Source organism: Cervus elaphus, chromosome 7 (assembly GCF_910594005.1).
Source record: "Cervus elaphus chromosome 7, mCerEla1.1, whole genome shotgun sequence".
Classification (NCBI taxonomy): domain Eukaryota; kingdom Metazoa; phylum Chordata; class Mammalia; order Artiodactyla; family Cervidae; genus Cervus; species Cervus elaphus.
In genome coordinates this window covers 18,816,701-19,970,133 of record NC_057821.1, presented here as the reverse complement: position 1 = coordinate 19,970,133, position 1,153,433 = coordinate 18,816,701, and the positions used below count along the sequence as shown (strand labels likewise).

At 41.9% G+C, this 1,153,433-nt stretch overlaps 6 protein-coding genes, 3 long non-coding RNA genes, 2 other non-coding genes and 2 pseudogenes across 26 annotated transcripts; 5 read left to right on the top strand and 8 right to left on the bottom strand.

Annotated features, from left to right (window-relative positions):
• Positions 1-60,859: 60,859 nt before the first annotated feature.
• On the bottom strand, positions 60,860-105,835 carry LOC122697145 (vegetative cell wall protein gp1-like). Of its 5 annotated transcripts, XM_043907636.1 has the most exons (3): positions 90,462-90,789; positions 85,808-85,907; positions 60,860-62,112 (listed from the first exon to the last, which is right to left on the bottom strand). In XM_043907636.1, exons 1-3 carry the CDS (start codon positions 90,639-90,641, stop codon positions 61,535-61,537), a joined length of 858 nt encoding a protein of 285 aa, XP_043763571.1. In that variant the 5' UTR covers positions 90,642-90,789; the 3' UTR covers positions 60,860-61,534. The 5 variants fall into 5 exon arrangements, 4 of the variants coding, with proteins under 4 accessions (XP_043763571.1, XP_043763574.1, XP_043763572.1 ...); XM_043907639.1 differs by lacking the exons at positions 85,808-85,907; positions 90,462-90,789 and adding an exon at positions 105,802-105,835; XM_043907637.1 differs by lacking the exon at positions 85,808-85,907.
• Positions 105,836-170,214: 64,379 nt separating this feature from the next.
• TRNAG-UCC lies at positions 170,215-170,287 on the top strand. The gene has a single exon. It is a non-coding gene; the product is annotated as a tRNA-Gly (tRNA).
• Positions 170,288-181,790: 11,503 nt separating this feature from the next.
• RUNX2 (RUNX family transcription factor 2) lies at positions 181,791-414,792 on the bottom strand. Of its 2 annotated transcripts, XM_043907627.1 has the most exons (8): positions 414,509-414,581; positions 317,209-317,552; positions 308,379-308,535; positions 302,416-302,520; positions 240,539-240,712; positions 221,215-221,376; positions 187,867-187,932; positions 181,791-186,105 (listed from the first exon to the last, which is right to left on the bottom strand). In XM_043907627.1, exons 1-8 carry the CDS (start codon positions 414,564-414,566, stop codon positions 185,627-185,629), a joined length of 1,545 nt encoding a protein of 514 aa, XP_043763562.1. In that variant the 5' UTR covers positions 414,567-414,581; the 3' UTR covers positions 181,791-185,626. The 2 variants fall into 2 exon arrangements, with proteins under 2 accessions (XP_043763562.1, XP_043763563.1); XM_043907628.1 differs by lacking the exon at positions 187,867-187,932 and having other exon boundaries at positions 414,509-414,792.
• Positions 273,596-274,365, bottom strand: LOC122697146 (60S ribosomal protein L10). The gene has a single exon (XM_043907640.1). It carries the CDS (start codon positions 274,307-274,309, stop codon positions 273,665-273,667), a length of 645 nt encoding a protein of 214 aa, XP_043763575.1. The 5' UTR covers positions 274,310-274,365; the 3' UTR covers positions 273,596-273,664.
• Positions 369,760-751,697, top strand: SUPT3H (SPT3 homolog, SAGA and STAGA complex component). Of its 6 annotated transcripts, XM_043907629.1 has the most exons (12): positions 369,760-369,975; positions 380,129-380,229; positions 560,761-560,845; positions 614,921-615,007; positions 618,961-619,051; positions 623,529-623,668; positions 652,577-652,652; positions 659,452-659,564; positions 660,346-660,453; positions 664,019-664,186; positions 674,069-674,179; positions 750,593-751,697. In XM_043907629.1, the coding sequence occupies exons 2-12, from the start codon at positions 380,129-380,131 to the stop codon at positions 750,632-750,634; spliced, it is 1,122 nt and encodes a 373-aa protein (XP_043763564.1). In that variant the 5' UTR covers positions 369,760-369,975; the 3' UTR covers positions 750,635-751,697. The 6 variants fall into 6 exon arrangements, with proteins under 6 accessions (XP_043763564.1, XP_043763565.1, XP_043763567.1 ...); XM_043907630.1 differs by lacking the exon at positions 369,760-369,975 and having other exon boundaries at positions 380,112-380,229; XM_043907632.1 differs by lacking the exons at positions 369,760-369,975; positions 380,129-380,229 and adding an exon at positions 413,179-413,440.
• LOC122697929 lies at positions 479,281-479,461 on the bottom strand (annotated as a pseudogene).
• LOC122697147 lies at positions 530,624-557,343 on the top strand. The gene is made up of 4 exons (XR_006342000.1): positions 530,624-531,238; positions 546,033-546,047; positions 552,521-552,522; positions 557,332-557,343. It is a non-coding gene; the product is annotated as an uncharacterized LOC122697147 (long non-coding RNA).
• A 106,077-nt stretch (positions 751,698-857,774) lies between the features above and the next one.
• Positions 857,775-861,517, top strand: LOC122697747. The gene is made up of 3 exons (XR_006342166.1): positions 857,775-858,022; positions 859,916-860,139; positions 860,781-861,517. It is a non-coding gene; the product is annotated as an uncharacterized LOC122697747 (long non-coding RNA).
• Positions 861,518-953,839: 92,322 nt separating this feature from the next.
• Positions 953,840-953,912, bottom strand: TRNAW-CCA. The gene has a single exon. It is a non-coding gene; the product is annotated as a tRNA-Trp (tRNA).
• A 35,974-nt stretch (positions 953,913-989,886) lies between these two features.
• LOC122696786 lies at positions 989,887-990,851 on the bottom strand (annotated as a pseudogene).
• A 50,332-nt stretch (positions 990,852-1,041,183) lies between these two features.
• Positions 1,041,184-1,042,262, top strand: LOC122696782. The gene is made up of 2 exons (XR_006341861.1): positions 1,041,184-1,041,371; positions 1,041,843-1,042,262. It is a non-coding gene; the product is annotated as an uncharacterized LOC122696782 (long non-coding RNA).
• Positions 1,042,263-1,068,953: 26,691 nt separating this feature from the next.
• On the bottom strand, positions 1,068,954-1,114,032 carry CDC5L (cell division cycle 5 like). The gene is made up of 16 exons (XM_043907626.1): positions 1,113,777-1,114,032; positions 1,111,371-1,111,474; positions 1,109,838-1,109,999; positions 1,109,142-1,109,269; positions 1,107,655-1,107,754; positions 1,101,841-1,102,059; positions 1,100,315-1,100,459; positions 1,099,045-1,099,233; positions 1,095,720-1,095,868; positions 1,093,697-1,093,859; positions 1,091,865-1,092,029; positions 1,090,420-1,090,500; positions 1,089,370-1,089,612; positions 1,086,573-1,086,770; positions 1,073,777-1,073,989; positions 1,068,954-1,073,021 (listed from the first exon to the last, which is right to left on the bottom strand). Exons 1-16 carry the CDS (start codon positions 1,113,819-1,113,821, stop codon positions 1,072,917-1,072,919), a joined length of 2,409 nt encoding a protein of 802 aa, XP_043763561.1. The 5' UTR covers positions 1,113,822-1,114,032; the 3' UTR covers positions 1,068,954-1,072,916.
• Positions 1,114,033-1,119,306: 5,274 nt separating this feature from the next.
• On the bottom strand, positions 1,119,307-1,142,494 carry SPATS1 (spermatogenesis associated serine rich 1). 6 transcript variants are annotated; one of them, XM_043907622.1, is made up of 8 exons: positions 1,142,409-1,142,494; positions 1,141,885-1,142,061; positions 1,132,601-1,132,745; positions 1,129,655-1,129,779; positions 1,128,187-1,128,348; positions 1,124,081-1,124,201; positions 1,122,804-1,122,866; positions 1,119,307-1,119,739 (listed from the first exon to the last, which is right to left on the bottom strand). In XM_043907622.1, exons 2-8 carry the CDS (start codon positions 1,141,997-1,141,999, stop codon positions 1,119,592-1,119,594), a joined length of 879 nt encoding a protein of 292 aa, XP_043763557.1. In that variant the 5' UTR covers positions 1,142,000-1,142,061; positions 1,142,409-1,142,494; the 3' UTR covers positions 1,119,307-1,119,591. The 6 variants fall into 6 exon arrangements, with proteins under 6 accessions (XP_043763557.1, XP_043763556.1, XP_043763558.1 ...); XM_043907621.1 differs by having other exon boundaries at positions 1,142,329-1,142,421; XM_043907623.1 differs by lacking the exon at positions 1,142,409-1,142,494 and having other exon boundaries at positions 1,119,307-1,119,451; positions 1,119,624-1,119,739; positions 1,141,885-1,142,162.
• Between the last annotated feature and the right edge of the window lie 10,939 nt (positions 1,142,495-1,153,433).

The window sequence follows — 1,153,433 nt, the reverse complement described above, 5'->3', positions numbered from 1 at the left end:
TCATGTATGGGTATGAGAGTTGGACTATGAAGAAAACTGAGTGCCGAAGAATTGATGCTTTTGAACTGTGGTGTTGGAGAAGACTCTTGAGCGTCCTTTGGACTGCAAGGAGGTCCAACCAGTCCATCCTCAAGGAGATCAGTCCTCAGTGTTCATTAGAAGGACTGATGTTGAAGCTGAAACTCCAATACTTTGGCCACCTGATGCAAAGAACTGACTCATCTGAAAAGACCCTGATGCTGGGAAAGATTGCAGGCGGGAGGAGAAGGGGACGACAGAGGATGAGATGACTGGATGGCATCACCAACTCAATGGACATGAGTTGGGTAAGCTCTGGCAGTTGGTGATGGACAGGGAAGCCTGGCGTGCTGCAGTCCATGGGGTTGCAAATAGTCAGACACGACTGAGCTACTGAACTGAACTCTTTCCTCCACTGTGTCCACCAGTCCATTCTCTGGATCTGAATCTCTTTTTCTTCTAATGTTCTGTGAAACAGAACAGTCTTTCCTGAGCCCCAGACTATTACAGTGTTCTTTTGGAAACCCTGGGTTAAGCAGACTATGTATTGATTGGAGACCACAAGTTGCCTGGCTTATTTCTGTGACCTGCAGGGACTGAGCACCTGACCTGTGCCAAAAAACCCATCCTGCATGTAGGAACGAAGCCCCCACCCCCACAGACCTGCATTCTTGAAGATGATACACACAGCCCCCAGACCCAAAAAAGAAATCATTGTATCTTCTGTGTTAAACCAAAGTTGCATTCTTCACAGGAAAAGCCACGCATTTCAAAGCATGCATGCTTTCAGCCCAGTCTGGAGTCAAGAATTTCAGAATCCAAGTCCAGTTTGGAGACAAGGTGTTAGGGCCACTCAGATTCAAGTCTTGGTGCTATTTTCTTCATCTGTGACCTCAAGCAAGCATGAGGCCCTCTGATCTTCAGGTTAGTCCTTTGTAACAAAGATGACACCCAACTCCTCCATAAGCATGCCTTACTTTCGCCCAATAAATTTAACCATCACATCAGCATTTCCTTTCATTGTGCCAAGCCCAGCCCTTCAGGCCACTGGAAGCATCAGCTTCCTGGATCTCTCTGGAGCACAGTGAACTGGTAGCCACCACTGCATACTGACCAGTCAGTGGTTCCAGCTTCTTGTACTGATCAGGACCGAGAATTCCAAGAGAGGAACACGGCCAGCAGCAGACAGGCTGGCTGAGCTGGGATGAGGCATAGCCGAGGGCATGAGAGGAAACTGGTCCATCCCAGACAAGATGGCAAGTGCCTCCAGGCCCTCTCGGCTACCCACAGTTGCCCTCTAGTTTGTTGATGGAAATAAATAAGTGAAAGCCTTTTCAAGTGCAGTGGAGTTTATATGAGGTTTCTCTCGGTAAATATCCTGAACCTAGGTCCTAGTTTTGACCTTTTGGTATAGTTTCTCCGAATAAAACCTTGGCCCTCTAATATCATTGAAGGGACTGTGTATGGTTGGGCTGTTTCCTCACTCAGCCCTGCTCCCAGATGGAGCATGTTAACCTAGCCTTTGAGTGCACACACACCGAATTCAAGTCCCACTTTTTCATTCACGCATGTGCGACTTTGGGAAAGTTACTTGATTTAACAGATAGACGAACAACCATGGTCCAGACGCATGAACATGCTAATGTCACACAAGTAGCTGGTGAGTGTCTTGAGAAAGGAGATCACTGGGTCTTGTTCACCACCATGTCCCCTGCCCCATCACCTGGCACGTTGTAACTCTGCCTGTCTCACCTGGAAGAGACGGCCTGCTGAGAAAATCTGAACCCACTGGTACATCTGGAAAGGGACTAAGGAGCATTGTGCCAACCTTGTTGTGGTGAGACAGACCCCAAGGTTCCACTGGGGTGTGACAGCTCCCCAGGCCACCTGGAATCCTGGGAAACACATGGGTTTTGTAGTCAAAGAGTCATGAGTTCTGATCCTGCGTCTGCCCTTCTGATTATGGCACCTGGAGAAAGCCTCTCAACTTCCCAAGCCTCAGTTTGCTAACCTGAAAAATGGGACTGTGGGTATCCATCTCAACTGGGTTGATGAGAGGACTAGTGTCAAGATGTTTGTGACTCACTGAGACCTGAGCCTGGCTATGTTCTGAGTTGCATTCTCCACCAACCTCAGGATCAACCCCTCACTCCATGCCTATGAACCTTCATACAACTTACGCATTGCTGTAATTTAATTTTATATTCAGAAATTGATTTTTTTTTAATTTGTCATACCACACACCACAAGAAGCAAAGTTCAATAAAACCTTAGCCATTAAGGATGCAAATTGAAAAAAGACCCAGACCTGTCCATAGCAGAGATCAGGGTTTGGTCGGCATAAAATTGTCATGCTCTCATTAGGGGGCAAGGGTCTTTAAGGTTGAAAATCTTGGACTCAGGGGTCTCCTCAGGGTCCCTCTGGCTACAGGTTTCTAAGTCTGACTTGGGGAAGGCTGGGAGGAGCAGAAGAGAGAATCTTATCCTCCAAGCCTGATAAGACCAGGGAGTGCGGAGTGACTGGCGCAGGACTTGTCTTTCTCGTCCTCTTTGGAATGGGGTATAGGACTGGGGGAGCTCTAGCACGTTTAGAAGCGGAACGCTTTCTGTGAGCCCTTTTATAGCAAAGGACAAATACCAGAGTCCAAATAACTCTGTATTCCAGCACTCTCCAGAATCTTCCTGGAAGTTCTCAAGTTATTAGCCAAGTAGTCTCTCAACACTTAGAAGAAGGAAAAAAAAAAAAAAAGACATCTTTTGCTTCCAGGGTGCATGCTGCCAGTCACCTCACTCATCTTCCAGATCTACTTTCCATCTCCCCTGCCACTTGGGCCAAGCACACAGAGGATTTGGGTAACTTCTGTATCCTTCACATCAAGTTTTAGCTTTCTGGAGAGCCAGAGGCTGCTCATCACCACATGCACTGGCTGGACTGCACAGGGGCATCCTAGTCTCTGTTAGGGGAGAAGGCAATGGCACCCCACTCCAGTACTCTTGCCTGGAAAATCCCATGGACGGAGGATCCTGGTGGGCTGCAGTCCATGGGGTCGCTAAGAGTCGGACACAACTAAGTGACTTCATTTTCACTTTTCACTTTCATGCGTTGAAGAAGGAACTGGCAACCCACTCCAGTATTCTTGCCTGGAGAATCCCAGGGATGGAGGAGCCTGTTGGGCTGCCATCTATGGGGTCTCTAAGAGTCGGACACAACTCAAGCGACTTAGCAGCAGCAGCAGTCTCTGTTAGGATACGGAAATTGGAGAGATTGGAAAGTAGTTGGACCCCAGCCCTCCCTTTCCCTGCCTAGAGTATCCATCTTCTGTCACACCTGCTTAACCTGATGGACTGCAGACCCATTTTTGCAAAGGTAGGTTAAGGCCAGAGTCAAGAAAGCTTCAGAAAGAAGCAAATTGCTTGCGGATCTCCAACTGGGCTACCAGTTCACTCTGGTCCTAGAAATGACTAGACCCTGATTGGGCATCCATGGTGATCAGCTGGTCTCTGATGAAAATAGGGCCCAGGGAAATCTGAACATCCACACTTTTGGAGCTGTGTTGATACTGGGTACACCTGTCTTATTTCACATAGGTGCCTTGAGAGAATGCATGAGGGAATGGAGAGGAGGTGCCCCAGGCTAGTCTGGGGAGGAGCCAGGAAAATCTGTAAATGTATACAAGATGCCATGTTTACAAGGTTGAGTGTGGATAGCCAGGTAGGTCATGCCCTTGAGCCATGGATGCATCCTCCCCTTACCTGCAACCCGAGCCAGCTGTCTTCATGATACCTGTGTGTAGACAACAAAAAAGCCAGATGAGAGTGTGGATGGCTCTTGGAAAGCCGTCCCCACAGCCACAGAAGGACCCAACCAGCACTGGGGGCAGAGATAGGCTAGCATCATCTTTAAATGTAGATAGGACCACTCTTCTCAGCATCTCCGTCACCATGGGTACCGAACACCTTCTTCACTCACTCAAGTGGTAGCAGGGATGGTTCATGATTGTCCAGGGCTGGAGAAACCGTTAGTAGGAGTCCTGATCCCAGACCTGAAAGCAACCTAAGGATTTCCATGATCACAAGGTCCTCCTCCCCAAAGCCTCTTCCTGCTCTGGTCCTGTGCTCCAGACATGGCAGCCCTACAGCAGTTTCTGTGACAGGACTGATTTGGCAGAAGAGCCTCCTGCCTCCGGTCTAGGCAGAACCCAAGTTTCCACTCCACATGTCATTGCACTGACCACCTGGAGGAAGTGGATGCTCTCAGAATCAGTTGGCTAAGGTTGGATGATGTAGGCGGAGAAAGAGATTTCCGTTTCAAATCCGGTTGAATTATGTTTCCATACCATTTCTGCAACAACTATTTTTACACTTACAATGCAACATGGACAAAGATTCGTGTTGACGAATCGTGTTGACAAATAAGAATCTCATAGAAGACAATACAGTGACCCCTCCCCTACATAGTATCTACTGAAAGGACCCCCTGAGACCCCTCATCCCCAAAACCTCTCTCGAACTGGCTTGTCACCATCCAAGGAATTGCCATCTTTATGGTTTCATACCTTTGGGTTAAGATAGTGTCCCCTGTGAAAGTATAAAATTCCTGGGAGGATAACACATTGAGTATTGGTCTCCAGCATCTTAGAATCAATTCATCATGCTTTCATCACCCTCACCCCAACCTTCACAGAGGCCCCCTTTACTGGCTGCCCTGCTCTGTTCTCTCTTCCATCCCACTCATCTTCTCCTCTTCTGCCAGTGATTACTTTAAAAAAAAAAATCAGTCTTGTCACTTTACTGCCTTAAAAAACCTCTGTGAACTCCCCTTCTCCTACAGAATCTAATTGAAACTTCTTAGAGTTCAGTCTCTCAGGTTTTAGACCCTGTATGGAGATGGAGGGTCTCTATCACCCACACCCTGAGCATTTGTTTACCAAAGGAATCAGGCCCTTTTGAATCTCTTTCCTCTGTGGTGTTCCACTGGTCTTTTCTCCTCCCTTCCTCCTGAATTGAGATGCTCCTGAAATTGTATCCTGGTTGGACTGAGTTTCCCATGATTATGTATGAATCTATTGAATATAATGTAGAAAATAGGTTATAGTCTTTTGTGTATATGTATATATATATATATTTATATATGAATACAATAGATATAATAACATTTCTTTGACTGTGAACTCTTTGTGGATCAGAACTTTGTTTTATTCATCTATGTGCCCCAAATCCCAGCCCCAATAGACAGCCAGCCATCAACCAATATGTGTTCTCTTCCACTGCTGACAGTCAGCTAGGAGATTTTGACATGGGGAAAGAAGTCATGGGACAGAGGCAGGTAAAAGCAGTACATACTTTGGGCTTCCCAAGTGGTGCTAGTGTTAACAACCCACATACGCAAGAGACAGGGGAGACGCAGATTCAATCCCTGGGAAGATCTCCTGAAGGAAGGCATGGCAACCCACTCCAGTATTCTTGCCTGGAGAATCCCATGGACCGAGCAGCCTGGTGGGCTAGAGCCCATAGGGTCTCAGAGAGTTGGACACGACTGAAGTGGCTTAGAATGCACACGTGCATTTTGGTCTGAAGACACGAAGCTGTCACATGAAGACCGGATGAAGGAAAAGAACCATGAAAGGTAAGAACCCAGGACATTCATCACAACAGCAACAACAAAATAAGTCTTTCCAAAATGAAGACCTGGTCACCAGGTCAGCCCAAGCTTAGCAAAGAGTGCAAGCGACTTAACCGTGTCTAGAACCTCTCTGCCAGCGTTGATGTCATTTCATCTGGATTCCCATGTTTACATTTCCAAATATGTGTGGGTTATTTTTCTGTCCTTGGTTTCTAATTTAACAGCACTGTAGTCAGAAAACATGTCCTGTGTGTTCCTGAGCTTTTGAAACATAGTAACCTTTATTGCCTGATACATGGCCAATTGCTATAAACATTTAAACAGGAAAGACTGCGTAAGCCCCAACCGTGGGGTGCAGGGCTCCTTGGATGTCCAACGAGTCAAGCTTGTCCAGTGAGCTGTCCAAACCCTCCACAGCTGTGCTAACTCACGGTCACCTTGGTCCTGAGGCCATTGTGTGCGACATCTGTCGCTGCGATGGTGAGGGTCACAGCCTCTGCTCCTCCTCTCTCTATGTAATGTGTCCGCTGTCACTTGCTTCACAGCTGTCAGATCCAGGGAAGAAAGGGTTTGCAAACTACAAAGCTTCCCATGCAGGTTAACGATTCCTGTCAAGCATTTTCCGATAGCTCTCATCATCTTGAGAAGACTAAAAGTCTTTTTAAAATTTTTAAATTTTATTTATGTATATTTTGGTTGTGCTGAGTCTTCGTGGCTGCACTCAGGCTTTCTCGAGTTGTGGCGAGCGGGGACTACTCCCTAGTTTTGGTGCTGGGCTGTGCTTAGTCGCTCAGTCGTGTCCAAGTTTCTTCTACCCCGTGGACTGTGGCCCACCAGGCTTCTCTGTCCATGGGGATTTTCCCAGACAAGAATACTGGAGTGGGTTGCCATGCCCTCCTCCAGGGGATCTTCCCAAGCCAAGGATCGAACCCAGGTCTCCCAAGTTGCAGGCAGGTTCTTCACCATCTGAGCTTCAGTGCTAGGGCTTCTCATTTCAGTGGCTTCTCAACTGGTTGTGGAGCACAGGCTTCAGAGCATGCGAGCTTCAGTTGTGGTGCAGGGGCTCAGTTATTCCACAGCATGTGGAATCTTCCTAAACCAGAGATTGAATTCATGTACCCTGCATTGGCAGGCAGATTCTTAACCACTGGACCACCAGGGAAGTCCAAATAAAAGCCCTTTAGTTTTATAGGGCTTCGTCCCACCTTTCTCAGCATCCCTTCCATGGCTGAACACCAACTGTATGTGGGCTCTGTTCATTTCATCCCCGGTTCTCCCCTCCGATGCCTGTGAGGATGTGTCATTAGTCGCAGAGGGAAGAGCCATGCTCAGATCCCAAGTTAATAAAGCAGCGGAGCCTGGAGCAGAGCCCAGGTTGGCCTACCTCCAAAACCTAGGCTTTTATTATGTTTTGTTTCATTGCTTAAATTGTTTTTCTAATGATGAAATACTTCATATGTATATATAATCAAATACATAGCACTACATAGAAAATATGGAGAATAATCCCCACCACACAGCCATAAACACAGTGCGTTCTGGGTGCTTTCAAATTCACCTGTGAGTCCACTCCTTTCTCACCCCTCCACCCTTTCCTCTGGGGTACCTACTCTCCTCTCTTTTCTTCACCTTGCTTTTTCCTTGATAGTTTTACTATGTATATGTATAAATATACATATATATGTATATCTATATAGATAGACTAGATATTGATACGTGTAATAACATTTTATTGAGTTGTACATAATTCTGAACTTAATTTAAATGGGTTCATACTACACATATTCTTCTACAACTTAAGAGATCCATCTTTATTAATATGACTAAAGGGATATATTCATTTTCCCTGCTGTATCATATTCCATTGTATGAAAAGGAAGTCACTCAGTCGTGTTTGACTCTTTATGGACCCCATGGTCTATACGGTTCATGGAATTCTCCAGGTCAGAATACTGGAGTGGGTGGCCATTCCCCTTCTCCAAGGGATCATCCCAACCCAGGTATGGAACCCAGGTTTCCTGTATTGCAGGTGGATTCTTTACCAGCTGAGTCACCAAGGAAACCCTTCCATTTTATGAATATATATATTTATTTATTTATTTATTTATTCTATTGCTGATGGATGTATGAGTGAGTGAGTGAGTGAGTGAAGTCGCTCAGTCGTGTCCAACTCTTTGCAACCCTGTGGACTGTAGCCCACTAGGCTCCTCTGTCCATGGGATTCTCCAGGCAAGAATACTGGCGTGAGTTGCCATTTTCTTCTCCAATGGATGGATGTATAGTTTCTTCTAACTTCTTGCTAAACAATGGTGCTGTGAATATAACTGTTTCTTGATGTACATGTGCAAAAGTTTCTCTAGAGTATATATATTAGGCCTAAGCCTTAGCTTGGGCTGCCATAAAAAAAAAAAAAAAATTACCATAGACTGGATGGCTTAAACAGAAAAAAATTATTTCTCAAAGTTCTGGATGCTAAAAGTCTAACATGAGGTGCCAGCGTGGTCATTATCTGGTAAGAACTCTCTTCCTGACTTGCAGACAGCCACTTGCGTCTTTACATGGCAGAGAGAGACATCAAGTGCTCTCATGAGGGCACTAACCCCATTATGAAGACCCCACCATCATGGTCTCATCTAGCTCTCACTATGTCTCAAAGCTCCATCTTCAAATACCTCCCACTGAGGATTATGGATTCAATATGTGAATTGGGGAGAGGAGCACAACTCAGTTCAGAGCAGAGTGAAATTGCTGGGTCATAGATTACACCTATCTTCAGCCTTACTAGATATTACCAAATCATTTTCTGAAGAAGTCAGTTCAACCTCCATGCTCCTGGCCGGATTCCTAACTCGACCACCGGCCTCCTTCAATATGCCTCTCATGGCACGTGTGCTAAGTCTCTTTCAGTCGTGTCCGACTCCTGGCGACCCTGTGGACCATAGTCCACCAGGTTCCTCTGACCATGAGATTCTCCAGCCAAGAATGCTGAAGTGGGTTGCCATGCCCTCCTCATGCCTCCTTAATATTCTTCAACCAAATCTAAAGTGTTCTCTCTCCAAGAGTGTAAGAGTCTTTTGTGGCATGACCTGTTTCTCTTCCTTGCTGCCTTGTTTGGCTACCCTGCCTTGTTCATCTCCTCCCTACCATCCCTTCTCCCCACCTTCCCTCTGATGACACAGTCTGGCTGGCTGACAGACACCCACACCCTACCTGCGTTCCAGGAGTCTGTTGTGCTTCCAGGGGCAGAGCACAAAAGAGTATTTGTCTCTCAAAGGCACACAGAGAGATGATGCCTCAACCTCCCTGCTGTTAACCACCGTGAGGGATCCAAGCAGTGATAGAATCACTGGGCACTGAAAATCTTCAAGGCAGAAGGAGTGCGAGCAATTGTCATCTCCTTCCCCTTTAACACAGGAGGAAATGAAGAACGTGCTTTGCTCAAGTCCCCCAAGTCAGTGAGGGGCCTCTGGGCTGGAACCCTAAGACCTGAAGTTGCCATCCTGGCAGTTTGTAGGGACAAGGGTGACATTACTCTACCTCTGAGCCTTAGATACAAACAGTGAATCTCATTAAAGAAAAAAATTAAGTTGTCCGAAATAAGCCACCTATTTGGAGAAGGTATTGTCAAGGGCTAATTTTATGTCCAACCAAAGATGACAATTATCAGTACATCATAGCAAAAGTTTTTTTTAAATAGTGTAGAACAGTAAATACCTTGTTCATACTTTCATTCATTCAAAAAGTATTTATTGAACAGCTATTATGTGCCATAGTCTAGGCACTATATCAGAGGGGGGGAAAACACAGGTGAAAATCCCTGCCTTCTTTGAGCTTTCTAGAGGATGGTAACAGGCAATAACAAATCAAACAACACAAAAAAACCAACAAACACATAGAAATAACAGCTTGTGACCACTATGAAGAACAAAGCCAGATGAGAGAGACAGAAAATAACTAGCCAGAAGGGAAGCTCTGTTTGTAATGAGGCCTATGGAGGGTCAGTTCAGTTCAGAAGGAAATGAAGCCAGAAAGATGGCAGGAGCAGATCCCTTCCGTTTAAGTCTATTCAGTTTCCCATTGCTGCTATAACAACACAAACTTCGTGGCTTCAACCATTTCAAACGCTTCATCTTGCAGTCCTGGAGGATAACAGCCAGACATGGGTCTCACTGGGCAGAAATCAAAGTGTCAGCGAGGCTGGGCTCCTTCCTGGGGGCTGCAGGGGAGAAGCCCTTGCCTCCCCCTTTTCTAGCTTCCAGAGGTTGCGTCATTCCCTGGCTCATGAACCCTTCTTCACCTTCAAAGCCAGCTGCCGGGGTTCAGGTCCTCCTCACCTGAAATTCCTCTGAGCAACCTTCCAGGCCCACACCGCCACCTCTCTGACCTCAGCCCAGCAGGGGGACTCGTGGGATTAGAGTTGAACCCACTGGGGTTGCTGGGGTGACTTCCCTGTGAAGATCCATCCTTTTGATCACATCTGCAAGGTCCTTTTCACCGAGTGAGGTCGCACACATAAGGCCATGGATGTTTGGGGGTCATCAGTCTGCCAACCACCAAAATCACTGGAGGATTCTGGTAGAAGAGTGGCCTGATTTCTGAGTGGCTGCTTGGCCATGAACAGACCACAGAAGGCGGAGGCAAGGGAGGGGGACTAGTGAGGCAGCTGGCGCCAAGTACCCAAGAAGGGGGACAGGAAGGGAGACATGGATCAGAGCCATGGAGGTGGCCTTTTTTTCCTGAGTATATTTTAAATTTAGAGCCAATAGGATTGTCTGACTGACTGGATGTGGAGGCAAGCAAGTAGAGAAGTGGTATGATTCCAAGGATTTTGGAGAAATCCATTCTCTTCCAAGAATGGACTTGCTCGTTGGAGGAGAAGATGTGGCGAGAAACAAGAGGTGGGGAGGGATGAGACTGGGTAACACTTCCACCCACGGAACTTAAGCTAATGCATCGACTCTGGCCCGCAGCTTTCAGGATCTTATATTTCAATGGGAAAATCAAGACACACAAGATATCACAACTGATTACTTCTGATATATCAGAACTTACTCCAACAAGTGAACACTAACCCCAAAGCTGTCATCTTGGGAAGCCATGCACATTTATTCCAAGGCTGCTGCCAAAACGTCCTTGGAATTCCTGTCTAGGAGCTGGATTGACTTCTGAGCTGTACAGAGAACTTCAGCCTCGCTTTTCTCCCTCAGAAGTTCAGTTTGAATGTGTACTTTATTCACCGGACCTGACTCGACCTCCAAAGAATTACAATCATTTTCCTAAGATGACAACTGGCCTCCAGGGAGGACAGACACCTCTCCAGTTGTGACTGTGTCACTGGAAAAGTCAGCCACCATCTCCAGGAAGGAAGAATTTCCTTCTGCACACAAATATCCCTTCCAGTGGAGGTGAGCGTCACCTCCCTTTAGGAGCTCCAGTTATGATACCATTAACATAGAGCAGAGGTCTTATAGCCCAGTCTTCATCTGGATGTATAGATTTGGGTGTAATATGGTCTAATACTGTGCTGTTTGTTGATAGTGGGTCATCCATGTATTTCACAAGAGGCGTTTTTCTCTGGTTTCAATACCAGGCATATTCATGTCTCTCTACTAGACTGTTCAGATTGTATGGTCCTAGTAAAGACGTTACTGGTCATATTTCTTCCTTCATTCCACAGACTAGAAAATCTGCCTATGTTCTCTTCATTTCATATGTGTCAGAAGTAATCAGTTGTGATATCTTGTGTGTCTTGATTTTCCCATTGAAATATAAGATCCTGAAAGCTGCGGGCCAGAGCCGATGCATTAGCTTAAGTTCCGTGGGTGGAAGTATTACCCAGTCTCATCCCTCCCCACCCCTTGTTTCTCTCCACATCTTCTCCTCCAACGAGCAACTCCATTCTCGGAGTTGTGGGTTTTGATCTTGCTCCTTTGTCTGCAACATAAAGCAGAAACTAACATAACACTGTAAACTGTACGCCAATAAAAATGTTTTCAAAATCTTCCTAGAAAAGAAAGTATGAAAGAAGAAATTGAAAACAGAAGAAATGAATGCATAAAGTAACAATAAACAAAAAGTTGATAATATGTTATTAAATCTAAATAAGAATAAACTTTAAAAAAAAAGAAAGAGAATCTTCTGGATCAGGTTTGCTCAGTTGTAAAATACTGGTGCTCATTGTATCTTCTAAGGCTCGTTTTGAGGAGGAAATCAGACATTTCATATAAAGCACCTCACACGATGCCTAAGAAACTCTTGAGAAAGTGTGTTAACCTCGATCCATGTGCAGGATCATGTTTACCAGACCACTGCTCACCTTATTTTTTTTCCTCTGAAAGAACTTACTCCTTTTAGGCTCCAAGAGATTGTGTTGCTTGGTTTTGATTCTTGTCTGGTTTTCCTGCAATTCCCCTTGAGTCACTGGCTGTCCAATAGGTTGTGGGGATCAGGTGGGTGAGCCATGGTCTTCTCCTACATCCCCCACCCCTTCCCCTCTCCTCTGACTGCTAGGCCATCCCAGAGACAGGCAACAGTCCTGCCACGCCAACATCCTATAAGTGATCAGTCTAGCCTGCTGCCTTCATGAGTGACATAATACAGGGGTAAACCAGACCTCTGCCACACTTGCAGAGAAGAATGAAGAGTTTCCAGGCTCCAGGAGAGAAACTTGGTCTTTGCTGATCCCTGGATGCCCAGGGAGAGAGCTGAGAGCTCAGTAAAACTTTGGGTCCCCATCCCTTTCATTTAAATCAACCCCCAAGTTTTCCATGAACCGGAGGAATAATTACATGCCAATGCCAGGCAGACATTTCTTCTCTCAAAGGGAATTTTAGGGGCATTTTAACAGGGGCTTCAGGAGTTCATGTGTGGCTCCTGCTTCAGATCTGATACCCAAGTGACCTAGCTGTTTGGAATCTTAGCCCAATGGAGGAGACAGTTTTGACCAGAATATCTTTCATGAGCACCCCAAAAAGACAGTGAATGATGGCCCATTTTCTCTGTTTGTCCATGAGATAGAGTGCCCCTAAGAGCAAAATGGGGCTTCCCAGGTAGCTCAGTGGTAAAGGGTCTGCCTGCCAATGCAGGAGGCATGGGTGCAATCCGTGGGTCGGGAAGATCCCCGGAGAAGGAAATGGCAACCCACTCCAGTATTCTTGCCTGGGAAATCGCACGGACAGAGGAACCTGGTGGGCTACAGTCCATGGGGCTGCAAAAGAGTCAGATAAGACTTAGTGAGTAAACAACAACAAGGGCGCATAAGGCCCCCTCTGCCCTCCTGCCCTCTTTCTCCTCCTTCCAGATGCCACCACACCCTTGCAGAGGAGTCATCACCCATGGCCAACTGAACACCATCTCCTGGGAAATAAAATCTGAAAAGTTAAGAAGGGAAAAATAGAGGGATATGATTATTTTAATCCTATTCCAGATACTCAAGTACCCTCCTCAAACAAAACCCAAATTAAATGAGACCGATGAGACCACTATCCTGATTAGATGAGAAAGTGGATTTTAAAACCCCCTGCTCTGTTCCTGGCACCTAATGCACCCTATATCACTGTCAGGTTAACTATTTTTACCCCACCGTTCGTGTTTGCCCACCAACCCCACGAAGTCCAGACCCCAAAAGGCCATGTGCTGAGGCTTTGAACTGGCTGCAAAGCCCCCCTCCTCCAGGACCTTCTCCGGCCCAATTATAACGTCCCAGTCTCACTACAGCTGCTCATGGACCAGCCATGTCCATCTTTCTTTCTGAGGCTCTGGGCCATTGTAGAAACTTCCAACTGCTTGATTTGACAAATGACTTTCTGAGTGGAAAGGGGTTTTACATTTAATACATATCATAAGAGACATCAGAGCTATGCTCAGGAGATCAAATAGTTTCTTCAGCTAAGAATGTAAGAATGATTCCCATTAATATCTTTCCAACAAAAGCCCTGAGCTCCCCACCCCCGCTCCTCTATGATCTCAGTTTATTAATGTGGCCGCCCCCTCCCCCGGTTAAGCTGCCCGCACCGCAGACTCTCATTCCAGTCTGATGTACACCCTCCATAGAATACACCTCTTTGGCAAGCATTTAATGTTTAAAAAAAGAAGAAAAGAGTCCTTCATCATCTTCAATCGTAAAATCAAACGACTGAACACCATCTCCTGGGAAATAAAATCTGAAAAGTTAAGAAGGGGGAAAAGAGAGGGCTATGATTATTTTAATCCTTTTCCAGATGCTCAAGTAGGATCCCCAAACAAAACCCAAATTAAACGTGAGCCTTATTCAAAGGGATGATAAGCATGCAAGTGTCTAAGACAAGGTTTGGCAAATAGTAGGTGCTTGGTTAATGTTTATCTAAAAATAAACAGGAACGTCCATGCACACAGCCCCGTGGACTGCACTCTGTCACGCCCAGCCTGAGCAGACGAGATGGGTGACCATTACTACAGTCCCCACCCAGACCAGGGTGCCATGATTTTTCAAAGCACCTTCATGCTTCATAGCTGCTTTGATTAATGCACCATTTCAAAGCTTTCACCTGGTCTCCAGAGAAGAGGGGCCTCTTCCAGGTCCCTGAAAGACAGGATTAATGCAGACGCCGCACACTGACACATACCAACACTGGGAAAATCTGGTCCTCCCAAGAATTTGGAAGCATCTCAAGATTTGGGGATCTCTGTCAGCAACACAGAAATTGCTGAGATCAGAGCACTGATTCCTTATCAAAACTAGGCTGGATAAAAACCTCTTTAGCTCCAACAACAAAATGGGCCAGAAGGATACTGACACTGTAGGATGGACATCTTGGCCCCTTTGGTCAAAAGGGCCAGTACACCAGTCAGAAAAGTTCTCTTTTCACTTAACCACTGAAATCAATGCCCAGATCCTGTCATTCCCTGGGCCTCAGTTTATTACATTTATAAAATGGGAACAAAGAGATTGGCTCCATCTCCTGGCTGGCATTCTTGGGAGAATAAAATGACACAGGGTAAGGAAAGAATTTTCAAGAATGGAAACTTCTATGTACAAATCGGCAGCCACCAGTGAAAGGCTGATGATATGGGTACCAAAGAGAGCTGAAGAGGGAGCTCCTTGCCAACATGGCATCAGGTGACAGGAGCGAGGATGCTTAGATCATCACAGGTTGTGTTCTTTGTTAGAGGGCTCTGTTGTATCATCCAGGTTCAGGTCTTTGGCTGTCCTGGGTGTGAATCCCAGAGCTGCCATCTACTAGCTAAATAACCTCATAATCTCAGCTGGTCCCTTTCGCCTCCTTCCATACAGAGCAGACTAATGTCTTTTCCTTCGTAGAAAACAGCTAGGATGTTCTGTAAGGATGCAGAGGGAACATGGAGGAGCAGAGACCAGCATGCAGAAATGTTGCCCAGATGTGAGCCCAACCTGCAAGCTTGTCCTTCAAAGAAACCATTTGACTCTAAGAGACCCTCAGATGGGAGGAGGAGCTTCCTTAGAATTGCTTGTGTAAATTTGTCTCAAGTTCTGCCTCATTGCTCTGGGTTTCCTCCCACCAGCCTCTCTGTGGCACTTCCACGAGCCTTGGAGGGTCGCATGCTGAGAAGCAAATGGCCCTTCACCTTACACTCTGTCTCCTGCTGGTGGAGGCGGTGCCCAGAGGGGAGGGAGGCAGCCTGATGGGGTCGCTGGGGGCAGCTCTAAACCAATGACTTCAGCATCTCCCAGAAGCCCCCAAGCAGTGCCCTAAGCAGAAGGGAGCTTCCCAGGTGGCGCAGTGGTAAAGAATCCACCTGCCAATGCAGGAGATGCACCAGACTTAGGTTCTATCCCTGCGTCAAGAGGATCCCCTGGAGTAGGAAATGGCAACCCACTCCAGTATTCTTACCTGGAAAGTCCTAGGGACAGAAGAGCCTGGCGGGCTACAATCCATGGGGTCGCAGAGTCAGATATGACTGAGCGACTGAGCACACAGCAGAAGGCGGAAGCAGGTGGAATCCTCTCGCCTGGCTTTCCCATATGCGTTTCACCACCCTCCCCCAGCAAGGCCAGGTCTGCACAAACGGTGCTGCCCCAGCTCACCCTGGGCCCAGGTCCTCGTGTCCAAGCCTCCTTAGCCTCAGAACTCTGGGACCCAGTGGGATGCAGAGAGCATCCCTTCGAGGTTCTGATCTGGGTCCCTGAGCCCCCTAAATGTGCTGACAGGCAATAATGGGGATGCTAGAGATTTCGTAACTATTTTTCAAAGCTGTTCATAACACATAACAAGGGCCCCATGTGAGACTAGACAGGTTAATTATGCCTCTGTCTCTTTTGGATGGAATTGTATCCATTCAATGTGATCACTCTGGTTAGCTCATGCTGATAAAAGTTTTAATCAACAGTATATAATTTTTAAATCTAACAATGACTACTTAATGAATGCTGTTTGTAGCATTGTCTCTTATTTTTTCTAAACAGGAAATCCATGGGGGGTAAAAAATAATGAAAAGCCTCCTTAGTGGCAAAGGGACAAAAACCACCAACCTGCCCCATTTCACAGATGAGGATATAAAAACACGGGAGTCAGATCTCTCCCAAACCTGAGCAGCTTCTCTGGGGTAGAAGCAAGATTACAAATTACAACCCCAGGAGGTTTGCTTCCAGTGCTGTTTATACAATCTGCTCTGCCCCCTGGGTCCCATGCCTTTTAGACAGCCTTGATAATTACCAGTTGACGCCAAACAAGGAAAGTGTATCTTGTTGGCCAAGTGATGGACACATGTCAACAGACCCTTCTAAAACTGTATTGACCATTAGGTAAGATACATGTGGATATTTAATTTCTAATTAAAATTGCAATTAAACTTCAGTTTTTTCATTCATATTCATCACATGTCAATTGATAAGTAGTCACGTGTGGCCACTGGCTACCATATTGGACCATGTGGATATAAACCATTTATTGAGTTGGCCAAAAAGTTCTTATGGGTTTTCCATAAGATCTTATGGGGAAATTCAAACGAAATTTTTGGCCAACCCAGTGTATCATTATAGGAAGTTTTACTGGGCAGCACTGGTCTAGGAGTGAATCTGACAGAGAAGAGTCCAGAAACCTGTGGCTGGGCAGGGCTTCGAGCTGCTTCGCACATCAGGTCTGCGGGTCATCAAGGACCTGGACACTTGGCGAGAGAAACAGCATAAGGGACCACCTCCCTCCTAGACTGGTCCTGGGTTTCTACGCCCAGAACCGCTCTCGAGATGCAACCACCCTGAATATTTACAGGCTACTTTGCCACAGGCGAGGGAGCACTGAAGTGGGTGTCCAACAGGGGGTTTCAACCCCAGGGCTGCCTTTTGCCAGCTGTGTGTCTTCAGCAAATTAACTCCTCTTCTCTAGTCCTCAGCCCCCGACCAGGGAAAGGACTCTGTCTTCTGAAGTCTGAAAATTTCATGCTGCCCCATCCTCCATTTGTTCATCAATCTTGGGACTGTGTCTCATCTTTCTTTGGTGTGTGTCCTGGCAAACATCAGGATAGATATTAACATAGAGAAAAACGTCTGTGAAGATGCTAGGAGATTAGAGGGACTTCAGGCTACTGTTTTCCAGGCAAGAATCCAGTAGAGGGCGCTGTTGCCTAGAGGCGATTTTCTGACAGGTTTTTGCCTTAAGAGTGTCATAGCGGGTGCCCAAGCTCGCTAGGCAGGAAATGGGTCTTTTTCGTCCTTGCGGGACCCCAAATGTCTCCAGAAACCCTGACTCAATGAGTCACCTACAGAGGACCCAGGAAAGCCCCTCGGGCCCTTTCTGTGCCTTTAGCCCTGATGAATTTTTCCTTTTCCAAATTATAAAATCGAAGCTATTTTCTCAGGTGCCTTTTTCTTAGCTGCTGTCAAAAGTTGGAACCTGGCAAGATCAACGACTTCTTGCCAGCTCAGAATTCACCCCTGTTCCAGGTGGGTTTTCCCCCAGCTCTGCCCTCCTGCTCTTTTCTCGGAGCAAACTTGCAAAGTCCACCACGGTTGTATGAGACCCTGGCTGTATGCCTCTTTCCATATAGAGCACTTTTAAGAAAATAAAAGTGCATCCCTCTCCCCCCATTCACTTTTTCCTAATTGCCTCATTTTCCTTCCCACGTTGACCATGGGACTCACTCCCTCTCCCTAGATGAACGTTGATTGGCAGCCTTGATCCACAATCTCTCACCATCTTCTGAGAATAAGACTCATGCAGCCTCAGCACCACAACTAAGAGACAAAAGGTTCATCGGAATTTCCAGCTCCTCAGATTTCTCCCTTCAGTTCTTCAGAGGTAAAGATGAGCGCAAAAGTTGTCGAGAAGGCTGTGCATGCCTACAGCGAGGGTTTTGGGAGACAGAAGGGCACACAGCCTTTGCAACTTCACCATGAGACTTCTACAGAAGGGCTGTTTTCCTGTAAATAGCCCATTTAAGGCTTAAGGTTCAAGAGGGTCCCTGGATCTAGTCTCACTAGCATCACTGGGCCCCAGACTTTCCAGGGATGGGAGGAAAGGGGGGGGGGATGCAGAGGATGGTGACAGTCTGGCCCTTCTGTTGAAAGCAGAGGCACCTGTCCTGGTGAGTTGAAGCTGGGTATGCAGCCCGGTTGGTCTCTTAAAGCGACGGATGAGAACATGTGCTGTAGGTGTAGGGAGATTTCATTCCTTGAGACTGGTTTCCAAGCTGAATAGACAAAGGAGCAAGAAATGGGGGAAATTCTCAAGCAGAATAATTCTCATCCGTATTTGATGATCTATCTGAGTGAGAACTCTCCAAATATTTCCTAAAGCTCTGATCTGTCTGGAGAAGGCAGTCATAGTATAGACAGGTAAATGCCCTGTGTTCATTAGGAGAGCCTGTGTGTCTAAAAGGAAGAAAGAGTCAGGCTTTGGGGCTGGATGTTGGTTCAAATTCCAGCCTCATGAGCTTCTGCTTGGATAACTGTTCAAATTTTTTTATTTTTTTGTTTTATTTTGGACCATGCTGGGTCTTTGTTGCTGTATTCGGGCTTTCTCTAGCTGCGGCAAGTGGGCTCCTCGTTGAGGTGGCTTCTCTGGCTGTGGAGCACGGACGGGCTCTAGAGGGTGCGGACTTCAGTAGTTGTGGCATGTGGGATCTTCCTTGACCAGGGATCTCATACTGGACCACCAGAGAAGCTCCTTGGATAACTTCAGACAAGCCATTTAGACCCTGTGAGTCTTCATTTTCTCAATTTTTATAGATTATTGCCAGTAATCAATGAAATAGTCTGTGTGAAGGCACTCACCTGTGGGCCTGGCATGTAGTGAGCACTCACATGTTAGCTATGGTCTTATTTGGCAAATAAAATAACGCCACAATGCCCTTCTAAGTTAAGCAGAGACGAATGAGAAAATTATCTCTTCCTGAAAGCTACACGAATGTCTTCAGGGTTAACAATCATGTGATTTAAGACTGACCCCCAGAGAAAGTCACAGAGGCATTTGATACCAGCTCCCTAAAATGTGCTGCTTTCCCTGGTGGCTCAGATAGTAAAGCATCTGCCTACAATGCGGGAGACCCCGGGTTCAATCCCTGGGTCGGGAAGATCTCCTGGAGAAGGAAATGGCAAACCCACTCTAGTATTCTTGCCTGGAAGATCCCATGGACAGAGGAGCCTGGTAGGCTACAGTCCATGCGGTCACGAAGAGTCGGACACGTCTGAGTGACTTCTCTTTCACTTTCACTTTCTCTAAAATTTGCTTTCCGTTCTCTCCGATAGCACTTGTGAGTCTGGAGTTCTGTCACTGAAGTCACGTGGTCATTATAAATGGTAGAGAAGTCACCAAAAAACCATATATTTCTCAGATCCAGTGAAACCCTGTGAAAAGACCATGCCCTGACCCCTAAATTAAAATCAGAAACAGAGAGATTGAGCCCATCATCATTCCAGCCCTGACTATAATAAAATTACCCTGTGGACTATTTTGGGCTTCCCCGGTGGCTCAGCAGTAAAGAATCTGCTTGCAATGCAGGAGCCGTGGGAGATGTGGGTTTGATCCCTGGGTTGGGAGGATCCCCTGGAGGAGGCCGTGGCAACCCACTCCAGTATCCTTGCCTAGAGAATCCCAGAACAGAGGAGCCTGCTGTGCAGAATCTGACATGCCTGAAGTGACTAAGCATGCATGCATGGAATATTTTGTACCCCACTTAAAGCATCATAGTAGAGTGTGTGGGGTGTGTGGGGGGTATGTGTGGGGCATGTGCCAACAGCCCCCAGGGTGGGAAAGCCCTGCCTCGATTGTGTTAAACAGCATGGGTGTGGTTCTCATTCTTGTTCCTCAGTCAAGGTCGAGTCGATGTTCCTGAAGCAATTCAGTGGAAGTGCAATTCCTGAGGTCCTAACCCCAACCCGAGTCTAAATCCTGCATGTGAGAGTTACATCATCGTGGGATAAAAACCTTGAGCTTACACAAATAGTTAAAAGGGAAGGAAGAAAGAGCATGGTTTCCAAGTTTGAAGACCTCAAGATTTTCTAAAAAGAAATTAGCTATGACACATGTGCCCAGTGATCAATAACATGTTGTCACCCACAACTGAAAAGTGGGCTGGTTTATTCATTCATCTCACAAACTTTTATTGAGCACAATGGCATGCCCTGTGCCAGACCCTGGAGAGTCAAGAGTGAACTGGGCACAAACTCAGTCTTCAAAGATCTCACAAGGGTGCATGAGAAACTGACCATGGCTGGTGGCAAGTGCCGGGTAGGGTAAACACAAGGCACTGTGGAGCCCACAAGAGGGGGAGACTGTTAGTTGTATGTAACTCTGCCTCGAGCCAGGAGATCAAGGTCCTGAGATGGGAGAGCCGGCATGCACACAAGTCCTCCTGGGGGTGTGGAGGAGGAGACTCTGAGGCCAAAAACTCCACAGGGATGAGATGCTAAAGCTCTGAGGTAGGAGCCTATGATGGTCATGGCAACCTGTATGAGGGTACATGTCCATTTGCTCAGTCACTTCACTCGTATCTGTCTCTTTGCAACCTCATGAACTATAGCCCACCAGGTTCCTCTGTCCATGGGATTTCCCAGGTAAGAATACTGAAGAGGGTTGCCATGCCCTCCCTCCAGGGAATCTTCCCCACCAGTGACTGAACCAAGTCTCCTGCATCTCCTGCATTGCAGATGGATCCTTTGCCACTGAACCACTGCGGAAGCCCAGATGGGGGTGGAGGAGCCTAATTCTCTAGCCCACATTCCTCCCACGGTTTCTCTGAATGATAGTTGCACTCAGATTGGAAATACACAGAGTCGTGGCACAATTACTGAACTTAAAAGAACACAACATATGTGCTTATTCGGGAAGCAGGAGAGATTTGCAGGTACCCTTGAAAATTGACTACCCTAACCCTCAAACACTGAGTGACTGCCACGTGTGAGGTTTCAAAGCTCTCTAATGAAGCATGCGTGTCTCAGAGATCTTTGATAATAGTATCTGACCTCCCTCCCCGAAGATCAGGAAACATTTTTTCACTTGGCCCCTTGTCACATTGTAAGTCAATTGACTATTACTCAGCTTGCATTGTGAGGCAAACGTGTAAACCGCTACACTACAGAAACAGCTTCAGCATGCATCATGAATAAAGCTTAATATTATTCATTTAATATAACTTAAAAAAAGAACCTCATAGAGTGTTAGAATGAATGAAACGCCCCAGACCCTACACTTAAGCCCTCTCTCTAAGTCAGCAGCTCCGAGTGTGAACGCTGAGTGTGAGCTGGTTGATCCAGTTTATGTACAGACCCAAAGTCAGCTCGGCCCCACACTTAGGTAGGATTTCAGAGGCGCCAAGAAACCTACTCTTGGTGGCAGAATTCCAATAAGTTATTCATATTTTGAGTGAAGGTAGTGAGAGTTTGGGGCTTTGTTTGTTTGTTTTTCCTTTTTTTTTTTTTTTAAGCAATGGAAACCTTCCTCCACATGAAATCCTGCAGAGTGCCCCGTGTAAAATCATAATAGCAGATTCTTCAATAGTATTTATTATGTGCCAGATTTTTAACTCGTTTAGTCCAACGGCAACTCCATAAGACAGATACAGTGTACTGATACTGTTCAGTTTTCCCCAAATGACAAAACTGAGGTTAAATGACCTGCCGGACATTACGCAGCTGGTCGGTAGTAGAGCTGGGGTTCAAATCTGGGTGGTCTGACTCCAGAGCCCACCCATTACAGACCCCCACTGGGTGGCCCCAAAGTAGAAGGCAAATACTATCAGAGCCCACGTGGTGGATTTCCAGGGTTTCCAGGCTCCATGGGGTGATCCTCGGGTACATTCATGGAAGGATTCCATGAAACACAACTCTTAAAATCATTGGATTGAGGTGTTATCTACCAAGGGTCACTGTAAGATCACACCTCCTTGGAAGAAGTGAGGTATTAGTGCATTATAATGAATCGGTTTTTAAAACCTGGTTCTAAGTCCAGGGAGATCCCAGCCTCAGGACAGGCATCTGGTGAGGACAGAGCTGGGTTGAGGGGGGCGGACTCCAGAGTCTGAGTAGTAGTAGGGGCTCCTGCTGGAGAAATCAAGTCTCCAAGACCACACGCTCCCTGCCTGGCAGGCGAGCCGGAGATCAGGCCAAGAGCAAGGTGCCTGTGAGGGCCTTTGGAAAGGGCCTTAGGGGGGGCAGTCTTCTGGTTGCTGAGTACAAAATAGGGGGTACCTCCTGGCCGAAGCATGGCGTGACTAGAGTTGTGGGGAGTGGGTGAGAAGAACTGTCTGACGTGAGTGTCAGGACTCCCCGTAAGGTGACACTCAAGAGTTTTCAGTTTCTATCTTGATAAAGAATTTTGCGATTTTCAAAATTGCAGAACAAATAGCAGCGTGACTCATACTTCACAATTTGCTTGGCAAATTTACTGTACTATCACAATTCTGACCATCACGTGTTCTTCAGTGGGGGTGGGATGTCAAAACAGAGTATTTGGCAGAAGAGGTATGCGATCATGGAGGGACACCCATAAACTCCCCTCACGTCTCATGTTCAAGATCAGAGCCAGAGATTTATGTGGGTTATGGGACTCAGTGGACCTAGGGATATAAGTCTCGACATAGCTACCGTGTGTGTGTTTGGTCTGCTTTTTAATCAGCTGTGAGCCACATTTCATCCTCTGTAACTTCACCAGAGGAATTACTTGGGACTCATCATTAAAAGGATTAAAAATTGGAATGGAATTGAAATTTGAATGTTTAAATGATAAGAGCTTGAGTAGAAATTTTCAAGATAATCTAATTTAAGAGGTGATGATATGCACAATTAAATCTTGACACTTTAGAGGCACAATTAAAATACCAAGTGAAACTGAAAAACCGGAGTTCTGCCCTTTGGTTTTTAACTGAGGAATCAAGTCAGAAAGTCTATGGTCTCTTGTGGAAAAAATAGACATGGGAGACCACGGGAAGAAGTAGACAAGTTTTGTCACCATTAGATGACACCTGGCATCTTGTCAGCAATAGAAGAGATACTCGCTTATTTGTTGAATGAATGAATGATAAATACATACATGCAAACACCCATATATGCAGTCTGTACAAGTTGAAGCTCCAGTACTTTGGCCACCTGATGAGAACAGCTGACTCATTGGAAAAGACACTGATGCTGGGAAAGAATGAAGGCAGAAGGAAAAGAGGGTGAGAGAGGATGAGATGATTGGATGGCATCACTGATTCAATGGACATGACCTTGGGCAAACTCTGGGAGATGGTGAGGGACAGGGAAGCCTGGTGTGCTGCCTTTCATGGGGACTCATGCAAAGAGTCAGACATGACTTAGCGACTAAAAAGACAGCAGCACAAGTTGAAATACAATCTCACCGTACTTTGGGACCATTTTCCTCTAAGACTGTGCTGGTATTTGTTCCTTTTAAAATGAGTTATTCATCTCAGAAACAAGTTTATACAGAAAGAGAAACTATTCCTATGTGTTTGCTCACCGCCTTTCACTCAGATCTCATTGACATTGTCCATATTTTCAATTCTCAGAGCACCAGTGAGCTGTTCAGGCCCAAGGTAAAGGTCATGGTCTCCAATATCTCACACCATCACGTTTTTTCACTCTCTCTCTCGGGGGCCTTTGTGGAATAGAAACTACTCTATTAACTAAGAGACTAGTTCTCATTAGATGATTCATTCAAATAGTCTGAAACTAGTATTTGGTGAATTGCCCGCCTCTACAGTCACTGGGACAGACCCTTAAGCGTGATTTCATTTAATCCTCGCAAGTGTAGTTTTGCCCATTTTAGGAGGTGAGGAATTGTGGGCGGAGAGATTAATCCCAGCCACCAAGATAGGAAGAGGCAGAATTAGGATTCTAAGTCAGGCTGAGTCCAGCGCCCCTGATAGTTACATCAAGGGCTAACAGCATTAGCTCCAGTGGAGGAGGGTGGGAACAAACACCCTAACACGGGCTAGAGCCAAATGAGAGAGCCTTTAGGCCAGCGGGTGGAGCTGATATTTGGGGAGACCTTCCTGTTGCACCTCAGTTCTCACTGTGTAGCAAGTTGACCAGTCGGATGCTACAGGGGCCTCCCCACCAGCCAGGGGCCCAGTCTGGTCCCCAATCTGGGCCTCCCTCGGCGCTCAGCCAGAGTGATTAAATGGCAATCCAATGGGGTCACTGTCTCATACAAGGCCCTTTAGCACCACCTGTTGCACTCAGAATAAAGATCCCAACCCTCACCTGCCAGAAGGTCCCCCCGACCGGCCCCACCTACCTCTTCCAGTTCATCCCCTCCTACTGGCCAAACTCTCTGCTCTCCAGGCCCCAGGCATTCACTTCTTCCTTCCTGCCACAGGGCCTTTGCAAGGGCATCCCCCTCCTTCACGGCTCCATCCCACCTTGCTTTCTACCAGGCCACCTTCTTACCACTTTTCCTGTCTCAGTGTAAATGTCCCTTGCTCAGAGAAGTCACTCTTTTTTATTTTTTAAACAAATACTCATCCCTTTATTGGCTTGGTTTTTTTTTTTTTTAAGTTTTCCTTATAAGTTTTTTTTGCCATTTTATTTTTTTAATTGAAGGATATTTGCTTCACAGAATTTTGCGGTTTTCTGTCAAACATCAACAAGAATTAGCCATAGGTGCACCCATGTCCCCTCCATCTTGAACCTCCCTTTCATCTCCCTCCCCATCCCACCCCTCTGGATTGTCACAGAATCCCTGTTTGAGTTCCCTATGTCGTATAGCAAATTCCCATTGGCTATCTATTTTACATATGGTATTGTAAATTTCCACCTTGCTCTGTCCATACATCTCAGCCTCTCCCTTCCCACCTCCCACTGTGTCCTTAGGTCTGTTTTATATGTCTGTTTCTCCACTGCTGCCCTGAAAATAAATTCATCAGTACCATCTTTCACATATGTGTGTCAGTATATGATATTTATATTTCTCTTTCTGACTTCCTGATGAACAGGTTAGGCCCCCTGCAATGCATCCCAGGGTACGGGGCCCTGATCTTTTATTTAACTTATCACCAAAAGACTGCCACGATTATGTGCATGACTGTGTGTTGAATGTCATCCTATATCCCTCCCGGAGGGAAATCTGACTTCAAAGACACTCATGAGTCAGGGACCCATCCGTCTTGTTCATTACTGTATCCCCAGAGTCTGCTTCAGCACTTGACATATAGGAGATGCTCAAAACATGCCTTTCCCCCCTAGGAGGCAGATCATCACAAAACTAGATACTTGCTCATCTAGTTTCATGCCCAGGGCCCAGGAATCCCGTCACACTTACAATCTGATTTCCTTGAGTTGAGGAGCCAGAGGAGCCAGCATGTAGCACCCGTGTCATAGGAGACCGTTCACCACCTGGTGATCCTCTCTCCCCATCGCGTTTTAATAAGCCTAACAGCAACAGCAGCGAACATTTATTAAGTGCTATGTTCTCACCAGTGTGTTAAGAGATTTTCATTCAACCTAAGTCCACACAGCATGATCCCATTTCACTTACGTTGGATCCTGCCCCGGCTATGTTCGCCTCCCAAGGCTCCATCTCACTTACAGTAAAAGCCCCCATCGGAGGCCTGGCCCGCGAGGCCCAGAGGCTTGGCTTCTCTCTGACCCCATCCCTGGGACTCTCTGCCCCTCTCACTCCACTCCATCCACACTGATCTCCTTACAGCTCCTAGAACACTTCCGGCAGGGAAGCCCCCAGGGCCAGTGCACCTGCTCTTCCCTCTGCAGGGACCCCACTTCCCCTCAGAGAGCCACGGCTCTAGCATCTGCTTTAAACGTCGCCTGCTCTCTGAGCCTCCCCTGACTCCCATCCTGTATTTCCTCCAGCCTTTGCTGCTACATTTTCCTCCAGCAGGTACCACCATCTAGCATCCTATAATGTTAGATGTTCTGTCGTTATTATTTAGTCACTGTGTCTGACTCTTGCCATGCCATGGACTGCAGCCCACCAGGCTCCTCTGTCCATGGGATTTCCCAGGCAAGAGTACTGGAGTGGGCTGGCACTTCCTCCTCCAGGGGATCTTCCTGATCCAGGGATCGAACCCGAGTTTCCTGCATTGGGAGGCGGATTCTCTACCACTGAGCCACTTGGTAAGTCCCAGATGTTCTGTTAGCGGCCATGGATCTGTTTTTTATTGCCTCTCTCACCCCCTTGGAATGGAAGCACCATAGGGTGAGGGTGATTTGCCTGTTTGGTTCCTGGCTGTGCCCTGCTGCCTGGCACAGACCAGGAGCTCAGCACACAGCAACTCCACCGATGAAGCCTCTCCTTCCTCCTGATGCTCATCCCGAGACTCAACAGGAGGAAAGGAGGGTCTTTATTCTGAGTGCAACAGGTGGTGCTAAAGGGCTTTCCTGGAGACAGTGACCTCCTCAGACTGCCATTTAATCACTCTGGCTGAGCGTGGAGAGGGGCCTGGATTGGGGACCAGACTGCTACACAGTGAGAATTGAGATGCAACAGGAGGGTCTCCCCAAATATCAGCTCCACCCAAAACACCTGTCATCCCAACACTTTCCTCGCCACTTGGGCCTGATGAGGCTACCCCTGCCACTGCACCCTCTGGGGGAAGAGAAGAGACCAGAAAACCCAGCCTCCAGACATTCGGGTGCACCACAGCCCCCAAAGCGTGATCTGAGACAAGCGCCCTGTTTCAACTTCCCATTTCTTCAGTGGAGCCAGAAGAAGCGTTTCCTTCCCCATCAGTTCGCGCGTTTGTTGGTTGTTTCAGCCGAAACCCATCACTTGCTCTGATGGTGGAGGCCGCACCCTTGGTGAGGGGAAACCCAGGGTTAAGAAGCTGGGAGGCATCCCAGCGGCCTTGTGAGCTTCTTTCTGTTGCACTGCTTTCCTGCTCATTTATTTTTCTAATCTCAAATATAGATTTGTGTTAGCTCTCAAAATATGGAGCCTTTAAGAAAAGCAGCCTTTTCAAAAAGTGCTTGGGGCTAGAACTGAGAGCACTTCTTTCATACCTCGCGGGCCCAACCTCCAAGGGTGAAAGGGCTGCAGCTTGGTCCCAAATAGGAAAACACAACATTTTTTTTAACCAGACAAGCACTGTGTTTCCACACATAGGACAGGTTTTGAGTCCTGGGGTAGCAGTGAACTTGACCATTTTTCATCTGGGATGCCACAACTCTGATTTCTTTCCCCAGCCCAGGATGGTTCAGCATTGCTATTACTTGCTCCAAATGTTTTGTTCATGTTTGAGGCCACGGAGTTATTGCACAATAAATACCCCAAACCTGCTTGTGCCCTGTTTCCTACCCCCATTCCTGCCACTAGCTTCACAGCTCTGTCGTTTTCAAAGTTGTCCCCTGTACTTAGGACAACCTGTTTCTCCTGCTCCATCAAACCTCCCTGTTTCAGATCCCTCCCTCTTGAGTGAAACCTTCTACGTGGTCTCACAACGAAGGTCCCTCCCTCTCGCCACCCCACCCTGAGAATCTGGAGAGGAAGGAGTAATAGCAGAACTGAAATAAAATGTCAGTTTCAGTTAACCTGAGCCAGGCACACTTTCACCAGATGTTTCAGATCTTGCCTCCTGGGGCAGATGAGGATCAATAAAAAAAAATAAAAACTTGTAAAAAAAGAAAAAGAAGCAAAGGCTGAGGACCTTTTGTCCCCAAGACTACAGCCTAGACCGTCAGAGTCAGCACCTGCTTTGCAACGGACCGGGTATGGACTTGTCTACATGTTTCGATTACAGGAATGATCAGGGCATCATGCGCCCATTAATTCTTCAACGTCATCCTTCAGTTACGTAGCAAATAATGATGGGGAGGTTTAGTTGTTTGATTGCTGAAGGTTTTACAATCTAACTTTAAGCATGTCCTAAACTGCAGATCTTTTCACAACATATTATATCTGACAGAACGTACTTGAATTTAATAAACTTTATCTCCTTCGTTTGACCCTCCATGGTATTTTGCAGTGCAGTTAAGGAGCACTGGACTAGGGCTAAGGAGAACTGGAGAAGAATCCTGTCTCTCCTGCTTAACAGTGGGAAAGTCACATGACCTCTCCCAGCCTCAGTCTCACATATCTGTAAAATGGGTGCGATACCAACACTCCTGCCAACACCAAAGGAGTTGCTGTATCTTATTAATCTCAATGTCCTTGGCCCTCAATACAATGCCTGATGTATAACAACCTTTCCAAAAACACACATGACACCAAAAAGATTGTAGTTATTAATACACTGAGAAAGTAATAACAGAAGACTTTTTGGTTGAATCAAGCATGACAGACACAAAAGCTTCATCTCTACTTAACAAAATTCTGTGCACCCTTTACGACCTAATTCAAATGCAGTTTTACCCACGCCTCAACCTTAAGATAGAAAAGAGTCAAGGAGGTCAGGTAGCATCAGGGCACCTGGCCATACATAAGAGGTACTGCTCCCTGGACGGAGTCCTGGAGAGCTGCCATGGGGAGGGAGCCAGTGCAGGTTATAGAGTCTGAACACCCCAGTACTGCCTGGGAGGAGGGGCAGGCCAAGGTCCCAGAGCTAAGCAGGACTCTGAGCTACGAGGGCAGAGATGGAGCAGATGGGACATCTGAGAACAAAGTGTATGTGGGCGGGGGGAGGTTTGTGGAGCCAGTAGAGACGGTGGCATGTTCTCTGAATCAGGCTGCGTGGAGACCATCCCGCCCTTTCTCAAGGGGCACTTTGCACTTCCTGGGGCGCTGCCCACACCGCCTGTCTTTGTGTTTCTCCAAATGTGCACATCCCTCATCCCTCCCCTAAAATCAACTCTTTGAAGGCAAGTCCAGACCTTACTCATCTTTGTACCCCTTTCCCAGCCTACACCCAAAGCCTAGCCCAATGTCTTGCCTCGAGCCACTCTAATAAACATTTGTTTGATGGATTATGAAAACATGACACTCCTTGGTTTCCAATAGGATCAAATAAAACATGGTCCGAGATACTATTGAACTGTATAAACTAGTTCACTCATCTAGTTTTATCATCTGAGTTTTGCACTTTCTTCCTTATCCTTTAGTGTTTTCCAGCACACACTGTACTTAACCAAGATCACTCACTGCTTACCAAGCTCTATGTGTCATACCAAAGTAATGTAAGCACAGCTACAATTTGTCAAGCCTTGTGGCAAAACTGATGGGCGTCGGCCAGAAACATTGGGCACCCCTTGCAGAGTGCAACAGGCTCAGAGAGCCTGCTAAGCTGGGACTGTATTTCTCAGCTCTCCCTACACCCAACTGAGGTTGCAGTTCTCATCAATGTCATGTGATCAAAGTGGGTGCCTCTCACCTCTAAGGGTATTGAAAAACAAATAGGGTTTTTCCACTCTCTTCTTCACCAAGCAGAGGACTCGAAGGTTCCAGAAGATGGGGGAGTTACAGGATGGAAGCCTGGATCCCCGAGTCACCACGTGGAGGAACACCTCCTGCTTTCCCTGTTGAGTCTATTACCAGAAATAAACTTTAATTATATGAAACCACTGGAATTTGGCGCTGAACTGTTCCAACAGCTAGGGTTACCGTAATTTTTTCGCTAAATGTTTGTAATAGCCTTGCATGGTAGGTACACTCACCGACTCTTTTTGTATTTTCCAACTGAGTACACTAAGACATAGTGGAGTTGCGTTACTTAGATACGGTGTCCAAGCTAATAAGTGCTAGAGCTGGAATTTAACTTAGATTTGCCTGTTTCCAAATGCCGTGTTTTCCCTCTCTGCCTTGTCCTGTCTCCCATCCATCAATGAGCTTGGACTCTGACATCATTTTGAAATTAAGGGTTTCTGACCTACTCTCTTAAAAAGCAGTTTAGATGCATGCCTCCCCTTTCCTTCACAGAACTATCACCTGGAAGAGTTATGGATGCCAAACCCTGGAGTGTTCTACAAAGAACTTAATTTCTTTCTCACCTGCCTTGACACTTTTTTTTTTAACCACCAGAATTAAATTATTTCTCTAAGGAAATATTTAAACTTAATACTGCTTGGCTTCTGTGTTTTCTACCAGTTGGGAAGGGTGAGAAGAGAATTCATTTGGGGTTTTGAGTGGGGAAAGAAAATGGGGGAAAAAAAGAGAAACTGTATGGATTCGTCAAGTTCAGCCTGGCCTTTGCTGCCTTCAGTAAGCTCTCAAAAGCTTTGTACTGGTTCTCAAGCACTTTGTTGGTAAAATGTTTGCCACCCACGATTTTGCCTGTGTTAGTTCTGTTTCTTTTTCACCTTCTGATTGAGGCATAATAAAGTTCAAATGACTTATCCAGCATCACATGTAGCAAGTGACAGAACTGAAAAGCAAACTATATCAGCCTGAAAATGAATAAGAAAAGAAAGATTAGTGCAAATTCATCTCCAAGAAGGAGCTTTTAAAATGACAGGGGTTTCTTTCTTTCTTTCTCACCCTTTACATATAAAAGGACAGTAACCCAATTTCAGTCAGTTCAGTTCACCTCAATCACTCAGTCGTGTCCGACTCTGCGACCCCATGAATCGCAGCATGCCAGGCCTTCCTGTCCATCACCAACTCCCAGAGTTTACTCAAACTCATGCCCATCGAGTCGGTGATGCCATCCAGCCATCTCATCCTCTGTCGTCCCCTTCTCCTTCTGCCCCCAATCCCTCCCAGCATCAGGGTCTTTTCCAATGAGTCAGCTCTTCACATGAGGTGACCAAAGTATTGGAGTTTCGGCTTCAGCATCTGTCCTTCCAATGAACACCCAGGACTGATCTCCTTTAGGATGGACTGGTTGGATCTCCTTGCAGTGCAAGGGACTCTCAAGAGTCTTCTCCAACACCACAGTTCAAAAGCATCAATTTTTCGGCAACCAGCTTTCTTCACAGTCCAACTCTCATATCCATACATGACCACTGGAAAAACCATAGCCTTGACCAGACGGACCTTTGTTGGCAAAGTAATGTCTCTGCTTTTTAATATGCTGTCTAGGTTGGTCATAACTTTCCTTCCAAGGAGTAAGCGTCTTTTAATTTCATGGCTGCAGTCACCATCCGCAGTGATTTTGGAACCCCCAAAATAAAGTCTGACACTGTTTCCACTGTCTCCCCATCTATTTCCCATGAGGTGATGGGACCAGATGCCATGATCTTAGTTTTCTGAATGTTAAGCTTTAAACCAACTTTTTCACTCTCCTCTTTCACTTTCATCAAGAGGCTTTTTAGTTCCTCTTCACTCTCTGCCATAAGGGTGGTGTCATCTGCATATCTGAGGTTATTGATATTTCTTCCGGCAATCTTGATTCCAGCTTGTGCTTCTTCCAGCCCAGCATTTCTCATGATGTACTCTGCATATCAGTTAAATAAGCAGGGTGACAATATACAGCCTTGATGTACTCCTTTTCCTATTTGGAACCAGTCTGTTGTTCCATGTCCAGTTCTAACTGTTGCTTCCTGACCTGCATACAGGTTTCTCAAGAGACAGGTCAGGTGGTCTGGTATTCCCATCTCTTTCAGAATTTTCCACAGTTTATTGTGATCCACACAGTCGAAGGCTTTGGCGTAGTCAATAAAGCAGAAATAGATGTTTTTTTAGAACTCTTTTGCTTTTTCAATGATCCAGCGGATATTGGCAATTTGGTCTCTGGTTCCTCTGCCTTTTCTAAAACCAGCTTGAACATCTGAAAGTTCTCGGTTCACATAGTGCTGAAGCCTGGCTTGGAGAATTTTGAGCACTACTTTACTACCCTAACCCTAACCCAACTTAGAAAGTGGGGGGGAAAGCGTAGGCAATTCAGGTTCAAATAACTGAAACTAGCTCTTTTAGCTACTTTCTGACAATCACCTTTCTAAAATGTACATACTGGTCATCCTCTTAAAGTATATTAACTATTCCTTGTGACTCCAGATAAACATCAGTTTTTAAACTGGATTGTGAACAGAGGGTGCCTTCAGAGAATGCTGAAGAAAGCAAGGCTTTTGGTCTCTACACTCAATGTCCTCAAAGTGGTGTGTGTCACAGGTTCCATACAGCCCTTGAGGACAGGGATGTTAGTCCTTTTTGTTCAATCAGGTTGTTCAAGGACCTAGACTAGTCCTGACACATAGTAGTTGCTCAATGGACATGTGTTTAATGATTGAGTAAACGGATGAGTGTTTTACTTTCTAGTGATTTCATCTCCTCCTTCCATATCAGGTCATGTGTTGACATCATTCCCTTGGCCCTTAATTTGCTATTCCTAATCTACTGTGAGTTGGGAAACTAAAATAGATAGATAGAAGACATCGAGATAGAACTTTTAGAACTTTGTGCAATGATTGAAATTCCTCTGTGTGCTATCAGCTTACCACTACTGAGTCACTGAAATATGGCTAGTTCAGCTAAGGAAATGAATTTTACTCATTTTATTTAATTCTAACTGGTTTCCATTAAATTTAAATAACCATGTGTGGCTAGTGGCTACTGGCCTGGACAACACAGGTCTTGAACAAGATGCTAAATAAGAGTCAATAAGGACTTGTCTGAAAGTCAGGGTATGAATATTTTGAAAATTCAGCAGTTTGTTTTTTTTTTAATTTACTTCTGCCCTGATATGAGTGAATAATGAAGCCGATTGAAAGGCCCTCCAGAAAACCCAGGTGCTGAAGGGGAGCCGGACAATGATTTGACTCAAGGAAGAGAGTTCAATTTTCATAATAACCAATGGAGGGCAAAGGTGGCTGAAGGTGAGAAGCAGGGAAGCTTGGTCAGGAGTGTGTCCAAGTCCAGAAGAGTCTGAAGAGAAGAGATGCTTTTTTCAGGGATTCCCTCCATCCTGGTCACTCAGGGCGGAGAGCAGGGCAGGCAGAATCACTCGAGACACCCAGGACCAGCTCAGAGTCTCCTTGGGCACAACGCACACACGTGGCACAGCCTGGCTGATGATAGCATGCTGATGAGGGTCCTAGGGCTTTTTTTAATCCCCACTGCTGCTGCTGCTGCTGCTAAGTCGCTTCAGTCGTGTCCAACTCTGTGCGACCCCATAGATGGCAGCCCACCAGGTTCCACCATCCCTGGGATTCTCCAGGCAAGAACACTGGAGTGAGTTGCCATTTCCTTCTCCATTTTAATCCCCACACTTGCTCACAATTTTTTCCAACGCAAGGCTTCAAAAAACCAGAATAGGCACAATGCTCTTCTCTATTCGTATCCTAAGAGGTGAGGATCGTTCTAATGTCACGGGAAGCTTCAGGATCTATTATCTGAGTAGATACTGGGTCTTCCAGGGTGTCTGTGTCTTGCGGGGGGACTTGCTGGCTGTCTGAGTAGGATAGGGGTGGCTCAGCTGGCTGGAGGGAGTCCATCCATCCTTTGCATCTTTGTCCAAGGTATTCCCTGAAGCTCCAAACCTCAAGAAAGTTAGACCTCAAGAATCCTACACCAAATTCAAGGTCTCTTGTGTACAGAAAAGGCATCTGTCCATCGCTTTGCAGGGAGAGAGAGCCACGGTTCTGGATGCTGACACACACATACCTCTTTCCCGGCCAAGGATAATGTTGCTCATCTGCGATCTGCGGGTGCTTGCCACCGGCTAGCACAGCTATGAGCTCCTGGTGAAAGCGACGGCTCTGATCTCAACCACCCACACTGAGGCACCAGGTCCTATTTTAGCACAAAATCTATGCAATTCTTTAGTTTTTGAAATAAAGACATGCATAGATAAATATTCATGTGTCTATTTAACAGAATATAAAAGCAATAACTGGGACTTCCCCGGTGGTCAAGAATCCACCTGCCAATACAGGGGACATGGGTTTGATCCCTGATTGTAGAAGATCCCACATGCCGTGGGGCAACTAGATCTGTATACCACAACCACAAAAGTGCACGCGCCTAGAGCCCATGCTCCGCAAAGAGAGAAATCACCACAGTGAGGAGCCTGGGCATTGCAAGGAAGACCCAGTGCAGCCATAAATAAATATTTTAAATAAATACATAAAATTCAGTAACTGATCATTAAAGAAAATGTTAAAAAAAATGCGTAAGCAAAAACATCCTAAGAGTCTCACCCAAAGGCAACCTCAGGTACCATTTGGTTGTTTCTTGCCTGTCATTTCTCTTTGCTTTAAGAATTTCCCCACGACCTAGTTATAAAAATGTTATAATCAGAGTCTTGGCTTCTTGCTCCATCGCAAGCTTTTCCCTTGTAATCATACAGATTTAGCAAACATCATTTGTAATGTCCACAGAGTGTTGCGTTAAAGGAACTATCAAGCTATCATACCTGCTTACTCATTCCCCTCTTGAAATACAATTTTTCCCAGTACTGCCCATTTCTAAATTATGATAGGAAATGGCTCTGTGTGCAAAGGCTTGCCCCTGACACATGCCACTTTTGGGGAAACTCTCCTCAGGATGGACTCATAGAAGAGGAATTTCTGAGGCTAGGGTCAGGAACAGGGAACCAAGGTCCAGAGTGGGCCAGAGCCAAGCTTATGAACCAATAATCTTGACCTTCTTGGTGTTCCAGCTCCCAAACATAAGACCTACTGCTACAGGATTACCTGGGCTTTGCCAGGGCATTATCAGCAACCTGGGATTAACAAATCGCTAGGTGATTTCTTGCTAATCACTGCTTGTGATCAATAGGAGCTCCACACCGGGAACACATTTTGCAGAATGTCTTCCTGAGTTTTCTGTTTACCTGTTACTACTAAAACATGCGGCTCAGTGGTAAAGAATCTGTCTGCCAATGCAGGAGAGGAGGGCTTGATCCAGGGGTCTGGAAGATCCCCTGGAAAAGAAATGGCAACCCACTCCAGTATTCTTTCCTGGGAAATCCCATGAAAGGAGTCTGGCAGTCTGCAGTCTACAGGGTTGCAATAGTTGGACACGACTTAGCAACTACACAGCAACAGATTAAAGCTACAGACAACAGGGACATCCCTGGAAGTCCAGTAGTTAAGACTCCACAACTCCACTGTGGTGAGGAGAGGAGGAGTGTTCCACCCCTAGTTAGGAAACTCAGAGCCCACATGCTTCATGGCATGGCAAAAAAAATACAAAAAAATTGCAGACAACAGACCTATTCTTAACCCTGGCCTCTTGCTAGGAGGGAAAAAAAAACCTCATGATAGCAATCAGTTCATTTTCTAGCTCCTTTTCTGAAATATTCACTTAAAATTTTTTAATCATCCCACATAAAGATATGGAAACTGAAGTTCCACTGATTAAAAGCCATGCCTTTACCTTTCAAGATCTTTGAAACTTAGCCCTTTCTCAGGCAGACTTTTTTTTTAATAGGAGTATAGTTGCTTTACAATGTTGTGTTAGTGTCTGCTGTCTAGCAAAGTGGATCAGCTATGTGTATACATATATCCCTCTTTTTTGGATTTCCTTCCCAATTAGGTCACCACAGAATATGGAGGTCCCCGTGCTACACAGTGGGTCCTCATTAGATAACTCATTCAGACTTTTATCCCTCTATTCAGTATTTCCCTTGCTGAGTCTATCTCTAATTTCCACTGCCAGGATTCTGGAGTCTTTGTACTGGAAGACAAAGACAGGGTCTCATCCGTTTTCATCATGACCCTAGAAGAGGTAGCTATAATTTTCCTCATAGAACATTCTATGTCCACCAAAGGAAAAGTAATTGGGAGTCACTGATGGGATCACCCAAGAGGTGCACAGAACACTCAAAACTCTCCCGCTTCCCTGAACCCAGGCCTGCTCTCTTGGTGTTCTTTGATTAGGAACAATGACTTCACACAGATCAAAGCTGAGAAGTAAAGACAGAGTCAGAAGCTGAGTCAAAAAGCAGAGGCCATATTTGTTTTTCTCTTTCTGACTTTTCACTCTGTATAACAGGCTCTAGGCTCAACCACCTCACTAGAACTGACTCAAATATAGTTTATTAATGCATATATATGGAATCTAGAAAAATGACATTGATGAACCTATTTTCAGGGAAGGAATGGAGCTGCAGATATAGAGAATGGACTTGTGGACGCAGTGGGGGAGGGAGAGTGAATGAATGGAGAAAGCAGCATCAACGCGGATACACTATTGCAGGAATAAGATGGAAAGCTGGTGACTAGTTCCTGCGTAGCACAGGGAGCCCAGTCTGGAGCTCTGCAATGACCTGGAGGGGGTGGGATGAAGGGAGAGGAGAGAAATTCCAAGGGGAGGGGAGGGAGACGCTGGAGGAAGGAGATGTATGTGTAATTATGGCCTATTTGCAGAAGCCAACACAAGATTGTAAAACTTTAAAAAATAAAGTTAAAATATATATATATATATATATATTTAGCAGAGGCCAATTTTGGAGTGTGCAGAACTTCAGGCCAAGGTGGGTGTGATCCCAGGGGCTGCCACCCAATGGGGTTGGAGAGAAGCGTCCTGCCTCCTGCGTCCTGGCCCCGTGTTAAAACCACTCTCTCAGAGGAAGCTGGAAAGGTGTCTGGGTATTAATTTGTCTGTTGTGAGAGGTTTTAGTGCTGCTATAAATCACTCCAGATCACAAACAGAGGTATCCCTGAGCTGCCTGAACTTGGTGAGACCTAAAAAGAAGATACTTCTACCCACGTTGGGAAGGGGTGGAGGGAGCCAGACTGCAGGCCAGTGTTAATCAGCTGATGTGGTTAAGAGACAGTGGTTCTGGTCCCACAGAATCTCCCCACAAAAGTGAACCTGGCGGGTGTCATGTTCTGGTAGTCAAGAGATTTTTAAGGAAGATTTCTCGAAAATAAGATGTGCTGAGATTCAGAAGCTGTGACTCAAGGTTAAAGGGACGGGGTCAGGGAAGGGCCATATGCAGTTGTCTGGGAGAGGCTTCCTTTTAATATTAGACAAGCAGTCAGCCGGATTCAGATAGAGAAGTTGAGAGGCTGGCCCATGAGGTGGGGACCTGGCTGGGTCATGATGTCATTTTAAAAGAAAGTTCGCTAGAGTTTGAAGTCACCTCACCAAGTCTCCAGTGATTCTCAAGCCGATGCATGGCCTGGTACAAAGAACCTACCCCAAGGTCCAATCTCTAGCATTCATAGACGAAGAAGACAGAGGCCACGGCAGAACAGTGGAAGCAAGGACTTGTGAAAAAGCTTATTTTTTAACTTTTTTCATTAAGATACCCTTCCTTTTTAGAGTGGGTAAGAAAGGCTGGAAATCCCAGACCCATTCGCCAAAGGTCTTTGGGTAGATGTAGGAGTCTGTGATGTTAAGAGGCCCCCCCCCCGTCCCATCATGCGATTCCAGTATTGGTGGGTAAAGGACCTGTTATAACCAAGATGCCCCCAGAGCCCCAAGCATGGCTCCATTCAGGGGCCCCAAACGTAACACTTGCAGTGTTGAGTAACTCTCAGATAAGCTCTGTGCTCCTGGGGTGAAAAGGCCATGAATTCTTGGCCCTTCTTTTGGAATGAATCACAGAAGGAAGACTCCGCACTTATTCTCTGGGTGTACAAGCCAGTGACTCAATTCTGGCAGCAGCATTCTTGTAAGATGGTCTTTGGGGGCCCCATAAGCCAAAGAGATAGTCAAATACACTGACTCAGCTAGCCGACTGGGGCCACACCACCCCCTCAGAGTGACCTGTATTGATCACGTGATCATCCCCCAAATGTTTATTCTCCCTTTCTCATTCCACCAGAACTGCAACCAAGCAATAGAGCATAAGCAAGAAAGAAACGTTTGCTGTTTTAAACCATTGAGCTGTTGGGGCTGCTTCTTACTGTGGCAAAAAGCTGCTTGACAGACATAGCTCTGCACCTTGATAGACACAGGAATGTGGGATATTCTTTCACCCAACATACTTCTTTAAATGCCTACTCTGTGCAAGGTAGTGTTCAAGGATAAATGTACAAATTTTACAAATATAGCATCTGGCCATCTGTTACCATTCGGCATTATCCCCTTCTGCTACAGAAACAAATCATGTCACTCTTCCACTCAGAGCCCTTCACTGGTTCTCCAGCCTATTTATTTATCTATTTTTATTTTATTTTTTTGACTGAGTGGCATGCAGGATCTTGGTTCCATGACCAGGGATTGAACCTGTGCCCCCTGCAGTAGAAGCATGGCATCCTAATCACTGGACCGCCAGAGAAGAACCCTCCAGCCAATTTAAAATTAAAGCCCAAGTCCTTTATGATGGCCTGGAGGGTCCCCCAGGGTCTGGCTCTTGTCTCCTCTGTGACCTCATTTGCTACCACTGATATCACCTGTTCCTGCTGCCACCCTGGTTTTCTTGCTATTCCCAAAATATGCCAAATGTGCTCCTGCCTCAGGGCCTTTGCACTTGCTGTTCTTTCTTCCTTGACCTAAAGCTCATTCCCTCCCCTCCTTTCAGTTTTTGCTCAAATGTCACCTCCTCCTAGAAGCCTGCCTTGACCACTAGTTTGAATTGAACCTTCTTCCTTTGCTCTCTCATCCCCCTTCCCTGCTACAACGCTCTCCATTGCATATACCACCATCTAAGTAGTTCTCAAAGTGTGGCGCACCAACCCTGAAGCTCTCCAAGACTCATTCAAACTATTTTCATAACACAAAAATGCTATTTGCCCTTTTGCGTGTGCTGACATTTGCACCAATGGTACAGAGGCAGTGTTAAGTAAAACTGCCGGCACCTTGGCATGAATCAGATCAGGCACATCAAACTACTGCTGGTTACTGTGTCTCTTGCTGCCGCACTCACAATAGAGAAGGTGCTAGTTTCACATAAGAATGTCCCTGAGAAATGAGTGTAGACTATTCATTTTATTCAATCTTGACCCTTGAGCACATGTCTTCCTAATATTCTTTTTTAAAAATATTTATTTGGCTGTGCCAGGTTTTGGTTTGGACACATGGGATCTTTAGTTGCGGGGTGCAAACTCTTAGTTACAGCATGTAGGATCTAGTTCCCTGAGAGAGGGAACCCAGGTCCCCTGAATTGTGAGTGCAGAGTCTTACTCACTGGCTCACCAGGGAAGTCCGTCTAATATTCTGAGGAATATGCACCAAGCTCTTCTATCACCTACCGAGAAGGTGTGATTTTTGTACTTGTGTGATAGTTTTGAGTTGTAGGCTGAATTGACTGCTTCCTTCATGGACTATGTTTTACTTAAAAGAATGACTGGCAAATTATGATCATTCCAACTTGGGTATTTGGCAGATATTTTCTTTTCTTTTTTTTTTTTTGGCAGATATTTTCTAGAAAATAACTGACGGTATTTCCTGCCAAAGATAAAATACTGGCTTTCAAGCAAAAATTTATATTTTTGGAAGACTTGGATCTGTTATTTTCCTAAACTTTAAGATTTTTCTGATGAGATTGGAGATGACATGAATAAATGTGATTTTGGTATTGGTTCATGAAAAGCATGAACTTTTGAAACAATCTGCATAACATGGCAAATCAGTTCTTTTCAAATGACCAATTCATAAGGCATGGGTAAAAGACCCATTGAAAGTGCAAGGTAGACCAATGGATTTTAAGGAAATAGAATGTTGACATGGTTTCAGATTCGACATTGCAACCAACCTTTAAGAAAAGACTCCTTGTTGAGTTCTGATGTAGTATAAGAGAAGAATATACACAATTAAAAGGCTATTCAAAAAAAAAAACAAAACAAACAAAAAAAAAAGGCTATTCAAATATTCCTATAGGAATTTCTAACTACTGACCGTGTGAGGTCAGATTTTCTCCATCCACTTCAGCCAAAACAATATATTGGCACAGGCTGAGTGTGGAAACAAATGAGAATTCAGCTGTCTCCCACTTCAGTCAGAAAAATAAAGAGTTCTGCCAAAATATCAAACATGCCACTCTTTCTTTAAATTTTCATTTTGGAAAAAATAGCAATTTTTCACTGGATATACGTTATTTATACTACAATGTCATGAGCATATTGTTGCTTTTAAATGTTCATATATGAATATTTTTAATTCCTCAGTTTTGATTTCTAGGGTTGTAAACTTCAGTAGTGATGACCTATATAGAAAAAAAGCTCTGAGTTCCTCAGTCATTTTTAAGAATAGAGCGAGTTTCTGAGACCAAAGTTTGAGAACAGCTACTATATATAACATGGGTTATTTTTTGTCTTCCTCTTTTAGAATGCAAACTACATGAAGGCAGGGGCTGTTTTCTGTCGTGTTCACTGTCCCAGAGGTTAGAAAAGTGCCCAGTGTTAACAGGCACTCAGTAAAGATCTGTTAAACGAACAAACAACATCCAACCATACCCTCGCTTCTCTGAAGATCTCTGCGGCACAATCCACAAGGCCGAGCTAAGGCCTGATACCCTTGCATCTGCTGTAAAATATTTTCCAACTTCCCGCCATCTTCTACCCAAACCACCCTTGCCCCACTATACCATTCTGAACTCCTACTCCACTGACCCATCTCACTCATCGTGACCCCAAGGCCACCCCTCGCCTGGTCTGCATGTTCCTACTTGTCTTTCCACCAGCCTGCAAGACCCCAGTCTCATGTCATGATCCCCTATCTCTTCCACAGCTTGAAGCCCAGAGCCTAGCACTGAAGAAACACCTTTGAAGTGAATAAATGCCTTTTTAAGTGAACAAGTGATATGCAGGATGAACATCCTTTCACACCAATAAGCTTATGCATATAAATACGCAGAAGAGTGTTTCTAGCATCCAATCAAAACCTTTCTCCAGTACAGCCTGGATCCCACACATTTAGCTCTACCCTTACCGAAGGTTTGCTGGCTGACCCTCACTGGCACTTGCATCAGAGCTAGTCTCCCAGCCTCTGCCTTGTGGCCACAGGTCCAGGCATTGATCCCTTGCAGGAGTCCTTGCCTTAGTGGTAACAGTAGCATTTCTTGAGCATCTACTATGTATCAGTCATAGATATATTTAATCTCTCCAGACCTTCCCACAACCTAATAAAGAAGAACCCAAAGAAGCCAAGTGCTATGTCTAATGAATTTGTTGTGTCTCCATCCCCTAGCACAGTGCCTAAATGTGCTCAACCAGTATTTAGAGAATATGTGGATTAATGATTGAGTCTCATCCCATTTTACAATGAGCAAACTGAGCCTCCTCAAGGCAGCCAGTCCATCATGTGATTATCCCTCCACATATTCAGGGCGCCAGTGGTATACACCTTCGTTTGGCCCCCAAACCTCTCTCCCCACTAGACACTCAGTTTTCAACCACAGACCCTCCCAGCCTTGGCTCGTCCCACTGTTCATTCAGGAACAAATCTCTGGGTGGCAGTCACCTGAGACAAGGCACCTTGGGCTTCCCAACCCTGCCATCCTTGGCACAACAAGCAGGCGTGCTTTCAAAGTGTGCTAAACCGCTTGCATGAAGCTTGTTGATCTCAGCTGGTGGGTCCAGAGCAGCGACTCAGAGCGCAAGTTCCAGCTCCCAATGCAGACAGCAGCAAGCAGGAAGCTGTCCCACTTGCAACGAGCACGAAGTGAAGAGCCCTTCTTTCAGTCCTCCTCAGCTTCCGCTGCGGGGGGAGGAAAAGTGAAGCAGGCGGTCGGGGAAAGGCAGACTGACCTGTACACTCAGAATGCGCCCAGTCTCCCCACCTGCGGCTACTGTTTTTGCTGGAAGGCCAGAGACACGTGACCTGGCCAAGCCTAGGTTGGCTCATGCTTTTCTTTCTGAGGGCTTCTAAGAGCTGCACTTAACCAGAGGAAATAGAGCCAGGAAGGCCAAGGTCGGCCTCCCTCCCCAGCGCCCAGACCCCTCCAGGGGCTGGCCATAAGCATCCTTTGCTCGGTTATTGCCACCAGCAGTACTGGGAGCAAGTGGGCCCTTGTGTATATGAGCTGACTGTGCATCAAAGAAGAAGGACCGGGGACCCAGATGGGATTGGAAGGCCTGGGCCTGGGTGTCCCCAAGGCCTCTGGTGCTCATTGTGGTCAAGGAACAGTACCAACTTAGCAATCGATTGGAGAAGAGACACAAGAGGGCCAGGCTGTTCTCCTGCAACCGCCTCAGAGAACGAAGTGGCTGGGGTGCGGTCGTCCCTCCCCCAATTTTTTTTCTTGCTTTGCAACTTTAAAAGTGATACATTTTAAAAGGAGAAAATTTGACTTATACATAAAAGCCCTAAGATGAAAACTGAAATCTCCTGTAAACCCACTCACAAACCCTTCCTGGGGTATGTTCCTTTCTGGACACATATCAATTTTTGTAACATTGCGATCCCATAATGGGCTTCCCTGACAGCTCAGCTGGTAAAGAATCTGCCTGCAATGCAGGAGACCCCGGTTGGATTCCTGGGTCTCATTCATTTGATCTCATAACGCTCACACTGTTCTGTAAACAGTTTTCCACCAGGCCCTGCAGGGTGAATGCTTTCTTTATCACCGTCAATAAGAAGGTGCTATTTTAAAAGCATACAGAGTAGCATGCTACCATATACTATTATACAGTATACTATATGGCTACATAGTATACTGTATACTATTTATCATCATCTGGAATTTATTGAGGCATTCATTGTTTTTTTACCTCTGCCCTTTTATTATTGAACTTTATCACTTTTCTAAACAATGTGCTGAAGATCTTAAATTGGGCGTTTCAATGATTGCCTTAGGACTTTGACTAGAAATGGAATTATTGGGTCAAAAGGTACACACACCTTTACGTTTTTTTAACAGATGCATTAAACTCTAAGGCTTCCCTGGTGGCTCAGAAAATAAAGCATCTGCCTACAATTTGGGAGACCTGGGTTCAATCCCTGAGTTGAGAAGATCCCTTGGAGAGGGAAATGGCAACCCACTCCAGTACTCTCACCTGGAAAATCCCATGGATGGAGGAGCCTGGTAGGCTACAGTCCGTGGGGTCGCAAAGAGTCGGACAGAACTGAGCGCCTTCACTTTCACTTTTAAGGTGTAACTAACATACGATAAGTTACATGTATCTAAAGTGCACAGTTTTGTGATTTTTGACATGGCTTCACACCCATGAAACCACTGCCATAATCAAGGTAATGAATGTGTCCATCATCCCCGGGAGTCTCTCTGAGTCCCTTTATCATCTCTTCCCTCTCCACTCGCCCGCTCCCTGGCACCACTGTCCTGCTTTCTGTCACTGCAGACTGGTTAGCATTAACTAGCATTTTATGTCCATGGATCAGACAGTATGGACTCTTTTCCCTATGGCTTTTTAAATTAGCATAATTACTTTGCAATTCATTCACATTATTGCACATATCAATAGCTCCTTCCTTTTTATTGCTAAGTAGTATTCCACACATATTTTTAACATTCTTGATACATACTACCAAAGGTTTGTGGGGGAGGGTTTCTCAACTCCCTCCATCATAACAGCAAAGTGATTCAGAGCAGTAGTCATGTATGGATGAGACGTGGTCTACAAAGAAGGCTGAGTGCCAAAGAATTGATGCTTTCGAACTGTGGTGTTGGAGAAGACTCTCAAGAGTCCCTTGGACAGCAAGGGGATCAAATCAGTCAATCCTAAAGGAAATACAACTCTGAATATTCATTGGAAGAACTGATGCTGAAGCTGGAGTTCCAACACTTTGGCCACCTGATGCGAAGAGCTGACTCATTGGAAAAGACCCTGATGCTGGGAAAGATTGAAGGCGGGAGGAGAAGGGGATGACAGAGGACAAGACAGTTGGATGGCATCACCGACTCAATGGACATGAGTTTGAGTAAACTCTGGAAGACAGTCAAGGATAGGGAAGCCTGGTGTGCTGAAGTCGATGGGTTCGCAAAGAGTTGGACATGACTGAGCAGCTGAATAACAACCACTGAAAAGCTAGGATTGAAATGCTGCTTGTCCCAAGAACACCATTCTGTCTCCTGAATTGCTTGGCCTCTAACACAAATTACCAGGAACAAACAAAAATGACCAAGAATAACTGCAAGAGAAGAAGGGCGGGGGTGGGCAGCAGAGAGTCCTTGGGGTCCTGAAGGTTAGTTCACACTTCAGCCCTCCAAGCCCAGAAGGGACCCACTTCCTGGATGCTGTATTGCTGGCAGGAACCTGTAGTAACTCAGCTTCTGATCGCTAGCAGTCATGAGCAATCCCTGAGCAGGGTGTGGGGACCATACGGCCCATGCTAACAAGTGTGTGCGGGGTACCTCTGCTCTTCTCATAACCACGTACTAACAGTGTATTGATACAGACAAATGTAACTATAAAACAGCAAAAAAAAAAGCCAGAAAACAAACAAACAAACCGTATTTGCTTTGCTACTAGACTGTAAAACCACTGTGGGGTAGAATTTGTGGCTGACTCATCTTTCTCCACAGCCTCTCACTCTGGTAAATTCTCAGTATACTTTCTCAAATGCTGTTGACGATGTGCTCTTTGAAATAGCTCAGTCCCTGCCCAGCACCATGAGAGAGAAATCAGGTGACCGCAGGGCAGACCATTTAGGGGCTAGGGGCTGGGGGCTGTGGGTTGCTACGATCAGGAAGGCTATGTCCTTCAGAGAACAACAAATGTATGAGTAGCAGTGGTATAGTTCATTTCACGGATCACACACTAATGTGCTCATAACAAAATCAGGAGGAACACTCATGACAATTGCAGTTTTCATTTCTATAACTGATCCCATGGTGGTAGCTGGTATTTATAATTCCCTTCTCCCACTACCTACTCTGTATTCTTTTTGCCATCAGCAAGAACCTCTTCTGGTTGTGGTTCTTTACCTGGTGGGACAACCCAAACCTTCTTTCCCGAAAGGTCTGAGTCATTAGTAGTCCTGCCTGGGTTGGGGTGTTGTAGTTTTCCACTAACCTTAACCACAGGGCATGGAGATATTAAGATATGCCCTAAGGAGCTCCTGTATTTCAGACGCACTCTTTCTTACCTCTGCTATGGAGGAGCAGTGCTGTTTCCCCTTGGGAGTCAGGTTCAGTCACCCCAGTTAATGCTGTAACTCCCTTCTGTACCTGTTGATTCAGAGGAAAGAGGAGGCCAGAGTGGCTGGTGGCCACCTTAACTTCCGGCTTAATAGAATCATTACTGCATTTGCCAGTGGAAGCCTTCCTCCCTCTGGAGCTAAGACCTCCAAGCCAGCAGAATACAAAGTCACAGGAACAGGAAGAAAAATCTACAATGGATGCTGATGCTGGGAAAGATTGAGGGCAAAAGGAGAAGGGGATGGCAGAGGATGAGATGGTTAGATAACATCACTGACTCAATGGACATGAGTTTAAGCAAACTCTGGGAGATAGTGAAGGACAGGGAAGCCTGGTGTGCTGCAGTCCATGGGGTCCCAAAGATCCGGACATGATTGAGCAACTGAACAACACCAGGATTGCAGCCTTCTTGCTATTCCCCTCCTACCAGCTCCTCTGCTTCCTTCAACACAGAGCCACGTGTCTTCTCTTTGAACCCACTCCCGAGTTCCCCAGGTGGAGTCAGCCACTCCTTCTGTCCCCCTTGTTTTCTGTTTTATTCAAATGACTTGTCTATTCATTCAGTGAGTTTATTGGGAGCCTCCTGTGTGCCTAGCACCCTGACCCTTCGCCATATGGAATCCAGAGTCTAGCGAAGCCAGAAGACACTGGAAGCAACTTACCCATCCATATGTCAAGAGCAATGATGGAGATGTACAAAGGGTACCGCAGGCCGCTGAGGGAGAGCACCTGTCAGGAGGTGGATGGGGAAGTAACAACAGCTTTCTGGAGGAGCTGGGCCCTAAAATAAGCCTTGAAGAATGAATATAGGAGTCATCCTCTTCATCAACTCATAACAGCAACTATCCAGGGTGACAAATGAAGCAGGGGGCAAGGAGCAAAGGCAGAGAGGTGGTGGGATGGGAGGTGGGTGCAGAAGGACGGGTCAAAACCCCCACCCAGCAGGAGGGCCAGAGGCCAGTGCAAAGGGCTGAACACTCAGTCTGGAGGTCAGGAGCATCTCAGTTCAGTTCATTTCAGTTCAGTCACTCAGTTGTGTCTGACTGCTTGCGACCCCGTGGACTGCAACACGCCACGCCATCCTGTCGATCACCAACTCCCAGAGTTTACTCAAACTCATGTCCATTGAGTCGGCGATGCCATCCAACCATCTCATCCTCTGTCGTCGCCTTCTCCTCTCTCCTTCAATCTTTCCCAGCATCAGTGTCTTTTCAAATGAGACAGCTCTTCACTGGAGCATCTACTAAGAGACAAAGCTGGAGAGACGGGTACCAGTCAGGGCACCAAGGACTTTGTACTCCATGGAAAGTGGGTCAAAGGGAGCCACTTGAAAGTTTGTCTAAGTGACTTAGTAAGACGTATATTTTAGGTAAATCACTCAAGAAACAGTGTGGGAGAGTGCTGAGGAAGGATGAGACCAGACCAAACAGACTGACTCAGAGGAAATTCCAACAATCAACAAGAAAGGTATGAAGAACCTAAACTAGGAGACTCTTGGCTGGGATGCAGAAGTAGAGATGAGCATGACAAATGTTTTAAGGTCAAATTCATGAGACTCAGGGATGGATTGTAGCGTGGGGGCAAAGAGGAGGGAGAGTTGACAGTGACTATCAGGTTCCCAAAGTAGCTCGAGTGTGTATGGTCTGTCACCATCAACCAGGACAAACTTGTCTTACTCACCTTTCCATCCTCAGAGGCCAGTAGAAGGTCTGAGATATAGCCAGTGCATACAAGTATTTCTGAATGAATGCATCGGTCAAGAGTAGGGCCAGAGTCTTACCTCCATGTCCAACTCCAAGGGGACATCTACACAGAGTGCAAAGTGATCAGTGCCCTGGCATTGGGCAGCTGGAGACCCTTGGCTTGGGGATGGTCCCCTGTCACAATAGCCTGAGTGTCACAGGGGAGAGCGCTAAATAAGGACTTGACTACAGCAAAGAATGGAAGAAGCCAAATAGCCATAAATGGAGGTAACTTAGATCCTTGTCACTTTCAAGCTACCGACAGTTTATCAGGTCAATGGCAAAAGAATTTCAGGAGCTAGAGACAGAAGTTTCTGGAGACTTTAGTCAGCAAAAGGAACTGAATATGAATAAGATCCATGTTTACAAAGTCATGCAGAGGATACCTAAGCAAGGTGGTTCTAGCCTCTTCTCAGTATAAAGACGTTATTGAAAGTGAAAGATGCTCAGTCATGTCTGACTCTTCGAAACCCCATGGACTGTAGCCTGCTAGGCTCCTCTGTCCATGGAATTCTGCAGGCAAGAATACTGGAGTGGGTTGCCATTCCCTTTTCCAGGGGATCTTCCCAACTCAGGGATCAAATCCAGGTCTCTTGTATTGCAGGCAGATTCTTTACTGTCTGAACCACCAGGGTTATTAGAGGTCAACTAAATGGAAACTCTAGTCCCTATAAAGGAAGCACATAGAATTGTTGAGTGGAGGAAAGATCAAAGACCACAATAGATTATTAAAAGTGTGCAATTCATGATGGCTGATAGACTTACCAGAAATTATTGGGTTTTGTGGCACATCCCTTGTACAGGATGGGAAGATGAGTGCTTTTATCCTCCATCTCCTTCCTTTTGGTCTTGGTTGAGGACTGCTGTATGGGCTTTATGGATCCCCACTGGGAACCTTCCTAGCTGAGTGTCCTTGAACAAGCTTTCCATCTCTCATTCTTCAGATTCCTTCCAGTAGAACAGTCACTGTAATATCAACCTTGGAAGACTTAGGGTCAAATAAGATCCTGCACAGAGTATGTGCTCAATAAATGTTAAGAGTTTATCCTTAGAGACAGAACCCCATCTTTAACTCAGAACAGATCAACCTTTCTGAATTTCCCACCAAAAAGGCATGACCAGGTTTTGAGAGAATTCAATGAGATAATGGAGTATTTTGTACCCTGGGAAGAATTTTCTAAAGAAAAAAATGATTGTTGTGTAGGGAGGAGGAAGGAAAATCAGGCCCTCGATCCACCTGCAGATAGTGAGAATTTTCATCCAGAGCGAGCAACGTTATGTCTTTCATTCAAGACCTGTGATTCAGATCAGGGACCTGCATAGCAGACTGCTCGAGGGCTGGGCTCAGAACCCCCACTCCAGGACCACCCAGAAGTCCGAGAAGCCACAGGGTGCCTGCAGCTTGTTGACTTAAGAATATGAGCCGTTGGAATGTACTACACCTGTCCGAACCGGCTACCTAGGCTTTTAGTCCTTCAAGGTGTTTAATTTAATCTGCAGAACTCCATAGAGTGAGACCATCATTCCCTCTGAGGTTACTGCTTGCTTTTATAACATCAGACTTGGAAGTTATAAAATTTTCAGAATGTGGAGAAAATACCAAGGGCCTAACCTTGGTTTGACCACCTACCAACTCTGTGGTCCTGAGCTAATCATTTCACTTCTCTAAGCCTCAGTTTCCTAGTCTATAAAACGAGGCTTCTAATCCCTACTTATCTCAAAAGGTTAGAAGGATCAAGAAAATACTTTGTGCAGTATAAGCAATTATATAAAATAAATATATGAAATGTTTCTGGTCATTTCTGCTATATTAGTTAAGTCATGCTCCAAGAATACACCATGCTCCAAAAATACAACTAAGAGTCATTTCTTATTTAGAGGTAAATGTGAATTGGGTGGCTCTTGAGGGTAATGCTCCTCCATGCAGTGATTCAGGGATCCAGACTGCCTGCATCTGGAGATGCCAACACTTCAACATCTGGCTTCCTGGATTACGGAAGAGGAAGAGACGGATGGTGACTTAGTCAGGATGTTGTTGCAGGCCATGCTTGGGGTGGTTGTACATCACTTCTGCCCACATCCTATTGTCAGAAACCAATCACATGGCCCCAACCTAACTGGACACAAGAGTCAGAAATCTAGGGGAATCCATGAACCAATGGGCAAATACCACTATCTCGGCTACATCTGCACTAAAGACATGTTTAGGAAATTTCACATGTTTAGGAAAACGCAGGACAAAGTACAAAACCCTTAGAATCAGGCCAGCTGGATCCAAATCCAGGCTTTGTTGCTCACTAGCTGTATGAACTAGTTTGCTTAACTTTTCAGAACCTCAGTTTCTTCATCAGCAAAATGATTTAGCCATATGTGTGTGTGTGTGTGTGTATGTGTGTGTGTGTGTGTGTCTTATATGTAGTATATATTATTATATTATATATATTCTTTTTCAGATTCTTTTCCACTATAGATTATTAAGACATCAAATATAGTTCCCTGTGCTATAGAGTAGGTCCAGATTGTAATATACTTTTAGAATGTATCTTTACTCATTTTTTCCTAAGCATTCTTCAAACAAAGACAAAGTGAGTGCTACTGAGAATTACAAATTCAACACTTTGCAGTAACACCTAATGGAAAATAAGCTGATATATATGTAGGTGTATGTGTATGTATATGTAGGTGTATGTGTATATACATGTAGGTGTATGTGTATATATATGTAGGTGTATGTGTATGTACATGTAGGTGTATGTGTATGTACGTGTAGATGTATGTGTATGTACACGTATGTGTATGTGTATGTATATGTAGGTGTGTATATATACATGTAGGTGTATGTGTATATACACGTGGGTGTATGTGTATATACATGTATAACTGAACCATTTCGCTGTATACCTGAATCTAATACAATGTTGTAAATCAACTATGTTTCAGTTTTGTTAATAAAAAGAATTGCCATAAGCTACAAGTTGAAGAGAAGCCTGAGAAACAGGAGCATAAAATAACTTAGAAGTCTTATTTTTCCTCACGTAATTAGAAATCCACAACGAGGGCTTTCTCAGCACAGATCCTCTGGCCACACTCTCAGAGTCCCAGGCCCTTGCTATCTTCCCCCTCAGCCACCCGTAGCTTGTGCTGTCTGTTCAGCATCACGTCCTCACTCCAGGCTGGAAGAATGAGTAGGCCAAAGGGTGTCCCCACCCTCACCCCCCTTCAAGGAGCACCACTCACTTGCTTCTCATTGGCCAAAGCAGTGTCACATGACAACTCCTATCTGCAGGGGAAGCTGGTAAATGTAGGTTTTTAGCCCATGGTTCTGACAGTAAGGAAGAAGGGAGGAAGGGATACTGGGTGGACACCTAGCAGTGTAGACCAGATGATATATGTACCAGCTGATTCACAAAAGGGTTAAAGGAGGAATAAAAAGTGTTAGGAGGTAACTCCCCACATCAATCATCTACATCCACAGTAATTCAGCTGTTACTGACCAGGGTCCTTGGACTCCTTAATCAATAGAAATGATAAGAGGACAGATGAGAAATTCACACATGGCTTTATTGGGGCTTGTGGTTTGTGCTACAGCATGAAAGGGAAAACAAGTAGCAAGTGCTCTTGCTTGCTCCGCGAGGTCAGGGGAGATGATCTCTCACTCCCCTTGATCGGCGGGTTGGGCCTGAGAGGTGGCTTAGGTGGTCTGCCCACCCCCTTGGTGGTGCTGGGTTTAGGGATCACACACAGTACCCTGCTTTTGTTTCTAGCACCTCAGAAGTGGCAGCTGCATTTGGGCCTTTTTGTATCTTACTGTTCATAATTTGCCTCAACTGTGCATGCATGCATTTATTTTTGGTCCTTTATTTGTATTCTGTTGCTTGAGGAGATGTTTATCTAAGTTCAAGTACTGCAGTAAAGAGTCCCAGGACCCAGTCTTTGTCATCACTAAGCCTCAGCGACACAGAAGAGTCAATATCTAGGGTCAGCCAGAGGTCAGCTATGAGGCTCTGCTAATCTAGGCTGGGCTAACGTGTCTGGGAGCTGACTGGCCCTCAGCTAATCTAGACTGGCCTCATCTGGAACAACTGGAATGACCTAGCTCTGTTCCCTGATGTCTCTTCCTTCAACAGGCTAGCTTGAGTATGTTGCCATGGCAATGAGAGGCACAAGAGAACAAGAGAAAACATACTCATGACTTCTTGGGATCTAGATTCAGAATCAATGCACGTCATTTCCACTTGATCTTATTGGCCAAAACAGGCTCCTGGCTGAGCCCAGATGCAGCCTTGGAGGTCAAGGCAAAGTTATGTGGCAAAGGCATGGTTACAGGAGGGATGAAGAATTAGGACCATTTTTACAGTCCTTCCCATCTGCCTCCATGGACATGGGCCCTCAGACCTAGGGGCTAAAAGCAGAACTAAATGGCTAAAAATTGTTCTCTAGTCAATAGGATCCGTCACATTCACACTCACTCTTAGGTCTGCTGATAGAGGAATACATCCGAGCAGCACAATCATGTTATTCCTTACAGTCTGTTTGAGGAGTTAAATGTCTTTCCCAAAAGCAGAGAGAGAATGTCAGAACTTGCAAAAGGTGGAAGAGCCAGGCATCACGGGCATCAGGGTGAGGAGGGGGGATACAAATGCTCTAGCGGCAGAAATATCCCTTCACCTGAACTTGACTCTTTGCCTAAACTTGGAACTGGTGGAAAACTAAGCCTGTTTCAAAGCTGCCTTTCTGCACAGAGCTGCTATTGTGCAGTGGGTGGTACAGACTCAGCTAACCCTACAAAATCCATTTCCCTAGACACATCCTGCAAGGTTTCTGCGGCCACCGGTGCTAAAACACCAACATGGAGCTCATTCGTCAAAGAGCGCTGTCATTCGGCCCCTTTCCTCCTAGGGGCACATGCTGGAGGAGAGAATTTCTCTTCTGGGGCCTTGGGCTTGTCAGCTCATGGCCTTGTAAGGAGAGAGGAAAACATGGGGGAAATGAAACTGTCTGAAGGAAACAGTCAACTTGTATAGAAAGGTTGCTTTCAGACCGTGGAGAACGTGACAAGGACTGTCTTTCCCCTCAGGGAGAAAGACGAGAATGTAGTCCGCATAAGGCTTGCACTAGGATGAAGTGAACTGGGTTGCAGAAGGACTGATTTCCACTTGAGATGAGTGAGTACTCCTCTCAGGGTCTCAGTTTCCCCAAACAAGCAGATGAAAACAGGGTGGGACGGAAGTCCCTTTCAGCCCTTATAGTCTGTGTTTGGGGGGAACCTGGAGGCCATCACTCAAGGGATGTGTATGGTCCCATGAGCATGTCATCCCCAGCGGGGAGAGGACGGCAGGCTCATTGGACATTGGCAGGACTGGAGCAGAGTAGGTGACCTCAGCACAGGAGAGTAGACCAGTAACAATAAGACCTTAGGAGGGCAGAAGGATGTGCATGGTGTGTCCCCCAACTGGGGCCATCAAACTAGGGGGCAGGAAGGTACCATGAGAGTGTGTTTTGCTGAAGGGAGTTTTGGAAAACAAACCTTGCTTTAGAACTCAGAGGAACTGTGATGGGATTCTCTCTGCATGTGTGTGGGCAGCCTTCATAGCAGACAGCTTTCACTCCTAGATCCAAAAGGGTGACCACATCCCACAGGGAGAGTCAGATGGCATTTCTGAACCTGACGTGCAGTTCTAAGAAGAGAATGGATTATTACATCTAGTAATGCAATGTAGGGGCTTGGAGCCCTTGAACGAATTAGATCTAAACACCCAGTCACTAACCAAACATGACCTGATCACCCACTGTGTGCCAGTGACTTGGAGGGCGTCTTGCTCCCTTTCTGCCTTCAGGCCATGGGTGACAAACGCCATCACCTCTCAGCCACGGGTGGAGACCCCGGCCGGGGAGACACCACGGAAATGCAGATCAGTCTTGACCGGAAACACAACAGGACGGCCTCTGTTCCCCCAGCTGCCCTTCTAGACTGAATTTCCTGCTCTGAAATGCTGTCCGCAGGCAGCCCAAGAAGCCAAAAAAAAAAAAAAGAGAGACCTTTTAAAATTAAGGTTCTAAGATACGGAGCTGGTGGGAGGAGGGGATGAAAAGAAGGGTCTTGGAAGGACTCCAGCTATTTTATTCCAACTTTTTCATTCCAGTTTGGAGATCTGGGACACATTGATTCACAACTTTATAGTTCTTATTCAGCCTTGATTTATGGGTTGACCAATCTGGGCCTAATCAGTTGGAGAAGGATTGGTTTTTTTTGGTCCAATAATGTTATATTTATGAGCCCATGAATTGCGCTGGGGCTGCAGCCCTGCCTGGAGTCAATAGAACAGAACTTCTAAGATCTCAGAGAGGGGAGTTCACAGACCATTTTCTGCTCCCAGATCAAGCTTAAAGCTCCCCTGTACATTAAAGGCTTCTGGTGTCATCTTATATTTAAACTCCAAACTGCCTGCCTGTAAATCTTTAACGACTGTGAGCGGCTCCGACAGTTGGGAACGTTCCTGGTTCTGACTGCCTGTCACTTTCCCCCTCCCACCCTCTTTCTTTCTCTGACTGTGGAAGTTACTAGCCCGAGGCTGGAGCTGCAGACACGGCTGGTTGCTGGCTGGAGATCTCACAGCTGCAGAGAGAGGCCAGGGCAGGATTTGAATGTGCGCACAGAGACGCCCGGCCAAGGCCACGAAAAGTTCATCGGGTTATCGTGGGCTTCCGGTTCGACTTGTGGTTATTCTGGTTCAGTGACTATAAAGAAATGAGCAACCTGGAGAGACAGGAACTCGTGGAGTAGTCTGCCTGCCGTGGTGAAGAGGAAATAGACTCACAGAGCATGCATCTCTGCTTCCCTTTGATGGGAAAGAAATTTTCCTTGCCACTCTCTGGGCAGTTTTCTGTTCCCGGCCCCCAGCTCCGGGTCATTCCCAGCCTGGTCATTCTCAACGTGTCTCCAGGCAGCAGCCCCATGGTGGGTACCAACAATCAATGTCTTGCCAGCCTTGACCCCCTATTTCCCTGTGGGAAGTCTTCCAGACAAGGGGGTCACCCCGTGGTTTACCCTCAGAAGAGAAAATCTAGCAACAGCAAGACACCACTCAGCAAAGACACAAACCTCTGGGGGTGAAGGGAGAAGCTGCAAATTCTAAATTTCAGAGTCCAAGCCCTGTAAAGATGACCAGATCGATCTATAAAGAGAATTTTTAACATCCTGGGAAGATCGTTTACCATCCCTGGATGAACAGTCAAATGGATTGTCCAGACCAGCAATCAGCAGACTTTTTTTTATTTTTCTGCAGTCAGAGAGTAAATATTCTTGGCTTTGCAGGCCACATGCAGTCTCTGTCATCTATTCTTCTTTTGTCAGGATTTGAATGTAAATGTAAAATATAAAAATCACTCTCAGTTCGCAAGCTAAACAAGAACAAAGTTACAAGCCAGGATAGCCTAATCCCTGGTTTAAAAAACTGAAAAACATCCTTTTCACCTTAAGATTTTGATGCCTCTTCTGTATGTATACATGTGTGTGCTGAGCGTACCCCCTCTGTGCTGGAGGAGGCGGACCAGCAGCTCATATAGCAATGGAAAGATTCACTCTGGGGAGCCAGGAAGAGTGCCAGCTGGGAGAACATAGGGCGTGGGGGACGTCTGCCTGGCACCCCCGAGCAAGCCACTCCACATTTCCGATCCTTCCTACACCATCTGCAAAGCGACAGGGGTCACGTCGGATGTCATCCCATCTCCTTCCTGGATGCGCTATTCCATTTGGCCATCTCAAACATTTTTAGAAACCAAGTGGGAGGCAAGAGAAAGGACTGGATAAAATTTTGCCGGATCTGTTCACGCCAGCATAAAGCACAACAAAGTCTGAAGTGACTTGGGGTGATCACCCGCCCCGCCCAAGTCAGAACATCCCACTTTGGGAGCGGAACCGCCCAGCCCCCCGCAGTAGCCCTGCTCGGGGAGACCCTGAAGGAATGCTGAGCCCTGAGCGCCAGCCTTCCCTGCCATGCTCACCACGGAAACAAGCCATGCGGCCCGCACACCGCGCCAAGAATCCGGGCAGCTGAAGGAGCCATGCCATTGTGGGCAGACACCGAGGCTCCCAGAAAACAAGCAAAGGCGAGGCCTGGAAGCTGCAGCGGAGGCAGGTCGTCATGACCTTCCCTCCCGGGCCAGCACCAGACTGGCCAGCCGACAGGTCTTCATCTCCATCCAGGCGGCCCCGGGCAACCCTCAGGTGGCAGGAGGTGGTGCCCACTGCTGCCAAGCTGGACGCCTGGGGACTGCTCCCTCCATCAACATTTCTGAGCATCAACTCCTTGCCTGAATGCTGCCAGGCACCGAGGGGACCAGGAAGAGATGGCCAGGCTGGAGAGTCAGTGCCCTCCGGAGAGCGTGTGGGCAAGAGACATAGCCCTTGGTTCACTTTGGAGGAAGGTGCTGAGCTGGGAGCCTTGGGTGATGCCCTGGTGGCCCCTCATCAGAGGCTTTGCATGTTCGTTTTATGGAAATGGTTTGAGCTGCCAGGTACTTGGCCAGCCTCATGCTTCATGAAAGCTAAGGTTACAGTCAGTCTGCTTGTCATTTGCGGCGGTCCTTAGGCGGATTCCTTACCAACTGAGCTACCAGGGAAGCCCTGCCTTGCAGGAGGCTTAGCAAATGCCCCTGGAACACGGGATTCTAGTGCAGGTGCCATGAGACCTGCAGAAATCCTCCCGTTTTCTGGTTCTCCAAGCAGAGTTGGTTGTTGGAAGCCAGGTAGCCCAAGGGGGTAAGGTGTGAGGAAAACAGAATACAATTATGGCTGAGTCTCCCTGTACATGTGATGTGGCTAATGACACTGACCTTAAAGGACCCGAAGGTTACTAGTATTTCAGAACCACGGAGGGGGCACATCCCTCCCGGACTCACCTCCTCGGCTCCTTCCTGGACCTTGTCTCATCCTCCAGTCTCTCCTCTGCCTCGCCGTGGCCCGTGCACACAACATCATCGGTGCTATAACTGGGCGGGGGGGGTGGGTGGTAGTGGTGGGGAGTCCCCCTTTTTTTCTGGTTTATTATTCCAGTTTTCCAGCATTTTGTGATATTTTTCAAGGACCTGTTACTTCCAGAGAGCAATACTGTTGCCATCCTGGGGAAGAATCATCAGCCAAAGGCTATTCATTGGTCCTGGATCTTTGGCCTACTTCTGAAAAGGGGCAGTCTAGTATAAGAAGCAGCAGTGTGGGGGCACGGCCAGGGCCTTGGAGACAGACAGATCCAGGCCCTGTCTGTTACCAGCTGTGAGACCATGAGCAAGTCACATAACCTCCTTGTGCCTCAATTTCCTCATCAATGAAATGGACATGATAGACCCTAGCTCCCAACTTGCTTACAAATGCTGTGACACATAAATGCAGTCCTGCCATAGCAGGACCAGACACCTGCTAGGAGGCCAATTGATGATCGTGTGGACGTCATGTAGATAAAGGAAGATGGCCCAGGGCTGACTTCCTGCTCTAGAATGGCAATGAACACTGGCTAACCTGTGACTATCCAGAGCCTAACAGCCCACCAGGGCTTCCCCGGTGGCTCAGCGGAAAAGAGTCTGCCTGCAAAGCGGAAGACTCAGGTTCTGTCCCCGGGTTGGGAAGATCCCCTGGAGGAGGGCGTGGAAACCCACTCCAGTATTTTTGCCTGGGAAATCCCATGGACAGAGGAGCCTGAAGGGCTACAGTACAAGGGGTCGCAGAGAGTCAGACACGACTGAGCGAATAAGCACTCGAGTCCCTGCTGAGACTGTCACCTGCTTGTTTGTTGTCAGCCACGTTCCTGCTCTTCTTTGCTCTGTCCTGGGTCCTAAGGGCTGAGGCCCCACAAACTGCAGCTCCCCGACTTCCTCCAAAGGGCTTCCCTCTAGGTTCCCAGAAGAGGAGGCGCTGGCAGGGAAGGTGGGAGGCAGGGAGAAGCAACTCTCTCCCTTCCTCCCTGTGGTTCTTGTTCGGAGGGGAGGAGGGTGACAGCCGAGGCTGACCATGGCAGGGGCCGCAGCCTGGCAGGGTGGCTCCTGGGTTCCTGCTGAAGCAGCTCAGCTCTGCAGCCAGATCCATGGCATCACACTGGTTCAGGATCCTGGGTCCCCTTGGCATCTCCTGCCCAATCACTTGCCTGCAATCACTGGTCTTTGGGGGCCTACCTTCCCCTCCACCCTCCTCCAGCCTTCCAACACCTTTGCTCCTGGTTCCTGAATAAGTCCCCTTTGCGTGCAGAACCCAGACAGTTTCCATCTCCTGATCACACCCAGACTCATGCACCATTTGAGTAACCATTCAAGATTCACACCTTCAGGGTGGTGACACACCTCTGTCTGCTCCCCAGTCTGCTGACTTTAAAGTTCAACCTTCAGAAGGCGGACTTGTTTCTGTTCCCCCCTTTTTTCAGGATCCTGGATGGAACCACCCCATTGCCCTGTGTTCCACCCACCATCCACTCACTTCCCCTTTTGGAATCTTGGTGAAGCTGCTTGTTTAGTTGCTAAGTTGTGTTCAACTCTTTCAACCCCACAGACTGTAGACCACCAGGCTTCTCTGTACACAGGATTTGTTCAGGCAAGAATACTGGAGAGAGTTGCCACTTCCTTCTCCAGGGGATCTTCCCGACCCAGGGATCAAACCTGCATCTCCTGCATTGGCAGCAACAACCTAAAACAAGAAGTAGGAGACCTTGACCCCATAATCACACCTCTAGGAATTGACATGAACAACACAGTCACAGAAGAGCCAACACGTGTATCCCAGACACGGTCACTATAGGACTGCTTATGGCCGTGAGAATCTCGAAGCTCAAATAGAAGATGGACTAAGTAAATCTTGCTTCATATATAATGTCTATTTTTTTAAATAGAGAGATTTTCACCATCTATTATCAAGTTAACAAACAAAACAGCAGACTATAGAGCAGCAGACATACTATGATCTGCAGAATTGGACACACATGGACGTGTTTCTATTGAAACACAGATGTTTCATATGGTAGTTGCCAGAAGACTGACAACAGTTGTCTCTTGGGGGTGGAATTTGGGGTGAGTTTTATATTCTTCTTTGTTCTCCTCTGTGTTGTCTGAATTATTACAATTGATGGGTCCCTTTTACAACACGCCTTTTTTGTTGTTTAAAAGCCAGCATTCTGGGAAGACAGCAGTGAACAAAACAGACAACAAATTTCTTCTCTGCTGACATTCTAAGGACAATAAATAAAGGGAGACCTAGAGTGGGTGGGGTAGAAATTGGTGTGAAGCGAGAAAGGAGGGAAAGAAATGCATCTGCAGATCGGAGGCTTAGGGTTAGGAGGAGATTACAATTTTTAAAAGGATAATGATGTTTGAGCAAAAACCTGATAGAGGTGATGGAGCAAGCCACGTGATATATCTGGTCCAGGCTGAAGAAATAGGCAGTGCAAAGGCCCTGAGGTAGGGATGTGCCCAGTGCATGGGAGAAGCAGCAAGGAGGCCTGGGTGACCTCAGTGGAGGAGCATCATAAGAGATGAGATCAGGCAGGTAACAGGAGATCAGATTACGTAAAACTTTGACTCTTCCTCTGAGATGAAAGCCACTGAGAGTCTTGTGCAGAGGAATAACCTGGTCAGAAATATTTTTAAAAGACCATTCTGGCTGCTCTGTAAGAATAGGGAGGGAGAAGGGAACCTATTTAGGAGGCAATTGCAGTAACTCAGGTGAGAAAGGACAGTGTGGTTTGTACTGGGTAGTAGCAGTAGAGGTGGTAAGAAGTGGCTGGATAATGGAGCTCTCTAGAAGGTAGAACCAAGGTGATGAGGTCTTGGATTGGATGTAGGCATGAGAGATAGGGAAGAACCGAGGATTACTTCAAAGTTAAAGAGTCCTTAGACCCCTGCTCCACCCAGTGGAGAATCCCTTCTGCTGATGCATCACCAGTTCCCCATCTGGTCTCTGCTTGAATGCCTCCAGGAACAGGTCCCTCACTACCTCACATAGATGAGCCTGGTAACTGCTGGCAGATCCTTCCTCGGCTTAAACCTGCTATCCTCTGCCATAGGTTTTATGCTTGCCTTCAGCTTGCCACCTTGAACCATCATATGCTTGTCTCAGGCTGTCCCCACCTGAACAACACCCTACACCTGGGGAAAAGCAGGTATCAGGCCAAGTTTGTGCTCTCCAGAGGGGAAGTTCTGATCTAGAATCTACCAAACTAGATTTCCTCTTTTCTGCTCAGCTCCTTCAAACTGATATTTTGTTTGAACTCAGTTCCATTCCCCTCCCCTTGCCTCTGCCCCCAGAAACTATCAAATTTCCCTGGTTATATCTTATGCATTTCCCTGCTTATATCTTATGCAAGATAAAGGCCATCCTGCTCTTCTATCCCTCTTCAGCCCCATTTCCCAAAACCCTACAGCTCTTACTCTGGGGAACTCAGGGTTCTTAGGACTCTTTCAGTTTCTAAGGCCCCACACACCCAGGGTGGGAGCTCAGACTTCTCTAGTGTGCCCCGATGGAATCAGTTTTAAGTCAGCTCCTTCCTCTGATCACCTCAATCATATATGTGGGGATTCTGATCAAATGATTCAGTCATTATACCTAAATTTATCTAAATTTAAGATTTATGTGTCAGCTCCTCTTCATTTTGGAAAGACTCATTTTGTTGCTGTTTCTAATCTCATGCAAAAGAATTCAGTTAAAATGAAAAGCCTGTTCATATGAGTAAAGACCAGAAGGTGATGTTCCCAGGTGTGATGCTGGCATTCCAGTTGAGCTGTTTCTTCAGCTAAAGAGCAGAACAAAGACTGGTCCCTTTGAGTCAGGAATTCTCTTCCTGAAAAAATGAAGAAGGAGAGGGGGTCAGTCCCTGAGAGTCAGAGGGTAACTCAGACCTCAGTGTGTGAGTCTCACTCTACCTGCCTTCCTGACACAAGATCCAGGAGAGAGGAAGTAACGATGCCCACTGGCCAAAAAAAAGATATTTGGACAGCACTTTGAGGACTGCAAAGCCGCCATCACGTCTGTGTCTGATTCTAATTGGTAATGATGTCATCATCACCATTTGACACAGATCTGGAGACTGAGAGTTGGAAGGATTAAATAACTCTACCGACATCAAACCTCAAGAAGCCTGGCCTCCTCTGACCATCATGCTCACCCTCCCTGCTGATTCTATAGCCCCTGCAAGTTGTTTCCACACCGGAACTGATAATCCCTCTCTGTGCAGGATGGTGGACTGGGAGCCCCTGAAGGGCAGGGCCCTTATTCTATTCATCTTTGGGTGCCCCGGGGCACCAGCATTATAGACACCCAATAAATGCTTGTTGAATCGATTTAACCTCCACTGAAACTTTTTTAGAACTGGGTGGTTAGACCTAATACACGCTTGCTTTCAAATAGAGAAGTCCCCCAAAGAGCTGCTTTGAAAGTTTAGAGGAACCCAGGTCCCTGCGGGGACAAAGACAAACAGCAGTTTCTGGGGACCAGTGGTGATGGAACCAGCAGGATCCCCAGAGTAGACACCCCCCTACTCACAACTACTCAAAGTGTGACCTCTGGCATGTAGCATCAGCATTCCTGGGCGCTGATTAGAAATGCTGAGTCTCAGGCCCCACCTCGGAGCTACCAAAGCAGAACCTGCATTGTAAGCTCTCCACACACATGTCTGAGAGGCTCTGGGGGTGCCAGAAACGGCAGACACCAGGCAGCTTACCAGTTGTGAGCCCTACAAATGCTTGGGACGGAGTTTTGCTCTGTGCAGTGTGGTTTCCAATGCCTGGTTTGTTTCTGAGAAAAGAGCAGTCAATTTGCTTCTGGCAGATGAGCACACTTCATTAAAATTCTAATCCAAGCAGGAAGGCGAGAAGAGCCCTCCTACTTATGGGAAGTCAGATCTTGGAGGGCACAGGTTCCTCCAGACTGCTGACATTCCAGCCAGGTCTCCATCAGGGCACACTGGCAAAGTCCGGAGAGATGTTTGTTCGTCACAACTGGGGCAGGTGGTGTTATGGGCATCTAGAAGGAGAGGCCAAGGATGCTGGCTTCCTCCCTGATAGCCAGTTTCTGCTCCAATCACAAAGCAAAGGGGTGGATTCACCAAATGCAGGGAGGTCTGGGAGTTTTAGAAAAGAATCATGAGAACCTTTGAAAGCTTGTTCTTCACAAGTGCGAGAAAAGTTGAAATAAGCCCCAAGGAGTAAAGGAGCACTGGTACAGGTAACTGAGAACAGAAAGAGCAGGGAAAGGAAGAAATGTGGCGCAGAAAAGCCAACACCCAGAAAGTACATACAAAAATCTTGTTTATTACACAAAATACTTTCTTATTCATAAGAAAGACTTAAATACCCCCCTTCTCCAAATACATCAGATTTTTCTCACTTCTCTGTTTTCCAAACCTCTCAAAATGTGGTTATTATGAGAAAAAAGTAAACTTATTTTTCCGAAAATAATTTTTTCTTAAATGTGAAAAAATCACCAGAGATCAGATACAGCATCAGCAACTCAAGAGAAGAACATTGGATCTGCCCTTGAACTACTGCTTAGGTAATGTGCTATACACTTGCCTTTCTTCCACAATTCTCAGAAGTCACCAATGGGGGTGGGAAGGGATGGTTCTCTGAGCCTTTCCCAGGGTCCCACCACCGTCTTAGGGCACTTGTCCTGCCAGGAGCTCAAAGCCTTTACCAAACCAAGAGAAGGACATTTGAAGGGTCAGGAGAGCTCCGAGGAACCGGGTGGGCATGAGAGAGCTGAGAAAGCCTCTCAAGGCGGAGAGTGTGAGAAGCACCATCATTTTAGGTTGACATGTCAGGTGAGGTCCATGCCTTCCGGTAGGCAGGTTGAGCAGAGTAATCCTGTCCTCCGCTGGGTTTGCTGGGCCCAAAGGTGACTCAGGCAGCGATGCCTGGGGCATTCGGGATCCCCCTGCGCGCGGCTCGGATGCACAGCCGCGGGGCGGCCCCATCACTTGGCATCTGGGGCATCCGGCGGGGTCGGCGGCTGCGGCCCCAGGGACGAGGCCAGTTTGGTGAGGGCCCTCGCGATGACATCCAGGTGACCGTTCATTGTCCTCAGCTCAACCAGGATGTCCCCAACATTGGCTTCCAAACTGGCGGAGGCGGCAGGCCGGGCGCAGGGCTGAGGAGAGGCGCGCAGGTCCTCAGCGCCCTCCTCCCTGCCCGCTGCGCCAGGGCGCGGGGCGCGGGGCCCCGGCCGATCGCGCTCATCCCCGCGGGGGCCTGGAGGGGTGGCTGAGGGGCCGCTGGGCAGCCAGTCCAGGAGGCGCGAGACTGCCTCCGGGGACGAGGCAACCACCGAGTGGAGGCCGGCGCGCCTAGGGGCGCCGGATCCCGAGGCTGGGGGTGCGGGCGCAGCGGGCAGCGAAGGCAGCAGGTGAGGCAGCGCCGGGGGCCCCGGGGAGAACGCCGAGGGCTCGCAGGACGACGAGGGGGACGGCAGCGCGGCAGTGGAGGGGCCTGGCTCCTCGGAGGAGAGGAACAGGGTGGTCGAAGATTGGGAATCCAAGGTGCTGGGCTCTGAATCTGGCAAGGAAGAAACGAGAAAGGGTCACTGGGGCTTTTATTGACTGTCAGCTGTATGCCCAACTCCATGCTAGGGATAAAAGAGCTGAGTTAGAAGGTAGAAACGTATTTCCTAACCCCCAGACCTAGGATGGAGTAAGGAAGAGTGGGTTTCGGGAACACCAGAAGCTGGAAGCAGGGGAGACCATGGAGTCCAGCAAGCAAAGCATCTTGGTGAGTAAGGCTCCCCGCCCATCCCAGGTCTAGACCTTGCACTGCTGAGAAGTCAGGAGGGGGCTCCAGGCAGGGGTGGGAGGGAGCAGTCTTGCCAAAGATGATAGGTCAAGGCTGTAAAAGGAGGGCCCTCCTCCTCACTCTTCTCAGAGGATGTGTGGTAAGCAGAGGGCTTGGTCCAGGGTCCCAACACAGCCAAGCTCTCAAGTGGGGACTGAAGGAGTTTGGGGCCAGGAGCTATATCTTACTGCTGGTTCCCGCTCTGCCAGAAAATGCCCTGGAACCATGGGCCTGGCCCATTGCCCTGGAGAACTTGGTTTTATTTCCTCATTTATACAGGGAAGGTGGGCCCAGTGACTCCCTCCCACCCCCAGGTCCCTACCAGGACTGATCAACTTGCCTTCAAAAGTCTTCAGCTCGAAGCACAGGTCTCAGAGGGCTGCACGCAAAGATTCTACAAGTCTTTTATTGCTAGTTCTCCCCTAATCCCCTGAATTCCCAGGTAGAAAGTGGGTGGCAGCTCTTTGTGACTGGGTATGGTAACAAGGTTTACCAACCTCAGATCAAAGGACCCACCTCCATGCCAACAACCTTAACTCAGCTGTTTCGGCCACCCCTTTCCTGCCTTTGGGTAGATGGCTAGTGATCACCCTGGAAACAGTTCTGAGCTTTACTGGAGCCAAGTCTCTGAGGTCTTGCTCCCCAATTCCAACTGGAGTGTCTGCTCTTGGCTCTCCTCCTTAGCAGCTCTGGTACCCACCTTTCTGCCCTGCCCTTGAGGGGAACCCCTTGAGGGGGTTCCAAGGCTTTCCAAGACAGACCTCGCTTTGATTACCTCAGCCTGTTATCTTGGGGGGAGGGCGAGGAGTGATATGATGACAGAGCCAGTGAGTAAACACGTTCCCCATTGCCTGTGAACATGTGTGCTCTCGCCGCCCGTCATGGGTGAGCTGTTGCTTCATGTGGGATCTGGGTCTGGCAGAGACTCAGAGCAGCGCTAATCATCTGGTGAGAGCTTATTCCCTCATTCTGACATCAGCGCCCAACCACGTCCTTGCAGGACTCATAGACCCCAGATGGTCCGAGGTCCAGTCTGTGTGGTTGGGAATCTGGTCAGATGGGAGCAGAGAAGCAATGGCTCCTTGGGGACCACAGTTGAGGAGAGACACCCATGTGCCTGCAAATTCCTCTGCTGGAAGCTGCGTGGGTACTCTCTGCTCCTGGCCATCACAGAACTGCCTCTCGTCCTCTGAAACTTAATTTCCTCCAGTTTCTGTGATGATCTTCTTTTGTAAACCAAGAATCAAGACACTTCTGCACATGTTACCTCCTGCGAGTTGAAAATTATCAAAGCGAAACCCTACAAACTCTTGGCTCTACATTTACTTGCAAAAGATGTTAATAAGCTTCGTACATCCAACTCTTATAGCAGGCAGGAGGCCTTTATATTTAATCAAATAGAAGTCTCACATATAAAATGAGATAGAGGCAAGCACACTGAATGCTCTAGCACCGTGTTTCCTGAATTTTCATGTGCAGACCACTCTGCCGGGACATTGTTAAAGGGCAGTTTGTGATTTGGCAGGTCAGGTGTGGGACCTGAGACTCTGCATATCTAGCTAGCTCCCAGGAGACGTGGGTGCTGCTGGTCTGGGGACCCCACCTTGCACAGCAAAGGTGTAGACCAAATATACAAAGTTGGCAATAAAGCTTAGGGCTCACAATCATAGAAATTAGAGTCATCAGGGGTACAGGAGAAACCTAGAAGCCTTATATGATCATGAAGATAGTAATAATGCTGATGACCTGGCATTCAGGGGCTATCTGATAGCCAGATATCTGATCTGGCTATCAGGGGAATAAGAGAGGTGGCCCCTCCTGTTGTTCAGTTCAGTCGCTCAGTCATGTCTCACTCTTTGCAACCCCATGGACTGCAGCACGCCAGGGTTTCCTGTCCATTGCCAGCTCGTGGAGCTTGCTCAAACTCATGTCCGTTGAGTCAGTGATACCATCCAACCATCCCCTTCTCCTCCTTCCTTCAATCTTTCCCAGCATCAGGGTCTTTTCCAATGAGTCAGCCCTTCACATCAGGTGGCCAAAGTATTGGAGCTTCAGCTTTAGCATCAGTCCTTCCAATGAATTTTCAAGACTTATTTCCTTCAGGATTGACTGGTTTGATCTCCTTGCAGACTCTCAAGAGTCTTCAAAAGCATCAATTCTTCAGCACTCGGCTTTCTTTATAGTCCAACTCTCACATTTCATACATGACTACTGGAAAAACCATAACTTTGACTAGACGGACCTTTGTTGGCAAAGTAATGTCTCTGCTTTTTAATATGCTGTCTAGGTCAGTCATAGCTTTTCTTTTAAGGAGCAAGCATCTTTTAATCTCATGGCTGCAATCACCATCTGCAGTGATTTTGGTGCCAAAAAAATATAAAGTCTCTCACTGTCTCCATTGTTTCCCCATCTATTTGCCATGAAGTGATGGGACCAGATGCCATGATCTTTGTTTTTTGAATGTTGAGTTTTAAGCCAATTTTTTCACTCTCCTCTTTCACTTTCATCAAGAGGCTCTTTATTTCTTTGCTTTCTGCCATAAGGTTGATGTCATCTGCGTATCTGAGGTTACTGATTTTCTCCCAGCAATCTTGAATCTTGTGCTTCACCTAGCCCAGCATTTCGCATGATGTACTCTGCATATAAGTTAAATAAGCAGGGTGACAATATACAGCTTTGACATACTCCTTTCCCGACTTGGAATCAGTCTGTTGTTCCATGTCCAGTTCTAACTGTTGCTTCCTGACCTGCATACAGATTTCTCAGGAGGCAGGTCAGGTGGTCTGGTATTCCCATCTCTTTAAGAATTTTCCATAGTTTGTTGTGATCCACATAGTCAAAGGCTTTGGCGTAGTCAACAAAGCAGAAATATATGTTTTTCTGGAACTCTCTTGCTTTTCGATGATCCAGTGGATGTTGGCAATTTGATACCTGGTTCCTCTGCCTTTTCTAAATCCAGCTTGAACATCTGGAAGTTTATGGTTCAAGTACTGTTGAAGCCTCGCTTGGAGAATTTTGAGCATTATTTTGCTAGTGTGTGAGATGAGGGCAACTGTGTGGTAGTTTGAGCATTCTTTGGCATTGCCTTTCTTTGGGATTGGAATGAAAACTGATCTTTTCCAATCCTGTGGCCACTACTGAGTGTTCCAAGTATGCTGGCATATTGAGTGCAGCACTTTCACAGCATCATCTTTCAGGATTTGACATAGGTCAACTGGAATTCCATCACCTCCACTAGCTTTGTGCATAGTGATGCTTCCTAAGGCCCACTTGACTTCACATTCCAGGATGTCTGGCTCTAGGTGAGTGATCACACCATCGTGGTTGTCTGGGTCATGAAGATCTTTTTTGTATAGTTCTTCAGTGTATTCTTGCCACCTCTTCTTAATATCTTCTGCTTCTGTTAGGCCCATACCATTTCTGTCCTTTATTGTGTCCATCTTTGCATGAAATGTTCCTTTGGTATCTCTCATTTTCTTGACACGATCTCTTAAAGAGAGTCTTTCCCATTCTATTGTTTTCCTCTGTTTCTTTGCATTGATCACTGAGGAAGGAAGAGCAACTGTCTCCTGCTGTTAGTTTGATAGTTTTCTGGCAAAACTTTGAACCAGTGAGCACTGGCTTAGGGAGGGAACCATGAAGTTTGCTTAAGGAAGAAAGCCCCTCACCATTGTTTCAGCTAAAACTTCAAAGATTTCTGCAATGACCATGCATGGACATGCCTTCTCTCGTCACTGCCCTTTAGCAGAAAGGGACTGCTTCCTCCTAAGCCTGTAAGTCAAGGTCTTCTGAGTACTTTCTGTTCAATCTTATGCTGAGTCAGACTGAATCATTTCTTGGCTGGTAACTATGTACCTTGAAAGGGGACCTTTTCTATCTTTTTTACACCCACTTGGCATCCCCTGTCTCAACCACTTAGACCCACCAGCCTAGGGCATAGGCTTTCCCTGGGGGAAGCCTACAGATGAGGTAAACTGTTCAGCTGGCCACTGGAACCCATGATTCATTTGCAGATAAACCCTTCTGATCGTCCCCTACAGAACGTTTCTCTTGCTGCCTTCCCCTTCTCAGTAAGTGACCTTCCCTTAGTTTGGCCAAACACCCAGGACCATCCATCTCTTTCCCCGACTCCCCACACCCAATCTGCTGGTAGTGATTGTAGGCTCTGCCTTCAAACCATATTTAGCATCTGATCAATTCTCACTGGCCCCAGGCAGTGGCCCAGCCATTGGTGCCTGAGCTGAGACCAGAAACCAGGGCTCCTGAGTTCCAGGCCAGTGTTTCCTCCACCACACACTCCAAAGCTTGGAAAAGTAAAAGTCGCTCAGTCACATACTACCCTTTGCAACCCCATGGACCCGCCAGGCTTCTCTGTCCATGGAATTCTCCAGGCAAGAATACTGGGAATACTGGGAATGGCCTGGGTAGCCATTCCCTTCTCCAGGGGACCTTCCCAACCCAGGGATCAAACCCCAGTCTCCTGCATTGCAGGCAGATTCTTTACCATCTGAGCCACCAGGGAAGCCCCAACCCCAAATCTTACTCGATTCAAATGCATCATTTAGAATTCTCCCCTGGCTCTACTGTATCCCTGGCCCTTCTGGCCATTTTCCACCATTTTCCCAGGAAAATTTTTTGGTGCATGAGTCCTAGCCTCTTTTTTTTATGTAAGATAATAGCTATATTTATTCAATAAATATGCCATTCAACAGATATTTAGTAAGCACCTACAATATTCTGAGCAGAATGCTCCATGGTGTACAAAGCCAGATCTAAACCCTGACATCATTGTGAGGGCAGAAAATAATCGAATAATTGCATAAACAAACATATAATTGCAACTGTTATACAATCTATGTGCTATAAGCATCTGAAATAAGAGACAGAGTTTGACCCAATTGAGGAGGATTCCCTGAGGAAATGCTGTTGGAATGGGGTTCTGAAGGATGAGTAGTTAAGTAGGAAGAGGGGTAAATGTTGATGAATGATCAAGGGCCTGAGGCAGAAGGGAGTGTACGTGGGACTCCCAGGGAAAGCCAGTGTGCTGGGAGTGTTTAGAGCCAGGGGAAGGAAGTGTGAAGTGGGATAGATGAAGCTCAGAAGGACAGTAGGGGTCAGGAGACATAGTATATGATAAGCACTGCCAGTGTTGTTCAATATCCATTCTCTTCTTCCTTCTTTTCAGCTGGTCATGGCCATTTAGAATAAAAATTGTATTTTCTAGCCTCTCTTCCAACTAACTCTAGCCATGTCACTGGGCAGAAAAAAATGTCAGTAGAAGTGCTATGTACAATTCTTTGTTCCTGTGCCTAGGTTTTGGTTGCAATGGCTGGTGCTCAAGCAGCCCCTTGGACCATGAGGTAGGGAGCACATGCTAAGGATGAAAGAGCAGAAGACTGAATCCTAGATAATTTAGAGGAACTGCTATGTAAATCCAGGTTAGTTCAACTGTAGCTTTTTTTTATGAGAAAGTAAAATCTCATCTATTCAAATTCTGTTAAATTGGGTTTTCTGTCACTGACAGCCAGACCAAATCCTGATAAACATGGCCTTGTCGAACTTGTTGAGGGGTTTTGTCGTTATCTTATGAGGAATGGAAAACCTTGGGAAAGTGTTAAATGTGTATGTATGTGAGACAGAGAGAAAGAAAGAGAGATGATCAGTTTTGTATTTTGAAAAGTCCACCCGGCTATGTTGGGCAAGAAGTAGACAGAATAGAAGTTGGGGACACAAGTCAGGAGGTTGCAGTTGCAGGTGAGAAATTAGAAAATGACAGTGGTTTTTGCTAGATATGCAGAGAAGTAGACAGATTCAAGAGGCAGCTGAGACCCAGAAACCTTAGGATTTACTATCGCCAGGGATGCAGGAGGTGGTGAAAAGGGCATCAGGGAAATGGGTGCCCTCCTGGCTGGTGCCTCAGGGCTAGGTCCCCGAATTCTGACTCTTGAAGGCAACTTTCCCTTTCTTATCTGGGTGGCCCCTTCCCAATCCATACCCAGCCCTGCAGCATAGCTCAGCTCTGACACACCTCAGTAGAGGCAGCCCGTGGGAACATTTTCTCAGGAGCCTAGAGGGAGGAGAAACAGGGTAGCCTTGGGCGGGGAACCAGAGAAGCAGAAGTCTGTGGGAAGAGGATGAAACCTGTCTGGAGGAGAAGCAACATCTCTCAGCACTGCAGCCGGGCCCTGGCCTTTGATGGTTCAGACTTGGCTGGGCCGCCGCCTGCTGCTTTCAGAAACCCCAGCACACAAAAGGGAGGGTGAGTGTCTGATGAACTCAACCCAATAATATTCACTCCTTTTATTTTCCAGAAACGTCATGAGGCCCACAGGGCAATCTTCTGGTTTTAAGACCTGGTGAGTCACGCCTACAAATACCTCTGACTCAGTGTGATCTCAAGTTCTCACCAGGCATCTCCCAGGAACGTGGCTCAGCAGGAGAGCTGGAGCGGGGCAGCCGGGCAGGGGAGAGCAGGGTTGGTGTTTCTGGAGGGGGTGAGAAGACCGTGGGATTGCTGACTTGACACTGACCGAGCTCCCAGTGAGAGCTGGCATTGACAGAGTGCTCGCTCTCTTCAAGCCATGTGCTCAGTTCTCTCTTCTAGTCTCCGTGGAACATTATGAGTTGGATTCTGCTCTTTATCTCATTTTACTGTGGAGGAAACTGAGGCTCTACTACATTCAGTACCCTGCTCACGGTCATCATGTGTGGAGGAGGCCACGTGCTTTATGGGGTTTGCGAGGATGAGACGAGGGCCGAGGAGAGCCTCCATCTGTGCAAGGTTGGCCACCGTCTGGGCTGATGATTTGCCACCTTGACTGCTTATTAAAATCACTCGGGGAACTTCGTAAACACTATCGATGCCTCAGCCAATTCAGTCCTGATCTGTGGGGATGGTGCTCAGCCATCCTAGATTTTAAAAGTGTGTTAGTCACTGAGTTGTGTCCGACTCTTTGTGATCCCACTGACTTTAGGCCGCCAGGCTCCTCTGTCCATGGAATTCTCCAGGCCAGAATACTGGAGAGGTTTGCCATTCCCTTCTCCAGGGGATCTTCCCAACCCAGGGATCAAACCTAGGTCTCCTGCATTGCAGGCAGATTCTTTACCATCTGAGCCACCAGGGAAGACTTATTAACTTTTATTTATTATTTATTTTTATTTACTTTTAATTGGAAGGTAATTGCTTTACAATACCATGCTCATTTCTGCCATACGTCATCATGAATCAGCCATAGGTACACATGTGTCCCCTCCTCTTGACCCTCTCTCCCACCCCCACCCTATCCCACCCCTCTAGGTCGTCAGAGAACACAGGTTTGAGCTCCCTGCACCATACAGCAAATCCCACTGGCTATCTGTTTTGCATATGGTAATATGTATGTTTCAACGTTCCTGTTTCATTCATCCCTCCCTCTCCCCCTCACACTGTGTCCACAAGTCTGTTCTCTATGCCTGCTGACTCCGTTTTTATAGTCTTTATTCAATTTGTTACAATTTCGCTTCTGTTGGGATCTTAGCACCCCAACCAGGGATGGAACCAGCACCTCCTGCCTTGGAAGGCAAAGTCTTAACCACTGGACCACCAGAGAACCCCTCAAAAGGACCCCTTCTATAATATAACACTAATACACAACTAGGGTTAGTCAACAAAAGCAATTCTTACACAATTTCCTATTGAACCCTGACAGTGACCCTCTTGCCATTTGCAAACGGAGAAACTGACGTTCACAGAATTTGAGTAGTTTTACCAAGCCCACAGCTGCCAAGACTTGATCTGTATCTGTCTGACTCCCACACCATTCGTGTCGATTCCATTCTCACTCATATCAGGGCCTTCTCCACTTTGAAAGTATGTGAAATTTCTTTATGTAGATTTCTTTTTTTAATTTGCATATTTTGTGTTCATTTGGAAATACTGTTTAGGCCAGCTTTTGGAGCACAGCAGTATAGTCTAGAGCTGCTGAGCAGAACAGGCTGGCCTAGAGGCCTCTGAAGCCATGTCATAGCTTCATCCAATCTCTGCTACTGCCAGTGGGCCAGGACCTTTGAAGAGATGCCCAGTAGCCCTGACCAGGATGTACTCGCAAACTCTCCCAGGAGAACACTGCCTACCCACTGGGGTGCTGGGCCCCTGAGGGGCCACCTTCTGAGGATCAGGAGGCCCAGCCCAGGGGAGATCTGTGGTTTCTGTTTCCAGCAACACGAGTGACTTCCCAAGGGTGACACGGGAGAAGTCATCACCCTTTACTTCCGTGTGAATTATCCAGCCTCCAATTTCCTAATGGCAGAAGGCTAGGCTAATGAGAAGAGGTGTTCATCATCAGTCGACTTAGTAAAAAAGTAGTTGGGAAGGCAGAAGGGCAGACAGAGACTGATTCGACCAGCCAAAAGGTGCTCCTGGCCAAAGACTACCTTTAAAGAGAGGGAGAAAAGAAGCGACAGAGGTGTCTGTCTGCCCACGTTCACGACAGCATTATTCACAACGGCCAAAATGCAGAAGCACCCCGCGTGTCCATGGATGGATGGGTAAGCCAAACGTGATCTCTGCGTAATGGAGTGCTCATGCTCACTCTTAGTCACTAAGTCGTATCTGACTCTGCAACCCCATGGACTGTAGTCCGCCATCCATGGGATTCCCTAGGCAAGAATACTGAAGTGGGTTGCCGTTTCCTTCTCCAGGGGATCTGGCTGACCCAGGGATCAAACCCACATCTCCTGCATTGCAGGCAGATTCTTAACCAATAAGCCACCTAGGCAGCATAATGGACCATTTTACTCAATCTTAAAAAAGAAGGAAATTTTGATACACGCTCGTGGGTAAACCTTGAGACATTATGCTGAGTGAAATAAGCCATTAACAAAAGCTGATACAGAAAATATTAGATGATTTCTGTTGGCTGAGGTTCCTGGGATAGTCAAATTCATAGAGGCAGAGAGGAGGAGGGTGTTGTCCCAGGGTGAGAGGAGAGGGGAGTGGGCAGTTAGTATTTAATGGGTGCGAACTTTCAGCTTGGGAGGATGAGAATGTTCCAGAGATGCATAATGATGACGGTTATCTAACAGTGGGAAGGTACTTAATGCCATGGAACTGTGCACTTTAAAATGGGTACCATGGTAAATGTACTCTCTATATATTTTACAACTAATAAAAAAAAAGAAAAGCAGGGGATGACACCCTAATTCACAATTTTATCCACATGCTTGTTGGATGGATGACCTTTCTGGGACTGTTTTTAAAAGCGTAATGAGAAAGACTGATAAATTATTGTTGAGAACATTACAGATCAGATGTAGGTTCAATACCCCCAAAATCCCCTAAGGATGAAGACCCTTTCCACAGACCTGGACATAAACATTGGTGCATCACAGACCACTCCATTTTCAATCACCATGGTGAAAAGTTCTAAAACAGCTTTGCTGAGACCATTGACATAGGTTCTAGGAAAGTAAAGTCTGGAGTCTAGCACATTTAGATCCACTTTTAGACTCATTGTGCTTTTATAAACAAAGTTATATCAACCCCTCCAAGCACTTCACAGCCAAGCTGCTGGCTCCTCGGGGCCCCCATTTCTCACTAGTACCACTGGCCACCAAAAAAAGGTGAGAATTGTTTCAGTTCAAGAGCCTCAAGGTTCTCAGCCAGGCTACTAGCCACCCCACTCCTTCCTTGTTCACTCTGCTGCAACAATTCCTGGAAGGTCTCAGACACGTTCCAACCTCAGGGCCTTTGCACTTGCTGTCCTGCCTGGCACGCTCCCCCTTCAAACATCCACATGGCTCATTCCATTACCACCTCCAGTCTTCACTTAAAGTCACCTTCTCCAGAGATCTTCTCTGGACCCCCCAGTTGAAAGGACTATCCCCATCCCCCCACACTTGGAGGAGGGCATGACAACCCACTCCAGTATTCTTGCCAGTATTCAGCATTAAAAGAATCCCGTGGACAGAGGATCCTGGCGGGCTATGGTCCGTAGGGTCGCAAAGAGTTGGACACAACTAAAGTGAGTTAGCATGCACGCATGCATCTTCTGTCCACAAGATGCTCTCACTGTCCCACTCATAGCCGGGGAGTCATTCCACGTGGAGGGAGTCAAATTAAGACGAGGCTTGGGGATTGTGGCCTGAAAGACAATTTAAAGTAGCAGAAGCATAGGGTGCCCAGGGTTGGGAGATTTGCAGGAAATGACTTTACAAGGTAACAAGGAAGGAGGGGCTTGTCTGAGGGCTAAGGAATTTGAATTTGAGCAAAGGGAAGCCACTGAAGGATTTTAAGTAGGAGAGTGATTGATTTGATTTGCATTTTTAAAAGATTACTCTGGCAGCCAGCCTTGTGGAGGCTGAACAGAGGGGGTGAGGTGGGAGGTAGGAAGATCAAATGTAAAAGGAACCTCTAGGCCACTCAAGGAGCTAAAATGATATTAGAGAAGAAAGAGACACAAGCATGAAGCCCAGCCAACCAGTGTTTGAAGCAAAAAAAAAAAAAAAAAAATTTTTTTTTCTAGGAATGGATTAAATTTCCACAAAAAGAGACCTTCCTGCCACCCTTTATGGACAATACTATGAAAGCTGGCTCCTGTATGGTTCAAGCTGGCCACCCTGGATCTTTCATGCATCGCCATTCAATAAAAGCAGGCCTGGGTTTTATGGGATTGTTTGTTAAGCCTTGAGCCAGGCTTTTCTACTCACTCAGACAGGACTCCTCTGCCAACTTCTAAATTGGCTGTTCTTTACATATAGGGTGTGAGGGATATCTCTATGTGTCTTTACGAGCACACCCATTTGGAAGGAGACATGTGACTATATATAATGTCTTTATGTGATTTTGGGGAAGAGCTGTTTGTACAACCTGTATATTCCTTGGCATGCCCGTGTTTGTAGTATAGAGGAAGGGAGAGACAGAAGGCAAAAGCTATTCCCACACCATAACCAACTTTGGCTCCCAAAGAAAAATTCAAAATAGATTATGTTCCCTAGCAATGCCTCCAGGGTTGAACAATTTCCAAATCCACCCGCTTAATCCTTCCTCCTGGAAGGGCACTCACCTTTGAACTTTATTTTTCTGTAAACTATCATTTTAAAAAATAACAATAACACGGGCCCAGACCAGACCCTGCTGCAGCTCAGGCTCCCTGGCGGCTCCCCTTCTCTCCCCAGCAACAAGGGAGCTCACCAAAGGGGCCATCTCGCTTGTTAAAAAAGAAAAGAAAAAGCGGGCTGCTTGATGAATTTGATGGAAAGAGCCAGGCTGTAAAAGACGGCATTTTGGCTTTAACAAGGCCCGCAGCCCGGAGCACGGCCAGCTGGGTAGTCTGAACCAACCCAAGAATATTAGAACCCGGGGTCACCCGGAGCTGGGACGCCACCAGGAATGCAGGGAGGAGAGACGGTCTGGCGGGGGGGCTGGGGATCACTGGGGCCCTGTGCTGCCAGCTCCTTGATGAGAGTCAACAGGCGGAGGGACAGCTGGGCGGGTGCGGCGCTGTGCCCCTAGCAAGGGCCCTCTTCACATGGCCGGGCTCCGGGACCCCTTCACGTGGCTGGGCTCTGGGCCACGGGCTGGGCTCCGGGACCCCTGAGGTCGGGCAGGTGGCCACACGCGTCCACTCACCCGCTCAGCAGAGACAGCACTTCAGGGAGGAAACCTCCTTGCCTTGTTACGATGCCCCCTCGGCAAACTGTGGACCCACAGGGAGTGAGGAAGCGTGGAGCATCCCACCCACAGGGCGGGTGGGGGAGGGAGGGTCCCATTTCCCCAGGCCTGAAGCAGCAAGGTTCTGGACAGGGGTATCCCTGGGTCAGTAGCCGAGCAGAAGAAAAGGCTCAGCACCCTCCGGGACCTTCATTGTCCTCTGGACCAAAATGGCGGTGCCCAGCTCTGGACACGCTCGGTAAACATCTATTACACAAATTACCCCGTTTTGCTCAGGATTCCAAGCAGCCTTGGGAGCAGAGCCTCAGTCTTAACATCTGATGCCTCTGGTGTCTGTTGCCCACCCCTCGAACACAGACCCAAATAATGCCAAGAAACTGGCCATATGAGTTCCCGCAGCATGTTTAATACCTAGTCCTTGGAGAACTCCTCAGAGATTGGACCCCCCCCAAGCCATGCCGCTGTGTGTCTCCTTGGGAAAGCTTTTCTAATTTGGGTCTGAGTTTTCCCTTTTCTTCATCCCATGCCATCCCTCCTAATGATAACCCTTTGTGCCAGGTTCAATTACACACAAAGCTCAAATGAGCAGCCCCAACTCTAAACTTGGCCCTGTCCATTGGAGGGGGTTGGGGGGGAGGGTGGATCTTGGGCATCTTGCTCTGCCCAGAAAGAAAGATGCTGTTCCCGAAGGGGAAATAAAGCCAAGGATGGGCGGAGGGAGAGGAGAGCAGAGAAGGGAATCTTCTGCAAAAATAAAAGGTCGCGAATGAAGAAACAGACCAGCGCCGGCTGCCCCAGGGCACTGGGGCTGGAGGCTGATGCTCTGTCTTCAGCCAGGCCAGTTAGGACCCTGCCCTGCCCCTGGGCATGCAGAATCAACAGGAGTGCTTTGATTTTTTTCCCCTTTTTAAAAAAAACGCCCTCCAGCCTGACCCTACCTACGCTCACTGCAGGGTCAGCAGAGGGTGAGATGAGACCATTCGCTGGGAATTTCCTGACTTCTGTGAATTTTTTTCAAGATCTGGCCGTGAGTCAATGTGAAGCACTGTGACACATGGTGTGACTTGCAGGGGCCCCCTTCCCTTCTGGAGCACCCTGAAAAGCACCTCTTGGCTGAGTAACTGAGGACGACAGCCCGTAAGCCTCCCCTGGCCCGCCCCCCACTTTCCTTCCCCATTGTCGCCAAATTAGAGGAGATAAGAAACTCAGTTTCATCAGGATATCATATTCTCGAGATGGACAGAAAGATCAGTGTTGATGCGGTTGCCTTCCTTTGCAGAATTAAGCTCTCTTGTATGATGTCTGTTGGTCTTGATGTTTGAGGGTTTGGCGGGGGGAATGGCGGGAGGAGGGGTGGGGATGAGAAGAGGCGTGGAGGAGAGAGATTTCTTAGATTTACAATGTTCCTGACAAGATCCTAGAACAGCCCCTGCAAGGTCCAGGTGAGCCAGACTAGGTAGGCAGGTAGATTTATGGGTTCAATTTTACTGATGTTAACAAGCAATCTGAGATAGCCAAACAGAGCAGATTAATTACCATTTCGTGTGTGACTTATGACTGCCAGGACTAGAGATCGCTTGCCAGTGAAGACCAGCCACAACCAGTCTCTGCTAGTGATGGTTTATAATTCCCTCCAGAGTCTGGGGGTGGGGAGGGGGGAACTCTTGGATCAATGACATCTTTCACAAGATCCTGGAAATTAAAATGAAGGGAATACTGCTCAGCCACTAAAAAGAATGAAATTTTGCCATCTGCAGCCACATGGAGGGAGTTGGAGAGGATCAGCTGAATGAAATGAATCAGCCAGAGAAAGACAAATGCCCTGTGATAGCACTTATATGTGGGATCTAAGCTGTCATACAGATGAGTATATATGCAAAACAGACTCACAGATACAAAGAACAAATTAGTGCTTATCCAAAGGGAGAGAGAAGGGAAAGGGACAAAACAGGGGTTTGGGATCAAGAGATGCAAACTAATATGTACGAAAAAAATAAACAGTAAGCATATATTGTCTGTCACAAGGAATTGCAGCTATTATCTTATAACAAGTTTTAATGGAGTGTAATCTATAAAAATAGTGAGTGACTAGGACTTCCCTGGTGACCCAGCGGTAAAGAATCTGCCTGCCAATGCCGGGGACATAGGTTCAATCCCTTGTCCAGAAGATTTCACATGCCCCTGGGCAACGAAGCCCATGCACCACGACCACTGAGCCTGCCCTCCAAAGCCCTGTGTTCTTCAGCAAGAGAAGCTGCCTCAATGAGAGTCCTGCGCACCACAGCTAGGGAGTAGCTCAACAGCAGGGACTAGAGAAAGTCCATGCACAGCAACGAAGATGAATCGCAGTCAAAGATACATAAATAATAAATAAGTGAAGTTCTAAATAGACATTGAATGACTATGCTGTACACTTGAAACTCATGTAATAATGTAAATCAACTATGCTTTAAATAATCAATACACACGGAATGTTTAAACGTGACTGCTAAACTGTATGTGGAGCCTGGCCTCACTCGGGGTTCCTGGGAAGGGGTGTAGAAGCATTTTGCAAACTGTCATACATTATGCAAACAACAAGGAATCGGCGTCGTTATAGTGTGTTAACACCCTGCCATGGAGCCACAGAAGATGGAGCCTTTATAAATAGAGCAGAGAATTTCCAAACATCCTAGTGAGTTGAGAGTCCCTTGGACTGCAAGGAGATTGAACCAGTCCATCCTAAAGGAAATCAGTCCTGAGTATTCATTGGAAGGACTGATGCTGAAGCTGAAACTCCAATACTTTGGCCACCTGATGTGAAGAGCCGACTCATTGGAAAAGACACTGATGCTAGGAAAGACTGAGGGCAGGAGGAGAAGGGGATGACAGAGGATGAGATGGTTGGATGGCATCACCGACTTGATGGACATGAGTTTGAGCAAACTCTGGGAGTTAGCGATGGACAGGGAAGCCTGGCGTGCTGTAGTCCATGGGATTGCAGACACTCAGACACGACTGAGTGGCTGAACTGAGTGAGCTGCAAGGCCAATGTTTTTATGCTGCCCTTTCAAGTGCAGAAAACGAAGGGCAGACACTAAGGGAGTCACCTAGACACTGAGGAAAATTAAGCACCTCGTGCCCTGAAGTCACCTCCACCTCACCTATGTAGTCCCTTCCCCACCTTAGACCTCCCCCCAGCCGGGAGGACCAGAGCATTCTCAGTTGTAAAACGTCGAACTTGGGAAGGAAAATTCCAGTCTGAAGCAAAGTTCTCAGAGCTCCTACACCTTCTGCCATTCTGAGGCAAACATAAGATGAATATTTTCTGGGGCTCTTTCAACCAAGGTGAAGAAGGTAATTTTCCTCTTCCCCTCACCCCATCTCCCTTTCTTCTCCTTCCCCTAAATCCTTTCCCTTCTCTTCCCATCTTCTCACCACCATCCACAGAGACAACTCTTCAGTTTTCTTCTTATTCTGGGAAAAAACTGTTTTTCTGAATTGCTGCCCTTTCACTGACTTGTGAAGGCAAAACAAGAGAATTAAATGAGGCTGTTGGGTAAGAAGGAATTGAATCTTAGTGAACTATGATTTCTAAATTTTAAAAAATGTTATTATAGATTGTAGATTTTATTTTATAGATTTATTTTATATTCTTTTTTTTAATATTCTTTTCCATGATGGTTTATCACAGGATATTGAATATAGTTCCCTGTGCTATACAGTAGGACCTTGTTATTTATCCATTCTAAACGTAATATGTAGATTTATTTTAAATTATTTTTATTATAACTATATATATATATATATACACACACACACACACACACACACATATATTTTAAACTAATAGAAGCTTTCCTTTTCTTGGCCATCTACCATCTGTTTTGCAGTTTTCTTGCTGAGATGCAACCCTGGGGTGGGCACTGGCGGGAGTCAGGATTTCTCTGAGCCTGAGCTGGTCTCTCTTACTGGCAGGCCCTGGAAACATTTTCTTTCAAACTCATCCCCCGGCATCCTGGGCCACACTGTGGTTCCCCCATATACAAAATGAGCACCTCCCAAGGGCAGGCAATGAGGCTGAATTGTTGCAAATATGTCCAGTGTTTTAAGGTCCTGGGATTAAAGAATTTACAGGAGAGAAGAAAACACAGTTCCAGAGTGGGATCCTGCTCCTGGTCATGAGTTCTGTCCTGGTCTCCTCTTCCCCTTGCAGGTAAAGAGTCTGCCTGCAATGCAGGAGACCGGGGTTCAATCCCTGGGTCAGGCAGATCCCTTGGAGAAGGAAATGGCAACCCACTCCAGTATTCTTGCCTGGAAAACTCCATGGACAGTGGAGCCCAGTGGACTATAGTCATGGGGTCTCAAAGAGTCGGAGATGACTGAGCAACTAACACTTTCTCTTTCCTCTTCCCCACCCCCTCCATCCCTGTGTCTTACATGACTTAGAACAAGGGCTGTGAGCTAAGAGGGCTTCAGAAATCCTCTAAGTCATTTCTTGGCCCGCTCTTCTTTATCTTTTAATAAATTCTATTCATAATTCTACTCCTGCTTTTTTTTTCTTCTTCAAACAGCCAAAACCTTCTCCCTCCTCATGTGGATTATCAGATGAGGAGCCAGCTGGTTGGACCCAGGTCCCCTCTCAACTGGCTATTTCCTCTTCATCTCTGATCCCTGCCTCTCCTCAGCCTGTGCTCCCCACCGCACCCCTTGTTTTGAACATGTCATACGTTTTGATAACTTAAATCAAACTTGACTTTGAACCCAGGTTGGTAAATTTGCTTCTGCCTCCAGGACAGGCACTCTCTGATGTGAGCCTGGAGCCTCCTCCGGGCTCTGGGCCACTGGGCAGGGGCAGAGCAGGGCCCTGCTGTCCCCAAGGAGGCGCTTCCCCGCTCGGGGCTTTCTGACATCAGTGTCCCATGTGGAATGTGGGAAAACACCCAGGCAGCTGCTGGGGCAGCCGTGAGACAGCGGCCAAGAACGCCCCCGGCCCTGGCCTGGCCTCTGGGCATGCCCACATGTGTCACCTCCTCCTCTGGACACACACAAATGTCCCCGCTCGGGGCCACCGACATGACTTCTGTCCACACCCCCTGTCCGTCCTGAGGCCTCGGAGGCACAAGACAGTCCCAAAGTGACAGAAAGCAGCCAGAGTCACGTTTCCTCTGAACTCTGCCTTCAGCGTGAGGCTCACTGGACAAATGATGGCAGCTCACAGCCTCATGCCAGGGGAGGGGGCGTCTCCAGAGATGGCACGGCTGACCCTCCGTGGGCCCTCAGGACCCCAGACGGGCTGCCTCCCCACACTGCCTGAGCTTGGGGACAGGACACCTCAAGGCACTGTCCTCCTGCCCCTGGGCCCCCTCTGGCATCCCCTCCTGCCTTTCTCTCCCACACCTGCCTCAAATTCTCCCCTCCCAGAGTCCATACTCCTCTCCCGGAGAGTGAGTTACCCTAGGGTGTGTGTATGTGTGTGTGTGTGCGTGTGTGTGTGTGTATGTGTATGTGTGTGTGTGTATGTGTGTGTGTGCATATGTGTATGCGTGTGTGGGTGTGTACGTGTGTGTCTGTGTGTGTGTGTGTGTGTGTTGCCTCCTCAACAAGAGAAGAGTAGGTTGGGACTTCCCTGGTGGTCTGATGGTCAAGACTTCACTTTCCAACGCAGGAGGGGTGTGGGTTCAATCCCTGGTCGGGAAGCTAAGATCCCACATGCCTCATGGCCAAAAAACCAGAACATAGACAACAGAAGCAATATTGTAACAAATTCAATAAAGACTTTAAAAATGGTCCACATCAAAAAAAAACAAGACAAAACACTTAAGGACAAAAAAAGGACAAGAGTAGGGGCCATGTTGTCTACGGTCATAGAGCACCCCCACCCCTCACCCCCTGTCAACAGTGTTTCATTCATCCCTGAAGAAATAAAAACCAAATCAGAAAAACGTCATATGTGAAATCTCCTCTTCCAATCCCATATGCTTTGGGAAGAAACTTATTTACTTGTGTCTTCCTTATCTATATTTTACTCTCTTTCATTGTGTTTTACTTCGCATTTCCCAGAGGCTGTTAAATGAAGTACCATGAAACTTCAGTGGAGAAATACTAAAACATTCAGAGCTGAACAAAGTACAACAAGACTTCTTGGCACCTTCGTAATCACCATGAGAGGGATGCAGAATTTGCGGTCTTCCAAATTTGCTTAACCTTGAAACCCCCTGTTTGGAAGGCTATTTCAAGGAACTGACATCTCTTCAGTCAATGCTTCAGTAGACGTCAGCTCTTCTCATGAATGATGTACAGCACCCAGCAAGGATGGTGCCTAGGCCAACACTCATTAAAGACCAACACCTTTGCCTTCCTCAGGCCAGAAGACTAGAAATGCCTCATCTTCCAGAACTCTTAACTGTCTCAGGAGGAAGAAGCCCTTTGGCCAAGGAGGGATTCCCTTCTGGTCTTTGCCAGGGTGTGTTTCGCCCTGGGATAGTGAGGGGATACCGAAAGCTATTCTTTCCACCAGGGGCCCTTGTGAAAAGCCAGACCCCTCAGCTGCCTATCCCCAGCAGTACCAGCATCAGGGCAAGAAAAGCACTCCAAAGCCCAGAAAAGTTGAGACCCAGCACTGGGGCTGGGACGACTCTTTTAATTACAACTCTCACCCTCCCGCTGACTGCCTTCTTGGACCAAGTCTAACTTCTTTGGAGCCCCTCATGAATCAGCTCTCACCTCCTGGTGCCATGGGGGTCGGAGGTCACTGTAGTGTCGGTGTGACAGGCTCTGGGACCTGTGCCCTTGTCTTGGATGTCTGCCAACCACTCTATGACCTGGACATACATCCATAAGCCAGTGTTGCTTTCTTCAAGTCAGGGGGAAGAGAAGGGTGCTCTGCTAGCTTCCTGGGAATGCTGGTGATGTTGGAGTGGGTGGGGGTTGGAGGGCTGTCAGGGCCAAGCCAACAGACGGGGCCAGGGCATTTGGAGAAGCCAGGCCAGTTCCCACAGGTCACCGACATGGAAGCTTTACAAACAGAGCTCACTTGCAAAGGATCTGTGTGGCCACTGCCATCCGGGGCAGTATCACTGCTGACAGTGCTTCTGCACATCACTTCCTCCTCATTTTCCCCCATGCTGTCCCTATAAAGAAGGGTGGGAATCGGGTGGGAATCAGGCAGATGATATGCCCTGGGCAACGAACAGGGTTTCTAAGAACCACACCAAGCATCTGCCAACCAGCTCCTGTTTCTTCTTCTTCCTCTCCCTGGCCTGAGTACCTGCTGGGGCGGTGAAGAAGCACCATTCAGGGGACACCCACGCTCTGTGCTTTGGTGTGTTCGCTGTGAAGCTTGGAATCTCCATGTGTCCATCTGGGATATGAGCACAGTGGTTCCTTCCTGGCTTGTCTCATGGGGGCGGGGGGGTGGTGCTCTCAGATTCACAGCAGAGAGAGAACTAAAAACGAGTCTCCCTTCCATTTCCCCAAAGCTTTCCATTCCTGTTCTTCAGCCTCTCTCCCCCATGAAGATCAAATCCAGACTCCCTTTCTGCCAACACATGAGGCCACAGGAGACCAAAGGTCCCACCTCATTCAATTCCAATCACAGAATTACAGGGTGAGAGCCCCTGAGCTAGCCTTACCTGGTCTGCAAATTGTATCCCAGAAAAGACAGCCCCCACCCCCTTACCACTCATCTGCTCTAACTAGACCTGACAGTCCCTTCTCCTCTGCAAAGCCCTTTCCTGGGAAGAACTCAGAGACTGTGGCAGAGCAAGTATGACTTTAATCCTGACAAGAATGAATGCAAGTGACCCTACCTCCATCTTCCCAGCTGGTCTATTTGGGGCAAGAGGGTAGGACCACAGGCAGGAGGAGAGAGCAAAATGGGTTCACTTCTGCCCCCTCCCTACTTCCCCCAGCCAGGCGCCAGGTCAGTGCTTCCAGTTAGGGACGCTCTAAAACCGGTTCCCAGCAGAAGTCAACTGGAAGACGCCCAGGATGATGAGAAGGTGCCTTGGCCCAGACAGAAGAGCCCTCCTGGGCAGCCGCGAAGCGCTCAGGATAAGCCCTTTCCAGTTTCAGTGCTGCGGCTCCTTTATCCTCCTGATTGTAACTAACAAAGCCTCCATCATTTCTGTCTCAGACTGCGGGATCTGTAGATGGGAGTCCCAGCCCTTAACACACCCTCTCTGTCTGCAGGGGCCTGATGGAGGTCATTGTTCTCACTTCAGGTTTGCCTGAAGTCCCAGCAAAACCAGCAGAGCTCAGAGCTCAGGGGCAGGACAGGGAAGAGGCCAGAGGAACCCCAAGCTGTAATGTGGGAGGGTGAGGACCCACTAAACCAAGATGAGAGAGGAGGGGAGGCAGAGGAAAGGAAAAAGAAGGGAGGAACATTTCACCACAAACGCTTTCCCAACGGAGCGACGTGACTAGGGAGGAAGGCCGCAAAAGGGCACGCAAACGAGTAAATATAAATACGGTTATTTTCGGGCTGGGGGAGGGGAGGATGGATGCCGGTGGTCTCCCCGGCTTCTTCCTGGTGGGTCGGGCGCTCGTCCCAGGGAGGAGCCTGGGCGCTCTCAGCCCTGGCGCGGCGGCCCGACGGGGCGGCCAGCGCGGAACCGCAGGACCAGGGCGGCCCCGGGCGGAGGCTCGGCCGCACCTCGGGAGGGTCGGGCGGAGGTGTGAGCCGCACTTTGCCATGTGGCCGCGCCGAAGGGCGAGTTCTCAAAGCCCCCATTCATGGACCCGACGCGCAGGGGCGGCGAACAGGAAAAAAATTGTTTCCCCCCGTCGGCCTCGAAAGGTGGGTTCCTGTTTATTAATCGAGGACCACATCAAGAATGCTGGGTTACAAATGTTCCTTCTCAGGAGCGCAGTAGCTGGTGGCTGGAGGTAAAAAACTGAAAATTCCATCCGGTGGACAAAAAGCTGCCGCTGTGGGTGTGCACACCACACACACACACACACATGCGCACGCACACACACACCGTGGTTAGTTTCACAAGGAAAATTCTACAAAAGGAAAAGGATGGGGAGGCAGCGAGAGAGTATCTTGCTGAGGGTGAAATGCTTTCCCTAGAGCTGGAAACAGGCCTCCTGCTGGAAGCTCTCTGGTGGTGGGCTCAGCAGCAGCCCTTGCGCCCCCTTTCTTCCTGCTAGCCACCCCCCCCCCCCGCCCCCCACACACACACACTTCTTCCTTCTGAGCTGGTAGTAGTCAGAAACGCTCAAGGGGATTTTTTTTTTTTTCAAGATCATTAGCAATTAGTTTCCTGTAGAAATCGGGGAAAATCGAAAGGAGGCCCTTGGAAGAGGTTCAGAGAAATTCATTCGCCAGGCAAGGCTGGGCCAGACGAGGAGGGTCCCCCCCATGCCACCCCCACCATTCAGAGGCGGGGCGGCACTTCCCACCAACAGCAGGCACCGTGGAGAAGGAATTAAAGGAGCAAACTGCAGATAAGATGGAGACTCCGGTTCTCCTTTGAAGCTTAATTAAAGCAAAATGATCAGGCCTTACACTGGGCTGGCTGCAGACTTCCCAAATGGCAGCAATAATCGCTAACAGGGAGCCATGCTATTCCAGAGTCCAGGGATGAAGTGGAAGCTGATTCAGGCTTCCAGTGCGGTAGAGGAAAATCTGAACTGTGATAATTAAATACAAATCACGCCAGGGGCCATAAAAAAAAATCCTTGCCTTCTCCAGATAAGGGGGAAAGGGAGCAGCAGAAGAAATGGAGGAAATGGATTCAGGGCCATCTACATTTCATTTCTTTCTCTGGCAGATCCTAACGGATTTTTCTAGGTGAAGGGAATCAAAAAGGCCTGTCACCAAGTCACAAAGCCGTCGCAAACACATGCACCCCATCCAGCTCCCAGACCACCGGCACGCTTTATAATTTCTTGACACTACAAATACTTGGCAGTGCTTCTTGAGTGCCCCAATGAGATCAACCTGGGGCTTCATCTGCAGTTCTGAGGTGCTCTCCAAGAGTTTGTTAGAGCCCAGCCCCAAACAACCACCACTCATCTGATCCTAATATGGTAGGAAAATGCATCCTCCTTCCCATGCCTGCCCACCACCCTCTAAGTGAAGGGAACGTCTCAACTTGGTGTGCGTGGCTGTTGCTTTTGCTGTTGACTTGGCCTTTCTTGTTTTCCATTCACACGGCAGCCTGGTGGCCTGAGTCAGAAGACTGAGACTCAGACCTTCCCTTCCAGCCCTTTGGACGCAGGCCCTCCACCCTCCTGCCTGAAGAAGAAGGCCAAGGCCAAGTCCAGGTTGAGAAGCCATAGGGGAGAGCAGTCACAGGGGAGTCAAGGGTCAGAGGGGTCCACTGGAAGGGGACAAGGTAGGGTGAGCAGAGAAGGGAAGAGAAACAGGAAGCAGCTGCCTTGGCGATGCCTCCAGGAGCCCAGGGATGCCAGGCAGGTAGATGCCATCAGCCATGAGGCCGCTGTTTGCTTCTGCCCACAGAGTAAGATTTCACCCCATGTTAAGACGTTGACATGGGACTTCTCTGGCAGTCCAGTGGTTAAAGACTTCACCTTCCAATGAAGATTGGTCAGGGAGCTGGGCTCCAACATGACTGGAGGCCAAAAAACCAAAAGGTACAATGGAAGTAATATTATAACAAACTCAATAAAGACTTTAAAAATGGTCCACATCAAAAAAAAAAACCTTTACAAAAATAAAAGACATTGACATATGGACATCTTTCTCTTTGAAGTTAGAAGTTCTTAGAGCTTACAATGTGGGTTTCACTCAATGCCATTTTGGTCTTAATTAGAGCTGCTGCTGCTGCTAAGTCGCTTCAGTCGTGTCCGATTCTGTGCAACCCCATAGATGACAGCCCACCAGGCTCCTCTGTCCCTGGGATTCTCCAGGCAAGAATACTGGAGCGGGTTGCCATTTCCTTCTCCCTTAGTTAGAGAAAGTGGTATAATTTTCCCTCTTCACAGGTGAGAAGACAGAGGTACAGAGAGGTACAGGATCAGGAGAAATCCAGGCAGGATTCCTCAGGCTTATAAGGAAGGATCCTGAAGATCTTTCAGGAGGTTTGGAGGAATCTGTACTTGCTTGCTAAACACCTGTGTCCAAAAGATTCATTCCATCCTTAGCCCCCTCCCAGAGCCAGGCCTGTGGACAGAGTAGGCTCCATCAGACCCCAGCCTCCAACTGCCCCTCTCCAGGAAAGACAGCTGGACCCCCTGGATCCCCGAGAGTGGAAACATGAAAGTCTGCCTTGCCCCTCATCACATGGAGACCTCCCCAAAAGTCTCAGGCAAGCCCCATGGCAAGGGGGGTGTTGCCCCATGGCAACACAGAACGCAGTGTTTCTCCCCAGGCCATGCCATAAACAAAGTGACTGCCTTTTAGTGATTGTCTTGTAGATGACATCCTCAACCCTGCTTCTTTCCTCCTGCCTGGGAGATGGTTGAGATATAACTTACTAAACAGGCCCCACTTCGTGTTCACCTGCAATCCAGAATAGCCCTCTTTTTCCCTGGTTCCTCCCTGCCCATCATTCAGTCTGAGCCCAGATCTTATAATAAGCCTCTCCCCAGCCCTTCCTCCTGAGATGCCCATGGCTTTTCAGGGCCTGTTCCCCTCACTGCAGCAAGTTAGTGAACTTGGTTTTATGTGGTGACGTGCATTCTTGGTGGTTCTTAATCTGTTGAAAAGAGCAATGTGGGGGGAAGTAGCTGAGGCTAAGCCTTGTGTCTAACCACAGCCTCTGCAAACCCAGCTTCCTCAGGGATGATACTGATGCTGAGATATCTGCTTGTTATCAACACCTGGTTCTCCAGAGAGAAGAGGATACAGGCCCGAACTGTGGGGTAAAGGGCTCCATTTCTTCTTCTCTTCTCTCCTGGAGGCCACATCTCCAGTCTGCATCTAGGATTCCGAGAGGGGAAATGAGCAGAGGGACACCTTAAGATCTGAAATGTATGTGTTGATTTTGTCATTTTTTTCTGATTCAAAAAGAATAAACAGTTAAAAAAAACTCAAACTCTAGAAAAATATAAGAAACTAAAACTAACTTGAAATCCACTAGTCTGTTAATCACCACTAAGATTTGGGTAACCCAACTCTTTATATTTCTGTCTGTGAACATCCATATGCCTTCTGTATAACTGGAAGAGCATGCATACTGGTGTTCTTTTATAACGCACACCTTTTTCTCTTTCATGGTCTTTTTTCTTATCTCCAATATCTGCCTCTTCAACACTTCCCCTGCAGGGCACCAGTGCAGCCTAATATTCCCACCCTGATCTCCACTCACCTTTCACCACACAGCAGTGAAAGAGAAAGTCGTGTCCAACTCTTTGCGACCCCATGGACTATACAGTCCATGGAATTCTCCAGGTCAGGATACTGGAGTGGGTAGCTGTACCCTTCTCCAGGGGATCTTCCCAACCCAGGGATCAAACTCAGGTCTCCTGCCTTGCAGGCGGATTTTTTTACTAGCTGAGCCACAAGGGAAGCCCAAGAGTAAAGGGTAATAAAAGCCCTCACTCCTAATAAAAGTCTAGATTTTGACAATGGACATTGGACAAAGAGACAAAGACAGATACATGCATGCAATTAAGTAATCTCTGATTAGAAGTCAGAAGACGGGGACTTTCCTGTGGTCCAGCAGTTAAGACTCAGCACTTCCAGTGCAGAGGATGCTAGTTCAATGACTGGTCTGGGAACTAGGGTCCAGCATGCCATACCACACAGCCAAAACAAAATAAAATAAAAATAAGACAAAAGCTGCTATTGAAATGTTCCTATGAATAAACTTTAAACAAAATCCTTGAGTAAAAAAAATTATCTAAAAAATAAAAAGTCAGAAGACTTCTATCTTGTGGATGTGGTGCTATCTATAATTTTAAAGATTGTTGCTGGGCTATAACTGAGTTCTGCTCAAAATATACTGACTGGTAGGACAAACACAACAACCCAGACATCCTCCTCCTCTTCCTCCCAAAACGAAGTTGGATAGGGTGGGACGTGAGGGGGGGGGTAGTGTCCATGTGAATTTCATCACACCCCAAGGCCCCTTTAGATGGTACTCCCAGTCTGTTCTCTGTGTGTAGCAGTGTTCTGGCCCTGCTGGTACCCTACCAAACAGAATTCCCCTCTGCGCCTACAGAGCACCTTCTTGCTCTCTGTCACTTCTAATTATCTAAGATCATTCACCGTCTGGTATAACATTCTCAAGACACCAGCTATGATCAATGGCTGCTTCCTAATGCACTGCTTTCCACGGCACGTGATAAAGACAGATGTCATTTTACTCTACTTTTTGAAAATCCAAGTAAACACTAAGGGTGAACTTAATGGTAGTTATTTGTTGAAGAAGCAACATATTGCACAAGGAAGGGATATCCTAAGTGAGGCTACAAAAATGTGTGATTCACATCCAACATTTCAGGAGCATGTTTGTTGCCTTAAAGGAGGGTGCACTTCTGCGTGCCTGTCTGTAAGTGTGTGTGTCTGCATCCATAAGCCTGGACCTCTGGTCTCTGGCCTTTTAAATCAGGACCAGGTTGCCTGCCACATACTTCTCTTCTGCCTGTCACTCACCAGAAGCGGCCCCTTGCAGGCTGGAACTCTGCTGTGAAAACAGGTGCAGCTGACTTCATCCAAAAGATTAAAAAAAAAAAAAAGACTCCAAAACAAAAACTTTCCACTCAGAGCAGGCAAGCTTTGCTTTTTTTCAAATAAGTGTTACTTAACAGAAGGTCTTGTAGAGCTCGTAAAACCCTGGAACATCTGGTAAACAGTGTCAGTTTTACACGTCCTCCAACACAGGGTACATGACTCCTGTTTCCACTGGCGTAACTCAAGGACGGTGGTGCGTCTCCGGGCATCCTGCCCATCCTGATTTTCATGGGATGATTCCCAAGCCAGCAAATCTGTCTCTCCTTCCACCAGGCCAGCAACAGACAACAGAAAACCTCAGAACAACCCAGACCCAAGAGGCGAGAGAGATGGCGGGGAGAGTGGAAGCCGCCAAGGACATCATCCCTGCCGTGACAGGCACACGTGGCATGCTGGGAGATCGGGGAGGGGACACAGATCAGGATGCTGCAAGTGACGGGCACGATGACTGCCCTGGGTGCCTTTCAAACACCATGAGAATCTGTGTCTTTAACATTTAGTCATTTATCCCAGTTGTTAAACAGCCCACCTTTGGCCTGAGTTGGATGCCAGGGGTTGAGGGTTACTCAAAAACATTGAAAATCAATATTTCCAAAGTTGTCTGGAAATGAGGTCACAGCCCCATCAGCAGATGCTATTTGTTATACCTGTTTTTATATCCTGGCAAGAATGAACCCCAAAGGCTCCACCATGAGACTCTGACTTTGCTATCAGAAGACGGCTTCTTGCATCCCTGCTGGACTGTGTTCCCACCATGTGACTGTCCACCCTAGGGACATCTAAACTGTGAGTTCCCAAGCAAACATCTCAGAAAACACACTCTTGCTGTTCTGCAAACCCTCACACTCTTGCATCTCTCTTCAGAATATATCTAGGGCTCAGGATTGTCCTAAAACCTGGACACAGGGCAGTGCAAGCACCCAGGAATGAGCTGAGGCCCCCTGGCCATAGGAGGGCTAACTGTGTGTACTTGGGCAAGTGCCCCGGTTAAGCCTCAATATCTTCATCAGACAAATTGCTCTGTTCCTCACAGACTTGATGGCAGACTCACACAACTTAAGACACACGAATGTGGTCTGTAAGACATTCCACCAGTGTTACTTCCAGTTATACCTACGCAATTGCTGACCTCGTTGTCTTTTCTATAGTCTTCCCTAAAAAAAAACCCAGTTCTGGCTAATGAATTAACAGAAAGTCTGCTGAAAGATTTCTGGGAAAGAAATTTTGCTGCTGATGAAATACACTGATGTTAAACAAAAGAGCTCTCTGGTATACTCCCTTCCCTGTGCTTCCTGACTTTGAACGCAGAGCTGCAGCAGCCATCCTGTCATCATGAGACCATAAGCCCAAGAATCAAAACTCCATCATGCTGAAGATGGGAGAAGGCGTGAAAAGGACCTGCATCCTTAATGACATCACAGAACCAACACCAACAAATCCCTCTTTGGGACTTCTTGTTATGTGAATAACAAGAATAAGCCCTACTTATACAAGTCACTGTTGGGTTTCTGTTCCTTGCAGCTGAATGCCTTCTAACAGATCTAGTCCCTCTGTTAGCCGTTTTCATAGGACCTCATATTTTCCTCTGAAGAGCTTATCACAGTTATAATCACTTAATAAAGTATTTCTTAAGTTTAGAAGTTTAGTTACATTCATAACTTGAACTGAATTTATTTCTAAATACTTCGATATATCTAGTTAAATTACTGAAATCAATTATTTAATTCTTAGTATAATTATCTACATATATATTTTTTTTATAATCATCTATGGGGACTTCCCAGGTGGCTCAGTGGTAAAGAATCCGCCCACCCATGCAGGAGCCACAGGAGACGTGGGTTCAATCCCTGGGTTGGGAAGATCCCTTGGAGGAGGAAATGGCAACCCACTCCAATATTCTTGCCTGGAGAATACCCATGGACAGAAGACACTGGTGGGCTACAGTCCATGTGGTCGCAGAGTCGGCTTCGACTGAGCACATAATTGTCTGTCCAGTGTCTCAGTTCCCACCTAGACTTAAGTCCTGTGAAAGCAGGAACTACCTTTGCCTGTTCATTGCCAAATCCTCAGCTCCTGGTTCAGGGTCCAGCATATAGAAGTTGCTCAGTAAATATTGGTTGGTTAAGTAAATAGCTCTGGTTCTGAATGGACACTGGTCACTTCACTTCTTAATCCCAGTAGCACTAATGTGGCGTTTGCTCTAATTAGTGTTTAGGTTCTGGCAACATGAAGGGGCCTCTCCACCATTTTATTCCAACACTCACTAGAGTCAGATTTTTATGCCAGTTGAACCACGTCCCTTGTGGAGATAACACACAACACTGACCCCTTAGAGGACCCTCAATAAAGACTTGTTGAACAGAATTTGCAGCCTCCCAGAGTTGTTTTCAATAAGATAAATGCATTCTGCATTCCAAAGGCTGTTTGAATCCTTTCTTCAGAAGTCTGAGATTCACCCTTAGCTTTGAGAGCAGGAAAACACCTCAGTAACTAATACCCACCCATACACTTTCCTGATTTTGCTTCAAGAAGAAGGAAGAACATTTTTCTTAGTGAGAAATCTTCCCATTCTTGCTGCTCCCTGGGCTGTGTTATCACTTCTAGCCTCAGCTGGAACTAGCAACCCCAAAGCTGCCCCAGAAAAGAAGAAGGAAAAAGAATTAAATCACACCACCCACCAGGGATCGGGAGTTTACAAAATAGTTTCCCAGTGGTTGGCTGCGAACACAGTGTGGAGGGTGGTCTCTGCCTCCATTGCTGGTCCCCGCGTCCTCCCCATGCGCCAGGGGTGTATATTACCTTTCTCTCTGTTAAATGCCAACACACAAACTCCTGGAAAGGGTCCATCAGCAGTTCCAAGACAGGATCTCCCACATAAAGCAAGAGGATCCTGAGTTTCAGCTTCCTGTCTCGATTCACAATGTACCTTCCAAATGGAGAGAGAGAGAGAGCGCGCGAGACTGGTTCCCGCGGGGCCATAAAGCATCACATCAAGAACCAGGATTCCAGACCCGGGAACTCTGCCACTTCCTGGTTATATAATCCTGGCATCTTATCCAAATCTCCATAAAACTCACTCTCTGCCTTGCTCAAACTGGGAAGTAAACGAGACAACCCATGTGAAAGCGCAAGCTTGTCACAAAGTTAAGCCTCGAAAAGACTTCAGATATTTTTATCCAGGCTCAACCAGAGACACTATTACCAACTCAGCTTATGCATCAAGAGTTGTTAAATGGCCTTCGAGACCTTTCTTCCTGATTGGCCAGTTCCCCCAGCCCTCTCTGGTCCTGCCTGTGTTGTCTCTGAGTCCATCCGTCTCCTAGTCTCACTCTCTAAAGGGGCTCCTCCCGCCTGAAAGATGCCTCCTACAACTTTTGTGGAGCCCGGGACCTGACTCGGTGACTGCCTTAGTCACCCTGAAGTGACTCTGCCAGGCAAGTCATCTTCCCTCAGCTTGTTTGCATCCTCTGAACTTCAGGGAAAATAACTGCTCCTTTGCAGGACTGTTATAAGGTAGGAAAATTAAATAATATTTGTTAAGTGCCAGGCATGTATTGGGCACTTAAGTTTGTTTTGGTTAACTCAAGCACATGCTAGGTTGAATCTCAAATAATAAATATTAATGATATGCATAATAATAGTATTGAATGTATAATATTACTGAATATTATTTACTATTATTGAATAGTGATATTGTGAATAATATCAATATCATTATTGAATAATATCACTGAATTACTGGAGAAGGAAATGGCAAACCACTCCAGTATCCTTGCCTGGAAAATCCCATGGACAGAGGAGCCTGGTGGGCTGTAGTCCATGGGATCACAGAGAGTTGGGCATGACTGACCAATTAACACTAACACTAACATGAATTATTAGCTTTGAATAATAACAATGGTGATGTTATTTACTACAAATACTAGCAATATTAGGGCTTTTTATTGCTAGTGCTCATAATTTATTGCTAGTATTCATAATAAATAATATCATCATCATCATTATTATTATTCAAGCTAATAATTCAGTAATATCATTCAATAATAATATTGATATTATTCATAATAATATCAATATTCAATGATGGTAAATAATATTCAGTAATATGTCCAATGCTATTATTATTATGCATGACCTTAGTATTATTATTTGAGGTTCAACATGTCTAAGTTAACCAAAACAAACACACACACACACAAACAAACCAGAAGTAAGGGCAAAAAATGTTTTCTTTTCTTAAAGCCGAGATGCAACTTGGCAGTCAGCTGGGGTCTGGAAAGGGAGCCTGCCAGCCACCCAGCGCGCTGCCGCTTGCTTCCCGGGAACACAGAACATCCTGCTTTAAAGCCGAAGCCCCACTGGGCAGGGTCCAGAGACGCCTGGCACATAACTGGCACCACCACACAGACACAGAAGAATGTGTGGTTGCAGGCGTGTACAGATCTGGATGAAAAATCAAGTCCCCGACGGACCCCACCAAACATATATTTTAGATGGGTTTTCTTTCTCTCTCTGTCCCTCTGTGTGTGTGTCCCTCTCTCTGGCAATATTATGGACTCCTGAAAATAGAGGTTTATTATGGAAATGCTGACAGACCCTTAAATAGAGCACTGTATTTGCAACACTGTAATTATGCCTCCATTGAAACGCTCCAAAGAAAATATGATTTCCTTGTGCAAATAAATCATGCATGACTCTAAAGGCCCAGATTTAAATCACCTGAACCATAAAGAACCATCGTCTTCCATATATAAAGGGATTACAAATAATAAGGACTTTACAAAAAAAAAAAACTAGGCCTGTACCAGGGAAACTTAGACACACTTATACAATCTTCATAAAATTGGACCCACATCTGACTAGCACCCGACGGCATAAATAGGCACTAGATTAGCCTTACAACAGTGTTGATTTGATTGACCTAGAAATTGCCCCTGAATAAATAAAAGATCTGTATCTTCTCCCATCCACGCCCTACACAGGACTCTCATTTCTCTCTCTTTCTCCTCCCCTCCTCCTCCTCTTATTCTGACCACACCTTCAGACCTCCACCGCTACCCCAGCCCCACCACTAACATTTGCTCTGAGACATTCCTCGGCTCAGCAGATGATCTAGGGTCAGACCCTGCAGTTAACTGCCTCAAGGCGATGCAGTCACTCCGGTGTGGCTGGTGGCTGCAGACAGGCTCACTCCCCCTGGAAATGCATTTCTCCATACTCTTGACACACATCTCACTGAAGACAGGAGGCCCCCGATCCTTGAGAACAGCACCTTGACAAGCACCATGCGCCCGACATGCAACGTGGCTCTGCAGCCTGGGCAAAATTTGCTCCAGATTTCGCAGTCATCCCACCAAGCCCTGGAGAGGGGGCCCTTCTGTGCCTCTGCAGCAGCTCCCAGCGGTAATCAGAGAAGCCCAATACTATACTGTAGCATGGGCTTTTTTGTTCCAGCCAGATTGTGGTTTGCTTATTTTCAAACAGTTATTGATACTTCCAAATGGCAGTCACTAAATGACAGGTTTCATTTAGATGATTATCAAAAATGAAACTCACAGAATTTGAGGCCATCATTCGTTTTCTTAATAGCAAAAGAAAACCTGTGTTCTAATTCTACAGACCTCATGTGCTTATCCACACTTATTTATACCTATGAAAACCAAAACTGTTCTGTGGCATTAGTTTTTTCAACAGCATAACCATATCCAGATATTTTTCACAGATGTAATTTTCATAGTTGGGAGTGAGTTCACTCCTATGAGGCCTTTCATATTACAAATGATTCAATTAAGTTCCTTCTGATTTTCTTATCAAATTTATTTTATTACCTTCTAATTCTTTGCAATTGGGTAACAGAATATTGTTACCTAAAACTACACATAACCCAGGTTGACTCAATAGTAAAGAACTTGCCTGACAAGCAGGAGACGTGAGTTCGATATCTGGGTTGGGAAGATCCCCTGGAGAAGGAAATGGCAACCCACTACAGTATTCTTGCCTGGAGAATTCCACAGACAGAGGCAGTCTACATGGCAGGCTACAGTCCATGGGGTCACAAAAGAGTCAGACACGACTGAGCAACTAAACAACAACAAAACCCCCTACAAACTCACAGCCCCTGTGACCCAGGCCTGGTAAGGGCTATATTAAAAGCAAGTCAATAGAAAACAAATATACTTGAAAGCAGTTTTAAATGTCCTTTTGTTCTTTTTAGAAAACACCAAATTAGGGGTGGGGAAGAAACATGTTTAATATAATAAATCAACTTGAAGACCCTTGTATGGACTGAATTATGTTCCCCCTAAAAATCCTATGTTGAAGCCATAACCCCCAAAGTGACTGTATTTGGGGAATGGGGCCTTTAAAGAGGTAATTAAGGTTAAATGAGATCATGAGGGTGGGCCCTAATCCAACATGACTGGTGTCTTTAAAAGAAGAAGAAGAGAAACCAGGGGTGCGCAGACAGAGAAAAGGCCATGTGAGGACACTGCAAGGAGACGGCCATCTGCAAGCCAAGGAGAAAGACCTCAGGAGGAACCAGCCCTGCCAACACCTTGATCTTGGATGTCCAGCCCTCAGAACTGTGAGAAAATAAATTTTGGTCTTTCGAGCCTCCCAGTCTGTGGTGTTTTGTTATGGCAACCGTAGCAAACAAATATCAGCCTCTTCAGATGTCGTTCACACTTGTTCTCTCGCATCAGAGCTCCCTCCACAAAAAATCCACTTACTCCCTCTCTCTCTTACAGCCCCCAAGCTTCCCCGAATGCCCATTTCACACCTGCTTTCGTTTCTCTCTTCCTGCTACCCTCTGTGGTTCAGCTCTTTATTACATATATCAGATGGGCCACCCTGGCCATCTTAGCCTTTGCCCATCTTATCCTGTCCAGAATCAGAGACTCCAGCAAATTAAAAGCTTTTCTCAGAGAGAGGGAGAGAGGCTATGAGGATTATCACAACCTGCTGCCCTGGTTACAGACTTGAAGATGATAACATAGGAAAAAAAATTAAAAAGCTGATAACATAGAAGCAACTGGGATAAGAAAGAAAACAGTGAAAGTCAAAAAGACAGAAATGCAAATGCTGCAGTAGCATTGCCTACATGATGTTAAAAGTTTAGTAGAAAGGACCAATTATTTCTCATCATTAAAAACAAAACAAAACAAAAAAGAATCTGAGTGTTTGACTAATAGGTTTGCCATCCTGACAATCTTGACTAAAAACTTTAACATCCTAGCCACCTGGTGAGAAGGCAGACTGCTTGAAAGGGTATGTTCGAGTCTTGTAAGTCTTGCACCTGCACCTGGCTCTTCTCCAGGCGCAGGTGTAAGAAAAGCAAGCCTCGTCTGGCCATTCCAAACAGAAGAGAAATGAGGGTGAGAGAGGGGAACCAAAAGTGCTCAATGGATTAAGGACCATTTAAAAAATACCAACAGAAAGTCTGATTTTTTGTTTGTTTGTTTCAGAATGGGCTTGTTTACAACTGGCTACCAAAATTTAGAAATGTCATGGGAGAGAAAATGTCACCATCGACTCCAACAAATTCTACTGTTAGTCAGCAGAGCGACTGCAAATCTGGATTCAGGCATCTGGGTGCAATTATGACAGCATTTACAACACACCCTTCACCTTCAAAGCCCTTTCTCCAGCATTAACTTAGGAACCCTCCCAACACCCTGGGAGGGGAGGTGTGATTATATCTATCTTGGAGAGAGGGGATAAGGTAGTCTGGAGAAGGCTCCCCCGGGCCTGATGGAGAGGCATCCCGTACGTCCAGTTCCTTGGCAGACGCTGGTCCTCTAGGGCTCCCTGGTCTCCAAGGACTTTCCAGACTTCCTCTGGTGTAGGAGCCACCCAGAGAGGAGGCCACTGACTTACAGCTGCCGGTCCCCAAGAACAGACATAGTTCCTCTCCCTCAGGGTGAGGAAAGCTCATTTCTGCATCCAGAGAACTCAGCTCCAACCATTAGTTTTCAGTCTTCTTGCAACACATGCTGCCTTGGTCCACTGTCAACTCAGCTAAGCTATAACTGGGATTCCCAGAACTCTCTTTCCCACTATGGTTCCATATGAAGGTTGGCCACCAGAGAACTTAGGGTGGGATTGGAGGGCTGCAAGGGAAGCAGCTTCTATCACAATAGGAGGGCGGTGTCAAGCGCCAAGCGCTTCTGTGGCCCGCACCTGTTGCCGCTGGTACACTAGCCCTTCTGATTGGAGGAGAGCTTGCAGGATTGCCTCCTTCCGCTGCTGTGAGTCCCAGGCCGGGCATGTATATAATGTCATGGAGACAGACACCAGTTGGCTATAAGGCATCCATACGGTTAAGGTAAGGGGTGATGACTGATGCACTCAGGTTCGAGGAGGTTCTCCTCCATTTCACATCCAAGCTTTTCTTTCCAATTGCTGACATGGACCAGCAGTGATGTCAGGCCGCCATCAGACACAGAGGTAAGAGCCTTCCATCCATTTCTTCACCAGCTACAGATAGGTAAGTGATCAACTTTATAGAAAATCTCTTATTGACCATATCACCCATAGTGATTTCACTTCCTTGATCGAACCCTAACTGACACAGCGCATTTGACTACATATACAATCACAGAACCTCCAAACCAAGTGAGCCCCCACAGAATGCCTCCAAGGTATGTACAATGGTGTCCACCTTCAGGATGGAACTCCAGTTTCCCCCATTTCTCTCTCATAGGTCCGCTTGGCCTCCGTCCCTGTGAATGAGGACTCAGAAGACCTGTGAATAGGAATTCTAGCCCCAAGGTACATCCCCACTCCCCTCTTCTCCCAAGGACTCACTCCCATCCCACTGGTGTGGGCAACGTAGTGACCCCAGTTGTGCTCTTAGAAGGAGAGTGTTTATTTAATGAGGAGCTGCCTAAAAGGAGCTCCATCCATGCACATTTCAGCAAAAAGGGTGAGGCTAATTTGGGAGTGCAGTGGCTTCACTACACAGTCTACATATTTTCCAAAAAAGGCCAAATAGGGAAGAAAGAGAGAAAGGGTTCAGTACAGCCCTCCCAAGGGGCCACCATTTCTCTAAGATGAGTACAGCCATGCTCCCTCAAAGCCACACAACAAGGAGCATTGAGGGCATCTATGGATGAACGAGGGCTTCTTCAGTGGCTCAGGTGGTAAAGAACCCTCCTGCAATGCAGGAGACCCAGGTTCGATCCCTGGGTGGGGAAGATCCCCTGGAGAAGGAAATGTCTACCCATTCCAGTATTCTTGCCAGGAAACTCCCGTGGACAGAGGATCCTGGCTGGCCACAGACTATGGGGTCACAAAGAGTTGGACATGACTTAGCAACTAAACCACATGGATGAATGAATGTTTGTCATTTGTCTATTTATCCTCAAATCCAGTCCCTACCATTTCCCTGTTCTCTGTATTCAAAGAAGGTGACCCCAGGAAACTACCAAAGCTCCCTTGCCCACTGCTTGCTACCTTCTTGGTTTGGCCGAAGGGAAGCACAGGCAAGAAAGAGATTGGAGGGTGGACAGGTGGACAGTGAACATTCCCACTCCACCCCATACTTCTGGCTGAGTCTTCCCTATTTGGCATAACAGCTAAACTTCCCCTGAAACCAGATTCCAACAGGTAATCCAGGCTCTGGAGCTCAGGTAACACCTCCACACCCCCAGCCCTAGAAAGAAACAGTGAGCTGTAATTGCTGATCTTAGTGTTGTCTTGCCTTTCAGGGTTGCTCTTGCAATTCTGCTAAAAACTTTGTCACTAATTTCCCATATTAAATTTCTTCTATGAAACGCTCTGCATGAACTTGGTTTTTGCTCGAGAGACCCTGGCTGATACAGATGCTTTCAACCTGGGGATCAGAATTTGCCAAAAACTGACTGCCTTCCAAGATTTCTAAGTGCCCTGAACTAGTATTGGTTTTTAAAATTACTTATAGTCAACGACATGCCAAGTGTTGTAGAAGAGGAAAATTGACAGATAACTCTGCACCCAGCCTTTGTGGGTAGAGATGTATAGAATTGATTCAAGTCTTCTGAGAAACCCAACAAGAGACCTGTGCTAGAGGAATTTCTCAAGTGATAGCAGTGGGTTTCCACACTGTCTTACCCAAAGTATTCACAGCTTTCATATAATCACCAGCATATGATATGACCTGCCTAGGCTCCAGAGAGGTATAATGGGCAATAATGTTACTGACCTCAAGAAATTTCCAGTCTAGTAGCTGAATCTGATCATGTGCGTATTTATTCTAGCCACTAACATTAAAACTGCCCTTAACATTAAAACAAAGGGAATTCAACTGGCCCCACTGGACTGAGTCTATGGTTCTAGCTTAGAATGACCAGTTCTAATCACACCAGCCAGATAAATTCATCATAGACTTAAACCTTTGAAGTCAGTTGGGTAGAGGTGCTCATAAAGATAAGGCTGGGCTGTTCAAGTTCAACCTCATGGCAATGCCCATCAGTAAAGCCATTCCTACAGGAAAGGCACCAACATGCAGCCTCAGTAAGGAAACAATATGCTTCCTCTCAAAGTTCAGAGTCCAGTCTCTTCCAGGATTGGACATTCCAGCCTCTCCTTTCACTGTCCTGTGTGCTCTGACTACGTATCAGTCTTACTGACTAAACCTTCAAGGCTTGCCTTGTCTTACATGTTCAAAAGAGCTTATCTTCCCTCTTTCTCCTTCCCCAAGCCAGACACTCACCCTACCACTCTTCTAGTCCCTTCAGATCACGGCTCCACCTCTTCCTTCTTAATCAGCTGTGTGTCTTCAGCGTCTGGTAGTTTCTGACACATGGAAGTCCTTTCATGAGTCTCTGCTTGTTGAACAAATGACTGAATGGGTACATGGATGATTGGTTTGGAGTGGGAAGCCATCACAGATGGATTTCCCAGGAGTTGACTGCAAAACACTGGTCTAGAAAGTCTTCTTTAAATATCCACCCTTGATCATCATTAGAGTTGAACGCCAGAAATAAGACTTACAAGGAGCAATGCTAAAACCTCATCCCTGGGCATAGAGCAGGACCAGGGTGTACAGAAGTGACCAGACGTGCAAACCTGTGACCAGACTGCAAAACTAGTTTCATCCTGAGATTCAGCCAATTCTAAAAAAATCAAGATTTCTAAGGAAAAGTTTGAAGCGTTCATTTCCCAGAGTTCCCCCACAAAGCTGGCTCAGTGTGGATCCAATATTTTAACATCTTCTCCTGGCATTTTCAGTGATAGGAAATATGGATCACAACAGACTACAGGCAGATGGCTCCTTCGTTTTCCTTTGCCAAAATGACCTACAAACCCAACAACCCCAGACAAAGCCCCCTCTCTGCAGAGGATGAGTTAGAGACTATAGGGAGGTGTCTGTTAGTAGCTGCAAGACTCTCCCTTTCCCCAGACTTTGAACTTTGGTCTCTAGATTGTTAAAGATAGAAGGTAGACTCCCCAGGGGCCCAGACTTGTGCCCAGCCTACTAGAAATATTCAGGAAGCCAGAGATGACTCAGCACCTACTTCAGACTCAAGATGACTTTTCTACCAGCCACTGCTATTGTTTTGAGGTACCCAACCATCTGGGTTCCTGATCTTGCTTGCCTTGACCTCCAAGACTTGTTTGTCCTGTCCTGCCATGACAGATCCACTAGCTGGGCCTCAGGATTGACCTTGGAGGGCAGCAAGTTCACACTTTTTGGCCTGCAGATCCCTAGTCTTCTTGGGGGGTGGGGGGCAGGATAATTGCCTTATAGTGTTGTGGTGGTCTCTGCCATACATCAACATGAGTCACTCATAATTATATATCCCCTTCCTCTTGAGCCCCTGTCCTCCCGAGACCCCTGGTCTTGATTCCTGATCCATTTCTGCATGTCCAGTCCTGACAGAAGCCACCCACACCCCAAACTGCTAGTACCACTGCCTCAGGAGACAAACCAAATAAAATATAAATCAATAAAAGCCCTAGATGAAGATTAGATGGCAGACCTGCCGTGACCTGGATGCCATGCAGAATTAACACAGAATGGCTCGTGCCATAAGTTGAGATCAGAGCCCCCAAACTAGCCATCTCTAAACACTCCCCACTTGGCTGAGACAAGGTGGCAGAGGCCAGCCCCCTCTCTCCCTTCTAGGCAGGAAGTCTTACATGGCTCTTGCATTCCATCCCAAAGACAAAAGAGGGGGTGGATTTCTCTGAACCCTCGCCAGGTCGCATGGAGGTGGGTGTTGGGTCTTTTGAAACCGTCAGAATGAGTATGCTTCTGATTATGGGGTTCCCAAGACTCTGAGCCAGCTTTTTTTTTTTTTAAAGCACATACATTTTCCTTCTGGATCAGAGCCACGTTGCTTTGGCTATGTTAATCCCCCCAGTAGTCACAGGGCTTCCCAGGGCATCCAGGGAGTTGCTCATTTTAGGGAAATCTGTTAGATTGAACTCTGTTCAAGAATGTGCTCAGTATGCTTCAACCCAGAAGCAAAGTGAATTTTGCCTGGAGAGTTAAAAGCACTCGAGTTATCGGGGCCGGGAAGGGATGATAGTATGTGAACCTCGGGGGTCAGTTAGCTCAGTCCAGCAGCATTCTGACCCACGGTCTCAGAGATGAACTAGCAACTGGAAGGTTATCAGAACAACCCAGTGAATGATAGGGTGAGTTAGGACTGATGTGGGATGGGCAACTGTGAAGTGGGCCTTATTCTACCGTGTTCCAAGACCTTCCTTCCTCTCCCACTGGGTTCTCTGGGCCCACTCTGAGAAGCCCAGGAATTCTCAATGCAATGGCTTTGCTAATCGAGAAATATGTCTCCCTTTCCAAACTTTTACCTCTTATTTTCCCCGCTCATCAAAACTCACCTGTCCTGGGTCCCTACATTGATTATAGGGTGTGATCATTCATCTCTGTTAATGCATTTTCCAGGGTAACCCTTAAAAATAACTGAAGCAGGACACTTACTGTATGATGGGGATTTAAAAACACCAGTTGTTTGCTTCCTTCATCCCAAGAACTCTCCAGTTGATTCAAGACCATGTAGAGGTTCACCATGATGTTCAACTATGATGGTTATGAATAAGCAAATCAGAGAGTCCGTATGCTATATGGGGCCAACAACGCCACTAAGAATCGGGGACTTCTGTCTATCCTGCGGCTCTGCCACTAAAGAGTTATGAGATCCTAGGCACTCACTTCACTTCTCTCTTTATGTACAAGAACTCCAGGAAGGTTAAGAGAATAATGGCAATTTGGTGGTTCAATAAACTCAGGCAGCCCCGAGGACTGCCTGTAGGGGGCGCTCTCTAAATACTGGATGAACAAATGTGCTGGGCCACAGACTAGACATTTATGTATACTTGTATGCTCATGAGATTCTTTCCCAATATTGGGTTTTCTTTAGTGGAGGGAGGGAGAGGGAGAAAATAAGAAAAAGGAAGAGATACATGGGGAAAATGAGCCAAAACATAAAACAGGCCATCAGGAAGACAGAAAGAAAGCAGAAAGGGAGAGCAAAGGTTGCCACGCTGAGGAGGAAATGACCTTCCTTTACAACTTCACTCAACCCCGCTTCCCTTTCTGGTAACCAGTTCAGATGCACCACAGGGCATGCAGCCCAGGAGTTAAGCTGAGAGAATGTTCTGAATCTGAACGAGACTCTGTGTCTCGTTTTTAGAAAAGGTATGACCAAGTATTCCTTGATTACTTTCAAGGAAGAGATTCTGGGAATATTATGTTGCACTCTTTTAAAAAATCAGATTTTATAAAACGTGAACACTGGGAAATTTTAGACATTAACGGGTTTTACTTAATAAGTAATTGCTGAATATATAAAATTTAATAAACTTAATAAAAATATACTACTGATATACATAAGGCTCAAATTTGCCAGCAGCCTATTTTTGTTACTGAAAAATTTGTCCTGCTGGCTGAGGTTGGAGGAGACCACATAAAGCAGTTGGAAATTCAGCAAGGAAATGGGGAACTCAGTCTTATACCTGTAAGGAATTTGGTTCTGCCAACCCCCAAATGACCTTGGAAGTACATTCTTCCCCCAGAGCCTACAGAGTCCCCAGACTTCTGTAAGTTAACAAACCATGAATTAATAAATGGGTGTTGCTTTAAGGTCAACAAAAAAATCTATCCTCCATCTGTGACATGATGAGTGAAGTATATATGTAATATAACAAAAAAAAATGAATTGTATATATATGAAGTCCATAAGTTATCTCCACATGACACAGACAATATTAACTATTAAAATATTGGTTGTTGCTCTCAGTTACGTCCAACTCTTTGTGAATCCATGGACTGTAGCCCACCAGGCTCCTCTGTCAGTGGAATTTTCCAGGCAAGAATACTGGAGTGGTTTGCCATTTCCTCCTCCAGGGGATCCTCCCGACCCAGGGATCAAACCTGAGTCTCCTGCATCTCCTGCATTGGCAGGCAGATTCTTCACCACTTGCACCACCTGGGAAGCCCTATTAAAATATTGTGTGTGTGCTGAGTCCCTAAGTCATGACCAACCCTTTTGTGACCCCATGGACTATAGCCTGCCAGGCTCTGCTGTCTGTGTTGAAGCATATTAAAAGGAAAGAAAGAGATAAAGAGAGAGAGAGAGTATTTAGCCTTTCTATGCCTTCATCTTCTCCTCTACAAAAGGAGATCAACATTAGTAGCCACCTCCATGGGCTGTTTCGAGGACTGAGTAGTAATGCCCGTTAATCTCTGCCCTGTTAATGCATGTTTAGCCTTTCTCACTCAAGACTCACTATTTGTAGGTTCTGTTAGTATTTGGGAGGAATGTGATGTCCGCACTCCAGACAGGCATCTAGAGGACGAAGTATTTCTTAAATAGGTGGATAAAGGCAGTAAGATTTGCAAGGCCTCTTGAGTTGAAGCCTGTGAAATGGGAAAATGAGCTGTACAAGGTGAGCTCCTTTAAGGACATGCATGAGGCCGATTTATAAAGCCCAGGTAATCCACAGGTGCCACATTACCTGGTGCCCTGAGTGCATCCCAGGTTAAAGGTCAGGTCAGACTGCTCAGAGTGTGAGATACACCCCAGCATGGAGACATGATCCCCCAGCTGCATTCAGAAATGTGATAGATCTTGACCACTGAGTTATTTTTAGCTGAGAATGAACAGAGAGACTATAAAGCTCTTCACAAATTAAAAGGTTATCCAGAGATCAGGTTGGCTGGGGCCTGGGGGCACCACACTGTTAGGAGGAAGTGAAGATGGAATCCTGGGGGTGTCTTCTTCTCAAAGTACGACTTGGGATTTTTTCACTGAGGATAATGATGCGGATTCACAGTTAGGACAGCAGAGTGAGCTCCCAGGGTTTGAGTGTAGGACCCTCCCTGGTGGTACAGTGACTAAGACCCTGAGCTTCCAGTGCAAGGGTCACAGGTTTGATCCCTGGTCGGGGAACTAAGATCCTACATGCCATTCAGTAGGGCCAAAAAAATACCCCCCCAAAAAAAAATTGAATGTAAAAGAAAATGTATCTAACAGCATGGTTAAGACATATATAAGCCATAGAGTTCTTTTCTGAATAAGTAACTAAATAAAATCCAAAGTCCTCACAATGGCTTCTACATGGCCCACCCCTTTTCTGACTCGCTAGTGGTCATGAAATCAATGTAATAGACTGAGACAAAAATTTTTATGCAATTAGTGAGAAAAGAATGGAAAATACCAGAGTATTTCATGAAACACGTATTTCCATTTTGTGATGGTGTTTGTACTGTCATGAGATAAAAATAAAATTTTCACTCTGGGTCATGGTTAAAAGAGTTGGAAATTACTGATTTAAAGGAATCTATTATAGTCCTGACTTGGGATGATTGAGGCCTGAATTGAAGTAGAAGCTATAAGAGAAAGAATAACAAAACAACAATAACTATTACTATTATCTTACTCTCCCAATAACCCTGTGGGGTTGGATTTATTGTGTTATCCTGATTTTTCAGAGACTTGAATAGTAGATCTTAAGTCATACAGCAAATGAAGTGGAAGAGCCTGATTCTAACACAGTTTATGTTCCTGGTTTCTCTGTCTACTGCAGATCCTACAGTCCTATGATTAGGCTACCTGCCTCTTCAAGAAGGGGTCTGAGGGAGAAAGCTAAGGGAATGCAGCATCATTACTGAGTCCCAAGTGGCTGAGAGAATCCTTGTACAACTGTCCAGAATGGATACATCAGCAGAGAGGACTGGTTTGGGAGGAGGGTGGAAATGACCTGAATTTAATGTGCCTTGGATGGAGGGACATCCGAGTGCTTCATTTCCAAGTCAAAAGAGAACTTCAAGCTTTTGGTAAAGATCACTGGGATTTGGGTTTACTCATCTTCCAGTCAGAGCCAGCACCTGTCCCCTCCATGCAAGGGAGCACCTCCTATACCCTAGAAGAGCTGTCTGGCCCTTGTGAATTTTCCTCATGGCCTCATCATGGTGCCGGGATCCTATTGGCATCTTCAGATTCTGAGGAACCATCAGCCCTTCACTGTGTGCACACCTCCTCACCCCCTCCAAATCGTAGGCCTCCACTCAGAGGTCATAGAACACGCTCAAGTCACATCCTGTTCTGCAGCTTCAGTCTCTGAGGGCCTCTCAAAGCTCCTCTAACTCCACGCCCCCAACAGACTACGAAGCATTCATCAAACCTCTCCCGTGCCTCTGCGGTCAGCCCTTCTGCAGAGCTCGCCCTGTCTCTCTCGCGGCAATGTGAGCCTGTTGCTTTCAGAAGATGTGGGCACCAGACAGGTTGTAGCCTTCTGGAAAAAACCATGACCCAGGGCAACCATACATTCAGTATCTAAACTGAACATTACCCTCATGTAATGTTTTTGCTTTTTACCCAAAGCAAAAATTAAGCCTCTTATATCGAATGGGGATCGACCACATATAACACATTAAAAAAAATTTTTCACAAATATAGATGTGAGGCAAACTCAGGTGGTAAATGACTCTTCTCTTTCCTCAGTCCAGGTGGACCTCAAAGGTGAGGCACAGAATTAATGATCTCTAGTCAGAAAAATAAACAACAACAACAACAGCAAAATATACAAATGGCTAAGCTGTTCGCTTAGGGCAATCCTGAACATACATGATTAGGATGTCTGATCAGTTGAACAACGGTCCTCCTAGAGAAATCCACATTGCAGTTCCCAGGACCTGGGAATGTTACCTTATATGGCAAAAATGACTTCACAGATGTTAAAGATTCTTGAGATGAGGAGATTATCTTGAGTTATTCAAGTGGGTTTCAAACATAATCACAAGTGTCCTTATAAAGAGAGAAGCTGAGAGAGATTTACCACACAGAGAAGAGAAGGCAGTGTGACCACAGAGCAGGTTGGAGGGATGTGGTTAAAGCCAAGGAATGTTGGCAGTCACCAGCAGCTGAAGAGGCAAGAAGCAGGTTCTCCCCTCAAGCCTCCAGGGAGAGTATTGCCCTGATCACACCTTAATTTCAACACAGCAATATTTTCCCCCTTTTTGGCCATGCTGCATGGCATGTGGGATCTTAATTCCCCGACCAGGGTTTGAACCAGTGCCCCCAGCACTGTTAGCATGGGGTCTTAACCACTAGAACAGCAGGGAAGCCCCTAGTCCAGCAATACTGATCACATACTCCTGGCCTCCAGAGCTGTGACAGAATGCCCTTCTGTTGTTTAAGCCACTAAGTCTGTGATAATTCCTTACAGTAGCCAGAGGAAACTAACACAGCCTGGAACACGAGATACGCAAAATGCAGGAAGTGGCATGTAACAGACACTCCATAAATGTCTGTTTCTTATTTGCAAGTCTTCCTCCATCCTTCCTTCCTTCCTGTGCTTCCTATGTTCTTATCCTCCTTTCAAAAATATATATCCAGGGACTTCCATGGTGGTCCCATGGCTAATATTCCATGCTCCCAATGCAGGGGGCCCGGGTGTGATCCCTGGTCAGGGAACTAGATCCTATGTGCTGCAACTAAGAGTTCGCACAGCGTAACTAAGATCCTGAATGATGCAACAAAGATCAAAGGTCTTGCGTGCCGCAACTAAGACCCGACACAGCCAAACAAATGCTTTAAAAATAAATAAATAAATCATATATCCAGTCTGTCAGACATAGAAAAAGGAGCACAGGCTTTGGAAATGTAGCTCAAATTCCACCACTATTCATTACCTGAACTTTTGCTAGTCATGAACCTTCCTCAGTTTTCACATCTGCAAAATGGGGATAACACCACTTAGTATGTAGGATTCTTGTGAAAAACAAAGGCAATAATACATATTCATCTTTACACAGTTTGTTTGCATCATGTACCCATTTATCTTGCACTTTCAAATGTCCACATTTGAGGGGAAAAGAAAATGAGAGAAAGATAGATAGTAACAGCAGAAAATAACTATTTAAATCATAGTCATTAAGCCTGGTGTTTTTCTTCATAGTCATTTGTTGCAAAGAGCATATGAGATGAAGGATATGAATCTACTCTTCCTTCTATGGCATCCAGCCTCAGGTGCTTCTGTTGAGTGCAGGTTCTGAGTACAAACCCAACTTTTTAAAATTATTTGTTTGTTTATTTGGCTGTGCTGGGTATTCACTGTGGCATGCAGGACCTGACCATCTAGTTCCCTGACCAGGGATCCAGCCCGGGCCCCCTACATTAGGAGCGAGGAGTCTTAGTCACTAGACCACCAGGGAAATCCCACAAACCCAACATTTAAAGATACATTTTGTTAGAGAACATGGTCCCTAAACACAGGTGTACGTCTTCATCTGATGCCTAACCCCAAAACAGCAACATGATCCAACCAAGAGGGAAAATCACCGGGATGCCGGCCACTCTCCAAAGTGGTGCCTTTCTATGGGAATTTTTTTTTTCTATGGGATTTAAGACATTATTATTAAGCATGCACGGTGTATGCTTTATAGCTACATCAGAATGTGCACCCAGGAAAGAAATGCTTCCATTGTACTGACTACTCATTATCCTCCTACACAGGTATGCACTTGGCTGGCCAGTCCGCTCCTTCCATCCTCCCACGAAACCAAGCCTCACTGAACTCCCAGAGGCACCAAAGGCTACTGGCTTACTGGTCTCCTGGCCATATCGTAGTTCTGGAACAAATATCCTGCTTGTCTCTTATCTCCATGACATCATTTCAATGCAAAGCTGCAAAGAGGCATAAAGAGTCCCCAGAGTTGGGGAAATGTAGCAAGCGCCGAAAGTCATGAGACTATTCGAATACCAAGTTACTGCTCCTGGCCATAAGCAATTTCCTCAAAGAAGTCATACATATTTATAGCACACTTGTCTTCCTAGAGCAGCTCCCACTTCAAAAGTGATTGTCTTTTAATTACAGCAGAACTCATTGCTAAACAACCATGTCTGCATCCGAGACCTTCAGGGAGGTTATAAAACAGATAAGCAGCTCTATTGGAGTCATAACAGAGCAAAAACCTAGTCACACCACTGCAAACGAAAACCCAAAATTTACCCTACCAACCTTAAAATGGGAGTCTCTCAGGGGAAAAAAAAAAAAGTCTCTGGCTTCTTTAAATATCTCCCTGTATTTAATTTCACTGAAAACCACGCTTTTGGCCCCACGGTGCCAGCAACCTTCTCATTACCTCCAGCAATTTACATTGCATCTTTTTTGAACTCTGAATTCCCGGACAGAGTGTGGTGCAGCAAATTAGTGAATCATAAAAATTAGAGCTGGAAAAGGCCTCTGGGGTCATAGGGTTATCCTCTGCCAATTCTAGATGGTTCTCTGTGGTTTATTCCTGAGTGCTTTGTTCAAACTGGTTTGAAGTCAACAGTGCATCCCACAAGGAGCGGGGAAAAGAACAACATGTCTGCTGCCTCTCCGTTCCCCCAGCCAGCCCAACCCAGGAGAGGAAGACTAGGGCCTCCGGGAAAGGCGGGATGAATCATGGGATGTGATGGCTGGAAGCAACTTCAGAGGACATCGAGTCCAACATCTGATTTCACAAATAAGGAAGATGCGGTTCAGGGAGTTTAATGCACAAGCCATGAGGATCACATGAGATCCATGATGAGGACAGCCCTTCAGAGGTACTCGACAAATGTTGGTCCCATTGCCTTCATCAGCTCATCTTGTACCTTGTATTTGAGCTGTTGTAATGCCACCCCACTCCAGTACTCTTGCCTGGAGAATCCCATGGACGGAGGAGCCTGGTGGACAGCAGTCCATGGGGTCACTAGGAGTCGGACACGACTGATCGACTTCACTTTCACTTTCCACTTTCATGCATTGTAGAAGGAAATGGCAACCCACTCCAGTGTTCTTGCCTAGAGAATCCCAGGGACGGGGGAGCCTGGTGGGCTGCCATCTATGGGGTCGCACAGAGTCGGACACGACTGTAGTGACTTAGCAGCATGCATTAGGAAGCTTCACAGGTGGCGCTAGTAGATAAAGAATCCTCCTGCCAATGAAGAAGATGCAAGAGACACTGGTTCAATCTCTGGGTCAGGAAGATCCCCTGGAGTAGGGGACAGCAACCCACTCCAGTATTCTTGCCTGGGAAATTCCATGGACAAAGGAGCCTGGCACGCTACAGTCCATGGGGCTAGGAAGAGTCAGGCATGGCTGAACATGTGCACGTGTGCACACACATATAAACACACATGCTAGATGGTGGCTTGTGAACTTTATGTGGATGGAGCCTCTATTTTATTTATTTTTATATCACCCACAGTGCCTAAATCAGAGCCTTGCTCAGAAAGGATAGCTTAGTGAGTGCTGGTCATGTTACATTAAGTTACTAAGAAATGGTCTTTCTTTCTTATATCGATCTCAATATCTTGCATCCAAGTGTGTCCCTACCCCCATCTTCTAGACCTAGGAAAAATGGGTGTACATCACAGGATCAACGTGAGCCAAACTTTCTATAGACAATACTTTAAATGGACTGGGCTGTCATGGGAGGTGTGTCAGGCAAAGATCGAAACCAGGTAGAGCCTTAACAAGGGGACTCAGGCACCCAATTTAGGTTGACAGTATTGACCTCTGGGGTCCCATCCCACCTTCAAGCTTTTATGATATAAAAGAAGTTTATTTCCAAATGCACATAAGGTTTCAACCAGTTGAATCCCTTAAAAGTCAAAGCCCTCTCAAGACAGATCCCCCTAGCCTCTCCCTTTATAAATCAAAGACATCAAAATATGGCTCCAGCCGTGGGTGTATGGGGAAAGGGTTGTCCCCAAAGTTTTCCCCCAAATGCACCCCTTGATCTAGGTAAAAGACTTCAAAAGTGATCCTCTAATACACTTTTTAAAACCTCATTTAACATAGTCAAAAGTGGAATTAGTTCTGTGAGTTGGTTTGGCAGAAAGATGAAGTCACATCAAATCCATATTCATTAATCGACATCCCATATGTCATCTGTGAGGATGAATGGGGGCTTTCGTGTGGGAGGAAGGATACTTCAACGCAAACACTCTGGGACTCACAGAGACCTGTCTGCAGTCTTCCTGTTTCGCCTCCTTTTAATTGATTCATCTCAAACGCTGGGAATCCAGGGATTTGATTCATCTAGTCCAGCTGAAACCCTTTCATATTTAATATGCTTCTCCCCACTCATAGCACTCTTAGGCCGAAATAGGTCTTTGAAGACTCTGAAACATTCTTAAGTGTTGTTTTTAAAATTAACTTAGTTAAAACTTGGAATGTCATTGTAGAAAAGTTAGAAAATGTAGGTAAACAAAAGAAAACCTCTTGGAGAGAATGGCTATGAATTATCTAGTAGGTAGGCTGTCAAGCCTTCTTTCTCTGTCTCCATCCTTTAAAGCAGCAGTCCCCTACCTTTTTGATACCAGGAATGGTCCCATGGAAGACATTGTTTCCATGGACCAAGTTGGGGATGGTCTCAGGATGATTCAAGAGCATTATGTACTATTATTAGTACATCAGCTCTACCTCAGGTCATCAAGCATTAGACCCTCGAGGTTGGGGACCACTGCTCTGGAGCACTGGGAATGAGGCTAGTACTTAGAGAATAACTTTATTATCAAGGCTCCACTGAGCATAAACTGAAACTTCTAGGTCAACCTCATTCTTGGACACTTGGAAAAGCCAACATTAGGAGTATGTGGAAAAAAAAGTTACAGAAATGATACAGGCTGTTTCAAACCAAACATCCTCTCCCTCTTGGAAATCATTCAGATTTCCATTCATTATCAACAGAGCAACCTCACTTACTGAACATGTAAAATGTGCCCAGTACCCTTCATCTCATTGAACGGACATGTTCTAGAGCCTTCCCAGGGACATGATGGTAAAGTTTTAAAAACCAGCAAATCTTGGGGTAGAGCCCTGACTTGTAGAGTTGCCATTTTCTGTGGTGTAAATACTCCTATCAATTTCAAGTTATGACTCAGAGTTGGAAAGAGAAGCACAGCATCATGAAGTGGTTCTGCTACTGAGATGTCAGAGTCATAAGAGGTGATGGCAAAGTAGAGTCATGTAATTAGGAAGTGGTGAGTAGTGTGTATCGTATATTTATTACTTATGTTTTTAATATACTCTAGTCAATGGAAAGTTTATATATCTTAATTTTCATTAATGGCTGTGTTTTGCAAGCTGGCTTGCAAAATCCCTGAAAAGCAATAGCCTGGTTCTCGTGAGCCCACACACCACAAAGCCTTCCGCACCAACTCTTCCCCGCTTTACTTACACTGTAAGTAAAATGTGATCCATGAACTTTTGTTTGATACGGATTTAGGTTTTCTTTTTCTATTTTCCAACCTCAGGATATTCTAATCCTCCTTTGATTTTTGCCTTCCGGCAACAGGATAAGCAATGGAAGCTGGATTCTAGAGAGAAGAGCTTTTCTATGGAATAAAGATTTGAAGAAAGGGAGTGAAGGCAAGTTCAGAAGCCTTGCTGTCTAACACTGTAGCCATTGGCCATATGTGGCCACTGAGATTTGAAATGTGCTGCATAGTTGGAATTGAGAGGCTCTATAGTTATAAAATACACACCAGATTTGGAAGATTTAGTTCAAAAAAATATAAAATATCCCGTTGATGATTTCATATTTTGTATGTTTTCATGTTTTGTATCTGTCAAGTTAAATTATGTTAAAAAAAATTGATTTGCCTGTTTCTTTTCACTTTTTAAAAGACATCTACTAGAAAATGTCAAGTGATATCTACAACTTGTGTTATCTTTCTATTGGACATCACTGCTACAGGGAGTTACTGGGAATCAAAGATAACCTCTGTTGACAGTTATTTTGAGTTTTTTAGCCCTAAGTTTCACAAACTGGAAGCACGGTCTCTGAAACCTACTGGCTTGGTGAGAAAGCTGATTCCTAAAGCATCTTTCAGGAACTCAGATTGACCTGGACTTATTTAGTGCCAACCTTGAGTCAGTGTGAACAAGAGCCAGCAGTGTGAACAACGGCACCTTCACACCGTCTGACTTCCTTACTGCCCTACTGTCTCCAAGCCCAGCCACATTCAACTGGATCTAATGAGAAAACTCTGAATGCCTGCAGTCAAGTTATATCCCCAAGCAGTTATCACCGATCACGTGCTAGCCCTGAGCAGGGGCTTTAACAGAGTGGGGCTCAGGAATACAAAAGACGTAGCATGTGTGCATGTGTGGTCAGTCGCTTCAGTCATGTCCGACTCTGCGACCCTACGGACTGTAGCCTGCCAGGCTCCTCTGTCCGTGGGATTCTCCACGCAAGAATGCTGGAGGCAAGAATACTGTGCCATCCTCCAAGGGATATTCCCCACCCAGGGATCAAACCTGCATCCATGTCCTGCAACTTCTGCATTGCAGGCTGATTCTTTACCCTTGACTCACCCAGGAAGCCCCAAAAGATGTGGACCCACAGGTATATGGCCAATTGACTTCTGACATAGGTGCAAAGACATTTCAGGAGAGAAAGGAAATTATCTTCAATAAATGTTGCTGAAATACCTAGATATTCATATGTCAAAACAATGAAACTTGGGACTTCCCTGGTGGTCCACTGGTTAAAAAATCACCTTGCAATGCAGGGGACACAGGTTCCATCCCTGGTCAGGTAACTAAGATCCCCCATGCCATGGGGGCAATTAAGCCCGTGCGCCAAAACTAGAAAAAGCTCTTGTGCCACAATGAAAAATCCCGCATGATGCAACAAAGATGCCTCGTGCTGCAATTAAGACAGGATGCAGCCAAATATATAAATAAATGTTTTTTTAAAAAAAAATACAGTATTTTTTTTTAAAGAACCTTGATCCATATTTCACATTCCATAAAACAATTAACTCAAAATTGATCCTAGCCCTAAAACTTAAAGCTATAAAACTTTTGAAGTAAACATAGGGGAAAATATTTATAACCTTGAGTTAGGCAAGGTTAACCATCGCTGCTGTTAATTCTCTGTTAAGAATCCTAACAAGTAGACCAGACTGATTCCTTTTAGGATCTGTATCCATAGACTCCCAGCACAGGGCCAGCTCCCAGAAGCCTTCCCATCTGTTTCTAGCATCTTCTCCTAGCAGTCTCATCTGTATTTCCTCTTGCTACCTGGTCTGAGTGCCCTGTGGGGAGCTCTGTTCTCAGCTATTCCCACCCACCAAGGAATTAGTGCCAGAAACATGTTTGTGTTGTTTCTCTCAATGGGACCTGCATTTTTATAGATCAGTGGAGCAGAAAGGCTTCATTTCTATGAGGGGACATTTCAGACTCTCCTGAGACCTGAGGGATCTTTCCATCACCCGGGCAATCACCCTGAGTTCCTTCTCACCTTCTGCAATCACAAGTCAGGAGACCTTTACTCTCCAGTTTTGGGAGCTGCTGGTAGAAGGAAGCTGACCTAATCTCATTTCTTTTCAAATCGAACACCCAGCAAAGAGCAGGAGGCAGGAAAGTCCTGGAGCATTTGATGCCTGTTGGGAACCCAGCAAAGTTCTACCAGAGATGGCGAGTTGCAGGCAGAGAAATGGGGCACAAAACTAGCATCCTATTAAGACAGGCTGAGACCTGGGACCTGGACTCTTTGCGGCAGTGCCTGCAAAACAAAGAAATTCTAAGGGACCAAAAATAACTGAGCATGCGCAGTTGGGCAGATTCTGGACAACGAGATATCAAATAACAAAAAGAACTGCTACTTCTGAAGGGCCAGGAGTAGGGTGTTGGGAGCAAAAGCAGAGTGCCCCCTGCACACAACACCCCCCCAAGGTGTGGGCAAACTGCCTAAGTCACTCTTTCAGCCCAACGACCCTTGGATACCCTCACCCCATAGAAGGAACCAGCTCTTCCCCTCTCCCTGGGGAACAAGCAAGGAAACCTGTTACTTGTTTTTGCTCCCTCCTGCTGAGGCAGGAGCCCCAGTAAAGCCTTACCTGAATTTCTTGTCTGACCTCTAGTCCATTTGTACTGGTTGGGGAAGGCCAAGAACCCTGATCAGGGTCACCATGAAGGACACCTCCCGGTGAGACCGTGTCTACCAAAGAATGGCTTGGACTCTTCTGGAATGGAATCCTTCCCTCCAGGTAATCACGATGGACCAGGTTAGCTCCCAATGGGGCTAGAGGATGAGCCGGGACCTTGACTGGGAGCCCCTGGGTTTTGAGATGGCCCATTCAGCCCTCTGGAGTCTGACCCACCCCAGGGCCGGCTGACCCCCCAGGTCAGAACCCCGTCAGAGACACAGAACAACAATGTTGTTTCTGGAGTTTTTTTAACTGCTCTTTAATTCTGTGGACAACTTAACACACAGGATGAGGAAATCTCAGCTGGAAGAACAGTAGCCGTATTCTAGCCTGACTACCTCGCTGACACATAAATCTCAGCTCCATCATCCCTGTCTGCTCTTCGCCTGAATGCTCCCAGTGACAGAGTTCTATTTTAAAACAAGCCCTAATTGTTAGAAAGTTCTTCCTTATATGTGCAGCTGTGAAGAAGAATGAGGAAGTTCTCTTTGTACTGATGTGGAAAAATCTCCAAGATATACTATCAAGTGAAAGGAAAGAAAAAAACATAAAAAAACCTAGTGTTGAACAATGTGTACCATATACTAACTTTGGAATTTTTTTAATGAGATAAACAAAAATGATATTTATATATGCTTATATGTGCATCAAGAAACTCTGAAAGAATATATAAGAAACTTAAAAAATAAAGGCGACTTGGGACTTCCCTGGTGGTCCAGTGGCTGAGACTCCATGGTCCCAATGCAGGGAGCTCAGGTTCAATCCCTGGTCAGGGAACTAGATCCCACATGCTATAACGAGAGTTCGTTCACATGCCGAAACGAAAAGATCTCACATGCCACAACTAAGACCTGATAAAGCCAAATAAATAAATAAATTTTTTTTTAATGTTTAAGTTCCTTAAGGCGGAACAGGGGAAAATGAAGTCAAGGATAATGAAAGCTAACTCGTGTGTGCAATTTACTTACTGAAAGCCAAGAGCTACTCTTAAGTCCTTTACATGTACGAACCCCTTTAATCATCACTACAATCCTGCATCATTATTCCTGTTTTTCAGATGAGGATACCAAGGCTCAGAGACGTTAAGTAACTTCCCTAAGGCCACACAGCTAGTCAGCAGCAGGGATGGGATGCAAATCCAGGCAGCCTGGCTTCAGAGTCTCTGCTCTAAGGACCCTGCCAAACTGTCCCTTCCGGAGTATAAGGGTGACAAGGAGATTTTCCCTGTGCTTGTGTTTGTTTTTAGACTTTTTATTAACTTGGTTGGTCGGTTGATTGGTTAATGAGTTGGCTAGTTACTTTTTTAACCACATGAATATATTACATTGTGCTAAATAAAATTTTCTCTGGTTGCTGTGAAGGAGCAATATTACAAGTAGTGGGTGGGGGAAAGTTTGAAAAGAAAGGAAAAAAAAGAAAAATGAAACAAAAGTTCTCCCATAAGCTGAGAAAAAAAACAACAACAACTACTATCCTGAAGTTTTTTTTTGTCCTTGGTTGGTTCTCTGGGCAGCTACCAGGTCCTGCTGAAAATGAAAGTGTTGGCTGCTCAGTCAAGTCCAACTCTTTGCGACCCCATGGACTATAGACCACAAGGTTCTTCTGTCCCCAGGGATTCTCTAAGCAAGAATACTGGAGTGGATTGCCATTCCCTTCTCCAGGGGATCTTCCTGACCCAGAACGGATTGAACCCAGGTCTTCTGCATTGCAGGCAGATTCTTTACCGTTTGAGTCACTAGGTCCTGCTAAATGGATCCTTTTCCAGGGACGGAAAAGGACATTCTTGATTTTCTGCTGTTTCTTAAATGCCCCGGGCTTTCATATCCCCTCACCATGCAGGTTCATCTTCCTCCAAATACACTCCAGGATGTCACTGTCCTCTTAAGAATGAGGCCCCAAACAGCACCCAGGTCTCCAGCACTGGTCCGGCCAGCATGACTTTCAAGCTCTTGTTCTGAGAACTACATTTCTACTAAGGTGACCAGTGTTTACACTTGCTATTCAGGAATCCTCATCTCTCCCCTTGCTATTAACTAAGATGTCCAACATCCATTCCCACCTGCTTCTGCTTGTTCAGCTCTCCTCTCTTACTTCCTGGCATAGTAGTTTTGATCCTGTGTCCAGGATGTTAAATCTCTTCCCGTTAAATTTTCCCTTGTTAGTCTGTTTGACCCATTGGTCCAGCCTGCCTCAGTTGACTCCTGGCTCAGTTTCCCAAAACAGTCAAGATCCTTCCCAGTCAAGAGATTTCCATTTGGTAGATAAGGACATTGACACCCAGCGAGGAGACCTGCCAAAGAGCGCCAAAGTGATTCGTGCCGGTGGGGATGAATGAATCAAGGGCCTTGACCTCCAATCAGTGGCCTCTCCAGGAGGGTCGCAGCCGGGTGCCTGCTGAAGACTCCAACCGGCGGGCATAGTGACACCCTCTGCCTCCCCGGGTACAGCTCTAGCGCCTCCCACAGGCACCGGGAGAAAGTGCACCTAGGTACTCCCACGGCTGAGAGTTGCAGTTAGATGCGCAGGCAGGCATGTGCGTGGCACATGTTCAAAGTTGGCTGGTGATTATAGCGGCTTAAAACATCATGTTCTAGATTAGCTGCTTGGGGTTTTCTGAAGCTTGTGCCGAAATCAGAGATGCCGTGGGGATGACATCTTCCTTATCTGTGAAGTGATGTGATGCGGAGCTATTCAACAAGCAATCCCTAGAGACCACAGACCAAGGAACCGGTCCAGGAATTCCAGTCTCGCCTGCCCGCCCGTCCGCCGGCCAGATGTGCAGGTTGAAGTGTGTTTCAACGCTCCGGCTGCCTTCGCTCCAAGAGATGGGATCAGACAGCTATTCCGAGGATGAGTCCAGAGAAAAAGGAGGGAGTGCCTCCCTAATCCTTGTGCTGGTAGCATGTCCGACTTGGCAAAGTGGGTGGAAAAAGTAAACACAGGGAAATCCCCCAGGATAAATGAATCCGTGGTCATGAAGAACCCCAGAAAACTGGGTAGGGGAGACAGAGAAACCTCGATGGGACGGATCCAAGTGCTCCAGGATGATCGTCCATGGGAAAATTCAGGAAAGCACAGGTGGCAATGAGTGAAAATGCCTTGGAGATGAGGTGACCCCAGTCAGATTCAGACGCCAGCCCTCTGCAGAGGTCATTGTGGGTTTGTTTGGGGTCTGAGACACACCTCTGTGTCTAGAATCAGAAGCCTTCAGCAAGCCTTCAGTTTGCCTGGATCGGGTGGAACTTCCTAATGAAAGCTTACTAACTTAGACCCCAAGAATGTGGTCTCCCATTCTGATCCTGCCTTACGGGAGGGGCTTTTGAACATCATATAACAAATGATCGCCTCCCTTTCTCCCCTTCAGTGGTGACTCTTGGAAAGGTAAGAAGAAGAGAGATGATTAATAATCCCCACTCTGCCTGTCTAACTGATGTCTTTTAAATACAGAGACAATAGCATCAGGAAATTCTTCTGTATTACCTCAAGAATGACAGAGAATAAATACAAGACTTTGTTACTGCTATTATGCTGAAACTCATAAAACTGCCTATTGGGATATGTTTTCTGAAATCCCGAAACACAATTTTTTCTCAACTATGTAACCGTCTTCACCTTATCAAAACACTTAACAGAAAGTCCCCAGGACTCCATCATGGGAAATTAAATCTCTGGAAGAGTAGAAAGGCCTTGAAAATATGCCCTCCTGACCCCAAAGAAGGAGCAGGTTAGAGCGAGAAGCTATCTGAAGTATGTTCTGTTGTGAACTGGGTGCAGCTGGCATCTCTTAACGGATAAAACTGGTTCCAAGAATGAGTCATCCTGATTATACCCTTGGGACATCATTCATAAATATCATCTGTCCCCAAAGACTTCCAAAACACAGGAGTCATGGCAAAACACACACACATATATACATGTAAGCAAGGTTTCTAACAATCGGGTCATTGTTCAGTGCAGAGAAACCAGGCACACCCTTTATCTAAGATAAAAAGAAAATGCATAAGCAACCAAATGAAATCTATCTCGCCCAACCTGAAAAACGGCAGTTGGATTAGAACACTGTCTATGATCCATTTTTAGTGAGTCTCCTATCTGGGAACATTTCAGCTAGCAGAACACTTTTTCAAGCCAGCTACCCTCCAACCACCATCAAATGAAGAACCTGCCACCTGTACCCAGGTTCCCTTCCGTGACTATCCTTCCCAGATTGGTCCCATCCTTGCTTAAGGAGCCCAACATCTGATTAACTAAACTTTGTTCTTTCCTATAAAATATGTTCTAAAAAAATAGCTCTCTTTTTTTCATTGGGAGTAAAACTTCAGTAATGTTCATTTCAGGCTTTTGGGCATCTGAAGCTCCAAAACTGTGGCCACCTGATGTGAACAGCTGACTCCTTGGAAAGGACCCTGATGCTGGAAAAGATTGAAGGCAAAAGGAGAAGGGCCAGCAGAGGATGAGATGGTTAGATGGTATCATCAACTCAGTGGAGATGAATTTGAGCAAACTCCGGGAAATGGTGGAAGACAGAGGAGACTGGCATGCTGCAGTCCATGCAATTGCAGAGAGTCAGACATGACTTAGCAACTGAACAACAATAGCAACAAGCTCTTGGAACCAGGGTGAGGGGAGGTGAAGGGGATGTGTACACTGTCCTCTCCAGCTCCTCAAGGAAGAGCCTGTAGTTCATCATGGAGAGAGATACCTCCCACCACCCCTTTCCAGCCTGCACAGAACAGAAAGTCTGGAGAGGACTAGACATACACAATGGCCACTTGGCCCCACTGCAGCATCTTAACCCAGCACGAAGCTCCCCAAGGATGCTCTTCGACAGAAGGACTTAAGAAGAGTCAGCAGGCCACACTGCCTAAGGCAAGGCACAGAATGTATTCATCCTTGCTGAGCCTGCAGCCCTGGAATAGAGGTTGGGAGGTTTCAGACGGTCTCTACCCTCTTGGAGTCCTCGTAGCACCCAGGAGGCTTCTAGGTGCTCCCCTTGGAGAGACATACTTAGAACCTGGTCCTCACGGCCCCTTCCACTACTCCTCTCTCCACCGCATTTAGGAGTTAGGAACTAACTGGAGTCCAGCCCCTCAAGTGCAAACCCAAGTGTGGCCATGACTTCTATAATCACACCCTCCTAGAGCACCAATTTTAAAATAGAAATGAAGCCTCTCCCCATGCCTACCCTTTAGAGGGCATTAGACCACCAGCCTCCCACTGGACACATATCTTAGAATTCACCCACCCAGGAGTTGTCACCCAAGTGGAAAGAATTCTAGCATTGATTCTGCATGTTCAAAAACTCATGCAAAGAGAGAGACAGAGAGAAGGAGAGTCTCACAGGCCACTTGGGCTGAAAGACATCCCCTTAGAATAAGCCAGGTCAAACCACTAGCTTTTTATTTTTTTTTAAATTTCTTAAATGGTTAGATCTATTAATTTTTTATTTATTTGGAGTCAATTTTGGTAATTTATTTTACTAGGAAATTATCCATTTATATTTTCCCTGTAGAAACAGTTATGGAATAATGGAGTAAGAACTTCTGAAAGTCAACTCCTCCATTAAAGCAACAAGAACACTGTCAAAAATGTTAAAATCATTTTTTTTCATAATTTATAACAATCCAAGGAACATTATGACTTTTAAAATCAACTTTTCCATTTCTGCAAGAAAGGCAGTTGGAATTTTAAAAGAGACTGCATTGAATCTGCAGATCAATTTAGGAAATATTATAGACTTAACAATATTGAGTTTTCCAATCCACAAACACAGAATATCTTTCCATTTATTTGAATCTTCTTTAATTTCCTTCAATGCTGTTTTATAGTTTTCAGTAGATAAGTCTTACATTTCCGTGTTTAAATTTATTCTTAAGTACTTTCTTCTTTTTGATTCTATTGTAAATGGAAATATCTTCTTGGATTATTCATGGGTAGTGTTTTAGAAATATAATTAATTCTTCTATATTGATATTTTTCCTGCAACCATGTTAGACTAGTTTATTAGCTCTAAAAGATTTTCTGTGGATTCCTTAGAACTTTCTATATTTAAGAGCATGTCGGGAGCCAAGATGGTGGAGGAGTAGGACGGGGAGACCACTTTCTCTCCTACAAATTCATCAAAAGAATAACTGAATGCAGAGCAAACTTCACAAAACAACTTCTGATCGCTAGCTGAGGTCATCAGGCGCCCAGAAAAGCAGACCATTGTCTTCAAAAGGAGGTAGGACAAAATATAAAAGATAAAAAGTGAGACAAAAGAGCTAAGGATGGAGACCCGTCCCGGGAAGGGAGTCTTAGGCGGCCTTGCTTGGGCTAGGGTCCGGGCCTGAGTGCCCTGAGGACAATCGGAGGGAGCTTCTGTGAGGTGCCAACTTGAACTGTGGGAGACCAAGAGAGAGAGAGAAAATTAACTGGCCGGAACACACTGCCGGCCGTTCGCAGAACAAAGGGACGGGGAAAGTCCCGAGAAGAGCTCGCAGGCTGCGACCGGCCCAGCCCCGCCGGAGGCAGGAGGCAGGGGGGAGGGGAAGGTCGCGGCGAGACACAGGACGCAGGCACCCGACCGGCGCGGGCGGGGACTGGGGCTGGGGACGCGGAGGGCGGAAGGCGCGCGCACCCGACTGGCGCCAGCAGAAACTGAGACTGGGTCCGCGGAAGGGAGTGAGTGCGCCACACCTGGGGATAGTGCGCCCATCAAGCCCCTCGCTGCCTGGACCGCTCTGACGGGGAAGGCACAGAGAGCAGGCGCAGCTTTTCCTTCCGCGCTTTTGTGTAACACCCGAGGGCTGGAACCTAGCGCTGCGCGGGGCGCGCTCCATATAGAACAGCCGGGAGCCTGAGCAGCGCAGACGGAGAAAGCAGCGACAGCCCCTCCCGGCAGCGCCAGCCCGCCCCCGCAGGGCCAGCCCCTCCCCGCAGCGTCAGCCCCGCCCCGCAGCGTCAGCCCATCCCCGCAGCGCCAGCCCCTCCCCGCAGGGCCAGCCCCTCCCCGCAGTGTCAGCCCCGCCCCGCAGCGCCAGCCCATCCCCGCAGCGCCAGCCCATCCCCGCAGCGCCAGCCCATCCCCGCAGCGCAACGGAACTAGCTACCTGAATAAGAGTCCACCTCCGCCCGCCTGTGTCAGGGCGGAAATGAGGCTCTGAAGAGACCGGCAAACAGAAGCCAAATAAACAAAGGGAACCGCTTCAGAAGGGACTGGTGCAACAGATTAAAATCCCTGTAGAAAACACCGACTTCACCGGAAGGGCCCTGTAGATATCGAGAAGTGTAAGCTGGAACGAGGAGCTATCTGAAACTGAGCCGAACCCACACTGACCACAACAGCTCCAGAGAAACTCCTAGATATATTTTTAATTTTTTTTTTCTAAGTAAGGAAAAAAAAAAAATTTTTTTTTCTTTTTATATTTTTTCTCTTTTATTTTCCTTTAAAATTCCCTATTACTCCCCCATTACTCCTTAACTTTCATTTTCATAGATTTTTACGATTTTTTTAATTAGGGGAAAAAAAAATTTTTTTTTTCTTTCTTTCTTTTTTTTTTTTGTTTTTTTTTTTTTCTTTTTTTTCTTTTTCTTTTTTTTTCTTTTTTCTTCTTTTTTTTCCTTTCCGTTTTCTCTTTTATTTTCTATTTTTCTTTTTGTCTTATTTCTTTTAAAGTCCTCTAGTACTCCTCTACTACTCTTCATTTTCATTTTCACTACACTATAACCTTACAAAAAAAAAAAAGAGAAGCCCTATCTTTAAACCGAAGATTATTCTCTCCCAATCTTGACTCTCTGTTTTCTACCTCAGAACACCTCTATTTCCTCCTTTCCCCTTCTCTTCCCAATCCAATTCTGTGAATCCTTGTAGGTGTCTGAGATACGGAGAACACTCTGGGAACAGACAGCTGCGTAGATCTGTCTCTCTCCTCTTGAGTCCCCCTTTTTCTCCTCCTGCTCATCTCTATCTCCCTCCTCCCTTTTCTCCTGTTCATGTAACTCTGTGAACCTCTCTGGGTGTCCCTAACGGGGGAGAATCTTTTCGCCATTAACCTAGAAGTTTTATTATCAGTGCTGTATAGTTGGAGAAGTCCTGAGACTACAGGAAGAATAAAACTGAAATCCAGAGGCAGGAAACTTAAGCCCAAAACCTGAGAACACCAGAAAACTCCTGACTACATGGAACTTTAAGTAATACGTGACCGTCCAAAAGCCTCCATACCTACACTGAAACCAACCACCACCCAAGAGCCAATAAGTTTTAGAGCAAGACATACCACGCAAATTCTCCAGCAACACAGGAACATAGCCCCGAATGTCAACATACAGGCTGCCCAAGGTCACACCTAACACATAGACCCATCTCAAAACTCATTACTGGGCACTCCATTGCTCTCCAAAAAGAAGAAATCAAGTTCCACGCACCAGTACACTGACGCAAGCTTCCCTAACCGGGAAACCTTGACAAGCCAATCGTCTAACCCCACCCACTGGGTAAATCCTCCACAATAAAAAGGAACCACAGACCTCCAGAATACAGAAAGTCCACTCCAGACACAGCAATCTAAACAAGATGAAAAGGCAAAGAAATACCCAACAGGTAAAGGAACATGAAAAATGCCCACCAAGTCAAACAAAAGAGGAGGAGATAGGGAATCTACCTGAAAAAGAATTTAGAATAATGATAATAAAAATGATCCAAAATCTTGAAAACAAAATGGAGTTACAGATAAATAGCCTGGAGACAAAGATTGAAAAGATACAAGAATTGTTTAATAAAGACCTAGAAGAAATAAAAAAGAGTCAATTAAAAATGAACAATGCAATGAATGAGATCAAAAACACTTTGGAGGGAACCAAGAGTAGAATAACGGAGGCAGAAGATAGGATAAGTGAGGTAGAAGATAAAATGGTGGAAATAAATGAAGCAGAGAGGAAAAAAGAAAAAAGGATCAAAAGAAATGAGGACAACCTCAGGGACCTCTGGGACAATGTGAAACGCCCCAACATTCGAATCATAGGAGTTCCAGAAGAAGAAGACAAAAAGAAAGGCCATGAGAAAATACTCGAGGAGATAATAGCTGAAAACTTCCCTAAAATGGGGAAGGAAATAGCCACTCAAGTCCAAGAAGCCCAGAGAGTCCCAAACAGGATAAACCCAAGGCGAAACACCCCAAGACACATATTAATCAAACTAACAAAGATCAAACACAAAGAACAAATATTAAAAGCAGCAAGGGAAAAACAACAAATAACACACAAAGGGATTCCCATAAGGATAACAGCTGGCCTATCAATAGAAACCCTCCAGGCCAGAAGGGAATGGCAGGACGTCCTGAAAGTAATGAAAGAGAATAACCTACAACCTAGATTACTGTATCCAGCAAGGATCTCATTCAGATATGAAGGAGAACTCAAAAGCTTTACAGATAAGCAAAAGCTGAGAGAATTCAGCACCACCAACCCAGCTCTTCAACAAATGCTAAAGGATCTTCTCTAGACAGGAAATGCAGAAAGGTTGTATAAACGTGAACCCAAAACAACAAAGTAAATGGCAACGGGACCACACCTATCAATAATTACCTTAAATGTAAATGGGTTGAATGCCCCAACCAAAAGACAAAGACTGGCTGAATGGATACAAAAACAAGACCCCCATATATGCTGTCTACAAGAGACCCACCTCAAAACAAGAGACACATACAGACTAAAAGTGAAGGGCTGGAAAAAAATATTTCATGCAAATGGAGACCAAAAGAAAGCAGGAGTCGCAATACTCATATCAGATAAAATAGACTTTCAAATAAAAGCTGTGAAAAGAGACAAAGAAGGACACTACATAATGATCAAAGGATCAATCCAAGAAGAAGATATAACAATTATAAATATATATGCACCCAACATAGGAGCACCACAATATGTACGGCAAACACTAACGAGTATGAAAGAGGAAATTAATAGTAACACAATAATAGTGGGAGACTTTAATACCCCACTCACAACTATGGATAGATCAACTAAACAGAAAATTAACAAGGAAACACAAACCTTAAATGACACAATGGACCAGCTAGACCTAATTGATATCTATAGGACATTTCACCCCAAAACAATCAACTTCACCTTTTTCTCAAGTGCACACGGAACCTTCTCCAGAATAGATCACATCCTGGGCCATAAATCTAGTCTTGGAAAATTCAAAAAAATTGAAATTATTCCAGTCATCTTTTCTGACCACAGTGCAGTAAGATTAGATCTCAATTACAGGAAAAAAATTGTTAAAAATTAAAACACCTGGAGGCTAAATAACATGCTTCTGAATAACCAACAAATCATAGAAGAAATCAAAAAAGAAATCAAAATATGTATAGAAATGAATGAAAATGAAAACACAACAACCCAAAACCTATGGGACACTGTACAAGCAGTGCTAAGGGGAAGGTTCATAGCATTACAAGCTTACATCAAGAAACAAGAAAAAAGCCAAATAAATAACCTAACTCTACACCTAAAGCAATTAGAGAAGGAAGAAATGAAGAACCCCAGGGTTAGCAGAAGGAAAGAAATCTTAAAAATCAGGGCAGAAATAAATGCAATAGAAACTAAAGAGACCATAGCAAAAATCAACAAAGCTAAAAGCTGGTTTTTTGAAAAAATAAACAAAATTGACAAACCATTAGCAAGACTCATTAAGAAACAAAGAGAGAAGAACCAAATTAACAAAATTAGAAATGAAAATGGAGAGATCACAACAGACAACACTGAAATACAAAGGATCATAAGAGACTACTACCAGCAGCTCTATGCCAATAAAATGGACAACTTGGATGAAATGGACAAATTCTTAGAAAAGTATAACTTTCCAAAACTGAACCAGGAAGAAATAGAAGATCTTAACAGACCCATCACAGGCAAGGAAATCAAAACTGTAATCAAAAATCTTCCAGCAAACAAAAGCCCAGGACCAGATGGCTTCACAGCTGAATTCTACCAAAAATTTAGAGAGGAGCTAACACCTACCTTACTCAAACTCTTCCAGAAAATTGCAGATGAAGGTAAACTTCCAAACTCATTCTATGAGGCCACCATCACCCTAATTCCAAAACCTGACAAAGATGCCACAAAAAAAGAAAACTACAGGCCAATATCACTGATGAACATAGATGCAAAAATCCTTAACAAAATTCTAGCAAACAGAATCCAACAACATATTAAAAAAATCATACACCACGACCAAGTGGGCTTTATCCCAGGAATGCAAGGATTCTTCAATATCCGCAAATCAATCAATGTAATACACCACATTAACAAATTGAAAGATAAAAACCATATGATTATCTCAATAGATGCAGAGAAAGCCTTTGACAAAATTCAACACTCATTTATGATTAAAACTCTCCAGAAAGCAGGAATAGAAGGAACATACCTCAACATAATAAAAGCTATATATGACAAACCCACAGCAAGCATCACCCTCAATGGTGAAAAATTGAAAGCATTTCCCCTGAAATCAGGAACAAGACAAGGGTGCCCACTCTCACCACTACTATTCAACATAGTGTTGGAAGTTTTGGCCACAGCAATCAGAGCAGAAAAAGAAGTAAAAGGAATCCAGATAGGAAAAGAAGAAGTGAAACTCTCACTGTTTGCAGATGACATGATCCTCTACATAGAAAACCCTAAAGACTCTACCAGAAAATTACTAGAACTAATCAATGAATATAGTAAAGTTGCAGGATATAAAATTAACACACAGAAATCCCTTGCATTCCTATATACTAACAATGAAAAAACAGAAAGAGAAATTAAGGAAACAATACCATTCACCATTGGAACAAAAAGAATAAAATACTTAGGAGTATATCTACCTAAAGAAACAAAAGACCTATACATAGAAAACTATAAAACACTGATGAAAGAAATCAAAGAGGACACAAACAGATGGAGAAACATACCGTGTTCATGGATTGGAAGAATCAATATTGTCAAAATGGCTATTCTACCCAAAGCAATCTATAGATTCAATGCAATCCCTATCAAGCTACCAACGGTATTTTTCACAGAACTAGACCAAAGAATTTCACAATTTGTATGGAAATACAAAAAACCTCGAATAGCCAAAGTAATCTTGAAAAAGAAGAATGGAACTGGAGGAATCAACCTGCCTGACTTCAGACTCTACTACAAAGCCACAGTCATCAAGACAGTGTGGTACTGGCACAAAGACAGAAATATAGACCAATGGAACAGAATAGAAAGCCCAGAGATAAATCCACGAACCTATGGACACCTTATCTTTGACAAAGGAGGCAAGGATATACAATGGAAAAAAGACAACCTCTTTAACAAGTGGTGCTGGGAAAACTGGTCAACCACTTGCAAAAGAATGAAACTAGAACACTTTCTAACACCATACACAAAAATAAACTCAAAATGGATTAAAGATCTAAATGTAAGACCAGAAACTAAAACTCCTAGAGAAGAACATAGGCAAAACACTCTCCGACATAAATCACAGCAAGATCCTCTATGACCCACCTCCCAGAATATTGGAAATAAAAGCAAAACTAAACAAATGGGATCTAATGAAACTTAAAAGCTTTTGCACTACAAAGGAAACTATAAGTAAGGTGAAAAGACAGCCGTCAGATTGGGAGAAAATAATAGCAAATGAAGAAACAGACAAAGGATTAATCTCAAAAATATACAAGCAACTCCTGAAGCTCAATTCCAGAAAAATAAATGACCCAATCAAAAAATGGGCCAGAGAACTAAACAGACATTTCTCCAAAGAAGACATACAGATGGCTAACAAACACATGAAAAGGTGCTCAACATCACTCATTATTAGAGAAATGCAAATCAAAACCACAATGAGGTACCATTACACACCAGTCAGGATGGCTGCTATCCAAAAGTCTACAAGCAATAAATGCTGGAGAGGGTGTGGAGAAAAGGGAACCCTCTTACACTGTTGGTGGGAATGCAAACTAGTACAGCCACTATGGAAAACAGTGTGGAGATTCCTTTAAAAACTGGAAATAGAACTGCCATATGACCCAGCAATACCACTTCTGGGCATACACACTGAGGAAACCAGATCTGAAAGAGACACGTGCACCCCAATGTTCATCGCAGCACTGTTTATAATAGCCAGGACATGGAAGCAACCTAGATGCCCATCAGCAGATGAATGGATAAGGAAGCTGTGGTACATATACACCATGGAATATTACTCAGCCGTCAAAAAGAATTCATTTGAACCAGTCCTAATGAGATGGATGAAACTGGAGCCCCTTATACAGAGTGAAGTAAGCCAGAAAGATAAAGAACATTACAGCATACTAACACATATATATGGAATTTAGAAAGATGGTAACGATAACCCTATATGCAAAACAGAAAAAGAGACACAGAAATACAGAACAGACTTTTGAACTCTGTGGGAGAAGGTGAGGGTGGGATGTTTCAAAAGAACAGCATGTATACTATCTACGGTGAAACAGATCACCAGCCCAGGTGGAATGCATGAGACAAGTGCTCGGGCCTGGTACACTGGGAAGACCCAGAGGAATCGGGTGGAGAGGGAGGTGGGAGGGGGGATCGGGATGGGGAATAAGTGTAAATCTATGGCTGATTCATATCAATGTATGACAAAACCCACTGAAATGTTGTGAAGTAATTAGCCTCCAACTAATAAAAAAATTAAAAAAATAAAAAAAAATAAAACTACAATGAGAGCCAAAAAAAAAAAAAGAGCATGTCATCTGCAAATACAGTTACATTTCTTCCTTTCCAACTTGGTTGCCTTTTCTTTCTTTTTCTTGCCTAATTGTCCTGGCTAGAACTGCCAGTATAACACTGAACAGAAGTGATGAGAACAGACATCCTTGTCTTGTTCCTGACTTTAGGGGTAAAGTTTCCAGTCTTTCACCAATAAGATTTATTTCAGCTCTGGGTTTTCCATAGATCCTCTTTATCACTGGTGGGAAGGTAAAATGGTGAAGCTGCTTTGAAACACTCTGACAGTTCCTAAAAAATTTAAACACAGAATGACAATATAACCCAACAACTCTCCTCTGGTATACACCCCAAATAATGGAAAACTCATGTCTAGACAAAAACCTGTACGTGGATGTTCATAGAAGGGTTATTCATAACAGCCAAAAAGTGGAAATATCCCAATGTCCATTAAGTGATGATAGATAAAGAAAATGTGGTATATCCATACAGTGTATTATTCATTCATAAAAAGGAGTAAGATAAAGATACAAACTACAACATGGATGAATCTTTAAAATATGCAAAGTGAAAAAAGGCAAACACAAAAGATCACATAGCATATGATTCTATTTATATGAAACATCCAAAGTAGGCAGTCCATAGAGATAGAAATTACATTAGTGTTTGCATGGGAATGGGGGAAGGGAATAATACAGAGTGACTAGTAATGGATATGGAGTTTCTCTCTGAGTGATGAAATGTTCTGAAATTAGTGGTAAGAGTTGCAAAACTCTCACTGTTATACTAAAAACCACTGAACTGTATACCTTAAAAGGGCACATTTTATGGAATGTGACATGTATCTCAATAAAGCTGTTATTTAACCAAATTTTCTTCCTAAGCACATTAGCTGCATCATATAAATTTTGATGGTGTTTTTGTTTTCATTCAGTTAAAAATATTTTCTAATTTCCCTTGTGATTTCTCATTTGACCCATGGGTTATTGAGACATGTGTCATTTAATTTTCAAATATTTGGAGGTTATCCACATGTACTTCTGTTGCTAATTTCTAATGTAATTCCACTGTGTTCAGAAAAATACTTTGTATCATTTAAAGCTTTTAAATTTATTAACAGTTTGCTTTATGACCTGGCATAAAACCTGTCCTGGAGAATGTTCATGCATGCTTGAAAAGAATGTACTCTGCTGATGTTGGGTAGAATGTTCCATAGATCAAAACAAGTTGGTTGGTAGTGTTATTCAAGTCTTGTATCATTTCCAATTTTCTGTCTAGTTACCTATCAATTATTGACAGTGGGGCATTAAAGCTCCCAAATATTTTTGTTGAATTATCTATTTATCCCTTCAATTTCATCAGTTTTTACTTCATATATTTGGGACTCTGTTCTTAGGTGTGTGTAAGTTTATAACTTTTATATCTTCCTGGTAAATTGATCAGCTATCATTATAAGATACCCTCCATGTGCCTAACAACATTTTTTTGTCTTAGAATCTATTTAGTTTGACGGTGTAGCTCTCTTACATTTACTTTTTATATAGTGTATCTTTTCCATCCTTTTATTTTCAACCTATCTGTGTTTTTTAATCTAAAGTGCATCTCTTTGTAGATAGCACATATTTGGACTTTTTATTGAAAACTGCCTTTTGATTGGAGTGGTTTAATCCATTTACCTTTAACGCAGTTATTGAAATGCCTGGATTTGTGTCTGTCATGTTCTTGCTTTTGATATGTTTCGTGCTCTTTTTAATTTATCTCTTCCTCCTTTACTACCTTCTTTTGTGTCAAATAGATATTTTCTAGTATGCTATTTTAAGTCCTTTGCTGGATTTTTAAATTATTCTGTGGTTAGTCTAGAGATTATAGTTTATATCTTAATTTATCACAATCCACTTTGGATTAACACTAACTTAATTCCAGTACAATAATGAGTTTACTTCAATATAACTCTGTTACATACATGACCCTCCTTTTTGCTATTTTTGACATATATATTGTCTTTCTGTAAGCCCCAAAATATAGTTTTAGAAATTTTGTTTTATGTAATCATATTTTAAGTCTGATATGAGAAGAAAAGAGAAAAATATGTAATGTAGTCTTTTATATTTACCTATGTAATTACCTTTTCCAGTGGTCTTTATTTCTTCATGTGAATTCAAGTTACTCTTTGATGTCATTTCTTATAAGGTAGCTCTGCTAGCAATGAACATTTTCAGTTTGCCTGGAAAGATATTTCATCACTGTCACTTTTGAAGGACAGTTTTGTTGGATGATAATACTCTTGATTAATTTTTTCTTTCAGTTCTTTGACTAAGACATCCATTGCTTTCTTTCAATATTTCTAATGAAAAGTCAACTTTAATCATATTTTTTCCTCGGTATGTATTGCATTGTTTTCTGTTACTGCTTTTAAGTTTCTCTTTGACTCTGTCTTTCAATAGTTGTACTATGATCTATCTAGATGGTCATTGTGGTCTCAGTAGTTCAAGAAACTTCTTCTACTTTGACCATGCATGATGAAGATACAAATTGTTTTTATTATGTACAACCCATCATCCAAGTGCCAAGCAATGTCCTACTGTATTTCAAATTTAATCCTCATTGCAATGCTGAGAGAGGGGGAAGCCTAGTCATGCCCATGGTGCAGAGGTGGAATCTGAGGCTTAGAAACATCTCAGTCTTTAAGTGGTAGAGATGTGATTAAAGCACTGACTTTAGGCTCTATGCCTTAGTGTTGAACACAGTTCAGTGTTCTTCAACTGGGATGTCATCTGAACATCCTGGGGTGTCAGCTGAAATAAAGTGAGTGACATGAGAGGAAAATTGATAACAATAATGCAAGATTTAGGAGCAGAAAACTTAAATATTGGGGATTATTTGGTCTAGAAAGGAGCTGAAATAACAATATATAAAGTGATATCCATGTTTGCTGGTAAGTACTAGATTATTATTATCACTGAAGGGAAAAAAGCAAAACTGAACAATAGAAAATACATTTCTGTTTCATCAGGAAAATCTTGTTCCTTTCAAGGATTCATGAGATGTCAAAATGTGTTGCCCAAAAGGTTGTGTGATCTCATTCTGCAGTAAGTCATTGCTTTTCAAGTCTCCTCAGTATACAGCTTAGGTGAAGGCAAGGGTGACCTCCCAAGACTCTTTGAGCCCTGCCTACACTGCTCTAGTTAGAATGACAGGCTCCCCACCCACGCCCACCAGAGTCTGAGCTCCATATGCTGCTCACTTCTAGAGCCTCTACATCTCCCTCTGGTTCACATAACTAATTAAAGCAAGACTTTTGCATGAAACACCCCTCCAGGCAGGGCCAAACCTCTCTTGAAAAAAACAGGCCGCCCTATGAGTTCTAATGTAGAGACATATAAAAGCCCCACTTGTTCTAGCTAATCCCCCTGACCAACTGCCATGAAAATCCTCCCCATTTGACTCAACACTTTGAGGTAAGGACTATGCATCACCTTGGGCACATCTGTTTGAGTAGATGGGTACCTCTAACTGGTTAACCATCTCTTGGGAAGAACAATGATTCTGAGATAATAACAGCTTAGGTCAGGAGAAATTCAGTTTGTGGACAGGAAGGTAGATAGAGAGGTTGAGATTTTGCCTTGCTGGAGAAATGAGTCAAAGGGGGCTGAGAAAGGAAAAACCAATGAGAGATAAGAGCTAGCTGACATTCAGAAAACACCAGTGCAGACCTGAGACATACTTGTCCTTCACAATTGTCCTTCAGCCCAGCTTTGACTCAGATCATGCAACATCTATTCAAGGCCAAGAGTCTGAAGCAAAGACCCAAATGCTGGGCAACTTTGATTGTACCTCTCCCAGCCAGCTGGAATCATAAGCATATGTTTTTACATTCACTTTTCTATGAACTTCACTTTGCTAGAGATTTCATTAAAACCCACTTCCAGTGTTGATATGTGCAACATGAAATCCTCCAGATGAATTGGGTCTGTAGATGGTGACAACACTCTCGCCACACTCCATGGATCAAATTGCTCTGTATCCACTTGACTTGGCCGGAATGTAAAGGCAAATGCTGAGCAAATGCTATGAAATCAATAGCTACGGAGAGTGTTGGTTTCTTGTTTTTTTTTCCCCCTAGGCAGACCCCAAAGGAGACTGACACACAGATTAGACAAATCACTTTTCATAATCCTAAGGACTGCAGCATGACGTATCCAAAGTATTAATCAAAGACTGGGACCAAGTAAAATGTGAATTAAATTTCTTAATGGAGAGAGACATAAACTTTCTATCCTCAGATCTCTGGCTGTGGACATCTCTAAGGCAATGAAAAATTCAGCTACCCAGTTTATAATATTCTGAGAGATATATCACCAAAGTGACACAACTTATTGTGGTTACACTTTCTGTTTAGAGAACTTGCTTTCCGACATGGTTGAAAGGAGCTCGGGGGCTGCTGGCAGAGTTTGAGGGTAGGCCATGGAACCTAAGGTCTTATATATTTGGGGTCATTTAAAGATTTCTTTCCACCAGTGTCTGGGGGCCTGTCCTGGGGTCTCAAACAGACTCCAGGGCCTTAATAGTTTTTATTTAGTCCATGGAATTGCAAAGAGGTGAAATCTTTTGCTTTCTAAGCCAGCAAAGCCAAGATGAGCCTAAAAGAAATTAGACTGAAACCAAATGAGATGTAATACTAAAATTGAAAATAAACCTGCACTCTGGCCTTTTTCAAAGGTCAAACTCACACCATCTAAAGTCCCTGCTATGACTCTGATTAAATTAGGGATAAACAGCAAGGGGAAAAAAAAAGTCAGTCAGTGAGTTTGTGACTCAAATAAGTTTTTTCTCGCCCCTCACAGAGATCTATTTTGGGGCAGTGGGGAAGGTGGTCATGCAAAGTCTCTCCAGGACCTCTGTCTCAGAAGCAGTGGACATGGCCAGACGGGATTCCTTCTCATCTGGCACGCTCTGGCTCCTTGAGGATGGATGGGGCTACGAACACACATGGAATTTTTATTGGATGCAGTGTTTGTGCATAGACAAATTTTTCCTAAGGGCTTAAAAGCCTTTTATAGGCATTATCCGACTTATCCTCCCCAATCTCCTGGTAGATGGAGGGAAGGGAGAGGAAGCCAGAAGTACAGGGTGGCACACCAATCAGAAACCCACAAAGCCTGCTTTAAGAGGTATCAGTGAACTTCCCTGGTGGTCCAGTGGTTAAGAATCTGCCTGCCAACGAAGGGGACACGAGTTCGATCCCTGGTCCAACAAGATCCCACGTGCTGCCGGGCACCTAAGCCCATGCACTGCAACTACTGAAGCCCATGTGCCTAGACCCTGTGCTCCGCAACAAAAAACCACCACAGCCAGGGGCCCATGCACCACAACTAGAGAGTAGCCTCCACTTGCCGCAATTAGAGAAAGCCCACATGCAGCAACAAAGACCCAGCAGAGCCAAAAAGGAAAGAAAAATGCTCTAGCATTAAAAAGAAGAAGCATCAGTGACTTGCCCAAGAGAAAGCAAGCTGGTAGAAAAAGGAATCGGAGGCAGTCACTTTCCCAAGGAGACAGGGGTTGAAGGATTGCATCACACACACACACACACACACACACACACACACACACACACTCTGGGCCTCCCTGGAACTCAAGATTACAGTGTACACTTTGCAGGATTTTGATGAAGATTCAAGGAAATGACCAAAGCATTAAAAAAAAAAAAAAAATCCATAATAAAGGGCAATTCCCTCCTAAACCCTTCCCTCGCCCTTCTCACTGCCATATCCATCTAGAAATGGGCCTCAGAAGAGGGCAGAATGTACAAAGCAGTCAGATTGGCAGCAGGAGGAGTGAAGCTTCTAATAACCCCTCAAACAAACTGATTGTAGATCCTGTATATTCTGGGCTAACACACTGTCCAAGCAGCAGCCCCCAACCTTTTTGACACCAGGGACTGGTTTCGTGGAACACGGTTTTTCCACGGACAGGAGGGGGTGATGGTTTGGGGATGATTCAAGGGCATTACATTTATTGTGCCCTTTATTTTTAATCTTTGATGCTACCGCTGATCTGATAGGAGGTACCGGTCTATGGCCTGGAGGTTAGGGACCTCTGCTAAAGCACAACCTCAAATGGACTTTGTATTATGTCAGGCTAAGAGTGCACCGAGTCACTGGCTGAACCTTCGCCTTCTTCTACCGTGTCCGACTGCTCCGCTTTGCCCGTGATGGCCTGGATGCAGATTTCACCCCCTCCCTCCCTCTCCCCGACTTGGAGACCCAGGGATTTTATCAGCATGCGTGCAGTAAATCTTGAAGGTCTATCCCCACTTGAACGCAGCGTGCTATAGCACACCGGGTTACAAGATGCATAATTAGAACTCATTCGGCTGACAGATTGATGGGGGTGCAGTGGAGGCCAGATAGCAGTAAATTAAGCAGCAAAACACTGCAGACTCTGGAGCAACGTCAACACCAAATTGCATGACTTTTGTAAGGCCTCTTCAAAGTGTTTCTGTTTTAGGAGGGGTTTTCTTTTCAAGGTACCTCAGCATAAATACTTTTATGGGGAGTTTTTCCTCCTGGAATTCACCACTCCACTGACCCAACTACTTCAGAATCACCTCCTTAATACACACAGTATATCATTATGGCCTATTATGGGATGAACAGTCACATGTATAGGTGACAACATTGACTTCTTAGTAGGACTCAGAAATACTCTACCTGACGAGCTAAAAAAAAAAACATCCGAACAAATCATGATTTTTGTACATAAGTTCTGATTACCTGATTCTCTGAAAGTCAAATTGGCTAAGAAGAAAGTTAAATTTCAAAGTGTTCTGAGGGATGAAATAAACAAACCTGAGTGCTACAGGTGTCCTCATTCTATATAGGACAGCTCACCAAGATCTCAGATCAGACCAATTCATGTCTAAGTACACACAGCCGGATCTTCTCCCCCAGGCCTCCTAATCTTTTTCACTTGTTTCCGTCTCCGCTTAGATGTCTGCAGTGTTGAGAGCATTTTTCTGATCCCGGCTCCTTTCTGTCTATTAATAAGTTGTCCTCCTTGTCTGTGTTTCCAAGCTTTCTCTAAATCAGGGATCAGCAAATGATTTGTGTGTGCACCCACAAAAGAAATTTTTAAGACTCCTCTTTTCAGATGACATCTACATTTCATCGTCATACACATAGATAGTTATACAGGATATAGGCTTCCCAGGTGGCACAGAGGTAAGGAATCCGCCTGGCAGAGCAGGAAATGCAAGAGAAGAGGGTTTGATCCTTGGGGTTGGGAAGATCCCCTGGAGGAGGAACTGGGAACCCACTCCAGTATCCTTGCTTGGAAAATTCCATGGACTGAGGAGCCTGGTAGTCTGCAGTCCCTGGGGCTGCAAACAGTTGGACACACACACACACACACACACCATCGGGCAATGGGTGTTCTTTACTGGTACTTCAGCTCTGTTTCATAAAACCCTTACTGCAACAGGTTCAGGTGATCTCATTTATGGAAAAGGTTTGCTTTCAAAAATGCCTTCTCAAATTGTCCCTTTATATAGAGACCCAGAGGCTATTTAGACCCTTGGGTGATGCTCTGGAGTGAGACTGGGGTTAGTGAGAGAATGTTTTTTTCTTCAACACAGTCTTCTCTTTATTGATTCTTTGTTACTATTGATAACAATGTTCAAGGCTATTGAAACAGCAAAAATATGCATAATAAGGTATTTGACATTTTTAATACAGCCCTACCCAGAACCCAAAAAAATATGGACTGTCCCATACAAGAATTTTTTGTTGTAAAAGTATGAGAAGTGCAATCATAAAGGGATAATGTTCTCAGGCTGGTGAGTTTTAGAAAAGATGGAAGTGAAGAAACTCAAAACCCATGCCTTTAAAGCCATGTGCATTTGCATAGCCCCTGGAGAATCCAGGTACCTCCTGAAGGATGCATACTACAGAGTGAAGATGCTGTTCTTGAACAAGCCCACCAGACAGGGATCATTCTGAGACCAGCAGTGAGAAACACCTGATGTACCACCACCTGCCTCCGTTCCTCCAGTGGTCGTGAGCAAGACCAAGAGCAAGAGCAAGACTCTTCACTCACTTACCAGTTCATTCAGTAAACACCTTCTCTGTATGAGCCACAGTGCTCTGTAGGCACCTTTGGCATTGTATCTCAGGGATCCTCTTGAATGACCATTGTCAACCAAATCCGGAGACTCCCATCAACCCTCATTTGTGATAACTTCAGATTGTAATTAAACCAGGGTGAATGCTGAGAGCCACTGGTTACTTGGGAAGAAAAACCTGCCTTCGGTATTTCCAGACACTGGAGCCATCTAGAATTCCAGATCCCAAATAAAAATAAAATAAAAGGGGTGGGAGGGGTGCCTGAGGGAAGAAGTCATATCCTAAACTCATTGTTAAATTGCTGGGAAGTGTGAGTGATGAAAATGGCCAGAAAATACGATCCTTTGGTGGGTTGGGATCTCACTCATGTTTAATTGGGTCTCCTGTGAGACATTTAAATCTATGGGCAGCTATCAAGGGTGAGAAGTCTGCTCCAGTGGCCCCCAAATGATTTCACCTTCACTTTCATTTTAGTGGTGGAGGAAAGCCAGGACATTTGCTAAAATATTTGAACTGTGGGTGTGTGTTTTAAGGCCTGTCTGTGTGTGGCAGTCGCCACGGAGGAAATTCAGAGTTCCATGATTGCTTTCAGCATGTCGCTTACCAAAAACCAGGGCAGCCACCGTGGAGGTCCAGGCACCTTGTACATGCCCTGGATTTCTCAGTTTCCCAAAACAGGATTTTTTTTTTTTTTAAAGTATGGCTTAGTAATGACTATATTCCAAAATTTCAAGTATTTCCAAACGTCCTTCAGGCTGAAATCTAGGTGCTTCCAAATAAACAAAAATAGTTTACAAAGCACTCCTTAGGGACTTCCCTGGTGGTCCAGTGGTTAAGAATCTGCCTGTCAATGCAGAGGACACAGGTTTGATTGCTGTTCTGGGAAGATCCCACATGCCATGGGGCAACTACTGAAGCCAGCACTCCAGAGTCCTCGAGCCACAACAAGAGAAGCCCCCACGGCAAGAAGCCTGGGCACTGCAACGAAGAGTAGCCCCTGCTCACTTCAACTAGAGAAAGCCTGTGCGTAGCAATAAAGACCCAGTGCAGCCCAAAAGTACTTAGTTAATTTTTATAAAGCACTCCCTAGTCTCTTCACCCCAAACCCATTCAAAATAAACAGGTAAGTAAAATGTTGTTTTGTTTTGTTTTTCAGTTCCACCTCATCATTACCAATTTGGGCACTAGAGACAGGTAGGAAAAACAGTGGATCTGGAGGCAGGAGACCGAAGGGTTTAGTCTCAGATCTGTGGAGAGACCAAGGAGACTCTAGAAGGAGGTGGTGAATCTCCACGCCACACTCCCTTGCAAAGTGATCTTGGGTAAATTACTTAACTACCCTCTGCCTCAGTCTCCTTATCTGTAGAGTGAGGAGCCTCTGAGTGGGTTGGCAAGGATTCAAGGAGATAGGGTATGGGGACTGCTTAGCCTGGTGCAGGCATATACCGCGGGCTCGGTCCTGTCTGCTGCTACTGCCGGTGGCATTGGGCAAGTTGCTGAGTTTTCTTCTGCCAATGTGGGGAGGAAGAAAAGCACATTTTATGGCTTTACCACAATAAAGTTTTACTGCAAGGTAAATGGATCGAAAAGCAGTTTCTCCCTCCATTAAATTGCAAATGTCTTGAGGTCTAGGTCAGAATCTTGCTTTTGAATTCTACTCCAAGCTCCCCAGCACCCCTTCATTGCCCATCAGTACGTTATACAGGGTGGGCATCCATCTATACACCTTCACGGACTTGAAGTGCCTCCAAGTTTACCTTTGTGATAAGCAAAGGAGTGAGGCGGTTTTTGTGGGGGTGTTCAAGTGCGTCTGGGAGAGCCTTTGTGAGCGAGAGTAGGTGTGATTTATTAGTGATTTAGAGAGGAGGTGGGGGAGGGGCAGTTGCTCACTGGTATGAGCATTTCTGTAATTACTGAGCCTGTTTTCACTGACCTACTCACTAAATTCACAGCTGCATAAATCTCCGGGCCAGTAGATAGAGATGCTGTTATTAAAATTCTAAAATAATAATAATAATAAGAGGCACATTTTAGCTCTCAAATGAATCAGATTTTGACACTGATCTTCCAAAGATAAGTTCCTGTGGGGAGAAGAGATGAATTGCGCGTTTTCCATCTTTGCCCTTCCTTGCTTTGGTTTATCTAAAACTATCACCTAGAAGAGATAGCTTTTGCACTTCAAAACACAACAAAAATCAACCCCTGCTTCTCCACAGCACCCCCACACACCCACCTCCCTCTGAATAACACCAAGCGCAGATGAAGCCCTCTGCAACAAGCCTGGGTTTCTAAGACTTCACCTCAGAAACCCGAAGCTAAAAACACGTCTCCGCAGTGGCTGTCCATGTCTATTTCTTTTTATTTTGAAATAAAAGAAAGATAAAACAAAACCAAAACACCCCGTGTTTTACCTGGCATGCGTTTTGTGATGACTCACTTCAAGAACATTCAAGGGGGGAAAATAAACCCACTTCACTTTTACCTCTAAGAAATTCCCTTTTCATGGGAATGAAAATCCCGGCTCCCACGCGCTCAGATTCTGGGGACTTGGGGAGGTGGCTCCGTCTTCCTGCCCTGGAGCTCCGAGCCCTAGGGCAAGGCAGTGCTTTCTCCCTAACCAGATCATATTTTTCGATCTGAACGGTTTTACGATGGGGGCTTAAGCAACTTCCTACAGTCCCGTGGTTGCTCTTAATTTCTTCGACTTCGAGTGAAACCCCTCCGGGGAAGCCGTAAAGAAAATAAAAGAAAGAGAGGAGGAAGAAACTGTTTCTCTCCTCTTTCCTCCCTAAACCCTCCTCATAAACATCCTACCCCGTGTCGCAAAATGTATGGCGCGCGTTAAGCCTTGGCAGTATTTTGACACGATGCGTGGTCCCTCTCTCCCCCTCTATTCCTTTGAGGTTCATCTTGCAGCCCAGGGCTCTGTTCCTCTGCCAACTTGGTGGGAGTGTTTAGTGACTGGAAGGCTGTGGCCTGCTCTCCCCAGAACTTCACACTTCATTTTTCCATATCCCTGGGAGCAGCAGCAAATATTTCACCAGCCTGGTTTGCCGACTACCGCCATAAATCAGACTTAGGCCTCAAAAAAATATCCAGGCCTGTCAAGGCATTAAGCTTTTATTTTCTGACTCCATCCAGTGGTAAATGAGAGCCTGTATTTTCCTTTAAAACTGTAAAGGGATTTTTAAGGATTGTCGCTGGATGGTTACCAGCTCCGAAAGATACAATACGGAGTGTAACTGGTTAGGAGAGATTTGAAAAAGTCTTAAGTATGAAAAATGGCTTTTCTGAAAGGTTTTTCAATGAAATGAGAAACGGGGCTTAAATTTCATAAAGATTTTTTTTTCCTTTTTTTTTTTTTTTTCCAGAAAGACCTGAACTATTCATGAGAAAAGCATTAGGAAGAGTTGTGTTCTTGGAGAAATGTGAGTTATATTGGCGAGGAGTGCCTGTCTCCCTTGCCCCGTTCTCCCTCTCTTCCTCTGTGTACACAGATACTTGGGTTGCTTCATTAGGTCAGTTCCTGCCATAATGACAGATGATATGACAGCAAGAACAAACAGACTGGACAGTTTTATGTGCTGTGTATTAATTACTTCATCATTGAGGCTGGCAAACCAAGTCCTCTTGGAAAACCCCAGGCTTAAAATTTTAAACAAGTTTGCAAGGTGCAGCCCTTGCCTCTGAGGTCACTTCTTCGTATCTCCCCCCGTTGAGGAACCCAGTCTCACACTCCTGATGCCAAGAGCTTCCTTGCAGTAGGAAGAGTGATGGAATTAAATCTGCGGGTATTTGCACCAAAACACCACGTCCAGGCAATCTGGGGAAAGGTGCAAGGAACCAGGCTGAAATCAGATAGTTGGGGCGGAAAAACAACCCCATGTAGATTCTGTGATGGGTCACGTTTCGTGGAGGTACATGTCGAATGTCAGTGAAATAGGGTGAAATGAGAATAAAAGTAATATGTCCTCGGCTTCATCTAGGTCATTGCATAGACTTGCCATCAGGGCTGGCAAGGAGGTGTGAAAAGACAGAGGAGAAACTACTAAGGAAACAGGAAGTCTCTAGTTATGAAGATTTCAACACTGCATTGAAAACAGCATGAGACTGATCAGGAAGGTAACAGGCCATGTAGACCATGCGACCCGATTTTTTAATCAGGAACCTGGGCACGAGGTGGATGGGACTGATAAGAATGTCATGGATCCCAGAGGAGGAAATGACAGGTGTGTAGCAGAGTGTCACAGTGGGGAAGACATACCCTGGTCTGACTTTGCATGAACCCCACAGCCCATCCATCCTGCTTGTGCAGTGACTGATGGACACAGCTCCCATCCGACCCGAAGTCGTTAGTTGCATTACATTTTGGGTGTTGGACTTTTTTGGTAAAGAATCCACCTGCCAGTGCAGAAGACATGGGTTCGATCCCTGGGCCGGGAGGATCTCATGTGCCACAGAGCAGGTAAACCGGTGCACCACAACTACTGCGCCTGTGCTCCAGGGCTCCAGAGCCACAACTACTGAAGCCCGTATGTCCCAGAGCCCACGCTCCGCAACAAGAGAAGCCACCGCAATGAGAAGCCTGAGCACCGCAACTAGAGAGTTAGCCCCCCTGCTCGTCGCAACTAGAAGCAAAGCCTGTGCAGCAACGAGATCCCAGCACAGCCAGAAAAATAAATAACAAACCAATGCTGCTGCTGCTAAGAGGCTTCGTTGTCCGACTCTGTGCGACCCCAGAGACGGCCGCCCACCAGGCTCCCCCATCCCTGGGATTCTCCAGGCAAGAACACTGGAGTGGGTTGCCATTTCCTTCTCCAATGCATGAAAGTGAAAAGTGAAAGTTAAGTCGCTCAGTCGTGTCCGACTCTTAGCGACCCCTTGGACTGCAGCCTACCAGGCTCCTCCTGGGATTTTCCAGGCAAGAGTACTAGAGTAGGGTGCCATTGCCTTCTCCAAAATAAACCAACAAAAATTTTAAAAAATTATTGGGTGTTCCAAGGTGGGACATTATTTTCCTGGATGCTTTGTATACTTGAGAGAGTACAGAAGAATCTGAAAGCAGACTTTCTGGTCCAAAGCACTTTGAGCCATAGTTCAAAGCTCGGTGCCATCCCCACATGGACCCACTTCTAACATTCCTTCCAGCTGATCCGGCTCCATGTCTTCAAACCCTTTAGCAATACCTGGAGCCCAGCTTCCGGGGGCTGAAGCCTCTGCAGACACATCCCTCCCCTCCCGCTCCCACTCAGTGGTCTGTGACCACCTTCTGTTAGTTCTTTCCATTTGCTGGGCTCTCACTTGCCTCTGGTCCTTTGCCCTCTGAAAACTGCGGAAAGCATATGAAACTCGGACTTCCATGTCCGTAAATCAAGTTGTATGGGGACACAGCCGCGTTCATCTGCTCACAGACCGTCTATGGCGGCTTTCATGGTAGAACAGCACAGTTGGGTCGTTGTGACAGAGATCGTGTGACCTGCAAATATTTACATCTGGCTCTTTCCAGAACAAGCTCGCTGCCCTCTGCACCACTTCCCTTGTCAACCACGCACACCCACGCGGGGACTGGCCGGCCCCTTCCTCTTCCTCCAGAGCTGCCTGCAGACTAGCCCTCAGGCTGGTGCTTCCCTTCTCGAAAGAGCCTTGCAGAACGAATGTGTCACATGTTGAATTCATTTCTAAATGCTTTTTCACTCAAACTACAAAATGGCAAAACTACTACATGAAAAAATTTAAAAGTCATCCAGCGGTCATTAAAAAAAAAAAAACAAATAAAAAACCCCTACTAAACAACAAGGTCCTACTGTTTACCACAGAGAATTGAACTCAGTATCCTACGATAAACCATAATGGAAAAGAATATTTTTAAAATGTATGTATATATGTATAACTGAATCACTCTGCTATACAGCAGAAATTTACATGTTGTAAATCAACTATACTTCAATAATAAATAAATAAATAAAAGGGAAAGTTTTTAGTTAAAATTTAAAAATACCCTACTTGAAAACCGGAATCACATAACCAAAATGTCCATATTGGTTATCCACAAAGGGTGATATTTTGGATTAATTTAACACAGTTTGACTTATCTGCATTTTCTAAATTTTTATAGTATACATCTCCTAAATTTTCTCTATAATATACATGTTCTAAGTTTTCTAGAACATATACTCTATAATGCTTAAATGTTAATTCTAATTGGACTTTTATAAAAATATATATCGAGCATTTTTATATGCAAGGCACTTAATTAAGTGCCATGGCAATAATCCATGCCCTCAAGAAAATCTAAAACCTGGTAGTTTACAAAAAAGGACATGCATAATGATGGTGACAGTATGTCAGCTTTGCCTGCTTTGTTTGACTCTTCAAGAGAGCAACAATCATTTGCCCAGGAAACTGGTTTGTTATGAGATGACACATATGTGTCTATCACCCTCTATTTTATCCACCCCCACTGCCAGGGGCATCCACTTATTTACCAGAAGTCCTTGAGTATGTCTCTGTCCTCTTTAAAAATGGAATGTATATGTTTTCATTTGCATTAAAGATATTCTGGTATAATATCATTCTTTAACTTTTACTTTCTTTGAAAGAGTTATTAAAATTCCCCAAAAGGTTTTGGACAATCTTCTGTTGGCTTCATTCCTGAATTTATTGTGGGTTAGCTGGTCCCATGAATAGGGTCTCATTTCCCATATTCTTTTCTAGTTGGTTATTGCCAGTGGGTCATGAATCTTGAACTGGCCACCTTGCCGGAGAAGGGAAAAGTCAGTAAAATGTGAAAGAGCCTCTGACAGATCACTGGACCACAAACTATGGAGCTGAGTCTGCACCTGAGGTCTAAGAGCCTGGGGTGGGATGGGGTGGGGCAAGGGAGTCATCTGTATCTTTGTCACCCATCAGGGTGTCTCATGCTTTTCATAACTGAGACCCCTGGAGGCCTGCTACGTGCATCTGGTGTTTCCTGACACCACATCACCGCCACCCTGACTTTATCCAACCTCACCATCTATACACACCCACCGAACAACCCATCCCCTGCAGAGTTTTACCAAGGCTCTAAGCCCATCCTTTCTGCTATAAATCTGTGGGTAGGAGGAAGCAGCACTGGGACTTCCCTGGTGGTCCAGTGACCAAGACTCCACTTTGCAGTGCAGGGGACCTGGGCTCCATCCCTGGTTGGGGAACTAAGATCCCAGGTGCTACGGAGCACCTAAGCCAATGGGCCACAGCTGAAGACCCCATGCGCTGCAACCAAGACGGGTTGCAGCCTAAACAAATAAATAAAATAAATATTAAAAAAAGCAGCACTGACATCTTTCTCTTTACACCCTTCAGCTACCCTAGTAGGTCAAATGGCCTCCAGAATCCAGCACATCCTATTGGGTGGAGCTTATTATTCTAGGGAACTCCCACTGGTTCAATAACATCTGGAGGACTCTGGAATGATCTGAGTAACCCCTGAGATTTCAGGTCTTGGCTGGTCCCTCTTACCACCACCACCACCTGGGCTGAATCGTTTCATTGGTGTCATAACAACCTAGTTCGCCCAGGGCTTTGCTGAAAACAAGCGCCATTTTGGCAGAAGTCAAAAGAACCCAGCAAACAGATCCTCTTTGTCCACATTCATGAAATGTGGGGAAGAAGCTTTTGAAAAACTTGCCAAAGGGCTCTAGATAATCAAACCATCCTTAGCCAATGTTTATGCAGGAATAAGCTATGCTACTTCTCACTAGGGCCAGGCCCAACTTTCCCCAGTAATTTGCTCTAAGTAGTTAGTCATCCCAGTTCTTTCAGAAACTAGACGTGGCCCTCAATCACCTGGCTCTCAGCAAATACCAATACTGAGGCCCCACCCCAGAGAAACTACATCAGAATTTCCCCCTTTGCTGTGTCAACGGTATCATGCTGGGTCTCTGAGCCCAAGCAGGACCTGTCTGTCTGTCTGGAGAGGGGGAGGAGTGGGGTGGAGAGCCTGTCCTCTGACCCCACCTCTCTCTAACCACATCTAAGTTAAAAACCACAAAATCAAGTAAACAGGCAAATGAGGGCTGATGCCGTGATTGGAAGGAAGGGGGCGTGGTGGGGTGGGGAGGATGGATGAGGAAGGGAGGCCATGTTTGATTGACAGAGTTCTTCCTCAAGGTCAGAATGGACCTTCCATGGAGGAAATGATCTTGGAGGGTCAGGGGGAAGGACCGTGCCACCAGTGCCCAGGCTGAGGAGAGGACTGAACCTCAGCTGAGTCCAGGCCAGCCTAGGAGTTCCTGCCTGCCCTCCCCGCAGACCCAGGCTGCCCCCGGCTCCTCTGTGTGGCCCCTTATACACACACACGCGCACATATACACATTCACTTCACCACTGCCTGAGCTTCTCGGGTGTTCCATCTGCCTCTGGCTGCCATGTAAGGGAATTCATTTCCTAAAATGCCACAGCCTCGGCCGGCTGGCCTTTTAAGGAATAGCCAGGAGAGTTGGCCACCTGACTCAGGAGGCTGTGTCTCCACCAACCAGAGGTGCCAAAGACTCATTCTGGGGGCCCCTGGGGTGGGACGATTTGCTCACCAGAGGTGTTTCCAAGCAGAAATAGATCAGCTATCCCAGGCCTCCACGGACACTTTCACCAAAGTTACACCAACAGGAAGAACTCTGCTTCCACCTCCGTTTTCCTGCCCAACAGACCTCTCTTTCCCAGCCAAGGTAGTCTTTGCTTCATCTCCATAATAATAAATACTTTCAATCACAATGCTAGCTAGTACCCAGGGCAGCATGCTGAGTGCTATCTGGGTGCACTCTTCTGCAACATTCCCTGCCGAGATGAAGAAACGGGGGCCCAGGGAAATCAGGCAGCTTGCCTCACATCGCATGGCCAGTAACTGGCAGAGGACAATCAGAACTCAGGCCTGTCTGAAACCAAAGCCAGAGAAACCATCACATCACACTGAAAATTTTGTAGGCCAGGGAGCCAAGTCATCAGTAAAGTCAGAGCTGGTGCTCAAAGAGCCCAACCATCTTCCACCAAATTCACCAGAATTCAGAGCCACTTGGTGGCTCCAGAGAGAAACAGTATAAGCTAGAGTTGGAACCACCCACAGGCTTTGGAGTCAAACACTCACTTGACCATTCAAACCTCAACTTCCTCATCTGTAAACTAGGACAACAGTACCTACTTCATAGGGTTGTTGCAGAAATAAAATAATATAGCTCAGGGGAAATGTTTACTACAGGGTCAAGCGCAGAGTAAGAGCTCCATAATGTAGCCATTCTATTGTCAATGGTATTATTATTAGAAATACTATAAGCACAAAACATTTTCTCACTCATTCAGTGAATATTTATAGAGGGTCCTACATTAGTCACTGAGATATAGCATTAAAAAAAAAAAAAAAACACCTCATTCTCTCCCCAGTTGGAAAGTCCACTCTGCAAAGCAAGTCACCATGGGAAGGCTGCCTGCAAGTTGTGGATCATCAGAGAATGACGGCAGGTGTATTCAAGTTGTGACAGCTTGAAGTGGCCCCTTCCCTACAAGCATCTTTGAAGCCAGGGTTCAGGATTGCCTGTCACATGGGGAACTGGGGAGAGAAAGAATTAAGCTTTACAGAGCACTTCCTGGGTGTCAGGCACAAGGCTGTTTGCTTTCATGCAGGGCATTGTCTCCCTATAACTCAGGATGCAGGAAATGCTTGTAGGCAGGACCTGAAATGCTCTGGGTGTCATGAAGTCAGAGCATTAAATAACATTGACTCACCGTGCCAGAGAAGAAATAACACCCTGGTGACCAATCACTTTGATTCCCACTGTGTCTGCAGCCCTAACTAGCTGTGTGCTTTGAGCAAGTGATTTATTCTGTCTCAGCCTGAGTGCCTTTAGCTGGACAAGGGATGGAAATAATAGGACAAGCTGTCTCAGAGGATGGTGAAATACGTATAAAAAGAGGCTGAACAAAAACAAATATATATTAAAGCATAGATGTGGAATCTAAAAAATGGCACGGATGACCTGCAAAGCAGAAATAGAGACACAGATGTAGAGAACAAACGTGTGGATACCAAGTGGGGAAGGAGGGATGGGATGAACTGGGACTGGAATTGACATGTATACACTGCATGTGTGAATGCTAAATTGCTTCAGTCATGTCAGACTTTTTGCAACTCTGGACTGCAGCCCTCCCGGATCCTCTGTCCCTGGGATTCTCCAGGCAAGAACACTGGTGTGAGTTGCCAAGCCACCTACCAGGGGAGCTTTCTGACCCAGGGATAGAACGCACGTCTCTCCTGCATTGGCAGGCATGTTCTTCACCACTAGCCCCAGCCTGGGAAGCCCTATGTATACACTACTATGTATAAAATAGGTAACTAACAAGAACCTACTGTATAGCACGGGGAACTCTATCCAGCTCTCTGTGGGGACCTAAATGGGAAGGAAATCCAAAACAGAGGAGATAGAATATGTATATGTGTGGCTGATTCACTTTGCAGAAACTAATGCAGTAACGTGAAGCAACTATACCCCAATTATATTTTTTAAATCTACAAACAAAATAAAAGGGAGGAGAGGACCAAAAGGGAGGGGGAGGGCTCAACAGACTTGATCCATTTCTGTTGTCTTCTGTCAATCTTTTTTAATGGACCAAGTAGAGTGTCTCAGTTGGCTGTGCTGCTAAGTTAATCTAACCTCTAACAAAAAGAGGGCAAACCTCAGGTTCAGTGTTCCACAGACAATAGTACCTAGCAAGGACTTAACAACCTCACGTGTTTTTTTTTTTTTTCCATTGCAGTGTATGTTACATGAAAGAAAGATTAACTTCAATTCTATTGAGTGATACTGGTTTTTCATTTTTGCTAGTCACAGAAAGCTTCCTTTTAAAATAAACATCTTTTAATTAAAAAAGAAATCAACTTGAAATATTGTGAAGTAATTAGCCTCCAACTAATAAAAATAAAAAAAAAAAAAAGAAATCAACTTAAATGCAAATATTGAGGAAATAAAAGGACAGGTGTGTGCTAAGTCACTTAAGTCATGTCTGACTCTTTGTGATCCTATGGAACTGTAGTCTGCCAGGCTCCTCTGTCCATGAGATTCTCTAGGCAAGAACACTAGAGTGGGTTGCCAGGCCCTCCTCCAGGAGATCTTCCCAACCCAGGGATTGAACTCACGTCTCTTGAGTATCCTGCATTGGCAGGTGGGTTTTTGACCACTAGCTCGACCTGGGAAGCCCAAAAAGACAGATAGTAAGTAGATATGACCAACATCTTGACTGTGACATTTGAATGATGGAAGTTTGGGAAACAAGGATAGAGAAGCACCCATCTCACAACTTCCAATCCCCAGTTAGAGATGAGAGCCCAAAAGCTTAAGAGCCAGCGAGCCAAGCTGAAGCTTGAAGGGTGTTGGGGGGTGGGGGGCGCGGGGGGTGGTATTCTGCCTCCCTTTGGCACCTACATGTGCTCCCCAGTATGCGCTACCAACAGACATATGTCTTTGCTTTACAGATATCCATTTTCAGACCCCAGAGAGACCATTGCCTATCAGTCATCCCCTTCTTCTAAGAGGTCATGTACCATGGCTGTGGTTTCTTTCCCTGGAGTTGCCTCCTATGCTGAGGGATACAACCTTGTTCTCTTGGCAGGATCAAGCTGGTTTTCAGATCTTAGAAGCACAACTACAAGTCGACTCTAGGTGTGGCCTACTTCTGCACGTGGCTCACCCCACTCCCAGGCTACCGGGTTCAACTATTAATGCTTCCTTCCTTAGATGGCAATGGTGGCGGTGGCTAGAGCTGCTCCGATCCTACAGATGAGCATCTCATAAAACAGGAGCGACCAAAGCCACACGAAGGATTGGGTCTACTGTGGCTTTTATTTCTGTTTCTCACTTTAGAGAAAGGGGGCCACTGGGTAAACATCACCCGGTAAACAGTGTTCTTTGGCAAAGCTGTGATGGTGGGTCTTAGAAGCCAGTGAACTAGGGAGTCCAGGGGATATGGGTTGAAACAGATGAGAATCACAGTATTTGAGATGTCGGCGTTCCCCCAAACCACAGTTCCATGACTCTGCTTCACACACAAGGGGAGTGAGGCTGAGAGGTTACTGGACCTGCCCAAGGTCACATGCCTCCCAGTCAGAAAACTGCCATGTTTCCCTGTGGGCTTCTGAACCCAGTTTGACCCTGGGCCTCATTAAAAATTCTTGCCATGTCTTCTTTCTTCAATGGATAATTTAAAATAGAAATAATAATAAATATAACACCTCGTTGTATATGTGTAGCACCTTTCTTCCAATAAATGGTGTTCTTTCAGCTTGCCCACCCGTGCTGCAGGGAGCGGAAGTGCTTCCACTGTGGACTCTGACACTGGTTATTGACTGAACCTCGCCTCCAGCCCACACACACAAAGGTACAGCTCACAGGACAAGGCTCAAATCCTACAGGAAGATATGTGATTCACTACTTCAGGGTGGTGTTTAAAAAAAAGCGCTCACACATCATATACGTGAGAATTATATTTAGAAAGCTAATGTTGTAACAGCTTTTAAAATTACTCATTTTTCTTCTAATTCTTTGATTCTCCAAGGAATGACAGGCCCTTTCGTGTTTTTAGTAGTAGTTGTTGTTGTACTAGCAGTAAAATAGCAGTGACTACCATCATTTGTTAAATGTAATAAATATAAGAGTGATTATCATCATTTATTAAACTTCAACAGTGGAGGCATTTATATCCAGTATCTTATTTAATCCTCACAAAAATCTTAATGATATAGGTATTATGCCACTTTTTGAATGAAACAAACTAAAGCTCAGAGCAGTAATCTGCCCAACACAAAAAAGTAAATTCTTCTATTTTTTTTTTTTTAATTTGGCTGCACCAGATCTTAGTTTCAGCATGCATGCTCTTTTACTAGTAACCTACAGGATCTTTAGTGGTGGCATATGAACTCTTAGTTGGGGCATGAGGGATCTAGTTCCCCAACCAGGGATCGAACCCAGGCCACCAGCATTGGGAGTGTGGAGTTTTAGTCACTGGACCACCAGGGAAGTCCCAATTCTTCTATTTTGACAGTAAGGTCAACCAGATTTTTCAGAGAATTCCTAAGAGTACTAGGTAAAATATAAATTCTTTATTTTTAGTGCATGACAGATTTGGCTAGAAAGTGAAATAATTCTTTGTGTCCCAGAAATGACCAGAAAGCCAAAATCCAACAGCGTCAATGAGTGCTGGAGTCAGCATTTCCCACACTTCAGAAACAAATTCTGAAGCCCAGGCAGAGTGAAAGATCAGAACAGAGACCAAAAATATTGCAGGGAACGCTCTCAGTGAGTGAACCAGAGAAACCCAGATCCCACAGAACAGGAAGGTGGAGATCGTGACCTCTTGGCCTCGTCTCTGAGTGGAGCAGAAAAAGAAAAAGATCCCCCTTCCCTATTTCTAATCACAGGCTTGGACTTTCATGAATTTGGGGCCTGAATATACACAACCATTGTGGCTGGAAGAAAACTGTGAAATGTTAGTTTAAACTGGTTCTAACTTGGTGATATCCTCAGGCACCTGCCAGCAGCAAATTCCAGTTTTCACTGGAAGAAAAATGCTCTTAAATGGGGCCTCAGTGAATCCTTACACATCAAGTTACAAGGAGAAGGAACGTTTTCTCTTAAAAAGTCCCCAAACACACCAGGAAATAAGCTACACTAAGTGAGAGTCGGCTGGAGAAAGAAAATCTACAATCAGATCTTCAGAGACCACAGATACTGGGACTAATCAAACATAGACTATAAAATTAGTATGATGAACAGGTTCGGAAATACATAGAGACATTGACATAGCAAAGGAAAAAAGAGACTATCATAACTGGCCAGATTTGATAAAAGATCAGATAGAAATTCTAGAAATGAAAAGTGTGATCAATAAAATATGGGAAATATGAAAGTGTGAGAATACTCTATAGGAAACAATAAAGACAATGAAGAAAAGCAATATTGAAAGATATAATGCCTGAGAATGCTCCAGATCTAATGGAAAGGTGCCAGTGCATGGATTAAGAAAGCCCAGAGAATCCCGAGCAAGATAAATAAAAAGAAATCCATTCCTGGACATATCGCAGTGAACCTATGCAACAGTGAAAACAAACAGAAGATTTTAAAGCAATCAGAGAGAAAAAGCTGATAATCTGGGAAAGAATGACATGTTGACAGCTGAATTCTCAAGAACAGCAGGGAAAATTAGATGCAATAATATCAACCAACTAGTATCCAGTAATCACCAACTTAGAATTCTGAACAAGGAAAGCTATTTTCCCAAAGCCTGCAGGAGGGGCAAAATTTTTTCAAAGTATCACAAACTGAAAGAATTTACCAGAATACTCTCATTGTAGAAACTTCTAAAGGACATACATTTTGGAAAGAAGGAAAATGATCCTAGAATGCAGGTCTAAAATGCAAATAGTTTAGTGAGCAAAGAAAAGGGTTGAAATGTGGCCAAACCTAAATAAATATTGATGGTATAAAAGAGCAATAATGTATAATTTAAGGGTTTTTTTTTTTAAACTAAAAGAGAATTAAAATCCTGGACAACTGCATGTAACATTTGGAAGAGAGCAATTAGAATTCAAGAGTTCTTTGCTTATTTTATCTTTTGGAAAGAGCTTAAATATATTAATTTTCAACTTTATTATGTTAAATATACATATTGAAATGTCTAGGGTAACCTAGACATTCTTTAACCTAGCATAAAAGAACTGGAAATGATTCTGGGGGTGAATGAAACCAATCAATTCAAAACAAGGAAGCAAAGGAGGGAAAAGAAAAAGGAATACAGGAAAAGCAGGATAAATATTACCAGAAAGTGCAACATAAGATGGTAGAAATGAATACAAAGACTTCAGTTATTGCAAATGATTTAAATGGATTAGACTCTCTAGAGAAGTGAAGTCGCTCAGCCATGTCTGACTCTTTGTGACCCATGGACTGTAGCCTACCAGGATCCTCAGTCCATGGGATTTTCCAGGCAAGAATACTGGAGTGGGTTGCCATTAGACTCTCTAGTTGAAAGACAAAGACTGTTAGATTAGAGACTGACATGGAGGAAGAAGTTGGTCCAAGTTGAGGAAGGGTAGAAATAAGATTGAGAAGGTGATGCACACAGCACCATGTCATAGTCATGTAAAAGCTTAGCATGTGACCTTGATTCAACAGGGCTTGCTAGTGTGAAGCAAGGGGCAGGAGACTGCTGTTTTCATTATAAAATTTCTTCTATTATTATTTAAATAATTTTTGTTTTTATATGCATGAATTACATTGATAAATATTTTAAAGTTAAAAAAGACTAAAAGAAAGAATCTCAAAAGATCCACCCTTTGGTTTGATGATAGATGGAAAGATAGATGATAATAGATAGATGTGAGGTATTTTCCTTGATACACCTGAATATTATTTGAATTTGGGACAGTGTTATTTTTGTGATTTAAAAAAACTCAAAAATAGGCAATGGGATACTGTAGAATTTTGAGTCAGGGGCACTTGAGAATGAGATATTATTATTCAAGAAGCAGATTGCAAGATGGATTGAGAGGTCAGAAGACAAAACCTAGAATCAGAGAAACAAATGGCAACAACTAAAATGATTGTCTGGATCAGTGAGATAAATGTGGGCTGGAAGGGAAGGAAAAACCTGAAAGGAAAGAAATGATGGTATTCATTGACTCTTCTTGTTTCTGCAGGTCAGGGGTAGTCAGAGTAATTGAGTTCCTGAAGATTAAGGAAGAGGCAAAAATTAATCAATGATGATGGCAATGCTGGCTCTAGTCTGCCCTTGCAGCAGTCACTACTACCCTAGGCCAGCCCCAGAGACTCTCTATTTGGACATTCTGGAGTGTTCACAGCAATCCCCAGTTATATTGTAACCCCCTGCTTGGAATCTTTCCTGGAAATAATATGGCATAGCAGAGGACCAAACGCTACTGTAGCCTTCACCCCCTCCAAAATACTAGCCAATTTGATTATAATGGTGAAAAAAAATCCTCATTTGCTATTCTTCTAAAACCTCCCCTACTCCCAGTCCACAGCCCTGGAGGATCTGGAAGGATCTTGGAATTTCAGATAAATTATCAAAAAGGAGAGGGCAGTACCTCAACCATGCCATGGGTCCTGGCATAGGACGGACAGGTCCATGCTCTGTGCCCTAAGCCAAGTTCTTCCTGGAGCCACCTTATCCAGTGATTGGATAGGAGACTCTAAGTGCCCGAAGGCAGGGAGCCAATTACCCGAAAGCACCTTTATCGTGATTTTTGGTGCCTCCAGAACAGTATCCAAACTGGCCATTTCCCAGACCCTCTAAACTTCACTTGTGTGAGCTGAGCAAGCCACTGACCCCCTGTGAGCCCTGGTTTCCCCATCTGTAAATGGGCATGGCAGTAACAGATGTCTAAAGGTTTGTTATGAGGGTTAAATGGGTCAGTAACATAGAAATCATAGAAGGCTTGGCCAAAGTACTAACTTAATACTTATTTTTTTAATTGTGTTTTTAAAGAGTCCTATTACATTTTAAAATATATTTTTTAATTATTGTCAATTGAAAGATAATTGCTTTACAATGTGCTGTTGGTTTCTGCATGTATAACAATGTGAATCAGACAGAAATATACATATAGTCTTTCCCTTTTGAGCCTCCCTCCCACCCCCCATCCCATTCCCCTGGGTCATCACAGAGCTCCGGGCTGAGCTCCCTGGGCTATGCAGCTTCCCACTAGCTCTCTGTTTTACACATGGCTGTATATATATGTCAAAGCTACTCTCTCAATTTGTCCCACCCTCTCCTTCCCTCACTATGTTCACAAATCTGTTCTTTACATCTGTGTCTCTATTTCTGTCCTGCAAATAGGTTTATCTATACCATTTTTCTACATTCCATATATATGCATTAACATACAATATTTTTCTCTTTCAGACTTATTTCACTCTGTTTAACAGGGAGAGCCCTTCTATTTCTGAAGACGTGCCAGTAGAAATATAAAGGCAAGAAGAGACAGGAAAAATAGCGAAAGGATAAAATCAATAGAACTGAATAACAGAAATGCAACAGATGGAGTCTTCATGAATTCAGAAAACACATGCCTCGGTTATTATGGAGAGTGTGTTATCAGTGATCAAAATAAAGATGTCAGGAGGGGAAGTCTTGTCTCTGCAATGAGATCGTAGGATGTTTGAGACAGGAAACAATGCTTCTTCATCACGGTATTGAGCACAGTTTGAGGATTATTTTAGTTCTAAAAAACTCGAAGTATCTGTTGAGTAAATAAAGAATAAGGGAGTGAATGAATGAGAAGAAAAAGGTTGTAGAGGGAAGGAAAGAGAACAAACTGTAACCCACCAAGAGCCCACCCTAACCCTAACCCTAACACTCTCCTAAGGCTGAGATAGCAGCTGTCTCATGCCCAGGAGGGTGCTGCCATGTTATATTCCAAAACAAGATGGGATTTGGAAACTTGAGGTCATTTGGACCTGATTTTTTAATTAATTAATTAATTTGGCTGCACAAAGTCTTAGTTATCGCATACAGGATCTTCAGTTGCAGCATGGGGGATCTAGTTCCCTAACCAGAGATTAAACCCAGGCCCGCTGCATTGGGAGCATGGAGTCTTAGCCACTGGACCACCAGGGAAGTCCCCCATTTGGATATTATTATGCAGAATCTTTTCCAAGAAGCTGGCACTGGCCCTGAGCATCATTCCCTCCTCCCTCATGGCATCTCCAGAGGTCTGAGCCCTAAGAAATGACCCAAGGGTGCAGCCCAAGAAGCATGGTCATCATTGGCCTTGCTGGTCACAGGTATAGAGGCAGGGGCTAACCTGAAGCTTAGTGCTAACCCGCCATGCTGCTCCAGACCTGGCTCCCACCACAAAACCAGTCTCTCCCAGAGGTATCAGCCGCCGCCCATCCTGGCTCTCACCACTGGTAAGTAACGTGGTTTCAGACCACCTTGTGCATGGAGTCAGGACACGGAAGCAGATATTTCTTTTCCCTGCAGACGGCTTGTTCTTCTGATAAACTACAGTCTGATTTTATTAATACCAATGCTGGAGTGTGTTTTCTCATGATTAAGCATCTTTTCCTCCTGCCTCTTTAGACTTTTGCTATAAATAGGAGCTTCTTTGTTCTGTCTCCTCTGGGCAATAATTGGAAACATAAAGTTGGGGGGAGCGGAGACACCCTCGTGTCTTTCCGAATCTCTTGATTGTTTCTCCACAAGCAGGCAGTCGTGCAAACAAACGGGCTGCTTTGTTTGTGTTTTCTCCGAAGTCACAATTTCTTCCACTAAATGTTTACACATTCCAGCATCTTGAGGACTTGAGGACCAAGATTGATGGCATTTTAATATTTGTTTGAACATGTGCAGTTAATGTGTTTGGTTAATTAGGGTAATTAGTAGTCTTTTCATTCCAAGGCCGTTGTTGAAATTATATTGGGGCTGTTATTTCTTTTAATGAATTAACTGAAGAATTTTTATTTTGAAAATGAATCAGGACTGGCAGACATGAAGTTCAGCTCTGCAACAGAGGAGGAAGGGACAAGGATGCTGGGGGTCTGGGGGGTCTTTGGGGGAGAGTTCCCAGGCTCACTTAGGCCATCTAGGCTCCCATCTGTCTTGAATTACAATTCCCAGGGTGATATGACTTTGCATCCAAACCAGGACACTTTTGAGAATGAAATGGGGCCCCATTACAGATTTCAACAGGACCACAGCCCTAAACAGTCCCAGGGAAACCAGGACTATGGTCACCCTACCCCACATATGCATAGCTCTTTACACAGGACTTTCACTGTTTGATCTCATCTGCTCTCACTGGGAGGGAGGGATTGTTCCCATTTAACAGATGAAACAACTGAGGCTGCAAAGCTAAACCACTTGCCCCCAGCAGTGCAAGAAACCACACTCAACTGAGCTCTTCCTCAGAGCCGTATCCGTATCCTTTGTCCACCACTTTGACCCACATTCCTTTTGGTCAGTCAGGAATGGCCACCATGTGGGTGGGGTGAGTGGTAGCATGTGAACGTGTGTGGCAGAACTGGAAGATGGATGGGAAGGTGGTGGAAAGAAGAGGCGCATTAAGGAGCTGGCAGGAGGCTCCGGCCAGGAAGACTGGCGGACAGCAGGCTGGGTTTCTGAAAGAGGCTGACTTTCTCCAGGAGCCTCAGAGATGAGTGCTGTGGGGTTCCAGCCCCGCATCCCACCCCTCGGACATGGATGCGGCTCAGACGAACTCCAGGGTTCCTGTGTGGCCAAGGGAGCTCTAAAGCAATGGCTATTGTGTAAGAATTTTGCAGGAAATAATATTTGGCCAACTCCTGGCCAAGAAGGCTAGCCACATGCAGCTGTGGGCTGTCGCGGTGACTCTGAATGTCACCCTGCTCGGTGACTCATCAGACAGGCAGCGCTGCTCCTGTCGCGTCTACGTGTTTCTCTCCACCTCCCGTCTCTCCTGCTGCCCTCATCCTTCCCGCGTGGCAAAGGCAAACATCCTCTGCACAGCTTAACTAATTCCCTCTGATATCAGCATTTCTATCTTTACAATTTGGCGTCCCTGTGAAGTTTCCCTTTGTACATTTCCCCATTCCTGTATTCCCATCATTCAGGTATCATCACTCAATAACCATTCGACAGCAGTAATGCGTTTCATATGGAAAGAATTGTTTTTTTATTGATGGCAAATGTTGTGATGAACTTTCATGCCCACTTGGAGCCAGAGGAGCTTTTTATTGGGTGAACCGCACTAAGATGTGATTCCAAGAAATGTCTTTGGAGTGTGGACTGAGATGTACTTTTGGGAACGAGTCTTGTGGCCGGGATTGGGGGAGGGAGGGCAGCCTTCTCCTTTATTAAACTCTCATCAATCACATTGTATAATAACAACATTATTAATAACCCCATAGTTGCATTGCACTTGGTATTTTTTCAAGCACTTCCTTGGAATATTATTACTTCCATGTTACAAGTTAAGCAACATTGTAATAGGATTGACTGGCCTGGTGAGCAAGGAGTTAGCTGATAAGCAGGTCCCCATCCCATGAGAAAGATACTTTTTAGCAGGTGTGAAAATCCATCTTTGGGCACCTCTGAAGATCAGAAGTCCCTTCCAAGTTAAACTCTTCCCAAGATCCCCTTTGCCCGGACAAAATATAAGATGACGGCCATCACGCCGAGGCATAGTGCTCATCTCAAGGCTTCAAGCATCCTGACACCTAACCCAGATGCAGTAGGAAACCAAGGCTTATTTAGCAACATATGACAATGGCATGTGGTGTGGTCAATAGAATATGAATGTCATGTACTGTTCCCAAACCAGCACCATTCTTCATTGAGACTAACAAGAGAATTATAAGCACTAGATGATGGTGGTGGAGCTACTGGTGTATTCCATCCACACTAACCAGTTGTCCGATTTGAACGCCAACCCACCACTGCACTCTTCAAAAGCCATCCTTAGCACTGGCCTTGGTTAAATAAGGGAAGGAGGGGACTCTATAGGAACTTGGAAGCCATCTGGGGCTACCATTATCACCATTTTATTAATAAGGAAGCTACTGATAAAGCCTAAATATTGAGGAGGAACTTGCCATAGTTAGCAGGGCAAGCCAGGGCAGAGAGGTACCAAGGACCGTAGTGGAGAATGTGGCTCTTCACTCAGCCTCCCACATAGAACCAGAGACTCTCCTAGCTCAGCCTGCCTGACTTTTCTTCTCCTTTCTTAGCCCGTTGGTTCCCCATTATTACTGGTCTGCAGCTGGTACTCAGGGACTCACTAGTTTATCAGAGTTAAGAGGAGGGTATCCTTCTACACATCTGGTTTCCCCATGCCCCACCTCCCATCCTGCACCATGCCCACATCTTTCATCATAAGACAGCAAAACTCCCTGATCAGCAGATTGTACTGGAAGCACTTGGAGGTGGTGTGAAGCAGCAAGATGCTGTAACTCAATGGGGTTCGTGGTTAGCATCCAGCTGCCACGCCTGGAGGGGTGCCCTTGGAGATCTGTCCTAAGAGCCGGTCCCAGACAGGATAGATCACTCAGGAATGCTCTGAGAGGAAAGGTGCTTTTGTTTCTAGCACCTGCTTCCATTATTCATGGGCGTCCCTCAGCAGGTCCTCAGCCTCCTTGCTTATCTTACTGAATGGCTCATGATGGAACATCCGGATTCCATGGAGCTCAGATCTTGTGTCCTTTCAGACCTAGCCCTCCCTGGCTCTTGTTTCAAGGGATGTTTTCCTGACTACCCTCTTGGCTTTCCCTAGTTCTTCGTCTGCTCTTTCTGTTTTGCTTGGCTTATGAGACATCATTTTTCATTCTAAGCCAACAAGCTGCTCCTACAGCAAGTCTATTTCAGTCTCAGAGCATTGAGGAGGGGGCTCAAATCATGGTTAGCTTCTCTAGACTCTAAGGTTGCCGGAAATTCCATCCAGTGCATCCTAGCTGGTGCATCTAGTATCCTAGTGCATACCTGTGCCATATGTAGGGCTCTTCATTCACATTTTGCTTGGAAAACAAAGCGATTTATGGGGACTTTTCCTCCTCAATTTCCTCTCAGAAACTAACCATCTAATGCTGCTACTACCACCATCGAGTTAAGGGGGAAACCAAGGCCACCAGCCAGAGCACTGGTGACCAGTAAGGCCCTGACTTCACACCTGTTACGGTCTCTCTGCCCAGTTCCATCTCATCGTCGGTCCTCATAGCATCGGTCAGGCCTTCCTCAATCCTCCTTTTCCAGTCTTTTTCCTCTTGGGTTCCTGGTTGAGGATAACTTAGGGGCTGCTTCCTCAGATACCCATGGCTGTTGCTCTTTCCATCAAGGTTATCAAGAATGAAGCACCTCTTCTGGGTCAGACACTGGGCTAGACATGTTGTATACCTTGTATTCGTTATCTCATGAAATCTGTACCATGATCTTACACAGGACATGTGGGAACTGAACTCAAAGAGGGTAACCATTACCCAGAGTCCAGGCAAGATTTAAACCATAGCTTCCTGAGACCTCCCTGGTGGTCCAGTGATTAAGACTCTCCCTGCCAATGGTTTGATCCCTGGTCTGGGAACTAAGATCCCACTTGCCTCAGGACGAAAAAGTCCATGTGCCTCAACTACTGAGCCCATGCCTTGCTGCTGCTACTACTAAGTCACTTCAGTCGTGTCCGACTCTGTGCGACCCCATCCCTGGGATTCTCCAGGCAAGAACACTGGAGTGGGTTGCCATTTCCTTCTCCAAAGCATAAAAGTGAAAAGTGAAAGTGAAGTCGCTCAGTCATGTCCGACTCTTCGCGACCCCATGGACTGTAGCCTACCAGGCTCCTCCGTCCATGGGATTTTCCAGGCAAGAGTACTGAAGTGGGGTGCCACTGCTTTAGGCCCCAGTAAAGCAAATGCTCTGCAACAAAAGAAGCTATCACGAGGAGAAGCCCAGGGGCGACCACTCGAGAGTAGTCCCCGCTCGCCACAACTAGAGAAAGCCCGCGTGCAGCAATGAAGACTCAGATCAATTTGTGTAAGAGGCCCTTCACCAGGAAGGAGAACCTTGACCATCAGCCAGCTTTTCTCCTTAACCTCATATTTAGCTAATCCTCATCATATTGCTGAAGGTGACAACCAGGACTCTCCTTTCAGGAACACAGACCTCGCTGTATAATGGCGACCTGCACACACATTCCAGTGAGCAGATACCATGTGGGGTGGGGTCACCAAACCTGAAATAGTGAGCCCTCCAACTTTAGCAATGTAGCCCCAAGGCACAAGCCATTCCCAGGTGTGGCTTAGAAGCCGCATCTGTGTTTTCTATGTGTGCTCAAACATGATAAGTCCAGGACTTCCAGAGATCCCTAAAGAAGTTCCCCAGGTATTTTTGCAGAGACAGAAAGAAAAAGTGCCCTGAGCCAATTCTCACCAGCCCCTGAGAACCAGCTGTGCCCATCACTTCTCAGTTCTGGCTATAGAGATATCACACTGGTGTTTGAACTTGGCCAAAGAGAAAGTATTTACACCACAGAAATTGGCAAACTACACATGAGGGCTTTTGCTTTTGCTCTGGGCAAGAGAGTGATGAAACTTTTACCAACTTTTGGAAGGACAGGTAGAATAATGAGAAACAATGGAGTAGCCAGTTTACCCCTGGCAGGCTTTGAGGGGCTCCCACAAACCCCCACCTGCTCAAGACTCATTTGCCAGGTTGTCCCTCCACCAACAAGGGCTATACTTCCAGCCTGGGTCACTTCTCAGGACCAGACGACAGAGGCAAGGGCTCTCCTGGAAGTCCTGGTCACTGTGCCCACCTAGGATTCCACTTGTAGTCCAGGCTTTATCCCAGGCCCTCCCCTCAAATACAGCGGCCAGCACCCCTTTTACCCCAGGAGGAAACTGCCACTTGGAAGCAAAGGCATAGCTGGCAAGGACCCAAGAGGACCACAGGTCCATGCCAAGGAGGACAGAGACTAAATCTGAAGCTTTCTTACTCTCCAGATTCCTGGTTGTGGGAAGGAGCTACAGGAACACTTGGGAAAAGGAAGAAATGACTTTGCAGAGGCAGGAAGCCGGGTTAAAACTGCAGACTCTAAAGTTCCTGCATTTAGGCATTTCCCTTTTTACCCTCCAAGTTCTAGGAAAGAACTATCTTTTTTTTTTTTTTTTAATGACTGGGGTGATATTTATTTTTTAATTTAGTTTTTGGCCATACTGCATGGCATGCTGGATACTAGTTCCCAGACCAGGGATTAAACCTATGACCCCTGCAGTGGAATCGCTGAGCAACGGGCCACCAGAGAAGTCCTAAGAACTGCTCTAATTTGAGAACATCCAGGCAAGTGTGCCGTGGACCCTCCTCCTTCCTGAGAAGGACCCCAAGTGCCCCCGCACGTGGCTCCACCTTTTAGACAAAGCCGCTGAAGGAAAGGGCAGCAGAAGGGAGTCAGGAAGGAGGATGGGAGAGAAGAAACAGAGCATAGAAATAAAGCCAGAAGCAGAGGAGGAACGTCAGAGACAGCACTTTTGCCTTGGAAACCAGCACAAGGAAAGAAGAGAGGGTGGGGCCTGGAGAGGATGAGGATGCAGGCCAATGTCACCATCTTACTTGTTCCTTCCACAAGGACTTCCTCAGTACAAATCCATTCTGTAGCCAGCAGCTGCATGACCCATCCTACAATACTACTCTCAATAGGTCAAAATTTTCAATGACTTCTTGTTGCCCCAAATCACTAGCTTTGCACCTAAATTCTCCCTTATCTGGTCCCAATCTGCCTTCTCAAACCCATCTCCCACTGAGCTGTTTATAGAGGATTATTCTAAATTATAATCCTCCTTGCTTGCTCCTTGGAAGAAAAGCTATGACCAATCTAAACAGCATATTAAAAAGCAGAAACATTACTTTGCTGATAAATGTCCATCTGGTCAAAGTTATGGTTTTTCCAGTGGTCATGTATGAATGTGAGAGTTGGACTGTAAAGAATACTGAGCACTGAAGAATTGATGCTTTTGAACTGTAGTGTTGGAGAAGACTCTTGAGAGTCCCTTGGACTGCAAGGAGATCCAACCAGTCCATCCTGAAGGAGATCAGTCCTGGGTGTTCATTGGAAGGACTGATGCTGAAGCTGAAACTCCAATACTTTGGCCACCTGATGCAAAGAACTGACTCCTTAGAAAAGACCCTGATGCTGGGAAAGATTGAAGGCTGGAAGAGAAGGGAACGACAGATGAGATGGTTGGATGGCATCACTAACTCAATGGACATTTTGAGTTTGAGCAAACTCCAGGAATTGGTGATGGACAGGGAAGCCTGGCATACAGTCCATGGGGTCCCAAACAGTCAGACATGACTGAGTGACTGAACTGAACTGAGCTGAACTGATTCTAAATGAGAAGAGACAAGAGGCATGGACACTAATGCAAAATGTGATCCTTGATTGAATCCTAGAGTTTTTCTTAAGTAATTGTAAAGAATATCATTGAGACAATTTTAGAAATTTAATAGCTCACTATTTGTAATATAGTAATATACTTAAATAATATTTTTTAATATTTAAATAATCATATATCATATGATACAATAGGTCAAAGTCTCATGGGTATGATCATTGTATTTTGGAATACATGATGAAATGCTTAGGTGTGATGTGTCATGATATCTGCAACTTGACTTTAAAATGATTGAAAGAAAAACAGAGGGAGTAAATATGGTGAAATATGAGTTGATGAACAAACTAAGTGAGGAATATTTATTGTAAAGTTCTCTCAACGTTTCTAAAGATTGGAAAATGTTCAAAATTAAAAGTTGGTTTAAAAAGAAAATAACAAAGCCTAAAGTAGCTCGTGGCCTCTACCCACTATCACCACCAGCTTCTCCAGTCCAAAGTCCATCACAGCATACGACTGGTCCTGGCTCCATCTCTTCCATCTTGCAGCTGTCTCATTAGTCTCCAAGCTCAAAAGCCTTCTCACTGTTTCTAGAGCCAAGCGTGGGTATTATAACTAGAGAAACAGACAATATATGTATTATCTGATAAAGATCGACTTGTGTGAGTGCAAGAAGAAAAACAAAGCATATGCCTGCCTCAGGGCCTTTGCACTTACGGCTCCTGTTGCTTGAAACAGTTTCCCCTGGGGTTAGAGCTTAGTCACTCACTTTCTTTAGGATTCTATTCAAGAATGACTTCTTCAGAAAGATCATTCCTGGCAATCCTATGTGAAACAAAATCCTCACCTATGTCATTATTCTCTATCCCCTTTCTTTGTTTTTTGTTTATACAAAACACTTAGCACAACTTGACATTATGCTATTTATTATTCATTTACTGTTTATCTGCCTTTGTCATTATCTGCAGTGTCTAGAACAGCAGGTGACACATATTTTAAACTATATAGAGAAACAAGTGGATAACTGAATTGTTTATATATTAATTTGACACATAACTATGCCTGACTGGGCTTCCCAGGTGGCTCTCGTGGTAAGGTACTTGTCTGCCAATGCAGGAAATGTAAGAAATGGGGGTTAGATCCTTGGGTCAGGAAGATCCCCTCGAGGAGGGCAGAGCAAGCCACTCCAGTATTTCTGCCTGGAGAATCCCATGGACCAAGGAGCCTGGCGGGTTACAGTCCATAGCATCACAGAGAGTCAGAAATGACTGAAGCAACTTAGCACAAACACATCCTGACTGCCTATTGCTGTTTACTTTGTCCAAGTATCTTCTATCACACTTAGTTCTGGAAAGTTACCTTTTTGTTAATTGATTCTTTTTTTGTTTGTTTCCCATTTGTCTCAGTGATAGTCAGAGCTTCCCAGGTGACTCAGCGGTAAAGAATCTGCCTGCAATGCAGGAGACACAGATTTGATCCCTGGGTGTAGAAGATCTCCTGGAGAAGGAAATGGCAACCCATTCCAGTCTTCTTGCCTGGGAAATTCCATGGACAGGAGAGCCTGGTGGGCTACCATCCATAAGGTCACAAAAGAGTTGGACACAACTTCTCGATTACACAACAACAGTTTTTCATGAGCTTCAGTCTTTTAACTATAAAATAGAAACCATAAAGCCTACTTCATAGGCATAAATTGGATTCATAGAGTATATGAAACAGATGAATGATACACAGTGTCTAACATAGTGCCCTATAGAAAGCAGGCTGTGAGCTTTCCAATTGTCCCTTCACTCCAGGTACCGAAGAAGATGGGGGGCAGCATATCAGGTGTCTTGTCCTGGGCCACACGGCTACTGGGCTGCCTGGCCATGAGTGGGGTACCCCCCCAGCTGCATCCACCACAAGGTCACCCGGCTGGCACACACCCAGCCTCCCTCCCTCCCTCCATTCAGATCTCCTGAATGCCCTGACCTCACCCAGCACTTTGCTCTGAAGATCTCTGAGGGCTTCAAAGACTCCTCTTCAGATTCAATACAAAGGATGTTCCCTCTGGGTATGTACACAGGTGGGGGCAAGGCTAGAGGGTGGGGCCCAACCACCCCTCAAAGTGAAGCCACAACTCCCTCTGCTCTGCTTTTAAGGAGATTTTCCTGCACTGCTATTTCCTTTGGGGCTTCCCTGGTGGCTCAGAGGGTAAAGCATCTGCCTGCAATGTGGGAGACCCCGGTTCAATTCCTGGGTTGGGAAGATCCCCTGGAGAAGGAAATGGCAACCCACTCCAGTACCCTTGCCGGGAAAATCCCATGGACAGAGGAGCCTGTTAGGCTATAGTCCATGGGGTCACAAAGAGTTGGATATGACTGAGCGAATTCACTTTCACTTTCACTATTTCCTCTGCTGTCGGTGGAAAAAAATGCAAAGTCCAGTTCATCCCCACATAGGCTCTGGGGTGAGGGCTTGGGGGTCCACTGGAATGGTCTTACTCTCTAAAAAGCAAGAGGTAGTGGCCCTGCTTCTCATGGGTGGAGAATGAAAATGTCCAGTCAACCGCTTAAAAGCCATACTTTCCCCCAAGATTACCCAAGGAGGTCCCATTTTTAATTATTCTGTCTCTGTAATCTTTTAAAATGCCCCAGAGAGCAAGTGTCCAAGTTTCATCTCTTTAAGACTGCTTTTCTTCCCTGAAACAGCACCAAAATCCTTTGTTAGCTGGTGAGGTCTCATTATTCAGAAAGCAGGATCACCGTTTGTCCATGATGGTTTAAACACCCTGGGTACCAGGTCTCCGATGCACCTCCCTTGAGAGACAGGGTCCCCTCTCCTGGAATCTGGGTGGACTTGTGACTGCGTGGACCAATGGATACAGTGAAAGTGACACCATGTGATTCTGAGGCCCCAGCATTAAAGGCCATGCAGCTCCCCCACCCCAGGTTGACTGGACACTTGTTCTCAGGGCCCAACCAAGTACAAGAGAAGTCCAACGACCCTGAGGCCCCCACACCCGGAGGGGGTCCTGGCTCAGACAACCCTTCATCCAGCCCAATCTAGGCAGCCAACAAGTGAATGAAGACACCCCCAGTCTTTCACATCTTCCCAGCTGAGGCCACTTGTGTACCATGGAGACAAGCCTGTTCTAATTTCTGATCCATGGAATCTGTGAGCGAACGTAATTAAATATCAACCTCCTGCACCACCATATTTTGGGGTGATTTATTGTTCAGTAACAGATGATGAAGCCCAAGTACCATGTCTCATAAAACCCAGGAGTCTGGAAAACTGAATTATACAGACTGAATGCCCTAACTCTTAAGGACGGGGTGGGGAAGGGGGAGGTGGCTATGCAACAAGTCCACTAGGACTTGTTGATGGAAGAAGAGACAAAGTTGGACCCACATAAGAGCTGTCTGGAGTAGAATTAGTGGGAGAGGAGAGATAGACAAAAGGAGACATCTTCTTTTTTACTTTATTGTAATTCTGGACTGATCTTTCAAATAATTTTTTTTAATAAAAAGAAATTGATAGAGAAACAAAGACTAACTACTGTGATTTCAATGGATGGTTTATTCAAAGATTTTTGTGTTGCCTGGAAAGAAAGTGAAAGTGTAAGTCATTCAGTCGTGTCCTACTTTTTGCAACCCCATGGACTATACACAGTCCATGGAATTCTCCAGGCCAGAGTACTGGAATGGGTAGCCTATCCCTTCTCCAGAGGATCTGCCTGACCCAGGAATCAAACTGGGGTCTCCTGCATTGCAGGTGGATTTTTTACCAACTGAGCTATCAGAGAAGCCCTGTTGCATGGAACTCTGCTCAATGTTATGTGCCAGCCTGGATGGGAGGAGAGTTTGGGGGAGAATGGATACATGTGTATGTGGGGCTGAGTCCCTTCAGTGTTCACCTGAAACTATCACAACATTGTTAATCGACTAGACCCTAATCCAAAATGGTTTTAATATTTTAAAATTTTTTAATTAAAATAAAATTAAATTAAAAGATTTTCGTGTTGAAATTTGCCAGTGTTGGACATGTTAGTTTCAATGTTTCTCCAGCATTTTCTCTTCTGGTTACCCCAGTGTTCTTTGGGGTCCTATAGGGCAAGCTACCAAGAATAAAGGCCAAGGTGGCCACTTTCAGTTGCAGTGTGCTATTGCAACTCAAATACTGCATGTCTTTAGAAGGACTCAGGTGTCAAGGAAGAGCCTTGGGCTGAGAGAAAAGGTCCATCTAGTCAAGGCTATGGTTTTTCCAGTGGTCATGTATGGGTATGAGAGTTGGACTATAAAGAAAGCTGAATGCCAAAGAATAGATGCTTTTGAACTGCAGTTTTGAAGACTCTTGAGAGTCCCTTGGACTGCAAGGAGATCCGACCAGTCCATCCTAAAGGAGATCAGTCCTGGGTGTTCATTGGAAGGACTGATGTTGAAGCTGAAACTCCAATACTTTGGCTACTTGATGCAAAGTGCTGACTCATTTGAAAAGACCCTGATGCTGGGAAAGATTGAGGGCAGGAGGAGAAAGGGATGACAGAGGATGAGATGGCTGGGTGGCATTATAGACTCAATGGACATGAGTTTGAGTAAACTCTGGGAGTGGTGATGGACAGGGAGGCCTGGCATGCTGCAGTCCATGGGGTCACAGAGTCGGACACAACTGAGTGACTGAACTGAACTGAACGTGATGTGTGCATGTGTGCTGAGTCACTTCAGTCATATCCAACTCTTTGCGACCCCGTAGATCACAGCCCACCAGGCTCCTCTGTTCATGGGATTCTCCAGGCAAGAATACTGGACCAGGTTGCCATTTCTTCCTCCAGGGGATCTTCCCAACCTAGGGATCCAACCCACATCACCTGTGTCTTCTGCACTGCCTGTGGATTCTTTACCTCTGAGCCACTGGGTAAGCCCTAGTGTGATCGTTAAACTTGGGCGAGTCATGTTAACAAGTCCAGGCCTCAGTCTGGTCATTCACAAATTGGACTCAGTGATCCAAGTTCCCTTTTCTTACACTTTGGAGAGAAAGAAGTTAATATTTATTTTTTCTATGTTAATATTTAATACTTATGCTGGGCCCTCTATTTAGGTTATTTTATCTACTCTTCCAAAAAAAAGTTCCTAAGAACCAGTGTCCCCATTTTGCCTATCAGGAAACCAAGGCCCAGTGGGATGGTTTCAGTCACTGGGAGGTGGAGGGATGGAATCCTAGAATCAACAGGGCCACCCCCAGGGGACGCTCCCTCCCTTTCTGCCCCCACAGTGGTTCCCACACCTCGTGCCCAGAGGCTTCAAGAGTCTACTTCTTCAGTCGGTTCTAATCCTCCATAGTTAACAGGGAAGGTTCTAACTACATTCCTTTGCACTGTCATCAGCTACTTAAAGTGGCAAAAAACAATAGCCTCTTTCTCTGCTCTCCTGGAAGGGTGGCTCTTGGACCCTTGCTGAGTCTCTGAGTGACAACCAGGGCAGACTTTCCAGCCTAACTGCCCCCAGGTGCCCTGGGCAAGTCTAGAGGGATCCTGCTACCCAGCTCTTCCCCATAGAACTGTTAAGTGGTGTGAGCTTCTACTTTCCCTGTAAAGAGAGTCCCCCAACCCTAGTATATTTGGCATATATTTGATCCATTACAGGACTCAGAAAAGCATATCATGATCCTTTTGACAAAATATTAGGGACTCCTCTTTATAAACACACCCGTTCTCTATGGCCAGAATGCCCCTTATCCAGATGCCTCACACCTGAGATCTCTTCTCCCACACCTGTCACTGATGTCTGAATCCCGAAACAATCACCAAATGCTGACCAAGTCCCACTGCAGTGGACCTTAAGAGGGGTCATTGAGAACTGTGATATATAAGGATGTGGCTACAGAGGGGTTAAGCTCATAGGCTTTGCCTCTCTTCCCGTGAAGAGTTGTGGGGTCTACTTCCCCTCCGCTTGACCCAAGGCTGACCCCCCTGATTGCCTTTGACCAACAGAACACAGTGGGAGTGACCTTGCCCATCTCCTCTTCAAGATGGACCTTAGGAGAGATGCAGCTTCCACTTTTGTGCCTCTTAGAAGCCCTGACTGTGGAAGAATTCTGACTACCCTGGGATCACCATGCCATGAGGAAGCTCAAGCTAGCCCTGCAAAACTGCCGGGCTGAGCCCTGCCAGCATTCTTGACCCACGGAATCATGAGCAATACAATAGCTGTTATTCTAAACCACTAAATTGTGATGCTGTTGGTTAAGCAGAAACATAGATAACCAAAAGAATGTAAGAGGATTAGAGCACCGAACTCATGGGGTTCAGACGACATATGGTGTCACTGAGCAATTGAGTCAGAATGGCTAGGAAGTCTGCACAGAAGGAGACCTGAAGGTTTGTAAGAGGAGATGGAGTTGGATGCATGCAAGGACAGGGTGTCGGGGAGGAAATTCTATAAGATCCAGCTACTCCACAGGCCTCTGGGAAAATGCCCTGAACACCCACCAGACTCCTCTTTTATTTTCACTTCAGCCACCTGACTGCAGAGAGCAAACCGTTAACCCTGGGGCATCAACCTGAATTTGACCCAAAGTGCCCATTATAAGTAGAAGATTTCTCCAGAGTCCTGTTTTATCTCTCCAACTCCTATGAATTTCATATTGCATTCCATACTTTATTCATCTGTATCTTAACATAAAAAAATGTTTGAAATTTCTTAGCAGTTAAGTTACCTCAACCAGTTCAAGGAAAATAGATACTCCAGGAAAAGGGGTCACAATGAGACAGGAGACTGTGTAAACCCAAAACACACATACACCCCGAGGCGGGTGGGCATCAGGCTCACTCTCCCTCTGTGGCCAAAGACTTTGGGATTTTTCCTTTAAGATCTAGTCACACATTCTTAGCAGCCATATCTAGCCTCTGGCATCCCCCCATACTGTCTCATTCCCAGCTTGAAGCTCCCCCTAGGTTCACAAGGGGCCCAGCTCAGGAGAGAACCCACCGACCCCCTCCAGATGTGGATTAAAAATTAAAGTCACCTGACGCTTGAGTTCTTCTATCTCTGATCCAGGCTCCAGGTCAGCCACCAATAGAGTGTTTGGAAAGCAACCTGAGGTGATTCTCAGCCTTTCCAACACACTCAAATGCTCCCACAAACCTCTTTTTCTTAGAGAATTATACACACACACACACACACACACACACACACGTACGTCTACAACCTGTGTAGATACGTTGACACTTGGAAGCAATAGAGAGGAAAGCTTTTATTATTGTTTGCCATTTGAAAATGATTATCCAGCAGGATGATGTGTATTGAAGGAGACAAGCCGCAGTTAGCATCCTGGGGAGCACTCCCTCCCTAACCTGGGTGAGCCTGCTCCACCTCCCGGCTTCTCCACTGGGGACTGCCTGGTGCCAGACTTGGATGCCGACCAACACAAATTAAAGGAATAAACGGCCTCCTAGACGGGACGCGGGATGCGGGACAGTGAGAATGCTGAGAATTTTAAAGGGCTCATCACCTCAGTAGGAGACAAAAAATAAGCCTCAGAAGGAGAAGCTACCCCAGCAGATGGTCACCTTCTCCAGTTCAGAACGTCTCTGGTTGCAGGTTACCCAGTGATTACAGAGGCGATCTCTCCTGCACCCACACCCCTCCTCCCCGCCGTCCCCCTGCCCTGCGCCCAGGACCTCTAGTCCTCCCTACAGCAAATCCTCTCTCCTCTTGGGTCCTTTCTGGAAATACAGTTGAGCCGTGTTTAAAATCGGGAAGCCCTAAGACAGCGCTCTGTGCGAGAACACAGCTAACCAACTTGTATTCAAAACTGGATCCAGAGGTTGCCAGCCTTTAGTGGTATCTGTTTGGGGTGATGGGAATGCAGCGGTCATACAATGTGGAGCGTGGACTAAATGCCCCTGAATGGTTCACTTTAAAATGGTAAAAAAAAAAAAAAATGGTTCATTCGGGGCCTTCCCTGGTGGCCCAGTGGTTAAGAATCCATCTGCCAGTGCAGAAGACATGGGTTCGATCCCTGGTCCGGGAAGATCCCACATGCCAAAGGGCCACTAAGCCTCCACACCACAACTACTGAACTTCCCATGCCACAGCTAGAGAGTCGTGCACCACAGTGAAAGGTCCTGTATGACACATTTGCACACTGCAACTGAGACCCAAGACGGCCAGATAAATACATATTTGTTAGAGAAAGTTTCATTTTATGCCATGCGAATTTCACCCCAAGTTAAAAAAAAAAAAAGATCTCACAAGAAAAAGTAAATCCTTCTAGAATTCTATTAATCAACCCATATTCGACATTATACGATTGTTCCTAGTGCCTTGCAGGACAGGACTTCAGAGCTCCTAGGACAGAGAGAAAGCAAAATCAGTGAGCTGCCCAGTAGGCTAAAATTAACCGACCCTCCATGATCTGGATTTGGCAAGTGGCTAAACTTCTCTCCTGTTCCTCCTTTGTGAGCTCAAACATGTCTTATGAGCCTCTTGAGAGGAGCCCATAAAAGCAATGATAGACTCAGGCCAAATCTTGGGGGGCGGACTGTATGTTTGACCTCCTAACAACTTCATTTCTTTCTCAGCCCCCAGCCAGCCATCTCCAAGAAGCCCCCACATCAGGCAATGCAAAATTTTTCTTTATATATGATTTTAATCTTCAACAGTCCTGACTGGTTCAAAATAAAGAGAAGGGAAGATACTGGGAGTGTGTCCCCTACAAATTTTAAAAAGGAAAATGAAAGCAGTCTTGTATTCCAACAAGTCCTTGTGATACTCAGAAAAGAATCCTTTTGGTCAAAGAATATTTTTATTTCATGTGTCTATATAAATAGGCTTTTTTTTTTTTTTAATAGAAAGCACATCACTAGGGTCTAAAACAAACGTGGTTTTGATTGAACCAGACTTACATTTATATCTGAAGCTCGTTGGCTAACAATAGAACTGGTTTTCCCATTTGCCAACATCAATGTTGACCTGTTTTCACCTACATTTTATAGACGTCAGAAAGAGAAACTGTGCGCTAGTCAGGGGCGTATCCTGGCCTTTCTCAGCCACACTCACTTGCATTTTTTGCAGCTCCTTTAAATTCCCCTTGTCACAAAAACTAACAATAAGGTCAAGTATTTCAGAAAGAAATATTGAATTATTATCCAACTTTGTCAAACAGCCAAGAGCCTACGAAAGCTAACCACGAACTGCAGAAGGGCGGATTAACCTCAGGCCTCCCAGCCCTGCCTCCATTGCTCGGGGAAGGATTTTTGGCACCAGGGGGGCACCGGGAGGATTGGGGGGAATGGGAGCTGGACGGCTCACAATCACGTCCCAGCGTCCGTCCCTAGGGAGTGTCTTGTTGCTCTCGTTTGCTGCTGCAAAGAGCCAGCTTTGATTTTTCTTGGAGAAGGTTCCAGGCACCCTAACATCTCAGTCATGCCAACACCACGAGGCTGCCCAGCTCTCCTGATCCCCTGGCCGTATCCCTGTCCATCAAGGCTAATTTCTATGACAACATAAACTTCACTGTGTCGCCAATAAACTCAAACCCAATGGAACTTGATGCAGCCAGGACTGGAGAATGACAGACGGGCAAGATGTCAGGGCTGGAAATAGAACTCGTTCCGCCAGTCCGTGGTTTGGGAGGGGTACAGAAGGATTTATGTGTGTGTGCATGTGTTTTATTTGCTGTAATAAGTCTAATAAAGTTCCATTAATCAATAAACTGCCTCTTGCAGAGACAGGAATAAAGTGCAAGGCCCTCTGACGTGAGCTTCAGGTAGAACCAGGACTCTCTCCCTCATTTGCACTCCAGCCCACAGTGTCTAAGAACACGGGTCCCCTATCACCTCAAGGCATCTGGGCAGGGTTCTGGGGCAAGAGGGAGAAAGAAAGAAGAAGGAGGGTTGGCTTTCAACGGGGCAAGGCAGAGATTAGCCTGTAGGAAGGCAGCAGCTCTAGGAGGAGATGTCAAAAAACCATCCCAAGCAACTTTCCTGCCCTTTGAGCTAGGTATGTGACTTTGGAAGTGAGGTTTCAGTGGTTCCAAAAAAAACCTTTCTTGAAATGCAAATACAACTGACTCCTCAAAGGTGAGGGTCGGGACATCTTCATCTTATAAAAGAAAGGGAACACAGTGCAGGGGTAAATGGTGTGGGCTCACAGAGAGACTCAGGGCCCATGGGGGTCTTTCTGGGGCATGGCAGGCCTCCAAAGGAGGGGTCTGGAGGGGTGGGTAGAGAAGATCCCAAAGTCCTGCTTTAAAGTTTTACACAGGGTCAGTCATGAGCATAACTCGCGTGACATTCTTTGAACAGGTCTAACCAAGAGCATAAATGTGTCCCAACCACTTGTCAGACTCTGCTGAACGCTGAAGGGTCTCAGGTGTCAGATTATCCCTCACTTTCTCATCGAGACTCCCGTCCAGGACTTCCCTGGCAGTCTAGTGGTTAAGACGCTGCACTTCCAATGCAGGGGGCCCAGGTTCAATCACTGGTTGGGGAACTAAGATTCTGCATGCCCTGGCATGGCCCAAAAAGTAAAAGACTTCAATCCACTTGGTAGCAGTGGTTGAACAATCAATTTTATCTGAGCAATCAGGTAAAATATATCCATACTTTGTCCTAAAAATTTGATATTTTGTTCTGTCATCCCTCGACATTTCTTATAGTGGTGTTTCTTTTGTTAGACATTAAGATTGCACATTTTTATCTTCATGTTGTGTATTTTGATAACATGGGTCTTTAATTATTCTGATATTGAACATGGCTTCTGAAGTGAGACTCATACCACACAGAGATTTTGATACTGCTCACCCAACTCTCTCACCCTAAAGCCTCTGGGAAGTCCTCTTTCCTATCCTATTTATGGATATGTGATCTGGAACACTACAGAATGCCACAAGCCTGGGATGGCCGTATCACCCTCTTTTTCCTTCTTGAGAGCTGTATGCGGGGGCCTGCCTGCTCCCGGGTACCACACTGCAAGGTGGACAAGGTGGACGTGGGGCTGACACTCAAGCTCCGCGGCAGACCCAGAACAGCAAGGAATTAATTACTCATTCTTCCAGATCCAGCTCAAGTGTCATCTTCCTGAAGCTCCCAGGGACTGCTGCCCATATGGGTTCCTCTACCTTTGGTTCCCTACCATTGAGAAGAGGGTGACAGAGGAGGAGATGGCATCACTGACTCAATGGACATGAGTTTGAGCAAACTCTGGGAGACAGTGAAGCATAGGGAAGCTTAGTGAGTGACAGTCGCTCAGTCGTGTCCGACTCTTTGCAATTCTCCAGGCCAGAATACTGGAGTGGCGAGACTTTCCCTTCTCCAGGGGATCTTCCCAACCCAGGGATCAAACCCAGGTCTCCCACAGTGCAGGCAGATTCTTTACCAGCTGAGCCACAAGGGAAGTCCAAGAATACAGGAGTGGGTAGCCTACCCCTTCTCCAGCAGATCTTCCCGACCCAGAAATCAAACCAGGGTCTCCTGCATTGCAGGCAGCTTCTTTACCAACTGAGATATCAGGGAAGCCCAATAGGGCTTGGCGTGCTGCAATTCATGGGTTGCAAAGGTCTGGACACAACTTAGCAACCAAACAACAACCCTTGGTTCACATCTCTACTGTGGCTCTGCTGGGCCATATTGTCACTTACAGGTTTACTTTTCTGTCTCTCTGAGTAGATGGTGAGTCTTTTGAGGGCACAAAGTATGTCTCATTCACTGTCATTTCCATCATTTCTAGTGAGTGTTCAATGAGTGTTTATTGAATGAATGGCCCCTCCCTCCAGGCCAGATGAGAGTCGAGGGTTGTGAAGCAAAACAATGACAACTGTTCTCTTAAGCAAGGGATAGGCGAAGCTACAGATTTTTCTTCTTCTTAGCCCTCCACTTCCTTCTGCCCTGTAAATGGCTTTGCACTTGTGTCTCACAATCACGAGACATAATAAGGCAGTGTCTATCATTAAACAAGCATTAGATGATTAATCACATTCTAAGTTCTAAATCACATTCTAAATTAATTACATTCTAAATTAATCACATTCTAAATCACACTACACCTAGTACCTGTGTCTCCCATCCTTGCACCACTAACATGGTTTTCTCTTTACATCTTTAAAATTGAAGATATGTGTTGGTTGTAATGTAACTCAGATAGTAAGCAGATGAAAGGTAATGAGATGAAAAATCTGTCTTTTTTTCAAGATTAACTGTCATGTACCATTTCTTTAGATGGCTAGGATATCATGTGAATGAAATCCAGAGTGTGGCTTCATCTCTATAGTCAGAGAATGAAACAGCAAATAGAAAGACCTTGGATCACAACAAGGTCACGACATCTACCTCTAGTTCTGAGGAAAAGGGGACCTCTTGTCCACTAAGGGACAATCAGTTTGAAGGATGTTGCCAACAGACAGATCATATTTGTTCAGGAAAGAATGACATTTATTCTCTTACACCAAATTTCTCAGTAGGTCAGACCTGGTATCTTTACCTACGATTTTAATGAAATCATGTATAATGGGTCTTCTTCAATAAGGTTAGCTGGAAAAGATCCTGATGCTGGGAAAGATTGAAGGCAGAAGGAGAAGAGGGTGGCAGAGAATGAGATGGTCAGATAGGATCACGGACTCAATGGACATGAATCTGAGCAATGTCTAGGGGATAGTGAAGGACAGGGGAGAGTGGTGTGCTGCAGTCCATGGGGTCACAAAGAGTTGGACTACTTAGCAACTGACAACAGCTGGAATATGGTATGGAATTCGTATGTTGGAAATTAATTCATATGTGTATAAGAAATTCTTAACAGAATCAGTTTAAGTTAATAACAAATGGAAATAGGTTCATAAAAAGTAGAAAAGTAAACGAATGCTTAATGAAAGGATAACGCATAAGATGCTACTCTAATAAAGGAAGGAAATGCCCCTTCCAGGGAATGAGCTTTAGAATAGCTTGGAAATAGATTCCAACCCTTGACGTCCCCTCATCTGTCTACAGTGTGATCCTGCAAAAGTGATTTGACCTCTCTGTGATTTCATTTCCTAATCCTCTACAAAAGGGTCACTTTGGCCAATTCTGTGAGGAACAGTGGAACTCGTTATCTCTCTGAATGCTAGGCAGACTCTAGCCGCCTCTCAAAACTCCCCACAATTTTTCCATTCTAAAAGCCACTCCAAATCTATAGGTAAGAGTTGCTGCATGGAACCTTAGCAGACCATCTGGAAGGTAATATATCACTGCCTACACTTCAGGAGAAGGTCAAGAGAGGTTAAGTGGCTTGTTCAAGGTCACACATTTGGTTAGTAGGGATCTGGAACTCAGATCTTTTTTGCCACTTACTGCTTTCCCCTTTCTTTCGTTTTTATTATTATTATTTATTTATTTGGCTGTGCTGCAGGGCACATGGGATTTTAGTTCCCTGACCAGGGATTGAACCGGTGCCCCTTGCAGCGGAAGTGCAGAATCCAGACCACTGGACCACCAGGGAAGTCCCTCCACTTCCCCCTTTCAATACATCGCTCAGCCCCTTCATGCAGCTGCATGACTGTGACAATAGGAAAGAGAAAATGGAAGAGCAGATTTCCCCCTTTGATTATATGAAAATCATCCACTTTTTCAACACTAACCCTCCCACATATTATGGTAGAAATGAAAGGCTTGTGTGACTAAATATAGATGTCGAGTATCTTACAAATACTTCAGTATTTTAGGAAGTGGGAAATGAAATTGGCTGTAAGCAGAAATCAAAACTATCTAAATTCTCTCTAGAAACTAATCGTTAACTTTTTAATCTCTGTTTTCGGCAACCTGAAACATTCATGAATTTGCTTACATAGAGAATGGCATGACAAACATCTCTTATTGGGATGGATAAATTGAACAGAGATGCTTGCCAACATGCTTTTTAATGGTGATGAGGCTTCCACTATATAGCTCTGCTTATAGTAGGTGTTCAATAAATATTTCCAGAAAGAAAAAAGAAAATAAGGCAGAGAGAATGAGAGGGAAACAGGTCATTCTATTCTCTGGGATTTCGGGAAAATGGGATATTAATTCCGGATAAAATAGATGTAAGGAAATAGTCTGTAAAATGCTTTAAAACAGTTGGAGAGAAACCTACTTATTCAGTTAAAGAGATTTAGATGATTCAGGGCAGAAAACTGACATCCCATTCCCAGGCTCCCCCAGGCCCCTGTACAAGTACATAAAGCCATGTACATATCAGGTGTCCCAACTCAGACCTGGGTCCCCCAAGATCAGCTCTGCCTCTTAGTGATGCCAGTTCAGAAATGGGGGACCCGGGTGCCGCCCCTTCGTCAGGTGGTGAGAAGGACCCCAGAGCCACTCTTGGAAAGGTAAGAGTTGAAGTTGACAGGAATTTCTTGGTCTGGGCCTTTCTCTTGTTAAATGAGGGCAATGCTGCCAAATTAGGTTCATTAATACCTTTTTCAGCAGCAACATTAGCATGAAACTCAACACACCTAAATGGAAGACCTTGGAAGAGATTCCAGATTGAGGGTTGAGGTTGGTGCAGAGTCAACATTTCTGTTTTAAATGTGCCCGTGCATTTTAAATTTATCCTTTATGCTATGTGATGTCTCTGAGTTCCTTCAGGGAAGAGGCCGTGATAAGCCAATTGCCAAAGTTAGCCATGATGTTCATTAAAAAGTCGTCTATAAAATAAGTTTAAAAAGATTACTTTGAAAGAGAAATATTTTTTAAATGTTAAAAGAATATTTTTAAAAAAGCGTTCCACTTGGGGCTCCAGCTGTATTGGGAGTCAAACTATCTGGAATCTTTATAGACACATTTAAAGAGAATCAATTTAGTCATTAGGCGTAACAACAGTGCTTGTGCATGCTCAGTCGCTTCAGTCACGTCTGACTCTTTGCAACCTTGTGGGCTGTAGCCCACCAGGCTCCTCTGTCCGTGGGATTATCCAGGCAAAAATACTGGAGTGGATTGCCATGTCCTACTCCAGGGGATCTTCCCAACCCCCAGGGACCAAATCCTCATCTCTTGCACTGCAGGTAGATTCTTTACCCACTGAGCCATAAAGAATCTGCTTGCCAGTACAGGAGACATAAAAGATGTAGTTTCAATCCCTGGGTCAGGAAGATCCCCTGGAGTAGGAAAAGGCAACCCACTTCAGTATTCTTACATGTAAAATTCCATGGACAGAAGAGCCTGGCGGGCTACAGTCCATGGGGTCACAAAGAGTAACTATAACAGAACCCATCTATTTTATATTTATTATGTTACAGACACTTTGCTAGCCTTCCTCATATCTTAAGTCATTTACTTTCTCCACTGATGATAAAGGAGAGAGTGTCTAAAGTTTTAGCTTAGGGACATAGTCTTTAGAATCATACAGATCTAGGATTGAGTCTTAATGGCTGTGTAACTTTGGCAAGTCTAAACCTGTTTCCTCATCAGTAAATGGAGATAAAAACAGTACTACCTTCTTCCTAGGTTGCTGGGAAGATTGAGATAGTCTCATGAAACATTCAGCCAAGTGCCAAGGGCATAGTCAAGTGTGCGATGAAAATTAAATGTTGTAAGTATTCTTATTTGATCAGGTTATCCGTACCAAATATGACTTTTCCCCAAGAAGAAATTAAAACAATGGCCTTTAGGGCCATCCAAGCGGGGAAAGAGGTAAATTATCTTTTGTCATTGCTTTCTCCCTAGAATGGTCATACTAGTGAGGTCTGGGCCTAACAAACTTCAAAGACAACTATGGAGGAAGAAAACAGTGAGAAAATAGTAGCTAGGATGTCCTGTCCACATTGCAGGGGAGGGAGCAGCAATCAGGAAAAGGAAGTACCAGGGCTTAGGAGGATGATGGGGAGAAAGAAGAAAAGCCGTAAAGAGGACTTCGTTGGTGTTGTTTAGTGGCTCCGTCAAGTCTGACTCTTTGCCACTCCATGGACTGTAGTCTGCCAGGCTCCTCTGTCCACGGAATTCCCCAGGCAAGGATACTGGAGTGGGTAGCCATTCCCTTCTCCAGGGGATCTTCCCGACCCAGGGATCAAACCTGTATCTCCTGCATTGGCAGGCAGATTCTTTACCACTGGGCCACCAGGGAAGTCCCAGGAGGACTCTGGGGACCTGATCACCACCTGCTCCTAACACTCACTCCTTCTCTCACTCCTGCAGACTTAGGGCACAAAGCCCCAAGCAGAGGCGGTCAGGGAGCTCCGGGCACCCTTGTTCTCCGGGAAGAACTCCTGGGTGGCGTAAGCCGGCCTCGTGTGCAGCCAGGTCAGGGTCTGCTGCGGTCAGCCCAGCCCCGCAGAGCCCCACAGCGGCTCTGGCAGCTCCCTGGGAAAGAAGAAAGCAGCATCTTCCATGCATGGCAGACCCTAAAACAAAATAAGAACTGCAAGATTTGATGGACTCTGACAGGGGGAAGAAGAGAGCGAAAAAGATGGAACAAAGATGCCATTTTAAAATCACTGGCTCAGGTTCAGGATTTCACTATTTTCTATGGCAAGGAGCAAGTAAAAAAAAAATCCTGTTGAGGTTTTTTTTTTTTTTTTTTTTTTTTTACAGTCAGTGAAAGCTGGAGGGCATGGGGCTTCCGATTTTTCCCTCTTGGGGGACCTGGGAGCCGGTGCTCTGGAGAACTCAGGAAAGGGCAGGATGGCCAGAAGGCAGCAAGGCCCCCAGCAAGCAGCGGGAGTGGAGGAGGCACGGGGGCAGAAGGACACTCTGTGTTTTCAACTCAGATCCTGTGATCTTTCTGCCAAACGGGGGTTTACAAAGCGAAAACCTCCAGAGCATTCTCATACTTTCTGGCTTATTTGCCTGGTGTTCATCTTAACAGGAATCAGCTGCTTGCCTTCTCACTTCTCCAGCATGTTGCCGGGGAGAATTTAGCATCTGGTCTGGCTATTATTAAAAACAAGAACATCCTGCTCCCTTGGGAGAACAGCACCACTGGCAAGAAACGGACAGAGATATTTGCATTCAGAATTCCAGAGCTGGTTTCGGTTCAATATCTGCTCTCCCCCCTCCCCGCCCCCATCCCAGGCTTTCATTTTGAAATTTCCCCATGCATCTGTCATTCGCATCGTGGTCTCCTCTTGCTGAAACAGAAAGAGCGTAATTTTTCCTTTCACTGGGAGGCAAGAATTGCTGGAGTTGTTCAAATACTGCCCGGCTCCTTCAGTGTGATAAAGTTGAACTACCAGAGGAAAATTTTTTTTTTTTTTACAACTGCGGAAATGAAAAAGTAAACAAGACTGGGACTGCATGGGTATTCAGACTCCAGCTTTTTTGTTGTTGTTTTCATCTTTTGCTTTTTTTTTTTAAGCATTGGGCTAGAAGCCTGAAGGAACCATATAATATGAAAAACCCTGAGAGGTTTTATTAGCCAATAAAAAAAAAAAAACCAACTGAGTTCCTATTAACCACTTAACTCCTTGCTAAAGTTCCGCCTTGCATCCCTCCTGGATCCTTCCCTCCGTTGGATGCTCGAGAAGCGTGAAAGTCAGCCCAGAAGTCTCTCCTCCACAGTTTGAGTTCCCAGTGTGCCCCAGAAGTTGTGGTAGGGAATTACACTCAGTAATAATCTCTGCCTTTCTCATCTGTAAAACCACTAATAAGATCTTGATAAGGAGTTGGATTTTCTACACCCTCATAGTAGCCACACCCAGAAAGACTCTCTGGGCACACGGCTAAAAAGGAGAAAGGTCACTGTGATTTTCAAGATTTCAATATTAAATGACTGTGAGGGAAAAAGAGAATCGGGCTAAGACATTACTGGGGTCTGTCACAAGTCCCACAAAAGGTTCCTCTCATTTTAGGGCAGGAGAACAGAGAGAAACTCACAGAGAAACAGAAAGTGAAACTGGCCAGAGTTGCTGCGCTGTCAGAGATGGAAGCAGTTATTTAAAAAAAAAAAAAAAAATCAATAAATGACCTAATTTAAGAAGGAAAGGATGTCCAAGGAGATTTAAATCATAAAGCCATTGTATTAAGGCTCTCACGATTATACACATCACATGGTTTTGTGTGTTGGCCTTTTGCTATTTTTAAATTTGCACTTTTACACCAAAGCATCATCTGATTGTGTTTTGGGAATTCCTGGTACCCTCATCTCTCAAAACCCTGCTCCGGCTCTGCCACTATATGCTCTATCTCCTAAGTCCACGGATCCTACTCCATCTTCCTTCCATCCCTGCACTGGTTTACTTCTGGGACTTTGGGTTCTCAGAGAGAAATGCCGCAAGGCAGTAGGAGAACAGGGCCACACAAGACCTGGCTGCAATTCTGTGTTCTGATCTCTTCTGTGTGGTGAAGACAAAACTAGTTCTTGAGGGGCTTGTGTGGAAGTTCTTTAGCTTGTCCCTGGCCCACCCCGGCCCCCATTTTTTCCAGCATTTTGCTAGATGGTCTTGATTTCTCCATAAGGATGATATCTCTGTGGGGGTGTGGGCAGGGGTGGTATTCCTCCCTTCCTATTGGCTGTGGAGTGACACAGAACCAGGGAAAAAAGCATGTGAGCTACCTTTGTGATGCTAAGACATAAAGTAGGTTTTTCAGAAAACCCCACTGAGTGGTCAGACATCATCACAACAAGATCATAAAAAAACAAAATTAAAGTTAAGTTTTAGTAAACATTTAGTGGGTTTCTAGAAATTCGATCCTTCTGCTTTCCAACTGGTTAAGCTTGTCTGTCAGGACAGCAGGGCCGGTTGAATCACGGAACGCTTGTGAATAAAAATGCTTTACAAAAATGAATAATAGCCCTTCTTAGTCGTCCGCATCACTGTGCTCCTGACATCTCAGGGAGGCGGCCGGTGTCCCCAGTCCCTTCTAAATAACCTATTTGAGGAAGAATAATTGCTTGTGGGAGGAAGGTGTGCTTTTTTGCAGAATTTGCAGGAGTAAAAACATCTGAGGCAAATAAATGCTGTGTCAAGGGGCATCTGTGTGTGCCCGGAGCCTCATCTTTCCCTGAGAGGTTGCTCTGGCACCTCTTCCCATCCCTTTCCCCTTCTCCCTCCCTTCAGGCGTGCATGTACGCATCATACACACACCCAACACACACACACACACACACACCACTTAGTGTATTTACCCTTTACTCTGCAGTGGATCCTAGACTAAATTTTGATGAATTAGTTTTTTTTTAGTTTCATTTTCAAAGCCTCGAAATTGAATAGCTACTGCTATGAAGCCCTGGGGGAGCTACAAAAAAAGGCTGGTAAGGAGCAAGGAAATGCCCTTGCCTTTGCTCAGAGCTCATAATAAGGACCTATCCATGTATTGGTTACTACCTGGCCTTTCTTAAGCATCTTCTCCAGGCCCGAGGAGAGAGCCCAGGAAGGAAGAGCAGAGGTGGTGGAGAAGGGATGGAAGTGGCCAGGTAACCCAGGGCGAGGGAGAAGCCAGCTGCCTTGCCACCCCACATCCTCTGCACCAACACCCGGACAGCTCAGGTGGTGCAGACCCTCCCACGAAGGCAAACTTTCCAGGCCCTTTCAGCCAACTTGAGGAGCTAATGCAGGAGTCTACCTGGGGTCTCACAGGGAAGCTGGCCTGCGCTCACTGAGACAGAGGTGGTCAGTTGACTTCCCCCAGAAAAACTTAGAGACTACAAAATAGCAATCTTATCACAAACCACCCCACAACCAAAAAAAAAAACAAAACAAAACACCTTGTTTCCTAGAACAAGGCTCTAAACTAGCTTTAAATGATTGCGACGGACAATGAAACTGGATCACACCCCCGTTAACCTGATCAGGTAGGTAGGGGTGTTTGCTGACATCAGATCAGCCGGTACCTCCATTTCTACACAGGCTCTTGGCTGCGTCAGTGCAATTAACCACCCGCTTCCAGAGGGGTTGAAAAATCAGCTCGTGAAGATCTGCAGGCCCTGCCCTCCCAGTGAACGAGGAACGCTTCCTCTACCTCCTTCCTGGCCTTTCCAGACTGTTCTCAAATCCCATAAATATAAACATGTGGCTCTTCAACCGCATCTGCAGATAATAACTTCAGGGGGCTTCCTGTTTACATGGCAATACCCATTTCCCAGCCAAATAAACTCTGCAACAGAGAGCTGAGGTGTTTATGGGGCTGGTCTCGGCCGGGATTGAGTTAACAGGAAACACCCACTCTCCAAGAAATGTCTGATGATTCAATATTCGGGGGGCAGGGGGCACAAAGGGTCAAAAACGCTGGAGAAATTGCTTTCTTCTTCTGCCGGTCGTTTCCAGTGAGAAACAGAGAGCCCTGATGATCGCAGCCAAGCCGGCCAGTCCTAGCAAAGCCCCATAGCTGTGCTGATCGAGGGCTACATGGCCCATGAGGCGGGGAGGAGGGAGGCAGTGCAGAAGGGAGCACCAGAAGCCACCCTCCTGACACATGCAGACCTCAGAGTGCCATCAGGTGAGGCAGTGAGAGAGGGTGATGGGCATGCCTCCCTGGGAAGTCCCTAGGTATCCTGCCTGACTCTCCTGTTTGAATGAGCAATGTCTTCTCACACTGGTTCTGTACAGAATGCCTAAGTTGGAGCCTTTGGCCCAATGGTTCTCAATCGGGGCGATTTTGCACCCCTCTATCCCACCCCGCCCCACCCAGGGGACATCTGACAACGTCTGGAGACATTTTTCACCATCAGGACTGGGTAGCTACTCGTGGCATATGGCCAGTAGAAGCCAGGGATGCTGCTAAACATTCTTCATTGCACAGAACAGCTCCCCGCACACATGCCAAAGAATTATCCAGCCTGAAATGTCAATAGCACCAAAGTCTAGCCCAGCACCTTTCCATAAACCAAGAAGCTGAGACCCCCCAAGAAGGACAGTGTTGCACCCTAAACCCCGCTGCCACTGTTCAAGGCTGGAAAGTCCAAGAGAGCCACCGTGCCCACCTCCCGTGCAATGCCTTTTAAAGTCACACAGATGTTTAACTTACAAGGATAAATAAATATGCATCCTCAAAGAGTTGCAAACAAGTTCCCCGGCCTAAGTTCACCCCAAGTGCTTTTAGGATGTCTCCTAAGCTTAGGAATGAGTGGTTGCTAAGCTCTTTTAGAAAACAGAGCCAAAGAGGTAAGAATGAGCAGATCTGAAAGGCAGCCTCTAATTCATAGCGTGACGTGGGCCCCCAGCCAGTGGTCGTGCTTGTAGGTACCGAGGCTTCCCTGTCCCTCCCTAGAAGTGTGATAAGCCAAGACATACAGACAGCACAGGCCAGAAAGAAAGCAACCCCACTAACCCAGGCCCTCGACCTTCTTGCAGAGGAGGGACTTACCAAACATAAACAGTGGCCCAGAATAAAAGTCTCCAAACTAGTTAAGCTCACTACTAGCAGAATTTTTCTGAGGCTAAAGCTCCCCAGGCCAAGGTCCGTTTTTACTCATCCTCATCTTTGGTTGACTTTCTTTTTAGGAACCCCAGAGATGTGAGGAGGAATACAGATCGCCCCCTACGGCTGGGCAGCTCTTGTGATTAGTCAAGGGTTCACTGCTGGCTATATATATATGTTCACATATATATGTGCCTGGAGATGAGAAACATGGAACCATCGAGGCTGCTATCTTTCCACCCTGACTGGTCCCCCAGTTGGAATAAGGGACTTTACCCAAGAGTGGGGTGAGCACTCCTTCCTTCAGACAACAGGCTGATAAGGAAGTGAGCACACTCCTAGATTCTTCACCCACCCATCTCTGTGTCAATCGCTCAGTCGTGTCTGACTCTGTGACTTTATGGACTATAGCTTGCCAGGCTCCTCTATCCATGGGATTCTTCAGGCAAGAATACTGGAGTGGGTAGCCATTCCCTTCTCCAGGGTATCTTCCCGACCCAGGGGTCGAACCCAGGTCCAAAGCAGAATCCAGCGCTTACCAAGACGCTTTTCCTCTCACCAATAATATAGGATCTCTGCTCTCATCCAGCCCTGGCAAGTCCTATGACCAATAAGTGCCCAGGTGTAGACAGGAGCAGGCGTCAGACAAGAGAAGAAGCCGCGGATGAGAAAAAACCCAGTGTACACACATAACAAAACCAAAAAAGCCATTTTATTGAAAATTAAATTCAAACTTCAAATTAATATTACAATCATGAGAAAAATGCCAAATAATTCAATTTACAGTTGCAACATACAATACAAATAGTCCCTTTGAAGTTAAGAGTAAACTCATCCACAATCATGACCTGTGGCACAAAGCAGAATTTGTACAATATGTGCACGAAAGCAAGTCTTGGGCAACAGCGATTGGAAAAAAAAAAAAATTGAAAGCTTGTATTTACACAAAATGCTACAAATATTTTTGTTCCACAGAAATCTAAGAATGGTAAAGCATATCCAAAAAAAATGGAATTTTATTCAGAATACCTAAGAAATGACTGTAAGTTATGGTTTTGGCTGATAATATTTCAAAGTACTGCATGAAAAGGCAAACAGTTATTTGTAAACATGAAGTAAACAAACATCTAAAAACTTCTCACATAGAAAACACATTTCAAAGGCATTATCTTTTTTAAGAACAACAAATTCAAAGTTTCAAAATGTCATCTTTTATTTATTTATTATGGTTCTTTTGAATGTCATAGGTATAATTATTGTTTTTGCTAATGCTTTGTGTTTTCATGTATTCCCCTAGACTCTGAGTCAGTCGCTTTCCTGGGAATGGAGGGAACTCTTTCAGCCAGCACACCCATCTCCTCCCCTCTGAATCCACAATGAATGGGGCCTGATGATGTGCAGTTCTCTGCTCACATTTAAAAGGTCCTGGTGGGGGTGAGACGGCCTGAAGAGTGAACCAGAGCTGTTGAATCTTTTCGTTCTAAGCTGGATATCATTTCACAAAAAATCTAAAAATCTTTGGTATCTATTCTGGAACTCTGACACAAGTTAAAACAGGTTTTTTATGTTGTTTTGTTCTTTAAAAAAGTGGCCGTACTGGTGATGTTGTAAACCATGTCATTTTAACCTGAAGAAAGTACAGTGCTGGCTAGTTCATGGTTCCATAGTAGCAGAAAGGCTTTGTTTTAATCTTGAAATCACAAATCATGCACATGACTCAGTGCAAATTAAGGACTTGTTTTTTTTTAAAAAAAAAAAAAAGCAAAATTTAACCCCCAGGCTGAAAAAGGGCCAAATTTAATCTAAGAAATGTAAATTGCCCCACTGAAATGGTTAGAGTGAGGAGAGAAGGAAGAAGTGCTTGAATTTTTCCCAAGAAAAAAAACTTTTAAAGTGTTTCTGGGTTGCTGCCTGCAGCCACTATTACTAACATTTCAACACAAAAGCGTCCCTCAAGTCACTTAGTATGTGTACTGTAAACTTAAAAAAGCCCTTTTAACATTAAACAAGAATGTACAGATATAGTACCTTTTTTATTAAATAGGGTATAGCTGGCACTGGAGATAACATTTTTATGTCAATTAATTAAGATTGAAATGTGTAACCAGACACTGGCTTTTTTAAGTGCTGCTGAAACAAACACACATATTTTACACTTAAAAATAAATGGACGGTGGTGTGCTTCAAGCTACCACACACAAACAATAAATAGTATCCATTACTACTTCCATCTTTAGGAATAGAAAAGTGGCTTATTTATCTAGGCATACTTGGTATACAACCTTTAGAAGGCAAAGTGTCTTGGTTTGGTTTGGTTTGGTTTGGTGTTCCCCTCGATTTTTCTTAGGGGGAGTCAGGGTGAATTCCCAGGTGAGAAGCACAGGTCCAATGCCCCTTGAGCTATCCTGAGATGCTTGGTGGGTCTATGAAGTGGGCTGGAGGATGACCAGGAAGCAAGGGGCTTCTGGGGGCTGTAGGCAAATCTCTTATCAGGTTCTGCCTAGGGCGGGGACTGGGGGGGGGCGCACAGACTTTGAATGAAAGAGCCCTGACCTGTGGGGGAGGCGGGTGGGGATCTGCCTGGTGGTGTCATGACACGGTCCTGGCTTGGATTAAGGACCAGGAGAGCCCAGAGTGCATCCGACAGGAGGGCTTCAGCTCAGGTTCACACACAGTAGTAGACACCAGATTCCACCTAGCCTTGCCTTCCCGACACCCTCCACGGTGAGAAATACAACGAGTATCAGAGGCTGTGTGTTCTCAGATCAGCTGCCTGTTGGAACTTGCCTGCTCCTTCAGATGACCCTGCTCCCAGAAGACAATGACTTAATTCTGCTTCTTTAAATGCAAATTCTGTGGAGAGCTGCCAGTGGGGCCCAGGCTAAGGCAGATTTGGGTTCCCCTGACTTACTGTCTGGGTAAGGCGAGTTGGGTAAGGCTCCCTGGCACAGTTTTATTCTCCTGTACCTTGAGTATCGTGACTGATCCTTCAGCTACGTGTGTGGCTTTAAGCTGACTGCATCTTCAGCGTGAAGCCTGGCAATTTTGAGTTTTGCTTTAACTATGAAACCACAGAATGCCATTCTGTAGTTCAAGGATTCACTTGTGCTTGTCTTTTAACATGACGAGAGTCATCACTATTTCAAAGAAATTAGGAAACCACATCACTCCAGCATTTTATGCTGATAAAGGGCAACATAAGTGATAAAGGACTCAGGGTTGCTTTTTAAATCTCTAATTATTGCTATTTTTTTTAAAAGGCAAAGCTGTGTTAGAGGCAATCAAAGATCTGAAAAGAACGAAACATATCAATTCCTTCATACATCGCAAAAACAAGCTACATCTAAAATATTTGGAGATGGAAGTATTTTTAAAAAATCACATTGTGCCTGGATGAACTGAAATTGCTTAGCAATATTTCAGATATGGCTCTAGCCCACTGAAGAAATTTGTTATTTAATAAAGAGCACTTTTAGAGACCGAAGTCAACATATCAATACACTAAGAAATGTTTCAAGGGTCCAAATGTCATTAAATAATTATAAATATATCTTTAAAGTTATATGACCATTCACGTTAGCAAGTTACCTCAGATTTTACACATATTCATAATTTAAAAAAAAAAGAAGACAAATAACACACAGCCAAACGCAAACACTATCTCTACTGTTATGGCTATAATAAGGTATTGCCATTTTCAGTTTTGCATAAAAGGAGAAGGAGTGGGTTGGAGGGGGCAGGTGGTTCGGTATCGGATTTCCTTTTGGTTCAATGGGAAAAGGAAAAAAGAAGTATGAAAAAGTAAAATAAAATAATCTATCCTGATCAGTATTTTTTTTGAAGTCACTTTCTTAAAGTAGGAAAAAATAATAATAATAAAAACAACTGAACCAAACAGTTCAAATGAGTACTTGCAGAAAGTATGAAAGCAAAAGTTTGGAACAGTTGCTCTGAGTGGATGGCAAGGGAGTGGAAGCATTCCTTTCTGCCTCTCTTCCCTTCGCGGGCACCCGGACCGGCTTTGTAAGCGGGTCTGCCCAGGGCACAGGTCCACATGTTGAGACGCCGTGAACCGTGAGGACGTGTGGTTTCAAAACACAGGGAGGAAGCGGCTTTGCTCTTCCTCCCAGACTTGGAGTCCACCTCTCTGAACTGGCATCTGAACAGATGATTGAGGATAAGAGACCCAACAACAACAGCAAACAAAAAAATACCTTTTTTTTTTTTTTCCCTTTGTTTGTTTGCAAAGGTACATGTTTAAATAGAAAACGATCTGAAACCTGGTTAGGGCTGTCTCTCTCTTGGGCCTGTTGCTTTACAAGATTTACCCTCTTAGGGTTGCAAGATCGTGACAGAGTGACTGAATGCAAAAAAAACAAAAAGAAGAAAAGAAAGTTTTCTAAAAAAACAGGCACTTTGTAGATAGCGAGTTGATATACATATATATGCACTCTCTATATATGTATATGTCGATACACTGGGGATGTGGCTCCCCACCGAGACCGCTGGGGCCACTGCTGAGGAAGTTTCAATAGGGTCGCCAGACAGATTCATCCATTCTGCCACTAGAATTCAAAACGGTGGGGGAACTGCTGTGGCTTCCGTCGGCGTCAACGCCATCGTTCTGGGTGGGCAGGTTTGGGTTTAATAGCGTGCTGCCATTCGAGGTGGTGGTGCATGGCGGTAGCATTCTGGAAGGAGACCGATCTCCCCCGGGCACCATGGGGAACTGATAGGATCCTGACGAGGTGCCATAGTAGAGATATGGCGTGCTGCTGGTCTGGAAGGGTCCGCTCTGGCTTTGGGAGGAGCCGGGGTAGGGTGGTGGCAGGTAGGTGTGGTAGTGGGTGGTGGCGGACATACCGAGGGACATGCCTGAGGTGACTGGCGGGGTGTAAGTAAAGGTGGCTGGATAGTGCATTCGTGGGTTGGAGAAGCGGCTCTCAGTGAGGGATGAAATGCTTGGGAACTGCCTGGGGTCTGAAAAAGGGCCCAGTTCTGAAGCACCTAAAAATTACAACAGAAGATGGGGGGGAAACATCTGTAAATATCAGTTAAAATCATGAAAGAATTTTTTTCTTTTACAAGGAAAAAAAAAAAAAGAAAGAAAACTTTAGCTTTTCCCCAATGGAACAGCAAGCCACAAACAGACTTTCAAATGCACCAGTCACTACACAGTCTTTTGGGGTTTTTTTTTTTCTTTTTTCATTTTACAGTCTTTTAGCCTCAAGTTCTTCACACACACCCCACCCCCCACCGCCCCAGAGAATCCCAAAGGGCTTTAAAAAACCCAAATATGTGCTAGGTTGTGCATATAAACCCCATACTCCACGAGACAGATTTCACTCACCAGACTTTAAGACTGAATCCTCATTGATTTTTTTTTTCTCCTCCCTTTCTGTTTCTTGGGGCACCTCAGACATTTGGAAGTGACCTTCATACTAAGTCTGACACATTTCTTTTTCTCACCCAATATAAAGAAATTCCAAAATGACCTGTTTTGGTATTGATACTCTTGTAGGGCCCTTTCATCAATGAAGGAATATCAAAAAGATACCCTAACATGGGCCTATCACTTGAACTTGTAAAATAATGTAAAATCATTATCTTAGTAATCAATTTATGTATTTTTTTTCTCATCTTAGTAGCTGATTTCAAAAAGAAAATCAAACTAGAGTTCAGTGTTTTCTGGAACTAGCTTATGTATCTGGGGTCATATAGGGAGAGTCTGACCCTTAGAAATTCTGCTGAGGGTCATAAGCTAGTAGGATTCAAAGTGGGTGGTACTTAGTAATCACTGCACTTCAAGTCTTGATGGGAGAAGCAAGACCCGATTAAGGCCACGTGCCAACAGCAGCTTTGGGGAAAAGCTCCCTGGAAAAGGAGAAAGAACAGGAGGGCATCTCACCATCCACCTACCGGGCCCATATACCACATCCTACAGAATTAGCTGCAGGCCAGTTTGAACCGGGAGCCTGAAGCAAAGACAGTTTTCCCCTAAAACATGAGGTCCTTTAACTTCTAAAACTAACAGGATGCCTCTTTAATGGGTATTTCTGGCGCTCAACTTATGAAACCATAGTTAGAAACCACTTCATGTGGAAATTAGTTTTCGGAAATGCCAAAAACTTATAGCTGTGATCTTTAAAGACTGGGTTATGAATTTCTAACACTGACAGAATTGTGACAAGCCCTTCGATAATACCAGTGTTCTTAAAGATTTTGTTCACACCTGAACTCTTCCCGTCCTTTGGATCTCATATATTTGCTTTTCCTACCACTTTTATCTATAAGGGAAAACACTCAGTATTCTTTTTTTTTTTTTTTAATTTTTGGCCACACCATGAGCGGCATGTGGGATCTTAGTTCCCCCATCAGGGATCGAACCTGTGTCCCCTGCACTAGAAGGCAGAGTGGACCACCTTAACCCCTGGACCACTGGTGAAGTCTCACTCGGTAATTCTTGAAGGCCTTAGTGAGCAGGTACTTCTTCAGCTTCCTTTTTATTTAGACCTGTCCTCGGATCCTAAAGAACCATCCCAATCCTCTTCTTTCAAGGTGCTGATAGAGAGTTGTTCATTTCTGTTAAAATGCACACTGCCTTGTGTTCTTTGTAAAACGCTTGGGTTAAGCGCCTTGGTGGGCATCGATAGCTAGAAGTGACTGCTTCAAAGCAATATGTCGTTAACAAAAGTGTTTCTCACTCATCGGGCAGTCTCAGTCAGACAACCCCACCCAGCCCAACCCAGCAATTGTGAAAAGTCTCACCTGCCTGGCTCTTCTTACTGAGAGTGGAAGGCCAGAGGCAGAAGTCAGAGGTGGCAGTGTCATCATCTGTAAAATGAGGGGATGAGCTCTAAGTTCCCTTCTGGTTCTACCATTCTATTACCGTGAATCCCAAGACAGCAGGAGAAGCTACTGCCTTGGGGGAGGCGGGGGGAGGCTGGGAAGTTCCCACCCCTCACAGTAAACCTTCCCGGAATCCACAGGCCCCATAAGCAGAGGGGGAAAGCTGGTGAGCAGCTAGCTTCTAATACCGGAAGCAAACACTTTCAAGATTACAAACCAAAACTCGCACAGTCTGGGCAGTTGCTCTCTGCTTTTGATAAATTCTTCCATCCTCCACTGGCCTCTCCCTAACCCCTCCCAAGCACGAAATGCTGACAAGTTCAAGTGTGAAAAGGTGCAAGGAGGGACGCGGACAGAATTGCCCACGGGAGTGCAGATGTGATCTGCCACCTCCCTGCCCCGGGCTCCTGTAGTGCCTGACACGATACAGGCCCGGCATGGAGACCACAGATGTTCTCGGCCAGCCCCATTTTCATCGCAGGGCATCTAGGTGAACTTGAGTCGGCAGAGTTAATAGGTGTAGGCAGGCCACTTCTGTACGCATTAAGTTCAACACTCAGCTCGTGTGAGAGAAACCAGAATAACGTGAGCAATTTCAAAAGGAAAGAAGTCACACTTAAAATAGCAGCGTTTGCTCCACAGAAGCACAGAGCTCACACAGATAGGCTCATCAATGTAAAAAATGCTTCTCGTATTTATACTTAAAATATCCTGTCCTTATCATTAAAATTCCATGTGGTTTCCCTTATTTTAATGCAGAAGCCCTATTAAAACCCTTTATATGGGACCCTGCCAGTAAACTCCAATGTGGCTTTGAATTTACCTCTCCACCCCCTACCCCCAACTTCTTGATTTTACCTGATATATTTGGCTGATATTTTTATTATCCATCACATGCCGGGATCACTGTACCTTTTGGGTTTAGAGATGCCAGCTAATGCAAATTGACATTCATTTTTCAATTAATGAGCTCTGGTTGTGGTTTATAGAAAACAATGCAACAGATTTCCGCTAGGTTTATAGAATTTTCACCAATGGCTTCTAGTCACTTAAGACTGTCAGGTCTTGAGGATTTAACTCCTTCTGAGCTAAGAAAGCTGATGTGAACTTTAAAGGGATTATACAGCCATTTTTATAACTTACAAAAAAGATGATTCTCTAAAATTTGCTTAGTCGTTTTGTGTCACACTGCAATGTGTTCTGCTGGAAGAAATTTTAACGACTTGTTGCAGTTTCATGTGAGATCGCTTATATAATAATCAATCAGTGGTGGGGAGACTGAAAAAATCCTCAACTTAAAAAGAAAGAACTTAAACTCCTTCCTAACTTTCAATTATTTTTTGTAATAATTATTACAGAAGCAAACGATATAACTAAATTTTCTTTCTATACTTCTAATCTCTTTTCTGTACAAGAACTCAGTTTTTCTTTCAGACCATCTTCTCAGGTTGTTTTGATCTTTGTGTCCTAAACTATTCTTACCCACATCACCAACCACAATACATACAACTAGAAACCATCTACAGACCTAGATAGTATATCAACTAAAGAAAATGTAATATCTATTTATTAAAAGGATGAGGATGAACGCCTGGAGAGTTCTCTTACCCCAATCTAATTTTAGAAATGTAAAGCCAAAGCTCAGTAACTGGCCCGGTGATCTGCCTTGTAGCCTGAGAGCTCCCCAGAGCTGGTTTAAAACTCCAGATCACAACCTACAGATTAAATAAAGCCAGTACTGCCAGGAGTTACTTGAAGCCCAAGATAAACACGGTACATCTTCCCGATAGGCTGGTTTTACTCAGTCTGGAGACAAGCGGATGCTGTACAGTAAACACGAATACGATATGGACTAGCACGCAACACTTGGGTGAATTTTCAGGCAAACGAAAAAATGATTTCAACAAAATTTTCCATTTGTAAAGCTTCAGAACACTTAGATGAATTTTTAGACAAAACTGATTTCAACAAAATTTTGCACTTGGGAGGCTTTAGACTATGCCCCCAGGTTCTCTAAGGTACCCATTTATCCTCCTCTGCTGGTTTGGAGTATTCTGGTGACAAAAATCCAAACCCCTCTTTCACTGTCTAGATAATCCTAATCTAACCCACTGACAAATAGGGAAGTTAAACAGAAAAGGGGAACCATTAACTCTACAAAATCACCCAGCTCCAGAGAGGCTGAACCATGGTTAAAAAAGACCTCTCAGACTTCTAAACTCTCTTCAATCTTAGTCACCCTTAAGGAATTTGGTTGACACAATCGCAGAGATATATATATATATATATATCTATATATATATATCTGCTGCCTTAAAAGTTCTATATGCTGAAATAAATTTGCTTAAAAATATTTAAGCAGGTTCTTCTGGTGACCACGTGTTGCCCCCAAAGAGAGTTACTGTCCTTGGGAGACTATTTAAAAACTCTTTCAGCACTTACTGACTTAATTTACTAAACAGTGAGCAATTAATTCAGTTATTCATGGCGTAACCTGAGTGAGACCAAGGTCAAGGGCTTGATTCCCTTAGGACCTGCTGGTTCCCTACAGATGCATTTCATTCCAGAATGACCCTTTGCACCCACTGCCAAAGTCAGAGAGCTGCAGATTTCTGTCCTTATCAGAAAGAGAGCTGCAGGAAACTTGCTCATTGAAACAGCAGCAGCGGCAGCAGTTTTTCACAATCTAATATACCTGGAGAATAATATACTGATAAAATGCCCATGAAGCTCCAATAAAAATCAAAGTTAAAAGTAAAAATTTCTTGGGAATTCCCTGGTGGTGCAGTGGTTAAGAATCCATCGGTCGGGGAACTAAGATCCCTCATGCTCTGGAACAACTAAACCCTCATGCTAGACCAGAGAAAGCCCATGCACCCTAATGAAGCCAGTGCAGCCAAAAGGAAAGAAAAGGAAGCACTGATTATTCTTCAGTGAATGCAAAGTCTAATCATTGTGAAAACCATTTTTTAAAAAGTAAAAATTTCTTGCCCCTCCCCTCCAAAGTCTATGGGGAAAAAGGAAATAGCCTCCTTTTACCCAACCAGGTCTCTTGGGTCTTCTGAGCAAGTGGAAAGTGAGGTGGGGAAGGAGTGAAACCAAGATAAGGGAGAATAAAAGAGAAACTCTGATCTCTGGTTCCTGTGGCCTGCAAGCCTCCACTCAGCACCTTCCACATGCTGCTGTCTAATGCTAGTTATCTCTACTTGTGCTGGACTCCTAACTAGAGGGAGCTACAGCAGCAGTGATCTGTCTAATACTCACTCATCTTCCCCTTTTGGGTTTAATAACAACCATGCTTGATGTTTCTTGACCTTTCCCTAGTACTTTCACATGCATTTTCTCATTCAGTAGACACTCAAACCATTATGGCTTGGTTGGTTGAAGATGGGCCAAGACAGCACTAAAAAGAATGGAGATAAGAGCTTGAAAAGAATATTTGACTGGGGTACTTGCCATTCAGGGCTGCCAGCTAGGAAACATCACACCCAGGGACCATCTCTGCTCAGGAGTGGAATTTACACATCCCAACCATGGAGGGCAGGTCAGGACACAGGAAAGGACCAGGGACCTTGAGTCCAGGTGGAACACAGGTTGGCAAATGCAGACTTCTCTGTCCTTTTTTAATGCAAGGGCAAAAATATACAGTATGAAAAGCCATCAGACTTCTCGGCAATAAGGTATTAATTTCAAAGCTTCATGAAAGCTTTTTAAATGGTAGGAGTTATCACTTCACCAAATCTCGAATAACATCCAGGTACTTTTGATTAAGGGCTTCCCTGATGGCTTAGTGGTAAAGAATCCACCTGCCAATGAAGGAGACGTGAGGGTTTGATCCCTGGGTTGGGAAGATCCCCTGGAGAAGGAAATGGCAACCCACTTCAGTATTTTTTACTTGGGAAAACCCAGGGACAGAGGAGCCTGGTGGGCTACAGTTCATGGGGTCACAAAGAGTTGGACATGATTTAGCAACTAAACAATAACACTTTTCATTAACCCCCTTGCAGCATCCTCTCTATTGGAATAAGAAGCAGTGCCTCTCTCCTCTAAACATCTTCCCCTTCTACACTTTGGCTGCCGCCTTCCCAACTGCTCTATTATATAATTTCCTATTTCACTCGTGTTCTAATAGCATTTATTTTCCATATCACTCTTTTGGGCCCTCAGCCACTGCTTTACTGAATTATTAGCTGTTTCTTAGCCTGTGCTCTCCAACTACAAAGTAAACTTTGGATGGTAAGAATTATGATTTATTTTCCTCTCATATCCCTCAGAACAGTCTACAGGGTAAGAGCTTAAATTTTTTTAATGTAAGCATATGAATGGACGAATAAATCAACGAACAAGTCAAATGGGCTAGGGATTCAAGAACTCTGCACAATAGCTGGTATATTTTTGATGCATTAAGAAAATAGATATTATAATAAGCATTAAGCAATGGTGGCATCAGACCTAAATGTAACTCAAATACAGTTCCAAACTTATGAAATCTCATAAAACTCTCTTTAAAGGGTATTCAAAGCTCTCCCCAAACATCACTACATCACTTGACTTCACGTTTCAGACAGAGACCCATCAACGGTAGTTGCCACTAGTGAACAGATGCCACCGTGCTGTTTCCAGTATCCTGAGAGCCCGTATCTATGGTAAGTCTGCACTGGGGAGTCAGAGGGAGAAGAGAGAAAGGAGAAAGAGGGCCAGGCTACAAATGCACAGTGAATGAGCGCACTCCTGTCCCTGCGACCCCAGGGTAACTGCTGCCACTAAGGTTGTGTCATTTATTTGGAGTGAGTAGTAGTAAAGCTCAAATCCTGTTTGAATTTCTAGACAGTAGGTAGAGCCAGTGTGTCAGCGTCACCCAGAACTGAGGATGGCTTTTATAAGATGAAGAAGTAGCAGCTTGGAGACAGGTGGATCCTCATGACCCTGAGATGAAAAATGCAGTTCTCCTGTCCCAGGCCCGCATGAACATCTCCTCCCTGGCTGCCCTGACAGTACATGCCAGCAGGAAAACGCAGAGCGTTGGCCTTGAGTTTCCTTAGATCTGAGTTCTCTGAAAACACACACAGAATGGGAAAATCTTCCACCTTTTCAGGCCACGCAGATGCAAGGCCTTGAAAAACCAGAGGTTATCACCCTGACCCAGCACAGGTCACGGCTGCCCTTCACCAGGTGTGACCGGACAGCTCTGCAAAGTGGACATAGAAGGTAACGCGAAAACTACTGGCATCGTCAGGGTTTCCTGTTCTACCCTTCCAAGGTCACGTCTCACTGTTGCTCAGGATGAACCTTCCTGTTTGTGGTAGGACATTTACTCAGGACCCTCACTGCAGCTCTGTGCATGCTCAGACTTACAGCTACCTCCCTGCTGCCTGCCAGACCCTGGTACTGTAAGCAGGGCCTTCAAAGCTCACCACCACACAAGGACTTTCAGGTATACAAATCCTTATCATCTTTTCTTTACCCTATACATCCAGGACATTTACATATGTAAATTTTACCACTCTGTGGTAAAAGTATTGTCACTGGTTTTAGGGAAGTATTTTCATTTTCCAACTAAGATATTTTAAAGAAGTACTTAGAATATTTAGTGTTTAGAGTATTTAGAAGTATTTAGTATTTAGAGAGGTGTTTTCACTTTCCAACTAAAGGGAGAGCAAATGAAGAAGAACCATGTATCCTCCTTTGAGATCCTCCCTATTTCCACAGTATGGTGCTGAGAAAAGATGGGTACTTCCAAAAAATCTGCTAAATGAATGAACTACTAGCATAGTCCCAAGCAGATAACATGACAGAAGCAGAAATGCTGTATAAACTTATCTAAAAATCAACTTTCATCTCTACCCAGAAGATTATTTTGCATTTTCCACACTGAGACTTTAAGAGATTTTACATAGACTTTCTTACTTTCCCTGAATTTATTCCTTCACACTAAAATGATCAAGTATTGATCACTCAATTAATTTTACTTTTAATTTCACCAAATCAGTCAGAAAACTATACCCCACGTGGAAGAAATGTGATGGGTCAGGCTGATGGGAAAGAAAGCAGAAAAATGAGAATCTGAAATCGATTTTTTGAAGATAATAAAAGGTCAGACCAGCAAGCTCCATAGTTGTGCAAAAGAGAGGAAAAGTGCCTCGACTATCCAGTATAAATATTTATTTTCCGTGTTGTAATGAATTGTACTTTTCCACTGCACGCTCACAAATTCTGAGACCAGCTGATCCCAAGGCTAAGAAAGTATGCTACATTGAAGGAAAGAGAGAAGAGGGGGGAGAAAAAAAAAGTACAACCTGGCAATTTTCAGAAACTTCAACCATCCCTTTAACCCACCCAAATTTTGAGGATATTGTTGGAATAATACATTTCCTCTTGGTGAGGGGGCGGGGGGAGGCGGTTAGATGCGCGGTGTGTGTGTTCGTGCGTGCACAGGGAGGGAGGGTAAGAGGAGGAAGAAACCAAAGGATGGGGTGGTAGGGGGAGAGAAACGGAGTTTTAAAAAAAAACACGAGAGGGCTCTTCTCGTTAGGCCTTGATGAAGAACTTTTTAAAGGCTAGGAAGGGTGGATAGTCTTTGAAACCAGATCCGCGGCAGGAAGGAGGCCAGCACCCAGGACACCGTGTCTTTCAGAAGGGGCCACCCACGGTGCCGCGGCGGTCATATGATTGCTCTGTCACATCCTGAAGCCATTTCCAGCCCATGCACACGTCTGTGCTCCCATTTAGAGAGGATGGGATATATTGGGAACACACATATGGAAACACTTTCAGAGAATCAGTTTCCATGAAATTCATAATGAGCCAAGTGGCTTCAGATGTGGTTGCGTTCCTCCGATTAGCCAGAAAAAAAAAGAAGGGGAAAAAAGGAGGAAAAAAGGGACAAATCTACCCTTTCAGACCTTATTTCAGTTTCAGAGAAATTAAAAACCGCTAATGACTTATGGCTACCAAAACATAGAGCCACAATTAAGAGAGGAGGGACTAGGAAAAAGAGGGAAGGAGGTTGGAAAGCAATAGCCTTTCCCTCCTAAAAATAACAGCTTCGGTATCAGTAATCTTATCTTCGATCAGGGGGCGGCTTTCCTGTGACGGTATCTGCCTAGGCTGATATAATTAATTTTCTGACATCCTGGCAACGTGGAGTGCGCATGCGCACGTGTGGGGTGGGGCCATGTGGACAGGCAGAGGTTAGGAAGACCCGCTCTCATTTGATAACATATGTGGCCAATTAAGATTATTTTAAAAATTGCAACTAAATGATAAATTGTTCCTAAGTTAATCTTTCCAAAAAGCCTGAATTTAGAAGGGACAGGCTGGTATTTTCCTGTGGCCTGTGCTAATGTAACTCAGGACTATATTAAAAGCAGAAATTTATTAACTGGCTGAGATGTTATATATTAGACACCCAAGCCTAGCTGATAGGAGGGCATAAAATAAAGAAGGGAACACATGGAGGAGTTTTTTCTTTTTTTAGGACATATTACTGATATTAGTAAATTAAGACATTATTTTTATATTAAAACCAAAGTAGGCATATCATGGAGGAAGATTCACATGAGCCATGAAAATGCTCTCCAGACAGGAGCTGAGTGGTTTGGGGTTATGTCAGCAGATGGAGGAGCAGAGTGTGGGGGAGAAGCTCCAGAGTTCCCTCTGCCCTTTGAGGTGCTTCAATGGGAGAATCTTTCAAACATGGTATGTTGTTTAGGAATGCCGTGAGGATGGGCTGGGGACCAGCATGGACTGGTGCTTAACAGCCCAGTCTTTGCTCCAACCATAGGGATCCTCCAGGTGTTTCTGTAGTCCCAGCATCTCGTGGTGCCACAGATTTTACTAATGGGGAAGAGATTTGAGGATCCCAGCTGCAGAGCATCCATGAAAGACGTCTATTCACATTAGAGCATTAAATCCTCAACCCAGCCCTGGAAGGGAGACCGTGTCACTGACCCCACATTATGGATAACAGACTGAAGCTCAAAGATTTCCTCAAGGTTACAGACTAGTAAATGGAGGCCCAGAACCTGGCCCCAGACCTGGGGGGCTCCGCTGCCACAGTCCCTTCCACTGTTCAGAGATTCAGTGTCTTTTTTAAAAAACTTTTTATTTTGTGTTGGAGCAGAGCCAATTAACAATGCTGTGATAGTCTCAAGTGGACAGCAAAGGGACTCGGCCATACATATACATGTATCCATTCTCCCCCAAATTCCCCTCCCATCTAGGCTGACACAACGTTGAGCAGACTTCTCTGTGCTACACAGTAGGACCTTGTTGGTTATTCATTTTAAATACAGCAGTGTGCAGAGATTCAGTGTCATTTTTATAAGAGTTCTAAAACTGGCGGCCATGCCTACCTGTAGGGCAATGATGGAAAGGGTTCTGATCAACTACCAGTCCTGGGGGTGGAGGCAGAGATGGAATGTGGAACTGGGAGACTGGTTCCTCATCCCTATCTTAAGGACTCCACTCGGACTCTGAATTCCCACATGGTCTTTACCGCTGATGTTCTGAGTGGTCGTAAGCAGGTCACACTTTATATTCCTCAGGTTCTCTCCCTGGATAAGACTCTTGTAAATGAGAACTGGCAAAAGTACATAGCAAATGGTAAACATCTCCATCTCACGAGGGGATCCCTTCATACGGTATTATTTGAATTAGAAGAGCCAGAGAAGAAGGAAAATGTAAAAACTGGGGTCCAAGCTAGGAAAAACGTGAGCTGAGAATCAGAATCCTGGAAACTCCCGATTAAACTCCACACACCCAGCGCCAGACCCAACCAAACTCTTCTGTAAAAATAAACATGCCTCTTGCAGTGGGAAAAGGAGGCTAGGAGAGCAAATAATCACCATAGCGACCACATTCCACTATCCCCTAAAATGCACAGACTGTGTTTTCAGATCCGGGCTCGATTCTCCTCTTCTTAAAGTCAGAATAGATCTGCCCGTCTAAATCCGGCATCAGCGCAGCCTGACTCTCCCTGTGACTGACTCGAGCACTGACCCAGGAAGTCTCCAGGCAGCAGCCACCTCAGAGGGAGCATCCTTTAAAACATGACAAGCTCGGGGCACAGTTTTTCTTCAAATAGAATTCCCTTCAAAGGGCTTAGCGCCCTGGTGTGGTCCAACAGCCCCGCAGCCATCTTGAACCTTAACGTCTGTGACTCAAACCACCCGATGCCCCAGGACCTGGAACGCGAACCAGATGGCGAAAGTGTCCTGGTTCAGTCTCTCAGTCAGCTCCACCAGCTGTCCCAGGCCTCACACGACCCACGTGAATCTGGGATGAAAGCCACAGGCTTCGGCCTCAAGCTGTGTCCTGCCGGGACCCAGCCTTACCCGCGCCCCCGCTCCCTCTCCACTCAGATGCACCCGCGGGCCTGCCCCTTCGCCCAGGCCCTGGGAAGGGCTCCCGTCCACGGAAGACCCTGTAAGAGGCTTCCTGGCTGGGACCAGAAGGTCACCCGAGAATCAAGAGCCACTTCTGTGTATGTTGTATCTGCTGCCCAGATGGCTCATCTGGGTTCCTGAAGCCTTGTCTCCTCTGACTTTCCGGCTCCTCAGGCTTCCCTGGTTGGTGACTGCCTACGCGTTCTGTGCCTTCACGTCCCGCTCTTTCCTCAGGCTTGTGTACATGTCCACATCTCTCCATTAGGCACACAGCGAGCAGCTGCCGGAGTAACAGTCCTGTCCCAACCTACCTGTCCAGTCTCGTCTCTCTGTCCTTCTTCGGGAACCCTACACTCCAGTCAGACTGGACCCCTGTCCGTGTTCTGTCCTGTCCACCCTCTTCTATCTTCCCTCTATCAGGCGCTGGTTTTACATTCTTCTCTCAGCCCTCAGTGTCCCCACGCTCAGTCAGTCAGTTCAGTCGCTCAGTTGTCTCCGACTCTTGGCGACCCCATGAATCACAGCACGCCAGGCCTCCCTGTCCATCACCAACTCCCGGAGTTTACTCAAACTCATGTCCATCAAGTCAGTGATGCCGTCCAACCATCTCATCCTCTGTCATCCCCTTCTCCTCCTGCCCTCAATCTTTCCCAGCATCAGGGTCTTTTCAAATGAGTCAGCTCTTCGCATCAGGTGGCCAAAGTATTGGAGTTTCAGCTTCAACGTCAGTTCCATCTCAATTCCTCAAGATTCTAAGCAGCCTGCAAAATCTATCTCACAATCCCCCTCGGCGTCCAAGAGTCTTCTTCTCGTGTCCTTGCTTTAGCCCGGAGTGACCCCTCCCTCCTTGGCACCCGCCCCCCGCTCCGTTCTTCATCTGTCTGTCTCTTCCAGGCAGGCATGCATGTGCAGAGGACTTACAGTCACCTCACCACTCTACCAGCCTGTAAATTCCTTGAGAAGGACAACTCTGTCCTGCCTATCTGCAAGTATCTGCAAATGCACTGTAGCTCCTCTCAGAGTGACATTTGGAAAGTTTTTAAATGCGTTGTGTGTGAGGAAAAAGAGCTGGTGATGCCAGGTTCGTCCTAAGTCCTCGTCTCTAACTGTAGTTTGCCTGTGCCTTCTGATTTCTGCCAGTCCATCTTCAGCTACCTGCTTTTCCTGACCTACTACGCCTATAGTTTACCTGCACCTAAGGGGCTGAGGTCAGTTCTAGATTCACAACTCTGCTTTGCCCACCAGTTTTGGGTGCATATGTCATTCTAACCTGTCCCCTGGACTGGCTTCCTTATCCTAAGAGCTAGTCTGTCTTTTTCAGCCCCAAGGCAACTTTCCCGTCTCAAAAGTAATAACTGTATTTAAAAAGCAGGCCTCAAATGTATACACTGCTTTTCAGGTTGTCACTGTTTTTACATACATCTGCTTTAAGCCCAACTGATAAGGAAACTTAGCAAGCAAAAAAGGCAGTGACTCATGGATGCAGCCAGTTAGTGGCAGAGCTAGAGTGAAATTGTCAGGTTTCCTAGTTTGTGTCCCTTTTCCCCACTAGACTTGTCTCACTAGCATCTACTACTTTTTATCCTAAGAGAAGTCCTGACAGGCAGGAAGATGGTGTCTCTTTAACAACAGGGATCGTTTCGGTTGAAATTTTTTTAAAAAGTGATGACCGATATGCCTTCCCACATTGGAGGAACCAGGAGCCAAACTACTACCTTTTATTTAACTGAAAACCTGACTCACTTTGAAAAGAACTTCTTCTTTGTTGCTAGAATTTAGCCTAAAACCATGTACAAGAGTCTTCCTACTGTCTTGATACAATGCTCCTTATGTAACTTCCGAGTCCACACACAGTGTTGGAGTAACTCGTTCCCCCGACAGTCTGAGTTTTCCCACTCAAGCCCTGCACACGGAATTAACTCAAAACTTCTGCAAGAGAAATGTCCCTTTCAGAGTTTGATTTGGCATCCATTTCAAAGAACTGTTTGTATATTTTAGAATATGGAGAATTTTCCTTTGATTGAAACCTCTCTTTTCACAATAGACAAGAGATGATTTCTCTTCTGAGTGATTTAAACAAAAACAAACACATCTTAGTTACATAGAACCTTGTTCTCAAAGTGGGTTTTTTGACACAAATCAAAACTTACAGATTGTCAAGCATTTGGCAAACGCCTTCAAACAGCCAAAGCCAAATAGTGAAATTTTCCTTGTTGTAGGAGATAAACAAATACTAGAGCAAATTGAAAAAAAAGAAAAAAAAAAAGGACCTCCTTTCACTTTCTACTCTGCTCGATAACATCACCCTCTCAACACACACACACACCCCTGCAGAGGGGTTTCATCCTTAATGTTTACTCCTGGTGCTATAGTAATAAACTTGCCACAAATGGACAATTTCAACATCTGTTTGTGGCTGCTCCCAGACTCCTTGTATTTCTTTAGGACATGAAGCCCGCTGTCTCCCAAGTGTAAACAGACACACCTAATTATGTATTAAGGTGTCTGAGAGGAGCTACTTGTTTTGATGACCAAAAAAAAAGAGAGGGCCTGGTCAGCTCAGTATCCTTGAGAGAAACACACAAAAACACAACAAATAGTCCAACGGTAGCTCCTCCAACAGTGGAATTTCTCTGCCTGCCCAAAACCTGAGCCCTATTTTCCCCAGCCTGGGAATACTGTCTACCGAGTTCCCTCTAGATGTGGTCCAAAACAACTGATAACTGGTTGAGAGAGACGGTGCTGTCATAGATGTGGGGCTAAGTCTACTGCGTCTCTTCATAAGGATTTAATTTGAGGGTGAAAAGAGGAAAGGGGCAAAGGAGATACTTCATGGATATCTTTTTCAGATCAAAATGGCCAGGTACACCAATAACAACAACAGAAAAAAGGGCCAGTGGCCTATTAGAAATGTAGCAGGAGGGACTTCCCAGCTGGTCTTGTGGTTAAGAATCCATCTTCCAATGAAGGGGGTGCAGGTTTGATCCCTGCTTGGTGAATTAAGATCCCACATGCCAAGGGGTAAACTGAACTCCACAACTGGAGAGCCCACACACTGCAACAAAGACCCAGTACAGCCAAAAAAGAAAAACATCGAAGGAGAACAGGATTCTAGAACCTTGGACTAGCACTCGGGCTGAGGTTCTGGTGACATCACTGCCCCTAATGGGCAGGGTGATGGTGGTGGAGCCCCTTCTCCCCCCTGACCCCACACTTTCATCGTAAAATGACAGGACTTGATTCAACTGTCTCTGCTGTTTTCCAGCTCTAAAATTTTGATTCAGCTACACATTAAAAAACCTTGAGAATTCCAAAAGTACCTTAAAAAATTTTATTAGAAATACTGTTCTAAAGAAAGGTGAAAAAGAGTATTACTGTTTTTTTAATGAGGTATGTCTACTGTGTGAAAAATACCTGGATTCCCTCTAGATACAAAGTACTGATTAGAAAATGTAGTTAAAAAAAAAAAAAAGTATAATTGTTGACAATAGTTTGCAAGAAAGCCAAAAGAAAATGCGAACACTATTAGCTTTTTTTTTTTTCCCACTATTAGCTTTTTAAGAGTTTTTTGCCATTAAATTTAGCAGGAAAGGGGTTTAAAATTCGCTTTAGGCTCATACATTCAATGAGAGATATGATGTAAGCTATTTCTTTTTCTTCTTTGCTCTAGATGCTCAGAGAATTGTTTTGACCTGACCTATCTGAAATTAAAATAACAATATTTAAATCCACCTTTCCAGCTCTTACAGGGTAGGACATATTGTTATGCATAATTTAAGGAGCTTAAGTTTCTTTGCCCCACATATAAAAATATATACTTTCAAGTTTTAAAATTTCATTAATATATGCATTTTTAATCTCTAGAATAAAATGTAGATTTACAAAAGTCAGAAGGTAGATTATTGCCACTGTTGCTTCTGGTAGGAATCTGGTAAATTTTACCTTATTTTGGGTTATCTAATCTGTTTCAAGCATGGACATTGCCTACTTAGTAAGGAGGACTGGTGTTATGTTCCCTGAAAATATACTGGATATGATAAAAAATTAAAAAAAAAAAAAAACCTGAGGATGACACTCAACAGGCTTTTGCAGCAAAATCTGGCTTTGATATAGAGACTCCTATGACCATGCATGGTGGGGAAGGCACACTTGGAGCCCAAAGACTCGGGGTTGAGGCTTCATCTCCCCCTTTTCCCCCATGTGACCTAGAGATCAAGTATGTGAATGCCCCTGAACCCCCAGTTCCTGCAAAACAGGGACTACAATAACATCTGTACCCTGGTGAGCTGCTGTGAGGTTACATGAGGATGTCTGTGAAAGTCTTTTCTATAGATTTAAAACACGGTCTAAATATTATCATTATCAATACTGAGGTTTTTTGTATACCCTTATTTTTACTGTCACCTTTGGACATAGTTGCTACAACCCTTCCCATTTGCCTCTGCACCTAATTTGTTGTAACATGGTGTTCTTTAACTGTAGGCTTTATTTATTTATTTTAAACATTTATTTATGCGGCTGTGCCAGGCCTTAGTTGTGGCACGAGGGATCTCCGATCTTCCTTGCAGCATGCAGGACCTTATAGTTGCACCACGTGAACTCTTAGTTGTGGCGTGTGACAGGGACTGAACTCAGGCCCCCTGCATTGGGAGCGCAGAGTCTCAGCCACTGGACCACTAGGGAGGTTCTGATCCATAGGCTTTCATTTCTGCCATTGGAAAAGCCACTGTTATTGATGATGTGCACATCCTGGGTCTTCTCAGTTTCCTCTTGTTTCTCCAGTCGCTGAATGAGAGCTGCAGAAGATTTCGAGCTTCCCCATCACGAGGACGATTCCTTCTTCCTGGTGGTATCTTCAGTTTTTGTTCATACGTTCTGGGTGCCTGCGTTTCCTGGTCTCAGGGTCTCCGTGTCTCCTGGTCAATCCAGCCTGCAAGCCACCATCCCCTGAGCCAGACGAGCTGCTGGAGCCTCCTCATCCTCAGACTGCACTAGGCCACGGTACTCGTCATACCCAGAGCGACGCCACCGAAATCCACAGTCCCAACCCGCAGGCTGTATTTGTACAAATCTCTTTGTTCTTCCCGTTTCCCTCAGTGCTAACCTGCCTATTTGTTCTGTTTGTTAGAGCTTACTTGCCATATTTTTCAGTATCTGAGGTTTTACCTTCGTGTAAATGGCTGCAATTTGCCTTCTGCATAACCTTACTTGGTCCTTGCTTTTTCACTTTCACAAACTTTCAGACTTTTTTCCCAACTTCTAACTAGAAGTTCTGTTATTTGCAATTTGAAATGTTATGTCTATTAAAAAGAAGACCCTTGGATGGGGTCTGCTTTGGTAAAATTCTTTTTTTTCTTCTCTTTTAGACACTGGGGGACATGGCACACAGCAGGGCAATGCCAGGTGGCCACCTGCAGGGACCCAGGGCAGAAGCTGTGGCTTCAAGCTGACATTTTATATACCAGTTGAAAGGGTCTGAGTTGGGGCTGAAATATAACCACATCACCAAGTTTCTAGTGCCAATCAGTGTCCCTAAATAGAGGTCTAGTTATATATCTCCTTATCCACTTTTGTAGTGATTCTTTTAAATTAATTTATTGATTTATTTATTTTTGGCTGTGCTGGATCTTCACTGCTGCATGTAGGCTTTCTCCAGTTGCGGCACGTGGGGACTACTGTCGTGTTACAGAGCACAGACTCTAGGAGCATGGGTTTAACTGCCCTGGGGCATGTGGGACCTTTCCAGACCAGGGACTGAACCCATGTCCCCTGCATTGGCAGATGGAGTCTCCAACCATTGGACCACCAGGGAAGCCCCAGTGGTTTTCAACATAATACTGCAGAGTTGTAGCTAAAAAGAACAGGGCCAAAGCCTTGAAACTGGAAGGAACCATGAGTCTGGTCAAGACCACCCCTCATCTAATGAGGAAGTAACCCTCACCATCAGCATTCAGACCTCCTGGCTCCCAGGGCAAAAACAGCCCTCACTGTAAACCATATTGTCTCTAAGTTTTATTCTTTTTAAAAAGTGACTATTTTTTTTTCCCCAGTGGCCTGGTATTTGGTGTTTCTCCCTCTGGTTTTGGATCTTCCTTACACTGAGTCTTTTGGCTTTCATTCTCCCTGGGCCATGTCTAGACAAAGCCAGAGAGGAAGGTAAGAACTAGCTTCCAAAGTTAACAGAAGAGCCCACCTGTTATCCGGAATTCCAGTCCATCATGTTTTTAGAGCCCCTGGAATAATTCTAGGCATCCCATCCTATGCAATGCTGATGCCCTTTGAATTGTACTGTATTTTGAGTTCTTTAAGCTTCCAAAACTCCATATAAATCCATCAAAGAAATTTTAAGTAATTAGGTCACTGAGAAATATGCTCCCCAGACTCTGATTTTACTGCACTCCTTTCCTTTAAAACAAGCTGATAAGGGACTTCCCTGGAGGTCCCATGGTTTGGACTGTGTGCTTTTAATGCAGGGGGCGCAGGTTCAATCCCTGGTCAGGGAACTAACATTCCACATGTCTTGCAATGGCGTAGCCAAATAAATAAATAAATAAAATTAAAATAAGTTCTCTTAGAAAATAATTTTAAAAATAATAATAATAAAAAGCTAACAAATGGTGGTTATGGTTTCAGGATGCCTCCCTCTGTCCTTTGGCATGGCAGGAAGAAGAGGTCACTGGTATCCACAGAGAGCAGGATTTTTGTGACTTCAAACAGGAAATGTAAGAAGGGCTCTTATCTTTTAAGATCTGGAAGCTAATTTCTAGAACCACAAATGGAAGGTTTGGGGGCAGAGGAAGAGAAGACTCTCTCTTTAAGGTCCGGTTAGAGGGTATCTGAGAAGGGAGTGATCACTGACTACAATGGCAATACAAGTGTCTCAGCTATTTGAAGATTCCTCCTTTAATGTTAGTTTGTGCTTATGAGATTCTGCTTAGAACAAGTCCCTCACCTCTTATCAACTCAAGTTATTCCCAATTTAAGCCATGTCTTTATTTCTCAGTCCTCTGGGAAGCAGTTGTGTGGGGTTGTTGACGCCATTCCCAGGGAGGACAAATGCTGGTGTCTCACCCAGCTTTCCTTGTCTCAGATGCAGGAGCTGGGCTTGCAAGCCTGATGTAATGAGCCCCCAGCCCCTTGCTCAGGGGTCTCCTCCCTTCAGGGCTGTTGCCACACGCTTTCTGTGTGAGCATCTAATAGCCCCAGTATAGCATTTCATTCCATCTTTAAAAGCCGTATATAGCAGTGGATAGGGCTTCTCAGGTGGTACTAGTGGTAAAGAACCTGCCTGCCAATGCAGGAAGACTCAAAAGACTGGGTTTCAATCCCTGGGTCGAGAAGATCCCCTGGAGGAGGGCACGGTAACCCACTCTAGTATTCTTGCCTGGAGAATTCCATGGACACAACCTGGAGAATCCCATAGACAGAGGAGCCTGGCTGACTACATTCCATAGGGTCGCAAAGAGTCAGACAAGACTGAAGTGACTTAGCAGTAGATAAAGGCAATGAAAGATATAAAAACACACTACCTACATTTTAAGAGGACAAAATACAATGCTGGTCAGTCCCCCCAATTAATCTCATCATTGCACTTCATTGCACCGCAATCAGAGTTTGCACCGTGCCAAGGAAAGGGAGCTACTGGAAATAATCAGATTAATGTGTCAATGAAAACAACCAAACCAAACATTTCAGCTCTCAGAGTGGATTGCTGGCCTGAATTTTCCAGGTGGGTGGTTCTGTATTCACCTAATAAATCAAGCAATTCCTGAATGACCGATTCACTTCAGGGTATAGGAACAGTGTATAAACATTAAAGTTTTAGAGGATGCAATATTCTTCCTTTCAAAGTAAATGAATGGGGGCGGGTATGATTAAAACATTTTGATGATACAGGCAGATACCACACCCCAATCCACAGTCTCTCCATCCCCACCCTTTCAGGTTGAGCACAAGCCACCATCTTGTTGCCAGAGCAACTGCCCCAGCCTCCCGGCAACGCTCTTGCTCTGTCCCTCATCCTCCTACACAATTCTCCCCCAAAAGGCCAGCATGACCTTTGGAGGACAGAAACACATTTATATTCTGACCCTGCTTAAAATCTACTGGTGGCTCATCACTGCAGGTTCCTGCAAATCCAAAGTTCTAATCCTGACCAATGAGACCCCGCATGACCCGAAGCCCATCTCTCTGACGCATCTTATCTTCTACACCTGCAGCCACTGGGCTCTCTGCTCCCCAGTGAGGGCACCAGCGCTGGCCTTCCCCACTGCCTGGGGGGAATCACGCAGGGCTACGCCTCCCGGCTATTTGGGTCTCAGCTTAAATGTCTCTTTCTCATCAGGTCACCCTACTTTACTTTTCTCACAGCACATGTCCATAGATAATATTTTCTTATTTTCAACTGCCTACCCTTCCCTAGCAATAGCTAACATGTGTGCCAGGCATTATTCTAAGGGCTTTACATATATTAGCTACCTTTTAGTCCTCATAACAATCTTTTGAGGTTGGTGGTATTATTATTATTATTAGCTCATTTTACAGATGGGAAAAATTGTGGCACCGACAAGCTAAGTAATAACCCCAAGATCACACAGCTAGTGAGTGAAGAGGCCTGGCTCCAAAAACTGCATGTTTAATCACCACATCATATACCAGTAGAAAAAGCTTTCTGAGCTTTTCTCTTATTCATCACCATATTAGTAAAGTTTTTATCATGTGGACATAAAAAACTGTGATAGAAATATTTCACTAAACAGAATTTTATTATAATTCTAGTGATAAATATAAATATCTAAATAAATCATAAATATATAATCTCCAAATATATCTAATTTCCTCAATATAGAAAGAAGGTCTGGTCCTCTGATTCCATGTATTCTCTTATTAACAGAATTCACTTGCTTTTTTGTTTTAATAACCTTTAGCTTACAAGATTCTCATTTCTCCAATGAGATAAAGTGCACTTCATTATAACCATCCTCAAGCAAAGAGGTGTAGCACAGATACGCTGCATAAAGCCATGCAAGGATTTGTACAATGTCAATGAAATAAAAGTTCCTTAATTTTAAATGGAAGCTAGGGCTTCAAAATCTGTCTGCAGACCCTGACACACATGCACATATATGAGGCTTCACCACGTACAGAAGCTCAGCTGTGGGTAAGGTCTGAATGTACTGTGGCATTAGTTAACCTGATCTCGTGTTGCTTCTCATCAGAATCAACTGAAGTACAAGACAAAGCTTTCCTTGACATCTGCAGTAGTTATTTCTATAAATTTAGTTCATAAATCAAATATTATCCAAGCCTTTATTCTTATTATGGGTGGCAGTATCCAGTTTTCTGATGTGCTTTCAGGCCTTACTTTAGTATCACAGACATTCAAAGCTTTATGAATATCTAGCCCAACTAATTCACTTCACACCTGAGGAAACTAAGACCCATGGAAATTAAATGACTTGCTTAAGAACTCAGAGGTGCATCCAAGATTAAACACCAGGTTCCTCAATTCCCAGCCAAGCGCTGTTTCCAACACACTTCCAAAGATGCTCTGAGAAGTTAATCACTATGCCATATGTCTGGGCCTTTCCAGAAATGTTTTTCTGATAAGCCAAATCAATTCAACATAATTTTACTGAACAACTGCTACTTCTATCACTGTTGGGTTCTACCCTCTTTGGAGGTGCATGTCCCAAATTTAAATGTTTCAATCATTTGCTAGATTAAATAGGTTATTTGAGACTTTACTAACCCTTCAAAGAGAAACCAATCCAACTATATCAATAATCACAATAAATCAGTAGTTTAAAGGCATCAGTTAAGACAGAGATGGTTAGAGTGGATCAAAAAACAAGACCCAATTGGGCATTACCTACAAGAAACTCACTTTAAATATAAAGGCACGCAGAGATTATGTGAACAATGAGAAATCTCATTCGTTGCTGGTAGGAATGCAAAATGTACAGCCACTCTGGGAGACAATTTGGTGGTTTCTTTCAAAACTAAGCATACTTTTATTACGCCATCCAGTATTTGGACTCCTTGGCATTTACCCAAAGAAGTTGAAAACTTATGTTCACACAAAACCCACATGCAAATGTTTATAGATTGCAAGGTACTCACAATACCCATGAAGTGGTATAATGTTATTAAAAGTAGAGCTGGAGCAGTCACAAATGTATATTGCAAACTCTAGGGCAATGACCAAAAAAAAAAGGTTAAAAAAGAAGTAGAACTGATATGCTAAGAAAGGAGAGAAGAGGGAATCAAATAAAACACTCAAAACCACAAAAGGCGGAAAAAGAGTGGAAGGAAAAATCGAATAAAGAATGAGACTAATACAAAGAAAAGAGTAACAAATATGGTAGATGTTAATCCATCAGTTAATACATCAGTAGTCACTTTAAATGTCAACAGTCTAAATGCACCAATTAAAAGGGATTGTCAGAGTGGATCAAAAACCAAGACCTAGTTAATGCTTCAAAGGTAGGGTACCCTTGGCAACCTATTAACTTCTAAGGTTAGAAAAAAATGGAACTTGTTCTGTTAACCACCCAGGAGGTCAAACTCTCCTTTTCAGAATCTTTAAGGTCAATTCTCCAGCATACCTTTAGGTAATACTGAGAATCACTGTTTTCCCAAGGTGTAGTATGGGAGCTGACAAGTTTGTTATTTTTAATGATGAGTACTACAACAGTATTACCAGACTTTTTTGTTTTCTCCAAGCCTGGTTTTATTTCCTTTGTAGTTGTTATTTAGAAAGGGTTCTTTTTAATTACATGTGGATGTGACCACATCAGTGGGTTTATTATTGATTTATCATGAATCACTGCTCTCCTTGGCATAGGGTGGAGTGTTTATAACCATCCTCATATTTGTTATCATTATTCCATTAATGATAGCATTATTATTAATGACAACAGGGAGCTGGAATGGTGACCGTTTGCGTTGGAGAGAGCTGTAGCCAATGTTTGGATACAGAAACACTGGGCTTCTCCCAGGCCACCACGCTTGGCTGGTTCTAAGTTGATCGCTGAAGGTCAAAGTCTCTCTAGAAAAGATATGACACCTTCCTGCTGAAGAAATCCTTTGAGATATTCAGGGACAATGTCACTTGAGCAGACTTTTAATTTACATGATTTTCATAGACTAGACATTCCTGAATTTCTTGAGAGCCACATCAAAAAAAAAAAAAAAATTTAGACATTTTAGTCAAATGGGATCCTAGATTTGCTTCAGACCAACTCACTTATATTCTGACCTAGTTTAATAATATATGCCTTCCAGTTTGCTTTCTGAAAACGAACTGTTCAAAACAAAATACTACCCCAAAATGACTTTGAACAACTCAGACTAAAGTGCCATCATCTGCATTTTATCATATAAAATTTAAATGATAAAAAAGCTTTTTACCCGTTTAGTTACCTCTTTAAATATATCTAAGTTCCCCTTACAACTGTTTCTATGTATTAACAAATCTAAAAACTAACTTAATATTATCACACAATTTCTCTTTCCCTTTTTCTACAAACAGTGATCAATTAATATTTCCTGAAAAGTCAAAGGGCTTCCCTGCTAGCTCAGCTGATAAAGAATCCGCCTGCAATGCAGGAGACCCTGGTTCGATTTCAGGGTTGGGAAGATCCCCTGAAGAAGGGATAGGCTACCCACTCCAGTATTCATGGACTTCCCTGGTGGCTCAGATGGTGAGGAATTCACCCAAGATGTGGGAGACCTGGGTTCGATCCCTGGGTTGGGAAGATTCCCTGGAGGAGGGCATGACACCCACTCCAGTATTCTTGCCTGGAGAATCCTCACAGACAGAGGAGTCTGGCAGGCTACTGTCCATGGGGTCGCAAAGAATCAGACACAACTGCGTGAGTTAAGCACAGCACAGAGAAAGCAATGCTCAATAAAGTAACAAAATAATACGAAAACATGGGGGTTTCAATGGTCCTATTTTTCCTGAAAAAATTAAGTGGTGGCCTTGCTGATATGTATTAATATCCCAAATAATAGACCAGTCAAGGATATTTACATGTATATTCATTCTAAATGTAGGGAACAGATGACGAGATGCATATGTGCATATATATGTTACAGCACATAGCTAACTGTGCTCCTTCACTTTAAAAGAAGATAGTGGAAAATTCTATAATATAATCATGTGCGAGGACCATATCTGTGTATACGGAATATGAAATTAGGGTAAATGACAATTGTCCTTAGTCTCCTATATAAGCCCACTACTAGATCTATTAGCCAATTCCTAACTATGGGCTTCCCTGGTGGCCCAGTGGTAAAGACTCTGCCAGCCAATGCAGGAGACCTGGGTTTGGTCTCTGGGTCAGGAAGATCCCCCTGGAGAAGGAAATGGCAACCCACTCCAATGTTCTTGCCTGAGAAATCTCATGGATAGAGGAGCCTGGCCAGGTTACAGTCCATGGAGTCGCAAAGGACATGACTTAACAACTAAACAACAACTATGGTCAGCATAATCAACCCTGAGGCATGCAGCCTGGACTATTGGGTCAACCTCTGTTCTGCAGGCAAGAACTTCCCATGAGCACTTACATGCACAGCAGAGAGAGAGTAACAGAGACAGAAAAGGATAAGAAGGCCAGTTCCTTGGCCTGAGGGGAGCCTTCAATCTAGTTGAAGTCTTGGAGAGATGGCAAAGGATTAGGAGGCGAGGCCCTTGGCCTAGGGGAGCTTTCAATCTAGCTGGGAAAAGACAAGCTCTTGTATATTCTTGTCTTATCTTAAGAAACATTAAGAAACCACACATGTCAACAAGTGTAATCTTTTTTTCAGCTGAAAATGTAATTGTCAAAGCAATTCAGAATAAAAATATCATCTGAGCAGAATGGAACTGCTTTTTAATTTCCTCAAAGAGAAGACTTTAAGTTTATGCAGGGGTCAAAAGAGATCCCCATTCACTAAAATCCTGAGCATTTTTTGCATATTCTGGCATCCATGTGGGCTGGTATCATCATGTAACCATGTCATATTCCCATCCTGTCTTCTGAATGAGACTGAAGTCTTCCTGAAGCCACAGACAATGTCTTTTTATTCACTGCCTGCCTAAGCACATTTTAAGTCATATACCAAGTATTTGTTGAACTGACTTGAAATGGCTGAAATGAACTGAGGAAAGACACCTCAAGCAGGAAAGAAAGCAAGAGGCTACTACTAATTTACTGGATGAAATTAATAAAAATTCAAAGTTCCTGACAGGCAGAAACTATTACCTGAATTAAATAACATAAAACCTAACAGGAATAAGTGGCCTTCCCAGGTGGCTCAGACGGTAAAGAATCTGCCTGCAATGCAGGAGACCTGGGTTCAATCCCTGGGTCAGGAAGATCCCCTGGAGAAGGAAATGGCAACCAACTCCAGTATTCTTGCCTGGAAATGGACATGGGGAGACTGCTGAGCTACAGATCATGGGGTCGCAAAGAGTCAGAAGTGACTGGGCGATTAACACACACAACAGGAATAACCATAAATTTCCACACTTGGATCTAAAAAAAAAAAAAAACTTGCAAAAGTGAAAAATGAAAGAAATGCAGCTTGACAGAAAGTGGCACATGTAAGAAAACAGTGTAACATGGTCACCAAAGAACCAAGGCCACTTTAGCCGGCACCAACAGGGGCTGAGAATGAAAGTTTGGTTCTGGATGCCAGGCCTCAAGAGGGCCACCGAGAAAGTATGATTTGTCCAGAGACCACCGAGCAGGACAGTGAGGCCTTAAGTCACAAAATCTCATCATACAACAAGCATTTAAAAAGGGGAGAAGAAGAGGGGAGAACAGGAAAAATTCAGAAGATAAGACTTTATGAGAAATGATAGTTTGTCCAAACCAGATCTGTTGCTTTGTTTTTGAGGAAGACTTTTGCTTCAGTTTATGGCTTAGTTAATATAATTTCTATCGTTTTCTCAGAAAAGACTTTGACACTTTATTACATGACAGCTATAATTAATGTCAGACTCTAAATTAGAAATCAAAAACTCTATTTGATCATTTGGTTTCAAGCTGGACCTAAAGTATGTTTTGGCATGATTACTAACTGTTAGCAGCAAGTTCTGGAAACAGATGCAGTCTTGATATGTGTTCTAAATGTGAAACACATTGCAGAGAGACTTGGAGATAAAAATATACACTGCTCATGCACACTCTTACTGTGCTATTTCCTGTCCTTATCAGTCATAAAAGTCTCTCTTGTTTTGCCCTTTGTTGTCCCAGGTGAATAAAAACTTTTTTTCTTCTTTTTCCTTTTCCCCTTTCTTCTATTTTTCTCCCACATGCCCATCTTCCTTTTTTGTTTATTTGTTTGTTTGCTTTTTTCTTTTTAAATTTGACCAGGCCATGTGACATGTGCGATCTGAGATCTCTGACCAGGGATCAAATGCTCAGCCCCTGCATTGAAAGGTAAAGTCTTAACCACCGGACCGCCAGGGAAGTTCCCTATCTTCTTTTTTTTTTTCCTGTCATCTTTTCCACTAATGTTTGTTCCACTAAACATTTACTGAGCACCTACTATATGCCATAACTGTGCTAGGTTATAAGAATACTCAAGAACAGGTAAGGCACAGGCTTGTCCTTGAAGAAGCCTATCTCCTATGAAAGGCGGAAAGCATGTAATCTAATTATTATTAAAGGAAGATACATACACATCAGAGGTGTGTCCAGTACAAAGATGAGAAATGGATGGAAGAGTGATTCGCTTGGAGGAAAGTGGATGGTTGTAAAGAAGATGCCTAAGAAGGATCAGTCTGGCCCTGTCTGGCCAGTGCAGAAAAGTGGGCTGGCCTGAAACCGGAACAGCACAGCACTCTTGAAGAACACCAAGCATTCGTGTGACATAAACAGCATCCTTTACCTAGAAGAGTTGCGTATTTGGGGAGGCAGCTAAGTAGCCACATAAATGAATTGTTATTTTTAGCTGGGCCAGTTCAGTACCTGAGTCAACAGGAACAACCACCTAAATAGTAAACGTTCCTATGAGCAAAACCATTCCTATGAGAAGAAAGTTTTCATTCAAAAATGAGCCAAAGATAAGGAAAGCCATAATCTGGGCCATTTGGTGACAGTGGCTGAGACAGAGGAAGTGTTCCCCCAGGCAGGAATGCATGAAATGCTTTCTGAAAAGAAATATCACTAAGTCAGCTTCTTCAAGGACAAGCCTGTGTCTTACATGTTCTTGAGTATTCTTACAACCTAGCACAGTTATGGCAAGTAGTAGGTGCTCAGTAAGTGTTTAATGGAACAAATATTAGTGGAAAAGGAAATGGTGTGGTAGTATTCATAGGTGCAGGGAGAATGGCCTGGATGCCATCCTTACAATGGAATATCATTCGGTGGTAAAAAAAATATGAGCTATCTAGCTCATATAGAGGAATCTTAAATGCATAACCCTCAGTGAAATAATCCAGTCTGAAAAGGCTACATGCTGTAATGCCAATTATATGATATTCTGGAAAAGCAAAAATATACAGACATTGAGCTCCCCTGGTGGTTTAGTGGTTAAGAATCCACCTCGCAATGTAGGGGATGCTATTTGATCCCTGGTCCAGGAAGATTCCACATGCAGAGGGGCAACTAAGCCCATGAGCCACATCTACTAAGCCTGCATGCAGCAGCTACTGAAACCTGTGGGCCCTAGAGTTCACGCTTCACAACAAGAAACGCCACCGCAGTGAGAAGCCCGTGCACGGCAATTAGAGAGCAGCCCCCACTCTCCACAACCAGAGAAAGCCAGCAGGCAGCAAGAAAGACCCAGAGCAGACAAAAATAAAATAAATTTGAAAAATATATATTGACAGGAAAAAGATTAGTGGCTGCCAGGGGTTAAGAGGGCAGGTGGGGAGGGATAAGGAGATAGAACACAGGAGATTTTTTAGGGCAATGAAACTATTCTGTGTGACTCTGTAATGGTGGATACACGGCGCTAAGCATTTGGCAAAACCCACAGGCGGATACAACACGCAGAGTGAACCCTATTGTAAACTATGGACTTTAGTTAGTAATAATGTACAAATACTGGTTCATCAACTGTTAACAAATGTACCAAACAAAAGCAAAATGTTAACGACAAGAAAAAACGGCTGGTGCAGATGGTGTGGGGGAGGGATATAGTAACTCTGTACCTTATGGTCAACTTTTTGGAAATCTAAAACCCCACTCTAAAAAATAAGCATTAGTTTAAAAACAAATATATATGATAGTATGTTTCTACTCTTTTGAAGGGAATGACATAACTTAGTTCTTCCACTAGCACTTATCAGGTCAGACAAGCTTTCTTTACCAAAAAGTCTTAAGAACAACAAATCCCTGGACAGACATGATCCCTGAAGAATCTCTGAGACAAGCAGTTGGACAGTTTTGAGTAATTCACTTACACGAGACCATGGAGGTGTAATAAATTAACTGACATATCTGAGAAAGATGCAAAGACTCTTTAGTGACAACGAAACCAAAACTCAGGTTTCCTCAAGTTCAATTGCCTCCACCCTCACATGGATCCCGGTGAACCACAGAAGCCACGGCGTCATTCGAAAATTAACTTTAATACTTTTGCTGAAGTTAGGTTCAAGTACCCAAACTTCTATGAAAAGAAAGGGATTACAGCAAATCTTTCACTAAAATGTGTAACCACGTTTTTGCCATCCCTGCCGAAGCATGATCACTTTCATTACTGAGTCTTTTCTCCATGTGTGGGTGGCTATACGTGTTATCAAAAATAAATCCTCAACGAAAACAACTGACAAGAACCATGTATACGTTCACAGTTGAACCTTGTACCCAGGTTTCATCCTGTGCTTTGGTAGCTCAGTCTAGCTACAAATAACAGTAACTAGTCACACAACCAAGTTTTGTCAACTTTGTGAGCTGGGCTAACTATCCCTAATCGATCTCGTAGATGGAAATCATTGGAAATCAATGGAAATCATTCTTGTATCCTCAGCATCAGTAACTCAAAAATTATGCTCGGCTGAGATCCAGGGATGCCCTTGAAACTGGGCCTACAGCAATAAGATAAAAATATCCTCTGCTTGTGTCAGAAAATATCCTATTTCTAAAGAAAGCAAGATGAGTTTTAACTCACAGAAAGCAAAAATAACCCAACCAATCACAGTCAATATTATAGGGAAGAATATTGAATATTCACTTGGTAACACAGGGCTTGCCTTTGTTTAGGGTCCATTAAATTTAATAACTTCCCCCTCTGTGGCTTTAAACAGAGAACTTCTTCAAAATAAGAGTGGCTCCTATTAAACTTAATTACTTGCCCGTGGCTGAGATGGCAGAGGTGTGTCTACCAAACAGGTAGGTCTTAATAAAGGAATAGTTCTGTAGTAAAAAGTAGATGGTCTAGTGTTTTATTATAGTTGCTTTACCTTTCTGATTTAATTGCTGGAGTTTTCCTTTTAACCTCTCTGAAGGCGTCACTCCCTCCTGTGAGTTAAGAGTGGCCCTGCTAAAATTAATCTCCACATATACTTGGCACATTACTGAAGCTGCTGGTTTCAAACCCTCAAACCAGAGGAACTGACGGAAACTCAGCTATAGAAGGGATATTTAAAAATGAACTACATCAAACATTGCTGGCTTTGAAATGACATGAAACAATCCTGCCGATAGACCTTAAGTGATCAAATGGAGTTTTTCCTCTGCAATTTCTAGATTTTGTGGAAGTAATAAAATAATTTTTAGGAACTTTATTTATCAGACTAACCCCTATTCTGCTGACTTTTGGAAATATCACAGTTTAGCAACTAAGACTCATAAAAATGGAGACATCTTAGTGGTCCTGTACAGTTGATTAAGTGGCGTTTGTTGATATTTAAATATTTTGAAAGAATAAATTCAAGACTGCTTGCTTAAACAGAAAAAAAAATCTTCAAAAAGATTATAGTTCTTAATGCTGTCTTATGTAAAAATAACCCTACAATTGTAGAGAAAAAGCATCCGTATAACCTGTATTGGTCTCTCCCAGGGTACCCAAGGCAGACAACATATATGATCCTGTATGTCTAATTCATGTATCTTACATCTCTAAGAAACCTCCTAAAAGGATCACAGAGGTCCACAGGTACAATGACCAAGACCACAGAACAAAATGCCAAAGAGCAGCACAGACTTAGGTTAATCTACGATACTTCAGGGCTTCCCTGGTGGCTCAGCGGTGAAGAACCTGCCTGCAATGCAGGAGATGCACGTTCAGTCCCTGCACTGGGATGATCCCCCGGAGGAGGGCATGGCAACCCACTCCAGTATTCTTGACTAGAGAATCCCATGGACTGAGGAGCCTGGCCAGCTACATCCATAGGGTCACAAAGAGTTGTGACTTTCAAGATACGACTGAAGGGACTCAGCATGCATGCCCACAAGATACTTCTAGGGTCTATGTACCCTAGACTGGTTGGAACCAAGAAGTTGATGATACTGACTCCCCATTACCTCACCTCCAACCAATAAGAACATCCATGAGCTGATCATGCCCTGTTCCTTGCATATTATAAGATTCCTCACTACCCACCCCAGGGCAGGTCACACAGTCTAGAGGGCATTAGCCCACTGTGGCCCCCTTTGCCTGGCAAATAAAGGTATTCTTTTCTGTTTCACCCACCCACCCAAATAAGGTACTTAACTTATATGGGTGAGATGGGAGGAGTTATTTGCAGTGAATAAACCTATGTACAGTCTCTGTTAGAAGGCTAACAATAGCTCATACTCTGACTCATAAGTCAAAGAATAAGATTCAATAAATAGCTAGACATCTTTTTGTAAGAGTATAATTACATAAAATACATTCTGAAAGTCAGTAATTATTTGTCTACATACTATTTTTTAACAAGCTCCAGAAAAGTAATTATAATCTTTGTGTTAAGCCTCACAAGTGCTTTGAACATCAAAAATGCCATGAGTGATAACAATATTACGATGATGAAGCCATGTAATGGTCTGGTTTGTTGTCAAGTCTTCCTGCCTTCCCACACACCTTGCTCTTTAATAGAATCAGTGAGAAACAACTTTGGCTACCTCTGTAGGATGAATATTCTTTTACAATCATGTAAGATGAAATGAGATAATACATAAAATCACTGGGTGTTCAGGGGTGCTATTTAAATCCCAACTATTATGTGATAAAGCCATATTTATTATTGTAAGTATGGTGGGGAGAGGAACCAATCCCTCAAAGGCTTCCTCTGCACTAGATCCCTCTAGACTGGATTCTGTTTGATTTTTATAATTCAGCTGGATATGAACTAAACTCAGTACAATAAGGTTGACCCTATCAGTCAGTTATAGGGCTTCCCTGGTAGCTCAGCTGGTAAAGAACTTACCTGCAATGTGGGAGACCTGGGTTCAATCCCTAGGTTGGGAAGATCCCCTAGAGGAGGAAACGGCTACGCACTCTAGTATTCTGGCTTGGAGAATTCCATGGACTGTTACATGGGGTTGCTACTTAAATCCCAATTATTATGTGATAAGGCCATATTTATCATTGTAAGTATGGTGGGGAGAGGAACCAACCCTCAAGGGCTTTCTTGGCATTAGATCTCTCTAGACTGGTTTCTGCCTGATTTTAATAATTCAGCTGGATATAATCTAAACTCAATACAATAAGGTCGACCCTATTAGTCAGTTACATGACAACACTTTATTGTTCAGCCATAAACTTATAACTGCTGCTATTGTTCTTCTTAGAATACCGAAGGCTACTCAAGGTTAAAGAAATATTTCCTGAATCTTGGAACTGCCCCCTGTAAACTTTGAGATGTGTGGTTTTGTATCTTTCTTTGCAGTAAAGTAGGGATTGCAAGTAATATATCTTTATCATCTTATTTTATTTACTCCATGCTTCCACAAAGGATCTGGAGGAAACTACAGAATATATAATTTGAGCAAACTCTGGGAGATAGTGGAGGAGAGAGGAGCCTGGAGTGATGCAAGCCACGGAATCACAAAGAGTCGGACGTGACTTAGCGACCAAACACCACCACCACCACCACCAACAGGACATGTATTCAGGCTTCCCTTGTGGCTCAGTGGTAAAGAATACACCTGTCAATGCAGGAGAAGTGGGTTCAATCCCTGGGCTGGGAAGATACCCTGGAGAAGGAAATGGCAACCCACTCCAGTATTCTTGACTGGGAAACTCCATGGACAGAAGAGCCCGGCAGGCTACAGTCCTATGGGTCACAAAAGAGTTGGCTACAACTTAGTGACTAAACAACAACAGGGTATATATGGTAGAGTATCACTGTCATTATTTTAAGTCATTAAGTTTGAGCATTTGCAGACACACTTGATAAATGACTCAGAGGAAAGAACAACAAAAAAGGAAGTTGTAAAACTGTATTCTCTGAAGGTCTTTAAATAGATTAAATTGCGGTATTTCTTTGCAATGGTCTTCTCGGATAAAATGGAATTTCCTTAGGAATATTCCTTTCTGAAAGATATTTCTGGTGACTTTTACGCTTATGATCCCTTGGAAAAGAACATTAGCATGCCTAATTACATGTAAGTGTAATTTAACATTTTCTATCTTCTGACATCATAAGTGAATAGTTATTTTCTCTTAGTGCTTTACTGACCTTTTGTGAATGCCTCCCAATTTCTTCAAGCTCTATAAAAATTCATAGTTAGTCTATGGGATAATAATAGTAGTGACAAATATTTATTGAGTACTCTATGTATTAGGCACTGTGTTAAGTGATTTTTGAATGTCACATAGTATTAACTTGTTTAAATATTTCATGAATTTTTTTTTGTTTTACATATACTCTGTGACCATCCATTTCATAAAGCAACTAACTCCTTTAAAAGTTTAGATTTTTATCAACTGATTCACTTAAGCCAGGGCTTGCCTGCAAATTATATATAGACATACAATTTTTACAAAACACTTTTAGCTCCTTAATATCAGCTACAATCTGTGTGTGACACACATATGGTGCATCAGGCCTGCCCAAACACTTTACACCTGTGCACCTCATTTAATCTTCATAGTAACCCTAAGAGCTAAATATTATATCCCCGTTTTACAAATAATAAAAGTTTCCAAGAAGTGAGAAACTTGCCTGATAGGAGTTGGAATTCAAACCTGGGCCTGGACCTCCACCCTTACTGTGTAAGTGATGAATTGTATTCCTTCTCACCCAAGCTCATATGAGAATGTTTTGATTAGGGAGATGAGAACTGATTGCTCTATACTAAAAGAAAACAGAAACTATTCTGGAAAGCATCTCAAAAAGGGAACACAGAACTGCTTGGAGATGGTAACAGAGGTTAATACTTTAGCTGTCCGTGTTACAGAGACATAGCATCCTGGAACTTAGGGACACCTTTCGATATTGAGGGGGATAATAACAAGACAGAAAGTATGCAGTGTGGTACCTGAGAATCTATGAGACAGAGTCCTATCCAAGGAGTGTCCTAGGACCAGTCCCAAGGAAACTGGAGATGGGGCTCCCTCCTGAAGACGTGGTCCCGTAATCCACCAGGCAGTGCTCTGGGGCGGGGATGCAGCCCCACACCCAAGAGCAAGGTCAGAGGAAGCAGGGCTCCTCTGGCTCCCTGACAGTTGACATCTAGTTCTTTCTTCCTGATTCACTACATGCTGACAAGAGGGATTTTCTGTTCTCTTTGCTCTCCTGTTTACACAGAACCTCCCACCCTGGCACCATGTTACTTTGCCAGGAACAACTCATAGAGATGTTTGGGGTGGGAGGAAGAAACTGGACTAAACTCGGGTTTAAACCAGTTTCAAGCAGAAGCCCGTTCCTACCTTTGGCCTCAGATTAACACACAGCTGTTTAATAAACCAGTTTCTGCCTCCTCTGTGAAAATGAGAAAAGCTGTGTCATATTCGTTCATGGAAATGTTTTCAGTAGATATCATTAAACTGCCTCCAAATAACCTAGCTGCTCCATATTACACATGCTAAATGATAAAATGCCATTTAGGCAGCTTTTTTTTTTTCAGTGTTACTGTCAACGGTTTTCCCATTGAATTCATATACGGATATACCTCAGAAAGAAAATGCTAGAGATAAATGTCTCTAAAGCTGCCATCTCTCCCTGGGGTTTTTTTTTTTTTCCCTCCAGGTAAAGGCCAGAGGACAAACAGCTTCAGCCACAGAGGGTTGGACAGACAGAAGCCCCAGAGAACCCTGAACAGAGGCAAGTTTGCACAAATCTGTCCTGGCAAAGTGTCACTTGGCCCCATGGAAGACAAAAACAGACTCATTCTAAAATACATACGGGAGGACCAGAACTAACTCAACACCATCCAACACTGTCCCCGTGACCCTGCATCAGCCCTGGTTACCCCTCTGTGCTTCCCTCATCCTTTCCCCTGTCCTTACTTGACATTTGCCTAAAGGAGGGAGTTGTTCCAGTAAAGGGAAGTGATCACTACAATTCTATACTCTGCAGATTCCCCAATAAATACCATGTGATTCATGACAATAATAACAGCAGTCGGAATGAAAAGGGGTCACGTGGTTTTCCCAAGACTCTGGAGGTTCCCGTCCCCCCCACCCCTGCTTTCCCTACTCACCCCTACGGGAGTCCGTCTGTGGCAGAAAAGGTGAAGGCCTTAGGACCCGAGAGCCCCTTCCTGCCATTCGCTTGAGAAACAAAGCCTTCCCTCCTCCCAAGTTGAAAGAAATAAAGGAGTCTGAGCTAATCGCAACCTGCAAGCCTGCGGACGGCCCATCAGCTTGCCAGTGGTGCACCCCGGCGGAGCGAGTACCGGCTTCGAGCTTTGCAGAAGAGGAGAGAGGGAGAGAAAACAGAGACAGAAACACAAAGAGAAAGAAAGAAAGGCATTAACCTGGCCAGGAGTCACACAGGTGCACGGAGCCCGAACGAACGCTGAGAGCAGTGTCGGACACAGAGAGGGTCCGACCGCGTGTTCTTCTGGCGGAGGGGCTGGGGGGCGGGGCGGGCTGCTTCTGAACTGATGGGGGCAGGGCTGCGGTCCGGATGCAGGGGTATATACAGATTTTTTTTTTTTCTTATTCACAGGACTCGGGGTTGACCGAGAGCCTTTAACTTTCCTCCACTTGTCAATCTGACCTCTTCGTGGATGCTCTCTGGTTCCCGGGGACAAACGCTCCATGAGAGGGGGGAGGTGCGGCCAGGATGTTGATCACACACACCCCCATCATGAGTCACAGAATTTCGTGGTGCCTTGGGAAGAGAGGATGGTGAGCCTCGGGGGGGCTGCCACGTTGCGAGCAACAGCAGTGAGCTGTGTGATTCATGGTGCTGCCCGGGTCTTGAGTTGGCTGCTCAGAGGCCGCAACACGTGGCCTTTTAAGCCTCTTGCAGCCTCACTGTCCTTGGAGTGACTCGTGTCTGTCTGACGGGGATCTGAAGTGTGCAGCTTCTCTGTCTCTCTGAACTGGCTACCTGGAACTCCTGGGCGTTTAAGAGCCTCTAGAAACGGAGGGCTGTGCCTTCAGGCTGTAGTTTGGCTTTCAGGCAGATGTTAGGAACAGAAAGGAACGCAAGCAGAGGAAAGCTGGGCAGGCGGGCACAAGACCCTCAGGAGAAGGCCCCAGTTGGGAGACAATGCCAACCGAAGGGGATGCAATTCAGCAGGACTGAACCTTGGGGTCACTGAGTGTCATCTTAGCAAAGGATGCCATGTCTGGTGGAGATTCAGGCTCTTGACCTCAATTTAAGTTCAAGCCCTTGCTAGCCCCATAATTCAGAAGACCTGGTTTGCAGCTGTGGGACCCCTGTCCACAAGCCTCTGACGGAGAGTTTACTGTGAGCGTAGCTGAGACAGCTGGGCCCACCCTGCAGCCCTAGGCCCACCCCTGCACCAGACTGGGCTTTGAGATCAAGTGTGGTCTTTACCTGAAATGCGCCTGGGCACGTCGGTGATGGCGGGCAGCCCGGTGCCCCGCGTGGAGGACAGCGGGGTGGTGGAGTGGATGGACGGAGGAGTCATCTGGCTCAGGTACGAGGGGTAGGACTGGTCATAGGACCAGGGCGGGGAGGACTGCGCCTGCCTGGGGTCTGGGAAAAAGAAGAAAATCCTTAGCACACCAGCCACTCTGGCCTACACACACAACCCCAAACTTAGAAAGGATAAAGCAGTAAAAAAAAAAATCAGACTATACAAGGACGACGAATTTCCCACAACCCCACCCTTGCAGGCCCCGTAGAGCACACAGCTTTCTAGACTCCGAGTCTCTATGAAAGTAACAAAATGCATCATGAGTAAGGACTATTTGTCTCCCTCACACATAAATATTTCTATTTGGAAAGACTAACAGTCATTTAGAAAACAATCTGCTTTGGGTATCTTCACAAAGTTGAACTCTATTTTCTTTATTTTCTGTGTGTTTTTTTAAATTTATTACTCCAATGAACATGTATTACTTATTTCTTTTTTAAAAATAAATGTTTGGAACAATTTACTCGATTAAAGAGCAGGGAGATGGTGCCTTTTGCTGCTGCGCATCCAGTCAGTATTCTTCAGACATGCTTTCTGGTTCTAAAATGCATGATTATGTGATTTTAGCACAGTTTTACATCCCAGGCAGGTCAATGGGGATGAGGAGTTTGGGGCAGAGATGAGCACAGAGGGGACAGCATGTAAGTACAACAGGAAAGAAAGGAGCCAGTTATGTTGGGCTTCCCAGGTGGCTCAGTGGTCACAGGTTCGATCCCTGGGTCAGGAAGATCCCCTGAAATGGCAACCCACTCCAGTATTCTTGCCTGGAGAATCCCCATGGACGGAGGAGCCTGGAGGGCTGCAGTCCATAGCATCTCAAAGACTGAGCAAGTGAGCATGCACAGTTATGTTATTCTGATGCTAAAGCTATCCTGGAAAATAGCCTTTAAGAAAAAAACAAAACTTCAAAACCAACCAAGAACAGAAAAGCTTTATCACCATCTAGTTTCGATGTAAAGCACATGAGTTTCTGACAGGAAGAAAAAGACCCAAAACACAACAGGGAAATGTCTTTAATCCTATTGGAATCTGTTTAAACGATGTCACATGTTTGGAATGTGGCCTGGAGTTACCTACAGTCACTACAATAATAAAAATAATGGGCAACCAACTGGTTAGAGTGAACCGCTGAGAATTAGTAATCTCTTTCAATGTATCTCTAACAGAGTTTCTTGGAGATACACACAGAATCATAAGCTAATTTCTCTTAACTTTCTTTTTTTTTGGCGAAGTTCACTTTTTCCTTAAAAAATTCCAATACACCAGGCTGTTCTCAAAACAGCTTTGTTTATCAGAATAGACACGGATTTTGGAACATGTCAAATTAGGTTCAAGTTCTGAGACTTATATTTCTAAGCTGTGTGATCTTGGGTTAATCACTCAGTGACTCTGAACCTCAGTTTCCTCATCTGTATAAGGGGATGGGAAGTAATAATATCTGAATCACAGAGATGTGGGAACTGCATGAGAAAATTATGCAGAGAGGACTAGCGCAGGAGATTCTCAGCGATATTAATTCTGGCCTTTTAAAAAAACTTTTGGTGACACAGGAATTGTTTCATGATTAAAACACACCTGAATTAGAGCTAATCCATTTAGAATAGGTTTAATTTTTAAATTATTCCCATATCACCTATCAGCCTCTGAAAATGAAAAGCTCGATTTTTGAAAACGATAAATATATTTGAGTCAATTCAGGTTTATCTCTACAAAGAAAAAGTGGGTAACAAGATGTGGGTTTTTTTCCTAAGATCATTCTTTCTTTAAAGCCAGTTTTTCTGTACAAAGCCATTTAGTTTCAGCTATTTCTTGTTTATTTGTTCAATTCAGAAACAATTTATTTAAAGACTATCTAAATGGGACATACTTTTCTTGACTCAAAATAATTAAATACATCTGGATATTTATCGAATGTTTACTATATCAACAGATATATAGAAAAATTCATCCAATTCTGTTTTAAGGAACATTTACCTGAGTTTGCAATTTGAATAAAAGTATAGTATTGTAAATGGTTCACAGAGGCGTTTCCTTCAAAAATTGGATGGATATTTAATCATTCAAGTAATGAAATTTTGTGCTTTAAAATGTTCAAGGCTGAGACTAATAGATCGGCAACATTTCAAACCTGATCCTTGTTATGTATCTGATACAGATATACTTCCTTGCTTTAACCATTAATGTCATTCACTATTCAGATAAATGGTAAATGATCTTCAGATGGAAAAAGATACATTCCTTACAACATCAGAAAGCAATCTCATAAAGACAAGGCCTTCCCTCAAGCACCATTTTTAATAGATACAAAGGACAAGAACCACACAGCAAAATGAGCAGGGCACACGGGACTCAAATAATCTAACATCACCAGATGACTTTCTGAGCAAACAGTTTCATCTGTATCTCCACTCCCATACTTTAGCACGTTACCAGTAGCACAGGGCTCTCTGCCTAAAAGTGGGGGGAAATACAAAGAAATCTAAAGAATGACTAAAATCACTGATGTTTAGACATGTCACAAAGGAATCAGGGGACTTAGCTTGAATGGAAGATACAGCTTTGCATTTCTCCTTAAGCTGAGAGGCAGCTCAGTACAACAGGAAACAAGGGGCCTTTCTGATGAGAGGATCTGAGTTGGAGTCCCAGCTCTGCTATGTGTGAGCTGGATACCTTGGCTGTACTAGCAAACTCTCTGAACCTCAGTTTCCTCATCTAGAAAATGAGGCAGCACAGCATGGTGAAATGAACATAGCCAAGAGTTCACGTGTGCCAGCTAGACAGCCAATTTGGGCTTGAATCACAGCTCCCCACTTTGTTGAGCAAGTCATTTAGACTCTGAGGGCCTCAGTGGCTCGCCTGCAAAATGGGAACCAGGATGCTTATTAGGGCTCTGTAAACATTTACACGAACTAGGCCTTATCTAGTATGTTGTCTGCCACTCTTGGCACATACAAAGTATACAATAAATAGAAATGATCATTGCTGTCTGTAAAATGAGTATAATTATAACTACTATCATTTTTGTTTACAGAATTAAATGAAATAACACAAGAAAAGCCTTTTGATAACTCTAAAGTACTATATGAAAATGATCATTATTCTCTGTGGCAGTTCACTTCACATGGCCAAGGCCCTGCTGTGTGACATGGGGTGTGTTTCTTTTTTTTTCCTTGGGGGGGGGGTGTGTTTCTTAATGTGGCTGAGTTTTAATTTCCTCATCTGTAAAATGGGTATGATAATACAGTCTCAGAGAGCATCATAAGGATTAAATAACATAGAGCGAATGGCTAATCACTATTCAAAAAAATTAAAAATCTGACTCTAGAGGCCAAAAAAATCAAAACATAAAACAGAAGAAATACTGTAACAAATTCAATAAAGACTATAAAAACGGTCCACATCAAAAAATTTAAAAAAAAAAAAAAATCTGACTCTAAACTATCCATCGTGGCTGGATTGTCTACTGTTAGTCTTAAAAGATGTTCCAGATCAGACTCATCACAATTCAACATAATGCCTGACACATAGTAGGTGCTCAAGAAACAAACACTGCACAAACCTCCCGGGGTGGCTGGAGTGAATAATGGGATTTTATAAAGAAGTAGTAACTAGTCTTTCTCTAACTTCCCCTTAGGCTATAAAAGAACTTGTATCAAATGAGGTTGGAGCTTTGATATAAACTTCCTGACTGCTGGAATACACACTTGAACTATCAAAGGCTCACTATCCTTTGAGTAGAAGGCCTTTCTGAAGATTCCCAGGGTTAGCAAAAAGAACTTCTCACTATCCCTAAACAAGCAAGAAGATCGCTCTTTGCTTTCTGTCTCTCAAAGAACAGGCTACAGGCTGCAGGCTGACCAATCTCTCTTTCAAGGTCACCATCCTAAGATGGTGATAATGATTCTATGATAAAGACCTACTTAAGGAGAATAGGACATGGCTTGGCAACTGAACAACAACAAGGAGAGTTACTGAAGAAAAACAAAACCCAAGAACCGCCATATGGGGCTTACTAGATCTAGTCTAAGGAATTTTGAAAAGGAACTGCAATCTTAAAAAAGAAAAAAAAAAAAGGATTGGTCTCCAAATACCCATCTTTCTCTAATACCCTGTGAATGAGGCCTCATCAACCCCAGCTACCCCATTTCTGGCCTGTGGTATCTTGGACAAATTATATAACCTATCTGACTTCAAGATTTCTAATGTGTATAATGGGGATAAATAAGAAGACCTCCCTCCTAAAGTTGTTTTAAAGATTAAATGAGGTCATGTAGGAGAGAGCTTAGGACACGGAAAGAACCCAGTAAATGTTCACCACTATTAAAGCATCTCCTTTACTGAGCCTTCGTTCTGTATTTATGTTTCCAGCCCGTAACCTCTTATTCTAGCAAAAGGCCATTTTTAGAAAGCTTCCTGCAGTTCTGAAGTCTGCTGTTTGGAGACTATATCTGAGACTATATCTGGTCGCTTCGATAGCCTTTACAATCATTTAACCTGAGTCACGTTCCTTCTTCGTCCTAGCCTCTCCCAGACCAAGAAATCCTAATCTGTTTAGTGTCTTTTCTAATACTGTGTGTGTCAACTTTTTTCAAACTGTTAGTGGCGGGGGGGGGGGGTGGAATGGCTATAAAAGATCTTGACTTCCTAAATGCCCAACCACTAAGAAAATGTAATCTTATAAATATATGATCACAGCATATTTGCTTTGTTGTGGACAATTATTAAGGCTGACAATAGAGAAAAGTCACCCTAACCTGATCTCACCAATGATTTCTGAACTCAACTTCCTGAAGAAACCTGAGACTTCTGAGATTGACTCTGAACTTGGATGACTCAGAGCAGGTGACAGATGTTTTTAGGCATCAATCCTAAGGTTACTAATAGGGAAAAGTGAGTGTAGGACCTAGGTCTGAGACAAACCTACTAATTAACCATTAACGAACAAGAAATGATCTTCATCTACCTTGGGCCCCACAGGGATAGTATAACACATTCCTTCCCTCTGCTCCATCCAGAGTTACACTAAGTCTTGTCAAGTCTACAGGCACATGGAAGGAAGTACCTTGCCCTTCCAATCCAACACAAATAAGAATATCCTTGATGTGGGGGTCTCAGAGGCTCAAGGTACCAATCACTGTCTTGTTATCACATCCTGGGTGATCTGAAATTACCTATGAGCACCCATGAATTTTCAGAAAATAACTGAACTCTATTTCATAGACATTTTCAAAAGACATGAAAACTGCTGTTACACTTTAGTTTTAGGGTGCTTTAAGAACAGTAATTCAGTACTTTTCTATGACAATCTGCAGAAACAGCCTCAATATTATTTTATTACTCTATTCTGAACATTCAAAGCATTGACAGAAGTTTTTATATAGATATGATCACTGAAAAACAAGACCTTGGGTGATGGTTTTTTTTATGGGCACATACTCTTTCGTGCTTGAGAAACCTGAAATGTAAAATAACACATGAGCATTTTAATAGGATTCCACCCCTATTTTTTCCCAAGCTTCTCTCCTATCACCTAAAAGGTGTGTGTGGGTGGGGTGGGGGTTACTTAAAGAGAGATTATAATCAAGTTTGACCTGTAACATAAACTTTGAGAGAGAAAATCAGGTCTTCCTTATACAATGGGCAGCCATGCTCACAGCAGGATGTGACTAATCACAATGAGTAAATGGCAGAGAAGACCTAGAGCTGAGCTCCTGGAGGCGCTGGGGATGACCGAGGAGAAGAGAGCCCCCAGTCTAACGGGGACGCACACTCGCAACTACCACCTGGCTTCTGAGGTCAGGCTTATTGGACACCTCAGATCTACAGCTGCATACTTTCAGAAGAAATTGTGGTCTCCTCTGTGTCAGCAGACCAAGTCTAGCTACGAAGAGTGCCGGGTAAATAAAAAGGAGCCAGTCACGTCACTTAACAAAAGGAATCCCTTCAGCTTCTAGTTGAAGCAACGTCTGTTGGATGAACTTTTAAAAAGACAGCAGAAAGGCAGAAATTATTGGGTATAAGACAGGCTCAAGGATGTTTTGTACCACAGGGGGAATACAGCCAATATTCTGTCATAACTGTAAACAGAAAGTAACCTTTTAAAATTGTATAAAATTTTTTTTAAAAAAAGACGGGACTCCCCGAGTGGTCCAGTGGTTAAGACTCTGCTTCCATTTCATGGAGCACAGGTTCAATCCCTGGTTTGGGAACTAAGACCCCACATGCCTCGAAGCACAGCCAAAAGTAATTAAATAAAGAGTGAAGATATAAAAAATAAAACAAGTAAATAAATAAAAAGACACCAAAATCCAGGGACCTGCATACACTTTGCACTTTCTCTCCCAACACTTTGCACTTTCTCTCCCAACTCAGTAAGCTGAGCACAAGGTTCTTATTTAGCTCTCCCCTTCTCACCTCCAAGTAACAATGGTCATAACTGCCACCCTTAACAGGGCTTTCAGGATGGGGCGGGGAGAGAAGTTTTTACATGGTATTCTGGTGAGTCAGCAAACTATCCATTTTTCTTATCATGAACAGCTTCTGTCCACCTACACAGCAGTGAGATGGTCTAAGGAATAGATTAAAAAAAAAAAAAAAAAACCCAAAGACATTTCTTGCTATGCAAAAGCTTACACAAGCAGGTGGGGAGCGTAAGACTAACAGATATAAAACGACAAGTAATTCAAAAACTGTCAAAGCATGCACCTGTGTTTTTTAAAAAGCTCTAAAGATAGACATGAACCATGTTGCAGTGATATCAGTATGGATCTTATAAGATCTCCTTCTAGGGCGGTACTCCTTTGGCTTAGGCTACCTGGAGATTGGGCATATCTGCCTTACATCCTACAGACCTCAGAACATAAAAGTACTGAAGAAAACATCCCCAGGAGATGCTCAGAAATTGATGCTACCTGGGGGAGAAGTGGTTCATGCATCTCACGTGGTCTTTGTATCAGGCAGAAATGGAGACAGGCATTTATTTAAACCGTGGGTGTGAGAAAAGCAAGATCTCTCCTTTGAGTTAGACCATAGTTTCTGAAATTTAATAATGGGTGTGGGGAAAATGAAGCAGGGTCATGCATTTCCTGAAATGATTTGTAAAGAGTCATGGGATCTAAGAGTACCCAGACTTTTCAAATGACTGAGACACTACATTTCAGGTCTATACACTTGAACTCTGAACACTTAGGGTCATAATAAGAGAGGAAGGGGGAGGCAGATGGTTAGAAGAAAAAAAAAAGCACTGTAGGTCAATTAAAAAAGCACCAGAGGAAAAACAAGTAACTCTAGGAGAATAGGCAGAAGTCTTTTCTTAATGAATAAGATAAAGTGGGGTGAGGAGAGTGGGCAGAGAGCTTTAGAAAAGCCCAAGGAGGAAATTCCCTGGGGATCTAGTGATTGTGGCTCTGTGCTCCCACTGCAAGGGATGTGAATTCCATCTCTGGTTGAGGAACTAAGATCCTGCATGCTGCTGAGCCAAAAAATAAAACAAATTTAGAAAAAGAAAAAAAAAAAAAAGCCCAGGGAAAGGTACATATGGAAACTCAGGAGTTGCTGTTAACAGGTCCCCTTTGGTAAACACTCTGGTTAGATACCTACAGGTGTGAAAGGAGGACTGCTTCCTAAGAACTGCTCGCAACAGGGCACACCTTGGATGCGGTGTTCAGCTTCACGCGGAGACGGGAGGAAACTAGTCAATGGGGCCAAGCCCAAACCGGCACACAAGTGGCTCCTTCCTGTTTGTGCTGCCAGAGGGCTGCTGGGTAACGTGGCAGGACAGTGGCCAGCGGTTCCTGCCCAAGCCATGCGCCCCCAGGGAGCATCTGCTATACTCGGGGAACATCACATTTGAAGAGCATCATATTCCCACCCCTTCTCCTCTACCCACTTCCCCCTCAACAGCACTCAACTCAGGCTGGAAAGACCCCAATTATTTCTTCAGAAAACTGGGGTATTTAACATGAACTGCATAGACAGTTCTCCTGAAGATTTTCCCTCTCCGTTGCAACCAGGGTCAAAGTCAATAATCTCAACGGAGGGAGGCAGATTTACAATTTCCTATCCTAGACTATTTCTGTCATATTACTATCATTCATAATACAAATATACGCATTCATTCATATTCATTCATTCACACATCCATTCACTCCCATTTCCGAACATTTATACTAAATGCTAAGTTCTATGTCTTCTCTAATAACCCTGCTAATAACTAAGTGGACATTTAGAATGTGCTTTCCCACTCACTTCTGGTTCTCTTGACCAAGGAGAAACATGGTCCGAAAACAGGCTTCTTGGGATGCAAGAGGAAGCCTGGATGGGGGGACTCTGGCACTAACTGTGCAATCAAACACCAATGATTCACCTTCTCTGCGTGTCGCTGTTGTCAGGAGTAACATGAGAATGGATGGTCTCTAAGATGTTTTCCGAAGATAAAATGCTATGATTCTAACCACCTGAAAAATTGGGTACCCTACGACACTCAGTCCTTTCTGGAGATGGTAGCTGCACCAGAAATTACTGAAGCCCAGCTGAGCTGATCGGGGGTGGCTGTGAGAGGCAGGCTGACACTCAGGGTGCTTCTCATTGCACAGCTTGTGACCCATGTCAGCAAAGAAGACCCTAAAGGCAGGATTCTGACCTCCCTCCGTGTCCCCAGTCGGGGTTCTCTACAACTGACCAAGGTGGCCAGAATCACTTGGCAGAAGACCAACCCAACCGATTCACAGAGCTTAAGACTGAAATTTGAAACTCTACTCAATGCTCTGATGGTGACCTAAATGGGAAGGATATCCAAAAAAAGAGGAGATATATGTATAGCTGATTCACTTTGCTGTAAGATAGAAACTAACACAACATTGTAAAACCACTACAGACCAATTAAAAAAAAAGACTGAAATTTGACCAAAAAAGCAGCAATCTGTTTGGTAAAACCAGATACCACACAGGGTACGCCAGGCACAAGGAGTCAATGGGAGGAGAGGGACTCCGTGAATCTCCAGGAAGCTTAGGAGACAACAGTGGAAGAGAAAATGAGAAATGATTCAGTTTAAGACATCACAACCTCTAACAAAATATTAAAAGAAAAACCAGAAGGAAGCTAAGACAAGGTAAAAAGAAGTGTCTTTTCAGTGTCACCAATTTGGGGCTGGAAGGAGCTCATCACTGTCCTACAGAAAATGAGGGAATTTCCTTACTTAAAAGAAAAACCTAATAGAAGACACAAGAAGGTATACCATATGTCATAGCTAACCTGGTCTCAGCCACAGCATATCTAGGGCCTCAGTGTAAAGGCAATAGAGGAAAGGGAACTAGTCACAAATAGGTAGGACCAGAACCTGAGAAATAACAGGGATGTGGTGTTGGCCAGGGGAAGTGGCCTTAGTTCAAATCACAATATTGAAGTGAATGCAGTAAATTCAAGTTCAGTTCAGGCTATTAACATCCAGGGGGTGAGCTTATAGCAGTTGGGGTGTCACAGAAGGTCCCCAGGCATGGTGAGTCCTTTTGTCAGATAGATGATGCTATTATCTGTGATTCTAAGAACTATCTCCCATCACTCACTCATTCATTCATTCAGAAAATATTTATTGAGTACCTACTCTGGTACTCTGCTAGGTTCTAGAGACATGGTGAATAAAGAGTCTGCGTGCCCTCAACAGAGTTTACAATTTGGTGGGAGAGACTGACATTAATCAACTAATCATATAACTGTGATAAAGTGCTAAAAAGGAGATGTCCTTGGCATTGTAAGAATGCCAAGTTACATACATTGTAAGACTCCAGCCATGCCTAGGGCTAGGAAAGGCTTCTCTAATGATGCAATGATTAAGCCAAGAACTGAATGGCAAGCAGAAGTCCAGAGGATACTCAGGTGGGGTTAAAAGGGCTGCAGGCTAAGCAAACAGCATATACTGAGTTCCGGAGACAGAGGTAGTACAGTTTCTTTTTTGAAGAGGTGAGAAAGCCAATACAAAAGGTTCAAAACAGTGTGAGAAGAGGGTGGAAAACAGGCAGGAAGGACCCAGGCTATGTAGAACCTGTTGGACCACGCAAGAGGTGTTGGTTGGTCTTTATACTAAGAGCAGTGGAAGGTCACGGGGGTGTTTTTAAGTCCAGGGTGACATCATCAGATACGCATCTTTTTAAATCTCCCTCTAACAACATCACGATAGAAACAGGGCAGAAGTCCAGCGCAGGGCTGGACACACAGGGAAGGGCGTGTAGGGAAAACAGCAGCTGAAATGGGGGCCAGGGTGGAGTTCAGGAGCTGCACCCAGGGAACCAGGAAGCGGCCAGAGGCACACAGCTGCCTCTGCATGTGGCCCGACCAGGGGGATGAGCCCCTGAGGGGCCTGGGCTGGAGCAGATTGGCTCTGGGTGGGCGAGGTGAGCCCCAGGTCAAGGGCCTGGGGCCTGCAGCTGCGATCTGGGCAGGCTCCACCTCATACCTTCTGGTTCAGGGGTAAAGCCTCGGCCTCTGTACCTGTAACAAGTTCCCCAGGAGATGCTAACAGATGCCAGAGTTGGAGAACAATGGGCATGATTTTTACTGATGACAGTTAGAAAGGAAAATTACCCAACACTACTTGATTTAATCTTCCCTATCAAGAAGAACAATCTCCAAATAGAACGAGCAGAACAAACATGCTTAAGAGGAAATGAAGGCCCAAGACAGGTGAGGAGATAAGAGAGAGCAACCTACTACTTTAAATGAATTCAAGTGTCTGCTCCAGGATGAACTATGCCCCACAATATTGCAAAAATGTATGTAGACTGGCAGATAAAGGGCTTCTATGTGACAGAGCAGGGTCTGCAAAGTTCTTTATATTAAGAAAAACATGTCTTCCTGGAACTCTTTTCATTCCTAATCTTAGGTTCACTACCTGGGATTCCTTGTCCATATAAAATATTTGAAGATAATGCCTTTAAAGTTTACTACATAATCATACTTTTACATTATTTCACCCCATCTACCTTTTCTGGAAATGGCATTGCTATTGGTAAAATCTAAATCGCAACTAGCTTTTTGGGATCATTGCTTGCAGCCCACTAAAAACACTGGAGTCACTTTCAACAGCCTGTGTACAATCAACGCTTCACACTTGATCCCCAAAGTGAGTATCAGAAAGTGGGATGGGTTCACTAAAAGCTTGTTTCCCAGGATAACTTGAGCAATAGGTTAAGGGAAAAGTCCGCTGTTTGCTGTGCATCTTGACCTCAGCAAGGTACATACCTCACCTCTAATGGGATGTACAGGTACTTAAAAGGCCCACCAGAAAGTGATCATTGACATGGGTCATGGTCAGCTTTGAAAGAGAAACACCAGTGGTATATTTGAGGGCTTGACAATCCTAGTTACATTCAGCATTTTTAGCAAAGTCTTGAAGGATGAAAAGCAACTTTCCTAAACTTCAAGATGAGGTGAAATTGGGAGGAAGAGTCAACATAGTAGATGAAGAATCAGAGCTATAAATTAACTCTACGAGATGGAAAGAGGAGGTAAAAGTGACACAGTGAAATTGGCAAAGAACAAAAGTGCAGTGCTGCAGTTGGTCAACTCCCAGACAGGCCGGAGGAAGGCTGCCTTGAAAGCAGCAAGCCTTTTTCATGGCCTGCAACCCACAGTGTGATGGGGTGACAAAAAGCCAACACAGTCCTGGGATGTATTAACAGAGCACACGTGAACGCCTACCCCCAGATAAGACAGCGCTAGAGGGTTGTGTTTTCTCGAGGTGGGATCAGCCCGGAACCCTGGAGGAGACAGAGCAAGCCGTGGGACCTCCATCTGTCACAGGAGGAATGGTTAAGGGACAGCCAAGAGCTCCCACCTATTCTCAGCCTCTCCGTGGGACATCTACTTCCCACATGAACTGAAGCTTGGTTTTCTCCCCATCCTTCCTAACCTTCCCCTGGGCCGCTGCTCTTTCTCCAAGGCCACAAGATGAGCCAAATCCTCTTCAGAAATTCTTGTCTTTACCCTAACCCGCCAGCCTCCAGAACATTCCCAGACATTGGCAAGTGGCTTCACATCTTTCTTGTTTCCCTGACTTGCACCAAGTCCTACAGAGTTCCACGAGAAATTGCCATTCCCACCGACCATCCACCACAGCAAAGCCCACTTCTATTGACAAACTGCAGCCTCTGCAGGAGACAATCACATAATTTGCTGACTGGCTCTTCCTCGCATCTCTGTCTTTACTTGGGTTCTCAGCGATGCTCAAAGTCATTTTCCTTTCCCCACCCACTCACCTTGCTGACAGCCCCAAAGGTGTACGATTCTCCTAACCTTTTCCCTATATCCTCTCCACCTAAAACGCCCTTGTCAGACCTCACCTTCCCAGGACACTGACTTATAATTTCAGCCCTGAGAGTTCCAGAACCTCTTGATACTTCATTTTCTTTTATGTGTGAAAGAGGGTTCACAATACTGACTCTGCTGTGAAATCTGTCCTTTAAAGACTGTCACAGCCAACTGTTTTCAAACAGCTAAAAAAGCAAGTCCTTATCAAAATAAACAAAGCCCTGGAAAGAATCTGATGGTCTTTACTGGGAATGGTGCCATACGATTTTATTCCTGGACTACTTCTGCATATATTAAAATAAAAAAGAATGGAATGAAAATACTTTTCAAACTGATAACATCTGTTAATATGATGTTGTTGCTATTAATATTACATAGTACAATATACTCTGACTCTGTTTGAAGCCCTGGGTACCCATCCAAAATTCAACATCAAAATATACTGTCAGAGCACCCACTATATCCAACTGTATACCTTACTTGCCCCTCTCCTGGGTTAGTCCAGGAGGTTTAATATGGCATTATTAGGCTCCTGTTCTGATCATTCTGCTCAGAATCCATTGCAAAAAGGAAAAAGGGGAAAGAAGCGTCCCTCGGCAACGAGTAACAGGGGAAGACACAAATACATGTATATAGACATATATGTAAAGCTCAAGCTAAAAAGAGAAAGATGATGCTTTGGGAACAAAGGAGAAAAAGAAACCCAGACTTCCTCTGAGCACAGTCCTGAAATCAGGCTAGAGATGGAACAGTCTTAGGGAAGGAGAGAGTGAGGTGTTATCAAAGAGATGGATTCTCCTTATTGCAACCAGATATTAACTGAGCATTATGTATTCCAGTCAGGAGGAAATTACAATGACAAGATTCTGGAACTCAAAAACTTGATTTTTCTTGGAACATCACCCTTCTCATCTTTTTGTAAAAGCATAATAAAGTCAGAGCATCTTCATTTAAAAAGGGAATTTCAACCAACAGAAATCCAGAGACCTTTAAGCAGCTCATCTATGGATGATGTCAACAGCTGTGGGGACAACATGGCACATTGATGGCCAGCCCCTCACAGGATCATACTGAGCCTTATCCTTCAAAAGCCAGCACAAGCCAGACCTGAACTCCACTTTTCCTTATTAGGAAAAGAGATCTGATCTCGTGCTCACTCACAGGACTGATGCTTCTATATGACGATTGTAACGGGCGACCTCCTCTAAAGAGCTTTCCTGTTCACACATGTGCGTGGTCGCAGCAAGTTTTCCTGGCTATTCTGCCCACAAGATCTCAAGGGAAGGAGGCAGGACAAGACTCCGCAGTAACCTCAGAAATGAAAACTCAGCACCACCCAAGTGAAAGAACGGTACCTCCAACCACCTGTCTCGAGGGTGGTGATTTCAGTTCCTTAAGACAAGAGATGCCTCTAGGTGAGTAGGACCACAGCGGTCGAAAAGCAGGAGAGACCTCAGTGGACTCCCGCTCCCCACATCCTACAGTCCTTCTCACCCGCAGTCATGCTTCCTGCTCGGTCAGTCACTGTGCCCCTCGTGGGTTCATCCTCCTCACACCTAGAGCCACAGCCACTGCAGCCCCACCCACTCCACCTCCACCTCCCTTCACGCTAGAGACTCGCGGGGGCACCGGGCACTCGGAGAGGACGCTGTGCTCCCCTGTGTCTACGAGGCTTTGCTGATAAATGTTTCCGTGCCAGCCCAGCAGACTCAGGGCTGAGACAGCATCGGCGAAACCCAGATGGCGGGGATTCTCCTTCATCGTTTTATTAAAATGATTTATTTTACTTCAACTTTTACTGGAGTATAGTTGCCTTATAGCGTTGTGTCAGTTCCTGCTGTACAAAGTCAATCAGCGCTACATAGACACGTATCCCCTCTGTTTTTGGATTTCCTTCCCCCCCAGGTCACCACAGAGCAGGGAGGAGAACCCCCTTTGCCCCACAGTAGGTTCTCATGAGTCTTCTATTTTACATGTAGTACCGGTGGTGTATGCATGTTTAATCCCAATCTCCCAATCCATCCCACCCCCACCTTTCCGCCTTGGTATCCGTGCATTTGCTCCCTTCATCTGTGTCTCTATTTCTGGGATCCTCTTAATGCTTAAAGGAGCATGTTTGCCAAGGAGGGGAACACAGAATCAGACTGAAGTTGGACAGAAACGACTTCACTTCAGTCAAGGTAACCATCAATAAGACCACATCATTCTACATGATGCCTGCCACGTCGTTTTTTCCAAGATACCCCTAAAAGGTTACTTTGAGTATAGGTTCATATATAACTGTCCATTAATGATCAAAAACAATTATGCTGCCTTTTAAAGCATAATTCAGATACTCCTAATGCATCATTTTTATTAATGTTTTTGTCCCTGAGGGTCCTAAAAAATATCTGAGGGAGAAAGAAAAAGACATTGGTCCCTTAGGACATGTGTCAGACTGTCAGCAACCTGCCCAACTCAATGGCCATGAGGCTGGTTGCCCACTAAGAGTCTGGAACCCAAAGTCAACTAAACTAGCCCAGGAGCCTAGAGCAACACATTTCTTGAAGAGGCCTCTTCTTCTACCTGCAAAAAATCATGCTTTTCACAACTGCTTTACGGCTTCAGTAAGAACTTTGTGTAAAACTAGTCTGTAAATGGTAAAGAGCTGCACAAATGAAAGTCTGAAATGGGACAAACAGGGACAGGAGAGAAGTTCACTTCAGCCTCCCAGAGATGCTGGAGGTTGAGTGCATAGGACCCTCCAGCCATGTGGATCTTGCCCTAACTCCTGTATTAACGACTCACTAGAGTGTAGGTGGGACTGAGCAAGTTATTTAGCCTCTCAGACCCTCAGTTTTCACATCACCACCTATCTCATAGACCCGTTGTGAGAAATGCCTGCTACACCATATATAGTAGTCACAGCAGGACTGTCAGTATGCAGCAGCTAGTAGCAATCCACTCAAATAGGTACTAGAAAAAAGATTTGAGCCAGAATAGTAACAGGTCACCCTTCCTGAAGAAGAAGTCAAACACCTGCTCATTCATTCTTCACCAAACCTCAAGTCGCCAAGCAGCGGGCACCACCAAAGACAGCAGGGACACAGAGATCAGTAAAACATGGCCCTGGACTTGGAAAGTTCAGCCTGATGGAGGAGATGGACATGTACACAGAGAATTGTCACCATGTCCAGCAGTGGTGTGGAGCACTGGACTTGACTTGGGTAGGCTGGAAGAGGCCTGACAGAGGTGCCAGAATTTGATCTGAGTTCTGAAGAAAGAGGAGAAGTGCAACCAGTCTTAATTCCCTCCCAGGCTCCTGCTGCCATTTCCTGAATGATGACCCTGCTCCTGCCCCTGCACCCTCAGGACCCCTGCTTCACAGAGCAGCCAAAGTGAGTTCTTAAACGCATGTGAATAAAACAGATGACTAACGAGAGCCTACTGTAACACAGGGAACTCTGACCAGTGTGCTGTGGTGATCTCAATGGGAAGGGAATCCAAAAAAGAAGAGACACGTGTATACATATAGCTGATTCACTGTGCCGTACCGTAGAAACCAACACAACACTTTGTAAAGTAATCATACGCCAATAATTTTTTTTTAATGTGAATCAGATAATGTCATTTGCCTGCTTCACATCTTTCAATAATACCCTTCTGTGCTCAGAATAGAACCCACTTTCCTGAACAGGGCCTGGAAGACTCTCCGTTATCCAGCCACTGCCCACTCCCCTTATTCACTCCACTCCACCTGCCGGGACCTTCCTGTCCCCTGAACACACCACACTTGCAGCTCCCTGGGAGTTTTGGCCTGAGTTCCCCCTTGGCCAGAAACTCCGTCCTCAAAGCTCTCCAAAGAGTCCTTTCCCAACTTTCCAATCAAAATTAGCTTCTGCCCTGCTCTCTCTCTCTCATCCTCCTTTCATTTTCTCCTTTCATGTTACTATTATCTGAAATTATTTTGCATGAATGCTTGACCTAATTGCTGACTATATATCACCAAAACGCAAGCCCCTGGCAAAGAGACACTAGACTATCTTGTTCCCTTACATCCCTGCCTGGCAAACAGAAAGCACTCAATAACTACTTTTTGGAGGAATGAAGAACAGCGTGGCAGAATGCCCACCCCAAAGGTTAGACGGATTTCCCAGTCCACCAGGGGCTGAGTCGGCTTTTTATTCCCTCTAGATGCAGCTCACCCATCCAGAGAGTATTTTGGGTTTAAAAACAGTGCTTATGGGGACTTCCCTGGTGGTCCAGTGGTTAGGACTCGGCGCTTTCACTGCTGAGGGCCTGGGTTTGATCCCTGGACAGGGAACTAAGATCCCACAAGCTGCATGGCGTGGCAGAAATAAATAAATAAATAATAGTGCTTATCATGAGCAATATCTCCTGACATAGTTATCACCACTGTTATTACCACATTCTGAATCAAAAGTGGATATTTTTGACAGACTAGGTGTTTCCTAGCACCCAGAGACAGGCAACAGATGTCTGAAAAATTAAAAAAAAAAAAAAAAAGAGGTACAGAGGAAGCAACTTCCTCAGGAAACTATGGGGAGGCCCTGGGCCCTCAGGCAGAACGACAGCCATTTAAGACCTCGACAGTGACAGGTCAGACGAGCGCTGCAAAGAAGCCAGCCCACTGCGTGCCTAGGACCCTGAGCCCCAGGAACTGCAAGACACAGTAACATGAAACATGGAAGGCTTAGGGCTTCCTCAATTTATAATTCCTAACTTCATGTCGCTCTTCTGGGAGTTCAGCTTGCCTTTTATGCTCACAAGTGGGAGCTCATAGTGACTATACAACCATGATCACTATTAAGAAAATAGATTCTTCTTAAAGGAATCTAGCAACACACAAGCTCCGAAGACCATTTTAAAGGCATCAGTCATTAGCAAAATATAATTAGTAAACAGTTAAGGATCAAATTGGGCTTCCCTGATGGCTTATTGGTAAAAAGGCTACCTGCAATGCAAGAGACACAGGTTCGATCCCAGGGTTGGGAAAATCCCCTAGAGAAGGAAATGGAAACCCAATGCAGTATGCTTTTCTGGAAAGTCCCATGGACAAAAGAGCCTGGTGGGCTACAGTCAATGGGGTCACGAGAGTCAGACATGACTTAGCAACTAAACCACTACCAAGGATCAGAATACAAAAATCACACATTTAAAGAACCCAGGGATTGCCAAATCATAGAACATATATTTTTCTTATATATATCATATTAGCCATCATAGTCCTTCCAAATCACGTATAAACACATTTATATATGTGTACATATGGTTCTACACACATGGAATCTAAAGATTCCTATAAAGACAAAAGGACAGCTATTATGACCCTTAATCACTAATATAAAATCCACCACTTAAACAAACTACTGCATATAAAAAACAAGCTATGAGGCTATATTGTACAGCACAGTGCATACAGCCAATATTTTATAATAACTATAAACAGAGTATAATCTATAAAGTTTTTAAATCACCATGTTATACATCTGAAACTAATATAATACTGTAAATCAACTATACATCAATAAAAAATTAAAAAGTCCACTACTTTAAATGCATCAGTACCTAGAGTTACAAGCTTCAAATTCACAAGTTAGTGTGAATTTCACCCTGGCATTTTTATCAAGGACCCATGTCTAGTGAACACACTGACCTGACTCCTACATTTCAACATTTGGAGATTTATTTAAATCTAACACATGACTCTTCTTCACAGAGTTCTAAGGATCTTCCCTAACACAGGTATCTGTTTCTCTTCAGTGCTTATATATTTTATAGTTCTATATTATATTAAACATATATACTCAGGCATACCCAAATTTTCAGACTAATATAGACCCACAGAAACATACGTAAATATCCAAGAAGATATATATCTAATATGGGCAGGAGAGAAGGAGAGGCAGGTCATTTTGTTTATAAACAATTATGCTTATAAACCATTAAGGACACTCAAAACCTAACTGCTACAGACAAAAACTAACCCTTTGAAATGATCCAGGTTTATCATACATTGTATTTTGAATCGTTTTCCCTCCCATCTGGTCCCTCTGCCAACAATAGTAACTAGGTGATCTATGAGTTCCTTGCTGCTCTCAATACTGCGATGGCAAATTAAAGATGTACAATGATTAGCACACTTTATCATCACCAAGACATAAAAGCAATCAGACTAGTCCTACAGTAAGATCTGCCCAAGCCAGATAGGATGAAAAAAAAAAGAGTTGGGAGTCTTAATGCACCAAATGTGAATGATTAGTCTGTAATGCGATGCTGATGTTCATTTTTAAGAAGAAAAGTAAAGCAAGAAGCACACTGGAATGCATGAAGAGAAATGTCGCATGAAGAACGGGAGCTCAACAGGAATGGGCGGGGGTGGGGGTGGGATTCCGTCTGCCCAAGGAGCCGCTCCTTGGTCTTGCCTTGTAACCACCAATCAAGACTTCCTGTTAGCCCTGGGCAGTTTTCAAGCACACTTAATGAAATAGTTATACATGTAAGAAACTTAAGCCCAAATCTGAGCCAGTAACACTAATTTTCTAATAGTGAGGGTGTGATGTTATCCCCCACACCACCTGGACACAATATAGAGAAACTTACAACACACATTCTCCCAGAGAGCATGGTATAACCATCCCACCTCTGCTCAGACTGACATCACTACGGAGGACAGCATCCGTAGAGACTTCCCCCAAGCTTTATCCCCAAGTTAGTGAATATTGGTATTTGCTTTTTATTAAAAAGAAAAACAAAAACAAAAAAAAGAAGAAGGTCAGTATCTTCAAGTGTCGATCTCTTTCATCGTAAGCCATTTCCCAGCTCCATGAGTTGTGAAGTGAACGCGTCTCATCTGGAAGCCCCTCACCCCCAGCCTGCAGGAGTCTGCGCAAGTGAGACCTAGGAGTCTGTCTTACCTGTAATCTGACTCTGTCCTTGTGGATTAAAAGGACTTGGTGCAGAGTTCAGGGAGGGCCGTGGGTTCTGAGGCGGGACACCTACTCTCATACTGGGATGAGGAATGCGCCCTAAATCACTGAGGCGATCAGAGAACAAACTAGGTTTAGAGTCATCAAGCTTCTGTCTGTGCCCTGGAAATAGCAAATCATAAAATAAAAGCATATTAATTAGCTGAACAATTGACCATGCTAAATAGATACGTGAACATACATACTGGGGGGAGGGAGGGGTAAGCCAAGGAATTTGCAACACTGATCTTTATAATGAAGCATCTGTATAATGTCTTCCATTTCAAAGGGCTTTGTAAACATCATTCCGTGGTGAGTATCCCTGGCTTGGTTCTGAATGGAGAGCTGAGGGGTCCAGAGGGGTGACTCAGGGCCAAGAGTCAGTGGTGAGGTCTGGACACCAGAGCCCAAAAGGGACTCTCTGGGCGCCCCCTCTGGCCTCTTGGTGAGGCTGGGAAGGGTGACCATGTCCGGAACTGTGTTTGCTCATTTCAAGAAGGAGGAAACATCCCGTGAAAGTTGAGTCTATGCATGGAACACATACTGGGCCGTACTTGGGGCAGAGACAGAGACAAACACATTTGTCAAAGGGACATTTCCGTGATGACCATAAGTGACTTTTCCTCTTTTATGTTACAACTGTACCTTATGGCGACTCCTTTCTGAAAAATGAAAATTCAAACTGAGAACCCCTTTAAGAGGGAAACAGAAAAACAGGCAGGGAAACTCAAATTCTCAAGAGGAATGTGACTATTTTGTGATATGCCAAAGCCTGAAAGTGTATAATAAACTATGCTTAATCAGAGAGAATGCTTTTTTATTTTAAATCGAGTACTGTGGTTCTGTAAGAAAAACTGAAAAATACCCTTTGGGTTACCATGGGAATGTGAGAATCCATTATTTAAAAACAACAACAACAAAAAAAACCTCACTTTGTCTCTCTTCTAGTTTATTCGAGTGTAAAATCTAAGGAAATTCTAGATATTAAAGAACTATGCAAATTGAAACATAACCAAGATACTAAGACTTTTAAAAAATCATCCAATCATTCTTAGCAAAGAGTATAGTATTGCCTTGGTGCAGATATTAACAGAAAAACATCTGAATCTTGATGCAACATTAGTTTAGTGTAAATCCGTAGAGTGGGACTGTGGTGAACAAGTAACATTATGCCTACTGGCTAAACAGAAATACATTTCATATTCTGCACCAGTGAAGCCCTAGTATATTGCCCCAACAGTTTAGTAAAATGTTAAGTAACTGAAGCTAATTCAAAGAAGAGCCATTTAAGATGATGATTAGAATAAGAATTTTTGCAGGAAAAAATTAAGGGCATCAGGAGTACTATCCATAATAGAATAAACCTTGAAGGTGGATTATTAAGAGCCTTTGAGAATGGGAAGGTCAATTCTACAAGTAGCAAGAACACCTCCTCACCCACTTAGTACAGGACAAGAGAGATATATCAGGACAGGGTTAAGCCCAGCATTAGAATTTCCCAACTATAAGCTGTCCTCCTAAGACAAATTCCTTATTTTATTTGCCCCCAAATGTATTTTCCTGTCTCCTTTTTCATTGCCTACCCAGCCCAAAGAAAACAGACAGGAAGCCAAGGCTTGGTAATAGGAGTGTAGCTGCCTCCACAGCCAAACATGTTCCAACTAAGGCCCATTAACTGAAATGCACCCACCACCCTATTTCCTGCCAGTGTTAAGTCTGGGGCGTGCTACAACCGAGGGGCCAAGACTGGGAGAACAATGCTCAGGACAAACTAGGAAAGCTCACTGTTTACTGATGGCTGTTTTCCCCACCATTTATGATATTTTAATCCAGATTACAAATAGACTGTAGAAATCTAAAGGACCTTTGTCTGTGTTAGTCACTCAGTCACGTCCGAGTCTTTGTAACCCCACAGACGGTAGCCTGCCAGAAATCCTCTGTCCATGGGATTTCCCAGGCAAGAATACTGGAGTAGGTTGCCATTTCCTTCTCCAGGGAATCTTCCTGGCCCAGATAGCGAACCTGGGTCTCCTGCATTGCAGGCGGATTCATTACCAGGTGAGCCAAAGGACCTTCAGAGACTATCCCAAACAGCTCCCAGGCCCCAGAAAGTAAGGTGCTCACAGATGAAGTCACCGAGACCTACAGAGATAAAACAACTAGCCTGTGGATCTCAGCTATTGACCACCTCAGCATGGATCAGGATGCAGTTCAGGTCCTAGCAGACTAAGTTTTCTACACATTGCGTGGCAGCGTCCATGCTGGATCCTAGCATCTCCCTTCCTCTCTCAGCGGCTACAAAGGACTAAAAAAATTCAGATCGCCAGAATGAAGGACCCGAGGACTAAGCCCTGCAAGGCATCAGGCTGGTTTTCAAGACAAGCAGAAGCAGCAGCAAGGATTCAGTTACAAAGTTAATAGCTCATCCATTACCCTAAACAAACTTCCATCAATACACTTTGCTGTATCTTACAAGGTTCACGATTTGAGAATTACATAGTACTCATGACACTTAGATCCATGGATTCTGTTGTTCATACACATACCCAAAAAAAAGTATTGGTGTGGTGTTGACAAAGCTGTAAACATTAACAAGAAAGCTTATGGAATTGTCTCTGGAAGTTATTTTTTTAATAGGCCATATTTTGGGAATGGCAGATTCCCTGAGGGTTGAAGGGAGGGCTCCATGATCTCACATGGTTCCTCTATATAGTGGGGCTTTATGGGGGCCACAGTCACAAGAAAATTTAATGAGCTTTGCCTCTGCTTTCTACAGTCCTTTCATTAGGTTTTCATGGAGACCATATGCGGGGGCTTTCCCAGTAACTCAGATGGTAAATAACCTGCCTGCCAATGTAGAAGAGGCCAAAGACAAGGGTTTGATCCCTGGGTCAGGAAGATCCCCTGGAGAAGGAAATGGCAACTTGTTCCAGTATTCTTGCCTGGAGAATTCCATGGACAGAGGAGCCTGGAGGGTTACAGTCTACATGGTTGCAAAGAGTCAGACATAACTGAGTGTGCATGCCACACATGTAGACCGTATGAGATGTGAACTCAGTACACAGGTGTGTGAGGACACATTTATTTCCTTTGGTGCCTCAGGGCAGTGATAGGAGGTCATAATCAAGAATAAAGGACTCTGAGGAGCACAAGTGTGTGTGAGAAATTTAAGAGCAGGTGCAATCTGAAAAGCCTCAATGATCTTTTGGAAACAATCCTCAAAGATGAGCTACCAAGTATCTGCAGACACCCTATAGTAATTCAGGGAACGTCTATCTGCAGTTGCATCTGTACAGAAAACCCTGCATTTTTCCTTCTAGAATGTCTGCCCCCTCACAGCCACCACCGTGACCACAACAGAATCCTTGTAGGAGAATAAAGAGCATAAGCCAAACAGTTCTTCATCTTTCAACCATGACAAGTACCTGCTACCACTAAACCACATCAGGGTGACATTTGAATGAGAGGCTGAAAGAAGAGGTACTTAAATCCTCAGCACCCAAGATACCCCTTCAGAAATTGAGGACTCGGAGGACAAAGGGCACACTGACTTAAATCAAGGACAGACACTCTGCCATGGTACTGAGAGAACCAAATGTCATCTGAAGGGCCAAAGGAAGGCTTCCCTGGTGGTCCAGTGGTTAAGACTCTGCACTTACACTGCAGCGGGTGTAAGCTGGATTCCTGGTTGGAGAACAAAGATCCCACATGTCACGTGGCATGGCCAAAAAATAATAAAAATTATTTTAAAAATATAAAGGACCAAAGAATGGATCTTCCAAGCAGGAGGAAGCTATGAAGAATGGATAACTGCTATCTTGAATCTGTTGCTATTGCTGCTGCTGAAGAATCCACCCTCAATATAGGAGACTTGGGTCTGATCCCTGGGTCAGGAAGATCCCCTTGAGAAGGAAATGGCAATCCAGTCCAGTATTCTTGCCTGGAAAATTCAACAGACAGGGGAGCATGGCAGGCTATAGTCCATGGGGTCACAAAGAGTCACACACAGCTGAGTGACTGACAGCAATAACAGCAACAGCAAGCTTTGAAAAATATGGATGTCCATCAGCTCAATTACATCCAGGGCTCTGGAAAAGGGTCCTGGGAAAGTAATTCTTTAAAAGCTCACCACAAAGTCCATTGTGCAGCCGATGTAGAGAGCCACAACCCAGGATGATCCCACAGCCCCACAAGCTCAGGACCACCAACTCACGCCAATGCCTTCTCCCATTGCTGGGATGAACCTTGACCTCTACCCTGAGATCCAGGTTTGTGCATCACTCTGTCTACTTGACTCTCCCCTGAAGCATTTCAAAGGTATCTTAAATGCAGTGTATTTAAGACACAAATCTTGATTCTTTTCTCCAAGAAATCCTGTTCCTCCCCAAGAGCCCCCATCTCAGTAAATGGCACCAGCCACTCCGTCCCTTAAGCCAAAAACCTTGACACCTTCCTTGACTTCCCCTTCCCCTTCACTCCCCGCATTCAGTCCATTGTCGAGCCCTGCCATTCCCATCTTGAGAGTCTACTTTGGATCTATTCAGTTCTCTCATTTCCACCAGCACAGCCCTGGCTCAGGATTCCGTCAGGTCTCTCTGGGCATCTGCCATTGTCTCCCTCCAGTGTCCCATCCCAGGACCGCTCCATTTTCTGCTTAAAGAAATCACACATCTGAAATGCTCTCCCTTGATTCTCTACACAGCCCACTCTTTCTCATCTCTTAGACCTCCAGGTGAACACCACCTCCTAGGAGGAGTGCCTGCCTACCAGACCCAGAGTGGGCTTCCTCCCGCTTGAGGGCAATTCCCTTGATGGCTGTCATCACAATCTATAATCATCTCGAGCACTGATTCATCTCAAGACTGAGTCTCATGAAGTCAAGTGCTCTGGCTTGTTTACAACTATATTCTCACAACCCAGTTTAGTCCATCATATAGGAGGTGCTCAATAAATGTTTATACAGTGAATGAATGGTCTCCTTTTTTAGATAAATGTCTTGGTCTGGAGAACATTTTCTGGCTCAGGATATTATATTACAGCACTATCTTCCTCCCCACCCCCTCAAAAAAAAGCCTCCTTTTTTATTTGAAAATCTTGTGAATCCAGTGGGCTAGGTTCCTTTTTTTAGAGACCAACCTTTAATGGTGCTTCCTAAGAAATTTTCCTGAAGAACATTCATTTAAGTGGAAGCTTCCTTGCTTTCTGAAAATGTCCCATTTGCTCTCACTATAATTCTATTTCTTTTTATTGGTGTGTAATTGCTTTACAATGTTTTGTTAGTTCCTGCTGTACAATGAAGTCAATCAGCTGTGTGTGTGTGTGTGTGTGTGTGTGTATCACCCTCTTGGATCTCCATCCCATTCCCCACATCCCACCCCTCTAGGTCATCACAGAGCATCAAGCTGAACTCTGTGCTAAATAGCAGCATCCCAGTAGCTATCTATTTTACACATGATAGTATAGAAGTGTCAATGCTACTCTCTGTTTGTCTCACCCTCCTCTCCCCCACCCCACTCCCCATTATGTCCACACATCACTATAATTCTTAAGCACTGCTGCAAGTCATTTAGAATCACAGAGCTGAAAAAGGCAAGAGAAATATTTAGACTCAATTTTACAGCAATGTACTTCTTTAATGGATGAGGACTGAGTCCCTGAGAGGGGAGACGACCTACCCAAAGTCACATAGTTAGTGTCATGATGAGAACTCAGGTCTTCTGACCACTGGAGCAGGGCTCTTTTCCCTCTCATGGTTAACCAGCTTATTTTAGATTAAAATGGCACATCATCATTGACTCAAGGGAAATCAAGGTCAAAAGCGAATATCAAATGGGAAAAAAAGGAGTTTTCAGAACAAATTTCTTTCAAAAAGTTTAGTGTATTTGGCTGAATATGACTTTTGTTGCAACAAACGCAGGGGCACAAGAAGAAAGCGTGATGGAAAGGTCACGGCATTCACACATCTCTAGAGCAGAGATGCATGAAGAACGTTAAGTCATCAACCAATAGTCTAATGGTCCCATTCTTCCCCGCCTGGCTCTTTCAGTCCAAGGGCGGCTCACCCCCAGCAAAAGCTGGTAATGTTGCCATTAGAATTTCTGCTTTAAAAATCATGCATCTTAAACTGGTCCATGAAAACTCTGAAACTATGGAATGTGAACTCTGAGAGCAAACATGCCACTCTGATGTGACCCATTTTGCCCATTTTTATAAAAGTCAATTGAGCCCGGTCAGAACCTCACGCTCTCTGCGCTGTATCTACAGCATGATGCACTGCCTCGGCTACAGACTCTCTTGGAGGATGCCCAAGTACACTGACGAAAGATTACACCTTTCACAGGGGCGTGCCACGTCACAGCCCGTCCATCCTCACGTGGCCCTGCGGGCTTCATTTTGCTGGTCACTGGTGTGTGATGCCTGACAGCTCCTCTCTTTACAGAAGTATTTGAAGTCGGTTTTAAGTACTCCTTGCTTGGGACTTCCCTGGTGGCCCAGAGGCTGAGACTCTGTGCTCCCAATTCAGGGGGCCTGGGTTCAATCCCTGGTCAGGGAACTAGATCCCACATGCCACAGCTGAAGAACCAGCATGCTGCAATGAAAATGGAAATCACACGTGCCACAACTGAGATCTGGCACAGCCAAATAAATTCTCTTTTTAAATAAAAGCACTCACTTCTTTTATTAGCTATCTATCTACTTGCATCCTGGGTATCAGCAAGATACAATTTTTAAATAAATGTTAACAGGCAGATCTGCACTAGAGCATCAGTCAGGAACCAGTGCACGTCCATATCCAGGTCAGTTAGTCCAGCAGTGTGTCCTGATCGTCTACCATGCAAGTCTCACTGGGCATAGTAAGAGGAGGGGGGAGTAAATGTGTAAGACAATGTCCTTGCCCTCAAGCAGCACATGGTCTAGCAGGGAACAAAGAGGAACAATTACATATAACTGCAAAGGACTGTGAGGCAATCACTGAAACACTACAGTTTGGGGATCAATTGAAGACATGTAAGTATGGACCATTTCAAAATATTAAGGAAGAGGAGCTTTTGGTAATTAAGTAAGAATATGCCCTTGCCTTTTAGAACAAATAATTATAGGTTAAATGTCTTGATGTTTGGTGTTTCCTCTAAAATATTTAAGTAAAATAACAAATATGGCAAATATAACAAAAAATAGCAAATATGGCAAAATGCTATTCATTATAAAACAAGGTGACAGGTATCTGGGGTTTTATGAAATATAATTTCTTTTAATTGTATGTCTGAAATTTTTCATGATAAAAAGTAACAAAATGCCATTGGAAGAGCAGTGGAGCCACTGGTGTTAACTAAAAGGAAAGTGGAAACCCTCACCGATGAGATCATTATGTCCTCAAAGGTGAAGGAGGATTTCCATACGCAGAGAAAGGAGAAAAGCTAGCTAGAGGACAAATGATAAAAACTGTCTGAACAGTTACTATATATTATATATTACATATAATAAATGCTATATGTAATATATACATATAATATAAATATAATGTATATATAATAACTGAACCTGATAATAACTGTCCTGTGATAAAGATGGTGCTGAACATATATGTGACATTAACCTAAACAGAGGCAAACCACTTTCAAATCACTTGACATATCTCGGTTGACAGCTATACATCCTTTTCAACGATACAATATATATTTATATATGTTAATCTGTCCTTGTAAACAGGTTATTCTACCCACTGACCAATAAAGTGACACTTTAGAATCTGTGAGCCTCCCCAGCCGTGCATTAGGCTTCCCTGGAGGAGAGTGGGGTCTGCGCGAGATGTGAGCTAATTTTGCTGCCAACAAATAAGTGACAGGATGAGATCTGGTCCAATATCCCAGGGCTCAAGCCACAGGATAAAACCATCTAAGAATGTTGAGACAATGACTTAGAGAGTAAAAAGGAAGATGGGAGAGGACTTCCAGAGGGGAGAGAACTACCATTTTTCAGAGTTGATAGGTATATGCAGTAGGGATGCTATTCCACAGCAGTTCTGAGGAGGGGGGTACAAAAATGATGCCTTCAATCCTAATCTCTCTACCCTGAAAGTGATACATGATGGAGTGTTTGCAGACAGGGGTTAGGGGACAGGTTGACTAAATTTACTAATTTTTTTAACTTTTAACTTTTTATGTTGTATTGAGGTATAGCCAATTAACAATGTTGTGATAGTTTCAGGGGGACAGCAAAGCTACTCGGTCATACATATGCATGTATCCATTCTCTCTCAAACTCCCCTCCCATCCAGGCTGCCATATAACACTGAGCAGAGCTCCAGGGGCTATACAGTAGGTCCTTGTTGGTCATTCATTTTAAATACAGCAGTGTGTATATGACCATCCCAAACTCCTTAACAATCTACCTTCTGCAACCATAAGTTCCTTCTCCGAGTCTGTGAGTCTCTTTCTGTTTTGTAAATTCATTTGTATCATTTCGTTTTAGATTCCACATACAAGGAATGTCATATGGTATTTCTCCTGTGTCTGACTTACTTCACTCAGTATGACAATCTCTAGGTCCAGCCATGTTGCTGCAAGTCAGGTGAACTAATTCTAAAGTCACAATTCAATTCCAAATGAAATTACGTGGAATTTTACCTCAAAGGATAAGCCTTACTCTATCAGAGAGAGTTTGGTTTTGATGGTTTTCCACAAAAGCACCGTTCAGTTCTTAGGGAAGCCACGCCAAGTTTGGGTCCAAACACTTTACTGAGGCTCTAGATTAAAAACCTTGAATTTCTGCATTCCTACATACATGTGAAAATGAAAATACTATTGAGAAAAGTGAAACTCTTCTCTGTTTACATTCAGTTGACTACATTTCACTGGTGGTTTGTGAAAGTCTAAAAATCGAAGACCTGTAGCTGTGTCACGCTTGTAATGTTTAGATAAGCTCTTCGCCTCACCCTCACACACCTTCCCACCCCTCTGCCCACGCCACTGCAAACAGTCCCAACCAACTTCGGCTCAAATTTCCCTGTTTCCATGACTATCACCAGTCAAGCCCATGCCTATCGTATCTGCAGGTCAAGTCCATCTACAGGGACGTGCCCCTGGGTTTCGTTTCCACTAGGACCACGCCTAACCTCTCACTTGTGGCTAAGACACCAGGGCAGCAGGATAGCATATCTGCAAGAGCAATGACTGGTAGTTGCCATTCCCTTCTCCAGGGGATCTTCTCAACCTAGGGGTTGAACCTGGATCTCCTGCACTGGCAGGAGGATTCTCTACCATCTGAGCCACCAGGGAAGACCATGTATGACCACAGAAAGGGTTTAATGGAACTCTCTAAGCCGACTAAAAATGAAGAGATAGTTTTCATAACTCCTAAAGTCCTTTTAGCGCCTAAATCATAACAGTGACATTACCCACCTGCTCCAACCCTTTCCATTGTCTTTAAGTGTCTACTGAATCAAGCAGAGCCCCTGAGCCTAGCAAACAAGAACCTGGAGAAGATGGTCTCAAGGTACCTTATCAAGCTCTCTTCCAATGACTCCAACTGTACTGCTCCCAACCTAAGCTCTGTTCACCCTGGAGTCCCCACAGTTCTTCAAAGAGTCCCCGTGCCTTTGCCCAAGCTTCCTCCTCCACTCAGAATTGCCTCTCCTCAGCATCTACATTGGTCAAATCCCTTCCCAGCCTCAACCTGGTCATCACACTGTTCTAGTCTTTTCTGTCTCGAGGGCTTTGGTGAGTCTTCTGGTTTCTATCACAGCAAACTGAAATCAGCTACAACTGCTTTTTGTCCACTGCATGTGGTTATGCTTAAGTGTCATAGGCATTCAGTACGCATTAACTCCCTGGTGCCTCAGACGGTAAAGAATCTGCCTGCGGTGCAGGAGACCCAGGTTCGATCTCTGGGTTGGGAAGATCCCCTGGAGAAGGAAATAGCAACCCACTCTGGTATTCCTGCCTGGAGCATTCCATGGACAGAGGAGTCTGGTGGGCTACAGTCCATGGGGTTGCAAAAGAGTCAGACACAACTGAGTGACTAACACTTTCACTCTTCCATGAATTTATCTAAAATTTAAAACTCTAATATCTTAGGTTCTCCTGGACTTGACTATGAACCTGAAGATGAGTATCATGTCTTACATCTAGCACTCTAGCACAGAACTTAGAGTCTAGGTACGGAGAAGACACACAACAGATACTTGTTGAATTCACAAATGGGAACACTGATGTATTTAGAATTCTCTCTCCTTTTGTTCAGTAAAAGTCAGAGAGGAGAGGGGGGAAAAAAGGCTGGTTATTGGGAAACATTTCCCACAGTTAAATTGATGAGTCTCTAATCTTTGCTGGGAAAGGCTGCTGAGTCATCTTTTTTCCTAAGACTATGCTGTCTGGTTCAGGTCAAAAACTATTTTGGGACTAGAATAATGAAACAGACTAAGCAACTGTTCGTGTTTAAGGCCTGGAGCTCCTCTGAGTCGCTGGAAATGAGCAACTGTGCCATGTGATGGTGCACGGGGCCCCAGAGTGCACACAGGATGGCCCGTGAGACAAGACAGCCCTAGACTACTGTTAGTGTTTGGCTTCAGAGAGAGGACCACAGATCATAAACAAATCCCCTTCCAGGAGATTCTTCTCCGATGGCATTTCAAAAATGAACTAACAGAGCTTCCCTCTGAGGGCCCTTCTTAATCTATAAACCAATTTCTAAAGGGAAAAAAAAAATCATAATCACCACCACATAGCTTCAAGGGCCCGCTTTCAAGCTCTTGAACATAGTCAGGCATGTAGAATTCAGAGTTCATCAGGAAAGAAGAGAAGAAGAACAATTTCACCCAAGAGAGGTCTGAAGCCTTCCAAGTCTCTTGGGTAAAAACATAATTATGGGAAGAAAAACATAATCTACTCAAGAGACATAATTACATAGTTAAGCCATAGACTACATAGAAATATTCTAGGAACTCCAGTTCATAGAAAAAAATGTTAAAAGCTGAATTTGCTTTATTTTAATAATAAGAGGCGCCAGTTTAGATCAGTGAGTAAAAAGTTCACTCTCCCAAACTCGCATTGAGTCATTTTTTTAAAATATAATTAGATGCATGAGAGAGATCATTGAAGGACAGCCTCTTTCAAAATTGAAGGCTTCTAAAGGTATTCAAAATCTTTTGATAAACACATAAATGAAAGAATTGTGAGATATTAATTTGTGTGGATTTAAATGCAAGTTCCTTTACAACTTTTAGATTTGAGGCAAATTCCCATGATCAAAGAATAAAATATGTGGAAGAAAGGACAGTCACCCACCAGGGAATAACCTCTAAACAACATATGCTCAGCGTACAACCCTTTTTCTTGAAATAAAGGAGTCAAATAAGTTGAAATACCTAAAGAAAGAGAAATCTGTGGGAGGGAAGGAGAAAAAAGAACTTTAAAAATGTAAAGAAAGACCAGATGAAAGCAAAATGGAAATATACAAGAGGGGATGTAATATTTTTGCGGGCGGGGGAGACGGAACTCTACAGGGAGCCTGGCTGACTTCAGCACAGCCCTCTGCTCTGTCCTAAGATGTCTCTGGTCTACTCCACCTCTTCACTTGTCAGTTCTCTGGCACTTTCTTTCCACTTCCAGCCCTGCTATCCTTGACTTTGTCTGCCTGTTACTTCCAAGGAACGATCTCCATTTTTACTCCCATTCAAAGTCAGACGGTGTGAATTTGAATTTTTCAGAGCTGGCAGAGAATGTGGGTTTCACCAGATCACATTTTTATTTTAGAAAAGGAATTGAGGGACTTTCCTGGTGGTACAGGGGTGAGGACTTTAGGCTTCCACCACAGGGGGCACCAGTTCAATCCCTGGTCAGGGAACTAAGATCCCACAAGTCGAAAGGTACAGCTCGGGGTAGGGGGAAGAGAGAGACGAGAAAAGAGAAGGAACTGATGCCCAGAAAACCCCAGTGACTTGTCTGAAGTCATGGAAGCAGGTAGTGACCCTGACCTGCCTTGGTCCTCTTTTTGATACAACCAAGCTGCCACACAAGGGAAGAAGGAAAAAAAAAAAAAAAGAAAAGCCAAGGAAAAGAGACCTAGAGAGAACCAAAGAAGAAAAAGCAGTGAGAACCATAATTCAGATATTTTATTACATTATACCCTGTCTTACTGACTCAGTTTTATCACAACATATCTTGTTCTACTAATTACAACCCAATGTCCACAAACTGTCCTTGGGCCATCAGAATCTGCAACTCTCCCTTCAGTTTCTGGGAAATGAACAAAAGATCTCTTTCTCTATGTCTACACGTTACTCCCCAAACTGTAAAACTCGAGTGTGTTAGTTCTGAAAACATTTCCTTTGCCTTCTTTGACTATAATATATTCTCACACACCACAGTTTTGTGTTACTGGCCTTTATAGAGACCCCACTGAGAGATGTAAAGATTTTTTTTTTTTAACGGTAACGTTTCAGGCAATGGAAATGGCAGTTTCCATAGCTGAACAAAAAGCATCACTGTTTATTTGCCAATAATCCAGCTAAACATGGATGGCATTATTCTTCAAAGGGTCTAGTGACAACTAGCGTACAGACTGTCACGCAATTCCTGGATCCTGGCTGAGTTTCCTTTGCATGCAATCTTCCCTGTTTCTCTTTCATTATTACAATTTTGGGGCATGTGTTGTGTGACTGTGTATGTGTTTCGAGCAAAGAAAAAAAAAAAGCACTACATAGAAGCAATTAAAAAGTGCAAAGGGCTCCTCTCTTGACATATGCTGCTACAGCCGAGGAACATCATTTTCAATTTTCCCATTTCTATAACAGGAAGAAAATGTTAAAAAGTAATAACCCAAGGAAAAAGTCAGCCAGCTCCTGCAGCCTGGTCTTGCTGTGCTGAATGGCAGTGAAGATCATAGAAGAAGAAAAAAGAAAAAGACAAAGCATGAAAAAAAAAAAAAAGAGGGGAGGGGGGTAGAATTTCTTGCTTAAACTGGACTTAGTCCAGCTGGCAAGAAGAGGTGGTTTTCTTAATGCTTGCGAAACCTGATTAGTTTTTTAAAGGAATGAAGAAGAAGGAGATGTAAACACAGCCATTAAGACAGATTTAAGGTACTTAGTTTTAATCTGGTCTAAGGCTTCTCCAATTGTCTGCCGCTCTGCAATTCTCTGCTCCCTAGACAAGAATACAGGGTATGTCAGTGTTCAGAGCGGCCAATGCTGTCAGCTAAGCTCTGTGGTTACCCTCTCAGGTCAGGCGTGGAAGGAACAGCGGCTTAAGCAATAATGGATGGATGCCTGTTATGTGCTGTGTCTGTCAGAAGTCTGTTTTACTACATTAAAGGACTATTGTGTTTATATCTACACAACAGGTCTTAAACAGATTGTTTAAACATGATTAAACAGGAGATGTCTTTGAAATAACCCCCCTAATAAAAGTCAGATGGGTAAGGAACTAAAAAATGCCATCAACAACATTAAAAAATAACAACCTCATTTCTCTCTAAACTGCAAGGGTAACATGATATAAACTCCAAAATAAAACAGTTTACAAGTTAAACTCAGAAGAATTCCCTCGTGGATCAGCAGCCTTTTCCAATGGAATAGCGTTGATCCACCCATCCATCCACCCTTCCTAAATGCTGTTGCACAATGTACTACAGTCTTGATAGACAGATAATTGCTTTGTTCAGTCGTGTGTAATGAAGGGAGTCTATTGTGTTAATCTCGGTATTCTTATTTTCTGCAAACTTGGAATAAAGAGCTGAAAACTCTACCTCTTCATTCCAAAACAACCAGCGTTTACTTGCTTTCAGATCTGCTAAAGTGTTCTTACATTCCACTCTGTCACAAAAGGTGCCAAGTATTTTGAGTAGGATCAAGTTATTGTTATATAAAAAGGAATCTAAAGTAGTGTTAAATGGAGTTAGAAGATAGCAAGTTTTACCTTTTTTTTCAAGGCACAGCAGACTACAAAAGTGCATGCTTTTCAAATCCAAGAAAGTGGGTCGGTTTCCATTTTTCAGAATTCATCATCAGCACTCTCAGTGAAAGACTATGATGGAGGCACCAGTTCAATATATTTTTAAATATTTTAAAAAATACCTTCAGGTGATTAAAATCAAACATTTTTTCCCCCCAAAAGCAAATGTAAAGTTTTAAGGATTTTTGTTTGCTGGCTTCATGCTGAATTATCTAGTCAGTAAGGACATAGGAAGATTTTTCTTTGGTCTGCATAAAATGTATAAAGTATCGGCATGTCCATACACGCATGTATGTGGTTATAAACTGATATTATCTCTATTATATGCATACATATATGTGAACAGAGAGAGCGAGCCCAGGGAAGGGACAGAGTCACTACCAATGTCAGTTCCATGTCTCTTTCCAGAGAAGTAGGATGCTGTCCTCTTGAGGCTCAACCTGCTATATGCTCTGCTTATACTAGGATACCATGACTCTTCTGATTACTGAACACATCATCGGCCTAATTAGATGCCTTGGTTTTATTTCATTATGGCACATGCTCAAGAATTCCAGGCAGCTCACTGGAAAAGAAGGAATACAGTCTAGAAAGTAGAGTAAAACCAATGAAAGAACATCATCATTTGATTCTTTCTCTTCTGGGTCCTACTGCTTTCAGGGCCCTTCATGGACACAGAAATGATATCCTTTCTGTGCCCAGAGAAGGCTCTTCCTAAGAGTCCACTGGCCTAATGGCTAAACAAGTCCAAGAGATTCAGTAAAGCTCTGTCCAGTGTTACTGAGGATTGCCCAACGCGTATTAAGAAAGATAACTCGTGACTATTCGTCAGGAGATTTGGATTCTACGCTAAGAGTAACTTGTGAACTTCTCGGGTACAGAATTTTCTCATCTGTCAGATAACAGACAACCTAACTTCTAATTCTAAGAATCAGTGATGCAATGGATGCCTTACCTGTCACCATGGGTTACATACACACACAATCAGTGAATGTAATATAATGGAATGGTGAAAAGATCAAGCTGCTGTCTGACTAAAAAGCAGAATCCCGTATCTAAATCTGGGCCAGACTTGACAAGGAGCAGAACATGGGGAGTGTGTTCCTGGCTTTGCCACGAACTCGGTTGCGGAGCTATAGGCAAATAATTTATCATTTCTATGACTCAATTTCCTCCTATGACTCAACTTTCTCATCTATCAAATGAGGATCAAAGTATCTGCATCATAGGGATGTCATCAGGATGAAATGTAATAAAGCTGAAAATGTCCTACACAGGGAAACCACGGTGAAACCACGATGAAATACAGGTATTCATTCTTCAACTAAAATTCCTTAAGCACTTACTATGTACCATGAACTGTGCTAAGTCAGGGGCTCAGCGTACATTTGGGGAGGTGTCAGATAAACAAATAATGACAACAATCTGACAAATGGCATAACTGAGGTCTCAATCAGCAAGGGGGAGTTGAAAAATAATTGCTTAACTTTGCTGTATAGCCTGGTACTCTCATACAACCTAGAGGGGTGGGATAGGGTTGGCGAGAGGAAGGGATATAGGTATCCTTTCAAGAGGAAAGGGATATAGGTATACTTATAGCTGATGCATGTTGTTGCAGAGCAGAAACTAAGAGAACATTGTAAAGTAATTATACCCTAATTTTTAAGAAAGACAACAAATAAAAATAAATGCTTAACTTTCAAGAGCAGACAGGAAGGGCTTGCAGAGGAGACGGCACTTGAGTATAAACTTAAAGGATGAGTAGAATTCAGTCAAGCAATTGAAGATGAAAAAGACATTCCAAACAGAAGGAACAGCAGGTGCAAATACACAGAGGTTAAAAAAGTATAGAGTGAAGCAACTTGCCAGAGCTGGGGTTCAGCCACAAGGGTATGGGAGGGAGGCGGTGGGGGCAGGTCAGATGCTGAATAGCCTTGTCCACCATGTCACAACATCAGAACTTCATCTTGCAAATAACAGGGGACCACTGAGATATTTTAGGCAAGGGTGTGCCACGGGCTGATTTATAGTTGCAGAGGACCACTTTACTTACAGGGGAAAACAGAACTAAACAGCAGTGCAGTTTGAGGCATGAAACCAGTTAGGGAATTATTTTTATATTATAGACCAGAAGATAAACACGGATGAGTGTCAATTATAGCAGGAAAGCATTTCAGACACAGAACAGAGAAACAGACAACATAGCACAACAAGAAGATGTAAGAGGTGAGGCGGAGAGGCTCAGCCTCCGGCTTCTGGTTTGGTCAAACAGGTGAACTGTGGAGAACCTGAAACTGGAAAACCTGAGGGGATTCCTCTTTGGGTGGAGGAGTTTGGTTAAAGTGGAGGTGGGGGAATCCCAAATATTTTGGAAGACATCCCCTGAAGCACCCAGGGGACATACTCAGGTGGAGATGCCCAGGAAGCAAACTAGAAATATGAGTCTGAGATTTCAAAGAGGATGGAGATGCATTTTCAGGGGTCACAGGAACCTGAAGCCACCCGTGTAAGTGACAGGGTCACCCGGGGAATGGGTATAGAGAATGAGTAGTGTAGATTCCATCTAAAATGGAATCTAAGAAGTCCAAACATTTAAGGGGTCAGCACGCAAGAGGAGCAGGTAAAGAGGTGGAGTTAGAGGAGGAGGAGGAGGGGGTGAGTGGTACCATGGAAACCAAAGTGGAGACAGCCCTCCTCCTGGACAGACACAAGCCAGGAGCTGCCCCCTTGCAGCTACTTCAGGGGCCCAAGGAAGCCTGGCAGGAAAGCAACCTCTCCTCCTGCTCCAGGGCCAAAGGCACAAAGTTAATTCAGCCACTATGGTAAAAGAAAGAGAACTCTCTTCCATGTCCTCTATACGCACTCCCCAGGTGACGTCATCCACACCTACGGCTCCAAGTGCATCTCTAATCTCTCCTGAACCTGAGGTTCACACTTCCAGATGCCTACAGGGCATCTTTTCAATAAGAATACCTTCACCAGCAACTGTGAGTGTGCACAGCGTCTTCTGAGTGCAATCTTGGTCACGCTTCTCTAAAATGGAAAATTTTAATACTCCTTTTTTAAAAGGAATACTTTCAAACCTCCCCGCTGCACGGCAATCAGCCACCTCTGGGTCAAGTCACAAGCCAATCTGCGACTTTGTACCTGTCACGGGCACAGGTCAGAAAGTAACCAAAATGTGGTCCAGTCTAAATATCACACTGGGAACATCTACACCAGCATCCCAGAGGAGTGAGAACAAGACAAAACAGGAAGCAACAGCAAAAATCTCTAAAACTAACCATCTTTCCCAGCATGACTTTGGAGAAAAAGCCTTCCCAAACCCCATGGAGCAGTATATCTGACCACTTCTTAGCCTACCATTGGCACTCCAATAAGCTTAAGAGAAATACAGGAACAAAATCAAATAAACCCAGTCCTTCTTCTGCACCTTCCCCCTTTCTGCAGTCTCACTCCCAGTGTCAATCAGAATGTAACCAACCCTGAAGAATGTATATGGGGATGGAAGGAAAGAATCCATCTGTTATGGATGGAGACATGGCAGGGGTCCAGTACAAATAGTAGGAGTGATAGCATTTAGAGAACTGCAAACTTAACTAATAAACATATATCAAAGGACCTTGAAAAGAAAGTCTGAGCCACCAAGTTGGCCTGAAGATCTTAAGACCTTTTTCTTTTCCCTACATGGACACTGAACTCCAGAGGTTGCTAAATTCTAGAGCAGTTTATCATGTCCCTTGAGAAAACATGATGGTCACCTCTATGATTCCGCAATGGGCTTTTTTTCTGTTAATTTGAAAGGAGGCCTCAGACTGGTTGATAGTTTTAAGTACCAGTTCACAGCACAAATTTTCATTCCTTAATACTAATCTGAAAAAACAAACTTCACTGTGTATTTTGAAAGGTAATTCAATTACCTGATCTACTTTGTCCCATTGAATTACCTTCAACTGAGTATCTACAAGGGGCAAAGCGCTATTTGAACTTAGCCCTAGTGTCAAGGATTAATAAAGAGGAATGTAGAAGGGAATTAAAACTGAAAAATACCACCCCAGCCAAAGTACCAGGCCGTAACTTCCCTCAATAGGTCTGCAAAGAGTCAAGACAGAGAGATATCTGCTTTTGGATTGGGGGGTGGGGGTGGTTTAGCAGGGGGGGAGTTACTAATCAATTATAAAAATAGAAGAGATTTAGTGTTAAGTCTTCTGAAAGTCACTATCTATCTACCTAGAATTGAATATTCAAGAATTTCTGCCAGTAAGTTTAACTACTGATAGTCAAGATCCAGCTCTCAGGCTTCTCTGGTGATCCAATGATAGAGAGTCTGCCTGCCAATGCAGGGGACATGGGTTTGATCCCTGGTCTGGGACGATCCCACATGTCATGAGGCAGCTAAGCCCGTGTGCCAACCTACTGAAGCCCATGCACCTAATGCCCCAGTTCAGCAGCAAGAGAAGTCTCCACAATGAGAAGCCCACACACAGCAAAAGAGACCCAGCACAGCCACAGATAAATAAATTTATAATAGTTAAAAAAAAATCCAGCTCACAGGCCTTCACATGCATAAAACCTTCCCTCCACCCCCCAAGCTGAAGCTGTTCCTGAACTTCCCTTCACGTTAGCTGCCACCTTCTCATGCTTATCTTATGCCACTTTCTCATTTCCTACCATTTTCTATCACACAGGCACAGTCATTTAACACCCGTGCTTTTTCCCCTTATCAGATTGAGCTGCCTTCTGGGCAATCTATATGACTAAGTCATCTGTGCATTCCCACAGGCCTTTTTAAAATACATACAGGTGGCTAGGACTTCCAAAACCATGCTTGAATAATAGCCAGGACATGGAAGCAACCTAAATGTCCATCAGCGGAGGAATGGATAAAGAAGAGGTACATATATACAATGGAATGTAACTCAGCCATAAAAAGGAATGAAATAGTGTCATTTGCAGTGTGGATAGAACTAGAGACCATCAAAGAAAGTGAAGTAAGTCAGAAAGAGAAAAACCAATATCATATATCATTATATGTGGAATCTAGAAAAATAGTACAGGTGAACTTATCTGCAAATCAGAAATAGAGACACAGATGTAGCAAACAAACATATGGATATCAAGAGGGGAAGGATGGGATGAACTAGGAGATCAGGACCTACATACATACACTAACAATATCATATATAAAACAGACAACTAATGAGACCCCAGTGTATAGCCCAGGGAACTCCACTTGGTGCTCGAAGGTGACCTAAATGGAAAGAAATCTAAAAAAGAGGGGATACATGTACAACTGATTCCCTTTCCAGTATAGCAGACACTAACACAACATTACAAAGCAACTATACACCAATAAAAAGTACCCAATAAGTGTCTGTTGAATAAATAAATGGGCCAGCGCCTGAGAGAATCTATATGTGAACAACCATTCTCTCTAGTAAAAAACAGTCCTCATTACAAAAACACCCAAGGCAATAGGAAAGCCTTGTAAACTCACATATCTTCCCTTCTTTTTCTGGATAAGAAATGAAAATTTGGACTTAATCTCTATGAAGCGCTCTCTGGGAGTCTGACACTTAAGGAGACTTTCAAGCTTCTTAGTATTTCCAAGAGCCAGATAAAGCTCTACAGACTCTTATCCTATTTCATACTTACTAACAAAAACGAACAAATATCAACTTTTCTTCCTCTTACAGCAAACACTAGACAGGAAGCCTGCCCTCCTCAAAAAAGATAAAATGCACAATGATTCATCACAATGTACACATTGTATTGTGTCATTAAATACTGAAATATACATATATGGATAATATAAAAGTATTACGAGTATTATTTAATATATTTACCAACCTAGTTCTCCACCTAAATATTCCCTTAACCATTATGCAAACCATACTCTGATTCACTTTACCTTTCCTTCCAAGACAGTGATCTCCAGGGCACATCAGTAATGTGGCAAGTAGTTCAGAGGAAAATGTTACAGCCACTGATGCTAGACAAGGGGGAAAAAATAGCAAAGCAACTGAATCTGCATTAAAGGCTTGGGCAGACAGAATGAAATTATCCTGATCTTAAGAGGTGCTTTCAGGGGACTTCTCCAGCGATCCAGTGGTTAAGACTCTGCACTTCCACCAGGTTCCATCCCTGCTCAGGGAATTAAGATCCCACAGGCAGCAGCAAAGTCAAAGTGTTAGTCGCTCAGTCATGTCCGACTCTTTGCGACCCCATGGACTGTAGCCCATCAGCCTCCTCTGTCTACGGAATTCTCCAGGCAAGAATACTGGAGTGGTTCGCCATTCCCTTCTCCAGGGGATCTTCATAGTGCAGGCAAAAAAATAAAATCAACATTAAAAAAAAAAAAATAGATGCGCTTTTGGGGTTGACAAATCACACGTTTCACTAGATTAAGAGCGATTTTTCCTTCTTATAAGAACAAAATCCTTTGGCCCAGATAATAATTCAAAGAATCTATACCTGAGATGTCTGGACCCGCTGCAGCTCGGGGGGCCTCGTCCCAAGACCTTATACCTGCTGACCACGGTGGCATTTGTGAAAAAGGCAAGAGAACTTCTGACTTTTTCACAACTGAGCCGGAGGCGGAAAACTTGACATTGGTTCTCAGACATATGTGACTCCTTTCAAGAACTCCTGACTCAAAATTTCAGAGGGAAGTGGCCCTGTAATAACATCTCTTCTGAGAATAGTGCCATATGGTTTTAACAGAGGTTTATTTCCTGAACCCAAAGAGGGCTGCTGATTCTCAATCCAAGGAAAATAATTATGCAGACAATTTCACTCTATTACTCTCAGTGAAACCCATTCTGTGTGGTCCACACATGCCTGCTGACACCTTCAAAGAGACATTAAGCCATTTTTATGTACCGTACCCTTAATGGGTAGAATGCAAGGGAAATTTCCCTGAAGATTAGCACCTGTCGCCATGCATAAGGCTCCCCCACTTTGACTCTCATGTGTTAATACCCTGAGCAGGTCAGGAAAGAGGCAGGAGATGAACAGAGCTTGCAAGTAACAGCTAATTATCAGTCAGATAGGAGGGCAAATACAGACACACAGAGACACTGAGAACTTGAAATACTGCATCTCCCAAAGTCAACAGCAGTACTTCTGGGAAATTACTTCAGACACAACTGGCAGGTTGGGGGGGGGGGCGGCGGGCGGGTGCTGGCAGAGGGCTGGCAGAGGGCAGTTGTTGCGGGGAGGTGGGGAGGAAGGGGGAACCACTCTCTTAAGTAAATGTTCACAGCATTCAACTGCTAACCTTAAAAATAAAATCAAAATAACACAAAAATAAAATCCTTCCGGGGCCATAGACGAACAACACAAATGCTGTAAAAATAAAGATTTCAACCAAAGAACACAGCCATTAAAATATAGCGATCTCAAAGGAGACCACCCTTTAAGCCTAAGAATATTCCCCTAAGAACAGAATATGCCAGGTTGCCCCTGAATCTGAATTTTATTATAGTGGTTGGCTAGGAAATGAACTCATTTCTCCCTTTCAGGCAGTTAAAGATCACTGAGTTTGAACAGGAACCCAGGAAAACTACTTTTCATTTTGCCAGCATTCTTGGCACTTTGTAGAAAGAGCCTCTTTCCCCTATATTAGCGCTTTTTGCCTACCAATACCTACCACCTCTCTTTGAATCAGCTGAGAAACAACCAAAAAAAAAGAGTAAAATTTCTGAGATGTCCACAGGAATATTACAAAATTGAAGCAGAGAGAGACAGAGAGCCGTGTATGGCAAGCAGTGTCCAGACCCAGAGAGCAGGAACCAGATAGAAGCGGTACAGTACTCGGCACCAGGCAGGCCAGGACTGTTTTCTTTAGACAGCCTCTAAGTCGTGCCAAGAAACAGACGGATGCTGCTGAAAGAATATCTTCCACAGCTGGGCATCTGGGTTCTGTGACAGACAGCCCTGCTCCTGTGTGTGGTCTGTAGAATATATCGAAAGCTTGGGAGGGAGTTCTTGGCACAACAGGAGAAAAACCTAAGGCTGTTCTTTTTTTGCGGGGAGACGAAATGAAATTCCAACATCATACACACCGGAGTGAAACGCTGCCTCTCTTGCCTACACCCCAGACCTAGATTTTGTTTCTCATTTTTGACCCTGTGTCTGCTGTCTACTGATGGATTGGGCAGACAAATCTCTCCACTCACTTTCATTTCCAGAAAGACTTTTACATCTCTTTGCGCCAACCAACACTAAGGCATTTTTTGTTTCGAACAATCCAAGGGAATGTTAAACAAACTGGAAATCTTGAAATTCCTTAAAAACAGAAACAACAGGAAACAGCCTCACCATGCCTGAAAACTATGTTGCCAAACCGGTTTTGGTTGAGTCTTCTTAAATTAAAATATATATATATATATATATATATATATATATATATATATATATATATATATATCTTACTTTCCTTGATCAGATTTATTTCCTTAACTCTCTCTGCCTGTCTCTCTCTCTCTCTGAGTCGCTCAGTCATGTCTGACCCCATGGACTGGAGCCCACCAGGCTCCTTTGTCCATAGGATTTCCCAGGCAAGAATAGTGGAGTGGGTTTCCATTTCCCATTTCCTTCTACAGGGAATTTCCCGGACCAGGTGATCGAATCCGAGTCTCCTGGACTGCAGGCAGATTCTTTGCCCACTGAGCCATTCTTAAAACACTGGACTGCAAGGAGATCCAACCAGTCAATCCTAAAGGAAATCAGTCCTGAATATTCATTGGAAGGACTGATGCTGAAGCTGAAACTCCAATACTTTGGCTACCTGATGCGAAAAACAGACTCATTGGAAAAGACCCTGATGCTGGGAAAGATTGAAGGTGGGAGGAAAAGGGGACGACAGAGGATGAGATGGTTGGATGGCATCACCGACACGATGGACGTGAGTTTGAGTAGGCTCCGGGAGTTGGTGACAGACAGGGAAGCCTGGTGTGCTGCAGTCCATGGGATGGCAAAGAGTCGGACATGACTGAGTGACTGAACTGAGCTGACCCAAGTTTTACTTTGACAGTATACTGGCTGAAACAATAAAGCAAGAACAGAGCCTAATAAATAGAGCCAGCCTCTACTGTGTATCTTTCAGAGTAAAAGGCCAGAGCTCAATAGAGAAAAAGAAGGCAAGCCTGGAAAATTAACCATTGACAGAGAGTAGCAGCCAGCTTCCAATCTCAATGGAATACGACATAACCTTCTTGCCTACACTCAATTAGCTTTGAAGATGCCTCTGCCAGGTGTATAGGTATCGCTTGTGTTCCGGAGAGGGGGAAAAAAATGCACATTATACAAACCTTGCTTAATAGGAATCTTAAAATAGAATAATACTCTGATTTATATCCATAAACATCACCCAGACAGTAGCAATTTTGTACAAAAGCCACACATACTCTTTATAGTCAGGAATTCCTCTAGTCTGGATCTGCTTTTTGATGTAACAAATCTGGTGAAGCCAATGCCTAGGAATCACTCTATCCCAATTTAAAAACTGAGACACTTTTGCTAAAAAAGAATGGGAGGGTATGTGGATTTCCCTGGTGGTACAGCATTTAAGAATCCACCTTCCAATACAGGGCACACAGGTTCAATCCCTGGTCAGGGAACTAAGATCCCACATGCCATGGGTTTACACCACAACTAGAGAGACGCCCATGCACACAATGAAGACCCAGCACAATCAAAAAATGAAAAAAGAATGGGAAGGTACAGTATTCTCCCACCCCCACTCCCGACAGTCCAGTGTCCCCCTTTCCTAAGACAGCTCCTGGGTTGCTTTTCTATTTTCCTCAGGTTCTAACTGGCAGAACTGAAGAACTATACCATTTTAATTCCCACAATACCATTATTATGTAAGTTTTTGTTAGATCTCTATTTTGGGGACTTGAATCCACAAAACGTACAAAAATTTCCCTGGGTGGTAGAGGTAGAAAGTTAAAATAAATCCGTTTCATTTCTATGGAAACTTTTGCCCTCCCAAAAGCCATGGTACCTAAGAGTCCTGAGCTAACAAATGTAAAAACGACAGAGAGTTTGGGGCATGCTTTCAGAGAGGTGTGTTAGGAAAAGGAACAGGCCTGGAAGTGACACATTTTTAATGCCCTAACTCCATGTTACAGAAGACACAGTGTCTGAGCACCAATGGAAGCACCTAGTGACCAAGAGATGTATTCCAGGTACCAAAGAAAAACAATCTGATCAAAGGACCATCGTGGACTCAGAAAGAGATCACAATGCTTTTTCTGAGTATCAGTGTCCACAGCGATCTTGTCCCCCAAATCTGAAGAACTCTGATCAGTGTCACTCTTCTGACATGTATTATATACTTTTCTTTGTAATCTCCCCTGGCAAGTATTTCTCAACTTTCCAACTCTACATGAGGTCCCTGAAGACACAGCTCATCTTTATTCTCCATTTTATCTCCCAAACCAAGAAGAGGTGCTGTTTCATTGACTGGTTTGGACAAAGTCAAAGCTTTTGCTATCAAGATTTTTCTATCATATGTTCAAATGCATATGAGTCAAGAGATGGAAAGAAAAGAATGAAAATTGATCATGTCGTTTGGCCATATCACTTTCTTGGATCACTTTACATGGCCTTTACATTCAAAGACAAATACTTTCTACTTCAAAAAAATATGTAAACAAAGAGCTGTTCATTTTTTCACCATCCTCCACAGTAACAATGCCTTTGTGGATGAGCACCTATGGCTTGACTCATAATTTTACACATGAAAACACAGCCATCAAAACTACAATTTGCCAGAGTGCTGTAGTTGGATTGACAGAAAAAAGTAATATCTACTTTTCCAGTGGCAACGGTGGTGTGCAGTAGCTTAAATGTGTTTTTCATTGTCGAAGGGGTCTGATTTCTTTCATACGGATATTGTTAGGGGGCCAAGGATTGGTGATGGAGTTAAGATGACAGAAAATGCAGCCGTGGCAGGAGAGACTGCACAAATGCTTCATGCGCCTCTAGTTAGAGATGAAAGGTGGGTGGGGAGTGAGCCCTGGGCTTTCCAAGCTCATGTCCTTGGAGACAGATGCTCAAAAACGGAGTATGAAGAGAAAAAGCTGAAGGCATTCAGTTCTTGGAAATCTTGCTTACTCTTTAGAGCGTATGTGTTAGAAGTCGATCTTGAGGGAATTACCCATAGTGGTTTTGAGGTTTCTGAGTAAAGAGGGAAAACGAGGGAAATTGCACGGGCATCCTGATTGACTTCAAAAGTTGATTTTATCTGCGCATTTCAGAACTGAATGAAAAGGAGGCACTTTATCCACATTTTCTCTATAATGTTTGAACGCTGGTTTAATTCTGCTCCAAACTCTTGCTCTGGATAGAAAATGGTCTTATCTTTAACAATAATCCCAACAAACACACACCATAAATTATCACAAAAATTTATACAGATCAAACCTACAGACCCATAGACTTGTATGCTTTTCTGACATTAATTTGTACTGTGGGAAACTTATGGCCTAAAGGTAAAATGGAAAAATCACTTAAAAAGTAAGTTTTAAATACTAGAATCAGAACCAATCTCTCATTTTTTCTCTTACAAATATTCTTTACAAACTATCCATTCATTTACCCAATAAACATTAGTTGGGTATGTACTATGTAGAGGGCACTTTGCTACAAACACTGAAGAAAATAACCTCCCATAATATATGGTCTATATCTTCAAGGATCTTACAAGCTGGTAGGTGAGATAACACCTAGACATAAGTGTGTGCTTAGTCGCTCAGTCATCTCCAACTCTTTGCAACCCCATGGACTGTAGTCTGCCAGGCTCCTCTGTCCATGGGGATTCTCTAGGCAAGAATACTGGAATGGGTAGCCTATCCTCCTCCAGGGGATCTTCCCAACCCAGGAATCAAACTGGGCTCTCCTGCATTGCAGGCAGATTCTTTACCAACTGAGCAACCAGGGAAGCCCTAGACATAACCCAAGGCAATATATTTTAAAAACGGCAAAGTGTTGCAGTCAGAATATTACAAGATTTTAAATGCCAGACATTCCTCCTGAAGGAAAGCTTAATGGAGTAGGTTCCATTTGAGCTAGAAAAGTGGGTGAGGTTTCAAAAGATGGAAATGGAAGATGCATACTGAAAGCAAAAGGCACAGCATGAAAAGAAATGTGTAACTACCAAAGGACAAGGACCATTCAGGGAGCAGTAAGAACAGCTTGGCTATAGCGGAGCTTCTCAACACAAGGAGCGCCAGCCCCGGGGGGAGCTTGGTTTTGACTGTCACATCATGGAAGATGCACTACTGGACTTCAGATGTCAGTAGTCTTGCAATGCATGGAACAGCCCTACACAATGCAGTTTTCCCACATCCCTCAGGCCTTTTGGAAAATCCATTAGGCATTCAAGTAGGTGAAAAAATCTGGTTATAGTTACCTGACCCCACAACCTAACTCTACTTAAACATAAAGATTTTTTTTTCCTGAAGTTTTAACACACTGGATTTTCTAGGAATAAAACTACCCAGAAGTCAAGGGAAGAGAATATACTTTGGTTAGGAATTTTACCAAGAGCTGTACATTTTAGAAAATCTTTAACAGCAATGTCATTCTAGGTGTATGAGTCTCTTAACACACAATCTGGATCAATCTTAATTTGCAGCTGCCACACGTGAGATGATTCTATACAACATTCGAGCAGCTGGTTAGTTCATTAGTTTTCTAGCCTACTCTTTCCCAAGTATTTAGATACTAAAATATATAAATATAATTTTTTTTTAAATTAAGTTATTTGATTTTTCCCTTTCCTTTATACTTCAATCCTAACATTGCATTAATCTTTTGGAAATGACTATCTAGATAGATATAGAAAATTTATTATTTCTTTTCAGAATAGTAAAGGGAGACTATTAGAGTTTTGTTATTAAAAAAAAAGGATGCTGGCTCTAACACATCTGAGAACTACTGGACTAGAAAGTGTGTAAGAAAGTGAAGGGAGACGTAAAGATGAGACAGGGCCAAGATTAGACACATAAAGATAAGATGATCATGGTTTTGAGAAACCTGTAAGTGACAGGGTAACAACTAGAACCCCACAAGGGTGACACAGTGGAAAGCCATCGTGGTGAGATGATCAAAGTCTCTGGGTGAAGAGAACTTTAAGAGGAAAGAGACTGATGGGGACAAGAACAGTTAGTGACCCTGGCGTGTCACTCCCTTTCCTATGTCAACACAAGGAAGGGATGGTTTTTATAAAAGGATTTTGCGGCATTCGTTTCAGGGATAAAAAGATGGGGAAATTGAAGATGATTAGGAAGAAAGATCAGAGAAGGCAATGGCACCCCACTCCAGTACTCTTGCCTGGAAAATCCCATGGATGAAGGAGCCTGGTGGGCTGCAGTCCGTGGGGTCACTAAGAGTCGGACACAACTGAGCGACTTCACTTTCACTTTTCACTTTCACGCACTGGAGAAGGAAATGGCAACCCACTCCAGTGTTCTTGCCTGGGGAATCACAGGGACAGAGGAGCCTGTGGGCTGCCATCTATGGGGTCACACAGAGTCGGACACGACTGAAGCGACTTAGCAGCAGCAGCAGCAGTAAGAAAGATAAAGATTTGGAGAGGAGGACTTCCCTGATGATACAGAGGTTGAGACTCTGCCTTCCAATGCAGAGTACGTGGGTTCAATCCCTGGTCGGGAAGCTAGGATCCCACATGCCTCAAGGCCAACAAAAGCCTGGAACATAAACAACAGAAGCAATATTGTGGCAGGTTCAATAAAGACTTGAAAAACGAGAGAGATTTAGGGGCTGATCACAAAATCAACATGATTGCTTAGATGAGAGGGCAAGGAAACAGAGAGAGGAAAGCCAAGTTCAGGGCGCTGGGTGACGTCCACTTGTGGGAGGAGGTGGGAGTTTAAAAGATAAAGCGCCAGAGGAAGAGGAGCAGTCAGACAGGCGGGAGGAAGCCTGAGTAGGATCCAGCAGAAGCCAAGGACTGGGGCAAGAGGACGTAATCGAGAGGGTCAGTGCCTGGAGAAGTTGAGGCTGGAGATCAGGAGGAGGCTGCCAGAGGGAGGCTCGGGTCCTCCCAGCAGCTGAGCGGAGCGGCTGCAAGCGGCCAGGGGTGCGTGCGCGTGAGGAAGCGGAGGTTACAAGTCTAAGAGACTCTTTCAAGAAGTTGGGTGGCTAGAGAGAAGAGAAAGAACGTATTAGCTCAAAGAAGGAGGAAAAAAAAGGGATGTCTTAGGAAGGTAAATCTGACCTGATAAACAAAAAATATGGCAGGGACTGGTTTTCAGTTTCTTTATCTGTTAAATAAATGAAGTGAGCCCCAGGGGCCTTAGGTAAGACTTTAAGATTCTCTGATGAGCTGCTGGGACAAATCACACTGGGTAGGAAATGAAGCCTCGAAACAAAAGTCTTGCTTCGTGGAAACAGGATTTACCTCTCTCTGAAATTGAAAGACAGAAAAACAAATGTCCACTCGTAGGAGGCTCCTTCTACAGATGACAAAGCACTGTAATACTTGAAGGGCTCCCACACCCACCCGTGTCGTGTCCAACTTTTTGCGACCCCGTGGTCTGTAGCCCACCAGGCTCCTCTGTCCATGGGATCCTCCAGGCAAGAATACTGGAGTGGGTTGACATGTCCTTCTCCAGGGGCTCTTCCTGACCCAGGGATCAGACCCAGGTCTCCTGCATTGCAGGCAGATTCTTCACCATCTGAGTCACAAGGGAAGCCCATGAAGAGGTGCCCAAAGTCAGACTGGCCACCTTCTCAAGAGACCTGACAGCCCACTGCACAATGACATCCCAGCCGGGCAGGAGCTCAGGCCGGGACATCAGAGCTGGATTCCAGTCCTGGCTTTGCAACCCACTGGGTTTGAGGACTTGGTCCTGTTCCTTAGCTCTTCCAAGCCCTTTCCTCTTCTTTCACATTGACAAGTGTTAGTTATCTATGCAAATTTTTGGCCACACCCTGCAGCCTGTGGGATCTTAGTTCCCCTACCGGGGATCCAACCCATACCCCCTGCATTGGAAGTGCAGAGTCTTAACCACTGGACCACTAGGGAAGCCCCCCCACATTTAAATTGAGATCACACCAACATTCAGTCATAGAACTGTCACGTTATATAACATAAGGTATTATTGGCATTCTTAATATCTCAGGATTAGTGTTCCTGCTGTAGTTTAAGAGGTATGAAACGGAGGCATGGAAAGATGCAGTGGCTTTCCTAAGCTGCCGCAGATGCAGAATGGAGCACAAATTTCAAAGCTACCAACACAGTGACCACACCGGCAAGTTCAAGTTCCTTCTTAATTGACTGAACAGTCTGCACCAGCTCAGATCAACAAAGTATTGATAATGATCCACAAGGTAAGTGCGGTATCAAAGTTAGAGTCCTTGAAGAATAAGACTCTTGTGACCAGCGATATTTATTCTCTTGCTAAATGCATCGCATGAAACCCCTAAATGTGCTCAGTCACTTCAGTCTTGTCTGATTCCTTGCAACCCTATGGATTGTAGCCCACCAGGCTCCTCTGTTCATAGATTCTCCAGATAAGAATACTGGAGTATGTTGCCATGCTCTCCTCCAGGGGATCTTCCTGACCCAGGGATTGAACCTGGGTCTCCTGTGGCTTCTGCATTGGCAGGTGGATTCTTTACTAGTTGAGCCAGCTGGGAAGCCCCTTAAATCCCTAAAACACACGTAATTAACCATGAAGACAGGAATATTTCAAAAGAATGGATTAAGAAGATGTAGTGTTTTGGGGCTTTCAAGTTCCCAGTGCAGGGGGCCCAGGTTCGACCCCCTGTCAAGGAATCCCACATACTGCAACTAAGACCTGGCACAGCTAAATAAATTAATAATAATAATAATAAAAAGTAACATTTCCATTCCACCGCCTCTTCTGATCTCGGAAGCCTGACCCACCTTACCCACCAGGCCAGTACAGGGTTCAGGAAGAGAAGGACGTCCAGGATCTGGTGTCCAGAGGAGCCTAGCTGGCTGGGCACTGGGCCCATTTGAAAGTGTTCCGCATGACCAGGGGACACCTCCAGTGTCTCTGGGGACTCACTGTCCCCACTGTGCTTTTCTCAGGACTAAGACCCCGCCTAGAATCACTATAGAAACTTGGAGCTTTCAGAGTACCTGTGGAATGCCTACAAGGAGTGGCCTGGCCAAGGCTTATAAACATGTCACAACACAGGTGACCTTAGGTCAAAAACAGGCCCCAAAGACACTGGCTAAACTTGTCTTGGGTAAAGACAAAAGAAACAGTGTCACACATAAACTCTTTAGAGTTTATAAACCTCTTATATGTGCAAAAGGGAGCAGATCTTGCACACGAAGCATCAACGAAGCTCCCCTCAGACTCCCCTCGTGTCTGAAAGCGGTGGTGCAGCCACGTTACAGACAAACGTCCCAGACACATAAGAGGCTGATGGGGTCTCCGTGTGCAACGAGAGGCTGTGATTCACGTCCTGCAGAAGCCATGTCCAGACAAATTAAAAAACTGTACATCCGACTGAGACACAGTCGGCTGCCTCAAGTTATCAAAATGACAACGTCTGCTGTCACTAAGGATATGATCAAATTCATTCGGGTGAAATGAGCAAACTGAACCAAGAGGCTGTATCTATCTGTTCAACCCTCTACAGGTTCTGAGGGAGGAGATCCCTCTACTTTCGGTAAGAATAAGTGCTGGATAATGCGGTGACACTGGTCTCAGCTGGTTCTTCCAGCTCTGTAAAGAGCAAAGGAAAGGACACAAAGATCTGGTTTGAGGCAGCTCATGCCAACCAAGGGCCACTTGGAGACACAGCCTGGGGAGGCTGACACTGATCAAAATGAAACAAAAGATTTGCATTTCATTTCATATTATTCTCAGGTCATCATCCGAGTACACTAAAGGGAAAAAATAAATGCTTATATGTGGGGTGCTTTCTTGGGTTTAGCAATCACTTCACAGTTCATTTATTCCTTCTAAACATTAGAATTAACTACCACCTGCCAGGTACCTATACATTAGGATAAAAAGACCTAGTCCCTGATAAACAACCTATAGATGTTCATTTGGGAGCTCAACTATCTCTGTTGTTGAGAACATTTTTCTAATTTTTAACACAATTCACCATGAGTCCAATTCGTTGTCCAGTGAGTCTTATCCCATAAGTTAATAAAGATAAAAACATTCCTATTAATTAATTAATTTCCTGGATAAAATAAAGATTTGGATGCAAATATTTCACTGTATTCTTCTGGCTGAAGAAGAGTAACAAACTGAGCTACCTCTTCTTGCCAGGGAATAACTAAACTAAAAGAAAAAAAAGAACAAAAGTAAGAGGAGAAAAAAACTAGTGTTTTAAGAAAAGCACTGGGACTTCCCTGGAGATCCACTGGTTAGGATTATGCACTTCCACTACAAGGGGCACAGGTTCGATCCCTGGTTGGGGAACTACGATTCTGCATGACATAAGGTGCAGCAAAAAAGAAACAAAAGGTACTTAAATAAATGTGAGCATCACTGTAACAATCTCTTTGCTTTACTACTATGACACATGCCGAGGGACTCCACCAGTTTTAACTCTACTGGCAAGACAAAAGGAAAAAAAAAAAAATACCCAATATGCTAAATGAAAGAAAGACTAATGTGCGAAAGATTTTTTTTTCTCCCCAGCTAGAAAAGAAATATCTCCATCCTTTTGGAATAATATGGGAACGTAAAATGACTTCATGTCAGCCTGTTTAACACATAACCCACCTTATAGTGTTTTTCACTGACTTAGTCAATTCACTCAATCTTTAATATGCCTGAAGATGATACAAATGCTTCCTTGTACAGACTTTTCCTCTTGCTTCTGGGTCAGAAGATTTTACTTCTGTTGGAGAGCAAGGGCGTGTCTTCTCTTTCCAGTAGAAGGTATCACCCTGTATTCTGTTTCCTGTGCTCATAAAACCAGACAGGAAGACAGAGAAGTGACCCAGGAACTAAACCATTTGGTGAAGACCCCTCCCCTTTTATTTTTTTTTCCATTTATTTTTATTAGTTGGAGGCTAATTACTTTACAAGGCCCCTCCCCTTTTAAAAGCCACTGATCAATACTTGATAGAAAGAGAAACTGGCTGTGACACGCTCCTGTTTTGGCTCAGATCCACAGTGACCGCAGTTCTGAGAAGCTCGCTGTTTCAATGCATCCTTCACACAGTTCCAGATGGGGCTGACCTCAGCCTCGGGTTCTGGCCACTCAGTACAAGTCTGGGCTCAAGCAGGTAACTTGGTTCTTTCTGACATGAGCACAGAGAGACGATATTAGACTATGGCTCATAAAGTGGGCTCATGGGTGATGCCTTCTGGACATCAATGTCAAAATTAACCTGTAGCTGATGCCTGCTCACTTGCGTTCAAATTATTTTGCTCTGAAAGGGAAATGTTTACTCTTGTACACATTTGGTTTCAACCTCTGAAACCATTGCTTGATGTTAATCTGAACCACTGAACGTGTGCTTTAGAACACAAACCCAAGTCCCTCGTTTTAATGACATCAATTAGAAGGATACTGTCTATAAAATTCTACTGTGAATAGTTGCGTACTGTCACCAAACAAGCCATTAAAACCAGCGCCCTAGTCCTGATGAATTACTTAAAACTATAGCTCACAAATTAGAGAGTGTTCATTATCTCATGCTTAAAGTCAGTTTTTAGCCAATTCAAGAGTTCTCTCATTCTTGTGTCTGTCCATTCTCACCTAATTCTCCAGGAGCAGTTATGTGGTCTTCTACACCACTGTTACGTGGTCATCTGAGAGGCTCCCCGGTGCCAAGGAGGAGCAATGAGTGACAGCGACCAGGCCCCCTGCCTTCCTGTTCCCCTGGTAAGGATCAAACCAGCACTTCCCACAGATTAGAAATAGAAAACAGCTTACTTCACTGATATAAATAACTCTGCAGTGCCCTTCACTGAGTCCTAAAACCTTTCATGTACTAAAACCAATTTCCTTAAGACAGATTGTCAGGAATGGAACCCTTTTTCCCCTTTATTTTGAATCCGTGTGTCTCTATATGTTTTTTTTTTTTTTGACAGGAAATAGCATTTATTGGTGAGCGTGATTAAGGAGGGAACAGAGCTGATGCTCATGAGTGCAGGGCCCGCCATTTGTCCAGGGGACCACGATTAGGGATGTATTTGACCCCACAGCCGTCCGGGATGAGTCGCTTTTCTGCCACCATGTTCTCAAATTCATCCGCATTGAACTTGGTAAATCCCCACTTCTTGGAGATGTGGATCTTCTGACGGCCAGGGAACTTGAACTTGGCCCGGCGGAGGGCTTCAATCACATGCTCCTTGTTCTGCAGCTTGGTGCGGATGGACATTATGACCTGGCCAATGTGGACCCTGGCCACTGTGCCCTGGGGCTTTCCAAAGGCACCACGCATACCTGTCTGGAGTCTATCAGCTCCAGCGCAAGACAACATCTTGTTGATGCGGATGACATGGAAGGGGTGGAGCCGCACTCGGATGTGAAAACCATCTTTGCCACAGCTTTTCACCATGTACTTGTTGGCACAAATACGGGCAGCCTCCAGGGCTTCAGAGGAGAGCTGCTCATACTCATCTGACACCATGTGGCCACAGAGTGGGAACTCATCCACTTTGGCCTTCTTACGCCCCAAGTCGAAGATGCGGATCTTAGCATCAGGGACACCTCGGCAGAAGCGGGACTTTGGGTACGGCTTGTTCTTACAATACCGGTAACACCGGGCGGGGCGGCGGCCCATGGCGACACCAGGATCTTCAGTGGCGTGCCGAAGGGAAAGAGCTGTGTGTCTCTATATGTTTTATGCATCTTAATTAATATCTTCTATTTATGTTTACTTGCATGAATGTCACACGAATGGTGGAGTGGGGGTTCAATTTAATAGTATTCTAGTTTGACAAGCCAACTCAGATCATGCATTCTAACCACAGCTGCCATGGGAACATTTTTAAGACTCGTAATTAATGTCTACTGACAAATCAGGTTTAAAAAAAAAAAAAACTGCAGCAAGAGATTAATGTGGCTAATTCATTTAACAGATCTTACAGACTGATGGAGCAAACTATATGACAGGCACAGAAGAATACACAGGATCCTGGTAAGATATAATCCCTCACAAAACACAAAGATGAAAAGAAAAGGAAACTTCAGCCCAGTGCTCTCACAGTTTGGCTTCCTCCCACACACTTCCTGCCATCAAGGGTATGCAGTCCATGCTCAGAACGTCGCTTGGAAGAGGGCCCAGAGGAGGGCCGAGAACAACAACAGTACATAGTAGGTGCTCAGTAAATACCTGTCAACTGTATGGAGACACCTTCGTTCTGCACTGTCCTTCTCCACAGTGTTCACACTGACTTGAAAGGCACAGAAACTCCCAAACAAGAAGTTTCAATCAACCCTGACTCTCATCACACTTGGGTTGTGGAAGGACTTTCCCAGCTGGCCTCCTTGGCCCCCTATGTTCCTCACCTCCTGTTTCCTCCTTGCCTTTGCTTCCTCCTGCCTCTCCCACCAAACTAAAACATCCCCCTTGCTTCCCGATGTTGGAGCTCTTCCATAGACAGGCAAAACTTACTGCCATCCCTGCATGTAGAAATATCAAGCTTTCCCCTTCCAACTCTCCTGCTGGCAAACCCCCAGAGCCACCCTCCTGCTGCCCCTCCGGCTCAGACTCTTCTGGAGCCCGCCCAGCCCTGCATCCTTCACCCAAGTCTCCCCATCCGGCTGGGTGTTCCTCTCCTCTCCACTCATGCTCTGATCCACTCTGGCCCTTCTACTCGCTCCCCCTTCACACGGCACGGTCCCTCCTCCCCGGTGCCTTCGATGAAGGTCTTCAACTCACCCACTGTCTTCAGGACTCAGCTTCCTCCAAGTCATTTCAACTTTCTTTAGGATTTCTACCACACACTAAGGATGCTAAGACTCTCACATTTATGTGGCAGTTTACAGTAACAAACTTATTAGATATGATTCCCTATGATCACCATTAGAGGTGGGTTTCATCATCCCCATTTTTCCATTGATGATGCCAAGGCCCCAAGAGACCAAGTTTGTCAAGGACACATCCCCCTGAAAGAGGGGCCCTGGAGCTCCAGGCCTGTAACGAAGTCCTAAAGGTCCTGCCGTTGTGCCACCTCCCCCTCGGGGGAGGTCCTGCCGTTGTGCCACCTCCCCCTCCCCGCTTCCGTGATCCCCTTCCGGAGAACACTCTCAAAGGCTGTGAACCTTTTAGGATTTCCCTAGAGCTTCCGGGGTTAAGAATCCGCCTGCCAACGCAGGGGACCCGGGTTCAGTCCCCGGACAGGGAAGATTCCACATGCTGTGGGGCCGTTGAGCTCATGCACCACAACTACCGAACCCACGTGCTACAGCCCGTGCTCCGCAGCAGGAGAAGCCCCCACCAGCCGCAACTAGAGACAGCCTGCATTGCAGAAGCCAAGACCCAGCACAGCCAAAAAATAAACACATAAAGTCTTTTCAGAGAGGCTGTGAACTTTTAAAATTCCTTCTCCCTACCTCCTGTCCTCCGTTTCCTCTTAAACTTTATCAGACCATCTTGTGAACCTGTCCTTCCACAGACATTTCTTTTGCCAAGATCACCGATGGCTTCCGTATGGCCAAACCTAATCAACAGTATCCGACACGGTCAGTGACGTTATTATTCCGGAACTGAGTCCCCAGCTTCCTGGACACCACACTCCTCGGGGCTCCGCCTACTCGCTGACGGCACCCCCTCAGTTTCATTCATTGGTCCCTTCTCCCAGTTCCAATTTTCAACTGTTGGGAACCACCCAGGGCTATGTCCTTGGCCCTCTTCCCTTCTCTATCTAAAAATATTTATTTCAGTCTCACAGCTCCAAATAGCACTCCAGAGCCACTCTGTTGCCTGAACTCCAGATCCACAGTCTACACCCAGATGATCTGGGCCTTCCAGCACCAGCCTCTGCCCACAACTCCCTCTTTGGCCTCATGGCCTGACACTTCCCCCTTCTCTCTGCTACAGCCACACTGGCCGTCTTGCCCCTCCGTAAACATGCCAAGGAGGGGCTTCTCTGGTGGTCCAGTGGCTAAGACTTCACACTCCCAATGCAGGGGTCCCAGTTTGATCTCTGGTCAGGGAACCTGATCTCAGATGCTTCAACTGAGAGTTTGCATGCTGCAACTAAACCTAGCCCTAACTCAAATAAAGATCCCACATGCCACAACAAAGATTGAAGATCCCATGTGTTGCAACTAAGACCTGGTACAGCCAAATAAATAAATAAAATTATATTTTAAAAAAATGAAAAACCAACATGCCAATGAGCTTCTTGATGCTTTTGCTCTTCATATTCCACTGCCTGGATCCCTCCCCAAATGTATAACTTAATTCAGGTCTCTGTTCAAATGCTACCCATAAGCAAGACCCGTCTGACTTGCATAAAAGAGGACCCACCTCCCGTGGGTGATCTCTATCCCCTGACCCTGCCTCCTTTTCCTTTAAAGTGATTATCACCACCCTGCATATTTGCATACTATATATGTATATGTACATATGTACATGTTTGCTTACTATTGCCTTCCTCCAACAGGAAGCAAACTCCATGAGGGAAAGAAATTTGTCTCTTTTGTTAAAGGCTATCTCCCTAATCAGGCTTCCCAGGTGGCGCAGTGTAAAAAAATCTGCCTGCCAATGCAGGAGACGCAAGAGACATAGGTTTGACCCCTGGGTCGGGAAGATCCATCCCATGGAGTAGCAAATGGCAACCCACTCCAGTAATCTTGCCTGGAGAATTCCATGGAGAGAGGAGCCTGGAGGGCTACAGTCCATGGGGTTGCAAAGAGTTGGACATGACTGAGCACACACACACACATTCCCCCTAACATCTAGAAGAAATTTCTGGCATAAAGCAGGACTTAATAAATACTTGTTGAAGAAATGAACATACGATAACATCACATAAGTGAATAAGTATAGACCATCCAGTCATTTAGTAATTACAAATGTTATCATCTGAACCATATTTCAATTCCTTAAAGGCAGAACTTTCTACCTTACATTTCAATGTGTATGTCATTGGTATAGTTGTGGGCACACAGTAGGTGCTCAGTAAAGACTGTGGCTGTCTGACTGATTTGAGCAATGCAGAGAAAAGCAGGACCAGAATTTCAAGGATATTCAGCAAGTCATTCTTTTTAGGTAATTCTGTGTGTGCAGATTTTTATGAAGAAAATGAACTTGACAGACCCCTGCCCTGTGGGAATATAGTGCTATGATATTGAAAATGAAAAACCATAATGTATGTGGAATTTTAAAAAAAGAACGTAAATAACTATAAATAAGTCAGACCCTTATGGCAAGCACCCAAGCTGAAAGAAATTCAACTAAAAGATAGGAGAACAGCGGTTAAGGTTAAAGAGGAAATGTGGGATTTTAACTAAAGAAATCTAGAAAGAAATATGAACTGAAGGATGATCCATAGAAAAGAGGGAGGGGAATTAACCCAGAGCGAAGGAAGTAGGTAGCAGTTCAAAGCTACAGGTGCTGGCACTTCCCTGGTGCTCCACTGGCTAAGACTCCACACTTCCAGCACAATGAAGATGAAGGATCCTACATGCCGTAACTAAGACCCGGAGCCTCCAAATAAAACAACAAACATTAACTGGAAAAAAGCTACAGGTACCTGTCAGGGTTCAGAACCAAAGCACGCAGCCCCACATCCCTGTGGACAAGAGGAAGGAATACGAGGTTTTGCATCAGTGGCACCACCGACTTCAGACTCAGACTCACTCACAAGAGAGCAGCAGCTCTGGAATTTCAAGGCTTTTCGAGGTTAGGTCATGTTTCCAGATCTTTCCTCAAACTAGCCACGCTGTCCTGCCACAGATCACTACCCATCAGTTTTATCTACAAAAGGAATATGTGACACCTGGCAGGTTCATTAAGCTAACTACTAGAAGATTCTGCTAGCAGTCTGCTAGTCACATACTTTTAATGGAATTTTTTTATATCAGAGAGGAAAAATAATAAGAAATTATTTTTGTTGACTTAATTTACATGGCAAGAAGGACTGGAAACTGAAGAAGGGCGTACTGTATTTGCCATTGAACACATAGTTGGCACTGAACAAAGGTATAATTTGTGGAGGTTATCATAGCTGGTTCCTTAGTAACTCAGTATTTCTTTGTGGTTTTTCAACATTACAAAAGTGAGGTAAGAATTCTCTGTGTTATAGTTTCATCAAGAATTTAAGATACTTAACATCTTTAAGATACACTGCCTCTGAATTAGCACTAGATTGTTTTTACTGTTTGTTGTGGGGAGGGGGGTTGTTTTCTTGTTTCTTGTTTGTTTTTTGACTGTACTGCCCAGCATGTGGAATCTTACTTCCTTGACCAGGTCTAGAATCTGCAACTCATGCCTTGGAAGCACGGAAACTCAACTACTAGACCACCAGTGGGAAGTCTCTGGATTGTTTGTAATTTCCTATCCCAGAAGACATCATTGCCTCTGTCATTTGATCAGAGCATCTTTATTTGTCCTAGTCCAGGCCTATAAGCTTCCTTGTCTTATTAATAGGGGAGACACACTTTAGAATGACCTCTTCAAACTTTCCCAGAGCTCTGGACCACAAAGACTGACTGAGCCTATTATTTTTTTCCCTCCATCACAGGCCCTCCTCAGCCAAGGCATCATCACCCTGGCTTATTTCTTCTGCTTGGTTCTGTGGAACAGACTCCCAACTTACATAAGAAATCAGACACTAGACAGGCTGGTTTTCTTTTTGCAAGCTCTGAATAAAAAATAATAATAATTCAAATGACAATTCCAGGTAGATAAAGTAGCTTAACACAAAACCTCTTCGAAGGATGCTTCCTCCTTTCTCAGATATCCTTATGAACTGAGGATGTGTTAGATTTCAGAGATTACTAAGAAGTTTGAATCTACGTGGTATCATTTTCACACTTCTAGAACTTCAGAAATAGGAAAAGCCACTGCCTGATACCGGACCTTCCTTCCACTTGCCCTTCACCAGACACCGTCACTCCCAAGGAGATGGGCCAGGAGAGAACCAGTAACTATACTACCTGCTGTCTGAGCTCTCCCTGTAGGCTTTTTCTGATAATGTGTGAGCTGCTATGCTGACGAGATCGTCTCTTTCCCTACATTTGTTTCCCTCTATTAATTGGTTTAAATTGGCTTTTTTACTTGTATTTGATTCCTACTTACTTTGGGGGGAAAAGGCTCATAAAAAATAGCTAGTTTTTCCAGTTAGAGTAACCTAAAGTTAGTTTGATTGTGATAATGTTTTCTGCACTTTTCTTTCAATTCTCAGCAGGAAACTTTTCTTGAATTTGGTTTGAGTCAGACTAAGCTGTTTTTAAACATTAAATGTTCGACTGAGATGTGTGACCCTGGGCAAGTCCCTTAATGTCTCAAGGCTTCTTCCTCACCTGCAAAATGACATTTTCTCAGCCTACTTCACAGGGTTATTATGAAATCAGAAGTTAACGTGTGTGTATGTGTGCACTCAGTTGCTCAATCGTGTCTGACAATTTGTGACCCTATGGACGGACTGCAGCCCACCAGGTTCCTCTGCCCATGGGATTTTTCCAGCAAGAATACTGGAGTGGGCTGCCATTTCCTTTTCCAGGGAATCTCCCCGACTCAGGGATCGAACCAGCGTCCCCTGAGTCGGTCACCTGCATTGCAAGTGGATTCTTTACCACTGAGCCACCTGGGAAGCCCCTAAGTTAACATACACTTTGGAAACAACAGAAATATAGCAAATGAGATCCTAAGCCAAGGCACACAGAACCACTGAGAAGGAGGACATATGGAGATGGAGCCTCCAAGATGTTTGAAAAGAGACTCAAGAGACCCTCAAAGCATGATTATGGCACCCAGCATAGCACAGCCTTGGTCATGTAGCATACAGGGCATCACATGAGCACCTATTAAACAAAATAAAGATGAAAGGAAAAAGAGACAAGAAGAAAAGCAAGGAAGAGAAAGTACAATTAATGCAAGCTATGTTCTGAGACAGGCAACTATATTTGGAGATTAAATCATCCCATGAGCTATAAAATTTTTAAAGGAACCAGAAATTTTACGCTAGGAAATTTTACGCTAATTTTACAAGCTAATTTTCACAATGTTTATCTTTACTAAACAGAAGATTTACCATTCTGATATTAAAAATCCAAGTGCAGCCCAATTCCTTCTAATAAGTAAAAAAATAAAATCAGCTTAGAGGATATGAGCAAACTTTTATAAAATAAAACATGTGAACAACTATGCATATACAAAAACACGCACTTAGGAAAATATTAAATACATCACAATATAAACTGGAGTCATCTTTGGTATTGAATTTCAAGTGACTTTTACTTTCTTCTTTATACTGTTTGCGTTTTCTGAAACTTACAACAAATGTGCTTATATAGTAATTAAATTAAAACCAGTATTACTGTGAGTGGATAAATAAGCTGTGGTATGTCCAGACTGTGGTATTTGGTGTTGCAAGAAATGAGCTATCAAGCCGTGAAAAGACAGGGAGGAATCTTAAATGAATATTACCAAGAAAAAGAGGCCAATCTGAAAAGGCTACATACTGTATGGTTTCAACTATATGACATTATGAAAAAGATAAAGCTGTGGAGACAGTGAACAGATCAGAGATTCCAGGGATTGAGGTGAGGAGGGGAGGGATGCCCAGGCAGAGTGCAGATTTTTAGGGCAGTAAAACTACTCAGGATGAAATTATAATGGTAGACATATGTCATACATTTGCAAAAATCTACAGAATGTACAACACTGGGTGAACTCTAAAGTAAAGTAAGGACTTCGGGTGATAACAACATGTTAATCAACATAGGTTCATCACCTGTAACAAGTTCCACTCTGGTGGAGGGGTTGCAGTGCGTGTGTGGGAGCAGGGGGTATACAGGAAATCTCTGTACCTCCCTCTCAATTTTGCTCTGAACCTAAAACTGCTCTAAAAAATTAAATCTTAAAAATAAATGTTATTTCAGTTCAGGGTTTTTGAGTATAAGCTACTCATTCTCCTTCCTTGGCCCTGCAATAAACCTTCCTCTGCTCAAAAAAAAAAAAAAAAAAAACACAAAAAAAACAAAAAAATGTATTTAAAATTTAAAAATGGGACATCCCTGGTGGTCCGGAGGCTAAGACTCTGCTTCCAATGCAGGGAGCCCAGATTCGATCCCTGGTTGGGGAACTAGATTCCACATGCCGCAGCTAAGACCCAACACAGTCAAATAAATAAACATTTCCATAAAATGTAAGAAGAAACAGTGGGCCGCACTGAACATCATATTCCCACAACATTCCCATATGTTTTCATCAAATCAACATACTTTCCACAAAATCTAAACTACCAAAAAATAGAAGTATTAATACTACTCTACCATGGCAAAGCATTTATCCATGGTGCCATTCACAACTAATAGGAAAAGACAAGTCTGATATAGTACATGAGAATATTCATCTCCTGTGACTACTAATAATTCCAATTTCTCTAAGAAGAAAAGATGGTGACGCAAAGCTCCACAAGGCTCGGAGGAGTCCCAGGTTGTATGGCTGTTGGTCACAAGAGACTTGTCGCACCCTAGTCCTACATACTTCACCATGAACTAAGGACATCTCAAACAACTACAACAAATATGTGAGTCTAGTTTTGTCTTAACCTCTGATAGAAATTTCTATAAAGTTTCCCTTCCAAATTACTCACAGTTAGTCAAAGCCTTTATTATCAAGCAGCAGAAATGGGAACTTCCTTGGCAGCCCTGTGGTTAGGACTCTGTGTTTTCTCTGCTGGGGCCCAGGTTCAATCCCTCCCTGGGGAGCCAAGACTCCACAAGCCTCACCATGCAACCAAAAAAAAAAAAGCAGCAGAAAAAGTATGGACCTGACATCAGAAAGCAGAGTTGACTTTCTTAGCATGAAGGATGTGTGGGTCAGTTAATGCAACCCCCATGAGGCCTCAGTTTCCTCATTTGTAAAAGAGAAGTTAATAGACATAAGGCATCCAGCACAGAGGCTCATTAACTAATGAACACTAATTTTTGTCCTCCCCAGCCCTCCCCCAAGGACACGCACATAATTTAAATTAGATGAGTTTTATTACACTCCATTCAGCTTTTGTGGTTCAATGGGTAAACTATCTGCCTGCAATGCAGGAGACTTGGGTTCAATCCCTGGAGATCCCCTGGAGAAGAAAATGGCAACCCACTCAAGTATTCTTGCCTGAAGAATTCCATGAACGGAGAAGCCTGGAAGGCCCCATGTCTCACATGACTTAGTGACTGAACAACAAAAATCATTCAGCTTTGGAAACATTTCTTCAAATCAAATGTACTTGGAAAAAAAAAAAAAGAAAAAAAAAAAAAACAAATGTACTTGGAAGGCTATTGTGTAAGGCAGAGCCATGCTTCTCTGTTCCAATCAGATGAAGTGATGTAGAGCAAGGGAGCAGAAAGGTTTTGGGCAGGAAGCAGGTCTGGTGATGGACAAAGAAGGGAAGAGAAGGGAACAATGGGATAAACTGAGATAAAGTCAGCGATGGAGGGACTGAATTCTCAAGGAGGACCCTAAAAGCTGTAAGGAAATGCACACGTGGCCAGAGAGGGGACAGTTGACAACAAAATACAAGTAAAGCACAAACTTCTGTCACTAAAATAAAAGTTGGGACCCTACTCATCTTCCCTGCAAATAACAGCTTTACCTCCTGATGTGTTCAAAAAATTCTGTGACTACCCTTGGCTCGATTCCAGATCTTGCTGTGGCTCTTTCAACTTAGGTTCTCAGTTATTCCATCAGCACCCCAGCATTCAGAGGCTCTGACACAAAGCAGTCTGGCTATTAATATTGGCCCAATTAATGTAGAAATAAAGGATATATGTATGTATAAATATATGCTGACTTTTCTTCCTAAGGTTAACATTTAAACTACCAAAGTGATCGTCACCAAAAGGGTCTAAGTATCAATATTAGAATTTCATTGCATTGCTAGAGGTACCTCGTTAAGTGTGTAGAGGTCTTGGGACTTCAGATTCTACCGTACAAATAATAATATTTTTTTTTCCAGTGGGTTTTGTCATACATTGACATGAATCAGCAATAGATTTACACGTATTCCCCATCCCGATCCCCCCTCCCACCTCCCTCTCCACCCGATCCCTCTGGGTCTTCCCAGTGCACCAGGCCCGAGCACTTGTCTCATGCATCCCACCTGGGCTGGTGACCTGTTTCACCATAGATAATATACATGCTGTTCTTTCGCAACATCCCACCCTCACCTTCTCCCACAGAGTTCAAAAGTCTGTTCTGTACTTCTGTGTCTCTTTTTCTGTTTTGCATAAAGGGTTGTCGTTACCATCTTTCTAAATTCCATATATATGTGTTAGTATGCTGTAATGTTCTTTATCTTTCTGGCTTACTTCACTCTGTATAATGGGCTCCAGTTTCATCCATCTCATTAGAACTGGTTCAAATGAATTCTTTTTAACGGCTGAGTAATATTCCATGGTGTATATGTACCGTACAAATAATAATATTTTAAAAAGCAGTTCTTTTCTATAATCTACAAACCATGAGTCATCCAATAGTCTGACTCAATGTAGAGGAGACCAGTGTGACTACACAAGGTGAAAACTACCAAAATCTATTCCCAGAACTGGTCAGACAGTATCAGGGATAGAACTAGAAATAGTGCTTGCCTCTAGTTTGCCTTCAGAAACTCTTTGTAGTAGCAAACCAGTTGGCTTCCAATATATTTTGGTGCAATTTATTACCTTTTCAAAAAGAATGAAAGGAGATGTATATAAATGAGCCAGAAATGCCACCTATTCCTTCAAACTCCAGGCTCTCCCCCATCCCCCATAAAAGTTTTTATTTACCGATGTATTTGGCTCGTCCTGTTGAGTGCCTAGCCGAGAGGCACACAGCAAAAGTGGTAACAACCAGACGCATCTATCTAGATCATCAGATTTCCTTCCTCTGGTCAGTGTGTGCCACAAATCTCATGCTGCAAAAGCAACATCTCATCTTTCAGAGTCAGATTTCTTCCAATTCCGTTGCAAATTTCTATTCTATTTCAGTCCCCCCAACAAAAGAGAATGCAGAAGTGGTGAGTCCCCACCACATAAGAGCTTCTCCTGAGCTGTCGCTGATGGTAGAAGATGGACCCGCAGCAAAAAAAAACCAAAAAAACAAAAAACGGATGGCTGGTGCAGCTACATCGCGTCCTATTCTAGTACTAACTTCTGTTCGCACGCCAGCACTGGGCCAGTATGTGACAGACCCACTACAGTCAAACCGAATCCCCAGGAAATCTCCAAGACGGACTGGACGAGAGCAGAGAGGAGAGGCACATGTCCTATTTGGGTTTTTCCAGCTACTCGGCTCCACCCAGGAACTGTGGCCTCAGAGCTCACAGTACATAGAGTCAACACAGCATAGAGTAAAAGGCGGCCCCGGGACTTCCCTGGCAGTCCTTTGGTTAAGACTCTGTGCTTCCATTACAGGGGGCACAGGTTCAATCACGTCTGGGTACTAAGATCCCACATGCAGCAAGCAGGGCGGGGTGCCCAAAAGCATACTCTGTAAACCATAAAACCAGTATATATCCTGCATTTTGGTCCGTCTATGCTTTCCTAATTATAGAATCCTAAAACTCTTGTATCCTGGGTCCTAGCAAATTCCCTTGCTATGTCCGATCTGTGCCAGCAAAGTAGAGTTCTAAAAATACCCAAGGAGACACCCATGTGGGACCCCCACCCCCACCCCGAGAAGTGAGCAAAGCACCAGACCTTCCACAGACACTCTATCCAAATCATCCACTTCTGCCCCCTTACCATCTTAGGACTGTTACAGAAACCTTTGTCCTTCTTGGTTATGTTTTAGATGATCATGGCAGTGTGTCCCAACTTTCTACGAAGCGCTGACCACTGAAAGCTCTCACTCTTGTCTCTATCACAACTTTCCTAAAGGAAGGGGAGGCTGGTTCACAAGTGTTAGGTCAAGTCCTCAGGGAAGAAAGGAACTCACAAAAGGACAGATAACCATATAGCTTCTGTGGACACACCAATGGGTCTTCTGCTGCTTCAGCTAAACCAACACAATCAGTTTCACAGCTTCATCCCTGGGGAAATATAGTCAGCCCCAGTTCACAGTATTTCAAAAGTATCCCAGAAAATAAAGAACAAATGCCCTTCCACTGCCCACATATGTATAATGAAGAGACTTTTCCCCTAACAAAGAAGGATTCAGAAGAGCACTCTTTTTCACAATAGGAGTAAACCAAACCTCTTGTCACTTGCTTTTCCTTCCCACGATCCATCTCTTGGCTTTGAGAGCAGAAAAGAAGGGCCACTGACCCCCTTTAGGTCTCCTTTTCCTACGGAAAAGACAGCTGTAGGTTTTAAGAACCCTTAGAATAGGGTTTTGAAAATAAGTGATCAGGGCGTGAGGGACACCCAAATGTAGAAATCACAAAAATAACTCAATCAAGTCCCAAAGTGCCAAAGCCACTAAGAAAATATCACGGACAAGGAAGAAAAGAGGCCAGTAAAAGGAAATGGGTTGTGACTTCTGACCCAACCACGGGCTGTGGGTGGCTCTCCAATGGGCAGCAATGCCTTGGAAAGGTCAAGTGTAGTGGTTCAAGGGTCTAAAAGTACTTAATGAACCAAGGAGCGCAAGTTATTTTGGGAGGAAAGAAAAATATGTTTTCTGAGTATTTTTCCTTCCCTCTAGCTTAGCACCACACCCACCTAACCTTCCCAGTCGCGTCACCTGTCTCAAAGTCTGTTTCTCTGGTCTCTTTGATTATTTCTCTTCCTTTAGAGAAAATTACATCCACTTAGCTCAAAACAAAGACCCCATCTGAGAACACTGTGTGTGTGTTTTGCCGTTGCATCAGTGCTTGAAGCCAACCATCTGCAGGTGGGCTAATTTATTATTACAAAAGTTGCTCAGACAGGTATTTAATCAGTGAAAGAGTGGATTCAGAAATAAATTTTAAAATGAAAACCCTGACACTTGGCTTGCTTGAGAAAGCTTAACCCAGGAAGCGGGACTCTTGGCTTCCCTGCAGCCCCAAGCTCCACCACGGAAAGCAACAGCGTACACTGTCAGCCCTTCTCAGATTCGCTCTGCTCGACTTCTCCCCTGCTCTGCCAGCTTTTAAATGCATGAAGGTTTCTGTTTTCAGAAATAAATCCTGCCTATTTCCCCTCTCCTTCCTTCTCCGCGCCGATAAATTCCTTGAGGGTGATTTTTGGATTGCGTCTCTTGAGCTACAGGTTATATGAACTTCGGGGTCACCTGGAAATGTTTTTAACTTCTCCCAGTAGGGAGGGAACAGAGGAAAATGAGTCGACTTTCTAGAACTTTACCTTCTGAATCTGGCATATACAAGTCAAATAAACCTGAGTTTTTCTAAGGATAAAACGATCTCACCCTCACGTGGCCCCAAATTCTTAATCATGCATCTCTTGTGATTATCAAGAACAATTTTTTTTTGCCATGTGGCAGATCTGTTCCTCTTTTTCGTCATATTTTTCTCAATTAAAGATTCTAATGGCCATTGAAGCAAGACAAATTACCCTCATCATTTATGTCTACAAACCTCTGTGACTCTGAGCTTCAGAATTATAATGGGAAACAGAAATCATGACTTGGACTTTAAAAGCAGAAAGGTGGCACTTTGTTGCACTTGATAAACACACAGAGAATCACGAAAAGGGAAGCAATTTGAAGAAGCCCTCCAGTCAAAATCCTCAGCCTTCAGCGACCTATCCTATTTAACAATTCTTAGAGTCCAGAAGTTCTTCTTTAAATCTAACCTAAATCTATTATGCTTCAGTGAAAACCTACGCTGTCTCTATGCCAGAAACAAAACAGCTGGTCACCATACACAGCTTAATAACTCCTCATAATTTCAAAGTCTATTATTAAGTCATTTTTTAGTCTCCTCTTCTTGAAGCTAAATAATCCTAAGTCTTTCAACTTATCCTTATAGGTTCAATTTTACAATCCTTTAATCATCATCAATGCTTTTCGCTAAACATGCTTAAGTTTTCCATGTTGCTCTTATGTTTTGAAACACAGCTCACCTTTGGAATTGCTTCTCGCCATCTCCAAAAGCCCAGGACTTTTGTGCATTACATACACCCCACAGGATGTACTCGAATAGGAAACCTACTGCTTTGTTTGGGTTCTTTTTGGTGCAAACCTGCTCTTACAGATCCTTCTTTAAAGAAAACGTGTTCTTTGGGAACCAGTGTTTACTCCCACTCTTTCTTCCTCACCAGAGCTCTTCACGGCCTTTCTCAACCCACTTTCCCCAAACGATCCTGTTACACAATGAGTATCTACCTAATCAGATACGCTTATTTAAACCAAGTTGTTAACCGAAAAATGGCTTATAATATGCTATGCTTTACTGATAACATCTATGAAGGTCCTGTCCTCAAAGTCTTAACTCAGAAAAGAATCTCCGGCACCCTTCTCCTTGAAGCCTCTTCTCCACTCTTCCTAGAGCTGGCTTTGTTTCACCCTCACGTATCTGCTCTGAGGCTGTGTCCTTTCCAGAACACTTGAGAATAGGCTCCCGATCCTTCTTTATTACTAGATCAGTTCCCTTTACAGAACTGTCACAACTTGCAGTTAGATGCAATTACAGATAAAAGTTCATTTGCCCATTTCTTGTCTGTTTGGCCCATAGACTGGGGGCTCCTCAAATTTGGGGTCACGTCTGCTCCGCTTTGTATGCCTGGAACCTGGCTAATGGTACACATTTGATTTTTGAAGGAATCAATGTCTCCACTGCTGGAAATATTTACATTTTAAAATATATCTGGGGGAGGGGGATTGCATGATGGTAGTCAAAAGGGGACTTCCAGGGGACTTCCCTGTCAGTCCAATAGTTAAGACTCTACGCTTCCAATGCAGGGGATGTGAGTTCGATCCCTGGTCAGGGAACTAAGATCATGTAGGGTGCAGCCAAATAAAAAATGTAAATTAAATAAGATAGCCTATTCCCAAGCTCTCGTTAAATAATTGGGGAAAAAAATGTTTTACAAAGGTAGAGACATCCAGTTATCAGATAAATACATACTAAGGATGTAGCATACAACATGAGTGATATAATTAACATCGTTACATGTGATCTATGAAAGGGGTTGAGACAGTAAAGCCTAAGAGATCTCATCACGAGGAAAAATGTTTTTCTATTTCTTGAATTTTTAATTGGAAAAGACCCTAATGCTGGGAAAGATTGAAGGCAGAAGGAGAAGGGGACGACAGAGGATGAGATGATTGGATGGCATCGCCGACTCAATGGACATGAGTTTGAGCAAGTTCCGGGAGATGGTGAAGGACAGGGAGGCCTTGCGTGTTGCAGTCCAGGGGGTCGCAAAGAGTCGGACTGGACTGAGGAACTGAACAATAGCAACAAGAGATAATGGATGTTGACTAAACTTATTGCAGCAATCATTTCATGACTTAGGTAAGTCAAACCATCATGCTGTATACCTTATAGGCATTCAGTGCTAGGTGTCCATTATATCTCAATAAAACTGGAAGGACAATCTCTAATTGTCATTTAAAAGGCTCTGTCAGCTGTTACAAATGGGGGAAGTATTTGAGGGGTGGTATATGTAGTTGTGAGACAGGGTGGTGGGAGGAAGGTGTCCTTCTCATGTCCATCTAGTCAATCATTCAGGCAAAACCAGGACCACAGACCCCCCAACAGAGAGAAAGCTGCTGCCTCTTCCAAGACATTAAAAAACTGGAAACTGTGGTCAGTCCCACCATCTTGCTTCTGCTCCTTAAAGTAATTAATCTCATTTCCAGTAATTCTCTCTCCTTTCAGCGTCAACACACTCACACCTCTTGTAGTATTCCATCATCTTTCTGGTGCTATGTCTGCATGGCTGATCCCTTCACAGAAGCACTAGCATTTAATTTCTATGAAATTTAATGAATGATGAATACTATTTATTAATATTCAGGCTATCATTGGCAGTGGAAATCTTTGGAGATGGGATTATGGACATTTTAAAAATTTTCTTCTTTAGATTAATTTTCATTCTCTAACTTTTCCTCCAAGGCCTCGTCTGTATTTTCTAGTTGAGTGATTTTTTTTTTTAAGGTTGTGTGTTTGTGTGTTAGTCACTAAGTTGTGTCTGACTCTTTGTAATCCCATAGACTGTAATCCACCAGGCTCCTCTGTCCATGGAATTCTCCAGGTAAGAATACTGGAGTAGATAGCTATTCCTTTCTCCAGGGGAGCTTCCTGACCCAGGGATAGAACCCAGGTCTCCTGCATTGCAGGCATATTCTTTACCATCTGATCCACCAGGGAAGGCCTTTTTTTTTTTCCTTAAGGTTAATGAGCTTTATTTTGGTGGTATTCAAAATGAGACTCTTCTGAGGGTTAACCTACAAAGTTTGTGTTCATCTCACAGAACTTGATGTTTTCAGCTCTGGTGAACTTTCATCTTAATGAATTCAAGATTCATTTCACAAACATACATATTGACTACAAACACACACACACAGATTTACATATATATATCTTCTGTGTATGAGGCTATACCTTGGGACTTTTTTACTATATAGCAAGGCTGCCACATCACCAGGCTTGCCTCTCAGGTAACACTACTTCAGAACATCAATCAAGAATATCCTGGGCACGATACCAGGAGCTCCACAACTTTAATGACAAAGCATCAGGGAGTCTGAGCAGTGAATAACCGAACAGGAAGAGACCTGGGCTCCTTGCCCACCTCCATAAATCATCTGCTGACTTGTAGACCGACATGCAGCAAATGAGTTTTCAAGTGCCCATGCCTCAGTTTACCCACCTGTAAAAGGCATAATGTATTCCTCAAAGGGATATAAGGAGAACCAGTGAGGTAATGTCTAAGCCTTTGGAACTCCTTGGCAGAAAGGCGCTATATAATTACTATTTGGTATTTAAGTTGCCCTTCATGTGTGCCAAGTAGTTTATGATCATTCCTTGCAAGTTACTCCCAGCTACTCTGAAGTTGTCTTCATGTCTTATTTCCACTGAAAGAATGAAGAAACTGAACTGCAGAGAAGTGTAGGGATTTGCCTAGGGTCACTAAGATGGCATTGAGATCTCAGAAGAGGACTTTTCAAGTCCTCCCACTCCCTCAACCATAACTGAATCCACATCGTCAACACAAACTATACCTACAGATGAATTCCCCATTACGCTGCTCTGAAACAGCCCTCATGGAGCAAAAAACACTGTAACTTGTTTTTGTAGAATAAAGTGAATGGTGAGGAGATGAAACAGAAACCAAAGCTCTAGAATTAGTAACCTAGACTTCACAATCACTCTTTTTTTTTTTAACACATCTATATTTCTCTTCACTTCCGGTATAACAGTGTTTCAGTACCTTCATAATCTCTCTAAAGGGCTCATATTTTTCTATGAATAATTTTCAGGGCCAACCCTAAGAAGGCATAGAGTCCAGGTTAAATCACCCTGAGTTCTGCCTAGCAAAATACATGCTAGCATTGTCACACAAGTTGTAGCTCATGAGAATTAACGTCAAGAAGGTAAGGGACGAGAAGATGCATGTCACACAGGGTACATAGCGTGAGGGTTCGTGGAAAGGCGGAAAGTACCAGCTTGCGTGAGTGTCAGCTGACCTCCTCCCCACCAGCCACTTCGATGAGAGGTGCACAGAGCCAGCACTGGAGGACCCCGTCCACTTTGCCTACAGAGAGTTCTACCCGGAAGTGTGAACCCAGCTCTCTTAAACCATGCCCCTCTAGTCCTCACATCTGTTTTCTCCCCTGCTTCATTTAATGACTGATTTACCATCTTTTGGTAAATGAAGCATCTTTTGGTTCTGAATCCTGTACTCTCACTAAAATGACATAAAACGTGTGGATACAACATCTAAGAAGTGCTGTTCTGGTTGTTCAATGAGAGGCAGCCAGATAACCTCAGAGTCAAGTGCAATGACAGAGCTTGTTACCATAAACTTGGATAGAAAGTTACAAAGCACCATAGGGCCTGTCCATGAGGAAAAAGTGAAGTTGGAAGTTGGGTTTCCTCTCCCTAAATACCCCTTCCTTTATCTTTTCCGCTTCTGTCTGCGGGAACATTTTTTTCCACCACCCCTCCACTCACTGACCCTGGACTTTTCAGAGCATCCCCCTTTCCCTCATCCATCATCCATGGAAGTCCCGGATTCCATTCCCTTAAGTGCTATTCCACTAGTTTGATCACGACCACCTCAAAGTCTCAGTCCAAAGAATGGCCGGGAGTGTGGCTCCCCAGCTCCCCCGAGCATCTCCACTGGGTGCCTCTCACACCACACCACACTGGCAGCCAGTGGCCGCAACTGCTGACATTTTCAGGAACAAACACTGTGTCTACCCTGAACAGGTTCTCACTGAAAGAACTACTGAAGAACATACATCAAGAAAACTAAATCCAGAAGGAAGGACCCACGTGTAGGAAGGAATGGTGAGCAAATAAACTGATAAACATATGGGCAAATATGAAATAAACAGGTTAAATATTGATGATGACTAATTCAGGAAGCACAAAACAAAGATAAAAATATCAGACAAAAGCATGAGGAGAGACGGAATCAAACTTATGGTTACCGAAGGGGAAAGGGACGAGTCTGGGGTTAACTTGTGCACACTACTACATATAAAATAGATTAAACAGCAAGGACCTACTGTATAGCAGAGGGAACTATACTCAATGTCTTGCAATAATGTATAATGGAAAAGAATCTGAAAAAGAATATATATATATAAAATGCAGTAGATATATTAGACATATAGTTTTATATATATATTATATATTATGACATATTTCTATATAGATGTGTAATAGATATAGATCTATAGATATATAATAGGTATAGATATATATAATATAGATCTATGTATAACATATATATATAGATCAGTATCTATTCTTTTTCAGATTCTTTTCCATTATAGGTTATTGAAAGACACTGAATATAGTTCCCTGTGCTATACAGTCAGTCCTTGCTGTTTAGTCTATTTTATATATAGTAGTGTGCATAAGCTAATCCCAAACTCCTAATTTATCCCTTCCTCTTCCCCTTCCCCTTTAGTAACCATAAGCTTGATTCTCTCTCTCCCCTAGTGGCTCAGATGGTAAAGAATCTGCTTGCACTGCAGGAGATCTGGGTTCAGTCCCTGGGTCGGGAAGATCCCCTGGAGAAGGGAATGGCAACCCACTCCAGTATTCTTGCCTGGAGAATCCCATGGACAGAGAAGCCTGGCAGGCTACAGTCCTAATACTTCACTTCACTGATTCACTTTGCGGTACAGCAGAAACTGACAAAGCAACAATACTCCAATAAAAATTATCTTTTTAAAAAAAAAGTATAGTAAGGTTCTTCTATTATCTGAGGTGGACAGAGATTATAATGAATTTCACTGAGACAAATATACACATTAAAATAGTAATAATGATAATTAAAAGAACAGAAATTGAATGATAATTTGCTAACCAGAAGAGGAAAAAGTCAGCACGTATCTAGAACAAAACTAGATGAGAACTACTCTATAAAAGGGAAATATTTGCAAAGGGGGTAAATATGGAAATATAAAAACCAAAACTTCACACCATGAGATTATAGAATCCTACATCAGACCTGACATCAGGAATCCACCCTGCTATGGCTGACCTGCAGCAAAACTGCAACACTTAACCTTGGCCATGACTGCCTTCAAGGCCAGCAAAGGCCCGGCCTGCTCACCTGATTCTGTGTTTACGTTTAGTACAAGGACTTCATTGATCATTCTCCCTTCATCTTCCCAAGCCTCCTCCCAATAAAGGATTCGAGATGACTTATTTTTATCTTAATATGAGTTTAAATCTGAGTTACCTTTCTTAGAAGAGTCTGGATATAAGCCATAATCCTGAATTTTAATGAAATACTTTCGTCTGCAAGCAGAGTCCCACCACCAGCGCACAGCAGCAGAGAAATTTTGAGAGGAACAGAGAACTCTTCCTTTGCTATTAATACTTAAGCACCACATCCCAAATACAGCCTTCTGCATATGACCTTGAATTAATACTGTCAATTTATGTATTTTTTATGCACTGCCTTAATTTCCAAGAGTTTCTCAATAAGTGAGCAATTATTTTCCACGCTTGCCTAAATAAAAACTTCAGAGATTTTATATGAAGACCAAAGACAGGTCTATGACAAGACTATGATGTTAGCTGACATCATAAAGGTATCCTATAACATACTAGGTAGGGACAAGTATGAATATGAAGAGCAACATAATGAATCTTTTTTCTCTGTTATTCTCAAGTATTTCCTATTTTCCTCTGGTCCAGCCCTTCCTGAAGCAAATGCTATAGTACAAGCAAAATAGAAGTAGTTCGGTGATCTACTGGAAATCCTTTCTCTGGGGAAGGAAAATTTATTCTTTATAAAATAAAGCCAAAAAAAATATTTTTTTTCTCTCTCTCAAGTCCCTAGAACTGTTTTAAGAATGAACGACTTCTGACTTCCAGTGAGATATAAACCAGTGACACACCTGGGTCCAGTCGGTGTGTTTTGAGAGCACATATAGCTTGAAATCCTGCCATGCTGCTTACTATATTTAGTGAGAAGTAAATATATCAATGGGAACTGTGTCTGTGGACAGGGACCTCTACCTGGGAAAGCCACGCTGCTTGTGAACACACGTCCCATACAGTAAGAAAGCACATTCAGAACCGAGAAAGAAGCCAGGGGAGAGTGCAAAGGAGGGACATGCGCGTGTTTTAACGGCTGCGATAATTTGCCATGAAAGGATGTGAAGGCCCGGCTCCTTGCTGCAGCATGCCATGTGCTGCTGAATTCAATTACTGCCATGCTGTCTGCGAGCGAAGGAATGTGTAAACAGGCCATATAGCCTTGCATCAGTTCCACAGAATATTGCACAACACAAAATGCCTCTCGATGTGTCATTTCCTTCTTGGCCATCTTCCCAGCTCCTGACAGTCAGTCAACAGAAAAAAAAAAAAAGTACTGCAAGAGATTTAAAACTGCTCCTCTCAAGAGTACATTCCACCAACCACCAGACTTAACTTCCACCAGCGCTTTGACTCCCTCACCATCCTCTTTAAGGAAAAGGGGAAAGGGAACAGTTTTTTTAAACTGTGATTATTCTCTTAAGTCAAAGGTGGTCAATGATGGTTTGGATCTTAGTGACCAAAGGATGCATATTTATGACCATCAAACTGCTGCTTGTGGTTGCTGCCTTGTAAATATCAAAACATGGCATGGACCCCTGACTGCCACTCCTTGGGCACCTCAGTGACAGGGAAGAACCACAGGAAGTCTGCAAGCCAAGAAGTGGAGGGCGTTTTTGCAGTAACATGGGGCTTGGAGGGCATTATGCTACGTGAAGTCAGTCAGACACAGAAAGACAGAGACTATGTGATATCATTTATATGTGGAATCTAAAAAATACAACAGACTAGTGAATAAAACAAAAAAGCAGCAGACTCACAGATATACAAAACAAACTCGTGGTGACCAGTGGAAAGAAGGAAGCGGGGACGGGCCATGCAGGAGTAAGGGAGGAATAAAAGGGGCTATTATGGGACAATAAAAAGCCATGTGTAGGGACTTCCCTGGTGGTCCAGTGGTTAAGACTTCACCTTCCAACACAGGGGGTGTGGGTTCAATACCTGGTTGGGGAGCTAAGATCCTATATGCCTGGTGGCCAAAATATCAAAGCGTAAAACAGAAGTAATAGTGTAACAAATGCAACAAAGACTTTAAAAGGTGGTCCACATTAAAAAAAAAATCTTTAAAAAATATCATGCATGTGAAACGTTTAAAAATTGTAAAGCCCTGTAGAATTTAAAGAATCTTTCATTTGATAAAAAAAAAAAATTGTTTTCCCATTAAACAAAAAAAGTTAAGGGTTGTTTTTTTTTTTTTTTTACTAACACTTCCAACCAGAGAGTAAAATTCAGGCCTGTGGCATCAGGGGTGTGGCACGAGGCTTATCAAGCACTTCTCAAATTGTCTTCACAGATAGCAAGAATTTGAACACACAAACTGTGTCCAGACAAATCAAACAGCTTTAAAACAATTTTGCTGTCCCTTCATCCAACACACTTTACATGTTCCCCTCCTTTTTCACATCTGACCAAGCTCTATGTCAGCATCCACCACTGATAAATAAGCAAAGATCATGGGCCAGGCTCCATTAAAAGTCTAGTCCTACACCCAACCAGGGTGAAGAGCAGTGGAGGATAAAAGCCAGCTGCCCTGACACCATCTGCAATGAGGAATAGAGAATGTCAAGACCACGATTCTTGCCACCCTTTCTGGGGCTGGAGAACTGGATGGAGGGACTGGCCTGGCGGTCCAGTGGTTAAGACTTGACCTTCCAACGCAGGGGGTATGCTTCTGACCCCTGGTCAGGGAAGTAAGACCCCACATGCTGCAGGGTGTGGACAAAAATTTTAAACCGAACATTCATTGGAAGGACTGATGCTGAAGCTGAAACTCCAGTACTTCAGTCACCTGATGTGAACAGTAGACTCTTTGGAAAAGACCCTGATGCTGGAAAACATTGACAGAAGAAGGAGAAGGGGCAACAGAGGATGAGATAGTTGACTCAACGGACATGAGTTTGAGCAAAATCTAGAAGATGGTGAAGGACAAGAAAGCCTGGCATGCTGCAGTCCACAGGGTCACAAAGAGTCGGACACCACTGAGTGACTAAAGAACAGTGAACAACAACAATATTTTAAACAGGAACAAAAATAGTCTTTATGGAAATATTCAATATTCATTAAAAAAAAATTTTTTTGAAGAACTGGATGGAACAGCACGGGAGAAAAATGAGATGCTTCAGGGCCCAGATCACTGTTTTATTTAAGTCTGTCTTAACTGTTCAGCTTATAAAGTAAAACCTCTGCAATCAGAAGTGCACAAGAATGTAGAATAATAAAATGTTCTCCAAAGAATTAAAAATGTGCAATGAACTGGGCACAAGTGACAAGAAGCAAGCAGGAAAAGAAAACAGTTTGGCTGCAGGACACAAGCCTGACAAGCTGGTGAAGCCGAGTGCTGAGACAGCCCTGAAACACACATGGTACCCTGCATACCCAGAAAGTTCTCCATCACCGAAGCGCTAGCCCAACTGAAGTCACAAAAGGAGTTGAGCAGAGCAGGGCTGCAGCCATGCTCTCCAAGCCTGCAGGAAAGGAGCCAGATCGTGGGAAAGAAAAGGCAGGGCTTTCGCCTTCTCGCACCAGTTCAGGACTGGTAGGTGGCCAGCACTGACCAAAAGTGTCCCAGTAGCAAAGATACAGATGATGGCTTTGGTCTCTCCTGGAGAGTAACTATGATTTACTTCCCTGGGGCACAGCACCCAGAAGCTCTTAGAAATCCATTCATGTGCATTAGGTAACAGATTTGCAGGTGTACTGGCAAGGGAGAATTTGCAAAGCTGAGTGCTAGAGAGTATAAAACCACCAGGCTTGTTCATTTGAGGATCCATAAGATACTTTGGCTACAGATTTACCCAGCTGCCAAGCAAGGCAAATAACCTCTTTATGTTCAAATATCTAATATTCTTCTCCCTTAAGAGGACTGATCTGGCCTGACTTGCTATTGACCTGCTGATACCAAGCACCACAAGGTATCACCCACCCTATATTCATCCGGTAATTATCAAACTGGTCTAATTCAGAGTGAAGCTACTAGCAGTGGAACTTGGGGTCACCTTGCAGTACTTTAGATGTCTTCCAGAATAAAAAGTCAGAAGACCTTTCAGGAAATGGTACCTCAAAAAATTATTTCTCCTGTGGCAGCAATGACATTTCCAATATAAGCACTTACGGAGAAGTAGGTGACATTGGAGGTCCAGTGAACCACCACCCCTATCATTCATCTTTGTAAGATTTTTCCCCTCAAGGTCAGGCTGCACCTGTACCTTGTTTTAACCAACAGAATATGTAAGAAGTGACTCTACTCCAATTCTGAGCCTTCAGAAGCCTTACAAAGGCCTGAAAGTTCCCACTTTTGCACCCAAGGGAACCCTGAGCTGCCACATAGGAGGTCAGATTCCGCTAGAAAAGGCCACTTGGAGAGGGTGAGGCTCTGGAACTATAGGAGAGAGAGAGAGACCCAGCTGTCGCCTCCTTCCTGCTGAGCCCAGCCTTCCAGTCACCCCATGAAGCCATCAGACAAGGGACTGAGACCACCATGCATGTTCCAGCATCAGCTGCCATCTTACTGCAAGAAAGACCATAGAAAACCCATCCAGATGAACCCCAGTCAACCCACAGAATCGTGAGAAATAATAAACTGGTGGCTGTTTTCTTTCTCTTTTTTTTTTTTTGGTCTTTATTTATTTATTTAATTTTATTCTGTACCAGGAAGCTTTGGGGATCTTAGTTCCTTGACCAGGGATCAAACCTGGGTTTCCTGCAGTAGAGGCACGGAGTGCTAACCACTGAACCACCAGGGAATTCCCTGGTTGCTATTTTAAGCCACACTGTGTTTGGGGATGGTTTGTTATTTAGCAATAGATAACTGACAGAGCAGCAAAAGAATAAAAAGACTTCTGACTGTGTAAGGTGATTTACTTTTTCCATCCTCTGCACAGCCAATAATACCCTTCCATCAGTCCTCCTCCTTAATTCAGAACCACAACAGTAGAATATGACACCGCTGAGCAAAATTTCATCTTCCTGGAGAAGTTCTTTCAACAGGACTGCAGTTGGAACCGACTGCATACGTGAAACAAAAGATCCTAATAGAAACTGATGTTTGAAAGAGTTAGGCATCCAAATGCATTACTATAGCTGCTGCTGCTCCACTGACTTCTGCTGGCAACATATGGCAGTACCTCTTCAGAGCTAACTTGCCAACAGAAGGTCAACATGCCTTGCCTAAACACAAGGCTGACAAATTTGGGATCTTAAGTATGATGTCATGTCTTAAACTGATAAGCTGGCAGAGAAAATAAATGACATTTCGTAAAGATGTGTACCATTCTCATGTTTATGCTACTTAAGATGAAGGTTCTAATAAGTCATCGGCTGTGTTCCTTTAAAGGGAAGTTTTATAACTGAGATGAATCACAACTGCAAAAGATCAAAGTTAAAAAACATCAATGATGCCATGGGGTACTTTTTAATCTTGTAATGAGTGATGATCATGTGCTCTTATGAAGTTCGTCCAACTGCCAGCACCAGATGTGTATATTAAGGGAAGGAGTTGTTTGTGATGTGACAGTACCCATTCAGCTGCCAGAGACAGAAAACATAGAAGGATGAAACCTTTCTGATTTTCTGAGTGAAGATGGGCTGATAAGTGGGGCCTCCGAGGACGGCATCAGTGCCCTAGCATCCTCTCTTGGACTTTGCTGTGAACAAACTGTTTATCATCAGTTCTGCCCAGCTGTCCCCAGGCAGCATGAATACCTGCTCCAGCACAATTTATAATACTTATTAGTGTCATTTACTAATGAGCAGAAATTAGTAAAGCCATCTGCAAGAAAAGAAAAAAATATTACCCGAGAGAACAGAAGCTAGATGGTATCTATTTCCTGGAAGTGTACTCTAAGCAAAAACTACAGCAAACTTCTGACGCTGAAACTGATGTAATAATAGCTCATGCTTACTGAGCACTTACTACCCGACAGTCCCTGGGCTGTGCATTTTAGATACATGACCTTACTTAACATCTTTGCAGCAATGGATGAGGAAGATACTATTATTAGTCTTCTCACTATATTATTAATTGTTTTTCTCACTTTAACAGAGGAAGAAACTGAGGCCAAGAGAACTTAGGTAACTTGCCTACCACCACACAACTGGTGAACCATGGTGTCCTGGGCTTTCAATCCAGACAGCCTGATGCAAAAGCCCACACCCTTAATCACTGTCCTGTTGCTGAGTAAAGACCCAACCAGTTAACCCGGAACCTGTCCTTGTTCAAACAGCTCATCTGCCGGAAGTAGCCTTTTCCACTTATACTGTGATCTTCTGAAGAAGGAGTGAAATTCCATTAACAGGAATCAAGACAGTAAAATACTCAATCCCTTCAAACTTTTGCAGTAATAAACAGACGTACACTCTTTCAATGACAACCATTACTTACAGAATTAAAATTTTGTGGGAGACGATTCTAAAACAATTGCATTCACTGTCTTTTTTTTTTTTCTCCCTTCAGGAAAGCCTTTTCCTAAAGCTATTCTCTGTTAACGGTTGAGACAATAAGGCACTTTGAAGAAGTCTAGAACAGCAGTCGGCAAACCACAACTTGTGTGCCAAATCTGACCCCCTCCCCATCTCTTTTTGTAAATAAAGCTTTATTGATATGCAGCCACTACCATTTGTTTATGTATTGGTGAAGGCTGCTTTTGAGCTACACTGGTAGAGTTGAGTCCCTGTGGCAGATATCATAGGACCCAGAGAGTTGAAATCATTTCCCATCTGGCATGTCACAAAAAAAAGTCTGCCAACCCATGTTCTAGAGGATTCTTCATTTAACATTATACACACACCTATCAATTAAAAGCTTTCAACTCACAGTTGAAGGAAATTGAAAATCCTGGGCATTTCCCACACCTGGGAGTCTCAAAACTAAAGAACAATATTGAGAAGAGGGTTTTACTTACAAACATTCAATGTTCAGACGGCCAAGAGCAGAGCAGAAGGAAATAACCCCGTGCTGAGAATACAGGTTGTAGGATTAAAATGTTACTGATACCAGACACAGCCAGACACTGAGTTTGGCCAGTCACCTTGTGATGTCAGAGAAACGACACCGCACTTGCACAGATATTTTTGGTTTGTGAGCAGATCTAGGGCAGTGGTCCACCACTCGATTTCTATACCTGCTTCTCCCCAGCACCTTCAGCGGCATCAAAAGCCTAAACTCAGGTCACACGCATGCTGTCTGCTCCATCCCTAACTCTCACTGCTTTCAGAGCACTTCTCTGTCTTCACAGGGACTGGGCCTAGCAACTGTTAATTCTGCCAGCAGCCTCCTGGGAATGAGGTGATACTACCCTTGCTTGAAAGAGAAGTGACTCTCCCAAAGCTATTCTACCTCCTTCTTCTGTCACGACTTTCAGAATGAGGCAGCACCCGCCTTCCCCGGCTTCCTCTCCCAACCATCATGTCTGAGCATCAACGTGTGAGCATCTGGAGATATACACAGAGACAGAGACACATACACACACACACAATGATGGTTTTTCCAAGAACTGAGAAAAGCAGCTGAGATCAGCAGGAAACATCTTTACGAGATAAGTATTAGTCGTGTTAAACGTGAAAAGACTACCATCCTGCTTGGTGCATTATTGAGAGAGATGCCCCTGCCTTTTCCGGAACTCGGGGGGCTAATCAGATAAAATGCTAGATGTCTTCCCTCTTAAGCCATCGTTCCAGATGGACAGCAGTCCAGAAAAGTCAGGCAAAAATCCGAAATCAGGCCAGAGAGCCCTATGCTGATCCATTCACCTGCACTGCATGATCGCTGGCCCTGAGCACCAGAGACGGGGCAGCCAGAGACTTGTGTGTGGCGACCGCCTAACAGGACACTCTTAACCTCAGCGGACAGAGCCAGCGCTCCCAACGTTGGGAAACCTAGAAGAACGCCACACACATGAAAGGAGGAGAAAAGAAAAACCTCAAAGACTGACTTTTCAGGCAGGAAACCTCCCTAGTTTGGGCGAGCAGTCAGCCTTCGTGAGAAGAGACAGTGGCGAGAGGAGCGGAAGGTAACACGTCTTCCCATCACTCAAGGACAAGCAGCCCCAGGGGCAGAGGGGAGGCAAAACTTCACCAGCCCTTTGCTCTCAATTTTAGGGGCAGAAGAGCTACGCCATTGTCTTGGCAGGTGTATCATTATATAACAAAGATTTCTGCCAGCTGTCCCTCCACCACAAGCCAAATTAAACTCTCAAAACACAATGGCTACATCTCCAATGGATTCACTCATCAAAGGCAGAGTTCTGTATGATGTTTCCATTGGCATGGAATTTTTAAGGTTGTATATATTAAATAATCTTTAATCCTTAAACATATTTAAATTAGGCTCTGGTAAGTATGTTCAAATCAGTTTTAGGGGCAGAGGAGGGAGTAAACCTGTTTTAATTTAGATTTAAGAGGAAAATGCATATTAGCCCAAATGGATGATGGGCACGGCCTTCAAATGATGCTGGTTCAACCTTCCAGATGGCCCAGGAGACAAATAAACCAAGGCAGATTTAAATCTGGCTTGACTCTATCTGCTAAAGAAACTATCTATGGCAATTACTAGAACATGAGCAAACAACAGTGTTGTAACAATCAAGCAAGTTATCATTTGCAAATAAATTCTTTGTAATTAAGCAGTGTGCACTCTATAAAGGGAATTGAGTGGGCGAGTTAAAAAGTTAAAACACATTCTTAGACCATGGGAAACACACACAAAAGCTTTTTGACTAAGCTCAGGATTTTTCAGTTTATTGTTTTCTTCCTCAGCTCTCGTGGGTCTGTTCTGCCTCATCTATTGTGTCCAGTAGATGAGCAGAATCTTTTAGCAAAAAAACTTAGAGTAACGGAAATTCACAAAGTTATGTTGGGCTTAGCAATTTTGAGGCAAAGGTGAAAAGTGTAATTTGATTTTCCACTAACTGTGAAGATCTAATTGCCCCTCGTAAAAATATATGCAGATAGCAAACTTGGCAAAGAAACTCTTCACGTGAAAGTAGCACTAACTTATCTTGGAAAAATTCCTCACAGGGTCTCCACAAACTCTATTCCCATTTCCAAAAGGAAGGCAAGCACTTACTTCTGGGTTCCCGGGGTCCATCCACTGTGACTTTAATAGCTCTGTGATAGGTGGCTACTTGGGGAGGATTTGTGAAGACAGTTATGGTCAAGGTGAAACTCTTGCCTGCAGATAGAAAAAGGAAAATCCACAGTGAATATAAAAAGACAGTATTGATGATAAAATGGCAGTACTAATGTCTTCATGGGGTTGCAAAGAGTTGGACACGACTGAGCGATTGAACTGAACTGAATGTCTACATTGCATTTAAGCATCTTTGAAGAAGTAACCAAACATGAACAAGGGTCAAGACTCCTTATTCTAATGAGAAACCCTCTGATGGCCATTTTAGAGAGTCACTAAGCTGATGAACACAAAAATCCTCATCTTCATGGCAGTCTTGTACAAGGAGGCTCCAATTTCAAAAAAGAGTTGCTCAGTAGCAAGAGCTCTAATAGAAACAAAAACTCTGGACCACTTGAAGAGGGTTCTCTTTGCTTTCAGTTTTTCTACAACATCAGGAACACATCCAAGCAGACAATTTTAGAAGTCTTTATTTAGGATTAGGTCATGACCCCGTGAGAGAACAATACTAAATCACTGTTGATTATGCTATTGACTTCACATGGCTTTAGCATTTCATTTGCTTAACTGCACTACAATGAGAAGATGAAAGAGTAAGATTCTTATGGGAATCATTTTAACAGGAGCCAGTGTCTCCCGTCCTGGCCTTAATGTGCCTGTGGTATGATGATTTCATCATTACTGGAACAAAGTTTCTCTCCTCCCTGCCCACCCCTTCCCTAACATACCTCCTCCTCTAAGAGCAATCCTGAAATGACTCCCTGACAGTAACTTATTCTTGGCTAAACGTACATGACATCTCCCAATGTAAATATGAACACTTGCTTTCAGCAGAGAGTGTGCTTCACTGAAAAAGTACATTTGATGTTTCAAATTAATGAGCTAAAAAAAGGTGATGAAGGCGGGGGTGGGTTGGGGGGGTGGAAGGGGGAAGGGTGGCAAAAATGATGGGGAGAAGTTTGGGTGCAGATCTGGCTGTTTGCTTTCTCCAGAAGATACCAGACTGCTACCCAGACTCACTGACAGTTGTAATCAGTTAGATTTGCGACGGTTAGTCATGTCAGATAGTCAAAACTGCAAACTGTTACAAGACAGGAAAAGGTGGGCGTGAAGCAGTGACTCAATAAAACATTCAGCAATCTCAGGCCAGAGAATTCATTTAGCCTGCTCCTGGGACAGAGCTTTGAAAAGCTCCTTTCCTTTTGCTTTTTTTTTTTTTGGTCAAAGACTGTTTTTCCCTTTACTGAAAGCAGAGGGTATGAAATCAAAACACAAATCTTAAACAATATGTAGCAACACAGAGTTTAATGCAATCTTTTCAAAGCTTAATATGGAACAGGTTGTAAAGGAGGCTTAATGTAGAACAGGTCTTTGGCTGTCAAGTCTAGTGAATGGGTTTTCTTTTCAAGCCAGACCATGTAAGTTCCTAAAATGTGTTTAAGACACATATCATTTGTTACTAGGCATATATAGTTTTAAGTCTCTTTGGCTACCCTGTGGCCAAGAAGGTGGGGTAGGGGAAGGAAAGAGAGAAAGGCAGGGGGAGGGAAATGTGAGGAAAATGAATATTGATTAGAAACCTATGAAGTACCAGTCATTTCATACACGTTATCTCATTTAATCCTACCCACTCAGGTTTATCACCCTCATTTCACAAATAAGGAAACCGAAGCTCAGAGAATCTTACTAATTTAACCACACAACTAATAAGTGGAAAAAAATCAGGATCTGAAACCAAGTCTTCCAGACCCTAAAATTAATGCTCTTCTTTTCGACTTTGTTAGAGAACATTTTTAGACACTAATAGGTAATTTATTGCTACATGTGTCCCAAACAGCTCTATCAGACCAAGAAACAAACAGAAATCTACTAATGAAGTATGTCAGCCAGAATGATGAAATCATCTATCTTTAAAGTGTCACTGATATTCTGTATTTCATCCATGATATATTGAATGTTACATGGATTTAAGAAATTTAATTATCTGGTTAGGGAACAGAGGATTTATTATAAACATTAAGACTAACCAGAAGAATAAGGCAGCCAGGAGTCTGAACTACTCACAGAAAACTGAAAGTCTACAGAAATGGAGTTTAGAAAGTTGAATTAGGAAGCCACTAGATCCAGATTAGGACCTTAAAACAATGGGAAGATCTGGAGGAGTGAACGGATTGAACTCCTAGATTGAAACTCAATTTGCATTAAACCATTAAAAAAAAAAAAAAAAAAAGATCCATTCTGGGTTGGATCAATGGCTTATGAGCCAGGACTGTGTTTCTAACAGTGCTTCAAGAGTGGTGCTTAGAAGACAGTTGTCATCCATGGCACAAATCTTCATAAATCAAGGATGTACACATCTCAATTGTCCTTAATGATTCTTAACAACCACAAGAGACAGTGCCCATGAATCTACCTAAACCATTTCTGAGAATATTGCTGTTTGAGACTTTCACAATGTACTCTGGATATTAAAATGCATTGATGCTTCTCCACAATTCATAGAAACACCTCACATAGAACAAAAGAAGGTGAAATATAAAATTCACCATCCAATATTCACAACAGAACCGATTTTCTATAAAGACTTCATTTTAAAGAGTTGGGTCTGAGAGAAAGGAAACCGATATGAAAGTGTGACTGAAGTCTTCTAAAATCAAATCCTAAGAATCAAGATGTACTTTAACAACTAAAACAAAAGCCAAGGAAGTTCCTCCCACTTCTTACTGCCCCTTCAGAAGCAATATGAACCTAATGGTTCCAGAAACTATCACCCAACTAGGTCATTTGCTCTTGTCCCTATAAACAGTGATACACTTCTGAAGTCAAATGTTTATATGAGTATTCGTGACTTACTCCCTTAAATTAAAAAAATTGTTCCAAATCCCATTGTTTACTACTCTCCATAAGTGATAAAAAATGCAGGCTCTTACTTAGGGAGCTAGCACTCATTAGGCAACTAATTGTAGCATCCTTAGCTTCATCTAGGAACTAGTTCTGCAGTATGTCCTCAAGTCATATATTTTCTGAGATACACATAGGACCTGTCATTGAAAGACAGTTCCAACCTAGCCCGAGGGGCTGTCAGAAATAGTGGGGAAAGTTAAGACTGTAAGCACAGATTGTATCCGGAATTGACAAAGTACCATGCTTTGCACACTACAGGTGTTTAGAAGTGCTTGTAAATTAAAAGCAACTCGCTTCATGTCAAAAGTGAGGAAGCACACCAAGAAAACTTAAAGACCAAAGTCACTTTCAATACTTTGCTTGAAATACAAAGGAGAAAAAGAGAAAAGACAATTGAAAAATGTAAGCCACTCTCCGCTGAATCCAAGTTTCACCAATGCTCTACTCGTATTCCAAAGCACTTCCAAAAGCTGTGGTCCTCGGATAACCCAGAATGCCAGAGTAAGTAGCAAGGTGACTGCTTTATAAACTGAAAGCTATTTTTTTAATTCCTGAGAGTGTATCTTTCAACCCATGAAAAAATGTAGCATTTGAGGAACTGGCTGTTTTTTCATTTTTTAATGCTACTGAAAATAGAAAATGTAAATAGCTGGGCAGCAAATACAATGGCAGCCTCTTGTTGCCCCAGACTTAAAAATTTGAGAGAAATATAGAAGTGTGAAAATCAAAGAGGAAGCTGGAAAGGGGCTGTCAGAAAGCAGGTCAGGTATACGGGCAGGTTAAAGGGTTTCCTGCCACTGAAGGACTGACCCATTTCTTTTTCAAAAGGGTAGTATCTCATCAGTATTCTCTGTCCTTTTTCCCTCTTCATTTCAGCTTGATATTACTGTTTCCTTTCATATAATATTAACACCCTGATTTAAAAATCTATTATTAGTGATACATCAATTTTTCTGTCTCTCTCCACTCGCTCCCCCCCACCCCCAATCTAAGTCTCGAAGACAAGTCTGGACCAATTTCTCCATCCTGCCTCTGGCAGCAGACTGTGGCATTTCAGATCCTCCACCAAGTCCCGGCTGCTTCAAAGGAAAAATCCTACTTTCTTCAGTTAAGATCATAAGAAATATAGGGGGAGGGGGTCAGCTCTGTTTGGACATAATTACACTTCATCAAAAGAAGCTTTCTTCATCTTCCATGCGTGAAAAGTCTGCAAGCAGTTAAGTCTGTCTTTTTTTTTTTTTAAATATAAAAATTGCTATTTGGGAAACCAGCCAAAACTCAGAAAGCCAATATAGTAAAACAGTGCACACCCTTTGTTTCTCTTTGAAGTTTCTTAAATAAATATGTTGAGGGTTTACAAAGTACACTATCACTTTGCCATAGTTTCTTCTCAAACTGATCAGAGAAAAGTTATGCAGCATCTATATCATACAAAAGCAAGATAAATGAAAACTCAAGTTTGTATCTGTAAAATGATGTATAGCGCCTGGTCTTCTAAATACTAAAATTCAACAAAGTAATATTACATTAGAAGAAAGATGCCCTTCAGAAGATACAAGTAAATCATCATGTTCAAATTTCTCTTGATTCTCACTAGAAAAAAAGAAATTTGAATTGTACAGTGGGCCTGCACAGTAACAGAGGGGAAAAATGAATACACACACATACACACTTTACACCTAATCAGTCAAGAGTGAGATAAGATGTATCTTTTTTTTCCTTTTAATGAAAGTGAACTAAACCTGATGCAGAGATAATAACCCCTTGAGTTTTGATTCTACCAGAAGCTCTCATTTTATTTCAAACCTTCAGTGACAGTATCTCATTAGCATGCATCATTTTTTTTTTTTTTTAAGTTAAAAAGTACAACTTCTTGGCCCTGTTCCTAGAAAGTAAACTAAAACTACTCACCGGAAACAGTCTTGCATGAATTTCCCTTATCAAGTTTTTACAATGGTAATAATTTGACATCTGATCCAAACTAAAGGGCAATTATTGGACATGGTTTAAAAATTGATGCTTCTCATTTCCTAACACAAACCTAGGTTGAAGTCATTCCACAGGTCTTTATAATTTATTTATAATTTATTTCACTCCAGTCCTAAAGTGGTCTATTTTCCCTCTTCTCATCAAAATACTTAAAATGGAAATGTCAGATTCAATCAATCAGTAAATGAACATAATACTTCTAATGAATGATGATTAAAAGTCTTGCCACAGAATAAGTAAATAAAAGCCAAAATCTGGTTTTCTTTGAGACTTTTTAAAAAAAATATTAACCGCATTTATGAAACAGCTACGAAAACCCTAAAAGGGATTATTTTCCCTTTTATGATCTTTTTAAGGATTCCTAATATTTGAATGGGGGGTATGGATGGTGGAAACTCTTAAATAATGTGGAAATATTTAGAGTCCCGATCATTCATCTGTCTAGGCAATTCCACATAGTCATTCTAACATAAGTAATACATTATTCACTTATTCAAATGAAAAGCCTTCTATAAAAGCCTATGATTTTTAAATAAGTTCCTATAGGAGTAAATTAAATCCCACAGAGGTAACATATGTGACAAGTGAAGAGCATTATGCTAGCTGTCCTTGCTACAACTCAGAGCAAAATTGATATTACCAGGAAATTGATCCAATGCACTCCCTTTCCTTTGCCCTTTGCCACTGAATGTACGCAGTTATTTGGCTCCTCATAACTCAGAACTTGAACCTCCAACTGTTCTTCCTTCCACCTCATATGCTCACACCCAGTGAAATTAGGAACTGGGCCTTCTGAAAACATTGTTTGAATTTTCAATATCATAAAACAAATGAAAAAGGCCTGAGTACTCACTAAAACACTCAACCTCATCTGGACGTATTTAAAGAAAACTTTCAGTAATTCTATTCAGTAGAAGGTGCTGACTTGTATACAGACTTAGCCTACATTTCATCAGAGGATCCTAACGTGTTTATTCCACTATCCATATGAAAAATCAGAGACCTACCTCTTCCACTCCGGCCGACAAATCTCAGATCGTTGAATCTTGCTACTTGGTTTTTCATAACAGCAGAGGCATTTCGGAGCTCAGCAGAATAATTTTCATCGTTACCCGCCATGACAGTAACCACAGTCCCATCTGGTACTTCTCCGAGAGCTACCACCTACATAAAACAGGAAAGATAGCAGCAATAATGGCATATCAGAAAAGCTGAAGAACTGAGAATATAGTCTCATCGTCAAGGATGCATTGTATCAGGACTTAGGGCTCCAGACCAGGAATGGCAGACAGGAACGAGGCATCTGCATACGGGTTCGGATGCCACTTCAAACAGACCAACGTTTCAGGGCCCACCCATTTCAAAGGCATGCAAAAGTTTCCTTCATTTGTTGTTGGACTCTTCATAGAATACATGTACATTTTTATTAAATCCCCATGTTAAGTTGTCCATAGGAATTATGCCACAGAAGGAAAGCTGATGCTCCATGTGCAGACGGCATCGTACATATTAAGGCACCGCCTGTCTGCAGCCTGGAGCACCCTGAGGTGTGGTCTCAGCCAGATCATAAGCCCCCCCCCCGCCCCACCCCGCAAAAAAAGGAAGTGTGGTCAGCTCTATGGGAGAAGATATTTAGGGGGAACCTTACAGTTTCTGACTATAGGGAAACCTAAATATGGTGTCGTATCCAGAACTACACTTCATATCCTTACTCTGAGCTGGATATTCAGCATTCAATCACACTGCAAATCATGACAGAATGCCCACTCTGCAGTGGGACCCAGTGGAATATACAAAGCCATCACGAGCTTAAAGTCTAGGTACAGGAATAGAGACATGTAACAGGCTGAAAATGATCACTGACACGAGTGGTACAGACAGAAAATGCACCTTTAGCCAAACTTCTGTCTCATCCTATCTGCCATCTTGGAATGACATACTTGCCTCCTTAATCTTCAGCAGTTAACCGGCAGCCAGCTAACTCGGGAAAGTCAGGATCCAGAATAATCAGTCTTTGAGGTTAATAAACATTTTCACTGCTACCAGGGAACACACTTTTAACCGGGGTCAGCTAACTTGCAAATAGGTGCCTCTGATTAACATGGAGCCCAGAAGGGACTGTCGGTGCAGAGTCTTTGCCGTCATACATAAAACACACTATTCTTAAACCTATTACCAAGGGCCTGTCTCTTAATAATATCCTTTCTCGCAGCTAACTTCCAGGATCCTATAATATTCAGATGATTTCCATCTCTTACTCATTCGGCTTCCAGATGCCCTTGCGGTGACTAAGCCATGGCTCCAACTGCAGTAACCCCACCATCCTCCAATGACAATACCCATGTGTGCTTGCCTGTCTGGCAAATATTACCCTCATCCTTCTGTTCCTCCCTCTTTTGTCAAGATGTCCATAAAGCAAACCAAAGCATTTAATTCCGTGCTCCCAATACAATTTGTACATAACTCTCATTAAAGCAGACTTCTTACAGCATGATGAAACAGACATGATCACTATAGTTTAGAGCTGCCTCTCCCCCACCGAGGAAGCCAGCTCCAACACCCCTCCACTCTGCCCTTGGCTCCAGCCAGGGAAACAACGCAACAAACAAAAGCAAAAAAAAAAGTCAATGTTTTTTTCACCTTTACTGTTCTTTTAGGCTGTTTCTCAGTTCTATGCCTCCTTTAGTACTCTGCTATTCGGTTTAAAATCTTAAAGCTGTCCTCAAATTATAGAACCCACTTCTACAGCATCCCATTGTACTCAAATAATCCTCATTTCAATGTACATATAGGAATGACCATCTTACTCCCTTTGATATGCTAGCCCAAAGCTAAGAGACTCTCTCTAGGGGCCCAGATTATATGAGACAAGAAATTACAACAGACAAGGGCCTTCATCTGCCTTGTTCACCACTCTATGCTCAGCTCCCAAAACTGTGCCTGGCACAGAGTAAGTGTTTGATAAATATTTTTGAAGTGAATAAATGAAAGAGCTCCATAAAGAGCATCACGTCCCACTGTCAACAGTCCGTGAGAGAACCAGTTAAAATTTGAGTCAGCACTCCCAGCTAGAGGCAATATGCCCTTGCTCCAAACTAGTTTTCTGACAACTTTTTCCGTCCCAGAGGAGAGGGAATCATGCCCACTGTCCTTTACCAGGAATATATGGTTACTCTATTCAATCTGAGAAGTCTCCCAGGTCAAGGGTAAATCCCATGAGAACATGACTTCCTTCCTGCATACTTGATCTAGTGCCTCAAGCGGCTACTGAACACAGGTAACGCTGTACCCCTGATGGGGGCAATGTACTCATCAACTTTTCAAAGTCACAAGGCCAAAAATGTGCACATCTGAAAAATACTGAAATAACTGACTGTGTTTGCCAGTATTCATTTGAATGCTTGACATTTTTTACACTCAGCATATTGTGTTTTAACACCTGCTGTGTGGCTTTCTATGTCAAAGTAAATACGGAACCAGTAAGTGTATTAATGAAGGCAGAAAAGTTGGGACTCTTTAGAAGAGAATTAATGCACTAAAAATCAAGAGGTCCCCCTCTTTCCCCCCACCTCTGTTACCCTTCTGCCATGATTGCAAGTAACTTCATCTCCTGAAACTACAGTTTTCCAATATAAATTGGAGATAATTTTTTAAAGTCTGTAAAATGTAGAAGATATACCATAAGTATAGAGTATAATTATAATGATGTGCTTTTAGTAAGATGAGCAGGCTAACTTCTGTTCCAAGTCGGCTGTGTGCTAAACACAGGCTTTTCCTTATAAGCATCCTTAAAGGGTTCAATTCAATATGTAATTCTTTACTTCATGTCCTGAGATGTTTTTTGGTGTTGTTGAGAGATACAGGACAGCTGATGGGTTTCACTCCAGGCTGGCGAAATTTCCGGAAAAAAAGTGAAGAAATCTGCCCCAATATAAAGATTTTTTAGAGCTCTGGGACATTATTATTTTACTGCATATTTTTAACATAATGGATTTTTTTTTTAGTTAGAAGAAAAGGAAAATTAATTCAATATGGGAAAATATGAAAGAAAAGATCCCTAAGAGTGAAATACATAAATCCATTTTTCTTTGCTTAAGCAGTATAATAATGGCCATATTAAATAATGGTATGTTTTATGTATCACATTTAATAACAAAACAAATAGGTCATCACAAATTGTGTGAGTCTTCTATGAGGCTTACAACTTGGCCTGGAAAAAAAATGCTAACTAACAAGATATAGTGATAACTTTTCCTGTTTTGGCTGAATTCTATTTTAGTAGCTAAATATATTGGTTTTTTGTTTTTTTTTCTGCTATTCACTCTACCAAATCAGATTGACTAATGTTTTTCTGAGGAAAAAAAGGGAGATACAGAGAATATATTTGACTTTATATCAATCAGAAGTGTAATTATATGTTTGAGGGTTTAAAAAAAAAGAAGTAGATCTCTGAAGCTAGAAAGTTTCCCTTGGAGATTCTCAACTGTGTTTATCTAAAAGAAAACCAAAAGAATCAAGAAATTTTTACACATTTCATCTGCACCAAAAAAGCAATGGAAAACATTTTAAGGGGTAGAGAGCAATCAAAAATCACCTTTTAACTAGTTAGTTTAGCACTCAAAATTTTGTTTCCACACCACCCAATACAAAAGTTCTGTTCTGCAGAGAATAATTTGTGATGAAACTTTAACAGTTAATTTTCTAGGTGCTTTTCAAACATAAAATCTACCAATTCAAGAAACTTCATGGGGAAGAGGGAAGTAATTTTGTGTCCTGACATTTCAGAAGAGAAAGAAGTTCCTTTCTTTAGCGCACCTCACCGATAACTAGCATTTAAATCACATGATACAGAGCTTGTGAAAAATAAAGTAAAAGGATATTTAACTCTAAAAACGCTATTGAAAATTTTTATGAGGTTTCCTCTGACTAAATCTGTGAGCTACTCTGAAAGAGGAGCAATGGAGAAGTAACTCAGGCCCTTAAAATTGTTTTTGTGGTCTTATTATATGGAAATTTAAATTGCTTATGACATTTCCATAGACAGAAGTCAAGTCTTCGCTAATCAATTACTCTTAAAGACCAATATCACTTGGACACATTGTACTTGCAGCAAAATTGAAATATAATTATTTTTCAAGATAGAATCTGACCAAATCTATCTTTGGAATAAAAAGAAAGGTAAGGGAGTAATTGCAAAAAGGAAAAGTTTTATTCCTATGGCAAATATTTAAAGAAAACTTTAAATAAATGATCACAAAGTTTCACAAATATTAGTTACTTTTAGACTCTAAACTAGAATTCAGAAAAACCTGACTGAACCATAGAGAAAAGAGTAAATACAATATAAAATAGCATTTCTTAATTTTTATACTATATGTCAAAGAGAAATTTGATGGGAATTATTTCAGTTTAAGCCAGAAATTCACGAGCCATGTATCAAGCTGATTTAGAGCATCAAACAATGGATATTCTGGAATTCTAAAAAGATAAAAACAGCAATGCCAAAGGGATGAAAATAATGAATGACATTTTATCATGCCTGTTTTCAAATACAAGTTTTTTAAATTTATTTCTTTTTCACCTAAAACTATTTGTTTCCATTACCTTACCAGTAAGTTTTATATATACTCAATCCTAAAATTTTTAATTTTAAATAATTTTTCTTGCATCTAAAGGCTTAACACAAAAATAAGCCTGTCTTCAAACAACTTGAAATCTATTATGATGTACACAGTTTTGCAGAGCAACTCAGAGTAGGTTTAGCAAAGTTTTAACAGGCTTAAAAACCTGTTTTCTTTGTTTAGGTATAATTACATTAAAAAGACACAAACATAAAATCTGATCACTAATTACGTAAGGAAAATACAACTCATTATGTCAAATAGGTATTAGCTACATACTTGCTTATGAAGAGAAAAATGGCCAATGATGTCGAAAAAATTATTTTCAAATAGAAATTGCTCCATCATTTTGAAACCCTACTTGTGACAAATACTGAAAGGTATTATTAAACATGCAGAATTAACTATGAGCAATAGATCATATATCGAAAAATGTGTTTTCTTTCTTTAACACTGCCAGAAAAACATATGATCCTGGTAAATATACAGACCAGTGTTCACTAACTTAAAGCAGTGCAATAGTCTTACACTACTTTTAACTTTAAAATACACATCTGGACTTAAAATTTCTGCATAGTGTTTCAGCTTGAAGCTATTTAAAGCAACTGAGTTACGAACCCTGAACACCAAGCTTCAGGATAAAAATGCTGACAGAGCCTAACTTACAAGGGTGCTACTGGCTACAGGGCTAACATGTTCTCCCCACTATTTCTACCTGACCATTAACTAATACAATGAATTTGCATATCGCTTTCTCATCACTGCAACTACCCAAGACAGAAAGGGCCTGGGATCCTCTAATAGTATGCCTTAACTATTTTAAGCTTTCAGTGACATACACCTGAGAAAAACGTTAAAAATATTTATTTCCATTTCCTTGACACCTGGGAGGACTGGACATTTCAAAACTGCAGAACTTTGTTAAAAATATAACGCTAATAAACAACTTGGTGTAGTTTAAAGCATACAAGTTGTTTTTGCACTTTTACATGTCAGCGTATAAATGAATTAAGTACTCTCGTATAATTCCAAAACAAGATCAGATGAACAACGCTAGTACATGACATGACTTAATGCAATACACTACCAATATCATTTTGAAGCACTGCTTTAAGTTAACATATCAAAACACAGTCTACTGAATTCATTTCTGATCTTCTACTTTGCGGAGCTCAGTGTCACCGGCATAAAATATGGGCTCAATAAATATTATATTGATTTGAATGCCAGACTTCTCAACAATTAAGTTCTATATTAAATATATTTACCTGTCTGCTATCTACCCAACAACACTATAATTTACTTTGTACATAGCTCTGAATATGATAGCCAAATTGCTGTCACCACTTTTAAAACTGAGACTTCTTCATATTACTTCTTTGCAGATGTATTTGATTATGTTGCAAGAGTCTAGAAAGTCTACCGCTCACAGGCTTTTATCTCGAAAGTAAGGTAAAAAGAGGTTGATTTTACTAACATTCAGATGAAAACAAACAAACAAAAAATCCTGTCAAAATCTGGATGTTCCGAGTATCTACACATCTTTCTTCAGTAGAGACAAAACTTCTATACTGAGTGGATGTCAGCTGTAAGCCACTATTTGAATTTTGTTAAACACAAGTTTAGGGAGGTGGGAAAACATGAAAGTCAAGTTTTAGGTTAATTCAGCTTATCCTTCAGTTAATACAACTTAAAACATTCAGTTTAATATGGCCATGTGTTATCTATGGTTTTGTTTACTGGTTAAAAGTAAAATTACTCTATAATTAAAAATAAGTATGATGAATAACAGAGAAAGCAATTTATTTTCAAAATAATTTTAAAAGGGTGGTAGTGAGAAAACCTAAAGATAGCCAAAACATCTGAGAACAGCTCAAACTAAATTGCATTCTATCTTTATGCCAAAAAGAGCCTTTCCAGTCAAAGTACTAATGCTCAGAATCAATTCAGCACCATAAATGCAAGCGTAGAGTTCAAGACATTTATACCCTAAAACCATGATTAGCAAAACTAACGGAATGCAGAATATCAAACATCTAGAGCCTTAATTTTTTCATATCCTGACTTCTGGCATTTTACATATATAATATCTACTTATTTTTATTATTTGGTGTTTTCGCCCAGGGCTTTTTGTTTGTGTTTTGAGGGGATCTGGGGGGGGGGGGGGAGGGGAGGGAGAGGTGGGTGGAAACAAATTTCCACTCTCACATAAGGCTAATTAGAAAATTCTGGACCCTTGGACGATGAATTGTAAAAGATATCTCTCACGTGAAAATCCACATTTCTACGATTCACCTATATTCTGAGCTTTCCATATTTCAAGGAAGGAACGCTTAACCTACAAAATGGGTGGTTTATAAAAGGAGAAATGGGACGGTTAAAACACACACACGTTTCTGGAGCCAACTGCAAAATGAAACTTGCCCCAGAATGCAACATCCCCTTTCCATAATAATTCATTCTGATTCCTGCTCTGATAGAAGACCTAGCGAGATAACCAGCTCTAATTGACCTGGACTCCTCTTTCGTTCCACCCCACCCACACACGGAATCTGAACTGGTGCGTGGAGCAGGGGGGTGGTCAACAGCAGGGAACTGCCAGTGGCCCGTGGGAGTTTGGCCCCAGGGTCCACAAGGGAGGAACTGGCGGGATTCCTCCCTCCCCGCTCCACCCCACCCCAAGGCCTGGTTTACCCTGCTCTCCACAATCCCAGAACCCATGGGACCCAGGCCCACCTTCGCGGGTTCAGAGGCTAGACTGGACCGGAAGCATCTTTCTGCGAGCCCTCTCCTCCGCGTCTGGCTCACCACCCCCTCCAACCCAAGCGCCTAATCCCTCGAGGAGGCAGGGCCCGGGTACCCGGTCTCTCCAGCGACCCGGGGCGCTCCCGGCCCTGGGGGCTCTGCGAGGGGGCGAGGGCTGCCGGGGACGGGGGGGACCCCAATTGCATCAGAGAGGCTCCGGACCCTCAAACCCTCAACCTGCCGAGCCGCTGCCCGCGACTCGGGGCTGCTGACATCCGCCCTCCAACTAACGGGCCAGGCGGACCGAGGAGGCCGCCGCGGGACGCGCGGGGGGTGCTCTCCAGCCTGGGAGTCACTGCCTCGGCGCCCAGGTCGCTGACCCGAGCCTCCCACGACCTTTCAGAAGCCCGAGGGACCTTTGGGGTCTGAGTCCTTAAAGAATAAGGCGAATCTCACAGTGTCACCTCAGTTTTCCAGGCGGGCGAGCCGAAGGCATTTCGCAGGTTTCCATTCAGCCTCGCGGCGCGGCGAGCCCCCGCCCCCTCCACTGGCCCGCGCCGCCTCGCACTCGAGGGTCTGGCTCCCGGGTCTCCCGGGCTCCCCCGCCTCCGGGCGCGCGGCGACCCCGGCGGCCCCGCCTTCCTCCTTAGCGGGAACCGGCGCGGGTCTGCAGGCTGAGAGGACGCCCCCGTCCCGTCTTCCCATCACTCGCTCCTCGAGTCCCTAAGTTTGCCCGGACCCTCTCGGACACCCGTAATGCGGCCCACGCGCCGCCGCCAGCAACCGGCACCCGGCGCCCCGCCCCGGGCGCGAACGCCCGGCGCCGGCACCCCACTAACACCGGCCCCCGAGCCCGGGAAGGGCCGGGACAGCCAAGGCGCAAGCCGGTCAGAGAAGGGGGCGCCGAGACCCGCGGAGGGCGTTCGGGTGGGAGGGGAGGAGAGGGTAGGAGCTCGCGGAATCCCGAGGAGGGGCGGCGCGGCGGCCCGCGGTGCAGGCTCGGCCGGGATGCCGGGCACCAGGGCGCGGGAGTCTCAGGGGAGAACGCCGGGTATCCTCGCCCCGGAGGAGTGGGGGGCGGGGTGGAGCTCGTCCCGGCGGCGGCGCCGAGAGTGGGCACCGGGGGATTCCTGGGGGAGGGGAGATCGGCTCAGAGGAGTGGGTCGGGACGTTGGCCGGGAGGCTCGAGGGGTGGTGAACGGATAGAGGGGGACACGGGCCGCGGTGGTGGCTGCGGGCACAAGTGGGAGTGGGAAGGATCTGTGCGGGATCACTAACGCGGCGAGCCCAGCTGGGGGATCCCGAGGAAAGGGCCAGACGGGGGTCCCTCAGGTCGGAGCCACCGAGGTAGGAGCCTTGGAGGCCTCCCGGGTCGGGCCCCGGGCCCCCGCGGGCTCGGAGACGCCTGCGGGCAGGTCCCGCGGCGCCGAGCCGGGGGCGGGCGGGGCGGGGGGCGGCCGCAGTTTCTTACCTTGAAGGCCACTGGCAGGGTCTTGTTGCAGCGCCAGTGCGAGGGCAGCACGGAGCACAGGAAGTTGGGGCTGTCGGTGCGGACGAGTTCGGCCGGGTGGTCAGCGATGATCTCCACCATGGTGCGGTTGTCGTGCGGCGGCCGCAACCGGGGCACCGCGGCCGCCGCCGCCGCCGCCGCCGCCGCCGCCGCCGCCGCCTCCTGCTGCTGCTGCTGCTGCTGCTGCTGCTGCTGCTGCTGCTGCTGCTGCTGCTGCTGCGCGGCCACCACCGGGCTCACGTCGCTCATCTTGCCGGGCTGCAGGCTGCTGGAGGGGGGGCTGAAGCGCCGGCTGGTGCTCGGATCTACGGGAATACGCATCACAACAGCCACAAGTTAGCGAAGTGGCCGGGGGAGGGGGAGGAGGGTGGAAATGAGGGGCGAGGAGGAGGAAATTGGGGGGGTGGAGGCGAGACGGGGGAAAAGGGGCTGGAGGTGATGGGGCTGAGGAGGTGAGAAATCAAGTTCGACGAAGCCGACTGCCGGGCGGAGTCTGACGGGAGCCAGCGGCGGCGTTGCAGAGCAATCGGCTTGGCGGGTGGGGAGCCCCGAGAGGCGCAGGTCTTGACGGAGCCTTTGGAACACCCGGGTGGCAGCTGCGAACGGGCACCGGGACGTGTCTGGCCCGGGCAGGCGGGAGGCTTCAGTCTGCAGCAACTTGGAGTCGGGTCCCCTGGGGCACCGCGTCCTGGGTGCGCTGGCGCCCCCTCCCAGTTCCAGGCCGGCGGTGGAGCCCAGTGGGTTCAGCAGTCCAGCCCCGAGGCCAGGATCGCCGCGCGCTGCCCGCCACCGCCGCTCCGCTCCGCGCCGCGCGCAGCTACCCAGCTGCAGGCGTCCGCGCCGCCGCCCGCCCGGCCGCGCCGCTGCCGCCGCCGCCGCCTCCTCCGCGGCGGCCGCCGCTCCCCCCGCGCCGGCTGCGCACTCAGATTCCTCCCGCGGCGGCTGCCAGCCCGGCTCCCCGGTCCGGCTCCTTCCTTTCCCTTCTCCTCTTCTCGCCCTCTCACCGCCACCTCCTCGCATCCACTCCCTCCTGCTCTTTGCAAAGCTCCCCTGACCCTCGCGCTTCGAGGTGCCAGGAGGTAAGTCACGGGCAGCGGATCTCGGGGCAACGGATCTCGAGGCTGCGAATCGCAGCCGCTGCCGCCGCCCGCCGGCCGCGAGAAGGAGCCCCCGGGACGCCGCGCGCAGCTTCGGAAGCCGAGAGAGGCGGCCCCGGGCTAGCGGGATCTCGCCGGGTCGCGTCTTCTTGCTTCTCGCCCTCTCCTCCCAGGACAAGGAACCCCCTTCTTGGTCCAGGGAGATTGAAGCTGAGATGCCAGAGAGCCGCTGGCTGATCTGACTGTCGTTATTTTTCGTTTTAACTTCAGGAGAGGAGGAAGGAAAATTCTTGAGCGTCTGTGCTGACTTCTCAGCACTCTTCACCCTTCCCCCACCCTACTCCCCCCCCCCCCCCCACCTCTGCCGGAGCGGCTCCCGAGGGAAAAAAAAGATTTTGCAGGGTTTGGGTGTGTTTCTTTTTCTTTTTTTCCACTTAAGTGACACAAAAAATTGGGATGGAGGGGACACTTGTCAAAATAGTTTTAGAAACTCAAGTGGGTGTTGGACACTTTTTTCTTCTATATTCAAACTAGTCGTTCCTAGAGAACAAGAATGAGTTTTTTTTTTAAGGACTGGAAAACTGTCAGCTTGATGATTAAAATAAGTTGCAAAAACCCTTGCTGGGGGAAAACCCCAGCAGTTTTCCATGAATGTCAAACTTTTATTGTCTATTCTGCATCTAAAACTAGGTCTAAGGTCTTCACTTTCTCCCCCACCAGTCCTGGGGGAAAAAAATTAAAAGTACAAAATAAAATATTCAAAATGTTTCAATGGCTATTTATTTATGTATTTATTTCCCAATGTGGGTTTAAAAAGCGACTTTGGATCCCCCAAAAAGTTGTGGTCGAGAGGATGAAGGAGCGCAGAAAAAAAGCAGCAGTTTTACCTAAAATGTGGTTTTTGGAGGCTGGGATTTCTAATGATTAGGTTTTTGTGGTTTATATAGACACGACTCTGGCTAAGGCGATCATTACGCTGATGAGAGTCAGAAGCACGTGGGTGTCTCCGACCAGCCTCAAACTCGGAGCCTTCAAAACAAATAAAACAATGTGCGGCGCCCGCAGAAGCCGGGAAATCCGCTTGAGGCTATTGCACCCCTAAGAAGGGGGCACCGGGCTGTTTCCCCTCCTCGAACTGTACTACTAAGTTCCTGGCTGTCAATCTCCTTTAAACCTCGCAAAGCTTGAAAACGTGTCTGTAAGAAGAATCATCCGTTGCCAACGTTTCAAAGATGCCTAACAGGGTAACTGACACTACACAGTAATAAGCGACGTTATAAAAGAAATGAAAAGTTATAGTGCCTCCTCTTCGGAGTATTCAGGAAGATAGTTGAGTCATCACTCATCCCCACCCCCCACCCCCATCTTATTTAAACCAATTCACATACCCATTAATCGGTGTTTTTATTGCTCTACGCAAACGCCTCTCTCACCCTGGTAGCGACCTGCCACGACCCCTCCCTCCTGGTTTTTAAAACATCGCTTCCGAGCGCTCAGCCGGCGCTTGGGGGGTCTGCGCCTTTGAAAGGGCCTGGAAGAGACAGCGTGGGGGCCGCGGCAGAGGGGACCCGGTGCCTGTCCAGGACTCTGAGCCTATTTCAAGAGCAGGATGAACTTGGAGGGCTGTGGTTGCCTGGCTTGGGGACCACTAAAGAGATGCCCTCTAAAAAGATGCTCCTTCGACTAAGGGGCTTCCAACAGTGGGAGCGGAGGCGGGGGCGGGGATGGCTAGGCTAGGCGAGCTCCGTCTCGGGGGTAAGGATGGGGTTCAAGGGACACGGCTCCGTCTTTCCTCTTTGGGACTTATTTTTACCTTCCCTTTCCCCATCGACAACTCCACGCCTTCCTCGTCCGACTTCTCCTTCCCCAATTTTCTCTTCGCCTTCCCGCCTCTCCTCCCCAAACCCCCGCAGATTCGAGCCTAGCCGCCGCGCCCCTGCGTGACTCATTCTGCATCACCTGCTAGGACACCCCCCTGCCCAACCTACTCCTCGACCCCAGACTACTGGCTCCGAGCCCGGGCGCCAGCGGGAGGTGAGAACCCACTTATCACTACGGACTTGATGCGCAGCGAGGAACGGTGCTGTCTCCGGCGCGTGCGATTTTTAATTATCTTTTCGGTCACAGGGGAGAGCTCTAACCCTGGGCACCGCCGCGCCACCGGCGCGCACGAGGGTCGGGTCTTCCCCAGCCGCACGCGGCGGACCAGCAAAGGGAAGCCAGGCTTACCCTTCAAAAAGACAGAAGAGAGACCAGATTGCTTGCGTTAATTTTCTACCTTATTCCCCCCACCCCTGCCTCCACTTAGTCACATGCACTGGGGCACACACGCTCACACATCCCCACGCCGATACAGAAATACACATACACAACTCACACACAGGACTTTTCTTTTTCTTTCTTTCTTTCTTTTTTTTTTTTTTTTTGCCTTTCAGCGGGACAGTTTTATTTCGGGCACGTTGTACCTCAGTCTATCAAAGATCTCTGATTTGGTTTGTTGCCTTTTTTAATGTGTAGGGGCTGCAAAGGAAGAGAGAAGTTACCGGAAGCTGATTATTTCTGTGGTCAAGGGAGATAAAATTTCACTATTAATACCACAGTCGGTGTTATGCTGTCTTCTCTGGGGTTGTCCTTCTCCCTGGAAATCCGCAGAACCGGCGACTACCAGAAAATGTGGTGACGCTAAGTAACAGTCAGTATTTCGAATATGGGCGACCAGACGGGTTCTTTTTTGAATAAGAACCTCTAGGGCAGTTGAACTTAAGTAATCATTTTGGGGGCTTTTCCTCTTTCTTCATTGCTGTTTTGTTTTACTTAGTGGATAGCAAAATATGCAGGCCTCAATGTTTGGGTGCTTTGACTGGGGATTTTAAGGGTGATTTAATCAATGTTGAATTATTTATTTTAATTAATCATATCCGGTAATTCAGCTTTATAGCCTGTCCTTGGACATCCTCCCTTCTTTTCACATTTCAGTGGAGCTAATATAAGCAACTCTTGGAAGTTACTAGTCTTGGATCCCTTAAAATATCCTACAGTTATTTATAATGTGGAAATGAAATTTTCCACTGAATACCCTAACAACGTTTCAGGTATCTGGCACAGCAGATTTTCAGTCTCCTTTCAAAAATATCCTCTTGCTGAACATTCACACTTTCAACTGGAGCTGACTGAGCCTGGAACTGATGATGTCTTGGCTCAGAGAGTTATTCTTAAAGGAAGAAAACATTTTTACAGACCCCTAAACTGAACCTCTCCTGGTAATAGTAGGCACAGAGGGAAACTGTGAAATTTTACATGTGTGTATTTTGTGCTGTAGTTTGCATGAGCTCACTCTTGGGTTTAATTTTTTTTTTTTTTCTACCTCAAAATGTTCAGAAGAAATCACCCACTAGATTCCTCTTCAGAAATATGCCTCTCTTCTGTTCTACGTTATGGCATTTAAAAACACACACACATTTTTCTGAACATGTAGCTATTCCAGAAAATACAGGCATAATTTTCCCCTCCATCTCCTTTAACATTTAATGTAACTGTTTAGTAACAACACCTGGAAATCCTGACTTTCCAGACAAAGAAAATGAGATGTGAAACAGTCAAGTTATTTATCTAGTGAAAGAACTGAGTTCTCAAAACCGAGACCAGAAGCCGTACTTCTTTCATTCAGGTTTTCTCTTCTAATTGCTAAATCATTTTATATATACTTTTTCTTGATGAAAAGTGAAAAAGTCACTGTAAAATCGTCAACTAGTTTTCAGTGGGTCAGCTGATGAAGAGGGACAACCTTTCAGACATGCAGTGAAAAATCATGACATATTGATGATCGCTGAAGTTTTGAATGGTTGGATGGGAAAACCTTGTAAACAAAACCATCTTTACAGATTTTTCCTTTGGACTTAGTGAAACTCACTCAGCTCTTGCAGAAATAGCACTGCCAGTAGGCCAGGAATTGTCACATTACAGTCCATAGGCCAAATCTGGCCCAATGCCTATTTTTGTATGATCCACAAATTAAGGATGGTTTTTTAATTTTCAGATAGAAAACAATTGGGAGAAGAATAATACTCATGACATATGAATCTAATATAAATTCAAATTTCAGTGTCCACAGTTTTATTCATACAATTGTGTAGTTATGGAAAGGACTACGTGGCCTGCAAAGCCTAAATATTTAATATGTGTTTCGTTTTTTTTTTTTTTTAACAGAGAAAGTTTGCCAATCCCTGCCCTGAGAAGGATACAGCAGCAGGATACAGCAGGATACAGCAGCTCTAAAAAGTAGCTTACTCTTTTCTGTATAAAATGTTAGTTAGACTAATATTTTTCACTTAATCATTTTGGATGTGCCAAAACAGAATGAGGAGTTAATAATTTATCCCTAGCTGTTTAAGCACCCTCGTCTAGCACACCTCTATATGTCAGCATCCTTCATAGTGGGAGTACATTAACTGCATAGATGAGCAAGGGGTAAAGAAATTTACATGTCATCTGAACACGAAAAAAATACATAAGGCTTGCATAGGTTTATTCCATCTGTTTTATAGACGATTACACAAGAAACGTAAGTGAGCTTACCAAGAATTTTCTGGTATACAAGATTTTCACAGGGCCTGCGATGCAGGAAACCCTGGTTCAGTTCCTGGGTTGGAAAGTTCCCCTGGAGAAGGGATAAGCTACCCACACCAGTATTCTTGGGTTTCCCTGGTGGCTCAGATGATAAAGAATCCGCCTGCAATGTGGGAGACCTGGGTTCAATCCCTGGGTTGGGAAGATCCCCTGGAGGAGGGCATGGCAACCCACTCCAGTATCCTTGCCTAGAAAATCCCGTGGACAGAGGAGCCTGGTGGGCTACAGTCCATGGGGTCGCAAAGAGTCAGACACGATTAAGCATAGCACATTTATACTTTTAAGACAGTTAGCTTCATAACTTATGTGATCCCAAAGCTTTCTGACTTTTTAAATTTTTATTTTTATACAGTTCAATACTATGTGATTTGTTGTAAACTCACTCAGTTTTTCCCTTTCTCAATGAACCTATAAAAATTTGCATGGCTGTAACAAGAGATGAAGTGTTTTGTAGTTGGGGGGCTTAGCATAGTAAACTTTTCCTTGTTGCTCCAGTTAGCATTCCCATGGGCCATTTTCAGGCATTTATAAGAGATTGCAGCATTGTCATAAAAAGGCTGACGCTTGCCATGTGATCTTCCACATTTATGGAGCACCTGCCTAATTGTATGCCAGGAGCAACACGGACTAGAGTGGTACATGTTATGTTTGACAAAAAGATCAGCTTCCTAAATGACACCCTCTCTACCTGAGGTGACAACATAATTTGTAAGAAGAATCTCATTTATTACCTAGAAGTCAGAGAAATAAAACTTATTTTCTTAAATCAGCCCTTTGGTATTTTGATGTTGGTGATTGTCCTTTGTCAGTGGCAGTGATCTCCAAGAAGTAGTGGAAAATTATATGTAAAACCTTATAAAAGTCTGTGATGAAGCATTTTAAAACACCCTAAAAAATGGTTTCCCATAGTAATCTATTTCTTTATTGATGTGCTTGCATTTTACCTTCTGGACACCAAAAGTAATAGAGTTGCTATCCAACTCTAATCCTACTGCCTACAATTCTGAAGTTTCACTCTAGACTTCGGGATGGTAGCCTGAACTATTTGTCCCCTCTCTCCAACTTTCCATCAGGGTAAGAAATATAAATCGTAACAGTCTTAGTCCATATAACAAAGTACAAAATCAGCCTTTGCACAGTCTGAGAAATTTGAATTCCCAACAAGAGAGGCAAGAAAAATAGAAGAGGAAAAAGGAACAGAATAGAAATAATCCAACTTGGTTCTCTTAGCTGCAGTCCTAGGGGATGCCAGTTCTGGGTCACCATCCTAATTATTTTTTTCCTCTTTATTTCATACCCAGAAACTCTTTCTCCAGTGTTTTCCCCCAGGATTTCCTGAACTAGATTTTCTCAGAAAAAGCACTTTCTTTTTCCCATCTGCTGCTAAGTCACTTCAGTCGTGTCTGACCCTGTGCGACCCTATAGATGGCAGCCCACTAGGCTCCCCCATCCCTGGAATTCTCAAGGCAAGAACACTGCAGAGTGTTGCCATTTCCTTCTCCAATGTGTGAAAGTGAAAAGTGAAAGTGAAGTCGCTCAGTCGTGTCTGACTCCTAGCGTCGATGGACTGCAGCCTACCAGGCTCCTCTGTCCATGGGATTTTCCAGGCAAGAGTACTGGAGTGGGGTGCCATTGCCTTCTCCCTTTTCCCATCTAGCCATGGTCAATATTCGATGATTCTTTCTTTTGTTTCATTTCACACGATTCCCCTAAATTATCCTGTTGTCCTTGTCATGGTGTGTGTGTGTGTGTGTTAGTTGCTCAGTCATGTCCGACTCTTTGAGACCTCGTCGACTGTAGCCCGCCAGGCTTCTCTGTCCTTGGAATTCTCCATGGCAAGAATGCTGGAGTGGGTTGCCATTTCCTTCCTCAGGGGATCTTCCCGACCCAGGGATTGAACCCAGGTCTCCTGCATTGCAGGCTGATGCCTTACCGACAGTGCCACCAAGGAAGCTGTTGGGTGAGATCTGTTCATCACACTCCTATAAGTCACAATTTTTCTCTAGATCATTTTTCTTCCCTGAGGGTGCCAATAATCAACATATTGCCTCTCAGGTTCAAATTCAACTTTTTTACCTGCTCTGTGAAACTGGATCTGGGCCCTTTAAATATTTCTTACCTGCTGGCATCAACATTTTGTCAGTAGGGGGTGCTGGAGAAACGTTACAGAGGGAAATGGTTTTGCTTCCTGATTCTCTCAAGCTTAGAGAGAATCAACAGAGCAGGTTGCCCCAACCCTGCGAGTATAGCTTCTTCAGCTCACAGCTCCAGCGATACACACTTCCCCAGGGCTTAGCGGCTCTAGCAAAGTTGGTTTCTCCAGTGCCAGGCACCTGTCGTCAGTCAGCTGTCAGCAGCACCCAGCATTTTCTCGCAGCATCCTCCACCTTTGCTTTGTAATGGCATGCCTCTGGCAAGACACCTACTTGGAAACAGCTTTCCCTAGCGCCCTAGAGGGCAGATTTCCAGCAAGTTCCACCACTGCATCTTCTGTGCCCTGCAGTGAGTCAAGGCTGTGCTCTCCCAGTGAGATCTGTATCTCAGCCCTGGGGAAGGTGGGGAGAGGCGACTCTTTCTAGGTTATGCTATTTCAGTCCTGAGGGTAGTTCATGTTCTTCTTCCTATAGTCTTAAGAATTCTCTTGACTTCTTCCTAGCCAATTTTTTCTGACTCCAATCCATTGTTATAGTCAATAGTTCCTTATAGTAAACTTTCCTTGTTCAACTTACTATGTGAACATAATTTAAAAGAGCTTATTGCAAAATACAAAATAATTGAATTTCTTAAAAAGTGCTTTGTGGTCTCACTTTCCTCAGTTTTTCCAGACGGATAGAGTAGGGGTTACATTTTCTATCCTCCAAAATGTACTTGTTTACAGTGGTTTCCATTTTGGGTCACTCCATTTGGGTCATTATAAGATGAGCATTTCCAACATTACATTACATCTATTTAATTTATCTCTACCTAAGAGGTATGATGCTGGAAGGGATTGGGGGCAGGAGGAGAAGGGGACGACAGAGGATGAGTTGGCTGGATGGCATCACTGACTTGATGGGCATGAGTTTGAGTAAATTCCGGGAGTTGGTGATGGACAGGGAGGCCTGGCGTGCTGCGATTCATGGGGTCACAAAGAGTTGGACACGACTGAGCGACTGAACTGAACTGAACGGAAGAGGTATGATAAATCTACATTTAGAAGACATTAGGAACTCCCTGGTGATCCGAGGGTTAGGATTTGGCTCTTTCACTGCTAGGGCCACGTTCAATCCCTGGTTGGGGAACTAAGATCATGCAAGCTGCACAGAGGAAAAAAAAAAAAAAAAAAGACATATATTTTTAAGAGATGACAAAAAAAGATGATGTATATTTTTAAGAGAAGGTATGGAGTGGACAGAGAGTATAGGTTAAATGGGTCAATATTTTCTCCCCAGAGTCTTCTTGATGTCTCTCATGAAATCCCATAGTCCACAGTGTGGTACACATATATATAGCGGAATATTACACAGCTATTAAAAAGAATGGAATTGTGCCATTTACGGAGATGTAGATGGACCTAGGGGCTTCCCAGGTGGTACCAGTGGTAAAGAACCCGCCTACCAATGCAAGAGACATAAGAGATGCGCGTTCGATCCCTAGCCAAGGAAGATCCCCTGGAAGAGGGCATGGCAACCCACTCTAGCATTCTTGCCTGGAGACTCCCATGGACAGAGGAGCCTGGTGGGCTTTAGTCCATAGGGTCACAAAGAATCGGACATAACTGAAGTAACTTAGCACACACACAGATAGACCTAGAGACTTCCTGTCATACAGAGTGAAGTCAGAAAGAGAAAGTAAATATCCTATATGAACACATATATATATGTAATCTAGAAGAATGGTATGGATAAACTTATTTGCAAAGCAGAAACTGAGGAACTGGCATAGGGAACAAGTGTATGGATATCAAAGGAGTAAGTAGGGGATGAGATGGACTGGGAAATTAGGATTGGCATATATACACTATTATGAATGAAAGAGATAACTAATGGGAACCAACTGTATGGCACAGGAACTCTACTCAGTGCTCTGTGGTGACTAAATGGGAAGGAAACCCAAGGAGGAGGGGATATATGATATATGCCCATGTGTGACTGACTCACTTTACTGTACAGCAGAAATTAATATGACATTGTAAAGCAACTACACTCAAATAAAAACTCAAGTGAAAAAATATACATAAATAAAATCACACGCAAAAATTCCAGAGCTGCCCCATGCCTGGATCTGATAAAAAGCTGGCGTCAGGGAAGGCGGACAGGTATCTTGCGAGATGTGGAGAGCAAAATGCTACCAACCCAAGAATGCCAGGGAGCCGGATTAGACAATGCTTCAAGTACAATTGTACTTGAAGTCAGAGACTAGTCAATGCTATCTTTCTACAGCAAAATAAACCAACACTGGATGAAACAAATAAATAGACATGGTATTGCCAATTTTCCCCCAGCTTGTATTATGCTACATGCATCTTGAAACTCCATGAAAAGAAACTAGAACATACTATTTCCCAAATTTACTTAATTATTGCTTCTGAGCAGATTTAAAGGTCTTTGATGTATTTTTAGAAAATCCAGTGTTAAGTCAAAGTGGAAAAAAATTGTTGCAACATTAAAGGGACTATCCTGTCTAGAAGGGAATATTGTAACATAGTAGGGAAATAAAGTTGACTAAACTACTTACAGCTAGGTCACAAAGGACCATGGGACCATGATCCCCACCTTTGTACCAATATACAGGAAGGGGAATATTTAAGCTGCTTCTAGAAGCCTTGCTGCTGGTCCTCATCCTACTATTCTAGCCCATTCACCCTTCTTGGTCCAAACAGAAGAGTTAAATGGAAATTTCTCTGAGCAAGGCCAGTAGGAGGGTGAGACAGAAGAGCCTACAAAACAGGGTCCATTCCTGTTTTATTTGGCCATGCTTGTGGCATGCGGGATCTTAGTTCCCCACCCAGGGATTCAACCTGTGCCCCCTACAGTGGAGCAAGGACTCTTAGCCACTGGACCTCCAGGATAGTCCCCCATCCTGTCCTTATTTAAAGTTTTCGTACTTTGCTTATCGTGGATCTTCTGGTATTAAATTTGATTTTTAAGAATATTGCATGAAAACATTATCGTGAATAACGGGTTTCTTGGAATGCCCTCAGATTTTGTATTCAAGGCCAGGGCCTCAATTTCCTTCATCCTAATCCTAGCCCAGCTCTGTTGGATATGGAACTTACAGAGCGATTCCTGACCTCCCTGCTTTGTCACCATCTTTCCTTTTTTAAAATCTATTCCTAAAGGCGAATACAAATTGCAGTAATTCCACACTCTCCCAGAAAAGAACACATATTATAATGTTCAGTACCTAACTGAGGTTTCAATAGCAGATACAACAGAAGAGTTTGACCTTCAGTGATATAATAATATGTAAGGGTAACTCTGTGTATACCCGGTTATCACTCTGTGGCAACAAAAATACAAATCATCTGCTTTTTATTATGCAATTTTTAAAAAGGCAAAAATATGCCTACTTTGAGGTTTAACTCTGTTTTGAGAAGAACTATCTTCAATTTTACTTAAATATGTTGCAAACACAATACACTTAGAGCCTGTTATTTTTCATTTCTGTAAGTATTGTGTTGGTGTTAAATTCATTAGATTCTTTTAATAAATGAATTCCATTATCAAATCTTTACAAGAATTGTATTAAAGACATTTCCTACTAGTGCCAACGTGGTGGAAATAAACTTTCAGCAAAGTGGTGGCAGAGGGTGGGGAGTTAAGACATTAAAAAAAAAATAAAAGCTTACTTGGCTACTGTTCTTTCCTCTCTCAATACAGTTATTTTTCTGTTAATTTACATCTTTGCCTAGAGAATATATTTATTTCTATTAACCAAGTAAAATCTCTAACTTTTCTGTAGTTTTTTATGACCAGGTTGGAGGCTTAACCATGACTTGTTGACTCGTAAGCATTCTGAAATAGCGATTTTCCACATGCCTTAAAACTTTCTACTTGACTGTTCCTAGCAAATCTTAATTAAGATTTTGACTTCTGCATTTAGGTCAAATTTATATGAACCTGGCTAATCAACAAATCTAAAAATCCTATTGGGTGACACTATTCTCATTATTGTCAAATAAAAAAAAAAACTGATGAATTGTTTCAGATATTTATCTGATTTACTTAGCTTAAAGCTTATTCTTCTCTAAGATTGCTGAAAATGTGGGTTGCATCTAGTAGTTTCACTGAACATAGTCTTCGTTCTGTTTTTAACTTCTTCACAGCAGTTTATCCTTATTAAAGGGCATTATTATTACAGTGCACCCATAACTGTAAACTGGGAAATGACTTGAGGTGTTACAGTTTATTACGTATTGTCACTCAAGATTTAATCATGGCTGCTCTACTACTGATAGTATTATTCACACACAAAAAAATACCTTTTTCAAAAGTATCTATGATAAAACTTGAACTGTGAAAAAATATTAATAAGGAAAGAATTACAAGAAGTATGATACATAAGAACCATAACTCACCCTAAAGTCAGCCTTGAAATTTGAAAGTTTTTCAGTTTTCAACTTTGTTTTACAAACTTTTATAAACTCAGTCATAGAGTTTCCCTCTCATCAGAGATCCAGCAAAAACATTTCCATTCAGAGCTAAAGTTTCTATAGAATATTTCCAACTGTCAGTGTTAAAAATTTTTTAAACTGGAAGAAAAATAGTTGAAAAGTTGCTTTGCATTTGTCACTGAAAAAAGGGGATGGCTTATATCTAGATAAATTAAAGTCTAAACAGTCCATCAGTGATTTTTATTACACATGTATGAAAAGAAAAAGAGATTTGTTTTAATTCATTCACTTCTCCTTGAAATCATTGTATTATGTGAGAATCTATGTGGGCTTGATCATTTTAATACAAGTTGCTCAACTTTCTTTTCTTCTTGGTCAGAGAGCATGAAATTTGGAGCCACTGAAAGAAAAAAAAACTTTCAGAAAGTTTATATTGGAGTGGAGATTTGGTCTCTTCCCTCTGAACTCCCTTCCAGGGGCAGAGCAACAGGACCACATATATTTCTTCTCAGCGCATTTTAGAAGAGAGGGTAGCAGTGCAAAATGGGAAGTGTACTTGGCACATCTTTTTAGCTAACTCCCCATAAAACCTGTAACAAGGGCTCCAGACCAACATGTCATATGACCTCACAGAAAATTCCATTTGAAGATTCATTCTATAAACTGTCAAGGTCAGTATGTCCAATACACCTAGCTCATTGCTCCAAGCAGAAAGGGAAACAAGGGACAACATTTATGCTGCCAAAGCCCACTGTATACATCCTTATATTTCCCCCATCTTTATTAATATTCCCACTCCACACAGGATTGTGAATTCCATAATGATAGGGACTATGTTTGGCTGACAGATAATCTGAAACCACACACTGAAGAAATCCAGGGAATTCCATTCCTACTGTAGTCCATGTATAACAATGTGAATAATGTTCCCTGGAGTGATACAACATTCTAGCATATGGCAGCAAGTATAAAGCCTGGCTTATATTAGTAGTATGTGACCAGTATACATGAGTTGACTGAATGAATGAACATTCCCCATTAGGCAGAAACGTGGGTATCAAGATAAGCTAGTCTTCTCCATCATTTTCCACTTCTATACTTTTGCCTAATTCTGTTAATTCTACTTTCTAAATATGATTCATATCTACTTTCTTCTCTCTTTCCATCTCCATAACCAGTGCCTTAGTTCAAGCCTCTATCACCTTGAATCTCAACTGCAAGAGATTTCTAGCTTCCTGGTGCCATTCACACTCACCTCAATCCCAAATCATCCTCTATGTTCCTATTAGTGGACTCTCTCTCTCTTTTTTAATGTTTTTAATTAATTTTGATTAGAGTATAGTTGCTTTACAGTGATGTGTTAGTCTCTACTGTATAGCAAAATGAACCGACCATACATATACAGATATTCCCTTCCTTTAGGACCTCCCTCCCAAAGAGGTCTCTTTTTATAACACAGTTTCAACCATGTCATTTCCTGGCTTGAAACCCTTCAGTGGTTCTATATCAGCTATTGTATGGGACAAGGGATAGAACACTTTACCATCTGGCCACAAGCACAGGGGTTAAAAGGTGAAACCCAAATTTGAAAATAAACACATCTTATGAAAAATCCCATTCCATACGTCTCCTACTCTCCTTTGCCGTTGAGGGCAAGGCTTGGCTTTGTTCAGCCCCAGCATTTAGCATAATGTCCAGAATACAAAAAGTGCCTATAAATATTTGCTTACATGAGTCAGTGAATAAACTTATTTGAAATTCTATTTAGACCTGAGTTTTCTGTCCTTTTAAATAGGAACTTTTTTATAGATAAAAATAACAAATAAAATAGGAACATTTGGACCAAACATATTGACACCAAAGGGGGAAGGTGGGGGTGGGATGAATTGGGAGACTGGGACTGACACATACATACTTCTGTGTGTAAAATAGGTAACTAACAAGAACCTACTGTATAGCACAGGGAACTCTAGGCAGTGCTCTGTGGGGACCTAAATGGAAAGGAAATCCAAAAAAGAGGGGATATGTATATACTCATAGCTGATTCACTGTGCTGTACATAGAAGCTAACACACCGTTGTGAAGCAACTACACTCCAATAAAAATTAATTTAACGACGTAAAATAAAATAGGAACGTTTTGTGTTTTTAAATCCTATGGTTATGTCTGAAATGATCAAATACTGATTAGGATGTGGAGCAGCTCATTCTGACACTTCATTGAGAGCATAAATTTCAGGGAAAGACTTGGGAATCGCAGTTTGGCATTGTCTATTAAAGCTGAAACTGTGCATATGTTCCATAACTTTGCAACTCCACACCTAAATGTCTACCATAGCTAGAAAACACATAGAAATAATGATATGTTGCATGTCATTCTGGAGTAAAGAAATGAAAGGCTTGTGCTCAGAGGTAAGGAAGCAGAGGTTCCGCCACCTCAGCCTGCCCTGTGTCCTGAGTGCTCGGGGATCAATACTTTCTGCTTTAGCGGTGGTCTTCAAACTAGCAGTGTAATGCTGTTTGCTGTCATATTTAAAAATACTCATCCTGCTTCAGAAAATAAGAGAAACAAATGAGGATAAATGAAACAATATATAAGTTAGTCATCTGTAAGATATGTTGCAAAGACATGTTTCTTTATGTAAGATATAAAGAAAACAGCATATGTGTGCTTAACATCCACTGGAAGGGACAGAATGACCAACAGCATCAGATATTCATAACACACTAAATAAATATGAGGCACTCAATATTCCCAAAATCTTAAACAGACATCCCATTGATGACATCCATTCTGGCCCATGTGTCCTCTGCCCAGTAAACTCAGCAGCTGCCCATCAATCTAATTGGTAAGTTACAACAATGGCCAGGAGTACCATAAGCAATTGGGTACTTCCTTCTTGCAGGACACTCTTGCACAGACCTCAACTCTGACTGGTAATCACATGGTTGGGAGAATGTTATAGCATTAGAAAAAGAGATGGAATACACAAGCTTTGTATAATTTCAAATAGTGCACCCTACCCTAAAGTGTAACAATCTACACCGTCTCTATCCTCTTGCTTCTCCTTCGGATTTCAATTAATTCAGTCAATTGCATGATTCGAGAATCTTAATGTGGTCTGTAAGCCTTTAGTTTGGGCTTTCCTGGTGGCTCAGGAGGTAAAAAATCCACAAGATGTTCAGGAGACCTGGGTTGGGAAGATTCCCTGGAGGAGGGCGTGGCAATCCACTTCAGTATTCTTGCCTGGAGAATCCTCATGAACAGAGGAGCCTGGCGGGCTATGGTCCATGGGGTCACAAAGAGTCGGACATGACCGATTGACTAAGCACAGCACAAGCCTTTAGTTCAGTGACAAACAGTTTCCCTTGTTGTTCTTAGAGGCTACCATTGCATCAAGGTAATCTCCCATATAATGTTGGGTTACATGTACCCCTACAGGCAATGAGAACTTTCCAAGAACACAAATTGTTTTAAGAATTAATTTCAATATCCTCAAAGTCATATATTGTTGTTGCTCAGTTGCTAAGTTGCACCCAACTCTTTTCAACCCCATGGACTGCATGCAGCATGCCGGTTTTCCCTGTCCTTCACTGTCTCCCAGAGTTTGCTCAGATTTGTGTCCATTGAGTCGGTGATGCTAACTAACTATCTCATCTTCTGTTGCCCTCTTCTCCTTTTACCTTCAGTCTTTCCCAGCATTAGGGTCTTTTCCAATGAGTCAGCTCCTCATATCAGGTGACCAAAGTATTGGAGCTTCAGCTTTAGCATCAGTCCTTTCAATGAATATTCAGGGTTGATTTCCTTTAGGAATGACTGGTTTGATCTTGCAGTCCAAGGGACTTTTGGGAAATCTCGAGCACCACAATTCAAAGGCATCAGTTCTTCAATGCTCAGCCTTCTTTATGGTACAACTCTAACATCCATACATGACTACTGGAAAAACCATAGCTTGACCATACTGACCTTTGCTGACAAAGTGATGTTCGCTTTTTAATACACTATCTAGGTTTGTCATAGCTTTCCTTCTGAGGAGTAAGCGTCTTTTAATTTCATGGTTGCAGTCACCATCTGCATTGATTTTGGAGCCCAAAAAAATAAAGTCTGTCACTGCTTCCAATTTTTCCCCTTCTGTTTGCCATGAAGTGATGGGACCCAATGCTATGATCTTAGTTTTTTGAATGTTGACTTTCAAGGCAACTTTTTCACTCTCCTCTTTCACCCACATCGAGAGGCTCTTTAGTTCCTCTTTGTGCTGTGCTATGCTTAGTTGCTCAGTCTTGTCTGATTTTTTGCAACCCTATGGACTGTAGCCCACCAGGCTCCTCTGTCCATGGGGATTCTCCAGGTAAGAATAGTGGAATGGGTTGCCAAGCCCTCCTCCAGGGGATCTTCCCAACCCAGGGACTGAACCCAGGTCTCCCACATTGCAGGCAGATTCTTTACCATCGGAGCTACCAGGGAAGTCCTTAGTTCCTCTTTACTTTCTGCCATTAGAGTGGTATCATCTGTATATCTGAGGTTGTTGATATTTCTCCCAGCAATCTTGATCCCAGCTTGTGATTTATCCAGCCCAGCATTTTGCATGATGTACTCAGCATATAAGCTCAATAAACAAGGTGACAGTATACAGGCTTGTCATACTCCTTTCCCAATTTTGAACCAATCCGTTGTTCCACGTCCGGTTCTAACTGTTGCTTCTTGACCTGCATACAGGTTTCTCGGGAGGTAGGTGAGGTGGTCTGGTATTCCCATCTCTTTAAGAATTTTTCACAGTTTGTTGTGATCCACACAGTCAAAAGCTTTAGCGTAGTCAATTAAGCAGAAGTAGATGTTTTTCTGGAATTCCCTTACATTCTCTGTGATCCAACAGATATTGGCAATTTGATCTCTGGTTCCTCTGCCTTTTCTAAACCCAGCTTGTACATTTTTGGTTTAAATACTGCTGAAGCCTACCTTGAAGAATTTTAAGCATAACTTTACTAGTATGTGAAATGAGTGCAATTATATTATCAGTTCAGTCACTCAGTCCTGTCCGACCCTCTGCAACTCCATGAGCTGCAGCATGCCAGGCTTCTCTGTCCATCACCAACCCCCAGAGCTTGCTCAGACTCATGTCCTCAAGTTGATGACACCATTCAACATCTCATCCTCTTGTCCCCTTCTCCTCCTTCCTTCAATCTTTCCTAGCAAAGAAATTGTATGATAGTTTTCACATTCTTTGGCTCTGCCCTTCTTTGTGATTGGAATGAAAACTGACTTTTACCAGTCCTGTGGTCACTGCTGTTTTCCAAATTTGCTGACATATTGAGTGCATTCCTTTAACAGCATCATCTTTTAGGATTTTAAATATGTATTTCTTCCTGAAAGCAATCCACCTGGGAACTTCCTTGTGCTTCCCATTTTCTCTATATATATTTCCTTTTTCCTACCTCACAAAAGAAAAGACACCTCCTGGCCATCTTCCCTTCCTATTGTGTTTTGCTCTGGGCATATTAAAAATCTCCTGGCTTCCATCCAGCACTTTCATTAATCAAGACACAAAAAGCAACACTTCATTTGACTTAAGAAATGCATTCCATTAGTCACCAAGTCATTGCTTAAATTTCAACCCCATGGACTATAGCCCACCAGGCTCCTCAGTCCAAGGGATTTCCCAGGCAAGAATATTGGAGTGGGTTGCCATTTTCTTCTCCAGGGGACTTTCCTGACCCAGGGATTAAACCTGCATCTCCTGCATTTCCAGGTGGATTATTTATACTGAGCTACCAGGGAAGCCACATTCAATAATTATTTGTAAAAGAGTATAATATATTTATGTTGTTTTCATCAATTGTATACTAAGAGAATACTAATAGTGTAATAACTCAAACCAGAAGTATTTTAACAATTAAAAACGTATGGATCTAGTTCAGTTCAGTTCAGTCGCTCAATCGTGTCCAATTCTTTGTGACCCCATGGACTGCAGCACGCCAGGCCTCCCTGTCCATCACCAACTCCTGGAGTTTGCTCAAATTCATGTCCATTGAGTCAGTGATGCCATCCAACCATCTCATCATCTGTTGTCCCCTTCTCCTCCCACCTTCAATCTTTCCTAGCATCAGGGTCTTTTCAAATGAGTCAGTTCTTCACATCAGGTGGCCAAAGTATTGGAGTTTCAGCTTCAACATCAGTCCTTCCACTGAATATTCAGGACTGATTTCCTTTAGAATGGACTAGTTGGATCTCCTTGCAGTCCAAGGGATGCTCAAGAATCTTCTCCAACACCACAGTTCAAAAGCATCAATTCTCTGGCGCTCAGCTTTATTCACAGTCCAACTCTCACATCCATACATGACTACTAGAAAAACCATAGCCTTGACTAGATGGACTTTTATTGCCAAAGTAATGTCTCTGCTTTTTAATATGCTGTCTAGGCTGGTCATAACTTTTCTTCCAAGGAGTAAGAGTCTTAATTTCATGGCTGCAGTCACCATCTGCAGTGATTTTGGAGCCCAAAAAAATAAAGTCTGTCTCTGTTTCCCCATCTATTTGCCATGAAGTGAAGGGACCGGATGCCATGATCTTAGTTTTCTGAATGTTAAGCTTTAAGCCAACTTTTTCACTCTCCTCTTTCACATCAAAAGGCTGTTTAGTTCTTCTTCACTTTCTTCCATAAGGGTGGTGTCATCTGCATATCTGAGGTTATTGATATTTCTCCCGGCAATCTTGATTCCAGCTTGCACTTCATCCAGCCCCAAGTTTCTCATGATGTACTCTGCATGTAAGTTAAATAAGCAGGGTGACAATATACAGCCTTGACGTACTCCATTTCCTATTTGGAACCAGTCTGTTGTTCCACGTCCAGTTCTAACTGTGGCTTCTTGACCTGCATACAGATTTCTTAAGAAGAAGGTCAGGTTGTCTGGTATTCCCATCTCTTTCAGAATTTTCCACAGTTTGTGGAGATCCTAAGAAGCTAACAATTTCTAATTTATGCACCTATTAATTATCAACCTGTTTTTGCTGCTGAAAATAGTCCAGCATGACTGGTTGAATACTTTAAAGCATAAAATATATTACATTAAGACTTTTTCTGTACAGGATGTGTAATAGAAGTGGGATGAAAGGAAACAATGTAAAACTTTTGACTGACAAGGATCATTTTCATATATTTTTACATAATCATCTCAGACCACTATGACATTTATCTTGCACTGAATACATTTATCTCGCACTGAATCTGAAAGAATGATGTATAGGTTTTCTTCTCAAAGTAAAAAAATTACAATGCACTGGAAATAGCATCTTTGACAGCTACTTAAGCCTATAATAGAAAATGTTACATGTTTTATCAAAGTCCAGTGAAGAAAACAGAAACATTCCCAGTTATTCCTTTTAACAGAGATAATTTAATAAAGGTATTTACAGGCTATGGAAGAGCTGAGAAGTCAACAGGGAATATGAAGCAGTTCAGAGGTTAGCAACAGCAGGAGTTCCTTCTAACCCAAAACTATAGCAACAGCAAGAGTAGGTTTTGTTAACAGAATGCAGGGTCACCTAGCAGTTAGAAGCACGGAGGGACCATGTTAAGGATGTGGGACCACAAAGGGAAGAGTTGTTTAGTGTACGATGAAGTCACAGGGGCAATGCAGCAAAGGCTAGAGGTGCTACCTGAGGCTGAATGAGAAGGAGAGAAATTTTTGGCTTCCTCCCTTCCTATTTGTCCGCTGCATGCGTGTGTGCATGCTCAGTTGCATCCAACTCTTTGGGATTTCCCAGACAAGAATATGGGAGTGGGTTGCCATTTTCTTCTCCAGGGGATCTTCCTAACCTAGGGATCAAACTCTCATTTCTTGCATCTCCTGCATTGGCAGGTGGATTCTTTACTAGTAGTGCTTGTGGGAAGCTCTCTAATTCCAATAGTGCCTCCAAGTGGCTGACCCTACTGGGAACCAGGTGGTTAAAGTGGTTAGAGAGCCCGGGAAAAGTAATTCCCTGAAATACACAGCAGAACATGGAAAGGAAAGACAAACCAGTGCCCAGCACAGGTGTGAACCTAAAACTGAGTAAGCAATATGTAGAAAAATGAGGTTAGATCACTATCTCACACTGTATACAAAAAGTAACTCAAAATTGGTCAAAGGTTTGTGTGTCAAAGCTAAAACCATAAACTTCTTAGAAGAAACTTCAGGTATCAGTATTTGTAACTGTGGATTTCAGTGGTTTGTTAGATATGACACCCAAAAGACAAGCAACCAAAGAAAAACTAGTACAGTAGAACTTGATCAAAATTTAAAACTTGTGCACTTTGAAGAACACTATTAAGAAAATGAAAAGATAAATAAAAAAGAAAATGAAAAGATAACTAACAAATTGAGAGCAAATATTTCTGAATCATATATCTGCTAAGAGTCTAGAATCTAGGATACACAAAGAACTCATAACTCCACAACAAAGCAACAGAAGAGGCAAAACAACCCAATTTAAAAATAGGCAATGTATATTGAGAGACATTTCTCCAAAGAAGAAATGCAAATGGCCAATTAGCACATGAAAAGAGGCTCAACATCATTAGTCATTAGGAAATGCAAATCCAGGCCACAATGAGATACTGCTTCACATCCAGTAGGATGACTTTAATAGAAAAGATGAACAATAACAACTTTTGGGGAAGATGTGGAGAGATTAGAACATTGATGATGGGAATGTAAAACAGTGTAGCCACTGTGGAAAACAGCTTGGTAGTTTCTTTAAAGGTTAAACATAAAAGTGCCGTAAAACACAGCAATTATACCCAAGAGAAAAGAAAGCATACATTCACACAGAAATTGTACACATATCCATAGTAGCATTATTTATAATAGTCAAGATGTGGAAAGTACTTAAATGTCTACTGACTGCTGAATAAATACATAAATGTGGTATATCCATTCAATGGAATATTAGTCAGTTATAAAAAGAAATGAAACAATGATCCATGCTCAAGCATGGATGAACGTTGAAAACATAACGTAAGTGAAAGAAGCTAGGCACAAAAGACCACATATCGTAGGCTTTTGTTTATAGGAAATGTTCAGAATTCAGAAAGTATGTTAGAGGTTGCCAGGGGCTGGAGGGAGGGAGTAAAGGAATGACTGTCAATGAGTATGGTATTTCTTTATGGAGGGATGAAAATGTTCTAGAATTAGATAGTGGTGATCATGACACAACCTTGTGAATATACTAAAAAGCTACTGAATTGTACACTTCAAATGGTGAATTTTATGTAATGGAAATTTTATCTCAGTTTTTAATTAAAGTTTTTAAAAAATGAATGACTGAGGACTTTCCTGGTTGTCCAGTGGTTAAGACTCTACCTTCTAATGCAGGGGGCGTGAGTTCAATCCCTGGCTGGGGAAGTAAGATCCCTCATGTCATGCAGGGCAGCAAAAAAAAAAAAAAACAACTTTGGGACTAGAAATATACTGGGGGAAAGGAGCTATAGTACTTCAGTTTGTAAATTATTCCTGAAAGAAACCTGTGTTCATGTGCTCTAGGAGAATAAATGAATATTCATAGCAGCACTGGGAACATTAACAGTAAAAGGATAAACATACAATATTTATGCCGTAGAACTATCTACAGTGAAAATTAACAGACAACAACTACACACAATATGGGGCTTCCCAGATGGTGCAGTGGTGAAGAATCCATCTGCCAATGCAGGAGATGCAAGAGATGCAAGTTTGATCCCTGGGTTGGGAAGGGAGGAGGGAATAACAACCCACTCCAGTATTCTTGCATGAAAAAGTCTATGCTCAAAGGAGTCTGGAGGGCTACACTCCACGGGGTTGCAAAGAGTCATGTGTGACTGAGCACAAAAAGGACATATCATAGATGAAACTCAGGAAACCAACATTGAACGAAAACAACAAATTGCTTGAGTATAAAGACCAAGGAGAATAATCATAGCCATGCCCTTCATAATAAACAGAACGAAAACTACTCAACCAACACCAACAGTAGAATGGATAAATTATTTTTACTGACACAGTGAAATATTATGAGCAATGAGAACGAATTAAGTTTAATCTATATGTAACAAATAGGATTAATCTCATAAAAATATTGAATGGGAAAAGAAGTGACAGAGTACATATTATATGCTTCTCTTTATAAAAAACTCAAAACTAGGCAAAACTAATCTGCAAGATTAGAAATTAGGATACTGGTTACCCCAGGCAGAAAGGATGGTAGTGTCTATAGGCCTTCTGGGATGCTGATAACACTCTGTTTCTCTATCTCAGTGAAGGTCAAATGGATATAATAACCTGCAGAAATTCTACAATCAGCACACACATGATGTGCACACTTTTCTGTATGTATATTATGTATCAAAATTAAGTTCAAAAAGAAAGCAGCTATCATCTGCTAAAGAATTAAGTATGATACCATTTATATGAAATTCAATAACATACAAAATTAAATAATATATTGGAGAAACTAATATTTGGCAAAATTATAATCAAGGAAACAATAAATCCCAAATTCAAGCTTGTGGTTATCTCCGAAGTGGGTCAGCGACCAGATCAGGGTTTCATGGTTATCAGTAATAGTTTATTTCATATGCAGGGTGGTAGGTACACTACTCTTCAGTGTATTGCTATTCTGTATATGTCATAATATTTTATAAAATCCTCTTTATACTACTTAATAATAATAAAAGTTATTTTAAAAAACTCTATGGTTCTCAGTGCCAAAGTCTATAACTTAAAGCATGTATACGTCCCAGTTTTTGGGTTGGGCTGCAGACTGGTTTGGAAAATTTGTCATTATTTTTCCTATCTTTAAATACTATTAGTTATTCTATTAGTTGATTCAGTACATTAGAAAAGGAAAGGTTTTAGTCAAATCCTATGTGAACCAGTTAACGCAGAAAAATCAACTTATTAGCATCCAAGTTTACAATTCAAAAGAACTGTATTCCCAAATTTTATTTGCAAAAGGATTCTGGGGAGTTGGGAACACTTATAAAACATAAAACAATATTATAAATATTGGTCAAATTCTCATCTGGCCCAGGAAAGCTTATTTAACCTGCAGTATAATGAAATATAATACTGAGTGTTATATTCTTCCATTGATTCTGTGGTAAATGAGGCTTAACTTTTGTCTGAGAAGTCAGGATGCTAGAACATAACCAGCTACTGATCCTTCTCCTGTAAGTATCTAGAGAGCAAGATTTTCATCCCATGTCAGGTTCCCTTATCGAGGCAGTGAGTGAAGAAGATTTCACTGAGGCAGCAAGGAGTGTGTCCTACTCTATACCGCAGAGGCATTGTGGGAAATGATGCTGCATAAATAGAGCATGGTTATGTTGTAGACTTCCTGGAAAGCTTCACAGAGCAGCTGAGAATTTATGAGATAGGTCGTTAGATGACCTAATAAAAATTAAGCTATCAACTACTGAATACTTACCACGTACCATGATTTTTTTCCAAGTAGTGCACATGCAGAACTTGTACACTCCTTACAACAACTTTATGACATATGTAGATAATTTGACATCCTTATTTTTCAGATGAAGGAAACTGAGAGGCAGGGTAGTGTCAGATGATTGAGAGGCAGAGTGACAGTTCACCTGATGTCACATGACTAGTAAGTGGCAAGCCAGATGCAAATCCAAGCCATCGATTTGTAGCATCTGCCAATTTCTACAGTGTAAATAGTTCCATCACAATTGGCCTTAAGCTTCAAACATGATGTTACCAAACATGATGTTACTGTGCTGGAAAGGGATCTGCACAGTTGACTCTAGCAAAATGAAATGATGCAAGCCAACTCTAGTGCAAAGTTGAACAATGATTTATCAGTGCTTATTGTCTACAAGAAGTACTGTGCTAAAGCAAAACAATTGTTATGGTTCCAATTCTTGCCTTTCTGGTAGCGATAGGATGAATGGAGAGACAATATTTACAGTAGTGAAATGCTGAATAAAATTTATAAATGTAACTTTATAAAAGAAATGACAGTTCACATTTAATCATCAAATAAATAGTATAGATTAGAGGTGGAAAAAATAGCAGTGGACTCCATGGACCAGTAAGATTTTATGGAGAGTTAATATTAAATCATTGCAGAATTTGTGTGGATGAAGAGGAAAGCATTCTAAAGAGGGGTGTGGACATGAACAAAAAGTGTTATTAAGTGAATTACTGTTTTTTGAAATCAGCTTAGTCCGCTAAATCAGACTACAAAAGGAAATTGTAGAACCTCTCAATGAAAATTTTTTTAGTGACAGGATTAGCTTCAACATTGATCCACCAAGAGGCAGGGGGATGAACTGGATGACCTTTTGAAATCTTTTCCAAGTTTGGTAGTTCTTATTAGTTATAACTCTCTAGCCTTCCCGATCTTAAAATACATTAATGAAGGGAGCATTGAAATCTAATCTTTCAAAATGCTATGTTCTGGTTCTGGAATGCAGAGAATCTTCCTCTGGCTAAAATATGAATTGCACATCCTTTTTTTTTTTTAAGCAGTGAGTAATCAATCAAGTTGGTCTGTTATGTTGATTGTCTAGCATGTTGTTGACAGATATCCTAAGAATTGGAAATTCTGTTCCATTGCATGAATATTTTAAAGAATGAATTAATAAATGTCAATTGATAGCAACACTATCAAAAAGAATGGATGACCTCTTACAGAGCGAGAAGCAAAAAATATTCAGCATGCAAGCTGTATTTCTAAATAGGTAGAAGGAGAAACACCACAGAAATGTGCAGAGGAAGCTGACAGTCAGAGATTGAAGATGTAGATATCTCAGAGTCAGAGACAATCTGAAGAAGGTGAATCCTTTGCACTTGTATTTCTTTATGCTCAGAGCACTTTTCTCCAGGATATCTACATGGATCACTCTCTCATCCTTTGTTATTTTTTGGCCATACTGGGAAGCTTGTGGAATCTTAGCTCCTGGACCAGGGATTGAACCCACACCCTCAGCAGTGAAGGATAGGACACCTAGCCCCTGGACCGCCAGGGAATTCCCTCTTTCATCCTTTTAGATGTCATTTCTCCAAGAGGCTTCCCCAGAACTGTATATATTAGGAGCAATTCTTCCCCCACCCCACACCTCACCAACTGGGTCCCTTATATCCCTTCTCCTGTGTTATTTTTATCCATTTCTCTCTTGACAGTCCCTTGGACAGCAAGGAGATCAAACCAGACAATCTTAAGGGAGATCAACCCTGAATATTCCCTGGAAGGACTGATGCTGAAGCTGAAGCTCCAGTATTTTGGTCATCTGATGCAAACAGATGACTCATTAGAAAAATTCCTGATGCTGGGAAAGATTGAGGGCAGAAGGAGAAGAGGCCATCAGAGGAAGAGATGGCTGGACAGATGCAATGAACATGAGATGCAATGAACATGAACTTGGGCAAGCTTCGGGAGATGGTGAGGGACAGGGTGGCCTGGTGCGCTGCAGTCTGTGGGGTCACAAAGAATAAGACACGACTGGGCAACTCAACAACAACAACAACTACTAGTTCAGCATTTGGTATACCTGTTTATTTCCTTATAATCCATCTTCCCTCTTTCCCCAACTCAAATGTATAAATTAGAACATCAGCTCCATGAGAGTGTCTGTCTATTTTGTTTACAGCTGAATCTACAGCATCTGTTACAGTGCCTGACCCACAGCAGGCACCCAATAAATACTCGTTTGAACACAAGTATTCAAATATGGATGATCAAACGTGGCAGAGATGTCCTGGTTCCTTGAATAGACTACATCTCTAACACTGATCAGCTAGATGCAACACCTCTATTGATTATAAGGAAAATCAAAATTAAGAAGTACGGAAGAAGACAGCTTGAGCCCACTGCCAGTCACTGAAGAAAAACAAAGAAGCTCTTCAATCCTATTTTTGTGTTAATGGCACAAGTAGTGCAATGAACTTAGATCCATACTATAAATTTATGATTATATCCTTTTATTTTATAATCCTAAGAAGAAAAATGTCCTGTCAGTTCATGGGCCACTTTTCAAAATCTCATAGGTCCACCATAATGTTTTACAGACATTGTGGTAAAGGTCCTTTAAAAAAAAAAAATCTACATTTGTGCCTTTCCAAAAAAGACTCTTGGGGGGCTTTCTCAGTGGTGCTAGTGATAAAGAACCTGCCTGCCAATGCTAGAGACAGAAGAGACACAGGTTTGATCTCTGGGTCAGGAAGATCCCCTGGAGGAGGGCATGGCAACCCACTCCAGTATTCTTGCCTGGAGAATCCCACAGACAGAGGAGCCTGGCAGGCTACAGTCCATAAGGTTACAAAGAGTCGGACATGACTGAAGTGACTTAGCAAAAAAGACTCCTAAATCTATATTTAAGTATTGATTTTTATATGCCAGATTTTTAAAACATGCTGTATATAACCGATTACTGTCTTTTAATATTTTTAAGAAGGTTTATAATTCCTAAAATATTCGCTGAGAAATATATAAAATGTCAGTATGTATTAACTAACTTAGGTGAAGTCATTTCAGGACCCTTTAACCTCTTCTGCATTCTTCCTTTTAAATGTTGGTTTCAAATGACTGTCTCTGGAAGACATTCTGGTATTGACTGGTCTTTCATAATTCAGCTTGTGATACATGATTCTGGCAACTCCAAGATCAGTAAAGGCAATCTGCAAAATTTGCTGGTTGCTGAGGGAACAATTATTTTAAAATTCCCATTTGTATACAGATCGGCTAAGGAAGTAGCCAAGTTGAAAGAAGATAAGGGATGCTTAAATTGTTTTCACTTTAACCAATACCTTATTTCTCATAGTGTTTCAAAATGTTGAATTGGATATTTTTTGATGCTCCAGAAGTAACTACTAGAAACCAAGGCACTAGGGCCTAAAGCTGAAGAAAAAGGGAAGTTGGGTATCCACACTAGCACTGTTTGGACTGATAAGGATGCATGACATTTGTTTGTGCCAAGTGGGCACTGTGGACAGGAACGGTGCTAGAACCGTGCGGACAGTAGCTCATTGAAGACAGCTGTCACTAGTCTTGAAAATGGGAAAGGGAGAAGGAAAGCCCCGGAAGAGGTTGACCTGCCACAGGAGGAACATATATTGGTTTTTGAATTCCTGTCATTCATTAGCCAGAAAGGCAGGGACCCCCAAAAGTCAGTCACATAAACAGGTTCTGCCCTCTTTTCATTATCCAGTTGTTCAATTACTCGTTCTAGTTTTTTTTTTGTTTGTTTGTTTTTTTTTGTTCTAGTTTTTAAAAGCCCACATTATCCAATTTAATTCTTAGGGTAATTCTGTGAGGTAGGTATCAAAAAAAAAAAAACAAAAAAAAAACCTCTTTTTCAGATTAGAAAAATTGGAAATGGACTCAGAGAAGTTATACAGAGTCTAGGCCACACAGTTAGTGAGAGAATCAGGGCTTAAACCAACATTTTTAGGCTAATTTAATGTGTGTCCTTATTTAATGTTTTCAGAATCTCTTTTGGATAAGGGATTGTTAAATGTGTTCAAGAATATATAAACATAGGGAATTCCCTGGAGGTCCAGTGGTTAGACTTTGCCTTCCAATGCAGGGGCTGTAGTTTGATCCCTGGTTGGGGAGCTAAGATTAAGATCCTGCATGCCTCCTAGCCAAAACACCAAACATAAAACAGAAGCAATATTGTAACAAATTCAATAAAGACTTTAAAAATGGTCCACATCAAAAAAAATTACACAGTGCTTTATATACACACATATTGTTGTTTTTTCCTTTGTTCAGTTGTTCTGCCATATCCTGCTCTTTGCGACTCCGTGGACTGTAGCCTGCCAGGCTCCTCTGTCCGTGGAATTCTCCAGGCAAGAATAGTGGAGTGAGGACTGTTCCTTTCTCCAGGGGATCTTCATGACTCACAGATCAAACCTGGGTCTCCTGCATTGTAGGCAGCTGCTTTACCATCTAAACCATCATAGGAGCCCACGTATATATATATATACACACACGGAGAGAGAATGTAAGTATATATAAGATGGTTCTTACTCTTAAAGAATTCTTAAGGAGGTCACTGTTGAGGAGAAGATCCTAAGCAGTTTGGGTGAAAAGACAGTAAGAGTATGAACAGTAAGAGATAATTCAACAAAGAAGGCTAAACTGCTCTCCATTAGAAATAAACAGAAATTTTGGCAGGGTTTCTCTACTGAAGAGATAGTCCAGAATCAAAGAGAGAGAGAGTAGGATGAATAGCTGAATGCCTTGGCAGAGAGACTTAAGGGATTTTGTTTTGCCCAAAATTTGATTATGAAAAAAAATTTTTTTTTAAATAGCAAAGTTGAAAGATATTTATAGCAAACACCCATTTAATTTTCCACCTATGTTCTATATTAATATTTTATTACATGTGTTTTATCATACATCTGTGCTTCTATCATCCTTCTATCTCTCCAGCAGTTCATCTTTCTAAAAAAAAAAATAATAATTTCCAAGTAAATTGCAGACAGTACAGCTGCAGGCATTTTCAAAACAGGGATGTATTGTATTCAATTTTAAGTTATCTGTGTTGTAACACTGCAATTCCTGATGTCTCCTTACCTTCAGTAAAGCTCACTCTACACAAAGACGCCTTGTAAGAATGGTGTTTTTAGATAACAGAAGTCCAAAAAAGTGGCTGACTTCCAAAGGTAAAGAGACGTAGAAACTGAGATAAAATAATATACGGGACAAAGAGGAGTCAAGTTTGGTGGAATCAGGAAGTCAGAACTAGATGTGAGCGCGAGACTGTCAACTTCCAGGACCGGGAAGGCGTTTTGGGGAGAGCATCGGTTTTATACACGGTGCAGATAGGGATCAGAGTTGGGTTAAAGTTAGAGATTAACTATAAATGCACATAAAGGATTTTATTGGGGTGATGAAATGTTCTAAAACTGAATTATGGTGGTAGTTGCACAACATGGTAAACTTACTTAAAACCATTGAATTATACGATAAAAATAAGTGTATTTTATGATACACAAATTATGCTTCAATAAGATTTATTTTAAAATCCTAATCAAAATAAAATAAAACAAAACAAAAAAGAAATTTTTAAAAACATTAAGAAAAATCCTAGACAAATATGTAATTGGTAATCTCAGTTTTTTAATTTCTTTACTTTATTTTTAATTTTATTTATTAAATTTTATTTATTAATATGGACTCTATTTTGTTTTATATAATATTTAAACAAAGATATTCAATAACATAATAATTACATATATTATTAAAGTTTATATTATCAAATATGTAATTATGGAATAAATTAGAATATGGGAGTTTCCTGTACTAAAGCTTTGTAATTACCCATCAATTGATCATATCTACTCAGCTTTAAACTCTATCTTAATTTTAAAGCAATTAATCGAATTAAGAAGTAGTTTCATAAAGCAAATAATCTTTTTATAATTAATATAGTGGTTAAAAATTTCTTGGGTTAAATAGTGCATGACTTTTTAAATGTTTACTTTACAGGCTATAGCATAACTGTCTCCTTTTTCATTGAGTTTTGTGACATTTCTTTCTTGTCCAGAGGTTTTCTCATATAGTCTTCCTTTATTCTCCAGCAAGTCTATGATTTAGGAAGAGTGAGTATTATCCTCATTTGAGGGTAATAGTTGAGTAAATAGAGCTCAAGTGGATTGGGTGACCCAGCATCCAGGTTAAAAATGATATCCGAGCATAAAATAGTGTGTCTTTCTACCACTGGATACTAGAGTGGCTTCAACTGGTAGAAATTAGGGGTCTAATGTCCATAGGTTGGACTTCCCAGGTGATTCTGTGGTAAAGAATCCACCTGCCAATGCAGGAGAGATGGGTTCCATCCCTGGGTGGGGAAGATCCTCTGGAGAAGAAAATGGCAACCCACTCCAGTATTCTTGCCTGGGAAATCCATGGACAGATGGGCCTGGCTGGTTATAGTCTTTGGGGGTTGCAAAAGAGTCGGACATGACTTAGTGACTAAGCAACATCAATTCATAGGTTATTTCTATATATGAAATTGGAGTAGGCTTCCAGTCTCCAGTCTGACACATAAAGAGCTTGGAAGTTGTCACTCCCATCCTCATAACAATAGAAAAAACCTGAACATAATTGAAAATCAGCAATTCTTCATGGATCCATCAGATAACTGAGGTTTCAGGGCAAACCACTGCCCCAAACACTGGAGAGACAGATGGTTTAGCTTACCCTCAAGATAAAATGGTTTACCAAAGCCTAATTGACCTGAGGGAAACTGAAAGTGAAAGTCACTCAGTCATGTCCGACTCTGCGAACCCATGGGCTGTAGTCCATGGAATTCTCCAGGCAAGAATACTAGAGTAGGAAGCCTTCCCCTTTCCAGGGGGTCTTACCAACCCGGGGATCGAACCCCAGTCTCCCGCACTGTGGGTGGATTCTTTACCAGCTGAGTCACCAGGGAAACCCTGAGGGAAAGGGAATATCTAATCCCAGCCTCCTCTAGCTGTGTGTCTGGAGGAAGGGAAATACCCAATTCCAGATCCCTCTAGCCCTTCTAAGCTACTTAGTAGGGTGCTGGAGAAGACTCTTGAGAGTCCCTTGGACTGCAAGGGGATCAAACCAGTCCATCCTAAAGGAAATCAACCCTGAATATTCATTGCAAGGACTGATGCTAACGTTGAAGCTCCAATACTTTGGCCACCTGATGCGAAGAGCTGACTCACTGAAAAAGACCCTGATGCTGGGAAAGACTGAAGGCAAGAGGAGAAGGGAACCACAAAGAATACGATGGCTGGGTGGCATCGCTGACTCAAAGGACAGAAGCTTAAACAAACTCTAGGAGATGGTGAAGGACAGGGAAGCCTCGCGTGCTGCAATCCATGGGGTTGCAAAGAGTTGCACACGACTGAGCGACTGAACAGCAACAAAGTTGGGGGTGGGTGAAGATGAGTTCTCTGGAAGGTCACAGCCTAGGGACACAGGCTCACTGAAAACCTGAAATGTAATCATAGGCTATAGGACTTCCTAGGTGGCTCAAGTGGTAAAGAAGCCGCTTGCCAACGCAGGAGACATGGGTTCAATTTCTGAATCATGAAGATCTCCTGGAGGAGGAAATGGCAATCCACTCCAGGAGTCTTGCCCAGAGAATCCCATGGACAGAAGGAGTCAGGCATGACTGAGTGTGCACAAACATGCAGTCAGGCAATTACAACTCAAAGAACTGCAAGCCTCAGACCCTGCTAAAGAAGGCATCTCTTGGGGATCCAAAAATAAAGACCCTAGAGGAATTTTAGCCTCTGACACTATGGTTGCAGCACCAGTGAACACAACCTAACTCCTAGCTAAACAGAAAACTTCATACACTTGAATGCCCTCACTTACTTTTACTCAATACATCATGTCCGGCTTTCAGCAGAAATTCCAAGAAGCACTAAAAGGCTAAAAATTCAATCTGAAGAAATAAAACAAGGATCAGAACCAGACAAAGATATGGCATCTGGATATGACGAAGATATTTTTGGTATTATTAGCCTGGGAATTTGAAATAACTGTGATTAATACACTAAGGGCTATAATGGAAAAAAGTGGACTACAATATAAGCTCCAATAGTTAATGTAAGCCGGAAAATGGAACTGCTAAGAAAGGATAAAAAAGAATTGCTAGAAATAAAAAAAAAAAAAATTAAAAACACTGCAATCAAAATGAAAACTGCCCTTAGTGGGCTCATCAGCAGAAAAGACAAAGAAAGATTTCAGTAAGCTTGAAAATATGTCACTAGAAACTTGCAAAACTGAAAAAGAGAAAAAAAGAATGAAAAAATTAGGAGTATCCAAGAACTGTGGGCCAATGAGAAAAGGTGTAACATAATTGTGATGTGAGTACCAGAAAAAGGATGAAGGAGAGAGACTAAAGAAATACTTGAATAATGGCTGAGCATTTCCAAAAGTAATGACAGACACCAACCACAGACTAACCACAGCAATCTCAGAGGACACCATGCAGAAGAAATAGCATCCCCGTCCCCCCACCAAATCTACACCTAGACATATGGTAATCACACTGCAATTAATCGAAGGGCGATTGGAGCATGGATCCAAAGTGTAAAGGATTTTTGTTTTATTTTGTTTTTTCTAATTAATACAACAACTTGGTTTCCTTTCTCTTTCTTCCGACTTTCCCTCCACTGACCTAAAATCTTTCCTGTCTGGGGAATATGGTAGAATCGTCACAGGGGGCTGTACAGCCAAATTATTTCCCCCTTTAATAAGGAAATTATATTTAAATATAAACAACAAAAAATAAAATGCTGTATTAGCTTTATCTCTCCAAATGAACTGCAGATTTCTTGAAGGCAGGGATTGTGGTGGTGGTTTAGTCGCTAAGTCGTGTTGGACTCTTGTGACCCCATGGACTGTAGCCTGCTAGGCTCCCATGTCCGTGGGATTCTCCAGGCAAGAATATTGGAGCGGGTTGTCATTTTCTTCTCCAGGGGATCTTCCTGACCCAGGGATCGAACCCAGGTCTCCTGCATTGCAGGCAGATTCTTTACCAACTGAGCTATAGGGGAAGCCCAATAACGTAATTCTGAATCCCTTAAGTGTATGTGGGCTTCCATGGTGGCTCAGAGGGTAAATAATCTACTTGCGGTGTGGGAGACCAGGGTTCAATCCCTGAATCCCTGAGTTCAATCTCCATTATTCTCTGGAGAATTCCATGGACAGAAGAGCCTGGTAGGTAGGCTACAGTCCATGGGGTGGCAAAGAGTCAGACACGACTGAGTGACTTTCACTAGAGTGTGTAGTGCTGTTTATCCTGTTGAAGCAAATGACTTGCTTGCTGTTTTAACTGATTGGGCTTATCTGTAAAAGCTTAACTATTAACTACACTGAGACCTGCAGGTTAGGACTGGAAGCTAGTGAAGACAAAAGCCTCTAATCAAGTGGATTAAATAGTTTTAAAGCATTCTTTATATATTTAAAAAGTAAAACTCATTGGTCCCATAGTATGCTCCACCTTTATGAAACCTGAAATGATTTGTTTACAAGTCCATTTCTCCTGTTAGGGGGTAAGTTCCTCTAGGACAGGAATCACACATTTCTTCCTCTTTTAAATCGCACCTTTCTTCCTCTTTTAAATCATATTCGGTAAATAAAAAGCTGAGAGATACCTGATCTGAGAAAACAGAGTCTAAAGTCATTCTCTAGTAATAAAGCCATGCATTTAGAAGAAGTGCTTAAATATTATATTAATATTTCAGAGGAATTTTGAAGGAGTTATTCTCAGAGAAGAGATAATGCCTGCATCCTTTGCCCCACAAACCCAATCTTCTTAGGGAGCCTGGATTCCACTCAGTCCCCTTCATCTACTGAATGGTTATCTCTGTTTCTATCAGCTCCTTCTTTCTTTTTTCCTAATATAATGTCCTTTTCATGAGGGGGAGACCCAACAAAAAAAGAACCCAAACTCTTTCCACTTGCACCATAACCATTTCTGTCTTCCATCTTGTTTCCTTCCTTTCTTTAATGGCGGAACTTCTCAAATGTGCGATTGTTGAATACATTCACATTTCAATCCCACTGCACCATCAAGACTAGTTATGTGAAGGTTAAAGAACTTCTGAGTGAACTCAAAACTCATTTCTCAGTTAGTGACTGAATAACATCCACTTTAAGTTCCTTGGGCTTTAAAATATTTTCATAAAGCAACTGATCCTTTTATGAAGTGAATAAGCACATGCTAATTTATCTGTTTCCTGAAGTTGTTCAGAAGGAAGTCAGGGTTCCAGGTTGGGGTGCTGCCAAGGAGGGCTGTCTGAGCCTCTCACAGTAGAGTTGTGGCATTTGGGGTTTGGTCCCGACCCTTACCAGGTAACATTATCCCTGTTTCCAAGCTGACTCACCCTGACTCAAATAAGACTCAGTATTAAAACTGAAATGCTGAGTTATCAATTTGTAGTGAGGAAATATAACTGTTAGTTGGAATGAACCATACTGTCAGCTTGATCCTATCAGCTGAAGCTGAAGCTCCAATACCTTGGCCACCTGATGGGAAGAGCCAACTCATTGGAAAAGACCCTTATGATGGGAAAGATAGAAGGCAGGAGGAGAAGGGGATGACAGAGATTGAGATGGTTGGGTGACATCACCAACTCAGTGGACATGAGTTTTTGAGCAGTGATGGCGAAGGACAGGGAAGCCTGGTATGCTCCAGTCCACAGGGTCGTAAAGAGTTGAACACAACTGAGCGACTGAACAACAACAATCAGCTTGATCATAATATCATTTGGAACAATATCCAAAGATTGCTGGTCACAGCAGAATCAGGATAAGAGGAGTTAGCTATCTAATTTGTTTCCTTGAATGATGTTAGGACTCTGATAGCCTGACTCATTTCTCTTTTCCCATTCACCTCCACCACATAAAAATATGCTATGCCAATTTCTAATTCTAATTCTGCTTTTTCTGTGCTTTGTAACTTGCTAACCTATTTTCAGATCTGGTATTTTAGTCAAGTTACAGTTAAGGCTTGTGCTGGTCTATATCCCTTCTGTGATCCGCTACTTGTTTATTGTACAAACTAACTTTCAGAGATTAGTCTTATCAGTACCTACAAAAACATCTCACTGTCATCTGCTCTGTGCACCTATAGATTGTATATATGGATTTCCACATATGATGTCCTATTTCTTTTTAAAATGTTTTATTTATGTATGTATTTATTTATGTATGTATTTATTTATGTATGTATGTATTTATGTATGTATGTATTTATTTATGTATTTATTTATGTATGTATTTATTTTTGGCTGTGCTAGGTCTTCATTGCTGAGAGGGCTTTTCTCTAGCTCTGGTGAGTGGGTTTCTCATTGCAGTGGCTTTTCTTGTTGCTGAGCACTGGCTCTAGGGTGAGTGAGCTCAGTAGTTTCAGCTCCCAGGCTCTAGAGCACAGTCTCAATAGTTGTGGTGCATGGATTTAGTTGCCCCATGACACATGGTATCTTCCCGCCCCAGGAATCAAACCTGTGTCTCCTGCAATGAGAGGCAGATTCTTTACCACTGAGCCCCCAGGGAAGCCTCATATTTCTTAAAGCAAGGCACATCTGGATAAATCAGCCTGATCACCCACCTACCTACTTGGCTATAAAATAAGTTTTTAAGATTCTTTCAGATTGTGACTGTTGGCTTTCCCATTGTTTAAGATATTCAAAAGAACATCTCTCCAGATCCCAAAAGTAGTTCTAAGTTAGGTTCCAAGTATTTGAGTAAAGGCAACACTGTTGAAGCAATGGTAGTAGAAATGGACTGTATTTTTGGTATGTAGTATAAAAATTATAGTCATGAACATGTGTCCAATTATAGACAAACTACTGAATGAGGTATGACTGGCTAACTTCAAGTTTTATTAATATTCCTTTACTATTTGTTCACTTATTTTGTAACCTATTAGCACTTCTTTTTGCAAAATAATCAGTTACAAGGGCCAAAAGTTTAAGAAAAATTTATGGAATAACTTAAAATTGAGAAAATTCAATTTGTATGCTTTCTCCCCATCTACCGTTAATTAGAATGGGATGATTATTGCAGGAGCATAATTGAGAACTGCTACTATACAGTGAGTTACTGAATACTTTGAGTAAATCATAATTTTATTTCTAACATAAAAGTAGAAATTGAGTAGAGAAGCAAAAATGTTTAACAGAATTCTCTTGGTAAAATTTGAAAGAAAATATTCTCTTGGTTCAGATTTTTTAATCATGTATGACATCCATTTCCAGAGAGAAACCAGCAGGGTTTTTAAATCTTGAAGGATATTGTTCTGAATAAATATATTATGCTATGATATGAAAAATGTAACTAAAAAATGACTAGAATATGGTTGAGTAGCCTAGTTTTTGCTTTATCATTTGCTTTCTAGTTGGGGGAAGTCACAAGTTCTGTAGAAGTTAATTTCAAATATTAGGGAACCTGAAAATTGGGGTCATTGGGTATGAACTGTCTCAAGTTCTTGTTCTTTTCTTCCAGTTAATCCTTTTCTATTTTAAGGTTCATCCCACTTCCTGGATTTTGATCAAAAACTTCCCGTTTAGGAGTAGAGCTTGCAGTGGGGACTCAGGCTGTGGAGGTTAGAATGCACGGGACAGAGGCTTGGGGAATGAGGAGGCATGGATGGACACATGAGTGATACTTTGCTGTCAAAGAGGCAGGTTTAAGGAGAATAACGAGATTTTCGACAAAGTAATGAAAACTAAGAGCTGCCCCTAATAGGCACGCATATACAAGCCATTCACTGGGATCCTCCAAGGCTATCAACTCTTATATCTGAGAAGTGCTCCCCAATGCCAGCTCTAACTTAATTCCACAGGAGTCCCCAACTACTTATACTATGATATGAAAAATGTAACTAAAAAATTACTAGAATATGGTTGAGTAGCCTAGTTTTTGCTTTATCATTATCATGTTTGCTGCAGTGCTTCCACTGTAGCAAACTTACAATTACACAGCAGTGCCGAAAGAGAAAATCACCATAGAAATGGAAATTCAACTTAAGAACTGACACTTTGGCCCAATTCATGGACTACAAAACCAAAGGGACAGAAATTATTTCCAGGTTCCCTCAGTGCTGAAAAGGAGAGCATGAAACAAGCCCTGAGCCTTTGGAGTGGGAGCACTGACTCCAAGACCCTAGACTACCAGAGAACTAACCCTTCAGTTCAGTTCAGTCGCTCAGTCGTGTCCGACTCTTTGCGACCCCATGAATCGCAGCACGCCAGGCCTCTCTGTCCATCACCAGCTCCCGAAGTTTATTCAAACTAATGCCCATCGAGTCGGTGATGCCATCCAGCCATCTCATCCTCTGTTGTCCCCTTCTCGTCCTGCCCCCAATCCCTCCCAGCCTCAGGGTCTTTTCCAATGAGTCAACTCTTCGCATGAGGTGGCCAAAGTACTGGAGTTTCAGCTTCAGCATCAGTCCTTCCAATGAACACCCAGGATTGATCTCTTTTAGGATGGACTAGTTGGATCTCCTTGCAGTCCAAGGGACTCTCAAGAGTCTTCTCCAACACCACAGTTCAAAAGCATCAATTCTTCGGTGCTCAGCTTTCTTCACAGTCCAACTCTCACATCCATACATGACCACTGGAAAAACCATAGCCTTGACCAGATGGACCTTTGTTGGCAAAGTAATGTCTCTGCTTTTTAATATGCTATCTAGGTTGGTCATAACTTTCCTTCCAAGGAGTAAGCGTCTTTTAATTTCATGGCTGCAGTCACCATTTGCAGTGATTTTGGAGCCCAAAAAAATAAAGTCTCTTGCTGTTTCCAGTGTCTCCCCATCTATTTCCCATGAGGTGATGGGACCAGATGCCATGATCTTAGTTTTCTGAATGTTGAGCTTTAAGCCAACTTTTTCACTCTCCTCTTTCACTTTCATCAAGAGGCTTTTTAGTTCCTCTTCACTTTCACCCATAAGGGTGGTGTCATCTGCATATCTGAGGTTATTGATATTTCTTCCGGCAATCTTGATTCCAGCTTGTGCTTCTTCCAGCCTAGCATTTCTCATGATGTACTCTGCATATAAGTTAAATAAGCAGGGTGACAATATACAGCCTTGACGTACTCCTTTTCCTATTTGGAACCAGTCTGTCGTTCCATGCCCAGTTCTAACTGTTGCTTCTTGACCTGCATACAGGTTTCTCAAGAGGCAGGTCTGTGGTCTGGTATTCCCATCTCTTTCAGAATTTTCCACAGTTTATTGATATCCACACAGTCAAAGGCTTTGGCATAGTCAATAAAGCAGAAATAGATGTTTTTCTGGAACTCTCTTGCTTTTTCTATGATCCAGCGGATATAGGCAATTTGATCTCTGGTTCCTCTGCTTTTCTAAAACCAGCTTCAACATCTGGAAGTTCGCGGTTCACGTATTGCTGAAGCCTGGTTTGGAGAATTTTGAGCATTACTTTACTAGCGTGTGAGATGAGTGCAATTGTGGAGTAGTTTGAGCATTCTTTCAGATTGCCTTTCTTAGGGATTGGAATGAAAACTGACCTTTTCCAGTCCTGTGGCCATTGCTGAGTTTTCCAAATTTGCTGTCATATTGAGTGCAGCACTTTCATAGCATCATCTTTCAGGATTTGAAATAGCTCAATTGGAATTCCATCACATCCACTAGCTTTGTTCATAGTGATGCTTTCTAAGGCCCACTTGACTTCACATTCCAGGATATCTGGCTCTAGGTGAGTGATCACACCATTGTGATTATCTGGGTCGTGAAGATCTTTTTTGTACAGTTCTTCTGTGTATTCTTGCTACCTCTTCTTAATATCTTCTGCTTCTGTTAGATCCATACCATTTCTGTTCTTTATCGAACCCATCTTTGCCTGAAAATTTCCCTTGATATCTCTAATTTTCTTGAAGAGATCTCTAGTCTTTCCCATTCTTTTGTTTTCCTCTATTTCTTTGCATTGATTGCTGAGGAAGGCTTTCTTATCTCTCTTTGCTATTCTTTGGAACTCTGCATTCAAATGGAAATATCTTTCCTTTTCTCCTTTGCCTTTTGCCCTTCTTCTTTTCACAGCTATTTGTAAGGCCTCCTCAGACAACCATTTTGTCTTATTGCATTTCTTTTCCATGGGGATGGTCTTGATCCCTGTCTCCTGTACAATGTCATGAACCTCCGTCCATAGTTCATCAGGCTCTCTGTCTATCAGATCTAGTCCCTTAAATCTATTTCTCACTTTCACAGTATAGTCATAAGGGATTTGATTTATGTCATACCTGAATGGTCCAGTGGTTTTCCCTACTCTCTTCAATTTAAGTCTGAATTTGGCAATAAGGAGTTCATGATCTGAGCCACAGTCAGCTCCTGGTCTTGTTTTTGCTGACTGTATAGAGCTTCTCCATCTTTGGCTGCAAAGAATATAATCAATCTGATTTCGGTGTCGACCATCTGGTGATGTCCATGTGTAGAGTCTTCTCTTGTGTTGTTGGAAGAGGGTGTTTGCTATGACCAGTGCGTTCTCTTGGCAAAACTCTATTAGCTTTGGCCCTGCTTCATTCTGTACTCCAAGGCCAAATTTGCCTGTTACTCCAGGTGTTTCTTGACTTCTTACTTTTGCATTCCAGTCCCCTATAATGAAAAGGACATCTTTTTTGGGTGTTAGTTCTAAAAGGTCTTGTAGGTCTTCATAAAACCGTTCAACTTCAGCTTCTTCAGCGTTGCTGGTTGGGGCATAGGCTTGGAACTAACCCTAGGGAGTATCACATAGTGAGAACTCACACAAAGGAAACCACTGGAATACAAGACTGGCCACACCCAATCACCGGTAGCACCCTGTGCAGGATGCCTCATCTAAACAACAAACAAAACAAAAATACAAACCCAATCATAAGCAGACAGGATTACCCCCTCACTCAGCCTTGCAAATCAGAGGAAAAATAAACAAAAGCAAAACCAGCTCAGCACAAATCTCACCCTATACAAAGCTTACACAAACCACTGGACTAACCTTAGGAGGGAAACCAGAAGGAAGAAAGAATTCAACCTTGAAGCCTGGAAAAGGAGATCTCAAACACAATAAGTTAAAAAAATGAAAAGGCAGAGAAATACTATGCAAATGAAGGAACAAACTAGAAACACAGAAGTCCAAATAAATGAAGAGGAACTAGGCAAACTACCTGAAAAAGAATTCAGGATAATGATACTAAAGATGATCAAAAACCTTGAAAACAAAGGGAGAAAATGCAAGAATAAATTAACAAAGACCTAGAAGAATTACAGAATAAACATACACAGACAACACAATTACTGAAATTAAAAATACTCTAGAAGGAATCAATAGCAGAATATCTGAAGCAGAAGAACAAATCAGTGAGCTGGATGATAAAATAGTGGAAATAACTTCTGAAGAGCAGTATAAAGTAAAAAGAATGCAAAGAACTGAGGATGGTCTCAGAGACCTCTGGGACAATATCAAATGCTCCAACATTCAAATCATAGGGCCCCCAGAAGAAGAAGAGAAAAAGAAACGGTATGGGAAAATTTTTGAAGAGATTACAGTTGAAAATTTCCCCAACATGGAAAAGGAAATAGTCAATCAAGTCCAAGAGACACAAAGAGTCCCATACATGATAAACCCAAGGAGAAATATGCCAAGACACATACTAATCAAACTAACAAAGACTAAACACAAAGAAAGAATATTAAAGGCAGCAAGGAAAAAACAACAAATAACATACAAGGGAAACCCTATACTTTTAACAGGTGATCTTTCAGCAGAAACTCTGCAGGTCAGAAGGGAATGGCAGGATATATTCAAAGTACTGAAAGGGAAAAATCTACAACAAAGATTACTGTACCCAGCAAGGATCTCATTTAAAATTGATGGAGAAGTAAAAAGCTTTTCGGACAAGCAAAATTAAGAGAATTCAGTACCACCAAACAAGCTTTACAACAAATGTTAAAGGGACTTACATAGTCAAGAAATACAAGAGAAGAAAAAGATCTACAAAATGAACCCCAAACAATTAAGAAAATGGCAATAGGAACATATGTATCAATAGTCACTTTAAATGTAAACAGATTAAATGCTCCAACCAAAAGACACAGATTGGCTTGAATGGATAAAAAAAGAAGACCCATATATATGCTGTCTACAAGAAATCCACTTCAGACCTAAAGACACATATAGACTGAAAGTGAGAGGATGGAAAAATATATTCCATGCAAGGGGGAAGCAAAAGAAAGCTGGAGTAGCAATCCTCATATTAGACAAAGTAAACCTTAAAATAAAGAAGATTACAAGAGATAAGGAAGGACACTACATAATGATCAAGGGATCAATTCAAGAGGAAGACATAACAATTGCAAATATCTGTGTACCCAATACAGGAGCACCTCAAAACATAAGACAAACATTAACAGACATTAAAGGTGAAATTGACAGTAACACAATAATAGTGGGAGACTTTAACACCCCACTCACATCAATGGACAGATCATCAGAACAGAAAATTAATAAGGAAACACAAGTCTTAAATGATACATTAGATGAGATGGATCTCATTGATATCTTCAGGACATTCCATCCAAATGCAGAAGAATACACCTTCTTCTCAAGTGCACATGGAACATTCTCTAGGCTAGACCACATCTTGGGTCACAAATTAAATCTCAGTAAATTTAAGAAAATTGAATTTGTATCTCCAGCCACAATGCTATTAAACTAGATATCAATTACAAGGAAAAAAAAACCTGTAAAAAACACAAACACATGGAGATTAAATAGTATGTCTCTAAATAACCAACAGGTTATTGAAGAAATCAAATGGGAAATCAAAACATTTCTAGGAACAAGTGACAATGAAAATACAACAACTCAGAACCTATGGGATGCAGCAAAAGCAGTTCTAAGAGGGAAGTTTATAGCAGTACAATCCTACCTCAAGAAACAAGAAAATCATCAAATAGACAACCTAACTTTACACCTAAAACAACTGGGAAAAGAAGAACAAAAACCCAAAATTAGAAGAAGGAAAGAAATCATAAAGATCTGAGCAGAAATAAATGAAAAAGAAATGAAAGAAACAATAGTAAAAATGAATAAAACTAAAAGCTGGTTCTTTGAGAAGACAAACAAAATTGACAAACTTTTAGCCAGACTCATCAAGAAAAAAAGAGAGAAGAATCAAATCAACAAAATTAGAAATGAAAAATGAGACGTTACAACAGACAATCCAGAAATACAAAGGAGTATAAGAGACTACTATGAACAACTATATGCCAATAAAGTGGATAACCTGGAAGAAATGGACAGATTCTTAGAAAAGTTCAATCTTCCAAGACTGAACCAGGAAGAAACAGAAATTTTGAACAACCCAATTACAAGCACTGAAATTGAAGCTATGATAAAAAAAAATCTCTCAAAAGCCCAGGACCAGATGGCTTCACAGAAGAATTCTATCAAGCATTCAGAGATGAGCTAATGCCTATCCTTCTAAAACGTTTTCAAAAAATTGCAGAGGAAAGAACACTTCCAAACTCATTCTATGAGGCCACCCTTACCCTGATACCAAACTCAGACAAAGACAACACAAAAAAAGAAAACTACAGGCCAATATCACTGATGAATATAGATGCAAAAATCCTCAAAAAAATTTTAGCAAACAGAATTCAGCAACACATCAAAAAGCTCATATACTGTGATCAAGTTGGGTTTATTCCAGGAATGCAAGGATTCTTCAATATATGCAAATCAATCAATGTGATACACCATATTTACAAATTGAAAGATAAAAACCATATGATAATCTCAATAGATGCAGAAAAAGCCTTTGACAAAATTCAGCACCCATTTATGATTAAAACTCTCCAAAAAATGGGCATAGAAGGAACCTCCCTCGATGTAGTAAAGGCCATATATGATAAGCCTACAGCAAACATTATTCTCAATGGTGAAACACTGAAAGCATTCCCCTTAAGATCAGGAACAAGACAAGGGTTTCCACATTCACCACTATTATTCAAAGTAGTTCTGAAAGTCCTGGCTACAGCAATCAGAGAAGAAAAACAAATAAAAGGAATCCAGATTGGAAAAGAAGAAGTAAAGTTCTCACTGTCTGCAGATGACATGATACTGTATATAGAAAACCCTAGAGATAGTATCAGAAAATTACTAGAGCTAATCAATAAATTTAGCAAAGTTGCAGGATACAAAATCAATATACAGAAATCACTTGCATTTCTATATACTAACAATGAAAAATCAGAAAGAGAAATTAAGGAATCAATTCCATTCGCCAAATCAACAAAAAGAATAAAATATTTTGGAATAAACTTACCTAAGGAGACAAAAGAACTGTACACAGAAAATTACAAGATACTACTGAAAGAAATCAAAGATGACATAAACAGACAGAGAGATATTCCATGTTCCTGGATAGTAAGAATCAATATTGTCAAAATGACTATCCTACCAAACGCAATCTATAGATTCAATGCGATCCCTATCACTTACCAATGGCATTTTCATAGAACTAGGACAAAAAATTTCACAATTCATATGGAAACACAAAAGACTCCAAATAGCCAAAGGAGTCTTGAGAAAGAAGAATGGTGCTCAAGGAATCAACCTTCCTGACTTCAGATTATACTACAAAGCTACAGTCATCAAGATAGCACTGGCACAAACACAGAAATATAGACCAATGGAACAAGATAAAAAGCCCAGAAATAAACCCACTCTTATGGGTACCTTATTTTTGACAAAGGAGTCAAGAGTATTCAAAGGGGCAAAGACAGTCTCTTCAATAAATGGTGCTGGGAAAACTGGACAGCTTCATGTAAAAGAATGAAATTAGAATACTTCCTAACACCATACACAAAGATAAACTCAAAATGTATTAAAGACCTAAATGTAAGACCAGAAACTATAAAACTCTTAGAGGAAAACATAGGCAGAACACCCGATGACATTAATCAAAGCAAGATCCCCTCTGCCCCACCTCCTAGAGTAAGGAAAATAAAAACAAAAGTAAACAAGTGGGACCTGATTAAACTTAAAGCCTTTGCACAGCAAAGGAAACTATAAGCAAGGTGAAAAGACAGTTCCCAGAATGGGAGAAAATAACAGCAAATGAAACAACTGACAGAGGATTAATTTCCTGAATATACAAGCAGCTCATAAAACGCAATATCAGAAAAACAAACAACCCAATCAAAAAGTGGGGAAAGCCCTAAATTGACATTCCCCCAAAAACGATGTACAGATGGCTACCAAATACATGAAAAGATGCTCAACATCGCTCATTATTAGAGAAATGCAAATCAAAACTACAATGAGATAGCACCTCACACTGGTCAGAATGGCCATCATCAAAAAGTCTACAAACAATAAATGCTGGAGAGGGTGTGGAGAAAAGGGAATGCTCTTGCACTGTTGGTGGCAATGTAAATTGATACAGCCACAATGGAAGACAGTATGGAGATTCCTTAAAAAACTAGGAATAAAACCCCACATGACCCAGCAATCCCACTCCTATGCATATACCCTGAGGAAACCAAAACTGAAAAAGACACATGCATCCAGTTATTCACTGCAGCACTATTTTATAAGAGCTAGAACATGGAAGCAACCTAGATATCCATTGGCAGATGAATGGATAAGGAAGTTGTACTTCATATACACAATGGAATATTACTCAGCCATAAAAAGGAACACATCTGAGTCAGTTCTAAGGAGATGGATGAACCTAGAACCTATTATACAGAGTGATGTAAGTCAGAAAGAGAAGATAAATATCATATTCTAACACATATATAGGGAATCTAGAAAAATGGTACTGAAGAATTTATTTACAGGGCAGCAATGGAGAAACAGACGTGGAGAATAGACTTATGGACATGAGGAGAGGGGAGGAGAGGGTGAGATGTATGGAAAGAGTAACATGGAAACTGACATCACCATATGTAAAATAGATAGCCAATGGGAATTTGCTGTGTGGCTCAGGAAACAGGGGCTCTGTATCAACCTAGAGGAGTGAGAAGGGGAGGGAGATGGGAGGGAGGTTCAAAGGGGAGGGGGTATATGTATACCTATACGTCTGATTCATGTTGAGGTTTGACAGAAAAGAACAAAATTCTGTAAAGCAATTATTCTTCAATAAAAATATAAATTAAAAAAAACTTCCTGTTTAGAATTTATGGTTGCTGGGGGGAAGGGGCCGTTAATGGAGTTTGGGATGGACATGTAGACACTGCTATCTTTAAAATGTATAACAAATACCTATTGTATAGCACATGGAACTCTGCTGAATGTGGCAACCTGGATGGGAGGGGAGTTTGGGAGAGAATGGATACATGTATATGCATGGCTAAATCCCTTAGCTGTTCACCTGAAACTATCACAACATTGTTAATCGGCTATGCTGCTGCTGCTGCTACATCACGTCAGTTGTGTCTGACTCTGTGCGACCCCATGGACAGCAGCCCACCAGGCTCCCCCGTCCCTGGGGTTCTCCAGGCAAGAACACTGGAGTGGGTTGCCATTTCCTTCTCCAGTGCGTGAAAGTGAAAAGTAAAAGTGAAGTCGCTCAGTTGTGTCCAACTCTTCGAGACCCCATGGGCTGCAGCCCACCAGGCTCCTTCGTCCATGGGATTTTCCAGGCAAGGGTACTGGAGTGCCCCAGTACAAAATAAAAAGTTCAAAAAAAAAAAAAGAAAGAAAGAAAGAAAAACACCTTCCTGTTTAGAGGAGAGTGTGGGGGAGAATGGATACATGTATATGTATGGCTGAGTCCCCTTGTTGTGCACCTGGAACTATCACAACATTGGTAATTGACTATACTCCATATAAAATTTAAAAAAAAAAAAAACACACACTTTCCCATTGCTTCCAGGTTCTACTATCATCTTTGTCTTAGATATTTTTGCCATTGTCCCTCCTCTACATCAGGTGCTCAACTTCCAAAGTTTGTGAGCAAACTCAAGGACTTGAACTTAAAAAAATCTATTCTGTGACCTTGAATATTTCTCTAGATACTCTCTTGCTTCTTCACTGTCCAAGCTTTTGGAAAGAATAACACAGTTGAATTCTCAACTTCCTTATCTACTCTTCCTTTTTCAAGTCACCACAATCAAATTTCTAATCCCATCAGAGACTTCCCATATATACTACTAGGGGCTTCCCAGGTGGCGCTAGTGGTAAAGAATCTGCCTGCCAATGTAGGAGACCCAGGAGACTAAGGATTTGATCCTTGGGTCAGGAAGATCCCTTGGAAGAGGAAATGGCAACCTGCTCCTGTAGTCTTGCCTAGAGCTACTGAGCCTGGAGGGTTACAGTCCATGGGGTTGCAAAGAGTCGGACATGACTGAGCGCCAGCACAAATTATGAATCCTACCACTGTATTGGTATTGCTTTGTCAAACATCGTTTTGAAAGAGCTAAATCCAACTGACTCATTTTAGTACCGTTCATCTCTCTTTGAAACTCCCAGCTCTCCTGGTTTCCATGACAACACTGCTTCCTTAGTGTACTTTAGGAGTTCTTCCTCTCCCTGTCCTACTGAATGTGAGTGTCTAGAATCCAGTCTTTGTTCTATGTGTACTCTTTTGGGCATTTCATTTTCTCTCTTGGCTTCAGTTGTGTCCACAGATCCTTTAGGAGAACGTTTTCAGGCCAAAGCTGGGGACAGGACTAAATTCCACATCTAAGTGACATGTGTGGAATGCTACATAATGTGTGCTACTGTTTCCCAATCGGCATCTACCCTCCTGAACTTCAGACTTTATTCTGGCTTCTATCTCCACCATTCTGTCTGAAGTGTCCAGTTGGCTACTGCTTTATAGCTACCTGCAATTTCGTATGGTCACCTTAAACTTAACGTGACTAATTTGCCTCTCGGTAACTTGAGAAAACTTGGAATCATCCTATTTCTCGTAGCTTACCTCCATTCTGATATCTTACCAGTTAGTTATATATTGGTCCTCTATATTCTACTTCCTTAGTATTTCTTCCATCTGTCATGTTCTATCATTTCCTAGTCCACTGACGTAGCTCTAGCCCATATCATCTCTTTCTTGAATTAACTTCTTCCAATTTTTCACCCTTCCAGTATTTCTTGCACATCACTGCCAACCTCCTAACAGGCAAATTTAATAATGTCATTAAAATACATATTTCCAAGTTTCTTCATTTTTTATCAGATAGAGTCCAAATTCCATAAAACAACGCCCAAGACTTTCTCTGATTTGTCCCCTCCCAAGTTTCTGGCTCCCATTTATACACACCGTGATCCCAGTGTGTTGGACAGCTTGCAATTCCCTCTAACACATTGGCTTTGCTTATGTTACTCCCTTTCCCTAATTTACCCTTTTTCATTTTGTTCAACTATTATTCACTTTTCAAGACTTGTTTTTTTGAGTCATCCCTCTTCTTAACAGTAATAATAGTAGTAATGAAAAACAAGACTTATTAAGTGCTTATTATGTGCCAGACACCTTATGTATATTTTCAGGCAATCATCACAATAAAACTCTGAAGTTTATATCATTCTCGATACAAATTACTATACTAATAAGTGGCATGTGTGTGCTCAGTTGCTTTAACCATGCCCGACTCTTTGTGACCGTATGGACTGTGGCCCGTCAGACTCCTCTGTCCATGGGATTCTCCAGACATGAATACTGAAGTGGGTTGCCATGCCCTCCTCCAAGCGATCTTCCCAACCCAGGGACTGAACCCAGTTCTCCCACAGGCAGATTCTTTACAGCTGAGCCACTGGGAAAGTTTAGTGTTAGGATTAGGGTGGCATAGAAGCCCATATTTTTGGGGTTAATGAGTTTGTTTTAAGTATACTCTGGAAAGAGAATATAGCTTCTGCTGCGTCCATGAAAGACTAAAACTAAAAGTAAGGTAACTTGGTTAAATTTTTTGATATAAACCCCTGGTCACTGGGCTTCCCTGGCAGCTCAGATGGTAGACTCTCCCTGCAATGCAGGAGACCTGGGTTCTATCCCTGGGTCAGGAAGAGCCCCTGTAGAAGGAAATGGCCACACACTCCAGTATTCTTCCTTGGAGAATTCCATGGACAGAGGTGCCTGGTGGGCTAGTGTCCACAGGGTTGCAGAAAGTCAGACACAGCTGAGCAGCTAACACTTTCACTTTTCACTCTTGGTCACTAGCAATTGATCTGAGCATTCTTTAGTCAATACAGGTTTGCATCCAGCTTCAGAGTGTGAACTAGGAACAGCAGGTTGCATTAGCTATACTGTGGTTTATTTCACTCATTGTACAGATTAATTTTCTGCTCACTTTCCACATTTCATAGAAAAATAAATGTATATGCTTAATAGAAAATGGAGACAGCTACTCAATTCCCTGAATTAGATCCAGTTTAACATCTAAATATCTCAATGAAAATAACTTGTGGAACTGAATGTTTCTGTATATTGGTCTCAACTGAATTCTCCACTTTATTTTCAGGTATTGATAGACCCCCTCTCCTCAGCCCCTGAAAAACAATTATTGTTTTCTTTTATTTTGGCCATACCATGTGCTTGCAGGATCTTGGTTCTCTGGACCAGGGATCGAACCTGTGACCCCTGTAGTGGAAGCACAGAGTCCTAACCACTGGACTGCCAGGGAATTCTTCCTCACATCTTCTTAAAGCAAAAATAAAATATTCCTTGACATATATTAGACTGGTCTAGATGGGCTTCTATTATGTGAGCAGGACTAGAAATTCAATTATTATTAAAAGAGGTACAAACTTTCCTTCACTTTCATAAGAACTTAGGATAGCAAGAAATGCTAAAGATAATACAAACTCTGTACTTCATTACTTATTTATGCCTAAAATTGGATTCTTGATCTCGTACATACACTCAAGATACTCTCTCCCCAGTCCTTTCCATCTCAGTTAACGGCAAAGTCATTTTTCCAGTGTCTCAGAACACTTCAGAGTCATTCATTGGTTCCTCTATGACCTCACATTATGTTATTATTCTTTCTGGGTCACTCTTCTTCAGTTAAAGTGGCCTTCTGGACATTCCTGCAACTTACCAACCCTGTTCCCACTTCAGGGCCTTCGCGTGCATTGTTCTCATGGTCTGGAATCCTCTTTCTTTAAACATCTACAGGTACCGCCTTCACTTTCTTCAAGTCATTATTCAAATAACACTTCCCCAGTGAGCCCTACCCTGCTAGTCCAATATAAAAATCACAATTCTCTTACTCCTTCTGTGCTTTATCTCATTCCATAATCTCTTCTCTGTTGTATAATCTTCCACCTCTAACACTAATGGCCTTTTAATATACTATATAATTTGAGTATTCATTTCACTTACTGTCCAACTCCTTCTAGAATGTGAGTTTGATGATGGCACAGTTTTGTTTTATCCACTGCTATATCTGTTGCTCCTAGAATAGTGCCAGACACACTATAGGCCCATCATAAATAATTGCTGAATAAATGAGCACCTATTACTAACTCTCAACAAATATACTCTATTTTCAAAGGTAGAAATGTAAAAGTTGTTTGTTTCCAATACAAGAGGTATTATATATTAGATTCTATGGGAATGGAGCAACTTAAGTTTCCATAAGTCTAGAGAGGTCAGGGGCCCGATGAAACCCTGATATTCTCTGATTCTCTTCCCATTGGAGTCTTGAAAGCATGATCATTTTCTAGCAGCCAAGCACTAATTTTAAAAGATCCTGGAATGTTAAACCTGCAGTGAGTTTCCTAAGAGGATGGATCATAATTAGAGTTCTACAAGCTGCTTTTAGTATTTCTTCTCTCATCACTTTGCTGCTCTTCCTACTTTGAAATATATGAATATAATTGGAAGGTTTGAGAAGCCAATTTGATTACACTATGAATAATTATGTGCTGTACCTCCTTCAGTGTATCAATATATTTGATTAATATATACCTTTCCCTGTTGGTCTTTTAAAATGCACATAGTTGAACATCCAAGTTGGCCTAAAGCAAGAGTCTGACAAAGTTAGTTAATTTTTGGAAGCATAAATATGAAAGCTAAAATTATTCTGCACACCTTTAAGATCCATCTTTTGGTCATTTCTATTTAAAAGAAGCACAGAATTTTAGGGCTACAAGATTGTATTTTACTTGGCTTGATTGCCTTATTTTACACTTATGAAAACTGATCCCCCAAGATACAAAATGACTTTCCCAGGTACCATGGAACTCAATAACTGTTTTGGTCGGAACTTCTTCTAAGATTAAAACAAGGTAACTCCGAGATTGCCACTGAAAACCTGTTCTTGGTATAAGGAAATTAATTGACTATAGCAACAATTACAATGTGGAATTCTAAAGAATATGCAGTCTTACCCAGTTTATTTCCATGGTGACTACATAAACACTAGAAAAGCAAATTAAGCAAAGGATAAAATAATTGATAAAATGATAAAGAAAAAGGCTCCACAAGCATCCTAATAAATAATTAAGAGTCATGGGTCACAAAAGAGTTAAGAATTTGCAGGTCACCTAAAGTGAACTATTTTACGGCATTCACAGGAGGAGAAGAAGTCACTTTCTCACAGAGATGGTTCCATAGTATGCATGGCCTCTGCTATTATTTGGAGGATTAGGGCTTCTTTTCTTACCAAACTAATCTAGCCATCTTTTAAGGTGCCAAGAGGTATTTCTGCTTAGATATATACCTTTTCTGTTTGCATTAGTGAGTCTATATTAAGGTTAATATGCCAGAGGAATGTAAAAATCTATGGTAGCAATGCTCTTTTTTCCTTTAATGGCTTTGTTCAACGGATGAGGACTTTTTTGTGGTGTGATGAATTCAGTTTGGCCTCCTGGTGTGTTTTCTCCACGTGTTTGGAAATCACGTATTTTTCTGAAAGCTGGTAGTCATCAACATCTTATTATTGGCACTGATGTCATTGTTTTAGCTTTGTTATAATGAAGATACTTTAGTAGTATTGATAACTGAGGATCTTTGATATTAATTGAATGGAAAGTATTTTTGACCCTTTGTGGACAGGAATGCTCTCAAACTACAAACAAAATTATAGCTAAATCGAATTTTTAAAATAGATTTTAACAGATTCCAGGAGGTAGGAACATTAAGATAATTCATGTGACTTCAAAGGTAAGATCTTTGTGAATAGCACGTCACTACTTCCTAAGAGTGAAATTTTGAGCTCCCTCTACCAGAACCTTGGTTAACTGTTTCTTTTCTCCATGACACCTTTCTTATTGTGTGTGATTATATGTAGGCCAGATTCCAGTGGCTTGAGAGTAAAGTCTGGATACTGTTCTGAAAACTAGATTAAATCTGGTCCCCATGTGATGCAGGTAAAACTCCCATGAAAATATCAGTATGGCAACACTGACTGAAGATAATTTTAATTGAAATTATCTCCTTTGGGTTGTATTTCTGTAGATCTAATATTAGTATTTCTCTTAATTTTCTATTTTCTTGCTAATGTACTTGAAAGGGTTTTCCAACAATTTTATAAACCAGTCTTCCTTTTTAAAAAATTATGACAGTTTTCTCTGTTACTTTCCCTTAAAGTCTACACTTTGTCCACCAATGAACTGAGCCTTGATTTACACATTACGGTGAGTTTTACATCTTAAACATATTTATTCTTTTGAAACTTTAATTATTTGGCAAGTATTTAAGTGTTGGGGAGGTTGAAGAGACCTAAACACGAAATTAACAGAGGACTCAACTACAATCCACAGAGGAAATAATCAAATAAGTTGCTATTTTAAACAATGTAAGCAAATAGGAGGAAGGAAGGGATTATTTCAGAACACAAATATTCACCTGCAAGAAAATAACCGAAGTAGTAACGCTTAAAAAACTGGGAGGGTAGTAGTTAAATCTGAAAAATAAGGAAAGCAACTCGAGTTACTCTTATGACTGTATTATTTAAAGAAGTATATCTGTATCAATCCTGAGAGGACAGGATGCACAGCTCAAAAGTGGGAGTCAAGATTCAAAAATGAGAAGCAGGCTAAAATTCTAAGGAAAAATAAATATAGGATCATGCATCAAGAAGCCTTGAAATAGCAAAAAGGTTTCAATCAAAACGTAGTCGTTAAACGTTAAAATGAGGAGGGGGGAAAAAGTTGCTGCGGGTTATCATCTTCCACTGCCTGTAGGGGAAGGATGGAGTGGGGATACGCGGGAGCCGGCGCAAGACCGGATGTTTCACTGTCCCATAAAGGGTCCCCTGTCCTCACATCGGCATCGCGAGCGGTCCTCTGGGGAAGCAAGCCTTTCTGATCTTTCCATTTCCCTGCACCATCCTAAAAGCACAGTCCTGCTGGGACCCCCGTTCATCCCAATTCTGAAGGAAACCGTTAGAGAGGCCAATCTCTGCCCTGAAGTTGAAAACAAACTTCCTCCGTCCCTCGAAAACGCCAGCCCTCTCAGCTCATTCTTAAGGAGTCCAAGCTTGGCGCTGAACACCCTCCAGTTCTCAGTTCATCCCCACCCCTCTCCCAGCAGCCCTCGTCCTAAAAAGGCCGCCGCGTGGCTCGGGGTCGCCCGCCCGCCGGCCAGGCGATCAAAGCACCACGGCCTTCGGAAAAGTGGCAGCAGGCGCGCGCCGCGAAGCCCCGCCCCCAGGGAGTGTGGCGGAAGTGGCTGGCTGGGAAAAGGAGTCCGCGCGCCACCTGGCCGAGCGCGCATGCGCCAGCGCCCGCGCCGAGAGTGGTGGGGGCGATCGTAACCCTCCCTCCTCCACCTCCGCCACCCCCGCCCCACAGTGAGAACCGGGCTCACGCCATCTTACCCCCCCCCCAACCACGTCCCCTCTGAACCACCCTTTCCCTTTCGACACTTTCAGCCCCCCACCCCGCCCTTTTCCAAGCGTGTCCCGGGCCGCCGCCGCAGAAACCGCACCATCTCTAACCCCACATTCTCCACGCGGGACGCGCAGCCGTGTCTACAAGTGTTCTTAGAGCAGAGGTTGTAGGGGGCATCGGGGGCGGGACGGGGGAGGACGGCGTGAGGGCTGGGGTCGCGAGGGGCGCCGAGCCCACAAGTCTGGGCCCCGCCCCGGCCCCTGTCCCCGGGGGGGCGGCCGCGGGGGGCCCCGGGCGTTCGCGCCGGAGGCCGAGGGGAGAGCCGAAGCAACGTCTCCAGAGCCGCCGGCCCCGCGAGGCGCCCGGGTTCCCCCGCGGAGTGTGGAGTTGGCCTTGACTCCTCCCCGTTGGCGGGTGGGCGTGGGGCCAGGGGAGTTGGGCGGGCGAGTGAGAGCGGGTACCGCTGGGTGTGTTAAGAAGCACCTTCCGCCTGTCATCTAGGCCGTGCTTAGGGGGAAAGAATTCTTAAAGAAGGAAATTGTTGCTTTATGGGCTAGGTGGAAGAAGAGTTAGGTAGTGTTAGAAGAAGTGTAGCATCCTGGAAAAGGAAAAGATTGACTCCCTCCTCTCTGGGGTGAGCCCACATCTGTGATCCCTGGGGAAATTATTTAGCGTGTTTTTGGCTGGGTGTTTTGGTCTGTCAAATGGGGGTAGTAGTAGCTTAGCTCAGAAATGTGAGGATTAGATGAGATAATACAGGTTAAGTGCTTATTGCAAGCTCCAAGCACTGATCAGTTGTCTGTTAATTACCTGTCATTTTTATCTCCCTGTTTTAAGGAATTCAGAATGACTGTGACCTGGCTTTCTAAGTGAAAAAAATGAAACTGGCCTCGATTTATAGGGGGCAGTGGAATGTAATATGTGACACTCAGAGGCCTTCCTGAAAATGTGTTATTTATGTACACGTGGATAAATGAGCTTAACTCCATGAGGTTATAAGACTTTAAGCTACCAATATTTCCTTGTAAAGAAATGATGATGGATTTATCTGGGAGAAGAGGATCTAGAGTCTTAGTGTATGTGAGGGATAGAACTTTGGAAATAGAATTAAATTCGTCTATGAAGATTAACTTGAAGACCAAATTGAGTACGGAACTCGTGGAATTTCTGGTGGATGTTTAAGAGAGGATGGATTTGACTGATATGAATAAATTTCCTGATAGTTACTATTTTGCAAAAATAAAGTGCACTTTACTGTGCTATTACACGTTTCTTGTCTCTGGGAACATTTAAGAAAAGATCTAGAGCAGCCCTGTCCAGTGGAACTTGCTGTCGTTAGGGAAATATTCTGTGATCTCTGCTGTCCTAATACGGTACCCACTAGACACAAGTCGCTCTTAAGCACTTGAAGTATGGCTAGTGCACTTAGAAATTTAATTTTTAATTTTATTTAAATTAATTGATGTCGGGAAGATCCCCTTGAGAAGGAAATAGCAACCCACTGCAGTAATCTTCTCTGGAAAATCCCATGGATGGAGGAGTCTGGAAGGCTGCAGTCCATGAGGTTGCAAAAGAATCCAACAGGACCTAGCGACTAGGCAAACAAAATTAATTGAAATATAAATAGCGGCTTGTGGCTAGTGGCTGCCTTGTTGGACAGCATAGGTCTAGAATCTAGGCCTTGAGACCTTTTCCAATTCTTGATTTGGTTGAATTTTAAGTCAGAGAAGCCAGTTCTTAGAACATTTGATGCCTTAGGGAATCATAATTATATTCAAATAATACCTTTCATTCAAATACTGTAGTTCAAAGCTTGGGTCTGTTAATACTTATTTACAGCTTGCAAATTAAAGCAAAGCATTCTTTTGACTCCTAGGTTGTACAGCTAATGCCAGATTCATCTGGAGAGTCATCATAATACGAAGTGGAGTTTCCTTTAACCATTACTGTACTGTATTGTGACTGGGTGTCCACTATCTTTTATCACTTTGGTTAGTTTTCAGTGAAAACCTTTCAACTCTTCTATTCCTAAAGTTTTTTCAGTTTGAAAAATGGTGTTTTTTGTTAACTTTTTGTATAAGAAATAATTTGATAAATTATAATAGTAAACTTTGAGCATTGGGCCATTGCAGTAGTTTTGTGGTTATTGGTATTCAAAACTCTTGAAGAGATAAGTCTGAAATTTAGCAGTATTTTGCAAGGATGCTTTCTTTGAAATAGAGTTGTTTTTTTTTTTTTTTTTAAAAAGCAAATGTTTATAAAGTAAACTTTTGAAGAAAACCCTAAAAAAAAAACCCCACTTTATTTATAGATAACACACCCTTAACTCTGGCCTGGTGTCTGTAGAGTGGTACCCTTGGTCTCAAGGCTGATGATAATCCTTGGATCTGGAACAAAAACTTGAAGCTCATAAATAAAGCATATACAGAGAATACCCCATAGCATACAAATCAAATGGATTGCTCTTATGTAGGGTGACTTTATACCCTGCTCTTTTGGAGACAGTCATGGTTTAGAGCCTGTTTGTCTCAGCATAATTATTAATAGGGATCCTTTCATTTTAAAAAATGTTCCAGTTGGGTCCACATAATAATATGGTCACTCTCCTTTTAAGCTTGTTGAAATTTGGAGTATATAATTTTAGGAGGAGTAAATAAATGTACTGTGGTCTCAGAAATGTACTCACTTTAAAGTAGTGACAGATATTGCTTATGTGCATAAATAACACATGAGCTGTCTGGAATAAGGCCAGCAAGTGACCTGTGCGCCTAAGCCACTGATAATTAAAAATTTCTACTTTTCTTAGTATAATTGGATAGCAACCTTGGGTACTTTGATTGTTGGTTTTCTCTAAAAAAATATTTTGTTGTAGAGTCTGCAAAGAAAGTTGGACCATGCCAGTCAAATCAGAACGTTGAGTCTTCTTGTTGAAAATAATACCTGTTTTACTTTATGGTGAAATTGAGCAATGAAATTAGTTAGAAATCGGCTTACCATGTTAAAGACCGGTTTCACTTAAATAGTAAAGAATAACGATTCAATCTAATGCATTATTGTGTTAATTGAATTTATACTGTAGTGGATTAAAATACTTTATTGAGAGTCAAACACATTTGGTTTGATTCCTCACTGCTGAGGGTTAAATGCAGTAACCCAGGTGATGTGTTGGGTGCAGTGCTGGGTGCAGCAAAGTATTAGCTGCTCTAGCTTTAAATTTATCGAGTAATGGATCTGGAGATGCATGGTGGATAAGTACATTTTGGATTAGTTTTAACTAATTCCAAAATCCAAGTGTACACATTTTCTGCCCTGTGATTTCAGTTGAGGTGTTTAACTTTTCTGAGTCTTAATTTCCTCATCAGTAAAATAGGATTAGTACCTAACCTTAACCTACCTCCTCAGGATTACTGGAGGCTTCAGATGAGAACTTCTTAAATTGTTGTCTTGTTTTTCAGATGTTAATTTAACTGGTTTAGTCTCAACTGGTCTACCTCCTACCTCCAGTAAAAACTGACCTTAAATCTGCAAAAACTGTTTGCATGTATTTTGATTTGTGAATCAGCACATACGTAAGATCATTCTCTTTTACAAATAATACCGTAAGTCCCAGCAATGGTGCTTAATTGATCTGTTTCCAGTATATTCCCTGCACAAAACAACTCCATACTAACTGCTACGGGAAAAACCATTTTCATGGGCACTTGATGTTTTCCAAACTAATGCTCTATCTTATTTATCCAGAGATGTCATTCCCACTTAATAGGTGGTACTGATGAGTCTTTACATTCTGGAATAGATATGTAAGATTCGTTGTTTACACTACTGCCTCTAATAATGCCTGACTAATAGTGGATATTGAAGTTTAAGTTTATGAATATGAAAATAACATTCTGTCTGGCATATAGTATGTATTAGTTGCTGAAAAACTGTTGTGTTCCTTGAATTTTCACAGGGCAGTAAATACGTGAACTTTAAAAATTATAAAATATATAAATATACATTACTTAAAAATCTTAAAGTATACTTTTGCTATTTCAAATGCTATAGAGGTTTTTTGACTGAATCCTTTATATTTCACTTTTTTTTCATATTAATTTGTTTCTGAATCTTTCAAAGACTACTCCTAAGCATAGTATTCTTTCTCTGAGGATATACATGTTTAATAGTAGTACTTTGGGATATGTTTTCAAGAAACTGTACTTTTGCTTGGGTTCATCATCATCGTCATCATCGTGATGAACTGAGTATTTCTAGGTACCAGGCACTGTCTTCAGTGCTTTGTGGATGTTACTTGATGTCACCTATGAGAGGAGTATTTTTAATCTCCTTTTTAAAGTTGAGGGAACTGAGGCAGGGAGGTGATGTGACTTGCCCAAGGTCACCTGGTAAGTGTTAGAGCCTGTATTTGAACTCCAGAGCCCAGCTCTTTACCTGCTAAACCGTGAGTCGGCATAGACAGATACTTCACGACAAAGTTCACTATGACAAACACATTGTGGAGGACTTGTGAGTTAATTATAACCAACTTTTATTTGTGTGTTCCTTGTGGGATAGTAGAAAGAACTCTGGACCAGAAGTCAGGGGACCTCAGTTTTAATCCCAGCTGTATCGCTAAATAGTGATGTGTCCTTGGGCAGTTCAAGAAACCCCTCTGGACTTCAGTATCCTCACCTGAAAAATGAGGGATTTGGATGAAATTAGTGATTTTCAAACTGTAGTTCTGAACTTCAGATGTCTTTGGTCCCCCCTCCCGACAGTCCATGGCATTGCCAAGAGTCGGACTCGAATGAACGACTAATACTTTCACTTTTTTTTTTTCACCCGCCAGCGTGCATAGTTATACTTTGCCCATTATGGTTGTTTGTCTGTTTGCCTAAGATTTTCTTTTAAGCAAAGAATTCCTGAACTTAATTTTTGAAGTTATCAGTCTCTAAGAAAACTTAATGACAAGTCCCCTGGTACTACTACTCAGTAATTCATATTTTAGTGTGTTAAAACTAAGGCACTAAGGTAGAAGGGTGAATTTTTGTATGTATGTAGGTGGACTGGATATTTTGGGTTATCTAAGATCAGAGCGTTTTTTTGTATGTTAGATTTGTGACCTTCACCCAGTGTTTTTACTCTTAGCTTCTTTGTTAGTTGGGGGGAAGTACATGCCTAATAGGATGGTTTTGAGCAAATGTGAGCTAATGCAGATGAAAGAGCCTTTATAAATTTTGAAATGCTCATGCAAACTCATCTCTTTTTCACATGCCTCCAGAAAATGTCCCCCTCCTTTTTCTGTTTAGTCATATTAAGTGTGTTTTTAACCACATGATATTTTATTGAATTGTTTGTACTTAATATGGACTTCTCTTAAGATTTAATATTTTTAAAATGTGAATCTGGACTGGAAGAGAATCTTGATGTTTAAGAGATCTCCTTTTTTGACATCCTTGTCAAATATACTTACTTCTTACTATTAGAAGTATAATTGATTCCAAATTTTTGCACATATCTGTAAAGTTAACCATTGTCACTCACTTGTATATTATTTTATGTAGAAACAAGTGTTTTCAATATTGGAAAAATGAGCTTGCCATTTTGTCAGGGTTTGGATATCATGTATTTTAGGATGATCTGACAGGAAGATTGGCTGTGCACTGTAAGAAACATTTTTGCAAAGAATAAAAATTTTTTTTGAAACTCTAAGAGTTAATGCTTAAGAAACTCAGTATTTCTTAAGGAGAGTACTGTATATGAAAACACATGGAAAAAAAAAGAAAGCACATGGGGTAGAAACCTACATTACTATGAAACTAAAGAAAAAATGTAATAATAGAATTTCACGTGTCTCTGACCAGTGTGTCACAACTTCTTGTCAGTAGGTTAAAAAAAGAAATTGCTCATGTAGCCAACTGAGATATGTAAGCTACTTTATAATCTATCTAGAGGGAATTTTCGTACTTTACAAGTGTTTTGATATTTTCAGTTCAAGTGTATTTTTTGAGTGCTCGTATGTTGTAGCCACTGTCTTCTTTACAACCCTCCTCTGAGATAAATTATTCTTGACATATCGAGAAACTAAACGAGAGATTAGTTGACTGTTATTACCAAGTTCTAGTATGTATTAACTTGAATTGGGGTGTATATAAATACATTGGAATTACTATTGTCCCCAACTAGACACAGAAGTTTTAAAATTTTGCACATTTTGATTTGTTTTTTATTTTTTATATTCTCAGTGATTGACTATTTGGTATTATTTTTCACAGCAGGAGGAAATTGAGATCATGATATAACTTGAGCTTTTTTTTTTTAAGCAATAAAGCTGAAATGTAGTGTGTAATAGTGTTGGTTTAACCATAATCTCTTCCTATCTTTGGAGTTCTATGAAAATGAAAATGTTCTGGTTATAACAGAACATTATTACTTTATATTATTTGGGATTATTACTTTATGTTATGTGGGATGCTCAGATTATGAATGGTTGAAATTGAGACTCTTAGATGCTCAGAATCAGTACAGAGGTCTGCTGAATTAATTTTTCTCAAGAGTGAAACAGTTAAAAAATTCTGCTATCTTTTAATAAATGGATAGACTGATGGATTTCACAATCCAGATTTTGACATTGTTTTGAGGGTGTTTTAACTAGTAATAAAGTTTTCAACTCTGAGGTATTTTAAACTAAAGATGTTTTGTGGCATTTCTTCTTTGGTCATTTAGTCACTAAAAATATGAGCTATAAATAGAAACCAAGTAACAGGTTCATTACATTTTTGCTTAATTCACATTTGTGATGTACAACTTTACTACATTAAAAATTTTTTTTTGTCATGATATTTTCTAAGGGGTATATCCTTAAATTCCATTATTTTTATTAAAAGATACCAGTTTTTCTACTCTGGAACAGAATTTTACAGATGTGATGTAATATTGGCTATTGGCTTAATGATCAGGTTTAAATATAAGTATTAATCAGTGATGAACTTATTCCTTGAGTTCACATTTAAACTGTGGCATGTTGAAATAATCTAGGTCTCCATCTGCACATCTGAATTCATTTTGTAAAATATGGCAAACAGCTGCATTTCAATTGAAAGCTAAAACAACTGTAGGACATTAACCCATTGAGAAGATTACAGTAGGTTTTCAGTTCCATGTTAACTATATTTATTAGAGAAAATTGACTTGAGTGCTTCTGCTTTTAACCGACATTTATTTTTTTTAATGTCTGAGAGATAGGAAATAAAGCATTGGAATGATAGGACTTTGATGTGTAAAAAAGTTAATGTCTAAAGAAGTTAATTATCCCCATCATCAAACAGAATGTGGGCACAGGAAATAATTTTAAAGATTCTAATGCACTATCAGCTCATCATGTCAAGAAAAATGTTATCCACCTGTTTGACTTAAGAATTAAATAACTTGACTGTAAAAGGATGATCATGGTTATAATAAATTGAATTGGGACCTTTTCCCTCTTACTAATAAATACTCTTGATATGAAACATTTGCAGTAGGGGCACAATCTAAGAAAGCTGGAGTTTTGCTATGAAGTTACTTTCTGAAATGTCTTCTCTTCAGAGAGTGTTAAAGCAAGGTGACTGGATTTGCAAAATGAAAAGGGGGGATTACTCTGGCAGTATCTCAGGAGAGTCCCACAGAATGGCATGCCTTCAGATCTGACATGAGTCAGCCTAAATCATAACTGCTTTTGGAGACTGGGGTTAACACGTAATCTTTAAGTTTAACATCTCCAGGATGTCGTATCTCTTGTCAGTTTCTCTTGGGACAAGTGAAGTATTTTCTAAGTTCAATGGGGTAGCCAAGTTCCTTTTTTAATCACTGTGTCCTGATTCTGTAGGACTGTTCCTGGAAGTACTTGCTTTCCTGTCTTATTTTTCCCCAATCTTGGACTGATGATAGAATTTTTTTTTTTTTTTAAACTGAGTTCCAAATGGTGTTTCCTCTTTCCCTCTAATATTTGTAGAAAAAAAGTACTTACCCACCCCCCGCCCCCCCCCAGCCCAAAAGTCTTCATGAACAAACAGGACAAATTTAGGCTTAAAAAGATCGATGGTCTTTCACAGCATTAGCTTCTTTATTTTAGAATTTTGGTTTTCAGGCTAAGTTTGAGTGAAACCTTTTTCTTTCTGTTTCACTGCTCTTACATTCTCTGTTGAATGATCTTTGCCTGGCCTTAGGCCCCTCAGATTAGACCGGGGCTTATGTTGGCAGAGAGTTAGTCCTGCTACAGAATGATATTGGGATGTTCCAGATCCAGCTACCCAGCTAGAATGCTGCTTGCCTTAGGTCTCTGTCATTTTGCCTTCTCAGAAGCTTTATATGTGGCCCATCTCAGACAGTAGTTTGTAGTAGTTAATTTTTTGAGCTTTCACTCATGAAAGTGAAAGTGAAGTTCGCTCAGTCACATCTGACTCTTTGTGACCCTATGGACTATACAGTCCATGGAATTCTGTAGGCCAGAATGGTGGAGCGGGTAGCCGTCCCCTTCTCTGCAGCATCTCCCCAGCCCAGGGATCGAACCCAGGTCTCCTGAATTACAGGCAGATTCTTTACCTTCTGAGTCACCAGGGAAGCCCGCTCTCTCACTCATGGGGCTCTGCCTTTCAGTGAGTGAGTGCTTAAGGTTTCCGGTATCAGTTTTAGTCTCTGTTGCCCACCAAAGTGGTCAGGTTAACGGATGTGTAAAGAATACATTTGACAGCAGTGTGGAGAGTGAACTGAGATGCAAGAAAGAAGCTAGAAATAGAACTCAACAAGAAAGGGAGGAGGTAGAAACATAAAGTAGAATTTATTTGACTTCTTAGCAAATTTTAGGGTGCAGGAGAAGGAATCAAGGATGATGACTTGAGATTTTGAGCCAGGCAGACTAGTGTCTGATGCAGCACTGATGTCAGTGTGAAAGCAGAACTTATTTTATAAGGAAACTGATGAATATTTGTTGAATTATATTGAGGTCTTCTAGAGAAAAGTTTCAAGTTTCTTAACCTTTGTGATGGTGAAGTAAAGATAATCTAAATTTGTCATAAAAGTTCTTAGCACATCAAGAAAGGGAGAATTCTTGAGTTCTGTTTATAATAGTTAACATTGTATACTGACTGCTTAGAACTGTTCTGGATGCTTTGTTCATGTTAGTTCATTTAATCCTTACAACAACCCTGATAATTGTAATCCTTACAATTGTAAGGATTATTGTAATAGTGTAATTGTACAATTGTAATATTGTAATCCTTACAATTATCATTACCATTTTACAGATGAGGTAACTGAGGTATAAAGAAATTAAGGAACTTGCCCCAAGTGCTAGTAAAGTAGTGGAACTAGGCTTCTAACCTTTGCGGTCTGATTCTTGACTCCTCATTATTTTTGTTATATTTCTCAGTACTGCTTAATTTTATTATATATTTTATATTTGTTAATTCCTCTTTACCTCTGCAAACTGTTTTTTAAAGAAAGTCATAGTATTGAAAAATTTATATAAACATAAAGTAGTAACATTTGTTGAGCACTTCCTGTGTCCTTGAGATAAAAGCCAAGGCTTTTATCTACTTTTATTACCTAAATGTTTTTTTCACTAATTCTTATTTATGGGACTGCCACATACAGTAAATAAAATGGTGTATATTAGGATTGGCATCTAGTTTTCCCATTATGCATCAGTTTAATTTTATTGGGAAAAGAAATCACATTTTAAATTGGTGAATATTATTTAACCATAAGACTGTAACATATCACAATGCTAACTTCTGATCTACTGATTGGCTTTATTTCTGTTGTTCGTAGTTTTGGCTGTGGTTCAAATGGGAATTAGGTCATGTTTTGGTTTTGTAATTTTGTATCTTACAGCTGTGCAACTTTTTCTTTAAATGAAATGTTACCTGAAACACCAATATATAAAATAGAAAAATCAGAGTTCTTGTGTTCAGGATGGCCAGGGGGAGCTCACTGAAACTGGGAGCTTACTGAAATATTGCCAGGGAATCTTAGGGCTCCCTGGAACACATTTTGAAAACCACTGAGCTCTATTAAAATACCTTAATGAGTATATTTCTCCCAATACTTACTGTAAAATATTTAATGAAAAGTTTATCGCACAAGCAATTTTTTGATATATTTGACTAAGCAGTTTTCTACCTTGCTATTTGATTTTAATGAAGAACAAGTATGGATAAATCAGATTTTACATAAGACAAATCAGAATTTAAAAAATTTTTGTGGTTTTTTGAAGTAATTTATAATTGTTTCCATTTTCTATGCATTTACTTATAGCTAAAATACATTTTGTAAGCTGAGTTCTCTTTTTTATTTAGATGAATAATACTGCAGCCAGCCCAATGTCTGCTGCCACTTGTAGCAGTGGAAGAAGTGCAGGGAAGTCTATAAGCTTCACAGCAGAATTGCAGAGTATGATGTGAGTATGGCTGTATGTCTCACTACTCTTTTAAGTTTGTTCATGTTGACAAGAGACAGCGGAAATAACAAGGTTGTAAAATTTAACTTGAAAATTTGTACTTAAGTACAAAATGAAATAGTCTGATAACATTTTAAATAGCCATGTATAGAAGGGGCAAATTGGTTAAAAATGCAACAGTGATACTGTATTCTGAAAGAATTGGTTCATCTTCATAAAAGAATGAATACTCATGTAGACATTTGTGCCCTAATTATTATCTACCCAGGTCTGTATTATGGATTGTTTATTGTATTTTAGATTTAGAAAATTTTGACATTGATCATATTCTTGGATAGTTGGAAGTATTTTCACAGAGTTCTCAAGTTTTTATCAAATGTCAGTCATAATAATTCCATGAACCTCCCTTGGTTTTCAGTTTTGATAATATTTCTGTATTTCAGAACTGGAGAAAAAACTTAGGACATTTAAAAAACACATTTATTTCATTTTTCAGAAATTGCATATTCATTAAGATTTCTTTCCTAAGGCTCTTTTCAGCTTGATTTCTGGCTTCTTTCATTGAGACTGCATAACTTGATCGATGAGAGGTAGCAGATTTATTAGAAATGTCTGCTGGCACATATTAGTTTTTCTTTATTATTGGTTCAGGAGACAATTTTCTGCATATGGGGGACAGCATGTTAGAGCTCTTCTTTTCCTGTGGCTACATTATTCATGACATAACCAGCAATTTTAAAAGAATGTTTCTGTTGAAGTTTTAAGTGGGTGTATATTGATAGTCTTCATAGTGGATTAACTCCCCTGTGTGATGATTATCGTTCAGAGGAAAAATGAGCTTGAGCATGTATCTGATAGTTGCTTGGTAAACATACTTTAAACAGCATTGAAAACATTCAAGTCACAGGTTCTCAAACATTGGTCCTGGGATCCCTTTAAACTCTCAGTTATTGAAGACCTTAAGCAGTGTTTCTTTATGTGAATTGTTTCTATTATTATTCATTGCTTAGAGTTTAAAACTAATAAAAATGATTCATGTGAAAAATAATAAGCCTATGATATGTTAACATAAGTAATATATACCCTATAAAATAATTACTTTCTAAAACCAAAAATTGGTAACACATTTTGTGAGGTAAGATGAGACTAAATTAAATGTGTTAATTTAGGAGTTGTATGAGATTAGGCTGTCTTTTTTTTTTTTTTTTTTTTTAGGCTGTCTTTTAAATTATGGAAACTTTTAAGGGTTTATGCTTATATACACTTTGTGTATTTAAAGATTTTAGCTATAGTATAGTAGCTTTATGCTAAAATTTTATGTTGTACTGTTAATTATGTTTAAAAACTACTAAACATGTTTTGGAATGTTTATAATAAAGCAAAGAAATTCATCTTCCTGTAGAGCCAGTTCATTAATTTACTTTGTAATTTTAAAAACTTTTAATTTTGAAAATTTCAAACTCATAAAATCATTGGAATAGTATAGTGAACTCCATACATCCATCTTCAGACTAACAGTAATTGTGTTTTGCCAGTCTTCTTTAACCTTTCTCCCTACTCCTCACTTTTTTAAAATGAAATTATTTGATAGCAACTCCAAGCTATCATATTTCAAATTTGGCATTATTTATTAAAATATTATATTTATTATTAAATGAAAAAACATGCTTAATAGCTGAGGTCAGCAAGCTATAGCCATAGACTGGCTGCTTGTTTTCAAAAATGAGATTTTACTGGACCACAGTCACAGGCATTGTTTATCTGTTATCTATTGCTGCTTTCATGCTTCACGGCAGAGTTGAATGACGGAGACCATATGGCCTGTAAAGCTGAACATATTTACTATGTGGTCCTTTACAGAAAGTTTGACGACCCCTGATCTATAATAACAGCTTTCTGTAAGAAGAAAGCTGTATTTCCTTTTGTCATTTATGCTTAAAAGAGGTTCTACTTAGTGCATTGGATAGACTGTAGGCCACTTAAGAAAACTGAGAAAAAAAGAAAATAAAAGCTAAATTCAGCACTTTCTTATTAAATACTTTTGCAAACATCTTCCCAACTAATGTGCTTAAGCTGGATTCAGAATGTAAAAGTTATTGTTGGCCACAGCTTTGGAAGAAATGTACATTTTCCTTCTATTTCAGACCTCATAGAGAGGCTACTCCTAATAGTTACATTCATCATTTATAGTCTGAAGTTATTTTTTTCTTCTTATGAATTGCTTCATAGAATAGGAAAATGGGGCCAAGATTAGGGGAATCTTTTTTTAATTTACCAATATTTTCTGATGGCATAATGTTTTCAGGCTTTTGATTATATAAAATTAGAATTTATATGCATTTGATCCTTGCTTATGTGATTTTAAATGAGAAAGTGTAGCCTTAAGTGTCTGTGTTTATTTCATGTTGTAGGAGTTTCATTCTATGAATCTTTACTTTTTTTCCTCTGCATTTTCACAGTTCTTCTAAGCCCTTGTGTGTTGTGTTGCTTCTTTTAATCCTCTCCAGCTACTGTCTTCCCCAGCCATTCACCACTAATGACGTGTTTTTTCTTGACTCCATGACCTCTAAATAAGTAACAGTATTGTAGTGTCATTTCCAGGGAATGGCTTCACTGAAAGGTGTCTGGTTGTCAGGCACAAATGGAATTGTCAGGATCTGCTATTAAATACAGAGCTGGCAGCTGGTCTGTCTTCCTATTAGAGGCTTGATAGGACTGACCATATTTTAGGTTTGGGTGAGAAATACTATATGAGTGTAGTATTCACTAGGACATGCTTCAACAGATTTTAAACTAAAGGACTGGCAGTCAGACAGTTCCTGGGGGGTTGGGAATGACAGCAGCTTTACCTTACCTATGCTTGTAACTTAACACTTTTGCTCTATGCTCCTTATCACAGCTTTTTGAATAATATGTACTAGGAAGGGTCCAGAGGCTTTTCATTTTAAAGTTATTGAGCTCAAGTAGCCTGTAAATTAAAAAGTAAAATCTTTTCAACCCACATTGCAGGAATTTTGAACAATTTATTAAATAATTTAAATTAATTTAAACACACTTCAAGGAATCTTCACTGAGCTTTCTCTTCCTTATTTTACTCCCTTATAAATTTCTTTGCCTGGTTATATTGTACTCTTGCAGGTTTATAGTTCTGGTGATAATGTCAGATTTCACTGCTTGCTAGCATTTAGTAATTCTCATGTGACCAAATTTAAAAAAAAAAAAAAGGATTTTGTTTGCATGCTACTTATATTTTCTAAGAACTCTTCCAAGTGAAATTTCAACCTTATCTAAAATCCACAGGGTGAAAAAAGTGTTTTCTAAATCAGAGTTTTCTTTATAAACAATGAAATTCACTCTTTTAGTTGTACTATTATGCAAGTTTTGCATTTTTTAAAAAAGCAACATTGTTGAACCCTTGTATGGCAAGACCTGAAGGCCTTCAAGATAGTCTAGCGGTAGAGGTGAATGAATGTCATGTGACAGGATGTGAAAAATTCCATGGTAATACGAAGTGGGGAGTGATGATCTGAGTGTAGTCTTCCTGACTTTAGGTCTGTACTCTTGACAGCATTCTGGAACATCCATTAAGTATTCTGTTAGCAGCTCAAACTTAGTGTGTCAAAAAATGAACGAGTAATTTTCTCAGTAAGATTTGCTTCTTCTTTTGGGAATTTTGGGATAAATAGCAATAACCATATGTACATTGCTACACTAGAGTAAGGGCACAGTTGTGTATGTGAAATGGTATCATTTGGCTATTATATAACATTAAGAAATGAGTTGTGAAAGAATGTGTTCCTAATTCTATCCATACCTTAATCTGACTATCAAGGGATCTAACATAAATATATGAATTAATAATTGATAGTTATTAAATGGCCACAGGATTCCTTCAAACACTGAGTTTCCCTGGTGTATTTAAATTTTTCAGGAGGCTGTAGCAAAGAAATTCTTAACTGTGATAAGTGGTAACATTAATATATTAATATTACGGTTTCAGAGATGCTTTAATAAGGCCAGTGATAATATCAAGTGCTGTTGTGTGTACCAGGCATTCTCCTGAGCACTTCCACATACCATTTCATTTACTCCTCACACAACCCTTTGAGGATAGTGTTATTACCTTTTATAGATGAGGAAACTTGAGACACACGTGTTTGTAACGCCAAAAATTGCCATTGCAGCAACAGGAAGTCTACCTCCAGAGTCCATGCTCTTAACAAATTATGCTAAACTACATTTCAACTAATAAAACTTATTTTGATTTACAAAATTTAGTTTACAAATGAACTTTTACCAACTTATGTGTGACCAGTGTGGTATAAGGAAGTAATAATGGGAAAGGCGAGTAATTGGTTAATTACTGTTGTGATGAGATCTAATTTTTATAATAAATGTTGGATTAATTTGTACTTGCATATTATCATAGCATTTGTTTCAATTTCTTATGTCTAACTACCAGATCTTTTTAAGCAAGACCATATCAGAACCAATAAAAAGTATAATTTTTCATAGAAACTTAATACTTATGTACTCCTTATTGGATGCTTATATGTGTGATATTTCATAATCTTGAATATAAACATGGCCACACTGTTGAATAGTTAAATATTTGTCCTACTTTTGTATTTTGTCACTATTAAATGATTTATTTTAATTCTTGATATTTAAATTTCGTTAAAATATGCATATAAACTTATCTTTGTACTTTCTGTGAAATTCATCAGTTTGGAATGCTTTAAGATACACACTGGTTTATAAATACAAGAATAATGAACATTTTCAAATTGTAATACAGAATTGGTCATAATCTTTCCTGAAAGTTAGAAAACATGTAAAAGTTGATTGAGAACATAAAAGCATTGTGAAGCTGAAGGTTGTTTATACCTTTTTTCCTTTTAGAAATGAAATAAGGTAATGTTTAAATTGTTCGATCCAACTGAAGTACTTGCACTGAAAAAGCATATCATTTTATAAATGTGACAAAATACAGTTTTGAATTTGTATTTAAATATCTCTATCAATTATTTCATGGAAAGAAGATAGCTAGGCCTTTTATTTTAAGATACATAATTACTAGAGGGAAAACATTCTGTTCAGTCTTAGAAATGAATTCTTGAAATTCAGGGAGATAAGAGTCATTTAATAATTCTGTGATGAAAATCCTTGGCCTGTGGGGAAGAATTCATGGATTTGTCATTCTGAAGTTGTAGTACTGGGTAAGTGCAAGTTCCTAATGCTGGTCAGTGGGAACACCTGTTCTGAGCTAATCTGATGGCAGCACCAGGGCCTAACTGATAGATGGTTATTTACTGACTTCACTTATCTTTCGTGCTAACATTCATACATTCTACTGTGCTCTTGAGTGCTTCCCTAGACCCTGTTGAGGGTGTTATGTAGTATATGGCTTTTGTGTAGTAGTAGCTTTCTAAAATCTGAAAACTTCTGAAATACTTGTTTCAGATAGGCATTGTATATTTGTATCTACCTTATACGGTTTATATGAAAATTAAGTGAGGTACTGAGTCAGAGCACATGAAAAACACTGGCCCATGTTTATTGTTCCTGGCACATGATAATCAATGTCCTGTTAGTGCTTATCATCATTGTACTTAAAAGAATGATTATAATCATCAACCTGTTGATTTAGGAAGTTTATAAAAATGTTTTAGGTGTAGGGAGCAAAGTTTGCATTTTTATGGAGAAAATTTTTATAATTAGAAAAAATTAATTTGTCTATATTATAGCATGCTGTCCAGTAGAACTTTCTGTAGTGATGGAAATTTCTGTTTCTGTACTCTCCAGTATGATAGCACTAACCACAAGTACCTTTTGAGTACATTAACTGAGCTAGGCAACTGAGCAGCTGAATTTTGCTCTTTGTTTTAATTAGTTTAAATTTAAATAATTACACGTAATAAATGGCTTCCATTTTGGACAACACAGAAGAAATACGGAAAGTAAAAATACATGAAATACTTTTCTGGTATGCTTATATTTTTGTTGAAATTGGAAAAATACATGTTACATGATTTTGTTTTGTGTTTACTCTTAACGCTGTCATCCATTCACTTTTTACTCCTTCTCCCTTTTTTGGGTTGTCATTGTCTTACAGTTTTTCAGTGATTTGGGGATGTTAATTTTTGGTTACTTTGACAGGTCAGATTTCATGGGGAGGTTTAATATTACCTTCGTGTTCTATTTTATAGGCAGCCTGGATAATACTGAATATTAAAAATGTTCTGTGAATTTACTTAATATACTTATATTTAGTCTTTCTGAAAATCCTGTGATTATTGCTCTGGGTATATTATATTGCACTTACTTATCATGCCAGTTGTGTAACTGAATGTGTAACAGCATTGTGAGTTTTATGTGCTTGTTTTCATGTAGCTGGATTTGCAAAACATTTGGTAGCTATATAAAGTTTAGCAGTATGTTGCATAGCATTCTGTCAGTTCATTATTTTTATTTTAAATATGCTGAGATTTTGAAAACTTATTTTAAGTGTATGAAGGTCAAAATTAATTTTTGAAAAAGATGCTCAATAAAAATGGATTCATAAAAGCTGAAAATATATTAGAAAGTGGTTACTAATTTTGGGTAGGAAATTAAAATTTGTTATCTATGATTATATGTTTCCTCCTTACAAGAAATTCTGTTGATACAGAATGTAAACAACTCATTATATGGATATCTATTTTGTTTTTAATCCTCTGTTATTGGACCATTTGGTTATTTCCAGTTTTTACACTGATATTGAGAATGATGTAATGAAAGCTTAATATCTTATATAAAAGTCTTAGAGGAAGATTTTTTCTGAGTCTAAAAGCTTTTTAGATAGTAATTTCTTAATTTATCCTCCAGGGAAACTGGACTTTTTACATGTCTACCAACAGTTATGAGAGTACCCCATCTCTCTCTGACATTTCAGCAGTAAAAACATTGTGCTTTTCTTTAGCTATTTTACATAATAACTTTTCTTTGACTACTGAGTTTGGAATTATTTTGGCCATTTGTATGTCTTCATTTGTGGGTGTATGTTCACATTCTGAGCACAGTTTTACTGAGTTCTCATTTTTCCTCCCATTGTTTATTATTATGGGCTTTTAATATATTAGAGACATAAAGCCTTTATTGATCATAATATAGAAGTCTCCCCACAGCCCCCCATGCCCTTCATCTTTTGGTTTCCATAAGGTTTATTTCTTTTTAACATGTTTGTTTTCACTTTCAATGTAGTTAAATCTGCCTTTATTTTATTACTTCACTTTGACAGAAAGTCTTACCCGCAACTTTTGTACAAATCATCATGTACTTTTCATATTTCAGGCTTTTATTTTCTACAGTTTAATATTTAATCCATTATTTTGTCATATAGTGCCAGGGAGGGTTCTGAGTTAAAACAGTTTTTACTTTAAGTTTGCTTGCCAATGGTCTCACCACCACAAATATATAAACCTCCCTTTTCTCTCAGAATTGAAATGCTACCTTTATCAGATAATGAATTATTATTTTTGAGTTTTCTGCTTTGTCTATCGAATTGTCTATTCTTTTGCCAGTACTACATTACTTTAGTTATTATAGCTTCTTAATATGTTTTAATATTTGGTATTACAGTTCAGGGTCACCTGCATAACTTCTCTTTTTAAAATATTTCTTGTCTCTTTTCCTATTTTTATTCTTCCAGATGAATTTTAAGGGATCATTTTATCAAGTTCCAAAGCAAATTCTAAGTGCAAATTTTAAGCAGTTTCGTTTTTCTTTTCTTTTTATGCTTTCTGCTGTATACTCAAATTTCAGACATTGGTCTGTGTGATTTATTTTAAAGTCAATTAATGAAATAATTTTAATTTTAAAAATTTTATTTGAAACAACTCTGGATAGAAACTGACTAACAAGTGACTTGGTTAACTATTGTGTGATTAGAGATGCTGAAGAACTCAGTTTTCTTTAGTGTTTGTTTTCCTTGCTTGAATGTAGAATTGTGCTGTGCCTGCAGTGTATAAAAATCAGCCAGACTATCGCCTCAATTTTCAATTAAACAATTATTGTCTTATTTTTGAGTGAAGAGCATGATTGGAAACAAAAGACTAGCTTAATTTTTTAATAAAGACTAGCTTACGACTGTATCCTATTAGAATTAAAAATCAGGACATCTATGCCATATATATATTATAGAGAATAAATATATTTAATATATTTATTTTATAAATACATGAGGTAATCTAATTGATAAAATGGATTTTATTTTGACCATTTTAATGAAAATATTTCTATAGTAAGGTTATTATAGCACGTTTATAACTATATACAGATGGATTACCAGATACAATTTGAACTTTTTTTTTAAACTGAAATTTCATTATAAATATCAGGTGTTGCAGTCCACTTGTACCATTGTGATGCCCTAGGATACCATTGAAGCATAAAGTGTAGTTTGCTCCTGTGATCAGTAGTCCTACTTTGCTCTGCTGTTTCAATTTATAATTTTGGGGGTTGAGTTTGACGTTTTCTCTCTCGTTGGCATCAGCTAATTTTGCTGCTGTTGTGCTGTAGTCTGGCAGGGTTTCACCTTGCCACCCCCCCCCCCCCCCCCCCCCCCCCCCCCACTTGAATGCTGCTTCTGGCTACTATGGACTAGAAATTAAATTTATCAGATTTGTGTCTAAAATAAGTCACACTCTAGGAAAGCCTGATACATGTTCTCTTCTGAGAAAAGTCACTTGATCTTTGGTGTGTAAACTTAATTATCAATTTTGAGAGTTGGTATACTTATTACTTTTGGTTTTTGGTTGTATTTTAGTAGCTGAAATTGTTCAGGTAGCAGGTCAGAGTTTATTTGCAAATCCTTTGTTTGGGACCAAATCTCTTTTCATAATGAAACAATGTTAAGAACGTTAGATTGCTGGGTTAGTTCAATACGCGTAATTTTTTTAACCCATAAAAGTAGTGTAAAGTCATATTTTCAGCTATGCATAATTATCATTCATACCATTTTGAAGAAGCAGGCAGGGTCAGTGACTGGGGTTGGCATGGAAGGGAGGGAGGTGGGGAAGCTTGAGAGTGGTAAGGGTTTGTAGTGCAGCAGTGGAGCTAGGGAGAGAAAGCGCATCAGGAACACGCTTAGTGCAGCCCAAGTTGTCAGGGGCTCTGCAGAGCTCGTTTGGTTGTTGTTCAGTTGCTATGTTGTGTCCGACTATCTGTGATCCCACGGACTGCAGCACGCCAGGCTTCCCTGTCCACTATTTTCCCGAGTTTGCTCAAGCTCATGTCCATTGACTCATAGGAGGGCTCTAACAGCAAGGCTGTATACTTTTCTGTGGTGGTGCTCTACTGCTGGGCGTGGGACTGGAAAAGAAAGGTGATTGGGTTGATTTAGGAATTTGAAAGGCAGGTAAAACAGAAGAATACTGAAATTCAGGGTGTTAAAGGTTCTAATCACTGAGCCTAGGCTAGTGGGGAGGGATGGAATAGAAAGGAATGAAGTCGATTAATTTGTTGAACAGTGGGAGAAGGGTTTGGAGAGTTCAGTGAAATATAAAAGTCAGTAAAGTATAAGATTAATTGAGAGAACTGGAGGAATAGGAAATATAATAAAATGGAAAATATCAGCTTGGAGAGCTTATCCCCCAGGAAGACATCACTGGCCTGTCCAATCTTGTTAATTTCTTTCTGTGTGCTGTGTCATCTTGTATTAATAGTATACTCTTTAAAGAAGTCCATACTTTAGTGTATTCCAGGGATCTGTTTACTTGTCTCTTTTCCCACTGTAAGCTTCATGAATCCAGAGCTTGTTTTAACTTTCCTATTTTACAGTACCTGGTACATTTAGGTACCTAATAGGTGCTGAATTTAATAGAATGAATAGGAAATTGTGTTCAGGGTGGGATAGTATAATTTAGGAGGACAATCTCCATGGGACTTGGAGATTATAACTTGCTAAATTTATATTTTTATCTCCCTCATCCCTTGTCTGTTTTGCTTTCTTAGTAACTTTAGAGCTGAAGTTATATCATTCCCTTTATTCTCTTCCTACATTAACTTGAGTTTCTTCTTCATCTTCGTTGCATGAAAAATATATATATTTTTTTGGTGTAGCATTCTATATTTTGAGTGTCTGATTTGCTTGAGACCTCTGCTGCTTCCTTAGAAAATTGTGGCTATGTGTCACATCTGGTTGGATTAAGGAAGGATGATGTTGTGGAGTCGTATAAATTTGAGTAAGTGCCACGAGTTCTATTTCTTATATCACTGAGAATTTTATTTGTAAAACTCAAATAAACATATACATCTCTCAAGATTTCTTTTGTGAATTGAACCAGATTGTATAAATCATTTGCAGAGAAGATAGATAGGTGTTCAGTGCAGATCTCCATATAAAATGTCTATACTTTGTAAATTAGTTTGACTTTGTAGGTTTATAGATAGAATTGTACCTCAGCATATTTTTGTAGAATCGCTTATCTGCCTTTATTCGAGAAGAAAGGAATCTAGCTAGTATCCATTACTTAGACTGAATGGAAGATCCGAGAGTCTTTTTTTATTTACTCCTGAAGAAACTGAAGAACAGTGAGGTGAGGTGATTTGCCCTAGACTGTGTAGTAAGTTAGTTTGGTGTTCAAGGGCTATCTATATACCTGGTCTTCTGAATATCAGTCCAGTTTACTTTTCCAGAGCCTGTCTGCTATAAATTAGTGTTAAGTTGACTATTCTTCATTTGTTCTTCATTTTTTAAACCACCAGCACTGACTCAGTTCTTTGTTTTACTGGTTTATTTGAGATGACACTACAATATTGGACCCACTTTAAAGTGAGGAGTGAGGCATATACTTGAAGTGTTTATATTGATTTAGAGCATAACTTCATGTGCTTTATTCCTATGATCATCTGTTATAAACTGCTCTGAAAGTATAAAGACTTCATTCATTTAGACACTACTGAGATGTCTGAATTTCCTGATTAGAACCTGACATTCAGTTGACAAAGAATTATCCTTAAAATTTTTTGTTGCTTTCATGTTTCTTAAGTATCCTTTAAAAGACACAGTGACCTAATTATAACCACATTTCAGCAGCCAGACATGATTTTTTACAAATTATTCTTTGGTTTGAAGTTAGTTTTTTTTCCTCCTTTCAACTCCCAACATTTAGTCTAAAGAGGTGCCTGCCTTTCAGTGTAAGCAGTATGAGAACTGTTCCTCATTGTCTTTTATAAGGTAAGTAGCCTGAGCCAGACTGTAAACCAGTCCCTTGCTTTCTTCATTGAGATAGTTTTCTTGTGATACTGGCAAAATTAAATGATGTGCACAGTAATGTACATTCTGGTGCAAACTCTTGGTCTCAGTGTGGACTCCTAATAAGCAGTTCTGTCACTTATAGGAACAACTCATTTGATATAAAGGATTATTGAATGCTAATGCTTTTCATTTATTCATTCAGCAAATTTCTTTTGAGTGTCTACTATTTGATAGGCAGTCTTCTAGGGGCTGAGGGTATATCAGTGAATAAAGCAACAGCAGTAACCCCCACCTCCACCCCTCACCCCCCATCTCTTGGAGTTAACGTTCCAGTTCTGTTAGAAATACCATTGTTATTTCTTTTTTTTCTCAGAAGTTCTGTTGTGTTTGTAACAAAATTGTATTTTTTCAGTTTACAGTCTTATGTACTTGAACCTGTGGCTTAATTCTGTGTATGTTTATGTATACTGGTAATACTACTATGAAAAAAATCTTAACGTTTAATCAACTTAACTTTTTATTTGATTCTCTGAGCTTTCTAGGAAGAGAACTGTATTATCCACAAACAAGGGTCTGAGATGGGCTTCCCTGCTGGCTCAGTGGTAAAGAATCTGCCTGCAGCGTAGGAGATGCAGGAGACACGGGTTCTGTCCTTGGGTTGGGAAGATCCCTTGAAGGAGGAAACGGCAGCCGTCACTAGTACTCTTCCCTGGGAAATCCCATGGACGGAGGAGCCTGGTAGGGTACAGTCCATGGGGTCACACAAGAGTTGGACACGACTGAGCAACTGAGCATGCACACACGGGTTTAAGTCAGAACTTCCAAAACATCAGTAATTAAGAATGAGGATAATGGATCTTTTTATTCCTGATTTTCATGGAAATGTTTTTCTTGTTCATTGGTAAGCATAATGTTGACTTTTGATTTAAAATGGTTTAAATCACTTCGAGGAAGTAGTTTTATATTTCTGGATTTAAAAAAGAAAATGAAAGGGCGTTGAGTTTTATCAGGTGCCAGAGAGGTTATCTTTGAATGGTTGTACACCTTTTTCACATTTGAGCTACTATAATATGTTAGTAAGTTTTCTATCATTAAACCATGTTTACAATCTTGTTATGGAAATTTATTATCATTTATTAATTATATCTCTAAAATAAAGATTAATCTAGAACCCACTTGAATCTTTGACTTCATTGTGTCTATCTTTACATATAGAAGTAGTACTGTAGACTAATAATCACATTTTTTGCTTAGCTCATTGTCTCTTTCCTGTGACTTACAAAACCTTTGACAACAGTGTTTGTCTTTTTTGTCACCTTCTGACTTTATTTGAAATTAGTGGTTCTGAAGGAAGAATCTTTTTAGGAGGAGATGCAGAGGGAGTTACTTTCTAATAAAAGAGAACAGGTACGTCATGAATTGACTACGCAACTTGTGTGGATAGAACAGTGTGTTAAGCAATCATTCTTTGATTACCCGTCTTGTGTTTCTGACACATGTCCTATTTCTCAGATTTGAGAGATTATACTCCAATATCAGAATTTTAATAATGAACTATAAAGCCTGGCAAATTAAACTGATGAAAATCAGTGAAACAGTTTATTGCTTACAAAGACTAGATCTTCTAATGTGATGACTCTCAAACTTCAGTGTGCATTGGAATCACCTCAAAGCCTTGCTTAACTATAAGACTGCTGGACTTCACTTCTAGGCTTCTGATTTCAGTGAATCTAGAGTGAGCCCAATAATTTGCCTTTCTGGTAAATTCTGAGGCAATGCTGGTATGGATGGTCTAGAAACCACACTTTGAGAGCCAGCACACTAGTTCTAGCAGGTGAGGACTAAAAGAAAACTCTGTGGGTAAACTAGAAGCCAACAAAGAAACTTAGCACTTTTCTTAACCCTTATTTTTAGTAGACTGAATAATGGAAGATCAAAGGATAAAATGTAGAGGGTTACTGTGATTCTGTCATTGTGATTAAGTGTGTAGAGATAGACTGAAACCCTGATGATGGGATGTTCTTTTCTTTCCTACCTGTAGTTGCTGAAGTACTACACTCAAATGTAGATCCCCCATCCATATTACAATCAGTATTTGTAATCAAGATCCCACTGATTATATAGAGACAATTTTATGATATCAGTGGGAAGGTTACAAATTTAAACATCTTTATTCATAAGTTAGTTTATAATTTACTAAATATATATGGTATGCTATGCATGGTGGATTCACTTGCATAAATAAGTAATTACAAATTTTGATGATTATTAAAGAAAATGCACAGGTCACTCTGAAATTGTGAAATGTGGGAACTTAATTCAGGGAAAGCCTCTCTAAGGAAGTTCATATAAGCTGCACCCTGAGGGACTGGCAGGAGTTTGGGCTCCGCAAAGATTCTAGAAAGAGGAAATATCACTGTCATCACTAAATCACTTAATAGGTACTATGCACTCATATTTTTCCATATATTATTTCATTTACTAGCCCTGTTAGTTGGATAATATTTTTCCCAACTTTCAGATGAAGAAACTGAGGATCAAAGAAGTTAAATAAGTTTGCCACAGTTTCCCAATTATTAAGTAGTGGAGCTGGGATTTCATTAAGTCTTTCTGATTCTACAGCCAGACTCTTAACTACCATGTTACATTAGGGAGATTTGAGTATATTTTCTGAATTACCAGATTACATGAGCTACTTTCCTATTTTATTTTTTCTCATTTTGCACAGGGCCCTGATCTTTCCATAAATTAGACTAGAGTAGGACATTTACAGACACATATGTTCAGATATACATATGTATAGGTATTTATATTCTATTACTTTAGCTTACTCTCATTGTAAAGATAACACTTTTGAGAGATTTTGAAATCTTTAGAAGAAAAAAAGGAAATAATCTCATCATTCAGAGATAACCATTTTCACAATTTTGTTATGTTTGATTATTTCAGTGTTTAGGCATTTGTTATTTAAAAAAAATTGTAATCATACTTTGTATACAAAATTACTTACTGATAAATAGACCTACAGTGTTCAAGTGAAGATCTACCTCTGTTTTTGGAATGCTAGTAATTTTATAATAGTTTCATTTCATAATATATTGACTTTAGACTTCATGTAAGTAGTGAGAAGGAAGAGGTTTTACATATTTTATGAAGTCAGATTAAAAGCATTCTGTTAGAGTCATCTTTGGGAGTCAAATTTGGTAAATCATTCTTGACCTTGTTGCTCTGATGGACTGAAGTTTTTATAAGAGAAACTTATTTATAATCTAATTGCTGATCTTTTTTTTCAATTTTAAGGAACAAGATGAAATCTTGACTTATAGTTTATCCTTAAGACTATTTTGTACTAATAGTGTTCCTATTTTTTTTACACTATTACTTTTCATTTATTGATTTTTATACATTTGCATGAAATTTCTTGGGTGTGTTTTGTGAATACGGAAAAATCATTTAGATTTCAGCCGTCTATTTAAACGACAATCCCACAGGCTTGTGTTTCTTTTTGTTTGACTTTTTTTTGGTCTGTAGCTTGTATATACCCCTTGGATTTTGTGGAAAGACCCCCAAGGATGCCAGAAGAGTTTAAAAATACGTGAACTTAAGCCTTGCCACATTTTATGTTTATTAACCAATTTAAAAAAATATTAAAGGTCAGATTTTGTTTTATCGAACTTAACATCTTGTGTTTAGTGATATATGCCTATTCCTTTTGGGTTCATTACATGTCATTGTGATTTGTGTTGAGGTATTTCTTTTGTGTGCATCTACCTCCAAAAGATTTTAAATACAATTGCAGAACCTTACGTTTGTAACTTGAGAAAAGAGGAAACACATTTTAAAAAGAAAATCGAAACATCATTCCGTAACAGTCATACATAAATCAGTGAGATAAAATTCATTAAAAAACATGATAATTGTTCACTATAGTTTAATGTAGTATAACTCTTTATTTCTAAGCTCTTGGATGTAAATTGAGTTTAGGTATTAGCTAGATACTGTATTACCTGCACATGAGCCTTAAAAATCTTAGCTTCTTTCCTTGATAGCAAATATTTATTGAAAAGTCTAGATTTAAATATATAAAATACTGCTTTTTTTCTTTTCTAGACTTCAAAGTTATTTGTGAGGTATTTTCCTTTTTAATATAGTATTTATATATATTTTATGCAGTATTTGCAGTATTTATATAGTATTTTATATAGTATTTTTCTATTTAGTATTTTATATAGTATTTTTTCTGTTCTTATTATCAAATCCTTTTCCAAGTCTTTTTATGTTTTCTTTAGACAACTTTTCATTTATTCACCTATTCCACTTACTCATTAATTCATTCATTAAGTCATCCACTTATTCATGAATTCACTCAAGAAATGATTATTTAATTCCTATTATATAATAGACATTTGGGTACATGATATGGAAGGAAAGTATGGGGAGGAAAAAGAATGGGAATTTTTCTGTACAGATATATGTGTTCAGTATGAATTATGACTTTTATGTGTCTTATCTCTTGTGGTCATCACATGAGATAGGTTTTACCATTTCCATTTTACAGAAGAGATTCAGGGTTTGCATAGAGAACAGAGCTCTGATTTGATCTCAGGACTATCTGATCTTACATAGTGTTGCCTTCCTACATGGGGGATGGTGAATAAATTGAGTATACTCCTGGTCTTCACAGAGGCTATGGTTTGGTGTGCTGTGGTCTCTGGGCTTTGTGAAGATGTCTGCAGAGTGTGAGGTTTAGCTATCTTCTCAGCCTTTCTTCCTTGCAACCAGAAAAGCACAGTTAAGAAGCCCATTTCCCTTACTAGGCCTTCTCATAGCATCTTATGTGAAAAATGGACTTTACAGCTGAAAAAAAAAAGCTTCAGGATCAGTGGTCTAGAGGAATTGTATGTTTACATGTATGTGTAAGTAGAGAAACAGTTTCATAGACAGAAACAGATAATGATAGGAGATGAATATGTGAAAAATGACAGCTATGCTAGAGTTTGGGAATACAGAGGTAGGTCAAGGGGATTTTCAATTTGGAGTTTGTTAAAATAATGTCATTTGTGCTCTGTCTTCAAGGATGGCTAACGTTTGGCATTGTGGAAATCTGGAGAGAGGGTGGCAATGAGGATAGTAGAGAACACTATGAGGAAGGAAAACAGCATGATGGAAATAGCATTGGAATAGTATAATTGAGTGGTAATGGCTGTGGATTGAAGAATAGGACGTGATTTTAAGTGATAATGCAGAGGCTAGATTGTAGGTATTGAGGGCTGATGGAATTAGTGCATTAGATACCAAAGATAATTCCAGGGTTTTTGTTCTGCAGGAATTAGAAACGGATGGTGCCAGCTGGCAAGTTTGAGTGTTGAATTTTATCATGTGTATCTTAGCTGATCCCAAAACAATTAGAGGAGTTTGTCATAATTGTTTATAATAGAATAGGATAGAAGAAACGAGAATCAAGATTAAACCTAAACGGAGAAGAGATGCAAAATTAGTACCGGTGGTAAAAATGCAGTGAGATATATATAATCAAGTCCCTCTCTGTTTGCTGAGTTGGGGCAAAAGTTTTACTGTTAAGCTGCCTAGAAAATAGGAAAGCATAACGTTAGTGTACTATACCGTCTCAAAAGAAACTAGATTCACAGTCCATGATATAACACATAGCAGTTATTTGGAGTTTAATGTTTATTGGTATTGAGACCTGAGAGAATTTTCTTCCTTGGAGACCTGTGGGGACACTTACTTTATCATGTAGTCGACAATATTCTTAACTGGATACTGGCAGTAAATATAATATTGAGTATCCAGTTGATTCTTCATAACGTCTTTGATGTCCAGCTAAGGAAAACAGCACTATTAAGTAAAAGCATATTTATTTATTTTTAAAGAGGCTAATGGAAAGTCTGATCTCAAGATTACTTGTTTCAAATTGTGCTTTCTGGAACTGTAGATGTTTCATCATGGACCTCCAGGTTCCTTTCCCTTATTCCCACTTTAGTCAGAGTAGCTCTGCCTTTATTTGTCTCATAGATTGGGTTTGCATTTTAAAATCTGATGTTGGAACAGAGAGGTCCATAGCTTAAAGAAGTTTGAAACTACTGACTTACAGCAGTGATATCTAAAGTAGTGTTCAGGGAAAAATTATTAAGAGACTTCCATTTATATACTTTTTTCATGTCTTAAGTTTTCTCTTTTTGTGACTAATTTATAAGGTAAATAATAGGTTATATGTGTATAATTTATAAACAAATGTACAATGGTAGTCATTTCATGTATATTTTATTGATGGGTTATATTGTAAAAGAGAGGAGACCCACTGAGCTAGGGGAATGTATAGACAGAGTAACTTTGAGATAATTTTTAATGAATGTTATATCACAAAATTTAGTCTTCAAAACTGCTTGGTTTGCTGAAAGTTTTAAAGTTTAATTCTTTGGTAAAAAACAAAACAAAACAAAAAAACTGGCCAACCTGGATATAACCTCTCTGTTATATCTCCTGTATCCTCTATTAAGCCCCCTCTAATACATCCTCTATTGCCATTTAAAGGCACAAGCATATATATATATATATATATTTTTTTTTTGCATATTCAGGTTTGACTTTATCTTTTTTTAATAGTACTAAATTATAGTGATTTCATAAGATATTCTTGAGATTTTTTTTTAGCTTTGATATATTTATTTTCATTTAAATCTCAAAACATCCATGGAGGGCGGGGCAGGTAAGATGGATTTTTCCTCTTATTTCGCAGATGGGGAAACTAAGGCATGAGGAGGTGGTTAGTTTTCTTAAAGCCATGCAGGAGAGTAGAATGCTCTAGAATTAAGTTCTTCCATCTGCTTGTCTTTTTTCATTACTTTTTCTACTTAATCATTGCCCTCTGTTAGTGCCTTCTTAAAATATACATCTAGGGCTGCAGAAGGAAAAACTCAAAAAGATAGATGTCAGGATTCAGCAGAAATGAGCATAGTTAGCTGAAAGTTAGGACGAAGAAATTGAATTTTAAATGGAAGGATAAACCTTCAGGCATGGAATGGTGAAAAAGCTTGCACAGATTCCTATTGTTTATTAGTGGCTCCCTAAAGACCAGAATTGAGAAGGATTGTGGTTATGCAGGGTCTCAGTGGGAAAAAATGCCTTCTACCATGTCTGCTGTGAATAGCCTTCTGCTAGCCAGGAAGTACTGTTAAAAATAATCTTCTCTCCAGAATGTAATAAATATGGCAGACACAGAATTTGGAAAAGCCATAGAGAGTTTGGAAAAGCCATATACAGTTCAGTATGATAAGTGATGAAACTGAAACTTTGAAAAACTGTTTTGTTTAATATCATTATGACTATGTAAATAGATTTTACATTTGCAGCTTAGTCCTTTAAAAATCCTATCGCACTAGAAAAATTGGGGGTGAGTTTGGAAGCTTAAGAAAAAAACAGGAAAACTGAATCCTGTAAAAAAATCAAAAGGAAAAATTTATTAAGACTATGTCCTCTGTAATTAATTTTTCACTATGAATTTCTGATATCCTGGCTGACTGTCATGCTTTGTATTTTTTTTTTTTTTCCATGCTTTGTATTTTTAAGTTTGTTTCCTTTGTGGGGCTACCTATTAGATATTCAGGTGTGCTGAAGAAGTAGATAACTGGTCATGAGGAACATTTTAATATACTGACCTCTTATTAGCATTGATCTGTTTGATTTTGATTCAGTTAGGTTCAGTGGAGATGTTCTGAGCCTCATAAGAATGAAGCCTGCTTTAGAGAATAGTATATGGCAACTGCTAAACTACCCTGCTTACAAACAGTCCCTTACACTTCAAATTTAAAAATTCTCAACTTGCACTTGTTTTATTGTCTCCCTTGTCTAGCTCATTACATTCTTCATTTCTTAAATGAGCTTCCTTGCTCCATTCACCCGATATATTCCTCTTGTTGTCTTTAAGGCCAATTCACCTTTTGTATGCAGGTTTCTTTTCTCTCTTTCCAGCCAAGAGTAAAAGGCTGAATCTTATACAACTTCCTTACCTGAAAAGTTGACATGCTTTTGTCTGTTCTTAATTTTTAATGGATTTTAAATGTGTGGTAAGCATATCTCTTTGTGGGCTCTATCACTATTGGTGTGCCCAGCCTAAGTATTAACCACTTTAGGTAGTTTATGTACACACATGGACCTTCCACTGGTAGCTTGAAATCTGAACCAGTGCACATCCACATGGTGGACATGAATGAAAAGAGAATTCAGATCGAACAAAAAGAAATAAACAGTACCCGAATGGGCAGCTAAGGGCATGTCCTTTCTAAGGGTGGAGAGTAAGAATAAGTATATAGGTAAGGGGAAATTGAGTCTGAGTCACTGAGGGAGTTCTCAACTGTATAAGAAATAAAAGAGTTGAAAATTCTCTTCAGAGCAGCCTAGGAAATCCTTCAGAGAGGATGAATTTCTAGGAACTCTGTAATAGTCTAACTCCTGTTAGTGTACTACTGAATCTAGGAGATGCTCCAAACCTTGTAGATGTACTTTTTCTTTGTCATGTCTACTTCCTACTGCCTTTTATTTCTCTAAATTGAGGAACCTGAATTGCTATCTCATCTGACAATTTTTCACATACTCAGTTGTCTTCTGTATTGCCTGTTTCATCCAGCTGATTGGAAATGGAAAAAAGACATGACTGGGCACCTGCAATTTTAAAATACTTAACAGTAAATATTAGTATAAAAATATCAAAGAGAGTAATTAGTTTTCAAAATGAGAGTCTGAAGCCCTGTCAGTTTGAGGCCTCTGAGCTTTTATAATGGGTTCTTAAAGACCTGATTGAGGAGCTGCCTAGCAGATGAGTACTCGAAGCCAGCGGTTGCCCTCAGCAGCCATCTTGCCTCACGAGCTCTGCGCAGTCAGGGCTGCTGGGGAGCCATCTCAGGAACACAGGCCAGATAGTGTTTTTAACCTTCAGTAAGGAACTGAGAAGTTTGTGGGGATACTTCTTGTACAACATGGGTAAATTCAACCTGGTATCTAGTTAATACAGTTGTGCAGCTTAATCATTTATACAGTGTAATTATTGAGTTATTAAACAATTTGAATTTGTCGCATTCTTAAAGACCTTGTTTTACAAGAGAGAGTTATGTACCACGGATCCACTTTCATGTTCAGGCAAGGTGGATTAATTGAGGGGTGAACGTGAGAGTTATCTTTAGGTTTGAAAAGTTATGTTTACAAGTGGAAATGATTAGTCTTTCTGTCAGTTTCTTGCAAGTCTCTCAGAATTAGTAATTAGGAGTGAACAAGGAGGTGCTCTTCGCTCGGTATCAGACAAACTGTGGAACAGAAATGGAGTGGACAACTTCAGGGAGCTGGTAACACCTTCATTGAATGTTATTTTGAATGGGGCTTGTCACATTCTGTGTTTTCCGGGGATCTTGTGAAAATACAGGTTCTGATTCAGAAGATGGAGGCCTGAGGTTCTGCATATTTATATATGCTGATGCTGCTGATCTGTGGACCACACTCTTGAGTAGTCAAATTTATTTATTAAAAAATTTAAAAAAATTTTTAAGTGGGGGAAAATTGCTTTACATAAGTGTTGTGTTGGTTTCTACCATACAGCAACACAAATCAGCCATAATTATACATTTGTCACCTCCCTCTTGAGTCTCCCTTCCCTCCCCTCAGCCCACCCCTTTGGACTGAGTAGTCAGGTTTAGACTTTGAAGAGGATTTAAGAATTGGAAAGTTGATTATGTGTAATAACTGCAGTGATTTTTTTTTTCTGATTGGCTGTAGGTACTTTCCATGTGTTGTCTTACTTTTCACAGAAAACGTTCAAGGTAGGTGGTAATATTTTTAGGATGAAGAGATTGAGGCACAGGGAGCTTAAGTAGCTTGCTCATGGTTTTGTAATTGGTGTGACTGGGATTTAAAGTTAAAAGATATCAGAACCTTTGCTAAATCTGTCATGTTTCCATGAGATTCTGTTGTTTTTGTAAAACTGATTTTTGCACATAAAAAAGAGTTTTAAATTGTGGGAATGTACTTCATTTCTTACAGCTTGAGTATGGGATGAAAAAAAACCCAACCCAGCATTGTTCCCAGTAGCGAATTTGTTCTGTGGGTTCAGGAAAATAAGCTTTTTAAACATTAAAGCATACTGTCAACTAAATTTTAAAAATGATAATATTTATTCATTTTTTAGTGGAAAAATATTGGCAAGTATAAAAAACAAAGTTTTTCATAATTCTGTTATCTAAACATAGTTTTGAGTTCCTCTGATACACTTGCACACCCATATATAATTTTTTAAAATTGGAATTGTGTTGTGTACACCTATTTTTTTCCTACCAACTGCAACTTTAATAATGACATAGCGACACTCTAATTTACCCTTTGCCATTTTTTCTCTTAATCATTGACAAGTTCACCCTCTCTCCAGCTACAGTCAAATTGTCCTTATTCTTCACCCCTCCCAATAATTGCTGCCAAATTCTGCTGGTTTCTTTGTGTTATCTCTTTAACTTGCCTGTGTTTTTCACATCCAGGCTCGACTTCTTTCTACTAGTTAATAATGACTAAATCACCATGTAATTCTTCAATTCATTCTCCTTTGCTTCCTTGGTTGACTATTTTGACTGCACATAAAACCTTTTGTCTTTTCTTACATCTTTTTATTGACTTTGATGAAATCAGTGTGAATACTTGTGCAGTTTAAAGTCAATAAAGTTACCTGACCCTGTTAGCTTTTATTTCTAACTAAAAAAATTTTTTTTTTAACTTCTTGGCACCATTGCGAGATAAGGTACCAGTTTGCATGTTTCCTTTTTAATGTGGTATCTATGATTTTATACTTGCATGTGTTTATTTAATTTTGCTAAGTGATTTGTGTCTTATTTAGGCTTTCTGAAGTTGTTGGTTTGCAGAAGATTGGAGAAGTCTCTTGATGTTTGTAGATGCTCAAACAGCTTTCTCTTCTTAGTTTGTTATTCTCAAAAATGTCTCATCTACCTGTCATCACCTATGGCTTCTGGTCAATGCATCTTTTCTCAGTGGAGCCATATAGATTGAGAAATGTAGTCTCACAGCTTTATTCCTACCCTCTTGCCAGAAAAAAAAACCAGCTAAAGCTCTCTTGTGGCTTCTCTAAGATTTTTTTGTCTTAAATAATAACGGAGAAATGGTTGTGGACGTAATTGGGATGAACAGTGCATGTCAAAAGATTTACTTCCTAGAATCATGTACATAATCTGTTTGGTAGGTAAAGAAAAATGTACCCTATGAGTGGATGTTTGGAAGCATCAAAGATTCAAGTAAGAGATCAAGGAAGAGTTTAAGAAATTACGGTTAGACATTAAGACTTAGAAATTAAAGTTACCTTGGTCACTTAGCCTAAGTGTGGCCATATAGGCCTTTTTAGGTAGGACAGTGAGGTCTGGTAAAGGGAATGTTGTGGATAGTTACAGGAACTAGGATTTGACTCCAGATCTGACCAGACGCCCAAGCCTGTGATTAAAATGATTATTGTTTGAATTTTATAAAGAAGAAAGATTGTAAATTCCTTATGTTCAATTTAACAGCTTAATTTTTAACTCCTAAAATGGTATGTTCATATCATGTGAAGTATATACTGTGTGGTATGGACATTAAATAAGATTATTGATTCTAATGATAGGTTAAGAGTTCTTTATTGCCTTGGAATTTTCATCTTCTGATTAAACCTGACCTAACCTTATCACTTGGTATCCTCCTCAGTTTTATTTGTTCTTAATCTTTCTGATCCTCATTGATCAGTATTACTAAAAGTTACACTTTGGGAGACTTCAGAGATGCAAAGATTCTCTCTTTGTATTTTGTCACTTTAATAAAACTTCATGTTACCGAGAAGTAACACCTTTACAGATGAAACTGGGGATTATGAATTGACTTCATTAAGGTTGTGAATGACACTTAATAACACCTTACTTAAGGTGGTAATTAAGAGTGAGAAGCTTGGGTCTGAAACCCAGCTCTTCAATAGTGTGTCCTTGGGCAGATTTTATTACCTCATTTTCTGTTTCCTCATCTGTAAATAATTATAATGCCCATCTTATATAAGAGAGTTGAGAGAATTAAAGGAAATAATGTTTATAAAGGGTCTAGCGTAGTGCCCTGCACAGTAATCATTCAAGAACGAAAAGCTAACCTAAAAACAAAATAGAGTTTCAGTTAAAAATCAGGAAGGTATGTTGGGCACATACATTTTCTTAAAATATGTTACTTTGAACTTAAATGAATTTAAAGTTTAAAATATTAGATTTTCACAATAGATTGAAATTATATACTTAGAGTATTTATTTAAACCTAGAATAAAAAAATATTAATTTGGGGGGCTGAATTCATCTCATTGAATTGTCTGTGCCTCTGACTTCATTTTCCTTTTTGATGTTACTTGGACACATCAGTGTTGACTAACATCTCTACTTGAAGGAAAGGGAGGAAAGTAACAAACTGAAATTTGAATGTTATCTGATTTGTGAAATAAACTTTACAAATGTTTATAGGGGAGATAGTTTGGAAATTTATATACGTACCACTTGTCTTAATAACTTATTTGTGTCTTAAGCTTATTCTAAGTTGACTGTTGACTCCCAAACTTGGCTAATTTACCTGGAAGCTTGGCTTAAAAAAATTTCCCAAGACCCTCTCTTCCCCCCTCCCCTTCCTAAGACCTGTTCCTCAAGTGATTCTGTTGATCAGTCAGATCTGGGTGTCACTGGCCTGCAACAACTCAAGTGTAGCACTATGAACTCAGTAATGGAACATACTTAGCCTTTTTTTTTTTTTTTTAATTAAGCAATAAGGCAGTTTACTTTGAAAGGTTTTTACGTCAAATACAAGTCTCCTTTGAAGAAAATTTATGCCATCTCAGAACTGTAACTACTCATTATAATATGATCACCAGAAAAGTATTTACATTTAAGTTGGAGTGGTTCCTTTTTTCTTTTTTTAGAAACATGTGAATCAGATAAAGATAGAATCTTCTTTATAATTTTATTACTCTTATATTACCAAATTTCTGTTTATGACACCTTGCTTAGAACATATCTCATGAAATGGTTTACGCTTGTGTGGCTCCAGAGTAGCCCTGGGCTTAGAGTGAGGCAAGCACTGTGCCCAGGGTGCAGTGTTTGAGGAAGCACTCATTCCAGGGCTGTGCGTTAGGATCTCCTAAAATTCTGAACCCCGGGCGCCTGCCTGCTTGCCTCACTCTCTTCCAGCCCTGCTCCAGAGAAGTAGACTGCATATAAATTATTTTAATTTTAGTTTAGCATAATCTTATGCATGCTTGAATGTTTCATAAAAATAATCACAATGAAAGTAGTGTAGCCAAACCCAAATTTACATTATCCACAAAAAATCCGTTCACTGTTGGAAAAAGATAACATTATGATTTTATTCTTGCATGTTCAGTGATTGTCAGAGTTTCAGAAATTCCAGTTCAGTTGAATCTTGTCTCAAACTGAACTGTGCTTATTTTATCTACTGGCAGCTATTTGAAATCATTAGTTCTCTATCATAAGTTTCTTAATTTGATAAGGAGTATATTCAACTCTTATACTTATGGATGATCATTGAAGTAATAAGTAGTAACTTCAGTTTTACTGGAGTTCTGTTAATAATTTTAGAATTCTTTGAGAATTTGCCTATGATTTTTCTTTTTCTTTTTTTTTCTTTTTTGAGTGCTACATCTGGAAATGCTCAAAAGTTGTTTGCCTTTTTAAGAGAACAGTTTGCAGTGAAAGTATAACTCCTTTAGAGGTGAGGTTCAAGTTAACGAATGATGAACCATAATGTGAGGAAGCATAATATTGTGAATTATTATTTGGCAAACATAACTAATGCAGGCATTAGCTGCTGAAGCCATTAATAAAATACTACTTGCAGAAAGCTAGAGAGATAGGCAATACAGAACTTTCTCTGTAAACTCTCAGAATGTAAACTAGAGTACAACCTAGCTTATTCAATAAGGACTAAATTCTTTAAGTTTGATATGTTTGTAGGTTCCATGATTAATGTGAAACTCGAGTATAAAAGGTGTATTTAGAATCTGTTAAAATTTGTAGATGTGACATCATTGTCGTCAGGCATTTTATTTCTTAAAGTTAGAATTTATTTAAATGCACTCTTTTTTTCCAAAATAAATTTTTATTTCTACTTACAGGGGTGCCAAAGTAAGTTTTCCTAAATAAAATTATGTAATATTTAGGTCCGTTGATAGTGTTTAAAGTAAACAAAAATAAACCCATAACAACCAAGGGTGGAGGAGTATCTAGATTTGTTTTTAGCTTTCTTTTTCTTGGTTTCTCAGAAGTGTATCATATTATAAATACATTCAAAATGTTTTTCTCTGAGGATATGTAGCATTCCTATAAAGGTTAAATCAATAAAAATGATTTGGACACATTCCTAAGCATGGCTAGAACAGGTAGCCCGTTGTTTTAGGTACCCTTGAGTTTCTGGAGCAGATCATTATGGCGTAGCAAAAGAACTTACTAAAAGTTGCTTTCTATGTGTAGATGCATCAGCTTAAAAAAAGCAAGATTTTCTGACCTTCTAGAAATGAATATTTTTAGAGTAGCCCTGTGAATATTGATTTAATGATATGTTTTAAACTCCAAGTTCGAAGCGTTTTTTTTTTTTTTTTCCCTCTTCTCCGAATGCTGAAGATACACCATAATTGATAAGGAAGAGGTACGTACAGGAAAAATGCAATGGGAGAGCCTTTCCAGCCAGTTTAGAATAAATGGTAGTCTTATGAGTAAAGAAAGATTCGCACATTATAATTGCAAAATTAGGAACGAGATGTGATTCTTTTTAGTCTTGCCAGTTTAGAAGAAAATTCCGTAGTCACTGGGATGTTATCTGTTCATGTGAGCAGTTCAGAAGGCAAGCTTACATTTGAGCATTTACTTTAAAAAGCGTATGTGCTTCTCCTTTGCTCACTGTTGACTTCTTAGTGTGGTATTGTTGCTAGGGTTTTATTTTATGCGTTTGCTTCCTGCTTTCTTGTTCATTTCATGTTTGAGTGTGTAAGTTTTAAGTTCATATGTAAGTTTTCAGATCATACTCTTTTCACAGCTCCTTTTCAAAAACTACCTGTCAGCTTATAATAATACGGTAATTTTTCTAAAAGTTTCCTTTAAAACAGCATTCAGGATATTGGATGTTTTCTGATCATGGAAGCGTAATGAATTGACCATGTGTTTGGCAGAATAAAGTTTAAATCAAAGTGGAGAATTTGAGTTACAGATATTAATGTAGTTTCATTATTCAAAATTTCTAATCTTGTACATGTAACATATATTTACTTTGTGCATAACTACTTTATCGAAAATACTGTTATTTGTTGGAACACATGATTTCATTTCGTAGCTAAGAAAATAGTTTGAATGTGTCTCAGTAAAAATTTTTTTATGTATATAAACTTATATAGAATGGTTAGCCACTTAATACTGAAGTAATTTAGCAATTTAAGCCAAATATTTTGCTCTCTTAAAGATAGTTATTGTATCTCTTGATATATTTGGATTTATCATATTAAAAATAAGAATATTTATGAAAATAAAGTAAGCTAATAATCACATGACTCAATTTTCTCTCTAGATACTTGTGTATGATAACTTTTTAAAAATCTCCCTAGGTGTTTTCTTTGGTCCTATTGGTACACTAAAATATTCTGCAATCCGCTCGCACATATTATAAGGGAAATATATTGTTACATCTTTATTGTTAAATTAAGAGTGATGATCTTCTGACAATACTGATTATCTATATCTAGGTTAGATAATAGCATTTTAAAAATAAGGTGGATACTTGTGGTAAAAAGTTTTAAAAAGGTTATATGTTTTCCTCCTAAAATAGAGAACATATTATGTGTGTTTAGTTTTAACTGAGGGAATGTAAAGAATTCTGTGTGAACACTGGAGTTTTAAGAATACGAGAAAGAGGAGTTTCTACTATGGAGAGTAGGTTGGATTAGTGATCAAAGGTTTGGATTACATTGACTTTCGTGTTTATATTGCTTTACAGATGTTCTGTAGTGTACTGTCTTTGTCAGTATATCTGTTTTATGGATTCCCTTCTTAAATCTTTTTATTTTTGTGTTGAACTCTGTAAGAGCAGTACCAATTTTTTCTGCATTTTGTCAAAAGCTGAATTACCTGAAAAGCTTTACAAATTTCATGAGAAGTAAAAATTAATCTTGCTAGATTACCTTTTGTAACCAGCTATCTTGCCTGATTTTGGATGCTACTGCCTTAATGGAGATTTCTCGTAGACATCTTCTTATGATGTCTTATTATTTTTTAATTGGGTGTTAAGGTCCTTATAAGAAGTGCTTGTATAGTTTTACATTTATATGTTTTATGGAAATCACAGTGATTGGTAATAATGTAGATTCTTAGCATAAAGAACTTTTCTTTCTGTGCTAGTAATCTGATAGAAATTTATAAAATAAAGTGAGAAATCACTTTTCAAAAAATAGGGTTTCTTTGAGGTTTATTTGCAAAAAATCTTTACAATAAAATTTTTATTGATTAAAAGGAACATGCACTCTGTAACTTTTGGATACCCTTGTGTCTAATTCTGGGATCAGATTACGCTAATACAGTAAAACTAGTGGGATAAAAAATATTAATTGTAAAATACAGCCCTTTTTTTTTTCCAGTTTCTTAGTGAGTGAATTCACTTTATTTAGAGCCATTTAAGTAGTTTTTAATCATTTGGTAGAAGTGATGATACCTTTTCACTTGAAGATTATCTTGGAAATTTGAAGTTTAAATTGGGAACTTCAGTAGAAAAGTTAGACATAAAATTAATTATAATTATTACTATCAAAATAACCAAATTAATATAGTGCCAAATTGTTTACCTCGATTATATTGTCAATGAGTAAATATGTAGAAAATACACCTGTTTAGTACCAGACCAGAATTGTTCTTTGATATGATGTATATAAACGGGTATTTGTTAACAGATTAATTGCATTTCATACTTTCCCTTGTGAAATATAATAATTTGTTTAACTAATACCAGTTTTTAATGTAAATTTATAACTGGAAAATAACATCCTTGTGTTTCACAAGTGTGTTTTAATCTTGTATTGCCTAATAGATGGCCTAATCTCTATTGTTGGTTTTACAGATTAACATTTCTCTGTTAGTGTACATGCAAAAAGTAATTGATTATCTTTCCAAATGAACTTCAAACCATACCTCAACTAACTGTAATTATTTTCTTCCTGGTTTACAGTTATTATCCCAAGTTTCTCTCGTCACTTATGTATATGCATGCCTATACTCAGGCAAATTCATATACTACATATTAAAATTTTCATAATTGGAAGAAATTGAAGTTGTATATATGTGGCAAATACATACCTCTATATAAAAATATGTCCATATCAATGGAAAATTCTGTGGAATACTGCAACATCATTATTAGAATTTTTCTAAAGAAAGAGTGGATATGCATTTTTTAAACCTTACTATTATTGTAATTTGGCTAGTATTTTTCCTTTATTTCCTTTTTTTAGCTTGTGCTTTTACCAAACCATACAATGGATTTAGTTGCTAGATATTTGACTGCAAGGCATATCTAACAATAAGGAGTGTATAAACAAAGTTTGGCACACTCGTGGGTCATATAATTTTCACAAACCTGTAAATGTGTATTGAAATTTTGAGTTTTTAACTTTTAAGTTTTTTACATAGATATATTTTTATAAGTGAGGGTATAATAATTTCAGTAGATAGCACTGATAATAAAAATTGAAAAGTAAAGTAAAATTATTTGGTTTTGTGGTAAAAGTTATTGGTCTTGCACAGGCTATTTAGATGTACCTTGTTAGGACTGTCACTTCTCTAATGTAACTCTCACGTATAATTTCTTAAGGGATGGTAATAGAAGTCATGCAGATAACAGACTTGAAACTAATGGCCACCATAATCTTAAGTACACGTCTGGGAATAATGCAGCTTGTTAACTTTTCTGACATCACTACATCTAATTTTAAAGTATCTTAAATATCATTAAAATTGCATTCACTTAATGTGTATATAGTGCAGAAATCCTTGTTTTGTGGGCAGTTGATTGGAAAATTGAAAATCACTTAGAGCTAAAGTCACACGTGGTATAATTTTTAGTCCTGAACTGCGTGTTGGATGTTGGACTTATGAGTAGTAACAAGAACATGGAGTCTTTATAGGAGATGTATAAATAATGAAGTTTTTTCACTGCATGCATTAAATGCTTGTGTAGAACTCAATTCTACAGCACCTTTTGAGTTATCTTAGATATCCTGATGAATGATGAGGTTTTTATTTATGTAAGACAGCATATTTATGAAAAAATACACCTTAGAGTTAACATCCTGTTCAACAACAACAGTAAACACCCGAAATGATTGATATAGTGTTGCTTACATTCAGCACTGTACCAAAGTTGAATCCTACGTCTTTAGTAAATAATATAAAGGAGAGAAATTCCGAAGAATTCAACATAAGATGAAGATTTTCGTATACAATGTAATAAAAGAGCATTTAATCTCAGTTGCTATACAGATCTTTGAAATGTATGTGTGCTTGCTGTTAAATGGACAAAAGCTTGTGGTCAGCTGTAGTTAAAATTGTAAGGAGGCTGCCTTTGAATAAGGTATAGAATTTCCCCATTATTTTTTGAATTGTAACACATTAAACAGAATACATATTGACTGAATTCCATAAACTTTGAAATGGCAATAGATTGTATCAAGGTGTATATTTTCATTATGTGAAACTTCCTTCTCTGAAAATTTGTTTTAAAACTAAGTGTTTCATATTTCTTGAAGCATTTCCATGTACTTTAGACAACTTAAAGTATTTTGCTCATTAGAAAATACTTGAGTATGGAGTTCATTGTTATCCTTATTATGGGAGACTAATGACAGGCTTCTTTTTTTTTTGGATAAAAATTTCTATTCAGTCGAGTTCACTGGTGTAGGAGATAAAGATAGTGCATTTTGGTTACCTCATAGGAAGACTGTGTAAATTAGCGTAGATTTTGCTAGCACCCATTTACTAATAAGTTTTGTATGGCAAATAGCTAGGAAAAATAGTTATGCTTTAATCATATTACAGTTTTTTGTTCATGGGAAGGATTTTTTCATATTGAAGGTATTTGCCTGTTTGATCATATGTATATTATTTTTACAGAGACACAGTGTAGAGGTAGACTGTTCCAGTGAAACTTAATGTAAAATTATCTCTAAAGACTTTCCTTAGGTAATTAATTGCATTTGCAATCTTAATTCTTTTGAGGAGCTTCGTATGACCTCACTGTTGTCTTAGAGTTGTCCCATTTAAGTTTCTTGGAACAAAGGTTAGAACAGCATGGAAGGTTGGTATTTGTATGCTTTGGAGAGGAGTTTGAGATGTTACCCTGTTTTGCCATTAGTTTTCAAGTATGCATGGTTGCATCATTAATCATAGGAAATGCAAAAATAAATAATCCAGTCCCATTGGATTTTTTTATATGAATACTTACCTTTTCCCTTTTTTGTATATACAGTTGAGGTATTTAGGTAACCCCTAACCTTTTGCTTCAACAAAGAAGTACAGTATAAAAATATTACCACAGTTTTCATTTGAGCAGCTCTTGAGAAGGGAAAAAAAGCCCTCTAGATGAATATTTGTTGGGGGAAAAAAAGTTGTGATACAGAATGTCTTAACTCAGCCCCAATACAGTACTTGAGGACCACCAGTGTATAAAATTGAAAGCACATGAGTTTTGAAGCACTAGAAAAGGTTTGTAATTGATTAGCGCTGCTTGAAAGTATTGAAGTACAGTGAGTTTTGATTTGTGAATGGTTCTATTCAATAAAGATTAATTCTGTGTGTTTGATAAAATCTTACTGCCTTCAATGAGTGAGTTTTTTCCCCCCTCTGCAGTTTATTTAACCATCAAATATTTCAGTGTTCTTTTAACAAACTGGAACATTTCTATCTTACTGAATTTAGCATTAGCATGACTGATTTAAATAAGTCAAACTATCAGTGATTAGCTTGAAGGGTGTAATTGAATAGATTAATTTTTTCTTCTTTTAAAATGACTAGGATATATCATAATATAACCATGTGTATTTCATGCTTTCTTGTGATTTAAAGACTATCAGGAGGTTTACATAGACTAACAAAAATTTTTTTCTGTGATTTCTTTTAAATCTTTTACATTCTAAAATATAATGTTTAAACGTGAAATCTTTACCACTTTTCATGTAAAATTATGGTTATTTACTCTTATGTAAAATAATTCATCATAAGTACCTTTGGAAATTGCATCAGTCTTGTTAGTATGTTCTTTTTAAATCATCTCCCTGAATTTTGGAGTTTAGCGCTCTTATTTTAGAAGCAAGTTGTGATACTTTGTTCTATTCAATCTTGAAACTATAAAGTCACTATCATTGATATGAACCACAAGTATTGTTTTGGAAGTCAGTGTTCACACATCACGTTCTGTCGGGCACTATGATCAGTTGCGAAGTTTTATGTAGAAATTGTCTGTCAGCTGATATATTTTCATAAGTAAGTTTTTAATGGTAAGATACTCCATGAGTTACATCTATTTATTTTAACAGACTTCATTTATGATAAATAATGAACAGATTTTGAGTAGCACAGATTGAAAATTCATACACACACACACACACACTCTCACACAGTCACGCATACACTCACTCACACTCTTTTCCCTCATTATTTTGAGGTGAAGCAGTTGGTCAGCTTTGTCCCTCACCTAGGAAGAGCCTGAACTTTTAAAAGTATTTTACAAAATTGGAGTACATACTTTTGACATTTCATTAGGTTATTTTGGTGATCAATTATGTAAAAAATTAAAGCCTAACGTGAGGTTTCAGACTTCAGATAGATTCCGGAAGGGGGAAATGTTTGTAGTGTGATGATACCCTGTACCTCCTGTCCACCACCCACCTGTAATTAGTCTGGTGAAGTGGGTTCATTTTATGTTCTCTATCCAGGCTCTCCAATACTGTTTAGGTGCGGGAAGGGGTAAGTTCCACTTTGCAGAAGAGGAAGACTTAAGTTATGATGTATAAGCATGCATGACGTGTGATAGAAGATTATCTAATTCACTGTTCTCCCTTGTTTCTAACTTGATCAAGTTTTGGTAAATTTTACTGCAGAAATAGTTATGAAGGATGTTACAGAAATGTAAGACTCCCTGACATGATAGAATAAAGAACATTTTAACATATTTTTTGTGACTACATTAATAACTTTAAATCTAATGCTGAAATAGTGCTTGAAATTTGTGTTCCTAATCTGGTTTGAAAAGTCATTATATTTTTAAAGCAGAGTAATATTGTGAAGAGTAACTTCTTGAGGTGCCTGTTTCAAGTTATCCCTCCATATAACAATCGTTTTAAGCATTTTTTCCCCTCTTCTTGAGTAGGAACAGCAAAAGTTTCCACATAGAAACTATAATTATAAGAGTTGTTAATGCAGTCTACTTGTGTATATGTTCTGCTTCCTTAATGCAGAAGTTTTTACAGTAACGCTTATTACCTTCCATTACATTAAAAAATAATCTGTGATTATTGTATTGGATGTGCTATAACTGAGGGGGTCCACTTAGACTTGTTGAGGAGTCACTGCAGCAGTTTTACATTTTTTTGGTAAAATACATAGTACATTTCCTCACCCTTTCAAGAGAAACCATTTTTCTCCTTCAGGTTTAATTATTTCTCTTTGACCGAAACTAAGACTGATCCTCTGGTAGCCAGTTAAAATGTGTGAAGTAGGAGGAGTAAAGGAAACTCCAATCGTTAGTTGTAAGTTATAAAGCAAAGTTAATACAGGTATACACAGCAAAATGATTTATTTTAAGGGATAAAAGAAAATTTTATAAACTTGTCTTATAGAACATGCTGGACATCATAAAGAAAATCTTGTAAGTGTTTGGCTATTTTACTATAATACCATCTTAGCTGATGAATGTTAAAGTAGTTTACTTTTTGTATCAACACTAACTGGAAATTAAATATTAATACCATATTATGCCTGTTTTATTTAAAGTCCAGGATGACTTAATTGGTCTGGCTCTTTTAAATCATGCAGAGTATCCTTACAGAATTTTCCTTTTTATGAGACTAACCGATAACTCACTTGGTAGGTTCAAGAATATGATTAAAAGAATCCTAGACGTTTCGATGTTTGCTGTGTGTTTATAACAAGTTCTACATATGGATAATAGTGTATAGATGTAAATGAAAATTATATAGAAAGTTATGATTGCATGTAAGTTTTTTGAAGACTTCTGTGAGCTTCTTAATATCTTGGATTCCTGGGCAACTATAAAGAGTTTTTAAAAATGGCTGTTACATACTTATCATAATTTTTTTTCAGTTGAGTATATGCTTCAGTTCTGTAAAATTGTTTAGAAACAAGCTTGTGCAGATAGCTTATGATGCAGTTTAAAATTATAAATAGATATCTTTTAGTTGAGCTGGTTAAAATGTTAGTCATACTGCAGGTTTCTTTCTCTGTTTTGCATGCTGGAGTATAATGTCAAGATACTTCTGTGGTCTGTTATTTTGTAAAATTGCTTCCTTTTTAAAGTTTGCTCAAATATTGGGAGCTGCCGGAATGAATACTTTTCACAATACTTTGACTAATTTAGTGTCTAATTTTATTTCAGTGAGGGTTAATGAGAATATTAAACTTTGCTTTACTGTTTCAGCTACCTCATTTCTATAACCCTAGAAAACATTTAGACTAATGTGAGATAATTTAATTTTTTTCTATTTCAAGTCATTAGCCCGAGAAGTAGATAAGTTACAGATGCCAGAAGCACATTTGTACTGCAATTTCATTTTTCAGCTTTCAGTGCAACAAAACAGCATCATTATGACCTTTCATATAATGTTAGCCGGCGAAGCTAGCAAGTTTATCCGAGCAACATACCTTTCTGTTTAACAGGTTCATCTCTGATAGGATTTTAAAATATGATAACACTTACCCCAAAAGAAGTTTTGCTGACATGGTGTCACTGTGCTGAAGAGGCTGTTTGATGCCATAGTCCCTCCTTTTTTTTCAGATAGAACTTGTACCCTCTGTTGTAAATTCTGCTTGCAGCCTTAAACTGAAAACACAAACCATACCCAAACCTTGTTTTAGTTTTACAGTATGCCTGCAGTACATAGACTTGATATTTATTTTTTTTCTGTCAAGAAATTATGTAGCTGGTAGCATGGGAAAAGCAAGGAAACAAAACAAAAAAGAGAATGAGCAAATATTGGAAGGACCTACTATTACTGCATAGACTGTGGTTTAGAGAGCACTCACTGACTCTGTTGGTCTCGGTGGCTGGTAGGGACCTGCGGAGATTAACCATTTAAAAACCAGAGACTTCTTGCTGTCCTCCTGGAGAAAGTTTGCACCGCACTTGTGGTTCTGTGGTTGTTTGTGAGGCGAATGAAGCATTCACACAATCCAAAAAAGCAAAAGCTTTCAAACTCCTTTTTTTTGCAAGCACTATTACTGGAGAGACAGAATCATGTGGTTTGTGACCTCACAGTACTCACAGTCAAGTGGGACTGCCTACCACTGTGGCTTCCCCCCCTTGCTCATGCTCTCTCTTTCTTTCTCTCTCTCCCTCTGACAAAAGGCTTGTGGTAAGGCCCTTCCTGGCATCCAGAAGGATATAGCTTTTTAATTTTTGTGACTCATGAGGATTTGGATAGAATACAAATGCTGAAGGAGCCCAAACTCCTGTAAGGTTAAGCGTCTGTGGAGCAGAGCTCTGCAGTTGGGGGCTTTCTTTTCTATCCCCCCCCTCCTATATTTTTGGTGCCTCCTTCTTTTATTTGGTTCATTATTGTGTCTGTGGAGAAGTGAGCAAAATTGGCTCAAGAGGCGGTGTGTGAAATCCTGAACAACAGTGATGATTTACAATAATTTACATCTTTGGACTGTATCACATTCTGGGGTCTGCTTCATATTTGCTGGGTGATTGGAGTCCTTCTGTTTTTCTTTTTCTTGTCTTCTTAAACTCGTGAATCTGTAACTCATTGTAAAAAAGTTTACCTTTTTAAAGGTCTGGTTGCAAACTGCTTGCTGGGCTTGACTGTAATTGGCTGTCATGAAAGTGTTAGTCTGGGAATTCCTTTACAAATATTAAATCATGTCTGTCTAGTTTATGTATGATCAATATTAGATGCCGGCTCCTACAATAAAGATGAAATATAATTAATACATTTTGTATTATATTTACCTTTATCTCATGGCTAGTTTGAGTATCTTATAAAAATGAATAGCAAGAATTATAGCATAGTTTATTGGATGGATCTTACTTTTCTTTATGCTTATAATAATTTTTTATTTTTCAAGGAAATATACTCATTTTGTATAATCCTTTAAATAGTTTCTTTGGATATTAGCTTTAACAGAGCCTTTGATAGCAAATCTTATACAAATATAAAGTAAAATTCTTATGTTGTAACTTAGATTGTTAAATGTTATTGATTTTTCTGAGCTCAGAACGGAGTGGGTTAACAGAAGCTGTATTTTTTGTTTATAATAGAAGCTTTGAAATAAATTACAAAATGCTGTGTGTAGTAAGGAATAATGCTCACAGAGTATGTGAGTCGTCTCGATTTGCTAATTCTGATTCAGAAGAAAATTGGAAACATCTTTGGGAAACTATCTCCTTTTTTGCCCCTTTGGACATGTATGTATAGAACTCATTTTCTTATTAGGATGATTATATATCATAGGCAGAGAATTTCATATTTATGAATAGAGCTTCCTGTTTTCATCAGTTGAGAGCGATGGGGTATTTTTCAACAAAAATTATCAAGCTGAACAGACCAATTTTCTAGGCATTTTTTGGCCATTTATCCACGCCACTCTGAATTTGCATGTTAGACTTCTTCCTGGTGTGATAGTAACCAGGAGTGGCATGAAGTAAATGACTGGGAGGGTGGGCGGAGACAGTGAATTACACAACATTATTCAGGGTGTATAATGGGGTAGGGCTGGGAAATACTAAGGAAGATATTAGAGCCAAAATGCCCCTTCGTGTGGTCATTCTAGCATACTTCAATATCTGCTTTTGGTTTATATTCGGTAAAGATAAATGTACTAATGTGTTCGTAAGTTTCTTAGAAAAAAATAATTCCACCAAAATACGCTGGGAGGACATGAAAATGACTTTAATCCTTTATTATTCAAATGTCTAGAACTTTTCCATAATAAACTTTCAGTGATCAAAGAAATACATTTTAGTGTTTTATTCAAAATACAGGTTTATCATGCCTCATCATGTATGTAAACAGATTTTACATTGAAAACTAAAAGATTTCATTTAACATGCTGTTATTCGTACAAAAAGAAAAGTCATTCGTTGATTCTCTTTCTTAAATAAGGCGTGCAGTGGGATCCATAGCTCTAATTAATATCTAAAGTAAGTTAAAGGAGAGCTTTGTCCAATAATTTGTGGAGTTTTCAAGCTTAATTCCATATGCTCATACAATAGTGCAGAATTAGGCAATTAAAAAAATGTAGTAGTCTGATAGGTAAATGCTTTTTTCTTTTCAGATTGAGTTTTCCAGTTAGGATTCTGTTACATCTTGTAACCCCAACTTTTTGCTAAATGTTTTCTCCCTTAAAATATTTTTTTTTTTAATTAAGTGTACTTTTACCCTCTAAATTAACTGTGTGTGTGTTTGAATAATTTCTAACATCTATGTGTCTCTTAACTGCTTGTTGTCTTTTGCAGGTAACCCTTCTGCACATAATTTTTAGGTCAGAATAAAGCACTCTTACTGCTTAATAGCTTAGTAGATATTGTTGACTATGACCTTTCTGCTCTGGGTGAGGCCCATCTCATTCTGACTGGAGAACACAGTGAAGTCATGAGCTTTAAAGTTTGTGTATTCATTATCTGCACACACAAAAACACATCCATATATTTTTTTCTTTTTCTAAATTGAAAATCTGTCTTCTTTGGAGTAAATATTACTTTGGGGTAAAAATTTAAAAACAATAGTGATAATGGGTACACATTTGATAATTGACAGTTTGTTTCATTAGAAATAGCTTACCACATATGATGAAGAGAGACTGACTCAGCAAAGTCATTGCAGATAAAGCTCTTGATTATGCTTCACATCAGAAATGAAAACCACAGGGTTTTTTTTGTTGTTGTCTGTTTTTTAAAGACCCTCAAAACTTCATTTCTTCGGGGGATATATGAGTATTACGTTGAAGTAAGTAATGAATTTAAGTCTGTTGTATAAATTATGTATTGTAATGCCATGGAAATGAAATATAGCTTTGAACTTGAAAACAGTTTCACAAAAGTAATTTTGGTTCCCCATTACCTTATGTTTAATAAGTTTGTCAACATTGGTTGAACTTTTTATATTGTATATTGTTAGATGATATAACACTGTAATGTTTTAAATACTACATATAGCTTCATTGTTACCTTTTGAATAATTTTTAAAATTTTCTGAATTAATGATCTATTATAATACAGTCATTTTATCACTATCAGTCTTGTGCCCATTTCTGTGTTTTTTTTTAATTGTTTTAAATGTCTATTTGTTGCTGTTCTATTTTTCTTTTAGTTGAGAACAGTAGAAGCAAAATAGGTTTGATGTAGGAGTGGTATAAATTGTAGAAATCCTATTTTGGCTTAAAATGTTCTCATTGATTATGAGGTTTCAACAGGGAATTTTCTTAATTTATTGTTTCACTGTGGTATGTGGCAATTTTTTTGACAGTTTTTTTGGATTTAATGTATAGCTGTTGAGACATATATAGAATTTACTGGATCTTATATTGATGCTTTGAAAAATGTTTATATTAGTAAAATACATATAATTTTATTAATATTTTAAATTATGATGATTATGAGAGATTCAATTCTACTTTCTTATTTTAATGGGATATATATCCATGTTAACTGCACACACATGTGCTATTGTATGTATGTACAAGGTATTATTTTGTGGTACTTTAAAACATTTATGTGGTGTGTGTATATATATGTATTGTATAAAATGTGATATTTTTTGTAATGGGAGTACTCTTTGTTTTCCTCTGCAGTGTCTTTTAGTTTTATGAAAACCCAAAACACTGCCATATCCATGATTGTTTGAACAACTTCATTTGGTTGGTATAAGCAGCTTTCTGGCTGACCGTGAGATGATGTGGAAATTGGATGCCTAAAGAGAAAGTAGTTAACTTCTGTCTCCCTCTCTCTCCCCTTTTCTTTCCCTTTCCACTCCTCCCACTTTCTTCCCTTTCTCCTCTAGGCTTTTCTGGTTTCTCTTTCTCTGTTTTGACATTTCTATGAAATCTCAAAGTAGATTCTTAAGGTCCTTGTAGGCGATATTGACATTAATCTTCACTAATGAATACGTAGGAGGTCTGCAGCTTCTAACATTCAAGGCGAATTATCGTTATAGCTTGATATAGTACACCTCATTTGTTAGGTGGTATTGGCATCTGATTGCAGAGATTTTCTTTCTTTTAACAATTTTAAGTCCTTCCTCTGTGTTAATTTACTTTAACATTATTTCACACAAATTTAGGACTTTAATTGTGAGGATTACTTTTTTCTCCCTTGGACAGTTTTTCAAAGTACATAGTGATCCATACTTGTTTAATGTTACTGTATAAATAATTCATGTTTCTTATAATTATTAAAACAATTCATCTTCTATTGCTGTCACTTTTCCAAGGAGAAAAAAAGGCGAGAACTTGCAGAAAATATGGGAAACATGCTCATATGACAGCTGAGGATGTGGCTAGGGTAAAGCAGGAAACTCCTACCCACAATGCAATGTTACATATACTACCACTTAATAAAATTTATATCAAACATGCTACTGACAAAACCAAAGAAAAATAATATCCCTGCGATACTAGTTAACGTACTAAATATATCTAGGGAAAAGTGAAACTAATCTTTTGGAACCTTTGTACTTAGAGAATATAGTGAATGAAACTGGGACATCATAGCACATTGGAGCCTTTGTGCTATGGGTCTTGCTTGTAGGTGAAACTGTCCTATAAGGAGAACTTTTTGGATATTCACTTTCCTGGAAAAGACACAAAAGGGCACGCTTTCTTTTTTGATTGAATCATTGCAGTATTTTACAGGGTTCGAGAATGTTGTCATCTAGTAAGAAAAATAAGTTAAATTATGAGATGTTCATCATATTTATTTAAACTCTTTACCCATCCAGGTATATTTCTTTGCATCTTAAATTGGTTTTTATTGCCAGATTTGACATGGGGTTTGAAGTGTTCATTGGAGGCAATTTTCTTTCCAAAGTAATTGTTTTTCTTGCTTTTTAGTTATTGTAACCTACCTATAGCTTACCTGGCCAGTCTATATGCTTTACTAAAGGGAGGTTAGTCTGAGGCAGAAAAACTGATTGTATAATGTCATTGAAAAAGATACAAAGATATCTTTCATAAAAGAAAAGCAGGTTTTAATATCCCTAGAGTTTCTGTTTCAAGTCTTAATTTCCTGTGCTCTTAACTGTCAGACTTTAGTAATCTGGATGAATTTAGTACATTAGTAATTTAGATGAATTTTGAGATTTTATAAGGGAGATTTTCAAATATTTAAGGGAAGATAGAGAGTTTTCAAATTGGTAAATAATGTATAGAAATTGTGTGAGATAAAGAACAGAAGAGACTATGAAGAACAGAAGAGACCAGTGTTAGTTTTGAAAGATTCTTTCTTAGTACTCCCAGTTATGTAAATGGCTACTGTTTCAGACCCGCCACGGTATTTGTCATCTCACCATTTAAACATTAGTATATTGTCTGTCTCTCTGTATCTCTGTTAAGGATGATTTGCTTAATTGTTTGAAGTGTTTTCTCCTGTAGAGACTGCTTATCAATACCAGCTGTAGCACTGTGGCTTTTCTCCATGGACTCATGGTGGTCTTTGGAACCACGTTCTTCAGCTTTGACAGGTGAGACAGAGGCTCTCCAGTGCCACTGCATTCGGGTGAATCTAGCTGTGGTTGGAGAAAGTGCATCTTGCCAAAGTATATGGGTGAGACCACACACAGCCTTTAAAATAGTTATTGTAGGCTTATTTTTAGGGATACATGTCTTGACAGTTCTTTTATTTGTATGCCAATTTCATCGCTGTGTATAGATTTTTCATTGGTTTCTGTAAAAAGGGAGTTGCAGATTTAGGTCTCTATTTGTTAAGTCTTGTGTATAATTTACACTGGAAAATACTTTGAATTCAGCCATAATTAACAATACAGAGAATATATTGAAAATGAATCACTAGAATACTGATCTTTTTGTTTTTATAAATTTGACGGTATTCCCTTTGGAAATCTCAATTTCCCAGTCTGTTTAGTAGTCAAAAATTGCTTCAATTTGAACCTTAAGATTAAATAAATTATGAAAGAATTTGAAAATATTTATAAACTTTACTTGTATTCATAATAAGAAAAAACTTGTGGTTTGTGTTATTCAGAAGTACATATTTTTATAAATTGGTATAATAAAGCAATATTGGTATAATAAAGCATTGTTCAAAATATAAGTTCTGCACTTAAATAAAAGCTTGAAAACTTCGAAACAAATTGCCAAAGAAGTCAGTTTCTTAGTGCATAGGCATAATATGCAAACTATTCAGTCTTTTTATGGGATGATTAAAGCTTTATTTAACTTGGTGAACTCGAAAAATTCACCATATGTTTTTTAAAAAAGCATGTTTTGTCTTCTAAAACTGGCTTTTTCAGTGACCAGTAAAGGGCACGTTTTAGACTTTTATAAAATATTGCTTCTTTTTATAAGATGATACAGTATTTGGGTAGTTAGTTATTCATGATTCCTGTTATTCGTGATAGCAGTATTAAAGTGTAATTTCTTAAGTCCTGGCATGTCTTGGTCATAAGACTTCTCACTTGATCAATGGATGTTGGCTAGGTATATATTTATAAAAAATATAATTAGTTATGATAAGATTGTGGTTTCATTCTAAATATTTTCATAGTGAAAACAGAATCTACTGAGATAATTGGAAATTCAATTTCCTTCCCATCATTATCCCAGTACCTTTCCATTTCTAATGGTTCTGGCAGGGAAGGTCTGGGGAGGTTGTGTTCCTGCAGCTTTTCTAGAGAACAAGTTTTTGGAAAGACGAGAGAAGATAGTATACCCAAAAAGACTATTTAAAGAAAAATTTGGTCCTTGTCACTCAGAAACTGATCATGTACGTTAACCTTGATTGGATGCTAGATTTTTAAAAAAGCTTCAAAAATCATTTTTAGGGTATTTGAGGAAACTGGAATATGACTTGATATTGATGATACCATGGAATGTTAGTTAAGCATGATAATGTCGTTGCGCATTCAAAGGAAAATATCCTTACTCTTAAAAAAGTACGTGATGAGTTATTTTCATGATGAGTTATTTTCATGAAGTCAGTGCTCTGCTTAATCAAATTCATACAGAAAACAGATGTGGCAAAATGTTAACAATTGGTGAGTTCAGGTGAAGGACTTTTTTTTTTTTTTGCTGTTTGTTATAGGCTTCCCTGATGGCTCAGTGGGTAAAAAAATCTGCCTGCCAATGCAAGAGACTCAAGTTTGCTCCCTGGTTTGGGAAGAGCCTCTGGAGGAGAAAATGCCAACCCACTCCAGTAGTCTTGCCTGAAAAATCCCATGGACAAAGGAGCCTGGTGGGCTACAGTCCAAAGAGTTGCAAAGAGTCAGACACAACTGAGCACAAATTTACTGTTTTTCATCTTAAACAATAACTTCTGAAAGGTGAAACATTTTATAGAAAAAGTGTATAGGGATTTGATTTCAAATTGAAATCAGATAGATGGGGAAAATTCATTTATTTGAATAATAGTAAGTTTTTTTTTAAGTGAATATGGATAGCCTGGGGTATACATAGCAGTTTTAGGTTTTAGGTTATAGTTTTGTTTTTACGTTGGAATTCTGTTCATATTAAAACAAATAATTTTCACAAATTTATGTGTGGCAAATGTAAATTGGAAATGGTAAATTATTTTTGAATATCATTTCAGTTCAGTAGCTTAGTCGTGTCTAACTCTTTGCGGTCCCATGGACTACACCACACCAGACTTCCCTGTCCATCACCAATCCTGGAACTTACTCCGACTCACCATCTAACCATCTCATCTTGTCATCCCCTTTTCCTCCCACCTTCAATCTTTCCCAGCATCAGGGTCTTTTCCAATGAGTCAGTTCTTCGCATCAGGTGGCCAGAGTATTGGAGTTTCAGCTTCAGCATCAGTCCTTCCAGTGAATATTCCTTTAGGATGGACTGGTTGGATCTCCTTGCTGTCCAAGGGACTCTCAAGAGTCTTCTCCAATGCCACAGTTCAAAAGCATCAATTCTTCAGCTCTCAGCTTTCTTTATAGTCCAACTCTCACATCCATACATGACTGTTGGAAAAATCATAGCTTTGATTAGATGGACTTTTGTTGATAATGTCTCTGCTTTTTAATATGAGGTCTAGGTTTGTCTTCCCTGGTGGCTCAGAGGTTAAAGTGTCTGCCTTCAATGCAGGAGACCCGGGTTCAATCCTTGGGTTGGGAAGATCCCCTGGAGAAGGAAATGGTAACCCACTCCAGTATTCTTGCCTGGAGAATCCCATGGACAGAGGAGCCTGGTAGGCTACAGTCCACGGGGTTGCAAAGTGTCGGACACGACTGAGCGACTTCACTTTCACTTTCAGGTTTGTCATAGCTTTTCTTCCACGGAGCAAGTGTCTTTTAATTTCATGGCTGCAGTCACCATCTGCAGTGATTTGGGAGCCCCCCAAAATAAAGTCTTTCTCTCTTTCCATTATTTCCCCATCTATTTGCCATGAAGTGATGGGACTGGATGCCATGATCTTAGTTTTTTGAATGTTGAGTTTTAAGCCAGCTTTATCACTCTTCTGTTTCACCTTCATCAAGAGGCTCTTTAGTTTTTCTTCGCTTTCTGCCATAAGGGTGGTGTCATCTGCATATTTGAGGTTATTGATATTTCTCCCGGCAATCTTGATTCCAGTTTGTGCTTCATCTAGCCTAGCATTTTGCATGAGGTACTCTTCAGATAAATTAAATTTGAAAACAGCCATCTAAAAAATTACGCATTTGTATTATAGTAACTCAAGTCTAGACCAATAAGCTAGAGGTTTTTGAGGCTCAAAATAAACATGTTGTTACTACGTCATTGTTTACTAATTGGATGCTTCTAAAATATGTAAAAATGCCTTTAAAAGTAATGATAAGATTCCTGTGACTTTTATCCACAGATTTGTTTTCTTTTCAGATTGTTCTGGATTTAATGCCCAAGCATAAAATATTAAAAAAATCTTGTTAGAGATTATGAACTATTTTCTTTTTATCATTTATATTTGAATTTAGATCTGAGTAAAGGAATAATTATTTTTGATATTACTTAATCTCTAAAACATTCATTTTACCCGTCACTGTACATAATAATCCAAAGTAAACTAGTTTTCTGAGGATTCATCTACATTAGCTAGACTGACTATTGGGTGGTGATGATGATTACAACAAATGAGCAGGAAAAGGACCCATTATTTCTTTTCATTGGTAAAGACCAGTTGAACCCATATTTTGATCTGAACTTGATAGTGTATAAAATTAATAGTGTATTAATACTTTAAAATAAATGATGTGTTAATACTTAGTATATAAATACTTAAAATATGTGGTAATACCTTAAAATAAATGAGGTATATATAAAATGAGTTTTTTGGGTTTTTTTAGTATTTATTTTTGTTTATTTATTTGGATGCCCCATGTCTTAGTTGTGGCATGTGGGATCTAGTTCCCTGACCAGGGATCAAACCTTGCCGCCTTGCATTGGGAGTGTGGAGTCTTAGCCACTGGACCACCAGGGAAGTCCCAAAATGATATAGTTTTAAGCAAAAGTTTACAGTTCATATTCTTAAACACCTTATTTTATCCACGATTATTTTAAGCAATTCCAGTTATTACATACCTAACTAAAGATCAGATAGTTGAAAAAATTAGTGCTATATAAATCTCATAAAATTTTATTGTAAAAGAGCAGTCTCCCTCTCTTTTTTCTCCCCTGTAAGCTCTTGGTCTTTGCCTATTTATCCTCATTTATTATTAAGTTCTAACATGATTGTTTTTATACTACTCCCCTTTCCCCAATATTTAATTATAAGACAGACACATAAATCATGACAAGTCATGAGACTAACCTGTCTGGGAAGTAAGCAGAAGCCTCAAAAAGCATCCTCCAAGGTCATTTAAATGGATTCAAACTCCCCTGTCTACCTTAATAGTTTTTAAAAGGCATCACTGTTTTGAAAGTAGTTTAACAAACAGGAGGAACAGTTTATTAACCTTACTTTGTTTTAAAAGTTAAGGAAATGTTTAATATTAGGGAAGATTTTTATCCAAAATTAATTCATAACAGTTTTGGCATTTAAAGTTATAATGTTCATTAATAGGAAGATTAACTTTTGAGGAATAAAACCTGGCCTAAAATTTAATGGTTATATACAGATTTATTTATTATGTTTTGCTTTCTCTTTGTACCATTTTAAATATCCGGAGTTCTTGTCCTTTTAGCTATCAACTAATATTTTTTTTTTTTCAACTAATATTTTTTAAAAAATTAGGACTCCTGAAGGTTGCATGTTTCTGGAAGAGCATAGAGATTATTCTATGTAATTGGTATATATGACAGCATTGATCTGTAGTTATTTACTGCATGAAATCTTTATAAAGCTTAACAGTGGAAATGTGAGAAAGAACCACTTAAAAACTTGATAGGTTTTATTTTTCAGAGCCATTTTTATTTTTATAGAAATTTGAGCAGAAAGTACAGAGTTCCTAATATGCTTCCATCAGCCTTCAATTTTCCTTGCTAATATTAACTTCTTGCAGTGGGGCTTTGTGTTTGTTACAATTGATGAACCAGTATTGATATGTTATCTCCTAAAGTCAGTAGTTTATATTAGGCATCATTCTTCATGTTGTGCAGTTCTGAGGCTTGATCAAATGCCTCATGTTATATATCCATTATTATAGTATGATACAGAATATTTTTTCTAGAAATTGCCATAAAATTTTGGTTAAATATGCATATCAAAATTTAACATCTTAACTATTTTAGGAACTGGTGTTTTACTCTTTTTCAGTGCTTTTTCAGAATGTCATAAAGTTGGAATCATACAAAATTAAGCCTTTTCAGGCTGAATTCTTCCACTTAGCAGTGTTCATTTAGCTTCTTCTATGTCTTTTTTTGTGACTTAAAAGCTGATTTCCTTTTACTTCTGAAAAATATTTCATTGTATGGATATACTGCAGTTTGTTTATCAATTTATGTATTGAAGGAAATGTTGGTTTCTTCCAGTTTCTGGCTGCTATAAACATGAGTGCTGGTTTTTTTGTGGATGTAAGTTTTCAAATCATTTGAGTAAACACTTAGGAACGTGATTTCTAGATTGTTTGCTAGGTCATGCTTAACTTTGTAAGAAACTGACAAACTGTCATCCAAAGCGGCTGCATCGTTTTGTGTTCACAGCAGTAAAGAATCGCTTCCATTGCTCCCTGCTCGTCAGATTTGCTGTTCTCAGGGTTTTAGATTTTAGCTATTCTGCTAAGTGTGTAGTGATACCTCATCATTGTTTTAATTTGTAGTTCCTTAATGGCAAATGGTGTTGAGCAACTTTTCATGTGCTTGTTTGCCATTTATATCTCTTAAGGAGGTATCTGTTCAGATCTTTCCCCCATTTTAAATTAAAATCTTTTAAATTGACTTTTAAGAGTTCTTTGTATATACCACATTTTGTTTATACATTCATTTGTTGATGGACACTTGAATTATTTCTACCTTTAGGTCATTATGAATAATGCTGTAATTGAACATTGATATACCTTCATGTTCTTTCCTTGGCTTATTGCATTAGCTGGAACTTCTCATATGATGCTGAATAGGAGTGATGAAAGGTAATATCCTTGCCTTGTTACTGATCTTAGGGAGGAAAGCATCTAGTTTCTCACCATCAAGTATGACATTAACTATGGAGTATTTTGCATATATTTGTTATCAAGTTGAAGAATTTTAATTTGCTGAGAATTTTTATCATGAATAGGTGTTGGATTTTGTCAAATTTTATCTATTGATAGGAGCATATGGCCTTTAGTCTTTTGGTATGATGGATTAGATATGCTGATTCTCAAATAATTCCCATTTGGTTGTGGTGAATACTTCTTTTTATACATTATTGAATTTTATGGAGTTTTTTTTTTTTTCATTTATGTTCATGGAAGATGTAATTATGTATTTTTCCTTACTTATAGTGTCTTTGTCTGGTAATAGAGAATGGTGGCCTCATAGAATGAGTTAGGCAGTATTCCCTCTGGATCAGATTGTAGAGAATTGCAGATAATTTCTTCCTTAAATTTGCTAGAATTCACCAGTGCAACCATCTGGACCTGGCTTTTTCTGTTTTGTAAGATTATTAATTATTCATTCAATTTTTTTTTTCATTCAATTTTTAAAATAGACATTGTCCTATTCAGATGATCTGTTTGTCATTGTGTAAGTTTTGGTAGCCTATGTCTTTCAAGGAATTGATAGTAGTCTAAAATGAGAATTCTTTGCAAGTGACTGAGGGCATGCTTTTATATAAAAAAAAAATTTAAGGAAGAGGATAAGGCAACAAAAGGCCACCACTGTAGAAGAAATGAAGAATGCTTTTTCTGATTTGTTTTTGTTGTTCAGTTGTGAAGTTGTGTCTGACTCTTTGCATCCCTGTTGACTGTAGCACGCCAGGCTCTGCAGTCCTTCACTAACTCCTGGAGTTTGCTCAGATTCATGTCCATTGAGTTGGTGATACTACCTAACCATCTCATCCTCTACCACTCGCTTCTCCTTTTGCCTTCAGTCTTTCCCAGCATCAGGGTCTTTCCAGTGAATCAGCTCTTTGCATTAGGTAGTCCAAGTATTTGAAATTCAACTTCAACATCAGTCCTTCAGTGAACATCCAGGGTTGATTTCCTTTAGTATTGACTGGTTGGATCTCCTTGCAGTCCAAGGGCCTCTCAAAAGTCTTCTCCAGCACCACAGTTCAAAAGCTTCAGTTCTTTAGCTCTCAGCCTTCTCTGTGGTCCAACTCTCACATCTGTACCTGACTACTGAAAAAACCATAGTGTTGAGTATATGGACCTTTTTTGGCAAAGTGATGTCTCTGCTTTTTTTAATATGCTGTCTAGTTTTGTCATAGCTTTCATTCCAGGGAGCAAGCATCTTAATTTCATAGCTGTAGTCACTGTCTGCACTGATTTTGGAGCCCAAGAAAAGAAAATCTGTCATTGCTTCCACTTTTTCCCCTTCTATTTGCCATGAAGTGATGGAACTGGATGCCATGATCTTAGTTTTTTGAATGTTGTGTTTTAAGCCAGCGTTTTCACTCTCGTCTTTTACCCATATCAAGAGGCAGTTTAGTTCTTCACTTTCTGCCATTAGAGTGGTATCATCTGCATGTCTGAGGTTGTTGATATTTCCCTTGGCAGTCTTCATTCCAGCTTGTGATTCATCCAGCCCAGCATTTTGCATGATGTACTCTGAAGTTAAGTTAAATAAACAAGGTGACAGTATACAGCGTTGTTGTAGTTCATTCCCAATTTTGAACCAGTCATTTGTTTCATGTCCAGTTCTAAGTGTTGCTTCTTGACCTGCATACAGGTTTCCCCAAAGACAGGTCAGGTGGTCTGGTCTTGTGATCCACACGGTCTTAGGTTTTAGCAGAAGTAGATGTTTTAGTAGAAGTAGATTCTCTTGCTTTCTGCATGATCCAGTGAATGTTGTTCTTTTCCTTTCTTTTCTTTGATTGTGGCCAGCCTTGTGGTTGTGAACCACACTGTTCTTTAAAATTGAACTAACACTCATTCTAAGATTGTAAGGATCATTTAAATAACTTGGCAGATAAAATATTTGGCATATTACAGAGTATTATACATTTACCTTTACTTTTTATGTTGTGATGTGCAGTTCAAACTGAAATTGGATTTAAACCATAGGTATGTTTCTTAGTTTTTACAAGACATGTATAGAAAGGGAATCATAAAACTAGATTATGATCAACCATTGGGCAAACTAATTGAAGCCTACAGAATTAAGTTTTTGGTTATTCCTTTTTACTTTTAAAATATATTATTCTTGATAACAGTTTCTGTATAAGATGGCTGAGAATCTATTTCATTTTCAATGCCTGTTTGTTGGCAGAAGGGCTGCTTTCACTAAAATTTGCCATTGGTAGGCTTTGTTGTACATCGTGTTTATATTAATTTAGAAAATGGCAAAATGTTGCATAATATGAAGAACAGAGGCACTCGTAATTCTTTTTCCTAGAGATAAAAGTTTAAATTAGCCTTTTTTTTTTTTTGCATGTATTTGAGGCATACATATGTATATGTATGTGATGTTTTAATTTAATTTTTAAGTTAACATTGTGGTATGTTTTCTAAATATATTAGAAATCTCTAGTACCATTTTAGTTGCTATATAGTGTTCCTTCTTGTAGGTGTTATAGCATTTTCATATGGTTGAACTATTATTTCTGTAGTTTGTATATTTAACACCTTTTTTTTTTGTATTTGGGTCTTCAATTATTTTAAGGTTTCTTTAATTTCAGGGGTTACCTCTTTTAGAACCTGTTACTGCTTTTGTTTTTAAATAGTCATCAGTTTAATATCATTGCTTTATATAATTCAATGAAGCATCTTTACTTATTTTGATGCTTTTTAAACTGGAAACTTCTGTGATTTTATGGCTTTTTACCAGGGATAATCAAAAGTCATAAGATTAAAATGAACCATATTTTGGAAACATCATTTTTAAGTTTGGGTAACTTTAAAAATATAATTTAATGTGGATGTGTTATGAGATCAAGGTTAAGTTAGAAGGACATTTAAATATAGAACTGGAGATTTAAAAAAAATTTGATAAATTTTGATAGGGAGCTTTGAGAAATAAATTGGTTTAGTTTGCAATACATAAGATTTTCAAAATTTATCATTTAGTTCATTTATCATTTAGTTCATAAAATAATGAGTATGCTGCTAATCTCCAATCATGTATTTTTCTCATTTGAGCAGACCAAGTAGCTGTGTATGTTTTACAATGTATTGTTTTGGACTTCTGAGTTATGTGTCATTAAAATTAGATAACATTTTAATAAATATTCTTTACACATGTTAGGCATATCTTGTAAGATTTGTTTCTGGTTTTTGTAAACGATTTGGTATTTTACAGATAAATCAAGTGTGTGGAAACTTCCGCACAGATGTGTGGAAATTAACTGTGAAACATCTTTAATTCTCCTCTTCAATCCATTTTTCCTTCATTTAAGTAACTAAAATTAAATAAGAAAGAATTTTAGTTTTTCCTGACTGTGAAACTTACACATGTTGAAGTGTAGAAAACAAAATTTTCCATTGGCACCATCATTCTTCCAGTCATTCAGTTTGCTATTTTGTTCTTTGACTGCTTCGTTTTTTTAATTCTTATCACTTGTTTCTCTGTATCCTTTCTTTTCCTTCCATTTTTCCAACTTGGTTTAGACTCAGAACTTCCCTACTTTTGTCTTATGAATTATGACCTCATTCCTCTGTCTCCAAATTTATGCACTCTAGTACTTAAAATTTTTTCTTTTATTACTACAGACCTCTTATATACTTATATATAGTTAGGTTACATGCTTGTTCTAAGTAACAGCACTAAACATTATATCCTGAAGTTGTTTCTCACTGTCTGTGCTTCTTTTTATTCCGTTGGCTTCTTTGTCTCCACTTTCTCAAGTCCTGGTCATCCTCCAAGTTTTCACAAACCTTTCTGTAAAACTGGTTAGTGAACTTCAGAGTGAGAACCGCATGAGGCTATAGAAAGCTAACCACTCTGGACTTTGTCAAAACTATGTTCTAGCCCCAGCTCTGCTGATGATCAACTCTGTGATTCAACCTCTGAAATTTTCTGCTTCTTCATCTCTACAGTGGGCATAATCATTTTATGAATAGTGTGAAAATTAAATTAGATAATATTTGTAAAGTGCCTAATACAGGGAACTGGTTAAGTAAATTATGCTGAGTCACTCATTCAGTATGTATGGGATGTCTGGATGTGCTGGGTCTTCTCTAGGTGATGAACTACACAGGGAAGTAGATGTTGAAATTTTAAAATTATACATACCATTAATAATTTAAGGGAGAAGGGTTATGAAGGTGATAGAAAGTAAGACTGTCTTTTATATTTTCAGTAATAAAAGCAAAAGTTCCTGTGCTTGAATAGCAAAAAGGCCTTTTCCTGCTGCAGCTAAAGAGACTCTATATAGAATGTTTATGAACGTATCTTTAGATTTTTTAAAACCAGGGTAGCTTTAGGATTGTGTGATTTAGGTTGATAAACCTCAAGCTCACTGTTTTCATCTATAAGATAGGGTTAAGAGTGAAAGTGAAGTCTTTCAGTCGTGTCCAACTCTTTGTGACCCTGTGGACTGTAGCCCACCAGGCTCCTTTGTCCATGGGATTCTCCAGGCAAGAATACTGGAGTGGGTTGCCATTTCCTTCTCCAGGGGATCTTCCCCACCAAGGATCGAACCCAGGTCTCCCTCATTGCAGGCAGACGCTTTAACCTCTGATCCACCAGGGAAGCCCTTCCTCTCAATTCAGTTCAGTTGCTCAGTCATGTCTGATTCTTTGCGACCCCATGGACTGCGGCATACCAGGCTTCCCTGTCCATCACCAGCTCCCGGAGCTTGCTCAAACTCATGCCCATCGAGTTGGTGATGCCATTCAACCATCTCATCCTCTGTTGTCCCCTTCTCCTCCTGCCCTCAATCTTTCCCAGCATCAGGGTCTTTCCAGTGAGTTGGTTCTTCTCGTCAGGTGGCCAAAGTATTGGAGCTTCAGCTTCAGCATGTCCTTTCAATGAATAATCAGGACTGATTTCTTCTAGGATTGACTGGTCTGATGATCTTGCAGTCCAAGGGGTAGTTCCTCTTGGACTCTCAAGGTAGTTCCTCTAGCCTTGGACTTTTGTTAAGAATGTGATTAGATAATGTATGTAAGCCAGTTAGCACAGGGCTGCAGTGCTATTGTAGGTCCTCAGTAGTAACACCACCAGAGATAAAGAAATGGAAGGAAGTACGTGAATGCTAAGTGACTTATCCACAGTCTTGCAGTTAGGAGTTGGTAATGGCAGCAAAAGAAGCTGCCATTGCCACCTACCTCTCTCACTGCCTTCTGTGAGTTTGTGGTTTCTGGTATCACCAAAGTTTTATCCATGTTGTTTTTACTGCAGATGTTTGTTACATGGAAGAATAGGCAAGGGGAGAGAATCATAGTGAATTTTCCTTGGCAGTTGAGAGGAATTTGCCTATCAGTGATACTTGCTGATCGTCAAGAATCTAGAGAGTCTGGTGAAATACTGTATGTACAGAATTACTATTAGATTGCTGAAAGGTCATAAGATTGATAATCTAATTGTGGTTTAGATTGACTTCTAAGAGAACAAGTAATATTTTGAGAACTCTTTGTTCTACTTGGTGATACCATTGATATAAGGAAAGCTGTATTATCTTCTAATTCTGAAGGGTATCATTTACATTTTTTTTTCCTATCACTTAATAACTGTGACTTTGGATAAACCACATAACCTCTGAGTTGCTATCCAAAATAATTAAAAGTGATGACAATGCATCTGGAAAGATTATTGTAAGGCTAAAATGAGATAAAGTTTAATACCCCCTAACATAATGTTTAGCTCGTAGTAGATGTGGCATTCATGCATTATATCATTGCTTTGTCAGCTGTGAAGCTTCTCTTTTTATCTCCCATTTTGCAAATGAGGAAGCAGAAGCCCAGAATTGACCCAGTTCATACAGCCAATAGGTAGTGTGTCTAAGATTGGAACCCAGATCCATCTACCTTCTTTGCTAACTAGAATTCTGTATAGAAGAGTTATGTTTTAGGTGGAGTTTAGACCAGAAAGCGTTTCTGATATCTCTTCTAGATTTTATTTTCTGAAGGCCAGTCTTTGTAGTTTCTCTCTTTTGCTTGCAGTGTAGAGGTTGAATAAGACTTTTTGGGCAAGTCTGTGGGACTAAATGCTGGGTACTTCACTTTCCTGACCTTCTAGTTCCTCATTTGCCAACTGGGAGTAGCATGGCATCTTTCTCAGTGGGATTTTGTGACATCATACTGGGGGATGCTTTAGTATGTAGAGTAAGCCCTCAGTGTTAGCCACTGTTACGATTCAGCGTTAGAATCAGTAGTATGCAGAGAGTTTGGAATTGGATAGACTTGAAGTCTGGTATAATTCTTCATACTTTTCAGCTTTGAGTGAATTAAGTTTTTGGAAACTTAGTTTTTTCCTTATCCTTATCTTTCAAAAGAGGTAAGACCTATGGCAGTATTTTTGTTGATGTTTATTGGATAATTTTATTTAAAACAGCACCCAAGAGAATACATGCAAAATTAATGTGAGCCTTTTCTCTCGTTCTACTTCCTGCTCCTGCCTTTTTGTGGACTCCTCAGTGTCCTGCCCTTCTCTAGAAGCGGTTCTTTCGGTTCTAGGATGTTGCAGTTCAGGACTGCCTACACTGCTGCAGATGTAGTATAGCCTGTGCCTGGGGACAGTCTGTCTCACTCCTGGGCCAGTTACAGGTCATATTAGCTCAGTCACTGTCTTCCTTTTTGTCTGCAATTGAAAACAAGAGTCCTTCTTACTTTCCAAATAATTTTAAAATTGAGATAGAATTTGTCCAAAGAAAGACAATTGTATTTTAATATTTAAATAAGAAATTGTTACTGTTAAAAATTCATACTTCAGTCTTGGTACTGGTGTTAACAACTGACTTGTATAGTTTTTCTTTAAAATTTTTCAGCAAGCGTATTTCATTGTTATTTCCCCCTCAGCAGTCAGACTCACCACACATAATACAATTTGGGTATTACTGATGGGTATTTCCTCATAGTTACCTCTTTTTTTGGAACTAAAGATAAGGTAATTATATGCATAAGGTAAGTATGCATAAATATTTTCTAAGATGTCTATGTTAGTGTATTATCTGACTTCTCAATAAAATTATTGTTATATCTTTTGGATATAATACCACTAATGATTAGATGGGCTTCCTGGGTAGTGCTAGTGGTAAAGAACCCACCTGCCAATGTAAGAGACGTGGTTTGATCCCTGGTCGGGAAGATCCCCTGGAGGAAGGCACAGCAACCCACTCCAGTATTCTTGCCTGGAGAATCACTCGGACAGAGGAGCCTGGTGGGCTATAGTCCATGGGGTCGCAGGGAATCGGACACGGCTGAAGCGACTTAGCATGCACGCAATGATTAGGTAGTATTTCATAGATTACTTTCTTAAAATGTACATAGTCATCATAAGAGCAAAATATTACATTTGGTGAGATCCTCCATGTTTTCCACCTCAGGCTAAGTGACTCAAGTCCCATTGTGTATGTAATTCCCAGAGCCAGTACCAGATCTCAGATTTTAGTTTATATTTTCATGAAAGCTGTATTATTCATTCATATCCTTGATTGTTCCAAAAAGAACTTAAAATGACTTTTAAAAGTGGAAACAGCCTTGCAAGATAGAATACATTAAGAATGAGCAATAAAATGAGGCAAAAGGACTATAAAGTAGGAAAAGAGGATGGGGTTTGGGAGTTAGGTTTGTATGTGAAATGCATACAAAACATAGAAGTTTAGCTCTTGTTAGTTTGAACCATCAGTAAACCTGAGAACCTCTCACATAGGACTAGGAAACTGAGCACCAATAGGTATTGTTACTTTTAGATCTCAGTGATGATTCCTAAAAGGTATACAGGTTTCAGGCCTTGGTTGCTGGTTAAGTCGTGACTTGCACCTTGAGGTTAAAGTGGAATAGATTTGACATCATATCATGAAGGATGAGGAGCAGAGGTTAGATGTGCCAGATAAGGGAGGTGAGCTTAGGAATGACCTGATGGCAGCACCGGGGTTTTCTTTAGAAAATAGTATTACATAAATTCTAGTAGAAAACGAGTACTTGAGGCCCCACAATTTTGTATAATAAATGTGTGACCATTGTAATATTAACCTGGAAACTTCTTAAGGCAGATGTAACAGTCTTTCTCAGCCATAAAAAGATAAAGTTATAGGAAAGCTTTGTGCAGCATATCTAGCTCTGAATAGTGTATTATTCTAATGTACAAAATTAATGCTTGTTAATTTTAAAAAGTTACAAGAGACACAAGCAATAACTAATTACTTGTGGCAGATTTGCCACAGGTAATAGGATAAATCAGTTTAAGTTGGGAAGATGTAGTTTAATTTTGGAAATAAGAAAAATTTGACTTAAGTTTCCTTAATGTTCACAGGGAGCCCAGATCCCGTGCTCTGTGACAACCTAGAGTGGTGGGATGGGGTGGGAAGTCAAAGGGAGGGGACATAATGTATATCTATGGCTGATTCTTGTTGATGTGTGGCAGAAACCAGCACAATATTGTAAAGTAATTATCCTCCAATTAAAAACTTAAAAATTGAAAAAAAAATAGTGACAAGTGCTAACTCTCTCCCCCCCCGTGCATTGTGACTACTATGTCATAACTTTGTTGTTTCTGATGAACAAAACATTCATCTCTGTTATGCATTGGTCATTTAACCAAAAAATAATACAGGAAAATAAACATTCTCAGCACAGCAAAAGTTTTTATTAATGTTCATAAACTTAAAAATTGTAGCAAACCTCTCTTTCTCTCTCTCTCTCTATATATATACACATAATTTTTGCCATGTTAAGCATTTTAAAGTGTATAGTGCAGTGGTCTTAAGTACATTTGAATTGTTGTCTAACCGTTGCTGTCATCCATCTCCAGAACTTTTTCATCTTTTCAAATTGAAATTCAGTACCTGTTAAACAGTAACTTCTCGTTCCTCCCTTCCTCAGCAACCACTGTCTGTTTTCTCTATGAGTCTGACTGTTCTCGGTTCCTCATATAAGTGTAATCATACAGTATTTACCCTTTTGTGACTGCCTTATTCCCTTAGTGTAGTGTCCTCAAGATTCATTCATGTTGTAATGTGTTTCACAGTTGTTTTTTTAAAGGCTGAATTCCATTATATGTGTATACTATATTTTGTTTGTCCATTCATCCTTCCTGTGAATTAGGAAATGTGTTCTTTTTGGGCAAATTAATTAGAAAGAGTCCCAGTCTGGGCTAAAAACGCTGACTGTACAGACTGACAAGAATATGACATCTTTGTATTAAAAAGCAAAAAACCACCACCACTCTCTTCTTCTGGTGTTCTTTGCCTTGCACAAGGATACACCCCTAGTGGCTCAGCCTGTACCTACTCTCTTAGCCAGGTGCTTTTGTGCAGGGTGTAAATCCTCTAACCATGCTTTATAGTCCTGCTTGTTTCTGTATTTCATATCTTTAAAACCATGTGCCTTATGTTCTGTTGCTTAATTTTTTTTCCACTCATTCATTGTACTGATTACAGTATGTGGTAGTAATTGTGCTCAGTAATGGAGATATAGAATGGATAAATCACATTAAAGTGTATTAGGTAGTATTGATACGTGGGTGAGCAAAGCATAATAAGGATGAGAGAGATGGGGTACTTGACTTAGCTTCATGGGTAACAGTTGGGCCGGATGCGATACTTAAACTGAATTTTAAAAGAGTAATTATAGCTAACACTTCAAGTGTTTCTTGCATGGCTCCATACTCGTTAAGGCTTTATATGCATTAACTCATTTACATCTCAACCCTATGTGAAAGCTATCATTATCAATATTTACCTATAAACAAACCATGACACAGAGAGATGAGGACTTTGCCAGAATGATACAGGATTTAGTTCAGTTTGTGATAAAGATTCAAACTCAGGTAGTTGGCCCCCAAGTCTGTGTGCTGTTAAACATTGCACTGGATTGTGTCTCAGGACTCTTGGAGTCCCAGGGTTGAGATAAGAGAGAGAGTTGTGACCCACGTGGTGGTCACTGTGGGGTCTTCCAGGGAGATAAGTTCGGGAACTCCAGAGAGATGCGCTGTCCAGATGGAATTCATATGCAGTTGTAGAGGCTTGACAGGGCACAGCCACTAAGGGAGCTGCAGAATCTACGCCGGGCGCTTGACTGACACATGTGGAGGGTTGGTGGGCGATGAGACTGAGAGGTAGATAGTTTTAGGTCCTGAAAGACTTCATGCACTGCGCTTACATTACCCTGGGATCTTCTGCTGGTTTAAGGATGGTAATCTTTGCGTTTGTTCCCTTGGTCTACATTTAAGTCAGAGTTTCTCCCCACACCTACCTTCATTTGCATCTCTCTGAATGGATGGAGTAGAGGCAGAGTGGGCAAGTGGTAGAAGATGAGATTACAGACCTATTAGGGGCTCCATCAGGTCGGGCTTTTGAATAATTGAGAAATCGAATTCCACAGAATTTTAATCAGTGACAGTTGTACTCGGGATCTGAACGTTTTAAATTTCAAGAATTATTTTAATAGTTTTTCCAGAAAGATTATTCAAATCTTCATCTGTTTTACTTACGAAATAAGCTAGTTATCAGAAATTTTTATCTGTCCAATTATTTTTCTGTTGCTTAAAGGTCAAAACAAGCACTTTCTGTGTTTACTGTCTTATTCATGAATGACTTATAGTCCTCCTCAGTATGTTTGCTTGTTGTCCAAGAATGCCACAGTCAAGTGTTTTTTAACGGATTGTTCTGTCATTCGTTATAATCATCTTTATTGAACAAGTCACAGACTTATCATTGTCCTCTTCTCAATATAATTCTTGCTCATGAGTTGTAGTGCTTTGAAGAAATCACTCAGTTCTTTTGAAATGACATTTAAAATGAAATCAACTTCTAGTTGTTAGAAAAAGTAACAGCTGTGACTTTGTAAGCTACTCTTAGTGGCTTTGGAAGCTAGTTGGTTAGCTAGTTGTCATTATGAGGTCATTTTCCAAAAAAAGATGAAGTCATTTGCCATCTTGTTTTAGTCATACTGGGCTTTTTCTTTGACCAAATATTTTCAAATTACACATTCCCACCCACTTATTTTCATAGTTGATAATACCTTCATGAAATAAAATAATGATGGAACTTTTAAAGGGCAACAGTTCATACTTAATCTGGTCAGTATTTGATTTGTGTTTTATATCATAGTTAGAAAAAGACCTCTGTAGACTTGAAATATTATTAATTTATATATACTAATAAGAGAGCCAAGTAGTGTGCAGTATTGTGTACATAAATCTCAGCACACAGAACTTGAATTCTACCAAGAACTCTGTATTCCCAAGTCCCTGTAAGGTGATAAGCTAATCAGATCCCTATAATCTCTATCTGCTTGAATTCCTACTGCACCACTGTATATCACTTTAAATTCTCTTCTGGTGTCTGCCCCTCCAGATCTACTTGTGATGAAAATTAATAGGTAATAGAGGTAAGAAGCAACTCTCTCAGTCATTCCCATCTATTTTTTACTGGTGCCTAAATTGTTTCTTCTTCAGGGTTGCAGCTCATAAACTATGTTTATTTTTTAAATTTTTAGTATATTTGAAAAAAATTTAAAAATATTTATTTATTTATTTGACTCTGCCAGGTCTTAGTTGGGGTGCGTGGGATCTAGTTCCCTGACCTTGAACTTGGGCCCTTGCATTGGCAGAGTGGAATCTTAGCCCTTGGACCACCAGGGAAGTCTCTGTACATTTATTTTAGCCTCATCATTCCAGACAGATAAGAAGGGCTAATTCTAGATACTGGGTGACTGATCCAATTGTCCTTTTCTCGTGAAGGAAAAGTAATTAGTATAGTGTTGTTATGCAGTAATATAAAAAGAGTTATATATAATGTAGGAAGGTATTTCTAGCAGTGAAAACTCTATGGTGTATTAGATTTATCTTTATGTAATATTAATCTGAAAATAAAATCATGGGATAAATGGAGAGTCCCAAACTAGATTCAGTTGCTTTTAAAAATTTACCATAAGAACCATAAGATGAGAATAAACAATTATTAAATAATGTCACATTGGATTACAAGTTTAATATAAAGATAAGAAAAACTGATGGAAAATGGAAAAGCTTTTTATCTTTAGAGATATTATAATTAAAATATAATTTCCTGACAATCAGAGTATTAATGTTGAAGTAGTAAATACTGTTGACTTTAATTATTAAAGTGGCATAGTCTGAGGAACTAGTCTTACCTCTATATTAATGTTTTCTTAAATGTGCCCTGAGTAAAGCTTCCCTTCAAGTGCTTCTTGAAGAAAAGTTGTTCAAGTTAAAGAAGACGGAGGAAGGTGGTATTTTTGGTGCTTGCCACTGTATGTACTCTGTTAAAGGCTCTGAGCAGTCCTGCAGTAAAGAGACTTTTAATTCTGGGTTTCCCAACCTTAGTTATCTTTTGTTTTCTCTATACCTACTAATGTGTTCTACATTTGTGTACCCTGAAACACGTTCTAGTAAATGCTGCTGCTGCTGCTGCTAAGTCACTTCAGTCGTGTCTGACTCTGTGCGACCCCATAGACGGCAGCCCACCAGGCTCCCCCGTCCCTGGGATTCTCCAGGCAAGAACACGAGTGGGTTGCCATTTCCTTCTCCAATGCGTGAAAGTGACAAGTGAAAGTGAAGTTGCTCAGTCGTGTCTGACTCTTAGCGACCCCATGAACAGCAGCCTACCAGGCTCCTCCATCCGTGGAATTTTCCAGGCAAGAGTACTGGAGTGGGATGCCATTGCCTTCTCCTCTCATTCTTTATTTTTTCCTCAGGTATATTGATGGCAGTAGGACATACCCAGGCTTTACTTATTTGGGTCCTTAGATGAATGACTTCAGTTCAGTTCAGTTATTCATTATAACCTTCAGTTATAATGTTCCCATTTCTCTGTCAAAAAGGCCTGCATGACACTGCCCTTTTGAAGATTTGGAAAAAAGTTGTATTTCCTGACTGTTGTGCTTCATTTTATTAGGTAAAACAATGGGAGCCAGTATGCTTTTCTCTTAACTTTAACTGACATGACACTCAAAACAAAGATCTGTGTTCAGTTAATAAACCCAGACTAGGTTATCAGAAATAATTTTCCTTCTGAAACTATCACAACTATTTTCTTAGTTATCTAGCTTTTTAGTTTTGTTGAATAGTTTTGGGTTTTATCTCTTTCTAATAGTTAACTTTAAATACTTTTTTGAAAGTAGGTGAACTGCACATTTCTATAATGGCTCATTGCTAGAATGAGAGAAAAATTCTTATGTCAGTTGTTTTCTGTAAGAATATGTGGTGGTTATGTTTGAGAAATTGTATTTCAAATGGTCTCCAGTTTGCCTTAATCATTCATTTAAAAATACTCTTTTGCACTGGATGAGCATTTTTTCCTTTACCAGGTTAGGCAGGTTTACAGACCATGTGTTTACTTGGATGCTAAGCAATGGAAAAACACATCATTTACTGTTAAAGTTTTTTTGAATTTTCATAATTTGGATGATTTACAGTTATTAATTACAGTGCTGCTTGCAAACCTCTGATTTTTTTTTTTTCAGTTTTTATTGGAGTTGTGTGTGTGTGTGTTAGTTGTTCAGTTGTGTCAGACTCTTTGCGACCTCTTGGACTGTACCCACCAGGCTCCTCTGTCCTTGGGATTCTCTAGGCAAGAATACTGGCGTGGGCTGCCATTCTCTTCTCCAGGGCATCTTGCCCACCCAGGGCTTGAACCAGAGTCTTGCACATTGCAGGCAGGTTCTTTATCATCTGGGCTACTAGGGAAGCCCTTATTGGAGTCTTATTGGGTTTCTGAATTTGTCACAGTAGCAGGATTATGACTTCGTCCAATTATGAGAGATAGAGAAAGGAAAAGTCCATTTTTTTCCAGTGGTATGTTTAATGATTTTATTCCCGTTTAGTTATAATTTTTGAAATCAAGGTATTTGATTCTATGGAAAGAGAATAATTTTATATTGATGTTTCACTTGGCACCAAAGAGTATAAGGAGTCTACCTATAAATCATTTTGCTATTGCACAAACATGCCAAAACTCAGTGACAGCAATTATTTATTATTGCCTATTTGTTTGGGTCTTTTGACTGGACTTAGGCAGCTCTGCTTCTGACTGTAGATGTGTGGGTGGGGGGTGTAGGCTATAGTCCCCTTCACTTTCCTCTTTATTTTATGAGGTACCTCAGGAATGTTCTTATTTTGGTGATGGCAGAGTCTCAAGAGGGCCTTTTAAGGCCTTGGTTTATAACTGGCACATTTTGTCACTTCTGCCCATTTATCAACTGACAAAGAAAAGTTCACATGGCCGATTTAAAGTCAAGAGGCAGAGAAGTACACTCCACCCACAGTCAGGCCATGGTGTGTTGTGGATGGAAACCTGGAACCTGTTATGTAAACTACCACAGTTTGAGAGTTTAAGGGAGATAAATTAATTAGACTCTTAAGTGATTTGAATATTAACTAAATTCCCCTAGTCAACATCCCTTAATATCTGTTTTTTAATTTATATTTTTAAATTGAATAAATATCAATTAACTACCCTGACACACTCAAATCTATGTTGGGATTGTTTTAAAGCTCAAAATAAAAGTGTAAAAATTACACTTACATGCATGTGTAAAAACATGCATATGTGTATTAATATTTATGTATGAATATGGTAGAGAACTAAAAGAAACTTTTTTTTCATTCTAGACCTGTTTTATAAATTAGAATCTGAGATATGTGTGACATAGTCAGCCTTTTCATTAATACTATTGTATTAAATTTATTAACAGTTTTGGTAAAGAGGATTTCCATGATGGCTATCTCTGTTACGTTTGAAAATATATTTATATCTTACGCTTTTAAATTAGTGCATATAGCTGAGTATAGTGTCTGGATATTTTCACTGTGTGAGAAGACTGAAAAGAATTTAAATTATTATGTAAAGAAAAGTAATTAGAAATGTGATTTTTCTCATTTAAATTTTACGAATCTTCAAATTGTTCACATGCACCTGCTTTAATGTTTTCATCAGTGCTAGAGATGTTTTTAAGATTTCACACACAGTGTATATGATCTTTATTCATTCTTGATTGAGGTACAGCATAATTTAATGTAATAATTAGAAATTTTTACTGTGTTGTAAGTACCTATTCTTTGTGATATTTACATGATAAGTACTTTCACATTTTTTTAGCATTAATTTTTTTTCTTTTACAGTAGCATTTAGCATTTCTAATTTTAAAGTAATACTCCCAGAAATAATGACTAAACCTGTATTGAATTTCTTTGTTGCTTCTCTCTCTTCATTTTTTAAATTGTGATTTTGTTAGGTGGCTTTTGTAAGCTTCCAGAACTAGTGTTGAGTGAGGTTGATTCAGGCTACTGTATGATTCCCAAATTATACTTCTTGATTCTAAATAAAATATCTTGGTAGAGTGCCCTCAGCAGGAGATCCTTTGTTAGGATTCTAAGATGAGACAACTCTGTTTTTCTAAATTTTGTGAAGAAAAGAAGTTTGATTTATATTTGGACAAAAGACATACATAAGTTCATTTTTGATCACCTCGAGAAGGTAGATTTTAACTTATTTCTGTCTTCTTCACATACACATTGTTTTTTTCCTTTGGTGTAGTCTTGTTTTTAACTGCTTTCAAGGTATTAATTGATCAAACATAATATTCCTGCATGTATAATATATTCAAAATGTCCACTAAAAAAATGGTTATAATTTTCATTGGATTGCTGCAAGGACCACACAAATTTTATGTGGTTTTTCATGGCCATGTGACATCATTTGTACTTTTTCTGAAAAATTATTTCCAAAGACAGGAGATAGAAACTGTAATTTGGTGCGCGTTCTATATTTAACAGTTTTTAAAAATTACTTGACTTTAACCTTTATGCACTTAAAGGTATTATCAGTATTGCTCAGTGTCTTTTCTTGCTTACTTGAAAGTTATGATTGCTAAGAAGACGTATATCCTTATATCTGCCTTCTCTACCAAAATATTTTATTTAGAATCAAAAAGGAAGTTCAGTACAAGTTTTGTCATTATTCCTGGGAGTATTACTTTAAAATAGGAAAGAATAAATAGATCCTTACAACAAGAGAAGTAGATGAACAGAGTGAAGTTTGTTCAAAACAAAACAAAGAGAAGTTTGTGTTAGAGGAACAAAAATGAAAACTCAGTTTCAAACTTTTGAGATAAAGCAAAAGCAGTGCTCAGAGAGAAATTCACAGCTGTAAATACATTAAAAAGGAAGAAAGATCTCAAGTCAATAACCAATATCACAACAATAGATTACAGGTAAAACAGCTCCAAGAAACAGACATATTATAAGGGGCAACACTGAAAGTGAACGTGAAAGTCACTGAGTCGTGTCTTACGCTTTGCAACGCCATGGACTATATATTCCATGGAATTCTCTAGGCCAGAATACTGGAGTGGCTAGCCTTTCCCTTCTCCAGGGGATCTTCCCAACCCAGGGATCAAACCCAGGTCTCCCACATTGCAGGTGGATTCTTTACCAGCTGAGCCACAAGGAAAGCCCAAATTCAAGATGAGACAAAATCATGAACATTAGAATAATTTGAAGTCTCTGGCACCTACTAATAAAGCAAGCAAAGTCACCTCTTATGTTAAGGATGTATTGGTATTTATTTCAGTAACTGTTACCAAATATGACATGCCTTGCTGTCAAGAAAAAATTACAAGGCATGCCAAAGGCAAAAACACAGAGAAAAAAAAGCAATCATCAGAAACAAATTTGTATATGACATAGATATTGGAATTATCAAACAGGACATTTAAATAATTTAAACTAACTATGACAAACATGTTAAGGACTCTAATGGAAAAAGTAGACGACTTGTAAGAACAGACAGGTAACACAGGCAGACCTGTAAATTCTAAGAATCAAAATGAAATGGTAAAGAAACTGAAGTTCACTTTTGTAAAGGAAATGAAAAATCCTGTGATGGACTCATGTGTAGATGCAAAAGAGACAAAAAAGGAATCACTGAACTTGAAGATTGGTCTATAGAATTTCCCTAAACTGATATGCAAGGAGGGGGAAAAAAAAGCATGACAACAAAAACAGAACAGTACATCCAAGAAACATGACATAATATCAAGAGGCAGAACACACATCTTATTGAAACTCTGGAAGGTGGAGAGAGAACAGAGAAATATTTCAAGTAATAGTAGCCAGAATGTTCCAAAACTAGTGACAGATCCAGGAAGCCCAGAGTATATCTAGAAGAATAAAATACACACACATACATACCTCTTGGTACATCACACTGAAACAACACAAAAATCAGTATGTAAAATAAAAAACAAAGGGAAAATCTTGAAAAAAGCAAGAAGAAAAAAATATATCTATAGAGGTACAAGGGTAGGAATGAACAGGGTTCTTATCAGAAATCATGCAAGCAAGAGAAAGAAGTGAAATATTTTAAGTGTTGAAAGGAAAAAACCCACCAATGTAGAATTCTATATCCAGAAAAATTATCCTTCAGAAGTAAAAAGGGAATACTATAGACTTTTTCAGACAAAGGAAAACTAAGCAATTTCATCACCAGCAGACCTATTCTGCAAGAAATATTCTCCAGAAAATTTAAAAAGAAAGAAAGAGAAAGGGGAATGGGGTGGGAATTTAGAAAATACAAAAACCAGTTTAAAAGAAAATATTTTTAAGTGAGAGAAGACCTGATTTGCTTATATCAGAATGATAAATGAAAATAGAATGAACTTATCTATTAAAAGAAAAATTGATTTGAATTGAAATTTCCCCTATGATGTGTTTGACTGAGAAGACAATTGCTATAATTAAAAGTTTTCCTTGACATACATACAGTTATTTCAAGATGTCCTCGAGAATTTTTATTCTTTTGATTAATGTTGTATTCTGTAAGTGAATTGAATACATACAAAAGAGCACACAACAGACACCTTACATTATCATTTTATTGTAAGTTATAAATCTGACCAATTGGCTATTGAGGAGCGTGTTGATTCGTTTTGATCTGTTTATGTCTTTTCCAGGCTTCCATCTCTTACTGATTTTCGTGGTTTCTAATTTTACTTCATTGTGGTGTGTGAGATGTTACCTGTTTAAAATTCATTGACTTATTTTGTGTTGTTTCTAGCATGTTGTCTGTTTTGGAGAATGCTCTGTTAGTCTTGAGAAGAAGAAAGTGCATTCTGTTGTTGGTTGGATTGGTCTATAGGTGTCTGCGGGTCCGGTTGGTTTATAATGTTGTTAAAAGTCTTATTGTTTCTTCTTTCTACTTCTGTCTTACTATTGTAAGAGGACTTTTCTTAGCCATTTTTAAAATTTAAATATAGTTAGTTTGCATTGTTGTGTTAGCTTCACGTATACAACAAAGTGATTCAGTTATGTATCTATATTCTTTTTCAGACTCTTTTTCATTATAGGTTTTTGTAAGACATTAATTAAACATAGTTCCCTGTGTTATGCAGTAGGTCCTTGTTGTTTATCTGTTTTATACACAGTAGTGTGTACATGGAGAAAGTAAAAATGTCTTGGTAACATTACAAGTTTGTAGCAGGTAGACTGAATTTTCTTCCAGTTGAAATTTAGGCATTTCCAGGTTCCTGGTTTAGACTTACTAATGTCTTACTAATTTTATAATAATCAAATTTTAGTTATAAAATATAATGCTAATATACTGGGAAGGTTTTCCAGTAAAAGGCCCAGTGCAGTGATTTTGAAGACACTATTTAGTTCCACTTACTACTCTTCTTATGTCATTTATTGAGAAGATACTTCCTTTTTTCTTCCTAAGTATTAGCTTGATTTTCTTGAGAAAGTTAGCAAATGAAAGAAAAAAGTTGACTGGTGAACTTTCTGCCATTTTCCTTCACCACAACAGTTTAAAAATGTGCATGAAACACTTTAAATAAAAGCTGGGTTATCTGGTAATGCAGGTGATGTAGTGGTGGACATTTCTGATTTGTTTAGATTAGGAATTTATTGAAAGGAATTGGATCAGGACTGAACAGACTGGGTCAGGTCTTTCCCACCAATTCTCATCTTAGTGACTTCCGATGTAGCTCAGTTAAGCCTTTCACATATTTCTTACTGGAAAATCAGATGTCAGATTGTGATATTTTATTTGGCTATTTAGTCAGCTTGGTAAGAAATTCTTCTGTTGTTCAGATGATCTTTTGTATAGGTAATTCATGTAAGGATTTTTCAGGGGTTTTCTGTTCTTCATAAATTAGTGAAGATTCTGTGAACATCTTTGTGCCACTGCTCCCCAAGAAGTTGGCAAAAGCTATTAGATGTTCTTATGCAGTTAGTGTTAATTCATTGTTTTATTGGTTCAATTAAAATGTAGAATAAAAGGCAAATAATCTGTATTATTAAAGACCTAAATATAACAATAAAAATTAATACAAATTTGACTTATCATTCAATATACTTGTAGACTTTACAGTGATACATTGCCGTTCAGTCAACAATGCTGCTAGAATGCTGTCACTTAGCTTGACTTTTTTCTAAATGGGCCAAGCCTTTTTTTTCTTTTTTAAGGCACATTGATTTCTGATAGGAATAAATTGAACGTGCAGTGACCATGGTGGCTTTGGCCATGATTTTTAGGTAAACCACAACTAATTCATAAAGTGCTGTGGACCCTTTAATACCTACCAAAAGTGGGCAGGATGTCAATTTGGAAGATTCCATCTAAAACATATTCCTTTACTTGGCTCTTGAAAAACCCTCCCGCAGTACCCTGCATAGAATGTAGTTTATTTACTGAGAAGAAGGAATGGTTGAGTCAACTCACAGGAGATAAATCTGTGGTAGGTGTTACAGGCTGATTTTTAAGCCACACACCATCTCCCTCTTTCAGTTTATTTTACTTGCTAATATGTAAATTTTATTAACGAAGCTAGGAGAGCTCATTCAGAGATATTTTAGACTTCTTTTCAGTGGAGGAAAACAGTGCTTTTGTTAGGAATGACAAATTAGTTTTGTCACTGAGCTTTTAGGAGGGGATTAATTCTTCATATAATCTCTATTAAGATTCTTCATATAATCTCTATTAAGACTGGGGAAAAGTAACTATCCAATGTTAATTTATAGTTTTAAGAGATAATTTACAGTGTTATCTTCCATTTGATTAGCCAATAGAGATGAACCTGTTATTTCCAGTATCAGTTTTGAGCATCAATATTAAACTGTCTTCCGTGGAAGTATCGGTGTGTACAGCAGCATCCAGCTAAGACCCAGACCAGGCCTCAGAGTTACTAGTTTTTACATGGCTTGATTAAAAAAGAGGAGGCTCCTATGCACTGAAATTTTCTCTTTTCAAATGGGCACATTTCCCAGCATAAATATGATACTTCTGTACTAATCAGGATGGAGTCTTATCCTGCAATGGGACTTACATTTTGGGCTTTTCACCACATCATTGCTGTTTTCTATGTGGTCAAAAATAGATATAGAGTAAACCAACCCCAAAAGTCAATTACAGGGTTTTATAGTGATGTACTGTGAAAAATCTGGTCGTGTTTTTCATTATACAGAATGTTCTTTCCAAAGACATAAACAGAAAAAGCACATATGTTTGATTTTAAAAATAACTCTGCTTAGCTCTTTAAAATGCTGGGGACATTTTGGATACTTTTAAATGATCAGCATTATAATTAAATGATAAACCTTCTATCTAAAGGCAGCCGTGGCTTGTAATTATTTATTCAACTTCTCCCCCAACTTTAAATGTTTTTTTTTGTTTTTGGTGAGGGATCAACATAAATACTTTGAAAGTATTTCTAATATATATTTGTATGATCTGGTAAACTCATCTTATTTTCTAATCTCTTCCGAAGAAGCAAATGCTAATACATATTATATCATTTTTGGAACATGCATGCTAATTTATAAGTAATATATTATAAAAAGTATGGAAAATGAAAACCATTTGTCCATTAGGAATTAGTGCGATATTTAAAATGATTTATGAAATCTATTTGCTAATATAGTTGCTAAAGTAATATAAAATAGTACTTAAAATTATTTGAAGTTAAACTTTACATTTTTAAGGAAAGCTTATTTGAGCCTCCCAGAACCTTAAAATGAATGAAAACTTTTTTTTATGATGGCATTTTATTGGAAGAGAGACTTAGAAGCCTTATAATTTAAAATTTTACATTTTATTAATGATTATTTGCCATTTTCCAGCTTTAAACTGTAGTTAATTTACATTTTGGCTGTTTGAAAATGTACAAATAAATGTTTCATATTTAATCCTTTGGTTCTATAGTTAAGATTTAATTTTCCATAGTCAGATTTCAGCCTAATGCAAGTCTTGGTTTCTTTGCTTTCTTTGTTATCGAAGTCTTTTACTCAGTGACTGACATGATTATCCATCCACTCACTCCTACAGATAACACTGGCAAAGTAGTAACTAAGTGGTAACTGTTTAAACCTGGTTATTCACTCTTTTCTGAGGTGATATAAACAAGAAAACCAGAAGTTTTGTTTCTTTCCATATATACTTGTAGCAGATATTTTTGATTTGATTGATTAAGAGCCATTCTTTCTTTTTTTTATTTATTTTTATTAGTTGGAAGCTAATTACTTTACATTATTGTAGTGGTTTTGCCATACATTGACATGAATCAGCCATGGTTTTACATGTGTTCCCCATCCTGAACCCCTCTCCCACCTCCATCCCCACCCCATCCCTCTGGGTTATCCCAGTGCACCAGCCCTGAGCACTTGTCTCATGCATCCAACCTGGACTGGTGATCTGTTTCACACTTGATAATATACATGTTTCGATGCTGTTCTCTCGAAACATCCCACCCTCGCCTTCTCCCATAGAGTCCAAAAGCTGAAGTCATCTTATTGATAAAACACCTTCTGTGATCTTACTAGGGGCTTCCCTGGTAACTCAGCTGGTAAAGAATCCGCCTGTAATGCAGGAGACCCCAGTTTGATTCCTGTGTCGGGAAGACCCCTTAAGAGAAGGGATAGACTACTCACTCCAGTGTTCTTGGGCTTCCCAGGTGGCTTAGACAGTAAAGCATCCATCTGCAATGCGGGAGACCTGGGTTTGGTCCCTGGGTTAGGAAGATCCCCTGGAGGAGGGTATGGCAACCCACTCCAGTATTCTTGCCTGGAGAATCCCTGTGAACGGTGGAGCCTGGCGGCTGTGGGGTGGCAAAGAGTCGGCCCCACTGAGTGACTAGGCACACAGTGGTCTTACTTGCTCTGTCTCACTGCGTGTTAGCTGTCAGCTTCTCTTTACACTTAGAGACTTGCTGCCTTTGGCCTTCATGTATGCTAACATCTATCTGCATGTCTAATTTGAGCTTGTATGTAATCACTGAATTAAAAATTCTTTGCTTATAGCTTGGGCTGTGTTTTAAATTTTAATGTCATTTGTACTGCTGAGCACAAGACTGTGCTTGCTAATAGTTTGTGGTTAATCATTTATTAATAAGAGAGAGAAGGAAGTGATTTAGGTTTTCTTGAAATAATCTTAATTGATGCTTTATTTTTGTAGAGTAATGTACTTTATTTTGAATGCTTTCTCATACTTTTTAATTAAAAATAAGCAGTTTGAGTTGCAAACAGAACAATGTATTGATCTATTAAAACTTAGCAGTAAATCTGTTATCAAAAACTGTATAGCAACTTATACACACTAAATCATGATTCTTTTTTAGGATGTATCTGTTTGTAGTCTTGATTTTATGCTTAATGTGCAATTTCAGTAACAGCAATAAAATTGACTTATTTTTTGATGCTCATTTCCTCTGCTTCTGTCTTGTGCTTGTCAGCGCTTCATGACTGAAGCCTCTCTTTGTAGATTTACTACAACCTGGGTTTCTATAGATTCTGCTTGAAGTAGAAAATTGTTTAGAATGCTATTAGCTACCTGCTTCAGTCCTTTACCTCAGGACTGTATAGAGAGGGAGTCGTTATTGGTTCCTGATTATAAAAGTAGTACATATCCATTTATAGAGAAAAGGCATATCTAAAATATTTTTTTTAAGTACAAAATACTAATGAGCTCAGCATTTTAAAATAATTTTTTATTGCTTGGTGTATATTGCTCAAATATTGATATAGGTATAGATACAAATGTGTGTGTGTGTGCATGTATGTGTATCTTATGTGCGGGTATGTATGTGTGTGTAATACATACATAGAGGGAGAGAGAGACAGAGATTCTGGCACTTGATTCAAACAGAGTATTTTCTTTGTGAATTATTTGTTATTTCTTACTCATTTTAAAGAGATAGATATGTTTATATTTCCTTAGCGAGTTATAAGAATTCTGTGTGTAAGGGAAGGTCTTTAACTCTCTCCATTTTGTATTTCAATGCTTTTTTAGTTTCTTATTTGAAATAATGTTTGCACGTTTACAGTATGATTTTCATTCAGAAGTTTTAAAATCTGTATGTCACATATAACATTCTTATTCGTGTTTTCTGACTTTGGTTCCTAATTGGTGAATACCCTCGATAGCATTAGTATTCAGTCACCTCATAGCTGATAGGAATATCTCATTGAAGATTGAAGATGGTGGCCTCACATGTTGCATTTTTGGTCTCCTTTAATGCTTATTAGACCTTGAACCCAGTTTTCCCAGGAATAATCTATAAGATTTAGAATATTTTCTTTCCTGGCTTATTTTCTTATGTTCTGATACATTATCCCTGATTTTGTTCTCTTGTTCATAATCCCAACGCTACTTACTCACTAGTATCTGTCTTGTTACTTACCGCTAAGCGTGACTGACATAAAATAGGATGGTAGGAAATACTTTTGAATGGATAAATAAATGTCATGAACTGGTTTAAGAGTCACATCTTTTGGTTTCCCTTTTCTGAGAGGAACACCCCCCCCCCCCCGCAACTTTGGTGCCAATTTGTACCTTAGAATTTTTAATCCTTCCCAGTTTACATGTTTTAAGTTTTACTCTGCCATTTCCAGGTATGAAATTCCTCTGGAGAAAACTTTGAGCACCAGAGCAGTGTTTATCATATAGTAGGAAATGGGTAAATACTGAACTCAACTGATAATTGAGTGAAAAGACAGCATAGAAACAACCAGCAGTACCATTTTCCTTGCATCTTTGTTATTTCATTATTTTGGTAGATGTATTATGGGTTTCACAGCAATATAAACATATATTCAGGTGCAAGTATAAAATTTCATTTAAACATTGTGTACAAATTGGCTTCAGATCAGAAGAACATCAGCTGTAGAATTAAATCAGAAGCTTCCTCTCCCTAACTGTGATCTTGGGCAAATTTCTTAGCCTGTCTCTGTATAATTTCCTGTCCAAAATGGAACTAATGGCTGTTGATGAGGATTGAGAGAGATGACTGTCGTACAGTATTTGGCACACAGGTGAGAACAGGTAAATATTTATATGTTGTAACCAATCTCCTTTTAATTTGGAACCTAGAGTTAAATTTAGGCATGTCCCTTTATCATTCAGTCATTTAGTGGTTTTTTTCTTTTTTTTTCTTCTCTCATTTCCACTCCCTATTCCTCTCCCCTATACAATGTTTATTTAAATATAATTTATTGAAATAGATTGTTTGAGATAATGGTCTGATTATCTTCTCTTTTAGATTATCTTTATTATCTTGAAGCCCTGTCATTTATACTTAAGAAAAGTTAATATCTAAACCTTTGGAAGCCATATAGCATAGTGTAAGAAACACTATAGTTTATCATCATGGTCATTCATTCAATTAACCTGACTTTTGTCAGTGGTATTATGAAGCCTTCTGGCTTCACATACCTGTGTGAGGTATGTAGAAGTACTTTGATCTTCTTAAAGAAATAATCATAAAGTTTTATGAATATCAGATGGTGATATTTTATGAAGCATATCCTTTTCTGTTATACTTGAGAAGTTCATCTTTTCTATCAAATCTATCCATTTAAATTTCCCAATTTCAGGGTAGCCTCTATTATAAGGATTTTGGGGGACTTGAAAATTCTGTCACTGGCTTGATGTTCTGATGGAAACTGACAGGCATAAGTTTCTCCATAATGAACTGTACATGGGGATTACTCGCAACAAAGTTTTAATCTTACTCTGTCTTTCAGCTGGCATTGAGCACTTTTCTTGGCAGCTTTCCTTTGTAGTCATTTAGAATCCACTTAAAGAAGAGACTAATTTCAGCATTAGTTTTAGAAAACCATGATTTAGATGTTAATTGTTGTTGAAAGATAAACATGAATTCTAAAGCCAAGTGAGAATGAAATGCATGCATTTTGGATCATTTATATATACTTTTCAAACCTTTTGACATAGGTTTTGAGTTGCAAACCATTCTGTCTTAAAATCCTATAGCCTTTCTCCTACTATTTTCTAGCTATTGTTGCTACTGACAAGTCTCATGTCATTCAGCCCTGGGAGCCTTTGTATCTGACCATTTTTTCCTCTTATTCTTGACACTTCTAGTATCTTTTCTTTAACTTTTGTGTTCCAACATTTTATGATAATGCTGATATAGTATGGATCTTTTTTCATCCGCTTAGCTGGGTTCTCTTTCAGTTCTTAGAAATTTTCTTGAATTATTGTTTTGATAATTTCTCTCCCTCCCTCCCTGCTTAGTATTCTGTCTCTGTTTCTCTTTTTAGTTCCTTCCTTCTCTCCACCTGTTCCTTCAACTTTCAGGCTTTATTCCCCTCTTTCTTGAATCGCTGTTATTCAACTGTTGGGTCTCTTGAACTGGTCCTTCAGTTTTCTTACTTTTTTCTATCCCATTTACCTTTTTGGTCTACTTTCTAGGAGTTTATCTTTAACTTCATCTTCTAAACTTTTTATTCAGTTAAAAAGTTTTGGTCATAATTTTAATTTCTAAGAGTTTTTTTTGATTCCCTGAATGTTTCTTTTACTTATTAAAAAAAAAGCCCTCCTTTTCCTCTTAATGGGTGTGACGTGTCTCCACAAAAATATTTATGATTATGTAAAACATTCTTTTAGAGCCTTTATTTTCTCTGCTTCATTTGCTTTCCTTTTTATCCTCTTTGTTCTGATTACCTTTTATCCTAGAGGCTTTTCTTATTTTTGTGTTTTGAGCATTATTTATATATCCTGAATACCAGTCCTTCACAAGTCTTTTGCCTAATACGTGATTTGAAAATATTTTCTCCAAGTCTGAGTTTGTCTTTCTTGTCTTCTACAGTAACTTCTACAGAACAGAGTTTTTAATTTCAATTAAGTCCAGTTTTTATCAATTTTTCCTGTTATGTAGTATGCCTTTGATATTGTATACAGGCACTCTTTGCTTGTCTGAAGATTGCAAGCATTTTTAACTGTTTTGTTCTAATAATTTGATAGAACACTTGTTATATGTTTAAGTGTATTCTGAATTAATTTTATATGAGTTGTGAAGTATGAGGTAAGGTTTACGTATTTTCTGCCTGTGGATATTTATTTGTTCTAACACTGTTGACTAGTCTGTCATTTTTTAAGTTGGATTGCCTTTACACCTTTGTAAGTATTATCAATTGACCACCGTAGCTGTGTGGGTCTATTTCTAGACTTCTTTTCTGTTTGATTGATATTTGAGTTATCCTTTCTCCATTACTGTACCATCTTGATTACTGTAGATTTATAATAAGTTCAAAAACCTCTTAAGATGAATTCTCCACTTTTATTTATTTATTTATTTTACAATTTTTTTTGGGCTATTCTAGTTTCCTTACCCTTCTGTATGAAATTTAAAAGTGGCTTATCTATTTCTTTCTTTCTGTAAAAATTCCTGCTGAGATTTTGATTGAGTTTGCCTTAAATCTGTGGATCAATCTGGGGATAATTGTTACCTATGGTGAGTCTTCCAACCCTAACTGATACTTATATGTGAAATCAGAGTAGCGTTCCTGAGATGAATCATAATTTATTGCAATGTTTTCTTGGTTATTACACCAAAAGTAACAAAAGAAAAAATAGGCAAGTTGGGCTTCATCAAAATTAAAAACTTTTGTATACCAAGGCATACTATCAATATAATGAAAAGGCAACCCACAGAGTAGAAGAGATTTACAACTCATATATATGCTAAGAAGTAAATATGCAGAAGTAGATATCAAGAATTCCTATTAATAAAACTCAAAAACATAAAACAATTCAAAAACATAAAACATCAAAACTGGGCAAAAACCTTGAATAGACATTTCTCCCAAAGAGGTATACAGATGGCCAGTAAGAGTATGAAGAAATGCGCCACATCACAGATCATCAGAGAAATGCAAATCAAAACCACAGTGAGATACCATTCGACATCCACTAGGATAGCTATTAACAGAAAAAGAAAGAAAAAAGAGAGAAGAAGCCATGGCAAGGATGTGAAGAAACTGTAATGCTTGTGCATTGCTAGTAGAAATGTAAAATGGGACAGTTGTGGAAAACAGTGTGGTAGTTCCTTGAAAGCTAAAAATATATTACTGTTTCTGAGAAGTTATTTTTTTCCCCTAATAATATTTAAATTAGTATCTATAGACTTTTTTTCTCAGAAGTGATGCTTTTTGAGCCTTGCAGGTTTCAGTAGAGAATTTATTCTGGATTTTGGTTCATAGAGTGAAAATACATATAGAGGATGTGATGTAGTTTGTCCTTTACCAATAATTTAAACTTTTCAGGTATTACAAGTATTCATAAGTATTTATAAGGAGAAATTTTTGGTTTTTAGCCATTTAGTTGGTCTCTGTTATGGCTTTTTTCTAGGACCTTTTCATCCCTTTCTCACTTTATAATTTAAGATAATTTGTTTCCTTTGTATAAATTTGAAAAAAATTCCCAAGGGAGATATTTTTCCCATTGAGGAGATTAAGGCAGAATTTTGCAAGATGTCTGGTTTATTTGGCTGTTATAGTTAATTAAGAAGGCCTTTGAATTATACTGAACTGCTTTTAAGGGTTTTAAAAATATGCAGCTATTCAGTTTTATACAAATCTGTTGTACCCTAGAGAAGCTTCCAGTCAGCGGAGATCTCCTTAGAAAACTTGTCATTTAAATGAAGAATATTATAAATTGGATAGTAAGGTAGTAACTTGATACCCAGTTATAATTTGTTTACACTTTTAAAATCTTCAAGTATAATAATATTACATTGTTTCACTGTAGAGATAGTGATTAAGCTAGGTAAATAAGGAAAAATATATAGTATTTCTACCAGAGATTAAGAAAGTCTCAGTAATTGTTAAATTTGAAAATAAGTATTCAGTTCCATGAAAAATAAGAAACTTGGAGCCTTATACCTGCTTTTATTCAACAACTTTGGTATAGTTTACCAAAGGATTGAAGAATTTTAAATAATGAACAGTACATCACCATTTACTCAATAATGTATTTTATCCAAGAGTTAAAAATACATAGGAACATTTTAAAGGAAAATGTTTAGAGTTTTTGTAGCTTTTTACAAATTTATGAAGAGAATACTTGTTATAACTTCATAGCTGTTTTAGAATTTGATACAGATACAATGACTATCTTTCAAGGAGTGCCAAACCATTTTTTTGAACAGTAAGACATATTTGAGATTGTGTCTTTCTTTTTTTTTTTTAAGTGATGTCCCTGAGTACAAAATAAAGGGCAGCTATTTTGAAAGTAATTTATAATTTCAGCCATACTGTTCTAAAAGATTTACTGGAAAGTAACATATTTCTTTCTGGGGTAATTGTTGGTGTAGTGTAGTGTGAAGAATGTAAGCTTAGAGTCAGTCAGAAATTTGAATGGAGGTTTAGCCAGTTAGTAGCTGTGTATTTTTGTAAAAGAGGTGTTTGACTTCAGTTTTTTCATAATGAAAATGTGGCTGATGATGTCATCAGGATTGGAGGCTGTTGAAGAAGATAGATGACATAATAAGTGTGAAGTTTTCAGAACACCATCTGTATCTGGAGGGATTTCCTCGTAAGTGCTCAGGTATGTGTCAAATATTGTTTTGTTGTAGCCAAATGTGTGACTTCTGTATATATTCCTCATTCTGTGTATTACCTGTTCAGGAGGCAATGTCACCTCTCGGTGAAACCCTCACCTCAATCAGAAAACTGCTTTCTCAGTGTAAGTGGATTTATAGTTCTCCTAGGAGAAATTATGATTTTAAAGGTTTGTAGCCCCTGCTGTGATACATAACAGAGTCTCAAGAAGTTTATCAAACAAGTAGTTACTTCAGTGAAAATAGTTACTGTGATAATAATAAGTAAAAATTAAAATCAGTAATATCTTTAAAAACTTACACTTTTTAAAATTCATAACTTTTATATAACAAAAGGCTACAATTTTGATTTTACATATTTTTTAAAATGTTAGTATTCATCCTAGCACATTTTAGAGTGCTTATTAATTCATTGACTCAAGTAAAATGCTTTTGTGTAGAATTATTTATTTTCACAGTGTCAGAAGCTTCAATAATCCTGTTGATAAACTGATTGTAAAGAATTTATTTTTGGAAGATGTGTTAGGGTTCTATAGAGAATTGGAACCAATAGGCCATGTATGTAAAGGAGGAGATTTATTATAAGGAATTGGTTCATGTATTGATGGAGGCTGGCAAGTAAGGTTGGAAGCTGCTGGACAACTGGGAACAGCTGATGTTTCAGTTGCAAGGCTCTCTGGAAGGGAGAGGGTAGGCCCCAGTCAAAGGCCATCAGATGGGAGAAGTTTTTGTTATTTGCAGAAAGGTCGGCTTTTTGTTCTGTTGGGACCATCACCTGATTGCAGGAGCCCACCCACATTATGAAGGGCATTCTGCTTTTTACAGTCTACAAATTAAATGTTAATCTCATTTGACAATATCCTCACAGAAACACCCAGAATAATGTTCAATTTAATATCTGGGCACCCCCTGGCACCCTCAAATGGACATACAAAATTAACCATCATAGAAGGCAAGCAGAAAATAATAAAAGCAAGTTATTGACTTACTGATTTTACTTGAGGAGCAGCTGAAGATGATTCAGTTGTAGAGGTCACTCCTTCACATATTCTGTTGCCATGGCATCATTGTTACTGTGTTTTTTCAAATTGTGTTTCAAATTGTCAGAGGCTTAAGATGTACTTAAAGTGTAGATATTTTGTTTTGCTTTAGTTTTTCTTCCTCATCCATCTTATTTGATTAAAAATAAGTGAGAAAAGATTTTTTATTTTTTTGTAATATATTCCTTCCACCCTCCAAATTTCCATTATCCCATCTGAAAACATTAGCTGTACTACCCTACCTAAAGTGATCTGATACTTCAGTGTGTTTTTTAGAAATTAGTCTTGGCAGACAAAATGGTAAATTAAGAAATAGTTACATTGAGCTATTTGGTAATGTAACCAGTTACCTATGTTTTTGTCTTTTTATTTCTTACCTTCATCTATTATTCATAGCATAAATCTGCCAGGTGGCTCTGGGTATCTTATCTTGCTAAAAGACTAATTGTGATCTGGCAATGCAACAGGTGGCTGGTCCATCTTTCCCTTACCCTAGTATATAAGTTTTAAATCTGAAAGACAAAATGAAAACTGAAAGCAAAATATAACTTTTTTCTTGGAATCAGTCTAATACTAGCAGAAAAATGTAGTAATTGAAATTACACAAATTTTATTTACTTTTTAATGAGAAGTATCTTGTTTTCTGATAATCATTTGTATGTTTTTAAGGCTGAGATCTAAACTGAGTTAAATAGCTTAAACATAGTTCTGAAGGGACTAGCACATGAACTTCATAGGATTAAAGAAAACATGAACTTAATTAATATCTTATAAATAATTAAGAGGAAGGAGAATTTTTTTTCTAGGATATATAATACAAATAATTTCTTGTAACTATTTTAATTCTAAGAATTCTTCTGTTTTGAAGACATCATTGTAGTCTCCTTCAATCATTGAATTGCCTTTTAAATGTAACTTGAGTATGAACCAGTTTTTAAAATGTAAGAATTTTGGCTTCTTGGATACAGTGAGCATAACTGTCCTTGGGTTACTCTACTTTTAATAGGTATTTTTCTTTCACTGTTTCCTTTTCATTTAATTAAATAGGCTTATGATAGTGTAGGTGGAGAGTATTTTCAGTATTTTTTAATTTCATAAACTAAAAATCATTAAAGAGATCAACATAATACAATTTGAAAATGTATTAAGCGTCTTTTACCAGCACATTCAATCATCATGCAGGCTAAACTTTTTCTTATTTTTCCCTGTATTTGAGTAAACAAGTCATATACATATATATGTGTGTGTGTGTATATATATAAAACTAGGACTCTGCATAAAGTCATGGTGTACACTCAATGATGTCAGAAAGCTAAAATAATTTCGCTGCCTTAAAACAAATAATTTTTGCAACAGAATTTGTAGCTTTTACAACTCAAAAGAGTTACCTATTTCCTGGATTTGATATATCTGTTGTGAAATTATAGCAATAGTATGTAGGCTTATTGAGAGAATAAAGTTAGCTACTGCAAGTAAAGGGTGTGGGTCTTGGTGGAGTACCTGCCCGCTTCCCCCCCACCCCCCACCCCACCATAATGAATTTAGGCTCCCTCCAGTGGTGCCAAACACTTCGCAGTGGTTACCTGTTAATGTAAAACAGGAAGTTTTTTGGTTGTATAGTTTAGTTTCACTAATAAACCACCGTGGCTGTGTGGAAAGAGGGGGAGGGAAGGCTGTATGGCTGTGTGTCTTTTGGGGACGTATCTGGCATGTGCGTATAGTCAGGTTTTCATGCATATTTAAAAGTATGATGATGATAAAGTATACTGAAACCATGTTGCAGTCTCTGTGAAGAAGTGGAATTGTACTATGCATTCTTAATAAACAACCTGAGACAAACTTTCAAGATTGGTAATTTTCAGGGTTAAAAAATAAATACTAGCTAAGTACCTGTTAAGTGATGAGGAAGAGGAAGATAGAGGGGAAACGATAGTGGTAACTTCCAACCAGCTCATCTCTCACCATATTTGAAATGCCTACAAAAATGTTTAAGTTTTAATTTTAATAAATGGTGGAACAGCAGTGACCACAGTTGGGGTCAGTTTGGACAGTCTGACTCAATAGCTGTTAGTGTGCTTAGGTATTGAACCCCAGCCTTGAAAATTAAGGCACATAAGAAATTGCATACCATGTAGATTAAATAAGGTAGCTATTTTCACCTAAATGTTCTTTTGACCTTGTAGTAAAGGACATAAACATCCCTTTACATAGTGTAGATTGTTAAAAATTGTTTAAAAATGAACCAAACAGTTGGAAAGTTGTATATGTTCAAAAAGATATGTAATTATGAATAACTTTTTGCTCTTTCCTCATTCAAAATTTATTATAATGTGTATGATAGACATTATAGTAAGCAAATTTTGTTGCTTTTATTCATATTCTGTAAAATCTGGTAGAGCTTTAATTGACTGTTGTAGCCCTGTTTGTCCTTTTGTGAAATGACAATAACATATAGAGATTTAATTTGCTTGAGATTAATTGTGCCAAGATGCTATGTAGTGTGAAGTGTCAGTGCTTTTTTCTTTTTTTATGGTAAATTTTGTATGTGGGTGGTGGCAGAACCACACAGGGAGAAACATTTTTTTTTTTTTTTTTACCATGTCATAGTTTGTGCTACTCAAACCATGAAGTAGTGTAGATCCTTTAATAATCCTATTGAGAGAATTTCATGCTGTTTAGGGGGAGTGCTTACATATGGGTAACAAACAACATTTTTAATTAGGCTATACAATGGGAAGGAAAGCTTCAGAAATAGTGTATGGTAAGAATGCTGTTGATTAATTTTAAGATGACATATTTATATTTTATGTGATTATATTATGTTTGAATCCTATAATGAATTCTGACTGAAAAGATACTACTTTTGATTCTTTGTGCAGTTTGGTTCAAGAATTTTGTTTTTGGTAGATTATTAGTTATATCTCCTAAACTTAGTATGTATATAGTATATATTTTTCAACTCAGATATTCAGGCTTATTTTATGATTTTCAATGTAACTTAATCTTGATAAATATGTAATATTCATAAAATTGTAACTTTTAATTTAGCTTCACTAAAATTATAGTAAATGTTTTTGGTTAAGAGATTTAAATAAACTTGGAATTTTGAGCTTCATAGTAAGTTCTTAAATAGAATGATAAATTTGATTTTATTAATATTTTTGTGCAGTATGTATAGTAAATGCATTCTTAAAGTTAAGCTTAAAATATTTGCTACTTTGTGACTTACCATATAATCTAGCAATTATGCGAGAAACATTGCTAGATCATATGGTAACTGCATATTTAGTTTTTTAAAGAAATTGCTAAGCTGTTTTCCAGAGTATCTGTACTATTTTTCCGTAAATTGTTGTTGTTCCATCACTCAGCCGTGTCCGACTCTTTGCGACCCCATGCACTATAGCACACCAGGCTTCCCTGTCCTTCGCTGTCTTCTGGAGTTTGCTCAAACTTGTGTCCATTGAGTTGGTAATGCCATCCAACCATCTCATCCTCTCTTACCGCCTTCTCCTCTTGCCCTCAATCTTTCCCAGCATCAGAGTCTTTCCAGTGAGTTGGCTCTTCTTATCAGGGGGCCAAAGTATTGGAGATTCAGCTTCAGTGTCAGTCCTTCCAATGAATATTCAGGGTTGTTTTCCTTTAGGATTGACTGGGTTGATCTCCCTTACTGTCCAAGGGACTCTCAAGAGTCTTCTCCAACACCACAGTTCAAAAACATCAATTCTTCAGTGCTCAGCCTTCTTTATGTTTCAACTTTCACATTCATACATGACTACTGGGAAAACCATAGCTTTGACTAGATGGACCTTTGTTGGCAAAGTGATCTCTCTCCTTTTTAATACCCTGTCTAGGTTTGTCATATCTTTTCTTCCAAGGAGCAAGCATCTTTCAGTTTCATGGCTGCAGCCCCATCCATCAACAATATGTGAGTGACACATTGTGATATATCTGTATCCTTGCCGGCCTTTGGTATTGACACTGCTTTTTATTTTAGAGATTCTAATACACATTCAGTGATAATCTTGGGGTTTCATTTGTGTTTTCCTAATGGTTAATGTGTTGAACATCTTTTCGTGGGTTGATTTGCCATCTGTATAACCTTTTCTATGAGGTGATATCCTTTGCTGTTTTCTAATTGGATTATTTGTGGTTTTACTCTTGAGCTTTGAGAGTTCTTTTCAGATGTACATACTAGTTCTTTTGTCAGATATATGGTTCACAAATATTTTTCTCCCCCCCTTTTTATTTTTTTGTTGCTTGTCTTTTTATCCTGTTAGTAGTCTTTTATAAAGCAAAAGATTTAGTTTTTATGATGTCCAGTTTATAATATTTCCTTTTGTGAATCATGTTTTTGATATCAAGTCTGCCCTGCATCCCAAAGATTTTCTCCTATTTTTTTTTTCCCTTAAATTTTGATGTTTTCTGTTTAGTACTATGATTCGGCTTGAGTTAACTTTTGTTTAAGGCATGAGGTTGAGGTATATTTTTTTTGCCTGCTGTGTCCAAATGCTGTCTCAGCAGTTGTTAAAGTGGTTAAAATAGCTGTAATTTATCTGTGATATGATTTGTATTTGTAAATCAGTAGTCCATATTTGTTTGTGTCTAAATCTGTGTTCCCGGTTTCAATCCAGTCCATTGTTCTGTGCTTCTCTGTGTACCAGTATCATAGTGTCTTAATTACTGTAGCTAAAAATAGTCCTTAATATGTAGAATGAGTCTTCATACAATTTGTTTCTTCTTTTTAAAGATTGTTTTATCTACTTCAGTGCTACACTATAAAATAAGATTCCTCAAAATGTTTTTTGAGACTCTTGTTTTTCGATGTGTGAACTTCTATAGGACTGTTATGTCTTCCTTACGAATTGATCCTTTTATCATTATGTAGTATCTTCCTTTGCCTCTTGCCATTTTCTTTCCTCTAATATCTAGTTTATCTGAAATTAATATAGTTGCTCCTCCTTTTTATTGACTAATGTTTACTTGGTATGTCTTTTTTCAAGCTTCTGCTTTCAAAGAATTACTTTCATGTTTTCAGACACTGTGCTATTTTGGTGAATTGTTACCATTTCCATTTAAGTTAATTATTAATGTATGATAGTTTTTCTTCTTAGTTTTGTTTGTTTTCTTTTTTCTCATTTCTCTGTTTTCTTTTCTGACTTTCCTATATGTACTGGAACGTTTCTGAGGATTCCATCTTGGTTTTTTAATAGTGTTTTGGGTGTATTTGAGTGTTCTGAGTGTATTTTGTATAACTTTTATGATTTTCACAGCAGTTGCTCAGAGTATTATACATGAGCTGTCTTAAGTTACTATTACCAACATTTTTTTTACTTCAAGTGACATGTAGAAGACTTATTTCTATTTGGGCCCCTTTACCTTTCTCCTTATTAAATTTAGTATCCGATGGTGGTAAAGATTTTGCTGTAAATCAAATATGATTTATAAAGCTTGGGGGAGTGGTGGCCTACTGTATGCACCCGTAGTTTTGCCTTTTCTCTTTTTTCCTTACTTGCACTCTAATGTTCCTTCTTTTTCATTTCTTTTATTTTTGACAGACTTTCTTTACTCAGTTATCAAAGACAGAGTCCTTCATTTATTGTTTTTAAATATGAGATTATGTTTTTAAAGTAAATGTAGTATATACTAAAGACATTTTATGCTTTAGTGGTATGAGAAATATTAAAACATTTTCTTAGACAAATGAGATATTTTGTATTTGATGACAATGAACAAAAATATTTTCGGGTTGTAGGAAAGTGCCAGAAGAGCACATCTGATTACACAGTCCTAGCTTTGAAATAATGATGGCAAGAATGAGTAATAGCTATTTTCCATACATTTTTTAACTTCAAGGGAAGATCAAAGTGTTGTAATCAGACTGCAAATTAGTATGTTCATCTGTGCTGATCTCAACTAATAGATCTTATTAATAATAAACACAGTTTATACTTAATCTATAATGTTTTTCCACCAACTGTTTTATAAGTGAAAGAGTAATATTTTCCAGTTGAGATGTCAAAAAATAGTGTGATTTTTCAAGGTCTTTCTTGTTTTGGAGTTTCTTAAATTAGCTGGCGCTGTGTTTCTTTGATAATATATCTGTGTAAGGTGATGGCTATTAACTTTGTAAAAAGTTAACTGTGAATTTTGGTACTTGGTAGTAAGTTATGAGTATATAAATTGTTGATATTCATGTCATGAGAGCATTTGACTTCCATGCAGTTTTATAAACAGATAGAACTGACTATTAATGTTCTCACAAATGTGTTTTTTCTGAATTTTCACAAATGTCTGGAGTGGGATAGCATTCTCTGTTTCAGAGTATCTTTATGATCAAAATCTCTGTATTTTTAATATTTGAAATTAGTAAATTCATGTCTAGACAAAAGTTTCTTTATTTCTTTCAGTTAATGCTGATTTCCTTTCATTAGTTTTTTTTTAATCATTAATTTTCTGATTGCCGTCTATCAAATCATTCTCCCATTTGGCATAATTTATACTTTTCTTCATTTTTATATCATTTTTCCTGTTACTTTCGCTCCTCTGTAACTACAGGGGTTGGGAATGTGTGTGGTCAGATATTTAAATTTTTTTCATAAGGTGTTGTAGAAAACCCGCTTCTTTCTTCTGAGCTGTTATGTACTTGGGTGGTCACTGAATCGTTTGATACTGTAGCTGTGAGCTGTGCTTGCTCATTTATACATTGCTTTATTGTTTAAAATCTCTTCCTGGAGTTAATTGCTTTCAGTCTATTGACTTTTTTTTTTTTTAAGTTTCACAGTCTCAAAAGTCTTTTGAATGTTGTTGTATTGACATAGTTATTCACATCATTGATGGGGTTTTTATCTTTGGTAAATTTTGTAAATTTAATGAATTTTAGAAACTTCAAAATAAATCCTGTCTAGTACCAGCTTTCAGTGTTCTCCATAGTATATTAATTTGTATGAGAATTTAAGAGATCTTTAGGTTAAAATGATAGTGATCTTGTAATAAAGACAAGTTTTATTTTAATTCTCAATTTGGAGTAATTTTTGTATGACTTAAAATCTTCCTAGTGATCCAGGAAGATTATTTGCTAAAAGAATTCTGGATGTTGTTTTCTTTTACTCTTTTCTGTACACATATATTCAGTATAATTTCAAAATTATCTTTATAATCTGAAAGATAAATAAACTTAATTTTGGAAACAGAAGAATAACCTTTTTAAATCATGTGTTGGTTGTGGACATCTTTGCTTGTCATTACTTAAAACTCTCCTTTGTTATTTTTATGTCTACATAGTTCTGTTATTTATTCTTGGCAGTCTCTTGGACATTTGGATTGTTTCCAGCTTTTAAATATTTAGCTAACACTTAATAGGCTTCTTTGTTCCTAATAATTTGTTCAACTTATTATCATAGGATATATACCTGAAAGTGAAACCACTGTTTCTACAATATTGATCATTTAAAGTTGTGGTTAATGCTACCAAAGTGGTTTATGAATGTATCGATTTATATTCATTAAAATAGTGGCTATGAAAACTTGTTTCTGCAACAGCTTTACCAGCACTAGTGTTTATCTGTTTTATTATCACCAATGTAGAATGATTGTGTGTTTAATTTACAAATTTTTTAGTGAACTTAAACATTTTTTCAAAGGTTTTGGCTATTTATGTTCTCTCTTCTGTGAATTCCAAACAGTTCATTATTCTTTCAAGGCATTGATCTTTTTTATAGTAAATTTAAATGACTTTTTGTATGTTATAGACAGTAACCCATTTTGTAATATATGTTTGTTCTAGTCTTCATCTAGCACTTTGCTTTAGATTCAGTTGGACACCAGAATGCTTGTGTTGAGGGCTCCTATTGTTTGAAAAAAGAATAATCTATAGACACGTTGTGTGGTGAGATTCTCAAGCTAATTGAAACATGAGAGGACTGAATCCAGCTGAGCATATTCTGACTGTACATAATTGAATTACTTGGCAAACAGAATTGTTTCTCTTTCTGACTCTTCTGTTTTACAATATTGAGGAGAATGGCATTTGTATGGCTAAATGGGTTTGTATGTGTATGAATTTTTTAAAATTTTTCCTTCAATTTTTTTATTGTGACAATGCACATAGCATAAAATTTCATCATAATCATCTTTAAGTGTATAATTCAGTGTTGTTAAATACATTCATAATCTTGCTCAACTATCACCACCATACATCTTTATAACTTTGTTCATCTTGTAAAACTGAAACCCATTAAACAATAATTTCCAATCCTCTCCCTCCCCCAGTGCAGGGTAGCCACCGTTCTATTTGCATCTCTATGATTCTGACTCCTTTATGTACTTGATATAAGTGAAGTGATCACAGTATGTGTCTTTTTGTGACTGACTTATTTAACTTAGCTTAATGGCCTCAGAGGTCATCTGTGTTGTAGCATGTGTCAGGATTTTCCTTTTTAATGCTGAATGTTATTCTGTCGTTCTAGATGGGTAGTTGAGTGGCTTCCATGGTTTACCTATTACAAATGACTCATCTGTGAATATGAGTGTACGGATATCTCTTTGAGACTCTGCTTCCAATCATTTTGGATGTAGGAATTACTGGGTCATATGATAATTCTATCTCAGATTTTTTAAGGAGCTGCCACACTATTTTCCATAGCACTGCACACAGGAAGCGTTAGAATTTGTGAAAGGCAGCTAGAACCTTTAGAAGGAAAGCAGACCTGTTGTCACTTTGATTTTATCCCATTGAAACCCATTTTAAACTTCTGATCTCTAGAGCTGTTAAGATACTACGTTTGTGTTATTTTAAGCCTCCCCGTTTATTTCAGTAGCAGTAGGAGAATAATAAAGCCATTAACCAATATCAGCAGCCACCTACCTCTGGACTTCTCATTACACAAAACAGACCAAACAAAACCCGTATGTGTGCAAGCCTCCCTTTTACACAGCCACATACAGTTCTAGCAGATAAGAGAAATTTCCCCACTCAGCGCCTCTCTAGAACATTTGGTGTCAGGTCAAGATTATCTGTAGACAGTTCTACTGAACTCAGCTATAAAATTGTCTACAGCCTTTGTGTGTGTGTCTGTATGTTTGTGTTACAGAAGAGTAAAGGTTTGGTTTGATTTTATTTTTTAACTGCAGCTTGAGTGTCTTGAACAGCCGTGGGTCTGTTTTCCTATTTGTTTTTTATTCATTTTTTAAAATTATAGTTTTCTAGGAAACTGTCCAGTTTGTCTTGTTTTTAGATACATCTTACTAAAGGTATTTATGGTATTTTCTCTCTGTGTGGTAATATTGCCCTTTTCATTGCTAATATTGTATCTTCCTTTTTCTTGATCAACCTTATGTAAACTTTTTAAAATTAGGTTTTTTAAATTGTTATGTTTATTAAAAACTTAAAAATTTTTTAAATTTGGATTTCATTTGTAGGTCAGAGCTTCCCAAACAGTTTGCCCCATCACCCTGGAGCATGTGAATGAATAATAGTAATGCCAGGGTACTGATTATTCCAACTGTTAATGAAATACACAGGAAAGCCATAAAGATAGGGAAGCACTGTTATAGGTAATAAAAAGTATTGAAGGATTTTTATTTAGAGAAATGGAAATGCTCAAGATCTGAGTTTCCAGAATAATTGCTTCGGCAGCTCCATATGGGTTTTGAGGCAGGGAAACCAGTTATGAGACTATATCCAAAAAGCCCAGGTGAGACATGCCAAGGGCTTGTATTGAGTTGGCATCAGTTGGATTGAAGAAAAATGCAAAAATTTGAAATATACTGAAGAAGAAGAATTCATGGGACTGGTGAGTGGCTGTGAAGTCAGAAGTTTAGAATGAGTTTTAGGCTTGGGAGGTGGTGATGCTATCAGTCTTAACAGGTAATGTAAAAGTCATTGCCCGTTTACAGGGTAAGTTGGTGTCTTCTGTTTGAGGCAAGCGAAATTTAATACGTGTTAGGACTTCCAAAATTGACAGTCTGGTAGTCAGTCAAAATATGGATCAAGGATATTTAGGGACTGAAGATAAATGTTTCAGAATCATCAGTTTATGGATAGCAGTTGAAGCTATGGCCATGGTTGGTTTTCTCAATGAGAATATGTAGAGGGAAAAAAGAAAACTGAAAGACGTCTCCAAAGGCCCACCAATGTTTAAGGATCATTTGGGGAAAGAGAAGTCAGTAAAGTAATCAAAATGAAATAGAGAGTAGAAAATAATACCAGAAGAGAGGTCCCAAAACCCCAGCAAGAAAGATTTTCTGAGTGGAAGTTGTCAGTAGTATCAAATAAAATAAAAGGTGATAAATAACTTTGTGTTTGGGAGAAAAAAAAGGTTACTTGTGGCTTTGGAGAGAATACTTTCAATGGAGTGATGGGAGTATCAGCCAGAATGGACTAAGGTATATGATTCTAATAGAAATATCTGTGGGTTCCAGGACAAGAGTTCAAATTGTAGCCCACTTTCCTCCATTCTCCCTCCCAGACCTGGAGGACCTTGCTTGCATGGATACAGGTACTTCAGCTGACATGTTCGTATTCTGTCCACCCCTGTATCTCCTCTTGGCTGTCCCTCAGATTTAATGGTGCTTCAAGGAGCTGTATAGAGAGTTTTCAGGAAGGTGGATCTGGGGAAGACATTTGCATAGGTTCTGAATCTGGACTTTGGACATTGATCAGGGTGTTTGAGGGTCCTGGTATCTGGAGCATATTCTAGAAAGGGGGATGAAGGCTTGGGTCAAGCAAGTCCTCTTGGCTCCCATAGACTTAGCCAGAAGAGGGCCAGAGCAGATTCTTTAAAACATGTGGTTCAGGATAGGTCCCTAGTTGTGTAGGTTCAAAGGGTGATATTAGAAGAATTGGTTAGAACTTTGAGATAACAAGTGGATGCTTTCTGGGTCCAAACATCTTGTCCTTTGCCTAGCTGCTAATTTCCCTGGTCCCATTATTAATCTTGTTATTGTCAGTATTGGCAACCATTTTATAAACTAAGTTTCAAGACTTGTCCTCTTTCATCAGCATTCTGTTCTGTTTCTAACATGTTTCTCTTTACAGTGTACCTCTTTACTATCCCAACTTAACAAACCCATTGTTCTTTATACTTCTTTATTCTCTTATGCTTCTTGAATTCTTATCTCCCTCCTTTACCTACCTCTGGTCTCCTCTCCATCATTATAATCAACGCAATGCAAGTACCTGCAACTCTTGAGCCTTTTTTGCTCATTCCCCTTCCTCCTTCCTCAGTTGTTCTGCTCCTTTCTCCTTCCTTCCTTCACGTAACTTCACCTTTCTGCCTACTCTGTGTTTAGGCTGGCTCTACATAGGCACAAGTCAGTGTGTCTGAAGGAAATACTTGATACTAGCATTTCTGATTTATATCATGACCACTAATTTCAACTTGTACTTTGCAAACTGTGATTCTCCCAGTTCATTCCCTATTCTATTTCTTAAAAATATCCCTCTTATACATTCTCCTTTCTGTCTATAAACATTCAGCACCTTTTCTTTTAGCATTACTCTCAGTTGCTAACTTTTGCTCTCTGTTTCAATGAGAGGACAAAGCTATTTACTGGAAAATTTAAATAAGTTCCCAGCACCAAATATACATCTTCATCTCTGTCTATGCCCACTTCCTGACTGTTACTATGGATGAACTATCTGTGCTCCTATCTAAGGCCAGTCCCCTGCACATATGCATTTGATTCTATTTTCTCTCACCTCCTCAAAGACATTACACCAGAATTTGTGTTTTTTATTTTACTAATCAATAGCATTTGGAGTTGCATAAATTCCCTCTACTCTTAAAACAGTAAACAACAGCAGTAACCACAACATACTGATCCTACATTGTTCTTAACATTCCCATTGCTCTGCTCCCTTTTTAGCAGAACTTTTCCAAGGAGTTGTCTGTTCTCACGGTCTCCAGTTACCTTCTCTTTCTCTCGAAGCCATTTCATTCAAATTTTTGCTTTTATCTCTCCACCCAAACTGCGCTTGAGGGTCATCGGTGACCTCTGCTTTGCTAAATCTAGAGTGGTCAGTTTTTAGTGCTGACCTTCGTTGACCTATAACATTTTGACATAGTTGATCACTTTTCTTGTTGAAAGACATTATTTTTCTTTTACCTGTTTAGTCACTTCTGGTCATCTCTCGGTTGTTGGTTGCTTCTCATCTCCTGGTCCCCTGAACGATGATGAGGTATATACCCTTCCCTTCCTTATTTCTCACCTTACTTTTCTTATTCATCACTTTCTGACACTGTAAATATTTAACTTTTTCATTTATTCATTCATATTAGTTTACCCTACTGAAGCATTTTCTTCATGAAGGTGAATAGTTAGTTCTGTTCCCTGCTCTATCCCCAGCACTTGTTAGGAGCAAAGTAAATCTTTGTTAAATGAATGTTACCACTCCGCACAGGTAGGAAGATAGTAGCTAAAAATCACTATAATGGAGAATCAGGCTTTTTTGTTTTTTTCTTTCCTAGTAAATGGTATGACCTATCTTAAAACTCCTGCAGTCCGAGTCTAGAGCCCAGTCGTAATTATGCACTCTGAGGTCTCCTGTGAAGATAGCTGGGATAGAGCCAGACTAGAGGAAAAGCGGATGAGCCGAGCTGCTAGTGGTCTAGTTTCTGGCCTACCCTTAACTTGGCTGTGTGACCTTGACCAAATGGCTTACTTTTTGAGTTTCATTTCCTCATCTGTAAAATGCAGACTATAGGCTCTATGTTGTGTAATTCTTTCATAACCTTAGTAATTTTTCATTGTGTAATTGTGAAATTTTATGCCAAGTTTTAATGTACCTAAGAAGTACAAAGAATGCATCCAATATAAAGATTGCTCCTATGGTTTACATTAGTCAAACTAAGAACATGAAGTTCTACTTTATTGTGTTGAATGCACCTTGATCACTTAGGCCATGCAGATTTGGAGCTCTGGTTTAGATAGGCAGATGGGAGAGTTGTCATGCATCCTGCTTGAGTGATAACGATGGACTTATAAGAAAACCAAGCAAAGAAATAGGAAGTCTAGTAGGTTAAATAGGTGGTTTGGACGGGTAAGGAGGATTTTAAAATCAGGGAGGGGAATTTTCTGTTACGGATATAATGAAAGTACTATGTGGAAGAGAGTCCAACATGGGTGTTTTTGAGGAAGAGGAGATTGCATAAGAGGGCTTCCCAGCTGGCTGAGCAGGTAAAGAACCTTCCTGCCAATGAACGAGACATGAGACGTGTGTTCAGTCCCTGAGTCAGGAAGGTCCCTTGGAAGAGAAGTGACAACCCACTGCAGCATTCTTCCCTGGAGCATTCCGTGGACAGAGGAGCCTGGCGGGCTACAGTCCTTGGGGTCACAAAGAGTCGGACATGACTGAGCAGTTGAGCATAACCTGCATAAGGTGTTGCCGTAGTAATTCCAGGAACAAAAAGGATCTAGGTCTGTTTTAGTCTGGCAGCAGTGGTAATGGCGGAGAAGGGGTAGATGAGAGGAGGGAAGAATCCCAGGATCTGATGATTGATTGGATATGAAGGAATCAAGGAAGCAGAGAATTAAGATGATCTGAGGTTTTAACCAGGGTTACCAGGGCACTTTCTATCAGGATATTACGATGTTAGGAGCAGTAGCTGGAGGAGGACTCCAATATGAATGGATGGAGTATACAGGTTAAGATTCAGAAGTTATTTAGGGCAGAGGATTTCAAGCTTTTCTATTTTTTCCCCAAAGGAAGTGTTACATAAAGACGCAATATATAAAAACGCATGAAAGTGAATCTGATTTGGTGGGAGCCAAGGCAGAAGTTGGTGATAGATGACACCAGTATCTTGCTGGCTGGTCCTCCTCCTGTTCTTTGAGGCATCTTGTTGAATCTGAGGTCCCTAATGAGTCAGAAACCATTGAAGTAAGTCATCTGTAAATGTTCTTCTAGATTGAATATTTGGTGACCTGAGAGCTGTTATATCCTCTGAATCTTCTGGTTGGCAACATCTTGCTGTGTCTCTTTGACTTAGCATTTAGCAAATCTTTATTGTTTCCCACTTTTGTGTCATCCCTGGGGAATGGTAGAATACTAATGAGTCCCTTCACAATGAAACCTCGCAGTTTATTATAGCAAGCCACCACTTCAAAGATAATAAAAAGCCATCAAATAACTCTTAAGTGTAATCCATAGAGTGTTGTGACAGAGAAGTACCAGTTAATCTGAGCTTGTAAGAATACCTCACTTTGTCTAGGGACTCAGGTGAGGGATGATCAGGGAGGACTTCTTTGTGAATGTTACAGTGGGGCTTGTTAGAGATAAAGAGACAAGAGAGCAGGTTTTGTCTGAGGAAGTGAGAGGAGTCCTTCCTGGGAGGGCAGAGGCTCGTGTAAGGCTGGAGAGGAACAAGGTCAAACTGAAAATACAGATAAGCACCAAATCAGTGTTTGTCATGTTGAAGGTTGTACAGGCTTAATTCTGAGAGTGCTGGTAATCCGCTGAAAGGTTTTTTAGTGAGGGGGTACAATGACCTGATTTAGTTTGAAACAGACCAACCTGGCAGAGAATTGGTTTCTAGTGAGGGTGAGATGGACACGGATGGGGACCAGGAGATGTAGGGAGACCACCTGGGAGACCAGAGAAGTAGTTCAGGTGAGCGATGCTGTGCCTGAGCCATGGGGGCTGGTAGCGGGGAACTAGTGATGAACACCGGTTTAAGATCTATTTGGGAGGTAGAGTTAACAGGAATTGGTAATAGTTCAGCTACAGATTGTAAGAGAGGACATGTCGTTGATGACACCTTAGATTTTGATCTGAATAGTCGGATAAATGTTACTGTCATTTATTAATTTCATGGCCTGTGCCGCCTTTTTCACTTGTGTTTCGTGTTGCTTTCACATGTCATCTTTCTTTTCCTTCTGTCCCCTCCATACCTTTGTTCATCACTGTCTCCTCCGTGCCTTTATAACCTTCTCTACCTGGTGGCTCAGACAGAGGATCTGCCTGCACTGTGGGAGACCTGTGTTCAATTCCCCGCTTGGGAAGACCCCCTGAAGAAGGAAATGGCTACCCACTCCAGTATTCTTGCCTGGAGAATTCCATGGACAGAGGAGCCTAGAGGGCTACAGTTCATAGGGTGGCAAAGAGTCAGACATGACTGAGCAACTAATACTTTAACTTTCTACACACTTAAAATGACTGTTTCTCCTAGGTTTTAATTCAAATTGAAACCTTCCTCTACACCATGGTACAAAACTTCCATCTTGGAGTCTACCATCCTTGATGATGTTATCAGTATTTGTGTATTCTCTATCTTACTGTCTTAAATTTGATGTTGCTTTGTAATTTTCTCTGTTATTATATGTATGTACATATGTTTATAGGGTGTCCCCAGTTTGCGTTGTAATTTCCTTCTGCTTTATGAATGTTTGCATCTGAAAATCAGAGTAAAAAGTACAAATAGCCCTGTGCTATAACAGTTCATTCTTCAGTACATTACATATAATTTTATCTGGTTTATAAATGTGTTTATATTGTTGAGAACCATTAGTTTCCTTATCTAGGTAAATACTCTAAATTGAATAGAAAGATATTTCAAGATAGGAGTTTTGTTGAGAGGAGAGGTGATAGCATACAAGATTTTATGAAGTTAGCTGTTAAGAAAGGCTTATGGACAAAGGTATTTAGGCAGTCTTCCTAAACTGGTCATTTGACTGCTTTTTGGAAAAGATAATTGTTTAAAACCAATTTGAGTAAGTTTCCATTAATGTTGTAAAAACTTTTGAATTTATTATTAGATAAATAGCAATCTTAAATTTTTGTTATTGTAAATTTTTGCTTTTTAAAATGTTTCATCAAGAAGTGCATAAGGCCTTCACTATTTTCCTTTCTTCTCTTTATCCTTTCTCTCATAATAATTACTTTGATTTTAATACACCCTCAATCTGAAACTTCTTTGAACTCATTTCTTAATTATCTGAAATATGATAATTTTATAGACATTCCAGTGAGAGTATCATTGTTAATTCAAAGATGCCTAGGCCATGTTTTAATACTGCATATTTATTTTTAATTTATAATTATTGAGTAGGTCAAAAGAAAAGGAAAAATTTGAAAACTGATAGAATTCATTTTTACATCTTCTTTGCAAACTTTGTCTATTTGAGAAAGTATAGTCAAAGTGAAATTTAAAGTGAATTCACATTGATCTTAAAATATATAACGTATCCCATTTTAGGAAGTTCTATGAAGGTCAGTTAAAATCAAGTGGAGTTTCAGAAACATTGGAAATAAAAGGTTGATTAGGTATGCATATGATACTATTTTTTAACATGTTAACATAATTTGAAAATTTGAACTCTATGAGCTTAACTAGTTGTAAATTAAAGTAAAACAAAATAAAACTACAATATTTTAAAAACTAAGCATAAGGCAGTTTGGTAAAGTTTAAGAACATGAATGTTTTAGTTGGAACAGATGTGAAAGACATATTATTTTAAAGGAAAATGAGGTCCACAGCTATCTGTTTGGAAATGTCTTTCAATTACAGTGGCGTCCGTGAATGTTGGATTTGAATGAAGATTTGGCTAGAACTTTTCTATATCCTATTCTGTATTTCTTTTTGAATAAGAAATAGCATGTGTGAAATACATTTACTATAATCCATTCCATACTGTGTAATAAAAATTCTGTGAGGAATGATTATGCATGGTATGAAATTAGCCTGACTATATGTTCTTTTCACTTTTAGCTAGCTAGTATTTTAAAGTTTATATAAATGTTATAGAGTGTGTTGATACATTAATTTATTTTTCAAAATGGGAATATGGAGTAACTAACTCTCATTATAGATAATCACATTCCATTGGTGGTGTAACTTCCTATATTTAGCCAAACACGAAACATTGTTCACTGCAAAGAAAAATAAATGCCTTACCTCAAGAGCCTAAGCAATTAGAAGTGAATTCTTGCTGAATAAGATGTTCAGGGGAATTGCTGAACAAGAGTATTTGTATTTAACAATTCTTGTTTTAAATTCTAGAATGGCCTTCAGTTTTTTAAAATGCAGGATAACTGAGTTGAAAAGGGTAACTTTTAGTTCACATTAAAACTAAACTGAAGGACTTCCCTGGTAGTGGTTAAAAGTCTGTGCTTCCAGTGTAGGGGTCATGGGTTCGATCCCTGTTTGGGGAATTAAGATCCCACATGCTACACAGTGGGGCCAATAAATAAATAAATAAATAGATAAAATAAAATTTAAAAAATAAAGTGTATGCTTACTGTATTATCTGTTATTATTCATTTAAATTTACATGTTAGAATTTCAGTAAGCAAAATGCAATTTAATATATATTTAATAATTTTATTTAAATTGCTAATCAGAAAATATTTTTATTCTTGATTTTAATAAGTTTATTAAAATTATATTTAAATCCTTATATTCTGTTCAGGAAGTTAGTATATATGTGCTTGTGTGTATAAGGGCATATATGATTGTTTAGATAGGACTATTCAAATTTTAGAATAGGTAAACATTTGATTTTATTCCTTTGAATATAGAAAATAAATACTGTATAGAATATCCATTTGTTATAAGAACTGTATAATAATTTTATATCAGACTTAAGCTGTGTATGCATGCTCATATAATAATCTATTACATATTGGCCTCAGGCATTAAGTCAATGAATATCACATTTTTCTTCCAACTTTAAAAAGTCAAATTTTCCTGTGATGCTTACTTATTAAAATAGACCTCAAGAGCATGGACTTAGAATCCAGTAGTCTGTCAATTAATAACTGTGTGATTCACCTAGAAGTGAGTAACTTACTTTTCATCATCTATAAAATGAAGCGGTGTTCTGAGCATTAACTAAGTGCAAAAATATAAAGTGTTTAACATCTGTACCTTGCATGTAATAAGTGCTATCAACAAAAATGTGAGATTGTTATATTAGCTGCATTTAAATATGTGATTTTGGAATCTTGAAAATTTGTAAATTTTAAAAATTGTGAGTCAAAATTAGATCTGCTTCAGCTATTTTACTGGACATTTTGATTGTGGATGTTTTTCATTAATGTGTTAATTTATACTTGTTTTCATTTAACACTAGGTGGTTTAGCTATCACTTAATATTGGTAACTTTAATTTCTAAGAAGGCAATAAATATACATGACAATTATATGGACAGTATTTTGTATAATAATCTAATTAGAGAACAAATTTCTAGATGATTATTAATGATGACCTATGGCATTTGATTAAACATGGCACTATGTTCACATATTAGAGTTTCATTAATATTTGCTGAGTTAAATAGAAACTGTTGCATAAATGTGTTATATGAATATATAGATGTATTATTGCTGATTACTTTTTAAAACTATAAGTATTCATTTCCTCTCATCAATTTGTTTTATCTCTTATCTGTCACACAGAGTAATTAATGTTTATTACAGTCTATAATTTGATAGAAAGGTATGCAACATTTTATTGTCTTGCCTCACAGATATCTCTATGAATTGAAGCTAGATTATGGTGTTTTAAGATGTAAACTGACTGACTTTGCTTGGGACAGAAAAATTTTTGTCAGTTAAGCCACAGACTCACATAAATAAGGCTCTGGTCTTAAAGAAACATTTTTTTTTTTTTTAATGTTTAACTGATCTTTGAGAAATCTTGAGTTCAAAGTCATGCATTGCAAAAGAGGAAAACATTTCTGAATTATGAATGCTTTTTGTACTGTAGACAGATAAAAGATATTTCTTCTAGAGTTAAAGATAGAAAAAACACCCATAGCGAAACAGAAAATGTGTTATAGGTTTAACAGTGGTTTCAAGTAATGTGAAAAATTATGCTACTGTGAAACTACTGAGGAATCATCATCTGACTATTGAATTACCTACAAATGTCAATCTTCAATATTTGGTGGGGTTTGTTGCCTGACCATAATGTAGGAAAAATAGTCTATTGGATTACCAAGTATTTTTGGTATATACTTTATTCCAAAACAAGTGACTTTTTTCACTTTAAGAAGCCCAGGAAATGTTTTTCATGTGGTTAAAGAGTAAATGTGCAAATAATTTTTTTTTCATAAAATTATTAAAGTGCTGCTGAATTGTGAAGATTCATGCTTTAATTGGTAATTCCTCAGATATCAGAGTAGGTTTCAGGTTACATTATTTGTACACGCTTTAAGTTTGTGTAATAGTGTGATAAAATTGTTTAAAATTAAGTTGAAGTTTTTTTTTTTTCTGACAAGGAAAAATAGACTTAACTCTGTATTAGAGGTATTCATTAATTGTATATGTACTCTAATCCAATATAACAACATTTAAAATATTTTTAAAAGTAAATGCATCTTATTATCCTTAGGTTAATAAATTTTGAAATATAAAATTATTTGTATTTCTGATTTTTAGGAGATTCCATCCCTTAATATCCCATGACAGCAGCCTTAATAAGCACTTAATATTTCTTTTCTTATGATTTTAATGTTATAAAATACCACAAATATTTGTAAAGAAAGTAACAGTACAGAAAATAAACTGTTGTAATCAGCTTGTCTGTTGTGATTCTCTTGGATTATTCTGTTATTTAATTCCATATTATTTAGAGCTTAGAATAAAAGACATGATAAGAAATTAATGTGTCTACTCAAAAAAGAATAGGTGAACTGTTGTAATAACTGAAACATTAGTGTTCCAAATGTTATAATTTCTGATAGTATGATTTTACTCAGAGTAACTCAAGGACTGTATCTATAGAATTTAAGAAGTTATGGCTCTTTATGTAATCAAAAAACGTTCATGCAGGCTATTGTAATTAACATAAGATCAAATAAATTTACCTCAAAATCTAAGTTATTTCACAACTTAAGAATGAAAGTTTTTTTTTCAGTATATCAGTATTATTATAGATGACACATTGATTCATTGTATGTGGTTACTCCCAAGTTCTAAAATTTGATTTGTTTCAGAAATGAAATTTTCAGCAAATTATTGTAATGTAAAGACTCCTTTTTTCTCTCTGATGTCTTTTGGTAAATTTTGTAAAAATGTTTTTTAATAAAAAGCTGTTATATTAGGAGACCTTGTAGTTTTAATTTACAATGTTTATATGTTCCAGAAGCTGCTACCGTTTGATTCTTAACTTCTTTCCAGTTCAGAACCTGGGGCTGTAGCAACTGAGGTGGACATTTGTTCTGTTATTCTCTTTTTTTCTACTTTTGGTGAATAAAAAATGACAATCAGTTTTTTAAAAATTTTGTAAAAGTGATCCTATTTCAAATAAGGAAATTGCATCGCTAGAATATATATTCCTATTTTGAAAAGCTATTTTTAAAAATAATATTTTCTTTGTAGCTTTCATATTGATTTGACCATCTCTTAATTTAGGAAAATATGATTAAGTATCATCTTAAAGTAATAATGGGCAATTCAAAGTCACTAACCTTTCAGATAATACCTTATTCAGCAGAAAAGATATTAGATAAGTTGAGAACTTTGAAATGTTTTTAGATGATACCTAGAAATGTAATGATGCAGTATTATAAAGTTCATAGTATTTAAATAGCATTCAAAGTAAGAAATTAAGTCTGAATGCTTTTTTAAGTTCACAGTTTCAATAGGTGCTGATTGCAGATAAGAAAAATACAGAAAGTTTCTTAATTTATGATGTAATTTGAGTTTAGATTTGGTTAGCAGTTAGGTTCACTTCCCAGTGTGTAAATTTAAAGAAAAGCAATTGTCTCGCAAAAATCAGATGCATTTTACAAGATAGGGGGGAAGAGCAATGTTTATATAATACATTGGGACTTAAAAATTCAAAGCATAATAGTTTTATAGTCTTGACTTTCTTATTTTTTTTTCAGTAAACTAAGAAATATAACTAGTTTCTTTTTCTGCAAATATCACAGAGCTTTTGTCTTTCTCGTTCAATTTGTAGTTTTGTTACAGTGCCTATTTTAATCTAAATTTTCCCCTTTTTTTTTTTTTGCTTTATAAAATATATAAAAGAGATATGAAAGTTTTCATCCAACTGAATAAGCATATATTCAGTGACTCAAAATATTTCATAGGAAAGTATTGGATAAGTAAAAATGCATATAAAGAGGGACCACCATGAAAAAGAAGAGCCATTTAAAAAATTCCTTGGCAGTTTTTTTTTTCTTTCAATTAAGAATAAAGTGTAGAGTAATTGGTCATCAACTTTTGAATTGCTCTTTTAAAAATATCTCATTAAAAGGAAAAGTTATCTGAAATGACTAAATGCCATTTTTTCCTCTACTTAGTCATTTGTTCACTCAGTACTAATTCAGCTTTTTAAAAATTTTATCGAAAGATTAACACATGGTCTTTCACTCTTCCTAGACCTGGTATTTAAAAACCAGTTTCAGTATGTAGCAGCAGGAATTTTAATACTGTGATGAGAAATAAAGTAGTGAAGAATTTGTCCTAATGACAAAACTCTTTTCTCCATTGTTGAGCTTCACAGTAAATATTATTTATTTCAACCTTTGGTACAAGAATGATTTTCTTTTCTTTCTCTGTCTCAGAAGCTTGAGGATATGTTCTATTAGATAAACCTTATCAGGGAAGAGGCACTGAATCCATGTTGTTCTTTTTTTACATATTTTCTGAAACAGACTTTTTTCTCTTGTGATTTATAGTATCACAGTAAATCAGCCTTGTCTATGTTTCCCTGAATCACTTTCATATTTTCATCTTTTAGCAGTAGTTCTCACAATATTTTTATGGAACCAAATGCCTAATAATTGTAACACACACATAATCTTTCGAGAAGTTATAAAAATACAATTCTTGTGCTAATGATATCCAGAAAGCATAATATTCTGAAAAAAGAAATTCCCTTTAGTCAATTTAAAATTAAACACTCTAATGCAAAAGGATATCTAAGGTGAAAGATGTTTGTGTAATGCTAAACATAACCAAAGAAACTGTGGTTTTAGCAAAGGTACTATTGCTCTATTTTATCAAGTGCCAGAAGTTGCATAATGAAAGTCTTTCAGTTAGTGAAAATATAAGTAAAAAAACATAAAAATACCACCCAGCTGGTAGAGATCTTCCTAATTTTTACCTGATTGTATTTCTGAAGAAATATGGCAGGGCTGTCATAAATTTTCAACATGAACTGCATTTTTGTTGCCAATTTCCATATCCTTTAAAAAGTGCTGAAGCGTGCATTTGCTATTTATGTTTGCAGTAGACTGAGTACACTTTTACTATTTGTGGTTTTAGAAATTGGAAACAACCAAACAGTGGTGCTATGGTCTAAAAAAATAAATTTTAAACAGCTGCGGGGACAGTATTTTTAGAATGGTAGGAGTCCTTCTAAAGCAATATTGCCGTCCCCTATCCCCTTTAAAGATGGAATAGGGTCACATATATATAGTCAGGTTTCCATTGTATTTTATCTAAGATGGATAAACTAAATTAAAACTATGCTTTCGTTATATGTGAAATGTACTTTTAGCATTCTAATGTACTTTTAGCATTCTAAAGTCAACTCTTCTTGTTAACTAGCACATGTTTGTGAAGAATATACACTCAAACAGGGGCTCTGTATCAACCAGAGGGCTGGGCTGGGGAGGGAGATGGGACGGAGTTTCAAAAGGGAGGGGATATACGTATACCTATGGCTGATTCATGTTGAGGTTTGACAGAAAACAGCAAAATTCTGTAAAGCAAGTATCCTTAAATAAAAAAAAATAATAATAAAAAAAGAATATACCAGGCCAATCACGTTTTGGACTTGAATCCTCACAAAGACCCTTCTGTGGATAAGACTTATCTATCGTTATCCTACAAATAGAGAAGCTGAGGCTCAAAGAGACAGTAAATAGCTTTCCTAGAATCACAAAGTTTGTAAGTGATAGGCCTGAGCTTCAAGCTGTTTAACTCCAGACCCACTACACTTGATCTTAGCCAAAAGGCCGAGAAGCGATAACTCCAGACCCACTAAACAAGTGCTTTTCAACCTTGTGTTTTGTCCAGATCCCATTGAAAGGGGGAAGGAAATCCTCCCCAACCCCACTATTAATGTGAAGCATTGTTATGCTAACATTCCTGAAATAAGTACAACCATAAACACACAGATAGCAACTTCTTACTGTGTTTACATCTTACGTAATGATACGTTTTAAACAAATAGAGAGATTAAAACTAAATCCATAATACCAATAACAGTCAAATTAATGGTTTAATTGAATGTGACAGATTTTCCACTCTTGGATAAGCCCCCTTCCTCAGTGTGACTGTTGTGGTGTAAGAGTTGGTTACATTTTTCAGTCGTTCGCAGTGTTTTTTGCACGTCACACCACAAATGAAAATATTAGTATTCACAGGGCCGTGGAATGTCAAAGCACAGGGTTGGTCCTGACAGGTGACGACAGGCGGTGGGGAGCCTGAGTACCCCTGGCCCTAGCCAGCCATTCCACGGGCTGAGGGGATTGAAATCTGTGCGCTTAGACCCAGTTGCATAGGAGATACAAAGGACATGGTTGGAAAGCTCTGATCGTTACTGTCTTTTCCCTTGTGATAACTCAATTTCCTGTGACTTTTCTCTATTCCAGTTATTATGAAGTCTAGAGTTTTATCTTGACCCCATTTGACCATTATTTGCGTATTGCGTTAGCATCATCCCACATTCCCTTTTCCAACTTCCCATTATCACACTACAGTTAAACAGGTTTTGGCTGCCACTTCATTATTTTTTATTGACACAAAAATTTAATCATGCAGGAAAATTACTGGAAACTTGCAAGTTTCCAAGAATTAGGTCCATAGTCTTCCATTAAAGACACTATTCAGCTATTTACAGGTCTTTTCACAGTAGTTTAAACATTTTAATGTATATCTTTTGTGACTTGATACCATGGACACATAAATTTCCTAAATGAGTAGTCAGCCTCTTTTGGAGTAAAAATTATGAAGCAGTGTGAAATTAGATGAATACTACTCAGGATGAGATTGGGTTTAAATGGGGTTGATTTAAGTCACTGTAATAAAAGCATTGCTGCAGCTTCAGCTTAACTTTCTATTGCAGTTCATTAGTTTTGTTGCATACAACCGTGTTATATTTTTGCTAGAACCAAATATATATTTATAGTAGCTTTGATGTCAGTTTGGAGAACTGATTTTGATTGTGTATATATGTGTATATTTAACAAAAATATTTTGCTGCATGTACCTATAAAGGCATTAGAAAGTAAACCATTTTTATTGTAACAATTAGATATTTGAAAATTTTGCTCTGTTCTTTTTGGTGGTAAATAGTTATCACCAATGCAATAAGCACTTGGATGACAAAACCTTGTTAACCCAAGTTAATATAATGCTATAATTAGAACATTGATTTCTCCTTTTATCAGAAGATCAAGAGAATTAAATTGACTCATTTAAATTGAATAAGAGTTCAAATGTCTGTCTGCAGAAGTTACTGGAAGGACCCTGGGGAAAAGTTTATAAAAAATCTAAATAGAAATGATTTAGAGAATGGGAGTGCTGGACTAAGAGACAAGTGAACTTATTACTGTGCCGTAGCTTTTCCTGTGAATTGATGTTACCCTTTTGAATGTAGCCTTGTCTGTAACATCTGTTTACTTAGTAAATTAAGTGAAGATGAGGTGACTGCAGTAAAAAGTGTCAGAGACATATAGCAGGTGTAAAATTATTTGATGACATTAATTAAGACACTAGGTATTTTATTTTATTGTTTTACTTTCATGACCTGAGTTGTTTTGATCCTTGGACGCTAGAATGATATCCTTTCTTATTCTGCTGGAGTAGATGACAAAAATATTTAAAAATTAGTCTTATTGTAAAATTTGTGATTCATTAAAAGTAACAATTTCATAAAATTTGAAAAGAAATAACTTTTTCTTACTTGAAATGCTTGCTTTTATTTTATTGTGTTACTTAAAAATTTTTAGTCTTTATTTTTTAAGAACAGTTTTAGGTTTAGAGAAAAATTAAGCTGAAAGTATAGAGGGTTGCCATATACTCCTCCACCATCACTGCTTCCCTGACCCCCATTTCAATTAAAATTGAATAGGCAGTATTTTTATAATCTATAATTTTATTTATTTTATTTTTGACTGTGCTGGATCTCTGTTGCTGCACAGTCTTTTTCTAGTTGAAGCGAGTGGGGTCTTCTCTTCCTTGTAACGTGTGGGCTTCTCATTGCAGTGGCTTCCCTTGTTGCAGGGCATAGGCTCTAGGGCACGTGGGCTCAGTAGCTGTGGCTCCCAGGCTCTAGAGCACAGGCTCAGTAGTTGTGGCATATGGGCTCAGTTGCTCCATAGCAAGAGGGATTTTCTGGATCAGAGACTGAACCCATGTCTCCTGCCTTGGCAGGTGGAGTCTTTATCACTGAGCCACCAGGGAAGCCCGGATAGATAGTGAAAAGTGAAAGTGAAGTCGCTCAGTCGTGTCCGACTCTCTGTGACCCCATGGACTGTAGCCTACCACACTTCTCCACCCATAGGATTTTCCAGGAAAGAATACTGGAGTGGGTTGCCATTTCCTTCTCCAGAGGATCTTCCCAACCCAGGGATCGAACCCCGGTCTCCTGCATGGTACGCAGATCCTTTACCGTCTGAGCCACCTGGGAAGCCCTAGATAGTACTGATACACAATTATAAACGAAAGTCCTTAACTTATATTAGCATAGATAATGACAGCTATCTACCATTATGGAGTAGTTTCACCACCCTAAAAGTTTTCTGTGTTCTACCTGTTCATCCCTTCACTTCCCCTGAACCTCTGGCACCCACTGACCTTTTCACTGTTTCCATAGTTTTACCTTTTTCCAGAATATCATGTAGTTGGAATTATACAGTATGTAGACTTTCTGGTTTGGCTTCTTCACTTAGTGTTATGCACTGAAGATTCTTCCATGACTTTTGTGGCTCCATTGCTTGTTCTTTTTATTGTTGAATAATGTTTCATTCTCTGGATGTACCACAATTTGTTTATCCAGTCACTTAGTGAAGAACACTTTAGTTACCTTGATGTTTTGGTAGTTATGAATAAAGCTTCTCTAAGCATGTGTGTGTGGGTTTTGTATGGATGTAAGTATTCAACTCACTGGTTAAATACTAAGAAACATATTGCTAAAACATGTGGTGGAAGTATGCTTACTTTTGTGAGGCGCTGTCAAATTGACTTCTGCAGTGGCTCTGTCACATTGCGTTTTCACCCACAGTGACTGAAAATTCCTATTGTTCCTCATCCTTAATGGCATTTGGTGTTTGACAGCACTCATATGTTGGAACTTTGTTCATTCTAATAGGTGTATAGTGGTATCTCATTCTAATTTGCATTTCCCTGGTAACATATGCTTGTTTGATATCTGAATGTCTTCTTTGTTGAGTTCTCTGTTTAGATCTTTTTGCTCATTTTAAGTTGCTCATTTGTTTTCTTAGTATTGGGAATTAAGAATTCTTTGTATTTTGTGTTTACCAGTCCTTTATCACATATGTATCTTTCAAAGATTTTCTGACAGAATGGGGCTTGTCTCTTCATTGTCATGGGGACTCACTCAGAGTCCCCATATTTTTAAAATCTCTATCTCTGAAGTATCTTCTCTTAACTTATTAAGAATGACCCAAGAAAGTCTGCTACTTAACTATGAAGTATATTTTCACAAAGTTTAGCACAAAGAATTGGCCTGTTTACAGAGTTTACATATGTCAAAACATTCTTAAAGTTTGAAAACGAAAGCCATTTGTTGTGTCTTACTTTGGGAAGCTCTGCATTGAACCTACCAATTTCTGTGGGTCAGTTAGAATTCTTCCTTCTTAGTTTGCACTTTTGATAGCATTTCTCAAACTATATTCCATGAAACTTGAATATTTTTCAATATTTATGTAGATTTTTTCTACATACTAAGTTTTTATTCCTTAGTCATGTATTTGGGAAATACACTTCATACTTTATCTTAGTACTTGATTAGCAATGCATATTAAATCTTTAAAAGCAAGTTTTTATAGTAAAGAAATATATTTTATTTGTTTACTTCAGTGATTCCCGCAGTTTTCCGTGATGGAGCCTTTCTGGGGGAACATTTGCTTCAGCTTTCAAAATGCTATTGTGCAGAAGAGTAGTGAGGAAAATGATGCCCTTAAGTAGCATGCACTGGAAAATTCTTTTGGCCTAGTGCCAAAAGGAAGATAAAAAGTTAAAATGTGTGATTTTTAGTATGAGAATAAAGGAATTTTAAAATTCTGTTATTATTGTCCATGTTTAGTTGTGTTACATATAGCTTTTGATATCAAGGAACATAGTATTTAATGGCTTTCCAATCAAAATAAAATCATTTTTGCTATTCTTGTTTAAAAAAAGAGTCTGAAGCTTAAAGGTTTTGATTTGTCTCACAAATTCTCCTTGAAAGAGTATTGTTTTCTTTGGTGGTGAGGACTTCCTCTTTGATTTTATAAGTTTTGTCCAGTGAAAATGTCTTTGGGTGGTCTTTTAGCCTGGGGAATTGATACAAAAATATTAATTTACCTTTTCTGATAAGTAGTTAACTGCAGTTTTCTCGTTTAAACCCCATCTTATGGTTTCCTCTATAGATCTGTGGAAATGAGCAGAATTGCACATGAGCTTTTCTGAGGGTTGCTTTGAAAAACAGGAACCATGTTTCTCTGAAATCTTGGACTGATGAGAACTTTAACATGTTTCATTAGCTGAACTAAAATGAACCTGAAATATAACCACATTAAAATTTATGTTTTTTACTTTGGAGACTGATATTTCAAAGGTTTTGTTTCTGATTGAAGACTCTGAGCCTGTAATGCCAAGTTATGATTTATGAACATGGTGAGGAAAAAATAGAACATCTTTCTTTTGGTTTTTAATCATCTCTTAGAGTGTTTTATGCTTTTGAAACTTAAAGATTAAATTTATATCTAATGTTCTTTGCATTTCTTCATATGCATATTCTCTTTATTTGAATATTTTGCCTTTACTGCATAAATTTTTATAGTACATACATTGTGTTTATTTTCATGTTGTAGTAGCTAGTTGAGGATGGTTTGAAAATGATTGATTTTTTTTTAATTTATTTTAATTGGAGGCTAATTACTTTACAGTATTGTAGTGGTTTTGCCATACACTGACGTGAATCAGCCATGGGTGTACATGTGTTCCCCATCCTGAACCACCCCCCCACCTCCCTCCCCATCCCATCCCTCTGGGTCATCCCAGTGGACCAGCCCTGAGCACCCTGTCTCATGCATCGAACCTGGATTGGCAATCTGTTTCACACTTGATAATATACATGTTTCAATGCTATTCTCTCAAATCATCCCACCCTCACCTTCTTCCACAGAATCCAAAAGACTGTTCTTTACATCTGTGTCTCTTTTGCTGTCTTGCATATAGGGTTATCATTACCATCTTTCTAAATTTCACATATATGTGTTAGTATTCTGTATTGGTGTTTTTCTTTCTGACTTACTTCACTCTGTATAGCAGGCTCCAGTTTCATCCACCTCATTAGAACTGATTGAAATGTATTCTTTTTAGTGGCTGAGTAATATTCCATGCTATATATGTACCACAGCTTTCTTATCCATTCGTCTGCTGATGGACATCTAGGTTGCTTCCGTGTCCTGGCTATTGTAAACAGTGCTGCAATGAACATGGGTACATGTGTCTCTTTCAGATCTGGTTTCCTCGGTGTGTATGCCCAGCAGTGGGATTGCTGGGTCATATGGCAGTTATATTTCCAGTTTTTTAAGGAATCTCCACAGTGTTCTTCATAGTAGCTGTACTAGTTTGCATTCCCACCAACAGTGTAAGAGGGTTCCCTTTTCTCCCCACCCTCTCCAGCATTTATTGTTTGTAGACTTTTGGATAGCAGTCATTCTGACCGATGTAAGATGGTACCTCATTGTGGTTTTGATTTGCATTTCTCTGATAATGAGTGATGTTGACAAACACATCTTTTCATGTGTTTGTTAGCCATCTGTATGTCTTCCTTGGAGAAATGTCTGTTTAGTCCTTTGGCCCACTTTTTGATTGGGTCTTCTGTTTTTCTGGAATTGAGGTGCAGGAGTTGCTTGTATATTTTTGAGATTAATTCTTTGTCACTTGCTTCATTTGCTATTATTTTCTCCCATTCTGAAGGCTGTCTTTTCACTTTGCTTATATTTTCCTTCATTGTGCAAAAGCTTTTAAGTTTAATTAGGTCCCATTTGTTTATTTTTGTTTTTATTTCCATTATTCTGTGAGGTGGGTCATAGAGGATCCTGCTGTGATTTACGTCAGAGAGTGTTTTGCCTATGTTTTCCTCTAGGAGTTTTATAGTTTTCGTCTTATGTTTAGATCTTTAATCCATTTTGAGTTTACTTTTGGTTGGTTTTTAAAAATTGTTTCTTAAAGAAAGGAGGAAATGGAGAGAACCATTTATTTCAACCTTTTACCAAATGAGTATTAGAACTAGGTAAGAACCCTAAGTTAGTGTTAAGAGCTCAGTCATGTCCGACTCTTTGCAACTCCATGGACTACAGCCCACCAGGCTCCTCTGTCCGTGGAATTCTCCAGGCAATAAGTTCTCCAGGGAGTGCGTTGCCATTCCTTTCTTCAGGGATCTTCCTGACCCAGATATTGAACCTGGGTCTCCTACATTGCAGGAGAATTCTTTACCATCTGAGCCGCCAAAGCCTTAAGTGATACAGTAAATTATCTAAAGGATTTTATTTTTCTTCTCAGTGTTTTTAACATACAAATTGCTTTTGCTTAATATAATTTATTTTGTTTGGGAAATAAGACAAATGACCTTTGACCTTTCTTTAAAAGTTCCTTCTAGGAAAGTGCCAATGTAATTAGCCGCTTAGAGGATTTATTATACAGTAAATTTTTTCCCTCACCCATAAAACAGAATAAAAAGACTGCTGCAAGATGAATTCAAATTTCTTGTAAGAATGAGTAACATGGTTTAATAGTGGTAAACTCTGAAGTATATGCTGTGCCACAGTGGAAAGAGATATGAACGAGTACAAGAAAATTGGTTTTTAGATCCTAAAATATATCTAGCATACTTTCCACCAAAGACATTTGTACTTACTGCTTCTTTCTCCTGGAATTTTCCTAGGCGATCCTTTCCAATGTTTGATATTTTACTCAGTTTTCTCCCTAGTGTTTCCCCTTCTGAAATTACTACCCTAACCACCAGCTTATTTAATATAATACTCATCACTTTTTAGTCTCTCTCTTTTTTTTTTTTTGACTTCCCAGGAAGATTTTCACTTTATTTCCTTTAAAAAAATTAATTATTTATTTTAGTTGGAGGATAATTACTTTACAGTATTGTGATGATTTTTGCCATATATCGACATGAATCAGCCACGAGTGCACATGTGTCCCCCCATCCTGAACCCCCCTCCCACCTTCCTCCCCATCCCATCCCTCTGGATTGTCCCAGAGCACCGGCTTTGAGTGCCCTGCTTAATGCATCAAACTTGCACTGGTCATCTATTTTACGTGTGGTACTGTACATGTTTGTACCTGGATTGGCAATCTGTTTCACACTTGATAATATACATGTTTCAATGCTATTCTCTCAAATCATCCCACCCTCACCTTCTCCCACAGAGTCCAAAAGTCTTTTCTTTACATCTCTGTCTCTTTTGCTGTCTTGCATGTAAGATCATTGCTACCATCTTTCTAAATTCCATATATATGCATTAATATACAGTATTGGTGTTTGTCTTTCTGACTTACTTCATTCTGTATAATAGGCTCCAGTTTCATCCACCTCGTTAGAACTGACTCATATGTATTCCTTTTTATAGCTGAGTAATATTCCATTGTGTAATATGTGCCACAACTTCCTTATCCATTGGTCTGCCTGTGGACATCTAGATTGCTTCCATGTCCTGTTTATTGTAATCAGTGCTGCAATGAACATTGGGGTACATATGTCTCTTTCAATTCTGGTTTCCTCAGTGTGTATGCCCATAACTATTTTATTGTACTTCATTGCACTTATTTCTGCCTGTCATTATCTTAATACATTTGTTTGTTCTTCACTTGTTTTCTTATATCTGTTAGAATGAAAGCGAAGAGTACAGGCCCAGTGTTTTGTTCTTTGCTTCATCTCTAAATCTTTTTTATATCTACCATAGGTTTTTGCTTACAGATTAAAGACTTAAAGCATAAGACCTAAGCCATAAAACTCCTAAAGAAAACATAGTTTATAAGCTCCTTGACATCATTCTTGGCAGTCTGCTAAAAAGAACTCAGCAGAGAAAATGTTCCAGAGTGTTTAATAGAACTGAGACACTAAGAATACTTTATAGGAAGTACTTTAAGACATTGGTTCAACCATTTAAAAGATGTATCTTTTAAAGAATTTATTTCATACAAAAAAATTTTCCATTGGCTGCTAGGAGTCATGAGCCTTGGTTTCTAATTTCTAATTGATTTGTGATTGTGACTGGGCAGATTGTCTAACCTGTTTGAGATGTGCATTTCACATTTGACTAGAATAAAGAACACTAATTTTTTTCAACCCCAGAATTACAGGATTCTGTAAAATATCATATATCCTTGATTCTAAGATATTGGTTTAACTTGCTAAAGGTAAAATGCCTCTTAAATCTATTTAAAATTATGTATGTAACTTTTATTAATCAATGGTTTCTATAATCAACAATGCCTCTATTTTAGGAGAAATATGAGTTATCTTTTTTAGTGATGTGTGTTTAAAAGTAACATTTAACAACATTTAACAATCTCAGAGTAAAATTTAGTTGCGGAGTTCCACATTTTGCATGCACATGTATTTTCTGTGATGTTTATAAATGTCTCTGCCTAGAAAACATGTAGTAATACAAATAAGACAGTTTTTTTAAAAATGAATCAACTATTAACAAAATATATACTTGAAACATTATTTTATGGAACAATATTGCTCTTGAATTATGACTAAGAAATTGATGTGGTAGAAAAAAAACTAGAAGTAGCCTTGTTTGTAAACTTTGAATCTAATTTTGGCTTTGCCACCAACTTTGGTCAAGTTGCTTCTTTTCTGTTAATTTTTTTGATTAGAATTAAATTATCTGCCCTCTAATTTTAAGACCCAAATGTAATAAAGCTCTTCATAGATTATATGTTTTCAAGACCTTTGAAAATTTTGAAGACTTATGCAAATGCATGATTTGACCCTCTTTGTAGCTCTAAAATGTTCTCCCATATTTCCCTCCCCCACTTTTTAGTGAAAAAAAAAAAAGAATACTCCCTTACCCAAAATAACACTGCATGTCCCATTTTATAAATATCTTCTACTGAAGCTAATGAGAAAAATGATGGAGCATTATATGTTAAGATCTTATTATGGCTTTAAAACTTATATTGGAGTTTTAAAATTAAACTTTTAATTTTGAGATAATAGATTCACATTCAGTTTTAAGAAATAATACAGAGAGATCCTTGGCACCCTCTACCCATTCTTCCCAGTGGTAAATCTTACAAAATTATAGTTCAACATATTAATACTAGCAAAATCAAGGTCCAGAACCAAGGTTTACCACAAAGACCCCTCTAGTTATCCTTTCAGAGGCATACCTACTGTCTCAGCTCCCACCCTTCATCTGCTCTATGCCCAGCAACTAGTCTTTTCCATTTCTACAGTTTTGTCAGCTCAAAAATTGTATATAAACAGAAACATACAATATGAGATCTTTCGGGATTTTTTCCCCCCACCATAATTTCCTGAAGCAGTTGAAGTTGCATCTGTCAGTATTTGTCCATTTTTATTACAGAATAGTATTTCATTGCACCAGTTAATTTAATCACTCATCTATTGAAAAACATCTGGATTGTGTTCAGTTTGGGACTGTCATATAAAACTGCTAAAAACATTTCTGTACAGATTTTTTGTGTATGAACACAAGTTTTTATTTCTCTCAGGTAAATGCCTAAGAATACAGTTGCTGAGTCATAATAATTGAATGATTAGTTTTACCAGGTACTGCCAAATCGTTTGCCAGAGTGGCTGTACCACTCTTCACTCCAGTCAGTAATGTATGAGTGATCCAGATGCTGATGACCAAGATTTAGTTTCTTTGCAGCTTTTCCTACAGTGAGTGCTGCAATTGTTTTGTTCATTTTAGGCATTATAATAGGTGTGTAATGGTATCTCTTTATAACTTTCATCTGCATTTCACTAATGACTCGTGATGCAGAACATTTTTCTTCTTGTTTTCCACATACTTCCGCTGTGTTGAATGATTGCTCATGTGTTTCTCCATTTTATTATTAGATTATTTATTGTTTATGTTGAATTTTTAAGAGTTCTTCATAGATAGTCATCCTTTATTAGGTATGCACTTCACAAATATTTTTCTCACAGTTCTGTGACTTGTTTTTTCATCCTCTTACCAGAGCCTTTTGCAGAGAAAGTTTTAAACTTTGAATGAAGTCCAGTTTATGAAACTTTCCTTGTATGAATTGTGCTTTTGGTATGACGTTTAAGAACTCTTTGACTAGTCCTTTATTCTGAAGATTTACTCCTTTATTTATTTTTCTAAAAGTTTTAGGTTTTAGATTAAGGCCCATGGCCCCTTTTGAGTTTTGTGTAGGATATGAGGTTTAGTTTGAACTAACTTTCTTTTTTTTTTTTTTGGCCAATGGATTCTCTAATGTTCCTGCACCATTTGTTGAAAAGGCTGTTTGTCTATTCTCCATTGGATTGTATTTGCAACATTTTCAAAAATTAGTTGGGCATATTTTTGTGTGTTTACTCCTAGGTTTAGATTCTGTTCCATTGCCCAGCACATGTATTTCTTTGACAGTTCCATACTGCTTTGCTTCATGTGGTAGGCATGAAGAGCAGAGAGAGTGATTTTTTCCCACTCTATTAGTTTTTTAGATTGTTTATTCTAGGACATGTTGCTTTCTATATAAATTTTAGAATTAGCTTGTATTGTATGCCTACAAGTAACACTGTTGGGATTTTGATGGTAGTTGCATTGAACTTAAAGATTAATTTGAGAATTGCCATCTTTACTGTATTGTGTCTTTTCATTACATGAAAATGATGTATTTCTCCATTTCATTTAAGTATTCTTTCTTTCCTCAGCATTTTCTAATTTTCTGCATATAGATCCCATTCTTGTTAACCTTATAGATAAATAGTTCCTTTTCTTTGTGTGATTATACATAATGTTTTAATTTTGGTTTCCACATGTTCCTTTTTGGCAAATAGAAATTTAATATTTGCGTGTTAGTTTTGTATCCTTTGCTGAAATAACTTAGAACAGTTGTACGAGTTTATCAGCAAATCCACTGGTGTTTTCTATGTAAAGGATCATTTCCAATTAAAGATACTTTTATTTATTTATTGCTTATTTGTTTTCCTTTTAGCTCTTTTTACTGTCTTATTGCAGTGGCTAAAACTTTCAATGCTATGTTGAATCAGAGTGATAAGAGCAGACATTCTTGCCTTGTTCCTCATTTTAGGAGGAAAGCATTTCATGAAAATTTTTAGTATGAAGTGATATTGGATTATGTCAGATGCTTTGTCTGCATCAATTTACATGATCTTATAATTTCTCTTCTTTAGTCCTTTGATATGGTGAATTGTTTGTTGTTTAGTCGCTAGGCTGTGTATGACTCTTTTGCGACCCCATGGACAGTAACCCTCCAGGCTCCTCTGTCTGCGGGATTTCCCAGGCAAGAAAACTGGAGTGGGTTGGCATTTCCTTCTCTAGAGGATCTTCCCAACCCAGGGACTGACCCACATCTTCTGCATTGGCATGCGGATTCTTTACTCCTGAGCCACCAGGGAAGTCCATGGTGGGTTACATTGATTGATTTACAGATACTGAACCAGCTTTGTGTACCTGGAATAGATTGCAGTGGTCATTGTGTAAAATTCATTTTATACATTGTTGGACTTGATTTGTTAATCTTTTGTTGAGAACTTTTATATTTAAATTTGTGAGAAATACTGGTCTATAGTTCCCCCTCCCTTTTTAATAACTGTGTTTTGGTTGTGCTTTAGACTCCTTTTGTTTCGGTATCAGAGTAATAGTTCTAAAATAAATGTGCACATTTTTCCTCCATTTTAATTTTCTGGAACAGATTATATAAAATCTATGTGAATTCTGCTCTAAGTGTTTGATAAAATTCTTCTGTGAAACCATCTGGGCTTAAAGATGTTCTCTGTCATGTTAACTGTAGCATTGAGTTCATCCAATAAGTTTATTTTTTATCATTTTTTTCAGTTCTATACTTTCTGTTCCATTGTTTTCAAAATCTTATTAATTTGTGTTAACAAAACTTTTAATTGCTTGTTGAAGCATGTGTTGCAGCTGCTTTAAAATCCTTGTGGGACAGTTTTAACATCTGATTCATCTTGGCTTTGACATTTGTTGTTGTTTTTCCCATTCCTGTTGTGCTTTCCTGGTTCTTGGTATGGCAGTGATTTCTAAAATTATATCCTGGTTTTATATTATGAGACTCTTGAGCCTGTTTAATTATTATTATTATTTTTAAATCAGCTAGGCTTCCTGTTGAAGTGGATGAGGGTTGGATGTTTGTGTATGTTCACATGACCCATAGGATTCCCCCGACTCCATACTCCAGGACGCCTATAGCAAAAGTAGAAGCCATTGGTAGGTTGGATATTCACCATCTCCTCCTGGAGATTTGAGTTACAGTGTCAGTTTTCCTGCTGAGCGTGCCTCCACCAGGGCAGAGACGGAGGGAGCAGACTGTGAATTCACAGTGGCGCTGGGGCTCTGTTTCCCCCGGGTACTGCCCATACCAGGCAAGTGGGGAATAAGAGTGTTGACTAGCCCTGCTCGGCGCTGTGGAGTGAGGATGGAGACTCAGCTCCCCACTGGGCCTAGTGACCCTGGGGGCAGGGGGAAAGTGGACCAGGGGCGAGTCTCCCCTTGTGCAGTCTTGGTCCATCTCATCGATTGTGTGAGGCTCCGCTTTTTCTTGGACTGCACTAATCTTGGTGACTAGCTCTGCTCAGACTGCCTTCTTAATACATCCCATTGCTGCTGGGGAGGGGAGGAGGCTCAGCTTTTTGCTCCTCCTTGCAGATGTTCCTTCCTTGGGGGCATTCTAGGGACCAAGGAGAAGGAACAACACTGACCATTTGCCAGAAGGGAGGTTGCCGCACCCCTGGTTCTCCCTGGGGGACGATGAAGGTCCGCCTGCCTATCCAGCTGTCTGACTGACCGCTGGTGGGTGACGGGGGTGACTGCTTCTGTGTGAGAAGGGTAGCCTGGGTGGGGTGTGGAACTTCGACTTCTCATTTGGTCTCCTGGAAGGGGAAAATGGTTTCTCCGTTGGTGGTTGGAGGGTGATTGATTCTTTTGTTAGTCCACCCTTTTCTTGGTCCTTGGCTGGGTGTTGGGTGGAGGAGAGGCCTTTTCCTGGAGGTCCCACAGGCTCTCTCCTGCTGTACCCTGCCTGTGACACCGTGGGGGCAGTAGAAGGCCCAAGGCACACACGGCCATGTGTTTCCTCCAGAGGCGAGGTCTCTAGGCAGCCTTCTTTCTACCTTTTGGACACTTCCTGTGCTGCTTTGTTGTGTGACATCTCTGGTTTTTTAGTTGTGAGAGGAAAGACTTGGGAGGTATGGAGCTTCCCTTCATGACAGAACCAAAGTCCCAATGCTTTTGTTAACACGGCAGCACTTAAAATTTACTGTTATTATAGTGGAGTAGTATCTCATGAAAATATTTTCCGTTAAGAATTTCACCAATTTCTGCATTGGATTGTGATTCATTTACTAGCATTTTTTCCCCTGGAATCACTGAATTATTTCCTCATCAGACAAGGAGTGTCTCTAATCCTTTTGATTTGTGGTAAAACACATATAACATGATATTTGCCATTTTAAAGTGTACAGTGTGATGGCCTTAGCTATATTCACTATATTATGCAGCCATCACCACTAACTATTTCCCAAACTATTTTTTGTTAATTAATAGACTTAAAAACAAACAAACAAACAACTGTTTGGTTTATAGAAAAATGAGTGGAAAGTATGGGAAGATCTCAGGTACGCCTCCCTCTTCCTCACCCGCTTTTCCTCTGTTATTAGCATCTTGTGTTGGTGTGCCCCGTCTGTTACAACTAATGACACTACATATACATGCTGTAAGTTTTCACAAATGTTTAATAACATGCGTCCACCTTTACCATGTCATACAGAATAGTTTCACTGTCCTCAGTATGCCCTGGGCACTACCTAGTCATTCTTCCTTCTTTCCTGCCCCACAGTTCCTAGTAACCACTCATCTTTTTACTGTACCTAATTCAGCATCCTATACATACATATTTTTAAAGTTAGTTTGTCAAAACGTTTGGAGAATGTAATTCAGTTTTAGAACATTAGGAAGGTGAAATAGAATGTCAAAGCCATTTTTATAAATGTTTATTTTAAATAGAGCCTGTTACTACAAACTATTCATGTGTTCTTCTTTTAGAGTGTTTTGCAAAGGTGCTGTTTTGTTTGATAGCTTATAAAAGTGAAAACCCATTTAAGCAGTTTACAGTATGCACCATCATGGCAGTTGATGTTCATGTTGGGTCAGTTTTCCACTTACTCACCTCACTTTTTATGCCCAGCATTTTTTAAATTGCATCATGGTCTCTATCTTCTTAGGGTTAGAGCATGTATTACAGTTTAGCAAGAAAGGGGTCAAACTCTTTGAGGTAACGTACTTAAAATACCCTTATGATCTTAAAGAGCAACCAACCTTAAGATAGTCTGCTATCACCGGATAGTTTTGCCTGTGATGGCATAGGATAAGAGATTAAAACTGTGGAATCTTGACTGTCTGATACTTGAGCCAGGAAGGTCTGATACAGATGTTCTATTTTCTAGTAAATTGTGAAGGTATGGGAAGTGCAAAGATAAAAAAGCAGAAGGCAATAGGGTGATTAGAAAAATAAAGTAGATAGTTACAGTGCAGCGTGACGGAGCCTGTGATAGAAATCCAGAGTAGGACATCAGGGATCCCTTCCCCTACAGAAGAGACAGCTAAGCTCAATTTGGCTCTTGGCGTCATTAAAGGTGTGTTATTGTCTCTGAAGCATGTATCTGTAGGACTTTTGAAATATATTTGTGGTCCTTTCTGTCTCGGATGCTGACAGTAATTCTCCCCAAACTACTAAGATTCTAAGCCCCCACTGAGAAAGCACGGTTTACAGTTGGTTTAGAACCATTAAGAAGAAATCATACCCTACAGGGGAAAGGTATTTGTGATGGTGACGTTGAGTGAAAAATAGCTTGTCTTGTGGTGATATGAGTTTAGGTCTGGAATTAGGTAGAACTGATCTAATTGAACCTGGATCCTGCAGTTATGTGACCGTGAATAAAGTGGATAACCTTTGTAAAACAGGGACACTACTGTTTATAGATTAAATGAGGTTATGCTTACAAAGCTCTTAGCATAGTGCTTGGCGTATACTGAGTACTGTGGGGTGGTTAGCTGTTTTTACTAATAAATGAGCCTTACCTAACTATGTTTGTAATTATCAAAATATAATATTAGTACATGTTACATTGGTGCTAAATTTGTGCTCAAAATAGCTGGGAAGATGTTTTATTTAAGTTCATGTAGACTTATAATATTTCCAGTAGCAACTGTAAACTTAGACATGTGAAGAAATGAGAATTAAGAGGAGTCCTATTTTGGTAAATAGATATTAAACAGTGTTTTTCTAAGAAAACCACGAAGAGTTTACCCCTGGAGTTCTTGAGTGTGCAGCATCTGGATGTTTAACACGTGATTGTTTATGTGTGCACTCTCCAACAGCTGGAAATCTGTATGCTTCGTGTATATTTTTATTTCATCACGTCTTTGGATCAGAAAGTTTTTGATAAAGAAAATTGTCTCATTAATAATTTTAGATAGCTTCTTTTATCAGAGTTAAAGGATTCCCAGTACAATTGCTCAACAACTAAAATTTTTAAAATATCTTCAGAATTTAAAAAAAATATATATTGAGTTCATTATTAATCATAAGAAAGTTGTGAACCCTTGGCTTAAAGCAGTTTAAAATCTGAGATGAAGAAGAGTGATACAGATATATACAGGGTAACTTAGGAATAATATTTTATACATAATAAAAATAATAAAATAAATGACCATATTCTGTTGGAATCCCATCCCATCACTTTAAAAAAAAAGCAAGTGGCATTTTTGTGAATACCTTACAAGGAAGGGATAATTTCAAAGGGTTGTCTGCACTTCATAAGAGCAACGTGTTGGTCTTACCTTAGATTGTGATCTTTTATCAGTCTTGAACTGCCTCACTGTTCGAGTTGGGGGCACTGGTTTGAAAGGTCCTCTTCAGTTTTAAGCTGTAAAAATGCCATGGTGGTTTGGGGTTTTGATTAAAAATAGAGTGTGCTGATTTCTCTGTAGGCGTGCTTGCCATATTTGTTTACATTTATTCAATGTTAGTATTGCTTTTATTTCTAGCAAATATTTCTTAAGTGTATTTTTGTCTTGTTTGTGTTATAAAACAGAAAGAGCAAAACTGAAGGTGTAAGTTCATGCACGTTTTATAACGTGTTAAGTAAGGTATTTGTTTTTGCTAATAGCATCGAGAAGTTGCCTTTTGTTTGTTTTGTTTTCTTTGCCTCTGAACTTCTGATAGAGTCCTGAGATTAATTAAAATCTGTTGCAATTTTGATTGCCTTAAAGCTGATGCTTAACACTAATATAGGTACAAAAACTGAATATTTTTTAAAATTTTAAATAGAGATTATACATGTGAACAGTTCTTCTGGAGATCACTATACTCAGGGTTCATAGTGCAATCAGATGTGATAGGAGTGGGCTTATTTGGGTATATTGAGATTTGAAGAAAACCTGTAAGAACTTGCTATTGATAATTTTCATTGAACAGAAACTTTTAAAGATTCACTTTGAAATAAAAATTAAAAACCACCAGCAGCTAACATATATGTAATAGCTTACTATTTGTAGAGCCTTGGTGTACAGGATGGGCTTCTCTGGTGGCTCAGGGGTAAAGAATCTGCCTGCCAGTGCAGGAGACGTGAGTTCAGTCTCTGGATTGGGAAGATACCCTGGAGGAAGAAATGGCAACCCACTCCAGTATTCTTGTGTGGGAAACCCATGGACAGAGGAGCCTGGTGGGCTGTAGTCCATGTGGTTGCAGAGAGTCGGACACAACTGAGCAACTAAACAGCAGTGGTGAAATGCAGAGTGTCCTCTTGATCCTACCATCAGTTTGATGCTGGAGTGTTATTATCTTAATTGACTTGCCCATGATCGTAACACCTAGTAAGTGATAACCAACAAGATGTTAGCCTCCAAGTTCCATGTTGTTCTCTACATTCCCTAAGAACTTGTCTTTATTTTAAAAATTATTCTTAATGAATATTGAGCTCGTGATATCTTAGAATTATTTTGTATGATCTTCCATTGCATTTTGGGAAAAAAAATTAACAAAAGGTTCCTCATCTTTCTTATGTTACTAGTTGGAAGTGACAACTGTAGAGATGCTGGGGAAGTGTGAGGCCCTATGGAAATATAACTAATTGTAGGATCCACCTTAAGTAAAAGAAGATTATTTTCACATTCTGGACAGAAAACCAAGTGAGAATTTCATAGTCAGCATTTTAAAGGAAAAGAAAACTTAACAAAACCAAATCACCAGTTTTCCGTGTAGTGATACTGTACTAAAATGCCTTTTAAAGGCAGTGATGGTATACTAATAAACTTTTTAAAGATTATGATAAACTGTGCAGATTTACTTTAATTTCCAGAAAAAATAGTTCAGAATTTCCTTGAACTCCTTTCACCTACGAAAGATCTGTGGACTTAGTCAATGAACATGAACATTTCATGTGGGTGGAGATGCCAAAAAGGGTTTTTGAAGGAGAGAGGGGAAATGCTCTACATATGGAGACTGAGGGAAATTTCATAGGCTATGATTTTTTTCTGTATAGTCCATGGATTTCTCCAGGCCAGAATACTGGAGTGGGTAGCTGTTCCCTTCTCCAGGGAATCTTGCAACCCAGGGAATCACACCCAGGTCTCCCGCATTGCAGGGGATTCTTTACCAGCTGAGCCACTAGGGAAGCCCAAGAATACTGGAGTGGGTAGCCCAGGAATACTGGAGTGGGTAGCCTGTCCCTTCTCCAGAGGATCTTCCCAACCCAGGAATCGAACTGGGGTCTCCTGCATTGAAGGTGGATTCTTTACCAGCTAAGCTACAGGGAAGCCCCCTGATTCTAGTAGGAAAAATGTAAGGAAACGCGGGTCCTGCCGAAAGTCGTTCACTGCCGTTCCATACGGCTCACACTTGGGCCCAGTGTCGGACTGCTCTTACAGAATCGTTCAAAAACGACTGTTTTCTTTTTCCACCAACCCATCTTTTGGAGCAAATATGTTACTGCCACTATGCCCTATGAAAGGGTAAATTTCTTCCCTAAACGTCTACCAAGAGTTGTTTTCTAAATCATAGCCTCTCCTTAATCACAGTGAGGCAACTGGTGATACTTCCTGTGTTGAAAGATAGGAGTGGGAAGTTTCAAAGCATACCAGGGGTCAGTTTCCTGTTCCCACCTCCTGGGACTGTGCCCTAGGGATCTATTTTGAGTTGCCAGACTCAAAGTAAATAATTCTATTTAGCATCTACTTTATACACTGGCTTGAAATTTAACTTTGTAAATTAAAATAAGTTCCACTGTAGGGCATTTATTCTTCTTAAATGATTTTTGTCAGTTTTCATATACTTTGACCACAGTTCCTGAAATTGTAGGATGAGTCTTATTTACTGTGAAAGAAGAAAAGAGATTTAAAATATATTATTGTTCTAGCTAGAAAATATTAAAACCCTGTTTCACGGAGTGAGTCTGTTAGAGGGTAGAAAGAACCATAGGTCGCTGACTGGGGAGCCACAACAGAATAATCTGAAGGACTTTTCCACAGATTTCTCCAGGCCATTTGATTGAACGGTTTTGAGGTGATTCCTGTACGTGGCACATTTTTATAAAGCTTCTGTGGAGATGATTGTGATTAACACTCATAGTAAAGAACTACTTCATTTTATTGTTTTAAGCAAGGCCCAGACATGTGAACCAGTTTGCCCAGAGACTGTTGATAGCAGAGCCCAGAATGGATTCTGGTCTCCTGCCTCAGGCCCCATGGTTTTTTTTTTTTTTCGTACTTTATCATAGTTACTTCCCAGTTTGGATGTTTACACTAATACTGGAAAATCCTCTTTTCTTCTCACTTGTTTCAAACTTGTGAGATTGTGGTCATGTGAAATGCTTAGATTTTTGCGCCAGTATCAAAAACTTTTAAGTAATGTCAAGATAGAGACTGAAGATAATAACATTTTTTTAAACCTCTAAACAATTATAAGCACTTGATAGGTGCCTATTAAATGACTAGTGATTCACTTAATTAATTATAAATGCTTAGTATTTTGGATAATGTAACATCTAGTTACACTCTAAACGTAATATGTAACACCTTTGGTTCTAGCCAGTGTTCAAGAATATTTATTGAATAAAAATCAGTCTTCAGGGAGTTTTCTTACAATATTAGCTATGAATATCCTTTTCCACATAATTTCTGCATAATTTAGAATAATTTTATAATTTAGAATGATTTTTGTCTTCTCAGAATAATTGTTTTGTTTTGCTTTTTGTGCATGGTTGTTTCATATAATAAGATCACATTTGAGTAGATAAAAGGGTAGTGGACTTAATGTTAGATGACATCACTATCTTAGGCTTAGTTTTTCTCTGTCTGTAAATGAATGAATTAGGCTAGATTTCAGGTCTAAAATTATGTAACTGTATTCTGTTGGCTGTTTCTCTATATCTGTATAAAGACATATCCTATTGTCTCTGTTTCTCCGGAGACCCCTGACTAATTTGATCCCTGTCTTTCTTTGTTGTAAGAAGTGTAATGTAAATGATGGTAATGCTAAGCACTTACAGTGGTGAAACTGGAGATAAGGGGCTTCAAATAGAGGAGTCGGAGAAAACCTTTTTGAATAGATGGCACTAGAGCAGAATTTTGAGAAGAGTAAGAGAGTGAGACATAAGGATATCCTAGGGGCAGAGGGAAGTGTATCTTTATAACAACTTCATTCATAATTTGTCAGAACTGGAAACAGTTCAGTGTTCATCAACTGGTAAATGAATAAACAAAGTACCTGTATACAGTGGAATCTGTATACAGATTAGCAACCAATTATGGATAACCACAACATGAATATATCTCAAAGACATTATGCTCCATGAAAAAATTTAGCCATAGAAGAATACTTTGTGATTTTGTTATTATGACATTCTAGAAAAGGCAAAACTCTAGGAATAGAGAACAGATCGGGGTCAGCAGAGATGGGGGCAAGAATTTTCTATAAAAGGCACAAAAAGCTTGTGGGAATGATGGAAATGTTTTCTGTCTTGATTGTGGTGGCATTTACACATCAATATTCAGTTGTCCGAACTCAATCTGTACATTTAAAAAAGGTGAATTTTACTGCATGGAAATTATACTTCACTAAATCTGGCTTTAAAAAATTCCTTGTAAATTACATAATGAGTAAACCTGAGGCCCACTGAAGGTATGCCACTTCTGTTTTATGACTTTCTGTTGTCATGGGAGATAAAAGTGCCTCTGTTCCAGTTTGAGAAGCATGGGGCTAAGAAAATTCTCACAGATGGTTAATCATGCTGTTAATACTTATGATAGCAAATTTATGAACAATTTCAGCTCTACTGAAGTACTTCTTAGCATAAGTTGTAGAAGTCCTAGAAAGCAATAGTTTCTTGAGGAACACAGGGAAACAATGCTCTAATCACAAACTAATACCAAAAGATACTGTTAACACTATGATCAGGGATACAGTTTCATATGATGGGAGAAGGGAGCTTTAATTGTGTCAAGATCTGAGTCAGGCTGTTGCTGTTTCATCAAAAAGTTCAGTAAACATTTCTCTCAGTGTTTTCACCATCTTCTAAATTTTCCTTATTCCAGCCAGAAAGGAAAAAAATCAGCCAAAATCACCAGTCTCTTCCTTCCTAGGATTTTAAATTCTGTGCCAAAATCCCTAAAGTAATAAATGTTGAGTCTGACCAAAAGATGCAAATGATCAAGACTTTAGAAATATAAAGCAGCTAATTTAGCACATGAGCACAGGCAGAAAAGATTAGTAAAACAAAATTCATCAAGCCCTCCCCTCCTCCCCTCCCCACTGCTTTTCTGGCCACACTATCAAAACTGACCCTTAGAAAGTTTCTTAACAGATTTTTAGCAGCTTTACAGGGAAGACGAGTGCTTAGTCATCACTCAGCAAGCCCACTGAGAGCAGTGGGGCCAGATGTGAAGGTCCAGGGGGAGCTCCAGGAGCAGCCCGCTGTGGTGCCCCTGAAACACAGACTTGTCGTGGCCATCACTTCCTTCTATCTCTTTCCCTGCTACAGCATGAGGTTAACGGTGGAGAGGAAAGCGTGTCTTTGACCAGGCTTCAGTTCAGTTCACTCACTCAGTCCTGTCTGACTCTGCAACCCCGTGGACTGCAGCACGCCAGGCCTCCCTGTCCATCACCAACTCCTGGAGTTTACTTAAACTCATGTCCATTGAGTCAGTGATGCCATCCAACCATCTCATCCTCTGTCGTCCCCTTCTCCTCCTGCCCTCAATCTTTCCCAGCATCAGGGTCTTTTCCAGTAAGTCAGTCTTTGCATCAGGTGGCCAAAATACCGGGGTTTCAGCTTCAACATCAGTCCTTCCAATAAATATTCAGAACTGATTTCCTTTAGGATGGACTGGTTGGATCTCCTTGCAGTCCAAGGGACTCTCAAGAGTCTTCTCCAACACCACAGTTCAGAAGCATCAATTCTTCAGCCCTCAGCTTTCTTTATAGTCCAACTGTCACATCCATACATGACTATTGGAAAAACCATAGCCTTGACTAGACAGACCTTTGTTGGCAAAGTAATGTCTCTGCCTTTTAATATGCTGTCTAGGTTGGTCATAGCTTTCAGAGTGCCTACAGTTCCTATTCATTCAAAGCTTTTAACCCATTTGAAGAATCTTGCCCAGGAGCAGTCTTAAGTGACAGGGTTGTATCTTCTCAGAGATCTTACTGTACTCTTGACGATTCAAATTTAAGGCTGTTTTTTAACAGCTTTGGTTATCCTGTTGGTTAAATAACCTAGGAGTGGCATTGCTTGGTCAAGCAATGTGTGTTTAACTGTATAAAAAAATCTGCCAGTGTAGTTTCCAAAGGAAGGGGTCATATAATTTCACTTCCCCACCAACAGGGCATGAGCGTTCTACTTATTTCACATTCTTGCCAGTGATTGGTATTATGGCTTTTGAATTTTAGCTACGCTAGTGGATATGTAATGGCATATAATCATGGTATTCATTTGCATTTCCCTAATGAGTACTGATAACATGCATCATTTCGTGTGCTTACTGGCCATTTGAATATCTTTTTTTGTGAAGTGTCTGTTCACATCCTTTGGTCAGTTTTTATTGGTTTTATTTGTGTGTGTGTTTGGGGAGGAGGTGGTCTTTTTATTGTTGAATTGTAAGATTTCTTTATATATTCCAGATACAAGTTTTCTTTCTTTATCATGTATGTGTTTTACAGCTGTTTTCCCTCAGTATCAGACTTACTTCTTCTTCTCTCTCATTCCACTTCTGTGCATGTGAGACCATATGATAGTATCCCACTGCTCTAGGGTTCTCTGTTCTCTTTTTTTTTTTTGTCCCCCCGCCCCGCCCCCGCCGTCTTGGTCTTCCAGCTTGGCTAATTTCTATTCACCTTTTCAAGTTTATTGATTCTTGCCTTAGCTATTCTTCTTGTCCTTAGTATTAATGAACCCAACCAAGGAATTAATCTGTAATATTCTATTTTTTAGCTCTCCAGCCTGACTTTTTTTTGTAGGTTCCATCTCTCTATTGCAATTCCCCGTCTGTTCATGCATTTGTGCTCTTTTCCACTGGAACGTTTAACATATTGCTCATAGGTATTTTAAAATTTCTCTAGTGTTTCTCACATCTGGATCATCTCTGATCCTGGGTTTGTTGTCTGCTTTATTGTTTGACAGTTGGTTATTGTGTAATTGCTTTATTGTGTGTTTCAAAATTGTGATTGAATACCGTATACTGCTTGTAGAAGAACAGTAATATTTTGCTAAATAGGTGTTTGCTCCTAGAAATGGGCACACCTCTTCTACTGTTACGAATGGGTGCTTGAGTCAATCAGCCGTTGAGCAGAGTTTGAGTTTTGTTGTGGCTCTGCCACCTTTGGGCTTCCGTGTTGGATCAGCAGTAGAGAATCTGCCTGCAGTGCAGGAGACATAAGAGTTATGGGTTCGATCCCTGGGTCAGGAAGATCCCCTGGAGGAGGAGATGGCAACCCATTCCAGTACTCTTGAAGAGAAAAATCCCTTGGACAGAAGAACCTGATGGGCTGCAGTCCATGGGGTCGCAAAAGAGTCAAACACAACTTAGCGACTAAACAACAAAAAAGGCTTTACAGACCATAGTATGATTCTCAAATCACACAATTGATTGAATGAATTGAAATCAGAGAAAGAAGCAGAGAAGAGGCGGACATAACTGAGCATGCCACCTGTAGGTCCCCAGCCTTTGATTTCCTCCACTGGGAGCTGGTGCTCCCTTGTGCTTATGGTGGGGCCGGTGGTGCTGGTGGGATTTTCTTTCAGCACAGAGATGCCTGCATCACAGAGAAGATATCTCTCCTGTCTCTCCTTTTCTCCCTGCAGTAGAATGCCTTTTCTTGTTACTGGATGTGGGGCTTGTGGTGGTTACAGGATGGAAGTTTCTCAGTTCTTCTTGTGCAAGCTTAATCTTAGCTGGCCCTGTGCCCATAGAACTGGGGATGTTGCCTTCTCTGTGGACTGGCTCACCCACCCTCCTGTGGAGTCAAACTTTGCATTGTATCTGTGGGGTTGCTGGTTAGCAGACTTAACACTGAAGTCCGGGCCCAAGAGGGTTTTCTGCTTCTCCCTAGTAGTGTGAGTTTTTCTTTGGTTTAAGATAATGGTCTGAAGAGGTGGATGGGATTTTTCTATGTGTACCACTGAGGCCCATGTGTGTGCATGCATGTATGCCAAGTCGCTTTGGTCCTGTCTGACTGTTTGTGACTTTAGGAACTATAGCCCGCCAAGCTCCTCTGTCCATGGGGATTCTTCAGGAGAATGCCCTCCAGGAGAGCTTCCACACCTAGGGATCGAACCTGTGTCTCTTTAGGTCTCCTCATTGGCAGGCAGGTTCTTTACCACTAGTGCCACCTGAGAAGCCCACTGAAGCCCATACTCACCCTTTAGAATTGATGATGATTTTACCTGTTTTCTTTTTCCTGACTGCATGGGGCGGCCTCTTCCCCCAGTGCGCCGCAGTGCTGAGACAGCGTGCATCCTGGCTCTCCTGAGAGGCTCCAGTTACTCTTCGGAATTTGTTTACTTGGCGCCTTGCAACCTCAGTTCTCTAATGGGCTCAAGAAAAGTTATGATTTTATAGGTTATCTGGAGATTTCTCATTCTTCAGTTTGGAATAACATTCTCTTGTGGTTCTCTGCATCCTAAAGCAGAAGCAGAATTCCAAAATAAATTTTATATATTGGGGTGAATTTTTATGAGAAAATATGAATCTCCAGAGAAATAATCTGTTGACGGCAAGCTGTTTTGTGGCATACTCCTCCAACTGCCCGGCATGCATGTTCTTCTCCTCTGACGTTGGGCGGGGGGGAGCTTCTGTGGAAAGTTTGAGAAGCAGTGAATCATAGGCCAAGCAAACAACAGAGGCAGAAAAATTCACCTTAAAGAATTCTTGAGTCATCAGTGACGTAGACACTTTTAGGTTGCCACTCGTTTCCAAACCCCTTCCATGCCTACCTCTATAGAGAAGTGGCTGGAAAAGGTTAAGTGCAACTGATTCTTGTTATTGGCAAAAGGTAGGTTCTATAAATTTGTCAGAAACCTTCAGCTGTTGCTCCTAGGGAAATATACACGTGCACGCACACCCCTCACACAGACTGTAATCTTAAGTCCTAAAAACAACTCATCTTAGTAGAGTGGAATTTCTTTATTTTATAAAAAAGAAAATGAGGCTCCGAGTGTTAACTCACTTCCCTGAGGCTTCCCCACTGACAGGTCCCAGAGTTACGATTCACACCCTCCCCAGCTCGCCCTGCTTTCCTCTGCCCCGCTCCTGCCCATCCTCTGGTCACCTCTGTGCACGAGCTGAAAGAGAAGACACAGGTTCACCTTGTTAGACCTCAGCCGGGTTTCATGTATCGGCAACTCAGATTTTTCTGCACATGTCCGTGAATGATTGTGAAAACACAGCAAGTATTGATTTTGGAATTATAAACAGGTTTCAGTGAGTAGATGAATTCACAAATACAGAATGCGTGAAATATGAGGATCAACTGTGTTGACTTTTCCAATTACTCTAATAGTCAGAGGCGGGTAGGTGACTGAGTTCTAGCTAATAAGTAGTAAGTGAAAGTCTCCTGTAGGGCTTTTGCTGTATTCGATAAAGGTGGCACAGTGTCTGGTGCCGCATCCCTCTTTTTCTTCTGAGGTGAGTGTTGCCCTGAGTTGCAGAGCGTGGCAGTAGTCCTCTGATAACTTGGTGGCAAGCATGCGGCTGAAGGGCAAAGCTATAAGGTGATCCCCGGTGAGCAGCTGATCCCATCCTCACAGCGGGGAGATAGGTGTGTGAGCTCCTAGAAAAGCACCACCCTGCTTCGTTGCCGGGTCTCCTGAGGTGGGTGGAGTTAACGCAGAATTTATAATGTGGTTACGAACCAGGGTTCTTTTTCTGTGGCCCTAGAGTCATGTTTCTCAAGCCAGGCCCGGGTAATGCTTCCTTCTTGACTCCACAACTTATCAGTTAAACATGACCCTATTTCAGAGGCAGGAAAATTTGTGGACTGGTTAAAGGATTTTGTTTGTAGAAGACCTAGAATAGAATCTTTAGTTATCTCGATTTTTCCTTGTGTAACAAAAGCATTGTCTCTCCTACGAATTATACCTCCTTTGTGTATGTGAGTAGTTTTACTGTCTTCATTTTTTTTTTCTTTTGTAGTTACTTGAATTTTTTATTCTACTGTTCTCATTTAAACATACAAATTTTACAGAATTTTATTTTTGTTTCAATTCAGTATTCATTTCAGGCAGTTAGGAAACTCACCATAATTCACTTACATATAAAAAATGTTTTTACCAGCTAAAACAATATTTTTAGTTTCAGATTTTGCTAGGCTTGCAGAATCTATGTGTGTTGTGCTCATTCATTTTTATGGAAAATCTTTATATCTCTAGACTGTAGACATAGTGCTTATATTTTTGGTCATCTAATTTTAGACCAATTTTCAAGAAAACATTTGGTCATGCATTTAAAATGTTTTCTCTTCTGCGCCAAAGCTCTACTATTGTGCTGTTCCTTCAAGTACTTGCCACAGATCTATCTTTCTGTTAAAGACCCTTTTAACATTCCAGAAAGTTTTAATTCCCTTGTTTGGAGACCTACCTCTAAAATACTAACAATTTTTCAAAATAAGCAATCAGTGAGTTTGTATCTTAATTGACAAGATCATGAAGGACACATCTCAGCCTGCCAGATGGTTGTTTAAGAGAAACACATTAAGTGTCTTCATTGATGACCTCTGTTTTAACTATTTAAGAAGTAACCTGCCATTACTGGTTACTAATAACAATTACCTGATAATTGCTGTTAGGGTCCCTACATTTCAAATATTTTCCAATTCTATTCCATTTCTCTGATAACTAGAACCTGAATGAATCATTTGGATTCAGATTTCTTTTGTTATTTATAAACCTATAACTAATTTTAGGGATGCTGGACCATCTTCTTGTACTTTTGTGTGCCTATATGTATTTTAAACTGGTCGCTTCTGTTTCTGCTTTCAAGGAACAGGCTTAGAGCAATCATTGTTTTTAAAAAAATTCTTGGCCTTTCTGAACCAAACTGAAATGTATGAATATTTCCATCTTACATTTCTGAAGCAAGCTTAGAATAAAATTGTTTAAGAACAAGACCAGCACCAACAAAAAACATTCAGAAGAAGCTAACCAGTCAATCCTAAAGGAAATCAACCCTGAATATTCACTGAAAGGACTGATGCTGAAGCTGAAGCTCAAAAACTTTGGCAACCTGATGCAAAGAGCCAACTGATTAGAAAAGACCCTGATTCTGGGAAAGATCAAAGGCAAAAGAAGAAGGTGACAGAGGATAAGATGGTTGGATGGCATCACTGACTCAATGCACATGAGTTTGAGCAAACTCTGGGAGATAGTGAAGGACAGGGAAGCCTGGCTTGCTGCAGTCCATGGGGTCACAGAGTCAGACACGACTGAAAGACTGACCACCAACAACTAAATATGGATCTCAGTGTTATTAGCAAAACGAGGAGAAGAATTAAAATCCTTTCATTTAAAAATTGTAAATTTCTGGTAGAGTTATGAGGAAACTAATTATTTGTGGTCTGTTTAAACAAACATAGAATTGCTGACTGATTGGAAGGTATGGGAATTGTGGGTTTATGGGAGAATCTTATATGGGTCTCAGTAGTCTCCATGACACCTAACTCTGAAGAAGGTTTGATGTTTAGACATTGGGCGAGGCTATAGATGACAGTAGATCCAGTGATGGTGACCATCTCTCTGTAGATCCTTTCCGTGGGATGACAGTTTTGATCTGCAGATATCTGAAAGATCTCATTGACTGTGGAGCTTCAGGTACTCTGCTGGCAGCCCGTTAAGTATTTGGATTGTGACTTCATAAGAAGTACTCTGAGCCAGTACATTCAAACAGTCCCAGTAATCTCTCACCACAAGGAAAGGCGGCTTCATCAGGTTCAGTACTGCCATGCATCGTGGGAAAATGGGCCTGTCACACGGCCAGCAAGCTTGAGCAACTCTGGCATACTGTCGTATTGGATGGCATACTGACCTTGAATGGTAGAGGCTAGGCCACCTGCCAAAAGACTGGAGCACTGGACAGCTTGGTCATACCCTTCTGTGGGGATGGGAGGGTAGGGATGTGGAAGCTGGACTTCAGCACAGTTGCATAGAGTTTTTTACGTACTTCATTATGGGTTGTGAAATGTGGCATTAGAGATGGACCCCAGGTCAAGTAGAGAGCCGCACAACTTACCGCTTGGCTTTGACCCCCTTTGTGCGCTCTTATTTCTTTGAGATTGAAGCCATTGTCCCCAGTGACCGGCAGGGTCTGCCTCCAGGTGGCTGGCGGTGGTGGGCTGTGTTGTTTTCACACTGTCTGCACGGCGTTGGTGCCAGGAGCTCTTCAGCGCGTTTGTATCGTGATATGACGCCTGGCTCTGTACCGTCATACATGAATCAGTACGGTGGGATGCAGGCCTACTTCTGGACGCCACTGCTGTACACTGCAGCTCCAGTATACTACCATACAAGGAAGTGACGGTTAACCACTGACTGTGTCACACCAACCCAAACAAAGGGCACCCCCACTTCATCCTTCCCTCAGCTAGGTTCTTAAACTGCCTGTGGCCACTTCAAAGTCACTAACAAGAGGGAACTGTGATGGAGGGAAGTTAATACGGAAGGTGACAACCTTCTTAACTGACTATAATGAAAATGCTTTACTTATGTTGATTTTTAAATGAAGTCATATAACCATGTATCTTAGATCTCACCAGGCCCATGGAAAGAGTCAATACAAATGAGGCGACATGAAGCTTAATTTCATTAATTTCATGGTAAAACTTGTGTTTGTTTTTGTTAAGTGTGTGTGTCAGATAAACTTGAACATTATTGCAAGATCAAGAAGATGCAGTGCAGATAGACAGAACACAGTGAGTTTATTGATACAGTATTCTAAGAGCCGTTTTTCACTGTGTGTACACACACACACACAGTTGGGGCTTCCCTTGTAGCTCAGTTGGTGAAGAATCTGCCTGTAATGCAGGAGACATGGGTTTGATTACTGGGTCGGGAAGATTCTCTGGAGAAGGAGATGGCAGCTCACTCCAGTATTCTTGCCTGGAGAATCCCATGGACAGAGGAGCGTGTCGTGTTACAGTTCATGGGGTCATAAGAGTCAGACATGACTTAGCGTCTAAACCACCCCCATATATAGTTTGCTGAATAAGTTATGTTAAGAGCTCTGAGTTGATTATTTAATTTAAATCAAGTGTTTATTTTATATCTAGTCTTTACTCAGCCTTATGTTGGGTTTCTGTAGGGATTACAAATATAGTTCTTGTCTTTGGGAAATGTATAATTGTTTTTGGAATAATAGACTCACAGGAAATAATTTAAGAGCAATTTTCAACATTATGATAACTACAGCTAATAACTGTGTGTGTTGTATTGTTGTATGTGAGAATTACATTGTCCTCACAACAGCGCTCACAACTTGGAGCTACCCTGAAAGAAGTTGTTGTTTACAGCTGCAGAAATGGAATCAACAAGTAAATCTTGGAGCTCCATCAGGATCCCTATTATTTGCCTTTTTGTCTCTTTTTCTTAATTAAAAAAAAAATTCCCTCTTTTTGTAAATATGAAATACTTCTTATACTACTTTGTTTCATAAACTGTAATTGTACTGTGTTCATTTCCTAGGGCAGCTGGTAACAAAACCAGAAACTGGGTGGCTTAAAAGAAGATTAATTTATTGTCTCATAGTTCTGGAGGCTTGAAGTCTTAAATCAGGGTGTCAGCAGGCTTTTTTTTTTTTTTTTCCTGCAAGCTCTGGGAGGGAGAATCTGTCCCTTGCTTCTCTTCTAGCTTTTGGTGATGCTGACAGTCACTGGAAAAATGTCTCTTTAGGTCTTTTACCCCTATTTATCATAACCAAGGCATGGAAACAGTGCAAGTCCAACAACAGACAATTGATTTAAGAAGATATGAGATATACACACACACAAAATGGATTCTTATTCAGCCATAAAAAAGAATGAAATATTGCCATTTGCAGCAACATGGATTGATCTAGAAAATATCATACTAAGTGAGACAGAAATACAGATGTTATATCACTTATATATAGCACTAAAAAAAAATACAAATGAACCTACATACAAAACAGAAATATACTCAGAGATACAGAAAACAAACTTGTTACTACCAAAGAGGAAGAGGGGAAAAAAAAAAAACAGAGGAAGAGGGGACTGAGCTAAACTCGGAGTATGGGATTAAAAGACTACTATACGTAAACTAGATAAACAACAAGGACTTACTGTATAGCACAGGGAAATATATTCAACATTTTATAATAATATAAAATGGAAAACAATCTGAGAAAATAGATATATAATCGAATCACGTTGCTGTACAGCTGCGCCTAACACAGTATTGTAAATCAACTGTGCTTCATTTTTAAAGGGAAGAATCAGTAATGGAAGTTTTAATGGTATCATGACTTAGATAATTTTTTAGAAATAATTTTGCGTAACAGTTAACAGAACCATTTTAGATACATAGATGTGTACACTGTATAATCAAAAAAGGATATTTGAAGATTCGTTATTAAATAATCCATTTTATTTCATTTGATAACAAAGAATGTAGAGGTTAAGAAATGAACGTAGATCAGAGTTTGGGAAGTGTGATGGCGTTACAGATTGAAATTATAAAATAAATATATTAAGTGATTTTCAAAAGTTATAGTTTTAGAAAGCTATGTTTTAGAATGCTGATCATAATCTAGAACAGTGATTATCATGATTGACTAAAATTAGATTTACCTAAAAAGTTTTTGAAAGTATTGATGCCTGAACTCTGCCCAGACCAACTGAATCAGAATGTCCTAGGGGTGGAGTTCTGGCACTTGTATGTTTTCTGGATCTTCAGGTGATTCTGATGTGCAGTAAGGTTTGAGAATGACTCATCCAGAATGAGAGAATTTCACTTGAAAGTTAAATGTTCATTCATATATTTATTTTTGGAAACTGATTTTAATTATTGCATTTTAACATAGTATGACATTTTAAAACATAAAAATTGACATTCCTTTTTCTGAGTTAAGGCTTCCAAGGCTTCCTTGGCAGCTCAGATGGTGAATCTGCCTGCAATGCAGGAGACGCAGGTGTGATCCCTGGGATAGAAAGATCCCTGAAGAAGGAAATGGCAAACTACACCAGTATTCTTGCCTGGAGAATCCCATGGACAGGGGGGCCTGGTGGGCTACGGTCCATGGGGTTGCAAAGAGTTGGACACAACTGAGCGACTTACACACTTTGAATTATATTAATTGTAAAGCCTTTTAAATTATTATGACATTACTAAAACTTCTTTTTAAAAACAGTGGTATCTATAAATGTAATAGAAGTTAATAATAATCCTTTGAAGTTGAAAGAAGGAAAAATGAAATTGTCATCGTTATTTTTTGAAAATATTTTATTTAATTATTTGGCTGTGCAGGCTCTTTAATTGCAGCATGCAGGATCTAGTTCCCTTACCAGGAATAGAACCTAGGCCCCCAGGATTTGGTAACTCAGATGGTAAAGTATCAGCCTGAAATGTAGGAAACCAGGATTTGATCTGTGGATCAGGAAGATCCCCTGGAGAGGGGAATAGCAACCCACTTTAGTACTCTTGCCTGGAAAATTCTATGGACAGAAGAACCTGGCGGTCTACAGTCTGTGAGGTCACAAAGAGTCAGACACGACTGAGTGACTAACACACACACACACACACACACACACACACACACACAGGATCTAGTTCCCTGAGTTGGGGTCGAACCTGGGCCCTGTGCATTACACACACACACACACACACACACAGGATCTAGTTCCCTGAGTTGGGGTCGAACCTGGGCCCTGTGCATTACACACACACACACACACACACACACACACACACACACACACACACACACACACACACACACACACACACACACACACACACACACACACACGATCTAGTTCCCTGAGTTGGGGTCGAACCTGGGCCCTGTGCATTACACACACACACACACACACACACACACACACACACACACACACGATCTAGTTCCCTGAGTTGGGGTCGAACCTGGGCCCTGTGCATTACACACACACACACACACACACACACAGGATCTAGTTCCCGTGCTATCTTAGCCACTGGACCACTAAGGAAGTCCCTGTCATTATTTTTAAGAGAAAAAAAAATTCACCAGCTAATTGCATTTTCATTGAAAATGATTAGAAATTAAATTCCATTTACTTATGAGTATTCTCTGATCAAAACAGCAGAGACCAGGATATATGATGATGGCTCTTAAATTCTTTGTACTTGTATCTCAACTTGTACGTATTTTCAAATCATGTTTTCTTTTCATAGTACTGTAGAAATTAGGGTATTACAAAGTCACAGTAGAGAATTCTCTGAAAGTCCAGGGGTTAGGACTCAGTGCTTTCACTGCCATGGGCCCAGCTTCCCTCCTTGATCAGGAAACTAAAATGTTGCAAATAATGTGGAGTAGCTAAAAAAGAAAGCCACAGAATTACTTACACTTTTTAATCAAGAAAATTATATATTATTCTTTCAAGTTAGTAATTCCAAAAATCTTTCTCATCAAAAGTCAAAAAATTCATTATTCTATTATATATATTAGAGAAGTGCTGGATACTTTTTTATGTTGTGTATTTTATTTTCTCACACTTGTTTCTGATCCTATCATGGACTTGGAGCATTACAAAAAACTTGCTTCTTGTCATGCTCATAAAATTGTTAATATTTTATTTGGATTGGTGAATGAGTACTGCAAAACTGCATTGATTTAAACATTTTTAGAAACAGAGATCCCAGAAATTTTTGAACTCGTGCTTTCTCATGCGAGAAGCCGAACAGAAAAGGGGGGAAAAAATGGAGATAGTGTTTTGAAATGTATGTCTGTCGTTGAGCCTGTGCCTTTAAATGTGGTAATAAATGTTATCCAAAGAAGTGTTTGCATCGAGCCTTTTGACCATTCTTGAACTCAGGAAGGATGCAACAGTTTTGTTAGTTAAAAAACTCTATACAAATGTTGAGGATGTCTGCGTGACATTAGGGGATTGAAATCATTTTGTCATCCTGTGATAAGAACAAGGCCAGGTGGCTCTATTCTGTGGCTTAGGATGTGGGTTTCTTCGGCTGAGCTAGTCTGGAGCATTGAGGGAAACAAGTTACATATGCAAAAGGAGCTGGTTTTTTTATGGTCCATGTAGCTTGGTAGTGTAATTATTGGCCATGAGATCTGTTCTCTTGACCATTTTGTGACAAGCTATGTTCTGTTTTGCTTTTTTGGCTAGAGTGTAGCTGGGTCATGCTGAGGAATTATGAATATTTTGTTTACTCTCAGAAGTATTGTTTGGTTTTATTTTTATTATGTTTCAGTGTGAGATGAATTATTTGCTATAATGAATATTTTAAAAGTGAAAATTGGCCACTTCAGAGTAGAATGGCCTCTGATGGGTATTGAAGGCAATTTTTCCTGATGCTCTTCAGCAGAATGCCTCTTACTAGCCTCTAGCTAACTTCATTGCCCTAATGCGTGGTTGACCCTGGGATCTTAGTCTTGTTTATTAGTCTGTCTTTTATTTTGTTTCATTCATTGAAAAACAACATTCTCAATCACTTGTTTGTAACACAAAATCTTCTTATTCTTTATGAGAAATTAATGTCCTCTCCTCATCTTTGAACCTCCTTTTCCTTATCTACCTATCAAGCAGCACTTTGACTAGGTGTTTTGTCCCGTGGAGTTTCCTAGAGATACTCATAGTAAATAGGATGGATGTTGAATCCTAGGGGAATAAACAGTCGAGATTTCAAAGTCCCTCTGCGTTCTCAACGCATCCTTTTCCCTCCATCGCCATGCCTGAAATGCATCTGTTTAAGTTTTACATGCTGGGCTTTCATGTGTGATTCCAGTTAAGGACAGGATTCCAGCTGCTTAAAAAGGAGGAATCATTGGGCTAGAGAATCTTTATCGTCTTTTCTTTTCCTTTCTTTTTCATAGTTTCCTCATAATAAAGAGTCTGTTATTCCAAGATGATTCTTAATATGAAGATGAAATCAAATTGAATTTTCTATAAATTTCAATAATGTGATGGATATACTCTTCTATATCATGTCAACAACAAGTAGATGAATTATATAAAGGATTTTCAAATTTACAAGTCATTGTCTGAGTACATTTTGTATGCTGAAGGATGATTCATGGAAATACATGGTTAGACAGGGTGGGGTTATAGAAAAATCCCCGTCTCATGTTAGTAAGGAAAAAACTAAATCTAATGGAGAGAGTGAATTTTTGAAACTGTTGTAATTATGAAAGTATGGACTTGGCAACTCAAACAATATAGTACTTTGTAAATGTTTATCAATAAATTTTGACCTGTCTTTATTGTAATACAGATCTGCACAGTCATTTTCCATTTAATAGTGAATAATATATATATAGCTCCTATGAAGGTTTAATCACCAGTTTCTCTATATTCTGTTACTTAGTATGCTTTATTAAACTTGTTTAATGAACATGAGAAATATAGTGTGATGTCTGTCTCTTGGTCCCTGTTAAGTGACCAGTTCTGACTAGTTCTTTTGTCTCTATTAATGTCATAATTAAGAGCTAATGCTTTCAATAAATTTTACTGTATACCTTCCCTGCCACTGGGGCTACAGCTGTGCGCATGATGAAGTTTCTGTCTTCATGAAGCTTATCTTCTAGTCATAGAGGTAGATAGCAAATAAGTATATATATGATATATCTGATAGTGCTGAGTCCTAGGAAGAATAATGAAGCAGGCCAAAGGGATACAATATGATAGAAGTGACTACTTTCAGTGTAGTGGCCAAGAAAGACCAATTTGAAAGGTGATATTTGAACAGAGATCTGAATGAAGTTATGCCAATATTTGGGGAAGGAGCAACTCCCGTCTGAGGGAATAGTGAATATAAAAGCCTTTAGGTAGGAACATGTTTTGATTGTTCAAGGAACAGTAAGATGACTGTTTGGTAAGAGAGAAGGAATAAAGTGGATAAGAGCCAAGAAACCAGACCTTGTGGACCATGGCCAGGAGTAGTGATTTTATTTAAATATATATATAATTATTATTATTTAATTGGAGGACTTTGATTAGGGGAGGAATGTGTTTGTTCTTAAAAGGCACACTCTAACTGTGGAGGAGGGCTTCCCTGGTGGCTGAGATGGTAGAGAATCTGCCTGCAATGAGGGGGATCTGGGTTTGATCCGTGGGTTGGGAAGGTTCCCTGGAAGAAGGCATGGCAGCCCACTCCAGTATTCTTGCCTGAAGAATCCCCATGGACAGAGGAGCCTGGCAGGTTACAGTCCATGGGATCATGAAGAATCAGACATGACTAACTAAGCACACACAACTGTGAAGGAAAGACATGAGATGAGACAAAGGTGTAAGCAGAAAAGCCAGATAGGTGGCTAGTGTAGGAGCCACGGCCGGAGATGACGGTAGCTTGGACCAGGGCAGTAGCTTTTGGAGATGTGAGAAGTGATCAATTTCTAGAAATGTTTTGAAGGTATCTGGCAATCTTTACTAACATATCAGATGTGGACCATAAGAAAAAAGTCAGAATTGATTCTAAGGCCTTTGGATTGAAGAATTGAATGAATGAATATGTATAGTCACAGCAGTTCATGTAAGAGAATTGGACGTTTAAGATGTTCACAGAGCATATCATGTGCTAACAGTTTGGGGTGAGTATATAAATGAAGGTGGGTGACCCCTGTAACTTAAGAGCTTTGACTTTGATATGAGCAAACTTAGATGCCACTGAGTTTCTGATTTAATGCAGAGTTCTGCTATAATGCAGCATATTCGTTGCTAAAAAGAACCATCGTGCTATGCAAAATCACACACGGAAAACCGTAGGATTTATAAGAAAATGAGATTATAGCACAATACTCAGAGACTTGTCAGTGATATAGTGAAAAAGTTATAAATGTTAAAAGATTAATAAATAAATATTGCAATACATTTGACACTTAATATTGCAAAATATGTTACTCCCTTGTGGAAGCGATTGCAGGATTGTAAGTTCCTGTGAGTAATGGGAAGAAGCTGACTACAATCTAAAGGTGACATCAGATGTGAGTGGATGTGATTCACATTGCACATGGTGGGCTGGTAGCTGGTACAGAGATGTTTGCGGTGTGTGCTTTTGGTGTATTCCAGCCTGGCTCTGTGCCATGGGGTGAAAGACAATGGGGTGCAGTTTTCTGTAGTTACTGTATGTTTCTTCTGAATGAACTTGCTTATAAGCAAATACGAAATGTAGTTATGCCCACATTGTTCCTTGCTATTTCAGTTGCATTGAAACACATTTACATTCTCAAAATAAGGGCTAAAGCAGAACAAACTGTATTGTCCAGTGATCTTTGACTCATTGCATAACCTCTCAGAGCCTTGATTTCCTCTGGGGCTTCCCAGGTGCCACTAGTGGTAAAGAATCCAACTGCCAATGCAGGAGATATGAGACCCGAGTTTGATCCCTGGGTTGGGAAGATCGCCCAGAGGAAGGCATGGCAATCCACTCCAGTACTCTTGCCTGGAGAATCCCATGGATAGACGAGCCTGGTGGGCTATAGTCCATGGGGTCGTAAAGAGTTGGACGCAACTGAAGCAGCTTAGCACGACATAGGTATAATAGTGTTGAACTTTTACAGGGTTTAGGGGAGGATTAAGTTAATGTATACATCTAAGTTTAGAATATGATATATGTTTGTTAAAAATGAAGCACTTTCCTATAAATTGCCCTGTATGAGGAAACTGAAAATATACAAATTCATGTTTTTGTGATTTTTATTTCTCTAGTTATGTATAGCCATAGGAGTATAGATTTAGCTGTTTATAGGTGAATCAAGGGCAGTGGTAAAGGACCGCCTGCCAATGCAGGAGATGCAAGAGATGCTGGTTCAGTCTCTGGGTCCAGAAGATCTCCTGTCCATGGGGATTCTCCAGGCAAGAATACTGGAGTGGGTTGCCATGCCCTCCTCCAGGGGATCTTCCCAACCCAGGGATCGAACCCAGGTTTCCCTCATTGTAGGCGGATTATTGCTTAATTTTCTCTATAATGATAAATTTCTTCATTAAAATAGCCTATCTTTCTGTTAGCTAACTGACATTATTTATTTCATCTTCTTTTGTCCTTTACTTCCATGGTCTTGGTTGAGCCTTAATCTTTCATCTGTAGTGTTATCGTAATGGAATTGGATTCTTTTGTCTTCTGCCTCTTGCCCTGTCCCTGGTACTGAGCTGTACTTCTTCCTACATTGCCCCAATTCATCCATCGTCCATATAGCTGACAAAGCAACAAAATGATCAGACCACTGCTTTGCTCAGAATTCTCTCCTCACCTTCAAGCCATCTCCCCCTGTGAACCATGTACTGCAGAAATCCTGGACAATCTAGTTCTTGGCCTGTTTTGTTGGAAGTTCTGGAGTGTATGTGTCTGTTCCATTCCCATCCAATCTTATGTATATCCCTCATACAGCAATTAAATTGTATAATTATTTTCCAATTTATGGCCTCATAGAAGTCTAACTAAGCCTTTTGTTTTCAGAGATTTTGATTTTTTGTTATCTCTTGGATCTAGCACATACTAGATGTTTGATAAGTATTAGGGAATTAAAATGAAGGAAAGAGGTAACAAACATGTAGCCAAATGTAAATTAAGATTTTAAAACTTGAACACCTGGGTTCCTTGTCAGTAAGTAACTCACTTCAGCGTTTATCTTTCATTGTCTAACTTAACTTCTGATTCCTTTATTTTCTACAACCAGGGCAAAGTCTTTTAAATATTCTAGCAGTATAATGTAGTGGTTCAGTTCAGTTCAGTTCAGTTCAGTCACTCAGTCGTGTCCGACTCTTTGCGACCGCATGAATCACAGCACGCCAGGCCTCCCTGTCCATCACCAACTCCCAGAGTCCACCCAAACCCATGTCCATTGAGTCAGTGATGCCATCCAACCATCTCATCCTCTGTCATCCCCTTCTCCTCCTGCCTTCAATCTTTCCCAGCATCAGGGTCTTTTCAAATGAGTCAGCTGTTCACATCAGGTTGATTTCTCATAGCTGGATAACACTCCTTTGTGATATATATACTATATCTTTATTCATTCAACCATTGATAGACAGTGTGTTTTCATATCTGGCTATTGTGAATAATAAAGAGTAAACATGGGGGTACAGCTGTCTCTTCAAGATCCTGTTTTCATTTCCTTTGGATATATATCCAAACACGAGATTAACGGGTCATATGCTGGTTCTGTTTTTGATTTTGGAGGAATCTTTATACTATATTCCACAGTGGCGGCACCAATTTACATTCTCACCAATAGTGTACTAGGATTCTTTTTTCTCTATACTTTTGCCAACACTTTTTATATCTTGTCTGCTTGATGATGCCATTCTAACAGATGTGAGGTGATATCTCATTATGGCTTTGATTTGCATTCTTTGATCATTACTAATATTAAGCATCTTGGTGTGTACCTGTTGGCTGTGTGTCTTCTCTGGGGCCAAATATTTATTAAGTTTCTTTGTTCTTTATAAAAATCATCATGGGTTTTTGTTTTTTTTTTTTTAAATAAACCATTTTAATGAATATCAAAGTATCAGTCCAAGTCTAAATTATAATAGCTAATAGACACTTGCTGAATTATAAATTTATTTTGCATATACACAAACACGTAATGTACATTTTCACCAATAAGCACAGATATCCACAAATTAGCCTTTTGTCATCCATGTTTTTACAAGGCTTTTATTTTTATTTTATTATTTTTTTATTTTTTTATTTTTATTTTTTTTTATTTTTATTTTTTTTTTATTCTTTGAATCAGCCATGGATTTACATGTATTCCCAATCCCGATCCCCACTCCCACCTCCCTCTCCACCCGATTCCTCTGGGTCTTCCCAGTGCACCAGGCCGGAGCACTTGTCTCATGCATCCCACCTGGGCTGGTGATCTGTTTCACCATAGATAGTATACATGCTGTTCTTTTGAAATATCCCACCCTCACCTTCTCCCACAGAGTTCAAAAGTCTGTTCTGTATTTCTGTGTCTCTTTTTCTGTTTTGCATATAGGGTTATCGTTATCACCTTTCTAAATTCCATATATATGTGTTAGTATGCTGTAATGTTCTTTATCTTTCTGGCTTACTTCACTCTGTATAATGGGCTCCAGCTTCATCCATCTCATTAGGACTGGTTCAAATGAATTCTTTTTAATGGCTGAGTAATATTCCATGGTATATATGTACCACAGCTTCCTTATCCATTCATCTGCTGATGGGCATCTAGGTTGCTTCCATGTCCTGGCTATTATAAACAGTGCTGCGATGAACATTGGGGTGCACGTGTCTCTTTCAGATCTGGTTTCCTCAGTGTGTATGCCCAGAAGTGGGATTGCTGGGTCATATGGCAGTTCTATTTCCAGTTTTTTAAGGAATCTCCACACTGTTTTCCATAGCGGCTGTACTAGTTTGCATTCCCACCAACAGTGTAAGAGGGTTCCCTTTTCTCCACACCCTCTCCAGCATTTATTGCTTGTAGACTTTTGGATAGCAGCCATCCTGACTGGTGTGTAATGGTACCTCATTGTGGTTTTGATTTGCATTTCTCTAATTATGAGTGATGTTGAGCATCTTTTCATGTGTTTGTTAGCCATCTGTATGTCTTCTTTGGAGAAATGTCTGTTTAGTTCTTTGGCCCATTTTTTGATTGGGTCATTTATTTTTCTGGAATTGAGCTTCAGGAGTTGCTTGTATATTTTTGAGATTAATCCTTTGTCTGTTTCTTCATTTGCTATTATTTTCTCCCAATCTGAGGGCTGTCTTTTCACCTTACTTATAGTTTCCTTTGTAGTGCAAAAGCTTTTAAGTTTCATTAGGTCCCATTTGTTTATTTTTGCTTTTATTTCCAATATTCTGGGAGGTGGGTCATAGAGGATCTTGCTGTGATTTATGTCGGAGAGTGTTTTGCCTATGTTCTCCTCTAGGAGTTTTATAGTTTCTGGTCTTACATTTAGATCTTTAATCCATTTTGAGTTTATTTTTGTGTATGGTGTTAGAAAGTGTTCTAGTTTCATTCTTTTACAAGTGTTTGACCAGTTTTCCCAGCACCACTTGTTAAAGAGGTTGTCTTTTTTCCATTGTATATCCTTGCCTCCTTTGTCAAAGATAAGGTGTCCATAGGTTCGTGGATTTATCTCTGGGCTTTCTATTCTGTTCCATTGATCTATATTTCTGTCTTTGTGCCAGTACCATACTGTCTTGATGACTGTGGCTTTGTAGTAGAGTCTGAAGTCAGGCAGGTTGATTCCTCCAGTTCCATTCTTCTTTCTCAAGATTACTTTGGCTATTCGAGGTTTTTTGTATTTCCATACAAATTGTGAAATTATTTGTTCTAGTTCTGTGAAAAATACCGTTGGTAGCTTGATAGGGATTGCATTGAATCTATAGACTGCTTTGGGTAGAATAGCCATTTTGACAATATTGATTCTCCCAATCCATGAACACGGTATGTTTCTCCATCTGTTTGTGTCCTCTTTGATTTCTTTCATCAGTGTTTTATAGTTTTCTATGTATAGGTCTTTTGTTTCTTTAGGTAGGTATACTCCTAAGTATTTTATTCTTTTTGTTGCAATGGTGAATGGTATTGTTTCCTTAATTTCTCTTTCTGTTTTTTCATTGTTAGTATATAGGAATGCAAGGGATTTCTGTGTGTTAATTTTATATCCTGCAACTTTACTATATTCATTGATTAGCTCTAGTAATTTTCTGGTAGAGTCTTTAGGGTTTTCTATATAGAGGATCATGTCATCTGCAAACAGTGAGAGTTTTACTTCTTCTTTTCCTATCTGGATTCCTTTTACTTCTTTTTCTGCTCTGATTGCTGTGGCCAGAACTTCCAACACTATGTTGAATAGTAGTGGTGAGAGTGGGCACCCTTGTCTTGTTCCTGATTTCAGGGGAAATGCCTTCAATTTTTCACCATTGAGGGTGATGCTTGCTGTGGGTTTGTCATATATAGCTTTTATTATGTTGAGGTATGTTCCTTCTATTCCTGCTTTTTGGAGAGTTTTAATCATAAATGAGTGTTGAATTTTGTCAAAGGCTTTCTCTGCATCTATTGAGATAATCATATGGTTTTTATCTTTCAATTTGTTAATGTGGTGTATTACATTGATTGATTTACGGATATTAAAGAATCCTTGCATTCCTGGGATAAAGCCCACTTGGTCATGGTGTATGATTTTTTTAATATGTTGTTGGATTCTGTTTGCTAGAATTTTGTTAAGGATTTTTGCATCTATATTCATCAGTGATATTGGCCTGTAGTTTTCTTTTTTTGTGGCATCTTTGTCTGGTTTTGGAATTAGGGTGATGGTGGCCTCATAGAATGAGTTTGGAAGTTTACCTTCTTCTGCAATTTTCTGGAAGAGTACACATTCTATATATCAGTATATCTGGATATTAACCCCTTATGTGATAAATGATTTGTAACTATTTTCTTTCATTCTGTAGGTTTCCTTTTCACTTTTTTACTTTTATTATTTCTTATAAGGCAGATTTGGTAGCAACACATTCTCTCAGTTTTTGTTTATCTGAAGATTTATCTATGAAAAATGGTTTTACTGGCTATAGAAATCTTGATTGATGATTTTTTTTCTTTTAGAACGTTAAACATGTCATTCCATTGCTTCTCGGCATCATTTTTTGTTTGTTTTTAATGAGAAATCAGCTCTTAATATCATATGGAACTAGTCATTTCTATTTTGGTACTTTTAAGATTTTCTCTGTCTTTGACATATAAAATGTATAGCTATGAATCTCTGGGTTTATCCTGTGTGGAGTTTGTTGAGATTGGTTCTATTGGTTAATGTTTTTCATCAAATTTGGTTTTCAGCCATTATTTCTTTAAATATTTTTGTTTTCTTTTTCTCTAACAACTTCTGGTACTCTTTTTAATACTTAAAGTAGTATACTTTATGTTCTCAGGTTTTGTTAATTTTTTTATCAATCATTGTTTCCTTTGTTTTTCAGAATGGGTACTTTCTGTAGGTCTAGTTCAAAGTCACTGATTTTTTTCTTTTGAATGCTCAGATCTGCTGTTGAATCCTTCCAGTCTATTCTTCGTTTCAGTTATTATACTCATCAGCACCAGAAATTCCATTGTTTATTAAGTAATATTTTTTTATAATTTCTATTTAGTAAATCATTGTTGTCATACTTTCCTTTATTTCTTTAAACATGGTGACAGTGCTTAGTTCTATACATGTATTTAAAATAGGTGCTTTGAAATCTTTATCTCTTAAGCCCAACATTTAGAGGTAGCGTCAGTTGATTTTTTTTTTTTTTCCCTGAGTCAGTAGGTTATACTTCCTTGTTTCTTTGTGTGCCTTATAATTTCTTTTTGTTGAATTCTGGACATTTTAGATAATATTTCATAGCAGTTTTAGAACCTGGGTTTTCTCCTGAGATTTGTTGTTCTTTGCTTGTGTATTTGGTAATTATTTAGACTGAATCTCCACCCAAACTGTGTGGCCACTGATCTCTCTGTTTAACTTTTTTTTTTTTCTCCAACTCTCTTTAATTTTAAGCCTGGCTTCCTAAACGTTTTCCTCCGTTTCTACTTAGCTGCTTCTTCACTCAGCTCCTGGTCAGAAATTGTACTCAAATAGTTTGAGCTAGTAAGGCTTCCCCTGTCTAGTTTTGGATCTTTGTGCAGTTTGGAGGGTATGTTCAGTGTTCGTGCTGTTTTTAAGTTTCTCCTGGCTTTGGTATTCTGCTGGGTTCTTTTGTCTCCTCTGTGTCTTAGCTCAGGTTCTGTTTACTGAAGGTGTGTGAGTGGCTTACCCCTTCCCACTCTCTGCTCTACATATATCGACCTCATCAGTGCAGGATACTTGTTGCTCTCATCAAGCTGTCTCACCTCCCAAACCTACCTATTAAATTCCTGGCTTGCCTGCCAGTCTGTTGATTGATTACCTGAAAAACAACAATACTTCAGACTAGGGGAGAGTGGCCTTCGTGTGCCACTAAGATCACCATTTTCACTAACAATGTTGTAGATCAAGTGAGATCCTCTTCAATAGCAGCAGCTGAATTTCCAATTACTTACCTTGTTTTGCCCTAGTTGAACTACTGCATATAGAGAGCTGAGAGTTTCTCAGAAGACTCAGGAAGATCACCTTGTGCTTTTCTTATGCTTTTCTTACTCATTAGTGCAGTGATTTTTATGAACAGCCACATCTCAATCTGTTGTAAGCTTGTGGTTTTTTCTGAATGCTGAAATGGTTTTGACACTTATGTTAAGCTGTATAGTTTGGGGGAGATGGCAGAAGACTTGTTGCTCTCATATCATGCAGGAGTGAATCCCCATTAGCATTTTAACTAAGTATGTGGTGCAGTTCATTTTCAGACTTAAAATGATTCAAATATGATAGGTAATCAGAAATTCAGGTTTGTGTGGCTTTCCTCTCCTGCTCTCCAAATATTCTATATTGGAAGGAAAATTTCCACTAGGGAAGGGAAAGACTATTAATTTACATTTCAAAACACTTTTTGAAGTTAGGACTTCAGGAGACTATCTGGGTTGAGGATCTGAGCAAGTTATATGGAGTATTAGTAAGAAAAAAAGGAATTTATTTCAAATCATTTGTTCCTCAAGTTTAGAACTTCTGCACTGCCTCCTCAACCTAAGCGAGTCTTGCAGCCTGAGCAGTGAAGTAGAATGGGGCTGAAAGTAAGCAGATGAAGATTATAACCACTAACTGTGTGTGTGTGTTTACTGTTAGGAGACTGCACCCCCTCACCCTTCTATTATTCATGAGACTTTTGCTTCTAAGTCTTACTTTTCTTTTTTGTAAAGAGATGATAACAGTCATAACAGTCATAACATTAATTTCTCAACTGATACGTCTCTAGGCAGTGTTGAATAATTTTGAAAAGCAAAGAAAATTCCCGTAAGAAAGGAATTGTTTCCTAAATTTACTTGTATGAATTCAGATGCATTATTTAAATTCCATCCTAAAGTTTATTTTTGTGAATTCAGATAAGTCACTCTGCATTGTTGTTCACTCGCCCTGTCATGCCCGACTCTTAGCGACTCCATGGGTTGCAGCATACCAGGCCTCTCTGTCCCTCACCATCTCCTAGAGCTTGCCCAAGTTCATGTCCATTGCATCAGTACTGCCATCCAACCATCTCATCCCCTGATGCCCTCTTCTCCTTCTGCCCTCAATCTTTCCCAGCATCAGGGACTTTTGCAATGAGTTGGCTGTTTGCATCAGGTATCAGGGTGTTCCAAAGCATAGGGTGCCAGTACATTTGGATTTGTTTTCTTTTTCCCCCATGAACAGTCACCAATGACAAATGAAATGCTAATCTGATAAGTCTTTTGTAGAATTACAGCAATTTTCAACCAACACTTTTTTCCAGATAATATAATATATAAAGTCCATTGGTCTCAGGAAAGGTCCAGTGGTCAAAGAGAAATGTAAGAAAGAAAGAAGAAAAAAAGAGAGTTCTTTTTCTGTCCTGCTCTGTTCTGTCACTTATTTCCTTCGTTGGACTTTGGAGTAGGCAATCAGGCATTAGGGTAAACATTTGAAGTAGATGAGCTCCATGGCTTTTTTCCTGCTTTTGTTCCTGTTTAGTATGGAGACAGACGTGGAGCCATTTGAAGTCATCTTTTGAAGCAATTTTGAATGGGAAAATAGAATTGAAAAAGGCCTTACTATTATCTGACAGTCTGTTTGTATATCAAAGTTAATGAGAGGTTTGCAAACAGTCTGAAGAGGCAAAACTTCCTACCTCTCAGTTTGGGCTGCTTCCATAGAATACAGAGATCCAATTTTAGAGGAGATTTGAAATTGCCAGTACCTAGGACTGGAAAATAAATCCAACATTGTTCCAACCAGCCTGAAATGTCTGGTCACTGTAATTACGATGAAATAATACTTAACTAAAGCTGTAATTTACTTGTTCTTCTCTATTTCACATTGCTTCTTGGGAATTATATTTATTCTGTATGCTTAGCTAAATTGCAATTGTTAAAAAGTAATGAGTTAAGAATGGTATTTGATTTTGTTCTTTGCCCATAGTTTTACCTTGACATTTAGATCTTCCAACAATCTGAAAATATTTTTATAAGTGATGTATGGTTACGAGCTAACTCCTTTTTTCTCCCAAGTTGCTAGTTTATTAGTACCACTAATTGAATTATCCATTCTTTCCTCATTGATTTGAGAATACATGTATTATTCTTATATATACATGGTGATATTGTTGCATTCCATTTCCTTTCATTTATTTATTCATTCATTCACTGAGCAACTAGGTCTTGAGTACCTACTGTGTATCAGGTGATATGTTGCAAAGTAGGATACCTTTGCAGTTGAGACAGGCATTCAATAAATGTAAAGTTGCCAGTGTTAGAAGTGTGGCAAAGGAGAGAGATGATTAATGCCATGAAAGGTTACTACAAAACTTTTACCTATTTCTGAATGTTACACTGTTTTAAGTATACTGTATTTTGATATAAGATAGTCCCTTCCTCATTAATCTATTTCAAATTCTCTTAGGGTGGTTTTATGCATTTTACTTCCTTTTGAAATTATATTGAATTTATGGATTAGCTTTGTGAAAATCAACATCTTTATAATAAATAGCCTTTATATCTGAAAGTATATGTTTTGCATTCCTCCTATTGTCCTGTATATGTATCTTTAATTTGTTACTATGGTAAAATCCATATAACATAAAGTTTGCCATTTTAGCCATTTTTAAGTATGCAGTTCAGTGATATTAAATACATTCACATTATTGTGTAACCATCACCACCATCTACCCACATGACTCTCTTCATTTTGTAAAACTGTAACTCTGTACCCAAAGAGTGACAGCTCCATTCTCCCCTCCCCCGACCCTGCTACCTACCATTATACTTTCTGTGTTTATGATGATTTTGACTACTGAGTTGTTCATAAAAATATTTGTAGTATTTGTCTTTTTTACATCTGGCTTATTTCATTAGCATAATGTCCTTAAAGTTAATTCATGTTAGCATACTATAGAATTTCCCTGCTTTTTTTAAAAGTTGAATAACATTCCATTTTATGTACATACCATATTTCACTTATCCATTCATTTGTAGATGGACAGTTGGTTTGTTTCCATATTTCAGCTAGTGTGGATGATGCTTTTATGAACACAGGCATACAAATGTCTATTTGAGACCCTGCTTTCAGTTCTTTTGGGATTATACCCAGAAGTGGAATTACTCAATTATGTAATAATTCTGTTTTTAATTTTTTGAGGACACAATACAGTTTTCCATAGTGGCTCTACCATTTTACATATCTGTCAATGGTGTACATTGTTTTAAGTCTTATGTTTAAGTTCTTGATCCATTTTTAAGTTAATTTTTTTGTATATGGTTTAAGGATGTGCCTTTATGCCTTACCATATGAATATCCAGCTTTTCCAGTATCGTTTGTTGAAAGACTGCTGTTTCCCCATAGAGTGGTCTTGATACCTTTATTGAATTTACTGTATATGTGAGGATTTATTTCTGGATTGTCTAGTCTATTCCATTGGTCTGATGTGTTTTTTCCTATGCTAGTTCCACACTGCTTTGATTCCTGTAGCTTTGCAATAAGTTTTGAAATCAGGAGTCCTCCCCTTTTATTCTTTTTCAAGATTATTTTGGCTGTTTAGGGCCTCTGAAGAGTCCATACAATTTTTAGAATGGGTTTTTCTATTTCTACATAAAAACATTAGAATTTTGTAGGGATTGTATTTAAAGTAGGTCATTTTAGGTGTTATTGACATTTTAATAATACAGTAAGTAATGAGTTCCATTCCAAGAGGGTGTTCATAAGTCCAATTCGTTCCTAATTCCGACAAAGTTAGTCTAGGTACCAAACTAACATGATTGTCTATATAGTACTATACTGTAATGAGTTTATAATACTTTTCATACATAATGCATAAAAACAAAAAATAAGCATTTAAATCTTACAGTACAGCACCTTGGAAAGCACAGCAGTATGGTACAACCGCTGGCAGGCAGGCACTGGTGTTGGCAAACAGGCAAGGAGAGTTACTGACGGGGTTTCCATTGTGCAGGTCTTTAATTTGCTTGCTTAAGATAATTCCTCAGCATTCTATTCTTTTTGAGACTGTTATAAATGGAAATGATTTTATAATTTCCTTTTCAGATTATTTTTCTTTATGTATAGGAATGCCCTTGTGGCTCAGATGGTAAAGAATCTGCCTACAATTTAGGAGACCCAGGTTTGATCCCTGAGTCAGGAAGATCCCCCTGAGAAGTAAATGACTACCCCCTCCAGTATTCTCACCTGAAGAATTCAGTGGAGAGAGGAGCCTGGCGGGCTACACTCAGTGGGGTCAGAAAGAGTCAGACATGACCAAGCAGCCAACACACACACACACGCACACACATACACACACACGGAAATGCACCTGATTTTTGTCTTGTTACTTCACACACACACACACACACACACAGAAATGCACCTGATTTTTGTACACTGACTTTGTGTCTTCATTGAATTCATTTATTAGTTCTAACAGGTTCTTTTTGAAATCTTTAGTGTTTTCTACATATAAACTCATACCATTTATAAAAAGATACAGTTTTATTTCTTCCTTTCCAATTAGGATGCCTTTCTTGTCTTTTTCTTGCATAGTAGCTCTTACTAGAACTTCTAGTACTACGTTGAATAGAAAGGTGAAAGTGACATCCTTGCCTTATTCTTGGTCTTTGATTAAATGCTTTCAGTCTTTCACCATTGAGTAGATGCTTGTTGTGTGTTTTTTTCACATTGGATTTTATTATGTTGAGTGTTTTTATCCTATTAGTGAATTTTGTCAAGTACTTTTTTCTTTTTGCGTAAGTTGAGATTGTCATGTGTTTTTATTTTTCCTTTCATACTGTTGATATAGCATGTTACGTTGATTGATTTTTCTTTGTTGAACTTTATAGTATTCCGGCAATAAATCCCACTTGGTCATGATGTATATAATTCTTTATATGCTGCTGAAATCTATTTGCTTCTATTTTGGGGAGGAAGATCTTTGCAAACAATGTTCATATGGGATATTGGTCTGTAGTTTCCTTTTTTTGTAGTGTCTTTATCAGGGTAATGCTGGCCTCATAAAACAAGTTAAAAGTGTTTCTTTTTCTTTATGGAAAAGTTGTGATAAGGTTTAGTGTTAGTTCTTTATATGTTTAGTATAACTCATCAGGACTTTTCTTTGTTGGGAGATTTTTGATTAATTTTTCAATATCCTTACTAGTTACAGGTCTGTTCACATTTTCTTTTCATCATGATTTACCCTTCATAAGTTTTATGTTTTTAGGAAGTGTTTCATTTCATTTACGTTATCCAATTTATTGGCATACTATTCTTAGTATCTTCTTATAATCCTTGTTATTTCTTTGGAATTTGTAGCAGTGTCTCCACTTTTCTTTCTGATTTTAGTAATTTCAGTCCTCTCTCTCTCTCTCTTCTGAGTCTGTCTACTTTCAACGCTTTCAGTTTTCTTGATTTTCTTTTTTTTTTTTTTTTTAAGAACCAACTTTTGGTTTCATTGACTTTGTAAAAAATGTTATTCTGTTTTTGGGTATGCCGAGTCTTCATTGCTGCAGGGCTTTTTTTGGTTATGGGGGTGGATCCTATTCTCGAGTTGCGGCGCGTGGACTCCTCACTGCAGCGGCTCCTCTTGTGGAGTGGGGGCTATAGGGCACGTGGGACTCAGTAGTTGTGGCCCGCAGGCTTAGCTGCCCCACAGCTTGTGAGGTCTTCCAGGGCCAGGGATCAAACCCGCGTCTCCTGCATTGGCAAATGGAGCCGCCAGGGAACCCACCTTGTTACCTTTGCTTTTGTATTCTCTGTTTTATTATTTTCTGCTTTAAATTTTATTATTTCCCTCTTTCTGCTGGTTTGAGGTTTAGTTTGTCCTTTTTCTAGTTACTGAAGTTGTAAAGGGAGGCTATTGATTTGAGATCTTTCTTGCTTTTAGTATAGGCATTTATAGCTATAAATTTACCTTTTAGCATTGTTTTTGATGCCTACTCCATTAGCCTGATACCCAAACCAACATATGTTAAGAAAACTGGAAATCACTCTCTCTCCTGAACGTGAGATGCAAAGATTATTAGGTAAATGTCAGCAGATCTAATCCAGCAATATACATGTAAAGACTATAAAGAATTTATCCGAACAATGCATATTTGTTGCAACATTAAGAAAATATATTGATATATTTCTCTATATTAATACTACATGTGGTAAAAACCATAATCATTTTAATAGATATAAGAAAAAAGATACTATAAATGGAAATATGCTTAAATTGATAAAGATTATCTATGAAAACTGCATGTATCATAGTTCATATATTAGAACATTTTCCGTGTAAGATCAAGAACACAGGCATGATGTTTTTCTCTTGCTACTTCTATTTGATGTAATACTGAGTGTCTTAGTGCAGGAAGGCAACTGAAGATAAAAGAAATATTCTAATTGAGAAGAAAGTAAAATTGTTTTTATTCACAAATTATATAATCTTATATATAGAAAATGCTAAAGAATGATTATAATAATAGTTTAAAGACTACTGGAAACTAAGAAAAGACTGTATTAAGATCACAGGGTATACAGTTAAGAAATGAAAATTTATATATTTTTATAATCTAGCAGTATAGAATCAGTAAATGAAATTTCTTGTTTATAATAGCCAAGATGTGGAAGCAATCTGAATGACCATTGATAGATGAATGGATAAAGACATACATACAGTTATATTAGTATTCAGTCTTAAAAATAAAGGAAATCCTTCCATTTGCAACAATACGGTTGAACCTGGAGGACATTATGCTATGTGAAATAATCCAGGCACAGAAAGACAAATACTACATTATACTACTTATATGAAGAATCTAAAACAGTTGGACTCATAGACCTAGAAAGTTGAAAGTGATTGCCAGGGACTGGCAGGAGAGAAAAACATGGAGGTATTATCAAATAGTACAAAATTTCTATTATAAAAATAATTTTTAGAGATCTACTATATAACATAGTGCCTATAGTTAATAATACTGCACTGTATGCTTAAAATTTTTCTAAAAGGATAGATCTTATTTTATGTGTTCTTGTCATCAAAAAAGTAAGAAAAAGACAGGAGGAAACTTTCAGAGATAATGTGTATGTTTATGGCATAGATTGTGGGAATGGTTTCCCTGACATGAATATATACTTATCTCTAGTTCATCGAGTTGAATGAATTAAATATGTATAGATTTTTTTAATATAAGTCATATCTCAGTAAAGTGGTTTTAAAAGCAAAGTTCAAAATGTAGCCCATTTATAATAGCATTAAGATCATACAATAGAAATAAATTCAAAATATGACAGATCTATACAGTTACAATTACAAAATATTTCTGAGCAAAAAAAAGACAAAGTAATGAAGACTTACACCCCTTCAATTTATTGTCAGTTCAGTTCAGTTCAGTCACTCAGTCATGTCTGACTCTTTGCGACCCCATGAACCGCAGCATACCAGGCCTTCCTGTCCATCACCAACTCCCGGAGATTACCCAAACCCATGTCTATCGAGTCGATGATGCCATCCAGCCATCTCATCCTCTGCTGTCCCCTTCTCCTCCTGCCCTCAATCTTTCCCAGCATCAGGGTCTTTTCCAATGAGTCAGTTCTTCATATCAGGTGGCCAAAGTATTGGAGTTTCAGCTTCAACATCAGTCCTTCCAATGAACACCCAGGACTGATCTCCTTTAGGATGGACTGGTTGGATCTCCTTGCAGTCCAAGGGACTCTCAAGAGTCTTCTCCAACACCACAGTTCAAAAGCATCAATTCTTCGGTGCTCAGCTTTCTTTATAGTCCAACTCTCACATCCATACATGACTACTGGAAAAACCATAGCCTTGACTAGACAGACCTTTGTTGGCAAAGTAATGTCTCTGCCTTTTAATATGCTGTCTAGGTTGGTCATAACTTTCCTTCCAAGGAGTAAGCGTCTTTAATTTCATGGCTGTAGTCACCATCTGCAGTGATTTATTGTCGCTTCTCCCCAGATGGATTTATAGTTGAATGTTATCTAAATCAAAATCACAGTTGGCTTTGTTACAAATAGAAATTGACATGACCAGGTAAAGGCCTGCGCGTGGCTCCCGCTGCCTCCCGTCTCTCCCCCGGCCCCTCAGGCTAATTCGCCAAAGTGACCACCACAAAGGGAAAGAGAAGGGGCGCACCTGCTAGGTGTTCTCTAGGCCTTTTAGAAAACATGGAGTTGTTCCTTTGGCCACATACATGCGAATCTACAAAAAGGGTGATATTGTAGATATCAAGAGAATGGGTACTGTTCAAAAAGGAATGCCCCACAAATGTTACCATGGCAACACTGGGAGAGTCTGCAGTGTTACCCAGCATGCTGTTGGCATCATTGTAAACAAACAAGTTAAGGGCAAGATTCTTGCCAAGAGAATTAATGTGCATATCGAGCATATTAAGCACTCTAAGAGCCGAGATAGCTTCCTAAAACGTGTGAAGGAAAATGATCAGAAAAAGAAGGAAGCCAAAGAGAAAGGGACTTGGGTTCAGCTGAAGCGCCAGCCTGCTCCACCTAGAGAAGCACATTTTGTGAGGACCAATGGAAAGGAACCTGAACTATTGGAACCCATTCCCTATGAATTCGTGGTCTGAAGGGTGTAAAAATAAAGACCTGGACTGTACAAATGTTTCTCTTAATTGGCTAGAGGTGTTGTGTCCAAATTCAGTGGGTGATGTCTTTTCAAATTTAGTGTTTTTTCTTCCTTAAAGATGTAAGATAGTTTGTTGTTCAGTATGCTCCATTTTTTAATAAATTGGCAGATATTATTTAAAAAAAAAAAGAAATTGACATGACTACTCTAAAATTTCTATGTCCGCAGAAAATAGCCAGGATAGATTTTGAAAACAATAATGTTGGTGGCTTGGCATTCTCTAATTCTAGACTCACTAAAAAGTGAAATGCTAGAGTAATCCAGACAGTGTGTAGTGGCAGAAAGATAATATGTCTCTCAGTGGTGCAGAATGGAGAGCCCAGCAATAGTGGCACATAGACGGCCAGTTGACTTTCTCCAAAGATTCCAGGGTAGTTCAACCATGAAAGGATACCTTTTTAACAAATTGTGCCGGATCTGTTGAAACACATTCTGAAGAAAATGAATAGGTGGGCTGCTGACTGAGAGGAGGTGAAGACTTGCAGTTCTTCTGACAAAGGAATTGTATTCAGAGCATCTCATCATCACACTTCAATTAAAAAAATTTAGCAAACCAATAAAAAATTGGCAAAAGACTTGGCTTTGTACAAAGGAAGGCATGCCAATTAGCACATGAAAACTACTGAACACCATTAATCTTCAGGAAAATGTAAATTAAAACTATAACGGGGTACCACTATGTACACCTTGTAGCAGCTCAGGATTCTTGAGATTCTTATCGCCCTGGTTCTCTATGTACTTGCTGTGGTTTCTCTTTTGCTCTAGTTCTCCTCTTCAGTGTCCTCTTCTCTGTCTTGCAGTTTTTTGCTTACTTGGATTGAATTGCTTTCACTCTTGGGTTCCTTACTTTGCCTATTCTACTTCCTGTTGACTTTACAACTTTCCAAGAAAAATATAATCAGGTAGTACTTTATTATGTATGGCAAAGCTGATATGTGCGTCCACCTTATTATCTGCTGGCTTGTCAATAGATATCTGCCTTGAAGGTTAAGCATTCATCCCAATTAGGTACAACCTGAGTACTCTTAGGATTATCAGGGTAAGTTCCTGTTTCATTCATTCATTGTTTTCTGCCCTATCACTTGTGACAACAGGATGTTCAATAAATATTTGTTGAATAAATGAGCTGCCTCTGAGAATGAAATTGAATGTGGTGGCTGCTTCCCTTCTAAGGAGGCATAGTATGTCATGTTCAGAATATGATTCTGCCAAAATGATAGTTTCAAGGAACTGTGCAACTTCTTTTCTTTTTGAAGATCTAGAATAGCCTAATACTTAACACTGACCCTGGAACCTGAGTCATAACAGGTGGTTTTACTGTGTTTGTGACTTTGAGCAAATCACTTAATTGCTTAGTCAGGTTACCTGTAAATGGAGATAACAGTATTAACCTCATAGCACAGTATTGTTGTAGGGATCAAATAACTTAATGATGTCAGGTGCGTAGGAAGAGTGCTTGGCACTTAGTATGATTGCATTGGAGGGAAAAGCATTACTAAAATCCAGTACAGAATGGAAGTCAGAATCTTTAGAGCCCACAACTTCTTTTATTTAATTTTTTTCAGGCAAGCCTTTTCTTTCTCCTCTCTGCTTTTTAAGAGACAAAATTAAATTACAGAAGTATTTAAACACTAGAAATCACTGTAGAATTTTACAGAAACATTTTTAATTCAGTAGAGAAAAGACATACAGTAAAACTTTGCTCCATGTCTATTTCATCTTGATTTCCCTTTGTGACGACTACTGTGCATTTTTTATCCAGGCCCTTCCCTTAGAGGACAGGCATGCTCAGTGCCCTTAACCCTCACATTTCTGATGCTGTCATTCATATCTTTTTTTGGGAACCTTTAATTATCAATCCCAGAACATCCTATAAATCTTCATTAGGAAATTCCTTCTGAACTTTTGCTGAAAAGTAGTTACTGTGCACTGTATGTGTAGCAGCTGTTTGCCTAAGTTTAAAAAAAAAGTTGACCATTTTAATTTGCTTTAAAAATATCCACTGGCACTGGTTCTCATTACAGATGTGTGGTTGTAACATTTCATTTTTAAAATGTGTATCCATCTTTTTTCAGTTCTAAAGGAGTCCAAAGAAACCATCTAAAACCTTAAAAATAACCACTAAACCTACAGTGTTTTTGGTTTTTAAAAATTCTCAAGGGAGGACATTTTTTATCTTGGACTTAAGCTTCATACAGGGTGGCCCATTTAAAAGAGGCCCTGTACACAGCCACATTATTAAATAGGAACTGTTTTAAATGGGCCACCCTGTAAATCAGGATTTTTTTTCCAATGGATATTTACTTCTTTGCACACTTGTGAATTTAGTTCAAGTTTTCAGTTACTATGCTTGATAAGCATTCCAGAAATTCAAATTTGGTCTCCTAAATGACATTGAAATGCATAAATCTGACTTCAGAGACATTAAGAAAGTTTGTAAGATCATATTTGGGAGATCATGTTTGGATCTCTTTGAAAATTTGGCCAACATTCTGGGCAAATCTGCTTTTTCCAACATTTTTTTAAGTGGATGAGATACAAATAAACTGGAAGTGGAAACTTTATCATAAATAATAATACAGCTTTGGACTACCTTTTACCGGAAATCTTTAAAAACAGGAAAGATAACCTTTTTTTTGGAATAGATTAGGGTCAATAGTTTTTAATGTTTTTCACCCCAAATTTCTAAACATACTTCATTCTTTTTACTTACCAGACAGTGAATCTGTGCTAGAAATGAGATAGAAATTGTACCTTATTTGAACCATCATGTGTCTGATTCAGGTTTTGTTCAAACTTGCCCCCCAAAATGTGTAGGGCATAGGGTAAGAATTTAAATGAAGGCCCATGTACCACGTGTCATCATAAATATACCTAAAATCACAAATCAGAACAGGAAGAGAAGCGAGAAAATGAATCCTTGGCACTTTTTGAAAATAGTATGTTGTAATGCCAGAATCTTTTGCATTCATGCTGTCTAAGAAGATTTGAGAACTTTAGCGTTTCTACCAATTAATCCCCCTGACTCCCCAGAGCAGTGTGCATTTCCCAGATCAGTAGTAACACAACCCACAAACTCTCCTGGCATTCTGTTGCAGTAGTCTTTTGTTTTCAGAAATGTGGAGAAGTTTTCCCCTCAGGGCTGAATGGTGTTATTCAGGAGAGTGGATGATCTGGGTTATGTGCCTGTGATGAGTATTAATGTAGTTGTGTTTGTGACGTTGAATCTCAGGATAGAGTTCTCCCTGACCACATCTTAAGATAATCCTGTTGAACTCAAGTATAAGTTTTACTGATGGATTATAGAAACCCTCACTTCTACTTTAAATAGAAACAGAATCTGTGTCTCCAAATTTGTATCCCTCTACTAATTTACCACCACTAGGGTCTTTCTATATATTTTCCCAACCCTAATATTTGCCCTGAGAAGTTTTTCTTATCTTACTACATTACAGGTCATTATAATCTTGGGACCATGGTTAATGGCTTGGAGAGAACCTACCACATTGTTTTAATTCTACACATTATAGAAAATAGTACATTGGGAAAACAGATTAGAAAAGATTCCTCATAAAGTGTTGGTATAAATGGGAAACCTGAGGAGGAAAAACAGAATGAGGAGTTTTAACAGCTAAATCTGGCCTAGATCCATCAGCTTTCTCTTTAACATTCCTCATAAACTCACATTTTCAGTGATGTTGTGTTAAAACAGAGGGTGAAGATGAGAAATGGTATCTTATAATTTGAGTTCTTGTTAATACTCTTAAAATATTCTACACTGTGTAAGCCAAAGTTAAATGATTAATGTATACTCTTAAATAACAAAAAGGCAGTCTGACAACTCTGTGGTATCCTTGATGTTGCTGACCGACTTTATTTTTACTGAGTGGCCTTGATCCAAGACAATACCCTGATTATTATTATTTTTTTCCTAAAGAAGTATGGTGGTGCTCACGTTTAAAGCAGTAACAGACCATTTAATGAAAATGTTATAGCATAACTTCTGCAAGAAAGAGCTCCTGGGCAAAGTAGCTATGATTTTATTTGCTTGAGGAAAAGGTTTCTTTTATTCATTAATGTGAAGCCCCATGTTGAAAAAGAGAAATATTGACTTGGATCCAAATGAATTTCCTGGTGCTTATGTTACCCCCATTTGACAAGAAGGTGGTATTAGCGGTCATTTCTTGAATTACTCAGGAACACACCATACCTAATGAGAAATATGCCATTTGGGCGTTGAGGACACCAAGGCCGTTAATTGCAGCAGCTGAATTACTCAGCTGCTTCATTCAGGAAGCTTTCACCTGACATCTGGAGGCAGCAAGATAAATAAGTATGACTGATTTTCTGTCTGCTTGTTAGCTGTCCACCTTAGCTGAAGAACATCTGGTTTGAGGTATTGAGGAAAAAAACAAAATAAGGAATGCCTCGTTTGGTATCTGTATCATGCAAAGAAAGTCCATTTAATTTTTTTTTAACTTTTTATTTTGTTTGGGGTGTAGCTGACTAACAGTGTTGTGATAGTTTCAAGTGAACAGTGCAGGGGCTCAGCCATACATGTACATATATCCATTCTCCCCCAAACCCCCTTCCTGTTGAGGCTGTACCATAACATTGAGCAGAGTTCCACGTGCTATATAGTAGAAAGTCGATTTAGTTTTAACATGACAGTTTTAATGCAGCATTTATTTTATTTCAGACTTAATATTTTATTTGTTCATTAAGTGATGATGTGTTTTGAATACTGTAATGATAGTCTTAAAAAATGAAAAATGTCCTTAATGCTCTGTTATGTTTGTATTTTGGTTTTGTAGAGCTTCTATAACAAGTATCAGAAACTGGATGGCTGAAAAGCACAGAAACTCATTGTTCCACAGTTCTGGAGGCTAAAACTCCAAAATTAAGGTGTCGAAGAGACCATACTGTCTCTCTGGAGGTTCTCAGGGAGGATCTTTCCTTGTCCCTTGTAGATGCTGTTGTTTGCCGGCAGTCCTTGACATGCCTTAGGATGTAGACATAGTAATCCTGTCACAGTGCTATCTTTTCCCTGTGTCTTCACATGGTCTTCCCTCCGTGAATCTGTCTCTGTCCAGATTTCTCCCTTTTATAAGGATGCTGAACTAGGGCCTACCTAGTAAACTTATTTTAACTTCCTTACCTCTGTAAAAACCCTATTTCCAAGAAAGATCATATCCTGAGGTGCTGGGATTGAGGACCTACACGTATCTTTATAATTTTTTTAATTTTCTTTTTTTCCACATATCTTTTTTTTTTTTTCTCTTATAAATAACTTTTTTTTTTTAATTTTTATTTTTTTTTCCAGTGGGTTTTGTCATACATTGATATGAATCAGCCATGTATTTACATGTATTCCCAATCCACATATCTTTTTTGATAACCCCTGACTATTTGTTTTTTTGTCATTTAAAATGTGAATGTACAATATTTAAAAAATTGGTAAGCTCTAAATATAGCTTGAATAGTATTGTGCTTAATTGCTTGTTGTTTTCTGCATGTTTTGAGTAAACAGTGATTTTTTTTCCCCAGAGAGTCAAACAGCTTTCTTGTACATGTAAACTAGATTGGAGCTGCAGTAAATGAATTCTCACCATCCTTAGATCAGCTCAAGTCCTAGCTCAAGTTCTTCTTACTCAAAGGAGTATTTCTTGATTGTTCAATTGTGTTCCTTTCTCCTCTCTCAACAGCAGTAACAAATATAGTCAGTACCTACTGGAGTCACTCTAAAATCATGTATTATTAATATCTGGTGTTGGCGCTTGATTATACAAGAGTTGGCAGACTAAGCCTGAGGGCCGCATGCTGGCAGCTGCTCGTTTTTGTATATCATGTATACCTAAGAATGCTGTTTACATTTTTAAACTGTTGGGAAAAAGTCTGAAGAATAATAGTATCTTGTGACATGTTAACAATTATGTGAGATGCAGATTTTAACGACCGTTCAGTTTGAGTGGAGTACAGCCGTGCTCCTTCCTTCATCCATGGATTGTCAGAGGCTGCTTTGGTGCTTCAATGGCAGTTGTGTAATTGCAGCAGGGACCTCATGGCTCACAAAGGTGAAAATATTTACAGTCTGGCCTTATATAGAAAGTGTTCACTGGTCCTTTATTTACCAATACTTTATTCTCAATAGTTTATTAGTCTACTTCACATATGAAAGAAGAAGTAGATAATGTAATTTTATGTTTGACTAAAAGGGGCAGTTGTATAATTTTTATATTCATATGCCAGTTGCTATATATATTTTTAGAGTTCGTAAGGACTTGGTGTTATTCACATTTATTTCTCTGCTTTTAGTAGGAGAATGATTATAGTTCATTGACTATTGTTAAGCAATTAAATTTATCTGTAAATGAAGATGTATCTGTGTGTATGTGTGTTGAACAACTGAGTAGCATACCTAGAATATTTAGCTGATATAAATAAATTTACCCCAGGTCTTCCAACATATTAATGATACAGCTGAAAGAAGAGCACGTATAGACTCTTAAATTTCCCCCTTTCATCTTCAGTATGCAATCCAAAATGAAAGAATTTAATGAGGTTCTCATGATTATTATTCTATTGACCGGATCTGGGAGTTTAGTATTCAATGTGATTTAAACTTAGAAGGTACACATGAAGTGCTCCTCCTCGTCTAAATTTGAAAAATACCTTCTTCTGATGGGACTTTTCTCCAACATTACACCCATATTGTTTCTTTTTTAACAAAAATTAAAAACAAAACTCTTTTATGAGGATAAAAGCAACCGTCTCCTCTATCTTTGCTGTTTTAATTATCTGTGTGGTGATTTAGCCATAGGACATTGGGAGGAAGTTTAGTTGCCAGAATAAAATTAATGATGGTTTTTTTAGTGCCCTTTCAAAATTTCTTGTTTTGTTTTCTTAGCAAATAGATTAAAAAGAGCCATTTTAAATATCAGTATTTTATACATTTAAATACATACATATTTTTATAAATATAAATATTATTTTTACTCCAGAAGTGCTGCCAAATTGTTCTTAAATTAAGTGTTTTAGAGAGAAAATGTGTAAGACCTTTAACTGTAAAGTGTATGTCAGTTTAAGAAAATTGAGGTAGTTATACTAAATTGAACCATGGTTTTTTCTGTTATGTGTTATTTCTGTAACATTTACTAAAAGTGCTACAGACAACCTTGTTCGTTTCCTATTTCCTCGCCAATTCCCATCTTTCACCCCAATCTGGAACAGATTGTTGTAGGCTATTGCATTTTAATAGCATAATAAAGATGTGAAATATAGTGAATATACCTATATGAAAATGTAGTAAGAGTAAACAGATAAATTTGGCATTTTCCTTTTAAAGTTTTATATATACAGAAAATAGTGTTTTCGTACTTTGGCACTCTTTCATTTTTCAAAAATGAAATCTCTCTTTTTCATTTAACTTTTTCTACTTAGGGTTTTAAGAATAGACCCCTAAGTAGAAACAAGCTCCCTGAATTTAATGAATAATTGAATAGTACAGTATGAAGAATTTAATTTGAAATGTTTAGTATTATTTTGAGTCACCCACCTGTGAAATGTATTTTGTCAATCACCTAACCATAATTTCTTAGCTTTTATCCTTTGAATGTGGAGGGGCGCTTCCTGAAGCTGAGAGAACTCAGATTATGTCATCTAATATTCTGATTCCTTGCTGCTACTGAGGGAGACAGATGTTACACTTGTTTCAATCTTGGGAACCTCTGGGCTCCAGGGCATAGGGCATCACCTGTGTGCTCAGTCACTCAGTCTTGTCTGACCTCTGTGCGACTTTATGGACTGTAGCTCACCATGTTCCTCCATCTGTGGGATTCTCCAGGCAAGAATATTGGAATGGGTTGCCATTTCCTACTCCAGGGGATCTTCTTGACCCAGGGATAAAGCTGAGTCTCCTGTGTCTTCTGCATTACAGGTGGATTCTGTATCGCTCGAGCAGGGAGCCCCTCGAGCATAACACTTTCCCTTTTTCCCTCTCAGAGTTGCCTAAGGATTCTGTCTGTAAAGGCTAAGCAGAGATTTGCCAAGGGTTTGAGATATGACATTTGTGTATGACAAAAGAAGCTCAGATTCTTCTGTGGGAACCTGGAGTTATTTGGGGAAGCCAAGTTCTTATGGTTTGAGGTTTTTGGGGATATTATTCTGTTTGTCAAATTCTCTGTGTTTGTCACGTGAGTGGTATAACAGACTGGTTCCAAATCGGGAAAGGAGTGCGTCGAGGCTGTATATTACCCTGCTGGTAATAACTTACATGCAGAGTACATTGTGTGAAATGCCGGGTTGGATGAAGCACAAGCTGGAATCAAGATTGCTGGGAGAAATATCAATAACCTCAGATATGCAGATGACACAACCCTTATGGCAGAAAGCGAAGAAGAACTGAAGAGCCTCTTGATGAAAGTGAAACAGGAGAGTGAAAAAGTTGGTTTAAAACTCAACATTCAGAAAACTAAGATCATGGCCACCGGTCCAGTCACTACATGGCAAATAGATGGGGAAACAATGGAAACAGTGACAGACTTTATTCTCTTGGGCTCCAAAATCACTGCAGATGGTGACTGCAGCCATGAAATTAAAAGACACTTGCTTCTTGGAAGAAAAACTATGACCAACCTAGACAGCATATCAAAAAGCAGAGACATTACTTTGCCAACAAAGGTCTGTCTAGTCAAAGCTATGGTTTTTCCAGTAGTCATGTATGGATGTGAGAGTTGGACTATAAAGAAAACTGAGCACCAAAGAATTGATGCTTTTGAACTGTGGTGTTGGAGAAGACTCTTGAGAGTCTCATGGACTGCAAGGAGATCCAGCTGGTCCATCCTAAAGGAAATCAGTCCTGAATATTCTTTGGAAGGACCAATGCTGAAGCTGAAAGTCCCAATACTTTGGCCACCTGATATGAAGAACTGACTCATTGGAAAAGACCCTGATGTTGGGAAAGACTAAAGGCAGGAGAAGGGGACGACAGAGAATGAGATGGTTGGATGGCATCACCGACTCTGTGGACATGAGTTTGAGTAAGCTCTGGGAGTTGGTGACTGACAGGGAAGCCTGGTGTGCTGTGGTCAATGAGGTCGCAAAGAGTCGGACACGACTGAGCATCTGAACTGAATATCTTTAAGCTGCAAGGAAAATTTCACTGAGTATAATAATAATTATATACCTAATTAATCATTCTGTTCTAAATATCACTTTTACTCTCTGTGTAATTTTGTTATGACGAATCTAGTATGATGAAATTAACCTTACTCTTGCTGTTTTAGTATTTCTGCGTTAAATCATAATTTTCATCAGGTTTTAGCCTTGGGAAAATGTTGTGTTAATTGGTATGATGACTTCTGAACTTTTTTCCAGAACTCTAGTGATTGAGGTGTTCGTGATTTATGCATAAAGGTGGCCATAGATTTTCTTAGTTATGCAGTCACAATATTTACAGTAATATCTTGAGATGTAAAAGATGAATTTCATGTAAACAAGATGTAAACAATTTGGATAGAGAGAAAGCCATTAGTTTGCATTTGACTTGGAAGTTTGTATGTTTGTTTTTAATCTTCCTGTAGATTTCTTTTTCTGGATCTTGATATAAAAAGCACTTGATGTTCCAGTTTTCCATTTTTCTCTTAATCCAGTAAACTGACTATTGTTATAGCCATGTATTTGTTTATTTTTCTGCATGTTCCACACTTAATCGTCACAAAAGTCATTCATAATTTATCTACATGTCATCTAGCAACCTACTGCAAGCACCCTAATTGGATATATGCTTACATCATCTAAAATTATTTATTTTATTTTTATTGCTATAGAAGTCTTAAATAGATGACATATGAGGTCCCTTCAGTTCCTGTGAAAGACAGTGTTACGGTGCGTGGGTTGATTTTTTAAAGTTTGCAGTTAGACTGGTAAGAATTGGAATCTTATTTCTGCCATATATCAAATGTATGACCTTGGATAACCTAGTTAAATTCTTCAAGCATAGAAATGGAAATAATAGTACCTACCCCATGGGCGATTTTGACATTAAGTCAGGTCAGTAGTGTCTGAAGTGAAAGTCGCTCAGTTGCGTCTTGACTCTTTGTGACCCCATGGACTATAGCCTGCCAGACTCCTCTGTCCATGGAATTCTACATGCAAGAATATTGGAGTGGGTAGCCCTTCCCTTCTCCAGGGGATCTTCCCAACCCAGGGATCGAACCCAGGCCTTCCACATTGCAGGCGAATTCTTTACCACTGAGCCACCAGAGAAGCCCGAAACAAGACTACTGGAGTAGGTTGCCATTTCCTTCTCCAGGGCATCCTCTCAACCCGGGGATCTAACCCTAGTCTCCTGCATTGCAGGTGGATTCTTGACCACTGAGCCACCAGGAAAGCCCTTAATAGTGTCTAACAAATAGTAAATCCTCAGTGTGTATTATAAATATCTTTCACTGTTCTTTTCCTCATTGCTATTATTATGGTAGCTATAAATCTTATGTCCTTTTAGATGCATTGATTTTTTTTTCTTTTTTATATCTGCTGCTGTGAGAAAATTATATTATCTAACACTTTCTTGAATAATTTTTACCTATTTCCCAAAGCATACCAACTATAATGCAATTTTGAATGTTTTTTCTTTGTGCTATTTTATTCAGTAAACATTATTGAGTTTCCAGTATATGCTCTTTCATTTCATAATGATGAGAAAGATCAAGTCTCCATTATCTTGCCATTACCACTAATATAATGTTCTTATGCTATAAATATGCATGTATAGATACAAAGAGTATAATTGGTTGTTCTTTGGATAGGTGTTAGAGATAATTTCAAATAAGGGGAAACATTTGCTCAAGACCTTAAAAGATACAGCAGTATTAAGCAGGTGATAAAAAGTGGTGGCACATTGAGGGAGTACAGTCAAGCCTTCCAGGTAGAGACAAGGTGTGGAAGAAGTAGTATGTGGGTTTACAGAGAAAATGAAAAATGGGGGCCCTTTTCCTTTGGCATCTTTGCAGTTCTGCCTACTATATCTACATGTGAAAACATTAAGATTTCAAACATACACCCTTTGATTCTCTGTCCTGGTATCTTCTACTACATATGTAAAACTACCCCATGCTGTTGGCCAGAATACTACAGTTATTGGCTCTTTCCTGCCAACACCATATTCACAAGTCATATGAATTGTAGTTATTTCTTGTCATCTAGGAGGCAGCTACCTATGTGCCTTCCAGTTTTGGTCTGCTCTACCAGTGAAGAAGAACTAAAGAGCCTCTTGATGAAAGTGAAAGAGAAGAGTGAAAAAGTTGGCTTAAAACTCAACATTCAGAAAACTGAGATTATGGCATCTGGTCCTATCACTTCGTGGCAATAGATGGGGAAACAATGGAAACAGAGACAGACTTTATTCTCTTGGGCTACAAAATCACTGCAGATGGTGACTACAGCCGTGAAATTAAAAGATGCTTGCTCCTTGGAAGAAAAGTTATGACCAACCTAGACAACATATCAAAAACCAGAGCTGTTACTTTGCCAACAAAGGTCTTTCAGTCAAAGCTTTGTTTTTTCCCAGTGGTCATGGATGGATGTGAGAATTGGACTATAAAGAAAGCTGAGTGCCAAAGAATTGATGCTTTTGAACTGTGGTGTTAGAGAAGACTCTTGAGAGTCCCTTGGACAGCAAGGAGATCCAACCGGTCCATCCTAAAGGAGATCATTCCTGAATATTCATTGGAAGGACTAATGCTCAAGCTGAAACTCCAATACTTTGGCCACCTGATGTGAAGAACTGACTCATTTGAAAAGACCCTGATGCTGGGAATGATTGAAGGCAGGAGGAGAAGGGGACAACAGAGGATGAGATGGTTGAATGGCATCACCAATGCTATGGACATGAGTTTGAGTAATCTTCGGGAGTTGGTGATGGACAGGGAAGCCTGGCGTGCTGCAGTCCATGGGGACACAAAGAGGCGGGCATGACTGAGCGACTGAACTCAACTGAACTGACCAGTGTTTAGTGTGGAGAATAGAAAAAAAGATTCTTGGGAACCTGAGATTCCAGTGTAATCAGATGGGAGGTAAACCCCATCTCAAGAGGTGTCCTTCTTCATCACCTCTATGCTTTTCCATAAGAAACTTTTCCTCTTCAACACAATAGTCCTTTAGATTATTTCTTTCTCCTTCTTACCCTCTCTTCCCTCCTGTTTCCTTCCCTCCTTTTACTCTGCCTTTCCCCCCCATATTTTTCCAAACAAGTATTTCATGTCCACATGCATCCGGCATTTTGTTAGATACTGAGAATACAGATTTAAATAAGACTTACTCTCCTCTAAAGTCTAGAGGAGAAAGGTAAGTGAGTCACTATGAACGTGTGATGTAATATGTGTTATAATAAGTGCTGTGGCAACATTTAGGAGGGTGGACCTGTTATTTACTGCCACAGTAGTGCTGCGTGACAAAAATCCATAGAACGTCAGTAGTAAAACCTCAGCACACATGTTTACATGTCTGGGACCGTAGATTATGCAGCTCCCCCAGTCTTGACTGCGTCCTGCCATCTGACTGATCTCAGGTGCCTCTGCTGGGAGACCTGGACTGACTCAGCTCTGCTCCCGTGTCTCTAGTCTGCCAGCATGCTAACTGGCCTGGGCACATGTTCATGGCGCTGGCTGAGAGCAAGAGCACAACTTGAAACGTTTAATGCTTCTTAACCTCTGGTGGCTAACATCCTATCGGCCAAAGCATACAACGTGATTGAGCTCAGAGTTATAGTATAAAAGTACTTGAAGTTTCTTAGCAATGGTAATGGATATAGTGTGTGGTAAAGATAGGGCTATCAATGCAGTATACCACAGAGGAGCATCTAAATTACATGGGGATTAGGGAGAACTTTCCAAGGATGGTACCCCTTGAACTACATTGTGGAATAATTATTTTAATGAAAGAAGAATCAGAGGCCAGAGAAAACATCATTTACAAGGCCAAAAGATGTGAAGCTCATTGTATGGTCAGCTCTCTTCAGACATTTTTGATATGTCACATGGGAACAAAGAATGCATGGCTGGAAGTAAGGCCAGAACAAAAGGCAAAGTCAGATTTCAAATGTTTTTATATACAAAGCAAAGAAATTGGAAAGTTGTAGGATTCTATGATGGTTCTAACCCTAGGTGTTAAGTTGTATTTTATTGATATTGTTATTGTATGTGTGTATGTTAGTCGCTCAGTTGTGTCTGACTTTTTGCAACCCCATGACTGTAACCTGCTGGGCACCTCTGTCCATAGAATTCTCCAGACAAGAGTACTGGAGTGGATTGCCATAACCTCCTCCAGGGGATCTTTCCAACCCAGGGACTGAGCCCAGGTCTCCTGCATTGCACGCAGATTCTTTACCTTCTGAGCCATCCGAGAAGCCTTACTATTTTTATTTGCTTCTATGGAACTACTCCTTGTGAAGATACTTAATAATATATTGGCTGGTAGTTGGTACATGATGTACGTTTTCATTAATATTTTTAACACATTTAGAAGACTGCACATTATTTGTTGTAAGCTACTAGAAATATGGACTGAGATTTTCATAATGTTATTTATTTAAAGAATAACAACTTTCACTGATAATGTGTGTAAATATCTATAAGAGGGTCTTATTTATACATGCTAAAATTTTAAAGTGAAGCCAGAAGATCATTTATTATATCCTATATATTTATTCTCACTAGAATTGTTATATATAATTGTCCTAACATTTTTCTCTATCACTTTTTCATCCATATTCTTGAAAATAGACTTAAAATTTGTTTCTTCCAGGCATACTAAGTTTCATTTTGATTTGATGAAAATTGTGAAAAGTAGAGATAAACTTTTTCTTAATTTTGTCAGAACAAAAGTGATTGATCATTGGCCAGTTTACATATTCAAGAAAGACAATTGTCTTGTACACTTCCTGATTGAAACTGAAGCCCTTTGTGAGGGAGCAAATGGAATGTATTATGCACTGCAACTGGAATATATTATGTATTTTCCTGTTGGCAGTCATGAATATTTGCACAATTAATTTCTGAGTTGCTTAATTGGTAATATAACAATTTTGTACTGTTTTCCGTATTTTTTAATTTACAGATTTATTTAGTCAATATTATAGTATATGAGACTGAAGCTATTGTTTGGGGCAATAAATTAAATCCTGGAAATAAAAGTACTTTAGGAGTGAGATTATTTACAACAGTGGTATTAATTATTACCAGGTGGTTTTTCTAGAATGCTATTTAAGGAAGTGTAATTAAGTTATAATTTTGGCACAAGTTTGCTTCATTTAAAAATATGAAGGGGGAAGGGAGATTTCTAGTCATTACACCCTTGTGAATTTGACATCAATCTCAATAAAAATTCTGGGATCTCTAATGAGTGGGAACCTACATGAATTAACAATTCATACTGGAGTAAAAATAATTTCCCTTCCTGGTAGAGTAATGCCATGGCAGTAGAGTACAAAATTTCAAGAAGATGTTCTTATGGATAAGATGGAGAATTACAGTCCAGACAAAGGCAGCTTGATAGTTGGTTCAACTCTTGCTGGCTCACAAGGCGTTCTTTAGTGAATCTTTTGTCTCAAGGATCTCTCTTAGAGTTCAGGACCTAATATTTGGCTTATGACTTGTTAAACACTTAACTTAGAGGTTTTCATTCCTTTTGTTTATTTTAAAATTTTGGAACCTTTTCAGTCAAATGAAATCATCTTGGACAGACCTCTGTGTATTAGTCGCATAAATGCCTAATTGCTCTGACTCAAGTGAGGATTGGAAGTGCTGGTAATTGGGAAAAGTCTTTCCAAGGATATGCCCCTTAAGTAGAGACCTAAATGATAAGAAATAGGGAATCCTTAACCTTGAACAACAGTAGAGGGGGTGCGAGGTTTCTTTGGGTAGATTAGTGATTGCCTGGGGCCAGGGATGGGAGTGGGGATTAACTGTAATCGGGCAGGAGGCATCTTTTTGGAATGATGGAAATGTTCTAAGACTGAATTATGGTGATGGTAGTACAACACTCCAGATTTACTAAAAATCATTGAATCGTACACTTTGTATGTGAATTTTATGATATAAAAATAATATCTCAATTAAACTATTTAAAAAAATTCTACTTACCTGAAAAAATTTTTAAGTAAACTTTTGTCATATTTTTGAAAAGCCTGTTATGTAAAAGATAGATTGGATATTTTATCTAGTTCTTGATTGCAAAACTAAGCCCAGTGTATGGACGTGAGCAAATAGAGCCTCACTTACTGTATGAAATGTCCCTCCAAGATGGGGAGGGACCAGCATAATGATACGGGGTTGTTTCATCTTTAAGAGGTTTAAATGGCATAATTCATGTCAGACACAGGTAAAGCACTCGGGAGATGTTTACTGTTCAAAGAAAAATAGATTCAAGTACATATGTGTATAGTGTATAATGTGCCTTTGTGTGCATTTGTATAACCATGTGCTAACGTGTTAACAGTGATAATACTAGCTGAAGGATTTTTAGGTGTCCATTAGGTGTTCATTTCAATTTTGCTGTTGACTTGAAATCTTTCCAAATAAAAAGTGGGAGAAAAGAGAGCATAAGGGGTTAGGCTTACGTGGTCATGAAAGCAGTCTTTCTCAACACTGTGTGGTAGTGTTATGAGACCATTGTTCAAATTCCGTATCTGAAATAGAGAAAACTAGATTTATTTTTATGACCACAGAGGAGAGGTATATATGCTGGTCCAGCACAGTCTTGCAGCAGGGAAGATGGCTGACCTTAGATAGAGTTTTGGGGACTCGCGGAGTTCAGGGATCAGTGTTGTTCTGGAGGCTGACGTCATCTGTAGAAGAGGTTGCTCAGATGAGACTGATATGCGTTGGTTGGCACATTAGAGGCAAGTTGAGTCTATTCCTAATTGACTTTCAGAAGTGAGGACCTGCCACTGTTAGGTGATCTGATGAGTTTTAATCTGATTCTGGTGGCTCCTTACCATAGCTACAGAGAAATCCTTACCTTGTGGTAACTTTAAAAATTCTCAGCTGGTGTAAATCTCAGTGCCTGACGTTGTTGTTGTTCAGTTGCTAAGCCATGTCCTAATCTTTGTGACCTCATGGACTGTAGCACACCGGGCTCCTCTGTCGTCCACGGAGTTGGTGATTCTGTCTAACCGCCTCATCCTCTGCTGGCCTGTTCTCCTTTTGCTGGATCTCTCCCAGCATCAGTGTCTTCTAATCAGTCGGCTCTTCGCCTTAGGTGACCAAAGTGTTGGAGCTTCAGCAACAATCCTTCCAATGAATATTCAGGGTTGATTTCCTTTAGGATTGACTGGTTTGAAATCCTTGCAGCCCAAGGGACTCTCAGGAGCCTTCTCCAGCACCACAGTTGTGAACCACACAGTGCTTAACGTAGAGAACCGCAATGAGCATCTATCGAATAAGGGATTAAATCAAGCAAACCAACTACTTGTTACTATGAGCACCATCACTTCCTTGTTTAAAACTGAGCAGCCTTGAAGTTCTAGCACCTTAGCCTGCAGCATATTTGGATCCCATCACTAAAGTTCTTAAGTCATATTAGACTCTTTCTGCTTATGTCAGTGTTGCCTAAATTGATTTTCAATGCTTTATTACTAAATGGGCTTAGAAAAATGATTACATACATGGTAAATACATTAAAAACCAAAAGTTTCTTTCCTCCAGAACTCTTCAGAGTGTCTAAAATAGGAACATGCATTGCAAATCTAGAGGAGACTAAAATACAAGTTATTTCCTAAATTTATTTAACTACAGATTACTATTTTTCTGGGCAACATCAATTTGGTAGATGCTGGAAATAGTATGCCACATTTTGCTAGTTATTTTAATATCTGTATAGTGCAAAATTCTCTTATCTTTAAGTGACCATCTTAGAGCATGTAATTCTCAAGTTTACTATGGCTAATGCCATAGGCAAAATCTCTAACTTTCTTGAGTCTCTGATACCCAGTCCATGAAATATGCTTGAAAATTTGGGTGAAATTTGTTATTATGCTGTGTCTATATCCAATCTTATAGAAAGTTAATTTTTACTGTTAAATTTCGGCAATAATAAGATAGTTAAATCCTTGTGTGATTTAATGTTTCAAGAGCCTAAGGGACTAAAAATAGCTTGCTTGAAGTGATTACGTCTCTCTCTAACAGCTTCAAAAAATTAGTTTTATAAAGTAATTGAACTAAATTTCCTTTATATTATTTTTGTTAATCATAATCTTTGGTAAATGAGAATTGAAGGTTAAGTTGTCTAATTTGTTACAGTTTTTATACATTTAACATGGTATTGCAGAAAAAGAATTTTGGACGAAATAACCTGTAAGTGGATTTGTGACCCTGAGATGGTTATTTAACCTCTCTGACCTTTATGTTCCCTCTCTTTAAAAAAGATGGACTCAATCTTTTAGGTCCTTCCCTGACCTAACATGCAGAGATTGGTATAATTCTCATCCATTCTCTTTTTTGTCCTCAAATAAGAAGTGCTTATAATCTGTCGCTTTATGCTGTTGTGCATTAGAGTTTAAATACAGGGCTATTTGCTTCTTCGGAATGCAGGATGTGTGAGAGAAATTGTTCTGTGAATTGTTAGAAGAAATTCATATAGATATGAGGCCATTTTCATAAACTTCCTCAGAGGCATAATTCTGTCTCATGCTCTGATAACTCTAGAGGAGCTTTCCTAGGTGAGTGAGTGGTTTTTACCTAGTTTTCTGATTTTTTTCTCTTTCCTATTTCTTAAAAGCCATTTCTTTCACATGTCAAAAACTGATAAATGTCCATTTTGATGTTTACTGTCTCCCTTCTGGTGTCCCACATGTCCCATTTCCTCATTCTGCTCTATGCTTTCTTTTTTCCTTTGTCATCTTTTATCATGTAAGCCATTTGCTTAGTCATTTATCATGTGTATTGTTAGTTGTATCCTTTCCTCATTGGAATGCAAACTCTACTCATTTTTTTTAACCTGTTTTGTTTATCGATGTATCCTAAGCAAGTAGAACAGTGCCTGTCGCATTCAAGGCACTCAGTAAGGACTTGTTGATTGGGTATTAATACCTACAGTAATGAATACTTGTAGGTTATTTAAATGTTTTTCAAAGTTTTAGCCTGTATTATCTTTTATCTTACTTTAAACAAATGTATGTATTTGTGTATCTTTTTCCCCATCAGTATTGTAAATTTCACATCATAACAATAATTTCATAATCTTTGCTTTTATTATTTCTTAAGAGGTTGTTGTTTAGTTGCTAAGTTGTGTCTGACCCTTCGCAATGTCTGGGACTGTAGCCCACCAGGCTCCTCTGTCCATGGAATTTCCCAGGCAAGAATACTGGAGTGGGTTGCCATTTCCCTCTCCAGGGGATCTTCTCAACCTAGAGATCAAACCCATGTCTCCTACATTAGCTCTTTACCACTGAGCTAAAAGAGAAGCCCATTTATCTTAAGATATTTATACTTACTTCATGGAAGGTTATAAAATCCTAAAAATAATTCTCAAAGTTCATTTTAGTTACATGTGAATATTTACTAAAGTAAAGGACAAGAGCATGGATACTGAAAATCAAGCAAGCAATGAAAATAAAAGATCATATCTAGAAAAACTGCTGTCTTAGTTGTTTGATTATTTTAATTTACTTGTCACTTTGGCTTTCTCCGAGCCATTGCTAATTGAATTCATTTCTTCTGTTGGAAACCAGGTAGATAAAATCATAGAGTTATAAAGGTTAGTGGTATTAAAAATGGAAGAGTAAGGAGAATTTGCATGTGTTTATGACTGTCTGATTGCCTTAAATGACTGCTCATGGGCAAACTTCTGTACTTTTTTTTCCCCCGTTTGGACAGAGGGTAAATCAGTCTCAACAAATATTGGGTAAGAATGACATGAACAGTATGATGTCTGTGTTTGCATGTGCTGTCTAGTGCCAGGTTAGCTGACTGGAGTGTATGCTCGGGCTCTAGCCTGCTATTCACTCTAATTCCAGTTAGGAGAAATTCCTGGGTATTATAGTAATACCTAGCCTATAAAAGTATAATCAAATAAGTGGTTTGACGAGAAAAAGGAAACTTTCTTTTGGGGACAGAAAGTCACCCAGGGCCTTCTAATACCAAGCAGTAGTCACAGTGGTCCATTCCAAAGTAATGTCGATTACCTGAGGTAGAAAACGTTCAGAAAACCAGAAGCAATTAAAAAAAAAAAAAAGGCAGCTAGCTCCCAAGACCACAGCAATTACTTAACCACAGTATCCAGAATAATTTAACCACATTAGAGTTTGTAGCCAGTGGTAAGTACTGAAAGCAACTCAGCATCCAAAAAGACGCACACAAGGCAGTGAAGAAATGTCTCTTTGTCCTTTTAAGTTTGGTTCCTGGGTCTGAATGAGCAGATCTGCCTGTGGGCCTGCTGTTCTTCTGGACTGCTCTAGCAGGCTCTCTGTCACAGATTGTCACTAAACTCACCTCCTTGGCTTCTTTTTCAGACTCTCCTCCCAATCCCCAGCTTTACTGAAGTATAATTGACAAAATTGTAAGCTAGAGTGTCCAGTGTAATGCCTTGACAGACATACAAATTGGAAAAGGATCTCTTTAATCGAAGAATCTCTTTGATTAGAACTTACTCAATCCTGTTCTTAATCAGGGCTTGAAAATTTGAAAACAAGTATTTTAGACTCAAAAGCTGACCCTGTCAAATATACTACAAAAGAATAATATAAAACTCTGTGATACTTTCCCCCAGTATAGGCATTCCTTTGTTTTGTTTTTATTCTCTTTTAAGGGGGCAGTGGAATGCTTCTTGGAAATTATTTCCACTTATAGGACAGGAATAAATTGTAGTTTTATTGCTCTTCCTCCAATTGTTTTTATTTATTTCATTCTGTTACCCATTACATTTTTTTTCTTTTTTCTTAATTTCATGATTGTTGCCCAGTTTACTCAGTTTAGTAAGATTTAATTTTCTTACAAGCGTTATAAAAGTGATTTTCTTAAAATACAATTTTCTTGCAATTCTTGAAAATAGAAGTTCAGGGGATTTAAGGAGTATAGCTGCTTTCATAGTCCAAGGTAAATATCTGAAAACGCATCTTAAAAATCATTGAATCCAGTCCCCTCCTTTCATTGTTGAGGAACCGAGGTCCCCAGAAATGTTACTTGCCTGAGGTTATAGTACTTCTTAGCCACAGAGTAGGAACCAGAACCAGGTCATCTAACTTTCAGTCTGATTTCTTTTCATCATAACTGATTGCCTCGTCTTTGTAGCTGATGACCAGGATGTAGTGGGACTTTCAGCTACATTATTGTAATCTTCCTAATTGGGTACTGGCCATATGAATTGTATCTGTTTTTTCTCGGCTCACATCTCTGGCCCCTCATTCAGCTGGGTGCTGTTTCTTCTTTGAGTGGAGGCAGTGACTACAGTGACATTCACCTGGGTCTCTACTCCTCCCCCACTGACTACCATGAACTTAGTCTTCAACTCCACAACATGGAAAAACTTAATCTCCAAATGAAGGGGTAAATTCCCCACTTGCTTTTTTTGGGACTCTAGAACTAAAATAATAGGATAATTGTTTGAAAGTAAATAGTATACAGACTTTATGTATTATTCATTCATTGCCTTAAAAAATAAAATTTTCTGGCTTTTAGTATTAATTAAGCTGATTTATTTGGTAGAAAATAATTTGCAAAATCCCTGTCTCAGGCAAACTGGAAGTGTTGGTAAAGCTAATAATTTATATATATATATATATGTATATATATATATATATTTTTTTAACTTTTCATTTTGTATTGAGGTATAGCCGATTAACAGTGTCGTGGTAGTTTCAAGTGAACAGCAAAGGGACTCAACCATACATATACATGGATCCAGTCTCCCCCAAACTCCGCTCCCATCCAGGCTGCCACATAACACTGAGGCAGGGTCTCTGTGCTATGCAGTAGGTCCGTGTTGGTTATCCATTTTAAATATAGCAGTGTGTTCTGTCTATCCTGTTCTTCCTAACTGTCTCTTACCCTTATACTTTGTATCAGCAACCATAAGTTCATTCTCTATTTATATCTGTTTTCAATCAGAGCAAAAAAAATTTTCTCATTTCAATAAATAAAATAATTGTTGTTGTTTAGTTGCTAAGCTGTTACTGACTCTTTTGCAACCCCATGGACTGTAGTCTGCCGGGCTCCTCTGCAGGTGGGATTTGCCAGGCAAGAATACTGGAGTGCATTGCCATTTTCTTCTCCAGGGGATCTTCCTGACTCAGGAATAGAACCTATGTCTCTTGCGTCTCCTGCATTGGCAGGCAGATTCTTTACCACTGAGCCACAACAGAAGCCCAAATAAAATGATACTTAACTTAAAAAATAGTGTTTGATCCACTTTTACCTCTTTGAAATTTCTCTTCTGTGTTTGTTTTATGCTGTGTCATTGTACTAATATTACATGTATATTTATATGACTTAAAAAGAGATAAATATACACATTGTATATGCTTGCTGAAAAAGTTTGTTTTTCTTACAGTTACAGCTGTTAAAAGAATTTGGTGTTAATGCTCCACATCGTACATCATTAATAAATTAATTACAACTTAAAACAGTAATGAAACACCACTAGATAGCTATTAGCATGACAAAAATCCAAAACACCAAATACCAGAGAGGATCTGGAGCAATAAGAACTCTTATTCATTGCTGATGGGAATGCAAAATGGTACAGACACTTTGGAAGACAGCTTGACAGTTTCTTACAAAACTAAACAGGCTCTGATCATATGGTCCAATAAACATACTCTTTGTTATTTACCCAAAGACCTTGAAAACTTATACCGACACAAAACTTGAATGAATGTTTATAGCAGTTTTATTCAGAATTGCTAAAACTTGGAAGATACTAAGATGTCCTTTAGTAGATAAGTGTATAAACAAATGATGCTATATCCAAAAAATGAAATATTATTTAGTAATAAAACAAGAGTTTTCAGGCCATGAAGACATGAAGGAATGTTAAATGCATAATGCTACGTGAAATAAGCCAATCTCGGGCCACACACTCTTGTGTTTGCAACTATATGACATTTTGGAAAAGACAAAACTACGGAGACAGTGAAAAGATCAGGTATTGCCCTGGATTACAGAAGACAAAGGGATGAATAGGCCAACCTCAGTGGCTTTGTAGTGAAACCATTTGTATGATAGTGTAATAGTGGATACATTTCGTTATACGTCTGTTGAAACTAATAGAGAATCTCACGCAGAGTTACCCCTAAGGTAAGCTATAGACTCCAGTTAATAACATCTTATCAGTCAGTACTGATGCACTAATACAAAATGTGAATAATAGGGGAAACTGGATGCGGGGAGAGATGAGAGGATATAAAAAAACTCTGTAGTTTCCACTTTGTTTTTCTTTAGCTTCTCTAAAAGCTGAAGTCTAATTATTTTATAAAACAGAATTTGGAGTTGATTTGTTTTCAGCGGTTGGTAATACGTGGATGTTTAGGAGAATGGGTCTGTAGATAGATACATCATCAGATATATACATTTACATAGGACCTGGAAGTTAGCCCAAGATTATGATAAATAATAATGTATTAGAAATTTCAGAGACATTGAAAGTGTATCACCATACTTGGGAAACGTGTTGGCGTAAGTTACTAATCAAAGATGTCAAATAGGGGTTCAACATAGAGTAAGATAGGAAATATCTGGCATCTTCCTTCCTTTTTAAAAAAAACACATTTTTTTTTTTTAAACTGAGGTTAGAAACTACCGAAATAAGGTTTTGTTGTGTTTTTGGAAACGCATAGTGACTGGAGTAATATTAGGTGTATATTTTTAAAACTTTGTTTTCTGTATTTTGGAAATGTTTCTGTAACTAGTCCTTACTCTATTTTACTCGGCACTGTCTAATAATAGTTTTTTTTTTTTTTTTACTTTAATAGATGTCTATATAAAGAATATCTCCCATTTTAGACCGTGTTAGGATTACACATGACAAACAAAAGTACTGAAAGGCTTAGTGATAAGTTCTGCAGACTTTTTGGAAAGGTGTCCCATGGTTTTGTTCAGCATATGCCCTCCTCTGTCTAAGTGTACAGAATAAGAAGTATAATTTCACCTCATGGATAGTCATGCTTCTTTCATACTTTCATTATGCCCTGGGAATTGCAGAAATCTGCTGTCCAAGTCCAGCTGCCCACTGAGACACTGTATTCTGGGATTGAATAAAAACCAGACCTGTTTGGGTGAGAAGACAAGCCACTGTCTTGCTCGTTGTGACCATAGTTATCAAAGTTACATGAAAACTAAAATAGAAGCTTGTGTGTTAGAGCAGTGAAGCTACTGTAGAAGACCAAGAGAGAGACAACTTTTGCAGGAAAGTTTCCTGAAAGACCTTTAGTGAAAGCTGCATCAGCAATACCGGTGGTGTTATAGGCATCTAGGCAGTATGTGAAGAAATTGAGCATCAGACCCTTTTGCTTGGGAATAGTCCCAGGACAAGTCAGTCGAGGCATCAGTGAGCAGTATGATAGGTCTTTAATGGGGGTAGAAAATAAAAAGATTTGTGTAAGTATACCAGTTACTTGGATTTTGTCTTTAAGTGATTGAAAAATATTATATGTACTGCAGAGCAAAAAGAGGTGACTATGGCTAGGTACAATGGCTTTCATTTCTGTCTTACAAAAACCATTAAGACAATATCTAGCTTTCTATATGTGGGGAAAAGAAATTGGCAGAAGTAATATGAGAAAACATGTAAATTAAAGCTGGAGAACTAACAGCCCTGAAAATTAAAATAATATATTCATCAAAGTCACATCCCTAGTTATATCTTTAGCTGATTTTAGATACTTCACATGTTTATACTAATGATGATTGTTTTTAGAAGAAAAGTTTATAAAACCATGAGATAAAACTTGGTAATTATTTGTACATTTTAATAATATAAAAAGTAGTTTAAAAATATTTTTTTTACTAGAGATGTGAATTGAATTCATTGTTTTATCTTTGAGTTAATTATTTCCTTTTGATAGTTCAGTTCAGTTGCTCAGTTATATCTGGCTCTTTGCAACTCCATGATGCAGCATGTCAGGCTTACCTGTCCATCACCAACTCTTGGAGTTTACCCAAACTCCTGTCCATCAAGTCCATCCAGCCATCTCATCCTCTGTTGTCCCCTTCTCCTCCTGCCTTCAATCTTTCCCAGCATCAGGGTTTTTCCAGTGAGTCAGTCCTTCGCATCAGGTGGCCAAAGTATTGGAGTTTCAGCTTCAGCATCAGTCCTTCCAATGAATATTCAGGACTGATCTCCTTTAGGATGGACTGGTTGGATCTCCTTGCAGTCCAAGGGACTCTCAAGAGTCTTCTCCAACAGAACAGTTCAAAAGCATCAATTCTTTGGCACTCAGCTTTCTTTATAGTCCAACTCTCACATCCATACATGACCACTGGAAAAACTATAGCCTTGACTAGACGGACCTTTGTTGGCAAAATAATGTCTCTGCTTTTTAATAAGCTGTCTAGGTTGGGCATAGCTTTCTTGAAAGGAGCAAGCGTCTTTTAATTTCATGGCTGCAGTCATCATCTGCAGTGATTTTGGAGCCCAAGAGAATAAAGTCTGTCACTGTTTTCATTGTTTCCCCATCTGTTTGCCATGAGTGATGGAACAGGATGCCATGATCTTAGTTTTCTGAATGTTGAGCTTTAAGCCAACTTTTTCACTCTCCTCTTTCACTTTTATCAAGAGGCTCTTTAGTTCTTCTTTGCTTTCTGCCATAAGGGTGGTGTCATCTGCATATCTGAGGTTATTGATATTTCTCCCTGCAAACTTGATTCCAGCTTGTGCTTCATCCAGCCTGGCATTTCTCATGATGTACTCTGCATATAAGTTAAATAAGCAGGGAGACAATATACACCCTTGACGTACTCCTTTCCCAATTTGGAACCAATCTGTTGTTCCATGTCTGATTCTAACTGTTGCTTCTTGACCTGCATACAGATTTCTCAGGAGGCAGGTAAGGTGGTCTGGTATTCCCATCTCTTTAAGAACTTTCCACTGTATTCTGTGATCCACACAGTCAGAAGTTTTGGCATAGTCAATAAAGCAGAAGTAGATGTTTTGATAACTTTGTACTTTGGTGTGAGATTTCAATTAACTTAAAATAACCAACGGGAAACTTTGTTTAGGCAGTCCAAAGAATTAAATATTGAATATGTCAGTGAACATAACAGAAGATTTTTGCCTTTGTGGAGTTTATCCTCTGATGGGGGCTTTTTATGCTCTTTCTCTTCCATTGCTTTGTTTGTCCTTTTACCAGTAGCACACTATCTTTAATTACTCTGGCTTTATAGTAAGTCTTGTAGGATATCTCCTCCCACTTTATACTTCAAAAGTGTCTTGGGACTTCCCTTGTGGTCCAGTGGTTAAGACTTCACTTTCCAGTGGAGGGGTTGTTGGTTTGATCCCTGGTTGGGGAGTTAAGATTGCACATGCCTCATGGCCAAAAAAACAAAAATCATAAAACAAGCAATATTTTAATAAACTCAATAAAGACTTAAAAATAGTCCACATAAAATAGATATATATATCTTGACTGTTCTTGGCTCTTGACTCTCTCACAGAAAGTTTAGAGTCAGTTTATATATATTTTAATTGCATTTTGTACTTTTGTGTGCTGTTTGCCTCAGCTTTATTAAGATATGATTGATATATTATATAGGTTTGAGTCTGTGTTGATTGATACACTCGTTTATTACAAAATGATTACCACCATAGCTTTAGCTCACACCTCCATCACATCACACAATTACCACTTCATTTTTGTGGTAAGAATATTTAAGACTTACTCTCTTTTAACTTTTAAGCATGTAATATAATAATGGGTCACATGTTGTATGTTACATTCCAACAACTTATTCATCTTATAACTGGAAGTTTATACTCTTTAAGGATCATTTCCCTATCTCCCTCCCTCCCAACACTCCATTATTTGTTTCAGTGAGTTCATTCTGCCTTTGTGTTAATGATGCTATTTAGATGCTCTTATAATCGAAAAACTTGCTGGCTTGCATTAATTGAAATAATTTGTCTCCCCATTATTTTGAGTTTTCTTTGTAGATACTCAGATTATATGAATAAAAACAGTTTAGTTTTTTCTTTGCAGTGCTCATATAGTTTAAAATTTTTCTTGCCTTGTGTTGTAATTGTAATCTTAGTATTATATAGACTAAAAGTAGTGATAGTGGGAATCCTTATGTTGGTCTAAATTTCAGAAGGTTTGAATGCTTCTGAGTATGTTATCTCCTATCTGGTTTTTGGTACATTCTCTTCATCGGATTGAGAAAATTCTGTTTATTCCTCATTTGTTAAAATCTTTATCATAAAGAATTGCTTAGTGATTTTCCCACATTTACTGAGATGACCATTTAGATTTTCTGTTTTCAGATTTTATGTAGTTAATTGTATTAATAAATTTATGGTTTACTCTTGTTTTCCTGACAACCAAAAGAAGTCTGCTCAACAAAGTAATCCTTCAGAATTGAAGGAGAGATGAAGAATTTCCAGGGAAGTAAAAGTTGAAGGAGTTCATGTCCACTAGACTAGCCTATAAGAAGAAAGCAACTTCATTGATACTAAATGAAAGGATACTAGTTAGTAGTAGTAAAATATATAAAAGTACAAATTCTACTGGTTAAATTCAGAATACACAAATATTTTAATGGTGGGTAAATCAGTTATACATCTAGTATGAAGGTTATAAGGCCAAAGTAGTAGAAGTAATAACTACAATAATTTGTTAATGATACACAAAGTAAAAAAATATACTGTGAAATAAAAAACATAAAATGTGATGAAAGTGTGAAAGTGTTAGTCACTAAGTTGTGTCCCACTCTTTGCGACCCCATGGACTGTAGTCTGCCACGCTCCTCTGTCCATGAAATTCTCCAGGCAAGAATACTGGAGTGGGTAGCTATTCCCTTCTCCAGGGGATCTTCCCAACCTAGGGATCTAATGAACCCGAGTCTCCTACATTGCAGGCAGATTCTTTACCATCTAAGCCACTGGGGAAGCCCCAGAATGTGATGAGGGGAGGGTAAAACTACAGTATGAAAACCTGAGAAGCAGTAGAACTGATGGTGTCCCAAAATGTGTTCAAAGGCAGTCAGAGACCAATGTCTCAGCTTGAAGGCAGACAGAGAAGTTGAATTCTTCGTTACTCCTCTCTCGTTGTATTCAGGCCTTCAGCAGATCAGATGATGCCTACCCACATTGGAGAAGCTATCTGCCTTACTCACTTTACTGACTCATAGGTTAGTTAACCTCATGCATAAATAACTTCAAATACATATCAAACTAATGTTAACCAAATATCTGGGCACTTAATGGTCCAGTTAAGCTAAAACGTAAAACCATCACCCAGATCAACTTGGCACTGATATCTCCTTAAAATATATTTAGTCTCCAAATAAAGATAATAACAGGGTCACAATTCTGCCTAACATGATACAGTTATCCAGCACACAGTTGAAATTGCACTAAGCCCTTTCCTAGAAGATGAGGTTAAGTCCATGAGAGACATTTATACTTCTTCTTAATATTCCTAGCTTAAATACTATGATATAAATACTGTAAGTCCAACGCATTTTATATTACATGATGAGGGATAAGAGTGGGAAGGAAACAAGATATTTCCCTAACAACCACACAAAGAAGTATTTACACACACCAAACAGTATTCTTAACAAAATGACCATTACAATGCCCTTTATGTAACTGGTTAGATGATTGTATCTTGCATTAATGACTACCTTCTCCCACTTTCTATTCCGTATTCCCCTGCCTTTAGCAAGCACCTCAGCTGGTTGTGGTTCTTTAACTGGTAGAGAGACCCAAACCGTCATTCTTGAAGGATCTGAGGTATTAGTAGTCCTTCCAGTATTGGGTTGTAGTTTTCCATTGACATTAATCATAGGGCATGGAAATTCTATGAGACATCCTGAATGATCTCCTGTATTCCAGACATACTCTTTCTTACCTCTACTGTGGAGTACCAGTCGAGTTTCCACTGGGGAGTCAGTATCGCTCACCCCTGCCAACCCAGTAACTCCTTCTTTGCCTGTTGATTCAGAAGCATGTGGAACCCGGGGTGACTCAGCTGCAGTCTTAAGTTTCACTCAATGGAATAATTGTTGTGTCGATGGAATAAATGTGAAAGCATTCCTCCCTCTGGAATTAAGACTTCTAGGCTACCAAATAATAAGACCATGGGAACAGGAAGCAACAATTTTGCTAGTGGGTCTTTTAGAAGTAGTGAGTGGTGCCTCTCCCTTTCCATCCCTTAATTCCTAGACCTGTGAATTCTGTGCGTGGGAGAAACCGCACCATATATTGGATGTTGATTCACAGGCTGTATAGTTTTCTGGAAAACCTTACCCCTGCTCTACAAGGTATTACCACCTTACTGGCCCCGTCGCTCAGCCTTCAAAAGGTCATTTCATCATTCCGTCAGACCAGGTGTTTCATAATGGTGGGAAACAGGTTAAGAGTGTGTGTGTGTGTGTGTGTGTGTGTGTGTGTGCGTGCGCGCACGCCCATTCAGACATGTCCAGCTCTTAAAGACCCCATGGACTGTAATTCCCCAGGCTCCTCTGTCCATGGAATTTTGCAGGCAAGAATACTGGGATAGGTTGCCATTTCCTACTCCAGGGGATCTTCCCGACTCAGGTATTGGTCCTGCATCTCTTGCATCGGCAGGCAGATTCTTTACCAACTGGACCACTCTAGAAGCTCTTATGTTAAGAATAGTGAGTTCCATTTAACCTGCGATATCCTCCTGTGTACTTTGAATCATCTCTAGATTACTTATAATACCTAGTACAAAGTAGATGTCATGGAAGTAATTATAAATACAGTGTAAATGATATGTGAATATCATTGTATTTGCCAATACATGGGAAAATCAAACTTTGCTATTTGGAACCTTCTGGAATTTTTTTGTTTTTAGTATTTTTGATTCAGGGTTGGTTAATCTGAGGATGTAGAACGTGAAGATATGAAAGGCCAACTGTGTTGGTTATTTGAGTATGGTAACATAATTTTCTGATTACCAACATAATGAATTAGTTGTTAAAATTTTGCATTTTGAAATAGTAAATGCCCTCAAAGATACCCACACAAATCAAGAAGTAACATTGATGACACTGTTTTTTTCTCTGGAAGTTTCAGTTTACATAGGAAAGATGCAGTTCTTTGTCATAGAAAATTGTATACCTACTCTGTCATTTGAGAGAACAATTTGTACTTTATTAAGCAGAGTGTTGGAATTGATATTTTTCAGTTTTACAGTTCTTAATGTTGGCATATTGATTTTCTTTGCAGGTTTTCTTTAGGTGATGCTCGGAGGCCTCTTCATGAAACGGCAGTTTTGGTAGAAGATGTGGTGCACACTCAGTTAGTTAATCTGGTAAGGGCATATCAGCCTATTTGGTAGCTCTGCTCTGTGTTCTGCTTATACTGGCAGTGAAACCCAACAGTTTTTTAAATTTCTTTTTTAAAAAACATTTCAAATTCTTTCTTGTCATCTCTATTGAGATATAATTTTCATGTAACAAAATTTCACCAGTGCATGATTCTAAGAGTTTTGTCAACTGAGTATTGTTATGTGACTAGCAGTGCAGTCATTATATAGAAATATTTCCATCATCCAAAAACATTCCTTTGTACCCCTCACTCTTTTCTCCCACTCCTGATAACGCTGGTCTGTTTTTCAATCATTATATCAGTGTACTTTTTTTAGAACTTAAAAATGATCTTTTGCTCTGTATTTGAGATGTATGAAGAATTGCACAAATAGTACAGGTAATTCTCAGGTAGCAGTCAGCTTCCTCTGTTAACAACTTGCATAACTGTACTACAGTTACCAAAACCAGAAATAACATTGGTATCATACTGTAATAAAATTACCAACCTTATTTGAGTTTCATCAGTTTTCCCCTTAATGTCACTTTTCTGTTCCAGGATCGAGTCCAGGGTAACTCACTGCAGTGATCTGCCAGGTCTTTGTGGTCTACTGTCTGTGATCGGTCTTTTCTGAGTATTTCATGACGTATATATTTTTGAAAATTGCGAAACAGTCATATTGTAGAGTGCTCTTCTTTGTCAGTTGGTCTGATACTTTCTTATGGTTAGAATGTGACTGTGCCGTTTTGGTGGTAATCAGAGAAGTGATGGACTTCTCTGCGTATCATGTCAATGGATTCATGTTGTTGATGTTTTTACAATTTTAACCTTGATAACTTGGATAAGGTGTTATGTGCTGAGTTTTTCTGCTATGATGAGGTTACTTTTTTTTTTTCCTATTTTTGTTAATAAGTGTCTTGTGGGAGATATTTTATGACTATGCAAATACTCTTTCTCTGAAAAAAATTGCTTATTTAACATTCACCAGTGGGTATATGCTTTTCTTTTCCTTCTTTCCTTTTATCTTTTTAAGTTGCAATTATTCTGAAAGGAATAGCTATCCTTTATCACCATTACTTAATAAATGTTTAATGTACATATGTATAGACTAATGTATACTTAAGTTTTGCTCTTATAATCATTATGTAATAATATTTTTATTTATTTTTATTGCTCAGTTTGTTCCAGCATTGGCCATTAGAAATGATTTCGCCTCCTCTCCTCATTTTCCCATCAAGTCTTTGGTCCTGTATCTCCTCAATGTTAGGCATGTCAGTCCTTTGCTTGGGGCATATGCTACAGGTATATTCTTCTGCTGTGCAGTTTTCTTTTGACTTTGTTTTTATGACAAAAAACATAAAACATGTTTCTGGGGGCATGCAAGTATTTTTATTTTAATGTAGTCAAATGCATCAATATTTTATTTCCTTTGTATTTTGAATTATAGTTAGTAACATTTTTCTTATGCTGATTTTTAAAGAGAAATTCATCCATACTGTCTTCTAGTACCTGTGTGTTCATTTTTAACATTTAGTTTCCTAACTACCATCATTGATTAGAAAGTACCTACTTTCAAGATTTGAAATGCCTCTGTCTTTATTAAATTAGCATGTATATTGGGGTCTATTTCTGATTTCATGTTCTGTGTGTTGAAGTGTTAGTTGCTCAGTCATGCCCCACTCTTTGTGACCCCATGGACTGCAGCCAACCAGGCGCCTCTGTCTGTGGGATTCTCCAGGCAAGAATACTGGAGTGGGTTGCTATTTCCTTTTCCAGGGTATCTTCCCTACCCAGGAATCGAACCCAGATCTCCTGCATTGCAGGCAGATTCTTTACCAACTGAGCTATACCAGTGGTTTGTCTATGCATGTGCTAACATAACATTTTTAATTGTAGAAGTTTTATGGTATATCTTAAAGATTCTCATGACTATATACCCTTTTTTTTTTTTAAATTTTTTTATTAGTTGGAGGCTAATTACTTTACAACATTTCAGTGGGTTTTTTCATACACTGATATGAATCAGCCATAGATTTACACTTATTCCCCATCCCGATCCCCCCTCCCACCTCCCTCTCCACCCGACTCCTCTGGGTCTTCCCAGTGCACCAGGCCCGAGCACTTGTCTCATGCATCCCACCTGGGCTGGTGATCTGTTTCACCATAGATAGTATACATGCTGTTCTTTTGAAACATCCCACCCTCACATTCTCCCACAGAGTTCAAAAGTCTGTTCTGTATTTCTGTGTCTCTTTTTCTGTTTTGCATATAGGGTTATCGTTACCATCTTTCTAAATTCCATATATATGTGTTAGTATGCTGTAATGTTCTTTATCTTTCTGGCTTACTTCACTCTGTATAATGGGCTCCAGTTTCATCCATCTCATTAGGACTGATTCAAATGAATTCTTTTTGACAGCTGAGTAATAGTCCATGGTGTATATGTACCACAGCTTCTTTATCCATTCATCTGCTGATGGGCATCTAGGTTCCTTCCATGTCCTGGCTATTATAAACAGTGCCGCGATGAACATTGGGGTGCACGTGTCTCTTTCAGATCTGGTTTCCTCAGTGTGTATGCCCAAAAGTGGGATTGCTGGGTCATATGGCAATTCTATTTCCAGTTTTTTAAGGAATCTCCACACTGTTTTCCATAGTGGCTGTACTAGTTTGCATTCCCACCAACAGTGTAAGAGGGTTCCCTTTTCTCCACACCCTCTCCAGCATTTATTGCTTGTAGTCTTTTGGATAGCAGCCATCCTGACTGGCGTGTAATGGTACCTCATTGTGGTTTTGATTTGCATTTCTCTAATAATGAGTGATGTTGAGCACCTTTTCGTGTGTTTGTTAGCCATCTGTATGTCTTCTTTGGAGAAATGTCTGTTTAGTTCTTTGGCCCATTTTTTGATTGGGTCATTTATTTTTCTGGAATTGAGCTTCAGGAGTTGCTTGTATATTTTTGAGATTAATCCTTTGTCTGTTTCTTCATTTGCTATTATTTTCTCCCAATCTGAGGGCTGTCTTTTCACCTTACTTATAGTTTCCTTTGTAGTGCAAAAGCTTTTAAGTTTCATTAGGTCCCATTTGTTTATTTTTGCTTTTATTTCCAATATTCTGGGAGGTGGGTCATAGAGGATCTTGCTGTGGTTTATGTCGGAGAGTGTTTTGCCTATGTTCTCCTCTAGGAGTTTTATAGTTTCTGGTCTTACATTTAGATCTTTAATCCATTTTGAGTTTATTTTTGTGTATGGTGTTAGAAAGTGTTCTAGTTTCATTCTTTTACAAGTGGTTGACCAGTTTTCCCAGCACCACTTGTTAAAGAGGTTGTCTTTTTTCCATTGTATATCCTTGCCTCCTTTGTCAAAGATAAGGTGTCCATAGGTTCGTGGATTTATCTCTGGGCTTTCTATTCTGTTCCATTGGTCTATATTTCTGTCTTTGTGCCACAAAGTGTTCTAGTTTCATTCTTTTACAAGTGGTTGACCAGTTTTCCCAGCACCACTTGTTAAAGAGGTTGTCTTTTTTCCATTGTATATCCTTGCCTCCTTTGTCAAAGATAAGGTGTCCATAGGTTCGTGGATTTATCTCTGGGCTTTCTATTCTGTTCCATTGGTCTATATTTCTGTCTTTGTGCCAGTACCACACTGTCTTGATGACTGTGGCCCTTTTTAATGTTATCTCATTATATTCCTGATTATTCTTATATGTTTATTTTTCCATATGAACTTTAGTTTTAAAATTTCTAGCTCTGTAAAATAGCTTGTTGGTATTTTTATCAAGATTGTGTGAACTTTTAAATCAAGTTAAAGAGAACTGTATCTTAATGTTGAATCATTCTAAGGAAAGGGAATGTCTACGTTTTGCCAAGACTATTTTTATGTCTTTCATGAGTGTTTTGATATTTTTCTTCTATAGGCTTCATGTATTTCTTAGTAGATATATTCCTAAGTATTTAGTCTTCTTATTTGCTATTGGAAATAGGCTTTATCTGTAATTACATAATGACTGAAAGCATCTAGAATTTACTGAAATACGTAAATCTGTCTCAGGAAGCTGAGCAAACTCCAAAAAAGGATAAGCCCAAAGAAATGTATGTTCAAACTGCTGACTATGAGAGACATAGTAAAAATCTTAAAAGCACCCAGATTTATTACTATAGGGGACCAATGATTTGAAGGACCACAGAATTTTCATGAAAATACAAAGACTAGGAGGCAGTAGCAGAACAGATTTAAAGTACTGGATTCCGTTTTCTCCACATCCTCACCAGCACTTGTTATTTCATATCTTTTTCATAATAGCCCTACCCAGGTATTGATGTAAAACAGACACGTAGATCAATGGAAAAGAATTAGAACCCTGAAATATCCCACATGTACAGAGTCAATTAATGTACAAGGAAAGTAAACAAAATTGGAGTTTTTGTTTGTTTTCTTTGGGGCTTCTCAGGTGGCTCAGGGGTAAAGAATCTGCCTGCAGTACAGGAGTCATGCGGCAGCCTCGAGTTTGAGCCCTGGGTCAGGAAGATTCCCTGGAGAAGGAAATGGCAACCCACTCCAGTGTTCTTGCCTGGAAAATCCCGTGGGCAGAGGAGCCTGGAGGGCTATAGTCCATGGGGCTGCAAAAGAGTTGGGCATGACTTAGTGATGAAAACAAACTATCAAAAAGCCAAAATTGGAGAGCTGCATGCAAAAGAATGAAATTGGATACTCTCTTACACTATACACAAAAGTTAACTCAAAATGGATTAAAGAGTCAAATGGAAGACCTGAAACCATGAAATGCCTAGAAGAAAACATAAACCAATGCCTTGACATAGGTCTTGGTGATGATCTTTTTAATCTGACAACCAAAACAAAAGCAGAAATAAAAGCAAGTGAAACTATATCAAACTAAAAAGCTTGTGCACAGGAAAGGAAACCCTCATAAAATGAAAAGATAACCTACTGAATGAGAGAAAATGTTTGCAAATCATATATCTGATAAGGGACTAATATTCAAAATATATAAAGAACTTACACAACTCAGCAGCAAAAAATAAACAATCTGATTAATAAAATGGGAGGAAATCGAAATATTTTTCCAAAGAAGACATGAAAATGGCCAACATGTCCCTGAAAAGCTGCTCACCATTATTAACCATCAGGGCAATGCAAACCTAAACCAATGACATACCACGTTATACCTGTTGGACTGGCTTCTGTCAAAAGACCATAAACAGCAAATGTCGGTCAGGAGGTAGAGAAGGGGAAGCCTTGTGCATTGTTAGTGGGACTGGAAATTGGTGCAGCCACTGTGGAAAACAATATGGAGGTTACTCAGAAAATTTAAAACAGAAATACCATATCATCTAGCAATTCTAGTTCTGGTTATTTTTCCAAAGAAATGAAAACACTAACTCAAAAAGACATATGCACATCCAAGTTTATTTGTAGTACCCAGGATATGGAAACAAGGTATGTATTCATAGGTGGATGAATGGGTAAAGAAATTGTGGTGTAGCTACACAATGGAATATTATTGAGCCACAAAAAATAATGAAATCTTGCCATTTGCAGTACTATGAATGGACCTCATGGGTGTTATGCTAAGTGAAATAAGGCAGACATAGAAAGACAAGTACCATAAGAGCTCTCTTTTAACGAATCTAAAATAAAAATAAATTAAGCTCATAGATACAGAGAAACAGATTGGTGGCTGCCAGTGTCAGGGAGTGGAATGGAATGAACGGTTTTTGTTTTTGTTTTAGTTTAAATAAACTGTTGTTTTTTATTTTAAAAATAAACTAATTTTTAAAACATTATCATAACTGATAATTGTAGTATTCACACAGATATAAGTTTGCACAACTCTAGTCTAGAGTTCTTCATGCTTTTGTATATACTCGTCTCTATAAAAAACATACTTTCAAATCTTTCATAGGAGTCAACATATATTTGTTAAACTTAACTGAGGAAAGTAAGCATCAGGATAGAGGTAATAAACTCTTGAGCTATACAAAGATATAGCATAGACTCTTTTAAAATTTCACTTGCAGTATATTAAGATACAAATTTAGTTGCCAACATTTTTAAATTAGATCACTTTTTTACAAAAACAGGATTTCTGGCTTCTCTTGAAACATTAGAATTGGAATGTTTGACAACATAGGTATGAATTTTGAAATGGAAATCTGAGCTTGGGAACCACTTCTACCTGTAGTCTTTTCACGGACTGGTTTTTAGCCAGTAAAAACCAGAAAATACTTAGCCAGAAAAGTATTCAGCACTGATGGAGTTATACAGCGTATTGTTGCTGTATTTCCCATCTCCAATTTCAGTTTTTCAAAAAACTCATACTTTTTAATTTTGGAAGAAAATGATGTTTTTTAAAGGAACTTTTCTGGAAAAACTGTGAGAACAGTATTATGTCCATCTCTGCTGTTCATACACAAAAATAATAAAGAAGTTTTTTGTGTTATATGCTTTTTTTCTCCCATGACTTAGTGCTGTTAATGCAAGAGTGATCTGTGAAATGCTTTGATAGTGTACTATCAAAGGTAATACCGAATATAGAAGAAACCAGAAGAACTTGTTCTCTTTTCCTGAAGGCCCTTACTTAATACCTTAATCTGAGACTTTCAGTTCAGTTCAGTTGCTTAGTTGTGTCTGACTCTTTGTGTCCCCATGGACTGCAGCATACCAGGCTTTCCTGTCCATCACCAACTCCTGGAGCCTACTCAAACTCATGTCCATTGAGTTGGTGATGCCATCCAACCATCTCATCCTCTGTTGTCCCCTTCTCCTCCTGTCTTCCATCTTTCCCAGCATCAGGGTCTTTTCCAATGAGTCGGTTCTGCGAAACAGGTGGCCAAAGTATTGGAGTTTCAGCTTCAGCATCAGTCCTTCCAATGAATATTCAGGACTGATTTCCTTTAGGATAGACTGGTTGGATCTCCTTGCAGTCCAAGGGATTCTCAACACCACAGTTAAAAAGCATCAATTCTTTGGTGCTCAGCTTTCTTTATAGTTCAACTCTCACATCCATACATGACTACTGGGAACATCACAGCTTTGACTAGATGGACCTTTGTTGACAAAGTAATGTGTCTGCTTTTTAATATGCTGTCTAGGTTGGTCATAACTTTTCTTCCAACGAGCAAGCGACTTTTAATTTCTGGCTGCAGTCACCGTCTGCAGTGATTCTGGAGCCCCCCCAAAATAAAGTCTCTCACCATTTCTGTTATTTCCCCATCTATTTGCCATGTAGTGATGGGACTAGATACCATGATCTTACTTTTCTGAATGTTGAGTTTTAAGCCAACTTTTTCACTCTCCTCTTCCACTTTCATCAAGAGCCTCTTTAGTTCTTCTTCGCTTTCTGCCATAAGGGTGGTGTCATCTTCATATCTGAGGTTATTGATATTTCTCCCAGCAATCTTGATTCCAGTTTGTGCTTCATCCAGCCCAGCATTTCGCATGATGTAGTCTGCATGTAAGTTAAATAAGCAGGGTGACAATATACACCCTTGACATACTCCTTTTCCTATTTGAAACCAGTCTGTTGTTCTATGTCTAGTTCTAACTGTTACTTCTTGACCTGTATACCGATTTCTCAGGAGGCAGGTCAGGTGGTCTGGTATTCTCATCTCTTTATATTTTCCACAGTTTGTTGTCATCCACATAGTGAAGGGCTTTGGCGTAGTCAATAAAGCAGATGTAGATGTTTTTCTGGAACTCTCTTGCTTTTTCGATGATCCTGTGGATGTTGGCAGTTTGGTTCTTCTGCCTTTCTAAATCCAGCTTGAACATCTGCAAGTTCACGATTCACATACTGTTGAAGCCTGGGTTGGAGAATTTTGAACATTACTTTGCTAGTGTGTGCAGTTGTGCAGTAGTGTGAGCATTATTTGGCATTGCCTTTCTTTGGGATGGGAATGAAGCTGACCTTTTCCAGTCCTGTGGCCACTGCTGTGTTTTCTAGATTTGCTGGCATATTGAGTGCAGCACTTTCACAGCATCATCTTTCAGGATTTGAAATAGCTCAACTGGAATTCCATCACCTCCACTAGCTTTGCTCATAGTAATGCTTCCTAAGGCCCGCTTGACATCACATTCCAGGATGTCTGGCTCTAGGTGAGTGGGAGTGATCACACCATCATGATTATCTGGGTCGTGAAGATCTTTTTTGTACAGTTCTTCTGTGTATTCTTGCCACCTCTTCTTAATATCTTCTGCTTCTGTTAGGTCCATACCATTTCTGTCCTTTATTGTGCTCATCTTTGCATGAAATGTCCCCTTGGTATCTCTAATTTTCTTGAAGAGATTTCTGTTCTTTCCCATTCTTTTGTTTTCCTCTGTTTCTTTGCATTGCCCACTGAGGAAGGCTTTCTTATCTCTCCTTGCTATTCTTTGGACCTCTGCGTTCAAATGGGTATATCTTTCCTTTTCTCTTTTGCCTTTAACGTCTCTTCTTTTCTAAGCTATTTGTAAGGCCTCATCAGACAACCGTTTTGCCTTTTTCCATATTTTTCTTGGGGATGGTCTTGATCACCCTCCGTCATGAACCTCTGTCCATAGTTCTTCAGGCACTCTATGAGATCTAATCCCCTGAATTTATTTGTCACTTCCACTGTATAATCGTAAGGGATTTGATTTAGGTCATACCTGAAACTTAAAGGGAAAGAAAATCCAAAACATATAGTTTAAAATCTGTATAAAACTTCTGACTGTAATTGAGAGCATGTTAGATTATTAAAGCCACAGGATTTTTCTTTGTTAATTTTTATTGGAGTATAGAATGGCACAGTTGTAAAGTACCTGCCTCCCAATGCAGGAGATTCAAGAGGATGTGGGTTTGATCCCTGGGTCTGGAAGATCCCTTGGAGTAGGAAATAGCAACCCCCTCCAGTATTCTTGTCTGGAAAATCACATTGACAGAGGAGCCTGGCAGGCTGCAGTCCATGGGTCTCAAAGAGTCAGGCACGACTGCTCCCGTGTGTGCACACACACACACAGACACACACACACACACACAGTTACTTTACAGTGTTTTGTTAGTTTCTTGCTGTGCAGCAAAGTGAATCAGTCATACGTGTCCATATATACACTCTTTGTTAGATTTCCTCCTGGTTTAGGTCACCACAGAGAGTAGAGTTCCCTGTGCTGTAGTAGTTTTTCTATCAGTTATATCTTTTATACGTGTATGCTTAGTCACTCAGTGGTGTTAGCAATTTTATTATTACTAACTTTCTGTAAGTTAGTAATAGTAACTGGTTACTATTATAATGGATTATGATAAGATAACAGGGCTGTTTAATATCATGATTTAGATTAGAATGTTCTTCCAGGTTTTCCAGAAAGATGCAGACATTTTCATATCCTAATCTTCCATCTTCTCCCACTCCACAGGGTGAGCTACACTTATGCTTGAAGTAGGTGGAGATTTATGCCAATTTGAAATTGTGTGACAGACTTGCCCTTATGATTGCTGTCAATAATAACATCTTTTCAAGTTCCCAAACTGTCATGATGTCTGATGACTACATAGCTTCTTTCATTTTTTTTTAGTTCATTCAAAGTTAAATATCAGGGGACCCTTTTCATTTTATGCCTAGAGTATAACTATCTACCATTCCACTTCAAAATCACATTGGATTTCCACTATGTATTCTACCAGGCAACTAGTAAGCTCTTTAGTCTGTTGTACTGTGTTTTCACATCAGAACCAGTTTCTCAGGGTTATTCTGAAGGTCTTTAGTTATGAAAACTAATAGCAAATTTGTGTGTCCAAAGTGATTGCTTACATCTCCCATCTGTATTAGCATTCACTGAGTCGTGTCTTCCCCACTCCGCTTACTTGTACTGCTTTTTCATTGGACAGTTTATCTTCCTGGTGGATAAATGCAGGGCACTTGTTCCGTTCTCATCACCACTTCTGTGGGACTGTCACTTAGGTCACCTCAGACATGGTTTATGAGTATGTTTTAAAATAGTAATAAGAGTTTCCTGTGCAGAACTTCAATTGTTAGGGTTATCAAAATAGGACAAACTAATATAATTTGTGATTGCATAAAATAAAGGAAGTAGAGGTACCATGGGGACCTAATGAATCACAAAGTGGAAACACTCTTCTCGCTGACTAAACATTCAGACTTTGTGCTAAGTCAGAGCATGGAGATGTAGCTCAGCAAACTGGAACACCATCTGTGTTTACATGGATGGGACAGAGAAGTTCACAAATACCCTCTGGGAAAAAAATTCTTGGCTTATTTGTCTGTTTCTACTGTTGAGGAAATGAAGTACCACTTATTTAGCATAAATGTTCTGAAAGCACACCTCCTTTGTGGGATGCACGCAACATGTGCACACATATACACAGAGTGGCTCAAAATATAGAACATAGTATGTCATGAAAAAGTGATTGGCTTCCTTCTTTTTTTCTTTTTAAAGAATGTACTGTGGAAAGTTTAATAATTGTTTTGAACAGTACTTGTTTCTGATTGATTGTTCTTAATGTTTTCTATTTAATTCTATTTTCTCTCATGTGTTACTACCTCATGCCTTAAGATATAGTATTATATTTCCTCTTTTTAAAAAAATAACATCTGTATTGCAGCTGACAGATATTTAGTTTTTAATCTGCTACACAAAATGGGCATATTCTCAGTGGACTGCCTATTTAGTTATATCTTTCCATCAGTTCCCTTGGGTAGTTTGCCACAGCATAACCTTGAGGACCACCAACAAGGAAAGAATTTCTCTACTCTCAACATATCTTTTATTTTTATATCTTTTATATCTTTATTTTTCCTGCTTTAGTATACTCATTCTACTTGTTGTTGTTGTTCAGTTGCTCGATTGTGTCCTATTCTTTGCAACCACACGGACTGCAGCACACCCGGCTTCCCTGTCCTTCACCATCTCCTGGAGATTGCTCAGATTCTTGTCCATTGAGTTGGTGATGCCATCCAACTATCTCATCCTCTGTTGTGCCCTTCTCCTCCTGCCCTCAATCTTTCCCAGCATCAAGGTCTTTTCCAATGAGTCGGCTCTTCTCATCAGGTGACCAAAGTATTGGAATTGCAGCTTCAGTCCTTTCAATAATAAATAATTCAATAATAGTCAGTTTGATAATTAGGGTCAATTTCCTTTAGGATTGACTGGTTTGATTTCCTTCCTGTCCAAGAGACTCTCAAGAGTCTTCTCTGACACCTCCATTTGAAAACATAAAGTCTTCAGCGCTTAGCCTTCTTTACTGTCCAACTCTCACATCCATACATGACTACTGGAAAAACGATAGCTTTGAATATATGGACATTTGTTGGCAAAGTGATGTCTCTGCTTTTTAATACACTGTCTATATTTGTCATAGCTTTTCTTCCAAGGAGCAAGCATCTTTTAATTTCATGGCTGCAGTCGCCATCTGTAGTGATTTTTGGCGCCCAAGAAAATAAAGTCTGTCACTGTTTCCATTGTTTCCTCATCTGTTTGCTGTGAAGTGATGGGACCAGATGCCATGATCTTAGTTTTCTGACTGTTGAGTTTTAAGCCAACTTTTTCACTCTCGTCTTTCACCTTTATCAAGAGGCTCTTTAGTTCTTCTTGGCTTTCTGCCATTAGGGTGGTGTCATCTGCATGTCTGAGGTTGTTGCTATTTCTCCCCATAATCTTGATTCCAGCTTGTGATTCATCTAGCCCAGCATTTTGCATGATGTACTCTGCATATATGGTAAATAAGCAGGGTCACCATATGCAGCCATGACGTATTCATTCTACTACTAGAATGTTATTCTGCCAATAGTCAATTTTTGAATTCAAGGTAAGAGAATCTCAGAGTATACACTGTTTACAGTTCCAGTAAGTTTAAGGCAGCGTTTCATATTACATGGTTTTCTTAGCAGAGTTATAAAACAGCACCTCGCCTCCTTTCCATGAGTGTCAAGGCTTTTCCTTTAGTAGCTTCATTTATTTCCTGCTGGTCAGCTAGAATCCTGTTATCTAACTCAGACTAAGCTCTACTAGCTACTTGGCTCCTGTGCCAAGTTTGGATTTCTGACCTGTGCTTAAAGTTTCACTTCTGGCTGAAATTCCTATTAAATGCCTAGTGCATAGTTTCCAAGAATTTCAGATTTACCAAAGACAGGCAGTCCCTTCATAAAATATCCTCTCTCCAGATTGATTTGCATCACTGAATTAAAATAGGTACAGATTTGTGCCAACTAGAAATTGTGTGACTGACTTGATATTTTATGCTATCAATAATATGCTTTTGATAGTATCCATTTTGAGTGCATTAAAAAAAAACACCATGTTTTTGATTACTGTATAGCCACTTTGAATTCCCTGTTTACTCACAGTTAAATATCATAAAGGTCTTTTTGTTTTATACATAGAATATAATTATCTAGCATTCCATTTAAATGTCATACTAGACTTTCACTATATAAATTTATCAGCCAACTAGTAAACCATGTAGTCTGTTGAAATTTGTTTCAATATATGAATTGGTTTTCAGAGTTATTCTAATAATCTTTAATTACATAAATTAGATGAGAATAAGCTTTGCCTGTATGAAGAGGGACTGACTGGCCTCCCATGGGATGAGCAGACAGTGAGCTCTCCTTCTCTGTTTCTACTTGTAATGCCTTTTACTTTGGCAAACATCTCCCCACTGCTCTATTCTCAGCCATCAGATTTTGTGTTCTCTCCTGTATCTGAACCAAGAAATTGTTTTCAGACTCCTACCCTCCACTCCAGTATCTTTCCCAAGGTCTTTGAAAGTCTTTTATTTATTTGTAACCCTAGATCTTTTAATGGAGTTGCTATTTCTCTTGATAAATGGAAAATTATCCAGAGAAAAAGGAAATAAAAGTCAGTTAACATGTACTGTGTGCCAACTGATACCCTAAAAAAATTTTTATATATTATTTTGTTGTAGATATATAGTCTGTTTTCCAGGGTTAAAAAAAATCACATTATTATTTCAGTATAGCTTTTTAACTTAGTTTAACACAATTTAACTCTGCCTTATATGAGTTTGAGTAAACTCTGGGAATTGGTGATGGACAGGGAGGCCTGGTGTGCTGCGATTCATGGGGTTGCAAAGAGTTGGACACAACTGAGCAACTGAACTGAACTATGTGTTATGTAGATATAATATACACCTTTATTTCTCAGATCCCAGTATTACATATTAGTCTACACTTAAAAATATATAATAGTTCATTTTTTAAAATGTTTTTATCCCTTCAGATACTCACATTCATCCTCATTTTTATTAGGGATATTATTTTACTGATAGTGATAGGGAGCAGTTTGTTTATGCTGATAGTTTCAAATGTTTCTAGTCATTTTTATGTCTCTTGATGAATTTATAAATCACATTCTCTTTCTTAAGAATGCACTGACCATCTTTAGATACTTCTCTAGAGTAAGTTGAAATTCTGTCACAGAGATACTGTGAAACTCAAAAGATGTTATTTATGTTTGAATATTGATACAAAATTGATTTTAAATTTTTTAAAAGAGTGAAAAGAGAAATAAGGTCTTCCAAATAAACGTTTCAATTAGAAAAGGCTTAAGAAAACATATTAAGAATGTGAGACTAATTGAGACTAATTTTGAAAATTTAATGTTTTATTATCAGTAGAATCTTACTGACTTTGCACTTCTAATCCAGCTAAAAATCTGATAGTGGGGAACAGAAGGGCAGTAGACTTCACTAAAATCATCCTCATTCTTAGTGGTTTTAATCTTAAAGTTTATAGATTTTTCTTTTTTCCGATAGAGTAGATGCAGCAGAAAGGTGAGGATCAAGGCAAGTAGTTACCAAGACAGGTGCCGATAAGCAGCAGCAAGAGGTCATGAAAGTGTTGGAGCTAAGAGAAAATGATTGCTTTAAAAACAAAATTATAGGAATCTAATTGGTCTTAGAATACAGTTTATAAATTATGTTCCAGAAAGTATGTATTGAAATACCTAACATCTCCTAATAAATTTCGTTGGTTGCAGAGACAACCACTCTTAAATATAACAAGCATGATGATTAATACTCAAAATGAACGCTTGAAACAAGTAGAAAAAGTTGATACATTCAGAATACTCTTTAGAAAGTAAAGATAGCATGTGATACACTTAGAAAGATGTCTCTCAATAATAAAAGTTTATTTTTTTTAAATCTGGAAATTTAGTTATATATAATATAGCATATATTTCTTAAAAGCTCAAAAACCTTTCCCCCCCAAAACTTTGTATAAGAATGTGTTGATTTAGCAATTCCTTAATGAAATTTTTCAAATATATTTTCTTTTTAAAGTTTCAATCTATGCACACACTGACAGAATGACATCTTTTAAAATCAACATTTTACTTAATATTTACAGTAAACCTGGAGAGTTAAAAAATATCTTCATTTTGTAGGCATGGAAACTGAAGAACAGAAAGATTAAGCAACTTGACAAAAGTCACATAGGTTATAAAGTAGGAGATGTGAAATTCAAATGATTTCTTCTTCAGAGAGTTTGGGGAGGATGAAAAATTCTGATTCTTTTATGGATACTTAGTGGTTGAATTTACTGTGTATCTCTAAGGTCCCTTCTAATTTTGAGTATTCTGTGATTCTCTGCAGTGAAGAGTATTGTTCCCAGAATAGATTCATATTCCGCAGAACGTTCACAGAGAATAGTGAACAAAAAGAAATGGTTAGTAGAGGGGAGTCCCAAGATAAAAAAGCAGAATCTTCTTTTCTTGTAGAAAATAAAACTTCAGTATCAAGTCTCTGTTAAAGATATCCCATATTTTAAATCTGTAAAGAGAAAAAGTAACATTCTTCTATGTGAGAAATGGTCATTATAACCAGTAAAAAATTCTCAGCATGATGAATAATTTTATAACGTTAAAGTGGCATCATTTGATAGATCTCTGGACAAAGGTAATTAAATGTTAAGAAAGAAGAGATTAAAATATACTCAAAAAAGATATTTAAAATGTGAACTTTTCTGGGAATTTACCATTTGCTGCTTGTTGATCATTGGCTTTAAGAAATTAAGTTCTAGATGTCATCAGGAGTAGTATTCCAATTTTTAAATGTCAGATAAATTGCCCAGAACTCAAATTTAGCCATTGGTTTATATGAAATCTCCTTGATCAAGCTATGTGGATTTCTAATTGGAATATAAATGTTTCTTAAATGTGTACTGGAGAAAGGAATGAAAAAGAAGGTTGGGACTAGATATTCAAGGTCATTAAATTTCAAACTGAGAAATTTTTAAGTAATTCTCTTGGTAGCTGGGGGCATTGAAGATTTTAGAAAGCAGCATAGTTAGGAAAGTGAATAGAATAACCAGGCTGTTTTATATAGGACAGTGAAGGACTCAAGATGCCACTTCCAGAAAGGTTTGTTTGAAGAATGCTGAAATATTAATATTTAGGCAGGAATGTTACCACCTCTGAGTTGGATGGTGACAGGTTTCTGTACTATATTTGCTGTCTGTAAACAGTAATCTATTTTGTCTATAAATTAAATCCCATATCTGTAAGAATAAACAAATTCAAAACAAAATACCAATCAAATCTGTTACGACAGACATCGGTGTTTATCTGAATAAAAAATTAATAGAAGTATGATTTCTTAGTACATTCAGATGTACCAATTTGACATATTCTCACTTACTAATCACTGTTCTAAGTGCGACTCTCCTGCAAAACCCACAAGAATTTTTGAACCTTCAGTTGGGAAATGCTGGTGGACTGGAAAGCTTTTGGAGACATATCCCTGGGTTTGAATTCTGGCTTCATAACTTGCTAGTTATGCAACCTTGAGCATTATTAGTCTTTCTGAAACTTGGTTTACTCATCTGTAGGAATGTGCCTACTTCATGGGCATTGTATAAGATGATGTATATAAGTGATTTAGCACTCGATACTGTTGATGAAAACATGACTTCATTAATGCCAGCCATAAATTTAATCATAATTCTATACAATTGGAATAACACAGTGTTGAAGGCAGAGACACTAAAGAGCCAACAGAGAGCTTGTATGTATTTCTGGGGCCACATCCCTGACTTTGAATATCACACTACATACAGTTCTGTCTTGATTTCTCCTACCTCTCACTTCTGGTATGCTTAGGTATCTTAAAATTCTCAGGTATTAGTTTTGGTAATTTGTTATATGTGGATTTCCCTGTTCCTTCCTTGTCTATCCCCATCTAACATTATATCCCTGAGAATAAATTGTTAGATACAAAGTGGTCTAAATTGCCTTTGTTTGAATCCTGGGGCATAGAAGACTTCCATAAACTTCATGCTTTCTCATCTTATGACTGCAACTCGAAATCGTAACTTAACTAGAAGTGAAAACAGGAGCACAGTGTTGACTGAAAGCATTTATTTTTCTCCATCAAATCCTTGAATGCTTTCCTAAATGATTTTTCAAGTCCCAACATTTTGTATTTTATTGTGACTACTATGTTTAGTTTTTTCCCTTTCCTACAAATGAATAACTTGCAGAATATTGTATGAAAAAGTTACCCAACATGCCTGAAAAACACATGGAAAGATTTACAAAGTAGGTAGTAACATGGAGCTGGAGAGATAGAACAGAGAAATGCATAAATGAGTCAGTGAGAGAGGGTTTAGAGGACAGAAACCAAAGTCCATGCCCCCAAAATGAGCACTATGCTAATTTATTATATAATTATTACTGGGCCAGAATCAGTTATTTACTCTGACTATACCTTTTAAAATATGAGGCACTGTATTTATTATTATTATTGCTAATAATGATCTTTCAAAACAGGTTTTACTCTGAAGAGAAAGCTTTTTACCAAATATAAAGCTTTTTATCTGAAATATTGTTAGAGTTAATAGATGCAATTTTTATTATCAGTATTAGCATTTATGGGCTTCCTGGGGGCCACAGTGGTAAATGCAGGAGATGTCGGTTCAATCCCTCGGTGGGAAAGATCCTCTGGAGAAGGAAATGGTAATCCTCTCCAGTATTCTTGCCAGGAAAACCCACGCACGGAGGAGCCTGACAGACTACAGTCCATGGGGTCTCAAAAGAGGAGGGCATGACTGTGTGACTAAACAGTAGCAACAAATTAGCCTTCAGAGTTAAGTTATAAACTCTAGGTGCCAAGATTAGGGAAGAATCAGACATCCCTCCCGTGTTCTATTTTCTGTGAATCAAACCTTATGCATTTTACCTTCTAAAACCTTGGCATTTATGTAGGAGATTTCAGAGAAAAAGTTAAAATTCAATATTTTTAAATTAATCACCCAGCTTTATTATTTTTAAAAATAGTTTTTCCACCAACTGAAATCATGCAACATAATACTTCTAGGCTTATACCTGTATTTAACACCATTTTTCAAAATTTGTATCCTTAAAAGTAAAATTACTTGCTGTTCTTTATGTAACTGAAGTTACAAAAAGACTTGTAACTTCTAATAATCAGCTTAATCTGATATTAAACTCTTGATAGTTTTGGAACAAGAATTTTTGTTTGAAAGAAAGATTGGCTTGTTAAATGAATTATGCAATTATAAGTAAATGTGGTCACAGCTGTTTTTGATTTCTTTGTTATACACCTGATTGGAAACAAGTTTTTTAAAATATTTTTCCATTTCTTACACTGACACCTAGTGTTCACTCTTCCTGATATCTTAAATATCAAAATGTAGTTATTAATAGCTCTGAAACTATTTAATTATTAATAGCTCTGGAACTAGAATTACAAAAAACATGTTTTTAAGCAGTGCACCTGTTCACAAATCAATAACTCCTATTTCCAACACCAGTGAGATAGTTTTTCCTAGATATATATATGACTCAATTGCTGAGGCTGTTTTGACCACAGCAAAACTCAATGAAGGACAGAGTTTTAAAGGTGAGAGGAACTTAGGTGGATTTTAAAACCGAGATTCTTAAGACCCCCTTGCTTTGTTAGGTACACAGTTCCATCAGGTCCAAGGGGATAATTTTGTTTATGTGAGTTTGGTTCCTAGGCAATAGAGGTAACAAATCACATTTAGTTATGTAAGCATTGAAGATTTGATATTACTCGTTGGACAGGAATGAAGCAAGATTGAGTTGTTTCTTTTTTTTTTATTGAGGTATATTTGGCGTACATTATATTAGTTTCACGTGTACAACATAATAGCAGCAAAATGATCACTACAGTTAAGTCCAGTTAACATTTGTCATCATACGTAGTTAAAAAAAATCTTTTTTTCTATTTCTCATGATGAGAACTTTTAAGATCTTTTCTATTAGCAACTTTCAAGCTTGCAATACAGTATTATTAACTATAGTTACCACGCTGTACAGTCTCTAATTTTTGGAATGGGTGACCTTGTGATATTATATGTTTACTATTTTTATGAATTCCTAAGGATGATTTAAGTACTCTAGTATTTCTGGTGATAAAGTTTAAAGATCTAGAAGATTAGTATCAAATTATCTGCAGTTAAGTAAACATGTATATATAAGTTGGGGAAAATTTATTTATGTAGTAAGCAATTGTTAAACCAGAAATCCAGGTGGTCAGTGCACATAGTGAAATTTATTCATTTTGTTTTTTATATATTTCATGAATGTAGGGTTGGTTAACTTGAAAATTTTAAATAAGTTTGAACATTTAATTTGCTTAAGTATTTACAGAGTCAGTGACAAAGAGTAAATTTCAAGTCATTCCTAATTTGCTACAGACTTCAGAGTGTTTGAATAACAAAATGTATCTTCAGTGAACTGTGATTTTTCTCATAAGTAAAAATCAAACATTTTAAACATAGGAGGTAATCATAATTGAATTAAATTTATTGTTAATAATTATGTTCTTAGGTAACCTCTAAGAACTTTGAAAGGGGAACTCTGTCTCATAAGCTATTTTTTATATATAGCACAACAATCTTTATTATATAATTAATATTCATAACTTAAATTTAATTATCATCTGCTATTTGATAGACCCTATTTTTGATGCAAGAGAAAAGTATTTAATGAGGTCTTTGTATTGTTTTGGTTAACAGAAAGATAAGACTAGAGAAATACAGAAAAAAATTAGAAAAGAATTTTTATTACCATTTCTGAATTTTTTATAATTTCCAGTATACTTGTCACATTATTTTAGGGGTTGAATTTCAGTACATTTCTCAAGTTGTGTTTTCAGGATTATCAAGTTCAGCTCCAGATCAACCAAGTTCTTGGAAAAGTGGTGCCCAGTCCCTTTAATTGTACTCTAACGCATGTGACATGAAAGGACTTTGTCAGATAAAACAAAAATGAGTAATGAAGAAGGTAACCATTGTGGAGTACATGGTTTTCCTTTGATTTAAATGGGTTGAAATTTTTAATTCAGAATATTAGCATACATTAATATTGAATGAAAACTGGAGTGGTAGTAAATTATGTCCATAAATATAGTGATTCACTGTGTAGAGATATTTCAGAATGTTTAATAAAATATTTCAGTTTTTCTCCTTTAAATCGGGACAGTAAAGTTTCAAATTACATTTTTTCCCAGAAGCTTAAAGACAGTGCATGTTGTGCTTTTCTACTTTGTAAGTTCGTCAGCACCCCTTTTATTCAAATCACTTGCTTCATGCAGAAGCCCAAATAAAATTAAAGAAAGGCATCACCCTTACATGTAACTGAGTGAAAGTTCACCTGGCTTTTTTCCCTTTCTGTTCCAGGTGCAAAAATTGGCTGAAACGGCTGGGACAGGCAGTTATGTTAGAATAGTTTCTGGTTTAATGTTTTATCAGGCCCAAGAGTAAAATATTCTACAACTACTGCAATTTTATATTGCTACTCCTGAGGTAGAACTCTGTTAAAAATAGTGTATAATTATGTGGATTTTGATATAAGTAAAATCCAGTCTCCTCAATTATGCTGTGTATAACAAGGTAGAGTTAGACTGGATGGAATTGTAGGCTTCACAGGGGTTCCATCATTCATTGATTCATCAAAGGTTTACTGATGAAACTTGGGAAAGCGCTCTCTCAGGCCTTGGTGATATAATGGCACACAAAGCCTCTGCCCTCATAGAGCTTGTATTTTGGTATTCAAGAAAGATAATGCATGAATAAATAATATAAAATAATAAATAAATGAATAAATAATAAACATAATTTATTTGGTGTTCAAGAAAGATAATAAATGAATAAATAATGTCAATAAATGAATAGATAATGTTAACTGCTATAAAGAAAATCATGACGGATAAGGAAAGGGAGATGTAAAGTTAGGTTACTTTGAGGGAGGTGAAATTTGAGCAAAAAAGTAAGTAATGTTAAATAAAGTACCATATAGCAGTTTAGGAGAAGATCATTCCAGACAGAGTGAACAGGAGGTATAAAGTTCCTAAGACTGGAATGTGCTTCAGAAGCAGAAATCTCAGGGTGTTTGGAGTGGAGGGAGTGGGGTCAAATGCTAGATGAGGAGATGTAGAATGTAGGCAAGGTCATGATTTTGTAGGCATTGTGTTTCTCTGTGTCACTTTCACTTTCCAACTTTGTATAGGACAGAAGCTTTTAAAAGGTTTGATTGATAAATCTTGCTAAGGAGTTGCGTGTTGTTCAAAGTCTAATAGGAAACTCCTGAAGTTTATAAATAGGGAATGATTTGTGCTCTCAGTTACAGGTATTTTATTTATCTTCTAGAATTTGACTTTGAAACTAAGCACATGGGTTTCAAAAGTATTTTTGTCCAGGGGAAGTAAATTCACTGATTCTTTCATTTCATCATTTCATCATTTCATCATCACTGATTCTTCATGTACATCATTTGAAGTACAGTATTTTCAACCATGGGTACATTGTTGTACAATGGATCCCCAGAACCCCCTTGATGATTTAAGGTTTTTAAAAGATCACTCTAGCTGGCTATACGAGTTTCAGACTGGAAGCAGGGAGACTAACTAGTTAAGAAGCTTCTCATATGGTTTGTGGTAGCTCGCACTGGTGGTGAGAAGTGATCCAGTCTGGCTTTATTTTGAAGGTATCATCAGCAGGACTTGCTCACAGACTGGATTATTAGATGTGAAGATAAGGAAGAAATCAAAGTGACGTCTAGAATGTTTGTCTGAGCAGCTAGATGAATAGTGGTTTGGGGCCAAAATTCAGCATTTATATGTTAAATTCACTGATTGTGTTAAAGTTAAGTAGCTGTTGTTCAGTTGCTCAGTTGTGCCCAACTCTCTGTGACTGCAGCACGCCAGGCTCCCCTTTCCTTCACCGTCTCTCAGAGCTTGCTCAAACTCATGTCTACTAAGTCTATGATGCCATCCAACCGTCTCATCCTCTGTTGTTCCCTCCTCTTCCTGCCTTCAATCTTTTCCAGCATCAGAGTCTTCTAATGAGTCAGTTCTTCACATCTGGTGGCCGGAGTATTGGAATTTCAGCTTCAGTCCTTCCAGTGAATATTCAGGGTTGATTTCCTTTAGGATTGACTAGTTTGATCTCCTTGCCATCCAAGGGACTCTCGAGAGTCTTCTCCAGCACCACAGTTCAAGAGCATCAGGTCTCCGTGCTCAGCCTTCTTTATGATCCTGCTCTCACATCCATACATGACTACTGGAAAAAACATAGCTTTGACTATATGAACCTTTGTATAGTAGGGTAGTTGACAGTTAAGTGGAGGAGTCCAGTAGGCAGTTTAATAGAGGACTTGAATTCATGAGAGAGATTGGCACTAAAGATAAAAATTTTGGAGTCATTGGCATATAAATGGTATTTAAAGTCATAAGATAGTATGAGATCACTTAGGAAGAGAAGAGAAAAGACAGAGAGATGACTGGAGAGTAGCCGTGGGAGGTATCCCAACCTTCACACGTTAAAGCCATAAAAACTGAGCCAGGTGGTCCATACATACAAGCTGTAGAGTATCCTAGTAGCCAAATGAGGAAGACTTTTCAGATCCTGCTGAGAAGCTGACTAAAATGACGACTAAGTCTAAATCTAAGTGCATGCATCTGCTTAGTCATGCGTCTGTCTGACTCTTTGCGACCCAAAGGACTGTAGCCCTCAAGTCTTCTCTATTCATGGGATTTTCCCAGTGTGAATAACTGGAGTGGGTTGCCATTTCCTTCTCCTGGGAATGTTCCTGACTCAGGGATTGAACCCAAGTGTCTTGTGTCTCCTGCACTGCAAGCCAATTCTTTACTCCTTGAGCCAACTGGAAAGTTGATTACTGCATTAGATAAGATGTGACAAGAATAGGTCCAATTCAGTGGTGGGAGAAAAAAGTCTTTTTCAAATTAATTACCCAGAGACTTGCAGATGAGAAAGTGAAGGCAGATGTGATAGTCAAGCTAGAGAGGATTTTTGCTGTAAAATGTGCATTCCTCCTGACTTGCTCAGGAAGTCCTAGTTGGTGCCAATTTTTTTACCCAGCATCATTGTTATCACCATTCTATTCACAGTTAAAGACTGAGACAGGGTGTGGTATCAAGGGAGGAGTTTGTTGAACCTGACTAGGAGGGGACTGTGGCTCAGATCATGAACTCCTTATTGACAAATTCAGACTTAAATTGCAGAAAGTACGGAAAACCACTAGACCATTCAGGTATGACGTAAATCAAATCCCTTATGATTATACAGTGGAAGTGAAATAGATTTAAGGGACTAGATCTGATAGAGTGCCTGATGAACTTTGGACGGAGGTTCATGACATTGTACAGGAGACCGGGATCAAGACCATCCCCATGGAAAAGAAATGCAAAAAAGCAAAATGGTTGTCTGAGGAGGCCTTACAAATAGCTGTGAAAAGAAGACAAGCAAAAAGCAAAGGAGGAGAGGAAAGATATTCCCATTTGAATGCAGAGTTCCAAAAAAATAGCAAGGAGAGATAAGAAAGCCTTCCTCAGCGATCAATGCAAAGAAATGGAGGAAAACAACAGGATGGGAAAGACTAGAGATCTCTTCAAGAAAATTAGAGATACCAAAGGAACATTTTATGCAAAGATGGGTTCAATAAAGGACAGAAATGGTATGGACTCAACAGAAGCAGAAGATATTAAGAAGAGGTAGCAAGAATACACAGAAGAACTGTACAAAAAAGATCTCCACGACCCAGATAATTACGATGGTGTGATCACTCACCTAGAGCCAGACATCCTGGAATGCGAAGTCAAGTGGGCCTTAGGAAGCATCACTACGAACAAAGCTAGTGGAGGTGATGGAATTCCAGTTGAGCTATTTCAAATCCTGAAAGATGATGCTGTGAAAGTGCTGCACTCAGTATGCCAGCAAATTTGGAAAACTCAGCAGTGGCCACATGACTGGAAAAGGTCAGTTTTCATTCCAATCCCAAAGAAAGGTAACACCAAAGAATGCTCAAACTACCACACATTTGCACTCATTTCATACGCTAGTGAAGTAATGCTCAAAATTCTCCAAGCCAGGCTTCAGCAATACGTGAACCGTGAACTTCCAGATGTTCAAGCTGGTTTTAGAAAAGTCAGAGGAACCAGAGATCAAATTGCCAACATCTGCTGGATCATCGAAAAAGCAAGAGAGTTCCAGAAAAACATCTATTTCTGCTTTATTGACTATGCCAAAGCCTTTGAATGTGTGGATCACAATAAACTGTGAGAAATTCTGAAAGAGATGGGAATACCAGACCACCTGACCTGCCTCTTGAAAAACCTATATGCCGATCAGGAAGCAGTGGTTAGAACTGGACATGGAACAACAGACTGGTTCCAAATAGGAAAAGGAGTATGTCAAGGCTGTATATTGTCACCCTGCTTATTTAACTTATATGCAGAGTACATCATGAGAAACGCTGGGCTGGATGAAGCACAAGCTGGAATCAAGATTGCCAGGGGAAATATCAACAACCTCAAATATGCAGATGACAGCACCCTTATGGCAGAAAGTGAAGAGGAACTAAAAAGCGTCTTGATGAAAGTGAAAGAGGAGAGTAAAAAATGGGCTTAAAACTCAGCATTCAGAAAACTAAGATCATGGCATCTGGTCCCATCACTTCATGGGAAATAGATGGGGAAACAGTGGAAACAGTGTCAGACTTTATTTTTCTGGGCTCCAAAATCACTGCAGATTGTGATTGCAGCCATGAAATTAAAAGACGCTTACTCCTTGGAAGAAAAGTTATGACCAAGCTAGATAGCATATTAAAAAGAGACATTACTTTGCCAACAAAGGTCTGTCTAGTCAAGGCTATGGTTTTTCCAGTGGTCATGTATGGATGTGAGAGTTGGACTGTGAAGAAAGCTGAGCACTGAAAAATTGATGCTTTTGAACTGTGCTGTTGGAGAAGACTCTTGAGAGTCCCTTGGACTGCAAGGAGATCCAACCAATCCATCCTAAAGGAGATCAGTCCTGGGTGTTCACTGGAAGGACTGATGCTGAAGCTGAAACTCCAATACTTTGACCACCTGATGCGAAGAGTTGACTGATTGGAAAAGACCCTGATGCTGGGAGGGATTGGGGGCAGGAGGAGAAGGGGATGACAGAGGATGAGATGGCTGGATGGCACACCATCCGGTGGACATGAGTTTGAGTGGACTCTGGGAGTTGGTGATGGACAGGGAGGCCTGGCGTGCTTTGGTTCATGGGGTCGCAAAGAGTCGGACACGACTGAGCGACTGAACTGAAGTGTTATTCTAATGGATCTAATAATATAAATGAAATCTTATAGTGTATATTCTTCTGAATCTAGCTGCTTTTGCTCATCATGTGAGATCCATCACAATTGTTGTGATGAATTGTTATTTATTCTCGTGCTCAATGGCATTCCGTTGTATAAATTTTTTAAAATTTATTTATTTTTAATGGTAGGATAATTGCTTTACATTCCTGTGTTGGTTTCTGCCATACATCAGTATGAGTCAGCCATAGGTATACATATGTCCCTTCTCTCTTGTACCTCCCTCTGCCCCACCCCATCCCACCCTTCTAGATTGTCACAGAGCATTGGTTTGAGCTCTGCGTCATACAGCAGATTCCCACCGGCTATCTATTTTACATATCATGATGGATGACATCACCGACTCAATGGACATGAGTTTGAGCAAGCTCCAGGAGTTGGTGATGGACAGGGAAGCCTGGCATGCTGCAGTCCATGGGGTCGCAAAGAGCTGGACATGACTGAGCAACTGAACTGAATGCATATGTTTCCATTCTACTCTTCCCATTCATTCCACCCTCCTCTTTGTCCACGAGTCCATTCTCTATCTCTGCGTCTCCATTGCTGCCCTGCAAATAGGTTCATCAGTACCATCTTTCTAGATTCCATATATATATGGGTTAACATACAGTATTTGTTTTTCTGTTTCTGACTTACTTCACTTTGTATAATAGGCTCTAGGTTCATCCACCTCATTAGAACCAACTCAAGTGCACTCCTTTTTATAGCAGAGGAATATCCCATTGTGTTATGTACCACACTTCGTTATCCATTCATCTGTTATTGGACATCTAGGTTGCTTCCATGTCCTAGCTTTTGTAAATAGTGCTGCATCCATTGTACAAATTCAGCACAATTAACTTATCAGTTTTAATTTTAGTAAATATTTGCATTAATCCAATTAGAGCTATTATTGATATTATTTTTGTACAGGTATTTTGATAAACATATTTTTGTTGGATATACTTAGGATAAGAATTTTAATATAGTATGATTTACTTTTCTAATACTCAATGTAAGTTATGTTAGCATACTATAAAATGATTTAATTTTTATTTCATTTTATAATTTAGACTTTCTCAGAAAGCAAAGTAATACCTTATTTTAAGTCTTTCCTTTGCTCAACTGTATAGAGTTCATCAGAATGTCTTATATTGAACTTTACGGGTACAGTGAGGGCTAAAACCTTTGAAAAGTTCCATATAGGATGCCTTCTGCCTTATTAGAAAGGTTATATATAGTCCAGCAGTGGGTATGATAAATTATGAAATGAATATACTACTAATGAAGATGTAATATATGAGATGTTATAGTTGTTCAATGAGGGAAAAATTAATTCTTCCTCTAAGAATCAGAAAAGGCCTTATGAAGGAAATAATTTTTGTGCTGGCTTAGGAATTAGTGATATCTGATCTCATAGAGACTGGAAATAATTTTGGAGTTAGATAGTGGAAGTTATAGATAGGAGAATAGTTCGAGAAAAATGAGCATTTCATTTTGAGGAGAATAATAGTACCCTTGAAGCAAAAGGAAATGAAATTAAAAAATCTAAGCTATGAGATCACATTTAAAAGAAATTGAGAGTCTCTTCAAGTTTTGACCTTATTTTTCATGCTGTTTTCAGATAATAGCCTAATATCAGTACATCAAATAGTTTGGGTCCAAGGGACTCTTACTGGGGCCTCTGGTAGGAAACAGGGCATTTAGACTCCCAGGGCTTGACTGTAAGTTAGCTGGTTGTAGGACATGGCATGGGTGCCTGGCATATGCAATAGGGAGCAATCCTTTTGCTCTGGACTGATTGTGAGTAATAAAACATTAATGTTCCTCAATAGGCTGCAGCTTAATCATTTTGACAGGAAAGAAGAGCTAATAACTAACAGTGTTTATGTAATTTTGTAAAAGTTTTGCCATGTATGCTGAATGTGACCTTATTGTACTCTTATAAAAGTACAACAGCATTCTGATGCTAAGGTCAAAGAGTCTTTGACTTTGCTGGCCAGCATTAGTTGGGAAGAGCCTATTTTTATCACAGAAAACATCAGAATCTCTGCCCATGTTGTTTTTTTTTTTCCCTTCTTACAGTGTATTCTTTATGATATCAGACACAGTAACAGGAAGAACATCTCCATCTGGTAACCATTACCTGTAGCTTGTATGTATCTTCTGGAAGTTAACTTTTAATGTTAAACAAAGGAAGCTGATCAAAACCAGCTGTAAAACCTTTGCATAGTTCATATTTTATACAGTCAGCATTAGGTTACCATTCACATAACTGCATATCTGAAGTTAAAAAAAAATAATAAGGTAAATCTTTTCCTTTTATTAAAATAAATGTAATCCTGATTTTATAGTTAACACAACTTTAATTGTTTTCCTGTTTGGCAGGGAAATTTAATGCAGTTGGTATCATTATGTATGTATTTTATACACCTTGGAGAAATAATGGCTCATTTATTGACTGTATGTGCCGCAATTAATATAGTTTGGATGTAGTCAAAATAAAAACAGTAGGTTGATATATAATTTTCTAATATAAAATTATGGGGTTAGTAGATGTAGAAACTTGCCAGCTAAACATATAACAGGCCATTAAATGTATTATGGGGACTAATTCTATAGATAATGAAAATTACTCTAGTAATACCCTCTCTGACACATGGCATTTATTATAATTCTAGATACATGCAAGCACAGTAACTTTAGATCATTATTATTTATGATAAAAAATGATTCAGAGAACTTTAAATCAAGATGACTTTTTCCTTTAATTAAATTCTGAAGAACTAAGAAATTTAGAAATATCAAAACATTCTGGACCATATTTTGCCTACTTTTGGTATGTCGTGTATGTTTAGTAATATTTTCTTCTGCCTGGAACTTGCAGTTGTTTTATACATAGATATTTAGAAATCACAAAGAAGCACATGAGTTTGTCATAGCACATAATTTTGAAATATCTGTTACAACAGCATTGAGGACTTTTGCTATCATGAAATGGAATTTCCTATCAAGAAAATGCAGCAGATAATGAAATGACTCAAGCATAGCAGTCTAGGTGGGAGACAGTAAGCATTTCTCTACCAAAGAGGAATTTTGAAATTCAGTGGTTCTTTTGCAAGTGATTAGCACTGTTTTGTTGAAAGTGTTCTAGTCTGTGGAAACCTAAGTATTGCTCACAAACACCATTTAGGCAGAGAAGCCAAGGTCAATTCTGACCATCCAAGTATACCACCGTTTCAATTGTGACCAAGATTTGACAATCTGTTGTACAAGTTCTTTTCTCAGACCTTGGTTAATGATCTAGCTTTAAAAAAGTGTTTGAAAATATATAAGCAAACATTAATAATTATTAAAATATTGTATTTGTAGTTTTCATTTGTGCAGATAGGAGTTTATTTTTAAAAGATATGGGATATCTTGTATGCAGAAAAAGCACTGAATAATGTTGTCATCAGAACTGACAAGTTACCATTCCTTAGGAGGGAAATTTACAGAGTGTTTTACTTTAAACGTAGTATTTGTATTGGAACATTTAAGTCAGATTAAGATATGTTCATGTTTAACACAAAAACAAGTGATGTGGCATCTGCTAGGAACTCAGTGTATGTTTGTTGATTAAATTACTCATTGTGCAAAGAAGACTTAGTTAAATTCAGTCTTTCTCTTAGACTATATATATATATGTATGTAGAGAGATAGTGTATATAAGTGCATGTATGTATGTGATATGTTAATATACATATTTGTGCATATAAAATTAGCACAAGGCAATGCACATTTTAGTTGCTCAGTTCAGGGAACTTAGGCAATTCTACATTACCATGTAACTGTCACCCCAAACTAGGACTAACATTTGCATTCCTTAAGGAAATTCTCATTTCCAGTCACAACCAGCCTGATGCCCCCAGGCAATTTCTGTCACCACAGATTAACTTGTGTTTTCTTAAATTTCATGTAAATGGAATTATATAGAATGTACTCTTGTATCTAGCTTTTGGGGGGTTTGTTAGTCTTTTTATTTTATATGTTCTAGTGGATATGTTGGAAAAGGCAATGGCATCCCACTCCAGTACTTTTGCCTGGAAAATCCCATGGACGGAGGAGCCTGGTAGGCTGCAGTCCATGGAGTCGCTAAGGGTCAGACACGACTGAGTGACTTCGCTTTCACTTTTCACTTTCATGCATTGGAGAAGGAAATGGCAACCCGCTCCAGTGTTCTTGCCTGGAGAATCCCGGGGACAGGGGAGCCTGGTGGGCTTCCATCTATGGGGTCGCACAGAGTCGGACACAACTGAAGCGACTTAGCAGCAGCAGCAGCAGTGAATGTGTAATGTTATCTCACTGTGATTTTTATTTATAATTCCTTAATGATGAATGATATTCAGCATCTTTTAATATGTTTATTGGCCATTCATGTGTCTCACTTTGTGACATATCTGTTTAGTTTTCTGCCTGTTTTTATTGGATTATTTGTACTTCTCATGCTTTGTCTGATGAATCTTTGTGTATCCCACGGTCATAAAAATTCTCTCTCAGGTTTTTCTTCTGATATTTTTATGGTTATTGATTTTATGCTTAAATCTGTGATGTACATTGAATTGATTTTTATTTGTGGAATAAGGTAAATATTGGAGCTTGCTTTTCTCATCCTCATTTGTTGCCCGTATTTCAGCAACATTTTGGGTACTGGATAAAAGACCATATGATTTTTAAATTATTTTGTGTAATTCATCAACATGCCATTTCTGTTAGCTCCTTTGAATTTAATTGCACTTTGTCCACTAGTGAATTCCTTAAACTGTACCTGCCCGTAACATTTCAGCAAGTTGGTGTCATCATGCATCCTACTTTTCTGTTCTCTTCCATCTGTTGTACTCTTAGACCAGTTACTCCTCTTTGTCAATATGGACTGACTTCTGGTGAATTTGTATCTAACTGTATCTATCTTAAAGTTCTCCTCAGAATCTTAGTTAATCTATTTTTCCTGTTCTTCTCAAAATTAAGTGTTAAGACACAAACCCCACAAACTGTAAGATCTTAGGTATTTTCTAAAATTATTTAGCTGAGTTGTTATAACATGATGCCCTGATGTATTTTAGGTGTGGGAGTATAATGTGATGATTGAAGCCCAATTGCTTTTCTTTTATAAGATTTCTTAGAGTTCTTGCTTCATTTTACAAAACATTTTGATGACTCTCATAAGTAAAGTTAGGAAACATTGATTTCTAGTTTTTCAAATAATTGTTTTATTGAGTAGTCTATTTTCACCCTAGACTTATCTAATTTATAACCTAATTATAATTAATTTGATCTTCAGATTAAGGATGATTTTTATCCTTATTGTTCTCTATAGTTTCCAAACATTCCATAGTAAAATGTGTATTGCTTTTATATATAACTTGGAAACAAAAAGTAGCCATTAATAACATCCAAGAGTAGACTATGTCCTCTAAACTTTTGGCAGTGCCTAATTAATGAATAGGACATATGTAGATATCAGGATAATTTGATTAATGAATTTTTCAAATTAATATAAATAGAAGATGGAGAAAATTGAGCTTCTAGAATGCATTGAGTTCATGTGTTTAATTACATTGTTTGGGCTCCGGAGATCTGTATATTTAAATAATGCTGCTTGTGGACTCCCCATACATCTTCTATGTAGATAATGAAGAGTGTCTGCTGAGGTGTCAGCCAGAACGTTGTTTACGAGGGACAAAAACAGACATGGGGGCAAAGTAATTTTTTTCAAACTTGCATTGGGAAAAATAAACAGTTGAGAGCATCAACAAATTTTAAAGATGACAGAGTAATAAATGATACCATTGTTTTCTGAACTCCGAGATTATTTTCTTTAACCTTGAACTTTCTGATGTGTGAATGTATAGTGACACAGCTGTCCTTGTCTGAATCCTTCTGGTAAGATGGCGAGGGGATCCGAGTTTGAAGAGCGCTTGTCCCTGTCTGAGATTAAAACCCAGGAGCTGATTGTGGAGCAGCCTTGATAACAGAGGAACATGAGTCCAGATGACTCTGCATCAAAAATAGATTGAAAGGAGTCCAAGTTCTAAGTCTGTGCTTCTTAAACTATTTGGAGTAAAAGTCTGGTTTTTATTTTTATTGTTGGTATTTTTTACCTTTCCCACATTTATAAAATATACTAAAAAAATCATAGTGATGTCAAAATATTATAAAAGTTTCTAAACACTCATTTTCTCTTCTTATTTTGCTGAATACTGACAGCAGTTTGTGGTCTGGTGCTGATCAGGGCCCGAATTTTGGGTAGTACCGATAAGAAAGCATTGTATCACTTTAATTGGCAGTATGTATTTTTTCTTAATGCTTAAATAATGGTGATCTTACTTGCAGTGTTAGATGTTTGGTATATATTGCTTAATTTGGTATATATTGCTTAATATTTAGTATATATTGCTTAATCGGACAAAGATGCCTGATGCCTAGACCTACAGAAGAAATTCAGAGGCTATTGGTATTCCCTGAATTAAACCTGGATTTATTGGTGCTTGATAGCCAGCTCTATAAAAAGAGGTAATCTCTTTTACCTCTCTTTTACCCTTTCTGGCTGATGGCTAAGAAGATAGCCTTGGCTCCATGCCTAGGAAGGACTGAGTTTGCAGGTTAACAGTCTTTAATGGATATCATGGGGCAAAGCAAAAACAGGCAAATAATAAGTTATTTGGTTAGGTAGTTTCCTCACTTGTGACATATGCAGCTTTTTCTAAATGTTTCTGAACAATAATTTTAAAATGTAGATTAGAGCTTCTTGATGTTGACCTCCAGAATCCTCAGTTCACTGTCCTACAGAGTAAAGAAAAATGTGGGTTTTCCAGATATCTTCTAACCAGGGCTTCATTATTCCTGTCATTCAATAAAACTTGAAACTTACCAAATAAGAACCCGCCTAAAATAAAGATACATATCTTTCTATTACTTTATCCACTTTTCTTCATTTCATTTTCTAGAAGAGTGGGCAGAAATAAAATACTGAGAACTTCTTTTTCATTCATGAGTTTATCATTCTTTATCATATTTAAGTATAGTGAACATACTAATTATGTTAAGAATAAATGGCAAGAGAAGACATAGGAATAGGAAACTTGTTGTGCGGCTCAGACGTTTGCTGCTTATACATCTGCTTCATCTCCTGTGATTTCATTGGTGGTTTTAAACTTACGGGCGTCCTGCTGTCCACTGGTTGTGACAGTTGCTTCCATGTCATCCCTCCAATTTGTAAAAAGAAATTGCTTCCATTTTGAGATGAAAGGACTTCGTTTTCCCAGCTGTTGTCCATGCATGCAACCCCTTCAGCAGAAACTTATGTCTCTGAACACTGAATTAGAATAGATTGATCCTGTAGTTTACAGATTGGCTTTGGGGTGGTCTGAAAAGATGGGAAACCTACTTTTTGATCTGGAAGCTCTATAAATTCTCATAAATTTCAACTTGTTTTAACTCCTGTCTGAATAGTGACTGTTCCTAGGATAACATGAGTTTGTTGGATAAGCAGTGATCTTTTTCCTCTTAAATTTCCAGATTATATGAAATAAATAGTGATATGCTATTAAATTCATAGCCAAGGAAAACAAGCAGATTTTTCTTCTATACATTCGATAACCTAAAGACCTGTTAGAGGTCCTTTCTTGGAAACTGTTAGTACCAGCAGAACATGGTGTATTGATACATGGCATTGATCTGATGGCTCTTTGACATGTGACTACTTTGTTGAATAACTTTGCTGAAGGAAACTGAACAAGTTCCCTCTCCCAGCAGTTAACAAATACTGCTGCCAGTAGCTACTGGTAGTCTCCTCTCCAGGCATGATTAAGCAGGAGGAATGGAGTTACTGTGTTGTTCCTTTGTGTCGAAGTAGAGCTTCCCTGGTGGCTCAGTGGTAAAGAATCAGCCTGCCAATGCAGAAGAGCCAGGTTCTGTCCCTGGGTCAAGAAGATCCCCTGGAGAAGGAAATGGCAACCCAATCCAGTATTCTTGCCTGGGAAATCCTGTGGACAGCAGAACCTGGCGGGCTGCAGTCCATGGGGTCACAAAGAGTCAGACAGGAAGGACTTAGTGACTAAACAACGAAAACAAAGTTACCTAAAACCTTTAGAGGAGAAGGTGGCTCAATATTACCATTCAGATATTGTTCAAAAAATAAAACCAATTTGGTGACTTTTTTAAGGGTTCTCTACAAAATATAATTTTGTTAAACTGTGGATTTTTTTGTGGTTTCCTCCCACTCTACTCATATATCTCAGATTCTTTTGGTAAAATGCTGAAGCAGTTACTCTTAAAAAAAAAAAAATTAACAGGAACTTTCTAGGAAATACAGAGGCGACTTCGAGTATACTGTTTCCTTCCAATAGTTTACATATACTTATATGAATCATACTTACATTTTCTCCCTCCCAAGCTTCCTAAACCAAGCCAGATATTCTGTGCCAATTTACAAGGGTCTATAAATCTAAGTAGTATTAGGACCACAGATCCGTCCTTCTTTCTCACTCCCTTCCTACAACTGTAAAATTAGTCCATGTGGTGATACCTGGATTTAATTCTAGCTCCCCTTCTAACGCATGCTGTTAATATATAAACACACCCTTTAACATGTCACTCCACCCCCTCTCTCCCCCTGCTCAGAATGTATAACTATACTATTGTTTAACACTTTCTGCTTTAGTATGTGTAATACCTTTGTTTGTACTGCTATTGTGGATATTCACAATTGGCTGCCTTGTTTTACTATCTCTGTGATGTTTTTGATGACAGGATCCGTAATTCTCTTTATCTCCCCAGTTTCTAATTCAGTGTTTTATATCCATATATTCTGTGTTTATTGACCTCTGCTGTGCTCCCAGCACTGCAGAGTACATAGAGGAATCACAGACAAAAGCTGTAAGTTCACTCCTAAGAAGCCTGCACTATTTTGGTTCTCCCTTTTAATGTTTGTTGGCTGTAATGTTGGTTAGTATCTCATAACACTGAGATATTTGTCTAAGAATGATTATTTTATAATATTTACATCATGCTCTAGTTTATGCTTTTAAAAAGTTGCTTTTATTACAGTATACTAATTGTATTGTTTTAATTTTTGCGTTATGGTGTGTGTTACTTAATATTGTAAGTACTTTATAAATTACTTTGTAAGATACATGGTTCAACTTTTTTAAAAAGTGCTGCAGTGACCTTGAGTTTGTCATGGGCTGGACTGAATGATTAGGTTAAATGATCCATCTTTGCCCTGTCAGACTTCAGGGCAATATACACGGGTACAGTGTATATTCACATGAAAATTTGCATACTTTGTATTTGGAAGTAGATTGATTCTGAGTACTGTTTAAATTGTTTTAACAAAATTTAGATATGCAGTAGCACTTTCATTTTAACAGTGTGTAGATGTTCATACAACATAATATCACCCAGTTGAATCCCCTTTAGTTAGAATTTGAATCCTTGCCAAAAAAGCACCTCCGGTATAAAAAGCTTACTGTACCACAATTGATTTTGGAATGTTAACTCAGAATTTAACAACTCAGAATAGTGAATAATAGCATGGCTAGAATTCTTTTAAATGTGAATATTATTTAAAATATTGGTCTAATAATTTGTACTCATATATATTGGATTTTTAAACTGCTCTACACATACAACATTGCAAAAACTTAATAAAAATTATGGATCTACATTGTAATAAATTCTAGTTTTAAAAGTATCACTAATTTCTAATTTCTGAATAGAATGTGTTCCAGTTCAGTCTTCTACAACTTGTGCTAAATGTTGGAGGAAGACAAAGCAGAGACAGCCCAGCACAGATCCTGCCTCCTGATGCCTCTTGCCTCCTTTCTGTGAAACATCATAGCAATTAATGTAAATACAATAGCAGAATTCCAGGTACTTAGAGACTCAGCAAAGGGAGAGAGCAGATGTTCTTAAAAGATCAAAAGCATCTTTATAATGTATAAGAAATCGGGGGTGAGTTTTGCATAAGATTTCAAGTGAAAAGATGGATAAGTGAAGAGGGCAGACGTTCAAGGCCAAGAGAAACAGATAGGTGTGAATATGTGCATTTGAACAACTTTACAAATTAGTAAGCACTGAATAATGAGTTTGGCTGGAGCTAAGAACAGTGAGGGGAAAAAGGGTAAAGAAACTGGAGAGAAGCTGGAGTCATGCTCTAGACTTCTCCATGTTTCTCAATGACAGTTACCCCCTTCTTTTAGCCCGAAGGGTTTGGACTTTAGGATTAAATAAAAGAAATGTATATATGTGTGTGAGGTTTCAAAGATCTCAGCAGATGCTTCTAACATGGCCTTTCAGATGTATGTACTCCCCAAGGTCGAACACTGTATAGGCTCTAAATGCTTGATGTCAGGCACTACTCTTGTTACCATCTATGTTACGATGTGTCTGAGTCGGCTCTCTAGTCTTAGACACTTATGAGCGCTTCACATATGCATCTGAAACCAAATTCCTTAGCTTATCCTTCAAATTCCTCTTTGCCTACAGATGTTTAATTTCTCATGTGAGGATACTGCCTCTTACCAAGTTAATAAAACTACAAACCATAAAGTCATCCTTGACTTCTTATTTTCTCTGCTTCTCTTTCCCCATTCCCCTCCCTCCTACTCCCCACTTTCTCTGCCTGCACCTCACTCACTAACTCACTCACACACACTTAGGTCTTGTGCCTTGCTTATACTTTCTTCTGCCTAGAGCACTCTTTTCCTTCTTCATACTTTTCTCCCACCCCTCCTTTTCTGATCCGTCTTGCACATCAAAACATGACCTTCCTAAAGATGAGGACCACATTTTAATCGCCTTTGCATTCCCAGCCTCTGGTGTAGTGTCCAGTACACTGGAGATCTTCTCAGGAGCGTGAGGTAAGTACAGTCAGTCTATGGATCTGTTTCTCCTGACAGTAGGACTAAGGTAATGTCTGTTAGTAATAATGGGGCATTTTCTAAGAGCTGTATTTATGTAGAGGTTTTTGTTTTGCTATTGCTTTAAACTTGGTTAAATAAGAGTGTCTGCGTCAGCGGTGTTTAATTATATTGACGGTCATCATCTCCTGAGAAATGCAGTCTGTACAGAATTCTACCATTTGGATGACTGAATTTTTGCAGAGCCACTGAAGGATATTCATGCCATAATTTGAGAATTATATTCAGCATGTTTCTAGACAACCTTTCAGGGAAACTTGGTATGAACATCTGTCTGTTTAACAATCTTTCTTAGCTCTTAACACCTCTGAGAAACAAAATCTTTTAAAGTACTAATTTAAATTTCTGAATGAATATTTGAATATACCAATTGTTATATTTGACTATAACAAAGCAAAACATAACAACCTTATTTTAAGTACACTTTTTTAAACTCAGAATTCCACAGTGACATAATTCTCCCACCCTATTAATTATCCCATTTCAGAAAATGTGTTTTAAATCTTCTCTCACTGACTCACCTCAAAAACCCTTTTTTTTCACCTCCTTATTATGACTAAAATATTACTCCATAAAAATATACATAGGTTCTTCCCTCTGATACATTAAAAGATCTGGTTCATTTTCCTTCTGTCCATCATACTCCTCTTATAATTCTTGGTCGTTTCAGTAGTTATATACATGATCCTTCCAGTACCCTGTCTTTCACTTTCATTTCCTCTCCTTGGATGATGCAGTCCTCCAGCCTGCTTCAGCCACAATTCCCAAGATCGTACCTGTGACCTTGTCAACAATAAATGAAACCCCTCTACAATTTCACTTTAAACTCTTCTACTCTCCAGTCTACACCTGCCTTTATCCCTGACCTGTTTTTAGATTTCATGGTAATCATTTCCTTGCATGTGTGTTAATTCCCCTTTGTGTTCTACCTAAGACATTTTCCTTTTCTTCAAACAATTCAGACAATCCAATGAAAAATGGGCCAGAAAACTCATGAAGAAACTTCATGAAAGAACACTTGTATTTGTGAAGGACCAGTAAGCACATGCAAAGATACTCAACATCGTTAGTCATTAGGGAAATGCAAATTAAAAATAAAATGTGATACTGATATATCTCTATTGTATGTGTGTCCTCAATCACTCAGTTGTAACTCTTTGTGACCCCCATGGACTGTAGCCTGCTGGGCTCCTCTGTCCATGGGATTTTCCAGGCAAGAATACTGAAGTGGGTTGCCATTTTGTCCTCCAGGGGATCTTTCCAACCCAGGGATGGAACCTGTGTCTCCTGCATTGGCAGGCAGATTCTTTACCACTGAGCCACCTGGGAAGCCTGTATAGCACATGCATATGCACATATTCATAGACAGATATATATATATATGTGTGTATGTATATACATACACATGCATACATGTGTATGTATATTTTATAAATAATATAGATGTCTTCACAAAGATAGTATTCTTATATACCTTTGGCCCCTGTTTTTGTTGTTTTTTGATATTTAGCAGTATATCCTAAAAATGACTCTGTTAGGTATATTTAATATAATTCATTTACTGTATAGTAAGTTCTATTTTTCTAGAATGATGATAGTTCCACTGTTAAAGCAGAAATTTAAAAAGCTAAGTAAGAACTGCATTTATGTTATGTATTCTGTACAGATATACATGTTCACACATATTAGAAGTTCACTGCCTTATTAATTACAACTGTATAACTACATCCCATAAACAAGGTAGTTTGGGGTTATGACAGTATTTTAGAAGAATTTAGAGGTCTTTAATACTTTGATGTTTTTGGCGTACAAAGACAGTGTGTTCCCCTAAGGGGGAAAAAAATTGAGTTCCTGAATTACCGAAGAGGAAGCAGTTTCATTTCTTGTAACACTGGTTCTCAAAGTGTGGTCCCCACAGACCGCTGATGGGCTCCTTGGAGTCTCTGGGTGGTCTTCCAGCTGGTTTCTTCTGAGGCTTGTAATATGACAGTGTCTCTAGTCTGTTTTATGGCCTGCATTAATAATTTACTTAATGACATTTCTAAAGTATGTTCTCAGATGCCATTCTTCCCATGAGTAATGATGAGGTTTCTTTTCAGTGGCAAGTGAGTATAGGTAGGGTTGGTGGTCCATGCATTTTTTCCTCTCATGAAATAATCCGCAGAGTAAAACTGAGAATGGCTACCTTAGAGATAGCAAACTGCATGATTATTAAAGCTTTGAGGAACCCTTCACTGGCCATTTGAAACACTAGAATAATTTTTTTAAGTGAAATGCCAATTTGCATGCTTTATAAGAACTCTTCATCTGGTTAGAGGGTGGTGCCTCTGTTTTCGTACTGGAAGAAATCACATTTGAGAACCTAAGCTAATACTTTCAGTGGACAGCATAGGGTAATCTGGCCTACAACCCAGCAGCAGGCCTGGATTTATTACTGATGCCATCACCTAGTAACTGGGAGACTTTAATCAAGTTATTTTCCAACTCTGAAATTACTTGTAAAATGTTGAAGTATTTATTATACCATGTTGAAATAATTCTAGAATAATGCTCATTCATTCATTCAATAATACACATTCATTCATTCAGCAAAAATATTTTGAAGGTATATTCTAATATTAGATGGTAGAGATACATAAGAGGATAAGGTGGATAATGCCATTTCTTAAAGTCCTTTTTAACACAAAATGTTGAATATGGGGTAATTCTTTAATAAAAATAGTTACATGTATATAACTTAGTACTAGTAGTTTCTTAAGCATTAAAGGCTAGTTTTCCCTAATAATACCTTACATAGAGTGCGTTCCCTATTCTAGGCAGATAGTAAGCAGTCTTAAACCATATCCTAGGTGCTTACCACCATAAGGGTGACTTAGACTAAATGAATTTTTAAGTAAATTTGACTTTTTAAAAGTCTTTTAATAGTGAAAGGACAATGTTTTCTCTTTGCATTTTGTGTTCTCTGAAATTTCCATTTCATAAACAACTTTCTGATTTGAAAAGTTGGCCATTTTTAATTTATTAATTTTAAAGTATTATAAAGAAGTGCATCTGAGTTAAACTTTGAACTTACAGACTTGTAAATTAATGAAGTATTGCAAATCTAAGAAAACCTTATCTGTTTTTGAGGACATATATCTTTGTAGATTAAGGAAGTAGATATCCAGAAACCTGAGTTTAGCTTTACATAAGGATATCACTTTTCCTTAAAATTGTTTTTAATATCAACATTTGCTAGTACTTTGCATAAATGTTTACTTTGGGTATACAAGGGGTTAGTTAAAAGGAAAATTACTGAAGATGGTATGCACATTGGTTTATAGTTTTATAATGTTTTACATTATGTGGTAGAATCATTGTATCTTTAAAAGTTCTATTGTTTAGTCATTGATATACTCCACATATTACTTCATCCCCATCAGTAGTACTTCATATTTTGCCAGTTTTATCCTTGAATAAACTTATTGATGAAATACCAGGGGGTTCTGTTGAGTCTTCCTCCAAAACACCCATCTGCTGCTTCCTCCCAGTGCCAGCTGTCACCCCCCACCCTCCCTCAGAGGACTACCTGGAGCCAGGGCCTCCCGGCTCCACCTCTGCCCCCCGCCATCCCTTCTCCTCACAGCAGCAAGAGTTCTTCAGATGCAGGCAGACCTGGTAGCTGTTCTGTTTAGGACAATCTCATTTGAGTCAGTTATCCAGGTGCAATTATCCATAATGCCCTCATGGTCACAAAAGGTCCCAATTTGGATAAATCAGTGTGGTCAACCAGCATAAAGTTCTTGAGTGGTGTCTGTTACACTTAGAATAAATTCACACATCTTATAACGGCCAGCATGAGTTGACTGCTGCCCTTTCATGTCCTCATTTGTTCATTTTTATTCTTCTTTAACTCACTGTCATCATGCCTCAGTTTCTCATTCAAGCCAAGTGCTTTGCTGTCGAAGGATCTCTGCACATGTTCTTCCATCTGCCTGTGCTCCTCTTTACCTCTCTCTCACCAGTGAGTGCTCTGTGAATGACTAGATTCCTACCATCCTTGAGGTCTCAGTTCACAGCTTGAATGTCTAAAATGTTTGAGAGGCATTCCTTGACACCCCTATGTAAAATAGGTGTCTCCCGTGTCAACAATCCAGTTTTTCCTTATATGATTCATTATGACTATAAATCTTTAACTTATAAATCTTATAGATTTATTCATTCCTGGTCATAATGGAAGTTCCTTGAAGACAGAGACCATAGCTATTTTTTTCAATATGGCAACCTAGTTCCTAGCACAGAGTATAATGTATAGGAGGCACTCAATAAATATTTGTTGAGAGAATGAATGAGTGAAGACAGATTGAAGGCCAGAGCTTGCTTTAGTCTTGCTTCTGTAAGACATGACATGAAATAGCTACCTGTTCTCTGTTGAGATTTCTTGGCTAAAATTGACTCGGCTAAAATTTCTTGGCTAAAATTAACTCACTTTTGAAATGGAAGAAATAAATTACACATCAAGAGATTGACATCCAACTTTTTGACCACACATTCAAAGGAAGGGAAAATCTCTCAAGAGAGGTGGGCTAATTAATTTCAGTGTAACAAATCCAAAGCTGTTGGCTCATTGTGGGTTTGTATTCTGGATTCCTTCTCACTGTCAATATATTTAATTAATATGCATCTTAAAGTTGTGATTCTCTATAATTCAGCAGAATTATTGATTGTATCAGGAGAATATAGGAGAAATACAACATTTAGTGTGTTGCTCAAGAGTATCTGTTTGAAAAAGGTTTTTGTGTTAGGTACTTATAGTCTGTGTAAGAGTAAAAGTGTTAGAAGATAGGATTTTACAGGTACACACTTTGCAAGTAAAGATCAAAACCTCCAAATGCTATTTTAATAAAACAGTTTGTAAGATCACATCAAAACTTGTGAATAGCTAATATAACTAATCATGTGTTTTTCCAACTATTCTGTATCTGCATTTCCATATATGAAGCACATATGTAAACTCTTAAGTTTTTGTTAGGTTTTGAGTGCTACTTTTATTTTGTTTTACTTTATAGAATAGCATTGTTTTTCTAACACAGTATCATTTTTATATTTTCTCCATAATACTTTAGACCAGGGGCCAGCAAACTCTGACACATGGATGAAATTGGCCCTTTGCCTGTTTTTGTAAATGGTATTTCCATGGAACACAGACATGCTCATTCATAGAACATGTAGCTAGATGTGTGCTAAGTTGGGTAAAGTTGGGTAGATGCAACAGAGTGGCCTTCAAAGCTGAAAATATTTACTATTTGACACTTTACACAAAGAGCTTGTTGACCTCTGCTGCAGATCATATGAAGGCAGTGATGCTGTCTGATCTTGCATCTCTGCTTATATGCCTGGTGCCCTGCTGAAGTCTGACCAAGTCCAAAATCCTACTGCATGTTAAAAAAAACTGAATGCCTTTATTCTTATTTCTATAGCCATTGTAATAAATTTGGTATGTCTTGTAAATTTTACTCAAGCACAACAAAGATAAATCCTACTTGTCTAATAAAATTTTCCTAGCTGTGCATGTCAGAGTGTTGTTTTTTTTTTTTTTTTAAGTAAACTGATAGAAACATTTCAGAGCAAAACCTAAGTTCTTTAATGCTACAGGATACTTATAGATCAATCCTAGCAAACAGTTTTTTAAATTTCTTCCTTCAATTTTTGCATGGCTGTTTTATTGTTGATTTTTGTTGAAAGCCTTTCACACCTTAGGAAAGTAGATGTGAAATATTTAGGCAATGCCTATCCATATATTAAAACACTTTTCTTCCCAGAGGAAGTATAGTAATTTATTCTTTTAGGAGTGTTGTGACTTAAATGCATCTTTTTCTTCCTGTTTCTTGATCCAATGTAATTAAATAATAGATTTTATTTCATAACTTTTCAGAAGGAATAAAAGGGAAATTATGTTCAGCAGACTTGTTTATTTTTTTCTGTGCCCTTCAAAAGTTTAAATGGGATCCTTTCTCTGTGCTAGAGGAAAGTAAAATAGCCCTTTCAAATCAATGTTCTTGGAAAATGAATGTTAATTAAAATACACTTTAAAGAACAGAAACATAATTTTTTGTGGAAATATCTAATGGTTAAATCTAAGTTAAATGCTACACTGAAAATAATGCTAAGATTTTTAATAACACTTAAAAATGTTAAAAATAACATTTAAAAAATTACAGTGAGGTGTAATTTAGTTGTCAACTTAATCCTTATCAAGTAAGTTTCAGCTTTTATAACAAGAGAAATAGATATTTAAAACTTTTAAAGATCATGCCTCCTCTTCAAATTATATTTTTATCTTATATGCTACATTCACTTATTTAAGTTATATATGTATATTATAACTTATATAATATACTTATGTATACTTAGGTTATATATGTATAAATATATAGAAACTTTAACAAGGTTTGTGCCTATTGTTGCTTTTTTTAAAATAAAAAATGGGTCTATATTATACATTGCTGCATCTTGTTTCTCTTGCTAAAAGTTACTTCATAGCAATTCCTCTCTCCTCCAGTTATCCAGTTTAACTTGCTAATCTTTTTCATTCCAACCCCCTGACTGATAAACGCATATTCAAGTAAATATCAATGATCCCATATGGGTCATCCCCAGAGATGCTGCAAGCACGCATATGTTAGCTGAGACTCAGCCAGGTAAGTTCTGAAACTTGAACTTTTCTCCGAGTCGTGATTTAGAGACTAGGAGGCAATTTGATTTGCCTTTAGGCTGGAAATTAATCATGGCTAATATCTGACAGAACTGGTTGTGATATTTTCTTTAGATTTCTTTCTTATATTTTACATAATCTGTAGCAATGTCTTGAGACTCTTTCCAGATGAGTAACCTCAGTGTAGTGTGTGGCTTCCTTGTGCAGCATTCGCCAAGGTGTTAGCTGGACGTGCTTTTCAACACAGGGTACGAGTTATGGTACTTATCACCCAGCTCTTTGATTTTCAACATTAACTTGTTTAACTTATTTTAAATCAAAATTGTGTAACATCTGCTGTTATTTGTTATGCATCTTTACTGAAAAAATAAGCCTGATCTGTAAATCCATGAGTTTAGGAACCATGGTTTGATGTTTTTTCTTGTTTGCTTGCTTGCTTTACTTCTAATTAGCCTAATATCCACTTCCAGGACCAGTGGTTGGCATATACTAGGTGCTTAATGGCTTCCCTGACAGCTCAGTTGGTAAAGAATCCACCTGCAATGCAGGAGACCCTGATTCAGTTCCTGGGTCAAGAAGTACACTGGAGAAGGGATAGACTACCCACTCCAGTGTTCTTGGGCTTCCCCTGTGGCTCAACTGGTAAAGAATCTGCCTGCAATGTGGGAGACCTGGGTTCGATCCCTGGGTTGGGAAGATCCCTTGGAGGAGGGAAAGGCTACCCACTCCAGTATTCGGGCCTGGAGAATTCCATGGACTGAATAGTCCATGGGGTTGCAAAGAGTCAGACACAACTAAATGAGTTTCACTTTCAGGTGCTCAGTAAATACATCTTGAACAAACCAGGGCCTACTATTCAATTAACTCATAGGTTTTTAACCTCCATGCGTATTTCATTTTAACCTCATTCTGTGTGACTACAGTTTGAAGAGTTGCCCTTCCGTGACTTGTCTTTTAGTAATATTATGGCCCTGTGAATCCACAGAAGGAAATAAAAGACTAGTATTTGGGGGCCTGGTAATTGTTTTAGGCATTATCCTTTTTATGTTTACTTTGTCTTCCTTACTCGTTCCTTTTAACATCCCTACAAGAGAACTGGTATTCTTCCTGGGTTTGCTTGTTTTGGTTAGCGCCCCAGTGGCGGTGAGTTAGTGGCCACATTCACTTGGAGCTCACCTAGGATCAGCGGCCTTCAGCCTTCTAGTCCCTGCTCCACGCACCAGCCATGCACCTTTTCTTTCACGTGACTTTTGCCAAATTGCTTCACTGCTCTTTCAGTTGTTTCTAATGTGTTTTAATAGAGAGTTTACCTTTTAATGGAACGTTTCCTTCCATTTCTGGAAGGAAAGCCTTTTTTTTGTGAAGAGATCTTTACAAGGTAGGATGATAAGGAGTAAGCCGGCTGAAGTCCTACAAGATCCCTAGGAAGCACAGTGGGAAGGGAGTGGTTAGGTCTTTGCTTGAGTTAGAGGGGACCTCCGAGGTGGGGCACCTACCTTGCATTTTTGAAGGACAAGAGGATTCTGTCTTCTCTATGCTATCTGCTTTCTCAGGATGTGACGGTGTGAGTATTGTTGAAGTTTGCACCATTTTATGTCTGATATGAATGAGTCCTTTGAGAATATCTTGGTTTGGGTTTTTACCACAAATCTGAAACATTTTCTCTGCCTGTTGAATTAACAGTGAAAGATTTTCTTTTCCTGTATAGACTGCTATTCCACCTTATTCATCCCCATGCTGTATCTTAACGCTGGTAGAGTGCTTAATTGGTCTCTAAGCATGTGCCTGTGTGCTAAGTTGTTTCAGTTGTGTCCGACTCTTTGTGACTCTATGGACTGACCATAGTCCACCAGGCTTCTCTGTCCATGGGATTCTCCATTGCAGAATACTGGAGTGGGCTGCCATGCGCTCCTCCAGGGGATCTTCCCAAGTCACCACCTGGGAAGCCCTCTCTAAGCATGTGCTCCACATCTTTTCACCTAATCTTCACAGTGGTCTGGGAGTGTAACAAGATCTGTAGTGTATCACCTTCTCGAGCCCTTTTTAGTAACTTTTTAAATTCTTGAGTGGAATACAGGACTGACATCTGAGCCTAGGAAATTTGACTTTTCATTTAGTTTGCATATCCTACAGCTAATTTGATAAATACTATATACAGCCTTGATTGGTTTTCCTATGCAAGCAATGTTTGGATACAAAATTTGAATAAGGGCTACTTTCTCTGACAGACCAAGGGGGAAGCATATACAAATTACCTCTGCTCATCACATGATAAAAGCATTGCACACTGGAAATGGATAGAGAGGAGTCTCTTCTACACATTAGTAATTGCATTGCTTTAATCCCATTTTGCAACTGGCTTTGGCTTTCAAATGTATCTGTATTTCACTGTATTTTCAAATGTATTGAGTAGGATGCTGGAATAATTATATCACCTGCTGATTTGTGTACCATGGCAAACATTATGATAAAAGAAGTCATTAATGCTAAATAATAGTCCAGCCTCCTGCTTCCTGCCAGACTCAGTTAATTGGATGGGTTGTCCTTTCCACTGGTATAACTAAGAGGATTTTTCTTTGAAAACCGACTCCCATGTGCCTCTCACCAAGTTGTACTATTTCTCCTTGTGATTCTTCTTTTTTATTTCTTCTCTCATTGATGCAAGTGCTTAATTATGAAGCCAAAGGTACAGTATGCCTAGGGTTAAATATTAAAATGAGAAAGGAAAAGCCAGAGGCTCTTTGGAGCTCATTTGTTGTTCACATCTGTTCAGTTCCCACTTGAAGAACTTGAGAATCAGAATGATCAGCTATTCCGTTCAAAACTATAGCTTCAGAAGCTATGCACACTGACACATACAGTGTATTTCATGGTGAGTTGATTCAAGAGAATTTATTAGAGAAACTATTAGTTCTCTATCAAAAGAAGTCCATATAGTTTTCTGCTTGAATTCTAGGTAAAATTACTTTCTTAAACCTTGTAAAGAAGTGGTTCTAGTGATATATACCCATATATATATGAGAGTGTAAATACATACAAATATAAATCTATGTGTATATGCATGTGTATATATAAATTATATGTATATAAGTACATGTGTAGATTACTTATATACATATAATTTATCCACACAAATATTTACATCCTAAATTTGTTTATGGTAAAATAAGTCATAAGTGCTAAGTTATAGTCCAGTGGTAGCCTGAAAGTTACAAATTTTCTTATGATGACACCGAAATTTAATTTTCCCTTCTAAATAAGTGGAGATAGCTGTTACTCAGGACTTACTATATAGTGCACATTATTATCTCCCTTAAACGTCAAACCATAGGCATTTTAAAATTTCTTATGAGAGGAAAAAACTAAAGGTGGCTTTGGAAACTTCTTTAAAGTAATGATTTTCTGAAGCTTCTTAATTAAACTACCTGTGGAGTCAGTGTGAATAGTGCCTTGTGTGGAGATAACTGCTGAGTTAGTGAGACTTTAGAATGGAGGCAGTAATCGGAATTACAGTAATCTTCAGGATACCCCGTACTAACAGAGAAAACCAAACTCTAACTGAATTTCTTAGCAGACCTTTGCCCTCCTTGTGCATTGCTCAAGTTCTAAGACCCAGTGTGAAAAGCTGCAGTTCTGAAATTCTCAAGCTGGCACTTTGTCCATATATTTTCTGAACAAAAAGACAAAATGATAAAATTGCTTTTGTGAAAACAATGGTGATAGCAATAGAGATAAAATTAGAAATCAGTTTTTCTCATTCCTCATGATTATTCTTTAGCATTATTCTTTCCATTTGGTAGTTTTTCCAGTCATTACATTGGTCTGTGTGTGGTCTGGTATAATTCAGTGCTTTTAATACCCTGATCTAAACATGAAGATTTAGGGCAAGACCTATGTTTATTCCTAAACATTCTAGGGTGAAATGAAACCAAGTCATCATGTGAAAAATTAGGTAGTGTTCTGCAGAAAAGTAATTAACTAAATCTTATATCTGTTATTATTTTGTCCTTTGGAGAAATAAGTATGACTATAGTTCTTTCGGTAGATGCCTTTTTCAGAAGTGTGGACAGAGGGAATATAAACGGAGGCACCAAGATGGCAGGAAATAAGCAGAGGGAAAAGTAAGACATTATGAAATGTAGACCAGGAAAGTATACATTTTATAGGCTGCCAAAAAGTTTCATGCTTCTGGAATTTTAAGAAATGCAAAGGAACCATACATATTTGTACCAGTACCATTTTTTAGTTATCAAGTAACCGAAAGATAGCTGTATATAATACTGAACAGGTTCAAGATCTGCTGCCATATTTGCACAATTTTAATCATATTTTAGTTTAAGTAGAGGGTATTTTAGTTTTAATAGTTAAATAATAAATAGTTGTTTTAAATAAAATTAACTATAGTTAGTTAATAGTATAATATTTAACTATAGTATAGTATTTAAAGTATAGTATAGTATAATTTTTCATCATATATTTAAAGTATAGTCTAGTTTGTTAATTTCAACTTTAAAAACTTTTCAAAATATCTTTTTGACTTCAAAATTTGATGTGTTTAAACTTGAAATTTACTTACTTACAAATAACTTACATGCGAAATAGTTTAAAAGAAAACTTTCAAATGGTTGTTGTTCTACCACTTTCACGTTTAAATAAGAATAAACAAAGAATTCGTTTCTTGTCAGGATTGCTGTTCTTATTGGACATTTTTTTAGCTTTCCAAGCTTATATTGATTGTCATTGGTCGTTCTTTGAAATCCATATATAAATAAAAATTGAATTCTTTGAAACATGAGATACTGATAACTATAGCCTTATCATATTTTTTAAACACTTGATTGTGTTTGACTCACTCATCTAACAAGAAGAGTTAAAATGAAATTCTAAAAAATTTGGCACATCTTTTAATCAATTTATGCACTTGTTTATGTTTCAAATGTCTAAAACAGTGGAAGACTAGTTACCAAAGCAGAATAAGATCATATGACAGGAACAGATTAAGTCAAATATCTTACATTTATAATAGTCTAAATGTTGACTGCATTTAGTTACAAATTCATTTCCTTTCTAACACTTGCTGAGTTCTCAGTCCTTAAGCTGTGTCTCCATGAAGCAACTAACTTGAATGTTTTGATCCAAACCTTTTTTGGCAGCCATTTATTTGCCAGCAATGAAAATGTTTTCAAAGGCAAATAAATGTTTTTGTGGGTAGATTTTCTATGCAATGTAAGACTACTTAGTGATCATACCTTCCTGTGTTCTGAATAAGAAATTAATCTTGGAGAGAAAGATGAATGGCTTGATGTTGAGCATTTATTATTTAGTACCAGTTTTATGTACCTGGACATCTCTCTTAGGTTTGTTGTGAGGGTTAAATGAGATGATATATAGAAGTCAGGAAGCATGGGATAGTACATTTAGTAAATGTCAGCGTATAAAGGGAACATCAGCTTCCATTTAAACATGGGTGAGACATTGCTTGTCTCCAAACCTTCTCAAAACCCCACTGAATGCCAGCAAAATAATTTTTAAAAGCATACATCTATCAAGATCAAGAAATTGGAATATTAAATAGCAGATGAGATATGTCAAGTAATTATGGACTCTTAAAAGTAGATAGAAATACTAAGAGTTTAACAGATTTGAAGAAGATGAAACCTTGGAACATGGGGGGAGAAATCAGGATTCGGGAAACCTCTGAAAACACAAGACATCATCGGTAGAAAGTCATGGAGCAGTTTTATTCCCATGCCCTGTCACAGCCACACAGGCAGTCAACTGCCCTTTTCCCATTCTGACAAAACAGTGTAGGTTCACCTCCAGAGAGACTGAATAGAAAGAACTCAGAGACCCCACACACAAAGACCACCAGCATTTAATTAATAGATATTCTGGAGAGAATCCAGAAAACAAGGAAATTTTCAGAGTAATCTAAGAAAATTTCCCAGACTTGGAGGACAAGAATATATGAGTTAAAATATCCCTGTGTCCAGGAAAATATGTGAAGAAAGAGCCTCATCAAGGCATATAGCATGAAATTGTAAATTCTGGTACAAAGAGAAAAATAGTAAAAGTTTCTCAGGAAGGGGGCTGGTGGGGGAATCACAGAAGAGTTTCAGAATCAAACAAACAAACTGAATTTCTCAGCAGTAACATTTTAAGTTTGAAGATGATGGGACAATGTCTTTAAATTTCTGAGGAAAAATTATTTTAAATCTCAAATCCTATACCTGGGTAGATGATAAATTGAATCTCAGGGTGGCATAAATGAATTTTTGGACATAAAGAATCTTTAAAACTTTTTTTTTCCACACATCTTTTCTTAGGAAGCTATGAGAGGTATTTTTTCAGCTGTATCCCACCACTGGAGGAAGACTGTAAATACTACAAATTGAATTCATTTTAGTTAGCTGCCTGTTTAAAAAAGTTGTCAGTATTCTTTAGAGAAACGTAACAGAATCCAGAGTCCTTTCAATGTATCATTACAAAAAAAAAGTTATCATTATTCTTTTGAGGAACATTACAGAATCCAGAGTCCTTACAATGTATCATTTACAATATCTCAGATAAAATCACAGAGTATCCTTAAAATACAAAGTAACAGGGAAACATGATCCATAGCCAAGAGTAAAGACAACATGGTGACTGACTATGAGATGACCCAGATGTTGAAATAGCAGACAGGGATTTTATAAAGCAACTATTATGAATATGCTTAAAAACAAAAAAGAGAAACTTCCAGAGAATGTGCTCTACCGAAGAAAAGTAAATTAAGTAAGAACAAAAGAGATCAAGAGAACAAAAATCCAGAATGTAACTGTTGAAGAGAATCTGGCAGAATCCGGATGAGCCTCTGAGGAAAAACAAAAACAATGAAATTGTATCCCGTAAATAATCAAGAATTTCTTACAACTTGAGTATAGTATTATACTAGGATTCTCCAGAAAAAAAACAGAACCAGTAGGTTACATGTATATATGTGTGTATGTGTGTGCGTACATAGATTTATTATAAGGAATTGGCTGACATGACTGTGGAGGCTAAGAATCCCAAGTTCCATTGTTGGCAAGCCAGAGACCCAGGAGAGGCAGACTGCAGTTCAAGTCCAAAAGCCTGAGAAACAGGAGATATTTTAATCCAAGTCAAAAGGCTAGAAAAGATCTAAGTCCCAGTTTAAGGCAGTTAAGTAGAAGGAGATCCCTCTTCAACTGATTGGTTGAGGTTCACTAACATTAGCAGGGGCTGGTGGAGGGGAGTGGCAATCTGCTTTCCTCAGCCTAGGAATTCAGATATTAATCTCATCCAGAAATATCCTCACAGTCACAGTCAGAATATTTGAACAATTGTCTGGACACACTGTAGCCCAGTCAGGTTGACGCATAAAATGAACTGTCACAAGTGCACAAAAACATAAAGACAGAACAGAACTTAGTGGAGAATAAATGTAGAAAAATATGACAGAAAAACAAATTTAATAAGAAGAAGTATAGGGAATATCTATGAGTTGATCTTTATAAACCACACTGAAGTCAGATAACAGTGGATTATCATAGATCCTGGAACAAGAGTTGTGGGTATTATATTTGAGGAAGATCATGTTAACACTTAAGTCTAAGATACATCACTGTTTGGAGACACTGAAGTTTAGAAAGCAGTAAGCAAAAACTCCAGGGTTTTCCTGGTGGCTCAACGGTAAAGAATTTGCCTGCAATGCAGGAGACAAGGGACAGGAAGATCCCCCGGAGAAGGAAATGGCAATGCACTTGTCTTCTTGCTTGGGAAATCCTATGGACAGAGGAGCCTGTAAGGCTACATTCCATGGGGTCGCAAAGAGTTGAACATGACTTGATAACTAAACAACAAAGCAAAAACCTCAGAGACCTAGATTCAGATGAATACTGTGGAAGTAGACAGGAAATTCAAGACCCCAAGCCAGTTAAAACAATAAAATCAATGGAAGTTGGTGAAAATAAAATAGAGAAAGAATTTTCCAGTGTTAGCATCATTGATGGCAATGAGAAATTGAGAAGAGATTTATTTGTGGGATCAAAGATGAGGCATTTAAGATGTCATGTAAAGTTTAAAGTTTATGCTCAGCCTGTAAATAACAGTTAAGTTTATATTATTTTTAGTTTACGCTAAAGAACAGAAATAATATTTATCAGGGAAAAAATCAATGCTTTAAATGAGTTGCTATTGCAGAATAATATCTTTTAGCAACATATTTTACTGAGTTAGAAATAAATCTCTATAAGGTTCCTGTCACCATCCCTTTATCTATATAGTTAAAGTTTATTCTGTATACTCATTCAACTAGTTATTGGTCTTAAAATATTCCTCTGCTCTGTCAGTTCTTGTATATTTTATAATGCAATTAAATGTATGCTGCTGCTGCTGCTGTTAAGTCACTTCAGTCGTGTCCGACTCTGTGCGACCCCATAGATGGAAGCCCACTAGGCTCCCCCGTCCCTGGGATTCTCCAGGCAAGAACACTGGAGTGGGTTGCCATTTCCTTCTCCAATGCATGCAAGTGAAAAGTGAAAGGGAAATCGCTCAGTGGTGTCTGACTCTTAGCGACCCCATGGACTGCAGCCCACCAGGCTCCTCTGTCCACGGGATTTTCCAGGCAAGAGTACTGGAGTGGGGTGCCATTGCCTTCTTCGCAAATGTATGCTACTTTCATTGTAATAAAAAATCATAAAATGGACTATCGTGTCATTTTCAATACTGCCAGAAATATTTGACTTGCCACAGTGAATGATGAAGTACAACTTCCATTTATTTTCAAGGAAAAAAATTAAGGGATTCTTACCATACTGAATCAGCATTGTTTTTTGGACACTGAAGGTATTAGAAATATTTTGTGATTTGGTTTCCTGTTTCTAGTATTGTTTTCATACTAAATGCACTTGATCCCTGATTTCAGTGTCCGGCGGAACTGAACCAGCCTCCTGCCGACTTGCTTTTTAAGCTTGTGTTGCTGAGGAGGAGCTTTACTCTTTCTCGTAAAATTTCTTGAAGTTAGCCAGTGGGCAGTACACACTTTAGTGCAAACACTGTCATTAGTTAACAAGCTTGCTCTCCTTAGTCAGTAGAGAAAAGGAGGTAAGACTGTGGCCAAGGTTATTTTGGAGCATGGGACAGGTCGGGGTCAGATGGGCTTGTTGCAGTAACACAGTGATAACTTTCAGCCGGAGGACTCACTTCATGAGGTTCAAGGCTTCTTGTAGAGTACCAGCTGTGCAGGTGCTAGTGAGGGTACTAGTTCAGGTGACCAGCAGAGCCAGTGCTAGTGAGGGTACTAGGTTAGGTGACCAGCAGAGCCAGTGCTAGTGAGGGTACTAGGTTAGGTGACCAGCAGAGCCAGTGCTAGTGAGGGTACTAGGTTAGGTGACCAGCAGAGCCAGTGCTAGTGAGGGTACTAGTTCAGGTGACCAGCAGAGCCAGTGCTAGTGAGGGTACTAGTTCAGGTGACCAGCAGAGCCAGTGCTAGTGAGGATACTAGGTTAGGTGACCAGCAGAGCCAGTGCTAGTGAAGATACTAGGTTAGGTGACCAGCAGTGCCTGTGCTAGTGAGGGTACTAGTTCAGGTGACCAGCAGAGCCAGTGCTAGTGAGGGTACTAGTTCAGGTGACCAGCAGTGCCTGTGCTAGTGAGGGTGCTAGTTCAGGTGACCAGCAGAGCCAGTGCTAGTGAGGATACTAGGTTAGGTGACCAGCAGTGCCTGTGCTAGTGAGGGTACTAGGTTAGGTGACCAGCAGAGCCAGTGCTAGTGAGGATACTAGGTTAGGTGACCAGCAGAGCCAGTGCTAGTGAAGATACTAGGTTAGGTGACCAGCAGTGCCTGTGCTGGTGAGGGTACAGGTTAGGTGAGGGAAATAAGCAAATAAGGTAGACAAAAACTAAAGATAAAAGTTTGCCTGCTAATTATGACAACATAACCAAGACATAAATTCCAGATCCCATGATGGTTGTGTACTGGTTTTAAAAGGGTGTTTAAAATAGCTGACTCTTCTAAGTCTTTGTTTTCCATTTTCTTTATTTTCCCTAGTGTGAGTGCATTTGTAAACTAACATTTTGGAGAGTGTTATAAATACAGATTATTTATATGTAGGGTAGATAAACAGTTGATTTATTGGGAAGACTACTTAGGGATGTGTACTTATCCTGATCTTTCCTTAACGTGAGAAAAAATTGCTTATATCTGTGTAGTATTTTCAAGTTTTCAAATCAATACCATCCTTCGTCTGAGAAAATAAAACTGTTACCTGATAGTGTGGCCTTCCAGTTCTCTGTATGTGTCCAGACAAATGGATACTGAGTCTATATTCTGCTCCACATTGATTGTGTATGTTTTATGCTGTGACAGAAATGTTTTTGTTTGAAAAAAAAACACATGCACATGTATTTCGCTGACATTCTTCCAATTTTTAGAAAAATATGTTCACATTTTTCCTACTGAAAACTTAGTTTCTTTCTGGGCAGATATATCATCTTTTTAAAAACCTTTCCCCCAAGATTTCTTTTTAAATGGTTCACAGTTAAATTTAAATTTCTATATTTAGGTAGAATTATGTTTATATACCAACCACCAGTGTCCAGGAAATTCAGCGGTAAGGCTGACACATAGGGAGTTTATAGTCTGTTTCATAGTCTGTGTATTTAGACGAGGTTTGAAGCTTACTTAGCAAAATTGCTTGAACATCCAGAATTTCTTTAGTACAAACGCACTATTTGATTTCTTTGTAATTGTTAAGATAACAATGTGTCACTTTTTAAAGATTAGTTCTTAGGAATATGTGTTAGATTTATTCCTTTCAAAGAAAGATGCATTCAGGAACAGCTTTTGTATGTAAATATTTTTATAATATTGGATAGAGTTGGTTTGCTGCAATCACCATTGATCAAATTTGGAAGAAGTTACAGGCACATTTTTGTACTGTTTTCTCCAGCATCTTTATTTTTTTCAGCTGGATGTATTTTATATTCCTTCTAACTAATCAAAATAAGAAACTGGTTTTGCCTGTGCCAAAAAAATAGACTATCATTTTTCACATTCTTTTATTTTCCAGGTCATTTTCAAGTAAGATTGTGTTTCTGGGACTTCTGAATTCCAGAAAACTCTCAACTTTGTAGATAGAAGGGCCCAGATGAACATTTCAGGGGGAATCTAACTTTTCATGCAGTATGTTTTGTGTTGTGCATTCCAGATACAGTTAACTTTTTGTGTGTATGTGATTAGTGTGGAAAGAAATTAATGCAGTCCAGTATTATGATTTATGGACTGAATCCTTTGCCCACTGAAGACTTGCCAAAACTAAAACTATTTTTTTTTCCTTTGGATATTAGAAACAGCTACTGTTTTTGTTGATCTTTTAAAGTTCTGAATGGGCCTATTTCAAATCATACCAGCATGGGAGCTCAGATTAATAATATAGTTATTCAACTAGTGATACTGAGTAAAACCATTGCTCACATGGATATGAGGATAAAATTTCATAAAATTATTTTCAGGTGCATTAATGCATTTCTGGAAGCTGCACTTGATTTTTCTTTTGCATGAAAGAAATCAAGGATTTCTGTTTATTGTATCAGTTACAGGTGGGCGTATAAGTTAATTGCATTTTTTTATATCTTTAAACATAAGACATTTTGCTTTTTAAAGCAGTAATGTGATTGCTGGGTGATCCCCAAAGATTTTTAACTCTTAGTATATTTATCTCTCTTGAGCCATCATGACTGTAGTATATTTAATTTAGATGATTGAGAAAAATTTCCTTTGTTGTTAGTTACAGCAAGCTGCTGAAGTTTCTCAGCTTCGGGGAGCAAGAGTAATTTCTGCTGAAGATCTTCTGTTTTTGATGCGCAAGGATAAGGTAATGTAAAATAATTTCACTGTATTGAAATGCCATACTTTGTGTTTAATTACACTTATATAAGGAAGCTACCCTTGTTATATGACTTTCATATTGGAATCATAAGTGTTGAACTCATGTTTGGGTCCTCACAGTTTGCACAACAAAATGGTTTACTACAACAGAATTGATTTTTTTTTTTAATTTTTACACGGACAATGGCACTTATGTAAAACTGCTGACAATTAATTCTCACTTATCCTTACATATCTATTTAAACATTTTCTTTTTTTTTTTTTTTTTTTTAACATTTTATTTTTATTTATTTGGCTGCATAGAATCTTAGTTGTGGCATGTGGGATCTACTTCCCTGACCAGGGATCGAACCCAGCCCCCCTATATCAGGAGTGCAGAGTCTTAGCCACTGGACCACCAGGGAACTCCCTATTTAGACATTTTCATTGCTACATAAAATTCACTAGATCTTGACTGGGTGCTTTGTTCTGGTAACTGGGATATAACTAAATGGCATATTTATTTTCCTAATTTTATACAGGATTGTAGACATTCATAGAGTAGTTTTTCACTTGAAATACAAAGTTTTTTCTGTGACACTGGTTAATAGGAAAAGGCAAATCTATCAAGATGAATATTGCAATAGCATAAAATATATACTCTATTACTTAGGTTTTTTTATTTGCTAGAGATCTATCTTTGAACTCTAATATTAAGCTATTTAAGCATATAATTTTGTCATAACTATCTTCCATGAGTAGCTAGTTGAAAACATTTTGTGACTTTCTGCATGTCTTTAGTACAGTTTTCATCTAAAAGGTTGTTACCTGTGGAAGAACAAGCTGAGTAACCACAGCATGTTATGGTAGTTGCTGACCCAGATGAGCACCCACTGCTTAGCTCCTCATGGTCCATCTTTCATTTCTCCATTGTTTTCCCCTGGTCTTTTAATTATACTCACCCATTTTTCTTCCACCATTTTTGTATGTTTGTGGCTCAGGTTTTTATCAGAAGGCATCCCATCTGATCTTCAGGATATCCTGTGAACATACCTTTCTGATACCCATTACTTTGTATTCATAAAAACCTTTCCTTCTGATTGACTGAAGGTTGACTAAACTTGGATGAAGGATTTTCTCTTTTTTATGCAGTGGGATATACAAACTGTACCTCCACCAGTCTACCATGAAATTTTATGAATTTTTAGTTCATTGACTCTTATGTGGTGAGGACTATAAAGAGAAAAGAAATGTCTTTACTATCAAGAAACTATAATCTGGTTTAAGAAATCTGTATCATTGAGTTGAAGAAGCATTTTGAGACTCACAGTATTGTAAGATTATGTGATTAGATGGAGAGTCTGTAGAATGTGGTGGAGTGGAGGTTTTCTGCCTAGGTTGAAATTCATGCAATTGTATTAGAATGGAACTAACCAGGGTGCAGGCTTAGTAATCAAGGCAAACCATGATGAGTATAATGGCTCTGGAAGTGAATAGGAAGGAAGGTTTTAGCGAGATAGTGAAGAGTAAGGCTATTCAGGAGCTAGTGACCTCACTAGGAAGATGAAGCAGAAGTAGGTGCCATGCAGCAAGTGGTGCTGAGAGGAAGGAGCCTGAACGTGCCCTTGGAGAAGCAGGGACCGTGAGCCAAGTTCTTTATGAAGACAGCTAGGTGACAGTGCAGTTAGCATCAGTCCTTTGCAGAATTCCTCCGGTCGGTTTTTCTTTTTCATCAACAGAGGTAAACAGGCCAGCACAAAAAGTAGTCCACGTCGACACTTTTTCCTGCCTCTTGGAGGAGTCAATGTTTTAAATCCTATGGACCCTTCAGGAACATACACCGATTGTCAAAGCCCTTCTACTGGCCAGAAGGACTCTTAATCAGAATCTTTTAAGCAACCAGGAACATAGCTGTAATATGATAGTTGCCAGTGTTCTCATCTTTCTCCTCAAAATAATAATTTTATTTATATGCTGACATGTTCCAAACAGAATTTAAAGTAGTTTACACAACTGTAATATAAGACAAAATCAAATCTAAAGTACTGAATGGAATCAGAGCAAAGAGAAAGGAGGGATAGCAAAGACCTGGATCCAGGTATATGTTTTTTCTCTTAATAATTCCGGTTTATATTCAAGTAGAAGTTGTTGACTGCCCACTGTATTTTACATACTGCACTAGACAGCTTCGCTCATTTTCTGATTTACTTCTCACAGTATTCCTCTAAGGTAAGTACTTTACTTACCTTGTAAACAAGGAGACCTGAGGTTCAAAGGTTATGCGTTCCTTCTGGCCCTGCTAGGCTCTAATTGTGAAACTATCTTGAACCTCAGTTTCCCTATATATAAAAAAAGAAACATGTAAATCCATGGCTGATTCATATCAATGTATGACAAAACCCACTGGAAAAAAAAAAAAAAAAAGATGATTGTTTGTCTGTATCTCAGGGCTATCAAAAATATCAAATAAAATGCATGTAAAAGAGCTTTGTAAAATATGTTTCAGCTGTCATTAGGAATCTTAAACCTGAAGACCAGAAACCAGTAATCATCTACTCTTAAGTGTAAGCATACAACTGGCAACCAGTTCTGTGTTCCTGCCTGGAAAATCCCATGGATAGAGGAGCCTGGCAGGCTACAGTCCATGGGGTCGCAAATAGTCAGACACAACTGAACATGCACACACATCAGTTACCCAGAGGAATCGGGTGGAGAGGGAGATGGGAGGGGGGATCGGGATGGGGAATAAGTGTAAATCTATGGCTGATTCATATCAATGTATGACAAAACCCACTGAAATGTTGTGAAGTAATTAGCCTCCAACTAATAAAAAAAATTAAAAAAAAAATAAATAAATAAAGTTAAGCAGTATTGTAGTCTTCTAATAAACCTAAAAAAGCCTCAACTATCATTCATTAGCTTTGAGTTTCATAAAAAATATGTTTCTCAGATTACAGGATGTTTTCCAGAAATATAAAATATAAACCAACTCTTCTAAATAAAACATTCTCAGGGAATTAAAAAAAATAAAAAAGGAAAGTGCTTGACTTCTTAAAACAGTTGTTGCAAACTTTTATATAGGTGTTTATAAATCATTTCAAAAAATGAAATTTGGTCTTGAAGGTATACAGAATTCCGCAAAGACAGTATTGTCAGTTTAGTGTGGAGAGTGTGATATTTATCGCAATCTTAGAAGGAATTAACAACAACAACAACAACAAAAAAACAGAAAAAACAAAATTAATTGTGATTCTGCAGTATCTGAATACTTTCAAATCAAATGTGCTTTTAAAAATGCTTGTGTTGTAGTTTTTATATTTAATTTGATGACTAAATTTTGTATTCATAGTATTATGCTAAGAATTGCTGTATTTTTCCAGTGGTCCTGGGGTAAAAGTTTATTATATTTAGTTATCGCTGTTCTTATTGCTGTTGCTTATTCACTAAGTTGTGTCTGACTCTTTGCAACCCCATTGACTGCAGCACACCATGCTCCCCTGACCTTTTCTTTACAGCATCGGATTTTACTTTCGCCCCCAGACACATCCACAGCAGAGCACCATTTCCACTTTGACCCAGCTGCTTCATTCTTTCTGGAACTATTAGTAATTGCCCTTTGCTCTTCCCCAGTAGCATATTGGATACCTTCCGACCTGGGAGGCTCATCTCCCAGTGTCGTATCTTTTTACCTTTTCATACTGTTCGTGGGGTTCTCTTGGCAAGAATACTGGAATGGGTTGCTCTTCCCTCCTCCAGTGGACCACGTTTTGTCAGAACTCTCCACTATGACCTCTATATCTTGTACGGCTCTACATGGCATGGCTTCATTGAGTTACACAAGCCCCTTCACCATGACAAGGCTGTGATTCATAAAGGGGATTTAGTTATCATAGTAGTTTTTAATCATTAAAATGATGTATGTGTAAGGTTTCTTATTTACTTATTTCATATTTTTAATAGAAAAAACTTAGAAGACTGCTAAAATACATGTTTTTCCGAGACTACAAATCAAAGATTGTCAAAGGCATTGACGAGGATGATCTTCTGGAAGGTAACTTAAAGCACTAAACTAAAACTTATGTGACACCTGTATGCCAATGACACATTTATGTAGCGTCAACGTAGATAACTCCTATCAGAGTTCAATATTTGTCCTTCTGTTAAATATGTAGTTTAGCAACTGTCCAAATATTTATATAGTTGGTACTTAAATCTTGTGATTTTCCAAGTGTGTGACTTCAGAGTAATCTGTTATTTTAATTCTTATTTTAATAAAATAACCTGCTTTACATCAGAATATCATGAAACTGAGAAAATTGTGCCAATTTAAAACATAATTGATTTTAGCAAACATAATGTTTCTGTTGTGAATGTAGGGAGCCTGAACTATTATATCTTTGAAATTGACACGTATGGTTTTTTGTTAATTTATTATAGAAAGTATCTGATATATTTTATAATGTAAAGTCACATCATTTTACTGTATTATTTCTGTGCTATTTGAAATCTAACAAAAAATCTGACACAAAGTGGGAATTTTTCCTAAGCTGATTTTCCAACTTAAATCCCTGTTTTAGGATATTTAGAAAAAATATCTATGTTGCAAAAATCAAATACTGATAAGCTGAAAACACATAATTACTAAATAATACTTACTAATCAAAATAAATGTTTGTGTTTTTAGAAATAACATATCTACTTTGTATTGAATATAGTCACTGTATAGTGATATCCTTTGCTAGTGACAAAGTAGCTAAACAAACTCTACTGTATTAGGGACAATTCCAGAAAAATTGCTCAGAACCAACTAAAGAGTTAACTGACTTTGAAAGAGAACCAGTTACTTTCATTAATCCTCAACAGATCCGCAAGAGTAATAGCTGTGTCAAAAAAAAATACTGATCAAACATTTAATCAGTATTGTCTATTTCATATTCCTACAGTTCTCATACAGTTTAACTCCTGCAAAATAGTTCTCCAAATAAATTTAAATGCTTTCATTTATGGAGAGCATAAAAAACGCAGACTTGGAGCAAACAGACCTAAATTCCTATTAATCCCAGTTCTCTGCTTTCTTTCTAAAAGCATCATTGAGGGTCACTTTTCTCATTTGAAAGCCAGAAATTATATTACTGGCCATTACAGTTCAACATGACGTATGAAAAGCACCTGATACACTCCTGCCACTGAATCAGTGATGGCTGTTAATATGATGCGTTAAACACCAGGAAGCTCAGACTAGGATTCCATTTTACTCACACTGTCATATGTCAGTTTGATGCCCTCTCCTCCTTTATTTACTTCAAACTTCTCCACTTTATCATTTAAATTATCTAATTTTGTGTGCCTTATATAAACTTCTAAAATACAGTTGACCCCTGAGCAACATGGAGGTTAGGGGTGCCAGCTGTCTGTACAGTTAAATTTGCCAAAAACTTTACAATTGGCCCTCACATACACTATTCTGTGTCCCCATATTCTCCAACCACCGTAGAGTCATGTAGTATGCATTTAGTGAAAAAAAAAAATCCATGTTTAAGTGGATACACATGTTTCAAACTAGTGTTCTTCAAGGGTGCAGTGTAGTTGATACAATTTATAAAATAAAATACTCAGGTAAAATACATTTACTACTGAAGTGGGTCTTCCAGAATGGCCGTGTGAGGACTGTGGTAGACTCTTTGCACAGAGAAACACATTTAACTCATGAGCATTAAGAAAAATAATAGTTTAAAATCTCTAGAAACTGTTCTTGAGGGCAGACAGCAAATGGAGAAACATATTCAGAAAGTCTACTAAGTCTCATTAAGAACAGTGAGAATCTGTTGCATTTGAGCCACAATGTAACTCTCATCATGTCTCTCCTCCCTTCCTTCCCTGGTGCCCCAGCTCAAAATGATAGAAGCTTTACTCTGGGTAAATGTGTCCAAGAACACTGGGCATCTGCTTCCCTACCCCCTAATCTAGGGTGACAGTGTCACCCCAGGAAGGGCAGGAGGTCAGCATCTCTCATCTTCTTCAACTCTGTGTTACAGAACTTCTGTGCTAGGCAAGCACAGCAAAAGGACCGTGACTGTCACTCCTCCTCTAGTAATGGAGCTCTCAGGCTGCCCTATCTTGACTTGCTCACGGGGAGTAAAGCTTCACACAAGAAGAGACAAGCCTTGAAGACAGGAGTCTGCCATCTCTAACGAGGTTCCCCCTCTTAGATCCAGGACAGGCTTTCTTGGAGTACTGATTGCCCTTCCCACCTCCAGCTCTAGTACAGAAGTGCAAAGATTCAGCCAGTAAGAGAGAGCCTTAATAGCAGAGAGCTCTACCGCTCTTCCTGCAGGGACTGACTCTTTGGAAAAGAGCATTTGGAAGTTCCTGCCTAAGACTGTTTTAAAACAATGGAGATCTTCTGGTAGTGAGCCATTAAGAGGAAGCTGGTCACTCTAATACTAATAACAACACAGAAAACAGTGCACCAGGTTCAAGTTTAACAAAAGAAAGCAGTAGCTAAGAAGAGCAGTAGCTAAGAAGACCCCCTCCTGGGGTCAGAGCGAAACTTACAGGCTGGTCAACCTTCACTGCAGAGTGACCCAAATTATTGAGATCAGTCCGTGGAGCAGTTTGTGCCCAACAGTATTATTGAAACAGCAGAACTCTCAGCCAGCAGCTAGTGGAAGCTGACAGCTGTGTGTGATACAAATAGAGTCAGACCAGCCAGAAACTTAATGCAGAGAAAAGTGACAGGAAAAGAGAACGTGGCTAAAAACCACAGTCACTCCTGGTGGTGGAGTAGGCTCTTCGCATGCTCAAGGCTGTGCATGTGTTGTCTGAAGAGCAGCATCGAAGGCTGCACACTGAGAGGGAAAGAGACTTATTTGAACTAGTCCAGCCAAGTCACTGAACAAACAAAACAAAACAAACAAGCGAATGATGACAGCAAGCCACAGGAAGAAAAGGGAATTATTATCTAGAGCTGCTCTAGTGTATTTCCTAAAATACCCATTTTCATCAATAACAACAACAAAATACTAGACATGCAAAGAAACAGATATATATGATCCATAAAAAGGACAAGAATAAGCAGATAAGACAAAATGCCTTTGAGGAGGTCCAGATGTTGGACTTCACAGATGAAAACTTTAAATATCTATTATAAATGCATTCAATATTTTGGAGTATAAAAAACTCCAATACTTTGGCCACCTGATGTGAAGAACTGACTTATTAGAAAAGACTCTGATGCTAGGAAAGACTGAAGGCAAGAGGGGAAGGGGAAATCAAAGGATGAGATGGTTGGTTGGCATCACCAACTCAGTGGACATGAGTTTGAGTAAGCTCCAGGAGTTGGTGATGAACAGGGGAGCCTGGCATGCTGCAGTCCATGGGGTCACAAAGAGTCAGACATGACTGAGCGACTGAACTGAACTGATAAATACGTTAAAAAAATGTAAGGAAACCATATGTAAATATACAAAAGAAAGGTATGGTTACAGTGTCTCGCAAAACAGAGAATACCAGTTAAGAAATAGAAATTATATTAATAGAAACAAGTAGAAATTAAATCCACATGCATACACATACACACACACACCCCCACACCCACCCACCCCCACACACACCCACCCGCACACGCCCACCCACACACACCCACCCACACACACACCCCAGAGGGTATCTATAAAGGTAATTATGTAGGTAAATATAAAAGAAAATATAACTGTGTTAGCAATTGTATTAATATATATAATTGTACTGTTGAGTCTACAGCATACAGATATGTAGTATATTTGATAGTAGCAACATAAATGAGGTGGGTGATAACGAAGTTGTGTTGGAGCAGGGAATGACAGTTTTCTGCTCACTCTAAGATGTTAGGGTTGCCTTAAATTTGTATATGAGTATGTAATTTGTCACATTAAAAAATAATCCAGTTCTTGCTCACTAATTCACACTGATACTTTTGTGTATTAAACTGTACTAATTGCATATTGCATTTTACATTCCTTCCTGACTTTTTGCAATAACTTTCTCAGAGTTTTGTTTTGCTTTTAAGTAAGTATGATAGTTTTATCTCTTATGAGAAAGAGTAAAATCTCATCCCATAGATTTTACATGTATTGTCATAGTAATGTACCTAGTATTTTCTTCTTTTAATTTCAAGTTGCAATCCTAATGCCTTTTATTTATGTCTTTGTTTTTATTTATTTTCTCAATTGGCTTGCCATAGCAGGATTCTTTTTCCAAATCTGATAGCCCTTCTTTTTTTTTTTGTAAGAAATTTAATCAATCCATAAATACTTAACTGTAGTAATTGATTATTTGGTTTTATTCTCTCAATCTTATTCATGACATAAGTGGGTGATTCAATTCTGTATGACTTTATGCTTTTGTTTTGGATACAAAGGTTCTCCTTTTGAAGATTGAGAGAATTCCACTTTTGAATTTTATGTGCAGTATTCCATACTTAAAATGGTTAGGACTGATGTAAACCTGTTTAAGAATATTTTGTTTTTCCTTCCTTTATCTTCATGAAGACAAATTGAGTGGCAGCAATAATACAAACAAAAGACAAAAAATCGCTCAAGACTTTCTCAACTCTATTGACCAAACAGGAGAACTCTTGGCAATGTTTGAAGATGATGAAATTGATGAAGTTAAACAAGAAAGAATGGAGGTATAGTACATGCTTCCCTTGTTAAGAGTAATGGAAGAACCATTACAGTGTGTATAATATTGGATTATTCTGTTCTTGTGTTCTTTAAATGTTTGTCTGAATTGTCCAAATCAGTGGTTTCATGTCTGAAGCAGCATTGTGCAGTGAAGTAGTCCTGGGAAGGACGTCAAACTCTGCCTTCATAGCTGACTTTGGGAAACAGCTTCAGTCCCCTGTTCCTTTGTTTCCTCCTTTGAATATGAGTAGATTTCCCTAAGCTTCCTTCTGGATTTTACTTTTACTGATATTATTTTCTTTCATAAAAGCTAGTTTATAATTAAATAATTTACTTAGTTTTTGTACCAAACCGTCCAGTTATCTTTGTGGGCAAAACTAATTCTTACTGCTTTTGTGTTGACATATGGTATGAAGAGCTATATTTTTCAGCCTGTAGTTGCAGGCTATGATTGGCCTCACCAGCTAAGGTAGTATCCAGGGCAATTGCATGCTTTATATTGCTGTAAAACAATGTCAGTGACAAGTGCTTATATTCCCTGGGCATGTTTTAACAATGGATAAGAAAAATTGTATGCCTTCTATTTACCCTAGCTATTTATTCATAAAATTGTTTCCTTAAATATTATACTTTGGAAAAACAAAAGTAGTGACTGATTTCAATTGAGTGCCTTTCAAAATATAAGGCATTATTCTTATCATTCTTATTCTTATAATACTTTTATATGTTTTTTTTTTTAAAAAAAACAACAAACCTCCATGTTCCCCCTTCTCTTTAAACTGGGCAAGAGGTAATTCCAGAGTTCTGAGAGATTGTGCTAAGTGCTGACTTTATCATAGTCTCTATGCATGCTAAAAATGTAATTATTTCATGTTAAATTTTGGAGGAAGTCCAGTAGACATCCATGCTTTATAAAATTTAACAGCCTTCTTTCAAGAATTAGTATGCTTAGATCATGAGCTGTGATCTAAAGGCAGTGTTCTTCTTAGGTATCAATTACCTTAGAAATGTGTGGTTATCTTGGTTTGAGGCAACTGCAAATGATTTTAGCTCAACTTTGCCTTGGGCCAAAAACATGCTCAGTTGTCCAAAGCAGATGATAAACATGTATTTCTGATGTCATTATGGCCTAAACAGGATATGACTGTTTAGTGGCATGGTTTTACTTACGATGCATTACGCAGAGAGCAAATATTGTTTATGCTTTATTTTTTAAACATTTTTACATTATACAAATGGGCATTAAGAAAAATTTATTAAGGAAGGACTCTACAGAAAACATTAGTGAAACTGAACAAGTAGCTGTTTCAATTTTGACAGGAAAATCTCTTGTCATCCAAGCCTATTGCCCAGAAGGGCATTCCACAATCAAGGAGAAGAAGAGAAAGGGAGCGTGTTGTAACAGTAAGCTCATAATAGCAGGCTACTGTGGGCCTGGAAGACTGATGAGTCAGTAAGGTACAAGTTCAAATGAATCAAATATTTGGAAACATAGGGCAGAAATAGCTTGGGAGCGCATACGGTTTAAATTTCTCTTCCCTATAGTTATATTATGTATTGCATAGTGGTGACCAGGATAATAAAGTATCAATAGTTGATAGGAACAATTACAGTGAAAGTCAGCTTCATTTGTACAAGAAAAGTTAAGATTGCCAACTTCTCCAAACCTTGAATCTTAACTAAAATCTCTAACCAAAATAACAAAGAGTAGTTTTGAGATTCTATCCATCCAAATAACAGAACTTAAACTGGATAAAAAATGCTGAACTTGTAGACAAAACTGTAGACAGTAGAAAGTGGAACCGTTAAGAGCATAGTCCTTGCCTGCTTCTAATTTGACAGGTTATAGTTTCAAGCGTAAACCACAACTGTGGCAGTCCATATGAAACCACTTTGGACTCACAGACTGCAATCCCTGGCTTTTAAAGTGCAGTAGAATAATCAGTCCTGGCATCACTCCGTGATTTAATTTTCCTCTAAGCATCACTTACAGTTGTAGAAACTTTGTTTACTACCTTCTCCCCTTGAATGTATGAAAATGGTATAGACCTACCAACAAAGCTTATTATTGTTTTTTTTTTTCTTTTTTGTTTCATTTAAATGTAATTTAGAAGAGAAAAAGAAATTTATAGACATAAAAACTCTCTCGGGACCCTAGCTTTTTCTCAAAACATTGAGGAAGCATATGAAAACCTGAGTTCTTTCCTGTTGTTTTCAGCTGATTTGTGTGTGTGCCTGGCTTTGTGTTTTACTCATAATTTGCTTCGTTAAGTATTATATGATTTGAAATATAAAAAAGTCTGAATTTTTATGTACATTGTTTATATCTGCTTGCTAGTCCATCATCATGTTAAGTTACCTAGCTCTCACTCCATTTATCTTTCCCCATCACCAACACTTCAGTGTGTGAACAGTAGAGCTCTATGATCATGACCTGGGAAGATCCCTTGTAAATCATCAAGTGTAGATTAAATGATGTTCAGAATTGCTTTAGTATATTTGAGAGACTGGGAAAGAGAAGCAGAGAAATAATAAGCATAATAAATAGAAATACAACTCCCCTCCAAGCACGTTTCCGACCCCCTGTACCCACCCCCAGAAAGACCCAGGTGTGTTTGACTGTTGATCCTGTTTCTTACATCCCAGTCTTTTGAGATCTAATCAACTAAATGTGACTATCAACCAAGGACAAGAAAGGGCCACTAAAGCCTGCAGATAGCTTTGTATTTTCTTAACAAAGGACCTGTCGTCACTCACAGAAGAGCCTCACCTAAGACCCTGCTGCTCTACTCATTAACCAAGTAAAATATCCTATCTAAGGAGCTGCTAGGGTTTGTGAAGGAGGTGTAAATAAGAAACACTAAAAAGAAAATTGAGTGAATTCTCTACTTTCTGACTAATCCTCAAACAGGTAAAATAAACAGGGGACCAAAGTTCAGAGCTCACCAAAGGGCAGACTAAACAGCTTAGGGTGCTGAAAATCCCCAGTGATTGTTTATTGTTTGTTTTTAAGTCAGAGGCCTAGTCTTGAAATCTAGAAAGAAAGTAGAATGGGATTTATAAAATTTAAGCACTGGGAAGACCCAGGCAGATGGGATGGAGAGGGAGGTGGGAGGGGGGATCGGGATGGGGAACACATGTAAATCCATGGCTGATTCATGTCAACGTATGACAAAAACCACTACAATATTGTAAAGTAATTAGCCTCCAACTAATAAAAACAAATGGAAAAAAAAAAAAAAAGATTGTTTAAAATTGACTAAAAGTTGAATAAGACCTCATGTGCCATCTGAATTGTACTGATAGGATGACCATGCTCTGATTGGCTTAGCCTAAGTCGTATGCTCCATCTCCAAAGAGGGAGCAGTTAACCTCTGTAAAAGCATGAGTTCCTGCAGCTTTAAGAAGAAGGAGTAGGTGCTGAAAAGGCAGACACGGAAGTCCTTAAGGATAAAGGACCTCTCATTGTGTTTAAGAATTGGCAGAGGAGGTACATCATAATCTTGACTGTCTGCTCAGATCTCTGGGATTTTTCTCCCTTAGAGACAGCCTGTTAAAATGAGTGGAAATCATTTTGTTTGGATTAAGGCAAACCATCCATCCATCCATCCTCCACTCTTTAATTCATTCAGCATTTGTCTGAGCTTCTTTTGTAAATCAGTCACTGTACTAGGTCCTGAAGTTACAACTATAAAAAAGACAAAATATGGTTTCTGCCCTCACAGGCCTTCAGTAATAACTGGCAAATCAAAAGCTAGCTGAGTACACTGGTAAGGGGAACACAGGCTCAATAAATTGTTGACATTTTTATGACTATTACTACATTTGGCCTTGAATTTTGAACCTTCTTAGTAGATTATTGGTTGTGTGATGGAGACATGTATATTCTATTTCACTTGCTATTTTATTTTAAATTTTGTTTATTCTGAAGCAAAGTACATGTCTTCTTCAAGAAATATTTTGTGATTAACTTCAGAGTGGTTTATAGAACTAGCCTCAGTGTGGTTTATTGAAGAGGACACAAAACAGAATACTAGAACTAGGGTCCATTTTAAAACATAAAGTAGTGTGATAGTCAGGACTCGTTTCTGAAAGAGATTCATCAAGAGAACACATCACTGTGTCTTCTTTATTCTCTTCAAGGTAACTTTTCAGATAATTTAAAAGTACTCTGTGAAATTGTTCTTTGGGGAAAACTAATAGATATACCCCCAAAATCTTTGGTAATTCTAGCTGCACAGAGCAGAATTAATGTAACTTAGTGTATGTTTTTCTGGCCTACTGCAGACTAGGGAGTGTTACATGACTTTAGGAGAACCCAAAGGTTGGTATGATATATAACTCTGAAACTGCTTTCCAGCTCTGTCAAACTACTTTTTATCCCCACCTTCTGATTATTGGGCTTCCCTCGTGGCTCAGACAGTAAAGAATATGCCTGCAGTGCAGGACCTGGGCTTGATCCCTGTGTCGGGAAGATCCCCTGGAGAAGGAAACAGCAACCCACTCCAGTATCCTTGCCTGGAGAATCCCATGGACAAGGAGCCTGGTAACTCTAGGCTATGGGGGTCACAAAGAGTCGGACACGACTGAGGGACTAACACTGATTATGGAATGGTAGAGACCTGTGTATTCATTGCCATAAAACATCTGGAGAAGACATTTTTCAATCAATGACATGAAGAGTAAGTTACAAATCTTATAACAATAGAACATTCCCTAACTCTTATCCATGTCCTTATCATCCTGTAGGTTAACACATCAGATCTGACAGATGTTCCTCAAGGAATTCTTCCAGGCTTTTCTTATCCGTGTCAACTATGAGCTCTTAACCATGTGAGCTGAGGGTAAAGTCAGACTTCTGTTTTGCCCAGAGTGCACCACATACCAGGTGTGAAATCAGAAGTGGTTGGGTGATGGTAGCAGTGTTTTGATCATTCTGTCACATTTAAGATGCTTAATCTCTTGGGTTATGCTTTGCTGTAGAAAAATTTTAGAGCAAGATCAGTCAAATGACAACTACCATCTCTATGACGGAAGATTTAGTATCACATTTCAAGTATCATCTTCCACCATCATCTTCCACCCTCAGAGTCGTATTTATTGTCTGGGTGAAATTGAAAAAATTCTTCTCCCTGCCCTTTCCCTAGTCTATTAAGGAGCAAAATACGTGGTGACAGCATTGAAGCAATATTCATAGTAGTCGTATTTCCCTTAATCCAAATCAGGAGTTACAGTCCGGCATCCATTAGTACCTTTTGTTTTGGAGACAGCGTATGTATTTTAAATCTGGCCTTGGTAGTAAAATACAGAAACAGTGATTGCCATCCACTTCCACCTTCCTCACCAGAAGTTTTAGCTTCAGTAAAGCAGAGCATCATCTGTCGGGGGGGAAGATGCACACCAGTGATGCAAACAGGCCATCATATCTCCCCGGCTCTGCTGCCCCGCGTTGTTCAGTCTTGTCTTGTTAAGTGGATTTTCCTCTAACACATCTGATGACACTGTCCAATTAAGTTTTTAATAGAATCAATCAGTATTTTCTTTCTCAAATAATTTCACCTTACCCTTCTGAAAATGAAATCCTTCACTTTTAAAAGATACATTTCAAGGGTTTCCTTAGAGATCAGTCTGCTAGCTTGTTTATAAAACACCTTGGCAGAGAAGAGTTTTAAAATATCATTGAGTTTAAGAACACCACAGGACTTACCACTAATTTACATTTAATGTTTATAGTTCTCAAATTGTGGCTGTTGTAATAACCAAAATATTTTTGTCCTGAATATTTTGTAGATTATGTTTCCCTATTCTTTCTCCTTCACCCGAATTCCCCACAGTAGGTGGGCAGATTGTTGTTACGTAGCCTGGCTTTTATTTATCTTTACTGGTTTAATCTCAACAAGTCAGCCCTTCTAAATATGAAAATAAATGTATTCTGTGGAAAGAGTTTTGTCTTTTCAATGCCATCATTTATTGAGTGGAATTAGCCAATCATTGATTGTGTGGTTAGGTAATTTCCTTCTGTTCCTTTATTTGCATCCGTGCTTAGGAGCTGCCTTAAGATCACTTCTTATTGTTGCCACCACCTTATGGTAAATCATGCAAATCAAGCTGTTTAATGCAATTAGACTTATCCTTAGATCATTGTATTCCTCATTTAGAAATAGGAATTTTGGAGTAAGCTGTAAATATTTAGTGATCAATGTAATCTGTTGCATGTGGATGGCTGTTGGGAACTCTCCTTCTTATTAAGGATTGGTCCAAAGGGCAGATCAGATCCTGCCAGGCTTCTGCTGTTCCTGACTCTCCATCTTCTGTAGAAGAGTCTTAACTCCCTAGCACGTTATTCATGCATCTTTATAATCTGGCCCCAACAAACTTTTTCGTCTTCATCTCCCACCATTCCTTCTCCCCCACCTTACCCATATTACTTCCCAAAACACACATGTATACACACACACAAACGCACACACTGCCATCACCACCCCACACTCTTTAAGGAACCCCTTGAACTTGCAGTTCCCTAAATAGGCATTCATCTTTTCTTCCCTTCCGTTAATCTTTCTCCATCTGGCCGCATCTCAGTTCTGATATTTTAGTATGTGCAAGATTATAACTAGTTGTTTTTTGCTTAGTTTGACTTACTAAATAAGGTCCTTGAGAGCATGGACGTACTGTACTTTCATATTGTCTGTACCCAGCACAGTGCCTTGAACATTATAAACTTTCATTAACTGTTTGTCCAAAAAAGGGGAATTAATAGGTGATATACGCAAATATCATTAATCTATCCTTTGGACAACCTGAATTTTTTTTCTCTTCTGCTTAAAGAATGCAGTGTCCAAGTATATAAAATTAGTCTCTTCTTCTCATTCACATAGGATTACAAAAAAAGCTATATACTTTTATGAAGTTTTTGTACCAGGAATTCTTCAACACACCTTTTAAGATGCTTTCCAGTTGCAAATAGTTTTCATTGTTTGAATAACTCCCTGTTTAAATTAGAGTAGTGGCTTTTCCACAGCTCTAGCTATAGAAGTTCTCCTAACCACACTGGTTCAATACTTACCCGCAGTGTTCAGACATGTCTACAGGCTGATACTGAGCATCAGTTCTAATTTTAATGAACAGATTGTTTTTCTTTTTTTTTTCCCATTTATTTTTATTAGTTGGAGGCTAATTACTTTACAACATTGTAGTGGTTTTTGTCATACATTGACATGAATCAGCCATGGATTTACATGTATTCCCCGTCCCGATCCCCCCTCCCACCTCCCTCTCCACCCGATTCCTCTGGGTCTTCCCAGTGCACCAGGCCCGAGCACTTGTCTCATGCATCCAGCCTGGGCTGGTGATCTGTTTCACCCTAGGTGATACACATGTTTCGATGCTGTTCTCTCAAAACATCCCGTCCTCGCCTTCTCCCACAGATTGTTTTTCAAATGGACCAATACCATCTGTGACCACTGGTTCATTCCCTCTAGTTGTCAGTTTAGAACATTTGGCAATAAATATTATACATGTCTCCTTGTGTATTTGCTATTATAAGATTTTACAATTTAGCATCTTCAAATAATAACATATACTTGTTCACTTCTCTGATCCATTAAATATTTCTCTGGACAGTTCTGTTAGTTATTGGCTGATTTCTACTTAGAAAATAGTTTGAATTTGTAGATGGCTTTTAAGTTACTGTTGAATTTCTTGTGGCATAGAAATCTTGCATCTCCGTCTTTGCTCTATCACATCTTGTTGATAGAGCCTTCATCAGGTCCAGGTCTGGGTCTCTAAGTTTGTTACAACTTTGCCTGTCTTTACTGTTAGTCCTTCTGAACCAGTTAGTTTGGGTATAACTGTCTTTAGCAGTCTATTAATGTTTTTTCCCTTAATTTCTTTCAATTGATGACATTACCCTTATTTACATAGCACATGCACTTTTATCTTTTTTTATTCTTCCTCATTTTTTTGCTTCCTCACCTGTTTTCATTAATTCTTTTTTATTTGTAATTTCAGAGTTAACTTGTATGTGATTCTTTCAGTAGTTATTTTTAAATTCTGAGGAATCATAAATCTGTACGTCTCAGTTTATGACCCTTAAAACTGAAGTAGTATTTTTAAAAATTTATTTGTGTGTGTGTGTGCGCCAGCTCCTGTACTAGATCGTGGGGACATGGTATTCACAATACAGTTGTTTCCTTGACAAAACTTGTAATATACCAGAAAAATAGATATAGTAGTAATAACTACAGAATCCCGTGTAGACCTAATACACACCAAACACTGCTCTAAACCTTGACACAGACATCAGCTCATGTCTACCCTTGGGGTCAGTTCTGTTATTATCCTCTGTTTGCAAATGAGGACCCTAAAGCACTTGCTGAAGATCACAGTTAAAAGGCAAAAATGCTAGGAAGGAAAACTCATGGGTGCAGGCACTATTCTGGAAAAGGAAAAGAGCAGAAAAGTGTCATATTTCTTCCAACTTCGAAAAATTGATCTGGAAGCAATTCCTTGAGATGTATATGGTTACTAGCCTCCTGAGCTTCAAGGCAAAGAAGGTTATTTGCTTTACTTTTGCTTTTCTTTGGCTATTTCAGGTAATGCCTGAAAAAAATCACACATTTTAAAAGATAAGAGATTTATCATATTTGTTTTACAAATGTGAACCTTTGTTATCTTAAATCCACCATTTTCAAAACCATAGTTGATATGAGAGATCACTGTTTCTTCTTTCAAAATGTTTAAAAATCCTTGTAGGGCCAAGGACACTTGGTTATTTACATATTGATGTGAATCACATTGCTTACCTCTTAATCATCTGCTGAAAGGGACTTTCTTTAAAGACTTCTGGTTAGCAAGGGGTAAAGGTAAAGTAGTTTGAATTTTAGAGAAATTTAAGGGTAGAGAACATTAAGTGATTGCTATGTTCTGTGTCTTTGGGAAAGAGAAGATTCAAGAGAGATATTCTAGAAAGTTGAGATTTCAGAAATCAAATAAGATGTCAACTTTGTGTTTTTATAATTTTGCATAATTCTGGACAAGGACCAAATTCTCTTAATTAATTATGCCTCTTCTGATCTTTCTGTAAACTGGATACAGTCCAGATACATATGAGTTAAAGAGGTTTATGTAGGATTACTTAAGAACCTACCCACCATTTAAGACAATATTTCAATGAGAAGGTGCAGCCTGAATTCAGAACACACTTTTAGGATATAAGTTGGAGGATTTTGTATTTTAGTTTTAAAAGTTAAGTTTTACATGTTCACAAATTTTCAGTACAATAGAACTGCTTGTCATCTCTAGAAACTGTTTTATCCAGCTTGTTTTCTCTGGTAACAAAACTACTGGTATTAGAGGCCAGTAAAAAATTTTGGCACCTCCACCTGATTTGTTTTTGAGGTTATTTAGGATGATCATATTCCCTACTGAGTAAAAGACTGCATGATTGCATTTAAGACTTTACATAATTTATGTCCAAGCTATGGCAATGTTCTGATGGTAAATTAAAGATGTATATTAATTTACTGTGCTATTAAATAAAAGAAGTGTTGGTTACATATAGGAAAGAGATCAGTTTTTTTCAGGATGATGGTACAAAGTTATTCTGGGAGTTACATGTCAATGAGAGTTGCCACTCTTCTTTCTGTGATTGGTATACAGAGTGTATAGACATTCATGGATTCACTTAGAGGCAAGCAATGACAAGCTAAATTTATAAATTCATTTTTAAACCATTTGATATGTTGTTTAGAAAAATGTTGAGCTCTGCATACAGACAGATTTATTTTGAGAGGATCTGTATCTTCTAAGCAACCTAATAACGGAAATACAGCTGGGCCTCAGGAACTGCAGAGCAGACACCAACGAAATCAGCATTTTCTTCAGTTTCTGGTCTCCTGTTTCTCTCTCTGCATAGGCTTCATTTTTCTTTTCTTGTTGACTGACATATTTTACCGCCTGGGTAACGCTCTGTCAGCAGGTGCTCCCAAGTTAGCTTCTTCACCTGGAGAGAGGCAGACCCAACCCTCTGGGATAAGAATCTCAAACCTCAGTACATGGCCTCCGATTGACCTGGTTTGTTTTGGGTGTCCAGGCAGGGACCTGGCCACATGGCTGGAAGTCAGGGCCACACGGTAACCACTCTGCTGTGGAGGCGTGTAGGGCAACCTTGCCGCAATGGAGGCAGCCAGTGCCGTGGATGCTCACCGCCCCCAGGTAGCCCTCCATTCATCCACTCATCATTACTAGCCTGCACACACATCCGCGGGATCCAACTTTGAGACGCTCAGTGTCTTCCTTCAAAAATGATTATATAATCTTAATCTAAATCTAATCTCCTTTTAAAAGCTACAAGGGATACTCTCCAGTTATCTTAGACTTAAAAGAAAATGGCTAATAAGAGTAAATATAAAAACCCCACTAAAGTTCCCAGAACGACAAAGAAAGTAAAATATTCTTCAGTCAAGCCTTTTCTCTTAAAAATATCCTCACTTAAAACTGTAAAACATTTCAACAAAAACATTTCTTCAAATATGTTATTTTAAATACTATATTACTTAAGCAAATATTTAAATACTATATTAGTTTCTCTGAATACTTGACTTGAATTTAATTCCACCTGTCTGCCAAATGTTGAAACTCCAAAACCATTTTCATTGGCCAGGTTAAATGTTTATTTTGTTTTCCCACATAATATGCTCTTTAAACTGTCACAGACATACCAAATCTAACTTCTTTTTAATAGGGACTTGGTAGGGATTTTATTCTTTCTTCAGTTCATGGTAAAGGATATGCTTCTCTTAAGAAATATGCAAAGGTGTATTCACATTCCCTATCTACAGAAGGTATCTACTCCTTTGTTAGTGTTGGGAAGTAGACATTAACTTTCTTAAAGGAAGTTTAAAACATGTCCATTGCATTTGCCTACGTTTTTGAAGCCTCACTGTTATTTCCTTATAATCAAATTATCAATGACCTTTCTCGTAGAGTGTCCAGTTTAATCTAACAAGTGACGCTGTATAGACTAGTACAAGGAAAAAGTATCATGCTACACTAATTTATTTGACCACAGGGTTTCCCTTTATGCTCATCTATGTTTATGTGATCAAATATTGTTCTTATTTTCAAAGAACATGTGATATCTTTGAACATTATAGTCTTTTAGACATACTTTTCTTAAAAGAACTAATAGCTTTCACCATGTACTTATTTTTTTTAAAAATTTACTAGTCATATGAATTGCATATGAATTCCACGTGAATTGCATAGTGGTTTGTACTTTTTGCAAATTTCATGAGTACACCTTAGGTGTCTTGTATTAGATCTAGTTCACTACAGTGAGGAGCATCTTGAGGGGAAGGTACTTGAAGCCATAGTGGTAGTGATCTTCCTAACCTTTAACTTCCCTGAAAAAATGTACCTTGAATTCTTTTTCTTTTCTCCATCTATAATGAAAGTACAGATCGTTATGAATGCCACAGTCTCTCTTCAGCTATCTGTATCACAAGACCTCCTGGGTTCCTACGTCCATTGCCCTTCTGTGTGAGTCAAGGGAGGCATAACAGAAGTTGATGCAGTAAATAGCTGTATCAGTGCTGCAGGAGAAGTGATTCACACATGCTTTCCATTTTGAAATACCTGGCTATTTCCCAGGAGTTAAGAACCTAATGGCTTCTTCCAGTGATATTTCTTCTATATAAGAATCACTGCAAATACACTGAAGCTATTTTCTAGTATGGACTTGCACAGGTCGTCTGATCTCTTAAATCTTAGAATCTATGACTGAAGTATTTCTAAGGATTTCAGGTCTTCACTAAGGTACAGGATACACATAGAATCACAGAACATCAGCACAATAGAGAGGCAGAACCCAGTCACAGTGAGACGAAGCAGCTTAACCTGGAGATTCCCATTTTGTGTTCGAGACAAAACAAGACCTGAAATACAGGTCTTCTGATTCATGGGTCAGCATTCTCTTCACTGGTCACTCTAATATTTTTCTGATGGAATAGAATGTATCTCAGGATCATATAAGAATATATATCAGAGCTTTAGATTATGATTAAAACTCAGCTGTTTCCACTCAGAATTATTGATTTAAAATATACAGAGATTGGATTGGAATTGTATTAACCCTACAATATACCCTGGCCATTCCTTTTCAAATACACCTCCTCGAATGTCGTCTTATTTGCTTTCTGTTTGTGTCTTTATCATCAAAATAAAACAGTGCATAAATGGAGAACTTCCTAAAAAGTATACACTATTTTTTTTTCAATTTTAAGTTTTTCATTAAGATACGAAGCAGTATTTTTCAGTTACCATGGTCCATGTCTTCATTAAAATCCATCCTACATTTGCTTATATCCATCTCTCAAGATACTCTTTATTACTTTCAAGTTGCTTTGTTCTCAAGGTCACTTCAGCCCTCTGCATCCAACCCCCAAGTCTGCCTCAGTTGTCTTTTCTCTCATTGATGACGTTTGAGACGGATGGCTCTTCACTGGCTGTAGCTAAGATTCCAGTAAATTGTTAGAACAGGACAGATAAAAAAGCAATGTCCTTATCCTGCCAGTCAACATTTATGTAGAATGTGTAGATTAAAAATGGTAAGTACTGAAGAAGCACCCATTGTAGTGAATCGTTTGCCAAGCCCCTTGTTAAGTCATTCAACTTCATTTAGTTGTTTGATGCTGTCTGACATGTGCAAATAGATAAGTGCAAGTAAATCTGTTTCTTTTTAGACTGGAGTATCTCAGTCTTTTTGGAGTTAGGGCAATGTTATTAGTTATTTGTTTGACTCTGTGTTGTCCTCTCCTTATCCTCAAAAGCACTCCCTGAAGTTAAAAAAATATAACTTGCATTAAAAAAAATGTTGGTGAGTGTTGTGATGAGAGAGAATACTGACTCTTAAGCTCATTCGTGGCCACTATGACTGCTAAAAATCAGGTTTAGAAATCAATATAATAGATCACATAAATGTGTAATACCTTTATACACCAGCACGATGGAGACAGCTGCTCACCATGCCATATCCCTGCTCTCCATCCTCCTTTATGGACCTGATTTGTAGCTGTTGGCATCCAGAGTACCACACCCCTCTTCTTACTTTGCAGCCAAGTTGGATCGTACCATTGGGCTGTGGCCAGTGAGATGTAAGCATAAATTTCTTTCTTTTTTTTTATTTTGTGTCCATCATTTTTCTTTTTTTTTTTAAACTTACTTATTTATTTATTTTACTTTACAATGTTGTATTGGTTTTGCCATACATTCTATTTGGACTTCTCTTGGTTTTCTTATCTTCCTATGTTTGATTACTTGATCCAGATGTGATTATCTGGAGCTTCAGGGGTTATTCTGTATCAGAAGATAAAGCTAAAGCCTGCATAATTTTATACATCAATTATATCTCAGTGAAGCAGGGATGAGGTGGCGGGAAATGAATGTGCAAATGACTGAATGCATAAATACATAAAGAACTTTTAAAGCGTGAAAAATAATAAAAAGCTACAGCTCGAAAATATCAGAGCCAATGTTGGAAGTAACTGGGGCTCTCACAGCATCAGCAAGCAGTTACGTTAAGCCTGAATTACTTGTCTCCAGAATTCACTTATATGAGGAAAAGTAAATTTCTATCTTGCTTAAACATATATAATTTGTAATTGTATTATTTTCAGCCAAAAACACTTAGCTAGTAGTACCTGTGAATGAGACTTTAAAATTGAGACTATACTTCTAGAAAGTGATTAAATCTGTTTTTCATATTGAAGGAATATTCTGTCATGTGCCCTGTGATTTTCAAAGAATTGTCATAGCCATGCGACGAGTGTTAATACTTTAGTACTACAAGTGTTTCAGCATAAGTCTCATATTAACATCAAAAGGTTGAAGAAGTCATTCAGCATTTAGTACTATGTTTCCTGCTGCTTAAATTCCAGAGGAAAATACCGGAAAGGATTTGATTTTAGATTTTTTGTTTGTTAATCAAAATATCTTAAGAAATTAAAATACTTAAGAAATTAAAATACTGTGCTATAGAAAATAAGTACCATCTGGGCTGTGTGTTCTTCTATGTCCTCTAAAGAACATTATGCAAAAGAGGGTATGCAAAGGCATGCTTCATTTAACTATACTTACAGGATACCTGATGTGGTACAATAGGAGTATTACTTACAAATTGGTATTGTTGTTTTTTAGTCACTCAGTCGTGTCTGTTTTGCAGCCTCATTATAGCCCGCCAGGCTTCTCTGTCCATGGGATTTCCCAGACAAGAATCCTGGAGTGGGTTGCCATATCCTTCTCCAGAGTATCTTCCCAACCCAGGGATCGAACCCACATCTCCTGCATTGACAGACAGTTTTTTTACCACTGAGCCACCAGAGAAGCCCCCATAAAAAATTGTATATAAATTTATGAACAACAAGGTCCTACCGTACAGCATAGGGAACTATATTCAATATCCTGTGACACAGTATAATGGACAAGAATGTGAAAAAGAATGTTTATGTATATATACATATTTTTAAACTGAGTCACATTGCTGTACAGAAGAAATCAAATGTAAATTGGCCATATACTTCAATAAAATTAAAAGAAAAAAATTGTACATAAATTAGATTGTTTATTTCATCATATTATAAATGTGCCAAGAAAGCAACAATATAAACAACTCTAGAGGATTACTTTTTTCCTATGAAGAGCCTTAATATATTATTTTGTTAAGGTCATATTTTCATCATATGGATTATCATCATGCATTTCAACATTGTGTGTTGTTGGTTGTGTTATTTTTTTAATTCACCTCTAACATTTGGGCAATATGGTTATGAAACTTGTTGCCCTAGTAACCGTCAGGGTTATTGGACTTCTTTGACCAGCTAATTAAATTCTGCTCCCCGCACTTCACCTTCACCCTGAGCTTTCTTGTTGCTTGTTACTCTTTGGAAGAGGGTTGACCTTCTAAGACAGATAAGAACATGCTTAGGTCACTAGAGTTGTTTCCCACTTAAACCTACAAACTAAACACACACACACACAATATATATATATATATTCTCAAAGTGCTTATCAATGTGTTTGTTTCCTTGGCATCATTTTCCAAGTCAATGATGTCAGTCATCACCAACAAGTTAAAAGCCTTTATCACAGAATGACAAGGTTTTAAAAATCTTTTACCAAGCTGTTTGCTGTGTGCCTGTCTTCCTTCTGAGGTTCTTTTCATACTGCATGGTATTATGACCAGAGCATCAGCTTTGAGGTCAGATAGACCTTGGTACTCAAGTCACGGTTCCATGCCTTATCTTGTTCTAGGTATCTTTGTTAGTATCCTAGACAAGTTGCTTAATGTTTCTGACTCTCAGATTCCTTAATTGAAGCCACATCTTAGAACTATAGAGAAGGATTTGTAAAAACACCTGTAACGTACCTAGTTCGGTGCCCAGCACATGTGTGTTTAAAAAACAGTATCTGTCTTTGACAAAATCTTCTTTATGAAGATGTACAATAAGGCTAAATTCCTGCACATATGCATACAAATGGAATATAGTTTAGATACAGTCTTCCTTTCATAGTGACCAGAGGCAGAACCAGTCAAAGAGTTTACAGCATATATGAAAGATCAAATTATTGGGCTCTTTTCTGACAGTGACTGCTCTCTCCCGGTAGAATGACTCTAAAAATGTAACATGTCTCTTCAGAAAGGACTACATGAGATAATTCCATGACATTTGTCCACTTATATCTTGTTAAATGTCTTGCTCACATTAGAATGCTTTTCTAAGTCTTCTCAAAACTACATATAGCTCAAGTTTGAGTAGCACTAATATCCAGTTGAGTTCTTTGGGCAATGTTACTTGGGTAAAATTTACTTGGAGAATTCTATCTATATTTGGACAGAAAATGTTTGAGGGACAGGTTCTGTTCTAGCAATCAGTATCCTAGTGGAAAATGTCCTGGTTTTGAAGAAGGAGTCTTAACTCCCTAGCAGTATGCCTTACCTTAAGGAAAAGCCACAACACTCTCATCCAAGTAGTGAACGCACCTTAACCCCACTTGGCTTCTGAGGTCAGAAGGGACAAGGAGTCTTTGGGCTGGTGAGGCTGGGGGAAAAGTACACAGGAACTTTCTGTCCTGTTTTCGAAAGTTTTCTGTAAATTAAAATGATTTCAAAATACGAAGTTAGTCGGTTTTTTTTTTTTTTGAAGCCACAGAGGTTCATGACATCAGTGTCTTCATCGGTCAAATGGAGATGGTAATAATAGCTGACCTTCTGACCCCAGACAGTTGTAAAGAGAATCAGCAAGTAAAGCAATACACATAAAACTCAAAACGCTGCTCCTCTGTGCTGGGTCTTCCTTGCTTGACATCACCATTTTACCACCTCCGGTCTTTTGTTCTCCTTGCTGCCAAGGTTGTCTTCGCTTCTTAAAGTCTTTGTGGTTACTTCACGTAAGGCAAAGCACTGCCGAACACCACCAGTTACCAAAGCAATTCTCCTTTCTTCCTCCTTTGTAATCTGTTCCACACCCTCTGTGGCATGCCTTCTTTAAGCCTTCTTTCTGAAAAACCCAGCCTAATGGCCACTGACATTTAATCAAATAACAGTTATGATACATTTACTCATGAGTAAAGGCTGATTAAAATTTGGGCACTGACATCTGAGGATGGGAATTTCATCATCAAATATCTTAATAGAAACCATTTTGTTAAATAACCATAATTACAGGTTTTACATTTATGATTCTAGGGGATTTTGCTGTTCTGCATTCTTTGAAGCCCAAGAGGCTATCATAGTTTTCAGGCTGCTTGAAATACTAATTTAAGTACATCCAAGGCTTCTTCAGAAGATAAGGCCCTAGGGGACTCTATCTTTCCAAGATTTTGAACCTGAAGTTATTTTAAAGGTGATTTCTGTTTTTGTTTAATTTTTTTTTAATTAGGTAAGAGTTTTTAAGGTAAAAGTAAAAATAGACATTAATTTTTTAATGTGTAGATATTTCTGCTTTTTCCTGTTAATAATTTAAGAATTTTTCATTTATTATGTTTGAAACCAAAGAAGTTGGGATAGCCAAGATTGCTCTTGTATTCTCATCAGAGTCATATTTGGTCAAGTCTGTTTCTGGGTTTTTTCAGTGATTAAATCTTGGCATAGTCAGGAAATCCTTTTCTTCTTTTTGTTTGGGGTTAACTCATGCTTGCAGCTACATCAGTCTTTGTGGCAGATTTCTGTTGATGAACTTGCTCATTTCTGACTCACGAAAACAGCTCAGCCAATTATGAGAAAAGAAACGTCAGCTTGAAAATGGTTAAGAGCATTCTCTTTAGGGAAATAAACAATTTAATTTGGTTTGTCTTGTTTCTAATCTTAACTCAGATGGCGTCCAGTTGTAAAAGCCTATTTTTTCTTCTATCACATAGTCCCTTGAGAATTTTTCCTAGACTGATGACTGTTTCTTCACTGGTGCCTAATAGACTTCATTATTCATCTTTTCATAGTTTCTTGTTTTGAATTTTTTTAAAGCATGTGTGATTCAAGTTTATTGTTATATATGGTTTTTTACACCCCTATTTATCTCAGTTTTTTACAGCACTGTTTTCCTTCAGATGAAAATTACTAAATGAAAATTTTAACCATTTTACTGGAATACCTTCTTAGCTAGAGTACTTAAGGTTTACTATATGAAGTGCCAATTTTTTAATTATTTTATAAACTAAGAGATTGAAAGCATCAGCATAAATAGTAGGAAGCAGAGACTGTGAGCTGGTTATTCTGATCCACCACTGAGACAGTTATCTCTGCTACTTCTCAACGCCTCTGGCAGCTCTAGTGTAGCTTTGCAATAGGGAGTAGTGATGAGGAGCAAGGGTAGGTCCTGGTGTATTCGTTCAGAAGGATTGAAAGGAGCAGCATTTGTTCTGGTCCTTGCTTTAGGAGCTCTATGTTGTCTGTGCTCCACAAAGAAGCCAGAACGCTAGTGGTAAAGGACCGCCTGCTAATCCAGGAGACACAGGAGACTCCGGTTTGATTTCTGGGTCCAGAAGATCCCCTGGAGGAGGACATGGCAACCCACTTCAGTATTCTTGCCTGGAGAATCCCATGAACAGAGGAGCCTGCTGGGCTACTGTCCACAGGGTCACAAAGAGTCGGACACAAATGAAGCGTCTTATCATGCAATACCTCGCAGTGATGTCAGAACTAAAGAGGAGTTAGATAGAAACGACACATGATTACATTTTTAAAAGGTCACTGGCTGATGTGTGGGCATGAGTTCTTCCTTTAGTATCCTGGTCATCCTGTGAGTCTCAGGCATGATGTGGCCCCTGTTTTGAAACCATAGGGTAGAGGCACAGTGCTTGTTCCCTTGAAGGGCAGGCAGCATAGGAGAGCACAGTGCTTTTCAAGTTCTGCCCTGCGGCTTTTGGTGTTTGATTGAAAAATACCCTGTAGAGGAGAAGGAAACTTGAAGACTCTTAAGACTCCTTCCCTCCCCTCTGTCACCTCTGCTTCAGCAGTTTCATTACTGAGGCTTCAGAGTAAAAATACTGTCTTGACAGGAATAGAATATTAAAAGGCAAAAATGTCAAAATTCCAAAAGAAATGAAGAAAGAGGTGAAAAGGATTTAAGAGAACGTGATAGGCATAGAAGATAGTCAGAGAAATTCCTACAGATGTATACTGAAACCCCCCAAAGAGGAGAACCAAATTAATGGGACAGAGCAAATACTAAAAGCCTATAATCCAATTATCGGTATATATAAAAGAGACAACTAATGCGAATCTGCTATATAGCTCAGGAAGCTCTGCTCGGCGCTCTGTGGTAACCTGAATGGGAACGAAATAAAAAAATGAGGGAATTTATGTATAACTGATGCACTTTGCCACACAGCAGCAACTGTTAGCAAAAACTGTAGTGTTAGCAAACCAACACAACTTTGTAATGCAGCCATACGCCAATAAAAAAATTTTTAAGGTAGGGAAAAAACCAGCATAGACTGGAATAAGACAGACCTGGCTTCAGAATGTACATGCCTCTTACCTGCTTAGCAAACTTAGACAAGTTACCTAATGTATCTGATCATAGATGCTTCATTTTAAAAACAGGAAGCATATCTGCCCATTGAGATTATTGGAAAAATTAAAAGAGATAATGAAAAGACCAAGTGTGACACCCACAGACACATAATAGTGAGTCAACCAGTGTCAGTCCCCTTCCCCTTAGACTAGTGGTTCTCAGCTGGTGTGATTTTGCTCCCAGCGGGACACTTGGCAATGTTTGGTTTTTAGTTTTCACAGCCCACAAAGTGGTGGGCAGATGGTATCAGCATCTAGTGGGTAGAGGTCAAGGATACTGCTAAACATCCTTCAGGGCACAGAACAGACTCACAACAAAGAATTACTCAGCTCAAAATGTCAGTACTACCAAGACTGAGAAACCTTGCCTTAGAAGTATTAACTTTTCTCTGTAAAGACTGTAGAAAGGAACTTCCCTGGCAGTCCAGTGGTTAAGACTCCACATCTTCACTGCAAGGGGCTCAGGTTCCATTCCTGGTTTGGGGAACTAAGATCCCACATGCTTCATGGCACAGCCAAAAGTTAAAAAAAACAACAACTATAAAAGAATATAGAAAAAATACATATGGGTTTGTTCCACCAATATTTATGTGTCAAGCTCTGTAGAGACTGTGGGAATTTTGTACTGAGTTAAGCAGACATCATCTCTGCCATCAGGTACCTTACATTCTAGTTGGGAACAAATAGACAATAAAATAAGAGAATAATATTACTGTGGGAGATGGTAGTAAGAGCCATGAAGAAGCATGAAGCATGGTAATAGACAGACAGTGACCTGGGGGAGCTGCTATTTTGTATTAAGTAGCCAGAAATAGTTTGTCTGTATAAAGTGACTTTGGAACAGAGACCTGAAGGAAGTGAGGGAGCAGGCTGGACAATGATGTTGGGTTAAGACCTTCTGGACAGAGTGTAGTAAGTGCAAAGGCCCTGGTGTGGGAGTGTTATTTGACATTTTCAAGAAACTTCAGGATAGGCCAGAGTAACTGGAGTGAGGAGAGTGATAAGAGGTGAGGTCAAAGAGTAATAGGGCGCCAGATTATATAGGGGCTTATGGGCCATGCTGAGGATTTTGGTTTTTATTTTGTGTATGATGAGAAGCTGTTGTTTTAAATTTTACTTTATATTGGGAAGAATAGCTGCATGGAAGTTCTGATCATAAGTAGCATGATCTGATTTTCAGTTTTTGAAAGATCACTCTGGCTAGTGTGCAGTCAAAAGACTCAGGGTTGGGGATAGGAGCAGAGGAAGAGTGGAAGCAGGAAGACCTACAAGGAGATTATTGCAATAGTCCAAGGGAGAGATGAGGACGATGGCTTGGACCAGAGTAGTAGCAGTGAAAGTGGAAGGTGATGAAAAGTCATTCCAGGTATATTTTAAAGGCAAAACTCCTGGAACTTACTTAGAGGGAATGAAATAAGCTAAAAATTTTTTTCTCATATTAAAAAAGTCTTCATTGAAAATACTCAGATGTATCACATAGTAACAACAGGGAAATTCCAAGGAAGGCTCTCTTGCTCTGAATAGAGTTCCATATATCCTTGACAAGGATGTGAGGCCTGTGCTGCAATGACAGTCTCCCTGCTTCACAGGATTTTATTTTTTAAAATATGTAAGTGAAGCTGGCCTGAGTTCAGTACTCAGGCTGTTGGACTGAACAAGAATGTTGGACTGCTCAAGAATTTGATCTAACTCAAGGTTAAAGAGAAAGCATGAAGTAAATTTTGTGCAATAGTTGGAAAAAATATACATATTTTCCAGTTGTGAATTTTTACCCTAAACAACCAACATATTTCACTATGTCCTCATGTATTTGCTAGACTCTAAAAAGTCATGTCGACTCATCTGGATATTACATAAACCTATGAGAATTTTTAGGAGAATTATTCAGAATACCTAAAGAGCTTACATATATTAATCTAATATGCTCACTTTTGGGTATATAGCCAAATAGAAACCACAAAAAAGGTTATAGAACTCTCAATCAGGAAAATAAAAAAGAGGTCAGTCTTCTATCACTTTAAAGAGCTAGTTTGGGCAGAAGTTCACATAGCTTTTTATATTATTTGCCAACTTAGTTATTACAAAGCCTGTTTACAATTTCAGGGAAACATCAGTGAACATTAGTACTAATACTACATGAGGGTCTACAACTAAACATGGGATTAGGTTGTTTGGTACTAAGTTAATGGGAAAAAATGATACAGTTGTTGCCCAGCAGAAACTAACACAACATTGTAAAGCAATTATATTCCATTTTTTTTAATAAGTGATACTTTTCCTAGCACACATTTTATCCCAAGGCAGGAAATGTTTTATTGGGAATAATTTTCTCCACTACTAGCTAATAAATTCAGATTTTAAAATGTGAAGTAGGCATTACCCCAATTTAAAATGTAGTATTTTGATTTTGATAACAACTATATTTTCCTTATATAATCATTCATGCTCATTCTTCATAGTTTAAAATACAGAGAAAAGAAAAACCTCCTATATTAACAGTAATATATTTAGACCCAGAGTACAGACCAAAAAATCCAATATTTTGAAACAACTCTATTATGAACTAATATCACAAATATCCTTCTGAGTATTTCTCAATCACTGATGCTTTATACTTACTGAGAATTACTGACTTATTTTTAGCACAAAAATTCTTTTTAAATTCCTTGAATTTTCTCCTAGAGTCTACAGCTATTTCTTCAGGAAACATCATATGACTAGTATAATACATTCTTAATACCTTGGGCATATAAAATTGGTGGATTATAAAAATCACTCTGGGGGAAGAAATCAATACCAAAGGAAACCTTTATTTTTAGGCTAGGAAGTATATTGTATCTTTACTCAGTTATTCTTGGGCTTCCCTTGTGGCTCAACTGGTAAAGAATCCGCCTGCAAAGTGGGAGACCTGGGTTTGATCCGTGGGTTGGGAAGATACCTGGAGAAGGGAAGGGCTACCCAATCCAGTATTCTGGCCTGGAGAATTCCATGGACTATACAGTCCATGGGGTCACAAAGAGTTGGACATGACTGAGTGACTTTCACTTTCACTTTACTAGTTACATAATTCAGAGAAAATTCTGGGTGAGGCTTAAATGAACTTTTGATTTCAAGGTTATGCCAACCAGGATTCTGAACTGGCTCCCTTAACATCACAGTGACATTCTCCTTTCTCTCCCTACTTCACTTTCTCTGAGAACATATATCCCAACTAATGCTGTCTCTGTGTGACTTTCTGCCTCTTGAGTCACTGCTTTGATAATTTTTTAGCACATGGACGTTTATTTAATGACCTTCTGTAAGTCAAGATTTCACTACTTCCCGAAATCTTTTTTTTCTGATTGTAATTCAGTTAAGAAAAAAATTTTTAATTACTGAAATGTGTATCTGAAAAAGTAAAAGTTACCTCTAATGTTGCTCCAAGAGATGAATACTATTATAAGTATAATGTATGTACTTCCAGATGTTTGCAAACATGTATGTATGTTGTGTGCAGACACTTACGTATTTCAACGTAAATGGGATCAAGACACACAGCATTCTAATTCTCAACTTGCTTTTTTCAGTTAATAATACATTCTTGCAGCTATAATCTCTGAGGGGAGACAGAAGCAGCACACATAGAGAAGTGCATGGGCCATAATACTAGTCAGAAGAGCATGTACGATTTAGAAGAGAGGAATCGATGTGACCTGGGTTCTTGAGGGAAAACTTGCTAAAGGAGGTGATAGATCTTGTTGGCAAACTTGGTAGAGGAAGATGCTGAAAGGAAAGGAGCTAAGTTGCCTTGGGGATGGGAGAGGGGATGTCCAGCACAGTCATGAGGCAGGGGCAGGGAATAGCTGAACATGACAGATGTGATGAAGGGTGACCTCTGTGCCTAGGTCTTTTCTCTTTGTTTTTATTTAAAGTGATTGTACCCAGGTGGGTTGGGAGAGTTAAAATATTTGGAAGGCAGAACCCTGTTGCGGTCCTCCAGGCCCAAACTGATGAGCATTGCAGTGGGCAGTTAAAAGCAGAGGACTCCACCAGATGTTTTGCGGGAAACATGCTTAACTCTTGGGAAGGGAATCCAGTAAATTACAAACTGACCCAGCAAGCAGAACCAGCACTCACCTGGGTACCAGGTTGCCTTTGCAGTAATCCAGATAAAGCCCCATAACCTTTCTGGACCTCAGCTTTCTTATTTGCAGTGAGTTGGGGATGTATGTGGTTTCTGAGATTCTTCAGGATGCCATGGTGTTTACTGATCTTTGAGTATCCTTCTGCTGTGGACCACAGCAAACATGAACACCGTCAACATTCCACAGTTCATGTGTTGTCATGTTGCTGGATGCTGCTGCAATTGCTCTGTATGTAGTTTTCAAGTTTCAGCAACTAATTCCTGTTTAACATAAGGTATTTGGTAGGTTACCGTCGGCATTTAGCATTTTTCACCCAGAAAGGACTTTGCAGTTCACCTGTAAGACTTCTAAGTGTCATCAAAATAAGATTTTTTTTTTAATTCAAGGTAGAAGTGAAAGCAGATAAGCTTTCATCTTGGTTTAAATGTTATGTTCTGTGATTCTGTATTGCTGAAGAAAGTCATGTGTCTGGAGAAGCCGCCAAGAGATATGCCAGTGCATAGCTTCTGTAACCTTTATGTATGCTTCAGTGAAAGCATGAGAGAATTTAAATGAAACTGCATGCTGCAGAAGGAATCCAGCCTCATACCTCAAACTGAAACATGCAGGGGCAAATGGTGATTGTCATTGCTGTCATTGAAAGTGTGTTTCAAAGATGCAAGCAATTTCACGTCAACCCAAGTAAAAACTTTTCACTGAAACTTTGCATTAACAAATATATACTGAGAGTCTGTTGCGTTCAGATACTGAACAAATTATACTACATACTACATTGTAGGGATATTTGCTCCCCTGTTTTCATTCAAGTAGGACCCAGAAAGTAAATTCACCTGCCTTGCAATTCTGCCCTCTGTTTTACAATAACCAGAAAGACCAGTAAGCTTGATAATGAGGAAAATGACTGTTAGCATGACTATTCTCTTTTATCTTTTTAAAAAGTGATTTCATTTAGATTTTAAAACATTGTTGGGCATTTGAAGATTTTAGAAGTAATTCTTTCAAGGTAATAATCCTTTCAAATGTATGCCTCTACTTGGTAATGCTTTGCTTTGTTGTAGTACTAGTAAGGTTCAATTTCAGAAAAGCCTCTGAATATGAAGCATATTGTTATGAATGTTCGGGAGCACTGCTGATTGCTAGAGAAAGGGAGGAGTGGGTAGAAGAGCCAGATTAAGCGGAAGACAAACTGGACTTGTAGATAAAAAAGCGTGAGTAATGCAGACTTGACCTGACACTCATATGAGAGTCTTGAGATCAGGAGAACGTGTGTCATTTGCGGATGTTCAGGATGAAAAAATGCTGTGATTAGTCTGCTATGATTATTTAGTGATAACACCTCAGAGTAGGTCATTCAGGACCCACCCAAGACTTACCTCTCACTTTGCCTCTTTATTAACATTATGCTTTAATTTGTTTTAACTTGTCCACATCCCAGTGTGCTCAGCTGTAAAATGGAGCTGTGAAAACTGTTTATCCTATTTTTGTGGCATCTTTGTCTGGTTTTGGAATTAGGGTGATGGTGGCCTCATAGAATGAGTTTGGAAGTTTACCTTCTGCAATTTTCCTGGAAGAGTTTGAGTAAGATAGGTGTTAGCTCTTCTCTAAATTTTTGGTAGAATTCAGCTGTGAAGCCATCTGGTCCTGGGCTTTTGTTTGCTGGAAGATTTTTGATTACAGTTTCGATTTCCTTGCTTGTGATGGCTCTGTTAAGATCTTCTATTTCTTCCTGGTTCAATTTTGGAAAGTTATACTTTTCTAAGAATTTGTCCATTTCTTCCAAGTTGTCCATTTTATTGGCATAGAGCTGCTGGTAGTAGTCTCTTATGATCCTTTGTATTTCAGTGTTGTCTGTTGTGATCTCTCCATTTTCATTTCTAATTTTGTTAATTTGGTTCTTCTCTCTTTGTTTCTTAATGAGTCTTGCTAATGGTTTGTCAATTTTGTTTATTTTTTCAAAAAACCAGCTTTTAGCTTTGTTGATTTTTGCTATGGTCTCTTTAGTTTCTTTTGCATTTATTTCTGCCCTAATTTTTAAGATTTCTTTCCTTCTACTAACCCTGGGGTTCTTCATTTCTTCCTTCTCTAATTGCTTTAGGTGTAGAGTTAGGTTATTTATTTGACTTTTTTCTTGTTTCTTTATCCTAAAGGTTATTGTGCTGCTCTGTGTAAAGAGCAGGCATTGGTTTGTTTTTTTTTTTTATCATGTTACTTATTAGCCTTATGATTTTTCCCCTGTTGCGTCTTTTTCCAGAGATTTCTTAAAGTTCCAGGAATAGAAAAGGGATTGCCAATGTGCACTTTAGTGTGGATTAGAGAGAGTGCTCTGAAGAGAAGCAGAAAGGAAAGTACAATTAAGATAACTCAGAAAACAAGAGCCAGCCTTAGTTCATTGTTGGCCAACATATTGTTTTTTATGGGTCTTTGGCTTCAAAAAAAATTGCCTACTCTTTCTGAAATTTGTACAGTTGGATCACAGATATTACAGTTCCTGATTTTAGATCAGCCAGCAAGGATTTATATGCGTTTATTTTGCCTCAGTTCACCCGTCCATCTGCCCAGTTGTTCAGCCAGCCAGCAAATGTTTACTGAGGCCCAGGTGAGTCCAAGCTAAGCAGTGGCCAACACTGAGATCAAAGAAGCAACGAATACGTAGTCCATGAAGGTTAGGTATCTTCTGATTTTCCCAGTTTTTAAGGTGATAGTGTCAGATTAGGAGATAGTATAATCAGATGCTAAATCATTTGGATGCTTTCATGAGGTCGGATTTGTCCCCCATTTTTGGTTATTTGAAACAATTTCTTGAGAAGTGAGACAAATAAAGAAAAAATTAGCATGAGGGGTGAATCGAAATCATCTTCATCCTCAGCTCCCAGTAAACGTCTCTAATTTCCTGTTGATCACTCTTGACCGTGCTGTGAAAAGCATGAATGCCGGTGTCCCGTCACGTGTATTCCGAGGATGTTAGTAGGAGTGCTTCCCAACCCCTTCCATGTTGTGAGGCACGTAGAAAGTGATGACATTTTTATGCTGCACCAACGTAAGTGCAGATTTCCTTGGTGGCTCCACAGTAAAGAAGCTGCCTGTAATGCAGATGTGCGTTCCCTCCCTGGGTTGGGAAGATCCCTTGGAGAAGGAAGCAGCCAATCCCTCCAGGATTTTTGCCTGGAGAATCCCACGGTCAGAGGAGCCTGGCGGGCTACAGTCCATGGGGTCACAAAGAGTCGGACACAGCCAAGTGACTATGGTGGTGGTTTAGCCGGTCAGGGCCTGATAATTTCATTTTTTTAAGAACAGTTTGGGCATGTTAGTGACAGTGACGCCATGATACATTTTAGTAAGATAATGTACGGAGGATCCCAAAGAAAAATATTGGATTAAACACTACTGTAGGTTTGAGGCAACTCTTTATAATAAAAAAAAAAAAATAGGCTTCTTCAAGGAATTGAGAGTCCTGGACTTCAGTTCTCACTTGATCACCTTTGGCAAATCATTTCTTTCTGAACCCCAATTTCCTTATCTTTGAAATGAGAGAGCTTTCTTAACCTTTTGGCTAAGATCAAGTATAAAATGAGGGCGATTGAACAAGATGAATTTTAAGCTGCTCTCTAGCTCTGATAGGCCATGATTTTGTACTGCCTATAAATCTTTGCTGTTGAGTCAACTGCTTCGCTTTGAGTGTTTGCTGTATGCTAAGCACTTGGTGAGTAATTTCTGTACATGGTTTAGTAGCTTCATGGGCTCCCAATCAAAAGTTTCTGCATTGATGCTAAAGGAATTGTTAATAAAATACACCAACTGTCTAAACTGTCTAGGCCTGCCTGTATGTAGGTGACAGGTCTTGAATGTTCAACTTCTGAAAGAAAAGTTAATATTAAAAATCTCGTTAGGAGCTTTTTATGTAGTTGTCTGAGTCCTTTCTGTCTAGTGTATGTTTAGTGGGTAAGGCTGTCTAACTGGAGGGTAACAGAGGAGACCCGGAGAACACATGAATAATCAAGGACTGGGGGCATTATGGTAGTTTGCCCACAAGGTAGACCAATTATGGTAGCATTTGTTTATTCCACAAGGGATTTATTCTCATTTACCACATGTCAGATATTTTCTGGGAGCTATAAATTCAAACCTCAGAGGTTCCTGCTATAGTCAGACACAGACAAACAGTCAGATGTACATACCGACTTGCATACATAATATATACATACATTAAAGATACCAGTCTCAGAGGGAGGGTTTTTTGTAATAAACACATTAGTAACTAATTTGAAATGTTCAAAGCACATAAATTATCTTTTCCTTGCTTCCCATTTTCCATTAGTGAATGTTTATTGAGTCATGTGTCAGATATATTAAAAAGGACAAAACTAAATCATGTCAAAAAAGTACTTCTGAGTACATAAAAATTCAGTAATATGCCCTTCAAGAAACATGTTTCAGATTCATGCTCACCAGGATACATGTACACATATATGCACAGGTGTGGGTGTAATGTTTACTTGTAAGTGTCCGAAAAGAATACTTGAACCTAGAGGATAAATAGAGAAACCTGGGTTTGTGTCAGCACATATATGTGTTCGTGAGTATGTGTCAAGGAGATTAGGAAGGAAAGATGAGAAGGAAGGGAAAAAATAATCGGTGGTCTTAGAAGGAACCACAGTAGTCAGTAAATTTTGCCTTAACACCCTCCCCCCACACACCGTCTTTGCTCTATGGCGCTGCAGCTAGTGAACCATTATTCATTCCATTAACTGAGAGATCATTGGATTTAAGTTGTCCACCCACCCAAATGTAACAAAATGCAAAAAAGAATAATTTCAGTTCCTAAAAAATATAAAAATATCCACAGACATTAGGAGTGGTACTTAATGTACTCTACCAACTGTGATAAAGAAAACTTGCTAAAAGTCCTTCCAAAGCAGAAAAAAAATTTTTTTTAATCTCAGGGAATTTTTTTCCTTTACTGGCCAGAAACTCATTCCAAGAAGTACCAGCCTGTCTCATTTCAAAATGCTTCCTTTGCCAAGGAAGCGGAAGCGGTCATATTCTTTCCCACCAAACTATGGATGAATTATAATTAGCCTACCTCTGGTGGGATAGTGAAGCAGCAAACATCTGCTATACTGAATCCAAGAACCCACGAATGAAACTATGCCAAACTGTGACTCATACCTGGACGCAGATTAAAGGATTTGCGTTGTGTTTACCTTTTTCTTGATTTTCTTTGCAATTTAAAATATGGATTTTTTAGCTCTGGCTCCATGTTCTATGGGGAAATATATGGGTTCCATTTGTTGACTCCTATGTTAATATTGAAAAATCCCAGCTTTGAGGCAGATGGGCAGTAAAAGTTAATAACATTTTCTGTTTAATTTGTTATCACCTCACAGTTTTCTTTTTCTTTAAGAGGGTGGTACAGTTAAAGAAAATTCAGAAGTACACAGTCTAAGTCAGGTCCTTTAGTTTTTTTTTTTTCTTCCAGTATAGTAAAAGTAACAGAGGACTGGAAAATGGTTTTTTAAACTTTATTTATAAAACAAGCAAGCTTCAAAACTACTGTTACTTATCAAAATTTTGTGTATCATGGTGTTTAAGGTGGCACTAAAGTATTCACCTAAAGTAAGGAAAGGAAATGGAATTCATGCTCTTGAGTTTTAGCTGTGAAAACATATAATAGTCCACTTGATTTAAATTTGTGTGTGTGTCTTTTTATTTTCATCTATCAGAGAGCAGAAAGACAAACTCGAGTTATGGATTCAGCTCAATATGCAGAATTCTGTGAAAGTCGACACTTAAGTTTCTGTAAGTAAGCATTTGACTTGGCTTCATTATATGTTTAAGAGATTATGTGTTACAGATACACTGAAGTACAGCACAATCTCTGTTCCTTAGAAATTGGTGAATTTAATACATATATGCATAGTTATAACTGTTATGGAAACAGCCTCTGCATTGTAGGGGAACCCATAAAAGGCTTTAACCCACTCTGTTGTTTTGCTGTTATAAGTATTAAGAGGTTTTAAAGGGTGCTGGTAATACACTGAGGGCCATGTTAATTACTCACATTACTTTTAGTCCATTCTTCTTAATATTCCCGTTTAAACTTCTTTTTCGGTTTCTTAGTCATGTTTGCACTAGTATTGCTGATTGCACTTGACCCGTAGTGGGCTGTGGAAGTACAGTCATGACATTTAAAAGCCCCTAATGTTAATAAATATGAACTTGCCCTTCATGCGTGCATACTCATATTACCACAATAGACTATGTCAACAGTCTCTTCTGTCTTTGTCTATAACCTCCCGCTGTGGTGTGTGTTCCCTGTTAGCCAAGTTCATTAGTCCACACCTTGTACCTATGGTAAAATTAGTGCCATCCCACCCCTGCACACAGCTTAAGAGTACATAAGGGCTTGTGATAAACAGGGGGCTGGATTGTGTAGGAAAAACATCCTTATAGCAACAGTTCAGTGATGACTAAGACTTTCAGGGTGAAGGTCAAAGAGTAAGTGTGATGAAAAGTCCAGTTAAAAATATGACAAAGTAGCACATGACCCTTGTCTGAGAAATCATAGACACAATGGTGTCTTTAAACGACAAGCTATTATGTGGTCACAATAACAGCGTATTCAATTTGGAAAAAGAAAATGAGAGCTTCATTTATAGATCATAAAGTGCAAATAAATGACACATTTCAAACAGCACCCCATGTAAATGTCAGCAAAATATAGGAAAACATGTTTGGGAAGGTTTTTTTTTTTCTCCTGACTAAATATACTTTGCAGTCTGACTAACAATTTGGCATCATACATCTGTGAAGCATTAAGTAAATGACACTTCAGATCATGGCAATTTCAGCAAATGAGAGGTTTTTGTATTGTAAATTTTAGGTTTAAAAATGGCATTCAAGTCTTTTATAAGTATAAATCTCCATTTTATAAAGTAACATTCAGTGCTATTGAACTATTTTTTGAATCATTCTTAATTTACTTAAAGAAACAAGTGCTATTTCACACTAAAACATGTAGTGTCCTAGTACCTCTTTTGTTTAAAAAATCTGATTTTTCATAACTGAGTTTTTTGGTTCATAACTTAATAATAAACTACAGTAGGTAAAAAATTAATATTTTCCATTTCTATAGTATAAAGAGTATCTTATGCTTAATTTTTTTTCTTTAAAGAAGAGGGATTTTGGCATTGAAAAATATTTCTTCATATAGTGCCCATAGTACTTCATCATGAAACCTTAGTGGGAGAATCTGTTTTCTGTGCCAGAGTACTGTCTTTGGGAATGCTCAGTCCAAGGGGGTCAGCAGTTCCAGAACTAGACTCTTCATGCCTTTGCTGATACATGACCAAGGTACAGGAATTGTGATCCAGCCATTTGTGTCTTTTTAAATATTTAATCATAGTACTCACTAACTGAGACTACTGGTGCATTTTAAAATGACCTGTATATAACTTATAAAGGCTGAGGGTAAGCTTTAGAATTAAGACACTGATCCCATTCACCAGTATTTTGTTTTTATATTTATATAAGTCAGATTATCATTTCCCTTTAAAAGTCTTTTAAAATCTGATATTAATTCAAAAAGCTCTAATTTAGTTATAATTTGATAAACCTGTTTCCAGTCCTTTCAACCCCATTGTTTCATGTGTGGTTTTTGTGAACAGATACCTAAATTTTCTTTTTAATCAATCTGAGAGTCTCTTTGTATTTTAATTGATGAGTTTAATTTATATGTATTTAATTACTTATACATTGGGGTTTATATATGCTATCTTATTTTGTGTTTTTAATTTGCTGTGCTTTTTTGTTTGGTTTTCCTCCTTTTATTTGGATTGATGGGCTTTTCTTGATTCCATTTTTCACAAACCAGTTTGTATATTACTTATTCTATTGCTATTATTTTAGTTGCTATCCTTAATTTTTCTAAAGCACATTCCTGGCCTAAAATTTCTTTAAGATGGTAAGTACCGGCATACCTTGTTTTATTGATCTTTGCTTTATTGTGCTTCATAGAGAGTGTGTTGTTTTAACAAGTTGAATGTTTGTGGCAGCCCTGCCCTGTGTCAAGCAAGTCTGTTGGTGCCATTTTTCAAACAAAGATTATTTTTGATTAAGCTATGTACATTTTTTAGACATAGTTATTTTACACTTAATAGACTATAGTATAGTTTAAACGTAGCTTTTTATATGCACTGGAAAACCAAAAATTTCATGTAATGTCCCTTATTGCAATGTATGATTTATTGTGGTGATCTGGAATCAAACCCACAGTATCTCCAAGATATACTTGTATCTGAACTTTCCATCTCAGCCTAATTTTGTTTTCCCCAAGCCTCTGAAAGTACTTTAAAGCACTCCTTTTTGTCTTAAAAAACTGGCTTTATTTTGTCCTCATATTTAACTGATAGTTTAGTTAAGTAGGAAATTGTAGACTAATAGTTATTGGTTAAAACATGATTCCATTGTCTTTTTGCCTCTGTTGTTGGTTAGAAATCTGATGTCTACTTGTTTTATGGTTTCCCTGTGGGAGAAAAGGAAAGAAAGAAGATGTAGCTGCCAGGCCCTGCAGTACATGGGGAAATTAACAGGCTGGCAAGCAGCAGCTGATCACTCTCTCTCTCTTTAGTCACTCAGTCATGTCCGACTCTTGCGACCCTGTAGACTGTGGCCTGCCAGGCTCCTCTCTCCATGGGATTCTCCAGGCAAGAATACTGCAGTGGGTTGCCATTTCCTTCTCCAGGGGATCTTCCTAACCCAGGAATCGAACCCAGGTCTCCTGCATTGCAGGCAGATTCTTTACCAACTGAACTATGACATCATCCCTATTTATAGCTGATCAATAAATAGGTATAAAAGGAAAGAAGGAAGGAACCCCTACTATAAAAGTTTCCAGGGAAGGGACTTCCCTGGCAGTCTAGTGGTTAAGACTTCACCTTCCAATTCAGAGAGTGTGGGTTTGATCCCTGGTCAGGGAGCTGAGATCCCACATGCCTCATAGCCAAAAAAACAAAGCATAAAACAAAAGCAGTATTGTAACAAATTCACTAAAGAGTTTAAAAATGATCCACATCAAAAAAAAAAAAAAGAAAAAAATCTTAGGGAAAGAAAAAATTTCAGAGAAAACCATGCCTTCTTAGGAAGGCTATTTTTGATTCACCCAAATAACAGTGATTTTGCAGAGAGAGAAGTTGCAGAAGGCTTTCTTCAGAGTACAGTGAGCATCACAGAGGGCCATGAGGGAAGAGTCAGGACTGGAAAGGCTGATGAAAAGGGATATGGCAGAAATAATGAAATCACATGGAGGGGTGAGAGGTGAGAATGGAATGAATTTTTCCCCAATCACTGACAAGAAAGACAATTTATGAGAATTAACTAACCTTACATTTCCATATGAAATTATTATGTAAAGTTTATTTCCAACATAGGCTAAAAACCACGGAGTATCAGAAAGAGGATGATCCTAGGAACTTTTGACCTTTGGTCAAGATTCTGAATAAATTGATAAATTTATTGATAATTAGTATTACCATTATTGATCACCATTATTCTGAATAAGTTGATAAATTTCTAGGATTACCCTTAATCCTGATACAGTGAGAAGAGGGGTGAAGGAAAAGGAACTCATTGAATCTGACTGGAGGTATCTGTGCCTCGTGTGTTGGACCCACTTTTACCCTGGAAGGATCCATCTCTGAAACAGTCCTTCCCACGTGTCAGAGACAGAATTATCTAAGAATCTTCACCTGTTGCAGGAATAGGAGTAACTCAAGTGGTTTTGGAGAAGGAAATGGCACCCCACTCCAGTATTCTTGCCTGGAAAATCCCATGGACAGAGGAGCCTGGTGTGCTATACAGTCCATGGGGTTGCAAGAGTCAGATACAACTTAGTGACTGAACCACCAAGTAGTCTTATGGGATGTCTGTGCATCTTTTTTGATGTATGGAGAAGTTTGGATCCTGTCCTTTTATTAAAAAACTATCTATCATTTGTTCTTTCATTCATTCACTCACTCATTTCTTCTAGAAATATTTATGGTGAGTGCACTAATGCCAGGCACTATTCTGGGTGCTAGATACCACAACACACCCAGGGTCCTCACCTCTGCCTTCTCAGTGCAGAAGAGCTAATGAGGAAGCTGCCCATTCTGTTGTGTAGGTGGACAGATCTGACCAAGAGCTCTCCTTTCCCTCACGTTTAAAATCAAGTGTTTAGAGCAAAGTCACGAAATACCTGTTTCCCTGTTCAGTTCAGTTCAGTCACTCAGTCACATCTGACTCTTTGAGACCCCATGGACTGTAGCACGCCAGGCTTCCCTGTCCATCACCAACTCCCGGAGTTTACTCAAACTCATGTCCATTGAGTCAGTGATGCCATCCAACCATCCCATCCTCTGTCATCCCCTTCTCCTCCCACCTTCAATCTTTCCCAGCATCAGGGTCTTTTCCTTCACCATCATCCATCAGAGGGCAGACAGACTGAAAACCGCAATCACAGAAAACTAACCAATCTAATCACATGGACCACAGCCTTATCTAACTCAATGAAACTTTGAGCCATGCTGTGTAGGGCCACCCAAGACAGACGGGTCATGGTGGAGAGTTCTGACAAAATGTGGTCCACTGGAGAAGGGACTGGCAAGCCACTTCAGTATTCTTGCCTTGAGAATGCTATGAACAGTATGAAAAGGCAAAAAGATAGGACACCGAAAGATAAACTCCCCAGGTCGGTAGGTGCCCAGTATGCTCCTGGAGATCAGTGGAGAAATAACTCCAGAAAGAATGAAGAGATGGAGCCAAAGCAAAACAACACCCAGCTGTGGATGTGACTGGTGACAGAAGCAAAGTCTGATGCTGTAAAGAGCAATACTGCACAGGAACCTGGAATGTTAGGTCCATGAATCAAGGAAGATTGGAAGTGGTCAAACAGGAGATGGCAAGAGTGGACGTTGACATTTTAGGAATCCGCATGCTAAAATGGACTGGAAAGGGTGAATTTAACTCAAATGACCATTATATCTACTACTGTGGGCAAGAATCCCTTAGAAGAAATGGAGTAGCCATCATAGTCAACGAAAGAGTCTGAAATGCAGTACTTGGATGCAATCTCAAAAAGGAAAGAATGATCTCTGTTCATTTCTAAGGCAAACCATTCAATACCACAGTAATCCAAGTCTATGCCCCAACCAGTTTCCATGTTACTGTCTGTCAAAGGGAGAAATGAATAAGGTACATTTTATTGGTCTTGCCAAATTGCTGCCTGTTAACTTCAGAAGTATTCCACAGATGTGAACCAAGTGTTTGTGAGCTATTGCAGCTTCCTAGTTAGATGGAATGTTACATGTCAGAGAGCCCTGGGAAGATTGGTTCCTTTAGGGAGATAGCTTTAAGGGGGATCACCGTAACTCGGCCACAGCTGACAGCTTTGGATACATGCTTCAATAGCAGAACTTAATGTCTCCTGTGATTTATTTCACAGAAAACTCTCTGTATGTGGAATTCAAGAGGACTGTATCTATCAGGATCAAAACATCATGCTTGGAGTTACCATTAAGTGTTTCACAGACTTGTGGGACCAGATTAATCAAAAGAATAACCAGTGGATTTTTTTTAAGATGATTACATTATAGATATAAAATCTTCACTGTCAATCTTTTCCTCTAGATTACTAGTTAAGTTAGTAATATCTAATGAAGGCCCTATGTCACATTAGACTGCTTAGCACTATGGCGGTTTCAAGATACCCAACAGAAGATTCCTTGTGTTTTCTGTACTGTTAGGTATGCAGAGAGACGAGATATGTGGTGTTGACCCACAAAACTTGTAATGTGGCTTGTGAAATGACGAGCAGACACAGAAGGATCTCTGATAAGTGTTCAGTAAATCATTGGAATGGGGAATGTGTGTCTGTGGCCCTGGGCAGGATTCATATGAATGAAGCCAGGTGATAAAAGAGTATCCCATGCAGGGGTCAATACAGAGAGGGTTAACTCAAGCCCAGGTGACATTTTAATTAGGGAATAATATAAAGGCAGGTTGGAATCACTCTGGGTGGTTTTGAGAATCACGCTTAAGAATTTGGACACGATTTTCATCAGGAAAATGTAACCACAGACTTAGATCAGGCCAGATATCAGTTTGTTCCGTTTAATTCTAAATTCACAACTTTGAGCCTACTCAAGAAAAAGACCTATTTTGAAAGGTAGTAAAAATACATTTCTGTATGTTCCTTTTTTCTTCACAGGTTCTTTCTTGCAGGATTTTCTTTCCATAAGAATAAAGTTAAATCAAGCAAGTGATTCTTCTGACTCTTGTTAGAACAGAATCTATGGTCAGTGATAACCTATTCTAACACACTGTAAGAAGTACTGAGCATTCAGTGGTTTAGTGTACTTTTAGGCAGCAGAGATATGAAAGATGCAAATGTGCAAAGGCATTCTTGGGACTAGAATATATCTAGACACTAATAAGATTTCAAAAAAATTTCATTTTATGCACATTGTTTTCAATAGATATATTTTTCACTTTGTGATGGTAATATGCAGTATTAAAACACTTTAAAAACTAAATATTCTCTACTTTTTTTTTTAATGACTAGCCAAAAAAGGGTCCAAATTTCGAGACTGGTTGGACTGCGGTAGTATGGAGATAAAGCCCAATGTTGTTGCTATGGAAATTTTAGCATATTTAGCGTATGAAACGGTGGCACAGGTAAGAGCTTGAATCTATCGTATCAAGCTGTATGTAGCTGCTTTCCCCTTATTGCTGTCCATGATCAATTCTTCCGCCTGCTGCTCTACCAGGGCTAACAGCCACGAGTTCTCTTCTATGATAATCTCAGTATTTGCTGAAATTTAGGTCAATTAATGTTTCTTTGCATCCTCAGCTCCTGTGGGTGTTAAGCAAAAGTGACTGTTTCTTGCAACTTTAGCCAAACCAGAAACCATCCTTGCATAGTTTTCCTCAACATTGAATTCCAAGTACACATCTCTCTTGCTTAGAGATTATTTATGAACTTTGAAAAATAACTCTCTAGAAATGTACAATTCACTGAGTGCTTACCAAAACCTAAGTCTGGAATCACTGTCCTCCAGTAGTTTCTCAAAGCCTGGTTCTCAGACTGCAAGCATCAGCTTCCCCTTGGTTCTTGTCTGAAATGTAAATTTCTCAGCTACGTCCTAGAGCAGCCCTACCGAATTTATTATTGACTCTCAGAGCTTGGAACCCAGAAATCTGTATTTTAAAATGTTTCCCTGGAGATTATAAACTTTGAGAACCACTCTACTAGGAGGTCAGAATATATCCTTTATGTTCATGGGTAGGTCCACTTACCAGCCATGAAAGCATACATTTATGTCCACAATACAGATTTTTTTCGGCAGACTATCTTACTAATAACATTTGGGATATAATTGCTTGTATGTAGTTTTACCGTTTTAGTCACCTTGGTGATTATTTCCGGCTCTGTGACTTTCTTATTCTGATCTTCTAGTTAGTGGATCTGGCTCTTCTTGTGAGGCAGGACCTGGTAACCAAGGCAGGAGACCCCTTCAGCCATGCCATTTCTGCCACCTTCATTCAGTACCACAACTCTGCTGAGGTAAGTATTTAAAAATCTGGCTTTGACATGTCTGTGGATTTTTTTTTCCCCTCATGTCTGGTATTTACATTAGTAGTTCTAAGAAAAAGATTATGTAGGAATATGTAGCCTTCAGTCACAGAATTTTAATACATTCAACATTCAAACAAATACCTACTATGTTTCAGGCCCTAACAGTCCACTTAATGCAGTGATTTTATCACCTTCTCTTAGCCTTATTTAACATTCCTGGCCCTTCAGTGAAAGAGTACCTCTCATTTCCAAGGGAGATGAACACTTGGTTTAGTTAACTAAATAACATGGAGAAAAGTTATGTATGTAATTTTTGCTTCTAAGATGAAAGGATTATTTTATTCAAGTAATAATAATTCCTGGCATTGTTGATAGTTGGACTTTCTAGTTATGGATCCATCTCTCAACATGATTTAAAGAAATAGGGCTCCGTGTATCCTTTGTGGTTTGATTGATCCAATCATGTAAAAATCACATCCTTTCTACATTCAGTTTTTGTTGCTGGGATCCCCACCTGTGGGGACTGTGAAGTCTTCTTGCCAACTTTAAGGCTTTGTATAATAAGTGTCTATTATTTCTGGCATAAAAAATAATTGCTGTAAACAGCGTGTGCCTAAAAACTAGAAATGTAACATCTAGTTAATGAATTTGCAAATAATCTGACTTTTTTATTTTTTACACTAACATACACATCAGTTTCATATAATTCAACCTAATGACCATAAAGAGGGCAGCAAGGAGGTTTGGTTAACATTCACATGTATAATGTGAAGTGACCCTCAGATCAAGTTAGGTGAAACCTATAACCTGAAAATGGCTACTAAGCCCCTTTGAGAATCTGAAGAAAACCATAAATCCTTTCTCCATAAATACATTTGTGCATTTTGTATACAACGTCAGGGCATTCAAAGACTCTCTGAAACCATTCTATGAATATAAAGGATCTGTGAACCCATTGGACTCCAAATTTAAGTGTCTCTGCTCTAAGATACTTATGAGATATATAAAGATATATGCTTGTATCTTATTACAAGCCAAAAGTATGACATCTTTTTTATGCCCCTTGTGGAACCAGATTGGCTTAGAACTAAAGTATGAATTAAAATGTTTATGCCCATTAAAAATCCATTTTTTTTCTTGAAAAAGACTATACTTCATTATCAGTGAACATGCTTTAAAAGTCCCTAAAGCACACCCAGTTGATTAAACAGTATCTGTTTTCTTTATGTTACAAACCCAAATTATGATGTCAAAGAACACCCTTTAAACTGTCTTTGGTACACGTTCACTTTATGAATATGTGTATAAGTATGCTTTTCATTAACATCATACAAATTTGTTGTAGCATTTCTAATTAAAGAAATTTACAGTGAACATAACAAGCCTAGTTTTCCCTTAACATTCGAGGGATTGCTTACGTGGCTAGGAAAACTGTATATCCCCCCAACTTTCTTGATTCTCCAGGGTGGCCAAGCTACCCTGGGCAGTGCTCAGCAACCACAGCTGCTGCTCCCAGCTACCCAGCAGTAAAGAAAGATGGTTTGTATGTGTTGAACTTCCTGGGCTCTCTGGGAGGTGGGAGCAGGAGTGTCAGAAAGCTTCCTGGCTAAATACGTTCATACAAGCCTCCAGCATTTCCCTGGCCTGCCAGACACCCCTCGTCCAGTGTGACTGGTGGTCAAAATGAACATTGGGAGGGACTGGAAGTCTTTCTGCCCTTTATTACCTGACTCAACACACAAAAATGACCACTCTAGGCCAGGAATCCTATTTATCAGCATTGCAGGTCAGCAAGCACAATTGAGGGCCTGCTTTAGGGACTTTACCACGATAGGTATCACTGGAGGCTCTGGAGACTAATATGATCTGTAGTCAGGGAGATAGAACATTCTGCAAAACAAACAAAGCAGTAAATGAACAAACAGACAATTCAAGATTTTATGTACTGATTTCCAAATGAGTGTCATAGACAGAAAGTTCAGAGATAAAAGCAACTCCCTAATTATAATGAAAGAAGACTTCAGAAAGGAAGTTGAGTGTTAAAGAAAAGACTTTGATGAGATGGTAAAAGTGGGGAAAATACTGTAGGCTTTGGAGGCAGTGTAAGTGGAGTTGTACTGGGGGGGGGGAAACCTGATTAAAATATTCAAGCCAAGGACTCATTGAGAAGGAAAGTAAGAAAATGAAGGCCTTAGATGCTTAGGGAAGGAAGAATTGAAAGTTTCTTGGCTAAAAAGTGATGAGTTCAAAAGGGTATTTTAAGAAGATCCAAATGGAGGTGCTATGTACAGTCAATTGGATTGGAAATACAAAGCATGGAATTAATCACATGCATTCTATTTTAATAATTGTCAATTCTCAAACACTAACCGTATAAAGAACTGAGCTAGTTAAGCTTAAGATTCTCAGATTATCAAGGTTAATATTAATTTGAGTTAATTTTCCAGATTTTTTTTCAAACATATGGTTTATATTCTGGAAGTAATGATCTCTAGGAATTACCTTGTTTTTCCTAAGAGCAACTCATGCCACATTAGCTTTATTCCTTCTTGTTTGATGTTTCTAGGCAAGCAGATCAAAGAAATACTCTTAAAAACAGTATCTGAATTTCAGCAAAATGTTTTACAAAGTTTAGCATAATTTTTAAAATACATACAAAGAACTGTAGGTCAGTAGATACCATGGTTATTACAGTTGATAGGATCGGGAAAATATAGATTTATAATACCATATATGAAAAAGACTTATTTGCCTATAAGTTTCTTATAATGATAAATAATAAATATTGTGATGGTACTGAAAAGGAAACATCACAGTATTTTTTGTTTTGTTTCAGTGTCTAGGCACCATCCTAGAGGATGGACATTGACAAAGTGGAGTCTATCTAAAGGAGAGTAATAGGGGTGGGAGGAAGACCCTGAAAGCATGTCTCATGGTAGGTGGTAGAAGGAACTTGAGGTGTTTGACCTGTAGAAGAGAAGAGGCTGTGAGATAGACAGTCTTCAAATATTTGAAGGACCTCCAACAAGAGAGAGAGAACAGACTTGCAGGCGTAGTCAAAGAAAGAGGGTAGATATGAAGGATATTCTGAAGGAAGGAAGAAACGAGGTGTTGGAAGAGCTAGAGATAAATCTACAGTGACCCTAAAGCGCTGAGTTTGAGTTACTTCACCTTGAAATGAAGGCTGGTCACCATGATACAGAGAATGTCTGAAAGGCATCCTGTTTGGAAAGTTTAGAACTTCCTTTTGAGTACTTTTGAAATACTGACAAAACTTCTCAGTAAAAATATCTGTATCTGACTGAATCAGCAGAAATTTTGGAAGCTGTATCTGAGGAATCCTAATTTTTATCTGAATGATCAGACAGATTAGAAATTAATATATTTAGATCTTTAGGGGCAAGATGATGGCATCGTTTCTGTGGACTGGATAATAATAAATTGGGTTTTTATATTTGTAACTTTCAAATATTATTGAATTCATGAGCTAACTAAACAAAATGTTAGTAGAAGTTCTGGTTGCCTGATTTCAGAGCCACATCTCTTTGAACAGGGGTCTTGCTTGAAGCCCTATCCAGACTCTCCTGAGAACACACCTCCTCCCACACCAACAGCTCCGTCCGCGGGCTCACAGCACTCGGGGAAGGCCACATCGGGATCCCTAGGGAATGGGAGTGCTGGACAAGACTCAGCTAAGACCAAACAAAGGAAAAGAAAAAAGGTTAATTATATTTTTCTATTTCTTTTTCTTTCTTTTTTCTTTTTGGTACAAAGAAGAGAGATCTTGGGGCTTCCCTGGTAGCTCAGCTGGTAAAGAATCCGCCTGCAATGTAGGAGATCCTGGTTCAATTCCTAGACTGAGAAGATCCCCTAGAGAAGGGATAGACTACACACTCCAGTATTCTGGAGCTTCCCTGATGGCTCAGATGGTAAAGAATCCACCTGCAATGTGGGTGACCTGGGTTTGATCCCTGGGTCAGGAGGATCCCTGGAGGAGGGCATGGCAATCCACTCCATTATTCTTACCTAGAGAATCCCCATGGACAGAGGAGCCTGGTGGGCTACAGTCCACGGGGTCACAAAGAGACGGACGTGATTGAGTGGCTAAGCGCAGCACAGTACAGGGAGATCTTACTGAGTTCACAGGTATGGAAAATGTGTTCTGTTTTTCTCATTAATTAGATTTTTAGAAGCAGCCAATTTACAGCAAGATATTAATGTTTTCTAATATTTTATTATAAAAATTTTCAAGCATACAAAAAAGTTAAAAGAATTGTAGAGTGAATACCATATATCTATCATCTGATTCTGCAATTAAAATTTTACCATGCTTAGTACATTTACTATATGTAAATCTGATTATTCTTTTATCCATCCACCAGTTCTTTTTTTTTTTTTTTGATACATTAAAAGGTAAGCTGCTGGCCTCAGTATAATTCATGCCAAAACACATAATTTTGTATAATGTATACATTATAAAGAAACTTATAATGTATACATTATACCTTTTTTTAAATGGTAAAGTTTATATACAGTGTACCACTCAGTTCTTAAGTATACCATTTGCTGAATTTTTACAGATAGATGAATTCATTGTTTTCTGATACCCACTCAAGATAAAAAAAGAACATTACGATCAGTTCAGAAAATTTTTTCACACCTCTTCAGGCAATCCCATCACCATCCCCAGAAAAGCAACCATTGTTCTGACTTTTTAGTTTTCTCTCTTCTGGAGCATCATACGAAGAGAATATAATGCGTATACTCTCTTGTGTGAAATTTCTTTCACTCAGGGTATTTTTAAAGCTTATGTTTTTAAGTACAAATGTAATTTATTCTTTATTGATGAGTGAGTTGCTTGTATATCAGTTTACTCATTTTCATTTTGGTAGTTAGGCTATTTCCAGTTTTGGGGGTATTATGAATAAACCTGTTACTAGCATTATTGTACAAATCTTTATAGACAAATGCTTTCATTTTTCGTAGGTAAATGAAATTGCTAGCTAGAAATGAAATTACTGGATCATAGAGTAGCTATGTGTTCAGTTTTTAAAGAAACTACAAGAGCTTTTCCCCAAATGATTATATCATTTTATCCAAAGCTGCAGTAATCACAACAGTATGCTACTGGCCCAAAAAGAGAAATAGAGATCACTGGGGCAAGACAGAAAGCCCAGAGATAGACCCACGCGCCTGTACTTAACCAATCTATGACAAAGGAGGCAAAAACATGTGATAAAATGGAGAAAAGCAACAAGCAATGTTGGGAAAACTGGATAACTCCGTGTGAAAGCATGAAATTAGAACGCTCTCTAACGCTATACACAAAAACTCAAAATGGATTAGAGACCTAAATGTAAGACCAGATATATAAAATTCTTAGGGGGAAATACTAGGTAGAACACTGTCTGGTATAAACAAGATCTATTTTGATCTACCTCATAGGGTAACGAAAGTAAAAATAAACAAATGGGACCCACTTAAACATAAAAGCTTTTGCACAGCAAAGGAAACCATGAACAAAATGAAAAGACAGCCCACAGAATGGGAGAAAATATTAGCATCCACTGTTTTTAATCACATGTCAGAAGATTTTGTAGCTTTTTTGTGTGTGTTTGTAATATGCTGTTTTTCTCTGGATGTTTTCAAAATCATATCTTTATTTTTGATTTTCAGCAGTTTGACCATGATATCCATAGATATGGTTTTCTTTTGCATTTTTTCCATTTAGAATTCTCTGAACCTCTTGAAAATTGAATACTTTTAAATTGAGGGGGGAATTATCAGCAATTATTTCTTAAGCTATTTTGCCTGCCTCATGTTCTCTCTTCTCCCCTTCTGAGATTCCAGGTATATTTTCGTCAGTTACTTTGATATTGTTCAACGTGTATCTGAAGCTCTGTTTAATTTCCTTTTCAATCTTTTCTCTCTGTTCTTCAGGTTGAATAACTTCTGTTGATCTTCCCTTATGTTCCAAACTCTATCTAATTTCAGTTCAATCTTAACACTCATCCATTAATGTCTGATATTTTGTTTTACAGTTTTATAATTTCCTTTTGATTTTGTTTTATAGTTTATTGTTATTTTTTATTATTTATTACAACTTCTTTTATTTCATAATAGCTGTTTTAAAATTCGCATATGATAAATTAAATATCTGGATTGTTTTGAACTCCATTGAGTATAAGTCACACTTTCTTCTAGTAATTTTAAATTATACCCTGGAAATTGTGAGTTATATATTGTAGGGATTTCAGGTTCTATAATATTCCTATGAGAAGAGTTGGTGTTGGTGGTGTGTTCATATGTATGTTAAGCAGACTGTTTACTCTTCTAGATGGATTGTTTTGAACTCCATTGAGTATAAGTCACACTTTCTTCTAGTAATTTTAAACTATACCCTGGAAATTGTGAGTTATATATTGTAGGGATTTCAGGTTCTGTAATATTCCTATGAGAAGAGTTGGTGTTGGTGGTGTGTTCATATGTATGTTAAGCAGACTGTTTACTCTTCTAGATGGAACTCTATGAACTCCAAACTCAAACTCCTCTTCAGCAGCTAGACGCTCTCTTGCTTTATTTAGTTTAACTTGGTTTCTTGGATTCAGTCCCACAAAGGAATAGCTTAGAAATTTGTCAAAGATTTGGGTAAAATTTATACACTTAATATTTGTCTTCCTTTCTTTGATTCTGTCCTTTTTTGGGATTTTCTTTTTCTCTTTATACCTACTGTGGTTGCCCTGAACTTTGATCTATAGTTCTTCATGCCTCTAAGGTCCCCTGACCCTATACTGACTAGGGCCTACCCTTAGGCTTAAACAGAAAACCAACCCATAGCCATTCCCTTCTCCTGTATATAGTACTCGCCCTTTCAGTTTTTGTCTGGGTTAGATCACTCTTGCTTTCAGGTACTTGTTTTTTATAATTTGTCCAAAATTTATACTTTTCTCTACAAGTTGGTTGGCATAATAGAAACTATTTGCCACTACTAGTAGTGGAACTGTGGCAAGATATAATCTTATAATTGATGGTAAGCAGATTTAAATTTCATCCTCATATCTGGATTCCCCCTTTTATTTTCAGAATGACAGGTCTCAGTGCTTATTTATTATGGGAAACTCTGAACTATAAGGAACTTCTGTATTATAAAGTAGTTCTAAAGAATTTCGGCTATAGTGCTCTCCAACTTATTCAGTAACTAAAACTAGAGTAGTAAAATATTACTTAAGGACCTCTTCAGTGGATTTGCTTTACAAACTATGTAGAAATTTATAATTAACCTGGTAATTATGCATACGTAAAATAATTGCTTTTTAAATTTACTTATCCACATCTTCTACGTTCAAGAAAGTGAAAGTGTTAGTTGCTCGGTTGTACCATCCCCATGGAAAGAAATGCAAAAAGGCAAAATGGCTGTCTGAGGAGGTCTTACAAATAGCTGTGAAAAGAAGAGAAGCGAAAAGCAAAGGAGAAAAGGAAAGATATTGCCATCTGAATGCAGAGTTCCAAAGAATAGCAAGGAGGGATAAGAAAGCCTTCCTCACAATCAATGCAAAGAATTAGAGGAAAACAACAGAATGGGAAAGAATAGAGATCTCTTCAAGAAAATTAGAGATACCAAGGAAATATTTTGTGCAAAAATGGGTTCAATAAAGGACAGAAATGGTATGGACCTAACAGAAGCAGAAGATATTAAGAAGAGGTGGCAAGAATACACAGAAGAACTGTACAAAAAAGATCTTCACGACCCAGATAATCATGATGGTGTGATCACTCACCTAGAGCCAGACATTCAGGAATGTGAAGTCAAGTGGGCCTTAGGAAGCATCACTACGAACAAAGCTAGTGAAGCTGATGGAATTCCAGTTGAGCTATTTCAAATCCTGAAAGATGATGCAGTGAAAGTGCTCCACTCAATGTGTCAGCAAATTTGGAAAACTCATCAGTGGCCACATGACTGGAAAGGGTCAGTTTTCATTCCAATCCCAAAGAAAGGCAATGCCAAAGAATGCTCAAACTACCTCACAATTGCACTCATCTCACACGCTAGTAAAGTAATGCTCAAAATTCTCCAAGCCAGGCTTCAGCAATACGTGAACCGTGAACTTCCAGATGTTCAAGCTGGTTTTAGAAAAGTCAGAGGAACCAGAGATCAAATTGCCAACATCTGCTGGATCATCGAAAAAGCAAAAGAGTTCCAGAAAAACATCTATTTCTGCTTTATTGACTATGCCAAAGCCTTTAACTGTGTGGATCACAATAAACTGTGGAAAATTCTGAAAGAGATGGGAATACCAGACCACCTGACCTGCCTCTTGAAAAACCTATATGCCAATCAGGAAGCAGTGGTTAGAACTGGACATGGAACAACAGACTGGTTCCAAATAGGAAAAGGAGTATGTCAAGGCTGTATATTGTCACCCTGCTTATTTAACTTATATGCAGAGTACATCGTGAGAAACGCTGGGCTGGATGAAGCACAAGCTGGAATCAAGATTGCCAGGAGAAATATCAATAACCTCAAATATGCAGATGACAGCACCCTTATGTCAGAAAGTGAAGAGGAACTCAAAAGCCCCTTGATGAAAGTGAAAGAGGAGTGTGAAAAAGTTGGTTTAAAGCTCAACATTCAGAAACTAAGATCATGGTATCTGGTCCCATCACTTCATGGGAAATAGATGGGGAAACAGTGTCAGACTTTATTTTGGGGGGCTCCAAAATCACTGCAGATGGTGACTGCAGCCATGAAATTAAAAGGTGCTTACTCCTTAGAAGGAAAGTTATGACCAACCTAGATAGCATGTTAAAAAGCAGAGACATTACTTTGCCAACAAAAGTCCATCTAGTCAAGGCTATGGTTTTTCTAGTGGTCACATGCGGATGTGAGAGTTGGACTGTGAAGAAAGCTGAGTACCGAAGAATTGATGCTTTTGAACTGTGGTGTTGGAGAAGACTCTTGAGAGTCCCTTGGACTGCAAGGAGATCCAGCCAGTCCATCCTAAAGGAGATCATTCCTGGGTGTTCATTGGAAGGACTGATGCTGAAGCTGAAACTCCAGTACTTTGGCCACCTCATCTGAAGAGTTGACTGATTAGAAAAGACCCTGATGCTGGGAGGGATTGGGGGCAAGAGGAGAAGGGGACGACAGAGGATGAGATGGCTGGATGGCATCACCGACTCGATGGACATGAATTTGAGTAAACTCTGGGAGTTGGTGATGGACAGGGAGGCCTGGCGTGCTGCGATTCATGGGGTTGCAAAGAGTTGGACACACCTAGCGACTGAACGCAACTGAACTGATCCAACTCTCTGCAACCCCATGGACTATAGCCCACCAGGCTTCTCTGTCCATGGAATTCTCCAGGCAAGAATACCGGAGCGGGTTACCATTTCCTACTCCATATTCAAGCTCTTGCTATATTTTGATTTTTTTACTCACTGGAAACCTCAGCTGTGATGGTACTAAAAGCCAAGGAACTTGATATATAATCATATCTTAATACTGTCATTTTAATCTTGGGAGTGTCCCTTATCTTCACTCTATCACCTATAATGTGGGGAGTTGGGAAAGTTTAGAATAGATAATATCTTATGTTTTTTCCAAATTTTATAATATATGAATCTTTGAATTTGGTGATTCTTTGTTGTCTTCTTTTCAAATACCTTTTCTAGTTAATTTCTTTAGTTTAAAAAAAAAATCACTTCCTACTTACATAGAATGACAGATTACACAACATTTCAGTTAAATTTTGGAATGAGAAAATTAACTGTTTTTAACTGTATTATACTATAGCCTTTGGCCAAGGAGTGGTCCAACTTCATCTGAAGGGAAATCCTCTATAAACTCAAAGAACTGAGAGAGCTCTGTGTACAAGAGTGAGGAGAAAAAAGGCACTTGCCTGCCCACTCTGATCATACATCAATCCATGTGGTCAGTGAGGGACAGAAGTCGGTATTAACACTACTAACCCTTCACTTGCTCTGACCGGAGATACATATTACTACTCCTTTGTTACACCTCTTTAGAGTCTAATGTATCAAGTTTATCAGAAGATGTAGTCCTGAAAAGAGTAAGAGACAGTTATCTGAGATTCCAGGTCCTTCTTAAATATTAGATTACCTGGCAAGGGGAAAGCTGAGAAAGGATTTAAAAAAAAGTTGTTTCTTCCCAACAGCTTTTATGTTGGGAAGAAAAGAGTCAGATAAGAGATCCTGGGGCAACAGAAGTTTCAGTGTAACTTCTTGTACCACAGTTGAGAGTTGAAACTGTTGAAGAATTTTATTCAGTTCAAGCCAGCAAGGACAGAAGAGGGACAATGCTTAGATTCAGGAAATATGGAGAACTCCGTGTGATACTTCAGCTTCCAGTGTTGAGCAGCAGCTTCTTAATAAAAAGACATAACTAAAAATGAAATGGAAGAATCCAAGAATGGAATATGAATACAGCCGGGGAAAGGGTACCTGACATATGAAGAAGAACTTTACCAAGCACCTTGTTCTTGACTTTAGGAAATTAGGAGTTTAGTCCCCACAGAAATTCTGACAAATACACTATAGACAACAACACTCAGTATTTTGTCAAACATGTGGGTTTCATTTTTGAAAATTTAAAGAATATTCCAAGATGTGGGCTCAAGCAGAATGAGAAAGCTAAATTGGTATATAAATCTAACAGTCTTCATATGTATTTATAACATAATATTTTTATTAGTGTAGCAAATACATAAATTTAATGCTAATCCTTCTGTAACAGTTTTGAAGACTGTTACAAAATTTATGAAGTCACTGCTGAAGTAAAAATTCTAAACTTGATATGAATTTTGAACTTAAACAGATTACTAGTACTTTGGTGAGGAAAGGGATGTTTACAGAAATGTGAAGGTATTTTTTGAGGTGAAAACAATACTGCAGACACAACACTTGCGTTTTAAAGATTTCCTTGCAAAGAACTCAATGGGCAAATCAGGAGGGTGAAGAAGTGCATGTGGTAACTTATGCTGGTGTTTGCAGTGGCTTAATTGTAGCAGATAAACCAGAAACTGGCAAAATAGAAATTTTAATGACATTTTTCACAAAATTGAATATTCTTAGTTTTATATAAGGTAACCTCATCATTTTAGCAATGATAACGTGATTCAAACAGGATGGCTTACTTGCTGCCATCTTACAAATAGTGGCCACGGTGGTTTCTAACATACACTTCCTTCTTCAGTGTTCTGAAGTCAGTTGGATCACCATGCCAGAAGTTCTGAGAGGTTTTGACCAACAAATTCTATACCAAAATCGAACTTATTTGGGAAAGTAAAGGAAGAGTACCCTCTTCAATGGCCATGTAGCAAAGAAATAAATCCACTTTTCAGGGAGAAAGCTTTCACAGAGGAAAGCTCTGGAAGAACCCCTTACCCCCTTAGTCTGCAGGATATTGCCCTCTTAATGACCCCATTTTGTATGGGGTTGGCCAAAATGTCCCTTCTGGCTTGTCTATAAGATCCTGATCAAACTTTTTGGACAGCCCAACTCACAAAAGAGTCTTTAGCCTCACCAGGTACTTGATAATTGCATTTATTCTAATATACTCCAACTGAAACAAAGTACTTGGGATAAGAATCAAGAAAGCATTTTTTCTTTTTAAAGAAAAACTATGTGTGCACTCTTATATGAGTGCCAAAGTGAGGGGTTAAGATAATTTAATCCTTGTTATTGTGGGCACAGCAGTTATGTTATTTAGGGTATTGTTGGAATGAAATTGAGAAAGATACTCTAGAGTATATTCCTATTTGGCTTATTTCAAATCTTGTTAAAAATAATAAAAAATAATCAAGCTCTCGTTTTATATTTTAGTCTTATTTCAGGTTCAGCTTGAATAATTAGCAGATGCTCTTTGTCAGAATGTTTTAATTACTTTACTAGTTCATAATAAAAAAAAACACGCAAAGGGCACAAGAAATATATTTAAAGGGCACAGAAGGATATGCAGTGAAAAATATTTCCTCTAACCCATATGCTCCAGACACCCATCTGTACTCCTAGAGAAAGAAATTCTGCACTGTTACTAATTTTGGGGGTGTCTTTGCAGATATCACCTATGCTTAAATGAGCATATACTGTTCAGCCTTTAAAAAAAAAAATAGCTGATAGCATGGTTATCCAGTTGTACACCTGGCATTTTCTCAAACAGTGTGTCTTATAGATAGCTCCGTAGGAATCTGTATGGAGCTGCCTCCTTCATTATGGTGGGTGCTGTGGTTTCTGCTGCACTGAATGAATATCATAATTGAGCTCATGGGTCTCTCCTTGGTGAACATTTGCTTCATTAATTCAGATAGTGCAGCAGTGACTATCTATCTAGCTATCTATATTTTGCCTGTATAATATATATCTGCAGGATAAATCCTTAGAAATCATGAAATTGTTGGATCAAGCATGGTTTTCATTTTGATAAGATTTGCCAGATCACTCTCAATAGAGGTCATGCTAGATATACCTCTATAAGGAATTCTGCGAATGGTACTTCTACAATGAGAATGATAGTAATACATGGGCTACTATTTCTTTCTCTTGATTCTTTAATGTTGATGACTTGGCATCTGGTACCTACTGCACTTTTAAGTAAATTAGCTTATCATTTCAAGAACATGGATGTGCTGTTTTTAATTTAAATAATAACCTACTGCTGTTGATAGCTAACATATGTCAGGCATTGTTCTAAGAGGTTTAAACATATTAACTCATTTAATTTTCACAGCAACCCTATAGAGCAGTTAAAATTATTACTCTGTTTACAGATAAGGAAACTAAAATACAGGTATCTTACATGACTTGACAGAACTGGTAACTGAGATGGCTGGGATCGAGACCAAGGTATTTGAGAAGCCAAAGCCTACAACTAAATCACAAACATATAATACTCCTATTTCATTTTTTAAAAATCATGTTACATACATTTCTTGAGTTGAGATCCATACTCTTATTGCAAATAATCTTTTTCATTCTTGTGTCTTTTTGTACTTTCAAACCTGTCTTTTACAGATGAGACAGAGTAAAGTAATAGTTTCTGTTTTATTTTGTTTTTGCACAAAGGACACTTAGAAAACTAGGAACCAAGTTGAAATGATCTTCTATGACCATCCCCTGTATTATAAATAAATATATAGCAATTTTAGATTTTTTATTTTAAAATTGATGACCCTCAGGTTATTTCAGAAATACATCCAACTAGCTCCCAAGAAACATTTATAGTAATAAATGTTTAAATGTTTTTTTAAAAAAATAGCTTCCTGTAGTTCTTTCAGCAAGCTCACATGACACTTTTCAACCGCTCACAACTGGCTCTGTTGTCCTGTACCTTGACATGCAGGCCTGGGTGAAATATTGGGGGCATAAAAATTGCATTTGGTTGGTCTGCTTGGAAGGGGTCATGTAAAAGTCATCTTTGATTTGCTAATGGAATTTTTTTTTTGTTAGATGTAGTATATGGCAGCACTGATGTGCATCCTGAGGGAAAAACCGTCCATTTTATAAAAGTTTATTTTCATATTTTATACACTGTAGTTGTGTTGTGTGTTTTTGATTTAGTAACAATTTATGTGTTTTTCTGTCGCAGAGCACTGCGGCCTGTGGTGTTGAGGCTCACAGCGATGCCATCCAGCCCAGCCACATCAGAGAGGCCGTCCGACGCTATGGCCACAAGATTGGCCCCCTTTCCCCATTCACAGTACGTAATAACAGAGTTATAAAAAGTTATATTTATAATCTGAAAGAATTTTGATTTTCAAGTGGTCAAATGAAGCAGCAATGGAATTGTTGAAAGCAATTTGTGGTGGCTGTAATTTTGTTGTATAAAAGTGGCATAATTCTCTTGGGAAATAAGAGTTAGTCATTTTTGTCTCTTTTTGGAAGAACAGTTTTTTTCTCTACAAAATATTATTTTCTTTCAATTACAAATTATGCTTTTTTTTTCCTTGGGGCTTATATTTTCTATTTTTCAAAGCTTAGGTTTATAAAACTTTTTTTGTCAAATTATATGTATCCAAATATTGCTAGAAGCACTTTATATTTTAAAATTGGTTAGATTGGCAATACCACTTCTATCAGATGTTCTGCTCCTAAACATACTTTGAGTTGGAAGAAGAAGAAATGATTTCTCTACTGGCTTTGAAGTAGGCTGAAAGGCAGACAGTCTTCCACATCTTCAAATGGTTTTAAAGCTTATAATCAAGGTTTGTTTTTTTTTTTAATGGAGAATTAAAGACTTTATATTTCAACAGCCTAAAGAAAGAGTGTGTGTATGTGTGTTAATTAAATGCTCATCTTGTGGCCCTTTTAAGAAAAATCTTTATTCATGTTAATATAACTTTCTCCAAGTCCTTCTCTGTTTGTAAGGGATTGGTTTGATTTTCAGAAAGTTAGGTTTGATTTATGACTAAAGGACAGTAGAATTAACCATTTGTTTCATTTTTTTGTATTCAAATCTGCTTTAACATACTAAAGCAGAATATGTATGTGTAACATTATGCATATGTATATACATAACATATATGTTTTTTCCTGAGTGAATTTTGCTATTATCTGTTGATAGAAGTCATAATTTCTTCTAAATTATCTCATCATCTTTTTTCTTGTGTTTCAGTTAAAGAGAATGCTTTCTTAGCCTTCTTTGTTTTCTTTGGTTATTGTTAATCATATGCATTATCAATATGACCGCAAAAATGTATCAGAGTTTCTTTGTCTCTAGAAGCTTTCTATAATGGTGACAATTATTTTCACTTCTGGTTAATGTATTAAATTTGTCATATATATGATTTATCATATTTATATTAATCATATGTTACTGGTTAAGCAGTATATCCTTTTGAATGAGTGCTTTTAGGTTATTACAATTGAAAGAACGAAGTCTGTATCTCTTGTTTTTTTTCCTACATGACAAGTGAGACTATTTTAAGTGATTCGCAAAAAGGGAGATGAGATTTAGAGAAATATGAGTTGATTGGAAGAATTTAAAAACCAACTGAAATTGAAAGAACCAATTTATAACAAAGGATTAAAATTTTCAGATCCATAGATAAGAGCCAAATAATGACTAATAGTCTGAGGCAATGGAATAGAGAGAGAAGAAAAAGGCAAAGTTGATAATAATCTAGAACTAATTAAAGGGTAGCAAAGAGAGACAGGGGTTTTGAGAAATAACCTAAAATGGTTACTAAAAGTAATGGGTAAAATTACATAAAGGAAAATGTATCTACCATAAAGGGAAATCTCCTAATCATAAGGTCTGTGATGTTTCTTCAAACAGAAGTGGTGGTGGTGGTAAGGTCCTTAATTCTTCAGGTTTTTTGTTTTTAAAAACATTGGTCAGATCACTTGAGAACCATCTTGGCTGATGACACTGTATCTGTGTGTCTGTGTATACATATATATTCATTCCTCCATGTCTAACCTGATAGTCATGTATTGTTGCTTTTATAATCCAAGATTGTAGTATATGGCAGGAAATGTATTGAAATATTCAGAATACACACACACACACACTCAGATATAGTTTAAGCTGATTTTTGTCTAATAAACATATAACCAATATGGTTTTTTAAACTAATAATGCAATTTAAAAATGCTTAGTGTAAATAGATCTGGAAAACAGAACAAAGGAGCCATGATCTTGAAGGCCTGCTTAACCACTGCCAGAGATGAACAGCATCAACAGCAGATGGGAAAGAAGGCCACCATAGGTGGACATTGAGTTTTCTTCACACCTCAGACCTTGAATGGTCTACTCCATTACCTGGAACTATAATAATTTGCCCAGCCTACAAGGCTGTATATGCCCACTCCATTGTCTAGCATGAGTAGTAGGATCAGGCAGTATTATGTATTACAATACATAAACCTGCCTTTTAAAGTTAAAAATTCTCTTTAAAGTAGAATAGATTTGCAGACTACATATGCTAACAGTGTGAACACCGGTCCAGGTTCCCTCATCCCTGCAACTGTTAAGAGGAGATGCTCCTGATGCTGGGAAGATGCTGATGCTGAGTTCCCTGATGCCCACTCCCTGAGATGATATTTGATGCTGCACTAGGGACACTTTGCTTCCTGGGCTTTGGGCTGTGACTCCTAAAAGGAGAGGAGGCATGTGGGCTGTGTCTCTAGCAACCTTAGACTGGACCTAAATTATGCAGAAAGGCTGAACTAACTCAGTATGAAATTTCCTTTGTAAACTAAAATCGCCATCAACAGCTAGTTTATATTTATGAAACATAGAGATTCTGTCTTTGCAACGTGTCATTCTGAACATAAAGTGCTTGTCTAATGTGTATATAAATGAGATACCTCATTTACAGTACCCATAACTTGACTTTAGGAATTAGTTTTAGGAATTAGCTAAAACTATGAGACAAATTTGGAGAATTAAAATGACAACCAGTAGGTTACTTGGAAACTGAATTCCAACGTCAACCAGTAAGCCAAAAAAATTTTGCTTTTGATGTGGCATCGTTCTGTCTTCTACTGTATGACTTGTGAAATGATTTTGTACAAATTTACACCATGATAGATTTCAGGAATGCAGTTCATTATATGAAGAATTGAAAGTGAATTCTTCCCCTTGGGAATAATTAGTTGAAATGGCAGAAGAGGGGTGATTAAAGCCGTGTAAGGTGGAGGGTAGAAAGGAGTACGAACAGTGTTTTGCACTGGGTAGCTGCCGCATTGGAGAGGGAGGGGACGGAGTGACAGAGACAGCAGCTTCCTGCCTTTCATACCAGGGCTGTGGAGACACCTATAAACCTCCAGTCCCCACTCAGCCAGTTACAACTATATTGCCTTTGGCATGTTGGTTTTACTCGGTGACTTCTTTCTTTTCAGTGTTTTCATTTATTCTCAACCCTTTGCAGAAGATCAGAAGAGAGTATCATACCTAGAAGTTAAAAGATTAACTGAGATTAAGCTGAGGTTAATTTAAGTTAGATTTTTTTTTTCCCCCGCAACTTTTACCATGGCTGTATGTATTCCTGATCTTCTGTGATGGTGACTTATCTTCTCTATATCTATCTTAAATGCTAAAGAACATTTAAAAGGACTAGTTTACCTTTTATTATTAATTTTTCCTAAATAATTCTGAAAATCACTTCCGAGCCTGCGATTTGTAGTCATTACAGTACTTAGCAAACTGGGGTATCCTGAGACATTTTGATGTTTGTCATCTTATCCTTTTACTCATTGTAGTTGGTATTATGTGAAGTTATATTGCATGGTGATTGACCCTAGAGCCAAATGGCCAAGATTAAGATCCCAAGTCTCCACCTACTAGCAAAGTAGCCTTAAGGGAGTTCCTTAACCTCTCTATGGCTCAGTTACCTCATCTGTAAAATGGGCATAATAATAGAACATACTTTGTGATGGAATCTAAGGAGTACTGTGAACTTGACAAGCGATGAGCTCTCAATGTATTGTATTAATAATAGTGGAAGTAATAGTAGTGGAGGTAGCAGTAGTAGCTGCAGTATATTTTCTAAAAAATATCAGGTAAAAATACAAATTGAGTAAAGTAGAAACCATTTCCCCCGCCACCACACACACACACACACATACACAGACGCCTCACTTTGTGATCGTAGAAGAAACTAAAATTTGAATTATAATGTGACTTCTTTACAGACTTATAGTTTACGCCATTAAGATGTAAAAGCTACTTAAAGATTATTGTTCCTGAGAATAAATTAATGTTCATTTTCACTTTTTGAGTTAATTGTGGTTGAAGAACATTAATGGATTTTTTTTTTTTTTACCACCACTGTCATATTAAAAAATAAGGTCTCAGCAACTGTGTGTCCATAGTTTCCACTTGATTTTTGCTTGCTAGTTAGGTTTTGCTTACTAGCTCCTGTGAAACAGAAATCTACGGAACAAATGGCACAACCTCAGATTTGTAAAGCTTCATCAAATTCAGTTTATATGAATTTATATATTTGCGTAAGTTATTGAAAAAAGGTTTTCAGAGGCTGATGTATATATCAAAGTTGGTATAATTTTTAAGCATAAATTATTACTAGTCTCTTTTTTCTCACTTTTTAAAGTTTCCTCAGTTTACCAATTATGAAAATAATGCTAGCATGTTAGAAAATTAAAGTACAGAAAAGTAAAGGATAAAATAAAACTTATATTAAGAAACTTTTAGGGCCTTAAAAAAAACAGTATAGCAAAAGCTTTAAATGAGTTTTTCTGTCAGACAGTTAATTGGTACTTAATTGTTTTAATTGAGTTTAATTGTGTAACAGAAGAGTATTTCCTTGCAGCCTAAAGATTCAAATGCTTTTGGTAATGGTTTTAAAAAAGAAAAAAAAATTCTTAGAATATTCTTGTTCAGGTCAAAGGAAAAGAAAGCATTTTAAAATTTTGTGAATGAAGTAGATTTTACAATTAGAGCATTTTGTTTTTTCTCTTGAAGAAAATACCCACAGAGAATAACTCAGTGGACTGTGTTATCTGTCACGAAAAGGATGGTCAGACATGTGTTTTCTCTAGATCCTGGCTGTGTACAAGCAGTGGGTGGTGCCCTTGGTTACCGCCTCTGAAGCGCAGCCCCAGTCCTCAGTGAGAAGTGCTGGAAATGGCTGACAGAAAACCGGGTCTGTAATTTTGAAAGCCAGAGAAAGCAAACTATGTACACCAAGGGGATGACATAATCCCATGTGTAATGCCTAAATATATTAGTTTCTCCTGAATGATATTCACAGAGGAAAACCATCTCACCCTCCTGAACTTACATGTTACCAGGTGGCTCTCCGTTGAAGCAGAATAGTAAAACTAAAATTTCTCATTTAAGCTTGCTCATTTATCTGAATGGTACCTAAGTGTGTCCCTAGAAGTGAGCGGCTTCAAAACCCACTCAGCTGTCTTAAATTGTGAGACATCTGGCTGAGCATTTTAAAACTGGCTAAGACTTGAGAAGGGCTCCCCAGGTGGCTCAGTGGTAAAGAACCTGCCAGCCAATGCAGGAGATGGGGTTCAGTCCCTGGATTGGGAAGATCCTCTGAGAAGTAATTGGCAAACCCGCTTCAGTGTTCTTGCCTGAGACACCCCATGGACAGAGGAGCCTGACGGGCTATAGTCCATGGAGTCGCAAAAGAGTCAGAGATGACTTAGTGACTGAACAGCAACAAAGACTTGAGAAAGTCATTTAATTCAGTCTCAGAGAAGCTTTGCCTTGAACCCAGTGGCACCTTGTAAGTGACTGACCCGGCTGGCTCTGTAACCCAGCCTCTCGAATCTTAGCTGACTACTCTTCCCTTGTGGCCATTTACTTTGATGTGTTATGTCTATTAGGGATGCTGGAAATGCTCTTATATCATTGGTTCTTCAGAAATATTCACAATAGACAAATAAGAGTCAAAAATAAGAAATTTCCTTTAAGAATTCCTCATGTTAAACTTTTAAAAACAGAAGTGGCATAGCAGATTGCTTTGACTGTTTTGATCTAGAATTTCACATTCGTGAATAATTCTTATGTCGAGCACATAAAATTTGTCTGCATCTTAATGTGTTCAACCTGGAAAATAAAATGTTATAAAATATTAATTTTTAAATGTAAATACCAAGTAGAAATTGTGGATGAATTCATAACTATTTTTTAAGAATATTTTTTAACTGGAAGTAAAAATTTCTCAGTATATTTTTTGGAAGTACTAAATCTATCATTTAGGTTGGCGCCAAGTACCTTTTCATAGGTATGGGCCACTGGTTCTCAGAAAAAAATATTGATGTGTGGCGTATTTATTATCATATGGGGCTTCCCAGGTGGCACTAGTGGTCAATAAAGAATCTGCCTGCCAATGCAGGAGCCCCAGGAGACTCAGGTTCGATCCCTGAGTTGGAAAGATCCCCTGGAGGAGGAAATGGCAACCCACTCCAGTCTTCTTGCCTGGAAAATTCCATGGACAGAGGAGCCTGGAGGGCTACAGTCCATGGGATCACAAAGAGTTGGATGTGACAGCATCTGAGCACACACAAACATATTTGTCATATAAGAATAACCTAAAATTGAGCATTGTTTAGAAAAGGGGTAAAATTTTTAATTTAGTTTTTAATTTTAAAATAAGGTGGGGCAGAAATGTTAATTACAAGATTTATTATGTCAAATTATGTGAAATAATGGTTTCTTTAGGTCATAAGCAGTTGAATATTAGAAATCTAATGATTCAATTAACACAGTATTCACTTGAGGATTACTTAGGGAGAGAATGTTTGAAATGTAGTAGTAAAAATACTAGAAGACTTCTTGAGAGATAGTCATTAGAATCAGAGAAGTATTAGTTGATTAATAACGTACAATATTTGTATAGAAACTTTTCATTTGCATTGTGTTATTCTTACAACACAACAAGATGAGTGTTGATTTCCCCACTTTATAGGTACGAAAATTGATAGTTAGAGAAAAATCAGGTAACCAACTTAAAATTACATCATGGACAAGAGCTAAATAGAAATACTCTGTGGCTCACAGGGACCACAGGCTTCAATGAATCCTCACTAATATTCCTCATTAACTCCCTTTTTGCAGATTGGCCTCTATTCTTAACTATTTAAGTGGTCTTATTATGAAAATGTGAAATAGCATTTCCTAAACTACATTGCATAGAAGACAAGTGTTCCAAGAGGAATTGAAAGATGCTCCATAAGAGAAGGGTTTCTCTATCAAATATTCCAGAAATCTGATTGTTATATGTAGAAGATCCACCCTGAAAATCTCATTCAATAGGAATAGAGAAGATGTTTCAAAATCAAAGTTATGTTGTAACATTATATTCATCACAGTTATCTACTTTATTTCCACATTTTATTTTATTTACATTAAGCATTAAGAAATTTCAGTTCACAAATATAACAGTTTTAATAATGGTCAACACAAGCCTGTAATAGTCTTGCCTCAAAAGAGAAATACTAAGAAATTTTTGCTCAAAAATGGTTTCACTAACAGTATCTAATAAGTGCTGACATTTTAAAACTGATTATGTTTAAAGGGAATCAATATATGGATTTCTTATTCAAGCATAACTCTTCATGGTTTTCTCGAAATATTTTTAAGGTGTCTTAAAACTTTATAAGCTATTGAAAGTGAAAATGAAAGTCACTCAGTCGTGTCTGACTCTTTGCGACCCCATGTCTCTAGGCCAGAATACTGAAGTGGGTCATCTTTCCCTTCTCCAGGGGTTCAAAGTTTCAGGGTCGGATTTGTTTGGCTTTGCTTGTTGAAGCCAGATTTGGTGAATTCATTACCAACACTTTTTCTGCTGTTGTAAGCACAGCGTCTTATTCTATATTGCTAAGTAGAGTTGGCATAATCATGTTATATGTTTACTTACTGTTTCTTAATCATCAGACAGAATTCAGGGAGAAGGGACAAGAGATCTTACGTCATCTGAGCTTTCTGCAGTAACACCTTACATTGGGACAGCCCATGAATTTGTCTACAAAGAGTTACCCAGTTCCATTTTGAAATATTCTGGTGTTATTAACAGCTGGTTTGCCTCTTCAGTAAACAGGAACATTTTGCTTTTTTTCTGCCTTAATATCAGCAGTAAGAACCTCACACTTCGTTCAGTGTGGGCTGTATACACCCAAAGGTGACAGACTGACTTGCACAGTTTTACATCGAGTTTTTATTTGGACTGCTTTAAATATCAAAACAAACAAAAACCTGAAAGGCCAGGATTCCATGCCATAACTTCCTAAACAGCAAAACATTGACAAGAAGTTCAAATATGAAACACAAGATGACAGAACCTTTGAGTAGCACAAAAAATTGTAAATGGGCATTGACATCAGACATCTAAGAGGCCCCTAGAAATCCTGCAGAGAATCCTAGAATTTTCAGGGGAATAATTTGAAAAAGAGACAGTGTTCTCTAGTGGGGGTCGTGGATTTGAAGTAGTTTAAGAAGTTAACTTATCTCTATTCATTGTAAAAGGCAGTCTGGATGGTGGAGAAGAGAGGAAGAATTTGAACATGAGTGCAAGGAAGGAGCAGTAATTGACAACTAAGAGAAACTTTTTGAGCAGAATATTCTAAAAGGACCACATCTTGAGATTTGAATGTGTTATTGTAGTTCCTAGGTTTTTGCGATCTTCTGAGAGAATGGAGAGAGAATAGAAAAATATTTTGAGTGACTCCCGACAGGAAATTATTTTTTCTTTTAAAAATTCACAGGATTCTTTCAACTCATAAATTCATGAAAGCAGCAAAAATATTAGTTGGGAGGAACTAAACTAAGCTGAGACATTTCTGAGCTTAAAAAGTATGGCCTAAAAATGGCAAGAAGTTTTCCTTTTAAGTCTATAAATAAGATTGTAAACATTGAGTTAGACATAAACTCAGTATATTAAATTGCCAAGGTTCACCTAGCAAAAATACCATTTAAATTTTTCAGTTAATATTTTATATCTAAAGTAGATGAATATTAGAGAAAAACACATTAGTTTTATTGGGATAGATTCTTTATTAACCATTGCCAGAAACATCTAACAGTCATAGCGCGTTTGGTTTAAGTAAAACATTCGTGTACTGTTTTATTGATAGTGTGGCAAAAATTCCCTCCAGACAACCATGATGAGAGCCTGTTGAAGTGGAGATGATTTACTTTTTGATGATTTCTTAAATAGGGTTACATACTTTAGTCACCCAAATACAATCACTGAACTGTCACTTAATTTACTGATGTCGTTGCAGAGTTAATTCCTACAACATAATAAGTGGATTGTTTTTAGTGGAAAATTTACACCTTCCAAAAATGAAACTGATACCTGGGTCTTATTGTGCCCAACATATATTTAAGACTGTATGCAAGGTAGGGGAAAAAATGCAGGAAAAAAATAATTATGCCTTGTTTTCCTGACTGGTGTTTTAATTATGATTTGATTTAAACCAAATCCCCCAGGCTGTGTATGCACAGATCAAATATTCCACTCCCACACACCACCTCTGCATGACCCCAAGCTGTGAGAAGAGAAAATTCGTAGCCCATATGTCAGTCAGATGTTAATTCTTGCCCTGGCACCTGGAGAGGCTCTCCCACCTGACTGGAGTGCGTTTGCAGTTCTGGGCGTATACCCAAGACATGGAGCAAGCTCTCCAGATCTGGAAGTATTTTGGCTGATGAGTTGGCAGAGGTCACAAGGGCAGAGCCCAGGGTCAGGTTCTGAATTTGCCCAGGTGCATTCAAGGTGACAGTTGGGCAACTGTGCCCCTGCTGGAAAGACCAGGGAAGGAGTAGCTGAGTTGCCTCTCTGGCTTCAGAAGTTCACAGCCCCGACCTGCAGGTCCCTGTCAATTCCAATTCAAACACTTGTGCAGATTTTATAGTTTCCAGGAGAGAAGTTAAGGACTATTTTTCTGGCCCTGATTTAATTCTGCATTCCTGATCTAACCTGAAACCCCCATTCCCATATGCTGGACTAATTAGGTTAAGAGCCTAATAAGTAAATAAGTTGTAGTTGACAAGCATTCCTCCCTGAAGCAAGCTTTGGTGTTTAACGAAAAGAGAGGGGGTGTGGAGAAGAGGAGAAAACAGAAGAGAGAGGAGGGGAAGCAGAAGCACACCTAGCTCCCCACTGTGCTTTTCTCTGAGGCCGCTGTCCGAAGACGACCGTGTGAGGAGTTGATTCTCCTGTGAGTGAATGAACCCCACTTCCGGTTTCGGTGACAGCAGCATCTTGCACCCACACAAGCAGCTCACAAGTGGTTAAAGGCAAAATGAATAAGGAGGCAAGACAGGACTGCGCTGCTCCAAGTCAGCCTGTCATCGGCCACTGCTGGAAAAACCCCTCGAAGTCCATGCCTTCCTGATAGCATGAGGTACCCTTCACATGCCGAGGAGAGCACTCGCTTTCGTCGTTTGGTTTAGATAGTAGCAGTTCATCTGATAGAATCCTTATTGGTACGATTGAACCAGACATGATTTAGAAGTGGAAGTGCTTCTGCTTAACATCCCCACATGGCCTGAGATCCTTATAGATCTGGTATCTCCATTTAATAGTTCAGTAAAAGTTGCTAAACGTGTATTAAAAATCTGTTGAAAGGGGGAAATACTCTATGGACATGAGTAGCTGGATGTTCCAGTATAGTGAAGGAGATGCTCAGATGGGCGTGTAAGCCGTGCCCTGTGGTTGGTGTTTTGGGGGTGGGGGAGGAGGAACATGCAGAAGAGGCCACTGTCTGACATTGAGTCACTAACATTTGAACTGACTTTATGAGATGGAGGTAAAGGAAATGAGTGAGAACTGTGAAAAGATAGCTCAGGCAGAAAGAAGAGCAGAAATAAAATGAGGGAAAATAAAATGTAGGAAGGCAGAATGGCTATTTGAACCAGGGTAAGGAACTGGGTCTGAAGTACGCTGAGAGCAGGTGAAGTGTCGAAGGTCAGCTGATGACAGTTTGAGAGGGATTTTGAATCCCAGGCCAGTTTATATGGACTTCATCAATCAGGCCAGCGGTTATCTAATCATGCTCTACAGAAACCCCAGATTATTTTACAGGTCTTCTGCAGAATAATAAAGCGTTTTCCCTAAATTAGTACAGATAAGCTTTTATCTGTCATATATATTGAGTTTTCAGGAAGATTTTGTTTGGAAAATTTGTTTGTAAACAACAGATATGGTCAGCAGGGAGCAATTTTAGAGTTTTTAAGCAAGGTATTCATACGAACAAATGTGAACTCTTAAAAAAAAAAAAAAAGTAACCCAGCTGATGGGATGGAGGAGGGAGGGACTGGAGTTAGGAGATGTAATTGGCAAAGAGACTGATCAAGTGGCCACCACAGTATTACAGGCCAGAAGACAGAACAGCCTCTGCCGAGGCAGTGACACCAACAGCAGAGAAGACAGGGCTCTATTCAAGAGGTATTTGCCATAAAGAACAAGTAGAACAAGATCCTGAATGAAAGAAGAATAGTAGATGACAAGTTTGTGATTTAGGTCAATGCATAAAGCAGATAATTAGAAATAGTCTCAAGAATAAACTCTCTACCCAGATGCTTACAGAGAATTTGCATTAGTTTAAAGATTCAACAAGAAAACTAATTTCAAGGGGTTTTTCTTGGGGGAAGGAGGGAGAGCTCAATGCATGGCTCACCTGAACCTTAAAAAAAAACAAAAAACAGGCATTCCAACTTTCTGTTTGAACTTCTGGGAATGTTTAAATATATAACCAGAAAGTCCCATGTATTATTATGCTGTTTGGGTGAACAAATTGACTTTCTAAGCCATTAATGAATTTGGTCATGCATTCCTGAAAGATGACTATAATCTGGCCAGATTTTGGAAATGTTTTCATCATTAATGCCATGCCCCCAATAGCTTTGTGCTGGTAAAAATAACCAGAGCATCGTTTTTCTAAACTTTGATTAGTGGCTTTCATCTCTGTGTGAACCTGTTATCTCCATCACCTCCCCCAAAATAAAGTCTCAGGGAAGTAATGGGAGCAACGCTGACTCAGACAGCAGATTTTGGAGGATGATGGAATGATGTACTGTTAGCCTTTTTACCTTGTTTTAACAGAAATCCAGTCTTAGCAATGATAGCGATGCTTCTAAGTGGAGACGTGCTATGCTCAGTTCATCCTCACCCTACACTCCCTGCTCACCGACACGACCATCTGTAAGAAGCTCAATCTCAGACTTTCTGCCCTTCCCGCTACGAGTCCCTCCTTCAGCTTTATGAAAGAAAACATTTCTTTCTGTGAAAGGTTTTTGTACACCCGCATCTGGAAGTGTTTATTTCAGTGGCATGTAAGCTATCTGTGGATTTAGTTAGCACCAGACCCCCTTTTGTATACTCCTGCCTTAAAAATGTTATAAATGATCTTATTGAATTGGTGCCAGGGTGCACGTGGTTTGGCTGATTGCTGCATATATCCTTTACCTGCCAGTCACCTTTGATTTATGTTCCTTCTGCTAAGCTTTTACTTTCCAAAAGTGGTGCCACTGAACTGTCCTCTAAATCATCTTATTGGTTAAATTACGCCAAGACGAGCTGATATGTTTTGGGTTGCCTACAGACAGATGAATTTATATCTTTTTGCCCTTACCCACTTCTAGTAAAGCCACTTAGAGAGGAGAATTGGATGTGTTATGTCATTGATCTCTTTATTCCAGATGAATACCATCTGAAATACTGTGCCAAGACCAAAGTGACAAAGAGGTGTTCTTCAGCATTCCCTTCTGCCCAGAAACCTTCTTCTACACATAAGCCTGTGCCTTGAACTGAACCTGATGTGGGGACTTCTCATGGCTCAGAAAAGGGGAAATAAAGTCTCTCAAACAATAAGTAAGCTTCATCAGAAAGATCTAGACTTTGTAGGCTCTACAAAGCTTTACTAACTTGTGAGTTTTATGGTGTTTCCTGGAGAAAAGCAGGTGGCTTGGCAGTTATTTTAGATATTGGCTATTTGTGGTAATGGTTTTGAGGGGTTTCACATTTCTAAAGAGAGATCCTAAAAAGCTAGTTCTTAAGAGAGTTTGACAAAGTGATGCATCATTTTAAACTAATTTTCTAGGAGTTCACGGTCACTGAATATGCCGTTTAACTTGATCTTGCAGGTTACCAGCTCTCTCCATGGGGGTAATCTTAATACTTTAGAGGGTAATCTTAATCACTTAATACTTAATATTTAATAACTGGAAAGGTTAGTATATTGACAGAGTAAAGCAATACTGATAGAATTTTAAAATAGCTTTTAGCTATGCAAATATCTAACTTAAAAAAAGCTTTGCAAAGCACGACTTTGTTCTGTTCTATATGGTGATAGGGGAGTATTTTTAAATTTCACGATTATACTTGAAATGGCATGGAAGCATTCCAAATGCTTGGCTTACATGGCTCTCAGCGTCACAGGTCACACGCTGTTGGAAGCAAAGGCTCGAGCTTCTAGGCACCTTTACTTGTGGCCCCAGCAAGCCTGGAGGTGTTTATTCCAGAACACTCAGGAGGCTTCATTTATCCTCCTGCGGGTTTATGTGGCACTCCCTGTCCTGCAGAGGCAAAGGACACCTCAGGAGCTCACCAGTCCGTCACACTGGCGCAGCCTAGTCAGTCCTCTTGATGTGCTTTTCAGAGATGTGGGGACTGCATGGGAAATCAGCGCCAGGTATGTGAGCACAGTATTTGCATTAAAATGTCACTTTTATTCAAAATGTATATGTGTGTCTATGTAGTCTTTTAGACAGGTAGAATTTATATGTGTATTTGCGTGTATACACATAAGTAGCCTCATTTTAAGAGATTGTCTTCTAAGGGTTTTAAATGTATAATACCATTTCATCATTCCAACAGCCTAAAAGATAGTAGGATTATGACTATCCTAAATAAATAAACATTAAAAGATAATCTTAAATGAACCAAAAATTTCACTGACACTATTTCATGTAAGTCACCATTTGACATTCTACTGTCTTTGATGGTTGGAGTCAAATGACTGGCCTGAACCCCAGTTTAATCAGTTATGAAAATAACTGATTTTTTAGCAAATATTTAGTAGTAACCCTTGAAAGTTCCTAGCACTATGCCTAAAATAGAGAACATGCTCCCCAAAAGCAAACACGGTTTTTTCTTTTATTTTATTTTATTTTTTTTTATTTATTTATTATTATTATTTTTTTTCCCAGTGGGTTTTGTCATACATTGATATGAATCAGCCATGGATTTACATGTATTCCCAATCCCGATCCCCCCTCCCACCTCCCTCTCCACCCGATTCCTCTGGGTCTTCCCAGTACACCAGGCCGGAGCACTTGTCTCATGCATCCCACCTGGGCTGGTGATCTGTTTCACCATAGATAGTATACATGCTGTTCTTTTGAAATATCCCACCCTCACATTCTCCCACAAAGTTCAAAAGTCTGTTCCGTATTTCTGTGTCTCTTTTTCTGTTTTGCATATAGGGTTATCGTTATCACCTTTCTAAATTCCATATATATGTGTTAGTATGCTGTAATGTTCTTTATCTTTCTGGCTTACTTCACTCTGTATAATGGGCTCCAGCTTCATCCATCTCATTAGGACTGGTTCAAATGAATTCTTTTTAATGGCTGAGTAATATTCCATGGTGTATATGTACCACAGCTTCCTTATCCATTCATCTGCTGATGGGCATCTAGGTTGCTTCCATGTCCTGGCTATTATAAACAGTGCTGCGATGAACATTGGGGTGCACGTGTCTCTTTCAGATCTGGTTTCCTCAGTGTGTATGCCCAGGAGTGGGATTGCTGGGTCATATGGCAGTTCTATTTCCAGTTTTTTAAGAAATCTCCACACTGTTTTCCATAGCGGCTGTACTAGTTTGCATTCCCACCAACAGTGTAAGAGGGTTCCCTTTTCTCCACACCCTCTCCAGCATTTATTGCTTGTAGACTTTTGGATAACAGCCATCCTGACTGGCGTGTAATGGTACCTCATTGTGGTTTTGATTTGCATTTCTCTAATAATGAGTGATGTTGAGCATCTTTTCATGTGTTTGTTAGCCATCTGTATGTCTTCTTTGGAGAAGCCCAGAGATAAATCCACGAACCTATGGACACCTTATCTTTGACAAAGGAGGCAAGGATATACAATGGAGAAAAGACAACCTCTTTAACAAGTGGTGCTGGGAAAACTGGTCAACCACTTGTAAAAGAATGAAACTAGAACACTTTCTAACACCATACACAAAAATAAACTCAAAATGGATTAAAGATCTAAATGTAAGACCAGAAACTATAAAACTCCTAGAGGAGAACATAGGCAAAACACTCTCCGACATAAATCACAGCAAGATCCTCTATGACCCACTTCCCAGAATATTGGAAATAAAAGCAAAACTAAACAAATGGGACCTAATGAAACTTAAAAGCTTTTGCACTACAAAGGAAACTATAAGTAAGGTGAAAAGACAGCCCTCAGATTGGGAGAAAATAATAGCAAATGAAGAAATGGACAAAGGATTAATCTCAAAAATATACAAGCAACTCCTGCAGCTCAATTCCAGAAAAATAAATGACCCAATCAAAAAATGGGCCAAAGAACTAAACAGACATTTCTCCAAAGAAGACATACAGATGGTTTTTTCTTTTAAAATCATTGTCATCCTCGTAAAACACAGAAGTAGAAATGCCCTTCTGAAAAGTGCAAAGGAGATCCAGTCTGACATGTGACTATGGGGGCAGAGACCCAGACCCACTGATTCTCTTTCTTTGTAGCCTTCAGAGAATTCTCTGGTGTTTTCATGTCTATATTCACGTGTACAAAGTGGGTAATAATGTGTTCTTTATACTTTCAGAGTATCTTGAGCTCCATGACTGCTGGACTCCTTTCCTGCCCCACATTTCTGCCCCCGTGTGGGCAAACAGACACATGTTGAGGACCATTTTACTTCCGGTGGTGGTGGCATTACTGACCACATATGGGAAGTGAGGCTTAGATGCAAAAAGGGTATGGTAAAAAGATGAAAAGCTACAGAAATTGTGGGTTGCAAAAAGTGACTGCCAAAAGCTTTTCCAGGAATGAGAGCTTAGAGAAGTTGGAAGCTTTAGATTGAAAGAATGAAAGATATAGTACATCACAAACTGGCTTTAATTACAAGTTTCCAACTTGAGGATCAAGAAAGGACCTTTATCTAGAAAGGTTCCTATTCCTGCTTTCACTGATTCCTAAACTTCAGCTAGCAGTCGCTGACCTCTCTTAAAATATGTCTTGTACCCATGTGAAAATTTAATTTCAAGTATCTGGGTGAAAGGGTTCATAATTCCAACAAAATCATTTGGTGATAAGTTGTAGTCCTGGTCCATTCTCTCAGTCCATCTTAGTAGGACCTTCTTTCCTTTAGTTTTTCAAGATAAATGAGAATTTATACTGTTTTTCTAAAACCTCCTAAGAATTTAACTGTGAAATCACTATTCCCAGGTTATTTCAGCATCCAATCCTTACACTTTTTTCTTCCAACCTAAACTGAGAATTTTTCTCTCTTTCTCCTTAGTGGAAAGAAAAATACTATAATATTATATGAACAAACTCTCTGAGGCCCTTTCTAATTTTGTTAGCAGTGTTTCTCACACTTGCTTGGAAGAATTTTGTCACTGTCTTCACTTTAATCTCAAGACAGCTTCCCTGTATGCCCATACCTCTTTTAGGGGTCAAGGTCTAGAGAAGGAAACCTTTTCACACTTGGATAGATCTAGGCCCAGGGAGCTCCTAGTGATTCAGGACATGGTAGGAAGAGTCAAATCCCTCCTCTTCCTTATTTCTTTGACTCTCTCTGAACTGTTTTCTCCTTCAGAGACAAATTTTGAACCTTGACCCACTTTTCCCAAAATATTTTGTATTTCCTGATCTGCCTACCCCCAGATAGATCAAGGGACTGTGTTTTAATCATTTTATGTCTCCCTTAGTGAATTATAATGGTCTTTGCTTATTTGGAGCTCATCAAAAGATGGATGAATGAATTGACAGATGAGCGAAATGATGGTCTGAAGAGAGAACAACCTTCCAATGGACAAAGTCCAATCTTAATCTCCCTGGTCAGGTTTAGGCCCCCTGAACTTGGTATAGCCTGTAAATATGGATACTCCACTACTTTTGATTAAACAGTATATAGATCACTGCAGAGCCATAAAAAGGATATGGTTGCTTCATTATTAGTATCCAGCATTAATCATTGATTCCCCTGGAACATCAGGCAAAAGTCATGTCCAGGTTACCTCATGAGCAGGATCTATTTTAAACTGAATATTTTCAGTGGGTAGTTATATACCAAATGTTTCGAAGAATCCTTGGGCGTTGAGAAAGTGTGAAGCTGAGCTCCTCGCATCATGCTGGAGCCGTAGTGGGAGCTGACTGAATCTTTTGTGGTAGCGCATAGACTGTGTGCTCGTGGTGTGTGGGTTCAGTGGTTGCAGCATGTGATCTTAGTTGCTCAGTGGCATGTGGCATCTTAGTTCCCCAACCTGGGATCAAACCTGCATACCCTGCATTGAAAAGCAGAATTTTAGCCACTGGCCCACCAGGGAAGTCCTGACAAGTTTCTCGTTTTGGGGGGGAGGGGTTGTTTTGTTTTGTTTTATGTTGTTTAAATCCAAGAAAGCATTGTCTAATTATTGGGCTCTGGAGTTGGCCTTGTTATAGAAAATCCTTCTTCATGGGTGAAGTCAGATTTTACTGGTATGGCTATTTTATGAGCGATTAAACTGATAACATTTAAGGCAGGTGACAGTTGATAGTCAATAGATAGGTTTTTTAATGACAGCAATTATAAATATGAAACTATCCCCTGATAGAGGTGACTCTGAATCATCACTATCCATTCAGGAAGCTTTTGACTGAAAAATTACAGGCACCAGAAATAACCACTTAGAAAACAAGATTTGAAGAACCCAAAATAGCCAAATTATTTGGATATTAAGACACAGCTATTACTGAGATGATTATGAATTCCCAGAGACACAGCTTAACTTTTCCGATAAAAGTTCCTTTGTTAGTGGTATGCTGCTGTACAATTGCAGACACATTTTTATGATACATTTTTATGCATGGCCATCAATTAGGAAAAGAGTCTAGACATCTTGTTTTCAAATTTGGAAGGACTGTTTTCTCATTGGATAACGGCTTCACATTGCTGTCATGAAATATGTCAGGTTCCCACACAGACTGTAGTTGTCTGCATTCTTAGTGGGGAACCTTTCTCTCGTCCCATTAAGAAATTCATTCCCAGCAGATAGTATTTTGTGCTATAAGGCTAAATAAAATCACTGGTCACCTGCAGTATAAAGATGCAGCTTCATATTTCCTCACTGGAGGAGAAGTCGCCTTTCTTTTTATACCAAAGAAAAGCAGACATCCACAGGGATGCTGCAATTCTGCTTTGAAAGAAATAGAAGAATTCTCAGGATTAGACTTCCTTGATGGCTCAGTGGTAAAGAATCTGCCTGCCAGTCGAGCCAATCAACAGGTTTGATCCGTGGGTTGAAAAGATCCCCTGGAGGAGGAAATGGCAACCCACTGAAGTATTCTTGCCTGGGAAATCCCATGGACAGAGGAGCCTGGCCGGCTGCAGATCATGGGGTTGCAAAGAATCAGATAAGACTTAGCAACTAAACAACAAAAGGATAGTAACAAAGGGAAAATCGCACAAAGGATATGTCCTGATGTACTGCTGTCAGCTAAAATTTGAATGGTGGTTCCTCTCCAGAGGCAGATGGAGATAAGACTTGGGAAGGAAGATGGAAGAAATCGCCTCTCCCATGTGTAATTAGGACCCACTTCTCTGCAGCCTCTGTCTTTTTCCTGAGGGGTGTGTTTGGTTTGTGTCTTCTCCCTGGGCAGGGAAATCAATTCCCTTGATGAACAAGGAAGAATAAAGATCAGGAGTAATTCTCACATTTTATTCAGAAGAAATCATTTTCCAGTTAATTAAGCAGCTGTAGTTTTGAATTCCTGGTATGTGGTTAGTGCCATGTTAGACACAGGAGGATAGAGGAAGGGAAAAATGAGCATCTGCTGAGTGCCGGCACCTCTCACAGGAGCGGGCACGCTGAGAGCCTGCCTTTATTTGCACCTCTGTCAACTCCCAGCCAAGGCCTGAGACTAGAAAGAGAGCTTGAAGTTCAGCTGTGGGGAGGGCAACAGTAGCTCTCTCTTTTGATAAATGTTAACTTTACCCCATTGATTGCAAGTGCTTTTGGAATTCAGAGGGAGCTGTATGGCTAGACTAATCAAGAGTTTCCCTCCGTGATTGCTGTGCCTCTCGGTGCTCTCCTAGGCCTGGTGGGACCCTCAACCCCACGTTGTGTGCAGAACCTCCTATCACAAACACTGCTCAGTCCCCCTTCACCACCACGCCCTGAACCAAAAGGCAGGCCCTAATGGATGAGTAAACAGACGTGGTCTATGCAGACAATGGACTGTTGTTCAGCCCATGAAGGAATGAAGTGCTGATCCTTGCTACCACATGAATGAACCTTGGAAACATGCTAAGTGAAATAAACCAGACACAAAAGGACAGATATTGCATGGCTTCACTTTTGTGAAATAGCTAAAAAAGACAAATTCATAGAGACAGAAAGTGGATTTGAAGTTTCCAGGGGTGGAGGAGAGGGAGAATTATTGTTTAATGGGTACAGACCTTTTGTTTGGAGTGATGAAAACTTTGGGGAAATAGTGGTGATAGTTGTTTAGTTTTGTAAACATAATACCACTGAATTATGCACTTAAAATGGTTACAGTGGAGAATATTTTGCTACATATATATATTTCTTTTTCACTGTCCTCACCCCAAAAAAAGCAGCTGCTGCCAAATGACATGAAGGTCTATGGATTGTGCTGTAGCCAGAGTGTTAGGTGGGTGTTATATTAAGTTTGAGTAAGACGAGGATTTGAGCTGCATAAGTTTTTAAGTAAGAGAAAAGGCGGATTAACTCATCAAATCCTTCTTCTCTTCATGTTCTAATTCAAGATTCGGTATATACTCATAAATTGACACAGTGTCCACAGTGGTTGCATGTGCTGGCTGAAAGAGAGTATGACTGGGGCTTCCCTGGTAGCTCATGGTGAAGAGTTCGCCTGCCAACACAGGAGGCATTGGTTCGATCCCTGATCTGGGAAGACCCACATGCCATGGCACAACTAAGCCCTTGCACTGCAACTCTTGAGCCTGTGCTCTAGAGCCTAGAAGCTGCAGCTACTGAAGCCCAGTGCCCTAGAGCCTGTACTCCACGACAAGAAAAGCCACTGCAGTGAGAAGCCCACGCACTGCCATTAGAGAGTAGCCCCCTCTCACCGCAACTAGAGAAAAGCCCGGGAAGACCCAGCATAGCCAAAAAAATCAACTTAAAAAACAGTATGACTCATATTGCTCTTAAATTTGTTGGTGTATATGTATTATAGATCCAGATAATAAATGCATGAAATATAATAGTCTTTCTGTATATTAGCAACTAATTAGATGGGCATTAAATATTCAAATTGCAAATATATTTATTTTAATAAAATATATGATTCTGTTAAATTTTCAAAAAACTAAAATAGAAATTTTAATTTTATTTAAATACTTTTAAAACATATCAAGGGCAAGCCCATCATAATGGTATTAACACAGCTGGTAAAAGAAAAGATATACGGGCTATAATTTTGGGAAAATGCCAGTGGTGTTTTTTTGTGCTTTGTACAATGCAAAGTCTTTCAAATTTGTTACTAGAAGTTGTGGTCACAACTCTGCCAATAGCAGTGACATTCTTTGGAACAATTTGAAGATTACTTATGATATTTTCTGGATATACCCAAAGAAAGAACATCTTGATGAAATAGATGTCAAATTTGACCTTGAAATCACTGTCAAACACATGGTGGGAATACTAAGAACAGTTGATGTGATTTGATACAATTTTGAGAAGATACAAGATGAACCGTAAAGAGACCAACACAAGTTTCTCAGATCAAGAATAAACCAAGGTCTTTGGAAGAAAATAAAATCAATTTTAAATTGCGCTGTCCACAAGTTACTTGGTATAAACTCTTGGCTACTGTGAATAATGCTAGCCAAAGCTTATCAAAAAGTTATATCTAAATTTGGCTAATTCACTTATTTTAAAAAGTTATTTTTTTATTTTAAGAGAAAATTGTTTTCTAAATCAAAAGCAAATTTGAACAAAGGAATGAAAATACTTGCCTAATTATGAAGGAGAATTTTCACAAATCATCTTAAAACTGATTTCTATAGAAAATATTTTCTGTTTATTACAGATCAGGGTTGTTATTACAAGAAAATCATTTCAATGAATCTCTTATTTGTTTTGTTGTTATTTCTAGAAAAGTTACATAAATTCTATGGGGTGAGGAAGGGGATAAGCATTGTCTGAAAAAGCTTCTCACTTAATTTTAACTTGGGGAACAGTGTTTATTCATCTGACATATAAACTACATGAAGTAAGCAGTTGTCTCCAGCAGGACATATAGTGGAGAAACTTTGGAAGAAGCTACCAGGTTGGGAAGCAGGGAGAGAGGCACGTAAAAGTTAGAAATTGATGTGAAAGGTTGGGAAAGAGGAGAGGTGAGACTTCATTGAGGTCAGGGTCTAGGAGAAGAGAGCCAGGAGGGAGAAGGAGAGGAAAAGAGGTTCAGCAGACGGGGGAGAGGTGAGCGTGGCCACAGGCACTCAGAAGCCAATGAGGAAAAGGGCCCAACTGCAGAAAGGACCCGCGTTCACAGTGGAGGGAGGTGTAGGCTTTGGCCCGGAACCGCAGTAGCAGTTTTCTTCTTCCTCTGTAACCCTTTTAAGACCTCTAGCATGTGTCGCCCAGGTGCACTCTAAAAGGGCTCTGCCAGGTTACTCTACCACCGGCAATTCGTGAGAGTTAGATTTGGCTGTGTTCATGCCAGTGTTATTAAGTTTTAAACATCATTAAAAGTTTAATAATTTGATGGTCTGCCAACATTTCTAAAATGTGGCATGGCACTAAAACGAAAACCATCCCTGTTTGTAAAATATTCCTCGGAGAATCCCAGTGCTGTCTGCCTTTGGTATAGGGGGAAGAACCCTTGCCCCCAGCCATGACGACAAGTCCGTGAGCCCCTCTCCATCCATACTGTGAGTCATAATACAGGACCTTCTGAGTCCCAGAGTGGTTAAGGAGAATAAAGGAGATGATAAAAGTGAACATTTGTAATTGTAAGCTAGATAAATGTAAATTTTAAGATAATTGGTCTATACCATATTAACTCACATGGCAAGACATAACCTGAGTACCTACTTTATAAGATTGTGTGAGGCTTAAATAAAGCTATATCACTTCTAACCCCCAGTTTTTAAAATCGAAATTTGAAGTAGGGGATGGACTAAATAACCAATCCTACTTCAAATTTTGATTTTAAAAACTGGGGATTAGAAGTGATATATCTCGGGTATATGTATAGAAGTGATATAACTGGGGTTAGAAGTGAAATATCTAAGAATAGCCAGGAAAATTCTCAAAAAAAAAAACATTGGGGTTGCTGTTGTTTTTGTTGTTGTGTCCCTCAGTCATGGCCAACTCTTTGCGACCCCACACTCATGGACTAGAGCCCTGCCAGGCTCCTCTGTCCATGGCATTTCCCATGCAAGAATACCAGAGTGTGTTGCCATTTCCTTCTCCAGGGATCTTATTGACCCAGGGATCAAACCTGCGTCTCCTGTGTTGCAGTTGGATTCTTTTACCTTTGAATCACCAGAGAAGCCCCTTATAATTGGGACAAGGAGTATTAATTAGGTAGGCCAAATATTAAAACATAATACAAAGCTTTAGTAACTCATAGTTCAATGTTGGTATATAAATAGATTGAGAAACCTCAAAAGAACAAAAATATACCCAAATATGGATGGTGAATTTAACATAACGTAAAAATAGAAAAATAATCTCCAAAATAATGTTTGTAACCAAAGCAAAACAACCACCAAAAACACCTAATATGTAAAGCAACAAGAAGGTATATTCTGTTATTATTTAAAAGGAGTAATCAAAGAAAGTATCTGTTGCTATCTATACATGTTTGTCTATGCGTGTGCTTGTATATAATAGGCTTCCCTGGTAGCTCAGATGGTAAAGGATCTGCCTGCAGTGCCAGAGACCTGGGTTTGATCCCTGGGTCAGGAAGATCCCCTGGAGAAGGAAATGGCAACCCATGCCAGTATTCTCGTCTGGAGAATTCCATGGACAGAGGAGCCTGACAGGCTACACAGTCCATGGGGTCGGAAAGAATCAGACACAAGTGAGTGACTAACACTGGATTGGACTGGATGCTTCTATATGCAAAGAATCATCTGGAAGGTGACCGTAGTTGTTAAGTTCGGTGATGAGAGGGAGGCTTTGTAGTAGAGCCTGAAGTCAGGCAGGTTGATTCCTCCAGTTCCATTCTTCTTTCTCAAGATTACTTTGGCTATTTGAGGTTTTTTGTATTTCCATACAAATTGTGAAATTATTTGTTCTAGTTCTGTGAAGAATACCGTTGGTAAATTGATAGGTATTGCATTGAATCTATAGATTGCTTTGGGTAGTATAGTCATTCTGACAATATTGATTCTTCCAATCCATGAACACGGTATATTTCTCCATCTGTTTGTGTCCTCTTTGATTTCTTTCATCAGTGTTTTATAGTTTTCAATGTATAGGTCTTTTGTTTCTTTAAGTAGGTATACTCCTAAGTATTGTATTCTTTTTGTTGCAATGGTGAACGGTATTGTTTCCTTAATTTCTCTTTCTGTTTTCTCATTGTTAGTGTATAGGAATGCAAGGGATTTGTGTGTGTTAATTTTGTATCCTGCAACTTTACTATATTCATTGATTAGATCTAGTAATTTTCTGGTAGAGTCTTTAGGGTTTTCTGTGTAGAGGATCATGTCATCTGCAGTGAGAGTTTCACTTCTTTTCCTATCTGGATTCCTTTTATTTCTTTTTCTGCTCTGATTGCTGTGGCCAAAACTTCCAAAACTATGTTGAATAGTAGTGGTGAGAGTGGGCACCCTTGTCTTGTTCCTGATTTTAGGGGAAATGCTTTCAATTTTTCACCATTGAAGGTAATGCTTGCTGTGGATTTGTCATATATAGCTTTTATTATGTTCAGGTATGTTCCTTCTGTTCCTGCTTTCTGGAGAGTTTTTATCATAAATGGATGTTGAATTTTGTCAAAGGCTTTTTCTGCATCTATTGAGATAATCATATGGTTTTTATCTTTCAATTTGTTAATGTGGTGTATTACATTGATTGATTTGCAGATATTAAAGAATCCTTGCATTCCTGGGATAAAGCCCACTTGGTCATGATATATGATCTTTTTAATATGTTGTTGGATTCTGTTTGCTAGAATTTTGTTAAGGATTTTTGCATCTATGTTCATCAGTGATATTGGCCTGTAGTTTTCTTTTTTTGTGGCATCTTTGTCTGGTTTTGGAATTAGGGTGATGGTGGCCTCATAGAATGAGTTTGGAAGTTTACCTTCTTCTGCAATTTTCTGGAAGAGTTTGAGTAAGATAGGTGTTAGCTCTTCTCTAAATTTTTGGTAGAATTCAGCTGTGAAGCCATCTGCACCCCAATGTTCATCGCAGCACTGTTTATAATAGCCAGGACATGGAAGCAACCTAGATGCCCATCAGCAGACGAATGGATAAGGAAGCTGTGGTACATATACACCATGGCATATTACTCAGCCATTAAAAAGAATTCATTTGAATCAGTTCTAATGAGATGGATGAAACTGGAGCCCATTATACAGAGTGAAGTAAGCCAGAAAGATAAAGACCAATACAGTATACTAATGCATATATATGGAATTTAGAAAGATGGTAACGATAACCCTATATGCAAAACAGAAAAAGAGACACAGATGTATAGAACAGACTTTTGGACTCTGTGGGAGTAGGCGAGGTTGGGATGTTTTGAGAGAACAGCATCAAAACATGTATATTATCAAGGGTGAAACAGATCACCAGCCCAGACTGGATGCATGAGACAAGTGCTCGGGGCTGGTGTACTGGGAAGACCCAGAGGGGTGGGGTGGGGAGGGAGGCGGGAGGGGGGGTCGGGATGGGGAATACATGTAAATCCATGGCTGATTGATGTCAGTGTATGGCGAAAACCACTACAATATTGTAAAGTAATTAGCCTCCAACTAATAAAAATAAATGGAAAAAAAAGAAAGAGAGGGAGGCATACTAGTTAATGTTAACATTTGCCATCGTTTGAAGTTTTAAGCCAATTTCAAGTATTACCTATTTTAAAATATTTTAGAGAAAATAGGAGCTCAGAGTAAAAGCCGGGCCAGTGGGAACTTTTACAAATAAAGTATCTTTATGACTTTTTAAGGTTTCACTCAGGTATTTTAGTGCACTGGTATCTAATGTATCAGGAGTTGTATAAACCTACCTTTTTGCAATGCAATTCTTTGCCTAGTCCCAGGCACAGAACTGACTTGTAGTGAAGAGTTTCTGGAGTGTGAAGGTAGCTTTCCTTGACTATCAAATGGGTCTAATTTAAGAAGCAGGATGGCCGAGTTGGCAGTCCTCCTAAATACTTTCCCCAATAGTATCAAGGTGAAATATCAAACTTTTGGCAGCCAGGCGAGTTCCATGAATTCATGTGTAGCATTTCTTTACTGTCTAGAATTGAGATCCACTGCCCAGTGCTTAGTTTTAAATTATCTTTCTGAAATTCTTGCGACATTTCTTCACTGGTTGAAATGAAGCCCTTTGAACACATGAGGAGTTGTTTAAATGTCTTGCTATGGGAAGTCACTGCTGAATGCATTGTGGCAGAGTTGTTTTTTTTTTTTTTTTTAATTTTTTTATTAGTTGGAGGCTAATTACTTCACAACATTTCAGTGGGTTTTGTCATACATTGATATGAATCAGCCATAGATTTACATTTTGGTCCTTCCTCACTGCCCACAGTCAGAGTCACTATGTCAGAGTTTATCTTCAAAAAAGTTAGAAACTAAGCAATTTTTCTCTTTTTTAAAAACTTAACATTGGAGAAAGCACAGTAAACATATATTACCAGTAATTGTATCAAATTGGGGATTTTGCAAGCCCACGAAGTCAGCATCTCAGATAATGGAGACAGCTGTATCGTGTATATGATCATCTTGAAAAATACCACCTCCCCAAATAATAATGCCTGTTACAACCAAATATAAATCAGAATGTAATGATGTAACTGCTGACCTTTTGGCCAACTGCGAATGTTAATAGTAGTCGGGTCTGTAATAACTGATGGAATGATGGTGGTTTATGGATGATAAGAGAATCACAGTAAGCCATTGCTTGCTCTCAAGGTTGGCAACAGCACTCATTATCTACGTGTCATATCTGTGATATCTGTAACAACCCCAGAACTTAGTGTTTTAAAACAACAGTTATCATTTGATGTCACATAATTACTGTGGGCCAGGAATTTGGGAGCAGTAAGGGTTGAGCCTGCCTTTTGTGATTTCCCATGAGATTACAGTCAGCTGTCAGCCCGGTGCTCACTGAAGCCAGATGGTTCTTTCTAGGGTGGCTCACTTATTACGTGGCTGTCATGGTTAGTGCTGCCCATTGCCCGGAGATCTCAGTTCTCTGTGAGAGTACGTGTCCTCATTGCCTGGCAACTGGCTTATTCCAGACCTGGAAACCCAAGAGAGCATGGAGAAAATCACAAGGGCCTTCTGCACCCTACCTCAGGGTCATGCTGTTAGCTTTATGAATCCTGATTCAGTGTGGAAGGAGCCATGCAAGGGCAGGAACACCAAGGGGCCAGAACTACCAGGGACTGTCTTGGAAGCTGGCTGCACAGCAGCCAATGCAAGATACAGTCTTTGGGAAAAGAGCAATTTGGACTGAGTTAAAAACAAACAACAACAACAAAAACATGACACCATGTCAGAAGCTTCATCTCATCCCCAGAAGTATGAGCACTGAAGATTAGGCCACATTACCTCCAATAGCTGTGATATTAAAGGAGGGCATTTCTCTTGAGTAAAGCACCACAGCCAAGAATTGCTGAACGAGTTCCGTTACCCCTCCACTAAATCCTAAGTGAACATTTTTATCACAGTGGATTTCTGTATGATGACTAATGAACTGTAGGGTAATCCAGCCATTGTTTTTAAAAATCCATTTTGACAAATAAAGCCGATGTGCTGCTGAAGGAGTTGGGGTTAGCCCCCCTCCAAGTCCTGAAGGACCTGTGTGTGCCTCCTCCACAGAGAGGAGGTTCCTGTTCTCCACGTCCAGCCCGAACCCCGCACCACGTCATTGGCCTCGCCTTCAGTTTCTCCTCTTTAGTAGGACCTTGGGTTGAGTCAACACAACTGGGATTTGGAGTCTTGACTCCAGAAAGTCTGTTTTTTCAGCCTCAGGCTCAGCCATTCTCTGATTTTAAAACTAGTAACATTTCAACTTCTGCATTCAAAGGCACATTTAGCAGTAAATGAGAGAATGTGCCTAAGAGGCTTTGGCACAGTGACCTAACGAGAATCAGAATGCAATTAATGAGATGGTAATCAGAGTCATCCTAATCGTGCTGTCATTATCACTGTCGTACATCTGACCTTGACCTGTCCAGCTGTACTCCATGCTGACTTTGAGGTATGCTGAGTTTTCTAACCTGTTTTTTAAAAAGCAGAAAACAACTCATTCTGACTTTTCTACCCTAGAGAAATGATATACATGTAAGTGAAAGAATACATGAAAATTACTTAGAAAAAGGAGAGAGGTGCTTTTATTTATTTTTTTTCTTTTTTAAAAAAATTATTTATTTATTTTACTTTACAACATTGTACTGGTTTTGCCATACATTGATTTGAATCTGCCATGAGTGTACATGTGTTCCCCATCCTGAACCCTCCTCCCACCTCTCTGCCCATCCCATTCCTCTGGGTCATCCCAGTGCGAGAGAGGTGCTTTTAAAAGGCCACTAGAATAAGATCCAGAAGAGGCTCAATGGCTTCAGTTAACAAGCTCTTTTGGGAACCTCAGAGGCCTCATATTTACAGTTAGAGTTTAAGGCTTTTTGTTGTTTAGTCGCTCAGTCATGTCTGACTCTTTGTGACCCCATGGACTGCAGCACGCCAGGCTTCCCTGTCCTTCACTATCTCCTGGAGTTTGCTCAGACTCATGTCCATTGAGTCAGTGATGCCATGCAACCATCTCATCCTCTCTCGCCCCCTTTTCCTTTTAAGGCTAGATGATCTTAAAGATCTCTTTCATCCATCATCATCTTAGTGATTTTGTATTTGATCTCACAGTCACCCTATGGAATAAGAGTTCTCTTTAGGCAGTTTACTTCCATGACTCAGCTTCCTCATGTAGAAAATGTGACTAGTAATAGTACCGTCTCATGGACTTGTTAGGGATTAAGTGAGTTAAAATGTGTAAAAACCCTTACAGCATTGCCTGGAGTGCAGTCAGAACTCCAGAAGTCTTAGCAATGGTGATGATGATGTTTATAATGATGATTTTGCAGATGAGGAAGCTGTGATTCATCAAAGGTCATCATTTTTTTATTCTGAGATCACACAGTAGGAGAGCTGGAACTTGAATTCAGGTCTTCTACTAAACCACATTGTTTGTGCATATATCTTTCAGACCTTGTTATCTATTTTTTAAATATAGAATCGATTCTCACAGCATCTAAACAGGGCTGCCAAGACTGTCTTACAGAAAAAAGTGAGGAATGAGAAAGATGGGGTGGCATTTGTCCCTAGGATTTTGAGTCTGTGGGACATACGGCAATACCTCCTTCAAAACTAAGTCCCACCAAGGCGTCACCACCTAGGAGGGTGGAAGAGAATCCTACTTAATTCCCAGGAACTCTTTGAGCTGCCTCACTTCTGCTGACACTGCCTGTGAGGTAATCACTCACTTTACCCTACCTCAGTTACATCTTCTCATTTTTCACTTATCTGGATAAGAGGCATGAATTCCATTGTATATTGTACAGGCTGTTAAAGCAGCAAGTAATGGTTTGGTTTTAAAAAAGATTCTTTGGGGACTTCCCTGGTGGTCCAGTGGTTAAGACAGTGCTTCTAATGCAGGGGCCATAGGTTCGATCCCTGGTCAGGGAACTAAGATCCCACATGCCACACAGCCCAAAGGTTACAGTAGAGTCTTTGTTCTCCAGTCTTTTCCACTAAGTGTTGTTCTGCTTTGGGTGAACGCTCGAAAAGCAAGATCTCATTGTCTCCTATGCAGTTACTGCGTTAGGAATACACCACAGCCCCGGACAATGCCAGCATCATCTTAGCCACGTTAAAAAGACCGGGGAAACTAGAAGCAATTTGACTAGTTTGATTATTATTCCTGTTTTGTTTTCAAGTATAACCAAGGTGTTATTTCTCAAAGACTGTGTCTTTCAAAACAAAATGTCCTTGAGTAGCTCTCCAATTTTAAACAATGCTATCTTTACTCAAAATATTTTTGAAATTACTCTCTGGTAATTATCTTCAGAGCTTGCAGCACTTTCTTTTGAAAAGATTCAGTGGTGACAAATCAAGTTATTTCACAAACACACCATGTAGTTGTAGAAGTAAATATAAAAAGAAAAATTATGGAATGGATTGCTTTGTGGCCCAATTCAGTAGCTGAAGCTAAGTTGATGCAGAAAATTTAAAAATTGTTAAAAAAATTTTAAATATCAACTGGTAATAATAGGTTATTACCATTTCTGGACGTCATTGGCATATTTCCATTGTATCCACATCATTAAGAGTATTTATCTTCACATACTCTCGTTTACCTAGTGGAAAGTTAAATAAAATGTTCTATAATAACTTTTTTAACAAAATAATGTTCAATTATTATATTGTTCAATTTTATATTTTATATTATTTTTAAATGTTATAAAAATGTATTATTTTATTGCCCTATAAAACACACAGGCTTATTAACCTGGTTTTCTTGGCCTGTTTATGAGAATGTTTTATCAAAATGGATATTTTAAATGTTATAAAGATGTAATACTGTGCTAAATTAGACTATAAATGATTAATTTGGAAAACAAATACATTTTTATTATTTTTCTAGAATGTCTTTATGTGTTATAATAGGCAACTATTAGGAAGTAAGATGCCTTCCCATGTACACCTATGCTGTCTTTGGGCACACAGGCCTCTCCTACAGATGAATAATTGAGTCACCATTTGTCTCAATTTAAATGTTGGTTTTGTGTGTGTGCTTTTCTTTTGTGTTTGTCGTTCTGTCGCTGAGTTGTGTCCGGCTGTTTGCTGTACCCTGTCGGCTGCAGCACGCCCTGCTCCCCTGTCCTTCAGTATCTCCCAGAGCTTGCTCAAAGTCATGCCCGCTGACTTGGTGGTGCTGTCCAACCATCTCATCCTCTGTCACCCCCTTCTCCTCCTGCCCTCAATCTTTCCCAGCATCAGAGTCTTTTCTGGTGAATTGGCTCTTTGCATCAGGTGGCCAAAGTATTGGAGCTTCAGCTTCAGCATCAATCCTTCAGTGAATACTCAGGGTTGATTTCCTTTAGGATTGACTGGTTTGATCTCCTTGCAGTCCAAGGGACTCTCAAAAGTCTTCTCCAGCACCACAACTCGAAAGCATCAATTCTTTGGTGCTCAGCCTTCCTTATGGTCCAACTCTCACATCTATATGTGACTACTGGAAAACCATACACATTTTGTGTTTGTTCAGAAGACTTCTCTCTAGAAGTCTGTATGAGTAAATTTATATGGACTGCTGTAAGTATATTGTGTTAGCTGCTCAGTTGTGTCTGACCCTTTGCGACCCCATGGACTGTAGCCTGCCAGGCTCCTCAGTCCATGGAATTATCCGAGCAAGAATACTGAGGTAGGTTGCCATTCCCTTCTCAGGGGATCTTCCCAACCCCAGGATCAAACCCGGGTCTCCTTCACTGCAGGCAGATTCGTTACCATCTGAGCCAGCAGGGAATTTGTAATAAATATAAGAGTAGAGAGAAAAGTACGAAGTCAGAAAAAATGGGGCTAAATTCTTGAAGTAGATTTCAGTAGGAGAAAAGAAATTAGATTTTTGGCTGCTAACGGTTGGCTCAAGGGGGTTGATTTACTGAAGCTGTGTCTTGTGGCGAAAAGAGCAGAAGTCAAGAGTCTTGGGCTTAAAGTCTTTGGCTGTGCCACTAATCTCCCTGAAGGATCTCAGACAAATCACTTGACCTCTGTGAGCGTCTGTTCCCTCATCCGTATGAGTGTTTTGATGACATGGTTGCTAAAACCTCTTCCAGCTCTAACATTCCATCATTCTAGTTCTGAATGAACTGATTCAGATCTTCTTCTCCCTCTGTGTTAACTGCATGCAGACTTCTTAAACATCCACAGATGTTTAACTTCCAGGCTCTGTATTAGTCAGGTCAGGCTGCCGTTACAGAATACCATAGACTGAGTGGCTTAAATAACAGATGTTTCTTTTCTGACAGTTCTGGAGTCCAAGATCCAAGTGCTGGCCAGCTTGGCCCCTGGTGAGAGCTCTCTTTCTGGCTTGGAAGTAGCCACTCGCTGGTTATAACCTCACATGGTCTTTCCCACTCCCCTCCTCTTATAAAGCCACCCATCCTAGGGGTTAGGACCCCACCCTTATGACCTCATTTAGCCTTAATCACTTCCTAAAAGTGATGCCTGCATTGGGCATTAGGGCTTCAACACAGGATTTCTCGGAGGGAAACACAATTTAATCCATAGCAGTTCCTCTGTCTAGAACCTCTCTTCATTTCAAGTGGTCTGTACTCACTATCCTCCTTTTTAGGTTATAAAGAAAACAATGTTAAATTTTACAAGCTTCCAAAATTAGAGAAATAATAAATGTACCCTCAACAAATGTGTATAAGAAATAGAAGTGGAAATGACTTCTTGATGAACCTTTTCCCCTGTATTTTATTGTGGAAACTGTAACATAAAACACACAGGCTTACAGAAAAACTGATAGAATTTTATGGTGAGCATCCATATACCCACCACCTGTATTCACAATTAATATTTTTACTCTTCTTATTTTCTTACAGATCTGTCCACTCTCCATTCATCAACCACCTGTTTTTTATTTGTTTGAAGCTTTTCAAACTAAATTCCAAACACCAGTACCTAAGCATTCATCTTATTTACTAATGTTTAATTTTTTTCTTTTAGATCATCATTTTAAATCATGCTATGTTCTGTGTATGTTAAATTGAAAGAGTTATGTTGTGGGAAAAGGGACATTGCTCCTTTAGTAGAGGCTAGTTTTAACATATACTAGATTGTGAAAGCATCATTATTTAAATCACTAAAAAGAGTTGAGAAATAAGAGAATGAAAAATGCCACAATTCTTTTTTAGAAAGAAAATTTGGCAGAAGATTAGGAAAAAATCAGGTTATAGGCAATTGAGTACTTTTATATACATATGTGGACTTTGAAATAATTTGCTTTCTACCTTTGCTTTGATTTGTAAATGTGAGGGTAGGGAAATGGAAAAAGATGTTTCTCTTCTGTACTTTTATCCCTAGAAATTCTTTCTCAACCAAGAGAGAGAATCTCAAGTGTCTCCTAACATGTGGTTGTCACCTTGTAAAGAAGGATAAAGGAGGATGTGAATGAGGGAAGATGAATGAATGACTATCATTAGCATCAGAAAGTCCTTTCTAGAGACTCTTTAACTGGTGGCTATGAGATAATGATTATCCTCTGATGGATCATGCACTGCCCTCCCTAAAAGTGTGAGTAAAGGGTCCAGGCAGATTCGTAAAGGGCCTGTTCATTCATATGTGACCGTGCTCAGTAGCTTCAGTGATATCTGACTCTTTGCAACCCTATGGACTGTAGCCCACCAGCTTCCTCTGTCCATCAGATTCTTCAGGCAAGAATACTGGAGTGGGTTGCCATGCCCTTCTCCAGGGATCTTCCCAACCCAGGGATCAAACCTGCATCTCCTGTGGCTCCTGCATTGCAAGCAGATTCTTTACCCTCTGAGACATCTGGGGAAGCCCTGCTCATTCATAAGCATCCATAATTGGCTTAGTTGTTTTTTTTTTTTTTGCTTTTATTTACAGTAATAATATAACACAACTATATAATACAGCTATATGTTATACATATATTTGTAGTTTTTGTAGTTATATATCCACAGGCCTCTTTTGCTAGTCCCTGAATTACTTGTAGATTCCTCAGAGCAATTGCAATTTAAAATCTGTCTGAATCTGCTGGAGTCTTAGTTGCTCTTAGTGGTTCATATCTCAGCTCTTTGTTCACCACTCAGAGCTCGCCACTGACTTAGTGAGTCATCCCAGCATTTAGCAGCATCCAGGATGATTTTTCTCCAAAGTCACTTGAAGTGAACTCCCAAGGCCTGGAAGGAATTGTTTGTACAGGAGACAGCTGGTAGAGGACTTTTTTGGAATTGCAACAGTTCTTGGGGTGTGATATGCTATTCCAGGCAGACACTCTTGGAGTTGGGGTGGGGGGGCGGGTGGTGAGGAAGGCAAACCAACATATTCTCAGTGTGGATAATTGTTTACTTTTGATGTTTGGACAAGAGCTGGCACAGCTAGAGAGGGTCTGCCTTTTTAAGCACTGTTCTTGCCATCCGCAAGGACAAGAAGTCTCCTGAAGACTCCCATCCTACTGCTGATGGAAATGGGTAGTAGAAACATCAGTGAGATTTGGCCCTTTTATTCAAAGCAAACCAGAGTGACACACAGGAGCCCAAATCAGCAGTGGGTCTACCACGTGGGGTGGTATAGATAGATACCAAGGAAGCCATCATCACAGAAGCCCAGCCGGGAAGCCAAAGAACAAGGGTCAAGCATTGCAGCAATTGGTCCACAGTTGAGGACCTCAGACAAAAAGCAGATTAGGGATCTATGACTGGATGACAAGGACTCTGTCCTATTGGGAGGTTGGGGCACAGGAAGCTGTGGCTGGGGTGCAAGAACTAAGGAGCTAAGAAGGAACTAAGGAGCTAAGAAGGAACTAAGGAGCTCGCTAAGAAGGGGAGACAGGCAGGAGTCAGTAGGTGTGGCAACACCCATGGACAGAAGTGGTGGCTGAGAGGATGCCACCAGTGAAGTCCCAGTGGGATGGTGGAGCAGAGCAGGTGGCCCAGCAGCTGCCCAGGGGCTGCCCAGGGTCAGTGGAGTGGCGGAGTTCATGGGGCAGAGGGTGAGCAGAGAAAGTCACCTACTCACAGATGATTCCCTTGTCATCCTGCAAGACGGAAGCATCATGAAGCGTGGACTCCTCTGGGCAGGCAGGTGGTGACGTCATCCTTAAAAGGCTGAAATGGATGGTTCCATGCTTAAGAATTTTGTCTTTAAAACGTGTAATTATTGGGGGCAAGAAAAACCCGTTTTGAACTTGGTTTTTAAATTTTACTTTACATTTTCTTGGGGTTTAGTTCTATTTGCTTCCAGCATGGTCCAAATACCTACTTCAAAGCAAACATTCTAACAAGAACTTGTTAAAAGGAAGGGAAACCAGCTCCTGTGGCTTCTTGTCCACCGGCTATGGAGGCACTCACAGAACCACGTTTGTGAGTTGAGTGTAAATGAATCCGAAACCTACAAATTAGATTTCCCTTGAAATACACATGGGTTTAAAACCTTAACGGGAAAAGAACTTGGCAAATCAAACCTGACCATATTCAATAAAACCTCACTAATTTGCGCTAATGACCAGGAGACCCATTGAGAATTACTGATATTTTGTGTGTTAGCATAGGAACAAGTACCAAAATAGGGGTGCAGGGATGAGGGGGTCTGGAGGAAGAGTAGATGGGGGGAAATCAAAGTACCAGTATCAAACAAACACACTTTCTGGTACAATGAAGAATGTACTTGAACAGTTACTGGAATGAAACTCAATAGCTTAATGAGTGCCTGGCCGTGGTGCGCCTGCCCGCTGCGGAGGCCTCCATATCATCCAGCCTGCCCAAGCCAGCAGCTAATATGCACTTAGGTTAAGAGGCCTTTGCTTTCTTGAAAGTTGGGAGCTTGTGGTTTTTGCAAGACTGTGAACCAATGAGATTCCACCATGTGTCACACAACGTGTGTGACACAGCCTTGCACAGGCAAGCTGAGACTGTAGATCAGCATTGGGGTGGGATTGCTTATTACTTCTTTTGAAAAAAAAAGAAAAAAACAGTTCTTGTGAGAAGAGACAGCAAGGGAGGTTAGAATTCTGACTAGCTGGATCTTCTTGTAGTGGAAGAGGTTTAATTTTTTCTGAACTGAAGATGGGCCATTTAGTAGATATTTATCTTGTTGTGTATTTTACTAAAAATAAAAGTTGCATCTTCCTTTATAAGAAACAAGCTAAAAGGTTCTTTGAAGATTAATCATCTGTGACCTGAATTTCAGTAGTTATAGTGACTTTTAATTCATTTGGGAAATAGAATCTTCAGGTTGCTACTAACTAATGACTGTGGTTAAAGGACCACGATAATGCTTCCTTTGACTGTCCTCTCCATAATATCTAAGAATATCTAGGTGTTTGGATATTCTTTGTAACTGAGGAATTTCTCTTAACTGAATGTGTTATTCCTCTGACTCAAGAGCAGCCCCAGGTAATGATTTGTGCCTATACTGATTTTAATCACTCCTTCCAACTTGCCTGACTGGGAGCTAATGTTTTACCAACTGAGGAGTAATTTAGAACTTCCACTCAAGCAACCCCTGAAGGCTGTGGGGAATAATAAGTACATGAGGCCAGAGCACTTTTAGAACATGAGTCGAGCAAATGGTTTCAAGTCTTCTGGTGCTTCCTCTGGACCATAAATGGAGTTGTCACCTCAGCTGGTGCAGAAAAAGACTGAACTTCCTGTGATTCACACTAAAACCTTCTGCTTTCATCATTGTTAATCTTTTCTTTCTTCCTAACTGCCCAGTTCAACAATAGAACATGATTCATGCAGACTTTTTGTGCCACCTCCCCTTAAATCAGGCTTCCCTGGTAGCTCAGCTGGTAAAGAATCCACCTACATTGCAGGAGACTCTGGCTCAATTCCTGGGTCGGGAAGTCCCCTGGAGAAGATATAGGCTATCCACTCCAGTGTTCTTGGGCTTCCCTGGTGGCTCAGATGGTAAAGAATCCCCTTGCAATGTGGGAGACCTGGGTTCGATCCCTGAGTTGGGAAGATCCCCTTGAGGAGGGCATGGCAACCCACTCCGGTATTCTTGCCTGAAGAATCCCCATGGACAGAGGAGCCTGGTGGGCTGCAGTCCATGGGGTCGCAAAGAGTCTGAGATAACTGAGCGACTAAGCACACCCCAGCACCCCTTAAATCAGGGGTGAGGAAGTGAGGACATATGAGAGGTTTATGTGTCATTAACATCCTCAGTGGGAACTATACCAAACTGACAACTCTTCCCAAGCCCCCAGGTGCCCTCATGACTCTCAGGTGGGTGATCTGTTTTGCTTTAAAAGGAAAAAAGAAAGAGATCTAAGACCAAGTACACTTTCTAACCAAGTAAGTTTTGTTTTTAATTAATGATTTTTTCCAGTGTTTTTTTTTTTTTTTCCTTTGAGGAAAGTTTTTAAAACACTTTTTGTTAGTAAATAGAGTGCTGTTCTCTCTGGCTGAACCTTCCTACTGCTTCTTATCAATACCAGTCATATCCTTGTGGAGACTCAGTTCTTCATTAGCTTGGATAGGTTTTTTAACAAGAGAATAAGCTGTGTATCATCAAGGCCTTTTTCAGAATTTTTGAAATTAAAATTTTTGATCAAGTTCAAGTTATTTTATTTCTTCTTCCAATTTTAACAAATGTACAAGAGAAAAAGACCTTGCTCATGAGGTGTTTACAGCCCAATTTAAAGAGACTGAGTAGAACTATATAATTTCATTATAATGTTTAATTGCTCTGATAATCTCTCATAAGACCAAATGGGAGCAAGTTTGGTCCCATTTCAGAGAAGCCTTCATTGAGGAAGATTTGCCTGAGCTGAGATTTGAAGGGTAAGAGGAGTTCAGTCAAGCAGAGGGAAGAGATGCAGAAGGAACATGAGCAAAAATAGAGATCCAAGGAGGTGTGAAACAGCACTGCATGGTCAGAAAATGACCAGCAACTTGAAAACATTAACACATGAAGCATATGGTGGGAATGACTGGAGATGGAGGCAAAGAGCGGAGGTGGGGACTGAGGCAGGGAGAAATGCTGTGTTTGGGAACTTGGACTTAATCCTTGATGGGATATAGTTGCAGGATTTTTAAGCTGGGGAGTGACCAGCAACAGAGTTAGAAGGAATATTATAGTATTCAGCTTTTTGGTAGTTTTGAAATTTTACCACGTAACTTGTTCTTCAAACAAAATCTTCCGTATTAACTTAATATCGAGAGCAGATCAAAGCAGAACTGCCTAGTTGAGGTTGGGATGGAAAACTCAGAACTTCGTTGCTTGGCCTCCCCAACTCTCTTCCCCTGGCTCCTTGTCAACTCCTGGGACACTGTCATAGAATCTCCATTTCTGAATACACTTAAATAAAAAAAACAACCTTTTCAGTCTGTGGACTGGAAAACTGGGACTCAGGAAGTAAGAGTATCTAAAATAATTCATGGAAAAGCCCAGAACAGAACCAGGTCTCTTGATTCCAAATTTAGCCATCAGTGGAGAGAGTTGAGTATAACATACATTCATTGGAGAAAAACTATCTCATGCAACAGAAATTCCTCAGGTGCAATATATGAGACAAAGAAAATGTCCAAGGTGGAGTCAATTTTCTACATTTAGTACATGCTAAATTAATTTTTATGCAAGTTTTTTTTTTAACATTTTAGATTCTTTTAAAACTGGATCCAGTTTGTACAGTTCCCTTTGCCTTTTCATGCTGAAAGAGTACCAAGTTACCCCTCAACTTGAACATGTAGGAATTAGATACAGGGAGTTTTCTGTTAAGGCCCCTTGTTACTGGAATCCCTTCTCATTAAGTCTTGATAGTGCCTGGGTTTACTGACCTTGTCTAAATAGTATATCATGGCTGAAGCCTGTCCTAATGGCAAAAGCAGTGGAATAGGAGTCGGGAGACCTGGTTCTACTCCCAGTCCAGCCATTAACTGGCTGGATAACATTTGGAAAAGTCACTCAAGCTCAACTGTACAATGAGAAGATTGAACTAAATTACCTCAAAGGCCCATTCCAGCTCCCACAGTCTGTGATTCTAATTACAACACATGTGTTTTATCTTTGAGAGTGTTGACATTTTATAGACTGCTATGAGCTCTCATTTTTTGGTGGTCCTAAAGACTCAAGATAGTTGGGTACAGGACGAAACTGATTGTGACTTTCTCGAAAAAGAAGTGGGCATTTTTACTCATCTAGGCAAAGGATATATGCTAATGAAGTGGGTTAAATTATTTGCAGCTATATTCCCAATTTGGGAATTGGAATGGCTTCACTGAAATTCTGGTAATGCATTCCCCATGACCTTGTGAATGGATAGCTCAGCCTTGGACAGCCCACTTAGCAGCTAGGAAGATGTTTACGAAGAGCTCTGCTTATCTCTGTGAAAATCGTGATATAGAAACTCTTCCCAGGCTCAGAATTGTAGAAGTCTTTCAGAGTTCCCCTTCTGTATCTGATCCCCCAGTCTCATTTTCCTACACAAGCCCTTCCTCAGCTTGCTATTTAAAGCCCTTCACATCAAGCCTTACTACTTTAAGGAGAAGTGTGATATAACAAACAATGACATTATTATATTGTAAGGACAAGAAATAGGGGGTGAGTTATAAAGCAGAACATTTTTATTTACACAGCAGTGTTTTAATAACCAGTAAAATTTTGGAAGAGAACTAGAAAAATAGTTAAAAGATAAATGGACTTATGTTTCAATGTTATGATTTTTCACATACACTAAAGTTCATTTTTACTTAAAAAAAAAAAAAATCCCTGAATTTCGGACAGAACCCTGGGAGAGTTGTTGGCATCCTTTGGTCAACACATTTGTCAGGGTATTTTTTTTTTTTCAATGTCCTTCTATGGTTCTATTAAGCAATAACCTCATTAGCAACACATTCTGAGTGGTATAGTGTGATAGCTTTACTACAAAGGGGTTCTGTATTTCAGTTGCCAGGATATAACACTCTTATGACAGGGGAGAAAAAGAAAACTTGCTGTGAAGGGGAAGCTTAGACGTTATTTACTCTAAATATTGGAGCTTTCCATCTGAAAGTTTACAGAGGCTGAAGAATTGTTGAATTTGGAGATTTTGAAATAAGAATCTCCAGCAAACTCTAAAAATGTTTCTCCCCTGAAAATAGGTCCTATTCCCTCCTGTGAGCATTTGCCTTACGGAGTCTGGGATTAGCCTATAAGTTATTTTCATCACAAATACCTTTCACTGAGACACAGTATCACGCTTTTCTAGAGTGACACAAATAAAACATTCTGATTCAGGGCTGGGCCACTGGAGAACAGACTGTCAGTTGTGTTGAGTTACACACAACTCAAAAAGAGGTGGACTTTTTTCTTTTTTTTTTAACCTCTTTCTATCAAGTGTATTTTTTTAGGCCACTTCAGGTTAGAGCAATGCAGGCCTAATCCAAATTAACCCTGGCTATATTCCAAAAGTGCTGGAAACTAGCAAATTTAAATCATTTTCAACTCCAGATTCTATTTTTTCTTCTTTTGCCTTTGGCTTTATGTCATCATATATGACCTAAAACTAGGGAAAAACATGTTACTGATCTTACCTCTTTGGGGGCCCTTGACTGTGTCTACATAGGCAGAATGTGTTAACGACCAATGTCATTGTTCACAGAGGGTTAGATACAGCAAACAGATCATTACATCTCGGACAACCATAGAAACAAGGCTTTGTTGGCACAGTTAAAAAGAATCCTATGCGTAAATGCTTTCTGTGGTCCCTGTCCATATACCTGTCACTCTTGAGCATGACAGTATGGAGGGGTGTGGTGTTTTTCCCAGCTGTGGGTAAATGGGATGGGGCATGTGGATGAAGACTGACCTGTAGCTGAACTCCATGTATGAGGTTGAACCATACGATACTGCCGTGTTTTAAGTCAAAACCAGTTGAATGTCAACAGTTTCATATGGTTCAACCTAATAATTATTTTGATCTGTTATCAGCAGTTACCTTTCAGTTCAGCTTTTTTCCCTGACATGTTAGCTAAATACACCTAAATTGACAAGGTGTTTCCAAACAAAGCAGCTCAGAAAGATGCAGAGGGTTCTCTGTTTCTTCATCCGTAAGTTGGGGATGGTCATGGTGCCTGCCTTGTAGGATCACTGTAAACATTAAATGTAAAGGACTTAGTAGAATAGTGCCTGGCATATGATAAGCACTCAGTAAATGAAGACATTATAAAGCATTGTCATCTTTATCAGCCTCTTACTCATTTGTTCAACAAATATTTATTGGTATCTGACTACATGGGTGGCTGAGTGTCTGTTGCTGGAACCAAATTTCTGAAAAGGCTATCTGTATTCCCTCCCCTAATGAGCTTACAGGAATGTCTGTGGCTATTCTTATGGAGTGTGGTTAATGGTACTGCAGGGTCATCAGGGACTGGAGACCCACAGAGGTGAAGCTGGTCTCTATCTTAATGGTCAGAAGCTTCCTGGAGGAAGTAACCATCCAAGCTGAAACCCAAAGGACTAGTGGAAGTTAGTCAAGGGAAACCAGAAGGATCATCCTCAGCATGATTATCAAGCATCGAGGCCTGAGGAAGAGAGTGGCCTGTGTTCTGAGACCTGCCAGTAGTTAAATGTGGCCCAAGCAGGGGACGGAAAGCGAAGTCACTGATTCCCTCCCTTGCTGGATCCATCACCCCATCCATAGCATGTTTCATCTGTTGCCACCACAGCAGAAACACATTTGATTTCTACCCATCTTATAGGACCTTATTGCCAGTTGCCAGTTTGGCTAGTTTGAGAGTTCTTATCAAGGAATTCTCACTATAATGCTTTTGTCCAGTAGAGAAGTGGCTTCATGTGTAAAGGTGTTTTTATACATCAAAGGTCCTAGGTAGGAAAAATGAACTAAAGAAAACTGACCTGTGGAATAAAGAAAAGAACTTAGAAAATCTGTTCAGAATGCCACATAATAATAGCTATGGCATTGTGATGGTAGAAGCTGGATGACTTATTTATCTGAATAAATCAACAAGCATATTTAAAAAAAAAAATAAAGCAAAGGCAGTTAACATTGAGCTGAACATGGACTTTTTTTTTTTTTTTAACATGGACTTTAAAAATATGGACATCAACCCCACTGATCTGGATACTTTTTTCCTCTAGGACAGAGTAAACCAGTGAATGCAAAAGACTGCTGTAGGCAGGTCCCTTCCAGCAAGGCTGTACCCCCAAACAGAACCTCCCTTTCCTTCAGCAAACCCATCTGTGTTCAGAGAATATGTTTTTCTCTCTGCTTGTGTCCTCTTACTGAGCTCAAACTTGCATGTGCCTTATGGTACTTTATGTTTGATACTGATATTATAAGTGATGTCTTTTCTATTGTATTTTCAGAATATCTGTTTTTAAAAGATTATAAAGGTAAATAGTATGAAAGAAGCAAACCAGACAAGAAAAATGAAAAAGATCATTTGCCAACCAATATCCCATTGAGAACCTGAATATTTAAGAAAGGGATATATTTGTTTCAGTCTGAAAAGACTGCTTACTGTTCAGCCTAAATGTTTTGGGATAGTTTATGATATAGAAAATTGAAATGTTTCAGGTTAGTTTATGATATAGAAAATGGATTGAATTGAAATGTATATCTTTCTCCTATATAATAACATACCTAATTCTATACTCATAAATGCTATAGTCTCCAAGATTTCTTTATTACAGATTTTATTCTCATTTATGAGTTCCATGTTAAACTGTTAAATCAACAGAATCATCACCTTAGCCTTGAATTAGCATAGCACATCATTAGGGAAAGCAGTGCTATGCATTTAATTGCTGTTTTTAAAAGTTATGTCATGTTGTCATGCCCTGCATTTGTGTTCATATGTTACTGTGTTTAATTTACAAGGAGTTTGTTTAATTTACAACAAGCTTCTGGGCTGCTTCCTGTTGTTCACTAGCTCCCTCGAAGCACAGCTATTTGGTAATAACTGTGGCTATTGCTCAGTGAATATTTGAAATACAGTGAAACTAAAGTGATATAGGATAAGAGGACACATGTTAGGGAATTGGAAAAATAGAAATAACAGGGCAGCATGAAATGTCAAACCACATTTTAGGGCACTTTTACTCTATTTCCATAAATGCATGTGGGAATTATGTTGCAAATACTTGAAACTGTTTGTTTTCATTTTTGGCCTGATTTTCTAGCATTGAAGAAACCATGTCTAATGATCTTGAGTGTTCCTAAAGAAAAAGAAATTATATTTTACATAATGGTTTGCATGTGTGAGCTCCCTCCGGCAGCAGCACTATAATTAGGGTGTCGTCTCTATGAGGAGAGACTCCCTGTCTTAAAGATGCAACGGCCACATCTGACTGCCGGAGCTGAGCGCAGAACATCATGATTTCGTTAAAAGATAAACACCAGCTCTTTCACTTATTCATTCCTTCTCCTTCCTGGTGCTTTGGCCTAAGCCGAGCAAGCCAAGTACAGCTGAGTGCAAACCATTTTCTTCCTTCCTCGTTCAGCAAACCATGGAGAAAGATCTTGGCTTCTTGACATGAATAACTTTGCTTCAAGTCGACTTGGAACTATTTGGGCAGCTTTTCAAAAACGAAAAAGGTACAATAAAAGAGGACTGAACTTCCTGTTTTACTCTTAAAGTAGCAGATTCAGCAAAGTCTGAATCTCTTCTGGGAATGACCATATTCCTCCCCAGGGACCCACGAACTGTAGAATATTATTTCCTCACACAGCTTTCACTGAAACTATTAAAAAGACAGTCAGCTCGAGTAGGGCAAGTGACAGACAGTAGGAAGCTCTTCATTCTTTATTAAGTATAATGGTCATGTAAATTACTGCCTTTTAGACAATCAGAAATGTCCCTGATCAGAGGAAGGGCAGTGGGTAGGGACCTAAAGGCTGTCCTTAAACCAAAATGGGGGAGGGAATGTGAACACTTATATAAGTGGTGTATATGATGTATGAAAATATTTGACATCTATCTACCTTATGTACATATGCTCACAAAATCATACACACACCATCTCTGTCATAGTGGCCTTTGGTGTATATTAATTTTTGATTCCCTGCAATAGTTGAGAAACTGGAACTGACGAAGAGTCAAATACAACACATTTCAAGTCAGTACCTATGGCTGCACAGTAGGAGTAGCGGAAAGATATGAAGAAACCATTCTATGACTAAAAGTGACAGTTTCATTAGGAGAGCAAAATAAGGAGGAAAAAAAAAAAGCCTTCTGATTCTGTTTTGCATTAGTTTGCATTCATTTCTGAGTGCCCCAGAGACAGGATGTCTGCTGCCCCTTATCTGTTACAGTGTGGGCCATCAAGCCCAGGAGATGAAAAACTACCGTCTCGATAGAAAGAAGCATCTGCCAGTCAGAAATGGCCAGCCGGAGAGATGGGGCTCCAGCCCACCCAGCTCCCTCCTCCACGGTAGAGAGATCCAGGCCAAAGCGGGCAGGGTTCAGCATGCAGTGTCCTCTGACCCTCTCAACAAAGTCCAGCATGTTTATGTGCAACTCCATGTGATGGAAGGAGCTTCAGTGTTGAAATCACAAAGCCTGAGTTTCTCCTTCAGGCCTGAGTGTGCCTTGATAACCCAAGAACTGCAGGTTGTGGAGCTGAATGGAAAAGAATGAACTCTGTGGTGGTTTTCATTCTAACACGTTCCTCATCAAGAACACATTTTGTGCTTCCTCTTGTTCATTTTTTATCTTTCAGATAAGGAAATACTGTTTTTATCTTGGGGGGCAGGGGCTGTTCTTGGAACTTCAGGGAGACAGCTAATTCTGTTTCATAAGCTAGACCTCCAGGTGTTTAAAGAGAGCTATCCTGTTCCCAGATTCTGTTAGAAAAGTCTCTAAAAGATAAAAGAATTCTCTAACTCGTAAATGTTTTTTATCTTTTCCATAAATAATATTTTTTTAGATCACTCTTTAGGTATATTTTCAGTGCCTACACTTGCAGTTTTTGGTCCTGTAGGACCAGAGGTAGGGACAGGGTGCAGAGAGAGGCTGGCAGTTGGAGCCGGGTCTACGGAGGTATAAAGAGAAGAAAGGAAGACCCTGGCTAGGGGAGGTAGCAGATGGGGAAGGGGGAAGACCCTCTGCAGGAGAAGCTGTTCAATGATGTCAACCCCACTCCACAGTCCCACCATGTAGTAACCAGGTTCAACCGAGAAACCGAATGACTCGTGGTATCTACTGTTTGGTGTTGGTTCTTCCTGACCCACTAACTGGAATCAGTCAAGTCAGTGAGTGACAGGCACTCACTGACTCTCACCTCCTCCAAGTAGATGATAAAGGATCACTGACTGCTGTGAAGAGAGTGTCCCCTAGGCCAGAAGCAAGCAAGCAAGGGAGACAAGTTCAGTGGTTACTCTAAGAGTCCACAGAGTTGTTGGTACAGTGTATTTTGCTTTGGGAAAGTTGATTTCAACCAGTTCTTTTTTGGCCTGTTATTGCCATCTCTGCATTCATTTTTATTCGCCTGCTTGGGGCCGCCTCTGTTTTGACTTTTGTTTTGAGTTGACCGAAAAGTTCATTCGGATTTTTCCATAACATCTTACAGAAAAAGCAAGTGAACCTTTTGGCCAACCCAATAGTTTGCCCTACATGCATATCCCAGCTGCAAGCTTGGTGTAACTGTTCACTGGTTGCAATGACCGGACACCATGCCAGTGATGTCTGAGTCGCGTTCACTCTTCTATCTCTAAATAGAAGGTTAGGGATGGAGTCAGCACTCAGCATGTGTTCATTACATGCGTGCATTCAGTGAATACATGTTTCTGTGATGATTTTAGAGCTCCCCAAGGTGTCAGTGATTCAAGGCCAGGATGACACCCAGTTTGAGAATTTGGACTCTGGAGCAGCCGCCTAGGTTCGCATCATGGCTCCCTGCTCAGTGGATAAGTGACCTCGGGCACATTATATAGCCTTCCTGATAGCACCCACCCTATAGGATTATCGTCAGAATCAAGTGTGTTCATATGAGTAAGGTACTCAGAACAGTGCCTGGCACGGAGGAAACATAGTATACTACCCTTTATAATTATCATAAAGAAACAAAAGCATATTTCTCTCGTCTCCAGAAAAGCAAGCACTGTGTAAAATACTTTCTACAGCCACTGGGACATTACTTAGAAATGGTTAGGATATCAACTTAAAGCTTTCTGTTCAGGATAATTTTGAACCAGGTAGTGGAATGGAACCTCCCAAAGATAAAGGGTGAAATCCCATTGTTGGGCAGAGCAATAGTGCTCCAGCATCTGTTCCCTCTGCCTCCGGAAGGTCAGCTCATGAAGGAAAATTCTAGGAGTCAGCATTTACTTTATGCAAATTAATTGTGAGTTTTGTGGGTGAACAAGACTATTTGTGTGCTAATCGTCCTTTTGTTTAATAAAACACTAAAAGGTAAAAAAAACATATGTAGGGAATTTATCATAGCTGCTTTTCTGTGAAAATAATCTGTTCTCCAAACTAGAAGAATGGGTAAGCAAGACTTTTAAAATGTCGTTTTTCTCTTCTGATGTTCATAAATACTATTTCTTGTGGAAGGGGAGTATAGAGAGAGGAAGCCGAGACATGGGAGACTAGAGGGTTCCTTCTCCATTCAGTTTTTTCCAAAGGATTCAATCCTTCAATAGCCTTACAATCAAAAGTTAAGTTAAAAATGCAAAATTGAAGCCTTGCTAAAACTCGACCTCTAAAGCCATTTTAAGATGGCTGCCATGTTATAGACTCACAGCTCCACGGTGTAGCTTTCCAGAAGGTTAATGAAGCTGACCAAGGTCTGAGCGTGTCACAGTGATGCATTGTGTGTAGTTAGGGGGAAAATAGAAAAGTGGAACTAGTCGACAGGTAAAAGAAATCAAAATGGAAAGAGTGACTGTAGTGGGGAGTTTGTCTGGTGTCACCAATAATTACTTTTCCTCAGGTGCCCATTTTCCTCTTCTGGCTTAACTACTTTTAAATAGCTGATTCTGAGTCTCTTCCTTTCTCACTTAAATACTATAAAAACTAGAAGCAAAGAGTTTCCCAAGGCTGGAAAATAGAAGATATGGTATCATTACCATGGATTGGTCTTCAAATGTCCAACAATGATGGATTTTCCATTTCCTTTGGCATCCAGATTCATAGGAAATGTCTGTGCACCCCTCTTCTTTAAACAAGGAGTCAGTCTGCATCCCTTCGGCAGGTTAAGTTCCTGGAAAAGACCTGACGAGTCAAAATGGTGTGAGTCAGTATTAAACTTTCCCATAGAAAGTGTTCAGTAGGAGTTTATGTTCTTGACCAAGGGCTTGATGCCCAGCTTTTTATAGAAATAACTCCAGACACCAAGATTTCATCAACTGAATTAATTAGAGAAGGGGCTGTAGTGTTTCATAACTTAAGACTTCTATGTATTTTTACTATAAGGGCATAGTAAACCATATGGAATCTTTTAAAAAAATTATTTCTATCACATTTTTATTTTAAGGACCTAGAAGGCGACAATATGTCTACCTTAGGATGGAAATTTAAAAGACTCTTTAGAGAATATTTTGACAAGTTTCCTCAATGAGATGTTGAGCCCACTCAGCATTGGCTCCTTAATAAAGAAATCACACTTTTCTCACTGATAATTCAATTATAGCCAGCACAGGTTTTAGAGAATGAGTGTTTTGGTAGAACAGTTTGAGGTTGGATTCATTTCCCCATAATTGCCTTATGTCTTTCTGTGCTGCCCGCCATAACTGGGGTAGATGCTAACACAGGCCTACTCACTGCCCTGAGTCATATCTGTGTCCTTTCAAGACTTCCTGTTTCCCGGTGAAAAAGAATCTCATGTGTCCCTACATTCTACTCATCCCAGCCAGTTTGGGAGACTCTCTTTAATCCTTATATACTGATGTTGCTTTATCCTACTCTTGTATTTATGTAAATTTTTTATGCAAATTCTTCAAAAATATTAATATCTAAAAAGTCCCATGGAAAGGTGTCATTCAAAATGATTGGAAGCATTCCAGCAAGGAAAGCTGACAGCTCTTCCTTGTTACGGTCTCTGCCCATGGAGCAATCCTCATGACCTTGACGCTGGTATCTATTAGAATGCTATCCCAGGATCTGTGTTCAGGGTTTGTGTGCATCATCTGCCAGTGGTCAGACCCCTCCTTAAATCTTGAGCTCCCAGAAAAGAGAAGACTTAGTCTACGGGAGTGATTCCTGCACTAGCAGATCTGGAACATAATCTGAATCTGCACCTCTAGATGAGTCAGTAGCTTATTAGGAATATATATGTGACTATGCAAGAGGTGACTGAAAGCCATAAGTGGTGACTCCATGGTGCCTCTATGTGTTCTGTATACACACAAATACAGATGCATTTAGATAAATGGATGGATAGTATATAAAACCAGTAACAAAAAAGCCCAGCTTCCCCAGACTTTGACTGACAAAGAAGATAATTTTTAAAAAAAGAAAGAGCATTCAGCATTTCAGTCATAAATTTCCAAGACTCATTTCTATTTGAAAATGTTTTTTTTGTCTTGCTAACCACAGAGAGCAGTTGGAGCAACTGGGTCATTTTCTTTCGATTGCTTCTCCGGCACTGGCCCTTGGAGACAGATGTGATGATCTAATAGGTCCTTTCCATCCCTAATATCTATAATTTTGGCTACTCTGTGGCAGCTTCTTATTGCTTTAAATAAGCCGTCTTAATTCAAAAAACATACATCTGGATTGGACCTGCCTAATATATGTCAAGAAGTATGTGTCTCTCCAAAGCCCCACCAGGAACTCTGAAAGACTTTAAAAAAAAAAAGAAAAAACACTGAAAAGAAGCAAGAAAAATGAGCAAGGAGAAGTGGGGAGACTATGAGTCAAACAATTTTCTGTTTGTTTTGTTTTTATTTTTTCAGTAATGAGATCAATCCTTAGGCCCCTTTAAATCACTTTCTGCTTTGTTAATATTCAATCTGAACATTCATACACCTTGCATGCTAAGTCACTTTAGTCATGTCAATGGTCACTTTGCGACCACATGGACTGTAACCCGTCAGGCTCCTCTGTCTGTGGGATTCTTCAGGCAAGAATACAGAAATGGGTTTCCATGCCCACCTCCAGGGGATCTTCCTGACCCAAGGATCAAACACGAGTCTCCTAAGACTCCTGCTTTGGGAGGCATGTTCTTTACCATTAGCACCACCTGGCCTGGGAAGCTCATACATCTTAGTTTAATATTTTTCAAAATTGTTGACTCAGTTTCTTAGAAGTTGCCCCATCATTACTAGCATTTTGATGTTCACGTCATCTCTGGCCAGTTCTTAGCCTCATATCCACTTTGCAACTTCTCAGTGGAAATGTCTGAAGAGGAAGTGGCATCTGGGCATGCCTCTAGATGTCAGGCAGTGGTGGTCCTCTGGCCAGGTGTGTTGGGGGCATTATTACAAATACATACTATCTTCTCCCCAGTTAAATACATCACCGACACTATGAAATAGCTTTTGTAAATATATGAGCATGCAGCCTCTGTGATTGTACTTTACGTCATATATCTGGTTCACCTGCCGTAATGGCTCTCTCTGACTCTTCCTACACAGTGATTTTCATTTAATATGTAGCTTTTTATAAGCTGCCGTCAGTTAGTATTTTCTCCTGCATACATTTAGTTACTTCCTGAGATTATTCTTCCAGACAGGAAGAATAGAGAACCGTGTTTGTATGTCTTATTGTCTATTAGTCTGCCTCTGTCTTCCTCCAAGACTAATTCAGCCTGAATGCTGAATTACTTTTTCTGACCCTGTCTCCAGATCTTTAGGGTTATAGGCAGATCAAACCAAGATGAAAACTGGGATTCATTTGGAGTGCTTATCTGCAGATAAGCTCTACAGAAAGGTGTCTATAGAAAGGTGATATACCTTGCCACAAGTAAGTAGGGTTTGGTATTTTGTTTATTCACTCAATAGATATTTGTTGACCACATATTCTATACTATATACTATATATATTATATATTATATATATATACTATATTCCAGGCACCTCATTAAATTACATTAGACTGATTCCATATATGGCACCCAGTGCTTCAGCTGTACTTAGCTTCTGATGTCACATTTGAGTTTAAATGAGTCAGAGGATAACAGGAAAGCTGTCTCTGACTCACCTCTGTTCTTCAAAGGAAGGCTGAGTGGAGTGAAAGCAGAAGTCGTGCCAGGTGGGGAGTTAAATGTGCTGGCTTCTAGTCCTGCCTGTGTCTGTGTCCTAGTCCTTCCTGAGCTCTGAGGCTTAGACAAGTCATTTAACCTCCCTCCACCAGTTATCTCATCTAAAATGGGCATAATAATCCCGCCCGCTATCCAAAATTGTGGGGAGGTGCACATGAGCAAATGCTTCTAGAAAGACCTTGTCAGTCATAAACCACTGTGCAAAGATGCACATAAAACACACTGGTGCCAGTTCAAACTACATGATGAGCGTCAATCAAGGGAAATGTCTCTAAGAGCAAGCAGTTTGGACTGCTTTAATGTATAATGGAAAAGCTTCTCTTACAAGCTAACTGACAGAAAAACCCTGGTGAGAAAAAGCCAGTTGCAGATATTCACACAACAGTGTACACAGAAGGAAAGGCAAGGAAAGTTAGTCGCTCAGTCGTGTCCGACTTTTTGTGATCCCATGGACTGTAGCCCACCAGGTCCTCTGTCCATGGAATTCTCTAGGTAAGAGTAGTGGAGTGGGTTGCCATTCCCTTCTCCAGAGGATCTTCCCAACCCAGGGATCGAACCCAGGTCTCCTGCATTGCAGGCAGATTCTTTACCAACTGAACTACTAGGGAAGCCCCAGTGTACACAGAATATTACTGTAATGTTTTAATATTTTTGTTGAATCTCAAGGGATGCAGGCAGCAGGGAATTAAAACTCAGAATGATCCTGAAAGACATAAGAGGGTTTGATTTTTTTTTCCCCCTACTGGATCAGTGGTTCTCCATTCGGATTCAATGTTGGAATTGATGCCGCAGCCTCACTTCTAGAAATCTGTTATGTAGGGGTGCCATCTGGGCCATAAGATTTTATAAGATTCCCAGGTGGTTCTAAGGCACCATCAGCTGCTAGTGAGAAAAATCACTGTGCTAGAGAGATTAAAATAGATCACCAAAAGTCTAGTTATAAATGTGGAATTTATGGACCCAAAGAGATAACTGTCAACGGTAGAAGAGTCAATGTGTCTAATGAAAATGGGTGGGACCAATAGACCTCTAATCATCATTTTATAGGAGATTAGCTGACATCTCACCAGGTGGAAAATCGGAGCAGGAGAAGAAAAAGCAGAGGGGAGTGACAAAACTCTTTTCAGATTAAGTTTCCATTTGAAAAGTGAGTTTTCAGCCAGTAATATAGCTATTGAGTGAGTCAAGTGGCAATAGGTATACATAAACATGAGCATTAAGTGTTATTTTCACAATTCTTGTTCCCTCTAGTAAATATTTATCTAACGGCTAATCTGAGTTGTTAGAACTAATCATGGCCGGTTTCCCTTTAATGTGCAGACACTATGATTCTGACCAGACTTGTAGTCTCAGGTCATTTACAGAAATGCCAAAAAAAAAATCTTTCCGCAGGAAAGACAGTGGCATTTTATGCTTAGCAAAATAACTGTATCAGCATTTGGAAAAGTATATAGTAGTTAGCACAGTCCCAAAATAAAATACAAGAAGCAAAGTATTTGCCTCTCATTGTGCCCAGGGTCCAGTTCCCAGAGCATTGTCCTGATTTATGCCCAGAGGTTCAGTCTGATCCTTAACATCAGTTACCAGGAAAGAGTCACATTTATGTGTTTTGAAGTTCTGTCTTTAAACACAGAAAAAGCCAAGAAAGTCAAAGAAACTGTAATGCTAAAATCTCCATTCCTGGTATGTAAAGTTATTGTTCTTTACTCTTTAAAAAATATTCTCGATTGGGGAAAGACAAAAATATTCAGAAGAGCCAGGCTTCCCGTGTTCTCTGCAAAGACCTTTCTCATTTCCCAGCAGTATATATATATGCTTCTCTCCATCTTCCTACCTCCTTCCCCCAGTTTTCTTGGATTCTAAAAGCTCTCTTTGTTTCTTTTGCTGTCTGCTCCACATGGTTTATTATTGGGCTCTAAAGTTCCTCACCAGTGTCTATACTATTGAGCATCTTGTCACTGTCATCTGTGGTTCACTTGTTGGAATATTTAAGTCTGCCTCTTGAGATCAGTGAACCCAGCTGCTGTATTTTTATTAATAACTAGCCTTTTGCATTAAGTTGAGGAAAAGTTCATGATTGTCACGTCAAAAATTATCGTGCAGAAAGGAGCAAAGTTGGAGAGCAGATTGGTGAAAAGCACCAAGAGTCAGAGATGGTCCAGAACAATTTTTCAAAACCTGGTGTTTCATGCACTTTGTATCAAAGGACAGTTATCCAGAATTAGATTTCAGGCATTCCACCAAGCGATATAGTTTCAGGGCATTTTGCTGGCTGTTAATAATTTCCAGTGATAGAAGGTGAATGGATGGCTTCAATCTACTACAGTTGTGTCCCTGAACAGGCTGTTTTATGCCTCATCTGTTTTCCTCCCATGTGGTCCCTCAGCCAGTACCTGATACATAGTAGGCGTTCAATTAATGTTTGCCAAATTGAATTGACTTTATAAATATGTACACATTTAACTTTGGTTTTAATAATGGTAGCCACAAATTTTTTTCTGTTCAACTACACCCTTCTAATGAAAACATAGAATGCTGCCATGTCAAAAACTTGGAAACTTACTGTCATCTTTCATTTCCTAACACTGTTCAAGTTCAAATATTCTTCCTGCCTGTGATGTAGGAATCCTGACCATCCCCAGAAAAGTGTATTTATTTGGGTTTTTTTGTTTGTTTATTTTACTGAAGTATAATTTACATACAATAAAATTCATTATTTAAAAGTATATAGTTTGATGTGTTTTGACAAAAAGTATATAGTATGATGTATATGACTATATATATAGTCATATAACCATCACAAGATATAGAGAATTTCCATTGCTGCAGGAAAACAAAAGTCTTAATCAATCTTCTCCCCTCCCATCCCCAGCCCTGTCAACTACTGGCGTGTTTTCTGACCCTGTAGTTGTGCCTTTAGAATGTCATATAAATGGGGAATCCTACATTTGTACCAGTTTGAGTCTGACTTCTTTCATTTATCACAATGCATTTGAAACCCATCTGTGTTGTCTGTGAATCTATAATCATTCTTTATCTATGTTAATAGACGTTTTGGGATATTTCCAATTTGGGGCAATTATAAGTAAAGTTTACATTAAAATATATAAGCATACACTATAAGTCTTTATGTGGGCATGTTCTCATTTCTCTTGTTTTGAAGTTCAAAACTTGTCTATAACTTCAAGTTGTCAGTTTTTGTCTTTGTGTATAAGTGTGTTAGCTAAGAAATCTTGGCTTATCATAAGGTCACAGAGATTTTTCCCTTTGTTTTTCTGGAAGTTTTATAGTTTCTAATGCTTAAGTCTGTGATTCATTCCTGGTTAATACACTTGACCCTTGAACAATAGGATTTTGAACTGTGTGGGTCCATCTATATGCAGTTTTTTTCAATAGTATACAGTTGGTCCTTCTGTATTTTTCATATCTGAGGAGTCAACATACCAAAGATCTAAATTTCCATATGAGGTTGGTTGAATCTGCCGATGGATACTGAGATTCAGCTACAGGACTTGAGCATTGTCGAATTTGGGCATACTTAGGGGTTCCTGGTAAATCTCCCACCTATATCAAGGGATGACTATTTGTATTTGGTATAATGTAAGGATCAAGGGTTTGGGGTGGGGGGTGTTGCATATGGATGTTCAGTTGTTTGAGCTTTCCTTCACTGAGTTATCTTGGCACTTTGATGAAAATAAATGCACCACATACATGTGACTCTATCTGACACTCTCGCATCTGTTCCACCTACATCTTTGTATGTGTGCTATTACCACACTGACCTAACTAATTTAGCTTTCTACTCATTTTGAGATCAGGTAGTATATGTCCTCCAATTTCTTTCTTTTTCAAGATTTTTTGGCTGTTTGAAGTCCTTTGCTTTTTTATTTAGAATCAGCTTGTCACTTTCTACAGAAAAGCCTGGTGGAGTTCAGAAGCAAATTATACTGAATCTGTAGATACCTTTATGGAGAGTATCTTAACAATATTGCCTTGTGATCCATGAACATGGTATAGCTCTTCATTTATTTAGTGTGTTTTTTTTTTTTTAATTTTTCTTGTCAGTATTTGGTAATTTTTATTGTACTGGTCTTGCATGTATTTTATTAGTATTTTCCCTGTGTATATCATGTTTCTTCACTGTTTTTTATTTCAATTTTTACTTGTTCATAGCTAAAACACATAAAATTGATTTTTATATTGACCTTATATTCTAAAATCCTGCTAAAATCAGTAGTTCTAGTATCTTTTTTTTTTTTTTTTTTAGGTTCTTTGCTGTTCTCTGCATAGACAGTTGTGCTGTCTGTAAACAGAGGCAGCTTTATTGAAGCATTTCCAGTTTGTATGCCTCTTATTTCACTGGTATTGATTGTGAATAGGAATGTTGAGAGTAGGTATCTTGCTTTGTTTCTGATCTTATGAGAAATGTGTTCAAATTTGCACAATTAAAATTGATGTTAGCTGTGGATTTTTCTTTGATGTTAGCTGTAAGATGTTCTTTATCAGATTAAGAAACACTATTGTTTTTATTCTGTCTATTACTGTTTATGTGTATATGCCTTCTTGGAATTTCTAAGGCTTTTTTATGTATATTAGTAGGATGCTAACTTACAGTAATTTCTGCCACCAAGAAGTATTTTGTTAGCATGCCAAAGTATAACTGTCCCGAAACCAGACTTTTCTTTGTTAATATTTCTAAAGTTTCTAGCAATGTTGGGTACTTTCTTATCTAATTCATCTTGTCATCTTGGTGGCCACAATGTGCCCAGGTAGCAATATCCTTCCACAAAAAGCATGTTTCTTTTCAAAAGTCAGTGAATTTGGGTCTTTTTCATTGAACTTTGTCTCTCTGATCACACCAAAAGCAAGTGACATCATTGTACATTTAATATGATTCATTCTGATGTGAGCATTTATTCATAGTCTCTACCATAATAACCTTTGTTGTTGCTGTGTGGTAATGTGATGCATGGTGCCCTTGTATCTTACAGCAAACTGGATAAGCAGGCCTGTCTGTCACCACACAGTAATCAAATCTCCTTGACCATCAAACTGCTCTTATATGGCTAGCATTTTTAACATTTAAAATTTTTTCTAATCTTTATGTACGCATATATATATAATTTTTAAATAGGTATATGAAAGCATGAGAAGCTTTTGATTGATTTACAGCTGGTGATCTCTCTCTCTCACTCTCTTTCCAGTCATTTCCTTATATTGGAATAGTTCCTGTTGGGCAGCACTGAGCATCCTCATGATCTCATGTCCTCACAGGTTTCTTATTAAACTGATACCAGTTACCCATTTTCCTAGAGGAAGCAGAACTTTCACATTTATTACTTAACCCAAGCTACTTTAGACAGGACTTTTTAACGTAGATGTTTTAGCATTCTCAACAGTTGCTGAAGCCCCCAGTGTCTCTTGTTGAGTTTGTATTAGTTGCTACGGATCAGTGAGTGCTCTGAGACCTCAAAGTTAAAGTGGCAGGTCATGCATAGTGTGTGATGTACTTTGAGTTCCTCATAAAATGAGGTTTGTATGCTGCTGTATCTAAGTCAGAGTTTCAGATAAGTGCCCCAAATGTACTCCAACTCTTCCTCCCAGATGACTTCACCGTGGAGATGAGATCAGTTTTCCCTCTTGGTATGTAAATGTTCCTGTGCCACATGGAACTGGCTGGTTTAAGGGACTTTGTGAGGAAAATGCATCACCAAAATCTGACCTTCTCTGAAGAAAGATATGTTAATGGATTGAATTGTATTGAGAAACTGTTTTTTTTTAATTGGAAATTCATTGGGAGATGGTGTCTTTTTTATTTGCAAATGTGTTATTAAAGAGCTCACAGTCAGCCCTTACATGAGCATTAGAACAGAATCCAGAAAACAGGTTTGTTTTTTTTTTGGTAAACTGTGAATCTGTCACTCACCTGGGACTAAGCTGGGCTGTGATCATCCTTCTAGAGAAGGTCACGTTTGACAGTTTATGTGTGCATGTGTGCGCATGCATGTGCTACACACATAGGCATACATGTATACGTCTTAAGTGACTCTTTCCCACTCCCTCCCACTGACCCAAAGCAAGATCCTGGTAACTAGAACTGTGACTGGATCACTGCTTCAGGTCCTCAGAGCCTACTGGGTACCTTTCACTCAGGACATGCACAGAAAATGCTGGAAAGAAGATAAGATATTCTGTGTTGCCTCTGTCTTACAGGGGTTTCCCTTCTAAATACGATTTCAGCTCTGCCCGACCCCTCACTGCTGCTGCAATCCATAAGCTGTCCAACTTTGGTGTCTGCGCGGCTTCCCTCCTTTACTTCGTTCAGGCCTCTGAATGTCACCAGATTAAAGATACGGTGACGTTGCTCCCACGCCATTGCTGTCTGTCCCCCCACCCTACCTTATTTGTTCTCATAGTACTTAACATGACTGTCATTACGTTTATGTATTTATTTACTTATTGACTGTCTTACCCACAAGAAAGTCAGAGTTAGTATCTTCATGAGGAGCCTCCAGCACATAGAACAGTAACTACTTGAGCCATCATAGGCCCTCAATAAATACTTGTGAGCTAATGAATAAACAGATAGAAGCTAGGGGGCATTTTTTTTATTTGTTTTTAATTGGAGGATATTGCGTTACAGTGTGCATTGGTTTCTGCTGCATAACAACGTTTATCATAAGTATACACATAGCCCCTATATGTATGTAAGTCTCCCTCCCAGCCCTCTTGGTCGTCACAGAGCACTGAGAGCTGAGCCCCCTGAGCTACACAGCTTCCCACGGGCTCTCTGTTTTACGTGTGGTAGTAAATATCAACGCCACTCTCAGTTCATCCTCCCCTCTTTGGGGGAGGGAGTGGGGGAGGCATTTTCAAACCTGTGAACCTGCCTTCCCCAAGAGCCTTATAGTTAGAATGGCACATCCCCAGACCCACAGACACGTAAGCTCTGTCTATAGAAAGGATAACTGATATGTCTTAATGTGTTTTCAACTGTTGTAGGTACTGCTGTGGTAAATGACGTTCATCTAAACCCATCACTGCAGGATTTTGATCAGTACCTATTTTCTCAGTCAGGGACTACCAGAAATATAATTTCCATATGTGTTTTAAATTTTTTCAAATATCTCCCCATACACAAATTTTTTCACCATAATATATGTTTTTAGTATTCCCTTACACATTGTAAAGATGAGAATTACTGATCCTAGGCTTCAGTAGGCCAAAAATAAAGTAACTTGATCTCAGTTATTAGGTTAGCCTTGAAGCAAAGGACTGTGGTGTGATGGCCATTATCAGGAACTTCACTTTAAAAATATCTCAACTTTTTCCTTTGAGGGCCAGTACCTTAATATTCTCTCATCTTATACTTTTATGCAGTGTTTGAGGTGAAAATGCCACTCTCTTGAAAAATATCACTTGAGGTTCTTTCTGCCCTAGATCTATCATTTAGGAAAGCCTTGCTTAAGAGTATACTTTGTTGCAAGCGACTACAGCACTTCCACTCCATACCTGCTGTGAAAACCAGAGGGAAAAATTCTGTCCAGGTAGAAGCAGAGCTCCTCTCATTTGACCCACTCAGGCCACAAAAGTAGTGGGGGTTTTTCCACAAAAGCAGCTGTTCCTACTAACTAGACTGACAGGTTTTTAAAGATTTCAGCAATGACTTTAGTTTCCAGGCCGTTTGATTAAAACCATACAGATCGATAAAAGTAAATAGTTAGTGTAAGAGTTGCCTTAGTTTTTTAAGACTGCTGTTAACAAAGTACCACTAACTGGGTGGCTTGAAACAAGAGACATGTGTCTTCTCCCACTTCTCCAGGCTAGAAGTCTGGAATCAAGGGGTCAGCAGGGCAGGTTCCTTCAGGAGGGTGAGTCTGTTCCCGGTGTCTCCTAGCTTTGTGTGATGACCAGTAATCCTTGGTGTTCTTTGGTTTGTAGATGTCTCCAGTCTCCGCTTCTGTCTTCACATGGTATCCTCCCTTTATTTTAGAAAATTTACTCTGCCTTTTTTAAAAATTAATCACAAATATATTATAAAATATATGTGAGAAATAAAAATTATCAATCTGTAAAATAATTAGTGTGAAATAAATTGATTCATAAGTGTCCATCAGTATTGGTTTTCTTTACATGAGGACCACCCAAGTTTACATGGGGTTTACTTATTTACCAAATACTTATTGAGCTTCTAAATATGAGACACTATGGGATCTACAGTAATAATGACCAAAACACAGTTGGAAAGGTAGGAGTTATTAATATAATGAATTAAATTAGCATTCTCAAATAGAAATATGTATAATTAGAGAATTATAATCCAAGTGCTTCTAGAGTTGAAAATATGCATTTCAATGAACATACATCTGTTAAAAGTTAAAATTCTCCAAGCATATGATTTCATGTTGTTTTAGCTATAACTTTTTCTTGGGGATGGTCTCCTGTACAATGTCACAAACCTCTGTCCATAGTTCTTCAGGCACTGTGTAGGATCTGATCCCTTGAATCTGTCTCTCACTTCCACTGTATAATCATAAGGGACTTGATTTAGGTCATACCTGAATGGTCTACTGGTTTTCCCTACTTTGTTCAATTTTAGTCTGAATTTGGCAGTAAGGAGTTCATGATCTGAGCCACAGTCAGCTCCTGGTCTTGTTTTCCTGACTGTATAGAGCTTCTCCATTTATCAGTCTGATTTCGGTATTGACCATCTGGTGATGTCCATGTGTAGAGTCTTCTCTTGTGTTGTTGGAAGAGGGTGTTTGCTATGACCAGTGCATTCTCTTGGCAAAATCCTGTTAGCCTTTGCCCGGCCCCATTCTGTACTCCAAGGCCAAATTTGCCTCTTACTCCAGGTGTTTCTTGACTTCCTACTTTTGCATTCCAGTCCCCTATAATGAAAAGGACATCTTTTTTGTGTATTAGTTCTAGAAGGTCTTGTAGGTCTTCATAGAACCATTGAACTTCCACTTCTTCAGCATTACTGGTCAGGGCGTAGACTTCGATTACCATGATATTGAATGATTTGCCTTGGAAACGAACAGAGATCATTCTGTCATTTTTGAGATTGCATCCAAGTACTGCATTTTGGATTCTTGTTGACTATGATGGCTACTCTATTTCTTCTAAGGAATTCTTGCCCACAGTAGTAGATATAATGGTCATCTGAGTTAAATTCACCCATTCCAGTCCATTTTAGTTCGCTGATTTCTAAAATGTCAACGTTCACTCTTGCCATCTCCTGTTTAACCACTTCCAATCTGCCTTGATTCATGGACCTAACATTCCAGGTTCCTGTGCAGTATTGCTGTTTACAGCACTGGACTTTGCTTTTATCACCAGTCACACCCACAACTGGGTGTTGTTTTTGCTTTGGCTCCGTCTCTTCATTCTTTCTGGAGTTATTTCTCCACTGATCTCCAGTACCATGTTGGGTACCTACCAACCTGGGGAGTTCATCTTTCAGTGTCCTATTTTTACTTTGCCAACAATTAGGTCCATCTAGTCAAAGCTGTGGCTTTTCCAGTAGTCATGTGTGATTATGAGAGTTGGACTATAAAGAAAACTGAGCACCAAAGAATTGATGCTTTTCAACTGTGGTATTAGAGAAGACTCTTGAGAGTCCCTTGGACTGCAAGGAGATCCTACCAGTCCATCCTAAAGGAAATCAGTCCTGAATCTTCATTGGAAGGACTGATGCTGAAGCTGAAACTCCAATACTTTGGCCACCTGATGTAAAGAACTGAATCATTTGAAAAGACCCTAATGCTGGGAAAGATTGAAGGTGGGAGAAGAATATGATAGAGGATGAGATGGTTGGATGGCATCACTGACTCAATGGACATGCTGCTACTGCTGCTGCTAAGTCGCTTCAGTCACGTCCAACTCTGTGCGACCCCATAGACAGCAGCCCATCAGGCTCCTCTGTCCCTGGGATTCTCCAGGCAAGAATACTGGAGTGGGTTGCCATTTCCTTCTCCAATGCATGCATGCATGCTAAGTCGTTTCAGTTGTGTCCGACTCTGTGCCACCCTATGGACAGCAGCCCACCAGGCTCCTTTGTCCACAGGATTCTTTAGGCAAGAATACTGGAGTGGGTTGCCATTGAGATTGAGTAAACTCCGGGAGTTGGTAATGGACAGGGAGGCCTGGCGTGCTGCAGTTCATGGGGTTGCAGAGTCGGACATGACTGAGCGACTGAACTGAACTGAACTGACAGCTATAACTGGAATAATAATACATGTTGAATATAAATGCAAACACCCTTACCCTTACATAAGGCTTCACATTTTACCAAACACTTTCATATATATTACCATAGCCAAAATTTCCAAGTCTCTCTTCTCCAAAGTTAGATTACAACATTATGTTTTAAGGTATTACAACCTTGCTTGACTTTTTTTTTTCATTATAAGTTTGACTCTTTATTATAACCATATAATTATGTTTACATGAAGAATTGGAAAGAAGGCATAGTCTCCACATGTTCATTTCGGCCTGTGTGGCTAAATGGCTTATAACAGTCAGTGCGTGAAAATGGCCTAGATTGAATAAATTAGCAAAATCACAAAAGGAAACCACTGTAGGAAATAGTTTTACACATGTAATTGCTGAAATCCTCTAGCGAATGTGTCAGTCTGTACTAACTAAATAAATTTGTTTATAGACATGTTCTGTATTAGCTTCCACTCTTTCACAGCCCTTTGCCAAGCAAAATCCCACTAGAAGTAGGATGTTCGCACCCGAGTAGGAGCGTCTTGGGTAAATATTTTTACTATATGGAGACCAAAACCACTTCTACAAATTTCAGACTTTGATTGAAACACTATATTTCTTTAGCTTTTTTTCCCTCCCATCTTTTCTCCTGGCAGCTATTCATGCATTAGCTTACCTCCCCTCACCTCCCACGGCTATGGGGAACAAGAAGAGGCCAGCCGCACACACTGGGGGCCAGTGGACCCTGGGAATGGTGGGGCCTGCCCACTCGGTCGCGGATACCATCACGTGGACTAGACGGAGAGACAAAAACTCTTGTGCAAAAGGGCTTTCCCTTCCTTCTCCTAAATCCTGGTTGAAATGATTCATTGAATTAATTTCAATGTAAAGATTATGTATCCCGAGGCTTTACTTTATAGAATGCCTGCTTACATTCCATTGGAGTGCTCGACGAATAGAATACATAAAGGTAGAATTCATTCAGCCTTTCCTAAAGAAATCGTGGTTAAGAGTTCTTGAAATAATGACAGCCATAGTCTTTTGGAAGGATGTCTCTGATCTCAACTTTCGCCAACAAGAATCTCAACTAATGTCTTCATTCCCTGGTCCAGGATTGGTGCTAAATTTTTCACAGGCCTTCTGAAGGCCTGTTTTTTAATTTGTCTGGTGACTAGTAAAACAAATATGTTTTATTAATAAATAACTAATAAAACAAATAAGACAAAATGTTCTCTGATAAAGTATTTTTATGGTAATAACTGTTTAAAGTGAAATTAAGAACATTTTTTTAATGTGCTAAACCTAAACCTTCTCAGTATTTTTAACAATATGACCAGTAAACAGCAGAGTCGAACAACGGTGGAATAGGACTCATCTGGGCCAGCGCAGTATTCTAGTTACTATGACCCAAATAGCCTGCCAGGCTACTCCATCCTTGGAATTTTCCAGGCAAGAACACTGGAGTGGGTTGCCATCTTCTCCTCCAGGGGATATTCCTGACCCAGGAATCGAACATGCATCTCTTATGTCCCCTGCATTGGCAGGCAGGTTCTTTACCACTAGTGCCACCTGGGAATCCCCAAATAGCTTACCTTTTAGGGTTTATTAGAATAACGCCAAATAACATGAGCACTGTCACTGCTATAGAAATTATATATCTGACTTGGAATGATTCCATACCTCAGGAGATTTAATCATTTAATATGCTAGCTCTCTTCAAATTAATCTTTCACACTAGAGAACACACTTTGGTTATTTATGATACTTGAAGGTAATTTTTTTTTAATGGCTGAGGTAGACTGTAAATGTCTGTGGCAAATTCCACTAACACAACTCCATTATAGAAAATATGGTAATTAATATGTACAAAAGTATGTTCATAGTGCCTCACACACTTAAGTAGGGAAGGAGACACAAAGGCGTGGAGAAGGCATGCCTGTCATTGTCAAGTCAGTACACAGCAGTTCAAGTTTTTTTTATATTTTTTGATATATAGTTGATTTACAGTGTTTTCAAGTGTACAACATAGTGATTCAGTTATATTCTTTTTCAGATGCTTTTCCACTATAGGTTAAGGTATTTGAATATATTTCCCTGTGCTATACAGTGGATTCTTACTGTTGACCTTAATATAGTGCTGTATCCACTACTCTGTAATTCCTAGTTGAACCCACCCCACTTTCTCCTTTGGTAACCATGTTTGTTTCCCATGCCTGTGAGTCCATTTCTGCTTTGTAAATAAGTTCATTTGTATCATTTCTTTAGATTCTACATAGAAGTGATATATGATATTTGTCTTTGGTTTATTTCACATAGTATGATAATCTCTAGGTTCATCCATATTGCTGCAAATGGCATTATTTCATTCTTTTTATGCCTGAGTAGTATTCCATTGTGTGTGTATACACACACACACACACACACACACGTCTTTTTTATCTGTTCATCTGTTGCTGGACATTTAGGTTGCTTCCTTGTCTTGTTTGCTGTGAATAACGCTGCTGTGAACATTGGGCTGCGTGTATCTTTTCCAGTTAGAGTTTTCCTCTTTTCCGGATGTATGCCCTGGAGTAGGACTGCTAGATCACATAGAGTTTTCCTCTTTTCCGGATGTATGCCCTGGAGTAGGACTGCTAGATCACATAGAGTTTTCCTCTTTTCCGGATGTATGCCCTGGAGTAGGACTGCTAGATCACATAGAGTTTTCCTCTTTGCTGGATGTATGCCCTGGAGTAGGATTGCTAGATCACATGGTAACTGTTTTTAGTTTTTAAGGAACCCCCATACTGTTCTCCATAGTGACTGCACCGATTTACTTACTCCTTCTCCACTGTTCTTTCTTTCTTTATACCCAAGTTTCTGAACTGTATCTAGAAACTTCCTCTTAACATTTTCCTATAAGCAAGGAACTACTAGAAAGTAATCCCATCAGATTTCGTTTGTGTGAGAAGATCTTTATTTCTCCTTTATTTATCTTCTTGGTGTTCCCTGAGCTCCCCAGGTCTATGGTCTGATGTCTAACATTAATTTGGGAAAAATCTAGGTCATCATTTTAAAAAATATTTCTTCTGTTCTTTTTTTCCTTCTTCTAATATTCCTGCTGTGCATATGTTATACCATTTGTAGCTGTCTCATAGTTTTTGGATATTTTATTCTGTGTTTTCTGGTTTTTTTCACTCTTTGCTTTCTCAGTTTTGGAGGTTTCTAGTATACTATCCTCAAATTCAGAGCTTATTTACTCAGTCTTATTCAGTCTCCTAATCAACCCATCAGAGGCATTCTTCATTTCTGTTACAATGGAGTTTTTATATCTAGCATTTCTTTTTTACTTTTTCTTAAAATTTCCATCCCTTTGCTTGCATTGCCCTTCTGTTCTTAAGTGCTGTCCACCTTATCCATTAGAGCCTTTAGCATCCTAATCATTGTTGCTGTTGTTCAGTTGCTAAGAGTCATGTCCAACTCTTTGCAACCCCATGGACTGCAGCACACTAGGCTTCCCTGTCCTTCACTGTCTCCTGAAGTTTGCTCAGATTTATGCCCACTGAGTCAGTGATGCCATCCAACCGCCTCATTCATAGTTGTTATAAATTCCCAGTCTGTTAATTCCGACATGCCAGTCATAAATGGGTCTGGTTCTGATGCTTGCCGTGTTCTTCAAACTGTTTTTTTGCCTTTTATTATACCTTGTAATTTTGTCTTAGTAGCCAGACATGATGTACTGGGTTAAAGGAACCGCTGTGAAAATAGGCCTTTATTATTGTGATGGTAAACTGTGGACGGAGGGGGACATTCTCTACAGCTGTGAGTAGGTCGTAGTCTTACAGTGAGCCTGTGCCTCTCGACTCTGAACTTCACGAATGCTTTTCGGTGTCCTAAAACACACCCACCAAACTGTTAGACAGAATGACTGCGGGGGACTGAAGTTGGGTATTTCCCTTTGCCCAGGTCAGTTAGACTCTTAAAAAACTTCTGATTAAATTATTTCTCTTGTACTTAGACCTTACTAAGAAGAACATAATGCTTTGGTGTATTTCAAAATGTTTTTACCCCTCTCCCTGCCGGAAGCATGAAGCGGTTTTTCTGTGATCATCACTGTGAGAACCTAGTTGAGCTCCAGGAGCTAAAACTCACAGAAGTGTGGTTCCCTTCCCCATCCCCCAGCCGCCCGCCACCCCCACCCCCACCCCCGGCCAGGTCTGAGTCCCCCTGGAGTTTCAGCTCCCAGGTTTGTCCACGCTGAGCTTCCAGCAGTTTGTCAGTTACAGTTCAGTTTCCCCTACCCCAGCACTGGTTCCCCACAGAGGTTTTTGCTTGTAGATCTCTGCTCCATTAATTTGTGACTCTTTGTCTGTTTTAAGGGCAGGCAAAGAGTCTGTGTGTCTGCTTGCCCTGTGACTTCACTTCTCCTTTGGATCTAAGAGTTCTTCATTTTTCACTTTGTTCAACTTTCACTTGAATAAACAAGGACAGAGTGGCAACTTCCAGACTTCTTCCATGCTGGATCAGAAACCAGAAGTCGTCCAATCCTTCCAGTTTGGTGTAGAGTTTATATCAGGCTCTAAAGCAGTGATTCAAAAGAATTGGTTGAACATTTATATAACATGAGCATTTCTTACCTGAATTTTGATAAACCCTTCAGTGGTAAATGGTGTGGGTTGGTGTCTTGGATCTAATATTTATTGTGACAAGCATAGCCTATAGACTGGCATTTGGAAATAAGTCAGGCTCTCTCTCCTCTGGGTCTTCACCTAGAACATTTTTCTGTCCTGCTGCCCTTTTCACCACTCATCCCCAGCTTGTCCTTCAAGAAACATTGTTGATCACCACCCACCTGTACTGTCCTCTTTTATGGTCCCCATTATACTATTCTCATTTTGTAATTCCCATTACCTTTGTCATTTTTCATTCAGTATGTCCGCCCCATTAGACTGTTCAACGTGAAGAGCAGGAGCCACTTCTATGATCACTGCTGTATACGCTGCATCTTGCAACCTATGTTATTAAATGAATGAATGACGATAGGTTCCTACAAAAATATACCTTCTCAGGTGGCCACCACAGTGATTTTCATTGTTAATGACTGTGTCCTGATAGTTCTATGTTGTAGTTTTATTATTCATTCTCTTCTAAAAATTCTTGAGAACTTTAATTATAATTGTTTACTGTTCTAAATCGGTGTCTTGACCATTGGTAAACAGCTGTTGCTATTCATGTACTTATTCCTCATGTTGTATTTTTTGACATAGCAAAGGCCACTGAGGCAGTGTTTTCTTTTAATTTTTATTATATCATTGTTGACAAGTTTGAAAATGAAAAATACAATTGAGTAACATTGTCACCCAGCCAAGACTGCTAAAACATTATTTTATACTACTGTAAGCTTTGTAGTAATAGAATGTTGGAACTTAAAATGTTTAGATGCAACAAAACAATTCAACAGTGTTGTTTTAGATGACTTGGATTCTATTTTTCTGGCACACAAGGCAGTTGGCTCCATTGATGCAAAAGTTTTTACTGCTGGCAGATAACAGTAATGAGAAGCCCAGAAATGTTCCCAGTGGGAACTGAGAACTAACATCAGAGTAATTCTGTGTAGCATTGCTTATGACTGAATTATCAAGGTCACTAATTTATTTTTCCTACTAATTGCTGCTGACGATTATCTGGTGAAATGATAAGCATTTAGTCTAAACCTAATTTTTTTGGAGCTGACAATATCTCAGCCCCTGCTATTATGGTGAATACATGTTAGCATTTCTCATTGTTCAGAGAAAACTAAGCTATTTGCAAATCAAATGCATTCATTCATTAGGTGATTGTCTGTTGAGCACCTACATATATGTTGTGCATTGAATTGTACCCTGGATATACAGAAACAAATAAAATAGCAACTTCCTGCCTTCTGGAGAGCTTTGAATCAAACAAGAAAAACAAGAATTAACTGTTGTTATACTGAGCACCTCTCTCCCCCGCCCTGCCTGCCATGGGAATTTTGATGACTAACTTCTGCCAATTTGGCAATGTTTATACATAACATCAGAGAAGGCAATGGCACCCCACTCCAGTACTCTTGCCTGGAAAATCCCTTGGACGGAGGAGCCTGGTAGGCTGCAGTCCATGGGGTCGCTACGAGTCGGACACAACTGAGCGACTTCCCTTTCACTTTTCACTTTCATACACTGGAGAAGGAAATGGCAACCCACTCCAGTGTTCTTGCCTGGAGAATCCCAGGAACGGGGGAGCCTGGTGGGCTTCTGTCTATGGGGTCGCACAGAGTTGGACACGACTGAGACGACTTAGCAGCAGCAGCAGTATACATAACATGTGTCTGCAGCTTGGAATAGTTTGGAAATTTGTTTTAATTGTTTATAATTTAGGTGGAAGGAAAAAAAGCTTAATATTATTGCCATTAAATTATTACTAACATAAATGTATTTAAGCACATACAATATCATGGAAAGAATAGTTTAAGCATAGAAATGGTGCACTTCTATTTAGACTCATATAAAGTTGCTAAAAATAACATTCACAAAGCTTTTCTCTAAAATACAGTGCTGTTTGCATCAACCATGTAATTACTTTGCTCAATGACAGCAAAGAAATTAACACATCTCTCATATAATTTGATTGAGATGACTTGGGCAATTAGAAATGGTAATTTTTAATAATTAATTTTAATTGAGAGATGTTTATATCCAGAATGCTGAAATAACTTTTAAGAAGAATATGATACAGACTTAGAGAAAAACATGCATAAAATGACACGTTCCATAAGATTTATAGGCTCACAGTTACTTGGAATAGAATGGGAGTTAATGCTATGTCTTTTTCCCATTGTGCCAGCCAGAGAAGACCTCTTATTTAGAGGGCAGGGCTCCCTCCACTGTCTTAAATCAAGGCTCTGCTGTCTGACAAACTGCCCTCCATGATTTTCACAGGATATTTATAACATGGGGAAGTACTCAAAAAAGGAAAATGTTTAATGAAGAGCTTTGCATATTACAGTGCTATACATCATATGGTTCAATTTAGATTCTCTGAAATTTATCAGAGTTAGAATGAAATTATCAAAAGGGAGAAAGTCACATGGCATTGGTACAAACAAGATGTGCCTATTTGTATTTATGTTTGCTAATGAAATTCAGCCATGATCCCCACTTTGATTTTAAGAGTCTCAGACCACCATTCAGTTTTATTCATTGTAATTAAATCTCTTGCCCACACGCAGACACAAGGGCAGCAAGAAAAGGGGGCATATTTTATCTTTTAAAGAGCTATTACATAGCTTTGATATGAAGCTCCAGGGGTTCAAAGATTTATAGTATTAAAGCAAACCAAGATGCCTTGCAGGGCAGAGTCACCTCCTTCAGCAAATGAAGGAGCTGGGAGGGAGCTTGGACTCTGAATCCAGTAACCCCACAGAGGGCAGGGCTGAATTGGGGCTGATGGGGGCCGTGGAATCTGAAACAACTTGGTGTAGCCTCCAGTGTTGCTGCCAGAAGAGAGCTAGAAAAAGGGAGATAAAAGCATGGTTGGTTTTGACAGTAACTTGGGAGTGAGGTGGGCTAATGTAGCTATCTTGTGAAACAGCATTTTTATACCTGAAATTCAGAGATGAAAATACCTTCCCATCCCCCACTCAACTGAATATTCCAATAAATGGAACACTTAGATTAACTTCATTAGTAAAGACTAGGGAAAGCCTGTGGGCTTCCCCAGTGGCTGAGTGGTAAAGAATCTACCTGTAATGCAAGAGCCACAGGAGATGCAGATTCGATCCCTGGGTGGGGAAGAGCCCCTGGAGGAGGAAATGGCAACCCACTCCAATATCCTTGCCTGGAGAATCCCATGGGCAGAGGAGCCTGGTGGACTACAGTTCATAGAATCACAGAAAATCGGACACGACTTGAAGCAACTTAGCATGCATGTGGGGAAAGTCTGTTGCTTTCAGTTCACCCCACTGCCTCCCCCACCACATCCTCCAGCCAAGCCAAGCCAGTAGAACCTCTGCCCTTGGTACCCTCTGCATCCCCATGGAGCAGAAGAGAGCTCTTGAGAAACCACCAGGCCCTTGGTAACCAGGGCGGCTCCTGTGGCCCGCAAATCATCCAAAATGCAGAGTCTACCCTACATTTAGTTAATTGGGAGTTAACAGTAGTTTGGGAAAGGGTGAATGTAGGCTCCAATCTTTTTATTGTCCTTTCTCTCCTGGATTTAGCCCAAATTGGCCAACTCGAAACCGACCCAGGCAGGCCACATTGTATGAAAGTGAAAGTGAAGTCGCTCAGTTGTGTCCGACTCTTTGCAACCCCATGGGACTGTAGCCTACCAGGCTCCTCAGTCCATGGAATTTTCCAGGCAAGAGTACTGGAGTGGGTTGCCATTCCCTTCTCCAGGGGGTCTTCCCAACCCAGGGATTGAACCCAGGTCTCCCACATTGCAGGCAGACACTTTACCGTCTGAGCCACCAGGGCTTGACCCTAAACCAGACACTGAGCACAGACTTATTAGAAAGACTTGAGCGCAAATAAATGGTGCGTCATTCCCGTGGAGGTTCTAAAGGTGCGTGCTTTTGCCACAGAACCTTTCAGTCAGGTTGATCTTAATTATTTTGAGAGTTCATGTATTTATCAAAACTATTATTGGGGGCACTCGGGGATATTAAGTGATTTTCCAAGGGAGAGCTAATCAGATAGCCGAAGAGGCAGGCATAGAACTAAAAGCTCATCATGGCGTGTCTTGTTCTAACTACTTGGCTGTCCTGTTTTGGACAATGAAGTCCTTCCCTCCCTCCATCCCCTTCAGTTTTGTTCTGCTCCCAAGGATTCTTTATCTGGAAAAACAATTTTTCCCCCGACATCTGTTTTCCCCATTAAGGTCAGAGAAGCTGAACATGCAGCTTTGGGCAGAATGAGAACCATCCTAGGTTCTCTCCCACATGACCACAGATCTGTGTGTCTCTCTCTGGGCAGTAGTCTTTTCATCTGTTAGATTAGGAATTGGACTAGAGGAGTTCTCAAAGATACTTTCCAATTCCAAAGTTTTATTGTTCCTTGATTTTTAGATGTAAGCAAAAGATTTGTTCAACGTGGTTTAATAGGCTTACTTTCCAAATCCCTCTGCCATTAGGGAATTAAACGTGGTGTGGCGGGCTGCAGGGCTGCGCTCCCTCATAGCAACATCCCAGCTTCTGGGAAGGAGAAGAACAGTGACTGGTCTGCACGCGGCCCACAATCAGAAGTGAGCGAGCCGCAGGTAGCCCGTCTGCTATCTTCATAAGAGGCACGTCTGAAAACCTCAGTTTTTTTAAGTTTTTATTTTGTATTGCGGTATAATAGATTAACAAACAAGGTTGTGATAGTTTCAGGTGAACAATGAAGGGACTCAGCCATAAGCACACTTGATCCATCCTCCCCCAAACCCCCCTCCCGTCCAGGCTGCCACAAAACACTGAGCGGAGTTCCCTGTGTTCTACAGTAGGTCCACGTTGGTTATCCATTTTAAATGTAGCAGGTGAAGACCTTAGTTTCTATTTCTTCTGTATTAAATGCTAAGATTAGGATTCCCATTATGAAATACTGTTTAATGTGTAATCGTGACAGACTGAGAGAGTTCTCTATTTGTTGACAAAACCGCTTTGGAGTTCATGGTGTACCTACCCCACCGTCGTTCTTAGCCCTCGTTGTGCATCCAGGTCCCGGGGATTGCTTTCTTTTTCTTTTTCAAAATGTATTATTTACTTGGCTGCCTCGGGCCTTCCCGCATGTGGGATCCTTTGTTTTGGGGTGCAAGCTCCGTTGTTGCGGCCTGTGGCCTTAGTTGCACCAGGGCATGTGGGATCTTTGTTCCTCGACCAGGGGTTGAACCCACGTTCCCCTGCATCGCCAGGTGGATTCCTAACCACTGGACCACCAGGAAAGTCCCTGGATTGCTTTTAAACCATTCCAAACCCAAGCTCCACTTAGACCAATAGACTTTAAAGAAGTGAAGCCAGAGTATCTGTTATTTTTGTAAAGCTCCCCCAAGTTATTTGGAAGCACAGTGTTTTTATTATTATTATTATATATTAACCTTTAAATTAGTCTGGAAAATAAGCACTAGTTGAGAGTGCCTCCAAAACTGAAGATGATTTAGATTCAGGTCCCATCTCTGCACTCCAAGGATTGTGCCAAGCTAATCTGGCTTAAATCTTTGAAGTACAGTTTTAATTTAAGTGACCTTTAGCAAGACTTGAGTTTGTTAGGACTAGGAGAATAGATATGTCTACAGTAATCTAGATGGAATAAATTAAGCTAGATTGGGGGGGGGTGGTTGTTTTCTTTTATTTAGTGTAAGACAATGGTATAATGAAAAGAATACAGCTCTTGGTTTTGAATCCTAAATTTACTGACCTCTCACTAGACATATCACTTTAAAAAGGAGAATAGGTAACAACAACCCTTTATGCAAAACAGAAAAAGAGACACAGAAGTACAGAACAGACTTTTGAACTCTGTGGGAGAAGGTGAGGGTGGGATGTTGCAAAAGAACAGCATGTATATTATCTATGGTGAAACAGGTCACCAGCCCAGGTGGGATGCATGAGACAAGTGCTCGGGCCTGGCGCACTGGGAAGACCCAGAGGAATTGGGTGGAGAGGGAGGTGGGAGGGGGGATCGGGATGGGGAATACGTATAAATCTATTGCTGATTCATGTCAATGTATGACAAAACCCACTGAAAAAATAAATTAATTAATTAATTAATTAATTTTTAAAAAAATAAAAAGGAGAATAATAAGACCTTTCTTTTTCATCGTTGTGGTAATGCTAAATTAGATATGGACATGAAAGTATTGAATACTTCATAAGCCAGTTTTAAAAAGTATAGTAATTTTTTTAATATTTGCCCCCTCCCCCGCTTTAAGAACTATACAAATCTCATGCCTTTTATTTGAAGTTAAATATTGTGATTAAAAGTAGAAGAGCAAACAAAAAACCTGCCTTATTTTTTTCCCCACTCTTGAGAATGACCTCTCGATGCCTTTACTTGTGGTGGTTAAACCAGTAACGTTCAGTTGGAAGCTTTGCTGACTGCAGGAGCTGTCTTACTTATCTTCGAGTCCTTTGTACCACAAGCACAAAGTGGATAACACAGAGTTGGAACTCAATAAAGAGTTGCTAAAATCAAATTCTGCAAATTTATAAGAATTCACATAATAGAACAAAAATCTTCTGTCTTAGACCTTTGAAAAATGAAGTATTTAAGAGTGAATTTGAGACCTGCTCTAATGAGATTCCCCCCTCCCATTTTTTTCCAGCTTTATTGAGGGATAATTGAAACATATAAGGTTATATAACATATAAGGCTAGGTTTATTTAAAATCTTCCTTTTGTCTTAATGTAGCCATTTTTCACTATAAACTTGCCTCTTAGAACTGCTTCTGCTGCATCCCATAAGTTTTGGTATATTGTAGGGCTTTTTTTGTTGTTTGTCTTGAAATTTTTGTATTTCCCTTTTGACTTTTTTGTTGACCCATTGCTTATCCATGTGGGTGGGTTTTTTAAATTTCTACATATTTGTGAATTTTCTAGCTTTCTTCCTATCATTGATATCTAGTTTCATTGTGTTTGGGAAATATGCTTCATAGGATTTCAGTGTTTTTAAGTTTGTTAAACCTTGTTTTGTGACTAACATATGAGAGTTGACTATATTGTTTCGCTTAAATGATATCCCCTAATTTATACAGACTTTTATCACCCTTTTTTCATTCTTATTTCTTTTCTCCTCTTAATGGATAATTAAAAAAAAAAAAAAAACTCTCTTCAAGTTGGCACATTCTTTCTTCTGTTTGATTGAGTCTGTTTTTGAAGCTCTCTCTTGCATTTTTCATCCTTCAGCTCCAAAATTTTTGTCTCACTCTTTTTTATGATTTCTGTCTCTTTATTGAACTTCTCATTTTGTTCATGCATTGTTTTCTTGAGTTCACTGAGTTGAACTCAGACTACTCAGTTTGTTAGCTTTCTGACAGACAACTTAAATCTTACTATGCTTTCTCAAGATGATCATTTTGAATTCTTTTTCAAGTAACTCACAGATACCTATTTCTTTGGCCTTAGTCACAGGAAAATTACTGAGTTCCTTTGGTGGTGGTATGTTTCCTTGCTTTTTCCTGTTTCTAGTAGCTTTGCATTGATATTCGCACATTTGAGGGAGCAGTCATCTCTTTCCTCCTTTTCAGACTGACTCTGGTAGAGAAGGATTTTCACCTGAAAGTGTCCTTGAGATCTCTGGCTGGATGGAGTTCAGCAGCTCTGATTCTGGGGAAAGCACAGTGGCATAGTCTCTAGGCAGCTCCATCAGCAGCTGAGGTCAACTTTGGCAAAGACTGTAGAGATCTGCAGTGGCCCAGACCACAGAGGTCCTGCCAGTGGCAGTGGAATCTACAGCTGTTGGGGTCTTCAATGGCAAAGGCTGCTGGGGGTCTTCCTTTTTTGCCTGTGGAAGGAATTTCTAGCCCAAGGGGTCCTTTTTGGTGCCAGATTTAGCACACTGGCACTCGGTGGCAGTGGCGCTGGGGTTTGGAATCAGGCACATGGGGAAGTACCTTGGTCCTGGTGCACCAGTGCACGCGCAGTGATGCTGACCCCAGTGCCTGAGGTGTAGGCACGTGCACACCTTCCATGCAGCCAGGGTCTGAGTCCTCGGGACTCACCACAGTGACTCGTGGCCCCAGGATGGGGAGATACAGTAGTGGCACATACTGTGGGGTGCCAGGGTGCAGCAACCGCACACCCTGGGGATGGGGGGTCAGAGTCCTGCCCCTGGCTCCAGGGCACAGGGTACAGAGCCGAGCAGCGTAGCCTCAGCAGTGCCGGGTCAAAGCCGTGACTCAGGGCCCAAAGGGTAGAACGCAGAGCTGTATCAGTGTAGCCCAATGCCATGACTTAGGCCCCAGGAGTGGAACAGAAAGCAGCGTCTGGGCCCCCCTGACAGTAGCTGCAGCACCCTGGAAGCAGGGTACACAGAGCAGCAGTAGCTTCACTCCCATCAGTGGTGAGATGCTAGGGCATCGTGATGCCAGAGAGTGAGGCACAGGGGAGCAGGTCTCACTGCAGAGACAGCTCCAGCCCCAATAAGAAAACGCAGCAGTGGGGACTCCATGCAGCTCGATGACTGGGTTCTTTGTTGGTAAAGACTGTGGGGGTGCTTGGTAGCAAACGCTGCAAACGTCCACAACACTGGGGAGGGGAGGTTTGCAGGGAATCTCCTGCTTTCCTTTTCCTCTGAGGTGATATCCTCCAAGGTGGGGTCCCTCTTTGCACTGAGCTACTCTGGACTGGGATGGGTGGATAATGCAAATAAAATGCTTCCTACACTTTTCTGTATGGTCATAATTTTTTGTTGTAATTCAGAGCTATTTTTTTACTGTTTGTAGTTGTTTTGTTGGGGAAACAAGCTTTCGGACCTCCTAGTTTGCCATCTTGCTGATGTTAGTCCCCACAATGAAATTCTTATTTTATTTTACTTTAAAAAGCAGAATAAATCAGGAAGTGTAATAGTGAGAATAAAGTGGAGGTCTGAACTGAAGGGGATAGTTTTATCTGTAATTAAAGTCTTACTAATTAGGCTACTGGCACAAACAACACATATACACACAATCATATTCAACTTGGAACTGCAGGATATGCTTTGTAGCATATTTATCTTCTTTTTGCTTAAGATATTTATTAACCTTTTCCTTTTTAATGTTAATTTGTATTCCTTAAAATGTGCAATTATGATGAACCATAAAAGCAGAAATAAACCAGTTTGGGATTTAAATGTTTTCCCTAGTTTGTTCATTGCCCATGCGCAGACTTTTTAAATTCCTATTTTAAAGGTACACACTTATGAGTTAATATCCCATCAGTGCCCAGTGCAGCAGGTAGAATCTGTGTCTGCTTATCCAGGTAGATTGAGCTTCCAGTAACAGGTCATAATTTGGAGCTGAATAAATAAAAAAGAGTGTCAAAAATGGGGAACTAACTTGATACTCAATTTTAGGAAAAAAGGCCTAAGAACTACAATTGGTCCTTAAAAAACATAAAAATACATATAATACATATATGTGGAAGTGTTAGTCGCTCAGTCGTGTCCAACTCTCTGTGTCCCCATGGACTGTAGCCTGCCAGGCTCCTGTCTGTGGAATTCTCCAGGCAAGAATACTGGAGGGGGTTGCCATTCCCTTCTGCAGGGGATCTTCCTGACTGAGGGATTGAACCCGGGGTCTCCTGCATTGCAGGGAGATTCTTTACCATCCGAGCCACCAGGGAAGCCACACACACACACACACACACACACACACACACACACACGTATATGTATGCATATATTCTTTGCTGGTACTTTGAGAGATACTAAAATATCTGAACTTTTCAATACATTTACATGGAAGCAAACAATTGTTTGCTTCTCCATGTAGTTGAGACCAGAGCTCTATTAAATCAGAAATGAAGCTTAAGTGGTATATAGCAAGTCAGAGCTGGTTTGAGGAGAGGGAGTCTGTGTTATTAATTAATTTATACTTTTCAGTAGTTGGGGAGGTCCTGGCTTTTTCTGGTCAAGGTCTGGGTTTTACTAAGAGTGTTGTAAATCGTTCACAATATCTAACAATAGAGAGTGAGTGGGACGCTGAGTGTTTCATGAGAACGTGGCCTCTGGAAGGCCCTCACACCAAGCAATGTTTAAATTTAGTTTCAGCATTCGCAGCACAAATAGAGAGAAATTCACAGTTGACACAAAGATGAGTTGTCTCCATCCATCTTCCTTTCAAGTTGCTTACTCTGGAAGGGATGCCAAATCTAGGACGTTCCCATAATTGCCCTACACAGACAGACAACATACATCCTTTATACATCAAAAGGAAAAAGCAGTGACTCAGGGTGGAGGACCCTAGGGGATTGGTTTGCTGAAATTGCTCTTTACTAATTACACATGCTTGTTTGTTCCTTCTTTATTTTAGAATTAGAATAGGAAGAACTTATTCCAGAAATCCGGGTCAGCTCTAAACTTTGGTTTTCTTATTAAACTTGAGGGCCTCTGTTATTCAGTAAGCCTGTCATCTTTTAGTTGTTTGCAAACAGTATTGATCAACTCACCTATGAAGGTGAAAAGAGAGCTTTTCAACACCGGAGTGAACCATTTCATATCACCCACCCTGGAAAGATTAAACTTGGTAATTTCTCAGGTGGGCTCAGCCAAAACTTTTGGTCTTCTCCTGAGCCAAGATTACTTTTTCAAGCAAGGCTCACCTCAACCATTTATGTTGAAGAGGAATCCAACTTTACTCCCAGGTCTGTTTATCTCCATGTAAACCATCCCTGGGCTTTAAATATTATGTTATGTTAAAGGTTGTCACAGTGGTTGTAAAACGTGAAATATCAAGGCTAAGAAGCAGAAAGTATCACTTTGGTGTGAGCCTCTCGAAGGCGGCCGTGGTGGAAGGGGCTATTTCAGGGCCTGAGGCTCTCCTGCCTGTGGTTGTGGGAAGACACCCTATCCGTTCCTGCAAGTTATTTGTGGCTCTCCAAGGAGCTCATTTTCCACTGTTCTCCCGTGCATGGTCTTAGGAGTTCGAGTTGGAATTTTCTAGCCTTTGTTCGCACGTGTGCTTCAGTCCAAAAGTGCCCTATGACGCAGAAAGTCCGGTGGTAAGATGGAGCTCACAGAGAGAGCCCCAAAGAAGGGCTCTATCGGATCTGCCCGTTTTCTCATCCTTGATACGCCGATCCAGAGTGAACTATGTAACAGCCCACTAATGAAATTTCAACCAGGGCTCCCAAGCCTGACAACCATAGTAAATCCTGTGTAAGCAGGAGATTTGGAGGGAAGGTTTTGAAGCTAATTGAATTTTATGATTAAGAGAAAGTTATTCGGAAAACCATTTTGTTTCACCTCATGTTGGTAGAAGTCTTTCTCAAAAACTTAGTCTTTACCTTTCTTTTTTTTTTCTGTATAATTAAAAGTAATCATTTTTTAGAATTAAACTCTTCTGCACATTCCTAACATTATCTTAATCATAAAAGCTTATTCTGTATTTCCTGTAAGATGGCTGTTGAAGGTAAATTTATTGGACTGAAAGTTTATATACTCCAGAACAGCCCCAGAATTATTAGCTTAAAAGAACAAAAAATTCATGATGTTATGAGGATTTGTCTTTTTCCCATTTTTCTGAAAATAAATTATAGAAAAATTCCATCTAATTGAGGGTTACAAATTCTCTAAAGGTGGCTGGTCCAAGTTTAACTAATGAAAACTATGGTGGTGAAAAGGAATTTTATTCCTAAATCCTGGATTTCAATTCTACTTCACTCTGTGTCTCATTGTGAGAGGCCCTGTGTGGCCCAATTCTTCCAATTCTGAAATGCAGAATATATCTCTTGGGATGAAATGTTACTTTCTTTATCGAGTATATTACATTATTATGCCATGTTACTTTCTTTACTGGAGTATATTACATTATTACAATTAGTATTTATTTTCCCATTTTTCTTTTATGGGTGTATTTTTATCCCATCATGAATATCTATCTATATATATATATATATATATATATGCATAATAAAATTATGTAAGATTCAAGTTTTCTGTAATGCCTATAATGTACAGAACTCCTTAGAGAGCACCGTATTGGGCAAGGGGGCCTCTATTACTATCTGTTCCCATAGCTTTTTACTGAGACTATAAATTAGGCCTGGGAAGGGTATAATGAGACAGTAATTTATAGACTATTAAGATACTTAGTTAGAAGTGATTCTTGGGCATGTCCAATAGAGAACACATGTTTCTAAAGGACAAACAGATTCAACACAACATGTCTTTGGCTTAACCAAGCCCAATCAATTAACAAAATGGGATGTCTTATTTTACATTTCTCCCACTCCCCTGAAATAGAGTCACTAACCACTTGTTAACCACACTGACTTTTTAACAGTGGTTGTTAATGCTTGGCCACCGGTAACGTTCAGATGAAGCACCCAACTAGATTGTAGCCAGCAAAGTCCCAAAACAGGAAGAAAGTGCTGCTTGCTCTTTTGCCTTCTTTCCTGGTTTGACTTGATGTGATAATTCACTGCAGATTTCTTTTTCTTTGACAGAGTGCCTACCGCAGGAATGGGATGGCTTTTCTGGCCTGCTGATGGGACTGTGACTGTGACAACAGGAAAGGCAATGTTATATTAAGGTGATTTCTGTTCCCCTCCTTGGGCAAAATAAAATACAAGTTTACCTTCTCCACAGCCTTGGGAGTGGGCTGGTTTGTTGTGACTATCAATTGACTGACTCCAGCCCTTCTCCAGCCCCCTCAACACTTAGTCTTGTTTACTGGATGGGCCATTTAGCCAATTAATGGCAGGATGTTCAGGGTGGTGTGTAGGTGGACAAGAATGCAATTTTGCAATTTGAATTTGGAATAGAGCTGCTCTCAGCTCACATAACTTAAAAGCAGTGTCTTTTTTTTTTTTTTCTCAGTGTTTAGTCTGTGTTTTATTTGATGCATTTTGTAATCCAGGTTTGGGACAAAGGAAATAGAATTAAAAGGACAGTCACATTTCCCCTTGCACTGTCCCACCAACTCTACTTTCTGACATTTGGTGACTAGATTTTCATGTATTTTACAAACACATGTCCACCTTATGAACTCACACTAATCAAAGACCTGATAGGCCCGATGAACTGTCTGTTCCTTTTCTTCCCTTCACCCCTCATATTGTACATGTGTCATTCTTATGGTGTCTTCCCAACTTTCCAAGTATCTGCCTGTGGTGTGTTTTTTCTGTCATAGGACTCTTCCCGTCTTCATTTCTCTCCTTCCTCTGTCCCTCGGATCCCCAGGCCCACCCCTCACACACACCATACCCATTTAGAAGCCAAGCAGTTAGAATCAATGGAAGGGCAGCGGAGTGATCGGTTTTCTCGCTCCAGGGTGCTAGCACCTAGACTGAATGTGGGCTGGGCACCTCCCTGCTCTAGCAGCTGAGCTCCCCTTCTGACATCTATACTTTCTCCAACAAATGAGGAACTGTCACTCTTGGAAACAAACTCGAATATAGCAGTAATATACAGATCTTGATTCAACTTGAATTGCAAAAAAGGAAGTTATCTCTTTCATCCTTGATGAGTTTTGCATAATTTTACTTTTACTGTGATTTCTACACACACTGAGACAGCCTTTGTCAAGAATTAATAAAAAAAAAGAAATGAGAAGTGTGAAAGATTTTCCTGCTGTGACCAGATCACAGCGAGGCTCAGCTAATGGGATTGTGCCACAATATTCACATTTGTGGACTATCATTTACCTGTTCTGTGTTAGTCCTTCTGGAAAAAATCTTCATGTCAAGAACAACAACAACAAAAAAGACGCAGATATATAATATCAAAAAATTGCCAAAGGGTTTTGATGTTCCATCTGTGATTGGTGAATGTATGATTAAACTTTTCTTTTTATCATCATTCTTATTTTTCTTGGCGTCCCTAATCACAGAAAATTATAAGCTTGCAGTAAACATCCTAACTTTTTTAAATGACAGCATTTATTGTATTTGGTTTCTGTGCCAGGCTCATAGATGTATAAAATCTTCAGGAGCTGATTTTTCACATCAAAATTCCTCCTCTCCCACATTATATATTTTAAAGTATGCACAAGGCAGAAAATATAAGGTTTAGGTTTTTTCCCCTTCATTTTATTCTACCTGATCTCCTTATAGTCCCAGAGAAGGAAGACTCAACGTACATTTCTCTCAGAAATATGACGGGTCTATGTTTTTGTTGGTCTGGCGTATGTTTGTCTATCTTGAACAGTCTGACAGGTAATTATTTATAAAATCTGGTTTTGCCCAGTAAGTCCATATAATAACCTTTCACTTTTCATCATAAGCCAATGAGCTGAATTTAGAATAAAACAAGGTCATTTATGTCTGTCCTGAACCAGCCTAGATGTCCCCGTAATTGCTCAATATTAATATTTGTAATTCTTTTTTTTTCTTGTCTACACTTAGGTTCTTTTTCTGACTCTTTCCACAGCGCTAAATTTGAAGTGAAATAAAATTTCCTTAAGCAGTGAGTATAGGGGGAAAAAAGATTTATAAAAGGAAAGTTTCAGAAATTGTGACTTAAATAAATTGTTCTTTCAAGATTAAAATATTATGTGGAATCATAAAATGTCAGTGTAGAAGATGTTCTTGAAGATCATTGACTACATCCACTCATTTTACAGATGGAAAATGATAGCCTGGAGTGGGAAACTGACTTTCCCAAGGTCACTCATCAGTGGCTGTGACAGACCAGAGACCAGTCTTATACTCTGCCATTCTGGATTTGCCTTAGATGTTACCAAGACATGTCAGGGTTTTATGGCATGTTTATCTTAGACAGTAACCTAAACTTATTTTGTGAAATTGTTGGTCACTCAGCCACGTCTGACTCTGCAACCCCATAAACTGTAGCCCACCAGGCTCCTCTGTCCATGGAATTTCCCAGGCAAGAATACTGGAGTGGGTTGCCATTTCCTTCACCGGGGGATCTTCCTAACTCAGGAATTGAACTTGTGATCTCCTGTCTTTTGCATCTCGGGCAGGTTCTGAGTCATTGGAGAAGCCCCCAAACTCTTATTTTTTAAATTATTCTAATTATGGACATATTCTAAAGCACAAGTGTTAGATTAACATCTTCATATGGGCTGTGATATTAATTAACTAATGTGTTATATGTCAGTTGTACATCAATTTTTAAAAAGAAGTCAGGCACATGAAAAGATGCTCAGCATTGCTAATTATTGGAGAAATATAAATCAGAACTACAATGAGGTATCACCTCACACTGGTCAGAATGGCCATCATCAAAATGTCTACAAACAATAAATGCTGGAGAGGATGTGGAGAAAAAAGAACCTTTGTACACTGTTGGTGGGAATGTAAATTAGTACAGTCACTAGGGAGAACACTCTGCAGGTTCCTTAAAAAACTAAAAATAGAGCTACCGTATGACCCATCAATCTGACTCTGGGGCCTATATCTGAAGAAAACCCTACTTCAAAAAGGTACGTGCACCCTAGTGTTCATTGCAGCACTGTTTACAATAACCAGGACATGGAAGCAACCTAAATGTCCATCGACAGATGAATGGATAAAGAAGATATGGTGCGTATATACAATGGAGTATTACTCAGCCATAAAAAAGAACAAAATGATGCCGTTTGCAGCAACATTGGATGGACCCAGGGATTATCATGTGTGCTGCCTTAGTCGCTCAGTTGTGTCCCACCAGGCTCCTCTGTCCGTGGGGATCATCCAGGAGGGAATACTGAAGTGGGTTGCCATGCCCTACTCCAGGCGATCGTCCCAACCCAGGGATCAAACCCAGGACTCGCGCATTGCAGGAGGATACTAAGTGAAATAAGTCACTTAGTAGACAAATATCATGTGATATCATTTGTATGTGGAAGTAAAAAATCATACAAACGAATGTGTTTGCAAAACAGAAACAGACTCTCAGAAAACAAACTTACGGTTACCAAAAGGGAAAGATGGGGGGTAGTGGATAAATTAAGAGGTTGGGATTAACATATACACACTACAGTATACAAAATAAATATAATCAGCAAGAACCTACTGTATAGCACAGGAAACTGTACTCAATACTCTCTAATGACCTATGTGAGAAAAGAATCTGAAAAAGAATAGATATATGTATATGTATAACTAATTAACTTTGCTATATACCTGAAATTAACACAATGTTGTAAATTAACTATACTCCAACATAAAATGAAAAGTTAAAGCTAAACAAAATAAAAAGTCAGGCTCAATTGTAAATCAAATGGGAAAATACAAAATGGTTTCTATTTTTGTAGCCCTGTGTTTAGAAGATGGAATTTGAAAATAAATAAATAAATCAGGTAAGTAAATAACTTCTCTTATGGGAAATTGATGCTGCCTTACAAACATGAGGATAAAAGAAATAGAAATATTTCTCCCTTCGATCCCTTAGAAAACTAGGAATAAAACTACCATATAACCCAGCAATCTTATTACTAGGCATATACCCCAAGGAAACCAAAATTGAAAAAGACATATGTACCCCAGTGTTCACAGTAGCACTATTTATAATAGCTAGGACATGGAAGCACCCTAGATGTCCATCGACAGCTGAATGGATAAAGAAACGGGTACATATACACAATGGAATATTACTCAGCCATGAAAATAAACATATTTGAGTCAGTTCTAATGAGGTGTATGAACCTAGAGCCTGTTATACAAGTGAAGTGAGTCAGAAAGAGAAAAGCATTGTATAGTAGCACATATATATGGAATCTAGAAAGACCCACTGATGAACCTATTTGCAGGGCAGCAATTAGGGACTTCTCTGGTGGCTCAGAGGGTAAAGAGTCTGCCTGCAATGCGGGAGAGCCGGGTTCGATCCCTGGGTTGGGAAGATCCCCTTGAGAAGGAAATGGCAACCCACTCCAGTATTCTTGCCTGGAAAATCTCATGGACGGAGGAGTCTGGCAGGCTATAGTCCATGGGGTCACAAAAAGTCGGGCACGACTGAGCGACTTCACTTCACTTCAGTGGAATGTAAACATGGAAAAGAGACTAACGGACCTGGGGGAGGGTGCAGGGAGGAAGGACGGAGGGACACATGGAGAGAGTAAGGTGGGGACATATACACTGCTGTGTAACCTAGATAGCCAATGAGAATTTGCTGTAAAATTCAGGAAACTCAAACCAGGGCTCTATAACAACCTGGAAGAGTGGGATTGGGTGGCAGGTGGAAGGGAAGTTCAAGAGGGAGGAGACACATGTATACCTATGGCTGATTCGTGTTGATGTATGTTAGGAACCAACACAGTATTATGCAGCAGTTATCCCACAATTAAAAATAAATTTTTTAAAAAAATAAATATTTCTCCCTTCACCTGAATTTGGAAATGCAACTTTCTAAACATGCCATTTTGAGGATATGTCATTAACCTGCTGTCTGCACGTATTGCAATAGTTGAGATTCAAAAATAATGTTCCAGTTTTAGAGGCAAGAGTTGTTATTTAAAAACCATCAGAAACATAACTATTTTTAATGGTCTATATAATTTCTGTATTTGGGACGAATTCCTCATTTATTACTCTGTGTTGTTTGTTCCTATAAAATAATTAACAATCCACTTTTAATGCTTTTACCATGTAGAAGACAGATAAACATAACTGGTAATTCTTGGTCTGAGAGTAAACAAGTTTACGTGTCTAGAAATTATAAAATTTAATTTTATGAAAAAAAATTTATATAGTTCCCAAATCAGGCATTTCTTTCCAGTTCATATAACCCCTTATGTAAAACTGAGTCACTACAGAGAAAATATTCCCTCATCTGCCCTCCTGGAATTTAGATAGAACCTTCCCAAGTTGCATTTAAAATTCTACCATCAACCATGTATACATCTTATAAAATATTTTACAGTTTCCTGTATGCTCTGGCTGAACATTTCATAGTGCATAAACACTTCTGCAAATAATATAAGGGCATCAAGTTGAATATGTCATAGCAGTGGTGGGCACACTGAGCTGATTCTTCATCAATTTATTTTCTTATTTTTATCTTCTTGTTTGAAAGACAAGATGAAACTTTCTGTGCTCTTATTGTATAGTTGGGGGCGGGGTGGAAACAAGGGCAGACCAGGGGACTCTAGCAGTTTAGTGGAGTCATGTTCATTAAAGGAAAGTCTTTCTGCAGAGGGCGTCAAGCCAAGCTTAAACAACAAATCTCTGCCTGCAGGAACTGGATGTAAATGTGATGGTTAAATAAGGGCCAGATGGCTTTAAAAGCTCAAATATTAAAAAGTCATATCTCTTAAAGTAAGCTTCTAGTGTCATGACTAGGATAGTAATACCATAGCACTTAAGAAAAAAAAAGAAAGAGACTTAACATTTTTTTTCTGGAAGAAAATATCAAATATTCAGGCTGTCGTAAGTCATGAGAATTTTGGCAATTGAAGCGTATTTTAAAACAATCAATTCCTACAAAGTCATGAGAAACCCAGATACAATATTTCATTGTTGGAAACCACTGTAACTCTGTATAGGGTATTATATTCATGTTCTCCTTTCTGCTCATCACCACCCAATCTTCACTATTCCTTTTTTTTTTTCCCCCCAAAGAGTATAAAACTAGAAAAAGATATAGGAAAAATCAAGAAGCAAGATATTTACTTTTAATAACTGTTTAACAGTTTACTTGCTATCAAAAATGGTTTATTGTATCAGCATTTTAATAATGTTTCACGTAATAATCATAGTTTCACATAATAATCATAGGACACCATGTGCCACCCTGTATCCAAAGGACTTTATGTGATTATCTAATTAAATCCCCACAACCCCACTATGAGAGATGCATTGTCATTCTCTGTGTTGCCTGTAGATGGTAGAAAACAAATTTAAGCACAGAAGGTTCAAACTTTCCTGGTGGTCCCATGGTTAAGAGCCTGCCTGCCAATGCAGGAGACAGATTTGAACCCTGATCCGGGGAGATTCCACATGCTAAGTGTCACAACTACTGAGCCCATGCTCTGCAACATGAGAAGCTCCCACACACAACTAGAGAAGGCTCACGCGCAGCAACAAAGACCCAGTGCAACCAAAAATAAATAATTTTTAAAAAAAGGATGGTTCAGTGCCTTATGCAGAAGTGCCCAAGATGGAGCTAGCATAAGTACCCAACACTTTGACGCGAAAGCTCATGATCTAAACCAGTGTTCGACCACATGTATTGTACTAAAGATTTCTGATAACAGAATCGCTGCCCTGAACCTAGAAGTATTTCTCAGCACCAAAAAGCTTGATTACAAGAAAATTTTATTTTAACTTTCCTTCCCTGAGGCCAAGTATTATGTATATAATAGAATATCATATAATGTATAACAGACTATAATTACATAGAATGATGCCAAGTCCTCTGTAATGTCTTGAACCTTAAGATAAATACATAGGATCAATGCACATACTAAGAATCCCTGTACAAATTATGAGGAAAACTTCCCCAAGATCCATGTGTACAAAGCCTCTCCTTTGTGGAACCAGATTTCTCTAGAAGGCTCTCATTACACAGGCTACTATTTTATGCTTTCATACAAGCTATTTCATGTTATAAAACAATCCCCATCTTGTTTACGTGTGTTTGCAGTGGCCGATATAGAAGTACATGCAGCAATCTCTTGTAACTTTATATAAATGCCCCTTTTAGGTATTTGCCTGTTGATTGTGATACAGTCTTTTGTTTGTCCCAGCCCAGGATGTGTAATTGTGTGGTTGGGATAGTGGTGGACAGAGATAAGGAAGGAAGTGGGAAAAAAGTTGCTGAACACAATTTGCATTAGAAATGATGGTTTTCCTCTCTCATTAGCAGCTTCTTTAATTCAGCCCTAGGTCTGTTCTGCCTCTGAACAAGTCACTTTCAAATGTGTATTTGTTAAGACGTCAACTAGCAGTGCAGCAGCCTGTGGTACTAGGTACCTGCAGCTTTCTGTTCCGAAGACGCTGATTTACTTCTTCCAGCCACTTTCCTTTGGAGAGGTTAGTTCACCTGCCAGTACATAGGCCTCTTCCCATCACTCCTGTATGTGCAATCCGTTGAGCAGCCCTTAAGCAGCAGTGACTCCTGCAGGTTGGCTGGCCACGCTTCCATAGGTTTGGCCTGGAAAGAGACAGCCCAGATGGTGCTGGAAGTTGGGACTTCCGTGGCAGCCTAAGCAACATCAGCATGGTGTCATCTCTCCACTGTCCTGGGACTTCCCTGGTGGTCCTGTGGTTAAGACTCCACGCTCCCAATGCAGGGGGCTCAGGTTCGATCCCTGGTCAGGGAACTGGATCCCATGTGCCACAGCTTAAGACCTGGCATGGTGAAAAAAACAAACAAGGCTTCCCATGGTCTTAATCCCACAGGAAGATACCAAATCTAGGGCCCAGATGACAGAAAATAAGAGTGGTGGGTCCCCGAGTCATGGAATGCCAACTCTGATTAAACCACCAAGCAGTTTTCCAGCTTTTGTCCATACCCAAAAGGAGGTCGAGAAGGAAAATCTCATGTGTCTCCAGAACCAGGGAGGCAGATGATTCCTTGTGGCAGCCCCTCCCTAGACTGGCTATCTTGTCATGTCCCTGGGATGATCGCCAAGTGAGGTAGAACCTTGCCAAGTGGCCCATGTGGAAACATGAAAGGTCTTAGGGTGCCTTCCCCTGAAACATGCAGAGTCATGTGTCTGTGAGCCGTAGGGAAAACCCATCTGCCTCTTCCTGGGTTTTCAAGGTGGCCTCCTTCCCCAGCTCTTCCCGTAAAGCTTCCTGCCTGCCTCAGGACACAGCGCCGTCTGCGTCTTCTGAGGTTTCCATGCTCCTGTTGGTCTCTCTAGTTTCCGTTTTCTGTCCCGAATCATCTCTCCGTGTGTTTTGTATCCTGCCCCAGATTAAGGATTTCTTGAGGGCAACTCTTACATCTATACCTCTTTGTAATCACCACATGCACATATTAGGTATTCAATAAACATCTATTGGTTGGTTGACAGAAAAGAAAATAGGCATTTAAGCATAATTTTTTTTCTTTTTTTGGTTAAGTCTATGTTTAATCTTCTTTGGATACTTGTTTGCCTTTGGCTTCAAATCTCAAGAACTATAGATGATCCCAGCCTTTTTCGTAATGACAGTAATACTGTCTCAAGAGAAATCACTTCAAAGTAGGCCATGAGTCAGGTTTCTTGTGGCTTTTAGGATCTGACTACAGGCTTCCCAAGTGGCTCAGTGGTAAAGAATCTGCCTGCCAACGCAGAACACGGAAGAGATGTGGGTTCAATCCCTGAGTCGGAAAGCTCCCCTGGAGAAGGAAATGGCAACCCACTCCAGTATTCTTGCCTGGAAAAATCCTGGTGGGCTATGTATGGTCCATGACGTTGCAAAGGGTTGCACACGACTGATCGACTGAGCACACAGTCTGACTACAGTCTGATCTGAAGGGGTTAATGACCTCAGAGAGGGAGGGAACCTTAGTCACACTTATATACTACTGAAGACCTCAGAACCTTCGTGTCCTGCTTGAGTCTAGACTTACAGACTCACTTGCCATTTTTGTTTGTAGCACTATCCTTAAAAATCTCCTGGGTTTCCCACTGGTTTACTGCAAAGACAGTGAGCCGTTTTAGGATGAGGTTTCCCTAAGGTAACATGTCCACTGAACTTAAAGTAAATACGGAGATCTATTTAGATTGGAAATAATGAGATTTTGTGAACTGGAAGCAACAGTTTTTCACCCAACAGAAGCTTGCAGTTAGAATGTCTGCTTTCTTTATCTCCATTCATTCATTGATTCAAAAACAAATTTTAGCACCTATGAAATCCAAAGCAATCAACATGGAATTGACAGTTCCCAAACAGTGAGGCAAGGATCTGGGGGAAACCAAGGAATTCCAAAAGGGATTTAAGGGAGCAAGAGACACTTAGATTAAATTATCTATAGACTAAATATGTTACATGTTTTGCCAACATAGGTATCACTCTACGTTAGACATTTACATACATGCCACTGTGATCTATAAAATACAAATTCATTTAAAATTGACACTGGGACTTACCTGCTGGTCCAGTGGCTAAGACAACATACCCCTAATGCTGGGGTCCTGGGTTCAATCCCTGGTCAGGGAATTAGATCCCACAGGCTGCCACTGAGGAAACATAGATCAGATTCCCGAATGCTGCAACAAAGACCGGGTATAGACAAGTAAATACATGTTTTAAAAGTTTTTCAAGTGACGCTGAAATCCTGGTAGCTTTTTGACATTACATGTCTTTTTTTCACTCAAGACGTAGCAAAAGTACATGTTACAGAATTCCTAGGTCAGGGAGTTTGTTCCTGTTAAAAAGTGATTCTCAAGCTCAAAAAAAAAAGAAAAGATAACTGTTGCTTTCTGTGCATTTACAGTAACTGCCATTGTCTCCAGAGCCCTTCCGTGGTAAGTTGTGCTTCTGAAGGTTTTAAACTTATTTAGCTTGGATTTGAGGGTATTTTTTTTTTTCTTTTGACATAAAGTATCACCTGAACTTTTTTCACATGTCTTATTTTGGGGAAAATTTATGATCTTTTTAACATTAGGAAGTTTTGCTTTTCCTGACATTTTATTGCTTTGCATATTTGAAACATTTCAATCCCAGACAATAAATATTATGTGATTATTATTTTCATATGAATAGGCTATTTCCTCCTGTTTTTTTCTAACCCACTTTCCCAGCTAATACTCCAAAATTTATTAATATTAAACTGTGCCACTCAGCTTTCTCAGAATCACATATAATGAAAATTGAAAGAGGGGCAGGTTTGAGACAGGAGGGGTAAGTAATAGTTCAGAGTAAATTGAAGTGTGTGGTTTTCTTTCAGTTGAATTTCTAATGTTTCTTGTTCAGTTGAAATGAAGATTATATTTACCCCATGAATCATTTTTATAAACTGTCATAACCAGTTATCACATTAAATGGTATCTTTTTGTATCATTATTGTGGAAACTAAATGGGTCTCAATAAAGTGGATGGGTGTTAGCTGAGTACCCTGTGAGAACTCAGTGTTAATAACACTCGCCTGTAAAAGCTGTCCTCTTGGCTCCCTCCCCTACGTCAAGCACTGCTTTCTCAGTAAGGCCTTTTCTAACCCCCACCTCTTTTAAATACTGAAGCCCCAGCCCTCTGTCTTACACACCATATCCCGCTTCCTTGCTTTCTTTTTTCACTAATACTTCCATGCCATTTGACAGACTTATTGTTTTGCTTATTATCTTCTCCCTCTAGAGTGTAAACTAAGATTCAGGATTATGGCCGGCAGCACTTAGAGCAGGGGCCTGACACTAGTGCATGTTCCATCACTATTTTCCAACATGCATGAATGATTGATCAGTCCTTAATTCTGCAGATTCTTGCAACAATACGCCCGTGTCATTGTCCTCTGGCTTGTCTCACTTCTGTCCTGGCTTGTTGTCTGACTCCATGCCTCAACCGTTTGCCTTCCCTTGACTTTGTTAGTTGCTCCCTATCTTTGCCAGCATTTGGTGTGATCTATCATGTTGTTTTGTTTTGTTTCAATTTTAGCCATCCTAATAAGCAAGGAGTGGTAACTCACTGGGGTTTTACTTTGCTTTTCTCTGATGACTAATGATACTAAGCATTTACATGTATTCATTTACCAACTGTATCTTTTCCTTGTTGAAGTGTTTATTCAAACCTTTTGTCCATTTTTTTTTTTAATTGGTTGTTTGTTTCCTTATTACAACATTAGAGTTCTTCATATAGTCTAGATATGGAGATGTGGTTTTCACATGTTTTCTCTGGGTCTTGACTTTTCTTAAAAGTGTCTTTGGAAGATTTGAAGTTTTTAATTTTGAAGAAGCTTGATTTATCAGTTTTTATCCTTTTATGGAGCATACTTTTTTGTGTCTTATCTAAGAAATCTTGATCTAACCCAAGCTCACAAAGGTTTTCTCTGATGTTTTCTTCTCGGTATTTTAAATTTCAGCTTTTACTTTTAGGTATCTGATTCATTTTGATTTATTTTTGTGTATGGTACAAAGTAAGGTTTAAGATTTTTCTCCCTGCACATGGATATCTGATTTTTCCAACATCATTTGTTTGAAGACTATTCTTTCTTCATTGAATTACCTTGACACCTTTGTCTGAAACCAATTGTCCATATATGTGTGGGTCCATTTGAATTCTGTTTTGTTCCTTTAATCTATATGCTTATCCTTAAACAGTACCTCACTGTCTTGATTACTAAGTCATGTAATCAGATCTTATGAATCCTTCAGCTTTCTAATCCTAGGTCTTCTAATCAATGAATATGGAATAGCTTCTCATTTACTTAGGTCTTTTCTAACTTCTCTCATCAATGTTTTATAGTTTTTCAGAATGTAAATCCAGTACTTACTTTATTAGATTGATCCATAGATATTTCGAGTATGATGCTATAAGAAAGAATAAATTTTTTTTCTTAGTTTCTGGTTCATTATTAATGTATAGAAATAAAATCAATTTTTTATGTGAACCTTTTATCCTATAACCTTATTGATCTCACTTATTAACTATAATAGTTGGGGGAGGGGGCTTGTTTTGTTTTCTGTTTGTGTATTATTTGGAATTTTCTACATAGATGATTATGTTATTTACAAATAAAGACAGCTTTATTTCTTTCTAATCTGTATGTGTGTGTTGCACGCTAAGTCACTTCAGTTGTGCCCAACTCTTTTTGACCCCATGGACTATAGCCCACCAGGCTCCTCTGTCCGTAGAATTCTCCAGGCAAGAATACTGGAGTGAGTTGTCACGCCCTCCTCCAGGGGATCTTCCCAACCCAGGGATTGAATTTTTGTCTCAAGTCTCCTGCATTGGTAGGTGGGTTCTTTACCACTAGCGCCACCTGGGAAGCCCTCTAATCAGTACACTTTTTATTTTTTCCCCTTGCCTTATTGCAGTGACTAGGATCTTCAGTATACTGTTGAATAGGCATGGTGAGAACAGACATCCTTACCTTTTTCCTGAATTTATGGAAAGAACCTTCAGTCTTTAACCATTAAATTAGCCCTAAGATTTTCTTTTCTCTTTATCATATTGAGTGAAGTTCTTTCTGTTCTTAGTTTCCTGAGTGTTTTTATAATGAATGGATGTTAAATTTTATCAACTGGACTTTCTGCATACTTGGAGATAATACAGGGGTGGGGAGGGTGGTGATACATTGCACTGATTTTTTTATTTAATTATAATTGACATACAACATTATATTAGTTTCAAGTGTACAACATAGTGATTTGATGTGTATTTACATTGCAAAATTATCACTGGGGTGCATGTATTTTTTTGAATTAGTGTTTTTGTTTTCTCAGTTTATCTTTCTTGCAGTTTGTAGAACTTCTTGAATTTGTGGCTTGCCAAATGGTCTTCCAGTCTGGTTTTTCCAGTTTATATTCCCATTAACAATGCTAGAAAGTCAGTTTCCTTGTGCAGGCACCAGCACTAGATATCATTACCCTTTATAATCTTTTCTGATTTGAAGAAGGGGAAGTCTGACTGCTGCATTTATTTGCATTTTTAATACCACTGAGGTTGAACATTTTGAATGTGTTTATTGGCCATGCCTTTTCATACAGTTCAAGAAAGAGGAGAGTGAAAAAGTTGACTTAGAACTCAACATTCAAAAAACTAAGATCATGGCATCCAGTCCCATCACTTTATGGTGAATGATGAGGAAACAATGGAAACGGTGACAGACTTTATTTTCTTGGGCTCCATGATCACTGCAGATGGTGACTGCAGCCATGAAATTAAAAGACACTTGCTCCTTGGAAGAAAAGCTATGACCAACCTAAACAGCATATTAAAAAGCAGAGACACTACTTTGCTGACAAAGGTCCATATAGTCAAAGCTATGGTTTTTCCAGTAGTCATGTATGGATGTGAGAGTTGGACTATACTAAAGCTGAGCGCCAAAGAATTGATGTTTTTGAACTGTGGTGTTGGCGAAGACTCTTGAGAGTCCCTTGGACTGCAAGAGATCCAACCAGTCCTTCCTAAAGGAAATCAGTCCTGAATATTCATTGGAAGGACTGATGCTGAAGCTGAAGCTCCAATACTTTGGCCACCTGATGCAAAGAATTGACTCATTGGAAAAGACTCTGATGCTAGGAAAGATTGAAGGCAGGAGAAGAAGGGGACGACGGAAGATGAGATGGTTGGGTGGCAAGCTCCGGGAGTTGGTGATAGACAGGGAAGCTTGGCATGCTGCATTTCATGGGGTCACAAAGAGTCGGACACAATTGAGCGACTGAAGTGAACTGATTGGCCATGCATCTATGTTCTTTTTTGAATTGCCTGACCTTGTACTTTACCCATTCTTCTCTTAGGCTATTCCTGGTTTGCGTGTTGATGTGTGTCCGAAAACTGGATTATTAAAAGTTTAGTTGACCTCAAACAACCCTACTGGACTTTTAAATATTATGAATTACTCTCACCCAAAATAATCTATCTTAATTTCCATTCGTTTATTCTCTGTTTCCCTGAGTCACATCACCTTTTCCAGTTCTTTGTTTTCTTAACTTCACAATATTAGGACTGCAGACTCACCTCATTTTTCAGTTGAGGCTTTTGACACCAAAAGAAGGAAGGGTCTTGTACTTTCTGAAGGTGGGTGGGAATGCCTACTCAGTTTGAATCCACAGGACCACTGTTTTGTATTCTAGTCAAAAGGACACCAACAATACATTTAGCCCCTTGACCACAGGATTGTGTCCTGTGTCTGACACTGAGAAATTAAGTCTGTCCATAATTTTTTCCTCATGAATAACTCAGATCCTGAAATCCCCCTGCCCCTACTTGGCTGTTTGACATTTTATAAATTACTTTAACTTTGGGGCCTTGGATTCCCTATCTATTAAGTGGGAGCACTGAACTTCTACTAAGTGATTCTGAGATAGACTTTTTACTCCTGAAGTCTGTCGTTTAAAGAAGGCATTAGAGAGAATGGATTAGGGGAAACCAGCATGGAAGTCAACCTTTAAGAAATTTATTTCCTCCACCTAGAATTCTATTTTTGAAGGGAGCCTAATCAAAGCTTTTTAAAAATAAGTTTTTAATTATAGGTTTGAAACTTTGTGTTATTTGTAAGACCTTTTTAGAAGCATGAAAATAGTATTTCTCTCTGTACTAACTTTGTGCTTTCCCATTCGGTAAACACTGATTTTATTTCACTCTGTGCCTGTAGAAGTAAACCAAGACAGCTCAGTACTTCCTGTTTACCTCCTGGTCCTACATATTGTAGATGGCGAGAGACCTGCTCTCAAAATAAGCTTCCTTGGTTTAATTCTGCATTTTCTGGTTAGGCAGCTGGCCTGTCAATACTTGAACAATGAAACAATTTGGCTGTGAAGGCCTGTTCTGACAGTCCCCCTTCAAATTGTCAGTGGAAAGTCACTTAACATAATGGTAGGGATCATATATTAATAATAGTAGGATTTATATTTAAATGGGGGCATCACACAGGCCCTTTCATTTGAGAATATGAAAGCATTTCCAACTCTTCAACTTGGAATGTGTGACATGGGCAAACACAAAGATAGTAAATAACCCTATTTCCTCTGGAGATTCTCAGTGCTCCAATATCTATTTTTTAAGAAGGAAAATTGAGTGTTATGTGTATTGAGTGACTAAAGTGTAAGCTTAGAAATATTTTATGTTCCCATCATAGTTTATTCTGCTTAGCATAAATCATCAGAGCCAACTATAACTTACCATTTACGAGAGCTTTTTCAGTTGTATTACACTTTTCAGTTGTATTACACTCATGTCAGACACACCTTCGTACAAGTCCCTCCAAGGTCAATAGTTTAGAAATTCTGCCTCTTCCATCCCCTTCTCCACTCAACACTTATGGAAATATATGCTAATTGGAATAGAATCAGCCTCCCCAGCTAACAGGGTTAGACCACTCCTAAGGCAAGATTGATGAGATAGAAGTTTAGGGAAAAAATAACATTTTTCAAGCACTAAGAGTGTAGATGCCAAGTAAAAGCCAGCAACTCTCCTGGATCAGTCAAATCCCACGCTTTGCCCTCCCTCGACTTCCCTCAAAGGAGTTAGAGAGGAAATGCTGTCCGCCCAACTCTCTGGCCCTCCACTTTCCCCGAGGCCCCAGCTCAGGGGTCAGCACTGCGGACCACGGGACCACAGGAGCTCAAGGCGCAGAATGGGCCTGTCCGCACTGTTTGCTGAGAGGACGCCATGCAGCGCTGATGAGACATGAGCATGCGCAGGTAGCTACCTGTGTTCGCAGCCAGCCTTTGTCGGTGTCAGATTTATGTCTACAAAAGAAAACATTTAGAGACCGCGGGTATTTAAAGTCACAGATATTGTCAAGAAGTTAAATTTGTGAAATAGTCTACATAGTTGATTTGTGATTCAACCGTGAGTTAACAAACGTCTAGAGCTATTAGAAGCTTGCTTCGTTCGCTTCAGTCCTGTATGACTCTTTGCGACCCCATGGACTGTAACCCGCCAGACTCCTCTGTCCACGTGATTCTCCAGGCAAGAATACTGGAGTGGGTTGCCATGCCCTCCTCCAGGGGATCTTCCTGCCCCAGGGATCAAACCCGCAGTCTCTCATGTCTCCGGCGTTTGCAGGTGGGTTCTTCACCACTGGCGCCACCTGGGAAGTCCCAAGAGAACAGTATTTGCTCAGAGGGAGAAAAGCCTAAAGATGTTATCAGTTTGCTGAGACTGTAATTGGCATCCCGGGTGACAGGTCTGTAATATGGAGATGAGGGGCTAATTTCCTTTTAGAATTCCAACTTTCAAGATCCCAAGGCAGCCTTTATCTCTGGATACTTGGCTTTTTATAGGCATCCTAAATTCTTCCAGACTGAAGAATAAGTTTTACACATTTCACACGTGACGTTCTTTCATGTCTAGTACCCAGATCTTAGTTTCTAAGCATTCTCCATTGATATTCAGGCTTTTAGGAGAAACAGCTGATTCCAGGAGTGAGGCAGGGAAAGATGCCTTGAAAAATTAGCCTGAAACTCACCAGAAAACAAAGAATTGCTCAAAGAACCAGAGGGACATGTCAAAAATGAGAACTTCCAAGAGGCTACCACTGGCTGAATCTGGGAAAATCTGATTATAGTAATGGGTTATCACCCATAGAATAAAAGAAATAGTTTTGAGTCCATACAACATAAATAAATAAATAGAGGAGAAAGTGAAAGCTCTTTTTTTGCCATCGGTCGCCAGCTAATAAGTATAGGTGGAATCATGACATTGAAAGATGGTCACTGGGGGAGAAAGACTGATAAGGAGTAGAAATTTACATAGTCTCAAGTTGTTGTCCAGTCGCTCATGTCCATTGAGTTGGTGATGCCATCCAACCACTTCATTCCCTGTCGTCCCCTTCTCCTCCTGCCTTCGATCTTTCCCAGCGTCAGGGTCTTTTCCAGTGAGTCAGCTCTTCGCATCAGGTGGCCAAAGTATTGGAGCTTTAGCTTCAGCATCAGTTCTTCCAATGAATATTCAGGGTTGATTTCCTTTAGGATTGACTGATTTGATGTCCTTGCAGTCCAAGGGACTCAAAAGAGTCTTCTCCAACACCACAGTGTGAAAGCATCAATTCTTCAGCGCTCAGCTTTCTTTATGGTCCAACTCTTTTTACATGACCGCTGGAAAAACCATAGCTTTGACTATATGGACCTTTGTCAGCAAAGTAATGTCTCAGGTTATTTTCCCACAAATTCCGTATTAGTTACAAAGGAAAACAAGTAACAACAAAATCTGATGTTCTTTCAATGGTTTGTTGTAAATATTGTTAATTAAATTTTTCATTGTTGTGATTCACAAATAGTTAAGCACTTCATTGTCTGGAGTTTTGTCTTTCTCGAGGTCATGCCATTCAATAAGAAAGCAGACAGAAATTCACTTTATAACTGTTCAAAGACTGCCTTCAATGATGACAAAGCCTTTGGTAAGATATACTTTGGGTAAACACCTAATCAAGCTCTTTTTGTTGAGACCTAATGAAATTGTTCTCCCCTCCAAAAGCCAGATCAGGCTAACCCTGCAGCCCAGCAGAGACATAGAGAAGCAGAACCACCCCCACCAAACTCTTGGATAAGAAAGGGAACCTGAGAGCTACAGCACTGGCTGGGCTGAGTGGTGGCGGTTCCAGGTCGGCCCCTGAACTGCATCTGGTCCCTTCCCTAGTGAGGATTCTGCCCTTCTTTACTTCCCCTTTTGCCATCTACGTAAGACCAGAAACCCTGCCTTCAGTGACTATGATGGTTAGGTGTTTGCGACAGGCAGGGTGCTGGTGTCCAGAGAGGGCAGGCGGGGTGAGCAGAACCCCTAGATGTTGCTGGCTCAGCTGGGCTCCTGGCCACCTAGTTCTGTGATGGACTGCACCAGCATTCCAGGGAGACAGGACAGGCACCTCAAAGACTACATTCAGACATTAAAACACACACCCACAAAATAGCCATCCCAGACCTCTAATCTTACTTTATAAACCAAACTATAATTACATTACAGCAATTACTTGAATATTACATTTTTATTACTGTTATGTCATTATGTCTACTAGGAAAAAATATGCCTACTTTAACCAATAAAATTCTTAATGACTCGTTTAAGCTACACAAAACCCCTGACTTAAACATTTTGGTCAAAATAATTTTTAGAGCCTGGGGGATGAAGAGGGTTAATCTCCATCTCTATGGTTACCCCAAAAGCAAGAAAACTTTCACTGATGGATGGACTCCTGGAGATTAAAAGTTCTAGCCAAGGCTGGTCAGAAAATTACCATAGTGCATGCATGCATGCTAAGTCACTTCAGTCATGTCTGACTCTGCAACCCTATGGACTCTAGCCCACCAGGCTCCTCTGTCCATGGGACTCTCCAGGCAAGAATACTAGAGTGGGTTGCCATGCCCTTCTCCATTTTACATATATATTTACCCCTAAATACTCTATGCACTGAACAAATACTTTCCTACAAGAAAATCAAGCAGCTAACAGGTTCCAATTCCCTTAGGAAAACCAAGCCTAAGGTTTGTCTTTTGCTTCATTTTCTGAAAAATCCTTTTTACAAGTATATGTCCTCTGTATTACTCTGTAAACTTCAGTTCCTAATTCTAAAGTTATGTACATCTGCTGGACATATACACTGTTAAACATTCATGACTGCCTACAAATGTGAAAAGTATTACCAAGTCTATTTTTAACATTGTTTTGGCAAGGCTGTTGCTGCGGTGGGGGTGGGGTGGGGGGAAATCCTATAGAATCTTAATGAGAAAACTGAATGATTCTTTGAAATGTGGCTGTGATTCCCTAACTTACTAAGTGGTGATGTCACTGGTGCTGAGAAGCAAGAAACAAGTAGACGGGCTTGTTCACCAGCACACTCTGGAGATGCACTGAAGGGAAATGAAACTCGTCTGAGATGCGGTTTGTGCCGAACTGCGCCTCCCGCCACCGCTCCAAGGGCCACAGGGTCCCCCACCCAGGACACATCTCACACACTCAGCTTGTCATCCCTGTGAGCGTGTGTCATGGAAGCGTATGCTCTTGGCATGCGGTTCTTGTAGAACTTGATCGGCCCACTGGCCTCTCCTCTGTTCATTACCCACATTTGTCTTAGGAAATAACCACCTTGTTCAGCTGTTGGCAGAAGACAGGGGGTTCCTGCAGCTCACTTGCATCCCCTCGGTCACTTACTTAGTGAGTGACAAGAAGTTCAGAGAAGTTTGTCAGAACAAGAGAATGTGCTCAGGCCTCCTTGTCGCCCAGTTTGAATCCTGGGCCACACTCTGGGGCAGAGGACACCATGGCACATCAGGTGGTGCGCTGGTCAGGTCTTCAGTGAGTTTATAATATTACACGAATAATAAAATATTAGTGCATGAGAGGTGGCCTCTGAAAGGAAAGCCGATGTTTCTTTGACATTTCTAAAAACATTATTGTAACAGGTGAATTCTTTCTGTGGAATCTGTTAAACTAACATGCAGTAAATAGAATGGTTCCAAGTCAAAATCCCATTCTTGATTTATAGATTTACCAAATTAACCTGCCAAACTCACATCCTTCTTGCAAAGACAAACAACAAAACCCTTCCACAGTCACATTTCCCACCTCTGGCTACACATTCCAATCCCAGACCTGTCTCGGGCAACTCGAAGGTTTCCCCTCTTCTCCTCATGTCGTCTCGTCGTCTCAGGGTTGTCGGGGTGTTTTCTCAGGCCTGTGACCCCCATCCAATGTTTACAGGACCAGCTGGTGACCTCACACACCCCTCAGCCGTGCTGCAAACTGTTTCAACACAACCACCAGCCTCAGAGTTTAAATGAAAATTTGCCCTGGAGCTCCTGGGTCTGGAGCAGCTTGGGGGCAGCTGAATACCTGCTAAAGTGTTGCTTCCTCTACCCCACCCATGCCCCCCAGAAGGGCTGTAAAAGGTTAGAGTTCTGAGAGGTGGGAAGAGGCTGTTGCACACAGGTTCCAGGGCCCACAGAGGACAGCCTCCTTCCTCCTCCTCCCTGCCACGTGTTTGTTCTGAAGCCTCCTTCCCTAAGCACTGTGTGTGAATGTATATGTAAGACCAGCAACCACGCAGCAAGCGGGGCCAGGTCTAGGGTGAAGAGAAGAGTCTTATTAGGCAGGAGGTTAGCTGAGAGCAATGAGAGGCAGCCCCTTCAGCTAAAGGTCCCAAGGCTGCCTAATCCCAACAAGCAACTTACCAGCCCCACCCATGACACCCCTCCCCATCAGTACTCCAAAATAGGGAGTGGGAAAAATTCCCACTGCTGACTGTTGGGACTTTCCCTAGTCTAGCACATGCATATCTACCATCGTGTGCTAAAGTAACTTTTGATGGCCATTGGACTCATTCAGTTCAGTTCAGTTGCTCAGTCGTGTCCAACTCTTTGTGACCCCGTGGACTGCAGCACGCCAGGTCTCCCTGTCCATCACCAACTCCCAGAGTTTACTCAAACTCATGTGCACTGAGTCAGTGATACAATCCAACGATCTCATCTTCTGTCTTCCCCTTCTCCTCCTGCCTTCTATCCTTCCTAGCATCAGGATCTTTTCCAATGAGTCAGTTCTTTGCATCAGGTGGCCAAAGTACTGGGACTTCAGCTTCAGCATCAGTCCCTCCAATGAATATTCAGGACTGATCTCTTTTAGGATGGACTGGTTGGATCTCTTGCAGTCCAAGAGAACACCACAGTTCAAAAAGCATCAATTCTTTGGCGCTCAGCTTTCTTTATGGTCCAACTCTCACATCCATACATGACCACTGGAAAAACCATAGCTTTGACTAGATGGACCTTTATTGGCAAAGTAATGTCTCTGCTTTTTAATATGCTGTCTAGGTTGGTCATAACTTTTCTTTCAAGGAGCAAGCGTCTTTTAATCTCATGGCTGTAGTCACCATCTGCAGTAATTTGGAGCCCAAGAAAATAACATCTCTCACTGTTTCCTTTGTTTCTCCATCTATTTGCCATGAAGTGATGGGACCAGATGCCATGATCTTAGTTTTTTGAATGTTGAGTTTTAAGCCAGCTTTTTCACCCTCCTCTTTCACTTTCATCAGAAGGCTCTTTAGTTCTTCGCTTTCTGCAATAAGTGTGGTGTCATCTCCATATCTGAGATTATTGATATTTCTCCCAGCAATCTTGATTCCAGCTTGTGCTTCATCCAACCTGGCATTTCGATAAACTCTGCATAAAAGTTAAATAAGCAGGGTGACAATATACAGCCTTGACATACTCCTTTCCCAATTTGGAACCAGTCTGTTTTTCCATGTCCAGTTCTAACTGTTGCCTCTTGACCTGCATACAGGTTTCTCAGGAGGCAGGTAAGGTGGTCTGGTATTCCCATCTCTTTAAGAATTTTCTACAATTCGTTGTGATCCATACAGTCAAAGGCTTTAGTGTAGTCAATGAAGCAGAAGTAGATGTTTCTTCTGGAACTCTCTTGCTTTTTCTGTGATTCAGTAGATATTGGCATTTTGATCTCTGGTTCCTCTGCCTTTTCTAAATCCAGCTTGAACATCTGAAGGTTCTTGGTTCACATACTGTTGAAGCCTCACTTGGAGAATTTTGAGCATTGCTTTACTAGTGTGTGAGATGAGTGCAATTGTGCGGTAGTTTGAGCATTCTTTGGCATTGCCTTTCTTTGGGGTTAGAGTGAAAACTGACCTTTTCCAGTCCTGTGGCCACTGCTGAGTTTTCCAGATTTGCTGACATATTGAGTGCAGCATTTTCGCAGCATCATCTTTTAGGATTTGAAATAGCTCAGCTGGAATTCCATCACCTCCACTAGCTTTGTGCGTAGTGATGCTTCCTAAGGCCTACTTGACTTTGCACTCCAGGAAGTCTGGCTCTAGGTGAGTGTTCACACCATTGTGGTTATCTGGGTCATGAAGATCTTTTTCGTATAATTCTTCTGTATATTCTTGCCATCTCTTCTTAATTAGACTCATTAACTGCACATAAAGATTCCATGAATACCTATATCTAATTATGATAGACTGAATTATGGGAAGGACGTGCACAGTAGAGTATCTTGTTATATAACCTGCAGCTGAGAATCTAGATCGTCAGTCAACAGTTACAGATTATGCAAATGACCTTGCCTTAAAAACTGTACCACAGCCCTCCGGGGCCATTGCCTCCCTTGATGTGGCCCACCTCTCTCTTGAGGTGTTCTCTCTCTTCTTTCTTCCCTTATCATTAATAAACTTTCTTGCAATGGGTAAGACCTTACTTTGCGTCCCTACCAAGAATCAAGGCCCACAGGAGGAGGAGTCTGCACACTCTCCTCTGCTAATAGTCTGAAGCATCTTCAGTTGCCCTGCACTCTGGCCGTCCCCTCATACATACATACATACATCCACTGCCCTAAGCCCAGCCGTCTGAAACAGTGAAGAGGTGGCCTCTGGCAGACCAAGGCTGATTCAGAAATGTCCCTTTTAGGACATCCTGGCAGTCCTGTAGTTAAGATTTCGCCTTCCAATGCAGGAGGTGCGGGTTCAATCACTGATCAGGGAACTAAGAGTCCACGTGCCTCCTGGCCTGAGGACCAAAACATGAAACAGGAGCAATATTATAACAAGTTCAATAAAGATTTAAAAATGTGTTTTAATAATAATAAAAAAGAAGAAGCAATGTTCCCTTTACACTTCTTTTGCCAGAAAAAAAAGCAGATCTTCGGTAGCAGAACTTGATCTTTCAGGAGTCTCTACAAATTGCTGTGTCTTCTGCTTTTACCAGCTAAGCAAAGCGGTCTTCCCTTAAAAAGAAGAAAATACTGCTTCCAGATTTGCTCAAGACTGAATAATGACCCTTGGCAAGTCAGAAAGGAAGAATCCTTAGCAGCCTTCTCCCTGCTCCCAGATTTTCTGATCGCTCAGAAATGGTGCGGACAGGGTGAGGCGGTGCAAACTGCTTGTTTATTTGGCATTTCCTCAGGGGGTTATAAAAAACAAACAACAAAAACACACACACAAAAGCCTGAGACTTGATAAATAAACCACTGATGGTAATCCAAGACAAGCGCTCCTGCAAGCTTCTGAGCCCGTCTGTTTGTTGCCATTCTGCAATTAGCCGAGGATGCCCGGGGATTGTGCTAACACAGCACGGAGCCCGGTGCCAAACACCTTCTCAGGTTTTTTCCCCTCTGCGTTTTGCTAATCCCTGGGTGAAACATAATCACAGAGCAGTGTTCAAGGCTGGACACAACAGGGAGGAACTCGGCATTGGCTCCCTCCCAGTGGAAATAACATGCCATTGGACTAGACAAGGCCGGAGGAAGGATGTTAAACAAATACACTCCCTCCAACCTCCCTAGCAACGGCTTGCTGCCCTCTGCAGAAGCCCCAAACTTCCCCAAGCTGTTCACTCCACTCCCAGGTTTCATCACCTGAGATACGTTATGTGAGAGAGAAATGCACAGGGAGGTCAACTGAGCAAAACTCTCAATCAGGAAAAAGATGGAAAGAGAGGCAAGTCATTTATTCTCCTCTAGGGCAAAACTTCCTTGCCCTCCCTTGCTCCTTGGAAGAAAAGCTATGACAAACCTAGACAGCATATTCAAAAGCAGAGGCATTACTTTGCCGACAAAGGTCCATCTGGTCAAAGCTATGGTTTTTCCAGTAGTCAGGTATGGATGCAAGAAGACTGAGTAATGAATTGATGCTTTTGAACTGTGGTGTTGGAGAAGACCCTTGAGAGTCCCTTGGACTGCAAGATCAAACCAGTCAATCCTAAAGAAAGTCAGTCCTGGATATTCTTTGGAAGGACTGATGCTGAAGCTGAAGCTCCAAAACTTTGACCCCTGATGTGAAGAGCTGACTCATTGGAAAAGACCCTTATGCTGGGACAGATTGAAGGCGGGAGGAGAAGGGGACTATCGAGGATGAGATAGTTGGATGGCATCACCGACTCAATGGCCATGAGTTTGAGCAAACTCTGGGAGTTGGTGGTGGACAGGGAAGCCTGGTCTGCTGCACTCTGTGGGGTTATAAAGAGTTGGACACAGCTGAGCAGCTGAACAAGGGAAAAACTAAAGTTATGCAAGTATTTGTATATAACGAATAGATGATTATACATAGTAATTAAACCCCAGTCACTTGCACTCATCATTCCTTTTCTCTCAAACCAGAGGAAAACATTTCTCCTTATTGTGGTTGCAGGTTCAGATTTCTCATGTAGAAGTTCCAGGCACCACCTGACTCTTGTCGTCTTGTGTTCTGATGACAGTGGGAAAGAGGGAATCAGAATGGGACAGAATTTTCTCCAGTGAAGAGAGAAGGCTGTCTAAAAGAACTCATCTATTATACATAATGTTATCTAAAATATCAACCCACACAAATACGTGTATTTGTATCTGGATCTTTACAATAAGCCTCTGAGATTGATAGTTACTTTACAGATGAAAGTTGGGGTGCAGTGGTGGGGGGAGGTTTCAGACCACACAGATCGAACCATGGAATGAGTTGGAGATCCCCATGGGATTCAGACAGAAAAGGGACTCAGGAGTCATGTAGGCAAAGCTAGAGGTTAAAAACAATAACAACAGCAAATCCCTCTACTGTCAGATGGCTAAAAAGCAAATAAATAATAGAACCTGGCCACAGCGCTCAGCCTTCTCCTAGGGAGCTTAGAAAGTGTTCAGCCGTGATCTTGCATCTGGTTATAGTTGCACTGGGTTGTAGGTTTGCCTAAGGGCACTATCATAAATTTGTGCTGAAGCTGAACCTGTAGCAAGTCTCCCCTGTCAAGCTGGTCCGGCTCTCATGAAATCAGATGTGATGGAACCAGGAGGAGGCGTGTCAGTCTTTCACCTGGTCCAAGGATGGGGAAGTAAAGTAGCAGCCTTTGTTACCGCGCCTCCCAGAGTGTATCCATGTAGCTTTTCATGGACTCTCTCTAGGCTTCTCCTCTCCTCTGAAGCTGTGAATCCTCTCTGGCCTTCAGGCCATGAAGCCGAATATAACCACTGGCCCCAGACAAGCTCCTGTGGCTGTTACCACTATCTGCAAGCATGGCCATCACTCCATCTTCCTGCAGATCATCCAAACCCCTCTGAAACACTCTTTCTCTTCTATTCCCCGGGCCCTCAATGCACCAAGTACCATGCCACACAGCCCAGGAAGGATGCAGTTTCTGCAGTGTCTGCTCAGTCAAGTAAAATGAAGATGACCTCCACGTAGACCGACCACTATGTGACCCTCTCAGCCCTACAACCTAACGGAGTCGGCTGAGTGCCCCTGGACGTGGACGCAAGGAGCAGTGAGAGCCTCCCTCCAGGCTTCACACTCTGGCTCTGATCCTGGCCAACTCTCCGCACTTGGGCACATCTCATTACCTCTTGGAGCCTCAGCTTCCTCATCTGTCAGTGGAGGTGATAATTCCTACCTCGCAGGGTTTGCGGTGGTGCCACTGTGACCCCACCTCCAGCTCTCACCAGCGTCTCGCTAACTCTCTGGTTTATTCTGAAATGCTTTTCTTCCCACTGCAGTAAGTCATCACCAAAAACCAAATGTTCTGTTCCACTCCCTGTTTCTTATTTGTTTTTTTGTTTTTCGTTTGATGATTTCCACCAGAAAAGTATTCTGCCTTTCTCCCGGGTGAGTGTATCCCTCACCAACTTCTATGAAAACCTTTGGCAGAGGGGAGCATACTTCTACTAAATGCTGGCAGGGAAGAGAAGGGAGGGAGGGACAATACACCCCTTCTACCTAGAGAGCCTTTCCCATTTCCCAGATGCTGTGCTTCCTCATCTGTAGCCTTAGCTCAGCCCCCAGCAGCCCTGGGAGGTGGTCAGAGCTGAGACCCTCGGCCCATCTTACGAATGAGGAAGCCAGGGTGTGCAGAGATTGCATGGCTCACCCAGGGCGCACAGTCGATCCATGAAGCCAAACCGCTAAAGCAGGTCTCCAACTCCACATCAGTGCTCCTTCCACCGCAAGGAACTTCTGGGAGAATTCCTCTTTCTGGTTGCAAATCCAAGAGGGATGGTTTCTGACTTTGGCCCAGGATATGGGAGCGGGGCAGCAAGCCTGCCTTGCCTCCCATAATCATTTGCAAGGCTCTTGCAACCGCTTCCTTTTCTAGAAACACAAAGACTTAGGGCCTCTGTTTCTATATTCATCAGTGGAATTCATCCCCATCTGGAATCACTGCAAGTCCAAGCCCAGCCCAGCCCCACTAAAGTCTCCACTTGTTACTTCATGTGAAGGCTTGCATGAGTGATTACCCAGTTTGAGCCTTAGTTTCCTCATCTTTTAATGAACTAGGAATACGAATACCTACTTCTGTGAGACTTCCCTGGCAGTCCAGTGGTTAAGACCCCAAGCTTCCACTGCAAGAGTTTGATCCCTGATTAGGAAACTAAGGTCACATTTGGCATGTGGCAAGAAGAATTTAAAAATTAAAAAGTACCCACTTCTCATTGTTGGGATGATGTACTCTCATATGTGAACAATTACTACACTGTAGGCATCTTATGATGGTGCATTATGTGCCAGGAATTATTCTAGGTACTGGATATAAGCAGTGAACAGACAGAAGACCTTCCTCTTGTGGAACTTACCTGCTAAAGGAGGAATATCAATAATAACCTAACTAACAATGAAGTAGATAAGTCCCCAAGAGTAATAGCTGCTGTGGGAATATATGATTGAACACATAAATGAATACTTAAAAGTACTCGAACTGAAAGAAATAAACTTAATTGTATGTTGTATGGTGAAACAGTCATGCAGAGAAAAGAATTACTTCAGGTCATTTTTTAAATACAGTATTCTGATTACACATCCGTTGTAAGATATATGCACAGGACAATAAGAACTATAAAGAAATCTTAATGTTTATTTAGCAGGCTTCTTATAATTTGAAAGTTACAACTATTGCTGGTTCGTGTCAATGTATGACAAAACCCGCTGAAAAAATAAATAAATTAATTAATTAAAAAAAAAAAAAAGAAAGTTACATTGGAAAATTAATGAGTTCTTAATTCTTTTTTTCTCTTAAGAAATAACATATTTCCTAGCTCTAACCATTGAAAGGGTTTCCCTGGTGGCTCAGACGGTAAAGAATCCACCTGCAATGCAGGAGACCTGGGTTTGATCCCTGGGTTGGGAAGATCCCCTGGAGGAGGACATGGCAACCCACTCCAGTATTCTTGTCTGGAGAATCCCATGGACAGAGGAGCCTGGCGGGCTACAGTCCATGGGGTCGAAGAGTTGGACATGACTGAGCGACTAACCACAGCTATTGAAAAGGATTAGAAGCTGATAACCCAGTAGCAATAAGTTCCTACTTTTGTGGTCTCTATATCTGATTTAGAGACCCACAATAAGGGAGCCAAAAATTCATGGCAAAATGGTTAATTCCAGTTCTAAGGCAAGAAATATACAAGATGAGCTTTGAATATCTTGCACAAGAAAGCAAGGAAACCACCAAAGACTAATTTTAATGTGTCTATTCAATAGAATACAGAACATAAGAGAGTCTACTTGAAAGGGTGTCTGTTGGTCTAAGGATAATATGAATATCAGAAAGATCAAATACAACAAATATAAAGGTTGATGGGGAACTTTATGATGGAAGAGTCAGGCTGGCACCACCTCAACCCACCCTAGTCAATCTTGGCATCCCTAAAGGTGGAGCAGCTGCACATGGTGGGTTTCACAATGTGATATGCCCCTGTGAAGTATCACTAGGCAAATTAGAATCTGATTCTGAGTCTGTAGCTCTAATTACCAGTGTACAGGAGATTCAGGAGACAGAGGAAAAAATTAGGGAGAGTAATCGGCCACATCGAAAATGTGGGCTTCAGGTCAAATAACTTGGTTTCCCCACCAAATAGATGGCATTAAAAAGGTAGGGAGGGAAACAACCTAAGTGTCCTTTGGTGAATGAATGAATAAAGAAACTGCGGTATGGAGAGAGAAAGTAATATTATTTAAAAAAAAAATACAAAACCTTGCCATTTGCAGCATTATGGATGGACCTCAAGGGCATTATGTTAAGTGAAATAAGCATAATAATAAATCAGAGAAGACAAGTAAGATTAGTAAGAAAAATACTGTATGATCTCTTACATCTGTATGGAATCCTTAAAACTAAGCTTATAGAGGGACTTCCCTTGTGGTCCAGTGGTTAAGACTCTGAGCTTTCATTGCAGGGGGGCACAAGTTCAATTCCTGGTTGAAGAACTAAGCTCCCACATGCCATGCAGTGTGGCCAAAATGAAAAAAGCTTATAGACATCAAAGGTACAGATTTGTGGTTGCCAGAGGTGGGGAGTGGGGCTGGGAGAAAGAGGTGAGCTGCTTTTGTTTATACTTTTGTTTAGTTTAAATAAATTGAATGAAAAAAGAAAGTAAGAAAATGAAGAGGTGAATAAAATATCCATGGACTGGAGAACAACTTCGAGAGGTATAGCATGTGAATAATTGGAGTATAAGAAGGAGAACAAAGGAAGAACAGAACAGAAATATTTCTGAAGTAACAATGGCCAAAATTTTTGAAAAATCAGTGGCAACACAAAACCACAGATCCAGGAAGCTCAGAGAATCCAATTTAAGGTTAATACCAAAATTTCTACACCTGGGTATGTTATATGTGTATTATTAGTCAGGATTGTCCATAGAAACAAAATTAATGGGATACACATGTAGAAATATAAGAGGAGATTTATAATACTATGAGAATTGGCTCACGTGATTATGGGTGGAGTCTCATCAGTAATTATAAAAATTAAAAGGTGGGGTGGTGATAGACAGTGTGGGTTTTAAAGAATGGGGGAAAAAAAAACTTGGGAGATATGAAAACCAAGTGCAATGTGCACCTCTTAGCTGGATTTGAACAAATCAACTGTAACAAATCAGGGAGCTTTGAATATGGACTGGCTGTTACTGATACTAAAGAATTAATTTTTAACTTTTAAAATATGATGATGTCACAGAGATATACTTTAAGTGTTAGAGATGGACATTAAATTATTTAGGATGAACTTAAATGATGTCCCTATTTGCCAGGTAGAATAATAGTCCCCCAAAACGTTTAGATTCTAATCCCTTTACATGGCAAAGGAGATTTTGCAGGGACGACTAAGTGAAGAATCCTTAGAAGAATAGGCTGAGTGGGTCCAGTCTAATCACATAAGTGATGGAGGAAGAAGGCCAGAACTGGAGAATGTGCACAGCTTCTAGAAGCCAGAAAAGGCAAGGAATCAGATTTTCCCTGAAAGCCTCCAGAAAGAAATGCAGCCCTGCCAACATCTATAACATAATCAATTAATTTGTCTTAAGCCCTAAGGTTTTGGTCATTTGTTGCAACAGTAAATGAAAACAAATGTGTGTAAGATCTGTTTTAAAATGTTTTAGGGGGAAAAAAAAAGGTGGTGAAGAATAGATGAAAGATTAGAAAAATAACTGTTGAAGTTGATAGATACTCTGAGATTCATTATACTATTCTATTTCTGCATTTGAAAATTTCCACAATAAAAGGGTTTTTAAAAATGACTGAAGGGTGAGGAGTGGGTGAGGGGAGGAAGAGTTCCAAGGACAGGGTGGTTTACTGGTACACCATGAGATCGGAGGTCTCTGACCAGAGATCACCAAGAGTGTCATGTTACGTGGACTAGAGAAGTGCTCCCCGTCACCAGGGCGGTACTGAACGCTCTCTGTATGAACCAAACCAGGAGTAAAGGACTCTCTCTAGAAAAAAATAAATAAATCACTCATTGACTGAACATTTCTCGGGCATCTACTGTGGTACTGACCCCTAGATGCAGCTCTTGTGTTCTTTTTCTTTTTTATATTTATTTGTTTGGCTGTGCTGGTTCTTAGTGGCGGCACTCAGGATCTTAGATCTTTATTTGCAGTGTGTGGGCTCTGTGGCATGTGGGGCCTAGTTCCCTGACCAGGGATCAAACCCGGACCACCTGCATTAGGAGTGCGGAGTCTTTGCCACTGAACCAACACGGAAGCCCCGGTCCTTGTATTCTTTGCAAAAGAAACAGAAACAATAGCAGAAAGATGACAGAATTCAAGCTCTGCTCACTGACATCACACATTCCTTTGGCGGTGGAGGTCACCGTGAGGTCTGACTTGTCTCCTAGAGGGAGAATAACTTGTATCCATCCAGCACTGGCCGCACCCCACCCCAAGAAAAGTATTTGTGTGGTCACCAGCCTGGCTGGCACCCATTCCAGCCAGCTGAGCCACCTGGACCCTTCACACCACCTCAGGTGGGGGAATAAAAGTAAACATTCACTCAAACTGGCTGAAGCAAAGGGGGCAGTTTGGAGATAAGGAGTCAGGGCAGTAACCAGCACAGACCTTACAAGGGACACCGCTGGGACCAAGTTAACCAGGAAAACACAGCAAGTTCTTGCTGCCAGTCCTGCCTCCCAGAGCCCTCTCGCTTGTGTGGTGTGATAACATGCTCAACAAGTTGCTGTCCTTGGACTGGATCCTGTTCAGTCGGTGGCATCCATTGTCTCAGAAAGTACTGGGGCTGTTCATCTAAAAGGAAGGGAAACAGACAGAAATCATCAACGCCCGTTTTGGGAAAAGAGATTTCTGACGTTAACAACAAAAACATTGGTGCTGAAAGGCGGGGTTTTTGATTGGTGAGAGTCAAGCTCTTGTGGGAGCAAAAGAGTCCTCTGGGCTCTGAAAACCAGATTTTGGAAACACAAAAGGCAAAATCCTGAAGAGCTCTCATGCCGTAAGCCTAGATGGATGGCCTAGATGATTAGGAGAGGAAGAGACCACCAGATCCCAGAGATCAGCTGGTCTACAGGCTGGGAAATGGATGGAACAAACAAGGGGAGGTTGGCAGGGTCCAGAGAGGATGAAGGCGAGCTCATTACCTAGGGGTGGCCATACCAGCTCCCGAGACGCCTGGGTCTCCATCGCCTGCCCGGAAGCCCAGTGGGGAGTCTCATTCAAGTCAAGTATCTCCATGGGTAGCAGCTTTCCAGCTCCAAGTCACTGCTCAGCCCCATCCTGCATGGATCTAATGGTGCCGGACATGTAGGAGTTCCCCAAACAGAAGTGACACGCAGAAGGTAGAGTGTTGGACTCAAGGCCCCTGGTTCCTCCCTTTACATGGGACTGAATGACCCAGGAGCTTTCCCTAAGTGAAGACAATGGTGAAACACACCCCTCTTACACTTAGACAAAAGCAGCCACTCCAGACCCAAAAGCACGATGGATCCATCACCTTGAGTCACTGCATTGAGTCCTCAGGCCTGGGATGGACAATCCGACTGGCTCAGCTTTGGTCATGAGCCTACCTACTCCTGTGGTTAGAGGACTGGAGTCACGTGGCCTGAATTTGATGTTTCTCACTCCCATGGTTCTTATACTTTTGCAACCCATGTATAGATCTATAAACAGGACGTAGATTCATGCAGTATGTTTTTAAACTTGATATAAACAGCGTAACACTGCACATGTCCTGCATCTTGCTGTTATGGGCTTGAGATTGAACCGTGATGATAAATGCCGGGCTGGTTCAAACACTGTAACTACTCAGACCCATGATTTATTTATCTCTTTGTTGATGGACATTTAAGCTCTTTTTTTTTTTTTTTTTTTTTACTGTTATAAATAATGTTGCAATAAGCATTCAGGGGACACAATTTTTCCATCCCCCTGTCCATGGTTGCTTTTCTCCCAATGCCTTGCTATCCCCACCAGTGCTACAATATCTCCTGGACATGTGGCCCGGAGTTTCTCCCAGGACTTCTCCAGGGAGGAATCACTGGACTCTGGGATAGGCAAGGCTTCAAGTCTGCTAGCTTTTGCCAATTCACTCTCCAAAAGTGGTTGTACCAATTTACACTCCCACCCTGCTCAGTAATCTTTCCATTATGCCAAGCTGCTGCCTTATTCTGCTTTCAATTCTTTCTAATTTATGAAAGGAAAATATAAAAGAGGTGCTATTACCTTATTAAAAAAAATCCAGCTTCCTTTCCCTGAAGAAAGGAGAGGAGGAGAGATGGGGATCTGCTGGTTGGATGAGGGCCTGGCACGCATTCATCAACTTTATAGTAGCGCCGGCCTGGAATTCAGGTCTCTTGAGAGGGGGAGAGCCAGGCCACTGGAAACAAGAGACACTTTCACCACGGCCTCCTCCAGGAACGCAGATAGAATTTACTCTAAGGTACAAAAACGTTTGCACTTACAGCCTCCCTGGTTCCAATCAGGACATGAAGGGAAAGTGCCAAGACACCAGAGAATAAGCCAGTTCTCATAAACTTTCCAGCCAAACGGCAGACTCTGGAAGGGAGAACCGAGCCTGGTAATGAACTTGAGCACTCAGCTCAGGGCGTCTTGGGGCTCTTTTGAACAGTGACTGGCAGCGCCCTCAGCTCTGGGGAGGGTCCTCACTTCTCTCCCCGACTGAGCCACCCTGATGCCCCGCCAGCCTTCCCGATCCAAACTCTGTGTCCTCTGCCCCTCTCCCCACAAAGGAGACCCCTGGGCTCCTCCAAATGCTGCTCATCCTCCCTCTGCTCAGCCTCTGTGTTCATCTCTGTCATGGTGCTTAGAGCTTCATTGGCTGCCTTGATCCAGACTTGTGGGTGGATCTATCGTCCCCAAAGCCTGTCATCCCCTGAAGGCAGGGATTGCATCTTCCTCACCCTGGTACACTGCCCAGTGAGCACCCACTGGTTTGCTCTGGGAGGAAAAAAGAAATAGACAAAAACACCAAACTGTTAAGGGGCTCTCTTCCTGCTTCTCCATTTATTCTTATTCTGTGCTATTGCGGTAGTCGCTCCATGTGAATATCTGCTACAGTTTTTGTAGCAAAAAAAAAAGAATCGAGTTACCCTACTAGGCTGTGCATTGCTGGAGAGCAGGGGCCCTGTGGTGGACAAGTGTCCAGTGGGAACCGAATGGGACTTAGTTGGTGTGCATTGAACTGGGTGGCATGGATATGTCAGTTTCAGATTCAACTCCATTCCCTATATCTAGTTAGCCACAGGTGCCTCTTTATTGAGCTTCCCTGGTGATCCAGGTGGTAAAGAATCTGCCTGCAATGCAGGAGACCCAGGTCAATCCCTGGGTTGAGAAGATCCCCTGGAGAAGGGAATGGCGGTGCAAAGAGAATGGAAGACCGAGCTCGTTAGAGTTTGGGGCAGAAGGAGCGACACGCCAGCCCTGCTGATGTCCTGAAAGAGACGGAAGACGGAGCGCCTGAGGCGGGGAAGGGAGAGACCCGTTTTAATTGGAAAACTCTTTTAATTTTCCCTTTCTTCTTCTTCTTGTTTTTAAGTTCCAGTCTTGGATCCTAGAAATTACAGGCTCCTTCAGCATCGCCTCTGTGGTTGGAAAAAATGCTCATTTCACTTTTAAAACAAACAATGGAAAGTTCCTTTCAAAGGAAAAATCTTATTAGCCCAAGTCCAAGGAAATCTGTGAGAGTTTCACTCAGATGTGTGGGGCTGGTCCACAGGGCAGGGGCGGCCCCCCAGGAGGCAGCCCCAGGGAGGGTCTGTCTGACCTCTCCACCCCCCGAGGGCTCCCTTCTCGGAAGAAGCACCCACCCAATCCCTCCCTGCCAGGGCCAGGCGTGCAGAAGACCCCACAGCGAACACATGCAGGAGGAAACCACTCAGACATGAAAGGGCGGAGAATATCCTTTACCCAAATAAAAAAACCAGACGAAGATGCAGAGGGAAGCGAATCCCATCAGACAAAGCCACAAATTAAGATCACAGGAGACCCGGCTTGGGAGTCGGGCTCTGTCTTTAAAACATCTTCCAGGAAGCTGCCCCTGGGGCTGCCCTGTCATCCTGCCCGTCCCTCTGCTCATGCTGGACCCCTGGTGGCCCTACACTGGGCATCTGGGCATGAGCTGAGTCATCAGTGATGTTGGGAAATTGGAGGGGGCCTGAGCGGGCAGGGGTGGGGATGAGATGGGTCGGTTGCGGGTCAGTGATGCCAAAGGCAGACCATGAGAGGGGAAGATGCGGGCCTGCACAGAATGCTAGGTGGCCCCAGACAAGACGACGGGGGCCTGAGCCTGGGACTTGAGCTTCCTCTCCGCCCTGGACAAGCCCTCCCCACCCACAGCCAAGGCTGCTGGCTGTCCACAGAGACCGTGTGGCCTCATGCTTGGATTCACAGTTCTAAAGCTGACTCTGCTCAAGCTGCTCAATCCTTGCCCCATCCCAGCCTTGCACCCGGGCCAGCAGTCAGCTGTGGGGCAGGTCCCAGGATCAGCCTGTCTCCACAAAGATGCCATTATTGTGTAGTGGAAAGAGTGTGGAGGCATTCTGTTGCTACCTGGAAGCTCACCAGTCTTGTTTGGGAGGGAAAAACAAGACATCTGCAGATACTGTAGAGATTAAACAGATAGGAGGCTATCAGGAAGCAAATGTATGTCCAAACTTAAAAATTCAGATGAAATAGATGAAAGTGACTTAGAGATTAAGAATCTGGGTAAACCTCTAACTATTAAAGAAATTGAATCACTAGTTTAATTTTCAAAAAGAAAATGTCAGTCCAGAAGGCTTTATGGTGAATTCAATGTCATTTAAAGAATCAGTCCTCTCCAGTATAAACCAAGAAATAGAGTAAGAGAAATTTATTCCTTCTGCTCCAATTTTTTGAGGAGACTAGGAAGGTGAACTTTTTATGAAGCATTAGGGAAAATTCAAAAATTCATAATGAGAAAGCAACAGCTCTTTGCAAACTAGGAGTAGAATTCTTAAGTCTGACAAAGAATATCTACAAAGAAGCTGCAGAAGTCCCAGGTGCCCTTTGAGATCCCAGAAGCCCTCCCATTAAGACCAGAAAAACAAACACATGTAAGGATATCCAAGAAATCAGTCCTGAATATTCATTGGAAGGACTGATGCTGAAGCTGAAACTCCAATACTTTGGTCACCTGATGCGAAGAACTGCTCACTGGAATAGACCATGATACTGGGAAAGATTGAAGGCAGGAAGAGAAGGGGATGACAGAGGATGAGATGGTTGGATGGCATCACCAACTCGATGGACATGAGTTTGAGCAAGCTCCGGGAGTTGGTGATGGACAGGGATGTCTGGCATGCTGCAGTCCATGGGGTCGCAAAGAGTTGTACACGACGGAGCGGCTGAACTGAACTGATCCAACACATTGGCGTGAGTACCTATTGGAAATGAATGAAAATGTGAGTCAGAGAGAAGGTGGACATGGAATAAAATACAATGAGAAGGTCTTGCTCAGGCTGGTGAAGATGGTGCGCCGTGAACCAGAGCTCGTGATTACCCCTGTCCCACTCCTGAAGTCTAACAAGCAAAACAGAACCAACAAAGACTGCCAAATTACCTCAGTGAGAATCCCCTGAATGTGACATTCAAGGCTGTTTCATTCTTCTTCTTAGTATCCATGATGATTTCACAAAATGTCCCAAAATCCCATCACAGAGTGAACATATCTTAATGAGCACCATTTTATACTTATTAGGTAAATTCGATTTCGTCAAAGCAAAACATGAGGCAAGGACTCTATGCAGATGTGTTTTCTTGAGGGAACGAATAATGCAGGCTAGGGCAGGGGAAGAAGCTCAGCAAAAAGATGGGTTCAGCTGAAGTCCAGCCTCACTCTGATCCCACGAAGAGCTCTGGAGTATGAATGACACAAAAAGGTTATTTATGCCTCTTAGAGGCAAAGAAATGATCTTTCTGTATCACAGTATCAGTCAGGGGTACTATGAGTCTCACTAGGGGCAGGTGTAACCAACATTCCAGGCATTTCCAGGCAAAGTGCCTCCTAACAGGGTGGGCATCTTTGAGACTGGTGACCACAACCTTCCCTTTGCCCTCCCCCCAAGTCCACATCCCCTCCCAAGATGCCTACACATCTCATGCCCAAGAAAGCATCAGGATAAAGCCTAGAATCTCATCATCTAAATGAGGGCTAAATACAAATGAGACTCCTGAATGTAGTTCCTTAGGTAAGCTCCTTGAACACAATACCCTTCTATTTTAAGATCTCCACACCGGATAGGCAAGTCATTCCCCCCAACATACAATGTTGGAACCTGATAGGAGTAACTACATGCATTCCTGTTCAAAAGGGGGGAAATGAGAAATACCAAGGAGTCACTGGCCCATAGCAATTCTGAAATCCAGTGGAGAAATTTTTGAAAATTTCTTGAGGGACTTCTAGTGGTTGAGATCCCGAGTTTCTAATACAGATGATGATGGTTCTATTCCTGGTCATGCACAGCATGGCCAAAAAAAAATTAATAAATTCTCCTGATAAGAATTCAGTCCAAGTTCTGCCAGGAAATGATTCTCCACGGTTCTTACTGTCTGGGCTCTTAGTTCTACTCCCTGGAGCTCTCGGCTTTGTCCTCTGAGTCATCCTTTATCTTTTTTTCATTCCTGCCAGTAGAACTTTAGAGGTCCAAACCTCTATTTATTTTGTACTGTCTCTGTCCATTTCAGTCCAACCTGAAGATATTTTTGTGAGTGTAATTATCCTTTAAAATTTGTGGCTTTCCTATGAATGATCTTGGGATATTCTCCATAGACAAAAGCCAAACACACAAATCCCTTTGCGATAAGCTCTTCTCTAGCTTCTTCTGTTGCAATAACTAAGTTTGCATGTAAGCTTCTTAGAAGCTCTATTGTTAGATGAAGAGGATCTGTGAGACAGATCCTTAAACATTTTAGAACACGTTTGGTCTAGCTGAATGGTACTCTAAGGCACTCTCATCAATTTTTCTGAAGTTTTCCCAAAGGATTTTATAGCCACATTCATGGCTTTATTTTTTGACCATGGTTTTCTGGCATACTTTGCTGTTTGTTAGTTGCTCAGTCTTGTCTGGCTCTTTGTGACTCGGTGGACTGTACCCACAGGTTCCTCCATCCATGAAATTCTCCAGGCAAGAATACTGGAGCAGGTTGCCATTCCCTTCTCCATGCGATCTTCCCAACCCTGAGATCAAACCCAGGTCTCCCGTAGTGCAGGAAGATTCTTTACTGCCTGAGCCACCAGGAAGTCCAATTTGCTCTTTAGTTGAAAGATATTTCTTACTTTTATAATCATTTGGATGCTGAAGTTTTTGTTGTTGTTGTTTTGGCCACACCACACAGTCTGTGGGAGCTCAGCTCCCAGACCAGGGATTGCACCCGGACTCTCAGCAGTGAAAGTGCGGGGTCCTAACCACAGGACCTCCAGGGAATTCCCTGCTGGAGTTTCTTGGAAACTTCTAAATCAGCAAATCTTAGTTCCTTTTGGTTTAGTTCATCTTTCCTCTGGTGCATCTGCTTCCTTGTGTATTTTAGTACAAACAAGAAGAATCAGGGAAACTTTTATCACTTCAGCTGGAAATGGTTAGCTCACCCAGCTCATCAGGTGCATCCTCTATTACCAAATAACTACAGGTGACACTTGCTAAACTTTCTGTCACTACGTATCAGGGATTCTCCTTTATCCGGTTTCTAATAACATGCTCATTTCCCATTAAGCTCTCACCAGGAGCCTCCCCAACATCCAGACTGTTCCAAGCACTTCAGGCTATTGTTTACATGCTCATCAATGTCCTTCTAGCTTCTCTTCACTTCCTGGTTCCAAAGCCATGCCCAGGTTTGTACGTATTTGTTATGGCAGCCCCCCTCTTCCAGGGACCCCAAGTCAGTATTAGTTACTGATTTCCATGAGTCCAATACTTATTATCACACAGTTTCTGGGGTCAGGAATTCAGGAGGCGCTTAGCTGAGAGTTTCTGGCTCAGTGCCTCACATGCAGTTTTTGTCAGGATATTAGCAGAAGTTGAAGTCATTAGAAGGAGTGCCTGGGATGGCAGGACCTGTTTCCAAGATGACTCACCCACGTGGGTATTGGCAGGCAGTCTGCCTTCCTCACCTCTTGGCCCTCGCCTCAGCCTTCTTAAATGTCATCTTGACATGGCAGCCGGCTTTCCCCAGAGCAAGTGACACAAGAGAGGCTTACTTTACACTTTAACGGGGGTCATTCTGGTGGTTGTGTGGGGAGCCAAGGGCAGAAATGGGGGACTTATTAGGAAGCTGATAAAATGATGCGAGCAAGAGATGATGCTTGCTTGGACCGGAAAGGAAGTGGTGCACAATGGTGGAGGATGCTCAGATCCTGGCTATAGTTGATAAGAGGATTGATAAGAAGTACCAATATATTGGATAAGGAATCTGAGAGAAGGGTCTAGAAGATGTATACAGAGCTTCTAAGCTATTTTTTAAACTATTTATTTATTTATTTGGCTGTGTCAGGTCTCAGCTGCGGCAGGCAGGATCTTGGTTGCATCTTGCATGCTCTTTTGTCACAGCGCATGAGCTCAGTAGCCATGTCATTCGGGCTCTCTAGTTATGGCGTGCGGGCTTAGGTGCTCCACAGCGTATGGGATCTTAGTTCCCTGTCTAGGGATAAAACCTGAGGCCCCTAGCATTGCAAGCTGAATTCTTAACCACTGGACTACCAGGGAAGTCCAGATCAATAAGGTTTTGATCCAGGCAAACTGGAGGAACGAAATTACCACTGATCAAGATGGCCAGCCTGCATAGAGTTTGAGAATCTTTACTATCCACGTTTTACAAGTGAGCAAAGTGAGATTTTGAGAGTTTGAGTCACTTGCTGAAAAGCTCCCAGATAGCAAGTGACCTAGCTCATTTTCAACTACTGTACACTATTGTCTGCTGAGCCAGGAATATTACTAGATGGAATCAGTTGTCAGCATCCTTCACTAAGAGCAGCTGGCAGATGCCCACATTGCTTCCGGGTAGCTGGCTCAGCCATGGGGCAGGGACAGAGCAGGAGAGTCCTCCCTCCATTAACTCACTGCCTGTGTCCCTGCTATCCTGGGACCCATCCAGGGCGTGGTGATGAATGTGACGTGGAAGCTTCCAGAGAGGCACTGAATGCCACAGAGAGAAGGTCAAGGGAGACCTGTCCCCCTTGTGCCACCAGGCTGCGTCCCTTCCAGCCGAAAGATGTTAGCACCACTTAGGAATCTGCCGCCAGGGCCAGCTCTGCCCTAGGATTCACTGCGTGGAGCCCGGATCATTCGGCGGGGGCCCTGGGACAGTAATTTCTGCAGCTGCCCACAGCGGGCCTGCCAGAGGAGGCGGAACCCAGCAGTTTCTACTCTAACTCAGTTTCCATCCTCACCTCCTAAACCACAATCCAGTTCCTGAGGAGGAGGAGGAAAATTCCGAGTGGCCTCCCTAGGGAGGAAGGGACCTCATTTCCAAATGTTCCCCATTCACTGTCCTTGCTCAAGAATCTCTTACAGTTTCGAGAGCAAAACATGTTTTCCATTTTCTTTCTTTTCCTTCTCCTTCCCTACGGGAGAGTATGCAATGGATGCTTTATGTACCTGGTGACAATTTGTGGATAAGCCCCAAGAGAAATAGTGAATTTGCTTCGTCCTATATTAAAGAAAAAAAAAAATTCAAAGGGGTCAAGCAAAGAACATTTCAGTGGTTCCACCTGGGGCCTAATTAGGCAGAGTTTTCTGGGGGCATCTAGAGTATGGGGACCTTGGAGTCTCCTGTTGACCCGGAAAGGTGTCTGGTGTCACCACTTTATCAATTCAAGTAGGAAACACAGAGACTCAGAGGGAAACCCACCCCCCCAACCCTGTGGAGACCACAGGTCTATGGGACCGAGTCCCACCTCACTGGGAGTGGGATACACCCAGTTAAACCAAGTCACCGACTTTCACCCAGCAAATCATTGGGCTTATTTTGAAATATAAATCCAGTGTGGGTTAGGATGTTGTAAGATAACTGTTCCTGACGGAGCACGAAATAAACTGTTACAGTGCTAGTAGGAGCTACCAGGGAAGCCTGAGAATACTGGGGTGGGTAGCCTATCCCTTCTCCAGGGGGTCTTCCCGACCCAGGCATCGAACCAGGGTCTCCCGCATTGCAGGCTTATTCTTTACCAGCTGAGCTACCAGGGAAACCCAGCAGTTTGGCAGTTTATTTCAAAAGCCTTTGAGCAGGGGTGCTGTAAAGAAATTGCCCTGGATGTGCACAGGGCTTTGGGTAAAGGTGTGTTTCCAGCAGCTTCATTTATATGAGAAAACAGTTGGAAACCATGACAGGAAACTGCTTAGTACATCATGCATCCAAATGCTAACATTAAAACTTACTGATCCAGGAAAATAGGTATCTTGTGTTGTCAAATGAGAATGCAAGATGCGATTAAAGGAGACAGACACATCAGAGAAAGATCATATATGGGTTGCAGAGCTGTATCTATATCTGACCAAAAACAGCCTATCAGAATGACTAAGGGCTCAAAGTCCACATCCACATAACCTGGGCAGCCTAACTTTTTCTCTCAAAGACTCAGTTTCCCCACCAATGAAATGGGGATAAAAGGCCCTTCCTCACACCCAAGGTCAGAGGGCTTCAGGCCACCCACCCCTGGCTGAAGCTCTGGTCAGCTCTAGGTCGGGAGGTCACGTCCCCTCGGTTCCTGTTCTGACTGCGTGGTGCTGGGCCCCTCCACGCAGCACTAATTCTGGCCGTGCTGGAGCCCCCGTGGGCAGCACCAGGCCTGTCCCCACACAGATGGTAAGTGACCACCTCAACCGGAAGTTTCCCGCCTTCATCCCACTAGGCTCATCTGTCCTTCACCTTCTCCCCCGTTCCCTGATGCAGGCCACACTTGAGCCTCACTGCCTTCGGGAAGTCCCCTGGGGTTGCCTGAGTGGGGCCCCAATCTCTTCCCCCACTGAGCACCACCCCACCCCTACCCCAGCACGCTCATCTACCCCTCAGCCTTCATCCCGAGCAATGGACCTGGTGGCAGGCTTCCTGCACAGGTCGCCTGATTCCATGGGGCCTCAGGCATGAGAAGCAGAACCTGCAACGCCTCGCGCTCACTGCGGTCACTCAGCGAGGGGCAGCTTTTCTACAGGATGAGCGAGCAGGCTGTGACCGGAGGCCTGAGGGGCACCGTGTGAGGGACATGCATGGACTCTTGGAGGCTCGCGGGTTCTCTGTCCGCTTCCTGGCTCTCAGCTGTGCGTAGTCCCGGGGGTTCCCAGCTCTTTGCGTGACTTAACCATTTTGTGCAGCTTTCTGTTCCCCCTGGGAAAGTGTGTTTCACCTCCAAGACCACAAGCCCTGAATTTGAGTAAAACTCTCCAGGACTTTCCAGGTTTAAAAAAAAAAAACAAAACAAAAACCTGCTTTGTGAAAGAATTTCCCACCTTGGTGAGTCAGTTGAGGAAGCGGCATTGGCCAAGACCACCTGTATTTCACATCTGAATAAGGAACCGGCGTGTGTCTTGGAAGGGCTCACCCAGGAGACCACAGGCGTGCAAACCACCACGCAAGCCACAGACCAAGGAGGTAGGGGACCAGTCCAGTGTGGGGAGGGGCCTGGTGACAGAAGGAACATAGTCTTGAACTAAGAGAGTGAGCAGTGGGGTCCACTTGGAGGCCTTATGGTCTCCCAGGCTGGGTTTCACCATGTCCAAAATTCCCCAGAAGTGTTTCATTCCCCTGGGTTCCTGTCCCTCTGTTTTATTTATTTATTTTTGATGTGTAACATTTTTAAAAGTCTTTATTGAATCTGTCATATTATTGCTTCTGTTTTAGGTTTTGGCTTTTGCGATTCTAACTCCCTGATCAGGGATCAAACCTGCACCCCCTGTGTTAGAAGGTGAAGTCTTAACCACTGCACCAACAGAAATCCCCCTCTCCCTCTTTGACATGAACATACTCTAGGTGGGGAATTGCTCAGCCACCCTTGCTTACCTGAACTAAGAGGTTACCAACTGAAACAACTCAACTGAAACATGGCCAAAGAGTATGAACAGCAAATTCACAGAAAGAGAATATAAAGGGCCGCTACCTATATAAAGAAAGCTGAGCGCTGAAGAATTGATGCTTTCGAACTGTGGTGTTGGAGAAGACTCTTGAGAGTCCCTTGGACTGCAAGGAGATCCAACCAGTCCATCCTAAAGGAGATCAGTCCTGGGTGTTCATTGCAAGGACTGATGCTGAAGCTGAAGCTCCAATACTTTGGCCTCCTGATACACAGAGCCGATTTATTAGAAAAGCCCCTGATGCTGGGAAAGATTGAGGACAAGAGGAGAAGGCGATGACAGAGGATGAGATGGTTGGATGGCATCATTGACTCAATGGACATGAATTTGAGCAAACTTTGGGAGATGGTGAAGGACAAGGAAGCCTGTCCTTCAAGTCTGTCCTACAACCCCATGCAATTATGGGGTTGTAGAGTTGGACAGGACTGAGTGACTGAAACAGTAACTACAACATGTATAAAGAAGTGGTCAGTCTCTCTCATTGTAAGAGAAATGTCCATTGAGATACCATTTCTCACCTGTCAGGTTGGCAAAGATGCAAATGTTTGACAGCACACCTTGAGGGCAGCCAGTTATTAAGTTATTCAGCTCCAAACTCCCCTTCTCTCTTCAACTTTGTTGACACAGGGCTTAGCCAGCTGCTCCCTCTCAGACTCTGCCATTAGGGGTACTAGAAGAAGCCTGCAAGATTTAAAGAGGGAGGAGAAACTTTGTTGTTGTTCAGTCACTAAGTCATGGCCAACTCTTTGCAATCCCATGGACTGCGGCATGCCAGGCTTCCCTGTCCTTCACTATCACCCAGTTTGCTCAAACTCATGTCCACTGAATCGATAATGCCATCCAACCATCTCATCCTCTGTGGTCCCCTTCTCCTTCTGCCCCTCATTGCTTCCTGCTTGTTTATTATTCTTGATATGACTGCCCTGGCTGTTGACTGACAAAGCTGGTGAAAGCACAAGATGGTACAATGCCTATGTAGGGCAATTTAAAAATATCTAACTAAATTACAATACAATGACCATTTGGCCCGGTAGTCAATCCCTCTAATTCTAGCCTCGTTTGAAACAGCAAAGAATGTCCATTTATAGAGGACTGGCTAAGTAATATGCATACAATGGCTACTTCTACAGAAGTAAAAAAGAATGAGGAAAAACTTAGATTGGTAAGTTAAAAAAAAGCAAAGTGCATAATGATGGGTGCAGTGTTCTGCTTTTATGTGGCAAACAGGTTAAGATTCAAAAACATATTCATGTTTGCTTACAGTTGCCTATAGAAACCCTGAGAAGATACACAAGAAACTGGGAAGAGGGACTTCCCTGGTGGTCCCTTGGTTAAGACTTCTCCTTCCGGTGCTAGGGGTTCAGGTTCAATCCCTTGTCAAGTTGCTAAGATCCCACATGCCTCAGGGCCAAAAAACCAAAACATAAAACAGGAACAATACTGTTTCATAAAATTTTAAAATGGCCCACATCAAAAATATCTTTAAAAAAAGAAAGTAGGAAGAGCCGTTACCCAGATGGTTGGAGTTGGAGGTGTTGAAAGACAAATTTCTGCACATCTTCTGACCAGAGGTTGGACGCAGTTTCGTTGTGAATTATTTTTTCAAAGATGTTAGTGTGGAAATAGCCTCAGAAGATAGAGGTGGTGTCCCTCTCCAGAGCAGTTTGTTTGCCATCTGCTATTAATAATATTAAGATAAAGTCTCCCAGCAGGGCAAAGATTAGGCAGGTGTGTTATTCTCAGCCCAGAATCAGAGATTGGGGTTCCTCAACTGTGAGGCAAACCCACTGTATGTGCAGCATCCAGCTAGTGGATGTGGAGGACCAGTGAGCAGCAGGCTTACTGCCTCCTTCACCCAATTGTCACAGGTCTTATGCTATTGAAAAGTGGCAGGGTTAAGACTTCCCTGGCAATCCAGTGGTTGAGACTTCTCACTTCCAAGGCAGGGAGTGCAGGTTCGATCCCTGGTCAGGGAACTAGGATCCCACTAGGATCCCACTTGGCAGGGTGACCAAGTAAATTAGTGAATAAATAAATAAATTTGGTTTGTCTTAAAAAAAAAAAAAGTGGCAGGGTTACTTGTTAGCTCACAAGTAGAGTAAAATCTAAGACCCTCCACAGTTCTCAATGGGGAAGAAAGGAATGTGATATATGAGGATGGAGTAGGATGAGACTTCTTATGGCCTATCTTTTCATATTATTCTTTTTTTTAATAGATGAATTGTATTTATTTTGTTTATGTTTGGCTGTGCTGGTCTTTATTGCTGTCCACAGGCTTCTCATTCGCGGTAGCGTCTCTTGTTGCAGAGCATGGGCTCTAGGGCGCACACACTCAGTAATTGTGGCTCTCGGGCTTAGTTGCCTCATGGCATATGAAATCTTCCTGGACCAGGAGTTGAACCCGTGTCCTCTGCATTGCCAGGCAGATTCTTAACCACTGGACCACCAGGCAAGTCCAATATTACTCTGTTTTGAACCACATGACTATGTTATCTGCTCAGTCGTTAAGTAACATTCAATTTGAAATTTAAAATATTACTCTTGTATGAATCACAAAACTTTAGACTTCTGGGCCTGTCCCTTGAGAAGGCATCAGTTATGACCGTGGACTCCCACAGAGGAGATCAAGGTCAAGTGTCACATGGTGACACCCCGCTAATTCCTGGTGGATCCTGAAAGAATCCAGACTTCTGATCTTCCACCCAGTGTCCTTTCCAGCACCCAGCCTGGATTGGGAAGACCATTAGATGTAAGTGAGAAAAGGTTGTGAAAAACAGAGAGAGATGCAGACCATGGTTTAGACTTCACAATTTGGCTGAGATCTGGTCCCACCTGAAGGCTTCCCCGGTGACTCAGACAGTGTAAAGAATCTGCCTGCAATGCAGGAGACCCGGGTTTGATTTCTAGTTCTAGAAGATCCCCTGGAAAAGGGATCTTGCCTGGACAGAGGAGGCTGGCAGGTTATATAGTCCATGGGGTCACATAGAGTCGGACCTCACTGAGATGACTAACACTTTCACTTTCTTTCAGTCTCACCTGAAATTATCCTACCAGCCTCTCAAAAATCCCTCAACATTTTGCTCTTACTCTAACATCCACCGCAGAACATACTGTTATAGTGAATGGCCTCGAACTGTGTTCAGAAGCAAACAAAACATTTAAAAATTGCATGCTGACATGCTTGCCCAACCTAAAAGACTTTCCCATCCTATCAGAAGCAACTACAGAGAGAAGAGAGATTCAAGGCTTCCTGGAATTGCCCCGGGGAGGAAGTGTGAGGCCCGTGTCTGCAGTGAGGTCCCTGAGGCCGGGTGTCCCGCCACCCCCTCCACGTTTGTCTGGGCCGGGTGGGTTGCCTGTGAATGCATATGGCCATGCGCAGCACACATTTCCTCGATAATATCAGGCTTTATAATACCTGAGAAAGACCACACCATTTTCCCTGTTGCTGTGGAGTTTGATAGAGGGTGGAAAAAGGATACAGAATAGGCCCTGAGAAGATGCCTCTTCAATCAGACCAGCTCCAGCTCCTTCTGATTCCATCCATCCATCATCCATCTATCCATCCGCTAACCAGTCCCCATCCTCTAGGATCTTTGAGTCTGGATGGAAGGGTGACGTGCAGTGATCAGCAGAATACAGTCAGAAAAGTGCACAAGCATGCTAATGTCTAATGCAGATATGTCTCAGGTGGGAGGATAATGGAAAATGTTTGTCTTCTGCCCTGTTTCCTTTACCAAATGGTGAGCCCCTGAAAGTGTGTGTACTGCACGACCGAAAGGCAGTGGACTGTGTTGTATTAATCTCTGTGTCCTCGGGGCTCAGGATGGCACACAGTAAGTTAACACTTGTTCAATAAAGCAATACATGTACGTGTTAGTATTAGTCAAAATGGATTAGATCATGCCACGGTAACCAATAAAACCAAAATCTCAGTGGCTTAGAACAAACCCAGGAATCCCCTGGTGGTCCAGTGGTTAAGACCCCATGCCTTCACTGCCAAGGGCCCTGGTTTAGACTCCTGGTCAGGGAACGAAAATCCCACAAGCTGTGCTGCACAACTGTTCCTTGCTCATAAAACAATGGGCCGGAAGCTCTCAGCTGTCACCTCACTGGCCTCAGGCTGATGGAGCAGCCATCATCTGGACCAGCACCTGCCATCACGACATAGGACGAGCTGGAGAACGATGCGCATGCGCTGCTCACCTCCTCACCTCCGTTCGAATCACTGACCACAGCAAGCCATGAGGCTGCGCTACCAGGAGAGAACAGCCCCAGGTGCTCAGAAGGAGGTCGGGAAATACTTGTCATGGGATAGTCTGACTTCTGCTCACAGCGTGTTTGACTCACCCTCCTCATCGTGTGAGAAATCCCCTCCTCCCTGGGGAGACAGACAGAAGGTTCCCCTACGGGTGTCTGGTGGAGGCCCATGGCTCTGGGTGATATGCGGGAGCTCCTCGCCAGGGCTCTGAGTGGCTTTTCCTGATAACCTGATGAGTTGTCTGCCCCGCATCCCTGAGGTGCCCTCAGGCCTGGGGCACAAAGGCGCTGCAACTCTGATGGGAGCAAAAGGAGACCCAAGCGGATGCTAGGGCCCCAGCCTGAGAGCACCCATCCTCTGACGGATTGTGTCCCCTTTAGGTCCCGAGTTCACTCTCTGGAGAAGCTCCCATTGCTCTCTGAGAGCTCTGGATCCACTCTCTGGAAGATTCTTTGCCTCTCATTATTTTCTTCATCCGGGTCAAGAGTGAGCTTCAGAGACTCTGTCCCCTGGGGGGCTGAGCGACTTTCCCCAGCTCCTGCTCTCATGGTGGCGGTCACCACAGCAGAGGGGACGCTCGGGCATGGAAATCACACGGCTTGGCTGTTAATGCTTCCACCCTGAAGTGACAGGTGCCTCTTGAGTTCACTCAGCATCACCCGGCCAAGTCTGGTTCTGCGGGGCCGGGACATGTAACGCTCCCAGGCGCCTGGAAGGAGAACTGGGAATCCCAGCCAGTGCGCTGAGTGATTTTTATCGGGTCCCAGAGAACTGGCCTGGGTTTCATTTAGAGAAGGGCAGCTCTGAGCAAGAAGAGTGAGAGAAGAGGACAGGAAGCCTGGGGCCCGGTCCCTCCAGACATGACGCTGAGTGGGGTGAGGACTAGGGAGGGCAGATGGGCGCCTGCATTACACCGCACCCCCACCCCCAGTGCCCCCGAGAGTCTAATATGAAAAGTTCTGCAGAGGGGGCTGTGGTGTTCAGAAAATAAAAGGAAGGACATCTCCTCCACAGGGGAGGGGGGACCAGGTTCTCCCAGCCAGGAACTCATGGAGGATCCAATCACCTCTTAGGTGATGGATGATGCCTGCAAGCCCGAGAGTCAGGAAGCTATAAGTGCTCAGAAACGTCCCTCACCTCTTGAAGGTGATGTCACCACATCTCCCAGCATGTCCCCCTCACCTTTCCTGTGGCTCTGGAAACCAGAGGGGCCCTGGGAGCTCCTGGGTGGCCATCGTGATGGGCCTACTGCCTGTGAACCACTGGAAATGAATATGTAAAGACGCTCAATTACAGACTGTTCTTAAAGCAATCACACACTGTCTGAAGAGACACAGCTTATTGGCTCTGGGGACAGAAAGGAGCCTGACACAGGCCTTTGGCCAGAGGACAGCCTAGTGCTGCCTTTGGTGCAACAATAAAGAACAAGGTGGAATGAACGCATAAATTGGTCACACGTAAACAATGTGTCTAAAGTACTTAAAAGCTATCTCTTCTCTTAAATGCGTTAAACAGCTCCCCTCCAGCTTTTTTCCCCCTTATATCTGTCTGCTGTCAGTGAAACAGGCAAGCCCTGGCCTGGCCCCCTGGCCCGCTCTTGCCCCTTCCCTGCCGCCCGTGGCTTCTCACTAGCCGTGATGTTACTCTGCTAACAAGCATCATCCTGTCTGGGCTGGCTTCTGCACCTTGTCGAGAACTGTCTTATACCGTGGATTATTCCTCTAATCAGCAATAAAACACATGTGACTGAGGTTCCTGGTCTTGATTCTGATAACTTTAAAGCACTGTGTCCATGTGAAGGAAACCCTTCCAGTCAGGGGAGAGGCAGAGAGTGAGTAAACACCATTTGCAGGTGGAATGTTGAGGGAGAAGGCCGGAGTCCCCTGAGGTGACATTTTTGCAGCTTAAGAGCCTTCTCTAAGCCCTGGGTTCAGAGGGCCATGCCCTCACAGATCCTAGGAAAAACCTTTTTGTGACAACATTAAATTGCAGCCACCCCAGGTAGCGCTGGTGGTAAAGAACCCACCTGCCAATGCAGGAGACACAAGAGATGCAGATTCAATCCCTGGGCGGGGAAGATCCCTTGGAGGAGGAAATGGCAGCCCACTCTAGTGTTCTTGCCTGGAGAATCCCGTGGACAGAGGACCTGGCGGGCCCTAGTCCTTGGGGTCGCAAAGAGTCAGACATGACTGAAGCAATTTAGCACACACTCCATCTGGTCTGTAGACAGTAATCCAAGTCTATGCCCCAACCAGTAATGCTAAGAAGCTAAAGTTGAATGGTTCTATGAAGACCTACAAGACCTTCTAGAACTAACACACAAAAAAGAAGTCCTTTTCATTATAGGGGACTGGAATGCAAAAGTAGGAAGTCAAGAAATACCTGGAGTAATAGGCAAATTTGGCCTTGGAGTACAGAATGAAGCAGGGCAGAGGCTAATAGAGTTTTGCCAAAAGAACACACTGGTCATAGCAAATACCCTCTTCCAATAACACAAGAGAAGTCTCTACACATGGACATCACCAGATGGTCAATACCGAAATCAGATTGATTATATTCTTTGCAGCCAAAGATGGAGAAGTTCTATACAGTTGGCAAAAACAAGACCAGGAGCTGACTATGGCTCAGATCATGAATTCCTTATTACCAAATTCAGACATATATTGAAGAAAGTATGGAAAACCACTAGACCGTTCAGGTCTAAATCAAATCCCTTACAATTATACAGTGGAAGGGAGAAATAAATTCAAGGGATTAGATCTAATAGAGTGCCTGAAGAACTTCCATCCATAGTTGTACAGGAGGTAGGGATCAAGACCATCCCCAAGGAAAAGAAATGCAAAAAGGCAAAATGGTTGTCTGAGGAGGCCTTACAAATAGCTGTGAATAGAAGATAAGCAAAAGGCAAAGGAGAAAAGGAAAGATATACCCATTTGAATGCAGAGTTCCGAAGAATAGCAAGGAGAGATAAGCAAGCCTTCCTCAGTGATCAGTGCAAAGAAATAGAGGAAAATAATAGAATGGGAAAGACTAGAGATCTCTTCAAAAAAATTAGAGATACCAAGGGAACATTTCATGCAAAGATGGGCACAATAAAGGACAGAAATGGTATGGACCTAACGGAAGCAGAAAATATTAAGAGGTGGCAAGAATACACAGAAGAACTATACAAAAAAAGATCTTCACGACCCAGATAATCATGATGGTGTGATCACTCACCTAGAGCCAGACATCCTGGAATGTGAAGTCAAGTGGGCCTTAGGAAGCATCACTACACACAAAGCTAGTGGAGGTGATGGAATTCCAGCTGAGCTATTTCAAATTCTAAAAGATGATGCTGTGAAAGTGCTGCACTCAATATGTCAGCAAATCTGGAAAACTCAGCAGTGGCCACAGGACTGGAAAAGGTCAGTTTTCACTCCAACCCCAAAGAAAGGCAATGCCAAAGAATGCTCAAATTACTGCACAATTGCACTCATCTCACACACTACTAAAGTAATGCTCAAAATTCTCCAAACCAGGCTTCAACAGTACGTGAACCGTGAACTTTCAGATGTTCAAGCTGGTTTTAGAAAAGTCAGAGGAACCAGAGATCAAATTGCTGACATCCACTGGATCATCGAAAAAGCAAGAGAGTTCCAGAAAAACATCTACTTCTGCTTTATTGACTATGCCAAAGCCTTTGAATGTGTGGACCACAACAAACTGGAAAACTCTTAAAAAGATGGGAATACCAGACCACCTGACCTGCCTCTTGAGAAATCTGTATTCAGGTCAGGAAGCAACAGTTAGAACCGGACATGGAACAACAGACTGGTTCCAAATAAGGAAAGGAGTACATCAAGGCTGTATATCGTCACCCTGCTTATTTAACTTATATGCAGGGTATGTCATGAGAAACACTGGGCTGGATGAAGCACAAGCTGGAATCAAGATTGCCAGGAGAAATATCAATAACCTCAGATATGCAGATGATACCACCCTTGTGGCAGAAAGTGAAGAAGAACTAAACAGCTTCTTGATGAAAGTGAAAGAGGAAAGTGAAAAAGTTGGCTTAAAACTCAACATTCAGAAAACTAAGATCATGGCATATGGTCCCATCACTTCATGGCAAATAGATGGGGAAACAGTGGAAACAGTGAGAGAGTTTATTTTTGGGGGCTCCAAAATCACTGCAAATTGTGACTGAAGCCATGAAATTAAAAGATGCTTGCTCCTTGAAAGAAAAGTTATGACCAACATACACAGCATATTAAAAAGCAGAGACATTACTTTGCCAATAAAGGTCTGTCTAGTCAAAGCTATGGTTTTTCCAGTAGTCACGTATGGATGTGAGAGTTGGACTATAAAGAAAGCTGAGCGCTGAAGAATTGATGCTTTTGAACTGTGGTATTGGAGAAGATTCTTGAGAGTCCCTTGGACTGCAAGGAGATCCAACCAGTCCATCCTAAAGGAAATCAGTCCTGAATATTCATTGGAAGGACTGATGCTGAAGCTGAAGCTCCAATACTTTGGCCACCTGATGCAAAGAAGTGACTCACTGGAAAAGACCCTGATGCTAGGAAAGATAGAAGATGGGAGGAGAAGGGGATGACAGAGGATGAGATGGTTGGATGGCATCACCAACTCAATGGACATGAATTTGAGTAAACTCCGGGAGTTGGTGATGGACAGGGAGGCCTGGTGTGCTGCAGTCCATGGGGTCGCAAAGAGTCGGACACGACTGAGCAACTGAACTGAACTGAACATTCTGGTCTGAGCCGTTTGAAGCGACTTATGCAAGGGGAAGCTGCTGGGACATTCACATGTGCTGTGCTTATTCCTCCTGGTGGCAGGTAGGCAGCTGCTCTGTTCCTGCCTCTCTGGAGAGGGTGACCATGTAAGCTGGGGGTGTAGGTTGTTTGGGAACAATCCATCTTCTGGGCCTTTGCCTTCTAGAAGCTGGAGAAACTTAAGGGGATCAGGCAGTGGGAGGGGGGCCTATACACGGAGCCTGTGGATTTCTTCTAGGCAGCAGGACCTGCAGCCTGCCACCCCCGCCCCACGGAGCTGACAGAACCTCTCAGAGAGACAGTCCCCCAGCACATCTAGGTGATGGAGATGGACAGAGGGTGACCCACCATCCCAGTTTGCCCAGAACTGAAGGGATTCGCTGGACAAAGGGCTTTTACAGCTTAAACTGGGGAATTCTTGGGTCAACCAGGACAAGTTAGTCACCCTGGGTGGGGCAGATGTCCCAGCTGACCCTGATGTGAGAGCCTCCTATTCTGAGCCACAGCCAAGAGGAGCTACAGAGGACCCTGCCCCACTTTCTGCTCTATAAACTCCCTGATCCTTGTGTCAGCTCAATAGAAACCCACCCCCCATCCAAGTCACCGTGGGGACTAGGGGTCGGACTCAATTTGGTTTACAGCAAATCAAATGGGGTTTGATGGTCTTTCTATGCCAAGAGCTGTCTGCTGTCTCTTTCTGTCTCTGTGTCAAGCCTTCCTCCCCTCTGTCCTGTCTGCACATTAGACCAAATGAGACCTCCTAGAGGCTCAGGACCACCGGGGAGGGGTGGGCCTGAGCACCTGGCTTCCCTCTTACCCCTGAGCCTGGACCCAGGGTATTTGTGTCCAAGAGGGGCCGCCCTTTCTACCCCATCCTCCAGGGCAAGGGGAAGCCCCTTGCCCCCCGCAGCAGCTGGAGTGGGGGATTCAGCTTGCTCTCAGAGGCTGGCTGCTCAGCCCATCCGAGAGGCCCTGTCTGACAAACACTCGGACAGGAGGGAATTCCTTGGCGGCTCTTGCTTGCTCAGATAACCGGCAGGTCCTGGAGTGTGCCAGCCCTCAGCAGGAATGAGCAGAAATCACTTCCATTTGTTTTCTGAGACTCGGCCTGACACTCACCAGCCGCAGTGGGGGAACTGAGCTGTCAGGAGGCATTAATGCATCAGCCAGAATCCCCAGCTCTGGGGAAGCTGCCCACACGGCTGTCTGTCCCTCACAGAAGTTGCCAGAACCCCACTGTCCAGCCAAGGCCAGGCAAAGGAGACAATGAAAGGACTCGACCCCCAGAGTTCCAGCTGGAACAATGGCTGTGCAGTTAAATACAAATTCCCATGTTGTTGTTCAGTTGCTAAGTCAAGTCCGACTCTTTGCGACCCTATGGACTGCAGCACACCAGGCTTCCCTATCCTTCACTATTTCCCAGTTTGCTCAGACTCATGTCCACTGTGTCAATGATGTCATCCAACCATCTCATCTGCTATTCAGTTCAATTGCTCAGTCGGGTCTGACTGTTTGCAATCCCATGGACTGCAGCACGCCAGGCTTCCCTATCCATCGCCAACTCCTGGAGCTTGCTCAAACTCATGTCCATTGAGCTGGTGATTCCACCCAATCATCTCATCCTCTGTTGTCCCCTTCTCCTCCTACCTTCAATCTTTCCCAGTATCAGGGTCTTTTCCAATGAGTCAGCTTTTTGCATCAGGTGGCCAAAGTATTGGAGCTTCAGCTTGAGCATCAATCCTTCCAATGAATATTCAGGGTTGATTTCCTTTAAGACTGACCAATTGCCCATGAATCCCCCCAAGATTTGCAAGGTGGCATAACCCTGGTGTCCCCCAGGGCCACCGGCCCCTTATGATGCAGACCTGGTAGGCTTGTCTGGTGCCACCCCACCACCCCCTCCATCCCAAGCCTTTGGGAATTCTTGAAGATTCATGTTTATTCTGCCTCCTCTGATTCTGATTCTGGGCTTCCACTGCAATATCTTCCTCTCTGCATTTTGTTGTTCTTCCCAGGATGTCACCCCAGAACTGACCCAGAAGTAGGAAGACCCTTTCCCCTGAACCCCAAGTCTTTGCATACAATCAGGCATGGAAATTGGGTGTAAAGATTTTTCTGAAGACTCCGGGGCAATAGAAAGAAGCGTGCATCTCACTCCAAGCTGCAGAGAAAATAAACAGTGGAATTTAAAGTGCTTAAGAAGTCCCTGGAATCTGTCCTCCCCTTCAGCTCAGGTCCTCATGGCTGCAACCCTCTCTCACTGATGCCCATCACCACCTCCTGGTCCTTTGTTATATAGATTGGGATGTTCTCTAGTCTTCCTCTTCCTTCAGCCTCCCCTGGAGAGCCCCACCCTTAATGTCCCATCTTTGCATCTTCCCAAACTAAGATTGTTCCTTTCCTAAGTGAAACTGATGAAGGTCATGGTGAAATGGTTCTTTTCTTCCTCTGAAAGTACCATTCTAATGTTTTTTTTACTAATTTTTAAAATATTGATTTATTTATTTAGCTGCACCAAGTCTTAGTTGCAGCATGTGAGATCTAGGGATTGAACCCAGGGATTGAACCCAGGCCAGGGATTGAACCCAGTCCCCCTGCATTGGGAGCATGGAGTCTGAGCCACTCGACCACGAGGGAAGTCCCTGAAAATACAAGTCTTTAGAGAGGAGAACATTCGGGCTGGCTAAGACAGGCTAAGCAACTTAGTCAAGGTCACACAGCAGACAAGAAACAGAGCTGGGGTCCCATGGGGATCCGTCTTCACACTAAGTTACATTTCCTCCTGGGTTGACCCCAGACTTGGCTGAGGTTTTGTTCTGGAGGAACGAAGGGCAGCAGGAGGAATAGGTGGTTCCTAGAAGTGGTCCTCATGATCCAAGGAACCTGGGAGGGAACAGGCAATCCTGAGATCTAGAGAGCTGACAGTAGGTGTCTGGGCCAAGGCCACCCGGCCCGGTCCTGGGGTGAGGGGCTGGCACAGAAGGCCAGGCATGACCCCCAAGCAACAGGATTCAGGGTGGAGGAGTCAGGAGGGAGGAAAGCAAGCAGGCCTGGAAGGGTTGACGGGAGACCTTAGCTCTCCACAAGCTTCTCATCTCAGGGATCCTTCATCTGCCTGCAAGGAGGTGGGGATCAATGAAAAAAAAAAAAAAAAGAAATCGGAAGCACTTGTGTATCTCAGGTGAAAAGTGCTACAGTCAGAGGACCAGTCCCAGCCGGGCTGTTCGCCTCTGAAGGTCACCGTTGCTTTGTCTGGGAGATTTCTATGTGGGTGTGAAGTTGACGGTTTAAAGGGAAAACACAGCCGTTTCATGGAGCTATTATGGGATTTTCTCCATAGGAGCAGACAACCTCTGCACACCCTGAAATGTTTTGACAGCTCGGGCAAATCCTCAGGGAAACCCGAGGCCTGAGCGTGCCAAGGTGATGCTTATCGCTGGCTCCCCGGCCCCCAGCTCCCGGGAGCTCCTCCACGCTGGTTCCCTGCCAGCCCTGCCGCCACCCTGCCCCCGGGGACCCGCACACACTGCCCGGGTATGAATCAAGCTTGTCCTCCAGTTCAGATGCAGGAAAATGGGATGATGAATTCATTGCCATCACCACGCTGCCCATAAGTCACAGCTCCAAAGGCCTTTTTTATTTTTTTCTTTCGGAGTTTCCAATGACAAAGATTTCATTATCCGAAGCAATAATTTTTAACCAGAGCAACGCAAGTTTTCACTCTATGGGCCTGAATTAGGCCCATATGTGAGAGGGAAGCCCGAGAGTCAGTGTCTGGAGGGCAGAGTGTGTGTGTGGGGGTTGGGCTAGGCCTTTTGGTTCTCACCCCTCCCCCATTCTCTTCCTTTTTCTCTCCTCCCCTCCCACCCCGTGCCCTGCATCCTCCGTGTTTCTCCCCCAGGCAGTAACCCCTGTTCCAGTGACAGCCTTAAGCCTGGGCTGACCTCCTCTGTCCCCTCTGCCTGCCTGCTCTCCCCTCCCCAAGTGCAAACTCCTTCCCCCAACACGGGAAGCTGAAGAGAGACTGAGCTGCATGTCTTAACCTTTCTCCCCACAAGATGAATCCTCTGCATTATTTTCAAGTGGAGCCAAAGGACTTTTTCCTTCTAAATGGAAAACCAATTTCAAAACCACTGCATGAGAGAGGATATCCAAGAGGCTGGCTGTTTCTAGCGCTCTGGTGTGCCACCTTCTGCCAGGGCCCACCTGCCTCCTTGTTCGTCTTCACGTGGAGGCCGTCTTTTTCCAAATCTGAAGTCTGATGTCATAGGAAGCATAACTAAGAATCTAAAAAGGGAAATATGGGAGCCCTCCATCGCAGCGCTCAGCCCTCTGCTCTCAGCCCTCCTGGAAAACAGTACTTTCTATTTATTTATTTGGTTGCACTGGGCATTGGGTCTTAGTTGCAGCATTTGGAATCTTTTGTTGCAGCACATAGACCTTCTAGCTGTGGCGTGTGGGCTTAATTGCTCCTTGGCACTTGGGATCTTAGTTCCCTAACCAGGGATCAAACCCAAGTCCCCTGCATTGCAACGTGGATTCTCAACCACTGGACCACCAGAGAAGTCCCCAAAACAGTACTTTTCTTTGAGGGTTTCGTTTGGGAAGACTGAGAGCCCTGCCAAGAAGGACTCCCCTGGGGTTGGATAGGGGTGTCCCTGGCACATCCCCTGCCCCATGGAGTCTCCCTGCTCCATCTCTCTTGCCATCATGGCCCTGCAGAAAGATGTTTCCCTCCTAAAGATGTGGTATCCACCAGTTCAGGGACAGGCCCAGGTCATATCACCCATTTGACAAGCCCAACCTGAAACCCTGTCAGATGAGTGAGCCACAAACTGCAGGTCTGCATTTAAACACCAACTATTATTTCCTGGATACCAGCCAAGTGCAAAAGATATAATAAATGCAAAAGATGCAGTTGACGTTCTCAAGGAGCAAATGCAAAGCATGTCTGATCCTGGAGTTTTCAAATCAGATGACCGACCTCCATTCCCATCTGGGTAGAGTAAATACCAAGGAGGAGGCCCAGTCTGAAAGGCAGCCTTCCCAGAGGAAATAGTTCTTTGTGAAACAAGAAAAGGGCCTGTCAGGGAGGAGGGGGAGCCACCGGGGGCGTAGTAACAACCCTTAAAAGTTCAGGAGAGTGACAAGGGGAGGGGCACTGTGTCCTCCTGAAAAAGGTGGGTGATATTAGGGAGTCAGGGGACCCAACCATTGAGCTTGGAAGCTCAAGCCGAATGTCTAGCCTCAAATAGTCCCCCTGTGAGCCACAAAGAATGTGCCTGAGGCCGTCTCTATTCCTCTAGTTCTCAGCCACCAACATCACATGTGCTAACTCCTCCCTCAAAACACAGTGATGGACTTCCCTGGTGGTCCAGCGGTTAAGACTCTGCACTCCCAATGCAGCGGGCATGGGTTCCATCCCCGGTCAAGGAACTAAAGTCCCACATGCCGACCACTGGCACAGCAAAAACCAACAACAACAAACCCAAAACAGAGCAAGGTGACAGTGGGCCCAGGGACAAGGAGAGAGAAGAAGCCAGCGGGCCAGGGGCTGGCCAGCCTCCATGCCCTCACTGGCTAAGAACAGCCCTGTGCCCCTTCCACTGGCCCCACTACAGGCCCATCCCCAACTCCTTCCCTGGCATCCTCCGCAGCCACCTCCTGTCATGAATCTAGAGTTCTGGGTGAGCAGCTGGAGGTATGAATGACGACATATGTATACACCAGGGTGCAGCAAGATTTGGAGGCAGTGGGAGAAGTTTTTTGTTTTTTTTTTTTGGGAGAAGTTTTTTGATTAAAAATTTTTTAAGGTGAAATTCACGTAACATAAAACGAACCATTTTAAAGGGTACAATTCAGTGGCATTTAACGCATTCACACTACCCTGCGTCGACTACTTCTATCTGTTGTTCCAGAACCACATTTCCATCACCCTGAAAGGAAACCCTGCAGCCTTTAAGCAATCACCCCCTGTCCTCGCCCCCCAGCCTCCAGCAGTCACTGGTCTGCTTTCTGTCTCTGTGGACTTAACGTATTCTGGACATTTCATATAAATGTAGTCCTACCATACGTGGGCTTTAGTGTCTGGCTTCTTTCACTGAGGGTAATGTTTTTGAGGTTCATCCATGTGGTAGCACATGTCAGTACTTCATCCCTTCGTATGGCTGATTCATATTTCACGGTATGTAGATACCAGATTTTGTTTATCCATTGTCTGTAGATACCATATTTTGCTTATCCATTGTCTATTGGACATTTCCCCCCCACCTTTGGCTGCTGTGAATTATGCTGCATGCCTGTACAAGTGTTTGTTTGAGTCTCTGCTTTCAATTCTTATATACCTAGGAGTGGAATTGTTGGGTCACATAGTAATTATTTTTTTAATAAGAAAATTACTTCTTTATTTTTTTTGTTTGTGCTGGGTCTTTTTTGCTGCACCGATTTTCTGTAGTTGTGCTGCTTGGAGGCTACTCTTTGCTGTGGTGCATGGGCTTCTCATTGCGGTGGCTTCTCTTATGGAGCACAGGCTCTAGGCACAGGGGCTTCAGTAGTTGCAGCTCATAGGCTTTTGTTGCCCACAGCGTGCGGAATCTTCTCAGACCAGGGATAGAACCCGTGTCCCCTGCATTGGCAGGCGGATTCTTATCCACCGTACTGCCAGGGAAGTCCAACAATGATTCTATGCTTAACTCTTTTTTTTTTTTGGCTGTGCCACGCAGCATATAAAACCTTAGTTCTCCCACCAGGGATTGAACCTGCGCCCCCTGCTTTGGAAGTGCAGCATCTTAACCACTGGGCCACCAAGGGAGTCACTGTGTTTAACTTTCTGAAAGAGTACTGAAATGTTTTCCACAGGGTCTGCGTCATTTACGTTCCCACCAAGGAAAGGTTCTGAGAATCCTCAGATGGACAGTAGAGGAGGATTCCTCTGGGTGTTTTGCGTGATGTGGGGAAGACTGAGAGGGGGCTCCAGCCTGGTGTTCCCAGAGCCCCCAAGTCCCTGACTTCAGTGCCCGGAACGGTGTGAGCTCAGAGGCCCCCCAGAGTCCAAGGTGAGACAGAAGCCTCCCTGACGGACAGGTTCAGGGAGGTATGTGGGCCCAGTGTCTGCAGAGAGGTCCCAGAGGCCAGGGGACCCCTCTGCCCCCTCCAGGTGGGAGCGTGATATAGGACGGCGGTCACGATAGAAGTTCTGGGACCCAGAGTTTTGAGACATGACGGGCCCACAGTGGACATCCCCCAGGGTTTCTCCCTAGGGCAGTGATCTGGGGAGCCAGATGCCTCTGCAGATCCCATTACTGGAGACTGGGCTGCAACACGAAATGATGAAAGTGTAAAACATGAGGGAACAGGCTGTAAATCATTTATTGGCAGCCTGCTTTCCTACCAGCCACGCCCGATCCGAGGGCGAGGCTACAGCCACTGAGGGTTTTCTAGCAGCCTGGACCAGACTTTCCCCATCGGGAGCCAAGATCCCGACCTGAGAACTGAAACCCTGTGTGAGGAAAACACCTTGGGGCCTGACTCATCCCACCCACCTGCCGGGAGCATCTCCTGGCAGGGAGCCCCCCAGCCCCCGGCCTTGAGAAAACCCTGCCCTTCCACGCCTGCACGTGTGACGTGATGACGCTGGGCTCCACGGCCTCCCAGGCCCCCCAGCCTGTGTGTCTTGGATTCCCAGGATTTCCCACAATCTTGGCTCTCCTCACTTGGTCCCAGGAAGGAAACTGGAAAACAGAAGAGAAGTGGCTGAGAGGTTCAGGGAGGACATGTGGGCCCAGGGTCTGCAGTGAGGTCCCAGAAGCCAGGGGGTCCCTCTGCCCGCTTCATGTCTGGCTGGGCCAGGCGGGGAAAAGGCCACGTGTAAATGCGTAAGTCTGCACACAGCACATATTTCCTCAAATGTGTGCTGAAGGGATGGCTCCCTGGAAGACATACTCGGATAAAAAATCTCCTAGGAGGACTTCCCTGGTGTCTCAGTGGTAAAGAATCCACCTGCCAATGCAGGAGACACGAGTTTCAATCTCTGGTCCAGAATGATCCCACATGCCCTGGAGCAACTCAGTTGCTGTTCAAGTGCAACTTGAACTGCAACTGCAACTCAAGTGCCCAGGAGCCTCAACTGCTGAGCCCATGAATCACAACTACTGAAGCCCAGGCTCCCTAGAGCCCGTGCTCCACAATAAGAGAAGCTACCGCAGCTGGAGAGTAGCCCCCACTGTTCTCAACCAGAGGAAACTGGGGTGCAGGAACGAAGATCCAGCGCAGCTGAAAATAAGTAAATTTTAAAAAATCAGCTAATGAGGAGAGGAAATGAAGGGCTGACTGCTTTCAGAAAGAACTCCCCTCCCCCTCTACCCAACCCAGGATGGCTTTACATAGTTTGCTTCAAGTGGGATTGATGTCCACACTCACGCAGCGGCCTGTGTGTCCTCTGAAGCAGAGATTAATGTGTAGAGCATTGCTTCAGCTGGGTGCACTTTCTTAGTCCTGCTTGGAGCTGTCCCCTTCCACCCAGCTTGGCTTGGCCACCAAAGCAGCTCTGAACTGGAGTACCCCACTGGGGGACAGGAAGAGACTGAGGTGGGAACTGGGGCCGAGAAGCCCTTGGAACATATCTGAGCTCAGTAATGAGGCATTCCAGAACCCATGTACCCTCCAACAAGCCCTCCTCAGCTCTGAGCCTCAATTCCGTCCGGTCTACAATGACATGAGCCTTCGTGATCTCTGAGTCACTCACAGATCAAACCCAGGTCTCCAGCATTGCAGGCAGATTCTTTACCTCTGAAAGGAACAAAGGCTAGGAGACCAATCACCTGAGACACGATAAAGGGAGTGCAAACCCTGCTCACACCCTAGTCTTGTCAGAGACCCCACCCTTGACCCATGTTATGAAAACCCTCATCAAGTTCTCGGGGGATGAGACACACAGTTTTTGGGGGCAGAAGCCTGTGTGTCTCCCTTTGTTTGGCAAAGCGATAACGTTATCGTTTTCTGTGTGTGCTGTGCTAAGTCGCTCAGTCATGTCCGACTCTTTGTGACTCCATGGACTGTAGCCCACCGGGCTCCTCTGTCCATGGAATTCTCCAGGCAAGAATACTGGAGTGGATTGCCATTCCCTTCTCCAGGGGAACTTCCTGACCCAGGGATCTAACCTGTGTCTCTTATGTCTCCTGCATTAGCAGGGTTCTTTACCACTAATGCCACCTGGGAAGCCCTTTTCTACTTCACCCAACACTCTGTCTCCAGGACTTGATTTGGCGCCGGTGTACAGAGAGGCTGAGCTTTCAGGAGCACTACCACCAGCAGCCTGGGCAGGTCCTCCCACGGTCTGTGGTCCTTGGGAAGCTAGAGGATCGTGCAGAGGTTAAGAGCATGCACCTGGCCGACCGATGGCTTGGCTTCAGGCTCCAGCTCTGCCACACACCAGCTCTGTGAGCTTGCCCAGGCACCTGCCCAGGCTTGCTGAGCCTCAAGTCCACCATCTGAATTCTCTTGAGGGTTAGCACTCAGAATAGCACTGGTCAGAAATAAGCACCAGGCAAGCATGTGCTAATATTATTGATGATGAATCCTCACAGAAAGAACTTTTTCCAACTTACTAAAATAATATGTGTTGTGAGTACTCAACTGTGTCTAACTCTTTGCCACCAGGCTCCTCTGTCCATGGGATTTTCCCAGGCAAGAATACTGAAGTGGGTTGCCATCTCCTCCTCCAGGGGATCTTCCCAACCCAGGGATCAAATCTGTGTCTCCTGCTTTACCACTGAGCCACCTGGGAAGCAACAAAAAATAATATTTACTAGATGTAAAAAAGAAACAAATGAACCTCGCAAAATCTGAGAAAGAGAAAAAGAAAAACCTCACTCCCTACAGTCCCAACATCCAAAGAGAAGCCTGTTAACTGCCTCGCGAGGACACTGATATACCACACATGTCCATTCTCCTCTGCCCCGAAAATCATCTCAAGCTATTCATACTGTTCACAGCCTATCCAATCAAACCGTGACAAAAATGTTGGTCATATGCATTCTACCATTTTATCTTACTGGCTACATGTGTTTCATTGTTTGGAGGATCCCTTATCATGAAACGTTTATAAGATTTGGAACTTTTCATGCATAGTCTATGCATGAATGCTATTTTATGCATGCTATTCTGCTGTGATAAATATCCTCACCGTCTCCCTGATTATGTCCTCTGAATAAACTCCTAGAAGCAGACATGCCAGGTGTAGAAGGCAGGCCCAGTGTTAGGGTTGTTTGGTTCAGATATTGCTTCCCAGTTGGCTCAGTGATAAAGAATCCTCCTGCCAATGCAGGAAACACAGGTTCGATCCCTGAGTCAGGAAGACCCCATAGAGAAGGGAATGGCAACCCATTCTAGTATTTTTACCTGGAAAATTCCATGGACAGAGGAACCTGGCGGGCTACAGTCCACGGGGCTGCAAAGAGTTGGAGATGACTAAACGACTAAGCACGTGCACACACAGAGGTTCAGATGTTCCTGGACTGGCCTGGATAGAATGAGTGTCCCTAGAAGGCGCAGGAGCAGAGGGACAAATATATGCCCTCCCATGTCTTCATGGGCCACAGGGATGGCCTTATCCTTCCTGGACAGCAACGGCGTTGGCCCTGAGAGCCTGGATACCCACTGCATGTATCCTCTGGGTGTGGCCTCCCCTTTTTTCCCCAGGAAGTAAGCAAGGCCAAAGCCCGCTCCAAAGCCCCAGGAGCCTTCTGCCTGCCAGTGACTGGTGATGCACCCCAGGTTTCCACCCGACCCTCCGGCAGCCCTCTCTATACACCAGGCTCTACACCCAAATCCACACGCCCAGCTTTGATGCCCATCTCCCGCCTGGACCTTTACCTCTGCCTGGCCATCCCACAGAGGGCTGCAACGTCTTGGGCCTAACCTGATAACCTGACCTCCTTGTCTTCCCCTTGGGCTGCTCCTGCTGGCTGTACGACCTGAGGCCCAGGCACTGGAGTCTGGTAGCCTGGATTTGACCCCTGGTTCTGCCATTTTCCAGCCAGGTGATGGTGGGAAAGTGACTTGCAGGGTTGCTCAGCTGCTGAATAGGGGTGCTCATCCTGGCCTCTCAGGGATGTGAGGATTCAGGGAAGTGACTTCGGATCCTGACACAGAGTCAATACATGGCAACGGGAGCAAGGTTTACTATTATTTTTGTCTTTACTACACAAGGCTGGAATTGGAAACCTCCTGGTCACTCATCCTCTTCCTAGGGTCGCTGGTCCTCCACACACCTGGGAAGTAAACCTCAGGAAGAGCCCTGCTGCCCTGTTCTGTGCATGTGTTTTCAGAGTGCTACCTTCTCTCTCTCTCTCTCTCTCTCTCTCTCACACACACACACACACACACACACACACACACACACACACACACACACACACACACACACACACACACCCCAGATGCCTGGAAAGCTGCTTGAGGTAGGAGTATGCCGGTCCCCGGCTCTAATAAGCCGTGTGACTGGGAGATCACCTCCTCCGCCTCCTCTCTCTGGAGCCTCCTTCCCCATTTGTAAAGTTATCTCCCAGGGCTGTGGCTGCAGCTGGAAAATGCTGTGATTCCCCATCCCCTCACTGGCTCCCAGCCCCAGGGAACACGGGAACCTGGTCCCATCACTCAGGCGGGCAGATTCTGAGCAGGAGTGGATGAGATGACAGCTGCAGAGATAATTCCTCCTTTTATCTCTTAAACCATCAACCTTCCCCGAGATTTCTGGACTACTGTCCCTTGGCTGGCTCAGAAATTTATTAGCTCTACCAATATTTTCTTTCGTAGTTCTGTAAAGCAAGCTCAAACTCGGCGAGCACTGCCTATGCAAAGACCTTAAACCACATGTTTATTTTCCTAAGCTATAAAAAGTTTATAGCAGGAGCTGGACTTCTTGTTCGACACCAGGCTCAGAATCGCTACTGCATTCCACAGGAAGACAGAGGGCTCTGTGTCAGCCCGGGGGCGGCAGGAAGGGGTGGAGGAAGGCTGTCCAGCCTCCGTGGAAAGCACGCAGCGCGTGGGACAGGACGAGGGATTTGCAAACTGGGGGGATGGAGGGGGCAGTGGGGAGGAAGGATGGGGGAGGACGGACAGTGGACCAGCATGCAGCAAGGTGACATGGTCAGAATGCAGAAGGCGTGCTTTCTCCCAGGGTCTTCCTCCTGTCCAAGCAGCTTTTGGGTCACTGAGTCCGCAGAACATGGGGCTAAGCCTTGGCAGAAGCCCCCCCTTTTGACACAGTCCCTTTATCCTAGAATATGGAGCTGGAGATGCTTGGCTCTGGATTAAACTACCAAGAGTTGACACCTTTGCTTAGTTGCTCTCTCGCTGGCACTGACCTCAGCCCATCTGTTCCCTCAGCTCCACCCAGCCCAGTGCTGCTTGAGAATCAGACTTCAGTGTCCGTTAGAACTTGGTTACCAGGAACTGTGCTGAGCCATGGGGTTTTTGTCTACCAGCTTGGATTTCTGGGATCACTGATATGAACTGAGCCTTGGAGAACTGAGTATTTCCACTTGGCAAGCAGGCTTGGGTTCTCCCACTGGTGCCTGGAGATTCCAGTGGACATCTGAAGCAGCTCTGAGTAGCCCTAACACCTTCTGCTGAGACCCTGTAGACTTTTGGAGTTTGGGTCCTTGGTCCTTCTGGGGCATCTCAGGATCTGCTTCATCCTGGCTGCATCACAGGAGGAAGGAAACAGAAGTGATGGGAAGGCTCCCACTCCTCACTCCTCCCACCCACGGAAACTCTTTATGAGCATGGGCTGGTGCAGAAGGAATACAGAGGGTCCCAAACACTCACTTTCTACGAGTTCAAGTCATCCAACATACAAGAGAAAAAGACTATCCAAGCTGGACACTTGACCGTTGTGCAGGCCAAGGACCAATTCATTCTACGGGACAGTCTCAGGAATGGCAGGAGTCAGGCATTCTTTGGCCACCACCTGCTAAGTGCCAGTCATGACCCACTGGCTGGAGGTACCACCCTGTTCAGAATGGCCAAAGTAGGACAACGCTGGTGATCTAATGGTAAAGAATCCACCTGCCATCACAGAGGACACGGGTTTGATCCCAGGAACACCCCCTGGTCCAGGAAGATCCCACATGCCATGGAGCAACTAAACCTGTGCACCAGTGCCACAAGTATGGAAGCTTGCATGCCCTAGAGCCTGTGCTCTGAAATAAGAGAAACCTCTGAAATGAGAAGCCTGAGAACCACAATTAGAGAGTAGCCCCCCTCCCTTGCCACAACTCAAGAAAGCCTACACATAGCAATGAAGACCCAGTGTAGTCAAAAATTAATTAAAAAAAAATTTCTTTTTGAAAAAAAGCAATGAGTCTTTGAGGTTGGCTGCACTAACCTGTAGTCTCTGTATTAAAAAAAAAAAAGAAAAGCTGAAGTGAAGTCTCTTGTTTGCCCTTGACTTTGGGAGTCAAAGAGGTAGGGATTCTGGGCATCACAAGATTAAGGACCCGTGGGACTTGCCGGGGCATCACTATCATTTTCTGAAACAGACAGTCCCTGCCCCCACTTTTGTCTCTCAAGTGGTCCTCCCCCTCTACCCCAGCCCCAATACCCCAACATCTCATGTCTCCTGTAGATTTAGACCCATTTATAAACCAGGCTGATCCCAGGAGTGGCCTTCTTTTGTATGGGATGCTTTCAGAAGAAATTGGACACCCTGGTTTTTGGACTATACAATCCTTGGAAGTGTAATGGACAGCATAGTGACTATAGTTAATAGTACTATATAGTGTATTTGAAAGTTGTTAAGAGATCAGATCTTAAAATTTCTTACTCACAAGGAAAACAGTTTTGCATGTATTAATATGTGTTTGATGGATGTTGACTAGACTTACTGTGGCGATCATTTCAAATGATCCATACAAATATGGAATTATCATATTATGCACCTGAAACTAATCTACTGTTGTGTCAATTATATCTCAATTTAAAAAAAAGAATGCTAAACTTAAGTTTGAAGTGAGAAAAGGAAAAAATGTTTTTTTCTTCTTATCCAAACTGGGGGCCCCTTGAAATCTTAACTGCAGGTTAAGAAGACCTGTGCTGGAGACACATCCCTGTTGGAGAGAATCCTAGAAGCTTGACCGGTTGAAGCTAAAGGAAAAGGTCTAACATATGTGAGTCCACCTTCCAATCATGCTGATGATGTGGCAGGTAAATGTCCTCCCCGTTACCCTGAGTCCGTCTTTGGTCATTGGATGAACTCAAGCCAGGATGGAAGACATGGACCAGAATTTACAGGGTTCACACACTCCACCCTCTGCTGTCCCTTGCTGCCCATCCTACTTCTGTGAGTTTTGACCTCCAAGTACTCCAGAGAACATCACCTCCCGGGTCACATGGTCATTTCCGGGAATCCCTCACTGTGGAGGAGGTAAAGGGTTGCTTTTCTGAAGGACAGACCACGGATACCTCTCCACCTTGAGAAATGAGGCCAAGACCAGGAAGGGCCTTTCAAAGCTTCAGAAGTCAACCGCTCGGTCCTCCCAACCACATCTTGAAGCATTTTTATTATCAAGAAGGATCTGCATGCAAATTTCAGATCCTGCCTTTGCAAGGAGTGTTGGAACTGTGGCATGAAAGGAAATCCAGAGAGACAGGGTAATGGGTGTGGATGACTGCTAATGGGACCCTCAAGTCCCTGGGCTGTCAGCCCTGTCTCCCTTAAGCACATTGGAGTTCAAGTTTAGCAAGGTGGAAGTGTGTTCTGATTTGCTGATTTGTGTTGGGGGTGGGGAGGTTGGGAGAAAGTAAAGAAGAGGAAAAGCCTAAATCACTCACCTTTTGGAGTCTTTGTTTTTTAAAAAAAAAAATTAATAATTTAAACAGTCAGGTATTCAGTGAGGGCAATTTTCAAACACTAGGCTATGGGACAGTATAAACAATTTTCCTCAGATAGTAAAAATTATTTCTTTGTGTTCTGTTCCACACTGTATTTGGGAAGAAAGAGTGACATTGCTCGTGAACAGGAGGATATTTCTTTACAACTTGCTACTGTTCTGTTTTTTTTTTTCCCCCAATAGATTTTTCCTCCTCAAGATGAAATATCTCAAGATGGAAAATTAACCTGAAAATTGTCATAGGAATATACCTGGAATAGCTGACTTCACAGTTTGGGAGTCAAAGTATAACCCCTCCAGGAGTGTCTCCAAGGCAGTGCTTGAGACTGGGGCGTGTTAAGTCTGTCTCTCAAGCCCTTCCCTCTCTCACCTCCCTTCCCTGTATGTCAAGGAAACTGCAGTATGTCAGTCCGGCTGCTCCCGTAGCCACATCCTAGCTGTGTAGGGATTGAGAAACTCCCTGTGACTGTGGCCACTGCCTCAGTGAAGGAAGAACTGTGGCTGTTAATGAGGGTCCTGAGCCCGTTCTCAGCCTCTCCCCTGGTTTTACTTCCGGAGGCTACACACTCCCGTGTCCCTGGATTATAGCCTGGGGTTTAAGTCCATCCTGACTAATGTCTACAACTTGACTTCTCTGTGTAGAGGGACTGAGGTTTCCTTCTGGTTTCTCCCAGCAAGCCTCTGAATTCCTATGCAAATTTTCTCACATCGTCCTGGTACATTTTAAATCATAGGCAAGCTGCCAGGGCAATCAGCCTGCTACAGATGGTTTGTCCGTTATCTTTTGCTACATAACAAGCCACCCCATGCTTTAGTGGCTAAAAACGAGAAGCACTGATTTGCTCATGACTCTACAATCTAGAAGCTGCGCTGAGGCTGAATAAATCATGAAAGCCTCATTTGGGTGCGGGACCCTTCAGGCACTGTAGCTGGAACAGCCCAGAGGCTGATGGAACCTTTCTCTCTGGAGGGCAGTCTGACTTGCATGGGTGGTTCAGAGTTTCAGGACAGCAGAACCTGCCAGGCTGCTTGAAGCCTCAGCTCAGAAGTCCCAGAATGTCACTTCCACAAGGTCAGCCCAGATTCAAGGGAGAAGGAATAGATCCTCCCTCTCACCACCCACAGGCTTCCCTGGTGGCTCAGTGGTAAAGAATCCTCCTGCAAGTGCGGGAGATTCAGGAGATGTGGGTTCGATCCCTGGGTCGGGAAGATCCCCTGGAGGAGAGCATGGCAAACCACTCCAGTCTTCTTGCCTGGAGGATCCCATGGACAGAGGAGCCCAGTGGGCTACAGCCCGTAGGGTTGCAAAGAGTCGGACAGGACTGAAGGGACTGACCACACGCGTTCACCACCCATCCATATGGAAAGAGTCGTTATTGATTGTATCTACCCCAATCAACATAAATCTTTTTTAAAAAAGAAATACAGAGGGAAAAGAAATCTAATATCCAAATATTTGCACGTTTTAGCTTTAATATCCTCGAACTAATGAGCTTCAGGACCACTTCTGATGATTATAGTCTTAGAAGACCCCACATGCACCCCAGGACCAGATTCATTCATAACTCAGACAGACACATAGGCATACTTTGTAATCATTTTTCAACTGAAAATTTCAAAGCTCTTGTAAAACAACTACATATTAAAATATTGGTATTAGTGTTTTCTTGTGCAATTTAACAGTTTTTTGAAAAAGAATAAGTCTTACCCCTGGACAACATTCTGGAAATGACAATTGCATCCCAAACTGGCAGGATCACGATGGTATGAAAGGAGGCTTTGAGGGCTGCTCCCAGGGGTGTGTGAGGGTGGCACACAGGAGCAGTAGTGGGACAGGAGAGGACCTGAAGGGCAAGGCTCCCCACCCCAGTATTCCAGCCTGGAGAATTCCATGGACTATATAGTCCATGGGATCGCAAAGAGTCAAACATAACTGAGCAGCATATGTATGTATGTATGTATAAGGAGTTAAAAGAAACCTGATTTTTGTCAGTAGATAAGTCAGCCTGATCAAAGGCAGGAGGGGCCAGAGACCCTCCAACGCCTTCCAAATAAGGACCACAGCGAGGTGGAAAATGCCAGCCGGAAGAGTATGTGGCAAATGGATTTCTGGACAATCGGTCTGTTATTGGCAGAGCATGGATAGTTTACAGTGTCACTTATTTCATACGGTAGCTTGAAATCCATCTCATAAGCTGATAGCTCAGGCTCTAAGTTCATGGTATTTTTCTTTACCCACAAGCACTAATGGCAGCCCACTCCAGTATTCTTGCCTGGAGAATCCCGTGGACAGAGGAGCCTGGCGGGCTACAGTCCGTGGGTTCGCAAAGAGTCAGACGTGACTGAGTGACTAACACTCCACCGTTTATCGGGACACACAGAGGCGGCCTCAGGCAATAGGGAGTCTTCTGGGTGTTGTGACCACAGGGAACACCTGAAGGAACACAGCCCGAGAGACAAGGCGGCCACTGGGGACCGACTTGACCCAGTTAAGAACACACCCACCGGAGTCAGAGGGAAGCCACGGTTCTGAAAGAGCGTGAGCTTGCCATCTGTGACTCTGGTTTGCCACCAGTGAAATACCCACTGACTCACTTCTGGACCTAAGAAGATAGAAGGCTAAAGGCAAACAGAAGATGTATCACCAACAAAACCGGGAGGCGGCAGAGTGAGGGGGAGACTTCGATGGTCCCATAGGAGAGGGGGCCACCGCCCTGCAGGGCGTGGGCTGTGTCTGTGAGGACGACTCCCAGAAACACTTAGGAGGGGGTCCTTCCTGACAAACAGGTGAGAGCCAGTAGGACTGGGTTCTTACCTTTCATTGGCCTTCCTCCCTCTGTGCTTATAGCCTGGGGACATGGGAATCCCTGGGGAGAAGAATTAGCCCTAGGAACATGAACCACAGCACATTCATTTACTAATTGTTGTTCTGCTGGAGAACTAAATCTACAGTTTTTGAGATAACCCAAAAAGAAAGTTTGAAAACTCTCTCTTGAGTGATCGTCATGGACTTACCAAGGAGCTAAAGGATCCTATGAAGACCAGCACCCACCCTCCTGAAGACAAGGAAGTGGTGGAAGAGGGAGCAGACCAGAGGAATTCTGCAGGTATGCCTCACGCCTTCATGTGCTGCAAGATGACTTAGAAATTCACTTAACCTCTCTGGTTCAAAGTAGTTGGGAAAACATGTCTAGAAGCAATTTTTTTAGTGGATGATGCCAACATTTCCTATCAAGTCAGCAGTTTTCACATAGTGTGAGGCTGGAAGTTCAAATACATCTATGGACATGAAAGTAGAGCAAACATCTGCTGATCTTTCAGGTTAAGACCTGGTTCTGCTGCAGGTTCTTCCAGATGCCTGTGGGTTTGGGAGTAAAGCTTTTATGCTGCATATATATATAAAAGGCAAAACCAAAAGTGTCTCTGCCATGGTCCTTCCATGGCCATGGACACGTGATTCTGAGGCCTCTAAGGCTGTCGTGTTTCGAGATGCAAAGGAGCCATGATTTTCAAGGAACTTTCTGATGCAAAGCCAGCAGGCTCTGCAGACACACTGACCTCTCTCTCTAGAGCATCACTTTGCCTTCTTCTTGGGCACACTCCGGTGAGCAGCAGAGAAAGAGGATCAAAAATCCCACATTCAGGCTTTAAGCCGAGCCAAACTGTGTGCCCCAAATCAGCCCAAGCTGCTCCCTTCAGCTAAAAGCCAAACCAAACCCAAAAGCTAGTTTGCAGAGTTTGCCACTAACCAAACCAAAGATTTTCCAGCAGCCCAGCAAATCTACTCTGAAAAAAAGAAAATAATTGGACCTGTCTACATTTTTTAAAATGAAAATAAAAAACCTGAACCGGAACAAAAACAAAGCCTAAAAGTGCTCTCCAAATCTGACGGTTATTTTGCTTGGTTCAGGTATCTGGTAAGCATAAGGTCAGACAGAGTCTGTGTTAAACTAGAGAATTCAGCCAGAGAAAGCCTATTTCTTAGAATAGGAGCTGTCTTTCAGGGGGTTAGGTGACTTCTCATAATTTTATTCATTCAGTCCTGCTAACATCTATGAGACAGGTTCCACTTTTGTCCCCATCTTACGGAAGAGGAAACTAGGACACAGGGATGTGACAGATGAAGTCACCCTTGACTGGTTGAGCTGCTGGAGCTGGATCCGACAGCTCGGCGCGCCTCCTTCGGTGACAGGGGTGGATGGGGAAGCTGCATAAGTCGGACAGGCAAGAGGCTTCTCAGCAGAAACATTGGCACTGAGGAAGCTTTCATCATATGTGGAATATGAAATGATATTTTTATTACCCACTCATTGATGTGGGCTTTTAAATGAGGCAGCTCAGGAAATAGCAGCTTATAATTTTGTAGCACATGTTTAAACATATTTGGCACCTTGGAAGACCCCTCAGCTCCCGTGAGCAAGGCCCAGGCCCTGCTCCGGAGCTCCTGGAAACCTCGAGGGTGCTGCCTTCCTCTGCTCATCGCCCTCCCCAGTGCATCTCTGGCCCTCATTGCCTCCCCACACCTGCTTCTCTGTAAGGAGGCTTAAGGAGGCTTGGTTTTATTTAGGGCTCCTGCTCAGTCGCGTCCGGTTCTTTGAGACCCCATGGACTGTAGCCCACCAGGTGCCTCTGTCCATGGGATTTTTCAGGCAAGAATATGAATAGGTTGCCATTTCTTCCTTCAGGGGATCTTCCCAACCCAGGGATCTAACCCTTGTCCCCTGCATTGGCAGGTGGATTCTTTACTGCTGAGCCATCAGGAAAGCCCAAGGAGGCCTAGTGCTTGCTTTGGGCAATGCTCTTGAGAACTTCCCTGGCTCTGTCCAGCAGTCTCTGGGTCCTTTCTGGGCCCATGGAGCCCCTCCCAGGGGGCAGTTCAGGAGAGGTGCCTAAACCTTTGGCCAGGTGGAGCCTCCAATAATCCCAGTCCCTTAGGAAATCAAAGCATATGCCAGACTATCTCAACTCCAAGGTCACACACACCCCTGGGTGGTTGATAACAAGTATACTTTATTGACCTTGAAGAAGGAGAGAGGATTCCTTGGAGAGGTAGGTGGTTAAGGGTGAGCAGAATCATTCCTGTGCATGAGATCAAGACCTCTAGAAACACCTGGGTGAGGAGGGTAAGGTCCTCCACTCGTGCTAATAGGGGCTTGGAACCTTCGAACATTGGACATTAATGTTGACAGGTCTGTATTGGTGAGTATGGGCTAAAGTGTTGTAACAATTAGACCAAAACCATGCTTCACTGGCAGCTCAGGTGGCAAAGAATCTTCCTGCAGTGCAGGAGACCTGGGTTCAATCCTGGAGAAGTGAATGGCCACCCACTCCAGTATTCTTGCATAGAGAATTCTATGGACAGAGCAGCCTGGCAGGCCACAGTCCATAGGGTCACAAAGAGTCAGACATGACTGAGTGACTGAACACATACTGTCTCAGGGCTTCCCCAGTGGCTAAGAAGAAGAATATGCCTGCAACATGGGAGGCCCAAGTTCTATCCCTGGGTCAGGAAAATCCCCTGGAGAAAGAAATGGCAACCCACTCTAGTATTCTTGCCTGGAGAACTTCATGGACAGAGGAGCCTGGTGGGCTGTAGTCCATGGGGTCACAAAGAGTCAGACATGACTCATTGACTAACACTTCTTTCACACATACTGTCTCAACACAATACAAACCTTTTTTTTTTATTGAAAATTCTTTCTCCTTAAATTTGACTCCTCATTGCTTTATTTATTTATTTATTGGCCACTTGGCATGTAGGATATTGCTGAGATTGAACCATACCCTCTGCTATGGAAGCTCAAAGTCTTAACTGCTGGACCACCAGGCAAACACCCAGGCTGATTTCTTGATCACATAAATACAACTGTTCAGAAAGGCAGTGTGATTCTCTTCCAGGTCCTTCAGGGGCCCAGGCTCCTTCTGTTTCATAGAAGGAGAAAACTATGGTGGATCATACATGGGAGACTTTATGATCAGGCCTGGAAGTGCGAGGCCTCACTTTCTTTGAATTGCATGGGCTAAAACTCAACCACATGACACATCTTCCCTGTGAGGAAAGCTGGGATATGGGTCTAGTTGTGTCTGGGAAGGAGAGAAAGGACTTTGCTGAGAAGCTACAGCTTGCTGAGACCTCCTGCAACCATTTGGAAATTACTTTATAAAGAATCCAGGGAAAACAAAAGGAGATCAAAAGAGAAAGAGGCTTAAAAATCATTACCGACCATAATGAACTAAACAAATGTGAAGTTGCAGGTTAAAATAACTAGCCCAATCTAAAGAATCCATCTAATCTATCCTGAGAAATTAGTCCTAAATCTTTCGTGCAATATTTGTTAATCACTATGTAATGGTGTGTGATAATTGACTATGAGAGATAAATTCGCAATCATGGGGAAAGATAAACTGAATCCATCCCTTTAATCATGATATTCTTGGTGACAGTGACATTTTTTAGGGTAAATGAAAAAAAAATTAGGACAGAAAGTTGTATATACAGTGTAACGGCTGCTGTGTAATACTATGAAAAAAAAAAAAAAACCTGCACAGAGAAAAGGTGAGAATAAATGCATCAAAAGATAACAATGGTTGTCTTTGGTTTTTGTGTATTTATTTATTTGCGGCATGCAGGATCTTCAGTTGCAGCATGTAGAATCTAATTCCCCAATCAGAGACTGAACGCAGGCCCTCTGCATTCAGAGTGCAGCATCTTAGCCCCTGGACCACGAGGGAAGTCCCATGAGTTTGGATAAGGGCTTTAGGAGATTTGTTCCCCAAAGATCTTAGTTTTCTGTAGTGTTTAAAAGTGTCCAAGAGAGCATGTATTTTTTTGTAATGGGGAGCGGTTATAGAGGAAAGAGTCAAGTGCCCTGTTGGCCCCCTGCTCCTTGTCTGTCCTAGGTCAGGCTCCAGCCTGCCTTTCTCCCCTTCATGCTCCAGACGGTTGATCCAGATTGGACAACATGGTCCTGTTCCCCTGGGTGCAGTGGAGTGTACACGCTCCCCAATTCACTTACCAGTGACCAGCCAGTGTCCCAGGACCTGATCACCCACTATTAGGAAATAGCAGAGAAGCCCTCACTCACAAGACCACCATGGCAAGGGTTCCTGGACTAGCAGGGTCCGGGGTTACAATTGTTTCCACTGTGAGTGCTTGTTCACCAGCCCCAGTTCTGCGCTCATCAACCCCTCTGCAGCAGTGCAGTCCTCACCAGGGACAGCAGTTAATGTATGTGTCATGAGATGATGTTGTGTGTTCATGCATGTGGGTGTGCATGCAAACACATCCTTGTGCTAAGAAGTATCAAAGACTAAAGAGAAATTAAGATCAGCAGCCAGAAGACTTTCCTATTTTCTACTCTCATCAGTGGTTGACTTCCATCAAGGTCTTGGGGCTTTGGATCATTATTATTTGCTATGAACAAATAGGAGAAGTCCTTTAAGCTGAGACTCAAAGGAAGTAGGAAGAACCAGTGAAGTGTGTCTGAGAGGGCTTCGGATGGAAGGAGAAGGGTGTAGCTGGGTCCCAGGGAAGCCAGGGTAAAGCACAGAGGGGAACTCTTCCCAGCAGAAGCTGGGTCATACGAGGTTTAACCATCACAGTGAGAAGTTTGGATTTAATTCTAACTACAATGGGAAGCCACGAAGTGATTTTGTGCAGATAAATGCATAAAATGCATCATGATCTGAATTATGTTTTGAGAAGAGAAGCAGCCCCTGGGGCAGCTGTGTGGAGGGTGGATTGGCAGAAAGGCAGGCAGAACAGTGGGTGGAGACGGTGGAGGCCATCTTGGAGGGGGTCGAGGTTGTCCAAGCAGAAGATGCTGGTGACCTGGAGGATTCAAGAACACTAGGGGTCTGGGAGTTATACTTCTGGGGCTTCCTTGATAGACTGGATCTGAGGAATGAGCAAGAGGGAACAATCAAGGAGGAATCTGCGGGACTTCCTTGGAAGTTCAGTGGTTAAGAATCCACCTTCCAATGCAGGAGAGGTAGGTTCAATCCCTGATTGGGGAGCTGAGATCTCACATGTCAAGGGGCAACTAAGCTCTTGGACTGCAACTACTGAGCCCAAGCACTGGAACAAAGACCTAGTGCAGCCAAAAAATAAATAAATAAATAAAGTATATGAGAGAATGTGCATAGGTTATTTTAAAAAAAAAAGGAAAACTCTTAGATAAAAAGGCAAGACAGTAGCAGAAAACAGAGTCCCAGTTTAGATGTGTTCGGTGTGAACTAATCAATTGATGAATACTTTTAACATTCTAGGAAGGACCACAGTTAGGCCTGTGAAGGAGTGTCTAAAATTTTCAACAGAATGTTAACTTCAGGACAGGTTCTGAGTGATCAAGCACTTTTCATTCTGCCATCCTTTTCAAAATATCACATCCCAAACTGGAAAGCAGGCTTCTCCTCTGATGAAGGAAGAAAACTGCGTGGTGGCGGTAGTCACAGACTCAGGTGGGTTTGGGAGAGACTCACCCTGAATATTCACTGAAAGGACTGATGCTGAAGCTGAAGCACCAATACTTTGGCCACCTGATGCAAAGAGCTGACTCATTGGAAAGACCTGGATGCTGGGAAAGATTGAGGGCAGGAGGAGAAAGGTATGACAGAGGATGAGATGATTGGATGGCATCACCGATTCAATGGACATGAGTTTGAGCAAACTCTGGGAGATGGTGAAGGACAGGGAAGCCTGGCGTGCTACAGTCCATGGGGTCGCAGAGTTGGATACAACTGAGTGACTGAACAACACCCTGGAGGACTGGAGACCCAAGAGGGCAATAGCTTCTCTTGAGGATGTGGGACCAGCACGGCCCCGCTTGTAGGAAGGGCCTCTGCTGGGCTGAGTCATTGTCTCCAACTCCACTACCAGTTTTGAGCCTAACAAAACCTCAAATGCATTTGGGCCCCTTCCTTCTGCATGGAAGTCCATACATATTTCAGGGAAATCTGTAACCGATTTGTGAGCAGTCTGCCTGCCCTGGAGCAACTTTGTCACAAAATATAGTATTTTCGCATTCTTGTTGAAACCACTGATGTGTCCACCCCCGCCCCCGCCCCCCAGCACACTCCCAATCCCACCAATCACGGCCTCTTTCCACACATGTAACGGCTGCAGAGCGGATGCCAAACTCAGCAACTGGCTATCTCCAAAATGATTTCCATCTCCCATGGGGCCATGTGCTGCAGGGGCATTGTTAGGAGAAGGTATACTGTAAATTTGAACAGCTTATTTTCAGAAGCCGTGTCTTAGAAACTTGATAGCAGCTCTGGTCCTTGATAACCACGTTCCTTGGAGGTCTGCATGCACAGCCTCTGTAGGCCCTGGGTTGGAGGCTCCCGGATGAGCCGGTCGGATCCCTCATGTGGCTCAAACCCCTTTCCTTGTATCTGGGCTCATGGAAACCCCAAACGCTACCCCTCCCCACCCCGTCCCTCTGGGTTGAAATTCTATGTATTTCAGATAAATGTTATCCATCTGTTTCTGATTCATTGACCCCAACTCATCATGCTATTTGTTTTGCAAGAGATATTCAACATCTAAGAAGTCATTTTCAAATTCTTCCTAGGCAAAGAAGAGCGTCTGATCTTGTCAAAACCCCCGAATCCCTAAAACAGAGTCAGGAGAGGAGCCGAGACGGTGAGAACAGAGGCTAAGACCCTGACTGTGTGCCTAACCCCTCAGTTCTTGCTAAGCCCCAGTCATGGAGCAATCAGGAGGGGACCGGCTCCTGCGGGGTTCCGGGCTGCATTCCTGGGAGGCAGGGCCAGGAGTGCAGAGGGAGATAGCACACGTCCCAAGTGACCACCCAGGAGTTACGTGCTAAAGGCAGCAGAGGTGCAGGGGTGGCAGGCGGGGTGAGGGGCTCCCAGAAGGTGGGATGCTACCAGCTGAGGGTGATTCATGGAGACGCCCAGCCCCGATCCCACAGGACCAAAGGTAATATGGGATGGTTCCTCGAATTATGATAAATACCTTGCCTTATTTCAGAAAGGGTTGGAGACTGCTCATAATAACCAGTCCAGAGACCACCATAGAGGTGGTGCACTACTTACTCACTTCACCTTCCTTCTTCCTTGGAACCCTAAGGGTAGGTGTTTTTAATCCCCATTTTACAGATGTAAAAACCGAGGGTCCAGTAGGTAAGATTGCTTTTTGAGCACTAAAAAGGAAGGGCAAAATTCTCCCAAGTCAAGAGAGGATCTTTGCCCAACCAGGCCCCTCCTCAGTGGCCATACCTCGTGGGCCCCCAGAGCATGGTGAAGAGCAAGGGAGAGAGGCGACCCCAAGAGGGAGCAGGCACACTGCCCCTCGGAGGGACGGAGGCAGGAGCCCCGCCACTCTGAAGGGCACCGGCTCCGTGGCTTGTCATTTCCATGATGTTAACCGGGTTTTTGTGGCCATCTGCCCCTCCCACCAACGGCCCCGACCTTCTGCTGCCCCTCTGCCTCTGGCTGCGGTCACCGCCAAGGGGACAAGGGTCCGGCAGCCGTCACCACCAGCGTGTCTGCCAGGCTGGGGCTGAGACTCAGGGAAACACCAAAGCAGGCAGAAGCGGGCACCATCTGGGAACAATTAGAGGCTGACTTTTATCCTGAGGCCTCTATAAACCATCCATCAGGGAGGCCAGGAGGAAAAAAAAAAACAACACACAACCTTCTTTCCCTTTTTATTTATTTATTCTCTGTTTTGTTTATAGTGACAGTGGTCAGTTTCCCTGAAAGGAAATCGCTAAAAATTACAGGGTGTTTGGTTGGACTTTTTAAAAATTAATTTCCTCTATTTTTGCATGAATTTGATTTGTTCTCGTTCCCTCCCCCTAACTCACGCTTAGCGAAAAATCTCTTTTGATTTGTTCTTAATGTGGAAAATGTTGGCAGTTCCACATGGCGATTGGAAAAGGTCCGAGCAGCACAAACCAGGTGGAGCTCTCGGCTGGCTTCCCAGGGCAGGGAGATGGTCTCCCCGCGATCTTCGCCCCAGCTCAGCCGTTAGGTCCTCCTGGTTCAGCCCATTGCCCAGCGGGTCTGCTGTGTTTCTCCTGCTTTCACAGCTCCCTCCTTTCTCTTTCTAGTTAAATCGTCTTTCCATAAGAGTTTCCCCTGTTAAAGATCCACTTTTGCAAGGTGTCCCCAAACTGGAAATTCACTCTTCTAAATATAGCTCAAGATGCTGCTTCCTGAGCTGGGATGGCTTCTATGGGCCCAAAGTGAAAGGTCTTCAGGATTCAAAACAGGTCTGCCCCTTACTCAATCACAAAAACAAATCACCTAGACATTGGGCATCAAAAGATGCAGTGGCCTCCAAGGCGAGTGCCAGGACTGGGGCAGACGTTCCTGAGGGAAGTTCAGAAAAGCCTGGTTCCGGACCCAGTTCTGTCATTTCCTGACTGAGTGACCTTGGACAGGTCACTTTACCTCCCAAAGCTTCAGTTTCCTTAAGGATGGCCATCATTATCTTTGTTAATACTATACCTGCTGTGTGTGGATGTCGTCCTGTGCCAACTCAGCACTAAGCTCTTTACTCACTTCACCTTCCTTCTTCCTAGTAACAACCCTAAGCGTAGGTATTTTTAATCTCCATTTTACAGACGTAAAAGCTGAGGGTCTAGGAGGTTAGATTGCTTTTTGAGCATTAAAATTTGAGACTCAAACTTAGATGGCCTGATTCTAAAGCAAAGGCTCATGACCACCACTGTTTTCTTCTGCCCAATAATAAGAGCAAATAGTTCTTGGGCATGACTCCATTCTACACGTCTTCTGTGGGCTAAGTCCATTAGTCCTCACTAAGCCTTTTGAAACAGACCACCAGGAGGGGGTGGGGCCAGGCCCTGAATGTGTGTGGCGAGGCCAGAGTGCACGCACCCACCACAGCGCTAATGGTCATGGATGGAAAACGTGTCACTCGGATGGTCATTTAAGAAAACAAGGATGGTCAAGCCTGAGCAGCAGCCAGGAGTCCATTTCTGCAGGTACCAAAGAGCCCTGTCAAAGGCTCTGCTGCAGAGGACAGTTTAATCCAGGTACTCACATGACCCTGGTTCTCAACTCTCGCATGGAAGCTCCTTCCTTGGTCCCCACACCTCACCGACACCATGGTGCCATGCATACAATGCATACCATGACCCCCACCATCCAGCATTGCCCCAGCCCGGGTCAAGGAGGGGGGATCTTGTTTTAGGTCCCAGGTTTTACTAGGGTGTCTGTATTATGTCCCTGAAATGGACCAGAGTTCCAAGCAAGCTAGATAAAAATAAATTACCACCCAGAACACCAAAGACAATGAAAACATAACAAAAGCAACTAGAAAGGAAATACCTTTAAAGAAATGACAGACTGATGGTAGACTTCCTTAAGCAACAATAAAAGCTCAAAAACATGCAACAATATCCTAAACCTGTTGATGGGAAATAATTCCACCTAAAATTCTATGTACAGAAAAACTAGCATTCAAGAAGGTAAAATAGAGATTTTTCCAATAACACAGAGATTAGGAGAATTTATAACTCAGAGACCCTCACTCAAAGATCTAAGAACAGAAATAGTTTTAGAATTTGTTAGAGACTCCAGGTGCAGGGCATCACACCCAATTCATAGCACCTGTCATTGGCACATATGCAAGGTCTAGCCCTTGGTCCACTGACTCCTCATTGCTTGCCCCCAACTCACTGTCCCCAGAGGCAACTCTCTCACGTATTTCATGTGCATCCATGCATTTGTATGCACACTTCTAAACGCACAATACTGTATTTAAGCATGCAAATATTTACTTATATAAGTAATATGGTCCAAGAACCTCATTCTGTTTCCCAGTGTTCGCCCCCACTAAACACCATGTTGTTAAGACGTAGTCACATCATACTGTGCTTATCTGCTATGCAGTACTTCATGGCATGTGTCCATCCATTTTTCTTGTCTGCACCAAGGTTACCTCCACCTCCTACTTCCATGACAATCTGAGGTGAACATTGTCGTATATATTCCCTTGTGGACTTGGGAGGATGAGTTCACTGGGGACCCAGGCAGGAGTGGGACTGCTGAGACATGGGGCGTAAACACACTTTATGGGCTAAGTATTGCTGGTTGTTTTCCAGCATGAGTATACCTATCCACACTTCCACCAGGAGTCCACAAATTTCCTATTTCCCCAGATCCATGCAACTTTGGCATCAATTAGCTCTTCAGTTTTGACATCCCAGGGTGTGTAAAGTGATACACTATTATTGATTCAATTTGAATGTCTCTGATTTCTGATGTTTGAGCATTCCCTATCCACCATGTTTCATGTTTCTTTAGTCATTTGGGTCTCCCTTTTCTGTAAATTGCTCATTCATGTCTTTTGTCTATTTTTTTTTCTATTTGGGTTTCCTTTGTAATACATATTGATGCCGGATCAGGCAAGTCTCTCTATTTTGTTCATCTTTTGTTGACATAATTATCTGTGGACGTCTCTGTCTCCAAGAAAATTTTGGAATACATATATTGAGTTTTTAAAAGATACAACAGATTTTTATGTATTATGATCATATTGAATTAATAGATCATTTGGAAGAGATATTTCAATCTTATAATATTATGCCATCCCAACCAAGCGTATGGAGTAATTTTCCCAGTTATTTAGACTTTCTTTGGTATCTCTTAAAAGAACTTTAACTTTCTTCCATGGCATATTTTTTAAATTAAGTCCTGGATACTTCAACTTTTCTGTTAGTAACAATCATATTTAATCTTCTCTTATATTTTAGTTGTCTATTAGCATAAAGTGCTATTTAGTTTTTGTTTTTTGTAAGTTAAACTTTTATCTAGCAACTTTGTGAACCATCCTTATCAGTTTTGCTTGCTGAGTTTTATTTTTATTTTTTCTCATGTAAGGATAGCTATTTCTTCACTGCTAATCTTTATGCCTTTTCTTACTGTTGACTTGTTCCACTGTGGATATTTTTTGGGTGGGTGGGGGTACTTGCAGTTTTTTTCCATACTTTGCTAAGTCACAGCAACCATAGTGGGATCCCTGTTTTGTTCCAGTATTAAAGGGGATCGCTAAAGTTTCTTCATTAAATATGATGTTTACTATAGCTATTTGATGTATGTGATGTTTATCAGGTTGAGGGAGTACCCATCTCTTTCTAGTTTATAAGAGGTTATCTTCATTTTTTCAGGCTGCTGTAATGAAAGAGCATAGACTGGGTGGCTTATGAAAAACAAGTACATTTCTCACAGTTCTGAAGGCTGGAAATTCAACAATAGAATGCCAGCGCAACCGGGTTCTGGTTAAGACCTTCTTCCGGATTGAAGACAGCTGACTTCTCGCCTTGTCCTCAAGCAGTGGAAAAGGCACGTGGTCTCCACCAAGTCCTCTACTTGCCCTGGTTTTCCAGACCCCTCGGACCTGCTGAGTCCTCTCGGGTCCCCAGACAGCGGGGGAGGATGGAGAGAGCAAAGCAGGAAGCTGTCCTTTCCTTTCCTGAGAAAGCAATGCTTTTCCCTGGAGGAGGGAAGCCCTCCCAGGCCACTGCCCGCTGCAGTCTGCAGTATATCCCCAGGCTGATAGGGAAGAGAGGCAAATGGCTTCCTCTGAGAAGCCGTGGACTTTAAACAGGAGGTGAGCACATTATCCTGCACATCTACGCTGCTCTACAGAAAAGACAGGCCTGGAAGTCACAGGTCTAACTTTCATTGGAATATATATGAGACCTTCATTTCAGGGAATTCCCTGGCAGTTGAACTGTTAGGACTCCGTGCTTTCACTGCCTCGGGCCTGAGTTCAATCCCTAGTCGGGGAACTAAGATCCTAGAAGCCACATAGTTTGGCCAAATAATAATAATAGTAAATTTTAAAAGTTAATTAATTAAAAAAAATAAATGAGACCTTCATCATCTCTTGGTGGAAAACAATATATTTTTCTCCTGAATTTCTCTGATACTCCCAGTGGCCCCAGCTTTCCTAGGACTGGGCTCCTTGACCCTGTGGAGATCACCTCTCAGAAAAGACGGGAAGGGCTTTGGAAGCTGGAAGGGGTCACAGCAGGAAACCCAACTCCCAGTTCATCCTCTCCAGGAAAAGAATCTGCAGTCAATCTCAGCAAGAGCAGCCACATAGAGTGACACTTGTAATAGGTCCACCGATCACCGTCAAGGGGCCACCAAGTATCAAGATCTCATGTAAGTAACTGACCGACCTGAGAGGCAAACCTATGATGTCCTTTTTATAGACGGTGCAAGCACAGCTCTGCAAGGTTAAACAACTCGCCCCAGGTCGGACTGCTTGCCATACGTGGAAGCGCCTGGACGTAAACCAGCCTGTGTCACTACCTTTCTGAAGCTTTTAAGTGACCTGAGAGAAGTGTGCAGACATCTCAGAAGAGAGAGCACCAGAAAGGAAGTCCTCCAAGCTGGAGACTCCTCCCACTTCTGCCCCCTGACTGGCTGTGGGCCTCTCTGAACCACTGTTTCTTCATCTGTCCAATAAGCAGGCTGAGTAGATGACTTTTAAAAGCCCTTCCAACTATGCTTTTAGGGCCAAAAAAACATCACACGCTATTTCACACTAAATTCCAGCAAATTCCTCACTCCCAGAACCAAGCAGCTCAGATGGAAGAGCCTCCAATTAACAGCTTTGTGGGTCTGGGGTGTGGACCAAAGACCTCTCGAGCAAACAAACCAAAAAAACCATCCTACAGGCAAAGACCACCAACGTGCTCTCCAAACCTGGGTTCTGAGTGGCTGGCCCTGATGGAAATCTGCAATTAGCTGTTTTAATCCCTAAAATAGCTTTGCTACTGTTGTACATAGTCACGTAAGAAAAGGAAAAACCGGGGGCCGCCCCAGTCAAGCCAGGGGGGAGTTGGAGGCGCAGGGCTCCGAGCTCCAACCTTCTCCTTGAGTTGTGTGTGGTTGCAGATAGTGCTCTGATTTCCAGCGAGCTGACAGCTGGGATGAACGGCTGCTCAACCCGATTAGATATGCCTCGGCCACAGACTCTGGGGCCACAGACAACTGCTCATTTGAAATGCATGCCACTGGCACCCGACGGAAAGAATAAAGGCTGGCCTCAAACAGACAACACATTCTTGGATGCAAACCTATGGTTTCAACACAGCTAAAAAGGTTTATAACTGCCTGGGGTTCCTTTTCACTGAATATTCTTTGTTGAAGAGTGTTTAGAACAACTTGTAACTTTAGCGCTTTCCTGTAATTGTAGCTTGTCATTTAGGACCTGGTGGTATGTGAGGAACCCAGGAGGTGGGGGGAGAGCCAAGAGCTACTCAGTTCCTGCGTTTGGTCCTCTCTCTGTGTCCCTTCAGGCCTTGGGGGGAGCTCCCGACCGTCCAATCAGGACCCTGGTGGAGCCGAGTGACCCTGCTGTCTTCCTGCTCTTGTCTGGACTGTGCGGCATCTATTCTAATGCCAACTGGAGTCACTGCCCAGAGGGGGATCTCCGCCCTGATGCGCTGGCCCCCAGCATGAGCCTCTGGAAGCATCTCTAGGAGCCATTGCAGCCTTCAGGGTAGCCCTAGGGATGATGGCAGGGGTCAGAGGGACTCTCCATTTAAGTGTGAGCAGAAGGTATTTTGGCCTGAGCATACACTACTGGCCTGGAATTGAGGACTACATCTCTTTTGAACTCTCCCTGGGAGGACTAGCTTTTCCCTCTGCCTGTCTCTCCCGGAAGCACTGTGGCCCTGTGTAAAGTGGAGGCACACGTCACACCCACAGGAGCAGCAGGGAATCCATTCTTCACAAACCGCATGTCGGAGCCAAGGACACACACTGAGCCATATCGATCATCCTTCTACGCTGTGAAATATTTTTTCAAGAGCTGGAGATTACTCGAATACTAACTATAAACCATGAATCCTAAATCTTTCTGTTTGCTTCTCTGCAAACCATAGACTTTTTAAAAAAATTTACATTTATTTATTTTTGGCCGTGCTGGGTCTTGGTTTCTGCTCAAGGGCTTTCTCTAGTTGCAGCGAGCGGGGGCTACTCTCTGTTTGCGGTGCTCAGGCTTCTCACTACTGTGGCTTCAGCGGTTGTGCAGCACAGGCTCTGGGACACATGGGCTTCAGTTGTTGTGGCTTGCAGTTTCTAGAGTGTGGGCTTCAGTAGCTGCGGCACTTGGGCATAGTTGCTCTGCGGCATGTGGTATATCCTCTTGGACCAGGGATCGAACCCGTGTCCCTTGCATTGACAAGTGGATTCCGAACCAGTGAACTACCAGGGAAGCCCCGCAAACATGGACTTTTGCCTTTTATCAGGACCTTTCTTCCTCCCCTCTTACCATAGTGATTTGGATCTCTCTCTACCTTGCGTGCGAATCCTTCTCAGTTGAGCCTCTGTTTCCTCATCACTTAATTGGAATAATATGAGGAGCTCCTTGCAGGATAGCTGTGTGTGCAGACCGGGAGACAGAGGACCTGGCTTACACGACAGGCTGAGTGAACCTGAACTATCGTTATTTTTTTAGTATTTATTTTTTAATTAATTTATTTGGCTGCACCAGGTCTTAGTTGTCACATGGGGTTTTTTCTTTAAAGCTGCCACATGTGGGATCTAGTTCCCTGACCAGGGATCGAACCCAAGCTCCCTGCATTGGGAACAGAGTCTTAGCCACTGGACCACCAGGGAAGTCCCTGAACAATCATTACTATCATCAATAATCCATCCTCAACATGATCATCAACTTTGACTTTGCTTGAACCTCGCTTTCTGAATTTAAGCTCTCCCCATGGAGGCAATATTCTGCCCAGTCCTGTCATTGTTCTGGTACTTGCCTTATTCCCTTTGTTAGAGTCATAACTTTATTGCAGGAACTGGGTCTAATTCATCTGTGCATTTCACGCCAGGCCTCTCACACGGTGGGCTAGTTGCACGTCAGCCCCTTGGCCAAAACCCTCCAAGGTGCTCCAGAGCCGTCTGAGAGGGGTCCAGGCTCCTCTGAGGGTCTTCACCCTCAGACACCCTCAGACACCAATGGTGTCTTGACTTCCCATCCCACTCACACATTCGCTCCCCTTCCCACCTCAGCTGCTTGAACTTATTCATGCCTCCAAGCTCAGCTTAAATCACACATTCTGGGGACAACAGTCAGATGGGCTTCCTTCTGTCTCTCATCTCAGATAAAATTTTACTCTAGTCAAGGGCTTAGCAAATTGCTTCTGTAAAAGGCCAGATAATAAATATCTTTGTGTCACAACTACATGCATGCATGCGAAGTCACTTCAGTCATGTCCGACTCTGTGAGATCCTATGGACTGTAGCCGCCAGGCTCCTCTGTCCATGGGATTCTCCAGACAAGAATATTGGAGTAGGTTATCACGCCCTCTACGTAACTTTGCAAAAAGAATATATGCATAAATGGTCATGGCTGTGTTTCAGTAGAAACTTATAAAAATGGGTGGCAGGTCAGATTTCGATTTCAGGCTGAAGTTTGTTAGTCTCTGCCCTAGGTTTTTATGGTGTTTATCACAGGCTGCCTTTAAATTATGTGCATTTGAGGTCATATATCCTCCCAAATTCTAGAATAAAAATCTCTTGAGGGCAAGAATAGTATTCTTCTGTTGCCATCGCTTAAAACAGGCACGTAGAAATTACTTATTAGATATTTGAAAACAGGCAAGAGAGACCCCCACAGAATCTTCTCAGTGCAAAGGTGTAGAGAGATTAGAACAGGGTATTTGGGGCTGAATTGTGTCCCCCAAGTTCATGTGTTAAAGCCTTAACCCCCAGTGCCTCAGAGTGTGACTGTATTTGAAGATGGGACCTTTAAAGAAGAAATTAAGTTCAAATGAGGCTGTCAGGGTTGGCCCTAGTCCAATCTAACTGGTGTCATTGTAAGAAGAGCGAGTTTGGACACACAAAGAAACTCCAGGGATGAACATACACAGAAAGAGGACCACGTGTAGACACAGGAAGAAGGCAACTGTCTGCAAGCCAAGGAGAGAGGCCTCAGGAGAAACCAGACCTGCCAACACCTTGATCTTGGACTTCCGGCCTCCAGAATTGTGAGAAAAATAAATAATTTTTTTTTGCTTAAGCCACCCAGTCTGTGGTATTTTGTTATGGCAGCCCTAGCAAACGACACAAAAGCCAATTAGAAAAACAGAGAGGGAAAAGCCCCAGTAAGTGTTAATGATTTCAAATATTTTGCCTGTTATTTCTCAACATTATAGCTTTCTGAGGACATTAGGGTTTTATTCTGTTGGGAGGTGAGAGTAGGGGCAAGAATGGATTCCGTTTTCAAGTCCTGGGTTTCAAGTTTGTAGCTCCAGGCTTGCATTTCTAATACTGTCAAACCCTGATGATTCTGATGAGTGTTGTCCATGCCCGTTTCCCCACAGTTTTCCAGAAATATTTCTTGCTTGTCCACTCAAACTTAATCACTGAAATACCTGCCATTTCTCATGGACTTTTGAAGGGTTGTTTGCTTTGTAGAGTTTTAGGAAAGCATTTGATTTTTCTCCCCTTGTAAAAACTCTAGTTGGAAGAAATCATTTTATTTTCCCCTCTAGTTTTATTTTGTTTAGCTAAAGCCATTAGAAAGAGCTTCAGTTTTACATTTTTCTTGTCTGCTTGCAAAGTGTGTTGCCATGGTGGTTGAATTTCAATGGTTTGGATTGTTTTGAATGACTCCTGTGTTTTTGTTCCCAGTTCCTCAAATACTGGTTGCTATCTTAGGTAACCAGGTGAATGAGTTAATTAGTAATAGGCATTTTCACTAAGTGTAGGTTTAAAAGTATATTTTGAAGTTGCGAATCTGATGTTCCCGTAGATATAAGACAATTTGTGTACCAAGAGACCCAGAGGCCAATATTTCCTCTCTGGAGCAACTGACTTTGAGACCTCCCAAAAGTCAAGTCTTTGGGGCCCATCCTTTGCTGGGTCAATATAGGTCAATAAACAAAACCACTTGGAAGGTTGTACTGCCCTGGAAAATGGTTTCATAGGAAGTTTCCACTTATATAATGTTGAAGCGGTCATGCAGATTTCTGGACATCATATTTTCTTTTTTTTTTTTTTCATTTATTTTTATTAGTTGGAGGCTAACTACTTTACATTTTCTCGACAGTCCTCTGGAGCTAGGTTCTATTTTTGTTGTCATCATCCCCATTCTACAGATAAAGAAACTAAGGCTCAAAGAGGTTGTCAAAAGCTGTCTTAGATGTCAGTTCTCTTTTGTGACTGTGCCTTGTCAATCAAAGCTTGCCACTGGGGGGCTAGGACCTGGTTTCTTTCACTCCTTGATGTTCCCTCTTGATACCTTGTAATATTAGAAATAGCATTGGGCGTTTCAATTCTCACTAGTACTTGCAATTTACCAAAATCCTCGGCTGAGGGATTTCAGGGATCTGTGACAAAAAGGCAGTATGGAAGAAATGGTTTTGACCTCAGATTTTCCTAAAGGCATTCCTAAAATCACACTACAATGGTGGCAGTTAATCCTGTCCACCCAACTCACCCCATAAACCTGTTCCTTTGTCAGACAAACATGCCCTGAGGTGCACTCCCTTCCCTAATAAAACTGTCTGAGATGGATGAGGAGGGAGGGTTCCCAGGGGGAGGCTCTCCTCCTGCAGTGGAGGTGCTCTCGCTGGCCAAAGCAGGAGGCTGTCTCCTGAATCGGGTGCGCAGGAAACAGCAGTTGAAATTGATCCCTAAGAGGAGAGTAAGTTCTGAACGATGAGGCTCAAGCCTGGAAGAGGTATGAACTCCTGCCCACCAGGAGATTTTTCCCCCCTTTTCACCAGTTTTAGGGTATCTGGAGTTCAGTTTTGCTGAAGAAACCAAGCCTTTATGCACACACATCAGATTAAGAGAACAGCCTCTGACTTCTTGCCGTGGAAAGAGACTTCTGCCTTAAGCATTCATTCCGAATTGGCACTGTTCCCTTATCAACTTGGAAAGCTGCCCCAGCCTGACAAGGTCCCTCAACTGACAGCGTCCCAGGGCCCTGGCCCGGATTCTAGCTCCCGCCCCCAGTGGCCTTCACACCTGCGGCTCCCTGATTTAATGAGGGCTGTCGGGGATTATCAAGTCATGAACTCGCTTGCATCCGCCAGACTCTCATGAATGAGGCATTTTGTTCAGCTACCTCTCGTTTCGTGTTTCTTGGAGCCAAGGCAAAGGGAAAAGGCAGTAAGTGAGCAGCTATTTTGGGCCAAGGTTCTAATATTTGAATATTGCATGATGAAATAGTGGGTCTATCAAGACTGGTTTTTTTTTTGGTAACTTTCTTTTCTCTCTTCCTTCCACCTCGCTCCCCACCTTGGCCAGGCCTTCTCAGCCCTGCGATGCCCTTGCCGGGTGGGTTGGTATATCTCTGCAGCCAGTGTGTCCCAGCTCAGTAACTGAAATGGAGAACGTCTGCCCGGCAAATCCCACAATGAATGGTCACTGGAAGTGGACCTGCGAAAGTGGGGCCATGGGCCAACATCTGAGATCCCTGAGCCAGGCGGATTTCGAGTCCGAGCCAGGTGGATTTTGAGTCCGACCCGCTCTGAATCCTTCTTGATCCAAGTTAATTTTCTGTGGGAAATCCGATGGGGAAAGGCCTTGTAATTTAGGGGTGTTTTGAGACTTAAACAAACAACACTGGTCAATAGCAGGAGAAGATGGCAACTTGGATATTCAGTGGCTTTTGGTTGATAATATTTTGATCATGAAGAGTTAGAGAAATTTTCTGTATGAGGCCCTCCTCCCAGGAGAAGGCTGAGAACACAGCAGGGCCAGCTTTTGGCCTCAGACAGGATTATCCTTATTACAGTAATAATTGCCATTATTAACAATTATAGGAAATTATTCTTCACCTATTTTCTAGCCATTAGCACTCAGCTGCCGTTGGGGAAGAGATTACAATGTTGATTCTCATTATCCTTCAACACCTCCTTGCTGCCGGCCCCAAAGTGCCTTGAGTGGGAGTTTATAACTCATAGGATTCTTTCACGGGCAGAAGGAAAATCCTATCTTGGTTTCAAACGTTTCTCCAGTTTTAACATTATTTTTCCATCTACACCGAGGAAGTAGTTCTTTCTTAAAATACACCAGCCTCCGGAACCTCTGAGAGGGTCTGTAGACTGAAAGACACACGAAGATGGAAAACAAAAGGTGATATGCTTGGAGGTTCACAGGTGAGAGGTCAAGGGGGGCAAGGAACTATTGTCCAGTTGGTGATTACTAACACAGGATTGGAGCAAGAAAGTGGCTCTTTGTGGCTACTGAACTGTCTCCACCACAAACCATGGGAACACTCAACCTAGAGGTCCTTTGAAAGCTGAAAACATCAATCCTGGACTCTGGGGTCCTCTTCCGACCAGCAGAGGTCGTTGGCTGCGACGTGTGTCATATCACGTCTGATGCTAGATTGCCCCGAGGGAGCTGCCCACCCCCGCTCCTCCCACTCTCCATCCAGCAGACGCCTTGGCACTTGGCTCCACAGCGGGGGTCGTGCGTCCGGGGGAAGGATGAGTGTGGCCGTGCACAGCTGCACGTTGTGGCTGAGGTTTCTTGTGATTGCTGTGGATGGAGTGGCGTTGACTGTGGTGTCCTGTAACCAAGATTAGTCGGCAATTCCGGAAATCTGAGAATAAAAATAGCTGCAGAGTCGCCAACCCCCACGGGTGCCACCTTGGGAGAGAGGAATGGGGGCTGGAAAGTGCTGAGTGTCGTGATCTCTGCTTCCGTCCGGTGGTGGGAGGTTCTCAGAATAAGAAGCTCTGGCCCTTGGATTTCCCCCAAAGGGTTTCTCTGTGCTTCGCGGCCTGCTGAGTCAGTGCAGTAGGGTTCGGCTGAACTTTCAAGGAGGGATGTTGGGTTTTGAGAGAGGGGGTGTGTGGAGCGGCCATGTGGGGCTGAGCAGGGCGCGGTGCGGGAGGTGCTGGATGGTAACCACTGAGGGCGCCCACTGGTCGTGTCGCCCTCCCGTGGCTCAAATATCCTGTCATGGAGGATTCATGGCCACACAACAACCTTCCGAAGTAGATCCCTCAGACCCAAAGCCTCTTCCTGCTCTGTTGGTCTTGCCTCTTGCCAACTCTGCCTCCAGACATGGACATCTGTTGACTAACATCCTCACCCAGCTTCTTCCCCTTCTGTCCTCCAGGAAAACTGGTTAAATGCCAAGTTCGTGGTCCAGTTCCCATCCTTTCGGTACAATCCAATATGCTCTCCATTTGATCCTTCTTTTCAAAAATATTTATTTATTTATTTGACTGCACCAGGTCTTAGTTGTGGCATGCAGGATCCCCTATCTTCGCTGCAACACACAAGATCTTTAGTTGCAGCATGTGAAATCTAATTCCCTGATCAGGGATTGAACTCAGCCCCCTTGCTTTGGGAACACAGAGTCTCAGTCACTGGACCTCAAGGAAGTCCCTCCAATTGATCTTAACCCTGAGTCCCTCTGTACCATATTCTCCACATTTTTATGGGAAATGTTCATTGCAGAACAGTACTCTGGACTCCCTGAGGAATGGAAAACAGAAGCTTTTTACTCATGGCCCACAGAAAAGCTGCACTAACTTGGACTGAGGGGACCATATGTTTGAACTAAACAGGGATCTACATTCTAGAATACTCCTAGGAGAGGGAAGTCCTATTATTTGAAGCTCATGGAATAATTTCTACTAAGCTTACTAAAGTTGAGGTGGTATCAGCCCTTTGATCTCCTGCTTTGATATCCAACTTGATGGGAATAATTCTAATTGCTAAGTTAATCTTTCAAATTAAAGGGATTTTTTCTGAAGGGAGTGTGTTCTAAAATAGTTGAATGATGCTTAAGTTTTCTCTGACCTTGCCAAACCCAATTCATCCCTCTCATCACTGTGCTCATGAACAGCTTGATTTTTTTCATTAAAAAAATGTTTTTAATATACTGTTTGTGTGAGTGTGTGTGTGTGTATGAACACTTAGATGCTTGTGTCTGGGCTGGACTGTGAGGTCCCTTTGAAAGGGAAAGATTCATTTGGTTTTGTATCTCCAATGCACTTATGAAATGTTTATTGAATTGGAAAGGATTATATGGATTAAAGGTTCTTTGGGGAAATCCCGTTTACATTATTAATTTGCTTGGCAAGTTCTTTCTAGATAGCAATAAGATACAGTTCCTTGCCAGCCTCTGTCCAAATTTAAAATTCCACCTTAGTGAAGCTCCATCATCTTTCTGTGAGTCTGTGGCTTGATGTCACCAATCACGTCTTTATTTCTTCTCCAAGTGTTCCTGGGAGGACTCCAGCCTGCATGCTATCTCCATTGCCTGGAGCGTGAGGTCCATAGGCCCAGAGTCAAGCATTTGGCCTCCTGGGTCACCTCAAACTCATAAGCCCCGTCCTGTGCACTTGACCCAAGTCGGCCATGCACACTTGGTCTCAGAGGGCAGAGTGAAGTTGGAACGGCCCACCTGGTTCCCATGGAGGGGAATGGTGTTCTGTGTGCTTTGGCACCAGACCCAACTGGTACAAATTCTGGCTCCAGCACTTTCTAAATGTGTGGCCTTGGTCAGCTCAGTTATTCTCACTGAGACTCAGTCTCCTTTTCTGTAATGCCTTACTGAGCACTGAAGAATTGATGCTTTTGAACTGTGGTGTTGGAGAAGGCTTTTGAGAGTCTCTTGGACTGTAAGGAGATCCAACCAGTCCATCCTAAAAGAGATCAGTCCTGAGTGTACATTGAAAGGACTGATGTTGAAGCTGAAACTCCAATACTTTGGCCACCTGATGCAAAGAACTGACTCTGATGCTGGGAAAGATTGAAGGCAGGAGGAGAAGGGGACGACAGAGGATGACATAGTTGGATGGCATCACTGACTCAATGGACATGAGTCTGAGTAAATGCCGGGAGTTGGTGATGGACAGGGAGGCCTGGCCTGCTGCAGTCCATGGAGTCACAAAGAGTCAGACACGACTGAGCAACTGAACTGAACTGAATGCCTTACCTGTAAGAATGCTGAAATAACTGTGAATAAGGATGCAAAGTGGCTACTGCAATGCTCGGTAGCTACGCATGGAGGGACATCTTTTAAAGATGTATCACACCATCTTTACCAAAGTCAACTTTGAGTTTCAGAGTCAGAGGCCAAGGAGATGCTAAAGAAGCCAGAGGCCGTATCTGGTTGTCAAGAGAGAAGAAGTCAGGGAAAAATAGCAGTAGTGTAAAGTGTGAATTGAGTGCTCACTCTGAACCAAGCACTATGCTATGCATTTTATGTGGAACATTCTATTTAATTCTCACAACTCCCTTTTTTTCAGCTTTATTGAGGTATAATAAAATTGTGAGATATTTAAAGTGTACATTGAGATAATTTGATATATATATACATTGTGAAAAAATTCCTCCCATCTATTTAATTAACACATTCATCACTTTTTCTTTTTTTTTGAATTTAGGGGTTGAGAACATTTAAGTTCTACTATCTAAGCAAACTTCAATTATATAATCAGCGTTATCAACTACAGCCACCATGTTACACATTATTCATCATACAGCTGAAAATTTGTCCCCTTTTATCAGCCTCTCTCTATTTCCTTCACCCCCATTCCCTGGCGATCACTTCTACTCTCTGATTCTGTGAATTTGACTTAAAAAAAAATTCCAGGAACTTCCCTGGTCGCCCAGTGGTTAAGACTTGGCCATCCAATGCAGGGGGCATGGGTTTCATCCCCGGTCAGGGAGCAAAGATCCCACAGACCTCTCAGCCAAAAAACCAAAACATAAAACAGAAGAAATATAGTAATAAATTCAATAAAGACTTTAAATATGGTCCACATCAAAAAATAAAGTAAAAAATTCCACATGTAGGTGATCCCTTGCAGTATTTGTCCTTCTCTGTCTGAGGTTTCATTTAGCATGATGCCCTCAAGGTCCATCCACGTTGCTGTACATATTAGTACTCACAACTCCCATTTTACAGATTAGAAAACTGAAGCTCAGTAACATGTCCAAGTTCACCCAGCCAGATAAGTCAGGTCAACCCCAGATAAAAGGCGGACACTGCTCCCTGGGTTGCAGAAGTTCTCATAGCCTCAGCGGGACTCTTGAGATGACCCTTTGTGCGAACTCCATAGCCGGGGTCCACCTCGGGGCAGGCACACATATAAAAGGAAAAACAAGCAAACAGGGATGGTGAGAGGTGACTGGAATCACCCTTCCCATGAGGAGAAAGAGGCCTACAGAGGCGGAAGGAAAGCTTTGTCGTCTCCTGTGACTGGTTAGGGCAGATCTGGGACCAACCCAGCCCTTCCACCTGGGGATCAGCCAAGCGGGAGGGACCCAGCCCGCTTCCCCGGATCCACAGCACCCTCTTCCTGACTCACGCCTGACAAGCTCGTGGGGCGGTGGCTGGAGGAGGAAAACTGACAAAACCAGTGATAGAAAAAAAAAAAACACCCAGATTGGAACATTTATTCGTTCAGGACCAACTCTAAACCGCACCTAAGCCTGCCAAGGCTTAATCGTCATCCCATGGCAGAGTCCCTTCTTAGTCACTGTCTGCCCCTCCAGAGGGACTTGTAAGACAATTACAAGAATTCAGCGATAATCTCTGCCTATTTGCATCTTTCCGTTTTTATTTCCCGGGTTTTCCAGCATTTGCTCTTGTTAAACATCCAACCCCAAAGCCAGCTGAAAAGGCTTGTCAGCATGTTCTGTTACTGTCTCCTTCTGCCTGATTCTATTACCCGGGTGGAAGTCCCAGGGTTTTGTGTCAGCTTCAGAAAGATCAAGAGGGAAAAGTTAGGCCCTTGGAAGGGAACAACCACGAGGACCTGCGAGAGAACTGGGCTACTAGCTCCATGGTCTTGTATGTTGGAGATGGAACATTGAAGCCAAGAAGGGGCTGCCTGGTGGGTAGAGGGGACCTGCACCCCAGGGGGCATTACCCAATGGTGCTATCCGCTGAGGTCTGGGGAAAAGCCAAGTCTGCTGTGAGAGTCACCATTCAGAACAGCTGGGCCATTGTCACACTTAGAGAACGGAAGTTAGAAAACAGCTTCCATAGGGCAGCCTCTTAGATCCTCTACCTCAGCCCCCTCTAGCTAGCGCTTACAGTGCCACGCATACACAAACACACATGTGCCAATTCACACGCACACACAATGTACACACACACACATGCCCCCCACACTCTGTCTCTGCAGAGAGAATGCTGGAAATTCTTCCAGAGGGGAGTTCTGGGACAACAAGGACTTAAAGATACTGCTTCTTGGAAAGGCTGTCCCGACCCTTCTGAGGTTAGAACTTGGTTGGGACTGAGGGGAGTAGTCAGAGCTATGGGTTATGGAAGAATCATGAGCACGGACCCCCCCCCCCCCAGGGTGTTTCTCTTCCTTCTCCCTGAAGACCACCTGCTCTTCTACTGGTGTTTCACCACCTTGGTCCTTCCTACACATCTCTGGAAAGATTGGATCCTGGGAGAGAGCAATCTAATTTTTCCTCTTGAGAAGTAGTAGTAGTAGTAGTGAAAGTCACTCAGTTGTGTCTGACTCTTGCGACCCCATGGACTGTAGCCCACCAGGTTCCTCTGTCCATGGGCTTCTCCAGGCAAGAATACTGGAGTGGGTTGCCATTTCCTTCTCCAGGGGATTTTCCTGACCCAGGAATCAAACCTGTGTCTCCTGCATTGCAGACAGGATGGAGGCTATGTAAGCTGCTGGAACCAGGAGCCTAATTGGACTGAAGGCTATTTATCTCATGACAACCTGGAGGTGAAGGGTCCAGGCCAGCAGGGAAGCTCTACTCCACACAGTCACTTGGCTCCCAGGTTCCTTCTGTCTCATTGCTTTGCTCTGCCATCCTCTGGAGAGTTGTCTTCATCCAGGTGTCAGAGCTCTTACTCACAGGGAACAAAGCAACTTATTGTCATAGTAGAAGTGGGGGGACAATTTATTTTCATGTAAGCAAGGGACGTAGAAGTTACACACCTCAGTTCTGCTCATATTCTACCAGAGAATTTAGTTATGTGGCCACACCTAGCTGCAAGGGAGGCTGAGCAACATGGTGTCTAACAAGATGAAGGTCTACTGCAGAGGTTAAGGTTTTGTATGAACATGTGCATATGGGCTCTTCATTGACAGCACTAGACAATGAGAGTTCATTCTTCCAAGGATGACTCTGAGACACTCCTAGTGTGCGTGCGTGTGAAGTCACTTCAGTCATGTCTGACTGACTCTTTGTGACCCTATGGACCATAGCCCACCAGTCAGGCTTCTCTGTCCATTGGATTCTCCAGGGAAGAATACTGCAGTGGGTTGCCATGTCCTCCTCCAGGGGATCTTTCTGAACCCTTGTCTCTGGCATCTAACTGCATTGATAGGCAGTTTCTTTATCACTAGTACCACCTGCCATCCCTATCTATCTATCTGTCCATCATTAATCAGTCATCTGTCTACCTATCATCAGTCAATCATCACTCACCTATTTATCTATAATCATCTACCTATCACCTATCAAATATCTATCTACCTATCACCTATCAATCCATCTATCCTCTATTTTGTCTATCAATCAATTATCTATCTGTCTTTTATCTATCTATCAACATCATCATCTTCACTGAGGATATAGTGGAAAGCTTGGTAGGAAGATAGACTAGGGATTAAAACATCAAACAAACTGACCATTTGTTCATTCATTCAGCAAACATTTGTTGAGCTCCTACTACAAGTCAGATGCTGTGCTGGGCACTGAGATATACAGACATGAAAAGCATGTTTATGACTCTGAGTAAAGTTGTCTGTGGTTTCTAAACTTGCCAATTCACCCAAACTCTCAGAGAGACAGGTGAACTTGTTTTTAAACATACCTCAAATGATACTTCTTAGCCATCTCTGTTTAATTGAAGGGTACCCTAAGATTGAAGCTTATTAAAAACAATTACCATTTGCAACTACTTATCTTCTTAATCGCCTGCAACAACAACAGTTGGGAATTAAATTGAGTGCTGATGTCAATGCGATTATAACCGTCAGCTGTAATCCTGAATTTTCAATTCTCAAGTCCATCAAAACGGCACCCCTGTGCTCATTTATGGGCTGTATAATATACCAATGTTACAAAATTGAACTTTAAAAGTGCCATTTCTGGTTATTTCATTTTCTTTTGACAAAACTATTGAAAAAAGTTAAAAACCAGTGGAATCAAGCTTCTTGATTCTTCCAGTGCAGAGGCTCGCTAGCCCCCTGATTTTCTGTGATGCCTTATAGGGTTGGGATGTGATGTGGGACCACTTACAGGCAAAACAGCATAAAACACCAGGGAGAGGTCGGAAAGATGGGTAACTTGGTGGTTTGTCAAGAGCCCCAATTGAGAACAGCGAGTGGGTGAATTAGGTTTCCCTCCCTGCCTTTCGGGTGCAGAAATGCACTGCGTAGGAGTCAGAAGTCTGACCGGGCTTGGAAAACCCCTGGGTCAGAGACCTCCATCTCCTCCAGCTGCCAGACTGTGTGTCGAAGGAAAATGATTTTCCTCTCAAAAATGTGCTTTCAACCCCCACAGCTGCCTTGCATGTGGGCTGTAGCAAGGGCCTGGGCCACCCCCCACCTGCCAGGCACCCCCAGGGTGACCGTCAAGAGAGTCTGGCCTAAAGCAGCCAAGGAGCACAACACCAATGGATGGTCTAGAGTTGAAGTGGGTTTGCTGGGTTTCAATGTTATCCACCTTCAAATCCCGGAGGGATGTGATGACTGCCGGGCACAGCTTCTGGGCTCCAAGAGCAGGAGAGGAGGCGCCCAGGGTCACTCGGTGAGTTAGTAGTTTTGTCGACATCCTGTTTCTTGTCCTCTCCAATGTGACAGTCGTCTCAGTCAGCACAAAGGTGCCCATGGTTTAATAAGGAGCAATCACCCACCGCCAAAGCTCTGTGGCATTTTAGTCCTATGCATTCGGTGCCCTGTCCCCTGCCGACAATCTTACTGAGCAGACAGAACAGGGATGAGCACTAGGCTTCAGAGGAGTTGGGTGAACATTGAGGGCATAAAACCCTGAGCACCAGCACCCTTGCAACCCATGCACTATCTGTGATTCGAACCAGATCGTCTGGCCCCATTCAGCAGGCTCCCTGCTCCACTGCTTGGCAGGCTGCCACCTCCCTGGGTCCTAACTGGCTCATTGGCAAGCAAGAGAGAGAAGAAAAAGAAAAAAACAGTGACAGTGTCTAAAGACATCTCCAACCCCAAGGGCCACAATCAAGGTGCAGCGAGATCCCCCTGCACGAGCCACATAGGTTCCTTTGTCCCAGCGCATCACCAGGCAGCATCTGGGGTCTCACCCATCTCTGTGGGATGCTCCCTGTGGGGTAGATGCTGTAGCACTTGTAGACACACAACAAGGCCCATACTTTTGAGGAAGAAAAAGAGAACTGAAGAAAAAGAGAACTGAAGAAGAAAGAGTAGCTGCTGGTTGTGTTAAGAATCCCACAGGTATCATCTCTCTTGATTCTCCCAACTGCATCCTGAGGTATGTGTGATGGTCCCCCTTTTATGAAATCCGAGGCTCAAGGAAGTTAGGCAGTGCTGAGAATCATACAACTTGTAAGCAGTCAAACTGGAATCTGGACCTAGATCAGTTGGAATTCATGAATTTTCAAGGCTTAGTCCTCCTGGGTCTAGTATGCAGTAGGTGCTCAATAAGTGTGCTGAGTCTGGTACACAGTAGGTGCTCAATGAGTGTGCTGAGTAATTGAATGGGTGGAGTGAGAGCGGCCCAGGCTGAGGAGGGAGATGTGAATCGGGAGATGTGAATCGGTGGTTCCTGGTGCAGGATGGAGGCTGTGGTCTTTATTATGAGGAAAAGGATACTGTGGTCCTGGGGAAGACAGGGGAGGGTGAGACAGCAAAGCCGCCACCACAACCAGTGGGCAGGTCTCTGGAACAGGGGACTCAGCTGGAGAAGGTGGCTGTTTTCCTCTACTCCCGTCCTCCACACCCACCGAGCCAGGCAGCCATGTTCGTGTGTGTGGTTGTCACCCAGGAATGGAGGTGGTGCCTTGTCCCCCCGACCACTTCCCTCCCCTGAGAGAGGAGTCACGCATGCCCAGCAGCCACCCTGGGGAGCTCACTGCCCCACTGCCCACGTCTGCCTTTCTTTCCAGAGGTGATGTAAGAATTAGCAACCTGGGGAGAGGAGCCCTGGCCCACCTCCGAGGTGGTTTGATGCCAGGGCCAGGCGCCGACAGCAGTCTTGGCCAAGATGCATCTCCAAACCACGGGCCTGGGCCGCCCTGCCTGAACTGCCTCCGGGCCCCCTCGGGGGGCGGCTGCGGCCTGACACTGCGGTTCCTGAAGAGCCGACAGATTCTTCGTGCTCAGGAGTCACGGGAGCATTACGACCGTCGGCCCCCTCCTATTACCCCCTCCAGCTGCCCGGGCCCCCGGAGAATCCCTTCCCAGTGTGTAAGAATGTCATCATCACAGCCACATTAAAACAATTTGTAAGCGACATTCTCAAAACAGGAGCGTGACTGATGTGTGTGTGGGGTGGGGGAGCGGGGAGGAAGGAGACTCTAAGTCATAAAGACATGGAATACATCTCTCCAGCCTCCCGGGGTAGGAGAAAGAGTTGAAGGAATGTGCGAACTCTTATTAGGGTCCTGTCCTCTTGGTCCTGGCTGTGATGAGCTTTACATTTCTCAAGATCCCCTGTTCCCGATGCTCCAGCATAAAGGGCATCCCTGCGGGGCCCAGGAGCGGCCATCAGGAAGGAACAGCTGGAGACCAGCCTCGCAGGCACAGCACAGCCAGCGCGCCTGCACACCCAGGAATACTCCCTCCCCGCCCTAGCGCCCCCTCCTCTGCCCACGCCTCCCGCTCTGGATGTGCGTCAGAAGCTTCCATGTGTCAGGAGCCCCCGTCACTCAGACACCTCATCAGACCTGGCAGGTCTGGTGGAGCCTATGCTACAGACAAGCCTCCGGTGTACACTGTCCCCTGGGGAGGCCAGGGTGGGCCCATGTCCCTCCAGGTCGCACTCCGGGATTGTGGTGTGTTCCCCGTGAGCTGGTGGGGCTCGGAGCCAACCCAACAAGCAGCTGGAGCGAGGCTCCTGTCTGACAGAGCAGGCGGCATCCCCATGGCGGGTGACAGCTCTCCCAGACTTGGAGCGCAGGTCTCCCGGGAGGAGCAAGGTGGTGAGGCAGAGTATCACCGATTTTGAGGTGTTTTCATTCCTGGAGACCTAGGGAGTAGGTTCTCTTTGGGGCCATCTCTCTGCCATCCCAGGAGGCCGGCTGCCCCTACAGCCATGCACACTCTTAGGACACGCTCAGTCGTGTCCCATTCTTTGTGACCTTATGGACAATACAGTCCATGGAATTTTCCAGGCCAGAATACTGGAGTGGGTAGCCCTTCCCTTCTCCAGGGGATCTTCCCAGGTCTCCCACATTGCAGGCAGATTCTTTACCAGCTGAGCCACTAGGGAAGCCCAAGAATACTGAAGTGGGTAGCCTATCCCTTCTCCAGCAGATCTTCCCGACCCAGGATTCGAACCAGGGTCTCCTGCATTGCAGGCAGATTCTTTACCAACTGAGACACCAGGGAAACCCATTCCTAGAGAACTAGGGAGTAAATTCTCTCCAGGGCCCTCTCTCTGCCATCCCAGGAGGCCTGCTGCCCCTATAGCCATGTACGGTACCCTGGGCTTGAAGTCCAGGGTCTCCATTTCCAGTGAAGTTGGTGAGTCCATTTCTACCCCTTGTGACCTATGCCTGGAAGAAAACATAGATCCTGTTCCCTTGACTGTTTCCTAAGTTTTATGAAAAACTGTGGTTATGAGTCAACACCAGACAATGACTAAAAGAAACTGGAATATTGCTTTGTAAAAATATATATAAAGTATGGATTGTATTATTTAATTTACACTTCCCTGGTGGTTCAGACGGTAACGAATTCATCTGCAATGTGGGAGACTGCATTCAACCCCTGGGTTGGGAAGATCCCCTGAAGGAAGACATAGCAACCCACTCCAGCATTCTTGTCTGGAGAATCCCCATGGATAGAGGAGCCTGGTGGGCTACAGTCCATGGGGTCACAAAGAGTCAGACACGACAGGGACTAAGCACGTTCACTCCCGTACTTAACTTGGCTTCTACCATCTATCATTTACTATTATATTATGAAAACCCTCTACTATGGGATGGTATGGTTATGGTAGATGCCTGGACACTATTAAAAATATACAACCAGTCATTATATATTATAACTGTAGTGCTGACAGTTATGCATTTTACATCTCTATTACTGGAAGAATCATATGAAATCATTCATTGGAATGTCATATTTAATTAATTGGCCTCATCTTTTTAGTTTTGCTCCCCAACAACCCAAATATTATTTGGTCATGCTTCAGGATTCTATCAATTGAAAGGACATAAACATTCATTAAATTTTTCACTTTTTGTTGTCAAACAAGAGATATTTTTCTTCCTTTTAAAAACAGTCTAACAGTTTTACTTAAAAAAAAATCTAACACAGTTAACAAATGTTGGTGAGGATGTGGAGAAAAGGGAATCCTTGTATACTGTTGACGAGAATGTACATTGGTCCAGCCATTTGGAAAACAGTATGGAGGCCTCTCAAAAAGCTAAAAACAAAACTACCATATGACCCAGCAATTCCACTTTTGGGTATGTATCTGAGAAGAACAAAAGCACTAATTCAAAAAAAGATACCTGCACCCCAACGTTCATAGCAGTAATATTTGCAATTGCCAAGATAGGTAAATAACCTAAGTGTCCATAAACAGATAAATAAATAAAGAAGGTGTGGTATACATATACAATGGAACACTACTCAGACATAAAAAAAGAAGAAAATTTTGCCATTTGAAGCAACATGGATGGATTCTGAGGGCATTTTGCTAAGTGAAATAAGTCAGACAAAGACAAACACACTATGATATTACTTATTTGTAGATTCTAAAAAAATAGGACCAACTAGTGAAGATAACTGAAAAGAAGCAGAGAACAACTTAGTGATTACCATTGTGGGGGAGATAAAGGGTGGGAGAGTGGGAGATACTAAGTGTGGGGTGTGAGACAGGCTCAAGAATGTAATGTATAACTTGAGGAGTATGGCCAATATTTGTAATAACTATAAAGGGAAAGTAACCTTTCAAGTGGTATAAAAAGTAAAAATTTTAACTGTTGTTTAGTCGCTCTGTCATTTCCGACTCTGCAACCCTATGGACTGCAGCAGACCAGGTTTCCTTGTCCATCACCAACTCCTGGAGCTTGCTCAAACTCATGTCCATTGAGTCAGTGATGCCATCCAAACATCTCATCCTCTGTCACCCACTTCTCCTCCTGCCTTCTATCTTTCCCAGCATCAGGGTCTTTTCCAATGAGTCAGCTCTTCATATCAGGTGGCCAAAGTATTGGAGCTTCAGTATCAGTCCTTCCAATGAAAAAATAAATAATTTTTAAAAATTTAATAGTTTTTATTTCTCCTTTGGAATAGATACTCTTTTTTTGTTGCTCCAAATGGATACAAATCAGTTAGGGTCTCAGCAGGAAAGAGATGGCACATGCAAACTGGGTGATTGGGGGAGAGTTTAATGAAGCAACTCTTAGAAGGGGGGCCAGGAAGAAAGAGTGCAGCACCCAAGAGCTGATCACAGTAGGGAAACATCCCGGCCCAGGCCAGAGGAGGAGTGAGCAGAAACCATCTCAGAAGAGAACTGGGTAGGAGGAGCAGCTGCTGACCCTTAGTTAGACTCCCCTCTCCATCACCAACCCCTTCTGCCCCACAGGCCGGGCGGGAACTAGCTATGATCACTTGGACCTCAGACCCTCCTTTCTCAGACCTCTTATTGATTCTCCAACTTGCCAAACCCCAGGGGCAGGCTGAGTACCTGGAAGCAGGGTGAGCCCATCGGGTCAGCTTTGCCAAAACAGCAGAGCAGAGAAGGAAGGAGGATCCCTGGGGACAAACAAGAGAGTCACCCACTTTGTGACATCTTCTGCTTTTCTTCCCTAGTTTCTGTATATACTGTCCCCAGATTAACCATCACAGAAGCTTTTTTTTCTTACAAAGCTCAAAAAAGAACTGGTATGGGAATTCCCTCACAGCTCAGTGGTTAGGACTCTGGGCTTCCACAGTAGGGGGCAGGGGTTCAATCCCTGGTTGGTGAACTAAGATCCTGCAAGCCATGTGGCGAGGCCAAATGTTGACTTTTTTGTTAGGGTATCACTTATTAAATCTGAATCTCTAAAAAATTACTTTCAAAATGTTTGACTATCGCTCTCCATAATTTCTCTTTAAAAAAATCCAAATCTTGACACAATTTTCAACTTGCTTTTGTAGCTGTTACCCCATAGGAGGCTCTTGAAGTCTCCTCCAGTTTTTATTTTCTAAATTCTAAGCTCTTTGAATGTATTCTTCAATCCCTAACCATATTTTATTTGAAGAATAAAAGTTTATGATGGAAAGATTTAAAGTGCTTTATCTTACATCTTCCACTGCATCTTTCAAACACAGTGACTTACCAACTTAAATCAGACTGGAAATTCTCCTAAAATCTTGGTTGAAATATCACATACTTTCCATAGCATTATACTGGTACTCTGTATGAAATCCAATGAGATTTTCATATAACTATTGTTTAGTGAAAAATTTTTTTCTCAAACATTGATGATAAGTTTAGATATATTACTTCTAACATCACTATTTTCAGTTCCATAAGATAGACAAAAATCTATTAAATTAATTTCAAAGTCTTAAATTTCACATATAAGTAAATTTTTAACAGTACTTCAGTGTGAAAGAGCGAAAGCTTTGTCAACCATGATTGACATTTTATTGCTTTGATGTATAAGTTTTCCAAAAAGCAATTACACACTTTAGTAGGCAAATGTTTTATAACAAGGAGGACCATAAACTAGACTATAATAATATGACCATATTGAAAATACTGTTTCTGAAGTCTATTAGATATTTTACATCTGAAAATACTGGGTATATTTTAAATAACCAGTTGATATTGCTACCAACCCTAATTAATGGTAATTCTTAATTTTTTATTTCTTTATTGACAGTCATTGATAAACTTTTTTCCCACAAATTTTGATGATTTCAAAAGCTTTTCTATATAAAATTGACCCCTGATAATCTCTTACTTTCTTCCTCCCTGATGATCTCAAACTTTCTTTATTGGGATCTTGAACTTGAATGGAAGAGAATTGCCATTCTGATTATATATTCAAGTGTTTAGCACTTTTAGTTTTTAATGGTGCAACTTCTGAGCACTGTTTACATCCCCCATTTCCACTACTAGCAAAATAAGCTAGTCACATTTTTGTTGAGATAAGTTGTAAATTGTTTCCCACTCTAGCAATATAAGTTATCTGGTTGATTTTGTAAAATATTTCAACAGTATCCATAAGACATTGTGTTTGGGTTTGTTGCATGGGGTTGGGAGATGTTCCAGGTTACAGCTGATGATTAATATCCTATCTTCTTTGTTTTCCTGCAGAGTCAGAAGATTCACATGTATGATATTTTTCAAAGGAACATTAAAAAACTTATCTCGGCTTTGATGTGTTTTCATTCTGAGTCTTCGGGGTTTGTTTGCTTTTAAGCGAGCACATATCAGCAGAACCAGCAAGACAGTAAGACTGATTCAAAGAAAACTGGAGTGAACAAACTATTTATACCAACTAATTTAGAAACATAACTTCTTAATAACCCACAGAGCAAAAACATTGTAACCTTTGGAGTTTTCTTTTCTACAAGACAGAAACAGTTATATCTCCTCTGAACCAAATTCATTTACACTGCTATTGGACAAAAATCATTTGCGTCAATCTTAATTTTATACAGGTTAAGGCTTGTCTTTATGGGTCTGTGAAACATTCTAAATCAACAGCAAGTAGTCTTTTTCCTATTGTGTTGCTCTATTTCCTTTTTAAAAATTATTTATTTGTTTATTATTTATTTTGGTTGTGCTGGGTCTTTGTTGCTGAGTGTAGGCTTCCTCTGGTTGCGATGCACAGGCTTCTCATTGTGGTGGCTTCTCTTGTTGTGGAGCATGGGCTGTAGGGTGTGTGCGCTCAATAGCCGTGGTGCACGGGCTAAGTTGCCCCTTGGCATGTGAAGTCTTCCAGGACCAGGGATCAAACCTATGTCCCCTCGTTGGCAGGCAGACTCTCAACCACTGAACCACCAGGGAAACCCTCTACTTCCTTTTCCTGTAAGAAACATTAGCTGTGATTATAACCTGCTATTAGTGAGTTCTAACAAGCCAGAAAACTTAAAGATAGTCTTGAGAACTTAGCTCTTTTGAAAAATAAGAAAGTCTTGTAGTTTACTCTGTTTAAAAACAATCAAAAGCGTGGGGGGGGGGGGAGGCAAAAAAGCACTGAGTATACAAAGTCATCCTAAAATATGAAATCTTTGCTCTCTAGGGAAAGAAAATTTTATACCAAGTGTTAAAAGCAGACTGGATACTCCAAGACCAATTTGTCACCATGGTAGAAAGAAAACAAAATTCTGACTTTTGCGTTAATATTATATTTGCAGTAAATGCATAACAAATTTCTGTTTCTTTAAAAAATCTTATGAATAAACTCATAAAACTTAGCCAGTACTGGCAAAATTTTACATTTTACTTTTCATTGCCTATTTTGATACTTATTATTTGTAAGTATTATAATTCAAGGCAAATAAAATTCTCTTTTCACAAAGGTTCTACTAATTCCTCCATTCATAGAGGTTTTCTCCTTTCACCATCTTCTATTATGTCTGGAACCATCAAACTCTGTATTTTAGGGCAAAATTACTTTTTTTCCCTTAATAAGCAGAATCACCAACTGCAAAAGCATACATACTTCTCTGTCATCATTATTCCTATATTAATCACCCATATAAGTAGGCCAGTTCTTTTTTATAAGACCTGAAAGAGTAGCTTTTGGGGGCGGGGTGGGGGCGGATTTGGTTTGTTGTTGTTGTTTTATCTATTTGTGTAGACTTCTGCCCCTGGTTTATATATAACAGATCATTCTGATTGTTAGGTAGACCTTGGTCTTGGAGCGAAGAAAGAGACAAGTTCTATTTTAGAGTTCAGTTTGTTTGATTAAGAGATTCTAGATAAATCCCATACATGCTGTAATGCTGGAAAGTTTGTCTAAGAAGGCCACATCCTGTGGATGCAAACCTGCCTGGACATGCCTGGGTTGAAGCAGCTTGAGAGGGCTTATTCGGATGAGAAGCCAAGAAGCCTCTGGAAGGAATTCTCTGTTAAGTTCTATCTCAACACGCCTGAAGTAACAAGGCCCAGTCTGACAGTGATTCCCGAAGAGATGAAGTAGCTGGGCACCTCTTACGGTGTTAGTGAGGACTGAGCTTAGCTAAAAGTAACAGAAATCATGAGTCAACGGTGACTAACATAAACTAAGGAGAATTTTATTTTCCTCTCAAAACAAGAAGTCCAGAAAAAAAAATTTCCTAGTATTAGTTCAGGGGTTAAGGATTCCAAGGCTGAAGTCTCAGGAATTTCCTTGGCCTTTCCCCTGCTGGTCACAACATTATATTGAACCTCCAGCCACTAAGTCCAAATTATAACCAGAAAGTAGAAAATAGGAATAAAGATCAAAGAAAAAGAGGCAAAACTGGTATCAGAAAAGCAAAATGTTTCCTCCAAATCTCCAGTAGACTTTTGCTGTGGTTTATCAGCCCAAACGGGCTTCCCAGGTAGTTCAGTGGGAAAGAATTGGCCTGCTAATGCAGGAGATGAGGGTTCGATCCGATCCTTGGGTCAGGAAGATCCCCTGGGGAGAATAATGGCTACTCACTTCAGTATTCTTGTCTGGGAAATCCGATTGACAGATGAGCCTGGCTGCAGTCCAAGGGGTTGCAAAAGAGCCGGACATGACTTAGCGACTAAACAACAACAACAATTGGTCAGAATGACATTTGGACGTGTCTGCCCTGCTAAAATCAGGACTCTATTCATAGAGAAGAAGGTGTGAAGGATGTTGAATACGTGTATCTGTCAGAAAACCAGAATCCAATTTATGTAGTTCAAGCAGAAAGAGGGATTTGATGCAGGGACACAGGGAGCTGAGTGCGTACAGGACAGTTGAAAAGACGAGCAGGGAAGGGAAGGCTGGCGCTGGCTCTGCATCCATTGCCAGCTTTTAGGACATCAGAAATTTACTACCACAGGAAACCACTACTAATTCTAGAGCTCTGGCCACTAGAACTCCCCATAGCATGCAGGCAGGTGATTCACAGGGGAAAAACCAGAGGTGGCTGCAAAACCCCACATCTGCCCAAACCAATGTGACTGCCCACCACGGCCGGAGGAAACATGTGGTCAGTGTCTCCCCTCTCTCTTCCAGGTCTCAGATGAGTGTGTCATTGTGGAATATAAATGGGATGCCTGCTGACAGTGGATTCTAGGAAATGTAGTTCACAGGCTTCCAGCCCTGCCTTCCAGAGGAGACGTGGGCGTGACTGGTGCTGAATACCAAGAGTTCATTTAGCACTGTAGGCAATAGGACAGTTTCCCACTCTCATGCAGAGTGAGGTGTCTGACTCCGTGTGAGTGTGGAAGGGCTGAAAATCCCCCCAGGTGCTCTTACTGCTGGGTCACTTTTGAGTGTCACTTCTGCAAGTTCACTGATAGCTCAGTTGGTAAGGAATCGGCCTGCAATACAGGAGATCCTGGTTCAATTCCTGGGTCAGGAAGATCCACTGGAGAAGGGATAGGCTACCCACTCCAGTATTCTTGGGCTTCCCTCGTGACTCAGCTGGTAAAGAATCTGCCTGCAATGTGAGAGACCTGGATTCGATTCCTGGGTTGGGAAGATCCCCTGGAGAAAGGAACAGCTACCACTCTAGCATTCTGGCCTGAAGAATTCCATGGGCTTTTTAAGTTCGTGGGGTCGCGAAGAGTCAGACACAACTGAGCAACTTTCACTTCACTTCATTTCTGCAAGGGAAGTGAGACACAAATTTATATGTTTGGTGCAAAGACAATGGGTTATGTCCAGAGGAGCAGGGAAATTCTTAAACAATTAAAATGTGTGTAACTCGGATTGCCCTCTCTTTTTCATGCTCCTTTACCCAAAGCCTCCCAACACAGCCCTCTTACACAAGTTACCTGCACCCCAGACCAGAGTTCCGCAGAAAGGAGTTTGGGAGAGAAAAAGGATGGTGTCAGTAGGTCAAGACTGGTCACCTTGGGGCTGTCAAGGGGGTTTCGGATGCTTGCTCACTTTAGTCCATCAACACTCAGAACAGAGACAGGACTGGGACAGAGGGTAGCAATCTGGGAACTCCTGGCTAAAGTCACGAGAAGAGCCGTGAGTGAAGAAGACAGAGTCACCTCAGTCTCCACCTGAAGCAGCAGCCTTGGAACCAGAGACCCACATGGCTAAGACACAGGATGTCACTGAGGGACTTCCCTGGTGGTCCAGGGGCTAAGATATCACCATCCTGATGCAGGGGGCCAGAGTTCAATCCCTGGTCACAGATCTAGATCTCACATGCTGCGACTAAGAGTCTGAATGCTGCTACTAACGACCCCATGGCACAATGACGATCAAAGATTCCGCATGCTGCGACTAAGACCCAGCACAGCCAAATAAGTAAATTAAAAAAAAAAAAAGATGTCACAGAATGGCCAGGATGACTGTGATAGAGGAGCTGGGGGAGAGACCTGGAAGAAGGTTGTCACAGTTCTGAGCTACAGAAATATTGCTTTATTATCATTACTGGAGCCTTACTGGCCCCTCCCCAAAGATAAGAATCAAACCTTCGCCAGCCAAGTACCCGATCGTATGAAGCTCATTACACACACAGCAACGAGTGGCTCCAGGCAGAAAACGAGATCCTGTGGAGAGGAGGGATAAAAGTGGCAAGGGGTGAGTTCTGCCTCTCTCCTCCCGGTGCGGCCTGCGAGCAGCCAAGCCCCACCGTTGCTTTCTATGTTTTGAAAATATGAACATATTTAAAGAAGATTTGAGACATACTTGGTTGGTGGTTGCAGGGATTTCCGCAGAAGGGCTCCAAGGAGCCAAAAGCATCACGGGCCCTGTCCTTTCCCCCAGAACGCTGGAATGGTCGTTACACGAGCTGCAGTTGACCTCAGTGGCTGGGGAGGTTTGCAGAACTTAAGTAGCTCTTTTTAGGTAATATGGAGTAAGTAAGACCAGTGGCTCCGGAGCCAAACCCTAAAGTGGATGTGAACTCGTCAGAGGAGCCAAAGCGGAGGTTTTTAGAACAAGGGTGATGTCACAACTGACTGGAGTTCACCTCAGCTGCTTGGCCCTCCGGTCACAAGTCAGTCATGGCTGGAGTCCAGCCTTGGCTCTGCAGGCCAGAGGGCGGGAGGGAGCGACGAGAAGGCGGAGGGGCAGGAAGTGACACACAGGAACCTGGATAGAGCTTGGGCCTGGCCTCTTGGCTCCCATCCCCGGAGCCGCTGTTGATGGCCTTCGAGGGGTGACAGCTGTCCGCTGGAGAGGCGAGCCCAGAGGCCCAGTGGATCTGAAGGCTGTGGGTGGCGTGGGGAGTCGCTGACTTCCGGCCGAGGAGCTCTGCCAGTCATCTCCCCGGGATGGACAGAGCGGGCGGTAGCCGCCAAGGATGCTGCCAGGGAGCTTGAGAGGAAAGGGCTGACCTCGCCTGAGGGCTCCCCTTCTCCTCCTGGAGAACTAGAAGGTGCCCCACCTGACTCTGCCCGGAAAGATGTAGGACCCCCAGTGAATCCAGGTCTGCTGGCCCAGCCTGCCTCTCTGGAGTCAAGATAGCAGCTGACACACAATTGAGTTGCAGCGTAGGAAATCAAAGGAGAGGGGCCCCTTCCACACTGGGTGGCTGCGGGTATGTGGGTGGGGTGCGGGTGGGCCCCAGCTGAAGGAAGGACCCACTGCCAGTGCCTTTCAGGAGGCCTCTCAGCTGGTGGCATTTGGATTCTGCTGCAGAAAATGTAGACTGCTCCAGGCTTGACCTTCAGCAAACCACAGGGTGACCCAGCGACCACAGCGCTGGGAGCAGAGCACAGGGACAAGTTGGATCAGAGAATGAGCATGGACTTGAAAGAGCAGCCTGCCTGCGGGGGGACCAGCGGTAGGGCATAAATCCTGGCTGGGGGATCCCCGGGAGCTCCTGGGTCACAGGGGGGCAGAGCCCACGCTGGGGAATGAATGAGGGGCCCCCGGCTGGATGTGGGGCTGCAAGCGCAGGAAGGGGGTGGGACAGGTCCCCGGAAAACTCACTGCTTGTGTGAAAGGAAATAATCACTCTCTGACAGCTGGATGCACCCCAGGTCTCTCCATTCAGCAAAAATTAAGCACCTACTGTGTGCAGAGCCTGGTCTTGATGTTGGGGAAGCAAGCACGAGCAAAACAAAGTCCAAGACCAATGTGGCTTCATGTGGGGGTGAGGAGACAGGGCCACAGGCAGAGCCTCGGAGCAGCCTTGTGCCTGCTGGATGCCAACCCCGGGTGCTCTCCTTTAACTGAGCTGGGTTTGGTGTCCTCATTCGGGGAAGAGAAACTTGAAGCTCAGGGAAAGAGAGAGATTAGGATAAAATGCTCAAGGCACATAGAAGGTCATTGAAAGATCTGGGAAGCCAAGGCTGGGCCTGAGTTTAATAACTCTGTCCCCAGCATTCTCACTTTGGATGTGCTGTGATTAGTCACTCAGTCGTGTCTGACTCTTTGCGACCCCATGGACTGTAGCCCGCCAGGCACCTCTGTCCATGGGGATTCTCCAGGCAAGAATATTGGAGGGGGTTGCCATGCCCTCCTCCAGGGGATCTTCCCAATCCAGGGACCGAACCCAGGTCTCCCGCATTGCAGGCAGATTCTTCACCATCTGAGCCACCAGGAAAGCCCTCACTTTGGGTAGGGAGATAAAAGTAGCCAGGTTCACACCACCCCTCTTCTGCCCTTTCACCTCCTTTCCAGAACTCACTGTCACATCTTTACAGTAATTGACTAAGCCTTTAGGTCTTGCCACCAAGTGCCCAGCCTCATTTTACCCTTTTTAAGGAGCTACAAATAATAATAATGACAATAATAATAGTTATATTGAGATGTACTCTCTGACCGTGAGAAGCTTACATTGGCAAGTCTGATTGCACATCTGTGAGTTAACCTGAGACTGCTTACAGAGCAACCAACCTCACAGGTAGAAAGTGAAAGCCTCTCTGCTAAAGGACACCAAATAATAGAGCACCAAGGTTGAGCTGAGGCAATCAGGGAAGGCTTCCTGGAGGAGGTGGATTTTAAAGGGGCATTTTAACAGATACAGTATACCCAACTGTTAAATAAGCAAGAAGCCTGCATTCTGAGAAGGCTTGAATCATAAACTGGTCACAAAAGTAGTAAGAATTTGGAGAGCAGGGAAGCAGGACGTTGGCCCCTAAGACCTTCACTCTTAATGTTACACGTGTGAATGTGCTTTGTTATGTAGCAAAAGGAATTTTGCAGATGTAATTAAGGTCAGAGAAATGAGTCTGGATTATCAGAGTGACCCATTCTAGTCACAAGTCCTCAAAAGCAGAGAACTTTCTCTGACTGGAGTCAGAGAAATGTGGCAGAAGAGGAAGGCAGAGATTCAAAGCATGAAAAGAACTTGACCCACTTTTGTCACTTGTAGGTGGAGAGGACATGATGATGGGAAAGGTGTGGCTTTAAGAAGCTGAGAAAGTTTCCCAGCTGGCATCCAGCAAGGAACTGAACTCTGCCAGCAACCTAAATGATCCTGGAAGTGAACCGCCCCCAGGGTCTACATAGAGCCTAGATCAACAGACACCTTGACTTTGGCCTTGAGGCCCTCGGACGAGCCATGTCGTGTTGGACCTCTGACCTAGGGGACTGGAGGTAACCACTGGTGTTGCTTCGAGCCACGGGGTTGATGGTGTTTGGTCCCAGCAGCACCGGGATCTGATACATTCCCCCAGCTGGCTTGCAGGACCCTGATGGCAGCCAATGCCCTGGTTAGTTCTTTAACTGTATAGAAAAAAATACACTACCTGCTCTCCATTCTACACTTCTATAGCCTGGGAACCATAAACTAATTCCTGCTAATCTGCAAATGGCAGTGACCCAGTTGTCTTTGGGCCGAGGCTTTGGAGCAGATTGAGCAGGAGACTTGCAGGCATTCTCAGGAGTCAGGGTGGTGGGGCAAGCCAAGCCGTCCACGCTGACCCCCTGTCCCAACCTCGCCTCTGCTTACAGATCTCACGTCTGCATCACTGCTGAGAGATCCAGTCACCAGAAATCGCCTACAGGCTGAGTGAGACACCCTTTCCGCTGACTCAGTCAGGTCTTATGGGATTTGAACCCCAGGCTCCAGAGTGTCTAGGACTTGGACAGGAGACCGCAAATCCAGTATCCTCACTGGATTCAGCCAGCATCAACCTTCCAGTAAATGCCCCCTTATGCTAAGTGGTGACTGCCTTTGTTTCCGAAAGTTGTCTCATCAAAGCTTCTACTCACCTCCTCTCTTCCTCCTCCTCCAGGGAGACCACCAACTTGAAAGACAAGAGATTTCCATGGCCCTCTGGCTCTCCAACTGGCCTCTACTGGCACATAGGGACAGCCACTCCACTTGTCATCCAAGCCACCAATGGAAACGCTCAGCAGGACAGAGCTGGGGGCAACTTTGCCAGAACGCTTGGTCCCAACTTTCTAGAGTGTGGTTCTCCTCCAGAACGTGCCCTCTGGGTTGACACCCATCCAGTCACTGCATCCCCATGAAGACAGTGGTTCAAACAGCCACCCTCCCACCCAACTGTACCAGCACGTGGATAGAGTTCTCAGTCTCGTCCTGAAACACAATCTCTTCTCCTACTGATGTGCTCATCCTGGAACTCAGCCAAGGAAGACAGTGGATGGACTGACATACTTGCTCCCAGAGGGTCAGGCTCCTTCCAGGAAGCACTTGGGGACAGAGAGTGCAGTGCAGTGGTTAGGGCCCAGGCCCTGCTGCTGGGCCCCCTCAGAGTGAGTTGGGCTGTGTGTTTTAATCACTCACCAGGCAAGCTGTTTAACCTCTCTCTGCCCCACTAAACCTCACCTGCAGAGTTGAAGTAACCATGGTACCCATTTCATAGGGTGGTCATGAGGCTTGACAGAGCTTGGAAAACCCAAGTATTAGATATTCTTTTTACTACTTGCTTCTCTAGATATGAGCCTTCCCTGGGGGCTCAAATGGTAGTCTGCCTGCAATGTAGGCGATATGGGTTCATTCCCTGGGTTGGGAAGATCCCCTGGAGGAGGGCATGGCTATCCACTCCAGGATTCTTGCCTGAAGAATCCCATGGACAGAGGAGCCTGGCAGGCTACAGCCCATGGGGGTCACAAAGAGTCTGACACGACTGAGTGACTAACCCTTTCACTTTCATTTCACTTTCTCTAGGTATAGGCAAAGCCCTCCCTTAATAATCCATTCTAGAAACTTGGTCACAGGGTCTCTTTGAAAAACATATGTATTTATTTCACTGTGCTGGGTGTTAGTTGCAGCATGTGGGCTGTTCATTGCATAGTGCAGGATCCCATGTTGTGGCACAGGGGCTTTCGGAGCTGTGGTGTATTGGCTTCAGTAGTTGTGACGCACCAGCTTAGTTGTCCTCCAACATACGGGATCTTGGTTCCCTGACCAGGGATTGAACCTACGTCCCCAGCATTGGAAGGTGGATTCTTAACCCCTGCTCCACCAGGGAAGTCCCTAGCTGCAGGGTCTTGAGTTTGCAGTTGATATTTTCTTTGGCTACATATTCCAAAAGCATCCCTTATTCTTACTGGGTGGCTATTTATTATACTAAAGACTGTACTGCTCATTTAAAACATCAAAAGGCACCTTTCCTCAAGGCTGGGAACGGGGACAGGGACACATCTGGCCAGCAGGTGGAAATTTACAGACCTTGGGTAGAGAGGCTGTTCGGTTTACAACGTGCTAGGATACAAGCCCTGCTCCCTCCACTCACCCATTCTCTCCAGCACGCTACACAGCACACACTTGGTGCTCCATCATGTTTTCTGAATGACTGAGTAAGTGAATGAGCAAACAAATGAATTGATAAATAATACACAATAAAAGGCAAGTGCTTTGGACTCTCATTGAAAGCCTATATCTTACTGTCATTCTTTCCTAGAGATTGAACTTGTTGGTAAAGCGTGGCTCTGACAGTTGGAGTTTTTCTTTCCCCGGAGTTGCCAGAGTGCAGGCCATTTTAGAAATATCATCCATTGGGTTATGTAGCACCCAGTAGCCCCCCTCTACCCAGCCCAGCTCTTAAGCTTAAGTCTGCATCTCCACAGCCGAGCTTTAGAAAAAGAGGTGCTCAGAGGTCCGGTCTTTGTCCAGGAGAAGGTGGCCTGTCTGCCGGGTTCTGAGAAGTTGTCCTCTGTCAAAGCTTGTGGTGGAGAAGCAGAGCAGTTGATCTGTGTGTGACCTTTGTCCTCGGAGGTGCCAGCTCCACCGCAGGTCATTTCTGCGGAGCAGAACTACATTTGGAGGCCAGGAGACACGAGTGACTAATGGCCCCAGAGGAAAGGATGGAAAGGAGATTTGCATACAGGTAGGGTGCGCCTCTGAGGGCTGGATTAAGGCCCTTTAGGAGTCTAATAACAGGCTTTCCAACAGGTAAACTCCTGAGGCTGGTTCAATCCTCCCAGACTTCTGGTGCCTGGGGTTGACTCATCTTTCCATCACCCTGGGAAGGATTCCATAAAGGCACTTTGGGGAATTCAGATGCTGGCTTTGCTGTCACCTGTGGGTGAGGATTGCTGCTCAGTTGGAGGCTGTCAGCACGGATCATGACAGAGGCATGATCCTGACCTCACTGAGATCATAGCGTATTTCTGAGCAGGGCTGTTGGGTTGGGGTTCTGCCCCCGAGCTTCCTTCCATACTCCTCTCGGCCTGCTCGCCCATTAAATCTCAGGTCTCTCAGCTGCGTATTAAAGAGCAGAGACGTTACGTTGCCGACAAAGGTCCATATAGTCAAAGCTTGGTTTTTCTAGTAGTCAAGTATGGAGGTCAGAGTTGAACCATAAAGAAGGTAGAACACCTAGGAATTGATGCTTTTGAGCTATAGTGATGGAGAAGACTCTTGAGAGTCCCCTGGACTGCAAGGAGATCAAAACAGTCAATCCTAAAGGAAATCAGTCCTAAATATTCATTGGAAGGACTGATGCTGAAGCTAAAGCTACAATACTTCGGCACCTGATGCGAAGAGCTAACTCATTAGAAAAGACCCTGATGCTGGGAAAGATTGAAGGCAGGAGGAGAAGGGGACGACAGAGGACAGGATGCTTGGATGGCATCACCAACTCAATGGACATGAGTTTGAGCAGGCTCCAGGAGATGGTGAAGGACAGGGATGCCTGGTGTGCTGCAGTCCATGGGTTGCAGAGTTGGACACGGCTGAGTGACTGAACAACAACTTTCAGCTTCGTGGGAATACAAGGATGTGCGTAAAGACCTTCACGGATCTTATTAGGAAGTCTGGCAAACATGAGCTTCCTCCCAGGCTTCTCCTCTCAGAAAAACTCCTCACCATTCTCCACTGAGTCCTCCCTGTCCCCTCCCAACCTAGCACTTGTCAACTTTTTTTTTTTTTTTTTTAAAGGGTCATGGTTTTTTGTTTTTTTTTTTTTTCCAGTGGGTTTTGTCATACATTGATATGAATCAGCCATAGATTTACACTTATTCCCCATCCCGATCCCCCCTCCCATCTCCCTCTCCACCCGATTCCTCTGGGTCTTCCCAGTGCACCAGGCCGGAGCACTTGTCTCATGCATCCCACCTGGGCTGGTGATCTGTTTCACCATAGATAGTATACATGCTGTTCTTTTGAAACATCCCACCCTCACCTTCTCCCACAGAGTTCAAAAGTCTGTTCTGTATTTCTGTGTCTCTTTTTCTGTTTTGCATATAGGGTTATCGTTACCATCTTTCTAAATTCCATATATATGTGTTAGTATGCTGTAATGTTCTTTATCTTTCTGGCTTACTTCACTCTGTATAAGGGGCTCCAGTTTCATCCATCTCATTAGGACTAGTTCAAATGAATTCTTTTTGACGGCTGAGTAAAATTCCATGGTGTATATGTACCACAGCTTCCTTATCCATTCATCTGCTGATGGGCATCTAGGTTGCTTCCATGTCCTGGCTATTATAAACAGTGCTGCGATGAACATTGGGGTGCATGTGTCTCTTTCAGATCTGGTTTCCTCAGTGTGTATGCCCAGAAGTGGTATTGCTGGGTCATATGGCAGTTCTATTTCCAGTTTTTTAAGGAATCTCCACACTGTTTTCCATAGTGGCTGTACTAGTTTGCATTCCCACCAACAGTGTAAGAGGGTTCCCTTTTCTCCACAGCCTCTCCAGCATTTATTGCTTGTAGACTTTTGGATAGCAGCCATCCTGACTGGTGTGTAATGGTACCTCATTGTGGTTTTGATTTGCATTTCTCTAATAATGAGTGATGTTGAGCACCTTTTCATGTGTTTGTTAGCCATCTGTATGTCTTCTTTGGAGAAATGTCTGTTTAGTTCTCTGGCCCATTTTTTGACTGGGTCATTTATTTTTCTGGAATTGAGCTGCAGGAGTTGCTTGTATATTTTTGAGATTAATCCTTTGTCTGTTTCTTCATTTGCTATTATTTTCTCCCAATCTGAGGGCTGTCTTTTCACCTTACTTATAGTTTCTTTTGTAGTGCAAAAGCTTTTAAGTTTCATTAGATCCCATTTGTTTAGTTTTGCTTTTATTTCCAATATTCTGGGAGGTGGGTGAATGTGTCCCTCCTTTCTGTTTTTCCTGCCATGCTAATCTAAGCCATGACCATGTCTCTCCCATAAAAGCCTCACGGACGATTCTGTCTCTGCACTTTTGATAATGCATTCTCTCCATGTCAATCAGTGGTTTGTTGTTTTTTTTTTAATGCAGATCTGATCGTGTGGCTCCCCTTTAAAAAAATCCTCCAGTGGTTTCTCCTTGCTTCAGGAATAAAAAACTCAGGCTTTGAGTTTTTAACCCAGTGTTTTTAACCCAATCAATAAGGTCCTTCATGGTTTGGCCCTCCCTCCAAGCCCTCCTTTGATAAAAATCTCATCGTATTCCTTACTTTTTCATTGCTGCATGAATCTGAGTTTTCAGTTATATAATGATGGACGATTTGAACAGAGAGTGTAGAGCACTTTGTGTGGCCACACAGGTTGTGCACAGCACAATTCCAGGAGTGGGGGCTCACTTACAAACATTGAGATGTGACCGGACACTCAAAATGGTACAGTGCACAACTTACACAATCGTACACGGCAGCTCATGGCATTTCCAGCTCCTGGCAGAGTACCTGTCACTGGTAAGTGCTCAGTAAATCTTGGTTGAATGAATACATGTTGATGCAACTCCAATGAACTGAGAAGATAGTATGAGCATTTTATAAATCTCAGTGAACTCCAGATTTAATTAAAAAAAAAAAGATCCTAGAATATTAGAGATGTAATGAAGAGAGACCCTTCAAATACAAATATTTTGTTTGCATTCGTTCATAATTAAAAATAACTTATCTGTAATCTTTTATTCCATGACATAGTCATAGGTTAATTGTATGCTTTACTGTACTCAGTCTTCACAACAAACCCATGCAGGAACTGGAACCAGGATTGTCCAAACCCAAAGCCCATCTCACTACTGAAGCATGACATCCATGTCCAGGCTCAAGACTGCTCCTTTATTTCTTCCCAGAACCTCAGTTGGTACTTTGGAAGCAAGTATGGTTTTCAAAGTCTCATGCCTGCCAGTTCTAAGCGTGTCCCATGGAATAACCTCTCTCTGGATGTCCTGAGGTAGCAGATGAGGTGATCAGCTCTGTCTCCATGGTCCCTGACTCACCGGATGCCAGAAGGACTGGAAGGGTTCAGGAGGTTCCCTGAGGCTTTTTGTATTGGCCTCTGGCTTCCATGGTAGCTCAGTTGGTAAAGAATTCGCCTGCAATGCCAGAGACCCCGATTCAATTCCTGGGTCAGGAAGATCCGCTGGAGAAGGGATAGGGTACCCACTCCAGTATTCTTGGGCTTCCTGTTGGTTCAGCTGGTAAAGAATCCACCTGCAATGCGGGAGACCTGGGTTCGATCTCTGGGTTGGGAAGATCCCCTGGTGGAGGGCATGGAAACCCACTCCAGTATTATTGCCTAGAGAATCCCCATGGACAGAGGAGCCTGGTGGGCTCCAGTCCATGGGCACGCAAAGAGTCGGACAGAACTGAGTGACTTTCTCTTTCACTGGCTCAAATGCAACTCAAAGGGCTTCTTCCTTCCAGCAAGGGGCAGTAGCAGGGTGGGCAGGGGACAGAGACAGTTCCTGAGCTCAGGAGCTTAAAACATCTGTGTTATTACTACCACCTACAGATGCCCGTGGTGTCCAGACATCATACAGATCTGCATATATTACTTTTCTGGAAGGTAGGTAGAATTATGCCCATTTCACAGCTGAAAAAACTAAGGCTCATTGTGGTTAAGTGACTTATTAAATCTTTCTTAACCTGAGAGTAGTTGACCAAATGTTTCAAGTTTCAGTGATTTGAACTTCAAATCAGGTCTGTCAGGACCTAAAACCCATGTTCCCTGGATCAGATTATATCTAAGATCAGCTCCCTGGGGAGGTGGACAATGTGATGGTCTTCCAGCCTTCTCCCACATGAGGCAACCCTGTTAGGGGAAGTATTCTCTCTCCCACATCCATAAACCAAGCAGCACAGTCTCATCCTCCTTACCACAGTGATTTGTTCAGGGGTGGGAAGGAACCTAGGCATTAGCCAATGAGAACCTAACTTTCTCCTGGCCACAGTGACTGGCTCAGTTTGGCCCAATTAGAGTGAAGTATAGGACTCATGTGGAATATCTAGGGGTGAGGTGGGGCAGGAGAGCTCTATTTATTGCTCTCCATGGTGTGGTGTGTGGATGTGAAGCCTGGAACTGTTGCAGCTATTTTGCCACCATCTAGAAAATCATACTTCAGTGAAATCAAGTCATCCAAAAGGGCCAAGCCAAGAGGATCACAGAGAAATGGAAATATAATCCTAACCAAACGACTCCTGAGGGCTGACCAATTCAGGACTTCCACTCCTTAATGTACTATTTCCTTACTCTTCAGGTCATTTTTTGGATGACCTTGCTGGCTCAGATGATAAAGAGTCTGCCTGCAACACAGGAAACCTGGGTTCGATTCCTGGGTTGGGAAGATTCCCTGGAGAAGGGAATGGCAACCCACTCCAGTACTCTTGCCTGGAGAATCCCATGGACAGAGGAGCCTGGAGGGCTACAGTCTATGGGGTCACAAAGAGTCAGACATGACTGAGCGACTTTCACAGGTCATTTTTGATCTGGGTTTTCTAAAAATTGCAGTAGAAATGATCATAGCCAGAATCTTCAAGAAGTTGGCTTTAGTGTATTGCTTCTAACAGAAGATTACAGATGAAGGGGAGAAGTAGCCCAGTGGAGGGCCCAAGGTGCAGGGAAGCCAAGGGAGCTGGTGTGAGCAGTGAAGGATGAGGGAGGTGAAGGATGAGGAGGCTGGGGGGTGAAGGGCCCAAGGAGTAAGGGAATCATCAGAAGACAAGGGGATGTGATGGGGATGAGAGTGTTTGGAAGGGAGGGACAAGAGGGTAGAGCTAAAGAGACTCAGAAAGTGAGGGGCGAGACAGTAAGGGAGTGAGGGAGGTAAAGCCCACGAAAGAGGTGAGGGGGCAAGGGAGTGATGAGGCTCACTGGGGGAAGTGGCCTCCCAGGGGCCACCCCAGGGCAGCCGGCTGCCGGAAGTGCCGCTCTGACTGTCGGCCAACCCACCTGCTGGGCAGGGGCTCTGGGGGAAGAAACCAGGAGTGAGAACACACCGCCTATTGACGTAAATCTTTGCTTTCCATATTTTCAGTTCCATGTCGCTTAATCAGAGGAAGCAAGCCCTGGGTTTTCAAGATCCTTGTTCCAGAAACATGAGAATTCACCTGCTTCAAGGAGAAGGCAAGTTTTGGAAGGAAAATGCTAACGCACCTCTAGCCTCAGTCATTTTTTCCAGAGAGCAAAGGAGAGGGCTTGGGCAAGACTCCAGAGGAGGAAAGTGGCCCCATGTGGTCCCTGGTTGTGAAAATCTGGAATTATCAATGCAAAGGAGAACTCAGGGGCCAGCATGATTACAGAAGGCTCTCTGTAACAAACAGAAAAGTTATATAACTGTCCTGGGAATAATGAGCCCTCCCAGGGTCTTTAAAATAGGTATCAGGACATCCCTGGCGGTCCGGTGGTTAGGACTTCTTGTTTCCACTGCAGGGGGCGCAGGTTTGATCCCTGGTTGGGGAATTAAGATCCTACATGCCACTCGGCATCACGAAAAAATAAATAGGTCTCAATTTGCAGGAATCTGGTCCCCTTTTAACAAAATTAATCACTGATTAGAAAACAAGACATACCCAAAGATTGCACATATCCAATGACTTCCCCTGGAGAATGGCTTCAGTTAGCCTCTGCTCCAGTCCCTCCCTCAGCTCCTTGGCCTCTAACCTCCTTGGCCTCTAAAAGTTGTGCAGCCAGGACTCCTTAAATGCTCCCAGACTTGCATACTGGACCTCTTCTCTCTAAAAGACACACATGCCTTCATTTCTCTGCCAATCCACCAGTCCTTCAAAACTACCCTGCAAGTTTTAGGCCATGGCATAGTGGGCAAATTAAAAATCTTGTCCACATCTGGCTGTGTGGCCTGTTTCTTAACCTCTCTGAGCTTTAGTTTGTTCTTCTCTAAGTGGGAATAATTATGTCACAAGGCAATTGTCATATCAAATAAAAACGTACAGCAAAACGCAAGCTTCCCACATGGTGCCAGTGGTAAAGAATCCACCTGCCAATGCAGTAAATGCTGAATAAATGGTTTGGAGAAAAATCTGTGCCATGAACAGGAGGATGGATTGATCTGAGGGCTTAGTTGGTTTTGGTTGCAGACAACAGAGTCCACTTTAGCTGATTCGCATGAAAAAGGATTTATTAGCGTGAATATATGAATATGTATGGGCTTCCCAGGTGGCTCAAGTGCATAAGGCATCTGCCTGCAATGCAAGAGATGCAGGAGACACAGGTTCAATCCCTGGGTCGGGAAGATTACCTGGAGGAGGGCATGGCAACCCACTCCAGTGTTCTTGCCTGAAGAATCCCATGGACAGAGGAGCCTGGTGGGCTACAGTCCATGGGGTCGCAAAGATTTGGACACGACTGACTGAGCACGCACAGAACATGAATATGTATAACTGATTTACTTTGCATTGCATTTGAAACTAACACAACATTGTAAATCAACTATACCTCAAGAAGAAATTTTTTAATTAAAAAAATTTTTTTAGAAAAAGGATGTATCAGAGAATATTGGAGAGTTTATAAAATGTGTTGAAAGGCCAGGGAACCAGAGGTAACATAAAATGTAACAACCAGATGTAACATAAATAGGTCTGTGGTCCCCTCAGCCTATCCCCAGGAACCATGTAGACTGAGGCAACACCCATCCACGCCACAGGACAATTTCTGTAGAAACTCCACACCTGTGATATTAGGGACTGCTCAGGATGGTTGCAGAAAAAAAAAAAACAAATGCCTCCTCCAGGGAATCCGATGTCCCCACATCCAGCAGCAACCTCACCTTGCTTACGGCTGTCTTCCACGCCTTCTATGTGAACCACCACTTGGTATACCTCGGCCATCATCAGAAACTCTGGCTATAACAGGTCAGATCCTAGGATACAGGAAGGCAGGGAAGCAGATGTTTAGTGAACCAGCCTGCAGGGCTGGCATCCGAGTCTGGAGAAAACATGTCAGGCTGCAGGACCTGTGTGGTCCCCAGCACTGGTCTCTAGCCAGTAGCTACAGCATCAGTGTCTGCCATGCTTGTTGATCTGCTCTGAAGACCTCCCAGAAGCCAGCTCAACTTGCTCCCTTGGCCTGGGCTTCTACCTCTCCTCCTGTAGGAACCATCTCCTCCAGGTGGCCCAGCTGACTAGCTTCTGCTTCCTGAGATGCTGTGGGGCATAGGGGGACGGTGGGTGCTGTGCATGCAGGCACATTAAGCCTTGATTTCAAGTCCTGATTCTATTATTTATTCGCAAGTTTTGTAACTAAATCATATGATTTCCTCTGGGCTTTAAAGTCCTCATATATCATAGAGTGATCATCATAACATCTGCCCTGTTTGTGAGACTGCACAGAAAGAATAGGTGGAAAAAGCACTTGGTAAATTGCTGAGGGCTTGCATCGTCACTCAGAGCTTCTCTGCCCTTCAAGGCTCAGCTCAACGCTGGCCTCACCCTCCAACCCCGCTGCTGGGATTGCACTTCTTTGGAATGGCTCCCAGAGTCTGCTCAGCATTCTTGGAAATGTCCTCCAAAGATTGCTAGTTCTCATTATTTGAGGCTTGATCTGATATTTAGAAGCAATTGAAAGCCATTTGAGGCCCATCCCGGGGAATTAGGTGAGTAATCAAACAGGGTAATAGAATTTTTCGGTCAATAACGAGGTAGGGTGGAGTGGTTTATTTTTTTTCCCCGTGGCCCACACAAATGGACTCTGAAGGCCATTCCAAAAGCGATGCCACACGGTACTTGAGCAATGGCAGCCTCCCTGGAACAGGAGGGAGCTTTCCAGTGGAATGTCTTTGGAGTCCTAGTCTGTTTGCTGAAAAAACACAGTCATTATTTTATAATCACAACTTGCATAAACATCAGCTTTTCTCTCCTGGCTCTGCAACTGGCATATGTAAACAGTGCTCCCTCAATTTATTTTGAGCAAATGACTATACTCAACAGGCAAGAATCTAGAAAAACAGAATAGATGTATGTAGAATTGCAGTGTTGTAATTAGATCAAACTTACAGCGTGGGGAATCTGATACATATTTAATCATTTACATAGTTGTTGCAGGGCAACTTGGTAATAAGGCATAAATGTTCTTTGTAAATGTTGGACACAGCAACACAAAGGGTTTTGGAGATCTGCTGGAATAGGGAGAGTGGGAGAGAGAAGGGGAGGGTTTTTGCCCCCCACGTCCTCTCCCCCAACATCCTCCCCAGCAGGTCTGATCCTGGCAAAAAGGCTGCCTAGCCTTGAGCTAAGATTGAAACCGAGCAGGTTTCTGTGGGGGTCTCTTCTACGTCACCCAAACTCCGAGATTTAGTTTGGTACCAGCGTATAGAGGCCCGATTTCAGCTCCAAGATGTGCTCCTTGGGCCAAGTCTGTGGGCTGGGTCCCTGAGGACAGTGGGCTCTGGATGCTACCAGTTCTGTCTTCTGAAGAACAATGAGTCAGAGCTTGGGAAGATGCCTCTGAGCTCCCAGGAGGCAGGCGGCTCCTGCCCTGCAGGCTGACGAGGCCAGGTTTGAACCAGGCAGGTGACCTTGCTTGGGCTCCTCATCAACCTCCACGTGGCTCACAGGCCTCCGTGACGCAATTTCAGGGTCCGTGGGGCATAAAATCTGGGGACTTCCCTGGTGGTTAAGACTCCGAGTTTCTAAAGCAGGGGGGTATGGGTTCGATCCCTGGTCAGGGAACTAAGATCACGCATGCCATAGGGTGTAGTCAAAAAATCTAAAGGACCTCAAACTCATTACCAAATTGTATTAATGTTTTAAAAAAAAAAAAAAGATGTAAATCTGGGAGCTTGGTAGGTGTTCCATAAAATAAGTCTGTGGTCCCCTCACCCTCCCATCCCCAGAGAAGCTAAGAGGCTGCAGAAGCCGATCAGCAAGATCAGGGCCCCTGGGCAGGAGGCAGGCCCAGGATGTCATCAGCAGGAACGATGCAGGGCTTTGGGGAGGCTCTACTAAGGAGTCCTCGCTGGAGCTATTCAGGCGTGAGACCTGCCTCTTCCCCTTGGGTTATCAGAGTCATTCCTGACGCCAGCCCTAAGGCAAGAGGTGTTTCTGTGGAGGCAGAGGAAAGAAGAGGCTCCCTCGAGGAATAATTATGGAACGTGGACTATTTCTGGGGCTTCCCTGGTGGCTCAGCGGTAAAGAATCTGTGCAATGCAAGAGGTGCAATAATGCCAGTTCGATCCCTGCGTCGGGAAGATCCCCTGGAGAAAGAAATGACAACCCACTCCAGTATTCTTGCCTGGAAAATCCCATGGACAGAGGAGCCTGGTGAGCTACAGTCCATGGGGACTATTTCTGAAGTGCCCAGTGGCTGAGTGATGCCTGGGGGCAGGGGGCAGTCTTGGTAGCTGGGAGAAGAGAGTGGGCTTGGATGGAAGTATATTTAAGATACAGGAGAGAGACATTTCCTGCACTTTCTAGAAGCTAAGGGATTGTTCTTTAACCCTCTGGCGGAGTAGGGCCAGTCCTGCTCCCGCCCCCCTCCACGGGGTGCCCTTGGTTTGGGGAGCTGCTGGAAGGCAGAAGGTTGGAAGGCTGCGAGCTGTTTGAAGGTTGTGAGCATCTGGGCTCCAGCGAGACCCTCCCCGGTGAGGTGTGGGTTTGGCCTGGGAGAAGCCGGCTGCACATCCCTGTAACTTGGCTGGATTTTATTCAAGGTGGGCGGTCTGGTCCTGGGGCCGGGAGGAGGGAGGAGAAGGGGGCTTGAGCCGTGTTGCTTATTAATGGGAAGGAGACTTTCTCAGGAGACAGAGAAAGAGGAAAAGGGAAACAGCAGCGGGTCTGAAGAGTCGGAAAAGCCAGAGAAAATGAGACGGTCGGCTCCCCAGCGTCCCCGACGCTCCCTTCTGCAGCATTTTACAGGCCTAAAGACGACCGTGACTCATTCATTAATTTGAAGAGAAAACAAGAGAAGAAAACAACAGAATGGTCCAGACACGAGCATTCTTTTAATGCCTTCCATTCCCCAAACACACATTTTAAACCAGATTCCTTTGGCTTCCCAGAATGTCTTAATTTTATGCTTTCATGAGTCATTAGAGGGAAGAATTCTGAACCCTATGGAAAGGGCAGCAGTCAACAGTTAGTGATTTTTAAGGACTGAGGCTTGGAGGAGGCTTGCACGCACGAGATCTAGCTGGGGTCCTATCCTGCAGGCAGGGGCCTGAGACCTGTCCCCACCCTCGCCTTTACCCCCTCCTCCTTTATCTCCCTCTCCCTTTCCTTTCTTCCCCTCTGCACCCTTCCCTCCCTCCCAGGACTTTCCTTGCCACCCTCTCTTGCCACTTCTCTCCCCTGGTTGTCCCTTAAGGGACAGGTCGCCTTGGGTCACCAGACACAGCCCCTTCCCTTGTCCTGCAGAGCTCTGGTTCCCTAAACCCCAGCCACGCCAGGAAGAACCGTCTGCCCAGGCTCCTTTGCAATGCAGAGCAGACTTACCTGGCTTTATGCACAGCTTAACCAATTATTTTAAAAAGAAACAGCCAACTTGGAACACTATGTGAAGGGACTTTTCTTTCTGCTTTTGCTTTTTCCTTTTTCTTTTTAAACCGGCATCTTCTCTTACCGTCCCTAGCCCCCCTCCTGGGTCTCTCCTCCCCCAAATGCTTGCTTTGGCTTGGGGGAGAGGTTTTCGATATCTGACACCTCTCAAAAGTGTAGTTTGGCAAAGGAGAATTGAAATCCACTCCAGTCAGCCAGGCCTGCACTGGGGGCTGCACGAAAACACCTGGGTACCTCCTCACGCCCGACAAAAACCAGGCCTCCTGTCTACAAACAGCACCCCGGTCTTTCCACCATTCCGGCCTGCTCTGTGCTCAGCTGAGGGCCTGCTCTCTGGAAACTGAAATGCGCTAAAAACTCTGGAACTAAAAGCAGGTGGTAGAAGCCAGCAGGAGGAGGCCTGGGCAGATTTGGGGGGTGGGGTCGTCTTGCCAGAGTTCAGGTTGGGGGACTTTTGAGCCTGGGCCTCTGGATTTGTTCCTTCCTCTCCCCCAGCATCCCCCACCACCTCCAGCCTACCCCCAGACCCTGCCACGACCATCCTCAAAGCCTGACAGATGTTCAAACTGATCTAAGACATTCCTGGAAATGACAGGGGAAACTGTCAAGGTGTCTTTAGCAGGAGAAGCCCGACCGCTGGGAGGACCGTTAAAGCTGCCCTGCCCCCCTCTCTCTGGGAACCAAAACTATTTTCCAAAGCCTAGATGTGGGCTGGTGTCAATTGCCCCATATAAAACAGCAAACAGCCCGTCTAAAGAAAACAGTTTTTAAGGTGCGGCAGAATATATCATAATGGAGAGAACTCTGGGCAGGCAAGCCGCAGTGGGGCAGATGGAGACACGTGCTGGAGGTGTGAACTGTTACACCCATAGGATGGTTCACACATCATAGAGCTGGGTGGAAGGGGAACACCCATTCATACACACACACACAGACTTACACACACACATGCAACCACACACACATGCAATCACACACACACACACACATGCAAACATGCCCCTGACATGGTAACAAAAGAATTTTGCCTCATGCAATCTCTACTTTTATTGTACATATGTTGTTTAGTCACTAAGTTGTGTCCAACTCTTTTTGCGACCCCATGGACTGTAGCCCACCAGGCTCCCCTGTCCATGGGATTTCTCAGGCAAGAATACTGAAGTGGGTTGCCGTTTCCTTCTCCAGAGGATCTTCCCAGCCCAGGGACTGAACCCACGTCTCCTGCACTGGCAGTCAGATTCATTACCACTGAGCCACCAGCGAAGCCCATACATCATGTACCTCATATTTAAAATCTCTTTACTCTAGGCGTAAATGATTAGGAAAAAACAAAAGAAAGTGTTATTCCGGTTTCTCACTTCAATTGTGTTCTCAGAACAGAGTCATGTTGCCCGGAACCGTTTTCAATCACCCCAACCATGTTTCGAGGGCAGCGTGGGTCCTGCAGAGGGCCTGGCACTGGGGCCCAGGAGCCTGGGTTCTGTCTCAGCTTCCCCACTGGCCAGCTGGGTGGCCTGAGTGAGCCAGTTCTCTCTGGACCTCAGAGATTTCCTGCTCTACTGTAAAGTGAAATTCTTAAGCTCTTGCGACATTGGTTGATTGTTTAAAACCATAAAATGCAAACTTCAGCTGCTTTGCACTTGCCACTTTTGTCCCTATGCCCTTCCAGTCCAACCCACTGCCTTTGCTTACAAAGCTTGAAGCCAGTCCACTGGGGACAGCTCATGAGCATTTCTCTGGGGAGGTCCATCTAGTGGCTCTGGGAGTGGGCAGGCAGCCTTGGTGGGGTGGGGGCTTGCAGTCCATGTGAGGGCCACGCTGGGCCAAGTGGCAGAGCCCCTCCATCCCCTGGGTCACTGGGCAGGCACTGACAACCCCCCTCCACCCGCCACAGCAACAGTCTCAGAACCAAACTGTTCATCTGGACAGCTTCAAGGCCGGACTGTCTAGTCTGTACCTGGGATTTCTTATTTATCTAACTCAAATATCTCCATATACAGGGCTGGGGGGAAAAAAGCTGTGAGCTCAGCTCAGTCCCTCTCTGGCTAAGCACTTAACTTTTCTTTGGCCCCAGATGCATGTTCCAAATGCGAGGGTTTACATATAGACATATCTATTTGCAGATAATTTGTCTGAGCCCTTATTATCCTGTAATTGGGTTAAATACTGCTGTGTAGGCAGCAGCATACCAAAGCCATTGCCGAATCCTTGCACGGCTTCAGGCCTGCCCCCTCCTCCCCCTTCCCCTCTGCAGGCCTATTGGAAGGGAAAGGTAGGAACATAAATTAAGGCAAGGAGAGCATAGTTCTTTCTTGGAGTGAGCTATTTAAAGAACAAGCCAGATGGTGCAAAGAGACATTTTCCCCTTGCTTTTTACATTTTCAAAGATTGTGTGTGTGTGCTTGTATGTGTGTGTGTGAGAGAGAGAGAGGCTGAAACATACCATTCTTCTCTGCCCACAGCACTGCCATGCTTTCCAATAAGAGTCCCTTGGGTGGTGGGTTTGATGGAGGCAGATTTTGCCGGGGAAACCCCTTCTGTGACAGCAGGACCCAGGTCTGTGATTTCCAAGAAGGCCACCCACACTGGCCTTTTCTCCCAAAGGATTTTCTGCTTTCCATGAGTCTCTAGGTCAGAGACAGGCCTTCTAAGGGGTCAGCTCACTGCCCAGTGATGCCCCCACACCTGCCCCAGGAATGACAGGCTCTGTCATTCCTTCTGACGGAGACAGGAGCTCTGTCCCCTATACTCCCGGCGGCTGGAATCTAGCTTCTACCGTCCCCGCCTGGAAACACCAGCTTCCTGAGTTACCAGGTTCTCCTCTCACAATGCCCTTGGAAATTTTGCTTTATGGAAATCTTTCTAAAACATACTGTGTGTTTCTGCCTTACTTTCTGCACACTGATTGTGTTGAGCACAATTTAACTCGAAGGATAAAATGAAGGATGGGCCTGGTGGCCTGGGGCAGACTTAGGGCTGGGAGTCAGAGCTGGGTTCAGATCCAGCTCCTTTACTATCTCCAATCTTGACAGTTCCAGGAGTCTGCCTCTCCACAGAGGGAAGGTTCTGACCTCCGGGGGTGTGGGGAGGATGAAAAGAGATAATCCTGTCATCCCCTCTCCCTCCACTGGGTCTCCACCCGCTGTGAGCACACTCTCCCTTGCTGGCCTGGGTCACCGCCAACCGCTAAGTCAACCTCTGCCTTGTTCCTCTCCTCTCCCTGATGCTTTCCGCCAAAATAACCTTTCCAAAATGTAAATCACCCTCCGTCTCTCCCCTGCATCAAGTCTTCACAGTTCCCTCTTGCTCTGAGGACCAGTTTTGAATGCTTCATGTGCTGCAAACAGCATCCTAGCTCAGCTCCCCTCCCCCTTGACCCTTCCCTCCAGGACACACTCCCAGCAGGTCAGAGCGGCCGGGTCCTTTTGTCTCTCTTCTACTTTGCTTGTTGCTGTTATTCAGTTGCTCAGTCGTGTCTGACTCTGTGTGACCCCAGGGACTGCAGCACGCCAGGCTCCCCTGTCCTTCACCATCTCCCAGAGCTTGCTTAAACTCATGTCCATCAAGTTGTTGATGCCATCCAACCATCTCGTCCTCTGTTGTCCCCTTCTCCTCCTGCCTTCAGTCTTTCCTAGCATCAGGGTCTTTTCCAATGAGTCAGCTCTTCGCATCAGGTGGCCAGTGTATTGGCTACTCCTCTTCAACCTCCTCCAGGAAGCTTTCTGAGGTTGCATTCGGTTCACCTGCTTTGGGGCCTTCCTCATTAAGGAAATTCATCGTGATCTACTAGAATTCTGCCTGTGTGCCCACTGGAGCCTTTTAAGGGCCAAGGCTATCCTTTCCCTCTGCTCCTCAGCACTCAGAGCAGTGAAGACCAGTTAGCCCTCCATCCTGTAAGCTCCATCTCCCTTGCTTTCTTACTCTTTCAACTTAAAAAAACGCCCTCGGTTCTGAGGATGGGTGGTAGCAATTACAACGCCGGGGCTACATGAGTAAGGCTATTTATCTCCACCCTCAATATGCTCAGACCATTGGGGTTTTAAAACAGTCCTGTTTGTTCTTCTGCTGTTAATTCTCACCTCTCGCTGTTGTTGACTGTCTTACTTCATGTCCAATTATTGGGCAAGGGCCTCTCCCATCTTAAAAACTAAATTGTAGAGCCCTGAGCTGTTTTGCTCACAATGCAGGAGTCTTGTCATCCCCTTTTGTCTCCATGGCTTTGTCTTCAAGTGTTGGTGTGGCAGGAAGCTTGCTTTTGGACAAGTGGTGGGGGATGCTGGGTGGGGTGTGTGCGAAATACCTGGTGTAGATCTGGGGACCGATGAACAGAGTGCCCACTCCAGAAACCGGAGCTTCCAGGTTGTTTTAAGGGCTAATTTGATGAAGAATAACTTAAATTCCTGGAACCTGCTTTGAAATGTCAAGTTTCTTAGTGTCAGATTCAAACCTGCAAAAAGACAGATGTTTTGCTTAAGCTGGAGGATGACTTGGCCTCTTGGGAGAAGGATGCACGGGGAAGTCAAATGGGGTCACCAGGAGAGCCCAAGCCCTCCATCAATGCCTCTCCTGTGACCAGAGGGTTCCTGCGGTGGTTTCCATAAGCAGACCCCCTGTGTGAGGCAGGACAGTCAACAGCACAGGGACCCAGCCAAATGTGGGCAGAGGGTTCTACCACTGAGGTACCACTGAGGACCACGTCTCTTTGGGGGGGGGGGGGAACCGGGGCACAGGATCCACCTTGACAAGATGTGGGGAGATTGAATCAAGTTGTAGGACATTCAGAGTTCAGAAGGATATATTGAACTACATCACAAGGTACAAGGAGCACATTCAGAGCAGGGGTCTCTGCAAGGCCTCCAGAGACTGGTTTCCTCAACCAAAAAATCACAAGAAAAAAAGAGAGAGAAAGGTGGAATCTCCAGGTCAGAGTTTTCTCAATGTCAATGCTCTCGACGTTGGGTCCGAATAATTCTTTGCCGTGGGGGCCGTCTTGAGCATTGTAGGATGTGAGCGGCATCCCTGGCCTCCATCCACTAGGGGCCAGGAGCATCCCCCCAACCCCACCCAGTGACAACAACCTACAATGTCTCCAGACATGGCCAAGTGCCCCTTGGGTGCAAAGTCTCCCTTCAGTTCAGTTCAGTCACTCAGTCGTGTCCGACTCTGCGACCCCATGGACTGCAGTACGCCAGGCTTCCCTGTCCATCACCAACTCCCGGAGTCTACTCAAACTCATGTCCATTGAGTCAGTAATACCATCCAACCATCTCATCCTCTGTTGTCCGCTTCTCCTCCCTCCTTTACTCTTTCCCAGCATCAGGGTCTTCTCAAATGAGTCAGTTCTTCACATCACGTGGCCAAAGTATTGGAGTTTCAGCTTCAGGATCAGTCCTTCCAATGAATATTCAGGACTGATTTTCTTTACGATGGACTGCTTGGATCTCCTTGCAGTCCAAGGGACTCTCAAGAGTCTTCTCCAACACCACAGTTCAAAAGCATCAATTCTTCAGTGCTCAGTTTTCTTTATAGTCCAACTCTCACATTCACATGACTACTGGAAAAACCAAAACTTTCACTAGATGGACCTTTGTTGGCAAAGTAATGTCTCTGCTTTTTAATATACTGTCTAGGATGGTCATAACTTTTCTTCCAAGGAGCAAGCATCTTTTAATTTCATGGCTATAGTCACCATCTACAGTGATTTTGGAGCCCCCAAAAATAAAGTCTCTCATGGTTTCCACTGTTTCCCCATCTATTTGCCATGAAGTGATGGGACCATATGCCATGATCTTAGTTTCTGAATGTTGAGTTTTAAGCCAACTTTTTCACTCTCCTGTTTCACTTTCATCAAGAGACTCTTTAGTTCTTCTTCACTTTCTGCCATAAGTGTGGTGTCATCTGCATATCTGAGGTTATTGATATTTCTCCCGGCAATCTTAATTCTAGCTTGTGCTTCATCCAGTCCAGTATTTCTCATGATGTACTCTGCATATAAGTTAAATAAGCAGGGTGACAATATACGGCCTTGACATACTCCTTTCCCGATTTGGAACAAGTCTGTTTTTCCATGTCCAGTTCTAACTGTTGCTTCTTGACCTGCATACAGATTTCTCAAGAGGCAGGTCAGGTGGTCTGGTACTCCCATCTCTTTAAGAATTTTCCAGTTTGTTGTGGAAGCTTCCCTTAGCTAAGAACTATTGCTATGAAGTAAAAGAGGCTTAAAAAACATGAGGCCCAGTCACAATATATGGACCTTATTTGGATACTGAGTCAAGCAAGTAAATATTCAACTGTTTAATAATAAAGAGGTAACATTCATGAGACAGTACAGAACTATATATTTGAGGTTATTAAGGAATTATTTTTAATTTTTACATGTAATGGCATTACAAGTGTCTTTTTTTACGAGGGTCTTTAATATCCCTCTTCTTTTATCAATGCTTATTGAAGGCAATGGCACACCACTCCAGTACTCTTGCCTGGAAAATCCCATGGACGGAGGAGCCTGGTAGGCTGTAGTCCGTGGGGTCGCTAAGGGTCGGACACGACTTTCACTTTTCACTTTTATGCATTGGAGAAGGAAATGGCAACCCACTCCAGTGTTCTTGCTTGGAGAATCCCAGGGATGGGGTCGCACAGAGTCAGACATGATTGAAGTGACTTAGCAGCAGCAGCAGCAGCATTGAAACACATTAATCAAATGATGGGTGTCCAGGCCTTGCTTCAAAATAATCCAGAGCAGGGGATAGAGGCAAAGATGAAATAGGATTGGTCATAAGTTAAATATTATTGATCTCTCTCTTTTTTTTTTAATAAGTCCTTTTTTTTTTTTTTTTTGGCCTCACCTCACAGCATACAGAGGGCTTCCCTGGTAGTTCACTGGGAAAGAATCTGCCTTGCCAATGCAGAAGACCCTGATTCGATCCCTTGATCAGGAAGATCCCCAGGAGAAGGAAATGGTGACACACTCCAGTATTCTTGCCTGCAAAATCCCATGGACAAAAGGAGCCTGGCAGGCTACAGTTCATGGGGTCGAAAAGAGTCAGACAGGACTGTGCGGCTGAGCACACACACACATGGCATGCAGAACTTCCCTGAGCAGGGATCGAACCCACATCCCCTGCAGTGGGAACACAGAATCTTAACCAATGGACCACCAGGGAAGCCAAAGATCACTGACATCTGATAGAGTCACAGAGTTCATCATAGTCTTCTCTCTACTCTGTGTGTGTTTGAAAGTTTGCCCATAAAAATAGGTAAAAGAAAGAAAAACAGTAAAAGAAGGCAAATTGTAGCTGGGATTCTGAAGCTGAAGTTTGGTTTTTTTTTTTGGCCTCAAAGAACTATTGTCACTTTCTCCCCAGCTTTTCCAAATCTGCCCTTGAATCAGAGCCCTCTGGGATCCTGTGTTCATGCGCTCACCACCGTAAAAGGCATCAACTTATTTGAAGAGACATCACATTCAGCTGAGCCCTTGCTCCATGAGACTTTTAACAGTCAATGGTGTCTGCATGGCACATCTCATCCCAGCAGTTCTTTCCATAATGAATCCAATCAGTGCAGGGTAGGCACTCCACAAAATGGTTTCTGCACGTGGGCATCCATGAATGAATAAATTCATGAAAGGGCAAAGTTCAAGGCAGTCTGCTGGGCTGTGGGAAAAACGTGATAATAAATAAGTCACGATCCACGCTCTTGAGAAGTTCACTGTCCACTGGGGCAGGAGATGTTCAGATAATCATTGTGAAAATAATTCAGAAGACAGTCAACGCTAAGTAGACTCAAGGCAAGGTGACAGGGCATGGCCAAATCCGAGGAACGAAGGGAGCAAAGTCCCAGCTGATACCTTAGGGACTGATCTCAGCAGAAGCAGCACAAATTCATATGACATCTAGCTGCTTTTTTCAAGTCTTTGGGTTTTGAAGTCATAAAAGCCGCCACACTCCAGCAGATTCACTGGGGGGTGCCTGGCTGGCTGCAGAGGGGAAAATCTGTTTACATTAAAAAAGAAAAAAAAAATCAGTTCGACTACTGCAAGAAAACCGAAAATCAGAAAAAGCTGTCGATGGCTTAATATCCTCTTTAGCGGCTTCAGAAGATCTGAGTCATGCCTTTTCCTAATATGTCTTCCCGTGTCAAAATCCACCACCTCAAAGCGAAGCGGAAGACGGTCTTAGGGAGACCGTGCTCAAGACAGCCGCATGTGAATGGTGCCAACGTGTTAGCTCATCGCCCAGAGCGCAAAGTCCTTTTAGGAAATTGATTTTCCTTGGATAAAGTCACTTCCCCTCTCTGCACCTCCGTCTCTTCCACTGTAAGATGAAGCAGTTGGATGAGATCAAGCATGCCAAATTTGTGGCATACTTTCTATTCCCTACCGCTCTGCCCGCAGCAGACATTGCTAATTGATCCAAGCATCCTTCCCCACTGGGACACAGCCTCACCAGGGGTACTCAACAGAGGGTCCCAGGCCCCCATAAACCATCAGACTAAATGGCCTCAGAGCTCCTTACCATCTCTGGCCTTCCCGGAATGCTGAATTTAAAAGCCTCGACCAGCCATATGTATACCTATGGTTGATTCATGTTGATGTATGGCAGAAACCAACACAATATTGTAAAGCAATTATCCTTCAATTAAAAACAAATAAATTGAAAGAACGTATCACTGGAGAAACCCCCAAGCACATCATTACTTTGTGCTGTTGTTATGAACAACCAAAAAGTCTATCGAGGGACTTCCCTGGTGGTCCCGTGGCTAAGATTCCACGCTCACAACACAGAGGGCCCAGGTTCAATCCCTGGTCAGGGAACTAGATCCCACATGCCACAAATAAGAGTTTTCCTGCTATATCTAAAGATCCTGAATGTTGCAACTAAGACCCAGTATAGCCAAAATAAAAAATTAATTTTTTAAAGAAAGGTTAACTGAGGCCCTGTGGCTTGCTGAGGGTTGTGATGGGAGCTGAGGTACCAGCAGAAGATGTGGCCCACTCACCCCTCCTCCTACAACTTAAGGAGCTTATGGTTTGACAGGGAGAAAGGAAATACAGAGGGAAGACAAACCACAGTGCAACTCCAAGGGCCAGGGGAGTGACCAGGGATAGCCAGGCTGCAGAAGGTGGAAGTGACATGGAGGGAGGGGGCAGTCGGAACAGGTTTCCCAGGAAACGGAGGCAAGTTGTACCTCGAAGGATGAGCAGAGTAGACAAAACAGTGAGAAGAGCCAAGGTCACCCAGAAATCAGGCCCCTGCTCTGGGCTCTCCGTCTGCTCCCTGGAGAGATAAGATGTAATGTCCGCAGGGATGGTAGGCAGTGAGGTCATCCTACAGCATCCATAATGGGAAAGGAAATTAGTCTTGGGAAATCTACACCCAAAGTCATCTTCTCTCCCCACAAAGGGAATAATACCTGGAAGAAATTTTCTGGTCGGGGGGCATCTAATCCACTTCCCCACACAGACTGTGCTTCGTACAGAGGATGGACGTGAAAGAGCTGGGGGTCCCTGATCCCAACTGCATAGACATGGGAGGCGAGGGATCTGAATGCCTGCAGGCTAGGATTCTTTCACCTGAACCTTTTGCTTGTTTTCAAAGTGGCTGCCCCAAACCTTCATTCCAGAATTACAGTTGGCCCAGGCAGAACCTGCAAATGAAAAGCCTGCCTTAGCTGTGCAGTAACGGAACAGTCTATATAACAGGAAGAGGCACAATTCAATGTCCTATATATGTATAGTATATATACATGTATACATAAATGTATGTACTTTGATGTGCTATTGATTTCTAAAGTGGGGTAATTTGAGAATGTGCCTTAGCCATACTGTAAGGGGATGTATTGGAGATCACCTTCTGCGTCTCCCTGGGTTTGACTAAGGCCAAATGGACGATAGACTCACAGCATGTCTTCTCTCCGAGGACTGTGAGCCTGGGGCAGACCCAGATTCACAGCACACTGCCTCTAGCAGCCCCCAGACTGCTATTTATCCAATTGGTCAGCGCTCCTCCCCACTGTACGCCCAGCTCTCTGTCCCTTAGCATGACATAGATTACAGAGGACAGGAAGGGCAGGCGGGCCTGAGGATCTGCCTTTGTGGACAAAGGAAGCAGTGTCTATTCCGGGTCCAGAAGGGCTGGGAGGGCGGTGACTGAAGCCGGGAAACTGGTCTGGGCTCTTCTAACTCCACCACCCTTTCCCCATAAAGGTCCCCAGTTTATTGAGAGAGAGGATGCTCAGAGGTGCTTTGCTTCTATTCTGCATTCTCTCACTGTACCTCAGATCATACTGTGTCCAAGCCATGGAAACCTCAGAGACCAGTTAGTCCAACCCCCTCTACCAACACATCCCCACCTCCTCTGTTTTGATGCTTTTCAACGGCCACTGTCCGAGAAATCCACTCAACATGCCTTTGGACTTGAATGTCAATTAAAAATACACAGCTTGGGAGAATTCCCTGGTGGTCCAGTGGTTAGGACTCCATGCTTCCACTGCAGGGGGGCATGGGTTTGATCCCTGATCCGGGAACTAAGATTCCCATATGCTGTGCATTGCAGCCAAGAAAAAAAAACCACATAGCTTGGAAGCTGGAAAGTACCCAAATGTTCATCAGCAGTTGAATGGATCTATAAATCCTGATGTAGCTACATGATGGAATACTACACAGCCATGAAGATGGAAAAATCTTCCACCCCCACACATCAGTACAAAAACTGGCAGGCGTAGTCCAGGACACAGAAGTCAAGAGGATGGTTCTCCCTGAGGAGTAGGGCTGGGAGGTAGAATGAAGGGCTCCTGGGGGCTGAATGTATTCTGTTTCTTGATTTGGGTGGTGGTTACTTGGGTGTGCTCTATTTATGAAAATTTGTCAAGTTGTACAGTTAAAATCCATGGCTGTATGCATGTTATACTTTGGCCACCTGATGCAAAGAGTTGACTCATTGGAAAAGACCCTGATGCTGGGAGGGATTGGGGGCAGGAGGAGAAGGGGACGACAGAGGATGAGATGGCTGGATGGCATCACCGACTCAATGGACATGAGTTTGAGTAAACTCTGGGAGTTGGTGATGGACAGGGAGACCTGGCGTGCGATTCATGGGGTCGCAAAGAGTCGGACATGACTGAGCGACTGAATTGAACTAATCTTACATAAAAAGTTGCACAACATATGATTCCATTTGTAGGAAACATATGGCACAGGTAAGTCTGGAGACAGAAAGTAGACCAGAAGCTGTCAGGGACTGGGGCAGAGGTTGGGGAGTGACTGTTTAATGGGTAAGAGGTTTCCTTTTGGGGTAATCAAAATGTCTTGGAACTAGACAGAAGTGATGGTTGTACAATATTTTGAATGCGCGAAATGCCACTGAATTGTTCATTTTAAAGTGGTTAGTGATTAATTTTATTCTATGGGGATATAGTGGTAATGAATTGGCCTGCCAGTGCAGGAGACACAAAAGACATGGGTTCGATCCCTGGGTTGGCAAGATCCCCCAGCGTAAGAAATGGCAATTCAGTCGAGTATTCTTTCCTGGAAAACTCCATGGACAGAGAAACTTGGCGGGCTACAGTCCATGGGGTCACAAAGAGTCGACATGACTGAGTGACTGACACACACCTGTGAATTTTAGTTCAAATAAACAATGTCTATCTAGGAAGGGCCACACACTAAAAGCCATGTTTGTTTGCTGTTTATGTTTGCTGTTATTCCTGTAGCTTGATGGTTTCCCTATCTCTCCCAGCTCTTGCTGTGGTCACAGATGGCTGAGTTCAAGGGGTCTGTGATCCGAGCTCCAAATAATGAGAGGTTCCAGGGAAATGCCTGGTCATTACAGTGAGCAGGCTCACAAGACGCCAGAAGCCCATCACACTTTCAAGGGGTCTTGGGTAACGGAGCCTGGGCTTGCAGGGGGCCAAGCTTCATCCACTGCCATGTCAACCCCACTCCAGAGCCAAGGACTTCCCAAGGACTTCCGCTGCATCCTTGCCCCTGTCCTGAGCAGAGCTGGGTCTGGTGGATTCCCTTCAGCCACACGTGCAAACTCGCATCTGCAGCAGTGAGTGAGCCCCGGCTTGAGAGCGGTGGCTGCTCACACTGTTATCCCTTTCTCAGCAATAATGTTTAGGTTCAGGAAAGAGTTCCAAGATATATATAATTCCTCATGCTGAGTAAGGGCTCCAGGCCTGACTGCTGCTACCCCAGCTACCGCTCTATCCAGGAATGTTAATACACCAGCCGCTGGCCCCGCGCTATGGATGGGTGTCTCTCAATGTCCTCATTATGTGCTCCGTATTTCAGGTCATGTAATTCAGCTGTAAAAATTTGCCCCTGGCTGCACCTGGCATAGGAGTGGCACAGAGGGGTGTGTTTATTTTTTTAAGGTGCTGTTAAAAATAAATTTAATAAGAGAAAGAGAGTGGAAGAGAGCGAGCAAGGGACGGAGACTGTGTGTAGTTTGAATGAGGGAGGAAAAGACATGTGCAGAAGGTTTGAGATCCTGGTGCTTTGGGCGTGTGAGTGTGTGTGTGCATGTGAGTCTGTGTGTGTGTGGGTGTGTGTGTGGGTGTGTGTGTGTGCGTGCGCATGCGCGCGGGTGTTTCTCCTGAGTAACTCAAAGCCAGCTTTGTTTATTAAACCGAGATTTTCCAGATCGTTAGGTTGTGATGTGGCTTAGTTTATACTGTGCAATATCCCATCTTAAATACACACAGGTACATAAGTGAAAACCGGTGGAGCGACTTCAATTAGTAAGAGTATGGGCAGCAATTAACTTTAAATGAACATTTTCATGAGTTTTTCTCCTTCCCTTTCCTTCTCTTGGCCATGTAATTAACGAGTCTCTGAACGAACTCAGTCTCTCTTTGAGACTAGAAGACTTTGGTTCTAGAAGCCACAGCATGAAGATGGAGAGGAACATAAGGGTCTCCAGACTGGGACACTTAGGTGGCAGGGGGCCTGTCCTTCTGGGCATGCCATGGGTAGAAGAGAGTCACCACCCCTGCCCCCAACTTCTAGGAAGTTAAGATGCACCTGGGGCGATCTTATCAGCTAAACCAAACCCCAGAACATGTAGGCTGACAGACGAGTTCTGTCCCATTTCTGGCCAGGAGAAGTTGTTTGGGAAACATCACCTTGACTATTGGGTTTTCTAGACTATTTTCAGTGATTTATGAGAAAAACTGGGATGTCTGAAATTAACAAGTCCTGGAAGGGCTGAAGTAGTGCCAGTAATGGGGTGACGGGGAAAGGAAGGGGGAATATGGACAGATCAAGCTGTCCTTTCTCCACTAGAGCTACGTTGCTATGTTCTGGGGGCTATTATGTCCCTTGGACCCAAGATGTCCATGTTTGCACCCAAATGTGGTACCACACAGAAGTCAAGAATCAAGGCTCCAGGGACAGTAGGAGAATGGAGGGGGAGGTGGATAGAAAGGCCTCGCTTCAGAGGGGCAGCCCCCTCTCCTGACCTCCCTGGACTGCGACGAGAGGCTTGGGGTCTAAGGAGGACCTCTCGGATGTAACTACACGCATCTATCTGCAGGTGTCTACCCAGGGCACCACGCAGGGTCACCCAGAGCTGAAGAAGGACTGGGAATGGGATGTCTTAGGTAAACCGTAGGACCGCTCCGCACACGCACCGTCCGTGTCCCGCCCCCTCAGCTGCCTTGGGGACCCTGTGGCCACAGCTCCTGCAGGGTCACTCTGCCTGGGACGGCAGGAGAGTGGCATCGGGGGCTTCATTCTGAGACAGCGCACGCTCACGTCGTCCCTCACCGAAGTGTCAGCCTACCGGAGCCAGGACACCTCTCTTTGGCCGTCGGTCACCTTAATCCTCTCCATCTGAGTTTGCGGTCGCTGCTGTTTCCCCTCAAAGCGAGCCCGTCCTGAAGCTCCTCGTTCGGCCTTACTTGGGCGCCACCTGGTGTCCAAGAGCCTCACTGCCGGTGGGTCCTGGCCGAGTGGAAAGGTTTTTGCTTTTTGCTTTTGTCTTTGTTTTTCCTGCTCTTCTTTTAGGTTCTGTGGTGAGAGGTGGAGTCGGCCTGGATTACAGCGGCGGAACAGGCACAGCCTGTTCACAGGACATTCCTGCCCCAGCGGACACTCTGTGCCCTGGGCTGGTACTCACAGGCCAGAGGGAACTTCCAGAGTCCCCCTGTGTGTACTAAGCCGCTTCAGTCGTGTCCGACTCTTTGCGACCCCGCGGACTGTAGCCCACCAGGTTCCTCTGTCCGTGGGATTCTCCAGGCGAGAATACTGGAGTGGGTTGCCATGCCCTCCTCCGGGGACCTTCCTGACCCAGGGATCAAACCCGAGTCTCTATGCCTCCTGCATTGGCAGGCGGGTTCTTTACAATTAGGGCCACTGGGAAGCGGAGAGACTCCCCCCTGGTCAGTGGCTTTCTTTGTTTTTAAGAAACATATATATCTATATGGAGAGAGAGAGAGAGAAAGGAAATCTGGGGCTAAGGGATCAACAGGAGCCAGACTGTATTTCCCTCTCATCTCAGCCACTTACTATCTGTGTGATCATGAGTAAGTTATTCTCACCTCTCTGAACCTCACTTTCTTTCTTGGAAAAAAGGGAGAACTATACCCACTTAAGAGGGTCCATGAGATTTAAAATCGAAGTCCTGCCAGGTTCTTGACCACTGAGGGTGCTCAATAAATGTCGTTTCCTCCTTTCCTCAGTGGATGTAGGGAGATAGAGATGATTACATAGGTAATAAAGTTTAGGACACAATGAAAGTAGTAGTTGTTTTTTTTCTTGGTGTGTGTGGGGTGATGGGCAGAGCTATGGTGGGGGCGGGGGTAGAGGGCAGTCTTCATTCTCACTTTCCTCCAAGATTCACAGCCTTTGCAGGTCTGGGAAGAGGAGTCTGAACTGTGTGTAGTGACTCTGAACACATCTCTGTTGGAGAGATTAAAGGCATGCTTCACTCCCAACTTTACACCAATTGGCTAATAAATAATAAGGTAAGTCGTTGTGGACTAAGCCTTATTTGAAAAGTTTTCCAGACGCCAGTGTGCCCAGCTCAAATGAGTTTTGCCCCATAACGCTCATCCCCATTTACTGAGCCCCTTTATAGGGGAGGCATAGCCAGGAATTTGACCAGGCATCACCTCCTGTATCCTTGTAACAACCATCCCAGGTCAGAGTTACTGCCCCCATTACATAGATGAGTAAATCGGGGTTCAGGGTGGTCAGGTCACTTGCCTAAGATCACATATCTAGGAAGCGATGAGGTCCACACAGCTCTAGATCCAGTTTGTCCCCTTCCTGCTTCTCCCAACATCCCTCAAGCCCAGGGATCTTCTCCTGGAGCCCGGCCGGCCTCTGAACCAACCAGCAGCGGCTTTCTGCCCCAGCCCCAGCCCTGGGCATAAATCACGTCTCAGTTCCTGCCCATGGCTCATTGGTTGGGCTCCCAGCTGTCTTCCGCCTAGTTCCAGGCGTGTGGCTATATTAAGATTGTGAACTGTAACATTAACACTTAAAAAAAAAAAAATCCCAAAGAGAAAGGCAGAAAGAAAGAAATACCCCTAAAGAGTCTAATGTCAGGTCCAGCCAAGTGTCATAAATCAATGTCGGTAAATTTATAAACAGTTCATAAATGTAAGTGCTTTTTACAGGGCTGTTTGTTATTGTGTCGGGGCTGGGATGGGGCGGGGCGGTCCATCCATCTGTCTTCCAGTCGGGAGCCGCTCAGATGGTTCCAGCACCTCCAGCTGCAGAAGGAATAGGAACCGGACCAGTGCGGCCAGGTGATGGGAAACTTGCAGGTGGGTGAGGGGAGCCCTGAACTTGAAATGAGGTTTTGAGGACATTTACAGCAACAACATCACAATGATGACTTTTCCTCCAGGTTTTTCTTTTGATTTTTCTAAGCATACTGTTCTTAGAAATTCTGGTATGTTCTTAGCCTAGACGCCCAGCCAAAAGGAAATATTCCAAAGCAGAGAATCGAACTCTTCACACAGAGTTCCCACCCATGGGACACCGCACCACCACCTCACCTTCACTCAGCCCATCCCAGGACCCAAAACCCAGACACTGGGTTTAAAGACAGGCTTGGCCAGGACATAGCCTCTGCCACTGCAGGAGAGGCTCTGGCTAGAAATTTCTGGATTTATAAATAAAAGGGAGGTATGGTGAACGCTGCCTTCTCCTGTCCTGTCACCTGGTTGAAAAGCAGCAGATCTTGAGTCCCAGGAGCTCACAGAGCAGGTCTTGAAAAGAGCTTCTCGGCTTCTCTAGGAAACCTTGATTTCTCTAGGAAATCAAGACTAGGAAACACACAGTATCCCCTCCACTGCTTATTTTTCTCTCCTCCTTGACTTGACCATATGCCACTTCCTTATCAGCCCCAAACTGAGACTCTACACACATAAGCTCTTGCCCACAGGTCCTTGGAGTAGAGGACAGGGAGTGGGGTTGCCTCACTCTTCTTTCCAAAAGCTCCAGTTTCTGCAGTGCCAGGCTGGCCCAGCCCAAACACCATGTGGAACACCCACCTCAACCCCTGATGGTACAGTAGCCTGTCGGCAAGGGTGGAATGAGTGAGGGTGTTGAACTCTACTCTTGGCCACCTACATCCAAGCCCCAGTCCTCTGAGCTGAGTCACTCACTGACAATCAGTTCAGAACAGCTGTGAAGACCTGAAGGATCAACTCAGGCTAAGCCAACTATGACATTACTGTTATATTCTGCAAATTCAAGATCCTGGAGTCTTTCTGGATCTTGAAGGCAAGTGATCATGAAAATAGGTGCGTACATCCAGTGTCTTCTAGCAACTTCTCCCAGAGCAATTCTGAGACACTACATGTCTCAACGTAAGCGATAGTATTTGTGACACAAAGCAGCTCTTTTTATAGAGAAACCTTATTAAAATAATGCATTTGCGGAACTTCCCTGGTGGTCCAGTGGTTAAGAATCTGCCTCCCAATGCAGGTTACACAGGTTTGATACCTGCTCCGGGAAGAAACCACACACCTCAGAGCAACTAAGGCTGTGAGCTGCAACTACTGAAGCCCAAGTGCCCTTTTAAAGCCTTTGCCCCACAGTAAGAGAAACCACCTCAGTGAGAAGCCCGTGTACCACAACTAGAGAGTACCACCCGCTCACTGCAAACAAAGACCCAGCATAGTCAAAAATGGAATAAGTAAATAATTTTTTTTTAATGTGGCGTGTACATGTGTTTTCAGTCATGTCCGACTCTTTACGACCCCATGGACTATAGCTCGCCAGGCTTCTCTGTCCAGGGGATTCTCCAGGCAAGAATACTGGAGTGAGTTTCCATGCCCTCCTCCAGGGATCTTCCTGATCCAGGAACAGAATCCACATCTCCTGTGTCTCCTTCATTGACAGGCAGATTCCTTACCACTGCACCACCTGGGAAGTCATTGGCCGGTAAAAGTTGTTCCACTATAACCTTATCCCTTGATTTCCAGAAGGCTGGTTACTGCACACTCTTCAAGAGACCACTGGGTCTGGCAGAACCACCTCATATGGCCAGAACCACCTTGTATGGCCAGAACTGCCCGTGAAAACCCCGTTAACCGGTTGCACCTTTTCCAGGCAAGCGCTAAACAGGGATTTCATTTATTTGAAAAGTAGGTATTAAATATGTCAGATGTAGGAAGTGAAATGTAATGGGCCCAATTCCACACTCGGTTCCATATGCGTAAATCCCATTGATGGAGAACAGAGCGTGGCTGGGGCGGCAGGGACAAGGTCCCCGGTCTGCGGGAGGAAATTGCGCTCTTGATGGATCTTAGCTGACATTCTAATGGACATGGAGTCAAGGCTGTTAAAACTGGAAGGGGCCCTGAAGTTTCTGGTTGGGTTGCTCAGGTTTTTGGGTTTTTTTTTTAAGGCTTTAGGAGTTGTCACATTCCTGCTTTATTCCTTGGTTTTATTTTCTAACTCTCAGTAAACATTTGCCATTACTCCTCGGTTTTGTTCCAGTTCAGCTGTGCTTGAGTGGAGTTTTCCAAGAGGGTGGCTGGGTGCTTGGCCAAGGAACGAGCAAACATTTCATAGCCTAAGTTTAGGAAGCAGCCTGAAGGCCTCCTAGCCACTGACACTACAAGCAAAGTCTTGCTACTTAATGTGTGGTCCCTGGACCAGCAGCATCAGCCTCCCCTGGGAACTTGTTAGACATGCAGGGTCTCGGGCCCCACCCCAGACCTTCGAAGTCTAAGTCTGCATTTTAACATGATGCCAAGTGATTCATGGGCACATTACAGAGTGAGAAGCCCTGGATTAGAGAAAAGACAGTGGGCATGACCCTTTCTTTGACACGAATTTATCACCAGGCATTATCTTAAGCACCACAAGAATCCAGTTCAGATGTTTGTGATAACTCTGCAATGGTAACTCACCAGCCCACTGGTTCTCTTCCATGCCTGTGCCTTAGAATCACTGAGGGAACTTTTTGAAAATGAGGAGGTGCAGACCCAACCCAAGAGATGGTAATTCTACTAACGGTTGGGAAGGGGCTTGGATCTTTGTTATTTACTTTGAGTTCCAGGTGACTTTACCTTGGAGCCAGGACTGGGAGGCCCTGCAGTAAAATATCACCTTGAATAGTGAGATTTCTTTTGGAAGCGGAGTGATGTAAGTTCCTGATTCTCCCACCATGCATAGCATGATGGACCCCGTAGATGGATCCGGAAATGGATGCCATGAGTGCTGTCCAAGAGCTTGCGGTTCAGTTGAGGATAAAGTGAGATGCATAGCAAGAGGTGCGTGGTTTTGAGAAGTGCCCTGGTTCTGTGAGGAATGTTGAGCGGATGAGTCCACCGCAGGAAATGATAGAGGCAGAGAGAGCTGGAGTGCTGGATGTGAGAGGATACGCATTCACGTGGCATGTTAGAGCTGCGAGGAACCTTGGGAATTGTCTGGTTTTTCCACAGAATGCCATAGAGCAGGGTTTTTCAACCTCAGCAACATCAACATTTGGGGCCAGATAATCCCGGACCAAAATAACAATGTGGAGATGGTCCTGTGCGTTACAGGATGTTCATCAGCATCCCTCCACGTGCCAGTAGCATCCACACCCAAAATGTCTCCAGACTTTGGCAGGTGGGCCCTGGGGGCACAATTGCCCCTGGCAGAAAACCACTGGCATAGAGCAGTTAGGGAAGATGGTGGTAGGTCTGGACACGTACTCAGAAGGTGCACCGAAAAGGAAGTAAGTTATTACTTCTAAAAAGTAAGCTGTCAACAATGTGGATGTTAGTCCCAATAACAAGATGTGTGTGTGTGTGTGTGTGTGTCCAAGGACTGGGTGCAAACAGTGGAAGTTGTGTCTCCTCTCCAAGTGCTTAAAGCGTGGGTACTGGTACTCAGTTACCTGGGCTCCAATCCCAGTTCTGCCACCTATTACCTACCCTGACCAACGTCCTTAATCTCCAGGACAGGTGCCGCAGCTTCTCCATCTTTAAAAATGGGACTTGCAGTGCCTACCTCAAAGGATTGTTATAAAGACTAAATGCAGTCACTAAAGCACACGGTGATGCAGTTCCCGGGTTTGAGCCATGGCTTACAGCATCAGCTCTGAGGATGTAACTGGAAGGCTGGATAATGAAGAGGGAGACGTTCGGGTTCTGTTTTGTAAACTTCTGCCTGTTTGAATCCTGTCTAATGAGATTGTGTTTCTATAATTGTGTAAGAGAGCAAACACACACACAAAAGAAAGAAATGCTCTTGTTTAGTCCACCTCGTCTTTTTAAATAAACTTTTTATTTTGGAATTATTTTAGACTTGCTGGGGAAAAAAAAGAAGGTTGCCAAATAGCACAGAGTGTTCCCTCCTGCTTCTCACTCGGCGTCGGATTATCATCTTACATTTCCATGGTGCAATTGTCAAAACTGAGAAACACTGGTGTATCCCTATTAACCAAACTCCAGACTCCACTTGGATTTCACCAGATATTTCACACATGTCCTTTTTCTGTTCCAGGATCCCATCCAAGACAGCACAGTGGGTTTAGTCATCCCGTCTCCTTCGGCTCCTCTGGGCTGTGCTCGTTGCTCTGTCTTGTCTTTATGTTTCATGACCTTCACACTTCTGAAGAGTGATGGGAGGCCTTTCATAGCAGGCCCCCTAATTTGGGTCTGTCTGATGTTTTCTCATGACTAGACGGGGGCTCTGGGTGTGGGAGAAAACCACAGAGGTGAGGTGGCCTCCTCCAGCCATCACCCCAGGGCCACATGCTGCCACCGTGACCTCCACTGGTGAGGCTGACCTCACCTCGGCCACTGTGGTGTCTGCTACATTCTTCCACCATAAAGTGGCCCCCTCCCCCTCCTCACTGACGCTCTGGGCCATCCACACTCCAAGAGGGGACAGATTAAGCTCCTCCCCCAGGAGGAGGGAACGTCTAGGTTGTATTTGGAGTTTTTCTGTAGGAAGATTTGTCTCTTCACCCCATCTATTTACTTACTCAGTCATTTATTTATACAAGTATGGACTCATGGAGATTTATTTTAGACTTGGGTTTGTAATCTAATACAGTGGTATTTATTTTGTTGTTCAAATACCCACTTCACTTTCAACAGTGGAGAAGCCCTGAATTGGGTGGGGGGTTGGGGTGGGGGTGCTGATTTGTAGATCAAGGGGCGCCAACAGGGAGATGGATCACGAGTCACAGACACAGAGCAGGGTCTTTGGTTTGGATCTGCCCCCGTGAAGGCCATGGTCGGTGGGAAAGCAGAAAGAATAGACGCTGTGTGGCTGATGGCAAAGCCCCTGCCAGCGTAACTGGGGAGGTGGAAAGCTTCAAGGGTGAGGGACGTAGGCAAGGGTCCCGACTGTGCAGTCTCAGGGCACGTCCCATCTGTAAAATCCTGGGGAAACCAAGGCCACGGAGAGATTGAGAAAGACACTGTGGAAACCTGAGACTTTCTCAGGGATCAAAGAACAAAGTCTGTCAGAGCTGTAAGCTGTGTGTTCTCTGGGGGAGGGGGACGCAGGCCGGCCGGACTCCCCAGAGTGGGAGTGGGGAATACAACGTAGTGTGCAGACATGGAATCACAGGCTCTGACGTTCGAGGGAGTGTAGCAACCTTGCTGCCATTAGTCAAGCTTGAACTGGAAGCCCCATTGGACCCCACTGTCTTGACTCCAAGGTTGAGTTCCAGCTCCTGACACATCAAGAGTCCGCAGGGTTGTGGGAGGCCCTCTTTCTTCCCTTCGCTACTTCTCTGTGCCGGGGCCCTTTGCTCTCTCTCCCAGGGTTCCCCTTCTTCCATTTTTGGCCTCCCATGTGGGGTCTCAGACCCTCTCTGGTCATTCTGGCCCCACTGGTCCGAGGACAGGACAAGGAGGGGGGCAGAACTTGGATCCTGTGAACTGACCCCCCAGCGGAGCTTGGCATTCCAGAGCCAAACTGGCCTCTCCCAGGGCAGCCCCGGGGGACCTCAGGTTCTGGGGCTCCTCCCTGCCTGGAGCCCCATCTCCCAGGGCCCCTGCCCCAGCCTCCTGCATGCATTTCTCCAGGAGGGAGAGAGGGTCAACTATCCTCTCCCAAATTCTTGCTAGGCATCCTGTAGGAAGAGTAAGAGACGATGGTTTTCACAAACGCAGACTCAGAAAGAGCAGCTCTACAGCGTCTTCTTGGCTGGTGGGCCTGGACTAGAGGGGGCCCATCTGCTGGGTCAGAGGAAGCCACCCATGTACAAAAATCCCCATTCTTAACTGGAGCCATTCAGCGTACCCTTTGGGGGTATGGGGAGAAGCCCTGGGATTTTAATATTAATCAGAAGGAGAAATGGGCTCCAGATGGAGCGTGGAGGTTCCAGCCTGGTCCCACTCCCAGGTCTGAGCAGGTGAGGGGCCAGGCTAAGGATGGAGGGAGTCTTGGCCAAGGCCCTCCTGAAGTATCTTTTCAGCTTACTGGAAGCCATGGGCTTCTTCGAGACTTCTTCCCATGGGGTCTGGCTGGTCAAGGCAAGTATAAGTCACTGTGGAGGGAGAGGTGAGTCAAAGAGGACGGCTTCCAGGAGGAGAGAGGCAGACCGACCACAGGCAGGCCCCCTGGGCAGCTTCCCACTCCCACGCACCATGGGAGAGCCTTCCTGGAAGACAGAATGCTCTGGCCAGGAAATTTTTTTTATTTTATTTTAATTAAAAAAAAAAAACCATACATGGGTCCCAGGACCATCAAAGAGCAAGAGGAGAAGGGATGAGAACGCCTTTGACGAGGCTGGGATGCGATTACACTGTCCACCGAAGGGCTCCCAGAAACCCCAACGAGGAAGTGCCATGGAAATGGGAAGACACGCCGGAGCCCAGGAGGGGGCTTAGCTGGACAAGTATGGTGGTCCCCTCTCCTGACCAGAGTCTCCAGAAGGGACCCCAGCCTGGCCAGCCCCAGCTGGCGAGACTCCCGCTGCCCAGCAGACTTATTTCGAGAAAGAGCAGGTTTCTGTGAAGGCGGGGAGGCTGCTGGCCGTCGTCTCTGGCAGAAGCACAGGAAACACTCGTGGCTGAGTCTGCTTCCAACAGGAGATGCTGCTGGGGCTGCCCAGGACACAGGAGACGCAGCCTCTGCCCTCGAGAAGCTCACGGTCTTCCTGAAGAGACAAGTCTGGTCTAGGAAGGAGCCTGGGAGTCCAAGTGTGGGCTGGAGCCTCAGCAGGACCCTGTATGGGGTGAGAACCTACATAGACCATGTCATGACTATCCCCCTCGTATAACAGATTAAGAAACAGACCAAAGGACTTCTCTGGTGGTCCAGTGGTTAAGACTTCCCCTTCCAGTGTAGGGGGTACAGGTTCGATCTCTGGTCGGGGAGCTAAGATTCCGCATGCTTGATGGCCAAAAAACCAAAACGTAAAATGGAAGCAATGTTATGACAAATTCAATAAAGATTTTTTAAATGGTCCACATCAAAAAAAAAAAAATCTTAAAGATGCAAAGGACGTGTCAAGAGAAGAAATGGAGGCCTTGGAGATTGGTGGGACATCGGGGATAACAAGAAGATAAAGACAACCCCATAAATAACTCTGTAGATGAACCGCAGAGGCCCAACTTGCCATGGACATGAATCTGGTTGTGATGTGACCAATTCCTTCTGCAAAGCAAGCCATCATCATCCCCTTGGGAACACCCCCTGGGAGTCCTTCAGGACCAGGGCAGGTGTCCTGGCATTCCCAATCACCTCTGCTTTTCAGGCCGTCATTGCCCTAGGACACTGCAGGCAGTGTCTGGGTGGGAGACTTGATTACCTGGGAAGACTGCAGTCTCACTGCTGCCATTCCTCCAGAAATTGCCCCGAGGCCAGATCTGCGATTGAGCCCATAGCTTCAGCCCACATCTCCTTCCTTCTCTCCTGTCCCAGAGAGGAGAACCAGATCCTGTTCAGGACCTGCAGCTTCTTCCCAGATTCTCATCCAACTTCTTCTGATTCTAGGAAGCCTGGCTCAGAAGACCCTAGGTGATTTCCACAGCTCTCAGACTCAGCCCAGAGAAAAGAATGACCCTCAGGTTTCTTCCAGTGACTTTGAAATAAGAACATGCTGGAAACCCCAGAGGGACTGGTAGGCTTGGGCAGAAATGTCCCGAAAATACCCCTGTTGTTGCACTCATCTTGGACCCCACAAAGACCCTAGAGAGGCACACCTGGTACAGTCTATAACTGTGAGATCCAAAGAACCTGTTTCCCATATGCCTGCCCAGGTCCATCTTTTCCTCTTTCAGTCTTAATTTTTTGCCTCTGGCCTTGGTGGAAGTTTGGGTAGAACTCTCCAACCATAGTAACGATATCAATGATTATGGCTACCACATTAAACACGGGCCTGTTTGAACCAGCTCCTGGGCTAAGTGCTTTGCAGGTATTATTTCTAATCCTTATAAGAAGCATGCAAAGTAGGTGTCAGAAGCATTTTACAGATGTGGAAATTGAGGCCAAGGGAAGCTAATTAACTTGTTCAAGCTCACATAGTTCTTAGGTGGTTGACCCAGAATTCTTAATTTTTTTCACTAGATCATTCTGTCAACCTCAGCCAAATCCTGCAGTACAGACATTCCAGCTCAAACCCTCCCAACCGTTTTCACGTGATGGCACACATAGGAAGTGCAACATTGGCATGGCGCAGGGAGGCAAATAGAAGAGGCTGTTTGTTGAGGTGGGCTCTGGGGGCTCTGGTAGCCCCACACAGTCTCAGCAGCTAGGTGGAGAGGACCAAGAACTTGTACTCTGTGACCCATTCCCAGGACCCCTTGTTGGAAATTCTGTGCTAAATTACCAATTCATCAGTAGTTTCTGAATTTGGCTAGTCACTAGAATCATCTGGGGAGTTTTAAAAACTGCCTGTGCCCAGGCCACCCATACTCTCTGGGAGTGGGGCTTGGCTTAGGTGTTTTTGAGAAGGCCCTGGCTTCCTGCTTTTCTTGCTGATGACTCAGCCACACACCCCATGCCCACTCCCTGGCCATCCCCCACCCTTGTCCAGTCTCATGTCCCAATCCCCATCATGAATGCATGCACACACACCGCATGCCCTACAAGAGCAAAGATCATGTCTGTTTACCACTGGACCCCCTGACTAGCACAATGTCTGGCATGTAGAGGGTGCACAGTGGATTTTTTTTAAATGAATAAATGTTGAAGATACCGGAAAGATTTCAGACAAAACTCTTTCATGTGTCTAATCAAATGGCAGCTTTTTACATAGCATAGTAATTCATGTCATAGTGGGCTTAGATTCGTTCAATTAACTTTTCTTTCTTTACTTTTGGAATTTGAAACATTGGTTTGTACTTAAACACAGAAGTCTCCTCTCTCACCACAATTCTTATCATGTCAGTATCTAAATGTGCTACCCATATTAATTGATTTGCGGATATTGAATCATCCTTGCATCCTTGAGACAAATCCTGGTTTGTGGAATGCTTCCTAGAAAAGGTAGGATTTAAACTGAGACCACTGCTTCTAGCAACAAGGTAGACCAGGTGTTCAGGTTAGCCCTCCTGCTCAGAACACAGGCAGGGGAAATTTTTTTATTGTTTTTTTTTTTTTTACTATTTTCAAAATTTCCATGAGTTAGCAAGAAAGTATGGAATACTCTGGCTTAAAAAAATAAATAAATGAAGGCAGAACTCAGAAGGTGAGATGGGGACTGGAGCCAGCATTTGCCTTGAAGGAATTTTCTGGACCTAGTGAACTTGAAAGTTGATGTTTGGAGCCTTCTGAGGTTTGGTGGGCAGGAGACCAAACCTAGGTCTGTCCAAGGTAGACAGTCTAGTAGGAGACTTCTCATAGAATTAGAACAGCCAAGGACCATACATTCAGTGTAAAGAAGGACTGGAAAAAAATCCAACCTCCTCCCCAGATTTGGGGAGCAGGAAATACCTATAAGGAAAATTGCTTATCTTGAAGTTTGGTATTGGAGCAAAGGAGGAAATATCTCTCCTGAGAACTACAAGCCAGACATCTTGTGTAACCTGAATTCACTCCATATAACTGTTGTTGTTTAATCGTTAAGTCGTGTCCAGCTCTTTGCGACCCATCAGGCTCCTCTGTTCATGGGATTCTCCAGGCAAGAATACTGGAGTGGACTGTCATTTTCTTTTCCAGGGGATCTCCCCAAACCAGGGATCAAACCCATGTCTTCTGAATTGGCAGGCAGATTCTTTACCTCTGAGCCACCAGAGTAAGTCACTCCACATGGATCATCTAAGGTTAAAAAAAAAAAAAAACAAAAAAACAGGCAGAATATTTAAAGTGATCCCAGACTAGACAACTAAGGAGGGAGCAAACAGAAATCTTATCTGAAGGTGTTCACCTTTTCCCCAGGCTGCCAAGGATTTCCAGCAGTTTCTACAGAAGATGAGAAGCTTGCAACTAAAATTCAGCCCCAATATGAGGAAAGAAGTTACCAAGATGGAGAGCCAGCAGCGACAGACAGCGGAATCAGCCTGCAAACACTTCTGGCTTGAGAATTATCAAACGGAATAGAACTGATTTTCAATAAATGGCAGAGAACCTTTAAAATATAAGTTCAGGGTCCTTAGATATGTAAAAGAATAAAAGAGAACTTCTAGAAAATAAAAGTCTAGAAAAGAAATAAAATAGAAACCAAAAACTCAGTGGAGACAATGAAACAGCAGACACGCACACAAAGAGAGACTTCGTGACCTGGAATGTCACGTGAACTGGAGAAATTATCCAGAAGGCAACCCTAGGAGACAAAGAGGTGGAAAGTGTAAAAGAAATTAAAAGCCATAGACGATAGATGTGTCTAATCAGAGTCTCAGATGTGTCTAATCAGAGTCTCAAAAGGTAGGGAAAAAGGAAATGGGGCAGGGGCATAATAGCTACAAATGCACCACAATTTAGGGCTGACACCAAGCCACAGATTCAGGATGTCTGCTGAGCTGCAAAAATAAAAAGCGAGGAATCTGGATGCTCAGAGAAGAGGCATGTGAAAAGCAGCAGGACCTCAGAGTGTGCTAATGGGGCAGGCACCCTGAGCACTAGTCTCCTGGGACTGAAAGGAGGCTCAGAGCCTTGGGGAGGATTTGAAGCCCAAAACCTCTTCATTCCTCCAATGGAAAATCAATGGGAGACATGCCTGCTCCCAGATGACATAGCAAAAACAGCAGGGCAGCTCTATTTTGTTCTTTGGGGGCAATATACTTTTGAGAAAGGGAGAGAAGAGAGAGTTTTGATCCTGATCTGTTGTACAGAGTGGGGGATTGAAGCATAGAGAACAGATTCTGAAAACAGAGTTTTACAAAAGTGGCAACCCCTGAATTGGAGCTCTTTCTGTCTATCTCGGGGCAGGCACCTCTTGGGTAACTCGCCCAGCCATTCATACTCACTATGTGTTTGGCATATCAAGTGCAGTGATGGATGGAGCCACTGGCATCCTTTCCAGCCCTGATGAGACTTTCAAAATTAAAAGCAAAGTCAAAACCACTCTGGAGCCCGGGTCTGGATGCCTTCCCTTTAGACAAAGTCCTAATTACCCCTGACCGCCTATACCTGATGACTTGGACCAGCCATTTGGGATGCAGTGTTGACATCTACGTGAGTGATGTGCACATGAGTACATCTGGACCTAACAGCTATCCCTGGGACCTGCAAATGTGTCTGACACGTATGGTTCTGAGTGTAGCGTGGTGGAACAGCAGACAGAAACTCAACCATGCGGAATTGCGTGGGTGTGTCTGGTTCTTCCCCCTCCATCTTTACCTTCTCCATTCCAAGATGATTTTGTTTCTGTTGGTAGCAGTTACGTTTTCCAGTTCATCTGAACTCTAATTCCAAGTCTATGACTATCACAAGTTACTTAATACCTTTAAGCATCAGTTTTCTCCACTGTACAAGGGACTCTGTATTATGTACTGGAATTAAACCAGACTACATATGTTTTGGAGGCGGAAATAGCAACCCACTCCAGCATGCTTCCATGGGAAATCCCATGGACAGAGGAGCCTTGTGGGCTACAGTCCGTGGAGTCACAAAGAGTTGGACACAATTGAGTGATTAAACAACGACAACAAACATTTATGTTTCAGTCATTTATCGGGCTTATTTCCCATATTATGATTAAGTTAAGCAGCCAAAAGATTCTATTCTCCTATGATTATAGTGTGTGTTAGTCACTCAGTCATGTCTGACTCTTTGTGACCCCATGGACTATAACTCGCCAGGCGCCTATGTTCATGGAATTCTCCAGGCAAGAATACTGGAATGGATTGCCATTCCCTTCTCCAAAGGATCTTCCCAACCCAAGGAGTAGAACCCGTGTCTCCTGCATTACAGGCAGATTCTTTACTATCTGAGCCCAGACAGAGTTAATTTTGGGTTCAAGTTTGGAAGGAAGACTTAGAAAATTGTCATTTAATTTCAAAATGTGCTAAGCAGGATGTCTAAAGAAAGAATAAAAATGCCTAAGGGGAAAAATTAGGTAAATTAGAGTTTAGCTTTCTTTAGGTTCATATTTGACAGTGATTCTCAGCTGGGACAGCCTAACCATTTCTGGATTTCAGAAGACATTCTTCCTGTTTTGCCACATTCTGCATTTTTTTTTTTAACTCCGCCATGCTATATTTGGCTCAGGGATTGAGAGGAGAGCTGATGGCACAAAGAGGTAATGTTTGCATGTGTACATATTAGAGGATCAACAGTGTGGGCAGACAGAGGGCTGAACCTGGAACCTGTCTGAATCTGAGGGAGGGGACTCCAATGCCATAGCCATAAACTGCTGACAATTCAAAAAGTGTGTCAGAGACCAACTAATGTTGGGAAATTCCAGTCTACACATTTCAAGCGCAGGCACAGTGGGTGGTCCAAAGGGATCCAGCAAGAACATGACAGTAGGAAAAGAAGGAAAGGAAAAATTAGATTCAATCAAAGGGAAAAAAAATTCCAAATGGTGAGTTCGTTCTATTTGGCTGCAGCATAACCCCTCCAGGGAACATGGTGGAACTTGAGTCATTGAAACCTTGGCTGGGAAAAGTCATGGAGGATGTACTATAGACAGAGCTGCAGTTTGGATTAGTCTGGTGGTGGGAGCAAGAGACCCAGGAGGTGATTTGCATCGGCATTGCTCTGATTCAGCAGACATGCCCCCTGCTGACAGAGTCTGCTGAGGGGCTGACTCCGGCCAGGGTGATGGGCTGAGCCTGGCCGCGTGTGAATGGCTGTGTGTGTGTAAAGGGAGATGTTTTCCAAGTCATCATGGCCTCGTTTCCTCAGACTGACTAGGATGTTTGGATAGTTAGCACGTTCCCTCTCATAATAAATTTCACATTTCTTGCAGAGAGTTTATTTTACAGGAAAAAAAAAAAAAGCAGGGGAAAGGATATTCCATCTGAGTTTGCAGGAAATAATCTTGTTAATTAGAAAGCCTCCACACATTTCGGATTTTCCAATAGTGCTTAAGTTCACTGCTGTCATATGTATGTGTGTTTTTTAGAAAAGCACACCGCTATTAATTATTTATTTTTCCTAGAAAGTACTGGTGGAGGTGTGATTTCTGCGAAATTAGGCTATTTTGGGTCATCCATGTGATCAATACAGAATGGCGTGTTCTGTGGGGTTGGATTCATCAAGTGCTTTGCAGCCAGGAAGCATCACTATAAAAGTGGTAAAAACCAAGATCATATATGCAGGATCACCCATACCTAGCTAGCACAAACCTGGGTCAACAGATGGTGGTCAGGGACTTCCCTGGTGATCCAATACTTCCATTGCTAAGGGTACAGGTTTGATCCCTGGTCAGGGAACAAAGATCCCACATGCCATGGAGAAAGGCCAAAAAATGGTTTTAAATAAATAAAATAAAATAAAGAATAAAATAGTGTTTATTTTTAAAAATTTTTATTGGAGTATAGTTGCTTTACACGACTATGTTAGTTTCTCCTTACAGCAGAGTGAATCAGCTGTACATATACATACATCCCCTCTTGTTTGCATTTTCTTACCATTTAGGTCACCACAGAACATTAAATAGAGTGCCCTGTGCTATTCAATAGGTTCTCATTAGTTATCTGTTTTAAGTGTGTGTGCATGAGTGCTAAGTTGTGTTCAACTCTTTCTGACCGTGTGGACCACAACCTGTCAGCCTCCTCTGTCCATGGAATTCTACAAGCACGAATACTGGAGTGGGTTGCCATGCCCTCCTCCAGGCATCTATTTTATACATAGCATCAAAAAAACAAGGACAGTGGTCAACAATTACATATTGATGGATTGATTTGGCAAGTTATCCAAAGTAATACCTCCTCCAGGGTCTCTGCAAGGAGCAATGATGATTAGCTTTTTCAAAACCAGTTTGCTTTTCATTTCAGAAACACACAGGAATCCAAGATATGGGCAGAGGGGGTGGGGTAGAATCTAGATTATACATTAAGGAATCTGAATTTGAATGCTTGCCTTCTCTAACTCATCAAAGGACTTAAGCAATAGCCCATCAGCCCACCCAGGCTTAGTTTCTGAGTCTATGAGATTTGGGGAGCTAGTAATAGCTCCAGTGCTTCTTGCAGTTCCCCAAACCTTGCAAACCCTTCCCCTGCCTGGTACCAGCCAGAGCCATGCTACCCAGTGGTTATCCTGTCTGCAGTTGCCCAGGAGTCAGTGATGGGTGCCTCTGCTGCTATTTCAAGAAAAGACACAATATTTACAAGAATATCCTCATAAAGTAGTAAGTGGGTTACCCAAGGGGGTTGCCAACACAGCAGAGCAAAGATAAATCAAAAATAAAATTACAAAAAGAATTGGGACCCCTAGTTCTGGCTCTAATTCTGTTTTTGAACTGACTTGCTTTAGAATCTTGGACAAGCCGTTCAACGTGGGTCTAGACCACGTGTTACGCAAATATAAAAAGGCATGATCATAGTTATCACTCGCAGTGATTCATTAAGTGAATGTTTGTCTACTGGTTTGTTCATTCGTTCGCGTGTTTGTTTAGCTATCCTTGGGTATCTTCCTCTCCAAAGGGTCTATAGTAGCTTAAAAATGAGGTAACCCTCTAAAGAAAACCCTCCAAATCAGACCCCCTTATCTGGCTCTCTCTCAACATTTTAAAATATTTTTTAACATAGCTTTTTTTTTTTTTTTAACCCCCAGCCACACCATAGAGCATGTGGGATCTCAGCTCCCTGACCTGAAGGAAACTAGCTTCCTACCCCCTACCTACAAAGCATGGAGTCTTAACCACTTAACCACTGGACTGCCAGAGAGGTCCCTCTGTCAATATTTTAATGCTGAGCATTAGGAAGGCAGTGATCCACTGGCTGCCCTGTTCCAGTCCTGGTCCTGCTCACTGGCCCATTAGCCATGTAACTTGGCAAAATCATTTCACTCTCTGGAAGTTGGAGTCTGCAGTGATTCTAAAACATATCCTCACACTCTTTACTCCCTTCCTATTAAGAGACGATGCCTCATTCCCCTCCCTATGAATCCAGCCAGCTCTGTAATTCACTCCTAGCTCGCTGAGGTACAGTGTGCGGTGAAAGTGACACTGGGTGACTCCAAGGTTAGGACTGGTGCGCGTGTGGACCCATCAAATACAACACAAGGGACGGCATCTAGAGATGTTTTTCTAGCTTCTCCCTTGATGTGAAGTGAAGTGAAGTCACTCAGTCATGTCCAAATCTTTGCAACCCTGTGGATTGTAGCCTACCAGGCTCCTCCGTCCATGGGATTTTCCAGGCAAGAATACTGGAGTGGGTTGCCATTTCCTTCTCCAGGGCATCTTCCTGACCCTGGGATTGAACCCAGGTCTCCTTGGTTGTAGGCAGACGCTTTTACCGTCTCAGCCACCAGGGAAGTCTCCTTGATAACATGGAATTTGTAATGCTGGATCTATCCTACATGTAAGGATAGTGTATAGAGATGTGCCCCCAAATATGGGCAGAGTGTGAATCAGGAGAAGATGGAAGAGAGGTAGCCCTTTTGAGGGAGGCTGTGCATTCTCAGCCGCTCAGTCGGGTCCAGCTCTTTACGACCCCATGGACTATAGCCTGCCAGGCTCCTCTGTCCATGGAATTTTCCGGGCAAGAACACTGGAGCGGGGTGCCATTTCCTCCTCCCGGAGATCTTCCCGACTCAGGGATCAAACCCGAGTCTCCTGCATCTCCCGCATTGGCAGGCGGGTTCTTTACCACCAGTGCCCCCTGGGAGGGCAGGGCCAGGCCAGGAAGAAAGTGGGGACAGGACGCCTCCTGAGCTGTGGGGAGAGACAGACCGAGTGGCTGAGGGCACCGCCGAGGGGAGTGGGGCTGACAAGCCACGAGCCCCACATCTCAAGATGCCTGTCGCCTGGCTGTCTGCACCCCTTCCTTCTGGCTCGCCCCAGTCCTGCACGATCGTTTGGAAGCCGCGGGTTTTTCCCAGAGCTGGCGTTTGGCGGTTGGCAAGGAGCACCCGCCTTCTCTCAACAGCCCTCCGTCTTCTTGTCTTCCCCTTTCCAACCGGGTGAATACATTTCTCTTCTACTGCGTGTGCCAACATACCTCGAATTTGCTGGCAGCAGGCACTTCTCATGTGTTGGTTTTGGAACCTTTTTAGCAGTTTGTCCTATTTCTCTTCCATCTGGGCTAGAGACATGCCAACCAGGATTTCTCTGGATTTTTTTCCTTTACCCTGGGCTGCAACCCAAGGCAGTGAGCATCCAGGACTCCCTGGGTCCCAGGGTCCATCCCCGCCTGGTACCTACCTCCCCTCCCCAGCTCTCACCAGGCACCATGGCCATCAGTCCCCCAGGCATAGTCCCAACTTGTAGTGACCCCTTGAACTTCGTGCCTGGAGGCCAGGTTATTGCAAAGGGACATTTGAGCTTCCACTGGAAATTGGTAATATATATTCTTGGCAGCAGCGAGGACAGGCTGTGAAAATTCTTTTAGCCTTGGACTTCTTTTAAGGAGTAGAGTTTGGTTTTAGCGTACTCCCAGGCAGTGAAATGGGAAAACCAGGCTAAAGATGGAGATGTATGAGGGTGGCAGGTGGAACCCAGAGCCCCATGTCTGGAGAACATCAGTGCCCGCCGCCTGACAGGGGCTCAGTGATCGTCTGCCGGATGAGATTTAGCAGGAAGCCACACACGGTGATATTTCAACTTCACTTTATTAGATCTATTGTCCCACTGGGTCAACCTCGTAACCTAATCACTAACCTTTCAGGTCTGTATCTCCCCTCCCAGCTCCCTTCTGCAACAACTGGAAAGCCTGGCCTCAACCACCCCATCCCCCCCATACTGGGCTCCTGCCCAACTTCTTCCCAGGTCCCCTGGCCTCTCCAGTCCACTCTGCAGACCACAACTACTGCTTATCTTCCTAAAAACAGACCTGCTAGATGTGGGACCCTGGATGGGACCCTGGAACACAAAAAGAGCATTGGGGACTTCCCTGGTGGTGCAGTGGGTAAGAATCTGCCTGCCAACGCAGGGGACACGAGTTCGATCCCAGGTCTGGAAGGATCCCACGTGCCTCGGAGCAGTTAGCTTGGTGTGCCACAGCTACTGAGTCTGAGCTCTAGAGCCTGCAAACTGCAGCTACTGAAGCCCGTGTGCCTAGAACCCGTGCTCTGCAGCAAGAGAAGCCACTGCAATGAGAAGCCCACGCGTCGCAAGAAAGAGTAGCTTCTGCTTGCTGCAACTCGAGAAAGCTTGTGCAGCAATAAAGACTCAGCACAAAAAATTTTTTTTTAAAATTTTAAAGATGGCCATCAGTAGAGAAACTGGGAAAATCCGAATAGAGTCTGAAGCATAATTAACAATAATATATCTATGTGACTCTCATAGTGTTGACAAACCCATGTAAGTCCTTAATAATAGGGGGATCTGGGTAAACTGAAACCTCTGTACTATTTTTGGAACTTTTCTCTGAATCTAAAATTATTCTTATAACAAAAAGTTATGCCAAAATGAAGCAAATTCAACCATATCACTCTCCTACTTAAAACTAGGGTAGCCAATGAACTTATCTATGAAACAGAAAAAGACTCATAGACAAAGAGATCAGACGTTCAGTTCCCAAGGGGGAGGTGGGATGGAAAGGGATGGGCTGGGAGCTCCAATCCTAGAATTCTACTGCATAGAAATACTCACATATGCCTCAAGATGTATACACAAGGATATTCGGTTATAGAGAAATATTGGGAATAATCTGCATGTCCATCAATAAGGAAAATGGCAATGTAAATTGAAATAAATTCATGGAATGGAAATACAGGGCAGGCGTTAAAACAATGAGGTATATTGCCAGGTATATATAACAGGAAGAGATCTTCAACATATAATCTACATCAGGGGTCAGTAAACTGAGTCTCATAAACCAAATCCAGCTCCTGTCTGCAACTGTACTGCCTGCAAACTAAGAATGGTTTTTACATTTTTAAATGGTTGACATACAATCAAAAGAAGAGCAATATTTTGTGATACATGAAAATTATATGAAATTCAAACTTCAGTGTCCATAAAGTTTTATGGGAACACAGTCACACCTGTTCACTTACATATTGTCTACAGCTGACTTCTTGAAATGCAGTGGCAAAGTTGAGTACAGGTGTCAGAGATCATCTGGTTCACAAAGCAGAAGATATTTATTATCTGGCCTTTTACAGAAAAAAATAATTCGCTGACCATAACCTAATTCATAAAAGGAAAGTCATATATATATGCATAATTCCTTTCATAAAATAGACTCATAAAATTTATATATAATACATATATTTCAGCATGTAATTTAATAGAGAAAGGTATGGAAGAATATATCCCAAATGGTTAATAATGGTTTCCTATGAGACAGGAGCAGGATTAGAGAAGCAAAGTGGATAAAGGGAGATTATGTATTTTATTGCTTTATATTTATATGTGCATTTATATTATTTTCATTTTTATACTGAATATATGTATGAATAAATTGATCTCCAGGTAATTCTTATTATTTGCAGTAGTTATGTTCTACAAAATCAACGCAAACACTGAAACACAGAACACTGAGCCATTGCTTTTGGGGGAAATATGGGGTCAGGTTTCTGGTCATAATATTTTCATCAACCAATCAATCCATAACCTTGTTTTATGTGTGTTTCTGTATAAAGACACCTTACTTAACATATTTTGTTGATTCATTAACACTGAACTCACAGCCAACAGCTCTGTAACTCAGACCTGAATGAAAGTCACCAAACACATATTTTTTTTCTTCTTTCAGAAAGGCACATCGCAGCCTTCTTTGACTTAGGAACACTAGGCAGATTTTTCAGCACTACGCTTGGGAGCCATTTTAAACAACAAAATCACCAACCACCCCCCCCACCCCAACCAAAAAGGCAAAAATGTTAAATGGATGAGGATCCTTGTTAACAGTATGAAACAACATCACCTAATTTGACCTCAGCTGGGGACGTGTCTGTGGGTGACTCAAATCTTTTTGCCCCTCTGCCCATGTCCTCAAACGGCTCCAAAAGTACTACGTCTATTAACTTGTGGGTTACAAATAAATTTTAATGAGTAGGCAAATTCACATAATGGAACTGGTGAATAAATAAAATCAGATATGTGTGTATATATATATACACACACATATGTATTTCATACTGTTCGTGGGGTTCTCGCGGCAAGAATACTGGAGTGGTTTGCCATTTCCTCCTCCAGTGAACCACATTTTGTCAGAACTCTCCATGACTGTCATGGCTCATAGCTTCATTGAGTTACACAAGCCCCTTTGCCACAACAAGACTACAATCCATGAAGGGGATCACATTGGACTCATTGGAAAAGACTCTGACGCTGAGAAAGATTGAAGGCAAAGGACGAAGAGGACCGCAGAGGATGAGATGGTTAGATGGCATCACTGACTCAATGGACATAAATTTGAGCAAATTCTGGGAGATAGCGGAGGACAGAGGAGTCTGGCTTGCTGCATTGATGGGGTCGCAGAGTCGACACAACTTAGTGACTGAAAAACAACAACATGTGTATTGTTTTCGAAGTTGAACAAAAAACGTGTTTGCTGTTTGCCTTTGACCACAGAGTTGCCCTCAAAGTCTATCTCTTGGGCAGCAAGCAGAGGGCCCCTGGCCATGCCTTTGATGGGTAGAGATGCTCATTTTCACGTAAGAGAGCCCAGCTTTCACCAGGACCCCCACAGAGCAGAGACAGCACAAGGCAGTGGACATGCTAAGGCTTCCTCATGGCTGTTTGCCACATTGCAGGGGTCACTTCTTGGACATCCGTGACCAGCTGTGTCCTGGGCACACATGGTCAGGCCAGCCAGAGGTACTAACTTACACGTATTCATCTATGGTCTAGTGGGGAGTTGATCTCTGGCTCGTCTTCCAACGGCCCTTCCAGAGTCCCGAGAGGAGAACTGTGGCCTGGTGTTGCCCCTACTCCCACACAGGTTATGGAAGAGCTGAAGGGGACGGGGAGGTCAGAACCAGTCAGCAGGGGCAAGTCCGGAGGAGCTAAGGCACTAAGACAGGAAGAAGAGGCACACCCAGGCCCAGGTGACATGACCTGAAGACCTCGAAGGGCTCCTCAGACCATCAGGGCACGGGAGGTGAGGTGTGGTCCTCAGACTCTGCTTGGACATCACCCCCACCCCAAGCCGGGGCTCCTACAAAGCGCTGTCGCCACCTTGTGGAGAGCAGTGGGGCTCGGCGTCCTCGGACTTTCCAGGCCCCTCTCAGGTACTGTCTCTTCCCCTAGGGCTTCAGCGACCCTTCCCCACCCCCAGAGTGCGCCCTGGACCAGACTCCAGGGGACAGGCCACGTGGCTGGAGGAGACTCCTCTGTGGGCCCCGTCCCTCTCTGCCGAGCCGCAGGTTGTCCTGGCATCACAGTGCCCCTCCCCCCGGATTCCTTCCAGTTTCTACAGTCACTGTTTTGTACCACGGGGGTCAGGAAGCTCTAAGAGCTCCCCGAAAGCCCTCAGCCCCGGGCTGGAGCTGCCGAAAGACTATACCCTGAATAGGCCTGGGGCGTGAGAGCCTTACCACTCTTCCTTTTGAGAATTCCCACTGTCAGTGTCTTCTTGTAGGTAGAGGGGGAACACGTGTCCTTTGTGTCTGCCCTCCACGTCCACAGTGGAGTGCAATCTCTCCGTGTGCGGTGGCCAGGGGGGCAGAGCAGGTAAGACCTGGGAGAGGGTGTGTGTGTGCGTGCACAGGCGTGTGCGTGCCTGTTCCCTTATGACAAGAGACCAGACCTGGAGGAAGAGGAAAGGTGCAGAGGAGCCGGCCTGCTGGCATCTAGGGAAACAAAAGCACTGGCTTTCTCCCATGAGAGTGGAGGCTGTGCCTGGAGGAGCAACAAGTTCCACTTCCAGAGGTGGCCCTCAGGACAGGAAGCTTGCAGCTTTGTGACTATTATTTCAGCTCGGGGTGAGCCTTGCCTGTGACAACAATAGCAGAGTGTCCTACTGCATGGTGGGAACACCCTGTGTCTTCCCAGGCCCCCCAGCCGACACTGGACCTCATGCTCTAAAACATCCCTCCTCCATCCCTCTGTCTGACACCTGTGCTGCTCTGTCCTGGGACGCAGCCAGCAGGCTCCAGCCCCGTCCCATCCATAGCATCTCGGGCTCACAGCCAGCCTTCATCATTGTGACTGGCCCTGAGCAGTGCCCCCCTGGAACTCTTGGGAAGAGGCGGGTCCTCCCTGTGAGTCTAAGGCCTCCGTGTTTTAGATCCAGGAGGCTGAGCTCCCAGTGTGGTAGTTGGGACAGTGATTGACAACTCTGAGAAGCCTGATTTTCATACGTTTCGAAGGGAGTGTTGCTGAGACCAGCTGGGTTGCAGTGGGATGGGGAGATGGTACCATGGGATTGGAGTAATCACCATCCCTCTAGGGGGGAAAACAAGCCTCGGTCAGAGTTGTCTCACAGGTCCCTAGGAAGACTGGAATTAATCCATGAAATTTTGTACCCTTTGCAAAGCACGATAAGTCAGTATTACTGTGACCATTTTACAGAACAGAAAACTGAGGTATGAGGTGATTCATCCATGAAGTTCATATACATATACTTTACACTTTAGTGTATCTTATCTATATAGCACACATTATTTACATCTATTTCACATTTTTATTTCCTGTCTTCTTTCTTTTTTTCAAACAGAATTTGAAAAGAGTTTATTTGGAATTTCTTTCTTTTTTTTTTTTTTTAGGCCACTTTGTGCCATATGTGGGATCTTAGTTTCCTGACCAAGGATCAGACTCAGGACCTCTGCAGTGGAAGCGTGGAGTCTTAACCACTGGACTGCCAGGGAAGTCCCGCCGTCATCTTTCTTGATCCTGACAGCTCTGCGAGACAGAAGGCCAGGCCAGACCCGGTCTCTGTTAGAACAAGTCTTTATGCCTCTCTGCTTGGGAATACTGTTCATCGCTTAACTGCTTTCATTATCAACTCACGGTTTCCCCTGCCTTCCCGTACAGAGTCCAATTAAGCCTCCCCCGCCCCTACCCCTCATGTAGTGCCTGAGTCTCAGGGGAATCTGATTCCAGCAGTCAGGGTTAATAAAGACTAAAGTCTCTTTTCTGGTATTGGGCACAGAACCCCAGGCCAATTAACCCAAGATGTCACCCTACTAACTGCTATTAGTCCAGGGTGTGACTTAAATTGACCACAAACGGAAGGAAAAAGGTTTCCTGTCTTTTTCTCTGGATGTGACCAAGGAAGCAAGTGCCAGAGCTGCTGCCAGCAGCCACCTTGCAGCCATGAGGTGAGTTAGCCTAAAGAAAAGAATTACAAGAGGGCAGAGCAGGAAGCATTACAGGAGTTAGTGCCCTGATAAAACTCTACCTGGAGCCCTGGCTCTGGGCTACCTGTTAGATCCTACAGGAAACTCTGTACTGTTCCTTGTATCCCAAAGCACCTTAACGGGCAGGTCTGGATGGACACACACGTTCTCCCACTTCTACTGTAAGATTTCTCCCTGCCTTCCTCTGGCTCCTGTCAGAGCCAAGTCAGCACACATTGAAAGGGCCAGGGCAGACTAAATGCGTCTTCTGGACACCACAGATGTCTTTGTGGTATCTTAAGACTTTAAGAACTGTGCAGGGAGCTGCGGCCTAGCTCAGCCCTGCTTCCCATTAGGATAAACACATCCTTCAGCAGAGCGACCCATGCCCGGCTCCAGAAATAGCCTGCCCACCAGAGAAAATGCACTTTATTTGACAGGCTTCCACTGCCATATCATTATCATATAATCTCTTTTTATCCACCCCTTTCCCCTGCCTGGAACTCAAATTGCATCTTTAAAATGTCTAAATAGCAGTTTGGTCCTCTTCAGCGATGCTATAGTTGATACTGAGCTTGGAAAATCAATGTCAAACGCCCAACATCAGAGAAGTTTGGGTGAGGGTTGGGAGGGAAGTTTTACATCCAGTTCGTTTTCTGTGAAGAAATACGGGTTGAAAATACTGGACAATGGACTAAGTTTCAATATACAAAGGTGCAGGTTTGGACTTCAAATCATCGACGTTAACCCCACAGACCTCACCCGAGCACCTGTGTGTGACTTTCCACCATTTCTGTGTGGGGACTCCTATTTGTGGCTTCCTTCTTCCAGGCTGGCACAGCCCTACATGGGTGCCTAGGTCCCAGGGGCTCCAGGGGAAATCAGACAAAATGCAAAAGGCAGTCCCAAGAACAAACAGTGCTGGCATCTAAAAATGCCAGCCACGAAGGGACAGTGTCAGAACTGTCCCCATGGGGGCTGCTCAGGGCAGTCACAGCATCAGATTGGAGCAGAGGAAGCTCTCCAGAGCATGAGGGAGTCTGCGTGGGGGTGTGAAGGGCTAAGAACATCTGTGTTGGAGGTGGACGAACTCCACTGACCCAGGGCTGGCTCTGAGCAATGCTGAGGAGTGGGCGGAAGTCTGTCTCCAAGGCAGCCCACCCCCTCAGGTGCCCTGCCAGATGGAGCTTTCACACGCCTCTTGTCCACACTGTTCACCTACTCCAGATCCTTCCTGGACCTGAGTCACAGACTCCATCAGCTCCCGGTGCTGGGTGGAAGGCCAGGGAGGCAGCCAGGGTCTAGGAGAGAGGATTCCTAAAAGGGAATTAAGCCTTCCTTCTGCCAAATCCATTTCCTCCAGCAGTAGCCTGGAGGACTTGGTGGAAGAAGAGAATGTGGTGCCTCTCCCCCCTTAAGCACTCACTCTCTCTCCTACTCTGCACTTCTAAGAATTCATAGCATGGAAGTCATTGGCCCAATTTACAGATGGGAACACTGAGGCTGAGAGAGGCCAAGGACCTTTCCCAGGATTGCACTGCCAGAAAAATGGCCAGTGGGATTCAAGTCTGGGTTTAAACCCCCTGAAACCTGGATTGTTGTGCTACCTACCCTGCTTGCCTGCTTACTGCCTCTTAAACTGACCTGGGGAAGCAAATAATAGTTCCTCTCATTGGAGCCCACCGTATGCCAGATGGGGCAGGGGCTGGTCATTGCAGACCGAAAAACCAGCCCTTTTCTCTTCCTGCAAATGGCTCCCAGTCAATGCTGGGCAACCCTGGCCATCCTGGGACAAAGGGCAATGGAACTTCCTGGAAGTTCTCAGGATTCCCCACTCTCCCAACATACATGTATACACATATACACATGTCTGCACACGCAGACACACACAGATATTCACACACAGAGACATACATGCACAACAATCAGTTTCTCTGGAGCCCAAAACAAATGAACTTATATCATCATATTTTCTTCCCAATTTCTGGGATATTCAAAAAAAGGCCACTGTCCCTACCCTTTGGGTTGAGGAAAATTTCAGTCATCCAAATGAAGTTAACAGGGACTTCCCTGGTGGTCCAGTGGTTAAGAATCCACCTTGCAACGGGAGGTGTGGGTTTGATTCCTGGTCAGGGAACTAAGATCCCACATGCCCTGGGGCAACTAAGCCCGCACTCTGCAACTACTGAGGCTGTGCCCTGCAACTAGAGCATCCAAGTGCCACAATACTGCATACTGTACCTGCATACTGCAGCTAAGACCTGATACAGCCAAATAAATAAGTAATAGTAAAATGAAGTAACAGAGAACAGAGCAGATCTGTCTCTCACAAAGAAGTTTCTGGCAGAGGCAGCTCTCCTGGGGGCACACGTGTGCCCCGTGCGGCGGCCACTCCAGCACGTGTTGTGGGTGAGGTGTGTTCTGCTTGATTGTGATCCCTTCTGAGGCTCCCCGTACCTGGGCGTGTGTGCTGAAAGAACCAGAAGCACTAGAGCCCCTTGTCCAGTCAGAATCAGGCAGCAGAAAATCTGCATTTCATTGAGGATTTTGTGAAACTAATCACACAGAAGACCAAGTTCACAGTGCAACTATGTGCCCATGACTTAGTGCCCGAGTGTGGGACGTCTTATAGAGCTGTGACCCCTAAGCCAAGGCTTCTTGAAGAACAGGTCTCCTCTCATTAGAATGATTTTACTTTGGAAGGTGTTTTCCCAGCCTTTTCCAGGAAAAGGAGACAGGGGGCAGGGGGAGGGTGGCGGACGTGGGGACTTGCAGGGTGAAGGAGAGGGACAGGGAGGCCGGCTTAGATCTGTCTTAAAGATGTCTTTGTTTTTAATTATCCGTGTCCTGGGCTGCGGCACAATCAACCTCTCCTCAGAGTTTCGACTCAGATCAAATGCCGTGTGCTGCAGGCTGACTCTCCACCTCCCAGACAACGGCCTTTCCCCATTGGAAGGTTATTTACTTTTTGCCAACCACCTTTCATGCTGCTAAATGATTCTCCATGCTCAGTGAAGAAAACAGCCCAGAGGGATTTTATTTTATCCCTGAGTGCCCGCCTGTCCTCCCACCTCATCCCAGGGAGCATTTTAGGCTTGACAGTCTGCACCTCCCTTCCTGAGGCAGCTCCATGTCCATGGCCTGGCCAGGGAAAGGCCCCCAGGGTACACCAGTCTCCCGGCTGCCTCTGGGCCTGCACGACTCCACTTTCAGAAGACAGGGAGAGAACAGACTGCTTCTAGAAGCTTGTTGAGAAGGAGCTCAGTCCGACACGCTTCCCTTCCAACTTCCCCACTCACCTCCTCCCCAGGATATCCAGTAGGTGGGCAGGGCACCCCTCCTGGACTTGAAAATGCAAATTTAGCCTGAGTGGGCTGATGCCAGCGCCCCCCTAGCTCTCCACCCAGGTCCAAAATAAATTCACACCTCCTCATTTCTGTCCTATTAATCAGTCAGTCTGGGGAAAAAACAAGCCAGCCGAGCTCGGCCAGTTGGACAGAGTCACAGAATACATGTTTTCAGATATTTTTAAATTAATTTTATTTCCTGCTCATATTTTAAATTTTGCTTCCATTACCAGAGTGCAACTGTGCTGGATCTCTTGTAGGGAAAACTGCAAATTCTATAGTTAGACTTCTCCCACCCACCCCCCTGAGATGCGGCACTGCCCGACCTCCTAGGCTGTGACCCTGTAGGGGGAGAGCAGACCCCAGCCCCTTCCTCCTTCAGGTTCTGACTTTCAGATCTCGTCCCCTATCCCGCGTTGGGCCTTGACTCTCACTTCCTGGCCCAGTTTGGGTGGTGTCTAGGGAGCCCTGAGAGCACCACCCTTTCCCCGGCCTCGGGGGCTGAGGTGCCCCATGTCAACCTTGGGCCCACCGCCCTGCTCTCCCCACCTTGCTCCTTCTCTTTGCAGGCCTTGCCCTTGAATTTGCCTCCTCCTTCTTCTCCTGAGACTCTTTGAAAAAAACCACACGAATAGAGTCACAGACACAGAGAAGGACATGTGGACACATGAGGGGGAGGGGATGGTGGGATGTATTGGGAGATTAGCATTGATAATATACATTACCATATGTAAAGTAGATAGCTAGTAGGAAACTGCTGTATCACACAGGGGGTTCAGCTCTGGGCTCTGTGATGACCTAGAGGGGTGTGATGGGAAGGTGGGAGGGAGGCTCAAACAGAGAGTATATGTGTATACATATAGCTGGGTCACTGTGAGGTACAGCAGAACCTAACACAACATTGTAAAGCAATTATACCCCAATTAAAAAATATGAAAAAAGAGAAAAGCCTAAACAGACAATGGAAAAATTTTTTTGAAAATACGTACTTTTTTAATATATGAATATAAACAATAAGGGAAAGAACAACTACCTTCAAAAGTATCTTTTCTGTAAACTAGTCTCTTTCAATTTTTGTGTATAGAAAATACTTAACATAGTATATAAGCATAGTAAGTCACAATATGATATGAAGAAATGACTCATATTCTGACTTTGGGTTTTTTTAAAATCTTGTTGGTTGTCTTTTTTAAATCTAACAGTGTATAAATGTCAATCACGAACTCCCAATCTATCCCTCCCCACCACTTCTTCCCGCAGGAAGCATAAATTAATTCTCTAAGTCTGTGAATCTGTTTTTGTGTTGTAAACAAGTTCATTTGTATCACTTTTTCCTTTTCTATTTCCCACATAAGCAGTATCATATGATTTTTGTCTTTGTCTGACTTACTTCACTTAGTATGATAATCTCCAGATCCATCCAGGTTACTGCAAGTGGCATTATTTCATTCTTTTTAATGGCTGAGTAATAGTCCATTGTATAGATGTACCACATCTTTATCCATTCATCCATTGGTGGACATTTAGGTTGCTTCCATGTCTTGGCTGTTGTAAGTAATGCTGCAGTGAACATTGGGATTAAAGACCTGAATGTAAAATCAGAGATGTTACTAAGAAACTTTAAAATGCTGTCTACAGACAGAGACAAAATAATAGCAAACACTTACTGGAGTTTACTGAGCTCTGGGCATTCTCCTAAGGGCTTTACCTGGATTAATTCATTTACCACCCAGAACCCTGTGAGGTAGATGTTACTGCCGTCCCATGTGAGGGGGGCCAAGGCACAAAGAGGCTGAAACTTGCTTTCGGTCCTTGAGGTTACCAGGCCAGGGTGCAGAAGGGCTGGGCTTTGGACACAGGCAGATCCTAATAACTGCATTCTTGTACCTCTCAACGGAAAAAATTCCTCTAAAGGGAAAAAGGCAGATTTTAGCATTTTTACTAGTACAGTAATATTCCATTGGTCAATTATTTGATCATCTCAACCATACAGACCTCAATCAAGAACTGAAAACTTAAAAGTAAAGGGGACCTCCGAGAGACTGAAGAATGTGTCACAAAAAATCAAACCCAAAGTTCCTGAGGAAAGCCCCTCAGGCCTTCCCAAAAGATAGCAAATCCGATTAATTCTTACTTTACCGGTAATTCTAACCGGCCTGGTGGGCGTTTGCCCAGCCACCCCCATTAGAAACAGCAAATTAGAAAGAAGGTCAAATCAGCCTTAAAGGGAGACATGTTAAACCACAGCATTGTGCCCCGTCAATTGGCTATGCTGTGCTTAGGCGCTCGGTCATGTCCGACTCTCTGTGACCCCATGGACTGTAGCCCACCAGGCTCCTCTGTCCAGGGGGATTCTCCAGGCAAGAATACTGGAGTGGGTTGCCATGCCCTCTTCCAACTGGCTATATTTATAGCCAATATAGATGATATTCCCTGGAGAAGGCAATGGCAAAACTCAAAACAGTGAAAAAATAGAAAGCGGGAATATACCAAAATGCATTTTTCTTTGGATGCCATGGGTGTTTGGTTTTTTTTTTAATTTCTACTTTTTAAATTTTTTTTCTTCTTTCAAATTATCTGTAATGTGTGTGTACTCTAACACTGAAATAACTCCCAATAAACTTCAAAAAAGAGAAATAGGGAAAGAGGAAGGAAGAAAGTCAAGGGAGGTTGGGGGTAGGAGGACAGGGTGAAGGCCACCCCAATCAGGTGCAAGCCCTGCCACCAGTGATAAACCAGAGGAAGAGAAACTATTTAATTCTCATCCAAGAAACTAGAATGCCTGACAATCTAAGCACCACTTCCTGGAAGGGCAATTGCTTGCCATAAATCAATCACTTTGAAAATATCAATGATATTAATCAACTGGTGATTAATAGAATAATAACTGTTATTAACTAAGCTCTTTCCAGGCAAGCATTTACTTAAAAAGTCATTGGACCTCAGAAGGGCCATGAGCGGGAGCTCTGCCTTGCCTCAATTTACCCTTGAAAGCCTGAGGTGTGACAGTTAATATGCATTAGGGTGAAGGTTTGATTCTGTTCACAATATCCAGCTAAGAAGGTCTCGAGGCAAGAAACCAAAAGTAGATAGATTCTGCTTTAAAACATCGAAATTGAGTGAGAGCCTTTTACTCGTTCAAGGGTGAGTTTCAAGTGTGAGAAACACTTGACTAGCACACGTTGTGGTGCTAGGTAGGGAATACCTGGGGACTCCAAGTGAAGTTCTCCAGAACTCCTCCGGCCCCCACACCCAGCAGGATCACAGCAGGACACAGAGGGCTCCACCATTTCCTGCTGGAAAGGGGTCCTGCCTTCTAGTACCTTGAAGGGGTACATTTCCTTCTGTTTATGCACATGCGCTAAGTCGCTAGAGTCATGTCCGACTCTTTGCGACCCTATGGACTGTGGCCCTCCAGGCTCCTCTGTCCACGGGATTCTCCAGGCAAGAATACTGGAGTAGGTTGCCATGCCTTCCTCCAGGGGATCTTCCCAACCCAGGGATCTAACCCACATCTCTTATGCCATCACCTGCATTGGTAGGCAGGTTCTTTACCACTAGAGCCAGCTGGGAAGCCCAGGCATAACACGGGGGCTTTCTGCAAAGGAAGCGTTCAATTCAAGGTCCGCTGAAAGGAAAGAAGGAGCAAAAAAGGAGGGAGAAGAGGGGACAGTTCTGTGACCCAGAAGCCTGCCTGCAACTCAATTACACAACCCCAGTTACTGAAGGGACCTTGGGTAATGATATCCAAGGCCTCCATTAAAACAGAAATAGGATCCAGGAAGCCTGCTTGAGCCATTAAATCAGTTTTCTAATGAGCATCATGTTCAGGAGTGGGACATGGGAGAGATCAATTTTAGTGAGAGAATAACTGAGTGTGCCTGGGGAAGGGAGACTTTGAGTCTTTTCCTTAGAGTCGTAGTTAATTTAAAATAAAATCCTTTTCATAGCATCGTAATGTTTTAACTCTGAAAGGTACCTTAGCCATCATCTGGTTAATTTTACACATAAGGAAATTGAGTCCCAGAGAAGGGAATTGACCTATCCAGGGTCCCATTGTAAATCTGTGGCCAAGCCCGAAGCAGAACTCATTGTCTTAACTTTTTGCTGCCCCAAACTCATTTTGACAGTGGGAACCTAACACTATAGTTTCTCTTTAAAACTGGCTTGCTGCTGCTGTGTTCGTCTCCAAATTCCCTATTGAGTGGGTTCCCTGGCCACATCCTCCTGCCCTTTCCCTCTGAGATGGCTTGAGATATGGATCTTGCCAATGACTACCCTGTAAAACCCAGACCAGAATGGGCCTCCGGGAACCCAGCATGTCAGAATGATCTCTGACCCTGAGAAGTTCCAGCTCTGGGCCACTCGTGGGATGTGGATAAAGAAGAGAGGAAGTCAGGGTAGGAAGAAAACTCTCTCTGGGTAGAGAGAAATGGAAGGTGATTGTCAGCTACTGGGATTAGTGCCCTTCCCAGGTCCAAGCCATCTAAGGGCATCTGAGACCTTTGATTACGATGGGGACAGAAAGCTGAACTCTCTGCTCCTCCGTGGCATTGACCCTGAGGAGAGGAGGGGCTGGTGAGACACTCCCTCCTAATAGAGGTGAAGCCTGAAGACAGAAGGAACTTCAATGTCCTGTGTGTTTTGTGCAAGAAGACGACCCATGCTTTCAGTTATGGAGGTGATATTGAGTTAGAAGACTATATGAAAAGAACCAACATGAATTGTATCTGGCTTCCCATCAGAGAGAATCTGCCAACTCGTTACACCAAGGTGAAAGCAAACAGCACATGTGCCCTAGTGTGAACTGTCAGAGGGTGTACCTTGGGAAAGCCAACATATCATTTGAGGTCAACCTCTTATTCTTCTTTCACTTTCCAATGCAATATCCTTCCCATCACTGAACACACTTGTTTATTTTACACACCCCCATGCTGGAAACGATTTCTGTGCTCTGAACTCTCACATAAGTATAGCTGCACTTCTCCCCAAAGGGTGAATCATTTCTACTTCTTATTATGGTTCTAGATGCCCGTGAGCAACTTGGGGAAAGATCTCCTGCCTGCCCTTTCCCTGTCTCCCCTCCCACAGAAGCCAGCATGTAACAACCACACAGCAAATGTTTACTAAATGAACAAAGATATTTCTAAGGTTGCTGCCTCTCGAGTGAGGGTTCTTAGCCTCCACAGATGAGCTGAAGAGGAGCCATAAACCCTCTGAAATCATCTTTACATTTATGCAGTCCGTGCATATATGCTGTTTGGGCAAGAGAGTCCACAGCTTCAATCAGCTTCTCAGAGGGATCCAGTTTCCAAGAATCACAGCTCCAAGGTTGCTATGTTGTTGTTGCTCAGTTTTGTCCAATTCTTTGCAACCCCATGGACTGCAGCATGCCAGCCTTCCCTGTCCTTCATTGTCTCCTAGGGTGTGCTCAAACTCACATCCATTGACTTGATGTTGCCATCTAACCACCTGATTCTCTATCACCACCTTCTCCTGCCTTCAATCTTTCCCAGCATTAGGGTCTTTGCAGTGAGTCAACTCTTCACATCAGGTGGCCAAATTATTGGAGCATCAGCTTCAGCATCAGTCCTTTCAATGAATACTCAAAGTTGATTTCCTTTAAGATTGACTGGTTTGATCTCCTTGCTGTTCAAGGGACTCTCCAGAGTCTTTGCTAGCACCACAGTTGCCATGAGGACAGACCAAAAGACATGGTGTTTATTAGACAGTCTGTAATCCCACCTGGGGAGTGTCTCATGTTGAGCTCCAGAAGTCAGCAGACAGGTCATAGTTCCACACCTTTCTCCCTCTCTCCACACCTCACTCATAAGTAAAAAATGCTAATAACTGTCACAATTTTTCAAGGATCTTTTGGGTGCCAGGCTCTGCTCTTGGGTTTGCTCCGTTACAAATGATGAAGAAACCAAAGCTCAAAAAGGAAGAGGTCACTGGGGCTTCCAGCTGGTAATGGCAAAGCTGCATTCTGAACTCAGACCTTACTCCTCTGAGCTAGATCAGAGGACACACGCAAATGGGGCTCCAAGTAGTGCTCCTGTGATGGCAAGGGTACCTCAGAATGTGGCGTTATTTGGAAACAGGCTTCCCATGAACATGATCAGTTAAGATGGGCTCGTACTAGGCTAAGATGAACCTCTAATTGAATACGACTAGTGTCTTTATGAAAAGGGGGAAATGTGGACACAGACAAGGAGGACACATGTGAAGATGAAGGCAGCACTCTGCAAGCCAAGAAACACCAGTGATCACCAGAAAACCACCAGTAGCGAGGGGAGAGGCAGGGGACAGATGGTGCCACCCAGCCCTCGGAAGTAGCCCACCTTGCAGGCACCTTGATCCACTCCAGCCTCAGGACTGGGAGACAATACGTTTCTGTTGTTAAAGCACCCCCTGCCCCACCACCCACTTTGTGGTGCTTTGTGATGGCAACCATAGGAAACTCATACCCCCTCGGTCTTCAAAAAGCAGAGTAAAGAAGGTGACCCTGGTGGTCCAGGGGCTAAGACTCCATGCTCCAAATGCAGGGGGCCCGGGTTCAATCCCTGGTCAGGAAACTAGATCCCACATGCTGCAACTCCACTAAGAGTTCACATGCCACAACTACACATCCCACTGCAGCGAAAACCAAAGATTACATGCGTGCTGCATCTAAGACCTGAAGCAGCCAAATAAATAAATTAAAAGCTGATTAAAGGTGGATAAAGTACATGTGAACTGAACCCTAGACCTGCCCATGTGCCAAATTCTAACCTATAAGTCCCTTACCTCCCACAAAATGGAGACAAACAGGTCAGTCAGTCCTGGCATGGCAGGACTGAGGGAAGGCTTTTTTGAACGGATTGCATTTTGGCTTGGTTTCCAACAAACTTGTGTTAGATTGTGTAAACTTCTTCTTCATTCAAACCACTATTCTCCAGAACTTGGCACTGCTTATGTACTTGTTTACTTTCAATGATTTAACTAACCAAATCAGAAAACCAAGGTTCTGGAAATCTGGTTGAAGCACACCTTCTCCAAGTGTCTAGTTTTACAACAGGACAACTCTCCAGCCTTAACTGGGACCCTGATGGGCTGGACCCTGGGCAAGCTTCACTGAGGGAAAAGAAACAGGCTTGAGGACAGCTCCTGCCCACAGGGGTCTGCCGCCTGGCCAAGGAGGCAAGGCTGAGTGACACACTCAGTGACAGACACTACAAGCGTGACTGTGTGTGACACACAGTACAAGGTCTGAGTCATGACAAACGGGCAAGAATTCGAGAGAAGTCACAGCAATGGCCGAATGAAAGATGCAACAGCCGGGGGACCAGTTTGGAAAAGGGAGCAAGAAGTTTAGGCACGTCAAAAAGATGAGGACAGATAAAATGCTCAATAGCTTGAAATTCAACCTTTGCCCAACATAAGGGGAACTTGAAACTCAAGTTTCCAGATCACAGCTAAATTTAGAGCCAGAGTTTTAAGTGGGTTTGAAACCTGGCCAAATTGCCTATCTTTCAGGTTCTCTTGATATATTTGAAGCCACAAACGTGGTATTTCTAAACAGAGGAACTTAAAGAGAGTCAGCTGGGGTGGGTCCCTTAATTATCTTTAGTGCCTCCAAGCTCTAAAGGAGCAAGTCATTGTAGGGGAAAGACCAGGCCTATTGTGCTTCAGATGGGTTATCCATCTTAAGTCACTCCCTGGATTGGGGGTTGTGCATGCCTGCCTACATGCTCAGTCGCTTCAGTCATGTCCAACTCTTTCTGACTCTGCAGACTGTACGTGCCAGGCTCCTCTGTCCATGGGATTTCCCAGGAGTAATCCCAAGAACATTGGAGTGGGTTACCATTCCCTCCTCCCGGGGATCTTCCTGACCCAGAGATCAAACCTGCATCTCTTGCATAGCAGGCAGATTCTTTACCTCTGACTCACTTGGAAAGCCAGGTTGGGGGTTACCAAGCACTTACCATGTGCCTAACGGGGCTTAACAGCCATCAACTGGGAAGCTTTGCTCTCTCACAAGCTTCCCAATCACCCCAACAGGTAACCCACATATCACTCAAGAGGACCCAATGACTTCATTCAAACCTCCCTTCTAGAAAACTGTGAGGTGGTATTGATATCAGAAGGGCTAATGGGAGCACCTTGCAAAGAGGAAAGATAAAGGCCACAGAGCAAAGAATCCAGGACAACAGAACACCTGTATTTTTCTGATCAGTTGTTGGCTGTGGGGGCAGAGGTGGGCTTCCACGACCCCCACCCCTGAGAAGTAGGAGTCCCAACTTTCAAACAGGAGGGCCTCTTTTTAACATAGAAGTTGTTGATAGTGGTCATGTTTTTCCCATCTGTGGTAGAGAAAATTCCTCCCAATGAAAAATTACTGAAAATTCAATAACATTTTTCAAGTGATTTGTGTCTGGCTGCTTCCAAAGGACCCACATCTGTCATGTCCTTCTGTGCAGTGTCAATATTTCTCTAAGTCTAGATCAAGACATTGGCTTGCCTACTGTGTGGACTTACTGAGTGAACTCACTGGCGTGGCTTTGTAGCTTTGTCAATTTGAAGTTTGGTTGAAAGAATGAAAGTTTCTGCCCTAAATCTGGCCACACATCCAGCTTGTTTCAGAATTTAAATGTTGGTGCCACGGTGTTCAAAACAAGAGAATCACTTTACAATGGGAAGCCCAGCAGAAAGCTCAGAAATGCTCAAGTGGGACAGAATGGGTGCACTATCTCATTACAGAAATTTTTAAAAAGTCGTTATTTTCATTCCCAAAAGCCAGAAAAGAAATTGTTTCTATCAGGCACGAGTGAAGAGCTTAACAATTAAATTTTAGAATTAAAAAAAAATTTTGAAAACCACTTGGGACTTCCCCGGTGGTCCAGTGATTCCATTGTAGGGGGTAGAGGTTCTATCCCTTGGTCATGGAACTAAGATCCCACATGCCCTACAGAGCTGAAAAAACAAACAATAAAAAACCCCAAAACTATTGCTCATGTTTGTCTGTTGGGAAGCAGCAGAAGTTAAACATTCAGATTTGGGGATAGACCTTAGTTTGAATACCAGCGCTGCATCTTATTAGCACTCTGACCTCAACAATTCCTTAAATTCTCCGAGCTTTGTTGTTGCTGTTCCGTCACTCAGTTGTGTCCTACTCTTTGCGGCTCCATGGACTGCAGCACGCCAGGCTTCCCTGTCTTTCACCATCTCCTGGAGTCTGCTCAGACTCATGTCCATTGAGTCGATGCTGCCATCCAACTATCTCTGAGCTTTGGTTCTCTCCAACTGAGAAGTATTCATTCTATATCAGTGCATAAGGAATGGCCACAAACAGTGGCCTCCAACAGACACTCCTTATCTCACAGTCTCTGTAGTTCAGGATCCAGGCAGGGTCCTCTGCTCAGGGAGTCTCAAGACTGAAATCAAGGTGTTGGCCAGTCTGAGTTCTCCTTGGGAGGTTCTGAGGAAGAATGTTCTTCCAAGCTCATTCAGGAGTTGGCAGACCCAGCGCCCAGCAGCTATGTGCTGAGGTCCCTGTATTCTTGCTGGCTCTCAGGCCTGACTGCTCTTGGCTCCTGGAAGTTGCCATCAGCTTCTTGCCAATGTCGCCTCCCCTGCTGGCCCTTCTCAACATGGCAGCTCACTGCTTCAAGGCCAGCAGGAGAGACTCTCTCCCTGTCAAAGTCTTTATATAACCTGGCATGTCATGGCATCAGCAAGCCCATCCCTTTTGCCTTATTATGTAACCTAATCACAGGACTAACATTCTGTCGTGTTCACAGTTCTGCCCACAGTTAAGAAGAGGGAGGGACTTCCCTGGTGGGCCAGTGGCTAAGACTCTGCACCCCCAGTGCTGGGGGCCTGGGTTCAATCCCTGATCAGGGAACAAGATTCCACATTCAACAGTGAAGATCCCTAATGCTGCAACTAAGACCCAGCACAGCCAAATAAATAGAAGAGGGATGTAGGATGTGTGCACAAGGAGGCAGATCTCTGGGGCCATCTTAGAAGTCTACCTACCAAAGTGGTGTGGGATTAAATAAGACACTTCATGTCAAGTGTTTATCTCTGCACCTGGCATGCAGAAAGCTTCTACAAGTGGTTGCCATAGTCACCACCATCAATATGCACAGTAGGCAAAATAATGACCCCCGCCCCCAAAGACATCCTTGGGACCTATGAACGTGTTATGCTACATGGTAGAAAGAAGTGAAGGTTTCAGAGAGAATCAAGGTTGCTAATCAGTTAACCTTAAAATGGGAAGATTTTCCTGGATTAGCTCCTTATGTGATCACAAGGGTCCTTCAAGGTGGAAGAGAGAGGCAGAAGGGTCATAACCAGAGAAATGGCAGCATGAAAAGACTTGGCCCAATGTCACTGGCTTTAAAGATGGAAGAAGAGGACCACGAGCCAAGGAATACGGGCAGCAAGATACGTGGCCAAAATTGGAAGGGGCAAGTAATAGATTTTCCCCTGGAGCCTCCAGGATGCAGTCTTGCTGTCTGTCACCTTCATCTTAGCCCAGTGAGACCTAGGTCATATTTCAGACCTCCAGACCCGTAGAAGCATAGATTTGTGTTGTCACATGTTCTAGTAATTTGTTACAGCATCCATAGAAAACCAACACTATACTATGGTTTTTACTGGGGCTAAAGGAAAGATTAAAATGATAGCTTTTTGTATTTAAAATGGATTAACCAACAAGGACCTACTGCATAGCATAAGGAACATTGCTCAATATTATGTGGCAGCATGGATGGGAGGGGAGTTTGAGGGATAATGGATACATGTATTTGTATGGCTGAGTCCCTTCACTGCCCTCCTGAAACTATTAAAACTCTTTTAATCAGCTATAATCCAATACAAAATAAAAAGTTTTTTTAAATGATAGCTTTCAGGGTACATGTTGATTCACTGACAATTTATAAAAGCTGGCTGGGAAACTGAAGTGGAGAATCTAAAGTGGGGTAGGTGGCAGCCTCCCTGGATCCTCCCTGCTTGACTTGCATTTATGTGGTATGAGGCATATGGAATGTGAAGACAAGCAGAGTGCTTTCAAAGGAGACTGATGTGTCCTAAGATAACAGCGGAGAAACTAGGGCTGAAAAGATAGTGGTGTGGTGGGGATTGGGGTTGTTGGGAAATACTTGATGGACTGTCTTTTGGAAGAGAACTTAGAAACGTGTACATTCCCAAGGGGAGATCTACTGGATGGAAGCTCCCAAAACTCATCACTCAGCTCAGTCTGAGTAATAGTTTCCTGGAAGTCAATGTTCAGTGATAACAGAGACCAAAACTAACAGTGGCTGAAACAAGAGAGAAGTGTCTGTCTGTTATGGTGAATGCTTTCTGGAGGCGAGTGGTCCAGGACTGGTTTGAAGGCTCCATGACATCATGGATCCAGGTTTCTTGATGCACTGCCTCCCCAAGGTTGAGGCTCTTGACCCTGTGGTCCAAGATGGAGAAGCAAATCCACATTAACAGCTGCAGGAAGGGGGAAGGGCACAGCCTTTCAGTTCACATCCCAGAAGCTGAACACATCACCTTCACTCTCATCCCGGAGTCAACAACATAGTCTTTGGCCTCTTCTGGCTACAAAAGAAACTGGGAAATTCATCCTTAATCTGGGTGGCCATGCAACCTGCTGAGAAACTGGAGGTTTTATGACCGTGGGAGAGGAGGGAAGAGGGAACCAGCTGGCTCTGCATAAGGATGACAGGGTGGTTTGGGGGGCAGAGATTATCCTCCCCGTGCTGGCCCCTCACTGGTTTGGCATTCCAGTAGCATCCTAATTCCTTTTTGGGAAATGAACTTTTCTCCCATGGAGCTATGCAAAGGGACCATTAACCGTGGTGCTTCCCTGCCACAGCCAATAGCTCCATCAATCACTCTACCCCGGCCCTGAACCTGAACTGCCTGGTGCCTGCCCTCTTTCACACTAGTTCTCAAACCCTTCCTAGTCTGTCTAAAAATATCCTTTCTGCTTTGATCAGTTAGAGGGGGTTTCTGTTACTTGCCACCGTTCTGTTACTTGTATCCTCACAGATACACTTGTCCTGAATCTTGTAGCAGAAGTTCTCAACATCTTGGCAGACCTGAAAGCAATCCTGTGGGCTGGCAGTACACTTTTTCCTATTTCATCTGAGAGTCAGAAAGCAAAATACCCCCTAAATTAAATGATTTATGCAAGGATTTATATTGCCATCACTAAGACACTTGGAGATAAACAGTCCAGAATTGGCTCAAGATGCATTAGTGCCATTAAAAAGAGGATGGCGAACTTTTTCTGAAAACATCAGACCATAAATAGCTTAGGCTCTGCCAGTCACACAGCCTCTGGCACCATTATTCCATCCTGCATTGTAATGTGAAAGCAGCCACAGATAATATAAAAAGGAATGGGCATGGCTGTGTTTTAATAAAGCTTTATTGACAAAAACAGATGGCAGGCCAGGTTTGACAAATGGTTCCTACTTGTCCAGCTCTGCTGGTAAGGGCCCAAATCCTTCTCCCTCCTCCTGCTCTGCTTTAGCATGTGGCTTTTGTCATCATGCTTGTCACATCATCATCATCACCGGTGGCTACTCCATCATCTCCTTTTAAGGAATCTTGTTAGATCCCACCCACTGACTTCCACCTACATGTCACATGACCAGCTCCGTCAATCAATTAAAAAATTGAAACACAGTGGTCTTTAGAGGGATACTTTGCCACCCTGAATAAACCAGGGTCCATTATGGAAGGAAGAAAGAGAGGGAGGGAGGGTGAGGACTGGGAAGGAGAGAAGGGGAAAGGGGAGAAAAGGTGGATAAAGAGCAGGCAATGAGCAGTGATTACCGCACATCCTGTTCACTCGGGTGTCTCCACAGTGCTGGGCACACAGTGAGGAAGAGGAGGAGGAAGATGGTGCTGGGCTAACCCATTTCCATTCCTTTGTTTGTTTATCCCTGCAGCATAGGTGTTGTTATCCTTCTAGGTTTACACACTGTGGACCTGGAAGTTAAGTGTCCTGTCCAAGGTCACAGTTAGGAGGTAGCAGAGCCAGCATGTAATTTTGCCTCTGCCTGACTTTCAGCCGTGCTCAAAGCCAACAGGACATGTTTATGGAAAGACCGAGGCTGAACCAGACGACCTTGACGTTGACGGCCCCTCCACCCTGATAGGCTGTGATAGCTACCATTGCTTAAGCAAACTGAAATGCAACCTCTCTGCGGTTTCCACCTCATGCCCAGGACTGGGCTCCAACTACTGTCCTTTCCAATTTCTCTCTCCCCAGTTATCCTGAGCATATTTTCTGAAACAAAAATCAGGACACATTCATCTGGCCCTGGCCTGACATGTGGCCTCCCAACACAGCAGACTGTTTGAAATTGAGACTTCTTGGAAATTCTGGGATGAGGAGTGGCTACCCCAGGGTCCCTCTGAATCGAGGATGAAAGCTTTGCCCAGCCAAGACGCAAGGACTGGAGCCACCACCTGTGACTCTCATGTTCTTTAGGAAAGATGGAGGAAGAATGTGGACATTTTGGAAATAATGAAAGCCATAGGTATTCCACCTCAGAGCAGAGATCAGGCAATCAGAAATTGACTGGAAATTTTGGGTCTTTGGATTATGAGATTCTGCTTCACTGAGGCAAAGATTCTCAGAGAATCAGAAGGTAAGAGCCCTCATAATGATCATGTGGATTCTCCCTAGAGAGCCAGGCAGGAAACCACAGAAGTGAGTTCAAAGAGAAGCTAGAGGGACTTCCCTGATGGCTAAGACTCTGTGCTCCCAATGCAGGGGGCCTGGGTTTGATCCTTGATCAGAGAACTAGATCCCACATGCTGCAACTAAAGAATCTGTGTGACACAACAAGATCGAAGATCCCATGTGCTACGTCTAAGACCTGGCACAGCCAAATAAATAAATAAAAATACACTAAAAACAAACAAAGAATGAAAAAAAACAGGAGCTAGCAAGGATGGCCTGGCTGGTTAGCCGCACTCAACTTAAGGACCTTTAGAGTAGGAGTGAGGAGGGAGCCGTGATCACTTGCATTTTCTACCAACCTCCTCCCCTTTAGAGACAACCTACTACTCCATTTTCTGCCTCTGTGTGTCTCCGAGCACCTCCATGCTGCCCCCAGGTAGCCCAACCCCCTCCTAGAAGGTACCTGGATCTAACAACCCCTCCCAAGAGCCGCCTCCTCACCACACAGAGGTACCGTCACACCCTCACCTCTAGTGACACAGTGTCAGTAGAGATTGCGTGACATCTCACTGTAGCCCAGAGGAGGGGCTGGAAATTCAGGCCTAGAAAACCCCCATCGCCACTCACAGGCCCACTAGCCTCCCTAACCCCCTCTGAATGCAGACCCAGAGGTAAATGGGAAGACTGTGTAAGCAGGACAGGTACATGAGGTAGTATTGGGAAGCTGGTACAAAGACCAGCAGGGTCGCCACAGCCTTCTGGGCTTGAACTGAGCAAAGTGAGGACAGGCTGGGCCATGTCTCTCCCCGAGGTCTCCTCTGACCACACGCCAGCCTCGTAACACTTGCAGATGCCCCAAAGGGCTGTGATGCCTCCGAGTTTCTGCTCACACTGCTCTCTGACATGGAACATCATTTGCCACCACCCCCCACCAGAAAACATGACCATTGAGGAAAATAAAGCCATATTGCATGACCCCAAAAGTGCTGTTTTTCATCTGTAAATTGAGAGAGAGGATGGTCACCTTCACGAGTTGCCAGGAGGATTTGATGAGAAGATGTATTGAGAGTGCCTGTAACCACACCAGCCACATCAGAGCCAAGGAGTGGGAATATGGAGAAGTTGAAGAGTTCTGGGTCTCTGGACCATCACATAGAGAAAGGGACAGCTGTGGGGGAGAAGACAGGGACTCCACGGCAAACTGTGTCCATGTCCCACGTTGTACAGTTCTTTTCTAGCCTTGATATAAACTCTATCTTTGTACAGAAGCAAAGCATGGGTTCTGGAGCCTGCCTGCTTGAGTTCAAATGGCAGGATTTCCTTCCTTTTTTATGGCTGAGTAGTATTCCACTGTCAGGCTGCCCAGGTGGTGTAGTGGTAAAGAATTCACCTGCCAATGCAGTTGATGAAAGAGATGTGGGTTCAATTCCTGGACCAAGAATTTCACCTGGAATAGGAAATGGCAACTTACTCCAGTATTCTTTTCTGGAAAGTTCCATGGACAGGGGAGCCTGGCAGGCTACAGTCCATGGGATCTCAAAGAGTCAGACACAACTGAGCATCTGAGCATGAAGTATTCCATTGTAGATAGACCAATAGATAGATAGATGATAGAGATAGATAGATATCACATCAGCCAATGATATGATCAATAGTGTGTTAATAGTCATAATATATAAACAGCTAATATAATTCAATATAAATTTAAAAGGCACAGGAATCACCTTAATGTCTCCCCAGCCATGGTTGAGAACCACTGGGTCAGACCACGAAGGTCTTTCAAGGACTCGTGTTAGGGGTTAAATACGGCTCTATTCAACCCACAGTTAATGGAAAACTGCTCTGTTGCACGAACTTGTGTGGTGATGTGTGAAGATGCGCAGGGCAGGCTCCCAGAGGAGAGTGAACAGCTGGAACAAGACGATGACCTCTCAGCGTCTCCCAAACCCAAGACCCAGGGCACTGTGATGCACAACTGTAGGGGGTACCCTTCACACCACAGATGCTAGAGATGTCTCCAGAGGGTGCTACCAACATGGAATAGATCCTTAGGAAGCCCTGCAGCCAGGCCACCTGGAGGTCCTCTGGGAATCTGAGTAACTAATGAAGGCAGAATGCCGGTTCCCTCTTTGGACACACATGGATCCCAGTAAGCCACTCCCCACCCACAGTCCAGCTTTATCTCAGTTCACTCATTCCAGTAACACGAGCTCACTAGATTATGAGCTCCCAGCAGCATGTTCATACTACAGATGAACATACAATATATGGTCCAAGCCAGGGAGCCTCTGAGGTTAAAAGGAGGAGCTAATAAGAATGACATCAGGACTCCCCTGGTGGTCCAGCAGTTAAAAATTCACCTGCCAATGCAGGAGACATGGGTTCGATCCCTGGTCAGGGAAAATTCCACATGCCTTGGAGCAATTAAGCCCGTACACCATAATCACTGAAGTCCACTCGCTAGAGTCCATGCTCCACAACAAGAGAAGCCACTGAAATGAGAAGCCCTCACATTGCAACTAGAGAAAGCCTGTGTGCAGCAAGGAAGACCCTGCACAGCCAAAGAAATTAATTAATCACTTTTTAAAAAAATAATTAGATCAGATTCTGTTACATGTTTTTCTCCTTTTCCCATTTATTTCCTATATTAGTTATCTACTGCTATGTGACCAGTTTTCCCAAAATACAGAAACTTAAAACAGAAAGGAAAAAAAGTAAAATTACATCAGAACTACAGGTATATGTCAGGACCACTGCAAACAATAGGAAATGTGCTCCCCTGCTCCGCCCACCTACAACTACTATTCCTCCTATATCTCCCTCAGGGCTGGCACAGAACTTTTCACAGGAGAAATGCTGAGAATATTTAAATATTCTTCCCTTGATGGATTTACTTCCCTCTTAGCAGCTGAAAAAGTACACACTTTGTTTTGAGAAGTGAAAGTCTCTCAGTCGTGTCCAACTCTTTGCGACCCAGGCCAGAACACTGGAGTGGGTGGCTGTTCCCTTCTCCAGGGGATCTTCCCAACCCAGGAATTGAACCCAGGTCTCCCTCATTGCAGGCAGATTCTTTACCAGCTGAGCCACCACAGAAGCCCTGGTTTTGAGAGGGTCCTGTCACCAAAGAAGCAGGAGCCAGCTCAGGCTCTCTGTGTTGAATTAATTTCCCTGGTGTGTGTTAGTCACTCAGTCATGTCCGACTCTTTGCAACCCCATGGACTGACTGTAGCCCTCCAAGTTCCTCTGTCCATGGAATTCTCCAGGTAAGAATATTGGAGTGGGTTGCCATTCCCTTCTCCAGGGGATCTTCCCGACCCAAGGATCGAACCCAGGTCTCCTGCACTGCAAGCAGATTCTTGACCACCTAAGCAACCAGGGAAGCCCCATTTCCCTGGTAGAGCAAAAGCAGGTTGCAGATTCACTGACTTGAAAAAGTGGAAATGTTAGTCACTCAGTCGTGATTGACTTTTTGCGACCCCATAGACTGTAGACCACCAGGTTCTGCCCACTTGAGAACACACCCAAGTGGCAAGCATCCTACTTTTTCCCCTACCCCTCAGGGATGGTCAAGGGGCAAAGTCATCACCCCTCCCTCTGACATGGAGCCTTGAGAAAGGATTAAGTCCTGATGTTAAGGTTGAATCTGGGGGAGATGGAAGGGGGATTTTCACTTCCCTGGTAGAACATAGTAGAACAATAGGAGAGCTTTGGCAGAGTCATCAAGGATCAGCTCCATGAACTTTTGGACCAGTGCATGGCCGTGAATCCAACCAGCCGACCAACACAGTGAAGCTGGTGAAATCGGGACTTACTGCCTCTCTGTAATTCTCAGGCAGTATCAGTTCAGTCGCTTGGTCGTGTCCGACTATTTGTGACCCCATGAACCGCAGCACGCCAGACCTCCCTGTCCATCACCAACTCCCGAGGTCCACCAAAACCCGTGTCCATTGAGTCGGTGATGCCACCCAAACATCTCATCCTATGTCGTCCCCTTCTCCTCCAAAAGTGTACTGTAATTCTCAAAATACTTTTGCTAGTTACCAGGTCCCCAAGCTGCTCCTCTCAGTAGAAACTTCCTCCACTGGCCGCGGGGATTTTCCTCTGCTCGCCTGCATATCAAAAGGCTCCTGTCCTGTCTTACCTGCCCTCCCCCTCCAAAATTACAAAAGCCTGCTCAGAGGTTGCTTCCTCCTCATGATAAAACAGCTGTTCCTTTTCGACAGGAGCCTTCTTCTTTCTTCTTCTTTTTTCTTTTTTTGGTTGTTGTTTGTCATGTTTTTATTTTTCTATAGTAGTGTGTACATGTCCATCCCCAACTCCCTATCACTTCCCCCATTTTTCCCCTTCTCCCCCCACCCCCGTAACCATAAGTTCGTTCCCTAATCGACAAGAACCTTCTTGACCTGAAGGCATGTCTCCTAGGAGGAGAATTTCTATTTCAGGCCAAGGCGTAGCTGGACATCTCCGAGCTCTTTAAAATCACATCCTATGTAAGTGGACACTTCTCGCCTGACCCACAAAAGCAGAGAGGACCAAGGCCAAACCCATCAGTAGCTGGAAAGTGGTGCCCTGGGGCGACAGGCCGCGTTCTCTGGTTTTGTTTGTGACTCACTCACAGCCCAAGCTCTTGAAAATAAACCTGCTGCCATCCCTGTGGCTCATGTCTGTGTGCCTGGGCCTGACACAGAGCCCATCTGAAATGACAGACACTCGAACAGAGCAACGTGAGAGGACCGGCCCCAGTCGGGGATCCGGAGGGTTTCCTGGAGGTCAAGGGATGGGAGCACAGGCCTGAGGGCAGGTATCGTGTTCCCTGGCAAGTCTAGAAGAGAAGCGGGGAGAGGCAAACAGCCCAAATGGCCAAATGACTCCGAAAGCTGGAGGGTTGAAAGGCAAGGAAGAGAGCTCGCTTGTCTTTTTTCCCTGGCTCTCTTCACAGCTGTTTTTATTTTGCCAAATGTACTGGAATTAAAATACTGATTAGAATTAGAGTCTCAGTTTGAGGCTTCAAACAGGACTCTCTCTCTCTAATTAGGGGCCTGAGTCTCATCAGCTGCTCAGCAAGGCACACATGGTTCCCACTTGTGGGGACTGCCGCGTCCCTCACCCATTGCAAATGTGTCCAGGGACTCGGCTTCTCTGCCCTAAGTTGATACTTCCAGAACCAGGCAAAAACTGTCTCCTGCAACCCCCACCCCAAGAGCCCAGTTCCCATTGAAGGTCACCCCATCTCCCCGGCAAAAGACACCCTCAGCCTATCGTTCAGCACCTCCTCATCCCTGCTTCAGTGGGGGCCTCCCTGGACACTGCTCCTCCCTCAGACCATTTAGGGAGAAGGAATATTTGTTGAGTATCTGGACATCCCAGGTATTCCACTCGGCACCTAACAATCACCATCACATTTCCTCTCTCTGATCCAAACGCAAAAACAGAAGTATCTCTCTGATCACGTAAATGTCCTCGTCAGAGTAAAAATCTGAACTAATCTCAACAGCTCCAAAGCCCAGGCCCATCTTAAGTCCCTCCACTCAAAACATAATTGTCAGCCTTTCTAAACCTTTGGTGTCTAGCTCTCTGATAGCTTAAGAACCAGTAAGTGCTCAATTGTTCATAGTTTCTGACAGTTTCAATGCCTGCCCCTTTCTTCCTAGCTTAGTCCAAGATAGCTGACTTTCAGTTCTGGATATCCAGATGGTGTCTCTCTCCCCACCTCCACCCCATCCCTGGTCTCTTTATCTGTTGCTGACAGACCCTCCCCTCTCCCCCCAAATCCCAATGCAGCACCATATGAGGGAGAAGCCAGTGAGCTTTGGTAGAGAGGGAGATGAATGGAGACCAAGCCTGGCCCTGGCTATTGCTGTCATGTTGAACAGATCAAACCTACCAAGGATTTGGAGATGTTTTCATCTCCCAAAGGCCTTCCCTCTGTAAACATGTGTCTTATCTCTGGGTTATAGGCCCTTTGCGCCCTCGGAGTTGTTGCAAACACTTTGTGAATCCATATGTCAGGTAATGTTGGTATGTCACATAAATGGGTATAAATAGAGAATATAACATACAATTTCTCAAATGTCTATAGATTAATAAAGAGAAATTCATTTAAAAGTACTTTTCAAGCATAGCTACTGTCATATAGGTATCTATGAAATGTTTTGAGCTTAAAAGAAACCTTCCTACTTAAAAAAGATTGTGTGTGTGTGTGTGTGTGTTAGTTGCTCAGTCATGTCCGACTCTTTGCATCCCCACAGGCTGTAGCCCACCAGGCCCCTCTGTCCATAAAGTTTTCCAGGCAAGAAACTAGAGTGAGTTGCCATTCCCTTCTCCAGGGGATCTTCCTAACCCGGGGATCGAAGCTGGATCTCCTGCATTGCAGGCAGTCTTTACCGTTTGAGCCACCAGAGAAACCCATAAAAAAAGGTTAGGTGTTGTGGATTAAAATATTACAAAAGCTCCATCCCAACTTCGGCATCCTCAGTTTCTAGATCTTCAGCTTATTCAACAGAGGTGCTGCAGCGGTATCCATGAACATGGTAGACAAAAACCTCTGCCTTCCTGGAGCGTATATTCTGGTAGGAGGAGAGAGAAAATAATAAACAGGCAAAGGGTATTATATGTTAAGTGCATAAAAATAAAATAGGGCAGGATACGGGGAACTGAAAGTTTCCAGTGACTGGACGAAGCTTTGAACACGGTGGTCACGTGGACCTCATTGCAATGTGGCTTTGAGCACGGGATTGATTGATTACCGGCTTTCCAGCAACATTGCCAAGCCAAAGATTTCACTTTGGGTGGGCATTTTCAGATTTTGAAAGGGTGATGGGGAGACGTTAAGGAGCCTGGGAGGGGGTGCTTTTTAGAACCCCACAAAGATTTTTCACAGACCACCACATAGGCACGGACTGTCCTCAGTTCAATTCATCATGGAAACATGAAGAAACTGAATGACTTTGGTCCTTCCGTTACCTAAAAAGAAATGAGAGTTCCTTTCTAAATGTCCTCGTGGGAGAGAGTAGGGGCCCCAACCTTGTCCCTGGTGGTTTCTTTAGGCCAAGAGGCCAGGCCCTTCACCATGATGCCAGCTACACACAGGAAGGCTGCCCCCCGGGCACACTCTTCTTCCAGAACTACCTCCCTGCCCTGACACCTCCACTCTCAGCATCCTCAGTCTGTCTCTGTTGCCTTGACCTTACGTGGCCTGGCACCTCTTTCTAGGTTCCTATGACTCCAACAGCAGGGCCCCATCCTTTTTTGTTCCTGACTGGTCAAGCACAGATGCAAATGCTCCAACTCCAAAACGCGAAAGTGTCTTTTCAGGCCCCAGGCATTGTGAACCAGGAGTTTTCTGCACCTATTTCCCACTCCCAGGTCACCACCTTGTAGATTACAAGCCATGCTTTCTCTTTGGAAGGTTTTCTTTGAACAAGAAACAAAGTCCCAAGATAGATCTATGAGAGGAGTACAGGGGTACTGGCTGCTCATGTGACCCCCCTCCCACGTGCTCCCTATGGCAGAAGTGATTCAAACTGAGCCTCAGCAATTTCCCAGTTACTTCCCCGGGACCAATCAAACTTCAGAACTACCAGTGCTCTTGGAGAAGGAAATGGCAACCCACTCCAGTATTCTTGCTTGGAGAATTCCACAGACAGAGGAACCTGGTGGGCTCTACGCCATGGGGTAGCAAAGAGTCGGACATGACTGCATGACTAACATACACACACACACCAATGCTCTGCCCACAAACACCAGAGATCTCACCTTGTGCCCTTTGGGTCGGATAATTTGCCAAAAGCTCTACTTGTGGTCCCCGCCTCCAGGGATCAGGTGGGTTGTCTGGGCTCAGGGGCACTGCTCAATGGCCTGGAATGGAACCCACATAGGGAGAGCTCTCAGATATCTCTCTCTGGGGAAGGGAGACAAGGCTTGGAGCACATGAGGGATACGGAGCTGGAGAAAGTCCTGGAAACAGCATCCTTTCATAGACTGGGTTCCAGTCCCGTCTCTAGCACATTTCAGTCCTGGTCTCGAATTTTTCAACATTTTTTTCTTTATTATAACAGCAGTTGTCTGCTGATCATAAAAATTCAGGACAGTGGTCACATATAAAGGGAGGTTCTGGGATGCTGGTAAATGTTCCATTTCTTGACCTGGTGGTAGCTGAAAGGAAGCTGACTTCATATCCATTCAGTAAACAGTACATATATGTTTTAAACCTTTTTTTATAAAGGTTAATTTTTAAATTTTATTTACATATTTATTTCTGGCTGCGCTGGGTCTTTACTGCTGCGCACGGGCTTTCTCTAGTTGTGGCGATGGGGGCTACTCTTCATGGCGGCGCACAGGCTTCTCGTTGCAGTGGCTTCCTTTGTTGCAAAACATAGGCTCTAGGCTTGTGCTTCAATAGCTAAAGCTCATGGGCTTACCTGCCCCACTGCATGTGGGATCTTCCTGGACCAGGGACTGAACCTGTGCCCCTTGCATTGTTAGGTGGATTCTTAACCACCAGACCACCAGGGAAGTCCAATACACTTTTCTATATGTACGTTATCTACTGCATATAAGAAAAGATGTTGACATGAAGACACCACCCCAGTCCTGGAAGGGTTGGGGTGAACTTAGAGCCTCACAGACATGTGCTCCTGACCAGATGTCCTTTCCTCTTCCCCCTACCTCCCCCCCTCTCCTGCCCCCTCCTCCCACTCCTCCTCCCCCTCCTCACCCATCCTTTGCTGTTGCTGCCCTTCTAGTTTCTCTTCCTCCCCACCTTCCTGCAGACATCACCGGTAAGCCGCAGTCCCCCACGCCTGCCCTTTCTTTCTATCTTTGTCCGACATTGCTGACTTTCAGTTCTGGATACCCAGATGGTGTCTCTCTCCCCACCTCCATCACCCCCTCTCTTGTGTTTTTTTTTTCTATCTGTTACTGACAGACCCTCCTCTCTCCCCGCAAAACCCCAACCCAACACCACATGAGGGAGAAGCCAGTGAGCTTTGGCCCAGAGAAAGATGAATGGAGATCTAGCAAGGCCCTTAGCCATTGCTGTCATGATGAACAGATCAAACCTACTTGTGGATTTGAAAATGTTTTCCTCTCCTAAAGGCCTTCCCTCTGTAAATAGGACTAGAACTGAAAGAGGCAAAAGGATGACTCAAACAAATGAAACTCACAGCACAGTCTTGGAGAGGAAGATTCAGTATCAAAATGCAATGTCAATCTCTCCTCAATTACTGCTTTAATTTAATGCTTTCCCAAAAAAATGCTGATGTGTATCTTTTGAACCAATTATATGATTCTAAATTTCATGTGAAGAAATAAACAGGTGAACATAGCTGAAAAGAAGAGAAATGAGAAGGTTCTACTCTACCAGATGTTAAAACATAATCAGTGTTTCAAATGACTGAGGTACTGGTGCATAAATAGATAAACCAATAGAACAGAATAGAAAGATCACAAGTGGGTCCAAATAACATAGAATTTGTTATGATAAAGGTGGTATTCCAAATCATTGGTGAAGAAGCTAGATTATTCAATAAATGGCAGTGGAACATTTTGCTAGTAAGTTTGATAAAAGGCAACCTGGACTCCCTCAATTAGAAAATTTAAAAATTGATCCAAAACTTATAAGATAATACATCTATAAAACGGTGAGAAAAAGACATAGGAGAATTCTTTAAAAACCTGGGAGTTAGAGAAGGCCTTTCTAACTTTATTAGAATATCCATATTATAAAAAGAAAGTGTGATTGGATTATATAAAAATCAAAGCTTCTGTGTGGCAAAAATACAAAAACAGATTCTATGCAAGAAGAATGTTTTTAAGTCAGACTAGGAAGAAACTGAACTTCTGTGGTGGCTCAGTGGTAAAGAATCCTCCTGCCAACGCAGGAGACGTGGGTTTCATCCCCAGTGGTACTGATAAACAGCTAGTCTCTAATAAGTCAAGAGCTCCTTCAAATTATTAAGAAAAAGACAGACAACACAGTATAAAAATAAGTAAAGGATTGAAACAGAAAAAAAAATTTCTTTAAAGAGCTACAAATCTCTCTTAAGCATTTGAAAATACAGTAAAACCTCACTCATGTTAAAAGAAATGTATTATAATCAACACCATTTCACTTTTGTCCTATCAGGATGACCAAAGTCTGAAAGTTTGAACATCGTTCTGTTGGTAGAATTGTGCAGAAAATGGCACTCTCACATACAGCTGATGGGAATAAAATTTCTCACAATAAACCTCTAGAAAGGGCAATTTAGTATCTGTCAAAATACAAAATGTATATATCCTTTGATGCAGCAATTCCATTTTTGGGGATTTACCCTCCAAGTGTACTTGAATTCCTGCAAGATGACATATGTGGAAAATATTCATTGCATGATGATTTGTAACAGCAAAAGATTGGAAACAACCTAAATGTGTATCAGCAGGGAACTAGTTGAACAAACTGTGGCCTTCTTATAACATATACATCTATTGAAAATAAAGACAGCAATCTTTATGCTTTTTGTTATTGAATGGGAAATGCTTCCAAGATTTAAGAAGTAAAAAAAAAAAAAGCAGGATGTGGCATAGTGTCACAGTATTCACAAGAAAAGCAAGGATAAATATAATGCGTATTTCAAGTATCCTGCAAGTTTCTAAAGTAAACTCTAAGTGGCAATAATGAACTAACAACAGTGGTGACCTGTCAGATCGAAGGGTGGGGTCATGGGTGGAAGATGTCTTATTATTCTCTACCTTTAAATACTTCTTAATGTTTGAACCCTATTTTGCTGTTTTGTCCCTCAGTCATGTGCAACTCTTTGTGACCCCACAGACTGTAGCCCACCAGGCTTCTGTGTCCACGGGATTTCCCAGGCAAGAATACTGGAGTGGGTTGCCATTTCCTTCTCCAGGGGATCTTTCCAACCGAGGGATCAAACCAGCATCTTCCCATATCTCCTGCATTGCACAGGCAGATTCTTGACCACTGAGCCTTCAGTTTGAACCCTATGTATGTAATCTATTTAAAAAATAAATTTAAAACAGTACAGAAAGAGAAAAACAGAACCAGTACTTACGCGGCTTTGCTATAAAGGATGTGGCTGCAAACAGGCACACCCCAAAGAGGGCCCCCAAAGCAGGTTGAGCAATGACAGCCGGGTTAGAACTGGGAGCACCATCAGGGTAGTGCATTCATTGCACACTTCATTCTGCCATGTTTCATTTTGTGCAAAGTCTCAATGGTTTTGTTGCCACTCATCTTCCCAGCCGGAGAACCAGGCATATGAGTTCCCAGAGACTCACTTTTATGATCCTACCTCCCTGGTGCTTGGGGTCTTTCCCAAGGCTCACCCTTGCCTTCCAAAGGTCCCAAGTTGGCCATGAGGCTAAGGCTATGGATGAAGCAGCCAAATTCTCCTTGAAACTCCCCTTTCTTTCCTTTATTCTACCTCACCATCAGCCTGTCCCCCCCTACCTAGATCTCTAAGAAGTGGGTAACTTCTTCATTTCACTCTTATCACCCCCTCCATGTGTTCCCTTAACTTTCAACAGTCCCATCTGCTTATTTTCTATTACCTGGGGCAAAATCACTGCAGATGGTGATTGCAGCCATGAAATAAAAAGATGCTTACTCCTTGGAAGAAAAGTTATGACCAACCTAGACAGCATATTAAAAAGCAGAGACATTACTTTGCCAACAAAGGTCCGTCTAGTCAAGGCTGTGGTTTTTCCAGTGGTCAAGTATGGATGTGAGAGTTGGACTATAAAGAAAGCTGAGGACCGAAGAATTGATGCTTTTGAACTGTGGTGTTGGAGAAGACTCTTGAGAGTTCCTTGGACTGCAAGGAGATCCAACCTAAGGGAGATCAGTCCATCCTAAAGGAGATCAGTCCTGGGTGTTCATTGGGAGGACTGGTGTTGAAGCTGAAACTCCAATACTTTGGCCACCTGATGCGAAGAGCTGACTCATTGGAAAAGACCCTGATGCTGGGAAAGATTGAGGGCAGGAGGAGAAGGGGATGACAGAGGATGAGATGGTTGATTGGCATCACCGACTCGATGGACATGGGTTTGGGTGGACTCCGGGAGTTGGTGATGGACAGGGAGGCCTGGCATGCTGTGGTTCATGGGGTCACAAAGAGTCAGACACAATTGAGCTACAGAACTGAACTGAACTGGGCAGGTCTCTGCTACAGTTTGCTTATCTGTAAAATGGGAAGAATAGAAACTAAACTTCCTAGGGTTTTTCTGAAAAGCAAGTGATATTATGTAACTGAAAGGACTATTTTTATGTAAATTATTATATTCAACAAGGCAATAAATTCTAGCAGCCACACAGTAAACCTCCAAGTCTCATTGACTTAGCACAAAAAAGGCTTATTTCTCCCTCGGGAACATTCCAGTCCAGTTAGCCAGCCTTTGTCCTTCTCACAGTTAGCCCACCTGGACTATGTGCTCTCCAGAGTTGCTGTAGCCTTTGGATAAACCTAAAGAAATCTCATCTTTGCCCTATTTGCCAACTCTCGGGATGTCAACTCATCAGCTGCTTTTCCTCCACCCACCTCCCACAAAGCAGCCAGGCAGCCTTGCTGGGGTGGGCAGGGAGGGGGCGGCAGTCCAGATTCCCACCTTAGCATGGGGCCAGGTGAGCCTCTTAGCTTGCTCTATCTGGGATAAGACACTGCGAGAGAGGACAGGCACGTGGACAGACAGGTGGCCCCAGGATCCAGGTCAGCAGGGACAGCGTCGGGAAGACCAGAGTGAGACGCAGCCACTGGGTCTCTTTGACCTTTGCCCCTGACTTCCCCCGCTACCACTGAGCCCGGCTCCCAGGGTAACTGCACCAGATGCCCAGCTATCAGGGATACCTCAACACTTGGTGTGTGCGGAGGACCGTGGGGTCTGAGAGAGGCCATCACAAAACTTATTTTCTTTTCCACAAAACTCCCGTTGTAGGTGACCTCCTGCAGCCTTTAGTGAGAACCCAGCCAGAAGAGCTGGTAGAGGTTTAGGGACCTGGGAGGCTTTCTTTGGGGTGTCCTCCCCTTTCTCTGGGAAGGTCGCTTTCCCATTTGGAAGCCAACACGGCAGTGAGGGTGAAAAACAGGAGGATAGCACTTCAGGGAGACGAAGCAGAGAAAACCAAAGCCAGTTCTCTCGCCCGCCCAGCTCCAGTCCTCACATCCTCTCCTTCCCAGAATAGCCCAGGGGAGGAGGAAAGAGAAGGGCGAAGAACGGCATCCTCCCGGGCTCCCTGCAGCTGCCGGCAGCCCCAGGATGGCCAGCTGCAAGGGCTGCTTCCCCTCCTGTGGGCACGTCCTCCCCACACTCCCAGGAGGGGGGTACCCCGACTCAGCCACGCAGGAGAGGGGCCCCTCCACATTCCAGGTGACCTTCTCCAACCTCCTGGGGCCTGAACCACCGGGCCCTCGTTAGGGGAGGGCTCCAGTCTCATCCCGTGTGAACGTGGGAGGGTGGCTTTGCCCACAAGATCCAGAGACTCCTGGGAGGTGTCCTTTCCTGGGGTCACCCGTCCCGTGGCTGCTGTCCTCCTTCTGTGCCCCCACGTGACCCCTGCGGCTCACCCTCCCTTCCTTAGGGTACCACGGATCCACACCTGCTCTTGTGGCAGATGGCAGGGAGGAGATCAAGCCAGGAACCCACGCAAAGCCAGGGTGAGACCTCACTGCTCCGGAGGGCAGTGTGTGCCCAGCTAGCCACCGACACACACACACACACACACACACACAAACACACAGTCAGAACAAGCATGATCCCCCCTGCCCCCCAGGCCTGGTCCTCCCTTTTGTCAGAGCCCTGCCTCCATGGCCAAATCGTCTCTCCTTTCTAGGACACCTCCCATCACCACCTGCCAAGGACAGTTTCCAAATTCCTGGTTTCTTTATCAGAAGTGATTTTCTGGCAGACATCACAAAGAGGCAGAATCGCGTGGCGGTCCGGACTCTGTAACAACCTAGAGGAGGTGGGATGGGGTGGGAGGTGAAAGGGAGGTTCATGAGAGAGGGGACATATGTGTACCTATGGCTGATTCGTGTTGATGTGTGGCAGAAACCAACACAATATTGAAAAGCAATTATCCTCCAATTGAAAATAAATTTTAAAAAAGAATTGTGCGGTGCTGAGTAGCACACAGAGCCTGGGTCACCCGCTGGGTTTCATATACCAGCCCTGCCTCTGACTGGCCACAGAACTCTGACATTTACAGACCTTTCTCAGCCTGCTTCCTCGTCTATAAAACCAGGACACTGCTATTACTTATCCCACAGGATAACCACCCTTTGAGGATTGGATGGTGTAACACACATAAACCACTCCTATGGTCTGAATAGTGGCTCCCGAAAGATGTGCCTACATGCCAATCCGCAGAATCTGTGAATGTGGATTTGTATAGAAAATGGGTCTTTGCAGATGAAATCAAGTTAAGGATCTCGAGACCATCCTGCATTATCAGAGTGGACTCTAAAGCCGATGACAAGCATCTTTAAGAGACACACAGAGAGGGGGCCTTGGAAGACAGAGACAGAGGCTGGAGTGACACAGCCACAGCCAAGGAGGGCCTGGAGCCCCCAGAAGCTGGAGGAAGCCAGGAAGGACTCTCCCATTAGAGCTTTCGGGGGAGGAGGAGAGTGCCCGACCAACACGAGTTCAGACTTCTGGTATCCAGAACTATGAGAGAATAAATTCCTGTTGTTTCCATCCACTCAGTCTGTGAAACTGAGCGTTTGTAGAAAACACCATAGATCACCAGTTTCCATGAAGACGGGTGATGTCCTGATTAGTTGACATCATCGGCACTGGGGTGTCTGGACCAAATAAGACAAAAGATTCGAAAGGGCTTTGTCGAATGGGGAGAACTCAGTGACTGAAAGCTACCATTTCAATTGCTAATTAACTCTTCTAGTTAACAGAAATATCAAGCATGGGTTTCTACTTTTTAGAAGAATTGGTATCCATAACATTAAATCCATTTCGAGGGTGGGAAAAAAGTCACAAAATCCAGATTTGAAAACGACTCTCTGTGGGTGGGTCTATGAGTAAGTGCTTAGGTCTCAGTTCATATCAGTGAAATGGGATATACATGTGGTTCTCTTACAGGCATTTTTTAAAAATATTTACTTATATATCTATTTTGCTGCACAGGTCTTTGTTGTGGCATTCGAACTCTTAGTTGCAGCATGTGGATTCTAGTCCCCTGCCCAGGGATCGAACCCAGGCCCCCTGCTTTGGAAGAGCAGAGTCTTAACCACAGGACCACCAAGGAAGTCCTGAGCCTCAGTGTTCCTATCAATGAAATGGGATTTGCAGCTGCTTCTCTTACAGGCATTTTTAATGCTCTTAGGATCATTTTTTTTAGGGGTGGTGGTGCTGTAACTGCACTCCGAATAATCCCGGGAGAATAAGAGACAGAAACCTGAGCTGCCATTCCACATCAGTTACTTACCAGCACTGGGACTCAGCAAGTCTCTGTTTCCTCATCTATAAAATGGGAATTTAATCTCTCCTATTCACCTCCCAGAGCACTAGGTGGTTGGGAAGAAATGAGCCTAAGTCAGTAACAAAGACTCATTAAAAAAAAAAAAGCAAAGGGCATCCATTGTAATGACATCACTCTTTTTATCTCTGCTGCCATGAGAGTGTCTGAGTGTCCAAGGATGAACTTGCTTCTTACAAAAGCTTTGAGATTCAGGTGTCTTCACCCCCAAGGTGAGTGGGAACTGGCTCTTGGAGCTGGAGGAGGGCACGAGGTGGAGCAGCAAGGTTTGCATGTGGCTTTGATTTCAAGCATGTGAGAGAAGATGATCCTTGCAAAGGCAGTGGCCTCACCAAAGGCTTTGGGGGCAGGATGCTGGGACCTGAGATGGAATTCAGCATTCTTGAAGTTCTGAAGCCTGACACTTTTTATGTTTTAAATCCTCTCCCTTATTTCCTGTTACTCTATTCTTCCTGACTGTAATCTTACCTATTAACTCGGGAGCAATGTGATTTAAAGGGAACACGGGGCTTCAAATATGTTCAAGTTGCTCAGTTTTAAATAGGCCACTCAATTCTCTCTGTTTTTAAAATTTTTTATTTTGCAGCTCAGAAAAAAATCTGGTTTTTCTCCTTTCAACACTTTTTGATCAATGTGAGACTGATAGAGTTTTTTAAGGTAATCTTTTAAAAGACAGACTGAACAATACCGTTTAACCTTATTTTTCCAAAGCTGAGGTACATACTAGCTTCTGTTTCCTGTGTCTGATGGTTACAGCCATCATTTAATGTTGCTTTGCAGACAGTAATTGTACCCAACACTTGACAAGGGCTTTCACCTTCATTACCTCTATTATTTTTTGCCACATCCTTCCCATTTTACAAATAAAGAAACTAAGGCTCTGAGCCCAGGGTCTCACAGCCAGGAGAGTCAAACCCTAACTTGCTGTTCAGAAGAAGCTCTCAGCTCACAGTTCTAAGGTGTGCCCTGGGGATCGTATTTCTAAGACTCTGGGTAGCAGCCAAACAGAGCTGGCTTGAGGAGGCTAGAGGTTGAGTTCCCAAGACAGAGGTAAGTTCCCTGGGCTGCAGAGACTGTGAAGGTAAAGGTACAATCCGAAGGAAGTCAACTGGTACTTCCCCGGTGGTCCAGTGGTTGAGTCCATGCTCCCAGTGCAGGGGGCCCAGGTTCGATTCCTGGTCAGGAACACTAGAACGCCCATGCTGCAACTTGGAGTTCACATGCCACAACCAAACATCCCACGTGCTGCAACAAAGATCGAATATCCTGTGTGTCACAACTAAGACCCGACACAGCCAAATTAAAAAAAAAAAAAAAAATCAGTTGAGGCCAGTGGAGCAAAGTACTGTACCCTCCAAGAGCTGATGGAGAAAGGATGGGTGTGCCCTGGTCCAGTGCTCCCATCTGGATCCCATGAGGTCACATGTGTAAGTTCAGGCTAGGGACAATTGGGGAGCATGAACAAATGGGACTGTACCAACAAGGCATTTATTGAGCACTTACTGTATCAAGCACTGAGCCAAGTGCCATGGGAATACAAACAGCACATAAGACGGGTTTTCTGTCCTCAAGGGACTTGCAGTCAAGTTAGGGAGTCAAGACTAAAACGTGCAATGGCTAAAGAAATGATGTCTGTATTCCACTTCTAGCATAAAGTAGAAGTTGCGTAGGAGTCTAGACCAGAGGAACACCTTTGGGGACCAGAGGCCATTAAGACACATGGAGGATAGAATGAAGAGGGCTGGGACTTTCCTAGTGGCCCCTATACTGGAAGACTCCATGCTTCCAATACACGGGGACATGGTTCCAGCTCTGGTCAGGGAACTAGGATCCCACATGCCTCCCAGTGCAACAACAACAAAAGAATGAAGAGGACTAACATTTCTAATCAGAGTTCCAGAAGGAAAGAAAAAAAGATGGAGAAATTGTCTAAGAGATATAGGACTCCAGTGGAATATGAGGGCCCTTTCCTATTTAGTTTCTCTGGAGGAAGTTCTTTTCTGTATTTGGAGTTCAGGTAGGCACTGTGGTATATTCAGCTGGTAAATTCTCCTGAATGTTACATCCCCCCAGTGCAACCAAGGATGGGATGGCAGGGGTAGGGCCATGCCAGAGCAGGCTGAGTTTATCATACATCTTTTTTTGTTTGTTTTATTGTTTATGTTATTACGGTAAGCCTACCCTGCAAATTGATCTATAATTCTAACACATTTCTCATTTACTTTTAAGTCTTTATTGAATTTGTTACAATATGGTTTCTGCTTTATGTTTTGATTTTTTGGCCACAGGGCATGTGTGATCTTAGTTCCCTGTCCAGGGATCGACACTGCACCCCCGGCATTTGAAGGCAAAGTCTTAACCGCTGGACCACAAGAGAAATCCCCTGTCATACATCTTTAAGGCTACATTGAAGAGTTAGAATGGGTGGGAGTGGGTGGTTGTAGAACTAGAAACACAGGCAAAAGTCAGGTGTAGACATAACTAAGTTTCTAGTTCTACAACCACCCACTCCCACCCATTCTAACTCTTCAATGTAATAAAACCCTCAGGTAGCTAGAAATCAAGATGATAGACATCTCCCTTCTGAGAGAAATGGTCTGCATTTTCTTTAAAAGCTCAGCTTCCAGAATAAACCCTGGGATCAGTTTTCCTTCAGCCCAAATTCAATAATTCCTTTAAGTGATTATTTATGTTCATAATTCTATGAGTAACTGAGTAACTCTGAGTAACTCGGCCGTTTAATAAAGACTCAGCTGTATTCACTATCAGAGGCTACACCCTTTGTAAGGTGTACAAGGCAACTGAAGATCTCAGGCCTCAGTAAACCCTGTCCCAGCTCTACCAGCACAGGGATGGGGAATGTCCATCCTTCGCAGGCATCACCCTCCACACCATTCACAAAGGGCAGTTTGCACGGACTACACGATCTAGGTATCCTTTATATTTTTGTCTTCTTTTAAAGAGAGACATTGTGTTTTGTGGAATGAACAAGCGCAGAATCTATTGAACCAGACATTTTTGGCTCTGTGCTTAGAACAGTTTTAAGAGCTTCTTTACGCTATGTAAAAGATAAATTAAGCACAGCTTTATTTCCCTTCTGGAGCTGACACCCCAAAATGAGCTGTTTTGAATGTGTGAGGCTGATGGATATTTGCCTGTCAGAGAGCAGCCAGATTTCAGCCAATCAGCAGAGCCCCGCCCTCTCTCTCTACTTCACACCCCCCAGAGTCACTCCTTATTAGTCAGCCGCAAAAGCAAACCCAGGGCAAAGCTAGAGCAACTGTATATGTAGCCCTTTGGAAGTGGCAACGATCCACAGAAAAAGTGAACTCCTTGTGTCTAGTGACTGACGATTGTCATAAAGTTTTACCATTTACAAAAATGCCAAGAAGTACAAAAAACCTCGAATAGCCAAAGCAATCTTGAGAAAGAAGAATGGAACTGGAGGAATCAACCTGCCTGACTTCAGACTCTACTACAAAGCCACAGTCATCAAGACAGTATGGTACTGGCACAAAGACAGAAATATAGATCAAGGAACAGAATAGAAAGCCCAGAGATAAATCCACGAACCTATGGACACCTTATCTTCAACAAAGGAGGCAAGGATATACAATGGAAAAAAGACAACCTCTTTAACAAATGGTGCTGGGAAAACTGGTCAACCATTTATAAAAGAATGAAACTAGAACACCTTCTAACACCATACACAAAATAAACTAAAAATGGATTAAAGATCTAAATGTAAGACCAGAAACTATAAAACTCCTAGAGGAGAACATAGGCAAAACTCTCTCTGACATAAATCACAGCAGGATCCTCTATGACCCACCTCCCAGAATATTGGAAATAAAAGCAAAAATAAACAAATGGGACCTAATGAAACTTAAAAACTTTTGCAAAACAAAGGAAGCAGTAAGCAAGGTGAAAAGACAGCCCTCAGAATGGGAGAAAATAATAGCAAACGAAGCAACAGACAAAGGATTAATCTCAAAAATATACAAGCAACTCCTGCAGCTCAATTCCAGAAAAATAAATGACCCAATCAAAAAATGGGCCAAAGAACTAAACAGACATTTCTCCAAAGAAGACATACAGATGGCTAACTAACACATGAAAAGATGCTCAACATCACTCATTATCAGAGAAATGCAAATCAAAACCACAACGAGGTACCATTACACTCCAATCAGGATGGCTGCTATGCAAAAGTCTACAAGCAATAAATGCTGGAGAGGGTGTGGAGAAAAGGGAACCCTCTTACACTGTTGGTGGGAATGCAAACTAGTATAGCCACTATGGAGAACAATGTGGAGATTTCTTAAAAAACTGGAAATAGAACTGCCATATGACCCAGCAATCCCACTCCTGGGCATACACACCAAGGAAACTAGATCTGAAAGAGACACGTGTACCCCAGTGTTCATCGCAGCACTGTTTATAATAGCCAGGACATGGAAGCAACCTAGATGCCCATCAGCAGATGAATGGATAAGGAAGCTATGGTACATATACACGATGGAATATTACTCAGCCGTTAAAAAGAATTCATTTGAATCAGTTCTAATGAGATGGATGAAACTGGAGCCCATTATACAGAGTGAAGTAAGCCAGAAAGATAAAGACCAATACAGTATACTAACGCATATATATGGAATTTTAAAACATGGTAATGATAACCCTATATGCAAAACAGAAAAAAAGACACAGATGTACAGAACAGACTTTTAGACTCTGTGGGAGAAGGCGAGGGTGGGATGTTCTGAGAGAACAGCATTGAAACAGGTTTACTATCAAGGGTGAAACAGACCACCAGCCCAGGTTGGATGCATGAGACAAGTGCTCAGGGCTGGTGCACTGGGAAGACCCAGAAGGATGGGATGGGGAACACACGCAAATCCATGGCTGATTCATGTCAGTGTATGGCAAAAACCACTACAATATTGTAAAGTAAATAGCCTCCAACTAATAAAAATAAATGAAAAAAAAAGAAAAGAAAAGAAAATGCCAAGAAGTAGTTGAGAAGATGACAAAGCATTGTTGGACTAGGTTATATGAAAAATAGACAAGAGATGAATTTCAGAAAGAGACATTGGCTTTCTACCTGATTTCTGCCTAAGACCTTGCTGCTTCTGAAGCTGCCTCTCTATAGAAGTCCTCTTATGAGACAGGGACAGGGCTGACAAATTCTGTTGGGATTTTCAGTCCTGAGATTGAAAAAAAAAAAGTGTTTTTGCTATTCAGAAGCTTCAGTCAAACAAAGCCCTTTCCTTAACACTTAAGTAGAAGGAGTTTGGACCAACTCAAGTCTACTCCCCAGAGCCCTGTGGCTGAAATGCTATGAGGTATAGGATCTGGGCCATTTCCCCCTTAGTGCTGAGGGAAGAGACAAAAGGATAAAAAAGCAAAGACCCTCTGGAACTTTTCTAAAGGGTCTCAATGGTTCTATCCATTGGGTTAATTCCTTTTCACTCCCTGGTGGACTCAAGCTGGAAGCATGGGTAGAGAGCTGGGAATGCTGAAGAAGGGGGTCTCAAGATGCCCTCATTGGAGAAGTTCATTAGACCACTCAACTCTTCCCAACAAATGTGTATACGCATGGGTATACATATCAAATAGTTGATCCACAAATCTCTTGGGTAGATGACGAACCTTCAGGAAAGGGGAGGAGAGATGAACAGGTAGAGAACTTATCTACTGGAAAAATGAGTAAAAGCTACATAACATTTCTCAAGGAAACTTGGATGGAGCCTTGTCCTCAGCCAGCAAACATTTGTGTCTGAACCCAGAAACCTGGTCTGGGTATCCCAGAGTAATCTCTTTGGATCCATCCTTATACCTTTTTTAAAAATTTATTTCTTTGGGGGCTGTTCTGGGTCTTTGTTGCTGCACGCAGGCTTTCTGTAGTTGCAGTGAGCAGGCTTCTCTTGTTGTGGAGCTCTAGGTGTGGGGGCTTCAGTAGTTGCGGTACATGGGCTTAATAGCTCCATATTATGTGGATCTTCCCGGACCAGGGATCGAACCCGTGTCCCCTGCATTGGCAGGCAGATTCTTAACTATAGGACCACCAGAGAAACCCATCCCTATGCTTTCTGGCATACTCACTGGCAGTAAGAGTAACTATACTCATACTTTCTGAGGATACATGTGAGTATCCTCATACTTTTACTCCCATAGTTTCTGGCAGTGGTGATGTGAAACAAGCATCATCATAATTGTATAACTAACTCATTTGGTTCTTTTGCAGTCACTTCATCTTAAAAAATCACAGATTCTTAGGCAGTTAACAAGTGATTTATTTGCTTTCTTCTTAAGTAATTGAACAAATCAGTCTAAAACTCACGAAATGCCTTAGAGATCACTGAATGTGGTCCCTTCTCATTTTAAAGCAAGGGGAAACTCTATCCCAGAGAAGGGAAATAGTCAGCCCTGAGTCACACTGCTGGCAGAAGGAAGCCTCGAGCCCAGGTCTCCCAACAGCCAGTCTAGGTCTCTTGTCACAGCACCGCATGTCCAGCCACCCAGGACCAGAGGCTTGATTTACATCACAACCTGTGGGCTCTTACAGTCTCCAGCCTGGGCTCCCCACCACGCCGTGGGGGTCTGGACGTGCCTCTTACCTCACACGTTGACTTCAGCCACACCACCCCATTGGTTGCTCTGCCACACAGCCCAAGTCTCCCATTGTTAATCATCTTTTAAAAGAGTTTAACATCTGCTGCAGGGAAATTTACTGGCCTCAAGTTACCGGCTATAATTTTGGTCATTTGGGGGAAATAATGATGCTATAGTCGTCACTTTCCAAATGTTGCAGGAACTTGACCCAGATCAAGAAACCTCTCCATAAATCAGCTCAAAAGCAGCATCAATTTCTAGCCTCGCCATTTAGAATGTTGTAGCTCTGAATCAGTGTCTGGGCTGGAGAAAGCATCCAATTCAAAGTCTCTAGATTTTTAATAATAGCTGCCATTGTTCAAAGAGGGATTCATAACTCTCAATGGACTGCAGCCAAAAATCTGGAGCCAGACTCTGTATTTATGTGTATTTAGATGTACTAAGTGCTCTATAAGTTTCATGAGTGGTTCTTTCAACATGGGAGCTACTCAGATCTCCAAGCCTTGGTTCTGCTTGTGGACATCTCTCTGAACCAAGCCTTCCCTGCTCACAAGTCTTCTTTGGCTCTTGATTTATGTACAGATGACCAGCATCATTATACATAAGGGCATAGATCATTAATAATAAAAACAACATTGACTTCCTTGGCTGCCCAGTGGTTAAGACTCTGCACTTCCATGGCAGGGGGCACAGATTCAATCCCTGGTCAAGGAACTAAGATCCCAGATGCTGCATGGTGTGGCCCAAAAACAGTAATAATAGAATATCAATAATAATAATAATAGCAGTTAACACTTTATGGAGTGCTTGCTCTGTGCCAGGAGTTTTTCCTTGATTCATGTAACCCTCACAATGCTATGAGGCTGGTATTGCTATTATTTTCATTTTACACAGGAGGAAAGTGAGGCACAGAGGGGATAAATGATCATTCATCAGGGAGTGATCAGAGGATCGAGGGTTTGAACTCAAGCAGTCTGGCTCCAAAGACTTCTCCCCTCTCTCTTTTCCAAATAGCTTTATAGAAATGCAATTCATATACCATACAATTAACCCTCTTTTAGTGCATAATTCAGTGTTTTTCAGATACATTTACAGAGTTCTGTGACTATCATCACTATCTAATTCCAGAACATTTTTGTCACCCCCAAAGAAACCCTGTATTCATTAGCAGATGATTCCTAATTTCTTCCATCTCCCAGCCCTTCAGGTTCTATTAATCTATACTATGTCTCAATGGATTTACCTGTTTTGTACATTTTATATAAATGAAATCATGAAATATGACCTTTTATGACTGGCTTTTTTCTCTTAGCATGTTTTCAGAATTCATCCATGTTTCAGCATGTATCAGTACCCCCATTCCTTTTTTGTGACCAAGTAATGTTCCATTGTATAGATATACCACTTTTGTTTATCCATTCACCAGTTGATGGACTTTTGGTTTCCATTTGAAAGCTGATACAGATCATGTTGCTATTGACATTTGTGTACAGGTGTTCGTGTGGACATGTTTTCTTTTCTCTTGGGCGTGCCTGGGGATGGAATCATAGCGTCTGGTGTGGACTATGTGCTGGTGGTTTGTTTTTGTTTGTTTGTTTCTTTTAGGAACTGCAAATTCCAAAGTATCTGTACCATTTTACATTTTTTAACCATTTAAAATTTTTGCTAGCTATGTATAATGATTACAATTTCTGCATATACTAACACTTATTATTTTCCACTGTTTTGATTATAGCCATCATAGTAGATGTGAAATGGCATCTTACTGTGGCTTTGGTTTGCATTTCCCTAAAGACAAATGGTGTTGAGCATCTTTTCATGTGCTTATTGATCATGTATATAATTTTTTCCTTGGGGAAATATCTATTCAAATGCTTTGCTCATTTAAAAAATGGGTTGAGCTGTAAGAGTTCTTTATACATACTGTGGATACAAGTCCCTTATGAATAAATGATTTGAAAATATTTTCTCTTCTGTAGGTTTTCTTTTTACTTTCTTGATGCTGTGCTTTGAAGCACAAAAGTTTTAGTTTTCAGAAAGTCCAATTTATCTATTATTTTCTTTTGTTGCATGTGCATTTGATATAGTGTCTAAGAAGGCTTTGCCCAACCCAAGCACATAAAGATTTGCTTTTTGGTTTTGTTCAAAGAGTTTAAAAGTTTTAGGTTTTATATGTATTTAGGTCTTGATATGGTGTGAGCTAGAGGTCCAAATTTATTCTTTTGCATGTAAGTATCCAATTGTCCCAGCATCATTTGTTGAAAACACTATTTCTTCTTCCACTGAATGGTTATTGCATCCCAGAGGACTCTCTCTTAACTACTATATTGAAAGCTTTTAGAGGATGAACACCTGTGTGTGTGTGTGTGTGTGTGTGTATAACAAAAAGCAGTAGGAACTATCCAAAGCAGTAACCTAAAATGCTGAACTCTCCTGAATGTAAATCATCAAATGGTTGAAAGTCTAAAGGGTAAAGATGATTAAATAAGACCAAGACCAAAGTATCCATCTGTCCTCCAAAGGCTGTAATATTGGAAAGATGAGAGGGTCTTAGTAGGAGTCTGAGAAATGAGGCTCTCCCAAGGAAGGAGGAAGAAAGACAACTCCATGAGAAGATGGTACCATGAGAAGATGGCAGATATCCTCTGGTCGCCTCTTGTATGGGATCGAGTGTTCTCAGGCCAAGGCACAGATGAATGAACACATAGAGTCAGATAGTGAGATTGGGATTTCAGATCTGTAATGATTTCTCTCTTTTTTTAAGTTTATTTGATCACACCAGGTCTTAAGTGCAGCATGTGGGATCTTTTTAGTTGCAGCATGTGAGATCTAATTCTCTGACTAGGGATCAAACCCAGGTCCCCTGCATTGGAAGCATGGAGTCTTAACCACTGGACCATCAGAGAAGACCCTGTGATAAATTCTATCAGGACTCCTTCTGAAACCTTAGCATTAATTCCATCCTTGTCACAGCTCTTAGTGTAATAACTTCCTGCCCATTTTCTGTGCCAAATTCTGTCCCATCAGTGACTTAGGGTCCCCATCTCCTAGCCAGTCCCAGGATAGAGAAGCTGTGATTCTATTACTCTGCCCTCTTGACAAACATCTCTTCAGCCTCAGAAGGAGCCCTGACATTATCCAGTTAGTGATTCATTACCTTCTCTCTCAAAAGTGCACCTCGGGTGCTCAGATAACTCAAAGAGCCATGGCTTTCAGAAGTGATTCCTTTGGGGCAGGGGTAGTACCATATGAGGAAGACTTCATACTACATGGTACTCACTTAGAAGCGGTCAAGCTCCAATCATTCTGCCTTGAAGAACTTTTGTAGGGTTTCCTTTCCTTTCTTCCACTTTCATCATGAGCCAATTACTCACTCCCTGAAGGGTTTATATAAGTCAGGGTAAATAACACTAGTTGCTATAACAAATGATCCCCCAAATTAAAAGTGCTTAACTCAATAAAAGGTCATTTCAGAAACTTCCCTGGTGATGTAATGGCTAAGACTCTGCACTCCCAATGCAGGAGGCACAGGTTTGATCCCTGGTTGGAGAACTAGATCCCACATGCTGAAACTATAAAAAAAGATCCTGTGTGCTTCAACAATGATTCCATGTGCCAGAACTAAGGCCTGATGCCGCAAATAAATAAATATAAGTAGATAAAAGGTCATTTCTCTCTTCCACAAAGTCCAGTGCAAAGGTTCCTAGCCAGTGGGCAGCCTTCTACGCAGCCATCCAGTACCCCAGGGTCCTTCCACCTTGAGTCTCTGCCATACTCTTAGGACTCTAAGTCCTCTGCTGGGCCCTTTCCAGCCAGCAAGCAGATAAGAAAGAGAGGTTATGGAATCACAGTGACGTTTATGGGCTAGACCTGAGCGATACGATTTAGCCATATTCCATTGGCCAGAACTCAGTCACAGGGACACAGCTAACCCAAAAGAGGCTGGAGGAACAAGGCCTCCTGTGGCCAGGAGGCAAAGGAAATGTTTTAGTGAACACATGGAGGCCTCTGTTAGCAACTATGAAGATGCAGAATTTAGCTGCCACAATAACAACATCTTTATGCAGCATCCCAGCTATCCTAGAGTTTTCCTTCCTCTGAGCTCAGGATGGTCTCCCTGGCCATCTCCCTTTATTAGGTGTGACCAGATCCATGTAGAGAGGGCTTATAGGCAGATCTGCAAGCTAGTGAGATGAGTTTGGACAAGAGCCTTCCTTTCCATAACAGTTCAAGTCTATCAGGCAAGAATTCTGCAAATACCCAAACATGGTCAAAAATCAAGAAAAGATTCTAAGAGCCTGACCTCAGATTCCATCTAAGTGGTGACGAGAGGATGTCTGCTAGTCTAGGCAGCATCTTCTCCTCATAGAGTTGCCTTCCTTCCTTCCCCCTTAGGGAAGTTTCACTTCTCAAACTTCTTCTGACCTGAACTGTGTCTCCTGGAGAGGAGACTGAGAGTGGACATGTAGGCTGAGAGGGTGTTGCTTAGGGAGATCAGGAAAAGTCATGTCACTCCAGAGGGCTGAGCACAGAGACAGAGGCGGATGCAAGGCCATGGAGCAGAGCCTGGAGACATCCGAACCAAGCATGAGTGGATAAATCAGTCTAGGCACTGAGGATCCGCAGCTACTAACATCACAAAAAAGAGAAAACCAGATATTGTGAGGCTTCTGACGAAAGAGCACACAACCACCTCTCCTCTAGGGAGAAATATCAAAACGGGATGTGATCAAACCTCTAGGTCCAATTACTAATTTGGCGGAAATAGACAGGGTGGAGGAACAGGCTAAATGACACCAGGAGGATGCAATCAAGAAGATTCAGGCGTAAAAAAGAACAAAATAATGCCATTTGCAGCAACATGGGAGTACCTAGAGATTGTCGTACTGAGTGAAGTCAGACAGAGGAAGACAAACACAATATGGTATCATTTATATGTGGAATCTAAAGAATCACACAAGTGAGCTAATTTACAAAACAGAAACAGAGTCATGGATGTAGACAATAAATTTATGGGGCCAAAGGGGGCGGGGGAGGGGTAAATTGGGTGATTGGGATTAGCAGGTACACACTACCATATATAAAATAGGTAACTAATAAGAACCTACTGCATAGCACAGAAAACTCTACTCAATAGTCTGTAATGATCTATATGGGAAAAGACTTTTAAAAAGAGTGGATATATGTGTATATGTATATATGTGTGTATATATATATATACATATATATATAAATATAAACTGTATATATATAACTGGTTCACTTTGCTGTCCAGCCAAAACTAAGACAACATTATAAATCAACTATATTCTAATAAAAGTTAATACTAAAAAAAATGTCCAGGCTGTGAGAAGCTCTACAGGGCAAATGACCCTGGTTCTTCAACAAATACATGAGAAGGGAAAACGGGGCATCAGGGAGGAACGCTTAAATTAAAAGAGAAGCTAAAAGATGCATCAAAGACATAGGAAAAATTAAGCTGCAGTGTGAGGGGTGCATACTTGTGTGATAAACTATTAAAAACATGTTTGTCACAAAAATCTGCCCCCTTCACATAGGAGGCCAGTCTCTGTGTCCCATAGAAGCCGAGGAAGTGACCTGGAATGTTATTCCGCCTTAGATGAGGGCTTGCAGGGCTACAGCGACATAACTGACATTCATTTGAGCCACCTGGTTCGTTCTCTGCAGACCTGTGTCCACTCATCTTCACCTTCCTGTCCAGCACCTGGGACAGACACTTTAGCTGGCAAATCTTCTGGACTCTCAATTCTGGCTTTACCCCCAAGTGCTGCAGGGAGGCTTTTTGACAAGACAGGTTTTAGGACATCAGTTACTTCCTCTCCCTAAACCAGGAGCTAGAGTAACAGCTCAGCAACACCTAGATAGCCAGGTGGTGTAATAGGCCCCAGGGGTATCTCAGACACGTATGGGAGCTTCAGAGCCCAGAGGTGGCAAGAATGTTCTGGGGGAATTTCTCAGCACAATGGCCAAAAGGGACATATAAGAGAAGTAGGGTTTCAGAAGCATCCTCAGCAGCAAACCCTCTTGCCTGGGATGCAGGCTGTCTGCAGTGGGGTCTGCAAGATGATATCAGAATTTCCTACCTGAGAGTCCACCACTGTCCCTAAGACTCAAAAATAACATCCCAGCCCTCTTTCTGTGACAAGCTTTGGAAAAACTGAACTGAGAGTGAGCTGGAAGCAGGTCCGTGAGCCACGTCCCAAGGCCAGGTCTGCAAGGGAGAGGGAACAGCCTGTACCAGCTCCTCTTCCTGCTGCCGCCTCTGGGCTCCTGTTTTCCCAGCCACTTCCAGCCATCCCTCCTTTCAGCTGCAGAGCGAGAGAGAATTATGGAATTGCTATTATTACCCCAGCCCGGAGTCCTGGGCTTGATGGCTGCTGCCCTGGCAGCTCCCACGCAGACAGGAGCCAACTGCAGTGACAATAAAACAAAGTCTTTGGCAGCCGAAGGCCTCTCCTCTGTGCGCCGGGGCTGATGAACAGGCTGGGGAGCCAGCCCTGACTCCGGCTCCTTGGGAAGTCTTGGAGCTGGAGTCTTGCTCCCCAGCATCTGATTCCAAAGGCATTTTTCAGTCCAGTTGGGAAGGCTGTGACAATCTCAACAAGGCTCCGTCTATCAGCCTTGAGAAATGAGTGTCTGCCAGCCTCGGCTGTCTGTCCAGGGCCTCTTCCAGAAGAGGAGATGGATTTGTTCTGTTAACTTGGCTGGCTTGATCAGCCAACCAACCAGCCACACAGCATTTAGAAAGCACCACTGCATGCTAGGGACTGCTCAAGATCCATTCATCCAACACGTCTTCCTACAGCACCTACTTGGTATGAGGTACCGTGCCAGTCCTCCATCCACACGCAGAGGAGCTAGGAAGCCCCACCCTCCTGGGAGCTTACACCCAATTGTCAGGAAAGAGTGGAGGGGCAGAATAAATCAGTGATGTAGTGACATAGAAGGTGGTAGGTGCTATGGCGAATTTTGGGTAGAGTCAGGGGGTTGGAGCATGGAGGAGGCAGGGGTAAGGTTTAAACAGATGGTCAGGGAAAGCCTCGCTGGGAAGGTAACAGTGGAACCAAGACTTGAAGGAGGTAAAGGGTCAAAACCTAAACCCCCAACTGATGTGCCTTCCAGGCATTTACTGGCTCTGCGGGAGAGCAGACTTGTTCACAAACATTATAACAGCCGAAGCCTCTTGAAGCCCCAGACAGAGGGGTGGTGGACATTCAGAGGAGGAAATGACTAGAACCCACTGTAACCCAAGAAGGGGCATGACTCTACCCTTGGAACTGCTCCCCAAAAGCACTTCATTGCTTGAAACCTGGGGGAGAAGCCTAAGACTAGTGGGTGTGACTGGTAATATGAGGAAAGCATGTAAGTGGGGCCCAAGAGAGCTGAGGAGGGGACATCTGAGGGAGCCGGCTGGCCCATCCCAAGGCTGGGGCAGTCCGGGGAAGAGAAGTCCCGGGGAAGTTCAGCAAGCTGAGGCCGTGGGAAATGCACCTTCTTCCCCTCGGAACACCTGCAGATCTGATGATTGCTGTCCTGAAACCAAACCCACTACACCACAGGGCCTCAAACCTGCCTTCCCATCAGTAGTACCTGTTTTCTCTTTTTTTTCACCGACTCAATGGACATGAGTTTGAGCAAACTCCCCAAAACAGTGAAGGGCAGGGAAGCCAGGCATGCTGCAGTTCATGGGGTCCCAAAGAGTCCGACACAACTGAGCGACTCAACAGCACCGACATTTATTCAGTTGGCTCTGCCAGGTCTTCACTGAACCACGCAGGGTCTTTAGCTGTGGCATGCAGGATCTAGTTCCCTGACCAGGGTTGGAAACCTAGGGTCCCTGCTTTGGGAACATGGAGTCGTAGCCACTGGACCACCAGGGAAGTCCCTTATTATCTGGTTTTCAATAGCACAGGTTCCTGGGCTCCATTTTAGACCCATAAATTAGAATCTATGTTTTTTAAAAGTTCTCCAGATGGTTCCAAAGATCCATCATGTTTGGGGTCCACTGCTCTGGCCTGACACTGTTTTTACTGCTTGAATCAGGTCAGAGGCAGCTCATGGGATCAGAAAAGTGTGTCAGGGATTTCCCCACTGAGAGCAAAGGCTCTGTTCAAGTACCAGTCTCCGCCTCAAGACTGTGAGCCCCTGAGGGCAAGGACCCCTTACTTCTCTATGTGAAAACTCAGGCCCTGAACCATGAGAGGCATCAATAAATCTGTACTGGGCTGGACTGAGCCTGGTTCCACTAGCCCTCTGGCTGTGGCCCTGACACTTAACCTCTCCGGGTCTCCGTCTGCATCTACAAAGTAGGTACAATTATACCCTTCCTGTCTCATGGGACTTCTTAGAGGCAACAGATACACTTGCAAAAATAGTTGAACAGTTTCCCAGTGGAGTGGAAGCTAGGCACAGATGATCCAAATTAGATCACCTTAAAGAAATCACTGCAGATGGTGACTGCAGCCATGAAACTAAAAGACGCTTACTCCTTGGAAGGAAAGTTATGACCAATCTAGATAGCATATTAAAAAGCAGAGACATTACTTTGCCAACAAAGGTCCATCTGGTCAAGGCTATGGTTTTCCAGTGGTCATGTATGGATGTGAGAGTTGGACTGTGAAGAAAGCTGAGCACTGAAAAATTGATGCTTTTGAACTGTGGTGTTGGAGAAGACTCTTGAGAGTCCCTTGGACTACAAGGAGATCCAACCAGTCCATCCTAAAGGAGATCAGTCCTGGGTGTTCATTGGAAGGACTGATGCTGAAGCTGAAACTCCAATACTTTGGCCACCTCATGTGAAGAGTTGACTCATTGGAAAAGACCCTGATGCTAGGAAGGATTGGGGGCAGGAAGAGAAGGGGACGACAGAGGATAGGATGGCTGGATGGCATCACTGACTTGATGGGCATGAGTTTGAGTAAACTCCGGGAGTTCGTGATGGACAGGGAGGCCTGGTGTGCTGCGATTCATGGGGTCGCAAAGAGTCAGACACGACTGTGTGACTGAACTGAACTGAACTGAAAGTATTGTTAGACCTTGGAATCCATCCTGTGAGTAGGATGACCTTCTTGAATTTTTTTTTTTTGCTTTACCTAAAACTCACTTGTTCATATTGAACAATGAGTTAAATAAGAATCAACTATGTGCCACACACTGTATTTGGCAATAACTCATGAACGAGTAAGACATAGTCTGGCTGCTGCAGAGTACAAATTTGAACTGCGAGGAACAAACACATGGACTAACGATGCTGATCTAAACAAGTGGGAGGAAGGATTCTCTCCAAAAGCTTTACTTCTAGGCAGGAAGTAATGAGCAGAAGAAATCTCCCATAGTCCAAGGCAGAAAATGTACAATGGCTAGACAAAGACAATGAAATAGGATTCAGAGAAAAACAGCTCTGAGGAGTGAAGAATGTGTGCCGAAGAGGCAGGGGAGTGGCTGGGAGGGATACCCAGCCTGGAAGATAGCATTTGATGATCCCTGCATCCTGGTGTTCAGGTCTTTATACAACCCCCTCCCCTAGGGTGTGGACTGGACCTAGTAACTCACTTCTAACAAGCAGCATATGGCAAATGTGAAGAGATGTCAGTTTCAAGACAGGCTGCAAATGAGACTATAGCTTCCTTCATGGGCGCTTTCTCTTGCTCTCTCTCTAGCTCACTCTGAGGGCTTCCCTATGGAGAGACTCATGTGGCAAAGGACAGATGTCTCTGGCCAATAGCCAGCAAGGAACTGAATCCTACTAAGCACCACGTGAGTGAGCTTGGTCCTCCGCCACGTGAGCATTCAGATGAGACTGCAGCCTGGCTGCCGCATGAAGGCAGCCTCACGTGACCCTGAGATGGAGACCCAGTTGGGCTGCACCCAGATTCCTGCTCCTCAGACACTGGGAGACAATAACCAGGTGTTCCTTTAAGGTGCTAAGTTTAGGGGCCATTTGTTACACAGCAGGAGATAACTCATGTAGGCGGGCCTCAGACATTTCAAGCAAGAAGGTAAGATAATCACACCTGGTCTTTAACCACTAGGTTGACTGACAATGAGGATCCCCTGCAGGAGCTTCAGAGCGGAAAGATGAGAGAGGCAGAGGGAACAGGGAGGGATGAAGGAGAGATCTGGTGATGTAGGACCTGGTTCCAGGAGGCCACACTGTCCATTCCTCTGGTGACTCAAACTGATCATCGATCACTCCTTTCCTCACACCTCATGCTCAACCCACCAGTAAATTCCATCTTCTCCTTCCCCTCCCTCTCTCCACATGGCAGCCAGATCATGTCACTTTCTCGCTCAAAATCCACCAACGAATCCTAATAGCACTTAGGATAAAACCCGATGTCCTCCCCGTGGTCCAGCGGCCCGGTGTGGCCCAGTCTGTGGCCGCTCACTAAGCTCTTCATTCTCCTGGCTCACTTGGCCCTGGCCAGACAGTCCTTTGTTAGCCTTGCCGTCTGGATTTCTCTTCCTGCCAGTGGTCTGTTTGTTCCACTCTCTCTTCCAGTCTCTTTAGAAAAGGCTTCCTGGGGACTTCCCTGGTGGTTCAGTGGTTAAGAATCCACAATGCAGGGGACATGGGTTCGATCCCTAGTCAGGGAAGTAAGGTTCCATGAAATAATTAAGCCCACGGGACACAGCTGGAGAGTCCAAGAGCTGCAACAGAGATTCTGCATATTGCAACTAAGACCCTATACAGCCAAAATAACTTATAGGTTTTTTTTTTTTTTTTAAAAAGGCTTCCTGATGAAAAGGCATTTACGCTGAGATCTTAAAGAAAAACCATGAAATTTGCCGTCTTGGAAAAATTTGGGAGACTGGCCTCATTGTTTTAGGTGACCTGTGGCAGGATTAGTAGTAGTAGTAGAGCGAACTGGATGATCCCAGGACCGTGGGGCTGGGGGTCCTGAATCCCAGACAGAATGGGATGTCGCTGGTTGTGTGGGACATCTCAGCAGGAAGCCCTCTGCGCTGACCGCCCCAGACCCTTCCCCTTGGCCAATGGGCTTGAAACAAAAGCCAGGCTGCAGGGGTTTCCTCCGCCGCCTGAGCAGGGAGGTGACGTGACTCTTCCAGGCTTTCTTGTCCCCAGTGCAAGAGCACTCATCATCCTTGGGTCTTTCAAACACTGAGCCCTGGACAGAAAGAAGTAAAGATATCTTAATAAAAAATGACATGTAAAAAGTGCTTTGTCGATTGCTATTCATTTATAACCATCTTAGCTTATTACATGTGGGTTTGAAGCAGTCATTCATTAAGCAGACCTTTGCTGGCCACTTACCAATCATGCGGTCAGGCACCGTGCTAGGCAACAGCTACTCACTCTGTCTGCCGAGGGTGTGCCTGGGCGTGCCCCATGAGGCTCAGGGTGGGGGGTTCTCAGTTTGCAGGGCCAGGAGGAGGGGACCTGGAGAAAGGAGGGCTCTCTGGGCTGGTTGCCTGAGGGTGGTGAGAACCACAGCCCCGGAGGAGTTCTTCATCATTTGCCAGGTGAAGGGTCTTTACAGCCCATCCCGTCTGCTCACAGCCAACATTGCCCTGAGCTCTCGGGAGGCCTCCTGCAAGTCACTGGACCCAGCCAGCTGGCAGCAAGGCCACAGCAGGTACGGCGAAGGTCTCTTGGCCGTGGGCAGGGCCATGGTGATGTAACATGGCTCCACGGGGCGACCCGTGAGTCACTGGTGTGCCCCTCCCCACCAGTCCTCCACCTCATCATCCCTCTTACAGGCCACCCACAATGTCCTCCAAATGCCAGCTCTTCTATTTTCACTTTTTCCCTAAAGACAGAAGAAAAAAAGAGACAAGAAGTTGGAAAAGCAAAGGGTCAGGTAGTAAGCAGGGAGGCGCCATCAGAAGGAAGCAGACAGGCTGGGAGCAGCAGGCTTCAGAGACAAAGGACTTCAGCCCCACTGGTGCAGACAGGAACCCCCAGAACCCCCAGACCAGACCCGGAAGAGGCTTCGAACACCATCTCACCCAACCTTGGTTTCAAGTCAACTGATGTTCAAAGAGGTTAGACCAATTGCCCATGTTGGTAATTAAGCCAGATTTGTTCTGGCCTTAGAGAATGGAAGAGAAAGTTGAAAAAATAGTTACCTTGGACAGAGAGCCTGTGTTTTAAGGCACTCAACCATATAATGACACCTAATCATTTACCCATGATGGGTCTCCGTCTGGTTTCCTCTAAGCAAGTCTAAGTGCCTGAAGGGTGGGCAGTTTCTGAGATGCTCTTATGTCACGGACACCCAGGAAGCACTGCCTCACATAGGTGAACAGAGGGGAAAGAAGAACAGATGAATCCCAGGCAATGAACGGAATAAATGAAGAGCAGAGACACCTCCTAAGGCGCCTGCAACTCACTCCTGCTGAGACGTCAAAGCAAAATTAGGAACACATGTACACCCATGGCTGATTCGTGTCAATGTATGGCAAAAACCACTACAATATGGTAAAGTAATTAGCCTCCAATTAAAATTAATTAATTAATTTTTTTAAAAAAAGCAGTGCGGTCTACAGAGAGAACAAACCAGTGGTTACCTAGTGGGGAGAGAATGGAACTTCCCTAACGATCCAGTTGTTGCGATGACTCTGGGTTTCCACTGCAAGGGGCACGGGTTTGGTCCTTGGTCGGGGAACTAAGGTCCCACATGCTGTGAGGGGCAACCAAAAACAAACGTTAACCAATGGGGAGAGGGAAGTGAGGAGGGGCCACACAGGGGTAGAGGATTAAAGAGTACAAACTGTTGGTATAGAATAAGCTACAAGAACATTTTGTACCACACAGGGACTATAACCAATATTTTACAACAACTATAAATGGAATATAACCTTAAGAAATTGTGAATCACTATGTTGTACACCTGTAACTTATATGATATTGTACCTCAACTATGCTTCAATAAAATAAAACAAGGTTTGTTTTTTTTTTTAAAGCAGTGTGGTCTAGTGGAAAAGCACAGAATCATAAAGAATGATAGTCATATTCATTATTAATAATATCAAGAAATGTATGTGGAACAGCACACAGTTTTGTCTCAGAGCCTCTCTATAATGACCAAGGACAGCCGGCCAGGGCAAATCACTGGCAATGCCTGAAAAACTCAATTTCCACACCTGCCTTGAATGAAAAATAGCATTTTTCAGAGCCTGCTTCATGTTCATCAGACTCCCCAAGGGGTCATGAGAAGCTTGGAAAAAGCATGATCTAAAATTACCATTGGTTTTTTGTTTTTTTTTTTTTAAGTCCCTATATCATTTATTCTGAAATTTCAAAAAACATCAAGAGGAGGCACAAGATTGTTTTAATGTGCGTCAGGAGGGGGTGCAAGTTTGAAAGACTGAGACATCCCACAAATGTGTCTGCTTCTGCTGGGGGCACGCTCCCCACTCCCTTGTGTCCCCAAAAAGAATGCAGAAGGGGTGAGCTGGGGTTTCCTTTCCTCGCCGTTCTCCTTGCGAGGGTAACAAATAGCCCTCCAGCTGCGTGAGAAAATCACTTTCATCTTCCTCATTTTCTGTGATCCTTGTAAGATCTCTGCAAGAGGGGTGGGAGCACAACTGAACTCTACAAATACTCACTGAAGGCGAACCTAAGAGGCCTGGCGCTCAACAGACAAGGACCCTGGGCCCAAGAGAGCCAGGGTTTCTAGCTGTGAGTCTCAAAGGTGTTCTTGAGGCCCCTCCCTTTCCACATGAGGAAATGAGGCCCAGAGGGGGAAGTAGGCTGTTCTCTATCACTCGGTTAACGCTGAAGCCGAGACCAGCACCCAGGTCCCCCAAACCTTCCCAATCCAGTGTTCTGTCACCACATCTCATGGCCCCTCCGGGGACCCCCCACCCTAGAGGGGACAAGGGAGGAGGAACAAAGGTGGAAACCAACACGGATTTTCTGGAGACGGTTTCTCAGTCCAGTCTTTGCATTTCTATACAGTAAGCCCCCTACATACAAGCCTTCAAATTGAGAATTTTCAGAGGTGCACATGTGTCTGGTTCCAGCAAGGAACCAGACCCTGTGCCATCAAAGTCGGGTCTGAGTGAAGCTGCAGCTCACCCTCTGTCTCTTATTACTGGTGATCCTTCAGTTCCAGCATCTCCCTCCGCCGGTCACTAACTCTTCTTGCCTGTTCGCTCGATGCCAGCCCCTGTGTGCCAGCTGTTGTCCTGTACTACTGTACTTAATCAAGGCCCTGTACCGTAAGATTAAAAATGTTTTCTTTATTTTTCATGTTTATTATGTATTATTTGTATGAAGAGTATTATAAACCTATTAAAGTACAGTACTATACAGCCAACTATGTTCATTGGGTACCCAGGCTAACAAACAAATTGGACTTGCGAACCCACTTTCGGAACAGAACTCACTCATATGAGGGGACTTACTGTACTGACTCGGCAATTCCCTGTCTGCAAGTGGTTCACCCCACCTTCCAAGCGCTGTGAGTCTCAGAATCCCTGCATGTCTTGAGCTCTTCATCTTTAAATGGCCGTAACCCCATGTTCTTGCCCAGGGTTGCAGCAAGAATAGGTGACCTCAGGTCTTAAACACCCACCATCCCCTCATGGGCTGCGAGATGTCTCCTTGCCCTTATCTTGCATCTGATTCGCAGAGCTGGGGCATGCCATCGCTGGTAGTGATACTAAGGTCCCCGACTGCCAACAGAGGGCCCTCGTCTGGTGCTGCCAGGGGACCAGCCTGCAATGAACCAGGTTTTCCCTATGTGCAAGCACATGCATGCTGCTAAGTCACTTCAGTTGTGTTCGACTCTTCACAATCCTATGGACTGTAGCCAACCAGGCTCCTCTGTCCAATGGAATCCCCAGGCAAGAATACTGGAGTGGGTTGCCACGCCCTTCTCCAGTGTGAAAGCACAGAGTGATCCTAATAGGAAACAGAGCCCAAGCACCCCCACACTTGCCAACTTGGAAAGCAACCACTGTCGATTCAGGCCAGGCATTTTCTTTTCAAGATCAGAATTTATTTGTGAGTTCACTTCTGCGTCATCGAGGTCTGTCTCAGGCTCTTGCAATAGCTTTTAGGATTGAGAATTCTACTAGGGCCCCAGAATAATCTTGGAAGCAAGTGTCCTGCAGGCAAAGCAGTTCAGGCTCTGACACCAGCTCTCAGGTCATTGGTCACTTGTGCACCAGCATGCCTGCTGGCCCCAGAGGGTCACACAGGGCACGCTGTAGCAGGTAGTTATGCCAGGGCTGTGAGTCTGGGTGAGCAAACTGGTAAACTCCCTATGATAGACGTGGGAAATTTCTAGTTACTAAAATCTGACTCTTTCACTTGCAAAACTCATTCCCCACCCCAGTGTTTCAAGAATGTTTCCCAGCTTGCTAGTTGGGAGTTCCTATCCTTTCCTTAAACCACCCTCTTTACGCTTCCTTCTAGGTCTTCAGGGTGGGAACCTGGTGCAGTTCATCACAAACAAGAAGTTCCCAGACATGAAAAAATTGTTCTTACTTCACTGTCTTCTTAGATTATGGGTGAGGGGTATCCAGATGGGCTTATGGACAGCTGGGCAGTAGAGCCTTGTGGTCTTGCCATTGGGCTCTAATGCCCAACCTTGCTACCTCACTGTGTGGCCTTGGCAAGTTACTTCTCCTCTCCGAGCTTCAGTTTCCTAGTTTATAGCTTAACCTGCCTTTTGGAGGTCAAGTCTGACGGGCCTGCCTAGTCCGAGTTCATGAGACTCCAGGATCCCCAAGAGCATTGACTCAGGACATCTTGGTTGAACCGCTTAACCTCTTAGTGTCTGGGTAACACTGAAATGATGGTGATAAAATGCTTAGTTCTTTGGGCGTTGCGAGGAGTCAATGAATTAATCCTTGCAAAACGCTTAAAACAGTGCTTGGAACACGACAGGCACTAAGGATTAGCTTGTACTTTGGTGACTTTGACAAGGGTTGCGTCTCACTCATCTTTGTGCCCTCAATACCTGGAGAAAGGAGCACTGAACGAAACAAATGCAAGAAATAACTCGGAGCTCTAAACCAAATACACGAGAGCTGGGCTTCGGTGGGGGGAGCTGTTCGGTGGAGCAGCAAACAGACTCCCTGGCCCTGGCCCTTTGAAGTGTCTGTGTCCTCACAGTTGGGGGTGGCATGTAAGGACCCCAGCCCCTCCCCACCCCCATCGCACTTCTGGAGCCCAGGGAAAGCCTGGCCTCTGACTCCCGGTCTGTGGTGGTGGTCCCCATACAACCCCACCTCCCCCAACTCAGCCTACCTCCATGGCCCCTCCATCTCCTTTCATCCCATACACGGTTCATCTTCAAACTCAAGGGAAACAGTAGTCAAAAAAGAACCAGCCCTCCGCCCCTCAGCCCCCCGGCCAGTAATCTGAGCTGCAGAAGGAAAGGCACAATTATGGTTTGGGATTTCTCCCCCTCCTTTTCCAGCTCCCTGACTCAACTTTTCATCTTTCTCCGGCCTTTGGAGAGCTCAAGTTGAGCTAGACCCGCCTGCATGCTAGTGGGGGCTGGGGTGGGGGCCGAGCAAGACCCTCCACCTCCTCCTGACAAAGATGGGGGCGAGGGAGCAGCAGACCTGGGGGCCCTAGGGCCCCTCTGCTGATACACCGCCGACCACTCTCTCGCCCAGCGCCTGGCAGGCTCAGCCCTCTCGCAGGACGAAATTTATGAGCCGAGGCTGCGGGGAGGGCTGGGGTTACTGAGACTTCATTACTCTTACAAAATATACTATGGGACGTTTACTAGTGTCCCATGAAGTGTGCCCATAAATCAGGGGCTCAGCGGCGCTTGTCAGAAGAAATGAGGAAAGTGCGTTTGCTCACGCCTGCCTTGGCCTTGCCGCTGACCCCAGCCCCGGGCAAGGCCCCCCGGGGCTGGACACAGCCCCACCACCCCTCCCTCGAGGGAGTCCTCTCGGCCTCAGGGCTGAACACAGGTCTGTGCCAGCTTGAGCGTTCTGAATGAAAACGTCGTCCAATTTCAAATTCGCACATATCACACGTTGAATCTCTCCTGGAAATAATATTTCCTCTGCCAATTTTATTTTCCTGGCCCTAGGGACCTACAAAACTTCTGTACAACATGACCCTGTTTCTAATATATACCTGTATGAAGGAAATACACCCAAAGGTTAACAGTGATGCTCTCTGGGCAGAACAATTACAGGGAACTTTTATTAACTTCATTATACTTTCCCAGGTTTTCCACATTTAAAAAAAAATTAATTCCTGCAACTTTCATAATCAGAAAAATGTTACTTGCTAAACAAGTAAACTCAAGAACAAATCATGGAGAAATAGAAATATGTTCATGTTATTTATTTTTTTTAAAGTAAAACTATAAACAACCTAAATATGTAACCATTATTCCACGTTGCCAGAACAGAACATCACACAGCCACTTAAAATACTGGTTTTCAAGAAGTGAGGAAATGCTTTAAGATTTAATGCTTAGAGAAAAGAAAAAAAAAAGCAAAACGGGCCATTTTTGTACGCATGTGCTGATGAGTATTATATAAAATTGTTCATAAGAAAAATGCTCAGAGAGAAATATTATTGTTGTATTAAGGTGTGGGCTTCTGAAATATTTTCTTTTTCTCTTTTCTGTTTTTCAAATTTTGTGTATTGTGGTTATACTTCTTTCGTAATTGGTGTTTGAAAAGAGAAAAGAAAATGTAGTTCGGGTTGGGGTCCCTGCTCCCCTTCCAGGCCCCCAGCCACGGCCCAGTACCACACACGTGTTCTCACCCCACATTAAAACAGGAGGCCCAGGGTGCCGTGGTGGGTTCAGTTCCGTTGGGACAATGTTGGACAATCAGCCCCACCAATGAACTTTTTATGGAGTTTCTGACTTTGAAGGGAAGTAATGAGACTTGGCCCCTGACCAGGCCTTGAAATGTTCAAAGTGGTCTCCCCCCATCAATTAGCTAAGCCTAGGCATCAGAGGTGGGCAGCGCAGGCGGGCAGGCGGGCAGCCCAGCGAGGGGGGCCCTGGTGTCTGGAGGTGGACAGGAGAGGGAGATGCCCCTGTCCGAGGCCAGGCCAGGAGTTGGAGGGCCCCAGAAGCAGCCTGTGTGCCCAGACCCCTTCCTCCCGTCTTACTTTCGGGGGCAACTCCGCAGAGGGAGGGAAATCTCAGGGCTCTGAGCTGTTGACTTGGAAATGAACCGTCTGTTTGAAGGAAACAGGCTGGTCTCGAGCGCCCCCTGGCTGCTTTCGATGTCCACTGCAGCTAACCACCATCCCAAGCCTTAGCTCGCGCAAGAGGTGCCCGCGCCGTCTGTAGTCCTTGGGAGTTTTCTAGATTCTAAATACCAAGGAGATCTCCCTTACTCTCACACCAAGAATTTAAAAATAAATTGACCTTCCCCAGTGAAGAGACTCCTCGACCCCAGGAGAGGGGTGCACTTTGCTAGGTTTGGCTTTTTGGTGGTCTTCCGCATCTTATTTCTTTATAAGCAGACACCCTCTCCTGACCTAGGGTGCGTGGGGCAGGTGAACCTCTGGCCCACCCTGGTCATCCCCCTTCACTCCACATTTTGAATGGATCTCACAGAATTTGGAATTTCAGTGGCATTTGGTTTTGATTTTTAACAGGAGGGGGGAAAAAAGAAAAAAACTTTGCCTTGAAGCAATGCGTTCTCTTGGCAGCTCTAGGGAGCCTGGCAATGTTGAGACCTTTCCTGGCAGCGCTGAGAAGATGAGCTGGTTGGTTGTGGTGTGTTTAGAAGTTTAAAACAGCAAAAAACACAGAGCGAGGGTTTGCGGGAGGTGGGGTCTAGGCCTGGGGGGGCGGGCGGAGGAGGGGTGGCAAGACCTCCAGATCTCTCTCTTCTCTACTGTAAATTACAAGCCTGCTTTTTTAAATTTCCTTTCCCAGAACAATGTTATTCATTCAATTCCAAAGTAAACATTGGGCTTAGATACTCAAAGTTTGGGAGAACAAACTGTCCTCGTTGTTAAGGTCCTTACCTGTCAGGGGCCTGATTAAACCCATATATCTTCATGGCAGCCATCGGCAGCCATCGGGGGGCTGTGAGGAAGGACTGGGCACCAGCCCACACACCCCCACACCTCCGTTCCTCCATGGGCGAGGGCAGACCCTCGGTGCCAGCCCTGGGCTCGGGCTTCCCCTCTCTCCTGGGCGGCTACAGTAGGATGTCTGTTCAGCACTCCAGCCTGATCCTGAACCTCTGGGGCAAGGGGGCAGATCAGAGGAAGTGCTAAGGCCCAGAGGGCACTGTGAAAGGGGGAGGAGAAGGGGAAAGTGGCGTTTGAACCGCCTTCAAAGTGATAGATGTTTGTGCTATAGAAGAGCTGATTTGGGGAGAAACGCAGGCCTTGGGTAGTAAATCATGCGATCTGATGTCGGAGCTGAGAATATGGAAGCCCATTTCCTTTCTCCTAGGGGAAGCCCGTTTAATTAAGAGATCTCCGGGTACTCGACTTCCTCATAAATTTTAGAGAGCCGTAAAACTCAAAGTGTGTGTGTGTGTGTGTGTGTGTGTGTGTGTGTGTGTACACGCGCGTGCGCACAAGCATGCGCCTGAAAGGGAGGCAAAGAAAAGCACATTTGGAGCTCGGTTCAGAATGTCAGGCACACAACTGCTCACCCTGTGGTGCCTCAGTTTCCCCCACATGGGGGCATGCAGATAGGAGACCGGGATTGACATACATCCATTATTGATACTATGAATGAAACAGAACTGATGAGAACCTGCGGCATAGCTCAGTGCTCTGTGGTGGTCTAAGTGAAGTGTTAGTTGCTTAGGCATGTCCAACTATTTGTGACCCCATGGACTCTAGCCTGCCAGGCTCCTCTGTCCATGGAATTCTCCAGGCACAGATGCTGGAGTGGGTAACCATTCCCTCCTCCAGGGGATCTTCCCAACCAGGGATCGAAGCCGGGTCTCCTGCTTTGCAGACAGACTGTTTACCGTTTGAGCCACCAGGGAAACCGTGGTGACCTAAATGGGAAAGAAATTTTTAAAAAAGAGAGGATGTATGTCACCTCTTGGGTGAGCCTTCCTCAGAAATCTGTGCTGGAATTTTAAGTTTCCTGTTCTCCTCTAAGGAATATTTAATTTCCCAAGGACGATCTGTTTCTCTTCCAGAACTCACTTTCCCACCTTGACTTATCTGATGGTGGGACTCTCAGCGAGCAGCTTGTCACCTATGGTTTTCTGCAGAAGTGAATGCTGACCGTTGGGGAGCTGCAGCGGGGGGTGGGGGTCCTGAGGAGCCAGTGATGCTGCCCCTAGCTGGGGGCGGCGGGGAGTGCCCGCAAGACACAGCAGGCTGAGGAAGGGGAGAAAAGCCATCTATCCTCGAACAACTCATGCTACTTCAAGCTTATGGAAAGGAAATTTTGTGTGGCATGCTCCTTCCGTTGCAACCTTCAACTCTAATTACTGTGGGACCCACAGCGTCCCAGAGAATGGAACATGGAAGGCCAGGGTATTGCCCCATGGTGCAGAGGGACAGCACGGCCCAGGAAAGGTAAAGCTGTGGCCTGTTGTAGGTCACGCTGAAAGGCTGGTAAATCCAGTCCCCCGACCCACGTCTGCCAGGCTCTTGTCACACACTGGGTCAGCCGTGTCAGCACAGCTCATAGAGTTTCAGCTTGCAAGGGCTGGTGTGTGCTCTTTGGGGACTTCTCCTTAATAGCACTGCAAGAGAGGATGTGACCAGTGCGTGGAGAATGCTCTGACTTCTATGGCTCATGACGTAGGGCGGATCCATGGGAGTGAGTCCCAGCGTCTGGGACGGTGTGGGTGCCCCCCAGACTCCCAGACAACCTGCTTCCTTCCTGTAAGCCCTATTGTTGTTGTTGTTCTGTTAGTTTCTCAGTCGTGACTGACTCTACGTGATTCCACGGACTGTAGCCCACCAGGCTCCTCTGTCCATGGGATTCTCCAGGCAAGAATACTGGAGTGGGTTGCCATGCCCTCCTCCAGAGGATCTTCTTGACCCAGGAGTCGAACCTGGGTCTCCTGCTTTGCGCAGATCCTTTACCGTCTGAGCCACCAGGGAAGCCCTCCTGTAAGCCCTAGATGCCATTTACTGGGGAGTGCGGGCAAGGATCAAATTAGGCACATCTGTGAACAGGTCAGGCTCAGGGGTGGTCTCCCAGGACACCCTGGTTTCACTCTCTAGAAGATGGGAACACACATCTAAGCCCAACAACTGGCACGCTGCAGCCCTACCTAAGCTAGACTCATATCAGAAATAAGATAAGATGCTGGCACTTGATTTCTTCATGGGCTCCTTTCTTCAAAGAAAATGCCAAGGAGACAGAGAATCGGGATGGGAACACTGAAATGAGGTCTGGTGCCAGAGGAAGAGAGTTGAGGTTTCAAGAATATTCCAGCTCAAAAAGCAACCTCCCTTAGGTTCACAGTCCCATCACATTATTGTTCAAAAAAAAAAAATTTTTTTTGCTGACTCGTTTTTTCTGCAATAAATGTGCTCTATATTTATAGACATATAAATATGGATAATGCACAAAACAATCAAATGTTTTTAAAAGAAAACTCTTGGGCTTCCCTGGTGGTACAGTGGTTAAGAATCTGCCTTGCAATGCAGGGGACTCTGGTTCAATCCCTGGTCTGGGAAGATCCCACATGCTTTGGGGCAACTAAGCCCGTGTGCCAAAACTACTGAAGCTTTGGGGCTAGAACCCAACAAGAGAAGCTACCACAATGAGAAGCCCAAGCACCGTAACTAGAGAGTAGCCCCTGCTTGCCACAGGAGAAAGCCCGAGTGCAGCAGAAAGACCCAGCTCAACCAAAAATAAAATTAAAAAACAAAGAAAGAAAACTCAGGTATAGCGCACTCATGTATAGCCCCCTAGTTCCTTTCCTTTCCTTGCACTCAGATACCTTATAAGGTAGGTTAAAGTTACGACAACTCCATTTAGACAAAACTTTTGGAAATATCACTATTACACGGTTTAATTGACAACCATATATTGACCACCTTGCCTGTGTTGGGCAACGCGCCATCTTGTGGTGGCGTGGAGGTGATGACTCACCCTCCTGACACAGCTTGAAACAAAACCTGTATGATCCTTACACCTACTTTCAGAATGTTTGGGAGACCTACAGACCCACCCCAGACTCCTGCCTGGCTAGTGAAATGTGCTGGAAATAAGCCTGGACCAGAAGTCAGGGATGGAGAAGGGAATGGCTGCCCAGTCCAGTATTCTTGCCTGGAAAATCCCATGGATGGAGGAACCTGGCAGGCTACAGTCCATGGGGTGACAAAGAGTTGGACATGACTGAGAGACTTGACTTCCACTTTCTTTTTTTCTTTCAGAAGTCAGGGAAGAGGACTACAGTCCAGGCTCATAACTGGTTGGGTGACTTTGAGCAAATCCCTTCCCCTCTCTGGGCTTCAGCTTCTCCATCTGCATCACGACAAGTTGATCTGTAGGACTCCCAAGCTTCGCTCCAGCTTGGTCCCACGATCCGACCCCCTTCTAGCCCAGGTCTATCCCCCATGCCCTGTCGTGTGCTGTCTGGGCCTAGAGTTCGCCCCCATGACACCTCCCACCCCCACACACTTGTCCATGCTGGGGACCTTGGCGGCATGGCTGACTTTCCTGCTGGCCTGGGTCTAGAGCACACGGCCTTTCCAGAAGGTGAGGGATGTGGCCTGTCTTCTTCCCTAGCCTCCTTGCTGTTGCCATCACATCACACAAAACAACAGAGGTGAAAAGCAGAACAAAGAAGATCCAAAACACTCACATCTGAAGGAAATATGTGTCAAAGGTAGAGGCAGACGGGCACCCAACTACAACACAAATCTTCACTGAACAACATGCCAAATTTTCAACTTGACATCAGCCCATTTTTCATATTTGCATTAGACATAAGGGTTGCCTGCTCTGAGCTGATATTTGCCCCCTTATTATTTAGCAGTCTGGGCTTCCCTGGTAGCTCAGCTGGTAAAGAATCCACCTGCAATGCAGGAGACCTCGGTTTGATTCCTGGGTCAGGAAGTTCCTCTGGAGAAGGGATAGACTAACCACTCCAGTATTCTTGGGCTTCCCTGGTAGCTCAGATGGTAAAGAGTCCACCAGCAATGCAGGAGACCTGGGTTCAATCCCTGGGTCGGGAAGATCCCCTGGAGGAGGGCATGGCAACCCACTCCAGTATTCTTGCCTGGAGAATCCCCATGGACAGAGGAGCCTGGCGGGCTACAGTCCATGGGGCCACAAAGCGTTGAACAAGACTGAGCAATTAAGCACAGCACAGAACATTTAGCAGTGTGTCCCTTTGAATGCATGTACCTGCCCAAGTTCAAGGTATCTATATATAAAAGTCAACAGAAAGATCTCTAACCTGGAAAACCTGCTTCAGTTCCCTCTACTGACCAACTGGTGACTTTGAGTTCATCCCAACTCCTCTCAGGGCCTCAAAGTCTCCTTTACACACTGGGGGAGCCCCCCTCCAACATCCTCCCTGCATGGATCTCCAAGGCCCTTCAGCCCTGACTCCTGGGATATACAAGACTGCAGGTGAGGCTGGCTCTGGTGGCAAGGAGCCGTGGCCCTGCCGGCCTCCAAGATGCTGACCAGTCACTGCTGGATGGCATGGTGACAAGGCTCAGGGCCCTGCTGGCTTCTGTTCTGCATATTTTGAGGCCTCCCTGGAAATCTTTGGGATAGCCAGCATCGCCCCAACCCTTCCTCTGATCCCCATGGAAACAACTTAGCCACATCAAAAAGCATTTTTTTTTAAGATTTTTTTTTAAATGTGGAGCATTTTTAAAGTCTTTATTGAATTTGTTACAGTGTTGCTTCTGTTTTTGTTTTGGTTTTTTGAACTCAAGGCTTGTGGCATCTTGAGTCTCCAATTAGGGATCCAGCCCACATTCCCGGCTTTGGAAGGTGAAGTCTTAACCACTTGACAACCAGAGAAGTCCTTTGAAAGGCCATTGAGGGAGATTTAAGGCTTCAAGTGGGCCTGGCTGGGCTTCCCAGGTGGCTCAGTGGTAAAGAATCCACCTGCCAGTGTAGAAGATGCAGGTTCAGTCCCTGGGTTGGGAAGATACCCTGGAGGAGGAAATGGCAACCCACTTCAAAATTCTTGGCTGGGATGACTCATGTCAATGTATGGCAAAAACCACTACAATATTGTAAAGTAATTAGCCTCCAACTAATAAAAATAAATGAAGAAGAAAAAAATAAAACAAAAATTCTTGCCTGGGAAATCCCATGGACAGAGGAGCCTCGCAGGCTATGGTCCATGAGGTCACAAAGAGTGGGACATGACTGACTGACTGAGCACACACCTGGGCCCCGCCATCACCCCAGAGGTCCAGCTGCCCACCTGACCTCCCACAGTTCAGTTTGCATTGACGGGCCCCAGGTAAGCCTTCTGTTTCCACCTAGTTATTAGCACTGCCTCACCTCACACTCAAGTGTGACCCACTTCAGAAGATAAATATCGCCGAAGAAGATATGACCTGCCCCTGAGATAGAGTGGCCTTCCCAGACATAAGAGTTCAGATCTTACTACACCAAGTGTGGGGACGCAGACCCACTCTTGATCAAACTGTAAGGACCTCTGTAGGGGTTAGGGTCTTCTGGGATGCCCCACCTAATTTGTAGCAGCCCAATCTGAGGCAGTGTTTCATACCCTTCCCAGGAATCAGTATCTCAAATTTACACTTTCTCCTGGAACAGAGTTCTCAAAGTGTGGTCCCCAGACCAGCATCAGCATCCTCTGGGAACTTGTTAGAAATTCAGGGTCCCCAGGTCAATTAGATGAGGAGCTCAGGGTGGGGCCCAGCAATCTGGGTTTTAACAGACCCTCCAGAAGATGCAGGCACCAAAAGGAGAATGAGGACCGCTGCCCTAGACAAGGTGAGAACTGACCTGGAAATTCCTCAGGCCTGTGTCTCCTCCACTTCCTGCTACAGATGGAGATGCTGGGGGCAGTGGAAACGATGCTGCAGCCTGAATGCCCACGCAGTGCTGCCTGCACCTCTCCTGAATAGCATCTGACCACCTGCATTTCAGTCCCTCGGAAATAAGGTGTCCCCCAAGTCCGTTGAGCTAACTGTCACTCTAGAAAGACACTTTCTCCTTTGGGCCTCAGATTCCTCATCAAAACAACAGAAGTATTCGCTTGCTCTTGTTCAGTCACTCAGTCATGTCTGACTCTTTGCAGCTCCATGGACTGCAGCATGCCAGGCTTCCCTGTCTTTCACCATCTCCTGGAGTTTGCTCAAACTCATGTTCATCCAGCCATCTCAACCTCTGTTGCCCTCTTCTCCTCCTGCCCTCAATCTTTCCCAGCATTAGGGTCTTTTCCAATGAGCTGGCTCTTTGCATCAGGTTGCCAAATTTTGGAGCTTCAGCGTCAGTCCTTCCAATGAACATTGAAAGTTGATTTCCTTTAGGATTGACCAGTTTGATCTCCTTGCTAACCAAAAGACTCTCAAGAGTCTTCTTCAGCACCTCAGTTTGAAAGCATCAATTCTTCAGTGCTCAGCCTTCTTTATGGTCCAACTCTCACATCCATACATGACTACTGGAAAAATCATAGCTTTGACTAGATGGACCTTTGTTAGTAGTGATGTCTCTGCTTTTTAATATGCCGTCTAGATTTGTCATAGCTTTTCTTCCAAGGAGCAAGCATTTTTTGATTTACTTAGACGCTCTTTAAGGTCCCTTCCAGTGTGACTTTCTTTCTTTGTTCATAAATCCTCCTCCAGGCAGTGTACCCTTCACAGGAGCCTCTGGGCTCAGGCTGTGATGAGATGATTATAGATCATGTTTCAAGGCAGACAGTCTTCTAATGACCCCCCAGTTCATCTTAGAATCAGACTGGTAGACTTGAAAGAGGATCAAGGGCAGGCTAGGAGGATTCCTAGCATCCCTGGCCTCCACCCACCAGATGCTTCAGGTTGTGACAACCGAAGATGTCTCCAGGCATTGCCACATGTGCCCGGGGTGGGGGGAGGGGGGTTGGGGGTGCACAGTCATTCTTGGATGAGAACCACTGCCCATAGGCTCTCTGAGCTTTGAGCACGCCCACCCTCCTCCCAAACCTCCCCCGCCCTCTCCTGAACAGTGTCAGCAGGGATGCTCAATGCCTTGGGAACCCTGCCCGTGCCACCTGCACCCCAGCCCCACCCAGGCGGGAATGTCTGTCCAGTCCAGTTCACAGTTGAGGGCCGCATCATTGTGCCATCACCACGTCCTGATTATGCGACCCTGTACCAGTTCCCCAACCTCTCAGAGTCTCACATTTCCCACCTACAAAATAGGAAACAATCCTTCCTACCTAGTCAGCAGGATGATAATAGTTTAAATGGGATGCCCATAAAGCACCTTCTGCTTGGACTCAATGATGGTGTAATAGATGAGAAAAGGGGAGTCCTGATACAATTTAGTGTTATTCTGTTCTTACTTTCTGCCTCCAAGTTACAACTTCATCTTCAATTCAAAAAAGTAGATTTGCCCCAGGAGAGATTCTGTTTGGTTTGGATTTTCCTCTTCAGCGATCATAACTGCCTGCCATCATTGACAGGTAAAGCTGGAAGGACATTTCTGGGCAGCTTTGGGGGTTAAAGAGAGTTTATTTATGTGGATCTATGCCTGGCCTGGGCGTCTCAGGTGGCGCTAGTGGTAAAGTACCTGCCTGCTGATGCAGGAGACATGAAAGATGCAGTTCAATCCCTGGGTTGGGAAGATCCCCTGAAGGAGGGCATGGCAACCTATTCCAGTATTCTTGCCTGGAGAGTCCCATGGACAGAGAATCCCAGTGGGCTACAGTCCATGGGGTTGCAGAGAGTAGGACATAACTGAAGCGACTTAGCATGCTTGCCCAGCCCAGCCTGAGGGAACAGAGGAACCCAGACCATAGACTCAAGGCCTGGGGGCCAGATAGGATGTGAAGGAAGGATGCACTCTGGGCAGGCACCGGGCATCGTTTTTAAGGGGAACCATCTCTAATCAGCTCCTGATTGTTGTTCTACATGGGATCATGGACAGTGGTTGTCATGGTTCCCGCTTTTTTATGAGAAACTGGGAATCTGCATTTTGGTGTGAAACTTCCAGATTTAAAAATATATATATAGTTGACTCTTAAAGCCTCTGGTAGAGAGAAATCCTAAAATAACTCAGTAACTTAATAGTCACTCAAAACAATGAAATATATGCTGTGACTATCCCGATTTTATATTGAGGATACTGAGGCACAGAAAGGTTAACTCATGGCCCGAGGTCGCACACTTTAAAATGGGAGGAGGGGAGAGCCCTGCACAGGAGGGGTCAAGGGAGAAACTATAGGCCCCGTGTTGAATAAAAGGAGACAGAGCCAATTTTTCTACCATAACAGTAAATTGGCCCCAAATTAAGCCAATACCCAGTTCTTATTGCTTCTGCAAGGAATTAATAAACCATGACATCTCCTGAAACAGGGGGGAGACCAGCTGCTCAGAGAAATGTCAGAAAGCCCTTTACAGGCCTGGAGCTGTTCAGCCCTTGCAAGTAAAATGATTCTGCCACAAACATGCAGAGAGGGGAACACAGTGGGGGCTGCCACCGCTGGTGCCCACCCCTGGCTCCGCTCAAGTGTGCCCACCGCTAGGAGACAAAGCTTTGCAGTAGCCAGCTCCTGGGTATTAATGGCTGCGGCCTCCCAGAGAACATTCTGGAAGATTTTCGGTTTACATTTTGCAGAGAGTGTGCCAAGTCGTTCTCTCATTCTGCCTATTAGATGGTTAGTTTCCTTTTTCTAGTTAAAGGATTAGCTAGAATTACCAGTCATCATGAGCTTCCCCCAAGGACAGGTCAAAGGAAATTAATGGAAACGGCTGCCGTGGGGACATGGGTTTGCTCCACTAGAGGGATTCCTGACTGGGGGGAATTGTCCCTGGCATGGGACAGGGCTGGAAATTCCTCCAGGCCCTGGGCTTGGAGAGGAAGTAACAGGCAAATAAGAGAGCAGAAAGGAAGCTGGTTAAATACTTTATGGTGAAAAGTTCTAAAAACTTGGAACTGGAGGGGCCTTTGAAATATTCCAGCCTGACCCCTTAATCTACAGAAGGGAAAAGTGTCCAGAACTGGGCAAGGACTTGCTAAAGATCACACAGCTAAGTAATGATAAAGCTGGAATTCAGGGCCCCCTCTGGCCATAGTTTCCCAGGTTTAAGCTGGTCAGGTTCCCTAGAGATGAGACTGTAGGTTTCCAAGGTCCACCTCCCTTTTATATAAAAATTTATTTGACTTCCCCAGGTCTTAGTTGCTGCACATGGTATCTTCACTCTTCTTTGCAGCACATCTTGTAGTTGTGGCATGCAAACTCTTAATTGCAGCCTGTGGGATCTAGTTCACAGACCAGGGATCAAACCTGAGCCCCCTGCATTGGGAGTGCAGAGTCTTAGGCACTGGGCCACCAGGCAAGTCCCACAGTTTCTCACTTTGTCCATCAATTAAATGGAGTGTTAGATTTAACCCATCACAATGCAATTATCTCCTTACATGTCTCTTCCCTCTCTAGGCTGGGGGTGAATGCCTCCAGGGAGGAGACCAAGACTTTCTCACCTGAAAAGGATGGGTGCCCTCCATATGGCCTGGCACACAGTGGTCCCTCTGTAAGTCTCACAGGATTGGGTGAAGAGTCAACTGTGCTGAGGCTCAGCTTGTGTGTGGACAAAATCTCTCTGAAGTTCTGGACAAGATGGGATCATTGTTGTCATTGGACAGATAAGAAACCTGGGTTCTGGGAGCTACATCAACTAGAGAAAATGCTATCAATATTTTTTAAATCTAGGCAATGAGTACAAGAGCAATCATTTCACTCTTCACTATAGTCAAAATGATTCATTTTATTTTTCTGCTAATTTGAAATTTTTTCCTAAAAAATAGTCCCCAAAGTTAATAACAACCTATAGCTTATCCCTAAAAAAGTATACACCCATGAAGCTTGGTTGTAGAAAACAGCCACCTCATTCATTCAGTAAATGTCTGTTGTTAAAGACACATGTACTACAATGTTCATAGAAGTACTATTCACAATAGCCAGGACACGGAAGCAACCTAGATGTCCGTTGACAGATGACTGGGTAAAAAAGTTGTGGTATATATATAAATACAATGGAATATTACTCAGTCATGAAAAGGAACAAATTTGAGGCAGTTGTAGTAAGGTAGATGAACCTAGAGCCTGTTATACAGAGTGAAGTAAGTCAGAAAGAGAAAAAAGCAAATATATATTAATGCATACATATAGGCTTCCGTGGTGGTTCAGGCAGTAAAGAATCTGCCTGCAAGCTAGAAAAATGGTACTGATGAATGTATTTGCAGGGCAGGAATAGAGATGCAGAGGTTGAGAACAAGCTTACACAGGAGGGGAAGGAAATGGGGACACACATTGGGAGTAGCATTGACATACACACACTACCACGTGTAAAACAGATCGCTGGTGGGAAGCTGCCGTGTAGCGCAGGAAGCTCAGCTCAGCGCTCTGTGATGACCTAGAGGGTGGATGGGGTGGGAGGGAGGCTCAAGAGGAAGAGGGTATGTGTATACCTGCAGCTGATACACTTCATGTACAGCAGAAACTACCAGAACACTGTAAAGCAACTATCCTCCAATTAAAAAATAATTTTGAAATACATTTTGTAAATGTCTGCTGTTGCTAATGGGATGAATGTTCCTGATTCGCTGGTGGCACCCAAGTCAATTAGACTCAGATGCTGCCCTCAGGAATCTGAAAGGAAATGAGACTCAGGCGACTTTGCCGCAGAGCGAGACAGATGTGACTGCAGGGAAGACGTGTGGAAAGCCAGGTCAGCCAGGGTACAGCCACAGACCCACCCCCTGACCAGCAGCGCTGACACAACCCATCGCACACCCACAGTCACACCACAGGCATGTATGGAGGCAACCAAAGGCTGACCAGGGTCCCCCCTTCCCCAAGGAAAGCTTGGGTCCCTTTGCCTCCACCACCGCCACCCCCCCCCCGCCCCCCCCCCCCCGCATCACTTCCCACTCTAGAATATTTGCACAGAGATCCATGAGGTTGAAGTGAAACAAAGAGGAAAATGAGCTGCAAAAAGGCACACGTATGTGAAACAGGGGGAACAGGGTCACGGTCAAGAGGTTGTGTTTTGGAAGGCAGAGGAGAGCTGTATTTCTGGGTGAATTATATGGTTAAGAATGCCACGGCCACAGCAGGACACCCCAGGTCCAGGAAGCATATGTATGAGCTCTGGGCTGTGGTATGAGAGCATAGAAAACACCAGGTTTAGAGTCAGACAGCACTAGATTCAGATGCCAGTGCTAACAATTGCTGGCAGTGTCCAGCAAGTCACTTGGCCTCACTTTTCCCAGCTGTAAAATGGGGTTAACAGTGAGTATCGACCTCACAGGGCTGGTGCAGGCGGCTGCCTCACTCAGTCTTGCCTAGAGAGGGTGCTCGGTAAATGCTCCCTAACCACCCACTCTTGCCCTCGACAGGGGCAGCTTTGGGTTTCTTCAACTATCATATCAAGAGAGTTGCTATGACAGCCTCAGTTCCCTGCTCCATGATTTGTATGCTCTCTGCTACCATCCAAAGCCCCTGGCAGGCATTCCCAAAGGTTGGTGAATGAAACAACATGCACTGCTCCAAGCCAGAGGCTCTATCCACTCCTCTGACTGGTGGATCATGAGACCCAGCTGGCCTCCCAGAGAGTGGCCGACGGTTAGAGGGCAAGAGGACAGCCAGTAGGAGTGGAATGGCAGAGAACTGAACTTGGGGGGATGAAGCTGGGGGCAGAAAAGGCAAAGCCAGATCCCTGTGGACAGAACCCCCAGAGTCACAAAATCCATCCCACTTAAGACTGCATTATGGGGTCTTCCCTGGTGGTCAGGTGGTTAAGAATCCGCCTTCCAATGCAGGGGATGCAGGTTCGATCCCTGGTCAGGGAACTAGATCCCACATGCTGCAACTAGGAGCATGAATGCCTCAACTAAAGATCATGCATACCACAACTAAGACCTGGTGCAGTCAAATATATATATATATACACACACACACACACACACACATACATATTTTAAATTGCACTATGCCCTTCAGAGGAGAACACAGACTACTTTTAAAAACCTACAAAGAACTAGACAATCCCAGACCTTTCCATTGTAAATTATCAACCATGCTGTCATGAAAAGTCAGAGACAGAGAGAGAAAAAGAAGCAACTGCTCTGTAGTTCCAAGCCAAAATGCCCAAGCCCCAGGTAAATGCACAGCTCACGGTTTCAGCCAGGACCCTCCAGGAACCACCCGCCCTCCCAGTGAAGGGCCAGAAGACCAGAAGTGGCCCAGAAGGCCAATCGCTCAGTCTCCCTCCTCTGGCTCCAGGCTCACTGGAGATGGTGAACAGCTGTTTGCTATTCTAAGTGGAGGAGACTTTTATATACTTGACGACATATTAAATCATATCTTAATGATGACTGGGAAGACTTCTTGTTACAGCTACCATGTGGATAAAAAGTGATGGTCCACATGGCACTGGTGTTAATTTCATCTGGGCTGTGGATATGTGGGCACAGGGCAGAGACCGAACAAGCGGAATGGTTTGGTTTTTAACACTTTGTCTTCAGGCACAGACGCTGTTTAAAAAAAAAAAAAAGTACATTTTTTGAAAAGACTAAAATATTAGCAGCAGTCTAGCTTGAGGTGGTAGAGAGATAGGTGGATTTCATTTCATTTCCTAAAATACCTGCCAAGAGCATGCATAATTTTTACAACCTGGAAAAGAGAAACGATGTATGCTTTCAAACACATGCGGGTTTTTTGAGCAGGCTGTTAGCTTATACCTGTGGAGATTTTAATTCAAGGCTGTTTTTGAGATGGTGATGAGATAGAACTAGCAGAGAAACTAAAGGAGAAAAGTCGAGAAGGAAAGGTACCAAATTCTTCAGGCAAGCACATAGTGGGCATGCAACAATGATTGGAAGGGAGGCTATTACTTACCCAGGGTTTCCCCAGTGGCTCAGTTGGTGAAGCATTTGCCTGCAATGCAGGAGACCTGGGTTCAATCGCTGGGTAGGGAAGATCCCCTGGAGAAGGAAATGGCAACCTACTCCAGTATTCTTGCCTGGAGAATCCCATGAACAGAGGAGCCTGACAGGCTACAGTCCACAGGATCACAAAGAGTCGAACATGACTGAGTGATTAACTTATTACTTGCCTGGTATGTCTCTTTGTTTGTTTGTTTTGTTTAACTTTTTATTTTACACTGGAGTATAGGCGATTAACAACATTGTAAGTTTTCAGGTCGATAGTAAAGGGACTCAGCCATACATATACATATGCCCATTCTCCACGAAACTCCCTTCCCATCCAGACTGCCACATAACATTGAGTAGAATTCCCTGTGTTATACAGTAGATCCTTGTTGGTTATCCACTTTAAATATAGCAGTGTGTACACATTCATTCCAAACTCTCTAATTATCCCTTTACCTCATTCCCCCCCACCCGGCCCCCAAGAACCATACATTCCTTCTCTAAGTCTGTGAGCCTGTATCTATTTTGTAAATAGTTAACTTGTATCTCTTAACACAAAAGCTACCCTTTATCTGAAGAGAACAGTAGTGGCAGACAGACACAGCACCTTCAGAGGAAAGTTTAGAAGGAGCTCAGTATGTTAGACCTCTGACAACTCTTACCATCAAGTTAAAAGGTGTCTGGCTTCTGGAGTCTAACCGAGGTTTATGGGATACCCACATTTGCATGGAACAGAAGGAATTCCACAAACATGAATGCACTCTCCAAACACAGCATGAGTGCTAGAGAAATGTTGATAATAAAATGCTAAATGAAGAAAGCAAGCCATAAAATACTATGAATACATAGTGACCACAACTATGATAACATTGTATTCACAGAGATAAAGGGCTTTAAAAAGTCAAAACAGTTGCTGTGTTGGGGTAGTTGAATTATAGGTAAGATTTTTTTGTAAGTTCTTAATGTAACTGTTAGCCATTTAGGGATTTCAGCCAACACTTAATTATGACAATATTCAAGTTTACAGCAAAGTGGAGAGAATTGTACAGTGAATCCCCATTTATCTGCCACAGAGATTCTTTCATGCTGCTCAATTTTAAAACTATTTAAAATGTTTCCTATTGTGTGATATTTGGCACTTATATTGACATGTATCAATTATAAAGCCTAATTATAAAATGAACACCTACAGTATCAGTTCAGTTCAGCCGCTTAGTCATGTCTGACTCTTTGCGACACCATGAATCGCAGCACGCCAGGCCTCCCTGTCCATCACCAACTCCCAGAGTTTACTCAAACTCATGTCCATCGAGTCAGTGATGCCATCCAGCCATCTCACCCTCTGTCGTCCCCTTCTCCTCCTGCCCCCAGTCCCTCCCAGCATCAGGGTCTTTTCCAATGAGTCAACTCTTCGCATGAGGTGGCCAAAGTATTGGAGTTTCAGCTTCAGCATCAGTCCTTCCAATGAACACCCAGGACTGATCTCCCTTTAGGATGGACTGGTTGGATCTCCTTGCAGTCCAAGGGACTCTCAAGAGTCTTTTCCAACACCACAGCTCAAAAGCATCAATTTTTTGGTGCTCAGTTTTCTTCACAGTCCAACTCTCACATCCATACATGACCACTGCAAAAACCATAGCCTTGACTAGACTGACTTTTGTTGGCAAAGTAATGTCTCTGCTTTTTAATATGCTGTCTAGGTTGGTCATAACTTTCCTTCCAAGGAGTAAGCGTCTTATAATTTCATGGCTGCAGTCACCATCTGCAGTGATTTTGGAGCCCCCAAAAATAAAGTCTGACACTGTTTCCACTGTTTCCCCATCTACAGTATAGATGATCTTATTTGCAAAACAAATAGAGACACAGACGTAAAGAACAAATGTATGGACACCAAGGGGGGAGGGGGAGGATGAATTTGGAGATTGGGGTCGACATAAATACCCTCAATACTATGTATAAAGCAGATAACTAGTGAGAACCTACTATACAGCTCAGGGAACTGTGGAGACCCAAATGGGGAGGAAATCCAAAAAAGAGGGGACATATGTTAGCAGATTCACTCTACTGTACAGTAGAAACTAACATAACATTGCAAAACAACTATACTCCAATAAAAACTAATTTTAATATTTTTGAATTAAAAAAAATTTTTTTAATTGGAAGATAATTGTTTTACAATTTTATGTTGGTTTCTGCCATACAACAGTGTGAACTAGCCATGTGGATCACAATAAACTGTGGAAAATTCTGAAAGAGATGGGCATACCAGACCACCTGACCTGCCTCTTGAGAAACCTGTATGCAGGTCAGGAAGCAACAGTTAGAACTGGACATGGAACAACAGACTGGTTCCAAATAGGAAAAGGAGAACATCAAGGCTGTATGTTGTCACCCTGTTTATTTAACTTATATGCAGAGTACATCATGAGAAATGCTGGGCTGGAAGAAGCACAAGCTGGAATCAAGATTGCCGGGAGAAATATCAATAACCTCAGATATGCAGATGACACCACCCTTATGGCAGAAAGTGAAGAGGAACTAAAAAGCCTCATGATGAAAGTGAAAGAGGAGAGTGAAAAAGTTGACTTAAAGTTCAACATTCAGAAAACTAAGATCATGGCATCTGGTCCCATCATCTCATGGGAAATAGATGGGGAAACAGTGGAAACAGTGTCAGACTTTATTTTTGGGGGCTCCAAAATCACTGCAGATGGTGACTGCAGCCATGAAATTATAAGACGCTTACTTCTTGGAAGGAAAGTTATGACCAACCTAGACAGCATATTAAAAAGCAGAGACATTACTTTGCCAACAAAGGTCGGTCTAGTCAAGGCTATGGTTTTTGCAGTGGTCATGTATGGATGTGAGAGTTGGACTGTGAAGAAAACTGAGCACCAAAAAATTGATGCTTTTGAGCTGTGGTGTTGGAAAAGACTCTTGAGAGTCCCTTGGACTGCAAGGAGATCCAACCAGTCCATCCTAAAGGGAGATCAGTCCTGGGTGTTCATTGGAAGGACTGATGCTGAAGCTGAAACTCCAATACTTTGGCCACCTCATGCGAAGAGTTGACTCATTGGAAAAGACCCTGATGCTGGGAGGGACTGGGGGCAGGAGGAGAAGGGGACAACAGAGGATGAGATGGCTGGATGGCATCACCGACTCGATGGGCATGAGTTTGAGTAATCTCTGGGAGCTGGTGATGAACAGGGAGGCCTGGCGTGCTGCGATTCATGGGGTCGCAAAGAGTCGGACACGACTGAGCGACTGAACTGACCTGAACTGATACATATGTCCCTTCCCTCTTGAACTTGCCTCCCGCCCACCACCTCTCCCACTTTTCTAGGTTGTCACAGAGTACCAGGCTGTGCTCCTTATACAACAACTTCCCACTAGCTAGCTATTTTACACACGGTAACGTATATGTTTCAATGCCTACTCTCTCAATTCATCCCCCCTCTCCTTCCCCTACTGTGTCCACAAGTCCATTCTCTTTCAAAAAACAAAAATTTAAAAAATATTAATAAAATGAACACCTAAAAACCCATCACCCGGCTTAAGAACCAAAACATCCCCTTCCCTCTTTCATCTCCCTGTGTTCTTTCCTGTCCCCTATCCACTTGCCTTCCCCCAGGAGCAGCCACATCCTCAACTGTGGGTTGATCATCATCCTCGCCTTTCTCACAGCTCTTGTGTGCATTTGCACCAGCCAGGACAGGCCATGTCCCATTGCAGTCATGAAGCAGGCTAACACCTCAGCTACTTAACACGTCCGCCACAGTTTGTCTCTGGGTCAAGCAAAATCCACTGCAGGTGCAGCTGGATTTCCAGAACAAGTGTCCCATGTCCTCCACAATCCAGGATGCCTTATTCTGCAGGACTCCATCAAAACAGGAGGCTCCCCCAGAATTACTTCAGCTGCAAGCAAAGCCTCTGTGACTCATAGTCCATTGACAGAACTAGTCACGTGGGCTGATTCCACTGCAAGGGGATGCTCCCATGTGCCCAGGGGGGAGAGGATAACAGGACAGGGGTCAGCTCTAGAGATGTCCATATGACCCCCAAGCAACATATGGTTTACGTTATACTTGGGGTTCTCTTAGTCTTTGAGTTGCTGTATAAAAAAGAAATATATATATATATATATAATTATAAATTATATGTATTTTTATGTATGATATACAGTACTCTGCAATCTGCTTTTCTCATTCATTATCACGTCTCTAGGGCTTCCCAGGTTGCACTAGCAATAAAGAACCCTCCTGCCAATGCAGGAGATGTAAGAGATGTGGGTTTGATCCCTGGCTGGGGAAGAGCCCCTGGAGTAGGGCATGGTAACTCACTCCAGTTTCTTGCCTGGAGAAGCCCATGGACAGAGGAGGCTGGCAGGTGACTGGGTGACAGGGTGACCCTATGTCTCTGTTTGTGTAATGTCACACATTATGTAGGGTCACAAGGAGTCAGACACAACTGAAGTAACTTAGTAACACATACATCATGTCTCTAAGATTTCTCCATGTTATTGCAGGTAGCTGTATTGTTCATTTTCACTAGTGTCTAATATTCCATGGTGTGAATAACAGATCTTGATGTTTTGTCCACCCTCTTATAGGAATACTGGAGTTTCCAGTCTTCTGCTATGACAACAGTACTGCCAGGGACAAGGTTTCTGGTGCTCAGCATGCTCAGGAGTTTCCCTGGGGCACAGGTTGTTTAGGTTTTTTACAGCTAAACTTTTTAACATGATGGAGAAGAAAAAGAAGCAGCAGAAGGTGGGACATATTGCATCGGTATCTTTCCATTTTGCAAAGGGAGGCTGTGACATAGGATTACTTAAAAATAAAGGCAGATGAAGACAGGCAAATGCAAGGGTACAGAAAGATCACAGTTTTTAATGCCCCTTTTGAACAAGACACAGGTTGGACTGAGGAAGAGTGGTAAGTCAGAGATTCAATAAATGCCCAGGACTTCCCTGGTGATCCAGTGGTTAAGAATGCACCTTGCAATGCAGGGGACTCGGCTTCAACCCCTGGTCAGGGAACTAAGATCCCACAACCCAGGGAGAACTAAGCCCGTGCACCATAACAAAAAACCCCACGTTATGTAAAAAAGATCCTGCATGCGGCAGCTAAGACCTGACACAGCCATATATATAAAACATATATAATATAATATGTATATAATGAGTAAATAAATTTGTCAGCATAAAACTGCAATTTACGAGGAAGAAATAAATGATGAACCCCAGCAGTTTCCTTTCACACAGTTTGGAGTTTTTACGGTGTGTTTGTCAGTGTCAGGATGTCACCATTTCAAGAGACAACCTGAATTCTTGATTTCAACGTGAAATTAATTTTCATTTGCTTCCATTTTGAAAATAAATGCCATACTGTGATCTTTTTTCCCTTTTTGCTGGAGGGAGGCACGTCTTGGAATCAAAGAAATAATGACAAGGTATTTCAACTCCCCAAAGATTGATAATCACCACCATATGGCCCTGGAAGGAAATAAATGAGGCAGGGGAAACAAGGCTATCGGTGACAGATTTTGACATGGCTAACTAAGGAAGAACGTTAATCACACAAATTTTCCTTCCAGGTTCCTAGTAGGATCCCTCAGGTTGGCATTGACCATAAGCAAAAAACAATGTCCTTGATGAAGTCTGTTTTATGTTCTATTTTGGGGAGGGAGGTTCAGGGGGAACCTGGTGACCCACCTCAACAAGTCACAAAGAAGTTGAGGGTCATCCTAAATACCTCTGGAGTAGATACCTGCAATGCTGTGTGCTCAGTCGCTCGGTCGTGTCCGACTCTTTGTAGTCCCATGGACTGTAGGCCTCCAGGTTCCTCTGTCCATGGGATTCTCCAGGCAAGAATACCGGAATGGGTTGCCATTTCCTCCTCCAGGGCATCTTCCCAACCCAGGGATTGAACCCGCATCTCCTGTGTCTCCTGCATTGGCAGGCAGATTCTTTATAACACTGCACCACCTGGGAAGCCCCTGGAGTAGATGGCCAATGGGCAAACTGGATGAATGTTGGAAGAGGTCTGGGAATCTGTCACCCTTGGTTTTGCTGCCAAGAAAGAAGCTGGATCTTAGCACTGACCTTAGAAGACCAGGACAGAGGGTTGGCCTCTGACTGAGGGCAGAGAAGAGCCTCCAGAGACCTTTCCATGGGAAAGGAAAGATGATCAGCTGCCTGGGAATTAGTAGGAGCCCAACTTGTCATTCAGTGATCGTGGTATAGGGCTCCATCAAGCTGAAACAAAAATAGATGCATTGTTCATTGTTGCTGCCACAAATGGGGCATTTCTAAGTGTCATCCACCATTCTCTGTTTCCTCATTGAGTTTTGTTTGGTATCTTGCTCCATTTAAAGTTTTTAATGGTTGTAAAAGCAGGACTTCTCAAACTTTAACATGCATAGGAGTCACCTAGGGATCTTTTTAATTTATATTTGATTTTTTCTTTTAATTTTATTTATTTTAATTGGAGGATAATTACTTTACAATATTATGATGGTTTTTGCCATACATCAACATGAACCGGCCATAGGTATACATGTGTCCCCTCCATCCTGATTCCCTGCCCCACCTCCCTCCCCACTCCATCCCTCCAGATTGTCAGAGAGCACTGGCTCTGGGTGCCCTGCATGACACATCACACGCACATTGGTCATCTATTTTTCATATGGTAATATATGTGTTTCAATGCTATTCTCTCAAACAGAATGCAGATTCTGATTCAGTAGGTCTGGAGGAAATATGACAATAAGACCTAAGACGTTTTCTCAGTTGCTCTTTCAGTGCCTTCTTCCTTTCTTGTTGTGGGAGCCAGAAAGCATAGAATATAGAGAAGTCTAGGCAAGGAGGGGACTGCCATTAAGCTCTAAAGGGCACCAAGGCTTGCAGGTGAAACAGAAAGTTGTCTGTGCAGGAGGAGAACTAAACACTTGTCAACTGCTGCTTTACCAATTCCTTATAGTGGTTCAATTGCCTAATGCTTGATGCCTAAAGCGCCTTCTTGAGCAGATCAGATCAGGAGCACAGCGTCAGGCATGAGCCTGTCCAACTCTAAGGTGATGATGACCGAGGCCAGTGTGGAGCCCTTGAACTGCAGCAGCTGGTGGCCAGGGACTCAGGGCTTCAGCTGCCTGGTCAGGGAGGTGGCCTGGAGAGAAGGATGCTTCCAAGGTGACCCCTGTACGCGGGGCCAGCCCAGGACCACCAGGGAGTGGAGTAGGGCTGAGAAGTCCAGCGGTGTCCCAATTTAGAGATCCCAGTGCAGTTTGTCCAAAATAGCCTGCTCCATCCTCAGAGGCTCATTCAGGGAATAGCCAGTACCATTGTGCTTTATGAAGTCTCCTCCTCATGGAATTAACTCCTCTTCATCATTAACTTTGACAGCAAGTCTCAAAGAAATCTTTGTAACACAATGGAGTAATGCCTTTTTATCTTTACTGAAACCATGAGGAAGCTAAAGATGGTGAGAGCCAGGTTAAAATGGGTCTGCTGCTACTAAGTCACTTCAGTCGTGTCCAACTCTTTGAGACCTCATGAACTGTAGCCCACCTCTGTCCAGGGGATTCTCCAGGCAAGAGTACTGGAGTGGGTTGCCATGTCCTGCTCCAGGGGAACTTCCCAACCCTGGGATCAAATCCACATCTCTTTTACATCTCCTCCATTCGCAAGCGGGTTCTTCACTACTAATGCCATCTGGAAAGCTCAGAATGGGTCTGGGAGAAGTCAAAGATGTTCTCAACTCTCAGGAGCCACAACTGGATTTCCTGGAAGGTGTCATGGATCTCCATCTGCTGAAGTTGACTTCTAAATATAGAAATAGGCATTTCTGACCAGCTTTCAGAGGATGCTGAGGCTGCTAGTCCAGGGGCCACATTTTTTTCACCTTTCTTGGGGGGGATGTCAAGTCTTTCAAACCCAGGTGTATATTTCATACTTAAGGTAGTTTTCTTGTTTATTTGTTTATACTGCGCCATACGACACACAGGATCTTAGTTCCCCAACCAGGGATCAGAACCCATACACCCTGCAGTGGAAGCACCAAGTCTTAACCACTGGACCACCAGGGAAGAACCCCCCAAGGGACCACATTTTGAATAGTGAAGATTGAAAGGGTTAGTATTAAATAATAAGGATGACGAGCATTACGTGTTTTCCATCTGTACCACACAACTGCTTTATTTTAATAACTCAATGAGTAACTGTTTGTGGTATAATGGAGAATTTTATTTCTTCCAGGTTGTGATCATTCATGTTGTTTTTTGACCAGTTTTAAAGATGGTTGCTTGACGGGGCAAAGTATTGAACAAATGAAGTGGTTGCTTCGTGAAGGTTCTGGTCTAGATAGAGCCACAAGCAGAGGGTGACACCACAACCCAAGGGGCTGGCCAGGTTTGGAAATCCAGCCCTATGGCTCAGAAATCTGCCAGTCATCAAAGCAGGAATTTCACAGATAATGCGTCTCAGCATGCAGCCCAAGAAATTCAGAAGCCTGTCTCTCATCTTAAAAGGAAAAGTGCTCCTGAAAAGTTTATAAGCAACCAATATCCCTGCCTGGAGAAACACAAATAGAAGAGAGAAAGAACAAAACAAATCTAAAAACCTTCACAGGGAGAGAAGGCAGCCACATAACTCTGAGGGCCTGTTTGAAGAAGCAGCTGGACAAAACCCAACTGCCTCATTGGAACTAGGTCACCGATAGCCCCGCAGAATAAAGGTAAGGGAACCGATGGAGACAGCTGAACAGGAGATGAAAACAATGCAAAACCTAAAGAAAGCAGAGGAGGGTCAAGAGAAACAACCATCTCCTCGTGAAAGTAAACAAAGACAAAAAGAGAGAGAAGCGAAGGGCAACACGAAACCAGAGCAGCAGTGGCAGAGCCAGAGAATGACAGCTGGGGACAGGCAGAGCGGACCCCAGTTAGGGAAAGGGAGTTGGCATCACCCAGCCTTTGACAGCCATGTTTGGCGACAGGGGACAATAATTAGAAAGCTATTTTTATGGTTTCCTTTGTCTCTCTGAAGCTGTGCCTATGTTCATTCATTTGGGTGCCTGAGAAAACAACACTGATTTCACCAAAACCCTTGAGTTCTTAAGAATAAGAAAAGAAAACACCCTTCTAAAGCTTCCACAAGTTTCAGCCCTTTTCCAAAATATGTATTTCTTTGCAAAAGGATATTACTCCACAGTGTGGTTTCTCTTTCTCCTCTCTCCAACTTGATTGCCCCATGTTTACACATCAAAGTAGGAAAACAGGGGTGGAATATTTTTATATCCCTAAGTTGTAGCCTCTGAGGGTGGGGAGCATGCTGGGTCTCGCCATTCTGAATGATACTGTCCATCTCAGACAAGGCTATCCTTCCCCCCACAAACTCCAGCCTCCTCACAGCGCCCCTTCCCAGTGGCAGGAATGCACACCCTCCCCAACTCCTCAAAGTGTGACCCTGGGTTCTCTGGATGGACTTGCACTCAGTCCTAAAGAACAAGCCACCTTCCTTCTCACGCTAAGCCTTTCTCTCCCCTCCTACCCCTCCCCATCCTCCTCCTGTGATGTTCTCATCACCCTTCTTGGTCCACACTTAGACAAGGTAGGTTTTTGCCCCACCAACTCATCTGCAGGCCCTGTAAACCCCACTGATGTTCTTCAGGTTTTATAGCTCCCAGTTTCTGCCTATAAGGCTTCCCTGGTGGCTCAGTGATAAAGAATCTGCCTGCCAACTAAGGAGACATAGGTTCAATTCCGGGGTTGGGAAGATGCCTGGGAGAAGGAAATGGCAACCCACTCCAGTATTCTTGCCTAGAAAATCTCATGGACAGAGAAGCCTGGCAGGCTACAGGCCAAGGGGTTGCAAAAGAGTCAGACACAACTTAGCAACTAGACAATAACAACTCTACCTCTAGGTCGGTACTGATGGGTGTTATTGTCTAGATACTTCCTCAGAGGAAACTTTAGGCTTTTGTCTCAAGGGATCGGGGGGATCAACTTCCCAGTGTAGCCTAAGAGGGTGTCATCCAGAGTATACTATGGGGTGTCATCCTATAGAGGGATCTGCACACCACAGAGGGGTCCCTTCCAAGTCTCTGCTCATAGCATTATTCGCATCTGCCCATGTTACCTGCCTCTTATTCAAAGCCTACCCATCCTCAAGGTCACCCTTAGAAGGTAGCTCTCTGAACCAGCCCAGTCCCTTCAAGACAATTCAACTCTCTGAACTGAAGAGTCTCATGTTTGTCCTGCTGGGGCTGCCTGTTCTGTGTTTCTGCATGCCTAGACTCACCTTTGGTCCTCTGGGTAGGAGATAGATCTGGGAGGGACTCTTTCTGTGTATGGCCCCTGGGTATTTCCTCTTTTCTTGCCTGATCATTGAGAAGTGGAGGAAGAGGGACTGCAGAATTGGCTTGATCACCAGGGAGACAGTCAGGTGTGGTTATGATATACACTCTGGCTTTTTCCTTTCTGAATTCCATCTGTAGACTGTAGAATGGCATGGTCTACTGCTGTCTGTCCAGCACTAGACAGACTGCTGTCCATGTCCACTCTGTCTGTCCAGCACCCACATCCTCCAGGAATCATCCCATGACCCCAATCCCCTGCTGATTATGAACTGAACTCCCTTAGAGCAGGTGTAGGCAAAACCTGGCCCACCACCTGCTCTTTTAAATAAAGTTTTATTGTAACACAGTTACACCCATTTGTAGCCATTGTTCCTGGCTGCTTTTGTGCTACAATGGCAGAGGTGAGCAGTCACAGCAGAGCCCAGACAGCCCACAAAAGTCAAAATATTTTCTAACTGACCCTTTATGGGAAGAGTTGTCCAAGCCCTGCCCAGGAGTATCTTCCGTCACAATTTAACACTTGATACTTTGTGGCTTTCTGTGTAGTTATATCACCTCTCCAATAAGCACTTGAGAGCTCTGAAGATCAGGGACAACACATGGGCTTCACTGTTTCTCTCTCCTCAGAGATTAGCTTAGTGATGGCAATAACAAGTACACAACCATTAAATAGGTGGATCAGAATGCTTTCCTCTCAGGTAACAGAAACACTTCCTCAGACTCACTTACCTAATCACGGCATTATGTTTCACAGAAGGAAGTCCAGAGGTAGGGAAGAGGTCAGTGGAGACAGATTCAGCCCCTCAACCCAAGCTCTTTTCCAATACAACCCAAGCTGCATCCCAATACTATTTCCCTTTATGGTCTCGAAACGGCTGCCAACAGCACCTGGCACAAACTGCGTCCTTGTTCACATCCAACAAGGTGAAGGGAGAGGGGCAGTGTGACAGACTGCTCTTTCCCAGAAGCCCTGAGCTTCGCCCCTGTTGTCTCATTGACCCAAAATAGCTCACACTTGCCCAAGCCAATCCCCAGGAAGTGGAATGGAATTAGCATGACCCACTGAGACTGCCTAATTGTCTGGGTGAATGGATGTTGTGGAATCAACCACAGGGTTCCTACAACTGAAACTACAAAAATCGTCTGGTCACACCTTCATGTCCCAGTACGCTGTGCTTTGGAATAGTTCAGAACCAAAGTCAGCCTGGAATTTAATGACTATAAGGAGGGTGGTGTATCTTGTGCGTCACCTATTCCCTAAAGTGTTATTGACACTGTTGTACACATTCACTTAGTCCCTTGATTCCCCAACATATGCAGGCTCTGCCTTCCAGAGTCACCTAAAATGACCCCAAAACATACATTCTTCCTATATTACACATTTATATTCCAAACCCAAAATACCTAATTCCAATGTATTCTAGAATTTTTAACTTACTACATGCATGCTAAGTTACTTCAGTCGTGTCTGACTCTTTGTGACCCTGTGGACCGTAGCCCACCAGGCTCCTCTGACCATGGGATTCTCCAGGCAAGACTACTGGAGTGGGTTGCCATGCCTTCCTCCAGGGTATCTTCCCAACCCAGGGACTGAACCCAGGTCTCCCACATTGCAGGTGGATTCTTTACCATCTGAGCCACCAGGGAAGCCCGAAGTACTTCATGTAGTACAGCATGCCATCCTGTGTCTTCTGCCTTGGCAGGCAGGCTCCTTACCACTAGCGCCACCTGAGAAGTCCCTTTAACTTACTAAGCCACAACAACATCCCCCCCCAAGACTTTCATTTCTAGAACATTGAAATCGAAGCCTTCCATAGACCCCTATCCCTCAGCTAACTGGAATTCCAAAAGGACCTCTGCAACCATTTAAGGTCATAGGAAAATACCTGATACGTCTATGAATGAGATGTTCAGCCTGCTTTAACATTCTACTAACTAGCTCAGATGTTATCCAGAAGTTGCTGGAATTGTTATTTCATTCCCAGAGGGGGGAAAAAAAAGAAACACACAAAAAATAAAATGAATAATTCCTTCCAGAAAAGATCAAAAAGGGCAACCCCACTATCACTTTGCGTCCCCTGCATAAAAACATGAAGAAACGCAGGGCAATGGCTTTAATTACATGCCCTGATTTCAGATTTGTGCCGAGGAAGCTGCGGACAACTCTGAATGTCCATAAATGGTCAGTGAGGCCTTGGCCAAGCATTCGTGTCCCTCAAGGAAGAACAAGGACCCACAAATCACAAGCCTGTGATAAGTACTGGTTGACCAAAAAGTTTGTTCGGGTTTTCCGTAAGATGTTTAAAATCCGAACGACTTTTTTGGCCATGGCAATAAATGGGCAGCCCTTGCCAGAATGCATTACTCAAGATGCTAAAAATCTGCCTAGAGGCAGCCATCTTGCCAGCAGACACAGATCGAGACTGAGCTTCTATTTCGTCCTTAAAAGCAGGCCGAGCCGACATGTACAAGAGGAGGGGAGCAGAGCTGCGCTGCTACTTGTAGCAACATGTCAGTAGCTGGCCCGGTGAATTTACAGGCTGGGGAACTGACAGCCGGCTTCTCATAGTGGAAGGGCATGAACCTGCCCCTGAGAGTCATCCCCCTCTCCCCAGGAAGCCGTATGTCTACCACCCCCAGCGAAGCCCCATTCTGATGCGGGAGGAGAGTGCTACTAAATTATGTCACTTTGATATAGGGGCCTGTGTCTAGAAATTCACTGTTGAATCATGGTGTGCTGGGCTTTGAGCAATATCTAGGGGGGCCGCCCGCATCCCCTGGGTAGGTCAGCCCAGGTCTGGACTCCCGTGCAATGATGACATTGCTGCCGACATGAATAATAAGAGTGATTTACTTGTTCAAGTTCCATATTTCAGGCCGGAACGGCTTGTGGGGCTGACGACCTACAATTGGCAAAGCAGAAAGTTTATGGAGTTAATTTATGGAGAAAGTGAAGGGCCACCTTTATACACAGAAGATAACTCGGTGCCTCCAAGGCAAAGTCTTGCACTTATCAGTCCAGCTTGCATCTCCTGGGTCCTGTCTGACCTGTAAAGGAAGGAAGCAGGTGACCACAGAGTCACTTTAGACTCTGACCGGTGCATAGTGCACGCCCTGATTCCTCCCAAACTGTTGCCGACGTCACACTGGGGGTGTTCCCATCACTGTCACCATCACCCACCTCCACCTTTGCCTCTGTCACTCCCATCAGCAGTCTGGTCACCAGGAGCATTGTCCTCACCTTCACTGTGACCCTGTCACCACCATCATCCTTTTTGTCCACCCTCCATGAACACTGGCAATACTGTTGTCTTTTCAAAATCTCCATCACATGGGACTTCCCTCAAGGTCTATGGCTAAGATTCCACACTTCTAACACAGGGGACCAGGTTCAATCCCTGGTCAGGGAACTAGATCCCACAGACTGCAACTAAGAATTCACATGCTGCAACTAAGACCTGGAGTAGCCTAATTAATTAATTATTTAATTTTAAAAGAGAGAGAAAAAAAACCTCCACCACCACTTCATTGCCGCCTTCACAATTCCCTTGGTCCCTTTGGAGGGTTGTAACTCATCTGACCTTCTCCAGTGTGACTGAGTTAAGAATGAGCCATTCCAAACAACACAGCCCCAAAGAGGCAAACACATGTGTTTCCACTTCATTTCTTAACAGATTCACAAACCTTGACAGCATCCCCCACTACATTATGATTCACCATAGCAGGAATCTTCCGGTCATGGAAAAGATATTCTTTTTATTTTTATTCATGTTGAGAGAGGCTCCAGGAATCAAGGCTGTACACCTTTGGTGGGTCTCCCATGTCGCTAAGGTCTTCTATTGGCTCCAGGCCCATCGACCTCCCTGGGTTGCACAATTGCTTTTCCAGGACCATCTCCTACTAAGCCCGGGTCTTTAACTCTGCAAAGCCTAGTGGTGTCATTCGTATACAGAAGACCTCTCTGGCCTGGTAGCCCTTTCTCCCTAGGGATTTACTCAAGGTATACCTTACTACCCCCCCTCATTCCCAATGTCCTTCTCACCAGTGTCCCCCTCATAACCATGACCTGGATCCTCATGATCACCACCATCACCCCTGCTACCCACAGCACCTGGACTGGACCATCAGCATCAGCAGAATGGTTAATTATGAAGTTAGACAAGGTACTCTGCTAGGTATTTCATGGAAAATTTGAGAATCCTGTTTCCTAGAAGAGTGGTCCCCAAAGAGTATTCTTCAGAAAATAATCCCAGAAGACTGAGCATACTTTAGAGGGGAAAGCCAAATTCCACTACCAATTGAATTTGGGAAATGCTACTGTATTGACAATGCACTTTTGCATATTAAAGCCTCTGAAAAGTCCTGCAGAAGAGGACTCTGTTTAAGACTGTATGACCCAGTATTTCTCAAGTATATTTTACCACAAAATCATGTTTCCACCTAACGTCCATTACCATCACAAGGAACTCTTGCTCCACAGAACACACTTCGAGAAGTGCAGCTTTAAAAGCTTAAGACGGTTCCAGAGGCAGTGACACAGACACAGAGGCGCTTAAGGGACACCAGTGTGAATCCTCCTCTGGAGGTGTTAGTTTCCTAGGGCTTCCCTGGTGACTCAGGGGTAAATAATCTGCCTGCCAGTGCAGGAGATGTGGGTTCAATCCCTGGGTCGGGAAGATCCCCTAGAGAAGGAAATGGCAATCCACCAGTATTCTTGCCTGGAAAACTCCATAGACAGAGGAGCCTGGCGGGCTGCAGTCCATGGGGTCACAAAGAATCAGACACAATTTAGCAACTGAGCACACATGTTAATTTCCTAGGGCTGCCATAACAAAGTACCACACACTTGGTGGCTTAAACTACACAAATTTATCACCTCATGGTTGTGGAGGTCAGGGATCTAAAATCAAGGTGCCCACAAGTCCAGGCTTCCTCTGAGGCTCTGGGTAGAATTCTTACTTGCCTCTTTCCAGTTGCTGTTGGTGACCAGCAATCCTTGGCATTCCTAATTTGCAGCTGCATCAGTCCAATCTCTGCTCTGTCCTCACATGTCCTTCTCCCCTGTGTCTTCACATCATTTCCCTTTCCTCTGAGTGCAAGCTTCCCCTTTTTATAAAGACATAAGTCATATTGGATTAGAGGCCCATTCTAACCCAGCACGACCTTATCTTAACTACTTACATCTGCAGTGACCCTATTTCAAAACCGGTCATATTCACAGGTACCAAGAGTTAAGATATCAACATATTAGGGGCAGGAGGGGGCGGGGGGTGGACTGACAATTCAATCCATGACAGTGGGGTTTTTTTCCTAATGCTCTTACTGGGAAAAAGAAAAAGTTGGACGTTCTCAAGCTAAACAGATGTTTGTTTGCTTTCTGTTTATTTTTCTTGTTGTTTTACAGGTGAGTGAAATCTCACTGCCTGGAAGCTTTAGGAAGGGACATGTTCCTCTGTATCCACCCTCCCATCTCCCCACCCCACCTTGGCCGGGCCCCCACCGAGGCCTCTCCCTGAGGGCTCCTCATTGAAATGAGGGCTGGTTTATGCCTCACTGCCTTCTCCCTGGGATCCCCAAGGGCACAAGCGGCCCCTCACCCTCCCCTGGCAGGTTCAGACAGTTGGTGCTGAGGATGGAATGGCTGCCCGCAGCATCCCTTCCAAGGTCCCCTCCCTGAAGGAGAAGGAGGTTCTTGGTGGACTCAAGCAGCTGACCTCATCAGCCTTCTTGCAGTGACTCCTGCAGGCAGGGCCGCATCCCACAACGGTCGTGGGCCTCCCAGCTCAAAGCACAGACAATAGGTTGATGCCTGAGGCCTTGTCAACAAGTGGGGAAGAGAGCCCTCCTGTCCACTCTGGGCCTGGCTGAGTTGAGAGTTGCCTGGCATTTAGTAGGTACTCAAGAAAAGCCTGTGGAATTCAATAGAATGAAGCTGAACTTCATTTTCCCCACTTGCCTTTCATGTATTTGAGGGGTCCTACTGCTCCCCTCAAACCAAGCCACGCTGCCCACTTTCCCTGTGAGACTTTCTCAGTTCTAACTCCCATCACTTTGCTCATTGTACCTCATTCTACCTGCTACCTAGAACTTTCCCCCTTCCTCCATTTAGGCAAATTCCAGACACATTTGGAAGATCAGTGTAATGCCTACCACCTCCCCAACTGTGCCAGCCTCTGGAGTTGTGAAGCTCCATCCCAGTCATGGGCTTGCACAGGTCGCTATCTGCTTATAGAAACAAATTTTCTCCCCTCTCTGCATAGAAACAATGCTGATGGACAACTCTAGAAACAATTGTTAGCAGCAACAGGAATGCAACTAGAGACAACCATACTAAGTGAAGTAAGTCTGAAAGAGAAAGACAAATCCATGTGATATCATTTATGTGTGGAATCTAAAATATGACATAAATGAATTTATCTACAAAACAGAAGCAGACTCATAGACACAGAGAACAGACGTGTGGTTGCCAAGGGAGGCGGGCAATGAGAGGGATGAACTGGGATTTTGGAGTTAGTAGATACAAACTATTACACACAGAATGGATAAACAAGGTGCTGCATAGCACGGGGAACTATGGGGTTGGCCAATAAGTTAGTTTGCGTTTTTCTGTAATTACAGAAGCTGGATTTCATCTACAGAAAACCTGAACAAAATTTTTGGCTAACAAAATATATTCAATATCCTAGGATAAACCATAATGGGAAAGAATATAAAGAATAATGTATTAATATATATATGGATAAGTGAGTCACTTTGCTATAGAGCAGAAATTAATACAACATTGTAAATCAACTATACTTCAATTTTTAAAAAAAAAAATTAAAAAGGAAACAAACATTAAACATCACACTATTCTCCTTATTCCTCCCCCAGGCCCCTGGGGCACAATATCATGGGAAAGGCATGAGGTGTGGCTTCAAACAGCCTTGAGTTCTGCTCCTTACTAGCTGTGTGACCTTGGTGATTGTCATGCCCTCTATGAGCCTCATCTGTAAAATAAGGCTATGAAGATTGCCTTTGTCAATTGCAGACACAAAGATACAACTTCCAGCTCCCCCTTCAAGAACACATACTGCCCTTGATTCTGGGGGTACAGTCAGCAAACAGCCCCCAACTGTTGGTTCCTCAGGATCTGGCTCGCTACAGAGAGCTGTCCCCCTTCCCCAAGGTCACACCCCTCCCAGGACATCCTGCATCCGATTATGAAGCCAGATGTGGGGGCTATAGGCCCAGTCACTTTGGTCCAACACTGGACACTCTTAGGGGGCCAATATTGCTCTGTGCTTCCACCAGACCTGGGTCACAATTCACCTACTTCCTCTGCACATTCTGCTTCCCTACCCATTAATTCTAATCCCTACTAAACATCTTGCTCCCCAAACTCCATCTCTACATCCACTTCAGAGAAACCAACCTGTTACAGAGAATGCGAATTGCAACTTATGACCCATAAGCACCCATTACCATCACCTGACACACAGTAGATGCTCAGAAACATCACTCTCCTCCTTACCCCTGCCCTCCTGCCCACCCACCCACCCCCCACCGTCCTGTAAGGAAGAAACAGAGGGCTTTCTGAAGGCAGTTTGAGTTGAATCTCTCCAGCAGGATAGGAGAGCCTCAGCAGCAGCACATGCCAAGTTCCCGGGCAGGCCAGGCAGGCGGGGCCCAAAGAGATGCAGGGCCCTGTGATTAAAGAGACAGAAGTGGATTCAGATGGCCAGGAAATATCAAAACTCATCACCGCGAGGAGTAGCCAGGGAGGAGTGGAAATCTATACGCGGAGTTAATGTTTTCCAGCTCCTGCAGATACCGCTGCCCAGCAGACTTCTGCTGTCTGCCTGGGAGTGGAGGTCTGCTCTACTTGGAGGAGTTTTTCCTATAAAAAGAGCCCCCGGGCTATTATTCTTTGCAGTGTGAAATGGAAAATTACCTGGATGGGGTTTCATGTGAAGCAGCAAGCCGTTAGAAACAGTTGGACAAATGTCTGAACTGAGAACAAGATACGAAGCAAGTTCTTGAGGCTGCAGAACTAAAGAGAAGAGCGGGGGGCAGGAGGAGACGGGGAAGGAGGGAGATGTGGATCTGACCTTGGGTGCCTGGCGCCCAAGTCTCCTTGGCATGAGAGGCTGAGATCTGACTGGTAACAAGCCCCCTCTGCCCCTCTTTAAAGATACCCCTTCACCTGCCCTCGCATCAATTCTCCAACCTGAACGACCAGTGGGGTGGTTTCTAACGAAGACTCCAAGGAGTGCAAGAGACCCAGGGAGAAGACACAGCCGATCTGAGCACGGTGCTCAGAGCCAGGCAGCTCCAATCCAGCTCAGCTCTGCCACTTTGTCACTATGTAAGCAAGTTATTTAACCTCTCTGGACCTCAGCTAGCTATTACTGCCTTTATTATCATGTTATTCTTGCATCAAGAGTTATCCTCTCTGGGCAGAAGATGAACATGTCTTGAAACAAGAGCAAATATTGTGCTCTACCAAAACTAGTACAGGCCAGGCTAAAGCAGTCTAGATGGACTTCATGCAGGAGGTGGCATTTGAGTGTGACCTTGAAGGACAGGCTTTAGGTGGACCTGGGAAGAGAGAGAAAACAGGGGGCATAAAATACTCAGATGAAACCATAAAGGCAGGAATGGGTGTGTTTGCCACTTCATGTGTTTGTAATGACACAAACAGCTTCAGTACCACGTGTATAGCTATTTCAATACAATTGGGTTTCTTTGTAATCCTTTACTTTTTTTATCGTATGCTTTTGAAAACAGTGTTCTGAAAAGCATCCATAGGATCGGTGCAAAGGGACCCTTTGCCTCACTTCTGATTCCCCCAGAAAAAGACACCTCTGGCCACAGACTTACATCCTCAGCTACTGGGGATAGAGGCAGCAGGTGGCCCTCAGTTGCTGGGAGTTTTCTCCCCAAAGTTGAGCCCCTTTCCTGGCAGCCCACATCCATGAGTGACCCATCTGGGGTCCTAGAAAGTGAGAGGACTTCGGCCAAAAGCAGGTCTACTCCAACCCGAGCCATGCTGGCTGCAGAGCCTGCCATGGGGTCACTTACCGTCTCCCTCTGCCCATGCCTGCTTCCCCATTCTCCTCCCATCCCAGGCACCCAGGGCCCTCCTCACTCCACATCCTGCGCTCAAACATCTTTTCAGAGTCTGCCTCCCTCGTAACATGGACTACAGCAACTCTCCCCAAAGAGGTGGCAGCATTTTGCATCTGGTGTGGTGGCTGTTCCTGCGAGCAGCTGGCAGCCCTGGGCTGAAATGAGAAGTAGTCCCTGCTTTCTCAGATCAGTGTCTCATGAATGGCCAGGGTTTAAAGGGCAACAATAGGCATGTTCTTGGGAGCAGAGAGGGATGTATTTGTCCAAAGGGGTGACGGGGAGCTTCCACAGAGCTGATGTTGAACTCGGCCTTGAAGAAGGAGGAAAAGTCCACAGGCAGAGCAGAGAGGGAGGCCAGGGTGCGGTCTCCCGCCCCGCATGTTTGCATCGTCACAGATGCATGAAGAAAGGAGGCCTGTTCAGGAAACCGTGAGATGATCAGGGAGATGTTTCCAGAAGCACCTGAGACCACCAGGGTCTTATCTGGACGAGTTTCTGGACACTAGGGAGGCTCTGGCGAGTTTCAAGCAACAGAACACGAACATCAGGTTTGTTTCTAGGGTAAATAAACTAAGGTGGCAGAAATACCTGGAAGGTGAGGACCCCATCATCAGAGGACCTGAGAGAGAACCAAAGAGGCGGAACTCAGCAGTGGGGGAGGGTTTGGGGACTACAGTGACTGCTGGTTGGCAGGTTTCAGAAATTGGAAGCCTGACTAGGAGCCCTGCCCCTTTTTAATAGTTCTGTGAACTTGGACATCTTATGACCTCTTTGATTTTACATTTTCTCCCTCCTCCGTGAATGTCTGCCTTGTAGCCAGAGGTCAGGGTCCAGTGGGCTCCAGAACACAGTCAGTTCAGTCACACCCCGGGAGTTGCCTTCTGGCCTGATCTGTAGCCCCAAAGTGTGTATTGATGGGAAAGTTTATGGGCACAGGTATTCAGAACACAGAGAAAGCAGAACCAGGGCAGGGCGGGGGAGGAGGGTAGGGAAGGCGGGGGAGAGAGGCCCCTGCCACTGCCTATCACCAAGTCGAGGAGCCAAGGAACAGGAGGGTCCCACAATGACAAAGAACAAGGGGAAAAATCAGAAGCAAAATGTGAAGTTAATAAAAATACTTTATTCAATCAAATTCTGAAAGCAGCTGCAACCCTGTAACGGCAGCCAAAGCCGGGCGCCCTGATTTTTCACTTTGGTTAATTACCTAATGGTTTGCAGAGCTCCCTGCTACTTCATGACTCGCACGTTTTTTTCTGTCTCTTCCCTCCTCCCCCCTCCACCTTCCTGCTCTATTCTGGTCTTCCTTCTCTGGAATCCACTTTCCTGGGAAACCATAACATCCTACAGAAAAACCCAAATGGACTTTTTAGCCGACCCAATAGCTTTACCTCATCTCCTGTTGGTTAAGGGGGTGCTGAGTCATCAATGGTCATTTTCTGGACCCCAATCTGTTCAGATTGAGCAGGTGCCTCTGGGGAACACAGAGAATTAGGGATCTGGGCCCCGTCTCTCCAGAGCTGGTGTCCAGGTGAGATAGTCTCTTATGTACACGCCAGGTGCAGACGGTGACTACATGTCCATAACCAGCCTGGTGGTGAGATCTCTATACTTTGTGAGGGGCAAAAGGGCATCTCCAACTCTGACTGCAGCCGTGGGCACCATCCTGGAAGAGCTGCTGGTCATGCTGGGTGCTGTGGGATGTTCTGGCCAGAAGAGTAGAGGCCAGGGGTGGGGGTAGGGGGGTCACATTGTTCTGGGAAGACTGAGCAACTCTCGTAAAGAGGCCAGGGAACCAGATTGTATGTTGATGGGGATGGTGGAGCCAGCACTAATTACAGGCTGGTGGTCAGAGAGGAGGCCAGAGCAAAAAGATCTTTAGCCAGTTCACCCTTGCAAAAGGAGCCAAACCACCAGCCTGGAAATGGAGTTGTGTCAGGCAAAAGATTTGGGTCTTTACTGGCAACGAGAATAAGACACTGCCTTGGGCTGAGTTCTCCTGGAAGTGAAGCTTGAGATGAGGATTTGGGTGCAAGTGGTTTACTTGGGAGGTGATCCCAGGAAGCAGGAGTCAGGGTGTAGGGGAGTGGGGCAGGGAAAGGAAGGGGTATAATAATGAGAGGTGGCTTCTGGAGGCATCTGGGGCTCGATGCCACGGGGACCTCAAAGACCCTGAGTAGGACACATCTCAGAGTTGTCCCACTGAGGGGCGAGGGAGCTGGGGTACTTATACACCACTGGCATCAACAGGGGTTTCTCTGGTGGCTCAGACGGTAAAGAATCTGCCTGCTATGTGGGAGACCTGGGTTCAACCCCTGGGTCAGGAAGATCTCCTGGAGGAGGGAATGGCTACCCACCCCGGACTGCTCCCTGGAGTACAAATGCCCCAGCGTTTCCAGCCCAACCCTTGGGCAGCAAGTTGTGGACAGGTGCTGCAGCTGGCCAGCAGTGCATGGGAATGGTGAGTGCCAGGGGTGGGGGGCAGGGCACAGATTGTGTCCCCTACAGAGGCAACCAAAGAGGAATTCAGCTCTCATTACCACCCATGAGAGGGTCAGGGGTGGGGGGGCAGGGGCTGCAGGGGAATCTGAGCTGACTGAAGACATGCAGACACCAGAGACATGGGAGGATAAGAAATTCCTAAACAAGAGTGACCATCATTTTTTAAAAGGCCTGGACCGATGGTGGAACGTACAAGACAGTCAAGGGAAAGACAATTCATGCTCCATGCACAGAACCATGGTTCACCCCTCCCATTTCTACTCAGTGGATGAACTCAGGTTCCCCCTTCTATGTACCAGGCACCATAAGGAACACAGGGATGCAGCCCCAGGATGCAGAGCAGGAAGCTGGAGGCAATGAGCTGCCACCAAAGTAGAGAGAATGCGTATGAGGGATCGTGAAGCTTCCCGGAGCTCGGCCCCAGCGATGAGCTCAGAGGATGGTCTGTTCCCAGCACTTGCAGCTCAGACATGGGACCAGTGGGCATGGTGGTGGAAGCAGGGTTTGGGGCACCTTCAGGAATCAGTAAGCGGCCTTGAAGCAACGGGTGGAGCAGAGGCAATGTGGAAGGGAGGGTGGCAGAGTGGATAGGTCCAGCTTGCAAAGAGTCTGGAACTCCAGACAAAGCAGCATGCATGTAATTCATTAGAAAACGAGGGAAGTTGAAGGGCTTATTTGGGGAGGGTTGTTAAAAGAGAGACGAAATAGACTCTGTTCAAGACATGGGGAATTGCTTAGCGAGCTCTAAACCTTGAATGGCTTCCTTCTCAACTGGTCAATGTGGGTAAGGAAAGATTTGTCTCCAGTGGAAGCCAGGCCAGGGCGGGGAGGAGGGCACGAGCAGAGACAGAGATGGCCATACTCTGGGGCCACATGCTGGGGAAGGTTGACCTACAGGGGAAGGTCCTTCCCCACCCCAGCCCCAGACATCCTAGACAGTCCTGGTGGGAGCTGACTGCATGGCAGAGAATGGGGGTGGGGCAGGGAGGAAGCAGCCTCCAGGGAGCACTCATCACACCCATTGAGTAAGGAAGCCAACCAAGGCTCAGCAAAGGGTCTCAGGAGCAGGGACCCCAGACGGGGCAGGAAGGATGGCCTGAACAGCCATGAGAGATGCGTGAGGGGCACCTCCCACTCTCTGGAGGGAACGGTTTCTCCCAATCCAGCCATGAGCCCCAATACCAGCTCCTTCCAGCTCTCCCCATCACGCACCTCTGGGCAGGGGTGGCTCCGGGGACTCTGGCTGGGCCCACAGCCAGGCTCCGACCAGCACATCAAAAACCCACTGAAGATGATTAGAATCTGTATTTCACATGCCATGCCTCCGCATTTACGCCTGCAGGTAACCCTACACCTTATGATGTCTGCCTTATTATGCTGAAAGCGAAATCCAGTCCTTTCCAGCAGCAAGCAGATGCTTCCCAGGCAGTGCACAGGAAATGGTTACCAGACGCAGGTACAAACCGCCCGCCTGGCCAGGTCAGCAGCCCCCGGGCCCCACCCGCACTGACGTCCACCTGCACGTCCCTATGGGCGCTTAATTCACACGAGGAGAGTTGGGGCCTAAGGAGCCCCTGGTTGAGCACATGGTGAAGTCATGCTAACTGTTGCTACAATCCTAAGGCCCTGATGTGGCCAGAGGACCCACGGGTGTGAGCTCTGCAAGAAACTACTCTAAGTACACCGTCTCATCCATGGGTTAAAAGAGACTTGTTTAAAAAAAAAAAATTAATGTTATTTACAGTCCCCAGGGTATAAGACAGAAAGGGAGGGACTTCCCTAGTGGTACAGTCAATAAGAATCTGCCTGCCGATGCAGGGGACACAGGTTTGATCCCTAGTCTGGGAAGATTCCACATGCTGTGAGGGGGGCAACCAGGGCCACGTGCCACAACTACTGAAGCCCGTGTGCCCAGAGCCCATGTACCCAGAGCCCGTGTGCCCAGAGCCCATGTGCCCAGAGCACGTGTGCCCAGAGCCCTTGTGCCCAGAGCCCTTGTGCCCAGAGCCCGTGTGCCCAGAGCCCATGCTCCACAATAAGAGAAGCCACTGCAATGAGAAGTCCACTCACCACAATGCAGAGTAGCCCCCACTTAACACAACTAGAGAAAGCCTGTGTGCAGCAAGAAAGACCCAGCGTGGCCAAAAACAATAAATAAATAAAAATTTTAAAAAGACAGAGGTGGAGGCCGTCTTCAGGAGGGGCACAGGTAGGTTCCACCCCCACTCAGCAGGCCCAGAGGCAGCCATTAAGGAGCTGGGGCAACACTGTTTCCTGCATGGCTCAGAGAGAAGACTGAGGTGGCTGTGATCACACAGCCGGTTCATAGCAACCCAAGAACACAGACGCAGGACCCTGCTTTCCTAGTACCAAACTCTATTGTTTCTACCACCCAAGCTCCAAACCAGGCCGCTGAAAAGTCACAACATGCTGCTTTGTTCCTTGGGGTCTGAGGGACTACGGGGCATCTAGAGAGGACCAGCTTTAAACAGAAAGGAGGTGGAAAATGGTGAGTACAGAAGTGTATGGTACACCGTGCCTCCAAAACCAGAAATGACAATCATTTCTCTTTTTTTTTTAAGCTTTTTTTATGTGGACCATTTTTAAAGTCATTATTGAATTTGTTAGAATATGTTTTGATTTTTTTGATGGTGTGGCAAGTAGGATCTTAGCTCCCCAACCAGGGCTTGAACCCCCTGATTGGAAGATGAAGTCTTAATCACAGGACCACTAGGGAAGTCCCATGACAATCAGTTCTTAGCCACACCACTAATTGATCACTGTGGTTTGATGTTTTGCTTTTTCTTGATTTCTTTATTATTATTACTTTTAGCAGTAGTAAAATTCAGGAATTTTCCTCTGTCTTTCCAGGAAACCACCTGTCTAAAAACTGATAACTTTGTGATCCTCGCTTTCTTTTACCTCCTGTGTCCAGCTGATCACCAAATTCAAGAAAACCTTAAAAAATAGCTTTCCCCCCATCCCTCACTACATCCTGGTAGCTGCCCCAGTTTGGTTCCTCGTGTTCTCTAGGAACTCACTCCAGTGTCTTCCATGGCTCCCCACCCCACCTGTCCTGTGCCCAAGATTGGTGGCTGTCCCTTGAGGCATCCAGCAGTGTCTAAACACCAGTAAGAACGTATGCCTCCTGCCCTCCTCACACTCTGGGACACGGCTGTGCTCTGTGGGGGGAGCAGGGGATTCTACCTAGTGAAGGAGGATGTCCTCCAGGATTCTAAATTCAAAAGGTGTAGGCACCTCCTTACCCATAGCACCCCTTAATACCCCTTATAGCACGTTTGTGTTATCTCAACCAAGCCCTCTTGGAACTGTCTCCTGTTTCCAGCTAAAGGTCTTGTCAAGGCAGTAAGTTCTGAACATTTACTCTCACATCTGTGTTAAAATTGTCCAAACCCACCTCCTCTGAAGTTTAGGCAGTGCAGGATCTGGGTGGAGTTGAAAGTCCTTAACTTCAGTGAACAAGTTCATAGCCCCTTATCCATTCCCTTCATGATCACTTCCGCATCTGTAAGATGGAGATGTGCACAGCCGTGTCCCAGAGTGCAAGGAGGGCAGGAGGCATACATTCTTACTGGTGCTTAGACACTGCTGGATGCCTCAAGGGACAGCCACCAATCTTGGGCAGAAAACAAGTGGGGTGGGGAGCTAAATATTAACAGTAGATACATCTTAGGATGATTGTGGGGCTAACTGAGAGTAGGCATTCTAAGCACCAAGCATAATGCCTGGCTTGGGATCAGTGCTCAATAAATGGTAAAGAAACGGGGAATTCCCTGGCAGTCCAGTGGTTAGGACTCCATGCTTCTACTGCAGGGGGCCCGGGTTTGCTCCCGGTCAGGGAACTAAGTTCCCTCAAGTTGTACAGTCAAAAAAAAAAAAAAAAGGTAAATCTTCTACTTAATAAACTTTTTTAAAAAGAAGAAAGAAACAGCACCCCGGATGCCTACAAGGCCAAAAAGGAAAGAATATTAATATTTCTTGAGCTTACCTGCTGGCAAGGCATGGTGCCAAGTGTTCTCATAAGATATGTCAGTTCATCAGCTTGCCTACCCCTACTATACATTTTTATCCCAATTTTACCATTTTATAAATCAGAAAACTGAAGAACTGTGAAGTTCCTTGCTCAGGATTTCTAAACAAGTCAGTCTTCTTTGATATGCAAATGATTAAAGCCAACTTGGCCAACCTTTACACGAAAGGGACTCAATGTTTCCAAAGACACAAGTTCCCCTCACTGTCCAAAATTAGTACTAAAGCAAAGAGGCAATTACCTTGGGACTCATCTTCCTTAGGGATGCACAGAATAAGTCGATATAAATCACAGACACTCACAGACACAGCTCAAAGCTATGGCGGTATGCTCCTGAGCTGAGTGTAGTTCCCAGGGAAGGAGCTTGGTGGAGACACTCTCATTGGTACACTCTGCGTCTACAATTTGCCTCTGCAAAACAAACACTGAACGCTATTTTTGCTTTCCCCCTTTTTCATAATAGCAAATATCCTCTTCAGATTTCTCTTGGTTAGCAAGAACAAGTACTAACGCTGTGCTTTCATAAAATCAAAGTACTGTAAAGTGAACTTTCAAAAAGCAAGAGACACCTGTACAATCACGCCTTTAAGAAGCAAACCATGCAAGGGGTGGCAGCCTGAGAGTGACCAGAAGCAGGGCTTTAGATACCCTGGGCCTCTCTCTCACCTCCGGTCTTAGCTCCAATGCACATGACAGTTAGCATCTGCCTACATTCCCTCCTGGCTGTCATCCACAGCACTGGTCAGCAGAAGACTGACTCTATTACTCAGTTTCCGTTTCAGAAATCCCAGGGAAAGACTCTGATTGGCTCAGCTTGGGCCAGATACCCGTGCATTAACCAATCAGCTGTGACCAGGGGGTGTGGCCATATGAGATATGCAGCTTCCCGCTGAACCGCGGGAGCAGCCTCCAGAACGGCTCCCAAAGGAGAGGGGTGTGGGGCGCGCCACAAAGTAGTAGCGGACTGAAGTTACCTCGCCAGTAAGTGGAAGAGTCTGGATTTATGCCCAGGTCTGTTGGGTTCCAAAGCCCACATTCATTCTCTGACGTATGCTGCCTCTCTGAGGCGCTAAGTGTGCACTCCTATATTAGGAAATCAGAGTTGGTCAGTCTGACTCTCCAGAAAGTTAAAATAAACGTACTGTCTAGGCAATAATAGCCGTGGATACTTGTTGGCATCCAAAGCCAAACGAAGAGCAGCCCCAGACTGGGAGCCATATTGTCCATCTTCTATTTCATAGTCATGGTTATCACTACCTCTGTGACTACTTTATTTCAATCACCTTTTTAAATTTTACTAAACTCTGTCCTCAGCCTGGATGAAAAGTGAGGTTTTCTGGTAAATAGAGAATTTCTTTAGGTATTGCGTTTAGAGTCCTGATTTTCTGAGTATGGACAACACAGATGTGTGTGTGTGTTCTTTGTCACTCAGTTGTGTTCAACTCTTGCAACCTCATAGACTTTAGCCTGCCAGGCTCCTCTGTCCATGGGATTCTCCAAGCAAAAATACTGAAGTCAGTTGCTATTTCCTTCTCCAGGACAACATAGATTGTTAGTGTTAAAAAAGAGACTATAGGGGCTTCCCTGGTGGTCCAGTGGCTAAGACTCCATGCTCCCAACAGAGGGGGCCCGAGTTCAATCCCTGACCAGGGAACTAGATCCCACATGCCACAACTAACACCCAGGGCAGACAAATAAATTAAATAAATAAATCAACATTTAAAAAAAAAAAAAGACTTCAAAAAAAAAAAAAAATGGGGGGTGGGTAGACCTCAAAATTATTGAATATCTCCTTCTCATTTTATATGAACAAATGATGACCAGGGTGAAAAAGCAATTTCCCACAGCAAGTTGGTGGAGAACTGGGCCACTGTCCAGGTCTCCTTGTTTCTGGTCCAGTGGCCAGCCCCTCTCTCACTCTGTCTTTTCTGGAACACACTACAACACAATGTTGTATTGTGTTATGTTATACCAGACACAGTTCTGGTGCAAAATTTTATTTTTAATGATCCAATAAGCACCTCTGTTTTTAAGATTTTATTTAATTCTGCTTTTAAGAACTTATTTAATTGGTAGAACAAATTCCATAAATTCTTAATTTTCTCATAGAAGTTCATAATATCCTTCACCTCCTGGCCTTACTTAAAATCCTGCTGGCCTCTGAGACCATCACTTCCTTTGAGTGTTGTAAAGTAAAAGCCATTCTTCCTCATACCTGGTGGACCAGAGGCTTGTATGTGTTGATAGTTCTCCACGGATCTTTCATCTTACGGAACATCTTTCCAGCAGTGTCACTGACTCCCTTCCTTCTGGACTTTCTTTTCAAGATGTTTGTGTGGTGACCAGAATCTGACAATAGAGACTGTGTCTGCCTCCAGAGAAGAAGGCAGGCCAAGCTATGACTTAATTATAAAAGATTCAACCTTTGAACTCAGTGTTCCTCTCCTGAAACATAACTTACTTCACATGCATTTATCACTTGATGGTCTTTGCATCACCCTGTAGGAACTGGGGCTCAAAGAATCAATGCAAGTGATAACCGTCTGGTTACTGATATTGCTGTGAGTAATAAACTGCCCTCTGTCTCTGACCCAGGAATTTCAAACGTTCTGCCAGCATCCATGAAGCTGTGTCAGTCTTAACAGTTTATAAGTAGGTAAAATCACAGACTCTACATAGTTCCTGACACAGAAATGAGATCCACCTCCTCACTCACCAACACCACTTCCTGATCACTCCCGCTCCACCCCTGTTAGAATTCCTTGATGGGTTTCCATCTCATTTGGCAAGACCACTCTAGCTCTCTTCACTCTGTCATCCGATAACTATCCTCTCATCCAGTGGCATCTGCCTCCCCACCCCAAGTCCTGCCACTAATTCTGGATGAGTTCACAGGTCACATGAACAACCACCCACCCTCCTCGCCTCTCAGCTCCTTCGTCACCTCGGCTCCTCTGAATGACTCCTCCATTAGCCACAAGCACACTCTGAACAATGTCAACACTAATAACCACTCTGCCTCAGAAGGCAGATCATTCTCTATTTTGATTACTCTATTCTGGTCAAAGAAATCATGCTGTAATTTGGTTAGTGTAGTTTTTAATTCTAAGAATTCTATTTGATTTTCAAATTTGTGTCCTTTTGAATGGTTTCCCATTCCCCGTAGATACTTTTCAGCTAATTTTTTACTTCTTTAAACAAAATGAGCAGAGTTTTTTTTCAAAATCTGTGTCTAATAATAATAATATCTGAAATCTGTTACATCTATGGGTTGCTCCTGGCATATTATTTTTATGTTATTTAGCTATCCTTGTGTGCTGGTCATTATCTAATACTTGAAAAATTATTTATAGAGGATATATATATCTGGTAACCTTAGTTTAGAACCGAGATTTAATCCAAGGTCAAGGTTTGAGTTTCCCTGGACTACCCAGGTAGTACAAATCTGAGCTGCAAGACTGTGTAAGAGATGGTTTAATTCAGTTCCCCTGCTTAAAGCTTCTTAGGAGGCCCAGCTCATAATGGGGAAAGCTTTCCGTTAGACTCTACACTTTTGGGGGGCCTTTGACTTAACTTTGTCAAATAAAACAGAGGTTCAGATTTGCTAAAATGTCAAATTCCCTCAGGAAAAAAGCAGATTCTTTGCTCACTTATCTCTCTGGTTTCTTTTTTTCCTTAAATGTTGGCCTGGTAATTCCTTACAATCTTGGACTTTTTACTGATCTTGTTACTTTTAAGAAGATGATTTTATATTTTATCCAGCATTTGCGGTTGTTTTTAGCAGGCAAAATAGTCCCAAAAAACCTAACTCACCATTACCTGGAATCTAAGTTCTTAATAGCCCATTCTTTATCAACAAACACCTATTTCTTCGAGGAGGAAAACACCTATTTTCCTCTACTAATCTCACAGCATCTGTTTTTAACTTTATTGAGGCCTCTAGATCTTTAGCTCCTTCATTTCTTCTAATATATCAGACCCTCTGTTTCTAGTCCCTTCTGTATATCATGATTCATCACTTCAGCCTCTGTCTTACAAAAACTTTTAATCCCTTTGCCCCACTTTTTCCTTTCTTTAAATCCACCTGGAAAAAACTAATCCTAGGTTGAGACAAGCTGCCCTGCTTTTATCTTTTTCTATTATTTATTTTTACTTATTTATTTTTTTGGCTGTGCTTAGTTGCAGCCCACAGGATCTTTAGTTGCGGCATGACAACTCTTAGTTGTGATGTGGGATCTAGTTCCCTGACCAGGGATCAAACCCAGGCTCCCTGCACTGGGAGCATAAAGTCAGCCACTGGACCCACCAGCAAAGGGTCGTTTCTTTGCTTCTATACTCATGCTGCCAAATACAGTGAAACCCACCAAACCACTCACTTTGGTGCCTCCTGATCCATGACAACAGAGGGGCCCCCGTCACCATCCAGTAGATATCCTCCATGTCTACCTCGGCCACCATGACCATTTTTCCCAACAGCTTTGTTAAACTTTCCCCTCATAGAAAGCCCTTCACCTTCTCACCAGCCCCCCTCCTCAGAAGGTGCTCACACCTCCTGGTTCACCCAAGGCAGTCACATCTCCCCATTTCTCCACCCATGGTTCCTTGTCTTGCAGCTCACCTGCATCCATGTGTGCCCTTATCTCTTTCTTATCTGTGTCACAGCCAAGAGTCTCCTTCCTCCTAAGGCTCTTCCTTCCACCTGGCTCCACCTTCCCTCCCCTTCCACTTTCTAAGGAAAACTCAGACCAGTAACTGCCCTCCATCCTTTCTCTTTTCCAGTGGCTCCTTCCCATTATCTTGTATCTCTCAGATTCTTCCTTTTTTTTTTTTTAATTCTTCCTATTTTAAGAGGAACTCTTTCTTTCAACTCTACAGTCTTTTCAAGGATGTATTCTTGGCTCTGCTCCTCCAATATGGAGTAGTTAGTTCTCCTACCAATCCCCACTGCACCCAGGATTATAGTCCATTTACTTTCAATTATCAATAATCACTAAAACCTCATTGACTACAATACTGTCACTGCGCAAAGCTAGTCCATTTACTTATATTGCAATTTCTCCCCAAAAGATGAGTTCCTGGAGGGCTGGTGGCTCAGATGGTAAAGAATCCCCCTGCAATGCTGGAGACCTGGGTTCAATACCTAGGTTGGAAGGTTTCCCTCGAGAAGGGAATGGCTACCCACTCCAGTATTCTTGCCTGGAGAAGTCCATGGACAGAGGAGCCTGGTGGGCTACAGTCCATGGGGTTGCAAAGAGGTGGACACAACTGAGCAACTTTCACTTCACTGGAGGGCTGGGACTTTGTCTTAATCACTGTTACATCCCCAACATCTAGCATAGAATTTGTGGGAGGAGCAAAAGAGTAAGCTGGGGTCACTGTTAGGCCCAGCAGCCCTCACTAATCACTGTGTACTGGTTACCAGGGAATTCTGCTTTGATAGGAGGCCAATTGGCCGAGTGCTAACTTCACAGTATTACTGATGCTATGTGGTTCTTTTCAGTCTGTGGAAATTCTGGCTTCATTTAGTTAGTATCTAATTTGCGGGTTAATAAGTCTTTGTCTGAAGGTCTTGGTGCACAATGCAGGACTAGGATCACCTTTCTCAGACTCCCCTGGGGCATGGGGTGGGGGGGATAAGTGTGTTTTGAGGCACTGACTCTTTGTATAATTTACAGGATCTCAGTCTGGGCATATTACTCATTAGGGTTTATTTACCTTTTGTGGTGGCCTAGAAAAAGCCAAGCTTAATGAAGTGGTTACCAAAAGCCTTTAACATCATATTTTCCACAGAGTTCATAAAAATATTGACAGTGGACTCTGCTGGCACACTGCATCTTTCAAAAAGATGAACAAAAATGATAGTAAGCATATTGAACTGGCTTTTTATAAAGTCCTCATAGCAAGAAGCCTGACGGGGTTTATTCTCCAGGACAGCAATAGGACCTTCCAATGGATGGTGAGTAAGTTGACTGCAACACTGTCCTCCTCTGGGTCTCAGCTTCCTCACTATAAAATAAGAATCTTGGATAAAATAAGGTTTTAAGGTTGTGTGTGTTTCAGAATGGAATGAACTATTCTTTTTAAATTCACCCCTAAGACAACAATTGCCTTTGCTTTCAAGGGAGAGACAATAAGGAATATCATTTTTATCTCTAAAATGCCCCACAGTCAGCAGAGATTGCCATAATGTTGAGAGACATGAAGATGGTCCTCAAGACCCAAGTCCTATGTTCCCAGTAGGATTTCTTAGCTGCAGATTTCCTGGGTCTCAGCCTGATTTGCCCTAGGGCTAGCTTGCATTGAACCTTTTCAACTCCCCTCACTTCCTGCTGAGGTGTTCTGCCAACCTTCCATGCAGACTCCTTGGTAGGGAAAAGAGAGAATGATCAGAGACACCTAAAACCTCAGTGCTGGATAAACCTTAGTGATCATCTGGACTGTGGTTTTCAAAATCACCTGAGATGATGATGATGACAATGGAGAAGGAGGAGAAGGGAAAGGAAGAAAAGGAGGAGAAGGAGATGAAGAAGCTGGTGTCAGTGATTATGATGATATGGATAATGATGTTGGTGATGACAAAGATGGCAACATTGATGCTATGCTGATGATAAAGACAAGACCACTATGAAATGACATAAAAAGTAATAGCTGGGGGACTTCCCTGGTGGTCCAGTGATTAAAAATCCACCTGCCAGTGCAGGGGACATGGGTTCAATTCCTGGTTGGGGAAGATCCCGCATGCCTCAGAGCAACTAAGCCCATGTACCACAATTACCAAGCCTCTGCTCTAGAGCCTGTGCTCTGCAACAAGAGAAGCCACCGCAGTGAGAAGACCTCGCACCACAGCAAAGAGTGCCTCCCGCTCACCGCAGCTGGACAGGGCCCGTGCAGAGCCATGAAGACCCAGTGTAGCCAGAAATAAATAAATAAAATTATATTTTTAAAAGTAATAGCTGTTAGGCATGTGTATCAATTAGGATGCATTTGGCTGCAAGTAATAGAAGTCTTACTTGGAGATTTAAATAATAAAATTGTAATGATCTCACATCATAATAGCAAACCGTTATGCAATACTTGCTGCCTGCCAGCATTTGTTCTCTATGTTTTCTTCAGTTTAGTCCTAACATCCTTCCTACAAGGGATGTGCTGTATGGTCCCCAAATTACAGATGAGGAAACTGAGCTTCAGAAAAGTTAAGCACTTTGCGCAAGGTCAAGGGAGTGATAGAGCCAGGACCTGACTCGTTCCCAGGCGGTGTGGTCACAGGCTCTAGAGCCAGGACCTGACTCGTTCCCAGGCGGTGTGGTCACAGGCTCTACCCTCTCCTGCTGCTTTGTCATGGCGGAGGTTGAGGTCTGGGTTCTGGGTTAGACAGGAGCTCAGCAACATCAGGGTGCTGAGTCAGCGTCTCTACGATTTCCTTAGCCTTCCCCTCAAGGCCACCATAGCTCCGTGCCCCTCTCCCCTGCCCAACAGCTCCCGGATTAGAAAGCTGTGGGTGGAGGACACAAGCCTTTTCCTCATGCTACCTTCCCTTTTGCCAGGAAGGAAAACCTCTTCCCAAAGCACCCAGAGAGTTCCTCTTACATCTCATTGACCGGAACAGGGGTTCACAGCATCCCCACACCAACCCTGCAAAAGGAAGTAGGGTGGCCGTGAAGAGCTGGTTTCAGTTGAAACAGTTTTTGTCTCTGAGAACTTAACATGCTGTCACCTAAATAAAACCAGCCTCGTCATCTGGAGGAAATGGAGATGGATGGTGGGTAGATCCCCCCAGGACTGGTGCAACATGGGGAAAATGGCAAAATAATAGCAAATTGCATTGAGTGCTATGGAGGACCCATGCAGGATGGTGTGGTACATATTTAAAGGAGGGATCTCACTTGGAAGAGTCAAGGAAGACTGCCATATGGTCACATTTAAACTGAGACCTGGAAGGTGAGATGGAATTAGCCAATGACCAAATGGGGAGAATGTTGTAGGCACAAGGAACCATTTGTGTAACAGGTTCTGAAGTTGGAAAAAAGATTCACTTATTTAGTGACGTGAAAGTCGCTCAGTCATGTCCAACTCTTTGCGACCCCATGGACTATACAGTCCATGGAATTTTCCAGGCCAGAATACTGGAGTGGGTAGCCTTTCCCTTCTCCAGGAGATCTTCCCAACCCAGGGATCAAGCCCAGGTCTCCCACATTGCAGGCAGATTCTTTACCAGCTGAGCCACAAGGGAAGCCCTTAGCTTATTTAAGGAATCCAGAGAGAGCAGTGTGCCTGAAGCATAAGAAGGAAAGGAGAAAGCTGAGGGCCAGAGCAGGCAGAGCCCTGTGGGCCATGGTGAGGAGGTCAGCTTTTCTCCCAAGAGCAGCAAGAATCTAGCAGTGGACTTACCAGGCTGCAGACAGCCAGCCTTTGGGTGGAAAGAAGAGGTGGTCTTTTAGGAGAAGGCAAAGGTGTCAAGAAAGAAAATAAAAGCTAAAAGACTATATGGGATGGTCTCTTGAATGTTAACCAAGGAATTATTCATAAAGTGCTTAAATCTTCCAAAGGACACAGGAACTGTAATGACTGGGCTGTTTTAAAGCCGTGTATGTCTATGTCTGTGCCTTTGTGTATGTGTGTGTATGTTCCAGAAAATCCTTGGTAATTTTAAGCACTAATAAAAAGAAAAGATACTCCAGAATTTTAGGAGACTTGAAACAGCTTGCACAGTTAAAATCCACCCTCAAACCCAACACCCACACACTTCCTGATAAATGTCTGCTGGAAAACAATTCATATCAAAGCCATACCTGAGTAAGAATGGGAGGGGTCAGTTGAGCTTGGATGGCCATCCACAGACACCGGACAAGGCAAACGACGGGGCCTGGGTGGCCCAGAGAATCATGCAGGAGGGCTAATGCTGCTCCCCAACAAACACGAATACAGAGTCCTCCACCCCATGACGCATGAAAAGTTCAGTGAGAGTTTGACGATATTACGCCAGGATTTCTGGAAGCCAAGTAAAAATGACCTTGAAAATAAACCACATGCTGCTGCTAATTAATCTTAGTTCCTGGCTCTTTCCAATCAGACCCTGAACTATAATCCATCTTCATTACACTTCTTTTAAAGCAAAAACGGTGCATTTCCGCATGTCTAATTAAGGAAGGAACATTATAAGGCCTTGGGTCATAAGTCTCTTTCTGTCATATGTGCACACATCTGCTACACACACACACACACACACACACACACACACATACACATACAAAAGTTTTTAAGAACCCTTTATGGACTGTTTATTTGCAATCACAGGCAGGCCACTCTAGAGCCCAGGGATGAATGAGATAGCTAAACTGCGTGCCATCATAGTTGTGTCAGCCACTGGGCCCTCCTCACTCATGTTCCCACCTTGCACACATGTATCACAATATTGCTGTGTACACACCTAGTGGGCAGCCTTGGGCTCAGAAGAGGGCTGCCTGCCCCCAGCTCCAGGAGATGAAGTAGGATTAGCCTGAGTTGGGAGTGGCAATCCAGGGCCCTTTGACACTGATTGGTTTTAAGGTGACCCACTTCTTCTGACCAATTAGACAAAAGGAGAGGTCTGTGAAAGTTTCTGGGAAAGATTCTCTTCCATGATTAAAAAAAAAAAATGATGAACCCTGAATGTAGTTGGGTGTATGAGAGTGAGATGCTTATCTCTGCCGCAGCCAGTATAGTGAAAAACTAGTGACCATAGAGAGAAAACTTTCCTACTTGTGTGGAACTACCAAAGATGTGGCTTTGAAAGTTTGGAGAACTTGGGGAGAAAGTGTTGGGAATAAGTTGTGCTATCTCTGAGGACCTGTCTGGTCATCATTGTCTAACTACACAATTTTGACTTGGGATCCCAAGTCAGGTTAGAATGGTTCAAAACTCAGCTTTGAGTTGGACTACACCTCGTAGGTGGGAACCAAAGTCATATTTGAGAGTCTAGTGATAGATGTTTCCCAGCTTGAGATGGATCCTTTCCACTGACACATGCCTCACCCCCATTTCCATCACCTCCCCCACAACCCTAAATGAAGAATAAGGTATGGTAGATTTTCATTTTCCCAATTGTTGATGGGATTTCCCAGTTGGCTCAGTGGTAAAGAATCCGCCAGCCAAGCAAGAGACCTGGTCTTGATCCCTGGTTGGGAAGATCTCCTGGAGAAGGAATTGTCAACCCACTCCAGTATTTTTGCCTGGGAATTCCTCTGGACAGAGAAGCCTGGCAGGCTACACAGTCCATGGAGTCGCAAAAGAGTTGGACACATCTTAGCAACCAAACAACTGTTGATGTTTAGAGGGTTCCTCCAAGCCTCACAAATATTTTATTCATCTAAGCCCATGTATCAATATCTATTGACCCTTAAGGGGCCTCTGAGATTAATTGAAGTCTCACTCTCATTCATCCCGTCCTCTCTATCTGAAACCCATCTACCCCTCTTCATCCCCTATTTACTGCTACAGTTTGTATCCTGGAAGAACCCTTAATTCCAATCTGAGCCTAAATTACACCAACAGTTACATATCATGAAGAGAGATTCACCAGCCCTTGAATTTCCTGCCTGGAAAATTTAACAATCCATCCATATGACCCCCACCCCCATCACATGACCAGCTCAGCCCAGGACTAGTTCATTCACATTAAAAGAATATACACTCTGGCAGTTTAGAAGGTGTCGATGATGTCTTCTTAGAGACCATATTCACACACATATATTTGTGTGTATTCACATGCACAGCATGGGATCTTCAAAGCCAGGCAGGAGAAAGGGGACTGTTGAGCTGCCAACAAGTTAAATTACAATTTAAAGGGACGATCCCTCACTAGACAGATGAGAAGCTAAATCCCAAGAAGGCAAAGGTCTTGGCCAGCATCCCAAATCTCCATGCTTAAAATAAGTGAAAACAAGTGAGTTAATAGTGGTGTTAAGGATGCTGGTTTCCTGTGTAGTAAAGTGGTAGGAATGACTTTGTACATTATCCAAGGTCAAACCTGGCTGATGTGGCAGAATTCCACAGAGCACCATAGACACCTTTTGGGTGACTCCCTGGAATGCCCCTTCAGAGGTGGGCACAGCCAGACATTTCAAGGCGAACCCCAAAGGTCATGGCTCCATCACGTGATCTGCCCACTGGTCACAGCCATGGAAGGATGCATGACCCAAAGTGGATCAGAGACAATCTGCTTCCCAAAAATTTGAACCTGTATCAGCACACACTGGCCAGCAATCTTTGAGGCTGGGTGGTCTTAACGGAGCCTACCGAAGAGAAGATCCAGGAACTCCAGCTGCTGAGCCATTGAGGGCGGCCCCATTTCATTCCAGATCTTAATTGTTCAAGTCTTCCCTTGACTTGTGAGGTACCCCATAGTCCCTCTAAACAATTATCATTTTTCTTTGCTTAAGCTAATCAGAGGGAGTTTCTGTAGCATGCAACCAAAAATCAAAACATCAAAAAAGCTTAACTAACAGAATGACAAGCTTAGCACTCCATGGGTGCCCTAGTTTGCTGTTCCATGGACAGAGCATCTGAGAGTTCCATGGAGCTGAATTAAACAGAGTCACACGGCTTTAAATCCCCCAAAGCTATTTACTGGGGCAAATAAATTAATTAAATGAATAAGGCTATAAAGCATCTTCAACTCAAGGTTTTAAAGAACAGCGTTGGGTTTTATTGAGAATATTTAACACTGTACATAAACAGTGTCCCAAATGGATGACATCTTTGTCTAGACAATGATTAAGTTCAGAAGGCAAACACTAGGGAATGGGTCACTCATTCAGAGACCTCGGGCCAAATGTCTGGACTCCAAATCCAGGGTTCTATCCCTGTCCCAAGCACTGCAGGCCCACAAGATAGGAGACTGGATCTTTGGTCTTTATTCCATCACAAACTCACCCTCTAGCCAGAAATAAGCCATTCTGTCTCTCTGGAAACAATTTCCTCCTCTGTAAAATGGGACTGTAGAGATAAACTACTTCTAAGTTCCCTCATAACTACAAAATCCCCCAGTTCTATTAAACCAGGCATTAGAAATCTGTTTATTCATATTTAGGTACTGATTCCAAAAGTGGCCTTTCTGGAGCTCATTGAATGGGTTATGTCTCAAAACAGATCATTGGGTTTTTTAAATATTTATATATTTGGCTATGCCAGGTCTTCGTTGTGGCATGCAGGACCTTTTAGCTGTGGCGTGTGAGATCTAGTTCCCTGACCAGGGATCAAACCTGGGCCCGTTGCACTGGGAGCATGGAGTCTTAGCCCATGAACCACCAGGGAAGACCCCATCCTCAGTTTCTTGGTAAATTCCTAGAGGTGAGTCTTGATGCTTGCTCTCAGCTGAACTGGGAAGAAAACAGAAAAGGGACTTTTTCTGCATTATGTCCAGAGGATAAAAGAGGGTGGTCTGCAGTGTGATTCAGAGTGAGGAGATCTGGAGAAACCCAAAAGGAAGGGACGGGGACAGTCTCCTTTGCCCTCAGAGAGCGGGGTGACTTCTTGGAGGCTGGTTTCCTCACCACCTCAAGCTGCTTGTGCCAGTTTTATGAAAGAAAGAATATCATCCCAGAGAGAGTGTGGCCCCAACACTCAGCAAGAGGAATTCTGGAAGGTTCTGTTGCTATGTGCACCCCACAAGGAAGACTCCACCAGGGCACACAGTGGGTGGCTCCTTCACTCACGTGCTAGGCTTCCTGCTCACACTCAACCAAACCTGAAAGGCTGGAGCCCTGGCTCTTGGTATATTTGCACTGAGAGAAACAAACCTGCCGCCATGAGGCAGACGTGACAGAGAGCGGGGCACTCCCTGCTTCTTAGCACAGGAAAGAGCCGGGGTCTGACTCCCACGTTTCTAATGAACAAAGGTTGACTGAGTGAGCACGTGCTGTGCTTTAGGGTCTCGTGGGGTCGTGGTGGAGACAGGATGGGATGATGCAGCTGTAAGGCAATCAGGGGACGGAAGCTGTTTCCACATTGAGCGCCCAGCAAGGTGATGTCCCGTTACTCAGACAAGGGGAGCTGTACCTGGACACATTTTCTTCTTCTGAGGTGGGCGTCCTGGTCACCTGGCCCATGGAGACAGGAGCCAGCCTGACCAGATACAGCTTCACAGGGCATTTCCGGCAGGGGCCAGCCTGAATGGCCCAGAGGATGGGGAGCCCCAGGGCATAGAGATCCCCACCAGGGCCGTCAAGTGCCAGCTCCAGCACTTTTCAGAAAGACCCCCAGCAAGCTCCAGGGTGGGCAAGGACACAGTCCCCAGAGAGATCGTAACCACACTGTTGCACTTCATTACAGAGATTTACGGCAGGCCAGGGAGTAGGCCTTCCACGTGGAGCTCTCTCCCCCATGAGTAATAAAAAACGCCCCAACACGAGAGTCAGCTGTGCTCTATGTTAGGAGTTTTCCGTCCGCCCTCAGCCTTTGAGGCTCCGCCAAGTCCCATAAAGTAGACAAAGGTCTCCGGGCTCAGGAGCCATGGAGGGAGAGTCAGCAGCAGCCAGAGCAGCCAGCCCAGGGAACAGGAGGAATATAAGCAGCATCAGTCCGGCCATCCCTGAATCTCCCCAGCCTCCCTCAAGGGGACCTGGGGCCATTCAAAGCTCTCCAGGGTCGTGATTTTCAAAGTGTGATCCCCGGACCAGCAGCTAGAAAGGCAAAGTCTCAGGCCTCACCCCAGGCCTCCTGCATCAGTGACTCCGGGACTTAGACTGGCAATTTGGAGCTGTGTGTTAGTCAGCATAGGCTTACTCTGTGGTACCAAAATGTCAGGGCCATGAACACCTACAAGCTTGTCCCTCCCTCCTAGATCCTTCCTCAGCGGGACACAGAAGGAGAAGGAGTCTAGAAGGAAAGAAGACACAATGGAGTCCTAACAACTGAAGCAGGATCACTCACTCACTGCTGGAACATGTGAAGGAGTGAACAAATGAGACAAAATAAGAAAGGGACTGAGGGGACGAGGGAAGGATGGGCCTGGCTCTCCTCTGCCTCCCTGGTGTCATCTAAGTCCCTCGGCAGCAAGGAGTAGAGAGATGGGACTTCCCTGGTGGTTCAGTGTTTTAAGACTCTGTGCTTCCACTGCTGGGAGCACAGGTTCGATCCCTGAACAGGGAACTAAGATCCCACATGATGCTCAGGGAGGCCAAATAGTAGGAAATGAAACAAAAAAGGAGCAGACAGCCCACTGGACGCAGGGTCAGCGGGGCTGTGGTGGTGTCTCAGCTCTGCCATCAACCTCGCTGTGTAGCTCTGGACAGGTGTGAAATAATAAAAACAAATATATCGGTCTCTGCCCCTGGTTCCTGGAACAGAGCTCCTAAAATCCTTGTAATTTTCTGAGCCACAGGAGCATCTTTTGTTCCAACAGGGTGATGTTAGCAGTCTCCTGGATGGGGGCTGAACCCAGGAAGACCAAGTCATTTGAAGGCTGGAACTTACAGCCCCATGTCTCATCTTCTGGACTGGGGACGGGGCTGGAAGTTGAATTAATAATCAATGTGGTGAAACTTCCATTAAAGTCCCAGAAGTACAGAGTTTAGAGAGCTTCCGGGTTGCTGAACCCATGAAGGTGCAGGTGGGGCTCCAAGTCCCTCCCATAATCCTCCCTGTGTATCTCGTCTTTGAGAGCCTTTATCATATCCTCTATTATACAACAAACTGATAAACATAAGTGTTTCTCTAAATTCTGTGAGCTGTTCTAGCAAATGATTGAACCCAAGGAAGGGGCTGTGGGAACGCTGATTTATAGTCAATTGGTCAGAAGTACAGGTGACAACCTGAACCTCGACTGGAGTCTGAAGCGAGCCCTTGCTTGTGGCTTTGGATGCTAACTCCAGGGAGAATATGTTAGAGCTGAACTGAAAGGCGGGACACTCGGCTGGAGTCAGAGACTTAGGGGCTGGGGAAGGAAACATCCACACATCTGATGAGCAGAAGTGTCAGTACTTCCCTGTGGCTCAGCGGTAAAGAATCCGCCTGCCAGTGCAGGAGATGTGGGTTCGATCCCTGGATCAGGAAGATCCCCGGAGGAGGCATGGCAACCCACTCCAGTATTCTTGCGTGGAGAATCCCATGGACAGACGGGCCTGTCGGGCTACGGTCCATGGGGTCCCAGAGAGTTGGACATGACTTAGCAATGAGCACAGGGTCAGTGCAGTAGGAGCAGAGAGTCAAGGAAGAGGCCTTTCTCCTTACAATAAATGGCTTCCCTTCCCCAGGCTTCTGCTTTCTCAACAGTAGATGGATACAGCCGGACTATCAGAAAACAAGCCCTGGCACTTCCCTGGTGCTCCAATGGTTAAGACTCCACACTTCCAATGCAGGGGGCGGGGGTTCAATCCCTGGTCAGGGAATTAAGATCCCACATACCACATGGTACCGTCAGAATATACATATATATATATATATATATATTTTTTTTTTAAGTCTTTGGAAAACAAGTCCTAACGCTCTGTCAATCCACAACCATCCACAATCAGGAAGAAGCCACCAGATGAGTACACAGTTGGGTTTTCAGAGGACTGAATATAAGGATGTGTATTTGGGGAAAATGACGAAATTTTCTATATTAATCATCAGTTATGACTCAAGAATTCCCAGGAATAATGGTCAATATGTTCTTTGCCCCAAAAGGCAGACTTCACTTGAAGGGATACTAGAAATTGAAGCTCTCCTGGTTCAAGTGCCTGGCAGGGGGTGTGCTTGGAGGGAGCTGGAGAGCGCGCAGAGGAGGGCCCCGGGCCTTCGTTTACTGCGTCCCATGCACTCTGCTTGCCTCCCCCTGCCCCAGGACCCAGGGAACCACCCCTGGGCTACCTCTATGCCCACGTGCCCTCTGGCCTCTGGTTGGGTTCAGCCACGAGAGGCCCGGGCAGGAGCTCAGAGCACAGGAGAGAGTGAGGCTTGGGGCCCCCCAGTGGTAACAGCGGGGCTGTCCTAACACAATCCCCATCACTCCCCTACACCCACACCTCCCCATGGAAACCCTCCCCTCATGTCCTATTCTTAGCATGCCACCAGTTTCCCGTGGGAATGTTGGGAAAGGCCACTGATGATGCAGATGGACTAAAGAGAAGGGCCTCCCAGCCGGGGGCGGAAAGATTAGAGGGGCAGGTGGGAGACAGCATGAGGGTCTGCTGAGCTAGAAAGGACTGATCCTGGGGGTCACAGACCTGCTCCCCAGGCCCTGAACCATGAGATCAAGGGAAAAGTCTCCATCAGCAGAACATGGGTCTGTGACCACTATGAGGAGATGTCATGCAGACAGGCCCCTGCCCTTGGAGCTGCCCCTCCCCAGGACATCAGCTGCAGACAACCTAAGGGGGTACGTCTGGCTGTGCAACCCGGCCCTCCCACCCTCACCGCCACCCCTGGACCAGGCACGGACAACTGACCCAAGGGGGCCAGTCGTATTTACTCCATCTCCAACTAGGAATTGGAGACCCAGCTGATGAGACAGGCAGCAACCAACAGATCTGATAGGATGCAGGCTATCACCTCGGTTGTAAACTTATTAAAGTGATCACTCTGGAAGGGGATAAAGACCAAAAACACAGGAGGAGGGATGTGTTGGGAATTAGGGATTAGTAGATGCAAACTGTTACATAAAGAATGGATAGACAACAAGGTCCTACTATGCAGCACAGGAAACTATATTCAATATTCTAGGATAAACTATAACAGAAAAAATATGAAAAAGAATGTGTATATATGTATAAATGAATCACTTTGCTGCATAGCAGAAATTAACATGACAGTGTAATCCACTATACTGCAATTTGTTTAAAAATGTAAAAATAAATAAAATTTTAAATAAATAACTCCAAAAAAAGACCAAAATTATAATGCAAGACAAAATGTGAGATAGAGCCAGGATCATTTACTAGAAATAGTTGGGATTCTACCCATGTCCTTTTATAAAGAATAAAATACATATATAATTTTTAAATACATTACATTTTAATATGTTAATATTTCTGCATTATATAATTCTATTTATGTATATAACTGATATATATAATCTATATAATTTGTTCCCAGACTTTCCAAAATAGATTCTCCAAGCAGCCAGTTGCTAGAAGTGAGTGGGTGGGCGGGAAAGACCATCAGGTTTACCAAGCACTGCTCTGCTCCAGGCTCGATGCCACGTGTTGTACGTTAAGTGTTATTCTTTAGTCCTCACAACCCCCTGAAAGTGACAATAATCTCCCTCATTTTGGAGTCCAGAGTCTGGGGCTCAGAGAGAGGGGAAGCTGCAAGAGGTTGTTGAGCTCCTCCAATGTGCCCACCCTGGCTCTTCATGTCTGTGGACAAAGCTGACCGAGTCCCGCCCCCTCGAAATCCACACTGCCTTGAACGAGGGGCAAGGACTAAACACCTGGACCGTGTGGCCCCCCTTGGCTGGTGCCTGTTATGAAAAGGCATCCGGAGCGGCAAGCAAGGGGCACGGACTTGGATGTGCCCAGAGTGGGGTGGGTGCAGCAAGAGAAGGGCTTCAGTAGTGCCGACTGAATCCGGATTGTGCGGAGGTGAGCGTGCGAGCCACGCAGCCCTCTGGGCAAGAGCATCCCAGCAAACAGGAGCCGGACATGCCGGGCCAGAGGCCGGCGGAGGAGCCACAGGGAAGTCAGTGCTTCTGGGCCAGAGCGAGCAAAGGAGGGAACTAGGAAATGAGGTCAGAGGTACAGTGGCCAGAGCGGGGTGGCGCCCTCGGAGGGTCCCGGAGCTGAGGAGCGACCGGGTCTGTCAAGGTCCAGCTTGGGTTTTTCAGCATCCCTGGGCGGCTCTGCAGAGAGTAGATGGAAGGAGGCACCTAGGAGGCTGCTGCAGCAACCTGGGAGAGAAATGAATGTGCTGGCAAGTCTGAGTGACGGCTGGAGAAGCAATGAAAAGTGGTCGGATGCTGGATGCAGTCTAAAGACAGATGCAACAGGAGGTGCATACAGACTGGATGTGAGTGTGAGAGAGAGAGCAAAGTCAAGAATGAGTGAGGAGGTTTTGGTGTGGCAATTGGGAAGAGGGTGTCTCAGCTACCCACTGCTATGAGACAAACAACCCCAAATCTCAGGGGCATGAAACAACCACTTGTGTTGATTGTGGGTTTGTGAGTCTGGAGTCAGGAAAAAGCTGGTTGAATGGTTTGTCTCTGCTCCATGCGGTCCAGCTGGGAGGCTGGGAAATGGCACCACATCTCAGATGGCTGCTTCACTCATGCTGACCGCTCCTTGGTCTGTCTGTCTGTCTATCTGTTTCTCTCTCAAACATACACACACAGAGAGAGAGAGCATGGTAGACCCTGGGGAGTCTTCTTCTTACATGGCAGCTCCCCTCCATGGGTTGTGAACTGCACAAGGCTATTTAAGGGCTATATTCCAAACTGGCACATTGTCCCTCCCACCCTATTCTATTACTCAAAGGGGTCACAGGGCCTGGTCCATTTCAAGGGGATGGAAAATTAACTCTAGTTTTTTGGGGGGCAGGCAGCATGTGTGATCCCCAACCAGGGATCAAACCCGCCCTTCCTGCATTGGCTGCACAGAGTCGTAACCTCTGGACCATCAGGGAAGTCCTTAACTCTACTTCTTAATGAAGATCACACTGCAAAAGAACACATGGAATGGTAGATATCATCGCAATCATCTTTGGAAAATATAATCTGGCACAGATGACATTAGTATTTTCTAAGACTAGGAGGGCAGCACAGGTGAGGAGTTGTTATTTAGTCGCTAAGTCATGTCCACCTCTTTTGTGACCCCATGGACTCTAGCTCACCAGACTCTGCTGTCTATGGGATTCCCCAGACAAGAATACTGGAGTGGGTTACCATTTCCTTCTCCAGGGGATCTTCGCAACCCAAGGACAGAACCCTCACCTCCTGCATTAGCAGGCAGATTCTTTACCCACTGATCCACCAGGGAAGCCCATACAGATGAGGACATGAGAGCTCACTTTCAGACGCATTGAGTTTGACGTGGCCGTTGATTACCTAAGCAGAGATGGAGGCTAAAGCCCCAAATCTGCCTTTACCCATCCACTCAGCTGCCCATCCATCTGCTAGTCCTTTGGGGAACAACTTTTGACCTTTCAGTGGCCAAGCAGTTTCACAGAACTTTCTACTGGGGAGGACGAGAGATGGAGATGAAAAGAGACCAAGACAGCTTCCTCCCAGGCAGTGTCAGGCCCTTCATAGTTATAATAAACCTTTCTGCTGGCTCCATCCAAGGCCCCAGCACCAAGGTGTTGTAAAAAACAAAAAAAAAACAAAAAAGAGGCTCAGAGTCAATGAGAGGCAGCTGGTTGAAGCATTTCCCAGTTTCTCATATGACTCATAAATTTGTTACATGGTGAGGAAATTCCCTGAAAGCTTTTTGGCAGGCTCATCCAGTCTGACCAGTAGCTAAGAAACACATAACCTTCCAGTTAAGAGAAGGAAAGAAAACATACAAGGCTTTGACACCAGGCTTAAATGGAGGGTCACTCTAAAAGCTTTCCTTCCACCGAGTTCACAACAGCTTTCTGGGAGAGATGGGAGATTTATTAGGAAGCTTGCAGTTATAACCAGACTTTAAATGGTAGATGGATCATGGGGAGAGGTGTGTGTGTGTGTGTGGATGAATGCATCCACATGCCTTAAAGTATAAGGCCTGACTGAGATAGATAAAAAGAGAATTCTTTCCCTGAAAGGCCTTTCTCCATTTACTGAGAATGCATAGCCCCAGGCACACAGATGTCCAGCCTACCCTTAGTGAAGTCAGGGCCAGGACAGAGGCAAATTATGAAGTCAGCCCCACCTCTCCTATCACTGCCCTCAGAGAAACACTGCCCTTTCTAGGGGCTCACATTCCAGTGGTAGAGAAAGCATCAGTCCCTTTACCCAGGATGTGTTATTGTTGCTCCTAAGTCGCTAAGTTGTGTCCGATTCTTTTGCAACCCCATGGACTATAGTCCACCAGGCTCCTCTGTCCATGGGATTTCCCAGGCAAGAATACTGGGGTGGGTTGTCATTTCCTTCTCCAGGGCATCTTCCTTACCCAGGGATCCAACCCTTGTCTCCTGCATTGGCAGGCAGATTCTTTATCGCTGAGCCACCAGGAAAGCCCACCCAAGATGTAACTTCAGGCAAACTGCCTCACCTATCTGTTAGAAGCCAGGATGATGATTAGCTTGGGGAAGGAGGGTGGGGCAGTGCCCAGAAGGGGCACGAGGGGGCATTCCTGGGGCACTGGTGATGTTCCACATCTTCTGGGTGGTGGTCGTCAGAGGTGTTCACTTTATGCTAATCTATCAAATTTTCAATCAAATCTAGTGACTCAATTATTTTTAGACAAGTAGCATACTACTTGATATCTGGCAGCACATGAGTGTCAACCGATCCCGTCTCCCAGTTTGTGGGGCAGAACTCTCTCCATAGAATGTGTTCTCTATATGTATGTTATACTTCTATTAAAAGTCAGTTTTTTTCAAATACCTTTTCTACATGCTCCTCAATTTCCTCATCTAGGGATAGAAATAAACACCTCTTGCTTTATGGAAGTGTGGCAAGGATTAGAGATATTGACAGAAAGTGTCCAGCACAATACCATCATATAGTAGACACTGCAGATGACAAATTGTGCTCAGGTGTTGATCTCCTGTGATAGGAAAGGCTTGTCACAATAAACCATGGCGTCCACTGCCCTGCCTTCTCATCCACTCCCAACCATTAACTCCAAAGTGTCTGTTGATTGTTTGGCACTGGTGTTAGTTTCCGCAGAAGAAGAAGGGGGAGGCAGAGGATGAGATGGTTAGATAGTATCACTGACTCAATGGACTTGAATTTGAGCAAACTTTGGGAGATAGCAAAGGACAGGGAAGCCTGGCATGCTACAGTTCCTGGGGTTGCAAGGAGTGGGACACGACTAAGCAACCGAACAATAACAATTATTGTCAGGGTTAGATTTTCAGAATTAAAATCAGTAGGCCAATTATTAGGAATGAAGGGGAAAAACAAGGGTTTGAACATATTGGTTACTTACATTGTATTAAAAAATAGGAACCTTTGAAAACCCAGTGGGTATTGCCAATGTTGAATAAAAAACAGTGAAAAAGAGTGGATATAGGTATAACTGATTCACTTTGCTGAATAGCAGGAACTAACACAACACTGTAAATCAACTATACTCCAATAAAAAATTTTTTTTAATGCAAAGAAAACAAAGGAAGCAGTGGGGATATTCTAGTGGAAAGAATTTCTTGTGTAGGGACTTCCCTACAAATCCAGTGGTTACGGTTCCATACTTCCACCGCTGGAGGTGTGAGTTCCATCCTTAGTCAGAGGAACTAAGATCTCACAAGCCTTGAGGCATGGCCAAAAAAAAAAAAAAAAAGAATTTCTTTTGCAAGGGCTTGGAGACATGGAGGCAAGAAAGGGCCTGAAACACACAGAGACAGTGGAAGAGCATTAGTCAGAGCAGAAGCTGATGGACACAAGGGTGGATAGGTGGTGGTGTTGTTGTTCAGTTGCTAAGTCATGGCCAACTCCTTGCAACCCCATGGACTGCAGCACACCAGGCTCCTCTGCCTTTCACTGTCTCCCAGAGTTTGCTCAAAATCATGTCCACTGAGTCAGTGATACTATTTAACCATCTCATCTTCTGCCACCCCCTCCTCCTTTTGCCCTCGATCTCTCCCAGCATCAGGGTCTTTTCCAATGAGTTGGTTCTTCATATCAAGTGGCCAAAGTATTGGAGCCTCTACTTCAGCATCAGTCCTTCCAATGAATATTCAGGGTTGATTTCCTGGTACAGAGTTTGGATTTTCCCCTGAAGGCAGTGAGAGAGATTCTGGGTTTTCAAATAAGTGTCAGGACCAGAGCTTCATCTCAGAAAGAAAACAGGGTGGTAAGTGAAGACTGAGGGGAGGGGGCAGGATCAGGAGATGCTTAAATCACTTTTTTTATGTGGTAACATAGGCAAATAAAATTTACCATCTTAGGTATTTTTAGTGTGCAGTTCAGTACTGGTTCAGTGCAGTGCAATGCAGTTCAGTTGGTCTATTCACATTATTGTACAACACATCTCCAGAACTTTTTCATCTTGTAAAACTAAAACTCTATACCCATTGATCAACCAGTCAATCCTAAAGGAAATCAACCCTGAATATTCATTGGAAGGTCTGATGCTAAAATTCCAATACTTTGGCTACCTGATGAAAAGAACCAACTCATTGGAAAGACTGGGAGCAGGAGGAAAGGGGGGAGACAGAGGATGAGATAGTTAGATGGCATCACTGATTCAATGGACATGAGTTTGAGGAAACTCAGGGAGATAGTGAAGAACAGGGAAGCCTGGAGTGCTTCGGTCCGTGAGGTCGCAAAGAGCTAGACACAAACTTAGTGACTGAACAACAAATACCCATTGAATGACAACTCCCCTTCCTCCCTCAGATCACTTTGATAAGACTTGTTGATTTACCAGATGTGGGGCTAAGGAGGAGGGAGGAGTAAGGGGTGACTCCCAGATTTGGGGGTTAGTAGACTGGTGAGATGGTGGTGCCATTAACCACTTCCAGATACATAGGATACTTCAGTTATCTATCGCTCATAAGCCATCCCAAAACTTAGTGACTTAAAACAGCAGACATTACTGCTCAGGATTTGGAGGGTTAGCTGGACGCTTCCTTTGCTGCCTGGATCTGGGCTCACTGGCTGGGCTGCCTTCAGCTGGAGGGTCCGTTGGGCTGGCACATCCAAGCTGGCCTCACTTGTGAGCCTGGCAGTGGGCACTGGCTCTCAGTCAGGGCACCTCCGTTTTCAGCCCCTCTCATCCTCCAACAGGCTGGACTGGCTTCCTCGCGTGGCAGCTGGCTTTTCTTAAAGACTAGGCTTCAGAACTCTCACAAAGTCAATTCTGCCACATTCTATCCATCAAAGCAAGCCCCAAGGCCAGCCTAGATTTGGAGAAGGGGAGCTAGACTCCACCCTGGACAGAAGCTGCAAAGGAGGTGTGGCCATAAAAAAAGGGGGGCCAAGTTTAGCAGAGAAAACAAGTTTATGGTCATAGAGAATAGAAGAGAAATTAACATTAACTCAGAGGAAGAGAACTCCCAACCCAAAGGGAACCACAGCACTTAAAGGAATTGAAAAGATAGATAGAAGGGCCTCCCTGGTGGTCCAGGGGTTGAGAATCCTCCTTGCAATTCAGGGGACACCAGTTCGATCCCTGGTCTGGGAAGATTCCACATGCTGTGGAGCAACTAAGCCTGTGTGCCACTACTTCTGAGCCTGTGCTCTAGAGCCCGCGAGCTGCAACTGCCGCGTCCACACGCCACAATCCGTGATCACCGCAAGAAGAAGCCTGCATACCGCAACTGGAGAGCAGCCCCTGCTCTCCACAACTAGAGAAAACCCACACGCAGCAGTGATGCTCCAGTGCAGCCAAAAAGAAAGTAAATAAATATTTTTAAATGAAATATATTTTCTTTAAAAAAAGAAAAGAAAAGATGGACCCAAAGACGAAATAAGGTAACTTGAGTAGAAAGTCCCATGGGAAATCTCTGTTCTAGAAGCCGAGAGGAGAAAGTTGTTGACAGAATCCTATGCTGCCAAGATATTAAGCTGCATGCAGTTTGCCTTTAAAAAAAAAAAAAGAATTATTAGACATGGTGACTGCAAAGACCCCAATGAACATGTTGATAGCCTCAAGGCAGAGTGAGAAGAAAAGACACGCAACGGCTCTGGCTGGTGAGCCTGAAGGCACTTTGTCTACACAACCAGGACATATCACACCCATGCATGGAGATGCTGAGATTGAATCTTCTGGCAATAGGATTATTCTTCCCCACCCATTGACCAGCAGGCTCCTGACCGGCTTTGGCCAATAGGATGTAGACGGAGTCGTATGTGCCACATCTGGGCGGAAGTGTGAGAGCCACAAGGGGGCCCCAGTGCTCTTCCCACCCCCCACACCGGGAGTCCCGCACGGAGGCTGCTCCTTCAGCCTGGATCCCAGAGGACAGACAGTGTCACAGCCAACCTGCTGCTGACATGGGGGCTATTTCTGTAAACCACTGGGATGGCAGGGCTGTTCGTTAACATAGCATAACCTGGCAAAAGCTGACTGATAGGATACTCAGTGAATCCAATCAACTTGAGACAAATTGATGGGAGCCCAGAATTGGGAGCGCTTAAGTACAATTGCACCCCCAATTCTGGGCTCTCATCAATTGGACGTGTAACCATTCTTAAGCACCCCAAATCCTGGGCTCTCATCAATTTCTTTCAAGTTGATAGGATTCAGTTGGTGGCTCAGATGGTAAAGAATCTGCCTCCCAATGCAGGATACCTGGGTTTGACCCCTGGGTGGGGAAGACCCCCTGGAGAAGGGAATGGCTAACCACTCCAGTATTCTTGCCTGGAGAATTCCATGGACAGAGGAGCCTGGTGGGCTACAGCCCATGGGGTCACAAAGAGTGGGACATGACTGAATGACTAACACTTTCACGTTTTTGTTTTTTTTTTTCCTAAGACTGAACGACTAACACGTTCACGTTTTTTTTCCCCAAGTATGTTTGAGGTGATGGTCAGAAAGGAGCCCCAGAGAAGGAAACATTTGTTCTAAACCTTGAAGTCTGGTCAGAGCTTAAAGAAGAAGCAGGACTTCCCTGGTGGACCAGTGGTTAAGAATCTGACTTGTAACACATGGAACTCAGGTTCAATCCCTGGTAGGGGAACTAAGAATTCCACATGCCTTGGGGCAACTAAGCCTGTGCACTCATATGCCACAATGAAAGATCCCATGTGCTGAAACTAAGACCTGACTCACCAGATAAATACTTTTTAATAATTTTAACAAATTTAAAATTTAATAAATAAGGAAGAGGCATGGGGGGATGTGGGGTGAAAATGTCCTAATAATCAAGACCACGGATACCTGGGTTCTTTTTTTATGTTATAACTTCTGCAGAAAAAGTTTCTAGTTCTTACAAATCATTGTTTTATAGCATGCTTTGGTTCTCTCTTGAAATACACTTCAAAAACCTGTAACCACAAACAGGGGCAGCGTATGAATAGCTTGGTCCAACCCAGGCAGGGCAAAAAGGTCCAAATAAAAGTGGGGTTTCAGAGCCGAGAAAACAGAGAGGGATATGAAAAGAGTTCCAGATTGTTGCCTGCAAAACAATTCTCCTTTTAAAAGACAGACATCTGACACCCAGGAGACATTCATCCATAGAAGCTGAGCCCCCTTGGGAATATAGAATTAAGGTCTTGGGGGTGTGGGAGGGTAGCTTGACAGGGCTTCCTATGGTTCCACTGACAGCCTCTCCCTCCCTCCTCAGGGCCTAGATGACTTCGAAATGAAGCAGGAAAAGGCAAGCTGTGAACAGGTTGGGAATAAACCGTCTGGAATTCTGAGGCTGAACCAAACCCTTGGAACGGAGAGTATGTTCCAAGGCTTTGGGTGAGCAGCTTAGGTGGGGATGAATGTGAGCACGCGTATGTATGTGTGTGTACACACACACACACACACACACACACACACGTTCAATTTAGCAAAGGAAGTCAAGGCAAATAGTTTAATCACAACCATCCCTGGGGGCAATTTGGAATAATTTTCTCATTAGAGACTATAGCGTGCAGCATGACTAATGTTCAATCAGACAGTAGCTTCCCGCCCCTCACTCATTGCCATTATTCGCTGGCTCTGATTAATGGGGGAGGAGAGTCTGTCCTTCCTCTCGGGGCAGGGACAGTGGTGAGAGTCCAGTGATGGGGAGGGGGTGGTGGGAAGGGGAGATTTTTTTTTCGAATATAAACATGAGAAATAAAATAATGGGACCCCTCAGGGCTTGAAGCAGACCTGATTAAAGCTAGAGGCAGAATCAACCCCCCCACTCCCGGGGGGACCAAGATGCCAAGAAGGCAGGGCTACCCTCTGCACACTCCATCCCGATGGAGGCAGGGTTTGGGAACCCCTTTCTCCCTTTGCCTCCATTATTCCTCTCCCCTCTCCTCAGCTGTCTCCCTGCCTCCCTCTCTGTCCCCAGGCCTCTCCTCCTGTCTTTTCCCCCATTCACAGCATCCCTCACTGTGTCTGTTCCTGGCTGAATGGTACCCACTGTCTGTTTTCTCTGCCTACCCTGGTGGGATATGTGTGTGAACTCTGGACCCAGAGCTGTTAGTTTGAGGAAGCCCAGCTTCCATGCTCTCCTTTCAAAACTGCAGCCCGAGGACATCCCTGGCAGTCCAGTGGCTAAGACTCTGCTCTCTCGGGTTTGAACCCTGGTCGGGGAACTAGACCCCACATGCTGCAACTAGGCATTCACAGGCCGCAGCTAAAAACCCCACATGCCATGGGGTCGCAACAAAGATCTCAAGTGTGCCACAGCTAAGAGCTGGCACAGCCAAATAAATATTTTTTAGGAAAACTGCAGCCCGTGATGTTCCTATTAAAAGGGCTCTCAGTAATTTCTAGAACTTTGCTCCTCCAGGTGTTGTTCGTGGACCAGCATCGGCATCACCTGTTGCTGGTCAGAAACACAGACTCTGAAGCGCCTCCTCGAACCTACTGAATCAGAACCGGCACTTTGTCAAGACCCCCAGGGGATTCGTATGCACAGCAAAATCTGAGATGGGATAGCCTCACTCCTCATGTCAGAGGAGGTGCCTGAGGCCCAGAGTGACACGGCTCATCCAAGTTAAAGATTGTCACAGCCGCAAACCCAGGACCCCTGATTCACTGCAGTCCACACCTCCCCCTCAGTAATAAGAAGCTCTATTGCGGTCGAGGTGCCTCTCATTTTAAGATAAGCAGTTTTCAGATGTCTCCTTCAGAGGTCACTTTAGAGGTCTGCCCCCCAAAACATGGGCTTCCCTGGTGGCTCAGACAATAAAGAATCTGCCTGCAATGTAAGAGACGCAGGTTTGATCCCTGGGTGGGGAAGATGCCCTGGAAAAGGGAATGGCTACCCACTCCAGTATTCTTGCTGGGATAATCCCATGGCCTGTGGAATCTGGCAGGGGTCCCTGGAATCATAGCATAGTCCATGGGGTCGCAAAGAGTCTGACATGACTAAGCACCTAACACTTTCACCTTCTTCTTTCCCTAAAACATTCACTTTGCAGGGGCACCTGGAGGTCTGGAGTTGCAAAGCCTCTAAAATATTTACACTGCAAACATCCCTCTTCTCCAAGTGCACTAAGTTATGGGCCTTCAGAAAACTTAATAATGCACACATGCTCTGATGCCCCAGTGGAGTGCAGCACAGGCACCTGTTTTCAGACCATGACAGAGACCAAAAAAATTCAGAGCTTGGCTCTTGTCCCCAAGAAATGTTCATTCCCAAGGCCGATCACCTGCCCCAAAAGATACGCATGCCTCAAGTCAGGATGGTGGAGGCCCCAGGTGCCATACACATGTATGTATAATTATGCCCATTTACAAAGGCTTGCCATTTCCTTCTTCAGGGGATCTTCCCAATCCAAGTATCAAACTCAAGTCTCCTGCATTGCAGGCAGATTCTTTACTGCTAAGTCACCAGGGAAGCCCCTCCTGGAAGTTGCCTGGGGGCCAACGCCTCCTTCCATGCCCCAGTTTTCCCAATGTAAAAAGGTAGCAGGAGGGAGTGACTCAAGGTGGCATCCTCTCTCCTCCCTCCCAGGAATCTGAGGTTTAGTGCAGGGGTCCCCAAACTCCAGGCCTTGGATTGCTACCTCCTGTCAGATCCGTGATGGCATTAGATTAAAGTGCACAATAACTGTAATGCACTTGAATCATCCCAAAGCCATTTTCCCCACCCCCAGTTCAGTTCAGTTCAGCCACTCAGTCGTGTCCGATTCTTTGCGACCCCATGAACTGCAGCACGCCAGACCTCCCTGTCCATCACCAACTCCCAGAGTCCACCCAAACCCATGTCCATCGAGTCGATGATGCCATCCAACCATCTCATCCTCTGTCGTCCCAGAGGCACAGGTAAACGCTGGGGTCTGCTGAGTTTTGATTTTCATTAAATAGTGCTCAAGGCCTCAAAGTTTTTCCAGGAAGCCTCTCTTCCAAGAATCAGAGGCACAGGAGCACAGCCGTAACCCTCACAGCCACCCCAGCTCCCGCAGGCTGGGGTGCGAGATGAGGCATTGATGCCAAAAAAACCACTCCAGACCACTGGCTCCCACCGAAGCCGCTGGACAAGCCCACACATTCAAGCTCAGATGCAAAGGTCGTGGGGGGCACCCATGAGGTGAGGTTAGCCCCCCACTCCCTTCACTCCCACAACACCTCGCACTCCATTTAAGCAGCTGCCTTTCCCCTCAACACACCCATCCGGAACCTCCAGGCCCCCCAGCTGCCTGGACACCCACCTGCACTTCACGGGGCGCTCAGCAGCCCTCACAATCCATCAGTGACTAGAATAACCACCAGTTAGTGAGGGACTGCCCTTTTACCTGCCTCATTCAAGGTTATTACCCCAAGGTCACAACTTTAAAAAAGCATTTCAGCTCTAAATGGAGAGCTCGGCAGTGGGAGGCCAGTGGGAGAGGCGGGTGGAGCAGGCAGGATCCAGCAGGGACAGCAATCCGCAGCTGGAGGTCAGTACTCAGGCTCTGAACGGGGCAGGGAAGCGGCCCTCAGGGGAAAACAGGCCCCAGCCCTGCCCTGCCCTCACTGGCAGCAGGACTCTGGGCAAGTATCTCCCCAATGTGAGCCCCAGGTTCCCTTCCTTGCCCGGAAGGGACCAGCAGGTTCTGAAAGGCTGTTCCCCCACCAGCCCCACACACTTCAGATCCTGAGTCACCTGGGCTCTGAGCCTCCGGCTATGTGAACTCCCCACGGAGCTCTGACGTGGCTTCCAGGGCCCCTGTGTCTCTCCTCCCTCCCAGGTACCCATCCACTCAACGCCTTTAACATCTCCCCTCACAGACCAGCCCCAGGAACTGATGGAGGAGAGCAAAGTGGTCACCTGGATGCAGGTCACTCAGCTCAACCACCATCTCTCCCAAGAGTCCAATCTCTGGCTTTGAAGACTACATGAAATGGAAGATGTGAATGTGACTGGCATCTTGAACTACCTCTTCCTCTTCAGGGTAAGGACCCTTCTTATTCCTTAATCTTTTCATCCCCCTACAGCTTCTAGGGCCATTCCAAAAGATATCTGCTGGATGGATGAAGGGATGGATGGATGGGTGGGTGGGTGGACAGATGGATGGATGGGTGGACAGATGGGTGGATGAGTGGGTGGGTGGGTAGATGGATGAAAGGATAGATGGATGGACAGGTGAATGACTGGCTGGCTGGATGGATGGATGAGTGAGTGAGTCAGTGGCCCCTAAGCTGGGAGACTACAGCAGGCATGCTGCCAGGCAGAAGACAAAGAAGCATTGGCTGCCAAACCCAATGAGTAGTCAGGCCCACTGCAGACAAGGCCTGGCAGTTGAATCCAGATAAAATCTTCGATCAGCAATCTGTTTGGAAACCAATATGAATATTTGCCATTAAATCCATATCAATCTGTTTCCCAAGGCCTCTTTGCACAGTAAGGGGCACCTTTGCTGTCTGAGGCCCCAGTCATCTTTCCCAGTCAGCTCTTCAAATCAAGCTCTGCATCCACAATGGTGAGGCACAGGAAGACATAGGAAGAAGGAACTCAGACGGGGGTGGGGATGGGGGTTCAGCAGCCACTGGCCTCCTGGGGCAGCCAGGCCCCAGCCTCCCTGGACCCACCTACATGGAAAGGCCTGAGTGGGCTGCAGCATCGTGGCCTCTGGCTCACCCTGGTTCCCACTCTGAGCCTCAGTGTCCTGAACCACTGGCCTCTGGGAGCCCTCCTAGCTCTGACACTGGGTGTGCTGTGGGCACATCTGGTGCTTACAGTGATTGTGGTCAAAGTGCCCACCAGACTGGAGGTCAGTGATGGATACACTGCAGCTGTGTCCCCTTGACTCCTCCCATTCCCCTTAAAAAGCCTTCAGACACTCATGATGTTAACTAAGGAAATCTTGCTGCTCAGGCGTGGCCCAGCCGGTAGCATGGGCGCCACCTGCGAGCTCATTAGAAATGCAGAATCTCAGGTACCCACCCCATTTTAACACAATCTCCATGGCACATGCACACACAAAGAATTGGGGTCTTGGGCACTCTGATCCCAGGAGGAGGCTGCCATGAGGATGTTCATTTGAAACACAAATGTAACCAGGCATCCTGTTTGGTTTTATGTCATTTTGTTTGTTTGCTTGCTAAATCTGGCTAATCTAAACCCAGAACAACCTTTGGATGAGCAAGCAGTGAATATGTCATTATCCCTACTCTGCCGAGAGGAAAGAGAAGTCTGGGACTTTCCACTGTGCCCACACTCCCAGAGCCAGTGAGTGACGGAGTTAGGACAGGACCTTGGGTTTCAGATTCCAGCCTGTCCTTTCCCCACACCAATAGCTCCTCATCTGCCCCAGCAGAGAACTTACTAAAAATAAGAATGAGATGGGAGACAGGGATGCACCCAAACCGATGGTGGGGCCTTAAAGGGAAACAGGAAGGCTATGTTTCTGTCTCACACATCTTCAAATTGTCTGACTGGTTCTCCTTGGGAATGCCTTGCTTTTGTGATTTTTTAAATTTATTTATTTTATTTTATTTTATTGCTTTTTGTCTGTGCCATGGGGCACGTGGGAACCTTAGTTCCCCAACCAGGGATCAACCCTTGCTCCCTGCACTGGAAGTGCAGAGTCTCAATCACTGGATGGCCAGGGAAGTCCCACTTTTGTGGTTTTTAAAACGAAATAAATGAGCAAATGCACTCCATCTAGTCAGGGGCAGGAGGTGGGTGGGTTTGGGGGAGTGGAACCCAGCACAAGAGAACGAACTATTTCAAAGTCTCCTCTGGAGCTTTTTCACACACCTGGGAACCCAGCTCAAGGAAGCAATCAGACATGCAGACAAAGATTCCTTTATGTACAGCCTGTACAAACCATGCTTTCAAAAAATATTGAATGTCACGAGAAAATGCTCATGATGCTCAAAAGGAAAAGGACACCAAAGTGAGTGTGTGTTACTGTTACTGTTCCAGAAAGGAATGTATGTATAATGCTAAAGATTAGAGTTGTGCAGAAATGTTCCGTGTGATTTGGGGAGGGAGAAACCATTACGGTTGATACTTTCTTAATTCTCTAAATGTTCTCAGTGAACATGCAGCCTTCAAGATTTTTTGAAATAAAAATAAATATGCTTGTTGGGACTTCCTTAGCGGTCTAGAGGTTAAGACTCACAGCTTCCAATGCAGGGGGCATAGGTTCAATCCCTGGTCAGGGAACTAAGACCCCATATACCTTGTGGTGAGGTCAAGAAGAAAAAAAGATACTCGAATCCAACCTCAGACTGAACCAGAATCTCTGAAGGCTGTGAATCCCAGAAATCCAGACTTCTAAAGCATTTGGGTGTCCTCCATGCCTACACCATGCCAGTGCTTTAAATCTTCACTAACGGACAGTAAGGAGATCCAACCAGTCCATCCTAAAGGAAAGCAGTCCTGAATATTCACTGGAAGGACTGATGCTGAAGCTGAAGCTTCAATACTTTGGCCACCTGATGCGAAGAACTGACTCACTGGAAAAGACCCTGATGCTGGGAAAGATTGAAGGCAGGAGAAGAAGGGGACAACAGAGGATGAGATGGTTCGATGGCATTATCTACTCGATGGACATGAATTTGAGCAAGCTCCAGGAGTTGGTGATGGACAGGAAAGCCTGGCATTCTGCAGTCCATGGGGTCGCAAACAGTTGGACACGACTGAGCAATGAACTGAACTGAACAACCCAGACCAGAAGAGGTCCAGCTCCTACCTGTGCAAGACTCCAGCCACCTGACTCCAACCACCTCCAGGTGGTTCTAAGGAAGGAATAGCTGGGCAGAGAGGGGAGCCCGTGGGCGAGGACGTGCACCTCCCAGGCAAATGCTCACCAGCATGTGACTTCCTCTGACTTGAAAGAAAACAGAGCTCTGTGGCTCTATGGAAATCACTTTGCAAATGAAATGAAAAACAGGGCCTTGGAGGCAGCCAGCCCCACAGCACATCCCTGGAGCCCTTCGTTTGGAAACACAGTTATAGCCAAACAGGTGGCGCCACCCTTCTTGTAACTCAGTCAGAATCGTCTCTACAATTCACACGTCGATCGGTCACGGGGCCCGCCATTTTGAATTTTGGACGCCATTTTGGACGTCAGGCCAGGACGTCCTTGTGCTTCAAAAGAGGAAAGGTGCTTGGACAGCATGATACCAAGTCGATGATTAGGTCAGGAATCACGTTAGCCAGGGGTCTAGTGGCACTCAGACTGAACGGGAGGCGGAAGAGACCAGCTTGGCTGGCTGAGAGCAGGTTGCCGGGAAGGTCTCCTCCCACCTTGGTGTTGCTTCCCTGCCCCTCTGTCTCCCCCTCTCCCTCCCCCAAAGTGCCCAGACCTCCTCCTGAAGGTTCCATCACATCTGGGCCCCACTGAAGATCTGTTTTAGTCAAATGCCCTTTCTTTTTTTTTTTTTTTTTTTTAATTTTATTTATTTACTTATTTTTGGCTGTACTGGGTTTTCCTTGTTACATGCGGGTTTTCTCTAGTTTCGGTGCTCAGACTTCTCATTGCATTGGCTTCTCTTGTTGTGGACCATGGACTCTAGAGCTCAGGCTCAGTAGTTGCAGCACCCAGATTTAGTGGCTCCACAACAAGTGGGATCTTCCTGGACCAGGGATCCAGCAAACGTCTCCTGTATTGGCAGGCGGATTCTTAAGCACTGGAACACCAGGGAAGTCCAAAATTCCCTCTTTCTAAATCAATCTTGTCACCCAAACTTCTAGCCCCTCAATGGGCAGGACTCAACTACCTACTAAACAGACAGAAAGTGATTAGATGAATTCACCTGAAGGTGACAAACCAGTGGACTGACCCCTGTGAGCCACAGGAAATGCATGAGCCGTGGAGAACGTCTTGGCTCCCGATCTCACTGGGAGTTGAGACGCCTGTGTCCCCCTGAAGGGGTTGGGAAGACAGTGAGGTCCTTCAGGATGACTTCTGCCATCAAGAAAGGATGGTGCTTCGAGGGCCTGCCTCTGTGAACACCAGCAGACCTGGAGCCCTGAGGAGCGACTCAGGGGGCAATTACATCAGCACAGGACGCCTTTGTTTTGAGCTGAGGCTGGTTTTCCCACAAGCGACTGAAATAAATTAGAGCGTTTTCAACGAGGGCGGTTGAAAGCGGCACTCTTGGAAAAATCTCAGCAGCTGGCCTTTATTGGATTATAACTAGGAGCAAAACACCCCAAACCACACAATCGCCTGCAAAGGGGGGAAAGAAATCAAATCAAATGCAACATTGTTGTAGGCCCTGGAAAATGTTTCCCCAGGAGAACCAGCTTGGGAACCTGGTCAATGTTCTCTAGCTGGGCTGCTCAGGGAGACAGACACTGCTCCGCGGGGGTCAGACGCAGTTTGTCTACATGTAGGCGGCCAGAGACACCAACAGACAGCCACACACAGGCGGGCCGGAGATGGAACAGGCGCCCTGGTGCAGACTGCCACCTTGGGGTGCGCAGAGGCCCCAAGAGAGGGTCCCCCTTGCAGAGGCCTGGGACCCAGACACACCCTCTTTGCCAAGTCTTTAAACATAGGTGCAACCGCCCTGCTTGTGGGATGAGCAAATCCCACTGGGTCCTGGAAGCCATAGGTGGGTACATTCCCTATGGAAGCTTGTGGAGGCATTAAATCCATTGTTGAGCACCTGGCTGGGAGATGAGAAAGCTGGGTTGTTCTAACCCGGTGACTGCCTGGCTCTATGAGTTCAAGGAAGTATGTGCATTTCTCTGATCCTCAGTTCTCTCATCCACAAAATGGGTACTGTCATATTTGTCCTCCTTCTTTCCAGAGTGGAGGAGGAGGGTTGTTTAGAAACCTCAAGCAAGAAGCAAAGGGGGACAGATATGAGAACAGGTTGTGGGGGAGGAGGATGGGGATGGGTCGGGAAGGGACAGAGGGAACTCTGTGGGACAAATGTCCTGTATTTTGATGGATCAGGGGAGCTCCCTGAGTACATGCATTTGTCAAAATTGATCAAAATGTACATTGAAGATCTGTGTGTCCCGCTACACGTAAATTATACCCCACTTATTCAAGATGAGAAGCAAAACTGGACAAATGAAAGCTACCATCAAGGGAGTGCTACTAGCCTGCTGTGAACAGGACAATCTCAAGCAAATAAAGTCTCACTTCGCCCTCGGATAGCTTATTTTGAAGTTCAGGTTCAATAGTTTCAGAAAACACATATGTTTGTGTCTAGTTCCAACTGGCTTGGTCGGTATTTAAGAAAAAAAAAAAAAAAAACATTAGTTCAATTCAGAGTTCAGTCAAAAAATAATAATATTTGGATTCGGTTTTGGGTTCGGTGAATCAAGGCAGTGTTTTTCCAATTCGGGGTCATGGTTCGGTTCAGTTGAAGTTCTTGTTAGAACAGCCCAGAGTGGGGCTCAGCCCCTGGGACATGGCCAGCCTGGCCCACTAGCCATTGTCCACACAACTTCAGCCTTTCCAGATCAGCATCGGTCAAAGAAGTCCTTTCCAGCCTCCTTGCTGAGCCTTCCAAAAAAGTGAAACTAGAACTGAAGAGAAAAAGAAAATAGCAAAATTTGTTGGCTCTGTAAAAACCAAATTTGGTCTACAGTCTGGCACACATGCAAACATGGGCAAGAGGTGGGAGCTGGCCCCTAAGACGCTGCCACCCAGCCAGAGGAAGAAAAAAGTAATCATGACATCTGGGCAGTTTATGTCCTCTGGCTGGGTGGGAGCTGCTATGCCTTCTTGCAGGTGGCAGAAGTGAGGGCAGGGTGTGTGGCTCCCCCAGGTCCATACACACAGCGGGCAGGTAACAGAAGTCTGTCCAGATCACCCCAACCAGGGGGACTGGCTCCTAAAACCCCCACCGCACCGTCTGGACTCTGTAAGTCCCAACAGACACACATGTGGGGTCAGGGCTTTCTTCTTCAGACTTAGTATTTTTTGCTTGAGAGGAAGGCTCCCAACTTCTGTTTCCAAGGCTCTTGGCAGGAACAAACACTACGGGCAGAAGACAGAGCTCACAACACTGGCAGAGGTCTCCAGGGATGCTTGTCAGTGCTATGGGAATAAATATCAGGGGAGTCTACAAAGGCAAGGGCCATCTCTCCACCTGGCTTTCTCTTGCTGCCCTCTTTTCTCCAATCTGGCTCATCCTATCCAGGCTCTGACCACAGAACAAAGCCCAGAAGCCCACGCCCCTACCTTCTACTTTTTAGCCCCTGCTCACCTCATCCCCCACTGTCTCCACCTTGCTCACTACTCCCCAGGCAGCCGGGGGCTTTCATGCCTCTGTGCATTTGCTATTTCTTTGTCCCAGAGGCCCTTCCTCCTCTTTATCTTCCTGAGTAACTTCTCCTGGGTGCTTCCCAAGCAGAGCTGACCCACTCTGTATACATAGGGGAGCCAGGTGCAGAGAGCATCACCAGGTCTCAGATACTTCCAGCTTCACTCCTAGGCCCACTCATGCCCAGTACTCTCCTCCTTTCTGATGAGTTCTCTCCCAAAGGGCTTCTCCATCCCTGACACAAACAGGCTTCTATTGGCAAGACCGCCATGTACAGTTGTGCAGTTTGTGCACTGCACAAAGGGATCCAGCAGCAGGAGCTAGTGGGGACTTAACTCCACTTGCAAACTGTGCTGCTGAGAGCTGTGCCCACCCAGAGGGGATGCTTTTCTCTAACTCTTGCCTGAAAAGGCAGCAGCAGCTCCATTCAGCAGACACATATAGATCCCAGGAGCAGAGAGTTGACACCTTGAGCAACTGGTTCAATAAGCTTGTCGCTCATCCTGGGTGCAGTGACTTTCGAGAGGACAAGAGAGCTAGGGCTTATCTCTGTAGCTCTATCCTGAGCCCTGCACCCAGCCTGGCTTACAAGAGTCAGTTCTACGGAATGAATCTGCTGCTGCTAAGTCAGTTCAGTCGTGTCCGACTCTGTGTGACCCCATAGATGGCAGCCCACCAGGCTCCCCCGTCCCTGGGATTCTCCAGGCAAGAACACTGGCGTGGGTTGCCATTTCCTTCTCCAATGCATGAAAGTGAAAAGTGAAAGTGAAGTTGCTCAGTCGTGTCCGACTCTTCACGACCCCATGGACTGCAGTCTACCAGGCTCCTCTGCCCATGGGATTTTCCAGGCAAGAGTACTGGAATGGGGTGCCATCTCCTTCTCCGACCGAATGAATCTAGGACTGTGTAAATCACTTCATTTGGGTTTTCATGCTCAGGTTGAGTATTTCTGCAGCTTCTGTGTCAGAATCTGATAGCATTTCAAGATGAGCTATGAAGGTGGCTGAGGCCGCTCCAGCCTACCTAGCAAGGGAGACCACAGTGAGCTTCCATCAAGGGTCTGCTCCTTCCTGCCCACCCCACCCTTGCCCAACACAGCCAGACAGGGGGAGTCGGAGCCCCTGGGTTCCCCTACCCAGGGCCTGAGCTCACCGGGCTTGGGGCTTTTATTCTTGTACTAGAGGATATTCTAGATAAATGTCTGGGCTCCAGGGAGGGTAGAGGAAGTCATCCCAGGGCCTTCTTGGTGGTGTGGCCTGGCCTCTCTCCATCTGGTGGTATCAAGCCTTGTCAGCCCAAACGTGCTTCCTCGGCCTGACTCTGCGTGCACTTCTCTGCTGCCTTGCGCCCTGCCTTCCAGAACCACCCAAGTCCCATCTCCAGCCAGTTTCCAAACAGGCTGCCTCCCCAGAACTCCAAGCCCTTAAGGAGCTCCTGGGCTGCCGCCCCGGTTCAGGCAACCACCGTAGCACACGGTGTAATTATCTGTACCCACGACACACGGCTGCCTACCATCTGGGCCTCACAGACTGGCCAGTGAAAGCCACTGCTCGGCTCCCCACCTCAGAGGCATCAGGAACCAGGGCGTGCAGAGAAACACGCCCATCAAGTGGACCTGCTTTCAAACACTGGTTGCTCCCTTCCCATCTGAGGCGTGGGGCAGCTTGTTTGGGGCCTCTCTGACCCTCAGTATCTTCTTCTGTACAGTGGGCATGATAATATGACCACCGATGTGGAGTAAGAGAGATAATGCCTAAAAAGTAGCTGGTACCCAGTTAGGATGATGGAGTTGTTCCCGTTGCCCTGGGGTTTCCGGGTTTTAGCACCAAAGTCTTGCATCCTAGGAACTCCTCCCTCGCTGGGCAGAGGTGGTCACCCTATAACCCCATTCAGGTGAGCTGCTTCCTTTTCTCCTAATATTCAGAGGAATGACTGAAAACCTGAGCAAGACCCTGGGGACCACCTCTGGAGACTGTGAAGGAGATGGACTCTGTCCACCAGACCTTGGCTGGGCCCCTTTGCTGTTAAACTTGCTAACTCCCCTTCCTGATCCCATCTGCCTTCTGGATTATCAAGTCCCAGGCCCCTTCTTCTGGGCACCCACCCCAGCGGCTCCCAGGGCAGAGCAGGCAGAAGCACCCTGGGGACCAGCCCCTGAGTGATGCCACACGCGCTGGCCAGTCTGCATGAAGTCCTCCTCTACCTGCACCTTTCCATCCTTTCGGGGGAAAAAGGAGAGGGCGTTTCACTCCTTTGCTTAGGTAGAAATTGTGGGGGAGGGATTGGGAATGCAAGCGGTGAGGCACAGGTTTCTAACCCCGTCCTTTTAGAAGCAAACCCTGGGAGGCGGGCACAGAGCCTGCTCGCCCGGCCCTCCGCTGGGGCAGCAGTGACACCTACTGGCCGGGGCCGCGGTGGCTGCCGGCTGGGTCAGCCCCTTGTGGCCCTCTCGGAATTTTCTGAGCGCCACTGTTTTGTTGCCCCAGGGAGCCTCCCTTGGATCCTCGCTGGCCACAGAGGGGAGGCCAAGCCCGCCAGAGTCCCGGCCCTGGGACAGCATCAGGGCCCACAGCCCCTGGGTGAGGGTGCCCCGGCCAGGCAACTGGGCTGCAGATGCTCACGGAGCCGGGGCCTTGCGTCCTTGGGGAGGGAAGGACCAGCGGTCTGGGGAGTCCGGGCCTGGAGAGTCCAGCTTTAGGGGGCTGGGTCTCCCACAGCCTCGAAGGCACAAACACCCTCCCCCCTATTCACCCATTTCTTCTTCAAAGCTCTCCCAGCGACCCTAGACCCTATCTTTTCTCCCAGGACACTTCTTGTGACAAAGAACCTGCACTGTCCCCGAATCTTCATTTTCTCTGTGCCTCAGTTCTAGCCCCCATAGCTGGTTTTCTTCTCAGGGCTTCCTCCAGAAATTATCATTTTGGCTGTTCATGAGCGGCCCGGAGGGTGCCTCCCAGCCTGCAGCCACAAGGCCGTGTTGAGGTGGGGACACTGGCCATTCGCTGCCTCCCCAGGTGGCTAGCTGGCCACTGCCTGCACCCCAGCCTCCCAACAGCAGCTGCTCAAAGCTGAGGCCTGGAACTTCCCTGGTGGTACAGTGGGTAGGAATCCGCCTGCCGGTGCAGGAAACACGGGCTCAGCCCCTGGTCTGGGAAGACTCCATATGCTGTGGGGCAACTAAGCCAGCACACCACGACGACTGAGCCAGCTCTCTAGAGCCCGCGAGCCTCAACTACTGAAGCCCGTTGTGCTCCGCGACGGGAGGCCACCGCGACGAGAAGCCCATGCACCATCACGAAGCATAGCCCCTGCTCTCCACATCTAGAAAAAGCCCACAAGCAGCAACAAAGACCTAGCTACGCCAAAAATAAAAATAAATAAACATTTTTTAAAAGGTGAGGCCTCAGCAATATCACAGACCATCCTGTGCCTCTGAGGTGAATGATCGATAGAAGATGCTATTCCCATTGGACAGATGGGGAAACTGAGGCTTAGGACAGTGAGGAGCCTAGCCCAGGACCTCACAGCTCATTTCCAGTGTTCAGTGCTATGCTTTAGGCTCCTGGAAGAAGTCATAGATATGACTCGGAATGCCAAGACATCAGAAAGAAAAACTGAGCACAACTTTAAATATTCATCAGTAGGGGGGCTAGTTACATAAATAATGCATATCCACTCAGTGGGATACTACAGAATACTACACTCATCTTAAAAAGTAGATTTAGAGAATTTCCTGGTGGTCCAGTGGTTAAGACTCAGCACTTCACTGCCATGGCCGGGGTTCAGTCCCTGGTCAAGGAACTAAGATTCCATAAGTAGATTTACATAAATTTACGGTACTACTTTTTACACACACACACATACACATATATATGCAGATTACAAAACAATATACTATTACCAGTCAAGGTCCTGCAAAACCAGAGGGGAGTGGTTTGAGGAGTGTTTAATGAAAGAGTTTCTCTATTGGGCACGGCCGCTGGGATATTTATTCCCAGCTTCCCTGGTGGTTCAGACAATAAAGAGTTGGCCTGAAATATTCAAGACCCAGGAGACCCAGGCTGGATCCCTAGGATGGGAAGATCCCGTGGAGAAGGAAATGGCAACCCACTCAGGTATTCTTGCCTAGAGAATTCCATGGACAGATGAGCCTGGCAGGCTACAGTCCATGGGGTCACAAAGAGTTGAAAAAATAATAATAATAAAAGAACTTCTTTATGGGGTGTAACATGAGTTTGGGTAAACTCCGGGAGTTGGTGATGGACAGGGAGGCCTGGCGTGCTGCAGTCCACAGAGTCGCAAAGAGTCGGACACGACTGAGTGACTGAACTGAACTGAACTGAACTGAACTGAACTGATGGGGTGTAAAGGATGATGAAGCATACGGGAGCCAGTAGCCATTTCCGAGGATGAAGGGTGAGGGAGGAGGCAGTCATGGGAATCCGAGGGAGAAGCTCCTGACGGGAGTTCTGCCCCACAGTGCAGCCAGCCGAGGGCTGCAGCCAGTGTTTGACCTGCCAGAGAGAGAGAGCCAGCTAGGGAATAAATATTCCAGTGGCCACACCCATCCCCTACAGAGGCAGAGCATCCATCAGGGCAGTGGGGAGTGGGTCTGGGGGAGCACCCAGGAAGAGACCCACACAGGTTGGACACATGTGAAAAGGTCCAAAAGGATACCCAGCAAAGTGATAAAGTTTTAAGAGTGTTCATTACTGGGGGAGGGAGCCAGAATTGCAGGAAGTAGAGGAAATGACATTTTGACCTTTTACTTCCTATGTTGCTGTATCTGAATTTATAAGAACTGCCATGTATAAAGAGTTTCCCAGGTGGCTCAGTGGTAATGAATCTGCCTGCCAAGCAGGAGATGCAAGTTCAATCCCTGGGTTGGGAAGATCCTCTGGAAAGGAAATGGCAACCGCTCCAGTAGTCTTGCCTGGGGAATCCCAGGGACAGAAGAGCCTGGTGGGGGCTATAGTCCATGGAGTTTCAAAAGAGTCGGACACATCTTAGCGACTAAACAGCAACAGCAGCAGCCAAAAATAAAACAGATAAGTTAAGTGTTGCATTTGGGAAACTGCTTATAGAATTCAGTGAGCTTGAGACTTCCCTGGTGCTCCATAGTTAAGACTTTGTGCTTCCACTGCAGGGGGCACAGATTCTATCCCTGGTTGGGAAATGGTTGTTTTACAGTCACTTTGATTTACAGCCAAAACATACCAAAAAAAGAAAAAAATTCAGTGAGCTTGATGGAAGAGACTTATAGGAGAAAGAGGGTCACCTCCTTCAAGAGGTCTGCCTGTATTCCCACCTCCCTCATCTCTCCCTGCTCAGAGCTCCAGGGACAAGGATTGGAGATCAGGTTGGACTGTTCTGGATGGTTCCACTTCAACCAGGCGTGTGTATATCCTTGGCCAGACAGTGGCCACCTCGAAGTCCTTGCCAGCAGCCCAGCACTGGGCACAAGGGTGTTGGCTGGCAAATACGCAGTCATGACAGATGGAACATGCCAGCTCTCTGTCACCAGCGGGGTGACCTGGGCTGTGCGTCATTAACTGCAGAGCCCTCTTCTCTCAGGTGCAAGGATTGATGGAGGCCTTGCTCACCTCCTGGGGCTGCGGTGAATTGGAAACATTCTGAAACAGCAAAAGCACATGTAAACCCAACGTGTCAGGAGTAACACGCTTGGCTTCATGCACCTTTGCAAATGCTTTTCTTTTCATTATTTTTTTTTAAAGTGTGTTTAAGAAGAGTGATCACCTCTCCTCATTTCCTGCCCTCTCCCCTTCCAAGGGGCAGAGACGTTTCATTCAGAGTTGCAGATTCTGTTTCCGTCTGGAGGAGGCAGGCCTCAGGGGAATGGCCCCCGTTAGGAATTTATACCGGCTGGGAAATAGAATCCAGTGTTTTCCAGCCATCATTTAGCAAAGAGTTGTCATCGGAATGGTTCCCTCCCGCCTCCCTCCCTCCCAGCCCCCGCCAAGGACCGACATGGTGACTTCGTAGTTATGAACAAGCAAATCTGCGAAAACTTAGGAGGCCTCGGCTGAACCAAAACGTTTTTCAAAGAAACACTTTCCAGCCCAAGAAAGGTAATATCCTGGAGGGCTGCCCGCCTTCCTGCAATTAACTAGAATACCACCCAACGGCGCTTTTGTTGGCTACCATTTCCCATGGAAATACCTCAAATGCTTTTCCTCCTGGTGGTTGAGCAACTAGAGACATGGAAACAGACAGCGGCCCGAAAATGGGACCTTTGTCTCTTTCCTGTTCAAGCCACAGAAGGGCAGCCGGGACCAGCAAGCCCTTCCTCCGCCACCCACCGCAGCCCAGGCGCCTGGGCAAGGGGCGAGGGGCCTGGCTGCCGGGTGGGCTCTGGAGGCCAGGGGCCTGAGGGAGGTGCAGGGCAGGGAGAGGAAGGGATGCTACCTTGAGGAAAGGTGGGGGGTTGAGGCTCTCCCCAATGTGCTTTCAAGGGCAGCCCCACTGAGAGGCACCAGTTCTGTGCCCTTGACCGAGTGACTGCACCTTCTAAGCCCCCCAAGGCTCCACTTCCCCATCTGTTAGTTTGGCAAGGGGTGGTGCTGGGGGTGGCGGGGGGGGGGGGGGGGGGGGGAGGTGGTGGATGGGGCGGGAACCTTCCAGGGTTGTTGCAGAGCTGAAATGAGGTGACGGTCTGCAAGTTCCTGACATGCCTGGTTTTTATGGCATTCTCTGGGTTAAAGCACTACCCTCTCCTGCTGCCCCTCTGTCTCCTTTGGAAATAGAAATGCTCCAGGAAAGGATGACCTTGGAGGGTCTCCAGGAGACTGTCAGGAAAAGGAAAGGAGGTGGTGATGCCAGTCAGAGGGAGCCAAAGACGACGTGTCAGAAAACCAAGCTACAAAGGAGCGCATCTCCCTTATCAGGGCCAGTGGCAGAGAGGCTCCCCCCAGGCAAGTTTTGGGGCACCTGAGCCCCCCAGACACCTGGAAAATGCCGCCTCTGGTGCAAGGACTACAGGAGCCTCCTGTCCCCCGGCCTGGGTGTCTACAGATGCCATCGGGGTTCCACCACTAACAAGGTCCAGAAGGGGAGCTGACGTGAAGGTCATGCCCCTCCAACTTCACGCCTGCCCTGCGCTTCCCTCGAGGACCCCAGCACCTGCCCACTGCCCCATTCCCAGACCGTCCCCTCTTCTGGTCTGCTGCAGCCCTGATGCTGGGTTAGGGGCTCCGGGCCCTTGTCCACCCAGTGCAGCCTGACCCATCCCGGAAGGAGCCCTGCCCAAGTGCTCTGTCCAACTGCAGTGTCTGCACCTGAAATGACGGCACAGCTGTTCATTTCCTTAAGCAGGAAATAGACAATTTTTTGAAGGATAGTTGATCTACAACATTAGATTAGTTTCAAGCGTACAGCATAGTCGCTCAGTATTTTTACAGATTATTCTCTGTTCGAAGTTATTTTAAGATAATGACTATAATCCCCTGTACCCTGTAATATGTCCTTGTGGCTTATTTATGTTATAGTAGTTTGTACCTCTTAATCCCCTGCCCCTATTTTGCCCCTCTCCATGCTCCTTTCCCCCCTGGAGACCACTAGTTTGTTTGCTGTATCTGAGACTGTTTCTGTTTTGCTCTATACATTTGTTTGTATGATTTTTTAGATTCCACATATAAGTGATATCATACAGTATTTGTCTTTCTCTGACTTACTTCCCTAAGCATAATATTCTCTAGGTCCATCAATGTTGCTGCAAATGGCAGAATTTCATTCTTTTTATGACTGAGTAATATTCCATTGTGTATATATACCACATCTTTTTCCATGCATCTGTTTCCATGCATCAAAACATAATCACACATCATTATGATTCAATACATTACAAAATGATCAACATGATAAAGTCTAGTTACCATCTGTCAACATGTTATTATAATATTATTGACTATATTCCCTATGTTGTACATTACATGTCAGCAACGTTTTTTTATTATTAAATTTTTTAATTAATTTATTTATTTATTTTTGACTGTGCTGGGCCTTTGCTGTATGGGCTTTTCTCTATTTGCAGCAAGTGGAGGCTCTTCTCTAGTTGCAGTGCTCAGGCATCTCACCGCAGTGGCTTCTCCTGTTGTGAAGCACAGGCTCTAGGGCAAGCAGGCTTCAGTAGTTGTGGCTCCCCAGCTCTAAAGCACAGGCTCAATAGTTGTGGCACACAGGCTTAGTTGCTCAAAGGCATGCTGGATCCTCCCAGATCAGGGATGAAACCTGTATCTCCTGCATGGCAGGCAGATTCTTTACAACTGAACCACCAGAGAAGCCCCACTTATTTATTTTATAATGGAAAATCTGTATCTTTTAATCCCCTTCATCTATTTCACCCTAATCCCTACCCCTCTCCCCTCTGTCAACCACTAGTTTGTTTTCTGTATCCATGAATCTGGTTTTTAAAGTATAATTTGGTCAGAAAAATAACAAATTTGCTAATTGAATTGCATTTTTTTTACTGCATGTATATGTGTGTCTGTGTATATCAATTCCTAGTCCTACCCAATAAACAAGTGGGTTAGATTTTCACAAATGCCGTCTTGCTAAATGTATGACTCTGCATCCCATTTTCCTCAGTAACTTCTTTCAGTTGTTGCACAGCAATTCCTCTTGAGACCTTCCCACATCCCATGCATTTTCCCTACTAATAGACATTCAGGTTGCTCCCCTGTACACAAGCTGAAGAGTTTCCCCTGGGTATAAATGCAGACATGGAATTCTTGAGCAGCAAGATACACACATTTTCTATTTTACCAGGTTTTGTTGAGTCTCTCCCTCTGTTAGTGTCTGAGATTATTATTTTTCTTTTTATCCTCAATACTTGATAGGATTAGACTAATTTTTTCAGTCTAATGAGTGAAAGTGTTATCCCAGTGTTGCTTTAATTTCCCTAATTACTGGTGTGGTTAGGCATCTTTCCTGTGTATTAGTCAATGAGAGGGCTTCTTCCGTAACCAGTTCATATCTTTTTTTCTATTAAGTCACTTGTTTTTTTATTTAATTTAATTGGAGGAGTTCTTTATGAAGACTGGTTACCCTCTTTTGCCTTATATGTAGATTACAAATTTGTTCCTTGTCTTTTCAGTTTTCTGTGTCATCTCTGGCCACCCTGAAAATGACATCAAATTGTTCTTTTTCTTCATGGTTGGACAGTGGGGCAGTGACTAAAAGCAGCTTCCATACCTAAGTTCTTGAAGATAATTTTCTATTTTTTTCTAATAGTTTCAGGACTTAATCTTCAAGTTAACTTCTTATGGCATCTGGAATTTATTTTTGTGAATGGTGTTGGGAGAGAACACAAGGCAAGGAGACACACAGAAGGGGCTTTAGGAGACAGGATCGCAGCCACCAAAAATAACAGTACAGGGGTTTCCCTGGAGGTCCAGTAGGTAAGAATCCACCTTCCAAGGCAGAGGACGCAGGTTCGATCCCTGGTCAGGACACTAAGATCCCACATGCCATAGGGCAACGAAGCCCACGAACCACAACTACTCAGCTTGCGCCCTGGAACCCGTGTGCCACCTAGAGAGAAGCCTCCTGCTGCCCCTAGAGAAGCCCAGATGCCACAACTAAGACCCCACACAGCCAAATAAATAAGTGAATATTAAAAAATAATAACATATAGGAAAAAGTAATGGCATGAAAAGATTCACCATGTTATACATTTTTAAAGCCAATGACAAATTGCACATACATTAGTCTTGCACTTTTACTAAATGATATGCACATTTTTGAAGAATGTATCAGGTCAGCCTCCTCCCTCCTGGTGGTCCTCATCTCCCACTAGTGTTTCCTTTTGCCTCCACCCAATCCCACGATTGGTCTTTTCTAGCCTCTGGGAAAAGAAGAACTGCTCCCTAAGAATCATCTTTTGACCTTTGCTCATTAATGAGATGGCCAGTTGACCTCGGACAGCCCAGTTTCCCCTGACTTCTCAACTATTTCGAGCACCTCTCCTCACTCAGCATATTTGATACCCATAGTGAATCACAGGCTTCCTGGTGGTGCTAGTGGTAAAGAGCCCCCCTGCCAATGCAGGAGACATAAGAGACATGGGTTTGATCCCTGGGTTGGGAAGATCCCCTGGAGGAGGAAATGACAACCCACTCCAGTATTCTTGCCTGGAGAATCCCTTGGACAGAGAAGCCTGGCAAGCTGCAGTCTGTAGGGCCACAAAGAGTTGGACACGACTGCAGTGACTTAACAACAAAAACTTTTTACATGTTAAAACATTGATTGATCTAACATTTGCATATGTCAAACAAAAATATTACAACACACCATCTGCACTCACACTGTTTAATTTTTTAGTATTTTCTTGCCCATTCTACACAGCATGTGGGATCTTAGTTACCCAACCAGGGATCGAACCCATGCCCCTCACACTGGAAGTGCAGAGCCTTAACCACTGGACCACCAGGGAAGTCATTTCACTGTATAATTTTTGAATACAAATAAAAACTCCAAACGGTCACAGTGTCAGAATTGAGCTAAATTGTAGGACACCCAGTGGGTGTCTGGAGAATTAAAGAACTGGCTGACTTGGCAGGGAGAAAACTACACATATGGCGCCATAAATGTAAGTAAAAACAATGCAGAAAGAGTGATGGACACCCCCTCTCATTTTAAGAACATGTCTCTGACATTTCTGTTTCTGCTCCTCTGGCCAAAACTGAGAGACATAGCTTTTTTATAAGGGCTTTGAAAACTGTTAAAGAGTGCGGAGAATGTTCACTGAGAGAGTGGTAGTTATTTTGGAAAAATGCAAAACAGGCTTAGAGGCTAGGCCATGTGTAGGAAGTTTGGGGTTTGTAACTTTGGATTCCTTTTCTAAGCAATGTGGGGAATTTATTTGTAAGACAAGTGCATTAGCCGGGATTAAGTTCAGCTGTAACAGAAAACCCCAGAGTTAACAGTGGTTTCGTTTTGTATCCCATTCCTGACTGTATGTAATGACAGTAAAACCTCCCACTGACTGGAGGCCCACTGTGTACCGGGCGAGGTCCCAGATACTTTGATTTAACCTTCACAAGACTCTATCAAGGAGCTCCCCCACTTTACAGGTGAGCAACTGAAGCTCAGAGAAGGTAAGTAACTTGCCCAAGGTCACACAGCTCCTTTGAGGTCAAGCCTTCATGAATCCAAAGCTCTTTCCACCCCACTGCCTGGCCCCCAGGGGACGACAGGTGCCACCCTGCTGTCTCCCCCATCAGCTCTACGGAGGAGGGACAACACCCAGCTTCCATGCCATCCACAGAAGCACATTTTCCCAGACCGGCTTTCAGAACATATGTGTTAATGGTTGAAAACGAAAACTGAAACGTGTTTCCACACTCATCACCACAGTTCTCTGTTAATTTGCTTAAATCCCACAGAACAACATATTTTGGTTGCGCCTCTGGCTCACCAAGTACAACTAATCCACTGACTCAGATAGAAGCCGATGCCAAAGACATGTGGGTCAAGTCACCGGGGATGGGGGCTCCGCAGGCGCTCTGGGCCTCCCCAGCCAGCGCCGCCCCCTCCACAGACCTCACTGCAGCTCCGAATCTGGTGTGAGGCTCTCTCTAGGTTCCTCCTCCATAAGCTCCAGTCAAGAGGTCATGAAGAGCCCAGGGAGCAGGAAAGCTTTGCCGGTGGTGGGCACTTGGCAGCTCACCAGCCACACCAGCCTGACTCTCGATGTGGTCCTTCAGGAGAGCAGGCAGAGCTGCCTTTCAACAACAGAAGTTCAGAGACATCAAGTAACTTGCCCTACGTCATACAACATAGACAAGACTTAAACCCAGAACTTCTGATTCTGAGAACAGGGTGTGATCCCGTTCCCTGGAAGGTCCTCCCCAATGCCTCCCCCTTTCCCATACCCGGCTGTCAGGCGGTCATTTCCAGAGTGAAGGCTCGTCCTGCCGGTGTGGGTACCAGGCGTGGGGAGCTGGGGTTTGTGGTCCAGAGGCACCTAGAGATGAGAGGGGAAGAGAGAAACACAGAGAGACAGAGAGACAGATTGAGGGAGCAGTCTTCATTCTGGGCAGAAGACACGGTTCAAGAAGTCTAGATTCTAGCTAAGGAGCAAAAACAAGACACAGGAAGAAATCGGGAAGGAGGTGGAAAATACATGAGACCAAACACACATTAGCACCGCGGGTGACAGAGGAGGGCTGAGTGGGGAGGCTGGGCTGGAGCCGGCCTGGCTGGGTTTGGACGGAGCCTGGGAGGAGGATGGAGGGAAGACCAGCCTGGAGCAGGGTGAGCAGGGGAGGGCCCTCCACGCTGGGTGCGGGGCAGCATCGTACCCCAGGGTGTGGCTGTTGCCAGGATGGATCGAATCCATGGACAGACGTCTAGATTGTTTCCAGTCTTTCACTTAAGCAATAAGTACTGGATTTCCCTTGTGTTGTCAGATAAATCTAGGAAGACAGGGGTTTTCCTGTAGGAAGACAGCCTCAAAGCTGCTCTTCTGTTTCTCCCCAGCTCAGGGACATGGTCATCTGCACCCTGATCGTGTATTTGAGGAAATGCGGGGAAATGAAGGTTTTATAAGCAATTCTAACCTTTCAAAGTGTACCAGAGCTGTAAATTCCACACTGACTCAACTATAGCGAACAACCACTTTCTCCTTTATGTGCTTCAAGAACACATCCAGGTTTTCAGATGGATCGGTATTTGCAGGGTTTATTTAGAAGGGTATGGGAGGACACTGTCCTCCAGAAGTGACCTCCACATCCCCAGGCCTAAGAGGGTGAAGCAGCTGTCAGGCTGGGAACTGAGCAGTCACAGATGGGGGCTGGATCGTGACAGCCTCTTAGACTGTGGCCAGATTAATCGAGGAATCATTGTTTCCAGGGGCTGGGAGGAGTGGGGATTGGGGAGGTGTTGTTTATTGGGTTTAGAACTACAGTTTTGCAGAATGAAGAAGTTCATGGAACTTCCCTGATGGTACAGTGGATACGAATTTGCCTGCCAGTGCAGGGGACACAGGTGTGATCCCTTGTCCAGAAGGATTCCACATGCAGAGCAACTAAACCCGAGCACTACAGCTGCGGAAGCCTGGACACCCTAAAGCCTGTGCTCCACAAGCCACCGCGATGGGAAGCCTGCGCACTGCAACCAGAGAACAGCCCTGCTCGCCACAACTAGGGAAAGCCCGCGTGCAGCAATGAAGACTAGAACAGCCAAACTTAAATACTTTTTTAAAAAATGTAAAGTGAAGATTTTTTAAAGTTCATCTTGCACATTGCACAACATGAATACACACCAAACACTGCTGTACATTTGAAAATGGTTGAAATGATAAATTTTGTGTTATGTATATTAAAAAGACCAGCCCACAGACATAGGATTATTTCTTAGACACTGTTTTATTTATACACAAGGAGAACCAATCAACAGTGCTAACAAGTTACAAGAAAAAAACTTCCCCTTAGTGACTGAGAAAAACTGCAGGACGAGGTGCTTTGAGTTTTAGGCAGGAAATCAGACACATTTTCTATGTGCAAACCCTTACATTAAATGTTGAGCTATACAAGAATGCAAATACCATTGTGTCTTAAAATATCATCTTGCTGAACTGCCAAACTAAGGTTTTGTTACGCAAAACAGCCGGCATCAGGGTTTATTTCAGACCTGTTAAAAAGCAATACTTTTAAGTTTAGCAATACTAAACTTCTATGGCATCATATTTTGAAACCATTAAAAAAGCTCACTGATGCCATGTTCACCCCTGAGTTCTCTTCTAAAGGGAATAATACACACATTATGGGAAGTGCAGGGAGATGAGTGTATTTTTTGCTGTGGATATTGTTGTTTAATTTTGTTGCTGCTTTAACTAAATGAGCAGCCATGAAGCATTCTGTCTTCCAAGTCCCATAAGCAATTCAGAATTGCACTGTCACCCTTTCCAACACACAAGCACACTGCCAGAGACAGACACCATCCTTGCATGACGAGACCGCTAGTGTTAGCACCTGTCCAGCGTGATGCAGAGCAGACAGTGATACTGGGTCTTCTGACTCCAGACTCAGTACATGGCCTGCAGCTTCTTGCCACTTCAAGAGGAAATGGGCACAGATATCTTTGTTCACTTCCTTTTTTGCCTTTTTTTTTTTTTTTTGGCTGCATTGCACAGCATGTGGAATTTTAGTTCCCTGATCAGGGATCAAACCCATGCTCCCTGCACTGGTCCAGAGTCTTAACCACTGGACCACTAGGGAAGTCCAACCCTTGTTTTACTTTCTATCTTTTAAAGCATCACAGAGTCAAAAGGTACAACCACCTAAGCTTAGGGAAAACCATGCATACCCTTCCTGTGCAGTTCAGTTGTGAATTAAAAATAAATTACTGCATCTTAGCAGCTGACATGCCTTTCAATTCCACATGACTTTCAAGTATAGCACGGCACAACAGAACTCTCCTGATGGTGGAAATGTAGCTATTGAACATAGGGTTATGTAGCTAGGGTAAGTGAATGTAAATTCACATAATTTTGCTGAGATTTATGTAAATTTGATCAAAATGTTCGTTTAACTGCTGTATGTAGCGAGTGTCCGTGTCAGACAGCAAAGTTTTAGGAGAACCAGCACAGTTCTGAACCTTCATTCTTCCTTGGATTTGTCCACCTCTTTCTCAAAGTACCAACTTGGGAACTAAGGTTACAGCAAGAGCCCTTGTTCTCCCCATCCTCACCCCTAACTCCCTCTGCCCTTGCTATCATTCCCCCTTCTACCCAAGTCCTCTAGAGGCTTCCAGGACCAAATATTATTTCTAATAACAGAGTTCTCTCACTCCAGTTATAATCGCAAATCTCTCTGGGGAGAAAGTCTTAGAGCAAAACAAATGGCCTATCCAAAGGTTTCAGAAATTACTTTTTAAAAAACTCTTTGGAGTGGACGATGCAGGGAAATGAAATAAGTATCACGTTGGTTTAAGTAAGTTATCACATATGCCCCATGAGCTTCAGGGCATGTTTTGAGAAGGTTTTTTTTCCCCCAGCTCCCAAATAACGGACAAATTGTTGATATAATGAGTGATCGAAGGAAGGGCTGGTTGGCAGCCTTTAGAGCAGGAAGGCCTCTGCAGGGAGGAGAATATTAATCAACGTTTCCCGAGACCAGGGGGCAACCAGGAGAAAAACAAGCTTCTCCTTCATGTATAAGGCAGCCCCTGGATACGGTTCCAGCAGTGCTTCCCAAATTTTAATGTGCATGCAGGCCACCACGGGGGGAGTCCTGTTAAAATGCAGGTTCACACTTAGCAGCAGGGGGAAGGGGTGCTGGTGGTACTGTAGATGCGGGTGCAGAGACCACACTGCACAGTGAGCCTCTAGGCCTCGAAGCTCCTGAGGTCCGCTCAGAACATCTGGTAGTTGGCTGCCAGAACTCTGACTCCCAGCCCACTCCTGCCTGCCAAGGGCTTGTTTCTCTTGAAATGATCGGCTTGAAGCCTGTCTCCGAGGAATTCAATCCTGCTTTGTAAACTCACCTTCAGCAACCAGAAATCAAAAGACCTTTTCAAAGTTGTCAGAAGCCATCATACAGGACCAAACATCTTAGGACCAGAGCCCTGAGAGACCAGTGGGAGGCAGCAGTCTGGGTGAATGCGACTGCTCCACAAATTCAGACCAGCCCACGAGGGACGCTGCTCTGAGGCCTGAGGGTCAGGGGAGCACCTGGGAGCACAAATCTAACCTCCATACTGCATTCTGGTTTCACTGATAATAACATTGATGTTTTCATTTATTTCTTCTTGCTCCCTACTATCGTTCACTTAATTCAGCCTTAACTGGGGATGAAATTGGTACAATCTGCCCTTTCAAACCATTTATCTCCATCTACAAAGTGCAGGTAATGAGCACACACACTTTCCAGTTTTGTGAGGATAAGTTAGGGCACAGAGGAGTTCAGTGCTGTCCACAGCATGACAGGTGCTTACTAACCGCTAGCTGTTATTATAGGTATTTTATGATGTTTGTTCCATGAATAAGTAACGATCGATCTCCAATAACAATCTCCTTCTTAACCTCCAGACCCAATGCCCGCTTGACATCTCCACCAGAAGCAAACCTTTCATCTTTTCTTCAAAAATTGAGAAAATTTTTGGAGAAAATTCATTCACCATGTTGTCAGAGACAACTAACCCACCACCATTTTTTGCCTCCATATCCAAGTATTACACTTTTCAGTTCTGACTTCTCAAAGCCTCTTGGATCCACCCTCTTCTGTCTCCACTGCTCATACCTTGTCACCTATTCTTGGACTCCTTCCATCAATATCTTCTCATCGATCTTTCTGCCTTGGCCTCTGTCCTTTCCAGCCCCATTACATGAACTGTCTCCAAGTCAGTCTTTCCCAAGCACCAATGGAGGTTTCAAAACAATCCCAATAAGCAGTTCCAAAGAGCTTTTTTTAAAGCAGTGGCAGCATTGTTGGAAAAAGGGCATGACTTCTTAGGCAAATACTTGGGGAAAGGCCTCACACACATCCTGATGTTTATGAAATTGTTCCACAATCAGTGTGGTGCTTTACAGCCACATCACATGTAGTTAGAGACGCTGATCTTCACTTCCTCATCCACACTCAGGGAGCTTCCTACAGTAGCTCAGTCTATTAAGGGAAATTTCAGTCTCAGGGTGGATGAACCTATTTCTCAAAGAGCACTGGTTTTGCTTAGGTTTTTCCCTCTACGTGTTTGCTGTGGTTTTGTCATTAAGCAAAATTTTTGCTACTATTTCCTCATTATCTGCTAGGGATGTTGTTGTTTAGTCACTAAGTCTTGTCCTACTCTTTTGGGACCCCCATGGATTTTAGCCCACTAGGTTCCTTTGTCCGTGGGATTCTCCAGGCAAGAATACTGGAGTGGGTTGCCATTTTCTTCTCCAGGGATCTTCCCAACTCAGGGATCAAACCCACGTCTCCTGTGTCCTCTGTATTGCAGGTGGATTCTTTACCACTGAGTTACTAGGGAAGTCCCAAGAGGAATGTTAGGACCTAGTATTCTTTTGGAATCCATCTAGTTCCAAGTTCAGCAGTAAAGAATCCGCCTGTAATGCAGGAGACATAGGTTCAATCCCTGGGTCCTGAAGATCCCCTGAAGGAGGGCATGGCAACCCACTCCCATATTTTTGCCTGGAGAATCCCATTGACAAAGGAGCCTGACAAGCCATGGTCCATAGGGTAGCAAAGAGTTGGATGGGACAGCGCACATACAGACTAGTTCAAAGCAAGGATTCTCAAAGAAGCAAGTTCACTTGAAAATAATGATGACACCTGAAAATGAACATGTTCTATTTTTCAGATTTGATGGTCCCTCAGGAGAAGGAACTGGCAACCCACTCCAGTATTTTTGCCTGGAGAATCCCAGGGATGGAGGAGCCTGGTGGGCTGCTGTCTACGGGGTCGTATACATGCGGAGAAGGAAATGGCAACCCACTCCAGTATTCTTGCCTGGAGAATCCCAGGGACGGGGGAGCCTGGTGGGCTGCCGTCTATGGGGTTGCACAGAGTCGGACACTTTGCAGCAGCAGCAGCAGTTAAAAGCAACTCCTCCATTTAACCACAAGATGGCATTTGGGCCCTGGCATGCTGAGCCAACCAGCTCAAATTTCAGACCACACTCCCTGGGCCCTGACAGAGTCAGTTGGAATTTGGAAGAGGTATGCCACCACTTCCCTAACCAACCATAACCGCATGTCACTTCAGGACTGATTCCTATTAAAGGCAAGAACAAAATATCGGGTTGGCCCAAAAGTTCTTTTGGGTTTTTCCATAAGATATTATGGGAAAAAATGAATGAATCTTTTGGTCAACCCAATACTTGATTAACGATCAAGGCAATAGTGGAAAATAAAATCAAACAGGTAACTAAGAAAATAAGTCCACACAAGAGTCTCTAAGTCGTGATTCCCCTAGACTCATTCTCTAGTTCCAGCCCACCTTCTTCTGAAAATGATGGCTTCTGCCAGGTTAAACGCCCCCAAAGCCCTCTAGTTTACTGCCTGTTCGTATCTGCAGGCTCATTACTGCTAAGATCCCCATCTTCCCTCCAAGCTCAATTCTCCAAAGTGCCATCAAAGGAAGTTCATCCATGTAGGTTCTGCCTAACCCACCAAGCAGAGAAACGGCTCACTCCTGCCAGACCAAAACCAAATTAAACATGGCTGCCACTCTCCTCCCCTACAATCTTATGAATCAATTCTGAACTTTGGGGGCAGACACTAGACACCTCTACAGAGGTTAAAAACGTCTAGTCTAGATTTCTCAAGCAAGCAAGTCCGAAACCTGGACAGGTTTTCTTCATCTCTCCTTCCTCAGGTAAAAAGTTTTAAATCACAGAACTACAGTTGGCAAACCTGACCATTTTTCTTTGAAGTTCTCTTTTGGACTAATTGAATAACCATCACCCATATATTTTTTTTAATTTTTTGTTTTCAGTTTTTTAAATAAATCTGTTTAGTTTTGGCTGTGCTGGGTCTTCGTTGGTGTGCATGGACTTCTCTAGTTACAGACAGTGGGAGTTACTCTTCATTGAGTGTGTGGGCTTCTCATTGCAGTGGCTTCTCTTGTTGTGGAGCACGGGCTATAGGACATGGAGGCTTAGTTGCTCCATGGCATGTGGGATCTTCCCGGACCAGAGATTGAACCTATGTCCCCTGCATTGGCAGGCAGACTCCCAACCACTGGACCACTGGGAAAGTCCACACCCACATATTTTGAACAGTTCTACTCTCAGTCAAATATTAAGTTTCTCTGCAACGGCTACTCTGGAAGCAGAGAGTAAATTATATGTTTGTTAGTCACTCAGTCGTGTCCTACTCTTTGTGACCCGATAGACTGTAGCCTATCAGGCTCCTCTGTCCATGGAATTCTCCAGGCAAGAACACTGAAGTGGGTTGCCATGCCCTTCTCCAGGGGGCATGATTAAAGATTAAAATTATATGTTTAGTCTTCCAGTAATCCATCATACACCTCCTAGAGGCAAGCCACATGCATGGCTTTTAAACTCTGGTCCAGCTTGTTTTTTACCCACTTTGTTACTGCATGACAATCTTTGAGTACATTCAACCAAATATTCTCAGGGGAAGTGGGGCTGGGCAGAGACAGAACATCAAGTGATGTCTGGTGAAAAAGGATGACAACTGCTTTCCCATGAATTTGATTTCAAAGAGTATCAGCAGAAGATATACTCCCAAGATATAGAAAGAACCTCTATAATTATTCATGAATCAAAAAGGTAGATTCACCTTCTGCCAATGCAGGGTACATGGGTTTGGCCCCTGGTTCAGGAAGATTCCACATGCTGCGGGGCAACTAAGCTCGTGCACCACAACTGAGCCGGTAAGTCCTAGAGCCCATGCTCTGCAACGAGAGAAGCCACCACAGTGGGAAGCCGACGCACCACAACTAGAATAGCCCTGACTTGTCGCAAGTAGAGAAAGCCTGTACGCGGCAACAAAGTCCCAGCACAGCCAAAATAAATAAATATATTTTTTAAAAGGTAGATTTCATGTGTTCCAATAAAATTTTATTTACAAAAACAGGTATGGGCCATAGTCTGCTTTAAAAACAGGCCTCAAAGGATGAAACTGATCTGAAAGTAAATTCACTATCTGCTAGAATAAAGGCCAAAATAAAGCAAAAGCCAGCAATATAACATTCAAAACGTAGGCCATCCTTTGTAGGTACAAGACCTACAAAGAATTGGAAAATGACCTTCTAAGAGAAAAATCATTGAGTCAAAGTTGACTAAGAAATGACAAATGATGGAATTAGCAGATAAGGGCATTTTGAAAGCAATTTATAGTAAACAATTACATACAGAATGGACGGACAAGGTCCTACTGTATAGCACAGGAAACTATACTCAATGTCCTGAGATAAACAATAATGGAAAGGAATATAAAAAAGAATGTATAACTGAGTCACTTTGCTGGGCAGCAAAAATTAACACAACATTGTAAATCAATTATCCTTCAATAAAAAATAAAAATAATAGATTAATGATGCATCTCCCAACACACAAAAAAAAGCTATTATAAATTCTCAGTGGAGTATAAGCTACAAAAATACTGAATCACCATGCTGTACAGCTGAAACTAATACAGTAAATCAACTGTACTTCAATGAGAATTATATTAAAAAATTTTAAACTAAAAGTTATTATAAACATGCTCTTGATGCTCAAGAATGTAAAGGAAAATACAAATACTGTGAGAGAAAGGACGTAAAAAAGAACAAAATGAAACCACTAAAGACAATAAAGTATCTGAAACGAAAATTAACTGAAAAGGAATATTAATTTTTAAAAAGTAGATACTGCAGAAAAAAAGATCAGTGAACTTGAAAAACAGCAATAGGATTTATACAGGAGGAAGAACAGAGAAGAAAAGAAGTAAGTTTTTAAAAAGAACAGAAGCTCAGTGACCTATGGAGTATCAAGATGTCTGAGAGACATGCCTGCCACAAACAACATGATGAAAACTACTCTAAGGATAGAGAGGTTAAAGGTAAAAGGACAGGAAAAGACACACAATGACACAGTATCAGACAAAACAGGCTCCAGGACAACATTGCCCAATATAAAGGACATTTCACAATGACAATTGTCAAGAGACAATTCAAAAAGACGTAATAATCCTAAACGTGAATGCAGAAAGGAGCAAAAATGGACGGACCTAAAAGGAGGCATATATGCAAACCCACAATTATAGTTGGTGATTTCAATATATCTCTCTCAGCAACTTATAGAAGTGGAGACAAAAAAGCAATTAAGGATTTAGGAAACTTGAGCTCCACCGATGAATGTGACCTAACTGGCATTTATAGAACATTACAGCCTGCAGAATACACATTATTTTCAAGTGAACAGGGAACATTCACCCAGACCATGTGGTGGGCTATAAAACAAGCTTTAATAAATCTAAAAGGATTGAAATCATTCAGAGTATGTTCTCAAACCACAATGGAATTAAATTATAAATCAATAACAAAAGAATTAGAACAGTGCTTAGCAGCAGAAATATAATGCAAGCCACACATGTAATTTTAAATTTTCTACTAGCCACATTTTAAAAAGTAAAAACAGGTGGACTTAATTCTAATAATGTTTTATTTAACCCACTCTATCAAAAATATTCGCATTTCAACATGTAAGCAATATTTAAAAGTTGAGATAGTTTATATTTTTTCCATACTAAGTGTTCAAAATCCAGTAAGTTACTTAGAGCACAACTCGATTTAAACCAGGCCCATCTTGAGTGCTCAATAGTCACACTTGGCTAGTGGCTTCCATACTAGACAGCACAACTCTACAGGGTAAGTTAACAAATATATTAGAGCTGGTATTATAATTTTTAAAAAAGACTTTTTTTAATGCAGACCATTTTTAAAGTCTTTAGTGAATTTGTTACAGTATTGTTTCTGCTTTATGTTTTGGTTTTTTGGCCATCAAGCATGTAGAATCTTAGCTCCCTGACCAGGGATCAAACCTGTACCCCCAACACTGGAAGGGCAAGTCTTAACCACTGGACCACCAGGGAAGACCCGAGGCTGGTAATTTTAATACCAATCTATGGTAAGTTATTGTCAATGGGATTCTCCAGGTAAGAATACTGAAGTGGATTGCCATGCCCTCCTCCAGAGATCTTCCCGACCCAGGGCTTGAATCTGCATCTCTTACGCCTCTCCTGGATTGGCGGGCAGGTTCTTTACCACTAGCACCACCTGGGAAACCCCATAATAAGTTATTGTACTCCTCCCCCACTCCCCCATACCCAAAGGGAAAAAATCTTGCCTTGAAACAGACTTTTCAAACATTTAGGCCTATCTTAAAAAATATTAACACATCAATCATTGAGGTTTGCCAATTTGTCTTTAAACTTTTACTCTCTCACTCACCCACTACCCCAGTGGGCAAAACACCTCCCAATTTCAGCCATCAATCTCAGATTGATCCACCACTCTTTCCTTGAATACCTGTTGGCTACTTTGGGGTTCTCCTGTTCTTAGGTCTGTCAGATGCCCCACTGCCTCCCTTTTATTTTCCCTGCACAGACACAAAAGGAAACAGGTCATTTGCCTCCTGGTGGTTTATCTCCACTCACTCATATTCTGGAGTCCCTGGGGATAGCTTGTCATCTCATTATTTTGAAAGCGTTGCCCAGAGGCTTGGGGCTGCTACATTTTTATGTGGAGAGTAAAAAAGTTCAAAAATATAAAAAATAATCTACCATTCCAAAACATGATATTCTAAGCATATGCATCTATTACTGATAAAACCAAAAATTTTAAGGACAGAGTATTGTCTGAACTCCTCTCTTGGCTTCAGTTCTGGGTGCAAATGTAGAGTTCAGTTGTGTCCAACTCTTTGCGACCCCATGGACTGCAGTGTGTCAGGCTTCCCTGTCCATCACCAACTCCCGGAGCTTGCTCAAACTAACATCCATCAAGTCAGTGATGCCATCCAACCATCTCATCCTCTGTCGTCCCCTCTTCCTCCTGCCTTCAATCCTTCCCAGGATCAGGGTCTTTACCAAATAAGTCAGTTCTTCACATCAGGTGGCCAAAGTATTGGAGCTTCAGCTTCAGCATCAGTCCTTGTAATAAATTTTCAGGACTGATTTCCTTTAGGACTGGTTTGATCTCCTTGGACTCTCAAGTCTTCTCCAACACCACAGTTCAAAAGCATCAATTCTTCGGCACTCAGCTTTCTTTATGGTCCAACTCTCACATCCGTACGTGACTACGGGAAAAACCATAGCTTTGACTAGATGGACCTTTGTTGGCAAAGTAATGTCTCTGCTTTTTAATATGCTGTCTAGGTTTGCAAATGTGGAGTAAAGAGGACACAAAAAAGGATACAGGAGTGAAGGAGGAAGAAGAAGGAATCAAGTTAATACTTCGAACAAATGGCCTAAGGCCAAGGGGCCAGGCAGAGATGAAAATCTTGGATTCAAATCTAAAGGTTACCCATCAGGGACAAGAAGAAGATGAATAAAGTAGCTCTGAATAGTGAAATAGGACACATACACTGGAGATTCCCCAGAGACATAAAGGTGTTGTTAATGGAATTAAAAGTGGTTCAGACAACAGCTTCACTCTTTACTCGGCTGCTAAGATAAATACAGGCTTGAGGAGAAAAGCCTGGAAAACAATGGGCTATTGAGCCAGCTCAAATCCACCCTTTTGCACTGCCATGCGATACTAGAGTTGCAGCCTATAAACATTCCTCCTTCACCGGTGACACATTATTAGCACTGTCAGCAGGAGGCACTGGTGGGGCACTGTAAGTGCAAGCAACTTCACTCCCGGTTCTGCTGCTTTTCCTTCTTGTTCCTAACACATCATTGTCAGCATGTGGCTTTCTTGCCAGCAGGAGCCTTCTTGGCCAGTGGCACACACTCTCCGGAATTCAGCCAGTCACTCAAGAGGCAGCCTCCCTCCAACTGTCACAGGCATCCCAGCAAGTGACTTCCTAGCAAGTTTCCCCAACACTCTGCCTGCCACCTTAAACTGTGGCACTTCAAGCAAATTTCTCCACCCAGTGAGCCCACCACACTGTCTTCAATGAGATCTGAATCTCAGCTTTGGGGGAGGAGGGAAAGGGCTCTTTCAAAAGTTTGTTCCTTCCTTGAGGGCTCTCTCAGTCTACAAGTAGTGGCTGCTCCCTACATCTGCTATTCGGGTATTCTTTAGAGATGTCAGCCCCTCTTAGCGGTTAATCCCGGTAAGCTATGCTGCAGGCTGTGTTGTCAACTTTTTGCAACCCCATGGACTGGAGCCCGCTAGGTTTCTACATCCATGGGACGTTCTAGGCAAAGATACTTAAGTGGACAGCCATTTCCTCCTCCAGGGGATCATCTCGACCCAGGGATTGAACCCACGTCTCCTGCATTGGCAGGTGGATTCTTCACCACTGAGCCACCTGTAGTTAATAATTCTTCATATTGAATGTTAACTGTTCAAATTACTGGTATTTCAAATTACTGGTATTTCCTTCTTCTGAATGATCCTGAACCTTAAATGATAACACAATCATTGGTAAAATTTACAAGAGGATGTAAATTCTTCTTTTTTTGAGGATATATTTTTTAAATTGCTAAGAAAATTAAAACCAGGAAATTAGAGTCCATATAGGAAATTAAAGGAATCAGTGAGAAAGCACAAAATAGGATCACAGAACACCAAAGTCAGTAATTAACATAAAAGCAATTGGATTAGATTTCCTATTAAAATGCAGAGACTCTCCAAATGAGTTGAAATATAAAATTCAGTAAGACACAACTAGAAATTATATGAAAGCTAAATATAACAGGATAGGTAACAATTTATCAAGCAAATATAAACAAAGAGGACAAATATTCTACTATCAAAGAAAGTAAAATTCGAGGCAAAAAGCTTAAGTAGGACACAAAAGAATAACATCAGTAAGTCTTCCTTATGAATTGTACCTAACAGACAGAGGTATTTATATACTAACAGTATCAAAACACACAAAGCAAAAGCTAGACAAGATGAAACTGAGAGAAATAACTATAATAGGAGACTCTAAGACAATATTATTAGTCTATGGTCGTTTATTAAAAAAATAAAATGAAAATTGAATTAAAGTGGTTGAACAGATACACATTCACCTCTGTCACACACAAATTGAATAAACTTTCATTCAAGACACCCACAGAACACTCTTTAAAAATGCTAGGCCCCCAAACCTCAATAAATTCTTAAAAAAAGAAACCAAAAAGCCATATTTACTGTCAAGGTAAATATTTTACAAGTAGCAAAAAAAAAAAAAAATTTTTTTAAAGGCAAATCACACAGAAATTTTAAAATATTCTTAGCTTTTAAACCAAAACACAAAGATAAACTACTTAGAAAACAAGACACATTATTATAGCTGGGATGTGAACATACTTGAAATTGGAGATAAGGAAAAGCCTTGAACATATTCAATTGTATATAAACAAAAAAGTATCAGATTTTAAAAGTTAAAGGAAAAAAATCTAGAGCAAACAAAGGAAATAATAAACACAAAATGAGAAAGTAGTACATTTTTAAAACAAAGTCATAATTGATAAACAAATCCAGTTTTCTTTTTTAAGAGAAAAAAGATACCTTTAGAAAGTCTAATCAAGGAAAAGAAAATGGTAAAACTAAGAAAACATAAATTTCTTACAAGTATCAAGTTTAATAGAAAAGAGACTTTTATTCTCTATTAAAAGTATCGAATGTGTTAAATTTCAACAAAATGAAAAGTTTTCTGGAGAAGTATAAATTACTTAAATTTAGTAGATAATAAACGCAAAAGAAGAAATACATTTTAAAACAAAAAACTTTTTAAATTTTAAAAACATACAAATAGCCACAAAAGAAACTGGAGTTATCAAGAATTTATTTCCTAAAAAGTCTGAACTCAGAAGTTTTATAAGCACAATTCTTCAATTTTTCATGAAACAAATCACTCTCATGCTATAATGTAACTGCTTAACATACAGTAAAATATACACAGGTATCCTATTCACCTTATACAGCTAGCAAAATGCCTAACTCAAAACCTAGACGCTAGCCCCAAAGCCCAAACTCTCATGTAAAAAGGCAATTTTCCTAAATAAAATATTAGCCAATCAAATTCTATAGTAGCAATAGGGCAGTCACATTTTAGAAGAAATTAATTCTGAAGGACATCCCATATTTCAAAACTAGTCTTCCAGAGAAACTAACATAAAAATAGAGGATGCATGGTTGGAGAGTTTAAGTCTACAATCACTGTAGTGTACTTTTTTCTTCAAGACTGCTTTTTCTTATCTCACCATTATTTCTAATATTTCAAAGAGGGCTCTCACTATTCATAGTGGTGGTTTCTTTTGGGTCTTCATCACTTTAATTTCTGTCCCGAAGTTACTGAAACTTGAACATGCTTTTGATCACTAGTTTTAACACCACCACAGAATGAACGCATGTTTAAGAGAATACAATGAAAGAGAATGTTAAAACAGCCACCCAACATTGCCCTCAGAGGATGCTGGTAAAGAATCCCAGGCATTACAGGACACGGACAAAAGACAACGGCACATCTGCTTATTATTAACAGCGAAAGCTGCACTACTAAGGGTCAACATCACGAGCAGTTGACAGAGCCAAACTGCCAGCTTTGAAATGATGCAATTCTTGGTCACTTTTTAGGGTACAAGTATGTGCATTACTTCAAATTTTGAGAACAAAGTAACTATCAATATTATTTGATCAGTTATTTTTAAACCACATAACTCAAGCTCACATAAGTAAACTAATATTTTTTTTAAAAAATCTTCTTTACTTAACTGACCTAATTCCAGGAGTTCAAAGATGGTTAGAAAATCTATCAAAGCATCATCAACAAATCAAATGGAAAAAAAAAAAAATGTATGATCATCTTAAGACATACCCAAAATGTGTATTTGACAAAATTTCAGAGCTATTTCTAATTCTTTAAAATCTAAAAAGAGGGTATTTCCTTTCTAAAGAAAATAATATCTGACTCAAAACAGCCAACCTAAAGGTAAAACACTATGGACATACCCATTAAAACCAGAAATATAATAAGAATGTCTACCACCATCATCATCATGATTATTGAACATTTCAGCCACCAAAACGTGCAATAAAAATTAAAACTATTAGAAGAAACAACATTATCATTATCCACACAGGATGTCAAAATATTTCCTTAAAAAAAACATGTGAAGTTACTGAAAAAAGTACTAGAATATGAGGTGACTAAAAAAAGTCAAAAAAGTGACTAGATATGAGGAAAATACAAATATATTTATAAAGACTATAGAATCATTACTGCTCAAATTCTTTCAACCTGTCTCCATCAGGACTGGCTCCACCCTAGTTTGAGTCATTATTGTTGTTTGCCTCGATTACTGCACCAGGCTCCCATGTTTAACCAGCTTCCTTATCTCCAGCCTGGTGAGACATACCGTATATGCACAGGATAAATCTGATTGTGTCATTACTTTGCATAGAATCTTCTCATAGCTTCTCATCACAGAATAAGATCCAAGTTCCTTACCACTGCCTCCTATGTGGCCCTATCCAGCCAGGTATCCCATACAAATGCCATTGTTAACACTCGTCACACTGTCTTCCTTTCTGCTCCTCAAATACACCAAAGGCATTTTGTGCTAGCGCTTTACTCTGCTGGTATTGCTGTTCCCTGGAACCTCACAAAGATGGCTCCTTTTAAGATGCCAAATACAGCTAATTTGATCTTCCAACCTAGAGTAGTCAGTCAGTCACTATGTCCCGTCACCCTATTTTAACCCTCTCCATTGAATCTAAAGTTCATGATTTAATACCTGCCCCTGTTTGGTACTTATTGCCATTAACGACACCTCTGTGAGAGCAAGAACTTTGTCTTAATAACACGTCATCTCTAAAACTTAAATAAGTCATGGTGTGTAAGACGAGTCATTCTTCTTCCCTGAATTTTCACTGTCAGTCATTCTCAACAGACTGTAAACTCCATAAAACCAGAAGGCTGTCTACTTTAGTCGCTATCTCCAGGACTCAGACACTGGCTAGGCAGTTAACAATATCTGATGAATGAATGAATAAATGAATGAATCCCTCATCTGCTCCCTTTAATCCCTAGCAGTCTAAGATTAAGCAAACTTTTTTGGTGAGTCCAAGATATCACTGGCTTATTTTGAACTTGTAGCCAAATAATGATTTCACATGAATTATTATAGTTAGATCTTTCTACCTCTACACACTCCCCAAATTCTACACTTGTGTGATTGACTTGTTAAGATAAACATTGAGCTTTAATAAAATTTGGTAGTATGGTTGGAATTAATCTTTAAAATGCCTTTGTCAAAAAACTATTTACAAGAAAATAACAAGTCAAGAAAAATTAAATCTTTTGAGTCCTAATCCAGTCCTATCTGTGTAAAATAGCTGGGCAGAGAGGAGACCTGCTGATTGTTATACTGGGGAAAAAAAACAAAACTGAGGTATTAAAAAGTTAACCTTTCTTGCCAGTGTATAGAGAAATGATCATCCTATGCAAAAATGGTCAAAACTAACAAAGCCACAAAAGGATTGCCTCTTAAGGATTTAAATTAAGATACTGGATTGCCATTTTTATTATCCAAGAGCTACTCATTATCTGCTGGTTTGTGGGCACTGTAAGTATCTATTTCAAACAAAAGGCTACATTCTCAACTTTTTATATTTTGTTTTTATTCAAGAGTTTACTCACAGGCAGCACTTTAAAATCAGGCTTTTAAAATTAAAGGCCAAAACTAAAAAAATTTGCAAATAAGACACTGCTAAAAATGATCGTCTTAATAATTTAAACCCTAAAATGTCCTGTGGAATTAAAGTCTTTACACATAAATGCGTAAGATTGGTATCATTTAAAATAAACAATCGAAAAACCACAGATGGTGGGCAAATTTGTCAATGAAGATAAACAGCAGTTTCAGCCTTCCAGGGTCTGAACACCAGCCATTAATTCAGTTGTGAGGGAATATGCTTCAGAATTTGGCCTTTAAAGTCTCCTTCTCCAACAGCAAATCAGCATATCTATGCTGAAGTTCCTTTTCTCTTTCCTGCTGTCGCTGCACATCTTCTTTTAGACACTTGAAGAAATAAAAACATTAATTATTTCATAGGTAAGCACACTGAAAATTAAAAATATCTTATGGTACTTTATAATCTTATAAACAGCTGAGTTAGGTCAACACTTTCAAGAGTTAAGTATTCCCCAAAGAGAAATAAAAATAGCAACTACTTTTGCTATAAAACCAGTGGCTGTGGCCACTCTTTGATTTGGTCTACATCTGCCAGCATTTGTAAAATCTCTGCTATCTCAAATAAATAAGCCATCACTGTGCTATGAACACCCACCATGCACTTAAATAAGCCCTGGCTGCCGTTTATCTGGGCATGGACTTTCATGCACATTTGGCAAATAAAGTTAAGCCAAATCTGGCCAAAGGATTTGATGCTCTGGGATGACTAGCTATATTCTCAGCATTCTAAATTACAAAACAAAAAGACATCGGTTTAATTACCTCAGAAAGCTGTATGAATGGGATGCAATTAAGTTTCAGGGGGGGAAATCATAGGGTTACTTATTCTATTTCATAGTGTATCTACATGGAAAACAAAAAATTAGTAAAGGAAAAGTCTCTGTGTATCCACAATGGCCTGGCCTATCCATCTACACACAGGCCATTCTAGATAAGAAAGTCAAAACTTTTAGGCTTTCATTGAAAAAAAGCCAGACAATGTCAAATGCAGACGATAGCCTGCACAGGCAGGGAAAAAAGGGAAACCCTGATTATTCTTCGGAGCTCTCTTTCTAAGCAGGACTGCAAGGCAATAATGGTACCTCTAGCCTCCGGGGAATAGCAGAATCTTCATGTTTCTTGAGTTCTTCAAAAGTTCGTAACTCCAAGTAAGCCTGCTCAATCTGGTCCCACAAGTCATTCAGCTGCTTCATGAGCCCCATCGCACGAGACTGGTAACCCCCAAGCAGGATTTTCATCTTCTTTTCCATCTTCGCAGCTCTCTTGGCTTCTGTCGTCATGTGACCCCTGTTTATCTGGGGGCCGGGGGAAGATGACATCATGAGAAAAGCAGGCCAATAATAGGACAAAAGGCACGACTGCTCATCTACTGCCTCAAAGCAAAAGTACAGCAGATGCGATCCCCATCTTATCACCTATGACATTTTTCACACAACCAGAGCAAAGCCACCTGGCCTTCCCAGGAGCTTGGAGGGCTACAGTTCATAGAGTTGCAAAGAGTCGGACATGCCTGAAGCAACTTAGCATGCACACAGACCAAAGAATCCTAAAATCTATATGGAACCATATATGCCAGACCCAGAATGCCAAAGCAATCCTGAGGAGAAAGAAAAAGCAGAAGGCATAACCCTCTCAGACTTCGAACAATATTACAAAGCTACAGTAACCAAAACAGCATTGGTATTGGCACAAAAACACACAAATGGACCAATGAAACAGAATACAGAGCCCAGAAACAAACTCATACACCTACAATTAATCTTCGACAAAGGCGGCAAGAATATACAATAAGGCAAAGACAGTCGCTTTAGCAAGCGGTCTTGGGAAAGTTGGACAGCCACAAGTAAATGAGTGAAGACAGAAAACACCCTCATGCCTTATACAAAAATAAGCTCGAAATAGCTTAAAAGACTTAAAGATAAGACATGATACCATAAAACTCCTAGAAGAGAACACAGGTAAACCATTCTCTGACATAAATCATACTAATGTTTTCTTAGGTCAGTCTCCCAAGGCAATAGAAACAAAAGCAAAAATAAGCAAATGGGACCAAATCAAACTTTTAAGCCTTTACAGAGCAAAAGAAACCATAAGCAAAATGAAAAGACAAACTAAGGACTGGGAGAACATATTTGCAAATGATGTGGCTGTCAAGGGCTTAATTTCCAAAATATGCAAGCAGCTCACATAACTTAATAGCAAAAATAAAAATAAAAAATAAAAAAATGAGCAGAAGACCCAAATAGACATTTCTCCAAAACAGACTTACAGGTGGCTAAGAGGCACATAAAAACACTCATCATCACTAATTATTAAAGAAATGCAAGTCAAACCTACAATGAGGTACCAGCTGGTCAAAATGGCCATCACTAAAATGTCTACAAATAACATGCTGAAGAGGATGTAGAGAAAGAGAACCCTCCTCCTACACTGTTCGTGGGAATGTAAACTGATGCAGCACTATGGAAAACAGTATGAAGGTTCTTCAAAAAACTAAAAACAGAGGTGCCATATGACCTGGCAGTCCCACTCCTGGGCATATAACTGTGACAAAATCCTAATTCAAAAAGATACACGCACCCTTATGTTCACAGCAGCACAATTCACAATAACCAAGACATGGAAAGAACCTAAATGTCCACGGACACATCAATGAATAAAGGAGATACCGTATATCTACACCTATATCTCTATCTATATATACACACACACGCACGATGCAATACCACTCAGCCACTAAAGGGCGAAATGATGCCATCTGCGGCAACATGGATGGACCTAGCAATTATCACAGTAAGCAAAGCAAGTCTGAAAGAAAAAGACAGATACCATATGATACCACTTATACGTGGAATCTCAAATATGACACAAATGAACTTACCTATGAAACAGAAACAGACGCACAGACATAAAGAAGAGACGTGTGGTTGCCAAGGGGAGGGGCAGGAGGAGGATGCACTGGGAGTTTGGGGTTAGCAGATACAAAATATTATGTATAGAATGGACAAATAACCAGATCATACTCTATAGCACAGGGAGCTATATTCAATATCCTGTAATAAACCACAATGGAAAAGGAAAAAAAAAGTACATTATTCTTATACTTCAACTACCATAATACAAAATTAGGCTTAAGAAGGGTTTCTCTTATACTTGAACAGTTTTACAGCTTAGTCCCAAATAAGTTATTCATAATAACTTCACCCATGATCCAAACTCAAAGCAGGCTTGAATTTCACAGTATGGGGAAAACTAATTTCTACCTCCAAAAATAACTCCTGCTATCATTAATCCTGGGGCTGGCAGTTTTGGGGGCTAGCAGCGATATATCTTCACCATCTGTATCTCAAAAATGCACTTCTATGTATTATACATCAAGCACATTTTAAATAACTGAATAATATTTAATTAATATACCACAGCTGTGATCAAAACAATCCCCTCAAAAGTACAAAATTACTAGATTATTATAAAGTTATAATCTTAAACTTGGCATAAAACCCATAAAGGAGAGAATATCACATTTGGCAACAACAACAAAAATGTTTTTAACTTTTGAGGAGCAAAAAGACTCCATAAAAAAAAAGACTCCATAAAATTAAGAGAAATAACAATTTTCCTATTAAATATGTACACTGTGCACAAGTGGGTTGCCTCTCAGATGATTCTAAAATTAGGTGAAAAGAATTTAAAGTGTATATATTCAAACAAAGAACTGGAGAGGGACACTTAGCAGAAGGTTTCAACAAAATTCTAGAGCTGCTACAGAGAAAGCCTCAGTTTAGAGGGTACAAGGAAAAGTTGAGAAGCAGCAGGCTGTGATGCAGAATTCCATTAGTATAACACCTTCCCTGGGTGTACATTCTACATCCCACAATGTCATCACTTCACCATGATCTGCAAATACTTGTTTCCATCAACACTTGTAATTGTGAGGTTAAAGCCTCAGGAATACTTATTAAATCTGTGTCAATTTCTTTGTGTCCATTTCTCCCTGCAACTTCTTTCCTCTCCCTACCACCATCCAAACTGATTCCATCAAGTGACTTCTAAAAGCAATCAAAGCTAAGTAGTTTCAGGATAACATATACCCAAATGACACTCTGTAATTCACAATAATATAATTGAGAGTACCCTGTAACAAGGGAGACAGTGTGACAATTTTTTTTCTAAAATACTAAATGGGGCGGGCGGGGGGGGGGGGTGGGCCGGAATAAGTAGAAATGGTACCATAGGAAAATACTGTCAAATATACAATATTGATAAGAAAATTGTTCATAAGATGTTTTCTTAAATATTTAGAAACAATATAATCACCAAAACAAATATATATGGCTTTCCATTAAACATTCACTTCAAAGCATTACGTCTGATATAAAAATAAACATGTCAATCTCAATGCTTTCTTTAAGAATATGTAAGAATATCAAGAAATGCCATGTTCCCCAAAATATAAAGTACACTTCTACTGGAAAAGTAGTACTTCATATCTATCCATCTCCAGGTTACTTTATTGAAGCCAAAGTCAAATAAGCCCAGCAGAGGGGTTGGCAGGGAAGGGACATGTTGTATGTGTTCCTTAAGAACATGAGATGGATCTAAAATTAATTAACATAAAGCTCATTTAAAGCCATTCCTATCTTCAACATTTTATAAAAGTTACAATAACCTTTTATTCCTCTGCAATGCACTTAAAGACTAAATCCATTAATAAATAATGCCCTTTATAAAAGAGCCATTTTCCTCCAACAGATAACAAATTAAAATGAGTTCCACAGCAAAGATACATCTACTAAGAGTCAGGAAATACTGGAACAAGTCAGTAGTGCCGTGGAGTGAACTCAGTTGAGTCACTCAGCTGTTCTGAGTTGATGTAGGTTATTTAACCTCTGTATTTCCATTTCTCCATCAATAAAATGGCAGTTGTCACTAAAAGTTACTATACACAGTACAGAAAAGCCCTTAGCCACCCAGTAATACCTGGCACAGAGCAAGCAGTTCACAAACGTTAGCTCTGATTACAATTACAGGTTCTAAGAGGTTAACCATTTTGTTCTCCTCTCTAATGGACCAAGGGACTATGGATGACAATTTGAAAGCCTCTTTTAAATTTCAACTTTAATTTTAAAAATGACAGAGATCTCTTCCTGGGAATAAAGCAAGGAAAAGACAGACAGCTGTTTCTTAAGTGAGCAGTCTGCCTCTTCAGGACCACCACACCAAGTAACACGTACTGGAGTACATCTTTTTAGCCCAATGCTCCTCAACCCCAGCTAACTTAAAAGGGGCTTCCTAGCAGCTCAGATGGTTAAGAATCTGCCTGCAATGCAAGAGTCCCCAGTTCAATTCCTGGGCCGGGAAGATCCCCTGGGGAAGGGATAGGTTACCCACTCCAGTATTCTTGGGCTTCTCGGGTGGCTCAGCTGGTGAAGAATCTGCCTACAAAGCGGGAGACCTGGGTTTGATCCCTGGGTTGGGAAGATCCCCTGAAGAAGGGAAAGACTACCCACTCCAGTATTCAGGCCTGGAGAATTCCATGGACTGTATAATCCACGTGACTGCAAAGAGTCGGACATGACTCAGTGACATGTATGTATGTAAATTTAAGAAGTTAACTGTAGAGTTTTTAAAATCTATCAGTGCAGAGACTCTTATTTACATGGTCTCAGACTACTGTATTTTTAAAGCCCCCAGATGGCAGGAGGCAATCAGGACGGAGAATTCTGTTTCAGCCACTGTCATTCCTGAACTAGGTGTCAGCTGTTTTCTCTTAACCAGGCCTACCAGAATGTCCTCATTTCCAAAAATAAGTGAACTAAATCCATAAGTTAGTTGCATCAAGTTCCTGATACTATAATTCAGTGTGTTCCAACAATAGCAACATTAGACACTCTATTCACATGTGGATTCAAATACACATTCCAAAAACCTTAACAGCAAAGAATTTCAATATATGCAGTGCTTTTTTAAAAAATTAGTCACATAAATTATCATTTTTCATTGGCTAAGATAATTCAATTAGCTATACACTGCACGCCATGGAAATTCAATTTCCAATTTGGTGTAACAACATAACACTTAGCCTCAGAAAGTGTTTAATTAGTCATCAAGGCACATTTAGTATGACTGGTACCTTATATCTGGGAATTACCTCACCTCACACAGTTGAGTCATTTATTATTCCCAAAACACCAAAGATTTTAAAACTGCAAAGTTTCCATTTAATGTGAACAATTTTATTTAATTTAGCTCAAGCTTTATTAAAGTCTTCTGGTTCAAATACTGTGCTAAGATTTCAAGCAAATATGGAAATAAATTATACAAAAAATTAAAGTACAGAGAAAAAAAAATTAGTCAATTAACTATATGAAAGTAAGTGAAAGTGTCAGTCGCATCAGTTTGCGGCCCTATGGACTGTACCCTTCAGGCTCCTTTGTCCATGGAATTCTCCAGGTAAAAATGCTGGAGTGGGTAGCCATTCCTTTCTCCAGGGATCTTCCCGACCCAGAGACGGAACCCGGGTCTTCTGCAATGCAGGCAGATTCTTTACTGTCTGAGCCACCATGAAAGCCCCAAATAACTATATGTTAGTACAAAAATATAAAGAAGAAACATATAAAGTATATGTAAATATACCTTAAATGTAAAGAAAGGAATACAGCTTTTAATACTCAATTCTAGCTTATCTTACATCTGCCATCTGATCATTCAAATGTAAAGGACGATATCCACATATTTCGTAAAATGCTCGACCTATGACTGCTCAATACATTTTCGGAGGGAAAAAAACTAACCTATAAAGTCTGGCCTTTTTCTAGCCAGTAAATCTCAAGCATGAACCACACATGCATACATGGAACACATCTACCCTGAATCAGCCTCAGCTCCCTCACCATACACTCATACACAGAAAAAACATTAAAGTCCAATAGAGTATAAGAACTTCTTTAAAAAATATACAGAATCAAGAAGAACCAGGTTCTGACCTAACCTGATTAATATTTTAAGCCCTTTTTAAAAACACAAGTAAGCGCTAGTAACTGCCCTGAAGGACAACTTATTTTCAACAAAAAAGTACTGGTTTAGGGAGCTTATACTACTTCTTACAGCCGATTTACCAAAAGTTCTTCCAAAAACTGATTTCAAACCACTGCATTTATAGCTGATTTGTCAAAAAAAATTTTTCAAATCCTTAACTGCACTTGGAGACATACTTTAAAGTCTTAAAAACAACTAACAAACTTAGTACTGGAATTAGGATTAAATACTTTGTTCACTTGTCACCAGACAAGCCTCCCAAATATGGTTATAATGGAAGTTTGTGTTTAAATATGTATCAGCACAAAATTTCTAATGATTTTAAATAAAGTTCATTATAACTATTAGGATTTTAAAGTAGGACAACACGTGATATAATTAAAGCTGACTACATCCAAAATGAAAGTGTAAAATTCAATTCAAGAAGAGATGAATGAGAATATATCTACATATAAATGTATAGGGGGACCAAGCTGACAAATTTCATGCATCATAATTCTGTTTTACGATATGATGTCTGGAATTTGTTTCAAATTGCGGGGAAGGGGAAATGACATGAAATAAGAGTGGCTATGAGCTGATGGCTGTCACAGCTGGGTGATAACACACTAGGACTCATTACACCAGTCTACTTTAGGATATATTTAAAAATTCCCACAATAAAAATTTTTCTAAAATTCAAACTCAGTGTCTACTCCAAAGGATAACTATTTTGTTAAGACTATACACCGCAAACCATGAAACATCAATATAATGGAAACATAAAAATTTAAAAGTATGCCAACTGTTTCAACATGCCAAAATGTACAAATGAAATGTTAAAATCCAATTATGTAAAATTCATTTATACGAAACAAAATCTGAGCCCTTAAGTATTATTCAAATCTCTCTCCTAAAATTGACCTATGTCTCGTATTTCAGACATTCATCAAAATTTACAGAGCAAAAACTTAGCCACCCTCTTATTCAAGGTAAAGTTACTTCTCAGTACCTTATACTATCAAATCTAATTAAGCTACCACTAAGAGTGATAATGAGCCACCTTACCTGGTGGCTCAGCAGTGAAGAATCCACCTGCCATGCAGGAGACCAGGGTTCAATCCCTGGGTCAGGAAGAACACCTGGAGGAGGAAATGGCAACCCACTCCAGTATTCTTGCCTGAGAAATCCATGGACAGAGGAGCCTTGTGGGCTACAATCCACGAGGTCACAAATGAGTCCGACACAAATTAGCGACTAAACGAGTGATATGAACCTTGGAGACTTGGGAGAGGATTCCTATCCACTAAAACTTACCAACTGTAAGGCAAACAGTATCTTATTTCATCTTACACTATTTCAAGCTCACACTTCCATGAGATAAAAACTATCACCCAAATTTTACAAGAAAAATCTGAGACTCAGAGAGGTTAAGTAACTTGCCCTAGGCTACACAGTCACTAAGAGATGAAGTTTTGCCACTGTGTCTACTTGGAAGTCCAACACTAGGTTACACTGCAGCTCAATCAACATGTCCTCTCTGCCTCAGCCCATGAAATGCAAACTTGCCTGAAGAAATTCGTGCTGTGGTGCTAGATGGCTTAACGCCACCAGACAGTTCACGGAAAAATTATTCTAGACACACATAAACAAGATCTCAATTAATGAACTTCCCCATCATTCCTTCCCTGATTTAGACATTAACCTGTATGTAGCCACTTGTAAGAATTTTATTTGACACTGGAGAAAAGCTTTCAATTTCCCCAGCTTACATTTTTTAGTTCTGAATTCTTTTATTCTTAACAAGCTACCAAACTATAGGAAAAACACGTCTCAGAAATATTTTATGGGGAAAAAAAGTTTAACAACTTTTTGAGAAGCTGGGCAGAATATAACTAGAATTATTAGAGATTTCCCCAAAACTAATCTTTTGCCACAGGCTTTAAAAGAGTACAAGTGATCAGGGTTTTGTATTGTTTTTTTTTGAATGGTACTTAAAATATTATACTATTAAATGAACAGAGTAGTACATAATGATCCCAATTTAGTTTTAAAGACCTTTATCCACACACAGATATGTGTGGCTGTACATATATCTTTTTCTATCATATTTAATCTGATATATACACACCCCAAGATGTTTAATGTGATTACACTTGAATGGTAGGCTTTTCTCTTTTTTTTTAATTTGAAATTTTCTACAAAGTACTGGTATTATTTTTAGAAAAAACGCCTACAAATGTTATTTTTTAAATGCATAGAAGAGAAACTGTCTTAAAAAGACTGGCCAGAGACCAATGGAAAACTGATGGTCCCCAGGAGATGAATCAGTGGAACCATAAGTGTTTCCTCGGGTCATTACAAAAGGGAGCTGTATGGGACTTATAAAAGTGTAATTGTTACTCTCAAACTCACTAAGTTTGTTAAGGTTACTAGGCTTAAATAACTCCAAAATAAACACATTATCCTTGGGTCTCCAATACTGTCCTCAGTTAAAGTCTGTTACAGTGAGGTTCAGAAACATTAAGAGCATCCCTCACTGAAATTCTTGCTTGGGGACCCAGATAATAACCTTATACCACTGGAAAAACAGGTTTCAGAATACTTAAATATAAAGTTAATGGCAGCTCCACTTCCTAGTCAACATGATCCTATAGTAGTAAAGGTGTGATTCAACCATCGAAATGTTTGCAAACAAGAGCTCATGAATGATCCTCCTTTAATCTCTATACTGCTCATTAGCATTGTTTTAGCAGTGAGCCATCTCAATATTGATGAGATGCAAGTCCAATTAAGTGATTATTGTCAGCATCTATCAGTTAGCAACCATCAGACTGCATCCCTAAAGAGCAAGCTAAAGCAATAAGGCAAAACCTTACTAAACGCATTTCCAAGAAGAGAAATGTACCAATAAAGCAATGCCAAGAGCATTTTACATTTGCATAAGTTAGGAAATGAAACCCAACAACTACAAGAAACAAATTCAACTCAACACTGAGGAATAACGAAAGCAACACCGTTGTTATCACAAGAGATTTCTGGTCTAGCTTCCAGAGTTGCCACTAAAACAACCAAGAAATCTGTTAATGCCTTTAAGGGTGATGGCAGAGAGCAGAACTTGAGAACTGAGAACGTTCCAAGTACTGAGGACTTCTCGCCTGTCACCGCACACCACCCCACACACACAGGAGCCTAAGTGTAAGCCTGCCGAGACACAACAACATACCATCCCTCCACCCTCAACTGCACACCAACTTCATCCTTACCCTAGGTCTTAAGGGGAGGTTTATCCTGTATAAAAATAAATGACGATCACCGAGAAAACAGGATCCATTTTGCAGCCAATTTTGCTGAAATATAACCATCAGGAAAAGTCAGGGGTCCCCATATAAGTTCTACAAACACACTGAGAAGGATTTTAAATGTGTTATCTGTGTTCTTAAAGTTACTTTATTTCCAAGAAGTCAATGTTACATAGTATTTCTTGACTAAATTGACTGTGCCAGTAAAATACAGGGAGAAGTATTACTTCTGGACCTAGTTTCCACCTCTAAGGAAAGCCTTTCCATTTTTACAGCTAACATGACAAAATCTACTTTTCAGCCAAACTTCCTCAACACAGCAGTTTAGATACAATTTCAAATACTATTAAATTTAATGGCAGGCCTAAATTCAGACTTCTCATTTCACTTTTGCACCTACTGGAAATTATTTCACTCAAAATAATTATGTCTTCAGATGATTTCCTATTTCCACTTAAAGTGGAAACAAATTAGAACACTTCAAATTCTATCTGCACTTCCCAAATACAGTAATGACTCATTTATCTGGCATCATCAGAAAATAAGGTTCTCCACGTTAAGTGTTTTCCAGATAAATGAAGTCCGGAGGAGCAGAAAGCTCATCCGCCTGCTTCCCTGCTGTATCCCAGGGCCCAGAGTAGGGGCTGGCACACAGTGGATGCTCAGTAACACACACTGAATGTGTGATTTTAAATAAAGGCCTAACGTTCTTTTACTTCCAACCGTTTGATGAAAATTCTTCTACACTGGCCATCTGGCTATCCTTCTTTTTCTGTTTTATAAAAACACGACACTGAACAGAAATTAAGCTTTTTTATTAATTGGAGTATCCCCATAAATAGCAAACATGCTACACTCCTACCATACACCTATAATGCCCTCAGAAGCTATTCAAATAACATGGCCTTTTGCCACCATATTTAAATGGCCTCAACATGCTGTGTTTTCATAACTTTTCCTTTTCTGTTATTAGCTGTCATTTCTGCTTGCAGGTGCTGCCATATTTTACACACAGATGTCTGGTAAAGTTCCAAAATTAATACTATCTCCTAAGCAGAATAAAATATGTGGACTTGGTTAGTCTTTCCCACTTGCTTCTGACCTGTGACTATCTTCTGATTCTATTTATTTAACGTACTCCTTGTACCAGCCAAAACATTCTACATAAAATCTGAGATGGTTCTACTAGTTTTAAATGAGAATCTTAAGGATTTTAATTTAAGTTCTAAGTTTCAAATACTAATCATGATTAATGGCTTGAAGACCAGCTCCAATATAAACCTCAGGGCATATTTTTTTAATCCATTTAGGAGACACCAAGGACGACAAAGCTGGAGTTCACCTTGCTTGCTACAGGGTGATAGGGTCCTAATTTAGAGTCACTGTTCCAGAGTTCACGGCAGCAGAACTCAAGCACACTGGCGGTCATGTACTGTGCTCAGCACAGCAAGGCACATCTCTCTGAACCCAAGAGTGGAAGGATAATTTAAGTTCAGCCTTAAGTTTATATAATACAACTAGAGTTCCTTCCCCACAACAAACTTTGAATAATGTTTATAATTTAGCAATCAACTGAAATGATGAAAGAATTACCACAATTGAAATAAAATATTTATGTATTTCAAATCAGGAGAACTGTGTCTTCAAAAACTAAAATAAGCTAAGACAAACCTAGTTCTGAATTAGGGATGGATACAAATAAAATGGGGGGATTTGTTTATTTGTGCTTTCGAGTCTCTTTTCTTCTTTTTAAAGATTTAATGAACTTTCATTTGAAATAAGCAGAGTTTACTAAATTAAAGGATTTGATTATGTGTTCTTTAAAAGTAACTAGCTGAGTAAACATTAAAGCAAGTTATCCAGGAGTCAAGAAAAGAAAAATTACTTCAGACTGTTTTATGAATATTCTTCCAAAATCACCAATCCTTCAGCAAAAATAGTTCAACGGAAGATTTCGGTTCCTGGTACTGAACTGAACAAAGAGAACCACATGTTTCTAATGGCTGCTCATAAACGACCCAAATAAATCTCCAGAAGAACAGCAGTGGTTCTCTCTGTATTTTTCCCTTCAAAACTCACAAGACCAATTCAACACAGAAATAAAAATTACTGTACTTTATGGCACCACTCACTTTGTGACACATTTATTTGCTGTCATGAAAGTTAGTGCCTCAACAAAGTAAATGAGATTTGGGGGAAAACTTTTTTTTATATTTTAAACAGCACAAAATGTCCTTACCATTTGAGCAATAAAGAGTTTGCCCACCTCAAATGAGATTTTCAAACCAAGTGAGAGACCTAAGCATTTATATATAAAGGTTACAAGGAAGCTTTCCAAATAGCTTTCCAATCAATTATGATGCTGACCTTAGAACAGAATTACACTGCTAACTACCACTTATCAGAAATGAAGCCTACACAACAGAAAATATAACTTAAATTTAACCACTGATGTTCTTTTTACTTTCCCTGACTTTGTGAATTAAAACATGGAGCAACAGCACACCCTGCTGGAAGTCAGTAACACAGCTAGAGTAACCAGTAGCAATGGACTGTTAAAATTTCACCTAAGATGAAAATCACTTCAGGAAGAAACTCTGATCTCCCACCAAATGATAAAAGAAGTTCACGAGCATTACCATTAGGTGCCTAGACATGTGACCTTAGAGGTAAAATTAAAAATTAAAGGATACTGCTTTTTCCAGCTCATTTCCCTAGCTCCACACAGCCCCAACCACTCCAAATGACTTCTCTATTTTTAATTTTAACCCTAAATAAAATATATTCAAATCCACTTTCTGCAAAGAGAAACTGGTAATCACATAAGAGGACCTTGAAGCCACTTTCTGCACGTGACTGCCTGAAGCACCCCTTTCTACTTCCCATCCCAAGATATCTTGGCCTCAGAAACATCCCTAAAGACCACCATTAAGAATTCACAAGGCAGCGTAGCAGTCCATGAACCACAATTTACATATCACTGGCAAAATTCCTACACAGATTCTGGAATTCAAAACATGCAGACTATATTAAGAAACCACATGCTATGAAATTCCCATTGAGTACCTTTCAACATTTTCACAGACATGAAAAATCATGGAAGCCACTGTCTAGGTAATCCAGCTCAGCGCTCTCCCTGTAGCAAACTCACAAGAATCGGAGAGTGTGCAGAAAGGTACTGAGGTTTTCTAAGTGTGCCCTCTTGGTTACAGAAAGAAAGCTCCCTGGTGCACTGATCTCCCTCCTTAGAGAAACTGACATTTCAGCACTCATCTACACTGTTCTCAGTGGCCAGTGTTGACTTTTTGGCTCCTTGCTCCCACATGTAAAAGGTTCTGATTGACCAGCGGTCCACTTAGAGCTCTCTTTATCACAAAGCCCAGCCATCCTGAAAAACCAATGCAGATCAAACACTTCAGTGCAGTGCAGTTTTTTCTCAAGAAATTCAAAAACCATTACCTTACATCTATTTTTCTGAAGTTGTCTCCAAAGGTATGAGTTTGATTCATCATTTCAATCAGAGCACACATTTAAGGTTGAATATTAAAAGGATACCAACCTCAAGCCTCTTTTCCAGCGACTCGATTCTGTCCTTTTTGCTAGCAAGGTTGGCCCGGGTGTAGCGGCTCTGCCCAGGAAGATACAAAACTTGACTGTAGCACTCTTCCCACACCTGGTTATAAGCTTCACTTGAGAGTTCTCCGTGGCTCATACCTTGTTTGACCACTTCCATCTCCTGTACCAGAACATCCTGAGCCTGTTCACAATAATAATTTCAGTAAGCTTGAGTACTAGAGACACCTTCCCATCAGTAGAAAGTTTTAGAAGACCGGTCTTTCCCTCCCTGGGCAAAGGCAATCAGCTTTGGTTGACTGACTGTTTTTTGGAAGGGGGTTATAAATATCTAAGTGAAACAAATTAAGAAGCCTAGAAGTCAATGCAGATTGATCTGAAGAGTCAAGCGTCCATGTATTAACCCCAATACTATAAACATTCTTTGCCTTCACTCATTAAAACAGCAGCTACCATTTCTCAGATGTCTACTATGTGTCAGGAACTGGACTGAAAAGTTTTACCTATTTTATCTCCAAACAGCATACCACTCTTACAAAGCAGTCCACATTAACCTCACTAAAGTTCAGGAAGCTCATGAAGTTCATTAACCTCATTACAGCTCACGAAGCAAAGGCTCAGAGAGGTTAAACAATTTGTTCAAAAACACAACACCAGTAAGCAGAAGAGACAGGCTCACACCCAAACCAAAGGTGACCACTGCGTGGGGGTGCTCCTTCCACTCACCATCAACCCCAACACTTCCGACTTCCCAGTACAGCGAAGGGGAATTGGGCGGAGTTTTTTTCTTTTTTTGACACATGCCTTTTTTCTCATCTGAAAGAATGTCCCTGACATTACCAGAGAATAGGACTGGAAGCACAGATCAAATAATGACAGATCACAGACCAGTTGCTGGTCACTAGAAAAGATATGGTTTAAGATGATAGAATGAGGATGGAATTGGACAAGTGGAGTCCAATCACAGCTTTGGCATTTAAATAGCTATCTGAACTTGCTGAACTTATGTAAGCCTATTTCTCATCTGGAGAGGGGAGATAATACCTAACATGTTTGTTATGAGGATTAAGTGATACAGCAAGACACAAAGAGCCAGCCCAGCACCAGACACACAGACTCCTTCAGCATACCACATGAACTCTTTCCAGCCCTTTGCTTCATGGCTCATGAAAAACCAACAATTACTTTTTGTGCTTTATAGAAAGCTCTCAATCATTCCAGGAACATCAGAAAATAAACACAGACCAAAACATAAGAAAAATCAAGATAAATAACAAGCATATGAAAAAAATTTAAACCAAAAAAAGGCAGGGGGAAATCATGTCTACAGAATATAAAGAACGGATCCTTTTAAATGATACCTCTTAGGGGAAATAATGGAAACAAACCGATTTTAACACACTTAATGACAACTGGGCACTTTATTATCAGTGAAATGGTATTTCACTCTGAAACTGCACATGGTAAAAATTGACAAATTTAGCTCTTATAATAATTAGGAGAAAGTACAGCTAAGTTCCAATGAAACTGTGCCTAAAGAATCTGCTAAGTAAATAGCTGCTTCAAATTTTTCAGAACACAGGGGACTATAAACAGATAAATAAAATACAGAAGAATGAACTACTTTGTAATGGTTTCAAATAAAATTCTAAAGCACTACTTACAATTATTATTTTCAAAACATGCATTAGAATCTGTCCCTTACAGAACTTCTATTAGTAACAATGTGATCTTTGTTTCAGGTTTCCATATATACAATAAATTTAGGAAGACTGATTTCCTCAAATCTATCTTCTCCTCATATTTTCACTCTAATAAGAGGAAACTGTTCAAGCAATGAGTTCACTATCTAATTCTCAACAGAGGGCAGCTTCCATGGCACTTACTAAAAGACAGCAACTCAAAGTTACTCAGAAGCAAACAGAAACAGAAATTCAAACCCTCTTCCTCTATTTTCCAAAAATTCTGTAATAAACATGTATCACTTATACAGTATGAAAAAGGGAAAGTAAGAAAGAGAGAAGGCAAGTACAAGAGAGACAAGAGACAAAAGAATCTGGTTTCCTCCTAAGTCAGCCCATTCTAATGGACAGTACTTCACTGCCCCTCAGAATGAAAGACTAAAGAAAGAAGACTTCAGTAAAAGACCACTCTTCTTCCAACCACGACACCAACTCTCCTTTCCTGTATCACTGTACAGATTTCTAGTCACAATCACAGCTGTTTGCTCTGTCAAAGCAGAAACAATAAAATGCATATGGAGGGAGAGGTAGGACAGACATTATATAAGAAAACATTTCTTTATTTCCTTATCCACAATGGTAGCGGGAAACCATGTCAGGGAAATAAATGCAGTAAATGGTATTTCCTTTCTGTGACTAGATGAAAGGTTTAATCTATAAATATTTTAATACATTCTTATTTTTTCATAGTATTCTAAGTAAGTGAGGTTTAAGTATTAAAGGCAATCCCACTCTATTCAGAGACAGCAGAATTAAATCCAGAAAATGGCAACTGTAGCAACAATCAATGAGGGACACACCCATGAGACAAAAACGCCCTGCCATCAAAACCAGTGTCTATCTGATAAAGGTCTATCATTGAACATTGTGGAGGGAGAGGGGAGGATGTCCTCTACATAACATTTAACATGAAAATTTCTCTCTTAACCATATATTTCTGTTGTTTATAAACATCAATATGGGAAAATATATTCATGTTTGTCCATGATACACAGTATCTAACAAATACTTAAATCTTGAGACAAAAATACTCAATGATACCTTTTTCAGCTCTTCCTTGGAGAATTTTTCATAAGGGTTATGTTCCAGATAGGCAATGTGCTCTGCATTATTGGTACCAAATCCTACAGTTTTTCCTTTTTTATTTCCAGATGGCTCATAAGGGTGATGTAGAAGGTCATAATGAAGCATCGTGATCATTTCCTTTTTGATCAGTTCTTCACTTTTCTGTAAATCTGTTAGAGGTGGTTCTACATTTAAGGGTCTCAGAATTGTTTCATTTACCTAAAATTTTAAAACAAGTGCAATTATTAAACATAGTGCTGCAACATACTAATGTTACTACTTCTAGCAATGATCTAAATACAGGCACGCTTTGTTTTACTGTGCTTCACTTAACTGAAACTTGCAGACAAGGTGCTTTTCTTTTCATAAACTGGACGTTCATGGCAACACTGAATTGAGCAAATCTACTGGCACCGCTTTTCCAACAGCATTTGCTCACTTTGTCTCTGTCACACCGGCAATTCTTGCAATATTTCAAACATTTTTCTCATCACTACTCTATCTGCTATGGTGAGCTGTGATCATTAATGCTACTACTGCAAAAAGATTATGACTCAGGGTCAGAAGCTTAGGTGATAATTAGCACTTTTTTAGCTATAAAGTATCATTTAATTAAGGTATGTACATTAAGTACATTAAGGAATGTACGTTTTTTAGACATACCACTACTGCACACTTAAAAAACTACAGTTTAGTATAAACGTAACTTCTATGCACAACGAAACAGAACAATTCGCACTTTACTGAGTGACAAGCACTTCAATGCAGTGGCCTGGAACCAACCTGCAATATCTCCGAGGTATACCTAAAGCAGTTTAACATTTTCAAAAGAAATTATTTTCTTTTTTCTTTCAAAATTCTTATTTGTACCAGTGAAGCATTTCAAAGATTGGATCTGGGAACTGCTTTACTATATTCCAGAAAGTAGATGAAATGTTGTTTTATAGACTTTATGAATAATATAAAAAACATCAATCACATAAAAAGAAACTTAAAACTTCCTAAGGCAGAAATTCTAATACTTACTTCTGATGGTCTTGGCAGATCCTTCTGGACAGCTTTGTGCATTCGTTTCATTTCCTTTACACGCTCTGCATCTCGTATGGCCTAAAAAATTATTTTTATAACTGTTTTTACAGCTATACAGTATCTGACACATTTCAGTAAAGGTGAAAACACTTTCCTCTATAAGAACGTGTATCTTCAAGAGCTAAAGCTGTAGTAATCTGTATAAGTTTGTAGAAAGGCAATGTAACGCCACTGAAATTAGCCAGTCTATTCATTCTCTTGTCACAGCACAAACTAAGAACTTCCAACAGCTACTAGGAGCATTCTCCGGATTTGCACGGCTCCCTCAATCAGATAATCATTCTTTTCTTGTCTAAAAGACCAAATCCTAAACGTACAGGGGATGCTTCCAATAATCCCTCCTGCAATACAACCTTTCCCTTCCACCCCAGATGCTACTGATTTTTTATTTAAAAAGCCAGCCAGCAAGGGTGCTGTTTTATGACTTAAATTATGAATAATGTGGGTTAACACAAGAGAACTTCAAACCATTTTTTAGAATAAATGTAGCTCAAAATAGCTAAGAGAATCAAATTCATAAAGTATTATCATATATCCCTTACCAAAAAGCATTCATGTGGTTTCTCTCTAAAGCATGACTTCCATCATTCCAATCCCTAGAAATGATTCAATTTCTAAAAACATCCCAAAATGGGCTGCATCAAGAAGTTCTGAAGTGGATCACATGATCTCAGTTTTAGTTCAAGTTTTACCACTTTCAAGACACGAGACCTGGGAAAGTTAACTTAATTCACCTGAGTTTCCTCATTTCTAAAATGAACCTGATACCTATCCTACTTATATCACCTGGTTGTTATGTACATACGAAAAGTAATTAACTAGAAAGTATATTAGTACAAGGTGTTACTAATTTTATTCTGATGCACTCTAAATTTCCAAATCCACATTTTTTAAATTTCTTTTTCATTGGAGAATAATTGCTTTACAATACTGTGTTGGCATCTGCCATACAACTCGAATCAGCCATAAATATACATGTTCCCTCCCTCTTGAACTCCCCCCCACCCCATCCCACTCCTCTAGGTTGTCACAGAGCACCGTATTGAGCTCCCTGCGTTACCCACAACTGCCCATTAGTTTACACTGACGAAGAAACAAATCAATCAACCAACAAATCAATCAATAAGATGTACTTGTTTTAGACTGGTCAATAACATCTTTTCTTGGCAAGAGTGAAAGCAATGTCCAGAAGACTACTTACACATATTTTAAAGGACCATAATGAATTTGACAGAGGATATTTAAACTGTGACCTATATGATTATACACTTTAAGAACACCTATCAAGATTGATCTAAGTAATTTCCTTCAGTGCAATTTTTTTCAATACTGAAAAAAACACTAAGTAGAGATCTTGAGACATGTTAACAGTCGTCACTCACCTGCTTCCGTGCATCCACATCAGCAGCATCTTCAATGTAAGTATCATCTATTTCACGCTCTTCCAGTTCCTTCTCGGCATTTTCTGGTAGAACAATTTCAAAGTCATTCTTAGGAGCAGGAAGACCCAACAATCCTAAGCGGAGGTGTTCACGAGATTCTCTTTCCTGTAGAAAAACATTAGTCCTCAATTTATACACATTAAAATACTCAACTAATATTGTATAAGAGTTTCTAAAATACAGTTAGCCTAATTTTAATTCTAGAAAAATGATCCCTAACTTAAGGGTTGAGACAAGATTTTGTTTAATTTCTATCTCTACTTCTTCCCTACATTAAGACCAATCATAAAAACTTTGGGGAAAAAAAAAAAACTTTGATTTGTGGTCAATGAATTTACTCTGGGATAGTCTAATAGCAGGTTTGAGAATTATACCTCTGCAGGGCAAAAAAACAAGAAGTCCTTTAGGATTTCCTTTTAAGGATTTCTGAAATTTAATAGGAAATGAAAGAACAAGTTCAAAAGTAAATTTGTCCTTGGATAAATGAAACCTAATCTGAAAAGACGGCTGAATTTGTGTGTATGATTCTTTTTCATGCAAATAACAGGTCATATGCAAGCCAAAGAAAACAGCTCATACTTCCACAAAGTGCCTAGTACCCAAAGTCTTCCCCAGTCCATCCTCAGCTCACCTGTCTGTCTCATTCCCCACTGGTCCAACACATATGTGCAAGATGGGAAGACCAAGTGAGCTGCTATGTCCAGAACATGCTCCACACTTACTCATGTCATGATCTCCACATGTGACAGCCCCCCACCTACTTCTGAGCATACCTCCTTCAAGGAAGGCTTTCCTAGTACCCACCCAACAAATGTGATTTCTTTCTTTCTTCAGCCACCCTAAGCACATTGGTTTTACTCAATTTTTGTTCTTATATTACAATTATTTTTGGATTTGATTTAGTACTGCCAATCTCTCCAGAGCATAAACTATTCTTTAAGACAAGGGACATCTTTACTCAACATTCAATCCCATGAAGTGTCCAGATCTGTGTTTTACACACATTAGATTCTTTACTTGTTTAATTCCTATATAGCCATTCAGAGTCAGCATTACATGATATCAATCTGGACATTTAAAAAAATTCTCAACTAACCAAATCTATACATGAAGTTAGAATTAATTTGTAAATTAGAAGCAAACCACCATTGGAACTCATTTTTAAAAATCTCACAATGACCTTCCATGGCATAAGTAAGAAGGCTCAATAGTAATGTAATAAAAGCAATAACATGATCAAAAATAAAACTGTAACTTTTATAATTAGCTTTCTACATCACCTTGAAAAACATACAGAAGGAAAACTTCACTAAGGTCAACAATGAACATCAAATTAACTTGGCTCTGATACCTTGACCGTCCTTCTAAAAGTACAGAGGCAAACAGAGGAATCAAAGTTCAAAATCTAATTTATAAGGCCTTCAAAATTCATACCTTATTTTACAAAAACAGGAAAAAAAAATCAGTGTACCATTCAGGAAGCTAAACTATTAATTAGTAAATGATAAAAATTAAAAATCACAAAATATAAGGAACATTAATATCAGCATAATCAATACTGAAAAATAAATTAAGAATAAGAAAAAGTAGGCTAATAAGACCAAAAGGTTTCCCTTTTCAAGTCCTACAAATCATGTTCCTTTTCTAGTGTCTGCAGGTGTAGAGAATCTGAAGGCATATGAAATATGCACTGACAAGGGGGAAAATTTTATTTTGGTACCCTTGAGATTTTAACTTTTTTTAAAGACTACTAAAAGAGAATTGACACATACCATCTGCTTCACATAAGAGGGATCACTGTAGTCTGCCATTCCATCCTCAGGATTAATGTTTAACTTGTCTCGAAGAGGAGTTCTACCTGGGGTGGCGTTAATAACTGGTTTGGGAGTTGTCCCACTCCGGGGAGTCAGCCCTTCAGATCCATGAGAAGGAGTCCTAGAAAGACAGACATTCTAGTTAATGAAAGTGCCAATTTTACTTGAATTGTGCTTCCAAATATTTTTCACATAAATTATTTTATAAGAAAAGAAAGATCCCTAAAATTCTGTCTCCCTGTCTAGTTTTAAGTTAGACCTCTATGTTAAAATAAAGGTTTGGTTCAGCTAACTCAGTATTTACACATAGTGTATTTATTTTACTGACTTCAAATAAAGTCATGATAGCTAGTAATTTTTCACCTTATTAACTAGGTCCATAAAACATTTTTCAACCTTTTCTTAACAAATCAGGGTGGCTAAGAACACACAGTAGTCAGAGAGGTTGCCCACCACACTTAAGACCCCAAACAACTCTTACTGAGTTCAGTATCTTCAACTTATTATTTGTCTTCTCCCTGCCTACAGTTGTTGGCCATCACATTCTCATCACAGGTAGGCATACTTCAAGTTTGTTTGAAAACCAAACACCAGACTTAGGATCACATCTAAATATGAATTGTTCTGAGTTAGGTCTAAGAAACTCGCAGAAATAAAAGCCATAAACTTCATACCATACAGTTTAAATGTCCAAAGCCTTGAACTTCTCTGGTATTCCAGTGGTTCAGAATCTGCCTGCCAAAGCAGGGGACACAGGTGCAATCCCTGGTCCACCCCTGGTCCACGAGAATCCCACGTGCATTGGGGCAACTGAGCCCATGCAACACAAGAGAAGCTACCACAGTGAGAAGCCCATGCACCATAATTAGAAAGTAGCCCCAATTGTTGCAATGAGAGAAAGCCCTCGCATATCAGTGAAGACCCAATGCAGCCAAAAATAAATAATTTTCTTTTATATGTTCAAAGACTTTTGTTTTTTTTTATTACTTCCTGAATCCTGGCTGTGTTCCAGACAGGTGATGCTGCCAGAGAGCTGTTCCCAGAGGTGAGGTGAGGTGCTACCATATAAGACGTGATTCCTGCCCCCAAGGAGCTCACAATCTAGTTGAGAAACAAGACATACACAGGAGAAAGAGGGATTAGGCTCTCTTGCAAGCCTTGCAAAAGTGCTATGTCACATCAGGTTTTCGCTGCCAATGCTCGTGATCCTGCTGTCATGCACAGCTATAACAGTGAGAAATGCTTCACATACTTAAACCACCAGTAAGAGGACAAATTTTAAAATTAATAGTAAACCCCACATATTTCTAACCTTAAAAGCTCAAATTCTATTTTAATATAAGTTGTTTCTATAGTATTTCTTCTTTAAAAACAGCAGCTTAAAACAAAAGAAGTTAAAAAAAAAAAGAAGTATAAACAAATACTGAACTCTAGTCAATTATTTATATGACAAAGAAGTGTTTAGGGTGAAATGTACTGATACCCACAGCTTGCTTTGAGATGTATTTAAATATAAGATAGGCTGATGGCTGGATGGATACATGACAAAGCAAACACAATAAAATATAAACCATTGAATCAAGCAGTGAGTATATGGATGTTTGCTTTACCATTTTCACCATACTCTCTAAATGTTATACATTTTCATAATAAAATGTTAGGGAACAAGCAACAGTAATACATGCATAAAAGGGATTACAATTTTTAAAGAAGTCACCAAATCATCATTAATAATGGATGTATCTACTTCTTAAGTCAGATTAAAAGTATTCACAAACAAGGTGACAGCACCAGAAACTCTGAAAAGAGAAGGAAGGTTCATGTATTTGACTAATTTCTAAATACCATAATGTTATCTGCTTCTATGAATGAGGGGAACTCTAAAAGCAAGATAAACACTAATTTCCATTTTCTGTCAACATTTCTAAAATCCTCAGATTCAGGTTTTCTAAAGCAGAAATCACTTGTTTGTTTACAATACCTGAACGGGGTAGAAAGGACTGTGTTTGGAGTCTGTACAACCTGCCGCTGTGGTGTCACACCTGAGAAGTCGCTCTCATGCAAAGGGGTGTTGAGTCCGCCTTTTAATGGGGTGTCCACGTTGGTCAGAGCCATGAGGTTTTGGGCTTCCTGATTAACAAGATAGTAAACAAGCAAGTTTTAACAGTTTAGACAGGACAGCAAACCCCTCTCTTATAGTCCTACTACACAAAAAGCTAGCAGAATTCTTACATATTTTCTCAACAAAAACCAGGAGAAAATGAATATTGAACCATGGAAGAATTCAATACTTAACCATTCTTTCTGACATTAACATGTCAGAAGTTTTGAAATAAAGTTTTATATGTCAAGAAATGTATATGTGATTGTGTCCTCACATACGAAATTACCACTACCCAACAACTTTTCCTATTACCCGTGCCAAGCCTCTTTACATGAAGAACTAAGAATTCAACTTTCCCAACATGAGCTTGGGCTAAACATCAGAACACCCAGTCTGGCTTTATCACGAATTCTTTATCCAGTCTTCATCAGACTCTCTGAGTCTCAGCTTCTTCCATTGTGAGGTTAAAATATTCCCAACCGGTCTACTTCATAAGAAAACTCAAGAAGACACATTACTTTCTGAAGTCTTGCTTGACCTCTTCAGGTAGGACTGACGTGCTCTCTACACAGCCCCTCTACTATAACCCTGCGCTCATTACTAACACAGCACCCACAACTCCTAATCGCCAGTTCAGGGTCTGTAGCAGGCTACACTTTCCATAGAGTCACAACCGTAATTCTCATCTCACGTTCTCTTCTTACGATCCAACTCTGATGCTCCAACCACTGAACTGTACATTATAAAAGGATAAACTGCATCTTAAAAAATATATATATTTTTATATATATATACACGCACACACACACACACACACACACATATGTGCTTCCCTGGTGCCTCAGACAGTAAAGAAACTGCCTGCAATGCAGGAGATATGGGTTCTATCCCTGGGTTAAGAAGACTCCCTGGAGAAGGAAATGGCAACCCACTCCACTATTCCTGCCTGGTAAATTCCATGGACAGAGGAGCCTGGTGGGCTATACAGTCCATGGGGTTGCAAAGAGTCAGACACAACTGAAGCGACTTAGCATGCATAACACAAGTCTAATTAAAAAAAAGAGAGAGAGTTCAGAAATTTAAAATATGACAGTAGAAATTTTAAAATTGTATGAAGGTAAAATTCAGAAAATCTCCTAGCAACGAATCAAAAAAGTCAATTAAGACAGAAAATCAGAGAGGAATAGCGAAATAAAGCAATGAAGGGGAGCAAATTTTTTTAATTTTCGAAATAACTTCCCAGAATTGAAGATCATGAGTCTACAGAATGAAAAGACTCACCAAGTACCTAGTACAGTGGTTAAAAATAAAGCCACATCAAGAAATATGCATGTGAAAAAGAGGTCATATAAGCTTCCAGAGGAAGGAAAAAACCAGGTTTTCTATTAACCTTAACAGTACAAGTCAGAAGACCCTGGAACGGTGCCTTCAAAGTTGTAAACAAAAGCCCTTTCAATCTGGAATTCTATACCCAGCTGTACGATCAATCAAATAAGAGAGTAAAACAGTGATCTGCAGATATTCAAGACTTAAAAATTCCATGTCCCATGAAATCTTCCCCAGAAAGCTACCGACAGATATGCCTCACTAAAAGGGAGCCAACCAAGAAAGCGAGAGACATGGGAGAAAGGAAAGAGGAGACCCAAGGGAAAACTTTCCAGGGTGACAGTGAAGGAACTGTCACTATGGCAAGAGAACAAGCCATAAACAAAATCTAAGGAGTGATCAGTCCAGACGAGAACATTCAGAAATTCTGGGAAAGACTTCAAGTGCTGAAAGAGATAAGAATACCTAAAATCTGACCAGATTACAGGAGACTGACAGTTAATAAAGTCCAGATCCAGAAATGAATTTGTGCCAAGTAATCAAAAATCTTAGCAACTAAGTAAAACAAGTATTAATCCAAAGAAAAACAAAATACTATGCAGTGGAATAATTATAAGGCACTTTGTAGGTCAGCAGTGAATGCAGTTTACACAGTCACAAGTGAGTGTGAAAGTTGCTCAGTCACGTCTGACTCTCTGCAACCCCATGGACTGTATCCTGCCAGACTCCTCTGTCCATGGGGTTCTCCAGGCAAGAATCCTGGAAAGGGTTGCTATGCCCTCCTCCAGGGGATCTTCCTGGCCAGGGATGGAATCTGAGTCTCCTGCATTCCAGGCAGATTCTTTATATGAGCCACGAGGGAAGCCCCACATAGTCATAAGGTAAACCATAAGTATAGAGCTAACCAAAATTATGATTAACTACAATGGAAGATGGGAAAATGGAAAGAGTGTGGATGCACAGTAGAGGCAGAGGGCATGAGAGCGCCAAATGTTCAAATTCTAAGTGGAAAAAAAATGCTTTAAACTGAAAATAAAACCAACATGAAACAAGTGTCTTAGCATTACAGAGGTGAAAACAAAGAGCTGTCACTGATAACTCTAGAAAGCAGGCAGTGAGGGGCACTGTTTTCTTACAAAGCCTTATAGGACTATTTTGACTCCTGAATCAAGACTTTAAGATTATATTTGACTCAGAAAACTGAGATGTAAGGAGCGCTGAAAGACTCAATAGTATTCTGTTAGGCCTGTCTATTGCCTGGCATGCTGACACCCTAGGAACACAGAGAGCTGTACACCCTGTATGTTAAGGAGCAAGGGAAACAGTACTAAAGGCCATCTATGCCATGCTAAGTACAGAATCACAAGGAAGTTTTAAAAATTACTGTAAAAAAAAAATTACTGACTACAGGGAACTCTCCTGGTGGCCCAGTGGTTAAGAATTCACCTTGCAATGCAGAGTACACAGATTAAATTCCTGGTTGGGGGAACTATGATCCCATGTGCCACAGAGCAAGCAAGCCCACTCACCCCAATTACGGAGCCCACGAGACTCAACTAGCAAATCGGTGTGCTGCAATGAAAGATCCTGTGTGCTGCAACTAGGACCAAGCACAGCCAAATAAATAAAATTACTAACTACACACATCTGATTTTTTTTCCAGGACTGCTAGGCAATGTGTAATTTTTAAATGCTGTGCTTTACTGACAAGATTTAGCTTTCCTATCATGGAAATCTCTAGCAGCTATGCATTCAGGACTGTTTCAAACTGCTTACACTAAGAGACACAAAACCAAACTTTTTAGTCTTCTCCTTTATACTACTTTTAAGGACAGGAAACAAAGTGAAAGGCTCATTCTACCATATGGCAGCCTACCTGCAGAATTCTGTCCTGGGAAGCTGGCGTCCGTGGTGTTCTCAGAGCAATGCTGTTGTTGGTGACATTGTACTCAGACAAGAGAGTGCTGGAAGCGGAGTTTGTTATGCCAGACTCCTCGGCAGTCTGACGCGCAATTTCACTCGCTTGGCCTACTTTTACAACTTCTTGGAGTTCTGCATCTGAAATCTGAAGATAACAGTTATCATAGTAGCAGTATTTAACCAGAGAATACTACAGCTTAGAATATCCACATTCTAGAAAGATGAACTGCTGAGTACACAGAGGTTCACTGTACTACTCTTTATGTGTGGGTTTGAAAATTTCCATAATATTAATAGTTTTTTTAAGTGTTCCCTATATAAAGTAGGGGGGAAATTCCATACATGATACAGTATCAAACTGTATTCTTCTATTTCCATACTGAAATTCTCTTGAAACAAAAGACCATAAATTAATAGTGTTTGTACAAAACCATTTATCAATTGGGGGGGCATACTAAAAATGAATTAAAATATCACACAGAGTCCACTGAGCCACAAAAATCCCTAAGAAAATCAAAAGGTGTTATCTCTGTGATTTTACCAAAACAAATATCCTAAGAACTAAAAAACAAAACAAAACAAAACAAAAAGTTACAGGCAAAATTCCAATTGAAGAAATATCACCACTACAAGTGATAGCATCTGACAAAACTATTTTATGTTTATACCCAAGAATTTTATATTAATGCAGCCAGGGCATTCATTTGGCTAAAGAAGCTGTTCAAACCTCCTAAATCCATCCCTCTGCTCCATTAAACTGTTCCAATTCTACAGAGCTGTACTCATCGGAATGCAAGAGAAGCTTATCCAAAATCCCCATGTTTCTGACCAACCACAATTCAGCCACAGGAACAGAGCCTACAATGAACTGAATGAATTTTTTCTTCTCCACAACTCTCACATTGATTCTCACAGTTACTGTCTCAAAAAGAGAAAAATGACACAACCAAACATCCCCTAAAAGACAGTCACCTGAAGTCCACAAGGCCAGATACCACCATCACCAGCTACAAAAAAACAGGCCTGAAGCCCCAGTCTACTGACAAATTGCTAAGAGCTGACAATTAATTACTAAACCAGATTATGAGACGTTCAAGGCCTAATATTTCTTAGGGGTACCAAGCACCTAAAAGAAAGCCTGGCACACAGACCTGCAAACATTTGCTGAGAAAATGTATAAACGCATGTGAGTTCACACAATGAAAAACCTACTTTCATCACATTACCTGAGGGGCAGGAAGTACTAGTTTGCTCCTCTTTTTAGTAAATTCAGAAACACCACTAGTTTGAAGAATAGCTGATGGTAAATCAGATTCTTTTTTCCTTTTCAAATGCTGCTTGTCTTTTTTTCTATCTCGTCCTTCTTTTTCACTGTCACGGATCAAGGTGGAGAACAAATTTTTCAAAGTTACTTATAGGCAATAATGTTAAAAGCTATATAAACAGTCATATACTCTGAACAAAATAATCCCTTCTTAAGAAAAGTACTAATAAATAGACAAAACTATATACATTAAGCTGTTTCCTTTTCCTATATATTACTTAACTACTATGTTCAAGAGGAATACAGAATAGCAATAGAATTATTAAGAAAATAAGATACACTAAGTAATTTAAGTACTAAATATTAAAACTATGTAATTATAAAGACTACGATGATAAGCAAAATGTTACATATAATGTGAAAAGAAAACCATAAAACTACTCCTGTATCATGACTACATTCATACAAAAATATGTGTTTGTACATAGGAAAATGATAAAGTATACAAAAAGGGAAACAAACGAAGGGAACAAAATTAAAACATTGGTTTTAAATTTCCCTTTAAAACTAATCTTCGATTGTTTGACACCATTTTTTTTTAAAGGATAGTTAAGTTCTGACAAATGACATCAGAGAGTTGTTAGGGTGTAGTGCCAAACTCAAGGTCATTTTCTAAAGGACCAGGAATGCTCCCTTCCCCTCTGCATGTCACCCTTCTCCTCTATCTAGTGTACTCCATCCAAATGACTTTTTCTTCTTCCATTTTTTTATCTGTAGAGGCTACCTAAAACAAGGTGCTAATCTGAAAAACAAATACAACGGAGTACATTCAAGAAAATGCCGATCCACACTGGCTGACATCTGTTGTTTACTAACAATTCATGTCAACAGAAATATAGAAGGCCACTGAGGGAGTGGAAAACTAAAAATCTTTGATAAGCATAGGAGGTTTTTTCCACAACATTCAGATATAAGATTTAAAGAAACTCTAAAAATCCCTATAAATAAGCAAAATCCTTTGCATCCTAAGACATTCTGATAAAAATACATATTGACCCCATTAGATGAAAAGATTTAAGAATGAACTGGTAATGGTCATTTCTTCCTTTTAATTTCATTTTAAGAAAAACAAGATAAAATTTTCACTAAGAAAAAAAAAAGCAGACCAGATTTTTGACATATTCCTTCAGGCCATTAGTGAAATAACTAACCTGTTACCAAATGTTAAGTCTGTGACTCAGTGAGTTGACAGTTCACTAACAGCCAAGGGCTGACATTTCAAGAAATGCAAACAGTATTCTGTGCTAAAAACATCACAGCCAGGGTCACCGGTTTTCTCAGAAAGGTGAATCCATTAAATAAGCAAAAGCATTACGTAAGTCACATTGTGCTGACTAAGAAAAATCTGGCTCTGACAAGGATAATATCTGGCCCTCCATAAAATTCCTACTATACTTTTCCATTTACAAAACCAGAAAGGCAACTTACGATCTCAGCTCCCCATCAAGATCCTGTTGTCTTAACTTTCTGAAATCAGCATCAAGAGTCTGGTAGTTTTCCTCAGAAGTATCATAAAAACCTAGAGCAGGCTTTTTTTCAAATGGAATTTCAGCATTATAATCAACTCCTCTTTTCTTTTTTCTTTTCTTCTGAATTTCTATGCCGGCTGCTCGAAGTTCTCTTCTCTTTTGGAGGGCAGCAAGACGCCTGAAGAAAAAGAACACAAGATCACCTTGAAAATCATACACCATGGGGAAGGGATGGCTCATCCAACAGAGTTAAGAAAGCTGCCCAGTCATTTGGGGAAGAAATATTTACTTAAATCCTCACCTCACACCATGCACCAAAATCAACTCCAGTTCTGATTTAAAGGAACACATATATACTAGAGCAAAGAGAAAAACCAGAAGGAACTATAAGTAAATATGTATCTAATCTCTGGGTGGGAATATACTCACTTAATATCAATGAAATGATGGGCAAAGAAAAAAATCAACAGTTTTGAATTTTAAATTTTGTATCTCTGTAGCACCATTTTTAAATAAAACAGTGTCAAAAGGTAAATAGTAGGAAGAAAATTTGCAATTAGTATTAGGAATGGTTAGATATAAAGAATCCAGGCAAGTTTTTTTAAATGCATCTCAAAAGAAAAAAGCAGAAGGAAAGACAGTTCACTAAGGAAACAATGCAAACAGCTAAAATGACAAATGCTCAAACTACCACACAATTGCACTCATCTCACACGCTAGTAAAGTGATGCTTAAAATTGTCCAAGCCAGGCTTCAGCAATACGTGAACCATGAACTTCCAGATGTTCAAGCTGGTTTTAGAAAAGGCAGAGGAACCAGAGATCAAATAGCCAACATCCGCTGGATCATCAAAAAAGCAAGAGTTCCAGAAAAACATCTATTTCTGCTTTATTGACTATGCCAAAGTCTTTGACTGTTTGGATCACAATAAACTGGAAAATTCTGAAGGAGATGGGAATACCAGACCACCTGACCTGCCTCTTGAGAAACCTGTATGCAGGTCAGGAAGCAACAGTTAGAACTGGACATGGAACAACAGACTGGTTCCAAATAGGAAAAGGCGTACATCAAGGATGTGTATTGTCACCCTGCTTATTTAACTTATATGCAGAGTACATCATAAGAAACGCTGGGCTGGAAGAAGCACAAGCTGGAATTAAGATTGCCAGGAGAAATATCAATAACCTCAGATATGCAAATGACACCACCCTTAAAAGTGAAGAAGAACTAAAGAGCTTCTTGATGAAAATGAAAGAGGAGAGTGAAAAAGTTGGCTTAAAGCTTAACATTCAGAAAACTAAGATCATGGCATCTGGTCCCATCACTTCATGGCAAATAGATGGGGCAACAGTGGAAACAGTGGCTGACTTTATTTTTTTGGGCTCCAAAATCACTGCAGATGGTGATTGCAGCCATGAAATTAAAAGACGCTTACTCCTTGGAAGGAGAGTTATGACCAACCAGATAGCATATTAAAAAGCAGAGACTACTTTGCCAACAAAGGTCCGTCTAGTCAAGGTTATGGTTTTTCCAATGGTCATGTATGGATGTGAGAGTTGGACTATAAAGAAAGCTGAGCGCAGAAGAATTGAAGCTTTTGAATTGTGGTATTGGAGAAGACTCTTGAGAGTCCCTTGGACTGCAAGGAGATCCAACCAGTCCATGCTAAAGGAGATCAGTCCTAGGTGTTCATTGGAAGGACTGATGCTGAAGCTGAAACTCCAATACTTTGGCCACCTGAGGCAACGAGCTGATTCATTTGAAAAGACCCTGATGCTGAGAAAGATTGAGGGCAGGAGGAGAAAGGGACGACAGAGGATGAGATGGTTGGATGGCATCACTGACTCAATGGACATGGGTTTGGGTGGACTCCAGGAGTTGGTGATGGACAGGGAGGCCTGGTGTGCTGTGGTTCATGGGGTCGCAAAGAGTCGGACATGACTGAGTGACTGAACTGAACTGAAAATGACAAAGTGTACTTTAAAAATTAAACAATCACAAATTAAATCAAGTACCATACCATTTCTGCATACCTAATAAATTGTTGTTCAGTCACTAAGGCATAACGCACTCTTTGCCACCCCACGAACTGCAGCATATCAGGCTTCCCTATCCTTCACCATCTCCCGGAATTTGCTCAAACTCATGTCCATTGAGTCAGTGATGCCACCCAACCATCTCATCCTCTGTTGTCTTCTCCTCCTGCCCTCAATTTTTCCTAGCATCAGGGTCTTTTCTGAAGAATTGGCTCTTTGCATCAGGTGGTCAAAGTACTGGAGGTTCAGCTGGGGCTTTCCTGGTGGCTCAGACGGTAGAGAACCTACCTGCAATGCAGGAGACCACATCCCAGTCGGGAAGATCCCCTGGAGGAGGGCACAGCAACCCATTCCAGTATTTTTAGCTGGAGAATTCTATACACAGAGGAGCCTGGCCAGCTACAGTCCAGGGTCAAAAAGAGTTGGACACAACTAAGTGACTAACACTTTCCTATCTAATAAACAGCATTCAGTTTTTATTTTGTTTTAATGGCAAAGGTGCAAAAAACGGACAGCCTCCTACACTGGTAATGAAAAGTACAGTGGTATAGCTTTCCGCCAAAAGAATTTAGAAATACACATTAAAACTCTTAAGTTTAAAAAAAAAAAAAAAACTCTTAAGTTTTTTACATTTTTTAACCCAGCAATTTCACTCTTCAGTGTTCAGCCTAAGGAAATACAGACATGAACAAGGCATTACCTACAAGACTGTTAATCAAGTACTGTTCAGAAAGTGGATAGACACAACCTAAACATCTAACGATAAGAAATTAGTCAAGATAATTTATAACATAGCAATAAGACAGAATATTATACAGCCTCTAAATAATCTCTAAGAAATTTGTAAATTTACTCTGACATGAAAAGATGCTCAAGACACACTGCTGGTTAAAAAAAAAAAACGTTACAAAGGTTACATGCTATGGAGCAACATGGAAGATATGAAGGATGTCCACCCAAAGAGTAACAGTGATAATCACAGGAGGCTGGAATTTCACTTAATTTTTACTTTATCCTTTGCACTTTCTCGAGATGCGATAATGTTAATGATTTAATGATTAGAAAAGTTATTCACAATATTAAACGGGAAAAATCAAGTTATGAAACAATTTTTAGGAGCAATTTCACAGACTCATTCCCCAGCAAAACTGACATAATTTTGGAAAGGATCCTAAAGGAGATACAGCAAATGAAGAAACATTTATTCAAGAAAATCTACAAAAATTTGATAAGAAAACTGAGAGCCTGTTGTATTAGAATCAAGACCCACTTCCTCTTCTCTTCCCGCCCTCCAGCTCCCAGCTCAGGGAGACAGACACTCCACTCCACACTGGTACAGACATGAACACAGGGCTCTCTCTCCCCTCCAGCTCCTTGGCTTTCATTCCGAGAGGCAGGACCTCAGCATTTCTCATCCCGCCTCCAGGGAAGCACTGCAGAGGCCAAGTCCAGACACAGTCACTGAGAAGGACAGGCTTCCTCCCGCCCAGAGGCTCTGCCTCGGGCACAGTGCTGCTGAGGACACTGGAGCCCCAGGAGTCCTTGCTAGGCCTGTGGCATGAGGGCTCCACGCGAGGGGAGGCAAGCCAAGGAGCTCTGGGGCGGCTGCCCACCCCACCCCCGACACTGAGCACTCAGCTTCTGAAGTGGGGTGTCACGCAGGAACAAGTACATCAGAGCCTATGGGACAGAATAGAGAATTCCAAGCTCTCCCCAAAGAAAGTGACTTTCATTTGCAACAGGAGATGGAGAGGCTCAGGCCTCAGGGCACTCTCAAAAACAGTAGAAGTTGTGATGAAAAGGCAACAGATATCTGATAGATTCTTTGGAGATACAGCTAAACTGCAGGCCGACTATAGTCTGCCAGAATCAATCCCTTTCGAAAAGTGGGAGAAGCCTTCCTGGGATGAGAACAAATATCAAACACTGACCTCAGAAACTATCCCTTCAAAGGAGCCAAAGTTTCTTTGGATCAGTTTGTGGAGCAATTTATGCCTCAAGACATTGCTGAAACCAATACAGCAATAAGCTGGTAGTCAGCAGAGTCTAACAGCTGGGTGTACCCAGGGAAAAGGATGTCAAAGCAAGTCTGGCCAAAATCACCTCATCCCCAGGCGGCTATGGCCACACCCAAGACTGCCCCCACGAAGAACAACATCAAAGGCTTCACATTTCTGGGGGAGGAAAGGGAAGAACAGACTTCCCTAAAATAACCCTGCCTGCTAGTCACTAACAAGTGAACAAGCGGTCACAAGAGTGGATGGGCGTGGGGGACCCTTCGCTGGTTGTCCAGGGGAAAAATTCACAAGGTGATCCAACTCACATGGTGGTCGAACTCACATGGTTAAAAGGCTCAAAACACTGAGTCCCCAAACCACCATGGACAAAAATGGAAAATCAATTTTTTTTAACCTTACTCACATTACTCAACCTTAAACAGTAAGCAAAATAGAAAGGTGACTGAGACTGGGCAGAAAATGTAGTACCTCCTCTTAGTGTCTGTTCACTGTCCCAGGTCAATCACACTCCCGTCATAAGTAACTCTTCTGGGCTAGTGCTTGGTCAGCTCTGGAAAGCATCCTCTGGCAAGAAAGAATCCTTCATCCCAGGACCTGATATTTCACGATCATGACCGAGGAAACCATCAGCACAATGCTAGTCATCAGGTCAGGAAATACTTCTCAGCTTAAGGACCAAAAAGGCAGTTATGGAGGCTGGGGAGGTTACTTCAAAGCCTGAATTCCAAAATCTAATAAGCTTTCATAAAGTTCAGGTTTTCCCCTTTACCCACTTCATCCTGGCTTCTAGACCATTAGGAATGAAGTCAATAATGGATATGGATCTAACCAAAAAGAAGAGGAAAGTGGAGAAAACCTTGAGCAGAGGGCAGTATTTAATTTCACTCATTTTTTAAATAAAAATTTCTATAACAGCCTAAAACGTGGTTCAAGGCTCATTTACTCCCAAGTTCAGACGGGCTTCCTATTTCACAGCCGGTGCCTTCCCAACACTAATCAACGAGAGTAACTAATGGCAGTCATGCCAAAGGCACGGAGCCCAGTGTGTCCTCCAGCCATCTGACAGCAAGATGGCTACAACAAATGAAGATCTCCTACGCTAACAGAATACACCACACCAAGACACATACGTACGTCTATACCTGGGCATTACTTCTGCCATGTCTTACAAAATTCCTTTTAAACATGTATTTTGGGGCTTCCCCGGTGGCTCACTAGTAAAGAATCTGCCTGCCAATGTAGGAGACACAGGTATGATCCCTGGTCCAGTAGGACTCCACATGCCACGGAGCAACTAAGCCCATGCGCCACAAGTACTGAGCCTGTGCTTTGGAGTCCGGCAGCCGCAACTACTGAAGCCCACACGCCCTAGAGCCAGTGTTCCCCAACAAGAGAAGCCACTGCAATGAGAAGCCTGTGCGCTGCAACTAAAGAAGCCCCCACTTACCACAACTAGAGAAAAGCCCTCGCAGCAATGAAGACCCAGAGCAGTCAAAAGTAAAAATAACTGATTTTAAATGCATTTTTTCTATAACTACTCTGAAATGGTTAAGAAAGATATACAAAAGATTTTTCCAAAGCAATAAGGAAGTTAAGCAGTATTACCAAAACTGGAATGAGACAACTCTAATTGTCATTCACCAAACAGGGCTGATGAAGTTTTACCAGACCTAAGGATGCACAGACTAAGTGGTCAACTATGGATGGAAGCAACCATACCTTGCTTCTTCCAGCTGTTTCTCTCTTGCTTTCCTCTTGGCTTTCTTTCCCTGAGTATTAGCCAGGCGGGCTCTAGCTTCAGAAAGCATCTCCAATTCATCTGCAAAAATAGAAAATTAACTTCTTCTCCAACAGAAGCAAGGTGAGAGATGTACCCTAGTGCTTAAGATGAGAAAACCCATCAATATAATCATTATATGGTGCAGCATAAAGGAAACAGCTTGGGTTTTGAAGCCAGAGGTATCTAAGTTAAAAATCATGTCCATGACTCACTAGTTATGTGACTCTGAGATAACAACATCTCACCATTTACAAAACAGGAATTCCTACTTCACAGAGATGTTGAGATGAACTAACCAAAATGAAGTAGGCAAAGCATCCAGCAAATATTCACTGAACAATGGCTATAATTATTATGCCCTCTACTATCATCAACTATCTGGTACAGCACAAACTGTGAAATATTATAAAAGCTATTATTTAATTTTAAGGGGAAAAGCTATTACTTAATTTTAAGGGGACTGATAATCTTCAGTATCATTTTTCCTTGATTTTTCTCGCTCAGAACTATTTCTCTTCTCCAGTACATTTTCCATAGTTTCCCAGAGTAGAATACAGTTCATTACTGATAACTTGGAGCAATTCCTATACAAGGGTGTCCAATGAAATCACAAGTGAACTTTAAAAAACGAAAATCTCAGATTCCAGGATTACCCTACCCTCCATTCCCCTTCCCCAGTTTACTGAGTCAGATCTCCTGGGGAGGCCCTGGTACCTGTATTTTTTAATGTTCACCATTTGACAGTGATGCAGCCAGCCCAGCCCCAGTATGCCTTTGGGAACCACCACCTTCAAGTTTTTACATTAAAAACTCAACAAATATTCACTGGAATGCTCACAACAGCCCTGTGAAGTAAGACAGACACTATTACTCTACATCTGACAGGAAACAGAATCAAAGTTCAGAGAGATTATATGACTTACCCAAAGTCAAAGAGCTTAATACTTGGCAGATATGGCACTAAGCTAAAGTCTAGTTCCTCTGATTCCTGATTCAATGTCTCAAAAAGGCATCATAAGTCTCCCTCATGGTACTACAGAGCTGCCTTTTCACGAAACTCAAACTACTTGTCTGAAGTAGTTAATAGGAGCACTGGACCCCAAATCCAGACTTCTCATTCCTCAGAAAAGGAAAGACAACAGAGTCCTAAAGAGCTTACCTCTAGCCACCAGAAAACGTCCAGGAATATCACACTGCTTAACTAAGTGAACTGAAACATTAAAAGATAAAGGGACAGCATGCAAAAAAAGCAATTACCCTACAACAGAAGGCTGGACGCATTTGGAAAGAGACTTAGAGTAACAACTGCAGACAGAACCTCAGTTCTAAAAAGTCAAAGAAGTTTGGAAAAGAACTCAGAGGTAAAAGAAAGCCTGAGGAGTCTATGGTTACCAAAGAAATAAATTCCTCACAAAAGTACACTTACCCTCATCCATGTCAATCGGATCAGGCCGTGCTGGCTTTGTTTCTGGATTTGGATCTATTTCTCCAGGCTTAAGCTTTCGTGGATCATCTGTTGTTTCCTCTTCATTGTCTCTCTGGGCAGCTTTATCCCTAGAAATGAACCCAGAGTAATCAATCACACCACCACACCATTCAGTCTTAGAAATACCAGGTTCCCTAGTGCTAGCATTCTTTCTTTCAAAAATCCAATGGATGAGCATTAACAAAATAAAGCATTTCTTTATTGCTTCACCTACAAGAGATGGTTTTAAATTTCTAATTTCAGTGGTTCCACTCACCATCAAATAGCATCAAAGATGTTTCCTAAATCACAAATGCAGTAGAGCTACACAAAAAAGCTTTTAGTGGAACAACTAATGTGTTCCAATGGTTAACTCTCAGCAGTGTAATTACGGGTGATTTTTATTTGCTTTTTTATTTTTTCCCCCTAATTTCTATGAACATGTATGATTTGTGTAATATGTTTAAATTATTCTTTTAAAAAGTATATAACTGGAGACATAATCTTGATCTGGAATGTACTATCCAACAGCTTTAGTGCCTCTGGCTTTATTCAGATCTCCAACTAATGTTTAAAGATAGAAAATGCTAAAAGTTTATTCAGCCTCATTCAGAAGATATACACACATTTTAGTACCATTTTTAGAGGTTCACTTACAGAAGAAATTCATAGTGTTCTAAACACTGGGCAGCTGTTCTGCCAATGATTGGAGCAATGGTCCTCCACTGAGTCGGCATCAACTTGGCCAAGTGCAGGAGTTTTTCCTCTTCTTCTCTGGACCACTCTGTTTTCTTAATGCTTGGATCCAGCCACTCATACCTATTTAAAAGACATCATCTCATACTTTAATCAGTCACCCAGCATGAATATTTACATTTTAGACATACTAACTTCTAGCATTTGAAAAATGCAAGCTCTCATCCTTCAATCACAAAAAATGTTCTTTTTTACAACAGACTATTCCCTATTAAACTTATCCCATTCCAAATACTCTATTTCACTAAATTCTACTATATTTTAATTATGCAAAGTTAGTAATGCTTTAAAAAGGTAACCTGACTGAAACATGATAATATGCCTTCCTTCTCAACTATCAACTGCTGTCATTCACCTTATACTTTATTAGAGGTATCGAAATTATTTGCAAATAAGATAAAACTACCTCATATTTTCATAGTGCTTCCAGTTTTTATCGTACTTTCTCATGTTTTGATTTCTTACACCTTGGCTTATTTCTGAAGCATCTGACTTATACTCACTAAACAGTTTTCAACACTGTATGTTTTTGTGTGGTGAGTTTAAGTAAAACCACTATTGTCATAACTGTCTTTCCTAATGCCCCACCTGACCCAGCTTTTCCATCCAGTCTTCTTAGCTGGAGAAGCCTGCAAACCATATATAAGCCTTACCAAACATGGGGGTAGGAGCTTAGCTCCACCTAAGAGAAGCAGAAATCAGAACCACTTACACAGGCTGAGGACCATCTTCCTCATTGTAGGCCAATCTCTACGTTCTGATCCTTTCCCCTACTCAGGTGCCTAGGAAATTAGGTCCCTTATACAATCCAAAATATGATCCCAGTACCACATGGGTCATTGCGGGGGCCAGATCACTCATGCCAAAAACACATGTAAAGAACTTAATGTGTCCACTGCCCTTTAACCACATATATAATGTTGGGGTACATTATAGTCTGGGGAACCAAATATGTAATGTTTCAACCATTAATGAGGAAACTCAACTACTGAAAGCTACCCTAGAAAAATAACAAACATTTCTCATTTATGTTTTTGGGAAATTAAGTTCTAAAACAATAAACTTACAAACTTTTGAAATACAATCCTTTTATAAGCTGGGGTCCATCTGTACCCAAAATTAGTTTTATTTCATGCTTCACAAAGCATTCTCAAACATTAACTCATTTGAGCCTCTCATCTCCATGAGTTAGGGCCAAGTGTCCGACCACTGGAGGACAATAATGGAAGGAGAGAGGGGACAGAAAATGGCTTGCCTAAGACCACAAAGGAAGCAAAAGACAGCTAATTCTTAACACTGAAATTCCCAACTCCCTCTCCCTACTTTCTGTTACATCACAATGCCTGCTTTTCTTTGGTAAGGTTCAAAGAAATGACATTTTCCTCATCATAATGAAGGTCATTTTGTGTTTTCCACTCATTAGCTGATACATACCATCTGGCTTTGCACTGCTTTGCTGACTTTCTATGCAGCAGTGAGGCAATCCTAGACCACTGGTTTTTCCCATATTTCATCACCGCTGCTTTCAGAATTTCATCCTAAAATTTTTCAAAGGAGAACAATGTATTCATTCACAAAACTCCAAGTGAGAAAAGACAAGATTTAAATTAACTCTAACTGGGTTGTGCTAGGGAGAAAGAGATATAAACACGCACATATATCCTAAATTTAAAACCAAAGTATAAAACTTAATTACAATAATAAAAATTTAAAAAAACAGCAACCCGGAATCAACGAAAAGAAAGAAATTAAGAACTCCCTTAGAAGGCCATCCTACCCTCCCTTACACACAACCCCTCCCCCAATACCATCCAAAAATTGGGAATGGGTACAGCCCAATGTGAGAAATCCTACTTGACAGAGATTTTAAAAAGGATTCTCCAATGTGTGGATGTTAGTCTCTTAAAAAGATTATGGTTCATTCATTTACTCATTCACTCAAAAAACACTGCCCGAACACCAGCCTTGTATCAGGTCTTGTGTATCAACACTTGGGAAAACAGGATAAAACAGGACACACCCAGCCCTCAAAAAGTTAAGACTCAAGTGAATCCAATTTCCAATTCAGGCTTCCCAATTTATGAACAGCATTTTCTCTCCAGTTCCACAGCCCCCACTCTGACCTAAGAATCCACATCTCAGCTCTAACCTAAGAATTAAGTATTTCTCCCCTAAGTCACCAGTCAACTCTGCCTCTAATTTCCCCCAGTCTCTAGATACTATTTCACCAGGGCACCCATTCCAATAAGGAATTTGCCAATCCCAAGGGAGCCGGTCAGGCTAAACCACAGACATCAGGGAATCAGAGCCATAGATGAATGCACTCAAGGCATTTTACTTTTAGGCTTTTTTCCCCACAATGAACTTGAGCTATATGCCTCATATGTGAGCCACTCCGTGCCACTCCACACCCCTAACATCTGAGACTCAAAGACTTGCAGGGCTTTGGCCACAGCATCAGAATCCTGCTGTTACTTGATTTGGTACATCTGTCTCTCCCTCAGAAGTCATCTCTTCTCCAACTGAAACAGCCTGGTCCCCTCTGTGCAAGCTGTGAGGCAAGGTTCTCACTGACTTAATTTCTAACTTTGTGGCAGTACTGCTATACTTAATCACATCTTCAACTAAGTATATACTACAGTTATCTACCCTACTAGATCCATTCAGCAAAATTTCCCAAGCAAACTTTGTTTGGCTCTGTCTCAGGTTCTAAAGATAAGGAGATTTGATCCTGGCCACTTGCAGTGCTGCCTACTGGGGAAAAGAAACAGCAGCTATTATTTTATGAAAGATTACTATGTGCCAGACTCTGTTCTAAATATTCCAAATGTAGTGACTCATTTAATTCTGAGAGATAAGTATTATTATCATCCCCATTAGAAAACTGAGTCTCTGAGAGGTTAACAATCACAGCATCACACAGGATGTGATGCTTGCAAAACAAAAAACACAAAAGCAAACCATAACACATGGATGAAACAGGTGTCCAGGGACCACTGCGGGTGCAACTACTTTTAACCAGATGACCAGGCAAAAATTCCAGAAGAGTTTCTGAACTGTTTTTGAAGGAAGGTCAGAAAGATGCCAAGCAGGAGAAGGATACTCCAAGAAGGTGAAATATGTAAAAAGACAGAGTGTGCTAGGGAAACTGACAAGTTCAGTGCACTATAAACAGAAACTGCACTAAAACCTTGTTTCTATTTTAGTCCTCTACTGTTCTTTGGTTCACCAATGGCACGATCCACTACATTTCTGGAAGCAAAGAGACTATGGTAGGCCTATCTGGCTACTATCCAAGATGAAGCGGAAGAGACAGACCTTGGGTGACGGGAGGGCGGACAAGTTACGCCGCGGTAACAGATTACCGCGGGGACGCGGATACAACCGGGTATTTAGGACCTGGCACTCAAACTGTTTCCCCTCTGCAAGGAAGGAAAGAACAAAGTTGTGGCCACAGCACCTCTTCATTTTTGAATAGCAAAGAGAGTCGCGGTGCCTAGGATGAGGAACCGGGGGTGGGGGTGGGGAGCTTAGAAGACCGACTATCGCGATTGTCCTGTGCCCCCCTCCCATTGTGAGTTCACCACGGCGGAGGGCGCGTCAGTTCAACAAATGTTCACTGAGGGCCTAACGAATGCCTAGCAGGTAATCAAGCGGTTAAATCACGGTCCCTGTCCTTGAGATGGTCAGATAACTGAGGACCAGGCACAGGGTAAATGCCCCGCACCGCCCCCCACGCAGACCCTGAAGGCATCCTCCCCGCCTCCCGGACCTCTGCGCGCGTGCGCACCCGCAGCCGGAGGGGCGGAGGGCAGCGGGCGGCGGGAAAAGAGGACTTACCTCGGTATTCCTCCACACGCCCCCCTTGATCATAATTCGAGGCATCTTGGCGGCGGGGTGTCTCGGCAAACGGCCGAGCGGAGCGTCCGAGAAGTAGTAACGGCGCGGCGGCCACGGGACCCAAAGCCGCCACTTCCTCCAAGCGCGACCTTCTGCTTTGAAGAGCTCTGCGCAAGCGCGGGGGCGGGGTGAGGAAAGAGCAGGAGTAGCAAGTCTCGCGAGAACTGGAGTGACTGGAAGGAAATAAGTACCTCGATGGTAAAGCTCCACTCTAGGAAGACTGACAGAAAACCATCAAACCACTCTAGCCAAAGGACTCGAAGCCGCGCGCATGCCCAAGATAGGTTGGAAGAAACCACTGTTTTCGCGAGATGTCGGCGTTGGCTCTTGGCTGGGAATGTAGTCCTGGGATTAGTCGTGACGTCACGTCGTGGCAGAGAATAGGAACGTCTCGCCTGTAGAGTTTAAGCTCAGCTGGTCTAAAAATAGCGTTGGTAATTTATTAATTTACCACTTTATTAAGCATTCAACGACCAGGAATTTATTCAAAGAATATTCATGGAAAGACAATAGCTTATTTAAATCTAAATTTCCTAACCTGCAAAATGGAGATAATAATAGTGCCAACTTCATAGAGTTGTCCTAAGGATTAAATAAGGGTTTCCTTGGAGGCTCAGATGGTAAAAGAATCTGCCTGTAATGCGGAAGACCCGGGTTCTATCCCTGAATGGAAAAGATCCTCTGGAGAAGGAAATGGCCACCCACTCCAGTATTCTTGCCTGGAGAATTCCATAGACAGAGGAGCCTGGAGGGGTATAGTCCATGGGGTCGCAGCGTGGCACACGACTGAGCAACTAACAAGGATTAAATGAGATCGTAAACCCATCGTAGTATCTGATGCATAAGAAGTGCTCACAAAAATGGCAACTGTTATTGCGAGAAGCGCAAGCCCAGGTAATCAGAGGTTATCCCAGAAACGGTCATGTCAGAGTTTTCCATTTATTGCTCTTCAGTCTACGTGGATTAATATTAATAGCAGAGAGCTACCGTTGATAGGCGCTGATATTAGGCCAACTTGATCGGGGTTGAAATCTTGGTTCCTTCGTCAGTAATAATCATACTGAATCTCAGTATCCTCATTTGAAAAGTGGAGTTGACAGTTCATACCTCATAAATCTGACGGGCAAATTAGTTGAGACCAAAAACCCAGTGAGATAGGGATTGCTAAACTGCGATTCCACCTCACTTGGTTTCCTTCTCCATTGAAAAACATCTCTTTGGAGCTAGTCCTGGAAGGGACGTAAATATTCAGGGGACTGGGATACACCCTACGTATCTAACTAACTTCTTTCTCTTTGTATTTATTCATTTTCCCCTTTGCCTCTTCTGAAAAAGCTACAGAACTTTCTGATTATATATATTTTTGCCATGAAATGGAAACTTGTATTAATAAAATCACTACTTTATTAAGAGGACACAGTGTCAGATTATGAAGAACACACAGACTTTGCCGTTTGTCGTGTAAGATGTCAGTCCATTCCTGTCTCTGCTGTCAGCTGGCTGTGTGACTGGTGACAAACCATTTTCTATCTCAGGACCTCTGTTTGCAGTGCTCTTCTGTCGGATGCGTGACCATTACTTCCTCCCCACCCCAGCCTCAACATCCACTCGGTTGCCGTCGTCATAGTTTGTCTCTCTGTCACACACACATTGGCCAATTGGGCTGATCAAAGCTGAGCCAGTTAAGTCTCCTCCCCAGGAATTCCGACACTGAAACCTAGAAGAGGCGGGTCTCTCTGCTAGCCAATGAATCTCTAACATGTGACACCCTGGAGTTGTCTGCCACCATGTTTTGTACAATGTAGAGGAAGAAGGGAGGAAAGTGGGTCCCAGGTGCATTGAGAGAAGCAGAGAGGAGAGTATAGAAAGACAGAGTTAGGTCTTGGCTGTGCCGCTGTTCCTGGATGCAACCTGTTCCTTAGTCCTTGGTGCATCCCTGTCCTTGAGTTCTAATGATTACTTCCCCTTTTGGCTTTAGCCAGTTAGAGTTGGGTTTCTGTTATTTATAAGCCAGGTTCCTAGCTTATGCAGAGTTGAACCTATCCTCTCTCAAAAGCCATTCCAGATCTAACATCCCAAGAGCCTTCTCCTTCCCACTCAGGACCACCTTTACCCTCTATGTCAGCTTTTTACCAACTAGAAAAAGGTGCCCCTTCCTGCAGGCACTTTAATTGACACCTGGTGGAAAACTGTCAACAAACTACTGATGTTCGAAGAACAGGACACTTACTCTAAGAAAATTAGATCACCCATGTCCGCGACACAAACTGCACCCCCTTACGGACATGTGTTGTACAACCTGCCCAACAGGACAGAGAAGCCCTATTAAGTGTTCCCCAACACACCCTTGAATGCATGCATGTCCCAGTGAAATTCTAATATCCCTTTTTTTAACCATCAAGAAACTGTGCAAGAAAGGGTGAAAATTAGGGTCAAAGCCTGTGACAACCCCAAGGCATGGCAAGGGGCTAGGGGTAGCCACCCTCATCATCTTCATCATCTCCCCAAATAAGGATATGGAATTTAAGTAGAAATACTCTGATGCTTTGCACATATAATTTCAAGACAGGTCCTCCAGTCCTGCCCTCCATCTACCAGATTGCCACCCATAAGCTCCTCCCTGGGCATCCAGTTACTACAAAATGGAATTCCATGCATCCTAAATGCTAGTAATCCATACCATAATGTTAACCATGGTTAATCATCTAAATTGGCTTGAGTTTCACCTAGCCCAATACTCCCTTGTGGTGTATCAGTTGTAGCTTGTAATTTTTTTCTCACTCATCTTCATGATCGTTATTTCTGGGGTGCCCTGGGATGCCCTGGTGCTTCAGATTTACATTTCTCACAGGAGACTGATTTTTTTTTCCCACACTTATATACCAGATCCCAAACTCACCTGCCCAGTTACATCCTGAACAGTTCCACTTGGATGTGTCACAGGTTTCTCAAATTCAACTTCCAAAGATTGAGCTCCTGTGAAAGTCCTGGTGGTCCAGTGGTTCGGACTCTGTGCTTTCACTGCCAAGCGCCTGGGTTTAATCCAGGAACTAAGATCCCACAAGCTGCATGGTCAGTTCAATTCAGTTCAGTCACTCAGTCATGTCCGACTCTTTGCGACCCCATGAATCGCAGCACGCCAGGCCTCCCTGTCCATCACCAACTCCTGGAGTTTACTCAAACTCATGTCCATCGAGTCAGTGATGCCATCCAGCCATCTCATCCTCTGTTGTCCCCTTCTCCTCCTGCCCCCAATCCCTCCCAGCATCAGGGTATTTTCCAATGAGTCAACGCTTCACATGAGGTGGCCAAAGTATTGGAGCTTCAGCTTCAGCATCAGTCCTGCCAATGAACAACCAGGACTGATCTCCTTTAGGATGGACTGGTTGGATCTCCTTGCAGTCCAGGGGACTTTCAAGAGTCTTCTCCAATACCACAATTCAAAAGCATTAATTCTTCGGTGCTCAGCTTTCCCTATAGTCCAACTCTCACATCCATACATGACCACTGGAAAAACCATAGCCTTGACTATCTAGTCCTTTGTTGGCAAAGTAATGTCTCTGCTTTTTAATATGCTATCTGGTTGGTCATAACTTTCCTTCCAAGGAGTAAGCGTCTTTTAATTTCATGGCTGCAATCACCATCTGCAGTGATTTTGGAGCCCAAAAAAATAAAGTCAGTCACTGTTTCCACTGTTTCCCCATCTATTTGCCATGAAGTGATGGGACCAGATGCCATGATCTTAGTTTTCTGAATGTTAAGCTTTAAGCCAACTTTTTCACTCTCTTTCACTTTCATCAAGCAGCTTTTTAGTTCCTCTTCAGCTGCATGGTGGAGCCAAAAAAAAAAAAAAAATTGAGCTCCCTCTAGAAAACCTACACTTCTCCAGTATTCCTTATTTCAGGGGATAGCACAGGGCTGGCATGTATGGTTAGGTTAGTGGTTCATCGCATAAGGGACAAATGGAGGCTGAAATCTAGTTTGTGAAGTAGTGCATCCACGAGACCGTGTCCATCAAGAGAGCATCTTTCTCTAGGTGAGCGAAGACACTATATGGTCTGGACACCACATGTTGCCCTGGCAACAGCACCACCTGTTGCCACTTTCCCTTCTCTCATACTTTTCTCCCACTCGTATCCAAGTCATCCCAGAGCCTTGCCATTTTCATCTCCAGTTCCTCTCCTATGTGCCACCTCTGTTCTGTGTTTCCAGATAGAGCAAATAAAAATACAGAGTTCCCAGTTAAATTTGAATTTCAAATAGACAGTCAGTGATTTTTAGCATAATTATGCCCCATACCTTCCTTCTGTCCTCTCTTTCCAAGAGAACCCTAGCTTTTTTTCTCCAGCCCACGCTCCGCTCAGCCAAGAGAACACATTTCTAGGCAGATGGTCACACCCATGCTCACACCATCACCGCTAGAAGCTGCCCCCACACCCTCTCTGTATTTGCTGGACTCAGACACATTTCTTCAGAAAACAAGCCATTGGGATTTGGGGCTTCTTATTTGATATGAGGCTGGGTCTCTCCATGTGCACCACAAAATGTTTAGTTTTCATGGATTTCTTACAAAGTCCAGATTTGGGAGCCTCAAGTCAGTAGTGGCCACCCCACACCCCGGGGAGGCTCAGGCCATAACCCCTGTGGAGCTCCCTGGTGTTGGAAGAACACAAGACATCCCAAGTGGGCTCCCAGTGTTTCCCCAGAGTCCACTCGAACTTGGCCAGTAGATGCGCTAAATCAGCATCAGAACTTCTAACTACAAGGGGTGATGGGGCCGGGGGGTGCCTTTAGTGCATTTCAGGCCCAAATGGGAAGAAAGGTCTCAGGACAAAAAGATGTGAGAGGGCCAAGGCAGGGGACCAAAGGGAGAAGGGATGAGTCAAGGGAGAGAGGAGTGAGTCTGGTCAAGGGAGAAGGAATGAGTCCAAAGACTCCATGGAGGCAACGCCTTGCTCTTCTCAGGGGCTTGGCCCAGGACTTGGGTGCCCTGCACTCAGAGGCTACTCCCAGATGTCACCCCTGCACTGTTAGCTGGTTCTTGTGAACCACCAGATTACCCTTGACCTTAGGAGAAGTACTAAGAAGTCAATTACCATTGACCATTCTGAAGTATAATAGGTATGTAGGAGTAAAGAGATATGATGCCTGTTATTCACTCTCAGATAACTGAGCAAAATAACAATAGTAATAATATGAGAAAAAGAGTGTGTATGCCTTTGGACAAACGTTAACTACTGTAGATTCTAAGTGAAGAACATGTAGATGTTTGTTGTACGATTCTCAAAACTTTTCTATCAGTAAAGTTTTCAAAATACAAGTGAAAGGAATTCCCTGGTGGTCCAGTGGTTAGAACTCCGAGCTTTCACTGCCGAGATCCGGAGTTCAGTCTCTGGTCGGGGAACTAAGATCCCACAAATGGCGCGGCGCAGCCAAAAAATAATAACAACGTTTAAAAAGGCAAACCACAGTGATTTTGCATCCAAGTCAAACATTTGATTTAGAACAGTTGCACTAACAGAAGCAATCAACAGGAAAAGGCTCTCCAGGGGCCAGTCAGTGCCTGCTTCCTGGACCTGTTTCTGTTCAGGACTGTCTTGGAAAGTCGAAAGAACCTGTGGATAGAGGCACAGTTAAAGGCTGTGCTCCATCACAAGACCAACAGTTCTCGAACATATACTTGACAGCAACCCACAGCCGTGACATCTGCCCAGGGGCCACCTCAAGCCTGCTCTTCCGGGGTTGCCTCCAGTTGTTATGCTATTTTTTGAAAGTCCTTTGACCCACCAGCAGGTAGCAAACTGTGTAGCAAGGAGATCGCTGGCTGCCAGTTGTCAAGCTCTTCGACTTCTCTTATCTCGCTCTTCAGCATGTTGGCCTTGTCCTTCACCCAGAAAGGCAAGCTGTGGGAAGAAAACAACACCGTTTGAGTCCGCCTGATGCAAATTTGCAAACACCTTCAGGAGACAAGGTACTCCATCCTCCAAAAGTAAGAAGGCCTCCAATTCTAGAGACCAGGTGTCAACATCAAGCACCATATTGGGACTTCCCTGGTGGTCCAATGGTTAAGAATCTGTCTTCCAATACAAAGGACGAGGGCTAATCCAAGTCAGAGAACTAAGATCCCTTATGCCTTGCAACTAAGCTAGTGAGCCTCAACTACTGAGCCTGCATGCTCTGGAAGCCATGTGCCATAACTAGAGAGAAGCTTGAGCTCCGCAATAAAAGATTTTGCATGCCACAACTAAGACCTGATGTAGCCAAATAAATAAATATTTTTTAAAAACCTGTCATATTAGTTGTCGTCACTGTCCCTGCCCCAAACCCATGTCTCTTTTGTGTCCCTCTCTGCCCAGGAATCTGAACCCGGTAGCCTGCATCAGCTTGACTCCTCCCTGCTCCCACCTTTGAGTTGGGCTTGGCTAGTAGGAAGCACCCACAGGAGTTCAGAAGGTGCAAAGACAGAGACTGAGATGTGTCTTACTGAGTTCCTTGACTCCCACCCTGTCTCCTGAGGTACCCCAGTTCTGGAGCGGCTGTATTCTCCACGGCCACAGTGCCTTTAGAGCAGCCCTTCTCCATTCTCTCACTGCTCTGTGAACCATGAGCCCTTCTCCTGCTGTTCAGACCTAGACGTTAGTAACAGCTTCCCACTGGTGGGAGTCCCTGGGTGCTTCACCCTCCCATGTGAGTTCCCACAACCTGCTCACTCATTGGTAAACAGTCCTTTCATTAAACTGTCTTCAGAATCCCAGCAAAGTTTGCCTTCTGCTTTCTGCTGGGACCTCAGCTAATACAGATACCGGGCATCCTCCCAGGTCTGTTGAGATTTGAAAGAGCATATGCTGAGCTGTGCTGTGTGTGATCCAAGAGGCCTTAGGAAGTCTGACTCCTGGGATGAGTCAGAGCAGGAAGATGAAGAATGCTTTCATTTTTTGGCTGCTAGAATTTTCATATTTGGGGGGAGAAATGCATTATGATTGAGAAAACACCCTGATAAACCTGCTGAAGGTAAGGAAGTCCCTGTAAGAAGACAGAGGAGGATTACCACATGTAGGAATAGATGGGATATCATTTAAAGCTGACAACACAATAATATTGGGTTGGCCAAAAAGTTTGTTCAGGTTTTTCATAACATCTTATATAAAAATCCAAACAAACTTTTTGGCCAACCCACTAGAAGCCCAGCTAAAAAAATCAGGGCAAAAAGCAATATAGGAAGATATCAGCATAAAGAACCAGTAGAACAAAAAACACAAGCATTCCTAAACATCCAAAGAAATAATTTTTTAACTTTTGTTGAAATAAAACAGTGAAAGACTCAGGGTAAATATAATATACATAACACATGTAACAAAGTATTCTGACAGAATTTAAATCAAGTCTGTCAAATCAATAAATGCAAGTGACCCTAAATCACCTCTTAGAGAAACTACTTTTCAAATTGACTCACAGAGAAAAATCCAGTTCTATTTCGGAGAGAAAGACATAAAACACAGTAATTTGAAAGTCTAAGAATGGGCAAAAGCATATTAGTCAAATGCAAACAAAACAAAGTAAGGGTTGTAATCTTAATATCTGGCTAGTATAACACAGGACAAAATGCATTAAGTGAGAAAAAAGAAAGATATTTTTGCAGTGCTAAAGGCTACTAGTAATAAAGACAGAAACACACTAATATTTGGACATTTTAACACACCAACTCTTAGTCCAAGGAGACCAAACGAGCGGTCAAGTGGACAAAAATGGGTAAGAAAAAATAGGGACTAAACAATAAACAATAAGATAAATCTTCTGGGTATGTATCTAAATTTGCATCCTGATAAAATAGAATGTACTTTCCTTTTTAAAAATATATATTTACTTATTTATTTATTTGGCTGAATTGAGTCTTAGTTGCAGCTCATGGGCTTAGCTGCTCCACATTACGTGGGATCTTACCAGTTCCCCAACCAGACATCAACCCCACATCTCCTACATTGCAAGGTGGATTCTTAACCAGTGGACCACCAGGAAAGTCCCTAGAATGCACTTTAAAATTCATACGGAAAGAGTCTCAAAACTGAACGTATATTAGCTCACAAGAAAACTATGATAATTCCATAAGATAAAAATAATAAAAACAATATTTTCTGATCACAAGGTAATACAAGTAAGAATGAATTACAAAATAAAAGCCAAAAAGCTCTCCTACCTAGAAAATCTCCCTATTAAGGAATTCTTTAGTCAAAAGGGAACTATCAGTGGGAACGACAGAATTCTTCAAAAAATAAAAATAACCTACATATCAAAATATTTTGGTTCAGAATGGAGCAGAGCTAAACTATTAGATCAGAAGAATGAGAACTTCCCTGGTGGTCCAGTGGCTGGGACTCCACATTCCCAATGCAGGGGAACCCAGGTTCAACCCCTGGTCAGGGAACTAGATTTCACAGGCTGGAACTAAGAGTTTGCATGTAGCAACTAAAGATCCCACGTGCTGTAACTAAAAGATTCAGCACAGCCAAATAAATAAAAACAATATTTTTTAAAAAGAAAAGATCAGAGGAATGATACTTTCCTCAAATACAGAAATACTAGCTTACTCTATGCCTCTTCAAACTCTTAACCATCCTCCCTGGCTGCACTTATTTAAGTATATGTCTTTTCTTTCCCAACAAACTCTTGTGTTTTGGAAAGCAGGGACCCTGACTGTTTCTCCACATAAAATCCCTCATGGTAGAATAACACGTGGCATCTGGCAGTCTGTTAATCATATCTACTAAAGATATAAGCAGCCAAGTGGCTAGACTCCACAGACACTTGACCTTCAAAACCATAAACCCTCCATTCAAACTGCCTCACCCAACTACCAGGATTCAAAAGGTCCCTATGCCTCAGGTGTCTATGAGCTCCTCCATAGGAGAAAATAAATAATTGATGTGCTCATAAAGATGGGATAATATGGAATATGTTGAGATAACTCACTTGGGGATTTGTGGAAGAGGCTCAAGTGGAATAAACGTATCAAATTTCTTTTCATAAGGCACTCTGAAAATCAGAAAAGACAACCATCAGATTGGTATGGCTTCTATGGCAAAGATATCAATACTTCACTGTGTTCAATACAGTGTCTTATTTTATTGTTTTAATTGCCATGTATAGACTTCAAAACCATTAAGGGCCATAATTCTTAGTATTTTTTTTATCGCTTTTTGTAAACATCATTAAAACAAACATGATTAATTTTTATTGAGGTATATAGTTGATTTACAATATGTTTAAAGTGGATACATAGTGATATATGATTATTAAAGGTTATACTCCATTTGTAGTTATTATAAAATATTGGTTATAGTCCCTGTAGTTTATATTCTTGTAGCTTATTTATTTTAAACATAGTAGTTTGTATCTCTCAGTCCCCACCTGTATCTTGCCCCTCCCCAATACCCTCTCCCTACTAGTCACCATTAGTTTCTTCTCTATATCTGTGAGTCTTTCTGTTTTGTTATATTTACTTTTTAGTTTGTTTTACTTTTTAGATTCCATATATAAGTGATATCATACAGTATTTGTCTTTCTATAATTTGACTTATTTCACTAAGCATAATACCTCCAAGTTTATCCATGTTGTTGCAAATGACAAAATTTCACTTTTTATGGTGGAGTATCACTCCATTGTATATATATATATATGTACATATATATAACACACACATATATATATTATATATATATATAAACATCTTGTTTATCTATTCATTTGCTGAGGTTGTTTCCATATCTTGGCTATTGTAAATAATTGCTGCTATAAATATTGGGGCGCATGTATTCAAATTAGTGGTTTTGTTTTCTTTGGGACATGATTAATTTTCTAAAATATTTTTAATGTACTACACCAACTATTTTTCTTTTAACTTAACGACCCTCCCTTTCTTGTCAATGCTTACTTCCAAGTGTAAGTCAACCCTACTAACCAACAATGTGATTCAGAATGAAAATTGAAGCCTTCATATGTGTGGTAGTAATAATAGGAACAAAATTAGCAACCACCTTTTTGTAGTCAAGATCCTGTGTATGATCTCAATTACACACATACATATATATACATACACTAAGGAAATAGACGTGGACTTTTTTTAGAAATTTTCACCAACTATGTCTTGTTGAGATTCGCCCCTTGCAAAATATAATTTATATGTAGCAGAGAGAAATACAATTCCTTTAAATTTCACTAAATAATGCTAGTATTAACATACACTTACATTGAAAAATTCACTGGCGGGAGAGTTGATCCTGCTTTATGGAAGCCTTTACTCTGTTCTGGATACATATATGGATTATCTCCTGGAGTTAACTTTGGGATTCCATTCCTGGGGTCAAGAACTGTGAATGGTGTTTAAAAACAAAATCATAAAAAGAGCTGAAAATAGTCCACAGATTTGCTCTTAGTATTGACATGACAATGGAAATAGGATAATTTAGTGTTTTATCATTAGGTACATATAGATGTCTTAAATGCTCTGTTTATGACTGTTTCACCTTGAGGAGATGAAAAGTGTGAGCCTGAAATAAAGTAAAAGTAAAAAATAAATTTAAAAAACAGATTAAAAAACTTTTTTAAAGTGTGAGCCTATGTTTAAGACATTTTTTTAAAGGTGTTATGATTACTTTACCCTGGGAAAGAACAATAACTTAGGTTTGGATGGAATGGTTTGGTTTAAAATGAATGATGAATCAAAAGTTATCTGCAATGATGAGCATAAACTCTGCCTTGAAATCTTTTCATTCCTAAGCATTAGTGTATTTTGAATCCCTGAATTCCTCAGGGATTAGAGGTGATTTTAACTGGGGCTCTGCCTCTCTGATTGGATCTCAACTAAAAAGGGTCCTGGCTCCTCCTTCTGACTCAAAGACTAGGACAGGGGTTTCCCTGGTGGCGCAGTGGATAAAATCTGCCTACCAATGCAGGGGACATGGGTTCGATCTGTGGTCCAGGGAGATTCCACATGCTGTGGAGCAACTAAGCCCGTGTGCCCTAACTATTGAGCCTGTGCTCTAGAGGCTGGGGGCCGCAACTGCTGAGCCCATGTGCCACAACTACTGAAGCCCTAGAGCCGTGCTCCACATGAAAAGCCACCAGAATGAGAAGCCCGTGCACTGCAACTAGAGAGTAGCCCCTTCTCACTGAAACTGGGGAAAAGCTCGTGCAGCAACAAAGACCCAGCAAGCCAAAAATAAAATAATTAATTAAAAAAAAATAGACGGAGGTGGTGCAGCAGTGGGAGGTGGCCTTCCTGGTGAAGAGGAGTCAGGAAAAAGTCTACTGATGCTGAGTAAACACTACTTACTTCAGCCCATGCTCTGACACCCGACCCAGCCCCTTCCAATGCCCCAGGAGCAAGAAACTAACCACATGAGTTCACAGGGAGTCAGGCTGGTACGGGATGGTCATTTAAACATGCACCTCCAACACCAGATGCATCTCCTAAGAAAATAATCCTGGCCTGCAAGACTGCCTTGCGCAATCCTACACCCAACAAACAGGACTCCTTTTAAAATTTTTATTTATTTTGAAAGTTTTTTTACATATTTGTATTTATTTAGCTGGGCCAGGTCTTGGCCGTGGCACTTGGGAATCTTCAATCTTTTTTGCAGCATGTGGGATCTAGTTTCCTGACCAGGGATTGAACCCGGGCCCCTGCTTTGGGAACACTGAGTCTTAGAAACTGGACCATCAGGGAAGTCCCTCATTTACTTTACTTTTTGGCTGTGCTGGGTCTTGGTTGCTGCTCGGGCTTTTCTCTAGCTGCAATGCTCGGGCTTCTGTTGTTTCAGCTCCTGGGCTCTAGAGCTCAATAGCTGTGGCACACAGGCTTAGCTGCTTAGTTGCTCTGCAGCATGTGGGATCTTCCCAGGCCAGGGATGGAACCCATGTCTCCTGCATTAGTAGGCGGATTCTTTACCACTGAGCCACCAAGGAAGCCCTCGTCGTCTACTTTTAATATATACTTGCAGTTGTCCCTGTTCTGGCCAGTGAGACAAAGAAGTCTCCCAAGGACCATATGGGAAAACTTTCCTTCCTTCTAAAAGGGGAAGGCAACAGCAGATTTTCCTTTTTTATGTCTTTAATACAAATATGATGCTTAGAATTATAACAATTATCTTGTAACTATAAGGGGACAAGCATCAAGACAAAAAAATTCAAAATTACGAAGAATGGTAATACATCAAAAAATCCAAAATGAGCCTGTAACTTTGATGACATCATTGGACAACCAGACCATATATGTCACCTAGATACCAAAGCTTCTTGTTAATTACTTTAAAGATATCTTACAATTTGAGTCTTTGATAATTTGATTTTTCTCTTACTTGTGGCCAAAAGCATGCCTAAGTAATAGACAGCTAAACTTAGTCCCTTCTTGGTTTTTCTCAATTGTTCCAGATTTAAACCAGTTTAATGAATCCTTGCTGTTCCTCCCTAGGATTGCATCTCAGGAGTGAGAAGTTAGAATGTGCACAGCAGGATTACATGACATCAGGATCTATGAGAAGGCTCTGAGTCCTGGGTCACCATCTGCAAACCACACAGGTACCTGCTGCTTTCTGAGAGCTGGCATCTATTTCTGTTGTCTGCTAAAATGGGCCATCTAGTCTGATCCTCTGAAGCCATCCCTGTCTGCCATGCATCAGGTGAAACACGCATTTATTCCCATATGACCCCTGGCTTGGTGGTTGACAGGGCACCCTACGGCGGCCTCCAGGCATTCCAGCTGTACCAACAGCTCTCCTGGCTTGCTCGCTTGCTCTCTCTCTCTCTCTTTCTCTCTGTCCTAAGCTCCACAGTCTTTATAGGGCACAGAAATGCTACTATTCATCCACGTCTCCTGGATGGATGAGACCCTCAGGGGGCTTTCTCCCCAAACATTGCCCAGATCATCATTGTCTGCGCACAGTCAGGAGAGATGCCACTTCACCTGGAAGCTCAAGGTCTTCCCCCAGCCACCCTGTGAGGCAGAAGCCCCAACTAGACTCACGCCCCCTCAGCCACTAGATTTTGATCTCAGAAGTTGGGTAGGACACAGAACTCCTCAAAGTCCCCGTATCAGTGACTACTTTCTCACCTCCTCTAGTCTGGCTTTTGGGGTATTCTCTATCCATGCAAGGGCTTCCCTGGGGGCTCAGTGGTAAAGAATCCACCTGCCAATACAGGAGACATGGGTTCAATCCCTGGGTCAAGAAGATGCCCTGGAGGAGGAAATGGCAACCCATTCCAGTATTCTTGCCTAAAAAATCCCATGGACAGAGAAGCCTGGAGAGCTACAGTCCATAGGGCTGGACAAGAGTTTGACATGACTTAGCAAGTAAATAACAACTACCCAAGGAAAAGCCTTGGTTTTCAAAACTACTTGTCTCTGCTGTGAGTTTAAAAGTCTATTTTAAAACTCAAAAGAAAACCGAGAAGTTTCCATTTCTTTCTCTTTGTATACTGGAGTGGGTAGCCTTTTCATTCTCCAGGGGCTCTTCCCAACCCAGGGATCAAACCCAGGTCTCCCACACTGCAGGCGGATTCTTTACCAGCTGAGCCACCAGGGAAAGCCAACAATACTGGAGTGGGTGGCATATACCTTCTCCAGCGGATCTTCCCAGGAATTGAACTGGGGTCTCCTGCATTGCACGCAGATTCTTTACCAACTGAGCTACCAGGGAAGCCCTATTTTCCTACAACAGCAATCTTATTCTTCCCTGAAGCACTTGCTGACTCCTATACAGGTATTTCTTAGAAGTGTGTGCCATAAATGGTCCCTTGGTATTCAGAAACTCTTTAGGGTCTTTCAATAAACTTATGATGGCTAAGTTGGAACAGAGAACTCACCAAATCACCAGCTGAGGAGATACATATATACACTTCCTCATCACATCTACCTTTCATTAAATCAGCTACAAAACAACAACACACACTGAAGCTAAGGTTTACAGGATGTTTTCCTTGTAAAGAATCGAAAATATGATTTAAATGCATGTGACAAGCAGCATCTAATTGAAACATGAATTCTTTTCCTCGGACTTCAATGGAGGTTTCTATTAATAAGTATCCGAGACAACTTATCTGATGACTTAAATATCACATTAGCATTTTATGAAACTCAGAGAAAAACAAAAATGTGGATCAGCATATGGTGTGAATTCTTTGCCAGAAAGTGCAGCCTGCCAACCACCCCCTTGTCTTTCCTATTTTCCTGGCTGCACCTGGATGACACAGTGACCCCCTAGGTCTGCCCCAGCCACACAATGCTGGGCCACCGGAATGACAACTCACGAGTATTCTGGGGCATTGCACAATGAAAATTCAGGAGGAAAATGTTACCATATTTCTTTCTCCCAAGGCTCTTGTCCACGATCCTCTCTGACAGAGACCTCCTATTGCCGAGGAAGACCCCGTTAAAGAAACACTGCTTTCCAACATGGTAGGTGTGGATGTTGCTGCTAAACCTTGGATAAAATGTCCACTCAGGACGCTGCCCATCTTCTGCAAGACATCAGAAATGCTTCCATCAGCACTGCTCCCAGCCTCACAGTGTAGCTGGATAACAAAATAGTGTGAAGCCCCACCCCCACCCCCAGCTCTATCTGGCTACACGACCTGTATCAATGTGTGTAGTTCCGTAATTCTACATCAGGGGCAGTGTTAACCTCTATGGGACTAGGCACAAAAGAAGGGAAGTAGAGAGAAAGCTATCTAAGAGGGCTCTTTGTTTCCTTTTTACCTTCCCTTTCAAAAATAAAGCCAGTTTTATGGTTGAAAGTGATGTATGGGATAGGAAGCTCAGAGAGTTTTACAAGCATCTGTGAGCCAATCTTCACTCTAATAAATGTGTAGGAATAGAAAGCCCATCAGGGGAAGGGCTGGAACACCCATGGCATCTTAACCAGATGGCACATGCACAGGCTACAGAAACCCAGAGAGATGCGATGTGATTAGGACCAAGGAGAAAGGCTGCTCTGAGACCTCAGGCTAGCTACTGGACTTCTCAGTGCCTCTGTTTCTTCATCCGACCCTTTTCCTATAAAACTGCTCAAGTGATTTTAAACGGTAAAAGATCTCCTACAGCTTACAGCTCTAGGGTTGCTTAAGAAACTCTTGTCTCCTTGGTGGCCGTGAAGGACCAGAGGCTTTGGAGGCAGGCATATTTGAGTTCTAATCCCATCCCTTCACTTCCTAACTATGTGTGCTTGTGTGGGTGACTGAATCTCTCCAGCTTCAGTTTCCTTCTGTGTAAAACAGGTAGGTCTGTATTAGCCACACAGGTCTATATGTATTGACACAGAAAGGATCCATGATCTATTTATACTTTGAGTGAAAACAATACTTTGAAAATAATCTGTGTACTATTTTCTATCAGTGAAAATATTGTGGTATATTACAATCCATAAATATATATATATTAAACATATATATGTTTATACACATACAAATATACTTCAAATACATATACATTTACATTTCAAAATTCTCGAAGAATAGATATCAAGCTCTTCACAACTATGGAGCAGAATAGGGGGATGATTAGAAAATATTGGGGAAGGGGTTTTCATACTCTACATGTTTCTTTATTATTTTAATATTTTATTATAGTACTTTTATGTTTATAAGGCATTATTTTTGCAAAACATATAACAGTAGCTGCCCCGCAGAGTTGTGAGAATTAGAGAGGAAGTATGTTGAGTGCCAGGCACCTAGTGGGTCTTCTGTGAATGGCACCCAACAGTATGGCAGCCTTCTGCAAAGACCCTGGGCATGGTGGTATATGGAAGAGGACCTATGATCTACTCACTTGTCTGCAACTTGAGCAGGCTGAATTCCTGGGGATATTTATCCTTTTGGACTTCAGGCAATGAAGTTTCAGAGGAGTGATCAGAATGTGAGGAGGAGGATTTCAGATCCAACTCTGCAGCAGGGCTGGAAAGGAAGCAGAAGGATGAAAATGTCAATGTGCTTAAATTGGAAGTTACAACCTGATCTTACATCTCTTACACCAGAATTGCCCTCATGTATGAAAACTAGGACTACTCTTCACTAAAAGCCCATGAGCATATAATTTATTTATTCACAATTTGAGGGGATTGAAATATATTCCAAAGATGCATGCTTAAAGGCAGTTTGGTGTTCAAAAGTTAAATATAGAATTATCATATAACCCAGAAATTCTACTCCTGGCATACACCTAAACATTAGGCTGAATAAAAGAAGCCAGGCACAAAGACCATATATTGGTGACTCCATTTATACGAAATATCCAGAACAGGGAAATCCACAGAGATAAAATTAATGGTTATCCAGGGCTGGAGGGATGGGGACATGACGGTGACAGGTTTCTTTAAGGAGGCAATAAAAATGTCCTAAAATTGACTGTGATAATGGTTGTATTATTAAACTGGTGAATTACATGGTATATGAATTATGCTTCAACTAAAACTGCTACCAAAAAATGCATGTTCAATAAAATCATTAAATGGAAATAAAAAATCAATCAGTATAAAGAAAAGAGAAAGAAATAATCAAAAACAAGCCTCGACTGAAATGGCTATAATAACAGAGCACTATGTTTAGTACAGAACTTCCTGGCAGTTAAAAATGCCTGCAATGAGCTATTGTGGGCATCAACAGAAAAAGCCATCACTTCTGGTCTTAGTGGCCTAGCATTTGATAGATGGCCTTGGACAATGCTTTCAGGTAGAGTTATCTGTTATCAAGTCATAGAATCTTTTTTCATAATATTATATTACCCTGATATTGGAATCATTTCAAACCAACTTCATGTTGATCATTTTGTTTGCTGCTGACAAAAAAATCCTGTTACTATAGGTGGGGCCAGTAGCATCATTTCCATTTACAAAGGAAATGAGCCCTCAAAGAAACTCACAAAGCACATTCTAGAGAGGGGCCGAGCTGGATCTGCAGGTTAACTCTGGACTATGTTGCCTAAAAATCATAAAGAACCCTGGGTCCATAACTCACAGTCTTGCATAGCCCGACTTCAGTTTTAAGTAAACAGTCCCATACTAATGTCTTTGAACTTCCATAGTGTGCAGATAAAGCAAAAAAGCCAACAACTCAGAGTCCACCCTCCCAGTTCCAAATGTATGATAACTTTGACACTGGGTGATATATGGCTCTCCTAAATACTTTTTATATATTTGTGTTTGCTGAATTAACTGCGTAGAAAACATTGCCAAGATAAAGGAAACATTCCAAAAGAACTTTAGGACTATCCACCAACTTGTTTCACTCGACAAACACGTATCTGAGTACATTTTGGGGCAAGCATTGCTCTAGACACTGGGGATCCAAAGAGTCCCTGCTCTCAGGAGCTTAGGGTCAAGGGGAAGAGGACATGGACAGATAAACAGGTGACTGTGAAAGAGCGGGTAAATGCAGAGTTGGAAAAACCAGGTTTTGCAAAAAAGTAGTATAATAGGATCTTAACTGTGAAAAATAATTACATATTTCCATGCATTAGAAATAGATTTTTCTTTCATGCATATAAAAAACGTTAACACCAATTCTCTAAGTGATGAGATTACCGTGGTGGTTGTTTTTTATACTGTTTTTTATATTTTCAAAATTCCTATAATGAACTTAAATAACTTTATTTTTTAATTTAATTATGTGTTTATGGCTGTGCTGGGTATTCGCTGCGACACAGGCTTTTCTCCAGCTGTGGCTTCTTCACTGAGGTGACTTCTCTTGTTTCTCAGCACAGGCTCGAGGGCTCAGTCCTTGCAGTTCCCGGGCTCTAGGGCACATGGACTCAGCAGTTGGAGTGCAAGGGTTTAGTCGCTCCCTGGTATGTAGGCTCTTTCTGGACCAGGGATTGAACCCATGTCCCTTGCATTAACAGGAGGATTCTTCACCACTGAGCCACCATGGAAACCACTAATTTACCTTCATTACAACAAAAACTGTTAGAAAAAGCTTTTTAAGACTTTGTATCATAAGAAATCAAACAGAGCAAAGTATATAAAACAGCACAGTGTTACAAATACTTATAAAGCCAACATTCAAGACAAGAAATAACGCATGGCCAGCCCTTTCCTCCCACTCCCCAGAAACCATCTGTGTCCCTTTCCCAGAGAGGTAACCATAATCCTGACTCTTGACTGTCATGGTAACCATTTCTTTGCTGTTCTTTAAGAGTTTACCACCAGAACTTCCTTGGTGGTCCAGGGGTTAAGAACCTGCCTTCCAATGCAGGGAACACAGGTTTGGTCCCTGGTCAGGAAACTAAGATCCCACACACCCTGGGGCAACCAAGCCCACACGCCACAAGGAACATCCAATTGCCACAACTAAGACACAATGCAGCCAAAAACAAAAATGACATAAATGAATATTTTTATAAGGTTTACCACCTGTGTGTATATATTTGTATTCCCAAAAATACGTAGTTTAATTTCACCTTCATAATAGCCAGCCCTTGCACAGTCTGTGTTTTATGCCAAGGAGTCTTCTAATCACTTTATATGTATTACCTCATTTCATCCTCACAACAATCTCCTGAAGTATTACCCTCTCTCCATTTTGCAGATAAGAAAGCTGAGGCCCAGGGAGGTGAAGTAATTTGCCCAAATTCACACAGATACCAACTGAGTGAGATGTGAACCCAGCCTGGCTCCGGAATCCATGCTCTTATAAACACGTTGCACTCCCTCTCAGATTGTTGGTCCCTTGGTTAGAATTGACCCCAATGTTTACGGCTCTTCCCTGGACCCTTACTTACTCTAGGTGGACAAGGCCTCTGCAAGGGCTGAGAGGCTTACCGACACTCAGACCTGTTTCAGTAGAGGAGGGGCTGACCCTTCTGCCAGATGATGTTACGTTGGCAAAGCATCCCTTAGATTCCAGAAGATCATTGTGCTTGGTATCTGCAACACATAGATATCACCACTGGATTACATTCATGAAACTACCTCCCACTTGATCTTGTTCCCCAGATGGTAAATAATTTCTTTAAAAAAAAAAAAAAAACTATAAGAAAATTCTCAGAAATAAGAGTCAGGCTTCTCTGACGCTGGAGTACATTTTTAGAATGACTGCTCTTCCACCTACCATTTCATGATTCACATGTGTGGCATCTGCCGGGCACCTCTGCAAATTCCCACCATCCACCAGTGGGACTACCCCTTAGCCAGGTTTTATTCATTTCCTATCAACTCCCTCTCAAATTCATTTACCAAGTGAATCACATCCTTCCCACACTTGTCAAGTCCCAACTCTATTACCAAACACCTTACTCTTAAGAGGACTTTGCCTGTGACTCTACAAAGTTTAAAGTTTAAATTCTACAAAATCTGTCCTCTCACAATACCCCCATGCTGGAGTTTCTCAGGGTAAGAACTGTTGCATCAGAGTTACCTGAGAGGCCTGTTAAAAATACAGATTCCCAGGATAAAGAAGATGTGAGACATAAATACAATGGAATATTACTCAAGCCATTAGAAAAAATGAAATAACATCATTTGCAGCAACATGGATGGGCCTGGAGATTGTCATATGAGTGAAGTCAGACATCCCTTATAAAAATGGGGAATCTAAAAAAAAGAATGATACAAATGAACTTATTCACAAAACAGAAACAGACTTACAAACTTAGAGAACAAACTTATGGCTGCTAGTATTCTAACCATTATGAATATACAGTGGAAGTGAGAAATAGATTTAAGGGACTAGATCTGATAGACAGAGAGCCTGATGAACTATGGATGGAGGTTCGTGACATTGTACAGGAGACAGGAATCAAGACCATCCCCATGGAAAACAAATGCAAAAAGGCAAAATGGTTGTCTGAGGAGGCCTTACAAATAGCTGTGAAAAGAAGAGAAGCAAAAAACAAAGGAGAAAAGGAAAGATATTCCCATTTGAATGCAGAGTTCCAAAGAATAGCCAGGAGAGATAAGAAAGCCTTCCTCAGCAATCAATGCAAAGCAATAGAGGAAAACAACAGAATGGGAAAGACTAGAGATCTCTTCAAGAAAATTAGAGATACCAAGGGAACATTTCATGCAAAAATGGGCTCAATAAAGGACAGAAATGGTATGGACCTAACAGAAGCAGAAGATATTAAGAAGAACTGGCAAGAATACACAGAAGAACTGTACAAAAAAGATCTTCATGACCCAGATAATCACAATGGTGTGATCACTCACTTAGAGCCAGACATCCTGGAATGTGAAGTCAAGTGGGCCTTAGAAAGCATCACTACGAACAAAGCTAGTGGAGGTGATGGAATTCCAGTTGAGCTATTTCAAATCCTGAAAGATGATGCTGTGAAAGTGCTACACTCAATATGTCAGCAAATTTGGAAAACTCATCAGTGGCCACAGGACTGGAAAAGGTCAGTTTTCATTCCAATCCCTAAGAAAGGCAATCCCAAAGAATGCTCAAACTACCGCACAATTGCACTCATCTCACATGCTAGTAAAGTAATGCTCAAAATTCTCCAAGCCAGGCTTCAGCAATACGTGAACCATGAACTTCCAGATGTTCAAGCTGGTTTTAGAAAAGGCAGAGAAACCAGAGATCAAATTGCCAATATCCGCTGGATCATCGAAAAAGCGAGAGTTCCAGAAAAACATCTATTTCTGCTTTATTGACTACATCAAAGCCTTCGACTGTGTGGATCACAATAAACTGTGGAAAATTCTTAAAGAGATGGGAATACCAGACCACCTGACCTGCCTCTTGAGAAACCTGTATGCAGGTCAAGAAGCAACAGTTAGAACTGGACATGAACAACAGACTGGTTCCAAATAGGAAAAGGAGTACGTCAAGGCTGTATGTTGTCACCCTGATTATTTAACTTATATGCAGAGTACATCATAAGAAACGCTGGGCTGGAAGATGCACAAGCTGGAATCAAGATTGCCAGGAGAAATATCAATAACCTCAGATATGCAGATGACACCACCCTTATGGCAGAAAGTGAAGAAGAACTAAAGAGCCTCTTGATGAAAGTGAAAGAGGAGAGTGAAAAAGTTGGCTTAAAGCTCAACATTCAGAAAACTAAGATCATGGCATCTGGTCCCATCACCTCATGGGAAATAGATGGGGAGACAGTGGAAACAGTGTCAGACTTTATTTTTTGGGGCTCCAAAAATCACTGCAGATGGTGACTGCAGCCATGAAATTACAAGACGCTTACCCCTTGGAAGGAGAGTTATGACCAACCTAGATAGCATATTAGAAAGCAGAGACATTACTTTGCCAACAAAGGTCCGTCTGGTCAAGGCTATTGTTTTTCCAGTGGTCATGTATGGATGTGAGAGTTGGACTGTGAAGAAAGCTGAGCGCTGAAAAATTGATGCTTTTGAACTGTAGTGTTGGAGAAGACACTTGAAAGTCCCTTGGACTGCAAGGAGATCCATCCAGTCCATCCTGAAGGAGATAAGTCCTGGGTGTTCATTGGAAGGACTGATGCTGAAGCTGAAACTCCAATACTTTGGCCACCTCATGTGAAGAGTTGACTCATTGGAAAAGACCCTGATGCTGGGAGGGACTGGGGGCAGGAGGAGAAGGGGACGACAGAGGATGAGATGGCTGGATAGCATCACCGACTCGATGGGCATGGGTTTGAGTAAACCCTGGGAGTTTGTGATGGACAGGGAGGCCTGGCGTGCTGCGATTCATGGGGTCGCAAAGAGTCGGACACGACTGAGCGACCGAACTGAACTGACTGACTGAGTGGGGCAAGACGGGGGACGGGATTGTTAGGGAGTTTGGGATGAACACTGCTATATTTAAAATGGATAACCAACAAGGACCTACTGTATAGCCCAGGAAACACTGCTCGATGATATGTGGCAGCCTGGGACGGGAGGCGAGTTTAGAATAGACACATATATTTGTATGGCTGAGTCCCTTTGCCGTCCACCTGGAACTATCACATTGTTAACTGGCTATACTCCAATATAAAATTAAAACTTTTTTAAAAAAGAAAAAAAATACAGATTACCAGAATAAATGGAAAAAGGGGGTGCTAAAATAGACATGAGTTTGAGTAAACTCCTGGAGTTGGTGATGGACAGGGAGGCCTGGCATGCTGCGACTCATGGGGTGACAAAGAGTCGGACACGACTGAGCAACTGAACTGAACTGAACTGAACTGAAAATAGATAACTAACAAGGACCTGCTGTAAAGTACAGGGAACTCTGCTCAATACTCTGTAATAACAGAAATGGGAAAAGAATTTTAAAAAGAGTAAATACATGTCTGTGTATAACTGAATCACTTTGCTGTATACCTGAAACTAATGCAACATTGTTCGTCAACTACACTCCAATATAAAAGTTAAAATTAAAATATAAAATATAAATTTTATAAAAATTAAAATTAATATTAAAAAAATTAAATGGGGGTGGTGGGAGAAAAAACAACATAAAACATTAAAAAATAAGAAATAATTCAAAAATACCGATTCCCAAATCCCATTACAGACCCATCAAACTGGAATCTTGGTCAGTGAATCCTGGGAATCCACATTTTGAAGAAGCCTCACTCGCTCAGTAGTTCTTAGGCTCATGTCTGGCAGTGAAATTCCTCCTCTTCAAGCCCAGTTCCATCACTGCACTCATTCTATCCTTCTCCTCTTCTTGATTCTCCACATGCATCCAATGATGAGAATCAACTTGGGACACTTGTTCAACATGCAGATTCCAGGGCTCCAAGCCAACTTATGGGGAGAGGTGGGAGGCAACTGGGGAATGTGTATGTTTAAGAAGCACCTCGGGTGATTCTCAGAGCCAGCCAAGTGTGGGAGGAGCTGTTTTGGCACAAGGCCCTGAGCCATGCCTTGGAGAAGGGCATGGCAGCCCACTCCAGTATTCTTGCCTGGAGAATCCCAATGAACAGAGGAGCCTGGCGGGCTGCAGTCCACGGGGTCGCAAAGAGCTGGACATGACTGAGCGACTAAGCACAGCATGGCATGCAGCCTAGGGCAGCCCTCCGTACATGAGGGCCAACTGGTTGCTTGAGGAGTGACTGGTTGGGATGGAGTGGAACCCAGTGGAGGGCAGAGCTGTGAAGAAAAGGCACAGGTCTCCAGCAGCCCCAGATATGGAGCCACAAAGGTGGTATCAAGAACATAATACAGACCACACTCTCTGACCACATGCAATACTATTAAAAATCAATAATAAAAAGACAGCCAAAAAAAAAGACAGTCAAAAAACACCGATAAGCTTGGAAACTCAAACCACATCTCCAAACATTTCACATAATAGAACAGAGCATAATGTGACTCATGAGGTACTTAATGATCAATGACATAAGTACAATATATCAAAACTTGTAGATTCAACTAAAGCAGTAATTAGAACCGAGAGCCTTAAATGCATACACTGTATTTTACTGAATGTAAGACACCATCAGGTGTAAAAACATTATTATGTTATGGACCACAAAGAACAGAGGCTGCCAGTTAAATTATGACACATGCTTTATCACTTTGGACTTTTATATTTATTGAAGAATCCTTTTAGACGTACTTAGATATAGATTTTAATCCTGTGCATATTTAAAGAAGGAAAATAAAAGCAAAATGAAATGGCTAAAGGCACTCGTGGGGCTTTCCAGGTGGTGCTAGTAGTAAAGAATTGCTGTCAATGTGGGATACGCAAGAGACTCGGGTTTGCTCCCCAGGTCAGGAAGATCCCCACTCTAGTATTCTTACCTGGAAAAACCCATGGACAGGGGAAAGGAGTCGGACAAGACTAAGCGACTGAGCACAAGGCATTTTTAAACCTTACCCACATTCAAAAGTCTTATTACTAATCACTTTTCACCTCAATCCCTAATGTCCACATTTTCCACCAAAATTGATCTCAATGCAACAAGAATATAGGTGACAGAGCATTTCTTAAGTGCCTCTGGAATTTTCTTCCAAACCACAGACACACCTCTGTGTTATTAATTGCTCATCCAGCAAAGTGTATACCAGCTACTTCACAGGGGCTACTGGGCCCATGGCACTGGTAAGACCCATCCAACTTCAGAGACACAAGCTGTGAAAAATGTCCATCTTACAAGTGACAGGTTATAGTGTCAGAAAACAAAGATTCTAAAATTAATGAACTAAACTTTCAATTCAAGATATAAGGGGGAAAAGACAAATGCCTCAAAATGATAAGGAAAGAAATAAGTAAATAAAAGCAGAAATGAATGAAATAAAGATGATTATGAGAATTAGCGGTTCATAAAAAAATTAAAAATGTAGATAAAGTTCAAGAAAAAATTTTTAATATAAGTAAACAGTATAAGAAATGAAAAAGAGGCCATAATTACAAATAAAACAGAAATAATTTTACCCATAAAGAAATTGAGTACCAGAAATATCCAATAACTTGCACAAGGTTACAGAGCAATGGAGTATAATGCATAGAATGTAGTTTAGGGTCTTCCCTGGAGGTCCACTGGTTAAGACTCTGAGCTTCCACTGCAAGGGGCACGGGTTTGATCCTTGGTTGGGGAACTAAGATCCCCACGTACTACACAGAACAGCCAAAAAACCAAAACAACAAAAAATGTAATTTAATGTTGCAATAATCATGATGGAACTGACACAAACCCTGACAGATAAATCAATAGAACAAAACAGCAAATGTAGCTAGAATAAAATTTTATGTGGTAGTAGTGGCATTTTATCACAGTGAAGAAAGAATGGATCATTCAAAAAAATATTTCTGTAACAACTAATTAACCATTTGGAATAAAAATAAAATTAAACCTCCCCTATCCCCAAATAAATTTCAAATGAATTACAAATTTCAATACAAAAATTAAAAGATGTATCTGAAAAAATAAGTGAATGTTTAAATAATGTTAGAGTGGGGAAGTTATTTCTAAGAAAGGTATCAAATACAGGACAAAAAAAAAATGCATAGATTTGAATACACACACATTTAAAACTTTCATAGCAAACTATAAATAGATTCATAACATACAGGATAAAAAAGAGCTAATAATAATCATGACAAAGCATGAGTTTTTAAAAATGTATAAGATGAAAATCTTATAACCAACAGAAAAAAAAAAGAGCAAAAGACATAATTAGGTAATTCACTAAACACACACATATAGACAATGTATGTTTGGGGAAAAAAATTCATCCTTACATTAGTAAAAGGGCTGAACTTAAAACAAGATATCATTATTATTTGCTATCCATTTACAAATACCTAAGGCTGGCACAGCTTTGAGGAATGACATTCTTGTACACTGCTACTGAAAAAATCTCCATCTTACTGAAGAGTAATTTGCCCATTTATGTCCTCCAAAATCTATGAGAAGGGCTCTTTCATTCCAAGGTTCTACTTTCAGTAACCTATCTCTGAAAAGGGTATGAAATGTATATATAAAGATGCAGAAAGGATCCAAATATGTAAAGGAAAAAATAAGATTAAGAGCAGAGATGTCTTCTGGGTTGAGCCTCATATCAGTTTTGAGTTACTTATCATAGCATTTACTTATGATAATACTTGCCCGTAGGTTTTAACAGGGACTGCCTTTTCTAAATAGTTCACATTGTATATTGTATTCGGCCACTAGGGGGACTAGCGAATTCACCAAAGCAAGGATTGTTTGCTAAGGATGGTATCAGAGGGGGCCCTCTCACAAGTTTTGGGGTTTGTTTTATTTTGAGAGGTAAAATGTAAATATATTATGCAACCCTAAGCAGCAAGCCAGTGAAATCATATCTACAAATTTAGCCTATTTCCCTGTTTACTTAAGAAGTTTTGTGATGGCAACATTCTGGAAAGCGGCCTGCAGCTGCCTAACAGCAGACTCTGCAGACTTTGACCAGCAAGGGCCAGAAGAGGGGTCTGTCTGCTCAACTGGCACTTCTCCAGACCCGGCTGACTTCTGGGAATTCCTAGAAGAAACTCAGCCTCAAACATGACCTGGAGACACGTAAGCCTGACCCCAGGCTGCCTCTCCACATCTCCTCAGGTGGGAGAAGAGGACTGGAAATGCAAGTCCAAACCCTCCCATTCTGACATTGATGCCTCCGCTGTGTAAAGTAACATCAAGTTACTTTCAGCAAGTCAGTGACCTGTTGTGCCCAGCTCACAATTGCCGGCCCCACCTCTCTATCTAGCACTGTAGCCTGAGACATGGTAAGTTAAGGAACATCCTTCTTCAAAGGGTCACCATTTATCATGCTCATTTTTACTCAAATGCAAAAGATATGCAGTGAGCCATGAACTTGAAAATCCTAAGTCAAAACACTTCGAGACAAAAAAAAAAAAAAGATGGTCCAACCTAAGAGAAAGTTTTGATGACTAGAAAGGAATCGAGGGGGGAAAAAAATCTGTTTCAGACGCAAGTCTGTTTCTTTGGTACCATCTGTGAAATTCACAATAATTATTTCCATTTCCGTTAGGCAGGAATAACACCTTACGTAACCAAGGCACTTTCACAAGGCTTGTCATCTCAGCTGAGTTACACAATAGCACTGTCTGGCGGGGAGAAAATAATACAGCAAGCCAAGTTAGCTTCTTGTGAATACTCTTTAACCAAACGCTCGGTTTCCAATCCCTGTTTATCTGCTCGACAAACAAACAAAAGATCTAGGACAGTGGTTTTTAACCCTTTTTTGAATCACAGACTCCCCCCCAAGAAATAAAGAAAGTCTTGGGTCCTCTCTGCTGGAAAAATGCATACACACCCAGAGTTGTGCACTCAGCCTATGCTGGTTCATGGATCCATGCTCCTTTCCTTACTGAAACCTGTGGACTCCATGTGAAGCTGAGCTCAGATGTGGTCTCCTGAGTAGATACACCTCTCCAGCAGAAAAGGAAGCCATGGGTCTCTGGTTAACGTGGCGTGGCAACCTCAGGGGCTGGTGTTCTTCCAGGAGCCCTAACCTAGAAACCTGAAACCCTTTTACCCACCCTTAAAATAGCAGCATCCTTCTTTAGGCCTGGTCAACCTGAAAACTGCGGAACATTCTGGAGCTTAAAGCTAGAATCCCAGAACCTTTTTCTCCTTGCTGAACTAGCCACATTGGGCAATTAGTGGCTCTAATTTCTACTGCTCCACTGGCCCCTGCTTGTAAGAAAAAGTGAAAGTCTGAGTCACTCAGTGGTGTCCGACTCTTTGCCCCCCATGGATGGTAGCACACCAAGCCCCTCTGTCCATGGGATTCTCCAAGCAAGAATACTGGAGTGACAACATGTCATTCCCTTCTCCAGGAGATCTTCCTGACCTAGGGACTGAACCACAGTCATTGTGGGCAGATTCTTTACCATCAAAGGCACCAGGGAAGCCCCAGTTGTGGGTAGGTAGTAAATCATACCGCCACCGTCTCCCTGCACTTGTAAATGGAGGGAATCACAGACCTGGAATACAGAAGACCAAAGACCAAGCTCTAATGGGCAGAGATGGAACGTTCTACACTCTCTTTTTGCGGCATGAAGGCTACCCACTTACATGTACTCACTCGGGGGTTTCCTGAGAGACTGTGGATGTTTTGCTCCACAGCACTGTTCTCTAAAGGCAAATGTACCCCTAAACATTCTCTTCAGCCATAAAAATCAATCACAGAGCGCCCATCCACTGTTTAATTTAAACCTTTCATTAAAGTGTTCCTCATTTCTACCTGAGCTGTCCCATCCAAAAAACAGTGCCACAAATCTGATACACGAGCAAAGAGAAAGAAAAAGAGGGGGCCTGGGTTTGGAGACCAGAAGACTCACGTTAAATCCCAGCTTTATCATGTATTGACTCACACACTGGGCAGGTCAGACCTATGTCCTCCTTCATTCTTTGTAATATACCTCTCGGTGAGATATATCAGGAGATCCAGGGAGGTCATTTATGAGAACTCCTAATGCTGCTCTCTGCCTTACCAGATCTTGGGTTAATACAGACAGTATCAATACAAATAGTCCCTATTACAGGGTCCCAAACTAGCCTTCTTTTAAACGTCAAACAATAGCTTCTGGCTCAGTGTACTTAGCTGGAGCAACGAAATCCCAGTCAGCCCTCCAGATTTTTTTAAACTCAACTGTATCTCTTCTCTCCCGTGGTGATGTCAGAGTCTCCTTTGTCTTGAACCTTCTTCAGGTCTCTGCTATGGAGGGGGCGGAGACGACAGCCCCCAGGACCGCTTCCAGCGTCCATGGACTCAGCCGTGCAGATGCTGATTTAAATATTAAAAAGCGAACCGGAGACAAAGAAAAGACCTTTGTAAAAAAAAAAAAAAAGTATCAATCAAAGGAAGCAGAAACTTCAGGGGCCACTGAAAGTCGAGAGGGCAGGGCTGGCCTCTTTATCAAGGCTTCCCTCGCTTTCTCTGATTGGGCGTTTCCGGGTTCGGAGCTCCCGGCCCTCGCCCCGCCCACCGAGAGGCTCCTTCCCTTCCTCCGCTGGGTGGTCCACCCCTGCCCCCAGCGGGGGCCTGGCTCTACGCTCCGAGGCCTCCAAGGAGGTTACGGCCGACATCAACGCACCAAACCCAACCGGGAGCCGAACTGCAGGCCGAGGATCCGAGAGCCAAGGGCAAGAGGGACGCCGCGGCCACCTGCCTCACCCGCGGAGGCGCGTTCCGGGGTTGCCAGGACACCGGCCCAGCAACGCGCGCCGCCGCCTCCCGCCAGGCGGTGCTTCCCGGTCCTCTGAGCTTCCCCCGCCGCACGTGATGGAGTCTTTTGAAGGAGCAAAACCAGAGTCTCTAGCCCTGTCGGGCGTGGTGGGCAAGGACCAGTGGAAAACTGACTTTGTGTTTATGATTTTTTTTTTCTTTTTCTTTTTAAGAACTGTGGGGACTTTCCTGGTGGTCGAGTTGCTAAGACTCCGGCTCTGCCAATGCAGGGAGCCTGGGTTCCATCCCTGATCAGGGAACTATCCTGTGAGACGCAACTAAGACCCGGTGCAGCCAAGTAAACAAATAATTTATTTTTTTAATTGTGGTTCTTCTTCAGGCAATTTTCTTTATCGGGACTGTAGCCTCTGGTGGCAGTGAACGATGAGCCCTCCGCAAAGCTTGCAGATGCCGTCTTATAACTGGCATTGATTGGACAAGATCACCTAACACTTCAGAGCGTCTTTTCTGGGCCAGGCGCCCTGGTGGATGTTATCTTCCTTAAGCAGCCAGCTGCATTTTTCAAAATAGAAAGCTGAGTTTGAGCAAGGGCTTGCTCAAGGTCACCCAGAAAACTGAGATTCATTTCCAAGTTTTCTCACTCCAAATCTACCACTCTGTCCATCATACCAACTTAAATTTATCTTACTTAACTCTTAGCAGCAGCTAATCAATCTTGCAGGCAAACCTTCTCTCCGACTCTAGTTTAAGTCCCTCAGTTCAAATTCTGATGCAATTTTTCCCTTGGTGAAGTGGAAAAAAATTAGACTGTGTTTTTATTTTAATAAAATTTTTACTGATTATAAAACAAAAAAGTAGTCATTCTAGAAACCTTGAAAAAAAATTTAAAAGTATTGTTGCCCAGCTAACATTAAGATGCTGCGATGCCAGGAAGGCAGAGATTTTTGTCTGTTTTGTTCACTGTTATACACCAAGCACGTAGCACAGTGCCTGGCACATATAGGCACTCAATAATCACTGTTTAACAAATAAATGGGTGGATGGACTATTGATTTAAATGGCCTGAGCTGAGCTCCTCCCTCTTCTGTTTTCATCCTCTTGGAAAGAGACCAGGTCTCTAACCTGCACCATCAGGATGGACAGCAGAGCCCAAACTCTCTCATCCTAGATGAGCCCTGCGTACTGTAACCCCTAAACCTTCCCTTACTCTGCAGCTTTAAAGCCTCCTGGGCCACTTTGCGTTCATCCCTTGGGCAAGTTTTAGATGCCTCCCATCCTGGGCTGAGGTCTGGCAGGGCATGGGAGTCACCCTAAGAAGTTCTTGGGGGCAGTGGAGCTCCAGAAGCTGCCTGGCTGCCATGATTCAGCAGTAGAGGTGAGGGTTTGGATGCTCGGTGCATCCAGAAGCTCAAGGCCTCCTGAAGCTCCTGGAAAAGCCTGTGGGTACAGCCCAGAGGGCGAGGGCCATCCAGCAAAAAGGGCTTATCTGGGGGCTCTCACCAGCATCCTCTCTCTTGGCTGCGTCCCCCCAAATCAAGCCTGGCACAGAGGTCACCACAGAACCCACACGGAAACAGAGGGTTGATGCGGAAAGGGGGCCGATCTTGGGCCCCTGAAATCAACCTTCTCAAGGGCTGTAGGGCCCTACTTGCAGCTCTGCAGCCTGGGATCCTGCCATGCCATGAGCTGGGTCTGAATGAGCGGGGTTGGGATCCCAGGGCCATCACTAGCACATACAGGGTTTAGTGCCTAAATAGGGTTTTTTTTTTTTTAATCGATGTTTTTGTGGGTCATAAGTTGTTGTATATCAACATTTTCATGATCCAACCTAACCATAAAAGGCAAATGCTTCTAGGAGGTTCCATGGTGAGGTGGAAGGAAGGTGAGCTAGACCTTAGCCCCACCAACCCCTCTGCCCTGCAGAACCTCACTTTACAGACTGGGGGCTCAGCTCTGAGAAGGAAGAGCAGAGTGAGGCAGTTGGTGGGAAGAGGTAAACCTGGCAGGTGTTGCAGACACTGGTTAGGGAGGGCCAGTTCTGGTTTTTGCTTGGCCTGCTATGAATCCAGACCCTTTAGAACAAATAGTGAGGCAGTTATAGGAGCTAGGTGGGTGCGTGCTTAGTCGCTTCAGTCATGTCAGACTCTTTGCAACCCTATGGACTGTGGCCTGCCACACTCTGTCCATGGGATTCTCCAGGCAAGAATACTGGAGTGGGGTGCCATGCCCTCCTCCAGGGGATCTTCCTGACCCAGGGATTGAACCCTCATCTCTTCCGTCTCCTGCATTGGCAGGTGAGTTCCTTACCACCAGCGCCACCTGGGAAGCCCAAGAACCAGGTGCCTAGGGAATTACAGGAAACCAGACAGCAGAGGGGGAATCAAATAAATTCTACCCCTGTTCCTTTGGGGTCTTTAGCAGAACACAGGGAAGAAACCTGATTCTAGAAGGATGGCATTGTTTGATAGTCAAGCAGTCAGGGGCATGGTAAAATGCCTCTTGTGTCTGATAAACCTCCAGAGTTTCCATCTAAATTGGGGGGGTCCTTAAACATTAACTCTCCCCCCAGTTGCATGGCAAACAGTGCATATATGGGAACCTCTTTTCTCTAATGTCAAGAAAAAGTCCCCACAAACCCATCTGACATGCATGTCCCACAAACACACACCAGAGGGCAGTGTAAACCAGGACATGAGGGAAAAAATCACAGAGCCTCCTACAAAGAGGGCGCTGGGGAAATGGGTGTTGGGTGAATTACTGATGCACCGTTGTCTTTGAAAACTTTCAGTGGTAGACAGAGGGGACCTGGCAAATGCGGTTGGGAGGGAGCATTTGTACCTCAGAACCTGCTACCACCACCAGCTCCCAAACCCTCAAGGACTTCCTATCAGGTCAGGTCAGGAAACAGCTTCCAAGCACCTCCCATGTGCGAGGCACTGTGCTAAGGGCAGGGATTTGAAAGTGAGTAAAACCCAGTCCCTTCTCCAACGGAGCGCCTATGATGTGCCCATCTCTTTATATTCCTTATCCCATTTAACACTCACAATGGCAAAGTGCTATAAGAATCATCCCCATTTTACAGATGATGAAAAACAGACTCAGAGTGGGTAAGATACTAGTCCCACTTAGGGCATGCTAAGTCGCTGCAGTTGTGTCCGACTCTGTGACCCTATGGACTGTGGCCCATCAGGCTCCTCTGTCCATGGGATTCTCCAGCAAGAATATTAAAGTGGGTTGCCATGCCCTCCTCCAGGGGATCTTCCCGACCCAGGGATCGAATCCATGTCTCAAGTCTCCTACATTGGCAGCCAGCTTCCTTACCACTAGCGCCACGTGGAAAGCCCACTAGTCCCACTAGTAACTGGCAAAATTGGAGTTTAAACCAGGTCTGTCTAGATTCAGAGCTGGGGCCCTCACTACTATGAACCTTCTTTCTAAAAAAAATTCATGTATGTATTTATTTGGCTGCTCCAGTTCTTAGTTGCCTCATGTGGGATCTAGGACCTTTGTTGCAGTGTGTGGGATCTAGTTCCCTGACCTGGGATCGAAGCCAGGTCCCCTACATTGGGATCGTCAAGTCTTAGCCACGGGACCACCAGGAAGTCCCCAGGAGACTTCGTAGTGTGTGCTCTCCCAAGGTGACTGAGAGGATTAATGAATAAACACATGTAAAGCGCTTAGCACACCCTGCCCATGGTAAGAAGCCAACAAGCGTGCACTTTTGTTAAGAGCACTTCCTTCTGTGACTGCTTTCTCTAACTGTGAAGTGCCAACTCAAATCTGAAGCAAGGGGCGCTGAACAGCATCTGGCCTGTTCTATCAGAGAATGGCGAAGAGAGAAAACAGTAGATGTGATTTGCACTTTTGCAAGTTGTTGAAGAGCTTCCCTGGTGGTCCAGTGGCTAAGACTCTGAGCTCCCAATGTAAGGGGTGCGGGGTTTGATCCCTGGTCAGGAAACAATCTCACATATCGAAACTAAACACTTCACGTGCCACAGCTAAGAGTTTGCATGCCGAAACTAAAACCTCATTCCACAGTGAAGATCAAAGCTCCTGAGTGCCTCAACTAGGACTTGTCACAGCCAAGTATGTAAATAACTTTTTTAAAAAAAGACATACTCAGGAACGTTCTGTCCTTAGATCACTCATAGTTTTATTATTCTTTTTTTGCTGGTTTTATTTTTTATACAATTTTTAAAGGCTACACTCCATTTGGAGCTATTACATTAATACTGGCTATACTCCCCTGTGTATACAACATAGCCTTGTAGCTTATCTTACACCCAACAGCTGGTACCCCCCCCCCCCACCGCTGGTCACCACTAGTTTGTTGTCTCTATCTGCAAGTCTGCCTCTTTCTTGTTATATTCACTAGTTGGTATTTTTTAGATTCTTTTATTGCTCCATTGACACAATGTGACCATAAGCCGAGGTAGAGCCCCAAACTGGAAGTCTAGACAGGTTAGGAATCAAGCCAGTACTCCCTGGAAACCTCTCAGACGTTGGCAACAATGAACAAAGACAGCAAAAAGGTGCAGTGCTCATCAGAGGCACAGGGGATGTGTGTGTGTGTGTGTGTGTGTGTGTGTGTTTGTGCGCACGCACGCCAATGCGCGCGCATGTGCATGCATGCACTCCTCTATCCGAACTGCAGCTGCAGCATGCCTTTAACTCTTGTCCACCCCATTCTTCTACTCAGAGGCCTTTCCCTACCTCCTGTCTCCTCAGACCCCACCACCACTTCCTTCCTTACTCATATGTCAGCCACCTACTTCACTTGCCCTTTTTCTCTCTGCTTCCACATTTTGGTCTTTGTATGAGTCAGCTATTGCCACAGTACTGCTCTGTAACAAACTTCCCCCAAACTCAGTGACCTACGACAAGTATATATTCTTATCACTCATGAGTCTAGAGGTAAGCTAACCTCAATCTCCTTCAGGCTGCAGGTCAGATTGGCTCCAGGGTGTCCCTGAGATTCAGCTTCATTTCTCAGGTTTTGTCTCATTCTCCTGGGGCCCATAGCTCCCCAAGTAATGTTCTTCTTTTTTTAGTATTTATTTTTAATTTATTTATTTGGCTGCACCAGGTCTTGGTTGCAGCATGAGAGATCTTCATTGTGGCATGCAGAATCTTCAGCTGCAGCACTTGAACTCATGAGTGGTGGCTTGTGGGATCTAGTTCCCTGACTAGGGATTGAACCCAGGTTCCCTGCATTGGGAGCTTGGAGTCCTAGCCACTGGATCACCAGGGAAGTCTGCACGAGACATGTTCTTCTCATGTCAAATGCCATAAGCTTGAGAGGGGTGTATAAATTAGCACACTGCCCCTTCCACCCATATTCTCTTGGCCAAAGCAAATTACGTGGGGAAACTCAAAATCATTGAAGTGAGGACGTGCACTCCATCCACACCCAGTGGGGGACAATACAGAGTCCTATGGTACAGGGTGTGGATGTATAATCCCAGTACAGGGAGGGCCTTATGAACTGAGAACAATATCATTTCATCCCGTGAGTTTCATATGCATCCTCAACAGTTCCTCCAAAACTTACATGGGGTTAGGAGGCTGTTTGTCCTTGTTACGTACAAAAGATCTTCCTCTTCAGTCATCTCCAGCTCCTATAAGAAACCGTGGTCCATTTTTCTGATGTCTGCACTGCTCACTGGTTCATGAAATGGGGCTCTGGCAAGAGTAAGGCCTTGGCTGCAGGACTCCCTGCTTCCTCCACACCAAACGGCCTTGTGATGTTCATGCTCTAGAGTAAGGCGTGGACATGTCCTTCCAACACACTCCAATCTTTTCGAATTCCTATTCTGCTTTTTCATTTTCCAGAAATATTCTAAATTAGATGTGCCTTTCTCCTGGATGAAACAGGCCTTGATGACTTCCAGATGTTCCTTCCTCATCTAGACAGGATTCAGATTCAGGGAAGGGGTCAGGTCAGAAAGAGGCATGACTGCATACTTAACACATTTTGATTTTAAACAGACACTCTTGGATACAAAGCCCTCAGATTCAGAAGAGTCTTTCGGAGCAGAGGAAGAAACGTTCAGAAATCATCATGATTGGAAGCAGCATCCTTCAAACAGGGCTTAGATTTATTCTAAAAGATGGCATTCGCATCACCGCTGAGCACTCAATCGAATGCACTTAGGGGGAAGGAACCCACTTATTACTGTGACGGGCTCGGGAAGTTAACTGTGAATGTGGCAGCTCTTATTACTCACACTGGAGGCTGTGGTCTGACACTGAGACATTAGTTGCCTAGCAGTTTCTCATGGGGATGACAGAAAATAAGAGAAAAATCCATGAGAACAGTCTTCAAGGCACCATGGCTAGCTGAGGACTGCCATCACACAGGTAGACATTCATAAACTTGCACTGAATAAAAAGGAATGGACGACACACGGTGTCCAGTCTTGGGACCACAGCCAGTCCACTTCATATTAAAGTCCACAGCCATACAGGAGGTCCCTGGAGTGGCCAAGTTTATAGAGACAGAAGGAAGAACGGTGGTTACCAGGGGCTGGAGTGGGGGACAGGGCGTTGTTCTTTAATGGGTACAGAGTGTCAGTTTGGGATGATGGAAAAGTTCTGGAGACAGACAGGGGTGAATGTTGCACAACAATGTAACTGAACTTGATGCCAGTGAATCATATACTGTACTTAAGAATGGCTAAAATAATAAATGTTATGCATATTTTACAATAAGCATGTTTTTAAAGTCAGTGACCGCCAGAAAAATCTATCTAGCAGCTCACCTAAGTGGACTTTTCTACAACTATGGTGTATTTCAATGACTTAAAAAAATTTGTTTAATTGTCGACACAATTTGTAACGGTTAATTTACAGTTACTACAAAATACTGGCTATATTCTCCATGTTGTACAAGCATCCTTGAGCCTGTCTTATACCCAGCAGTTTGTACCTTCCACTCCCCCACCACTGCATAGCTCATGGGATCTTGGCTCCCCGACCAGGAATTGAGCCCACGCCACAGCAATGGAAGTGTCAACTCCTAACCACTGGATTGCAAAGGAATTCCGTTCAATGACCTTTTTAAACAACAAAGAAATAACTACAAAAATGAGAGATAGAAATAAGGGCTGTGTGAACTTACAGTTGCCTGTATGCACTGCTATATTTAAAGTGGGTAACCAAGAAGGACCTACTGTATAGCACAGGAAACTCTGCCCACTGGCAGCCTGGATAGGAGGGTAATTCAGGGGAGAATGGATCCATGTATATGCAGGGCTGAGTCCCTTCCATGTTCACCTGAAACCATCACAACATTGTTAAGTGGCTATAGTATTGTTAGCTGCTCAGTCGTGGCCGACTCTGTGCAACCCCAAGGACTGTAGCCTGCCAGGCTCCTCTGTCCATGGTATTCTCCAGGCAAGAATATTGAGTGGGTAGCCAGTCCCTTCTCCAGGGGACCTTCCTGTCCCAGGGATCAAACAGAGGTCTCCTGCACTGCCAGCAGATTCTTTACCACCTGAGCCACCAGAGACGCCCCATACAAAATAAAAAGTTTTTTTTTTTAAAAAAAGAAGTGCTGAGAAGACGATCAAATCAAGTAAAACAACAGAGCATGAAGGAGGGAGAGGCAGAGCTCAGGACACGGCACTTGCTAGGCTATGCTGTGGATTTCATTCTCTATTAACATCAGGAAGCAATTTTACACCTTTTATTTTAGGGAGAGATTAGATTAAAATTCAGGTACTTAGTACAGCATGCCAAATAGTTACTACTCAACATATTTATCTATTATTTGAAAGAGGACAGTGTTAACTCATCCAGGATAAATCAAAGCCTTCTCATTTATAATTGAAACTCAAAATTTTAGCAAAATTCAAGAGATTTTTGTTTTGGTATTTTATTTATTCCATCGTTAGTATTTTTCTTTTTAATCTGGTCACAAAGTTTTGCATAAAATGCAAATGCAATCAATCTTTATTAAAAATCAAATAAAATACTGATATGTACATATATTGGGCTTCCTGGTGGCTCAGATGGTAAAGAATCCAGCTGCAATGCAGGAGACCTGGATTCGATCCCTGGGTCGGGAAGATCCCCTGGAGGAGGGCATGGCAACCCACTCCAGTATTCTTGCCTGGAGAATCCCATGGACAGAGGAGCCTGGTGGGCTACAGTCCACGGGGTCGCAAACAGTAGGACACGACTGAGCCACTAAGCACAGCGCAGCACATGTATACACATGTGTGTGTACATATGTGTGTGTACAGTTCTATGTATGTGTATGCACGTGTGTGAAAGAAAATAATTTTCCTTAAAACAAAATTAAAGGCAATGCTTTTAACTCTATCAGCATAAATGGCTGGCTTTTGGCTTTGACTAAAATCAGCTAAAATTAAAGCCAGGTCTTAACTTTGGGGACTGAAGGGGCAAGAAAAATGTCTGGAGCGAGACTCCGAGGAAGCCAGCCTGAAACCACCATTTGGGGAAAGAGTTCTCGTGACCGCCCGGCTCCACTTCTCCTTGCTTCTCCTCTGTGTTCTACGAGTCACCCCAACTACCATAATCTGGACTCTTTTTCGGAGTTCTACTCTCTGGGGGAAAGAAAACATCAGCTGTCCGTCAGGCATCAATATTTCTGCAAGCCTGCTCCAAAGTCTTTAATTACTGACTCTCTCTGTCTGCCAAGCGCCATCTAATACCTCCAATTTGTCATCCTCACAGTCCCCTGCTAGGGGAAGGGTAACATCACCATCCCCAGCACTGACAGCCAGACTTCGATAATTAGCCCATCATCCGTCAGCCTGTCACTGAGGACAAGGAAGAGACAGAGAGAGAAAGTGGGGGGGAGCGCTGACCCTGCTTCCTGTGGGCACCGCTTCAATTTCTCAGGCTCCTGGCTACTTCTGCTTTTACCACTATTGAAAGATGAAAGAAAAGACCTTGAGAAAGAATAGATACTTGTATAGGTATAACTGAATCACTGTGCTATACACCTGAAACTAACACAACAATGTTAATCAACTATACTCCAATATAAAATTTTTAGTCAAAAATTAAAAATAGGACTTCCCTGGTGGCTCAGTGGTGAAGAATCTGCCTGCCAATGCAGGGGCGCCGGTTCGATCCCTGGTCCAGGAAGATTCCACATACTGCGGAATGACTTAGTCCGGGTGCTGCAACTGTTGAGCCTGTGCCCTAGAGCCTGGGAGCTGCAACTACTAAAGCCCACCTGCTTTAGAGCCTGTGCTCTGCAACAAGAGGGGCCACTGCATTAAGAAGACCATGGATCGCAACTAGAGAGTAGCCCCCACTCACCGAAACTAGAGAAAAGCCCTCGCAGCAATGAAGACCCAGCACAGCCATAAATAAACAAATGTTGTTTAGTAGCTAAGTCATCTCTGATTTTTTGCAATTCCATGGACTGCAGCACATTAGGCCTCCCTGTCCCTCACTGTCTCCCGGAGTTTACCCAAGTTCATGTCCATTGAATTGGTGATGCCATTCCAACCATCTCATCCTCTGCCACCCTCTTCTCTTCTGCCTTCAATCTTTCCCAGCATTAGGGTCTTTTCCAGTGAGTCGGCTATTCCCATCAGGTGGACAAAGTATTGGAGCTTCAGCATCAGCATCAGTTTTTCCAATGAATATTCAGGGTTGATTTCCTTTAGGATTGACTGGTTTGATCTCCTTGCAGTCCAAGGGATTCTCAAGAGTCTTCTCCAGCACCACAGTTCAAAAGCATCAATTCTTCAGCGCTCAGCCTTCTTTATGGTCCAACTCTCACATCTCTATTTGACTCTTGGAAATACCATAGCTTTGACTTTATGGACCTTTGCCAGCTAAGGAATGTCTTTACTTTTTTAGAAATAAAATTTGAAAAAATAAAGATGAAAGAAAAGGCATTCAGCTGAAACCCTCTGATTGCTGGAAAGTATATCCTAGGGAGTATTTTCTAACCCACATCCCAAGAGAGCACCATGACCACCCAAGGTTATCTGGAGTCTCTCTCAAAGAAGCGAGGAGCTTGAAACCAGAAGAAAAGATGAAAGGGGGGAAACTCAAGGTGTCAGTTCCTTGGCTCACGTCTCTCAAGGCAGAGAAGTTTCTGAACGAGCTTTTCAGGTCCAACCTCCATAAGACACAAGTACTTGTCTCTTTAAAGAAAACTTCACCCTGCCAAGAGCGGGAACAGCAGCCAGCAAACCTTCTGATTGCTCCTCCTAAGAGCCTTCCCTGATGCTCAAGTCAGGGCAGGGTGTGTGCCCATCAGCTTGATCACTTTTATATCCACTTGCTCATCAGTCCGTGTTCCCAAGCCCCCTGATCCCCAAGCCCAACTGTCAGCTCCCTGAGGACAAGGGCGCCATCAGCCTTGTCTGGCATGAAGTAGCTTTTCCATAAATATTTGTGCAACTGAACTGAATTTACATTCTCTCTTTCCTCTCTTTATCACATCAACCAAGCGGAGTGTGTTCTTTTTTCTGCTAGCATTTTGAAAGTTTCTGGGGATGTTTCCAAATAATTAAAATTGCTCCCATTAGGCCTCAAAACTTGTTATTGAATTATTTCTAAAATGCTCTTAATATTTCCTTGACTTATTAACAAAATACAGCAAACATAATGTAGCCTCTCCTTGATGTCCTTCATCAGCTTGTGAGTTTGTCCACACTAAGAGCCTCAACAAGAAAGCTGGTTTCTCTCCCATATGACAGTGCAGGAATGAACAGTCCAGGATGCCCTTGGTGACTCCACAGGTTCGGGGACCCAAGTTCTTTACATCCTTTGCTGTAACCCCTGGGTGTTTCCCTGTCCCCTGAGACCGTATCCCAGCCCATGAGAGGAGCAGCAAAAGGGCAGAGCTTGCTGATCTGGTACATCCCACTTCTGCTCCTAGCCCAAGGGCTACACGGCCAAGCCTCGCAGTACGAGACCCAGCGGCGTGGTCCATAGAAAACCTGGGGATTCCATTACTGAGAGAAGGGGAAACTGAATATTAGGGATGGTGTCTGCCACAACCATCTTGATAAACGGAAT

What these genes read in the sequence shown, in the direction of transcription:
- LOC122697145 (XM_043907636.1), bottom strand. Translation starts at nt 90,641, where the DNA reads ATGGCCCCGCGGGAACCAGTCTCGCGCGCTCTCTCTCTCTCTCCATTT. An exon ending in GGCATTTAACAGAGAGAAAG is followed by an intron (nt 85,908 to 90,461) that starts GTAATATACACC and finishes TCGGAATCCTAG; the next exon opens with ATGCAGACTGGAGATGTGGC. An exon ending in TCTTCTCTCTGGAGAACCAG is followed by an intron (nt 62,113 to 85,807) that starts GTGTTGATAACA and finishes CTTCCTTGCCAG; the next exon opens with ATTCAGAGCCCAGCACCTTG.
- LOC122697146 (XM_043907640.1), bottom strand. Translation starts at nt 274,309, where the DNA reads ATGGGCCGCCGCCCCGCCCGGTGTTACCGGTATTGTAAGAACAAGCCG.
- SUPT3H (XM_043907629.1), top strand. Translation starts at nt 380,129, where the DNA reads ATGAATAATACTGCAGCCAGCCCAATGTCTGCTGCCACTTGTAGCAGT. An exon ending in AAGTCGACACTTAAGTTTCT is followed by an intron (nt 652,653 to 659,451) that starts GTAAGTAAGCAT and finishes TTTAATGACTAG; the next exon opens with CCAAAAAAGGGTCCAAATTT. An exon ending in GCCCCCTTTCCCCATTCACA is followed by an intron (nt 674,180 to 750,592) that starts GTACGTAATAAC and finishes TTTCTTTGACAG; the next exon opens with AGTGCCTACCGCAGGAATGG.
- RUNX2 (XM_043907627.1), bottom strand. Translation starts at nt 414,566, where the DNA reads ATGGCATCAAACAGCCTCTTCAGCACAGTGACACCATGTCAGCAAAAC. An exon ending in TGGACCCCGGGAACCCAGAA is followed by an intron (nt 240,713 to 302,415) that starts GTAAGTGCTTGC and finishes TGCTATTTCCAG; the next exon opens with GGCACAGACAGAAGCTTGAT. An exon ending in CAGTAAGAAGAGCCAGGCAG is followed by an intron (nt 186,106 to 187,866) that starts GTGAGACTTTTC and finishes TGTAATTTTTAG; the next exon opens with GTGCTTCAGAACTGGGCCCT.
- CDC5L (XM_043907626.1), bottom strand. Translation starts at nt 1,113,821, where the DNA reads ATGCCTCGAATTATGATCAAGGGGGGCGTGTGGAGGAATACCGAG. An exon ending in AAACAGCTGGAAGAAGCAAG is followed by an intron (nt 1,102,060 to 1,107,654) that starts GTATGGTTGCTT and finishes CTTTTTCTTCAG; the next exon opens with GCGTCTTGCTGCCCTCCAAA. An exon ending in CGCTGGAAAAGAGGCTTGAG is followed by an intron (nt 1,073,990 to 1,086,572) that starts GTTGGTATCCTT and finishes CCCGGCCCCCAG; the next exon opens with ATAAACAGGGGTCACATGAC.
- SPATS1 (XM_043907622.1), bottom strand. Translation starts at nt 1,141,999, where the DNA reads ATGGACGCTGGAAGCGGTCCTGGGGGCTGTCGTCTCCGCCCCCTCCAT. An exon ending in AGAGGCCTTGTCCACCTAGA is followed by an intron (nt 1,129,780 to 1,132,600) that starts GTAAGTAAGGGT and finishes CTTCCTTTCCAG; the next exon opens with CCCTGCTGCAGAGTTGGATC. An exon ending in CCTTGGGAGAAAGAAATATG is followed by an intron (nt 1,124,202 to 1,128,186) that starts GTAACATTTTCC and finishes CACCATTCACAG; the next exon opens with TTCTTGACCCCAGGAATGGA.